Source organism: Kogia breviceps, chromosome 7 (assembly GCF_026419965.1).
Source record: "Kogia breviceps isolate mKogBre1 chromosome 7, mKogBre1 haplotype 1, whole genome shotgun sequence".
Lineage (NCBI taxonomy): Eukaryota > Metazoa > Chordata > Mammalia > Artiodactyla > Physeteridae > Kogia > Kogia breviceps.
This window is the reverse complement of record NC_081316.1, coordinates 28,133,400-29,286,832: the sequence shown is the minus strand read 5'-3', so window position 1 is coordinate 29,286,832 and position 1,153,433 is coordinate 28,133,400. Positions and strand designations below refer to the sequence as shown.

The 1,153,433-nt window shown below is 38.3% G+C and overlaps 3 protein-coding genes and 1 pseudogene across 5 annotated transcripts; 3 read left to right on the top strand and 1 right to left on the bottom strand.

The window, feature by feature from the left end:
- Positions 1 to 218,814: 218,814 nt before the first annotated feature.
- On the bottom strand, positions 218,815 to 1,071,985 carry KCNA4 (potassium voltage-gated channel subfamily A member 4). Of its 3 annotated transcripts, XM_067038069.1 has the most exons (4): positions 1,071,936 to 1,071,985; positions 1,070,006 to 1,070,050; positions 821,744 to 821,860; positions 802,751 to 806,540 (listed from the first exon to the last, which is right to left on the bottom strand). In XM_067038069.1, the coding sequence occupies exon 4, from the start codon at positions 805,754 to 805,756 to the stop codon at positions 803,768 to 803,770; it is 1,989 nt and encodes a 662-aa protein (XP_066894170.1). In that variant the 5' UTR covers positions 805,757 to 806,540; positions 821,744 to 821,860; positions 1,070,006 to 1,070,050; positions 1,071,936 to 1,071,985; the 3' UTR covers positions 802,751 to 803,767. The 3 variants fall into 3 exon arrangements, 2 of the variants coding, with proteins under 2 accessions (XP_066894170.1, XP_058926851.1); XR_010841342.1 differs by lacking the exons at positions 802,751 to 806,540; positions 1,070,006 to 1,070,050; positions 1,071,936 to 1,071,985 and adding exons at positions 218,815 to 219,399; positions 890,368 to 890,424; XM_059070868.2 differs by lacking the exons at positions 821,744 to 821,860; positions 1,070,006 to 1,070,050; positions 1,071,936 to 1,071,985 and adding an exon at positions 809,629 to 810,045.
- Positions 411,626 to 413,595, top strand: LOC131760657 (zinc finger protein 160-like; annotated as a pseudogene).
- On the top strand, positions 1,009,869 to 1,011,887 carry FSHB (follicle stimulating hormone subunit beta). Its single transcript, XM_059070871.2, has 2 exons — positions 1,009,869 to 1,010,027; positions 1,011,657 to 1,011,887. Exons 1-2 carry the CDS (start codon positions 1,009,869 to 1,009,871, stop codon positions 1,011,885 to 1,011,887), a joined length of 390 nt encoding a protein of 129 aa, XP_058926854.1.
- On the top strand, positions 1,071,972 to 1,091,074 carry ARL14EP (ADP ribosylation factor like GTPase 14 effector protein). Its single transcript, XM_059070870.2, has 4 exons — positions 1,071,972 to 1,072,174; positions 1,083,839 to 1,084,314; positions 1,086,258 to 1,086,385; positions 1,087,774 to 1,091,074. Exons 2-4 carry the CDS (start codon positions 1,083,889 to 1,083,891, stop codon positions 1,088,000 to 1,088,002), a joined length of 783 nt encoding a protein of 260 aa, XP_058926853.1. The 5' UTR covers positions 1,071,972 to 1,072,174; positions 1,083,839 to 1,083,888; the 3' UTR covers positions 1,088,003 to 1,091,074.
- Positions 1,091,075 to 1,153,433: the final 62,359 nt, after the last annotated feature.

Genomic DNA, 1,153,433 nt, shown 5'->3' with positions numbered 1-1,153,433 from the left:
ACACTTCAGAAGAGGAAACTAAGTGCCAAGACATGGCTCACATTTCCTACATCAAATTTCTTGGTTAATTGATTTTACTCTTAGGTCCAGATACATAGTTCGCAAGGCCCAGTGCGAAAGGAAAATGTGGGTTCCTTGGTACAAAAAGCAGAAAAATAATTATGTTAAATGTACTAAAAATTGTTTATTTCTTCCGTGGTCTCACTCTCAATTTGTGGTGGCATTTATTATTGGCTGTTTCATGTGATCCTAAGTAAACAAAAATTAAAATGTTAAACTATTAGCATGGATTTTACCATTCAACCTAATATTGTGCAATGCCAGTTTTAAATACAATTATACAAGTGTAACTCTTATGTGAACTCTCTGAAGTTTTATAATTTGCATTTTGTAGCTCATACATTCATAGGTGTTTTGTTCTTACCAGAATAATAGAAACATTTCACAAAACTAACTCAACTTTTAAATTTTATTCCTTGATAAAGTTCTTTAATTCCTTGATGCTCATCTACCAGTACTTTCGATCTGTGGATTGTTGATAAGTGAGGAAAGACAGAAAGGAAAAGAACAATTGTTGCTCTATATTTCCCTTTCCCAGCCTTAAGTAGCTGACTAATACAGGGAAGTAACATGAGTAAGAAGGATATGATAGGGTTCCTTGGTCACTCATTTCTTAGAATGCCATTTTCTACTTTCTACATTTGGATTAAGTTCTGGTTCAAATGAAGTGTGGCCTCTTAGGGCTGTCAGCACCCCTGCTTACTCTGTTCTAAGCTTAACAGGTTTACCTTTTACTTCTGTTTCAATGAAGTACCACACATTTTGAGTCTATTGGAATTCTGTCCTCATGGGGCATCATGAATGCTATATGCAAATGGGGTGACAAGGAACAGGGGACACACAGATTGTAAGAATCCTCTCTGCTCTATTGTTCTATTGTATTTCACTCTTAAGGTTCAAGTTCAAAGATAAAATCATTAAAAATTGCTGAGACAGTGACAACAGAGCATTAAACCAAGTACAAAGCCTTTCTGATTTCAAGGCCCTGTGTGACTACACAATTGTACTCCCATAAAGGGGGCCCCACCTACTCTTGTTTGTTGCCTTTGTAACTAGGAATCTCAATTTGAAGACCTAAAGTTGAATATTATGTTCACCTTTGTATTCAGTCATGCCTGGATATATCCTGAAACTATGAGTATAAACTCTCCAGTCTAGTTACTTGAAGACAAAGGAACTCCCTGAGAAAAAAGAATTGAGAATAAATTCACCCAGGTAAATTTTGTTCAAACAGTTGTAGGAGGTTAAAGATATATGAATCTAAGAATACCCAGAATCAGTGGGCTTATCCTAAGGCCTAAGGAAAGGATGACATATTAAAAAGCGAGCACAGATCAGTATAGGGATGTCTTAATACAATCTCCGTAACGCTTTAGAAGTGAAAGTTTCTATTGTTTATCACCTGTGTAAGGAAGATTAGTACCACGCCAGGGGGAAGAATACTTGACGTTCTTAGAGGATTAATATTGAAGTATGAAATTCGTGCAGTGAGATCCTCCAAACCAGAGAAGAAACTTAACAGTATTTCAGGCTTTAGGTGATATTAATGCTTTTAGTACAATTTGTCAATAAGAATAATAGTTATTGTAATAATGTAATAATTGTAATGATAAATAATAATTATGCTAATATTAGAAGAGCAAAAATTTTAAACTCTGTGCCATAGTGTGCCCAAAGTATGAATTATCTGATGGAAAACCCACAATAAATCTGTAGAAGAGACAGAAAGTAAAATTTATTAAGAACCCATTTAAAGTATGATAAATATGAGGTCCAGAGAGTTAATTATCTTGCCTAAGGTCACACCGAGGTTAGGTTCTGGAGGCAAGGTTTGAGAGCAGCTGCCCTGGATGACTCCTGGGATTTCTGCACCATCTATGTGTGACGTTTCTTTTCTTTAAGAACTGTACTACACCCTCTCACCAGAGGTGGAATCCCACAGCCAGGTATATAAGGCATTTTAGTACCATTTTCAAAGATATATATGATTCAATTAGTTAGGCATAAACATCTCCTCCAAATTGTTCTATAAATATGTTTTTCAAACTTTTTGACTCGGGCATATAGTACATTTTACATCAGTACCAAGTATGCATACTCATATATATATATATATGTATATATGTGAAACATCTATTATGTGCCTTGCTGTCTGATATTTTCTGTTCAATTTTTCATTTCTAAAAATGCAAATTACCCAAATCACTCAGTAGACTGAGTAACAAATTCATGGTAATTTGAAAAAAAATGACTAGCTGACAAAAATCTGTCTCCCAGGATTTTGGAATTGTGACAGAGACAGCTTAATTAGGATGGCTAATTAAGTTTTATGTGACTCTAACAATGACACGTGAATTTTATTTATTGTTGCTGTGGGGCAGCCATATCCTGCCACCTTTTACCTACCATAAGCCAAAATAAGCAAATTCATGCATGCATACATAGAAGGCTGATATGGGAATAGAGGGAGGGAGCAAGAGAAAGAAAGAAAAAGGAGAGGGGACAGAGAGATCATTTTCAGAAAGAAACAGATAAATGTATTGAATGGGAGCAAATGAGACAACTACCCAGTTCTTGGTTCCGTGTCTTCCTGAAGGCTGGTTATATTTCTGTCTTTTAATTTTACTGAGACTCCTTTAGTTTAAATGGGCTCTAATTTACTTTTGTTGGGTTTACAAGAAGTAGAGATTCTCTGGTTGCACAAACAGGGGAAACCCATCAAGATTGTCCTGAAATAGCTGGGAGGAATTTGATGAGGGAAGAAATCTCCCCACCCTCACACTTGCTGTGTTTGCGAAAGGTAAAGAGGAAGCGAATGAGTTGCTGTACTTAATTTTGACTTTTGACTTCTCATTAGTCCAGCCAATTACTGGTTTGCTGTTTGCATTAGAGAAGTGGAAAGACTAGACTCCAAAGTACCAGATGAGGCTCAGTTCTCTGACTCTGCCTGGGTTTTGTTAAGTCATCATCTCTTACTTCTACAGATAAAACAGGAGAAGTAAATATTGCCCAAATATAGAAACACTCCACTTACCCAGAGGACAAGATTATAACAGTCTCAATAAACTGGAAACAGGAACATATTCCACAGTCAGAAATATGTGAATACTGTAAAAACTAATAATCTAAAGCCTTGAGTAAATATCATTTTAATTTTTTCCCTTTTTACTGTTGATTCTCACAAGAGAGCCTAGAGACAATACATTTGAGAAATTCTTATGAATCCCATAGTATGGCTAGCTCTAGTTGACTGTAAATTCAGTGTTGCAGGAACTGCCAATTCTATTTTTGTCCCCTCTTCCTCTACAAAAGGGAGAAGACATTGCCCATTGTTTCAATGACACTTGTAAATCCCATAGTTAACAGGTGACTTATCCTGTGGGATGCATGGATGTTTCAACTAATCTTGAGTGACAGAGGCAATTCCAAATACTACTTACTGGCATTAACCTAATCACCACCCACTCATCCCCCAAAGCAATGACCTCTTATATCTGTAGGAAGAAGCTGGCACAATTAAGAACCAAACTATATGCTGTCTTCAATTCAAATTCGTGGGGATGGAGCTGGTTTGAGAAGTTTCCAGCCATCTCTAACCCTTCTCTAGTTCATAGGCTTCAATACTTATATAACAGAAAAACTCACATGTAATAGTGACTGAATTGCCAGGAATCCAGTGAATTGTATGCTGGGTCACATCTCCTTAGAACAACTCAAAAATATCTGGGAATAAACTAATATATTCTACATAGGATATTTCACATTCTAGACTTCATGATTTGGCCTCTTAATTTCATCCATTAATTACTCCATTCAACAGTTTTTAATGAACACTTACTACATACAAGATAAGGTAATAAGATTATAATAATGTGTGTGGACAATTGTATTTTCCAAAGATGCATGTGTGTGGTGTGCACAAGTGTGCATATTCTATTCCACGATGCTTTTCCTATGATGCGAGTGACACTCTTCCCACTGAGATGTGGGTGTGTGGGGGTATCTCTGCACTCCTACCTTGAACCTGAGCAAACTTTTACCACTACCTCAATCAATAAAATGCAGCAGAAGTGACACTACATGACATCTAAGGGACGCTCAGATAAGGCGATCTAGCCCCACCTGGCTCTCTCTCAGAAAGTTCATTAGTGGAATCCATGTAGGCATATAGTTTACATGTAGAGGTCCAGGAACATTGGAACTGATATTCCCAGCCAACAGTCCAAACCAACGATCCAATATGAGACTTATGATAACTCAAGCCCTCAGTGTTTGATCTTCTGGCTAAGCTCTTTGCTGTCCAACCTCCCGATTCACAGAAACCAGGAAAGATAAGGAATGACAATTACTTGTTTAGCACCACTAAGTTTTAGAGTAATTTGTTTATTAGAATTAGAATAATTTGTGAGGCCAAAATACCTGTGACAGAGAGGAAAAAGAGGCCTCCGTCCTCATGGTGACAATAGTTTGTTGAAAGAGTCAGATATTAATTCAATATAAATACAAACAATTGTAACTCTAATTACAAATTACCAAAGCTAGAATGTCAATGCAGTGAGAGCAGAAATAGCTTCTCTTTCATTCATTGTCTTATCTACAAGGCCTATTGCAACAACATAGTAACTCCATAATTGTTGAATGGATAAACGAATGAATCAAATGTTATGAAAGAAATATCCACAGAAATATGGAAGCATGTTTCCAAGGAGCCTGAATGAGCCTGGGGTATTATGGCAGCTTTCCTGGGAGAACATTTCATGAGCCTGCAGGAATAATGTGTTAAAGCTGATTGGGAGTAAGGAACATGGTGAATACAAAGGTCTTAAAATAAGGCCAGCGTGGCTAGTATGCACTGGGGAAAGGTAAAAGGAGTCCATAATAGGAGAAATTGTTTTATTCTAAGACTAGTGGGAAACCATTCATGTACTTTAATCAGGGACACAATATGACAAGGTTCTTTTGTAAAGTTTATTCTGACTCAAGTGTGAGGGCAATGTGCATTTTTTCAGTAGTCCAGATGAGAAATTTAGATTAAAACAGTTGTAGCAGGATGGATAAAAATCAGTGGGTTCAAAAGATACTTGAGAAATGAAATCTGTAGGACTTGGAGATGGATGACTTCTGGAGAATGAGATAGAGGTATCAAGGACATATCCATGTTTTAAGAAATGGATATATCTAGTTTCCATACATTGATAGACCAACAATCGAAAGAAAATGAAGTTTAGGGATTAAGATCACAAGTTGCAATTTTTAGACATCTGAGTGGAGATGTCATGTAGTTGGTCAGATACGTGGATTTGGAGCTCAGAGGAGATGACTGAGCTAGAGATAAAATTTGGGACTTATGGCATATAAATGATAATGGAAGTTTTTTGGCAAAGATGAGGTCACTTAGTTTAAAGGAAGAAAAAACATGGCCTAAGACAGTACTTTAAAACTTATAAAGGATGAATCTAGAAACAAGACTGAAAAGATATAACCAGAGAGATAGAGAAAATTGAAGAAAGTATGAGGTCATGGAAACCAAGGAAGAGATTGTTGTAACAAGGAAAGTATATAGTATTGGATACTGGAGAAAATCCAAAGGAGAAATAGAATAAAAACTAACCAATTTTATAGTGACCTGAAGTACATTGTTGACCTTACACAGTACTCACTTATGCTGGGCATTAGGTTAGGCTCGATACATGCTTTATCTCCTTTATATTTAAAAATGAGAAAAGAAATTAGGAAGGTCCAATAACCTATTTCAGACTTCAGTTTAACAGAAGTGAGACACATCTACAAAATTGAAATTGTCTGTGGTTTCTATTTTGGGAAATGGTGATAAAGATTGGGTACCCCACCAAAGAATTAATTAAGGAAAACGTGAGATTTACATTTATCTGACATTTAGAGAAAATTTAAGGGGGGGAAGATTTAAAATCAACCTAGAACATCAAGTACACCACATCAGCTAGCATTAGTGGTGAAACTACAAAATAGTATGCGAGATGTTACAATCAATTTAGCAAAATAATAGACTATTTACAAACCTGCAAAATACAGAAAAGTTATGCTTCTGTTGCATGCCATTCTGCTTGGAGCACAAAGAGGTCATTCGAAGGTCCACCAATGAGTTAATCTGTGTACTGTTGTCCCTTAAATAAAAGTATATAAAGTTTTGTAAATAGGCAGTTTACCCTGATGTGAATATCTGGCCATAGCAGTGAAATCCAGAGAACAATCAAGTTAATGAAAACACATGGTGGTGGACAAAAGACCATGGCCTCCAGAATGTCTGCAAACAAGAAAGAAAGCTAAGGTCTACTACATTAGAGGGCTATTCCACTCTAGGTGGCAACTTTGCTGACAGTGGCTAATATTACTTAAAGGGACCAGCAGACCCTCATGGACAAGAACTGCACCAAGAGTGAAAAGTATAAGATTAAGTCTGCTGAGTACTGATTGCAAATTTCAGATGAAATGTGGCCCAGAGTTGACTTCTTCCTATGATTGGGATCACCTATAGTTTCATGCTAGATCATTCTGGTTAATGAGTCCGTGGAAATGGGTCACTGCCTTCTTGTTAATTGCTCACAATTTCCCTTTCCTATGCCCAGGTGGGCCTAGTATGTCTTAAAACATATTGAAGGTAAAAATGAGTCAATTCATACCCAAAGGGTATGGAGAGAAGACCTGGAAGTAGAGGAGGGGTGTGGTCAGAGAATATATTGGAAGACTGTTTATCAATTCACGTTTTGACATGAAAAAAATAGCATATTCAAACTGGGGGGTCTGAGAATAATTTAATAAAGGTACAGGCAGAGTTGAAAAAAAAATCAAGAACGACACAACATCCTGGGTATGTGTATCCTTGTAACAGTAAGCAGCCACTAGGACTCAGACTTGAAGCAGCCATGGGGGAAGCATTTATTGGAACTCAGTGGTGACCTAGCATGGAGAGACCCAAGGGAATAAGCATGCTTAGCTCACTCTTCTTACTTCTGGTCTTCTGCCATAGCCTCTCACTGGCTAAACCCAACTGGAAACCAGAGGGCAAGGTATCTTGTTGGTGGAGACCATTGAGATCTGCCTCTCTACACACAGAGCAAGATGGAGAGTACATATGAAGGGTCCAATTGAAGAGTCATGCTAAATATCCTCTCTAATGAAAGATTGGGCTGGTAGTTCCCTAGTTTTATGTCCAATTAAATTGAACAAACTTTTATTCAGGGCAGAATAGGTACAATAGGTACACGCTTTGAGGTATAAAAAGATGCATAAATCTCAGATTCTATCCTTAGAGAACCATACAAGTAGCCAAGAGACTATACGGTAAAGTACAGAAAAAAAGAGAGGAGAGTAACTTAAAACAGTGATATATTTCCCTGAAAGTATTAGGAGATAAGGCTCTGCTATTTCTTCTTAGCTGGGGAAAATTGCAAATTTTATTTTATGATTGTTTGTTCAAATTAAATCTTAGTCTAAAGTCCGTTATGCTAATTGGATAAAACAGGTACACTGATTAAAGTAAGGATAGGCTGAAAATATGTCTATAAAGGGCAAAAAGTCTGCCATTATGTGTAAGTAAGAAACAACAGAAAAATTGGGGAATGAACAAATGTTTTTTTCAAGTGCTTTCTGTGTGATAGACACTATGCTAGGTACTGGAGTTATAATGGCGAACAGTAATTCAATACTTCTAGTCTTCATGGAATTAAAAATCTAGTGGGCAATGCAGAGAAGTGGCCGGACAATTGCAGTTCAAGTTGATAAGAATTATTATGAAGAAAGTAGTGATGCTATGGGAGCATGGATGGGGGAATAAGAATTGGAGATTTGGAGCTCAAGACACATAGGTCAAGAAAGATGTTATATCTAAATTATTACCTGAAAAAATCCATGCAAAGAAGGCAAAAGGAGAAAAATTTTCTAGGCAGAGAGAATGGCGTATATAAAATTTGAGAAAATAGAACTGGTGTTAGCATGATGCTTTCAGGGAGAGGCAAGAGATTGAATATTACCTAAGTTCAAAGGGAAAGATGAAAGAGCTAAGGTCAGGGAGATCAGCAACGGTGAATTCATTACAGCATCTGAGGAAAGAGCATAGATTTTACCTGGAGGGTACTGGGAAATTCTTGAGGGGTTTTAAGTAAGGATGTGGCTTAACATATTTGCATTTTAGAAGACTAGTCCAATGAATGGAGTAGATTAGAAGAGAAAACGATAAATTAATACATGTAATCCAGATAAAAGATAATGATGACCTGTGCTAGGCTGGTAAGAATAAAACTGTAAGAAGTAGATGAATTTCAGAAATATTAAAGAGCTATAATGATCTGGGTTGATGATGGATTCCATGGAGCTATGGTTAAGAGAGAAGTACATGCCTCAGTTTCTAACCTGGCAATTCAATGATCAGTGCCATTTACAGAGAGAAATTACAAGGAAAGAAAGAGGTATGGGGTGGGGAGAAATGGGGTTAGTTTTTGATATTTAGACTGAGGTACTTATAAGACATTCACATGTAAAAGGCTAGTAAGCATTTAAAACATAGATCTGAATTTCCTGTGAAAGTTATTGGCTGGAACTCTAAATTTAGGAACTTGTCAACACTTGAGTGGTAATTAAGCTACTCACCACGATCAGACTATTGCGAGAATGTATACAGTGATAGGGGAAATAAAAGATAAAAGATAGTCTAAAAACATAACAATTTAAGAATAGCCAGAAGAAGAGGTACCTGCCAAAGACTGAAAACAGGTGGTGTGAGAGGTAGGAAAAATATAGAAGAATGTGTTGTCAAAAAACTCATAGAAGAGAGTATTTCCAGAAGAATTGGTTTTTGATGGTAACATGGACCATAATCGCTTTTCAGAGGCACGAAGTACAGACCAGTGTTCTTGCTGATACCGGTCCTAAGGGAAGAGACAGTTTTTTATCCTTTCTTCCAGTTTCAAATTTTTATTTTCTTGGTATCTGTGGAGAACAATTTTCCTCACCTCTCTAATATTTCAGCAGGTCAGTAGATACATAAGCTACCAAGATAACAGACTTACTAAAACACTATAAAATGGATGAAACAGGTTCAAGAAAGTTCCTATCACAGAGTTATTTTAGTAACTGCATATGGAATTCTTACCATTGTATTTAATGCTATGTTGCCTATTCAGATCAGTATTTCTCAGCGTCACTGTATAGGACTCCTTTGACTAAAAAGCATTCATATGCCAATGTGAAAAAAGGAGAGGACAGTGACAGGACTAGAGGACTATCATTTCACAACCAGTTGATATATTATTTAGTTGCATATATATTATATAAGACATACCTATATGTACTATAAAACGTATAGTATATTAAATCATATATATGTGTATATATATGTAACTTTTCTTGGTTAAGTACTGCTTATATGAAAACAATCCCGCATATTTGATGAGAAACTTGGGGGTTATTGGGTTGGCTGAGTCAGAAGACTAGCACAGAAATTTATTATACTGACAGCATTGAAGGACTCTGGCCTTACATTATCAGCCAGATGTTTCCCAAAAGTTGTCAGCTTCCTCCTCTTATTAGTTTAGTGTATGGCACAAAATTTCAGAGCTCTCATTAAGTTAGACACAAAGTTGTAAGACAGAGTGTAAGTGGACAAGGCACACAACTTCTCTTTGCTGTATACACGCTCATTGATTGATTCCAATCCACCTAAATTAATTAGACCTCTTGATACCGAGAATCAAAACATTTACTAGCGAGGTAATACTAATGACTTAGCCCTGAGTGACAATGGCATTATTCTGTTGGATCCAAAAGGTTAAACTTGATTACTGAAATCTTCACAGCGATATTTCTTTTTAAAGCACTCACTAAACCTTATAAAGAGGTAAAGAAATAAAGAAGTTTAAAATATCTGTTTTAAATTTTTTTAAAGAGATCCAATCAGAAGACTATAAAAGTATAGCTGTATTGTTAGAGATAAATTATTTTGGGAAGTAATCTCCCTGAGGGCAAAGACCATGTCCGTTTCGTTTATCACCTTATTGTTACCTAATATTGCCTGGCACATGCTAGGCATTCAAAAACATTTCTTAGATAGATGTTGCATAATCTCATTTTTTTTTTTTTTTTTTTTCTTTTAAACATTTTATTTTGACAACAACATAGTAAGTAGTTTTAAAATTGAATTAATAATGAAAACGGGGAAAGGCATGCTAACAGAAGCTTAGAATCATAGTTGGGGAAAAAGGGAAAAAAGGAAACTCATTTTTTATATTAGCCAATAAAATTTTCCAACTTATATGTCCTTTAAAATTCCACTTTTAGGAAAGGATGATTTTTTTTTTTTTTTTTAACATCTTTATTTGAGTATAACTGTTTTACAATAGTGGGTTAGTTTCTCCTTTACAACAAAGTGAATCAGTTATACATATACATATGTTCCCATAACTCTTCCCTCTTTTGTCACCCTCCCTCCCACCCTCCCTATCCCACCCCTCTAGGTGGTCACTAAGTACAGAGGTGAACTCCCTGTGCTATGCTGTAGCTTCCCACTAGCTATCTAATTTACATTTGGTAGTGTGTATATGTCCCTGCCATTCTCTCACATCGTCACAGCTTACCCTTCCCCCTCCCCATATCCTCAAGTCCATGCTCTAGTAGGTCTGTGTTTTATTCCCTCCTACCACTAATCTCTTCATGACATTATTTTTTTTTTTTTAGATTCCATATATATGTGTTAGCATACGGTATTTGTTTTTGTCCTTCTGACTTACTTCACTCTGTATGACAGATTCCAGGTCTATCCACCTCATTACAAATAACTCAGTTTCATTTCTTTTTATGGCTGAGTAATATTCCATTGTATATATGTGCCACATCTTCCTTATCCATTCATCTGTTGATGGACACTTAGGTTGCTTCCATGTCCTGGCTATCGTAAATAGAGCTGCAATAAACATTTTGGTACATGACTCTTTTTGAATTATGGTTTTCTCAGGGTATATGCCCAGTAGTGGGATTGCTGGGTCATATGGTAGTTCTATTTGTAGTTTTTTAAGGAACCTCCATACTGTTCTCCATAGTGGCTGTATCATTTTACATTCCCACCAGCAGTGCAAGAGTGTTCCCTTTTCTCCACACCCTCTCCAGCATTTATTGTTTCTAGAGTTTTTGATGATGGCCAATCTGGCCGGTGTGAGATGATATCTCATTGTAGTTTTGATTTGCATTTCTCTAATGATTAATGATGTTGAGCATTCTTTCATGTGTTTGTTGGCTATCTGTATATCTTCTTTGGAGAAATGTCTATTTAGTTCTTCTGCCCATTTTTGGATTGGGCTGTTTGTTTTTTTGTTATTGAGCTGCATGAGTTGCGTATAAATTTTGGATATTAATCCTTTGTCAGTTGCTTCATTTGCAAATATTTTCTCCCATTCTGAGGGTTGTCTTTTGGTCTTGTTTATGGTATCCTTTGCTGTGCAAAAGCTTTTAAGTTTCATTAGATCCCATTTGTTTATTTTTGTTTTTATTTCCATTTCTCTAGGAGATGGGTCAAAAAGGATCTTGCTGTGATTGATGTCATAGAGTGTTCTGCCTATGTTTTCCTCTAAGAGTTTGATAGTGTCTGGCCTTACATTTAGGTCTTTAACCCATTTTGAGTCTATTTTTGTGTATGGTGTTAGGGAGTGTTCTAATTTCATACTTCTACAGGTAGCTGTCCAGTTTTCCCAGCACCACTTATTGAAGAGGCTGTCTTTTCTCCAATGTATATTCTTGCCTCCTTTATCAAAGACAAGGTGACCATATGTGTGTGGGTTTATCTCTGGGCTTTCTATCCTGTTCCATTGATCTATATTTCTGTTTTTGTGCCAGTACCATACTGTCTTGATTACTGTGGCCTTGTAGTATAGTCTGAAGTCAGGGAGCCTGATTCCTCCAGCTCCATTTTTCGTTCTCAAGATTGCTTTGGCTATTCGGGGTCTTTTGTGTTTCCATACAAATTGTGAAATTCTTTTTTCTAGTTCTGTAAAAAATGCCAGTGGCAATTTGATAGGGATTGCATTGAATCTGTATATTGCTTTGGGTAATACAGTCATTTTCACTATGTTGATTCTTCCAATCCAAGAACATGGTATATTTCTCCACCTATTTGTATCATCTTTAATTTCTTTCATCAGTGTCTTATAGTTTTCTGCATACAAGTCTTTTGTCTCCTTAGGTAGGTTTATTCCTAGATATTTTATTCTTTTTGTTGCAATGGTAAATGGGAGTGTTTTCTTAATTTCATTCTCAGATTTTTCATCATTAGTGTATAAGAATGCCAGAGATTTCTGTGCATTAACTTTGTATCCTGCTACTTTACCAAATTCATTGATTAGTTCTAGTAGTTTTCTGGTAGCGTCCTTAGTATTCTCTATATATAGTATCATGTCATCTGCAAACAGTGACAGCTTTACTTCTTCTTTTCCTATTTGGATTCCTTTTATTTCTTTATTTTCTCTAATTGCTGTGGCTAGAACTTCCAAAACTATGTTGAATAAGAGTGGTGAGAGTGGGCAACCTTGTCTTGTTCCTGATCTTAGTGGAAATGGTTTCAGTTATTCACCATTGAGAACAATGCTGGCTGTGGGTTTGTCATATATTGCCTTTATTATATTGAGGAAAGTTCCCTCTATGCCTACTTTCTGCAGGGTTTTTATCATAAATGGGTGTTGAATTTTGTCAAAAGCTTTCTCTGCATCTATTGAGATGATCATATGGTTTTTCTCCTTCAGTTTGTTGATATGGTGTATCACGTTGATTGATTTGCGTATATTGAAGAATCCTTGCATTCCTGGAATAAACCCCACTTGATCATGGTGTATGATCCTTTTAATGTGCTGTTGGATTCTGTTTGCTAGTATTTTGTTGAGGATTTTTGCATCTATGTTCATCAGTGATATTGGCCTATAGTTTTCTTTCTTTGTGACGTCTTTGTCTGGTTTTGGTATCAGGGTGATGGTGGCCTCGTAGAATGAGTTTGGGAGTGTTCCTCCCTCTGCTATCTTTTGGAAGAGTTTGAGAAGGATAGGTGTTAGCTCTTCTCTAAATGTTTGATAGAATTCGCCTGTGAAGCCATCTGGTCCTGGGCTTTTGTTTGTTGGAAGATTTTTAATCACAGTTTCAATTTCAGTGCTTGTGATTGGTCTGTTCATGTTTTCTATTTCTTCCTGGTTCAGTCTTGGCAGGTTGTGCATTTCTAAGAATTTGTCCATTTCTTCCAGGTTGTCCATTTTATTGGCATAGAGTTGCTTGTAGTAATCTCTAATAATCTTTTGTATTTCTGCAGAGTCAGTTGTTACATCTCCTTTTTCATTTCTAATTCTATTGATTTGAGTCTTCTCCCTTTTTTTCTTGATGAGTCTGGCTAATGGTTTATCAATTTTATTTATCTTCTCAAAGAACCAGCTTTTACTTTTATTGATCTTTGCTATTGTTTCCTTCATTTCTTTTTCATTAATTTCTGATCTGATCTTTATGATTTCTTTCCTTCTGCTAAATTTGGGGTTTTTTTGTTCTTCTTTCTCTAATTGCTTTAAGTGCAAAGTTAGGTTGTTTATTCGAGATGTTTCCTGTTTCTTAAGGTATGATTGTATTGCTATAAACTTCCCTCTTAGAACTGCTTTTGCTGTATCCCATATGTTTTGGGTCGTCGTGTCTCCATTGTCATTTGTTTCTAAGTACTTTTTGATTTCCTCTTTGATTTCTTCAGTGATCACTTCGTTATTAAGTAGTGTATTGTTTAGCCTCCATGTGCTTGTATTTTTTACAGATCTTTTCCTGTAATTGATATCTAGTCTCATAGCGTTGTGGTCAGAAAAGATACTTGATACGATTTCAATTTTCTTAAATTTGCCAAGGCTAGATTTGTGACCCAAGATATGATCTATCATGGAGAATGTTCCATGGGCACTTGAGAAAAATGTGTATTCTGTTGTTTTTGGATGGAATGTCCTATAAATATCAAGTAAATCCATCTTGTATAATGTATCATTTAAAGCTTGTGTTTCTTTATTTATTTTCATTTTGGATGATCTGTCCATTGGTGAAAGTGGGGTGTTAAAGTCCCCTACTATGATTGTGTTACTGTCGATTTCCCCTTTTATGGCTGTTAGTATTTGCCTTATGTATTGAGGTGCGCCTATGTTGGGTGCATAAATATTTACAATTGTTATATCTTCTTCATGGATCGATCCCTTGATCATTATATAGTGTCCTTCTTTGTCTCTTGTAATAGTTTTTATTTTAAAGTCTATTTTGTCTGATATGAGAATTGCTACTCCAGCTTTCTTCTGATTTCCATTTGCATGGAATATCTTTTTCCATCCCCTCACTTTCAGCCTGTAAGTGTCCCTAGGTCTGAAGTGGGTCTCTTGTAGACAGCATATATATGGGTCCTGTTTTTGTATCCATTCAGCCAGTCTGTGTCTTTTGGTGGGAGCATTTAATCCATTTACATTTAAGGTAATTATTGATATGTGCGTTCCTATTACCATTTGCTTAATTGTTTCAGGTTGTTCTTGTAGGTCTTTTCCTTCTCTTATGTTTCTTGCTTAGAGAAGTTCTTTTAGCATTTGTTGTAAAGCTGGTTTGGTGGTGCTGTACTCTCTCAGCTTTTGCTTGTCTGTAAAGGTTTTAATTTCTCCATCAAATCTGAATGAGATCCTTGCTGGGTAGAGTAGTCTTGGTTGTAGGTTTTTTTCCTTCATCACTTTAAATATGTCCTGCCACTCCCTTCTGGCTTGTAGAGTTTCTGCTGAAAGATCAGATGTTAGCCTTATGGGGATTCCCTTGTGTGTTATTTGTTGTTTTTCCCTTGCTGCTTTTAATATGTTTTCTTTGTATTTAATTTTTGACAGTTTAATTATTATGTGTCTCGGCGTGTTTATCCTTGGGTTTATCCTGTATGGGACTCTCTGTGCTTCCTGGACTTGGTTGACTATTTCCTTTCCTATATTAGGGAAGTTTTCAACTATAATCTCTTCAAATATTTTCTCAGTCCCTTTCTTTTTCTCTTCTTCTTCTGGGACCCCTATGATTCGAATGTTGGTGCGTTTAATGTTGTCCCAGAGATCTCTGAGACTGTCCTCAGTTCTTTTCATTCTTTTTTCTTTCTTCTGCTCTGCAGTAGTTATTTCCACTATTTTATCTTCCAGGTCACTTATCCGTCCTTCTGCCTCAGTTATTCTGCTACTGATCCCGTCTAGAGTATTTTTCATTTCATTTATTGTGTTGCTCATCGTTACTTGCTTCCTCTTTATTTCTTCTAGGTCCTTGTTAACTGATTCTTGCAATTTGTCTATTCTATTTCCAAGATTTTGCATCATCTTCACCATCATTATTCTAAATTCTCTTTCAGGTAGATTGGCTATTACCTCTTCATCTGTTAGGTCTGGTGTGTTTTTATCTTGTTCCTTCATCTGCTGTGTGTTTTTCTGTCTTCTCATTTTGCTTATCTTACTATGTTTGGGGTCTCCCTTTTGCAGGCTGCAGGTTCGAATTTCTATCTATTTTTGGTGGCTGTCCCCAGTGGCTGAGGTTGGTTCAGTGGGTTGAGTAGGTTTCCTGGTTGGGGGGACCAGTTCCCCTGTTCTGGTGGATGAGGCTGGATCCCGTCTCCCTGGTGGGTAGGTCCACGTCTGGGGGCGTGTATGGGGATGTCGGTAGCCTTACCGTGATTCTAGGCCGCCTCTCTGCTAATGGATGGGGCTGTAGACCTGTCTCGCTCTTTGTTGGGGATAGGGTGTCCAGCACTGTTTGTTGCTGGTCCTTGAGTGAATCTGGGTCTTGGTGTTGAGATGGAGGTCTCTGGGAGATTTTCGCCGTTTGATATTACGTGGAGCTGAGAGGTCTCTTGTGGACCAGCGTCCTGAGGTTAGTTCTCCCACCTCAGAGACACAGCCTTGACACCTGGCTGGAGTGCCAAGAGCCTTTAATCCACACGGCTCAAAACAAAAGGGAGAAAAAAGTAGAAAGTCAAGAAAGGAAGGAAGAAAGGAGGAAGGGAGGGAAGGAAGGAAGAAAGGGAGGGAAGGAAGGAAGAAAGGAAGGGAGGGAGGAGGAAGGGAAGGGAGAAAGGAAGGAGGGAATAAAGAAAGGAAGGGAGGGAGGAAGAAAGGAAGGGAGGAAGGAAGGAGGGAATAAAAGGAAGGGAGGGAGGAAGAAAGGAAGGGAGGAAGGAAGGAGGGAATAAGGAAAGGAAGGGAGGGAGGAAGAAAGGAAGGGAGGAAGGAAGGAGAGGATAAAGAAAGGAAGGGAGGGAGGAAGAAAGGAAGAGAGGGAGGAAGAAAGGAAGGGAGGGAGGAAGAAAGGAAGGGAGGAAGGAAGGAGGGAATAAAGAAAGGAAGGGAGGGAGGAAGGAAGGAGGGAATAAAGAAAGGAAGGGAGGGAGGAAGAAAGGAAGGGAGGGAGGAAGGAAGGAGGGAATAAAGGAAGGAAGGGAGGGAGGAAGAAAGGAATGGAGGAAGGAAGGAGGGAATAAAGAAAGGAAGGGAGGGAGGAAGGAAGGAGGGAATAAAGAAAGGAAGGGAGGGAGGAAGAAAGGAAGGGAAGAAGGAAGGAGGGAATAAAGAAGGGAGGGAGGAATAAAGGAAGAGAGGGAGGAAGAAAGGAAGGGAGGGAGGAAGAAAGGAAGGGAGGAAGGAAGGAGGGAATAAAGGAAGGAAGGGAGGGAGGAAGAAAGGAAGGGAGGAAGGAAGGAGAGAATAAAGGAAGGAAGGGAGGGAGGAAGAAAGGAAGGGAGGAAGGAAGGAGGGAATAAAGAAAGGAAGGGAGGAAGGAAGGAGGGAATAAAGAAAGGAAGGGAGGAAGGAAGGAGGGAATAAAGGAAGGAAGGGAGGAAGGAAGGAAGGGAGGAAGGAAGGAAGGAGGGAAATAAGAAAAGGAGGGAAGAAAGGAAGAAAGAAAGGGGAGAAGACAAAATAAAGTAGGGTAAAATACAATTATTAAAATAACAAAATAATTATTAAGAAGAAAAATTTCTATTAAAGAAAAAAAAAAAAAAGGTCGGTCTAACCCCAGGACAAATGGTGAAAACAAAGCTATACAGACAAAATCTCACATAGCAGCACCCACATACACACTCACAAAAAGAAAAAAGGGGAAAATAATAGTATATCTTGCTCCCAAAGTCCACTTCCTCAACCTGGGATATTTCGCTGTCTATTCAGGTTTTCCACAGATGCAGGGCACTTCAAGCTGACTGTGGAGCTTTAACCTGCTGTTTCTGAGGCTGCTGGGAGGGACCACCCCCTCTCTTTGTTCGCACAGCTCCTGGGGCTCAGCCCTGGACCTGGCCCCGCCTCTGTGCGCAGGTCGTCCGAGGGCGTCTGCACTTCGCTCAGAGAGGGCGGGGTCAAAGGAGCAGCGTTAACGGAGCAGTTGATTCGGGGGCTCTGGCTCACTCAGGCGGTGGGTGGGGGGGCACGGATGTGGGGCGAGTCCGCGGCGGCAGAGGCCGGCGTGACGCTGCACCGGCCCGAGGCGCACTGCGCGTTTTCCCGGGGAAGCAGTCCCAGGATCCCGGGACCCCGGCGCTGGCGGGCTGCACAGGCTCCCGGGAGGGGCGGTGTGGAGAGTGACCTGCGCTCGCACACAGGCCTCTTGGTGGCGGCAGCAGCAACCGTAGCGCCCCACACCCGTCTCTGTTGTCCGCGCCGACAGCCGCAGCTCGCGCCCGTTTCTGGGGCTCCTTTATGTGGTGCCCTTAATTCCCTTTCCTCGCGCCCCAGGAAGCGAAGAGGCAAGAAAAAGTCTCTTGTCTCTTCGGCAGCTCCGCGCCCGTTTCTGGGGCTCCTTTAAGCGGCGCGCTTAAACCCCTCTCCTCGCGTAGCAGGAGGTAAAGAGGGAAGAAAAGGTCTCTTGCCTCTTCGGCAGCTCCAGACTTCTCCCGAACTCCCTCCCGGCCAGCCGTGGTGCGCTAACCCCTTCAGGCTGTTTTCGCTCTGCCAACTCCAGACCTTTCCCTGGGATCCGCCCGAGGCTCAGTTCCCAGCCCCGCCCGCCGCGGCGGATGAGCAGACAAACCTCCCGGGCTGGTGAGTGCTGATCGCCACCGATCCTCCGTGCGGGAATCTCTCCGCTTTGCCCTCCGCACCCTGCTGGCTGTGGTCTCCTCCGCGGCTCTGAAGCTTCCCACTCCACCACCCGCAGTCTCTGCCCGCGAAGGGGCTTCTAGTGTGCGGGAACCTTTCCTCCCTCTCGGCTCCCTCCCACTGGTGCAGGTCCCGTCCCTATTCTTTTGTCTCTGTTTATTCTTTTTTCTTTTGCCCTAACAAGGTACGTGGGGGGATTTCTTGCCTGAGGTCTGAGGTCTGAGGTCTTCTGCCAGCGTTCGGTGGGTGTTCTATAGGAGAAGTTCCACGTGTAGATGTATTTCTGATGTATCTGTGAGGAGGAAGAGTGATCCCCGCGTCTTACTTTTCCGCCATCTTCTCGCTCCCCCCCCATAATCTCATTTTGATTCAAGAGTCTTATAAAAATATTTGGCTGAAGAATCCTGAAGCCTATTCTAAGTATGGCTTCAATTAGCAAATAGTTTTTCTCTACCCATCAATCCAACCTGTGGTATTTTGTTATAGCAGCCTGAATGGACTAAGACATTTCTCCACCAAAAAGAAGTCTAATATTCCTCTGAAAAGAATTTCTTATATATCAGTCAATAGTTTTAGAAGATAACATGAAATCCTCTTTAATAAACAAGAAAACATGACTTTTAAAAAGGAAGATGAGAGTTACTATTGGGTGAAATGTAGAGAAAAACTATGAGATCCCAAACGAAAAATTATTGAAAATATGATACCAAAATTTAAAAATTACTATAATAATACAAGAATGCAAAATTGAGAATTAAGAAAGCTGGAATAAATATCTATATAGCCCTTTTAGTTTAAGATGGCATCTCACTAACAGAATATACTCTACCAAATTTTTTTGTTTTTAACATCTTTATTGGAGTATAATTGCTTTACAGTGGTGTGTTAGTTTCTGCTTTATAACAAAGTGAATCAGGTATTCATATACATATATCCCCATATCTCTTCCCTCTTGCATCTCCCTCCCACCCTCCCTATCCCACCCCTCTAGGTGGTCACAAAGCACTGAGCTGATCTCCCTGTGCTATGAAGCTGCTTCCCACTAGCTACCTATTTCACATTTACCAAATTGATTTTTAAGCTAAACTGATTAAAAACTAAAAATTGATTTTTAAGCTAAGATATACAATCATGAAAACAGAATCAAAGAAAAATGTTTACTAATTATGTATTTGAAAATATGAAATGAAAATCACCACCAGTGATTGAAGCTCAAAAACAAGTTTTGTCCCAAAGGGAAATAAAACTGGGGGAAAGAGATGAGAAGACATCCTTTTCTCTATTTCAGAGATCAGGATCTTTACTAAGAAGAAAAATAGTTGTGCTTCTTCTATTCCACTAATCTGGTAATACATTCATGCATTTGGGCGTTCTCTTTCTTGTAATAAAGAAATATATTAATGGGTAGATGCTAATATTCTTTTTCTGGAATTTGAAATCAGACTAGTAATATTTTGTGAACAGAAAAGTCATGGGAGTGGTACTCTCTTAAACATCTCAATTTTTATTCAGGCTTTTTGGCAAGAGGAAACTATTAATTTGAATTACTGAGGAATAAATTTTAATTTTCTTAATTCCAGTTAGAGCTAGCAGATAATCCTTTGTCTCAATTCTGTAGCCACATTAGAAAAATTATTGCTAGATACACAGATTTTTGCTAGAGGCTGTGTACATCTGTGGTCCTCTAGCTTAAGTCCTGAGAGGAAACTCCACTACTTGTAACCAGGAAACAGGGATAGAAACCAAGATAAATGCCTGTTTATGGCAAAATGATAGGAAGGACTGGATCTCTTTTCATTCAAGTATGTGTAAACAGAAATGCAAAACCAAAGACATGTCCATGGAAGAACTCTGTACTCAAGTCATAGACAGAAAGAACAGAGTACTCAAGATACAGAAGGACGTACTTTACTCAAAATGTAATTGTAGTAAGAAACAAATTTAAGGAAAATATTTGCTTTGGCTTGGTAATATAATTCAAAGAATTCAGGGCTTCATAAAATTAAAACTGATGAAACAAAAGATCAAGACCAAAAAATCTTGTTGAGAGGAGAGTAGAAATGAAAAGGCAGCTATTTTAGCCATGGGATAATTGAAAGAAACTTAAGTATTCATGAACATACAAAAAATATACAATATAAAAAGCATTAAAAACAGTAAATTTCAAAAATGAATTTTAGAGAAAACAGATTTGATCATTTGTAAGGTAACTTTCCAGTAACTCTTAGAATACTGTACAAAAGTAAAGAATAACACAACTGGCGAAAATGGGGAGAAAGCATGATCAGTATGAAAGACACAAAAGAAAACACATATTGTTTGTGGGAGTGTTGAATAATAGACTCATATATAGTTACTGATAGTATAAGTCAGTGTGTTCATTTATCCAACGAATATTTAGCACCTACAGTGTACAAGGGACTACTATAGTTGAATCGAATGCATCAGTGAACAAAAGAGTTAAGATTCCCTACCAATATAGAGCTTCTAGAGTGAGGAGACAGACAATTCAAAATAACACAATAAATAGTTAAATTATATACTCAGCACTTTGAAGGTGGAAATTGCAGAAGAAATAAGGTGTTAAGGATATACTTCATTGAGGAGCTGAAATTTGAGGAAAAAATTGCTGGAGATATGTTAGATTCCCAAAAGGTTACAGAGAGAAGAGTAATCGACACAGAGGATCTAGCTTAAACAAAGGCTCTGAGAGGTTAAAACATGCTTGTTGTAAAAAGAGCAGCCAGGAGTCCATGTGTGCTTGCAGTGGAATAATTGAGAAGGAAAGTAGTGAAAGGGAGGGCAGAGCTTTAATAGTTGGTCAGATATGTAGACCTTATAAGGATTTTTGGCTTTTACTTTGATTGAAATGGAGAGCCACTAGAGTTCTGAACAACATTTCTAGAGATAATTTTAATAAGATGAAATAAGAGATTTAAAAATATTCACATTCATTGCCTTAGTAATTAAATTTCATAGATTTTATCCTGAAGATATAAGCAGATATGCAACAATGACTTAGGTCCAAGAATACCATAACTTCAGTGAATATATTATAACAAACCATTGGAAACAATTTACTGTTCCGATAGTAGGATAATGATTAAATAAAGTGTGAGTACTCTGCAGGGTTTACAAAACATGCTCTTTTGAAAAATATTTAATGACATGAAGAATGCTTATGGAATAAAAGATGGCAAAAATGGAGGCAAACCTGTAAATAGGCACTTTTGTTAATAAAGTTTTAATTAATATAAGTATGTGAATTAATACATGAAGACAACTAGAGGAAAATACTAGCATGGTAGGAGGGGATGTCTCTGGATGCTATTATGGAATTTAAAAAATTCTTTCTTAGACATATTTACCAATTTATTTATTTATTTGTAAATTAGCATGCATATTTGAAAGCAATAATAAACTGTTCTTCAAAGTAAGAAATTGACTGTGAAGCAAATTACTTTTTTTTTTTTTTTTTTTTTTTGCGGTACGCAGGCCTCTCCCGTTGCGGAGCAAAGGCTCTGGACGCTCAGGCTTAGCGGCCATGGCTCATGGGCCTAGCCGCTCCGCGCGCGGCATGTGGGATCTTCCCGGACCGGGGCACGAACCCGTGTCCCCTGCATCGTCAGGCGGACTCTCAACCACTGCGCCACCAGGGAAGCCCGCAAACTACTTTTTAAAGAATGTGTTTGAGAGGTCAAACATGAAATAGACTATTTTAATGATGATGGATGATGGCAAACAATGTTCTTAGTATGATCTAGGCACTGTCCAAAATGCTTGCCTTACTTAAGGCAATCAGCTTTCGAATCTACTTATTCAAATTAACTTTATGAAATATAAGGAGCTATAGGAGTGCATTTCATTTCATCTGTTGGATCGAAAGATGCAAAATACACAAGACGTTTTGACAGCATCCTAATTGGCAAAATTTTCATCTTTTGCATGGTATTTTAGCCTGTAAGTCTCTCTTTTTATAAACAAAATGAAACAAAAACACTCTTACTTATTGCTGAGCATATTCATGTTTCAGAGGTTGTATGAAACATTCACACACATTATAACTTTTAATCTTTGTAATAGCTATGTAAAGTAGGCATGATTTATAATTTGCAGCTTATAAAACTGAGTCTTTGGGTGGCTGTACTGCCCGAAACATCTTACCTGGCAAATGCCAGAAGCAGGACACAACCCAAGGTATATCCAACACTCAATCTCATTTTCTTAGCCACTACTGTGAACTCTTAGGGGTACAATTTTAACCCTTACAGTGCTAGAATTTCATTAGCATGCTGAATCATTTGTTTAATGCATTTATCTATTTCATTACATTCTCATTTAGAACATTTTAATGACCACATTATATACTTGGAATTATAGAATGCTAGAATCCAGAGACTTTGTATACCTTGTCTAACCTGATAACTCAATACCAAAATCCCATTTCAATGTACATTTGCTATGTCAGGCATTACCCTTGCTCTAAGTTATAATAGCTTTGGGTCTCTTGTTGGCAATATCCTGACTCTGCTTCCTACTCAGAAAGAACTGTTCCCACAACATTTTCAAACATCATTCTGTAGTTTCAAAAGCATCCTTCTAAGTTTTGGCAAATTTAATGTGAGCTTAGGCTCAGATATGTTTGCTTTTAGAACAAGTAGCAATATCCTTAGTAGCAGATTTAGTTTAGTAATCAAGTACAATGTGTTCATTCATGTGATGAGATATTCAACATCTGGACACACACACACACACACACACACACACACACACACACACACACACACACTTTCTCATACTCATTCACTTAGTAGCAAGTATTTATTGAGCACCTATCATGTTCCAGGCAATGTTGTAAATGCTAATGATACAGTAGTGAACAAAATGAATAACACTCTTCACCTTCAGACTTCAGGGAGATTACATACCAGAAGTAGTCAAGGGAATTTTTAGAATGGAAAAGATGAAGTTTGTACAAGTGCTAGTAAGGCTAGAGCCAAAGTAAATGTTTGATACTACTAATTTAACTTCATTAATTTAAGTGACACATTTTATTGCAGGGCTGGCTGAAGCCTAGAAAATATGTATTATATTATTTTGTAAAATTTTGGACTTGAACAGTAAACCTGACCTATACTCAACCTCCCTGCTCATGTATAGGATTCCTTTCTTTAACTTCCTCTAATTGATCTGGGTTTTGACTACTAGAGCAAATAAAATAAGAATAAGAAAATATGACATAAGGAAGGAATTTTAATCACTAAAGTGCTCTTGCCATTCATAAGAAGTTAAATGTTAAATATCTTGTTTAAGAGCACAAACTGTTAACAACTAGAGTCAGAATTTGAATCTAAGACTGTTACATTCCTACTTTCAACCAATAAAATATTCTGCCTCTAGGAGATACTTAATTTGTGTTGTTAAGGGCTTATGGTACAGTTTAGGAGTACTGCAATATCACAGGCACAGTTTCTGTGGCCCAAGAAATGCAAGGTGGACCAATGTGCTTGCAATTTTCTCTCCATTGCCAAGTGTGAGTCTATATATCAGCCTCCTAATCATAGGCAATGAACAGGCTTTGGTCAAACTCAAATTAAAGTATTTTCTCTGTGGAGTCTAGACCTCCATTTTTTAGTAAAAATATGTTAAAATTGATGGATATAATTGGAAGCAACATTTCATACTTTTTATCTTAAAGGCTACCATATCACCAATTCTCTCTCTCCTCATTGAAATGATTTGAGGACTGCCAGAAAGTATGTAGGGCACAGTCAAAATCACAGCTTTAAAGTTTCCTGTATCAAATATACAAGTGACTGGAAATAAATAACAGCTCTGCAAAATCCTTATTTGTAGCCCTGACAACTATGACTTCTTCATAAGGACTCCCATTAGGCAAGAATAAAGTAACCCTTTAAGAACATAATTAAATAAGCACATCCTTTGTGTTGCTGGCTTTGGTAACTATATACATGAGACTGTCCCAAGTCTATAACATATGATCTTTAAAATAAAGTTTTAAAGTGAGGTAAAGAAAGGAATTGGAAGCCAAATGCTGGGAAAGATATTACCCCTGCAATGGTCACATGATGATAAGTCAGAATTGAGCATGGCCTCTGTCCCAATTATCATCTGCCCTCTATAAGGTGATGTTTTTCAGAGACCTGATCAATAAAGTCTCTTTCTGCTCGTTCTGTTTGGAATAGGTTCTATTTAAGTAACTTCTGCCTTATATATGAGTCTGGGCAATGCAGCTTACAAAAAAGAAGTATTGTCCTCTATGATACATGTAAGGAATGGTGCAATTAAAACTTAATTGCAGTGGCTAGAAGTAATATATAAATGAATGAAATGGGATTACTCTAGTTACAGCAGAAGAAAAATGCCAGATCTGAGGTCAGCCAAGAGTTGTTACATCAGTGGCTATCCTAAGTAAGACACAATTGAATTATTTGAATGGAGCCATAATTGAGACTAAGTTTCATTTAACACTCAATGAAGATGTGATAAGGATACACTGTTGCAATAAGGTTTTTCAGTGTTCATTTCTGGAAAATTTCTATGCATTCCTGAGTTTAATGGAACTGCAAAGAGAATACCTGTTGAGAAAACAAGTCTTAGTTTAGAATAATCACTTTATGTCCTTGATTAGAAACAGGTGCCAGAGTAAATGCACACTGACCATTTAGGACAAAGAGACACAAGAGTAGCAAACTTGAATTTTTTTAATCCATACTGAATTTTTAGAATTGAAATCACTGTGATAAACTAAACAGATTTTTAAAAAATTTCCTGGATTCTGTTTATCTTCAATTTTCTAGTCCTTCAGGAGGATATCTGATGTGACCATCTCATCTTTTCCTCAACAAGCTCTTTGAATTGTTTTAGTACACTTGAGTTTTATTTATATAAACCAGAACTGTAATAACGTGGAAGAGAGATCTCCCATCATAAATTATTGTCCTCTAAAGGGACAACATATTCTCCTTTTGCCAAAATTTCTCACCTCACATTGGATTACTGGAAATTTCCCAAACATCTGTGGTGTTTCTTATATTCATACATGCCTGGAATACCTTACTCCTTTCATCAGAGCATAAAGAACCATGAGGAAGTGCTCTGAAGTCAAACTCCCCTGTTTCACATCCCAGTTACACCATTTCCTCATTGTATGATATTTAGCAAATTGCCCAACTCTCTAAATTTTAATGTCCTCATCTATAAACTTGGAGTACTACTAATAGCTACTCATAGAGCTGTTGAAAGATTAACTAAAATAAGCCATGTAGAGGATTTAGCTAAATGCTAAGCTACAGCATACAAAGAATGATGGTAATTCTTATAATAATTATTATCCATATAAAAATTATTTTCGGCCTCTTTGAGTAATACAACCGTTTCAAAATCTTGGTCACAGGCTCTCATGATACCTTGAAGACTAATGTAGACTAAAGTCAAAAGCAGACTAAAATGTCAAATAATTCCTAAGGTTGCCCAAAGATTCAGTGTGGAAGGATTCTAGAAACATAAAAAGGGCACAGTGATGCTTTATCTTGGTGACTTGGCTGCAACTAGCAACTCTTATTCTCACCTATGGACATATCTAAATTCAGTGACATTTTGTTAGTATTTCATTAAAAAAGATGATTTTAGTCTCAGAATCTCAAAAGCAAAGGAACACTCTTTATTTGTACTTCAGGCTTGTGAGAATTCATTTCCCTAGAGGGCTATTGCCATTAAAAGTATTCCCTGATTCTATTTAATAACTATGACCACTTATGCCCGTAGATAAGTAAGTACTTCTTACTAGCTACTGTTACTACTTACTAGCTACGTGACTCCAGACAACTTACCTAGCTTCTATGGATCTGTTTCCTTATCTACAAAATGTATAAAATGATCTTAATAATAGCTCTCTAAGCTGGAGTCTATGATAGTTTAAGATATGTATCACATCTTGCACACATACTATGTATACGCACCATAGGTAGGTAGTATATAACATAATGGGTAGTTGATATTAGCCGCCAAAGGGTAAATACAAATATGAATATCTGTATCAAGATATCAACATCATAATGTCTATAGCAGGATATCTGCTTTTATATCATCTCCCCCCAAATCAGCACAGAAGCCTTATCCTGAATCAAATTAAACCTATTCTAGTTAAAATATAAGTGTTTACTTAAGAAATATGTATTGTGTGCAAGACCATAGGCAAGATTTTATGGAGGAGGCAAGAAGCACAGTCGTTGTTCCTGTTTTCAAAAATTTACCCTCAAATTGAAAACACGATGCTTAGACATCTCAAGAGTTATGTGATAACATGGCAATAATAACAAGTACTGCCACAGTGCAGTATTGCATGATTTGCCTGTTAAATGTTATTATCAACAGATGCAAAATTTTCACCTGGGAAGGTCTCTGCCACCCCCTGAGAAGCCAAAGGTAATTATGGTTTAACTCTTTGGGGACTTCGCACAATTTTCAGGGGAAAGCTTGTACTTCCGTTTAACAAGGTCTACAGACTCTTCTGTATCTGTCTTTCTTTTCCTCTCTGCTGCAGTGAGTTTTGTGTCTCTCCTTTACACACCAGTCACATCCTATGTGTACATAATTCACCACAGTGTTTGACTGTAGCCTGTGTTCTTTTTCTGAACTTTTCAGAGAAAGTTTCTTTTCAGAACTTTTTCTGCTCAAATAATGATAGTAGGACTACATCTCTAATTACTAGAACTAAAAGTCTTCATATGATCAGCATGCCCATGGAAGGGAATGTTCTGGGCAATTGTATTTCTTGATTGGACAGTAATTATAATAATAATTTCTTCTATTTTTTTCAATACTCTGTCACAAATCAGGTTCCTTTCATATTGACAAGACTGTTATGAAATAGCTATAGTTCTTATTTTTCACAGAGGAAAACTGAAGTTACTAGAAGTGTGAATGGTCACATTAATACAATCACATGTTTTTGTTTCTATCATGTAGAATATCTTTGTAAAATGGGAAAATTATAACAATGTAGAATTGGAAAATAACTTTGAAATCTTTTTCCAGTCTTATATCAAGCTAATTTCCTGCCTTGTGCAGAAGAAAACAAACTTACTATTTGAAAGAAATAAGTCCTGTGTCCTTCATAAATACCCAAATCAGTATAACTCCTTTTGAAACAGAGTTTTTAAATTATTTTTTGATCATCCCTAAATAGTCAGCAATGAGTACAGAATGACAAATGGATATGGAGAAGCAGATATAGGCAGCAGCTTTATCCTGTTACATCCTCTTAGTACTGTGAATCAAATTTGTGACATCAAAATCACAAACTGCTAAAAGTCATGAGTCTTTGAGATGGTTTTTGGAACCATAAATAGTAAATTTACAAATGTCAATCCATTGAAGATTTATAACCCTTTACTTGACATTTAAAGGCTTTCCGGGGCTCTAGGGTCTTGTATCTGAGTCTAATTTCTAGTTTTGTGGAGGCATAGTAGGACAAGCTAAAGGTATATGGAGTGAAAGTCATAAATTGATTGATAAACAAGTCGTTAGGGATCCAAGAGCAAGATCTTTATTTTTTTCACTAGCCTACTATTATCTTGATTGTTATTTTTCCTGTCCTGAAAACAAAGAACAACAAATAAGAATTTCTCAATATTTCCACCACATTTTCTCTAGCATTCTTACAGAGTTCCCTAGAGTAAGGTATTAAAGACTGACACCAGTCTGGCTAAGAGAACTATATTTATCTAAATATGCAGTTCCCTACATATCAAGAAAGTATATAAATTTTTTAAGAAGGAAATTGCATTTCTGAGTTGTTACAATTTAGACAGTTGCAGTAGTATCACAAGTGTTTTTACTGTTTTTACATTTGTCGCCTCTATTCTCTTCTTCATATTGCAAGCATGGTGTATTTTGGAATGTGGACATGATCATCTCACACCCTTACTTAAAGTAATAGCCTTTTCCTTGGACTTTCTTAGCATAAAGACACAGATGTCTCTTAAGAGGATCTGCTCTATGGGCTGGCCCTGATTATCTCTCCAGGTTAATAATCTCCAGGAAGCAATACCAGTCTCTGAACAGGGGCCTCCCTACCTTTGAATTTCTCCAAATGACTGTGCTCTTTGCCCTAGATCTCTCTACCCAGATCTCTCTTCTCTATCCCTCCTCCCTACTGTCTTTTTTGTAATTAGCACGTTTTCTTTCTTCCCATCACTCTGTTTCCTCAGAAATATATTTCCTCTCCATAGCATTTATCACAATTGTAAGCTTACTTTATTTGTGTAATTATTGACTTTTCTATGCTCTGTGCAGGACAGTAAGCTGTATAATGAGAGAGACTGTCTGCTTTACTGACGTTATAACCCAGCACCTAGTAGTATGTTAGGTACAAAGTCAGTGCTATCAGTGGGCTGATATGAGGATTTGTAGGAACCGAAAATATATATACCTCATATTATGTAATTCAGCCATGACTAGAAAAGATAACTGAATATGAGCTCATAGGACTGAATTGGTAGTTAATGAAGAAAATTGAAAGACTGGAAATCTTTTCACACAAGTGGTTTGAGCTCTTAATTGATAGGAAATTGATAGGTAAAGAGAAGTTTCAAAAATGCTTGCATACTAGAAATCAGAAAACATGACTTAATTTTCTCACCTTATAATTAATAGACTTTTGTCTAAGTTCCTGTTGGGTTGATAACTTAAGGGATACTGTCATAGTCAATTTCGGCTGCTATAACAAATTACCATAGATGAGTGGCTTAAGCAACAAACATTTATTTCTCACAGTTCTGGAAGCTGCAAGTCTGAGGCATAGGCACAAGCCAGTCAGGTGTCTGGTGAGGGCCCGTGTTTGGTTTGCAAACGGCCTGTCTGCTCATTGTAGCCTCATATCGAGGGATGGGGTAGGGGGGAGAGAGGGAGAAAGAGAGAGAGAGATCATCTCTCTCCTGTCCCTTAAATTAGTCATTTGAGGTTACTAATCCCACTCATGAGGGTTCTACACTTATGGCCTAATTACCTCCTAAAGGCCCATCTCCAAATAGTATCACATTGGTGATTCAGGCTTCAACATATGGATATTGGAGGGATATAAACATTCAGTACATGGCAGATACAATATTGTTATGGGAAACAGCATTCACTATAATGTTTACTAGATAAAATGCTACCTGTTCACTGAGAGTTATAAACCATATCTGTCACAGGAGGATGATTTTTCCTTCTACCTTACTGATAATCAATTTAGCCAACATCACTAATCTAGCTTTAATTAACTCGACTGATGAAAAAGGACCATGGGACTTCCCTGGTGGTGCAGTAGTTAAGAATCCGCCTGCCAACGCAGGGGACATGGTCTCAAGCCCTGGTCCGGGAAGATCCCGCGTGCCGCAGAGCAAGTAAGCCCGTGCGCCACAACTACTGAGCCTGCGCTGTAGAGCCCATGAGCCACAACTAGAGAAAGCCCGTGTGCAGCAATGAAGACCCAACACAGCCAATAAATAAATAAATAAATACATTTATAAATAAAGAAAAAGAAAAAGGACCATGAAGTCCTTAAATTCATTGAAATGGGAAAATAACTAGGAAATATTAGATCCTTATAAAATATGTTTAGAAATAGAGTTAATTTTAAAATAAATCACAACACCTAAATATTGTCAAAATAGTGATATGTAACAAAAATGGTCTGTCAACAAATAATTTTGTGAAGTTCTGGGTAAATCAAAGTTAAATTAGTTTCCTTACTGCAAAGTATCTCAGAATCTTTAAGATAGTAACCTTCACTGTGTGAATCTTAAGGTGGGAATCGCGTAAACGGCATTTAATAAATTCATCTGAACACGCAGTTCTTTTTCACAAGCATCTCCCAAAGAATATATACTTGAGAATGCTGATAGTGGGATACTTTCCATCTCTGTAATGGTACATTTCATGTCTTAGATGTATGAATATGCCTAGAGAAAGGAAAGGAAGAGAGATAAATCCTTTAAAAGCAAAGTGAGATTATCACACCTAGACAAATGGGAAAAGTCTTTCAAATTTAGAACTAGATGGAAAATGACACTCTAAGCACTTTCTATTCCACTCATTCAACTCTGAATTTGAGATGTTACTCTTTTATTGTAACGTGTACACACTGACATATAAAGCCAACCCTAATGCTTGATAGTTGAATATGGATGGCACAGTGCTAATGATATTCTCATGACTGTGAGAGGAATCTAAATATTTTCTTCCTTGTATAATTGCACACTGAATGCCTAGTTTCAACAGATAATTTTTAATATTTAAATTATAAGGTAATTAAGTAGAACTCTTTTCAAGGCCCCCTAGCTCAAGCACCAAATTGTATTAATTATATAAGATGCTTTGTCGAGAAATGTGGCCAGTTTAAATTCATATTGCCAAATAAATTAGAAAGAACACATTCATTAAATTCTTCCATTATGTTCTTGTCATTGCTGTTGGTATGAATGTTCTGACCTTTGAAAATGAACAATTCAGAAATTAAACATTTTAAAAAGCAGTATTAAACTGTGATTGAGGATACTGAGGAGTTGTTTTGATATTACTGACTTTTGTAATTTGTTACTGGTAGTTATCGAGTTCATCTAGACTTTCTCTCAATAAAAATAAATACACTCCAAAGTATCTGTAAAGCAGATGTATGGGCACTTTTATTGGAATTTCAAATATGGAGTCTTAGGAGTCTTTCTAAGCATCATGGTCTAATAGCAAAACAGGTTCTGAACTGCGTATCATAAAATCTAGTCAGGGCTTCCCTGGTGGTGCAGTGGTTGAGAGTCCGCCTGCCGATGCAGGGGACGCGGGTTCGTGCCCCGGTCCGGGAAGATCCCACGTGCCGCGGAGCGGCTGGGCCCGTGAGCCGTGGCCGCTGGGCCTGCGCGTCCGGAGCCTGTGCTCCGCAACGGGAGGGGCCACAGCGGTGAGAGGCCCACGTAGCACGCACGCGTGCGCACACACACACACACACACACACACACACACACACACACACACACACAAATCTAGTCAGATGGCAAACGTCGGTACTTTTTTACCCACCACGTTCTGTTGCTTCTAATTTATTTACCAAGTACCTACATGCAGGAGGTAAATGCTCAATTACCTTCTGGGTAATTAGTACTTTTATTCAAAGCCTCACAGCACTTTTGGGTATAGTAACATATAAACAACTAACAAATAATGTAATGTTAAAACACAGACTATTCAACAAGTGATGACATCACAGAAGAAATGTGATATGTGGATTTCAAGGAAGAATCCTAAGTGTGTTATTATAGTTGGTCTCAGAACATGAGTAGGGCTTTACAAGTGTAAAAAGATACTGGTGTGAGGTTGGAGTGGAAGTGGGTGAGCGATAGCATTGCCAGATTTGGCAAGTAAGAATACAGGGTGCGTTTGGAGTTCTTTAGTTTATTCGGTACTCCAAATTACGGGAAAGCAGTACACACATATGGTTGATTGACATTAATTTGCGTATTTAAGGGGTAATCCTGGGTCATTACATCCTTGAGTTTATCAATGGTGTGGAATGCCTAGCTACCTATAATAGAGTGAAATGGGAGTCAGTGGGGCTTCGTATGTGGATTCAAAAAATTAAAAGTTTGGAACAACCATTATGGGGTATGGCAACAATTACTGACTAGTACCTACCTAGATTTCCTCATAACATTGAATTTTCAGCAAATTAGAAACTTTCTATTTCAAATATTCATATACTTTATACAGTGTAGGAAGACACACAGATATACAGTTTACATAGATGCTTCTTACGTGTTTTATTATATTTTATTCTATTATGATATTAATACATATGCAATATAAGAAAGTATAAAGTATATAATACATCACATCAACACACAGAAATAACATTTTGTTGTTACATATTATGTATGAATATATAGATTTATAGGTAAATGTTCTGTACATATGTAGCTATAGATAGGTAGTATTTTGATTAGCTTTGTACATTGATTCTTGCACTTAGTATCACAAGGAGAGCATTTTATTTCATTAAAGTAATCTGAAAATATCATTTTCAATGGCTTCATTGTATAATATTGTTTGTATTGATCATTACTTAAGCAATTCCCTATTGTTTAAGATTTAGAATGCTTTTCAACTTTGCACTGTTATAAAAACACTGCAGTAAGAATTCTTTAGCATAGAATTATTGTTTACATTTTTGATATGTTCTTAGGATGAATTCCAAAAAGCATAATTAGTTGGTTAAAGCATATGTGTCTTTTAGATCTTGGGATTTATTTGGCCAAATTGCTTTCTAGAAAGGTTTTATGAATTTAACTCCTCCTAGGAGTGTAAGAGAGTATTTGTTTCACTGTAAATTCACAAACATTCAATATTTTAAGGAATTCTTGACTGTTCTTGGCATCTGCATTTCTTTGTTATCTAGGAAGTTTTGTTAGAGGGGCACATGTGTCTCTAATTCTACAAGTTATCTGCTCATGTCTCTTCCCAGGTTTCTATTAGGCTATTAGCTTTTATTTTCTTAATGATTTGCAACAAGTATTAATATACTAATGTTTTTGAATCTAGGTCATATCTCTTGAAATGTATTTCCAACTTTGCCTTTTGCTTTTCATAGTAATAAGATGTATGATATATAGTAACTTTAAAGTTTTATGTAGCCATATGTTTCAATATTTTATTTCTTCATTTTTCTTATGCACAGAACAGATTTCTTTAGCCAAAAAGTAGATGGATATTCATTTAAAACTTCTGGTATTTTACTTAATCTTTTTTCTTTTTTATTAAACTCTGAACCATCTGAAATTTATTTTGGTGTAAAATCTGAGGTAAGGATGTAACAGTCTACTAATTTAGGATAGTCAAGTATCCCAGCAAATTTATTGACTGACAAGGTTGTCCCTTCCCACTTCAATTTATAGTGTTTTATTTTTTAATGCATCAAGTTGATATAGATATAAACATTGACATATAATCTGTTTTGAGACTATCTATTCTATTCCTTTCATTTTACAGTTAACTCTTGAACCAGTTCCACACGTAATAAAGTTGTCCAGTTAGTGTAATATGAGGTGGCTACCAGGCCATCACTCTCAACCTCTCTCCTTGATACCACTATACTTAAATGTCCAAAATCATTCCCCTGTTGATTTCTTTTGCAGACAACCTTTAGAATAGTTATGTCAACTTCTTTTGTTAAATAAATTTTATTGAGATGCATTCAGGACTATAAATTTACGTGGTAAGAACTAAGTTTTGAAACAATGGACTCTTCCAAGAACATAATAATAACAATAACTAACATTTACTACATATTTATTATCTACCATTATTTGAAGTCACTCCCATTTACTAACTCATTTAAAACTACATACCCTTACTTCCTTGGTGATTTGATTGAGTTCCAAGGCTTTGAATTCATTTTCTATGAGAGCAACCATATTTGCCTTTCCAGTTATGAGCACCCTGCTGAACTCTGTAAAATATAGCCCTTTCCTACTTAACACCTCTTCTTGTATGTCTCGTAGGCATTGAAAACTTGATGTGTCCAAACTGGACTTCACTGATACCTTCCCCATCTTAGTTAATGGTTCCATTTAAAAACCTACAGTATCAATTGACTCTTTTTTAAAATTTATATTTTTATACAGCAGTTTATTATTAGTCATCAATTTTATACACATCAGTGTATACATGTCAATCCCAATCTCCCAATCCATCACCCCACCCCCCACCCTCCACTTTCCCCCCTTGGTGTCCATATGTTAGTTCTCTACATCTGTGTCTTTCTGCCTTGCAAACCAGTTCATCTGTACCATTTTTCTAGATTCCACATATATGGATTAATATACGATATTTGTTCTTCTCTTTTTGACTTACTGCAATCTGTATGACAGTCTGTAGGTCCATCCATGTCTCTACAAATGACCCAATTTCGTTCCTTTTTATGGCTGAGTAATATTCCATTGTATATATGTACCACATCTTCTTCCATTTGTCTGTCGATGGGAATTTAGGTTGCTTCCATGACCTGGCTATTATAAATAGTGCTGCAATGAACACTGGGGTGCATGTGTCTCTTTGAATTATGGTTTTCTCTGAGTATATGCCCAGTAGTGGGATTTCTGGGTCATATGGTAATTCTATTTTTAGTTTTGTAAGGAACCTCCATACTGTTCTCCATAGTGGCTGTATCAACTTACATTCCCACCAACAGTGCAAAAGTATTCCCTTTTCTCCACACCCTCTCTAGCATTTGTTGTTTGTAGATTTTCTGATGATGCCCATTCTAACTGGTGTGAGGTGATACCTCATTGTAGTTTTGATTTACATTTCTCTAATAATTAGTGATGTTGAACAGCTTTTCATGTGCCTCTTGGCCATCTGTATGTCTTCTTTGGAGAAATGTCTATTTAGGTCTTCTGCCCATTTTTGGATTGGGTTGTTTGTTTTTTTAAAATATGGAGCTGCATGAGCTGTTTATATATTTTGGAGATTAATCCTTTGTCTGTTGATTCATTTGCAAATATTTTCTCCCATTCTGAGGGTTGTCTTTTGATCTTGTTTATAATTTCCCTTGCTGTGAAAAAGCTTTTAAGTTTCATTTGGTCCCGTTTGTTTATTTTTGTTTTTATTTCCATTAGTTTAGGATGTGGGTCACAAAATATCTTGCTGTTATTTATGTCAAAGAGTGTTCTTCCTATGTTTTCCTCTAAGAGTTTTTAGTGTCCAGTCTTACATTTAGGTCTTAATACCTTTTGAGTTTACTTATGTGTGTGGTATTAAGGAGTGTTCTAATTTCATTATTTTACATGTAGCTGTCCAGTGTTCCCAGCACCACTTACTGAAGAGGCTGTCTTTTCTCAATTGTATATCCTTCCCTCCTTTGTCATAGATTAGTTGACCATAGGTGCATGGGTTTATCTCTGAGCTTTCTGTCCTGTTCCATTGATCTATATTTCTGTTTTTGTGCCAGTACCATATTATCTTGATTACGGTAGCTTTGTAGTATAGTCTGAAGTCAGGGAGTCTGATTCCTCCAGCTCTGTTTTTTTCCCCTCACCATTGCTTTGGCTATTTGGGGTCTTTCGTGTCGCCATACAAATATAAAGATTTTTTGTTCTAGTTCTGTAAAACATACCATTGATAATTTGTTAGAGATTGCATTGAATCTGTTGATTGCTTTGGGTAGTGTAGTCATTTTCACAATACTGATTCTTCCAGTCCAAGAACATGGTATATTGCTCCATCTGTTTGTGTCATTTTTGATTTCTTTCATCAGTGTCTTAAAGTTTTCTGAGTACAGCTCTTTTACCTCCTTAGGTAGGTTTATTCCTAGGTATTTTATTCTTTTTGTTGCAATGGTGAATGGGATTGTTTCCTTAATTTCTCTTTCTGATCTTTCGTTGTTAGTGTATAAGAATGCAAGAGATATCTGTGCATTAATTTTGAATCCTGCAACTTTACCAAATTCATTGATTAGCTCTAGTAGTTTTTTGGTGGCATCTGTAGGATCATCTATGTATAGTATCATGTCAGCGGCCCAGAGTGACCGTTTTACTTCTTCTTTTCCAATTTGGATTCCTTTTATTTCTTTTTCTTCTCTGATTGTTGTGGCTAGGACTTCCAATACTATGTTGAATAATAGTGGTGAGAGTGGACATCCTTGTCTCGTTCCTGATCTTAGAGGAAATGCTTTCAGTTTTTCACCATTGAGAATGATGTTTGCTGTGGGGTTGTCATATATGGCCTTTATTATGTTGAGGTAGGTTCCCTGTATGCCCACTTTCTGGAGAGTTTTTATCATAAGTGGTGTTGAATTTTGCCAAAAACTTTTTCTGCATCTATTGCAATGATCATATATGGTTTTTATTCTTCAATTTGTTAATATGGTGTATCACATTGATAGATTTGCAAATACTGAAGAATCCTTGCATCCCTGGGATAAATCTCACTTGATCATGGTGTATGATCCTTTTAATGTGTTGTTGGATTCTGTTTACTAGTATTTTGTTGAGGATTTTTGCGTGTATATTCATTAGTGATATTGGGCTATAAGTTTCTTTTTTGGTAGTGTCTTTGTCTGGTTTTGGTATCAGGGTGCTGGTGGCCTCATAGAGTGAGTTTGAGAGTGTTCCTTACTCTGCAATTTTTTGGAAGAGTTTGAGAAGGATGGGTGTTACCTCTTCTCTAAATGTTTGATAGAATTCACCTGTGAAGCCACCTGGCCATGGACTTTTCTTTGTTGCAAGATTTTAAATTACAGTTTCAATTTCATTACTTGTGATTTGTCTCTTCATATTTTCTATTTCTTCCTGGTTCAGTCTTAGAAGGTTATACCTTTCTAAGAAATCAATTGACTCTTCTCTTTCTCTCATACTCCACTTGTAATCCATCAGGATATATTTTGTTCTTGACATATTTCTTACCACTTCCATTACTGCTACATTGATCCAATGCATCTCTCACTTGGATTGCTGCAGTGGCCTCCTTGGAGGTTTCCTTGCTCTGATCCTTGCTCCACTAGGTTTTTTTCCCAGTAGAGTAACCAGAATAAGGCCAGTCATACAGTAACCTAAAAGGCTCTACCAGCATTTAATTTACTTATTTAATTTTCTCATGATTTCTTTTCTTTTTAAAAATTATTTAATTTTATTTATTTATTTTTGGCTGCATTGGGTCTTTGTTGCTGCGTGTGGGCTTTCTCTAGTTCTGGCGAGTGGGGTCTACTCTTCATTGCAGTGCACAGGCTTCTCATTGTGGTGGCTTATCTCATTGCAGAGCACGGGCTCTAGGCACATGGGCTTCAGTAGTTGTGGCTCACGGACTCTAGAGAGCAGGCTTAGTAGATGTCACACGTGGGCTTAGTTGCTCCACGGCAATGGTCCGGGATTTTCCCGGACCAGGATTCGAACCCATGTCCCCTGAATTGGCAGGTGGATTCTTAACCACTGCGCCACCAGGGAAGCCCTGTTTTCTATTTTTCTCTCAAGAATGTATGATGCCCAAAGGCAGAAATCTGTGTCTGTTTTGTTCATGGATATGCCTAAGCACCCAAAATAGTATATTCTTGGCATGAAATAGTTGCTCAATAAATATTTTTCATAAATTCACAAAACAGATTTGCAATTCAATAAGCCATATACTGTTATTGCTTCTACTTTTCAGATGTGAAGAACAAATAATAGCAAGGTGAAGTAACCCAAGGGTACTTAACGGCAGTTGCAGAGCTAGGATTTGAGCCTAAGCACTGCTTCTGGAGTCTGAATTTTTAATCTCTAGACTGGGTATTGCAATCAACCATTGTATTTTTTTCAGTTAGATTGTGGTTAATATTTTACTACCTTACATCCGCCTTGCTTTGGCCAGTGTAAAGCAGAAGTGGTGAAGGAATCTGTTGAACAATTTTCATCTTCCATTTTTCTCATGCACGGTGAAGAGATACCAATACTTAGGCCCTGAATATACACCATGTGTAATAGATTGCCCTTTCAACTGACCAAGGACATGAAACATGAGTGAGAAACAAATCAAGGTTATTTAGAGGGATTACTTATCACTATTAACATAACCAGTCCAGAATAATACAAGCATTTATAATTTTCTTCATATAGAGTCACACAATGATATTCCTAGGGTGTGGTTTGTTTCTGTGTGTGAAGTATATGTTATTTTGTGTGCTTTCATGGTGGTATAATTTTGGCTTTAGAATGTTTGGTTGAAATATATATATATTTTTTGCGGACCTCTCACTGCTGTGGCCTCTCCCATTGCGGAGCACAGGCTCCGGATGCGCAGGCTCAGTGGCCATGGCTCACGGGCCTAGCTGCTCCATGGCATGTGGGATCTTCCTGGACTGGGGCACGAACCTGTGTCCCCTGCATCAGCAGGCAGACTCTCAACCACTGCGCCACCAGGGAAGCCCAGTTGAAATATTTTTAAACATATTCCAGGTACTGTATTTCAAGTAGAGTAAGGTATCTGATATTTTTATATAGATCTAAACTATAACTACTGTTCTTAAGATAAATTCAATCTAAGGTGTTAAAACCTCAGTTCTCTTCCATTTCCATATATATAATTCTGCCACCTGCAAGTAATGCTAATTTTGTTTCATTTCCAATAGTAATATCTCTTATTTCTCTCTCATGCTTTATTACTTTTGAGAGTATTTCCAGATAATGTTAAAAAATAATGATCTTTGTCTTGCTCCTGATTTTAATGGGAATGACTATAATGTTTCACTATAAGTATGTTGTTGGCATTTGGTTTAAAAATTTTTTTTATCATGTCAAGGAAGTAACTTTCTATTCTGATGTTTCTACATGTTTCTTTTCTTTTTACACAGATGTGGGTAAAATGCCTTTTTTTTTTTTTACATAACCACGTGGTATTTACTTTAACCAGTAAGATTGATATTAATACATTAATACATATTACATTGATTCCCAAATGTAATGATGGTAGTTTTGAATTATTATCTTGCTAAATGATGCTTCTCAGTAATTATTTTCCCTGAAGATCTTCCACCTTTAAGATGAGGCTTATAGCCTCAGAAAAGAAGAATATGAATATTGCCTCGGGAAGGAGAAGATATTAAAGTAGCTTCTTCCCGACCTTAAGGGAAAATGAAAGCCCTTTCTGTTGGAAATATGGGTTTCCAGGAAGAGCGATGCACATGGTAGTTTCTGGGGTGTTAGAGAGCACAGGCTGATAAACATGAAATTCTTACTGTTCTATATGCACAGATGAAGCTAGGCATGGGGAATAAAAACACTTTCTAATTTTTCCATGCTTAATATGTTCTTAGAATTAAAAAAAAAAACATTTTTACTACTAAATAAGGGCAGAAGTTTAAAGCTTCTGAATGGTGACTACTGAATACTTGTGGTCTAGGAGCTGGATATTTTTAGAGATTTTTGGCTCATTATTTGGATGACAGATATGTTTAGTGAAGTAATCAGAAATCTTTGGTTGCAAGTAACGGAAATTCAGTTTAAAGTAATTTCTGAAAACATAATATTTATTGGTTGCACTCTTATTCTGTTTGTGGTTTGATTTGGGGAGCTAATAATTCTATAAATGATAATCTATAAATAGTATAGATTTTAATAATAACCTATTCTATTAATATGTATAACATATTAATATTATATAATATATCTATAAATATATAATGTATTATATAATAATATAATATAGAATATAATATATTCTATAAATAAATAAATCTAGTGCTAAGTGGAATCAAAGACTGCTCAATCTCTCTCACTCTCTTTCCATTATCTCACATCTTTAATTCTCTCTACATGTTACCTTATGTCTTTCAGGTCTCTTGTTACCAAGAAAGTGAAGTCCTGGGTACTGGTAATTCCAATTGGAAGGTGGAGCAGGTAAGGCCCAGAATGATCTTGATTGGGTCATGTGCCTGTTGCTGGCACCAATATTTTGTCTTGGAGACAGAATGCTGTTGTTAGTGCAAGATGGGCCATATGTCGGCCCTTTGGCCGTGCGAGTGAGAGGCTATGATTTTTAGCTCCCATGTGAACTACATGAGTGGAGACAGGGTGAAGCATTTCACTAAATGGGTATGTGGTTACCAGGAGAATGGAGAAAGAGCTCTTTGACCACCCAAACTAGCAGATGTCTATTGCAACTGGGGAATCAGAAGTGATGACCAAAAATGTACTGTTAATACAAAAAGACAAAGCTAAGATGCAGAGTAAATATAGGCTGAATTAACCATTCAAGAAAGGATGTAATCAATTGACAGTTGACAACTGATAGGTGAAAAAGAGGAAGTAAAATATCAGTGAAGTGTCGTAGGGCAAATACAACTGGGATTTGCCAATTGAATGTCAATAATGCAAGAAGGGTTTAAGAAACTGAAGACAGTACAGCCTAGCGACTGCTTACATTTTTGGTGTTGGTAGATGTCAAATTACAAACTTATTTACTTTCCTACTAATAGGAAACAAAATTTATGGTATGAGGAGGTCTGAGAATTTTCTGATTGAAACCAAAGGAAACATGGACTCTTAGGTGCTGATTGTAACTTTATGCATCCTGATCTGTGAGGAATCACAAACACTGCAGGCACAATAAAAACATGCACTGAGTCGTGGTCCATCTCTACTCATCTGCCTGCTATCTGAGAACGAATAACTGTTCTTAAACAGTCACACTGTCAAGAGACCATAAAAAAGAAGGTGGCTTTTAAAAGATGGGCTAAAAATTAAGTAGTGTTCCTATCAATAAAAAATTAAGCAGCATATTTATTAAGTAGGGTATAAAATTACTGTTTCTATCATAAAAATTTATAGAGATGAAAATAATAATCTATAAACAGTTGAAGATATTGTGGTTACATAGGAAAAGCTCAGATGAGATAAGATTTCAAGTCAAGACAAAAGATGTATGTATTAGATGATGTTTGTATCCATCCCCACATGCTCTCAACCTACCATTTCATTCCAGTCTTCACTGTGGAAACCAAATGTGCACAGTTATAAACTAAGAGCATCTCACCTCAGCTACTCACTTTCTGCTTCTAGTCTTCCATTCAGCCATTTTGATGCATTTGCCAACAAATATGAAGTAGTTATGGGTCAATCTTTGACCGTTGGGAAATGGAGTCCAGAGGATTCACACTTGCCTCTTCTGATCCTTAGGCAAACAGTTCTGAGGTGTACGTGAATCCTCAGAGAATTCTAGCAGAATTGAACCCTAGTTACCCACAACAGGATCAGCTTGTAACTCACTCTTTGGATCAACTTCACCTGCTTTCTTGTCACACACCTTTTGGTTCCCTCCTCTTATTCTTTGGAATCACCCCTCAAAATAAACTACCCTATTTCTGCTTTTAAGGAAAACCTAAAATAAAACAACTGGATAAAGATGAAGCAAGTATGAATGTCACAAATGAATTCAAGGGGGTAAGAGCCAAAACAGATGAAGTTTGCATATTAAATGGAAAAACTGATAAAAATGCTGGCTTTGTGAGTTATGATCTGGCCAATGAAGTGATAATTCCACTGTTTTTCACATATGGTATAATGTGAAGAGATTACATTTAAGTAGTTTCATCTTTATTATGAGACACTCTACTACAGTGTATGGAGGCAAGTGACCAAGAGCAAACTACTTAACTTCTACCAGCCTCAGTATTCTCATTCTATATAAAATATAAGTAATGATAATATCAAATTCATTTGGTTGTTATAAGACCAAATGAAGTAACATCTATAAATCAGTGTTGTATTTTGAAAACATAAGGGCCAATTTCCCCTCCCTGGATAGAAGGAGAAGTGCCTTACATTTTATTCTGATGAATCAATACCCACTCTGAAAAGAGACCAAGATTCTTTTAACCAAAGTAAGTCAATAATTATAAGTTAGTTATAAGAGGGTCACCCCACTGTCCAAGAATTTCTTAGGATACCCTTCTGCTGTTACTACAGCTGTTTTACTTCTACTTTATCAATACTATTTCACATCATCTATCATTATGATATTATTTGTATCTGTACTTTAAGCATTTGGCTAGTCCCTGAACTAAGTAGTCAGTAGATATTTGTTGAATGTGTAAATAAACAGTTAGCTAACTGTGAAGAGTGTGGCAATTCTAAAGAAAGAATTGACAACTGTGATAGTATGGGAAATCTGCCAGCAGATGTGGCCTCCCTGGTAGCACCAGTTTACTATAGAGAAAACAGAGATTAATGTAGTCTGATACTATGACGTATGTCTACGTCACAGGAGGAGACAACAGGATATCTTAAGCTCTACTGGAAGGAGCAAACTTATTCAATTTCAATACATTAGAATGTTAAAGAAGAGATAAAACACCAAGTGTACATTTATCTTACATAGCATGTTTCAAAAAGGTAAAGAATTTTAACTCTGACACTAAGACCACAATCTGGAATTCTAAAATGCTCTGAAATAAAATGGAATGCAAAATCTCACAAAATAGCACTTAGCCAAAAATACAACATACATGGGTCTTTACCTGCAGTTGTTATCATATCACACAGAAAAAAAGACAGTCTCTAGGGCAGAACTGGGAAGGTTAAGCCACTGAGGCAGAACTAAAAATTCCAAGGAACACTGTTGGTTTTCAAGCCTCTCGACTGCATAGCCTGTTATGTTTCCATTTATATACCCTTATTTTTAATTCTCTTCAATAAAACCCAATGTAAACGAGAATCTATTAAGAGAGTCATGTACCTGCTCATTTAAAGACCCAGATATTTTCTGTTAGAGTGGGAAAAATAACTTTCTATTAAGATCTCAATATCACAGATGCTTAATTTTGGAGAAATAATGATTAATTGAAGCACTGCACAGGACAGTAGACAGGCAGATGTCTCAAATGATCAAAGGCAGAACAGAAGGAAATGGTGACATGTGAACCTGGTGAACCTGATGTCAAACATTAATTCAATTCTGGAGTGGATTATTAAGCACAAGCATGATAAGCATTAAGAATAGAAGGTGTCAACCTGGGTTAACCAGCAAAAGCGATGTCAAACTAATCAGACTTTTAAAATGACTGTGTTCATAATGTACCATAGGTTTACAGTGATTTAATTTCATCAAAATATTTGATAAAATGACAAGACTTTGGAGCTGGAGAGTGTAGGGTAAGCTGAAGCCTGACTGAGTGCACCATGTGACGATCTGATGAAAAAGTGTCTTTGGGTGAAGAAACAGCAATGGCAAAGGTCTTGAGTTGAGAAAATATTGATTATGTTCAAGGAAGCCAGAATGAATGGTGTGATGTGAGCAAGGGAGAGGATAGTAAGAGATGGGATCAGAAATGAGGGGACAGATTGCATAGTAGTGTGATCACAGTAAGTTGTCTGGTTTTTATTTGATTATGATAATAAGCTGTTGAAATGTTATTAGCAGGAGAATTACATGATATGATATGATCTTTTCAAAATCACTCTAGCTACTGTGTAGAGAATCGATTATAGGGGCCAAGATTATAGGGGTCAATTCTATTATCTTATTATAGTAGAATCAGGAGGTAAGTTAGGACACTAATAGCAAGGTTCCAATTGAGACCTGTGGTACTTTGGAATGGTGTCATAAAGGTGGAGGTAACGGGTGGTTAGATTCAGGTTTATTCTGAAAATAAGGCCAGTGGACTTAACTCATGATTCCATGTAGATTCAAGAACAATGCTTGGAGGGGGACCTTCAAGGCAGAGGAGTAGGATGTGGAGATCACCTTCCTGCCCACAAATACATAAAAAATACATCTACATCTGGCAAAACTCCTACAGAACACATACTGAACACTGACAGAAGACTTCAGACTTCCCAAAAGGCAAGAAACTCCCCATGTACCTGGCCATGTGGCTGATAGCCTCTTGGTGCTCTGGCTGGGTGTCAGGCCTGAGCCTCTGAGGTGTGAGAGCCAAGTTCAGGACACTGAACCACCAGAGACCTCCCGGCCCCATGTAATATCAATCAGCAAGAGCTCTACCAGAAATCTCCATTTCAATGCTAAGACCCAGCTCCACTCAATGACCAGCAGGCTCCAGTGCTGGACACCCCATGCCAAACAACTAGCAAGACAGGACCACAACCCTACCCATTAGCAGAGAGGCTGCCTAAAATCATTCTAAGTTCACAGACACCACAAAACATACCCCCAGACATGGCCTTGCTCACCAGAAACACAAGATCCAGCCTCATCCACCAGAACACATGAAACAGTACCTTCCACAAGGAAGCCTATACAACCCACAGAACCAACCTTATCCACTGGGGTCAGACACCAAAAACAACAGGAACTACAAACCTGCAGCCTGTGAAAAAGAGACCACAAACACAGTAAGTTAAGCAAAATGGGAAGACAGAGAGATACGCAGCAGATGAAGGAACAAGGTAAAAACCCACCAGAATGAACAAATGAAGAGGAAATACGCAGTCCACCTGAAAAAGAATTCAGAGTAATGATAGTAAATGTGAATCAAAATCTTGGAACTACAATGGAGAAAATACAAGAAATGTTAAAGAAGGACCTAGAAGAACTAAAGAGCAAACAAACAATGATGAACAACACAAGAAATGAAATTTAAAATTCTCTAGAAGGAATCAATAGCAGAATAACTGAGGCAGAAGAAAGAATAAGTGACCTGGAAGATAAAATAGTGGAAATAACTACCACAGAGCAGAATAAAGAAAAAAGAATGAAAAGAATTGAGGATAGCCTCAGAAACCTCTGAGACAACGTTAAACACACCAATATTAGAATTATATGGGTCCCAGAAGAAGAAGAGAAAAAGAAAGGGAATGCAAAAAATATTTGAAGAGATTATAGTTGAAAATTTCCCTAATATGGGAAAAGAAATAGTCAATCAAGTTCAAGAAGTGCAGAGAGTCCCATACAGGATAAATCCAAGGAGAAACGCACCAAGACACATATTAATCAAACTATCAAAAATTAAATACAGAGAAAAAATATTAAAAGCAGCAAGGGAAAAGCAACAAATAACATACAAGGGAATCCCCATAAGGTTAACAGCTGATTTTTCAGCAGAAACTCTGCAAGCCAGGAGGGAGTAGCAAGACATATTTAAAGTGATGAAAGGGAAAAACCTACAACCAAGATTACTCTACTCAGCAAGGATATCATTCAGATTTGGCGGGGAAATTAAAACCTTTACAGACAAACAAAAACTAAGAGAATTCAGCACCACCAAATGAGCTTTATAACAAATACTAAAGGAACTTCTCTAGGCAGGAAACACAAGAGAAGGAAAAGACCTACAATAGCAAACCCAAAACAATTAAGAAAATTTTAATAGGAACATACATATCAATAATTACCTTTAATATAAATGGATTAAATGTTCCAAGCAAAAGACATAGACTGGCTGAATGGATACAAAAACAAGACCCATATATAGGCTGTCTGCAAGAGACCCACTTCAGGCCTAGGGACACCTACAGACTGAAAGTGAGGGGATGGAGAAAGATATTCCATGCAAATGGAAATCAAAAGACCTGGAGTAACAATTCTCATATCAGACAAAGTGACTTTAAAATAAAGACTATTACAATAGGCAAAGAAGGACACTACATAATAATCAAGGGACCAATCCTAGAAGAAGATATAACAACTTTAAATATGCGCCCAATGTAGGAACACCTCAATACATAAGACAAATGCTAACAGCCATAAAAGGGAGAATTGACAGTAACACAATAATAGTAGGGGACTTTAACACCCCACTATCACCAATGAACAGATCATCAGAAATGAAAATAAATAAACACAAGCTTTAAATGACACATTAAAGAAGATGGAATTAATTGATGTTTATAGGACATTCCAACCCCAAACAACAGAATACACTTTCTTCTCAAGTGCTCATGGAACATTCTCCAGGATAGATCATATCTTGGGTCACAAATCAAGCCTTGGTAGATTTAAGAAAATTGAACTTGTATAAAGTATCTTTTCTGACCACAATGCTATGAGACTAGATATCAATTATAGAAAAAATCTGTAAAACATACAAACACTTGGAGGCAAAACATCACACTACTAAATAACAAAGAGATCACTGAAGAAATCAAAGAGGAAATCAAAAAATACCTAGAAATAAATGACATAGAAAACACAATGACCCCAAACCTATGGGATGCAGCAAAAGCAGTTCTACGAGGGAAATTTATAGCAATACAATCCTACCTCAAGAAACAAGAAAAATCTCAAATAAACAACTGAACCTTACACATAAAGCAACAAGAGAAAGAAGAACAAAAAAACCCCAAAGTTAACAGAAGGAAAGAAATCATAAAGATCAGATCAGAAATGAATGAAAAAGAAATGAAGGAAATGATAGCAAAGATCAATAAAACTAAAAGCTGGCTCTTTGAAAAGATAAACAAAATTGATAAACCATTAGCCAGACTCATTAAGAAAACAGGGAAAAGGCTCAAATCAACAGAATTAGAAATGGAAAAGGAGAAGTAACAACTGACACTGCAGAAATACAAAGGATCATGAGGGATTACTACAAGCAACTATATGCCCATAAAATGGACAACCTGATAGAAATGGACAAATTCTAAGAAAAGCACAACCTTCTGAGACTGAACCAGGAAGAAATAGAAAATATGAAAAGACCAATCACAAACACTGAAATTGAGACTGTGATTAAAAATCTTCCGGGCTTCCCTAGTGGCCCAGTGGTTGAGAGTCTGCCTGCCGATGTAGGGGACACGGGTTCGTGCCCCTGTCCAGGAAGATCCCACATGCTGTGGAGCGGCTAGGCCCATGAGCCATGGCCACTGAGCCTGTGCAACTGGAGCCTGTGCTCCACAACAGGAGAGGCCACAACAGTGAGAGGCCTGCGTACCGCAAAAAAAAAAAAAAAAAAAAAATCTTCCAACAAACAAAAGCCCAGGACTAGATGTTTTCACAGGAGAATTCTATCAAACATTTAGAGAAGAGCTAACACCTATCCTTCTAAACTCTTCCAAAATATAGAAGAGGGAGGAATACTCCCAAACTCAATCTACAAGGCCACCATCACCCTGATACCAAACCCAGACAAAGATGTCACAAAAAAAACTACAGGCCAATATCACTGATGACCATAGATGCAAAAATCCTCAATAAAATACTAACAAACAGAATCCAACAACACATTAAAAGGATCATACACCATGGTCAAGTGGAGTTTATCCCAGGAATGCAAGGATTCTTCAATATATGAAATTCAATTAATGTGGTATACCGTATTAACAAATTGAAGGATAAAAACCATATGATCCTCTCAATAGATGCAGAAAATGCTTTCAACAAAATTCAACACCATTTATGATAAAAACTCTCCAGAAAATAGACAAAGAGGAAACTTACCTCAACATAATAAGGCCCATATATGACAAACCCACAACCAACATCGTTTCCAATGGTGAAACACTGAAACTATTTCCTCTAGTATCAGGAACAAGACGAGGTTGCCCACTCTCACCACTATCATTCAACATAGTTTTGGAAGTTTTAGCCACAACAATCAGAGAAGAAAAAGAAAAGAAGGAATCCAATTCAGAAAAGAAGCAGTAAAACTGTCACTGTTTGCTGATGATATGATTCTATACATAGGGAATCCTAAAGATACCATCAGAAAACTACTAGAGCTAATCTATGAATTTGGTAAAGTAGCAGGATACAAAATTAATGCACAGAAATCTCTTGCATTTCTATACACTAATGATGAAAAATCTGAAAGGGAAATTAAGGAAACACTCCCATTTACCACTGCTTCAAAAAGAATAAAATACCTAGGAATAAAACTACCTAAGGAGACAAAAGACCTGTATGCAGAAGACTATAAGACACTGAGGAAAGAAATTAAAGATGATACAAACAGATGGAGAGTTATGCCATGTCCTTGGATTAGAAGAATCAACACTGTGAAAATACTGTACTACCCAAAGCAATCTACAGATTCAATGCAATCCCTATCAAACTACCAATGGCATTTTTCACAGAACTAGAACAAAATTTTTCACAATTTGTATGGAAACATAAAAGACCCTGAATAGCCAGAGCAATCTTCAGAAAGAAAATGGAGCTGGAGGAATCAGGCTCCCAGACTTCAGACTGAACTACAAAGCTACAGTACTCAAGACAGTATGGTATTGGCACAAAAACAGAAACATAGATCAGTGGAACAGGATAGAAAGCCCAGAGTTAAACCCATGCACATATGGTCACCTTTGATATAAAGGAGGCAAGAATATACAATGGAGGAAAGACAGCCCCTTCAATAAGTGGTGCTGGGAAAACTGGACAGTTACATGTAAAAGGATGAAATTAGATCACTCCCTAACACCATATACAAAAATAAACTCAAAATGGATTAAAGACCTACATGTAAGACTGGACACTATAAAACTCTTAGAGGAAAACATAGGTAGAACACTCTATGACATAAATCACAGCAAGATCCTTTTGACCCACCACCTAGAGAAATGGAAATAAAAAGAAAAATAAACAAATGGGACCTAATGAAACTTAAAAGCTTTTGCACAGCAAAAGCAACCATAAACAAGATGAAAAGACAACCCTCAGAACGGGAGAAAATATTTGCAAATGAAGCAACTGACAAGGGATTAATCTCCAAAATATACAAATAGCTCATGTAACTCAATATCAAAAAAACAAACAACCCAATCCTAAAATGGGCAGAAGACCTAAAAAGACATGTCTCCAAAGAAGATATACAGATTGCCAACAAACACATGAAAGGATGCTCAACATCACTAATCATTAGATAAATTCAAATCAAAACTACAATGAGGTATCACCTCACACCGGTCAGAATGGCCATCATCAAAAAATCTACAAACAATAAATGTTGGAGAGGGAGTGGAGTATAGGGAACCCTCTTGCATTGTTGGTGGGAATGTAAATTGATACAGCCCCTATGGAGAACAATATAGAGGTTCCTTAAAAAACTAAAAATAGAACTACCATATGACCCAGCAATCCCACTATGAGGTATATTACCTGAGAAAACCATAATTCAAAAAGAGTCATGTATCACAATATTCATTTCAGCACTATTTGTAATAGCCAGGACATCGAGGCAACCTAAATGTCTACACATTCATCTACAGATGAATGTGTAAAGAAGATGTGGCACATATATACAATGGAATATTACTCAGCCATAAAAAGAAATGAAACTGAGTTATTTGTAGTGAGCTGGATGGACTAGAGTCTGTCATACAGAGCGAAGTAAGTTAGAAAGAGAAAAATACCGTATGCTAACATATATATATGGAATCTAGAAAAAAATAAAAATGGTTCTGACAAACCTAGTGGCAGGACAGGAATAGAGACGTAGAGAATGGACTTGATAACACGGGGAGGGGTAAGGGTAAGCTGGGTTGAAGTGAGAGAGTGGTGTTGACATATCTACACTACCAAATGTAAAATAGATAGCTAGTGGGAAGCATCCACATAGCACAGCGGGGAGGTCAGCTCGGTGATTTGTGACCACCTAGATGGGAGGGTTAGGTAGAGTGGGAGGGAGACGCAAGAAGGAGGGGATATGGGGATATAATTATACGTATAGTTGATTCACTTTGTTATACAGCAGAAACTAACACAACATTGTAAAGCAATTATACTCCAATAAATACGTTAAAAAGAAGAAGAGTAATGCCTGGCACATAGTTGGTCCCTGAAAGATATTTTTTTAAAGAATTTGTGATGAGGTGAAAGAAAAGAAAGGGCAAGCATGGTTCTTACATTTAGACCTGAGGTGAATTGGAGAAAATTAAGAAGGAAGCAAAGCTGGTCAAGGATCAAGAGGGTTTTTTTAAATGTGATCATTTAAGAATACCTGTTTTTTATATATCCAATTAAATTTCAAAGAGCAGCTTAATAAATAAGCCCATATATTTAACAATTATTTAGTGTTTAGTTGTGTGAGATATTGGAAAATAAACTATTCTCCTTGTTTTTGTGTTTACAAAATTGTTTCTTCTGTTGGGTCTAGAGGAGACGCCTAACCTGCTGGGGTCAGATCAGTAGAATTATTGATTGTTAAGAATCAGAGCTACAGATTTGAGTGGGCCTTGGAAAGTTCCAAAGGATATATTGCTTTTTATAAAGGAAACATTAGTTCTTTCAAAATTTGGAATGCTTAATTTGTTTAAACATTTGATCTGAAAGGCATGTTGTATTAGTTTCCTATTGCTGCTGTATTTATCACATTAGCATCTAAAAAAACTCAAATTTATTATCTTATAATTCTGTGTTATCTTACAATTCATATTCCTTCAAATATGAACTGTAATATTTGGTAGACAAATTCTACATCTAGCTTCTGGTTTGAAATATTTTAAATTTTATTTCTCTTCCACTACTTACATACTTTCTGTGACTGGTGCTTAGGACGTATTCATATCACAACATGACCTGTGACCCTGTACCGTCACACCACAACTTTGGATGATTTGGCACACTACATCGTAGGAGTATTTCTGGAAGTCATTCCTATAGTAGGAGGACCAGCAGTACCTTAACTATGAACTTAAGTGACTGAGACCCACATGAATAGGCTTCTGATGTCACTCCAGAACTGAGCTAAGAGCCTGGGCTACAATCGGTGTCATCAGGGCTGCTGTTCTTTCTGTAGGCTCTAAAAGAGAGGACATTTTCTCGTTCAGTCTCTAGAGGCTATTGGCACTCCTTGGCTCATTAGCCCCTCCCATCTTCAAATCCAACAATGGTGACCAACTCATTCTCCAAACATGTCCCTCTAATCCTGACTCTTCAGTTTCTCTCTTCCATATTGGCCTCACCTAGACAGTCCAGGAATATCTCCCACTATTAATTCAGTTGATTAGCAAATTTAATTCCATATGCAACCTCAAAATCCCCCCTCTGCCATGTAACATGACATATTCACAGATTCCAGGGATTAGGATGTGAACATCTTCGAGGCACCACTACTATTCTGCTTATTATACGTACCTATAACATAAGCATCTTGGGTCAATATTCTGTAATAGAAGGAAGCCGATTTTAGGTACAGTCATTTCTTTCTCTATTGATTATTTCTGTGTATTTTATCACATTGGGGAAAAATATGTCAAGAAAACCATAACAGGATTTGTAACATTTATGGACATTTCCATCAGAATATAGGTATTGATTACTGGGTGAAATGTATGGCTCAAAATGACCCATAGAAATGCATATGTGTTTAGAACTTGCCTATCAGTGGCACCCCAAGCATCAGACTTATTAGAAATGGTCTCTTAATGGGAAACATATTTTCCAATTAATTTTTTTTTTTTTTTTGCGGTACACGGGCCTCTCACCGCTGCAGCCTCTCCCCTCTCCCATTGCGGAGCACAGGCTCCGGACACGCAGGCCCAGCGGCCATGGCTCACGGGCCCAGCCGCTCCGCAGCATGTGGGATCTTCCCAGACCGGGGCACGAACCCATGTCCCCTGCATTGGCGGGCGGACTCCCAACCGCTGTGGCACCAGGGAAGCCCCCCAATTAAATTTTTAAAATATCTGTCTGCATTTGGTGACTCCTCCTCCCATTCTCTTCCTCTAATTTGTATACAAATGACTTGATAACACTTTTGATGGACAAGATACATGATCCTTTCTTCTATGTCCACATGCAGATAGAAAATTAAATATTTTCTATAGACTTCTGTCAGGCGCTTCCAGACCACAATCACTACTTTAGTGAATGTCTCTGAAATTCTAACTAGCCAGGAAGTCTTGGCTTAGATAGATATACTTTGCTCAGCGAAGGCTTCCCTGTGACCCTCACCTTAAAATAACTCTTTCTATGTATTTCTTCATAATCCTTTTCACTTTTTCTTCATACGTAGTACAGTTGTAAAGAATTAGTTGTTTGAGTGATTATGTCCTTGATGTTTTTCGTCACTGAACGCAAAGACTGCCCCTATCTCATTGGCTACTCTGCTTTATCACTGGTGTTTCACTCGCGACCTTGACACTTGATGCTCAGCGATTGTTTGATGAGTAAATGAAATCAACAGACTTAACCTAGACACATTTCGCAACTGATTTATCTTGAAATATTGATGGTAAAGTTAAAACTTTAAATTTAGCTATCCTGTAGGTGCCCTATTCATTTTATTTTGAATGGCTTCTTGGGCATTTGATAATTTGCTTTAAAAAATGTTCAGGCTAAAAATTTCATGGTCCTGTGCATTACTGTGGGCTTAGACTAGCTATATGCCCACCTATTTTAAAATAAGTCTTAAATTATTGAGAAAAAAGACCTTGACCCTTTTGGCTCAACATCTGTATGGACCTTAAATTTAGTACATTCTTCTTATTAAAACATCTTATCTGTCATAACTTACCTCTAGACAACAGCAATTAGCATTTATTGAATGTTTACTGTAGGCCCAGCAGTATCCTAAGTGCTTTTCATTCCCGTTTAATCATCACAACAATCCTGTGATACATGTATTATTCATTGACTTCATTTTACATACGAGGCAACTGAGAAACAGAGAAGATAAGTACTTTCTCAAGGTTGTACAGCTGAGGCAGTTAGTCAGGATTCAGTCCGAGGCTGTTTTGCTCCAGGTCCATGCTTTAAACCAGTATAACTTATTGACTCTGCAAAAACTTCTAAAGCAATGGAAATATCTTTATTTCAGGTATTTCTTTTTGTGTGTGTGTGTGGTACGTGGGCCTCTCACCGCTGCAGCCTCTCCCATTGCGGAGCACAGGCTCCGGACGCGCAGGCCCAGCGGCCATGGCCCACGGGCCCAGCCACTCCGCGGCATGCAGGATCCTCCCGGACCGGGGCACGAACCCGCGTCCCCTGCATTGGCAGACGGACTCCCAACCACTGCACCACCAGGGAAGCCCTATTTCAGGTATTTCTTAAAGAATATAAGCTAAGATGCACAACTACCAAATAGTTTTCCAAAGCTCAAAAATGGGAAATAATATCAAAGTGAGACTATTTGAAGAACTAATAGTCTGGACATTCATCTACAGCAGTGATTCTCAACATACAGTCTCTAGACCAGCAGCATCAGTATCACAGGGGAATGTGTTAGAAATGCAAATCCTCTGCTAGTCAGATCTACTGAGTCAGAAACTATCCGGGGTGGGAGGGTACCCTGCAGTCTGGGGTTTAACCCAGCCCTCTGCATGATTCTGATGCATGTTGAAATCCAGGAACCTCTGCTCTCTTGCATGGGTGGGAAAACTATGGCCTTGGGCCAAATCTGGCATGCAAACATTTTTTTTGGTGTCATCCCATTAGCTAAGAATTATTTTACTTTTTAAAGATGAAGGGCTTCCCTGGTGGCGCAGTGGTTGAGAATCCGCCTGCCGATGCAGGAGACACGGGTTCGTGCCCTGGTCCGGGAAGATCCCACATGCCGCGGAGCAACTAAGCCTGTGAGCCATGGCCGCTAGGCCTGCGCATCCGGAGCCTGTGCTCCGCAACGGGAGAGGCCACAACAGTGAGAGGCCCGCGTACCGCAAAAAAAAAAAAAAAAAAAAAAAAAAAGATGAAAAATATCAAAAGAAGAATAATATTTTGTGATATGTTAAAACTATATGAAATTCACATGCAGTGTCCATATGTAAAGGTTTGTTGGACCGCAGCCATGACCATGCATTTATGTAACATCTATGGCTGGTTTCACACTTAAATAACAGAGTTGAATAGTCGCAACAGAGACCGTATGACACGCAAAGACTTAATTATTTACCTCCTGTCTCTTTGCTGACCGCCGATCTAATGGGATAGTGGTATTCAACTGAGCAAATGGGGCCATGGTGATTAAAATCACCTGCAAGGCTTCATAAACCTACAGCTGTGGAGACCCAATGAAGAGCTACTGAATAAGAATCACCAAAGATGCAATTTAGGCATGTGTATTACAACAAAAACAAGCCAAATCATGAGGTGAGTTTGAGATGCAGCCAGGATTGAAAACCTCTCTTCTAGATACACTATATTGTATTATGTCCAGTTTTCTTCACATCAATTCTAAAAGATAAATAATATTTATTCCCAGGTTACTGATGGGAAGACTGAGGTCCAGATATGTTCGGAGCCTTGCTCAGTCACATAGGATTCGAGCCTTGTATTTGAACCCAGGCCTGAACAAAATCACAGAACCATTGTTTTTTAACCCTCTCTTCTAAACTACTCTGTGTTTTCTTTTGTCTGAGGGTATCTTCCCTGGACCTACCCCATTGCCTTTCTTTCTATACTCTTTCACACTCTTTTGATGCCACTAGTTTTCATGTGCCTGGTTCCCAGTTTTTTAAAGTTTTCTACTCTGTGTGTAAATTTTCTCCTGGCTCTAAAGTTGTCTGTGATTTTAATTTTTTGGCTTTCAGCTCATTTCCATTTGCCTGCTATAACCTGTAGGTCCACCTTGACCTTGTCCCTTTGACAAGGTGAAACCCATTGCTCTAATGTCTAGCCTATGAAAGCATATGAGCTGCCTTTCACAGGGCACTGGATTTCTACATCATGGGTCATGCCCTCAGCTTGATCTCTTAAACAGCATATTCTTTTTTTTTTGTGGTAAGCGGGCCTCTCACTGTTGTGGCCTCTCCCATTGCAGAGCACAGGCTCTGGACGCGCAGGCTCAGCAGCCATGGCTCACAGGCCCAGCCACTCCACAGCATGTGGGATCTTCCTGGACCGGGGCACGAACCCGTATCCCCTGCATTAGCAGGTGGATTCTCAACCACTGCACCACCAGGGAAGCCCAACAGCATATTCTTGACATATTCTAATGTCAAGAGAGCTCTGTTTCTGTTCAAAGGGGAGGTTATTTACAATTTGGACCCCAATCAGAAGTAGGACCAATCCTCCTGCAGAGGTATAAAGCACTGCTCACAAGGTCATGGGAGAATGATGCCTGTAGAGAAAGGACACAGGTCAGAGAGCAGCCTTCATTAGTAGAGCAACACTTTACAGAGCCTGCTGCTAGGAAGCAAAGACCCCCTGTACTCAGAACTCGTGGCAGAGATTTCTAGAGCTCTCTAGTATTTGAACTCTCCTTTTCTTGGGCACATGGCTAGACTCCATTTCTCAGACTTCTTTGAGTGAAGTGTGGCCATAACATTGAGTTCTGTAAGGAATGAGAGCAAAAGCAATGTGTTCAATTTCCAGTCTTGACCTTTAAAAATCCCCGTGCCTGGTCCCCATGCTTTGCTCATCTGCCAAAAGGAGAAAAATCTGAGGGTCTAGAAGAGGGTAGAGACACAGCATGGTAGGAGCTTTGGTCTCAAAATATCTGCATGGAGTACACCCCAAACACACACACACACACACACACACACACACACACACACACACACACACACACACACACACACACACACACACACACTGACTACCTGCACTGGAATATGATGTGAGCAGGAAGTTTAATTGTGTTAAGCCATTGAGATTTGGGGATTTATCTGTAATAGCATCCAGTGTTATTTACCTTAAATAATATAGTACTTAAAGTCAGTTCTGAGTAATCACATTAATTGAGGTGAAAATAATATGAAAACAGGCATCAGAGCCTGGAACAAGGAAGTAACCAAGTGCAGGTGACTCAGACAGTGAGACAGTGCATTTCATGTACTAACCCATTTAATCGTCAAAGCACCCATTTCGTGGATGAGCAAACTGAGGCATAGGGAAATTAAGAAACTTGTTTCCAGTTACACAATTTCAAGTGGCAGAGCTGAGATTCAAACCCTGGTCACTTTTCTCTAAAGTCTTTACTCTTGACTACTACAAATACAACATGCTATTTATACTTCTATAATTTGAAGATCATCCTGAGTTAAAGATTCCATACACAACAATTAAGAGCCTTTTGCCTATGGTGAGAAAGATATTGTGCTCAGCAATTATAGGTCTGATTTTTTTGAATACCTTGTAACAATGCTATTATCCCCGCCCCATATAGAGGAGAACACTGAAGTTTGACGGTTTAAGGTTCCAGAGCTGGTCTGAGCCGATATTCTCTCTTTTTTCTTAAAATATTTATTTATTTATTTATGGCCGTGTTGGGTCTTCGTTTCTGTGCGAGGGCTTTCTCTAGTTGCGATGAGCGGGGGCCACTCTTCATCGCAGTGCGCAGGCCTCTCACTATCGCGACCTTTCTTGTTGCCCAGCACAGGCTCCAGATGCGCAGGCTCAGTAGTTGTGGCTCATGGGCCCAGTTGCTCCGCTGCATGTGGGATCTTCCCAGACCAGGGCTCGAACCTGTGTCCGCTGCATTGGCAGGCGGACTCTCAACCACTGCGCCACCAGGGAAGCCCTGAGCCGATATTCTTACCTAGATCTTCAGATTCCAGAGCCTGTGCTCTCATAAGCGTGCTCTGCTGTCTTAAAGCTGTAGACACACCCCTTCTGAGCACTGTCTTCCTTCTGGCTGTGTCTATAGGATTGCTTTGTGAGTAGAATGACATACTGTATAGGAACGTGCTCTGTAAACCAGGAAACACTGCACAAACTTAACGTCTGGTTATTACCATTATTACTTGAGACAGAGAACAAACCATGACAACCCAATTGCATGTATTTCCTTGTTGTTCAGAAAGGGAGCTCACAGGAAAAGGCTGGCCTGGGGAATTCACTACCATCTGACTGTACGTTCTGCAGTTCATTAAGAGAACTGTGATTCGAAAGTTCCTTTCCTAAATTCTGCTTCCCTTTAATTGGGTGATATTCACTTAGAGGCAGTGCAGTAGGATCACCTCTGCCTCATGCACCCGTGCCTCATTTTCTCACTTAATGCCTTCTTAGTTCCGTTATTTATTTTCTTTAATACTACAGCAGGATGAGTCACCATCCCTGCCGTTCCCAGTAGCACCCTAAAAGCCCCACAAAACAATAAGGTGATTTATGAGGCCATTTTCACCCAAATGCTGCAGAGCATTTGGAAGCTCATTTTCATGGCATTGGTCTCCAGATCAGGAGCCCATTTCAGCTATCTGATCAGGGAAGGGGCTCTAGATCCTTTGACTGAGCCCCTGTACCGGAACCCTTCTAAAGCAGGGAGACACGGATGGCTGGATGGCTGGACGGGGCACAGCAGGTGGAGATGAGGGTCTGGGCACAAACAGATGAAGCCTCCAAAAAAAGAGGTCACAAGCACAAACCTCAGGTTGTAAACGAATTCTTAGAGTGGGAACGCCATCCATCTAAACCCGCGGTTCTCAACCAGAGAGCATTTTTTTCCCTTAGGAAATTCACTTGGCAAAGTCTGGAACCATTTTTACCTGTCACAGTGGGGCATGGGGAGGGGGCTTGAGGTGGTGCTACTTGCGTTTAGTAGGTAGAGGCCAGGGATGCTTTTAAGCATTCTGCAGTGCCCCAGGGCATCCACCCCCAACCCCCAACAAAGAAGTAGCTGGGTCAATAGCAAGCAGGCTGAGGTTTAGAAACCCTCTAAAACCAAGAGAAGGAGCCCAGTCCCATTCAGAATTAGAGTTTGAACTTTGGGATCATGGTGGAGGGATGGAGGGGTGGGTGTGATTGAGGTCTCTAAGCCCTTGGCAACACCCATGTTTTCTTTAACCCAACGATACGCATTTTGAAAGTTCAATTCTGTCACTTTCTTTAAAAAATATTTTTCCAGTTTTTTTGAGGTAGAATTGACATAGAACATTGTACAAATTTAAAGTGTACAACATAATAACCTTATATACATATATATGAAGTTATTATGTTGTATACCTTAAACTTACGTATTACATATATATGTGTATTTACCATAAGTTTACTTATTAACATGCAACACCTCGCATAATTACAGATTTTTTTTTCCTTGTGATGAGAACTTTTAAGATCTACTGTCTTAGCAACTTCAACTATATAATACAGTATTGTTAACTATAGTCATCATGCTGTACATTACATTCCCAGAAAGTACTTACTGTATAACTGGAAGTCTGTACTTTTCTTCCCGTCTTCAACAATTTTCCCAGCCCACCCCTAACCTCCCACATTTGACTTCCACCAGTCTGTTCTCTGTTCTTACAGTTTGTTCTTTTTGGATTCCATATATAAGTTAGATCATATAGTATTTGTCTTTCTCTGTGTGACTTGTTTTACTTAGCATAATGCCCTTAAGGTCCATCCATGTTGTTGCAAATAGCAGGATTTCCTTCCTTTTTATGGTTGAGTAGTATTCATATATATATATATATATATATATATATATATATATATATTTGTTGTTGTTGTTCTTATCTGTTCATCCATTGATGGACTTAGGTTGTTTCCATGTCTTGGCTATTTTAAATACAGGCATACCTCAGAGATATTGCAGGTTCAGTTCCAGGCCACTGCAGCAAAATGAATATTGCAGTAATGCTCGTCATGAATTTTTTGCTTACGTTATGCTGTAATCTGTTAAGTATTAATAGCATTATGTCTAAAAAATGTATATACCTTAATTTAAAATGCTTTATTGCTAAAAAAAATTCTAACCATCATCTGAGCCTTCAGTGAATTATAATCTTTTTGCTGGTGGAGGGTTTGAAATCTTGCGAGCACTACCAAAACGTGACACAGAAATACAAAGTGAGGAAATTTTGGAAAAATGATGCCAATAGACTCGTTTGAAGCAGAGTTTCCACAAACCTTCAATTTGTAAAAAAATGCAATATCTGTAAAGCACGATAAAACTAGGTACACCTGCAAAGCTGCCATGAGCACGGGGTGCAGATACCTTTCCGGGATGTATCTCTTTCTTAAAGAGGAAGTTTGTGAACTGAGGAAAGGGCAATGACTTTGTTGCTGAACGGACCTAAATTCAAATGCAAGGTTGACCACTTGTTAGCTCTGAGACCTTAGAAAATGTTCTTAACCTCTCTGTGTTAAAATTTCAACACCTGCACAATGGAAATAGTAATAATTAGCTTGCAGAGCAGTGCTAACATTTAATAAATTGCTGAAGTTTCAGATTTTCTTCTCTGCTAGAACTGAAGTTCTTTGCTGTCAGAGCTGTAGTCTAATATCTGGGTCAGTGGGAGACGAAGAGTGTACCATTTTTGAGTGTTGACATGTGTCGATGACTTTATACCCATCATTTCACCTGATCAGTAGGGCTTGAATTAGAATGGCTGCAGTGGTAAGAGGAGGGACACTGCATCACCTCCTCTGGAACAGAATCAATTGAGGTTTTCCCAGCAGGGTTTCTAATCATACCTGTGCAATGAGGCTTTGTGTCTGTGTGTGTGTGTGTGTGTGTGTGTGTGTGTGTGTGTGTGTGTGTATGCAAAACAGATCTGACCCCTTCGCAAGATTATTCACAATTTCTCCCTTTGTATCTGTGACACCATCCTCCCCTTGCTATACTTTCTTACTTCTTTGCCTGCTTTCTAGTCACCTCCTTGAAGAATTCATCTTTTAAAAAAAATTTTATATTGGAGTGTAGTTGATAAATAATATTGTGTTAGTTTCAGGTGTACAGCAAAGTGATTCAATTATACATACATATGTATCTATTCTTTTTCAAATTATTTTCCCATTTAGCTTATTACAGAGTATTGAGTAGAGTTCCCTGTACACTAGGTCCTATTAGTGAGTTGTCTATTTTAAATATAGCAGTGTATACATGTCAATCCCAAACTCCCAATCTATCCCTCCCCCCTTGAAGAACTCATCTTAAGTGACTCAGTCCTCAATCTTCTGTACCTCTGGTTCTTTCTTACTCATTCCTAATTAACACTCTTTCCATAAATGATTTCATATCCATCCAAGATTTCAACTGCCACTTAGAGGAACAATAGCTCAAGAATTGTATTTCTAGCTCAAATACATATTTTAAGTATCACTGAGCATCAGCTTTATAAAGAGAGGCAGTCTTGCATAGTGGTTAACAAGTATATACTCGAAGACATATCCAGAATTGTAGTAACATTTTGACTTTGGCACTTGCCATATTAAATGGAACAAGTTAATCTCTATGAGCCTTCATTTTTAAAATAAAAAGATTAATACCTACATCACAGGACTTTTGTGATGATTAATATATGAAGGGTCTAGTAAAGTTTCTGATATTTAGTTAGAACACAAAATTCTTTACTCAACTTGGGTATCTTAAAGGTAATTCTGTCCAAATGTAAATTGCTTTTTCTGTACTCTCATTCCCCCAGGGAGAAATCCTCCTCTCTTAACTTTTTACCTCCAAGACCTATACATTCTTCCACCAACTCTATTTTGATTCTGGCCTTTCCTCTGCATTCTCATTGCTCTTGCCTTACTTCAGGCCTTTATCATTTTTTTAACCTCATAACATTCAAACTTTTTATTCCACAAGATTCTTAGTCTGGCTCTAGCTTTTGCCTTTAGCCCTATCACTCTTCCACCTAGTGAACTCCAGCCTCAATATTGCACTCACCTTACATATGATTCCTTTTAGGAGACCTTCTCCATTGTCTCAAAGAGAGCTAAGTGCCTCTTCCTCTGTGTTACCAAACCACCATGCTCTCGTCTGTTTGAGTACTGTAGTTGTTGTCATTATTTTCTGTGTTATAATTATTCACTATGTGTCTGGATAGATGTACTGAATTTCTACCAAGAATTTAATAAACATTTGTTTGCCAAATTAATGACCAATGAATGAATTAGTCTTCCAGTGTGAAAGTCAGCACCTATTGGTATCATAGCCCTTGGTATATAACTTTAGTCTGGTATATTGTATCTCCCATCTTTTTCCACCAAGCAGGGCAAGCTAGGGTGTGGTATCATGATTTATTGATGTATGTATTTTGGAGGGAAAAAGTAGAAGAATAAATCATACATACATACAAACATACGTACATACTGAGTCCCAGTATACATGTAGCAAGAACTGGACCCTGTTATTGGATTAAGTGAAATTACCTTTTGTATATGTAGACAGCATACTCCATGGAGCGCTCACCAGCCAAATAAGTCTTCATACTTCAGTACCAGAGAGGTGCCTTCCTGTTTTTATGAAATTAACTTTATAAAAGGGACTTCTATACATGGAAAAAGGCAAATGCCTCCAGAGACCAGACTTTCGAAGCTCTGGTTTCCTTGACCACAAAGGCTTGTCCAGCAAAGCACGGTGTGGAAGGGTCCAGCTTTGGCAGCTAGAGCATTCTGGGTTCAAATCCTGAGACTTACTAACTTTGTGAACACAAGCAAGTCATTTAGTAGCTTCCAGTGGCCTCATCTATAGACTTAAGAATATTATACTCACCACATAAGGCTTTGTGGGAATCAGTTTCAGGGTTTCTTGACATTGATAGTATCGGGAGTTTAGGCTGGATAATTCTTTGTTGTGTGGGGTTACCCCATGCCTTGCAAGATGTCCAGTAACATTGCCGGCCTCTATCCATTAGATGCTAACAGGTGTGACAGCTAACAATGTCTCCAGACATTGCCAGATTTCCTCAGGAAAAGGTGGGGGGGGTGCGTGAGAAATTACACCCGATTGAAAACCAATTTATATATTATAATGTGTGTGGTATAACCAGAATAGAGTAGATGTTTCATGAATCTCCTTTTCCTTCCCTTCCTTAATGGAGCTAATGAAATTCCATATCAAGTACTCACATTACCTAAAAAAAATTTTTATGTCTACTAATGGCCACATCTCAGTGAATGTTTGATCTGAGATGTATGGTGTTTTGTTTCAGCCCTACCTGGCTCTTCACAACAGCTTTACTCGAAAAAAACCTTAATTATCAGTGCAAAGTGATAATAGTCTGAGTTTTCTAGTGATGAAGCTTGGGCTCTAATAAGTGTTGTCTGTGAAGAAAGAAAAAAAAATCCTTCTCTTAGTAGGAGAGAAAAGAGAAAGAAAAGCAAAAGAAACTACAATCCTGAGATAAATTGGAGGCTCTAGGTGTCATGGCATTGTAAGTTGAGGGATGATCGATTCTCCTAGATTCTGAGTGGCACATTCTGTGCACGGAGCGCTGGCTGACGTCAATCGGATTAAGTGGCCTCACTGGGAGCACTGCGTGCAAGATGAGTGAAACGCAGGCACCAGGATTTGTCATTGCCTCAAACACAGCTTCCTACTTCATAGTGAGAGGGAGGAGAGTCTGCGAATGAGGAATGAGAAGAGGAATGTTCCTGCTTAAGGAAAAGCTCTCCTGGTTTGTACGATTGCTGCAATACAAGTGAAGTCTGAAAACACTTACCTTTTTGTACATGCATTTGTTGAGTAATATCTCTAGCCAAGTGGCATTCTTTCCTTTTGGATAGGGCTATATAAACTCCCCTAGCTCCATTTTGAGAAATGGTGACAGACTTTCAAGACATTTTTACCTGAAGGCATGAATTTAGAGAGAGCAGAGGCTCAGAGTTCACAAATAGGTTTTGCCAATCCTCCAAAATTAATAATTTAAATGAAGTAATGTATTCAAAGGGCTTAAAATAGTGTCTGACATCATAATTCTGTATAATTGTTAACTAGTTTCATTATAATTGCTCTTGTTGCTGCTACTTTCACTTTTTGCCAAATACTATCCTTCAAGGGTCATCTAAGGAAAGATTTCCCTGAATCTCCAGGATGGATTAAGCTCCTGTCTTCTGTGATTTCACAGATATAAGGTATCCATTCATAACGTACTCCATTCTATTAACATTGTCTGCTTCCTGTTTTTCTTTTACTGAAATGACCTCTTTGGTTGCATGGTCTTATTTCATTTATTTTTTTGAATCTTTAGCATTAGCAAATTGCTTGGTTCATGCATGTTTGTGTAATTCAGTTACTGAAAATACCCTCTCAGTGAACAATCGTCGTGATTTTTCTAGAATATTTCTATCATGGAGAAAGCATTTCTGAATAACCAATCAAAGTGAGAAGAGCATTAGAAACTGTGTTTCCCCGAAGCATCATGGGCTTACTCTTAAGCAATGTGATTCATTTGAGTCCAGTGGGGACTCTTGTTCTCAGGACAGATGACCAGAGATCCATGTGTGCCCCTGTGCAGTGAAGAACTACCCTTACTCAAAGAGAGTTTTAGCCTTTATTCTTGGCTACTAAGAGGTAATCTCTAGGTCCCTGGAACTTCCCTCTGACAGGAGAGTCTCTATTTGCCTGGGGGCTTAGGCCATTAGATAGTCTAATGATGTGATTTATGATGAGAGCTTTGAGACAGACATTATCAGGAGAACTGGTGACTATTACCCTGACAGTGTCCAAGAGGGGCTGGGTACCAGCAGTCAGCCATATAGATGGTATTTGATTAAACCCCAATAGAAACTCTGGACATCAGAGGCTCAGGACAGTTTCCCTGGTTGGCAATTCTATGTGTGTGTGTATTGTCACACTTTGTGGTCAGGAGAAAGTAACACTGTCTGTGATTCCACAGGAAAAGGACAACCAGAAGCTCAACCTTTGGACCCCTCCACGTCTACCCTATGAATCTCTTTGGCTAATTTTAACCTGTGTTATTTCCCTGTAATGAATCATGGGTGTAGTAGCTTTCAGTGAGCTTGGAGAGTTCTTCTAGTGAATTATCAAACCTGAGGATGGTTTGGGGAACCCCCCCAAACTTGGTGTCAGAAGTGAAGGTAGTCTAGCAGAGAATGTTCCCTCTAATTGTACCGTTGGCGAATACCATTGCATATGGACCTGAGCGACCACATTTTTGGTCAGTTGATGATATTCTCCTAAAGATCATTTCCCTGTGCCTAGGACCTTTGAGTCTACTGGAGACCTCAGCAGTAAATTTTCTTCCCCCCGTTACTGAGCAGAATTGAGTGATGATGGGGGGAAGATAGAATGAACACATTATTAGGTTATTAAAGACGGACTTTATATGAGTCATTTTCTCTTTTTCACTTAAACAGCTATAACCTTCACACCATTTCTTAATATACACAAGGGTTATCCGTGGCACTTGTGCTATCCAAAGATGGCCACTTTCGCAAATCACTTGGGACTATACATACCTTAAGTGCATCGCTAGAGAATAGACATGATTTTCCAGAGCTGGATCCAGGATCTGATTAGGCAACTACACAGGCTATTTTGTCAACAGGAATAACTATTCCCATTTTTTTTGAAGGCACAAGGTTTTTTTGTTTTGTTTTGTTTTTTCCTACCACCCCTCCTGGATCTTCTTCCTTTCATCCTGGGACCAGTAACCAGCCATATCCTTATAATAGAATAATAAGTTTATAAAGTCACAAATCAGAGAAGAAACTCAATTCTTAAATGCAGGTGTACAAATATATGACTTTCTAATTTATAACTTAACATATCTTCTATTTTAGGCTCTCACAATGTAAAGCTTGGAGGAATTTTAAATCACTCCTTCCTGAGATGTACCATGATTTTCAGGGGCATATATATATATAGTTCCAGGGTTTTGTAGAAGATGAGAGATAATATATTTCTTAGATGTATCTAGATACACAAATAATTGCTGAAATGTCCTTATCCATGGTCAGGTTAGTGGCGACTTTGTGGCTTTGCTTCTGTACCACTTTGGGCCTGTTCTGCTTCAGCTGACCAATTTCCTCTCTCAGATAGTTACTACTTTACAGGAAGCTACTGAGAAGTCAGTGCTGTTCTTCTCATTCTCTCCCTCCTCTATCTCTAAAGCTGGAAGAGAATTTCTTCCCCCTGTTTTTGGCCTAAGTTCTCTCTTTTTCACACCAATTTTCGAAACTTTTCTGAAGTCTTAAGGACTTCACCTTTTGGAACACAAAAATTATTTTTGAGTTCTACCCTATTACATCTGTCCTCTGAGTCAGCAAACAAAGAGCTATTTCCTTAAAATGGAGAAAAGGAAAGAAGGAAATTCAGGTAGGGGAAAAGTTAAAAGGGATAATAGATTCTAAATCATCTCATTAAAACCTTGACTTCAATTCATAGTGTAAGATACACATTTAACATCATGACCAATTATCTCATGGGTGTACTACCACATGTATATGGAAAAATACATTGACATGGGACTTCCCTGGCAGTCCAGTGGTTAAGACTTCACCTTCCGATGCAGGGGGTGCAGGTTCGATCCCTGGTCAGGGAGTTAAGATCCCACATGCCTCACGGCCAAAAAACCAAAACATAAAACAGAAGCAATATTGTAACAAATTCAATAAAGACTTAAAAAAATACATTGGCATGACCGATGACCACATTTCTATATATACATACACACATACAGTGTCATGTGCATATATACATACATATTAATACATGTATCTATGCATGTGTGTATGTATGTGTAAATATATGAGAGAAATACAAGTTTTTAAGAAAATGTTTACCTCTACTGTATTGTATGTATTTCTTAAAAACTATTTTTCTCTATTCTATTGATGATGGCCATCCACCAGACTGATTTTATGAGCACTGATGCATCGCAACTTAGTATTTGAAAAACACTAACTCAGTTATCTGGCAGTTCTATTTGCACTGCTGATATGGACTTTTGAGGGAAGTGGCTGAATTCTTTACAACTTTCAGGTCAGAGAGTCGGCGATCCATCAAACCGTGCAATTGGAAGGATTTTGTTGCAGAGGATTATATTAAAGAAATTCCAACTCCTGTTAAGTCCTATGATTCTAAGCACATAAGTTTGGAAAACTATAATTAAGATCTTAATAATTGTTTTAAAATAAGTGATCCCAAGTCTATATCATTATTCTCTACAGGTATTATTGTCCCTATTTTAAAGACAAGAGAGGGAGGGAGGGAGGGAGGGAGGAAGGAAGGAAAGAAGGAAGGAAGGAAGGAAGGAAGGAAGGAAGGAAGGAAGGAAAGGAAAATTCTGGGAGATCTAACACCACTAGTAAACACCATTTACTAGTGTCACAAAGCTAGTAAATGCAGATGTGGATCCAAATCCATAACATCGAATTGCTAGCCTCATTCACATTATACTGTATACCACTTTGCCTTTTCAAATACTTTTAAGCTCAAACTTATAAAGTGCTTATTATGAGCCAGGCAACCTTATAACACCATTGCGTGCAGTGATTTCATTTAATCCTTGCTGCAATCCTATAAGGTAAGTATTATTATTTTCCGCATTTTATAGAAAAGGAGACTAAGGAAAAATAGGTTAAGTCACTTGTTCGATATCATAGTTTATTAAATATGGCGGCAAAATTCAAGCTGAGATGTCTGACTCAAGAGACTCTTCAGTGGAGACACTATAGGAAAGGCTGATCCAAAATAATAAGAAATTGAGTGGCAACCTGTAACCATGAATATAAATTTTCTTATATTTTTATTAATTATTTATATCACACCTCATTAAATATATAATTATCATATTGTAATATTATATAAACATTATTTAAATGGAAATTTATATAAATATATAATATGTGATTTACATAATAATGGAATATAATAATTTTAATGTCGTGGATGGAAATTTTAATAAAATCTATATGGTTAAAAAGGTACATTTTAAGTGAGGTAAATAAAAAGATACTTTTTTTTAAATCAGGAAAGAAGGAAAATAACGGTGGGAGAAATAATGTGTAGTTATTACATGAGCATGATAAAAGGCCTTGTCCTTGTCCACGTCCACTCGGTACAGAGAAATGATTTAGTGCAGATGCTCCTAGAAGGCTATGCAAAGAGGTACAAACCATTTTTGATTATTCACAGGAGTGGTTTGGTAATATATACTTTGTAATCTAGCATGGAAAAATGTTCCAGTTCATAACAATATTTGATTAATGCTAAAGAGGATTTACAGTTGTCCCTTGGTATTTGTGGGGGCATTGGTTCCATGACCCCCATGGATACCAAAATCCACAGATGCTCAAATCCCTTACAATAAAATGACTTAGCATTTTCCTATAACCAATGCACATACTCATATTAAATCATCTCTAGATTACTTATAATACCTAACAATGGAAATGCTATGTAAAGAGTTGTAAATACAATGTACATGAAAGAAATAATTGCTTGTGGGAAGAAAATTCAAGTTTTGCTTTTTTGAACTTTCTGTAATTTTTGTTCTAATATTTTTGACCCCCGGTTGGTTGAATCTGTGGATGCAGAACTCTTGTATGTAGAGGGCTGACTGTATAAAACAGGCCCAAGGATCTTATAGTTCTATGGATTTATTAGGATTAAACTCACATATTTAAAATTTAAAAACCAATAAATGGTTGGTAATATACATTAGAAAATAAGTAGAAGTGGAAATGGCATGAGTCTGATTGTTAGCAAGACCACGTTGGTTTAGTAGAACTGAGGTGAGAAATTGATCAAATTACTTAGGTGACTTTGGGTGGAGAGTTAAATCTGTGGGACGTGGGTGCAATCTAGTACATCAGGTCTTGAAGCCTCTTTTTTTTTTTTTTTTTTTTCTATTTCTCTCACCAAGTCACAGATTTCAATGCTCCAGTATAATTTGCAGATTCTGATGAAATAGCAGTTTTTCAAAGAAGTAAATTATAGCAATGATTTATAATCTAAACTGGGAAAAATTGAAAATAAAAGGCAGTTATTAATAATTCCACTATGGCAATAAGCATAAAACAGGACTGTCCTAGGCAAACTGAGGTGGAAAGTCACAGGGAGAGCACTCAGCCATTGTGGTTGCTAAAATGTAGTAGTTCTTTATCTATACCAGTGAGAAAATGCCCAATGCTCCAAGTTCCCTAAGTATCTTAAAGCTTCTGAACCATTTCAGTCCCTCCCCTAGGACTCACCAGGCCAACCAACCAGAAGGGGCTATGACTAAGACCTTTCATAGCACTACCACATCAGAGTCCTCATATCCATAGTTGGGTGACCATATTCCTGTTTTGTACCCTGTTATTATTATTAATAGCACTCCTTTTCAATCACAGAAGTGCCCTAAGTTGGATGATAAATGTTATGACTACCCTATCCATTGGGCATTCTTTTTTTTTCTTTCTGCTTTTATTTTTATTTATTTATTGGAGTATAATTGCTTTACAATGGTGTGTTAGTTCCTGCTTTATAACAAAGTGAATCAGCTATACATATACGTATGTCCCCATATCTCCTCCCTCTTGCGTCTCCCTCCCACCCTCCCTATCCCACCCCTCTAGGTGCTCACAAAGCACCGAGCTGATCTCCCTGTGCTATGAGGCTGCTTCCCACTAGCTATCTATTTTACATTTGGTAGTGTATATATTTCTATCCCACTCTCTCACTTCATCCCAGCTTACCCTCCCCCCTCCCCGTGTCCTCAAGTCCATTCTCTACATCTGCGTCTTTATTTGCATTGGGCATTCTGAACAAATGCAGCAATCCTGGTTGGAGCAGGAAGACAGAATATAAACTTTTTTCCCTGTTCCCAGATCTAGTTAAATAATGTAATAGGTACTCAAGTTCTGAAATATGACATATAATAATAGCCTCCCAGTGTGGGTGGTATCCTATGGAGTGGGTCTTGCAGCTTTAGTACACAAAGTGATTTGCCTGGAAGCTGTGGACTCCTTTAAATGAAAATGAGTCAGGCAGTCCTTGGGGGCAAGAGAAGAGGATGTATATTATTGCACTGGAATTGATCCCATTTCCTGTGAATGTTCTCTTCCCCGGAAATAGCCTTTGGTCCCCAATAATTATTTTCAAACACTTTCTAAGTTGACACTGTATTGGCCTATTGGCACTTAAAATTATGCTTCTCTTAAAACCTAAAGATGACCAAACTACCTATATATACATATCTTGTCAGTACTACACAGAGTGATGTTCTTCCGGAAGCTGGAAGTGATCAGAAATGACTAAATTTGCTCATTCATAGATTCATTCAACAATTAAATATTTATGAGCACCTATTTTATGCCAGGAACTGTCCAAAGTACTTAGAACACAACAGAGAACAAAAGAAACAAAAAATTACTGGGGAGATTTGACACTTTTGAATAAGGTGGTCAAGGTAGTCCTTGTTATAAGGTGAAATCTGAACAAAGACTTGAAGGAAGTGAGAGATTTAGCTTTACTGAATATTCTGGAGAAGAGAATTCCCAGAAGTGAGAGTTAGCAGTATAAAGGGTCTGAGGAGAGGTTTTGTTTAACTATTCGAAGACATGTGGAGGTGGGTGTGGCTTGAAGCAGAGAGAGAAGGAGACGGGGCCAGACAGCAAAGAAACAGGGCCCAGATAATGCAGTCATGAAGGCCATTGTAATTATTTTGACTTTAATCTGAGAGAAATGGGAAACAATTGGGTGGCTTTGTGTATCTCTGTTACATTATGTAACTTACATTTTATAAGTCATACTTTGGCTATTGTGGGTTGAAAATAGACTATACAGATGCTGTTAGGAGCCTATGGCAGAGAAATCTAGAAATGAGATGGTGGTGAGTCAGAACAGGGTAGTCCAAGTAGAGGTGGGAATATTCTCCCTATATTTTACATGTACACAAACAATAGCTCCTGAGACATGTGAAGTATGGGAGAAAGTAAGAAGGGAAAAGTCAGTGAAAATTCTGATGCATTTGTTTATTTGTTTTACTGATCAATGTTGCCATGATTTGATATAAATAAGATGGGAGATAGATAGGATTGGGGGTGGAATATATAAATGGGCTAAATTTAAGGTACTTTTGGACATCAAATGAATATGTCACATTGACAATTCCAATTAAGAATGTGACACAGGAATTAATATCTTATTTAGTTTTTACTACACACAAAAACTGTTTACCAGAACGTATGAAATTATAGAAAATGTCATCCCTGCCTCTTCTTGATCCTGTGAATCCTCAGCTACTGATTTCTTTCTCCCCTGCATACCCACATTCTTCAAAAGCACAGTTCATACTCATTTCCATGTCTTCACCACAGTTCCCACTCCTCAACTAGCTGCAATCAGGCTTCTTTCTTTACCAGTTCCCTAAAATTAATCATCCTAAGTTAAAATGGAATATACATGTTTTTTAAAACATCTTTATTGGAATATAATTTCTTTACAATGGCGTGTTAGTTTCTGCTGTATCACAAAGTGAATCAGCTATATATATACATATATCATATCCCCTCCCTCTTGCGTCTCCCTCCTACCCTCCCTATGCCACCCCTCTAGGTGCTCACAAAGCACCGAGCTGCTCTCCCTGTGCAATGTAGCTGCTTCCCACTAGCTAACCACCCTACGTTTGGTAGTGTATATATGTCCATGCCACTCTCTCACTTCGTCACAGCTTACCCTTCCCCATCCCCATGTCTTCAACTCCATTCTCTGCATCTGAGTCTTTATTCCCATCCTGCCCCTAGGTTTATCAGAAACATTGTTTTTTTTTGATACCATATATATGTGTTAGAATACAGTAGTTGTTTTTCTCCTTCTGACTTACTTCACTCTGTATGACAGTCTCTAGGCCCATCCACCTCACTACAAATAACTCAATTTCGTTTATTTTTATGGCTGAGTAATATTCTATTGTATATATGTACCATATCTTCTTTATCCATTCACCTTTCGATGGACACTTAGGTTGCTTCCATGTCCTGGCTATTGTAAATAGAGCTGCAATGAACATTGTGGTACATGACTCTTTTTGAATTATGATTTTCTCAGGGTATATGTCCAGTAGTGGGATTGCTGGGTCATATGTTACTTTTGTTTTTAGTTTTTTTTAAGGAACCTCCATACTGTTCTCCATAGTGGCTGTATCAATTTACAGTCCCACCAACAGTGCAAGAGGATTCCATTTTCTCCACACCCTCTCCAGCATTTATTGTTTGTAGAATTTTTGATGATGGCCATTCTGACATGTGTGAGGTGATATCTCATTGTAGTTTTGATTTGCATTTATCTAATGATTAGTGATGTTGAGCATCCTTTCATGTGTTTGTTGGCCATCTGTATATCTTCTTTGGAGAAATATCTATTTAGATTTTCTGCCCAATTTTGGAATGGGTTGTTTGTTTTTTTGATATTGAGCTGCATGAGCTGCTTGTATATTTTGGAGATTAATCCTTTGTCAGTTGCTTCATTTGCAAATATTTTCTCCCATTCTGAGGATTGTCTTTTCTTCTTGTTTATGGTTTCCTTTGCTGTGCAAAAGCTTTTAAGTTTTATTAGGTCCCATTTGTTTATTTTTGTTTTTATTTCCCCTTCTCTAAGAGGTAGGTTAAATAGGATCTTGCTGTGATTTATGTCAAAGAGTGTTCTTCCTGTGTTTTCCTCTAAGAGTTTGATAGTGTCTGGCCTTACATTTAGGTCTTTAATACATTTTGAGGGTTGTTTTGTGTGTGGTGTTAGTGAGTGTTCTAATTTCATACTTTTATATGTAGCTGTCCAGTTTTCCCAGCACCACTTATTGAAGAGACTGTCTTTTCTCCATTGTGTATCCTTGCCTTCTTTGTCATAGATTAGTTGACCATAGGTGTGTGGGTTTATCTCTGGGCTTTCTATCCTGTTCCATTGATCTATATATCTGCTTTTGTGTCAGTACCATATTGTCTTGATTACTGTAGCTTTGTAATATAGTCTGAAGTCAGGGAGTCTGATTCCTCCAGCTCTATTTTTTTCCCTGAGACTGCTTTGGCTATTCGGGGTCTTTCGTGTCTCCATTCAAATTTTAAGATTTTTTGTTCTAGTTCTGTAAAAAATGCCATTGGTAATTTGATAGGGATTGCATTGATGCTGTAGACTGCTTTGGGTAGTATAGTCATTTTCACAATATTGATTCTTCCAATCCGAGAACATGGTATATCTCTCCATCTGTTTGTATCATCTTTAATTTCTTTCATCAGTGTCTCATAGTTTTCTGCATACAGGTCTTTTTTCTCCCTAGGTAGGTTTATTCCTAGGCACTTTATTCTTTTTGTTGCAATGGTAAATGGGAGTGTTTCCTTAATTTCTCTTTCAGATTTTTCATCATTAGCGCATAGGAATGCAAGAGATTTCTGTGCATGAATTTTGTATCCTGCAACTTTACCAAATTCATTGATTAGCTCTAGTAGTTTCCTGGTGGCATCTTTAGAATTCTCTATGTATAGTGTCATGTCATCATCGAACAGTGACAGTTTTACTTCTTGTTTTTCATTTTGGATTCCTTTTATTTTTCTTCTCTGATTGCTGTGGCTAAAACTTCCAAAACTATGTTGAATAATAGTGGTGAGAGTGGGCATCCTTGTCTTGTTCCTGATTTTAGAGGAAATGGTTTCAATTTTTCCCCATTGAGAATGGTGTTGTCTGTGGGATTGTCATACATGGCCTTTATTACGTTGAGGTTAAGTTTCTTTTATGGCTACTTTCTGGAGAGTTTTTATCATAAATGGGTGTTGAATTTTGCTGAAAGCTTTTTCTGCATCTATGAGATAATCATATGGTTTTTATCCTTCAGTTCGTTAATATGGTGTATCACATTTATTGATTTGCATATATTGGAGAATCCTTGCATTCCTGGAATAAAAACCACTTGATCATGGTGTATGATCCTTTTAATGTGCTGTTGGATTCTGTTTGCTAGTATTTTGTTGAGGATTTTTACATCTGTGTTCATCAGTGATATTGTTCTATAGTTTTCTTTCTTTGTGACGTCTTTGTCTGGTTTTGGTATCAGGGTGATGGTGGCCTCATAGAATGAGTTTGGGAGTGTTCCTCCCTCTGCTATATTTTGGAAGAATTTGAGAAGGATAGGTGTTAGCTTTTCTCTAAATGTTTGATAGAATTAGCCTGTGAAACCATCTAGTCCTGGGCTTTTGTTTGTTGGAAGATTTTTAATCACAGTCTCAATTTCAGTACTTGTGATTGGTCTGTTTATATTTTCTATTTCTTCCTGCTTCAGTCTTGGAAGGTTGTGCTTTTCTAAGAATTTGTCCATTTCTTCCAGGTTGTCCATATTATTGGCATATAGTTGCTTCTAGTAATCCCTCATGATTCTTATATTTCTGCAGTGTCAGTTGTTACTCCTCTTTCATTTCTAATTATGTTGATTTGAGGCTTCTCCCTTTTTTTCTTGATGAGTCTGGCTAGTGGTTTATCAATTTTGTTTATCTTCTCAAAGAACCAGCTTTTAGTTTTATTGATCTTTGCTATCATTTCCTTCATTTCTTTTTCATTCATTTCTGATTTGATCTTTTTAATTTCTTTCCTTCTGCTCACTTTGGGTTTTTTTTCTTCTTTCTCTAATTGATTTTGGTGTAATGTTAGATTGTTTATTTGAGATTTTTCTTGTTTCTTGAGGTAGGATTGTATTGCTATAAATTTCCCTCGTAGAACTGCTTTTGCTGCATCCCATAGGTTTTGAGTCATTGTGTTTTCATTGTCATCTGTTTCTAGGCATTTTTTGATTTCCTCTTTTATTTCTTCAGTGATCTCTTGGTTATTTAGTAGTGTGTTGTTTAGCCTCCATGTGTTTGTATTTTTTACAGATTTTTTCCTCTAATTGATATCTAGTCTCATAGCGTTGTGGTCAGAAATAATACTTGATAAGATTTCAAGTTTGTTAAATTGAACAAGGCTTGATTTGTGACCCAAATATGATCTATCCTGGAGAATGTTCCATGAGCACTTGAGAAGAATGTGTATTCTGTTGTTTTTGGATGGAATGTCCTATAAATATCAATTAAGTCCATCCTGTTTAATGTATCATTTAAAGCTTGTGTTTCCTTATTTATTTTCATTTTGATAATGTGTCCATTGGTGAAAGTGGGGTGTTAAAGTCCCCTACTATTATTGTGTTACTGTCAATTTCCACGTTTTTGGCTGTTAGTATTTGCCTTATATATTGAGGTACTCCTATGTTGGGTGCATAAATATTTACAATTGTTATATCTTCTTCTTGGATTGATCCCTTGATCGTTATGTAGTGTCCTTCTTTGTCTCTTGTCATAGTCTTTGTTTTAAAGTCTATTTTGTCTGATATGAGAATTGCTACTCCAGCTTTCTTTTGATTTCCATCTGCATGGAATATCTTTTTCCATCCCCTCACTTTCATTCTGTATGTGTCCCTAGGTCTGAAGTGGGTCTCTTGTAGACAGCATATATATGGGTCTTGTTTTTGTATTATTTCAGGCAGTCTGTGTCTTTTGGTTGGAGAGTTTAATCCATTTATATTTAAGGTAATTATCAATATGTATGGTCCTATTACCACTTTCTTAATTGTTTTGGGTTTGTTTTTTTAAGGTATTTTCCTTCTCTTGTGTTTCCTGCCTAGAGAAGTTCCTTTAGCATTTGTTGTAAAGCTGGTTTGGTGTTGCTGAACTCTCTCAGCTTTTGCTTGTCTGTAAAGATTTTAATTTCTCCATCAAATCTGCATGAGATCCTTGCTGGGTACAGTAATCTTGATTGTAGGTTTTCCCTTTCATCACTTAAAATATGTCCTGCCACTGCCTCTGGCTTGCAGTTTCTGCTGAAAGATCAGCTGTTCACCTTATGGGGATTCCCTTGTACATTATTTGTTGCTTTTCCCTTGCTGCTTTTAATATTTTTTCTTTGTATTCAATTTTTGATTATTTGCTTAATATGTGTCTTGGTGTGTTTCTGATTGGATTTATCCTGTATAGGACTGTCTCTGCTTCCTGGACTTGACTGCCTATTTCCTTTCTCATGTTAGGGAAGTTTTCAACTATAATCTCTTCAAATATTTTCTCAGACCCTTTCTTTTTGTCTTCTTCTGGGTCCCCTATAATTGGAATGTTGGTGCATTCAGTGTTATGCCAGAGGTTTCTGACACTGTATTCTTTTCATTCTTTTCTTTTTATTCTGCTCTGTGGTAATTATTTACACTCTTTTATCTTCCAGGTCACTTATCCATTCTTCTACCCCAGTTATTCTGCTATTGATTCCTTCTAGAGAATTTTTAATTTCATTTCTTGTGTTGTTCGTCACTCTTTGTTTGCTCTTTAGTTCTTCTGTATCCTTGTGAGAAATTTCTTGAATTTTCTCCATTCTATTTCCAAGATTTTGGATCATTTTTAGTATCATTATTCTGAATTCTTTTTCAGGTAGACTGCCTATTTCTCCTTCATTTGTTTGGTCTGGTGGGTTTTTAACTTGCTCCTTCATCTGCTGTGTGTTTCTCCATCTTCTCATTTTGCTTAACTTACTATTTTGGGGGTTTGTTTTTCACAGGCTGCAGGTTCATCGTTCCTGTTGTTTTTGCTGCCTGCCCCCAGTGGGAAAGGTTGGGTCCATTGGCTTGTGTAGACTTCCTGCTGGAGGAGACTGGTGCCTTTGTTCTGGTGGGTGCTGCTGGATCTTGTCTTTCTGGTTGGCAGGGCTGTGTCCAGTGGTGTGTTTTGAGATGTCTGTGAACTTAGTGTGATTTTAGGCAGCCTCTCTGCTGATGGGTGGGGTTTTGTTCCTGTCTTGCTAGTTGTTTGGCATGGAGAATCCAGCACTGGAGCTTGCTGGCCGTTGGGTGGAGCTGGGTCTTAGCATTGAGATGGAGATCTCTGGGAGAGCTCTTGCAGATTGATATTACGTGGGGCTGGTAGGTCTCTGTTCGTCCAGTGTCTTGAACTTGGCTCTCCCACCTCTGAGGCTCAGTCCTGTCATCATGCCAGAGCAGCAAGACCCTGTCAGCCGCACGGCTCAGAAGAAAAGGGAGAAAAAAGGAAAGAAAACAAATTAAAATAAAATAAAATAATTAAAATTTTAAAAAATTATTAAAATAAAACGATTTAAAAGTATTTTTAAAAAAAGGAAGAGAGGAACCAAACTAATAAACAAATCCACCAATGGTAACAAGAACTAAAATCTTTACCAAGGTAAACATAAAAATCAGAAACAAGTCAGCTGCAGACAGTAAACCCCAGTCTAGAGTTGCTCCCAAAGTCCACCACCTCAATTTTGGGTTTCCACAGATGCAGGGTACCTCAAGTTGATTGTGGGGATATAATACGCTGCTCCTGAGGCTACACCAAAAAATTTCCCTTTCTCTTCTTTTTTCGCACAGCTTCTGGAGTTCAGCTTTGTTTTTGATGCCACCTCTGCGTGGAGGTTGCCCTTAGGCTTCTGTTCGCGCCCAGAGAGGATGCAGTTAAAGCAGGGACTAATTAGGGGTCTCTTGCTCACTCATGCCGGCGGGAGGGATGAGTACGGTAGTTAGCATTGGAATGCAGGGCAAGCCTGCCACGGCAGAGGCCTGCATGATGTTGCAACATCCTGAAGCGTGCCTTGCATTCTCCTGGGGTAGTTGTCCCTGGATCTCAGGACCCTGGCAGTGGTGGGCTGCACAGGCTCCTGGGGCAGAGGGGGGCATGTGGATAGTGACCTCTGCTCACACACAGTATTCTTGGTGGCTGCAGCAACCGCGTTTGTGTTTCATGCCTGTCTGTGGTGTCCAAGCTGAATGCTGCACCTCGCACCCGTCTCTGGAGCTTGTTTAGGTGGTGCTCTGCCTTCTTTTGGGAAGTTTGAGGTCTTCTGCCAGCGTTCAGTAGGTGTTCTGTAGGAGTTGTTCCACATGTAGATGTATTTTTGATGTATTTGTGGGGAAGAAGGTGATCTCCATGTCTTACTCCTCCGCTGTCTTGAAGGTCCTCCCGGAATATACATGTTGTCACTCTAAAAGTTCTTAGATTTGTTTTTAATATCTTTATTGGAGTATAATTACTTTACAGTGTTGTGTTAGTTTCTGCTGTACAACAAAGTGAATCAGCTACATGTATACATATATCCCCATATCCCCTCTCTCTTGAGCCACCCTCCCACCCTCCCTATCCCACCCCTCTAGGTCATCACAAAACATCAAGCTGATCTCCCTGTGCTATGCAGCAGCTTCCTTCTAGCCATCCATTTTACATTTGGTAGTGTATGTATGTCAGTGTTACTCTCTCACTTTGTCCCAGCTTCCTCTCCCAGCCCCGAGCACTCAAGTCCATTCTCTATGTCTGTGTCTTTATTCCTGCCCTGCCAAGTTCTTAGTTTTTATATTACTTGACTCCCTGTGACATGAGACCGTGTTGAACACTTTCTCCTTCTTGAAATTGTCTTCCCTTGATTTATGAGATAGCTCTCCCTGTGTTTCTCCCCTATCTCACTATTATTTTTCATTTTTTCTAAATGGGTTGTTTCTTCTGTTCATGCTTGAAATGCTGTGTTATCTCAATCAAGGTCCATTGTTAGCCTTCAAATTGTCTAAGTCAACATCTTCTCTCTGAGAAGTCTCCTTTTCTTCCAGAGCTTCAACAATCACCAGATATGCTGATGACACTAAACTGTATCTCTAGTACAGGCCTTTCTCTTTATCTGTGGACTCATTCAGACAGCTGTTTGCTGAGTATCTCCAATGGTGTATCCCACAGATAGCTCAAAGTCAACATGATCTCTACTTTCATTCCTGTTGGACACTCACAGAAACACAACACAGACACACAGACACATGAGTTTCCCTTCTCATTTAAGGACCTTTCCTTCCTAAGCTGTCCCTCAAGCCAGAAATCTTAAAGTTATCCTAACCCCTTTCTTCACCTACATAATGAATTCTACCAATTTTAGGTTTTTAATATATTCCAAATCTCTCTCCTTTTTTCCATTCTCATCTCCAGATTTCCTGACTCTTTTCTTAAACCAGCCTCACATGCATACCCACCAGATATTTCTGGAATTGTTACTTAAAAAGGTGATACTAGATGCTAGCAAGCTCAGATGATAATGTGAATAGTAAACTGTGTTGGTTTGCTTTCTCTATGAACTTCTTTTAAATTCATGAATTTACCAATTTTGACCATTAGACATGAGGCTTCTGTTGTCCAAGAGGAATGGATCAGAGCAGAACCAAAGATCCAAACCCTTCATTTTCAGTGTTCAAAACCAGAAGTCTATGGGCTTCCCTGGTGGTGCAGTGGTTGAGAGTCCGCCTGCCAATGCAGGGGACATGGGTTCGTGCCCCAGTCCGGGAAGATCCCACATGCCACGGAGCAGCTGGGCCTGCGTGTCCGGAGCCTGTGCTCCACAACGGGAGAGGCCACAACAGTGAGAGGCCCGCGTAACACACACAAAAAAAACAAAACAAAACCAGAAGTCCTGTTATAAAGAGGTGCAATTTTTGTTAGAATACTTCATGAGGGTTTTTTTTTTTTTTGCTCTTTTTAGAAATGTTAAATCCTCTCTGAGCTGGAAGAGTAAGAGAGATTTAGAGAAGAGATCAAAGAGTATGATTGTTATGTTGTCTATAATTTACTTGAAAATACTTCTGGAAGAATAAGTAGCTTTCAACCTTTCTATTATTACTCCAACCCATAGTTTGAAGTACATTGTACACTGAAATTTAGTATGTACACACCACACACAAACACACGTGCAAGTGTCAGTACACACATACACATATAACTGATATAAACGTATTAAAGGAAGTATTTTTTTAACATCTTTATTGGAGTATAATTGCTTTACAATGATGTGTTAGTTTCTGCTTTACAACAAAGTGAATCAGTTATACATACACATATGTTCCCATATCTCTTCCCTCTTGCGTCTCCCTCCCTCCCACCCTCCCTATCCTACCCCTCTAGGTGGTCACAAACCACCTAGCTGATCTCCCTGTGCCATGCCGCTGCTTCCCACTAGCTATCCACCCTACGTTTGGTAGTGTATATATGTCCATGCCACTCTCTCACTTCGTCACAGCTTACCCTTCCTCCTCCCCATATCCTCAAGTCCATGCTCTAATAGGTCTGTGTTTTATTCGCATCCTACCCCTAGTCCCTTCATGACATTTTTTTCTAGATTCCATATATATGTGTTAGTATACGGTATTTGTTTTTCTCCTTCTGACTTACTTCACTCTGTATGACAGACTCCAGGTCCATCCACCTCACTACAAATAACTCAGTTTCATTTCTTTTTATGGCTGAGCAATAATCCATTGTATATATGTGCCATATCTTCTTTATCCATTCATTTGTTGATGGACACTTAGTTTGCTTCCATGTCCTGGCTATCGTAAATAGAGCTGCAATGAACATTTTGGTACATGTCTCTTTTTGAATTATGGTTTTCTCAGGGTATATGCCCAGTAGTGGGATTGCAGGGTCGTATGGTAGTTCTGTTTGTAGTTTCTTAAGGAACCTCCATACTGTTCTCCGTAGTGGCTGTATCAATTTACATTCCCACCAACAGTGCAAGAGTGTTCCCTTTTCTCCACTTAAGGGAAGTATTTACCCTTCCTTTTCATGTCCCTGTATTTTGACATTTTTTCTATTACATATCATTTTGTAAAAATGTTGCTCTTGATACACAAAATTGTTTTCATTACTTATTAATGATCACTGAGAACCGCAGTTTGGAAAACACTGATAGGGTGACCCAGATACATGTGTAGGTAAGTTAATTTTAACTTACAATCAGGTGGCAGTTAGTTAGCATTTAAATCACCCTAATCGTAAATCTACATTCCAAGGGTTGTTGGTTAGCACCAAAAAAACCTGATCAGGATTTCATGTTTCCCCAAGACTTCATAGCAAGTACTTCAAAAGCTTTCTAAAAATGCACTAACAAATTGGCTGAGGGATGTAAGAAACAACTTCTGGGTTGAAAGTAAATATTCTAAATATGAGATGTATACAAATACTGTATAGGCATGTCTGCTCTTGCATGAATGGGATTTGAAAAATTATAAAAACCTGATAGGCCCAGCAGCCAAATTTGGAATTGTACATTTGGTCTAAAAATTTATACTGCCTGGGTTTTTACCCCTTGTGCTATCCAGAGCAAAGTTATCCTTTGTGATCTACCTATGGTCATATCTGATCCTTCCATAGAATCATTTCTGCATTTGACTCATAATAATCCTTTCATTCAGGGTTTGTTGAGGGCTTAACAGGGCAAAAAGCAGAAAGTATTAAGCATGCAGGACAGGTTGTATAACTGCCTTTGGACCTGTGCTAAGAAATGTTCATAGCTGTGGCAGATATCATTCTAGACTTGTTCACATTATAGAAAACACTTGGTAATGGGGAAGGGCAAGGAACACAAGAGCCTTTTCTATCTCTAAATATCAGAGCAACCTGATATTACCAAAAGAAAACAACCTAAAAACTGTGAATGGTCCACTTAGCCTATGGCGGTTTTGCAATATAGTTATTAGTGGGCGTTTGAGAATTGCTACAACTTGCTCATTTTTGCAACTCAAGTGTCCTCCAGGTAGATAGGGGCCAATAAATACTCCAGATGAATGGAAGGTTGAAAATAAGAGACCTGTTTTCCACTTCCTTTCTGGAGATCTGAAAGGTGATAACTTCACAGAATTTCCAGGATCATCATCACATAAAGTGACGGACAGCCTGGATGCTAGGCAGAGAAGACTTGAAGGCATACTAAGCTTCCTGAGGTCTCAGACCCCATGGGCAAGCAACCAAATTGCCAATCAACCTGAAAGGGTTAAAGTGGTTAGCTAAAGAGGTCTCAAGGTCAGGTTAGGGAACTCAAGGTCAGAATTTCTGGAGCATGACATCAGTTCTTCTTCAGCACTTCCTAGGTGTGCATAAATAAGTTGCTTAATGCCCTCTGCAGCATGGTTTCCTGACCTGTATGAGGAGAAGGATGTATACCTTTCAGTATTGCCATGAATATTCATTGGATAATATTATGTAGAGGGCATTTGCACATAGTTTATAATTATACATATGTGAAGTCCAATTTGGATTGATGTCAGAAGAATAACCACTTTTGTCTTTTCTAAGAGATACACTGAAGGCTCAGTTATGAATTGAAGAAAAAAAGAGAATTAATCTTTATTGAATGTCTCTATGCCACATACTAAGGTAGACACTTCATAAATATATATCTTTAATCAGCTCAATACCCCTGATCAATGGATACACTTCTTACAACCACTTTATAGATGAGAAAAGTAAGACACTAAGCAATCTACCCAGTCACAGAGCATAGACTTGGTTAGGTTTATACTGAAATTGAAGTTTGACTTTTCAGACAGAGAAAGACAAATATTGTAAGAGCTCACTTACATGTGAAATCTGAAAAAAACATACTCATAGAAACAGAGATCAGATTAGTGGTTTCGAGAGGCGTGGGAGTGGGGACATTGGGTGGAGGTGGTCAAAAGGCACAAACTTCCAGTTATAAGACAAGTAAGTTTGGGGGGATATAATGTACAGCATGGTGACTACAGTTAATAATACTGTATTATATATTTGAAAGTTGCTAAGATAGTAGATCTTAAAAGTTTTCATCACAAGGAAAAGTACATTTGTAACTATGTGAGGTGATGGCTGTTAACACTGTGGTAATTTTGCCATATATACATTTATCAAATCTTTATATCATATACCTTGAACTTATACAATGATGCATTAATTATATCTCAATAAAATTGGAAAATATATATAAAAAACAAAATTAAACAAAAAATGTCTGACTTTAAGAGCCATCCTCCATGCTCCCTCTTGATGCTACCACTTTAGACTAAGCTGGATACTATGTGAGAAAAAACTAATAAACCTCCTGAAGAAAGAGAACAAGCCATGCACATTATTTTTAATAGCATTCTGGTATGTACAAGAAATAATTTATATTATCATTTTTCCAAGGGAAGTTTAACAAAGATTTTTAAAATATTATCAAGTAAAGAAAAAAAACTGTTTTAAATAAATTATATAAATATCTTTGAGGGATGAAGAAGTGTTTTTCAGTTTTTACCTTTCTTTAAAAATAACCTGCCAGCATTACAAAACATCAGTATTTTTTCTTTCAATTAATGCTCAACCAATAGAAATCATCCTGCTCATGTTTCTTTTAATAAATATTAGAGAATACTAAATAAGTTAGAAATATAAAGCTTGGTGGTTCCTGATTGTTATATTGTTTTTCAGAGTTAGAAGTAGATTAATCTCTCTGGGAACTTAGTAGCCTTTTATGAATACCATACTGCATTGCAAAACTGATTTTTCCTTTTTGGTTTATATGTAATGATTTAATGAAAGAAAATTTATGAGTGGCTACATCTAATCTTAGGTCATTTATGTCTCACGAGATGTCCCTATTAAACTGTCATGTTCCACCATCTAGTGAAGCCAGACCCTGGTCATAATTGCCCTTTGAATAAGATAACATTGTGGGAAGTACACACGAAACACATATGCCACTTGGTATAGGGCCTTTTGCTTAGTTAGTGCTCAATAACCATTCTTAGTGCTGTCATTATAGTAGTAGTTGTTATTTCTGTTATCATTATTTTATTATTGTTAAGGAACAAGGGAGAATAATTCAATGGTTCTATATCCATAAGAATTATGTTTCGTAGCTGTAGGTATCACCTTGGCACGTTGATGATGGTGGTGATAACAATAGCAGTCCATTATTTATAATGTAATATACATGTTTATATTTAGATATGTCTTATGTAATCCTTACTGTGATTCTATAAGAAGCTTCTTTTTTAAAAAATTTATTTATTTTATTTTTGGCTCCATTGGGTCTTCGTTGCTGCATGCAGGCTTTCTCTAGTTGCAGCGAGCAGGGGCTACTCTTCATTGCATTGCAGGAACTTCTCATTGCAGTGGCTTCTCTTGTTGTGCAGCATGGGCTCTAGGCTCACAGGCTTCAGTAGTTGTGGCACGTGGGCTCAGTAGTTGTGGCTCGTGGGCTCTAGAGCTCAGGCTCAGTAGTTGTGGCACAGAGGCTTAGTTGCTCTGTGGCATGCGGGATCTTCCTGGACCAGGGCTTGAACCCGTGTCCCCTGCATTGGCAGGCAGATTCTTGACCACTGCACCATCAGGGAAGTCCCAAGATGCTTCTTTATTAACACCATTTGGCAGATGAAGGAATTGAGGCTCACAGAAATTAAAATATATGCCCAAGCTTATATAGCCATTAAAAGTCTGTTTCTGATTCTCTTCAAGGTCCGTTTATTTTCCATTTCTCATGCTGCCTCTCTTATGCCAAACTCCTTTCAAATTCTTGGGATATTAGTCACCGGGGAGGGGATTCACAAGAAGAAACTCATGAGGCTTTGAACTCAGCAGTTTGACCAAAAAGATATTTCTATCACCATCACAAGAAGGTCTTTACCATTGCCCAACCATGCTTAAGGAATTTAATTCAATCTGAGTGTAGTCTCCACCTGTGTTCCCTCTTCTATTTTCTAGAAAAACTGTTGGAGAATTGGTATTATTTCTTCAGAAATATTTGGGAGAATTTACCAAAGAAACCATCCAGGTCTGGTGCTTTCTTCTTTGAAAACTTACTCATTTTTGATTCACTTTCTTTAGTAGATATCAGCCTACTTATAGTATCAGTTTCTCCTTGTGTAAGTTTGGTAGCTTGTGTCTTTCAAAGAATCAGCCCATTTCATCTAGTTTATCAAATTTGTGGAGTTGTTTGCAGTATTCCTTTATTATCCTTTTTTAAAAAATTTTATTTATTTATTTATTTATGGCTGTGTTGGGTCTTCGTTTCTGTGCGAGGGCTTTCTGTAGTTGTGGCAAGCGGGGGCCGCTCTTCATCGCTGTGCGCGGGCCTCTCACTATCGCGGCCTCTGCTCTTAATCGCTGTGCGCGGGCCTCTCACTATCGCGGCCTCTCTTGTTGCAGAGCACAGGCTCCAGACGTGCAGGCTCAGTAATTGTGGCTCACGGGCCCAGTTGCTCCACGGCATGTGGGATCTTCCTAGACCAGGGCTCGAACCCGTGTCCCCTGCATTGGCAGGCGGATTCTCAACCACTGCGCCACCAGGGAAGCCCCTTTTTTATTATCCTTTTGATGTCCATGGGACCAGTAGTAATGATCTCTCTTTCATTTCATTATTGGTGATTTATATCTTCTCTATTTTTTCTTGGTCAATCCAGCTAGAGGATTATCAACTATATTGAACTTTGCAGAAGAACCTGTTTTTAGTTTCATTGATTTTTTCCCCTATTTTAAATTTGTTTTGAATTTCTGCTTTATTTTTATTGATTTATTTTCTAATTTTTATTATCATTTTTCCCTTCCTGTCTTAGGCTTAAATTGCTCTTTTTCACTAGTCCTAAAATGTAAGCATAAATTTTTGATTTTTAGATCTTTCTTCTTTTCTAATATATGCATTTAATTATATAAATTTCCTTCTAAGCACTACTTTCACAACATCCCACAAATTTTGATAGCTGCATTTTTATTTTTGTTTTAATTTAAAATATTTAAAAATTTGTGTTCCTCTTCCACTTTGGCCAGAGGGTTATTTTAAAGTTTGTTTCTTAATTTCCAAATATTTTGGTATTTTTCAGCTATCTTTCTGTTATTAATTTCTGGTTTAATTGCACATTTTCTGAGAATGTGTTTTGCATGATTTCTGTCATTTTAAAGTATGGGGGGTTTTTGTTCCAGAATGAGATCTATATTGGTGAATATTACATATGAGCTTGAGAAGAATGTGTATGCTGCTGTTATTAAAAGGAATATTTTGTAAATGTCAATTAGGTCAAGTTGATTGATAGTGCTGTTCTTGTCAGCTGTGTTTTTACTGATTTTCTGATAGCTTGATCTATCATTTGCTTAAAGAGGAATGCTGAAGACTCAAACTCAATTGTGGATTTGTATCTTCTTCCTTTCAGTTCTACCAGTATGGGGCTCACATGTTATGCCACTCTGTTGTTTGGGGCATACATGTTAAAGATTGTTATACCTCCTTGGAAATTTTTCCCTTTTATAATTCTCCTCTTTAAACCTTATAAATTTATTTTTTCTGATATTTGCTTTCTTTGGAATTAATTACTACCCTGGCTTTCTTAAGATCTTTAGATTAGTGTTAATATGGCATATCTTTTTCTGCCTCTTTATATGTACCTATTTGATTATTTATATTTAAAATGTGTCTCTTGTAAACAATGTATAGTTGGGTCTTTTGTTTTATCCAGTCTGACAGTCTGCCTTTTAATATGTGTATTTAGACCATACACATTTAAAGTGATTATTAGTTTAGTTGGATTACTATCTGCCATGTTTGTAACTATTTTCTATTTGTAGCATTTGTTCTTTTTCTTTTTTCTCCATTTTTGTCTTCTCTGGTTATAATTGAACATTTTATATGATTCCAATTTATCTCCCCTCTTAGTATGTTAATTATACTTCTTTATAAATGTTTTAAATCTTGCGTTAAAAATTTTAATATACATTTTTTACCAAACTATATCCACCTTCAGTGACACTATTACTACACTATCCTCGTGTATAGTATATACCTTACAATGTCGTATTATAGTATTTCCAAATCCTCCCTTGTAACATCACTGTTGTTAATTTTACTTATCCCTATGCTATAATCACACAACACATTGTTACTATTATTATTTTGAACACTTATTGTTTAGATCAATTAAGAAAAGGAAAAATAATATTTGATTTTACCTTATATTATTCCTTATTTAATACTGTTCCTTTCTTTATGTAGATCTAAGTTTTGCCCCTATATTATATTCCGTCTCCCAAAAGAACTTCTTTTAACATTTCTTGCAGAGTAAGTTGTTTTTGTTTGTCTGAGAAAATCTTTATTTCTCCTGTACTTTTGAGGGAAAATTTTTGCTGGATATAGAATTCTACACACCACTATATATAACAACAAGGATTTACTGTATAGCACAGGGGACTATATATAATATCTTGTAATAACCAATAATGGAAAAGAATCTGAAGCTGTACACCTGAAACTAACACAATATTGTAAATCAACTATACTTAAATAAAAAAATTATAACAATGTATGGTGATGGATGTTAATTAGACTTACTGTGGTGACCATTTTGTAACATATATAAATATTGAATCATATATTGTACACTTGAAACTAATATGTTATATGTCAATTATACCTCAATTAAAAAAGAATAGAGGACAAATTTTTAAAAAATTTTTTAATAGAATTCTAGATTGTTTTTTCTTTCAAAACTTAAATATTTCCTCCACTCTCTTATTGTTAGCCTGTTTTCTGATGAAAGGATTACTTTAATTCTTCTCTTTTTTCTTTTATAGATAAGTTATTCTTTTCTAACTATTCTTAAGATATTTTTTTTTCTCTATCTTTGGTTTTCTGCAGTTTGAATACAATATATCTAAGGGTCTTTTTGTTGTTGTATAACCCTGCTTGCTGTCCTCTGAGCTTCCTGGGTTTGTGACTTTGTGTCTGTTATGAACTTCTTGAAAGTTCTTAGCGATTATTTTTTCAAATACTTCTTCTTGTCCATTTTTCTTTAGTTCTTTTGTTGTTATTGTTAATAGTGATGATGATGTTAGAGTGAGAGAAATTACTTTTTAATTTCCATGGCTCAGATGGAATGAGGAACATTCACTTTGTTCTCTTGAGGTATGGGAAGCCGGTTTCTATATAAGATGTTTGACTACTCTAAGCCCATTTATGATGGAGGATCTACATGCAGTTGTTACTGTCAACACTCCCAGTATCATAGCCAGCAGCAACTTCCAATCATCTGAATGATGCATCTAAGATAGGAATTAGCAAATCACAGACCATGAGCCAAATCAACCTTCTGCCTATTTTTAAAGTTATCTTATTAAAATAACTAGACATATGAATTTAGTTACATGACATTTATGAGTACTTTTGTACTAAAATGGCAGAACTGAGTAATTTTGGCAGAGACCACATAGTCCATGAAAACTAAAATATTTACTAGTTATCCCTTTGGAGAAAAGATTTGCTAACTCCTGGTATAGGACCTTAAGCCTACTTGAGCCTTCAGATGACTGAAGCCCTAGTTGACAACTGAATAAAAATGCATGAGACACTCTATGCATGAATCAACCTGATGAACCTTTCCCAAATTCCTGGTCCACAAAATCATAAGTAAAATAAACTTGTTGTTTTGTGCAATTGAGTTCTGGGGTAATTAGTTATATGGCATCAGAACAACTGGCATCTGATTTCTGACTGTCAAGAAGCTCAGCATCGCATTCACGGTCTAGACTGAAACTAAATCAACCCCAGAATCTCCTGTGGGGGACTATTTGCTGGAACCATTTCTTTTTTAAATCAAATACTGTAAGTCGGAGTTTGGTTGAGAAAATAGATCCACATTGGTTATGTTAACAGCAAGAATCCTATGTAAGGAGTTGGTTAAATGGACATGAAAGGACTGGCAAGTCAAGAGGAGAACTCTGAAATAACACAGAGATACTAACTGCCAGAAGCAACTACCATTCTTTGGGAAGGGGGAACAAATGGAGGAGACTGTGATGATTAGAAGCTTGAAGCTTACAGGACAGGATCCTCAGAGCTTGCCTACTGATCTCAGAAGTATAGATGCTGTCTAATTGATTCTGGTACTCAGGAGCAAGGAGAATAGAGACCCTGTAGAACTGAGACCCACACCTCTGAGCATGGCCCAAATTGAGCTGGTGCCTCTGGAGCCCCAAGAAGGGGCCACGCAGAACTGAAACTCCAAATGAAAGGCAGGCACTGGGCAGCTGGTGCTACATCAGAGAGAGCTCAGAGAGAGCTCTATGAAATTTATTCTGGGAATATGAAGGGAAAAATGGAAACTTGTGAGACAGGCTGGGACCTGGGACTTGGGACCCTTTGCTGCAGTGCTTGCACTTGGACAAACGTCTCCTCAAGCAACAAAATACAAAGAAACTTTAAGGAAATAAAAAATAACTGCATGCATGCACAGTTGGAGTAAATTATGGACAAAAAGGTACAAAAAGACCAAAAACCCAACTGCCACTTCTGAAGAGCTGGGAGCAAAAGCAGGGTACAGTGCATGCCCCCTGCACACAACACCACCAAAGGGGTAAACAAACTACCTAAGCCACTCCTCGGGCCCAATCCCTGGACACATCCATACCCTCACCCCATATAAGGAACCAGCTGAAGGAGCGAGCAAAGGAACCTGTTACTAGTTCTTGCTTCCCCCTGCTGCAGCCGGGACACCAGTAAAGCCTTGCTAGAATTTCTTGTCTGGCATCTTATCAATTTCTATTGATTAAGGAGGCCAAGTACCCTGGTCAGTAACACTTGAAGTAGTAGGTCCTGCTAGTATGAAGGAACACTTGCCATGGAGATGCAGAAAGGAAAAGAAATCAAAAGAGGAAGGAACAAGTCTCTTCATCTTTGTAGTCTCCCTCTAGCACCATTTCTAGGCAGAACCTAGTAGGGAACAACCTGGTAAAACACACATGCTTCACCAAGAACCCTATATAGGAGGGTGGTTTGGAACTCAGATCCTATAGCTTAATAACTCTTATACCCTTATTATGGAGCATCCAGCTCCTTTTCCACTCAAAGTATCCCCCTAGAAAGTTCTGTAAATATACAGGTAACATATTTTCTGAGCTACTGTGTGCTATCCACCATATTTCTTCCTCTCTTGTTCTAGCCCTTTTCAGACATTTGAAAATAAGAGACAGTAGCTTCCCAAATGTTTCTGCTACTGGATCTGTTTCCTGGCACTAGTATTACTTCTTACTAAAAGCTCCCATGGCATTTCAAGTGTGCTAATACTACACAGTGCTAGTACTATTCAGCTGTGCTAGAGATAATTCCTATCCACTCTACCCTCATCATTTACCCCCACTAGACTAATAAGTTTGTATCATTTAGGTCTCAGATTCAAGCACAGAAAACTAGTCTTGCTAACTTAGGCAAAGAGGAATGTGTTAGAAGGACATGGAAAGCCCAATAACTGGGACATCACTTGGATCTGGGTAGTTGGAAATGATAGTCACTTCAGATCACTAATGGGGAAATGAGCCAATTTATAATACTTATAAATACTTTCCAGTCTTTGTGTCACACAAATCAAGATCCAAATTTCAGGCGGAGAGGATCTGATTGACTTATCTTGTTCAGGTGCCCACATTTTGGCCATGAAGAACAGGACACCTTGAATGACAGCTAAGCTAAGATAATATGCAATGGAGGAGGGACAGTTCCCTTAAGTAAAATCAGAATATTCCTTTCAGAAGTAAGAGGAATAGATTCTTACCTGACAAAGGTAGCTTACCCTCTCCTGTCACCGTTTGTCATGATTACCCAAAGGGATAAAAATGTGTGCATCTCATGGTTGTAAGTCACTTCTCATATCCTTTTATACGTCCTTTTGCCTAGGACTCAGTCTCTTCTCTCATACAGATATGGCGTGCTCAGTCTGATGTCACCCATACTCACACCTTCTGCACTCCTACAACTCAAGTCCCATCTCTTCTAATCATCCACCCCAAGTTCTGTCTTCACCCCATTTAAAACAGGAATAATATTTTACTATAGAAATTTGCTTCTTTTGATTACCGTTTGTGAATTTAAAAGGCCAACAACATAGTCAAAGACTTAACTTTAAACATGCTTTCAAAAGCATCCTGGAAAATAACACAGAATTTTCACTTGCATTGAGACAGCTGCTCGTGGTCCAGCATTCTTTTAGATCAGCAGTATGGATTTTGTTAACATGCAAGGAAAGAAATAAAGAAGTGCTGGTGGGTCGAGGATACGTGAATGGATGATGAAAATGTATTTCAAATGTTAGAGTCATTAATTATTTCATAAACTAACAAGAATGCTACAGGCTCTGTGGCTTTGACATTACATTACCCCGCTGATTGCTGTAGGTGATTTTCCCTAATCTGACTGACAAGACAGGCATGCGTTTCCTCCTTCACTTTTCCTAGGATTCATCCTAAAGCCATATGATCATTTGATGGTATCTAAATTTATAATTGAATAAATGTTATCCTTTCTGAAAACTTAATAACCAAGTCACATATGTGTCTTTGATTAAGGAAGAAAATTACATCCATCTCATTTTAATCTGTATGTACATATTAAGTGTCTATAATATGTCAGGCTCTGTGATGAACACTAGGAAACAAATGATGCCTAAGACAGGTGTACTCTCCACCCTTTTAGAGCTTAGAGATAGGGGAAGAAAAATATATTTGATGATTTGAGTCTGCTGGATCCTAGGATTGCCATATTCACCAAATAAAAATACAGGAATTCAATTTCAATTTCAAATAAAAAATATTTTTTAGTATAAGTATGTTCTTTGCAACATGTATGACATCTTATAGTTTCAAAATTGCTATTTATTGGAAATTCAAATTTTACTGTGCATTCTGTGATTCTCTTGTAACTCTAGATGGCCAGTATGACAAAAGAAGTATATTTGGAGATAATGTATTTGTTTTTCTAACAAGGATTGATTCCTAGATCAATTAATGATAGTAACAATTATATTAAATAACAATATTAACAATTAAGATAACAATAATGAGTCAATCTGAAGAAAAGATATGTAGTGCATCTCCATGGGACTTTTTCTGTAGGTTTATATTGCAATGAATAACTCAATATCATGATGCAAAAGGATTATTTTTGCATTTGGAGAAAAATCCCATTTCCTGAAAAGGACAGTATTCTGCTTCAGGGATTCCGTGAGGCACATGTAGTGTTGTTGTCTGTGAACATTGCTGGAACTAATCATAAGACCACTGCTCCTAGCAGAAGTGCAGACTATGCGGTGACTTTTGGCAGTACCACATCAACCCAGGATTTTCAATCAGTATGGAAAATCCTGAATGTGAGACATTAAAAACTGGGTTATAAATTATAAAAAATGCAGTCTAGTGGAAAAATTAAGGTCAAGAGGCAACTTAGGTGACAATTCCAGTTCTTTTACTAAAAGTGCCTGTCCATTATAAGTCTATGCAGTGTCTGTTGCTGTGTCTTGCATATAGTAGGCTGATGAAAACTGTTGACTCAATTTGGGCATCTCTGTCTTTCCATGTCTATTTCTTCATCTATTAAGTGGCCAAAGTATATTAAGATTTATAGCTGTGACCTCTCAGTAACTAGATTGTAGTTACTGGTCTATGGGAACTGCCTCATTTTATTTGAATATCTTTAATAATGATTATATCTGGCATTTCTTTAGTGCTTGATAAGTGTGTTTCCAAGCTAAATCTCTACCTGCGTACATTATTTTAATCTTTACAACAACTTGAAGAGATAGAAACTTTATTATCTCCATTGTATAGATTAAATAACTGAGGCTCAGAGGATTTATTTTTCCAAGTTCAGTGGCTAATAAATGATGGATTTGAGATAAAAACCAAGGCATTCTGATTCCAGAGCAGGTACTTTTGATCACTAATGAATTCAGTGCCCAAATGATAATAGCTACCGGTTTTTGAGTGCATTAAGTACTTTATATGCATGATCTTATTTAATCTTCACAGGAACGTTATGAGCACACTAGCTTAAGCAGATCAAGTAACTTGGTCCAGGGTCACAAAGTAAGGAATTAGCAGAGTCAGGATTCAATCCTAAAGCTTTCTAATTCCTAAATCATGTTCATAATGACTATGAAATGCTGACTATTTCATTATATACAGGAGGGAGCTGTAGCTTCTAGAAATTAAGAAGCTGACCTAAATTTGCACAGCTAGTTAGTAACAGAAATAGGACTAATAAATACACTGTCTCTTGATTCCTGGTCCAACGAACTTTTGATTATTCCTTTGCCAGCTTTCTCATTTCATTGCTCTTAGCTGATGTTAATTAGTTATGAAATTTAGAGACACTCTTTCTCCAAATCACACTCTGCTGATCAAGCTTAGGAATGCTGACTTCCTCATGTAAGTCATAATTTCTATCATAGTCCTCTATCCAGCAGACGATGATATCTAGAACCTCTACCTGACCTTGTCAGTTCATAAATTAGAGGCTGATAAATTTCTTAAAAGGTCATGTATTTTTTTTAATTATAAAATGTATACATAGTCAAAAATTACAGTTTCAAATAAATCATCTCATCTGTTAGCTGTAATAAAACTTGGGTTTGTGGCAACATTCCATAGAGATACCAGACATCTTTAAATTACATTTATACTTATGATTTTCTCATTGGTAAACTTACTTAAGTGAGGATTTCATAAAGTATGTTCTGCGTAACATTAGTTATTCTGCTAAAAAAGGGGTTCAGGACCAAATGCATTTGGAAAATACAGCATAATATAGCTATCTATACATTTATAGTTTTAAGGTAATTCCTATCAAAATCACAGGAAGGTTTTGTGTTGATGTAGATGATATTATTCTAAAATTTGTATGGAAATCCACAGGACCTAAGATAACTAAAACAATTTTGAAATAGAAGAATAAAGTAGGAGGAATCATTCTAGCTTATAGCTGTAGTGGTCAAGACAGAATGGTATTGGCAGAAGAATAGACACACAAGTCAATGAAACAATACAGAAGCCAGAAACAGATCCACGCAAATACGCTCAACTAATTCTTTTGTTTTTGTTTTTTTCTTAAATAGCAGATTTATTGAGATATAAATTTTATACTGTAAAATTTACCCCTTTAAATTGAAAAAAAATCTGTTTTTTAGAATATTCACATAATTGTGTAACCATCATCACTATCTATTTAATTTTATTTTTAAAATATTTATTTATTTATTTGGCTGCACCAGGTCCTGGTTGCGGCTCGTGGGATCTTCTTTGTGGCACGCAGGCTCTTAGTTGTGGCATGAGGGATCTAGTTCCCTGACCAGGGATTGAACCCAGTCCCCTGCACTGAGAGCGTGGAATCTTAACCCCTGGACCAGCAGAGAAGTCCCATCACTATCTATTTTAGAAAAAACGATTTCATCACCCCCAGAAGAGACTCAATATCCATTGGCAGTAACTCCCTATTTCCTCTTTTCCTCAACCCCTGAAAACCCTAAACTATTTTCTGTCTCTATAGATGTCCTTATTCTGGACATTTCATATAAATGAAATCAATCTGGTATTCTGTGACTGGCTTCTTTCACTTAGCATAGTGTTTTCAAGGTTTTTCCATCTTACAGCATGTACCAGAACTTTATTCCATTTTATTGCCAAATAATATACCATTGAGTGAATATACCATATTTTATTTACCCATTCACCATTTGGGATTGTTTCCACTTTTTGGTATTCTGGTTTTCATACACCAGCTAGCTTTTTTTTTTTTTTTACAGATGTGCTAAAGCAATTCAGTTGAGGAAGGATAGACTTTTCAACACATGATGCTAATGCTGGCTGGAACAATTGGACATCCATAAGCAAAAAATGAACCATAACCTGAACCTTGCATTCTATGTAAAAATTAACTCCCAGTGGATCAAGGACTTAAACATAAATGTAAAACTAAAAATATTTAGGGAAAAAACCTTTTAAAAAACTTTCAGAAAAAAATAGGAGAGAATCTTTGGGAGCTTAAGCTAGACAGAGCGCTTAGACTTGACAGAAAAATATGATCAATAAAAGGAAAAATCAATAAATAAGACCTTATCAAAATTTAAAACATTTACTCTGTTAAAGGACCTGTTAAGAGAATGAAAGCTACAGACAAGTATAAAATATTTGCAAACTACATATCTGAGAGTAACTGTGCCTGAGAAAATATAAATAACACTCAAAACTCAACAGTAAAAAGAAAACAATCCAATTAGATAAAGGGTAAAATACATTAAGACATTTCACTAAAGAGGATATACAGATGGCAAATAATCACATGAAAAGATGTTCAACATCATGAGCTAGTAGAAAATTGTAAATTAAACTACAATGAGATATCACTATAAACCTATAAAATGGCAAAAATAAGAAGATAGTGTTAACAGCAAATTCTGATGAGGATACAGGAACACTGTATCATACATTGCTGGTGGGAATATAAAATATTACAGGCACTCTGGAAAGTAGTTTGATGGTTTCTTATAAAGCCAAACATGCAACTACCATATGACCCAGCAATTGCTTTTTAGGGCATTTACTCTAGAGAAACAAAGACTTATATTCATACACAGTCCTACTCAGGAGTGTCCATAACAGCTTTATTCATAATAGCCAACAACTGAAAAAAACCCATATGCTCTTCAACATATGATGGTTAAACAAACCATGGTATATCTAAACCATGGAATTCTAATCAGCAATAAAAAGGAAGAGACTGCTGATACCATAATAACTAATGAATTTCAAGGAAATTGTGCTGAGTGAAAAAAAAAGCTAATTGCAAATGATTCTATTTATATTTATATAACATTCATGAAATGACAAAATTATAGAGGAGAATAGATTAGTGGTTTCTAGGGATTATGGGTGAGGGAGAGAGAAGCTAAATGGTGTGGCTATAAAAGGGTAGCACAAGGATCCTTGCTATGATGAAACTATTCTTTATCTTGACTGTGGTGATGATTACAAAAATTTACATGTGATAAAATTGCATAGAACTAAATACACCCCCCCACCCACAAATGCATACTCAAATGAAGACATGCAAATCTAGTAAAATCTGAATAAGTAAAGTGGATTGTATCAATTTCCAGGTTGTGATATTGTATTGTAGTTATTCATAATGTTACCATTGGGGGAAACTGGATGAAGAGTGTATAGAGTCTCTCTATATCATTTCTTACAACTGCATGTGATTTACCTAAAAAAATTAAAAAGAAAACTTCTTAAGCTGGAATTTTTGATTCTGAAGTTGATGTTTCCAAGGGGAACAAAGGTTGTCCTCTCTTGAGTGTTACTGAAGCGATGGTAGAGAAAGAGTACTTCCATTTCCTCTGAAGAAAGAATAAATAATTTTAATTTTGGTAAGAAGACATGTAAAATATCACTAAAGCAGCTCTGTAAAGTCCATTTTAGCAGCCAGTGTAATCTTCCTAAAATGTAATTCAGGGCATGACTCACCTATGCTGAAAAACTCCCAGTGGTTTCCCATTGCGCTTAGAATAAAAATCCATTTTTTTGCTATGGTCTACCTGGCCCTATATGATGTGACTCCTGCATACTCTATGATCTGATCCCATCTCCTTTCGTTCTTTGTATAAGTTATCTGTTGATGTGCAATAAGCTATCCCCCAAAGCTTAAAACAACGCACATTTATTATCTACAATTTCTGGGAGATAAGAATCTGGGCATAGCTTAGCTAGGTGCTCTGCTTCGAGACCTCTTCGAAGATTGCAGTCTAGGTGTTAGCCAGTGTTGGGGTGTCACTTAAAGGCTCACTTAAGGAAAAATCTGCTTCCAAGCTCGCTTACATGGCTGTTGGGAGGATTTAGTTCTAAAGGCTGTTGGATTGAGAGCCTCAGTTCCTTGTGGTTTGTTGGCAAGGTTACCCTCAGTTCCTTGCCATCCAGCCATCTCTGACATTCCTCTTGTCTCATCAAGACTAATAAGAGAAAGAAAGAATCTACTAGCAAGACAAAGGTCACAATCTCTTGTAACTTAAGTCCAAAAGTGACATCACCTCAAAGTTGCTGTATTCTATTGGTTAGAAGGAAGTTACTCAAGGGGAAAGCATTACACAAGGCCCTGAGCAACAAGAGGTAGAAATCACTAGAGGCCACATTAGAGTCTCTTATTACTGGTCTATTTGCTATTCATTGTCTGTCTGATCCAAGGTTATTATAAAGCTGAATTCTTCTCATTTTGTAGGTCACAGTACAGTCAGAGTTAACTGTAGAGATATCTCAAAGTCTGTAGAGGCAGGAGTTGGGAGTGGAGGCATATCAGGCTGGTGACTAGCTGGTCAGCTAGTGAAGTGTGGCCCTAAATAGTTAAATTGAGTTAGGCTGGCCTTAACTGAAGAAGATTGGAAAAGTCCATACAAGTGTGATAGTAAAAAGTTATGGAAGGAAAATAATATTTATTGCATACCTTCTATGACTCAGGCACCATGTTTGTTGTTTTTCAACATAAAAAAAAACACAAAAAACAAAACATATTACAATCTTATTTGGAAGGTATCTTGATCCTAACCTCTTAAATAATGGAATTCAGGGCCCAGAGATATTAAGTAACTCCTAAGATCACACAATTGGAAAATGATTCAAAACCCAAGTTTTTTCTGACTTTAGTGACTGCTGCTGTTCCATACTGTCTCCTGGGATGTCAGATAGTTTTGGAGTCAGGAATTCTGATTTTGGAGTCAAGGTGGACCAGGCTCCTGTTTTACCTGGACTCAGCTACTGAGCTGTTTTCAGGATGCAGTGATGCTTCTTTGCACTCTGCTGCTCCCTAATGTTCACAGCTGTAATTGCATCCAAGCCTACAGCCTGGCAGAGGTTTCCAAGGAAAGAAGACAGGAGTCTGACAGAACATAGATCAGTCAACATTGCAAGGAAATAAAGGATTTGCTTGGGAGAAAGGAAGGAAGGGAGGGAGGGAGGGGGGAAAGGAGAGAGGGAGGGAGGGAGGAAAGAGAAAGCTGTGATTGGGCCAGATGCTGAAATGCAGGTATGGATCAGCTGCCTTTTGTCCAGGCCTGCCTAGAAGAAAATCTATCTAGAAATTAGGGGAGTACACTCTGCATGAGGTATTGGGACTCCACCAGGAATCCAACAGCTATGGATGAAATGACCTCTCCTCTCCTGGATTTGAAGAACACATGAAAGTTGGTAGAGGAGCCAAGAGTTGATTAAATAGTGAGGACTGGGCCTGCATCTTATAAGGTTATTACTTGTTATAACTTAATTACAAAATAGTAACTATAATTATAAAATATAAGAAAATTAACTTTCAGATGCATTATTGCACTGTATTATCTAAACAACCCTGTGAAATAGAATTTTCATTATCCCCATTTTACAGGTGGGGAAATTGAGATCTTAAGGCAATTTAGAATTGCTCCTGGCTTCCCTGGTGGCCCAGTGGTTGGGAGTCCGCCTGCCGATGCAGGGGGCACGGGTTCGTGCCCTGGTCCGGGAGGATCCCACATGCCACGGAGCGGCTGGGCCCGTGAGCCATGGGTGCTGAGCCTGCGCTTCCGGAGCCTGTGCTCCGCAGCAGGAGGGGCCGCGGCAGTGAGAGGCCAGTGTACCGCAAAAAAAAAAAAAAAGAATTGCTCCTATTCACTCATTTAAAAGTGTCAGGCCCATATAGTACTTCATATCTTCTGATTCCAGACTTTGTCCTTTTCCTGTTATATTGTATCTCTGTTGTACCTATCTGTCATTTCCAAAGTATCTTCAAACCTACTTGTTCTCTCTCTGGGTGGTCTTCTGGATTTTCTAGATGCTTTTTGGCTTCAGGGCCTAGTTGCATCTTCTTAGTCTTTAAAATAAAAGGTAATTGCTCATGTGTGCTAAGTTTTCACATCTAGACCACCAACACCCATGCTTTCCCCACATACTGGTAAAGAATGCTTAGAATATTTGAGGCCATTCTGCACAGACTATACAGAGACGTATCAATGAATTTCAAGAATCTGTGTTCTTGATCTCCTGTGGGAGGAGTGGGCAGAGTGCCTAATTAAGGGTTAATTGATCGTGCTTCCATCCCACTCCACCCCAGCAGGAGTTTCCCTACCACCCCACACTTCTATTATATAGGTCATAAGGAACAGAATTTCCAAACCCACCAATGATTCACCAGATTAATATAGACCAGAGGTAGTAATCACAGTTTGGAGATGAGAGAATGAGAGCACACTGACTGAAGAAATAAAGGGCAGTTTGGAAGGGAGGACAAGGGGCTGCTTCCTCATTGTTCTTCCTGTCTGTCTGCAGTTCATTGTGTTCTTGAAAATGTTACTTTTCCAGTACCTAATGAATGATACATCAAGGGCTGCCATGAAACTGTAGGGAGAAACTTTATTGTATGACTCATGAGCTTTGCCGAATTACAGATCTTTTCTCATTAGTCTGATTAAAAACCTAAGCTCATTATGGCTCAGGAAGTGATTTAGTTTCAATGCCTTTTGGTTATGTTCCTTTTTTATTTTCCAGGAGCACATATTTTGGCTAAGAATTCATTTTCTATTTTAAATGGTTCTAAATTTCAATTCTTAAAATGTGTGTTCATTATCATATCATTCAGACCTGTAAATGTTCTTTTTATCCTTTAAGGACTATTTTTTAAAAGCAAAAGTGATTTTGATTTTATCTTATGTAATATTTTCCCCCACAAATGAACTGCTCAAGAAAGGTTTTTGGATTTTTTTTTAACTTTTTGAAGAAAATAGACCCATGGTATTGTGGAAACAGAATGTTGGCTTTGGAGTTAGACCTAAGATAGATTCACACCTTAGCCATCTCCTACAGTCTCATCTCGGTCAATTCACTTAAAATTACTTAAGTCTCAATTTCTCCATCTTTTAATGAAATAAGAATAATAGGAATTCAATAGCATTGATATAAAGATTAAATATGTTAATATATTTAAAGCACGTGAAATAGTAGGGGCCCAAGAAGTGTTAGTCTCCCTTACTTTCTCTGCTAATATGGAGTTATAGGGCTTTTATACTTTAGTGCTAACAAAAAATTAATCAAAGAAGCTGATGAATTGATTTAGAAATATCTCTGATATGAGGATTTAAGCGTGTGTTTGCATGTCTCTGGGGACACATGTATGATTCTAAACATTGACTGAGTGTCAATTGCTTGAAACTCAAGATTATTTTTCATGAATTCTACCTGGCACAAAGCAGGCAAGTGAATCATAGTCTATGTTAAGATGTGTTGGAAGGTGGCATCCCAACGAACTTCTCAGAGAAAACAGTCTATTTTTTCAGCCTTGGATATAGCCTGATGCTAACCATGAAGGTATTTACTGTCTACTGAGAACTAAAATCCCAGACTGTGTTCATCTTACTGGTAAATTGAAGACATCAAGACCCTTTGTGATATGCAAACATGTCCCTTGTCACTGAGTAGTATTCTCCCAAGCTACAATACCATGCTTCTCACTATAAGGTGGGTGATTTTGGCCTTCGAGGGGATATTTGACAATGGCTGGAGGTATTTTTTGGTTACCACGAATGGAGGGGCAGTACTGGTATCAGGAATACTGCTAAACATCCTACAATGCACAGAACAGCCACCTAACAAATAATTATCTGGCTCACAATTTCCGTAGCACTGCTCTTGAACTCTGGCCTGATAAAATCACCATTTCCCTCAAGCGTTTGAAATACTCACTTTCAAAATGTTTTCTTGATGTCATGTAGAAACAGCCAGAGGCTTACAAAGTTTGAGGGGTTGTCATGGCTATTGAGTAGAGATGTGACCAGCTGCACTTTCTTTCCATTCAGTATTGATCAAGTGAAAACAGGTCTGAGGTAAAAGAAGCCTAGTTTGAACGGAGGAATAGCTTCCTCTTAGTAAGGAGGTACTGTGTTGTTAATCTTGGCACTGGAATTTTAAGTTAGACTTTATCTTAAAACTGGAATTTTAAGATAGAAATTATTTTCTTTATAGTATTTCACATTGATGGTCATCCCATCTTGCCATATCCCCAGTTGGCTATGATTAGAAACATTAGTTAGATGGCAAGAGAGCCTGGCCTGGATTATATCAACTTTTGCTAACTGAAACTGCTGTTAACCCTACCATCTTTAACAGTTTGACTTTCCAACAAAAGTGCCACTTTATAACAAAATTCTGGGTAAATATACTTTTTTTTTTTTTTTTTGTCCTTTGAAATAATTCTTGATTGGCTTCCTCCCAGTATATGACTTTAACCTCTATCTTATTGCCACACTTCGGGTATCCATGGCAGTCTACAGAAGGCTTCTAAACACTATGAGAAAATGATGTAAAATGTTTGGTTCATGGCAAATATTTCTGAAACTTTCTGTAATTAAGTTTTGATAGTTATAATATTCATAGTGAGAGACAACAGGTAGAAAATGGAACACAGGGGCTTCCCTGGTGGCGCAGTGGTTGAGAGTCCGCCTGCCGATGCAGGGGACGCGGGTTCGTACCCCGGTCTGGGAAGATCCCACATGCCGCGGAGCGGCTGGGCCCGTGAGCCATGGTTGCTGAGCCTGCGCGTCCGGAGCCTGTGCTCCGCAACGGGAGAGGCCACAACAGTGAGAGGCCCGTGTACCGAAAAAAAAAAAAAAAAAAAAAAAAAAAAAAAATGAACACAGTTAGATAGATTTTCTTAGAAAACTGGGCCTAAAACCATTCACGTGGAAAGTTTCCATTGTTTTCATGGTCACAGTTGATCAGTCTCCTTTATCTTCAAAATTTTCTGTTTCCTGTTACTCTTATACAATTTATTTTATGATGAAACCTAAAGTCCCATGGCCTAGTACACTTTAATCTTAAGTATTCTGTTTTCAAAATCAGGGCTTTATCAGTGTTTTTGTCAGTTGCTACCACAAAGACTCCAAACATTTAGGCTTTAAGATATCTACCCAGTAATTAAAAGGATATAACAAGTAAAACAAATTTTAATACATCCATCCAATGGAATTCCAGATGGGTATCAAAAATATAAGTTGACTTATATGTATTGGTATTAAAAGGTCTCTATATCATATTAAATAGTAAAAGAGACTTCCCAAATAACATGTTCTCATTCGTGTAAAAAACCACACACATACAAACATGTCACAGAGAAAATGCCTAGAGGATATTCTTCTAAATGGAAATAGGTGTCATTTCTTGGGAGAGATGCAGGAATTTTGTCAGATTTTTATTCTCTCCCGTATTTCTTTCTGTATTGGTGAAATTTTTACAATGAGTAAAAAGTCACTTTATAATAATATAATAATTTAAAATTTTCAATTTCAAAAAACAAAAAATCTCAGTGAGATACAGAAAATTACCATGACTTGCATTAATTTACTCAATAAATGTTTGGGAACACTTGCTATGCATTAATAACTGTGCTTGTCACATGCTGCTTATCAAATAGAGCCCTTGTATAGTTTGGAATGTTGTGGGAGAAATAGATATTGATCAAATAATTCTATGAATAAGTACAAATTAAAAATTTGAGCAGGTATATGAAGGAGAGTTTGCTAGTAATATAAGAGTATATGATAGGGGAACTTGACCTAGATCATGAGCTCAGATAAGTCTTTTTCTAAGAAATAAAATGTTATCTAAATATAAAAATTAAGTAGGAACTGAATGGACAAAATGGGGGAAAGACCATCTTAGGGAAGGTAAACTACATGTAAAAAGGCTTTCTGGTAGGAAATACATTGGTACATTCAAGTGATTGAGAGACAATCGGTTGGACCACAGAAAGAAAGGGACCTTGGTGAGAGACAAGGCTGGTAGGGACAAAATACTACAGGGCCTTTAGCTCATATTGTGGGTTTTGAGATTATAATAAGTGTAATGTGAGGCTATCTATTTCAGAAAATATAGCAGAAAATTCATGTGTTTGAATTACTATTTTAGAAAAATTACTCTGGCTCCAGTGTAGAAAATGATGCCAGAATAGCAAGAGAGGATTTATGCAAACCAATCAGGAGCCTATGGAAGGACTCACTGTGCACTCCCATCACCTCATGTAACAGTGGCACGCATAGTGGCCATTGTTCTTAACATGTTTGGAAGTACATGAGTTGTAAACAACATTAGGGTCACCTACAAAGAATTATATTTTAAAAAAATCATCCATAAACAAATGGAGTTTGATATCCGTGGAAGGAACACACTTAACGATACTTTAAAAATGTGCAGCCATTTGAGTCCAGTTCTAATAACTAGAATGTAACTTCAGAAATATAGCGTTGGAATCTGAGTGTGTTTCTGTAAGCTACAACTTTTCAAAAGGATGGAGTGACCTATATAGAGCCCAGAGGAAAGAAGAGGCAGAAAGCAAGATTTTTATCAGTGTGCTTCTCATTGATCTAAGAGTGGTCTTATGCCTTAATCATTTGTAATCTAGTCTAATTGGAAGGTATGTGTTGTAGAGGAGATAGATATGTTTATTCAACTCCTTTTGCTCTGATTCCATGCTCACTAAGCAGCCTTCTGATTATAATTTGTCTTCCTGTATAGCATCCTACAGGACAAGAACATGTTGCTCAGCTGAAATGAGCCATTCTGATAGGATTTACAGTTGTATTTAATATTAGACACTATTAAATGGGCATAGTTGTCTCTTACTGGTTTAATTTCACAAGTCCCTCTGACTTCAGAAGACATCACTTTTGAACAGATATGACAGAGTTGAGGGTCTGGTCCTACAAAGTTGAAGATGGGATTCTAGAGTTTTGGGAACTCAAATATTTTTCCTGTAAACTCTTCCTGATGGACAAGCAATCATCCCGTAGCCCCCCAATTTACCTTGAAATGCATTCTTCTAGCAATAACTTTCTAACAAACCAGTCATAACAGAAGCATAATATCTATGATTGGTGTTTACAATTCCTGAAAGCCCAGTCAGTTGTCTTGACTGGAAGTCATAGGTGGAATATTGCTGGTAGCTGGTTGCTACCAAATATATAAACAAGCCAAGATAGTGGCTAAGAGTGCAGTGGATAGAGGTAGATCCATCAACATTTGAATCCAACTCTGCCTCTTTCTACCTGTGGGACAGTGGGCAAGTCACTTAATCACTGGAGCCTGAGAGTCTTCTACTATAAACTGGGGATAATTTTGACCTCCAATGAATGCCACTAGAGGTTAAGTGAAATAAAATATCCAAAGTTCAAAACATAGCACCTGATGGAGTAGGTTTTCCATAAATGATAGCTTCTATCATTGCTATTTTTATTTCTTTTGCCCCTTACAGCTCTAAAACCTTATCTTGAAGCATATCTAGAGAGATTCTATTTCGCATGTCTCCAAATAATCCTTTGCATGTGATCCTGTGCTTTGCCTGCCCTATCAATATTTTACTTCTCTTTTTCATTATCTTCTCTGCTCAGCCATAGTTTCATGGTGTAAAATAGAGATGTTCTCCAAGTACTTGCACTCTTGTCATATATTTTAACTTCTGCATCTTGGAGAATATGCCTGTGACACAAAATGCATGTTTGATATTGATGTGGACCTCATTGGTAGAAGGAATTTAATGAGTATATCTTACAAGTCTACTCAGATAAGCAATAAGAAAAGACCCGGGTGTTGTCAGCAAAATGAGGCAAAAGTAAAATCCCTATCAAACACTGGGGTGTTTTCTCTTTGATCTGCCCTTCTTGTCTTGAGCTGCACACCAGCTATCTGGCAGGCAGTATTTCTGCTTATGAAGATGAAGAGGTGCAGTGACTTACCCCACAGGGAGGGCAAAGATTAATGAAGTGTGTGTATAAATTCTAGGAATATGAGAGGCAACAGTCAGCCTTTTAATAATACTTTAATTAACACTGAAATAATGCATTAACTAACCCTCAGCAGCACGTTTTGACTCATTTGTTAGTCATGTTCTTAACAGCAGCTGTTCCACTGTATCAAAAAACATTGCTTCTTTATTGCATGTTAAAGAGCTCAGAGCCATATAAAGCAGGCTGCAATGCAATCATGCTATTTGGCTGAGAATGAAGGCAAAAGGAACACAAAACATTCAAAGTGTAAATACATTTTAAGTCATTACCTACATCTTGTGTTATAGCAGGCTTCCTGCACAGCAAATTTTATATGGAACTTCCCTAACAATCCGTGATACTTTACACCTCCTTTATGATTAACCTAGAACATAACCTAGAACAACTTTCTCATTATTCAAAAACTAGGTCACATTTTACTAGTTTCCCTCATATTTATGCACTCTTGTTAGATCACCCTTGTTCATGCTTCTGTTACCCATTTGCTTCTATTCTTACATTGATCACACTATTTTATAAGCATCTGTTTAAACGTATCTGAATATCCCACTAGACTTCGAGTCTTGAAAGCTGAGGCTATATGTTGTTTCTGTGTCTCCAGAGTCTAGCACCATGGTGGGTATCTGGTAACCTCTCAGTAGATGTCTGTTGTCTTAATAAATAAATGAAAAATCAATTAATAGAATGTACATAATTTACTAAGAGATTTTATTTGCATCTGAATTATTCTTTTACGTCTTTTAGATTCAACAATCCACCAAAAATAATGAAAATTATATTTCTAAGAAAGATTGCCTCTAATAATATCTATAATGGAAAAATAAATATTACTACTTAGACTGTATCCTTGTCTAACATAGGGACTAAGAACTCATTCCATTCTGTTTACCATGACAGATCATTCTGACTGTGCAGTGGCTGAAAATTCTGCTAAATGTCATGTTTAAGCAACAGTTAAAGAGGAATGCCAGATGTTAAGAAGCAGAGAAGTTGCCTTCTCAGCAAATTTTCCAATACCTATACCTTTAAAAATTCTGCTCTTTCTAAATTACCCACTCTATCACTTGCCTGCTAACTTAACTGTTTTCCACTTTTCAAACTCAGCTTCACTGTATCTTTGAGGCAGACTCTCATCTATAATACTTTGTACCCACACTCATCCAAGTAAGTATTTTATATGTTAACTGATTGTTCAAGAGAGTGTTTGTCACTAATCTATTCACTTTTGGAGACCAAGTTTTTTCATCTTTGTATTTCTTCTTTCTGTCAGAGTGTCTAAGGCATAGTAGGCCCTCAAAAGCATTTGATGGATAAACAGTTCTTTAATGTAAACAGTGGCTTTGGTTAGGGCTGTGTTTCGTTTCCATGATGATTGCATTTTAGTAGAATCATTTTCTTGTCAGTGATAATAAATGTATTTTAAAACACAACTGAGTATATGAGAAAAGCTTCCAAAGCTTGGCTTGTGTTCTGGTACTCCATCTTTTCTATGTCATTCTTGAATTAAAGCTCACAAGGAGTTTAGTGCTTCCAGCACTATATCACTCAGTAGCTTACTTGATTTACTGGAATGACCCAATGCAATGTTCATGTCTTTAAAGGATGGATCACCCAAATACACAGACACTCTTGGGAAATAAACCTAATAGAGACTTTAACCTCAGTTCTGGAAACCCTTTCACCACGAGGAGTCATTTTGTATCACAGCATAGTTACATCCGATATGTGGAGATTAAAAAAAAAAAAATTCCTTGGCCATTTACAAGGCTCTGTTCTTCATTGTTTTCTTTTAAAATATGAACAGCTATGGGATTTGATCAATCATAAGCCCTGTGATGTTTGGCATTACTTGTGGAGTTTGGGTTTGCTAAGTTATCATGTAGTTTTTATTTATTTCCTTATCCAATTGGGTTGCTCCCACCAGGTGAACAGTGTTCTGAATTATTACAGTAAGTTTGGACAATTGAATCTATGATTATTGAAACTATCTTCCTGACTCTCTTCCTAGAATAAGAGTTCCTTGAGGATGTAGACATTTTATGATTCATCTTTGTATTTCCGTTCTCTTAATGCATAGTACCAGACATCCTCCAGTATTAAGTATTTAATAAATGCTTGTCATTGGAAGCTGTTGTTGAATTCCCACATACTTCTATGCTTTTTGCCTACTATTAAACATGATCACACACACAGACATCATTTGGGCTTAAAGTCAGTTTTTGAAGCCTAAATTATTATGAATTTCATCTCTTTGTCCTATCATTAATTGCTGACTATACATGCTATATTACATTTTTCATTTTATGAATTGTGACTAGTAGACACTATGATTTTTCAGAAGCTTTCATACATATCAAAATTAGAAAACTATTTTGATATAAAGCGTGAAAGATGTCAGTAGTAATTCCTCCTGCAAAGCAGAATTGCATAGTGGGAAAGAACATGGTTGCTAATTTCAGACTGATGGAGATAGCAGGGTTTGCTGATAAATAAGATGGGATGTGGGGGGAAAAAGCATTCTAATTGTGCTTAGAATGTAGGTTCCATTTATGAAGATGGAGTGACCATAGGAGGACCAGTATTTTACAGGAAACCAGTTCTTTGGGCAGGTTAGGTTGTAGATGCCCCATAGCCATCCAAGTTAGGGATGTTGAGTAGGCAGTTGGATACATGTCTCTGAAGCTCAATGGAGCAGTTTCCCACTAAAGGTAAAATTAGGGGTATACCAAAAATGATGGTATTTCAAACCAGAAGATGGAGTTAAACATTCCATAGCTGTTGGAGGTTATTATTACTGTAGTGATCATCATCATTACCATCACCATCATCATCATTATTATCATTATGTTAGCCCTGTTTTCCTGTGTGAGGGCATCAGAATCATGGCTCTCTTTGGAGATATGGTCTAGTATAGAGGTTGTGATGTTTAAATAATTGTTTTGTCTCCATTTAAAGCAGACATGACAGTGGACTGGGGACAGAGAGTGCAGCAATTCTATAAAACGTAGCTGGAAGAGTAAAGGCAATTTGGGGGTTGAATTAAAATGTTGTCAGGCCTAAAGGTCTTTTGAACCCATTTGCAAACCTGATCAAGGATAGTTGGAATAAATTAAAGCCAAGCTACAAAACAAACCCTTTTATGTCCCAGGGAGAGATGGTTTGAGCAATTAAGGGCAGGTCTGCACTTTTATTTCAGTAGCAAAATATTTGCATTGCATATTAGTACTGTGTTAATCTGACAATTGGTTTCTTTGCTCGCAATACCCCTTCTTAGTCACTGATACTGAAAATGATTCAGAAACCTCATATAATAATAATCTCTCAGCAAAATTCAGCCAATTTAGGCACCATTCAAAATAAATCCATTTATCTGGTCATTTTCTATTGAAAGTAGGCCTGACTGCAGACAACCAGTAGCTTGCAAGGTCAAGTTCTTTTTATGGATTAGAAATTTAAATGTCTAATTTTAATTAGAAGTGGGATTTAGCTAGTCTTTTCAACATATATTTTAGGTTTTAAAAATAATTCCATAATATATACTACTATTACTAATATTAACACATTAACTTGCAGTTATTTGTACGCACTATGCCAAAGTGTTTAGTGTATGTACTAAACACTTTGGGAGTGTTATTTTATTTAGTCTTGACGACATCCTTATAAAATAACCATTCTCCCTGTTTTACAGATGAGAATACTAAATATAAGGAAGCCGAGCACTATATTCCTCAAAGCAGATATTTAGATCAGTAGGTCTGGAGTGAGGCCTCAGATTTTGCATTTCTAACAAACTCCCGGGTTTAGAGACTTGGCTTTAGAAACTAAAGGACTTGACCAAAATTATTTTTCTGACCCAAAGCTGCTACGTATAGCCTACTTATTTTTATCCCAGTTTTATCCCATTGTCAAAAGAATATTCCTTTCTTAAAGCTGAGCTCCTTTCCCCAGTATCCTATGGCAACCCAGGCCTTTAAGAGGGAGAAGCCTACTTCATGTTTTCTGTATGTGAGTCTGTGAGTGTGTCCTAATGCTTAGACTTCATATATTTCCTATAACTGCTCCTTCCTCCTGGATAGCCAGCCAAATCACGGGTCCAACGTTCTGCTTTTCGAACCTACCTATTCCCTTATCCTTAGTGAAGACCATAAAGTTTGTGCTTCTTTGCCCAGACTCTAAGGATCAAATTCAAGGGCTTCCCTGATTGCCTATGGAATTGGCCACACTCCCTTCCTATCCCCCACTCTTCTGGCTTTTTAGATTATCATGCAGAAGGTGTGGAGGAGCCAGGAACCCACTGCCCTCTCTATACTCGCACCTCCTACCCTTTCCCCTGTGAAGCTTTTCTCACTTATAGTCTCACTCATGCCATTCATTATTCTTGGAATAACCTTTTGCTTTAAGTCTACCTTCTCTCCTCTTTTTCAAAAGTTTTCTAAAATCTCACCTCCAACGGTAAAGACTTCCAAAAATGAAGCCCCGTGATTATTCTCGTCCCAAGGCTGATGAGTAACATTCACATTTTCCATCCCACGAACCACAAACACAGTCACTTTCCTTAATAAAAAATGTCTATATAATTAGTTTGTCTTTCCCATGAAACATTCCCTTCTATAGCTTTGTATGTTGTGAATTCATGACATTAGAGCTAGAAGCTACCTTAGATTTTATCTAGTATTCTGCAACTAGACAATTAAGCAGAGAAAGCACAGATAGAAAAATTGCTAGATACCAATACCGTTGTGAGATTTAACTAAGATAAAGAAAGTTATGGGCCTAGCAGTTCAAGTACATGTTAAGGGGTGAAAGAAAACACTAAAACGCAATTTTAATAGTACAGTTTATTAGTACAACTGCTGAGAACAAAAATAGTTCAGTACTAATTCAGCACTCTTTCCACTCAGCCACACTGGAATTAAAGCATTTAAAATTCCCAGACTATGACAGTAATGGTATAAAAGTAAGTGGCTGGGTTTTTAGGATTCAAGGTAATAAGATATTCAAATCTTTCTCTGGTTTCTACTGTTAAGACATACCTGTCTGGAAATATTGGTTGAGGAAATATGATCAGGGAGCATTCCCTACTTTTTAAAATTCAGAGGAAGGACAGGGCAAGGTAGACCTCAATGAAGGGCCCTGAACTAGTCGGAAACAATTATAAAGACCCTTAGGCATCTATAGTGCAACTGCGGCCAGAGGGTCACCCTCTTCAGGGGTATTTGAGTGATCCTCTGAAATTGTCCCATCAACTTCCCAAGGAAAAGGGAAGGAAAAGGGAAAGGAAATAGTGCCTCTTCCTATATTCCAGACATGGCTTTATATATGTCAGAGTTCCAGTTGTCTGATGCAACCACCTTTAATTATAGGAATCTGAAATTGGGCACTTCTGAAATAGAACTTCTCCTCTTCTAATTGTTCTCTACCTCCCTTGCTCTCTTAAAATCATTGATTCAGCCCCCTGAACTAGGGCATTTGATGTCATTTTTGAGGTTTGCCTCTTCTATAATCCCTTCTCCCCATTTAAGCAGTATACAGAGTGTCAGCTATAACTAGAGATTTTTTAGATCCATTTTCCCCTGTCTATCCCAAATGCCACTGTGTTAAATCCAGTCCCTCATTACCTCTCACTTGAAAAGCTGCAATTATAACCAGATGCTCTGGGTGCCATTCCATTTTTCAAATGACAAAAAGTTGTCACAAGTTTTTTTTTTTTTCTTAACACAATGCTGATCACAACACCCTTTGGTCAATAGTTACTACTGGCTCTTTGTCTTTTGGATTAGTCCTTACTTCTCTTATTAGCAGAGAAGGGCCTCTGCAATCTGGCACAGCAGAAAAATCTCTCCTTGATAATATTATGTAACTATCAACCAATAACACTGAGCTGAGTCCTGAATACTAGGAATCAAGGAGGCACAGATTATTTTTGTTTGACTGTTTTTCAATCTTCATTATATACAAGATCCATAGTTTGTCTTTAATCAGAAAATACTATAACCTTGAACTATGAAAACAATGAATCAGAGTCTGAATGTTTACTTTTGAGTAACTATCTGTTGGCATTCACTTTCTAAAAGGAGATATGGTACACATTAGTAGCTTGAGGTGGGTTAAATAATAAAGCATGTAGTTTATGCTTTTATATCTTTATCTAGTGTTCTCATTGTCTTTTGTGGAATATCCTTTTGTGGGTTGGAAAATATTTTAATTTCCGTTGGCTATCTGGTAAGATTTAACTCGGCACAGGAAATTTCTATGTGTGCTACTTAAAAATAGAAGGAAATTTCTTAGTGTTAGTGAATTATTTGACTTTAAAAATTTCTAGATAAAATATCACAGGAAAGAATAGTTTCTTGGCCTGCTTCTATGAGAACTTCTTTGGGTGAATACATTTGCAGAGACGTATGAAAGCATTCATTAGAAGTGAATCATGGTGTACTTTCTTCAAATAATTTTCCATTCAAGTGACACTTAATGCATAGTTTATACATCTGGGGCCAATAATTACATGATCCACATTCCATGAGGAGTACCAACAATTTATAAGATGCTCCAGGTTTCCTGAAAGTAGAGCATATTATGTCTATATAGATAATAGGGAAGGGAGTGAAATGATAAGATTGTCAGCATACCTTTGATGTCTTTTAAACAAAGATTCTAATGTGATATTGCAGAAGAAAAATTTTGTTTGGGTCTTGGGATCTTAGACATGCAATGAACCTAGATTTCATTCCAACATTTTTTTCATTTTTGTAGTGGAAATATTTTTGTTCTTCAGATCTCAGCTTCATTAAATTTGCAAGCTACAAAGACATATAAATAGCATTCAGTGCATTTGTGCATGTGATGAGCTCAGTAATTTCAAAAGGCCTTCACCAATTTACTACACTACAGCATCCAAAAGTGGGAAATTTATCTCCTGTAAATTGCCTACCTGCTAATGCTGGATACCACTGAGAATAGCTATATTCAATATATTTTTAAATGGAGAAAACTATGATTCAGTTACTCTGTAAAATTATTTGCTTGATGAGAAGTGCCATCACACCTCCCTTAATATACCATAGAAAGTAGAATTTTTTATTGTTCATTAGTTTTTTGGTCAAACTAGATTCTTCATCATTCAGGTATCTTTCTGAGATTGAAAGTTAAGCATTTTAGCAGATGTGTTTAAGTCCTTCTGGCCACTACAAGCGTGGAAAGAGGTTGGAGGAGCTACTGAAGAAAAGGTCCTACATGGTGGTACCCAATTAAATTATAATAATTGCATTTTATTATGACTCCTTCAAGAATGTCTCAGGTAGAATGAGAATTATAGATCTGAACAAATGAAGATGGACTAGAGAACGGTAAATATAGTAAGGGAACATTCCCATGGCATAAAATATGGTTACAAAATATTTAAAGATAATTTATCCTTAGTATTTACTGAACAGATTTTCTGCTTACTGAGAGGTTTTGTTTTTCTACTCCATCACCTCTTCCAAAATCCCATTAAGAATTTTTTAAAAAGAAGAATTATGGAGCGAAGGAAAGGAAGCTTATTTCCCACTCTCTTCAAACCCCAACCCCCCAAACTTCACAGGAATCAGGGATGCTTGAACTACTCTTACCTACTTCTCTTCTGGTCTTCAAAGGAATTAAGTGCCTCCCTGACATTTCTTGGGTGGAACAGGGAGAAGATAGCCTTCTTCCTCTGGACATTTGCACATGCCTCTGAAGTCTCACACAGAATTAATTAGAGTGAGGCATGGGGGAAGTGTTTCCAGTGATTCTCCAAAGAGAACTCAGAAGTCCCAGTGAGGCTAAGTAAAATAAACCCTTGGCACTACAGATATCAGCCCATGACTTGAGCTGAAAAGGAAGTAATCTAGTGGGTATGCCAATATTTTAATCTTCCCTAATCACTGAGTCAAGAACAATCCTTGATTTAAATATTGTGAGAAACACAGTGACGGGGATGCTTATAGTATAATATCACACAATACATAAATATGAACTGCATTAGTGTTCATGAGATTCCAGAGGTCCCTAACAATGGTAAAGAACAGAAAATCATGAAAATTACTACTGTCAATCTGATCAAGAAGTTGCAGCTGCATGGCTTTGAAGTCTTTTAGGTTAGGGACCAAACTGTCATACCACTGTTAGGCTCCTAGGATATGGTTTCCCATAGCAAGAGCCATTTGATCATCAGATGCATGTTTAAACTTGCCTGCCACCTGCTGACAAAACCACTCTGAGTTGAAGTAGAGTGCTTGTTGTTGCTTTTTACTTTCTATTTGTGTTTTTATATTTCCTTTTAGGGGTAGCAAACTATACCTTGGTTCAACCTGTTCTTTTATTTTTTTAATTGAAATATAGTTGATTTACAATGTTATGTTAATTTCTGCTGTACAGCAAAGTGATTCAGTTATACATATATATACATTCTTTTTCTAATATTCTTTTCCATTATGGCTTATCACAGAATATTGAATATAGTTCCCTGTGCTATACAGTAGGACCTTGTTGTTTACCCATCCTGTATATAATAGTTTACATCTGCTAACCCCAAACTCCCAATCCTTCCCTCCCCCACCCCCACTCCCCCTTGGCAACCATAAGTCTCTTCTCTACATCTGTGAGTCTGTTTCTGTTTCAAAAAAGTTCATTTGTGTCATATTTTAGATTCCACATATAAGTGATATCATATGGTACTTGTCTTTCTCTGTCTGACTTACTTCACTTAGTATGATCATCTCTAGGTCTGTCCATGTTGCAGCAAATGGCATTATTTCATTTTTTATGGCTGAGTAGTATTCCATTGTATATATGTACCACATCTTCTTTATCTATTCATCTGTGGATGAGCATTTAGGTTGTTTCCTTGTCTTGGATATTGTGAATAGTGCTGCTGTGAATATAGGGGTGCATGTGTCTTTTTAAATTATATTTTTGTCTGGATTTGCCCAGGAGTGGGATTGCTGGATCATATAGCAACTCTATTTTTAGTTTTTTGAGGATCCTTCATACTCTTTTCCATAATGGCTGCACCAACTTACATTCCCACCAACAGTGTAGTTGCAATGCATTCTTTTAAAACCAGATAAACCTGGATTTGAATACCAGATCTGGAATTCACTTATCTACTTATCTGGCCTTGGGAAATTTACTTGCCCTTACTGAATTATAGTTTCTTTATCTGTCATGTGAAGATGCCAAGGAGCCACACTGCTGAAGCCCGTGCACCTAGAGCCCGTGATCCGCAACAAGAGAAGCCTGCTCACCGTAACTAGAGAAAGCCTGTGCACAGCAATGAAGACCCAACACAGCCAAAAATAATTTTTTAATTGAAATATATTAAAAGTAAGAGCTTTCTGGGTGCATTATAACATATAGACCAGTTGGTTCCTAACCTTAACAACCCAAGAGAATCACCGGAAACGCATTAATATGTTTTTGGTTATCTCTGGTCCTCATTCCTCAATATTCTGATTAAAATAATCTAGGTTGGGTCCTCAGCATCAGCATTTTTTTAAACATTTCAAGTGAGCAGCCAGGGTTGAGAATCACTCATCTCAACAGTCTGACCTAGGGGTTAAGAACATAGTCTTTGTAGTCAGATGGACTGAAAGTTGGATCTTAGCTCTCTCATCGGCTATGAAATTTTGGGTGTTTGTTAAACTTTCCTCACCTTCAGTTTCTTCATCTATAAAATGACTTGTCAATATTTACTTAAAAAGTTGTTATGGGAATGGAATAGGATAAACAAGTTTACTTAGGGAGGGCCTGGTACTTAGTCACTGCTCAGTGCTTTTTATTAGTGTGATGATTAAATTTCTCAAGATTTTTAGATGTGCCTCTGTGGTAAGACCATAAGACTATAGTAAGACTAGCCAGGAAACAGCATTTTTACTAATATTTTACTTAAATTTCCAAATTCAAACGTATCATAGATATCAGTAATAATAATTGCAAACATTTATTAACTGCAGTGGTATGTGCCAGGTGCTATGTTAAATCTTTTATAAACATTATATTTTTAACCCACTCAAAATTTTGACATTGCTTTAATCCATTTTTACAATGGAAGACACAGATTTTGAGAGATTAAAATCTTTTCTCAAATCATCTGATATGAAGAGTTGGGACTCAAATCCATGTCTGAGCATATCTAAACTCAGACTTTTAACCATTATACTACATTGCCACCAAAGCAACAAATCTGTACGAGATCAGTATACAGTCTCTTTAAACAAAGCACCCTTTTTCACTCCCTCTTTTACTAAACTCAGAGAATGAAAAACAGGACCAACTTCATAAAAGTGAGCAACCATGCATTGCAATCACACAGGAGCCTGCACACCGAAGAGCCCAATGCTCAGAAGGATCCTATGCTTAGAATTTTACTCTTTGCAATTGCCACCTTGAAATACTTAATACTTGTTTCTTTGGATTTATGTTTTGTGAGTGAACTCTAATAGGACAATGGAGGATGCACTGGGGACTTGGAGGCTTAGCTTATATACAGTTCTGTTTCCCATTGCCTTTCTGGGATGGGGCCTCAGTAACCCATTCCCTGCTGCCTGGTGCCTTGGGGTCATCACACCCTCCCCGTCCATGTTCTCATCCCACTAATACCCCTTCCATCCTCCCAAGTTGGTGACTTGGTCACTTTGGTTGGGGGATGAGGAGGACTGTATCTCTGCCCCTGGCAAGGGCCTGGGCATGGTTGCAGGAGGGTTGAGTTTGTGTACACATCATGTGATATCTCTGGGAAAAGCAAGAAGGCAGTCATTCCCAAACTTATGTGACAGTGCCATGGTTCATTCAGCAGTAACATGGCAGGGACCTCTTCCTCATCGTATTTGCAGATACCTAGTACCTCCTGATGCAGAAGTTGTAATCTTTTGGTAGTCATCCATCTGCTTTGGTTTGAGGTGGCACCCCCATGGAAAGAATAAGTTGACCTCTCCAACCCCAGCTGGCACCCTGCATTTTCATTTTACACTGGCGCCTCAAATTATGTAGCTATCCCTGATGAAAATTATCAACAAATACAAAATGGTCCCACAAAGGTGGGGTTGGGGGCAGGTTTGGGGTGTTTGGAAAGTACAAAGTCAATGCGAGGCTACCATAGCCTGATGGGACCCAGGCTGGAACAATGTGCCCAGGGTTTAGAATCATGGGCTCTGGAGTTTTAAATGTTCTGAATATCAATCCCAGTCCTGCCATTTATTACTTGTGTGATTTTGGGTAAGTAAATCACCATCTCTAAGCTTCAGTTTCCTCTTCTGTAAACCTAGCATAATAATCACACTAACCTCACGAGTTTGATTTAGGATTAAATAAGACAAGTGTGTGAAGCAAGTTTTTAGCAGTGTCTGAGACATAGTTAGTACTGGATAAATATGGTTTTTACTATTTGTATTTTCTTCTTGACTCAATGTCTCTCTTGGCTGAGACCAAGTTTGTTGCATTGAAGTATTTGACCAGGACCCTATAAAGAAGAAACGATTTCTGGGAAGTGTACCCCTTCTTATTTCTCACTCCACTTTCTAGATCCCACAAAAAAAAAAACCCAAAAACATTTCATTTCCTATTTTTTCAATCAAATTCAAGGGAATTGTAATTTCTTACAGTACGCGTTCATCAGCCATCTCAGAAAACATATTATGTCTGAAATGAAAAGTTTGGCTTTACTTTCCTCTTTTTCTGCTCCCTGAATGCCATGATTGCAGTAGAATAAGAGAAGCATTGAAATAACAGCTTCATCCTGTACATCCTCAACCCCCAACACGACCCACTTGAATATCCACATTCTTCTTCCTTCTTCCTCCCCTCACTCTCCGGGGATGTCCATTCACATACTCATGCTAATAATATTCCTTGAAACATTTAAGATGCATTTCCAAGTGACAGGAAGGGCTACCATACAGAAGCATCATCTTTTCTTTTTTTTCCGTTCCCCAACACATTAATTGGTTAGATTGATTTTCTGGACTAGCAAGGAAGGGAAATATGCATTAAAGAAAGATTGATAGGATAACACAATTGTTTGTGTTTGGAAATGCATTTTTTTTTCTCAGAAATAAATCCTCAGGACATCAGGAAGCCTAGAAGGATCAAGAAGTACATTCCTTGCCTTAATTCATCTCATCTAGGTTAAAATACAGTCTTCTGAATAGAAGTTACGTTAACAGATATTAACCAACAATCATCCAGAGAAAATATAAGTGAAAATAAGCATACAACAAAATTTAATCCTGTGAATGGTTGAAATTAAAATAAGAATGATATTTCTCTTTGCATTTCTCAATTTAATAAATTTTTCTTAAAATTCATTTTGTTGGTGAGGGTATAGCAAGGTATATACCGTTATAAATCACTAGTGAGAAGGTAAACCATAAAACTTTCCAGACTGTAATTTTAAAATTATGTTTCAAAAGTCTCAAAACTGCTAGGTCTTTGAGTTCCAATTATTCCATATCTAGGAATGTTGCCTAAGAAAACGATAGGAAATGGGGACAAAGATTTATACAGGTTCCCCCCGCTATCTGAAAGTAGGACGTCCTATCTAATCTTTCATACACTGAAACGGCATAAAGTGAAGAAGCAATTTCCTTAGGACACATCTTGCTAATGCATGCACAAAACAAATTGAGATAAAGCACAAATGCTCACAGACACAGTTCAAAACTATGGAGGCTTGATGCTGAGACTTTTGAGTGTGGTTCCCTGGGAAGGAGCTTGCCGGTACCACTCATGCTGTTCAGTGTGTGTGATGCTTCTATAACAGCTCCCTGCAAAACAAAGTCTAAATGCGATTATCTGTTTTTGCCTTTTTCATAAAAGCAAAAATCCTCTTCAGATTTCTTTTGGTTAGCAAAAACAGGTATTAATACAGGTCTTTCTGAAAAGCAAAGTGGCTAAAGTGAACTTTAGAAAAGCGGGGAATACCTATATATCTAAATATTTGTTTGTATCATCAGTCATAGTAGTAAATAACTGACCACAAGCTGAATATCAAAATATATGGGATGAATAAATTATTATTTTTTATTTTCTCTCCTTTAATCCCCTATCCCCTGGAATTTATACTCCTGCCCTTCACTAGGTATCACTGTCTCTTTTAGTTGATAGTGTTTATCTGAGGATAATAAGGCAAATGGGAGGAAAGGTCCTGCACTACTGGTGTAGCCATAATCTGCATTTGAGCTCTCTTGGAGTGCATTTGTGGGTGATCCTCATCATTAGGTTTTCTACACCTTTCCTTCCCTTACTGTGGACAATGTCTCCACTAAAGAATCTACTTGATGCATGCTCTGTTGGAGGTCTCGTTACCCTTCTATGCAGTACTCATGTCAATCTTTTTTATAATGGGTACAGGAAGGCTATCTTTTATTTAGCACCCAATTGGTCCACAAGAAATAATATACCTTGCCCTGAAAATTCTAGATATCCATGACTTTCCCAATGGAGTTACCTCTTCTTTTTCCACCATCACAGTAGCTATGTAGTCAAAAATTGTTCAGTCTTAGGCCTTTCCAGGAAAAGCTTTGGCACCAGTTGCTGTGCTCCACAGACACTAGGGAACAAAGATCAAGCTTTTCAAGTGGTCTTCTGGAGTCTCCTCTCACTTGTCTTGAAGGGAAATGGAAGTACCCTCTCCTTGCCCTGTGAAGAACAGAGTATGTAGCCTTACTCCAAATTGCTTTTCCAAGGAAATTTTCTCTCCCAGACTTCTAACCTCCATTCTCTTATATGTCCTTGAAAAAATGCTAAGCCACAGTTGTTGAAAAAATAGATAGGGTCTACCTTCTTCATAAATTCTTTTTTTTCCCCTTTGGCCACGCCACACAGCTTGTGGGATCTTAGTTCCTCAACCGGGCATTGAATCCAGGCCACAGCAGTGAAAGCGCCAAGTCCTAACCACTGGACCACCAAATAATTCTCTGTAAATTCTACTAAGGTAGTGTAACACATCCCTTTGCATGCTGGAGTCGTTGTCATCTGTGATCTTGCAAGCTCAGCTCAAAGTGAAACAGAAATAGCCTTAATTTTACATTCTTTTAAATTATGCATTAATTGAGGATATATAAAATATGACAGAACACAGGAGATACAACAATCTAGACCTGGGATCAGCAAAGACTTGCCCAAAGAAAGCAATCGCCAAGCTAAAATCTAAAGTATAAGTATGAATAAGTAGAGTGAAGGAGATGAGTAGAATAATAGTAAGACAAAAAGGCCACCATTAAAAGAAAATATTGTGCAAAAGCAAAATAGTATAACCAATTTGGAAACAGTTTGGAAAGCAATTTCTTATAAAGTTAAACATATACTTATCATATGATCTAGTAATCCCACTCTGAGGTGAAATGATAACTTATATTCGTATAAAAACCTGTGTGTAAATGATTATAATGATTTTATTCATAATTACCCCAAATTGGAAGCAATGCAAATATCCTTTAATTGGTGAATGGATAAACTGTGGTACATCCATACAGTGGAAGACTACTCAGCAGTAAATAGGAACATATTATGAATACAGGCTCCAGCATGGATGAATCTCTAAAGCATTATGCTAAGTAAAAGCATCCAGACTCAAAAGGCTCCATGTTGTATGATTCTATTTATATGTTTTCCTGGAAAAAATGAAAACTGTAGGGACAGAAAACTGATCATTGGTCACCAGGGACTGGAGGCAAGGCCAGAGGTTGACTACAAAGTGTCATGAGGGAATTTGGAGGGTAATGGAAATGTCTATATATTGATTATGGATATATTAGTCACATGATTCTTCATTTGTCAAAGCTCATAAAACAGTGTGCAGAAAAAGGTGCATGTTTTTGTGTGTAAATTATACCTCATGCTAAAAAAAAGGAGTATGGTTCCTTTGAGGAACTGAAAAGTAGTTACTATAGAAAGAGTGAGAAGCAGGGAAGGTAAATGATGAGCCAAGAAAGAAACATGGGAATTGAGTCACTGAGGTCTTTATAAATCATGTTCAGGAATCCAGACTTTATCTTTAAAGTAATGGTGAACTATTGAGGGGTTTAACTTGGTGACAAATCATTTTAGAGGGATCACTCAGCCAGTAGAGCTAAAGCAAGAAGACTAATTGAGGTTAGACAGAAATGGAGTAAACCAGGTAGGAGATATTGCTTGCCTGAACTAGGAAAGTGTGGTGGGGATTTATTCACTTTTTAACAAATAGGTTTGGAGTGCCTGTTATGTTACAGACACTGAGCTGGTTCTTGGAAACAAAATGGTCAGTAAAAAGCAGACACATTCTTGGACCTCTCAGAGCTCACAATCTGGTGGCAAAGACAGCAAGTACATAATTTTGTCTGTAATAAATTCTAAGGAAAAAAAGGTAGTTATTATTATGAAAGCCCCCGAAAGGGGGCTGTGTCAGACATGATTAGTTACTCACCCCAAATCTCTTTCTTACTAATCCCATTGTGTTTAGGGCACCTATGTGTTAGCTTCTAAAAAATATTATCTCCCAGCTTCCCTAGCAGTTTGGGGTGGCCATGTGACACAATTCTGGCCAGTGATGTATAAGTGGAAGGATGCTGGATATTTCTAGGACGGTTTTGCTTTCTTGATTATAGTCTCTTCTAACTACATACTTTCTTCTTTATCACATGTCTGGTACATGTGATAGTTGTCACTTAATGACGACATCAATATTTGTGTTGGTATGGCAACTGTTTAATGAATTTTTAGATTTAATACATGATAATACCTCTTGATCATTACTTTTATGGGACTTGTGTTTGTTCCTCACCATCCCCACCCCTGTCCCAAATGCTCAACAGAGATTTAGACGAAAAGTCCCTCATTCATGGCATGGTTCACCCTATAAGCTTTCTGGGTGTTCTCTGTCTCGTATCCACTACCTAAATAACAGTGGTGATGGATTTGGGTTCCTCAAGCCCAGGGCAGGTAAATATAGTGGGGGTTTTTTGGGGGGTGGGGATATTGTTTTTTTCATGTGTGACAATGCTAATTAACTGGTGCTAGCATTCCCAAGCATTATGTTGAGAAGGATTCTGTATCAACAGGAAAGAGGATTGTCTCAATTAGTAATGTCTGCCATGTACATAGGAAGATTTATAACAAATCTTTTTCATTGTCATGGTGAAACCAGTCCCTCTGAAGAAAGGAAGGGGAGGCGAGCCTTTTAGATAAGGTTTGTATGCTCAAGAACACAGAAACAAGATGAGATAGTTCTTTGGAGCCTTACAAGAGCCTGACTTACATTGTTGCTGGTCTGTTGCAGACAGATAGGCCTGAGGACAGGGACCACTCACCCAGGAACGAAATAATAGTGTGACGCCCGTGGCATGGGTAGCCTAAGCCCTGATACCAGAACCTTCATTCTTATCAACCTTCACATTAGTGAGTCCTAAAACCCTCTGAGCAGTTTTTCTTGCCTGAACCCATTTACTATCTCATGGAAGCCATTTTTTTCCTGCCCAAAGGAGGTGAGGGGAGGGGAGGAAGTGGGGCCATGAGTAAAGGGAGCCTTCTGTGCCAAGCAGTCAGGATGCAGACTGGAAGGGGAACAAGCCAGGAGGTTAATTTTGCCTAGTTTTAGGTACAAATTACTTTATTTTAGTTTGGGGGGAAGTAAAATGAAGCAATTCAAAAAGAAGAAAGAATTCCGGAAAGAAACTCTATTCTTACCAACCCAGCAGGGATGTACACTTCAATTGCTGAGAGGAAATAATATTAGATGTAATACTAGAGGCTCATTGGAAACGGAAACAGGAGCCCTAATTTGAAGTGGGAGCCATTCATAAAATGACTCACAAACCTGCTCGCAAGAATTAAACCAAGTTTATGAAGAATAATTTTTGTTTGTGATTCTTTTTTTCCTTTGCAAGCAAGTAATGAACAGTAATGTGGCCCATACACAAGGTCATTTCAGTCTTTCTCTGGTTTTTAACCACGGTCATTATTAAAGCAAGTGAGTGACAAGTACATATGTTGAATAGCCAAGGACTGACTGACAGTAGAAGGGTGGACAGAGCAGCTACTGGAAAGTCCCGGCTCCTGGCCATACACTGGATTAATAAGAGGATAGAGCAGTTAATGGTATTTCATACTTTAGATAAATCTGAGGCCCATATTTCTCCCACGAAGGACATTAGGCAGTAGTTCAGCCAGTGACAGGGCCTTTCATATGCCAGCTAGGCTGCCTCAAGGGATCTGCATGATGAAAGCAGATGATTAACAGAAATCCTGTTTTCACTGTGGGGCCTTTACACATTTCCTGCCACTGAACAGCTCCATAGTCATGTGGCACTCTTTATTGAATTAATTGATCAGATTAGTACCAATGCTTTGCCCTGTTCTGTGTCCTCCCCCACATTCAAGGATCTCACCTCTATCCGGGAGAGAAACAGCTTTGCAGGCAGTGGATGCCAGCAAAGCTTCCACAACTCAAAACCAAAAGAGCAATGTCTCCTTCTGACTCATTTCTCAAGAATCCTGACTATTGCCACTTTGTATCACATTATGGGGCAAGCAAGCTGCTTTGGATCACAGAATCGCCATGCATTCCAAACTTCTTCCCCAAGAGAGAAAACACAATGTAATATAAAATCATGGGTCTAAATGAACGTCTAGTCTCCCCACAAATTGCTCTTGTCTTATATTACCTCCTAGGGGACTGAACCTGTGTCACCAAAATTCCTTAAAGCTGCCCTCTTGCATGCCAAAACTTTCAGAGACAGAATTGGACATTTCATTCCTTGGGAAACCCAGTTCTAGAGAATCAAGGCTTTCTCAGCTGAAACCTGGGTCAGATGTCAAGTCTGTCACTGTAATGAGAACTTACCTCTCAGTTTGGTTTCCTAGTCCATTTCTCATCTTCTGTTCCCCATCTTCCTCTTCATAGGGACATTTTCTGAGTGTCTTAGGGGGAAAGTTGGGACATCCTCACTCTGCAGGGCAATAAAGTTGGGAAAATTGTAAAAACAACTAACATTTATATAGTGTGGTTCTGTGTATTTTTCTAAGTAATTTACTTAGAATAACTCATTCTGTCATCATAAAAACAGCCCTAAGGTCAATATATTTTTATCCTCATTTTACAGGTAAGGAAACTGAGGCATGGAGAAGCTAAGAAAATTGCCCAAGGTCACAGAGGTATAAAGTAGTGTCACAAGTATTCAAACAAGTAGTCTGGCCTCAGAGTGTATGTTAAGTGGGGCCTCTGTACAGAGATGCTCTTGTTAGTTGGTATATTTATCTGAGTATTAGAATAATTCTACTAAAGATGTTTGTGCTAATGAATGTAGTTAGCTAATGAGAGAGCTATTGGGACTTGAAAGAGGGATGTATTGTATTATTGTACGAATATACACACACATATATATACATTATGCACATATATCAATATAAATATTATTCTCTGAAGCACGTAAGCACTGTTCTTAGGTTAGCTGCTCCTTAATTAAGTAGCAAAGTCCATCTTTTTTTCTTTTGTAGACTTTTTAAAAATTGATTTAAGGTGGATATATACAATTATGAAATTAAAAATAGGCTAAGTATACAAATAATACTAAAAGAAAAGTGTAAAGCAAAGGTCAGGTTAGTGATGTACTAATAAGAATCTAGGGGCTTCCCTGGTGGCGCAGTGGTTGAGAATCCGCCTGCCGATGCAGGGGACACGGGTTCGTGTCCCGGTCCGGGAAGATCCCACATGCCGTGGAGCGGCTGGGCTCATGAGCCATGGCCGCTGAGCCTGCGCGTCCGGGAGAGGCCACAACAGTGAGAGGCCCGCGTATCGCAAAAAAAAAAAAAAAAAAAAAAAAAAAAAAGAATCTAGGACTTAAGAAAATTTCTTAAGTTCTTTTTCAATGTTCTTTACTTCCTTTATCTCTCCTAAAAGCTATATAGGTAAGCAATAGCTATTAAGCTAACTAACTGGATCCTGAATTTGTACCTTTCACGTATTTATTGATCATTAATTAATTAATTCTTTCATTCTTTCAGAACATGTGACCTACCTATTGTCACTTTGGAAATGTTTCTCTAATCTTTCTATGACTCTCCAATCCTTTGTCAAATGGAGATACTAAAAGTAAATATTAGCTTTTTGTGAGATTTAATAGCATGTAAATCATAAGCACAGTCTTGCCCATAGTATGGTTTAATTACTATTTAATTAAACTAATTACTTTTAGTAATTATTTAAAAAATAGGAAAAACAAGCAGTCAATATTAATTGAGCCCTAACTATGTATAGGGTCACTGTGTTTAGAGAACATGATAGTTATCCTTTTATTCATCCCTGTGTGTGTGTGATTTCTGCATCTTGTCTTTCTCTTTCATCCCATCCATTTTTCCTCCATCGATTTTTATGCCTTTGGAATGGGGCAGTTTGGTCATGGACCAGTTTTTGTCACTATCTTTCTAAATATCACTTGTTCCTCTGGTTCATTCCACACTTGGTGTATTTTCAAAGGTCTGGCTTTACTTTCAGGCCATCTCTCATGATCCAGAGCCTCATTCAGTTCAATCTAATTTAATTCAGTTCAGTTAAAAGAAAAACAAATCATGTGGCTTCTACAGTACGATACAGAGATGATTAAGGCAAGATCCTACATCAAGATCCCTACAGCATTTCTTTGTTCTACCTCAGGTCGTGCCGCTGATAATCTCCCTTTATAATTGGAGTTTTGGCTCAGTCTTTATCCTGCCACCATCTTACCTCTAACAGGCCTGAGCAAGTCAGAAATCCGGAGATGGCTAGCTGACCCTAAAGGGGCAAGAATAGTGTCTCTGAAAATTCATTCATTATGTGCAAAATGCACTCACAAGGAAAAATCTTCAAAAGAATAGCTAATCTTCAGCTACATCAAGAATTTAATGAAGCTCTATGAGTCGAGGGCATTTTTCAAGGCAATAATGAATATGACTTTAACTGGCCTTGCTCCTTGTGAGCAAAGTGCATTCCCGTTTCCTTCTTCCAGTGTCTGTCTACATGAGGCTAACTGAAAACTTCCATCAAGACTATTTTCTACTTACTTTCTCTAAACTCCCATATTTTGCTAAGGACGTTATCACTCCAACTTCATTTAGGAGCCTAAACACTTCCCTTTGTTTGTATTAGAATATTAACAATCCAAATACCACAGCCATGAAGGAGAACTGAGTCTTAATAAATTCAGTATACATTCTGTCCAGATGCCATTGTTTTCCAATGAAGTAATATGTTCATTTACGTCTAATATTTCCGCACTACTCTGACCATGTAAGGTAAAGAGCAGACATACAAAAAGCAACAGCCTCATTAGCTAAGACTTCATTATATCCCAAAATGATTTGACAATGAAAACAACAGACAGATCAGAAAAAAAAAAAAAAGGAAAACTGAGATGCCAGGAACACATGTCAACTTTTGAGTAGCATGGCCATATTTTGTTTCTTGTGCTATATTTAAATATTATGAAAAATTATCAATATTCCCATGATCTGGATGTTAAAAAACTATTTTGAATCTTGTGAAACCTTCATATACTCCAATACAGAAGCAGTTTCCTTGTCCAGATAAATATTGGTTTGTAACCTTTAATATATTTCCAGAGAATCAACTGTGAGCTTTCTGTGATTTTTAGTTGTATATGTATGTTATGTTTTATTAATTTATGCTTTTCTCCATGGCATTTCCTTGCTCTAATTTCTTTGGAGTTTAATTTGCAGTCTTTCTTCTCAGTTCTTGAGATAGTTGCCTAGTTCATTGGTTTTCAGCTTTTCTTTATTAATACATTCATATAAGGCTATATATTTTCCTCTAAGCATAGCTATAGCTGACCAGTGACTCAGAAAAAATAAAATAATGGAGGTGAGGAGCCAGAGTAGCAGTGTCTGACATGAAATACCTTGACACAGCTTTGTGGTTTAGAATAGGGCTGTTGGCTGCCATGTTTCAGAGTCTCAGTAGTAGCCTATACTCTGTACTGACATTCCTCGTATCTCACCCTGATTATAGCAAAATAGGCCACTGTTCAAGCAACACTCATACTTTATGCCCTCAACTACCTCTTATTTCTAGGATTAGGTAGAAGGAGGACTGTGTTGCTCCCCTAACCCAAATGCCCCTTCAATAAGAGCTGCACTATGTTTGTAAGCTCCTAGATGTACTTCTCCTTTGTATTCTTCAGCCACCATTAGTTCCTGACCATTTAAAGTAAATCCTCTTACTTTTCCAAATCACGGTCCTTCCCTTCTACCCCTTAAGAATCATATTTTGATCAGCCAATTAATCTTACATTGCTTCAAAAAGTGAAGAGCAGAATTTTGTCATGATATACATTTTAGAATATATAGAGAATATACATTTTAGAAAATGATGCCAATAAGAAAACTAGAAAGCTGTTCCTCTACACCCTCAAATCCTACCTTATATGGTAGAAAAATCTCTACATTCTGTGTTCCCACCACCTAAACACTTCCTTTTCCTTGTTTGAAACAAAATGAAGCAAAAGTCTATGAAGATGGAAATTTTTTTCTTAAACTGTCTCCAGAACACACACAGACCTAAATGAAACCTCCTGTTTTTACCCAACAGGAATTCCACTACCCCATTTACCTGTCAATAGACCCAGATTTTATTTAGATATTAGGCCAAAATCATTGATATTTGGGAAGACAGATCCAACTTCAACTTCTGGGCAATGAAAGTGTAAGAAGAAATTTTTAAAGGTGTTTCTGGGAAATAGTTTCTTCCCTAAAAAGAACGTAGTTGCATCTCCTTCTACCTGTTTATCCCACTCCCTCCCTCCCTTCACTTCCTGCTGATGACTGTGGCCCTACTTCCTAGAGCTGGGGCAGCCATCTTCTGACTGTGGAGTAATAGCGTGAGCATGAAAAGCCAACCCACAAAGAGTGGCAGAGAAACTGTAGAATTGAGCCTGGGTTCTTCATGAAATTGTTATTCTTGATGAAATTGCTGAGTCAATGACAGCAGCCGCCTACCTCCAGTTTCCTTTTTGTGTGAAATCAATAAAACCCAGTTGTTTAAGCCATCATTAGTAGGATATTCTATTACCTTTGGCTGAAATGCTTTCCTAACAGATAAACATAACTTTTCCTCCATACAAACTAACTGATACTTTACTTATTTCCTTAGTCCTAAAGCTTTAGAACTTACCCTCTGACTAAACTGGCAAGTTCTTTTATGCGCAAAGCTTTAATGGTTAATGGTAGCTTAATGAGTTATATTATCCCAGGAGACATTTATATTTTATAGTTGGCTTTAAATTCTTAAGAAAAATTAGGGGGTATGATAATAAAGGAAGAGCTGAACCCGTGAGGAAGACCAAGACTTACCCCTTAAAACACAACTTTGCTGACCTGTGGGGTTTTTTTTTTTTTTTTTTTTTTTTTTTGCAGTACGCGGGCCTCTCACTGTTAACGCCTCTCCCGTTGCGGAGCACAGGCTCCGGACACACAGGCTCAGCGGCCATGGCTCACGGGCCCAGCCGCTCCGTGGCATCTGGGATCTTCCCGGACCGGGACACGAACCCGTGTCCCCTGCATTGGCAGGCGGACTCTCAACCACTGTGCCACCAGGGAAGCCCCTGACCTGTGTTTTTGAGGGCTGCTTAGATAAGAGATTGATTGTGTGACTTATGAAAGTAAATCTCAGTACTGTGGAGTCAACAGGTAGAGTCATGTGTCAAATAATTACCTAAGACTAAAGAAATATGGAACAATTGAAAGATTTCCTGGGTTTCCCTGGTGGCGCAATGGTTGAGAGTCCGCCTGCCGATGCAGGGGATGTGGGTTCGTGGCCCGGTCCGGGAAGATTCCGCGTGCCGCGGAGTGGATAGGCCCGTGAGCCATGGTCTCTGAGCCTGTGCGTCTGGAGCCTGTGCTCCACAACAGGAGAGGCCACAACAGTGAGAGGCCCAAGTACAGGAAAAAAAAAAAAATTCCTAAGATATCTATTAATTTCCATGGATTATTATATATTAAGAGACAATCTCCCTTCTCCATAGTAAGTAGAGACCAAAGATGGCAGCCCTTTATCCTTTTTGTAAGAGAAAGAGGAAAATTCAGAACATCAGTTCCTAAGAATTTTCTATAGGTATCTCAAATTCAGCATTTTTAAAACTGAACTCAAAATCTACTTCACTGAAATATTTTTCTTTTCATATTCTCTGACAGGTTTCCCTGCTCCTTTCCATCATTTCACCCCATCCTCATTTCATTGTGTTATCAAGCCTGGCTAAGTCTCCCTCTTAAATTCCTTGGAATGCACCCCTTCCCTCAACTCCTATTGTTATACTTTAGGTCATTTTATTTCTCTTAAGGCTATTTGCAAAGACCCCCCACACTGTTGTCTCAGATCACATCATCTTTTAGGCTGCACTCACTGTGATCGCTCTAAAATTCAGACCCAATCATGTCACTCCCATGAATAAAATCCTTCCATAGTTTCCCAGAGATCTCTTATGATCTAATGCCTATTAACTTCTCTAGGAACTCCTCCTGTCAAGTTATTTACATACTATGTACCCCAGCCACACCCAGTGCCTGGTAGCTATCTATCTATACCACACTCTCTTCTACTTTGCATGACTTTAAATATGCTATTTTCTCAGGAGCATCTCCCTGCCAACCCTCAACCCTTTTTCAACTTAGAAGAGGGTAATAACATAAAGTTATGAAGAATAAGAGGCGAGATTGGCATAGTCAGAGACTGCTCAGATGTCATTTCTTTGGAGAATCCTTTTCTTCACCCTCAGTTTCCTTAGAGGGTCATAGAGTACCTGGTAATTATCACTATCAATAATGTATCGTACTATATGATAAAATATGATTACATATCTCTTTCCCATTAGACAAATGATCCTCACTCCTAAACTACCCAATCTAGGGAATTTTGAAAATACACTAATCCTCAATCTCTATTCCAGACCACTAACTATGGTTTATTATGAACCAAATCTCAGATATCTGAAGAGACACTTCTTTCACTGTCTATTTGCATAGAGTGGCTGTAGTTGGCAATCCAACTCCACTATTCTCTATATAGTTCTTTATTCATTACACTGAATGCCATTTCAGGGTTGATTCTTGATGTCTATTTTGCCTTCTTTAAGCCTGGAGTCTGTATGCGGTTCTGCTAAAAAAAAAAAAAAAAAAATAGTTTCCCTCTCTGTGATTCTTGGAAATGCAGCTTCCTCCACTCTGATTTATTTTTCAATGAGATACAAATTACTTTCTCTCTTGCAGAAATTATTCAAATAGTTGTGTGTTAAGTTATTTTACCCCTTCTTCCTATTCTTGGAACTTTTATGGTATTTATTCCCTTTTGAGTTTTTTTTTTTTTAAAGTAGAGGGAAGGATTTATTTATTTATTTTTGGCTGTGTTGGGTCTTCGTTTCATGTGAGGGCTTTTCTCTAGTTGCCGCAAACGGGGGCCACTCTTCATCGCGGTGCGCGGGCCTCTCACTATCGTGGCCTCTCTTGTTGCGGGGCACAGGCTCCAGACGCGCAGGCTCAGTAGTTGTGGCTCGCGGGCCCAGTTGCTCCGCGGCATGTGGGATCCTCCCAGACCAGGGCTCGAACCCGTATCCCCTGCATTGGCAGGCAGATTCTCAACCACTGCGCCACCAGGGAAGCCCACCTTTTGAGTATTTTAATTATGGTTCAATCGGATGTAGGAGGGAAGGGAGGAAGTATATTTACAAAGTTTGCCATTTTGCCTTAAAAGGCCATTAAAGCAATTTTAGGTACCTTATCATTTTTAACATTTTGTAATACTATGGTTGGTCACTATATCAGTTAAGAGTATGTCAAGCTGCAAGTAATTTTAAAAATTACTTAGTAGGTTTAATAGAGGTATACTTTCTCACATAATAGGAAGTTTGAATATAAGCATACAACGATGTTGCACATTTTCAGTTGCGTCATAAAAGACCCATCCTTAGCACATTATCTAATTTTCTAAGATGGCTTTACTACTCCAAGCATCACATATATATCCTGTGCTGGAAGAGAAAGAAGAACAGAGTAAATACTACAGTAGCTGCATTTCTGCCCACTTTTTATTAGAAAAGTGATAGCTTTCCCAAAGTCCCCTTATCAGACTATTCTTGCTTACATATACTATCACATGTGCATTAGCACAAGGGAGACTGGAAAGTTAAGTACTGGACTCTCTAGCTTCTGCGTAGAGAAAAGAAAATATAAGGTGGTAAGAAATGTGTGTTTAGTGGACCAGCTTTTGGGTCTCATACAGCTACTGACTGTTTCTCAGAGGTTATAAACAGTTAAAATAAAATAAAACCCTATAAAATATCATAAGCATGTTTGTGCCTAGTTGAGAGAGAAGCTGGGAATTGATCCACTGGGCTGGAGGAGGAGGGATCCACAAGGAGAAAGTTGAGTGGTAGCATTGAGCCAGACAGCAGTCAGATGAGGGGAAAAGTTGGAGCACACGTTTCTCCAGTGCTTTAGCCTTGGTTGGGATAATACAGGGTCCACATATAATTAATTACTCCTGAATTTATTTCTTTATATAATTACTTGAAATTTTATTTAACTTAGACATTTTCCTTCAATGAGCAAAAAGTCTCAAGTTTCTACTTCCTAGGTTGGTGAGAAAATTTAGTGAATATACGTATTTACTACTGTCAAGGACTCCATTTTTCAAAGCAAAGACTACTGAATAAACAACTCCTTGCCCACTTAAGTTCACATTATCATAAGAAAGTAATGGTTTTCCTTTTTATATGCCATAGAAGGTCTCATTTCTTATTATTTCAGCATACAGTTCAATAATTTGCTCAATCCAGCCTCTAAGTACAAAGTAGAAAATCTGGAACTTGTTACCATACCTTAAGAGGTGCTCTGGGGTTTTCTCTGGTCATATTATTACTGTTATGGTACGAAAGCCTTCAGATAGCAACCTCAGATATGGCTATAGAGTTGCAAAATATATACTAGCACAATTAGGTGCCACTTTTTTCTGAATGGTCAGCTGAAGTAGGAATTTGGCATAGAGATAGTAAAGTTTTTATTCATGAAAGACTGGACCAGAACAGATTCTAAGTACAAAGATATAATGTTTCAACTCCCTTAAAAACTGGGTCGCTGTTGACAGTTCTGGTCCAAAATATCTCTGACATTTAAACAGTTTTCCTTCTGTCCCACTCATCTAGTATCTATTCAACAGGACTTGTCTTGGCAAGGATCTCCCTCCTAGCTGAAGTCTCATAGCATTGCCCATCCATCCCCAACTTGTATCTTACTTCTTTCTCATCAACATCTCCACCATACTCAAAGTTCTCCCTCCACACCAAAAGCCCCATTGACTCACAATTGCATACCAGGAAATATCTTTGCAATCTTGGGCTTAAATCATTGGCAATAGACAAACTGCTTCACTCTTCAAGGTGTGAATTTTAATTTTTGGAGGGATGAGTCTGTTTCAAATTTAGAGTAGATTTTCCTATCCCATAAAATCCGAAGACTCCATTTAATACATTGAGTGAAAAAATCAAAACAAACATTAAATAGAACAAATAACATCTTGAGTTTTCAATTAAAAGTAAATGGCAGGGCTTCCCTGGTGGCGCAGTGGTTGAGAATCCGCCTGCTGATGCAGGGGACACGGGTTTGTGGCCGGGTCCGGGAAGATCCCACATGCCGCAGAGCGGCTGGGCCCGTGAGCCATGGCCTCTGAGCCTGCGCGTCCGGAGCCTGTGCTCCGCAACAGGAGAGGTCACAGCAGTGAGAGGCCCGCGTACCGCAAAAAAAAAAAAAAAAAAAAAAAAAATGGCAACCATGAGCCAAGTCATAGTTTGATACCTCTATTTGATTGCATCTTATTCCTGAGTTATGACACTGAATAAACATCTTTCAACAAGAATTCTTGAACTCTCTGGGTCATGGTCTCAGAAAGAAGTGTGAAACTTGAATAGGATTGGTTACTAACAATCATAATTCTAACATATTTTTAATAAATGACTTATCTTTGCATATTCTAAACTTTAAAATGACTTTCTGATACTTTTTAGGGAAACAGGAAAGTATTAAAAAAACACAGCGATTATTCATATTTTTACCACACAGAATTTAAAATATTAATATTTCTTTCAATTTGTATATAAATAATTTAAAATTTTTAAATGATTAAAAACAAAAATTTAAGTTAATCCTCCAGTAGTCATATTTCCCTTGTAACATGCCCATTTCAAAGGGAACATCTCGATTCCAGATCTTCAGCTGCCTTCCATTCCTAAGTTTAGAATATCTAACTGTATTAATTTCCAAATTAATAGGCAAATAATAAACATTGATTACCGTTTCCCTCAAAAATTTGTATACATAGTGACTAAAGTGTCTGGGATTTGGAGTCAGATATTGATGTTAAGTTACTATATATTATAGACTACTTCTGACAACTGGGGTAAGTTTATGTCACTTCTCTGGGCTTAGTTTCCTCATCTATAAAAAAATTAACCATAATTACCTTATAATGTTATTATTTTGATAAAAAGGAATTAGAAAAAGTTTTATCTCAATGGCTACTTAAATTAATGCGTGTGGTTGACTGTGTATATGAGTACACACACACACACACACACACACACACAGAGTCTTTGATGCTGTGGTTGTGTACTCTCGACGTAACGATGCCAGCCAAATAAAGGGGACCACGCCATGGGGATAATATGATTTTCTAGTGTTTAGAAACATACATCTAGATCCTAGACAATGGTTTGATTTTCTCATGGCTTATTTGTATTTGTGACAACATGAAGATACAGATTTCCCCTAGTGTCACCATTTTTTTTTTGGAGTAACATAGATAGTTGATGCTCAATAAATGCATGCTGTATTAACTTGAATTCGGTAAGGGGTTAAAATTACAAATATTTCAGAGCAGCTTACCTATTGTTTTAAAAATCTGGAATGTGTAGCATATATGTTTGAAAAGTCCCCTCCCCACAGCAAACTCTGAGAATATAAATACTCCTTCTTTCCATCACATTTATATTTTAAGCACACACCCACACATCAAATACCAAGTATCGGCAATTGGCGTGTTTATAACTAACTCTCATTCTCCATTAACTAAGAGGATGCACTAATAAGAAATGATAGCAAACTAAACTCTTTGGGATTAAATTACATATAGACTTTCATTCCTAGAAATTCAAGTATTCATCTAGCAAGCAGATCTGCTAATTGCCTTTGCAGTTGTTGGCAAATGAAACCTTTCTTTAGCCTAAGAAAAACAGTAAATTAGGAGTGCTTATATTATTCTCCTTCCTCTTCCATACTTTTGTTGCACTGTTGTTACTACTGTCCATTATTGTCACTTTGAGGAAATACAATAGCAGGAAGTATGATGAAGCTAGAATGTTAAGATTTATAATTAACATATAATATTCCAAGACATTGTTTAGACCAATCCTGCAATGTTTAGCTGTAACCATGAGAGGTTATAGAGCGCACTTTCCAAGTCATCCAGATGGAACAAAACCACAGCCAGACTCCTAAATCAATGCTTTTCTACTATACACATTGTCTCCGTTAATGGATGCCAGAGAAATTGATTTCCAGTTCTGCCACGGCTTAGATCCAGCACTGTAAGAGAGCAAACCAGTAGCTGCCAACTTGACTCATATTTATTCTCAGAGAAGTTTTATAACTTGAGGAGAGAAGGCTCAACACCTAAAGCAGTAGTTCTCAACCCTGACTGTACACTGGCGTCACTGGGAAGCTGTAAAACACACCGATGCCATTCCTGGGTCACTCATTCAAAGATTCTCATTTAACTAGTCTGGGGTAGAACCTAAGCGTTATTGTTTTTCAAAGCTACCCAGGTAATACTAACATGCAGGTAGAGTTTAGTACCAATGCCCTAAAGCCTAAACCGTAAATCATAGGAACTCACACAGGTAGAGGCCAGCTTTATCTGGATTTAATCAGAAAAAGAAACCCTTGGAAAAGTTAGAAACAACAGAGCTAAGATGTATTTTTCTTTATAACTCTTCAGAATACTTTGCTATTTGATTCCCATGTGGTCTCAAAAAAACTTGATCATTTCTCTATGGTTAAAAATTAACTGTACTAACTCACAGCCAAGTGGAGCCTAAAAAGACATGAGGTTTAAAGGTAACATGGTCCATGGACCCTGGAACAGAAAAAAGACACTGGGTAAAAACTAAGGACACCTGAATAAAGTAAGGATTTTAGTTAATGACAGTGCATCAGTATTGATTCATTAATTATAACAAAAGTACTGTACTAATGGAAGATTTAATAATAGATGAAATTGGATACAGGTTATTATATAGAAACTCTTTGTACTATCTTTGAAATTTGTGTGTAAATCTAAAAACTCTTCTAAAATAAAAAGTTTATTTAAAAAATTAGATGTGCTAAAATAATATGTTTAGCTTCTCTAATTACAAAATATAACATTAAGGCTTTTATTTACAATTTTTAGAGTTATTATTTCTCTAACTATGGCCCTACCTTTATTATTACAAATTTTGTTTACAGATCATCATTTAAAATACATTATAAATCATTTATTATATAATTTTTCAACATTCTTTCAAAAAAATTGAGAAGATTTACAATAACAGAAATATAAACAATAAACCCATAAAAATGAAAACAAAATATCAAGACTGTACAGAAAGGTAATAAAAGAGAAATACAGTATTTAGAGAGTAGGGGAAAGCAGTTGTCCTTAGTGTAGTAGTAATAAAATTAATACAATCACCTAAGAGTATTGCTAACATTAAGATTCCTCTCCACTGCTAGATTATTGGTAACTCATATTAATATATTAAATACTTTCTTATATATCAGTTGTCACTGTTTTCAAAGTTGTAGAGTTGAACAGATGGAAAATATTAAATAGCGTGGGTAGCTTAGTTGGCTTGGCATTGGAGATGGAATTCTATAATGTGAAAAGAAATTCTTTTGAATTCAATTTTACCTATTCTCCTAACACCCCCACTAACCTGCCACTGTGCCCAGAAGGGGACAGACTGACTGCTTGGGGCCCTTATGCATACATTTGTCAACATTATTTCTTTCATTTTCCAATTCTACAATTCCTCACAATAGAATTAAAAGTGAAGCATGTGGGTGGATTTCACAATCTTCTCATTTAAATGTTGAAACCAATATCAAATTATTAACTTATGAAAAAGAACAAATAAAAGAGGAGAATCCCATCTCATTAAAAATGGAAGAACTTTGGCTGGAGTGGGAGGAGAGTGAAAACTGGGATGGAGTCTCCCTAGGAAACCAGCTTGAAACTAGGAGTGCTTTAATGATGTCAGCTCTGGTTAAATTCTTAGAACATCTTTGATGTAACACTTATTACAGGTATTTTAATTGCTCCGTGCCTTTTGGGTCAGTAGTAAACTGACAGAAGACAAAGTTCTTTAGGAACGAGAAAAAATTGTAAAATGCTGTGTGTGGCATCAGACAAAATTAGGCTTAATTCCCAACTCTTTCCCTTATTAACTGTGTAAGTTTATGTAAATTACTTTGTTTCTCTGAGTTTCACTTTCCTGATAGACAAAATGAGGATAGTAGCACATACTTTATAGGATTTTTTGTAAGAATTAAATTAGATAAGTGCTTAGCATTGTGTTAAAATTTCAGGTTGGGATGCCTAACCCTAGATGTGGTCCATATTCTCACAGCACTTAGTGATTCCTTTGTCTTTGCATTGAGTTTTATGGCACAGAAACTAGATTTCCACAGTGTGTGATATAATATCTCCTGAGAGCTTTCTCTGAAACAGTTATATCCTAGAATTTTATAGAATAGTCTATATTTTATTAATAAATGACAATACTCTTGGAGGAGAAATCCTTTGAAATATCATGTAATAACAGTTGTATTAGTTTAGTTCTGCATTCTCTGGAGTCTGGGAATTCCATTTGTGGAGATACAGTAGGTAGTTCAGCTCTACCAGGTCCAAGCTATGACTGCTGGGTGGTAGGCTGGCATTCAGATCCATTCTTCTTCTAGGTGTCTTCTTGTGTTTCCAGGTCTGGAGAAGGAAAATCTGCCTTTCTATATTTCTCTTGTAATTATGGTTCTGGGTGGGAATTAGATTCTACTAGTTATATATGCTTGCCTGAAATTTGGAACATGATAGTGAGATGGGGGCTATATTTTTCAGTTACAATTCTAGAAGCAAAATTAAAGAGACACGAATCTTGGAAGGCAGTTCTAGCAGCTACGATTGCTGTGTGCTTCATGGGTGATGAGAGTTGATGGTGGCTCTGGATAGCAGCCAGGGCTGTGTGTCTTTGCTATCACAGTTCAATAGCTATTCCTGAACTCCTTCTCCTCCAACATTTCTAACAATTTTGTGAACACCCTATTCTCTCCACAAAATCACTTTCTGCAGGAAATACCTAGAGTTCTTTCTGTTTCTTGAATTGCATTTTGATTGATAGACTATGTAATCTTCAGGAGGACATGTACCTTGATTTTCTTATTTCCTAGATAGGAGAAAGAGCAGAAAAAAAAGTAAAGTAGATCATTTTAGGGTCTATTCCAGCTTTAAAATGGCTGTGACCCTGGTGGCCATTTCCATTCCCCAAAAACTGACATCAGTTTGATTTTGAGGTTTTATCATTGTGCTAGATATTCTGTTTTCCCTGCCAAATCCACTCCTCACCAATTTTCAACCCTGATTCGTGTCCCCAAAAGCTCATGTTTATGAAATATACAAGCTCCTTGTCACCTGCCTGCTGGTTCAGCTCAGCAAGATTGGTGAGGGGGAGAGAGAGGGCTGAGGTTGGGATATTTGTTCCCTCAGCTCTCTCCCTTCCAGGCAGTCCTCTCTTCGACTACAACAGTTTGCACTGGGTTCTGGTAACATTCGTTCCTCTTGATTATTTAGGCCCAGACATAGCACATGCTTCCTGTTGTAGCTAGCCCTAGGGCGCTGCACAATTCCTTGTTAATTTCCCTTACCCCTGCCCATACCTTAATAAATAGTCCTTTTATTAAATTATCCTCTATTGTCCATTTTAGTATGCCATCTATATTTTATGGAACCCTAACTAATTCAAGTGAGAAAGAAAAAAAAAAGCTAAACAAAACAAAAAACAAAGAAAGAAAGTAAAACCATATCAGAGGCCTTCAAACCAAGCCTTGGGAAATTCACACTCTTTAGTGTGTCTGTACTACCCTCCTTCTATCCACAGACATCTATCAAATTCCAGACTCATACTCATTACATGCTGTCATGCATTAATCTTCTTAGATTATCCTTGTGTTATGTCAAGTCCTATTCAAACTTCAGTGGCTCCCTATTGCGTCAGAGTCATCTAAATCTCTTGGTGTTCCAGGTCATCTATTTTTCCCTGAAATATATTCTTATCCTTATGTTTTATGCCATTATTTTACCAGAGAACTTGCTGTGATTTTGCACCCTTGAGCCTGGTTCATTCTGTTTCCTTCCTTATAATGACCACCTTGCCTTGCTTTTCAAAATTCAATTCAATTCTTAAAGAAGCTCAAGTTCTATCACTTTCTTGTGTGCTACTATGAGCAGTGTAATCTCATTCTCAACTAGCTTCAGTATAGTTGGAAGGAGAGTGTATAGCACATTTGTATTATTGTATCACATAATTTGCCAGTTTATTCTATTCAATAGTAATCAAAATTATCGTTAATATTTATTGAATGTTTACCACATATTGAACATTTCCCTTCATCACACTTAAATTTCACAATAAATCCATGAAGTAGTTACAAAAATCCTGGTTCTATCTCTTGCTAGCTGTGTCATACATCTTGGTTAATTAATCAGTCTGTACCTCAGTGTCCTCATTTTAAAATAAAAATAATTCTAATCATATAGGCTGTTGTGAGGACAAAATAAATTAATAAATAGAAAACATTTAGAAGAGAACTTAGCACATTGTAAGTACTCTATAAATTTTAGATCTTAGTAGTAGTAGTATCCCATTTTACAGAGGAGAAACTTGAGGTTTTAAAACATTCGTTTACCACAGATCACTGAGCTACAAACTGTAGAGCTAGAATTTGACCCTCATGGAGTGGTTAGAGTAGAGCCTGTACTCTTAGCTCCCTTGCAGCCTAGCTACTATTTTATTAACACTTTGAGCACAGAACTTTTTGTTGTTCTTTTTTTTTTTTTTTTTTTTTTTTTTTTTTTTGCGGTACGCGAGCCTCCCACTGTTGTGGCCTCTCTCCTGTTGCGGAGCACAGGCTCCGGACGCGCAGGCTCAGCGGCCATGGCTCACGGGCCCAGCGGCTCCGCGGCATGTGGGATCCTCCCGGACCGGGGCACGAACCCGTGTGCCCTGCATCGGCAGGCGGACTCTCAACCACCGCGCCACCAGGGAAGCCCTGTTCTTGTTCTTATTTAAAGGGCCACAACAGTAAAATCTTTTAAAAACTAACTATCATAGAAAAGATGATATCTACTGAAAAACTTGTGTTTTTTTCATCATGTCAGGGAATAATATTATCCTCTCTGTTTCACTGTTTCCCTTAGATGTGCCAAAAAGGCCATGGTAAATTTAATGTTCGAAAGCAATAGTTAGATTTGCTGGGATATCGGTAAAATGATTCCCTTTCTTTCAATATAATTTGGATAATATATTTCTATTTTATTAAGGAAACAGTATACTTGTATTCACTGAAAAATAAATTTAAAAGCAGGTAAAGTAAAATTTATAAATAAATAACTGATCCACCTTTATTCCACCAGCTTGCCTAACACGGTGTATCTTATGTAGTGCATATACAACCCTTACTGTTTGATTAAGTCAAACTAATATTTAGGTTTCTTGATATAATACAAATAACATACAAATTAGCAAAATGCAGTTAATTAAAATTCAGCTGCACTTTCTTGGATTTTCAAATGGGAAAAGTCTCAAGAAGTTAAATGAACTTCTCGTAAGAATATGGAGTTTCAATTCACATTTTATCCAGTATCTCTTTTCAAATTTTCCTGCCAAAACTGTTGTATTATACTACAATTATCCAGAGGTGCTATTTTACACTTGGACTATTATTTCAGAAGCTCTGCTTCCAATGTCTAATAAGGTTTCCACACATAGCTCCCACACCCCAGAGCTGCCTTCAAAGGTCATTTCTTCATCCCATTTTTTGCCGACATAATTGCACCTGCTAGGTGAACTACAAAACAAGTCCCAGGCGCACAGGGTGAGTCAGTCAGTCGTCGAAACTGCTTTCCTATTTATGCTCATCCCGAGCATTATGGGCTGGGAAGGTTCTGGGACCATTTGTAGCTTCTCTTTTTGATAACCAGAATTTTCCATACATTGGTTCTCAATTCCCAATTTCCCAAAACAGGAAGTCAAAACAGGCTTGATATCAAAGAGGAGAGTTTCCAATGAGCTCAAAGGAGAAGGAGAGAGAGGGACCCCTAATGTTTCCAAAACATCACAGTTTTAAGAGGGAAATATGTCATGTTCCTAAAATGGTTTAAAAGAGCTGGCAACTGACGGGCACATCTTTTGCTGGCATTTCCCTGCCATGTTCACCTTTCTTGTAGTCTCCCAGGGGCTCTTTCAGTTGAAATTCACATTTCCTTATTGCCAGTTGCAGTATCATAGCAAAGTCAAGTATTTCTCTGTGAACAAATACATGTGCTTATTTTTTTCCAGTTATCTCTGCACTTGGAGGAAAAAAATGAGTATTTAAAAAATCCAGTCTCACCATTGAAATATGACTTGATGATGTGGCCTCCTTAAGAGAATGTCCCTTCTCCTAGAAATGAAGAACGAGGTGAAAGATATAATCCTATAGCCAATGACACCACCTGTTTTCAGTCAACAATTGCATTTCTAAATATATGACCTGTTTGTGAAGCCCTGACAAAAGTGAAGGTAAAGAAGACTGTTCATGAAATAGTCTCCTGTTGTTTAAATCTTGGAAATATCTGGGAGTGAGTTATTCAAATACAAAGTAATATCTAGCATAGCATAAACTACTGTGGTAATTCAGGTGCTTTATTTTCCTATCATTCAACATAGTGCTTCCAATATTTTTAAAAAATTCCTCTGGAGAAAGGTTTTGGGTAAAAGACCATATGAAAGACTAAGGTACTAAGGTACTAAGGTACTATGCTAAGCTCCTCAGTAGACCTGCCCATCATTACCCTGAAATACATATTCCTGTTCTCATTCCACAAGTGAAAAATAGACTCTGGCATTGGCTGCATAAAATCACACACCTAAATGAAAAAAATCAGTGTGTACTAAACCTTAGGTAAGTCTGATTCTAAACCTTGAGCTTTTTCATCTATACCAGAACTGCCTAACCCCAAACATGGTATCACTAAAATATTATATATCATTATAACAATTATTATAATAATCTAGTATAGTATTATATAGAATTGTAACAACTTGATATGATAATTACAATATCAATATAATGACCCTGAGTAGAGTTATGATTAGTGGGAGAAGAGTATGGGAGTGAAGTCTAATTGGTAGGAGGCCAGCTCAGGGCCCTCTGAGGATGACTGCATAAGTAGTAGAGGATGACAGATACTTCAACAGGTAGCAACAAATTTCAAGGGTGAGGCAAGAAACATAGAGTTGCCTACTAGGAAAGCTGATTCAGGACAGAGAGTAGCGTGAGGTCTTTCAGAAGCTAGTCTGCATAGGCAATACCATTTTTATGTACTTTCCAAAAGCTGATGGTATGGTGAGTTTCTTGTTCAAAGGTCCCAGGTCAGGATAAACAAGTTATATAGGTCAGATGACCATAGTCATGGGTTAGATGATCACAGACCAACTTTTGAACTGCAGTACTTTGGCTGCTTGATAGAGTCCTTACAGTGGAACTCCATTCATACTCCACTGGCTACTTTTTCTTCTTGTTCAGTTTGGTTTCCAAGCCCAACAAAGGACCATTAGGTGATTTTTACTTTTCTCTTCTCACCCACATTTTCAAAATACAAACAGGGAAAACAAAGGGTTATTATTTATTTAAATCTAAGTACAAATAAGGACATATGGAGATGCCATTTGGGCAGAGAGTCATTACTCATAATCCATTACTTTTTTTCTCAATTCATATTTTGCTTCAAAAGCTCTCTCCTTATTTAAGCTCCTCTATGAAGAACTATGACTGTTCTCACCTGGTATATTTTAACAGCCATATAACTGGTATTCCTACTTAGAGTCTCTACCCCATTCAAGCCGTTCTCTACTCTGGCTTAACTATGATCTTTCTAAACCGGAAATATAACATCAATCCTATGCTTAAATACCACCCAATGGACATTACACTATTATGGAATAAATTTCAAGTCTTTTAGTGTTGCAGAAAAAGCCTGTCATAACCTGGACCTTTATTTTCTCTCCGAATCCTTTCTCTTTATATTTTAGCAATACCAAAATATATGTGACTCTATGAAAATAGCATTTTGTTTTATCCATTGCAGGAATTTACACTTATTATTACATTGGGTTCTAATGACTTTCTTTTCTTCTGTCCAACGTATGATCCACTTTAGGATCAATCGTTCTTTTTGATGCCCCCATCGTAGCTTCTGCATACTTATTATTGCATTTATTAAATAGCTATAATCATTTGCTGCTCTTTGGCCTCATACTTTAGACTGGTGGGTTCTTTAGAGTCAATTCCACGTCTTACTTATCTTTGTTTCCCCAGAGCTATTCTTGAAACATGGAAGAAATGCAATTAAGTTGGTTATCTTTCTCTGAATTTAATTGTGTCCTCAGTAAAGTATTTCCACAGGATTCTAGCCCACTTTCCAGATCATCGGGGTCATTGGGACACACATAGGGAAGTCAGGAAACTGCTTTGGGTTAGTGCATCTTTGCCTTTACTGGTGGGAAGGGAGGGTCTTTTTAAAAGGATGATGCCTTTCTGTTAAGCTCAAAGATCTCCAAATAGAGCCTATTTATATCTTGGGCCATACGATGTCTTGCATAATGTGCTGATTTGCATAGATAGAGTCAAGGAAATATATCTCAGAGCAATTTCTTTTTTAGTACCCTTAGTGTAGTTGCTATCTATGTCAGTTATGGCTAATACATGACACAAATGTCACCACTCACCTCCTGCAGAAAAGAGCACCGTCTGAATCTATTGGATAATTCTTTAAGAGGGAAGTGATACCTCCACTGTGCAATTATGCAATATATTTTAGATAAAAGATAAGCAGAATTGTCTGGATTAATAATCATAACTTATACTAATGTTAATTACAGTGTAACTCCTAGTAAATTTGGGAATTTTTCGACACCCAGAAAATCAGGATAACATCAAAAATTAAAGATGGATGCCAGAGTATCAGGTTCACTACTGATAAAGGCTGAGTTTGAGTATGTGGCTTTACTCTGATAGCAAGTAGGCTTGTTAATACCCAACCCAAGAATCAGACACCTCTGCACCCAGTCCCAGTTAGCACTGTATTGGGGTAGGCATGTCCAATTTTCCCAGGTAGAATTCACAGCACAAAGTAGAGAGCTCATGTTCTTTGTGAACATTCGTTCCAAAGACTAAGGGCCGAGCTGATCTGACCAGACCAATTTATTCCCCCCACATTTATGAGTAACTTCAACTTCTCAGTGGAGGAGATAATAAAGTAGTAAAAAGAGACAAAGACTAGATTTAAAGAAAATGATTCCTCATAAGGTTGCAATTTGGGGAAAAGGAATTACCTTCTATCAGTAGTTCCTAAAAATGTCAGTGTTTTAAAATGTATAAAGAACTTGCTCATATGTAATCTTACATGAAAGTGATATATCCTCATGTTCAGGCAGGCCAAGTGTCTTTACATGCATTGTCTAAATAAGAAAACTGAGGAATTTTTATAAACAGCCTCATGATTGACAAGTGCCAGAACAAAACCCCATTTTATCTGATTCTTAATCCAAAGTGCTTTCATTATGATATATAGTATATGTCTTGGCTTTGTTCCTCAAATTTATCTCACCTCTTTTAAGGGATTCTTTTTTACTGTGTCTATATTTCTTAAGTGCCTACAGAAATGCTGGGAGCAGAGTAGTCATTCAGTCAAGATTAATCCAGTGATGCCAGTAGTTTCTCAAGGAAGCAAGTTTAATGTACAAGTAGGCTTTGTAGTAACGTTGTTGGTCTCTCTCAACATGCATTTTTACTTCTTATAGCCCTTGAACAATTCCAGGCAACAGTTAGGTGCTCAAGAAGTTGTGTTGTCTTTTTTAATGCATTGAATGAACTCTTAAGGTAATTACCTGTAAGTTCCTTTAGTTTACCAGAACAGTGACTTAAGATTATGATAGATCTAAGAGTATGTCACTTTCTTTCAGTTTCTCAATTAATCCAGCTAAAAAATTGGAGGATTAGTTAAATGAACTCTAGGGTTTTCTAAATTTTTGAAATTCTTTTTGCGGAGAATCATTGCTCAAAATTGCACACATGCAAGGGCTGGCTTGTTTTAATTTTCATCACAAGTTAATTTCAAGTCTCAGTGCACAAACTTCTTGTTTAGCAAGTAATTCACTTTTATTCCTTTTTGGATTCAAGAACTATTCAAAAGCCCCAAGTATTTATTTGCTCCCAAGGCATTGAAGATATTTCTCTATCCATTACTTATTGGTTCCTACTGGCTAAAAAGAGGACCTACATCGTCCAACCCACTTTCTCTCCAAGTCCAAGTCCTGGAGCTTGGCAGTCACTGTATTCATCACCTTCCTCATTCTCATCGTCATCAGCCGTTGACGTCACCTTCACATGTCTCTATCGTTACTTAATCACCTCATCAGTAGCATTATAATCACAGTCATCCTTGCCATATCCAGTATCATCCGTCAGCAGCACCTCATCATTGTTCACATTGCTATGCATTTGGTATTAATTTTAGCACTAGCACCACACTGACATCACATCATCATTGTTGCCATCACCTACTTTATAGTCCCTGCCATGAGCACCATCCCAGTAACCATCTTTATAATTAGCAATGGCAGAAGCATCAAGTCTTTTATCTAAATGTGATGCTGAGATCTCATATATCAAAGACAATTGTTTCATATATTTTCCACTTTTCCCACCATAATAATGATTAAAACCTTCACATTAAGATTAACATTTTAAAATAACAGAGGTGAGATATTTAATCATTTTTTTCAAGATTTTTAGCTCATGTTAGTTGGTGTGTTTACCCACAGGCTTTAGAAGAGGACCTCTAATGCTGTAGGAATGATCTCCTTTGGAAAGTCACCTTATGCTATGGGATCAGTAAATCCATAAGCAGATACCTAATATGCAATCCCGTTCTGCCTAACCTTTTGCTAGTTGGGAAAAACTAAAGATATTAATATAAAATCAATCCTCTTGCCTTAAAAGAGCTGACATGAGTTTCTCAAACAAAAACAACTAGACAACATTCTGCCACTATTTATAGAAGACAAAACCAGTTATGTTCCAGAAACTACACAAATGGTTGTATGGGATATGGGAGGAGTACAGTTGTTACATGGGATATTGTACTTGCAATTTGAGAGTCACACACTGTCCTGTACTGTTATGCTTGTACTACCTTCTTTAATAGGCTTCGATCTCCTGAAGGGAGATCTCTGTGTCTCTAAAGCACTTAGCACAGAAGTTCCCTGATCGTAACAACTCATTATGTTTTTTGTTGAATGAATGCTGTTGGCATGAATTATTTAACAAAACCAACAAGAGGGCTTCTACAACCTAACTTATGACCACTGAGAGTTATAACAACTTACACAACAGATATTTAACTTTAGCTATTGGGGAGATGTATAAAATTAATTTTAAATCTTGTCCATAGATTTTAAGGTATGATGTCTATTGTGAAGCACTCTAAGCTGAGGAAAAAATATTCAGGGCAAAGTGCATTGATTATCAATTAATGAAATGTTTCCTTGAAATGAAAACTGAAGTGCCGCCTTATCTGAACTTCCTGGAAACAGCAGTCCACAGGAGACTCTAGATCCCCAAATATCAATCCCACTCCCACCCTTTTTTGAATATGACCTCATCTTCTTCTTTCCCGATATAGCTGAGGAAACCAGGAACAAAGAGCTCTGCTCCAACTTAGGAAACTTGATTTTGGAAAAACCTTGGAAGAATCCACAACCTCTTTTACCTTTCATGGTCCTTCATTATTCCAGAAACTATGGGACTTCCATCCCATTTTCCCTTCTTTCACTTCATGCTTTTCACTCATACTTAAACAGAATGACTTCCTTGAAAAGAGATTTTGAAAATCTCCACACCACTTCTAAACTCTTAAAAGTTAATCTATAGATTCAGAGATTTCCAAGTTATTGGTCTTTCTTCTTTCTTCACCTTTATTCCAGTTTCTTTGTATCTGTACTCCAACTTCTGTTACTATCATTTTAGTCTGTCAGGTTGACATCCAGGTTGGAACATATTGTGTTATAAGAAATGATGGTAGCACTGAGATACAAGGGAAGGACATAGTTTGAAAAATATTTACTGCAGAAAGCATATATGTTTAAATGTTTTGGCTGTATGTTATGAATAAAAACAACAAAATTTGAATAAAAGAATGAAGAACTGGACACTATGACGTGCTTTAAAGGACCTAGATTAAACACAGGAGATAATAAAACAGGAGAGACTTACGTAAAGGAGATATAAAGAAGCTAAAAATTCACTAACAGGATTAAAATGAGCATTAGAAATAGGAGGTCCAGAATCAATCAAGGAAAATAAATGATGCGAATGGCAAGCTTCTGAAGCTCCCATAAAATAAAGGAGAAAAATACTAAATAAACAAATAGTAAGAAAATGGCACTGAGACAATAAAGAGGTATAGTAATGGAGTAACAGGGAACAGAACCTCAGTAGATGAAAAATGTGTGTTTCAAGAGGAGAATATGGATGCTCCTGGTGGTCCAGTGGTAAAGAATCACCTTGCAATGCAGGGGACATGGGTTCGATCCCTAGTCAGGAAACTAATCTCGTGTGCCACAACTATTGAGCTTGTGAGCCTCAAGGAGAAAGCCTGCGGGCCGCAGCTACAGAGCCCACGCCCCTGGAGCCCGTGCATCACAACTAGAGAGAAACCTGACCACCGCAATGAAGAGACGGTATGCCACAACAAAAAGACCCTGCATGCTGCAACAAAGATCCCATGTGCCACAACTAAGACCCGATGCAGCCAAATAAATAAATAAAATAGGGAAAATAAATGAATAAAATAAATATATTTTTAAAAAACCTGGATTGTATTATTTTTAAAAAAGAGGAGAATATATGATATTCACAAAATTTTCAAAAATGAGAATTAGAGTAAAGTAGAATGAAACTTCTGAGCTGAAAAGGACTGTCTCTAAATCACAGGTACCCTTTTGAGAGATTAATGTAAAATAAGCAACATGGCTATAGACTGAATGTCTGTGCCCCTTCCCCCCAGTTGGTATGTTAAAATCCTAACCCCCAATGTTATTTAGGAGATGAGGTTTGGGGAAGGTAATTAGGTCATGAGGACAGAGCCCTCATGAGTGGGATTGGTGCCCCAATAAAAGAGATGCCAGAGAGCTCCCTTGTCCCTTCCACCATGTGAGGACACAGCAAGAAGGTGGCTATCGGTGAACCAGGAAGCCGGCCCTCACCAGACACTAAAGATCTGCTGGCACCTTGATCTTGGACTTCCCAGCCTCTAGAACTGTGAGAAATAAAATCGTATTTTTTTTTTTTTTTTTTTTTTTTTTTTTGCGGTATGCGGTTCTCTCACTGTTGTGGCCTCTCCCGTTGCGGAGCACAGGCTCCGGACGCGCAGGCCCAGCGGCCATGGCTCACGGGCTTAGTTGCTCCGCGGCATGTGGGATTTTCCCGGACCAGGGCACGAACCCGTGTCTCCTGCATCGGCAGGCGGATTCTCAACCACTGCGCCACCAGGGAAGCCCAAAATCGTATTATTTATTAGTCACCCAGTCTTATATAGTATTCTGTTGCAACAGCCCAAACTGACTAAGACAAACACCTAGGAATAGCCTAAAGAAGATTATTTTGAAGATTACGAATAAAGAAATTCACCTGCAATCACTCGGGCCAGGGAATGGAGTGAGAATGAGGAGGATTATAAACTGTGGAAGAAAAACAAAGTTTGCTGAAGAGCAGAGTCGTTGTCTCCATAAATTTAAACTCCAGAAGACAATGGAACAACCCTGAGTGAGTTTTTATACCCAACTAAGCTTTATTTCCTCTGAGAAAAAATTTTTTTGAAAATAAAAGGAATAGGGCTTCCCTGGTGGCACAGTGGTTGAGAGTCCGCCTGCCGATGCAGGGGACACGGGTTCGTGCCCCGGTCCGGGAAGATCCCACATGTCGCGGAGCGGCTGAGCCCGTGAGCCATGGCCGCTGAGCCTGCGCGTCCGGAGCCTGTGCTCCGCAACGGGAGAGGCCGCAGCGGTGAGAGGCCCGCGTACGGCAAAAAAAACAAAAAAAAAAACAAGGAATAAAAAAGATGAAAAACATATTCTTCCTTGAAAACAACACTCAAGGCAAATTCAAGGCAAAACAGAAATAACAACAAAATACTACCACAACATCCAAAACCAAAAAAGGGATGGAGATTTGTGGTATAAATTGATGTCTGAGTACTAAATCTAAAAATCATGAACAAATTATAAATTATCATTTTAAATATGACCCAACATAACTACTTGGTTTCATTTATTCTGCAAGCATTAAGTGCCTACTATTCTGGTAGCTAGGACCCTGCCCTTAAGGAATTTATTTCATAGTTTGGAGGTGTATTGAACAAACAGTAAAAGAAATATGAAAAAATCAAGATATTATAAGCCTGTACTAGAGAAACTGATATGAAGAATGACTCGATATACTTTAGTTCGAGCTGGCAGTGAAGGCCATCTTTAAAGGTGACTTTAAGCTGAGGCATAAATGTCAAAAAGCTTCTTTCAGTGAATGGAACTGTTGCTGCAAGGACCCAAGATAGGAATGAATATATGTCTGAAGAATCAGAAGAAAGCAAGCGTGGCTGAAACATAGTAACCAAAGCAGAGCGTAGGGCATCGTACTTGTATCCTCATTTCCTAGGATAGTCCCATTTTGTACACGTTGTCTTAATTTTAATAGCACCCTTGTTTATATTCAGTAGTGACCTACTTTAGACAATATATGATATTGATACCCTGAAAAGGGTATGCAATGGAATCTGAAAGGTATACAAGCTCGTAAACAAAACTGTTGACTCCCTCCTTACTTTTTCCCAAGGTTTAATTTCATTTCAGCGATAGATCAAAGAGGAATGGAATTGCCACAGAGATGCTAAAAAAATTTAGTTTATTTATAGTACCTATGACTAAGGTCAGTGGGAGTGCTGTTAAAGCCCCAGTTAACCTATAAATTGCATTATTTTCCTCTTTACCTTTTTTTTTTTTTCTGGTGCGGAACCTCTATCAACTTTTCTTATACCTTCCTCTAAAGTATAGATAAATAGACCATGTTTTGATCCACCTTGAATTTGCATGTGGCTTTTCTACTTATTGCAGAAATATCATTATTCAGGCACTCCATCACCAAGGCAACGAGATGTGGTGCATGAGCAGTTCAACCTTTGCAGATAACCGAGATTTAATTGGTCAGTCTCCACTCTGTGGTGAGAAGAATGTAAACATTCTGCAATTCCTTATTATATTTTAGCTCTTTTGCAGTATGTTGCAGAAGAGTACATTTCCCCATGAATCTACTTTTTAGTTTTTTCTACCAACTCATGTTGATGTGTTTTCCCTGTCCAAAACAGTAATGTTCCTTTCTGATCGATACTGTGTACCTAACAGAAATGCTGTCACTATATGTAAACCTGGGTAAGGCATTTGCATTTCATTCTGAGTGTCATAGGAAGATGATGGCAAGTTGAAAACACAGAAATGATGTGACCTGATGATGAGTCTGTCATCAGTCAGAGTCATCATCAGAGGGAACAATTACAGGGTTGTAGCAATATTCCATTTGAAAGATAACTGTGGCTTTGAGTAGGATGGGGCACTAGAGTTGGATAGAAATGGATGAATTCAAGATATACTTTGAAGGTATAGAAAACAAGACTTGCTAATGTATTGGTTGTGGGAAGAAAGATCATGTAAAGTAAAAACCAAGGATATATCCTTCCTTTTGCCTAGCTATTTGGGTGGAAAGTGTGACCACTTATTTATATGGGGAGGAAAAAATGATGAAAAAAGGGTGCTAGGTATCTCAAGAGTACAATTTTGGACCCATGTTTAGGATGCCCATAAAATAACCAATAGAGTTAAAGGATACACCAGTATGACATAAAAAGAAAGGTAAAAAGTTTTGGAGTCAGCAATGTCAAGACATTATTACAAAGCCCTCAAACTGAATGGAATTACATATGGATAGAATGAAGCTGGAGATGAGAGGGGATCCCAGGACTAAGCCATGCGGTATTCCAGTGTTTAGAGGGTTTAGTAAAATAGATGAACTAGCAAAATCTCCCAGGCCACGACCAGTAGTTGAGAAATACACACATGACTATAGACACTACAGAGAAATAGAGACATAAACCTTGTTCTCCTGACTGCAGTGTTCGGTTTAAGAGAGAGAGAAGAAATAGTCATGACCCTAGCAAGATTATTAAAAGATTTTTTTAAAGATATTTTTCTTACTGGAATTTTCAGAAAAGATTATTCTCTCTAGTCTGTAAAGCTGTGAGGATATAAACCCAGATTTCCAGAAATAATCAAGGTTCCAGCTTCATGGAGGAAGCTGGAAATAAAACTATTTATATTTATGTTAATTATTCATTTAACTAATCATTGTATACCACTCAACAACACCTGGAAAATTACAATTTTATTTCCTGTCTGTCTTTACTAAAATAGAAGCTTCTGGGGACAAAGACTTTGATTTGCTCCTGTATTTCTAGCACCTAGAATGGTGCCTGGCACACAGTGGATGCTCAATAAATATTGTGAACAAATGTGATATTCATATATTGTCCAGAATAAAGAAAGTTCTCCCAAAATATTTTTAATTAAATGAACCAACCTACCATTAAGATTCCTTATGCATTACCATCTGTATGACCAGAGAACATTTCTTCTGTCCAAAATACTCTCCCTATTAGTTTTCCATCTCTGTTTGAATTTCTCCCTCCAAATCCAAGATTAAATTCACATCTGCATCCCAGAGGATGTTATCATCTGTTATTTAGCAATTAGCATAAATTGCCTTTTTGTCTCATCTAAACATAAGCTTTCCAAGGATAAGTACAATAGACATATTCAATGGTCTGCCTCATCCAAATATCTTCTTAAAAACCTAGCCCTTCCATAGTACGGAAGGATCAAGCACACACATCAGATATGGGCACACTTGCAACCAAGTCCTTGCTCTCTGGAGAAGAGACACCTAGACCAAAGTCCTTCAGTCTATTTTTTTGTCCAGCAACCATCAGATTTTCTCTGAAGAGAGAATTTAAACTGAGAGACTGGGACGCATTCTCCTCTGACCTAACATTTATGTGAAGCCAAGGCTGGAATCAGTACCATTATAAGGCAAAGTTTCGTGCCATCATTGTTATAGGAGAACAAAGACTATAGTCTAAGTGCATAGAGAGAGGCTGAGGCTACATAGAGAGCTGTTTATTTTATTCCGAGTAATTTTCCTGTTCTTGGAAGGCTGATTTATACATTTTTCTGCCCTTGGGTTATATAGGATTCTTCTGTATTCCCTTCAATGTATCCCCCACCCTTCGTTTAAACTGAAACCATAGAAACTAAATTCTCTACTAAATTATTTCCTTCTAATCTGTCCAGGAGGTTTGCACATAGTAGGGGTTCAATAAATCTATGACAGTGTGTCTATTTTCTTTGATCTACATTTCGCCCTCCCGAATAATTAGTTCAGTGTTTGCTCACAAATTTCATTATTATCTGTTTGTTTCGAACTGCATTCACTTCACGCAACCAACAGAAGTAATCCCTATCCATGTTTGAGTCACCAGATTGATAATGTTCAGCTTCAACCTGTTGTTTCAGTGGTTGATGATGAAGCATGAATACTAGATTCTACAAGAGCAGATTAAAAATATTTATTTAAAATGTCAATGGAAAAAGACACTTTGAAATGGTCTCTTCATACAATATGCATCTCCAGATTCCTGCAGTGATGGTGCCACCTTTACTGACACACAAAAGGATTATTTTTAGTCAAGTTGTTTTCTCCAACTTGGGGAAAATATTGCCATCAATATTCACTAGATTTATTTGCCTGATGAAGTATTTTTTATTTTTATGTTTTTCATCAAAACATCTCTTGTCCTTGCTGAGCTGATGGTCGAGGATCAGAAAGCAATATTCCAGCTGTTCTTAAAATCAGCATTTCTTAGCAAGGTTAAGCAGTGCTTTTTCAAACTCCCCGTGCTACATGCGTCATCTCCTGGTGAGTCAAACCTGTTATGTTAGCGCATCGCACAGAGAAAGGCCAGCAAACTTTAAAACTCTGAAAAAGCAGCTTCTCTTCTTGGTCTACCTAAGTTGGCTTGAGATGTGTTTATCTGGACTCCACCTGCAGCTTTAAACTCAATAAGCCTTTTCTTTAAACAGCTGATGCCACTTTCTTTTTATCTACGGGCTCCTGAACTGCCACTACTTCCCTAACTGAGAAGATAAAGGGAATGAGGGTTTAGAATCAAATGTTTTTTTTGGAAGAAATCCACTTGGGTGGGTTCCCCTCTTTAAGGGTTTGCCTTTGACAGAAAGCCCTGAACAGCTGGACAATGACCCTTTTCCACCCTCACACCTGAGCCCAGACTCTGCCTCTCAGCATTTCTGATGACCACGATTCTAAACCTTAGATATGCTCTCCACTGCACTGGGCTAGCACAAGTCCGAGTGTGATCATTCATGGAATGCAAATAAATAGAGAGTATTCCAAGGCTGAATAACTGGGGAAACGCTGAGCTAAACAACGTTGATGGTTTTCTCACGGCAGAAATTCTTTCTCTTTAAAATGTTAAAGTACATTCTGCATTTTCAGGAGTGAGATAATGAATGCCTGTTTCCCAGGTTTACTTGACCATAAAACTCTTTTATTTGGGGTGAAATATTTGGGAGGCCTCTCTTTAGTGCAGTTCCCAGCCTTGAGGTCTTGGACTCCTGACCACGGATTGATATGGGAATTCGGGTACCTATTTGAGTCTTTAGCATCTTAGTGTTCCAAGTCCCAAGACCCTCACATCTCCATTCATCTCACACTCATCCTTTATTTAGGTTCAATCATCCAGTCCCACTGACTCTTACCTACATATATCATAATTTATGTATTGTTGCTTACATTCTCTCAACCTAATCCTTCTCCATTCAAAATCATTGTATCCCTTTTCTTTCTGATGAAATTCAATTTCTCTTTCAAGGGACAACTCTAATGTTATTGCTTCTGTCCTGGACTCAGGGGATGACAGATTAGAAGAGCTCTCCGTAATTATTTTGGTTCGAATATATTTTAGATGAGAAATATTTAGTAGGGGTACTCTGACTCTAGGTCACAAAGGAAGTGTGTGCTAGAAGTAGCATCCTAACTGGACCACATAAAGGGTAAGGCTTCTATGAGCTGTCCAGACTGGGTATGGAGTTGTACAGCAGGGAAGAAAGAGGCAGAGTTTGAGCATTTTCCCCCAAGAATGAAATGGAGTCACATGTTAAGTTCAGCTGAACAACAAATATATAAAACAGAGTTGGATAAGAAAAGCAGTAATGCCCATGGTCAAATCATAGATTGAACAAGTAGAATTCATGGCATGAAAAGGTTTTTAGATTAAATCATTCAATCAAACAAGAGTTGTTCATTGAAGACCCACCAGTACAGCATTCCTCACCATACCACACTCTCTCCCTAATAGGGAATTTGCTAGAACTTTAGGGGAAAATTCATTAGTTCTAAGAGAGATAGATCAGGATATAAGATGACAGCCTTACTTCAGCAACAGAAGGGACTGCAGTGTGAATTTTGCTTTGCTAGTTATGGGGATAAATCTTCCCTGAGTCATCCTTGTCCTATCATCTGGTCTCTTGTGAACAGGATTAGAAAAAAAAAAAAAAGGGCTCCCCTGGTGGCGCAGTGGTTGAGAGTCCGCCTGCCAATGCAGGGGACACGGGTTCATGCCCTGGTCCAGGAGGATCCCACATGCTGCAGAGCGGCTGGGCCCGTGAGCCATGGCCGCTGAGCTTGCGCGTCCGGAGCCTGTGCTCCGCAACGGGAGAGGCCACAGCAGTGAGAGGCCCATGTACCGCAAAAAAAAAAAAATCTGCAATTTCTTTGTTAGTTGTAGTTGAGATCTGCCTTCTCTCCAACAATGACAATATACCACACATTTCAAATAACTGCTTTCTACTCACTCCACAGCCATTTTGACAGAGATGCTGGACTTGTAATACTGAAGACCTATTATTTCATTATATCTTTGAAATATTTAATAAGATCCACAGTTTTTGAGGTCAACGTCCCTTTGGTATGCTTTGCATGTTAGGCCACTTGTCTGTCTTCCTCATTCTTGTATTTAGGTGCTATTACACATTTCCACTTCAGATCTCACTGATGCTTAAAAATCAATACTTCCAAAGGAGAACTTCTCTTTTCCCATAAACAGGCTTTTCTTCCTACATTTCTATTTTAGGAAATAGAATGGCTATCACCAATAACCCAACATCTGGATTTCATCCTCAACTTAGCCTTTTAAAAAAAAATCTCCAACTCTAATTAAGTAGAATTTCAGATGTGTTGCTTCCTTATCTTAAACCTTTCTTGAATCCTTGCCTCCTTTCTATACCCATGACCGTTATCCAAGCCTTCATCATTCTAGCCTAAAATACTGTCATGTCCTCTTGAATGATCTCCTTGTTTCAAGCATTTGCTCCCCACTGCTGCTAGGAATAATCTGTCGAAAATGCAGCAGCACTGTGCCACTTCCATTCTTAGTGTCATATAATAGCTTCCTATCAGCTATGTGGCAAAAGATGTCAAGGATCTTAACGATTGCTATCTCTTATTCTTGAATCATCGCTTTCTATACATCATATCCATTTACTCATTACATAGGACCACTTGAAAAGCCCCAATTTTCCATGCCCTTCCACCACATCGATTTTGACTTTTTCTCCTACCTGGAATAAGTTTTCCCCCTTTTTACTCATATTTAAGATTCACTTTATACTTTTGTTCTAATAAATTTCCCTCGGCCCACACAGAATAGATTATGTGCCCTTCCTCTAGACCCCACAGCATGTATCTTTTGCTTTATTAATAACTGCCCTGTAGTCAGTCATTTATGTCTGTTCTGAGAGTTTAGTCAGTCTCCAAAACCACCCTCAGGTTCAATGATTTGCTAAAAGGATTCACAGAACTCAGGAAGGTCATTATACTCAGAGTGATGGTTTATTCCAACAAAAGGATACAGATTAAAATAAGCAATGGGAAAAAGCACATGGCACATTGTACAGAAGAGTTCCAGGCGTGAGCTTCCAGTTTTCCTTTCCCAGTGGAGTTATGTAGACAGCACTTACTTCTCCCAGCACAGAATATTACCAAACAGAGAAGATTATCCAAACCTTGAAGTCCAGGGTTTTTATTGGAGGTCAGCCACGTAGACACAGGTAACCACCTGCATGGCTGACTTTAGTCTCTCTCCCCTTCAAAGGTGGAGCTGATACCTATAAATCACAGTGTTAACATAGGCTATCTGTCACAGCCAAAGGTCTCCATGTAAACAAAGAGACTCTTATTGAGCAGAATATTACGAGGGCCTAGAGGTTAACTCCCAGGAGCCAGGGACAGACTCCCACATCTTTCTTCAGGTAAGGTTGATCTTTACTGCACATCTTTCCACTAAAGTACAATCCCCATAAGAGTAAGGACTATGTCATGTTCATCTCTGAATCCTCATTGTCTACGCATGTTCACCCAGAGTAAAAGCACCGTATATAACTGCAGAATGAATGAATGAGTCAGTTAATTTAAAAATGAATGAAACCTTGAACAACTCTTCAAAATCTTTCCACAATTTACTCACCACCTCCTTCTAAGACTTAAACTGAACTTACTGAAACTAAATATGCCCCTGTACTCTTATCTCAATAGTCATCCAATTTCTGTCTTTTTCTTCTCTCTCTTTACAAAAATGAAGTATACACTGTTAACAGATGAAGGGAAACACAATAGTCAAAGGAAGAGACCTAGTTTGCTACCTTCTCCCATGTATCCCAGGTGGACCAACTCCCTTGGGACAGCTGTGTGATGGAACTCTGTAATGGAAGATGGAGAAGAACACCTTCCCTAGAGGTGAGCAGTGAGGTCTCAGGAAAGGAAACATTTCTGTGTCTTCCTTGTGTAGGGCTCTCCAAGAAGTGGGCTTAGGAGAGCGTTGACTATCTCGCACCGAAACGGAGCATGGCCGTATGGTTCTTCCCCACCGTGTCCTCAGCCTGCCTTCTGTCTGTGGAAAAACTTTAGCCAAATTATAAGTGTAATCAGAGAAGTGAGGAAGCGCAGAAACAAAGGAAAACAGTCCAACAAGGCTAAATAATAGTTTATTCATTAAGCATAGTCAAGGACCTTTAGTTCCTCTTTAAGTGTCATAGGTAGTATTCTGAGCCATATCCTTTGAGCTGTCATAGATACTGAAAGCCCCGCCAGGTGGAAGAAGTTAACTACACGATGACCAGACTGTAGCCATGACATAAGCTGCCACCATTCCGAGAGCTGGCCTCAAAGAAATGGGAACAAACGGACCCTGGAACTGACGATTAGCTGTACTTAAAGCAATCAAGATGACACTGGTCAGACCACTGCATGACCAATTTCAAGATGACTGTCAGAGCTGACTGTACTGTTTCTGCCTGTAGCCCTTTCGCTTCACCTATGAAAGCTCCTGCCCACTGATGGTCAGTCGGGGGGAACTGGCCTCTGGACAGGGGTCTGTACTCCATCCCCGCCCCCACCCGCCTCCCGGTTGCCGGCCTCAGAAAGAAAGCAAACTTTGCTTTCCACCAAACTTGCCTCTTTATTGGCCTTTGTGTGGTGAGCAGCGGGACACCCACTTTCGGTAACAGTATTATTCCTGTGTCTCTAAGAAGGCTGTGTTGTTTCCAAATGCTTATTCCATAGATATCTCACTCTATCATATATATCACCATTAGGAAATGTATTTCTTGGAGTTAATATGCTTTTTTTAAAAAATTGCCCTTCTTGTTGTCATACATAATGCTACTCTCAGTGTGCCGTATAGTTAATCCTCAGGTAATCTTTTTTTTTTTTTCACATCTTTATGGGAGTATAATTGCTTTACATCAGGTGATCTTTTAAAAATGCAAATCAGTTTATATCAGTACTCTACTTATACCCTACAGTGGATTTCTGTGTCATTTATAATATAATCAATATTCTTGCTATGAAATACAAGACCATAAATCCTAGTCTCTGACCATCTCTCAATCTCACCTCCTCATTCTACTATTTTATTTCTTAGTAGCAACTTATCAACTGTCTAGAATTATCTCATTCATTTATTTGTCTATATTCTACTTTCCTTTGACTAGAATGAAAGCCCCATGAGGTCAGGAACCTTAATGACCTTGCTCATTGATTCAGCCCCAGTACTTAGAATAGTGGTGGATACACGATATTTATTATCTGTCAACTGTCATTCATATAGAATCATTAATAGGTTTTATCAGAAGGTGAGAGAGCAACTCACTGAATAGCAACTTCTGTAGGAGGGGTCATGCTCACTGCCATGGGTAAAGCGAAGCATGATGGAACTTTGAGTACCCAGTTTTTGCACTACTACACCAGACTCCTGTAACCAGGGAGCCTGCAAAAGAATAAGAGGGGAGGGAATATAACGACAAACTAATGCTACTTTCACCTTTCCAGCTACCTCTCACTTCAGTGCCCTTCTAGTCATCCTTGGCCACCACTCCTGATGCTTCCAGTATCCAGGAATAGAATAAAATCACATGAAGAATCTCATTCTCTCTCCAATGTTAATGTTTCATTGGTACTCAGAAATAGTTAGTTTTTAAACACCTTTAGTAACTGCATATTACCTACAACATAAAGCAAGTCACCTGCAACACTTAATAATATGATTCTAAACTATTATTCCTGGCTCAAATGTTGTCACTATTCCCAGTGATCTTATTTACCCAAGGGTTCTTTCAACTACTAAGTGGTACTCGTAGCAGTCAGGGCATAGAATCAAGTTTCTACATCTCAAGGAGGAAGAAACAGATAGAACAACAAAGAAGGCCATTCCTCCACCTCACTGTGATGGGAAAAGGGACAGAATGGACAATCAGGAGAAATCTACCTCACACTCAAAACATCCTTTTTAACAAATGAGGAGAGTGAGATTTTAGCTAGAAAAAAATTCGAGGAAATAATAATTCTAGTTAAGTGACAAAGCTGAGTTCTGAATCTGTGTCTACTAGTCCCCAAGGCCCATACTCTTTCAGGTACAGCAGGATGCCACCTCAAGGGTGAATCCGAATGGAAGAAAGGGCGTTAGGAGGAATTTTGTGGCTCTGCTAATTAATATTGATATTTAGCAGATCTGTCTTCAGGCCCAGGATGTGCATATATAGGACTATGGTAGCTGGGACACTAGAAAACCTTGTGCTGTGTGTTTTACTTATTCTTTATTCAAAGAAGGAGAGCAGACAGAGGCACCTGACCTTGCACACTGAGAAGGAAACATGCTTGGTTGGTTTCCTGTCTCCAGCCTGTAAGGAAAGGGTTGGGAGAGAGCCCGTGGCTCTGGATAGAGAAGCAGCTGTCTCTCTGGGGGAGACAAGCTCTAGTTCAGCCAGGCAGGCAGGCAAGTGGCCCAGAGCTGAGCAAGAGAATCATCCTCCTCCAACTTGCTATTATGGGGCCCTCAAGGGGTTAAGGATGGCAGGTTTTTTGGTTGCTATGTGCAGCCAGAGAACAAGCAAGCAGATCGTTGCTGACAATGCCAGGAGCATCCCCCTTTCATAGGTGAAGAGTGGACTCTACCACAACGCACTCGCTGACGTGCAGCTGATCTCCAGAGTCCGGGCTGTTTCTGTGTGTGATCAGTGTAATATTCCACTGCTAAATTTAGGGACCCTGTCTCCTATGACAATGGCACCTCACCCTGACTAATTAACAATAAAACTGTGGATGGTGTGACAGGTTTAATTATTTAGTCTCCAAGGTTTTGATTGAATTAAAACTCTTTACCACAGGACAAAAATTTAATAATACTCAAGTTAAGATTATAAACGATGAGGCCAATACTACAAATCAAAAGAGGAAAGGGTCTCATGACCCAGCTTCTCTGTGTGTATATGAGATTAGTCATCTGTGGTGTGTGTGTGTGTGTAAAACCCTGAAGATGTCTGTGTACATATATAATGGTAGACATTAGTGTGAGTATGCAAAGAATGTGGGAGATGTATATGCACGTGAATTTCTAAAAATGTAAGACCATGTAGAGATATATGTGTACATGACTGTTTACATGCATATATGTTTATATATGTGTGAGCAACTCTGAAGATTCCTATATGCATATCCTGCACTGAAGAAGTATGCACGTACGTGTGTACAACACTGGAGATGCATGTGTCTACATAACTCTGGAAATGTAGCTCTGTGGGTACAAAACTGTATTTTATGTATGTCACAGTTGAGATGCACGTGGGTGCATGCAAGTCTGTGTGAGCATGTGTCCACTTTTGAAGAAGGACTATGCTGATCCTGGCGATGTTTTTATATATATTTTGTGTACATAAAAACTCTGTATAGAAGTATGTGAATAGTGTGTGTATACATGTTACATGCGATTTTTATATATTATGTATATATTCTGTATATAATAATATACAGGGCTTCCCTGGTGGCGCAGTGGTTGAGAATCCGCCTGCGGATGCAGGGGACACGGGTTCGTGCCCCGGTCTGGGAAGATCCCACATGCCGCGGAGCGGCTGGGCCCATGAGCCATGGCCGCTGAGCCTGCGCGTCCGGGGCCTGTGCTCCACAAAGGGAGAGGCCACAGCAGTGAGAGGCCCGCGTACCACCAAAAACAAACAAACAAACAAACAAAAAACAACAACAACAACAAAAAATAATATACAATGTTTTATATATATATATATATATATATACAATGAAAATAGATTATATAATATATATTACAATATAGGTGTGAATATACCACCAGGTATATAGGTATATGCATAAAACATTGTAAGTCCTACATGTTAAACTTGCAAGATCTTTTCCATGTGAATTTATCTTCAACATTAGAAGTGTGTGGTATATATGATACTGAAGATATGTGTGACCATGTTCATTATACTAGAAATCCATGTATAAACATTTACTACACAGGAAGTGTGCAGAGCACTACAAATACATGGTGTTTGCATATAATATTTTTCAATTGTGTGATATATACATAACAAAATTTACCATTTTAATCATTTTAAGTTCAGTGTCATTAAGTACATTGACATTGTTATGCAACCATCACTATAATCCATCTCCAGAACTTTTTCCTCTTGCAAAACTGAAACACTCTATCAATTAAACAATAACTCCCCATTCTCTTCTTTCCTCAGTCCCTGGAGTCAGCCGTGCTACTTTCTGTCTCTATGACCACTCTCAGTACCTCATATGGGTAGAAACATACAGTATTCTCCTTTTGTGACTATCTCATGACACTGGGTTCACCCATGTTGTAGCATATGTCAGAATTTCCTTCCTTTTTAAAGCTGAATAATATTCTATTGTATGTATATACCACATTTTGTCCATTTATTTGTCGATGGACAGTTGGGTTTCTTTGACCTTTTGATTATTGGGAGTATGAATGTACAAATATCTATTCATGCCCCTTCTTTCAATTCTTTTGGGTATTTATGAAGAAATGGAGTTGCTGGGTCAAACAGTAATTCTATTTTTAATTTTTTTAGGAACTGCCATACTGTTTTCCATAGTGGCTGTGCCATTTTGTGTATAAGCTTTTTGTGTATGTGTTATCACTGTATAAGAAATACATACAACTATGCATTTATATTTTTATTAATAGGACTATAGATATAGAATTTGAATGTAAAGCACTGGCTATATAAGTGTATATATAACACTGAAGCTAGATTGCTGAATATATACCATGATATATGTGTGTGTTTTCGTGTGTATAGCAGTGATGTGTTCTAGTGTCATATTTATTTTTATATCGGTTTGCTCATTAACAATTAAATTTTGTATCAGTGACCTTTGCTATATAAAAAACTACCACAAAACATAGGAGCTTAAAATATGATAAATAGTTTGTAAACCTGAAACTTTGCCAGTGCTTGGCAGGGACAGCTCTTCCCTGTTCCAAGAAGCATAACCTGGGGTGGCTTGACTGAAGCTGGAGGATCTGCTTTCATAATGGTTCACTCGCATGGCTGGTAAATTTGTGCTGACTGTAATCTGAAGACCCCCCCCCCACGATTGTGGGACATCAGCTTCAGCTCCTCTCCACATGGGTCTCTCCTGGGCTGATTGGACTTCCTTACCATGTGGTGACTGTGTCCTAAGGGTAAGCATCTCAAGAGAACCTGGTGGAAACTGTTTTGCTTTTCATGAACCAACTCCGGAGGTCATATGGTGTCACTTCTGCTAACAGATTCAAGGGAGGGAACACAGACCCTAGCTCTTGATGGGAGGAGTGTCTAAGCCTCATCGTGAGTATATGTGGGATGAGAGATACTCTTGTGGCCATTTTTAGAAAATATAATCTGCTACAGTCACAGGTTATTATTTCCAAACAGTTTGAAAGATACATCAATTCATTCCTTCATTCACGTAACAAATATTTATTGAATGTGTACTGTGTACCAGCACTGGGAATTAAACAGTAAAGAAAATACACAAAGCCCTTGCCCTGATATTCCAGTGCAAGGAATTAGGGGAAAACCAAATATTTGTCATCTCAGATGATAATAAGAGTTAGGGAGAAATCTAAAGCACTGCAATGGGGAAAAGGAATGGTGAGGACTGGAGAATTCCTATTTTATACAGGATGGTCTGGGAAATTGTCTCCAATAAGGTGACTTTTGAGCAGACACCCAACAGGAGGGGAGGGAACAAATCTTGAGTATAAAGGCGTCAAGAGGGAGTAGTTCTAAATGGAGACATGGGTAAAGACCTAGAGGTCTAATCATGCTGGGTATGTTTGAGAAACTATAAAGAGGCCAGTATACCTGGAGTGTGAGGGGGAGAGTGGTAAGAAATGAAATCATAGACGTTATGGGTGCCGGGTCATATTGAAAGATGAGGAAGAGGATATTGTTCTTCCTATTGCAAAAAAAAAAAAAAAAAAAGAAAAATCCCAAAAGAAACATAGCACTGATAACATAATTCCTTTTAGTTGCATTGTCTTTGTTTTGATCACATCCATTCCACAAATGCCAAATACCAAAGAACAAGCCTCCACGTGATAAGTTAGCAGGCATCAGCTGTCATCTAGATGAGTAGGAAGTTGGCCAACTGATGGAAATTACCTCCAACATTGGAGATGAAAATTCAGGTCTCAGAAGGCTATGAGACATCCCTTCTGTCTGAGTCTGTTCTCTCTGCCTGCTTCATGCCACAGCTGAGCACGTAAAAAGCCAGGTTTGTAATCATGAAGGGGACTCACTGAAGATTTTGAAGGTTGGTTTGATTGTCCTTCTGTGCATTTCCCTACTCCCCAACCCCATGATAAAATTGGGTGAATCCTTCACCTTGCCGTCATTAACATGAGAAGTAACAGAGAAAAAGCTGCAACCCAACCAGCCAAATACCCAGCACACTCTGCTAAGTCACTTGAGGAGCTGCTTTCGTGGACAGTTGTTTTCAAACCTTGGTTACAGGTTAGAAGCACCTGGGGAGCTTTGCCCACCTCAAAGCTCTGGAGTGGGGCCCTGGCATGATATTTTTTACCTCCCCAGGTGATTCTAATATGCAGACATAGTTGAAAACCACCACTATGGTCATCATGCTATGACTACTGGATGGTACAGTAGGACTCAGATTTTATTTTGTCTTAAATAATGTTGTACAAAATAAATGAATATGTCTAGAGATCAAAATCTATTGAAGTCTGAATTTCCAAATGGTTTCTTTGAAGAGGCATTCTTGGTAAGTGCTAAGTTTAGAAATATCACTGGAAATGTCTGCAACATTCCTTGGCCTATTCATCACTCCACGCTTTCCTTCCCAAATCCACTCTTCATCTTCTTTGGGAGAGCAAGCAACATCACTTCTTTCTTCTGAGAGTATTTTCTGAATAATCCCGACCCCTTGTAAGATATTCTAAAGCTGTGTTTTCATACTTTGGTATTATGAAACACATATATTGATTAACTTAAAATTTTTTCTTCCATCTCTTTGCTTTCACCTTTTCTATCCCCACTTTCCTATTTGCATAATAGTTAACTTGTTGATTTCTGCAAATGAGACTAATTAGGGCAGAAATGTGTTTAAATTACTTTGGTTGGTTTGGGGTCAATGTGTTAGTGACTAAAAGAGGAGAGACACACAAAAACATTTTCTCCGTTGAATTTTATATAACCATCCTCCATTACTTGTTTTTATTATTCTCATCCCCACCAAAAATGCATGAGAACTTCTTGAAGAACAACTTGGACCATATTGTATTAGGCTATCATTGTTGTTCTTCATCTCACATAGCTCTACAGTAATATCCTATTGGATCTCATAATGTGCAAAATGAAGGTTAACTGCCCTGACATCTATCTCCAAGTATGCTCCTAGTCAATGTTGTCACCTTATGCAGAGTTCCCAAACTAGAACTTGTTAAAATTATCATCTATGCAAGTGGTTTTCAAACATTTTCTAAAGGAGATTTTTCTCAAACAATATAATATTTACCAAGCTAGTAAATAGATAAAAATAAAACATTTCTTTAGGGCTTTGGAGATCAAAGTCTCATTATTTTAGCCTCCTACTTTCTCTCCAGTTACTGTCAGTATTAGTCAGGGTTCTCCAGAGAAATAGAACTCCATAGAATAGAGAGAGTTCTGAATAGAACTGCAGGCCTGGAAGTCCCACAGTCTGCCCTCTTCAAGCTGGAGAAACCAAGAAAAGCTGGTGGTGTAATTTAGCCCGTGTCCAAAGGCTAAGAATTGGGTGGCTGATGGTGTAAGTCCTGGTCTGAGACCAAAAGCTCAAGAATCAGGAGCTCCAATGTCCCAGGACAGGAGAAAATGAATGTTCCAGTTCAAGCAGAGTGAATTCTCCATTCCTCTGCCTCTCTGTTCTATTCAGGCTGTCAACAAATTGAATTCGATGATGTTCACCCCCATTGGTGAGGGTGATCTTCTTTGCTTAGTCAACTGATTCAAATGCTAATCTCTTCCAGAGACACCCTCACAAACACATCCAGAAATAATGTTTTCCCAGCTATCTGGGCATCCCTTAGCCCAGTCAAGTTGACACACAAAATTAATAATTATTATTAATAATGGTTATCTCCGTGGAACACTAAATAATTTGCAAATTACTTCTCTACACCATCCTCTGCACATCGAGTCAGTCACCAAAGCCTGTGATTTTACCTTAGAACAAATACCCGAACCCAACAATTCTTCTCCATCTCTACTCACCCTGCCTGTCTTTCATCTGGACCATTGTGATAGATATAATTCTCTTCCTTTCCTCCAAACTTTTCCCCTCTGAGGCCCACTACCAACAGCTTTCTTTTAAAAATGAAGTCCACCATGTCACATCACTCTTTCTTTAAAGCTCTAGTTGATTTCACACTTTTGATGGGATTATGGTCAAACTTCAAGGCTTGATACAACAACTCGTCATATCTATTTCTTACCTTATTCTCTAGATTCATTCACTGCCACACTTTCATATCACAGAATCATCTCATCAACCCTTATAATTTAAAATACCATGGAAAGGCTGAAACCCCTACAAATTCATTTCTCAAGCCAAGAACTCTCTGTGAATTCTAATATCTTACATCCAACTGTTTACTCAGGATCTTAACTTGGGTCTCTACTAGATATTGAAAACCTCTATGGTCCAAAGCAAAACTCTTGATCATCCTCTATTCCAAACTGGTTTCTCCTAAAGTACTCCCAACTTAGAGAATGGCAATTCCATCTTTCCAATTGCTTAGGCACAACTTTTTGAGTCATCCTTGAGTTCTCTTCCTTCCCTTCTAAAATGTTCTCCATAGAGCTTTTCACCATCTGATGTCCTCTGCATTTTTAAGAATTCTTTTTCTCCTCTAGTTAGAATATAGGCTCCAAAGGAACAGGCCATTTTTTTCCTATTTTGTTCACTATTGTACCTTCAGTGACTAGAATTATGCCTGAGACACAGCAATTGCTCAATAAATATTAGTTCAATAAATGAATGACTGTTTTGCCCTGAGCTCTAGCCACATATGTTTCCATTATTATCCAAACACACTAGATACTTTTCTAATTAGTTATTTGCACACAAGTTGTTTCTTCTTCTTGCTGAGCCAACCCTACCACCTTGGGCTCTAAGACCTCGGCTGTTACATGCTTTTGAAACCTTCAGCTGCCTCAGGTAATTGTGGATTAGCTGTTGTACTCCAATAGCTTTTTGTTTATTAACATTCTGATATGAGAAGTATCTATTAGAATAGTGTAACATTGTCTCAAAATTATTTATTTCCATGTCTATCTTCCTTACTATAATAAAAGGTTCTTAGAGGTCAGAACTGGGTCTTATTTATTTTTGAATACAGAGCATAGAGCATATAATGTCAATACATATTTCTCAAATGTAGGAATCAATAATTCAACAGTTCCTATCTGTATATCAATCTGTGACTTTCCAGGAATGCTGACTGAGAACAAAAGTCAAAAACAACAAGAAGTGCAAGAAAGAATACAGATGACATTTCTTCCCAAGAGTGGAAAGTGTTTGTTTTGTGAATTTTATTTACATACAGTGATAGGAAATGGAGATTAAAGTAAAAACCAACTAGTGGAATTTGAAAAAGCAAGTCGGGGTCGGATTTGGGTCCTACTTTTTCTTTCCCACAAAGATTCTGACTGGTTGGACCAAGACAGGAGAAATGGCGGGCGATTAGAAGATGCTTATGTAGCTCTACTAACGAGATCTGGGTCATAGGTGAAAGCAATTTTCCTAGTGTAGCACAAACTTTTCTCTTTTGTCTTGGAAATGTGACAATAATTTTTTATGAGACTTATTAAGTGACTCTGACCAAGCTCAAAACTCTTACCCAGGCAGACCTAACTTAGATGTGGTTGATCTTAGAAATAACCCCTTTTAATAGACTACAGGTGTGAGTGTGAAAGTGCATGTTGGGGTTTTTCTAAGTCTCTGCCATTCACAAGATAAATAAAGGAAGCAAGTTGAGGCTGAACACTCCAGAGCTACCTCTGGTAGTAGAAAGCATTTCTACTACCTCTGGTAGTTGAAAGCATCTCCACTTCCTTGGAGATGGTGTAGTACCCAAATAACCATATTTCATATTTACCCAGGATAGACTCTGAGGAATAATTTCCTGTTGATCCCTCTGTGTATTCTGAGACAAAACTTTAGTTCTGGGAATAATTTAAAGCTTAAATAATTTAAAGTTCTCTAATGATTGGAGGAAGTGGGCAATATGTTAATGATATATCTTTGCCTTTATCAGGGGTTGATATGTGACGTATGAAGAATATTTATGTAAAATGTACAATCACCAGGAAAGTTTTTAAAAACTCATGTGATACCTTCCTTTCATAACCTATGATGAGTAAGATACAGTTTCATAATGGACATTATAATCACAACATATTTTGCTTTTCTTTTTACCTTAACTGCTAGGAAGCTTAGAGATAAATTTTATGTTCAGTCATTTTGTTCAGTCAACATAAGGCAAAGGGGTTAATAGTATTTTCTTTTTCATTCTCCTTGATGTTTTTAAGATAACTTCATAAAAGTATGATTTGTATACAATAATGTTCACTAATTTCATGTATATAAAACAATAAATTTGAACAAATATTTATAGACATACAACCATAGTCAAGATATAGAATACTTCTATAACTCCAAAGAGTTCCCACACTCTACCCCTGCAGTCAATTTTTATCCTAGACCCAACTCCTAGCTACCCCTGATCTGCTTTCTGTCCTTAGTGGTTTGGCTTTTCTAAAGCGATATTATAGATGCAGTCATACAATATGTAACCTTTTATATCTGGCTTCACTTAGCATGACCATTTTGAGATTTTTACTTTTTTTGGCGGGGGGGGGGGGGCGGGGGCGGGGGCGGGTACGCGGGCCTCTCACTGTTATGGCCTCTCCCGTTGCGGAGCACAGGCTCCGGATGCACAGGCTCAGCGGCCATGGCTAACGGGCCCAGCCGCTCCGCGGCATGTGGGATCTTCGCGGACCGGGGCACGAACCAGTGGCCCCTGCATTGGCAGGCAGATTCTCAACCACTGCGCCACCAAGGAAGCCCGAGACTTTTACATTTTGTTTTGAGTTTTGGTTGTTAATAAATTTTAAATGCTGAGTAGTACTCCATTGTGTGTATATATCACAACTTGTTTACCCTATCACCAGTTGAAGTATATTTAGGTTGTTTTGGCAGTTATAAATAAGCTTCTACAAACATTTGAGTGCATATCTTCATGTGGACAAATATTTTCACTTCCCTTGGGTAAATGCCTAAGAGAGGAATTGCTAGGTCATGTAGTAGATATATGTTTAATTGTATAGGAAAGAAACTTTTATATTGTTTTTCCCAAAGTGACTCTAACACTTTGTAGGCCACCAGCAATATGTGAAAGTTTCAGCTGCTCCAAATCTTTGTCAGTGCTTGGTTTTGTCAGTTTTTCTAAGTTTTAAAAATTTTAGTCATTCTAGTTAGTGTGTAGTGATATCTCATGTTTTCATTTGAATTTTTGTAATGTTTAACAATGTTAAGCTTTTTTTCATCAATTATCATTTGCACATCCTCTTTGGTGAAATGTCTGTTAGAATCTTTTGCCCATTTTTTAAATTGGATGTTTATTTTCTTATCTCTGAATTTTGAGAATTCTTTACATATTTTGGCTATAGTACCTTTGTCAAATATTTGCTTTGCAAAGATTTATCCCCATTATAACCTTTTACCTTATAACCTTGTTAAACCCACTTATTAGTTCTAGAAGCATTTTTGTAGTTTCCTTTTGTAGTTTATTCTAGGTAGTTTATTCATCACCTCTGGAAGTAAAAATAAGTTTATTCCTTGTTTCTAATCTGTATGTCTCTATTTCTTGATTTATTGCATTGGTTAGGACCTCCAAAATAAGCTTTGGTTGTTGTTGTTTTAATTTTGCCGTATTTGTGATCTTATAGAAAATTATTCCACTTATCCCTTTATGGAATTAGGTATAGATTTTTCTAAGATGACTTTTACCAATTTGAGAATATTCCCTATTATTCGTATTTTGAGGTGTTTTTTATTATGGTTATTATGAATGGGTGTTGCATTTCATCAAATGCTTTTCCTGCATTTTTTGAAATTACCGTATAGTTTTTCTCCTTTATTTTGTCAATATAGTGTTGTATTGCTTGATTCAATTTCTTAAGTATTTCTGTGTCTGTGTTCATGACAGATATAGTTCCGTAGATTTACTTTCCTGTAATGTCTTTGTGTAGTTTATGTATCAGGGAAATGCTGGCTTTATAGGTTAAGTGGAAGTTTTATCTTCTATTTTCTGGAACAATTTGTGTAGAATTAGATTTATTTCTTTCTTAAAATTTTGGGAGAAGTCACCAATGAAACCATCTGCACCTGGAGGTTTCTTGATATGAAAGTTTTTAACTATAAATTCATTATTTAATATGTATAGAGCTATTTTGATTCTCTTTCTTCTTTAATGAGATTTGATAGTTTGTATCTTTCAAAAAATTTGTCTATTTCATATATATTTACAGAAAATTGCTCATTATAATTCCTAACATTGTACTTTTAAGAACTGTAGGATCTGTTGTAAAGCTCTCTTTCATTTCTGGTATTAATAATTTATTTATTTATTTGCTTATTTATTTATATTTTCTTATTTTTTCACCACTATGGCTAAAAATTTATCCTTTTCAAAGAACCTGCTCTTTTTTCATTGAATTTCTCTGTTTTGTTTTTGTTTTCAAAACTAAATCCAGTCTCAATTACTCCACTATCACTAGAAGTTGAAGTCCTATATATTGTATTTTGATAGTTCTATATTTAACAGCCTTTCTATAATTATCGTCAATTGTTTTCCAGAGGTTGGTGAAGTTTATGTTTTCAATTAAACTAATGCTGAAGGGTTACTAAAAATAAATCAGGAAAGCAAAATGTTGAGATTTTAGATGGAGTAGATCTGCTAATGACTCTTAAAGGAAGAGATATAGAAGCACAATTATATTTATACTTCTGTGACTATGAATTTTCTTCTCCTGTCCTTGATTTATATTAATTTAATGAAAATTCTATTGACTGTAGAACACTGTCAGGAATAGTCATGAAGACCTGACCACTGTGCTAGAGTTTACAGTCAAGCAAGAAGATGAAATTTAAGGAAAATATCAACAATGTGAGGTGAAATGGGATGTGTCATAGAATATATGGATAAAATATTACAGCATTTTATTTTATTATATTTGAAAGCACTTTTCATGACTCATGGCTAGAATCAGTCTGAGAATCAAGACAGAGCTAAATATTTCCATTAGAAGCTTTAACATTTATTTCCTATAATAGATGAAACACTATGGAGAGTCCAGAAATATTCCTAATTGTTTACTTACAAAAAGCAGAGGCTGAGCACAGGATGGAGCAAAGTATTAGAGTGAGGTAGGGAAAGTCAATGAAACTCATAAATTATCTTGATAATGGCTACTCCATTTTGGATATCTCAGTGAGTGTGATGTAACAAATAATTATCTAAAAAATTAGACAGAATACAATTATAAAAATATCTTTTTTTTTTTTTTTTGCGGTAAGCGAGCCTCTCACTGTTGTGGCCCCTCCCGCTGCGGAGCACAGGCTCCGGACGTGCAGGCTCAGCGGCCATGACTCACGGGCCCAACCGCTCCGCGGCATGTGGGATCTTCCCGGACCGGGGCACGAACCCGTGTCCCCTGCATCGGCAGGCGGACTCTCAACCACTGCACCACCAGAGAAGCCCCATAAAAATATCTTTAGGTCCTTATTTGAAAGTAACTTCATAGTACCAAATTTGGCCCATAAACTATTTTCTGATTACCAAATTATAAAATATTTCAAAGATATCATGAACAAAAAAATTATTGCCCATTATTTAATTGTTTCCATATTTCAGGGGAGTTGTGAGTAGAAATTAATATTTCTGAGAAGAAAGAGCTCTTGCTGAGACGGAAGAAATCTGACAATTAGATTACCAAAAAAAAGTTTAAATAGAAAAGTAGATCTGCCCTACAGTGTCATATTATTATCATATTATAAGTGGCAATACCATGTGGCCCTTAGAAATTGTTTGAGAGTGGTTTTACCAATTCAGAGCAAGTTCTGTGATGTTGAGAATCTAACAATAGCTCTAAAAAAGAGACAAATTGGAAAACTTAAACTATTAAAATAATTTTCAAATTTTCTTTGGGAAAATGATCAAAATGTAATTTTTTAAGTTAACAAAACAAATATAAACAAATGTAAAGTATGATGGAAACTTCTTTGTAAAGAAAATATATTTTAAAGTAGATTAAAAATACAATAAGATATTACCAATGCTTATTGCTGAGATGGTAAGATAATAGATGATTATAATATTTTCATTTAACTTTTTTGGATATTTAGGATTTTCTAAAATTAAAAAAAAAAAAACTATGATGAAATTAGAATTTTAAAAATCCAGAATTAAAGATTAGAAATAAGTATGATTTAGCAGATCATCATGTTTTAGAAAAAGAATTTCCAACAAATTCTAAATTTGGGAGGATTTCAGAATTGTAAATTTTACTTGCTAGGTTATTATGCTGTGATAAAGAGTTCACTTCTGAGTTTATAAATTTTCCCTCATATGGTTTGTTTATTTTCAAAATTCTGCCCCTAAAATTTAGGCAAGCTACCCCTAGAAGGTACTTAAGTTTCAAAAAGTGAGCTCTCCTCTCAAAACTGTGTAGAATTTTATGATTTCTCATAGATTTAATAATAATAAAGCTGATCATTTACTAAAGCAGTTAAATGTAAACAATTGGTCAGTAATTTCTAAATTGAAAGGTAATGCTTTAAAACTTTTTTTAAAATGAAGAGGTATTTTTCTATTTTCTCCACCCATAAATCACTTTTCCTTTTCACGTATTATAATGCTAATTTTATGTACTGTCCTGGATCAGAAAGTCCACCTAAATTCACTGAGTTTAAGGTCTCTTTTCAAATCATTCTAGAATATATGCAGTGTTGTGAGTGTCAGACTGTTTGGTACAATGGAAAAATGTTAATCATCTAATCCCTTCTGTCTTCCTAAAAGAACCCTAATTTTGTTCTAGGGGTGGTCCCATTTAATTTATGAATGTAACAATCCCTTCTCCTGGTTCAGAAAATGCCCCAGCTGGCATCAACCAGAAGCTAGATTTTGTGGAAACATTCTTAAGGACACAAGAAGAGAGAGCCGTTCTTCTGCTTATTGTGAGGAGTGGATGTGAATTGCAAAGGCATCTCTCCCCTTCTGAGGATGAAGTCAACACACTGAGGAGAGCAGAGCCAAGGAATTCACAGGCAATAGAGCTAGAGCCTCTTGATTTAGTCTCTTGTAACATCAGATCTACTTTTCAGCTTTCCATTAGTTTAGTCAAAACAGTTCTAATTTTTTTGAGCCAATTTGATTTAGATTTTCTGTCACTTGGTAGCCAAAAGCTTCCTGATGGAGTAGACAGTCATATCCTCAGAGCACTCTCTTTATAGGGCTGGCACCTGGATCACCTCAGGGCCACTGATGGCCACTGGTTTTCTTTCTCAGGTTATTCTCTAAAGTTTACCTTTTTCCAATCACCATGTCTCTGAGCCAGATTGATAAAACGGATGTCCAAAGGGAGTTTTGAAAATAAACTTTTCTTCTAGTCATATAAATTTGCCAATTGAACAACGTTTACTGATACGTGTGTATATGTGTGTGTGTAATATACATATATATGCATATAGTTTATGTGTACCTGTGTGTTTGTGCATATAAGTATATATGGGTATGAATATATATAGTTTCACCATGTTTCCAAATGAAATTTTGGAAGACCAAATTGGCATTTATCAAGGTTTTTCGTAGGGAGATTGGGCTGCATGGACCCTGGATGTAGGGTCTTTTCTTTTATTTTCTTTTTTTTAATGGAAAGAGTTTATGAAGTAAAATAAACTCAAGTTAATCCCAACTATGTCATTCCCAAACTATGCACCAAGGGCAAGTTATTTCATCTTTCTATTTTTAGAAGTATCCTTGTTCTTAGTGGTGATAGTACCTACCTCACATGGTTGTTTACACGTTTAAATGAGATAACATTAACCTTCCCATCTTAGATCTCAGCACAGGCAATCAACTAAATGTTTATTCCTTTCTTTTTTTTGTTCACAAGAAAAGCCCATGTGAATCTCATCATCTAGCTATTCTTCTACTTACCTGCATCTGCAAAGTATAAAGATATTTCCATTTTTCTGTTTTATTTTCAAGAAACTGAACTCACCAAATACTTTGTTTTTTGAGAACATTTTGCATATTTATGTGCAAGTCCTAAAGTTTCCATGACCTTGCAGTTTGCTATTAAAATTTTTTGTAGTCTTTTGTCCTAGCTAAAGATATATGAACACAGTTTACACAGAGCCCAAAGCTGGCCAGACCTTCCTTATGTGTAAAAGATCTTTCCCTTGGAACTAATTTTCCACTAAGATATATTACAGAATATGTTATATTTTTCCTGGCCAGCAAGAAAACCACACTCTATTCAATATCATATATGGGAGTTGATACACTCAAAATTTTCAATAATCTTGGGTTTCTAGACTAGTAAGGATATGGAACCATTTTCAATTTCTAAAAATCTACTTATATTACTAGGACCAAACTAACAAAAGCAGCAACAACAGCCAATATTTTAGTATCTAGTATGTGTCGAGTGTTTTGCTCTTTTGTGCTTTGTGTGCATTTTCTCAGTTAATCTTCAGAATATTCTTTCACGTAGGTACTATTTGATATGACTGTTTCACAGAAGACAAAAATGAAGCTTAGTGAGGTTAAGAAATATTACCAAGGTTACCGGGTGGAATAAGGAAGAAGAAATTTAAGGTATTATGTCTAAAAATGTCTAAATCTAGACTTAGTGTTGCTAATTTGGATAAGCTATACCCTTCAAAAAATAGATTGGGTTTATACTTTGATTTTAAAACATGATCAAACAATTAGTCCAGTTTGAAATGCACAAAATTTATGCTGAGGAAACTTCAAATATATGCCTATTTAATTTATAAGAATATGTGACTTTTCTCTTAGTCATGGACATTTGCTCACTTGAACAGCCTTTACAGACACTTCTCTACAGCAGCAAGTATTTATTTCTTAATGAATTCATGTTTCCCAATGAAACTTCCCAATGAAGAAGTAAGAACAAATTGACACATATCAAATTGAAATTGACTTACTTTATTAACTGCATAGGCATTTAGCTAAGATTTTCCAAAAGTTAATCTATATTTTATCTAAAAGAATTCATCACTGAACATTCAGTTTTGAGCTCTCTTCAAACTTGACTTATACAAACTTGTGTAATATAACCACTGAGCAAGAGACAGTGTAGAAGGCTCAAATACTAGAATAATTATTACATTATATTACTATGCTAGAGCTTTTTATCTTAGTATATTACAATCAAGAAATATGTCTATATTCATAATCAGCTGTAACCCAATCTTTTAAAGAGACAATTAAACTTTCGGTTAAAAAGGAAAGACATATTCTGGTTTGGTGTCACCAATGCTGTTTTTCTTAATTGAAAACTATTTGCCAAAAATCTGTATGTAAACCAGTAAAAATCAATTTGAGTGCTTTGCAATGCATGTAGTAGTACATCTATTTTAGTCAGAGAATTAATATCAGACTTGAGTATAGAATTAAATTTGTGTAACCCATGCAAAATCTATCTTTACCAGCCAATTTTTTAGGAAGGATTACTATGAATACCTAAAAAAACCTGGACTATCTTTTTCACCCTTTTTCTGATATTATCTAATATTATCTAATACAGGAGCTCAGGTAGGAATGAGCTCCCACATAAATGATTAGGAATGGGTTGAAAGTCAGGGAAATAACAAGATATGTGAGTCTTGAATTCATTTATGAACCCAGAAAAAAGGGAATAATACATTTCTATTTTAAAGTATTAACTCTTGCAATGCACTGAAATAGAATATGCTTTTCTGTGTGTAACTGAAGACTCTGTGAGGCCAAGATGTTAGGAAAGATAGACGTCAACTTGCTCACGTGCAAACCACCATAGATTTTGGCTTGAGTACATTCTCTTTCCTACGAAGTCTTAACTTACACAAAACTGGAAAATCAGCCAGGTTTGCCCTAGGCATTCTTTCTGGATCCTTTCACCCATTTTCTCCACTTCTTAGAGCCCCTCAACTAAAATTTTCATTATCCTCATGATGTTTGCCCTCTCTACTTGAGTGTTACTTTACTCAAGACCAACATGCTTCGAGCCAAATCAGTCCCTCTTCTTCATGGTCCATTAACTTATACCCTGCCAATAATTAAAAATGGCTCAACTATCTCTTAGGATATTTACATTGGACAAAATTCTTCTAAAGCCTAAAATCATAAGGAATATATTCCTAAAGGTGTCATTCTAAGTAGCCAGGAATAAATTTACCATTGTATGACTTATATTATGTACACATCAGACAGCTATGCCTTTCCACAATAGTACTTTGGATATTTCCTTTGCTAATCCTGCCTTAAATCACGGGTCCATCAATGAGGATATTATATATTCTTGACTTTTGAGATTTTCTTTTTTATGCTGAACTTTCGCCAGCAAATTTTGATATGCGTATTACGCTCACCCATCTTTACTATTAACTAGAATTTCTTCTCAAAAATTATGGGAGATAGTTCTGTCCCTCTCATAGCTGTGAATTATTAAGCTGGTACTATAGAGACAACAGACCCTCTCAACCTTTCAGAATCTGCACACACACCAAAAAAAGGCATCAAATCTAAGCCATATATTGAAAGCCAATGAAGATGAAACCTATCACAATCTCCTCACATTGCTGAAAATTAGGAAATCAAGAGTGAAAAATGAGGGGCAAACTTTTAAGGTCAAAATACCTAGACTAATTAGCCTGCCCAAACAGTGAATAGCAAGAGATATCCTAAAAGTTTTTTAGGTGTTTATCCATTTGTTTGTTTATTTGTTTACTTATTAATTAAAAATATGTATTGAACTCTGCTAGATATTTAGATACACAAAGGCAACCAGCAAAGTTCTCTGAAGGAACTTATAGTGTAGACTCATAATTTTAGATTTGCGTTCAAACCCAAACTATCACTTAAGATTATGAGCATTTGGGAAAATAATGGCTTCTCTGAAATGGGTATTTTATAGCTTCATGGATGATCAGATTAGGTAATCTATATAAAACAGTGTTTTCTGGCACATGTTAAGCTTTGTGAATAAGAATTATCTGGTGGTAAAGAGTAGAGGATCTGGAGTCAGATCACCAGGGTCTGAATCTACCTCTTGACCATAGATAAGATAATTATCCTCTCACAAAAATTAGCTCAAAATAGATTAAAGACTTAAATATAAGACCTTAAACTGTAAAACTCCTAGAAGAAAACGTAGAGGAAAATCTCCTTGATATTGTCTTGGCAATGACTTTTTTTGGATATGACACCAAAAGCTCAAGCATCAGAAGAAAAAATGAGTGGAACTACATCAAACTGAAAAGCTTCTGCACGGAAAAAGAAAGAACACAATGAAAAGTCAACGTACAGAATGGCAGAAAATATTTACACACCATATATCCAATAAGACATTAATAGCCAAAGACATTAATAGCCAATTATATAAGGAACTTGTACAATTCAATAGCAATAAAACATACCCCACAAATAATCCAATTAAAAATGGGAAAGAGATCTGAATAGACTTTTATTTTCCAAAAATCACATACAAATGGCAAACAGGTACATGAAAATGTACTCAACACCACTAATCATTAGGGAAATGCAAATCAAAACCACAATAAGAGCAAGCTAAGTATCCATCAACAAATGAGTGGATAAAGAAGATGTGGTATATATATATGCAATGCAATACTAGTCAGCCATAAAAAAGAATGAAATTGTGTCATTTGCAACAACATGGACTTGGAGATTGTTAAGTGAAACATCAGAGAAAGACAAATGCCATCTGATATCCCTTACATGTAGAATCTAAAAAATACAACCAACTAGTGAATAATGCCATTTTCATTATTGCTATTTAATATAATCTTGACATAAATGACTATAATACAACACAGATAATGGTAAGTTCTATTAGATATTTAAAGATACATTACTATAAGATCTTGTAAAAATAGAATATTTTATGCTGAGAGATGAGGAGAGATCTCAAGGAAGTAGAATAGAATTGAGACAGGCCAAGTTGAGAGGTAAAAAAAAGATTTATGGACAGATGAAAGAATATGAGCAAAATTATGCATAAACTATGGGTAGTTACAACATTGGTATATGGGAAGGCATAGTGAATGTGTAGTCTTAGGAATTTAAGGTGGATCATGAAGGAACTTGAATAGCAAGTCATCAGTTATAAACTTTATTAAGTCAGCAATGGGGAGTCTCAGGGTCTGTGGGAAGATAGATCTTGTAGAATTGGTTGTAGAAGGAAGAAACAGGAAGTAGAAACAGCAGCTGGGAGATTTCTGCATAACTCAAGCTAAATGTATAGGAGAACTTGATGAGGATAGAAACAATGGGAGACGTAATGAACCTATATGTCAAAATTAACTAAGCAAAATAGTTCAAATAGTGTTGGATTGGATTTTTTTAATGGGTAGTGCAAAATCAAAAATGCCTTTCCTTCCCTTTCTTCCTTTCTCCACTAATGCTTCACCTTTTTATGAAAGATATACATCCTTTACCTAAGGCATTGGCAAACCCAGATGCCTCTATGAAACAGCCAGGTAACCTGGAAAAATAATGAGTACTTGCCAGAATGAGACTGTGAAGAACTTGGGGTTTCATGACCTGTCTTAAGTGGTAGCCATGGCGCTCTCAGCAATTATTGCTATGCAGAAATGTAGCCCATAAGGGTCAAGTGTTCTCATTTTTTCAAGAGAAGTAGAAAATGTGGATCTTTAAAATGTGAAAACTACCAACGTTCACATGTTGGCAACTACTTTGAAAATTTTAAAAACCCTCTGTAGGCCAAACAGAACATGTCTGTAGGCCAAATGTGGCATGTGGGTCACCAGTTTGTGAAATCTGTCTAACTCTGTTATCTGGCAAGGTAATGGAACATTCTGGTTAGTCAGCATTCTGACTGAGTTGCCACATATGTTATATAAGGCTTCACAACCTTCCAAGAATATGAATACATCAGCTATACTAAACACTATTTAACATTACTGAAAATTTCCCTCTTGATTCAAACATATATTCAAGCAACACATATGTATTATTTAGCTATGTTTCATACACAACGATAGTTATTTGGGGATATAGAAATGTGAATTACCTGTTCTCAAGGAATTCACAATTGATAAAGGTAGAAACAGAAGCCACAGGGAGTATAAACACAAATCAATTTGACAACTTGGAATCCTTCAGTATTTCAAGAGCATCAATGATCAACAGATAGAAAACATGGAGAATGGAAGGTGTTGGCATATTTCAACTGATAGATATTCTAAAAGTCCTGTTTTAGAGCTTCAACTTTTAATGCTGATAATTTCTCAGAAACACTGCATCAAATTCTCAAGCCAGATTCTGTACTAGGTCCTGTCTTTTTTCAAAATACTTTTTCTTAAGACATTTCTTTTAAAAATTATGGACAGGCAGAAACTAACACACCATTGTAAAGCAATTATATTCCAATAAAGAGGTTAAAAAAATTATGGACAGGATCTGCCTTTAAAATACTAAAAAATTCCATTCTAAGATTTCTGGGCTTGTAAATTAAGTTCTATGGGTGGGAAATAGGAAGTAGGAAGAGGAATGAGTCTGGGGAATACTCTATTCCTTTTCAATTCACAACAACAACTTCTCTTCTAAAGCCGTTCTTCCTGCTACCCTCAAGAGCATGGTACACAGTATGTCCCTCTGCTCTGGTTAGCACTGTTCAGCAATTTGAGAAACTATTAAAGAAGTAACTATAAAAATGAGTACAATATTATTCTGCCTCTCTTCCCTAACACAGGATTTCCCTGGCTACATACCCATTTTTTGTGGGGGTCAAATTAGTTTTTAAATTTATTTCCTCCTTCAGTATCACAAGTGGGAGAAGAGGAGAGCATACATTTTCACATGCCATTTTGGATAGATATTTAGGGTAAAAATATTTTCTTTCTTTCTCTTTTAATGTAAAATCAATGAACCTCACCCACCTTCCCCAATTCTCATCATTTGGTATCACTAAAAGACTATTCCAAAAGTTCAAGTTGAAATAAACAACTATTTTATTCTTATAGTTGATATATCCAAAGAGATGAGCAGGATGATTACAAAAGAAAACCACAAATCGAGAAAAAAAGAAATAAGTGTAAAGTTCTTGGCGCAATTGTATTTAAAATAACTATTTTTCCTTTGTGGTAGTGAGTATAACATCATGTACTCCAAGTTGTGTAGAGAACAGGAACTGAATGATTCAAGATTAATTACTACACTATTGTCATCACTAGCTAATAACAACATAGAGATCATCCCTGCTGGTAAAGTCTCTCTGGACATATTTGTTTGCCCTTGGCATAAATTAGGGAAGCATACAAATGGAAAGAAGATAACACAAAATAAAGTTTGTGCCTTGGGAGGAACAGAATTTGTTATTACTTTGTCACTGCAGGCAACAGGGTGTGAAACCAGTAAGAAATCAAGCCAGTTCTTGACGTCAGTTATTTCTAATTTGGAGCAATTGAGTGCATCTTTGACTTATGTGCGAGGGCTGATCATTGATTAAGCTACAGGGGTGTTTCCTATGGTGTTCCTTTGGCCTTATTACTGTGAATCGCAATGCGTTGTCAGGTTACTTTTTGTTTTGTGTTTTTGTTTTGTTGTTTTCTTGCTCCAGAAGACCTTGAATTAAAATCTTCCTGAAGTTGGTTACAACCAAACTTAATAATTTGCAGAGTATTAGCCACGTATTTTCCCTTGATTTTGACTTCAAATTTGGGAAAGCAAATGTAACATTTTGGAGGTTTCATAAGTACAGAGAAACATTTTAATCTCATGTTTTCAAATTTGGATAAATGGTACCGAGAACAATCATTTTGACACGCAAAATAAACTCTTCAATTATTGCACATTCATAATAGACTGTTTCAATTTAAATGAAATATTGCTTCAAAGAAAACACAACTGATATAGATATTTGCTCAGAGTACAGGGAAGTTAAAGGAGATTTTAATATTTGATAAAAATTAACAGCCATTATGAAACCTAAAAAAATTGACCAACCTCTTGGAGTTGCCAGGAAGAAAAATGGAAAGAATCTGGGTCTCCAGTAACTTTACAGAGCTTTTGAATTACCCAACTCCACCACTACAGCCTCTGTTTATGTTTGTTATTTGAGACTCCCATGTCCTAAATATCTCATTTTCTACTTCTAGAATTTTTCAAGATATTTTCCTAAATATATACAGGTTCTTCCCTAAGATGGGTTTGGATATCATTTGTTAAGATACAACTAAAAATAATCATCTCTTCTAAAATGAGAATTTACTAAACTTTTACTGTGTGCCAGGTAGTATACTAAACATTTCTCACAAATGTTCTTGTGTACAGTCCTAGATTTATGCACTATAATCATTCTCATTTGAAAATGTGGAATGGTATTTCCCTTGGAAGAAGAGATTTTAGACTCAGTAGATTTTAAGGAACTTGCCCACGTTCAAAGTCTCTGACTCAGTACTGAATTACTTCTTTATGGAAAAAAAAAAATGATTTCTCTTGGATTAGTGGGTTTTAATGTTGAAGATATACAAGATTTTTCCACTGTAAATGTCTTCATCTGAATTGGAGTGGGTCATTCCACTCTCCATGGGTTACCATCTTCCCAAGAATTGTGTCTGTATTCTGCATGCCAGCTAAGGTTTCAAATTAAAATAACCTGAATCCCTATTTCACTTCTGCTGCAAAGTCTAATGCCCTCTCTAAGATTTCTCATGGTATTGCCTGTCTTTCAATTACTGATTCCACTAGATTCTTTCACTTCTATGAGTTATCTCTTACTTCTTTTTGGTTAATGCCAACTCAGAAGTAGAAATTGGCCTCTTTATGGTATTTGTGCAAATCTCGGACAAAAGGCATGTGGTGCATAGAAGATTCTGCTGAGGTTTTGGAATAATTGAAATGGTTTTCCTTAAGCAATCAAGAAAAAGTAAAATTAAATATTGGGTTATTTTAAATAAAAGTTCTTCCATCAATCCCCCACCAGAAATTTCTTAGGGACCATCTTGCTTTGCAGGATCATCCACCTGTCTTATGGTTGGTTTCCACTGTACTCTCTCCCATCCCTTCTCTTCTTTTACCTTCTTCTCTCTGAATTTTATGTGTATTTATTAGACAGAGTACTTTAAGTATACTATTTAAAGTACTTTATAAAACTGTGGCACTAGAACATCAATTCCACATTCAAGCTCACTTAGTCAGACACTCTTCCTACCAAAGACGCTTCCCTCCCCCAGATGTAATCTGTGCTAATTAATAAAATAATTAATCGTTAAAAATCTGCTATATGTAACTGGAAATTTCTCTCTAATGTTTATGGGAGGAGTGGTGTGCAGAATTGAAAGAGAGAGTAATATATGCTCTCCTCTTTGGGCAAATAACTAAACCAATATGGATAGTAAAATGTTAAAATACGTAGCATAACCTGAAAATAAAAGCGTCTGGGTTGTTAATTCCTTAACTTTTACACACCTAGATGACTATTGCCATTGTCTTTTCAACTCCTCAGTGACCAGAGCTACTATCCATTGCAATATAAATATTTTTGGATTTATTTAAAGATAAAGATGAAAATATTTTGGCCATTTATTATCAGATTAAAATTATAAAGAATTTTTATTAAGCCTCTGATTTATCATAAGTACAAAGCCAGACTATTTACAGTCACTTTTTAAATTTTTTTTATTTTATATTGGAGCATAGTTGATTAACACTCGTGTTAGCTTCAGGTGTACAGCAAAGTGACTCAGTTATACATATACATGTATCTATTCTCTTTCAAGTTCTTTTCCCATTTAGTTTATTACAAAATATTGAGCAGAGTTCCCTGTGCTATACAGTAGGTCCTCATTGGTTATATATTTTATGTTGTTTTTAAAGATTTTTTTTGATGTGGACTATTTTTTTAAAGTCTTTATTGAATTTGTTACAATATTGCTTCTGTTTTATGTCTTGGTTTTTTGGCCATGAGGCATGTGGGATCTTAGCTCCCTGACCAGGGATCGAACCTGCTCCCCATGCATTAGAAGGCAAAGTCTTAACCACTGGACCACCAGGGAAGTCCTCTGGTTATCTATTTTAAATATAGCAGTGTGTATATGTCAATTCCAAATGTTTACCAGGGGGTAATGGGGGAAGGATAGATTCGGAGTTTGAGATTGACATTCACTTTTATTCTTTATAATAAAACCGAGATATAAGAACTATTACCACCAGTCAACCAGTAAGGAAACCAAAGCTCTGGCTGGTCAAGAAAGTTACTTGAATTTCAGAATTCTTAAGTGATGAAGCCAGGATTTCCCACGAGATCTATGACATGATTCTAGGTGCATGTAATTCCATTTCGTGATTCTGAGCACAGCCATCCTTACTCCATCTCATTTCCAATGAGTCTTAATAAGAGAAAAGAGGTAGGAAGTAAAGACATCTTGCTGAGGGTCTGTTCTTTAACATAAGTGGAGTGGGTTAATAAGAATAAATTATTTCCAGTATTGAGAAGGATGTAAAAATGGCTTTACATCTCACAAGGTTAGAGGAAAACAGAAAAACAATGAACAAAGGGAAGGTGGAGTGACAGAGGCTGGGACAGATTGTATACCTTCTCCCCAGCATCAAACAAGAAAAGAAAAGTGGAGGGAGGGAGAAAAAGAAAGACAGAGACAGAGATACAAAACCATTTACACATGGGGCATCTTCGTTGATGCTTCTGGCATAGTTGATGCCTTCCCGCCAAAAAATATACATTGCAAATGTTTCATCATCTGCTTTACGCCTTTCCTGTTGGCCAGAGTAGACAACTCACTCCTTGCAGGCTGTCTCCCGTTTCTAACGGTGCGATATTTCAGCGTTTGGTTGCAATTGTCTAAAACAAATCTCATGCTTTCTTCTGTCTCTGAGTGAACTGGGCGTGTTAAGATGCTCAGGAAATATAATGTAAACATATAAAAGCTTCCCCCCGTATTTTCATTTCCTCATATGTGAGGCATTTTGAATTCTTCTGCCATGTCCTCGTGCTGGTTTATATGTGGTTTTACTTAATTTTCTACTTTATTTAGTTGTGTGGGGGGTTTTTTGTTGTTTTTACAAGTCTCAAAAAGAAAAATATCACAATTATTCTGGTGTTATATAGTAAATAAAAAGCTAAGAAAAAACTATTTTAAACAAAACTGAACACACTCTGCTGAGTCAATAGGATGTGAAAACATCTGGCTACAATGTGAAAAGTTTAGTCAATTGATAGCCCTTTGGTTTTAGATTTGTTTTGTCTTATCTCTGGTTTCACCAGATCTCTAAGTTGGCCACATTGGCACAATATAAACCCAGCTATAGATTGATTTTCATCTTGTAGAGTACTTAACAATATACAGAGTAATTAGAACACACTTTAAATAACATCTAGAGATGGGGGGAGGGAAGGAATTGATACTTGTTGAACCCATACCTTGTATCAGGTGTTATTTCAGCAGTTATGAGTATGCATTATTACTTTTTTTTTTTGGCTTGGCTGGCACAGTGATTTATTTTTTTATTATTTTTTTAAAAATTGAAGTATAGTTGCTTTACAATGTTGTGTTAGTTTCTGCTGTACAGCAAAGTGAATCAGTTATAGATATACATATATCCACTCTTTTTTGGATTTCCTTCCCATTTAGGTCACCACAGAGCACTGAGAAGATTTCCTTGTGCTAAACAGTGGGTCCTCACTAGTTATCTATTTTATAGACAGTAGTGTATATATGTCAATCCCAATCTTCCAATCCATCCCCCCTTGGTAACCGTTAGTTTGTTCTCTACATCTGTGACTCTATTTCTGCTTTGCCAATAAGTTCATCTGTACCATTTTTCTAGATTCCACATATAAGTGATATTATACAATATTTGTTTTTCTCTTTCTACAAGAGATCCACTTCCGACCCAGGGACACATACAGACTGAAAGTGAATATACATTATCTGTTTGTGTGTTTCACAACAATCAATGAGAGAAAGCAAGTTAATTTAAGCATTTGTGCTTACTACTGTATAAAACACTCCCAATTCCTTATCTAATGTAATATCTTAAATTACAATATGAAGTAGGTGTTATCCACAATGTACAAATAAAACATTAAGAGAACATAAGGAATTTGACCTACAGTCAGAGTTAATTAAACGTGAAGCTGGATTTGAAATTTCACCTCTTGAATTTCAACACCTATGCATTTTCCACTATGGCAATACAGTGCTGTAAGATCATGTTCCTGAGCCCTCACAGAACAGAATTTAGAAAACATTTATGTTTCAATTATTTATTAAGGATCTTTTCAATACATAGTAGGTGAGCAAGGTACACATCCTCCTCAGTAGACGAAATAAGAAAAGACTATTGAATGATAATATTGCAGCACACCCATTATTCCAACATAATTTCGAAGGATTTACTCAGATCTGAAATTCTTAAATTAATAATTTGAGACGTGGTGGAACAAGGTTTCTAAGAGAGAGCGGTGGAATTAACATTGATCAAGTGCCTGATAAGTGTGAGATGGTATTGTTTATTTAACTCCTTTTTTTATGAGTGAGGAACATGGGAAGTGCTAAGCATTCTACATTTATTACATCCTTTGATATTTACAATGACCTTGTATGGTTATGACACATGACTGACCTCATTTTACAATGGAAAAAAGAAGTTGGTCAGTAGTGAAACCAGAAATCAAACTCAGGTCCTTTGTCCTTAGACATCCTGCTGGAAGATACATACAGCAAGTAGCCATACCAAGCAAATTCTACTTAGGGTAACTACATGGTTGCTTCCTAAACCAGCAAACGAACAGGGGATTTTCATCACTTTAAAAATTCCTTACTCAGGATTTCCCTTCATCCATTTAATTAAGTCATTCCTCAGCTAGTGCTAGTATTTGGCCAGCCTTCCACAGTCTCTCAGCCTCTTTGTGTTTATGAACAGGTCAACCAGCAGAATAATTTTCATCTGGCAAGCACCAATTGCACTTGTTTCCCCGGATCATTAAGCACATTGGCGTTTACATTTACAACCATTTTCTGCCTTGTTGGTTTTCATCGACTTCATTCACAAATTAATAAGAACATAAAGAAGACTCAGCTAATGCCTCTTTGAACACCACCACTAGCTTTCTTAGTGGCAGAGAGTGAAGCTTCAATGTGAAAAGGGAAAAACCTGGAAACAAGCTGAACTCAAACTGGAATTGAGATTCATTCAGCTTTTTGGACTTAGAAACTATGCCAAGAAGAATGAGTCACAGATTTGTAAATTCAAATTTGCTTTGGACGTTGTCAGTATTCCCCATCAAAAGCCCTCTAACCAGGGTTTCTCAACCTCAGTACTATTGACATTTAGGGCTGGAGAATTCTTTGTTGTGGGGACTGCCCTGTGCATTGTAGGCTGTTTAGCAGCAACCTTGTCCTCTGTCCACTAGATGTCAGTAGCATTCCTCATCCTCTCCCCACCTTTTGTTGTGACAGTTGTCAAAAATGTCTTCAGATATTGGCAAATGTCTTCTTAAGGCAAATGTCTCAACTTCTCACTCCAGTTGAGACCCACTGGTCTATCCTCATCAAGATTTGCTTCTCTGTGCTATTCTCCTAGACCTCTGGAACCAGCACAAGTCTTAGAGATAACATTCTCCTGTTTCACGGATAAGGAAACTAAAGCCTGAAAAAGAGAAGTGAGATGCATGCATGGGCAATATTTGATGTATACTGTGTGCCAAAATCTTTTCCATATGCTACAGGGATTCTCATGGGAGAATCTTCACTATTCTTTTTTTATTAATGAAGAACTGAGGACCAGATCTTGCCCCAAAACTCCAGACTAAGTTGTCTTGCTAAGACTCATGTGTGAGAAACCCAACTTTTAATCCAGTACAAGTAACCTACAATATTTTTTAAGTCACCATAAAGACTTGCAAAATTTTATTGACTATTTACTACCTGAAATGAAAATCAGCTCTAATGGATTCACATGGTCACGGTAGAAAAAATATTTCAGTTGCCCTCAAGTTCAGGCAAGAAGGTATTGAGTCCTCTGCAGTCATAACACAGTTGTTGCTTTCCCATCTCCTGCTCTAGTGTTTAACATGTTTGCATTATTGCTACCATCTTCCCCACCTTGTCCCTTAAGATGTAACTCTTTGTGGATCCCAAGTTTTTCCCTCTGCCAGGCCTGGGACACCACCAATTGGTTCCAATTTATATAATAACTTTCATATCTTTAATATCATTTCATTGTTTGTTTACTTAAACATTCCTTAATTCCTGAAATATCCTTGAAGGGTAGGGGGAAAAAGTACCTGGTACTCTGTGGTATTGTAACTTATTGCATAGATGTGTGAGTTCATTAAATGTCAAATAATTTGATAATTGACTTTGCAAATGCGACATTTTATGTTGAAATCCTAGTGTTTAAGAGTGGTTTAGTATTATTTGGGGAACTTATTTAGGGCTTTTGGATGGGTCTAACAGCATCCAGTATCCTCATGTTTTTAGAGCCTCTCAACAACCTCTTTCTCCTGCAAATTTGCTCAACCTATACTCTGACCTTGAACTTAATGCCAGTGAAAATACATGTGGAAGTTTTAAATCATGGATCAAAATTCTTTGATTGTCCTCCCATCAAGATTGAGGTCTATGTCCTTTCCCCTTGAATCTGGGTGGGCTTGTGACTATTTTAACTGACAGATTTGGCAGAAGTGATGCCATATGACTTATGAAGCTAAGTCATAGGCTGTGCAGCTTCTGCCTTGGTCTCTTGGCATGCTCATTTCTGGATGTTCCCTCTCAAGATGTTCCACTTAAGAACCGACTGTCTATGTCTTGAGAATCCCAAGCCACAGGAAGAGGTCATGTGTAGTTGCTCTGGTCAACAGATTACCCAGCTGAGGATTACACATTTGGGTAATCCTATCACATAGGGCATGCACATATTGAGTGCAGAAGCCAACTTGGACATGGATCTTCCATGATATTTCAATCCATAGCCATGTCAGTCACCCCTAGCCCTTAGACTTTATAACTGCTGGCCCAGACACTGTGGAGCAGAAACAAGACATCCCTACTCTGATGAGTCTGAATTCTGGACCACAGAGTCTGTGGGTATATTTTTTTAAATTTTATGCCACCAAGTTTTTGAGTGGTTTGTTATCAGCAATTGATAACTGGGACATTGCATTTATCCTGGTCCATTCCCTCTAGGTCCTACTCTATAACAGTTAATGGAAAATATCTGGGATCATGAGAAAAATCACATCAGTTTTAATCTAGTTAAATATAAAAAACCTTTTGTAGGAAAGGGCCTACTTGCTAAAGATTTCAGGCTGACCACTTAGAAAATTACTTGGTCATAGGAGAGTTCATGTCAGGCCATTTTTCAAAATAGACCTACTTACTCCCTATAGAAATTTCCAAGGAGGAAATGGGAAGGTGAGATATGAATAAAAGACAAATGAGAATATAAATATAGAGATATAAATAAAAGACAAATGAGAATATAAATATAGAGAAATATTTTGAAGTTAACAAGGAAACTAAAAACTTTCTAATGCAAGTGTTTACCTGAACAGGTGAAACTGACTTTTGCAATGTGTGTAGTGGGTTTGAATTATATTTTTCAAATTATGCTCTACAAAATAATACATCCCACGAAGCAGACATATATTATGTATACATTTCTATATACTGTGATAGTTAACTGTTTATCTAGATGTTGCTGTGAAGGTATTGGTTGATTTGATTAAGACCCACAATCAGTTTACTGTAAGTAAAAAATATTACCCTCAATAATGTGGGTGGGTTTCATCTAGTTAGTTGAAGGTCTTAAGAGCAAAAACTATTTTCCCGAATTAGAAGGAATTCTGCATCAAGACTATAACATAGAAATTGTGCCTGAGTTTCCTGCCTGCCATCCTGCCCTGCAGATTTTGGACTTGCCAGCTCCCACAACTGAGTGAGCTAATTTCTAAAAATCTCTCTCTTTCTCTCTCTACACACACACACACACACACACACACACACACACACACACACACACACACACACACACTATTGGTTCTATTTCTCTGGAGAACCCTGACTGATACACACACTTAAATATATACATGCATATTTATACACATATATACATATGCATGTACATACATATATAAGTACTGAAATTAAATGTTTGAAAAACATTGGGATAAGCCAATATTTACAACAGAAGAATGCCTGCAAAAGTTACCATATTTCATTGTGTATAGAGTGTTTCTCAAACTTAATTTACCATAGAACCCTTTGGTTGCAAAGCATTCTGTGAAACATGTTATATGGCAAACATTTTGAGAAATTTTAGGTTAGCAACTTGAGAAAAGCAGGGAAAGTTTGAAGCAGCTACTATAGGATAGTGAATGAGGTGAGGCAAATGCTTTTTGGAAGGCACTGATATTTCAAGTATTTTATGCAGCACAAATATTGTGCAATAGTTTATGATGTTCTCCACGAATGAAGTAGATAGTGGAATTTACACACCTCTTGGTATGAGCAAAAGGTACAGTAGAAAATCAAGAGGGTATGTAACCCTAACAATGTTACTTATGAAACTGTTGAACTGTGGGAAAATTTCCTATCTATCTACCCAAGCGATTTACCTAAGCCAGAAAGCTGGCAATCATTACTGATCTTCTCCTTCATCACCTTACATCAGAAGGATGCAAAAACAAATCATTATACTTTCTAATTTCTCTTAAAGCTGTATCCTTTCCTCAATCCATATTACCTTAAATGGGTCCCATCATTTCTATGCTATATTTATCTATTTAATAGCCTTATAGGTTTTCCTCAGTTCAGTCATCAAAGGATCCTCCTTGCGGTAGCCAGAGTGATCAGAATGATCTTCCTAGAACATAAATATGATCTTACTACTCTGAGTCTTTAAACCAATCATTACCTTCATAAGATCTAAACTCAGAAATATCATGGTTTGCTGGTAGCTACATGATGCCACCTATCCTGATCCTCCTTCCGTCACCTCCCTCACCACATCCCATAGCAATCGTAAATCAAATGTACAAAATGAGATACAGTTTCCTAACTCATTCGTCCCCATCATACTTCATGTCGTACATATGATTTTCCCATTGCTTGGGATACTAACCACTAATCCTTCGAGAAGCAAAGCAGGAGCCACGTCTTAAAAGCATACTCACAGTTACAGGAGTGAAAATAAACTAGATCTAGGAAATTAGAAACCTGTGCAGTCACTTCTTTTAGAGGACAGGGGACTTAGAAATGTATTTCCAATATTGAAAAACATACATAAATATATGTAATACTTGGGGAGCACCTGTAATGTTCAGCTAATTAGGGTCAAGTGCTAATAATTGACGTCACAGCTTCATTTTCTCCTTTATTGTTTTAACATTACATTTAAAAATGTATGTTGATATATTGTGAAGCTAGATGATGAAGTGTACAATAACTGCAATTAAAATAATTACGTGTGTACTTATGATGAAAAAAATGACACATGTGCTATACTAACAAATAATTATGTCTTAAAAAGCTAAAGCTATAAACCATTTTGCTACTTAACTAGTTCTTTTTCAAAAAATAACATTTTCTTAGATTCTTTATTTACACATTTTAAACTATAGATACACCTAAAGAAAAATGTTAATTTTGTCTATACATATATTATTGAAAATAGCCATTACTAACTTTTTTTGGAGTTTATATCATTCTGTTACATTCTTTATGCCAATGAAATATTTTGAATTAACAAAATTGGATTAAACAGTAATATTCTGTCATGAACTGTTTTTCTTAAATAAGGTATACTGTGTTTATCTTTCTACATCATCACATATTTTTCATGGAATAATTTTCAAAGGCCTCATAATGTTGCATGATATGGAACTGCCGTATCCTTTGACTGGATATTGAGTTTCTTTTCATTGTTTCATTATTATAAGATTAAACTACTGTAGGATTCTTATAGGCATATCTTTGTACACCGAAAGGCCCTTTTCCCATTTAAGATTGATTCCTGGGGGAGAATTGCTGGCTCAAGGGATATGCAAGTTCAAATACAATGATATTATATTGCCACATTTTTCTTCAGAAATGCTGTAACAATTTTCATTCCCATTAACAAGGCATGAGACTGACCATACACCATTGCCAGATTTAGCTGGTTAACTGTTTCTGAAATGATTTTTAAGTTTTCTTCTAACCTTTTATTGGTAGCAACTTTCCCTAAGGCCTTGTCTTTGCAATCCTGGTTTTCTTTTCTATAAAAAAAGGAAACTTTGATATGGAAAATTTGATTAGTAAGAAACACAGCTCACCTACTCATAAGCATAGAAGACAGGAGCAGTGAGGGGAGGAGGGGGCTTTTGAAATTTTTCTAGGAAGACAATAGCCACAAAAAGATGCTAAACTTAGCTGAGTGATTTTACAATGTCCATGACTGTTATTTTTTCACCAGTTAAAGAGCATGGCAAAATCAGGGACTAGAGAGTGTGTGTGTGTGCGTGTTAATTCTGGTTAGCACAAACTACCTCTGTTAGATGAGAATTAGGTTCACAATCAGATACTAAAGAAAATGCTGTGGTAAGGTGTTACAACAGAAAATTAGAGGGCTTCCCTGGTGGCGCAGTGGTTGAGAGTCCGCCTGCCGATGCAGGGGACACAGGTTCGTGCCCCGGTCCGGGAGGATCCCACATGCCGCGGAGCGGCTGGGCCCGTGAGCCATGGCCGCTGAGCCGGTGCGTCCGGAGCCTGTGCTCCGCAATGGGAGAGGCCACAGCAGTGAGAGGCCCGCATACCAAAAAAAAAAAAAAAAAAAAAAAAAAAAAGAAAATTAGAAAATTCTACACTACATTCAGGTTGAACTAATAATCAAGTGGATGAAACACTTAAGAAAAGAAGGAAAAAAGATACATTGAATTATCTGATTATAAAAAAAATTAGTCACAAAAATAATGATACATCCACATAAGCTTATAAGCAAGACCTATTTAGCTAAGCAAGCTGACCTTGACATTCAGCTGATACTGGGGGAGGGATGAAACAACAGCAACAAAGCCTGACCATAATGCAGAGGACTGTAAAACATGACTGTGCATGTGTCTGTTTTTACACTTATATACCCTCACTTTACACATTCTTAATATACCCATCTTAATTCTACCTGTTACCCTTACATTTACATTTTGGTTTTCTCTAGGTCACTGCAAAAAAGCCCTTTAATCCGATATAATTATGACTTTCAGATCTTATCACTGTCTTCATTTTCCTCCCAAGGAAATATGATTGTTTCATTTCAACAAAACCTTGTGTGTGAAATGAAAACTGCTGAATTCTCAATACCCAGGAAATAAATATTACATATGAGCTTTTCCCTTCCCCTGGGAGTTGCCCAGAGCCAAGGAGAGCATCTACCCTGTCCGATCAGCTCAGACTAGTGCTTGTCAGTGGAGTGAAAGTGAGACATTTAATTATTTCAACAGGAGATGGTAACGGCAATGGAGAAAAAGGAAATATTATTAGCTGAGAAGGCAGCACACCTCCTCCAGCAAAAACTGGTCACCCTAATAAAAATATAAATAAATGAATCAGGTAAGAAGCACCAGCAGGACTGAAAAGGTGCGGACATGTGGCTCTCCATCGTCTGTTTAGAGGATAGACTTTTCTAATAAAATGAGTGGTCAGGGTAAAGGGGCCGGGATGAGTGCGAAGAGAAATCCAGTCAAGACAAAGCCTTCGTTTCTTAAACAGGAGATCTGTGCCATGTGTGCTTGAGTCCTAACAAGTTCTTCCATTGCGGAAGCTGGGCTGGAGAGAGACAGAGAAAGATGGTTTGCTCTAGATATGTATTAAAGAAACCCACCCTGGTTGCACCTTAATTAGCAGCTGGTATTTTCCAGGGCTAGGTAAGAGTGTAACTGTTTTCTCCCTTTCTTTTTTCTTTGACATCTTTGTTGTAGTATAATTACTTTACAATGTTGTGTTAGTTTCTGCTGTAAAACAAAGTGAATCAGCCATATGTAAACATATCCCCACCCTCTTGCATATCCCTCTCACCCTCCCTATCCCCACCCCTCTAGGTGGTCACAAGGCACAGAGCTGATCTCCCCAGGTGAGACAGCTGCTTCCCACGAGCTACCTATTTTACATTTAGTACTGTATATATGTCTCTGCTACTCTCTCACTTCGTCCCAACTTACCCTTCACCCTCCCCGTGTCCTCAAGTCCATTTTCTACGTCTGTGTCTTTATTCCTGTCCTGCCCCTAGGTTCGTCAGAAACATTTTTTCTTTTCTTTAGAGTCCATATATATGTGTTACCATACGGTATTTGATTTTCTCTTTCTGACTTACTTCACTCTGTATGACAGACTCTAGGTCCATCCACCTCACTACAAATAATTCAATTTCATTTATTTTTATGGCTGAGTAATAGTCCATTGTATAAATGTACCACATCTTTTTTTAACATTTTTATTGGAGTATAATTGCTTTACAATGGTGTGTTAGTTTCTGCTTTATAACAAAGTGAATCAGTTATACATATACATATGTTCCCATATCTCTTCCCTCTTGCATCTCCCTCCCTCCAACCCTCCCTATCCCACCCCTCTAGGTGGTATCTAAGCACCGAGTTGATCTCCCTGTGCTATGCGGCTGCTTCCCACTAGCAATCTAATTTACATTTGGTAGTGTATATATGTCCATACCACTCTCTGACTTTGTCACAGCTTACCCTTCCCCCTCCCCATATCCTCAAGTCCAATCTCTAGTAGGTCTGTGTCTTTATTCCTGTCTTGCCCCTAGGTTCTTCATGACCTTTTTTTTTTTCTTAGATTCCATATATATGTGTTAGCATACAGTATTTGTTTTTCTCTTTCTGACTTCCTTCACTCTGTATGACAGACTCTAGGTCCATCCACCTCACTACAAATAACTCAATTTCATTTCTCTTTATGGCTGAATAATATTCCATTGTATATAGGTGCCACATCTTCTTTATCCATTCATATGTTGATGGACACTTAGGTTGCTTCCATGTCCTGGCTATTGTAAATAGAGCTGCAATGAACATTTTGATACATGGCTCTTTTTGAATTATGGTTTTCTCAGGGTATATGGCCAGTAGTGGAATTGCTGGGTCATATGGTAATTCGATTTTTAGTTTTATAAGGAACCTCCATACTGTTTTCCATAGTGGCTGAATCAATTTTCATTCCCAACAACAGTATATGAGGGTTCCCTTTTCTCCACAACCTCTCCAGCATTTATTGCTTGTATATTTTTTGAGGATGGCCATTCAGACTGATGTGAGGTGATACCTCATGGTGGTTTCGTTTGCATTTCTCTAATGACTAGTGATGTTAAGCATCCTTTCATGTATTTGTTGGCAATCTGTATATCTTCTTTGGAGAAATGTCTACTTAGATCCTTCCATTTTTAGATTGGGTTGTTTGTTTTTTTGATATTGAGCTGCATGAGCTGCTTGTATATTTTGGAGATTAATCCTTTGTCAGTTGCTTCATTTGTAAATATCTTCTCCCATTCTGAGGGTTCTCTTTTGGTCTTGTTTATGGTTTCCTTTGTTGTTCAAAAGCTTTGAAATTTCATTAGGTCCCATTTGTTTACTTTTGTTTTTATTTCCATTTCTGTAGGAGGTTGGTCAAATAGGACTTTGCTGTGATTTATGTCATAGAGTGTTCTGCCTATGTTTTCCTCTAAGAGTTTTATAGTGTCTGGCCTTACATTGAGGTCTGTAATCCATTTTGAGTTTATTTTTGTGTATGGTGTTAGGGAGTGTTCTAATTTCATTCTTTTACATGTAGCTTTCCAGTTTTCCCAGCACCACTTATTGAAGAGGCTGTCTTTTCTCCATTGTATATTCTTGCCTCCTTTATCAAAGATAAGGTGACCAGGGCTTCCCTGGTGGCGCAGTGGTTGAGAATCCGCCTGCCGATGCAGGGGATGCGGGTTCGTGCCCCGGTCCGGGAAGATCCCACATGCCGTGGAGCGGCTGGGCCCGTGAGCTATGGCCGCTGAGCCTGCGCGTCCGGAGCCTGTGCCCCGCAATGGGAGAGGCCACAACAGTGAGAGGCCTGCGTACCGCAAAAAAAAAAAAAAAAAAAAAAAAAAAGATAAGGTGACCGTACATGCATGGGTTTACCTCCGGGCTTTCTATCCTGTTCCATTGATCTATATTTCTGCTTTTGTGCCAGTACCAACTCTCTTGATTACTGTAGCTTTGTAGTATAGTCTGAAGGCAGGCAGCCTGATTCCTCCAGCTCCGTTTTTCTTTCTCAAGATTGCTTTGGCTATTCATGGTCTTTTGTGTTTCCATAAAAGTTGTGTAACTTTTTGTTCTAGTTCTGTGAAAAATGTCATTGGTACTTTGATAGGGATTTAATTGAATCTGTAGATTGCTTTGGGTAGTATAGTCATTTTCACAGTGTTGATTCTTCCTGTCCAAGAACATGGCATATCCCTCCATCTGTTTGTCTCATATTGAATTTCTTTCATCGGTGTCTTATAGTTTTCTGCATACATGTCTTTTGTCTCCTTAGGTAGGGTTATTCCTGGTATTTTATTATTTTTGTTGCAATGGTAAATAGGAGTGTTTCCTTAAATTCTCTTTCAGATATTTCATCATTAGTGTATAGGAATGCAAAAGATTTCTGTGCATTAATTTTGTATCCTGCTACTTTACCAAATTCATTGATTAGCTCTAGTAGTTTTCTGGTAGCATCTATAGGATTCTGTATGTATAGTATCATGTCATCAGCAAACAGTGAGTTTCACTTCTTCTTTTTTGTTTTGGATTCTTTTTATTTCTTTTTCTCCTCTGATTGCTGTTGCTAAAACATCCAAAACTATGTTGAGTAATAGTGGTGAGAGTGGGCAACCTTGTCTTGTTCCTGATCTTAGTTGAAATGTTTCAGTTTTTTACCATTGAGAATGATGTTGGCTGTGGGTTTGTCATATATGGGCTTTATTATCTTGTTCCCTCTATGCCTACTTTCTAGAGGGTTTCTATCATAAATAGGTGTTGAATTTTGTCAAAAGCTTTTTCTGCATCTATTGAGATTATCATATGGTTTTTGTCCTTCAGTTTGTTAATATAGTGTATCACATCAATTGATTTGCATATATTGGAGAATCCTTGCATTCCCGGGATACATGCCACTTGATCAGGGTGTATGATCCTTTTAATGTGCTTTTGGATTCTGTTTGCTAGTATTTTGTTGAGAATTTTTACATCTATGTTCATCAGTGATATTGGTCAGTAGTTTTCTTTTTTTTGTGACATCTTTGTCTGGTTTTGCTTTTCTAAGAATTTGTCCATTTCTTCCAGGTTGTCCATTTTATTGGCCTACAGTTACTTGTAGTAATCTCTCATGATCCTTTGTATTTCCGCAGTGCCAGTTGTTACTTCTCCTTTTTCATTTCTAATTCTGTCGATTTGAGTCATCTCCCTTTTTTTCTTGATGAGTCTGGCTAATGGTTTATCAATTTTATTTATCATCTCAATGAACCAGCTTTTAGTTTTATTGATCTTTGCTATCATTTCCTTCATTTCTTTTTCATTTATATCTGATCTGATCTTTTTGATTCCTTTCCTTCTGCTAACTTTGGGGATTTTTTGTTCTTCTTTCTCTAATTGCTTTAGGTGTAAGGTTTGGTTGTTTATTTGAGATATTTATTGTTTTTTGAGGTAGGATTGTCTTGCTATAAACTTCCCTCTTAGAACTGCTTTTGCTGCATCCCATAGGTTTTGCACCTTCGTGTTTTCATTGTCATTTGTTTCTAGGTATATTTTTATTTCCTCTTTGATTTCTTCAGTGATCTCTTGGTTATTTAGTAGTGTATTGTTTAACCTCCATGTGTTTGTATTTTTTACATTTTTTTTTTTTTTCTGTAATTGGTATCTTGTTTCATAGTGTTGTGGTCGGAAAAGATACTTGATACGATCTCAATTTTCTTAAATTTACCAAGGCTTGATTTGTGACCCAAGATATGATCTATCCTGGAGAATGTTCCATAAGCACTTGAGAAGAAAGTGTATTCTGTTGTTTTGGATGGAATGTCCTATAAATATCAACTAAGTCTATCTTGTTTAATGTGTCATTTAAAGCTTGTGTTTCCTTATTTATTTTCATTTTGGTTGATCTGTCCATTGATGAAAGTGGGGCGTTAAAGGGCCTACTCTGATTGTGTACTGTTGATTTCCCCTTTTATGGCTGTTAGCATTTGCCTTATGTATTAAGGTGCTCCTATGTTGGGTGCATAAATATTTACAATTGTTATATCTTCTTCTGGATTGATCCATTGAACATTATATAGTGTCCTTCTTTGTCTCTTGTAATAGTCTTTATTTTAAAGTGTATTTGGTCTGATATGAGACTTGCTACTCCAACTTTCTTTTTTTTTTTTTTTTTTTTTTTTTTTTGCAGTACGCTGCCCTCTCACTGTTGTGGCCTCTCCTGTTGCAGAGCACAGGCTCTGGACGCGCAGGCTCAGTGGCCATGGCTCACGGGCCTAGCCGCTCTGCGGCATGTGGGATCTTCCCAGACCAGGGCACGAACCCGTGTCCCCTGCATCGGCAGGCAGACTCTCAACCACTGTGCCACCAGGGAAGCCCCCTCCAACTTTCTTTTGATTTCCATTTGTATCGAATGTCTTTTTCCATCCCTTCGCTTTCAGTCTGTATATGTCCCTAGGTCTGATGTGGATCTCTTGTAGACACCACATATAGGGGTCTTATTTTTGTATCCATTCAGCCAGTCTGTGTCTTTTAGTTGGGCATTTAATGCATTTACATTTAAGGTAATTATCAATATGTATGTTCCTATTACTATTTACTTAATTGTTTGGGGTTTGTATTTGTAGGTCTTTTCCTTCTCTTGTGTTTCCTGCCTAGAGAAGTTCCTTTAGCATTCATCGTAAAGCTGATTTGGTGGTGCTGAATTCTCTTAACTTTTGCTTGTCTGCAAAAGTTTTAATTTCTCCGTCGAATCTGAATGAGATCCTTGCTGCGGAGAGTAATCTTGGTTGTAGGTTTTTCCCTTTCATCACTTTAAATATATCCTATCACTCCCTTCTGGCTTGCAGAGTTTCTTCTGAAAGATCAGCTGTTAACCTTATGGAGATTCCCTTTTATATTTTTTGTTGCTTTTCCCGTGCTGCTTTTAATATTTTTTCTTTGTATTTCATTCTTGATAGTTTGATTAATATGTGTCTTGGTGTGTTTCTGCTTGGATTTATCCTGTATGGGACTCTCTCTGCTTCCTGGACTTGATAGACTATTTCTTTTCCCATGTTAGGGAAGTTTTCAACTATAATCTCTTCTAATATTTTCTCAGACCCTTTCTTTTTCTCTTCTTCTTCTGGAACCCCTATGATTCGAATGTTGGTGCATTTAATGTTGTCCCAGAGCTCTCTGAGACTGTCCTCAGTTCTTTTCATTCTTTTTTCTTTATTCTGCTCTGCAGTAGTTATTTCTACTATTTTATCTTCCAGGTCACTTATCCCTTCTTCTGAATCAGTTATTCTGCTATTGATTCCTTTAGAGAATTTTTAATTTCATTTCTTGTGTTGTTCATCATTGTTTGTTTGCTGTTTAGTTCTTCTGTGGCTTGTGAAACGTTTCTTGTTTTTCTCCATTCTATTTCCAAGATTTGGGATCATGTTTAATATCATTACTCTGAATTCTTTTTCAGGTAGACTGCCTATTTCCTCTCCATTTGTTTGGTCTGGTGGGTTTTTACCTTGCCCCTTCATCTCTGCATATTTCTCTGTCTTCCCAGTTTGTTTAACTTACTGTGCTTGCAGTCTCATTTTTGCAGGCTGCAGGTTCATAGTTCCCATTGTTTTTGGTGTCTGCCCCAGTGGATATGGTTGGTTCAGTGGGCTGTGTAGGATTCCTGGTGGAGGAGACTGGTGCCTGTGTTCTGGTGGGTGGGGCTGGATCTTGTCTTTCTGGTAGGCAGGGCTGTGGGCTGTGTCCAGTGATGTTTTTTGGGGTGTCTGTGAGCTTAGTATGATTGTAGCCAGCCTCTCTGCTAATGGGTGGGGTTCTGTTCCTGTCTTGCTAGTTGTCTGGCATGGGTCATCCAGTAACTGAGCTTGCCGGCCATTGGGTAGAACTGGGTCTTAGCGTTGAGATGGAGATCTCTGGGAGAGCTCTTGTCAATTGGTATTACATTGGGCCAGGAAGTCTGGTGGTCCAGTGTCCTGAACTCAGCTCCCCCACCTCAGAGGCTCAGACCTGACACCAGGCCAGAGCACCAAGACCCTGTCAGCCACAGGGATCAGAAGAAAAGGGAGAAAAAAAGAAAAAAAAAATTAAATAAATAAATAAATTGAATTAAATAATTAAAATTTAAAAGTTTATAATAAAAAAGAGAGTATCAAAACCAATAAATCCACCAATGATAACAAGCACTAAAACTATACTGATATAAACATAAAAATCAGAAACAAGTCAGTCACTGACAGCCCACCCCAAGTCTAAAGTTGCTCCCAAAGTCCACTGCCTCAATTTTGGGTTGATTTGTTGTCTGTTTAGTTATTCCACAGATGCAGTGTACCTCAAGTTGCTTGTGGGGATTTAATCTGCTGCTCCTGAGGCTGCATGGAGAAATTTCCCTTTCTCTTCTTTGTTTGCACAGCTCCTGGGGTTCAGCTTTGGTTTTGACCCCACCTCTGCATGTAGGTTGCCCTCAGGCATCTGTTCCCACCCAGACAGGACAGGCTTAAAGCAGCAGCTGATTCGGGGGCTCTGGCTCACCCATGCCATGGGGAGGGAGGGGTACGGATGCGGGGCGAGCCTCCGGTGGCAGAGGCCGGCATGACTTTTCAACAGCTTGAGGCACACTGTGTGTTCTCCCGGAAAATTTGTCCCAAGATCACGGGACCCTGGCAGTAGCAGGCTGCACAGGCTCCCGGGAGGGGTGGTGTGAATAGTGACCTGTGCTTGCACACAGGCTTCTTGGTGGCTGCAGCAGTAGCCTTAGCCTCTCATGCCCGTCTCTGATGCCCAAGCTGATAGCGGCGGCTCACGCACATCTGTGAAGCTCATTTAGGCCATGCTCTGCTTTCTGTGGGCATACAGGGAACGAATCCCCTCTCCTCACTCACCCGGAAACAATGGTCTCTTCCCTCTTAGGCAGGTCCAGACTTTTTCTCGGACTCCCCCCCGGCTAGCCATGGGCACTAGCCCCCTTCAGGCTGTGTTCACGCAGCCAACCCCAGTCCTCTCCCTGAGATCCGACCAAAGCCCGAGCCTCAGCTCCCAGCTCCCACCCACCCCGGCGGGTGAGCAGACAAGCCTCTCAGGCTGGTGAGTGCTGGTCGGCACTGATCTTCTGCGGGAATCTCTCCGCTTTGCCCTCCGCACCCCTGTGGCTGCGCCCTCTGTGGTTCCGAAGCTTCCCCCCTCCGCCACCTGCAGTCTCTGCCTGCGAAGGGGCTTCTAGTGTGTGGAAACGTTTCCTCCTTCATAGCTCCCTCCCAGAGGGGCAGGTCCCATCCCTATTCTTTTGTTTCTGTTTTTTCTTTTTATTTTGCCCTACCCAGGTACGTGGGGAGTTTCTTGCCTTTTGGGAAATCTGAGGTCTTCTGCCAGCATTCAGTAGGTGTTCTGTAGGAGTTGTTCCACATGTAGATGTATTTCTGATGTATTTATGGGGAAGAAGGTGACCTCCACGTCTTACTCCTCCACCATCTTGAAGTTCTCCTAACTGCTTCTTAATCAGTCCAATCTGCTTTAAGGCATTTTTGCCTTAAAGTCACACGTACTGTGTCCAGATCGTCTCGACGCCACAGTGCTCTCTCAGGGCTGCCTCCTTGAAGTAGCTCCCACTGTGGAAACTGGGCAAAATGCACACCCCAAAGATGAAGGAGGAGGTGAGGAACCTCTGACTGTAGAATCTAGCTTCCTCCCTTTCTCTTTTATTTTGTAACCCTTTAAAGTACACCAGCCAGCATCCTAGCAATTGCCAAATCTGTATATATGTAAGTGTGTGTGTGATTTACCTGCATGTGAATACCCTGACAGTGACATCATACTTAACCATTACTATCCTGCATGAGCTATATTTACAGAGAACATTAAGCAGAAACCTGATTTTTATAAATAATCTGTTTTCCTTTTTTTTCAGTGCAGGGGTTTTTGAGAGTTGCTATGTGATCACACACTTGTAGCTTTGTTCCTCAGATTGTAATGCTGAAACCACGCTGTCCTTAATGCTTGCACTGTCTTATTCAGAAAGAGCATTTTAATTAAAGGGCCACTGGTGGCAATGGTAGGGTGGGGCTTGGGGAGGAGAGTGGATTTTAGAATGTCCCATAACCACAAGCACATCATGCTATTTAAGTTATACCTTTAACCATTGCAGTTTGTAATCATCAAAATGAAAAAGAAGCCAGAAGAGGGGAAAATGACATCTTTTAAAAAAGAGTGAAGGGATTGATTTTTACATCAGTCACTTGAATGAGTGATTCTCTCCAGAGGGTGTAGGGAGGAGGCTCCTCTCTAAATGCTAGGGGTGTCCATGGATTTGAATAATGGATTAGGAAGGGCACACACATCATGATTTTCAGATTTCTCCTGCTGAATCAGGACAGCTTGTCCAAAGCACCAGGAAGAAAGCTATTCTTTACCTTGGAAACCCTGTGACAGGGGACCCAAATAATGACATTGCAATAGGGAGGAAGTCCTCAAAGACCCGTGTGTATGATGCTGAGCTAGAATGATCAGAGGCAGTTAGCTATGGGTGGATGGGGCTTTGAGCTCTTAACTGATTGTCATTTTCTTTCTTTTTTTTTTTTTCTGTTTTTTTTTAACATCATTATTTGAGTATAACTGTTTTACAATAGTGTGTTAGTTTCTCCTTTACAACAAAGTGAATCAGTTATACATATACATATGTTCCCATATCTCTTCCCTCTTGTGTCACCCTCCCTCCCACCCTCCCTATCCCACCCCTCTAGGTGGTCACAAAGCACAGAGGTGACCTCCCTGTGCTATGCGGCAGCTTCCCACTAGCTATCTAATTTACATTTGGTAGTGTGATATGTCCCTGCCACTCTCTCACATCATCACAGCTTACCCTTCCCCCTCCCCATATCCTCAAGTCCATGCTCTAGTAGGTCTGTGTTTTATTCATACAATGGAATATTACTCAGCCATAAATGAAATGAAACTGAGTTATTTGTAATGAGGTGGATAGACCTGGAGTCTGTCATACAGAGTGAAGTAAGTCAGAAGGAAAAAAACAAATACCGTATGCTAACACATATATATGGAATCTAAGAAAAAAAAAATGTCATTTTATTTCTGTTAGGGCGGGAATGTGTGGGGAAAAGGGACTGCAAATTCTGAATGCTTTAGGGAGAACAGGTTGTCGAGGGTGGGGAGGGGGAGAGATCCTAAATATTTTCTGACTAGAGTGTCTGATGGCACTGTCCTTTGAGACCCCCATATGCTGCCAGCCTATTACTCATTTCCAGAGTGAATTAATCACTTTCGTAAGCGTCCGAAGTTTATATGACATCTGAATTGAAGCCTAAGAATCACTTGTAAAAAAATGATGCTGTTCAGACTAAAGAATTGGAAATTGTGTTAAAATCCACCCCTATATCTTAGGAAAGGATTATATATTAAAAAGCAGGCTACAGGAGCTAATGTAAACAATGCAGACCTTCAACACTTTCTCTGAAGGGAAAATTTTTTTTAACCTTGAGAGATTAGGGGGAAAGCTGTAAGAAAGGTCGGCTGGTTGGAAAGAAGAGGGTACAATTTTGAGTGGGAAGGGAAGCATACCGAGTCAATTTTCTGGTCAATAAACACCACCAAACAGTTGCAGGGATGGAGGCAACCACCTTCCATCTCTTTCAGAACAAAAAACTGAGCGAACAGCCACATGTGAGGCTATGTAAACAGGACACTTCTGATCCCAGGATTTAACAAAGACAGTGCCAGAAAAATGAGTCACTCAAGCATCACCACAGAAGCCAAGGCTGAGGTTGGGGCTGAGTCATTTGAGAATCAGACCTATATTCACGTCCCTGCCTCCTTGTCGAGCTCCCCTGTATGGCGCAGGTGAAATGGACTCCCAGCTGCATCTCCTGTGAACATTGGCTGTGTGGATAAATAAGCCAGAAAATCTAGTGGTTTTGAAAAGAGTTTTCTTAACTGTAATTTTTCTCACTGAATTAGCCAAGTCAGCCTCTCTGCCCTCCTTTTCTTTCTCCAGAGCTATCCAGACAGGTGTTTAGATTGGAGAGAAACTATACCTAAAACGATGGTTAACACACTCTGAGGAGTCCTCAGTAATTAATGCATATGCCCATCTGGCCAAATCACTACTATTGGGTAAATAACAATTTGTGTACACAGAACATCTTTCCTCTGCCTCCTAAAGCAAGCCCTTGGTTTCCAGAAGAGCTTTCTGACTGCCATGTTTAATGCTGGCATGGTGGGCCAACAGGCCTAAAACAAGTCACTGCCTAAGACATAATCGCTGCTCTCAGAGAACTAATCGTCTTTTCAGTAAGATAAATTATGTAAACATATAACTTGCAAAGATAACCCAACAATAAAATAAAAAAATTTTGAGAGGATCAGGGTAAGTATATAGACAAAGTTATAGGAGTCTCCACAATAAATGTTTTAAATTATGTATCTATATTGTTGGTCAAAAAGTACAAACCTCCAGTTACAAGATGAATAAGTCTTGGGGACCTAGTGTACAGCATAGTGATTGTAATTAGTAATACTGTATTACATACTTGAAAGTTGCTATGAGAGTAGATCTTCAATGTTCTGACCACAAAAAGAAATGGTTATTATGTGACATGATGCAAGTATTAGTTAATGCTATGGTAGGAATCATTTTTCAATATTTAAGGGTATCAAAACAACACAGACACTTTCAACTTAATGTTATCTGTCAATTATATCTCAATAAAGCTGGAAAAATAAATGAAAAGATGTATATATATATATATTACATAATATACATATATATTATACACACACACACTCACACACACACACATATATATAAGGTATTTGTGTGTGTGTGGAGTCCAAGATGGATTTTAAAACTGCAATGGGATGATACTGAAGCTCTTCAAAATAGATACCATGGAAATATTGAGACAGGCAGAAAAGCAGAAGAAAGATAACTCTATTCGTAATGGAACACAGGTTAGCCTGAAGTGCAAAGAGAAGTGCAGTGACTTGTTTTTGACCCGCAAGTAAGTGCCATGCCAGCCACTTTGAAATGTTTCTTTAACCCCCACAATTCCTTGAAAAGCTGTTACTGAGCCGCTGTCTAGGATGGCCAAGCTTACACGTGAGTAGAGGAGTCAGGATTCGTAACCAAGTTTTTCCTGACTTCAAAGTTTGTGCTGTTTACATTTCACATGTTAGGTTAAGGCAGATACGTTTAGAAACTGGCAGCTTCTATTCTTCCCATATCTCAAATCATGTAATAAAGTCAAATAGGCAAAAGACTTGCATGTTATTAGAGAATTTCTACGTGCACAGGATTAAAACATATAAACTCTCCCAAACTTCAGCTTTTAGCAACAATTCTTCATTCATGTGTTTTCATTTTTTCTCATGTCTCATTTCCATTGAGCACAGTAAGTGTCAACCAGCTTGAGTTCATTGAGGGTTTGAGGCTAAAGACTTACCTGTTTCCCAAAACCTAATGATTTTCACCTTTGTCTCAATTTTACTAAGTTAAGGAAACCTGCTTTTTTATCACTGGCCTCAAGTTCATCCTTCTTTTTTATTTTATATTTGTAATTTAAGGGAAAGACATAAATAAAGCATTTAAATAGTTGTAAACACTGCTGACAAAGATGGTGGCACTGATGAAAGTATTCTGTTGACCAGAAAAAAAACACCTGCCTCTAAGGTATCAAATGTTCACTTGGGAGTTGAACTGTGGAAATCCCAAATCTTAGGGCAGAAAGAAGCTTCAGGTTGTCAAATAATGTACATGCGAAAAAGGAGGAATTGTAAAATTTAAAATTGTATTTTAAACTATGTTTAAGCAGGCAAATAATTTGACTCCAACCATTTGCCTTTCATCTTTCCCTTCCCTCAACTCCCTGGACAAAGAAACCAGGAGCTAGACAAGCTGACCTGATATGTTATTAAAATGACTGCCTCTGCCATTGAGTTGTCCAGATAATTAATTTAAAAATCAAACTGCATGGTGTCAGGTAGACATATCTCTTTTCAAAGATCGCTTGATCTTGGATACTGGCATACTAAGCATGCCAGTGTTACTTATCATAAAATGGGTCCATGCATTTTTAACAATCTGGAAATGTGGAGAATACTCTTTTCTCTTTTAAAGTACAATAATTTTGGTTTAATTTACTCATATACATAAGGCATTCTGTTGAGAATATAATCATAAACACACAAAAAAACCCTTTAAGTCCTCCTCTAAACCAAAGTTTGAAAAACATATTATGTTATATTTAACATATGACATTTGATGCATATATCAATCAACAGAATTATTATATTTTTGTAGATTTGGTGTGACATTTAATTTCTGATTTCTTGGTAGCCTATAGGGGACTTATATCTCTCCTAGAACAATAAAATTATAGGAGCAAGTTCCCTTGAGATGGTTGAATTGGAATAAGTAGAATTTCTTACAGTCTATAGAAATGAATCTAAAGAAATACGTATCTTTAGTTTTGTTATGGATAAAATGAACTAGCATTCACAATAAGAAAAATGATCAAATTTATCAGCTGGAATGTGTTTTCATTTATATTCTGAAGAATATTTACTATCAATAATGATTACTTAAGGTCAGGGATACCTATCTATTTACCTCTCTACCTCTTTATCATATTTCCAGAGGGGTATAGTTTTATATATATATATATATATATATATATATATATATATATATATATATATATATATATATACACATACATATACATCTATACATACATATTTATCAGCTATGAATTTTAGTTTACAATCAGAAGATGCAAGAGATTATCATGCTCCTTTTTTCTCTAAATCAGATTTAATTGCCTCAGAGTTTTCACCAGTGAAATACAGGAATTTCAATTTGAGTAATTTGGGGGCTCTCTATCTACCTACAGGGATTGAAATATAGAGAAGGCTGCAGTCTTCCATAGAGGTTGTCATTCTTAAAATTGCTCCTATGGCCACATGATGCTGTTCTCAATGGCCAGTCCTAGCCATCTGGCTCCTTAAGACTACTGCTCTACGCTAGCTCTGATATGACCCTTAAAGAAATGCCCCTATTAACTTGATGTCCCACAGCTGTTCCCTTATCTGGGGTCTCAGACATGCCACCAGTCTCAGCCACCCCATCATCTGTTCCCCCCCAACCTAGGAAGGAGTTAAAATTTTGTTGCTAGGATGGAAGCTTCCACCTCCCCTATTCAAAGTGCTTCCTTCTATCTGTCACCCCTAATCTTCCCCCTCCTTAGCCTTTTGAAACATAACAACATTCTGTTATTAACTTCCTCTGTTATATATGGAACTTTAATGCTGTATAATTTGAAGGTTTATTTCTCACTAACCTATTCTGAAAAATGTTGGAGGCTGTTTACTCCATTCAACAATGTCATACTAGTAGTGAATATGCATTAGGTCACCGTGCATCTGAACAGGCGTTGCTTAAAGGGCTGATGTCCAAATTTTATTTTAAACTATGTTTAAGCAGGCAAATAATTTGACTCCAACAATTTGCCTTTCATCTTTCCCTTCCCTCAACTCCCTGGACAAAGAAACCAGGAGCTAGACAAGCTGACCTGATATGTTATTAAAATGACTGCCTCTGCCATTGAGTTGTCCAGATAATTAATTTAAAAATCAAACTGCATGGTGTCAGGTAGACATATCCTTTTTCAAAGGTCGTTTGATCTTGGATACTGGGCATCTCAAAAACTTACAGTAGAAAAAAAGAACCCTAGTTGTTAAAATAGCCTTGTACAGTCGCTACAAACAGAATTTTTTAACACGCAAACTGTACAGTGAGTACAGTGTTTAAATCCACAAAGAAGCTTTAAATAGAGTATTCCGGTAATGCAACATCTTGTGTTTTCATATTTCCCATCATATTCAAAAATATTCTTCAACATAAAGAAAAAGTACAATATATTTGCATAGAAGGAATTGAGTTGAAAACACCAGAGACTATAAAGAAACTGGAATAATAAAATAAAGTACTTTCTGTATATTCTAAAAGTGAGTGTTTATACTTATAACTTATTATATACAGAATTACTATCAAATTCATGATTAAAAAAATAAAGTAGCAATGAGCAATGTTTTGTTTAAATCTGGAGTCACAAGGATTAAGCTATGATTATTTTCTTGAAGACATGTAGATGTCAAAGTGATGCATAGCCTTATAGACTATTCTTTACAGAGAGGAAAAAATCTAAGCAAAGTAATATAAAGTAAAATAAATCTCGTAATCACTGAAAAATTAAGGCCTTGTTTATACATCTAAAGATAAGGAAATCTACTCACTTTTCACAAAACTATCCTGCTTTCTTTAGAATTACTTATCACATGAAAATGATTAGGCATTTTTATTTTTATAATAAAGCTTGCAATTCATCCATGTTACACTTCCTTGAAGAAAAGGAGAGAGAAAAGTGGTTTGTGGGTTGCTTCAGGCAGCATATTCCTTATTCACTCAATAAATATGTATTGTGTTAGTTACTAAGCATATAGCTGAGAATAAGACAGACACAGTCTAAGCCCTCATACAGTCAAACCCAAGCCATTATTAAATTAATAATGATTATGCTTCAAAGTACATATAGACACAGTTTTTTTAATTTTGAATTAACCAATTGTTTTTCCTAGATGTGCATACTAGGAATATACAAGTACAGAAACATTTTATTTCTAGTAGCAGATTTGGCTTCACCACACATTACGTGCACCCTGTTGTCTCTATGGTTTAATTTTTTCCAGGAAAACTAGAAGGTCCTTTCAAAGATAACTATATAATTCAAATGAGAAAATTCAACAATTGAAAAAATATTTTACAGTTAATCATGGGCCTTAGTTTATTTATGATCTACTCCTAGAGGTTGGTACAGAAGAGTAATTCTCTTCTTACACATTCCAATAGTATTATTTTGGAGAAACCATCAATTTGAAATCTTTTGAAGATAGACTAGAATTGGAAGTTGTTACAGTAAGCTATTATGGCATAACAAAGCCAAACTTAATTGAATAAAACAACAATTACTTTATTATGTTCATATATTCTGTGGGTCAGGAATTTGGAAAAGGCACAGCATAGATGGCTTATTTCTGCTCAACAACTTCTGAGATCTCGGCTGAGAAGACTCAAAAACTTGAAGTAACTCGAAGGCTAGGACTGGAATCATCTGAGATCTCACTTAATCACAGGTTTAGGCATTGATGTCAGCTATGGCTGGACCTCACTGGGGGCTGTTACCCAGATCACTTACATGTGGCCTTTTATGTCATCTTTCTTTCTCTTCACAGCCTCGTGCCTAGGGACTAAGAGTGAGCTTCCAGGGAGAAACCGTATCACCGTATATGACTTGTCATGTAGTGTCACTCTCACCATAGACATAGACCTACACAGATTCAAGGGGCCAGAGATGCCATACCTTAATAGGACAAACATCAGTATCACCATGTAAGAGAAGGAGCTATCTTGTTATGGCCATGTTGGAAAACTCTGTCCACCACAGAGGCAAGTAAAAATTTAAGACTTGTATTTCTCATCACATGTTTTGTTTATGAGCATTATGGCATGCTGGATTCTTCTGCAAGACTGAAGGACTTTAATAATAATAATAACGATAATAATAACCATTTAATGTATATTAATATAATGATATATAAATGTAACAAAATAAAAACAGTAATAACTTTTTTGTATCATGACTGAAAATTTCTCTAAACATGTAAATTTTATGACTCTCTAGTGGATCATAAACCAATTTAGTAGATAGAAATTTAAGGACTAATGTTTTTAAATAATTGAAATATATGTTAGAATAAAATGGGAAGTATGAGAATGCATTACACATAATCAGATAAGTATTACTTCAAGAAACTTTTATTTTAATTGTGTGTGTGTGTGTGGTGTTGTGTGTGTGTGTGTGTGTGTGTGTGTGTGTGTGTGTGTGTGTGTGTGTACCTGACTGTGAATTAAACGTGTGTCTCTCCAATTTTTAGTCGAAAAAGGTTGAAAGCCACTTCCCGAAGCTATAGTAAGGAACTTCTGGAAAATATTGCAAATTGTGAACAAGAAAAACTAAACAAGATACTTAGTTACATAAGATTGTTGCTTATAAACTGGTTAAATTAAGTTATTTGTTGGTGAAAATTATTTTACTCTTAAAATAGGGTAAGATCCTTGCTTATGCAGAGACAACTGAATGTGTCCATTGTTTGTTCAGGATGCCTTAAGTTTAAATGATAAAACCAAATTTCTGCATACAAAGCCAGAATCTTTGTATTCTTTGTATAAGGAAAGGGGCTGGGGGAAGGATAAAAGCAGATCTTTGAAAGCAACTAAAAGTCATTAAAAAAACAAGGTTAAAAAGATGGAGAACATGGCTCCTGTTTTATTTTTCTGAAAGGCCATTCCTACCGGATCTCCCATTTTCTGAAATAGTATAGAACATGCTCTATATGAGCATTTATAAATGAGGATCTTATGGTAAATTTTGGCACCTTGGTCCATAAATGAACCCTGTCCAGAGGGTTAGAGGTGAGGAACATTGGTGAATGCCACATATAGTTGATAATTCCCAATGGACTTTTCCACATGAGAAAAAGCTTTAAAAGTGTGGCCTGAGTATCGTAGGTTGAAATGTGCCAGTTAAGTAGCTGTTCTACAATTAGAAGAAATGTCCAATAAACTGGAAATGCATGACTTTGAAAGATTGGAGAGTTGGTCTTTGCAAATATGAGATCAATTCTACACTAGATCCAACTGACACAGTGATATCTGTAAAAGGTAAATATGGATTAGATAATAAGGATCATTCATTCATGCCTTTATGTTTATCAGATATATACTGACTGCCTACTACATGCCAGTTACCATGCCGGACCTAGGGATTGCAATAATAAGCACAACAGGTAAGTTCTTTGCTCTCATTAAGTTTGCACTGAAAGTTCAATTGTAGAGAATGACTGTGAGAAGTGATTCACCTACAGTATGTCACATGTTTCTTTTTTCTTTATCTCTTTGTGCAAATAAATTTTTCTGTCCCCATATGTTTTCTATCAAGGCAGTCACCAAAAGGTACCACGAGCGACACTGCAGATATATTATAACAGGTTAAGAAGTTTTCAAAATACCTTTTTGCTTTGTTTTCATGTTAAAAAGTATGAAATAGTTTAAGTGAAATCAATCATTATCAGCAAAATAATGGTTAACCCTATGGGCCAGAAATCTTAGCCAAAGCAGGTTTCCATAGTCTTTGACTCTAAGTCACTATTATAAAACCACAAACATAAAAAGTCTCTAGGCCTTATTTTCTTCACTAAGGTCAAGTATCTTTTATTACCATTTAAAATAGTTGGCCTTGTTTTGTTTTGTTTTCTCTTTGAAAGAGGAAGTGTGGGGAAACGATCAAGTGTCTCTTAGCCATGTTTAAACTGATTATTTAATTTGTCTCAGGGATATTCTTTGAGAGAATTTTATTAAAGAGAAAGTAGTCGTTTTCCTTATTAAGAATGAATTGCTTTTAGAGTTTGTGTCCAAAATGTGTGTGTGTGTGTGTGTGTGTGTGTGTGTGCGTGCGCACACAGCACATGTGTGAGCGAGTAGTGGGGCGGGGCAGGAAGGGAGAGGAGAGAGATAAATTCATTTATTCTTCTTGTGCTTTAATTTTGAATCTGATCTTGCTAATATTACCATTCTTTCGGAGAAAAAAAAAAGGCAATTAGTACCAATCCTTAAATACTTATGACTGAAAGTCATGTTCAGTTAACCAATAGTTCACCCTCACTTAGCTCAGACACATCTATAGTATGGTTAATGAATAGGGTGATCTCACTTCCCAGTTTGCCTAGAAGAACTCCAATTTACACATCAGTATTCCCAGAGTAATTATTAATTGTGTTTCTTTTAGCCCTCAAAACTGTCCTCATTTGGGCAATAAATTCTGTGGTTACCTTACTAGAGAGGGGCTGTAAAAGAAATAAGTTCTATTTGATTTTAGCTTTTGTACAAAATAGAAGAAATTGCTGATGATCCACAGAATAATTGTTGGTACCTGAATCTTAATCTGGAAAATTACTTCCTAAGTAGGAAACCTAGATTGAAGCCTCAGCCTGCATGATAACGAGGTACATTTATTTTGGTGAAAGCCAGTAACTTTGAGAGGAGAATCATTTGAAGCCATACTTTGGGGATTGTTAGTGCCATGTGGATCAATCTGATAATACAGTTCATATACCATGCCTACCCCCAGACAAAATAAAACAAAACCAAAAGTGACACTGCTGAATCGGAAAATCTTCCCAGTCACATTATGGGGCAGAATGATGATATATATGGTGATGGTGGAGGTTTCAGGACCGGGATTTAGTCCTTACATCGCCCCTGACCGGAAGTGGGCGTGGGTAACCTTGGAAAATCACTCATCCCTTTGGGCTTCAAATTCATCATCTATTAACTGAAGAGGTTGAAGTCCATCTGGAGTTTTCAAACTTTATCGTTTGTGGGTTTGCGTGCGTGGGGCGGGGAGCAGGGAGGGGCGGTAGGGAGAGATGTCAGTCAGAATATCCAGAAGCTGTTTCTTTTCATTGTATCTCAGGGGGAAAAAGAAAATAAGAAAAAAAAAAAAATGTAGATACAAGTGAACTACTTAGGTTGAAAGGAAAACAAAGGGCCCTGAGGCTCTGTCAATTGGATCTCCTCTTACCTCCTGTAGTAACTTGTGAAAGCTCTGGGGAACATATTTAAAAAAAAAAAAAAAATGCTAGAAAAGATCATGGCTAAGGTGCTTTCTTCATCAAAAATTCATAAGCATGGAGATTTCATTCCATGCTGGCACTTCGAAGGTCTCTTGTTGCGTTATTCAGGTATCATCAAGACCTCAATAGCTACTCATAATTTCAAAACAGTGGTGAGAAATTAGCAACTCTACAGTGATTAGTAATAATGAGGCATTGTGTTTATCTAGCACTGGAAGCTATTTCTTATATGGAATCTCTTTTTTGCAACCCAGAGCAACCATGGATGGTTGACAGAGAAAAAAATGATTATTTCTGCTTTACTAACAAGGAAACTGAACCTCAAAAATATTAAGAAGTATGTGCAAAGACAGACAACTTTTAAGAGATGAATGTAATTCACATTGCTTCCCTATCAAATGTGCCCCATTTCATATTCAAAATGATAAAAGAATGAATGTGATTATTTTATTTACGGACCTTAAAGATGGGGACTTAAATATCTTATTGTTTAGAAACAGGATGAGCTTCCTAAACCACAAAATCGGTGGCAAAGAAGAAAATTCATTAAGACAATTTTGCGAAAGATAAAGTAACAAGTAACAGTAGTGATGGCAAGTGGTTACTCACTGTGTTTGTTGCATCTTCAAAGTTCCTGCCTCTATGGAAACAGAATTCAGCAAAAGGAAATGCTATCATACTCCTTTGGTAGGCAGGTGAATATGGACGAAAACAGAGGCAGAATTCATGCTAAAGTGGAAAAAGCAATGCATTTGCGGACAGAAAGCCTAGGTGTGTTTTGCACAAAGTAGCCTTATACTTTGGGGGAAATATTTCTCCATTTATCTAAGTCTTAATTTCCTTATCCAAACCCAGAGAGTGTTGGACTTAATCATTTTAAATTGCCCTTTAACACACATATTTTCTCATTTTAGAGTCTCCTTAAGTTGATATGACCATTGATATAACTTGGGAGATCCAGGGGGAAAAAGCCAAGAAGTTTCACCCATACTATAGACTCACTTTTTTGGGGTGGGGGGGTGGGAAGAATCCATTTCCTTGCTAGTCATGTCAGTTATCTCCATGGCAAGATTGAGATGCATGTTTTATCTGTCAGGAAATCCTGCCCACCCTTCATTATACTTATGCCTGTCAGGACTCTTGGTGGCAAATGACAGAAAGCCCAACTCAAATCAAAGTAATGAATAAAGGAAACCTATTGGCTTATACAAGCAAAAATGCCAAAGGTAGATAAGACTTGAGGTGAAAACTCAATAGGTGTCGTAAGGACATAGTCTCCATTTTTTACTCTGCTTGCATTTATCTGCAGGTTACACAGGGTGTTTACATGGCTGCCAAAATCTTCAGGCATGTGTCAGCCACATCCAGATTCTCCAGAATCTTTCCAGTATCTCCAATACAGTTCCCTGAATTCACCTAGATTGGAGCATTTTGGTTTTATCTGCTCATCCTTTTAATCAACCATTCTCACCTGGGGGATGAAGCACCCTAACTGGCTAGGCTGACTAAGGAAGCAAATATTAATTCCCATGGACTTGACTGTTACTTATCTAGCATGTGTCAGTCTCTCAAACTGACTTAAAATCACCACAGCCACCTGCATAGCACTCTCCATAAATAAAGCACTTTTCTGCTTTATTTTTCTCCATAGCACCTATCACCACCTGATGTACTTATTTTTACATTCTTATCTGTTTATTGTCTACTCTGCTTCAACTAGAACGTAAGCTGCATGAGAGGAGGGATTTTTTTTTTATCCCCTTACCTAGAAAAGAGCATGACAGTTAAAATGGGCTTATTAATGAATATCCCTGTAAGAAACATATGTTATTACTCACCTCATATAGATTAGGAAAGGAAACTAAGGCACAGAAATGTAAAAGTGTCCAAAACCATACCTCTATTAAGTAGCTGAGCTGGAATTCACACCATGAAGTCTGTCTTGAGAGATCACACACTATTATACCAGTTGGCAGGAGACCTTTTTTTATGTTATAGCCACCATTTGGTAGCATTCTGAAATTATCAGTGACTTATGGACCGTTGACCTCAGGTTTCCACACTAAAATGAGGTCCTAACATGGAGGGTTATATCATTTTGATAAAAGAACAATCCAACTTCCCTGAAAATTTGTTCAAATACTAACTCCATTTGCACATCCAAGTTCGAAGTGAATATTTAAGCCAAATCAGTATCATTAACTTTCACTTGATTGAGCTCAAACACCCCTAGGTAACTTTCTCAAACTTCTCCCATTCATAGATGACACAGCTGGGTACAAATTAGTCTCTAAAAATACTTTCACACAACCCGCTTGTTTTCTAGTCACTGTCTGCTTATGTGATGCTCATTCCATCTGTCAATAGATGTGAGTCACACATTCGACCTTTCAGCTTCACTTGCGCACATAAATTTCTTCCAATTTCCTGTGAAACAAACACTTTTAACTCTTTAGGGTATTGTAATTTGTACACAGGTCATTCAGGGATGATTCAAACAACAAAATAAGCCCTTGACTTTGTGACAAATTTACCTTGAGCCCTTTTTTGCAGGAATAGATTTTTCTTTTACTGTTTGACTAATAAATGTAGGTCTCTGTATAGAGACAGATATACGTATATAACTGTATTTGTATACATTTCTATATACTTGTAACCAAAGATTCCAGTGGCTTTCCATGATGTACGATAACTTAATGCAAAACAGTTTTATAGGAGGCACGTGTCCCCACTCACAAATTCCTGCTAACCCTCCTTTGGTCTATGTTGTCTTTTCTCTCAGAATTCATGCTAAAGAAGACTTGAACTTTCCATGAGAAAGCAAAATTGTTCCCTCTCAAATGTTTACCTGTGATCATGACTGTTTTATCAAATCTGTCTAATCTTCCTTTTATTCTGACAACATACAATAAATAATCTAAGTTAGAAAGATAAGTTGGCAGAAACACATCTCAATTTTGAGAAATTTTATTTGACTGAGTTTAAACGAAATCTAGTTCCATGATGTAACAAAACCCACAAAACTCTCCCCAAACCCTTTTATGATAAATAGCACAAAATAACTGAATAACAAAAAAGATGGAATTGACAACGGTAACAAAAAAACAAACAAAACAAAACAAAGTGTTCTTATCTCAAAAGCTATCCTTACCCTGGACAAAAGAATAACAGGGGCTTCCTTGGTGGTGCAGTGGTTAAGAATCCACCTGCCAATGCAGGGGTACATGGGTTCGAGCCCTGGTCCGGGAAGATCCCCCAAGCCACGGAGCAACTAAGCCTGTGAGCCACAACTACTGAGCCTGCGTGCCACAACTACTGAGCCCACACGCCTAGAGCCCGTGCTCCACAAGACAAGCCACCGTAATGAGAAGCCCGCGCACCACAACGAAGAGTAGCCCCCGCTCACCGCAGCCAGAGAAAGCCCGCGCGCACCAGTGAAGACGCAATGCATCCCTAAATAAATAAATAAATACATTTATTAAAAAAAGAAAAAAAAAGAGGAATAACAAAACCTTTTTCTTCTATTTGCTCCTTAGTTACCAATTCCAGAGTGGCTGGACCCATAGCAGGCTGTGGAAGGGAGCTGTACCTGCAAAGCTCCAATAAAATGGAAAGGAGATATTCTTTCTAGTTTTGGGCCAAAATTTTAAAGACCATCCTTCCGTGTCCATTTCTGTTTTGCTTTGTGTCTTCCCTTCCCTGTTCCTTGACAAATCTATTATCCTCAATAAAATTTTCCAACTGTACTTCCTAGATTGTGGATACAGGTCTAGGACCATAGTTACTCAGAAGAAGCTCTATGATTATTGTAATATAATCAAAACACCTCACCTGAGACTCAAGGAGTTGATGGGACTTCCCCTGGTCACACACTCTGGATGTAGAAGCCAGAGATCCTGATTTACTGACCAAGTGCTCATTGGGTCCTGCCACACTGTTCCTCCCACATCTCTGTTTATGCTGGTAGAAGTGGGAGCTCTGACTCATCCTAGCAAAGAAGATTAACCACAGTTTGTTCTTAGTATATAATTCCCAAATCCTGGTGTGATCACCCTTGAAAGTTTTTTTGTGTTACTTTTGTGGTTATGCCTGAAATGTAGGAGAAGGACAAAGTAGTTAGGAACCTAGGAGCAGCAGATAGCAACTGGGCAAAACAACTGCTCAAGGGCTTCTGGAAACATATGGGGGTAAGTGGGGAATGGAAGAGATTTTAGTGTGGATGAAAACACGGCATCCATGGAGAATTGGAGACACACCTCATCCCAGCTTCGCTGACCCAGAAGTAAGAGGAGACAGAGCTCCATATGGCATAACAGTAATAACTGGCTTTGAAACAAGGTGGATCTGGAATCCAGTCTAACCTCTGTGACTGAATGGTCTTGCACAAATGGCTCAATTTCCTCAACTGTGAAATGGAAAGAATGGGGGACAAGTTTGTCATAATAACTATCTTGAATTATTACAAGGATTAAATGACATGGGACACTGTCTGTCTTATTCACCGCTGTATCCACAATTTCTTGGTGTTATCAAGGAATTCTCCCCCAATTCCCTGGGTTTGACGTATAGTGGGAGCTCTCTTTAGGTTAGTAGTTTCTCTCTGCTCTCTCTAAACTGCCTTTTTGCCCAAAAGTAATGGGTCTTCTTCCAATTTTATTCAGATTCATCATCTTGGGAATATGTGACTAGTGAGAAGACTAATCAGTTTATTATTATGGCATGCCTAAGGAATACAAAATTCGAAATGAAGGGCAAATCTGGAGCACAAACGGTAGTGGAGATGTCCAGGAAGTAAGAAGAGATGTGTAATGTATGACAAGGCAAGCAGTCACAGGGTCTGTTGTTGCAAAGGCCACCTCATTAAAGAAACAGCCATAATATATCCCCAGAGAGCTTCGGCAATACCGGGTTCAGGAAAGCTTGTATTTCATTTAAAGACTAATGAAACTGATTAGTAAGAGAACAAGACTAAAGTCCCAAACTAAAAAGAAAATATTCCACGTATAAAATGCGTGCAAGTAGTTCGGAGCAGAAGAAGGGCCAAAATGATGTCAAATCTGATTTCAGATCTATCTAGAAGGGATCACCATTAAGACGATCAGCCTCTTGCCCCAGGCCCCCAAAAATAATCCAAGGAGACTTAACCAGAAAATGAAGAAAACAAAATGTTGGTTGAAAATAAAACTTCCTGGAAAATCTAAAAAAAAAAAAAAAAAAAAAAAGGTTCTGAAGAACCTAGGGGCAGGACAGGGATAAAGACACAGGTGTAGAGAATGGACTTGAGGACACGGGGAGGGGGAAGGGTAAGCTGGGATGAAGTGAGAGAGTAGCATGGACATATATACACTACCATATGTAAAATAGATAGCTAGTGGGAAGCAGCCACATAGCCCAGGGAGATCAGCTCCGTGCTTTGTGACCACCTCGAGGGGTGGGATAGGGAGGAAGGGAGGGAGATGCAAGAGTGAGGGGATATCGGGATATATGTAAATATATAGCTGATTCACTTTGTTATACAGCAGAAACTAACACACCATTGTAAAGCAATTACACTCCAATAATGATATTAAAAATTAATAAAATTAAAATAAAATAAATAGTAAAATACAAAACTTCCTGGCAGGAAAGTCTATCAAAATCATGACTCTAGGGCTTCCCTGGTGGCACAGTGGTTGAGAGTCCATCTGCCGATGCAGGGGACGCGGGTTCGTGCCCCGGTCCGGGAAGATCCCACATGCCACGGAGCGGCTGGGCCCGTGAGCCATGGCCACTGAGCCTGTAAGTCCGGACCCTGTGCTCCGCAACGGGAGAGGAAAAAAAAAAAAAAAAAAAATCATGACTCTTTCTAAGAAGGTGATTCAGCCGCCCTCCCAGGAGGCATATGAACCCAGGTTGCACAGAGGAACAGAACGTATATCATGGTGAATAGTCAGCTCCCCCAATTCCCTGGACGTACACAGGCTGTACCAACGAAGTCTTTCCATCTTGATTTTCTGTGATTTCAACACAAATTGCTTTGGGGGTTTCCTGACCCCTACTGGAGCTCGTGAAGTTACCAATAGGTGACTAAATCAGTGGAAAAGAGAAAAGTGAGGAGTCTCCCTAATTACATTACTGTGTAAATATTAGAGATGCTTCAGCAGGCCCAGGGTACTTGGACGCCGACTTCTGATTCAAAAAGCAAATTTGTTCTGCAGGTATCTGCATTTATGGCTCTCAGCCTACTGTCCAGTTGTTGGTGTTTTGAACAAATAACTTTCCAAACTTTAGTTTGTGACATCTGAGTCACATTGCAAACAACAGAACCATTTTTGCAGCCACTTTCCTTTGGCCAGAGCTATAATGTGACACGAGACATGCTTCAGGTTGTCCCTCCGTATTTCTTTTCCTCTCAGTTGATATTCTTGGGAGTCTATTTACACCCTGTTTGGAACAAACTGGGATGTATATACATAATGAAAAATGATCCTATTCTAGTAAGGAAAACGAAGACTGCAAATTATGAACAAGAATAGGTCAGAAGTAAGTCAGAAAGAGAAAAACAAATATCGCATATATGTGGAATCTAGAAAAATGGTACAGGTGAACTGGTTTGCGAGGCAGAAATAGAGACACAGATGTAGAGAACAAATGTATGGACACCAAGGGGGAAGGTGGGGGTGTGGGGGGTGTGGGATGAATTGGGAGATTGGGATTGACATATATACACTAATATGTATAAAATAGATAAGTAATAAGAACCTGCTGTATAAAAAAGTACATAAATAAAATTCAAAAAAACCTTGCAAAGAGAAAGGAAGGATTTCTGAAGTGAAATCCTCCTAATCAAATTAATTCTAATTTTCTCACTTTATTTAAATGCAGCTGAGCAATAAAAAATGAAAAGTAGTTATTGATACAAAAAAAAAGGTCAGAGAAGTCGACAACCTCATGCCAATTATGTGAGATTCTGACCCAGAAATTCTCTCAAAAAATTGAGATTCAGTAAACCTGAACTAGATCGAATCGGCACACTGAGGATGGCGAATGGGAGGCTGGATGAACAATTGGAAATGTAGGGTTCAGACTATATTTCCACTCTTCATTTTAGCCAGCATGTGCATTTCAGCAAGATTGCTCCAAAATTAATTAAGATATAGCATTACCTTCTATAAAACAAGGGCAGAACTCACAAATGAAAAGAATCTCAATTAGAAAGGTAGTGGCATAGTTGAAATGGCTGCCCTTGTTGCAAGTTGGGCACTGGAATCCTAAAATAAGAATGTCTAGTGTCTGTAAAGGTCTTTACAGGCAGAGAGTGTTCACGTGCAACCCTCTGCTGTTTTTACGTAAAGAAGAAACTTACTGCCAGGGATCTTTAAAAAAGTGACCAGCCCACCCAGACACAAGAGTTTGGACCTAGAGCTGGTCACAGAAGACAGTTTACCCAAAAGACCAATATCCTCCCTCTCATGTTAGTAACAGCCCACATGCAGGAGACGGGTTTTCCTTTGGCATCATTTTGTAGCCAACTTTTCTGCCATTGGTGGTGTTTTAATCCCATTTTGTCATTCCAGATGACAGGTATTTCAGACCCCCGGTAAGTAAAATCTCAGAAAAGAATGCAGTACAAATATTTGGGGGCCAACAGCTCGTGTCCATCACTGTCAGTTTATCTGACTGCTCTGAACTGTTGAATGCTTGCTCCCCTCAGTAACGACTCAGACTTGCTTGTCAGACAGATGTAATACGTAAATCAACGTTAGCCACTTAAATGTGGGAAATGTACTGACCTCCTCTAAAGCAGGCATCATAATAACTACTGTTAAGGCTTGTTTTGAAGATTAAATGAGTGCTAATGCACCAACAGGCGTATCATTGACGATAAATGTTTTCCTTTGACTCACTCCTCACTTTCCCCTCCCAGATCTACATCTCCCAACTTAACATAAATGAGATCTTCCCAGAATATGCAGCCTTACTCCAGTAGCCAATGACTTACTGTAAATTGAGGCCCCATTCTCAATTTACTTAGAAGCGAAACCCAACCAATATATACATTGCTTCATCACAACAATCTTGCTCTAGAAAGCACAATATTTATTTTATCATTTTATTGTGAAACTATATCACATACCGAGAAGTGCAAAAGCAAAAAAAGAAAAAGTACAGAGTAATATTTATAATGCAAACAATTTTGTAATTAACACGTGAGTCAAGAAATAGAATACTGCTATCACCCAGATGTTCTTGTGAGGGTACAACTTTTCTTAGACAGTCACATGCATATATAAAAAAAAATTGTGGAAATAGTGGGAAAGACATAGATTGTAAGATCACACAAACTGGGATTAATTGTGTTGCCTTCACTTATAAACTGTGGGATTTGGGCCAAGTCACTTAATATTTTTGACCCTCAGCACCCACATCTGTAAAGTGGGAATGATAAAACCTGCATTTCAGCATAGCTGTGAGGTTGGCATATGTACGCAAACACATACATGTATATGTGCATGGATGGTGTATAGAGTTGTTCAATGAACAGAAACTTTACCAATAGTGATTTGTGTATTTCAAAGGCATCATGATATATATTGGCTTCAATTCATGACAACTTCACTCATTCCAGTAATTTAAATTATGAACATTTGCCTTTGTTAAAAAGTTGTCTTTATTGTGTTTATAAGTTTGAAGAATAATGATTTCTTAAGTAAATGGATATTTTACATCAGAATATAGATTTCTTTTTAAAACATGTAGGCATTGTTTGCCTGCTCTGCAAATTGAAAACATGTGTTAAAATATACCCAGCAAAATTTCCTATTAGATTGTACATTGTTATTTACTAAAATATTAAAGAAGTGATATTTTATTAAAATGTTCTAAATTCAGACTAACTAGTTGACCAAAATAGCCATCCTCAATTAATCTGACTTAACAGTATTTGGATAAATTATTCTACATTTCTATCAATAGCCTCTTGCAGCAACACAGTTTTTTAAATATCATGACTAAATTGAATGGATTGTCACACTATCTCTGTTTAGAATAAACCTCATATCAGAATATTTTAGCATGCCAGTCTTGGGAAAACCTATACATAAATTAAGACAATGAAAGAGGTGGTCCCGACTTCTCTAGAATTCTCAGGAACTACATCATTTTTGCTTAAATTTCTTTTGCAACTGTGTTCATAAGAGCAAAAAACAAAGTTTATATGCCTTTTTATTTCTGATGACAAGATTAGGAAAGTGCTAATGGGGAATATATTTAGAGGATTAACATCAATGCTTTATGTTTAGTTTTGATTTTTGCCCTCCACCTGAGAATACATGTATGGAAAATTGTATTTTCCCACAACAGTGATCATGTGTTCTCATTCTGTCTTGGATTTGAGTCTCATCTCTGAAACTCAATTTGATATTGAGTGGTTGCTTAATATCTTTTAGCTTTGGTTTCCACACCCTTAAAAATGAGATAACAATACTAGCTATACCTACATCATAGATTTATACTGAGGGTCAACTGAAAAGTTATGTAAAATATACTTCAAAAAAACCAAATTGATATACTAATGGAAATTATTATTTTCTCATCATACCAGAGTTTAGTTACTCCAATATTTATGAGTTGTGATGTTCCTGAGATGGATTATTTTACAGATCCTACTTCACTGTTTACCTTCCTTTGGGTACGTCTTCAGAATATGAATGGAAAAGTTATGTTTATGGCTATATATTTTGTGGATTAATAGTTCTAAGAAGAATATCAGCTTTATCTTTCTGTTAGTTCTGTCAAGTACAATCTCAACACTTAGGAATGTGCTAGTTATGATTCAAAACGTTCAGAATTCACTTTTACATTAATCTAGATGACTCATTACTTTGACTAAGACTTGCAGCTAAGATTATTATTTAAATCATCTGACTACAGACTAAGTGTGGATACAGCATTAAGCACAGTAAGCACATGTAAGCTCATCAAAGAAGTTGCTGTAATACGGTTTCTTCTTCCTGAAAGGTTCTTACCCCTTTTTTCCAGTTGAAATCTGACACATACATGTACTTCAAAGTCCAGCTCAGTTGTTACATTTTCTATAATGATGATTCCCAAACAGAATCAATTTATGGATACTCTTCATTCCCAAAACACTGCCTCTCTTCGACATTTCTGCTGTCTTTCTCACCTATTGGATCCCAGCATCCTTGAGGTCAGGAACCTAGTCTCACTTGTTCTTGTATCCTTTAGGTTATCATAGTGCTTTTATCCTTTCTCATCGTGGTGTTGCATGCTTGCTTCCTCTTAATTATCAGGTAGCACCTTCTTCCTATTTTTCACGTGGGCATGACTGCCCACAATGACAACTATATTTCCCGGCCTAGGTGTGGCCCCGTGACAAAGTCCATCCAGGTAGTGATTTAACAACAGAGATGATGTGAGACAACTCTGGACCGTGCCTCTTAAAGGGAAAATTTTTACTTTTCTCTAACTTCTCTTCCTATGAGTCATCTTGAAACATGAAGATGAGGGCAACATTCTACAGAGCATGGAGCAACATGATATGAGGAGACTGACCCTCCACACCATGGAGCCACCATCCTAATTCTGATAGGCTTATACTCAGACTGTTAGACAAGAGAAAATCAAAATTCCACCATGCTTAAACTTCTATTGCTTTGAGTCTCTATGATGGCAGCCAAACTTATACCCTAACAAATGTACTTCTACAGTGGGGGTGCAAATAATTATGTTTGGACCCAACAATCATGTTTTATATAATATAAATTGGAGCAGTAGGTTAATTTTTATAGCCACATTAAAGACCCTGTGAGCATTATTTACTGCTGTTTGTTCTTTTAGCTTACAAGTCATCTAAGTTTTGGGGTAAAAATATATTTGGTTTATTTATTTATATCATTGACAATTTTCGTGATGTTTAACAGCAGGTCTTTTTCTTCTAGAATAGGATTCCAAAAGGAGATGGCAGAAAGAGTATCTTTCACTCTCTGCTAGAGTCATGGTTGTGGATCTAAATCGAGAGTATATTAGAGATTGTTTTGTTCATCTTCTGTGTGTTCACATGGGCTGTTTCCATTTTCTGGAAAGCTTTTATAATTGGGATTCCTTTATGAGCTGTCTGTCCTTTTGATCTCAGCTTTAATATTGTTTCCTTTGGGAAAGCCCTTCCTAACCTTACAGAATTGTTAAACATTAAAATAATACGGAGTCACATGTTATAGCACATATTATTATTACTGTGATTATATAACACTTTGTGTAAGTTTTAATTCCTTGCCCAATCTCCTCAGCAGACTAAGTCCCATGAGGGCAGGGACAGTGTCTGTGAAATTTAAATGGTATATCCTAACAGCTTGGAATATTCTGTGTATTCAATAATTATTTGTTAAGAAAGAGGGAAAGAAGGAGAGAGAAAGAGAAAGAGCGTGGGAAGGAAGAGAGAGAAAGAGGAAAGCTACCAAACCATGAAAAGGAGGAGAACTGGAAGCCTTTGGGGAAGCTGATTATTTGAAATACCCATGTAATAGAGGAAAATGTGTTTCTAGAGAGGAGTGGTTTGAATCATTAAGGTTAACTTCCTCAATTCTCCTCTTCATTTCGTGTGGGTACTTACAGTAGGAAAGGAATGAAACTATCCTCAGTATCGTTTTTCAGTTTTCTTCCAAACCCACATAGACCAAAGCTTGAAAAGTTGCATATCTGCAAATCAGCAGTTAACCTCCAAAAAAATTCTCTCTACCATCTCGGGATTAATGCCCAGCCTCCTCTATTTTCTCTTATTTCTTGAATAAGAACTTGCCGAGAAAGATCTGATCAGGCCCACCTCTGGTGCTGCCAGCCTGACTGAATTTCCTGGTCCTCTAGGTGGTGTTGGAAATGTTACTGCAAGGAGCACTGCCAAGTTAAGAAATGACTGCTCATGGCTCCACATGCAGATCGGGACAGGTGTCTTCATCTGGCTGCTGGCAGTTTCTCTACCATGAGAAGTTTCTGTGAAAAAAAAAAAAAGTTTGATAAAGTTTCTTTTGAAATAGGGATTTTTAAATGTCCAACACATTTCAAATCAAAAGTATATGAGAATTGTTCTTCCTGTTCATTGATACACTTTCCTCACTTGGCATCCAGGATACCACATTCTGCTGGCTTTCTTCTCATCTCACTGGTCACTTCCTGTTGGTCCCTTTTGTTCATTAGGATGTCTCATACCTCATTCCTAAGGTCACTTCTCTTTCTTATCTGCACATCCTTGGAGATTTCATTCACATTCACAGTTCTGAACATCATGTATGCTGATGTGTCTCAATTTTGTATCCCTGGCTGTACTCCAGACCCACGTATCCATCTACGTACCTGACACTTTCATCGGGCTGTTTACAGTCATCACAGATTCACCACATTAAAAACAGAATGTCTATCCAACCTCCAAACTTGAGTAATCTCAGTTGATTAAAAATCAAACTTCAAGTTGTGAGGGAAAAAAAAAAGTGACATGAGGATGTCAGCCGTGATGCCTCTCTTTCACATTTCACTGCTGGTCCAGCGAGACAAACTGTGTACTCTACCTTCAAAGTATCGCCTCACTTTGGACATTTCTCAATACTCCCACTGTCACCAATCTAGCCTGGACCCATGTCATCTCTTCTCTGCATTAATGAAACAATCTCCCATGTGGTCTCCCTGATTTTACAAATTCTTTGGTCTCTACCACGAAATCTTCAAATAGCAGTCAGAGTGATCCTTTTAAAATATAAGGTGGATAATGTCACCTTTCTCTCCAAATACTGTACTGGCTCTCCGTTCCACACAAAGTTACAGCCAATGTTCCTTTCTCCAAGGCTTTGTGTGGTCTTCCCCCACGACCTGCCTTCATCTCCTCTCTGCCTGTTGTTCAATCTGCCTCAGCCACACTGGCCTGGTTACTGCTCTTCAGATGCTCCGGGCACACCCTCATACTTGAACCTTCACACTCTTTTCCCCAGTATCCACATGGCTAGCTCTCTTACCACCTTTGGACCTTACTCAAATATCACTTCCTCACTGACTTTTATCTTGCACCATCTCACTAATACCTGAAACCTCCATTATTTTATTTATCCTGTGGTACTTTTTCTTTAATCATAGTAATTTCACCTTCTAACCTTTTGTTTAATTTACATATTTATTATGTGCATTATGTATTGTGCATCACTCCCACAAGAACATAAGCTCCATTAATGTAGGGAATTTTCTATTGTTTTATTTAATAATAACTAAAAGGGCAGGTTCACTCTCAATATATATATTTTAAAAATGAATAATTTTTCTATGTACCAGAATAACCAAATTTTAAAAAACAAAGTGACAGACAGAAAAGGATCCTATTTGCAATATCAAAAAATGGAATAAAATGCCTAGGAACACATCTAATATAAAAAGTTCAAGGTTTACATTAAGAAAGCTATCAAACAGAACATCTTAAGTAGAGTATCATACCAAGTTTAGGAATAGGAAAACATATTATTATAGTTAGAAAATATCCCCAGAGTAATTGATGATTTTAATGCATTGAACCAAAATGTAAAATAGACTTTCATAGAATTTGACAATTTATTTCAAGTTCAAATAGAAGAAAAATAATTAAGTATATTCAATACGCTTTTACCAAAGGATAAAAAAGAGAGAGAGAAAGAGAGATAATATTATTATTGCAGGAATAGACCAGATCCATGACATTTCAAATCTCTTGGGAAAAGATGGACTCAAATAAATCATGTGTGGATAATTGGCTATTTTTTAAGAAAATAATAAAGTAGGACTGTAACTCAGACATACACCAAGTTCAATTTCTGATGGATCAAAGAGCTAAAACTAAACTACGTAAATATTGTGAAAAATGCAGGAGACTATCATATAATTTTACAGTAAATAAGGGCTTCCTTAAGAAAAATATAAAACCTAGAAAGTCGAAGAAATAAATTCCCTCCTTTGCCATCATAAAAATGAACACAAACAATTTTTAAAAATAGGTTAGTAAAGGCATCATTAACATTCTGGGTAAACATCCAGGATTCATAAAGAGCTCCTTCAAATCAGGAGAAAAATAAATAAATAAATAAAAGACAAACCTCCCAGAGGGCAAAATATATGAAACTATAGTTCATAGAAAAAAAAAAAAAAAAAGACAAATAAATATAAAAACATTTAATCTCACTGATAATCACGGAAACTTGAACTGCAAGAGAGAAATCATTATTTTACACATCTAACGTTAAAAAGTTTAAAAAGATGGCAAGCTGGAGTATCAAAAAAGACATAGGGAAATAGAAATATATCATACACCCCAGGATAATGGGTGAAGACTTTTGGAAGCTATTTATTTAATGACTCCCCTGCCACTCTCTTTTGAATATTGCCTATAAACCCAGAAGGCTCAAAAGCTCCTGTTTTTGTTTTGTTTTTATTTCTTTTTAAATGAGAGGAGTGAGAAATTCAGAGGGCATATTTATAAAAAGTGCTCTCCTTTTTCTGAGACAGATTCCATTCTTTCTCTTTGGCTCTAATTACTCTTAATAACCAACTTTTATTGACTACTTACTGCCTCCCAATTATAAATGATATAGCAAAAAAAAAATGTAAATATAATATTTTTTAAAACAGTGAATCAGAGCCCTGTTAGTTTTGTGGACTGCACAATCTGTTGGATGAGGAAGACCCTCTTACATGTATCTCTTATTCCAGATAGATTGTTAAGTGCTCTGATAAAGGCACAGACCAAGTGCCATGGGACCATGGGGAGGAAGAGATTAATCATTACCATTTATCACATTTTAAAAATCAATTTATCAGGATCCCTGCTTTGCAATCAAAGGAAATTTGCCAAGGCACTTAGAACAAAAGAATCTGTATATAATTTTCTTTCACTAACCCTGTCTCCCAGGCTCTTCCGCCCAGTGGGCTACATACAATCAGAATGATTTTTTTTTTCTTTTCATTTTTCCTACTTGTTAGTCAAAGTATGACTCAGAATAGGAGACCAACTTTGGTTACTGTATTGATGCCTTATATGGCTTTACTCTTGCCATTTGTAATCTCAGAAATACCATACAATAAAGGTCATTCATTCTACCAGCATGACAAATAGTTTGGAGGAAAAAAAAACAATGGCACATTGGAAATTTGTGAAGTCTTTGTATTCTAAAATTGTGAAAGATCTCTACCAGTCATCTCTTCAGGAGATATTGTTTTGTTGATTATTTCTAGTTTCCTATTTGTTGCAAATTATGTAATTTATCCAAATTTTACAGCAAAGCACTTGGAAAGTAAACTGAGTACAGGAAACTAACTTTTGTCACCAAATTACAAATGAAATTTCTCAATTTTGAAATTTCTCAATTTCAAAATTCAAAAAATTTTTGAATTTTCTCAAATTTCTCAATTTCTTATTCTTTTAACTATATTTGTTTTGTACCTACTAAGCTCACAGCACTCTTCTAGATGCTAGGAAACAGAAATGAGCAAAATTTACTAAGTCCTTGAACTCATAAAACTTGTTGAAATCAACAACAAACAAACATAAACTGAGCACAATTTCAGATAACAATAGGTGTTCAAAGGTGCAGGAGAGGGACAGATTTACGCAATGGCAAGTGATAAGAGGAAAGGCTATTCTGAGATAAACTGGTGAAGGAGGAGTGACATTTGAGCAAAGTTCATAAAAAGTGAGAGCAGGGCTTTGTGAAGAGATGGGGAAATGCCATTCCAGGGAGAGAGGCTCACAAGTGTAAAGATCCAGAGGAGGAACTAGGTGCATTCCAAGAGCTCTTGGAAGAGGGATAACCGATTGTTCCAGTGTGCCAAGGACTGAGAGGATTCCTGGGATGTTCCTGGAAAAATGGGGCTAAATTAGTCATCCTACTTGGAAAGATGCTCTGACCAGAGTGGATGAAGAGCAGACCAAGTGGTGGGAAGTGAGTTTAGTGAGGTAGGCAGGGGCTGGGTAATGTGGAACCTTTAGACTCTGGTAGAGAGACTGCAGTTTTTAGTGTGATAGAAGACTTTGGAGGTTTAGAATCAGGAGAACCCTGTGATCTGAATTATTTTTTGTATTGAAACAAGTAGGCATACCCTTTATTGAGAAGGCTTACTGTTTTCGCTCAAGTCAGAGAAACATAGAGGATTGGGGGCTGCCTTCCCATCAATCCAAGCAATTCTGAAGGTCAGAGTCAGAAAATTCTGGGTAGAAGATTCATCTGCCTTTAACAGTATTTCTAAGGATATGTTTAGAAATAATTTTTGTAGGGGCCTCAGGACTTCTCTGTTAAGAATCTGGAGCAAACAGCCTTTTCATAGAGGAAAATGTTGAAATAAATTACAATGGCTTTGTTGTAATAGGTAAAAGATGCCAGACTCTGGCCACAACTTATGTTAGTCACCTCTCAGCCATTCTGCTCTGAAGACACCAATGTGATCACTGATATCATTTGGGCCCAGGAGCTCTTTATTCAGCAGAAATACTGAAGGTTTCTCTCACTACACTTTCTGTGTTAATGTCTCTTTTTTATAGTGTATTTCCTGGAAAGTCTCAAAGCAATTTCTCTAAGCTATGAGAATGTCCTTATCTTCTGGCCTAAATGGAGACATACACCCCTTCATGCCTAGAAATGACTGCCTCTAAATGGACTGTTGCGTTCAGTCCAAATTATAGCAGCAAAATACCTAAAATCCAAGTCTCTTCAGTACCCTGCCTCTCCCAACTCTGCTTCATTTTGTCTGAGGCATAGACACTGTGAAAGAATGAAAAACAAATTAAAATATTTCAGAAAGGGAGAATGAGCTAAGGCGATTACAAGCCAAGGAAGTAAAAGGTGCAAGAGGAAAGAAATATTTCGTGGAGGTGAGGAAAGGATTCTGTTCTGCAAGGATGCAGCTAAGGCTCCCTCCCTCCTTTGGAGATCATGAAGGGCCTGGACATTTCCGAGTTTTTCTCCAACTGAAGGGCTTCTCAGAAAAAAGGATGAGGTGACACAAAAGGTAAAGATAGTAAAAAAAAAGAAAGAAGTTAAAAGCACAATGTTTTCCTAATGTCCCTTGAGCTCAATTCTCCCATGAACCACTGCCCCTTTCTGATCACAATGTAAACTTATTTCTTCTCACGAATGAAGACTGGAAGAAAAACAAGAAAATTAAAATACATTAATAATAATTTTAAAACAGTTTATCACAGTGGAAGAATTATTGGTTAATCTTTATTTTAATTTTCTCTATTAAAAATTTATTAATTTTATTAATATGCTTTATTAATATGCTTTAAAGTGAAGGGAAATCGACATACAGAGGGATACATGTAGATAGAACCAAATATATTGTTGAATGCATCTACTTTAAATTTGGTTCCATTAAGTGGATTTGTAATTAATGAGTTTTAAGATAGGTGTACATGATATAAAATATACATAACACAAGGTATATATAACACAAGATTATATATGTATAACGCACTGAGTTTACAAAGACTTCCAAGTTATCTATATAGTGCATTAAAAAAACACTAAAATTTAGGGGCTTCCCTGGTGGCGAAGTGGTTAAGAGTCCGCCTGCCGATGCAGGGGACACGGGTTCGTGCCCTGGTCTGGGAAGATCCCACATGCCGCGGAGCGGCTAGGCCCATGAGCCATGGCCACTGAGGATGCACGTCCAGAGCCTCTGCTCCGCAACGGGAGAGGCCACAACAGTGAGAGACCCGTGTACCGCAAAAAAACAAACAAACAAACAAACAAACAAAAACCCTAAAATTTGGAATGTTATATAAAATAAGTCTTCTTTAAGAAAAAAATCTCATTTCACTGCTCTTATGCTTGAGTTAGAGCAGTTAGAGTATTTAGGACATTATAACCCTAGGGTACTTATCATCAAAGTCGTACACAAAGAATAACTCTTATATAACTGTGGTTTCCAAGGTAGGAAGATAAGAATAAATATAGACAAACTGAAAATATATAATTAAGTGTACAATCTTAAGACAAGAGTTTCCACTGGAAGCGAGGTTGTAGAATCAGATATGTTATGTCTTGGATACAAGGAACAGAAATCTGAAGAGAAGATGGGACCAAGTCAAGGGCTGTCATGACAGGAGGCATTCCCAGAGCACTATTCTATTTTAATTTGCAAATTTAGTGATATCCATCCAGGCATGGGCTCAGCACCAAAGAGAAGCAAACAAGGGAGACGTGCTGGGCCTTAAGAAGCTCTTTTAGAGGAGAATTGATCAATTATCATTTCCTGAGAAACTTCTATGTGCCAGATAGTGGGCACTTTACAATGTATTACCCCATTTTATTCTGATAGAAACAATCAGGGGCATGTCAGCAAATTTAAATGACTATTGTGAGAGAGATCATTAGTGCTCACTCCCATCCAGCTCCCATCCCCTTCCTGGTGCCCAGAAAGACTACAGTCCCCAGGTGCCTTGCAATCAGAAGAGCCATATGACCAGTTCTAGCCAATGAAATGTGAGTAGAAACGAAAAGAGCCACTTTCTGGACAAGGTAGTATGAGCTTGTATGACACCTCCACACCCTCTTTTTCTCTTCTGAATGAATTCGGAGGCCACAGATGAAGATGGGAGAGGCACAGGGTGGAAACAACCTGCATCCCTGAGTCATTGTTTGGAAGAGCTGTCTGACTCTCAAGGGCTGCCTAATCCACATTAGACCTAGTATGAATAAGAAATAAATCTTTCTTGCTCTAAATAACTGAGGCTTCAGGATTTATTTACTTCTATAGAAAAGTAGAGCCTGTCCTTACTGATATATAGAATATACAGTGGGCAAAGGGTTGAGGTAGATATTGTAATCTATACTTGCCTGACTCCAAAGACCAAGCTCTTCCCACTCTATAATACTGCCTCTAATTAAGTAATGTCAACCACTGCTGATGGTGGTGACTAAGACTGTATATTCTATAAACTCAGAATAAGGTAGATCTCATCTTTAACTCAGAGTCCTGATTTTAAGGAGGTGGGCTTTGATTTGGATCTTGAAATAAATGGTGAAGGAGGTAGGGAACTATCAATAAAAACAAAGGGAAGCTGTGTGAAACCAGGCCTTTGAGGTGGGCATGAGAATGGTCCATTTGAAGAGGAGATAGATACATTAGGAAACCACAGAATAAGATTAGAGTGGAAGAGGAGAGATTGTCTTGAGAATGTCAATGTCAGCCTGAGCAACTTTGATTTAAGACAGGAAAATGATGGAGAAAGCACTGGACTGAGAGGCAAGTTTTTCATGCTGTTATCAGTAGCTTCATCTCTGTTGACCATGAGCGCCTTCTTTTCTTACATGTGAGGCATATCCTGAATAATCTCTAAGATCCTTTCCAGTTCTCTGTTTCTTCACGTCTACATCTCGAAGTTCCTTTGTGCAGATTCATTAGTTGTTCCATTTAGGGGAAATTAGAACCAATGACATTTGATAACCATCAGCTTTCTAATGAAGTGGCTAATAATCATCTAGAGTTAGAAATGTTCCCTTATTAGACCAGAATATATAAATATTATTACACTGATTTTGCCACAAGGTGTAATGTCAGAGGAATGATTCTTCTACTGTGGGGATAGATATCGACACATCTACAGGCTAAATTAAATAACTATTTTTTTTCCATCATAAGTAGGAGCTGCTGTCATTGTCTTTTATTGGGCAAATTTCCAATAACTTGACCACCAAGTCTTCTGTCTTTTAGTCCTTATTCCATCTCTCTCCAAAGTATTTCCTTCTTCAGAAACCCCTCAGTTCAGAGGCAGTGGAAAAGGTAGCATATATGACTGCATGTGAGCATAGGCAAACATTGACTGTCCTATAAATGCTAGCAATCTGTTGAACACTAAAGATTATATAAATCTTAGCAGCTTTACTGATGCTTCATACACAAGCAGCTGTTGTTTCTTGGTTGCCTGATTAAATATGCTGCAAAATTTCTCCCAAGAAAATCTCACCAAAGTTGATTCCAGCAAATCCTTCTTAACATCTCTGCTAGCAACTTCAGTTTCTAAGCAATTCAAAGAAAAGACCCAATCAATAGCAATTCTTTCAAGGGGGCTGCTCTTTTTCCGTTCAAGACAAGTCATTTATAACACCAGACCAAGTGTCCTAGTCTTGGCTCTGCCATTAACCAACAGTTGCTCAACACTTCAGAGATGAAGTTTTGACTATTTCAAAGAGAAACAATATATGACTATTTCAAAAAGACATTATGTGGATTGAAATGTTTTTTTGACAATATGTCTCTCTCTATATATATCTGTATCTGTTTCTATATCACATATATATATATACATACACATACATATCTGTGTGTGTGTACATATATATCAATAAGTGGAAAAATTATGGGCTATGTATTTAGAGACAAAGTCAGAAATAGATCTCTAGCCAAGCCTAAAGCTATCAAAATTAACATTACGTTCATGAAATATATGAAATTAACCATCTGTAGAACATTCACTTGGGAAATAAATTTTAAAATCTACTTAAAATATGTTTTGAAAACTGTTGTTCACAAGAGTTGGGTTCTGCCTCAGCCTATGCAAGAGTTTTTGGAGCTTCCCAGTTGCCCAGTCTTTAATCTACCCTCACATCTCAACTGAGAGGTCACTTCCTCCAAGATTTGCCTAACATTCCTCAATCTGGATCATATGCCTTTTATCTATGTTCCTATGATCCCCAACAGTTACCAATAGTTACCATCATCATGTTTGTTTGATTTTCCATTAAATTTTAAGAAATGAACCATTCTGTCTTGCTCGTTGTACCCTACGTATTGTACCCTATGTATCAAGCATTGCACAGTGCTTGATACATAGTATGTTCTCAATTTGAAAAATAAATTATTGAATGACATTGAAAATTTACATGTAAAATGTATTATAATCTTAGAAATTGTACACATAAATTATGATGTCACATTATAACCACAGACTTTTAGTGAATGAACCATAGTTTCTCTCCTGCCACAAGACTTTTATATATTTGGTTCCCTAAGCCCAGAATTCTTTCCCCAGTGAATTCATGAGTGGCTACTACTTCCCATTCGAACATCTGGTAATGTAACACCTCCTCAGACAACCTTCCTTGGCCACTCACAAATCTAAATCTTCCTGTTGCATGCTCCTGTATGTCTACTAACCCCTCTCACAGCACTTAAAACCTTCATGCTTTTATATATCATTGTATCTATTTTCTTAATGTATTTTCCCAATGATGGCAGGGGGCACTGAATGGTCTTGCTAATCACTCTATCCTCAGGGTCTAGCAGAATGCCTGGCTTACCAAAAGAATTCAATAGTGATTTGCTGAGTTAATGACTAGTGACTAACTTTTTATAAATAAAATAAGAGATTCAAAGAATAAGAAATTGTCAACAATACTTGAATATTGTTCATGGAAAGGATATATTTCATTTATAGATAATGACTACCTATTAGAAATGTAAAAGGAAATTCACAAAAACTTTTAAAATTGGTGGGAATGATCCATTAAGAGTACATTTTTTTGTTATTGTTTGCTCTAGCTTCCTGGTCACTCAGAGACCTTCTGATTTGGAATTTGGTTTCCTTGATTAACATACACAGGAAGCAACAATATCCTGTGCAGATATCCAGAGCTGAGTCATCTGCCAGAATCATTCTTGACTATATATTAATCGATTTATAAATCAGTTCCTTGAGTTTGGTTACTGTGAAATGATAACCATGAGGTTGGCCATATTTATTGGCATATCCACTCATTCACACATTCATTCATTCTTCCTGGTATTTCTTGAATGCCTACTAGGTGCCAGCACTATGTCAAGTATTACTTTGATGTGATAACAGTGTGTAAAGGTTTAGCATCCAGCCTGGGTTGATACAGAATTGGGAACTCAGTGTTTGTCTTCTTGCTGTACTGTTTCCTTGGAAACTACAGAGTTAAGATAAATGTGGAATGTTGAGTCTGCCTCATCTGTTGTGTGGAGCTACATCTGGATTAGAGCAGCTGGAATTGGGCACACAGGCCTCGGGCCTATGTAAATAGAGATATAAAAAATGGCAGGAAAATTAAGGAGTTTCTCTGAGTCAAAATGACCCACACACTTATTGATTGTTAAGGGAGACAGCTATGCTCACTCTCTGTGGGCGTGGGGACTAAAGAATCTGTGAACTTAGAGAGCAGCAGGCTTCCCTTGAGATGAAGATGGCATAGCTGCTGAACCTCCTTTCATCTAAAATGAAATAGGGCTTCCCTGGTGGCGCAGTGGTTGAGAATCCACCTGCCGATGCAGGAGACACGGGTTCGTGCGCCGGTCCGGGAAGATCCCACACGCCGCGGAGCGGCTGGGCCCGTGAGCCATGGCCGCTGAACCTGCGCGTCCAGAGCCTGTGCTCCTCAACGGGAGAGGCCACAACAGTGAGAGGCCCGCGTATCGCAAAAAAAAAAAAAAATGAAATAAACTAGGATTAGATTGAAGCTGATTTGTGTCTCATGAGACTGATTGCCTTTCCAAGCATGTAACAATGCAGTGGTGGTACAAAATCTAGGACCCATCCTCCAAAGCCAGAACTACACCTTCACCAGAAGCAAGTCCCTGTAAGATCTCACTTCACACCTTGCTGGCCTTTCCCTTTTGCTCTGTCCACTCAATGACATCTGATGATCTTAGTTGCTTATGGTGATCAGTATCACAGTAGGAGAGAGACCCACATTCATATCTCAGCCACACTGCTTCCTGACTCTGTGGGCTTGACAAGTGATTTAATTTCTTACATCAGTTTTTTCTTCCTTCTGAAAAATGAGTCCACACTAGTGGAACAGTAGAGCAAACTTGTAAAAATGCAATCTTTGCAGTCAGATTGCATAAATTGAATTATCATCAATAAATAAATGGTTGTGTGTCCATAGCCAAGTAACCAAACCTCTCTGTGCCTTGGATTCCTTAACGACAAAATGGAGAGAACAATTGCACATATATTATAGAATTGCTCTGAGGATTTAAAAAGTTACTGTGCATATGTATATATTATTTAGTACAATGCCCAGCACATAGCAATCCCTCAATACATGCCAACTATTACCTATAATTATAATTATATTCAAATTACAACTTTATGCTTTTCTTCCAGTATTTCTACTTCATCAAAAGCAATGAATAGGTCATCAGCCTGGGAAAATCAAATAGTAAGAGAAGGGCTACAAATGCTTAATATGCATGAGAGAAAACAAAACACAGCTAATCCAGAATGGTTACTTTTCTTCTCTTAGACTGGAGAAACAATGGAATTATGGTCAAATCAAATAGCATAATTCACACTCAGCAAATTAATTGAAGAAGAGCAAGAAAACCAGGGCACATACAAAGTCACCATGGTGATCCAAAATGTATCATCTCAATTGGCTCAATCTATTTAATATTTATTCCTGCTTGTTTCACCAAGGATTTACACAAATGGATAATTATCTTCCTTTCTCTGGGGGTCTCAGTTTTCTGTAAAATGAGCAGGTTGGATGACATGACATCTATGGCCATCTATGTAGTTCTAAGTTCCTATTACCCACTTAAGCTAAGGAAAATTAAGCTTAGACCTCTCTAGTGTGTAGTCCTGCTGGACAAAAATTTATATATATATATATATTTTTTTTTTCTTAGCCGAAAAAACTGTGTAACTTAACTTCCCCTTTAATTAATCATCCTAGAGTTTTTTTTTAAAAAAGTTTTGTCTTTCTTATATTCCTGATCTGCTTATTTTAAGAATTTCCATTTGCCTATGTGGAAACTGAATATCTACCCTCTCTCCCAGAATCTAGAGTCATGTTTGTCTCCCACACAGTCCAATTCTGAAATGTTTTAGTGACATTTTCATTGGTTCAATAAATTACTCTGCAATATATACTTGCCTGTCCTTTCTTTCCCCCAAGGAGAGATAGGTAAATAAGTAAATATAAATGAATCTGGTCTCAGCTGTGGAGACTGTCCCATTTGCCTCCCACTCCCCTTACCCACCTCACCTGGCAGCTGTTCATAACGCTCATTTCAATTAAAGCAGAAATCACTTTTCATCAGGGATGCTGGTTGGCTTTGTCTGATCTATCTCGTGGCAAAGTTTCCTCAAGTTCCACAGATGTACTATAGATGATTCAAACTCCTCTGTCATTCGTTATGTTCTTACAAGAGTTTAACGTGAGTGGGCTGGTTTAGAAATAATTGCCTTTCTACAGCTGGGAAGGAGTCCTTCAGCTACAGCTCTCTGGGGCTGGAGGATGCTATAGGAATGTTCTTTGCCAACCCAGTCAGTGTGTGACTGCTCACAGACAACTAAAACCACAGGCTGGGAATGCTCATGTACAATAGGGCTCTGTACAGAAATTCATGGTCATCACAGCCCGTTGGGGATGGATTCAGGGTTGGGAAACTTACGTGATGTCAAGTGTGCACTGCCAAACCTTCATGGAAATCAGAAGTTATAATGTTTCATTATACTGTGGGCTTTGGAATTTGAATGACCTCAGTTGAAGTGCGTTGTTTACAAGTTATGTACTTAATGTCTTTGAAACCCAGCCTTCACATCTGAAAAAAAGGGAAAAAATTGAATGTACTTGATTGGATTTTTATGAAAATTAACCAAGCTAATTCATAAAAGTGCTTAATACTCTGTCTGTTTGGTACATCATATTGGCACAATGAATACTTCTTACCATTCTTGTTATTAAGTCTACAACATGGGTGTGATCCCTATTGACTCACTCAATTTCATGTGGTGAAACACATCCCAAAGATCTAGGCTACAACTTCCATACATATGCTTCTGAGTATACAACAAATGTGTCAACAGTGTCAAAAATAAGAACATGATCCTCTCTACTTCTACAGAGACATCTGAGATTGGGTATTAATTTCTGAGAATGGTTTATGGCATCATTTTAATATGCTTTATAATCATGCAAAGGACAATGCATGGCATTATGTCTGTGTAAAAGTGGATGGAGATGACATTTTAAAAAAATGGCTCTAGATATGATGGGAAGAAATCTTCAAGTGGTAATTAGTCAGGTAATTCAGTTTCAACACTCTTCAAATGACAGCATAATCTGGTGGTGGGAGGGGGTGGAGGGCGAGTAACTGTTCTCTTCCAACCATACTGCTAGAGATGCTTCTGATCAAAAGCTACCTAGAAAGAGGTCCAAGAAAATTTGTTACTCATCATAGAGGGAAATAGCAAACATTTGTTAAGCTATCAGAGCTACCAGAATATATAGTTTGAGGTATAATAAAACAACTAATTTATAGTGTATGTGAAGAATCTAGTGCATTGTGCTTTTATGATTTTCAAGGTGTTGATAAACTTGGACATCTATGAAAATGTCAAAGCCTATGTGGGACATCTCCAGCATGCACTGGCTGAAGAAGGCTAGTAGATCCCGTCCTCCAAGTGTGAATTTATACATGGATAGAAGTAGAACAATGATATAGAATCGGGGACCCATACATTTCAGTCTTAAACATTGTTTTACTAAGGCACAGAACGATCTGTTGTGTACCTTTATATTCAAGATGCTGAACTTGGTACTTTATATATGTTCATTTCATTTGATGGTAATCTTAGCTCTGACATGTTGTTATCCCCACGTTAAGGACGAAAGAGTGATGCTCAGAAAAGGGGAACAGGGCTTCCCTGGTGGCGCAGTGGTTGAGAGTCCGCCTGCCGATGCAGGGGACACGGGTTCGTGCCCCGGTCCGGGATCCCACATGCCGTGGAGCGGCTGGGCCCGTGAGCCATGGCCGCCGAGCCTGCGTGTCCGGAGCCTGTGCTCCGCAACGGGAGAGGCCACAACAGTGAGAGGCCCGCGTACCGCAAAAAAAAAAAAAAAAAAAAAATGGGAAACAACTTGCTCATGATCTCATAGTTAAAATGCCAGAGCTGTATTTTAAATTCATTAACACAAACCTGATCTCCTCTTTCCTAAATTAAAAGAAGGGTAGGAGTTGAGTAATGTGATCCAAAGTATATACCATGCAGAGCTCTCCCTGGAAGTAGGAACCTCTTCCAACATCATAACAATTGCAAAATATGAGCAGTCTTTTTTCAATCATAACTTTATTTAATGAGTGCCTACTACTGGTCTAGCATTGTTCTAGGCCGAAAGAATACAGAAAGAAAAACAGAAAGGGCAGTGGGGGTGGAGGACAAAACGATCTCCTTTTTTTTTTTTTTTGTGGTGAAGGAAAGTTCAGCATTTATTGCAGGCACCATGCAAGGAGTGCAGGGGAGCTAGTGCTCAGAAAGCCTGAACTCCCTGATGGGCTTCAGCAAAACATTTTTAAAGGCTAAGTGAGGGAGGAAGCATCCCAGTGTATGTGAACAGCTAGTGCACAATTCTCTGATTGGTTGATGCTGAGGTAACAGAGCAGTGTCACAGGGGTTAACATTATCAGTCCTTAAGCACCAGTAGGTCTGGGGGCTATGTGCTCATGGTCATCAAGTAGTTAATTTCTTCCATTTAGTGGTGGTTCTAGCATCTGTAAAACAACTCAGGAAGTGTGCATCAAATACTATTCTCTGGGTACTTCAGAGAGGAACTACAGCAGAGGACTTGGGGGAGGGGTCTGTCCCTGAAAGGCCCCATAGGGTCCTGCTCGGTTTCAGGATCATGAAATAAGACGTGCCTTGTCAGCTGTATGGCGAGTACCTGGAAAACAGTAAATGCTCAGTAAGCCATGTGGCTCTTGTTGTTATTGGTACAAGAGCTATGATGCAGTCAAACTTCATTGTTACAGTTCATGGAGAGGGAACTAATCAGGGATGCTCTGTAAGGAGGAGCACCATTGCCTTGGTGGATAAGACTCCTGGAGGCAGCAGCTTGAACCTGAAGCCACTCCTTTTGCTAATTAGCATCACAGACACCCCGCTGAGAAACCTCCTTCTGTAAAACCTTTGCTGTGATAAGAGTGGAACATGCCTCTACTGCCTGCAGGATCTGAACCTCGTGGGTCATTCAGGTACAGAGAAGCAGCCTTGATTTCCAAGATGATGCAGACCTTCAGATAGGGGGTTTGGGACACAACCCCCTTTACCTTTTTCTTATCTTTGAGCATCCTGGGTCTTCTCAGGCCAGGCCTCATATTAGTTCTCTATTTTTTAACATCTTTATTGGAGTATAATTGCTTTACATTGTTGTGTTAGTTGCTGCTGTATAAAAAAAATGATTCAGCTATATATATATATATATATATATATATATATATATATATATATATATATCCCCTCGCTCTTGTGGGTCCCTTCCACACTCCCTAACCCACCCCTCTAGGTGGTCACAATGCACCAAGCTGATCTCCCTGTGCTACGCGGCTGCTTCCCACTAGCTATCTATTTTACATTTGGTAGTGTATATATGTCCATGCCACTCTCTCACTTTGTCTCAGCCTACCCTTCCCCCTCCCCGTGTCCTCAAGTCCATTCTCTACCTCTGAATGTTTATTCCTGTCCTGCCCCTAGGCTCTTCAGAAACTTTTTTTTTTTTTTAAGATTCCATATATATGTGTTAGCATACGGTATTTGTTTTTCTATTTCTGACTTACTTCACTCTGTGTGACAGACTCTAGGTCCATCCTCCTCACTACAAAAAACTCAATTTTGTTTCTTTTTATGGCTGAGCAATATTCCATTGTATATCTGTGCCACTTCTTTATCCATTCAACTGTTGATGGACACAGGTTGCTTCCATGTCTTGGATATTGTAAATAGAGCTGCAATGAACATTGTGGTACATGACTCTTTAATTATGGTTTTCTCAGGGTATATGCTCTGTAGGGGGATGGCTGGGTCATATGGTAGTTCTATTTTTAGTTTTTTTAAGGAACCTCCATACTGTTCTCCATAATGGTTGTATCAATTTACATTCCCAGCAACAGCGCAAGAGAGTTCCCTTTTCTCCACACCCTCACCAGCATTTATTGTTTTGTAGATTTTTTGATGATGGCCATTCTGATCGGTGTGAGGTGATACCTCATTGTAGTTTTGATTTGCATTTCTCTAATGATTAGTGATATTGAGCATCCTTTCATGTGTTTGTTGGCAATCTGTATATCTTCTTTGGAGAAATGTCTATTTAGGTCTTCTGCCTATTTTTGGATTGGGTTGTTTGTTTTTTTGATATTGAGCTGCATGAGCTGCTTCTATATTTTGGAGATTAATCCTTTGTCAGTTGCTTCGTTTGCAAATATTTTCTCCCACTCTGAGGGTTGTCTTTTCATCTTCTTTATGGTTTCTTTTGTTGTGAAAAAGCTTTTAAGTTTCATTAGGTCCCATTTATTTACTTTTGTTTTTATTGCCATTTCTCTAGAAGGTGGGTCAAAAAGATCTTGCTGTGATTTATGTCATAGAGTGTTCTGCCTATGTTTTCCTTTAAGAATTTTATAATGTCTGGCCTTACATTTAGGTCTTCAATCCATTTTGAGTTTATTTTTGTGTATGGTGTTTGGAAGTGTTCTAATTTCATTCTTTTATATGTAGCTGTCCAGTTTTCCCAGCACCACTTATTGAAGAGGCTGTCTTTTTTCCCTTGTATATTCTTGCCTCCTTTATCAAAGATAAGTTGACCATGTGTACATGGCTTTATCTCTGGGCTTTCTATCCTGTTCCATTGATCTATATTTCTGTTTTTTGTTCCAGTACCAACTCTCTTGATTACTGTAGCTTTGTAGTATAGTCTGAAGGCAGGGAGGCTGATTCCTCCCACTCCATTATTCTTTCTCAAGATTACTTTGGGTATTTGGGATTTTTTGTATTTCCATAAAACTTGTGAAATTTTTTGTTCTAGTTCTGTAAAAAATGCCATTGGTAGTTTGATAGGGATTGCGTTGAATCTATAGATAGTTTTGAGTAGTATAGCCATTTTCACAATGTTGATTCTTCAAATCCAAGACCATGATATATCTGTACATCTGTTTGTATCATCTTTAATTTCTTTCATCAATGTCTTACAGTTTTCTGCATACAGGTCTTTTGTCTCCTTAGGTAGGTTTATTCCTAGGTATTTTATTCTTTTTGTTGCAATGGTAAATGGGAGTGTTTCCTAATCCCTCCTTCAGATTTTTCATCATTAGTGTATAGGTATGCAAGAGATTTCCATGCATTAATTTTGTATCCGGCTGCTTTACCAAATTCATTGATTAGCTCTAGTAGTTTTCTGGTAGCATCTTTAGGATTCTCTATATATTGTACCATGTCATCTGCAAAGAGTGACAGTTTTACTTCTTTTCCGATTTGGATTCCTTTTATTTCTTTTTCTTCCCTGATTGCTGTGGCTAAAACTTCCAAAACTATGTTGAATAATAGTGGTGAGAGTGGGCAACCTTGTCTTGTTCCTGATCTTAGTGGAAATGGTTTCAGTTTTTCACCATTGAGAATGATGTTGGCTGTGGCTTTGTCATATACAGCCTTTATTATGTTGAGGTAAGTTCCCTCTATGCCTACTTTCTGGAGGGTTTTTATCATAAATGGCTATTGAACTTTGTTGAAAGCTTTTTCTGCATCTGTTGAGATGATCATATGGTTTTTCTCCTTCAGTTTGTTAATATGGTGTATCCCATTGATTGATTTGAGTAATTTGAAGAATCCTTGCATTCCTGGGATAAACCCCACTTGATCATGGTGTGTGATCCTTTTAATGTGCTGCTGGATTCTGTTTGCCAGTATTTTGTTGAGGATTTTGGCATCTATATTCCTCTGTGATATTGGCCTGTAATTTTCTTTTTCTGTAACATCTTTGGTTTTGGTGTCAGGGTTATGGTGGACTCACGGAATGAGTTTGTGAATATTCCTCCATCTGCTATGTTTTAGAAAAGTTTGAGAAGGATAGGTGTTACCTCTTCTCAAAATGTTTCATAGAATTCACCTATGAAGCCATCTTGTCCTGGGCTTTTGTTTGTTGGAAGATTTTAAATCACAGTTTCAATTTCAGTGCTTGTGATTGTTCTGTTTAAATTTTCTATTTCTTTCTGCTTCTGTCTCAGAAGGTTGTGGTTTTCTAAGAATTTGTCCATTTCTTCCAGGCTGTCCATTTTATTGGCATATAGCTGCTTGTTGTAATCTCTCATGATCCTTTGTATTTATTCAGTGCCAGTTGTTACTTCTCCTTTTTCATTTCTAATTCTGTTGATTTGAGTGTTGATGTTTTTTTCTTGATGAGTCTGGCTAATGGTTTTTCAATTTTATCTTCTCAACAAACCAGCTTTTAGTTTTATTCATCTTTGCTATCATTTCCTTCATTTCTTCTTCATTTATTTCTGATCTGATCTTCATGATTACTTTCCTTCTGGTAACTTTAGGGTTTTTTTTTTTTGTTCTTCTTCTTCTTTCTCTAATTGCTTTAGGTATAACGTTTGGTTCTTTACTTGAGATTTTTCATATTTCCTGAGGTAGGATTGCATTGCTGTAAACTTCCCTCTTAGAACTGCTTTTGCTGCATCCCATAGGTTTTGAGCCATCATGTTTTCATTGCTGTTTGTTTCTAGGATTTTTTTTTATTTCCTCTTTGATTTCTTCAGTGATCTCTTGGTTATTTGGTAGCATATTGTTTCGCCTCCATGTGTTTGTATTTTTTACAGTATTTTTCTTGTAATTGATACCTAGTCTCATACCGTTGTGGTCAGAAAAGATACTTGATATGATTTCAATTTTCTTATATTTACCAAAGCTTGATTTGTGACCCAAGATATGATCTATCCTGGAGAATGTTCCATGAGCACATGAGAAGAAAGTTTATTCTGTTGTTTTTGAATGGAATGTCCTATAAATATCAATTAAGTCCATCTTGTTTAACGTGTCATTTAAATGTTGTGTTTCCTTATTTATTTTCATTTTAGTTGAGCTGTCGATTGGTGAAAGTGGGGTGTTAAAGTCCCCTACTATTATTATGTTACTGTAGATTTCCCCTTTTATGGCTGTTAGCTTTTTTCTTATGTATTGAGGTGCTCCTATGTTGGGTGCATAATTATTTACAATTGTTTTATCTTCTTCTTGGATTGATTCCTTGATCATTATGTAGTGTCCTTGTCTCTTGTAATAGTCTTTATTTTAAAGTCTATTTTGTCTGATATGAGAATTGCTACCCAGCTTTCTTTTGATTGCCATTTGTGTGGGATATCTTTTTCCATCCCTTCACTTTCAGTCTGTATGTGTCCCTAGGTGTAAAGTGACTCTCTTGTAGACAGCATATATATAGGTCTTGTTTTTGTATGCATTCAGCCAGTCTATGTCTTTTAGTTGGAGCATTTAATCCATTTACATTTACAGTAATTATTGATATGTATGTTCCTATTAACATTTTCTTAATTGTTTTGGGTTTGTTTTTGTAGGTCTTTTTCTTCTCTTGTGTTTCCTGCCTAGAGAAGTTCCTCTAGCATTAGTTGTAGAGCTGGTTTTGTGGTATTGAATTCTCTTAGCTTTTGCTTGGCTGTAAAGTTTGTAATTTTTCTGTAGAATCTGAATGAAATCCTTGCTGGGTAGAGTAATCTTGGTTGTAGGGTTTTCCCTTTCATCACTTTAAATATGTCTGCCACTCCCTTCTAGCTTTCAGAGTTTCTGCTAAAAGATCAGCTGTTCATGTTATGGGGATTCCCTTATATTTTATTTGTTGCCTTTCCCTTGCTGCTTTTAATACTTTTTCTTTGTATTTAATTTTAGATAGTTTGATTAATATGTGTCTTTTCATGTTTCTCCTTGGATTTATCCTGTATGGGACTCTCTGAGCTTCCTTGACTTGACTATTTCCTTTCCCATATTAGGGAAGTTTTCAACTATACACTCTTGAAATATTTTCTCAAACCCTTTCTTTTTCTTCTCTTCTTCTGGGACCCCTATAATTCAAATTTTGGTGTGTTTAATGTTGTCCCCAAGGTTTTTGAGACTGTCCTCAATTGTTTTCATTCTTTTTTCTTTATTCTGCTCTGCAGTAGTTATTTCCACTATTTTATCTTCCAGGTCATTTATCCATTCTTCTGCCTCAGTTATTCTGCTATTGATTCCTTCTAGAGAATTTTTAATTTCATTTATTGTGTTGTTCATCATTTTTTGTTTGCTCTTTAGTTCTTCTAGGTCCTTGTTAAATGATTTTTTACTTTCTCCATTCTATTTCCAAGATTTTGGATCATCTTTACTTTCATTACTCTAAATTATTTTTCAGATAGACTGCCTATTTCTTCCTCATTTGTTTGGTCTGGTGGGTTTTTACCTTGCTCCTTCACCTGCTGCATATTTCTCTGTCTTCCCATTTTGCTTAACTTACTGTGTTTGGGGTCTCCTTTTCGCAGGCTGCAGGTTCATAGTTTCCATTGTTTTTGGTGTCTGCCCCCAATGGGTAAGGTTGGTTCAGTGGGTTGTGTAGACTTCCTAGTGGAGGGGACTGGTGCCTGTGTTCTGGCGGATGAGGCTGGATCTTGTCTTTCCGGTGGGCAGGGCTGTGTCCGGTGGTGTGTTTTGTGGTGGCTGTGAACTTAATATGATTTTAAACAGCCTGTCTGCTAATGGGTTGAGTTGTGTTCCTGTCTTGCTAGTTGTTTGGTATGGGGTGTCCAGCACTGGATCTTGCTTGTTGTTCAGTGGAGCTGGGTCTTAGCTTTGAGATGGAGATCTCTGGGAGAGCTCTCGCTGATTGATATTACGTGGGTGCAGCAGGTCTCTGCTGGCCCAAAGTCCTGAACTTGGCTCTCCCACCTCAGAGGCTCAGGCCTGACACCCAGCCAGAGTACCAAGACCATGTCAGGCACATGGCTCAGAAGAAAAGGGAGAAAAAAAAAAAAAGAAAGAAAAATAAATAAAGTGAAATAAAGTTATTAAAATAAAATAAAAATGTAATAGAAAAAAATAGAGCAACCAAACCAATAAACAAATCCACCACTGATAACAAGCACTAAAAACTAAACTCAGATAACCATATAAATCAGAAACTAGTCAGTCTCATACAGAAAATCCCAAGTCTACAGTTGCTCCCACAGTCCACCACCTCTATTTTTGGATGATCATTGTCTATTCAGATATTCCAGAGATGCAGCGTACATCAAGTTGATTGTGGAGATTTAACCCGCTGCTCCTAAGGCTGCTGGGAGAACTTTCCCTTTCTCTTCTTTGTTTGTACAACTCTTGGGGTTCAGCTTTGGATTTGGCCCCTCCACTGAATGTAGGTCACCCTCTGGCATCTGTTCTTTGGCCAGACAGGAGGGGGTTAAAGGAGCAGCTGATTCAGGGGCTCTGGCTCACTCAGGCTGGGGGGAGGGAAGGGTATGGAATGCGGGGCGAGCCTGCGGAGGCAGAGGCCAGCATGACATTGCAACAGCCTGAGACACGCTGTGTGTTCTCCCAGGGAAGTTGTCCCTGGATCACGGGACCCTGGCAGTGGCAGGCTGCACAGGCTCCCAGGAGGTGTGGTGTGGATAGTGACCTGTGCTTGCACACAAGATTCTTGGTAGCTGCAGCAGTAGCCTTAGTGTCTCATGCCCATCTCTGGAGTCCGTGCTGATAGCTGTTGCTTGTGCCTGTCTCTGGAGCTCGTTTAGGTGGTGCTCTGAATCCCCTCTCGTCGCGCACCCCAAAACAATGGTCTCTTGCCTCTTAGGCAGTTCCAGACTTTTTTCTGGACTCATTTCTGGCTTGCTGTGGTGCACTAGCCCCCTTCAGGCTGTGTTCATGAAGCCAACCCCAGTCCTCTCCCTGGGATATGACCTTCAAAACCCAAGCCTCAGCTCCCAGGCCCCACCCACCCTGGTGGGTGAGCAGACAAGCCTCTCAGGCTGGTGAGTGCTGGTCGGCAGAGATCCTCTGTGTGGGAATCTCTCTGCTTTGCCCCCTGCACCCCTGTTGCTGTGCTCTCCTCTGTGGCTCTGCAGCTTCCCCCCTGCCCACACCCTGTGTCCACCAGTGAAAGGGCTTCCTAGTGTGTGGAAACTTTTCCTCCTTCTCAGCTCCCTCCCAGAGGTGCAGGTCCTGTCCCTATTCTTTTGTCTCCATTTTTTCTTTTTTCTTTTCCCTTACCCAGGTATGTGGGGATTTTCTTGCCTTTTTGGAAGTTGGAGGTCTTCTTCCAGCATTCAGTAGGTGTTCTGTAGGAGTTGCTCCTCATGTAGATGTATTTCTGATGTATTTTTGGGGAGGAAGGTGATCTCCATGTCTTACTCCTCCACCACCTTGAAGGTCCTCCCCAAACGATCTTTTTTTAAGAAGCTTAAAATCAACACATCATCTAAAGAGCAGCTTCAGAACTCTGTCATTTCAAACCAGTGTTTGATCCAACAATAAATCTGGCTTATGCTCCATTTGGAAATAGGTCTTCCAAAGCATACACTGGTAAGCGCACAACCTGACCAATCCTCCCCAAAGCATAACTGGATGTTATTATATTGGAAATATTATATCAGGGGTTTACAGAATGGGAGTGACAGTAATACCTTTCATGTAATCTTGCTATTGAATAAAAGAGTTGGTTGTTTGAAAAACAGTCATTAAATCATAAATTACCACACTTAAAACTGCCAATTTAGTTTGCTGATTAAATCATTTGAATAATTACCTACAATTCATCCATTATGGAAAAAATAATAATAATAACCCACCTAACAGAACTGAGAGCTCTAAGATAAAAAAAAAAAAAAATCACTACACCATGGAAACAACTATCAAAATAAGCCTGAGTATGTAGACTTAATTGCTGACTCTTATAAAGTATGTGTATAAATAGTCTGACTTTGTAAATAAATGCTGATATCTGACAGCTATTTAGTAAAATAAAATTTTGTTGCAAAGCCTTAAATTTTATTTTATTATGTGCTATAAATATCAAATGAGTCCAGAGAACCACATGAAAATTTGTCATTTGATGATGAAATTGCTTCTGCCCTTACTAGACGAATATGAGCTGCTTACTGTTGTTGTTGCTATTGGTGTTACCCCCCCCCCACATGGCAGGGTTCTAGGTTTCTTTTTCCAGAGCACAGCACTGATCTCTTTGTTCAGACCGTATTACTCCATGTATATTTACTTCCAGGGACTCCTTATTGACAAGGCAACTAAGTCTGGGTTTTTTCTCTGGGTAGGCATTCCAGACCTTCTAGGATCTCATTAAACTCTCCATTCCAGCATGATCTTCCACTCTTCCCTTCAAATGTGGCCTCTGATTTGATATCTTGCTATTTGCTTATGCTACTCTCTTCACATGGGATTCTCTTCAAAACCTGTTCATCCTGAAAGGCAGTGACAGCACCAATTGATAGTTCCAATAAGCACAGTTAGACATAACAGCCATTGGTTCCCATAAGTGAGCCCAAATAAACACACTTTCTAAATTGAAATAAACTGCAAATGCTGGTGCAGGTTGGGAGACTGATAACACTCTACGTATTGTGAGGTTTACTAGCATTGACTACTCAACTGCAAATAAGCAAAAGGGACCACAAGACCAAGGATACAAGCAAGGGGATGAGCTTCTCTAATGCCCTTCCTCTTCTTCAGAGATGTACACTGAAATTTAGGTCATTAATTAGCCCATTAGAATATCAAGTCTACTTGATCAGAGTAGCTCAGAGCCACAAACTCATGATGTTTGCCATATGTTCCTGGAGGACAGATAATATCAGGAGTCAAGGGTGCACTTATTAGCATATATGAATTTTTTACTACACCAGATTTACATGCTCTTGCATTCTATTTCTAACTGCACCACTGGGCCTATCACTAGTTGGGCAGTGGCCCACCATGTAAATTAAATAGCAAGTACTTGCTCTGCAAACATAACCCCAGGACAACTCACCTAGGTGGGGTAACTTCTCAGCTAATCCTTCAACTGATCACTACTTCTAAACTACTTCTAATCAGTTTCAAGATAATGTTTCAAGGGACTTCCCTGGTGGTCCAGTTGTTAACACTTTGTCCTACCAATGCAAGGGGCATGGGTTTGATCCCTGGTCGGGGAACTAAGATCCCACATGCCGTGCAGCACAGCCAAAAAAAAATTAAAAACAAAGATAATGGTTCAAGGTCAAGCTGAAATACCAACGATGTGGGTCATCCTCTAGATATATTCATGTTCTTTCCACAACCAAGAGGAACCTTTCCCTCCAAACCATCAAGAACTCCTTGGGGTTTTCTCTTGGGTTCTCACATTCTATTTTCCATGAAAACCATTGGAGTGTGTGTTTTCTTTTCTTTACCAGACTGGAAGCTCCTTGAGAACAAGGATTCAGGTTAGATTCACTTTTATGGTTTCCCATTTGCTTAGCATAACATTCTTTGAATGCATGAATGGATGAAAAACTTCAGTCACATCCAGTATCATGGACATGAGTGTATCATGGCCAGAGGCTTTATTGTGCCATTTATTAAAAGAACAAAGTAGGTGAGTAAAGTGTTGTTGATTTATTTTGCTGCTTGGACAGGAGAATTCATACTCTTTTTTCAGATGTCTGTGTCCCTGCTCATGTCTGGGTACTGACTCTTAGTCCACACCAGTATCATGAAGAGAGAAGCCAATGGGAAAGCCACAAATGCCATCAGATACCCAAATGATAGAGATACTTATGGAGTAAATGCACTAGCTTGGCCCAATGTTAGAAGAATCATCTAGAAAGAAGCATTTCTGCATCTTTTTAAAAAGTAGAATAGGGCAAACTGGGCTTTGCACCATTCTCAAATAAAACAACCTAAGAAATACAAGCATCTTCCAAAAGGGAAGATAAAAGAGTAAGGGATGAAAGAAAAAAAATTGTTTCATTTATTTGTTTATGAGACTTATGCATACACTGAATAGAAAGGAAAGGAATTAGCATCTAAAACAAATAACTGGGTCTGGACACTGAGGGCAATTGCTTATAGAGTGAGATCCTTCTAACAACCCATGAGGTCTCGATTTCACCAGTGAGGACATCAGGAGATTGAGTGTAACTCACCCAGGATCATGTAGCTTCACGTGGCAGAGCTAAGATCCAAATGTAAATCTCTCTGACTCTAAAAGCATGCACTGTCTGGTCTCTCTTGGCTGAGCAAGTATAATGCTATTTTGTAATAATTACTAGAGAATGGCATATTATAGAACAACTATTTAAGGAGAAAAGTGAAACTGTTCTGAGAAACTAAAAATAGATTGAGGTTGGGGAGAGGTTCCAGTGCCAGAGAGATTAATTAAAAGTAGATATTTAATAAAGTTTTCATTGAAACACAGAATGGCAGCTGAAATCAAATCCATGAGAAGGGTAAAGTGTACAGGCTCTCACTGTGTGAAGGACAGAGCTATTTCTGAAATCAAAACAGTAACATGAAGAGATTACAGTTTGACCTACTTCCTGGCATAAGAACTTGGTATTTCCAGATTGCTTCAGAACACCAATAACCTTACCACAGCTTGAAAATATTATTTAGGATCAACAGATCTGCAGGCGATGTTGAGAATGGATGCTGAGGCACTTGAAACAGATTTATCTATTACTTAAATTAAAAATGTTATTAATGTCTTATATGCAGAGACGGCCTGGAGGCCAGATGGATGCACAATCCCATATTCTAAAGCTCACAAAGCCATTTGATTTGGGTTTTGAACTTGCAGTTTTCACATTTAAAAAAAAATTACTAAAGCCACATATAAGCCCCATTCTCTGTTATTAAAAATGACTTTTAAAGACTTCTAAAAAACTTCTAGCAGAGAACACAGATTTATTTCTAGGATGATTTGTGAAGGCAAGTAAGTGGCATGAATGGTTATTTTCCCCAGACATTTATATTCTCCTTCCGTACTAACTAGGGGAAGTTAAAATGGTTTTAGCTATTAGGGATTGAACCCTGTTTCTAGAAGCTGCAGGTCACTATTTTCTAAGAAAAATAAATTGCTTTAGGAATGAACACAGCTACAAAATGACAAACCATTCCAATGAAAAGTGAAAATGCAATTTATTGTTCAGCTATTTGGAAATATATAGATATTTGTCTAAGTATGGCTTCTTGAAATAATATTATATTTGGTTTTGTGTATATGAGCCATGGAGAGATTTGTCTGAAGTTATCACTTTTATCTGAGTTAATGATAGCTCCCCCTTTTGAAGAGACAGTGAGTGCTGAACGGCTTGGGCTTTTTAGTGAGGTAGATCTAGGTTTAAATCCCCATTTCACCATTTAATAGTGATTCTACTACAAGTAATTTATTTTAACTCTTCTGATATTTAATTTCCTAGTTTGTAAAATGAGAAATGTAAATAAAATAATGCATACAAAGTATTTATATAATACTTGAAATATAGTAATTACTCAGTAAATGTTAGCCATTATTATATTAGGTTAAACCACATGAAATTGTCATTTTGTATGACAAATGTTCAAACATTGGCAGCTCTATATGATTTCATATGGTTCAATCTAGCATTATAAATTCCAAAAGTACTAAAAGGGAGGAGTAGAAGGTGAAGGCCTAACTTGCCCAACTGGATCAAAGGCAAGGAACTTTCCAAAAAGCAAGGAGGTGTCCAACAATACCTATAAATGTATAGCATCACCCATCAGCTCAGAAATAGTGTTGACCTACTGTATAGCACAGGGAACTCTGCTCCGTGTTATGTGGCAGGCTGGATGGGAGGGAAGTCTGGGGGAGAATGGATACATGCATATGTATGGCTGAGTCGCTTTGCTGTGCACCTGAAACTATCACAACATAGTTAGTTGGCTATACTCCAATATATAATAAAAAGGTAAAAAAAAGAAATGGTATTGAGTTTTTAGAAGAGGAAATGCCAAACTGCACATTCAAGAATGAAATGGAGAGTTCTTTGACAAAATCTAAATATTGAAGATGGTGGGGGAGTAATTATCCACAGGTATACATTTTTTATTGATGATTTTTTTAAAGCCTTAATAGGTCAAAATGAATAAAATGAAAACAGTAAATTCAGGATACTTTCTTCATTGAGTAAATTTTCTGTGAATTTGATTCAGGATAAGCAGTTCAGTGACAACAAAGGAAGGAGAAGATTCCTTCTCCCTGTTCATATTCTTTTTCCAAAATTTTTTTCAAAGCTCTCTTGGAATATGTTTCTTTCAAATGTTTAACACCCCGAAGGAAAAGTAGTGAAAGTACTTCTAAATTTTTTATAAATTGTAGACAATACTCATCCTGGCTTTTCACGTGTTTTGAAGCCATTTTAGTAGTCAGATTTTACGGTGGTACTACTGGGAAAATACCAAGGATATCCAGAAAATAGAAGAAATGTGTATTTAAATTGACCTTGATAAGGACCAAGGGTCCCCTAAAACCTTGGAATAGCCCAGAATTCCCATCACCTCTGCCTATGATCCCCGATTCTATTCTTGTCACATTTATGTTCATTCTATCCTTCAAGTAGAAATGCATGTCAATTCACAAAAATGGATGTGTCCTTGAGATTGTTGATTATAATAAAACATTCTGCCAACTGAATGTGTTTTTCTACATTTGTTTCCAAAATATAAGGTTTTCCAAGAACCATACAATGCTAAATAGACACACTGTACCAGTCTTATATTCACACAAAAAAAGAATAAATATGCATCAGAGATAAAGGAAACTGAAGTAACAATAGAACAACAACAAAGAATTGTCCGTGGAATAGGCTCCAGGACTCAGAACTCGTTTTCAAGTATTCATAAATTCATTCATTCCTTCCCTTCTTCATCTAAGGTGCACTGAACTTCTTGTAACTCGGCATACAATTGTGAACAAAAACATTAAAAAGTTGCGCTTTCATAAAGTTTCCTGTCTGGAGGTGGAATAGGTGACAACACTCAGTTAAATAAATAAGTGCTTCAAACTGGGATCAAATGTTATGCAGGAAACAAACAATGTGCTACAAAAGAGAACGTTTCTTGTATGACTATGAATTCCTTCCCTAAGGCAGTAGCATTTGAGGTGAAAGATGCAGGGTGAAAGAGTTAAGTTGGAAAAGTTGAAGAGTGAATGGAGTTTCAGGAAGAAGGGAAAGAATATCCAAAGGCCCTGAGGCTGGAAAGAAAACGGTTTATACTAGAATCTGAAAGGCCAATGTGGCTGGAACACTGACAATGAAGGGAATAGGGCTCTCAGATGCGGTTGGAGAGGGGAGCAGGGTACAGACCAAGGACCATGAAGGCCATACTAAGGCATTTTATTTATTTATTTTTATTTCATTATTTTTTATTTTTTATTTTTTTCTGATAGGCAAGATGGCTTAAATCAAGAGGTTGAAAAAAGTCAGATTATTTTTTGAAAACAAAAAGAAACTAGGTCAGAGACCAGTACTGTCATTCCTTCAAGAGATGGTTGTGACAAAGAACCCAAAATCTACTGGGGCCAAGGACTCAGAAACAAGATTTTCTTTTCAGTCAGTTCTTTTGTCTCTACAGGTAGGAATACTGTGAAGAGTAGATGGGGAAGAGGGGGGAGCATTTTCCAGCCCCAAAAGCCTACAGACTGACTGCACGGATTTTGACTTCTGCTTACCAAGTTCATTGTACCAATCGAGCATCGAGGGGCCAGAAAAAATGTTTAATATTTTTTTCTCAGCAAGTCTTAGTGGTTTGTTTGTTTGTTTGTTTTTAAACATCTTTATTGGAGTATAATTGCTTTACAATGATGTATTAGTTTCTGCTTTATAACAGAGTGAATCAGTTATACATATACATATGTTCCCATATCTCTTCCTTCTTGCATCTCCCTCCCTCCCACCCTCCCTATCCCACCCCTCTAGATGGTCACAAACCACCGAGCTGATCTCCCTGTGCTATGCGGCTGCTTCCCACTAGCTACCTATTCTACGTTTGGTAGTGTATATATGTCCATGTCACCCTCTCACTTTGTCACAGCTTAACCGTCCCCCTCCCCATATCCTCAAGTCCATTCTCTAGTAGGTCTGTGTCTTTATTCCCATCTTACCCCTAGGTTCTTCATGACCTTTTTTTTTTTTTTCTTAGATTCCATATATATGTGTTAGCATACTGTATTTGTTTTTCTCTTTCTGACTGACTTCACTCTGTATGACAGATTCTAGGAAAAGACCTACAATTACATTCTGTACTTAGTGTTTTTTTAAAAGTCAGAAATCCCCCCCTACTTCATAAACTCAACTATCAGAATTTAGTATGTGGAGTTGCCTTATGATAAAAGATGCCTTCTACATTTTTGTTTGTAGGGAACAAAGGACCTGTTCAGGTATCTTTGTCAATTAATGTGAAGAAAAATTTAAAAGGCAGGGGAGAGAACGATTGAAAAGACTCAGAGAATCACATATAGAATTTGATGAAAGCAAATATAAACAGTGCTCATATAAACTGGGAATGTTTCGGATAGCTACACTGTATATCTTTCTGAGTTTACATTTTCTCTCCTATCTGATATTTTCTCCATACATGTTCCATTCTGCTCTGCAGACTGGTTTTCTCTGCATATCATATAGCATCCTTGTCCCCATGGCTTCAAATGACTTATGGTTTTGGCTTGCCTGGGAATCTCCTACTCTGACACATACTTCTGAATCCTTGAGTTCTCTTCCTTCTGAACTCAGCTCTTTCTCTCTTAATTCAAATTCTTTTTTAGGCATCTAGATAGGTAACTTCAGTTCGTGGGTGCTTTTCTCCTGGTTCCAATGTCCACCCCAGGAACAATCACACTAGGAGGGTTTGGTAAACATGACTGCACATATTTGAGTTTCTCATGGTGTTGGATCAATTTAAAAGAGAAAACTGAGCCTAGAAGAAACTGAGTTCATATCACAGATTAAAAAGAAAATGATAACAACAACAATGAGTTTAAAAACTCAGAAAAAAACCCTTGAATTTCCACTCTAATCAACACCTCTATAAAGAATATAAAAGGGCAACTCAGGTAAAGATAATGCTTAACAATTTATCTTTAAGCCTCTCCTGATTAAGCAAGACTTTAAGGACTGAGAATCATTGACCTGTTTTTGTGTTATTACATTCCCTAATAACAACCACCGAAGTTATGAAATGCTATAATATTTAAGGACAGAATGTCACTCTACACACTCAGGATACACATATCATCTGCCTGAAGCTGAGTTTTAAAATTTGGAATGTGGAGAAAACAAGAGCTTTCCTGGTCTGAAACATTTATTTATTTTTTCCCCCTTAGAGACACCATCACTGGGCTACTCTTGGAAGATGGAGGAGAGAAAATGAGACATCACTTTCGGTTGAGTGGGAGTCAATAGTGGAGGAAGATGGCTGGGGATGGCTCACAAAGTACACTCTAATTTTCATATCTCTGGCCTTTCAAGCACAGGATAGATACTCTGGAGCCATCTAGTGGTGTACCATCACTGAACTAAACACTGAGAAGAGCTGGGTTTGGACTTGAGGAAAAGTTCGTATGCATCTCCAGTGGAATCCATCTCACAGAACAATCTCACATAGCAGTATCATCATTCCAGGAAGGCAACTTCTGCTGCAGATGTCCTGGTTCTAGGAAGACAGTGGAGACCCTCTCATTCTACCTCATTCCCTTTGACTACAGCTTCCTCCAGCACTGTTCCAAGGTGTGCATCATCTAGTAACCTAGATGGGGTGGAATTTATAAACAACAGTTATTTTTTTTAAATGAGTCCATAAAATACAGGACTGCCTCTACCCAGTAGACGTTAGAATCTGTTGGTTACTTTATTATTGACTCCTACGTAACTCTGCCTATTTTTAGGTAAAAACTTTTGGGCTGAGGTTGGGTTGTCAAGGGGTTATTCAATGGCTCTAAGTTGTAAGGATAGTGCTTCATTTTGACTAATATTTATGGGGCTTGAGGAATAGAAGGACTGGAGGCATTTTCCTGTCCCTGAAACTGAAAAACAATCCTCTCTATAAAGATTTGGACTGGATGGGACTGATTTGAAATACTTGGAAGAGGTTTTCCTTAGAAACTGCACTAATAGCTCCTTCCTATTCATTTTATCTCATTTCTTTTACTTGGTAAACTAAATCAGGCTCTGTGGAAATTGGTCTCAAACTTGAGCATGCATCCAAATCAATTGGTCTCAAACTTGAGCATGCATCCGAATCAGTTGAAGACCTATTAAAATGCTGACTTCTAGAATTTCTGTATCAGGCAGGTCTGGGTAGGGTTCAATAATTTGCATTTATAACAAGTTTCCAAGAGATACTGATACTGTTGACTGAGGGACTGCACTTTGTGAACTACTGATGTGGGGAATCAAGGCACAGAGGTTTACCCTTTACTGTTTCACTAACTTAAAGACAAGACCCAACCATTCTCTCAGAGCTCCCCAATGTGCAACAGGTTTTTATTGTCAGTACTTCTATTTTTCTTAAAGACCCGATTTCTTAAATGAGATGCTATTACTGAGTCCAAGCTTGTGCTACTCACTGCATGACAGGCCAATGAGAGATGAGTTGTTGGGGCAAGGTATAGTGATTTTATTTGGAAAACTAGCAGTCCAAGAAGATGGTAGACTAATGTGCCAAAGAACCATCTTCCCTGAATTAGAATTCAGGTTTCTTTTATACTAAAAGGGGAGGAGATAAAGTCCTGGTTCCAGCTAGACTCTGGAGGGGAATGTGCTAATTTCTTCCTTATTGCAGCCATTCGTAGGTGGGACTGGTTAGAATGTTGCCTGTGAGCTAAACAAAGGTATTTTAGCTTAAAGTTCATTACCTGGGAGGCAGAGTTCCCAGAAATGGGCCATTATCTATAATTTAAGCTTATGGGTTACATCCCTTTAGTGATTAACTTAGAATACAAAGTCCTTCCCTATTAACAATCCTTCAAAGAATCCCAATATAAAAAACAGATAAAAATTAAGCTACTCTGATTAAAATGAAGCTTGAGGAACCACAGCTCATGTGTTCTTCCTCACTCTCAACGAATTTCCACAGCAGATACTGGAACCACCTCGGCTGAACCCCTAAGCCACCATAGAGCAGTTGAAAACCAAAGTTAATAGTATTGACTGCCATCCCTTTAACCCTCCCTTGAGGGTTACCGGCTACACGGCTCTTGGAAAGTTTTGTTCGTCATCCAGACTTCTCTCTCTAGTTGTTCCATCCCAGACTCAAATACTATTTCCTAAAAAAATACCCCCTTTGCACCTCACCACTATTTCCCACAGGGTGGGAGCAAGGGAGAATTGTAAATAGAAGAGTGTGCGTTTTTCTTGTAAGGATAACACTCGCTTACAAATTTTATTTCACAGTACTAGTCCATGAGATATTGGGAATAGTATAAAATATCAATACCTCTTCTGCACAGCTCAGTTCTTTAGCACTTCCAGGAGTAGTGCACCAAGATCACCATTGCCCTGGATTCTCCCAGATCACCAGATCTGGTGATCACCACCAGATCACCACCATGCTTCCCAGTAACCCCTTCCACAACTATGAAGCAGCTCACTCCAACTGACACATAATATATAACTTATCCTAAACAGTTACAAATATTTATTTAGGAACATTTTTTAAATTGTACCTTTTAACTCAAGATTTCTTTCCTTCAACAGCCCAATGTTGGTTTATTAAAAAGCAGAGAGAGGAAACAGGTTAAGAATTATAATTGACTTGCAGATGTTCTAAGTCACAGCCTTTATCAGAAGCTACCTGTGGGAATATGCAACCATGTGAATATTTATCTAAGGTAGATATTTCCTTTTTTTTTTCTTTCCAAATGAGTTCTTGAATCTAAATTAAAAAGCAGAAAGGTGGAATGTTCTGTATCTCTGAGTGCTGAAATTGCTTTGGGATATAAATTTAGAATTAATTAATTTCAGGCTATAGAAATTGTATTACTCCCTGTGAGATCGGAACCCAAGGTGAAGAGTTCCATGCTGTTACTGTTGGAGATATGACACACTTTGACTACCAAGGGCAAAGAGACCAAACTTCCCTACTGAAAGTAAGTACCTGTTCACTTACTGGCTTATCATTTTCTTGTTTTCACACACAATTGTGAATTTCATTGAGCATATTTCAGATAGTCAGTATTCTTGTTCCAGGAATTGACATTACAGTCCCTATACCTGTTGTCAAGGATCTGTTACTTAATCTGAACTATAGAAAGACCCTAATCTAAAATCATTAATATTCACAATATCCACTCCCTTTGTTGGGGAATCTAAGGCTCTCTTGGAGAGGCCAAAGGCAAAATTAGCTAATGTGTAGTGTAAATCCAGAAATTAAGAATAAGTGGAGTGATCCAGAGGTAAAAACTAACACTTCTTACAAAAGTGAGTCCTGCAGATATCACAAAGGATATGCAGTAGAGAATCTGAATTTCTATGTGGACTTAAGGGTAAATATAGGGTTAAGAATAGGAGATAAAAACTAAAAAGTCAAATTCTGAACAAATGCAGGGATGAGGAATTAGAGTAATACGAGTGGTCAGGTTCATCTTATACAAAACATAATAATAAATGCTCGGTGACTTTCTTTCATGGGTTTTTGTTGCTAGGCCTTTGTATTAAAATTCTATTCAGAATATACATATATCATAGCAATTCCCAAATGTTTTATCCACTCTTTTCTATTCCTTAGATTAGACACACCTCAGGTGCCTCAAGAGAGGTCTAACAACAGAAAAAAGTCATCCAGATTAAGTGTCCAAGGGGATAATAATGGAATATAAAAAATTATTCATCTTATTGTTTTCTCCTCCCACTCCTTAGAAGTTGATGTCAACTAACATGTTACCCATGTTGCCTATTTATTTAGTTTCAAATTAGTTCACTCCTCGGATATGGAGCTCACAAAACCTCAGAGCAAACCCTACAAAGAAATTCTTCAAAAGACATTCATCAGGGGCTTTTTACATAGAGTGCTTAGAGACTCTATCCATGGCAGCATGTGGGAGCTGTGTTGCTAAGAAATGAAGATAAATTGCCCAGCTTCATATCATAAGGTGAAAATGGAATCAAAAGCATCTCCCAAGATTTACTGCTTTAGCTCTAGCCACCCTTTCTTTCTCATAATCAGGACCCACCGTCTATGTTACTTTCTCTGTATTTGCTACTTTTACACTTGGGGAACAAAAAAAAATAGGTACTTCTGCCCCGGAAGCAACTGCTCGATTTTCTATGAAAAAAAAATTAAAGTATTTTATAATACACTTAGGAAATTTGGATAGTGGTCCAAATAAATTCTCCAAACTGACAGACCTCTGATTTTTCAAGGGTTGTTACAAAGACTATGCCCTTAAGCCAAACAAGCATTATCTTTGGGGAGATTTTATTTGTGTGATCAATTCATATCTGGACAGGTCTTCTGCTGGTTGGCATAGCAACTAACTGAAGTTCATTGAACTTTTAGATGTGTTTGCTAACAGTCTAAAGCTGATTTCCACCCATAGGGACTAGGAAAGGCTTTCTTTGTTAAACCTCTCCAGTTGCATTCAAAAATACATCATTTTCCTCAAGCCTACAAACACACACGTTTGCGATTTGGAAAGTAATATTAGGAAAATTGCATCTATCATATAATATCAAAATAATTTTCCTCTATTTCCTGAAAGAAAGTTTAACTTCAACATGACCCTATTTTATCTTCCTTTCTACATCTTTTCATGTTAATCTTAGAGGATTCCAATAATTTTTTTTCTAGGATTTTGCTGAAGAAGTTTGTGCAGTGGTTTTGCAGAGTGTTGGCATTACTTTGGCCTTGATAAAGTTTTAGACTCGAAAATGTTAGGTCTTCACTTCTTAGTGAGGTGAAGATCTCCAGGAATTTATTTTCACACTCTGTTCATTAAGCAAAGAATTAAACAGTGTGTATTTAGAGAAAAAAGCCTGTCCTAAACCCATGCTAAGCACCGTGGAAGATAAAGAAGGGCAAGATATGGCACTGGCTTTTCAATAATGCATAATACTATTTTTAAAAAAAGACTAAAGGAAAGGGAATATTAGCAAAGAAGATGTCTCCACTGCAGGGAACAGTACAAAAAAGACTTCTAAAGGACAAATTTCTAGGTATATCTTACCTTTTCCTTGGTTAATTCTCAATTTTGAAAGCATTGTTAACTATGAGAATTAAAGAAACTTAATGTATAGGGCCGTTTTCTCCAAGCGAATATAATGCCTGACCTTATGTGTACCTTAGAAGAATGTCTTACTGTTTAAAGGGATGAAAAGACAAGACAGCTATTTAAAAATTACCCCCTCGTGTAGAAAAGAATGAGTGCTATTTTAATTATTCATTCCTTGTTTTGTATTCAAATTCTGGAAGCAGCACCCAATATTTCCCAAATAAGAAAGACTTCATTTGCCTCACTTCATTTTCCTGGAGCATAGGAAAGATGTCTCAAATGTGGTTTTGTAGTCATTTCTCCATACTGGATCTGTTAGAGGCCACGCTGCTCTAATTAAATAATTACCATCTGACTGTTCACGAAGACTGTTTGCTCATAGGCTGGACCTTAGCCCATCTACTGCCAATGAGGCTATTACACTTCAATGACTTTATTGATTAACAGTGATTAGCTCAGGTTGCTGACAATGTGTAACTGACCACTGCTATTTATAAACAACTACTCAGCAGCCCCAAACTAAGGCTTAGTTGCATGTGGTTTTGTGGGCAGCTGGGCTCCTGCCTCCTGTGTCTGGGGGGCTTTTATAATGAAGCTGGGGCATTGTATGGCTCTTCATTCATAAATGTCCTTTGTGAACTGAAGGGGCTGCCGTTGTTTGATTCGGAAAATAGGAAAGTGAGAAGCGTCTAGAGCTGGGGTTACAAGAGGCTATGGGCATATGGAGAAAAGGAGAGTTGAGTGCCAATTCTGAACAAAACCCCACTGTGGGATTTTTGAAGGGCTGTGTAGAGTGAGGTTTAACATTGACCTATACTGCCATCCTGTGGACATAAGGAGAAATTCTTATCCTAGTGACTGGGCGCCAGGAACTGCAGGGAAGGAACTTCGTGACAAACAGGAGGCCAAAGGCTGGTTTCAAACAGTATACTTTTTTTGTTTGTTTGTTTGAAAGATGGGCAAGAGACTGTAATAGACATTTCCCCAGAGAAGCTACACCCCAGTACACTTTTAATTAAAAATATCTTGGAGTCCACATTACTGCTTCAAGTGACAGGCTTTGGGGCATTTCCTAGAGTATTAAACAAAGTAATTCTTTGAGACGATTAATGAATGATCTGTAAAGGCCTGAGGCCTACCCAAAGGAAAGGCTGAGGCTGTGAACCTGGGCTTCTTCACTGCATCTCACAAACCAAGTAAAAAGAGTAAGTTCATGAACAAAACCCTCTAAAGGTCAGACTAGAGAAAAGAAGAAAAAGGCAAGAGACATATATGAGTATGAGTGGAACGGAAATGATAGAAGAAAGCATTAGATTTGAAACCGAGTAACTCTGGATTTCAGCCCTGACAATCATTTTGTGAATGTTTGGAGGCTCTAGCAGGGGACCGCAGCTGTTCGTAAACCCCTCATGGAAGAAAGGTCCTTCTCTACGGGGGAGGTCGTCCTCTTAGACTGAGCGCGCAGCTTCAGCGGGGACGCACGCACATGGACTGGTGAAGCTGGGAGTGGATGCTCGCCTAGCCAGCCAGGATCAGCCAAATTAACGCTGATGATCAAGGGGGTGACAGGTGTGGCAGTCAGACTGCCCGCTCATGCCAAGTGAACTATGACGGTGTGTTCTTCTTCTTATGGTGATGGCACAAAGGCAAGAAGAAAAGCCCTTGCTCATGACACATCTGCTGAAAACCAATTGGGTAAACAAGTCACATGGACCAACCCAAAGGCCAGAGGTGGAAGAGTGTGCTGCCCAGAAGGGCAAGAGGGTGAATATATGATATTACTACAGAGAACTAGAGGATTGAGATCGATAATTCCTTCTATCACAATACATCACCCATCATTTGCATACAGTGTAGCTTTCCCCCTGTATCCTGATGTCCCAAATCTCCAGGTCTTCCTTGGTGATTAGTTACGGAAGTAGAGAAAGTATTTGAGCATAAAGCAAAATCTCAGGGGAAAAATAGGAGTGCTTTTAACATATTCCCCAATACAAATTCGGAGGAAAACAGGACTGAAACAAAATCTTGCATCTTTTTGCAAAAACATCTCATCGTGCGCGTGTCTTACATTTTCCAATTGTCCTTAAAGGTTTGCCCTTATTGAGAAATATTCCTATGACAAATTAAATGAACTGGAGATGCCAGGCTGGAGCAAGGAGTTTGAGAGTGTTTGCCACGTACAGGGGAAATAAGCAACTATCAAAAGGTGAAGAATGGGTACTTGTCCCACCCCCCTTTTTTAATCTCCTCACCTCCTACTCACAGCGCAACTAACAAACCTACGTCATTTGAGCCGAAAGAAGAATTCATCTCTGAATATAGATCTGAGTTAAAAATCATTCTGCGATGGTCCTACTGTGGCTTTTGAGAACAATGCCGTCTCTTAAAATAACTTGTGTTTTCAATCGTGACCTTCAGCGTGTCTGAAAGTTTGTGATGATGCATAGTGAAGGGTGAATAGCGTGCTACAAAATGCAGCCCCTAAATCGCTCCCAGGGAAGTCACATAGGATTTTCAATCCTTCTGTTTATGCCAATGTTTGGAAAAGATCACTGAGTCTGGATCTATGTGGAACTACCAGGCTGAATCAGAGACGAAAATTTCCATTTGGGCAGTTACTCAGCCTTTCATGAAGCAGTTTGGAGAGGGGGTGGGGGCAGGTTATACAGTGCGTTACAACGGTGTACCCACTGGTGTTCCCGTTAAGCTACTTCTCCAAGGCTGAACATTGAAAGTTTGCTCTTGCAGCATCATATTCACGTTGATGACCCCAAATGTAGTGATTATGGCAGTGGAAGATATGCTTTTCAGCCACTGGAATGAAAGAGGGAAAGGTGTGATGATTAATTTTATGTGTCTACTTGACTGGGCCATGGGATGCTCAGACACCCGATTAAACATTATTCTGGGTGTGTTTGTGAGGGTATTTCTGGATGAGATTCACATTTGAATGGGTAGAGTTAAGCAGATTGCCCTCCCCAGTGTGGATGGGCCTCATCTAAGTCACTGAAGTCTTGGATAGAAGAAAAAAGGCTAAGGGAGAATTTGCTCTCTTTTCCTGTCTTCAAGCTGGTAGACTGGTTTTCTCCTGCCTTTGGACTGGGACTCAGACTGGTACTTATAGCACTGGCTCTCCAGCTTCTCCTGCCTTTGGGCTTGGACTGGAACTGCACCATCAGCCCTCCTGGGTTGTTGAGAGACCGCTCAGCCTCGATAACTGGATGAGCCAATTCTATAATAAATCCCTTCCTATAGATCTCATTGGTTCTGTTTCTCTGGAGAACCTAACATAGACAGAGGGGTTTGTACTCCTAGGCCTAAATCCTAATACGGTGCTCAAAGCCATCTGGGCTGAAGGTGTGAGGCAAATTATACTGGGAATTCCCCTCTAACATCTGTGTTCTGAGAAAAGCAAATAATAATCAACATCACAGATACCTCTGATGGCAAAAAGGAGCTAGCTGTCAGGAAGTACAATTAGAAGAATCTTTGGAGGCCATTACTGATAACCAGAAACTTGTTTTCCCTGCAAGTGGATTTTGAGCCTGGCAATGGGGAATCACAGAGCAATGCTGGGAAGATTCTACGAGGCAACAGTGCAAATCCCAACTGAGTGGGGAGTGGGAGTGAGGAGAAGAATCCCGCCTTGGAAAGGAGTGGGATTGGCAACACCAGGCTTTAGTCTCATCAGAGCATCTTTAGAGCTAAGGATTAAAATTAGGCTTCAATTTAAACTTGGGGTACAAAGTGATGTCTTGTTCCCAGGAGTCAGACGAAAGATCCCCTACAGCAGTCTACCCTAGCTGCACCCTCCAACCACACCTTACTACTGGCCCTTCCCTGGTCACTAGGGCTAGAACACAGGGCACAGGAGGGCTAGAAGTCAATATGACCAGATGTGAGACCCCTGGGTTGCTAATTAGAGTCCTACCAAAGTATCCAGATGGAGGAGAGCTCTGGATCAGGCTCCACACCACCTTAGAGACAAGAGATCGTCAAGAGACTTTCATAATGACCAGACGCTCACCAGCTGGGCTCTTGAGCATCTTCCTGGAACCTCTTCTTACACACTTGTGGAAGAGAAGACATCCCTATCTTTATCTATCCTTGTCCAGGCCTTCCCATTCATGAAACATCCCCTGGTGAAACCTTGTAAGGCAGGAATCCAATGCCCCTCTACCACTACCACTGACAAACTAAATCCTGAAATACCGGTGCAATGCCCTCTACTCACAATATAACCTCAAACTGTCCTTTAATCTCTGAGTGGTGACCTTGTTACTCACTTTCTCAATTTTAATTTGACTACATCTCACACTTCAGACTTGATGCTCAATACTGTTTTCTTGGAACCATCCTTGGATGCTTTCCTTGAATTTGGTGAAGTAAAACAGTAACTACACAGGGGTCGAATGATTGAAATGGACTTGGAAATTAACTTTCCCCATCTCTGCTAGAACTCTTGACGGTCAGATGGATTTATTGATCAGACACCTGCACAGAAGCTTTCCTTCACTCTACTCATGGTTTAAAATACGTCTGCTAAACAAACACTTTACCACATTCTGAACAGGAGCACATCGATCTATATCCAAGGAAGAATAAGATGGTAAATTTCCCAGATATGAAATTTGTAATTTCAAAAAGTTTTTAAGAGTTAGCATGGGATGCCAAGTTGTCTGGCAGGGATTCTTCGGAAAATTAAAGCATGGGATTTGAGTTTTCAAGATAAAGGGCCATGGGTACCTCAGTAGCCTGTCTTCCCTTGTAATCTTTCCTCCAGCTCTGCTATCCTATGAACATGGGTGATCACTGTGCTTGTGGAAGTGAATTTGAATTTGGGAGAGGAGACATGAGAATTTATTGAGTTTGAAGAGGTTCAAACTCATTATAAATGCCTCTCTTTTGGAATTAGATTTGAATGGGAAACCTTTTCAGATTTTCACGTTATAAGGGCAATAAAATATGTTAAAAATCAAAGCTGAATGGTTTCTCTCTCTTATTGAATTTGTTCTGAATTTCCGGTAGGAAACTAGGCAGCTATTCTTTACCATTTCTAAACTTTAGAAGGTTAGAGGTTACCAAAGCAATTTGTAGACTCTTTCTCACCTTTTCCTTTCATCCTACTGTCACACCATTTCCCAACTAATTGAGATGAATCAATTTGAATGAAGGCATCAAATACATGCAAATGGACTCTATGACTGAAAGCAAGAGATCTCAGTTGCTCACAGCTGCCCTCTATCAGGCAATAGTGGGCATCTGCTTGAACGTGGCAAGAAAGGTCAGGCCTGATTTCCTCAGGCTTTTGTCACTAGAGGAGTCTTTGAGTTGCTACCTCAAAAGACAAGGACACCATGGAAGCAGAAATAAATCTTAGAGACCTTGCAAGTGTAGCCTGACTTTACTGTGTCATAGGATCAGGCATCCTTTCCTCCTCTCTGAGTCGGGCACCAGAAAGCCTATTAGGTACCTTCTTCCCTTGATACACCCATTTTGTTCTGAGGCCAGATGCACTATGTGGGAAATGATAAAAGATATTGAGAGCAAACATTCTTAAATGACTTACTGCGAGATACTTGTTCTGTGTGTTTAAATGCTGAGCTCAAATTATGCTTGTGTGTTTATAAAAATCCTTTATTATTTGAAGAAATGCTCTAAAATGTAAACAGAAGCTGACATTGGGTTGTGGGATTATGGATGACATATCCCTGGAGTTTTTTCTTTTTCGCTTTTATTACTTTTTTTATTAAGTGTATGCTTTTCTTATAACCTAACGATGGTATCAAATTAAAATCCTATTCATTTTTATGAGCACTTTAATATCTTTCTCTATGTGTGTGTATGTGTGTGTGTGTGTGTGTGAATGTTAATGCTGTTGCATCTCTGCATTCCTATATTACAACTGCCTCTTTTCCTGTATTAGACTTTCCTCTTCTTAGCCCCTCAAAATCATGTTTAAGCTATAATCAATGAAAAAGAAGATCCCAATCCATTGTGGTTTGCTTTTCTCATACCCAACAATCACTTTAATTTATTCTGACTAAATAAATTTAGTAGATTAACAATAAGGCATCATTACACAAGATAGCATTCAAGATACAATATACCTTTTAAATGATACATTGCATAGTATACCTGCTTCCCAAGAGACCCACAGTAAGGCAGGAAAATCCAGAAGATTCAGCTTTACTAAAAACCAAACATTTGTGATGAATCATCTTTGACCCCAAGATTGTTTACCATTCCCCAAAAGGTCAAGAGCATGGGTCCTGAGAATGCTGTCGAGATGTTGCCTGCAAGCAACGAGAGATAGATTAACTGAAGATTTAACAGCTTCTCATGAACTGGTATGTATGCTCCAGGTTTGATGTAATCTAGACGATACCATTCAGAGGTGGATGACATTACTCTCATTTTGTGAGTGAAAACACTAAAGATCAAAGATTAAAGTGACTTATCTTACATATTCAAGGAGTGGCAGATTTAGGATTTAAGGCCAGGTCCTATGACTCCAAACTTCTGTTCCATGACTTTACAGAAAAAAGGTAAGGAGTATATAGATGTGTGAGCTGTTCTATATGAACAGGTGGGGTGGGCAGGGAGCAGGGGTGGAATGAAAAGATAAAAGAGGGTGGAGAAAGAACATTCAAACTTTCACCTGTCCCTAAACCAGTATGAACCACAAGGAGACCCCCTTCTTTGTTCTGGTTTTGCACATTTTTGAATTTTATATAAGCTGAATCATAAGTGTTTATTCTCCTGTGACTTGCCTTTTCACTCAGTATTATGTTTCTGAGATTTATCCAAATTCATTGTGTGTAGCTGTAGGGCACTCATTTTCCTTTCTGTATATTGATCCTTTGAACATACCACAATTTATTTTTCTGTTTTGTCCCACTGGTCATTTTATCTACCCCTGTGTAAACTATGATCTCCTAAGATCTATTCTTGCCCCTTGCTCTTCCATATAAATTTTAGAAGCAGCTTATCTATTTATAACGATAAAAACCCCTTTGAGATTGTGAATGGAACCCAGTTGAATCTATGGGTAAATTTGGGAAAAACTGACATCTACATGAAACTGAATTTTCCAGTTTATGAACACAGTGTATCTCTCCATTTACTGTTTTCAATAAAGTTATATACCTTTTTCCCATTAAAAAAAAAAAGCTCACATTGTTTCCCTAAATCCAATATCTTCTGGGCTATAAAACATGGGCAGGCTGAAGAAAAAGTCTCAAACAGAGTAACTAAATCTCAGAGATTGTAAGTAATTTCTGAACTTTTAGAATCACCTAATTTAAAATAGATTCTCTAGAATTTGTCCCAATTTTTGAGCAATGTGAGGAGGATATTAGTGCTGTCAGGGCTAACTCTATGATAGACTGAATAGGCAACCAGTCAATATCAAAATGATTTAAAGGAATGCTTCGCTTCAAAACATCTGTAATCAGAGTGTACCAGGATTTAAAATCAGACAAAGGATTTGAAATCTAGCCCTGACCATATAAGCAAAATTGAACAAGTCACTTCACCTCTCGGGACACAGGAATAAATGACTAAGGTATATGCTTATGCAAGGGCTCAGCGGGAGGGAATAAAAGAACTGGGCTTGGAGCCCAGGTCCACTGATTCCTAGCCAACCATGTTAACCAAGAAATAACCCACAGCAGACCTCAAGTAATTGATTGACACTTTCTAATCTGCTTGCCTGCAGCCTGGAGATTGGACTCTTTTTCCCGGTTTGATGATCACAGAACTTTTGGCTTCAAATGGGAAACCCTGAGAGACCAGGAGAGTCCCCTTACAGCGCTCACCCCCATCACCATTCCCTCACAGCATAGAACACAGCCCAGAAAGAGGCTGCTGTTTCTGCTTCTTCTTTTTGGATAACCCACCAAGTGTCAAAGACCGTGGCATTTGCACATGATCCGATATATTCTCGTGTCATCCTACAAATTTATGTCACGATTGCTGTTACTCTCAATTTAAAAGTGGAGAAACTGAGGCGTGGGGAGGTGAAATAACAGCATCACACTGCAAAAGAGTGACTGAAACATGACTGAAGGTCCATGTGGCTTCTCAGCCCTGGGCTTTCCCCCATGAAACATTGGGAAATGTGTTCATTAGATGTGGAAGGTTTTTATTAACTTATACAATTTCTAATCCACCCTGCCTGTGTCCTTAGATTCCCAAAGAAGGGGGCGTGGAGAGGCCATTCTACACCGTGGTCTGCACTGTTCTTGTCTTTGTCCTCTACCCTGGGTAGAGGGAAAGTAGGTTCCTTTCCTATCACCTGGGAGGCCCAGGTGATAAAAGAGGCAAAACTAGGTGAGAAGCAGCTCTGCTGTCTGGGGTCCACGTGCCCCATGGGGGCCCAAGGTGCCTGCTTGGCCACCCCTTCTCTAAGTCCTGTTCATTTCCGACCGTGGGCTGACCAGAACTCTCTGTGTTAAGGGATGCTGCTGTGGTTTTCAATTTCTCATCCTGTACAGTGACGTGCAATTGGTTCTGGTTCAGCTGCCTCACAAATGAAAACCTTCCATCAAACAGCGTTAGGAAGAAAAAGCAAGTCAATCCTGCAGAGGGCAAGGACAGCAGAAATCCTGTGTCTGTGACAAATAGGTTTATGTGATTTCCTGAAGACTTGAGAAAAAAAAAAAGACACCAGGCTGCCTCGGTGAGCAAATAGTGGTCTGCTAGGTGGCAGCATACTCTATGCCTGGCTTCCTGCCTGCTGTTTGGAGGACTTGCCCCTCTCTAAAGGAAAGGGGAAAAGGAAAGGCAGGGCCGAAGGGTCATGGAGGGAAATGAGTATTTCTTGAGGGTATCCAGTGTGCCAGACCCTGATATAGACGTTTTAAAATACATTAGGTCATTTAATTTCCACAACTGATTGAGATAGCTATCCCTGGTTTAAAGTCGCTCATATTAATATTGAATATTGAGGATTTACTCTGTGCCAACCACTGTACTAGATATTCATTAGCTTATGTGACTCCCTTAATACTCCAGCAAAATGGGTACTATTATTAACCCTCTTTTACAGATGAGGGAACAGAGGCTTAAAGAGGGTAGGTGACTTTAACATCACAGAATTATGAAGCCAGGACATGGATTTGAATCTGGGAGGGTAATATCAGAGTCTCTGAAGGAGGACTGAATTCACTCCATGTGTATAAGAAAGACAATAGAAGATCTTCAAATGTAAAAAGTGACAGAGCTGGAACTAAAGCCTGTGTTTCTAATAATATTTTTTCTGAGTGTAAAATGAATATTTCTTTTTCAGGAAGAAATTTAACGTATAGGACCTTGACCAAAAGAATGCAGTTATCCTCTGTAATCACCCAATCCAGAGATAAGTACTATTAACTTTCTCTGCTGCTTCTCTCTGTGTGTTATGTGCACGCATATTTCTCATAGACCCAATCGTATGTTTATATCGTTTTAAAATAGCATTAATTTCACTTAATACTCAAGAATTTTCCCAGGCTATTAAATTATGTCAAAAGCACAATATTCCATGAAATGTATGACATAATTAATTATACACATATTTTAGAATCTGGATTGGTTCCAGTTTTTCACTACTCTAAAGTTTGGTTGTAATGCACAGCCTTGGCTACAAATCTGAGCACACATCTCTACTTCTTTCTGTAGACAAGTTTCCTATAAACAAAATTGCTGGCTCAGAGGATCTGACCACATTGAAGTCAATACCTACTACCAAATTTATTTCCAGAAAGGTTGTGTCAGTTTTCACTGGCTCTAGCACTCTATGAAAATTTCAGATTCATTTACTCCTTTGCTTTTGAGCCTGTTCTCCTGCCTCTTATGGATTATTTCACCCACTATTAGATCCCTTCTTTCCAGAATTGTCGGCCTCTCCATCATCTGAGGCTCCTTTGCTTTGCTTTAAAATAGGCACCACATTTCACCTTATCCTGACCCAAAAGCAAGAATCCCTTTTTTATTTAAGCGAAGTATGGTTGATCTGAAATATTGTGTTAGTTTCAGGTGTACAGCAAAGTAATTCAGTTATATACATATTTTTTCAGATTATTTTCCATTATAGGTTATTATAAGATATTGAATGCTGTTCCTTGTGTTATACAGTAAATCCTTGTTGCTTATTTATTTTATACATAGTAGTGCATATCTGTTAATCCTATACCCCTAATTTATCCCCTCCCCCCTTTCCCCTTTGATAGCCATAAGTTTGTTTTCTATGTCTATGGGTCTGTTTCCGTTTTGTATATAGATTCATTTGTTGTATTTTTTAGGTTCCATATACAAGTGATATCATATATTATTTGTCTTTCTCTGTCTGATTTACTTCACTTAGTATGACATTCTCTAGGTCCATCCACGTTGCTGCAAATGGCAATATTTCAAGAAGAATCCCTTATTTGATTCTCTTCTCTTTAAGCTGCACCCTATTTCACTGCCAGTTTATGACCACTTTTCTGAATCACATGTGGTAGGTATCCTTTAACATATTACCATCTAGCTCCACTCTATCAGTTCCCTCCATTTAGGGTTCTATGCTCTTATTCTAATGGCATGGTCCTCATAGAGGTAGCTGATGACCTCTCATTTTTCATGGTCTCCATCATTACCCACTCCTCTGTCAAAGTTAGCATCATCAAACTTCGTCACCAGATTTCAATCAGTTTAGTCCCTATGACACTTGCACTTCCCTGTTTTTATCTTTGACTGACTCTCCCCTCTTTCACTAGAACCTATTCCTTCTCCATGGAAATCCTCAAATTGCTATCAGATTCCACCTTTTCTACGCCTAGCTGAATGCACAGGTTCACTGTTTTGATGTAAATACAAACTTAAAATATCACAATTTTTGAATCTTTCAAATACACATAAAATTTATCCAAGTAGATAGAATAGAGAAAGAGAGAATGTTCAAGGCAGAGTACTAGAGCAGAGACATAGGGAGGATGTGAATACTACTCTCGAGAAAGTCTAAAGTCACACTTCTCCCAGCATGTCAGGGCCTTCAACAGGCATTTCTCAAAATGAAAGCGGGAGGGTGCAAGGAAGGATATTCGAACGTCAAACTAATATAGAGAACATGGCATTCTATGCCCCAATTTTACTATATAAATTTTCAGAGTAGAGGCTCAGAGAAGTCCTACAATATAAAGACCTGTTGAATCTTGTCTTTCTCATATTTATTTGACTATTAGACCTTTAGAGTGTGGGGAATTCTGGACTGAGAGGATGAGCTTCCCAGTGATGGGTTTAGGTAAAGCCAGACCGTGGCAGGTCTTAGCTGCCCAGGAGCGGTGGAGGGGCATTTTAGATGTTGAGTTCAGCTTTGGAGACTGACTAGAGGTGACAGGATTCTCAAGTTGACAGGACTTCTCCACTGAGAAAAGGCTCATCATGGTGCTGGGAGTGGAGAGAAAAGCACTCAAGAAAGAAGATGGAAAGAGCAAAACTCTGTAATCGATTAATAGAGAGGGTGAAGCAGAGAAAGGAGTCAAACAGCATTTATTGATTGATTCACTTGTTTATACATACAGATCTCTAATTATCAATATAATAAGTCAGCTAAATCTTCTGTAGCCTCTATTCTCAAATAACTCTTAGTCTGGTAGTATAAGAGAATGCTGAGAAGAATACCATATCTATCTATCCACAGAGATGGAAAGACATCTTTAAAATAAGAAAAGTGAATGCACAAAAAATATATTAAATGCATACACAAATAATAACTATTATACAGAAATAGATAAATAATATATAAAATACATAAGATATATACTCAATACATAAATACATAAACAATTAGTCATAAAAATACAGACATAATATATTTTATGTGCATAAAACACACATATAAAATAATTCTAAATTAAATGTATACATAAATAAAATATTCAAGAAATACATAAATAATACATAAATACATACAATAAATTAATTATACATAAAACACATGTAAAATTATTGTATCTTAGATGTGTATATGTAAATAAAATGTTCAACTTCTATAAGGGAATCTCTATCACATGTGTGTATGTGTATTAGATGTGTGTATGTTCAATGAAATAATTAAATTCTATAAGGAAATAAGACAAATCCAGTGATGTAGAGGATAACTGATATTATCACACCTCCTAGAACTCATGACCTGATACTGATGCAGCATTCAAAATTCTGCTTTCAAATTACTCAGCCTATTATGCACTATTTCTTTTTGCACTGTTCCTTTTTTATTTCTATAATAATGATAACAACCAACTCATCAACACCTGGTGAACAGAGCATTTCACTGCCAGAGAAAATCTATTGTGAAAGATAACCAGTTTCTCTGAGCTGAAATGACACTAAAAAAGTAAAAAAGAACACAGCAAAAAAAAAAAAAAAAAAAAAAAAACCAGAAAAAAATAGACAATATGGTATTCAAAGGGAGAAAACACATTCTTTGCTGCAATTTTAGAAAATGGGATATAACAATCTCTTTTGGTTTGGTGTCTGTATGTCTCAATGTTTTTATAGAAAAGGGTCATATAATTTCTACTCTCAGAAGTGAGCTGACGTGGCCAGCAATTTTTAGTGGCCTCTGAAGAGGAGGTAAGGCTGATATAAATTACAGCTTTGAAGATATCTGTATACTCACCAGCATTATTTATTGAAATAAAAGCCAGAATGTTATCTTGGAATCAGAACGAGCCAGAAATAGACAAAATACTTGATCTCACAATATTTTGCTGCTCCTGGATAAATAACAAATGAAATTGTCGAGCATGTACTTAGCTGCCTGGTTGAAGCCCCACGCTAAGGGTGGGAAGACAGTGATACTAGAACACTTGCGCTGGGAATAAAGACGCAGATGTACAGGATGCACTTGAGGACACGGGGAGGGGGTAGGGTAAGCTGGGATGAAGTGAGAGAGTGGCACGGATGTATATACACTACCAAATATAAAATAGGTAGCTAGTGGGAAGCAGCCGCATAGCACAGGGAAATCAGCTCCGTGCTTTATGTCCACGTAAAGGGGTGGGATAGGGAGGGTGGGAGGGAGACGCAAGAGGAAAGAGAGATGGGGATATATGTATACATATAGCTGACTCAGTTTATTATACAGCAGCAACTAACACAACATTGTAAAGCAATTATACTCCAGGAAAGATGTAAAGATGTTAAAAAATAAAAAAAAGAACACTTGTGCTGGAGTCAAATGGTTATGTGTTATGGAATGAAATGGTTTTCCCATCACTGACTAGCTGTGTGATCTTGGGCAAGTTATTTCACCTCTCTGAACCATAATTTCCATGTTAGAAAAATTGGGACAATAATCATAAAGCATCTTATATGATTGCTAAGAAGTTTTTAAAAAGTGAAAATCAGTGTCTGTCATAGAGAAGGGACTCAATAGCTTTTAGTTATCTCACCTCACCCAACACCCTTATCTTACTATAAGGTCAAATTGGACCCAAGTTCTTTGGAAACAGGGGTGTGGTCCCTATTCACAAAGAGGTTGTGATCTAGCTGAAAAAACAAATGAAAAGAAAAACAGGCTAAGAAAATTTTCGTAAGACCCATTCAAGAAAAATGTTCAATCTTAACAGAAAACAAATACAAACTGAAAAGTGAAAAATCCTGTTTAACCTTTCAATTCTTGGATATGGCAGGAAAAAAGAAGGAGGAAGAGGAAGAAGAGGAGGAGGAGAAAAAATAGCTAGTTGGTGCAAGTGTGGGATAATAACTACTCACATACATTACTGGTTGGCATGAATTGGCACAATCTTTCTGGAAGTCAATTTGATATTATTTATTATAAATGTTTGAATTTTCCAAATAATTTAGTCCAACAATTCCTAAGAAATTCATCTTAAAAACAGTCATGGATACACACAAATATGTAGCTAAAAGTAAGTTTATGACAGTCCTCAGATACTAGTGACTCATTGTAAACAAGTTACATACCTTACTATTAAGGACTGATTAAATAATTCACGCCATATCTGTTTATGGAAATTCTATGAAGTATTTAAACGTTATGTTATACATGTATAAGTCATGCCACACTATGGAAGATAAAACACTATTGCAATATAAGCTTTTTAAAGTACATATATAAATATATACAAACAGAGAGCAATTGTTATTTTGACAGCGGTCATTGCCTGGTGATGTTATTTGCACTTTTAGTTTGTACATTTGTGTCTTCTGAATTTTCTGCAATGAACAAATATCCCTTGTTTAATGAGACATAAAAAAGAAATAAAAATGAAAAACACAGAAGCAAATAAGGAAATATTCAGTAGTAATGAGAAGTAGTTATTGAGGATCTGTGTATGGGATAAAAATATGGAGGAAAGACAGTGGAAGAGAAACTCTAAAAAGGAAGTGGATCAGGTTTGGCTAAATTCAACCCTGCGTGATGCCTAATACATAGGTTTTTCAATGCTAATTAATGTGCATCTTGAGAACCAGGCTGATTTGAACTATAGTGTAATAAGTTGTACTATTAGTGGCCATTATACAAGGTCATCACAAGGGCAGAATTTGCCTAGAAGGAATTTGACTTTTCCAATGTAAATGATCCTGAGAAGAGGTATCACCAGTGGGCATGAAACAGTGATTGACAGTAACCCTGCACATAAACAGAGCATTTTCATGGCTATTCAAGACAGATAGCTAATTTTGTGTTATGGGAAAGTCTTGGTCTGTAGCTCCTGAGTACCACATCTTGCAGCAAGTGTAAGTTACTTTCCTTGTTGAATTTCCCTTCTGTTATCACAGAACCTTCAATAACTTCTTATTAAACTACAGCTTTGCTTTAGCTGTGCCATGGGGCATTAAAAGGATCTATGCACAGTATCAGGACAGAGGTGACCTAAGGCAGAGTGAACAGCATCCACTGGACGAAAAGAAAGATAGATGATGGACTGCCAGATTCTCCATCAGGATGACAAGCAACACCCGGGACAAATTTGTGCATTATGAAAGCCTCACTGGGATTCTAGAATAGACTTTCTGCACAGTTGCACAGTTGTTTTGTATTCAGTTAATTTAAGATACAAAAGGTGAGTTAAAGTCATAGTAGTCTGAATATTCAAGGCCTCGCTACAGTCGATGATACCTGGAAGACTCAGACTCAGCCCCATGTGACCTGGTATAGCCCTGTTCCCAAACACGCATCAACTGACCCTAATTCAAGGGGTAGCGTTAGTCCCTGATGCACAATAATAATGAATGGGACTTAAAATAACATTGAAGTTTCACCAGGCCTCACCAAGATGGCAATGCATTTAAAATCACTGTAATCACTGAAATCACGCCAGCGCATTCCTCACCTACACAGTGGAGGACCCCAACACCCAAGCCTCCCACAATCATTTCTAAAAGCCATCAGAAGAGTCACTCATCACTCATTAACCTTTGTACCATGTTTTTACAGTGCCTTGATTCTAACACTTCTGCCAGTATCTGCTCCCCCATGACTTTGGGATCATGAATTCAGTCATCAAGTACTTGTCAGACGCCTCCTCTAGGACATTTTCTGTTCAAGCCACGGTATGACAGTGAATAAAACAAGAAAAGTTCTTGCTTTCATGGAGCTCACACGGAAGGAGATAAGTAATAGATCGGTAGGCAAACTGATATTTAATATGCTAAATAGTGTTCAATGCAATGAAGAAAAATAAAGCAAAGAAAGGAAGTGCAGTGTGATGGAGGTGAGGGCAGCGTTTGAAATAGACAGTCAGGAAAGACCTTTCCGTGCTGAGACTTGTTTGCAGTGGGGGAGTAGGTGGATCATCCATAATTGTGGTATGAGTGAGGACACTTGGAGCTTGTGGGCTCTTTCTGTGGTCTCTCTGATGGTCATGTGCAGACTAGGGAGAGGTCATGTCAAGAAGACAATTATTAATATACCCAAAGCTATATACTACTTTCAACTGCCCCCCCCCATATCACTAAAGAGAGGCTACCCGTGTTGTATTCCATGCCAAAGAGGGAAAAATGGTCCTCTCTCACAGTCTGTATTGAAATTCATCACTAGAGGCATAGAAGAGGCATTGCTTTAATTCAGAATCTCACAGTCTCCACCCCAGGGAAACACCTTTTCTCTTTAGGGCAAAAGCGTGAATCAAGAGGTCAGGTTAAGAGTCAAGACACCATGCAATCTCGCCTATCCCTCCCCTCCCCTCAGACTCTATAACACCCTTGTACAACACCAAAGCCCTTCTGCTATGCAAAATGACTTGTACAACTCATGTTTTGCTCAAAACTTTACTTCTAGAATGCAATTCAGTGTTACGGTACATGGTAAGTGCTCCAAATCAAATTTGAAGAAACAAAGAATCCAACCCGATAAAGGCAGTAGCTGTGCCTGGATGTATCTGAATTCCAGTCATGGGTACAGCCTAGGTTCAGATTACGATTTCTCCATAAATTCTGGGAAAATATGCGGATGAGAGAAAGCTAATAAGAAACTGAAATGCTAACATTTTCATAAAGCATTTCTCAAGTTCTGTTTTAAAGAGCTTGGGCTTCAGAGACAAATAGATCTAGATTGAAAGCCTGACTTTTCCTGTGTGTCTGCCCTGAGACAAGTTCATGCACTTATTCATTCATTCATTTCCTAGGCACTTGTTGAGTACCTAGTACCTTTGAGCCTTGTGCAGGCACAAACTGTGCAATGTAAATCAAGCAGCAAAGAACTCTCTTGTCAGGAAACTCATTTTCTACCGGGGAAGCCAGAGGAAAAAAGGTGCACTACAAAAATTAAGCATTATATTTGCTTTGCCAGAGTATTATAACGATTAAATAGTTAAAAAAATACATAAAAGACCTAGCAGAATACCTGACTCATAATAGGCACTCAATAAGTGTTGTAAGCAGCACCGGGTGGGAGAGAGAGCATTGTCTAATGGGGTGGGTCTCAAACTCTATTAGCACATCAGTATCCCCTGAAGGGTTTGTTAAACAGACAGTTGTGTCCCAGCCCTGGAAATTCAGATTCAGTAGGTCTGGGTGGTGCTTAAGAATTTGCAAGTCCAGCAGTTGCCAGGTGATGCCAATGCTGGTGGTCTGGGAACCACATTTGAGAAGCATTGGCCGATGGGCTCAGATATACTTGCAATCTCATTCCCAAGCCATTCTTTATGATGTCTGTGGTTGTGAGCAATTAACTATTTTTCTTAGTTTCTGATTGCACATCACTAAACGGGATAATAACACATTTCACAGGACTGCTTTGAGGAGGACTCACTAGTATAGTGTGGCATAATAGAGAAGCAATAAATGTAAGTTATCTCTGTTTCATTTTAGTCTGTCTTCATTTTCTGAGCTCTGAAATTATTATTTAAACCTGTCAGAACTATCTCATTTTTATGAAAGTAACTTTATAAGATTATCTTCTCTTCTTGACAGAAAGTACCTCAAGAGAAACGATATTATTTTCTACATCGCTCACCTAACAGTGCCTGAACGTGATAAATATCCCCACAGTAAATATGTATTATCTTTATTATAACTGGGTCCTCCTAAAATATTGTATGCCTTCATTATCTTACTGGTTTGCTTCTTTTTTTTTTTAAACATGGAAGTTCCTGGGGCTTCCCTGGTGGCGCAGTGGTTGAGAGTCCGCCTGCCGATGCAGGGGACATGGGTTCGTGCCCCGGTCCGGGAAGATCCCACGTGCCGCGGAGCGGCTGGGCCCGTGAGCCGTGGCCGCTGAGCCTGCGCGTCCGGAGTCTGTGCTCCGCAACGGGAGAGGCCACAGCGGTGAGAGGCCCGCGTACCGCAAAAAAAAAAAAAAAAGTAAGTTCCAATAAGTAAAATGTTGGAATACTTTTTATAGTCATTACCTTGTGATAACTTATAATGGAGTATAATCTGCAAAAATACTGAATCACTATGCTGTACACCTGAAACTAATACCATATTGTAAGTCAACTATACTTCAATTTTTTAAAGTTGGAATAATTTTGCTCTGTTTCAAGCATAACTCACATGTCATTGGATACTGATTAATCAGAAATGCTCTGTTTCTAGCATTTGAATAGTTTTCAAAAATTATGAAAACTTTCTAAAATGTGATATTGATCTTTCTTCTTGCCCCGTGGCCAGTGCTCATGGAAATACTGTTCACAATTATTTCTCCACACACTTTTTCGCCATGTCATCTTGCTTACAACTTCTTTGTGGCCTATTCTATGTCATCCAATACTCAGGACCAACTTCAAAGATGTGTGATCTGTGCGGCCACACAGAACCCCATGCTTGCTCTGTGCTTGATTTAATACTTACTGTCACCATCTTTCCCTTCTTCATAATTTTGGAACAAGGGACCCTGAATTTTATTTTGTACTGGGTTCCACAAATTATGTAGCTGATTCTACTGGCACTAAAGCTGGGATTCCAGGGACGTGAAGATGCTGTATTGACAATCAGAAAATAACTTCCTTTCATTTTCTGACAAACCAATAATAGATTTCTTAATAACTATATAACCTTGGGAAAATCACTTCAGTTTACTGAGACTGAACAGCCTCATCTATAAAACCTCATCTAAACTGGATGCTCTCTTATGTACTTCTAGTTCTAAAATACTATAAATCTGTTAATTTCTAAATACAGTGAACTTTACAACTTAAAAACAAAGGAACCGCTGCTTTAGGTAAACACACTTTCTAAATCTATTGGATCTATTTAAGAAGAAAAACAGATGGTGAATGTATCTTAAGATGCCATTATTTCTCATATAACTACATACCTTGACTTTCCATGTAATTTCCTGGGGACAGTCAATCTGAAAAGCTTTCCATACCTTAGCCTGAAAAATGACACATCAACGACATGCTGAGCCTTCTAATTACCAGGAATGCAGGGCCCATTAAACTGTGAGCATGCATATGCACACCTAATTATGTTTATGCCTACTTGTAAGTCAGCAAAGTGAAAGCATATGCATGCTGAAAATTACCCATCATTAACTTTCCTCATTGCACCCAAATAAAGAGGGAAATAATTCACTTTAGAATATGTTTGCATCCTTTGGGCAAAGCCTACACTCATCTTGTTTAGGTTTTGAAAACTTGTCTTCTTGCTCATAAATGGAAATCAATTCTTTGGACGCCAAAACACAACACAGCTCTTCCCTGGGTGTTGAGCAAGAGAAAATGAAAAGATTCAGATATGAATGTCAGAAGACTAGAGCATGGGTCTAGGGAGCAAACAGCATAGACAGGAGATACTAGGCGAGTGAAAACAATTCCATCATTCTGATGAAGAGTGCAGTGCAGATGGTGACAGGCCAAACACAGATACAACAGGAAGCAACAATGAAGGACAGGTCCTCAGGGAAAAAGAAGCATTAAATTTAGATGTCAACAGAAGACTCAATTTCGTGACAGTAATTGAGATCAATTGGAGCACTGTCTGCTCTCTGTACTCACAATTTCCCTTGTAGTTTCTCTGAACAATTACTGTTCTATTACTGGCAGGATTAAGATAAGACAGACAGGAGTTGTGCATGCTTAATTGGGCTTCCATATATGGTTTACTGCTGTCCTTGGAGACAGGAAGCAGAAAGGAAGGCAGGGGGAGAACAGGGCTTTTGATGTTCATAATAATAGGAAACCATTCTGGTACTAATTCACAGAGGCAGAGTCCTGAATAAGAAATCTGAGGTTCTGCCTCTTGATAATTCTCTTCTCAGCACTTTGCATGCATTATTTCACTTAGTCCCCACAACAACAGTGAAGAGGCTTCTATTATTGGCCCCATTACACAGATGAAGAAGATGAGGATGAGGAAATCAACAAAGATGACCCAATAACTACTTGGTGGGGTGAAGATTGAAACTCCAATTCTTTCTGACTCCCAAGCCCTTGTTTCAAGCTATATTGCCACCCAACTCAAAGGAGCCCAAATTCCCAGATTTAATCATCTTCATTCTGCCAAAGATTCAGATGGACTTTTATTTTTCTCTTTACTATACTGACAATTAAAGAAAAAGGAACAACTGAATGACTCTTTCTAAAATGCTACTTGCATCATATGACTCACTTCTGTTGACCTGTGCTAGGGCAACGCTTTCCTTTTGAGCCACCATCTTTGAAAGCCCTCCTCGATTTTAGTGTTTTCTAAATTACGAATCCACCCTTCCCTAAGGAAGAAGCTAACTCATTCTGATCTAGATTCTACCAAAAAGATTCACTTGTGCAAGAATTTGATAGAGAACTAAGTAACCCAAGGGAGCCTTGTGTCTGGGGCATTGAACTTCAGGAAGGCAGAATGTTTGATGAGTCCAGTTCTCCATGGATGACAATGGCTGTGCTTCTGATGTCCAACCTTGGACATCCCAGGTGTTGTGCCATGGGACCTGAAGTAAGGTTGGGTATTGATTTTGGCTCTGAGTCTCAGTATGTGTCTCTCTTACCTCCTGGAAATTCTGGAAACTATCTAATACTCTTTAACAATTCCCTTTTCTGCTTTTACTAACCAGAGTGAATACTATGGTTTGCAAGTAACAACTTTAATTTTGACACCTACTTAAGTAACTAGGAACTCTTTTCTGTGTCACCCATAGTCTTCCCACAAAAAGGTGCCAGTAACATCCCTTACTACTCTCTTGTCTATACCAGTATTTTAGTCATTGTGACTTGCAGTGTGTTTCCTCTACTTAGAGAGCAATCCTTTTCAATTAGACACTGTACTAGGCTTACTACACCTGAATCCAGAGAGCTCACAGTTTCAAGGACCATCCACCATCCCATGCTTCCAATTATTTTAGATATGAATACCTAGACTAAGCCCCTACCCGATGGTAAATGTATGGATTTGTTAATCATCTAGCCATCAGTGAAGCTTGTGTAAAGACAAAACATAGGACAAGCTCATATCAAAATCACTGTATCCCCGAGCCAATCTGTTCTGCATCCCTTTTCTTGCTTTCCTACATTTGTGCACTGGAAGGGACCGAATGCCTGAAAACCTAAGAGTCCCATTGATCTTTGTATCTTCTTCCTCTCTGTCAATTTTTCCATTTTTAATATATTATATGTGACCCACTCCATCACCCAAGCCAAAACTCTCCAGAGTCATCCCTGATTCTGTCTGTATTTTTAGTCCTTGAATCCAATCCTATTAATTGCACTTCCTTCATATTTTAAAAATCCTTCCTGTGTTCATCTATTCATGCCTGATAGCAGCAGCCTCCTGCTGGTTTTCTTGCTTCCAATTTCTCTGTTGCTTTTCTGTTCTCCATAAGTGTAAGTAGAGTGACTTTTCCAAGCACATATATGACCATGTCTCTCCATGATGGAAAACTCTCTTCATCACCCACAGAATAAAATCCAAACTTGCTGGCATCGAATCCAGGACCTCCACGATCTGTAGCAGCCTGGCCCTCCCCCTTCAAATCCTGCACTCACCCATACTAGGAGATGCAACCCTTGATGAACCACAGAACCACGTGCAGGTCTCCAAATAATCTTGCTTTCTACCCCCATGCTTTTGCCATGTTATCCTTCTCGGCTACACATCCTATATGTTGTGGCTAAAAAATCTCAACTGTAAGAACTCTTTGCTAACACCTCCAGACTAAGCTGAAATCTTCCTCTGTGAGCTCACCCTCCTGAAGCATCTTATTCATTCCTTCCTCTCTGCAATTATGTGGTTATGATGATCTGTTTGTGGTCTCCCCACACAGTCTCTGCCCCTTCTTTCCCTCACTGCCTAGAGGAAAAGACAGATTTGTTGCCTGTCTTGCTCTTTGGCTTTGGTCAGTGACTGATGCTTGTCAGTTTGTGTAAATTTCATTCTCCCATCTGACTTCCATAATATTCTTGGGTCTTATGCATTCCTCAGACAACCTTGTCTCGCTCTTCATTGAATCCGCCTGTGTCTAGCAGTGGATGAGGCACATAATATTTTAATGATGGTGATTAATAATAATGATGATTAATTATTAACAAACATTTATGGGATGCTACTACATGACACCACGTCATTTAATGCCTACCACAACACAATGATAATATTAACATCTTTATCACTTTGTAGGTGAGGCAAATAATGTTTAGAAGAATTAAAGAAAATTGTCCATTGTCACAGAGCTTAGGCATAGCAGAGTCTGCAACTGAACCTCTTTCTGCTGACTCTCTGACTTTTCTCTACTGGTGCCCCTTCCCTCAGAGTAAGTCCTCAGGTCCACATTCCAGGTCACTGGGACCCAAGAATTTCCTGCCCAAATGGCCCAGGGCCTGTGCATCTTCTCGGGGTCTACTCTCCCAAGAGTGGACCCCACCACTGGTGGGGTGGCTGTTTGTGCTGAAGTATGAATAAGGCTTTGACATGAGGACTGGAGGATCCACACACTTGCAGACAAGGTTCCTAACATAGTGCAGTGGAGTTGGGGCAGGAAGGAAAGGTAGAGTGTGGTTGAATAACACAGAGGCATCTGATGATTCTAAGTCTGAACCTGATCTTGGATGATGCTGTAAAACTACATTTGTCGAAGTGGGAGGCAAACCAGATTTTATTTAACAGTTTCTAGTCCATTTATGACTTTTAAATATTTAGATCTATGGTACATTGGCTTCTTTTTGCACTCATGTCCCCAACCTTGTAAAATATTAGGGGTGGGTCTTCCAAAGCAGATGTTAACAGAATGATGAAGTGCTCCAAGTTGGGTCATTCATGACAGCACTTTTACAGTAGCTTCCTCTCCAAGTGTCACGGGTGGTCAAAAGAGATTGACAGGTTAGTTCTTTCAAATCCTTTGGCATTGTATTTGTGTCCACCATGTACACCTCCAATCTGTATATTATGTTCCTACAGATATCTCACCTGCTATATTTAGGGAGAAAGCCAACCCCATGGGGTGGCATGCCTCACTGTCTATATTCATATAAAAATCCCTAAATCACATTGAGCCTCACTGTTTAACCCTGAGAAAGTTTACCCTTTGTGTAGCATTCTGCTGAGTGCCCCTCCTGCTGGCCCTCAGCAAGAGCTTAGCCAAGGTACAGTGCTACCAATGCAATCTCTGTAACAATTAGCATGCCCCAAAGAAACAAGTTGTTTTCTTTCCTGTTTGATACAGTACCCAGCTAACAATAATTTTCTAAAACTGTTCAGTAAAAGAAAGTGGAGATTGTTGTTTACTATGAGTGTCCTAATATTACTGGTGAACATTGTTGAAAGTCGGGAAACAAAGAATTATTTCTCAGCTGATGAAATCACAACCAGCATTTGTTACTGTGTTTCCTTAAAGTAGCATGCTACATGCTCCCAAAATACTGTGAGTCGTTCATTGTGCTTCACTGCTAATGTGTGTTCTTAATATGATGGATAAGAGGTTGACCTGAGATAAAATTCAGTTGCAGAAGGGGCTCATGATCTATTCAGGGAAGCCTGTGCCCAAGAGAACTGTGGAAGCCCACACTGAGTTGATGAACCACAGCAGGTGTTCACAAAGAGCCCCTGGGTGCACAGCACTATGCCTTGGAGAACAGTTTCTTTGGCAGGTGAGTATAGCTGTACCACCTCCTGCATTAGTTGCTTAAAAGTCCTGTGTAAATATAAACAAACAAACAAACAAAAAACCACTATGTTCCTGTTGACTTTTATTCTCATTTCAGAGCTTCATCATCAGTACCATCACTTTTCTTGTGCCTTGTCGATATTTGGATGGGTGGTCCTGGACCCAGAGAGTTAAGGCAACTTACCCAAGGTCACAATAGCTTACATCTCCAAATGCTCAGCTCTGTGCTATGGAACCCACTGCTTTCTAGTAGGTTTAAATGATATGAACACCTGGTACATTACTCTAAATATATGTCTCTGACTCTACCACTCTACCTTCTTTTCAAACTCTTTAATTACTTATTGATCCATGATATAGACTGAATGTTTGTGTCCCCCCCATATTCACATGTTGAAAAATAATCCCCAGTGGGGGCCTTTGGGAGGGAATTAGGGTCGTATAGGCAGAGCCTTCATGAATGGAATGAGTGCCCTTATAAAAGAGAACCAAGAGTAATATTCCATTGTATACTCAGCCATAAAAAGAAACAAAATTGGGCTTCCCTGGTGGTGCAGTGGTTGAGAGTCCGCCTGCCGATGCAGGGGACACGGGTTCGTGCCCCGGTCTGGGAAGATCCCACATGCCGCGGAGCGGCTGGGCCCGTGAGCCATGGCTGCTGAGCCTGTGCATCCGGAGCCAGTGCTCCACAATGGGAGAGGCCACAACAGTGAGAGGCCCGCGTACCGCAAAAAAAAAAAAAAAATTTAGTTGTTTGTAGTGAGGTGGATGGACCTAGAGTCTGTCATACAGAGTGAAGTAAGTCAGAAAGAGAAAAACAAATACCGTATGCTAACACATATATATGGAATCTAGAAAAAACGGTTCTGAAGAACCTAAGTGATCCTAGGGGCAGGACAGGAATAAAGACATAAAGACACATATGTAGAGAATGGACTTGAGTACACGGGGAGAGGGGAGGGTAAGCTGGGATGAAGTGAGAGACTGGCATGGACATATATACACTACCAAATGTAAAATAGATAGCTGGTGGGAAGCAGCCACATAGCACAGGGAGATCAGCTCGGTGCTTTGTGACCACCTAGAGGGGTGGGAGGGAGACACAAGAGGGAGGGGATATGGGGATATATGTATACGTATAGCTTATTCACTTTGTTATACGGCAGAAACTAACACAACATTGTAAAGCAATTATACTCTAATGAAGATGTTAAAAAAAAAAAAAAAAAAAAAAGAGGCCTAAGAAAGCAGCTTGTCCCTCAGCAGTGTGAAGACACAGCAAAGACGGCCACCTAAGAACCTGGAAACAGGTCCTCACCAGACACCGAATCTGCCAGCACCTTGATCTTTTACTTCTCAGTCTTCAGAACCATGAGAAATAAATTTCTGTTGTTTATAAGCTACTTACTCTATGGCAGTTTGTTAAAGTTGCCCAAACAGACTGACAATACACACATAAATGTTTCTTGCACAAAAAAAATAATAATTTAAATAAATGTTAAATCATTCAGTGAAGCAACATTTATTTCTAGTTTATTGAATTTGTGCTCCACTTAATCTTTTTTCCTGAACACAAATTACTGTATATCAGCCCTACATTTACCAAGTGAGACTTACTTCTCATGTACATTACAGGATTGTATACTTTGATTTCCTGCAGTTACGGAACATAGTTAAAGGGGGGAAAAAAGCTGTACAACCATAACACTTAAATTCTTTGGACCAGAGACTCATTTGACAATCCTGTAAAAGCTATAGTTCTTTTCTCAGGAAGAAACAGATAGCCATGCGTGCAACTATTTGCATACAATTTTCTAGGGCTGATGTAAACAAAATCCGAAAGGGGAATCCTTAGCTGTCCAAGACTCCTGATTTAAAACTCTGCCTTTACACGTACCTGGAAGCTTTTCTCCAATATTCTGGTAAAGAATATTACAAGGAAGGGAGTGAAGAATAAAAAATCTAGTCCCAAGAGACAAGAATTTAGATATAGGAGAAATCATAGGAAGGAGAAGAGAGAATAGGAGTACAGGTGGATGAGAATTTAGAGATCAAATTGGTAGAAATGGCCAAAGTGATCCTTAAGGTCTCCTGAATCTGATATTTAAATTATTTACAGTGTGCCCCAGTTATGTAAGCTCCTAGCTTGTACCCTCAAATCGCCAAAGTTTCCTATACATTCCTGCCTTATACAAGATGAATTTTGGGGAAAAGTGCTCCAGAAATTGATGCTGTTTTGAGTTAATGACAAAGCAGAAACAGGAACAGATGCAGGATGCAGAAGCCAGAAATCAGAGCCAGAGCAGATAAGGAGAAATATAATTTTTCAGAATGTGAAGAAATCTTGGAATGTTAGATTTTCCCTAGGGTGTAGAACTGGCTTTGGAGCCAATTTTATCCTTACTTTAAGTGGGTAGGCACTCTCAGCTGATATCTTGGTTACCCTAACATTTTATTAGCTCTTGAGAATTTGTAAAAGACAAGCACAATAATTATTTCGTTTTATCTAGTTGAAGAGCCTGTGAGGTGGGCTGTGGTCCCCTTTTACAGATCAGAAAACTGAGATGCAGAGTATAAAATAACCAAGACCACAAGACTAGAAAGATTTGGTTCATGGAACTGTCTGGGGTTCTAACTTCTCTCCTTAACTAACCTCACACCCTTTCCTTTGGGCCTTGCCGCTTATTTGAAAGCAAATTCTAAATAATGAATCAGTATTGCTTGGTCTTGGTTACTTCTCCTCTGTGGTGTCTATACTCTGCTCAGTACAGCGTTAGAGCCTCAAGATATTACCAAACACCTGCTCCCGTGGGGCAGAATCTCATCAGCTGAGTCATCACTGAAATGATTAGGGGTCAGACTTCTTCTCCAGAGTCACTGAGCTTGGGCAAAAGAACCAGAATGAAGGTTTCATAGAAATGATTTGGCCATCAGCACTTTCAATGCCAGCTCTGGCTTTCACACCTGTGTCCCAGTCTCCAACTTTGAGCACAAGCTCCCCAGTAGATATTCCAAAGTGGATGCACACGGGACCTGAATGTCCCACGGTCAGGCAGAAAAGTGCATTTGCAGAAGTCCAGGTTGGTAGTGATCACCCGTTGATGTTATGTGAGTATATTTTATATTATAAAATAGTTTTGTGTATTCAAAGAGAAATCCAAATATTTTGCCTTGTAAGGATTGTTTTCTGATTCCCATGTTGGATTAGAAAACTGTTTCTTGTGGTTTAGCTCCAGGATCTTGCACATTTGACAGATTAGCCTGCTTCCCTTTGCTGTCATGGTTAAAGTAGGTTATTGTCAGGCAGGCCTTCCCTGCCTCCGTTTCATTCACCTTATCACCACCCCATTATTCTCCATCACAGCTTCCACGTCCTTCATTTCTCTCCTTGTCCTTATCATGACTGGTAATTTATTCATTATTGTTCAGTCATAATCACCTCCACTCTGCTGTGCCCTCCATTATTCATTATTGTTTAGTCATAATCACCTCCACTCTGCTGTGCCCTCCACAAGTCAGATAGCACATCTGTTCTGGGCACTACAGTATCCTCTGAGAGAGGGCCTGATATATATTAGGTCCTCAACTAAAATTTGAGGAATCAAAGAATCTGTGAAATGTATGAATGAATAAATGAATGGTGGTGTCATGTCTTCTGGAAACTAAGCCTCAGTCCAATTAATCATATACTCCTCTACCTTCTGTTCTAACAAACAGACCCTCCCATTCTTCTTCACTTCTCCGCATTCTCACCATCATTTGTTCACCAGCAACAATGGCCCTTGTCCCTGAGTCTTTGCCTCGGACTACAGAACTGGACTGGCTTCTTCTGTCTTATATTTCCCAGTCTTCCTAGGAACCAACTTGATATCCCTGAGCAGAGCCCCTCTGCTTGGGCTTAGCTTTCCATTGCTTGTTTTCCTGACTCCACTGTGCTCTGCCTAAAGGGATGCTTGCTTTCCCATTTTAGAGATAGTGAAAGTAAGGCAGTGATTCACAAATGTTAATTGGCACAAATATCTGAGTTTTTGCCTATCATAGCTAATCAGAGCAGACTCTATGGAATCAGAGTCTCTAGGTCTTAGGCATAAGGAATTGGTATTTTGTAACAAGCTCCTAGGTGATTATGATGATCAAGGGTTAGTAGCTACTAGGGGAGAGAAGAGCCCATCAGGTTAGAATCACATGTGAGTTTGAATCTTTGCTCAGAGATGGATTAGCTCGGTGACTTCAGTCAGTTAATTAACCTGAGTTTGTTTCCTAATCTGCAAAATGTAGGGAGGGCAACCTACTGGTTCTTATCCCACCTCCAGTCCATTCAGAAGCAGGTCATCTTTTAATACTGACCCAAAATTCTGTTAAGGTCCCAGGCCCAACATTTTTCACTTAAGTCAATAGCTTTTCTACTCTAAATTGTAAAATCAATCCATTTTCTAGAAAATATATTCAAATCAGAATATACCAAATAATAATTATACTTAAACATAAAGGTAGTATAGAATATATGATTCTCAATATTGCTTGTGCACTGTTCTATTCCTTCCAAAAAGCCTTTTACCTTGCTGCCACCAGGACCCCTGTCACTGGTACCTGCTACCTTATCCACAGACAGTTGTCCACGATCTCCTTTCATGCTCTACTGCCTGTAGGCCGACGACATGCTGACTTAACCCTACTGAAATCTCAAGACTTTTAACTAGTGTCCCCATGATGGGAACCAGTAGAAATTCCACCCCTGCTTCTGCTATAATCTTTATCACCCTGTCCTGGAATTCCAAATGAGTCTCTTCTTACGAGTGATATTACAAATAATGCATATGATTTGAAATGTCATTGCAGGTAGTGCCATAATCCACTTAGATTAAAAGTTAGATAGAAATTAATGGTGTTTTAGTCTTTAAATTTGAATTTTCTAGTCCTGAAGGTAGAACTAGAGCTGGTTAAATTACCACTGGCATTTTTTACAGAACTAGAACAAAAAATTTCACAATTTGTTTGGAAACACAAAAGACCCCGAATAGCCAAAGCAATCTTGAGAACGAAAAATGGAGCTGGAGGAATCAGGCTCCCTGACTTCAGACTATACTACAAGGCCACAGTAATCAAGACAGTATGGTACTGGCACAAAAACAGAAATATAGATCAATGGAACAGGATAGAAAGCCCAGAGATAAACCTACACACATATGGTCACCTTATCTTTGATAAAGGAGGGAAGGATATACAGTGGAGAAAAGACAGCCTCTTCAATAAGTGGTGCTGGGAAAACTGGACAGGTACATGTAAAAGTATGAAATTAGAACACTTCCTAACACCACACACAAAAATAAACTCAAAATGGGTTAAAGACCTAAATGTAAGGCCAGACACTATAAAACTCTTAGAGGAAAACATAGGCAGAACACTCTATGACATAAATCACAGCAAAGTCCTATTTGACCCACCTCCTACAGAAATGGAAATAAAAACAAAAGTAAACAAATGGGACCTAATGAAATTTCAAAGCTTTTGAACAACAAAGGAAACCATAAACAAGACCAAAAGAGAACCCTCAGAATGGGAGAAGATATTTGCAAATGAAGCAACTGACAAAGGATTAATCTCCAAAATTTATAAGCAACTCATGCTGCTCAATAACAAAAAAACAAACAACCCAATCCAGAAATGGGCAGAAGAACTAAATAGACATTTCTCCAAAGAAGACATACAGATTGCCAACAAACACATGAAAGAATGCTCAACATCATTAATCATTAGAGAAATGCAAATCAAAACTACAATGAGGTATCATCTCACACCGGTCAGATTGGCCATCATCGAAAACTCTAGAAACAATAAATGCTGGAGAGGGTGTGGAGAAAAGGGAACCCTCTTGCACTGCTCGTGGGAATGTAAATTGATACAGCCACTATGGAGAACAGTATGGAGGTTCCTTAATAAACTACAAACAGAACTACCACATGACCCAGCAATCCCACTACTGGGCATCTACCCTGAGAAAACCATAATTCAAAAAGAGTCATGTACCAAAATGTTCATTGCAGCACTATTTACGATAGCCAGGACATGGAAGCAACCTAAGTGTCCATCAACAGATGAATGGATAATGAAGATGTGGCACATATATACAATGGAATATTACTCAGCCATAAAAAGAAATGAAACTGAGTTATTTATAATGAGGTGGATGGACCTGGAGTCTGTCATACAGAGTGAAGTAAGTCAGAAGGAGAAAAACAAATACCGTATGCTAACACATATATATGGACTCCAAGGAAAAAAAAAAATGTCATGAAGAGATTAGTGGTAGGACGGGAATAAAACACAGACTTACTAGAGCATGGACTTGAGGATATGGGGAAGGGGAAGGGTAAGCTGTGACGAAGTGAGAGAGTGGCAGGGACATATATACACTATAAAATGTAAATTAGATAGCTAGTGGGAAGCTGCCGCATAGCACAGGGAGATCACCTCTGTGCTTTGTGACCACCTGGAGGGGTAGGATAGGGAGGGTGGGAGGGAGGGTGATGCAAGAGGGAAGAGATATGGGAACATATGTATATGTATAACTGATTCACTTTGTTGTAAAGGAAAAACTAACACACTATTGTAAAATAGTTATACTCCAATAAAGATGTTTAGAATACAAAAAAAAAAAAAAAAAATGAACTAGAGCTGGTTCTTTGCTTAATCCAGGTTTAATGCTGCTTCCTGCTAACCTTGGCCCACTGGGCAGGGTAAGGCTTATTTCCTTCATCACTACATAGGGTAAAGATGGCCTCCCCATTCCCCCTCCTTACCTGGACGTGACACTAGCTGTGCCTTCCCCTGGGGGCAGGGACTGTGAGCAGGTACCCGTCTCTATCACCTACTGAACAGACTTCCCTCCCCACACAAAACTCAACAAACAACGGTCCAGTCTTCCCAGTCTTCTCCAGTCTCTGGCAGCTACTCTCTTCTCCTGGGTAAAACTATCCCTTTTCAGGTCCAAGCATTGACACAGTCCTCTGCGTTCAGGGATAACTCTGTCTTTTGGTGCTAAATTGCTAAACACAGACATGGGTGGAGTTTTCTTCAGGACATTCATGGAGGCTGGCATGGGGTGTGTTAAAAAGAATTGAAAGTGACAGGGCACAAAGGCTTTACCTGACCTGGAGGGCAAAAGTGGGAGGGAATGAAAAACAAAATCACTTTTTCTTTCTTTTTTTTTTTTTTTGCCACTGTCTTCTAGAAAGGAGAATGAGATAGATGTTAATTGCACTGTGTATTTTCTTTCCACACTTAATCTTTATTTGTGGTTCTCTTTGGTGTTTCATCAAGAGGGAAGGAATACTTAAATGACTAAAGATCCAGCTAACACCAACCAATACTCTAGGATACATATGTCACTAAGGAGAAATATTTTCACTAGATGATCAGTTTTCAAAATATTGTTGGGGAAAATGCTAAGAGGTGTCTCATCTCCCCAGAGTTTGTTTTTAGTGTTCAGAGGGGAGGGGGTGGGAAGGCAGATGGAATATGTGAAGGAGATTAAGAGGTACAAGCTTCCAGCTATAAAATAAATAAGTCACAGGGATATAATGTACACACAGAGAATATAGTCAATAATATTGTAACAAGTTTGTATGGTGGCAGATGGTACTGGTCCTATTGCAGTGATCATTTCATAATGTATAAAAATATGGAAGCTCTAGGTTGTACATCTGAAACTAATATAATATAGCATGTTAATTATAACTCAATTAAAAATAATTCTAGGAAACAGTGTCTGCTGTACTCCCCTTGTAGAGAGCCACATTCATATTTTAAAGACTATTTTAAATCTTGATATAAAAATCCTATTCAACATTGCTTAACTCATTGTTTGCCAATTTCATTTATGTCCCCACCCCCTTCAGGAAGAATCTATACATTATTGATCTTAGAGATTGTGTTAATATTTTGAATATTTTGATTTGGAAAAGATACTAGACCTGCCTTTGCCTCCCCCTGCCCCACAATTTGTAAATGCATGTTTGGGGCTTGATAACCCCTCTTCAGAGATGCTCTGGAGACATTGGCAGAACTAAATTTCTTGGCTCCAATCTCATGTTGATTCTGGGGAAAGACATTGCAATTTGGAAGTAAAAATAGCTTGGGAGATTGTAAATGGCAAAAGCAGAGGGAAAAGGAGGCAGAAAATGATAAGAAATATAGCTAAATATTTATATATACAAAAAATGAAAATATGAAAAACGTTCCTTCTGAAATACATAATTAAGCTCAAGACAGAGTAGGCAGATGGAGTCAGTAATTACAGGTTCCTAATGTATCTAAAATTCCCAGAGAATGAGAGTGTTGCTACTAATTTTGTAGCTTCACAGTTTATAGCTTGTTGCTGTTTATAACAGGCTCTGCTCCATTAACACTTGCTGTTCCAGTTAGATAGCTTGCATTTAAAAAATATACCGAGCAGAGCAAAGCCGCCCAATTGCTGACCTACTTAGACTATTTATGTGAAAATTCGATGTAAACTAAGGTTATTATGTGTGTGTTATAATGGTTTGTATTACTGTCATCCTCATTAGGGTTACAGGCAGTTGTGGTGTCATAGAAAAGACCCTGGACCTGGAATCTCAGTTCATTTCCACACATATTAATTGAATGCCTACTCTTGCTGGGCACACTTCTGACCTCTTGGGGTACGTTAGTGAATAAAATAGTCTTCGATTTTGGCCCTTGTGGAGCTTTCATTCTGGTAGGAGTTGGGGAGATGGAAAATAAATCATAAACAAAATGAATAAGTAAATTATATACTATATGAGACAGCGATAATGGAGATGATAAGAGAGGAGACTGTCTTGGGTAAATGGATTTATCAGTAGGATAGTCAAGGCAGTGCTGGTGGAGAGCATGCCACGGGGGCAAGACGGAAGGGGTTGGCCATGTGGGTGTCTGCAGGAAGGAGAGAGGGAACAGTCAGTGCAAAAGCTGTGAGGCTGGAGAATGTTGGATCTGTTAAGGAAAAGCAGGAGGTGAGCATGGCTGGGACTGGCCAAGAGGGTGGGAGAGCTGTAAGACATGCAGTCAGAGAGGGGACACAGGGAGACACAGACAGCCTTGTTGGTCATCATCAAATTCTTGCTTTTTACCCTGCAGGAAATTGGGATTTGCTTCAGGGGTGCAAAGGAATGCAATAAATTGACTTCCATTGCAACTTGACCTGAGTGCTAAAGGATTAAAATTCTCTTCAGATTATATGGGTTCATATTTTCTTTTTTGTGTATGGTAAGAGAAAAAAAATATCAGTTTCAACTACCTAGCTCTTAAACAAGAGGGGGGTGGGTAGGGTGTATTTCTTTTAACCAGCTGAATTCTTTTTTAGAAAAGCACTAGAACATTTCTCATCAGAGGGGTGCCATGCCGGGTCCACCATGTTTTCCCCACTGCCACACAGAGATATAGCATACCCGAAGCTCGCTCGCTCGCTCGCTCTCTCTCTCCCCCTCTCTCTCTCCCTCTCTCTTTTTCTTTCACCATTTCCTGCCACATGGCATTCTCAAGAACATGGCAGTTTACTTCCTTCAAAACAATGGCAGAGCATCTTCTGCTGCTTCTTTTCTCCCTTTTTAAGGGTTTACCTGATTAGCTCAGACCTACCCAGGATAATTATCTTCTTCATTAACTCAAAATCAACTAACTGAGAACTTTAGTTACATCTGCAAAATTCCTCCACCTTTGCCATACAACATAAAACTTAATCCCATCATATTTGCTGGTCAGCTCTGGGGGAGGACATTACTCAAGGGTGTGAGTCATTAGGGGTCATCTTCAAATTCTGCTTACCACAGATGAATGAGCATGGTAGTCTCAAAGTAGATTTCTGAAGAAAATTACTTGGAATAAACAGGAATATTGATAAAGGATTAATTCAGCAAGAGTACATGGTAATCCTACATTTATGTGCATCGAAGAACAAAAACAAAATAAACACATGTGCACTTAAGAAGTGAAAATTGATAGAACTATAAAGAAAAATGGAGAAATCCAGTTTTCTTTGGAGACTTCACCACTCCTCACACAGTAATCAATAGAACAAGTAAACAGAAAATCAAGACATAAAAGAACTGAACACCATGAACCAAATGGATATAAACTGACATTTAGAGAACATTTTGCCACCAAGAGCACAATACACATTTTTTCAACTGTGCATAGAACATTCACAAGATATTCCATATTCTTGCCCATAAAACACATTTAAAAGAATAGAAATCGGGGGCTTCCCTGGTGGCGCAGTGGTTGAGAGTCCGCCTGCCGATGCAGGAGACACGGGTTCGTGCCCTGGTCCGGGAAGATCCCACATGCCGCGGAGCAACTAAGCCCGTGAGCCATGGCCGCTAGGCCTGTGCGTCTGGAGCCTGTGCTCCGCAACGGGAGAGGCCACAACAGTGAGAGGCCCGCATACCGCCAAAAAAAAAAAAAAAAAAAAAAAAAAAAAAAAAAAAAAAATAGAAATCATACATGGTATGTTCTCTAACCACAATAAACTTATTAGAAATTAATAATAGAAAGATATCTAGAATAACTCCAAATAATTTGAAATTAAACAATAGTCTTCCAAATAATCTATTGGTCAAAGGGGAAGTTCCAAGGGAAACTAGGAAATATTTTTAGTTAAAATGAAAATGCAACCTATTAGGGGATAGCAAGAGCTACTTTTGTATTTTATATTCTCTCTAATTGAAGTCCTGATTCATATTCTCCAAATATTGCTTTACATTGATATCAGAACTAGACTGGCTTCCCTTGTTTTTGTTATCAAAATTTTGATACCTAAATTGGGTTAACCAGGTATGCATTCTACCTTTCAAAACAGGGCTGGGGCAATCTATTTATTTTGGAATCTGTTACGTACTAGGCTTTCATAAATACTCTGAACTTTGTACCATATGCAGATGTTTCAATATGATTATTTTATTCTTAGAGCACAAAGTTTCTTTTCATAAATATCATAGAATCTTATCAGTTAGGAAACTGAAATCTAAGGACATGTGCCAATTAGGAATAGAGCCGAGACTAGAGAGAAACAATTGTTCAGATTCCCTATGTGTCATCTTTGCATTGGATTATCTTAATCTGCTTTTAAACCAAAGAATAATTTCACATGGCTCAAAACATCATCTAAAATTGTTCTTTGTTTATTCAGTAAATTCAATGGCCAACTGGTAACTCTTTCCATAACTGATTCTTCTATTCTCTCCTACAACCCTTATTCTCCCTAACTCACTATTCCTTATATGAGATGCCAGATTCAGAGAAAGACAATTCATTTAAAATTCCCCACAAAGAAAATAACTCTAAAATAACTAACAAATTTTCATATTTAAAAGCTTCACCTCCTGATTTCCCTTCTTCAAATTAATTCTTCATGACTCTTCTCTAACTTTTTTAAGAAGACCACCTCCACCACTATCATCATCCTCATTTATTATCACCATTTTTCCTAATCCTTATTGAGGATTTATTAAATCTATGCAAAGTTCTAATGCTTGACCTGCATTATCTAATTTAATTGTCACAAAAACTTCAAGTGACAGAGAACACTGAAATTTCACTCATTCTTCTAGGCTGGATCAGAGTTAGTGAGACTATCTGGAGAGATGAACTCAATTTACAGTTTGTTCATTTGTTTTCAACAAAATAAAAAAGCTTCTAAGTCAGAGTAAACATAGCTCCATATCTACAAATTGCTCTGAAGGAAGCACCCATCTTCCTGACAAATCTTTTATTTTTGAATGTTTGTTCTCATTACAGACATCTATTTGTTTCATTTTCAAGAGAAAAAAGGTGAAATTAGTGTATTTATCCTTTTCTTCTATTATTTCTTTTTCATTTGGAAATCTCCTAGAGTCAACAGACACACAAAGGAAGGTCTATAATTCCAGAGAGGCAGCGCCAACATGGCACCATGGAGATGTGGCTGCAGAATCAGACATCTGGGCATGGGATAAACACCAGAAGAACCATACTAGAGTCAAGAAGTACTAAATGTGGCAGTTGTACCTCAATTCCCAGTTGCTGGTGAGGCTTTGGAAATTGGTCTTTGGAGGAGTTCCATTTTGCTGCCTCTAGAGGCTGCTTGGCTAATGCTTTTCACAATATTTGTGGGCCTATTGGTTGTCAAGGCTATCTTAAGTCTGGCAGGAGGGGGATGGAAATAGTACAAGCTAAAACATAAGAAAGCTTGCTTTTCTTATTGATATTTATCCATTTTTCTTGAAAAAATAATACCTGTTGCAAGTTTTTGTTTAATTTCCAGAGTTCTGAAAAATTTTGATATTGACAATTATTTTTTAAGTGCTCTCATTGCTTTTACAGTGAAAAATTTCATGGGTCTTTCAATTTTCAGAGTAATCTCTTCCATTCCTACTGACATCTTTTTTGTTATTATGAACATAGCTCCTGTGAAATTCCTTTGTATGTCTTTTTTTTAATATATTTTTACTTATCTTCAATAAATATTGAGGTTAGTGTTGGGTAGGTGTTTATTCAGCTTTACTGATTTTCCAAACTGATAGTGTACATGTCTTTCACCTTTTTGGTTATATATATTCATAGGTCTTTTATTCATTTGCATTGTAAATGGAATTGTTTTCTTAACTTTCTTTACATGTTTTTTATTGCTGGTGTGTAAGAAACACAACTGATTTGGGCATGTTGATATGAATTTGATGAATAAATATTTGATGGATAAATAATTAGCTCTAGTAGTTTTGGGTGGATTCTTTAGTATTTTCTATATGTAGGATCATTTTATCTAAATAGAGATAGTTTTACTTCTTCCTTTCTAATTTAGATACACTTTATTTTTGTCCTTGCCTGATTACTTTGGCTAGGACTTATTGTACAATATTGAATAGCAGTGGTAAATGCATCCTTGTCTTGTATTTGATTTTAGGGGAAACACTTTCAGTCTTTCAACACTGAGTATGAGTTGAGCTGTCAGTTTTTGGTCAGTGCCCTTTATCATGTCTTTTGGGTTCCTGTACTCAATTCCAATGTGTGTGTTGGGTGGGGGGTGGGCAGTGGCTTCCCCCATCTCGGAAACTAGCAAGGTGCTGAGAATTCAACTCAATTCTGACACTATCTATCTCGAGACAGCATCAGATTCCACAGGTTAAGGACTCAGTCTTATAAGACTGCCTCCACCCACACACTCCAGACACGTCCCATGCCCAGGTGCTTCTGATGGACTGGCTACAGACTGGAAGTTCCAAAGACCCTCTCCTTGGATTTCAGATGCCAGTGGTAAGTCCAGGTTGTTACTTGTTTTTCTGATCAACTATCAATCAGAGGTTCCCATGACCCCCTTTGGGGGTTCAATTAATTTGTTACAGTGGCTCACAGAACTCAGGGAAACATTTTAGAATGTTTAGGAACTATATCAGGACTTCCCTGGTGGCACAGTGGTTAAGAATCCGCCTGCCAATGCAGGGAACACGGGTTCAATCCCTCGTCTGGGAAGATCCCACATGCCGCAGAACAACTAAGCCAGTGCACCACACCTACTGAGCCTGCTCTCTAGAGCCCACGAGCCACAACTACTGAGCCCACGAGCTACAACTACTGAAGCCCTCATGCCTAGAGCCTGTACTTTGCAACAAGACAAACCACTGCAATGAGAAGCCTGGGCACCACAATGAAGAGTAGCCCAACCTTGCCACAACTAGAGAAAGCCCGCGTGCAGCAACAAAGACCCAATGCAGCCAAAAATAAATAATATATTAAAAGAAAAGAATGTGGTTTCAAGTCCCAATTTGGATTTTGAAAAACAAAAAAAAAGAAACTAGATCACCAGTTTATTATAAAAGGATATAATACAGGAACAGCCAGATGGAAGATCTGCATAGGGCAAGGCATGTGGAACAGGGCACCAAGAGTAACTCCTTGGTCATTGGTGACTGAGTCAACCTCTAGCCCCTCTTCCCTCCCCAGAGGTTGGGGGCTGGGACAGCAAGTTCTAACCCTCCAATCATTTGGTCTGGTAGGCTCCACTGCCAACCACCCTCATCCTTAGGTGCTTTCTAAAAGTCGCCTCATTAGCATAACAAAAGATACCTTTGTGACTCTCACCACTGAGTAAATTCCAAGGGTTTTAGGAGCTCTGTTCCAGAAACAGAGACTAAGACAGAATGTATATATTTCTTAGAATATATTACAATATCATATCATGTTAAGGAATTTCCTTTCTAGTCCTAGTTTTCTGAGTGTTTTTATCATGAAATGGTGTTGAATTTAAATGCTTTTTCTACATTATTGAGATAATCATGTGTTTTTATATTCCTTCATTCTATTAATATGGCGCATTAAATTGATTAAATTTCTTGTGTTGAATCACCCTATATTGCTGGGATAAATCTTACTTGCTCATAACATATAATCTTTTTAATGTGCTGTTGATTTGGTTTGTTAATATTTGTTGAGGATTTTTGTGTCCATATTGATAAGGGATACTGGTCTATAGCTTTTATGTGTAGTATATTTGTCTTTGGTTTCAGGCAAATATTAGCCTCACAGAATGTGTTAAGAATTGGTCTCTCTTTTCATATTTTTTGGAAGTATTTGAGTAGGACTTAGTGTTACTTCTTTTTAAAATATTTGGTAGAATTCACCAGAGAAGCCATCTGGTCCTGAACTTTTCTATGTTGGGAGACTTTGCTTATGAATTCAATCTCTTTATTTGTTATAAGTCTGTTCATATGTTCCGTATATTCTTGAGTAAGTTTTTATAATTTTTGTGTTTCTAGGAATTTGTTCATTTTATCCATATTATCTAATTTGTTGACAATTGTTTTTAGTAGTCTTTTATAAATCTTTTAATTTTTATCCAATCAGCTGTAATGTAATATCCTCACTTTCATTCATTTCTGAATTTAGTTATTTGTGTCTTTTCTCTTTTTCTTCATTGATCTAGGTAAAGTTTTGTCAATTTTGTTGATTTTTTCATAGAAACAACTCTTGGTTTCATTAATTCTATTGTTTTTCTATTCTTTATTTAATTTACTTCCTCTCTTATCTTTATCTTCTTCCTCCTACAGGGAACAGAACTATCAGATGCCTATCAGATGCTGAATTTAACAGAAAGGAGATTTCAAAGTATCCATTCCAAATTTGTTCACAGAACTAAAGGAAAGCATTATTAAAGAGTAAATGAAGGTATGATGACAGTGTCATAACAACTGGAGAATATCAATAAAGAGATGGAAATTCTAAAAAGAACTGAATGTAAATTTTGGACTTGGAAATTACAATAACTCAAACAAGAATTGACTAGAGGGACTCAGTATTAGAATTGAACTGACAAAAGAATTAATAAACTTGATAGAGATTATCCAGCCCATAGAACAGAGGGAAAAAAGAGTGAAAACAAATGAATGGACCCTCAGAGAATTGCAGGGCACCATTAGTTATACCAGTATACATTTAACGGAAGTAACAGAAGGAGAGGAGAGAGAGAAAGGAAAAGAAAAAAATATTCAAGAAATATGACAGACAAGTTCTTAAATTATTTAAAATAAATAACCAATACATCCTGGAAACTCAATAGACTCCAAGTAGGATAAAGGAAAGAGACTCATAAAATGACACATCAAGTAAACATGCTGAAAGTCAAAGACAAGGGAAAAACTTGAAAGCAGCAAGAGAAAAAGAATATGTCACTTACAAGCAAGTCCCAACAAAATTAACAGTTGACGTCTCAGAAGAAACAATGGTTTTCAAAAGTAGTTGAAAATTGGCAGCAATCTTTACTTACTTACATTTCTTTCAGAACATTACAAGAAAATAAAGTTTACATTTAAAATTTTCTTGACTGTATTTTCACACTTCCCAGTTCCTCTAGAGCGTCCTACTCTCCATCCACATATTCCACTTTACCAAAAACTTTCTATAAAAACCCAGTCTACCTGCCTCTTGTCCTTTTGTCCCTCCCCCTTTTGATTTTCACCTCTTTAATGTTGTGTAGCTGTACCTATTCCAAAACTCAACTGACAAAAAAAATGAGAACTCTCTTTAGGATATAGGATAACGTAAATATTAAATTATTTTTGCTAAGATGGGTTGGACTGTGGGAGTACAAGGACCAGTGAAGAGAAGTACAGCTTAAACTGTGGGGCCTGAATAATTCAGGGGTTATGTGGGTCTTCACTTTGGACGAGATGTTTGAACAAACATCTGAAGGATGACTAACATTAGCTGAGTGAAGAATGGAAAAATACATTTCAAGAGGATTATTGGCACAAGTACCCTGAGGTAGGAATGAGAATGATGCAATGGAAAAGCAGAAAAAGAGAGCTTTGTTGATTGAAAAGCAATGAGTAAAGTTTAAAATAACTGAGGTAGCATTTGTGATATAGACAAGGACCAGAGGTGTTAGACTTTGTAATACATATTAAGCAATGTTTTTCTCTATATTCCTTTCTATAGCTGCCATTCAATGACTCTAACTCCTTCATCATGAATGATTAACCTACTCTCATTGACCTACATGGACAGGATCCATTGAAGTGCAATATCTTAATTCAGAAGTTTCCAAAGGAATGTGGTTTTATTATTTTTAAGCAAAGACAGAAATTGGAAATGTTCACATAGTGCTTCTTGCAAGTCCTCGAGAGATGTTTAATGGGGTGGATGAGGCTCATCAATAATTAGTAGCAATGTTTGCATATGATTAGTCCTTGGATGCCTTATAAACCAATTCTATTCAGAAAACTTCAAAGTTGTGTTTATACTTTTCAATATATAATATTTTTTTCAGGGAAAAAAAACCACATTTCTGTTAAATTTCAAAAACGGGAAGGAGTTAAAGAGGTTTTGCTAACATCACTTGTCTCATCTAGAAGGCTCTAAGTGCATATGCAGGATCTCCTAGAGGAGAATCAGTTTTGACTCCATATTAGTGACTGAGAAAACCTCTCTTCCTGAGGTAAAACAGAGAAACAAACATAGAATTTCCTTCACCTGATTTAAACAAGCCTTGTATATCTGCTCCATCCATCACCCAGCATTTGTATTTTCTCTACATTGAAAATCTTCTCTGTCCTTATTTCATCTCATGCTACACACTGGGAATGAGGAAAGGGAATGGGGGAGGAGGAGGTATGAGAAAAATTATTGTGCTGGTTGCTCAAACTTGCTCCCCAAGCAAAAGGCCATATATATTATGTGATTGTGTAAGGGGAGAGGGTCTGTTTTATTGAGCATAAATGTGTGAGGTTTTGTGGACATAAGTATGTTGAGTTTGAGTATTTTTGTATTTTTGGTGATTTTTGCATTTGATTCAGAGTGAGAGTTGTGAATATATGTGATATCTATCTATAGATATATAGATATTTAAAAATGTATTCATAAAACAATAAACTAAAATTGTTCTGGTCTATATATTGCCAGTCCTTTTTCTTTGGCTGTCTGCCTGTGAGAGGCTTATGAAATGGAGACTAAATCACTTGTGTTTGAAATGTCTGCCTACCGCTACTTATTTCCTGTTTTTTTAATTGTTACTGATCAACCTGTTAGTCAGTCAGCAACATTCATTGATTTTACTGTGCTGAGAAGGAAGAGGTGCTAAATATGGAAACCTTGACTTCAGAGAAATAGCAGGAATCAAATTGCTAAATATAGTCTGCCCTCTTGAGTAAACAAATAAAGGCAATCTTTTTCAGAACACTCAAAAATGAAAGGGTCAAGACTGGTGTTCTTGCAGAGAGGGATTATAATTCCTTTTTTCTAAATCACATTTTGTGGGCTATTATATGTCAAGAAGGTTGTTTGTTAGTTGGTTGACTTTCATTTTGAGCTATTGGGCAGCCCATAATCTCCCATTCTCTATTCTTTTTTCTCACCACTGAATACTGTAGGATATGACATTAGTGAACTGTTCCTTTCCTATTTGTCAGTCTCCGTTATATAGAGAGAAAAAAAAAAAAGGATAAGAAGGGGAGAAGGAAGGAAGGAAAAGGTGAACTTCAGGAAGAAAGGCACTGGAGTATATACAATCTGAAAAGATAAGAGCACGGAAGTAGGAAACCAGAGGTCTAGATTCTAGTAATTACTTGGCAAATTCAATATATGCAATTATATCCTCTAACTCTTCTGTTAGTAGAATGAAGTGTTTATCCTCAGTTTTCAAAATGTATTCTGTGGAAGTACCTCACAGGTCACCTCAGCAGATAAGAGGATTTTTATCTATTTCATGGTAGGAATTTGATTGGGAAAAGACTCTGTCCCTAATATTTGAAAATCCTTGATAAAGTGCTCTCTCAGACTCTTGTCTGGTTTCAAAACACTCATGATTGAGCATTCTAGGAAGGCTTGACCTGTCAGGCATGGCTTCTGGAAACCAGAAGGGATACTTATTTCATCACAGTCTGGTTTCTTGAACATGACAGATTCCACTTATAGTCTCCAGGAATTCAGAAAGAAAAGGATATTTTTTAAAAGACCACAGGAAAAATATTTTAAAGATTTTGGTGATCTCAAATGAGGCATAATACAAAGTCTCATTGGTAAGATCACTTAAACTGCCACCCCTCCTCACTCTCCTAGTACCTAGATTCTTTTTTTACATCAGATTCCATTCCATAGTCAATAATATGATCACTGCTTTGCATATATTTCAACTTCCTTGTCCCTCTCTCTAGAGTTATTCTATTCTTGTATTAAAATCACTGTCCTGCTGAAATATAACTCCTCCCCTACTCAGGGGGAGTAGCTAAATGTGGCTGGAGAAAAACATTTTAACATATTTTAATATGTTTAACCACTCAGGTTAAAATATAACCACAAATGTCAAGCACACTCTTTATTGCTCAGCAGTCAAACTACATTTCCCTAGTCCATTCACTTTTTAACTTACTTTTTATTGAAGTATAGTTGCTGTACTATATTATATAAGTTACAGGTATACATACTGATTCATAATTCTTAATGGTTTTACCCCATTTATAGTTACTTAAAAATATTGGCTATATTCCACATGTTGTACAATACATCCTTGTATCTTAATTTATACCTAATAGTTTGTACCTCTTAATCCCCTACTCCTATATTGCTCCTCCCTTCTTCCCTTTCCCCACTGGTAGCCACTAGTTTGTTCTCTATATCTGTGAGTCTGCTTCTTTTTTGTTTTATTCACTAATTTGTTGTATCTTTTAGATTCTACATATAAGTGATATCAGAATGTATTCATTCGTTTTATTACTTGCCCAGAGGGTTATTTCACACATTCCTTTCTCTCTTCAAACTCCATTCCCACTCTGCTTTCTACTTCACTAGGAAGCCATCAGAGGAGAACTTCCCCAAATTTCCCCTTCCACAACTACTCATATGCTAACATTTGTGTCCATGCACTTGGCCATCTATTATGACATAGGGATTATTCATGCTCCTATTTTAATGCCAATGCCTCCATATCTGAACTATGTATTACCCTTTCATCAATTCAAGAACTTCACTCAAAAAACCCCTGTCTTCTATGTCATCATTATTTCCAACTCTCCTGATTAATTACACCAGCATTCAAACATACTGGTATTTCTTCTATCTTAGAAATAGTCTCCTGATCTCACTTCTCCTTCAACCACCATGCCATTTCTCTATTCCCCTTTATAGCAAAATGTCTAAAAATATTATCTCTGCCCATAAAGCTCTTCCCTTCCATTATTTCAAACACACTCCATTCAAACTCTTCGCACCACCTTCCTCAAACTGCTCTTACTCAGGTCTCCAATAACCTCCATGCACTAAATCCAACAATGTATCCTGAGTCCTCATTTTACTTGACCCATCTTCAGCGTTTACCAGCTTATCACTCCCTCCTCCTGTAAACTGTCTATTTAGTTTCTGGGATACCATGCGCTTGTGGTTCTCTTCCTTCCTACTCATCCGTTTTTTCTCAATCTGTCTTGCAGTTTCCTCTTCTACTTTTCAGACACTTCACCTTTGATGTGACTCAGGACTCAATTCTTAGACCTTTTCTCCTCTCCATCTACATTCACTAACAGGATGAAACTGTCTCCAGCATCATGGCTTTAAGTACTATTTATATGCTAATGACTCCTAGATGGGTTGTCTCCTTGGAAGTCCTCAGATATCCAATCAGTATGTTGTTCCTGAAATTTTATGTCATCTCCACTTGGATATCTAATGAACATCCCACAATTATTCTGTCCAAAGCAGAACTATTAACTTTCCAGCCCACCCCCAAACATACTGCACTAAAACTTTTTTCATGTCACTGAATGACACACAACTCTATTCTTTCATTAGACCAGAAATCATTGCCTTCTTAATTTCTCTCACATCCTGCATTCGTCCAATAGAAAGACCTCCACTTAAACTTTATGTCCAGAATCACTTCATTTTACACTTTCTCCAATCCAAGCTACTATCATTACTTTCATGGATTATTGCAATTGATTTCCAACTGACTTACCTACTTTTACCTTTGCCCTCTACAGTCTATTCTCAGAACAATGGCCAGGATTATCATATTAAAAGGTACCTATGTCCCGCCACTCCTCTGCTCAAAGCATGGTGATCTTCTCCACACACTCAAAAATAAAAGCCATAGCCCTTATAATACTTGTGAGACCCTATAAAACCTAACTTGCTATTCTCTCTCTGACCTCATCTTCTACTCTTCTCTCTTCACTCCAAACAGACAACCTGACCTCCTCACTGTTTAAGTATATGCCAAACATGCTACTGCTTCAGAATTTTGTACAGTCATTCTTTTCTGCCTGTAATTCTCCCCAGAGAGCTACACATCTAACTACTTCACCTCTTCAAGACTGTTATAATGTTAATTTCCCAATGATCCCACCCTGACCATTCCTATTTAAAACTGCACACCCAACAACCAGCATTCTTAAACCCAAAGCCTTTGTATAAATCAAATGTTAAAAAAAAAAAAAAAAAAAGGATCACTCTAGATCTTTAAAATAGAGGACATTTAATACAGGGAATTGGTGACAAAGTTGATGGAAGAGCTGAAAAGCCAAAAAGAGGATGGAAAGGCAGCCCAGACATTAGCCATTCCATAAGACTAGGAAGAAAAGCAAAGGGTTACCAGAGCTCAGGATCTAAAGCTGTCTGGTGTGAGCCAAAATGATGACAGAGGCTGCCCAGCTATAGCTGGGACTGTAGGAGAAGGGACTATTAGGCTAGGTGCACCAGAAAGCAGAGAGATGTAGAAGGAGAAACATTGAAATTCTTTCTGCCTCCAAAATTCCATTGTTTCACGATGGGCAAACCCACACAAAACCCAGAAGGCCAGGAGGCTTGAGAAATGTTGTTCCCTGTAATTCATAGTAAAACTGATATGAGCAGAGAGTAAGTATGCAGGTGACTTGCACTTACTGTCTTCTAAGTGTTCTAGATAATGCAGTTGGTTTACAATCTCTCTACCCCCACAAGATCAAAGGTCCACAGGGGCAAGGATTTCTTTCCATTTTACTCACTGGGATATCCCTAGCACTTAGAAATGTGCCTGCCACATAGTAGATGCTAAACATGTTTGCTGAATTAGTGAATAAGGCAGAATATGAGGGTGGAGAAATGGAATGGCTTCTTAATCTCACTGTCAACTCCAAATTGGCACTTGCCATCTGCCTCTACAAGGATTAAATCATGAGCTGCTGCAGCTGCTGACCTTCAACACCCCCTGAAAGGAGTTCAAGGTGGAGATCAGGAATGAGGCACTCTGTGCTCTGGAAAAAAACTGGTGGAACAGGTCTTCAGTTAGTTAGATATTTTCAGGAGACAACTTTATGAACCCAATTCTTGCATCTCCTCAGATCTAGAAAAGCACTAAAATCCTTCGTGGTGATGTCTGTTCCTTGTGACTAGCAGTAACCTTCACGAGAGAAGCAGAAACCTTCTGCAAAAAAAGATGTGCTGGATTGCATGTACTCCCTCTTCACCAAAATCACATATATACTGACCTTCCCTCCTACCTCTCTGGAGCAGTTTCTCAGAGCTCTCTGAAATGATGTTCCCCAGGCTACAGTCCTCACTTTGCCCCAAATAAAACAACTCACGATTCTCATGTTGTGCATCTTTTTTCGTTGGCATCACCATATAACTGGTTAATCATTTTTATGAGTTAAACTTATCTACCCAAAGTAAAAAATAAATTATTCACTAGAAATCACCCATAAGGATTTATTGTAGAATAGGTTATCAGAGTTAAAAAAAACTAAAGTTCGAAGTAGGTGGAATGCAGAAGATGGAAGCATAACACAACTGCCCTCCACAGACCACTTCTGAAGAGATGTAGAAGTGGTATTTTGTGGATTGGAGAAAGAAAGAAAGGGAAATACCTGTTCAGGTGTCAGTTTCAGATGGGGAGGTATATGGAGTGAAGATAGAGAGAAAAAGAGATTTTCAAGCAGCTGTGCATTAAGGGATACAGTGATGAATAATAAGGGACTGAAGAATTTTAGGACATGTGACAGTGGACTAAGAATTAAGCCCTTTAACAGATTATCAGCGATGACAGTAAAAACAGAATAACCTTAACTACCTGTTTCTCTGAACGACTTGTTTGAATTTGACAATAATAGGACTGGGGCATGAGTGGCTCCTGGATTAATATGGTTAAAACTCACATAAATATATGTCAGTTTTATTCACAAGATATTCATGTTGCATGACACCAGGACTTAGTTTAGAAACGAGATATTCCTGAGTATACCATAGATTAATCAACATGGACTGTTCATATGAATCTTATTTGTTCTCATTAATTTATTCAGCACATATCTACTAAAGATCTGGCTCAGGCTGTACAAATGCTAGCATTACAACAGTGACACAATTCTTGCTCTCAAGAAGAAAGCAGGTGAGGATCTATGGGACCAAAAAAAAAAAAAAAAATAGAGGAAAAGTTTAATATTAGAAAGCACAGTATAAATTATAAAAAGCTATGTAATTATTCTTTTCTCATGTAATAAGTTTCTAGTAGTAACCCTCATCTCCATCATATTTAGTACCTAATTACTAATATTTTCTTTATCATACACATCAAAATTTTAGGGTTAATGTGGAAAGTGTTCTTTCGAGAGAAAAGGTGGCTTCTTGACTCTGGTGGAGAAACAGCCTTTAAAACTCGTTATATACACCTAATAGCAGACTTTTTTCTTTCCTCTTTGATTCCTCTCAACTTAAGTCCTGAAATGTTTAATGTACCTCCTTGAGCCTTCATTTATAAGTTTTGTGAGAATATAGTGATCAATTCCATGTTATTTCCTAAAATCCAGAGACTCAAGAATTTAAGTGCAATAAGAGACCTATTAATGCTCTTCTAAGAAACTTCTAAAATAGAAAAAAATAGCTTCAACTCCTTCCTCTTTCTGCTTTGCCTCTCTGCAGTAATTGGTGAAGGCATTTTCCCCCTCACTTAGCCATTGTCCTCTATTGCAATATTTTCTCGGAGTTCTTACTTTCCTCTTTGACACCTTCCAGACTGAGGGCTCTCCAACTCCATTTGCCTTTGAAATGTTAATTTCCCTAGGTGTCCTACACCATTTTCCAGGATTCTGCTTTTGTCCACCTTCTTCCCTCTCTTCCATTCCTTCATCTCCTCTGTTCTCTTTCCCTTTCTCTTCTTTAATCTCCTCTACTCGTTTAACTTTCTTATCTTCTCTTTTCTCCACCTATCCCCTCCACACTTCCTCCCATGAAATCTTACATACTCCTGCAATTTAAATATTGCTGTTATGTTGACAATGTTAAAATGGACATCACAAAACTCTCTCATGGCTCCAGACTCCTATTTCCTACCGCCAAAGAACAGCTCCACTCTGTTCCAGGCTGGTGTGCACTTTCCCAGATAACCTCCCTGACAGCCTCACTCCTGATTGTGTCATGCAGTTCTGTGAGGGACAATAAGTAAGTGTAAGGACATAGTTGCATATAATTTGAGCTTTCAATCTTGACTCAGCACTTGATTGCTGTATGACTTTAAGGAAAACATCAAATCTATTCAAGTTTACTTCTTCTTATGTAAAATGGAGCTAATAATACCTACTTCATAATTTCATTATGAGGATTAAATATGATGACAAACTTGTGAGAAAAGGGAGGTAGTCTATCCATTGGGAGTCCATTAAAATGGATTATACATAATCCCATGTACGGTGGTGGCTCCAGATACCTCCTCCTATCATCAGGGATTCTAGAAAAGTTGGCTGCCTGATTTTTCTGTTATATTTGGTTTTGCGATTCTGCTTTCAGGGAATAAATGAAGATGATGTATTCACATTTGTAGTTAAAAAAAAGAAAGACCACAAATTCTTTGCATTAACTCCCATTACAAGATAGATTTTAACATCTCTTGAACCTGGGCTGTGACTCTACTTTGACCAATAGAATGTGATGAAAGTGACATCGTGGGATTTCTGAGCCTCTTCGGGTCTTGTAACTCCCACCACTGCTCCTTAGAATGCTGAGTGGAGACCACATGCCATCAAGAAGGCCTAAGTCAGTGAAAATGTTCTAAATCTGAATTATGGTGATGGGTGTGCTACAAAATGACATTAGATACCATTGAATTTTACTCATAAACTTTATGATGTTTAAAATATTTCTCAATAAAGCTGTTTAAAAAAATATCCCTTTGTTGTACAGCAGAAACTAACACACCATTGTAAAGCAATTATACTCCAATAAAGATGTTTAAAAAAAAATCTCTGAATGAAGATCACACGGAAAGAAAGGCCCAGGCCTCCCCAGTATCCCAGGTAAGCCCATTACCCAACTGACCACTAGTTGAATGCCACCAAATTAGTGACTTCAAGCCAAACCAGTCAACCCAAGAATTTTGAGACACTTTAAAATCAGTTATTTTAAGCATTAATAAATAATTCATTATCCTTATTCTACTAATTTTTTAACCCATGTACGAACTCAGGTTATTTCCTTGAATTGCACACCCCCTTATAGGTCTACTAACATTGAAACTAGGTGCATGCATGTATGTTACAGTCTTTACTGAAGGTTTGGAGAAATAAGGCAGTAAGTTCATATCAACAGAAACAACAGTAAAATATTAGATATTATTCTTCTTAAAATTCTTTTGCTTTATCACTCTTTCTCTCTTCTCCCCTTTCTTGCCTCTTTTGTTCTCTCTCCTTCCAAATTTGTGTATTAGACACCCTTCTCTTATAAAGTATGGTTTATTTTTTGGTTTCCTATGTTCCATCATCTGAGATCTTAGTTTTATTACCAATAACCTGTCAAAATATTTTCCTAAGCAAAAGCAATTTCACCCAAAAGAGGCATTCCAAATCAAGCTATTGAAACTGTTCATTATCATACCACTGTATATATACATCATCTTGTCCAGTGACTGACACATATCAATTCGAATAAAGTTTATCCTTCTTCATGCATTCCACATCTTGTTTCACAACATGTCAATCTAGTAACTCAAATTAAAGCATTTGGAATCATGCTTGACCCTTTCCTACCTTTGCCCTTCTAACTCCAATCTCTTTATCTCATTGTTTCCTTCTCAGAAATACTTTAAGAATGCATCTCCTTACCCACATCCCAGCACCAAAACTCTAGTTCAAACCCTCTTCATTTGTCACCAAGGCTAGCATAATATTACCCTAAATTTCCTTTCTTCCTCTACTTCATATTTCTTCTAAGCAATGCTCCAGGAAGGGGCTTTTAAATTATGCCTCCCAGGCCAAATTTGGCCAACCATCTGTTTTTTGTAAAAAAACAAAAAGAAACAAATAAGTTTTAGTGGAGCAGAGCCATGTTCATGCATTTGTGTATTTTCTAAGGCTGCTTTTGAATCTTAATGGTGGAATTGAGCCCTCGGGACAAAGATAATATGGCCCACAAAGCCTCAAATATTTACCATCTGGCTCTCAGAAAAAGTTTGCAGACACCTGTTCTAGAATTTACCATGAACATTTTTCCAAAACACAGAACATGTTGCATGATTCCATTACTGTTTCAAAAAGTCATATAGCTTAAATACATATGAAAAACTGGAAGAATATACATTGATATTTTTAATATGCTTACATATGGATGGCAGAATTGTACACATAAATTTCTATACCTTTTTATTTTGCATAACAGAATGAAATATTATATACAATGGCATGGGTAACATACCTCATACTACCAACAAAAAAAGATTTGAATATTTAAACCTACTTCCTTAAAATTTCCAACGACTATTTTTTATAAGAAAATGTCTTAATTCTTTGAAAAATGTATAAGACCTTCATAATTTCTTCAATCTTCTCTTTCCAACTGCTTACGCTCACCTTGCCTGACACTCTTTCACAAACTCTAGCTTGGTGGATCTCAAATTTTAGTGTGCTTAACAACTGCTGAAAATGCAGACACCTGAGTTCCCTTATTTAGTACATCTGGGGTAAGACTAGAAATTTACATATTTTATAAGCATCCATGCTAGTGGTTCATGGATCACATTTTAACACGGTTTTACACTATGTAATCAAATTCACCTAAGTTCAAATCCTGACTTCAATAATCACTTGTTATCTGACTTTGGAAAAATAACTTAAACTCACTAAAGTACAACTTCATTTTCTGTGAAATTAGATACCAAAAGGACTTGCCTCACTAAGGTTTTTGTAAGGTTTAAAGGAGATGATTCAGGTCTAATATGGAACACAGTGTCTGGCTCAGAGTAAATATTTGGTAAATGTTATCTGTTTTCCTTTACACCTTCTTCATTATTATCAATGATATCATTATTTTAATTGCAAAACTCTTCTTCAGTATTATAAATTCCAGGCCATTCCCCATGTCACATACAGTCACACACACTCACCATTGCACATTATTCCCTTTTTTCATAATGTCCTCCTTCACTCTTAGCTCCATTTGTGTTCATTGGCTTAACTTCTACTCATCCTCGGGGGACCAATTCACATACTACCTTTGTGCATCCTTCCCTCAATCTCCCCTCACCAAAGGTAAAGCCATGTCTCCCTCTCTCGCAGCTGTACCCCCACAAGACCTTGTGTGTGTGACCACTCTAGTACTTATCATATTAAATTTGTGTTCATTTTTCTGTGCTCAGAAGAGACTGTGACATCATTGGGAGCAGGCATCATGCCCATTTTATCATGGCATTATCATTATTTTTGTGACTCCTCCCTCCATTTATTCTGGGTCTCTATGAGATAAACCTTGTATTAACCACGTGTTTCGGATGCTGTCACATCTAGGGCTTTGCTGACTCTGGAGAGACTGCCCCTCCCAGGGTGAGTCAGTTCCTATAGATAGTAAATGAATCACCTGAGAGCATGTCCTCCATAAGCAAACCAACCAATCTAGAGCTCAAACCCCCAACATTATCAAGCTCTTATTATACTCCAGGCCACTTTTCCCCTGTCCCAGTCACCCCAGGGCCAGGTACCAGACACCTAGAGACAACCCCTGTGCCCCAGAGTCTGCTGAAATTATTCAAACCGGCCAATCCAAAAACTGCTTACCCTGCCGTGTTGATTCCTTCCCAGGGAAACCACAATAAAGCCTCTTACCTAGACTTTCTGCTCACGCCTTCTGCCTTCTGACTGGTCCTGGTGCTTCCTCATGTGCGCCCGTGGCATGGCATTCCCCTTCCTCGTGGAATCTGTGAATATAACGAGCATTTTTTCTTTTTCTTTTTTTTTTCTTTTTTTTTTTTTTTTGCGGTACGCGGGCCTCTCACTGTTGCGGCCTCTCCCGTTGCGGAGCACAGGCTTCTGATGCGCAGGCTCAGGCGGCCGTGGCTCACGGGCTCAGCCGCTCCGCGTCACGTGGGATCCTCCCAGACCGGGGCACGAACACGTGTCCCCTGCATCGGCAGGCGGACTCTCAACCACTGCGCCACCAGGCAAGCCCCAAGCTATTTTTTCAATGGTAGTTGTTTCCTGATCTGTTGGACTTGCTATACCTGAATAATAATAAAACCTATATTTAAAAACAAATCCTTTAATGGATTTTTAGAGTTACTTAAAGCCTTACTGTAGCCATATGTGTTTTTGTTTTTTTCAAGAGATGAGAAAACTTCACATAGGCAGGATAAGTACCTGTTCAAGGTCACATGACTGTTAGGCAGTGGCCATAATTCAAATCCAAGTCTATTTTGTCTCCAAACCCTGAGTTCTCTACTCTGTATAGCCTCAAAGGCTTCCTCAATCACAACTTGCCCCCTTCACAGGATTCACTAGGACAATGGTCAGTAAGGTATGTTGCCTGAGTGCTAATACACTGATTCGAAGTATCTACGTCTTAATTTCATATATATATATATATATATATATATATATATATATATTTTTTTTTTTTTTTTTTTTTTTTTTTTTTTTTTTTTTTTTTTGCGGTACGCGGGCCTCTCACTGTTGTAGCCTCTCCCGTTGCGGAGCGCAGACTCCGGACGCGCAGGCTCCGGACGCGCAGGCGCAGCGGCCATGGCTCACGGGGCCAAGCCGCTCCGCGGCATGCGGTATCTTCCTGGACCGGGGAACAAACCTTTGTCCCCTGCATCGGCAGGCGGATTCTCAACCACTGCGCCACCAGGGAAGCCCCATATATGTATGTTCTTAATGTGGTCCACCATAATATCAACAAAATCTACTTCTTTGGGTGGGGGGGGGGGGCAGTTCAGAGTTGGGGAAACATGAGAATTTTTAAAAGGCCCATCGCAAAATGGCTTGCATATTTATAAATGAGTGCTAAAAAGGAGCAAAGTTTGAAATGAATGTAAATTCATTTGGATAAAGCTCGAAATCAGTGTAGAAATCATTAAAGTAAAAGGCAATTTGATTCATTAGCTCTTAAGAAACCAGTTCTGTTAAGTGATAAAAATTCAACGTTGATTGAAATCTGTTTGGTGATAAGCTCTAGGAATCTCTACCCACCAGCAGCTAAGACTATCAACATGAAGCCAGAGATTAGAAATAAGACCCTTTTCAGAGCAAGAGAACAGAAAAAAGAATCTCAAAAAATAACTGGGAAAAGAGGACCCATGATGAGCACTGCAGATGAGAGAAGCCCTGTAACGCAAAACCTCCTGAACTGAGATTTCATTGACAGAGTACAAGCTTGTAGCTATGAGACCTCAGACAAGTCACTTCCTTTCTCGGAGTCTTCCTCATCTGTAAAATGAGGTAGGATCCGTAAGTAGCTGCTCTCTCCAGTTCTACTTAAACTTGTCTTAACTGCTCTTTTTTGAAAATGCCACTAGGTGGCAGCAGGAATTAAATAATATCCTCTGCCTTAGTTTTCTGGTTTTCAGAAGGATTTTTTGCAAGAGTAGGAATCATTTTGGAGAATAATAATACCACCACCACAAACACACAATGTAAAACAGAACAATGTTTAAAGTGCACGATAATTAAACAAGTAAAACAAATAAATTCTTATTCATTAAAATCAGCATATTGCTACCTGAGGAAAATGTCCAAAGATGATAAAAATTTATTTAACTGCCTTCTCCATGATATACATTGTCACAGTGTCTAAACTTTTATTATTTATCAATCAAATGTCTTAATTATATGGACTCCGGGCATATAAATACAACGACCTGCTCAATAACTCCATTTGGATGTCCAGTAAGAACCTCATAGAATTCAATTTCCCTCCCCCAAACCTGAGTCTTCTCAAGCTTTGCAATGTCAGAAAATGAAAGCAAAATTTCCCTCTTTGCTACCCACTCTACATCCAATCCATCAGAAATGCTTTGACTCTACCTCCAAAACACATTGTAAAAGTTTTCATTTAATTTCCAGCTTCACTGCTACCTTCTTTGTCCAAGCCACCGTTATCCCTCCCATGGATGACTTCAAGAGCCACTCTACCTGGACTCTCTACTTTTCTTTTTGTCCCCCTGCAATCTGTGCTCCATATATTAACCCAAGTGATGGTTTAAAATATAAGATCTATCGTGCCACTCTCTTATTTAAAACCCTCTAAAAAATGATCAGTGCCCTTAAAATAAAATCCAAACTCTATAACATGATTTATGTACCTTCTCATAATTCAGCAGTTGCCTGCTCCTTTTCCAATTTACACATTCACACACTGTGCTCCAGAAATACCACACTTCTCCCACTGCTTCACACACAAATGCCAGTCACGCCTACCTGAGAGTTTTGGATTAGTTCTTCCTTCTGCTTAGAATGCTCTATCCCCTTTTGTACCCAGGGCAGGTACTACTCATCATTCAGATCTCAGGTCATCCAAGTCTTACCCATCCAGACCATCTAAAGTAACAATGACCCCTCTTTATCACAGGAACCTAATTTGTTCCCATCTCTGCACTTACAACTCTCTGAATGACCTTGTTTACCCGTTTGTTTACTTACTGTTTTCTCTCACTACAATAGGCCAGGGATATGTCCGTTATTAACCATGGTGCATGTACTTCATGTCTGCAAGAACATCACAAGTACTTGACAGGGATTTTAAACTGAGTAAATCAATGAATTATGGACAGGATTGGATCTTTAAGATTGAAAAGGAATACCAACACAGCAATGAGAAACACGATCACTATATGGATCTTTCGTCTTTGAATGCAGCCATTGACAATAACTTGTTTTTCTGGAAAAAAACCTATTATCACAAGCAAGTAGCATTTTCAGTATTGGGTACATTCTTCTCTCTCAAGAACAATTTAACAACACAATCATGCCGTGTAGAATCTCTTAACAATGACAACAACAAGTCATATTTAAGTAGGTACCCTGGGCTAAGCTCTGGGCTAAACACTGCCATTTATGGATTAACTCTTAGAACACCCTTATGATTAGGTTACATCTCGTCATTTCCTTATATATATTATAGTCAATGCGTCAAATGAAAGTGAAGGTTGTTGCCAAACCTGCTCAGATTTTGTGCAGGAGCCAGGATCTCAGCTTTTGTGCTACAACCCCAGAGGCTGTCCGCTTAACTGCTTTGTCCTCTTACTCCCTGTATTACTGTCCTGTGGCTGCTATATAACAAATGACCACAGACTTAGTGGCTTAAAATAATACACATTTATTCTCTTACAGTTCTGGAAGTCAGAAGTCTGAAATCAATTTCACTGGCTTAAAGCCAAGATGTAGACAGAGCAGGTTCCTTCTGGAGGCTCTGAGGGAAGAATTTGTTTTCTTGCCTTTTTCAGCTTTCGGTGGTCACTTGTATCCTTTGGCTGTGACTCCAAAGTGCATCACTCCAATCTCTGCTTCCATCATCACATCATTTTTTTCCTCTGACTCTTGAGTCCTGCTGTGTCCCGTCTTAAATAGACCCTAGTGACTATATTGGACCCACCCAGATACTCCGGGATGATATCCCCATCACAGGACCCTAACTTCATTACATCTGCAAAGTCTCTTTTGTCACATAAAGTACCTTTCACAGGTTCCAGGGATCGGGCTGTGGATATATTTGGGGGGCTGTTGTTCAGCCTCCCACACTCCCGATGCTAGTTAGTGAAAGGAAGGAGATACCGGGCCTCCTCATTCACTATCCAAGTGACTTGTCTCCACACACCAGCCTCTCTCCATATGCAATTCAAGCTAAGGCTTCAGCAAAATTACCAAATACAGACATCATGAATCTTTGGTATCAACCACAAGACGCTGATGCTAAAATGCATATGGTCTACTACATGTTGATAATAAAGATGCCTGCAAGGTATTTAGGACTATTTAAGCCTGCAAGGAATTAAAAAGAGATATTTAAGACTAAGTCCTAATGCACTCCTTTTCTACCTCTTATCTGCATCAGTCTGGGCTTCCTATTTAATAATCCCCTTGACATGCTTTGGATGATTTTTATTTAAAAGAGGAGCATATTTTTTACAAGGTTCAAAAACCCTTGCCTAGTTCAGATATGACCTAAATGAATTACCTTGAAAGAGAATCAGTGCTAGGTTTTCTTAAACCCAGCTCCTAAAGGCTAAAGGAAATGAACGATGATATTGGCAAGCAGAAAATACCTTGTAAAGTGCTCAAGAGCTTCTATAAATAAATTTGCAATTCACTTAGGATGTAGACAGTACAGAGCAAGCCTTGAATACATCAGCAGGGCTGTAAAATGATGCTTTATATTTCTTCCCTTCTGACCTCTCAATTACAAAGGCTTTTCCAAAGAGGGTGTGTGATGGAGCATCATCCTCAAATTGCTGCTCTCGGCATGTCTGGCAACACAGAGGTTTCATTGCAACTTTCACTTCATCGTATTCCTGGAGGCAGAACACCTTTCTAAGTCCAAAGTGTTTCCTCTAAGAGGAATGGTTTAAGCGTAGGACCATCTGCAATCAAGGTCAACCTGTCTCTTATGGCACATTTTTAAAAGCCACTATAACTGAGAGAGTTTCAATTCATTTTTCTTTTGCAAAGAGATGAAAATATAGGGTACCATTAGGAGAAATGGTGATTTTGCTATAAAGCAGCATTTCCAAATTGTTTTTGGCAGAATGTGAGATCACGTAGTAAGAAAAAACCGTTTTCTTTCAAAGCATTGTTGAGAAATGCTTTATTCTATGTTCCCTTTCCAGAGATTGAAATAGCAGAGTAGGATAGTAAAGGCTCTGAGAAATCCTGCAATAAGGAAATATCCTTCATTTTGTTTAACCCAGAAGTTTTGACCGCTGACTCCATTATCTGCATATTGCCTATTCCCATCCTGTAGAACGATGCTCTGTGGAACACGCTTTGTGAAACACTGTTCTGAAGTGGTTTTGTAGGTGATGTGGTTCAAGTATCCCAGGAATGGTGACGAGAACAAAGCGATTCTTTCTAAAATAGATGGGAAATCCAAAAAATTCAGAAACTAGAAGAGTTTTAAGAATGGAGCAAAACTAGCTCAGATAAGGTTCTTAATGAGTGGCTTAGATGCTCTTTGAGGGCAAAGTAGTATTTCTTTGCCAATTTTAAAAATTCCTAAAATATATACCCTAATTCTGTTAAAACAAAGATAGGTGTTTACACCAAAATGCCTCAAATGTGCCATTTTACAATGATTCCAAGTTGTACCCAGCATGGGATCTCTGGTTGTCTATTTAATATATTTGGATATTTGGTAGAAAGCTGGATATCCTCTGTTAAAATTATAGTTTATAGAGACTAAAAACATAGTCTCTGGAATCAGACTCCTTGGGTTCCAATTCTAGTTCTCGCAGTTATTGCTAATGTGGCCTTAGACAAATCACCTAACTTGTTCATGCCTAAAACTTCCTTATTTATAGAGTTGGAACAGTAATAGAATATATGATTTAAAAACATGGGAAAAAAATGTGTGCCTGACATAGTGGGAGTACTCAGGCAAAGGTTAAACATACCCTTTGCCCATGAAAGCTGGGTCCCTGCCCTAAACCCTGTGTAAAGACCTCACTGTCCCACCTTTAACTATTTTCCCTTCTCACAGGTCCGGGGTCCACAGAGTCAAGGGAACATGCCCACCAAAAGCTTGCTTCCCTCACCTCTTAAACCACATTTTAGGTACCTGGAAACACAAAATTCCTTGTCCAAATGAAGTGATTGCTCAAGTGTATTTCATGGAACACTAGCCTCATTAAATACTCTTTAAAGGAGCTCCACGGCCATATAAATTTAGGGAACACTGTGCACTATGTCTCCTTTCTTAGAACATGAACCAAATTCTATAAATAAGCTAGATTATTGAATCCAATTTCCCTAAATTTACTGGAATATAAAAAATTCCTTTCCCCTCCCCCTTCCCCAGTAGTAATGATAAATACCAGTGGAACTAAATGTGGAAAGTACTTTGTAAAAGGATAGTATGGTATAATGAATACAGACTTTGGAATCTGACCAACTTAGACTACATTTTTGGCTCTTGACTTTGTATGAAATACCTAACCTTTCTGCTTGACTTTGTATGAAATATTCAACCTTTCTGAGCCTTTAGTTTTTATTGGAGTCTTTGAGACAGCTCATGGAAAATAGTATTCTTCTTTCCTGCCCAGGTTTTGAAGAAGCTGAAAAAGAATTAAATACAAATATGGAAGCCATAATATGACCTTTATTACTAACAGAAGTTAGGTTTTAGGACACAGCTGAAAGTTGATTAAACCTGGTGGACTCGATAAAGAGAGAGAAAGGAGGACCTGTGTCCATCATGTCCACATTTGTACCAATCAGACAAATCTTTCTATTTCTTGGGAGGCTAAGGGATGGAAGTGGTGGAGAAAAGTCGGCAGTGCTGCACTGGCGAAATTCTCTCTAACTAAAAGAAACATTCCCCTCCCAACAATGAAATCCCATCTCTGACAAATGTCCACACAAAAACCTGAACATGATGTTTATATCAGCTTTATTCATGATAGCTCCCAGCTAGAGGTATGCCAAGATGTCTTTCTATAGATGAATGGATAAACAATTTGGGGGGCAGGGAGCAGAGTCAAGATGGCAGACTAGGAAGGCGTGAAATTCATGTCTCCGCACAACTAGGGCACCTACCAGGCAGCAATGGGGGACCACGGACACCTAAGGAGACGGGAGGAACCCCCAGTGACTGGGTAGGATGTGGGGCAGAGGGAGAGTAAAGCGGGAGAAGTGGAGGCGGGACGGCACTGGAGCCCCTGACGGGTGGCTGGGGGAGGGGAGGAGTTTCTACACCCAGAGGGACCCACCCATGGTTACGGGTCCAGCAATGATGCGGGAGACCCCGTGTGGGGGAAGGGTGGAGGAACAGAGGGAACTTGGCCAGTGCTTTCCCTGTCCACTTAAGCACTGGGGAGCCTGTCGGGCTCTCAGGCCTAATCCTCTGCCCTCAATGCCTCCCTCCTGCTATGGAGAGCCCAAGCCTCTCCCCTACACACTCACCCAGGGCCCTACCTCCAAACTCCGGATCTCCACACTCCGGAGGCCCCCCTTAGGCCTTGCTGCCTCTCCCCTTCCCCGCAGATCCTAAGCAGAGGCCCCGCCCCACGCTTGAACGTAGCCCCTGCCTAAGTTCCATCCCCCGCCTAAACTCCTCCCCCCATAACCAAGACCGTTTTTTTTTCCTTTTTCTTCATTCAGGTTTGGGTACTGTTTTACCTTGTTGTTGATTCATTTATATTTTTATTATTTCTAATAAAACTTTTATTTTTCTAATTTTATTTTATTCTTTATACTTTGTTATTGTTCTGTTTCTTTTGGCTTGTTCCCCCTCCCCCTGTTTTTTTTTTTTTCTTTTTTCTGTTGTGGTTTTGTTTTACCTTGTTGCAGTTGTTTCAATTATATTTTTATTTTCCTAATATACTTTTTATCTTTTGAATTTAATTTTATTTTTATTCCTTGTTATTGTACTACTCCCTTTTTTCTTTTTCTTTTTTTTTGCCACTCCATGCAGGTTGCAGCATTTTGTTGCCCAGGCCAGAGGCTGGGCCTGAACTCCTGTGGTGGGAGCACTGAGTCCAAACTGCTGGACTAACAGAGAACCTCAGACCCCAGGGAATATTAATTGGAATGAGGCCTCCCAGAAGTTCAAGTCTTGGCACCAACACCTGGCTTTACCCACTGCCTGAAAACTCCAGTGCTGGACACCTCAGGCCAAACAACCAGTAAAACAGGAATACAGACCCACCCATCAAAAAAGAAAAAAAAGAGATGACAAAAAAATATGTTACAGATGAAGGAACAAGGTAAAAACCTACAAGAACAAATAAATGAAGAGGAAATAGGCAACCTACCTGAGAAAGAATTCAGAGTAATGATAGTAAAGATGATCCAAAATCTCGGAAATAGAATGGAGAAAATACACGAAACGTTTAACAAGGACTTAGAAGAACTAAAGAGCAAACAAACAGTTATGAACAACACAATAACTGAAATTAAAAATACTCTAGAAGGGATCATTAGCAGAATACCTGAGGCAGAAGAACAGATAAGTGAGCTGGAAGATAAAATGGTGGAAATAACTACCTCAGAGCAGAATAAAGAAAAATGAATGAAAAGAATTGAGGACAGTCTCAGAGACCTCTGGGACAACATGAAATGCACCAACATTCAAATTATAGAGATCCCAGAAGAGGAGAAAAAGAAAGAGTCTGAGAAAATATTTGAAGAGATTATAGTTGAAAACTTCCCTAACATGGGAAAGGAAATAGTTAATCAAGTCCAGGAAGCACAGAGAGTTCCATACAGGATAAACCCAAAGAAAAACATGCCAAGACATATTAATCAAACTATCAAAAACAAATAAAAATTATTAAAAGCAGCAAGGGAAAAGCAACAAATAATATACAAGGGAATCCCCATAAGGTTAACAGCTGATCTTTCAGCAGAAACTCTGCAAGCCAGGAGGCAGTGACAGGACATATTTAAACTGGTGAAAGGGAAAAAACCTACAACCAAGATTACTCTACCCAGCAAGGATCTCATTCAGATTAGACAGAGAAATCAAAAGCTTTACAGACAAGCAAAAGCTAAGAGAATTCAGCACCACCAAACCAGCTTTACAACAAATGCTAAAGGAACTTCTCTAAGCAGGAAACAGAAGAGAAGAAAAAGACCCACCAAAAACAAACCCAAATCAATTAAGAAAATGTTAATAGGAACATGCATATTTATAATCACCTTGAATGTAAATGGATTAAATGCTCCAACCAAAAGACATGGATGGGCTGAATGGATACAAAAACAGGACCCTTATATATGCTGTCTACAAGAGACCAGCTTCAGACCTAGGGACATATACAGACTGAAAGTGAGGGGATGGAAAAGATATTCCATGCAAATGGAAATCACAAGAAAGCCGGAGTAGCAATACTCATATCAGGTGAAATAGACTTTACAATAAAGACTGTTGCAAGAGATAAGGAAGAACACCACATAATGATCAAGGGATCAATCCAAGAAGAAAACATAACAATTATAAATATATATGCACCCAACATAGGAGCACCTCAATATAAAAGGCAAATGTTAACAGCCATAAAAGGAGAAATCAACACTAACACAATAATAGTGGGTGATTTTAACACCCCACTTACACCAATAGACAGATCATCCAGACAGAAAATAAATTAGGAAGCACAAAATGACACAATAGACCAGATAGACTTAATTGATATTTTTAGGACAGTCCATCTGAAAACAGTAGATTACACTGTCTTCTCAAGTGCACACAGAACATTCTCCAGAATAGATCACATCTTCAGTCACAAATTGAGCCTTGGTAAAGTTAAGAAAATTGAAATCGTATCAAGCATCTTTTCCAACCACAACGCTATGAGATTAGAAATCAGTTACAGGAAAAAACCTGTAAAAACCACAAATACATGGAAGCTAAACAGTCTGCTGCTACATAACCAAGAGATCACTGAAGAAATGAAAGAATAATATATAAAAATTATCTAGAAACAAATGACAATGAAAACACAATGATCCAAAACCTATGAGACACAGCAAAAGCAGTTCTTAGACAGAAGTTCACAGCAATTCAAGCTCACCTCAAGAAACAACAAAAATCTCAAATAAACAATCTAACCTTACACCTAAACCAACTAGAAAAAGAAGAACAAAGAAAACCCAAAGTTAGTAGAAGGAAAGAAATCATAAAGATCAGAGCAGAAATAAATGAAATAGAAATGAAGAAAACAACAGCAAAGATCAATAAAACTAAATGTTGGTTCTCTGAGAAGATAAAGAAAATTTATAAGCCTTTAGCCAGATTCATCAAGAAAAGAAGGGAGAGGGCTCAAATCAATAAAATTAGAAATGAAAAAAGAGAGATTACAACTGACACGGCAGAAATACAAAAGATGATAAGAGACTACTACAAGCAACTATATGACAATAAAACAGACAACCTGTAAGAAATGGACAAATTCTTGGAAATGTACAACTTTCCAAGATTGAACCAGGAAGAATTAGAAAATATAAACAGACCAATCACAGGTAATGGAATTGAAACTGTAATTAAAAATCTTCCAACAAACAAAAGTCTAGGACCAGATGGCTTCACAGGTGAATTCTATCAAACATTTACAGAAGAGTTAACACCTATCCTTCTCAAACTCTTTCAAACAAATTGAGAAGAGAAGAGCACTCCCAAACTCGTTCTATGAGGCCACCATCACCCTGATACCAAAGCCAGACAAAGATACTACAAAAAAAGAAAATTACAGACCAATATCACTGATGAATATAGATGCAAAAATCCTCAACAAAATACTAGCAAACAGAATCCAACAACACATTAAAAGGATCATACACCATGAACAAGTGGGATTTATCCCAGAGATCCAAGGATTCTTCAATATATGCAAAACAATCAACGTGATACACCATATTAACAAATTGAAGGATGAAAACCATATGATAACCTCAATAGATGCAGAAAAAGCTTTTGACAAAATTCAACACCCATTTATGATAAAAACTCCAGAAAGTGGTCATAGAGGAAGCCTACCTCTACATTATAAAAGCCATATACAACAAATCCACAGCAAACCTCATTCTCAATGGTGAAAAACTGAAAGCATTTCCTCTAAGATCAGGAACACTCTCGCCACTATTATTCAACATAGTATTGGAAGTCTTAGCCATAGCAGTCAAAGAAGAAAAAGAAGTAAAAGGAATCCAAATTGGAAAGGAAGAAGTAAAACTGTCCCTCTTTGTAGATGGCATGAAAATCCTAAAGCAGCCTCCAGAAATCTACATGAGCAATCCCACTACTGGGCATATACCCTGAGAAAACCATAATTCAAAAAGAGTCATGTACCACAATGTTCATCGCAGCACTATTTACAATAGCCAGGACATGGAAGCAACCTCAGTGTCCATCAAGAGATGAATGGATAAAGAAGATGTGGCACATATATACAATGGAATATTACTCAGCCATAACAAGTAACAAAATTGAGTTATTTGTAATGAGGTGGATGGACCTAGAATCTGTCATACAGAGTGAAGTAAGTCAGAAAGAGAAAAACAAATACCTATGCTAATGCATATATATGGAATTTTAAAAAGCGGTACTGATGAACCTAGTGGCAGGGCAGGAATAAAGACACAGATATAGATAACGGACTTTAGGGCACAGGGTGGGAAGGGGAAGCTGGAATTAAGTGAGAGAATAGCATTGACATAAATACACTACCATATGTAAAATGGATAGCTAGTGGGATGTTGCTGCATAGCACAAGGAGATCAATTTGATGCTTTGTGACAACCTAGAGGGATGGGATAGGCAGGGTAGGAGGGAGACACAAGAGGGAGGGGATATGGGGATATATGTATACATATAGCTGATTCACTTTGTTGTACAGCAGAAACTAACACAACACTGTAAAGCATTTATACTCCAATAAAGATGTGAGAAACAAAAACAAATTGTGGTACATCCATACAATGGAACAGTATTCAGTGATAATAAGAAATCAACTAATAAGCTACAAAAACATTGAGGAAACTTAAGTGCATACTGCTAAGTGAAAAAAACCAGTCTGTAAATCATACATTTTGTATGATTCCAAACATATGGCATTTTTGGGGAAAAAAAACCAAAACTATAGAGACAATAAAAAGATCCAGGGTTATCAGTGTTTTCAATTGGAGGAAGGAGAGGGATGATTAGGTGAAGTGCAGGAGAACATTAGGATGAACTATTCTGTATGATACTGTAATGGCAGATATATGACATCATGCATGTGTTAAAACCCATAGAACAATACAATGCAAGAGTAAACCTTAATGTAAATGACAGGTTTTAGTTAATGACAATGTATTGATACTGTTTCATTAATTGGAACTAATGCAAGAAGGTAATTTAGTAATAGGGGAATCTGTGTGGGGGTGGAAGGGAGGCTGGAAATGGGGGTAGGGTGGCTATGGAACGCTGTACTATCTGATCAACGTCGCCATCAGTCTAAAACTATACTGAAATGTAGGCTATTAATTATTACAATGAAAATAAATAATACTTTAAAAACAAAAATGAAGCTATCAATGCCTAATTTATACAGCTACTCAAATGACTGAGCAAAAGTGTATACTATATATATCCTCTACTATAATAATTAATATTCATAGCCATTACTGTTGAAAGAATCCATCTTATGAAGAACTTACTTTCTACTTTCTGGATTCAGCTTATAATCAGTATTTTCAATCTCTGCCTAGTTGGGCTTCTCCCCAAGGACATAATCTCAAGGATAGAGTGTAACACAATCAAGCCCAAATGTTTCCTCTCATCTGCTTGAGATCTGCTTTGAGAAAAAAAGATAAGATTCCTAGTCAAGATTGAGAATGAGGTGTTAGAATCAATACAGAAAGGGGTTGGCATATGCTGATAACAGAGGAGGGGTGTGATGGAATCAAATAGACAGTGTGTTAATAACCTAAGAAACTGGATTCGTCTTCATCTACTTGGGGCAAAAAAATGTACTTTGATTGCACATCTCAGAAGGTGAAGGAAAATTCAGATACCACGTTTGTATCCAGTTGTTTTAGTCTCTCTCCCAGAGATCAAATCACCAAGCTTGCTTTTTATAAAACAGGCTGTGTGTTGTACTGATTCTTATCAAGAAAGGCTAAGCATTGAGGGACTGGGATACCCATACAAAAATACCCATCCACCAATTCTCCTAAGAGAAGTCATTAAAAGCCAATTGCGTGAGTTTTCTATGAACGAGTAACAAATCACCACAAATTTAGCAGTTTAAAACTGCACCCATTTAACAACACTACAGTTTTATATGTCAGAATCTTCTGCGCTCAGCTCATTTTTCTGCTTCAAGTCTTACAAAGCCAAGGTCAAGATGTCTGCAGGGCTCTGTTTCTTTCTGGAGTCTCTAGGGGCCAATCTACTTCCATAATCAATTAAGTTGTTGGCGGAATTCAGCTCTATGCAGTTGTATGTCTGAGGTCCCTGTTTCCTTGCTGGCTGTCATTTGGGGGTGTTTCTTATCTTCTGGAAGCTGCCTGCCTTCCTTGGCTTCTTGTCCCTTTGTCTTTAAAGCCAGCAATGGTGGGTCAAGTCCCTGTCGTGTTTCCAATCTGTAGACCTTCTTCTACCATTTCGTCTCTCTCTCACTGACTCTTCCTCCTTCCTCCGCCACTTTTAAAAATCCCAATTCATTACATTGGGCCAACTAGATAACAGAGTATAACCTCCCTATTTTAAGGTTAGCTGATTAGCAACCTGAAAATTCTTTTAGACATGTAATAAAATATATTCACAGGCAGGGAAACTATCTTGGGGGCCAAAATCCTGCCAACCACACCAATCTCACTTGATATTTAAAACATAAGACTGGGGCCTCCCTGGTGGCGCAGTGGTTGAGAATCCGCCTGCCGATGCAGGGGACACGGGTTCGTGCCCCGGTCCGGGAAGATCCCACATGCCGCGGAGCGGCTGGGCCCGTGAGCCGTGGCCGCTAAGCCTGTGCATCCAGGGCCTGCGCTCCACAATGGGAGAGGCCACAACAGTGAGAGGCCCGCGTACCACCAAAAAAAAAAAAAAGACTGGAACTTATGTACACACTGCTTATACTCTAATACAATACAAATGAATAGAAACCTATAGAGAGACAACACAAGAGTATAAACTCAGTAGCCTATAAACAAAAAATACAAAAATTGTCCACTAGAATCAAGTGAAGCTAAGAAAGTTAATAAGGAGAAATATCCTGGATGATTTGCTATGAGATCTGAGACATAGCATACTAATTTTTAAAAATTTATTTATTTATTTATTTTTGGCTGCATTGGGTCTTCGTTGCTGTGTGCGGGCTTTCTCTAGTTGCGGTGAGCGGGGGCCACTCTTCGTTGTGGTGCTCAGGCTTCTCATTGCGGTGGCTTCTCTTGTTACAGAGCTCAGGCTCTATGCTCACGGGCTTCAGTAGTTATGGCTCGTAAGCCCTAGAGCGCAGGCTCAGTAGTTGTGGTGCACGGGCCTAGATGCTCCACGGCATGTGGGATCTTCCTGGACCAGGGCTCGAACCCGTGTCCCCTGCATTGGCAGGCGGATTCCTAACCACTGCACCACCAGGGAAGTCCTAGCATACTAATTTTTGATACTTGTTTTTCTCATTTCTGATGAGAGCTTGAGATTCTAAGGTTCTTTTCCTCCTTTATCATCCTGTGATTATGTTATCTCAACAACAGCCCTTTTATTGTATGTCTCCTTTTAGAGCATGGAGTTAACATGTTCCAGGACTATTAACCAGGTACTTTCCTGTGCAGTGATTATGCTGGGGCTATGAGGAAAGTGAAGTCAGCCCTACACAATCTCAGGATGGAAAAAAAAAAAGTAATGAGACACATAATTCAATGACCAGAATACAATGAAATACATTGGACTGAAGTGTCAGAAGGGGGTGATTATGAGACGGTTATGCAAATAGCTATCTAAATCCACCAAAATTCAACAAAGTCATGAGGGAGAAGCATCACTGCAAGAACAGTCATGAATACAGAGAATAAAACCTTATTTCATCAGAGGAAGTTTCTGAACCTCTCTGGAAAGATCTGACTTTCTATACCTTCTTTGGAAATTTACCACATTCTTACAGATTGATGGGGCCATTTTGTTGATTGAACCATTCCTTACTGGTTTGCTTACCCAACTTATGTGGCTTAAACACTATAGCAGTGGCTGTAAATCAATTCTGTAATTAGGTGGGCCCTGTAGCTACGGGACATTCGAGACAATGACATGTGCATAATGAATATCCTCTTTATATTTAGTTAAAAACATCAAGATGGACGTGGCTAGTAATGTTACAGATTATGAACTGAACACCCCCAAATTAAGACCAACAAAGATTCTGTGATATTCACACAGGAAATCAACCTTTAAAAATTTTCTCCTTTATGGAAGAAAAACATTCTCATGCTATGTTCCAAAACACCAGAAGAAGGCAGAAGATGCACATGGTTGAGAATTCTGAATTCTGTTATATAAAGTAGCCTTTAGATGGTATCTTACTTACACTTTGCAGAACCTAAATTCAGTGTTTTGTCTTCATTCAGAATTTTTCCTAACAAAATAATGAAAATATGTAGGTGGGTTTCAGTTTTACTGTGTAGTGATGATTCTGAATTCTGATGATTCTATACATTGAGGAATGCTATATATTGATATTTTAGTTATAAAACAATATCAAACATTTGTTAAGTGCTTACATTAATGGTGAACATTCTACATGCTTTACAAGCATGATATTGTAAGCAGAATTCTAAAATAGTATCCAAGATTTTTCACCCCTTGGACTGCATGCATAATCACATGGATTGTAAATCTGATGGATTTTACTCTTGTGATTAGGTTAGGTTACATGGCACAGTGGATATTAAGATAGGGAAATTTTCTGGGTAAACTGACCAAATCCCATGAGCCCTTTAAAGGCAGCAGGTTTTCAAAAAGTACTTAGTAATTAAATAATTGTATTGCTGCATTTGTTTATACATATGAAAACTAGGGTGAAATAAGATCGTACCACTAAATTGACCATTCTTAAAATCTGCAAAAAACCTTTTTACTGATAAGGTATTATGCATTTCTTTAAAATTGTTTTACTTCTAGAAAGGTAAGACAATGTTAGACAACTTATAGAGCTTAATTTTGATAGACATAAATGGAGAAAATGCAAGCTCCACAGAATAAAGACTTATACAAAAACTTTATATAGAAAAAGGAGAGAAGGGTAACAGGGAACCTGTTTTTAAATGAAATAATTTCTTTTTGAATGTTTTTACTTATCAATGAGAATCACTTCTTTTTAACCATTAACCTTTAGCAAAAGTATTGTACAATGTCTTTAAAAGGACTTTTAGCTTAAAAAAATGACTGAATTGGTTTCTAATAGTCCCATCAAAGACTTATTAAAATATTGTGGACTACACAATACATATCATTGTTGTTTAGCATTCGTTCCACATAAGAAGTCTAGTAAATAACATAACACAGTCAGAATTTCTGGCAATTAGACTGAGCAATCCTTGCAATGCTCAGGCAGTGAAAAGATAGCACGGGGAAGAAAAAAGAAAGTATACCTGGCCTTTCAGAATATGAAATTCTCTTTGCCTGATAAATCCATTAAATGACCCTCCTGACTGTTCTACCACTGTGAATAAGTAGAACAAGACTCTCTCTCTCTCCCCCTGTGTATGTATACACATACATATACATATATATATACATATATATTTAATAAATATATATACATGTATATAAAAAAAGGCAGTAAGTTTTCTCTGGCTGGTAAGTAAAGGAAGTCAAAGATTTGGAGCATGAAAACTATTGGATGTGCCATTTCTGGTTTAAAGATGGAGGAGGTCATGCATCAAGACATAAGGTGGACTCTAGGAGCTGAGGGCGGCCCACAGCTGATAGCCAGCAAGGAAAGAGGGACTGCAGTACTACAGGAACCACAAGGAACTGAATTCTGCCAACAGCAAGAAGGAGGTTGGAAGGAGAATTCTCCCCGGAGCCTCTAGACAATAACTTAGTTTGGCCTACACTTTGATTTTAGCCTTATGTACACAGAGCAGAGAACCATGAGGTATGCCATACCTCTGACTTACAAAGACTGTGAGGTAATAACTAAGTGTTGTTTGCAGATGTTAAATTTTTAGTAATTTGTTATGCAGCAACAGAAAACTAATATCAATGAATCCATTTAATTCTCACAACAACCATATGGAATAACAACTATAATCCTTATTTCTATTTTTCCAGCTTTCTTGAGGTATAACTGACAAACATTGAATATACTAAGAGTATACAATATGATGATTTGATATATGTGTATGTTGTGAAATGATGACTACAATCGAGCTAATTAACATGTCCATCACCTCACATAGTTACCATTTTTTTGTGTGTGTGATGAGAACACTTAATATCTACTCTCTTAGAAAACATCAAGCATATAATACAATATTATTAACTATAGCTACTATGCTATATATTAGGTCCCCAGAACTTATCTTGTAAGTGACAATTTGTGCCCTTTGACCAACATCTCCCCATCACGTGATCCTGCCTTCATCACTTACTGAATCAGTTTACAGAAGTCATTTAAACTCAGTAGCTAGTAATATTCCAGCCACAAATTATACTGAGAAATCTACCTTCCAGACTTGTTTTGTTAGTTATAAGCCATCTTATATAATGGTATATTTAACAAAAATCAATAATATTTTTGAAGAATGCTTAATAAAATGATGAGACCCATGATAAAATGTTAAATGAAAATGGCATTTACAAATACATATACATGTAATTACAAATGTATTACAAGTACATATATACACATATATATATACACACACATTATATATATATATATACACACAAACATATATATATATATATATATATATGATTAGCCCACTTATGTATATATATTTTAAAAGAGTATAAGCATGCCCACAGAATATTTGGGAAAAATTTAAAGAAATACATTAAAATGTTAACCTCCTAGGGTTTTAGGATGACACATGATTTTTAAAACCTCTGTGATATTTAACTGAAATTTATAAACATAGTATATAATTTATTAACTCAACAAAAATTTATTGAATTTATACTATATTTTTTGTTTACATGACCATTATTAGCAAAAGATATTTGTATTCTCCAGAAAGTTCATTCTACTCCATCGATATTCCCAGGACTCCCACCCTGTTTTTTACCCCATGTGATACTGAGTAGCAAAGGTTTTCTTGGTTATCTCCTTTACTACACTGTGATATCCTTTCTGTCAGGGACTATATCTTGTCCTATTGTATTTTTCGCAGCTGGCACATTGTCTGGCACATAATAGGATCGCAGTTAACTCTGAGTTAAGTCTCTTTTTTTCATTTAAATAACAACAAATGAATCCTGAGAAATAAAGTCAAATAGTGTCTCAGGACCTGTTGAATTTTTGGTCATGTTATAAGAATAAGAGTCTTTCATTTAAATAACAACAAATGAATCCTGAGAAATAAAGTCAAATAGTGTCTCAGGACCTGTTGAATTTTTGGTCATGTTATAAGAATAAGAGTCTTTCCACTGGATTAGTTTCTTGCTATTTCCTAGACCTTAATGCCACATTAAGAAGGCTAGCCAGGGCTTCCCTGGTGGCGCAGTGGTTGAGAGTCCGCCTGCCGATGCAGGGGACGCGGGTTCGTGCCCCGGTCCGGGAAGATCCCACATGCCGCGGAGCGGCTGGGCCCGTGAGCCATGGCCGCTGAATCTGCGCGTCCGGAGCCTGTGCTCCGCAAACCGGAGAGGCCACAGCAGTGAGAGGCCCGCGTACTGAAAAAAAAAAAAAAAAAAAAAAAAAGAAGGCTAGCCAGACTCTGATAAGACTCTTTTCCAGTCTTCTAGTAAATACCCACCCCTAAATCAAGCACAAGCATTCAGATTGTATCTGTAAACACTTTGGTTCATCTAAAAGTAAGCGTGATTATCTAATTAAAATGAAAAAGAGAAAATTAGAATGTGCTCTCTTCTAATTAGTAAGAGGGGAAAAAAACCCCATAATATTATGGAACAGGTGTTGAGAGAGAAGGAGGAGAGATGGGGGGGGTGGATGTGTTTACTTAATGAGAACCTCAGGCCTAGAAAGTACCACACAGAAAGCAGAGTTGAAAGCATCTCATAGCCATACTGATATTGCCTCCAGAAGTCTTGGATTCTTGGTGAAGAATGACTGTAGGGGCTGCTGATGAGGAATTCTGCTGTGAAGAGTATATTGATATACATTTTGTAAAACTCTTCCTGGGGAAATTTCAGATGCCACAAATAGTCACAGAGATATCATAATTTTCTTTAAGTTATTTTTTCTTCTTCCATAAAATTTTGATCAGTGGTCCCGGTCCCATTATACCACACAAAGACAAGCAGAGGGATAATTTCTAACCACAACAGATTTGAGTAGCCTCAGTGTTTTGCTTGTTGTTTACTGTTATGGGCTGAATTATATTGCTCCAAATTCTTACGTTGAAGTTTTACCCCCCCAATGTGACTCTATTTGGAAGTAGGGTCTTTAAGGAAGTAATTAAGGTTTAATGAGGTCATAAGGGTGGGGCCCTATCCAATAGGATTTGTAACTTAAAAGAAGAAGAGATACCAGAGATCACTCTCTCCCCACAAACACGCAGAGGAAAGACCATGTGAATACAGAAAAAGAAGACAGCTGTTTGCAAGCCAAGAATAGAGGTCTCATCAGAAATCAACTCTTGGATTTCATACCTCCAAAACTGCAAAAAATAATTTTTGTTGCTTTAAACCCATCAGTCTTTTTTTTTTTTTTTTTTTGTGGTACACGGGGCCTCTCACTGCTGTGGCCTCTCCCATTGCGGAGCACAGGCTCCGGATGCGCAGGCTCAGCGGCCATGGCTCACGGGCCCAGCCGCTCCGCGGCATGTGGGATCTTCCCAGACCGGGGCACGAACCCGTGTCCCCTGCATCGGCAGGTGGATTCTCAACCACTGCACCACCAGGGAAGCCCTGTAGTATTCTTTAATGGCAGTTTGAACTAATATATAGATCTTTATTGTAGCAAAAACTCAATTCTGTGAACAAACTGCTTGACCAGCTGTATCTTCTCAGACAAAATGATTCAATGTGACTGGCCTCCTCTTCTGCTTCATTTCCTGAACTGGCATCAGATAGACACTGCCAGCACCCCCTTATTTGCTCAGCTCAACACTGGGGCCACAAAGTAACTGGAGAGTTGAGTAAAGCCTGAGGGACAGAAAGAAAGAGCCATTCTCTATCTCCATGATTGGTATTTGAATCCTAATCTGTCCATGGAAAGGAAAGAGCTATCTCTTCAGGTAGTTGGATCTCCAAGAAAGACATAGCTGCCATCTGAAACTTCTGAATCATGACTATAGTCTCAAATGCTGAACATCTAAAAGAGAGACCGAAACAATATGTCAGGCCTGTGAACACTCTATGTTTGTAGCTGAAATTAGGCAACCAGCCCTAGCAGAGTCTCCTAGTCAACTGGAAGAGAAAATATGGAAGCCACAAGAATATTTTTTTAATAAAAAAATGTAAGTCAAACAGGCTGCCCAGACTTCTTACCCCTCTTTAGTTGCCAAGACAGAATTCCAAGATACGTTAGGAGAATGCAACACTCCAAGTGGCAGATTCCAGGCCCCTTTTACTGCCAGCAGCATGAGAGAAGACAGACCAAGAGTTTGATCCTCCAAAAAGAAATATCGAAAAGAAGAATCACGTAGAACGTTCTTCATGGTCACACAAGATTTTTTTTACCTTTTCCCACCTTACATATACAATATGAAAAGCTTAATGTTTTAGCATTATGACATAATTTTAGCACATCTTCTTGTCTTTGATGTGAATGATTAGAGCTTTAATATAGATTTTACTTAAGCATCATGCACTTGTAAAATAGCAATATTATGAAATGGCTCAGTTCCCCCCATGTGCCACACACATTGTGCTGAATAGTTTTATATGTATTATCTTATATAAGCTTTAGCAGAAGTTTAAGGTACTGTAGCTGTCTGCTATTTTTGCATCTTAATATCCATTGATTCTAACCCTGTTTAGGAAACAGTAATTTCTTTCTGAGGAGCCATATTTTTCCACTTTGTTAATTCAATTCCTGTGGATTGACAATAGAGGTGAAGCATGTGGCAAATTTGAGCCTATCAGCAGTTCATAAACAATATGAATGACAATGTCATTTAAGCTGGAACTTCTCAGAAAGAAATAATTTTATTTTCTCCTGTGTCTGAGCTTGGATGTGTCCTTGGGAGTTGCTGGTTTTGGTATCTTAAGAAAATAAATTGCTTAGGATGGAGGGAAAAAACAGTAAAGTGAAACTATAAAAAATAGAGATGGAAATTGGATCCAAGTGATATTGTTTGAATCCTGGATCAAGCCTCATCTGAAATCAATGCTCATCTTTGATCTGTTCAGTTATAAAAAAGAATATTTTCAGCTTAACCCAGGTTAGGCCAGATTTTCTGGCATTTGTAACAGAAACCTTACTATTGCATTTCATTTTACACCTAAGTCCCTGAGTCTTAGGGAAGTTAAGTAATTTAACCCAAAGCAATACTGTTACTGAATAACAGAGATGCTAAACCCTATACTTAAACATTTGGAGAGCTTGAGTACACAATTATCCATGTCTAAAATGAAGATAATTTATCATCAACTTTTCAGGGAATTAATCAAAAGAAACACACCCTGAAAGATGTTCTGACATCTCTTCTTGATGTATTTCAATCAACAAGTATTTGCCAAAGTAGGACTCCATCCCAGGTCTGCCCAACTTTATAGCCTACACCAGCTGTATTGTTTCATACAGCAGAAGCAATAAAGGGTAACATTCTATCTGTCACAAAGAGCCTGATTATTTCTCAGTGGAGCCAGGATAATAACAAATGACTCATGGGGGGAAAGGTTAGAAGTTTTCTATGGTTGATGTCTGTGTGCCTGAAATACATGCTAAGGTAGAGTGTATGGCTGCCTTCAGGAGCATGTGACATAGATCCTCTTTTCTTTTTTTTTTTCTTATTTTATTTATTTATTTTTAAAATTCTATATAGTTGATGTGCAATTTTATATAAGTTACTGGTAAACAATATAGTGATTCACAGTTTTAAAGGTTATATTCCAATCATAGATATTAAAAAATATTGGCTATATTCCTCATGTTCTATAATATATCCTTGTAGCTTATTTTATACCTAATAGTTTGTACCTCTTAATCCCCTACCCATATATTGCCTCTCTCTCCCCAACTGGTAGCCACTAGTTTGTTCTCTATATCTCTATCTGCTTCTTTTTTATTATATTCACTAGTTTCCTATATTTTTTAGATTCCACATAGAAGTGATATAACACAGTATTTGTTTTTCTCTGACTTATTTCAATTAACATAAGGCCCTCCAAGTCTATCCATATTGCTGAAAATGGCAAAATTTCATTCTTTATTATGGTTGCGTAGTATTCCATTGTGCGTGCATGCGTGTGTGTGTGTGTGTGTGTGTGTGTGTGTGTGTGTATATTTCACATCTTTTTTACCCATTCTTCTGCTGGACACTTAGGTTGTTCCCATACTTGGCAACTGTAAATAATGCTGCTTTGAACATTGGTGTGCATATATCTTTTCAAATTAGTGTTTTTGTTTTTTTCTGATATGTACCCAAAAATGGATTGCTGTGTCATGTGGTAGTTCTTTTTTTTTTAATATCTTTATTGGAGTATAATTGCTTTACAATGTTGTGTTAGTTTCTGCTGTATAACAAAGTGAATCAGATATATATATATATATATATATATATATATATATGCCCATATCCCCTCCCTCTTGCTTCTCCCTCTCACCCTCAATATCCCACCCTAGGGATAGGGATGGTCACAAAGCTTGGTGCTTTGTGACCACCTTTGTGGTCTAAGTGGTCACAAAGCACCAAGATGATCTCCCTGTGTTATGCAGCTGCTTCCCACTGGTTATTTATTTTACATTTGGAAGTGTATATATGTCAATGTTACTCCCTCACTTTGCCCCAACTTACACTTCCCCCTCCCCATGTCCTCAAGTCCATTCTCTACATCTGCGTCTTTATTCCTGTCTTCCCCCTAGGTTCATCAGAACTACTTTTCTTTTTTTTTTTTTGTTAGATTCTGTATATATATTTCAGCATACAGTATTTATTTTTCTCTTTCTGACTTACTTCGCTCTGTATGACAGACTCTAGGTCCATCCACCTCAATACAAATGATTCAATTTTGTTTCTTTTTATGGCTGAGTAATATTCCATTGTATATATGTGCCACATCTTCTTAATCTATTCATCTCTCAGTGGACACTTAGGTTGCTTCCATGTCCTGGCTATTGTTAATAGTGCTGCAATGAACACTGTGGTACATGTCTCTTTTTGAATTATGGTTCTCTCAGGGTATATGCCCAGTAATGGGATTGCCAGATCATATTGTAGTTCTACTTTTATTTTTTTAAGGAACCTCCATACTGTTCTCCATAGTGGCTGTATCAATTTACCTTCCCACCAGCAGTGCAAGAGGGTTCCCTTTTCTCCAGACCCTCTCCAGCACTTATTGTTTGTAGATATTTTGATGATGGCCATTCTGACTGCTGTGAGGTGATACCTCATTGTAATTTTGATTTGAATTTCTCTAATGATTAGTGATGTTGAGCATCCTTTCATGTGTTTGTTGGCAATATGTATATCTTCTTTGGGTAAATGTCTATTTAGGTATTCTGCCCATTTTTGGATTGGGTTGTTTGTTGTTTTGATATTGCACTGCATGAGCTGCTTGTAAATTTTGGAGCTTGATCCTTTGTCAGTTGCTTCATTTATAAATATTTTCTCCCATTCTGAGGGTTGTCTTTTCAACTTGTTTAAGGTTTCCTTTGTTGTGCAAAAGCTGTTAAGTTTCATCAGGTCACATTTGTTTATTTTTGTTTTTATTTCCATTTCTCTAGGAGGTGGGTCAAAATGAATCTTGCTGTGTCATAGAGTGTTCCGCCTATGTACTCCTCTAAGAGTTTTATAGTGTCTGGACTTACATTTAGGTCTTTAATCCATTTTGAGTTTATTTTTGTATATGGTGTTAGGGAACATTCTAATTTCATTCTTTTACATGTAGCTGTCCAGTTTTCCCAGCAACATTTATTGCAGAGGCAGTCTTTTCTCCATTGTATATTCTTGCCTACTTTATCAAGGAAAAGGTGACCATATCTGTGTGGGTTTTTCTCTGGGCTTTCTACCCTGTTCCATTGATCTATATTACTTTTTTTGTTCCAGTACCATACTGTCTTGATTACTGTAGCTTAGTAGTATAGTCTTAGGTCTGGGAACCTTATTCCTCCAGCTCCATTTTTCGTTCTCAAGATTGCTTTGGCTATTCGGGGTCTTTTGTGTTTCCATACAAATTGTGAAAGTTGTTGTTCTAGTTCTGTGAAAAATGCCATTGGTACTTTGATACGGATTGCACTGGGTATTTGGGTATTATAATCATTTTCACAATGTTGATTCTTCCAATGCAAGAATATGATATATCTATCCATCTGTTTGTATCATCTTTAATTTCTTTCATCAGTGTCTTATAATTTTCTGCATACAGGTCTTTTGTATCCTTATGTTGATTTATTCCTAGGTATTTTATTCTTTTTGTTGCAATGATAAATGGGCGTGTTTCTTTAATTTCCCTTTCAGATTTTGCATCATTAGCGTATTGGAATGCAAGAGATTTCTGCGCATTAATTTTGTATCCTGCTACTTTAACAAATTCATTGATTAGCTCTAGTAGTTTCCTGGTAGCATCTTTAGGATTTTCTATATATAGTATCATGACATCTGAAAACAGTGACAACTTTACCTCTTCTTTTCCGATTTGGATTCTTTTTATTTCTTTTTCTTCTCTGATTGCTATAGCTAAAACTTCCAAAACTATGGTTTATCAGAGTGGTGAGAGTGGGCAACCTTGTCTTTTTCCTGATCTTAGAGGAAATGGTTTCCATTTTTCACCATTGAGAATGATGCTGGTTGTGGGTTTGTAATATATGGCCTTTATTATGTTGAAGTAGGTTCTCTCTATGCTTACTTTCTGGAGAGTTTTTATCATAAATGGGTGTTGAATTTTGTCAAAAGCTTTTCCTGCGTTTATTGAGATGATCATATAATTTTTATCCTTCAATTTGTTAATATGGTGTATCACATTGATTGCTTTGCATATCTTGAAGAATCCTTGCATTCCTGGGATAAACCCCACTTGTTCATGGTGTATGATCCTTTTGATATGTTGTTGGATTCTGTTTGCTAGTATTTTGTTGAGGAATTTTGAGTCTATGTTCATCAGTGATATTGGTCTGTAGTTTTCTACTTTTGTGACATCTTTGTCTGGTTTGGTATCAGGGTGATGGTGGCCTCATAGAATGACTTTGGGAGTGTTCCTCCCTCTGCTGTATTTTGGAAGAGTTTGAGAAGGATAGGTGTTACCTCTTCTCTAAATGTTTGATAGAATTTGCCTATGAATCCATCTGGTCCTTGTTTTTTGTTTGTTGGAAGATATTTAATCACAGTTTCAATTTCAATGCTTGTGATTGGTCTGTTTATATTTTCTGTTTCTTCCTGGTTCAGTCTCGGAAGGTTGTGCTTTTCTAAGAATTTTTCCATTTCTTTCAGGTTGTCCAGGTTATTGGCATATAGTTGCTTGCAGTAACCTCTCATGATCCTTTGTATTTCTGCAGTGTCAGTTGTTACTTCTCCTTTTTCATTTCTAATTCTGTTGATTTAAGTCTTCTCCCTTTTTTTTTCTTGATGAGTCTGCCTAATGGTTTATCCCAGCTTTTAGTTTTATTGATCTTTGCTATTGTGTCCTTCATTCCTTTTTCATTTATTTTTGCTCTGATCTTTATGATTTCTTTCCCTCTTCTAACTTTGGGGTTGTTTTTGTTCTTCTTTCTCTAATTGCTTTAGGTGTAATGTTAGGTTGTTTATTTGAAATTTTCCTTGTTTCTTGAGGTAGGATTTTATTGCTATAAATGTCTCTCCTAGAACTGATCTCATAGGTTTTGGGTCATCTTGTTTTCATTGTCATTTGTTTCTAGGTATTTTTTTTGAGTTCCTCAGTGATCTCATGGTTATTTAGTAGCATATTGTTTAGTCTCAATGTGTTCGTATTTTTTACAGATTTTTTCCTGTAATTGATATCTAGTCTCATAGCATTGTGGTTGGAAAAGGTATTTGAAACGTTTTCAATTTTTTAAAATTTACCAAGGCTTGATTTGTGACCCAAGATATGGTCTATCCTGGAGAATGTGCCATGAGCACTAGAGAAGAAAGTGTATTCTCTTGTTTTTGGATGGAATGTCTTATAAATATCAATTAAGTCCATGTTGTCTAATGTGTCATTTAAAGTTTGTGTTTCTCTATTTATTTTCATTTTGGTTGATCTGTCCATTGCTGAAAGTGGGGTTTTAAAGTCCCCTGCTATGATTGTGTTACTGTCGATTTCCCCTTTTATGGCTGTCAGCATTTGCCTTATCTATTGAAGTGCTCCTATGTTGGGTGCATAAATATTTACAATTGTTATGTCTTCTTTTTGGATTGATCCCTAGATCATTGTGTAGTGTCCTTCTTTGTCTCTTGTAATAATCTTTATTTTAAAGTTTATTTTATCTGATATGAGAATTGCTACCCAGCTTTCTTTTGATTTCCATTTGCATGGAATATCTTTTTCTATCCCCTCACTTTCAGTCTGTATGTGTCCCTAAGTATGAATTGGGTATCTTGTAGACAGCATATATACAGGTCTTGTTTTTGTATATCCATTCAGCCAGTCAATGTCTTTTGGTTGGAGCATTTAATCTATTTACATTTAAGGTAATTATCAATATGTATGTTCCTATTACCATTTTCTTAATTGTTTTGGGTTTGTTATTGTAGGTCTTTTCCTTCCTTGTGTTTCCTGCCTAGAGAAGCTCCTTTAGTATTTGTTGTAAAGCTGGCTTGGTGGCCCTGAATTCTCTTAGCTTTTGCTGTCTGTAAAGATTTTAATTTGTCCATCAAATCTGAATGAAATCCTTGCTGGGTAGAGTAATCTTGGTTGTAGGTTTTTCCCTTTCATCGCTTTAAATATGTCCTGCCACTCCCTTCTGGCTTGTAGAGTTTCTGCTGAAAGATCAGCTATTAATCTTATGGGGATTCCCTTGTATGTTATTTGTTGCTTTTAACATTTTATCTTTGTTTTTAATTTTTGATACTTTGATTAATATGTCTTGGCATGTTTCTCCTTGGATTTATTCTCTATGGGACTCTCTGTGCTTCCTGGACTTGATTGACTATTTCCTTTCCCATGTTAGGGAAGTTTTCAACTATAATCTCTTCAAATATTTTCTCAGTCCCTTTCTTTTCCTCTTCTCCTTCTGTGACCCCTATAATTCGAACGTTGGTGCATTTAATGTTGTCCCTGATGTCTCTAAGACTGTCCTCAATTCTTTTCATTCTTTTTTCTTTATTCTGCTCTGTGGCAGTTATTTCCACTATTTTATCTTCCAGGTCACTTATCCGTTCTTCTGTCTCAGTTATTCTGCTATTGATTCCTTCTAGAGAATTTTTAATTTCAGTTATTGTGTTGTTCATCATTGTTTCTTTGCTCTTTCATTCTTCTAGGTCCCTGTTAAATGTCTCTTGTATTTTCTCCATTCTATTTCCAAGATTTTGGATCATCTTACTATCATTACTCTGAATTCTTTTTCAGGTAGGCTGCCTATGTCCTCCTCATTTGTTTTTTCTGGTGGATATTTATTTATTTATTTATTTTTGTGGTACACGGGCCTCTCATTGTTGTGGCCTCTCCCATTGCAGAGCACAGGCTCTGGAAGCACAGGCTCAGCCGCCATGGCTCATGAGCCCAACCGCTCTGCGACACGTGGGATCTTCCCAGACCGGGTCACGAACCCTTGTCCCCTGCATCGGCAGGCAGACTCGTAACCACTGCGCCACCAGGGAAGCCCCCTGGTGGATTTTTACCTTGCTCCTTCATCTGCTGCATATTTCTCTTTCTTGTCACTTTGTTTAACTTACTGTGTTTGGGGTCTCCATTTCAGAGGTTGCAGGTTCATAGTTCCTGTTGTTTTTGTGTCTGCCCCCAGTGGGTGAGTTTGGTTCAGTGGGTTGTGTAGGCTTCCTGGTGGAGGGGACTGGTGCCTATTTTCTGGTGGGTGGGGCTGGATCTTGTCTTTCTGGTGGGCAGGGCCATGTCCGTTGATGTGTTTTGGTGTTTCTGTGTACTTAGTATGATTTTAGGCAGCCTCTCTGCTAATTGGTGGGGTTATATCCCTGTCTTTCTAGTTGATTGGCATGGGGCATCCAGTATTAGAGCTTGCTGGCCATTGGGTGGAGCTGGGTCTTAGCATTGAGAAGGAGATCTCTGGGAGAACTCACCAATTGATATTATGTAGGCCTGGGAGGTCTCTGGTGGTCCAATGTCCTGAACTTGGCTCTCCCACCTCAGAGGCTCAGGCCTCACACCAAACCACAGCACAAAGACTCTGTCAGCCACACAGCTACCTCAAGGCTATTTTTAGTTTTTTAAGGAACCTCCATTATGTTTTCCACAGTGGCTGCACCAATTTACATTTTCACCCGCAGTGTACAAGGATTCTCTTTTTTCCACCTCCTCACCTACAATAGATTTTCCTTTCTTAAACCTCTAGGAGGCATTAGAAGAGGTTGTGCTATTGAAGGAAGCTGGGCCTTGGTTAGAGATGGCTCAAAGGACATGACCCATGATATTATTTGGGGTGCATGGATGTATTCCTATACTATTTTTCCCCCAAATATTTTCCTTGCGGCACTACAATCAGAGGTGCCCTGTGACCATATCCTTGGTTGTAACCAACAGAAACTTCATTCTGGTAAAGGAAAAAGGACTGTATTGGAAGGATAGTGGTTAAGCTCCTAAGTTGACAGCATCTACCCTGGCTAATGGCAGGATCCAATGCAACTGGGAGCACCGTAGCAGTCAGCATAAAGAGAAACTGCTACCTGCCACCTGCCACTAACTACCACTAGCACCAATGCAATGGTTATCAGGTGCTGTCACCACTCTAAGGTGAATTCCAGATGTCCTCTGCTTTCTTTTATAGTTGGTTCCCGATTTAAAGTATCTTGCTAGAAAATCCTGTTGGCCAAGCTTAGGTCACTTCCTCAAATCCTAGTTGCCTTGTTTCAAGGAAAACTAATGTCTCAAATATCTAATCTTTTTGGCGTCTATGGTATGAGTCAGAGCCCTGATTTACATAAAGACTCACCCTAAATCAGAATCTTCAAACATAAAAATAAGCTAATGAATAAGCAACAAATATCTTCTGCATTCTGCAAAATGTTTAAAGCAAAACAAGACAAAACAAAAAACAATGGAGACAACTGATACTATAATTTACTCTGGAAACTCACAATTCTCTTTATGTATTAGAGTCTCTGAGATTCTTACAGCAAAGCAAATGAACAAAAAAGCCTGTTAAGTTTACAATTCAGCATTCCTCATACTTATTTGACCATGGAGCCTTTTTTTTTTTTTTTTTTTTTTTTTTTTTTTTTGCGGTACGCGGGCCTCTCAGTGTTGTGGGCTCTCCCGTTGTGGAGCACAGGCTCCGGACGCGCAGGCTCAGTGGCCATGGCTAATGGGCCTAGCCACTCTGCGGCATGTGGGATCTTCCCGGACCGGGCCATGAACCCATGTCCCCTGCATCGGCAGGCAGACTCTCAACCACTGCGCCGCCAGGGAAGCCCGACCATGGAGCCTTTTAATGATAGAATATGTTAATGTATTGAATATTTTTCTTCAGGTAATAATTTGAGAACTGTTGTCTTAAGCCTTCTCCATACCTTTTGTCTATGTCCTCCCCTAGCCTTCTATAAACATTCCCTAACATGGCAACCTAGAGGCAGAAACTAAACAGCCTCATTTTCCCTTTCAACCAGGGTATGTCTAATACTAGTGTCCTTTGAAATTCATTTCCAGGACTTAAATTCCTGGACCAGAGCTTACAAACTAAAAGAGATTAATGAAAACCAAGGAAATTCTGGTCTTAAGTTGAGATGTAAAGGAATTCCAAGGAAAGGTGAAGGAACAAAAATACAGTGGCCAAATATCACAGTGAGTAAATGACATCCTTTAACAGGATGAGAGACTCCAGCCTACAACCACATTTGTGTGCTTCTCAACTACACTAAGGATGTCTCAAGTCTAGGCCCAATTACACATTTTCCTTTTCCCCAGAACACCCTTCCTTCTGAGTTGTCTGGCTGATTTCTTTCTTTCAAATATCATCTTAAATAGCCTTTCCTCATGGAAACCTTTCTCTGATGTCTCTTGAAACCTCTATCTCTACTGGCTAAGTTAGGAGTCCTTGTTATGTGCTCTCGTGACAACTTGTAAGTTCTTTCCCACTCAACAAATATCTCACATTATGTGATTGTTTATTTAGTTATGTCTCTACATGATGGATTATAAAAGAAAGAAAACAATGGACATATTTTCTTCCTTTTTTAGAATAAATCTCTATGGATTTCATCCACTGCCTAATAAGGTAGATGATATCCATTTCCTATCATGTAAAGGTAGGTGTATAGTTTCCTAAAACTGCTGTAACAAAGTACTACAAATGTGGTGACTTAAAACAATAGAAATTTATTCTTTCACCATTCTGGGGTTAGAGTTTGAAATTAAAGTGTTGGCAGAGGGCTATGTTCCCCCCAAAGCCTCCAGGAGAAAACTTTTTGCCTCTTCCAGCTTCTGGTAGCCCCAGATATTCCTTGACTTGCAGCTTCAATACTTCAATCTCTGCCTCTGTAATCACATGACATTCTCCTTGTGTGTGTCTGTCTATGTCTCTGTCTTCCTATACCGTCACAAGTAATATTCGATTAAGGTTTACCCTAATGACCTCATCTTGACTTGATTACATGTAGAAAGACTCTATTTTCAAAATGATGCCAAAAGCTCAGTCTCTCTGTGCACTGGTGCTGCATCGAATCTCAGAGACAGAGGTCTGGGTGAAGTAGAAAAGGATAGCTTTATTGCTTTGCCAGGCAAAGGGATACACGGAGGGCTCCTGCCTCGAAAAACTTTGCGTCCCAATCCAGGGGAGTTTCATGTGGAATTTAATGGCAAAGGTTCAAGAGTGGGCTTGCTGATAAGATTAAGGTATGTGCAGGATTTCAGGTGGTCAGTCTCCTAATCTTGATGAACTTCTCTTGTCCCTTCAATCTTGCCTCAGGTGATTTCATGGCTGATTCTCCCTTGATTAGCAACTGTTGGAATCTGCCCTTTGGAACTAAGGGAAAGTCATGGAGGTTGGAGTCTTGCCTATAAGAAATGGGGGACAAAAAGGCTTCCATGCCCAGGAGCCCCACAGGGCCCCACTTGGTTTCAAAATGAGGTCACAGTCACAGGTACTAGGGATTAGGACTTCAACATATTCCATTTGTGGGGACATAATTCAACCAATAACAGTAGAGTTCATCTTCACTTGATGGATCCACAGCCTCCTTCTAAGAATGTGAAGTCACAGCACAGAATAGGTGGGTGTTTTCTCACTCTCTTTCTATAGATAGACAGAGAGACAGACAGATGTGTGTACATGTGTGTTGGGGGGGGGGGCATGTAACAAATAAGTCAACATTTGAGAAAGGAGCTTATTTGTTTTCCAATTGCTATGCTGTTCTCCAGGAGGGTTCAGATAAAGGGGGAATGGCTTACTGGAAAGAATACAAAGACAAATCAGCTGTAAATCCCCATTCTTAAGGAAAGATTAAGGTTTAATCCAATACAGGAATCTGCTTGGTAAAATGAATCCACAAAAAGAGAGAGGATCAGAAACAATCTTGCCATTGTTTCAGGAACAAGAACATGAATTCATATCTTTCTGCTTCTTTGTCTTTCCTCACCCTTTTCCACTTTTCAGTATCCTTTTGTCTTTTCTTCCCAATCCCCCTAGAACCCCAACCAAACTTGAATATTTTTCTCTACCTACTTGTCTCTTCTTTGCAGGAAATCCCTGTCTCCTGTGTGGCTTAATCAATGGTTTTCAGTCTTGGCTGAGCATTAGACTCATCTGGAAGATTTTTTAAAAATAGAAATTCCATGGCCATACCCATGGAGCTTCTGTGATTCTATTGCAGGATTAGGGAGAGATCCACTCTTCCTAATGCTTCAAGATGGCAGTTCTTGCATTAACTCCTTCAAGTGTGAACTTCTAAAGTTGAATAATTTATTTAATATACATGTCCTAAGCATTTAGTGTTTTCCTTTCCTTTCCTTTCGAGTTTGGGAAGGGAAACTTCCTTCTTATAAAAGTATAAGCCTTGTATTAAATGACCCAAGTAAGTTAAACCACCTCCAGCCTGTTATCTCCCAAGTCTCCAAATTTCTACATGTAACTCACAGATAGACAGAGCCCCTTGAGTATGGGGACTCTTTGTTTTATCTCTGGATCCCAATTATTGACCACAGGCCTCGACACAGAGTATGCCCTTAATTCATTTAGTTAAAAGATGAATCATTACTAAGTTTGCATTTTCAGGAAATGGCAAATTTCCCCTCTTCTCAACATCTCAGAATGACCTCAGCCCTAAACCAATCTAAGGCAAAACTTTGGCCAAATTTCTGGCTACATTTCCCATGCCAACTTAAAAAAAGATTCTTTTCCTTTGATCTCAGTTGCTGATGGAGAGACTATGAGGTAACAGAAAGTTCCTTTCTTCTGTAGGAAAAAAAAATGTGATACCAATGCCCAGGAGGGATCCAAGATTCTATTTTTACACCTTCTCTGAGTATCAGTTTACTGCTCAACTTTGTTCTGAATTTCAGGGCTATAACAGAGAAGGTTCTGTCTTTCAGAACTTACTATTCTGTATGATCATTTAAAAAGTAGCTTTATTAAAATAAAAACATTCAGAATCAAAACAGCTTTAGGCCTTCTAGAGATATTTCCTAGAAAGGAGTGTGAAAAGCAAGTCAACTGCTTAAGAACCATTTTATTACTTCTAATTAGAAGTAATTTTCTTTTCATGTTATGGTGAACTTTTTTAGCAGGGAGGTGGGGCTTATTTAAATAATTCTTTGTGTTTGCCAACTACCATGGAGTCATACTTTTGCTTCCTGACCTGAAGCCTGCAGTGCCCTTCACAATAGGTTCCCCGGTAACCTTCAGTTGTTCCAGACCCTGTATACAGAGTTGTTTACTTGACTTTAAATTTTCCATAAATTTGAATTTAAATAAAATAAACCTTCAAAACATTTTCATTGAATTTATAGCATGGAAAGAAAGTTCAAAGATCTGGAGAGGCAGTGTGATACAAAAGGAAAAGGCATAGTTTCGAGGATCAAAGGACTTGAGTCCTTGCACCACATGAATTATGTGACTTTTGGAAGGTTATTTCACTTCTTTGATTATCATCTCTCTTATCTGCAAAATGGAAATACTGAGCACATAGCTTATACACACTTTTGAGGGTAAAAGAGGATCAGACATAAAGCACTTGACACATAACAGTAAGTGTTCAATAAAATAGGCTTTCTTCCACTTCCTGTGAATGCTCTTTTCTTCACAGAATTAAAATAGCCACCATCATCTCTTCTTTGTCAAACTATTAGCCATATTAACTAATCCTTGTCCTCCATTGAATCTATATTCTGGTTATAACTGTTGTGAAAAAAGTAACCCCCAATGTAAATAAAGGGATACAGATCAATGAAAAAAGGCCACATTTCAACTCACAAATATATTCTGGAAAATGTCTTTTATGTATTAATATTGTGCTTCTCTTATATGTCAGGGACCATGCTTGTTATCAACTTTAATTTCCTCTCCTGAAAATACTGGCAGTCTAGTAGGAAAGCTAGACAGCATCACAAAAAGTTTTAATATGAAGTTGGTAGTGATATATACCATGAGAAAGGCATCAAAAAAGACTGTGGCTGTATGAAACGAAAGACAATCCTTTCATATTGAGAGAAAAGGAAAGGTTTCTGGAAGCAAAGAGCATATTAGTTATTACCTGAAAGACTGATAGGATTTTAAAATGGAGAAACTAAAGGGAAAGCATCATCAGTGGAAGAAGTAACACAAGCAAAAGCGTTGAGAGATCCAGTATTCCAATTTCCCTGGCCAAAAATCTTGGAGTAATCCTTAGCTCCTGACTCTTTCTCTCATACCATTCATCCATTCAGTTGACCATAAAATTCTATTATCTCCATCTTAAAAAATCCAAAAATACTTCTAAATCTCTTCACCTCCCTAATATAAACCACCCTCATTTTCACACTTATGCTATTGCAAATAGCCTTCTAAAAGGCCCTCTTGCTTCCATACTTGACCCTGTCCCCAAACCCTACCTAATCTCAGCACAACAACTAGAATAATCATTCTAGTATGAAAGTCAAAGCTTATCACTCCTCTGCTCAAATCCTTGGATTATATCACAATTTCACTCAGAGTAATAGCTATACAATGGTCTATGGGGTCTGTGTGATTAACCACGCTCCATCCATACCTCTTTACCTTTCGGACCCCAGGTCCTACTAACCTTTCTCTTAAATCATATTAGCAACCACACCAATCATCCAAAAGAACTCTCTCTCAACACAGGGCCTATCTACTGGTTCTTTCCTCTGCTTGGAATAGTGTTCTCAGATATCCTCCTAGTTTACTCCTTTCTCTACTTCAGGTCTTTCTCAAATGTGCCTTCTCAAGAAGACTTATCATGATCTCTCTATTTGAAATTGTAACTATACCTCCAGCATTCCCAAACCCTTTTACTCCATGGATGTCACCTCAATTATTCCTAGTGTTTATTATTTATTTTTTATCTTCCTATGATGGAACATAAGTTCTTTGGAGGGCTTATTTGTTGTTAGGAAATTTTATGGGTTTTTTTTTTTTAAGTATCTAGAACAGTGTCTGGCACACAATAGATGCTCAAATAATAGTCAATAAATAAAATTGATTAAAAGATCTTTCTCTCTTTCCTTTCTACCCACTCCTTCATTTTGCTTAGTCCTTGATACCTGTAGCTTCTAGTAGAATTCTTAACATATAGAGGTGCTCAGTAAATGTGCCATAAATTCAGTTCCACATTTTAATGGATTATTTTAGAACCATAGAGTTTGCATATTAGTAAAATTTTTTTTTTAAAATAAAGCACTATTTGCTTATATCTATTGTTACCAGTGAAAAAGATCATCTTCTCTTTAAAAAAGGCTCTTTTGTTAGCAGCAGAATCTGGAATCTGAATTCTCTGGATTAGTGGCTTTCAAACTGTTTTCCACATCTTTCTTATGGTTCTGAGGATGTGCTACAAGGGTTGCTGAAAGTGTAAAAGTCATGAGGCACTTTCATCCCAAACCACCAAGCGTCTTATCTCAACTTTCCTGAGTTTCTTCTTACCCAGGCCAACTCTGCTATTTTCATTTTCCATATTGAGCTTTTGACCATGATTTTGTTGAAATAAAGGATTCCAGAGCAAAAAGAAATTTTGAAAACAACTAAATTAGGTCATTTTCTTGACTCTCTTTATTTTGATCTGTACAGACACCATTTTTCCCTTTCAGTCTTTGCCAACTCTGGAGCTAAATGGAATCACATTGAATATCAAAAATAGGAGATTTTTTTTTATTCTTTCCCAAACTGACTTTCTACTTTTTTTCTTTAAAGTGGGACAAGTAATTTCTTTTTTTACCTTATATTGAACTATGGTGTTATTTTATTTAATTATTTTGCCATCCTGTCTCTCTTGATAGACTGAATGGCTGAATGATAATTGCTACAGTAGTGTCCAGGAAAATTCATGTTTGCTATTAGGTAAAACAGATAGAGAAGGAAGAAAGAAAAATAAAAATGACAGAACTTATCATGTCATAACCTGTCATGCTGTCAGATTAATTTGATGTCTGAAAAAAAAAAAAACCCACCTACAGATGTGCTACAACTAGCAATTCTGAGTCATCCAGGAATATTTAACATCTACTCATATTCCATTACCTTGCTCAGTGCTTTTCTTTTTCATTTATTTTTAAATGTTCCCTTTTTAGTTTGTGACTGTAGTCGACAAAAGTGTATCAATATGTATTGTGTCCTTTCTTATTTGTCTCATTCCTATTTTCTAGGAGAAAAGAAAGTAGGAAGTTTTCCAAATTTCCTTTCTGTCCCTCCTCTCTCCCATGTTTGGGTCATTCTTAAGTGGGCACTTAGTATCTGTATACAGTTTGATCTTTTCAGCAATCTGAAATTAATAGCTATACACTGTTTAATTTTCAACCACCAGTTACAATGTAGATTTTATTAACCAAACATGATAAATATTTTAGAATCTTTCAACTCCCTAGGTCAGTGATTCTTAACCCTGGATTCACATTAGAACTACCTCAAGAGCTTTTAAATACTGATTCTTAGGCCCCAGTAGGACCACTTAAATCAGAAACTCTTGGAGTGAGGCACTGGCACTGGTATTTTTTAACAGTGCCCTGGATCATTTTGATGTGTGGCTAGTGTTGAAAACAACTCCTCTAGAAGGACTAAGTTACTAAAAAGTAGACTAGGAAGTTATTTTATTTATTTATTTATTTTTGCGGTACACGGGCCTCTCACTGTTGTGGCCTCTCCCGTTGCGGAGCACAGGCTCCGGACGCGCAGGCTCAGCGGCCATGGCTCACGGGCCCAGCCGCTCCGCGGCATGTGGGATCTTCCCGGACCGGGGCACGAACCCGTGTCCCCTGCATCGGCAGGCGGACTCTCAACCACTGCGCCACCAGGGAAGCCCTAGGAAGTTATTTTAAATTTGGTTGCCAATGCACAATGCTTAATGGGACTTCTCTGGCAGTCCAGTGGTTAAGACTTCACCTTCCAATGCAGGGGGTGCGGTTTCAATCCCTGGTTGGGAAACTAAGATCCCACATGCCTCATGGCCAAAAAACCAAAAACATAAAACAGAAACAATATTGAAATAAATTCAATAAAGACTTTAAAAATTGTCCACATCCGAAAAAAATGCATAATGCTTAAAGAAAAACATTCAAATGCAATAAGAACTGAATTTGCTATTGCTTTGCTAGTTCATTATGATTTAGAATGACTTAGAGTGGAACCAGAGGTAGATTTGCTGTGAACTTGATGAATCTTCAGCTTCAGTGTCCCCACTGCCTCCTGCCCCTGTGAGGGCTGGGAGTTGCTAAGAGTTGGGCAGTGTTTCAGATATGAAAAGCCAGGTAGCGACCAGAAAACATCTCTAAGAATTACTTGTAAGTTGCCTAAAGAGATCTCAGAAAAAGGAGCCTGAGTCACTTATTACAGTAATTTATTGTGATTTCTTTTCTTATTTTACTTGAATATTCAGTTTCAAACGTAATTTTTGCATTCCTTTCATAAAAGAAAGACACACAAATTGTATGTGCTTGAAGTCTCACAAAATCTGGATCTATCCCTTAGGGGGACATGTTTGATGAAAGTAGAAGAGATTGATGGTCATATTCCTAACTAGAAATTTAAATGTTAGAAATTCAAGTGAAGACAGACACGTTAATCCTTTTCTGCATAATAATTGCACATTTCAAAGACCTAGTACCTCTACCCTTCAAACAGCCTTTTAAAAATATTTAATCCAAAGAATGTGGTATTTCTGTTTTGCAGTTTTGAGTTGCTTCTCTACCTTTTGGTTCTTTTGAGTAAATTTCATATATATTCTTAAATGCCATTCAAATTAGATATAGCCCAAGAATTTACATTTGATGAAAGTGTGATCTGATATTCGCAACTGCTTTTTGCTCCTTGAGTTCAATTAAAAAGATCTGACTCATTATTATCATCATCACAGATATTTCACAGATAATATTTTCACATAAATTATTACTTACAGTATATCTATGAGTTAGGTATTTGTACCCCATTTTTAAAGAGGGTGCAAACTGAGAGAGAAATTCCCCTGACCAGCATCAAAAACTCAGAATTCAAACCCAGAACTATCGGATACAAAAGGCTTTCATCATTAAACTCTTCTTTTATCCCAACCATGCTTATGTTTCTATATTAATCTGAAATGAAAGGATTACCCTAAGGTTTTCATTTTCAAGTCAGATCTCTGATAATATTTCAAGATCATGACTGCAAGTAATTTTTTTCTCACATACCAATTCGAACTGATAGTGACTAGCTGAAGTCCTGTGTTGAGAAGGATTCTGAAGGTGAGTCTGGGATCAGCAGATGACTCTAGTGAGAAAATAAAATATCTGTCTTTGATGGATAAAGAAGTGCTGGCACACACACCAACAAATATTATATGTTTTAGGCTATTGATTACAGTCCCTAGCTGATTTTCTCTCATTTACACTTTAGCCAATAGTAGTCCATTGTTCTCACCAACAATTTCTAGTCCTGATTGTTTCTCTCCAAAGCACTCATCCAATATCAACGATGGAATGTCCACTGAATACTGCTCTACTCAGATCTCAATGCCATTAGGGAAGGTTTAAAAGCATTAGGTTCTGTTTATTTCCCTTAATTTTCAGCTGGAAGGTATATACTGAACTTTCTGGGACATGGAGGAACTGTGAAAAACATCTTTGCTTTAATGTAATAAAATACCTGCTTATATATTGTGGTGTTTTGTATTTACATACCTGGGTAAAATTGTCTATCTTTATCCACCTTGACATTAAACAAGCAATTCATCTGTGTCTTCCTTAGGGAAGCTGTTCTTGATTTTATTTTCTCTTTTCTTTACTATAGCTATTTCTATAGAGGAAGTAGTTAGGGATGCATTTAACTGCAAGTAATGGGAAACTCAAAGCACTAGGGCTTAAATAAATATGAGTTTGTTTTTTCATACTAATTAAGAAATCTAGAATGTGAAGTCTGTTGTCATTTAGTGGATCAGCAACGTCAAGACAAGCCTCTTTGAAATTCTCTTGGCTTTTCCCACATACTTGAAAGATGGTCACTAAAGCATAAGACTTCACATCCACATTCAAAGCCAGAAAGGGTGTAGAGCTGTGCATTCTCCCATCATCAGAAAAATCGATGCCTTTCCAAAGCACCAATTAGAATTCCAGTTAGATCCAATTTGCAATAATTTTGTCACATGATTACTCCTAGCTACAAAAGAGGCTGTCAAACTGATTAATTAGTTTTTTCATCTTCTCTGGTAGAGATAATGAGCCAGAGAGAAATGGGTTGAGTATAGTGTTGAGTTACCCAACCATCAGTGTTAGAGATACTCTTCCCACCCTGATTACAATATTTCTTTCCCATATTTTGTCCCCTTAATAAATGGTTTATTTGGTGAGAATAGAGAGTGTCTTTCATCTCTGAACATAAGATTAGTACCTGATGCAGAGTAAGTACTCAGTACCTGTTGATTGAATTGTACTGTGTGGTGCTATCATTCAGTGTCAAGTTGGCTAAGCTGACACTGCATTTCTAAGAATCCTCTTCCCTATGTGGTCCAGGCGTACTATGGGTGCAAAAGTGAAATTTATGTGAGATTTGGGAAGCAGAGTGTGTTGGCAGCCATTACTCTCTGAGGCTGTCGTGGTTAGATGGAGTGAGAGACAGGCATGGAGATGCATGCAAGTTTGAGTTTATCCTTGCTCTTCCCTGCCATAGAAGACAGATATAGAGGTGCCAGTGAATCCCAGTGTATTCTCTTCCTCTCCTGTCCTCTGTCCCCTCTTTTTCCCAACTGTTAGCTCTGCTGACCAACAGCAACAAGATTGGGAGGAACTACCTTTCCACAGACTTTTCTACCACTTCCCTTTGTAGTCTAACCCCATGGGCTGGACATGCCTGAATTCCAGATCTCACTGCAAGCTCCACCCTGTCCTCCAGTGCCCCTGTTTCAAGAGAGCTCATTAGTGACTTTCCTCTGTTCTTCCAACTTCCCTCTGAAGCCTATTTTCCCTCAAATTGTACAAACTTTAATTTCTGTAAGAGATTCTTCATTGCAAACTGCTTTCCTGATTTACCCTAATTGATACAGAGAAACTCAGTGACTCTTATTCGTGGTTCTTATTTTACCATAACTTAAATCACATTTTTCTTGTATTAACAGAGGAATTATAACAGTTACGTTTTATTTTAGATATTTGCTATACATCTCGATGTCTGCTTTTGCAACTTCAGAAAGAATTATGGGAATTATGAAGCACTCCATGAATAATTGCAAAATAATTTTCTTTTAGAGAAGCCTCTTTTTTTTTAAGGGAACTCTTAAGGGAAGTGTCACAACAATTTATTTCATCTCTTAACTCAATATTTCATATAGGATGAGAGGGAATTTGAAATGAAGGTAAGAAATCATGAGTGAATTCTTTTTCTTCAGATAGTGGTTGCAGCATCCTTCACGTCTTAGTGCTTACTTCCCATTAACCATTCTCAGAATAGTCCTTCACTTTTTATTTGTGAACATGTGTGGTTAAACAGTAAAAAGTAGCTGATTGTCAACATTGGCAACATGTTCATTCTCTCTTAATATTTAAAGATACAGACTCTCAGAAAGGAGATAGTAGACAGGGAGCCCGGTGCTATACTTCAATCAATTCAAAACAAAACAGAACAAAACTCAATGCCTGTAGCCTGCATCCGACATCTTTGGAAAGCACCAAAGAAAGTCTAATCAGTTTTCCTTGGAGGAGCCTTTTCAAGATTCAGTGGAGAAGGAAATATATTGGAAAATGAGTGCTGGATGCTTGCTGTTGTTTTCTGCCTGCAAACACAGGTAAACCCAGAGCATTCTGTCACTCAGATGGAAACTCAGCAGGAGAATATAAAAGGCAAAAGTAGGCTTTTTGTTTCCTGGGGTCTGAGTAGCCAGAGAACATCATTAATTAATTTCACTTTCAAAGGTGAAATGTGTGTGAAGGGACCAGTGAGTGTAGGGTCATTTTTGCATTTTCCAGGGGACAATACAGAAGCCTAAATATTTGACCCCAGATATTGGTGGAAAGAAGTATTGTCAAGACCCAAAGTGAAAAAAAAAAAATTTATAAGAAATATTCACATGGTTTAAAGAAGTTTTTTTTAAAAAAAGCTCATCTGTGAAATATCTCAATTTTACTTCTATCCTCAGACCCACACCACATCTCCAGCTGCAAACAACTTTTAATTGTTATGTATCCCTCCAGTATTTCTATGCAAGTATAAGAACATATGAACACATATTCTAAGTTTCCTCTTGTACATCAAAAAATATCCTATGCTTTGATCTGAATCTTGCTTTTTTCACTTATATCTCATAAAACTGTTCATATATGTAAATAGAGAATTTAATCTTTTTTTCCTAAAACGACGTAGTATTTCATCTTGTCGATGTACTGTAGATCATTTAACTATTCTCCTGTTGATGGAATCTTGGCTTGTTTCTAATGTTTTGCTATTACAATACCAGATGAGTAATCTTGCACACATACCGTCTTATACATGTGCAGATACATCTGTTGAATAAATTCCAAGGAGTGGGATTGCTGAATCAAAAGGTAAAGCATTTCTCACTTAGAGAGAAATTGCCAAATTACCTTTGTTAGCCATTGCACTATTCTGCAGTGTTGCCTGAGAAAAATGAAATGAGTCTATTTTCCCATAACCTCGCCAATATGGCTGTTGCCAAATTTTGGGATTTTTGTTAATCTGAAAAATGAAATCTGATACTGAAATTTAGTTTTAATTTGCAGTTCTTTTATCACAAGTGAGATTTAGCAGCTGTTTACATGTTTAAGGGACATTTGTACTTTTTATATGAGCTCTGTGTTTACATTCCTAGCCCATTTTTCTTTTGGAGGTTATTAATATTCTTCTTCTCAACTTCCTGTAAAGCATCTTTTTCTCCTGTGTTATGAGTTGCAAATTTTTTTCCAATTTGTTGATCGTCTTTTAACTTTGCCATTTATATATATTATGTATATATATATATATATATATATATATTTTTTTTTACCTTGCAAAACTTTATATTGTTTAAGTAATCAAATTTACCATTTTTTCCTTTTGAGTAAGTTAGAATGGGCACCCTCACTCCAAAATTATAGAGAAATCCTCCCATGTAGTCTTCTAAACTTGTATGGCTTATTTTTCACATTTAAATACTTGTTTAATTTAAAGTTTATACTAATGTGTAATGTGAAGCATGGATCCAACGTTATCTTTTGTAGCTGTCTGCTTCACAACCCAGTTATTCCATAGACTATTGTCCTATTGATCTATCCAAACACCAGTACTATATTTTAGTAATTTTTTTTAAGACTAATTCTTCCTCAGTATTCTTCCTCCTTCTCCCCCGAGGTTGCTTTCCTAATATTTCTTATTTGTTTTTACATGTGAACTTTAGAATCCCTAGGATACCAAGTGTTATTTTATCAGCATAGCATTAAATGATAAAATAACTGCTTCCAAGTTTCTCCCATGAAGATTTTGCAGATTTCCTTCATTATTCCTAAGTATTATATCTTCAACAATTATTTATTTTATTTACTTCTATCATTTAACTGGGTTTTTTGTTGTTGTTGTTGTTCCTACTTAACAAAGCTGCTGACATCTGGGTATGTTTTTTAACCCCATAAACTTACTGAATTATGTTATCATATAAAGATCTTTTTTCAGTTGATTCTCTTGGGTTTTTCTGTGTATACAATCATGTCATATACAAATAGTGATCACTTTGCCTTCTTTTAAATTCTTATACTTCTAACTTCTTTCTTTCATAAAATTTTATTGTTTAATATCTTGGTACAATGTTAAGCTATATGTGTGGTGGTGAGCATTTTTACCTTATTCCTAACTTTAGTGTGTCCTTGTTGAGCATGACACTGGTCCTTTTTTTGAGATATAAATAGTTTATCATACTGAGAAGGATCAATTCATTCCAATCTTATTGACGCTTAAAATCAAGAATTGGCGTGGAATTTGAAAAAAAAAATTTGTAGCATGTAAGCATATGATCATACAATTTATTTCAATACATAGATCTATATAATATATTATATTAATACATTTCCTAATGTTGACCGAGTATTGTATTCCTGCTATAAAACCCGATGGGTCATGATGTATTAGTTTTTTGTTTGTTTGTTTGTTTGTTTTGCGGTACGCGGGCCTCTCACTGTTGTGGCCTCTCACGTTGCGGAGCACAGGCTCCGGACGCGCAGGCTCAGCGGCCATGCCTCACGGGCCCAGCTGCTCTGCGGCACGTGGGATCTTTCCGGACCGGGGCACGAACCCACGTCCCCTGCATCGGCAGGCGGACTCTCAACCACTGCGCCACCAGGGAAGCCCCAATGTATTAGTTTTTTAATGGGCTACTGAATTCTATTTGTTAATATTTTGTTTGTGATTTTTTAAATCAATATTTATAGTAATACAAATCCATAATTTTTGCATGTGTGTGCAGTCTTTGTCACATTTTGGTAGCAAGGTAATGCCAACTTTAAAAATAATTTTTAAATTGCCTCCTTTTTTTAATGTCTAATCTGGTTGCTATGGAAGAGATAATAGCGTTGGAATGATCTGATCCTTAAAGATGTGATAGAACGCTCCTGTGAAGACATAGCAGTCTGTTTCTTTTGGTGGCCGGGGGGAGTGGATATTTCTTATACTACTTTTGCTATTTTTTTCCCAATAAAATCAGTCTGTAAACATTATTTCCTAATTCTATTTTTTTTCTTTTGAAGAAAAAGGAGGTCATGAGGCAAGTGACAATGAAATACTCGAGAACTGATTATTAATTACCAAATTGAGGAAGAAGGGAGATTATTTTTTAAGTGATTATAAAGTGCTAGTCCTTTCATTTAATTCTCACTAAAACGCAGATAAATATTACCGTCTCAATTTTACAGGTGAACAAAATGAATTTCTAAGAAGTTATGTAACTTTCTCAAGATCATAAGCAGCAGAGCATGATTCCAACTCTTGTCTCCGTGACAACAAAGCCCAGATATTAAGATTGTACTATTTTTCTCTCTTCTGCCTTCCAGAGATGTAATGTATAATGAATGTATAAATTAGGAGATATAATTATTCTATACTGTAGTTATTAAGATGCTTAAAATCAAATGAATACTCAACAGCTTACATCACCACTCAGGTTGTTGTCTGTATCTGCATTCAATCAGCTCATTAAACAAGAGGAAAAGGATGCTGAGATCTCCAAAGCATTGAGGGGTCTGACTTGGTAGTGAGAAAAATGGAGCTACCCTTTGCTGGTAATAATGGGACATATTGGTTAGATTGGCCCCATACTGAGTGGCTCTCTAGTAAAATCATCCTGTCATCTCTTTTCTAGCATCATGCTGGGCCAATTCATAAAGAATTAGTTTAATATTAAAAAAAAATTTTTATAACAAATGCAGCCAGTAAGCTGTGCTTACTTCCTTAAATAAATTCCAGACTCTTTTGGTGAAAAGAACTATAGAATTATTTTAGTGCTATCTTGGTGCTGAAGCTCATATGAGAATGGTGAAATATTAATCAAAGGAGTAAGAGCTTCCCCCAAATCTCATATTGGCTTATCCCTTTTCCCCCCAATAACATTTGCACTCCAATCACTCTCCATTTAAAACCCTACTGATCCTAATTCTATAATTATCAGCCTGAAAACTGTTTCTTGTAAGCCTATAATGTCTTGAATTTTTTCACCATAAAGTCTTTGAATGTCAGTTTAATCTATAAGCCCTCAACTGTGTGTTATCAAATTATATAAATCCTATATAGCAACTGAAATGAAAGGGATCTGAAAATAACTGAACTTATCTCAGCACAAAGCACATAGCACACTGAGTTTTCTCCTTATTCTGTGGCTGTCAAGTGTCTCAGATTCAGCAGCAGCTTTGCACAATAACCTCAATAATTTCATACAGCATGTCCTTTCCTAAGACTTTGGAGGAAAATAAATCAATATCAGTGGTTTAGTGAATTAATCTCTATTGTCTCCTCTTCTAACTGGTGGATGTCAGAGAAAAATAAAGCAAAATCAAATTAACTTGCTTATTTTTAATTAAATCCATATATCTACCATTTGAATTGACTAAAGATGATAAATAACAGCTTTATATCAATGCACACAAACAGATACATACCCATATTCTTTTCAGAAGATCATATAATTGCATATTCTGACTGTTTCCCATATCATTCATAAAAGTTGGGTTTATATACCAAAGAGAGACTAGAAGTAAAATTGTCAGTACTTTTCAGAAAGTTAAAATTATGGATCTCACATAAACACAAAACAATATTAAAAATGTATGGACTAAGTGTCCATCAACAGATGAATGGATAAAGAAGATGAGGCACATATATACAATTGAATATTAGCCATAAAAAGAAATGAAATTCACTTTGTTATAAAGCAGAAACTAACATACCATTGTAAAGCAATTGTACTCCAATAAAGATGTTAAAAAAACACAAAACTCAAAAAAAAAGAAAGAAATGAAATTGAGTTATTTGTAGTGAGGCGAATGGACCTAGAGTCTGTCCTACAGAGTGAAATAAATCAGAAAGAGAAAAACAAATACTGTATGCTAACACATATATATGGAATCTAAAAAAAAGGATCTGATGCACTTAGGGGCAGGACAGGAATAAAGACGCAGACGTAGAGAATGGACTTGAGAACATGGGGCGGGAGAAGGGTTATCTGGGACGAAGTGAGAGAGTAGCATTGAAATATATATACTATCAAATGTCCAACAGGTGGCTAGTGGAAAGCAGCTGCATAGCACGGGGAGATCAGCTCAGTGCTTTGTGACCAACTAGAGGGGTGGGAGGGAGGTGCAAGAGGGAGGGGATATGGGGATATATGTATACATATAGCTGATTCACTTTGTTATACAGCAGAAACTAACACAACATTGTAAAGCAATTATACTCCAATAAAGATGTTTTAGAAATTTATGGAGATATCACTACACAACTACCAGAAAGAACAAAATAGAGAAAAATCTGACAATATTAATTGCTGGTAAGGATTGCTGGTAAGCAGCAGGAATGCATTGCAGTTAGGAGTGCAAATGGTATAGCCATTTTGGAAGATAGCTGGGCAGTTTCTTACAAAACTAAGCATACTCTCTTTCTTTTTTTAAATGGGTAATTTTTTAAATTTGTACTTATAAATGAACCAGCCAACTGGTAGTATTATGATGTGGACAAATCAAAACATCTTTCTACAAATACTAGAGTGGTGAAAAAATTAGGGGTTGTAGTAAAATAGCAAAAAGGGGTAGAGGAAATCAGTGAAGCACATTGTAGCTTAAACCTTCACCTTAACAACTGAGGTTCTTAACAAGAAAAGCCTCCCCATCCCAGAAAATATGAATAATCCTTCATCACACAGCTTTGTACTTTTGCTCCCTATTCTTGAGGTTAGGTTCTAGATCCTAAAGATATCCAAAAAATACTATTATAACTTAGTTATAATAGTAACTAATTGACACAAAAGGCACAATGAAAAACAGCTTATCAAGGAAGAGAGATATGTAATTGTAAAAGAAAAATTCTAGGGAAGTAATAGAGTCACGGCTCAAATTGAGATTGAATAATACAGCCATCGTTAACAAATCTTCAGGCTGTATGTTCAGAGAGTAATTGGAGAATAAATCCATGATTTGCTGTTGGGAATTGGAATACTTAGCAGTTTTCTGTATTATGTTATAGCTTTCCCCAGCAGTTTCCAAGGTGGCCTCCAAATCACTGACAGGAGAATTTTGCTGGAACTGGACCTGGGGCTGCAGGAATTCCTCAACATAGTTGTTGAATTGATTGTTCCAAGTCTAGTTATTCCAGGCTTGGGGGCACCAGGTCTGACTGTGCCAGCTCTGGTTGCTCCAAGTTGGGTTATTCCAGGTCTGGTTACCCCACATGGGCAGGTTTCCGCAAGAGTTCACCAGGCATCCTTGGTGGTAGGAATAGAAGCCCGGGTATTCTGTAGTTGCTGGGCCCTGAGTCACAATGTTGCTATTCCTTGGCCAGTTGTTTTTCTGCCACCTCTTATGTTTCATTCTCTGGTTCTGGAACCAGGTCTTAACCTGTTTGTAGCTAAAGTTCAGGATGTTGGAAAGTTCTTGCATTTGCTGGAGGCTGAGGTATTTCTGTCTCTGAAGTCTATCATTGAGCACATACAGCTGGGTCTGAGAGAACACCGTTCTGGTCTTCTGTTTCTTGACCAGGACCTTCTCTTCCTTCTTCACCGTGCTCTTGTCTGCAGCCGTGGCCAGTAGTTTTACTCTGGGGCTTGTGGAAGAATCAGGACTGTGCAGTCTCCATGTTATGGGTCTCAGCAGATGACATTTGCAAGGACACATAATTTTCTTCAGGCCCATAAATCTCAGGCATTGGTGAAGATTCCCTATAATTGGATGCTTCAGGGCCATGCAGGCTTTGGGGACAAGCTGGGTCCACACTCATGTTGTTGAATTGAAGGAGAGGGAGAAAACCAAAGAGCTAGATAGATGGTAGGAAAAGTCCAGGCTTAAGAATCTAGGTAGAAGAGCTTAGAGAAAGGTGTAGATCTCCAGGTGTAAAAGTATTAAAAAGATGGGATGAAGGGAAGTCACCTGTGTGATAACAGAAGCCTACCAGCCCAATGTAGGAAAATGACCAAAACTAAGCATACCCTTACCATACCATTCCAGTAATTGTGCTTGTTGATATTTACCCAACTAATTTGAAAATGTGTGTCTACATGAAAGCCTGCATGGAAATGTTTATAGTTGCTTTATTAATGATTGCCAAAAATTGGAGGCACCCAATATCTTCTTGAATAGGTAAATGAATAAAGAAACTGTAGCCCAGTCACCCAATGGAATATTATTCATCAATAAAAAGAAATGAGCTATCAAGCCATGTAAGACATTGGTGAATCATAAATGCCTACTGCTGATGGGAGTCAGCCAGCCTGAAAAGGCTATATACTGATGCATTTATATAACATTCTGGATAAAGCAAAAATACAGAGATAATAAACAGATTAGTAGTTGCCAGGAGTTTGAGGTTCGTGTATGTGTGTGTCTAGTGGATGTGTATGTGTGTCTGGTGGGGAGGTGTTACAGAGTGGAGGCACAAGAGATTTTTTAGTGTCGTGAAACTATCCCATATGATACCGTGACAGTGGGTACATGCTACACATTTGTCAAAATCCATGAAACTTTACAGCACAAAGAGTGAATTTTAATGTATACAACTTAAAAAATATTATTTAGAAGGCTGAGGGATCCCAGAATGGAATGCAGAATTGAATTGGGTTACAAATGTATGAAACGACCTCACTGACAGGAGTGCAGGAAAAAGGTGCTGACCTAACCCTGAAAATAAGTGGAGTCTGAAATTCTAAACACCAAAGCAACAGTACATACCTTCCACACTTTAGTCAAGAAAGTTGTTTCCCCTGGGGATATAGGTTAACAATTCTGAAATCACTACACCTGTATGCTAGAAATGAACGATAAAGCCAATAGATGGTATGGTAGGAACAAGTTTTCCTGATGTTGGAGTGTAATCTAAGAAAGTTTTCATAGAAGTAGTATTTGATTTCATCCTGAAAGAACATACAGAATTGCAGCAACAAGAGAAAGAAGACAGGACATTTCAGTGAGAGGGAATAGTTTCAGCCAGTTGTCCTCAAACTTTTAGGTCTCAGAAACCCTTTACATTTAGCACCCAAAGTGCTTTTTTAAAAAAAAAAAATGCATTATATTGATTGATATTTTACTATTATGAATTCAAACTGCTGTGATTTTGACATATAATTTATGAATTCATTTTAAAATAAAATAATAAACCTATTCATTATATGTAGACTTGAACTTCCATGCCCCATTGAGGGTGAGTGTGGCAGCAAGACTTGTTTTCGCCAAGGAAATGTAAGCAAAAGAGACAGGTACCGTTAGAATTGGAGTATTTTAAAAACTAGTGACAATTTCCCATACTGTCTCTTTTCCATTGCCACTGCCATGAGCAACGTTTAAAATGGTGGCTGCTTCCACAGCCTGCAAGGAGATCTAGAACACTTGCCCTAGTCGAGTCATGAGACACAAAACATGTACAATACATAAACCTCTGTTGTTAAAAGCCACTGAAATTTGAGGGGAAGCGGGTTGTTCGTTACCATCACATAATGTAGCCTATCCATTCAAAATAAAATGAATCCTCTGGCTGTTAGAGATACAAACCACTTCTCTGGCAGCTTAAATGGGGATATATGTATGTGTATAGCTGATTCACTTTGTTATAGAGCAGAAAGTAACATACCATTGTAAAGCAGTTATACTCCAATAAAGATGTTTAAAAAAACCACCTAATTTAGTCTCTAACACAAAGTCTTTTCTGTAACCATCATTTTCGTAGGAGGGAAGGGTTTATCGTTTTCTGATTATCATGGGACAGCACATTTATCCAGCATCTAACATTTCAGGAAGATGCCTTCGCATGTATCTTGTTATATATCTTTTAAGTAGAAGTTATTGGGCTTCCCTGGTGGCGCAGTGGTTGAGAGTCCGCCTGCCGATGCAGGGGACACGGATTCGTGGCCCGGTCCGGGAAGATCCCACATGCCGCGGAGCGGCTGGGCCCGTGAGCCATGGCCGCTGAGCCTGCGCGTCTGGAGCCTGTGCTCCGCAACGGGAGAGGCCACAACAGTGGGAGGCCCGCGTACCGCAAGAAAAAAAAAAGAAAACACTGAAATTATTATTTCTATCTTACAGTTGTTGGAACTAAAGATTAAGAGTTTTGTAAAATACACAGATTGCACGACCAGTAAATAATGGACTCTCAACTTGAGTCACGTTCTGACTTTGATGTATATACTCTTCCCATATGCTGTGATTCCTTTGGTTAATCTAAAGACAAAAAGTGACTATCATCCTCTAAGGGAAGTTTCTTATTATCTTTATTTTCTATAAAAGGTTAAGAATCTCATTTAAGCGAATTCCTGGATCTTCTGAAACCAGTTTTTAAATAAAGTTGATCTTTTGTTCTATGTTCTGAAAAGGAGTTCCTCTTTAAATTCTTCTGCCCTACGTAACTGAGTTTATACAAAACAGTAGTTCCAGATAAATTACAAGAGAAACTGGTCTTCTTGCCTTATGGAAAATGCAAGGCAGAGTGGAAAAAAAAGGAGATGCAGGGCTATTTTCTTTTGTCACTCAACAAGATAGACTTTTCATCCATTTGAGGAAAAATAAGGAGACAATTATAACCATGTCAATCACTTTCCTAGTCTTTCAACCAGTATAAAAAAATTGTGGAAGTTTAAATTTAAAAACTAAAAAACAATTATTTGTAAATTTTACTTTTGTCACTTCCTGGATGGATACTTGTATTACTCAGATAAACTCTGGTTACATTTTCCTACTTATACAATCAAGAAAATGGTACCCCTCTAACAAGATTATAGCAACTTTTTTTTTTACATTTCATAAAATAACTAGCACAGGGTTTGCCATAATGGTGATTACATTTTATTTTATCCAGATTCCCCATTAAAAAGAACCACATGGGCTTCCCTGGTGGCGCAGTGGTTGAGAATCTGCCTGCCAATGCAGGGGACATGGGTTCGAGCCCTGGTCTGGGAAGATCCCACATGCCGCGGAGCAACTAAGCCCGTGCACCACAACTACTGAGCCTGCGCGTCTGGAGCCTGTGCTCCGCAACAAGAGAGGCCGCGACAGTGAGAGGCCTCAGCACCGCGATGAAGAGTGGTCCCCGCTCGCCACAACTAGAGAAAGCCCGCACGCAGCAATAAAGACCCAACACAGCCAAAAATAAATAAATAAATAAATTTATATATATATATATAAAAAAAAACCACAATACTTATTCTGAAAAGCTCCAGTTAAACAAAACTTTTAAACATAAAGGTCTCAAAATATATGCTGTTTCATTTGGAAGGAACAGACAGCAGAAAGTGGCTTCATCCATTTTACTGACCACATGTATCAGAGCAGACGATTCTGTGAGTAATTTGGCTGTTATGGTCTTTAGCCACCTTCAAAGGGACCAAAACAGCCAGACTCGTTGTTCAATTTATTTCCTAAATCTAGAGAAAGCCTTAGCTAAAGGAATGTGAGCAATTTATTTCTCTTTACTCTCAGTTGCTATTGCTCTGGGAAATAATCATAGAAAATGTAGACACAGCTGAAAGCTCATAGAAGCTTCCAACGCTGAAGCCACCTAGTCCAAGGTAAATTGCTTACTCATTTGGTGAAAATAAGAGGTAAAATGTGGAATGGCTTTACTTTTTAATAAATGGTATTTATATTTTCTAATTACAAAAGGGAATAATTTAACACATGCACTGTGGTAATTTTAGAAGACACAGAAGACTAAGAAAGGGTAATGAGAAACCACATAATCCCATAATAATCCCATAAAAAAAAAATGAAACCCTAATCTCAGGTAACAAATTGTTGTCAAGTGAAAAGATTTTAATTGATTTTCTCTCGCTATGAAATTAAGATATTGATATTAAAATCTAGTTATACTTACAGAATTTATAATGAAATACTAAATCAACAAATATCACACATATTGTTATTTGTAACAATAAAGTTTTGATTGAATATATCATAGATTAAATTTCCAAGATTTTTAATGGATCATTGTATTTTAGTGTACAGATATATCATGTTATATCTGCTTCTGAAGGATATTTAATTAAAAAAATTTTTCTGTTTCTAACCATTACCACAAGGAATCTTTTTATTCATATGTACAATTTATTTAGCAAAACTCTAAAACTGGAGAATCCTAGCCAAAAGTTCTAAACTATTTAAGGCTTTCAAACTGTCCTCAGGAAAAGGCATAAATATTAAAGTTAAATAATACAAGCCATGTGAGAAAGTGTTCATTTTTCCATACTTGTGCCAATACTAAATAACAATCTTATGATCCAGCAATCCCACTACTGGGCATATACCCTGAAAAAAACATAATTCAAAAAGAGACATGTACCACAATGTTCATTGCAGCACTATTTACAATAGCCAGGACATGGAAGCAACCTAAGTGTCCATCAAGAGATGAATGGATAAAGATGTGGCACATATATACAATGGAATACTACTCAGCCATAAAAAGTAATGAAATTGAGTTATTTGTAGTGAGGTGGATGGACGTAGAGTCTGTCATACAGAGTGAAGTAAGTCAGAAAGAGAAAAAAAAATACCATATGCTAACACATGTATATGAAATCTAAAAGAAAAAAAAAGGTTCTGATAAACCTAGGGGTAGGAGAGGAATAAAGCTGCAAACGTAGAGAATGGACTTGAGGCCATGGGGAGGGGTAAGCTGGGACGAAGTGAGAGAGTAGCCTTGATATATATACACTACCAAATGTAAAATAGATAGCTAGTGGGAAGCAGCTGCATAGCACAGGGAGATCAGCTCAGTGTTTTGTGACCACCTAGAGGGGTGGGAGGGAGGCGCAAGAGGGAGGGGATATGGAGATATATGTATATGTATAGCTGATTCACTTTGTTATACAGCAGAAACTAACACAACATTGAAAAGCAATAGCCAATTCTTATTTTCTTTGAAGGTTAATGACCTCAAAAATAACATCTTCATGCTCTTTATTCTTATATATTGCTTCTTTGAGTTGCCTGTTCAAATTCTTTCTCTATTCGTATTTTTGATCTTTTTTCCCCCTCTTACTGACTTTTGACATACATATGTATACACACACACATATATATATTTTTATCTTCTACAAATATTGTATCTTTCTAGCTTGCCATATGTATTAATTATGTTTATTTTTCTTCCATTACAATTAGGTAGTTTTAAATTTTTATATAGTTAATCTTTTTATATCTTCTATCATGCTTTAAAAGTTTTCCCAGTACTCAAATTTCAAAACTCACTTTCTTATATTTTCTGGTTTTTAAAATGATCACATATATAATTAATTAGAAAGTCAGTGTGATATAAAATATGAGATCTAAATTTATATGTTTAATGGTGTATAGCTCTTCTAGCACTATTTATTGACTATTTCTTACTTCCCCTATGATTTTGAAATGTTAACTTTAGCATGAAAATTTTTTCTACCTATACACTAGTCTTGTAATACTCTTCAATTAATTTTGGTGTATAGTGTGAAGTAATAAGTCAATATAATTTTTCTCAAGAATAACTAGTTTTCACAGCACCACTGATTGAATAATCTTTCCTCTTCTGTGTTCTACAATGCTCATTCTCTCTAATATTGAATGGCTATATATGCAGTGGTTTGTTTCTGGACTATTTTATTCTATGATTATATTTATTTCTCCCTGTACCAATGTTACAATATGTTAATTACTACAGCTTATAATTAGTCTCAATGTTTTGGAGGCTATATCCTTATCTCCTTCACCTTTTGCTTCCTCAGGTATGGCTTGAATCATCTTGACTCTGCTTTTCTACATAAATTTTAGAACAGCTTGGAAGATTTTTATTGGGATTGAAATTTCATAAATCATTACAATAGTGAATACAGTTTTATTTTCCAGAAAGTGAACTATCTGTATCATTATTCCAGCATTCTTTTATGTTTTTAAACTATATGTGTAAGGGCTTGCACCTATTTTATTAGATTAATTCTTAATTTCTTCATATTTTTTGCTAATGTAAATATTATCATTTTTACATATGCTAATTTTGTTGCTATTGTACAGATTTTTACTGAAGTTTGTATGCTTATCTAGTGTTTAGCATACTGACGAATGTTTCTTCTAATTATTTATCTGTAGCTTCTCTTGTATTTTCCATGAAATAACCATATCTATCAATCTGAAAATTCTAACAATTTTTTCTCTTCTAATTCAATCCTTATATTTTTGGTTTAATTTGTTTGTCTCCTGTATAGGTTAGGGCACCTCTCTTGTCATCTTTGGCATCAACAGATGCAATATTATGATTTATAATAATATTAGTAGTATTAGTAAGATATATATATATATACACATATGTATATATGTGTGTATGTGTATATATATATATATATATATTTATATATTTGGTTTCCATCCCCTCTCCTGGCACAGAGCTCCTAAAACCCTTGGACTTTCTAATGTACCTAGAGTTCTAAAGGTGAAAATACTCTTTTATTATTTACAACAAGCCCCTTTCAACCACTCCTGAGTTTATGTTAATAAAGTAACTTTTGAAAAAAACCCTAAGGATGGGGGTTAGATGCCAGAGCAATCAACCTTTTGATTAGTGGGTTGAAACATTCACCCTCTGCCCTGTCCTCTTGGGAGCAGATAGGGACTGGAGGTTGGATTCATCACCAATGGCCAATGATTTAATCAATCATACCACATAATGAAGCCTCCATAAAACCTCCAAAGGATGGGGTTCAGAGAGCTTCCAGGTTGTTGAATATGTGGAGGTGCTGGGAGAGTAGCACCCCAGAGAGAAGATGTGAGAAGAGCTCTGGGCTCCTTCCCACATAACTTGCTCTATGCCTGTCTTCCATTTGGCTGTTCCTGAGTTATATCTTTTTATAATAAACCAGTAATCTAGTAAGTGAACCCTTTCCCTGAGTTCTGGGAGCAGCTCTAGCAAATTAATTGAACCCAAGGAGGGGGTCGTTGAACCTCCCATTTAGAGCTGGCCAGCTAGAAGCACAGGTAACCTTGGGCTTTCATTTAGCATCTGCAGTGAGGAACAGTGTTAGTTGCTTGGAAGTGAGCCCTTAACCTGTGGGATCTGATGTTGTATACAGATAGATAGTGTAAGAATTGAGTTAAACTGTAAGAGAGTAGGTGGTGTTTGAGTACTTATTGGTGGGAAGAGACCTCCAGGCATTTGATGATCAGAAATGTCAGAAGTGTTCAGCAAAGTGTTGGAAATGAAGTGTTGTATTGTGAGTAATGAAAGAAACATTTTTTTTCCTTTGCAGAATATTCTTAGTATTTCACTTTTTTTCCTCGATTGACTTTTTATCTATATTTCTTTTGATTATTTTAGTGATAATTTTAGGGTTAGCAATATACATCCTTAATTTATCCATATGTCCAGGTCAATATTTCACCACTTCACTGCTCACAGTTCCCATTTCTCAGTTCTCTCTTCCCATTTCCCTACACTTCCCTTATTACATTTTACACTTCAAAATCTCTATTTCTGAAATATAACAACCTACGATATTCTTGTCATACTTCCTATACTTTATTAACCACATGTTACAATTTTTTTTTTACTTTTACATTTATTTTATTTTAAGAGAATTATGGAAAGGAACAAACATGTACTTCTGTGTTTATCCACTTAGTTACTATTTCCAGGGCTCTTCATTCCTTTCTGAGATTTTTAACTGGCATCTTTCCCCTTTCAGCTTGAAAACATGCTATAGCATTTCTTGTAGTTCAGTATAACTAAAGGCAAATTTTCTTGGATTTAATTTGTCTGTAAATGTTTTTATTGCACTCTTGTTCCTACAGGATACTTTTGCTGAATAATATATTCTGGGTAGATGGACTTCTTTTTCCTTTTAGCACTTTAAAGATATTATTTTATTTTCTTCTGCATTTTTTTTCTAATGAGAAGACAGATGTCATTCATGTTGTTATTTCCTTATATACAATATGTCTTTTCTCTTCCAACTGATTTTAAGATTTAAGATTTATTTAGCTTACAGCAATTTGATTATGGGACTTCCCTGGTGGCACAGTGGTTAAGAATCTGCCTGCCAATGCAGGGGACACAGGTTCCAGCCCTAGTCTGGGAAGATCCCACATACCACAGAGCAACTAAGCCCCTGTGCCACAACTAATGAGTCTGCACTCTAGAGCCCACAAGCCACAACTAATGAGTCTGTGTGCCACAACTACTGAAGCCCGTGTGCCTAGAGCCCATGCTCCGCCACAAGAGAAGCCACCACAATGAGAAGCCTGCACACCGCAACGAAGAGCAGGCCCCGCTCGCTGCAACTGGAGAAAGCCCGTGTGCAGCAATGAAGACCCAATGTGACCAAAAATAAAATAAATTTTAAAAATTAATTTATTTTAAAAATAAATAAATAAAGTTCTTTAAAGAAATTTCATTATGGTTTACTTTGCTGTGCTTTTTTTAGTACTTACCTTGCTTGGAATTTGCTAAATTTCTTAAATCTCTAGATCAATGCTTTAAATCACATTTGATAACTTTTGGACCTAAATTCTTCTTAAATATTTTTTCTGCCCAATTGTCACTTTCGTCTCTTTCCAAACTCAAATTACATGTATCATGGAACCATTTGATATTATTTCCTGGGTCCTTTGTAATCTTTTCATTTATCTTTAGAGAATGATTTTGCTTATAGTGTTTTTAAGTTCTAGAATGTCCATACCATTATTTTTCATCATTTCCATTTTCTGCTGGTATACCTATGTGGTTATTTATTAAGATTATATTTTCCTTCATTTTTTTTTTTTTTTTTTCTTTTTGTGGTACGCGGGCCTCTCACTGTTGCGGCCTCTCCCATTGTGGAGCACAGGCTCCGGACGCGCAGGCTCAGCGGCCATGGCTCACGGGCCCAGCCGCTCCGCGGCACGTGGGATCCTCCCGGACCGAGGCACGAACCCGCGTCCCCTGCATCGGCAGGCGGACTCCCAACCACTGCGCCACCAGGGAAGCCCAACTCCACCCTTTTTAAAATGTACTATCTCCATTAACAATTTGGGGGCCTTTGCTGAATTAATAACAGACTTCAGTATGACCTTTTCATTGATAGAGCTTATGCTTTTAGGCTCATCTTTTCATTTCAGGTATTGACATTAGTAGCAGAATTGAGACATGGAATCAGGGTTATATTCCTTAGCTCATTTGACTTGACTTTTATGTTTGAAACGACTGCTTGTCTTCTCTGTCCACAAGGTTTTAACATATATGGCAAGTCTTTGCATATCTTAAGGCATATGTACCTTATGCTAGAATTTGGATTCAATTCGAGTAAAAGCTCCTGCAGCTCCCAATGGGCAGCAATAGGCAGTAGTGCACTAGTAAGCATTTAACAGTTACATCACACACACACACAAAATACTTGAAGCTCTAACTGGTAGAATTTACTGTTGAGAAAAGATGTACATGATTTGCTCCAGGACACCACTGGCCATGGGGCCTTTTCATCAGTTCTTGGAGGATGACTGACATCTCACTGGGTGCTCAAACATGCCTCCCGTCAGGCATCAACTTCAGTTATGCTTGATGAGCAGAGTTCTTCAGAAAGGTCACTAAACATTTGTTCCATTGTATATCACTTCCATGTGTCTTTAAAAGCCTTCTTTTTCTCACAAATATTTAAGTAGTCATCTTCTTGAGTGAAATTCAGGAAGTTTCAGATTTCTTTTTAGATCTTTTTTTCAGCTTTATTGAGGTATAAATGACAAATAAATTTGTAAGATATTTAAAGTGTACAACATGATGATATGCTATATATATTCATCATAAAAAGATTCCCCTGGTTGAGTTAATTAGCACATCCATCATGTCACATTTACCTTTCCTTTCCCTTTCTTCCTTTTTTTCTTTCATTAAGAACATTTAAGGTCTACTCTCTTAGCAAATTTCAATTATACAATACAGAGTTATCAACAATAGTTAACCATGTTATACATTAGATCCTCAGACCTTATTCCTCTTGTAACTGGAAGCTTGTACCCTTTTATCAAACTCTCCTACCCCTAATTCCCTGAAATCAACTTTTCTACTTTCTGTTTATATGATTTTGACTTTTTTTTTTTTTTAGATTCCACATATATGATACTCCGCAGTGTTTGTCTTTCTCTGTCTGATTTATTTCACTTAGCATAATACCCTTAAGATTGAGCCACAATTTGTCAGAAATGACAAGATTTCCTTCTTTTTAAAGGCTGAAAAAATCACATTGTGTTTTATATATATATATATATATATATATATATATATAAAACATTTTTCTTATCCATTCATCCATTGACAGACACGTAGGTTGTTTCCATATTTTAGTTATTGTGAATAGACGCTATGAACATAGGAGTGCTGATATCTTTTCAAAATAATGGTTTTGTTTCCTTTGGATATATACCCAGAAGTGAGATTGCCGAATCATGTGGTAGTTCTATTTTTAATTTCTTGAGGAAATTCCGTATTGTTTTCCATAATGGCTGCACCAATGTACATTCCCAACAACAGTGCACAAGGATTACCTTTTCTCCACATCTTTGCCAGAACTTGTTATCTCTTGTCTTTTTGATAATAGCCATCCTACAGGTATAAGGTGGTATCTCTTTGTGGTTTTAATTAGCATTTCCCTGATGATTAGTGATGTTGAGCATCTTTTCATGTACCTATTGGCCATTTGTATGTCTTCTTTGGAAAAGTGTCTACTTAGATCCTTTGCCCATTTTTAATTGGATTATTTACTTTTTTGCTATTGAATTATATAAATTCCTAATATATTATGGATATTAAGTGCTTATTGGGTACATAGTTTGCAAATATTTTCTCCCATTCCATAGGCTGCCTTTTCATTTTGTTGATGAATTCTTTTGCTGTACAGAAACTTTTTAGTTTGATGTAGTCCCACTTGTTCATTTTTGCTTTTATTGACTTTGCTTTTGGTGTCATATCCAAAAAATCTTTGCTAAGACCAATGTCAACATGCCCCCAATGTTTAATTCTAGAATTTTTATGGATTTAGGTCTTACATGAAAGTTTTTAATCCATTTTGAGTCAATTTTTGTGTACGGTGTAAGATAGGGATCCAGCTTCATTCTCCTGCATGTGGCTATCTAGTTTTCACATCCCCATTTATTGAAGAGACTCTCCTTTCTCCACTCAGTATTCTTGGCTCCTTTGTTATAAATTAACTGACCATATATGTATGGGTTTATCTTTGGAATCTCAATACTGTTCCATAGATTGATGGTCTGTTTTTAAGCCAATACTATACTATTTTAATTACTATAGCTTCTTATTATTTTGAAATCAGGAAGTATGATGCCTCCTGCTTTGTTATTCTTTCTCAGGACTTCTTTGGTGACGTGGGGTCTTGTGTGGTTCCATATGAAATTTAGTTGTGTTTTTTCTATTTCTGTAAAAATATGCTATTGGAATCTTGATAGGGATTGCATTGAATCTACATTTTAGACATTAAAATGTCTAAAATGCATTGACATTTTAACAATATTAATTCTTCCAATCCATGAGCAAAGACCATCTTTCCATTTATTTGTGTCTTCTTCAATTTTTTTTTCATCAATGTCTTATAGTTTTCAGTGCATAGATCTTTCAACTCCTTGGTTAAATTTATTTCTAAGTATCACAAATCTTTCAACTCCGTGGTTAAATTTATTTCTAAGTATGTTATTCTTTGTGATGCTCTTGTAAACTGTATCACTTTAATTTTCTTTCTGACAGTTCATTGTTAGTGTACATTTAGCACTTGAATACAACGTTTAATGTAGATGTTTCGTGCTTTTCAGGATCGCAGTTTGGTTTTGTTTGTTACACACACATTCAAATACTGTATATGCTGAAACAGACACACACACAAGCACGCATACACATATAATATTTCTTTCAGAAGTTCAATCTTTCTCAAATCTTTCATTTCTTTATCTGGTAGAACTAAAAATTAAGAAATACTGTAGAAGCAAATTTGTTTGCTTTCAGGATCACTATTTGGTATAATTTATTTAAATATATTGAAGTGTAAATGAAAAAATAAAATTAATAACTTAAAAATCATCTTCTAATTCTTAGAGAAGATTACTCTGACCATTGCTATCATTCTCTATCACCTTACTTACTTTATGTTTTATCAAAACATTTATGACTACCTTATATTATATTACAATTTGACTTATTGTTTCATCCATAGAACCTAGAATAGTGGGCAGTCAAAAATAAAGATAGATTAAATAAACAAATGAATAACCTTAGAAAAATTAATTAACATTTGGCATCCTCAGCTCCCACCAAAATTTCCATTAAAATTGATTAAAATAATTAAATTAACAAACTTCTAGACTTTACTCCTGGAGAGATTTTAAATGTCGGTGTCATAATACTGTACAAAATGAGTAATTGAAGTACTACATATATCCATTCAGAGTTAATTTCATGTGCTCCATATAGCCTATATTTTAGGTCACAACCTCTAGGTATGGTTAAAATCCATTTAGCATTTTAGCCAGCTGCAATAATAAACAGAAACACAGACATACCTAGATATACTTACATTTATTAATATATATAATTGCAGAAAGCTTTTTTATTTATATTGAGAATTCTTTCTGAAAATTACTTTTAATGGTTACATATTTTATCATTAAAGTATGTAATTATTTACATATTAGCTACCAAGTTTCTCAAGACCTGTGGGTATAAATGGGGCCATACTTCATTATTTATTCAACTTTCACTGGCTCTTGCCATTGTCTTCCTATGTAAGTCTTCAGAGCCTGATAAGGTCCTGGAATGTATTTTGGATAGTTCCCAAGTGGTCACATAATAGTATCTCACATTTCCTCATGAATATGGATCTAATTTGCATCCATGTGATTTCCAAAGGCCACTGACTTTCTCTGACCACCATGGTGTCTACCAGGTAGCTCTGTGCCCTGTGGCTACCATCATTCTTCCTGGATTCCAGAATATTTTGGAGGAATGGTGGACAATATCTCCATATTTACAGAAAATCACTGGCAAATACTATAGGCTCTATTAAGTGGTGTGACTGCTACTTTTGTCTAGCTCCAGGTTTGCAAGTAGCCTACCAGGGTCTACCACAGATTCCCAGGAGCCACCGCAGATACTAGACTGATCTGCCACAGAGTGGGAAATAATGGTACTTCTTGTGTTACACCAAAGTAGTAGCTGTGTCCTGACACCAGAGAGGTGAATCACCTTTATTTTTTACTAATGAATCTCTTACTGGGAACACAGACAGAAGTCTAGGGGAATAGCCACGACTATTCCAACAAATGACCGATTTAGAATCACCCCTTTCTCTGTCCCTAAAACTTTACTACCTGGTGAAGTTTGGGATATTTGGTTTATTTTCTCCATGGGATTAGTTCTTTCCCAGCTTCATCTTCAGTCACTCATTCAAATTGATTTCTGATAACTCTCCCTTCTTCAATCCTCTTTTCCACTACTTTATGAAACATAATAACAATTGTATAGCCATTACCCTGTTATTAGATTGGGAAGTTTAAACTTTACCCCCTATTGTAATAGAAATATTGGACTTTAAAGCTCTTTTTAGTGTTAGAGGTTATTTCTTTAAAATAAAAGATGGATTATTGGGGCAAAGGTTTTGAAAAGTTTTAGGATCCTGAATATGCATTTAAAAGTAGATATTCCTACCTGATTTTTGCTTATAGATAACCCCTTTACTAATTTCAAGAAATTAATTTCTTCATTAAGCAATTTCTGTGGTAAAATAAGTGTCATTCTTCAAAACACCTCCATTACTTGCTGTAAATATGTCTAGCTATACTGAAAGTGTGTCACACAAAATCATCAAAACCTTGTAGTTCTTAAAAAAAAAAGTCACTTTAGTTCCCTTGCTAGCAGAGTATTAATTTCTCAAAATTGTGCAATTATTTAAGCTTTCACATTTGAATGCCAAGGTTTAGGGCTAGGCTTTGAAATCTTACACCCATAAATTTTGAGTATGTTATATACACAAAACAATTCCTCCAGTCTAACTTGAGATATTGGTGGCCTTGATAGTATGTCATCTTCCTGTCCTATTACTCACAGGGAATTAAATGGATGCCAACCTTGAAGGGTTTCCATGAACTCAATGAAAACAACGTTAATTATATCTATAATTAGCTTTTCTTGGCTTTGAACTAACCAATTCCTACTCCCTGACCCAGTGAGTTGTACATGCCAATATTATGCTTTGTCCTTGCCTATATCAATGTACCAGCTATTGACATTCAAAATGAGTTTTAAAATGTATTTATAATTGCTGAATAATTTTGAATCCTTTCCTCAATCTTTCTTTTCTCTTTCCCTTACTTTTTATTAAAAGGCAAAATAAAATGTCTATAATAGATAAAGTAGAGTGTATGTATAGATAAAAACATCCCAGACCAGATTGCCAATAGAATTAAAGGCACATCAAAGCAAATGTTTTAAAAATGTGTCATATAAGCCTGTCAGAACAATCTAAAAATAAGTCTCACAGAGGACTATGCATGTTGAACGAATACTTTGTATCTGTTGATTTATAAAAGAAAATTATCATGATCTTCACCATTCCAGATATTATTACTGAATGCCTACCCAGCATCAGGTAATGTCTTGAGCACTTTGCTAATTGTATTAGTTTTCTAGGGCTGCCATAACAAATTACATAATCTTGGCGACTTAAAACAATAGAAATTAATTTTCTCACAGTTCTTGAGGCCAAAAGTCTGAAATCAAGGTATTAGCAGGTTTGCACTCCCACCTAAACATGTAGGGGAGATTTTGCTCCTATCTTCTTCCAGCTTTTGGTAGCTGGCAACTTTTTGAGGTTGTGGCCTCATAACTCCAATCTCTGCCTCCATGGTCATATTGCTTTATCCTCTCCTTCTGTCTCCTCTCTGTGTCTCTTACAAGGAAACTTGTCATTAGATTTAGGACAAACCCGAATAATCTAGAATGAGCTCATCTCAAGATCTTTAGCTTATTTACATCTGCAAAGACCCATTTTTCTAAGTAAGGTAACATTCACAAGTTCTTGAGATTAAGTCATAGACATATATTTTTAGGGAACACTATTGAATCCACTATACTTACATATTTCAAATTGTAATAAATATAGAGACAAACAGAATGAGAGGTTAGCAATTTTCTTAAGGTTGCACAGATCATAAATGGTAGGACTACAGAAATAGAAATCGTTCCATTGTATTTAAAATTTTTTTTTAATTTTTTTATTGGCTGTGTTGGGTCTTTGTTTCTGCGTGCGGGCTTTCTCGAGTTGCGGCAAGTGAGAGCTACTCTTTGTTGCGGTGCGTGGACTTCTCATTGCGGTGGCTTCTCTTGTTGCGGAGCATGGGCTCTAGGCGCACAGGCTCAGTAGTTGTGGCATGTGGGCCCTAGAGCACGCAGGCGTCAGTAGTTGGTGTGGCAGGCTCAGTAGTTATAGCTTGCAGGCTCTAGAGCTCAGTCTTAGTAGTCGTGGTGCACGGGCTTAGTTGCTCCACGGCATGTGGGATCTTCCCGGACCAGTGATCAAACCCGTGTCCCCTACGTTGGCAGGCGGATTCTTAACCACTGCGCCACCAGGGAAGTCCCTCGTCCCATTGCGTTTTGTTGTGTTTTGTTTTGTTTCTATTCAGGTATTATTGGCATACAAACAAGCTATACATATTTAATGTATACATCTTGATGGGTTTGAAGATAAATAAACACCCATGAAAGTGTCATCATTACATTTTACTTGTTCATGTACGCATTTGTTTCACTCTTTGGGTCTAGTTATCTTGACTGAGACATTCTCTTATTCTACAGTACATTTCCAATGCCTCACTTTTGGCCTTTAATTCAGGTTAGGCATTACATAACCAATCATTGAATAAATAAATGTGTTGTTTTCTCACCAGCAAGTCCACTACCAATGACCAGCTATGGCCAATATCCATAATATAAAGAAAAGGTATCTGTTACTTTACAGCTGCTTTACATAAATGTTATCAAAATTCAGTAGCAACAGATAACCTCTTTCCAGAGATATTTAGTATGAAAATCTAATTCTTTAGACTGACTTAAAGAACAAGCTCTAAGATATAACTTTAAAAATAGGAATTGACCATTTCTCACCTTCCTCTCTGTTATTTAAAAAGTATTATTATTATTATTTTTAAGTCAAGGATAACTGAAAGAACAAGAAGATCTTCATAAGTTACCTCTTTATTTGGTCTTTAAGCACAGCCACTGACACATATTGACTGGTGTATGATTTATATTGAGCAGCAAGATCCAATTTGTTGCCTAGCTATTGCTGATGACTGAAGATAGTTTTGTTTTTTTTTTTTCCCCAGACAAATTAAGTGATAATTTGGGGTGGCCAAACACCACATCAGAACTACTCAGTCTCTGTGGCAATTGTTTTGAAAATGAACCATTCAGACTCCCACCCTTCCTTGAGGGAATTTGAGTTATTCATTTTGATAGGCAACTAAAATTTTGGTAATATAAAGGGACAGAATTGAAAAATATATGGTCTGATCTATTTGAGGAATAATTTTCTCAAAGTTACTACATTTTTTTGTTGTTCTGAGCTCTTTCACTCTGTGTTTTCTTTGTCATTCATTCATTAACCATTCTCATGCCAAGGCAAATACCACCTAGTTAAATATTTAGTATTTTATCATAGACCTCTTCCTTGGTTTAGATGTACTTTCTTCTTGGGTTGTTCCAACATTGGATTCCTTATTTGTTTTCTAAACATTCCTGAGTTTGGCAAGGAGACTTTGTGCATTGCAAGGAGATTGACAACCAAATTTCTATCATAGGTCACTAAAAAGGAGTTGGTGTCAGATTCATGGATTTGAGAATGCAGTGGTTTGAAGGAGTAGAATTCAGGGACACTAAATTGTTAGAACTGAAATATAATTGACTTGAAGTATACCGTTAGGCACAGATGTACATTAAGCCAGAAGAAAATAAACCTTCTCAGTATATCTGATGTTCAGTTTCTTCATTTATAAAATGCATATTATAACATAGTTCTGCCAGGTTTCATATGAAACCTGGATGAGTAACACATGTAGAGCATCTGGCACAATGCCTGGAACATATTAGGTGCTCAAATATTATTACTTTAAAAAGTTCAGGTAGGACAGATAATTTCAGGAAGTTTTCTCCATAATTTTAGTGGAAATAGATCATGTAGTTATTAATTTCTTACATTTGTGAGTTTTGCACTGCCCAACATTTACCCCTCAAGCATACTAGCTCAATAAACTAAATTGAGAGAGCCGATATGTTTCTCAGGGAAAAATTGCATTAACCAAATTAATGACACTAGCAGATAAAATCAGAATGTTAATTTCTTAATTTTCTGCTTAAAACTAGTTGTCATGTAGTTTTAAGTATGTGAGTCCTTATTATTTTATCTCTGTTGGCAGACTACATGGGAAAGCAAATTAGAATTAGAATGCTATGTGGAATCTAAACACGGAACAGTAGATGAGCAGAATTGTAATTACCATCAGATTTACATAGTTTATTAAATTCATCTCCACAACATGGATGGCCTTGTTAACAACAGTGGAATGTTTAAATCTCATTGCCTAATTTTTCTTTCCCTTAGAATATGGGTTGGATGGCTATTACATTCGTTTGCTTCTATCACTAAAATTTTATGACCAAACTCCTGGCAGATTAATCTCTTTTTCTTCAGGAATGTTGACATCTTCAATCAAGAGTAGTCAGTTCTTGTTTGCCAAGAGCAGCTTTCTGTCCTTAAAAGAAATTCTCATCTCTCATTAACTGTGTGTTGATTTTTACAATATAAATGTCAGAAAGCAATCTCATTTTTCTTCCATAATTTTTGGATCACCTCTAACTGAAGACAGTACTTAATTTTTTTTCCAGTTTTACTGAGAAATAATTGACATATCTCACTGTATAAGTTTAAGTCATACAGTATGATGGTTTGATTTACATATATTGTGAAATGATTATCACCATAGGTTCAACTAGCATCCATCATTGGGTATAAATACAATAAGAAAAGAAAGAAAAAAAATAAGAAAGAAAAAAATTTCTCTTTGTGATGAGGACTCTTAGGAATTACTCTCTTAACACCATTTCTGTATCTCATACAACAGTGTTAACTATAACCATCATGCTCTACATTGCATCCCTAGTTCTTATTTATCTTATAGCAAAGTTTGTACATTTGGACCACCTTCCTCCAACTCCCTCTCTTCCTACCCCTCCTACTCTGGTAACCACAGATCTGATCTTTCCTTTCTTTGAGTTTAGGATTTGTTTGTTTGTTGTTTTTGCTTTTGTTTAGGTTCCACATATATGTGATCACTACAGTATTGGTCTTTCTCTGTTTGACTTATTTCACTTAATGTAATGCCTTCAAGGTCCATCCATATTGTTGCAAATGACAGAAATTCCCCATTTTTTAGTAGCTGAATAATATTCTTTATTCATTCATCCATCAGTGAATACTTAGGTTGTTTCCATGTCTTAGCTATTGCAAACAATGCTGCTATAAATGTAGGGATGCAGATATCTTTTCAAGTTAGTGTTTTTATTTATTTTGGATATATTCCCAGAAGTGATAATGTTGGAGCATATGGTAGTTCTGTTTTTAATTTTGTTTACGATCCTATATACTGTTTTCCATAGTGGTTATACCAATTTACACTCCCATCAGCACTGCACAAGTGTTCCCTTTTCTCCACATCCACACCAATATTTGGTATCCCTTGTGTTTTTTGATGATGGCCATTATAACAGGCATGAGGTGATATCATATTTTGATTTGCATTTCCCTTATGACTAGTGATGTTGAACATCTTTTCATTCACCTGTTGGCCTTTCATATATCTTCTTTGGAAAAATATCTATTCAAGTCCTTTGTCCATTTTTTAAATTGTGTTATTTGTTTTCTTGCTATTGAGTTGTCTGAGTTCTTTTTATATTTTGGTGCGTGTGTTTGGTGCTTATCAGATACACAGTTTGCAAATATTTTATTCCCATTCTGTAAGTTGTCTTCTCACTTTGGCATTGGATACTTTTGCTATACAGAAGCTTTTTAGTTTGATGTAGTCCCACTTGTTTATTTTTTATGTTGGTGCTTGTGTTTTAAGTGTCATAAGCAAAAAATCATTACCAAGGCCCTTGCCAAGGAGCTTTATTCCTATGTTTTTTTCTAGGAGTTTCATGATTTCAGGTCTTACATTCAAGTTTTTAGTCCATTTTGAGTTAATTTGTGTGAGTGGTATAATGTCAAGGTCCAGTTTTATTCTTTTACATGTGAATATTCAATTATCCCAACACCATTTATTGAAGAGACTCTCCTTTCTCCCAACACCATTTATTGAAGAGACTCTCCTTTCTTGGCTCCTTTGTTGTAAATTAATTGACCAAATATGCATGGGTTTATTTCTGGAAGCTCTATTCTGTTCCATTGTCCGCTTTTATGCCAATACCATACCGTTTTAATTACTATAACCTTCTAATATAACTTGAAATCAGGAAGTATAATGCCTCCTGCTTTGTTCTTCTTTCTCAGGATTTCTTTGGCTATCTGGGGTCTTTTGTGGTACCATGTAAATTTCAGGAGAGTTTTTCCTACTTTAAAAAATGTTATTGGAATTTTGATAGGGATTGCATTGGATCCATAGATGGTTTGATGTAGTATTGACATTTTAATAATATTAATTCTTCCAATTCATGAACATAGGTTACCTTTTAATTTATTTGCATTTTCTTTGATTTCTTTCATCAGTGTCTTGTTTTCAGAGCAGAGATCTTTTACTTCCTTGGTTAAATTTATTCTTAAGTATTTTATTGTTTTTGATGTTACTGTAAATGGGATAAATTTTTAAATTTCTTTTTCAGAAAATTCATTGTTTTTGTAGAGAAATGCTACTGATTTTTGTATGTTAATTTTACAATCCTGCAACTTTACTGATTTTATTTGATTAGATCTAACATTTTTGGGGCTCAGTGCTACTTAATTTTTTTTGCCTCTCAGTTTCCTGATTTAAAAATGGAAATGACAATAGTATCTTCCTCCTGTGGTTTTTTTAAAGGCTTAATAAAATAATGCTTTCAGGACTTACAGTGACTGACATAAATATAGACTCAGTAAATGCTTTTAAAAACTCTAATTCCTCTAATATTTTATAGTTGTTTGCTATGACCTGACTTGTCATAAAAAGGGATCCCCAGTGGGAGGACTCAAGATGGTAGAGTAGGACACTGAGCTCACCTCTCCCCATGAACACATCAAAAATATGTCTACACGTGGAGCAACACTCACTGAAAACAAACTGGAGAATGGAAGAAAGACTCTCCTACTACCAAGGCTGTAAAGAAAGACCCACATGAGTCAAGTAGGAAGGGAGGAGAAGCAATCATGTGGGACCCATGTCCGTAGAAGGGGACACAGAAGAGGAGGGGGATATCACGAGCTCAGAGATACTTCCTGGGGAATGAGGGGCTCGAGCTGTGTTGGACACCCCAGTCCTCAATTCTGACACTGAGAAGACAAGTACGCTTAGCAGATTTCAAAACCAGTGGAACTTACAGAAGGGTTGAAACAAAAGGAGACTCCTGCACACAAGCAAGGTGCAGGAAAGTGACTGAAAACGGACCTGGGCTCTGGTTGGTTTCCCACGACTTCCACCGTGCACACCCAGGCTCCCACCAGGTGCCTGCTCTGACCCCTCTTGTCGCAGCGCAGCTCTCCACTAAGGCAACAGCTGCTGTTGCCGAGAACAGTCCTCACTTTGGGGAGATGGAGCCAACTCTGACCTGGCCCAACATCTGAACAGGGCAAAGGCAGCCACTGGCTAGAGCAAAGGCAGCTGATTGGAAGCTGTCTGGAGCTCTGACTGTCATGCCAGAACCCTCCCAGTGCACTCCATGGCCAGCACTGGGTATCTGTGGAGGGAGACAGGGAGCACACAATTAGAAGGAACAGGACCATCTCAGACCCAAATCTCAGAGTTTCTGCTCCAGCACACTGAGACCCAACCCTAACCTGGATTAGGTGGTGACAGCTACTGAGCACAGGAGAAACCCTGGTTCACACCTGGCTCTGGCTCTAGTACCTCCATCTCCAGCCCTACCTCCCACCAAGGTGATAGCTGCCAGCACACCAAAAGGGAAGGAGGTGACCCATGCTCACTTCACATCCAGCTTTCCCACCAAACCCACTGGACATCCTCAGACTGCCTAGGGACACTCCCACACAAGGATACTCCTTCAAGACTCGGATAGGTAACTGTTTCACCTAATTTCATAGAGACAGAGAAAGTTAAACAAAATGAGAAGACAGAGGAATTTGTTTCAAACAAAAGAACAAGAGAAAAAAAAAAACAACTAATGGAACAGAGAAAAATAATTTATCTGATAAAGAGTTAAAGCATTGGTAATAAGAATGCTAACTGAACTTGGGAAAAGAATAGATGAACACAGTGAGAATTTTAACAAGGAACTAGAAAATATAAAAAAGAACCAGTCAGAGATGAAGAATACAATAACTGAAATAAAAATAACCTAAAAGAAATTAACAGTAGACTAGGCAATACAGACAAATGCAAAAGTGATCTGGAAGAGAGAATAATGGAAATCACCCAATAAGAACAGTAAATAGAAAAACAAGTTAAAAAAAAAAACAAAACTGAGGATAGTTTAAGGGACCTTTTGGACAACATCTAGCATACTAGCCATTGCATTATAAGAGTACCAGAAGGAAAAGAGAAAAATAAATGGGTTGAAAATGTATTTGGTGAAATTATCGCTGAAAAATTCCTGAAGCTGAAGAAAGAAACAGATTTCCAGGTACAGGAAGCACAGAGAATTCCAAACAAGATGAAACCAAAGAGAGCCACATCAAGACATATCATAATTAGAATGGCAAAATTTAAAGATAAAGAGAGTAATTTAAAGGCAAGAGAAAAACAAAGAGTGACATACAAGAGAACCTCCATAAGGCTGTTAGATAATTTCTTTGCAGAAACTTTGCAGGCCAGAAGAGAGTGGCCTGAGATATTTAAAATGCTGAAGGGGAAAACGTTACAACCAAGGATACTCTACTCAGCAGGGTTATCATTCAGGATTGAAGGACAGATACCTTCTCAGACCAGCAAAAACTAAAAGAGTTTATAAATACTAAACCAACCCTACACGAAGTGTGAAAGTATCTTCTCTAAGTGGAAAAGAAAGGCTACCACAAGAAGTAAGAATTTACAGCAAAGGAGAACCCAGTCGTAAAGGGAAATGTACAGTAAAGGCTGTAGATTGTCTTCACTAAGCTAATGTGAAGATTACAAGACAAAAATTGTGAAATCAAGTATATTGAGATAGACATGAAGGTGTAAAATATGACATCAAAAACACAAAATGTGGGGGGAGGGAGTAAAAAATGTGGATCTTTTAGAATGTGCTTGAATTTCAGTGACTATGAGTTTAAAACAAGTAGATATAGTTATAGGTCAACATAAATGAACCCCAGGTAAACAAAATCAAAAACCTACAATAGATACACAAAAACTTGGGAGAAAAGAATACAAGCATACCATTAATACTGTAACTCAACTATACTTCAATAAAAAATAGGGATTCTATCATAGCAAGAATTTTCATAATACACATAGCTCCCTCTCTATATCTATTAACAGTTTCCCTCATAATCATGTGAAGAATGAAGTCCACCTTAATTTGTAATAGCTGGATAAAGGTGTTGGAAATGCCTGAACTCTACTTTGTTTGGTATCTGGAAGTTGGAGCCTTGGATTCCTGTTTTGAAGAGGAGTCAGACTAACTAAATGGGACAGGAATGTTCTTTAAAAATGAGAAAACACATTGTATGTGAAGAGGGTACCCAGGAGAGTGAGGGTAACTGTGTAGAGAACTTGGGAGCAGTAATGCAAAAATAAGGCTTTCTGGAGTTGTTGAAGAGACAATTTCCACAAAATTTCATGCAATTCCTCTGATAAAAAGTCTTGAGCGATTACTTGCTTCTTTCACCATGAAATTATCACAAGGCAATCTAACAACATAGCAAGACAAAGTGTTCTGGTCGCTAACGCCTTCGGGTGACATCTCCTGAAAGAGAATCTCCCCTACGGAGATTATCAAATGGCATTATTCTTGCTTCACTATTTTCATATGCAGCAAGAAGAAACTAAAGGCTAATAAATCAACAAGTCACTTATCCAGCTGCCTCCTTTCAGTACCATTGCTTTAAATAATCTCTTATTTGAATTATTCAATAATTTCACCAGGAGCACAGCAAGGATTATTAGTCAATCTTTTCTATACCAGGCATAGTTGGAAGGCTTAATAGTTTGAAACTTAAAATGATTTCTTAGTTATGTAAATGCTTGTGATCTATCATTTGTTTATGAACTGTTTCATGAAATAGTGAGAGGCTGAAATAAGACTTTCAGTTTGAAACAAGAAACCATTTATATAAGAAGAAAGTAGTCATGTGTTTATCAATTAGAGAGCAGCCATGCGGCTGTTAGCCAGATACATATACATTAGAATAGACAAACGCTAGAATTCTTACGAAGGAGTGGATCTCAACACAAGCTTCCTCTACACAAATTAGTCAATCTCTCAGTTAAAGGCAAGCTATTGGAAAGTTGATTTTTTGAAAAAATCCATTCTCCCAATTTGAAACTCCACAAATTTCTTTCTAACAATCTCCCAGCGTACAATAGCCCCATGCCAGACATGATTTGGTTACTGCCATCTTGGGCAGAATCAATTTGATCTAGTTTGATCTGGGCTTCTGTTTTAAGTCACTCTAATTGCCAAGTGCTTCTGTTGTTCACATTATCAGATTGGATCAGAGCATGTGTTAGCAGTTTATCTCTTCTAACACCAGGCCCTTTATTATCTGCTTTGCCCTTGGTTGACTTGAACTATCTGGAGAAATGATCTTTATTCTAATGGAATTACATTCAATTAGTTCATTCAGTTCTAATATCTAATGTCTTGACATTGTAGGGAAGCAGATGCAACCTGCAACCTGCATCTGCTTTGAGATCAAAACAGGAGGGAGAAGCAGGCAGAACATAAGCAGTTCTTAGTAGCCTAAGAGGTTTAGGCTAAAAACTTAATTGAAAATCATGCATTTAAGTGAGTATATTATGTTTTCTTGTGGGAGTTTTTCCTAACAAAATATTTACTTAGCATCCCAAAAAGATAAAGCACCAGACATCTCTGAGATAACCTCAAAATCTGTTGAAGCATTATAGTTTGATTTCAGGAGCTCAGCTAGCTTTGCTAAGCATCGCTTTGTGCAATAATGTAGTTGGATATCATTTGGCTACTCTTATGTAGCTTACAGTCTAGGGATACTCAACCTTGCTCACAATTAAATAGAAATGAATTGGAAAATATATACCTTTTATTAACATGTTTCAAAAGTATGAAAGAGGGCTTCCCTGGTGGCGCAGTGGTTGAGAATCCGCCTGCCGATGCAGGGGATACGGGTTCGTGCCCCGGTCCGGGAAGATCCCACATGCCGCGGAGCGGCTGGGCCTGTGAGCCATGGCTGCTGAGCCTGTGCGTCCGGAGCCTGTGCTCTGCAAAGGGAGAGGCCACAACAGTGAGAGGCCCGCGTACCACAAAAAAAAAAAAAAAAAAAAAAAAGTATGAAAGAATGTTGGTGATAGTGGCAAAGTTTCTTGGCAGGAGTGTTAATTGGTACAATGGTACGATATTTGGAATAAACTTTTAGTATGTATACGTAAGTAATTAAGTTATGTATGTAATTAAGATACTTATGTAATTGCTATATATATGCACTTAAGACATATAGATACATGGATATACATATAGGTATAATGCATATGCTATATATATAATGCATATGCTATTTGATCCAGCTATCCCAATGCTAGAAATGAATTCAATAGATATATCATAATGCTCATTGCTACATTACTTGTATTGGAAAAAGCAAGCGTTCTTTCGCTCTCTCTCCCCATCCCATCCCTCTCTTTCTTTTCCACAAACACACATACACACACACACATGCACACACACATATCCCAACTTAGTGGTCCATTAGTATTATTAATAGAGGACTATTATGAGGGACAGTATAGAAACCAGGGTCTCTGGCTTGACGTGTCAGCTACCTGTGCTATGCAATCTTGAATACATGACTCAAACTTTCTCTGCCACTTTTCTCTCATTTGTAACTTGGAATAATAATAATACCTAACATAGGTGGCTATTTCAAGGAGTAAGTTAATATATGTAAAATTTTTAAAAGGGCCTGATATGTAGGTATGATTTCCTAAGTTAGCAACTATTTTATGTGTCCATTAAAAATAATGTCTTTAACCTACTTATGCTGATTTAGAATGCTTGCTAAGATACATTATTAAGCAAAATGAAAAGTAAACTATTGAATAATATCATGCATATTTTATCTCATCGAGTTAAAAATTATACAATTTTGGTAAATGCTGAAGATTTTTGGAGAGATATACTGGATATAGCTAAATGGTAGCTGGAAACAGTACCCTCTGAGAAATGGTAGTGGAGGTTTAAGGCAGGGGAAGAATTTAACTTTTCATTTTAGTTCTTTCCCTCTTATTTGAAACCTTTACCAAATATACTTTTATAAATTAAGCAAAATTTACAAACATAACTGGCTGTTTTTTGATGACAAGTTTAGTGGCTCTTTGTTTTCTTACCACGTTTATCTCCAATGTGACTTATATCCTAGTAAGCCAACCATGGCGGGAGTTATTTTATTTTATTTATTTATTTTTTTAAAATTTTTATTATTTTTTTTGTGATATGTGGGCCTCTCACTGTTGTGGCCTCTCCCGTTGCGGAGCACAGGCTCCGGACGCGCAGGCTCAGCGGCCATGGCTCACGGGCCCACCCGCTCCGCGGCATGTGGGATCTTCCCAGACCGGGGCACGAACCCGTGTGCCCTGCATCGGCAGGCGGATTCTCAACCACTGCGCCACCAGGGAAGCCCCGGGAGTTATTTTAGAAAGACCTGTTCCTACCACCAGTGTGAGTTAATGTGACATAATACAGTGATATCTTCAGGTGATGTCCTGTATATGATGACATGGTTTATCTTGCTAATAGTTCCATTGAAGAGTTTTAATAATTCTCTCTGCCCTAGCCTATGACTGGCTGTTGCATTAGAATATAAAGTTCATAACAGAGAAGGAAGAAGCCACACTCCAAACACACAGAAATACTAACGGTCACTACTTTTCTCCTCAAGTGACATTTATCTTTTAGAGATCAGGCTTATTTTGACAAACACTGGGAAAATGATGGCCTTTGATCCATGTATTGTTAAGGTGACTTGTACACTAGTTCAGCTTTCACGTCACTTCAACCCTCTTTATAATAGTTTATCTATTAAAAATGATCATTCCGCAGGAATTCCAGATCTCACTGAACGTCTTCACGTCTTCCTTGAGGTAATGAAAAATACTAAGCAAACTGGTCAGAACAGAAATATTGCTATAATATTGAGAAATCCCTTTAAGTTAGTGATAGAATCTCCAGGAAGTGAAGAGGGTGTGATATTTTTTCTCACAGTGGATCTGGGCAAAGATTTTTTTCTTTAAATCAGAGATCTATTAGTCCAGGAAGAAAATGAAATTTGTAATAGTATAATATTTGTGGAAACTATACAATTGGGAATTATATGCCCTACCTAAGGGTATTCAAACCAAAATTAAACAGTGTACATGCAGGAAAACAAACAAACGAACAAAAAAACTAGACTGCAGCCAAATTTGACCTCAGGGAGCAGTCATCCAGATATCTAAAATTGCTAGAAAATGTCTAAAAGTCCAAGGATGTGACTGGAGCTGTCCCTATTGGCAAGTACAACAGAGAGGTGACTGCCATAAACAGGAACTGCGCTGCCTCCAAGGGCTGTGTGTGTGTGTTTATTTGGAGGGGTATACAAATGAGGTCTCTGCAGAAGGGAACGGCTGGGTTTGTTTTCAAATGAACTTTTCTCAAGATAATGTTCTGAAGAGACAAAGGGACCTCAACATGGATGTGTACTTATGGAAACCCATTGGCTTATGAGGGAGTCAAAACCGGGCAGCCCGAGGAGGCATAATCTATGAGGAGGCAGGTGTAGCTGGAGGGACCTAAATCTTTTTTTTTTTTTTTTTTTTGCGGTATGCGGGCCTCCCACTACCGTGGCCTCTCCAGCTGCGGAGCACAGGCCCCGGACGCGCAGGCTCAGCGGCCATGGCTCACGGGCCCAGACGCCCGGCGGCATGTGGGATCTTCCCGGACCGGGGCACGAACCCGCGTCCCCCGCAGCGGCAGGCGGACTCTCAACCACTGCGCCACCAGGGAAGCCCGGACCTAAATCTTAAAGAGAATTTCTGAAAAACCTCTACAAGCAACTTAAGAAAAAGAAGTCTTGACAGTGTTGCTTTCACCTTCTGAGGATACCAGTATCAAATTTCTGCAGCTTGGCCAGGTGAGACCATGACCTTTCCCCTGAATCTACTCCCTCCCTAATGCAATACTGAAGGAGTCAGAAGTATTTGTTAGAAAGGTGGGGAGTAAGAACTGAGGCATAGAAAAAGAAATGAAACTGACTACTCTTCACCACTCCATAGCAGGCTTCCAAGCCTGCACCAGGCTAAAACTTGGAGTGGGAGGAAAAGCTTTAAATTGGGGTTAAGATTGGACAGTCAATGATCTAAGAGTGACTGAAAAGGCTTTTGGATCTGCCCAGATCTCTTCTGGATGCAGAGAAGAGGAAGTCCATAGAGTACATTTAATTGTGAGAGAAGAGAAAAAGAGTTTAATGCCAACCCATCTGCCAGATCCAGCCTATGCAATAAAGCTGTTACACACAGCACAGCTCTTGACTGGAACAATGAATGAATGAATAAATGAATGAATACCTCAAGATAATAGGAAATGAGTTCTTTTCTTGAAAACCAGATCTGGATTAATCTAATCATAGGGAGAACCAATTATTCTCCCAAAGGTGAAGAGAAAATTTAGGGGCTGTCAGAATTAGAACTAGATCCACCATGCTTCTTCTCTTCTTCTGGTCTTTTTTTCTCCCTGGGTAGTGGTTTTATTCAGACAGAGGCCATATAGGTTACAATCCACCTCCAGAGAGGAAAAGGAACTTAGAAAAACAATCCCCAAAGAAGGTTCCCATTGACTTGGTTTGGGTCACATGCCCATAATCAGATGAATCACTATAGTGCAGGGTTTGGGGTGTGTGTGTGATATACGGTGATTGGTAAACAGAGCTGGAAACACTTGGTTGTAATGGGGAAGGAGTTGTTCCTCAAAGAAAATGGGGCATGGTGGAACCATTCTGGAAAGACAAAAATACTGACTCTATTTCCTATGTCCTCCAAATTTATTCCCCAAAAATGAATTGTTAAAGTGCTCCATTCACTGGTGAGAGGACTGACAAATAGATTTATGAGCATTGAAAGCTGACAATTTTTATCAGTGATTGTGATGACTTACTGACAGCCACAGTTAACAAAGGTCTGTGGAAAAAGGCTAATAAATGCTCTGAAACAGGCAGGCAAGTAACACTTCATAACAGTATTTCAGGTAAGGAAATGCTGCTCCTTTGTCAGAAACTCCACTTACTGATATGAGTGGCAAGATCTTCAGGCAATGCTCAGGAGGTTTTGTTTATAAAATTATCTCTATTAATTTAAAATTTTTCCTAACCAGGTATGTTCTATATAGAAAAAGACAAGTATATTAAGAGCATTTCAGAACACAGACGTTATCATCTGTTTTCAGTTGATTTGTTTGGGTTTGTGGGGCTGGACTTTCAGTTTCCACAAGAATGTAGTTTGCCAACAATTTAAGTAAATTGCCACCATGTAAAGAGTTGTATCTTGGCTATATCTTCATGGTCCAAAAATTCATCTTACCATAAGTTTGCAAATAGTATTATTAGAATTATTTTCCTCTTTCATTATTGTAAAATGAGCTTATTTTTGTAATAGAATTGACAAAATTCATTTTAAAGTGTTTTAAAGAATTCAAAAAATACAGAATGTTACCCATAGTTTTTAATGAGAATAATTTTTTCTCAAATATTATTTTCTGTATGTATTGATTGTGTAACCAATTACTTTGCAGTTCACTAACTTTTTCAAATCATGTTTAGTTAATACCATTTTTTTTTCAAGTATTTTATTGGATTTTTTTTCTAATTTTTAATGGATGCTGTATTTATTAATTTTTTGTTTTTAATGATGTGTTTAAAGATGAATATTTTTATCAGATAATTTATATATTCTTCTACAACAGGTATTTTTATTCTCTGGACACTTATAGGATTATTTTTATTTTGAGGTTTCTTTTTATTTGCAATTTGAAAACCTCAGGATTATTTTACCCATTTTTCTATATTTGTTTGATATTTTTCTGGAAATCAATGAGTCTTTTTATTTTCTAGGTTTTTGTCTTTCTTTTAATTTGGAAAAACTTTATTCTGTTTAAATTTGGACCTTTTCTGTATTTCATTTATTTGGTTCTCTATATTTTAGATTTCAGTTTCCAGCCTGTCCAGTTCTTTTTTTTTTTTTTTTAATTATTTTTACCTAGCCTGCTTAAAGTCAAATTCAGTTTTCTTTACTACTGTTTTTATATCGTGCTGCTTCTAATTTAGCTTGAAATTCTATGGTGTCATTAATTTTCCTTAAATTTATTGTCTTGGCTGGAATAATCCCGTACTAATTTTATTCAACTTCATCCTTATCTCCTGATTATCTTATTCACGCTTTAGAAGTGTTCTTTTTTCTTAATGGGTTTAATTCAACCGTTTTGCTTTACAGACGAACAACTTAAGAATGCAGAAGTTGAATGATTTTCCAAAAGTCACAGTGAGATGATTACTCTACACATCTTCCTCTGTTGTCCCTCATTTTCCAAAAGTGCCATTCCACTAACAATGTCTTGGTTAGGGTATGTGCTATACATTTTGCAAATTCAAAAAGAAAAATACAATTTTAACAGGGAATTGTTTATCTGCTGGTTCCATTAGTAAATATGGTCATGTTAAGAGTTAGTATAGTATAAGCAAAATAAACCAGATACATAAAGACAAGTGCTGTATGATCTCACTTATATATGGAATCTAAAACAAACTCAGAACCAGAAAGTAGAATTGGGCAGGTGGGGTGGCGGGGGCGGATGGGAGAAGTTGGGCAAAAGGTACAAACATTTGGTTTTAAGATGAATTACTTCTGGTGATCTATTGTATAGCATTGTGACTATAGTTAATAATACTGTATTGTATACTTGAAATTTGCTAAGAGAGTAGATCTTAAGTGTCCTTACCACATGCACAAAAGTTAATTATGTAAAGTGATGAAGGTATTAATTAACTTGATTGTGGTAATCATTTTACAATGTATACATATATTAAATCTTCATGTTGTACATCTTTTTTTTAACATCTTTATTGGAGTATAATTGCTTTACAATGGTGTGTTAGTTTCTGCTTTACAACAAAGTGAATCAGTTATACATATACATATGTTCCCATATCTCTTCCCTCTTGGGTCTCCCTCCCTCCCACCCTCCCTATCCCACCCCTCTAGGTGGTCACAAACCACCTAGCTGATCTCCCTCTGCCATGCCACTGCTTCCCACTAGCTATCCACCCTACGTTTGGTAGTGTATATATGTCCATGCCACTCTCTCACTTCATCACAGCTTACCCTCCTCCCCCATATCCTCAAGTCCATGTTCTAGTAGGTCTGTGTTTGATTCCCGTACTAGCCCTAGTCTCTTCATGACATTTTTTGTTTTTTCTTAGATTCCATATATATGTGTTAGCATACAGTATTTGTTTTTCTGCTTCTGACTTACTTCACTCTGTATGACAGACTCCAGGTCCATCCACCTCACTACAAATAACTCAATTTCATTTCTTTTTATGGCTGAATAATATTCCATTGTATATATGTGCCACATCTTCTTTATCCATTCATCTGTTGATGGACACTTAGGTTGCTTCCATGTCCTGGCTATTGTAAATAGAGCTGCAATGAACATTTTGGTACATGACTCTTTTTGAATTATGGTTTTCTCAGGGTATATGCCCAGTAGTGGGATTGCTGGGTCATGTGGTAGTTCTATTTGTAGTTTTTTAAGGAACCTCCATACTGTTCTCCATAGTGGCTGTATCAATTTACATTCCCATCAGCAGTGCAAGAGTGTTCCCTTTTCTCCACACCCTCTCCAGCATTTATTGTTTCTAGATTTTTTGATGATGGCCATTCTGACCGGTGTGAGATGATATCTCATTGTAGTTTTGATTTGCATTTCTCTGATAATTAATGATGTTGAGCATTCTTTCATGTTTGTTGTCTGTATGTCTTCTTTGGAGAAATATCTATTTAGGTCTTCTGCCCATTTTTGGATTGGGTTGTTTGTTTTTTTGTTATTGAGCAGCATGAGTTGCTTATAAATTTTGGAGATTAATCCTTTGTCAGTTGCTTCATTTGCAACTATTTTCTCCCATTCTGAGGGTTGTCTTTTGGTCTTGTTTATGGTATCCTTTGCTGTGCAAAAGCTTTTAAGTTTCATTAGGTCCCATGTGTTTATTTTTGTTTTTATTTCCATTTCTCTATGAGGTGGGTCAAAAAGGAACTTTCTGTGATTTATGTCATAGAGTGTTCTGCCTATGTTTTCCTCTAAGAGTTTGATAGTGTCTGGCCTTACATTTAGGTCTTTAACCCATTTTGAGTTTATTTTTGTGTATGGTGTTAGGAAGTGTTCTAATTTCAAACTTATACATGTACCTGTCCAGTTTTCCCATCACCACTTATTGAAGAGGTTGTCTTTTCACCACTGTATATTTTTGCTTCCTTTATCAAAGACAAGGTGACCATATGTGCGTGGGTTTATCTCTGAGCTTTCTATCCTGTTCCATTGATCTATATTTCTGTTTTTGTGCCAGTACCATACTGTCTTGATTACTGTAGCTTTGTAGTATAGTCTGAAGTCAGGGAATCTGATTCCTCCAGCTCCATTTTTTGTTCCCAAGATTGCTTTGGCTATTCGGGGTTTTTGGTGTTTCCATACAAATTGTGAAATTTTTTGTTCTAGTTCTGTAAAAACTGCCAGTGGTAGTTTGATACGGATTGCATTGAATCTGTAGATTGCTTTGGATAGTAGAGTCATTTTCACAATTTTTGATTCTTCCAACCCAAGAACATGGTATATCTCTCCATTTATTTGTATCATCTTTAATTTCTTTCATCAGTGTCTTATAATTTTCTGCATAAAGGTCTTTTGTCTCCTTAGGCATGTTTATTCCTAGGTATTTTATTCTTTTTGTTGCAATGGTAAATGGGAGTGTTTTCTTAATTTCACTCTCCGATATTTCATCATTAGTGTATAAGAATGCCAGAGATTTCTGTGCATTAATTTTGTATCCTGCTACTTTACCAAATTCGTTGACTAGCTCTAGTAGTTTTCTGGTAGCATCCTTAGGATTCTCTATGTATAGTATCATGTCATCTGCAAACAGTGACAGCTTTACTTCTTCTTTTCCAATTTGGATTCCTTTTATTTCTTTTTCTTCTCTGATTGCTGTGGCTAGAACTTCCAAAACTATGTTGAATAAGAGTGGTGAGAGTGGGCAACCTTGTCTTGTTCCCGATCTTAGTGGAAATGGTTTCAGTTTTTCACCATTGAGAACAATGCTGGCTGTGGGTTTGTCATATATGGCCTTTATTATGTTGAGGAAAGTTCCCTCTATGCCTACTTTCTGCAGGGTTTTTATCATAAATGGGTGTTGAATTTTGTCAAAAGCTTTCTCTGCATCTATTGAGATGATCATATGGTTTTTCTCCTTCAGTTTGTTGATATGGTGTATCACATTGATTGATTTGCATATATTGAAGAATCCTTGCATTCCTGGAATAAATCCCACTTGATTATGGTGTATGATCCTTTTAATGTGCTGTTGGATTCTGTTTGCTAGTATTTTGTTGAGGATTTTTGCATCTATGTTCATCAGTGATATTGGTCTGTAGTTTTCTTTCTTTGTGACGCCTTTGTCTGGTTTGGGTATCAGGGTTATGGTGGCCTCAAAGAATGACTTTGGGAGTGTTCCTCCCTCTGCTATCTTTTGGAAGAGTTTGAGAAGGATAGGTGTTAGCTCTTCTCTAAATGTTTGATAGAATTATCCTGTGAAGCCATCTGGTCCTGCGTTTTTGTTTGTTGGAAGATTTTTAATCACAGTTTCAATTTCAGTGCTTGTGATTGGTCTGTTCATATTTTCTATTTCTTCCTGGTTCAGTCTCAGCAGGTTGTGCATCATGTTGTACATCTTAAACAAAAAGAGTTGGTAGGGCATAGTGATTAGAACAGATGCTAGAGCCATAGTCCCTGGGTTGGAATACCACCTTCTCCATTTCTAGTGGTATGACTCTATAAAAACTACTTAACTGTCATGGGCCCAAGTGTCTTCCTCTGTAAAAAGGGATGATAATACCAGGATCTACCTCAAAGTGTTGGTCTAAGGATTAATTGGGTTAGTACATGTAAAACCTTTAGAAGTGTCTTACAGATATTCAGTAGATGCTATTATGGCATTGCTTTTAGCATTGAAGCATGATCTGTGGGCCATGGGCAATGAATCATAATGGTACAGTGAGTGATGAAGGTGGAGACTAGCATACAAAGGGCTGCATGGAGACATTTGGGAGAACAAGGGAAGAAAGCAATATGCTACCTCACTCAGGTATCTTGACTGTCCTCAGCTTGTCACAAAGATGAGTTACACCTTTTATTTCTCTCAGTTACTTACCTATGGTATATAAACATTTAATTAAAAGACATATAATGCTATGGGAAAGAATTAGGCACATTATAATGTCTAGAGCATTGGCTGGAGTGAGATGGCTCAATCAAAACAGATTACTGAAGAGAAAGGACTATTTACAGAGGTATGGGCAGGGTAAGGGATATCAAATTAAGGATGACAGATGGTGATGCATCCTCAGGTTAAAAACATCTGGAAGTCACTACCATCCCAAGATGCAAGGAGAGGGAGTGGTTACTAGAATAAGGTGAGACCTGCTGCTTTAAGGAAGTGTTGTTCCACTGATGCTTTGTCCCTCATGAAGGAAGGCAGCCAATGCCAGCCTGTGTCTGGGAAGGAAGGGAGCCAAGAGATTAAATACCTCGACTTTTCTATTTTTCCGCTCTCTGATTTCCTACTTGTACCTCTCATTGGCCAAATTCAATGATAAACCAAAGGACAAAGGATCCATCTTTAAGCTGTGTCCTGGTGGTATTATCAGCTGTTTAGATGTGCATTAATGACTATATTAGTTAAAAACTAATATACAAATATATAAATATACATACTAATATTTATATATTAGTTTTAAAGTAATATAGTTTATATATATATAAACCATAGTTTATAAATATAGTTTATATATATATATATATATATATATATATATATATATATATAGTCTGGCATTCAAGCCCTAACCCAAATAACTGCAAATTACCTTACAGCCCTAGGATGGATGCTAAGAATTGGCTCATTCAACCTCTATTTCTTCTTCCTCTTGCGATGCTTTCCTATAATGAAGAGTCTGAAAGGCTATAAACCAAATTCCCTAGATTCATTGCAACTACTCTTGATGCAAAACAGTTTCTACTGATGATGTACACATGTGTGAAATTCTCTTGTTGTCCTTGTTGTTCTTCTTCTTGTTCTTGTTGTTCTTGTTCTTTCTCTTTCTTTTAATTGACCTGGCTTACTATACACCTCTAAATGTTTTCTTCCTTATTGACTAGATAAGAAAGTCAGGAAAACCTGAAAGAAGGAAAACCTCTGTTTCATATATTTATGTCCAATTCCCCTGTATATATAAGGGCATACCTCATGTATATTTGTTCACTTGATTATGTTGTGTGTGTGTGTGTGTGTGTGTGTGTGTGTGTGTGTGTGTGACAAATTCACTAGGGTCTATTCCAATATCTTAGGTATAGCTATAGGTTAACAAATATTTTCAGGTTAACCACTGTTGAACTTAAAAATTGTGCTTTCCACATGAAAAGATGCTCAATATCACAAATTATTAAAGAAATGCAAATCAAAACTACAATGAGGTATCATCTCACACCAGTCAGAATGGCCATCATCAAAAAGACTACAAATAAAAAATGCTGGAAAGGGTGTGGAGAAAAGGGAACCCAACTACACTGCTGGTGAGAATGTAAATTGGTGCAGCTACTATGGAAAACACTATGGAGGTTCCTCAGAAAACTAAAATTAGAATTACGATATGATCCAGTAATCCCACTCATGTGCATATATCCAGAAAAGAGATAAACTCTAATTTGAAAAGATACATGCATCCCAATGTTCATAGCAGCACTATTTACAGTAGCCAAGACATGGAAGCAACCTAATTGTCCACTGACAAGTGAATGGATAAAGAAGATGTGATATATATATATATATATATATATATATATATATATATATATATACATACACACACACACAGTGGGATATTACTCAGCCATAAAAAAGAATGAAATAATGCCATATACAGCAACATGGATGAACCTAAAACTTATCATACCAAGTGAAGTAAGTCAGAGAAAGACAAATATCATATGATATCACTTATTTTTTGAATCTTAAAAAATGATACAAATGAACTTATTTATAAAACACAAACAGACTCACAGACCTAGAAAACAAACTTACAGATAATAAAGAGGAAGGGGGGGGAAAGATAAATTAGGAGTTTAGGATTAGCGGATACAAACTACTATACACAAAATAGATAAACAACAAGGTCCTACTGTATAGCACAGGGAACTATATTCAAAATCTTATCATAATTTATAAGGGAAAAGAATCTGAAAAAGTATATATATATATATCACTGAATCACATTGCTGGACACCAGGAACTAACACAACATTGTAAATCAACTATACTTCAATAAAATAAATATGTAAATAAATAAATAATTGTGCTTTCCAAATGCAAGCCTAGCCTTTATAAATAATAGCGAACAGAATCCCATGATATGCAAAATTAACACCTCAAAGTTGTCATATGCCATTTTGATATTTTTTAACATTCAGGCCAAAATAAAATGTTGCAAGGATTGCCAATGACTTCTAGTTGAAGATGAATGTGTGCTTTTTAATCAACATAAAAAATTTTTAAAGTCATTTAATCAATGTGTGCATTGTTTTGAATTTGAATCTAAAACTAGAAATTCACATCTGCCATTAATGAATTTCCAGAGAAGCATGTGTTAACTCCTAGGAATTAATAAGATTTTTTATGCTTTTATGTCATCTAAATATAAACACAAACCATTTCTATTTGAATGTATATATTCCAACCTAAAAGATTTGGGCCTTTTTCAAAAGCACACTACATAAATAAATAAATTCAATATTAACATGGATGGCTATAGGGAGAGTGAATTATGCCAAGAAAGAGAAATGGGCGAGAAAACACATTACAAATTAAAAATCACCATATAAATATAGAATACTGATAGTTTATTTTAAATGAAGATGCCTTTTGGAGTAATGAAATGGTAGACTTGAGGTCGAGCCTTGGTGCCACACTATTATGTGAACTTGGGCAGGTTTCTTGCTGTCACTTAGCTTCATTTTAGCCATGTGTCAAAAGGAAAAACAGGTTCTCTTGAATTAAGGCACAAAGATAACCCCCAGAGGATGCCCCCTTAGTACAGACTGTGTATTGAGAGCAGATGTTGATCACATCTTGAAAACGATCTTACCACAGCTGAGGCACATGGCACGACAGCCAAATAGGACATTTTTGGCTCACATCAATCATCTCTCGGGTCTGTGTTAAAATTAGAAAAAGAAAAAAAAGAAGCTGCAATGAAGTACTTCCAGAAGACACTATTCCTGTCATAAGATGCCACAACAGCCGCATGCTTGGGAACTGTTCAGTTCCCTTAATCATACAGATCTTTGGCACAGAACAGGTCCAGGATCCAGCTGTTCAACCAGAGTTAGTACTTTGTATCCAGATGTCTCAGCACCATACAAAACAGGCTTTAACACATTTCTTTTTTCCCTCGGTGATAACTTTCATTTTGCTTTCTCTTTCATGATTCTCAGGACTGAATGTTTTAATTTATTCAATCTGCGACGGGCCATTAGTTAGCTCATATTTTTTATCCAACCATAATGAATATTACAATATAGGTTTGTAACTGTAGCATTTATTTCAAGAAAAGTTGTGGTTTAATGAACAGAAACAAAGTTTGGATTTTTTGGCTTTAAAAAGTTAATTTAAATGATCACAATTTTATTATAACATTTCGGAGGAAATTAAATTTGAATAAAGTTGAAGGAAATTTCATTGACATTTTGGGAGCTGAGATTATCTATTAATTCTCAGTAGTTTTGATGTCTTCTTAATTGATGAACTATATTTAACCTGGTTACATAGCTTAACCCAGAACCCACTAGGTACTATCCTTAAAGTGATTTTAGGGAAGTCCTCACTAGGTAATATGCCACAGAATCTCCTCTTAGTGAACATGTTTTCTAAAAACGCTGCTTCATTACCATTCCATTATTCACACTGGTGATTTTCACCTAGTAATAAGATCATTGTAATTTTTTTTGCCATCGAATCTTTAGCTACTGAGTTGTCTCATGAAAAATGCATTGTTGATGTACAGATGATTTCTTCTTTATCAATATACTATATCACCTTAACATACTCTCAGCCCCCCTCCATCTTCTGTCTTCTTTGGTGGAATTTCAAATCAATCAGACAATGGTTTGCTGTTATTAAAGGCTGCAGCTGATTTATAGCCCAAATTTTTTGATGGTGTGAATAGAACAATACAGATCTGTGATAATTAGAGCTGCCACTGCACTATAGTGGAAATATTATTAATTTGGGAATTAGGAAACTGAGATTGCGGTTCTGTTTTATTTTTAACAATATATGTAATAAGAGATGTTTAGTTTATCTTGCTGAGTTTTAATTTTCTTATTTATCAAATGAGAACTTTCAAGAAGTGGTCTTTATTGTGCCTCTGCTAATTAGCTTCTTGTTACAAGTTATGTGTCAGCCCTGGCATAAATACGAAGTGCCTGTATTTGCTTTGTTAATTAATATTTCAAATATACCTTTTCCTTCCCACACACACCATTTATTTATTTTTCTCCATTAGATATGGAGCTACTGCATATACTGTTCAAAAGTTTTATAGAGCACAGGTGCCTTATCGACAGGCAGCCGAAGAACAAGGACTCTGAGTAGTAAGACTATAGTCAGGGTTTCCCTGGTGGCACAGTGGTTGAGAGTCTGCCTGCCGATGCAGGGGACACGGGTTCATGCCCCGGTCCGGGATGATCCCACATGCCGCGGAGCGGCTGGGCCTGTGAGCCATGGCCGCTGAGCCTGCGCGTCCGGAGCCTGTGCTCCGCAACGGGAGAGGCCACAACAGTGAGAAGCCTGCGTACCACACACACAAACACACAAAAAACAAGACTATAGTCAGAGCACAGAGACTAACACATTAAAACTGTACAAATATGGAAAATCTAAATCAGCTGAATACTGATTATGAATTTGACATCTTGGTTATGCTTTGAAGAAGGGTGATAAATATCATTCTAGATAGGGCCCCTTATATAAACAACTTCTTACAAATTATACAATTTATTTTTTAATAAATTATAAAGTAGTTTAAATTTTAAAGTACATTTCTGTTTTTTACATTTAGAAAAAAGTCCATTAAACTAATCCAATAAAGCACACGTTTTTAAATGCCTCTTCGTTTCTCATTTGTCAAAGAAAAGGAAAATGAATGTAAGCAGAGTCTAAAATTGAGATAAAGAGATTAGGGAAGAGGCAAGTGAAGAAAATCTGTGGCTTCTAATATGACTTAGCACTCACACAAACATTAATTCACTAAGATAGTGAGTTTTAGCGCATCACTGAATGTCATTGCCCATTGAAATGTCGATTTACCAATATTCACAGTTCATTAGCTGAATTAATCCTTAACCTTTGGAGGGCTTCTCTTTAGAAGACACGACTCAACTAGGAAAAATTCTATTTTGAAGAGAGAGCAACCATGAAACGTCAACTACTATGAACCGAAGTACATATGAGAATATGAGACTACACACACGTTCACACACACACACACACACACACACACACACACACACACACACACTTCACACACACAAAGTGGAACATCTGGAGAGAAAAATGAAAATATTTATAGAAGTTACCCTTTAACAGGAAATTATGGGTAATTTTCATGAGATGCTTATCTTTGTTTTTTACCTTTCTGAAAGGAATGTTAATTATTTTTGAAAATAATAATTTATTAATGAATCAACTGATTAACATATGATATATGTAAGAGTCATTTGAGTATTTCATCTGTTTCTTCAGCTCTACCATCCAAAGTGATAAATATGAAATTTTGCTGCACATTAGACTCATCCAGGGAGCTTTAAAAAAAAATCCCATTACCCAGGCTTCACTCTATATCAATTAAATCAGAAGCTCTGAGAATGAGACCTAGACATCTGTATTTATTTTAACATCTTTATTACACTATAATTGTTTTACAATGCTGTGTTACTTTCTGCTGTATAATAAAGTGAATCAGCTATTTGTATACATATATCCCTATATCCTCTCGCTCTTGTGTCTCCCTCCCACGCTCCCTATCCCATCCCTCTAGGTGGACACAAAGCACCATGCTGATCTCTCTGTGCTATGTAGCTGCTTCCCACTAGTTATCTATTTTACATTTGGTAGTGTATATATGTCAGTGCTACTCTCTCACTTTGTCCCAGCTTACCCTCCCCACCACCGTGTCATCAAGTCCATTCTCTACATCTGCATCTTTATTCCTGTCCTGTCCCTAGGTTCATCAGAATCATTTTTCTTTTAAGATTCCATATATATGTGTTAGCATACGGTATTTGTTTTCTCTTTATGACTTACTTTACTCTGTATGACAGACTCCAGGTCTATCCACCTCAATACAAATAACTCAATTTAATTTCTTTTTTATGGCTGAGTAATATTCCAATGCATATATGTGCCACATCTTCTTTATCCAATCATCTGTTGATGGACATTTAGGTTGCTTCCATGTCCTAGCTATTGTAAATAGAGCTGCAATGAACATTGCGGTGCATGTCTCTTTTAGAATTATGGTTTTCTCAGGGTATATGCTCAGTAGTGGGATTGCTGGATCATATGGTAGTTCTATTTTTAGTTTTGTAAGGATCTCCATACTATTCTCCATAGTGGCTGTATGAATTTACATTCCCACCAACAGTGCAAGAGGGTACCCTTTTCTCTACACCCTCTTCAGCATTTATTGTTTCTAGATTTTTTGATGATGGCCATTCAGACTGGTGTGAGTTGATACCTCACTGTAGTTTTGATTTGCATTTCTCTAATGATTAGTGATGTTGATCATCCTTTCATGTGTTTGTTGGCAATTTGTATATCTTCTTCGGAGAAATGTCTATTTAGTTCTTCTGCCCATTTGTGGATTGGGTTGTTTATTTTTTTGATATTGAGCTGCATGAGCTGCTTCTATATTTTGGAGATTAATCCTTTGTCAGTTGCTTCATTTGCAATATTTTCTTCCATTCTAAGGGTTGTCTTTTCATCTTGTTTATGGTTTCCTTTGCTGTGCAAAAGCTGTTAAGTTTCATCAAGTCCCATTTGTTTATCTTTGTTTTTATTTCCATTTCTCTAGGAGGTGGGTCAAAAAGGATCTTGCTGTGATTTATGTCATAGAGTGTTCTGCCTATGTTTTCCTCTAAGATTTTATTGTGTCTGGCCTTACGTTTAGGTTTTTAATCCATTTTGAGTTTATTTTTGTGTATGGTGTTAGGAAGTGTTCTAATTTCATTCTTTTACATATAGCTGTCCAGTTTTCCCAGAAACACATATTGAAGAGGCTGTCTTTTCTCCATTGTATATTCTTGCCTGTTTTGTCAAAGATAAGGTGACCATATGTGAGTGGGTTTATCTCTGGACTTTCTATCCTGTTCCATTGATCTATATTTCTGTTTTTGTGCCAGTATCATACTGTCTTGATTACTGTAGCTTTGTAGTATAGTCTGAAGCCAGGAAGCCTGATTCCTCCAGCTCCGTTTTTCTTTCTCAAGATTGCTTTGGCTATTCAGGATCTTTTTGTTTCCATACAAATTAAAAAAAAAAAAAATTCTAGTTCTGTGAAAAATGCCATTGATATTTTGATAGGGATTGCATTGAATCTGTAGTTTACTTTGGGTAGTATAGTCATTTTCACAATGTTGATTCTTCCAATCCAAGAATATGGTATATCTCTCCATCTGTTTGTATTGTCTTTAATTTCTTTCATCAGCATCTTATAGTTTTCTGCATACAGGTCTTTTGTCTCCTTAGGCAGGTTTATTCCTAGGTATTTTATTATTTTTGTTGCAATGGTAAATGGGAGCGTTTCCTAAATTTCTCTTTCAGATTTTTCATCATTAGTGTATAAGAATGCAAGAGATTTCCATGCATTAATTTTGTATCCTGTTAGTTTACCAAATTCAATGATTAGCTCTAATAGTTTTCTGGTAGCATCTTTAGGATTCTCTATGTATAGTATCATGTCATCTGCAAACAGTGACAGCTTAGCTTCTTCTTTTCTGATTTGGATTCCTTTTATTTCTTTTTCTTCTCTGATTGCCATGGCTAAAACTTCCAGAACTATATTGAATAATAGTGCTGAGAATGGGCAACCTTGTCTTGTTCCTGATCTTAGAGGAAATGGTTTCAGTTTTTCACTATTGAGAACGATGTTGGTGGTGGGTTTGTCATGCATGGCCTTTATTATGTTGAAGTAGGTTCCCTCTGTGCCCACTTTCTGGAGAGTTTTTATCATAAATGATGTTGAATTTTGTTGAAATCTTTTTCTGCATCTATTGAGATTATCATATGGTTTTCATCCTTTAATTTGTTAATATTCTGTATCACATTGATTAATTTGCATATATTAAGGAATCCTTGCAATCCTGGGATAAACCCCATTTGATCACGGTGTATGATCCTTTTAATATGCTGTTGGATTCTATTTGCTAGTCATTTGTTGAGGATTTTTGCATCTATATTCATCAGTGATACTGGCCTGTAGTTTTCTTTTTTGACATATGTATTTTTAACACAATCCTCCCCTCCCTCCAGTGATTCCAATAGAACAGAGATGTATGGTATATATTAATTTGAGGACTTTGAATTATGGAGAAATGACATAAAGATGCAGTTCCATCTCTAATGGGTGTCCAGTGATAGCATTCTTTTCTTTTTTTATTCTTTAGCACTTTTTCTTTTTTAATTTATTTTTGGCTGCATTGGGTCATTGTTGTTGTGCATGGGCTTTCTCTAGTTGTGGCAAGCAGGGGCTACTCTTCGTTGCTGTGTGTGGGCTTCTCATTTTCGTAGCTTCTCTTGTTGCAGATCACAGGCTGTAGGTGCATGGGCTTCAGTAGTTGTGGCTCGTGGGCTGTAGAGTACAGGCTCAGTAGTTGTGGCATAGGGACCCAGCCGCTCCACAGTGTGTGGGATCCTCCAAGACCAGAGCTCAAACCCATGTCCCCTGCACTGGCAGGTAGATTCTTAACCATTGCACCACCAGCAAAGCCCCTCCAGTGATAGCATTCTTAATCTAACTCTTTTTGTGACTTTGTCTTGGCAGACTTCTCCATAGCCTGTCCTTTCTTAATTCATGCCCATTTCTACACCTGGTTCACCAACATTTCTGTCAATTCTGTGAGCTACCTGATATTCTTCCTATAAATTCCATTGTGATGTAAGTTACTCAGTTGTTTGAAACCTGTAGCCCTAATTGGCATATTCTTAATGTGCTATTAATGCAGTAAATAATTTGAACTAAAAAAGAGAAAATAAGCCTTGATATAGATAAAATTAAATTGTAATTTTTTAAAGAAAAAATTTGGACTATTCATAATAATTACTAAGATATGGTTACCATGTATATGACAGTATGTTTTATATAAATTTTCTCACTTATGTTCTCACCAACGTCATTTGGTAACTACTATAATTATACTCACATTACATATGAAAACTAATATTTAATCTGGCTAAGAGTTTGAAACCAAAATCATGTTAACCCATATCCACTGACAAGCATTATACATTATGGTTAAGAGAATAGATTCTGAATCATATGGGTTGCTATGATGGTGAGAATAATGTAGGTTTAAGATGGAGATAATTTGAAAATGACTATAAAAATGAAAGAGTCTTGGGATACGTGAGCTTTTGTAAATGCATATTGCTTTGACATGATTTTGGCATATTACTTCACTTACTTCAATAATTTTGTTGTGTTTAACTGTTAATAAAACACACTAAGTTTCATCAGGTTGAATCTCTGATCCATGACTAAAAGAATACAGAGAAACATAAACCCCTGAATATGTGGTAAAAAAAATTCTCTGTTTCTGCCTAATTAACAATTTAATCATCTCTTCATGCAGCCATGGAATGAAATTCATGCCATATAAACTGTGGAATGATATAGACATCTTAAAATGAGGATCTGCTTTTGAATCATTTTTGTATCTCTCATGACACCTGAATATCAGAGGATTGTTTATGAGTTTTGGGGAGTTTGGGATTGACATGTACACACTACTGTATTTAAAATAAATAACCAACAAGGACCTATTGTATAGCACAGGGAACTCTCCTCAATATTCTGTAATAACCTAAATGGGAAAAGAATTTGAAAAAGAATAGATATATGTATATGTAAAAAACACAAACAAACAAAAAAACCTGCTGATATTAAAAAGTCAGTAGACTCAAAATTCTTTTATGTATTTATTATTTCAAGATATATTTAACAGAAATTTCAATATTTAGGAGGTGTAGACACACAACCAAATAGAACAATCTTTTCTCTTAAAGAGTATTCTCCAAAAGGAGTTTTCCTCCAAATATTGAAAAAGTAAAAATAGTGTTATCCTATTTCTGGTAATTTTTAAGTGAGATAAATAACACTCATTTCACCTCTATTGTCTAGCCAGGAAAACTATCAAATTTCTATCTCTATTCCTGACTTCCTCCTAAACCTCAGAATCTTATATCCAACTGTGTAGCTGGCATGTACATGTAGATGTTAAGACCTAACAACAAAACCAACTAGTTTCTGAACTTAAACCTGCTCTATTTCCATGCTTCCCTACCTCGTTAAATGTCAGCTCCATTCTTCCACTGGCACAGCCAAAATAATTGAAGTTTTTCTTGCCTCCTTTTTTTTTTTTCTCTCTTGTACACCTCATACCAAAGTCTATCATCAAATCTTGTCAGTTTGATCTCCTAAATTTATGTAAAATATGACCCCTCTTGTCACCACACCCATTGCTACTACCTTAGCAATATATGACAAGTCTACTGCTAACATCATATTCAAGAGTGAAAGGCTGAAGTTTTTGTCTATAGTCAGGACATGTCAAAGGTGCCCACTCTCACCACTCCTTTTCAACACAATACAGGAAATCCTAGCTAGAGCAATCAGGCAAAATAAATAAATAAAAGGCATCCAAATCAGAAAGGAAGAAGTCAAATTGTCTGTATTTGTAGATAATATGATGTTATCCAGAGAAAATCCTGTAGACTCAACCAAAAAACTGTTAGAACTAATCAACAAATTCGGTAAAGTTGCATGATATAAAGCCAACATATAGAAATCAGTTGTATTTCTATACACTAACAATGAAATATTTGAAAAAGAAATAAAGAAAATAGTCCCACTCACAATAGTGTAAAAATAAAATAAAATAAAATAAATTAAATTAAATTAAATACTTAGAGGTAAATCTAACCAAGGAGGTGAAACATCTCTACACTAAAGACTCTGATAAAAGAAACTGAAGAAGACACAAATGTAAAGATATCCCACTTTCATGGATCAGAAGACTGAACAACTGTTAAAATGTCCATACTTCCCAATGCCACCTATAGATTCAATGCAATCTCTATCAAAATTCCAACAAACTACAAACTATGATGCAAAGCTATAATAATCAAAACAATATGGTCCCAGAATAAAAATAGACATATGGAACAGAATCAAGAGCCCAGAAATAACCCCTGCATGTACAATCACCTAATATTTGACTGGGGAGGCAAAAATACTCTATGGCAAAGAATAGTCTCTTCAACAGATGTTATTGGGAAAACTGGATAATCACATGTAGAAAAATAAAATTGGACTCCTATCTTACACAAATCACAAACATTAACTTGAAATGGATTAAAGAGTTAACTGTAAGAACCAAAAACATGAAACTCTGAGTAAAAATCATACAGGAAACGCTTCTTGTCATAGGTATTGGCAATGATTTTTTTTGATATGACACCAGAAGCACAAGCAACAAAGCAAAAAATAAATAAGTGGGACTACATCAAACTAAAAATTTTCTGCTCAGCAAAGGAAGCCATCAACAAAATGAAAAGGCAACCTACAGAATGAGAAAGCCATATACTTGTTATGGTAATATTAAATGCGTTCATATCCAAAATATATTAAAAACTCATACAAATCAATTACAAAGAAAACCCCCAAAAATCTGATTAAAAATAGGCAGAGGATCCAAATAGGCATTTTTCCAAAGAAGACACACAAATGGCCAGCAGTTACATGAAAAGATGGTCAACATCATTAATCATCAGTGAAATGCAAATTGAAACCACAATGAAACATCACCTCATACCTATTAGAATGGTTAACATAAAAAAAAGAGAGAGAGAGAGAGAGAGAGAGAAAGAACCAGCATTGACAAGGATGTAGAGAAAAGAAATCTTTGTGCATTATTGGGAATGTCAATTGGTATAGCCACCATGGAAAAAAGTATTGAGGTTCTTCAAAAAAATTAAAAATAGAATTATATTATGATCAAGCAATTTCATTTCTGGGCATATATCCAAAGGACATGAAAACAGGATATAAAGGAGATATCTGCACTGCTATATTTATTGCAGCATTGCTCCACAATAGCCAAATACGGAAACAATCTAAGTATCTGTCAGTGGGTGAATGGATAGTATTGGAATATTATTCAGCCATGAGAAAGAACAAAATATCCATTTATGACAACACAGATGGTCCTTGAAGACATCAAGTTATGTTAAATAAGTCAGACAGGAAAAGACAAATACTGCATGATATCATTTATATGTGGAATCTGAAAAAGCTGAACTTGTAGAAACAGAGAGTAGAATGGTTGTTACTAGGGGCTGAGGGGTGGAGGAAATGAGGAGAAGTTAGTCAAAGAGTACAAAGTGGCTGAGGGGTGGAGGAAATGGGGAGATGTTGGCCAAAGAGTACAAAGTTCCAGTTAGAAGATAAATAAAGTTTGGGGGCAAAAAAACAAAACAAAAATTTAGGTTGGTGTCAGACTTTTCAACATCAATATAGAGCAAGACAATAGTGGAACACCATTTTTAAGAACCCAAAGGAAAAATGTTCTGAGACAGTTGTGTTATACTCAGCCAAGTATTAATTATTCTTTAAGTATTAATGCTACAATAAAACTGATCTAAGCATGCACAAATGTAGGAAATTTATGGAAAAATCATACCCACAAGCCCTTCCTATGGAATCTACTAAAAATAAGTTCCACTCAACCAATAGCTTTTTAGGAAAATAAGCGAAAATCTTAAGAATTGAACATATTTGTAGAGTAAGTTCAAAACCAAAGTGAGGATAACAGCGGAAGGGTAATATATGAATCTTACATGTTCTGACAAATTAGAAATAATATCACTAAAAATGGGTGGAGAAGGGAGATAGTGAAGGGAAAATAGAATATGAGTCAGAATTTTTCAGAGGAAAAGGTGACAGTCCAATGATATAACTGAAAACTGACAAACCAAGTAGTAGAAGCTGAAGTAAGGTAAATGGTAACAAAGAGATATTATAAAATTATTATGTAAAAGGAATAACTGGAACAAAAATATAAACCTTCCTAATACCAAAAAAATAAATGAAAAAAGCCAACAAAAACAGTAATGAAACAGATCACATTGACAAAGAAACAGGGTAACTATAACACAACACACACTAAGTATATCATAAAGGTATCTGACAAAGAGAGAGAGATCCCCAAAATGACTATACCATATATATTAGAAAATGAGTTTCCAGTTGGCTCATAAAACAAAGCTCAAGCCTAGCTGTGTATGAGTCTAAAATAAAACTAAATGATTCAAAAGACAAAATAAAAGTGTTGGGCAAATGCCTACCTTATAAATAAAAGCAAAAGGAGAGGTTACAATCTTGATATTTTAAAAGGTAGACTTCAAACCAAAAGGCATGATCAGCCACACACTTTCTAATACTCAAGTTTACAACTCACAATAAAATTATAGATAAAAGTTATGAATATCTATGCACTAAATAACACAGCTGTGACCTTCATATAGAACAAAATACAGAACATGAAAGGAAAAATAAAAACACACTAATCTAAGGAGATTTTAACATACCTTTATGGTCCAAGTCAGTCAAATGAGCAAATAAATAAGTAAAATTATAAAGGACCTAGGGGCTTCCCTGGTGGCGCAGTGGTTGAGAGTCCGCCTGCCGATGCAGGGGACACGGGTTAATGCCCCGGTCCGGGAAGATCCCACATGCCACGGAGCGGCTAGGCCCATGGCCATGGCCTCTGAGTCTGCGCGTCCGGAGCCTGTGCTCCGCAATGGGAGAGGCCACAACGGTGAGAGGCCCGCGTACCGCAAAAAAAAAAAAAAAAAAAAAAAAAAAAAAATTATAGAGGACCTAATAACATAATTGATAAGGAGGAGCTAAGGTGGATATTCATCAAAATGCATACCCTAAATAAATAGAAATACACCTGCTTAAAAGTTTCATGATACTATCCATAAAATTTAATGATTATATTAGCCACATAATAACACAAAGAAAATATCAATAAATTTTATAAAGAAAAAATAATACCAAAAATTCTCTGATCACAGTGCAATAAAACTAGAAAATAATGGCAAAATCAAACAGAAGTCTCTTTCATTTGGAAATTAAAATATGTGAATCCCAAACTCCTAATTTGGGAGTAACATAAACTCACTACTATATATAAAATAGATAATCAACAAGGACCTACTGTATATTACAGGGAACTCTACTCAATATTCTGTAATAACCTATATGGGAAAAGAATCTGAAAAAGAATGGATATATGTATAACTGAACTACTTTGCTGTACACCTGTAACTAACACGACATTGTAAATCAACTGTACCTCCGTATAAGATAAATATTAAGTTAAAAAGTCAAAATTTCCAAAATTTTAGAAAATAATTTTAATGTAAATAATATATTTTAGAATATACAGAATATAGCAGAATTGCTCAGATGAAACTGCATAGCCTTAAATAATTACATCAGTAAGAATAAGAAAATAAAAATAAACATCCAACAAGAACAGAAAAGATAAAAAAACAAGCATTATAAAGCCTCATTAATAACAAAATAGAAATTAAGTTTAGATAACAGACTAATAATGAGACACATGAATTACTGGATTCTTTGAAAAGTAATCAAAAAAGAAAAAGGAACAGCAAAAGAATATTTTCCATCACCAAAGGTGACTATGTTACATTAACTTCCTTCTCTAAAAAAAAAAAAAAAATTAAATATTTTTCTGCCTTTTATGAGGAAATGTAGTGCATTAACAATTTAAAAGGAAACCTTTTTTTACAGAAATATGACAGCAAAGAAATAATGTATAATAGATTTTTTTAAAGTACCATTTGGACATCAAATAGAATAATTGTGTGAGGCAAAGATCATCAGTGGATGCTAAAAGAAGGCAAAAACTGATGTGGATGGGATATTTGCATACTGCCAAAATCACCAAACAGACGACTTGATAACTGCAAATGGAAATTTTATTTTTATAATGGAGAAGTTTGGTTGTCACCTCCTTCAACAAATGACCAAATTTAGAATCACTAATTGTGAAAATACTTGCCAATATGTTTCACCTGATGTGGTATAATATGAAGTAAACAACTCTTATGAAATATTCCTGACAAAAGAAACATTTAACCTGAGTATAATCAAGCTATTATATCTAACTTTCATTTTAAAAGAAATGCAACAATATAGACAGAGAAGTACATAAAATGACCCGGTAAGAAAACAATCAGATATCTGAGAGAAAATTGGCCTTGTATCTTGAAAAGTCATTGCCAATAAAAATAAAAGGAGGGGGGAGGAAAATGTTTCTATGTTAAAAGAGATGTTGATATTTCAATCAAATACGAAGTTGATTGAAATATCAACATAAAACTTGATATCATGAAAAAGACCCAATAATAAATATTAGGAAATTATTTTTTAATTCCTATAGATATAATAATGTTATTTTGGTTATCGAGGAGTATGTCCCTATATATGCAACATTTTAATGGGTTAATTATCATGATGTCTGCAACTTCTTTTGAAATGGTCAACAAGAAGATTGAGAGGGAGACAGATAAAGTTAGAGATAAAAATGGAGAGAGAGAGAGAAGCTTTAACAAGTTTTGAATGGATCTATTAATAGTGAGTGTATGTTGCTCATTGCAATATTCTTTCAGTTTGGAAATTTTAATAACTAACAGGTGACAAATAGCCCGCTAAGTTTTTTCAAAACTAAAGTTAAAAAAATGTAGCATTCTACTTAATCTTAGTCAAAAAATGTCTTTAAGCCTGGGTAGACTTAATTTCTTCAGAAACTACAATCTGAGGTGAGTACTAGAAGAAAGTTTATGGTTATTTTAGCAACTCCAAACTGAATTAGTACAACTACAGCCTTTCATATGTCTCATTTGTTAAAGAACCCAGAGTTCATTGAATAATCATGCCACAAATCCCGCAGCAATACAATATTAAAAATGAACCAGTCCCCAGCTCTGGGCAAAATTATATTTTTGAAGCCCTATAACTTGATGTTCACAAAGGCTGGAGGAGTGACTCTTTTCTGAGTGAAGGAGAGAGGAAAGAGAATAGTCTTGACTTTCATCTCCCTGTGACTTCTGTCATTTATGATAATTGCGTGGAGTCCATCATCTGTGTATTTAAAATAAATCGGCCAAGAAACTAATTTTGGCAGAATGTGTTTACCCGTATGGTTGTTGGGAGGGGGGAGATCCACCTAGCCATAATTTCTCTGTTCTCAGAGCGGTATGTGATGATTTGCAATGATGGCAGTCTCCATCACCAAGATTATTTACTGATGTGTCTTTTATTTCCCATCCACCATTTTCAAAATTTCTTACTTTTCATTTCCTTTTGAGTTCTGTGATTCTAGCTCACCAGTGCTGCACTGGATGTGGGATAATCCTAGCAACGTGGTGTGCCAAACATAAGTAGTGTTCACCAAAACTTTTATCTCCTTCCTGGGCACATGGATACTGATGCTTTCCAGTTGCCTTGTAGCTGACGGGAGTCATGTGATTAGATCTGGCCAATACAATATGGACAATAAAAAGTGATATGAGTCTTTCCCAGCCTGAAGCAGTAAAAAAATCACTGAGACAAACTCCAGCAACTCCTTCCTCTTGCTTCAATGAGCAAGATCAGCCCGAATTCCTGAATATCTATGTGGAGAACAGGGCCCTTTCCATTGTATATTAACACAAATTAAGCCCTTTTATTTTTAGGCACTGAGATGCAGGAGGTAATTTGTTAGCAGAGGATAATCTAGCTCATCCTGACTAACACACTTGGCTTCTTCCTTCCCCTGTGAACGAGGATTTTTGCTTGGTTGCTACAGTGCCTACCAACACGATCATTTAATTTGTGATTGTTAGGACTGTGAAATTAGCTCTTAGCATCATCTCTTCATTTGTTTCACAGATTCTTGGACAAAAGCTTCAGTTGTTCCTGAAATCTATATTTTAGGCACCTCCTGAAGATTCATACATCTGGCATGCACTTCCAGAGACACTTCATGTGCTTACTGCAGCTATTGATGTTATGTGCCTTGAGGAGCATTTGTTCTGCTGTATCCCTTTTGGCAAGTGTAGCGTCTATTCTCCTGTTTCTTTCAGAAAGGTCCTACTTATTGCTATAAGTATGCTTTCATATGCTTGTTCATTTGTTTCCGTTCCTTCTCAAACATACCTAGAACTCACACTGCCTGTTGGAACTCAGAGCCCTTTTGTTTTTTACTTTCTAATGGTTTTCTGGATCAGATGTTTGTTTTCCAAATGCTCCTCTAGATTTCGAAATGTGTAGTCTCCCATAGAAAAATGTATGTGAAATTGATGAATTCTCTTCAGGCAAATCATTTCATTCTTCACCTCCCTGACCTGGTTTACCCTATCTTGAAGGATTCCAATATCAACTCTAGAACTGGACTGATTAGCTGTCTGCTGATATATTTCCAATTTGTTGTGACTTTCCTTAAAATCCTAATTCTGTAACTTTCTTGAATGTGTTCCCTGAGGACAGAGACAATTGTTAAATCTCCACCTCTAATAGCCATGTTACATAGAATCCCATCTAATATTGCTTTAATAGTTCATGCTAATCTGGTCTTCCCTATTGAGGTCTGAGCAAATTTTCTCTTCCTTCCTCTCAATGTCTATTGTCAAACAAATTTCAGGAACAGAAACCTGATTGGAAGATTGGAATAAAGAGGCGTTTATTTGGGGCTAGTTAGGACTGCAGCCTGCGAGACACAGACTCAAGAAGCACTTGAATTGTGTTCCACCATATTACAAAATGAAGGAAGATTATAAAGGCAAGATCTGCAAGGCCACGGTTAATTACATGTGTTGTTTATCAAGAATTATAACTGGAGCTGGCAAGAATCAAGAGTGCTTGTTAAGCAAGTGTTGGTTGGGGTCTGAAATGGTTGTATAGTTACAAGGGGGAACAACCTTGAGATACAAAGTTGTAGCTAGCAGATGCTCTTTTAAAAGCAGCTGGAATTCTTGTGTTAGGTATAGCTCAAGTTCTCAGTGGGGCAGACAAGTCTGAGACCAGGTCCTCAATGGCCACCCACCAGCATTTTTGTATGCCTGAACTATGATTACTCAATTATAATTTTGATTTATCATCACTAACTATCCTGTACTATAAGATCCATTTTTTTCCATTTCATATATCATTAGCTTGGTTCTAATATCTTATTTTTTAAGGAATTACCCTCTTCTCTACCGTAATCAAATGATTTCTATTTATTTCACTTCCCATCATTCACTGCTTCTATACTGAAATAAAATTAAAACAGATTTTCCAAAACCCTCTAGATCCTCTGTTGTGTCTTGAGAAAATGATTCCCAAAGACAGCACTGTAGGCATGGATCATTTTTGACTATCTTCTTAGTCTTTGGGTATTTAATATTTTCATTGAGTTGGTTCTCTTCCCCAGCTCTAGGCATTAACTTTATAATAGGGAGGCTTTTGTTCCTTTTCATTAATTAAATCAATTAAATCACTGTCTTAGTGCAATACATGCTTGTTAAACCCGAGTGTTCTAGGCACATTTGCTAAAGTCTAAGGACACACACACACACACACACACACACACACACACACACACACACATCACATGAATTTATCATGCAAAAGCCCTTTACATTTCCCACATCTAGTCCTGAAGACTTTTTAAACATAAGGTAGGAAGAACAGAATTTGGATCAACTACTCTAGAAAGGCCTACTTATTTTTGGTGTTAAACAGTTTGAGCTAGAAGTTCATACAGATCTTCCTTGACTTACGATGAGGTTTTGTCTCAATAAACCCATCATAAGTTGAAAATATTCTAAGTCAAAAAAGCAGTTAATACACCCAGGCTACATCATAGCTTAGCCTAGCCTACCTTAAATGTGCTCAGAACAGCTTACATTAACTTACAGTTGGGCAAAATCATCTAACACAAAGCCCATTTTATAATAAAGTGTTGAATACCTCATGTAACTTATTGAATGCTGTACTGAAAGTGAAAAACAGAATGGTTGTTTGGGTACAGAATGGTTGTTAGTATATCAGTTGTTTACCTTCCCAATCACGTGACTGACTGGGAGCTGCCGCTGTCCGGCATCACAAGAGAGTACTGGACCTCATATGGTTAGCCCAGGAAAAGATCAAAATTCAGAATTCTCAGTAAGGTTTCTACTGAATGTGAATTGCTTTTGCACCATCGTAAAGTTGAAAAATCATTAAGTCAAACCATGATAAGTCGGGGACCATCTGCACTAATTCTGTTACCATACATGTAACATAGCTGTCTCTTCTAGCCAGCAGTTCTGTCTGATAAACATTATAAGCACAGGAAAAAGTATCCAGCGCATGGATGCCATATCCCCACTTTTCCAGAATTCCTCAGTAGCTCCCATCTTAACTGCCTATACTCTGATATATGTTTTATACATGTTATTTCAATTATTCCTCACAGAAACCCGGTGAAGCAATTATCTATCAATCAATCAATCAATCAGTCTACGTATCTATCTATCTATATTTTATATATGACAAACAAAAGTTTTAAGAAGTTCAGCAGTTTTCCCAAAGTTGCACAGATAGTAAATGCTGGACCCAGACCTAGAAGCTTCAGTTTCTTCATTCTCTTTCTACTATATGCCATGAATTTGTGTTGTGTAGTTGTGTTAAAATCTGACATAGATACTGTCTTGAATTGGACCTGGAGCCTAAGGAAGGGCTTAATTTAGCACTAATATCCATCCTTGCTAATACATTCTTTTCCTGGCAATCAACTCATTGAGGGATTAGAACCTAAACATCAGCTTTAATGGTAAGAAGACAGATGCTATCTCTTCCTCCTCTTGCTACCTGTAAGGACTACTTACCATAGGCATGGGGCAGGTACTATTGAGATCCTGATTAAACATTTAACAAATCTCCCTCCCGACAAAAATAAAAGATAAGAAAATCTGAATTTCCAGGCCTTAGAGTAGATCTTTCTAAATTGTAGAAAACCTGAAAATGGATACTTAGAAAAAGAATGGGAAAGTTTTACCAGGAAGAATCGAAAAGATTCACAAAATATTTATTCCCCTGTTTTCTGCTGTGAAGCACTTGCAGTTCACTTTAGTTTTAGTCTCAGGAATACCTGCAGCATACAGCAGCCTTTGATATTTTATTAAAGAAGCAAATGCTTTGATCATCTACTCATGGTCCAGGGACTGTACCTCTGCCAATCAATCCCCCCCCCCATCCCTTGCCAAACATCCCCACTAGAAGTTGGTAAAGCTGTGGTCTTCCTTTGGTTCTCTTTATCAGTTCATTATACACCCAGAATTTGAAAACTAGTCAATGATGGAAAGCATAGAAATACTTTGTTAGATAGTAATTAAGAAAGGTTTAGGCATTACCTTGAAAAAAAATTTAGTGGATATTTATGAGTCTGTATAAAAGCAAAATAGTTTCTTAAAATATTATTAATGCTTAACTCTTAGAATAATTTTTGTATGCTACATATTTTCCATTAGCCCCTCTGGATCAATCTCCACATTTCATCCTGCTCTGTCCCCCAGGATCCTGACTTCTGTTGACTCCATAGAAGGACATCTTATCTCATTGGTTTCCAACTGAGTTGAGTGAACAGGGGTCACTGAATGGAGAGCACAAGAAATAAGAGGCTGAAAGAGATTGAGGTTGGAGTATTTACTCTCTCTACTTCCTTCTTTCTAAGTACCACAGGTTGGCTTCTTCTTTTTACCAAAATTTCCAGCTCCTTTTTGATGGCTCTCTCCATACCCATCTCTACCCAAGGGTAGAGCAACTGCTTCTCTTCCTTCCATCTTCAAACTTAGAGATCATAATGACGCCCTACTACAGCCAGTACTGGGGAATTGACTAGCTTTACCACCACCGATTTTCCTAATCCCTGCCAACGAATCTTTCTGAAAAGTTCCTTTATTGAGCTCTCTTTCACAGCCCATGATGAGTGCGCCATGTGCTTCCTGTTGGAACCCTGACTGATACATAGTGTTAAAAAGTATTCAATTGTGCATAGTCTAATGTTAATAAAGGAAAATTCAAGGGTTAATTAATTTCCTGAAGTCAAAATACTTGGTCTTAGTTTGTTAACATAAAAGGTAGATGAGCTAGAAATTGGTATAGTGCCTTGAAAACCAGATATTGAATATTTGGGCTGTGGTGGTTTTTGAATTGCATCTATGTAGCTAAGCTAGACTGTTTCTTAGAATCTCCTTGCCTGTATGGTTTTTTTTTTTTTTTTTTAAATTAGGATTGGCTTCAAGAGAAACTTGCATGATATCTCGAAGGCAGAAGTGAAGCACCAGCCATTCTGCTCTGAACAGAGACATAGGGCTAGGAGCTGTGGCAGATGACACACATCTTTATTAATCAGCCAGCTCACCTTGCTGCTGTGGGGCAGTATCTGGAAACCCACAGCTCCTTCAGCTTCCATCAGGTCTCTCCTTCAGTTTTTCTGAATCCTGGGTCAAGTTCAACAAGAGTACCGGTGTCTTTTGCACGTTATCTACATCATCAAGGTTGAAGGTTTTGAGATACAGGTGTTAATTCCAATTTGTTTTCATAGATTCCAGTTTGTCCTCACCTAATTTTTTTTTTTTTTTTTTTTTTTTTTTTTCTTTTTGCGGTATGCGGGCCTCTCACTGTTGCGGCCTCTCCCGTTGCGGAGCACAGGCTCCGGACGCACAGGCTCAGCGGCCATGGCTCACGGGCTTAGTTGCTCCGCGGCATGTGGGATCTTCCCGGACCAGGGCACGAACCCGTGTCTCCTGCATCGGCAGGCGGATTCTCAACCACTGCGCCACCAGGGAAGCCCTGTCCTCACCTAATTTTATGTCCAGATTTTTCTTCCCAATTACTGGTTCTGTGAATGTGTGGCATCTTTAGGCTCTTACCAGACATAGAAGCAATATATCCATAGACTTTTTCACCTGCTTCCACAATTGTGTATGGTGTGATTCCCATTATATTAAATTCCTTTCTTCTGTATCTCTCAAAGTGGCTATGCTCACCTGATTGAATCCAACTTATACAGTGGTCCTCTTCTCTTCTTCCCCTATTAGTAGCATGAGATAAATATGACTGAGTAGATAGCATAGAATCTTAGAATCTGACCAGAATAATGTAATAAGCATTTTACCTTTTTGGACCATGAAATTAAAGAAAGACAGAGAGAAACAATATTAAAGTTTAGAAATCTTTATTTCAACAAGAAAACCACTCCTCTCCCTTAGTCTCAGATTTTCAAGAGTAACTTGGAGTTTAAGTCCTTGTGACTGTTTTTCTCCATTCCATGGGCATGACACAAAAGCTTTGTTCAGTGTTTGGGAAAGATGACAGGGAGACAATTACTGATTATTAATTTTCACTGTGGTTATTGAGCAAACGTTGTGCTTCTTTTTCCCCCTCAGATTCTTGTCATTGTCAAGTTTAACTTCCAATGCTTTGCTCCCAGATAGAATTTCATGCTCATTTAGCACATGATACCTTTGGAGTTGACAGAAGTGATTCACCTGGAACAGCCCAGCCACCCTATGCTTGGTCCCAGAAAGCTACAGAAATAGTCTTCATTGTCTCCTCGATTCTCTCTGGGTCATTTAATAGCAACAGTTCCTCTTCATTCTTTTCCTTTTTGAATGGTGCTTTTGTGAGCTGGAGTCTTGATGTAGCTGTCACAAACCTTCCACTTCAGAGGTTAAACTACAAGATCTAATGAGGGAACATTATTTTTAGCTTAGCCTCTGGCACTATAAATTCCAGGAAATTTTTAAATTAAACTTTATGACTTTGTAGGAGAAAAATAACAGGCTGCCAACCTGTCTTTTAAAACTCTTTCTCTTTCTCTCTATCCTTCCTTTTTAGTAAAATTTGGTGATTTTTAAAATATTATTTTAAATTTCTTTTGGTAGCAACTGCATGTCAGTTTAACTCAAGAAAAATTCTCAGACCCTTTTTGTGTACTTGTCTTCTAATTGAGCCTCTATCTCTGACTACTGACATTAGATCAGCAAAGTGTACTACCCACAATCAATGATACATGAGCATGAACTCTGTTGTCTTCGCTTCATGGTAGAAAATAGAATTTACCCCTTAGGTCTAATATTGGGGCTGAAGGAAAAAAATATACTACCTCCTTATCCTTAAAAGTTGAGGTATTTCTCCTGAGGTAGAACTCCATCCTAACCCAGAATCAATAAATAAAATAGAAGCTGAGTCATAATAGAAACAAGCCCAATTGTGAATCACTCAGGGATTTCTCCTCTGCCATATGGCTTATCTAAGCCCTAGGCTAAGTCCCAGCTATGGACATGTCACCGCTTATTAACAACTTCACCTAAGAGGGAAGATGAATGGAAGAGACAGAAAGTAAAAGTGAAGAAAGGCCTTGTTTGCAGGCTGATGATAATGAAAGTAAAATATTTATTGTACAACTACTATGTGCAAGGCAATGGGGGATTATGTGGACATCACAGTTATTACAGATTGTCTGGGAAGAAAGCAACAAATTACAGCTATAAAGTTAATTAACACTACTTGCTAATAGTGTATCAAGGTGGGCTTTTATCTTCAAGAAATTTAAAATATCATTAGTGGGAAATGGTGGGCTTCATGACTGACTGAGGGTCAGGGAAGGGCATATTCCAGGCAGACCTTGCAGTGAGCTTGGAAAGTCTCCTGAGTTAACGTGGCTATTGTGAATTGTAAAAAGTGGTGGACTAAGAAACAAAGAAAGACAAGCTCATGAAAATTAGATAGAGATCTTGGAGTTTTAGTTTGAATATTAAAAAGATGTGCCCATATTTTATTCCAACTATGGTAAAGTCAGACTATCAGTCATGATGATAAGGCAACATTTATTATTTTCTACGGCCCAGGCAATATGCTGAATCTGAATCCTTTACAACTGTCATCACACTTATCCTCAAATAAGTATTATCACCATCATTTTACGGAAGAGAAAATAGATGTTTGAAGGGTTTAAAAGCCCAAGTTCACCTATCAGTAAGTGGAAGAACTTTCAAACCTTAGATCAATCTGATTCCAGAGCTTGTGAGTTTAATACTAAAAGTAAAGAGAATGGCTCAGACATAAAAACCATTGTACCACTGTGAGTTTAGGTAGTAAAATGAAATTTCATGAAGTCTGAAGACATGGAATTTGAACTGAGTCTTGAAGGAGGGGAGAAGCTGAGTAGGGATACAAAGTATTTTATGAAAATGGATTGCATGAATAAAATTATATAGGCAAATAAAGAAGTAGTGCGGGAGCGTCGTGGGCACTCAGGAGCATTAAGTCTCGGTTTTTCTGGAAATTGTGCTATGTGGTCTTCGGGCACTGCTCCACCATACCCGGGTTTCCGGGGTCTCCCGCTATCTGTCGTATACATGTGATCAGGAAATGAAAACCAAAAGCGAACAGTGACACAGGAGAAGTATTCCAAACAGTGATGTTGGGAAGACATGAAAGCCATGAAATCAGAGATTTTTACTTCAGGGAGATCCAGGAAAACATGCATGTGTTTGAGTGTCAGTGGAGAGATGATGAAAGAAATTACAAAGGAATGCCTATAACCCATAGTGAAAATCTCACTGACAGAAAAAATCAACATGGTGGAAGGGATACTGGAAACAAACTTATTGAAAATAAGTTTACATTAAGCTTTTGGGATGAAGTGCATATATTTAAAAGTGAGGAGAAATTTGATGAATTTAATCAGGCTGACAAGAGTATCAACAGTAGTACCTCATTTTTACCGCTTCAGACGATTTCTCCTATTGTCCAAACCAACATTTCTAATACATATAAGAATGACTTTATGCATCCTTCAATACTGATACAAGACCAGAAAGCATACAAGGAAAAACCTTACAAATGCAATGAGTGTGGCAAAACCTTTCCTTATGGCTCAAACCTCAGTAGGCATCAGTTAATCCACACATATAATCGTGATGCATGTGGTAAGGTGTTGAGTCGAAATTCACACCTTGCACGTCATCGGAGAATTCATACTGCAGAGAGACCTTACAAATGTAAAGAGTGTGGCAAAGCCTTTAATCAGCGCTCAAACCTCACTCGACATCAGGTCATCCATACAAGAGAGAAGGCATATGAATGTGACGTGTGTGGCAAGGTCTTCAGTCGAAAATCAACCCTTGGAAGTCATCAGATGGTGCATTTTGGAGAGAAATCTTACACATGTAATGAGTGTGGCAAAGCCTTTAGGAAGCGTTCAAGCCTTACTCAGCATAAGAGGATCCACACTGGAGAGAAGCCTTGCCTATGTGTTGAGTGTGGAAAGGCCTTTAGGAAGCATTCAAATCTTACGCAACATAAGATAATCCATACTGGAGAGAAACCTTACAGATGTAATGAGTGTGGCAGAGCCTTCAGTGTGCACTCAGCCCTAAGGAACCATCGGATAATCCACACAGGAGAGAAACCATACAAATGTGATGTGTGTGGCAAGGTCTTTAGTCGAAATTCAGTCCTTGCAAGTCATCAGAGGCTGCACACTGGGGAGAAACCTTACAAGTGTCATGAGTGTGGGAGGTCATTTATTCAACGTTCACTCCTTTGGATTCATGAGAAAATTCATACTGGCGAGAAAGCTTACAAATGTAATGAGTGCGGCAAAGGCTTTCCCATGCGGTCAATCCTTACCCAACACATGAGAATCATACTGGAGAGAAACCTTATACATGTGTTGAGTGTGGCAAAGCCTTTACAAAACATTCAAATCTTACTCAACATAAGACAATCCATACTGGAGAGAAACCATACAAATGTGATGAGTGTGGCAGAGCTTCTACCCAAATTTCAAGTCTTAGTAGGCATCAGAGAAGGCATACTGGAAAGAAACCAAATAAATGTAGTGTGTGTGTCAAGGCTTTGATGCAGCATTCACAGCTTTGGGGTCATGAGAGAACTCACACTGGAGAACTCAAATGCAATTTATGTGGCAAGGCTTTTATCCAACACTCAAGCCTTGAGGCACATCAGAGGATTCATAGAGGAGAAAGACCTTATAAATGTAATAAATGCGATAAGGCTTTTATCCAGAATTCACAACTTTGGCGTCACAAGAAAACTCATATCGGAGAGAAATCTCATAAATGTAATGAATGTGGCAAAGCCTTTACAGATAGTTCACATCTTAATCGACATAAGATAATTCATACTGGTGAGAAACCTTACAAATGTCATGAGTGTGGCAGAGCTTTTACCCAATTAACAAACCTTTCTAGGCATCAGAAAATACATACTGAAAAGAAACATTTTAAAGCTGATACATGTGGCAGTGCTTTTATTAAAAGCCGAAGCTTTGGGGATCATTGGAGAATTCATAGTAGAAAGAATATAATACAAATATAAGGATTGAGATAAAACTTATGCAGGTGGTCAAGCCTTAAAATCAGAGACTCCATCAAGGAGAGAAATCATATAAAACTTAAGTATGTGGCAAAGCTTGCAACCAGGCTTGTGGAACATAACAGAATTCTTACTAGAGAGAAACCTTCCAAATGTAATGACAGTGATCAGCTTTGTCAGAAATGTGTACCTTTGTGGTCGTGAATGAATTCACATAAGATAGAAACTGTACAAGTGTGTCAAGGCCTTTAAGCAGTGACCTAGGATACACCACAAAGAATTCATACTGGATAGAAACATTACAAATGTAACAAAGGTGATAAAGTGTTCAACCAGTGCTGTCGATCGACTTACACATAAGACAATTTATACTGGGGGAACTAACTCTGCCAATGGAGAAAGGACACCTGGGAAAGTTTAATTATCTTCAGTTTGTGATTTTTTAAAATTTATTTATTTTTTTTTTTTGCGGTGTGCGGGCCTCTCACTGCTGTGGCCTCTCCCGTTGCGAAGCGCAGGCTCCGGACGCGCAGGCTCAGCGGCCATGGCTCACGAGCCCAGCTGCTCCGCGGCATGTGGGATCCACCCGGACCGGGGCACGAACCCGTGTCCCCTGCATCGGCAGGCGGACTCCCAACCACTGCGCCACCAGGGAAGCCCCGTGAATTTTTTTTATTCAGTTATTTGATGTTTCTTGAAAAGGCTACATTATTGTTGATGACCTGCAACCTGAAGTTAGACACCTGTTGATGTCATAGTTTCATTACATGCTTTTCATTTGTCACCATGATGGTCTCAGGGAAGGGATCAGTAAGATGAAAAGACCTACTTCTTGGGAATTCCCTGACGGTCCAGTGGTTAGGACTCCACACTCTCACTGCCAAGGACCCAGGTTCAGTCCCTGGTCAGGGAACTAAGATCCCACAAGCTGTGCTGCATGGCCAAAAAAAAAAAAAAAAAAAAAAGGACCTACTTCTTTAGGTGGGGTTTATTCATATCCGTGTAACCTAGAAAAACTAGGACACAATTTCAAGATACAATATGATATAAATTTGAGAGCCTCTGGGGATTGACAGAATAGCTGAACACTAATAATACATTATTTGGCTGTTTGGGTTGAATGGCATCTATAACAATCTCTTTCCATGTTAGACTCAAACAACTTACAATTTTGAAAATGTATATTCATAATTTGCATTTAGCTATTCACTCCATGGTGTATCCTAGATTATTTCTGTGGCTATAATAAAAATGCAGTGAAATTTCAGATTCTCACACCCTAATACCTGCCTCCCCACTCATGGATATACATGATATGATTATAGTTTTGCCTGCCTTTTTGTGTGCGGAGGCCAAAATTAGACCCATGGATTGCACCTTTACCTGAAGTGAAAATAGAAATATAGCAAGGATACGAAAAATATAAGAAAATAGAAATTTCAGAAGTAAAGATAAATATAACAGCCTATTTTTTGTAATTGGAACACTCAGGGAAATAACTTGAAAGGATCGGTGTTCATGAGTTTCCTTTTAAGAATGAACATACACAATGAGTATTTTTTTTGATAGCTCGTATATTCACCCTGTAACACATGTTTTGTTAGTTTGAACTTGTGCTAACTCTGCTAGAACAGGACAGAGCCTCACTCAAGTTTTGGATGTCAGGACTAATAATTCCATACACAAAGTGTTTGCATATGAATGTTTGTTACATAATGAGCCTTTCTGGAGAGAGCAGGGTAGACTTCCCAAGTTGTTCCAAAACTGGATACAGAGAGCAGAGAATGGTGACTGGCTTGTGTTATGGTGGATACAGGACCAGGCTGGGGTGATGGTACTTTCTTGTGATGTGAACCTACAACTGCTGCCAAGGGAGGGAGCACTCAGGCTTTATCATCAGCCTGCCCTGCCCAGTTGGGCAGAATCGGAAGAGGTTTTAGTGAGGCTTAAAGGTGTCAGCAGTCAGACATCAAAAATGGAAACAGACTCTTTTGTATAAAAACTGAATGTTTACACTTGAAACTCCTGAATTCTTGGTTGGTTGGGAAAAGACCACAAGTTTCATCATGTGATAACATACTTGCTACATTCCTTCTCCTGATGCACATGTAGATCCCATTGTACAATATGATTATTGAAAATGGTTGTGAGATCCTATTTACAAAAATTGCCTAAGATATTTTCATACTTGTTTCATGAAAATTAACTTGTGGAAGTGTGTATGAGACAGTACATAATGATTCAATCATTTTTCATAATAGTCATTTTTGAAAGGCTATAAAAATCTATTTGAAGTTACAGTCATAAGCAATATGTTTCATAGTTTCTAAACTGTAGTAACATTCCATTTTGTTAGTCATATTTATTGTCTTTTTAAAATACTGTTTAGCCCAATTTGTATATTTAATTTGTATTTCCTTTTTATGGAATCAGTGAAAAATCTGGATGATGCATATATCAAGTTATTTTTAGTTTCGTGTGGTGTGAAAATGTACGTAGAGCAATGACAGGTACAAAGCGTGTGTTATATAAACACAAAGAAAGAGGTCTCTCACGTTTTTAATTTAGGTTGAACTAAAGTCTCAGAATGCGGAAGCAGGAGACTTGTTGCTAATGTGCAGGTGCATCACTGGAATTTTTGGAAACTTGATATGTTAGTTTTATCTTACAATGCATCTCTTCAGTTCCTCTCCGTCTTGCCGTTATTCCTGTCATCGTCTTTTCCTTCCATTAGTACAATGGAAACTGAAACTCATATCCCCAACACCTTGTAGGCCATGGTTAGTATAGTAGAGCAGATCTCTTTCCTGAGTTTGATATGGAGATACTAGATTATGTTTGTTTTGTTGAGGTATAATTTGCATACGATAAAATTCACACTTTTTAAGTGCACAGTATGGTAGGACTTGTATATTTACAATGTCCAACCACAGTATTTTCATCATTTATCACTCCCCTTTAAAAAAAAAAAAAAAACCCTGCACACTTTAGCAGTTATTCCATATTCCATCCCCAGCCACAAGGAAACATTGTTACCTTCTGTCTGCATGAATGTGGCTCTTTGGGGCATTTCATATAAATTAAGTCATATAACGTGGCCTTATTTCTCCCTTCTTTCAGTTCGTTTACTGTCTACAAGGGTTATCCATATTGTAACATTTATAAGTGCCTCATAACTTTTATTTGTTGGTTTGTTTTTTTTTTGCGATACGCGGGCCTCTCACTGTTGTGGCCTCTCCCGTTGCGGAGCACAGGCTCCGGACGCGCAGGCTCAGCGGCCACGGCTCACGGGCCCAGCCGCTCCGCGGCATGTGGGATCTTCCCGGGCCGGGGCACGAACCCGTGTCCCCTGCATCGGCAGGCGGACTCTCAACCACTGCGCCACCAGGGAAGCCCATAGTGCCTCATAACTTTTTATTGCTGAGCAGTAATATCCATAGTTTGATTACCCAGTCTTCACTCGTTGGAGAGGTTCTTTACACATTTTGGCTGTTAAGAAAAATGCTTCTATGGACATCTTTTACAAGAAGTCTTTGTGGATATGTGTTTTCCCTTCTCTCAGGGATATTTGTATACGAGGAAGTTCTGATGGTGATATTGTGATTTATGACATAGAGATTTGGTCATTCAGATGAGTAATGCATTACTTCCACTCACACCCTATTTGGCGAAACTGTTCTCAAGGCCTTGCCTAGCTGCACAGTGGCTGAGAAATTAGGGGAACACATAGCTCTTGATGTGGAGCAATTAAAAGGGTGAAGGAATTCATTATGTTGGTGTAATTACCATGCAACTATATGTGAAAATTAAAATGAATAAAAGTGAAAAATATAAAAAAATAAATAAAATTTAAAAAAAAATTAAAAAAAAGAAGTAGTGCGTCACTAGCCAGGATTTTCTCAAAAGATTTGTGGATTGATGACATCAATTATTTATGGATGCCATTTATCTACAAAAATTTGCTATTGTAACATTTCCCTAAAATACTATCTAATTTTTAGATATTTGTTATAGAAAAACGTCTTCCTGAATCTATTAAGTTGAAGGTGCCTGAAAGATAGAAAAAAATTTGCCAATTTATTAGAAATTTCTCACTGGGGAACTTGATTGTGTCAATGAACAAATACAAATTTCAGATAAATCCAAAGTCTGTATGTAGGTATTATTACTATTATTGGAATTATTTTTTTTAATAAATAAAATCCCCACAACTTACCCAAAATAAAGCCAAGTCTTTATTTGCAAATATTTACAAGGCCATTTTGGGATGTCAAAATTCAGAATGGACTTAGAATCAAATTATATTCTACTTTTTGGATTATCCAATTAAAAAAAAATTTGACTCAGAAACTCAGGGGAGGCCTAGAAACAAGAAACCTTGCTTTGAGAAAAAAGCTCTTTAGGACATTTTTACAGCAGTTCCATTGTGGTAAGGAGCTCACACTGGAAAAAGAGAAGCAAAAAGTGATAATTTTATTAATTACCCTTACAACATCTATAGAGCTGCTGTAGGCAAAGCAGATCTGAAGTAGGATGAAGGTCTGGACGTCACAGCTGGGAGGGCTCAGGGTGTCATAACCTTGATACTCCTGATTCAAAATGGCTGCCAGCATTACTCATTAACGTCAAATAGACCTTGGGATGAGAATGACGTCATGGTAATATTTCTACTGGAACTTTGGATCTTCGCACTAACCTTACATTCTATGAGCCAAATTGCAGAAAACCTCTTGTTTCTTTATATAAATCTAGCTTTGTCACATATTAATAAGAATTTGTAGTACTCACTTGACCCAAATGAACATTAGCAGGATCTTTACCAGTGATTTAGGAGTTGTTGATGAATCAAATTTCCCAACAAAAATGCCTGTGAATATAAATGAAGTTGCATTTTCTTTGTTTGGAAAGAGTAATTTTCTGCTACATGATTTAGAGGTAAAGACAGTTTCATAGCATTAAAGACAAAGCCTGGTGTGCTAGATTGAGTTCCTATGTGGTGTGTTAATACACTTCTTTTCTTAGAAGAATGTCAAATAAAAGACTCATATCTGTTAAGTCGGCACTACAGCAAGCACTGAAGTCCTCAATTAAAAAAAAAATCTGTTTTACAATGGATATAACTTGCTCACAAGAGAGCACAGGCCAGTGAATCAATCAGTACATTTAAGGAAAAAAAGTCTGCCTATATCAGAATCGATGGAGTTCTTTTAATTGATCTGGGAATGTTAACTATGGTGTTCGTTAAGATACATCTGGAGAAATGATCAACTTTCTGAACCCTAAAAGAGGAAATCCGTGGGATTCTTTAACATCAACAAACGTGGAAATTTAGGGGAAATAGTCATTGTTATTTTACTTCAGGTTAAATAGTACTTACTCAGAAAGACAAACAATGAACTATAGCCCAGTAAATGTCAAGTCATTTTCTAATTCTCAAAAACCAGATTTCCACACAGATTCAAAAGTCAGGCTAGGCATGGAAGGGGTGGGAAGCCAGCCTTAGGGTTACTGGAGAGCAGAGGCCAAGTGCAAGCCTGGCAGAGACAGCAGGTTACAGAAGAAGGTTGGCAGTGGGTTGGAGAGAACTTAAATCTGAGAAGGTTTTTATCATTAAAGCCTAGATATACTCCTTTGTTTCCAAATATCTCAGCTCTTAAAGAAGTCTCATCCTCTTTTATTCTAGTTATGGATTTTTGGAACTCAGATATCACCTTCATTTTACTGTACTTTCTGGCCAGACTAGAGGTCCCACAAAGGAATCATGGCTATAAGAACGCACAGCTACACTCTCATTGGCATTAAAAGAGGATCTTTAGAACAACAGACCTTAACCTTTTCCCCATTTGATCCCTCAGCATTCACAGAGCTGAGAAATTACATATAAACTCATTGGTAATGGTGCCTCAAAAGTTGCAGTCCTTCTTAACAGAGAATGGAGGTTGGGGGCTTTACTCCTTCTGATATGTATGCATCAGGGTCTCAGTTAGGCATGGGTACATTGAAACAGCACTTCAGATGATTCTGATACATCTTAGGGAAATAAGCATCTTTCTGTCCTTCCCCAGTTCCCCTGTTGAGAATCTCTTGTCTGGGAGCTGTGTGTTCCCAGGCTGGTATGGTGCTATCTTATGAACAGGCAGATGAACGGTAAGTTAAGTTTAGGTCAATGACAAGCATGGACAGAAGTGCAAAGAAAAGAAATGAACTGGGCTTCCCTGGTGGCGCAGTGTTGCGCGTCCGCCTGACAATGCAGGGGACGTGGGTTCGTGCCCCGGTCCGGGAAGATCTCACATGCCGCGGAGCGGCTGGGCCCGTGAGCCATGACCGCTGAGCCTGCGCGTCCGGAGCCTGTGCTCCGCAACGGGAGAGGGCCGCGTACCACAAAAAAAAAAAAAAAAAAAAAAAAAAAAAAAAAAAAAAAAAGAAATGAACTATTCCATGTTTGATAACTAAAAGAACTGTCGTAGTAATCATAGTAAAAATTAGAACTCTGTTTGACTTCTTTATGTTTATTTTACAGTATAATTTTGTCTTCACTTTGAAATACATTGCATGTGACCAAGATGGCAGGAGTACTCTTATGGCTTTAATGTTTCAAGTGGTAAACTTCTTAATCTTGTCCTTGTTTAGGGTCAGAAACTCAGCCCGGGCAAGGCCCCAATAGACTCTATTTAGAAGGTCTTGGTGTACTAGAACTGTGAGAAGGCTGGGACTTCCTCAAAGGCAGACGGGCCCCCAGATACACAGTCCTCTAAACACGCTGGCATACTGAGACTTCAAATAGAAAGCCATGACTCAACCTTTCCCAGTTTGCACTGTGTAATTATAAAAGGGTGGCTCCCAAAAGACAGCATATAAATGAAATGCACGGTAAAATATCATTTGAGACAACTAAACAAAATCGTATTCTCCTTCAGGTGATATACCTTCCAACTCTGTCATGACCCATGGGCTGCCATGATGTGTAGGCTGATGAGCAACCAATTAGATCCACTAATTAGATCGAACTCTGCTTTTAATAGGCCTTTATCTGAGAGGATGTTCTCTCTCTTGCTGTCCTATATAAATTACATCTGAAGAAAGGCAGTTATTAATGGGGTTGGGCAATGATCTCACCCTTCCCATCACACCAGACATTGTTTTGTTTTGTTTTTCTTTCTTTCATTTCTGGGGTGCCATATTTCAGCACTTGCAGTTGCTCAGTGAGGCTAAAACCCAAGTTTCAGAAACCTGAAGTAAAAGAAGAAAGTTCTTTCCTGGAAGACTTCAATATCATCTTGATCTGTTCTTTCCATTGTTACTGTAACTTTCTGCTTCCGAATAATTTCAATCTTACAGAAAAGATGTAAGAATAGTACAAAAAAACATATGGTCCCCTCACCCAGAGTCTGCAGTTGTTAACATTTTGTAACTCTTGCTTCATCGTCATATGTGTGTATATGTTTGTGTAATAATTTTTGTGAATAATTTGGCGAAATGTTGCAGTCATAATGCTGCTTTATGGTTTAACATTTAGCATGCATTTCTAAGAACAATAATATTGTCTTATGTAATCATAGCACAATTATCAAAATAATGTAGCCGATAGTAGCACAATATATAATCTAATCTATAGATTTTATTCACATTCCATGAATCTTCAGAAATAATATCCTTTGTTGCTCTTCCAGGGTCCAATCCAGGATCAAGTACTGTTTGTCAGGTTTTCTTTGTCTTCCATACTAACATTTGAGAAAAGTACAGGATAGTTATGTTCTAGAATGTCTCTCATTTGGGGCTTGGTTGATGTTTCCTTGCGATAAGATTTAGGTGACTCAGTTTTGGGAGGAATATTAAAAAAGTGAAGTGACTTTTTTAGTGCATAATATATGGAGGCACATGATATTGGTTTGTCCCATTAATGGTGATAATTTTGATTGCTACCTTAAGGTGATGTCTGCCAGATCTCCATGGTAAAGTTACTGGATTTCCCCCTTGTAATTAATAAAAAACTTTTGAAAAGATACTTTGAGAGTATGTAAATGTACTGTTTCTCAACAAATTTTACCCTGTAGTTTGATGATTTTCACCTAATTCAGTTGTTACTGTGATGGCTGCCAATTCAATTTGGTTGCCAAATTTGAGTAATTCTCAAGCTCAGTTATTTATTCTATATTTATTTTATTTCCTCTTTTTATTTTGCTCTTTTTCTCCCATTTATGTTTATTATTATGAAACTTAGATCTGGGCGCAAGGTATGCTCATTGCTACGAAGGTGTCATATTTCTAGGATTTTGAGGTGAGACATAGTTGGAAAATAAATGTAACGTGCACACACACAAATATACACATATCTACTATAGCTATATCAATCTAACCTATCTTTAAAGCCAAGAATTTATAATGACACCCCCAATTCAAATCCAACACCATATACTTAATTTTCATCTTCTCTCTTTCCATATACTTAACATTCTTCTTTACTTATTTCATCAATCCTAGAATATAGAAAAAGTAAGCTCAGAAATATAAACCCATACTGTATCTATGAACAAATTTAGCAACTGGAGTTTAATATTTGTTTACAGTTCTTTACATCTTGAGTCTGATAGTACAAAGTTTACCAAAGTTTACCTTTTGTATTAGTTGTCATACTCTAAGTGTAGTTACATTATTCATTTGAAATTCAATTAAGTTTATGAGTTTCTGTTTGTATTCCATTTAAGTTTCTTTCCAACACCTTTGTTGATTGATTGATTTTTTGAGTATATAAAGTATAGACATGGTCTTAAAATACAAAAAGACAGAAGTGTATCAGGCCTCTACCTTAAAGCCTTCCACCTTGCTTTCAAAAACTTCGTAAAGATAATTACAAAGTGGTTTTTGGTTTATCTTTCACGCATGTGTCTATGGTGCTGCTTTTTGTTTTTGAAAGAAATAAGCAAATATATATATATATATATTTTTGTCATTTTCCCTTCTTTCTTACAAAAGAGCTAACATTAAATATATGTTTTGTTTTGCTTTTTACTTTGCTTTTCTCAATTTAACAATATATTAAAAATCACATCATTTTATTTCTCATTATTGTATCATCATAGTAATCCATTGTGTGGATGGACCATAGTTTATTCAACCAAATTCCTCTATATGAGCATTTAGGTTTCTTCTGATGTTTTGTAATTCCAAACAACAATGCAATTCATAACCTTGTATACATCTATTTTCACATTGTTTGCAGTGTCTACAGGGTAAATGATTAGAGCTGAATTGCTGGGTTAAACACATATATAGTTTTGACAGACCTAGCAAATTTTTCTGCATAAATGTGTACCACCTGCAATGTATGGGAATGCCTGTTTCCCCACCACCTTGGCAAGAGAAGGTGTTGTCAAGCTTTAATTTTTGCTGTGTGAGAAGTGAAAAATGATATCTCAGTGTGGTTTAAATTTGCATTTCTCCTATTATGAGTGAAGTTTCACATGTTTTGGAGCCATCTTGGATAGCTTTTTGTGGATTACTTGTTCATTTATTTGGCTAATTACGGTATCAGGTTTGGGTCATTTCCCTCTCAATGTTAAAGAAATAATTTATGTATATATACATATATATAATATGCAAAATGTATCAGGGATAAAAGGCTAATATTCCATATATACTGATTCATTATTAGCCCATTTGTATATTATAAATGTTTCTTCCTAGTTTTTAATTTATTTTTTGACTTTATATAGTTTTTGCTAGGCCAAGAACATATCCATATCCATATCCAATTCCCACATTCTTGTGTGTTCCTTATTTTTAAATCAGCAATGAATGCAGAATGTCAAAGATTTTTTTTCCTCTAGCCTCTATGGAGATAATTAGGAGTGATGCTGGTCTGTAATTTTCTTTTTTGTTCTGCCTTTATCTGACCATTAAAGATTCGGTAGAATTTCCTTATGTATTCACTTAGGGCTCGTTAACCTTCTCATTCTTTTAGAGAAATTAATGTTTGGGACAATAGACATTTCTAGTATATTATCCATTTAATTTATAAAATTAAAAAGTTAGGTCAGCCCCTATGATCTGTAGAGCTCAGGGTAAGAACACAAATGGAGATCCACATAGTATGTCTAAATAGTTCAGAGCTTTAAACAAAGCAAACAAACTGTGAAAATAATTGCATTTTATCCTTCTGCTTTGATGAAAATGTCTCCATAAGGACCTGTAAATCCAAATTTGAGTTTAGAATTATCCTATTCCTCACCATTCTGTTCTGGATCATAATGGCACAGAGAGAGATGATAGCAGAGCTTTTCGCCTTTTCTTTCTGACCACACTCAGCATACGTATGCATGTACATCTGAGACCCCATGATCAAGCTTTGTCTAGATTCTTCTGTACCTTACTGTCTCCACAAAGAGCTGTCTCTTGCCCACTCCTTGAGCAGTTTGTCCTTAGGAATACTGGCCTGGAAAGGAGGTCCCAAAAGCCTTTGGAAATGAGTTTAGGTTCAACTGAACATGAAATTTCAGAGTGTAGTGTACCCACAGCACAGTCAAAAAGGGGTAACTTGAGTTCGGTGCTCAAAGTCTATTTGGCCCTGTGAAATCTTTGTGTCTTGGAAAATGGCATGGCTAGAGGAAGGTCAGGGTGGTCCTATAGAGTCCAAGGGCTGTCCTTGCTAAGTCTAAAGGCAGTAATACAGTAATATTAAACAGTAAAGCAAATTTTTTTTTGCCCATTAAATGTGTGTTTTGCATGTGTGTGTGTATGTGTGTTCTGTGATACCACTAAGAATGTAGACATTGAGGTTTCTGTTTCATTACTAGTAGTAAAACTCTTTGAAGAGCAATTTGACTATATGTATGTATTAACCTAGTAATTACACATTTGAGAATCTAATTTAGGAAATAATGTTAAGAATCTAAAAGCTTTGGTTTCGAATATGATCATTGTAGAATTATGTATGATGACCTAATTGGAAAACAGTAGAAATGTCCAAATACTAAGAGATTAGCTAAGTAAACTATGATGTTTTCACCAAGTAGAATATTATTTAGGCATTAAAATTGTTATTTGAAAAACTGTATAATTTGATAGACTAAGGTTTATGGCTTAATATTAAGTAAAAAATAATATACATATTGAATGTAATTGTATATATAATTTGATTTAAACTGAGTTTAAAATCATCTTTTCATAGAAATAAAGGAAAGGATAAAAATTCTGCCAGCATATCAGCGCTTGTGTTTGGGTGTTAAGACTAAGGGTAAATTCTTTCTCCTGGTTTGCTTTTCTGAGTCTTCAGATTTTCTTTCCTAAGAATTTATTACTATTATAATGAATATAAATACAATAAGAGGGTCAGACCCACCTATCTCTAAGGTTCTTTCCAACTCTAGCATGTAAATATTTTTTATAGCTGAATAATGAAGAGCTTGCTGTGTCCTTCACTCTTGTTTCTGTCTCTGCCCCATGTATATTAATCCAGGATTTATAGTTGATGCCTGTCTTGAAATACATAAACATTAGCTAAGCTCTCAAATAGAACCTGAAATTTTGAGGCAGAATTCTGTGCTGGAACGCCAATTTCCTCAGAGTAAGCATTCATTAAATATGTCTATGATAAATTTGGAGTATGAGTAGACTGGGCTGAGGCCCTGATTATTAATGTAAATTTGTATCCTCTACATTGCTAGAGATTTTGTACCGCCTCAAAAACATACTGGATGCAGTAACGTTACTCAGAAAGGGTGAGAAATTGCCTCAGCTGCCAATTTTTTGTTTGTACCAGTTCCTCTAGGACTACTTCTTGCTCCTGATAAAAAACGGAATCGATCTACAAAAATATTTTAATATTAAAAACTAGATACATGATATCTCTTTCTGGATTTTAAAACCTCCTCAGAGCTAACATTCTGTCTGTAGCTTAGGTCTATATCAGAACTTGAAATCTCTAAAACAAAGAAGGTGGTGACACATCCTTGCATGAAAACGCTGCTCGATTCTGAGAACTGAAGGCATCACTGGACCCAGCATGGACTTTAAAATCAGACAGAACTCTATTCAAATGGAGGCTTCATTATTTATTATCTGCCCAACTCTGTACTGGTTAACTCTTCTGAATTTCAGATTACACTTCTGAAAAGTGTGAATAATCTTCCTTAATTGTAGGCTTGTGGCAAATATTAAATGATGTAATATTAGAAAATATTTAGTAGACGTTCAATAAATTTAAACTTTAGTAATCATCATCATTGTCTAGTGATGTGAATTCCAATATTATAACATAAAAAGTCAACGTTAAGATGTTAACATTTTGCAGAACCCAGTATTGGAAGTATTGTACTAATAGAGTCCACCGAAGATGAGAACACTTGTCCAACTACGGATTCTTGCATTGATGCATTGGCTGAAAGCTCAAACATTAAAAAATGATAAACTAGAGAAAAGATGGTGACATGATTGGTGGCAATGAATTTGGGGGCCTCAAAATTATAATACTAGCTATGAGGCTGAAATAAGAAGGCAAAAAGATGTTTCATGGGGAAAAATGACAGGAAATTGGATATATACATAAAGTTAGATTTAAGAACAATTGGATTAATAAACCATTATTGGTTAACAGGGGACAAGCCCTTGCATTTAGGTTATGTTAGAATTTTGTCCTTGCTAATCCTAAACTTGATTTACTTATACAAAGTAGTTAGTCACTTACTTGGTACAATTTTTGTATGATAAACTGTAGGCAAAACATAACTTCCTCATAGTTTTATTATGGACATTAAATAAAATAATGATTTTAAAGCACCTAGCCAAATGCTTGGCACCAGTAGATGTTCAATTATAGCCCCTCTAAAATGTTCATAGCAACTCTAGAATAAAATTCTCTCCCTGAAGATATATATTGAATGTTAAAACAAATGCCTCAGTATGCTAGGCAGTGAGAAAAATCTAAAACAGGAAAGACAATTTCTGACACAAGCCTTTTTTGTTATGTTGGCCTGAACACCTCTTCCTAGAGTTCTGATATACATCAGGCAGGACTGTGACAATGAATCATCCCCCAGGCTGCAGTTTCATCCTGGAGATGCTTCCTGATGCAGCTGTTACCTGGGTGTTGCACAGTTAAGAAGATGCAGAGAAAAAGTAATGCTACCATTACTTTCTTTACATATGCTTGCATTACATATGCTTGCCAAAGCATATCAGGCTCTTCCAGACACTTGATACAGAAACCTAGACCAATCTATGAGACCATGGCTCCCTAGATGCTTATCTGAATATCAACACCTCTTTAAGGAGCTTCATGGGAACCCCCTTGAGTGTCCTTAGAAAATACAGTGTGTGAACTGAAACAAGGAGCAACTGTGGCCCTTATTAGCTCTGTGGACTTACATAAGTCACTTAGCTTCTCCAAGTCTCATTTGGAAAATTGAAACAAAATTTCCTATCCTGCCTACTGCAAAGGGTCAACAGATGGGAAAATGAAATTTAACGTTCTTCATGGCATATACTAAGATTATTATTTTCAGAAGCAAAGAGATTATACTTTTAAGGGCTTTTAAATGTTAAGAAATATGGCCTTGCAAACATAGCCAATAACAAACTAGTAGGGGCAATGAATGAAGTTGCTAAGACTGATGGGACATAATTGAAAACCTTTGGAAATCACGAGCTCTGTTGTGGTCTTCCTCTGCTGGCATCTTTCCTTGGTCTTTGTGTTGTCTGGTTTAGTTACTGGAGACTTGAATTTATTTTCCTAACTGATGTTTTTATCTTGAGAGTGCCTCCAACTATATCTAGCCAGAAGAAAAGCAATATATAGTGAAGATGAAAAAGAAAAAAGGAGAGGAAGAAAAAGAAGTGACAGAGAGAGTGCTGAAGAGTACTCCAAAGCCCCAGTCTAGGAGAGCAATCTCACCTTACCCATTCCTATAGTTTAGATCTTAGGACCCAGTGATCACTTAATCAAACATCCTGGTTCCCATAGTGAATGAATTGATACTGTCTCTTTGCTCAGTAGGATATCTGCATGTTTATTGGTTATTCTAGGAAGATATTTATCATTCACTAAAAGTTTGAAGGGCAAACAAGTACACTAGAAATTTGGGAAAAACTCAAGAAGCTATAAAATATTACCTCTTGACAGCAAGATATTTTATAATGCTATTGTCTCTGGTGGGCAGCGCTGTTGGTGGAACATGAAGATTAAATCCTCACCTGGCAGTGGATTTTTATACATTGCCAAGGACAGAAGCATAAAAGGTCATGTTAAGAAAAGTAGTATCTGCAGAAAGTGGTGCAGCAAAATGCTTGTGGATGGCCAGCTGAAGTGGGAAATATGAGCAGCCAAGTACAAAGGGACTTCAGCAAGGTCAAAGGTCACAGATGCTATTACAAGAAGACAGCAGGCTACATTCACAAGAAACTATCCATATGGAAAGAAAGTGAATTCTTAGAAATTGCTATGAGAGCCCTTGCCCTTGATTCACATAGTTTCCCCAATTCTCATATCACTACTACTGACTTATTACCACTACTGGGAAGCAGGATGACCCCACAGGAATTTAACTTTCTTTTATAAACACATGATGTCAATACGCTAAGACCCAACACAACAGGCCATGATTAAAGCACTATTTCTCCAACACATAGATGAAGAAACTAAGGTTCAGAGAAGTCACAGAACAAACAAATACTGATGCCAGCTAGAGTGCAAATCCAAATCACTTAACCTCTAAAGACAGTTCCGTTAATCAGCTTATTATATGTGCATAGGTTCCTGTTCATAATAAAATGTGAGCCAGTAAGTAGGAACAGAAGGTAGTGAAACATCAGAAAAGTTTCACAACTTTTCTTAATTTTAGTGTTTTGTTTTTAACTTTTCAAATGGATTAATGATAATATCTAAGGCATAATAACATTAAATAATTAAGGCAAAAAGAAATTGTCCACTTTTTTAAACATTATTTTAATATTAATAGATAATTATTTCCAGTGCTTAGAATACTGTAGAAATTCAGTACATTTCACTAACTTACTTAATCAAGTATCTCCAAATACTTGTTTTAAGGCATGAATGGATTAATCCCAAATAGGACAGATATGATCCTAAGAACTGTTGAAAAAACAAAACAAACAAACAAACAAAACAGAACATGGTACATTGGAAGATAAATACAGTGGGAATGGTCATGGAGACGGGACATATATCCCCACATTTGCATCATCGCTCTTACTAATAAATTCTGAATCTGAGAGTCAGAACATTAAAATTGTCAGAACTGTTTTAGTGTCTAAAGAGTGTCAAAGATAAGTGAATCACCTGTGTAAAACATAAATATTGTCCAACGTGTTAAAAACAATCACACTGCTTTGTATATATATTTCTTCAGCTAATTTTGTGTTTATTTATTAGAAATTATGCTTGGAAATAAGGGTAAATGAGACAAATGTGATTCCTGTCCTACTTGAGCTAACATTCTAATGGAAAATATAGGTAAGAAAATTAATACAATTTTTACAATGTATGATCTTGTAAAGTGCTACGAAGTAAATTTAGTATTAAGAGGAGCATAATTAATTGCTGGATACATTTAGACTCCTGCTATGAAAGGGCAACTCAACATCCATAACTTCTTTTGAGAAAGTACAACTTTTGTGCTTAAGGTAATAGAAAGGATTTATTTTCTCACGTGTCAGTTATTTTTAGCGCTTAAGAGTTCAAATGCAGTTCAAAATGCCAACCTGATATATTCTGACTGGAAAACATGGCAAAGCTTAATTTCCAAGAATTACTTATATCATCTGAGATATGTGACAGCAAGTTCTGCTGGTCTAAGAATTGAAACTGATAGAATCCATACCACAGGTGCAAAATGAAGACATCAGATTATGTTTAATAAGCATACTTATTACAAAGAGAAGACAATTGTGATGTAATGGAAAGTGGTACAAAAGTTGGAAATAACCCGAAAAACTTAATAAATCACCTTATCACATGGAACCTCATTTTTCTTATCTGAAAAAAAAAAAGTGGGTAATAAATGTTGGGAGCAAATATTTCTTTGCTGCTTCTGATGTTTCCTTCCAGGTGAAGGGAACACAGTTAAGGTAAAAATTCTGGCTTCTTTCTGTCCCTTTATTTGTTCTGTTCCAGAAGAAAACTGGAATGACTTCATTGGAATGGTAAATTTATGGAGAATAACCTGGATGTGCCATTTTAGCTCCTCTCTCTTCTTTTTGGGAAAGAGCTGTGAGAGGGGCAGGCTCCTCTCCTCCCTCCCATGGGGAGGACTTACTGAAGAGCTGATTGACAGGTGGGTGAGTCAGTGAGTGTTAAGAAGTTTGATGATATTCTTCAAGGTCAATAAATAAGATGATAAGGCAATAATGTACAGATCTGCTTAGAATTTTCATTTTTCAATGTCTCATTTTCTGGTGTAGAAGACAAGTTCTATTTAAACTCAACAATAATAATTTGTGATTTACAGTTCTGTTGTGAGAATAAAATGTGTTGATGAATGTGAAACTATTGCACAAATTTAAATCTGCATATAAATCTGTCTTTTTCATTCTAGCAAATACTTTATTCTTAAAACTCAAACTTCAAAAGTAGAAATAATAGTGGAAGATAGGACTGGGGCTCAGAAAAGTTTAACCAATACTGGGGCACTTCCAGAAGGCCTCAGCTTTAGGTAAAGCATGCTGTGTATCTATTGATCTGTGAAGAGCTCATTCCTATCTCTTAGGTAATGGTCTCTGTTATGAGTTGGATTATGTCCCCCTAGAAAAGCTGTGCTGAAGTCCTAATCCCTGGTACCTGTGAATGTCATGTTTTTTGGAAACATGGTCTTTACAGATGAAATCAAGTTATAAAGAAGTCATACTGGAGTAGCATGGACCCTTAATCCAATATGAATGATGCCGTTATAGGAAAGGAGAACAGACACAGAGACAGGTACACACAGGAAGAAAAAAGCCATGTAACAATGGAGGCAGAAATTGGAGTGATGTACCAGCCAGGGAACATCAAGGATTGCCAGCAAATACCTGAGGTTAGAAGAGGCAAGGGAGGATTCTCCCCTATAGATCTCAGAAAGAGCATGGTCATGTCAATACCTCAATTTCAGATGTGTATCCTCCAGAACTGTGAGAAAATAAATTGCTACTGTTTTATGCCACCCAATTGTTGTACTTTGTTATGGAAACCATAGGAAACTAATGTGATGTCTTTAAAAATGTACACATCTTAATTTAAAAATACCTTATTGCTGAAAAATGTTAACCATCATCTGAGCCTTGAGCGAGTCATAATCTTTATCAATAGTAATATCCAAGATCACTGATCACAGATCACCACAAAAAATATAATAGTAAGGGAAAAATTTGAAATGTTGTGAGAATTACCAAATTGTGACACAGAGACACAAAGTGAGGAAATGCTGTTGGAAAAATGGACAGACTTGCTTGACAAAGGGTTGCCACAAAACTTCAATTTGCAAAAAACGCAGTTATCTGCCAAAAGCAATAAAATGAAGTGCAATATGTGGCACATATATGCAATGGACTATTACTCAGCCATAAAAAGAAACGAAATTGAGTTATTTGTAGTGAGGTGGATGGACCTGGAGTCTGTCATACAGGGTGAAGTAAGTCAGAAAGAGAAAAACAAATACCGTATGTTAACACATATATATGGATCTAAAAAATAAATAAATAAAATGGTTCTGAAGAACCTAGGGGCAGGACAGGAATAAAGATGCAGATGTAGAGAATGGACTTGAGGACACGGGGAGGGGGAAGGGTAAGCTGGGACGAAGTGAGAGAGTGGCATGGACATATATACACTACCAAATGTAAAATAGATAGCTAGTGGGAAGCAGCCACATAGAACAGGGAGATCAGCTCAGTGCTTTGTGACCACCTAGAGGGGTGGGATAGGGAGGGTGGGAGGGAGACGCAAGAGGGAGGGGATATGGGGATATATGTATATGTATAGCTTATTCACTTTGTTATACAGCAGAAACTAACACAACATTGTAAAGCAATTATACTCTAATAAAGATGTTCAAAAAAAAATGAAGTGCAATAAAGCAAGGTATGCCTATGAATGTTGACTCTCAAATTCAGGAGACACTAAAAAAAAAAAAAATCCTAAGAATAAGGTCATCATTTAGTGTAAAATAGTCTTAATTTTGTGGTTTACCAAATTAGTCCCGTGTGAGTCCACTGTACTATGTTTCAGATACTGCATCAAGCAATTTACATATGTAATCTTTTCTAATACTCAGAGCAATTCTCTAAGTTGAGTCATTTTTCCCAATTTAAAAATCAGGAAATTGAGCGTCAGAGAGCTTCTTAAAGAAATAGTACTGTTGTCCCCCAATTACAGGTGGGTGATATGTTCTAAGACCCACAGTGGATGCCTGAAACCACAGGTAGTATGAAACCCTATGTAAACTATGTTTTTTTTTCTAAAATACATATATATGATAAAGTTTAGTTTATAAATTAGCTACAGTAAGAGATTAATAACAACTACAAATAAAATAAAACAATTATAACAATATACTGTAATAAAAGTTCTGTGAATGTGCTCTCTCTCTCTCTCTCTCTCTCAAAATATCTTACTGTACAAATTTAATGCCTTTTCCACCTCTACTAAGCACTGACCACGCACCGTGGCCCTAACTTTTGCTTTTTAAGTTGCGACAGCAAAGCTTGCATACATTTCTTTTTCATTCTTCACAATTTCACCAATAGAAGATTTGTTCTTACAGTAGACCGTAGCAACCTCAGTATACAATTTTTTTCTTTCCTTATTAAGTGGAGAACTTTCATCTGTCTAGTTAAAGGAAATACTTTAAAGCTTCTCTTTGGCATATCCAAATTGCCAGCATCCCTATTTTGCACTTTGGGGCCACTATTAAGTAAAATAAGGGTTACTTGAACACAAGCACTGCGATACTGTGACAGTAGATCTGATAACCAAGATGGTTACTAAGTGACTAATGCACAGGACACACCGGACAAAGAGGATGCTTCATGTCCCAGGGGGATGGAGTGGCGCAGCGTGAGATTTCACCATGCTACTCAGAATGGCACGCAATTTAAAACTTATGAATTATTTCTGGAATTTTTCATTTCATACTTTCAGACTGCAGTTGAACATGGGTAACTGAAACTGTGGAAAGTCAAGCTGTGGATAAGCGGGGCCACTGTATAGAGTAAAATGTCCTTGCATGACACTATGCTCCCTCGGCTCTTTCATTGTCATGTTTTTAAATATTTTGAGGAGCAGAGTAAGAAAACGACTTTCGATTCTGGATAGGAATTCAAGGGTCACATTTAAATAAATTACTGACGGGCAGCCACTACATGTCTGTGACAGGGCAGTCTTGGTTTTGGTGACATATGGGGCAGTGTCCTCCCAAGAGACAAAAGCCAAGCAGCAGGTTTGCTTCATGGAACGAATTAGAAAAGAGCTTCTTTGAAGGAAAAACATCTGCTAGTCATCCCAGAGACATTTAAAAATGTGCTTTATTCTCTAAGACTGTGGTGAAAAAAGCATTTAACTATCAGCCTGCAAGGTCTTTGTGATCTTGGGAAAGACAGGGTAATTATTTTAAAGTGTTGTATTTCTTCCCACTTTTCAGAAAAGAAGAATGAGGCACAGCCATACGGACTGACCAAGATAGCAGAATTGTCAACGTTCCTCTTCAGAGTTGATGATGACCTAGGGTCAGGGGCAGCTCCAGGCATAAGCACAGTAGGCAGGTGACAGAATGGATTCAAAATGTGTTCCTTTTCAGTATAGTGATTACGATGCACATATAAATATACGTAAAAGGATATATAAATATTTTATTTTTAAGTGAGCCAAGTATAGTGGTTACGAACAGAATGTTGGAGCCAATCTGGTGTTTTCAAATCCTGGCTCCACATCTTAAAAGCTGTGTGACTTAGGTCAATTTACTAGACTTCTCTGGGCCTCAGTTTCCTCATCCATAATATGAAGATAATTATAGTGCCTACTTTATAGAGCCATTAAGAGGAGTAAATAAATTCGTATTTGTAAAGTGGTTAGAACAGTGAGAAGTGCTATAGTTGTGTTTTTACATAAAATAAACCTGACAATATTATTTATGGAATCATAAAAATATGGTTGGTTTTCTTAGGAATCCTTGAATCCAAATGCATGTTTTTTTCTTTGAAGAAAACTGTCTTGTTCAGGTCACACAGTAAAATACGGGCAGAGTGAGTGCTAGAACTTCCAACTCTTAATGGTTATTCCAGAACTTTTCCCAATCTGCATTGCACCTTCAATATTTGTCAGCCGTGGAAAAGAAGCCACTAGCTCTTCTCTTTCTTCCTCTCAGGCTGGGAGTTTCCCAATCTTGGAACCCAATTTGGGAATTCACAGGCAGGCTTCTTGGACTTCAAAGTCTTTCTAGTCCCAGAAGCTAAGAGCAAGGAAGACTGTATCCTTCAGAGCTTTTGAGTTAAGGAATTATTTCCTCAAGGTCATGGTCAAAATGCAAACTATTTATTATACTGGGGCACTAGGTAATTTATCTGAAGAGGATTAATGGAGAAACGGACCAGGACAAGTATATTATCATGAGATGATGAGGTTTTGGAAAATGTCATGGGTAGCAAATGACAGAAGAATTGGAGAAGGGGAGTGTGAACAGAGCTCACTGCGAAAGAAAGAACTAGGAGCCAAACCATAGAGCAAGAGAAAGAGTAACAGTGCATGCACGTGGTGACTTCCTATCATTTGAATGTAGTTTTTCTTTCTTCAGAAATATCATTAATTAGAGAAGGATAATGATGGAGGAGCAAGAAAGATGAAGATGGAAGCCAGTGTTTATCAGTAGGTACTATGTGCAGGTATTGTTCTGGCATTTCCTTCATAGTAACCCTGTAAAGTAGATGTTTTTAACCCCACTTTCCAATGGGGAAACTGAGGCTAAAATAGGTTTAAAAACTTGCTCATTCAGCTAACCAGAGGCACAGCTGGCCTTTCTATGGTGTCCAAAGTCCTTCCACCACAATGCCTGGCTCCCTCTCTCCTATCATAATTATTTTCTCCCACTTGCTGAGCCCAATTGAGCTCACTACCGAGCACTTTTCTCTTACCATGTTCCTGCCCAAAACGCATCACCTTGTATTAGAAGGTACTTGACTGCATGTCAAAGAGAAAAGAGAAATTGCTCTTCTTTAGTTAACTATTTTTAGCACTAATTAACTGACTAGCAGGTTTATCTTAAGTGATACTGGCACCGTTCACAGAGCCTGGACTAATACTGAAAATACACATACTAATTGTGCTGACAGCACTCGGCACAGCTTTTGACTTTCAGCTCATTTTAATTGAAAGGTGGACTATAGGTCCTTGTTTCATGTACATTTGCATGAACTGGATGATTGTCTTAAATCCTCTGGCTTTTCATTATACTCTTTGCTCTATTTATCATGTTTGCTTCCCTGAATAACTCAGTTGCCTGAAAAGTCATTTCATCCATGTTTATTGAAAAGAGAAAAAGAGGTCACTAAGTATAATATTAGAAGGGATTTTGGAGGTTCACTGATACTGAAAAACATCCCGTGGAGCTCAGTTCAGAATTATACAAAAAAAATGAATGAAAAAAAATGTGATTCCTTCTACTTTGCACCTTCCAAATGACCCAAATAACCCCAACTGAAGAGCAGTGATAACGGTGGATTTATGGTTGAAGGTGAGGACATTCACATTTATAATTAAAATGTTTATGACCAGAATGAACATTGTCTTTACCCAGGTAGGTTCATAGATTTTGATATATATAAAACCATGACATTTTTCCTTGAACCTTCACTGGCTACCAGATGCTCTTGTTCTTAGTAAGTAGGGTTCTTTAAAGTGCATGACCCTTGTAAATAATGCTTTGTTTGCTTTTGTATGTTTGTAAATAATGCTGTATTTCGCTTTTGTGTATTTTTAAAACTATCTTCTTCTATCCTTCTGTAACTGCTGTCTCCTCTCTGAGGTACCAAAAGATGACACTGACAGTAATTAGGACTGAATATGTATACAGTACAGGTGAAGGATTCAAGAAAAACAAAACAAAACACTTAAGAAAGTTATTCCACATTAGCTGGCACATCAGTTCGGGCTTTGTTACTTGTTAATGCATGAATGAGTTTCAGCAAGTAATTTATATCTGTAAGCAGCAGCTTCCTCAACTCATAAGAAACTAAATTACAAAAGAGGAGACTAATACCAGTCTTGGTTGAAAGGAATCTGTGAGGAGTAAATGAAAAAATAACATTGGTAGTTGTTCTATAGGGTGTCACCCACATGAAAAATACTCAAGAAATTATATCTTTTAAAAATAAATATCGTGAGTCATAGTAAAAAGAGCATATTCTAATTTCCTGTCATTTTATCATTTTCTGTAAAACAGTTGACTACATACATAATTAAGCATTTTTCTTTTATTTAGGGTAGCTTTCGATATATTCCCTTAATTTTCCTGTATATTGTTTTTATTTACACAGCTGAACTTATTTTGTTCATGACATTTTGCTTCTGACTTTTTTTTGTTGTGTTTTTTTGTTTGTTTGGTTGGTTTTTTTTGTGGTACGCGGGCCTCTCACTGTTGTGGCCTCTCCCGTTGCGGAGCACAGGCTCCGGATGCGCAGGCCCAGCGGCCATGGCTCACGGGCTTAGTTGCTCCGCGGCATGTGGGACCCTCCCGGACCGGGGCACGAACCCGTGTCCCCTGCATCGGCAGGCGGACTCTCAACCACTGCGCCACCAGGGAACCCTGCTTGCTGCCTTTTGAATGTAGTATTCTGTCATAAACACGTTTACATGTCATTCATGCTCTGTGGCTACACTGTATACCGTACACTGTAGATAGTGTATTGCATTTTGGTCACAGGATGTGGTAAACAAGTCATTAAATTTAGAAATCGTAATGCTTCACTTATTCCCTGCCCAACACTCAGTTCTACTATCCACTTATCTATCCTCACTGTTGCATCCCTTGTTGAGATGATCTTCATTTCCTGTTTATTTCACCTGAAGATAATAACCACAGCTACTTAACCTGGGCTTCCTGAATCAGATCTTGCTTCCTTTTTTCAATCACCCATCACCCTGTAAACGAAGTAGTGCCTCTAAATTTCAAATATGACTATATTCTCTGTTTCTCAGAGCCTTTTTATTTTGGATCTCAGGAAATGCACTTAAACTCACTGACCTCAAGAAAAAAAAATTCAAATTCCTTGATGTTTTTATGAAGGCCTTTAAGATCTGCCTGTCCTCCAAATGTATAATTTCTAAATATAAATGAATGCGATTCTGCACAAAATTCAATTTAAAAAAAATGGGTTAAAATAAAGTTAACATGGAGAGGTAAACATCCTCAAATATCCAAGAATACTAAAAACAGAAAGAATACTAAAGAAGGATGTGCTTTTTGATACTACATGAACTAGATGATTGCCTTACATACAAAACCCTGCGATGCTGGCTCAGAAATTGTTTAATAGAGGGCTTCCCTGGTGGCGCAGTGGTTGAGAGTCTGCCTGCCGATGCAGGGGACACGGGTTCGTGCCCCAGTCCGGGAAGATCCCACATGCCGCGGAGCAGCTGGGCCTGTGAGCCATGGCCGCTGGGCCTGAGCGTCCGGAGCCTGTGCTCCGCAACGGGAGAGGCCATAACAGTGAGAGGCCCGCGTACGGGGGAAAAAAAAAAAAAAAGAAATTGTTTAATAGAGTGTTGTAACAGAATAAAGTAGATATGAAAACCTAACATGTGACAAAGATGGCAATTTAACTCACAGGAAGAAGATTTATTTAATTTATTTTGCTGGAATAAATGATTTCTCATTAGAAAAAAAATTAAAGCTTGATTTTCTTCTTCACATCATATACAAAATGTAAAAACTACATACATCGATTATTAAGAGTGAAACTAGGGACTTCCCTGGCAGTCCAGTGGTGAAGAATCCGTGCTTCCACTGCAGGGGGCATGGGTTTGATCCCTGGTTGGGGACCTAAGATCCCGCATGCTGCGTGGTGTGGCCAAAAAAGAAAACAAATACTTAAAATATTTTAAGCCCAAATAGAACTTTGTAGTTTATAGAAAATAGACTTTTTATAAAACTTATAGGGAGAGACTGTTTTGAGTGTGACAGTACATCTAGATCCTGGCTATATGTAGATATTTATAAAAATACCTTTAGTATGCAAAAGACATCTATAAAAGTTGTAAGAAAGATTACAGCACTGGAAAAAATGTTTACAGTAAAAAATATGACAAAAAGTTTTTGTGCATACTATTTGAAAAATTTCCTCCAATAATTCAAAAAAGACAGATGACCTCATAATAAAGTTGTCATTGGATACAAATAGGTAATTCACAGAAGAGGAAATAAAAATGTCCAAAAAATATGTGCAAAGGTGCTCAGTGTCACTTGTGGTAAATAAAATTTAAAGTAATGAAACAAATACATTTTTATCAAGTTGGAGATCATTATAAAGGGTAGTACCACCCACTACTGGCAATGACGTGGATACATGTGTTAATACGTGTATGTTGAGAATGTGAATTGATACAATATTTTGCCAAAGTAGTCTGTTTATGGCTGGTCACAGTAATATTACAGAAGATAAATGACAAAACAACCTCATTTATGGGATGCTCTCCAATAGTGCATAGGCAGAAGTAATGAGATATTTTATATGTTTATAAATTACATGTGTATTATACATACATATTTATATACATATGCATAGATATATAAATTACACACATGCTTGTAGCTGAAAATGTGGACAAAATATGGAGAATATGAATATAGGAGAAAGTGGTTGAATAAAATTAATAAATATCCATTTTATGGAGTATAATACAAATGCTAAAAAAATAATAACTAAAGTATGCTTTTTGGAGAAGATGGCTAACTTACTGTATGTATTTTTTTCCTCTTTTTATAAAGACTCAACTAAGTAATAATAAAGGGATAAAACAGATATAAGCCAAAACAGAGAAGAGGGCTACTAAAAGATGATACTTTAACAAATTTTGACAAGACAGAAAGTGGATGGAAGACAGGAATCTGACACTGGAGATCAGAGAAAGCTGCAGCAGAGAAAAGAGGTACAAGGGATTTTATAACCAAAGAGAAAAATAATCTGCCTCAAGAAATGCTAGAGAAGTATGGAATTTAGGAATTGCAGGTACAATGATGGGTAGGATTGATGATAAAAATAGATAGGTTACTTTAAAAGCTATGTACAGAATAGACAACCATCCTGTCCCCGTACAAAGATTATGCTGATGTTGAATGTCCTATTTTGAGGCATGAGAGAGAAAAAGTAAGGAATTGTGAGAACATTGTTTTGGTAAAGCAACTGAACAAATCAATGCAAAATGCACTTAGTATCAATGAAAATGAATGTTTGTCCGTGCTTCATGCATTTACTTGTGCTTTTAATTTTTGCTTATTAAATATTAGTTTAATATTATCCTGTTTCAGTTCTAAAAGTGTGAGGTATGGTTTGATGTATACAGGCTTCATTCTAGATGCTTGACTCTAACATTCATTCACTGACTCATTCATTCACTAAAAAGTTATTGCACATCCACTATCCTAAGCTATGAAGAACTTTACACAAATAACATTAAAAACTTAGGTGAAATGGATAGATACCCAGAATAACCTTAATCAACAAAACCGAATCAAGGAAAAATAAGAAACCTGAATCATTACAGAAGTATATCAGGAGTGAAAAATCATCTAACAACAACAACAAAACACAAACAGATAGTTACGGGTGAGCTCCCCAAATGTTAAGGAATAAAAACTTCTAACAAATAATTCATAAAAAGAAAACATTCACCAACTCATTTTATGAGTATTAATATAACAGATACCAATTTGATACAAATATCTCACTTGAGAGATGAGGAATCCCAAGCCCAGAGAGAAGTCATGTTACTTTCCAAAATTATTCATGAATTTTTAATGCAACAAATCACTATGCCATATACTTCTTTCCCCATAAGAGAGAAAACTCGTTATAAGTAATAGGAATTTAACTTAAAGATATGTGAAGGGCTTCCCTGGTAGCACAGTGGTTGAGAATCTGCCTGCTAATGCAGGGGACATGGGTTTGAGCCCTGTTCTGGAAAGATCCCACATGCCGCAGAGCAACTAGGCCTGTGAGCCACAACTACTGAGCCTGCGCGTCTGGAGCCTGTGCTCCGCAACAAGAGAGGACGCGATAGTGAGAGGCCCGCGCACCGCGATGAAGAGTGGCCCCCGCTTGCCACAACTAGAGAAAGCCCTCGCACAGAAACGAAGACCCAACACAGCCAAAAATAAACATAAAAATAAATAAATTTTTAAAAAAGATATGTGAAAATTTGTTATTAATCATGAATAATGTTTTTTCTACTATCTAGTTGAGGGTTATCCAAGTCAGGGTTTGTAACTTAATAGAAATTGAATAGAAATTGTTTAGATAATTAATCAACCAACAAAATGTTGCAACTCCACACAGGCAAGGTCCAATAAAGGAGAGGTAAAAAAGCAAGATTCTTGGTACTCTATTCCTCAAGAATTAAAAAAGTATATATATATATGTAGACAAATAAGCTACTGAAAATGTAGTAAACAATACCACACAATGAATGTTGTATATAACAAGGGCCAGGGGGAATTCAGGTGAGGAAAAATTTCCATGGGCTGTCTGGGACAATTTAGTCTTCAAGGAAGAGGTTGGTAGTTAAACAAAGTCCACACAGATAATGTGGAAAATGAATTAGAAGGCCAACCTAATTACTCAAGTTGCTATTCATGGTATTCATTTTTTTCCTTTCTTTTTAAAAAAAATTGTGATAAGAACACTTAACATAGTGTTTATCCCCACAACAAAATTTGAAGTGCACAACACGGTATTGTTATTTATAGGCACAATGTTGTAGAGAAGATCTCTAGAAGTTATTCATCTTGCACAACTGAAACTTTATACCTGTTAAATAACAACTCCCTATTTCCTCTGCTCTCCAGTCCCTGGGAACATCCATTCTACTCCCTGTTTCTATGAGTTTGACTGATTTTTGATACCTCATGTGAGTGGAATCATGTAATATTTGTCCTTCTGTGACTGGATTATTTCATTTAGCATTATGTCCTCAAGGTTCATACATGTCAACTATAACAGAATTTCCTTCTGCATGTCCTTCAGCATTTTTAAAGCTGAATAATATTTTATTGTTTGTATGTATGGTACTTTATCCATCTGTCGATGGGCAATTAGGTTGTTTCCATACTTTGACTATTGTGAATCATGCTGCAATGAACATGAGAATGCAAATAGCTCTTTGAAATCCTGATTTCAATGCTTTTAAAGAAGTACCCAAAAGTGAGACTGCTGGATCATAGTAGTTCCATTTTTAATTTGCTGTGGAACCTCCATATTGATTTCTATAGTAGCTATTATTTTACATAACTAATATTCTAATGTCTCCACATTCTCTCCAACACTTGTTATCTTTTCTTTTCCTTTTTTTTTTTTTTTTTTTGATAACAGCCATCCTAATAGGTGTGAGGTGATATCTTATTGTGGTTTGATCTGCATTTCCTTGATGATTAATGGTGTTGAACATCTTTTCATATACCTATTGGCTTTGTATGTTTTATTTGAAGAAGTGTCTATTTAAGTCTTTTCCTCATTTTTTTAACTGGGTCTTCTGTTATTAAATTGTAGGAGTTTCTTATATATTTTAGATAGTAACCCCTTATAAGATAAATGATTCGCAAATATTTTCTCTCATTCCATAGGTTGCCTTTTCACTTCATTGACTGTTTCCTTTGCTATGCAGAAGCATTTTAGTATGATGTAGTACCACTTGTCTATTTTTGCTTTTGTAGTCTGTGCTTTCAGTGTCATATCCAAGAAATCATTGTTAAAACCCATGATGTGAAGCTTTTCCCCTATGTTTTCTTTTAGGTGTTTTGCAGTTTTGGGTTATGGTGTCCATTGCTAAATAAACACATTCAAAGATTTTAGCATAGAAGGCACTGTGAATATACAGTTACCCTTGGTGGTTTATTATTCAATTTTAAGACCTCAGAAGTTTTAAAGAAAGATGAGGATTTAACAGTGCTTACAGCAGTATTACAGAAATAAAAGTAAGTATGATTGAAGGAGGTTAAGTCAGAGATAAATATTAAGCTCAAAGAAAAGCCCCAGTTTTTCCAAGAAATTGAGAGCTGGGAAATTAACATGTCATTGAGATAAAAAGTATAGCTATAAAATTTGTTTTTGGAAAAAAATATTTTTCATTAGACATTCATAACATTTACTTGATATTTTATTTTCTGTTTGTCTTAGGTATGAATGTGCACACATATTTATGTTGCTTTATTTTTCTAAATCTAAATCTATTTTTCCAAAATCTAGCTCTGTGCCCCTGATTGTCAAAGTTGACAAGTCATCCATACCAGTCACTCTTAGTGAATACCTCTCCCTTTCCAGGACTGTCCAAGCATCCTGGGGTTAACGTTGTCAGAAAATTTAGAGTTAGACTTCTGGTCTTCAACCATGCTTACTGCTGACGTGCCCGGGCTTGCACGGATCATTCTAATACCTAACACCCAACTCCCTACTTGACCACCCTGGGAATTGAGAACTTGTTCTCTAGCCCCCAACTCCAAGCACCAGTCTTCATCCTCATCTTTCTGACCAATTGAACTTAAATTCTTTCTTTGAGCCTGAAATGCAAAATATTTTGCTCCCCTCTCCACTTGCTCGGGCTTTAGAAATATACCACTGTCTTTCCTCTCCCAGAATATGTGGGTTAAAACAAAGACCTACTGTACAGCACAGGGAACTCTGCTCAATGTTACGTGGCAGCCTGGATGGGAGGGGAGTCTGGGGGAGAATGGATACATGCATATGTATGGCTGAGTCGCTTTGCTGTGCACCTGAAACTATCACAACATTGTTAACCGGCTATACTCCAATATAAAATAAAAAGTTTAAAAATAAATAAATACATACATACATGCACAAATGAGTAAAAGTTACATTGGGAAAATGTGAATAAAATCAGCAGTTTGCATCCAAAAAAAAAAAAAAAAAAAAAGAATATGGGGCTTAAAAAAAAGTTTATTTTTCCCTGATGACTTAACAGCACAAGAAATTGAAAAAAAAAAAAAAAAAAAGAATATTTTTCTTTAAAAGTTCAGCTTCTGACATATTTTAATGATCTATGTTTCCAATTAATTATTTGAACATCATCTTATGAAAATGAAAATATAAGACGACTCAAGATTTTAAAAATTGTACTGAGCTCCTTTGGTCTCCCTCTTGTTTGTTGGTTTGTTAAATTACAGTTGTCAAATAAATATCAAAATATCTGTAAGGCTCCCTAGGGAGACCAATTTTATTTTTCTTCTAGGCAAACTTGGACATGGGCAGAAGGCATTCTGGATGTAGGCTGAAATAGGAGAGTGGAAAGTTGTGTCAAGTTTAATGACAGTATAATTAGTGTCTCCTTTTTACTAAAATTACTTGGGAAAGGCACCCCAGGAAACCATCAGCCCTTTGAGGGTTTCATACTGGGCACCTTTTGTTTATATCTAAGGTGAAAGAAGGATTTAGAAGAGGGAGGCTCAGTTATACTCCATCTGCAGCTTTCAGCGATAAAGTGCTGCTTTGGTACTGAGTAAAATTTTCCCAATACCACAAATATGAGCACAAATTTATCATTCTCCTTACACCACCTCAGAGAAGATGGTCAGAGAAGGGCTAATCTGAAGGAAACCTCTGCTTTCTTGGGGAAGGAGATGCAAAAAAATTGTTCCTCCGGAAAAACAAAAAGGGATCTCACCAGGAGGACATAACTGGAATGTCTGCCGTTGCTACCACTCTGGAAATCTCAGCTAGCCAGAGGACCAGAGACATTCTCATCAAGGCTTAAGCCAGAGCAACAACCATCAATAAATGATACCAAACTCCAGCCAGGACAGAGATGACTTTCAATGGTATAGCTGGACCCATGGCAATCCTATCTGTTCAGCTTGAAAGGCTTCTCTGTTCATTTCATTAACTTCCTACTAACATAACATCATATTTTACTTGGCCAAATTATTTGTATTGGAATCTGGTATGAATCTTAGTAGGCAAGGCAGATAACATTTTTCTGTAATACAACATAATTTCTATTTTAAACTCACAATTTTTCAGAGCAGCAGAAAATAATGTCAGTCAAATGGAAGCATTCCTTTCATGTTGGATTGTGTCCAAGGTGCTTACCTAGTTCCAAGGCAAGGCATGGGGGGATGGGGAGGAGACCGTTTGCCAGTATCCTTTGAGATGTCCACCATCCCACATAATCATCTACCACTAATCTCAAGGTAACTTTTGTCTTTGTCCTCCGTGGGTCTGGAAGATCTCTGCTATTTCCACAACACAGATGAAGGCTTGGATATATCTATATCTTATCTAAGAACTCATCTCTGTGGCCCTTGATGAGCCTCACAGCTATTTATTCCTTGGACTCTGTCTGGGGAAAAGGCACAAAACCTTACTCTCTGGATAAAGACTCCTTCCATCCCTCTTACCTCAATCTGGGAGAATCAGTTTTTTGGTTACCATAGAAATCCCACCTTCTTTCAGAGACACAACCTGGTTCCCAAGGGAACTCTAGCCCAGGACCAATTTTTATAATGGTTCAAGTTTCCAGTTCTCTCATAAACATGGGTCCATCTCAAAATCAGTCGCTAAATGTAGGGTAACTTCCTTTCAGATCCTGTTAGAAGACTTTGAATTCTTCAACATTGCAGGTGTGCACATTTACACAAGCCATAGTGCCAGGCAGTAGCCATAACTTTCTTTTGACCATATTTCATAGGCTAGTGAGCCCTGCCCTTACCCCAGGTTTCATGCAATTAGATTGACTCGGCTCTCCTGCCATGCACACGGAGTTTTGGTTTCCATTACTGTGCAGGAGACAAAGCCTAGCTGCATCCAGACCCAGAGTACAGCAAGCCCTGGCTCCAGTCCCTGATTACTAATGTACTACTCTGATCTTCTATTCCCTTTCTGGTCCATGGAGATATTTTTCTTGTTTTTAGTTTAGCATATCTTAATCATTTTCATGCTCTTTAAAAATTGTCTTCCTTTGATGTGTTTAGAGTTGATGGAGAAGTTCAAGCTTAAACTAATAATGTCATCCTGATCCTGTCTCCTGAATTTTAAGTTTCTGATTATCCAGTTCTCAGAGTGAATTCAGATATTGTGCACATAAAGAACCAGGTAAGTCAGGACTCCATCCTGTCCACAGCTCACCTGATCCAAGAAGAAAGATTAAATTGTGTTCCACAACATACGTCATGTGAGATTCAAACACAGAATTAAACACTGAATTAAACACTTTTTTAATAACAAAGCCCTTGCTCAAAACCAAATCCCAAGAAGGGCTGGGATTGAATTGTCCTAAAGAGTATTTCCAGGCATGGCATTGCCTCAGCGACTTTGCTGTTGTGACTAATTGCACTCCCAGTACACACTCATATTCAGAGCACTGGTCAGACAGCCAGTGAGTCAGTGGTTATAGAGTCCTTTTTCCAGTTGAACATTCACAAATGTGTGAGTGATGACAGGGAAGTACTAAACCCTTTATAGCATGTCTACCTCGCGTAAGATGGGAGTATTAATCCTTGCCATTATCATGGTATGGCTATGAAAAAGAAGGGAAGCATGGCCAAATGATACTACAAATCTATGTTTTAAGATTATCCTTAGCACAATTGGCCACAAGTAAAATTTTCACCTTAACTGCATTCATTTTAAAAGAGAGTAAATAAAGTAACTAAGCATTAAATTCAAGAATTAGGAAAAAACTGTTAAGAATCTAGGAAAATAACTGCCAATTGAGTAAATGATACAGTAAGCAAATATTTAAATTATTTAACCAAAAAAGCTGTTTTATTGGAACAATAGAATTAAAACAAGATTTTAAATATCTCATTTTACTGAAGTTAATGCTGAAAAATGATAATATCTTTGTGTTTTCCTTTTGTCTTTACGAGATGATATTAGGAACAACTTTATGATTTCAAGACATTCAAAGTGTAGATAAAATGAGCTTTTTTTTCTAGAGAAAATATAACTATCAAAAATGATAACAGAAGAAAAACCAGCCAGTTTAAGTAAATCAAATACTATAAAGAATCTGTAATCAAAAACATCAATTCTCAATGTCCTAATATTCACCTGATGGTGTTAATTGTGATTCTGGCCAAACTACCAAGGAATGGATAATCCCTATATATTATCACCTTTCCAGATTATAAAAAGAGGAAAAACTAACAAACTTTATTTTGGCTTTCATTTAAAAAAATTTTTTTGGCTTTCTTTTTTGATTATAAGATTGTCCATTTGCTGATCAATTATTGAAATCATTATGAGAGTCCATTATTTTGCTGGAAAACTAGATCAATACACAAAGGTCAATGAAATAGCAGAGTCAGCAGAAATAACAACAAAAGGGTAGAGTAGAAAACAAATATTCATTACATCAGAAACATCTTTAAGAAACTAATTAGGAATCTAACAAGATGAAAGCAAATCATTATAAAAAATAATTATAAAATACTACTGAATGATATGCATGAAAATCAAAACAAGTAGTGAAAATCTCATTATGAATAGGAAAATTCATGACAGTAAAGTTGTCAGTTTTTCCAAAATTAAAGTACAACCTACCTCATTAATTTTTTATGAGATTTAACAAGCTAATTTTGTACTTAACCTGAATGTGTAACATCCAGAAATACCCAAAATGTCTGATAGATGGTCTGCCCTAACAGTTATAATTTTTTTTATAAAGTTATAATAATTAAGGCAGGATAATACTGGTACAGAAAGAAAGAAATATTATGAGAATGTAGAGCAGAGGTAGAGACTCAGAAAATTTTTTTGTTAAGCAGCTTTATGTTTTTACATATGTATATTTTACATAGAGAATTGCATGTGTTTAAAGCAATAACTTGATGTTTTGACATTTATATAAACCCATGTAATCACCACAATCATAAACTTTTGTGATAACCCACAAAAGTTTCTTCTTCCTTTTTAATCCACTCTCAAGGCCTTCTCCTTCTAGATCAAATGATCTCCTTTCTATCATTACAGGTTAGTTTGCATTTTCAAGCATTTTATATAAAGGGAGCAATACAACATGTATTCTTTAATGGTCTCTTTCTCTCAGGATAAGAGATTCATCAACAGTGTTACCTATATCAGTAGTCAATTATCTTTATTGCTGAGCAGTATTTTGTTGTATGGATGTACTACAACTTTTCTGTTTATGCATTGATGGACATTTGGGTCACTCCCAGTTTTTGGCTATTCAATAAAAGTCTTTGTATGGATGTATGCTTTCATTTCTTTAGGGTGAAAACTTAAGAGTTGAGTGACTGGATCATATGGTAGGTGAATGTTTAACTTTTTAAGAAACAACCAAATCATTTTCCAAATTAGAATAAATTAGAGGGGATTTTTCTCCACACTCTCTTTAAATAGATTAGCATGGTCAACCTATTTTATTATACTCATTATAGTGGGTGTTCAGTGTACCTCATTTTGGTTTTAATTTACACTTCCCTAATGACTAAGAATGTTGAGCATCTCTTTCAGGGATTATTTACCATTGATGCATATTTTTTTCTGTGGAAAGTGTCAGTTTAAAGAGTCTGTCCACTTTAATTTTGTTTTATGTTTTCTTATTATTGAGTTTTAATAGGTCATTATATATTTTGGATAGAAGTCCTTTATCAGATATATGTCTTGTAAATATTTTCTTACTGTTATGGTTTGTTTTCTAATTTTTATACCTGTTTTTCAAAAAGCAGATGAAAACTTCTAATATGAAAAATAAGAACAAAAACATATGGATGTAAAGTGACTTGAAAGAACAGAAGTCAATGCAGGAAGAATAATTTTTTAAAAATCTTGTCAATTATTAATATTCTCATAGAGATAAGAAAAGATATTGCATTTTGGGGAAAAAAGGAATAGGATACTAGAAAAAAATGAATATTCAGAAAACAAAAAGGAACTCTTAGAGTTTACAAACATGATACTTGAAAAGAAAATACTTTTTAAATAATAAAAGGATTGGGGAAAAAATGTGAGAAAACATTCCAAAATCAACAGAGAAATGGAAAATAGTGAAAAAGAAAGAAAATTAGAGCATCAATAGAGGATGTCCATGGTCTGTATAATAGGAATTTCAGAAAGAGAGAACAGAAAAAAACAAAAACAAACAAAAAAAAAAACAGAGGATATAAAATAAACAAGAAAAAGGACTTCTCTGGTGGCGCAGTGGTTAAGAATCTGCCTGCCAATGCAAGGGACACGGGTTCAAGCCCTGGTCCGGGAAGATCCCACATGCCGTGGAGCAACTAAGCCCGTGCGCCACAACTACTGAGCCTGTGCTCTAGAGCCCACGTGCCACAACTACTGAAGCCCGCGAGCCTAGAGCCCGTGTTCCACAACAAGAGAAGCCACCGCAAAGAGAAGCCTGCGCACCACAAAGAAGAGTAGCCCCCGCTCCCCACAACTAGAGAAAGTCTGCGCGCAGCAACGAAGACCCAATGCAGCCAAAAATAAATAAATACATTTTAAAAAATAAACAAAAAAATAATAATTTAAGGAAAATTCTCAGAACTGAACTATTAAAAGGACACATCAAGTGCCCATTTCAACGGATGAAAATAGGTCCCTACCAAGCCCTATCACTGTGAAATCTGAAAACACTGGATACAAAGAGGAAATTCTATACGCTTTCAGAAAAGAGAGAGAGAAACTTCAAAATTCTGAAGTAATATTATTTCCAACTTAGAATTCTATAACCAGGTGAAAAACAATAAAGGATAGAATAAAAAGGCATTTTCAGAAATACAAAAGCTCAAAAAATGTACCATTTATACACCTATCTCAATAAGTTACTGAAGCTTTTGCTCTAGCAGAAAGATAAACAAAGCCAATAAAGAGGAGTTTACATGAGAAAAGATAACTGGAGATCCAGGTCATACAGTGTCATCCAGTGTCATCCAGAGCATTTTCACTGCCATAAAAATCCTCTGTGTTTCACCTATTCCTCACACCTCCCTCTCTCCATCCTTCAGAAAACCCTGATCTTTTTACTGTCTCCACAGTTTTGCCTTTTCCAGAATGCGATATACTTGGGATCATGCAGCATGTAGCCTTCTCAGACTGGCTTCTTTCCCTGATTAATATGCACTTAAGTTTCCTCCATGTCTTTTCATGGTGTGATAGCTCATTTCTTTTTAGCACTGAATAATATTCCATTGGCTGTATGCACCACAGCTTACTTATCCATTCACCTGCTGAAGGACATCCTGGTTACTTCAAAGTTTGGACAATTATGAATAAAGCTGCTACAAATACTCATGTGTAGGTTTTTGTGTGGCCTTTTATAATGTTTTTCAAACTTGGTGATAAAATATCAAAGTGATTCTCACGCAGATCCTTATCTATACTCAGCTTGCCTTCACCATGTACAGATGGGGTCCCTGCTCTCTGCTCTAGGCCCTTCTGCCTGAATTAGTCATGGGCAGTCCTTTTACCCAACAGAACTGTTTCATATTTATCTTCCTATTGATTTATCTAAAGGAAAGGTTAGAAGTTAAAAATACTGATTAGTCTACTCCTTCTTCGCATATTCCTTCCCAGTGTCTAGTATCTGGCCCACACCTTTGACCTGACTCTAAAAATTTCTTTAGATCTGGCCAATTGTAGTAATAGATGGTCACCTATTTTGATGTGACATTTGAGAATACAAATGTTATTTCAAGACAAAAATACTTCCCCTAATCAATAAGCCACTCAGATTTTAGTTCTGCCTTTCAATCTACCCTCTTTGGATTAAGGTATTTCCCCCCCTTTAATAGACAGTCACTGTTAAAATTGAGAATATTTATCAGGAAAAGCAATACTTGACTGAAAGTCAAGGCAGGTAACCAATGTGTAACATTGTGAGTAGAACTACCAGAGAATCGTGGGAAATGTTGTGACATTGAGAGTGTATTCTTTGCCTATCAAATCCATTTATTTTTAACACTCATAGAGTCAAACCAAACAGGTCTTCCAGTGTTTGCCCAAGCATCACCATTTTGGAATCTGTTTTAGCTGAACCGACAAACTATCTTTGAATAGCATCCTGTGAGGGAACAAGATTAGTAAAGTAAGTTTTGATGAAGAACAGACTAGAAAGAAAAGTTGATTACTCTCCAGAGCTTGGAATTCAATATTCCCTGGTTTCCACCAAGGCCATTATAGCATCTTTACTTTCAGAGACAGCCAAAATTCTCTGAGACTTTATGATGGGCAGGGATGAGATCATTATCTTGAGAAAGGAGCCTCTACCTACCTCATAGCTATTTCTGTACCACTGTTTATATATAGATCCTTTTCAAAGTAGTGCCTGTTGTACTTTTTCACTAACTTGTTTACCATCTCATATAGAGTTATGCATATGGCAATACTGAAGAATTGTTTGTTGAAATAAACAGAATTTCCCACTTTATCTCAGATAAAACCTAATTTTAATCCCTGCCCTTCAACACTGGCATTGCGCTCAGCAAGCTGGGAAGACAAGGAAGCTCAGAAACCTAAATGTTAGCAGTATTCTTTCTGAAATTCTGTTAAGTGCAATGTGAAGCTATTGTGAACTTGAAGTTTTGGTAACTATTATTATTATTATTTTGCTATGCATTTTAATATTTAAGACAGCAAAACTTCATAATTTTTCTCCTATATTTTCGTCAACAACATTTGGGGGATATTAAGAAACCTTTGCAAACTGTGCACGTCACTGGCTGTATGGACAATATTGTAACTATATCATACACTTTTTTTTTTCCATTGTAAAGAACCCTAGTCTACCTTTTAAGATATCTGAATAGTTTTTAAAAACAGGGAAGCCTCTGTGTGGGAAAGTGTCTTCATGTTACAGCTGAAGCTAACCCTCCGAGTGTCTTTTTCCCAGAGCACAGCTAAAAATTAACAGAGCCAGTGCTTGAACCCAAAAGTTCCAACCCCAGATCAAATGCCTTTTTTTTTTTTTTTTGCTATACTTTGCTTCCATTTATTGTAGCAGTTCATTGGTCAAAGAGGAAGGTTCCTGCCTGCCACTGAACCAGTGAATGCCATTTACTTAATTATTCACATGTTCATTCAAAAAAAAAAAAAAATTGTTGAGTTCTTCTTGTAGTTCAGGTGTTAAATAAGACCATGCAAAGGCAAAATACCTGAAATCGAAAGTTGTATGAAGAATCATTCAGTTACCATTTTAATAAATTATTTCAAACAGAAATGTAGGTTACATGAATATATGCAAAGGGGAAGTTAACTTCGTTTAAGATGATAAGAAACCTCAAGGAACATTTGAGACTTTAGTGACAAGTATGTACTTTTAAGAAATTGAGATTGCTATGGACAGAATGTTTGGACCCACAGTTCATATGTTGAAATCCTAACCTCCAATGTGATAGTATTAGGACGTGGTTCCTCTGGAAGATTATTAGATCATGAGGGTGGAGGCTTCATGATTGGGATTTTGCCTTTATGAAAGAGACCCCAGAGAACTGTCTCACCTCTACTGCCATGTGAGGACACAGCAAGAAGATGGCTGTCTGTGAACTAGGAAGCTGGCCTTCACCAGACACCAAATCTGCCAGCACCTTGATCTTGGACTTCCCAGCCTCCAGAACAGTGAAAAATAAATTTCCATTGTTTATTAGCCACCCAGTCTATGGTATTCTGTTATAGTAGTCCAAAGGGACCCAGATAGGGACGGACAGAATCTTTTCATGAAGAACAAATAACTTCATACAAAATCCTCATACCTTAGAGGACATCTTTGTACATTAGGAAAAAAAGTGAAGTCAAATGTTGGTGGACTATAATGAATGAGGCGCTAGACCATGCTTATACATGGAGAAAAGCTCGGCTCCACATTCACTTCCAAAGAGCCACTCTCTTATCTACTGCTCCATTATAATGATCTGCTTCTCTGTGCCCAGGAGCAGTGATTACCTGGAATAGCTATTTCCCCTCGGAGCAGAGAGGCATTTTAAATTTCATATGTAATTCACACTGCCATTGCAAACATTCCTATATGGATGTCTATTGTGGTGCCTAGAGACGGAGAAATGGGAAGAGATAAATAACCTAGCCGCAGAATTTTGGAATACTGTGTAAAGACTTAATTTCCTCTGGATTTCCATAGAGAGAAAATTCAAAAAGGAGTGAAAAATGAAGCTATAGTCCAAAAGAAGTATACAAAATACACACACTTTAAATTAGAATCTTTTTAACCTATTCACTTTATAACCTGCTCAAGCACTCAAGACCCAGAAATTCTAATAATCAGGGACTTGCAAAGGTGCCAACTGATGAAATGGAAAATTTTTTTCCCCTTTTTTCTCTTACAGTAAAACCATGGACCATAGCTTTTCTGCCTCTTTCACCTTGTTAGTTTCTTCTGTATTGGGGAGGGGGGTAGGATTTTTCTACCCTAATCAAGTTACTTTTTATCAATATTACCTGTTCTCTGAAGTCTAAAGTCTACAATTTTCTATGTCTGTATTCATTCGCTTCACTATTAAGAATTCTAGGAAGAGGTGATAATTTTCTCCCAAGCATCACATTTCTGTCTACATTTCTAACCGGTTATCTTTTTTTTCTTTTTTGTTTGGGACTAATTTCAATGAAATAATTATATGCATATATTCATATACCTTTAAACTTTACTCATTGCCCTGATTCCACATAAGATTAATTGTAACCTAATTATGCAAAATTATTGGTGATGCAAATGTCAGCTTGGCAAAGAATACTGCTTGACAAATGATTACATGGTCACCTATTAACTGGCTGAAAGTGTGGGGTATGCTGGCACCTATTAACAGAAACATCCTCATTCTTATCAGTATCAAATACGTTGAAGACTTATTCCAAAATAGAAAAAACTCTGAAATAATTTAAGAGTGAGTATTGCATATAAATATATCTGTCTGGCACATTGGAATCTGACACAAAGCTAGAGAGAACTGAAAATGCCAGACTTCAGCACACACCATTTATCCTCACTAAACAATATCAAAAGCCAAGCTAAGGGCCAAGAGATAAACTTCTATTCTTAACACTGAATGCATGAAAACACAATTATATCCACAAAATTCACCTGCATAGTCTGTTCCTTCCATCAACACGCTAACATTTGTACTTCTGAATGTCTTAGCTTAGTATTTATGACATTAATTCTGACATGGATTTTCCAATGTCAGGAATAGTTCTGAACATAATCATTTATAACTGCTACCTAGTCTCTGTCAAAATAACCTAACATTTATTGAACCTTTACTATGTGCTAGACAAGCCTTTCCCAAAGTGTCGTACTCTTTCCCAAAGTGTGATACTTTTATTTCGTTAGTATACTATTTGGTTTTAGGTAGCACATATCTACACTTCCAAAAAAATCTATGAATTATTTACTTTAATGTATTTTAGAAAAATACAGCTGGCATTCTAAATTCAGGATTTAATGTATGATAAAAAGAAAACACTAAATAATAGTATAAGTGATGGGTATTTGACAATGGTTGTTGTGGTGTGTTCCTCAGGAGGAATATAATGAATGCTTAGCTCACCTTTAACTAGGTGAGAAACTGTAAATCCTGAAAGCTTATACCCATTAATTCAAGAAAGTTTTCTTAAATTATTGTTTTTGGTATTTGTTGTGATCCCTTGCTTTGATTTTTGTCTTCAGAGTCCTGTAAGCCATATGTTGAATCTTCATCGCCTATCTTCAATACTTGTCATTTTCTCTTTTTATCTCTTTGTTCATTTCTCTTTTATTTTAATTTTTTGCCTCTCATTTGTTGTAAGGCATTATGATATCAATGACTCCCAATGATCCCTACCTCTGTATATTCACATGCTTCTCTGGAGTGTGGGCTGGATTTAGGAAATCACTGTTAATAAATGGAATACACTAAAACCAATGGGATGCCACTCTGGGTTTAGGTCATAAAAAGACTGTGACTTCCACCTTCCTTTCCTCCTCTCATTCCTTCATTTGTTTACTTACAAAGGTCCACCTAGCAAGGTATCTATTTCTAGACAACAGCCAGAAAAGAGGACCTGAGGCCTGAAATGAGAATAAGCTTGAAAGTCGATTCTCCCCTACAGGGCCTTGAGATGACTTCACTCAGGCTGACATGTTAATTTCACCTTGAGACCCTGACCTAGAGGCATCCAGTTAAACTATGCACAATTTCCAACTTACAGGCGCTGTGATACAAGTGTTTTTTTGTTTGAAACTGCTATAATTGGGGATGATTTACTAGTCTTCAGTAGATAATTAATACAGGAATTATTTTTGTCTTTATTCAGTCTTGTGTTTCTTCTACATTAGTATTCATTTCTGAAACTATTTTTTCTTTTATTTCTAGTTCATTCCCCATGTTTGAGTATCTCATATCAGAGTTTTTGTAACTATGATTTATAGTGCGACATCTTCTCTATCATTTTTTAATGTCTTTTAGTAATTTTGGAACAGGTTACAGTTTTAATCTGTTTTGTCATCATGACTGTATCTCACACAGTCTGTAAAGATATTTTGCTCCTTATTCTCTTTTTTAATAAATTTATATAGAATTTGACCTTGATACTCACTGAATCCTCATTTTTATGTGAAATTAGTTCTCCTGAACTTTTTGAAGTCATATTCAAGATAGTTTTTATACCTTCACATAGCTCCATCTACTTTTATTTTCATGCAGAGAAAAAGAATATAGCAGCTTGCTTTCTGAGCTTTCCTGTCTCTGTTCTCTCCCCATCTGCAACTTCTCTTTTCTCCACTTCTATTCTCCCCTATCCTGCTCAGTTGTTTTTTTTTTTTTTTTTTTTTTTTCCACTTCCAGCAGTTTCTTCTTGGTATGGGGTCCTGTCCTACAAGGGAGCCCTGCTTGGTCAGTTTCGAGAATTCACAGACCTTAGACTGATTCAGCTCCTTCAAGCCTTCCTGAGGATCCTATCTTCTCATTCACTATCAGACAGGGTAAAATTTCTTCAATTTCAGCTGTCATTCTCCAATTAGCCCACCATTCTTCCAGGTAAACTCCTCTTGGCTATTTTAGGGGTTCTCTGTTTTCAGGTTTATTATACTCCCTATTGTACTCCTCTGCTTTCTGATACCAAATAAAAGCTATAACTATTGGTCATTTTCTCTTACCATCAATTTTGAGGTTTATGAGGATGGCTTTTTGATTTTGCTATCTAGTTCCTTTTTATGTTTCTATGTGTGATTCCTAAAAGTTCAAAAATTCTGCCCCACCACTGCTACCATCAATCTGTATAGACTGGGCATTCAAGCCCTATCTGCTACCTCTTCTCATGACCAAGGGCATACATTGCAAGAGGGAGGTGAGGTATAGGATAAAGTGGAAGGAAGGTAAGTTTGTTACAGTGGGAAAAGAGATATTATTTTTTTATTTCTATAAAATATGATATTTAACAATTGATAACAATTAGCTATAAAATGCCTCTTCTCTCAGCCCTGCAGCTTATATTCCCCATGGCCTTCTTGTTGCTCAGTGAACATGCTCTACCTTCCAAATGAGTCTGTTGAGAATAGGACATTAATTTGTTTAGGCACACAGGTTTCAATAATGTCATGAAAGAGAAAAATGTATACCGGCACTTTTTTTTTTTAATTGCAGAGAATGAACCACTTATGTCCTTGACAGAAAAAACCAAGTTCCCACATGTCACTTCCATTAATAATAAATGGAACAGGGTTAAAATACAGAAATTACCATTTCAGAAATAAAAATATAATGAAGAACAAAACCGGGATCTATTTAAAAAGTTAGCAATTTCATCCAACAAATGTTTGGCTGTTATACTACATTTCCTTAGGTACTCATTTTTTATGACAATGTGGCAGTGAAATGGATGCAGCATTCAATTACCAGAGTCTGCTATTTTGGTTGTGTACAAAAAATAAGACTATGAGCCATAAAACTCCCAGAAGACAACACAGGAATAAAGCTCCTTCACATGACTTGGCAATGATTTTTTGGATATGATACCTAAAGCACAAGCAACTAAATTAAAAATAAACAAGTGGAACTACATCAAATTAAAAGCTTAGTCACAGCAAAAGAAATGACAAATAAAATGAAAAAACAACCTACAGAATTCAGAATGGGAAAAAATATTTGCAAAACGTATATCTGACTAGGGGTTAATATCCAAGATGTATAAAAACTCATACAACTCAATAGCAAAAAATAAACTAATCCAATTTAAAAATGGGTAAAGGACCTAAAGAGATATTTTTTCAACAAAGGTATATGAATGGCCAACAGGTATGTGAAAAGGTACTCAACATCACTAATCACTAGGGAAATGCAAATCAAAACCACAATGAGATATCACCTCAGGTCTGTTAGAATGGCTATCATAAAAAAAGACAAGATATAACAAAGGCTGCTGAGACTGGAGAAAGGGAAACACTTGGACCCTTACAGTGGTATTGTAAATTGGTATAGCCATTATATCCACATATTATTGGTGTGGATATTCCTCAAAAAAAATTAAAAATAAAACTACCATATGCTCCAGCAATTCCATTTTTGGGTATTTACCCAAAGAAAACAAAGTCACTATGTCTAAGAGTTATCTGCACCCCTGTGTTCATAAGAGGGTTATTTGCATTAGCCAAGACATGGAAGCAACCTAAGTGTCTATCAACAGATGCCATTTGTGACAACATGGATGGACCTTGAGGGCATTACGCTAAGTGAAATAAGTCAAAGAAAGACAAACACTGTATTAACTCATATTTGAAATCTAAAAAGAAAGAGAGATCAGATTTGTGGTTATCAGAGGTAGGGGGGTGAGGGGAAGGGGAATTGGATGAAGGTGGTCAAAGGTATACACTTCCAGTTATAAGATAAATCAGTACTAAGGATGTAATGTACAAACAGTGATTGTAGTTAACACTGCTGTATGGTATATTTATAGAAAGTTGCTAAGACTGTAAATCTTAAAGAGTTCTCATCATAAGGAAAAAAAAACTTGTTTTCTCGTTTCCTTTTTTTTTGTACCTATATGAGATGATAGATGTTAACAAAACTTATCGTGGTAATCAGTTCACAATATATGTGAGTCAAATTATGCTGTATACCTTAACCTTATATAGTGCAATATGTTGATTATATCTCAATAAAAGTGGGGGGGATCAAAGATACTTATCTAGTGATATTTACTCTCATCTTTTAAAGTTAAGATCACTTTTTTTTCAAACGTACTAAAATATCTTGGCTTCTGTTTTGATGGAATCATTGTAGGAAGCCTTTTCTAACCAACTGTCCTCAGATATTTCCACAGTGCCCTTTTGGAGGCCACTGAACTATCTTAGGTTTCCACTTCATTATTGTATAAAAGAAGGGATTGGACCAAACAATATCTAATTTCCCCTCTGAGTCTAGATTTTTAATTAAATAATTCTGTCAATTATTTTATTATGATTACCCTCACATGTGTTCTGTCTTAACATTCCCACAGCTGCACCTTCAGTTCGTGCTTGGACTGTTATTCTACTCCATACTTTATATTTAATAAGCAACACAAAAGTATCTACTGAGCCAATATAGGTGACAATGTCAAGAAATAAGTATATACTGATACAATTGCAAGTAATCCTTCCTACTTTAATTAATGATCATTAAAATTTTCTTGATCACTTTTGTACAAAAGCATAAGAATTGCTTTAAACTATAGAAAAGTTCAAGGAAGCAGTTCATCATAATGGTTAAGAACTTAGGTTTTGAAATTGGAGAGTCCTCAGATCAAAGTCCAGTTAGATGCCAATTAAATGCATGTTTGGGGGCAAGTTAAGCCTCTCTAAGCCCTGTATTCTTTAACTGAAAAACCGGAATATAATAGTACTCAATATTTGTTGAGAAGCATTAAATAAGATACTGCTCATTAAGGATACAGAGTGACCGCCTAGTATATAGTTATCTCTCTGTAAATGTTAGCTATTGGGAGTTTCATTATAAAGCTATCATTACGGCTTACTATTTTTTTTTCCTTTCTCAATTCCCATGTAATGTATTTTGTAAATGGATTGTTTCTTGCAGATGGGTGCTGAACCAAGTTGAGTGTTGTTGAAAGCTATAGCTTCCTGAGGCTTGATTAAAGCTTTTCTCTGTCAATTTTCAGGTGGAAAAACAAAACAAAACAGTTTACCAAGTTATCGTTTTTACCCACATGAATAATAATACGTATCAGTGAAACCAGGGTGATATTCAAAATACTTCTCAATACGAATTCCTGGCCAATTAGAATGAAAACCAGTTATAAGCAACTATATGGTTTTATCAATGCCTAGCAACAGAATATCATCCTTAAATGTTACAAATATATACTTTCTTACTTCTATTTATCACTCACCACTCATGTTAGTCACCACTGGTATTGCAAGTCCAATTTTCTTAAAGGTTGGTAGTTGTGTGTGGTTAATAGCTCCCCTATCTTAAGCTTAGAGATAAGATAAACAGATATCTCATCCACTGAAACCTGTATTATGTTAACTCTGGTGAATCATGCAAGGTCTCTGCAGCAAATAGCACCCCCATGTGTATAAGAAAATTACAAGGGATAGTGCAGAACCATGAAACTAGCAACTGCAGAGCTGCTATCACCTCTAGGGTAGAAGAAGGAGGGGAAAAGAGGTCCCCAGCACTGGATGGAGAGAGTCCTGTAGGGAGAGCCATCTTGAAAGGAACAGGGACATTCCTTGGGAAAACACAGCCTGCTCAGATCTCACCTCCCTTCCTCTGATCTCTTGCCATAACTTCTTATTGGTCAAATGCTATCAGAAGCCAGAAAGCATAGGGCCTCCTTCATGGTATCCATAAAGTTCAGACCCTTAAAACAAAATATGTACTCGAGATGGCTGGAGTGTAGATCTGAAAGGACAGAAAGTATATACCTGATACAACTAGCTTGTCTCTTTCTATCTCATTCTCGTATCAAACATTTAATTCTAGACAAATCTACGATTGTTCTAACCTAGGTTGTACTGTGATTTAAACCCTTACAAAAGGGCAAATACTCCAAGAATGAAATAAATACGTGACACCATCTGTTATTAGACCCTGCTATCTAAGTTTTTCCCTTAGCAAAGTTAAATGTCTACTATTTTTAATGTTTAAACCGTTATTACATTTCATATCACTCCAGCCTTCAGACTGGCACAGGAAGAGTTAAAACTTAGATCCTCCCAACTTACTACACAGATGTATTTTCCTTAACTCGAAAAGAGTTATTGCACACTTTGAATTGGGAAGGCACATTCAGCGTACACATGAGTAATTGGCTCTGATGCTACCAGCTGAGTGTTCTTACAAAATTTTAATAAAATATTATTAATTCCAAATGAGAGCAATTGCTTTGTTACCATTTATTTTTTTAATATCAGTCGCTGACTCCATACTTTCCCCTGTAGGGAAACAGCGGCCAATTTCCGAGATAGAACATTAGACAACAAAGTTCCAAGATACAAATAGGGGAGTTAATGGAGCAGCAGAAATTTCCAATACCTTGTGAACACAGTAACCATCTCCCTAGAACAGTGGTAGCCAAATGTTTTGTGGGAGGCCAGGGACAGCTAGACTCAGACCCAGCTGTTTATCAGGGAGGGAGATGAAGGAAGTACACCTGGAATCTCCCAAACAAAAAGATTCTGCTCTCTGTGAGGTCCATGGGGCTCAGGAGTGATGTTATTAAAGACATGGTAAGAATGAACAGGAAAATCTAGAAATTAGAAAAGGCAATGGGGTGTTTCAGGACAATTCTCGGGGTGAATAAAAGTGTATTTTATAATGACAACCAGATAATTCTCCACAGGGTCTAAAAATCTCACAGTAAAATTGAACGAAAAAAGTATCTCTGGACCTCATGAATCCCCTGAAACAAACAGTATAAGAAAGACTAGGTGGTCAGATTAAAACATTAAGGAATGTCAAGACTGATGCTCTGCAGTAAAAAAGACCGTTTTGCAACCTCTGCCCAAGTAAACTGATATTGTAGTCATCTTTTGAGCATTATGCATTTTATTTCCTATTGAATAAACTGCCTAGTTATAGAAAATACAAGTCATAAAGTTTGGGAATCAAGACTTGGATTGCATAATATCCTTTCAAGGATATTATATATGTGATTGAATTTCCACTACCAAAATTAAATGAGCTGTGTTATCTGTTTTACCTCAAACTCCGAACCCTTCTTAGAGAAACTCAGAGGCTCATCACTGACCCAGTGACATCACTCAGAATTAGGATGCTTCCAGAAGAGATGGCTTTATTGGGAACCCTCTTAGGCCACAGGATCAAGGATTACCCCCCAGAAAGGCCCAAATCCAGCTTGGATCCTCCCACGGGTTCAAAGCCTTCATTTTCCTCCTGTCTCTTCAAGTTTGAAAAATGATCAACAGAATGGAATCTACTAGGGAAAGCTGTTGACTAATTCTGTCCTCTTGATCTTGTGACAACTACAGAAAAGCAAAAGATTCTGTAAGAAAAAACAACCATCTGCTTCCAACAACCTGAACTTTTCCAAAATTTACATCAGGGAGACTTAGTACTGAAATTTTAACTCTGAGAAGAGACTATTTCTAAACCATTTACATTATCAGTTTCTGACATAGAAATCTTAGTAATCTAGATAAGCATACTTTGTGTCCAAATCCTCCATGAAGTCACAGCAGTCACAGGGAAAACAGCAGTCATGCCAGAAAGCAATCAGCAGGGTTTAGACACCCACTCCAATGAAAGCCCAAATAAAAGCCTAAATATTCAGTGCCAAGTTCAAAGGAAAAATAGAAAACTCAGAAATACTGGTGTTGCATAGAGTGTGGCTACAGGGAGCAAACTGAAATCTTCACTCGTTTGAGTGAAAGTGATCTTTTTTAAAAGCATCAAGTGAAATCTACCTAAATTTTCAAGGCCTGTGCAATAAGAAAAAAAGTAAAAGCTTGCTAAACCACAATTTCACATTTTTAACAAAGCCAGTGATAGATTTATCCATATTTACTAATTTAGATTCCATGGCCATTGAGATTTTCCTGAAGAAGATAGGAACACAACTGATCATGAAAAGCGCTTTCGTGAATATCTAATGTTTTTGGTTCTCATTCGTCACTATGTATCAGAATCAGCTTAGACGATGAAAAGAAATAGTAACCTGGTCCCGCTCAGGAAGGCTCTGGTGCAACTGCACTGGGAGGGGTGGCTCACTGGTATGATTTATTGTGTTTCCAAGGTAATTTAGTTGCACAGTGAGGGCTGAAAACCACTGATCCAGTTGACTCGGGATCACCCATTTCATAAGTAAGAGAAGGACTAGAGAAGTTACATGATCCATACAAAATCACTGCTAGTAGGAAGAACACTGGACTTGTGGTCAGGAAATATGGGTTTGAGTCATGGCTTTCTTGCCAAATAATAATGTGAAACTGTGCAAATCACATCAACTTTTAGTTTCAGGATATTCATGAGGAAAATGAAAATAAAATGCCTGCTTGACTTACCTCACAGGGCTGTTCAGAGGATCAATATAAAACCATGTGACATATACTATGTAAACTTGCTTTATAAAATGCAAAGTACTACACACATATTAGGAATGGTTGTTTGTAGCAGAGGCAAGATGAGAAAAGTAGTTTCTGCTGTCTCCTAGTTCTTTTACTTTTGAAACCATTCTCTCTTTATATCAATGGTTATATTATACCAGTAGTTATCAGGCATTATATAACTCAGCACACAGTATTAACTAGCTTATCCTCATACAGTGGTAACTGATTTTCAGAATCATGAACCAGAATCATAAAACTTCATTACTCAAAGCATGGTTGGTCCAAGAAACAGCGTCATCTGCATCATCAGGCAAGTTTCTAGAAATGTGAATCTTATGCCTTACTGCAGACCTACTGAATATGAATCTTCAGTTTAACAAGACCTCCAGGTGATTGGATAGACATTAAAATTTGAAAAGTACTGCTCTGCAAGATCTCAAAATGTCTTTGGTAATGATAAAACTAGGTTCAGGGCCATTTGAGTAATTCTTTTGCCATTTTAATGCTTCATAAACTAAAAATGCACATGATCTATATGTGTATATAGAAATGTGATTCTATTTGAAACTACTGGATTAAATAAATGTCCCCTGTTTGGGTTGAATAACACCATTCATTGCCTTAATTTAATCAAACTCTCCTTAGATTTCTTCTCATAATAATCAATACTTAGCAGCAATTTAGATTCATGTGAGCTAATCACTATTAGGTTTTGTGGAAGCTTAGGGATTCAACATTCTCATTTTAAATGAGATTTTTTGAACAGAAGTGATCAGACACTATATAATCAAAGTCCCCCATTGACTATTACATGCCTTTTCTCCCATTCTCCAGAGCCACAGCTCATTTTACCCAGCCCAGTTTGAAATTAATGTTTGATTCTTAGGGGTGACCAAAGCATGCAGCTTAATATTTGGATTTCATTTTCTTAGGGAAGACGTATCCTTGGTGATTTTAATTTAGTCAGAATATTGCAATTTAGGGGAAGTTAAAAGATGAGAATATAGTCTCATTTTTCAGACATTTTTAAAAAGAAAATGAAAGAAGTAAGTAATTTTGTCTTTTTTTCTCAAAGATGCAATGCTCCAATTAATTACCCTGTCTTAAGTTATTCCCTAGACTCTGCACAAATTAGGAGTGTCTGAATAGAAAGCAAATAAGGGGGAAATCTTAACAAATGGCAGCAACATCAGTTGCCCAGCCATCACACAGACCCTGCATACTGAGTGAGTGGAAATTTTCCTGCAACCCCAGATTTCCCTCCACATCTAATTGAGTGTAAATCTCTGCCTATTTATAGTCAATCTATGAATAAATGTCTGTACAAAAGTGTCATGGACTGGAGGTATATTGCAAGAGGCTTATGATGAATTTGTTTCCACAGGAGGTGATGATTTTTGAAAAGTGTAGCCACAAAGCGAGAGCAGGGCAACAAGATGTGGCAGGAAGGTTGTTTCCCTAGAACATCTTTTAAACCTTTTGTGAAATGATCCAGCAGTAAGGAAATTCAAAGGCATCCACAGGGCTTGGGCAGAAGAAGGGGGCTAGGGGCCCCCCGCTTCGTGTCAGTTTCACTTTGGGATGTATAAGAACAGCGAGAGAAACTAAGGTTCGGGCATAAGGTAAAAGCTTGCTGAGGAGGATGAATTTGCTCAAATAGATCCCATCCCCTACTTCGACGCCAAAGAAAACTACTGATTGTCAGCTATTAAACATTGGTGACTAGTCAATATTTCTGTCATAGTTCTCCAGAATGTTACATATAGTGAATGAATTAAATTGTGCAAAATGTACAACCTCAGTGCTCCAGGTAACATAATCAGCTATATAGAGAGCCAGGCCTGTTTTACATTAATTCATATAAGTCTATATCATGTCATATGTCCTTTGCAATTTAACACTACATAAGCTTGATCAGTTTTTTTATTATTCAGCAGGAATATTTCATGATAAGGCAACAAGGAATGCTCATTGGTACATCCACCAATACTGATTGTCACCTTGGTTATGTTTTCAATGTCTCTCTCACTAGGAGCATTTCTCCCTGTCCCTCCTTAGAAGCACTCAGTCATAAGGGCTCATCTCCGTGAGGAATTTATAGGCACCCTGTACAAATACATTCCTTACAGCTATGTTCCTCTTCAGTTTATAGACTAACAGATGATCTATTAAGCGTAGTACCTGGGGATGATAGAATGGACATTTACAATGAGCAATGAAGAGTAACACTAAAATGCTCAGAAGCTTCCCTGAAGATGGAGAAGTTTCTATAAGTTTCCTCTTTACAGTAAATGCTCTAGATTTTGGAGCACCTGAACAGTTCTAGGTCCAGTTCACTTTAACTAGCTAGGTTTCACGGGTCACAAAACACTGAAATATTCTAACTTCTGGCAGAGAATAACAGAAAAAGAATCAGACAACCAGGTTGCCAACCGCGTTCTTCTCCTTATTTACAAAACTTCTTCAAATCCTTCAATATACTCACCTGTAAAATGTCCACCTCAGTGCGTTATTCCAAAGATAAAATGGGACACAGTAAGAAAGTTTCAATAAGGTTCCTTTATTTTCTTATTTTTAAAATAGTTCACAGTGTTTTCAAGAAGATCAAGGGAGAAAAACTGTGTGGAAATAAACAGCACAATATAAAGATAGGCTAGAAATTGTAGTAAAGGACAAATGTAAATACCCATATGCTACTTGTGATTGATAACTGAAACTCCATGGAAGTTGATTTGAGTTTCTAAGTTGATTTTGAATATATTAAGTGTCACTGAAAAATGGAGTGTTACACAAACTCAAGTGATGTGTCTAAATTTGTTTTAGAACTTCTTTTCAGTCAATTCTTGTATCTGGTATTTCACACATTTTGGAACTCTATGAACTGTCGCTCTTGGAGAATAAAATTAAATTTTAATCTGTAATTTTTTTAATCAAATGTCTCATCTCTCCCACCTCTAGCCAACATCTTCTGAAACACACAGACGTAACAATACCTCAGCGTCCTTGCAGCCTTGTATACTCATATACAGAGCAAACACCAGCACAAAATAGCATGTATATCTTCTGATACTCTGATAGTCTGTCTGCATGTATCATTAGAGCTATATCAATGACCAAACTAATTACTGAAATACTGCTGTACATTTGGTAAAGAGCTAGCTACTGCCCTGAGCCTTTAAGGGTCCTTCTACCCCTACAACCCTGCCCCTGACATCCCCTACAGATCCCCACAATCCAGCAGCCAAACACATTTGTGCTTCCAAGGTCCAACTGGCCCTAGTGCTGGAGTCTGTTCTCTTTGATCAGTACCTGTGTTGTACCTCTTACTAAATAGTTGTGTCCCTTACATATCTGTGTCTAACTTCTTGTTCTTATTTCTCCCCAATATATCATAGAAAACCACCACCAGCTTATTTCCACAACTGCTTTGACTTCTGCTGGTCTCACATCCTCTGCCATTCCACTGACCCTTGGCAATCATGGTACTGAGACCCTGAGGATAAATCTCCTCTTTTCAGTCCTCAGTTTTATCTCTTCTGAGACCCTCTGGGTCCTCCTCTTCTCACACAGAAGTTTTGGACCTTTAGCCCACTTTAGTGCCCTGTTATTGACCTATACTTGGAAATCTTCTAGACTTTCTTCGAGTCTGACTACTCTGACTGCAGTCCACTGTAAGTATCACCATGTCCATTTCCATGAAGAAGGTTGGGGATGAGAGGTTATGCTTTCTTAGTGGCCGGAGTCTTATCTGGCATTACACCCTCTAAGAAATGCTAGCTGCTTCTTAAAGGGAGGACAAGAGAGAATTTGCCCTGTGACTCCATCTAATTTCTGTAACTCTTGAAAACGACCCTCTTTTGCTTTCCATTTATTACCGGGGTCCAGCCCCAGCAGATCCAGGGGTCCCTGAGATGGAGGCAACGGCGTCGGCGAGAAAAATAAATAGACAGGGCAAGGGGGTAGGTGCAGGAGCTTCTGTTAAGCTTCTGACAACTTTATTTTTGACATATAATTTCTTATATAGGATTTGGGCTCATAATCTCATTTCTACATCTAGGCACAGAAACATTAGCGAGCATTGTTCCATCTTAAGATCTTTTCGCGCAAACAGGATGTTTAGGTCTAGAAAGCTAATTATTCTTTTCTACTTCAGCTAGCAACATATATTGGCCTGTGTCCCAGTATTCTCAGTACCTTGTTCAAAACACATTGTGCAAAAATACAATTCTATTTTCTACGTAAGGCAATCAATTTTAACTTTCATAGTTACATATAATTCATTCGTAAAATATTAACAGTAAATTCCTTCCGCTTCTCTCTTTTTCCTCCAATATACCGGAGAGGGGGCATACCACATAATCCACCATTTGGGGTGCATCCTGTACATAATACCCCACTATTTGCTTCCCTTCTATATCCCTTATTCCTTCTTTGGGCCATAGCTCATCTAATTCTTCCTTTAAACTTCTACTCCTTAATTGAAACACTCCTGTGTTGCCTGACCAAGGGACTTTTTTCCAAAGTAAATTATTTACAGTGGGCATAGCTACTGTTGTGGTTACAGGGGTTGTTGTGGTCTCGTACCGAGGGGGATTTGCTTTGTAATACTTCCATCTTCTTGGCCTAAACCCTCCAGAAACCCCCTCAATTCTTAGCAAGAATTTTCCTAGAATCAGAAGAGATGCTTTCTGCAGCCCACCAGGAGAGGAGCTTTGCTTCCTCATGCTATAACTTCTCGCCGAGCTTTGCTCAGGCAACAGTTGGCAATGCTGGATGGCTTCCAGCAATTTATTCTACTGGTTTCTATATAATTGTAACCCCAAATTGCTTGTAATTATTATAGAATTATTCACCATTGAAAGGTTGAATATAAAATTATTCAGTTCATGCAAATTAAGTTTTCCTATTATAAATAAACCATTTACACATTCTTCCAGGGTATGAGAAAAGGCTACAGAACCTTGGCGTCTAGTCTAGGTGTGTCTCTAAATTGGCTCATTAAGCATCACGTAGGAAAGATCACCTCTCTCCACCCCACAGCGATTAGGCGGCCCCTGCAGATCGATTCCTGTATTGGGTCTCTAGCTAGAGCAATGTCCAGAAGCTTCAGCCAGACACTTCAAGCATTAGATAAGCAGAGAGACTTTATGTATCCTGCAGCAGAAGTAAGTGACACTGAACTGTGGAAGTACTGGACTCATAAGCCCTTTTGTGAGGAACTGCCTTCCTGTGATTGGTTCTGTCTTCACCTTTGTTATGATTTTACAAGCAAAGTAACTTATCTTAATTCGTGGATTCTAAATATGGTTGGTGAACATGTTAGCACCATGACCGTTACCCATCTGGCACTGGTTTTCTGGATGTACAGATTAGGCACTCTTCATGTGTTGATGCTGATAAAAATACTTTGGCCAGAACTGAGACAGAAATTCAATTAAGCACTTAATCCTCCTGGTTCTGACCACTTGGCTAACTCTCCCGCCTGGCCTACTTCTATCTCTCCTATTAATACGTCATTAAGGGATGTCAAAGGAAATCATACCTATTGATTTGGGTGGTAGTCAAAAAGTGGTGCATTTTGAGCTATCACAGCTCCTTCCTGGTTTTGCAGCTTATATGGTGAAACAAAATGCTTTTCTGTGCATTTAGGTAGACAAAGGATAAAATAGATACCCATTAGAAAAATGTTTGAATTTGCCTTCTTTCCATCTCCGAACTTTACCTGAATATGATTGGTAAACTTATTTTTAAATGTGGCCCCCTGGGCCCTGCCCCTAAGGGTTCTGACTTTCTTAGGAATCAGAGCCCGGGAATCCAAAGTTTTAACAAATATCCAGTATAATATTGATGTAAAATGTGCATTGAGGCTCAGTCCTCAAGGGAATTACAGGCCAATTCGGAACAGATGCTGCTGACTTTTTCACTGTTCAGCAGATGCGGTCAAATACCTTAAATATGCATCAGTTATCTGATCAAAAAGAGATACCAATGCAATGCAACAGAAAATCAGACCAGATAAGCACCGAGTAGCAAACTCAGAGGCCTCAAACCAGAGTGCATATGGCAATTTGATATTATAAAGGTGGCATCTCAAACTAAGGGGGGAAAGAGAAATTTTTAAGAAATTGTATTAAGACAATTAGTCATTTGAGAAAAAAAGAAAACTCTTGATTTGTCTCTCATATTTTATACCACAAACAAGGTAAAGAAAGAAATCTAACTATAAAAATAAAACTATACTGTAAAAGAAGAAATATCTGTGTATTCCTTTACAATCTCTAAGTAAGGAGATCTGAACTGAGATTTGATCTAGAAATAATTATAAAAAAGAGTAATATACTCAATGACATATTTTTTAACTTATAGAATATTATAGAAAACTTAAATATTATATTAAAAAGGGGAGGAGCTGACATCCTTATGCATAAAGAGCTCCTAAAAACAAAAAAGAAGAAAAAACAAACCAATTTAAATAACTACAATATATAGACACCTCACAGAAAAAGAAATACAATAGCCTTTACACATTATAAAATGCTTAGGAAGTGAGCCATGTTGCTATCTTGGGGTGTGTTCCAGGCAGAAGGAATAGCAAGTATTGATACAAAGGGCCTGAAGCAGGAGCATGTTCAGTGTTACCAAGGAAATATGTGTTGGTGTCACACACTGAAGCACAGGAAGCAAGGGGGAGGGTAGTTAGAGACAAGAGCATGGAATGTTCAGTGCCTTGTAGGCTCAGGTTAGAATTTGGGTCTCATTCTGAACACGGTGGAAAGCCACCTTGTTTTTAATTAGGGGAGAAACCTACTGTGCCTTGCATTGTAAAAGGATCATTCTGGCTGTAAGGCAGGGAATAGACCGACGTTGGATTGGCCCATACTTCCCTTCTCATACTATGATCACTATGCTTAAGGCAAAAACACAGGACTGTTACCTGCCTTGCCCCACACTTCACAGGACACACACGCACACACCTACTCAAAAAACAGACATATCTTAAGTGCCAGAAAGAATTGGGCTAATATCTGGCTCTGGCATGTATTAGTTGTGTAGCCATGAGCAAAATACTTACCATCCCAAACCTCAACATCCTCATCTGTTGCCTGGGTTAGTAATGAATACTTCTTAAGATTGCTGACAGAACTAAATGAGACAGTATGCATAGGCACCTAACTTCAGATGCCCACCAGTTGTTTCTTCCCTTTCCTTCTCTTTCCTTTCAGGCCAGTCTCTAAGGCTTAACTGTCTTCACATGGAGTTGTTTTAGGTAAGGTGACAGAGTCAGGGATAGAGAACCTGGTGAGAAATTGTCCTCTGCCAAGAGGTGGGAGGCCTCATTCTCAGAATCTTTATTGTTCTAGACAATGTTCACAGTCCAGCTTTGAGCTAAACAGGATCTTCCATACTTGGTTAGGAAGATTGACTTTTTTCGAGTTCCTCAAAATTAGAATGGTTTTCCTCTCTAGTCCCATCAGGAATTTGAAAATAGCGTTCCCTATGCCTTACAGTGAACAAGATGGCTTCAAGTTTCTCCTCGGCTTGACTAAACTTTAGATGCTTTTCTTCCTGACATAGGTCCCTGACCTCCCCTTGCTTAGAGCATTTATTTCAGGAAACTTGCAATTGTAAATCTTTCTCTGCCCCTTTGAGATATAAATCTTCTCCCAGCCTCTTTCCAGTTTTACAACCCAGAAATGTCTTGAGTCTCAAGGACCTGGGAGCTACCGCTTTGGAACGTAATCATCAAGAAAGATAGTGCTCTGGTTTTCCAGTCTCTGGGGGAGGGTAGGAGCCTAACTTTGATAAGCACCGAGTAGCAAACTCAGAGGCCTCATTACATTGACCAACCTCCCCACTAAAAAGCTTCTTTACCTTCCAAGAGCTCACCCCAGGGCCTACAACCTCTCCTGCCTTTTGTTTCTGTAGAGTTGATTTCAATCTTTTTCCACTATTGCAATAATCTTGAATGTCTTTTTTTTTGCCTGAACTGAACACTTACTGCGGCTCATGACTGAGACTTAAAATCCACGATTCCAAGGTAAAAAGTGTCCTGTTTCACTGCTACTTTCAATGCTACTATAGCCAGACTGGACAGTTGTTCATATGATGAAGACCTACTTAAACAATTCCCCCTAGGAGTAGAAATGAGCTCAGGAAGACATCACAACTTGCTAATAGATCTTCCTTTCCAAGGACATTATTGATTAGCATTTTCAGTTATTCAACTGTGTCATGTGGAGAGAATGAATTACCAGCCTTCCGTATATGACCACGTTCCTCCCCCATCTCCATGGAGGTCCAGTAAAATCAACTTCTTAACATTTTCCATCTTTCTCTGAGCAACTGTCTGGTCACTTCAAAAGGTAACCAGGTGCCCCTGAGGGCACAACCTGGTGGTGGGGCTCTTGTTCGATGTATTTCTTTGATACTAAAGCTGAGGAAAAAGATCCCAGATGCCAGAAACATTTATAGACAGAAGGCTGTCCCAAGTTTTCATTTGCATCTCTTTGTTCTCATCATCAAAGGCACTTGTGTAACCATCACCAAAAGGAGATCCTTCTACTTGCTCATTATCTGTTTCTTCCTGGGGTAGCTGCAGAGCTGACATTTCCCTTGCTAAATAGCAAAAAATCTGATTAAGGCACTGCCCTGGGTGAGTTGCTCATCCAGCCTCAGGTGAAACGTGAGTCTCCACTACTTAGAGTTTTCTTTATGTGAAATGCATAAAGGAGCCTCGAAAAGGAAACAAGCTCTGTGCAGACTCTAGCAAGGAAAGGCATATGGAATAACGATCTGTGCTTAATCAAGACTGATGGGAGTTGTGATCGCACCCACCTTCCCAAAAGAAAATATCACCTTAGCTATGTTTGTTTGGAGTGAAGACTGAAAAAAAAAAAAAAAAGAAAAAAAAGTCTATTTATTTATTAAATCAGGTGATTGATAACCTGAAATCTAGCAGTATACCATTTTGAATTGGTAGGATTAGAAATCTGTGACAACTTCAGAGGGCAGAATGAAGAGCTGCAACAGGATTCTGCATAGATTCAACGGGACTTTTTTTTCGTTTTTAAAAATTTTATTTATTTTTTATTTATTTACTTTCGGCTGCGTTGGGTCTTTGTTGCTGCGTGCTGACTTTCTCTAGTTGCGGCGAGCAGGGGCCTCTCATTGCGGTGGCTTCTCTTGTTGCGGAGCGTGGGCTATAGGCGTGCAGGCTTCAGTACTTGTGGAGCGTGGGCTCAGTAGCTGTGGCACACGGGCTTATTTGCTCCACAGCACGTGGGACTTTCCTGGACCAGGGCTTGAAGCTGTGTCCCCTGCCTTGTCAGGCAGATTCTTAACCACTGCACCACCAGGGAAACCCCTTCGACTGGATATTTGCAAGGCTTCTTTTTAGTAAATTTGAAAGCATGTGTGAAGCAATGAAATTATTAGAGATTGCCAGGTTTTTTTTCTTCATGTAAGTTAGTCCCAGTTACACTTCTGCTAGTGAATTATGAGGTTTGTTTCCCTACACTCTGGCAAACCCACAGTGTGTAGTCAAACTCTTTGGCCTTTTCCAATCTGAGAGGTAAATATGAAGACTAGGAGAGTTTTAGTTTACATTCTTTTTTTGATGTGTGAGGTTGAACAGGTTTTTATATGTTTAAGAGCCATTCGTATTTCTTTTTCTGTGAACTGTTTGTTCATTTCCTTTGTTCATTTATTTATTGAAGCTTTGGACTATTTCTTACAGATTTATAGAGCTCACAGCCATTTCTCTGTGATATAATTAGCAAATGCTTCCCAGAGTTTCAAATTTGCCTTTATTGTGTTTTTCTAATAAATTTTTCAAAAACATTGCAGTGGAATTTATCTATTTTTTTCCAATTCACTTCTGGACTTTGTGTAATACTAAGAAAAATATTTTTAAAATTATTCTCCATTTATTTGATTAATATTTTTAGCAGTTTATATTTTATGTTTAAATCTGGAGCTCATTTAGGAGTAAACTATGAATCCAATTCTATTATTTTACAGGTGACCAGTCCAACATTTATTGAATAAGCCATCAGTTCCTCACCAAGATGCAATGTCACATTTACCACATACTTAAAAGCTCATATCTGTTTGGTACTATTTCTGGAATTTCTGGTCTATATGTGTAACAGGACTACACTGTTTTAATTATTCTAGCTTTCCAATATGTTTTAATGTCTGTTAGGACCATCCCTTCCCTCAATCAATCAAACAATGTCGTGGACATTGTTGTTTATTTTTTAATATGAAATTTATCCAGCAAGAAAATAATGGATGAAATTTGTATTGATATCATATTCAATTTATGGAATGAGTAAATTAATGAGTTGTTAGCATTATTATGTGAGTCCTTCCAAGAATACAGTATTTCATTTCATTCGCTTTGTATTTTGTGTCCCCTGGTAGTATTTTCATTGTTTTCATGTAAATCTTTCATGTTGTTTGTTAAGTTTATTCTTTCATGCTCTTTCTTGTTTCATTCTTGTTTCTCCTTTCTTGAAAATAGGGTATTTTCAAGGCAAGAAGGAGAGTTGGTGTGTCTGTAACTAGCAGTTCATATAAGGAGTGGCGGAGTCAGTACTGGAGAACATCGGAGTCAGGTTTAAAAGGGCCTTGGATGCTATGAATTTTGAATCTTATTTTTAAACGACAATTAATGCCTAGTGATTTTTAAAAGGTCATCTATTATTTTTGGAAGATGATAGTTCTGGAAGCAGCATGAGGAATGGACTAGAATCAGGTCAGCTAGGTACAAGGTCTCTAATTCAGGAAAATGCTATGCTCTCCTTCATATTCTGGAAGAATGAAGACAGAAAGCCAGCATTTACTAAAGACCTAATCTGTGCCCAGGCATTGTGCTAATACTTGCAGATTTTCTCCCAAAGTATACTCATATTGTACTCCTATCTCTGGATCTTTAAGACAGGACAGCCTATTCATTTACCTTCCACAACCGGTCCATTAAAAGAGACTTAAGTAAAAACTGATTCATTCCTTGTAATTTGTCAACTGTCTTCCCATGACTGACCCCTCCTTCCATGACAATTGGTCTCTGCCTGCTTGCTATTCATCTGTTTCCCCAGATCAATGCCCTATCTCAAAGTTCATGAGCCCATCATGAACCCACGGCTTTGGCAGCTTCAGGTTAGACCTCATCCTCACCTACCATAACATCTGGGCCTCTATTCTTCCTTACTAATCCAGGCTGGGCCTGGTATTTGGACCAGCATCTATCATAGTCGTTGGTAAAAATTGTGTTCATATGTTTTGACTACACGCTCAGCCCAGTCAGTGGACCAACTCTTTAGATTTGAGAAGAGGGAAGTTGAAGATGGATTGAATTAACCTAGATTTCATAAGTCAGTATAGAAATGAGGTTACACTTCATGTGTCCCTGGCCTTCATTGGCTTGATATCTTCCATCTGCAAAACACTGGCTCTCAGCAACAATCCTGTCCCTCAATTATTTGAGGTCATCTTCCTCCTTTAAATTCTTAGAAGGTTCCCATTGGTATTGCACTATATTTACAAATCCTTCTGGTTTATGTGACCACTTTGTCCCAGTTTGCCGAGGACTTCCACATTTTAGCATGGAAAGTCCCCCTTTCTAAAACATTTCTCAGTCCCTGGGCAAACTGTTATAGCTGGTCTCCCTATCTCCAGTGCTCAGTCCAGGGTCCTTCTTGTGTCTTTTCCTGTAGCATTGCTGTGTGCCTTCTTCTGGAATGAAATCTCACATTATCATGGACCTTACTCATGCAATTACCTATTTTTTTTACACTAACATTCTCTTTGGCTGCTATTGGCACCACTGTCATCTCAAATTCAGACACCTCTGGTGCTCACTTCTCTATCTACTTCAGCACACTCTCTTCCTATTTTCCTGGATCTCAGTGTTCTGCTCGTTCCACAGCCAGCTGGCTGGAGCATCTAGGTGTTAAAAGTATTTTAATATTTACAGATATACTACTTCCTTTTCCTAAGAAGCATAGACTCTGCTCAGATGGTTGATTCTGGCTGGTTTCATGTGCAAAAACAATGCACTTTTCCTTGAGACGCTTTTCCCATACGACCCTCAGGCTCTACTGTGGAGTCTGGCTCGCTGAGCTAAATCCTTCCTTTCTCGAGTTGTATGAATCCTCTCCTGAGACTTCTGTATTTGTGTCCTCCTTTCACCATCCCCATAGGCCTCCAAACATGTTCGTATGTCCCTGACCCCCAAGTATGAATGGACTGAAGTTCATAAATTCATTGCCAGGAGGCTCCAGACTCCCATGAAAATCACTGAATAGTTAGGTACAGGACTGGAGGTAAGGATGGATAATATATCTTCAGTGCAGGTATGATCTGGAACAGGTTGAGGTATTCAGTCCAGACTCAGCAAACTTCCATTCAACTGTCATGTCAAATGTGGCTCCTTTTTTTCTGAATTTTCTCAGGTGGAATTAACTGTTTCCCATGTATGTTTTAACATCACTTCATTCAGACTCTTTCTCTACTACAGCCCATACTACTTTCTATTACAGTTTTAGTTGTTGCTGATGATCTTTTTAACTTTTTTTCTTTTTACTTTGCTATGTAAAACCTTTGTATCCCAGATTTCTAACACATGGTTGATGCTCAAATATCTGTTGTTTGCTTAACTGGCTGAAGGCAGTACCTCTGGCCTCTATGGCAACCTTCACTTGCTCTCCTGGTTCACCAGCATGGATAAAAGATCCTAGAAGACTCCCTTATTCCATGTATCCATGGTTTAACTCAAGCTAAGAGGACAACATAAGGGACATAGAGCCCTGCACTGTTGGTTTGATTCCTGGTTCACTCTATAATTCAACAGAGCAAAATCTCCTATATAGACTCTAATGTTCATGCTACGGAAGATCATTGGCTGCTCAAATGTTAGAAGAACTCATAGTTACTTCCACTTCATTCTCCTTTGAATGGGCTCAGTACTTCCTCTAAGGCACCATTAACAACCTGCAGTGTTAAATTCTGAGACCAAGAAATCACCATATAGCATCTTTTAGTAACTTACTTTCCACAAGACACACAATAGAATGGAGAGGACTTTTGAAAACTGAAAAAACTAGAACTGATTTCTTTCTTGTCTCTACATTTAAAATAATTATTTTCTATTACCATGCTAGCAGGTACCTGAAAACACATGCAGACTACATGGATTCTAGGCCATGTCTATACTTTTAAATGTCCACTTTTAGATTTCTTCTTCAAATAAATCTAACACACAGTCTCATCATCAGATCTAACCAATGTTTTTTTTAAAGAACCTCACATATTCCAGATGCTCTAAGAGATATTTGCACTTACATTCAGTCATTTAAGATTCATAAACTTCTGTGAAGAAAAAACTATTATTGGCATTTAAAGTTGAGCAAACAGACTCAAGGAAGCTAAAATAATTTTCCTCCCTATGCCCAACATCCACTACACTTTGGAATCATGATTGAAACCTGGGGCTAAGACTATTTCTCAAAAAACAAAAACAAAAAAACCCCCTTCTCTTTATTTTTCTAGAAGATGAAAGGATGAACTGCTTCTAACAAGTATTTGGATTTATCATATTGTGGTAAGTAGACTTTGAAAATGGTCTTCAATGATCCCTATCTCCTAGTATTCACATCTTTGAGTAATCCCCTATTCTTGGGTGAGGACTGGATCTTGTGACATGCTTCCCATGAATAGAATGCAGTAAATGGGATGAGATGTCACTTCTATGATTAGATTCCAAAAGATTGTGACTTCTGTAGTGTTCTTTCTCTGGTGCTCTCTTTTGCTTTCTTGCTTGCTTTGAGTTGAGATGCTATATGGAGAGGTCCTTGTGGTAAAGCACTGAGAGTCCTCTAGCTAAAAGCCTGTGAGCCATGGATGCCTTAGTCCAACACTCTGTGAGGAAATGAATTCTGCCATCAACTTCATGAGTGATCTAGGAAGCAGATTCTTCCCAGTTGATCCCTGAGATGACTAAGGTCTCAGCCAGTACCTTCACTGAAGCTTAGTGACAGACCTTGAAGTAGAGGACCCAGACAAGCCATGACTAGACTCCTGACACACAGAAATGGAGATAATAAAAGAACGTGTGTTTTAACTTCTAACTTCGGGGGTAATGTGTTATACAGCAATAGAGAAGTAACATGCATGCCTTCCCTGTCCTCATTATTTGTTATTGCTGTGTCAACAAATCACTCCAAAAAGTTAGTGCCTTAATAAACAACAATCATTTATTTTGCTCCAGAATTTTCAATGTGATTAGGAATTATTGAGTTGGACTGGTCGCTGGTCCATAATATCTGGGGCTTCAACTGAGATGAGTACACATTTTAGGGACAGGAATAGATGGGAAGTCACTGGGCATGCCTCTCTCTTCAACTAGTCTCATGGTTTCTCCATGTGGCCTCTCCATGTGTTCCCAGCATAGTGGTCTCAGAGTAGTCAGGCTGCTCACTTGGCAGTCCAGGGCTCCAAGAAAAAGTTGTGTAAGCGACCCCAGCAGAGAATATGAGAATATCTGGGGACTGCCTTGGAGTCTCTCTACCATACTGTTCTATATCTATTTTTCTTTCTTATCACATCAACCATCAAATGCTACCTTCAAAGGAGCAGACAGACCTGCTTCTTGCTGTCTTTGTTTTGTTTTTAGGTGGAACACTTAGCCTGTATGTGCCCTAGTGTCCTAATGCATAAAATCAGGGTAAATTTCTGTACTTGTATGGGTTGTGGTGAAAATCAATGAGGTAAACTCCAAAGTAGAGCACTAGCATATAATGTGCTCCATGTACAGGGATGATAGTCCTGCTTTTCTGTGTTCTTATGTTCTCTCTTGGCCCCATTTTCTCGAATCCTCTCTGCTAGTGCCTACCATATCCTGCCTTCTAGCATAGTGGTTTATGTACATTTATTACCTTGCCTAATAAGTTATAAAAACATTTTAGGAATAGGAATTATATTCATCTTTACAATCCCATCAATTTAGAACATGGTAGGTGCTTAATAAATAGTCATCAATTAAATATTCACTGCTTACTCTTTGTACTATTCGTCTGGCACTATTTATTCATTGCCTTGTCTCCCAGCTCCTTAGTAGAAGCCACTGCACCTTGGAACTGTCTCCATCGCCAGCCTCAGGCCTTGTGCAAAGTGTTCCCTAAATGAAGTCTATGAAACAAGCTGAAATAGCTACTGTTTTCTTAACGTATTCCTTTATGCCTTCCATTGGACCCTTCCTATCTCCTGGTAGGAGACAGCAGGGCAAAGTGGAAGAAGGCAGTGGAATGGAGAGTTTAGGTATTCATCCTCAGGGAACCTGGCTTTGAACCATATTCAGGCGGTTACTACTTATAAACCTTAGAAATTATTTAATCTCTCTAAGCCTCTTTGTCGTTTGTAAAATGGGGCAATGTAGTTTCTTCTCATAAGGTACTTGTGAGAATAAAACAAGATAATGTATGTATAGCACTTAACACATTGCTTACACAAAGCCAGTGCATAGTAAATTCTGACTTTTGTTAAATGTCACCTCTTCCAGGAAACCTTCTTAAATTGCCCAAGCTGAAACTCTGCCCAGACTGCCTATGCGATTTTGCTTGATTCTTCCTTATGGAAAATGTCTTACTCAACCCTTTATAACACTGAACTATGTGGTTCATTTTATTATCATCCATATTAGATTGCAAATTCTTAGACTATAGCATCTGGACAAGATTTTGCAAGAAGTTCTGAATATAGCATAGGTAAAGGAATATTTTTGCAGCCTTTCCCCACTCTTCTACCTCTGTCTGTCCTCTTTGTAAAATTATGTAGATTAAAAGAACTTGATAATATTATTGGTTAAAATCTGTATTGGACCTTTTTTTTTTTTACTAAGCAGCACTTTTGATTAAGTCTGTCACTCTACCATTTTTTTTGATAAGCAGACCCAGGATTTCTCTTGTAACCAGCATGTCTCTGTCTCTCACTCTTGTTCTCTCTTTGAAGCCATATTAAAATATGTGTTCCTCTCAATTATTATCCTCCCTTCTCCCCTTCTTGGAAATAAAGAGTTCATTTTTTTTTTTTAATTGGAAAGAGTTGCTTTACAACGTTGTGTTAGTTTCTGCTGTATAACAAAGTAAATCAGCTATATGTATACATCTATCCCCTCCCTCTTGGACCTTTCTCCCAACCCCCATCCCACCCATCTAGTCATCACAGAGCACCGAGCTGATCTCCCTGTGCTACATAGCAGCTTCCCACTAGCTATCAATTTTACACATGGTAGTGTATATATGTCAATCCTAATCTCCCAATTCGTCCTACCCCCTTCTTCCCCCTCTGTGTCCACATGTCCGTTTTCTACATCTGTGTCTCTATTCCTGCCCTGCAAATAGGTTCATGCAGAGAGCCTTGCTTTGGGCACTATTGAGCACTAACTCAATATTCTTTAACCTTCTTTGGTTCTATGCATATACTTGTCTTAGTTGAAATTTTCCTGGGAGACAAGGAAAATGGAGGGCAGGATCTGACTGTACCTTTATTCTTGGAAGTAATACCATTAAAACCCCATCCCCTAAATATCTAGTGACATAGTAACAGCAGTACTATTAATAACAATAGTGACTAATACACACTGAGCTCCTCGTGAGCCCTTCTAAATGTTTCCTATGTACTGACTCATGAAATACTCAGAATAACCCAATGAACTAAGTATTGAGACACAAACACATTAACCACCTGTCCAGTGTCAACTAGATGACAAGTGCCAAAGGTGAGATGCAAACCCATAAATTTATCATTAGCAACAGACAGCTCTTATCCTTTGTAATATACTTCTTTTCACTGGGTACTTATAAATAAGAGTTGAATATAAAAAACTGAACTGCTCCAATCTACCCCACTATTATTCCTAAATTAGAAGGTTAAGACAAACCCCCTACTAGTTAGATATGAATTAAATAAAAATAAATCAAATATAAATCCATGTACAAGCAGAAATAGAGGAAATTTTAAACCCCTTGAGGATATAACAGAACATTAGTAGGACATGTTATCTGATATCAATAGTAGGGAAGCAAGATTATCAAAGCCTAGGTATAGTCAGTAAGAATAGCTTCTTTTCTCAAGCAGGTTTGAGGTTCTTACCTTTTATCTTGGGAAGTAAGGAATCAAATTCCATCCACATTTCCACTACCAAGCTTTCATATTAACTGAGGCCGAACCATCCACTGATAAGGAGTTACATTTGTCCATACCTAGAACCTGTCACTCTCTCATTTCTTTGTTTCCCTTGGTAGTAGATGGGTCTAAAGCCAATGAGCCTTCATATTGACAATAAGCAGTATGATGTTAGTGGGTTTATTCAACTAAGTTCCTCTCTGGTAACTTACTGCAAAGTTATAGAGCCAAGAAAGCCAGATTCCACTGCCTTTTAAGATTTCCAACCTTGAAAAATAGACTAATCAACAACAGATACATAGATGGGGCTACTGATCCTGACCACTGCTCAATGTTCATCCACTTATAACCTATAAACAGGAAGAAATACATCAGCTAATCAACACATATCGTTTAAGCACCTATTGGAGCCAAGGTCTGTCTAGCAGCAAAATAATGAACCAGGTATGGAACCTTCCTTCAAGTAGCCTCAGGGTCTGCTTAGGGAACTAAGACTTAAATAAATAAGACAGGGGTCAACACAAAACAGGATCAAATGTATCAAAGAGATCAAAGACCATGAGGGGGTATTGGTCATGGGGGAAAAAATGAGGATATCTCCCAGCCAGCAGTGAAAAGGCATATACTTATATATTAGTTCCTGAACAATAGCATTGAATACACATACTATGTGCTTAGTACTAGCAAATTCACAAAAGCTTGAAAGTGCAATTTTTCATATTTTTCACTTGTACTAGGTATAAAAGAGTAGCTCAAACAACAGAATCCCAGGATATATGTATGCTGGGGGATGGGGAAATTTTAATAATAGATTGTAATAGCTAAAACTTCTAATAAAAGAAGTAACTCGCATTTTTCCTTTGTGGCACATGTGGCTATTATATTTAGCAAATCACTGATTTGATTATTTGCTTGTCAGTCTAGCAAAACTAGACTGTTTTTTGCTGCTTATCCCCAGGGACTTTTACAGCACCTGAGGCAGCGTAGGTGCTCAGTAAATAATTGTTGAAAAAATCAATGAATGAACATTGGATGAAAAAGTAATGGAACAATTCAGTACATGAATCAATCCCATTCAAGTCACATGAAGTTAGAACTGTAGACTGACAACAACCAAGTTACACACAAAGAGAGCTCTTTTTTGTTTTATAATGATAGAATTCTGTGTGTGCACTGTATACACAAGTTCTGAAACACACACACGGACTCAACTGTGATCTACTTAACAGGTTAGAGAATGACATTTTCCTGGACTTCAGAAATACTCTGATGGAACTTATTAAATGGTGTGTTGTACAAATGCCAAACACCCCAAATAGTCAGTCTTCCCCAGCCATTTCATAAACAAACTTCAAAAGTCAATTGGTTTAATAAAACTGTCAAAGTAGGTCAGACTGAAAGGGCAGAGAGTATATATAAATAGTCCAATGTCTTTCAGTCTCAAGAAGCTAGTCATTAGATTTCAATCTTATCATAATTAATATATTATTAAAATCCTCACAAAATAAATTGGCTTCCTTTCAGTCAGAAAGTTGAAGTCATGAAAAGAAGTGAGGAGGGAGAATATTCAGGATAATTTCCTGGAATTCCAACTTGGGCAAATCTACATGGGCTACATTATTTTTCTGCTTGGTTGAAATAAGAGAGGCTTTCATTTAGTAGTAGTGTACTCATATTTTAAAGCTTTGGAAACTTAGAACCAACATCCCTAAATTTGTCCATTTTAGGTCAGAGTCGTAATTTTCTCAATCCAATATTTTGTTTCCAACAAAACAAATCAGTAGAGAGTTTTGCCCACCTGCATATCAGCTTTAAGGTTGAGATATGTCCACAAAATATGTGTATACCTAGCAGAGTAACCAAAGCAAAGCAGAAAAACAAACATGTAACATATATATTTTGAAATGACTGAAATTCTAATTTCCAAGCATAACTCATACCTGCATTTTTCCCAACTTTTTTTTCTAATTTTTAATCCATATTTTCTTACTGAATCTACTATGGAATTATCCTATACAGTAAAGGAAGTACAATATTTGGAAGAAATTTTCAGAAGCACTGAATTGAATGTTTGCTATATATTCCAGGCAAAGTATCTCATTTTAACCTTACTACAGCCTTATAAAGGAGGTGCTATTAGTCTGGTCATTTTATAGATGAGGAAATGCACACTTTGAGAGATTAAATAAATTGTCTAAGTTTATACATCTCAACCATGAAAGAGCCAGGACTTAAACACAATCCTTATGTCTTCAAAGCATCAACTTTCCTTAAGTCCTGATTTCAAGTTAAACGCAGTGAGAGAATCAGCATAAGCCCTCTCCCCTCAGCATAGTCTTTTTCCATCTGTGTCTTGGGATGTCCTACTTCAGAATGTTTGAGGACAGGGCAGGACTATCCTTTTCCACAGAAAGGTCTTGTGGAAAATTCAAATTCATCAGCTTCATCCAGACTTACTGAAGGAACATTTCCAGACCTGGAAATTTCATTTCCAGTGAAATGAAATTTTGATTGAATATTACTGATATTTTCAGAACTGGCTAATGTGAAAGGTAAATATATTGTGTGTCTATGGCAGCTAAAACCAAGTTCAAAGCAGAATTTCTCATAGAGACAAGGAGTAACAGGTTAACAGAGGAAGTTCAGTACTGTTGAAAGGATGAGAAGAATTCTTAAGATAGAAGGAGGTGATCAAATTCCACACTATGCTGGGTGACCCTAAACACATCATTTAAACCTCTCTAAGCCTCAGTTTATCATGCATAAAATGGGGGAAATAACATCTATAAAAGAACATCAACAAAAATACTCTATGTAAAACTGTGTAGCTGAGTGTCTGGCATATAATAGGTATTTAGCTAGAAGTCTCTCCTTTTTTCTTAAAACAGCTACCTTCTCCTGTGTTGATAGTCCTACATTCTCTGTAGATTTTTACATCCCTCTGTTTAATTTTGGCTACATTCTAAGCTAGAAGGCTGTTTCTATAGTCCAATAGCTATACTGCAAAACCACCCCCCAGGGTCAAAAATGAAAAAAGAAGAAACATGATATTGTCTTGTAACTCCCCGGAATAGCAATGTGTTCATTTTCTCACAAACCGAATGCCCTTTACAAACACTGACCAATGCCAAGGTCGTTCTGCTCCAGATATTCTAAAAATAGCATGAAGATTTTTTTCAAGTTAACTATCCTTATTGGGTCAGATTCATGACCTTGGAGCTAAGACAGCAGGAGTGATCTGAGAGAAATTCGGCAACCAGTGTAGAGTCAGGTCTGCTGGGTAGACTTGCTAATAAGGAGCGGGTCACAGGTTCAATCCCTGTGTGGCCCTGTTATACTCACCTTCTTCTGGGACCTCTTGGCAGCACGACTTGGGCCACTAGCACAGCAATATCCACAGGAAAGATGGAGCAGAGGGCAAGGTTTTGGCAGAAACCATCCAGGCATTAACTGGATGTAGGGCGTTTCTGTCATATTCCCTTAGGAGGAACATTGACCCTTGCTTTGACTCTCAAAGCATGTGCTGAATCTGTTTTCATTTCAAGAGAAACTTGAAGAGTCACTGGTCAGGAAGGTGGGTAGAGGAGGGATTTGTGCACAATCTGAAGCACAAGACATGTGGGTACTACAATATTTGTATTTTCAAAGAGGTGTGCTTCTGGTGCTAGAACAAAGGAAAAGGGGAAGGTAGAAAAAGGAGGGAAGAAAAGTATTCACATTTATTAAGCACTGTGAGAGCTTTATATAAACCCTTTATTTATCCACCATTAGCTATTTCCAGGTGGCAGGCACAGTGCTGGGGATAAGCCCTGGGACACAGAGGAACAAGGCAGACAGTGTTCCTTGAGTTTTATAGAATTTACTATCTGGTAAGAGAAATAAATGTTGAACAATCAATTACAACTATGACGTGCTATAAAGACAGAAGCAAAAGGCATTATGGGGGCATATGATAAGGGATAGTTTTGGTTAAGATTTCTGAACGTAAAACACAGAAGCCATTTCTGACTTAATTGAAACTGAAGTGGGTTTATGAAATGAATATTATGATAGTTCACAGAATCCAAGAAAGAATATAGTATCCAGGTGTCTTAAAGGACAAGCTACATTGCAATCTTGGAATCTCATAAACAGGATATCATGAGTCCACCTGGGGATCCTACCATGGCATGACTCTGCTACAATCACTGCTAATTTCTATGTTTCTCCATGTAAGAGTAATGGAAGAAAAACTATCTGATTGGTTTATTTTAGGCCATCTGCCAACCTTTGGTCAAGACTGAGGAACCTGCTACCAAAAAGAAAATGAATGGGAGTGAAGCAGCTATGTTCTGCAGACAAAAATATCCCAAAGATCTCACTGAGATGGTGGAATTTCAGATGAAACCTGAACAGTAAGACAGACATTATGTCCATTTTATGGATGAAGAAAGGAAGTTCCAGGAAGGTTTAGTGACTTATCTAGGGTCACACAACCATTAAATTAAGGGAATGAGAATGATAATTCAAGACTTTCTGATGATAAAACTCATGGCTTTTCCATTATGTCACATTTTCCCAATTTGTAAGTCATTTATATAATTAAAACTTGGGATCTTTAAGATATTATGGGCAAGACTTTGAATAATGAATTTTGATACCATTGGTAATCCTCAAGAAGAGAAAGGGAAATTTTTCACTTGTCATCCTGATGTATTTTTCACAAAGTTTGTGAAAGCTGTAGCGAAATCAATGTTATAAGACAAAGGTTGCATTATATACATATGTAATAAAACTGCAAGAAAATCAAACTTAGAGGAAATATTCAAGACAGAACTTGACTTCTGCTAATTACTGCATGGCCAGTATGGCCAGAGTCAAGGGTGGCAGTTGGAGACACAGTTAATGATGTGGGGGAAGGGATCTTTTTTCAGCTAGTCTGCTTCTGAATTTCTCAAAATGTTGGTGAATTAATTCTTTTCCCAACATAGTACAGCTAAAGCAAAAAAGAGTACCAATCATTTTTATTTTTTCATCACCTTAACCATGGCAGACATAGTAGTTGATGGAATACTCTATGGTAAAATATAATAAATAAGGCACAATGTTAGTTTTGAACTATTACAGGCACTGGCTGTAACTTTATCACCTGTCCTCCCACTCGTGAAAGCATTCCAGAATACCCATGAGAATAAGAGTGACTTGAAAGTGCCTCTAATGTATGTAAAATTTAAACAACCCCATTTTGCAACTTTATCTTGCAACACACCATAAGTAATCATGATACAAAATATATTCTGATGATTGTTGAGAAAATGAATAGCTACCTTAACACCCAAATCCGAATTCATCTGTTTCACGGGTTATCTCTGATTATCCTGAACTAAACTTCCACATTAAAAAGATTTATTTGGACCCCAAATCACAGAATTTTCACCATGGTTATACACCATCTTTCAGAAAAGGCACCACTTCACAGTTTTCTAATTATGTCATGTGTTTTCTTCCCTGCTGGATAAGAAATGCATTGAAGATACTAATCAGCTCACAGTATAGAGGTGGGCACAACTGTTATAAGTACAGGATTTCTCATCTATGGTTTTGGTTCTTGAAGCCATGGACATAACTTTATAAAGAATAGATAGAACCTTGAAAAACTGTATTATACTACTGAAGTTAACAAGTACCATGGGAGCAAACTACAACTTGTCTTAAGCCTATTCCCAAGGAATATATCAATATTTTTGACTAAAACTTAAAGCTAAGACTTGAGATAAATCTCACTGGGTCATGATATATTTACATACTGCTAAATTTAATTTGCTAAAATTTTGTTAATGGTGTCTATGTTTATGTTCATCAGGGCCATTGATTTATAATATTTTTTCTTGTAATGCCTTTGTCCGGTATTGAAATCAGGATAACTCTTGCCTCATAAAATAAGATGGGAAGTGTTCCCCCATCTCTGTTTGTGAAGGATTGGTATCATTGATCCCTCAAATGTTTGACAGAATTAACCCGTGAAACCATCTGGCCTGGAGTTTTCTTTGTAATAAATTTTTTTGATTATGGCTTTCCATTTCTTCTTAAGTCAGTTTTAGTAATTTGTGTTGTTCAAATACTTTATTCATTTCATCTAGCTTGTTGATGACATTAGCATTAAGGTGCCCATAATATTCCCTATTCTCTTTTTAATGTCAGTAGGATCTGCAATTATGTTCTCTCTATCATTTCTAATATTGATAGTTTGTCTATTTTGGTCTTAATCAATCCAACTAGAGATTTATCAACTTAATCCCAAAGGTTAGGAACAAGTCATGGATGCTCACTCTAACCACTTCTATACAACACTGAACTCTAGTTCTTAGACAATACAATAGGTCACTGGTAGAGAATATGAATTGTACACATAGATCCCCACATGTTTGGTCAAATGTTTCCATAAAGGTGACAAGAAGACTGAATTAGAAAGTCATGTCAACAAACGGTGCTGGAACAAGTAGATACAAATACAGAAGAAAAAACCCAAATCTCAACCCTTACCTCACACAATAGATGACATAATTAATTTCAAGGATCATCATCATAAATGTAAAGTCTAAAACTAAAACTCTAAAACTTTTAAAAGAAAACATCAGAGAAAACCTTCATGACCGACCTTACTATAGATAAAGATTCGTTAGTATGTAAAAAGGAGAAACCATAAAAAGAAAAAAAAAAAAAACTTCCACACTGGACTTCATAAAAATTCAAAACTTCTGCTCATTGAAAGATACTACTGAAACTATAAAAGGGAAGCTTTGGACTAGAAGAAAATATATCACAATGCGTATATTTGACAAAGCACTTTCATCCAAAGTACATAATGAAATATTCCAACTCAATAAGGTGGCAAATAATCCAATAATAAATGGGCAAAAATTTTGAAAGGCAACCTCACGTAAGATGATAAGCCTATGAAAAGAATAGTCAAAATCATTATTTCTCAGAGAAATGCAAACTAAAACTATAATGAGATACTACTGCATACACATTAGAATGGATAAAATTAAAAAGATTGGCAATGCCAAGTGTTGACGAGAATGTGGAGAAACTGGATCTTTTATGTACTGCTAGTAGGAATGTAAAGTATTGCAATCACTTTTGAAAACAGTTTTCAGTTTCTTACAAAGTTAAATGTACAGTTACTATACACCCCAGGAATTTCACTCCCAAGAATCTCCAAAAGTGAAGTTAAAATATATATTCATACAAAAACTTGTATGTGAATGTTCACTCATGTCAGCTTTTAATTCAAAATGGAAACAACCCAAATGGTCATCAACTGATGAATAGATAAACATATTGTGGTATGTCATATAATGAAATACTATGCAGACATAAAAAAGAATATACTACTGATACCCACAACAACATGGACAAATCTCAAAAGTGTTATATTAAGCAAAATAAGCCAGATAAAAAAAATATATATACTACATGATTTCATTTATATGCAAAATTACAAAGACAAATCTCATCTAAAATGACAGAAAGCAGGCCAATGATTACCTAGAGCCAAGACGGACGATGAACTGTAGTGGGACACAAATTCACATTTTGGGGTAGTGTTCTATATCTGGATAGTGGTAATGGTTACACGTCCATTCGAATTTGTCAAGCTCATAGAAATATACAATTACAGTAGGTGCATTTCATTATATTTAAACTATATTTCAATGAAATTGATTTAAAACTAATATGACTCCCATTACATTTTTCATCCTCTCCCAATTTTCATTCCTTTCCAAATGCCATCACACATGGTGGAACATAACAGGAGTGGAGGAAACACATTGTCAAGAGACATCAGTGTTGTCAGTCTGTCACTGGGATCTTTACCAGCCTTTCAACGGTCTCTCCTTTTCTGCTTGTTCTCTGTTAGAACTTTGTGACCTTCAGAACCTGCCCATAAACACTTAAGCATCTCAGCTTTAGTAAGCCTTTAGCACTAAAACCTTTACTTGAATTAACTTGAGTCCATGCTAGAGAAACATCTAAATTTTATAGATATGTCTTATCAACTAGAGAACAGATGAAAAGCATTGTAAGAAAACAAGGGAATACTGCCTATTTCCTGTGTTTCTATTTAATTGACATAGGTACAGGATGACAGAGGATTGCAACATTACCTAATCCATTAGGGCAGTGATGAAGAAATCTATAGTGGAGAAGATTTAGCTCCTCTGGTTAAGAAAAAGAGTCTAGAAAATTCCACAGTTTCAATAAATTATGCATCCTTGTATGTTTCCCAGACTCAATTAACACTAATATATTTAAGACAATTTTATCTTCTCATTTCATAGGAGAAAGCTTTATTTTTGAAGTGAAGACAGAGGAAAAACTGAATAGAGGGAAGAAAGATGGGTAGGTGACAGGAATAGCATGAAATAAGATATATAATTAGTCTTGCTTGCTTGGTTAATGCTTGAACCTGAACATCCTTTGTTTTGCAGAATCTGATAATAATGAACAAGGAAAAAAAGAGAAAATAAAAAAGTCAGAAAATCTTGATTAATTTACAAAAAATGAAAGATCAACTGGAGAAAAGATTAAGGAGGGAAACCAGGACATCAGAATCCATAATTAGAATCAATTTGGGGAGAGAGGCTGGAGAATGGAGGTTGACAGCATAAAAAGAACTACAGAACACTTGAGAACCACTGCAGTGTATGTGAGAGACATCATGACATAATTGGGAGGGAAGATGTTAAAAGTTTTGCTTAAATATGAATTAAGATACGATTTGATATGCTTTGAAACTCCAATAATATATGAATTGAAGTTTTAATTATTGTAGGCTATAGACTGGTATAATTGGAATATGATTTCTTGTGGATAGTATTTTCAAGGAACTTTGTGGTTTATATAGATTATGGAAGAAATAAAAGTCTGCTTCAAAAGGCCAGGAGAGAAAAGGAGGGAGAGAAATAGCATCTCTTGGGTGTCATGTTGGATACTGAAATGCTTTCAGTGAAAAACCCAAGATTTCCTTTAAACCAATTTTGGATTTCTATCATCTTACCTTCCTTCCTGGATGAGACTCTCAAGGATATAGGAGGCTTGAAACCCTTCTCAGGAACTCAGTCATGGTTAAAATCAAATTGTATCCCCTTCAGTTCTCTTTATTTTGCTATCTTCTCAGAGTTTTTATTTGGGGGGTGGGGGGTGGTAGGGTGGCACAACTACTTTTTCACTATTTCACATTTTTTGAGATCCTGAGGATAGTACACAAAGAAACATATCCTGATCACCAGAATAGTGAAAGGGAGTAAAGGATTATGTATTATAATATGTATATAAATATGTTTTATTTGAGTGCAGGTAAGCCATCAAGCTCACACATCTAATACCTTAAGTATACATGGTTTTAGGATATGATACAGGGATATAATGAACCCACAAGAAGAGATGACTCAGCAACCAGAGGAGTTTTTACAGAGGCTTCATACCATCTCCTGTGGGCAACTAGGGAGTCCATATTTTAAGGTATTTTATATTTGTAAACATATGTGAGAAACAGCTTGGGATCTCTAACTGGAGAAGACATTACAGAAGGTTGGCTATTTGGCACTAGAATTAATAAGAGCTAACTAAACTTGAATGATTAGTGCTAATACGATTCCACTTTTCTTTTCTTTTTTTTTTTTTGTACCTTGGCCTCTCACTGTTGTGGCCTCTCCCGTTGCGGAGCACAGGCTCCGGACGCGCAGGCTCAGCGGCCATGGCTCAGGGGCCCAGCCGCTCCGCGGCATGTGGTATCTTCCCGGACCGGGGCACGAACCCGTGTCCCCTGCATCGGCAGGCTGACTCTCAACCACTGCACCGCCAGGGAGGCCCCTGATTCCACTTTTTAACCTGGATTTGGGGTTGGGTAGTCTGAGAAAGAATATGTAAGATTCTAAGTTACCTCTAATACTTTGGCAAGTAGAGACAATATGTAAAAAAGAGTAATGCATCCTAGGTAAAATTTAAATGTTTCCTCTGTTACACCCCCTTAATCCAGATGGTCTCTTTTGAAAATTATATAAATGCTTATGTATATCCAGAAATTCTGGATAACTCAAAAGTTAATTTCACTGTTTCTAAAGAGGATTTCCAAACTTATTTTTTATCCTCTCTATAAAAACTTAAACTGAAATTTTCTTGAAAAAAGGCAGAAAGAATTTCTTTTCTATTAGGTTATAAATGATAACTTTTTCTCACTCATGTAAATGGGAATATTTAAGATTCGAAAAAAATGAGAGCTGACTAAATCAGCAAAAGTCATTCACAGAGCAATTGGGCCTGTGCTAACTCCCTTAGAGATGGATTATAAATCACATCAGGGCTTCGTTTCTCCCAGTTTGCACACAATATTAAATAATGGAATGGAGTTTGAGTGTTCACTGTCAAAGAAGCTATCAAGGTCATCTATAGAATTCTATCCTATATCTATCTTTCTAGTCATTTACCTTCTGAAAACATTAACCAAAATTTAGAGCTAGAATTTAGGGTAAATTTTTAATCATAGCATAAAGGCTTTGAATCAACTATAACCAAATCATATTTCCTGGAAATATTCATTATTTATGATTTAGAAGTAGAAATGTCCCAAATACCTACACTCGCTTTCACTCATATCATCTATCTAGAACTGGTATATTATCCAATAATTTTTATAATTATATGTAAGTTTCATTTATTGTGTATGGTTCATTTATTCTTCTGATAAATATTTGTTGAGATTCTCTTATGTACCAGGTGCTGATTTTGGCAGGGGGGATTTATTAGTGAATAAAACAGAGGAAATCCCTACCCTCACATGCTTATATCTTAGTCATTGAGGATTCTCCTTCAAAAAATATTTATTGAATATTCAAAAATGTTTGTGTAAGCCCATTGGTGCTGGGGATACAGAGATGAAGCTGAGTGTACCCAGCGAAGTAAATGGACAAATCAGGATGTTCTCTTTAGTAAGACCCTAGAGAGATCACGGTGGAGACACCTGGCATGTTAAAGCAAAGGCATTCCCTCTTCAAGTTCAAAAACATTTTTTTAAATTAGGTTATACTTGATATACAATGTTATATTAATTTCAGGTGTACAACATAATGGTACACTTTATGAAATAATCACCACAGTAAGTCTAGTTACCATCTGTCACCATACAAAGTTGTTTTAATATCGACTATTTGCTCCATATATATTACAACCCCATGACATTTACTTTAGAGCTAGAAATGTGTACCTCTTAATCCCTTTCTCCTATTTCATCCATCTCTCCACCCTCTTTCCCTCTGGCAACCACTAGTTTGTTTTCTATATCTTTGACTATGTTTGTTCATTTGTTTTGTTTCTTTAGATTCCACGTATGAGTGAAATTATATGGTATTTGTCTTTCTCTGTCTAACTTATTTCCCATAACATACTATCCTCAGTGGTTAACATTACAATTTACTCCATAAGTTAGAGAATATTAAAGGGCTTATGGAACTAGAGGCAGAATGGATGTAGTAACATATCAGCAAATACTTACATGTTAGGGTTTATTATATGCCAAGCCATTTTCCAAGCACTCTTATTTACTAATTATTATTATTATTATTAATTTATTTAGTCTTTCACAGAAGATAGGGGATAGGTAGTTACAAGTGAAAAAAAAATAAGGAGGCACAGAGAGGTTAGTAGGTTGTTTAGGGTCAGAAGGCAAGAATATGATGGAGCTGGGGTTTTTCCCAGGCAGCTCTGGCTCTAGGGTCCTCACTCTTAACTATAGTGCTATAGGGACCCTGACCAAATGTTGGGTTGGACTCCATACGGCAACTTGATTTTCTAAAGATATTTTGAATATCATTGGATCCATCAGGTCAAAGGAGTCATAGGAGAGGTGCTTGCACTACAGACTGGATTAGTTATAACATGGAATTGAACTACTCCCTAATGAGACATCTGCTATAAATATTATACTCTCCTACTTTTTAAGGGAGAATAAATAAGCACTTTATTTTGTTTACAGAATAATTGCATCATAGGCAGAAAATGTGTTGTACTTCTTGTTTGAAATTCAAATACCATCTAAGTGTGTAATTTGATGTTGGGCAAAAAAGGGGTGGATTGTAGTAGACATTTTTTCTTTAATTTGGGTACACTAAGTCTTTGAACACTCTTCCTACGTTTATGGAATTCAGTACCTTATGAGACCCTGAGTCCCTTTACAGAAGCCAGATATAGAAGCTTCCATCCAAAATATACATCCATATTAAACTATTTTGAATCAAAAGCTAGTGATCCACTGTACTGTGAATGGACTTAATGTCACAGAATGGTACATTTTAAATGGTAAATTTTATGTTACGTATAATTTACCACAATAAAAAAAAGCTAAATTTATCTTTAAAAACTAGTGATGTGAATAGGATCATTTATACTAATTTTTTTTTCAGATTCCACATATATGCGTTAATATACAATATTTGTTTTTCTCTTTCTGACTTTCTTCACTCTGTATGACAGTCTCTAGGTCCATCTGTGTCAATGATCTTATTTACAAAGCAGAAAGAGAGACACAGATGTAGAAAATAAATGTATGGATACCAAGGGGGAAAGGGAGGGTGGGATGAATCGGGAGATTGGGATTGACATATATACACTATGGATACTATGTATAAAATAGATGACTAATTAGAACCTACCATTTAGCACAGAGAACTCTACTCAATGCTCTGTGGTGACCTAAATGGGAAGGAAATCCAAAGAAGAGGGGATATATGTATACGTATAGCTGATCCACTTTGTTGTACAGTAGAAACTAACACAACATTGTAAAGCAACTATACTCCAATAAAAATTTTTTTAAAAAAGCTAGTGATGTGAAAAAGCAGGCCCTATGCAGAAAGAGTTTTGTTGCGGGTGGTGCATGTACATCAATATTGTAGAGGAAACAGTGCAGAGGTACTAGAAGTAGCCTCCAGAGTCCAGCATCCATGGAGTTAGCTATGCAAATTTCAGGGTCAATTTAAAACAGTAATGTCACCACTGCATCAGTTCTGGAACATGATTTTGGACATTATTCTTACTGCATAGCCTCAGAAATCTAGTCTTTATCCTTCTAGGAATCCAGTGAGCTACAAAATATCTTTCAGCAAATTTATTTTTTTGCTTAAACAAGTTTGGATAGTTTTCTGATATTTGTAACAATGATCACTGGTTGAAAACCATTAATCTTGGATACTATTTATTAGTATTTAGTTTGTTCTAGGCACTGTATTATTTATCTTCATTATCTCATTTAACAGTCACAAAAATAAAAAGAGATGCTAACTATGATTATCCTCATTGCAGATGAAGAAAATTAATCTGAGTGGGATTAAGTTGTCCAAGGCCACATAGCTAGCAAATGCTAGACCAAAGACTGGAACCCAGGTTTGCTTGATACCCACTGCCTATGCTTTTAACCACTGTCCTATAAAAGTTACTGACTGATAGAGTTACATTAATATATTCCAGTGGTATTGTACTTTAAAGAGTTACCAGAGTAGTATATTGTAATAAGTAATATGATTTTAAATTGATACCTACAAACCTAAAGTCTGAAGAGCTACTTGGCATATCTGGCTTCTCTCTATCACATGAACTTAATACAGTGACCCATCTTTCTGAGCCCAAGATTTCTCCTCTGTAAAATGAGGGGTTGGATCAACTAAGAGTCAAGGTCCTCTTCAGCTATGCCATTCCACAGTTCCAGCTAATTAGAAGCCTCTCCTTCTATCCACCTTGTTAAGAAGGAAATGTGTAAAAAAGCTATTAACTATCCATGGAGCTTTGAAGTTGTTCTCACATCCACCTCATCCCCCTCTTCTCTGTCCCTGGATAGAGTCATGTTCTGATTAAAAGTCCAAAGAACTTTTTATGTGCAACACAGATAATTTAAGGTCAGTCTTCAGAAGCTGTTGTGTAACTGCTTGTTGAAAATCAATAGTACATGTCCTATATTCAGGGACATACATACACAAATAAGCACAAATCACTTAGGATGACATCTGGTCCTCTGATTTCAAAATGGAAATGCCAAAGTGTTATATTTTTCTCAATGTCATCTCATAACAGCAGGGCATTCCGTGGGGCAGGCTTTGGACCCAAGAATGAGAAAGGTCACTGTTGTTGAATTCCAGGATTTTCCCTGGGGCTCCAGGTGTCACTGTAATAGCCATGTTTTCTTTGGCTTTGAGCAACCAATCAATTCCCATACAGAAGTTTCTTATTCATTATAACTGCTGTGTCAGCTCTAATATTACTGATATTTTTATCACCCAAATTAGTTTTCAGGACCTACTGCCAAACTAGGAATTACGAGTTAGAGACGTCATTTCACTGTAGTATTTGGAGATAGCTGACTACTGATAACAGTAAAAAATAGTAATACCTATACTATTTATTTCATCTGTGCCAGATATCGAGATAAGAGGTCTGTACACTGGACCTCATTTATAAGCATGGCAATCTTATGTGTTAGGTACTATTATTATCAGCTTTATTTTATATTTGGAGATACTGAGGCTTGGAGAGAAGGAGTAATTTCCCCAGAGTCATATAGATAATATTATAGGCCTGCGTGCCTTCAAGGCCTATGCTCTTGATATTCTCATTATGGAGATAATAATACCCATTGAGAATCAGCTTGCCTAAAATATGAATGAAATAAAATTTTGTTTAGAAATTCTAACAAAGTTGCCATGCTCATCCTTTATCCATTACTGGAGAGTTTCTTTTTATCTGAGAAGGCCATTTTCTTAGACTGAATTTTAATAGTGGGAGAAACATGTGGATGTACCAAAGTAGAATGGAAATGGCAATGATGCAAGACCAAAGAGAATATGAGGACAGATGCAGCGATTTAATTTCAAGTCCAGTCCCAGAGTCAAAGGCTGGATTGCGGACCAAAGGCAAGATCACTTACTAGGTATCCAAAGGAAACATGCCTAGTGAAGAAAGAACTCATGAAATCATCAATTAGCAACAACAGTTTTGTTTTTTTTTTTTTTTTTTAAGTAGCTAGAAACTGGTACTTATTGAGGAATTACAGAGTTGTTTAACATAAAATCAAAAGATAGCCTTGTGGGTTCAGGACTGTTTTTGAAGAGCTTGGGTCCCACCTACTCACTGAGGTATGAGTCGGTATCTGAAAAGGTGAGCTGGATCACAGGTGGCAAAGAAGGAATAGACAGACTTCACAGTCTGATGAAAAAACATTTATAAAGACCCTTGCAATGTATAACTAAGAAAAATGGGATTCTTAACACAACATTTTAAATTAACTATACTTCAACAAAATAAATTTAAAAAAAGAAAACTGGGATTCTAAATTGGTCAAGCCCAGATTTTGGCTCAAATACCTAGAGTACAGAAGGGCAAATAATCAGGTTTGTAAAACTTCATAGATACCACTATCAAATCCCATTCTGCAAGCAAGCAACTGTCTGCTAGGAACTGCCTGTTGAGTAAGCCCACCCAGGTTGGGAGTGAGGGAGTTGGAAAGGGTGTAAGCAAGGTACAACTTGCAGACACCAGGGGCTGATTGATGCAGATTTCTCCCATTGTACAAGCTTATTCATTCCTACTTATTCAGTGGTAAATAATTTTCATGTATATTTTGGGTTCTGAAAATATTATGGTGAACATGATAGACAGGGTTCCTACCCTCACTAAACTTACAGTCAACTGGAAAAAACAAGAAAATGAACAGTCAGTGCCAGACAAATGGGATGGGTGCAGGGTACAAGGGGACCTAAACCAGAACTAGGGGGTTGGCGATGGCTTCCCAGAGAAAATTACACTTCATATGGGTCCATGGAGTAAGTAGGAGTGATTCTGGAGAACAGAAGCATGGAGTAGAGTTCTCTGGGATGAAGGAATGTCATCTGGAAAGACTCAGAGTCTACTGAAAGTCTGATAAATTTTATAAAATGTCCAAGTTTAATATGCTTGGAGGATCATTTACAAAGGGAAAGTGGAAAGAGATGAGGGAGGCAAGATTCATGGAAGGTAGCACAGGAGAGCTCTCTAGGCTTATATTAAGTTTGAGCCTTTTCCTGAAACCCATGGGGAGCCACTGATGGGTGCCAAGGAAGGAAATGACATGATCATATCTGCCTTTTAGCAGAGAGCTTTGGTTTACCTCTGTGCCATGTTAATTTGAATGGCACACATTATTTTCCTGAGATAAACCGATGAATACCTTTAGTCACCCAGCATGAGCTAATAAAATTAACTTTCTGAACCTTTGAAGCTGAGGCAACTCCCTCAAGATGATACCATCATAGAAGCAGCTGGGTGCTCTTACTCTTTATTACCAAAATATAATACACAATAACAGTGACTTGGGCTGTCATCAGAGCACAGATGATCAAGTGCTCTATTTAAAAATCCAAACTCTTCATTTAGTTAATTCTGATTCTAAACAGACCACTGGCTCACATAGTTGTTGTTTATAGACAAGAACAGTGCTCAAAATAGCAAAGGAAAAGAGACAACATTAGCCCTTTTGGACCAAAATTTTTGATGGCCTTACTCTTTTAAAATAGAACCCCATATAACAGTGTATATTACTCATTTTTAAGGGTTTCAGGCACTATTATAAATACTTCCTGGACATCATCTAACTTCATGATAATTTTCTGAGGGTGGTACTAGTATTATTGCTATTTTTTTAGATTAGTGAACACAGATTTAATAAAGTTAAATAGCTTCCCGAGGACATGAAGTTAGCAAGCGGCAAAGCTTGTCTTCAAACCCCAGATCTGTTCTATTGCAAAGCATGTGCTTTAAATCACAATTCAATCCTGCCTCCTTTTTCATAGACTGATGTGAGAAATGTCACAGTGCTAACTCTCCTACCTGGGGATGGAGACAACCGGTGCAGAAATCTGTCAATTTTAATGCCAGTCCTTTTTGAGCTCAAATGTGAACGTGCTCTAAAACTTAGTAGGTCAACTCTATTGAAAATTAAAAATCTACGCAATTGTTAATCTCCGCATTTCCCACCTGAGCAGGCAAGGACCTGGAAACTCAGACTTTTAGATGGGGATTTTAGGAATCAGAATTAAGAGTGTATATGTGTGCTATAGGGATGGGATATTATTTAGCTTGTATCTTCAGAATGAGAAGACGTTAGGGAAAAAAACTCAAAATGAAAAAGTACCTGATCAAAAGACAGACTAGACAAAAAGACAAAATTTCAGTTCAAATTAAAAATGAAGCAATTGGTATCAGCAAGATACCCTGAGCAAGGTCTTATAGTTGGGAAGGCAGAGAGCGATTCTGTAGACAATCACCCACACATAGATGCAGGCCCCTTTTATAGAAAACATGAGTTGGTTTGGACTCATCCTTCAGTCATATGCAGGAGATTTACATGTGATGGATTGATAGAAAGGTTTATGATTCACTTCTGTATCATGGAAGCCCCTTCCTAGTAGATTAGAATCTTGGGTATGCCAGGACATTTTCTAGAGTCTAGAAAGTCCCATATAATGTAAGAGGCAGTAGAGGAGAATAGTTGAAAACAAAGTCTCTAGAAGCTGATGTCTTAAGTTTGACACACAACTTCGACACTGTGTTCCTATAGTACTTAGTTCATCTTCTTTTTGCTTCAGGTTCCTCATCTATAAATTAAGGATAATAATATTTTAATATCTACATTATAACACTGATATAAGGAATAAATGAGGAAATCCAATGAAATACCGAATATAATTCCTCCTCATCGTTGCCGTCATCATTGCCATACTTATATCTGTATTCTGTGCTTATCAAGGTAGATCTTCAGAGTACACAATTTTGATAAATAGGATAGAAAGTCAAGAGACAAAAAATAATACATCTAAAAAGTTCAAGGATCTCGAATAAGGCCAGTGTAACTTAATGTACTACACAAATGAGAAAGTGCTGAGATGGGGTTGTAGACATAGCAGGGATCTGATCAGGCAGGCCTTGCGATTCTACAACATTCAATTTTATTCCAAGGGCAGCACAAATATCAATAAATGATGTTCATTTCCCAGTGGGGCAGGCAGGCAAGTAAATAGATATGTCAGTGCAGTGTAATGCTGTGGCAGAAATTAGAACAGGGGTTTTGGAGCAAAGAGGAGGAAAATGTCACTCAGCCTTCAAGGAGCCTTCCACGCTTTGAAAAAAGAGAAGGCACATATACGAAGACTAAATTTTCATAAAAAGAAAGAAAAGAGGCTTTGCTTTTATCCACATCTTATTAGGAGATTTTCCCATTCTTATTGCATACAAAACACTGATAATCTGGTTCACTATTGTAGTGAACAGAAAATCTGGATTATATCCATGCCACTAAAGAGTATGTCAGTGTACCTGTTGGTTCCTCCAACTTTCTCACTAACACATCTCTTGCCACGAAGTCCCTGTTGTTGAAAGGCTCAGAGCTTTATAAGCTCTCATATCATGACAGGTTAGAAGGAAACTCAAATTCATTAACGGCCCACTGGGCAGAAATAAGCAAGCAAGCAGATGTAGATTGCAACAATCTCAAAGGAGAAATTAGAGTTGGTTACTTGTTTCCACTGATGAGCAAATGGAGAGAATTGTTTGTGATAGGTCGAGAATTTCTGAGAGCCCCTGAGATGCTGAAGGACAGAAGGCACCGTCTCTAGACTTTTTCTCCAGACTTCTGTCATTCTGAAAGCACAGTTGGCCAAGTATGTTGGCAATATACAGGCTCAAATTTTAGCAAAGTTAATACATCCATTTAATCACTCAGATGAGAAAAGTCCTTTTCAGATATATAAACTGCAAATATCTTTTCCTACCATGGCTTGTCTTCTAACTTTCTCCATAGTGTTCTCTGAAGATCAAAAGTTTTTATTCCAATGTTGTCTCATTTATCAACTTTTTTCTTTATAGTTTACTTGTATGGCCTCTTTAAGAAATATTTTCTTTCTCCAGTAACATTAAAATATCCTCCTATGTTAACTTCTAGAAACTTGATTGTTCCTCTATTATAAAGAAATAAATTCTAAAGAAATTTTCTTTGTGTATGATATGAAGCAAAGGTCAAGATTTAGGCTTTTCTTATGGATATTAAATTGGTCCAGAACCATTTATTGAAAAGACCATCTTTTTACTTATTGCACAGAAATGTCACCTTTGTAATAGTTCAAGTGACTGTATACATGTCAGCCTCTTCTAAAGCTTTCTATTCTGTTCCACTGGTCCATTTGGCTAAGTTACATGTAATTACTGCACCTTTATAAGAAGTATTGACTCAAACTCTTCAAGATTGTTTGACAATTCTTGGCCTTTTGCATTTCCAAATATATTTTATAACCATACTTTAAGTTTCCACCAAATTACGGCAAATATTTTTTATTATAATTATATTGAATCTTTAGACACATTTGAGGAGAATTTTTATTTTTATGATATTGCGACACCCGGTACCTGGATATGGTATATTCCCCATAAATTTGGAACTTCTTTAACATTTTTTTTGGGGGGGAGAATCTTTTATTTATTTATTTATTTGGTTGCACTGGGTCTTAGTTGCAGCTCGTGGGCTCCTTAGTTACGGCTCTCTTGCTCCTTAGTTGTGGCATGCATGTGGGACCTAGTTCCCTGACCCGGGTCCCCTGCATTAGGAGTGCAGAGTCTTATCCACTGTGCCACCAGGGAAGTCCTGGGACTTCTTTAACATTTCATCGTTTTTTGGGCTTATACAACTTACAAATCCTTAATCAGAGATGTATCCCTAGGTATTCTGTGTTTTAGGTTCTATTATAAACATTATCACTTTTAATTGTTCTTTAGTGTCAGATGTTGGTGCATCAAAGCACAAACTTTTTGTATATTGATCCATTGTCATGCAATTTTACTGAATTTAAAATTAGAGACTTTTAGATTTTCAATGTTATTAGTCTGCTCGGGCTACCATAACAGAATATCATGGACTATGTAGTTTACACAACAGAAGTTTATTTTGTCATAGTTCTAGAGGCTAGAAGTCCAAGATCAAGATGCCAGCAGGGTTGGTTTCTGGTGAGATCTTGTCTCCTGGTTTCCAGATAGCCATCTTCTCACTGTGTCCTCACATAGCCTTTCCTCTGTGTTCATGGAGAGGACAGTCTCTAGTGTCTCTTCCTCATTTTATAAAGACACTAATCCTATTGAATTAGGGTCCTTCTCTTATGACTTTATTTAACCTTAATTACCTCCTTAAAGGTCCTATCTCCAAATATAGTCACATGGAGGCTAAGGCTTCAACATATGAATTTTTAAGGGATACAATTCAGTCCATGTTGCATAGCAAGATGTATAGTAATAGGTAAAAATCTTGATTTATCAGAGTGAATCCCGGTGGCAGCCTTGACCTTCAATTTTTTATCTCTGTAGGCCCATGAGACTGTCAAAAAGCTCTGCTGAATATATTAGCTTCTTAGCAGCAGCTTACATCTCAGCATCTCACCCTCTTCATTCATGATTCTTAGGAATCAGTGAATGTCTCCAGAAAAAAAAAAAAAAAAACAGCATAGTGTATCAAGTTCACTCAACACAATGTTTCCTTTTTCTGAGATTTAAACCCCTCAGTCTACTTGCCTTGGTAGCTCTCTGATACCTTGAAATCAATTATATTAATCACTCTATCTAGCTTTTTCAGTTGTTTTTGATGGGTTGGGTTGTAGCCTATAAGGTAGCCCATTATAGCTAGAAGCAGAAATCCATACAAATTTTAATTGAGGAGATGTTAAGAGGAGGTTAAATTGAATAGGAACTTAATAAGAATTATATAGCATAGATGGAGGAATAAATATTGCAGAGAGGTAGAACAGTATTAGGAAAGTTTCAGGGGCAAAAATGAGTCTGTGGTAGTAGAGGGTATGTGTTAGAGACAAGATCTGGCAGGCAATCAATTACTGATAGAGGATCAAATACTGGGCTACATGCTGGCTGAATATATGGACACAGTGCCTGGCTTCTGGGAGTCTGTATCATTGAAGCGAAGATAACGGATGTTACAAATTAACTATAAAGCAAAGCTTAATAGATATATGCTTTATAATGGTTTTTATATTTTTAATTCTAAGGGAATTCAGAGAAGGGAAAAACCAAGAAAGGCATTTTAGATGGGACAAGAAAAATAGTTATTTTTTTGTTTTGTTTTATGTTTGTGTTTTTTACAAGGCAAAAAGGAGGAAATATGGAGCATATAGGATAAAATAAAGAGAGGAAGCAAAAAGTATGATATAAGATAGTGGTTCTCAAACTTCAGCATAAACTAGACTCACTCAAAGGGCTTAAAATGCAGATTTCTGGGCTTCACCTCCAGGAGGACCAGATAATTTGCATTTCTAACAAGTTCCTAGGTATGTCCATGCAGCTGATGCTGCTGGTCTGGGAACCACAATTTGAGAACCACTAGTAGAGAGTAACTACTAAAGAATTGTAAAAGAATGTGTTAATAACAGCTAATAGAGAAGTAGTATTGAATAATAATTTTAAAAATACTTGCTTCCAAGAATTGAAATGTGTTTCATCTGGCTGAAGCACTGGGCATAAATACAGAGTTCTGGCATGTGAGATCATAAGTAATTTGGACCCAGGATTATGAAAAAAATTTCTAACTGACTAAGAAATGTGATGGGCATGCAGCTAGCAAGGAGTATAATTACTTTGTAAATCATTTTTCCTGAGCCAGCATCCTGCTATCTCCATAACTTTGTAAATAGTGCAATTTCCCTATCTAATATGCCTACTAAAATTCAGCCTGATTAGTTTCAGAGCTGTTAGTAGCAATCCATGATAATTGAATATACTAATAACTGTAAGGAACAAAATTACTATACAGCATTTTGTTTTAATCACATACCATATGACTATCATTTTCCATGAACTGCATTCCTGGGATAGTTTAGTTGAACCATCACTTATGATGGAATGAATCTAGGTGAAACAAATGTCCTTAATATCAGAGGAAATTATTTAATAAAAGTGTCAACTTATTGAAAGGCAAAATGGAATAGCTCTGGTTCAGACATCCAAGGTAAAACTCAGTGGCCATTGTGGATGTGATTTCAGACACGTTCCTGTACTGCCAAGAACTTGACTCTTCCACGCTGTGTCACACTTGGATACTACCAGGCATTCTCAAAGCAGTGTCTGCCGGTAAAACTGAGCAAGACCCTGTGAGTTCCTCTATCAAGTTTATGATTAACCTCTTTATCCTTTTCTTGTCCAACACCTGTTCTCCTCAAGACTGAGCAGTATCAAAGAAAAGGAGGGAATTTTAATCCAGCAGGACCTTCTGGGGCCTGCCAGGGACAGACCTCTGCCCCATATCCTCTGCTTTAGCTCCTCTCCAAAGTACCCAGATAATAGTATCTCATGCACATTTCTTGAGTTTTTCAGATGCTAAAAACCAAATAGAAGAAATTAACTACTTGATGATCATGAGCACATAACCCCCAGGCCTACTGGCACCTAAGGATTGACAAAGTTAACCGCCCTGTTACCTCAGCATCAACCAATCAGAGAATTGTGCATGAGCTAATCACATACCCTGTGACCTCCTCTCCCTTTCCTGACTTTTAAAAATGCTTTGCTGAAACCCTTTGGGGAGTTCAGGTTTTTGGGGTGAGCATGAGCCACCCAACTCCTTGCATGACCCTGCAATAAATCTTTCCCTGTTCAAAAGAAAAAAAAATGTTAACTTAGAAAAAGTCAAGTTGATATTTAAAACATTACATTTATATGTTTCTGGAAAGTTTAAAAGGAAATATTGCTTTGCGATAAAATTTAAATTAAGGTAAACTTACAAATAATCAACATACTGCTTCTGTGAAGAAGAGGTTACGTTCATTTTAAGTATTGAATAGAAGTTCAATTATGGGAAAAAAATTTTCAGCTTCATATTCTTCAGTCTTTGCTTAGAAAAATTAGGTGTCTTCAATAATTATGTGCCCATTTTCTTTAAGTGAAATGCATGTGATCGTTTTAGGAAAGCTAGACATGTCTAAAAAAGGTGCAAATACTGACAAGTCTCACTGACTATCCTTCCAGGCTAGTTTAAGAGCTGCTAATGGGTTAATGCACAGCATGTCTGCAAAGTCTTATATAGACAAAATCACAGTGGAAATTGCCAGAACTCAGTACATTAGTACATTAACAATTTGAAAAAAGGTAATGAATCTGAAGATAGAAGAAATGAAAACCTGGGGAAATGTCAATTGTGATAACATCAATAATGAAATTCATTCTATTCAGGTATAGATGAGACTTGGTGAGCCAAGTCTCTCAGCTCTTTAAATGATTCTAAAAGTCCAATAGTTTTCATCACCTTCAACCTAGGTCAGATCTGCTAGTAATAAAGGAAAGGCAAATTGGATTTCTAAGCTTTAAGCACCAGGTCACCAAATCCCCTATTGGTTCGTGGTTCTTTTAAATAATCGAATGTGTGATTTTATTAAGCAAACATTAAAGACAGAGGAAGTAAAAGACTCCACAGATGCTGTGTAAAACATTTTGATTTAATCGAAATAGAATGCTCTGCTTTTAATAGTAAGGCACCAAATTGTTTGTGGTTACCCAGAAAGAATTTGAAGATCCTGGAATTTATTACCTTTTTCAATATTGAGTAAGGCACAATGTGTCCTCTAAGAATGTTTCAGTCTTTGACGATCAAGCAAACACAGTCTTTTAGGCATCCTGGGGTTGATGGGGTACCCCTCCCTAGGGATCACAGTTGGACTGCTACAGCTTATCAGGCTGTCAAGTGACACTTCTATTACCATTTTCCCACAGGGAAAAACAAGCAGTCCAAAGATGAAGTTCCTTCTCTCTCTAGCCTACCCAGAAATGATAGAGAGTTGAACTACATGTCTATTAATTGCAACATTTGTAGAATAGCTTTATGTTTTTCACTCTTAATATCAAAGGCAAATTAAAAATAATAGATTTTCTCTCCACCTCAAACCAAATTTAACCTCTCTACCACAAAGTAAACTTATTTTACTAGTATGGAATCCTTGATGGATGCTTTCTGTGTTTCAGAGTTGTTCAATATGCAAAGATACCATACTCTTACTTTCAAATCAAGATATGGCAAACTATTTCTTTAAAGGGCTGTATAGTAAATATTGTAGGCTTTGCACTGTACATGGTCTATGTCATATCTATTCAACTCTGCCATTCTAATGGTATTTATTGGAATTGGAAACAGTCTGACCAAAGTTTGATGTCTACCTCTGCATTAGGTGACCTAGGGTAAGATATTTAATATCTCTAGGTCATAAATTCATCTGTAAAATAGAATTTCTCAAAGGCTGTCTGGGAAGACTACTGAGTGCCTAGTATGTTCCAGAGACAGTACCACACAATTCTACACAGTGTGTCATCTGCCCAACAGTGTCCTGGGAGGTATTATTAGCTGCTAGGAGAGTCATGGGAAGAGATTCCCTGAAATTGGTTCTGGGTCACACAGCTAGCAATTCAGAGCTGGGATTCTGAACCAAAGTTTCTAAGATGCCAAAGTTCTTTGTTTCTTCTAATCTGTGATATGGTTACTGAACCAAACTTGGGTCTGCTCATCCAATGCCCAGCAAAGCCAATCTACTGACATCTGGTTGTGCTAAAGGAAATTACAGCATTTATTGCAAGGCACCAAGCAAGGAGTATGGGCAGCTAATGCTCAAGAGATCTGAACTCCCTGATGGCTTTCAGGGAAGTTTTTTTAAAGACAGTAAGGCAATGTGAGGGGGAGGGTCACAGGGTGTGTTATCAGTTCATGCACATTTCTCTGTTTGGTTGATGGTGAGGTAACGGGGTGATGTTTCAGGAATCTCAGTCATCAACCTTCTGGTTCCAAGCAGTCTGGGGTCTACATGCTGGTGGTCACCATGCAGTTAACATCTTCTAGCTGGTGGGGGTTTTAGCATCTGGAAAATAACTCAAGGATATGGCTCAGGATATTATCTGTAGCCCTTGAGGAGGAACTAAAGGCCCTTGACTTTGTTTCATGGCTAAACTATTATTATTTTGTCTTGCTTGACTATTTTCCTTCGTTTCTGCATTTTTCACTTCTCTGAATAAATTTGTTCTTTGGAACTTGGGGAGAGCCCAGGAGGCTAAAACTTTTCTACAAACTAGAGATGGGGGACACAGAAATGGAGGCTGTCCCTGGGAAGGCCCTGCAGGGTCCTGCTCAGTTTCAATATCTGGCTCTTGCTATACTTCCTGTTAGGAATGAGAGAACATGCAAAAACTGACTAGCACATTTTGTGGCTTGTATTAGGCACTAAATAAGTGTTTGTTTTCTTTCCTTCCCTAGAGAGGCAATCCAAGGCTTGTTAATGGCAGCTCCAGAAAGACTGCCTGATAAATCTTCCTGAGGAGAGGAGAGAAGGGGGAAGAAAGCTATCAGATAATATCAATAGCCCTGAGTAGAAAATTCAGTAGTTTCTAGCTCTCATGTAAGAGTAGTTTCTGGTAGGCAACAAAATAGGGCTTGAGACCCGAAGCCTGGATGCATCCATGAAGGTTCCACAGAGAATACATGTGTGTTAAATTTTCAATTTCAGATCCCATCTCAGGTTTGCAGCATTCTCATTACTTTCAGTGGCATCTGTCCAATATGCCGAGGCATTAACTATATGAAGTTTCTCTCCTAAGCTTGCATTTGGTCCCAGCAGCCCAGAAATGAACCCGAGTATATAACAAGGCCACTGCCAGAAAAGGAGACATCTGCAATCAGGACCTGCAATACAGCTGCCCATATAGTATCCCTTTGCTCTTTCCTTTTTCAGAGAAGACTTTTCAGAATTCAACATTCCTAGCTAACCAGGGTCCAGTGGGCCCCAAAGAACTCAACTACAATGACACAAGCCAAGTGGTCATTTTCATTAAACAGTGAGACCAAGATATTGTACCAGTCATGGTGAGCTAGGCTGTGCTGAGCCAATAAATTAGGCATGACATTTCAGTGATGTAATAGAACCAAGATGTTGTTTTCTGCTCTTATAAACTCTCATGCAAGTTGGGTGACTGGAAAAGCTGTACTCCAGCAGTGACTCAGAAACCAGGCAGTTTCCACACAAGCTCTTGGATGCTTTGGTCCAGAAGTGATATGCATCATTTACACTTATAGCCCATCACCCAGACCTCTTTTTATTGCAAAGGTAAAGGGTGGGGGTAGAACAGGTGGAAATTCAGTCAGTAGTAAATGTGTGTGCCCAAGACATGCCCACTGACACACAGGTGGAAATATACCTCCATCCAATGCAAAACCATTTAACACTCTTTCATATTGTCTTTAATTCCATTGGAGGACTACAGTGTATGATGAAACGCAATTGAACAACTCATTATGGCAACCATGAATCACCTTAGGCTTGGCTGAATTTTCCCTGGCTCTTGTTTTTTGCCAAATTAATACTTGAGGAATGAGGAATGGCATGTCTGTGCTGTTCCATGAGGCAGACCTAAGACCAATGGATATTACTAGGTGATGGGTTTGTCTTTATCTTAGTGGAAAAAGTCTGCATTGGGCCTAATCTATGCTTTAATTCATAGTAGAGAAATAAGGAAGGGAACTCTGGGTTGCAGATTAGACTTCTTCTTTCCTAGGCAAATGGCAAGAGGGTTTAATCTGGATATCAGGATCCTCAAAATAGGGCCAGGGGAAGAGAGCTTGCCTTCCATTCTGCTCTGGTATAAAGTTAGGTGAATCTCAGGCTCTTACCTGAGGACAGTGTTAGAGAAAAACAACAAATGATATTCTAAGCAAGAGAATCAGAGGAGAGTTGAAGAGTCAGGAAGATATCAAGGTCAGAATAGGGGAATCTGGACAAATTGCTCTGATGGGCTAGCAGTTACAGCTAGGATTTTTATTTCTTCAAACTGCATGTGTAGAGTAAGACCATCTGAAGGAGTCAGGAATAGCTGGGCTTACTGAGTAATTTTAACTAAAAGATCTGAGAAAACTAAGAAGCCTCGAGAAGGCAAACGTAGGTCACTCAAGGTATGGAGATTAAGGACCATGTCCTTGTCTAGATACACAATTTTGTTATAAGTAAAAGAAACTGATCATCCAGCCTATGATGTTACCTTCACCAGAAGACTTCTAGTCCTCTCCTTGGGAACATGGGATAATAAATTCCTACAGAGAGTTCCAAAGGAGAAAACAAAAAGGTATCTCTTGTGGGGTAAAGAATTATTATGGGGAAAGCAAAACACCTCCAATTGGCACAGAAAGAACTGTGGACCTCAAGGGAACAGTAGGAATAAGGAAGGCAGCAGTAACACTTAAGATGCAGCTATTCATCTAGAACTAGTCCCACCAGTCTGTTGGGAGTCAACGGTGGTGATGTTGGCAGCATTGCAGAACAATAAGAGAGTAGAGGGAAGGATTACTGCTGGATTTGGGTACCCAGGATCCAAACTGAGCTGAAGTTACTTGTATGTCAATGATAACGAGTTGATTTCTCCCATCACTGTTATTCCTAGGGCTTACTGAAAAGCAGGAGCCCAGAGGTGTTGAATGCTCCTTGAGCTACCAGCAATAGAATGAGTTGCCATAAGAAGTATTGAGATTACTGTTAATGCAAATACTTAAGAAAGGGAAGAATGACCACCCACCCAGGTTACTGTAGAAAACTTCCTGCTTTGACTGAGAAATTGTGGAGGACACCAAAAGTCCCTTCTAACATCTGTTGAATTGCAGAGAGTCTGTTTCTTATGGGGTTTAGTTATGTCAGATAGTGTGTGCGTATGTGTGCGTGTGTGTGTCCTCTTATTATTCCAAGTTCTGTAAACCCATGGTTGTTTTGAAAATCAAAGTGATAACATATAGGAAGATGAAACAGGGAGAGATAAACATGATGAGCACACTGCCTGATGTATTCAGTCACAGCTTTTATCCTATTTCTGTCCTTGTCATCAGGCACAGCCATCCTATCAAATAGCTGCTCCCAATCCACAATGGCAGTTCTTCTTTTAATGACAGTCTGACCGCGGGTATCGATTAAGAGCAAGGCTTGAGATTAGTTGGCGAAGCTACATTTTGTGTTTTTCACTGTAAAAAGCAACAGGCAGAGACAAAGCTTGTAAACCCCAGTGCACCTCTTGACAGCTGAGCCTCTGAGTTCTCTCTGGAAGCCTGTCCCATTTCTTCTCCAGAAGCACCATGATTCCCTTCCCCACCCCAGGCTAGCACCCCATCTACCACCACCCACCACAGAATAGAAGGAGACCACGTGTCATGACTGCGTTTGGGGCTGGGGCCCGATGGCACAGCAGTTCTCTCCCTGCTCAGTTGCAACTCCTGGGCCTGCTCTGTAGCTTCCACTGGTACAGCTGGCATTTCCCTTCCAGGCCCCCCACCATAAGGCCCACACTCATTTGGATGCAGCACAGCCTGCCACCTGCCACATGATTTTTTCTTCCATTCTTGATCAATAAGTCACAGGCCTATCTGGCCTTCCCCCAGCCTGGAGAGAAGCATAGCTTGAAGTCAAAAGGAAAGAAGGCCAAAATAGACTCCCACCTTTGCCTAGCTTTTCTCTCCCATGTATTCCCAGCCCCTCCACTGTGCCCAGGCTCTTTCCCATTCCCAGGCTAGAATTTTATCAAAGGGAGCAAAGAAAGGAGGAAAGAAAAAAGAAGAAAAATGGGAAGGAGGAAAGAGAGATGGGGGAGGGGCAAAGGGCATAGAGGAAGTCATTATTTGTTGAATAAACACAGAAAGAAAGACAAAAAGAAGTGTATATCTATTCTGGAAATACGCTCACATATGCTTATTCCTCCCACTGGCTTGAACCAGAGGCCCTTTCCTGACCCCTCCACATGCGCTCCCGTGTCCATCTAACCTGACCTGCCTTCCCCAGCCACGCCCTCACTATACTCCCAAAGGTTCACAGGCTCCCGAACTTGGAGACGATATTTGACCAATGGCTTTTACTTGACAAAATCATAGCTATTAGTTATTGGCTGCTCCCTATGATCCAGGCTCTGTTCCAAGTGCTCTATAAGTATTCTTGCCTCTAGTTGTCATGTAAATTACTCCATGTAAATTACTATCAGCTCAATTCTGTGATGAAGAAACTGAGGTGAGATAACTTGTCTCGGGGCACACCAGCAAGTAAGAAATCATGATTCAACCCCAGGCATTCTGAAGCTGGAACTCTTGCTCCTACCTCATTCCCCTCAAAACTGCCTCCCATGAGGGAAAAGAGGGTCATGACACATGCTTGGTTCAAATTCTGAAAGCAGTCTTCTCCTAAAGCTACAATATCCTCCAATGAGACAACTAGGACCTCCTCAGAATCAGTGGCGATTTCAGACATGCAGCTACTCTTTTCTCCCCCAAGGAGGTTAGCCCTGGAGCTAAGTGAAGCAGAAGTTTCATTAAAAGCCAGAACTTCAGAGATGGAAGAAAATGCACCCAAACTCTTCATGGCGTAAATGAAACCCCCAACACCTTCAAACCTAAGTGGACTCAGAAGATTCTTTGCTGAGTGTAACTAAGACCAAAGCTGCAAGATCAAAGGACCTGAGAACTAGAAAACACCTGATAATCCATCTAGTCTAATCCCCTCATTACTACCTACCTCTCTTCTACAAATATGGGCACTAAGAAGCTTAAGTAACTGGTCTATGAATTACAGTATCTACTTTTCCACAAAATGTGGAGGTAGCTGTTGTGGCCGATTTCAGAAGGATGTTAGGGATATTCTGATACCTACTACAAAGTAGATGGTGTCTAGAATGAGCAGACCAAGTGATGAGCATAATGCATAGTGCCTGGATATAGAAGGCCCTCCATAAAGAGGTGCTGGATGAATGAACGGATGTGTGAATAAATGAATAAAATTTTAAAAGTAGAAGCAGAAATACTTGAAGACTTTTCATGCAGTTCCAAATATGCCATCTTTAAACCTTCCCTGATGACAAAAGAACTCTGTAAGAAAAATCCTAGCATCTTTCCAATTAATATACCCTTTTCACTGGGATAAAGTGAATGGGAGACTTCTGACACTAGGATAAAAGTATGAGTGGGATCCAAAGTTTCTATCTAATATGCAACTTCATCAACCTTCACTGGTATGGCAAATTAAAACAGGAGACAGGCTTCAGTTTTCCTAGTGATCTTGGGACAAACTTCCAGTGTCTGGTGTCTTAGGCTGCTGACCCGAATACAACCTCCTCAGAGATGCCCTCGGCATTTGTGGATTGCTCTGCCTGTTTCACACTCATACCAAATCTCTGGTATTCTTAGCTATCATCTTACGTATGTCTCTACCAACTTAAGGAATGCTAGCTCACAATATAGTGTAGTGGTTAGCTAGGAGCTTAGACTCTAGCTTTGTCTAAGTCAGATGGTTCTTGTTCAAATGGTGTCTCTATCACTTAATAACTATAAGACCCCCAGCACATTACTTAATCACTTTGAACTCCATTCAGAACTCATCTGTAAAATGGACAGGGGTAATTATAGTCACTAACTTAACAAGTTCTTGGTGCAGAGAATTAAATATGATAGTATTTTGCAGATCTCATTTTGACCCACCTAAAATCGCCCATGTACTCCTGCTCTGAACTCAGTCGCTTCTCTCCTGACCACCACTGGACAATGATATAATGACCTCATCTCCCCTCGTAGTCTCATTTTTTACAAAACAAACTTCTCCTCTGGTGAATCGTTAAGATATTTAATCCCCAAGCACTAACTATTGAGTTGGAGTCTGAATTAAGGCTGTTCTCCAGTTTTCAAAGATGATTTCAGGCTAGAGTGAAGACAAATTGCTTGAGAAAAGAGGTTTGATTCCATTTATGCATATATTTACTGTCCCCATGGTCAGTGAACAATGTCTCATTCCAAATTCAATTTGGGGAATTATGGTGCTTCTGAATGACAGAAAGAGAAGCAGAGACTAAATCACCACTAAACTACATTTGTCTATTTCTTGCACGTTGGACAAGTCACTGCAAATACTAGAAAAGAAGAGCCTGCTCAGAGATCTCTCTGGTAGGAACCCTAGTAGGAGAACAAAAATTGGAAAAGAAGGGAAGTAAGCACTCTGTAGATTCTGACTGGCACTAGTGAGCCCCCGCCTCTGGCAGCTTCCAGAAAGGAGAGGAAGAAAGTATGTCTGGGGGGAGAAGACAGAGGAGCTCTTTGTTCCCTTTATTAAAACGAGTCAAACAGGAACCTAAATGACATAGTTGCTCTCAGAGATGATGCATTCGCTCACTAGCCAAAAGATGTGCTGGGTCACAGAGAGTTCTCCTTTCTCTGCATTCATAAGAATTTAATACCTAACTCCAGCCCCTTGTATTTGAAAGTGCTCCTAAAACTCACTCCTGGCATTTGCTCCCTCTCAGGAGGATCAATTAAAGATGACTAACGTTATTTTTCTTTTCCTATTTTTCATGGTACAAAGAGGCAACCAACCTGCACTGTGAAGGAATAATTGATAAGCCAACTCACTTCTGCCAGAAGCTGGGAAGAATGGAAACAAGCTCAGAAAATAGGATTCAGACAGGAGACAAGAAAGGAATATTGAAGCATCTACTTGGCAGCTGGTTTTCCATACATCATCTCATTTAGAGCTCACCACAAGCCCCTGACATGGGCGTAGTACATCCATTTTAAATGTGAAAGAACTGAGGCTCAAACAGGTTAAATACTTGCCCAAGGTCACACAGCTACTAAGTGATGAAGTCAGTTTAGGATTTCTAGCCAATTTTTTTTTTTTTTTTTTTCACACTACAACATGAAAGAACCTTTAGTTTTTTTATTGAAGTATAGTTGATTTACAATGTCATGTCAGTTTCAGGTGTACAGCACAGTGATTCATTTATACATATACATATATATATATTATTTTCCTGATTTTTTCCCTTATAGGTTATTACAAAACATTGAGTAAAGTTCTTTGTGCTCCACAGTAGGTCCTTGTTGGTTATCTATTTTGTATATAGTAATGTGTATCTGTTAATCCAAAGTTCTTAATTTAGCCCTCCCCCCCTTTCCCCTTTGGTAACCATAAGCTTGTTTTCTATGTCTGTCTGTGGGTCTATTTCTATTTTGTATATAAGTTCATTTGTATCACTTTTTGTAGATTCCACATTTAAGCGATATATGATATTTGTCTTTCTCAGTCTGGTTTACTTCGTTTAGTATGATAATTTCTAGGTCCATTCATGTTCTAGCCAGTCTTAATTCAGGACTCCAACTCCATAGTTAGTATCTGGGGATTAAATACCTTAACAGTCAGCTATACCCCTAGAGGAAGAGTTTGTTTCAAAAAAATAAAACTTGGAAAAGAAGATGAGGTCATTAGACCACTGTTCATGTATGTTCCTTGCTCTTGACAAATTGTTCTCTGTCCAGAGCAGAAGTGACTGTCAGTCAAATAGACCACGAGAGAAGATTTCTTCTTCACATGGTCTTTAGCTTGTTGTTAAATGATTGTAGTTGGAGAGAAAGTTCTTCCTTCTTTCTATATACAAACAAATGCATGCACACATATACATACATATTAAAGAGTTTGAGAAGGGTAATCAAAATTAATATTATATAGTTTCAGCACCACCATCATCATCATCACAGTCATTGTTGTCCCAGGACAAAGCTTAACTAAATGGATAAGAACTTTCCGCTTAACTAAAATGGATAAGATAAGAACTTTCCTTAACTACCAATTTTGGCAAATGTTTTAATTTTCTCTGAAACAGGACTCTCAGTCAGTTCTAAGAACCAGAAGGGAACTCGACTCTTCCAAACGTTTTTCAAGTATCACCAGGCAGGGAAGACTTTTGAGGCCTCTGATAAATGTCTATCTCCCTTCCTTCCTTCCTTCCTTCCTTCCTTCCTTCCTTCCTTCCTTCCTTCCTTCCTTCCTTCCTCCCTCCCTCCCTCCATCCCTCCCTCCTTCCTTCTCTCATCTTGCTTCCTCCAGAAAATGTTTACTGAGTGCCTACAAAGTGGTAAGTATTCGACAAGACCCTGGGGACAAAACTCTCATCAAAGTCAGATGTACCTGTTGAGTGAAACTTTGGCAACTAGCAGGGGAAATATGCATTAATCAAGTGATCCCACAAACCATTGTGAGGTTACAACTGTGGCAGGCATAGTGAAGAAGAGGTGTACAGGGCTTTGAGAGAGGCATTGGTCAGAGCGACCAAGGACAGCTTCCTGAGGAAGGGACACTTAAGTTGCAATCAAATGGATAAGCAAGAATCAACTTTTCAAAGAACGTAAGGAACATGCTTCAGGCCGATGGTACAGCATGTGCAATGGTCCTGTGGCAAGGGGGATCATGGCAAGTTGGAGGGAATGAACTGATGCCCAGAGTGATTGAAGGACAAATACAATAGATATGGAGGAAAGGTCTGTTGCAAGATGAGGCTAAAGAGATGAGTAGGATCATAAAGGGACATGTAAATTATTGTAAGGAGTGTTCCCTGAAAGCCTCATAAGCATTCTAAGTAGGAAATGACATAATCAGGTTTGTGTTTCTAAAACGTTACTTTTACTTAGATGTGAAGAAGTGATTCTCTCTGCAGGATGTGTGTCTGTGGTAGGCAGTTCAGGTAAGCTCTCCTGCCCACCTTGTGCCATGAACTTCTGTTCTCATTGAATTTCTATCACCTCATTCATCAGCATGCATCCCGTGGTTACAGTTCTCTCTCATCCTTTGATCCCCACATTGGACACTGCCCTGCCTTTCTTAGTCCTCCAAACACTGCTGACACCACAAGGCGGTGTGCAGTATGTTTTCAACTAATGTTTAGTGATTACAGAAGGGATTTTGGCAGAATACAGAAGAGGTAAAAACAATATTGAACATGAGACTTTATGCTTTTAAAGTTCCCTGGAGAATTTCTACCAGGATTGTCTCACTGGCTTTCCTTTAACTTCAGCTTTCTCACTGCTGTCTGGAAATGGCATCTTTTTTCCTACTGCATTCTTTCTCTTCCATCTTCTCCCAAGTCACAGGAACCTTGCCCCCAAGATCCTGTCTTCCCCTCACCAACCATCAGAGGAGGCTCAAAATTCCTACTTCCATTTAGTGGGGAACAGGGCAAAAGATGGAAGACAGTTTTTCATAACAAAACAAGCCCAGAGAGAGGTTTTTCCTAAGCGAAGAGGCAAATCTCTTCCTAGAAGGAATTCTTCCTCACATAGCCCAACAGTTCAAAGCACAGTTGCCTTTTAAAGTAACAATTACTTTCTGTCCTTTGCATGTGCAGGAGTCATTTGCTTCTATTTTACTCACTGAACTCTATCTGATTATGCCATATCAACACCAGAATGCAAGAAGGATGAGGGATGTTTAATAAAAAAATGACTGTCGTGGTTGAAATCCAGAAGATAAGAAATCAAATGGTCATCAACAAAATGTAGAAGAGAGGAGATAGCAAACATATCCTTATAAGCAAGTAGACAAAATAGGTCTGTGCATGAACTTAGAGATAGAAAAATAAAATGAACTTACTGCAGGAAATTTCAGCACCCAAAAGACACTGAGAAGTGACAGCATAAACAGCAAATAGAGACAGAAAGGAAGGTAAAAGGGAGAGATGAGAAATATGAAGGCTGCCAAGATGAAGAGAACAATTTACCAACATGTGTGTCATTCCTCTCATAAATTTACTTCATTGATGGGCTTAATTGTTTGAACAAATGGGATGGAGCTATTTTCAGAGCAATTATTTATTCTAATCACCAATGCCCTTACTGTGAAGGGAACAGAGAGAAATCATGCTTTCCTAAGCATCACCATTTCAGTTAAATGTTTACAGATTCAAACTGACACTAAAAGTAGTTGCTGCCTTTTGGACCTCTAAAAGATAAGGGTTCAGGGCAATAGAGTTTAGGTGGCTGCAGGTGGGTCGCTCAAAGAAGAAATTCACCTCCCTACCCGCAAAGAGCTACTTCCTTCTTTTCAGACCCCTCCTGCATATATATCTATCCGCATGAGCCTGAATCAATTTAATTTCTTGAAGATTAATAACTAGGCTCTAGCATTAGAAAGCCTAGGTTCAACTACTGGCTCCATCATTGCCAAGCTGAGTGACCTTGGCCAACTTACTAATCCTTTCCAAATGTCAGTTTCCTATCCTGTAAAATGGGGACAATAATAATTATTACCTCATAGGCCTGTGATGGTAAATAAGGATAAACATTATAACACTTGGAATCATGGCTATCAGTGTTAAAGTATCAGTTTTGGTTATATTACTAATTATTCTTTTTATGAGTGAATAGGTGAACTGATGTAGTTAAAGCACAGTAATTCCTCCAGATATGTTAGTCTTATGAGTTCCGCCAAAAGGAGATTGAGGAAACGATTTGAGGGCAGGAGGTTTATGTGGAAGGTACAGAGATGACCTATAGGGAAACAAAACAGTGTCTGAGGAGGGAAGACTGTCAATACGAGTTGAGTTAAGGCAGTCAGCACATTGGATGACTAAAGCTTAATCCTGCAGGGAAATCCCCGGGATATGTTTGTATATTACTTGAAGGTCGAGAGAGTTGGAGTATTTATACATTCACTTGCATCAGTAATTGGTTGAGGGTTCTAATTCCCAAGCACTTCTAGCCAGCTGTTAATTAGCAAAACAGTTTCCTGCAAAGAGCCCTCAGGAAAAGAGATGCATACACTGGAAGTTGGATGATGTCCAGAGCACTGATTGGACATCTGAAGTTAATAATAACTCAGGGACTCAAAGACAACAGCTTTCAAAATACAGCTCTGAACTATGGCAGGTGATTTCCTTGTAACCCTAAAATGTAAGTGGCCTTTGAAATGATCACACTAGGTGTGTTCCAGCCAAGCTGTCACTTAGCAAATGTATTGACCCAAAAGAGAATTATATCATTTTTTTTCAAAAGCAATATGGGACAACGTATTGAATATAAGTGTCATTACAATATAATGAAATGGAAATAATTTGGGGTACAGAATATATGTACTTGAGTCTTGGCTATGTTGTTTACTTGTTTATGGCTTTTTGACCAAGTTGTGTTTGGGGGGGCCTATCCTCCCACTCATTAAACTAGAAACAATATTTATCATTCATGTGATCTTATATTAAAGTCATTTAAAGATGTCAAAATGTTTTACAGGTGTAAGGCATTCTTATAATCAGCATGTCCAGATTACTGAAGCTGACACCTTCAAATAACAAACTTCACTTTGGGGACTATTCATGGTGTAAATGTTTGCAAAATACAAATCCCCTGTAAACTATATTTGATAAAATTATTGGATTATTTCTCAGAGCACTTACCCTGCAAGAGCGATGATCTCTAGGCTATTATGATATATCACATTAGTTGCTTTCATGCTTCCTTCTCCCTCATGATATGCTTATCCCTCCTTATTGATACTAGTTTCTATGGCAACTAAATAACTAATCTCATTAAATCAGTAACCCAATGTAAAACCTAACACCTGAATAAGCTTGAGGGTATGCACCACGTAAATAAACTTTGCCATATCTATTTTCCTTGCCGCTCAGAGGAATTTCTCATTTAGTTTCAGATTCTTTGCTGTATTTGGATAGTTGAGGATTTCAGGAATCTGATCATTTCATAAAAAGTAGCATTATACTATACACTGACTATAGCATTAAAGAAGATGAGGCACCTAGATATTCCTCTGCAAATACCTCATTCATTCATTCATTCACTCATTCAACAAATATTGCCCTTCACCCCCCCACACAGTGTATACTGCAAATATAGTAAGGAATCAGACTCTTACCTCATTGTAAAGGAAAATGTAGTTTAGAAATGAAAATAAAGCTTGTACAACTGATTATAATTTTACTACATTCTATATTATTCACTATGGCATAAGACAGTTGCAGATAAAGTGCTTTGGAGTTTAGAGTTCAAGGACAGAAAAAATACTTATAGTTTGAGAGATCAACAATTTAATGAAGTAGTTGATACATTAACTGATTCTTCAAGAATAAGTAGAATATGAATTTGGGAAGGTAGAGGGAAAGGCTACCCTAGGCTTAAAAAAAATGCATGAACAAGGGCACTGAGGCAGCTCCTTTGGAGAAGTAGAATGTGGAATGGTAAGTGGTCAGTTCGACTTGAGATAGATACATAAAGAAATTTATGGGAAATAATTTTCCTAAAGTAGGCGTGGCCTGAAAGTAGAAGGCATTGAATGCCCAACTAATGGGTGTGGACAGTAACAGTCACTGAATCATTGTGAACAGATGTGGGCAGGACTCATGGCTATACTCAGGGTATTACTGTATTTGGTAGAGTGGGGACAGGCAGGAGTAGGAGAGACCAGTAAGTAAGTGTTAGGAAGAGGGGGGAAGAGCCATGAGAGAAGAGTTACTGCCCACTGGGAAGAAGAAACATAAATGATGTTCCCTAAGGAAAAGACAGAGGAGGGATGAGGAGGAGTCTTGGGACCTTGACAAAAGTCCCAGAGGGACCTTTATTTTATTTATTTTTTTTTTTGCGGTATGTGGGCCTCTCACTGTTGTGGCCTCTTCCATTGCGGAGCACAGGCTCCGGACGCGCAGGCCCAGCGGCCACGGCTCACGGGCCCAGCCGCTCCGCGGCATGTGGGATCTTCCCGGACCAGGGCACGAACCCGTGTCTCCTGCATCGGCAGGCGGATTCTCAACCACTGCGCCACCAGGGAAGCCCCCAGGGAAGCCCCCAGAGGGACCTTTAGTTTCAGAAGTCTAGAGGGACAATCTGGATCACTCAGCTTCACAAATCATGTCCTTCTCTTGGAAATGAGGTTATCTATTATAAGCAGAACTCATTCTGCTTTCCCCTTGTCTCTCATCGAAACATTTACCTCAAAATAATTGCTCCTTAGTCATCTCTCAACCCAAAGAACAAGTGCATGAATCATAATTTCTATTTTACAGCAAGAAATAAGAAGGTATGAGAAGTTCTGATATTTACTTATCATTCAAAGTTCAGGGAGAAACTAAAATAATAACCTAGGATATTAATGAAGAAAAACAACTCTAAGCAGAACAACAACAAAAACATTATCTTATTTGAGTTTTAATAAGGTACATGGTAAATAATAGGCACCCAGTGGATGCAATATAGGTGAATTAATAAATGATTAAATGAAGGGGTAAATAAATTAATGAAAGAAGGACATGCAACCTTGAATCAATGAACAAATGAGTTGTTGGAACAAAGTTGTAGATGTGACAGCAATGTTTCCTCAATCTTTTATATTCATATCTTTTTTCCAAAATATTATATACATAACAAGCCTCAATCCATTCAAGTCCAACTTTATTCATCCAAGTCACGATTATCCATGTGTTATGATGAGCTATTCACTTAACATACATTTGAGCAGCAACTATGTGCCAATCAACATATTAGGTGTCATGGATACAAAGACATATAGAAGATCTTAATCTTGAGAAGTTTACGGTCTGGGGAGACAGCTATTGAATAATAATTATAAACTGTGATAGGAGTTAAAAGTCGACATTTTTTCAGGCTGCAATAAGACTTCTGTAAAGTTCTAAAATGAGTTCATTTATATTAACTCTTTAATTTGTAACTTTCTTTTTTCAGTCAGAGGATGGTAATAATAGTGCTTGACTATTCCATAGATTGTAGGATTGTTGTGAAAGTCTTCTGAGTTAAAAACTTCAGATGCTCCAGTATGAGATGCTTTTATTATTATTACTATTCATTGGAGATTTATGGCATCATTGTATCAACATTTCAGATAGGCTACTAGCAAATGCTTTCAGAGCTAGGAATTAATGAAAGCAGTGCTCGTTGACCAAAATCTCAGAAAGTTTTCTCCAATTATAGAAGTTGAATAACTACTTTAAAAGGAGAAAATTATTTCACTAGAATTTAAACCTGTCCCCAAACTTTTCAGACGGATGATTTTCTCTGAGAAATGATAGATAACCAGCCCTTCAAAATGTGTCAGGCAGTGTAGAGAACAAAAAAAATTGACCACTTAAAACCTAATTATTTAAAATGGTAGATAATAGAATGATCTTGCTCCAGATGAGGACACTTCAATTCTGATTATATTCAAGGGAAGGTGACTTGCAAATCTGAGTTGCATTCCTGTTGTAGCTGGTATGGAAAACTTCTTAGAGTTTATGCCCAAAAGCTCATCACCAAAAAAAGAAATGCTCTTTTCTTGGCTGAGTTGGGTCTTCGTTGCTATGTGCGGGCTTTCTCTAGTTGCGGTAAGTGTTGTGGTGCGCGGGCTTCTCATTGCAGTGGCTTCTCTTGCTGTGGAGCACGGGCTCTAGGCACGCGGACTTCAGTAGTTGCAACACGCAGGCTCAGTACTTATGGCTCATGGGCTTTAGAGTGCAGCCTCAGTAGTTGTGGCGCATGGGCTTAGTTGCTCGGCAGCACGTGGGATATTCCTGGACCAGGAATTGAACCCGTGTCCCCTGCATTGGCAGGCAGATTCTTAACCACTGCGCCACCAGGGAAATCCCTGAAATGCTTTTTAAACAACATACTTTATCAACTGAGAATGAAATTCACCTCAACACTGATGAAGGGCATAGCATGAGTACACTTGTAAGAAGCAGGAAGAGGTGGATTAGGTCTCCAGATTTCTCACAAATTGAACTAGTAAACTCGATTGCATATTGATTGGATTTATCATTCATGCTATTAAATTATCACAGTGAAGTGAAAATTAAACAGAAAGAGCAACTTCTTCCTCTCTTATTGCCAAACACCATCCATCAGAAACACATTATATGTTGGATCTGTACCTGGTAATTATCCTGAAACTGATGAATCTTTGAAGTTGGAACCAGAAGGAATCTTGGAACTTGTCCTCTCCATCATGCCACTCTCTCCGTCCTGTCCTCCACTTCATAAATGAAGAAGATGACAATAAGGAAAATGAAGTTACTGTCCCAAGGAATCAAGGAGAAGAAACTACAGTGCACCAAGCTTCTACCAAGTGCAAGACACACTATAGGTGCTTTGTGTCTCAAATCAGCTTTATCAGGCTGACCCCCTGGGGTCAGGAACTGTCTGAATTTTTGCTTTTCTTTTATTCTCATTGTGTGGCATAGCACCTGACACTTAGTGGCTGCTCAATAAAGATGTATGGCATGGATGAATAATTGTTAATTAAAGACAAAGCTACAGAGCAAGCCAATGGCAGCATGTGGCCTTAGAGTCCAGTTTTCCTGCCACACAGACCTAGATGCATTTCATGGTACCACGGAGCCATTCCCAAGTGTTGGTTTGCAAACTCTGGAGCTTCCTGGGTGAAAATGTCCCCCATACACAAAGGGCATGGAGAGACTGAAGAAAGAGGCAGACCACTCCAGATTGGTAGGTGGAACATTTAATAGCCGCTGATTGACAGGATCCAGCTCTTGGGTCAACCGGTGGCCATGTTCTCTCAATGACCTCCCCCAATACCAAGTTTTATAACTGGGTGTTCGCTACCAAGGATGAGCCTTTTGAGAGGTGCAAGTCCTATTAAATTTACTGCAAGGTAAATATGCACCAAAAAGATGCCTGTCTTATTTCAGGTTAAAACTTATTTTCTAGATTTTTGGTGATATCTTGTAATTGTCTCTCAACATTTCTTTTGAAGCTACACTTTCCACATAGTCTGACCAACGTAAAGTCAAGAATCACAAACAATCCAGTCTAAGCACCATGCCCGCAGTGGTTTAGCGAATTAAGAGACAGTCCCAAAAAGAAGATCAATAAGATTAAATAACCCCTAATATCTCATTCAGCTTTAACATTCTATAACATTGTTTATATTAAAAGTTTTGAAAAAAATGAGGAAAATAGAATCAGGAAAATAATGAATAAGTATTTATTCATTATTCATGATAGTAGTAATAACAGAAAGCTGTAATTACATAGCATATAAAATTTACACAGCAAACTTACATAAATAAGATTATTGTGATGATTAAAAAAATACACATAAGCTACTTAAAACAAGACCTGGCACATAAGGAGAATCAAAATGTTTGCTATCCCCATTATTATTATTTATCAAGGTAATAATCACATTCGTTAGTAAACCACAGATAAAAGAATCAGATGGACTGGATTTGAAATTTGGTTACTCCACCTTCTAGCTGTGTGGTCATGAGAAACCTACATAACAATTCTGAGTTACAGTCTGCTCAGCTACAAAATGAGCATAATAACCCATTCTCATGGTTGCCACAAAGGCTAAAAAAGATGATAAAAGAAATACCTAAACTTGTGCTTGGCAGTAGTAAGGACACATAAGTGTTGCTCTTTCAATAGTTTTATGATTGTTATTATTAGTTAGTCACAACATTTGTGTAGTAGTTTTTACTAGCTCCATCCTATTGAAGAGGAAACTGGATCTTATAGAGGGAAAATAACTTGGACAATTTCCTCTTAATGGATAGGACTGAAATGATGATACAGATCTTTTGAGCAGTCCAATTTCAATTTAGACAAAACCGCATGGCAGAAAATAGCCTTCTCCTGCCACCACTTGTGGGTGAAAGCTCATGGATCTGTGTATAAACTGCTTCAGCTAATACCACTGACATTTTTGTTGGAGATTTCCAGAGGCACAGTGCCTTAAACAAGCACTTTTCAGAAGTATGTGTTATGGAACAAAACTCTCTGTGATACTCAGGGGAAAAAAAAGGAAGGGGGATGGCGTCGTTATCTCAAATTGAGAATTGCTCTATATCTTATTCACCTGTTGTAAATTCACAATACACATTAGCACATCAAAGGAGTCCTGCACGAGATACTTAAAAACAAATTACACTGTATTTAATCCCACATTTAATCTCAAATCCCTGAACTATTTGAACCCAGAGCACCTATGAGCAGCCACAGAACCCACTTTGGGAAACGTCACCCTCCATGATGCTAGGAGTTATAGATACATTGGCAAAATATTGAGATAGATAATAAAGAGTACGGTAGATCTTTACTTTCCTCTCAAATTCCACAGTGTATATAGATACCTGATCTATCTACACATGATGATCTTTGAGATTATTAAAAGCTTTGTTAAAAGTTTTGGGCTGCAAAAGTGAGAATGAGAGTTAAAATGAAATACTGGACTAATGTCAGAGAGTCTAGGTTCTCATCATAATTATATAACTAACTTCACCTTTGTAGCTAACTCGGGGTAAAATCCAATCCTTGCCACTTAATAGTCATGTAGACTTTGGGCAAGTCTCAGAGCTCTACAAGCCTCCACTTACTCATCTACAAAATGGGGATAATAATGAATGTGTTTGATGGTTGCTACCAAGATGAGTGTGAAATGGGGCTAATATCACCTACAGAGAATGTCTATTGTAAGGATGATGATAATACATGAAAAGTGCCCATCAGAACCGGAGCATGGTATATATCCAATAAATTTTAGCTGTAACTTCAGCATCTTTCATCTTCACTTTTGTTTATCAGTAAACTGGAGTTGATACAGACCTGCCCATCACTCAGGGTTGCCCCCCACTCCTTCATTCACTTATTCATTGTTTCTTTTTTTCTTTCATTTATTAAAAATTGGCTAATTATCTGCATACATTGGGGTAAGCACATGGCAGAGATGAATACAATGTATCCCTGGAATTCAAAGAGCATACAACCCAACAAAGAAGACAAATGGGCATAGGATATTCACTACAGAAAATGTTTAAGGTTATAAGAGAGGTGTGTAAGAGATGCTAGGGATGCACAACAAAAGGGGGGAAATTATTCCTGCCATAAAGGGAGAAAGGGAAGTTGAGAATGTTTCAAAGAGAAAATCATCTTTCAGTTGGACTATACAGATTGAAGAGAAGTTCATAAGGCAGAGAAGTAATCATTAAACTTACTATTATTTATCAAGACCTTAAAATATGCAAGGCATGTGGAGATTTATAAATCAAAGTGGCAACCAGGGCCTGGAGTGGAGTCCCCATCTCAACCACCTTAATAGGCATATTCTGGGAGGTGAACGGTTGCTTCATCCCTAAGTGCTCCACATAAGAGCATCGACATCACCATGCCTTTGGTCTTAACAATTCATTGTTCCCACTTTGGGCTTGTTTTAATTCTATCCCAATCTATACTTTGACAAAGATTTTCAAAAAAACTGTATGGCATTTGAGGAAGAGGATAATTATGAAAACAGGATAATTTCTTTACTTCTCTGTGCATTTCCTAATGCCTTGTCTTCATTAACACACCTTTTTGAATTATAGTTGTCTCTACTATATGCTACTTTAGATCATTATTCTAAATTTTAGCATTTTTCAATTTTAAACTAAAAAAAAACTACATTCTCTCTTTAGACTATGCTGAATACACAGTTCATATGTTGTTGTTTTTTGTGTTGTTGCCTTGGGTTTCTGAGAAAGGAGAATGCCCTCTTTGTGCTAGGTACATGTAACACTAATTTTAGCTCATGTCTTCCACTTCATTAAGACTGAAATTAGATTGGCTTCTTTGGAGTATTCCTTGAGGGGAATTAAAATTTCCAGGGAGTTCACATTCTAAAGTTCCCTTTTGGTTGTGATTCTTGAGTCTGCTGTATGTTGGTACCCTAGTCTGAGTCTTACCTCTGTGCCCACCTAAATCTCCACACTTCCTTTCCTTGCCAGGAAGATTTGAGGGTCATGGTGGAGAGCTCACATAGGAAATAGCAAATAACTTAGCCAGGTATCAAGGAACTCACTTGAACAAAGGTCTTTTAAATACTATAGCTTATTGCCCTTAAAAGACAACTGCATTTATAACTAACACTTTCTCCTTTCTATTAATCTCTTCTTTTTGTAATATGAGGAACTGAAGACAACTTCTTATTTTCCAACTTATTCATGAATTCTTTTGACAAATGTTGACTGAGGAACTACTATGTGCCAGGTGTATTTCTTGGCACTGGTGATACTTTAGGAACAAAGCAAACTACCTACTCTGAGCCTTAGGGGGTTTAGGGTTTTTTTTTTTTTTCATTTGTAAAGAAGGTATTCTGCTCATTTTTAAGTCATGTAGCTTGCCTTTTTGGTATTTAGTTGTATGACTTGTTTATGCATTTTGGATATTAGGGGCAGAAGATCTGAACAGACATATTTCCAAAGAAGATATACAGATGGCCAACAGACACATGAAAAAAAATGTTCAACTTTGCTAATCATCAGAGAAATGCAAATCAAAACCACAACAAGTATCACCTCATACCTGTCAGATAGCTATCATCAGAAAGACCACAGATAACAAATGATGGCGAGAATATAGAAAAAGGGAACCCCAGTACATTGTTGGAGGGAATATAAATTGGTGCAGCCACTATCGGAAACAGTATGGAGGTTCCTCAAAAAACTAAAAATAGAATTTCCATATGATCCAGCAATTCCATTCCTGGGTATATACCTGAAGAAAATGAAAATATTGATTCAAAAAGATATATGCACCAGAATGTTCATATCAGCATTATTTATAATAGCCAAGATACAGAAGCAAGCTAAGTTTCCATCAACAGATAAATGGATGAAGAAGATATGATATATATAAATGAAATGGCATATTACTCAGCCACTAAAAATGAAATTTTGTCAAAAACATGGATGGACTTGGGGGGTATTATTCTTAGTGAAATAAGTCAGACAGAGAAATAAAAATACTATATATTATCACTTATAGTGGAATCTAAAAATAAGCAATCAAATGAATATAAAAAACAGAAACAGACTCACAGATATGGAGAACAAACTAGTGGTTACCAGTGGGGTGGGGCAAGGTAGGTATAGGAGATTAAGAGGTATGTATTACTATGTATAAAATAAGCTACAAGAATATATTTACAGCACACAGAACATAGCCAAAATTTTCTAATATGTTTAAATGGAGTATAGTCTATAAAAATATTGAATCACTATGTTGTACACCTGAAACTAATATAATATTGTAAATCAACTATACTTCAATAAAGAAAAAACACATTTCTCTGTTGACTTCTATTGTAACTTAAGTGCTTTGGTAATAACAAAAATTTATATCCAGAACATAATAAAAATCAATCTTAATTTAAAAAAAAGAAGTGAAGGTAGAAATAACTACTTTTAATATTTGTTTTAAGGGTTAAATAAGATCTGTGAGTAAAGCACACAATAAACTGTCTGACACTTTAATAATAATAATGATAATCACCACCAAACTCAACAATAACATTAAGAGGAAGTTTAGACTAGGGGAGAAACACTGGGGTAAACATTCCTTACATTCTACCAGTGGTGGCAAGGTGATTATGATTAAGAGACAGATAATAAATAACCAAAATGATATTACAGAGTATGTAAATACTAAGAAGACAAAGCATGGGGAAGTTGATAGGGCATGGGAGAGCTGCATGACAACAAATTGTACAATGAAACATGACATGCCCAGGAAGTACTTCGCAGCACATATAAATACAATTGTAAAAAATCAAGAGGACAGAATGCTTATAGGGACAATCTTTCATGCTTGGTAGGGAGTTATAGCAAAGAGTAGTTATAGGGGGATTTAATCTTTCATATTTTTCTTTTGGGATAATTTTGCTTTCTATGAAAAAAGATAATTCACTCTAAAATTGAATGATGCAATTATCACGATGAGTACACATACAATGACAGGCTCCAAAACATACACCAAATTTGAGGCTAGAAACCTGCTAGCAATTGCAATCTTGCAACCTCAGATACAAGGTTTTAGAAATCTACATGATGATGAATCCAAAATGGCAACCTACCAAAGAAAGGCACAACCCATCTCCTTCAACAGCTTTTGGTGCCAATAGGAACAACAATAATAACAACAACCAACCAACCCTCCATTTCTTCCTAGAAACAATTTCCTTCTGGTCCATTTGCACCTACTATAGAATTTGTACAGCTAGAGAGAATTGACAGACTGGTTCCCTGGACTCAGGTGTGCTTTTAGAATGAAATCTCTGCCCACAAGTGGGAGTTAAGAACAGAGCAGAGAGGTGGCTAGATTGTTGTTCTGGATGAGAATCCTGCTGCTATTTGCTATCCAGAATATCTTCTCCTCAGCTTAAGGAATGGAGGTGAAGAAGGGGGTTAGAAGGATCTGGTGTTTCACTAGATAAATGATCTGGCTGCAAAAATGCACTAGCATGCCTGTGGAAAGAGTTCTAGCATACAAACAAGACAGACCAACAGGAGGCTTTCTCCTGAGTATGACATTTTGGCTGGGCCCCTAACAGTGCCCCCAAACTTTCTTCCTCTTGATTTCTTCCTCTCATTCCTCACCTCCATAGGCTCCCTTGAAAACTTGGTCTGAGGTCTACTATGTCCTTAGGCAAGGGAATATAGGAGTCAAATTCAGTAACTTAGATGACTTATCAGTAAGTCCCTTTCACTTTCCTTCCACTGTGACCCAGAATCTCAGCCCTAGGAAATAAACTCTTATTTTTGGCTACAATTCCCTTCTTAGACCACATTTTGAGGAATCTTTTCCCATCTTTCTCCCCAAGCCTGAGCTCCACCATTGTATTGTTGCTGCTGTATGATTAGTAGAAGGAGTAGTAGTAATATTTATGTGTCAGACATTTATTATGTGCTTTATACATATACTCTTCATTTAGTCCTCACAAGAAATATTCGGCATAGTTATTTTTACTCCCAATTATTTTTTACATATGTTAACTAAGGAGCAGGAGATAAATAACCTGCCTAAATTGAAGAGCTAACAAATGGAGGGGCTGAGATTTACATCCAGGTGTGTGCAACCTAAAGCCGGTGTTTTAACCAGAATAATATTTTGATAAACACCATATTGACTACTCTATTTTTCTATATTATTATTTCCAGTTCTTCCTAACACATAAGGGCATGCTACATGATCTCTGATCTGACTCCTGCCAAGTTCCCTCTCGCTTGCATTACTGCACATTGCTCCCTGTTGAGAATCCTTATTGTGGTAACCTGTTCCCCTATAGACCTCGAAAGTGCCTTCCTAACATCTACCAATGGTCAAAACCACAGGTGCTTACTGCTCTGGAGAGCATATATTCTGCCCTCTGGACTCTTTCTAACTGTGCAGCTGCAGCATCTTCATAATGGTATCTATTTCCCATTCTGGTCCCTGCCTATCTTTCCTATTCTGCTGCCTGCCAAGTTTATTCATCATCCATCACATGGCATAGAAAACGTTGATAGCTACATTCAAGGACAGGGAAAAGTCATTTTTCTCTAAGCAAGGCCAGAGAGAAGCAATATCAAGTAATCTGGAGGTATATACTTCAAAAGGTAAGATTAACAAACTTCTTTATACCTAAGCATAAATTCAATTGTCTATTTTTTTTTACTTAAAAAAAAATTATTGGAGGGTAGTTGATTTACAATGTTGTGTTGGTTTCGGATATACTGCAAAGATTCAGTTATACATATATTCATTCTTTTTCAGATTCTTTACTCATAAAGGTTATTAGAGAATATTGAGTAGAGTTCCCTATGCTATACAGTAGGTCCTTGTTGGTTACCTATTTTATGTATAGCAGTGTGTGTATGTTCAACCCAAGCTCCTGACTTATCCCTCCCCCATCCCATGTTTCCCCTTTTGTAACCATAAGTTTGTTTTAGAAATCTGTGAGTCTGTTTATGTTTTGTAAATAAATTCATTTGTATCATTTTAAAAATTAGATTCCACCTATGAGTAATATCATATGATGTTTGTCTTTGTCTGACTAACTTCACTTAGTATGATAATCTCTAGATCCATTCATGTTGCTGTAAATGGCATTATTCTGTTCCTTTTCTATGGCTGAGTAATATTCTATTGTATATATGTACCACATCTTCTTTATCTATTCCTCTGCTGACGGACATTTAGGATGCTTCCATGTGTTGGCTATTGTAAATAATGCTTCAGTGAACATTGGGGTGCATGTATCTTTTCTAATTATGGTTTTCTCTGGATATATGCCCAGGAGCAGGATTGCTGGATCATATGGTAGCTCTATTATTAGTTTCTTAAGGAACCTCCATATTGTTTTCCATAGTGGTTGTACCAATTTACATTCCCACCAATAGTGTAGAAAGGTTCCCTTTTCTCCATACTCTCTCCAGCATTTATTGTTTGCAGTCTTTTTGATGATGGCCATTCTGACCTGTGTGAGGTGATACCTCATTGTAGTTTTGATTTGAATTTCTCTGATAATTAGTAATGTTGAGCATCTTTTCATGTGCTTTTTGGCCATCTGTATGTCTTCTTTGGATAAATGCCTATTTGGATCTTCTGCCCATTTTTTGATTGGGTTGCTTGTTTTTTTGACATAGAGCTGCATGAGCTATTTGTATATTTTGGAGACTATCCCTTGTTGGTTGCTTTGTTTTCAAATATTTTCTCCCATTCTGTGGGTTGTCTTTTTGTTTTGTGTATGTATTCCTTTGCTACACAAAAGCTTTTAAGTTTCATTAGGTCCCATTTTTTTAATTTTTGTTTTTATTTCCATTTCTCTAGGAGGTAGGTCAAAAAGGATCTTGCTGTGATTTATGTCATAGAGTGTTCTGCCTATGTTTTCCTCTAAGAGTTTTATAGTGTCTGGCCTTACATTTAGGTCTTTAATCCATGTTGAGTTTATTTTTGTATATGGTGTTAGGGAGTGTTCTAATTTCATTCTTTTACATGTATCTGTCCAGTTTTCCCAGCACCACTTATTGAAGAGGCTGTCTTTTCTCCATTGTATATATATATATATTTGTGTGTGTGTGTGGTACACGGGCCTCTCACTGTTGTGGCCTCTCCCGTTGCAGCACACAGGCTCCGGATGCACAGGCTTAGCGGCTGTGGCTCACAGGCCTAGCCGTTCTGTGGCATGTGGGATCTTCCAGGACCAGGGCACGAACCCGTGTCTCCTGCATCGCCAGGTGGACTCTCAACCACTGCGCCACCAGGGAAGCCCCATTGTATATTCTTGACTCCTTTATCAAAGATAAGCTGACCATATATGCATGGGTTTATCTCTGGGCTTTCTATCCTGTTCCATTGATCTATATTTCCGTTTTGGGGCCAGTGCCATACTATCTTGATTACTGTAGCTTTGGAATATAGTCTGAAGTGCAGGAGCCTGATTCCTCTAGCCCCATTTTTCTTTCTCAAGATTGCTTTTGTTAAGCGGGGTCTTTTGTGTTTCCATACAAATTTGAAATTTTTTATTCTAGTTCTGGACTCACTGATTTTAAATCATATAACATGTAAAGTAAATTAGCATATTCCCTGCAAAATGTATACTTTTTGAAATATATTGAGGAAGCAAAAAGTGGTAATAAATAACATTTAATAACATTTCTTACATGCTATACATATTTCTAGGGACTTTTTATATGTTACTATTTATGTTGGAAATCACTATATCTGGGTTCTGTTTGAAGCTATCAATGACCTGTGTGTAGTATAGGGCAAATATGGCCACAACTCCTCTCAGTCTGAATACGCCCCTTCTACATTGTGATGTTGCCACTCCTCCCATTGAGAGTGGGAATCAATTTTTTTTACTCCTTGAATTTTTACTCGTCCTGTAACTTGCTTTGACTACTACATGTAACAGAAGTGATGTGGTGTGAATTTCAAACTGAGGCTTAAAGAGGCTTGATACTTCTACATTTGTTCTCTTGGAATCTTGAAACCATTATTCTGTGAAGAAGCCTGGGTTGAAAAATACGATGGAGAGAGAAAGGTCCAGATGTTCTGGCCACTCCAGTTGATCCACCAGCATATTGAAGTTGCATGAGTGAGGTCAAGAAAAAGCAGCAGAGCTATCCAGTCATCACACAGAATCATGATAATTAATACATTTTTGTTGTTTAAAGTTACTAAGTTTTAGTGTGTTGTGTTTTTTTTTTTTTTTTGTATGGAGCAATAATAACTAAGAGAGCACTAGCTCCCAAAATTGAGGTTTCAGAAGTGAGGGGGTGCTCACATAACTAAAACTTAAAGCACTTGGCACTGGTTCTCAGATCAGGCAACAAGCAGAGAGACAGGACTAGAAGAAAGGAAATATTTAGTGCAGGCTAAAATATACATGATACACATAAAGAAACTGCTCTCAGAGACTCAGACAAGAGAAACCTATGTTTTGTTGTAGGAGATTTGAAAAATCTGTCTCCTGTGATAGCTTGGAAGACAAAAAATACAGCTAAAGAATTTATGGCTCTGGCTAAAGTTTCAGGGCAGTGTGTTAAATATGTCAACTGGCTTTTATTTTTAAGCTAACCACTTAAAATTATGATACTAGAGTGATGAGCTAAGAAATAAATTCTGCCTTATGCAAACAGAATTTAAAAGAAGTATAAAGAAGCCAAGAGTTTCTGGGTTGGAAAATAAAATGATTTTATATTTCTGGTCTCTCCAGGTGATAAAATCTTCTGAAAGTAAGCAAAGACCACAAGGTAGAGATTAAAACAAGAATATTGTTCTGAGACCATTGGCTGAGACCTCAGAAAGATTTGAGGCGGTGGCTACCAGACACTCTTGGAATCTTAAAAGATGAGTTTCCATAGCAGCCATATATGCAGCTCAAGGTAGAGAAATGTCTGTCGCACAAGGAACTATACACATGACTTTTGGGGTACAGAGTTAAGCTCAATCATATTTATTTTAAAATCCACAAAAATTTTGCATGTCATTTTCCAGCTTGGACTAAAAGATAATTCAAAATGAAAAGAGGCCCATAGTTCCCCAAATTCTATAAGCAGGAAGCAGGATGATTAAGCAACCTAGCTGTAAATACAGAATATTAATTACATTTCAGTGGGCATAGACAGGAGCCCAGAGGTCAGAGTCAAGAGCAGAAGAGAACAGAGAATCAAGGAAGCAGAAGTTAATTCTAAACTAACCTAAGAATATGCTCTTTCCCATGAATAGAAGAACCCAATAACATGAGCCCCTCAAGTTTGATGCTGCAACTGGAATGAGACACTTGGTAGATGCTGCAGTGGAACTGAGTATATTTTGCATGTGGGAGAAATGTGAATGATTTGTGGCCTGCAAGCCAGAAATGTACCAAATTTACTAGTAAATTGTGATGAGTTGTAAAAGATGGCCACCCACTTCCATTCTTAATACACAAGCCTCTTTGCAATACAACTTTGCCATTTATCTCATCAATATGTAAAATCTAATAGAGAACAGATTTACGGTTGCCAAGGGGAAGGGGGGTGGAGGAAGGATGGATTGGGAGCAGAGGATTAGCAGATGCAAACTATTATATATAGGATGGATAAACAAAGTCCTACTGTATAGCACAGGGAAATATATTCAATATCCTGTGATAAATCATAATGGAAAATAATATAAAAAATAATGTATATATGTGTATAACTGAATCACTTTGCTGTACAGCAGAAATTAATACAAGCATTGTAAATCAACTATACTTCAATTAAAAAAATATATGTGGAGTCTACATTTGACCTCTTGCATCTGGGCTGAACTTGCGACTAGCTTTCACCAGAGAATGTGGAGGAAGCCATTCTAAGCAAAAGTCTCATCAGGCATTGTAGCTTCTTTCCTTTCATAACCTGAGATTACCATGCTGTGACAAAGAGCAGGATGAAAGACCATGGGGGTACAAAGAGGTTGGTCCTCTGGGCTGTTCCAGCCCTCCCATATGATCCATCACGTAACTGTAGCTGCATGATATCTGCAGAAAAACTACCTGGTCAACCTGTAGAACCATGAGAAATAACAAATTGGTCTTATTTTTAAGCCAGTAAGTTTTGGGGCTTAGTCTGGTGGTTTATTATACATCTAAAGGTAATTGAAACATTATGTGATGCATTGTGAAAGTATGTAGCTTTGCCTTATCTCTAACTCATTTGTGATAGAGAAACAATAATATCAATTTTACCCTCTTTCCAGGGATATTGAGACAGTTAAAGGTGATCCTGAGTATTTGAATAAAGCTGAATAAAAATGCTTTCACTATGCTGCCTCATATCTTATATATTCAAGGAATATTATTAGTTTATATGCAAGGAATTTTATTCAACTGTATTAAAAAAATCTTGGCTACAAACTTCCTAGAAGAAATATCGAAATCAATAGTTAAGGAAGTGAAGAGACTCTCAAGATGGTGGAGGAGTAAGACATGGAGATCACCTTCCTCTCCACAAATATATCAGAAATACATCTACATGTGGAACAACCCCACAGAACACCTACTGAATGCTAGTAGAAGACTTCAGATTTCCCAAAAGGCAAGAAACTCCCCATATACCTGGGTAGGACAAAAGAAAAAAGGAAAAAACAGAGACAAAAGAATAGGAACAGGACCTGCACCTCTGGGAGGGAACTGTGAAGGAGAAAAAGTTTCCACACACTAGGAAGTCCCTTCACTGGTGGAGACTGGGGATGGCAGAGGGGGAAAGCTTTGGAGCCGTGGAGGAGAGCACAGTAAAGGGGTGCAGAGGGCAAAGTGGAGAGATTCCCGCAAAGAGGATCGGTGCTGACCGGCACTCATCAGCCTGAGAGGCTTGTCTGCTCACCTGCTGGGGCGGGTGACGGCTGGGAGCTGAGGCTCGGGCTTCGGAGGTCAGATCCCAGGGAGAGGATTGGGGTTGGCTGCGTGAACACAGCCTGAATGGGGCTAGTGCTCCACAGCTAGCCGGGAGGGAGTCCGGGAAAATGTATGGAGCTGCCGAAGAGGCAAGAGACTTTTTCTTGCCTCTTTGTTTCTTGGTGCGCGAGGAGAGGGGATTAAGTGCGCTGCTTAAAGGAGCTCCAGAGATGGGTGTGAGCCGCGGCTATCAGCGCAGACCCCAGAGACGGGCATGAGACGCTAAGCCTCCTGCTACAGCCACCAAGAAGCCTGTGTGCGAGCACAGGTCACTCTCCACACCTCCCTTCCCGGTAGGCTGTGCAGCCCACCAATGCCAGGGTCCCGTGATCCAGGGACAACTTCCCCGGGAGAACACACGGCGCACCTCAGGCTGTTGCAGTGTCATGCTGGCCTCTGCTGCCACAGCCTTGCCCCACATTTCGTACCCTTCCCTCCCCGGCCTAAGTGAGTCAGAGCCCCCTAATCAGCTGCTACTTTAACCCCGTCCTGTTTGAGCAAAGAATAGATGCCCTCAGGGAACCTACATGAAGAGGCAGGGCCAAATCCAATGCTGAACCCCAGGAGCTGTGCGAACAAGGAAGAGAAAGGGAAATCTCTCCCAGCAGCCTAAGGAGCAGTGGATTAAATCTCCACAATCAACTTGATGTACCCTGTACCTCTGGAATACCTGAATAGACAACGAATCATCCCAAAATTGAGGCAGTGGACTTTGGGAGCAACTGTAGACTTGGGTTTTGCTTTCTGCATCTAACTTGCTTCTGGTCTTATGTTTATCTTAGTTTAGTATTTAGAGTTTGTTATCATTGGTAGATTTCTTTATTGATTTGGTTGCTACCATCCTTTTCTTTTCTTATATATATAGATATATATTTTTTCCTTTTTCGCTTTTTTTGAGTGCGTATGTGTATGCTTCTTTGTGTGATTGAGGCTGTACAGCTTTGCTTTTACCATTTGTCCTAGCGTTCTCTGTTTTTTTGTTTGTTTGTTTTAGTATAGTTTTTAGCACTTGTTATCATTGGTGGATTTGTTTTTTGGCTTGGTTGCTCTCTGCTTTCTTTTTTCTTGTTTTATTACTTTTTAATTTTAAAATTTTTAATAATTTTTAAAATAACTTTATTTGATTTGATTTTTTTCTTTCTTTCTTATTCTCCCTTTTCTTCTAAGCTGTGTGGCTGACAGGGTCTTCGTGCTCTGGCCAGGTATCAGGCCTGTGCCTCTGAGGTAGGAGAGCTGAGTTCAGGACATTGTTCCACCAGATACTTCCCGGCTCAATGTAATATAAAATGGCGAAAGCTCTCCCAGAGATCTCCATCTCAATGCTAAGACCCAGCTTCACTCAACGACAAGCAAGATAAAGTGCTGGACACCCTATGCCAAATAACTAGCAAGACAGGAACACAACCCCAGCCAATAGAGGAGAGGCTGCCTAAAATCATAATAAGGTCACAGACACCCCAAACACACCACCAGACATGGTCCTGCCCACCAGAAAGACAAGATCCAGTGTCATCCACCAGAACACAGGCAATAGTCCCCTCCACCAGGAAGCCTACACAACCCACTGAACCAACCTTACCCACTGGAGGCAGACACTAAATATAATGAGAACTACGAACGTGCAGCCTGTGAAAAAGAGACACCAAACACAGTAAGTTAAACAAAATGAGAAGACAGAGAAGCACAAAGCAGATGAAGCAGCAAGGTAAAAACCCACCAGACCAAACAAATGGAAAGGAAATAGGCAGTCAACCTGAAAAAGAATTCAGAGTAATGATAGTAAAGATGATCCAAAATCCTGGAAATAGAATGGAGAAAATATAAGAAATGTTTAACAAGGACCTAGAAGAACTAAAGAGCAAACAAACAATGATGAAAAACACAATAAATGAAATTTAAAATTCTCTACAAGGAATCAATAGCAGATTACCTGAGAAAGAAGAATGGATAAGTGACCTGGAAGATAAAAGAGTGGAACTAACTACCACAGACCAGAATAAAGAAAAAACAATGAAAATAATTGAGGACAGTCTCAGAGACCTCTGAGACAACATTAAATGCACCAACATTCAAATTCTAGCAGTCTCAGAAGAAGAGAAAAAGAAAGGGACTGATAAAATATTGGAAGAGATTATAGTTGAAAACTTTCCTAATATGGGAAAGGAAATAGTCAATCAAGTCCAGGAAGCACAGAGAATCCCATACAGGATAAATCCAAGGAGAAACACTCCAAGACACATATTAATCAAACTATCAAAAATTAAATACAAAGAACAAATATTAAAAGCAGCAAGGGAAAAGCAACAAATAACATACAAGGGAATCCCCATAAGGTTAACAGCTGATCTTTCAGCAGAAACTCTGCAAGCCAGACGGGAGTAGCAGGACACATTTAAAGTGACAAAAGTGAAAAACATACACCAAGATTACTCTATCTGGCAAGGGTCTCATTCAGATTCTATGGAGAAATAAAAACCTTTACAGACAAGCAAAAGCTAAGAGAATTCAGCAGCACCAAACCAGCTTTATAACAAATGCTAAAGAAACTTCTCTAGGCAGGAAACAGAAGAGAAGGAAAAGACCTACAATAATAAATCCAAAACAATTAAGAAAATGGTAATAGGAACATATATATCGATAACAACCTTAAATGTAAATGGATTAAATGCTCCAACCAAAAGACATAGACTGGCTGAACGGATACAAAAACAAGACCCGTATATATGCTGTCTACAAGAGACCCACTTCAGACCTAGGGACACATACAGATTGAAAGTGAGGGGATGGAAAAAGATATTCCATGCAAATGGAAATCAAAGAAAGCTGGAGTAGCAATTCTTATATCAGAAATAGACTTTAAAGTAAAAACTGTTACAAGAGACAAAGAAGAACACTACATAATGATCAAGGGATCAATCCAAGAAGAAGATATAACAATTGCAAATATTTATGAACCCAACATAGGAGCACCTCAATACATAAGGCAAATGTTAACAGCCATAAAAGGGAAATCAACAGTAAAACAATCATAATAGGGGACGTTAACACCCCGCTTTCACCAATTGACAGGTTATCCTAAGTGAAAATAAATAAGCAAACACAAGCTTACTTAATTTATATTTATAGGACATTCCATCCAAAATCAACAGAATACACTTTCTTCTCAAGTGCTCATGGAACATTCTCTAGGGTAGATCATATCTTGGGTCACAAATCAAGCCTTGGTAAATGCATAGAGGCTAAACAATACACTACAAAATAACCAAGAGATCACTGAAGAAATCAAAGAGGAAATCAAAAATACCTAGAAACAAATGACAATGAAAACATGATGACCCAAAACCTATGGGATGCAGCAAAAGCAGTTCTAAGAGGGAAGTTTATAGCAATCCAATCTTACCTCAAGAAACATCTCAAATAAAAAAAAACTAACCTTACACCTAAAGCAATTAGAGAAGAAGAACAAAAAAAAACCAAAGTTAGCAGAAGGAAAGAAATCATAAAGATCAGATCAGAAATCAATGAAAAAGAAATGAAGGAAACAATAGCAAAGATCAATAAAACTAAAAGATGGTTCTTTGAGAAGATAAACAAAATTGATAAACCATTAGCCAGACTCAACAAGAAAAAAGGAGAGAAGACTCAAATCAATACAAGTAGAAATGAAAAAGGAGAAGTAACAACTGATAATGCAGAGATACAAAGGATCATGCGTGATTGCTACAAGCAAATATGTGCCAATAAAATGGACAACCTGGAAGAAATGGACAAATTCTTAGAAAAGCACAACCTTCTGAGACTGAACTAGGAAGAAATAGAATATATAAACAGACCAATCACAAGCACTGAAAATGAGACTGTGATGAAAACTCTTCCAAGAAACAAAAGCCCAGGACCAAATGGCTTCACAGGTGAATTATATCAAACATTTAGAGGAGAGCTAACACCTATCCCTCTCAAACTCTTCCAAAAGATAGCAGAGGGAGGAACATTCCCAAACTCATTCTAAGAGGCCACCATCACCCTGATACGAAATCCAGACAAAGATGTAACAAAGAAAGAAAACTACAGGCCAATATCACTGATGAACATAGATGCAAAAATCCTCAAAAAGTACTAGCAAACAGACTCCAACAGTACATTAAAAGGATCATAGACCATGACCAAGTGGGGTTTATCCCAGGATTGCAAGGATAATTCAATATACACAAATCAATCAATGTGATAAAACATATTAACAGATTGAAGCAGAAAAATCATATGAGCATCTCAAGAGATGCAGAAAAAGCTTTTGACAAAATTCAACACCTATTTGTGATAAAAACCCTCCAGAAAGTAGGCATAGAGGGAACTTACCTCAACATAATAAAGGCCATATATGACAAACCCACAGCCAACATCGTTCTCAATGGTGAAAAATTGAAACCATTCCCTCTAAGATCGGGAACAAGACAAGGTTGCCCACTCTCACCACTACTATTCAACATAGTTTTGGAAGTTTTAGCCACAGCAATCAGAGAAGAAAAAGAAATAAAAAGAATCCAAATTGGAAAAGAAGTAAAACTGTCACTCTTTGCAGATGACATGGTACAATACATAGAGAATCCTAAAGATGCTACCAGAAAACTACTAGAGCTAATCAATGAATTTGGTAAAGTAGCAGGACACAAAATTAATGCACAGAAATCTCTTGCATTCCTATACACTAATGATGAAAAATCTGAAAGAGAAATTAAGGAAACACTCCCATTTACCACTGCAACAAAAAGAATAAACTACCTAGAATAAACCTACCTAAGGAGACAAAGGACCTGTATGCAGAAAACTATAAGACACTGAGGAAAGAAATTAAAGATGATACAAAGAGATGGAGAGATAAACCATGTTCTTGGATTGGAAGAATCAACATTGTGAAAATGACTATACTACTCAAGGAAATCTACAGATTCAATGCAATCTCTATCAAACTACCAATGGCATTTTTCACAGAGCTAGAACAAAAAACTTCACAATTTGTATGGAAACACAAAAGACTCCAAACAGCCAAAGCAATCTTGAGAAAGAAAAACAGCTGGAGGAATAAGGCTCCCAGACTTCAGACTATACTACAAAACTACAGTAATCAAGACAGTATGGTACTGGCACAAAAACAGAAATATAGATCCATGGAACAGGATAGAAAGCCCAGAGATAAACCCATGCACAGATGGTCACTTTATTTTTGATAGAGGAGGCAAGAACATACAATGGAGAAAAGACAGCCTCTTCAATAAGTGATGCAGGGGCAACCTAAGTGTCCATCGACAGAAGGATGGATAAAGAAGATGTGGCACAATATACAATAGAATATTACTCAGCCATAAAAAGAAACGAAATTGAGTTATTTGTAGTGAGGTGGATGGAGCTAGAGTCTGTCATACAGAGTGAAGTAAGTCAGAAAGAGAAAAACAAATACCATGTGCTAACACATATATATGGAATCTAAAAAAATAAAATAAAATGGTTCTGAAGAACCTAGGGGCAGAACATGAATAAAGATGCAGCTGTAGAGAATGGACTTGAGGACACAGGGAGTGGGGAGGTAAGTTGGGAAGAAGTGAGAGAGTGGCATGGACATATATACACTACCAAATGTACAATAGACAGCTAGTGGGAAGCAGCTGCATAGCACAGGGAGATCACCTTGGTGCTCTGTGACCACCTAGAGAGGTGGAATAGGGAGGATGGGAGGGAGACACAAGACGGATGGGATATAGGTAGATATGTATAGCTGATTCACTTTGTTATAAAGCAGAAACTAACACACCATTGTAAAGCAATTATACTCCAATAAATATGTTAAAAAATAGTTAAGGAAGTGGCAAGTAACTCAGGAGCAGGGGAAGGAAGGAAGAAAGGGAGGGAGGGAGGGAAGAAAGAGAAAGAAAAAGAAAAGGACAAAATTAAAATTAAACTATCAACCAAAACAGAGGCCTTAACTGAAATAAATAGAAAAAAATTGGTTTTTTTTAAACTAAATTACAAAGTTTGGTGTGGGTTAAATTTCAGTGTCCTAGAAGCACAGATATCAGTGTTAGAAATGTTTTAAAAGACATGGAGTTTAACTTCCTATACAGAACTCAGGCAAGTGAGTATCTATGCTTGGTTGAACACATTCAGGAATGAATAATTGGCTTTCTCCATTAGTAATATATTTCATTTTCATGAAATTCAAAATGTTAGATTTTTCCTGTTTTGCATTGAAATCTGATGGTTCACACATAAAAAGTCTCATCAGAGACTTTCATATTTTTCTAAATCAGAGGTCTTCATACACTGGCTTCAATTAGACTGGTCAGCATCTCCTGTGGTACCTGATGAAAATGCATACTCCTAGTCCATTTACACTGATCTACCTCATCTGCATTTCAGAGTGGGCACCTACATCTGAATTTTTAACTTGTGCCCTGTTACCAATGCCTAAGAATCTCTGCCTTATGCTCTAAGCTCCTCAAACAAAAGGAAAAAAAAAAATCATATTTGTCCTTGTATCCCCAGCCCTTGGCATAGTGCCTGATATATACAGAGACCCAATGATTTTTTGGAAAGATGAGTGTTTGAAAGAGTAAATGATGAATAAATGACATATATAGTTCTAAGATTTGAATAATGCCATGTCCTATCGATCACTGCTTCAATTTATATATCCACTTTAAATGGAACCAAACCCAGATATGGTTTAAAACTACCAGGCATGAACATATCTGAAGTTTATTCATTTGCCCTCATTCTCGCTAAGTTCACTGATCTTCCTTCCCAGATTCTGCCACCAGCTCTGCCTAACTCTAGTCAGGGACGTTTTTAGATAGTATATGGTCTAACACTCTGGTCCCATTTCCTGGCACATGATAGGTGGTTAACACAACGGTTGAAAGATTTTGTCTTGAAATTTTTGCTGGTCTTACTTATTGCTTCTTTTAATATGAGTACTTAGGCCTCTGTTTTGACAACTGAGATTTTAGTTAATCTTTTGTCCTGAAAAACTTTCCACTGCAGACTTGTCAATCTTCTATCAAAATCTTCAGATAGGACCCCTGACCCAAACATACCCAATTCAGTGCTGACCTTCTTTGAACTGCTGCATGATTCCCTTGTAGCCGACTTCCTAGCATCCAAACTGTGTGTACTCTTACATAGCCCACATCTGTGACCTACCCGTCAGTCTCTCCTGAAGGTAATTGCTGGCCTGATCCTACTTTCTACTCCTATTTCCTCAGAATACCATGTCCTAACTCCATCCACCATTCATAAGTCCATTTTCAGATGCTGGCCTCTTGTTGGCCCAATTCTTCCAGTGACATGGAATATCATCACATTCTAGCTGACTGTTTTTATTCATTTCCAGTCCATGAACCAGAGAGTAATATGCCTTGCAATTGCTAGGGTATCATTTCTCTAATTTGATTTGAGAGCTGAGAGTTTAAACTAATTACATCCACTTTTTCCTTTTCAATTGTGCTTGGAATTTTGATTCTGCCAAAAATGGACTTGAAAGCAGTTCTGCTATTCACACCCAAAAAGGTACACCTCTAAGTAGCAATTTCACCTGTAAAATGAGAGCAATACTAGTGCCTCCTCACTGGATGGTTGTTGGAATTCATGAGGATAATGTGTTTTGCACAGTTTCAGGTACATAGTAAATGCTAGATAAATGGTGGTATTACTAAGACTGTCGGTATAGCTCCTTTCCAGGAGACCATCATCTTATATATGGCAACAGGGTGTTCAGAAAGTATGGGCATTTTTCAGTATCCTCTAAGATAATAATGTGTCTCGATTGTCTCTGGAGCATAGTTCCTCTTGACTAAAAATAGAACACCTTCTGCTTTATGTCAGAAACTGTCATTATTCCATTAGCAGCTTTGCTGAAAGCCACAAACAGCTCAGCAGAACCACTGTGTCTGCAGCTTGTTCTTTGACCCCCGAAAGGACCACAGGGGCTGAATTTCATTCCACTTCCTAGAACATCAGACCACACATCCCTTACAGCTCTCTTTGTCCTTTATATCTCCTACCCCATTAATATATATATATATATATATATATATATATATATATATATATATATATATATATATATATATACATATTCACTCCTTCTAGATAGGAGGAAATCACAGAAACCGACATGGCCATGCTTATGATAATTGATTAATGAATTCATTCATTTCAAGGAAGTGACTTTCAAGGAAGCTTATAAACAAATATACTGAAAAACAATTTATACTGGTTGGGAAATGTTTTGGTTCCTCCATGTAAGGAGAGAGACAGGTGACTGCCCAGGCAACCATGGATAACTTGCATAATATTGAGTAAATACTAATATTTGTCCCTGATACAAAGTTTAATTCAAGAGGGACCTGCTTCCACTTTTTCCCCCCTAACAGTAAGGAAAAGAAATAATTTAAGAAGAGAAAAGACTAAGAAAAGAAATAATTTCTTTGACTAAGAAAAGAAATAATTTAAGACAATAATGGTAAAGTACAAATAATGTTGATAAAAAAATAATTGCAGCTTACATTTACTAAGTACTCACAATGAATCACCCATAATATTAAGGGATTAACATGTACTAATACACTTAATTTGGAGAAAACTTAAGAGGTAAAAATTATCATCCCACTTTATAAAAAGGGGAAACTGTGATGCTGAAAGGTTGAGCACCATGTCAAATGTCTCACAGCTAGTGGGTGACAGAGCCAGGACCTCAACACTGAGAATCTAGCTCGAGAGCCATAGAATACGCTTCCATAATGCTCAAGAAGAAGAGTCAATAAGCTTTTTCTGTAAAGGGCCACAGAGTGAATATTTTAGGCAAAGATGTCTCTGTTGAAACTAGTCACCTCCACTGTTATAAGGCAAAAGAAATCACAGACAATACATAAATGAATGAGCTTGGCTGTAAATAAAACTTTATATATTTAACCAGCTCCTGGTCCATACAACCAGTACACTGAGCTTCATTCTTCAAAGTGACCAGCAATTTCTCATGAATTTGACACTAAATGGGTTTCATTCATACGTGAAGGTTCTGTCTCCCCCACTCTCTTACCAGACTTCTCCTTTGGCCTGAGGCAATGAAGGCAATTCTTCCTAAAGGAAGAAGCTGTAAAGTTTACTCTTGCTGCAAATGGAACCAATAGAATATTAACCAGTGATCAGCAGACTTTCAGCCTGGACAAAGCTGGGGCAGAGTGAATGCATTTGCTCCATCACCTGTCTGTATACTCTTTCATGTATATATATATTTTTTTGTGAATAAAGGAAGGGAAAATAAGCGAATAAATGTTCTTTTAAACTGAAATCCTTATGATCATCCCAACAGGAGGGTAAAAACAATTCTGACAAACTCTTTCAACTCACTGTCAGTGGTTGTACCAGAACTACTGAATAATGAATTGATCACTATTTATTACAGGGTACCGCCTCCTTGTAAGTAATTAGTCAGCACTAAGGGGAGAAACTCTATAGTTCAGTGAATGGATACCAGAGCCAGATCACCTGGTTTCAAATCCTGGCTCTGGCACTTGCTAACTATATGACCTTGGGCAAATTAATTCACTTTCCTGTGTCTCAGTTTACATACACGTCTATAACACAAGGACAATGATTAAACTCATATAGCTTGGTAAGGATTAAGTGACTTAATGCATGCATGTTACATGCTTGGAAAAGCACCTGGTAGAGAACAAATACTCAAAAAATATTAGCTTTTTTAGTTAAAGAACATAGAAAAAACCGTTCTTGATTTTGTCATTTTTTTTAAGGAACTAAAAAAATTAAGGAACTATGGATTGACTTCATATCTTAGACAAGGGTCCTTCTTTTTTAAAAATTTTATTTTACTGAAGTATAGATGATTTACAATGTTGTGTTAATTTCTACTGTACAGCAAATGATTCACTTATACACACACACATTATTTTTCATATTCTTTTCCATTATGGTTTATCAGAGGATATTGAATATAGTTCCCTGTGCTATACACTAGGACCTTGTTGTTTATCCATTCTATATATAATAGTTTGCATCTACTAATCCCAACCTCCCAATCCATCCCACCCCCACCCCCTCTATCCCTTGGCAACCACAAGTTTGTTCTCTATGTCGGAGTGTGTTTCTGTGTTGTAGATAAGTTCATTTGTGTCATATTTTAGATTCCACATATAAGTGATATTATATGGTACTTGTCTTTCTCTGACTTACTTCACTTAGTATGATAATCTCTTAGGTACATCCATGTTTTGACAAATGGCCTTATTTGATTCCCATTTTATGGCTGAGTAGTATTCCATTGTGTGTGTGTATGTGTATGTGTGTGTGTATATATATATATATATATATATATATATATATATATATATATATATATGCCACATCTTCTTTATTCATTCAACTGTCAATGGTCATTTAGGCTGTCTCCATGTAACAAGGGTCTTTCTTGAGTGTTATTGAGAATGAGACACAGTCCCAGATTTCAAGGAGCTTAAAGTCTAGTAGTCATTCAAACTTTGAGCTATTTCAAGGAAGTTTTAGGAAATGATGCTCCTATTACATTAAAATATTGTAAGCAAAGTTGCCTTAATTCTGTTTCCTTTCCTTCTTATATACCACAGGCATCTTTCAAAAGCCTCATGTATATACTTCCAAAATATAGTGAGGAAAACATAAGAAGGTATATCTTAAGTGAAGTAAGGACTAGAATATGATGATCCTAGAGTGAAATATGAAAATAAAAGCTAGCAGACCAAATATTGGGGAACTGCAATACAAAATAATGATTTTGGGGGGCTGTAGTGAAGATTGTGACAGTGTGATAGCCTCATAACTCTCAATAGGTCAAATTCTGTTGAATTATATTCTAAGTGAGATTCTAAGTGAAATTGCACCCAGGTGGAAGTGGAATGTAGTAGTATTTAAAAGTTTTTATTTGTGATGGTGCTTAAGAATTATGTCATGTACGGCTATCATCAAAAACTATAAATAATAAATACTGGAGAGGGTGTGGAGAAAGGGGAACCCTCCTACACTGTGGATGGGAATGTAAACTGGTACAGCCACTATGGAAAACAGTATGGAATTTCCTTAAAAAACTAAAAATAGAGTTACCATATGACCCAGCAATCCCACTCCTGGGCATATGTCTGGAAAGGATGAAAACTATATTCAAAAAGATACATGCACCCCAATGTTCATAGCAGCACTATTTATAATAGTTAAAGCATGGAAACAACCCAAGTGTCCATCAACAAATGATTGGTTTCAGAAGATGTGGGGTGTGTGTGTGTGTGTGTGTATACTCACACACACAGTGGAATATTACTCAGCCATAAAAAAGAATGAAATATTGCCATTTGCAGCAACATAGATGGACCTAGAGGATATCACACTAAGTGAAGTAAGCCAGACAGAGAAAGACAAATATTATATGATATCGCTTATATGTGGAACCTAAAATATAATACAAATGAATCTATATCCAAAACAGAAACAGACTCACAGACATAGAAAATAAACCTATGGTTACCAAAGAGATAGGGTGGAGGGAGGGATAAAATAGGACTATGAGATTAACAAACTATTATACATGGAAGAGATAAGCAATAAGGATTTACTATATAACACAGGGAATTATATTCAATAACATATAATAACCTATAATTGAAAATAATATAAAAAAAAATATATATATAACTGAATTGCTCTGCTGTACACCTGAAACTAACACAGTATTGTTAAATCCACTATACTTCAATTAAAAAAGAGAGTTCTAAATGCTAAAATAAAAAAGAATTATGTCATTTACAACATGTGCAAACTTGAGTAAACCTCAGTCTCAGTAAGTTAGTTTTCTCATCTGTAAAATAAGTATTAAAATAATAATGGCTACCTCATTGCATTCTTAAACAATGTCAATGAGACAGTGTAAACTGCCTAGCATGGGGCTAGTTCATAGAATAAATTCAAAACAGTGTTTATCATTATCCTATCTTCCTCAAGTATTCAGAAAAATCTGCTATCCAGAGTCTTTGTCACAAAGGGTTATTTTCTACATTATTCAAACCACTTGAAGTACTAAAGGAGGCATATGGGGGTCCATTGGATACTGTGGCAGCCTTGAAATATGCATCGCAGATCTCCTGCTGTGGGCAGTATAATTGATTGACAACCCCAGCAGCTGCCCTTATGGATTTATCCCCACATTCATGCCAAGGCCCCACTTCCTGTGGGCTGTTCCCAGTCAACAGCTGAGCATCATGGGAATACTAATGCAGCTCCATCCTACAAGGTCCAGGGTTATTTTAGCATGTGTCTCTGGCTCAAAGATTCCCCACCAATCTGGCCTAAATTTTCTTACAAGTTCCTCCAAACTGAGACTCCTCCTTCCTTGTCCTCCTTCCTCACTCTCTCATTCTCAGGTGACAGACCTGCATAGTAGTGTGAGGCCCCCTTTCTCCATTGGCTTTCCCTCCCTTTTTATCCTTCACAGAGCTTTCACCCAATAAATGTTCTGCAGTTTCATCCCATCTTGACAGCTGCTTCTTGGAAGACCCAAACTGACACAGACACTCAGAATTTATTTACACAGATCCTGACCTGTTAGGATTTACCCACCTTACCCTCACTCCTGGTTCTATTTTTCAACCTTGTTCTATTGATGATTCAATATAAACACAATCAATTAGACATATGATACAGATTTTTCAAGCCACTCAATTCTGCTCTAATTCCCAGATACGATATGTTCTCCTTTCCTCAAGTCTGTGCTTCTACAACTTTTATCAGCAATACCATTTCCCTTTACCCAGGCCCAAAACAGTCCACTGTGAGCACTGGTGCTTCCCTTTTGGCTGACTTCCCAGTGACTGCCAGGGCTCTCTAGGAAGTCTCTCTTGACCTCATGGTGACTTTTGAAAATGGTTTGTGTAAGTGAGGTAACAGTCAGGATCTACCTGATTTCTTAATGGTATGCATTAAAAAAGAGACCTAGAGAGACAAATTCTGTATTTCTAGATTTAAGAAGAATCTTAGAAATTTCTTTTTTCCAGATGTGGATACCAAGTGACTTTCTCAAGGTCATACAGGGAACAGAGGTGAGATAAAAAGGAGTACTGTGTCCCTAAAGAAATAAGGAGCATCCGTAGCACATGCAGCAACTCTGTAAAGATCTCCAGCCCCCAGAAATGAAAGAAATGGAAAGATATTTGAAGATGACATGTGGGAACAAGAGTTCTAAAGGAGGAAAGAGTTCATGATTTTAAGGAGTTTGGTGCAGAGAAAAAAAAAAACTGCTAATAAAACTATGATTCAGAATAATGTCCTAGATAGTCAAGTATTTAATAAATCAATTTTAGTAATCAAGGGTTCTTGCTTGGACATTTAGCTATGGGCTCAAATATAATGATGTGTGTTCTGATAATCACCACAAGCAAATTTAGCCACATTGGTCTTCCAGGTAAGGAGAATATAATTTAAGTTAATGGATGTTATTTTTTCCCTTATAATAACATTGGATCATTTATCTTCAAAATGTTACTTTTTTCCTATAAACAGTAATGAACAAAATGTCTTTCTTTTTTCTGGGGCAAGGGAGAGGTTATCTTTTAGTCTTTGCCATATTCAGTTCTATACTTCAATATGAACTACACACAAGCACCAGGAAATTTTTCACCACAAGTGGACAATATGTTTAATTACTTGATGTTCCATTGGTTATTTTCATTTCTTAGATCAATAATCTACAAACTCTAACAAACATCATACATAGTGATCAGTAAAAATATTTGAACACCATCTCCTAAAAAATATACTTTGGTTTATTTATAAATTATGTGCAGGTACTATACTGGTTAAACATATTATGCTTATAATACATAAGCCAAAATAGTACTTTAAAGAAGAATGAAATAATAAATATTAATGCAAAATCTACTATTTTTTGTTCTCTCCCTCATAGATCATTTTGAATACCCTACTTTTTAGACCACTGGTCTATTTCATGAAAGTAAAAATAAAAATTATATTTCATCAAAACAAAATTCCATTTCATTTTCATCATATTTATACTTCTATCAGAATGCATTCAAACCCTTTTTTTTTTCTGCTATTCTAGCTCTTGACAATTTCTAGATTACCTGTATAGTCTATATATCCCAACATTTCCCAATATCAAGGCTTACAAACAGGTGGGCAATAGTGAAAATTAAACCCCTAAATATACTCTGTATGAAGTAAACAGTGCTTCTTAAATATCTGAAATCCAAAGTGCATAGGAGGGGAAAGATCCCATATGATCTGCATGTTTCCCACCACTCTTTTTTTAATCTCATATCTGTCCTGCTTCACTCATTAAAAATGGTCACAAAGTCTTTGACATGCCCACTAACCAAAGGTGAGTCTATTTCCCCCCCACTTGAATCTGAGTTAGTTCTGTGATTTGCTTTGACTGATAAAATGCAATGGAAAAATGATGCTGTATAAACTTATGATATATGCAGTTTCTATTTTCACGCATTTTCCTTTAGATTTCAGATGTCACTCTGTAGGAAACCCAAGCCATATGGAGAGGCCGTGTGCAAGAGAATCAACACACTCCAGTCAAAATCCCAGCCATATCCTAGCTGGCAGCCACCACTACCTGTGAACTACATTGGTAAGTGATCTTATATTCCAACTGATTCAAGCCTCTGGACTATCACAGCTGCAGCTGATACCATATGGAGCAGAGAAACAACCCTAATGAGCCCAATCTATCTACAGAATTTTGAGTGGCAATAAATGATTGCTATCATTCTAAAGCCACCAAGTTTTGGGTGATTCATTACACAACGAAAGATGACCAAAGCGCACATTATCTTTAAATGGCATGTGAATTTGTAATACATTCCTGATGCTAATTTTTAATTCCAGTGGGATTGGTCTATTAATGGGTTTTTGATCTGACTTCACCTGTGCATTCTCCATGTCTTTGCTCATGATACGGTTTTCATGCCTATGCACCTACGCAAATTCTATCCATCTTTCATGGCACAACAGGTTACACGTTCTAGCTACCATGCCCTAATTAAGTAATTGTGGATGAATTGTTTCATTTCCCTACCCCTCTCCTTGTTTGTAGAATATGTATAGTAATAATAACTATCTCACAGGGTTATTAAAAAGAGTAAAAGTCACACTGCATGTAAAGTTCTTAACACAATGTCTGGCTCACAAGTATTTAGTGAAGGCTATTTATTATTGAAACATCTTCAAGTATTTAAATAGACTTTATCTTCATTCATTCCAGTGTTGTCTACCTGAGCAATTCCTCATTTCCATGACTCTGTTCCCAAAGATGAGAATGAATTCCTTTCCATCCTTTCAAATCTCAGCTCTAATTGATCACTGAAGAGAGTATCTGTTAAAGAACTAAGGTTTATCCTTCAAAGTGGAAATATTTTGGTCAGGTTAAGCTCTGCAAACAGTAGGAAGTCAATGGATATTTGTTGAATTAATGAAAAAATGAACAAACCAGAGGTACAGCTGATGTTCACCCCAAAATGGAAACAACAATCATTTCAGATGCTCTATGCTTTATAATGTGTTCTCAACATCTTACATTTTATTCACAAACTGGACTATTTAACCAAATTAGTTATTTAAGATGTACCCTGTATTATGCCATCTAATGAAATGTATAATCCGTAAGTAAAATAAAGGAGTTGAATTTCTTTGAGTCCACTGTCTAAGAAACATTCTCAGAATCCATGGGAGCCTCAGGGTTATTTAAAGATGCTCTATAGCCTAAGAGGAGGCCTAGAAGATGCTAGTATTTAATGCAGTTTCTAAGTTTTGGACCTCACTCATATCACACTTCCCATTGAATAAGAGTTCTAGACACACCATTGCCCTGGAAAATGAAGAACAGTAGAGGAGGTGACTCCAGAGGGGAGAGGCTAACACACAGCCAAGTAGAGTGCCAAGACAACTAGGGATCTCCTGTTTATGGATAGTAATCCACTCCTGAAAATCATACGTGCCTTGGAAAAAAAATCCAAACAAAACAAAACAATACCTAGAAAGTCTTCCCATTATTTTATGTAGGAAAAAAAGATACTTGTTATGCTTCAACCCAGATCTCTCAACATATTTCTAAATATGACTAAAACACACACAAAAATGCCTTTAGAGAATTAACAAACTATCATGTCAGGATATAAAATACTTGGAATATAGGTCTGTGGTTATAAAATATTTAGCACAGTAATTTTTAAAAATTACATTTAATACAGTAACACTTCAGTTTTGTTGCAATCACTTTCTCATTTGTTTTGCTTACTTCCCTACAATTTTTATGAATACTTCCTTGTGTTTGGGGGTGTCAAACAGTACAATTATTTCTTGGCAACAATAGGAAAGACATTCAGGACAAATGCCCAGTGGCAGAGAATGTCTCACCTTGACTGTGACACTGGGATGCCTTTCTCAGCACCAGACACATCCAACCTATACGTCCCTTTGTCGACACTCATCATACTTTATACTTTTCAAAATATTGATCATGACTTTGACATTCTACTAACTGTTTTTGGAATACAAGTCAAGGTTTTTCATAAATATCATTTGTCTGAAGTGTTATATTGAACTCTGGGAACAAAAATATACAATTTCTGATGTAAACATAGGGTGAAAATGTTGCAGTTGAGAGTTTTGTAAGCTCCGTGAAGTTTGGATATTAAAAACTGAGGGACCTTATTCCATCAGGAAATATTAACTAAGGAGGCACTCAACAGGGCATACCTGTACAATATTGCTTAGAGCTATAAGGAGATAATGTCTATACTGAAAAATATATAAATTAATGTGAACATTTTTGCTTCCCAGCATCAATTTACCCTTCTTTAATAATAGCAATCCTATTTCATTTTAAGGAACCACTCCTCACTCATTGTTAATCTGTATGATTTGAGTGGGACTAACCACACCTTCTGGCCCCTGGACAGGCTAGTCATAACACATTAAATCTCTGGTCATGATTCATATTCATGGATAGAGATATAAATACATGAGCCAAGCCAATACAATTATATTCAATTCCAGGTTTGTTTGTTTGTTTGTTTAAGAGTAAGGGAGATATTGGAATTTTTCAAAATCCTTTTTTTTTTTTTTTTTTAAACTGGATTGCTAAACTATGAGTAAGAAACTGGAGATACTTCGGGGAGAGAGACCATCTAGGAATGGAGTCAACATAGAGAAATGTAAAACCAAGATGGGGTATCATCAGTCCAGCTATTTCTAAAGTCATTTACCTCTGGAGTTTTAGGTTATGCATTCATTTTTTTTCCCCACAATCCACCCTGATTTAGTATATCAGGCAGAATATATAAGCAAGACTGTGGTAATGAGGAAATGCCCCACAGAAGAAAGATTTATTTCTCACTCACACAAACTCTGATTTGGAGCAGGCAACTCTCAAAGGAAATTCTTCTCCATGCAGTGACTCAAGGATCCAGGCTGATCCATCATGTGGCCTGAACAATCACTGCCAAAGGGGAAGAAACTGCATGAAGTAACACATTCTTCTTAAGTACTTTGGTCTAGAATGTTACACTTATGCCTGCTCATGCTTCATTGGCTAAAACTAGTCATATGGTTTTTGTGAAGACATGTGGGAGAACCAAGTATTGTGAGCAATATTAGTTTCCACAAAATTGTTTTTGCATATTTTTAACCAAGTGTCCTGAATTAGAAATATTTTTTTCCCATAACTCCATACTGGAAAGAGGATTGGCAAACAAAGGTATTTAGGGTGAAATGTGGTGCAGAAGATGAAACTGAGTCTCTTTGGAGAGAGTATGCCCTGTCCAAAATACTGGATAAACGCCTAATATGAGTCATTTGACGGATGCACGCTAGCGCCATTCATCTTGTTGTTTTCCAGAAATGATATTATTTGCTCAAACAACATAGCATTGTGTACCTCACCCCAACATCCAGTAATCGCCCTCTTTTAGTTCTGCATCCTAGCATCAATCACACTTTGAAGTTGAGAAATGACAATGGCAACTTGGGCTCAGGTGTCAGGTACAGGGCTTAGAGCTTTCGCTCCTCTTGATCAGCTCCTCCATCAACTTTGTTACCACTCTTAGCAGCACTACGAGTGTCTCAGCCACCAAGCTGAGGTATTATGCAGTTTACCCCTTTCAGCTCCATTTATTCAACAAATGTTAGCAGTATTTCCTTTCCATTCTCACTGATAGTACTCAGACCCACGCCCTCATCATCTAGCTCCTGGTTTAGTTCAATATCCTTCTTTTCAGATCTCTTGATATTAAGCTTGCTTCTCTCTGACCCACCTGGTTAACCCTGCCAGTTCAATTTTACACAAACATCCACAATGTATTCCTTCATATTATTTTATTGATTTCCCAGTGGGTCTCTATTTTCTACCAAACCCAATGTAAACTTCAGTTTCTCATTTATTAGTATGACCCCATCCTTTCTACCAAGTTAACCGTGCATTTGTTCCAACATTTATCTGTTATCCTAGAAAGGCTATCACCAAACAATCTCATGTGAAATATTCTCAGTGGGGTTGACTGTCAGGCCTGGTAGTTCTTCAGAAGAAATCTAGTTTAGAAGAAAAAAAGTCTGTGATCATGGATCATGAGTCCAAGGAAATATTCCTAGCAGTAGACTTAGACTTCAACATGAATAATCAGCAATCTAAATGTTCATAGATATGGTAAACTCATCCATTAGATTTAAAGGGGTCTATACTATATATGAAGATACTCTTGTAGAAGTCTCCAGGACATTGAACCATTAAAAAAAAAACCCTCAAGATCATATCTTGAATATAATTAGACTACTGAATCAAACTATTTAAAAGGGTACACTTTATGGTAAGTGAATTATATCTCAATAAAGCTGTTATTAAAATAATTACATCTTGATTTGGGTACATCTCTCAGTGTCAGATGTACAAGCCATAGTAGTATTTCTCAAGCTTTAGTGTAGTGTTTCTCAAACTTTTTTCCCAGGTTTATTGAGATATAAATGACAAAAAGCCCTGCGTAAGTTTAAGGTGTACAGTATACTGATTTGACTTACATATATTGTGAAATGATTACCACAGTTAAGTTTAGTTAACATCTATCATTTCATACAGATAACAAAAAAAGGAAAGAATATTTTTTTTTATTTCTCAAACTTTTGTAAACTGTGAAAGCTTGTTTACTTGCAAAGTCCAGGGTCCTATCTACAGAGGTTATGATTTCATGAGTGTACATCAGAGTACTGAATTGTGCACTTACATTAATCAGTCTAGGAGATTCTGTATGTATCCTATGGCCTACACTTTAAAATAATAATAACAATAACACTGTTCTACACAGCAATCAGTCCTAGGAAAAAGCTGATCATGGCTGGAGGAGTTGTCAAAGTGTCAGTCAAACACATTGTTCAGGGGAAAAGTCAAGATTTTATGAACTGGAATATAATCAGAAAAACAAACACACATTTCATTCAGACTGTCCAAATATGGCAGATGCAGTGGTTAGGGGAAAGTTGCAGTTCATTGACTATAAAAGTACTCCTAAGCTGACCTGAGGGGTTCAAATGATCAGGCTTAATAACAGGCTTAATTAAGCAAGACTAGCTTAGGGTCCCTTAATCATAGGTGTGATAAGATGATAATATACCATCCACTTTGGATTGAATCACTCAGCAAATGGGATAGGAAGCTGCAGGTCAAAGACATCAGGGCTTGCACTTAGAAAAGGCTGGAAATACAAGGAGTGACTAACTATACAAACACCCATGCTCGTTGCTGCTTCTCTACACCAGGAGCCTTTACATGCTTATATATTGTGTTCTGACTGGGTGGAGTGCCCAGAGTGATGGAGGAATTATAGAAAGGCTATGCCTTCAAGGTTGATTCTGGGTATTTATGAGCTGCTGACCAGCATAATTTGTGATTTCAAAGGCAGGTTTGAGAGCAGATGGGTTCTAAGGGGGTATAAAGGGATGCTTAGAACTTACTAAGAAAGAAGAAACTTTTTTTCTAGGAAGGACATGTGACAAGTAGTCTCAGAAACTAGTAAACACAGAAATATGGGTTCAGTGAAAGGGAATAAGTGGAAACTTTGTTATACCAAGCTGTACCTTTGAGGCCAGAATTTAAGCCATGGTTTTAATCAAAGTCCTCTTAAAAGTCACTATTCAGTATATGACATAAGATCTCATGACTTCTAGCTGTTTTTTATTCCTTTTATCAGGACTTTATGTCAAGAATCATCTATTATGCATAATTTAGCCCTAAATTGTTTCCTTTCCTTTCCTAATCCCTCGTGTATTCATTTAGTAAACACTTATTAAACTCCTTATTGGGCGAAAATGGCAAGGAAAAGCTCTTATTCTCAAAAGCCTGAGAGTCCAATATATCTTAACCTTTTATAGTTTAATCTTTTGGTCAATGACGGAACCATACCTCCCAGCTGTGTCCACTTTAACATCCATTACAACCAGACTCATCTTGTCTTTGAATACATTTTTGCTGATTATCAAACACATTTATTAACTGACTTTCTTATGAAAATATTCTAGGCACCACGAATTACCTTATGCCTCAGGATGACCAGGGTTTATAATCTATAACACTGGAGATGCCAATATCTACATTAGTCTGAATCTTTTCACTGAGATGAAAAATTGGTTCCATCTTTTAAAGTTATCTAATACTTGGGTTTTTAATATCGAACAAACTGACTGGAGTGGTTCCCAGAGAAAGGGAGTTTGTATAGGTACCAGACAGGTTTTTAGAGACCCAGTCTGAAGGAATGTCTAAATGTCACCATTTCTACATGAAGATGAGATTCAATTAAGTGGGAAAAAGGTTAAAATGGGAGACACTATCAGTGAATAAGTTGTTTGACATAAGTGTTCTAAACAAGACAGCTGGGATATGGAATCTTTAACTTTTCAATCAACTTTAGAAAAACAAGGTGCTAAATTGGCTGCCTTGACTCATTACAAACACCAACAGAAACTAAGGAGCTGAAGTCATATTTACATAAGTTATTTATTCACCACCCTGAAATTGGTTGTTACTATCAATCAATTTCAGCATGTTTCATGACAATCTGGGTAATGTCAGTTATGGAGCAAATAGTGGAGTTTGACAAATAGTGACAGGAACTGTACTTTTAAAAATAAGTGTTATTCTCTCTCACTTTTATAGTTATCATTATATTTGAACCTGGGATTTCCTAGCAAAGAAAGAGAAGATTTAACTTCCTATACTTCCTATGAGCGCTAGGCTTATAGACTGAGAAAACATTTGAAATGTCTTTGGTAGGTCATCTGGATACAGCACTATAGGCTTTATTTCCCAAGATCATTAAACCTATCAAATTAATAAGACCCAGAGTCTCAAATATGAGAATTATTTAGTCAAATTTCAACTTAACAATTATGAAGATAATGGGATGTTACATCAAAATAATAAATGAAATGAGACAAGGTTAAGAAAAAAAATAGTGCCTTTTAAAATCATTATCCAGACTTGGTGGATTTCCTTGGTTAATATAAGAGGAATATTTTAAATATTTTAAATGAGGTCCCGTAGTTATGTTCTATTTAGGAGACTAAAAATGTATCTTGGCAGAGGTTATTCATAATTCATCTCAAAATTATAAGGAACCACAAATACTATATATATATATAGTATATATAATATTCTATTATCTATAGTTGCAATAATTTTATGGATAAATGTCATGACTTCACTAAAACAAATCTAAGTTCATGCTGAAACCCTAGCTAAAGGATTGTTATGGGACAGGATAAAAGGTGTCTTTGAAGAGTCTCTCATGACCAGAACTTGCCTGGAAGGAAGAGAAGCAGGATAGAGTTTTGCAAGATCCTATGCATGAAAATGGGTCAGCTGAAAGAGAAACCATGGTGACTGAAGAAAAGTGGAAGAAAAAAGCTGGTGTATGAGAAATCTGTGATGTCATATGAAGATGGGACCGTCAAACTGAAAACTGAGAATCAGCAAATGAGCAAGACAGATTGAGACTGAGTCAAATGTGTGTGTTGCCAGCAGTGGAGGGAAAAGCAAATTCTTAGTCCGGATATCCCCTCTGGTTCTAATGTACTAAGAGCCAAAAAGCTACGATGAGCTGCCAGTGGAGCAAAAGTGCTGCAGAGGTCAAACCTATCAACAGAACATTGCATTGTTACCTTGCAACTGCATTGCCTTGGCTGTTGCTACTCCAGCTTCTTAAGTAAATAGATGTCATCTCAACAAGAAGGACTATAGGTGGGGAGAGGGTTGAATGAAATTAGAGCCTTATGTCAGTTCAAGAAGCAAATGCCATGGCAGAATTAGAAGTACAAGATAGGGACTTCCTTGGTGGTCCAGTGGGTAAGACTTTGTGCCCCCAATGCAGGGGGCCCGGGTTCAATCCCTGATCAGGGAACTAGATCTCATCTGCATGCCACAATTAAGAGTCCTCTTGCTGCAACTAAGAAGTCCACATGCTGCAACTAAAAGATCCAGCATGCCACAACTAAGACCCAGTACAGCCTAAATAAATAAATATTTTTTTTTAAAAAAAGAAAGAAGCACAAGATATTTACTGGAGGAAGGTCAGTGAAAAATAAAGGGAAAGAAGAAGAGGAATAGACAGGGACTGCCTTTAGACTGGTTCAGCTCTGACACCTGGGAAAGGAGAGAGGGAAGTAGGGAGAATGCAGTAGGAAGAGCTTCATGTTGCACTGCAGCTCTGAGAAAGTCTCAGCCAACTCAAAGAGGAGCCCAGTGGAAAAATACCCATTAAGAGTCCTGCACTGAGCATAAGTGGCCAGAGTCTAGTACCCCTGCTGGGCTCATTCACTGGATGGAGGGATCCCAGCCTCAGTGTGAACAAGGTAGCATAGTCCAACAACAATATAGCTGGAGGCTATCAGCTACTCACTCCTCACAGGGGCTTCTCTCTTAACATATTTGAACAGCAGAACTCTGTTGCTGCCATAGTCCACCCTTCACTCTGCACAGATCAATTTTTCTATACAGTTCTAAAGCATTTTCTCCATTTTTCCTTTGACCCTCTCTTCATAAAAGGAATAGAGACATTAGTGGGATGAGCTACATCCTCCATTGCTGCAGTTGTCTTGAGACTGCAACTGGTGATGGTCTCCAACCTCTACTATCCATTCGAAATTCCCTTCACCTTCACTTACCACCTCTGCAAGTCTTGATAGCTCACCTGGTATTACCTAAACCTTCATTCCTAAAGGGTCTAAATCCCTGGTAATCATACACATCTCAAGTGAGGAGCATTTCACATGGTAATTCAGTCATAATTGTATAAGGGAATACCAAGAGGAACCAAGTAGATCATCTGAGTTCCATACGTGTTCTTTTCTGCCCCAAGGTAAAAAAGAACCCTATTTCTTCCTGCTGATCTGGATCAACTGCCCTGGCTAAGATGGTAACTTTTCTCGTCTGCTGGTCCCTATTCACAAGGAGTCCAGAGTTCTTGGGCAGTAACCATGGCTCATAGTTGAATGAGATCTACTCTGTCCCCTGGCAAGAATGTTTTTTCCTTTGGGGACCAGGATGTCTAGCCCTACATATCCCAGAGTTTCAGGGATAAGAAGTATAAAGTCCTCAGTAATTGTAGAATCTGATGACCAAAAAATATTTTAAAATAGAAATAGAGAAGAGATCTAAGGATACCTTAAACTACAGCATTCTACCAGACCACTCTCTCCTGTGTGAGTCTATTTCCATTATACAACAGAGATCTCAGATAGGGACCTGAAACAGCAATTTTACATATCAAAATCATAAACTGGCAAAATCCATCATTAGGTAGCCTTCTTCTCTGAGCCATTTCAAACATATATTATGAAATAAATAGTATGATTTTTTTTGAAGTCTCTATTTTCAAGGGCTGACTGTGACACTCATGGCCATCTCTCTGCCATCAGTGCTCTAAAGGGATGATATACATGAGAACAAGTTATGTTCCATTATTATTTGTCTACCTATACCCTCATTTTCCCAGGGAAAAATTGACACTTGCCCAATTTACTGGTCAGCTACCTCCACCTTAAACTTGATGAAGGACTTTCATTCTCAGGGCATCTGCACACTCTCCCTCGCCCAGCATGTACCTCTCTCCATGGCTTCTGGATTCCTGACCCCTTCTGAGGGTCCCCCTCCTGGTGCTGATGTATTAAATATAGACTTCTCTGTTCTGAGCCTCACTTACTAAGGAGCAGGAAAATGTTTAATACTTCAAGTCTAAGGTATTTTCTCATTCATAAATCTGTGCATGAAAAATGTTTTGAGTGCCTCCTCCATGTCTAGAGTAGGAAAAACAGAAGAAAGAATAGAAAACTTAAACTTGAACTTGAAGTGAGGTTGTATGACTTTGAGCTCTGCTTCAACAAGTCAAATCAGCATGAAATTGAGACAGTTACCCAGTCTTTCTGATGTACTTTTTCACTTGTAAAAAGGAAATAGAGACCAAGAAGAAAAATATCTTTCTGAAAACAAATGAGATAAAAGATATGAAAGTCCATGGTAAGCTCTGAAATGGATTACTCATGAAATGAGGTCATTATTATTAAGAATAATAATAATGTTATATTCAGTACAAATAAGTGTATCATCCTTAATCGAATCTCCATTTTGTCAAAACAAAATAGTTGCAAGCAAGTTGAAGGAAGTGCACTTTCTGGAATACTTTAAATTGCACAAACGATTCCCTACTTAGCATATTCTAAGAACTTCATTCTTCTCCTTTACTATATGATCTTGGCCATTTACAGTTTACCAAATTTTTTTTTACATTCTTCTTTTCTTAACATCTTTATTGGAGTATAATTGCTTTACAATGGTGTGTTAGTTTCTGCTTTAAAACAAAGTGAATCAGGTATACGTATACATATATCCCCATATTTCCTCCCTCTTGCCTCTCCCTCCCACCCTCCCTATCCCACCCCTCTAGATGGTCACAAAACACTGAGCTGATCTCCCTGCACTATGTGGCTGCTTCCCACTAGCTACCTATTTTACATTTGGTAGTGTTTGTATGTCAGTGCTACTCTCTCACTTCATCCCAGCTTACCTTCCCCTGCCCGTGTCCTCAAGTCCATTCTCTATGTCTGCATCTTTATTCCTGTCCTGCCCCTAGTTTCTTCAGAACCATTTTTTTTTAGATTACATATACATGTGTTAGCATACGGTATTTGTTTTTCACTTCCTGAATTACTTCACTCTGTATGACAGACTCTAGGTCCATCCACCTCACTACAAATAACTTAATTTCATTTCTTTTTATGGCTGAGTAATATTCCATTGTATATATGTGCCACATCTTCCTTGTCCATTCATCTGTCGATGGACTTAGGTAGCTTCCTAAGCTACCTAAGCCTAAGCTACTAAGCTACCTAAGCTACCTAAGCTACCTAAGCCTAAGCTTCATAAGCTACCTAAGCCTACCAGTAGGCTATTGTAAATAGAGCTGCAATGAACATTGTGGTACATGACTCTTTTTGAATTATGGTTTCTCAGGGTATATGCCCAGTAGTGGGATTGCTGGGTCATAGGTAGATCTATTTTTAGTTTCTTAAGGAACCTCCATACTGTTCTCCATAGTGGCTGTATCAATTTACATTCCCACCAACAGTGCAAAGGCTTTCCTTTTCTACACACCCTCTCCAGAATTTATTGTTTGTAGATTTTTTGATGATGGCCATTCTGACTGGTGCGAGGTGATACCTCATTGTGGTTTTGATTTGCATTTCTCTAATGATTACTGATATTGAGCAATCTTTCATGTGTTTGTTGGCAGTCTGTATATCTTCTTTGGAGAAATGTCTATTTAGGTCTTCTGCCCATTTTTGGATTGGGTTGTTTGTTTTTTTGATATTGAGCTGCATGAGTTGCTTGCATATTTTGGAGATTAATCCTTTGTCAGTTGCTTCATTTGCAAATATTTTCTTCCATTCTGAGGGTTGTCTTTTTGTCTTGTTTTGCTTTCCTTTGCTGTACATAAACTTTTAAGTTTCCATAGGTTCCATTGGTTTATTTTTGTTTTTATTTCCATTTCTCTAGGAGATGGGTCAAAAAGAATCTTGCTGTGATTTATGTCATAGAGTGTTCTGCCTATGTTTTCCTCTAACAGTTTTATAGTGTGTGGCCTTACATTTAGGTCTTTAATCCATTTTGAGTTTATTTTTATGTATGGTGTTAGGGAGTATTCTAGTTTCATTCTTCTATATGTAGCTGTCCACTTTTCCCAGCACTACTTATTGCTGAGGCTGTCTTTTCTCCACTTTATATTCTTGCCTCTTTCATCAAAAATAAGGTGACCATATGTGAGTGGGTTTGTCTCTGGGCTTTCTATCTTGTTCCATTGATCTATATTTCTGTTTTTGTGCCAGTACTATACTGTCTTGATTACTGTAGCTTTGTAGTATAGTGTGAAGTGCGGGTGCCTGATTGCTCCAGCTGTTTTCCTCTCTTAAGATTGCTTTGATTATTTGGGGTCTTTTGTGTTTTCGTACAAATTGTGAAATTTTTTGTTCTAGTTCTGTGAAAAATTTCATTGGTAGTTTGATAGGCATTGCATTGAATCGGTAGATTGCTTTGGGTAGTAGAGTCATTTTCACAATGTTGATTCTTCCTATCCAAGAATATGGTATATCTCTCCATCTTTTTGTATCATTTTTAATTTCTTTCATCAGTGTCTTATAGTTTTCTGCATACAGGTTTTTTGTCTCCTTAGGAAGGTTTATTCCTAGGTATTTTTTTTCTTTTTGTGGCAGTGGTAAATGGGAGTGTTTCCTTAATTTCTCTTTCAGATGTTTCACTGTTAGTGCATAGGAGTGCAAGAGATTTCTGTGCATTAATTTTTATCCTACTGCTTAATCAAATTCATTGATTAGCTGTCACAGTTTTCAGGCAGCATCTTTAGGATTCTCTTTGTATAGTATCATGTCATCTGCAAACAGTGACAGCTTTACTTTTTTTCTGATTTGGATTCCTTTTATTTCTTTTTCTTCTCTGATTGCTGTGGCTAAAACTTCTGAAACAATGTTGAATAACAGTGGTGAGAGTGGGCAACCTTGTCTTGTTCCTGATATTAGAGGGAATGCTTTCAGTTTTTCACCATTGAGAATGATGTTTGCTGTGGGTTTGTCGTATATGGCCTTTATTATTTTGAGGTAAGTTCTCTCTATGCCTACTTTCTGGAGGGCTTTTATCATAAACGGGTGTTGAATTTTGTTGAAAGATTTCTCTGCATCTATTGAGAGGATAATATGGATTTTATCCTTCAATTTGTTGATATGGTGTACCACATTGTTTGATTTGCATATATTGGAGAACCCTTGCATTCCTCAGATAAACCCCAACTTGATCATGGTGTATGATCCTTTTATGTGCTGTTGGATTCTGTTTGCTATTATTTTGTTGAGGATTTTTGCATCTGTGGTCATCAGTGATATTGGCCTGTCGTTTTCTTTCTTTGTGACATCTTTGTCTGGTTTTGGTATCAGGGTGATGATGGCCTCATAGAATGAGTTTGGGAGTGTTCCTCCCTCTGCTATATTTTGTAAGAGTTTGAGAAGGATAGGTGTTATCTCTTGTCTAAATGTTTGATAGAATTCGCCTGTGAAGCCATGTGGTCCTTGGCTTTTGTTTCTTGGAAAATTTTACATCACAGTCTCATTTTCAGTGCTTTTGATTGGTCTGTTTATATTTTCTATGTCTTCCTGGTTCAGTCTTGGAAGGTTGTACTTTTCTTAGAATTTGTCCATTACTTCCAGGTTGTCTATTTTATTGGCATATATTTGCTTGTAGTAATCTCTCATGATCCTTTGTATTTCTGCAGTGTCAGTTTTTGCTTCTCCTTTTTCATTTCTAATTCTATTGACTTGACTCTTCTCCCTTTTTTTCTTGATGAGTCTGACTAATGGTTTATAATTTTTGTTTATCTTTTCAAAGAACCAGCTTTTAGTTTTATTGATCTTTGCTGTCATTTCCTTCATTTCTTCTTCATTGATTTCTCATCTGATCTTTATGATTTCTTTCCTTTTGCTAACTTCAGGGTATTTTTTGTTCTTCTTTCCCCAATTGCTTTAGGTGTAAGGTTAGGTTGTTTATTTGAGATGTTTCTTGTTTCTTCAAGTACGATTGTTTTGCTATAAACTTCCCTCTCAGTACTGCTTTTGCTACATTCCATAGGTTTTGGGTCATTGTGTTTTCATTGTCATTTGTTTCTAGGTATTTTTTCATTTCCTCTCTGATTTTTTCAGTGATCTCTTGGTTATTAAGTAGTGTATAGTTTAGCCTCCTTGTGTTTGTATTTTTTACAGATTTTTTCCTGTAATTGATATCTAGTCTCATAGTGTTGTGGTCAGAAAAGATACTTGATATGATTTCAATTTTGTTAAATTTACCAAGGCTTGCATTGTGACCCAGATAATATCTATCCTGGATAATGTTCCATGAGCACTTGAGAAGAAAGTGTATTCTGTTGTTTTTGGATGGAATGTCCTATAAATATCAATCAAGTCCATATTGTTTAATGTATCATTTAAAGCTTGTGTTTCCTTATTTATTTTCATTTTGGTTGATCTGTCCATTGGTGAAAGTGGGGTGTTATAGTCCCCTACTATGAGTGTTATTGTCGATTTCCCCTTTTATGGCTGTTTATGTAGTGAGGTGCTCCTATGTTAGGTCCATAAATATTTACAATTGTTATCTCTTCTTCTTGGATTGATCCCTTGTTCATTATGTAGTGTCCTTTTTTTTCTCTTATAATAGTCTTTATTTTAAAGTCTATTTTGTCTGATATGAGAATTGCTACTCCAGCTTTCTTTTGTTTTCCATTTGCATGGAATATCTTCTTCCATCCCTCCACTTTCAGTCTGTATGTATCCCTAGGTCTGAAGTAGGTCTCTTGTAGTCAGCATATATATGGGTCTTGTTTTTGTATCCATTCAGCCAGTCTATTTCTTTTGGTTGGGGCATTTAATCCATTTACATTCAAGGTTATTATCAATATGTATGTTTCCATTACCATTTTCTTAATTGTTTTGTGTTGTTTGGTTTTTTTTGTGGTACATGGGCCTCTCACTCTTGTGGCCTCTCCCATTGCAGAGCACAGGCTCTGGACGCACAGGCTCAGCAGCCATGGCTCACGGGTCTAGCTGCTCCGCAGCATGCAGGACCCTCCTGGACCGGGGCACGAACAAATGTCCCCTGCATTAGCAGGCGGACCCTCAACCACTGCACCACCAGGGAAGCCCTTTGTGTTTGTTTTTGTGGGTCTTTTTCTTCTCTTGTGTTTCTAGCCTAGAGAAGTTTCTTTAGCATTTGTTGTAAAGCTGGTTTGATGGTGCCGAATTCTCTTAGCTTTTGCTTGTCTGAAAAGCTTTTGATTTCTCCATCAAATCTGAATGAGATCCTAGCTAGGTAGAGTAGTCTTGGTTGTTGGTTTTTCTCTTTAATCACTTTAAGTATATCCTGCCACTCCCTTCTGGCCTGTAGAGTTTCCATCGAAAAATCAGCTGATAACCTTATGGAGATTCCTTTGTATGTTATTTTTTGTTTTTCCCTTGTTGCTTTTAATAATTTTTCTTTAATTTTTGTTAGCTTTATTAATATGTGTCTTGGTGTGTTTTTCCTAGGCTTTATCCTGTATGGGACTCTCTGTGCTTCCTGGACTTGGGTGACTATTTCCTTTCCCATGTTATGGAAGTTTTCAACTATAATCTTTTCAAATATTTTCTCAGACCTTTTCTTTTTCCTCTTCTTTTTCTGGGACCCCTATAATTCAAATGTTGGTGTGCTTAGTATTGTCCCAGAGGTCACTGAGATTGTCTTCAATTCTTTTCATTCTTTTCTTCTTTATTCTGCTCCTTGGCAGTTATTGCTACCATTTTGTCTTCCAGCTCACTTATTCATTCTACTGCCTCAGTTATTCTGTTATTGATTCCTTCTAGTGTATTTTTCATTTCAGTTATTTGTTGTTCACCTCTGTTTTTTTGTTCTTTAGTTCTTCTAGATATTTGTTAAACATTTATTTTCACAATCCATGCCTCCATTTTATTTATGAGATTGTGATCATCTTTACTATAATTACTCTGATTTATTTTTCAGGTAGATTGCCTATTTCCTCTTCATTTATTTGGTCTTGTAGGTTTTTACCTTGCTCCTTCATCTGTGACATATTTTTTTGCCATCTCATTTTTTTTTTTTAATGAGTGGGACTGTGCTCCTGTCTTACTGGTTGTTTGGCCTGAGGCTTCCCACACTGGAGGTTGTAGGCTATTGGGTAGAGCTGGGTCTTGGTGCTGAGATGAGGAACTCTGTGAGACCTCACTCTGATGAATATTCCCTGGGGTCTGAGGTTCTCGGTTAGTCTAGTGGCTTGGACTTGGAGCTTCCAGTGCAGGAGCTTTGGCCTGACTCTGGGCTCATGAACCAAGATCCCTCAAGCCGCATGGAGTGGCAAAAAAAAAAAAAAAAAAGAGAGAGAACAATAACAAAGTAAAAAATAAAATTAGACTAGGAAACTAATAGATATGTTAGAAAGAATATAAAAATAAAAAATATAGATTAATCAACAACTGAAAGGTACATCAATACCACAATATTAAAAAAGAGGAGGGAAAATAAAAGGGGAGGAGAGGCCTTGGCTGTGGAGGGTGGGGCCTAAGTGAGAGTGAGGTTTGGGCAGCGGGCGGGGCCTAAGCAAGGGTAATTTTGGGTGGTGGGTAGGGACCTATGCTCAGGACCCACAGGGCTGGAAAAGGCCCTGGGGGCTCTGGGGGTGGGGCTTAGGCTCAAGGAACAGAAGGGGTCCAGGTGTGCTCCCCACTCCTTGTCTCAGAGTGCAGGGGACCTTACTTGGGAGCCCAACTGGCTTCCTGGGCTTGAGTGGATGGGGCAAATGTCCTCCTCTCCTCTCCTGATCCTCCAGTCTGGGAGGGACCCTCCCACCTGCCTCTCCTGATCTCCCCAGCCTCAGGGGCACCAATCCTGTCTGGCCTCCACTTCTCCACTCCCCTCAGTCCCCCTACATCCTACCAGTTCACTTTGGGGTTCCTCCCCTCTCCTTGGGCGTCAGAGTCCCCCACCAGTGGCTGGCAGTCACCTTAGTTGTGGGGAGACATTAACTCTGCATCTTTGCACACAGCCATCTTCAAGATTTTGCTTAGCCATGTTCTTTCATCTATCATCAGGATTAGTCACTCTTGTCTTACTCATTTCTGAAGGTAATTGTGAAACCTCATAAAATAATAAAATTAAAGCATTTTTTACACTGTAATGTGACAAGCACATTACAGGTTTTGTCTTTTTCACCTTCTTATTGTTTTAGATAGTGCTTTTAGAAATCTGTCTTAGCTTGGTCTTCTACTTAAAAATTCTTAAAAACAGTATCCAATGAGTCATATGTATTGAGATTTGGTATTAGAAATATTTAAACACAGTTGATTTAGTCTCTCTTTGTCCCTGTGTGCTATGTCATTTGTATATTTCAGATCAGAGTTGGCCAAAAGAGGAACTCGTACATGATTTGGAAGAACGGAAGTCAAGCCAATATTCCCTTAAAGTTGTTGCAGTCAGACCAACATGATAAGGACAAATGAAGAGATACCAGATAAATCCAACCTTGTACATGTTCTCTGATGCTCCACATCCAGCTAAGGCCTTACTACAGGCTCCACTGACCAATAGCAATGCCAGCCCCAACACTAGAAACTTGGCTATAGATCCACAAAGGGTAACTTCACCTCCACAGAGGTGAAAGCATCTTCCAAGACAGCAATTTCCACGGACTCCTTCAAGTCCCCCTTGTGCTGTCCATATTGGCTCTGACCTGTCCACTTGTCACGGTGTATCAGGCAAATTGGTTTGTGACTCTTACTTAAACTCTTTGCATACCTGCACTTCCTCATCTCCTCCTCCATTTATGTAAGTTCTAATTTTTATAATAAATCTCCAGTTTCCATAAAACTTATAATGGCTCTGTTTGCTGACTGGTACAAAGATGCTGTAATTCCCATTCCTGCTGCAAACCTCTCACAGATTTGATAACTAGCCAAAGCTAAATATGTCAAAAAGTATAAAAAATATAATGTCATTAGCTTAAAACCAATAGGAACTTAGTTATTTTTTTCTTTTGCTATATGGGTTTTATTATTGATGACACTTAGTAGCCAAAGTAAGATTGAATGCCCTTGAGTACTCTGAAAAGACTTAGAGATTCTTGGGTACAAAGGACCTTAGAACCTACTTCATCCATGTCCTTACAAGGTAGATGAGGAAATTAATTTCCAGAGATGTCAACTTATTTGCCTAATATCCCTTAGCGTCAATGACTTGCCATTCTGTTAAATGCAGATTTCTTAAGCTGTTCCCTTAACTGATCATAAGGAATGCAAACCATCTTACTCAGTGAATCCATGTAATGCAGAATGTCTGTGTCTATGTTTTAAACAGCTTCCTTTACTTATCCATGATCCTATTCCTTACTCTTTGCTCCACCTTCCTTTTGTCTCCACAGCTACCAGCTTCTGTGCCATGCCATGTGAATTGCATTGCTCTTGCCTTACCTAAATATATACAAAGATTTCTTCTCCTCACATCATTTTGGCCTTAACTAATGAAATAAACAACTCCTAGCCATATCAGACATTTGGTGCACCTCTTATAAAATGTGCTTTTAGTAATATCCATTCTGTGTTATCTTTGCTTACAGATTGTTATTTCAAAGATAATGAAACAGGAGAGAGTTGGCACAGATTGGGTTTTTAGTGAATCAGACTATCAAATGAATGGAGCACTGAAAACTATTCAAGCAGTGGAAATACATTCCATTATAGTGCAATGTCACTGCGTGTTGATGAGCACACACCTGAATACAATCATTAGAAATGAAAGTTTCAGAGGCCTGAAATACCTGCAGGCAGCCTTTCCTTAGGTCAGCACTGGAAAGTTTTAGAAATGATGCACTGCTCCTTCAAAATCGCTGGTAATACAGTGGGCTTCTCCAAAATTAAATCTTGCCTGGCCCGAGAAAGAAGATATGTTTCTCAAAACTCCACCTGTCTTCTACTTTTTCCTTTGCCCAGAATATTCTCAGGAGAGTTTCTATTTATTACAACTACATGTTGGTAAATTCAGTCATGTGTCTTAACAGTTTTGTAAACTACAAATTTAGTTTTACATTATTTATTCTGACAACTCTTCCTGACTACCTCCTGTATGCTGACTTGGTGGAAAATGTTGGGGGTATAGAATGAAAGTCCATTCAACTCTAAAATTTGTGAGACCGGGAACCTTGTACTTATTCATTGATAATATACTCTATGCCTTGCATTACCTGACACAGGTCAAGTGCTCAATAAACAAATGATTTTTTAAATAAATTGATTGATTGAATGAATGAATGAAAAGTCTCTAGTTTCAAACAGTTCATGCCCTGCTGAAGATAATTACACTATTTGTACTAAGTGTGATAACAGTCATATAAATGCAGAACTGGGGAAGCTGATAGTAGAAAAAGTCAAATTGATATTCTGATTCAGCAATCCCACTATAGAAAGTGAGTCAGGTGCCCTTTGGGACAACTGAAGAAATAAACTCATCTACAGTGAAACAGTGACGAAGAAGGCCATGCCTGATCTCAATCTAGAAGGGCAAGAATGGGGGAAGAATGTTCAAATGTAAAAGGACCCAGACATGTTGTACAAAATGCTACTTTCAGCATCTGCCATTACTCATGGAAATTCCAAAACATCAGAAAGAGGAGCTGAGATTCCTGAGAAGTGAGTGCTCTGCTAAAAACTTAGGGGGGGGGGGCCTTTTACAGAATGACTAGGAGGCTTTGTAGTCTTGTTTGGATATATTTATGCTTCTTCCAAACAGAATAAGCACAAAAACTGGCAACAAGCCAACTAAACAAGCCAACAAAATAAACAGCACTTCATTATCTAAATCCCTTTTGGCTTTGTCAATGAACAAGGGGTTAAATATAAAAGGAACTGGTAAAGCAGCTACAGATTTGTGTCCTGGCAAAAGAGACAGAGAGCAAATAAGCAAGTTTATACTAATGGGCTGCCGTAGCATTTTGTATATTTATAAGAAGGTCTAGAACTACAGAATCTGCTGGTAAATGATAAACATCTTAAATTCAGTTAGAAAATCAAGAATATCTAGAGTAGTAGGAAAAATATGAAGCTTAAATCTAAAATTAAACTCATGAGTATAAACAATTCAAGCAAGAGCCAGGTGTTGGAGGCAAAATCAACTAAAATTTTAGCGACTTCAGTCTTATTTTAGCTAGCAGGAATCATTTCAGGAGGCTGGAAGGCACAGCTTGCCATACCCAAGAGATTGAGCTTATATCCCAAGCTTAGAATAGAACCTTTCCTGGTTATGCTGTTGGTATTTTAAGAAACATGACAGCCCCATCTGCCATCCATATGAGAAGTCACTCTTTCTAAGATGTCATGAATTTATGCCTGTAACCCCAAACTAACAGGAAAAGGAAATATCATTCTCCCCCATCTCCTTCCAAGCAAGGTTTAATGTGCAATAGTCTAGCACTCTTTCCAAGAAGATAACCAAAGATTTTCTTCTACAAATATATATCAAAGTATGTCAATATCCAAAGAGTACAAGAGGTAAAAAAAAAAAAAAGGGTAGCAATACTCACAATGATTATTTTTACCTTAAAATTTCTTTGCCAAATAATCACTTGACATGCATTATCTCTTTTAAATCTAATCCTTACAATGACTCTCAGAGTTTAGTTACAGCTATAATCATTTAGTAGATGAAAAAAATCCCTAGAGAAATTAAGATACAGGTTCAATCAATCCACAATGAGAGCAAAGTTAACAGAATTAGGATTCAAGTCCACATTTTTCTCATGCCAAATGTCATGATCTTAACTATTCTGACATAGTGTTTCTATAAACATGTTACTCGCTTGATTACAATCTTTTGACAGCCCCTCATCATCTGTAGCAAGTTTCCTCATTCTGCCATAAATCGGCTGTAGACAGAATTCTGTGTGTCTATAAACATGGATGAGAAAAAAATAACATTTTCATTTTTACCAACCCCTTCACTTTGGCACATCCTTCATTTACGAATGTAGGCAAAACACTATAGCAGCATTAGTAGTACCTCCAACTTTGTCACTAATAGAAAGCACAGATATTTTCATACCACTTCACAGTTGCAAAATATCCCCAAATATTATTTATTGCCACCACCATTTTTGTAATTATGTCAGTTGTTAGGCCTGCCACTACACCTTGTCATTTACTGCACTCGTAAAGAAACTATATATATATATATTATTATACCACAATTTAAAAACGATTTTGCTTCAAGCTAAATGCCTTCCTTTGAAATCCTAATAGTCTTATTTTATATCACTTAAAAATATCATTCTGAGGAGTCTGTAGGCTTCACTAGACTACCAAAGAGTTGCATGGCGCACAAAATTTAATTTAAGAAACACTGCTCCATAGGATATGATTCAAACACTCTTATATGGCCTCCAAAAATTTTCATGGATTCTATCGGACAAAGAGCATTTCCTGGCCCAAGCTGAGGCCATAAGAATCTCTTGTAATGGTTTTTGAGCTAGAATTGAGGATTGAGTCAGCTTCTCTCTGGGAACATAGTTTTGAAGTTGTTAAGCTGTGAAGTCTTTGGTGGCTGTGTTTCTCCCATTGAAGCCAAAGAAGCCTCTATGTGTTAGGGAGAATAAAGCTAAATAAATACATCCATAAGTAAAGTTAAATCAGTAGGTCTTAATCACCTCTATTGTCTTACTGTCTGCCCCCAGGTTCAATTTAAAATTCTTCTAAATTGATTAACTTCATGCTTTCTATCTCCTTCCAAGATGACGCTGTTTATCATTAAGATGAACACCCAGGTTAATCTTTTTTTTTTTTTTTTTTTTTTTTTTTTTTTGTGGTACGCGGGCCTCTCACTGCCGTGGCCTCTCCCGTTGCGGAGCACAGGCTCCGGACGCGCAGGCCCAGCGGCCATGGCTCACAGGCCCAGCCGCTCCGCGGTATGTGGGATCCTCCCGGACCGGGGCACGAACCCGTGTCCCCTGCATCGGCAGGCGGACTCTCAACCACTGCGCCACCAGGGAAGCCGCCAGGTTAATCTTTAACAATGACTGTGTTCACATCACATCACTCCTCAAAAAACTTCCATCACTGTCCATTGTGGACAAATCAAAGTTCAGACTCCTTCAGTGGATTTACATTCAAGAATTATGTAACAGACCCACCTTGTCTTTCCAACTTAGTCTCAACTTCTTCCTCTCCTTCATCCTTCATTATAGCCAAACTGGATCAATCACTATTTCTTGTTTGTGGCTCTTTACTTTCCTCCCTCTGTGCTTTTAATTAAACTCTTCCCTGTACCTGGGATGCCTCTTTAATCTTCACATGTCTAAATCATACTTACCTGTCAAGGTCTGGCACAAATGTAAACATCCTCACCCCATCCTAATTTCTGATTCTTCCCGGTAGAAATAACATTTATTTTCTGAGCTTTATTTATAATCCACCTATCCCATCCACTGGCCATTTACACTTTTCTATCTAATTATATAAGTATTTCATATATAACTTTTCTCCCATAATAGTAATAGTAGTAAGAGCAATTGAGCATTTAGCCTATGCCAAGCAATGCTACCAAGCAAGTTGGAGAAACACTTTAATTGAATCATCTTATTTAACTCTCACAACAACCCCGTGAGTTAAAAGCTATTACTGTACCATTTTACAGATGAAGAAACTGAAGTAATAACAATTAGAACATCTTGCAAAAGGGTGGAAGTACTAGCTTTCAAACCTAGGCAGCCTGAATCTAGAACTCACCATCAGCCATGCTCACTACTCTGTCTTCTCTCTTAGACTGGAAACAAACCGAAGACAGTTCTGAGTTTGTTACAGCTTAATAGCCTACACGATGCCCAGCGTCGTGCTCTGTGTATAGTCTGTCCTCAATAAAGATGTGGGTGAATCATTTTTAGATATTTACCTAAGGATCACAGTGTTTGAGACAAAAAGAAATTTAGAAAAAAAGTTTAGTTTCTCTTTCTAAAAAACATTTTACTTCTTTTTAGTGGCATCATCAGCTGTGAACTTAACTTTTTCATATTTACTAAGCTAAATAAAGTATGTAACATGATGGCTACACTTAATAGTTATTCAATAAATGTTAGTGGTAATTATTGAGGGTTTTTCCCTCTGTTATTATTGCTTCCATTGCCACAGTGAGTTAGGAAGGAAGGGTTAGGCACTGTACATCAGGGGATACTGTCTTTAGCAGGCTGAACAATATGGTGAAGATTATGGTCTAGTTGGTTTCAAAGCCAGAACTGAAACCAGTGGCTTTTCATTTTAACCTGGGGCTTAAACCAGCAGAGCTCACATCTCTCACCTAATCTCAAGAATCACATCTGCTTCTTTAACAAAGACTAGAAATGAAATCCATTCATTACTGGCCTGTGACATATTTAGTAGCATTCAGAAACTCAATTTCTATGATAATCTTTATTCATTTATTTAAAACAGAAATTGTAATGTAAAAAAAATTGAAGCTGATTTATGTACTTAAGTAGCACCAGAAAATGCAAGATGTTATGCAACTTCAATTTTTTAAATAGCATTTTCTTCCACCTCAGAATCACAAGCTTAGGAAAAACAACCAAACTTTGTTTTGAAGTCCCCGGCATTTGTCATTTCACGGCAAATTTTAAAATGCTTAAAGATAACATCTTTGATTCCTTCTGGCTGGGAAGATGAAGCCAGTCTAATAACAAACGCTGGTGTTCCAACTTCAAAAGATATATACTGCTAAGTCATTCTCTATTTATCATTTATCATCTGAGTAATAAAAAGAAAAATGTTGCAAGACTATATGGACAGAAGAGGAGCAATTAAACAGCTCTATGCAACAGACATGGCCTTTCTCTAGAGACAACTCCAATTATCTTAACTGTAATAAGAAGTTAATTGTTAGTAGCCTTCCCTCTGCCAGCTTTCTTCAAGTTCAGTCCCCAAACAAGCAGACTGCCTTCAAAGTCAATAGAGATTCATTACAGGAATGGGAGAATGTGAGTGCTCAAGCTGGAAGCAATGACCCAGGGGCTTCATATTCTATTCAATCTCTGGCTTTCCTTCTGACTCTAAACAGATGACAAATTACCCCTAACTTGAATTCAACAACTGTCTACTCTCTCCACCTCTGCTCCATTGCCCTCCCCTCCCCTTCCCTAATACAATGCTCTTGCACTGTACCCTACCTCTATCCATAACACCATGATCTATCCAGCCTCTGTGTCCGTTCATGGTCCCTACAAAGCTTTCTATTCAACTTGGCTGGCCTCTCGTCTAATACCTGCCCAGACGCTAAGGAATTTGGTCCTTTTCAGGCTGTTTTTTCCTACTACTTCCCCTCCAGAGGTGGTGAGTTCAGCTTACCACTTTCATGTTTTGTTAAAAGCAAAAATTAACTATCCCAATCACTGTGCCATGCAAACTGGAGGAGATCTATTCCTTTAGGGAACTTGTTGCAACAGGAATATCACATTCATCAGCAACAATATGGCCTCAGCTTGTGAAGGGCTTGGCAAACTGTCAGACCTCAACTCGCATGTCCTCTTTCACTAAGCCTTCATTTTCGACCAGCATCTTTCCAGTCTCTCAAGCAGAGCTGAGAAAGGGAACTCAGAACTGGAGTTCTGACAGCAGCTTGTCATAGAGTTTTATCGTTCGTGTCAAAAAAAAACCTGCTGCCACTTTTATTATCTGGGTCAGTTTTATAGTTTCACAAGTATTAGAAGAATGCTGGTTAAAATGGCCCCTGGCTACTTTTGGTTGTTCTCTTCGACCTCCCATACAAGTACTCTTCTAATAGAAGGAGAGACAGAGGGAGAGAGACAGAAAAAGAGAGAGAGAATGTGATGTAAGCCTAGTTTGGGGCTAGACTTCAGGTAGCAAAGAAATTCTAGAATGACTGCAGATGATGCCATATCAACTGGAAAAAGCCTTTTAGATTAAGACAGTGCTCTCTAAAGGAAAGGCAAAATCATCCATTAAGGAATGGAAGAAATATTGGAACTTCTTTTCCTATTTTTTAAAATCTCAGTGTTTCAAAAGTTTACCTTACATACATGTTTTTATATGTACATAGAATATTAATAAGGTGGCAAATTTACATAATTTGTTTTTAAAAATTTATGTACAAATATTGGTGGAAGTCCAAATATGTTTTACCTGTATTGGTGTGCTATCAAGAATATTTGGAAACCACTAGATTATTACATCACCCAAATAACAGAAACACATTTAGAGGTACAATAACAACCCAGCTATTCACTTTTGTTGAGTCATTTGCCTGTATCTCATGGACTCAGGGTCAAAGCCATGTTTTTGCTTCTATATATAGTCCAGTTTACAAGAGTAGAGAGCAGAGTTGGCATTTCCATCCATAAGAATACTCTTGAAATGTAATCTATAGATTTTTACATTCCTCTAAACCAGAAACATCATAGTCTCCCTAAAACTCTCCCTCCTCACAAAAATACTAATCGCTCACCAAGGACTGCTGACTTTTTCCCCTAGATACTGCCTCAATCTTTCCCTCCACTCCATTTTCCCTGCAGCTGTGCCACCATCCACATTGTGAACAGTGGGTCTTCTGGTATTGATTACACAGCACACAGCCTTGACTTGTATTTAATGATTGTGTCTATGTTTACTTCCCTAACTTGGGTACTTATCACTTCTCTTCTCACTGACTGCCATTGCCCTTGTCTTTTATTGTCTGCCTTCAAACCATCTTTCTCAGGGCATATTTGATCAGGACCCACACACGTATTCCTAAAAGTCATCTGTGGTTTACCATCGCCTTCAAAATGAAGTTTGAGCTCCTTTGCGTGAGATAGTACATGTATTCTATCATCTAAATCCAGGTGCATCTCCTAGCATTCCCCTTACACTTACACTCCTGAAATCCTGAATTTGCTGTAGTGTCCCATACATATCTCATGTTTCTTTGGATCTCCATGATTTTGTGAACTAACTTCCAACTGCCTACGAGGCCCTTCATTCTCTACTCTCAACCTCCATTTGCCTAGGTAACTCTGTTCTTTCTTCAAGCTCTGTTCTGTTCTCAAAGAAGAAAACTTACTTTAACTTTCACACTTGGTTCATACTTTATACTATTAGACCTCTATCACTTCATTTAATTTATTAAATTTATTCTCACCATGTTACATTCATATGATCTATGTGTCAGCCTGTTCCCTAGACTGGGAGTTCTTTGAAGTCAAGGACCTTCTCTTATATTTTTGCATTCCCAGTGCCTAACACATCCCTTGGGACTGAGCTAGTTTACAGCTTATACAAGTGGGTAAGCCTACAAGTAAAATAGAAAAAAAAAAAGCCCTTTTATATTTAAAGTATTCCCTAAAGAACATGGATTCTAGTAATTCAACATATCCTTGTTCTGCTGCACTTTTATGGGTTTGGGTTTGCAAGTTTTGCTCAGAAGCTGAGAATAACTGTATTTCTATGCACAAGAGAGGGGAAAAGTTAGATTCTCCCAGAGAGGATAATCTGGGAAGGATGAGGAGAGGAGAAGACAGAGTGAGAGATGTAAGCAAGCTGGCAAGATGGTAGATAACTGAATGTTGCATGAGGAGGTGCCTCCCATTCCTCACCCCACCCCTGTATCTTCAGTTCATATTACTAATTCACAAAATCTGTGGCATGAATATACATCTTGTGGAAACTGGAAAAAAAGGATAAGGGATAAGCATATGCATATGGAAGAATGAGGAACAGAGAAGAGCATGAGAGCAAATGTCCACAGAAATGAGTAGCAATCCTGAGAAATTCAGATTCCACAGGCATGGAATTAGCCAGGATTGAAACTGATCAAGTTTAGATCTCTGAGAAGCAAAGGAGCCCTGGCTAACATCTGGACACACACACACACACACACACACACACACACAAACACACATACACACACAGAAGATGTATTGCACAGTCACAGAACTCTATGCATTTGAAAAGACTTGCCAGGAATCCATTGCAAGGGTCTCTAAGCAAACAATGCAATACACGTGAAAAGTAAAACAAATAGAGCATCATTAAATTCTAGAGAGGACAGAGATAATGCTGGGCCAGGTTAATCAGGAAAAGCCTTTTTGGAAAAAGCAAGAATGAAACTGGGATCTGTATGATCTGGAGAAATGAGTTTAACTGGACATAATTTAGGAAGGGAATAACCGCAAGTGCAGAAGCAGTCATTGAAAAAAAAGAATCAATCAATCTGACTAGGACCAAGGGTATATTTGAGACAAATAATATATTTTCATCCAGAAATGTAGCATCTCACCTCTTTGAACTGGTATCAAATAGCTTAGCATTCTGACCAAATGTTTTCATTCTGCTATCAATCATTTCATTATCAATTTGTATGCTCTAAAAACCAAGCCATTCTATTAAGAATTTTCAGGAATAAGAGTACTCTAAGCATCTCTGACTAATAAATTCATATTTACCCTATGGCCCTTTACTACCCACAGCACTTGAATTATTTTGACAGAAACAATTCTTTCTCTTATTATTTATATTGTCAAGACGAGCCCCAGCACTCTGCACAGCATTAAAGTCTTTCCAAATCCTCGGCCATCACTGAGGCTCAGTTTCTCACCCTGGCATCTAGAAGATGAGGTAACTAGATAATGTCTTGTAAAGTTCCATTAAAATTATGAGGAATTATAATTATGAGGAATTATACCTGCCACTATATTCATTTATACCATGGATGCTTACTGCTTTTATCAGATAGACTAAGTTGAATTTTCTTATTTGTTTTTCATAGAGGGCAGCAGTTAAGAGTCTCTAGAAAAGGACTGCCTGGGCTCAAATCCTGGCTCAACTCTGTACTGAGATATCTGACCTTAGGCAAGTTACTTCATGTGTCTCTGCAACTCTGCATTTGTAAAATGTTGACGCTAATAATAGTACCTCCTAGTCTGTATGGATTAAATGAGTTAATGTAAATGCATGTGTATTAATTACAATTATGTTCAGCTCTGAGAAAAAAGACCCAGGGAAAGAAGTTCACAGGTGGTATGGTGGCTCCGTTGTATCAGGGAGCTCTCACTCTCTCCTTACTCTACAGTGTTTAGCTTCTATTCCTGTGATCATTTCATTTCCCTAAAAGCTGTGAAGCCTGGAGATTTCACATTTCAGGAAGCAGGAGGAAGAGGCAGAGGACAGAGTATCACCTGTAAGGACACTTCTTGGACACCCCACACAACAGCCTCACTATCTTCTCATCAAGCAACACTTATCACATGATCTACACGTGAAGGACATTAGGGAAGGGGTAGAAGGCAGTTATCGTAATCTTTTCAGATTTTTCATTAGTTTCTTTTTTTAAAAAAAACAAACTTACAGTCAACAGATTTTCTTATCTACACCCTCATTGTCATAAAACTAGAGTTATACACAAACTTCACTCAGAACCCCAATTAGTCACCTGATAAAGTCAAAGATTTCATATGTCATTGAAATCATTGTAATCATATATCCATTTTCTGGGTCCAATTAATGCCTGTCTCATTTTCATTATGTCAATACTATATAGCATTAATATGAGCCTAAAAATATATATGTTCTTCAGAATGACCCTCTGCAAATATCACTTTGGAAAAATATGAAGACTAGTTACTTGGGAAAAACAGATGTATTTGTTGTCCTAAGCTAAGAACTTTCAAGTTTATCCCATTTTCATATATGGTGTTTATTCAGAGGTTTAAACTAGAATATCCTAAGTCCTCAGTGTGGTAAAGAGCCAAAAGAAAATAGGCATGCTTATAAATGATTAGCCTGCAAAATATCATCTGTTAACACTTTCTGAACAAACACAAAAATCTATGCTTCCAATTTGGTTTTCTGCCCAATAAACTCAATTACTTGGGATGTGATTAATGTACCATTACTTCAGTAACACTGATGCATATACTTAGTCACATGGATCACATACTTAGAATACAAGCTTGCCAGAAATGAATTGTTGGAAAAGTTGAGGGCTCAAAACAGCAAAATCACTCGTAATTCAGTCAATAATACCTTCAGGAATGAAGGCACCTGTTCCAGTAGAGAACAGAGCTATTCTGAAAATTACATGGTTAACTCTGCTATTCCTTTTCCTAGGAATAAAATGATTTTGCAGCACTGTATTGGACAAGAATTTGGGTTCATGTTCAAAATGGCTGGAAATATCCAAAAATAGACTTTTACAACCATATGCTCCAAAAAATAGTTATCTCATCAGAAAACTAACTACAGTGAGGGTTGCTGACATTTCAAGGGCTTACCATAGATCTGTTAGTGTCTGAAAGAAATAATTTTTGAAAATTGGGTGTAGGGTACTAAGAATTATAAATAGAACTAAAATGGGTGATAACTATGGATATTTTTGCAAGGCAGCTTTAGGAAAGCCAAAGGAAGGCAAAGTAAACTTTATTCAAGCCAGGACTTGCAGTCCTGAGTTGGTTTCTGAGAAGAAAATGATATTCATGTAAAAGCGCAGTAAAGAGGATTGATAAAACCAACCTTTATTGATATTTCCTGTTGTGTTCTTAGGTACTCTGTCATGAAATACCTAATCCTGTAAATTGTTAAAAACCTAGGGGCAGGACAGTAATAAAGATGGAGATGTAGAGAATGGACTTGAGGACATGGGGAGGGGGGAGGGTAAGTTGGGAAGAAGTGAGAGAGTGGCATGGACATATATACACTACCAAATGTAAAATGGATAGCTAGTGGGAAGCAGCCACATAGCACAGGGAGATCAGCTCACTGCTTTGTGACCACCTAGAGGGATGGGATAGGGAGAGTGGGAGAGAGACTCAAGAGGGAGGGAATATGGGGATATATGCATACCTGATTCCGTTTGTGATACAGAAGAAACTAACACACCATTGTAAAGCAATTATACTCCAAGAAAGATGTTTAAAAAAAAAGATTGTGTGTATGCTGTTGGCTGTGCATAATGGTAGCATAATTTATATCACAAGCCGTTTGGACAATATGATTCAGTTTTTCCAATATTTATTTGGATATATCAAAGTAACCTTTACTTCTTTTTTTTTGTGTGTGTGTGTGGTACGGGGGCCTCTCAATGCTGTGGCCTCTCCTGTTATGGAGCATAGGCTCAGGACGCGCAGGCCCAGCGGCCATGGCTCACGGTTGCTCCGCAGCATGTGGGATCCTCCCGGACCCGGGCACAAACCCATGTCCCCTGCATTGGCAGGAGGACTCTCAATCATTGTGCCACCAGGGAAGCCCCCTTTACTTCTTTTTAAAAGACCTGCTTCTTGCCTGCCCAGCAGTGTTAAGAGACTAACAACTTGTCACAATGTTTATCAGGACAAAATGATATGAATATAAATGGTGCTATCTTCTTTAAGAGACAACTTCTAGATGCTTCATTTGTAGTTCCAGTTTTCAAGCCCTGGATCTTTTTTTTTTTTTTTTTTTTTTTTTTTTTTGTGGTACAGGGGCTTCTCACTGCTGTGGTCTCTCCCGTTGCGGAGCACAGGCTCTGGACACGCAGGCTCAGCGGCCATGGCCCATGGACCCAGCCACTCCATGGCATGTGGGATCCTCCCGGACCGGGGTACGAACCTGCGTCCCCTGCATCGGCAGGTGGACTCTCAACCACTGTGCCACCAGGGAAGCCCAAGCCCTGGATCTTTTCATAACACTTGCTTCCACCCAGAAGCTTTTTTTTTTTTTTTTTTTTTTTATTTATTTATTTTTGAATTTTATTTTATTTTTTTATACAGCAGATTCTTATTAGTCATTCATCCATTTACATCAGTGTATACATGTCAATACCAATCGCCCAATTAATCACACCACCACCCAGCTGCTTTCCCCTCTTGGTGTTCATATGTTTGTTCTCTACATCTGTGTCTCAATTTCTGCCCTGCAAACCGGTTCATCTGTACCATTTTTCTACATTCCACATATATGCGTTAATATACAATATTTGTTTTTCTCTTTCTGATTTACTTCACTCTGTATGACAGTCTCTACATCCATCCACGTCTCAACAAATGACCCAATATCATTCCTTTTTATGGCTGAGTAATATTCCATTGTACATATGTACCACATCTTCTTTATCCATTCATCTGTTGATGGGCATTTAGGTTGCTTCCATGACCTGTCTATTGTAAACAGTGCTGCAGTAAATATTGGGGTGCATGTGTCTTTTTGAATTATGTTTTTTTCTGGGTATATGCCCAGTAGTGGGATCATATGGTAATTCTATTTTTAGTTTTTTAACAGCTGCATGAGCTGTTTATATATTTTGAAGATTAATCCTTTGTTCATTGATTTGTTTGCAAATATTTTCTCCCATTCTGAGGGTTGTCTTTTCACCTTGTTTATGGTTTCCTTTGCCGTGCAAAAGCTTTTAAGTTACATTAGGTCCCATTTGTTTATTTGTGTTTTTATTTCTATTACTCGAGGAGGTGGATCAAAAAAGATCTTGCTGTGATTTATGTCAAAGTGTATTCTTCTTATGTTTTCCTCTAAGAGTTTTGTAGTGTCCGGTCTTACATTTAGGTCTCTAATCCATTTTGAGTTTATTTTTGTATATGGTGTTAGGGAGTGTTCTAATTTCATTCTTTTAAATGTAGCTGTCCAGTTTTCCCAGCACCACTTATTGAAAAGACTATCTTTTCTCCATTGTATATCATTGCCTTCTTTGTCATAGATTAGTTGACCATACGTGCATGGGTTTAACTCTGGGCTTTCTATCCTGTTCCATTGATCCATGTTTCTGTTTTTGTGCCAGTACCATATTGTCTTGATTACTGTAGCTTTGTAGTATCGTCTGAAGTCAGGGAGTCTGATTCCTCCAGCTCCGTTTTTTTCCCTCAAGACTGCTTTGGCTATTCGGGGTCTTTTGTGTCTCCATACAAATTTTAAGATTTTTTTTCTAGTTCCATAAAAAATGCCATTGGTAATTTGATAGGGATTGCATTGAATCTGTAGATTGCTTTGGGCAGTATAGTCATTTTCACAATACTGATTCTTCTAATCCAAGAACATGGTATATCTCTCCATCTGTTTGTATCATCTTTAATTTCCTTCATCAGTGTTTTATAGTTTTCTGCACACAGGTCTTTTGTCTCCCTAGGTTTTTTGTGTTTTTTTTGCATTACGTGGTCCTCTCACTGTTGTGGCCTCTCCCATTGTGGGGCACAGGCTCCAGATGCGCAGGCTCAATGGCCATGGCTCACAGGCCCAGCCACTCCGTGGCATGTGGGATCCTCCCGGACCAGGGCATGAACCCATGTCTCCTGCATTGGCAGGCGGACTCTCAACCACTGCACCACCAGGGAAGCCCCTCCCTAGGTATTTTTATTCTTAGGTATTTTATTCTTTTTGTTGCAATGGTAAATGGGAATGTTTCCTTAATTTCTCTTTCAGATGTTTCATCATTAGTGTATAGGAATGCAAGAGATTTCTGTGCATTAATTTTGTATCCTGCAACTTTACAAATTCATTGATTAGCTCTAGTAGTTTTCTGGTGGCATCTTTAGGATTCTCTACGTATAGTATCATGTCATCTGCAAACAATGAGAGTTTTACTTCTTCTTTTCCTATTTGTATTCCTTATATATCTTTTTCTTCTCTGACTGCCATGGCTAGGACTTCCAAAATTATGTTGAATAATAGTGGTGAGAGTGGACATCTTTGTCTCATTCCTGATCTTAGAGGAAATGCTTTCAGTTTTTCACCATTGAGAATGCTGTTTGCTGTGGGTTTGCTGTATATGGCCATTATTATGTTGAGGTAAGTTCCCTCTATGACCACTTTCTGGGGAGTTTTTACCATAAAAGTGTGTTGAATTTTGTCAAAAGCTTTTTCTGCATCTATTGAGATGATCATATGGTTTTTATTCTTAAATTTGTTAATATGCTGTATCACATTGATTGATTTGCATATATTGAAGAATCCTTGGATCTCTGGGATAAATCCCACTTGATCATGCTGTATGATCCTTTTAATGTGTTGTTGGATTCTGTTTGCTAGTATTTTGTTGAGGATTTTTGCATCTATATTCATCAGTGATATTGGTCTGTAATTTTCTTTTTCTGTAGTATCTTTGTCTGGTTTGGGTATCAGGGTGATGGTGGCCTCGTAGAATGAGTTTGGGAGTGTTCCTTCCTCCACAATTTTTTGGAAGAGTTTGAGAAGGATTGGTGTTAGCTCTTCTCAAAATATTTGATAGAATTCACCTGTGAAGCCATCTGGTCCTGGACTTTTGTTTGTTGGAAAAATTTTAATCACAGTTTCAATTTCATTACTTGTGATTGGTCTGTTCATATTTTCTACTTCTTCCTGGTTCAGTCTTGGAAGGTTATACCTTTCTAAGAATTTCTCCATAGAGTTGCTTGTAGTAGTCTCTTAGGAAGCTTTGTATTTCTGCGGTGTCTGTTGTAACTTCTCCTTTCTCATTTCTAATTTTATTGATTTGAGTCCTCTCCCTCTTTTTCTTCATGAGTCTGCCTAATGGTTTATCAGTTTTGTTTTTCTTCTCAAAGAACTAGCTTTTAGCTTTATTGATCTTTGATATTATTTTCTTTGTTTCTATTTCTTTTATTTCTGCTCTGATCTTTATGATTTCTTTCCTTTGCTTACTTTGGGTTTTGTTTGTTCTTCTTTCTCTAGTTCCTTTAGGTGTAAGTTTAGATTGTTTATTTGAGATTTTTCTTGTTTCTTAATGTAGGCTTGTATAGCTATAAACTTCCCTCTTAGAACTGCTTTTGCTACATCCCATAGGTTTTGGATCATTGTGTTTTCATTGTCATTTGTCTCTCGGTATTTTTTGATTTCTTCAGTGATCTCTTGGTTATTTAGTAATGTTATTGTTTAGCCTCCATGTGTTTGTGTTTTTTATGTTTTTTTCCCTGTAATTCATTTCTAATCGCATAGCGCTATAGTAAGAAAAGATGCTTGATATGATTTCAATTTTCTTAAATTTACTCAGGCTTGATTTGTGACCTAAGATGTGATCTATTCTGGAGAATGTTACATGCGCACTTGAGAAGAAAGTGTAATCTGCTGTTTTTGGATGGAATGTCCTACAAATATCAATTAAATCTATCTGGTCTATTGTGTCATTTAAAGCTTCTGTTTCCTTATTTATTTTTGTTTTGGATGATCTGTCCTTTGGTGTAAGTGAGGTGTTAAATTCCCCCATTAGTATTGTGTTACTGTCAATTTCCTCTTTTATAGCTGTTAGCAACTGCCTTATGTATTGAGGTGCTCCTATGTTGGGTGCATATATATTTATAATTGTTATATCATCTTCTTGGATTGATCCCTTGATCATTATGTAGTGTCCTTCCTTGTCTCTTGTAACATTCTTTATTTTAAAGTCTATTTTATCTGATATGAGTATTGCTATTCCAGCTTTCTTTTGATTTCCATTTGCATGGAATATCTTTTTCCATCCCCTCACTTTCAGTCTGTATGTGTCCCTAGGTCTGAAGTGGGTCTCTTGTAGGCAGCATATATATGGGTGCTGTTTTTTTATCCCTTCAGCAAGCCTGTGTCTTTTGGTTGGAGCATTTAATCCATTCACGTTTAAGGTAATTATTGATATGTATGTTCCTATGACCATTTTCTTAATTCTTTTGGGCTTGTTTTTGTAGGTCCTTTTCTTCTCTTGTGTTTATTACTTAGAGAAGTTCCTTTAGCATTTGTTGTAGAGCTGGCTTGGCAGCGCTGAAATCTCTAAGCTTTTGCTTGTCTATAAGGCTTTTGATTTCTCCATCAAATCTGAATGAGATCCTTGCCGGGTAGAGTAATCTTGGTTGTAGGTTCTCCCCTTTCATCACTTTAAGTATATCATATCTCTCCCTTCTGGCTTGTAGCGTTTCTGCTGAGAAATCAGCAGTTAACCTTATGGGAGTTCCCTTGTATGTTATTTGTTGTTTTTCCCTTGCTGCTTTCAATATTTTTTCTTTGTCTTTAATTTTTGCCAGTTTGATTACTATGTGTTTCTGTGTGTTTCTCCTTGGGTTTCTCCTGTATGGGACTTTGCACTTCCTGGACTTGGGTGGTTATTTCCTTTCCCATGTTAGGGGAGTTTTCGATTATAATCTCTTCAAATATTTTCTCTGGTCTTTTCTCTCTCTCTTCTTCTAAGACACCTATAATGTGAATGTTGTTGTGTTTAACATTGTCCCAGAGGTCTCTTAGGCTGTCTTCATGTCTTTTCATTCTTTTTTCTTTATTCTGTTCCACAGCAGTGAATTCCACCATTCTGTCTTCCAGGTCACTTATGTATTCTTCTGCCTCAGTTATTCTGCTATTGATTCATTCTAGTGTAGTTTTCATTTCAGTTATTGTATTGTTCATCTCTGTTTGTTTGCTCTTTAATTCTTCTAAGTCTTTGTTAAACATTTCTTGCATCTTCTCGATCTTTGCCTTCAGTCTTTTTCCGAGGTCCTGGATCATCTTCACTATCATTATTCTGAATTCTTTTTTCTGGAAGGTTGCCTATCTCCACTTAAGTTAGTTGTTTTTATCTTGTTCCTTCATTTGTTACATAGCCCTCTGCCTTTTCATCTTATCTTTCTGTGAATGTGGTTTTTGTTCCACAGGCTTCAAGATTGTAGTTCTGGGGCTTCCCTAGTGGTGCAGTGGTTGGGAGTCCTCCTGCCGATGCAGGGGACACGGGTTCATGCCCCAGTCCGGGAGGATCCCACATGCCATGGAGCCGCTAGACCCGTGAGCCATGGCCTCTGATCCTGCATGTCCAGAGCCTGTGCTCCGCAATGGGAGAGGCCACAACAGTGAGAGGCCCGTGTACCACAAAAAAAAAAAAAAAAAAGATTATAGTTCTCTTGCTTCTGCTGTCTGCCCTCTGGTGGATGAGGCCATCTAAGAGGCTTGTGCAAGTTTCCTGATGGGAGGGACTAGTCCCACCCAGAAGCTTTGATCAGGAAAGTAAATAAGGCATGACCATGGAGTTATGTAAATATCCTGAGGAAAATGGGAAAAGGTGAACAAGACAGAGATCCAAAGAGTTCTGACTCACAGAATCAGACATTCAGATTGAAAAGTGGATATGCTTTCACTTCTAAAGATGTTGAGGGAATGCCATCACCCTCTAATGCCCTGCTGATGCTTTCCTACTGGCCTCAATGGATGACTGAAAATCTAACGATCATGTGATAACCATGCAGTAGAAGTAGCATATGCTACTAAATGCCATTTATCCAAAAGATACCTTACCAGAAACTCATTTCCTGCCAAGCTTAACCAGTAAAGGGAGTAAGGATGGCAGAAATAAAGAAGGAAAGAAACATACACTGAATGAATCCACACTCAACAACTATTAATTCAGTGCTTACTTTTGCAAGCTACTATTCTAGGCATCTCAGATGCAGCAATGAATAAAGCCAAATGCCTTCCCTCATGGAGCGTTCACTCCAGGATAGTCTATTATGTGTCAGGAACTTTATAAATGTTATATCATTTAATCTCCACCAGACTCCATCATGGTAGATGTTGTGGAGATGTCTTACCTTTTATTCATTTTTTGAGTGATTGGAACTTATTTCCCTTTCTTGTGGCAAACATCCTTTGGGGAATTACTACTCATCCATTGTGTGTAACCTTTCTAAGTCTGTAGACTTAGTGCTCTCCTAGTCAAACCATCATGTTAGGCCAATTGGACTCTCTTTCCAGGAATCTTGAAACTTGATCAGGGTGACTCAAGGAAAAGCAGTGGAGAGCATTCATTAAAGCAGTAGTGTCTGAGGAAATTAGAGGGTGTTTCTGCCTCTTGAATACCCCCATGGCAGGCCTGCTTCAGGCCCACCTATAATCTAGTTTTACTGTCTTCCTATATATTCTGTGAATTTCTGCAACATCTTTCCAATAAATTCCATTTCTGTTAAGTTTGTGAATCACTATCTAGTGCTAACAACAAATGAACCCTAACTATCACAGTAGGTATCATCAGCATAATGTTATAGATGAGGAAACTAAGGCTCAGTGGTTAAAAGCATGTCCAAATTCATAATACTATACAGCCGTGTTAAGTGTGTCTGATCTCAAAGTCAAATTCTTTCCACCATTAATTGCATGCCCCTTGATGAGGCCAGTTTAATGAAGAGCATCATTTTCATAGCTGGTGATGCATTCATTGATTCTTTCCAAGAGAATTTGTTAAATGATGGAAATAACATCAAAGCATACAGGACAGGCCTTATCTCATCTTCACAGAAAAATGCAAGGACCCATAAAATGCAAAGCCAAACTGCCTGGAGGCTCCAAGTTCTACCTATTGTCTGAAATAAACAATTCAGGAAGAAATGCTGTAGAGGGTTTTTTGTTTGTTTGTTTGTTTGTTTTTTTGCGGTAAGCGGGCCTCTCACTGTTGTCGCCTCTCCCGTTGCAGAGCACAGGCTCTGGACACACAGGCTCAGCAACCATGGCTCATGGGCCCAGCCGCTCCATGGCATGTGGGATCTTCCTGGACCGGAGCACCAACCCATGTCCCCTGCATTGGCAGGTGGACTCTCAACCACTGCGCCACCCGGGAAGCCTTGTAGAGGGTTTTTAAAGGGATTTATTAAACTCGTTTCCTTTAATCCTTTGCTTGCATTTTTTTTTTTAATGCCTAATATGGTTATGTTCCCTGATTCCTCTGGCAGTTAAAAACAGGCATGCCATGGCTCACAAAGACAAGTAAATAAATTCCACAGGAAAATACCTTATGAAGAAAAAAACTGTACATAATTAGCAATGATATATGTATTTTATGGACTTTGCATCCTTCATATTCAATTTATGCCCATGATTGTTCTTTTATTATTTTGCATTGCTCACAACGATTTTAGCCTCTAGTGAAGGATGGTACAAGAAACAACGTCTGAAAATTCATTATCTTATTTACTCAAAAGCTATTGCTCTCTATAATGTAAGCTTCTACTCAGTGAGGATTCATTCAAGAAAACTTAGAACCAGATCTGCTCGTGTTCCTCCTAAACGGGTAATTTTTCACTATGATTATGTAGCCGATTATATTTTTATCTTTCCTTGGATTGTTAAACACTTAGATGTAAGAATGTGCAAGGAACTCACATCTGGCTTCAAATTGTGTCCCCCATCTTTTTAAACTGTTCATCTCACCTACTGATTATTCTTTTTCACTATTGACTCAGATTCTCTCATTACCTGTGTGTGTTTTTGTGTTCTATTTCCAGCTTCATTGAAATAAAAATAATATAGAAGAGACAACCAAACAACCAAAAGCAATATGTAGTATTTAGGTCGATTTAATTCACCTGCAGTTTTTTGGGTGCCTACTTCACACTAGATCTTAACCTGTGCCAGTTCATGCCTATATTATATATAGTATCAGTGCTGCAAAGAATTTGACAATCAAAATATTAAAATGTGTAGACTATTCTGATCTAATCTCTTGGGGAATCAGAGTGGCTTGGGAACTAAAGCATAATATTTAGGTAATTGTGGAAGTTCTTTATATCCCATTGCCAAAGAAACCAGCTTCATGGTAATGTAGGTAAATACTACAAAACAACTTTTCTTTTTTTCTCTAGTTTTAATGAGACATAATTGACAAACATCAGTGTATAAGTTTAAGGCATATAGTATGATGGTTTGGTTTCTGTATATCGTGAAATGATTGTCACAATAGGTTCAGCTAACATCCATCATCTCATATAGACATAATAAAAAGAAAAAACAAATTCCCCTTCTGATGAGAACACTTAGGATTTACTTTCTTAGTAATTTTCCCATATTTAATACAGCAGGTGTAACCATGCTGTACATTACATCCCCAGTACTCATTTATCTTATAACTGGAAATCTGCACCCCCTCCAACACTTCTCTCAATTCTCTCTCCCCCAACCCTCTGCCTCTGATAACCACTTGTCTGTTCTCTTTTTCTATGAGGTTTGTTTGTTTGCTTAAATTCTACATATAAGTGAGATTAGTATCTATCTTTCTCTGTCTGACTTATTTCACTTAGCATAATGCTTTCAAGGTCCATCCATGTTGTCACAAATGGTAGGATTTCCTCATTTTTATTGGTAAATAATATTCCATTATATATATAAAAACTTCCTTATTCATTCATCCATCAATGGACACTTAGGTTATTTCCATGTCTTGGCTATTGTAAATAAAGCTGCAATGAACATGGGGGTGCAGGTATCTTTCCAAGGTGATGTTTTTGTTTCCCTTGGATATATTCCCAGCAGTAGAATTGCTGTTATATGGTAGTTCAACTTTTAATTTCTTGAGGAATCTCCATACTGTTTTCCATAGTAGTTGTAAGAATATACAGTCCTGCCAATGGTGCACAAGGGTTCCCTTTTCTTCACATCCATGCCAGCATTTATCTCTTGTCTTTTAGATGATAGCCATTTTAACAGGCATGAGGAGGTATCTCACTGTGATTTTAATTTGCATTTCCTTAATGACTAGTGATGTTAAGCATCTTTTCATGTATCTGTTGGCTTTTGTATATCTTCTTTGGAAAAATGTTTATTCAGGTCCTTTGCTCAGTTTTTTAATTGGGTTATTTGAGGGATTTTTGCTATTGAGCTGTATGAGTTCTTTATATACTTTGGATATTAACCCCCTATCAGATATATAGATTACAAATATTTTTTTTCTGATTCCCTAGGTTGTCTTTTCACTTTCTGGATGGATTCTTTTGCTGTGCAAAATCTTTTAGTTTGAGATAGTCCCACTTGTTTATTTTTGATTTTGTTCCTTGAGCTTTAGGTGTCATATCCAAAAAATCATTACCAAGACCCATGTCAAGGAGCTTTATTCCTATGTTTTCTTCTAGGAGTTTCATGGTTTCATTTCTTCCATTTAAGTCTTTAATCCATTTCGAGTTAATTATTGTGAGTGATGTAAGATAGGGGTCCAGTTTCATTAATTTACATGTGAGCATCCAATTTTCCCACCACCATTTACTGAAGACACTCTCTTTTCTCCATGAAGTATGCTTGGCTCCTTTGTCAAATATTAGTTGACCATATATGTTTGGATATATTTCTGAGCTCTCAGTTCTATTCCACTGGCCTATTTGTTTTTATACCAGCACCATACTGTTTTGATTACTATAGCTTTATAGTATAGCTTGAAATCAGGGAGTGTGATGTTTCCTGCTTTGTTCTTCTTTCTCAGGATTTCTCTGGCTATTCAGGGTATTTTGTGATTCCATACAAATTTCAAGAGTGAAGCAGGTTTTCTTTTTGATGTTCTTCTTTTCTGACAGAGTTAATGAAATTAGTCATAAGGACTAAGCTCATTTTTTACTACCAAATTTATGTTCAACTACTTTTTGAACAGCAAGAGAGCCCTAGAAAAGACTTTTCTCTTGTCAATGTTTATTTTTTAAAATACAGATAATTCCTTCCAAGTAAGTAGATATGAGAACTACCAAGGGGGGTAGTGCCTTTGGAACTAATAGAATTAATTGCCCATCAAACAAACCTTAATTTTAAGATATGAGATTTTTTTTAAAATTACACCTTAAGATTTGAACATCCAAAAGCTCTAGACATATCTTTCCTCATTCAATCAACGTAGAACCATTGTTAAAAGCAATAACTTTAGGAACAGACAGAATTGGGCTGGTGTCCACTTACCATTATAATCTTGGAATGTAGCTTTATAGAATCTCTCTAAGCCTCTGTTATTTTTTCTTCTATAAAATGTAAATAGCAATACTAACTTTTCAGGGCTGCTCAGAAAATTAAATACTATAATCAATGTGAATTTCTTATCCCAGTGCCCAGTAAATAGTAAGTGCATGCTAAAGACAGTTAATAGTGGCATCATTTTATGTATGTGTGTGTGTGCATGTATGTACTGAAGATCTGATATGTCAAATACTAAGTATTTGGGGAAACAGAAAAGATAAATAAGGCACAGTCCTATCCCCAAGCAAATAACAGAATTTTGTGGGAGATAAGAAAAACCAATATGCCAACTGTGGTAAAAATGTAAGAGCAAAATTAGTTTTGAAAACAAAGTCAACATCTGAAAAAAATTATTTTAAAAATGGGTTTGAGGTCAGCCTTAGAAATCTAGTGCTAATCAGTCTGAATGGGTACTGAATCCAAATCAGAAGTTCTGAAATTTAAAGTTTACTAAATTTACTCTACATATTTTACCTTTTCTTTTAGCCAAGCATACATTTCTAATTCTTAATAAGCCTATCATTAGAAATTATTATTTTTGCCTCATATACACAAAGTCCAGTTGGAAACTTCTCTGTATATAAAGAGATTTGGGATTTCCTAAATTATCATATGCTATTTTTAATTTGACATGTGGCTAAGATTCTTCTATAGATCTCCTCTAGTCTCTCTAATCAATTCAGAAGAACTTCAGCAAAGTATATATTTGGTGTCACTATGGACATCATACTACATGATATTGCATGATAATCCTGCATGGTTCCTATTTACTGGACATTAACAGTGCACCAGGTAGTATGCTAAGCACTTGGCACACATTAGTGTATTTAATCCTTGCAACAATACTGGAAAATAGCTAGGATCATCCCATTTTCACAAGTGAGGAAACTGAACTTCAGAAAGGGAAGTGATATAATTTCAAACAAGGTCTTCCTGAACTCAAAGTCCACGCTGTTAATGAATGTTCATGACCTCCTGGCAATAGTTTTACTCCAAATAATTAACAGAATTTCCATATGGCCTCTCTTTCAGTCAGCTGAAAATGTGGACAAAATCTGTTCTAACTAATAAACACACAGACTCACAGTGGTCCCTCTGAAGCTAATTCCCAAAACGGGCTCAATTCTCACCCTTCTCTTACATTTAAGTTTAGGCCAAACTATTTATTTATTAGAACAGGAATAATTTTCTTGCACCTTTAGTGACGAGCAGAAACATGCTCAATGAGGAACTCTCAATTCACCTTTTAAAGTTTTCTTTATTTTTTTCAAGTTCATTCTTCTAACCCCTGACTGATCTCAGTATATTTCTTAGTATTGATTCAAGACATAAAGATCAGAACTTAGAATAAATTCTGAGAATAAAAAATATAAATAAAGAAAACAGGATAATGAGCCTTTTAATAAATAGAATATAATAAACCTCTGTGGGTATAATCTTGCATAGCACATACTCACACTAAGAGAAGGATATCTCTTTCCTGGGAAAGGTGGATCCCTCAGATTGTTTCTAGATGATTTTCTCATTGCCAGATCCAAAACCTGACTCTCCTGCACCTAAAACGTGGCTAGCAAAATATGTGTGAAGCAGTGGGTTGGGAGAGTATGCTAGAAAGGGCCATTTTGTGCATTTGACTGTGCTTTCTCATGCTTTTAGATAACATATTAGGCCTTTCATAGTGGAAAAATAGGTGGATGGAAATGACTACATCTAAAATTAGTTGTATGGAGTCCTGGTAATGTAGCAGTAGAGTAATTTTCACTGGGCAGAGCTCAAATCTGTCGCTTGCAAGCAACTTATAGGAAGCTTTGGTTGAGACTTAGTTTTATATTTCTCTTTGAGAGACAAAAACTATGTTTTATTTTTATATTTTAAAGTATTATTATTATTTTATAATAAATGGTTAAACTGGACTCATTTATTTATACTTTTCTCTCTCATGCTTAATAAGAAAATTTTCCTTGAGCAAAATTATTTTTCCATAGAAGAAGCTATATTAACTGCCAAATGCTATATAAATGTGTGCAATTATTATTGTTACAGCCATCACCACTAGCATTTTTGATGACCCTAAACATTAGCATCGTTTTTAGAAAGATATTGAGACCTCTTTACATAAATAACTCAGTGTTCTCTACAGATACACAAGGTTGACAGCCTTAAATGTCATGAATAGAGAAGCAAGGCAAAGAGAAGATGCATTTCACAGCTCATGATGTCATGATTTTAACTTTACACAAAGACAAAAATTAATTATTGTTCTTTTTCTAAGATAGGTTGATGCTTTTATCTACCATTTTTACTTTTTATTAGTAAAATGTAATGTATTTGTTGGAGACAATGTGCAGAATTCAGAAAAAAATAAAGGAAGAAAATAAAACTACCAACTACCATCAACACTGTTAATGCTTTGGGATATACCTGGCTAGGTTTTATTTTTTTCACATGAGTACATATCAATAATCCTCCCTTCTCCAAATTTAAATCACATTAGACATGCTGTTTCATAACAGCCTACTTTATTTAATACAGTCATGAAAATATTTCATGTTATTAAATATTGTACTACAACATGAGTTTTTAATATCTGTAGAACAATTCTTGAAGGTATGCAATACACTGCTTAAAAATTGGCTAAATGTTTGTTTCTGATTTTACAACTAAAAATAATTCTATAATGAATATCCTTATATGTAAAACATTTCCCAAATCTATGTCATTAAAGGACATGCAGTCCATAGCAATCATAGCTTTCTTGGGTTTCCCGTAATAACATAAAGATGGCAAGGGTCAGTATGCTTTACTGAAATTCACTAGGAACATCTTCAGGATGTCTGCCCTATCCCTGGATAATCAAGTACGACATCTTAGGGCCAACTCAAAGAAGTAAATTTTCTAAATTGCTTATGTCCAGTAACAGTAGTTTTCTAGTCCCTCTCTTAATTCAGTTTCCTACCCTCAGAACACAAACACTGGTAACAGAAAGAAAATTCAAGCCATGGTTCAGAGAGGCACCAATGAAATAACTCTTGGTATATTTTTTAGAGGTCCCATCTGGGGCTCATTCCTCACCTTTAATTCCTTTAGTACAATCCAGTTAACCCTGTAGCAAAGTCCTGGCACCAAGTATTTGACCACTTATCAAAACTAGAGAAGTATTAGAAACCAAATAGAGAAAAGATGGGAGATCTTATTTTTAAGTGTCTAAAATAGTTTAAAAGCCAAACCAAGCAATGAAAAGATTCAAGATGAAAAGTGAATGTAGAATGCTATCATGATGATGGCCGTAATCCTAGGAAAGGAAATGTAGGTGTTAATGAAGGTCCTTTCCCTGTCCCAAGATAAGAGAGCTAAGGCAGTGAAGTACAGATCAAACTGCTGAGCATTATTCCCATAGACCTGGGCAATCAAGTCCCTACTCTGGGGTCCCACACTTTGGAGAGCCTTCATCTGGGCCTCCTTGGCCATGCCTCTGCAGTAAAGTCCAAGGGTTAAGACGATGTGCTCCCCCAGAATCTGAGCACCCATCCTCACCTTCTGGACCATATTCTGGGTACTTAGGATTAGGAATTCCATGCCAGAATGGCCACAGTCTCACTTCTAGGGCCTGTGCTCATCCTTTTCCAACAGACCTTACTGTCAACACACATACCCTTAAGCCTGAGGGGGGCAAAGAGGTATATTTTTAGGGTTATGAATGGTGTTTGGATATGAGTTCTGGAGTGTCCGCCTGGATGTGGGTGAGGCCCTTTACGGGGGAGAAAAATAAGAGAGAAAGGTGCAGATGGGAGCCTCCATGTACTATCGGCTCAGGCTCTTCGAACTTGCTCCTGTGGCCCCTTAATGGTTGGTGCCCAGTATATTTATGTCATGTTCCATTTCAGCATCAGTCTTTTTTTTTTTTTTGCGCTACGCGGGCCTCTCACTGCTGTGGCCTCCCCCGTTGTGGAGCACAGGCTCTAGACGCGCAGGCCCAGCGGCCATGGCTCACAGGCCCAGCCACTCCGTGGCACGTGGGATCCTCCCAGACCGGGGCACGAACCCGTTTCCCCTGCATCGGCAGGCGGACTCTCAACCACTGTGCCACCAGGGAAGCCCTCAGCATCAGTCTTTTTAAGCCTGGGGACAGTTCTTTAGGGATGAGCCAATTAAAATGTATAGATGTGATATACCTTTCAAAATCAACTTTTATGAAACAAACTGCAAAAGCCCTCCCCCTTTTGGAGCTATAACTAGGGTCCTACAGATGAGATGCGACATTTTCAAAGGTGCTACAAAATTGCCATTGAATTCAACATGGGAAAGGGATGCCTACATTTTAGGAAGTTTCAACAAGCTATCTTGCAGCCACTTACAGGCCTGACGCTTTATCTCTGTCCCAAGATAATCTCACTTTGTCCCTGCCTTTGACTCCTAGAAACAGCCATTCAGTTTGCATTCCTCCCTCTCCAGGCCACTACAGGTCTGTTTCCCGAGGGAGGTGCGGTTACTTCCCCAACAAAGATATGTTCAAATCCTAACTTCCAGTATCTGTGAACGTGACCTTATTTGGAAATAGGGTTATCGCAGAGGTAATCAAGTTAAGATGAGGTCATACTGGATTTGAGTGGGCTCTAAATCCAATGACTGCTGTCCTTACAAAAAGTGGAGAGGAAACACAGAGACCTAGGGAAGAAGGTCATGTAACTGCAGAGGCAGAGATTGAAATGATGCAGCTACAAGCCAACGAAGGCCAAGGATTGCCAGAGACCCCCGGAAACTAGGAAGAGGCAAGGAAGGGTTCTTCTATAGAGCCCTCAGAGGGAACATGGTCCCTTGGTTTCCAGACTTCTAGCCTCCAGAACTCGGAGAGAATAAGTTTTTGTTGTTTTATGCCACCAACTTTGTGCCGGTAGCCCTAGGAAATTAACACAGCAGCTACCGCCATTCTCTTCTCCAATCTCCCGGAGTAGCAGGCCTCTGCCCCACCCCTACCTCCACTTTTCAACTCTGCCAAGGGCCACTGACAGGTCTTCTTTTGTTAAAGGTTTTACTACTAATCACTCCAAAGAAATAGGCCAGGATGAGGAGGGGCCCTTCGGGAGAGTGGTATGTGGCTCAGGCAACAAAATTAGCAAACAAAAAAAGAAATGGGAAGCCATTTTCTAAACACCACTCACTGGGCTAAGTGTACGTCTGCTTGAATCCACTAAATCTTCACAACAATATTTTTAAACCCCACTATTAAGATGAGAAACCTACATCTCAGAAAGTGTAAGTCACTTACACTTAAACACACTGTCATCGGCTAAAACAGGAAGAGCCAGGATTCAAACTGAAATCTGACTCCAAAAAGGCTCCAGAGAACTTTCAAGTTGTATTAATTCACAATCAGTATTTGTCTTTTTCTCCTGTACTTTGTCAAAAAGCGTCTGTTCTACCTCAAGATCAGGCATTACTCTATTCATATATTCTCTTTTTATGACTTAGTTTTATATTAAAATATTATTTATTTATTTTTAGTAAATAAGGAATGTATGTGGTAAACATTTCTTACATATATTCCTTATTAACAATTCTTGTTATATATACATATACATAAATATGCATGTTGTGTGTGTGTGTGTATAAATAAATAAATCTCCGCCCCCTCACTGACACAACCACCCAGTTCTCTTGCCTAGAGTCAGTCACTGTTATCAGTTTCTCATACATTCTTACTAGAATACTCCATGAATTTACACATTTATACATACAGATATCATTGCTTTTCTCCCAATGGCTGCACAGTATAGACCTGGTTCTGCATCTCCTTGAGAGCATTTTGGTCCTAGCCAGTCATAGAAACCTTCTAGTCCTTGTAATCTTCTTCTGCTTCCTAAAATATCACCAAGCATACCACATCACCTTTCTTTTCTTAGTCTTCCTTCTTTCCTTGATGTCCCCCGTCCTACTCAATGTTGTTTTGTTCTATCACATAAATGTTGAAAAAAAATTTATATTAATCAGAACATTCAATAAACCAGAACTCCTCTCTAGCGCCCCCCCCCACCCTAACAATACCTTATCATGATCTAGGTAAACAAAATTCTACTGCTCTAGATGGAAACATTTTATGAATTGAGTGTAGGGTTCAGGGATTTTTTGTTTGTCTATTTCTTTGTTTGTCTTTGTAAAAGATTTGCCATGATGATACACAAGGCAGATTGCTCTCAAAGGGAGCCAAGACCCATTCTGGAAAAATCTCTTTGTTGTTTTTCCATCCTAAAATAAGCTAATCCATGTTGGTACCAATAGAGCAAAAGAGATTTACTTTGTTTAGAGGTTCAGGAGCATAAAGTTGCTGTTCCATTTGATTTTTTTAAAAAACATTTACAGAAATTCACCTGATTCACATTTGCGTTTTCATTTTTTTTAAATACCTTTATTGGAGTATAATTGCTTTACAATGGTATGTTAGTTTCTGCTGTATAACAAAGTGAATCAGCTATACATATACATATATCCCCATATCTCCCCCCTCTTGCGTCTTCCTCCCACCCTCCCTATCCCACCCCTCTAAGTGGTCACAAAGTACTGAGCTGATCTCCCTGTGCTATGCGGCTGCTTCCCACTAGCTATCTATTTTACATTTGGTAGTATATATAAGTCCATGCCACTCTCTCACTTTGTCCCAGCTTACCCTTTCCCCTCCCCGTGTCCTCAGGTCCATTCTCTACGTCTGCATCTTTATTCCTGTTCTGTCCCTAGGTTCTTCAGAACTTTTTTTTTTTAAGATTCCATATATATGTGTTAGCATACAGTATTTGTTTTTCTCTTTCTGACTTACTTCACTCTGTATGACAGTCTCTAGGTCCATCCACCTCACTACGAATAATGCAATTTCATTTCTTTTTCTGGCTGAGTAATATTCCATTGTATATATGTACCACATCTTCTTTAACCATTCATCTGTTAATAGACACTTAGGTTGCTTCCATGTCCTGGCTATTGTAAATAGAGCTGCAATGAATTGTGGTACATGACTCTTTTTGAATTATGGTTTTCTCAGGGTATACACCCAGTAGTGGGATTGCTGGCTCGTATGGTAGTTCTATTTGTCGTTTTTTAAGGAACCCCCATACTGTTCTCCATAGTGGCTGTATCAATTTACATCCCCACCAACAGTGCAAGAGGGTTCCCTTTTCTCCACACCCTCTCCAGCATTTATTGTGTGTAGATATTTTGATGATGGCCATTCTGACCTGTGTGAGGTGATATCTCACTGTGGTTTTGATTTGCATTTCTCTAATGATTAGTGATGTTGAAAATCCTTTCATGTGTTTGTTGGTGATCTGTATATCTTCTTTGGAGAAATGTCTATTTAGGTCTTCTGCTCATTTTTGGATTGTTTGTTTGTTTTTTTGATTTTGAGTTGAATGAGCTGCTTGTGAATTTTGGTTAATCCTTTATCTAATCCTTTGTCAGCTGCTTCATTTGCAAATATTTTCTCTTATTCTGAGGGTTGTCTTTTCGTCTTGTTTAAGGTTTTCCTTTGCTGTGCAAAAGCTTTTAAGTTTCCATAGGTCGCATTTGTTTATTTTTGTTTTTATTTCCATTTCTCTAGGAGGTGGGTCAAAAAGGATCTTGCTGTGATTTATGTCATAGAGTGTTCTGCTTATGTTTTCCTCTAAGAGTTTTATAGTGTCTGGCCTTACATTTAGGTCTTTAATCCAGGTTGAGTTTATTTTTGTATATCATGTTAGGGAGTGTTCTAATTTCATTCTTTTACATGTAGCTGTCCAGTTTTCCCAGCACCAGTTATTGAAGAGGCTGTCTTTTCTCCACTGTATATTCTTTCTTCCTTTATCAAAAATAAGGTGACCAGGCTTCCCTGGTGGCGCAGTGGTTGAGAATCCGCCTGCCGATGCAGGGTTCGTGCCCTGGTCCGGGAAGATCCCACATGCTGCGGAGCGGCTGGGTCTGTGAGCCATGGCCGCTGAGTCTGTGCGTCCGGAGCCTGTGCTCCTCAACGGGAGAGGCCACAACAGTGAGAGGCCCATGTACCACAAAAAAAAAAAAAAAAAAAAGAAAGAAAGAAAAATAAGGTGATCATATGTGCATGGGTTTATCTCTGGGCTTTCTATCCTGTTCCATGGATCTATATTTCTGTTTTTGTGTCAGTACCATACTGTCTTGATTGCTCACATTTGTATTTCCAATATCACATAGGAAGTTCATTTGTTCAACTTTGTCAATATCTTCCAGCCAAAGACCACTGTGAATGCACCTAGAGTTTAACAACTTGGGTTTATTGCAACTTGTTTTAGGGAGGGAGAACACACACCATAGAGAACCATGGGGCCTCTCAGTAAAAGGAATTTTGAAAACACTTACAGATTTAGGCTTGTGGTAGGTGATTTTAGGAAGCATGTAAGGAGGCAGGATTTTGCTTTGGATTGTATGCATCAGGAAGCAGGGGTAATTCTATGATTGGGCATCTTACTAAGTCTTATCTAGAAGGAGGAAGACTAGACTGAGACTTAAAACTATTCAATAAAGAAGCATCAGCCACTCATATTGGCCAGGATGAGGAAATGTTTGGTCATTTTTGTGGCTTGGACAATGTATGTGTTTTGTCTTTGTGCAGACACATTTACAGAGAGGACTTGTTTTTGTCTTGAATCATAAAGATCACAGAGTGGTTTTGTCTAATGTTGATGTTCTGAGAAATTGTTTCTGTTCAACAGAGGAACCCCAAGCCTAGATGTCTGTGAGTGTCAGGCCAGCTTGTAGTAACATTAAGTCTTAGCCGACAGTGCCAGGCCAGCTCCTGGATATCACAGGCTGCTTATCTCTTTCTCATTCCTCCCCTTCCAACCAAGGGCAGGTGAAGTTAAGATGCAGGACATTCATCCATAACACCCACTTTTCCACCCTGGCCAAGATTTTGCTGAGCAGGAAGCTGTTTAGAGATTGCAATCTATAGTTGGAATAGGGTTAGTCTCTCCTGCTCCTCCTATTGCAGGATGAATGGTTGAATCCTCTGATATGTCAAGGGCTATATTCAGGATACATCAGCCAAGTGCAACACAAGTCAGCTATCAGAAACAAGCCTTGAAACCAGGGCCTAGATCATAAACCTCAAGCAATGAATCCAGCTGGGTATCTTTTAGAGAGCCACATGATTATTTTTTTTCTTAGTTTAATCACAAGCTTATTTATTTGCCTTGTAGTATATAAGTATAGCAAGAAGTGCTTTTTATAGCATGAATATTCTCTTGGTTAGGTGAGAGCAAATCAAGGAATATGTGGTTGTCCATTAACAACTCTTAATAATGAATTTGGACTTGTTTGTTGACCTCTCAGAGTAGCAGTTGTATGCAAGTGAAATTCTGAAAGAAAGCAAAAGTGATAATGGTAATAGTAACTCTGTATTTACGTAAATGAATCCTCAAAGAAAGTCTCTGCTGTATTATTTATCTCCATTGCATAATTATAGAAAGTTAAGCATGAAAAAGAAAACTTCCCCAAGTTCATATCAGTAAAAAAGTAGAAGAAAGAGGGCTTCTCTGGTGGCGCAGTGGTTGAGAGTCTGCCTGCCGATTCAGGGGACACGGGTTCGTGCCCCAGTCCAGGAAGATCCCACATGCCGCAGTGGGCTCGTGAGCCATGGCTGCTGAGCCTGTGCGTCCAGAGCCTGTGCTCCACAACGGGAGAGGCCACAACAGTGGAGGCCCGCATACCGCAAAAAAAAAAAAAAAAAAAAAAAAAAAAAAGTAGAAGAGGACTCGACCTCAAGTCTGGCTGACCCTATAGCCTGAACCCTTAGCAATTAATTACTCTCTATTGTCACCAGACTTCTGGAATCAACTCCAATGATATATTCCTTGAGTCACATGCCTGGAAAACTTCTGTGATAAACCAATCTTCTTTCACTGCCACTCTCTGTACTTGCCTGTCTATAGCACCAATGCTTTGATAGTTCATGGGAAAAATATCAGAAGTACCATGTAATTGGGCAGTTTAGGGGGATGGTGGATGAGAAATTGAGAGATACCATGTGGTTACCCTCATTTCATTGATGTCATCTTGCTTCTCCATAGACTGATATAATAAATATCCATTTTGGAATGATTGCATGTATTGGACAATAATTCAGAAAGTAGATATTTGTCCTTTTTCTCCAATAAGTGTGACCTTGGAGCTTTTGAATGGTTATTCTTTTCACCCACTTTTTAAAATGCTATATTTTAAAGGTTTGGTTTGTTAAACTGTTCCCACTGAAATGTAACAGAGTCAGCTGTCAAACTCCTAACAATGCACCATATCATTTAACTAAGAAAAGTGTGCTGATGGATGACCCCAACTAATTAGAAAGATGACTTGAAGACCATATCCCAGTGACTCAGAAAATCCACCTCAACTATTTTTTTCTGAGTTAATTATTGGTTTGGGAATATACATCCTATTTTGAGGACCAAATTCCCCTTTCCTGGAATAAAAACCACAGAAATCTATATCGGTGTTAGATTTTTGTGTCCATGGTTCTGATTAAACTTTTCCATTTATATATATTGCATCCTTACTCATATATATCACATTTGAAATGCAAAGTTGCATAAAAACTCTTGTCTACCTATTTTTTACCTTGAAGCCTAGAACATCACATAATTATTTTTAAAACAATTTAAAGTAGAAAGCTGCTCTATGAATATGTATTCTTCATTTCATGTAATAGGTAGGATACTGAAAAACTGAATGTCAAAAAATAATGTCTAGGAAATTGAATCACACCATGAATATCTTATTGTATTCAAAATTGTTCAACTATAGAGTTGCTTTAAAGCCAAATGTTGTTTTAAAAGTTTCTACTTTATCTGTACCTAAAGTTCATATGTTCCTATCTCAAGTTTTCCCAAAGTAGGCAGGCCAGTGCTGTTGAACAAATTAAAATTCTGGGGAGAAAAGAAAGTATAGTCTCAATACTGCTTACATAAATACCAAGTATGGTGCTGTGTAATCTAGAGAAAATGTTATGCAGTGTAGTCATGCAAATGCATCAAAATTCAGGGGTTATTTTTATTCTCTGGAACTTTCTAAGAAATTGATGACATTAAGTGTAAGTTAACAGAAACTTGTGACCTATTTAGCTGAACATAAAGTTCTAACCAAATCCAGCTTGGAGATAATCTTGGCCAAATATTGTGGGCTGTATGAAGCAATATGTTTATTCTAACTTTATTTTTAAAGTCATGCTCATATCTTGGGAAATGAGATCCAGAAATCAGATCTTGATCCGTTCCAGATTAACTATGGCAAAGAGCTTATTTTGTTTTATATATGATTTCATGCTCAAGATGCATTTAGAAGAGGAGACATAGAAAAGGAGGAGAAAAAAGAAGGGGAAGGAGAAAGAAAAATAAACAGAGAAGAAAGAGGTCCAGGAGAAGACAAGGTCAGCTCACACTGATCTAACAGAAAGTGGAATAAAAGACCAAAGAGGAATCAAAATTTGTTCTACATCCAGCAGTTCATGTGATTTCTAAATTTGGCAAACCTGGAATCATGACTTCTCTCTATAGTGAAATCTCTTCACACTCTGAGACTCCTCACAGAAAACCTTCTGGAAGGTAGGACTATTCATATTTCACTCTCAGATGTTCCTGCAAAATATTCTGCAAATTTAATTAGAGCTTCCTAGTCATGAAGATAGGTACGAAGGACTTTTTAAATGCCACTTGAGAATATGCTCAGGAGATCACCTTAGTAATTTGTTTGATGTCACCGTTTAGAGGCAGTGCCCATTTTCAAAAGCCTGCTTCAAATCCCATCTTCTACAATACTCATCTCTGATCACCTCAGTTTAAAATTACCCACATTTCTATGCTCCCATATGCAACCTGTTTTATTTATTCCAATAAAGTCCCTACTGATTCCTACAAAATACAATTCCTATTTATTCCTGGGTTACTTAAGGATTCAGGTCCCGAAGCCTTATTGTTGGTGTTGAAAATCTGGACCTGTTTCCAACTAGCCATATGATCTTAACCTATCAGTTATCTGAGATTTCATCAGTTATCTCAACTACAAAATGAAGATAACCCTTATCCTCATGGTTCTTGTATTAGTAAAGGTGTTAAAACATCTAATGCCCTTAGAAGAATGTCTAGCACATGGTAAGAGTAAATAAGTGTTAGCTACTATTGTTACTACTACTATTATTATTATTATTATCTGTGGAACATATTATATACTGCCTTTCAAAATATTTTGGCTAATTTTAATCAGGACTATAAGCCCCATAAGTGGCAAGAATCACACCCTATCCTTTGCAGCCACACCCTGCCACAGTTCTTTGAGATTTAGAAGTGCTCACCAAACATGTATGAAACAACTGCAAAACAGACTTGTTTATCACTGAGAACACTAACTCTGTGGATTAAGTTTCTCTTTCATGAATAAGTTATAGGCTCCTGGAAGTCAGGAACTTCATTCATTTTTGCTCATGTAGCACAGGGCTTAGCAATACATATAGTAGACAATACATATTGTTGAATGAGTTAAATTCATAAACACTAGAACATATGCACCATAGGTGGAAGTAGTCTGTTTACCATCATATCCTTATCGATTCACACAGACTTGGGACAAGAAGGTAGTCAAGAAATATAAATGAAGAGTATAGTTATTAATGCTCAAGGACTTTAAAGATTCCTTCAAGTAAGCTCTGCAAATAGGCAAAAGTCCTGAAAAAGAAACTAGTATCCAAAATGGACATCACCCAATATCAAGTGAGTCAAACATAGGAAACATGAAACCATATTTGGACAAAAATGACTGACATGACCATGAAACAGAGTTATGAATGACCTCAAGTAACATTCAGTCCTACTTCTCCTGGGGTGACCTACTCCGTCTTCAGGAAACTACTATGAAGTTGCCCCCAAAAGTCCCTTTCTCTAGTCCTTTGCATTTGAAAAGCCCAAACACTAATCTATTTCTCTAAAATTATGGCCGATAAATATAAGGTCTTGGCACAAGTGGAGCAGTAAAGGAAAGATTAATATCCTCATCCTGCTTTTTCTCTTTTTCAAAATGAACACTGGGTTCAGCAGTAACAAATACCAGCCTCTGACTTCCCTTCTGAGATTTCCAAATCCACAGGCTCACAGTTCTCTCAGGCAGAAAATAACTTATTTTCTCTGTGCTGTTATCTGTCTCTTTCATTTTGGATTGCAACTCCTTGAGTAATACGTTGTATCATTGACCACAGAAGAGAAGGAGGAAGGGAACTGTGTGCAACCAGAAGCTTTGGGGCCAAACTGGACCAGTGATTGCAAGGGGATAGTTTCTGGGCAACAGAGTCAGTCCCATGGTCATTTTATAAAGAGTTAAGTTAATTGCCTAGTGGAAAAATAAGCTAGAGTTTATAATCAAAATATTTGGGGGAGGAATAATGAGAACAAAGATACTTCAGCTTTATCTTACGTCTCTCTCTACTTATAATAGCAGTACGCCAAGCAATCAGTCAACTTTTTGAGTATGTCAAGTGTGCTGAACATTGTGCTAGGTATACATCATTTGTTACAGGGAGAGAACGTGTTTAAGACATGGACGTGATCACTGCCAGTACCATGATTTATGATAGAAACCCACATACAAAAGACATACACAATTGTCTTCTGGGTTAAAAACAGAAAAAAACAGAAATAAATAACTAGACATTATACCCATACTGTCATAAATTGTATGATTCTTCCTAGTTTATGCTCCCTCTCCCTGTAATAGGATGACATGTCCCTGTCCCATTGGCATCAGGCTTGGCCACGTGACTTGCTTTCACCAATAAAATTGAAACAGGAAGCAATGAATGTCACTATTGCATTTTCTACCATTGTTTTCCTCCAGTGCCACAAGCCCAGATAGGGACTGCTCTTTTGGCCTGGAACCTGGTGTGAGGAGGCATAGAGCAGAGCCACAGTTCACATGTAATGTTAGTGAGAAATAAAATCTCTTTTTGGAAGGCAGTGAGATTTGGGACCACTTTGCTACTGCAGCAAAACCTAAACATAAACAGACTACATACATATTTTGAGAGATCAAAATATCTCATACTTTATCATTTTGTTCCAGCTCCTTCCCTACTTCATATATTTTGTATCCCTACTTCATATATTTTGTAATGTTCTTCTTTTTTTGTTATGCAAAGTGAACACCCTTAAGATAGAATTCAATATTCCACAGAGTATAGACCCCGACTCCTCTTTAGCCTCATCTCCTGCCTTCCATTCCACCCAATAGAGCCATACATAGATTGTAGCCATATCTACAATCCTTTCATTTTCCCAAGATTTTTAAACTCTGTACTTGGCTCATAAAATCCCCTCTTGGAATTCTATCCATCCCCATACTCTACTTTCACTTTTATGCAAGGTCAATTTCTACTTATTTTCAACCCCTTCTTCTTCTCCCTTAAGCCCCTCTGATTCACCTGAATAATTACTCTCCACTTCTTGTCACCAATGTAACATTAGACTTCACTGCAATTACTTTTTGACACTCCTGATACTGGGAGTTCCTTGAGAGTAGACTGCTATGCTTTAGAGATCTTTAGATCTCCAGCACCTAGTAGAGAGTCTGACATATAATAGATATCTGATAAATATTATGGAACTCATGGATAAATAAATGGTTGAATGAGTTAATGGTCTTCTGTTTTCCTTTCACACTGGCATGTATTTTTTAAAATTCTTGATAAATGACTAAGAGGAAGAGAAAAAGTAATTGATTTAAGTGTGTTAATTTTGCTCTGAAATAAAAATGTTATTATCTCCTTACTAGTATCTCCTCTCATAATAAAAGGAGTGTTTATACCCATGTAATAAAAGTTGAAGTACATGCTAGATGGTATCATCTCAACTGGAGATTACTCCTTTAGTCCCTAATTTAGCTTTAATTTCTATATTAATGGTGATATTTACTTGAGTACCTGCAGGATGTTGTGTCAATCTTAGAGGTTTCTACCATGTTTATTTTTGCATATTTTCCAGTATGACATCATCCTAACCTCATAAGTATGTTCTTCACTTCATCTATGTAAACATTAAAACCCCAGAATAACCTTAGAAGGTTCCATTCAGTACCTCTTTCCGTCTTAACGCAGGACATAAATAAATATCCCATGCTTCTCAACCAATTGAAGCTGTATTTCTGGCCAAATCATACTGCTTTTGTCCTTTCCTATTAGAAATACTCAGTGGGACTTAAAAGCAGAAAACCTGAATTCAAGATCCAACTCAACTATAAACTGGTTATATGACCCAGGTTGTGTCACTTTTCCTTCTTTATTTTCAGTTTTTGCATTTCTGAAATGGGAGTGAAAGAGAGGAGGAAAAATGAGATTTCTTTTACATTATAGCTATGAGAAACAAATTAGCATAAATTAATTCACTTGTAAATTTAGAGGCAAAAGAGAGCCCTGATATTCAGATTTTGAATGAACTAGGAAACTACCAGAAAAAACGTGAATCTTGGGCTTCCCTGGTGGCGCAGAGGTTGAGAGTCCGCCTGCCGATGCAGGGGACACGGGTTCGTGCCCCGGTCCGGGAAGATCCCACATGCCGCAGAGTGGCTGGGCCCGTGAGCCATGGCCGCTGAGCCTGCGCTCCGCAATGGGAGAGGCCACAGCAGTGAGAGGCCCGCGTACCACAAAAAAAAAAAAAAAAAAAAAAACTAGTACCTAAAACTGAAATCTATGAAACAGGCTGTAAAATCAGATAGACTTGGGTTGGAATCTCAACTCTATCTTTTCTTGACTGTATGATCTTAGACAGTTGCCTGACCCATCTGGGCTTCAGTTTTTTCATGAATAAAGGGAGGATAAATTGTTTCATCTTCCAGAATGTTTATTCAAATCAAATGTCTCCATATCTCAGCTTATGACTTCTTTCTTCTTATTGTTCAAACCAAAATTTTGGAGTCATTTTTAATTTTTTTCTCTCTCTTATTCCACATCTCATAGCTATGAATTTATCATAAATCTTTTTTTTAACATCTTTATTGGAGTATAATTGCTTGACAATGGTGTGTTAGGTTCTGCTGTACAACAAAGTGAATCAGCTATATGTATACCTATATCCCCATATCCCCTCCCTCTTTTGCCTCCCTCCCACCCTCCCTATCCCACACCTCTAGGTGGTCACAAAGCATGGAGTTGACCTCCCTGTGCTATGCAGCTGCTTCCCACTCGCTATCTATTTTACATTTGGTAGTGTATATATGTCAATGCTACGCTCTCACTTCGTCCCAGCTTATACTTCCCCCTCCCCGTGTCCTCAAGTCCATTCTCTACGTCTGCATCTTTATTCCTGTCCTGCCCCTAGGTTCATCAGAACCATTTTTTTTTAGATTCCCATTATAAATCTTTAATGTAACCATTTCTCATAATGCAACCATTTCTCAACCATTTCTCATAGACCACTTAATACTCACAAAAACCTTATGAATTAATAACAGTGATGTTGCTCATGATACTAATGATAAAGTTAATGCTTAGTACTTATCTGTCAGGCACTGTTCTGAAGAATTGGGCTATACCACTTTTTTTTAGTTTTTTAAATTAATGTATTAATTTATTTTTAGCCGCACCAGACAGCATGCCAGATCTCAGTTTCCTGACCCAGGATGGAACCTGTGCCCCATGCAGTGAAAGCATGGAATCTTAACCACTGAACCGCCAGGGAAGTTCCCTGGGCTATATCATTTAATCCTTCTAACAACATTGTGAAGTATTTTCATTCACACTTTACAAATGGAGAAACTGAAGGACCAAGAGTTAAGATATTTTGCCCAAGGCCTTAGAACTAGTAAAAGACCTGGTATTTGAACCCAGGCAATTTGGCTCCACTACTCTTACCCTGGATGCTGCACTATCTTCCAAATAAAAACAAGTCCTTGGAGTCCTAGAGAGAAGAGAAGAACAATGAAACTCAAGCCAAGGCTGCATACTTTCAAAGAAATGCTGCCCATGAAATCAGGAAATATGGGCTTGAATCCCATGTTTAATTACTTTCTATGTTACCACGTGTATTTTCTGAATCTCTCTGAGATTTAATTTCCTCATTCAGACTTGGAATTTTGGTTTTCATCTAGGATATTTTTTAGGTGCCACTCCAATATCCATCCCCCCTTATTTCTTAGCAGTACCCTGAATTTCTCAGCTACATGTATGGGAAAAGCATTAACTGAACTCTGATCCAGGCATGGCCCTATATCTATAGGAAAGGATCACCCATGAGGAGATGTGACCTTCAGTAGAGAATCACAACAACTATCAACCCTAGTAGGCAGCAAGCTGAGAGAAAAAGTCCCCACTTCACTTTTTCCTGCCCAACAGTTTCCTGCTGAATCCAAGTGGAAACCAGCAGGCAACAGAGACGAAGGCTATGGTCCATGAAGATCAGCCTCCCAGCACAGAGGCACGGAGCAGGATAGAAAAGAATGGGGAGTGGGTCTGAAGGGACAAATGAAAAAGATCCAGCATAATTTAATTGTCAGTATAAAGTCTGAAAGTCTCAGAATGCCGAACCTCCATCACAAGAGGGAAAGGTAAGAAGAAAAGTCAAGAGACCCCTGGAAAATGAAAATCCATACCTCAGGATATTATAAGAAAACGCATTTCCTCTCAACTTAATTAATAAAAACTGATTTGTGTTATAATGGCAAAGAGTTCTTTCAGCATTATTAAATTTTTACTTCTCGGTCTTGGCATTTGTATTCTTAGCTGTCTTCACAGTTTTGAATTTTGCCAGCAGCTCACCTCAGTCAGTCCTTATTCTTCTTTATTGAAAGTCTTTTCCATCTAGACTAAATCACATCTGTCTCAGCAGTTGCTGTTCACATAAAATAGGGGACCAAGCAAAGACTGAACTGATAATAACTTCTCCTTGAAGAAAATACCTGGAGCTTCCATAATTCGTTTTCTTGATAAAAATAAGTCTCTTCAATTTTCCCCCTCACTTCTACTGTCTACAGCTGCCTGCATTTTCAGTCAAGCCACCATGTAATACTTGCTTTCAAACTTACCCTTTAAAGTGTTTTCTCTCTGATACCATGATCACTCTTACTCTAGTTTATCTTATCAATAATTAAAGTGCTTCAAGCTTTTCATCCAGCCAACCCTGTGAATTACCTTTTTTTTCTGGCAAGGGAGGGGGAATTTAACGTTTGCTTTCATTTGAGTTTCATGGAACAGAAAGAACATTTCTTTCCCCATATAACTCCTTTGCCACTAAACTGGAAGCAAGAATGGTCCCAAATTTATCCTGGGAGACCTCTATTCTGTCCAACTTGTACACCCTGAAGATTCAAGACAATCTCTGCTGGACAGGAAGGTGTTTCCATGGGAAGTCTCTGCACAATGATTCCTTCCAAGTATCTTTAGTGACAAATTGTCTTTAAGTTTTAGAAGCTGAAATTTCAAGATCCGATGGGACTTGTCTCAAAAGTATATAAAATTGCAGTCGCTACATGGGGCAACAATTTAATGCCCCCTAAAGAAATGGAAAAGATGAAAATCAGGTTGTTATTTGAGAGTTAAACTAAATAATCCTTACAAAATGCATCAAAGCAGAGTTATGCAGTTATCACAGAGAGGCAAAACTGGCTGTCAGGAGTAAAAGTGCAATGTCTACAGCAACTATAGTAATGTGAACAACTAATTAGAAAATTTTAAAATCAATGCACAGTATGTCAGATACTATGTAAAGCACTTGCCATGATTTTATTTAATTCTAACAAAGCCCTATGAGAAAAATGGTATCATGGTTCTCCTGTACTGATGAGAAGACTGAGACTTAGGGCCATTAAATAACTTGCTTGTTCACCCAGGTAGTAAATGAGAGTTGGGACTTGAACCTTTAAAACCACTACAGTCTATACATCCAATCTGATAGGAAGGACAGAGGATGGAAACTGGTAGGCACATGCTGGTAGATTTGTGCAAGGTAACAAAACTGTGAAGTACCCATCTCCCCCTGGAAGGCACTTGTGGAAATAGACACAGCACCTGTATTGGGCTGAAGTTATTAAACATAGCAATCTCAGAGCTGGCTCCCCGACCCTGATTCCAGGCTTACTAGTGATCCATAATAACTTAGTTTCTTCTGTAACTTTCCTACTGGAAAATGATATGTTGCATCTAATGGCATTTGAATTAGTTGCTGCAGACTGTTATAAGCTATTAGTGTGAGTTTGTTTTATATACCTTCAGAAACAGGACATTAACAAGTTTGAATTTAAGAACCTGTGAAATGAGCATCTATTTTTTTTATCTTCCTGGGTCAGGAACCAACTTCTACCACCTCATGACTGAGGAGATATTTCATTCCTCTCCCTCTAAGCATGGATTTTGAATGGAAGTTTCCAGACTTGTGCAGATCCAATCTCCCTAGCCACAGTCAGCATCTGGCCCACAGTGGACCTATCATAATATTTAATCTACCAGCCAATTAGTGAGTCCAGAGATGCACACCTACAGCAAATGGAACATATCCCTAGGACTGTTTAACCTGGGATTAGAGAGAGTGCATTTCATGCTCTTTCCTAAGATGGTACTATATGACTTTAGAGCTATGGGCAGCCATGGTCTCCATCCTGTGGGAACAAAGCAATCTATAGTAATAAACAAAAGTGTACATAGAGAAAACTGCAGAGGAAAGAAAGAGAAGATCAATTTATTATGGATGACAGTTGTTTCCTGCCCCTGCTACACTGCTACTCTGCTCTCAGTTAAAAAAGGTTTCTAATTACCCTCCTTTTAGGCCAAAGCTAGTTCACATTTGGTTTCAACCAAAAGAGTACTGACTAATATGTATGTTAATTTAAAGACCAAACATGGACCAATATAGCCAGGACCACATATAGCTGTATACTCTTAGTCAAGGTGAGGATGGAACTTCCCTGGTGGTCCAGTGGGTAAGAATCTGAGCTGCCAAGGCAGGGGGCCCAGGTTTGATAAGTGGTCGGGGAACTAGATCCCACATGCATGCTGTAACTAAAAAGTCCGCAGGCTGCAGTGAAGATCCTGTGGGCCACAACTAAGACTTGGAGCAGCCAAAGTAAGTAAGTAAATAAATAAAATATTTTTTTTAAAAAGTGAGGAACAGAGGCCAAAATCCAGTCATGCAACTTGGTATGAGGCAGTGTCCACCCAGCGGTAGTGACTTTTTAGAAATTTTCATAAATCACCCTAATCACAGGCTAATGTTGGCCCTGAGCAAAGTCAACAAAGTAAGTATCAACTTGCAAATCCTCTTGGGAGCCAAGTATACAGAGAATACCCAGACCTTACCTGATTTCTTCTAAATTAAATATCCCCATGAGTGTGTGATTGAGAGATGTCAGCATTTGAGGATGATGTACCAGACCACTACACACACACATATACAGACCCACTCCAATCTCAGTAAATCCCAGATGCTGCTTTTTTGTTGCTAAGTGAGAAAATTTAGCCAGCTTTCTTTCTCAATAACCATGAGAAGAAAGCATATTCTAATATGATGAAATTTCTCACAGATGTAGAATGTTTAACAAACATTACAGATTCAGCTGACAATTCCTGGGTTAGATATGATTTCCTTGGACGTTTCAGGAGTTCACATGTTCACATGTACATGTGAACACCCATGCCAAACTTCCCATGCAAGCCACATGATCCATGCAAAGGCTCAGTCACTTGGATGTGATATTCAATGTTTCTAAGTCCATGAGCTATACTTATCCTGTTTCCTGGGTATCTTAAAAGAGTTCCATTGTTTTCATTGTGGTGAGTAAGCCAGCCATGTCGTAACAGCCTATCACCACCAGCCACCACCCTTAAACTCATCACAACTATCTTTCATATTCTCTTGACTATTATTAGGGAGCATAAAAAGAAAACTGGGCAGTTGGCTTTTTCATTTACCCAGTGAGTCACTTTATCTCTAAGCCATATAGGGAATTGTAGAAAGGATGATAATTTAAACACTGACTGCATTAACAAGCAACCAAATGGGGAAATAGGCCACAATTCTTATTACGCATGTCAGTCAAATCTCTCACCAAACACCAACACTGGAGCTCCTGAAAAAATAGCTGATGATATCCACTTACATTTCCATCCATTTGGATTAATCACTGATGATTTATTCTTTTAGTTAAAAGATCATGAAACATAATGACTAAGAATACAGGCTTTCTAGTTGGTACATGACCTTGGAAAAGGGATTGAAATTCTCTGGGCCTCAGTTTTCTCACTGGTAAAGTGATGATAATGGTGGTACCTATACTATAGAACTATGGCAAGTATGATAATACATATAGAATGCCAAGAATCATTCCTAACATATGGCAAGGACTCAGTCAGTTTTAGCTCTTATTAGTTTGCACATATTTCATAAATATTTAAGCTTTATCACATGTTGGGTATTATATTAAGAAATGAAGAAGGAAAATATAAAAATGAGTAAGACAGTCCTGCTCACAAGAAGACATATTATTTAGTAGAGTGAGGAAATACATAAACAATTAATTCTAACAAAAAGCAGAATGAATTAAGCGTTAAATAGAATGAAAAATCACGTTCTAACATGCTACAAATATTCCAGGTGGCTGATTCTAGCTGGGTCTTCAATAAAGCCTTCTCATTAGGACTTCACAGCTTAGGTACATGATAAAGATTAGGTGATTGAGTTAAATGAGATCAAAAGTGGAATAAGAGAGAGAATAAAAACTTCCATAGAAATCCTTAAGTAACTCCCTTCTTACAGATCTTGGCCCATAGTAGATGCTTTGATTAATCTTTGCTGAAGCAATAAAATAAATACTATATGTCCTTGCTATGGGTCAGTTTATGACACCTGAGTCTGCTCAATCACTCTGTGTTGGATGTTCATAAGTGTGAACGCTCACAGTGAACCTACCAGCAAGAACAGTCAGAAGAAACCCACCCTTGTGATTGTGGTAGCAGCCCTGAGGCTTCTTTCTCTTGTGCAATAGTTATGTTTCCACACCAAAACAAAACAAAACACCTCCTGGGTAGGAAGACATTGAAAAAGTAAGAAAAGAGAACAACTGTGGAAATTCATATTAATGTATCCTTATCCTCTGGCTTCCTTGAATTTGTCTCCATGACTGTGATGCTGAGAAAACGTTTCCATCATATCAGGGGTGTTAGTCACTGGAAGGGAACTCAGAGGGAGTCTAATCTCCTCCTACCCCATCCTCTAATGGCACAGATGAGGAAGTGGTTCTCACCCAAAATTGTAAGACAGGTAGGTGCAGCATGATAAAACAATAATAATAATTTTAAAAAGAGCAGGTAAGGATACAGACAGACAGAATCAAACAAAATGAGTAAGAAGTAGGAGGCCTTCAAGATGATGGATGCCAAACACAAAAACCAGAAACATGCGAGCACTTGGGCCTGGGTATCTGGCATAGAGATAAAGTCATGTTCTGGGTTTGAGCTCAAGGAAGGGTCTAGAGGAAGTTCTCTCTGTTTGGTAAGGTCCAGGCAGTAAAACAGAACTCATGCATGCTAGTTCAGTAGAGGGATTTCAACAGCATGAACCAGTTTAAAAGGTCTAGGACAAACTGAAAGCCAACTAGGAGATACGAGGGAACCCCAAGATTAACAACACCAGAGAGCCACAATGATACCTGGGATGGGAACATAAAGAAAACCTTCCAGGAGTGGATATTACCAAAGCCCAATAGGTGAGGCCAAAAAGAGGGGCTTTACAGCAGGATCTGGAACTGCAGAGGAGATAATGCCCAGCAGACCAAGAAGCAAAGGAGTGAAGGAAAGAACATTCTGGTTTCCATCCAGAATGTTGCCATCCAGTCTCTTGCCAGGGCTTCCACTGTCTGAACCTAGCAGAAAGCCAGCTGGCAAGTAAGTCTTAGAAGTAACAGTGGTTGACCTTCCAAAATTCAGAGCAGATCAGGGGACAGGAGAGGAAGGATTGTGAGAGCAAACAGGCAAACGGCAGGCAGAGTGAATGAGAAACCAGAGGAGTTGAAACCAGAATTCAAAGATGTGGATTTGAATATTGAACCAAGAAGAAAACTCATTCAGAAACTAAAAGTGGCGCAAGTGGTTAAAGATTCCTTCTTTTTCAAAAAATTTTCACAATGTATTTTACAATAGATACTCAACTGTATCAGCTTTATGAGTTAATTACACAGCAACATCCTTATTTTGATCCAAGAATGGTTAGTAAAAGTAGGGTGATCGCCTTAAAGAAGCATAAATGCAAAGCAAGTGGCCCAGAAACTTTTACAGAGAGCTTCATGCAGAGATGGTTTTGTGTATTCAGGTCATGATAGTAATAATAGCTACATTAATTGAGTGCATAGTATAGAGTGTATACTGTACTGGACACTTTGTATGCACTAGTCCTAAATAGTACTGCAAGGTAGCAGCATAACCACACTTAATTGTGAAAACTGAGGCACAGAAAAGTTAAGTGAACTGTTCAAGGTAAGCCAACCAATAAATTGGGAAGTGAGTATCAGAATTCCAGTCCAGCTTAACTCCAAAACCTGTGCTCACGACATTAAACTGCCCTATCTCAGTACATTATAATGACTCATCTCAAATCCATATATTGAAAGAGAGTCGATTTAGAGGCTAACTGCATGGGAGCTGGAGCCAGAAGGGTTCAAATCTCAGCTCTGCCACCTAATGACTGTGTTACCTTACAAGATGTATTATTATCTTGCGGCTGCTATAACAAGTCACCACTACAAATATAGGGGCTTAAAACAACAGAATTTTTTAAAAATTTTATAGTTCTGGAGGCCTAATATGAGAAATGAGTCTCACAGGGTTAAAATCGAGGTGACGGCATGGATGCTTCCTTCTGGAGTCTCCGGGGAAGCGTCTGTTCCTCGCCTCTTCCAGCTTCTGCTGGTTGCTGCTCTTCCTTGGCTCACACCGCTCCAATCTGCTTTCAGTGCCCCATCATCTTCTCCTCGACAGTCAAATCCGCTCTGCCTCCCTTTTGTAAAGACACCTGTGACTCTATAGGGCCCCCCAAGATAGTCCAGGATAAGCGCCTCAACACAAGATTCTAAACGTGATCATATCTGCAAAGTCCCTTTTACTACCTAATAGTCACAGGTCCTATGGATTAGACCTGGATATCTTTGGGGGCCATTATTCAGCTTATCCCAGGAGAGTTAATTAACCTTCATTTTCTTCATTCCTAAAATAGGCACAACAGGATCCACCCCCCCGGGGCTGTTATAAAAACTAAATAAATGAATATGTGTAAATCCTTAGCTTAGTTTGCTAGGGCTGCCATAACAGAATACCATGGACTGGGTGGCTGAAACAACAGAAGAGTATTTTCTTACAGTTCTGGAAGCTACAAATCTGAGACCAAGGTGTCTGAAAGGTGGTTTTCTTCTGAGGCCCCTCTCCTGAGCTTGCAAATGGCTGCCTTCTCCCTGGGTCCTCACATCATCTTTCCTCTGTGTTTGCACACCCCTGGTGCTCCCGTGTGCATCCGAACTCCCTCTTCTTATAAATACAGCAGTCCTAACAGCTTCATTTTAGTGTAAGCACCTCTTTAACAGCCCTATTTCCAAAGTACAGTCATTTTCTGAGGTTAGGGCTTCAACGTATACATTTGTGGTGGAGATGATTCATTTTATAACAAGACTTTAAGACCAATGAAAATAATCTTTCAATAAATGTTGAATATTTTTTTGAATTGTGCTTCAACCTTTCCAAACAAATGAGTATGATATCCTCCAGTATCAGGGTTTGTGAGAACAGGGGCTGTCGACTTAGTTCACTGCAGTATAGCCATTGCCTGGCACAATCATTGGCTAATAGTAGGAATTTGTATTAACTCTCTACGACTGCTGTAACAGATGACCACAAACAGGTGCCTTAAAACAACAAAAATGTATTGTCTCACAGGTCTGGAGGCTAGAAGTCCAAAATCAAGGTGCTTGGCAGGGCCATGCTTTTTCAGAGGGCTCCAAAGAAGAGTTCTCACTTGCCTCTTCCAGCTTCTTGTGGATGCTGGCAAAGCTTGGCATTCCTTGGCTTGTAACTGCATCACTCCAACCTCTGTCTCCATCATCACATCTTCTTATAAGGGTACCTGTTATTGGATTTCAGGCCCCCTGATCTCATTTTAATAAATTACATCTGCAACAAGCCTATTTCCAAATAAGGTCATTTTTCTGAGGTTCTCTGTAGACATGAGTTTTTAGGGACACTATTCAACCTAGTAAGGTACTTAATAAATATTTAATTGCATGAATAAATGTATTAGTTCTGATTTTGAATCGACCAAATAGGCCTATTGCTGTAGGCAGTCTAGAGAAAAGTAAGGCAAGAAACCAGAGTGGCTGAGATTCAAGTGTGTGATTCTTAGTGGGAAAAATCTCTTCACATTTGACCTTGGTTAGTGGCAGTCAAGAATGAGCTCAGAATCTCCCCAGACTGAAATGAAGGGTCATGTCTCCCTTGTCTCTCCACACATAAACACAAAGATTTGAGAAGTTTAGCTGGAATTAGAAAAGAAATTTGTCAGTTTTTGTACGTAGGCTTTATTTATTTATTTATTTATTTTGCGGTACGCGGGACTTTCACTGCTGTGGCCTCTCCCGCTGCAGAGCACAGGCTCCGGACGCGCAGGCCCAGCGGCCATGGCTCACGGGCCCAGACGCTCCGTGGCATGTGGGATCCTCCCGGACCGGGGCACGAACCCGTATCCCCTGCATCAGCAGGCGGACTCTCAACCACTGTGCCACCAGGGAAGCCCCTGTACGTAGGCTTTAAACTAGACTTTCTCGTCATGAAAACTGCATTAATTAAGGAAATTTACTTGGAGCAAAGAAAGTATATACCAACTCTTGTAGCCCACAGCAATTAAATGAGGACACTGGGAAAGCTCCAAAACAACCGTTTACTTCACTTTGGTGGGAGCAACATTATTCTATTGACCTGAACCTTCTGTCTGCAATTACAAAGTTGGAGAGCTAGTTTACATATCGATTTCTTAGTATAGACTCTCAAAATACATCCTACATAGGTGTGTGCATGACTAGTAATTAGTCATTGCTTTTTCCATCTTATGAGCCAAAGTAGGACAGATACCATAGATTAATAAAACATTAGTCAATGCAGAATGGCTAAAAATGGGCTCAATCAAAGTTTGGAAGTAGACTGGGGCTGACTCCATGTCGGCCAGTCACCTATTATTTCTCTCTCCGTGTGTGTGTGGCCTCTATGGAAGATACAGTTAATATTCTGTGCCATAATAAAATATAATTGTAATCTAGATAATTCTCCACCAGGAAAATAACCATTTACTTTGCTTATTCTCTATGTAAAATTTCAGCTAAAGAGGATTTAAAAAAACTCTAGTCAAAACAAATATTAGGGCTTCCCTGGTGGCGCAGTGGTTGAGAGTCCGCCTGCCGATGCAGGGGACGCGTGTTCGTGCCCCCGTCCGGGAGGATCCCACGTGGCGCGGAGTGGCTGGGCCCGTGAGCCGTAGCCCCGGAGCCTGTGCTCCGCAGCGGGAGAGGCCACGGCAGTGAGAGGCCCGTGTACCGCAAACAAACAAACAAACAAAAACCAAATATTAATGGGTATTACAATTTATTGATCATCAGGGTCCTGGTAGGTACTTTCCTTTCTATTCATGCTTTGTCGTGTATCTTTTTGAACAAACATTCATTTCTATATGCAAGTCAGAAACCAACATCACATATCATCCCCATTGCCATAGCATGTGGTGCATTCCAGTAGCCAAAAATGTCTGCTTCAAAGGAGGGAGTTAAATGTCCCTAATGTGTATAATTGCTCAATATAATCCTCAATTATCAGAGGTAGAGAGGAATTTCTTCCCGAAATAAATAAGTCATTAGCTTACACTGCACCTTAACTTCACAAATTAGCATCATCCCATAGTTCAGGATATAGAAAGTGATCGGGCTTGACCTAAAATAATATTCAGCTGGAGGTTAAAGAGGAACAAGAATCGTATCATATATTCTGTGTTGCTAATGCTGCTGAGACTCAATTGCTGAAGGCAGATTGATCTTTCAGAAGCAGCAGGCAGATTGCTCTGAGTTTTAGGAACCAGTTCCAAACACACACTCCTTCTCTGATTGAATATTACAGTTAAGATAGCATCCTCTGGGGCTATGTCAGCAGGCGTTGCAAACTTGACCATTTCAGCTCAGTGGTCTCTGATCTATTGATCAGAGAAGCTGGGCTGGAGTTGGGGGTGGCGGGGTGAGGGCAGAGGATGGAAGGCCCCCAGACCTGAACTAAGAGAGAGAGAGAGAGAGATAAGGATTGGATTCTCTTGGGGAAATAATATGGATTTATAGTATAATATATTAGTCCATCCCCTTAATGAAAGAATCATTGGATATAAAGGGGTCTTAAAAAAGTAAACCATATCTATCATAAACATTTTTACAAAAAATAAAAACAGTGTCTTATCATGTCTTCTTCAGCTTTGCATCCCTAACAGCTATCATACCTTCAGAGACACACAAATTACTAACATCAGGGCAAAAGTGCACATAAAAACATTCTCAAAAGTACCTATCAGATGAATGCATGCCTGCATTAAAAGTGCAAAGGAATTTCTCTTTGTGCTTCCAGAAGTGTTAAGGGCAATTGTTTTCAGATCAATTCCTTTTGAAAGATGTTTAGTTACGTAATAAATTGTGCCAATCCTTATTAATTTCTCTCTGTCTCTGCCAAAACCTTAGGCTCTGACTCTTGGATTCTACTAGACAAATGTATCCAGTTTTCACATTATTTTATTACAATAAAAGAACTTTTCTTTTTCTGAAAACAAAAGTGCTCAAATAGCTTTTGCCACTACTATACAGAACCCTAGGCTGAAGACTTTTGTTGTATCTACTCTACCAAATCCTTCATCATTATCCTCCTTCTTATGCCAAAAATGATTCGTGCAAAAATGGGCAGCATTGGAAGAGCCAATACTTTTATGCTTTTGGACAAAGTTTTATACCAATAAGATGTTTGGCCAATCAGATGATGAATGAAATATTATCAGGGATTTACATAAAGCTTATCTTCAAGCTGTTTCCTAAGTTAAAATCCCCTGGACTCTGAAGCCATTCAGGTTTCTCCACCTTGAAGTCCCACATAATGATCTACTCTTTAGAACCTTGATAAAAGAGGGCCAACCAATTTCATCAATTCATTTGCCTTGCAGTTCAATGAGTGACAATGAGATAATTTTTAAAATTCCTCAGCAAAATATTTGTCAACTTCTGATGCTCTAATTTCATGAAAAGACTAATGATGGAGACCCAAAGAGATGGTTGGACATCTAGTTCTCCTCAATCATGTCTTTTTAAAGCTTCTAGTCCTAAACTTAGGTACTGGGATCCAAGAAAACTAGATTCACTTTATCTGTATGACTTGGGCAATGGCCACAGCCTTTCAGAAAAATTAAAAATCAGACTTTGCAAATAGCTACTGTTCCAGTTTTAAGGGCTATTTTGTCCTTTATCTCATTTTCAGTTGTACATTTTAAAGAAAGAAGGAAAGACATCATCTTACCAATTGTCTGTGTTCTGGGTTTAATGGCATCCTCCCCAAAATTCATGTCGACCCAGAACTTCAAAATGTGACCTTATTTGGAAATAGGGTCTTTGCAGATGGAATTAAGTCGAAGTCATACCTCATTACAGTTGGACCCAATCTAATGACTGGTTTCTCTATAAGAAGAGAAAACAGAGACACAGAAACACACACAGAGGAGGCCATGTGATGATGGAGGAAGAGAGTGGAATGAGGCATCTAAAGCCACGAAACACCAAGGATTGCCCGCAATCAGCAGAAACGAGGAAAAAGCAAAGAAGGCTCCTCCCCTAGAGCCTTAAGAAAGACCATGACTCTGCCAAAACCTTGCTTTTGGACTTCTAACCTCCAGGACGGTGAAAGAATATCTTTCTGATCTTTTAAGCCACCTAGGGTGTGGTACTGGCAACAACAGCCTTCAGAAAATGATCTAGCCTGTGATTATATCTCTACTTTGTAACCCTCTCCATTCAAGTCACACCAGGAATCCAAAGATGGAGCTAATTTCATGGTTTCTCTAATTAGGAAGAATCTGTCCCCAGCAATTCCAGAGCCTCCCTCCTTGCCATAGTTCTTTCCTCTTATTGAAGAATGCATCAAATGTAGTAATCTCTAGTCTCCTGCAAGATGAAGTCTGGAGGGAATTCTGAAATCGAATCACCATAATAATACTATTATTTTTAGTATAAGATTATCCCACAAATTATTATTCTCTTAATTAACTCCAAGTCAATAAAATAGAAATATCTGCTGATCTCAGTGATGGTGCCCATCAATGGGTAGTTCCAGGTCTTCAGCAGCTCAAAGCAGAAGAAATTGGCAGTTTCTCTCCTTAGTGGTAGTTCCCAAAAGTAGTGGCGGGGTTCTTTAACATCATGGTTTACAGCAGCCTCTCCTCAAGGTGGGGTGGTTGCAGTGACAGACAGAATCTAATGACAGTAATTTTTGCTCTTAGCAATGGTGGTAACTGCCAGACATAAGGGTTCCTAATGTTGATTTCATTCTGTGATTTTTTTGTAGGCCCCCCCCCCACCCGCCGTCCCTTTGGTGTATTTCACTTCCTCAAATAGTGTCTAAGTTTTTTAACAACTAGACATCACAGTACAACTATCTCTGTATCACTTCCAGAGGCTGCAGGATTTTTGTAGACCACAAGGGTGATAGGAAATCACATTGATGCACATAGAATCATCTGGAAAGCATTAAAATAGAAATTTCTACACTCCACCCCAAGAAATCTGTAAAGGGCCTGAGGATTGTGTTATTTTTATGTGGTAGGACAGCCCACGGTCCAGTGTTTGAGAGCCTTAGCTCTAATGGCAGCCTAGAGTGTTCCACGAAACTAATCTGATATACGGAAGTGAGTGTCAGTAAGAGCTCACAGGTGCACTTCTCCTAGCTAGCTTCTTAGCCAGTATCCTCTCAGTTTCTTGAACACACCAAATTCTTTTCTCATCAGGGCCTTTGGCACCTCCTTTGTCCTTTCCCTGAAATAGCTTTACCTTTCAGCAACATGTTTCTTCCTCCTTCTCATCATTTGGACCTTAGCTCAAAGGTCCCCTTCTCTGACCAGCCATTGAAGGTAATGCCTCCTTTCCACAGTTATTCTCCCCTTATCCTGTATTACTTTCTTCACATCACTTACCTCGAGCTGAAATTCTCTTATTTCTATATCTCTTTCTTGGATTACTGTCATTTTCCCTCACTGCACTATGCTCATAATAAGGGCATGACCCTGGCCCATCTTGGTCACAGTAGTAGAGCCAGTATACAAAAAGTGGCTGGCACAAAATAGAAATGTAATAAATTAAATGCATATAAAATGAAAGTAACATGTTTGTCACATTTCTTGATATCTAATTAGCAAAAGAACTCAGCTCAACAAACAACAGTAGCCATGATTCTGGATAACCTCTTAGTTTCCTTTTGTTAAACCTTTAAGGGAAGCCAAAACCTCTGATTCTCTTTTACACACACTAACAACACAAATCACTACAACTCAAAAGTTTCCAGTATAGAGCTCCTCTCTTGTTATAGTCTGAATCCAATTATCCAGAATACTTGATAAAAATCGCTCTTTATGCACTCCCCAGCCATCTTATCCAGATTTATACATGTATTAAAACTGTATCCCATAAAACAGGACTAGCTATTGTACAATTGCCCACAACCAAAAGTACTAACTAAATTCTATTAGGAACTCTGGGTAATGTTAGCATTAAAATGTCCTGAAAAAAAAAGCACAAATCAAGACATTTATTCAAAGGAAGCCCTAAGCCTTTTGTACCCCCTTTTTTTTTCATACTAGAGCCTGGAAGTGTTCATTTCCTGGGGAGTAATTAATAAAATAAAGAAATGACTCCTTGAAATATGGTCTACCTAGAAACTCAAAAGCAAAGTTCTCTAGCCCTGCCACATTTTAAATTAAACCCAGAATGTCCATGGTGTTTCTAGTAAGGTGATTTACTTTCCTTCCACATGTAGTACAATAAACATGTTTGCTCCGGAGAAAACAGCGTCGGTACCTCACATTCAATCCAATTCAGCTCCCCAAAAAGAGATCAAGTGAGGCTCACCAAACAAATATCAAAATCCTTGAAAAATACAAACTTCAGTTATAGGTATGATAAGATACAAGCAGTCTGCCAATAGCATATTATAAACATACAAATTTATTATGCTTTTTAGTTCATCTTTCATTATAGAACTACTAACAATGTACTCTTCTTACAGATTCTCTTTGCAAGAAAATGGACTTCTAAAATATGAAATTTATAGCAAGTAAAATTGAGGTCTTCATAAGCCAAGAGAAGAAAATTTACCCATTGTTACTAGAAGGAAGAATTAATATTTATTGTGTAGCTACTACATATCAGCCATTTCACAAGAAGATTTACTTTTGTTATTTTTATTTAGTGCAAACCACCCTTACTGTAGATATTATTAGCTCTGTTTTTAGATGGGTAAATTGATTCTCAGAGATGTTAGCAAATTATTTAGAGAGAGAGTTTGGAAAGTAGCTATGGCTCCAATGCCCATGCTGTTTTCCTTATCACATGTTGATTTTCTCTGTGCTAATGCCAACATATATTATTAGAAATTTGAACTTAAATCTGCTGTAAGAACTTCATGAAGACTGTCTTAGTCATCTCAAGCTGCTATATCAAAATACCATAGACTAGGTTGCTTAAACAATAGACATTTATTTCTCACAGTCCTGGAGGCTGGGAAGTCCAAGATTAAGGTGCCAGCAGGTTCTGTTCTTGGTGAGGGCGCTCTCCCTGGTTTGCAGACAGCAGCCTTCTCCTAACCCCTTGCAATATTACAGCACTATTTAGCAAGTTTCAAGACTGTTTCTTGACATGATCTCGCCCCGATAAAGATTCTGTTTAAGTTAAAGCACTTTCTACCTACTTAATCATTTGATGTATTTTGATCACTCACAATACAAATATTATTCTTTTAGCTCAAATCTCTTTTAATACTTTTTAATGCTCTGGTCACTGCTTATCTTTCTAAAATACTTCAAAAACAGTACCAATCCTCCCCTGTGTTTACCACTTTGCTTCCTTCTTCCTTCCAACTAAAGTTGCTTTGGTTTGCTGCTTCTTATTTGAAGTTTGTTTTTTTGAATCCACATACCAACCCCATTCCTTCACCTAAGGGATGGTTTGTACTTTTTCTCTTTTTTTTAATCCCAAATATGACTTTTTCAGGTCTTTGATTTCTTCCCTTTGCTTCTGCCCTGACTGAAGTAAGCTTCACTCTTTGGAAGCTATGGTCTTTGATCTTGACTGGATCAGCACCCCCAAACCATTTAATGAGATGTTGGATTTTAGATGTTAATAGAAAGAATAAAAAGCCAATGACTTAAAGGAAAAATGAGAGACTCAGAAAAAGGTTGTTCTGTCCCTAGTATAGTCATCAATTAATATTTATTCTGTACCCTCTGGGTCATGAGATAGAACTAGATAAAGTAAAACTTTGATGATGAGCTAACTGAATAATTAGAAATCTGTTAAATTTTACCTTTAGAATCATAGATAGTTAGAAGCAGAGGAACTTTAGAAATAATCTACTGCCACCCTGCCATAAAATGACCAGAGAGCCTAAATGACTGGCCTAGGATCATAGGTAGTTAATGCCAGAATGGCCACATGAGCGTAAATGTTTTCCAAAAGCATTGTGATCTGGGTGAATTCTAAGAAACTTTTACAAAATGAACAGGTAGTCAGAAGAAGTTTGTAGGTTACAAAGGTAAGCTCAAAGATTTGTGAAATAGTTAGGAAGTCCAGGGAAGAAACATCCTCATCCGCATTTTATATTTTACTGGTTAAAATATGGATTCAAATCTCTGCTTCACTTACTAGGTGAATTATTTGTGACCTTGGGTAGATTACTTAGCCTATGTCTCAATATCCTTAGTATAAAATAGATTCGAAAACAATAATGTCAAAAAACCTTGGAGTAATGATTAAGATAATGTACATATGTTGGTTAGGGATTGCATTTGGCTGCCCATACACAAAATACAATTATAAAAGTTTAACCAAATAGAAGACTTTTTTCCCCATAAATTAAAAGTCTAGAGATAGTTATTCCAGGGTTGGTACAGAGGCTCCAGAATGCCCCAGGATCCTTCTATCTTCTTGTTCCATCATCCCTTATAGGAGGCTTGCATCCTCACGGCTGCCTGATGAAAGCCAGAGGGCTGCTCTCCCCCAGGCTCATATCCGCATGGCAGACAGAAAACAAAGAAGAAGTAACAAAGGAGTGGCAGAATTTTCCCAGAAATCCACAGCAGACTTCTTAATCTAAACCTGTTGACAGAATTTTGTTACATCGCTGTTCCTAGTTTCAAGAGAGGTTAAGAAATGTAGCTTTTAAACTAGGCACATAATTTAGGATTCTGTTAACACAGAAAAATAGAATAGGAAAGATAATTGACCATGTCTGCTCCAACAGTTAAAGTATTTAGTGCAATACTTGGCATATAGTAAGTGCTTAAGAAACGTGAGAGATTATTAGCATTCTTTTTTTTTTTAATTTATTTTTGGCTGCGTTTGGTCTTCATTGCTGCGCCGTAGGCTTTCTTTAGTTGTGGTGAGCGGGACCTACTCTTTGTTGCGGTGTGCAGGCTTCTCATTGTGGTGGCCTCTCCCGTTTCGAAGCACGGGCTCCAGGGGCACAGGCTTGAGTAGTTGTGGCTCACGGGATCTATAGCGCAGGCTCAGCAGTTGTGGCACACAGGCTCAGTTGCTCCGCCGCATGCGGGATCTTCCCCGACCAGGGCTCGAACCCGTGTCCCGTGAATTGACAGGCGGATTCTTAACCGCTGTGCCACCAGCGAAGCCCTATTAGCATTCTTATCATTAAAAAAGAAACGAAGCTCCAGGGAAAATAGGAGTGCCTACCATCTCCCAGCACTGTGATGAAGAGTTCTGCTTATGTTATTTTATTCAGTAGTCACCGTAACCTTATGAAGTTAATTTTGTTTGGCATAACAATAATATTTGGACATAAAGAACATTAACGCTTAGGGAAAAGTGAAAGATCTTGTCTAAGGTCTGACAGCCAGGGAATAATTGAGCTGAGATTCAAATGCAAGTTCATTTGACTCTAGAGACCCACTCTCTATCCATTCTGCCACTCTGTGACACCATTTTTCTTTTTTTTTTTTTGTCAAAAATAGTAACACCATGGGCATTGTACTATTTCCTCATGTGATCTTTTTGGGGCTTGACTCAACTATATTGGTCATCTTCAGTCTGGGCCATTTTAAGCTGTGAAATGTGAGTACAAGTTATTGGAAAAGTACTTGAGGGCAATGTGAGATAGAAAGTACAGGCAGCAGATCCACAACATTCTTAACAGACATCTGACTCATTTGGAGCCTGCTCCACAGCACACATGGCCCCCGCACACTCGGTACCTTAGAACTGAACAATGCACTCCCACACCTCATTCCTGAGATGATGTGTGGGTTCTTACTGCCAATAGGAGATCAATAGCACTGCACAATGAGTCAGGTGGTGGACTTGTTGCCACATCTACCCCACAGAACTCTGAGTGCTTCTGGGTTTCTGGAAGACCTTTACAAGGCAGAATTTCTCACTTCTTTCCCAGACAGGATGAGTACTTAGCTGCACATCTTTAACCTCCCTGAAACTTCTTCAGAAGGTTTTCAACATTAAACAGGTGGGAACCATGCTCCAACACTTTATGATAATTTATTCCTGACTCTTACATAAAAAGGTTGCAGACTAAGTTAAATCAATACCCTCACCATCACCATTTGCAAAGTACCTGAATAATATGAAAGCTGACACATGATTTGAGGGGCTTAATAATATGGAGAAGTGTGAGAATACTCCCCAGTAGTCTACAGATGTGGATAAATATAAAAATTAGTGGGCTGAAGAGATGGGGGGAAAAAGGATTGAATGAAAAGACCAGAATGCAGATCAGATGTGAGGAAGATCCTTTATAGGCTTCTTGCTTTGGAGCTGGTGGAAAAGTGGAAGTGGGTGATTATCTTAGTAGACCTTTCACTACTATGGGCACTGATATCCCCATACAGCTTTCATGTTCTAGGTGTTGGTACTTTTATGTTTGGAATAACAGAAGCCTCCTCAAAATAGCTGATGTAACAAGGAGGATTTATTATATCTATTATTTATTCAAAAACTGCTTATCCAGGCCTCCAATGTGAAAATCTATTCTACAGTGTTGGAAAAGAGTGGTGAGCCAAATGGATGAGGTATCTGTTGTCACATGATACATTCTAGTAGGGGAAACTGATAATAAAATAAAAAGTCAAACATGTAAAGCCCATTAGCACCCATTTATGGTGCTAAATGCTATGAAGAAAAGAAAATAGAGTCACCTGGGGTAAACAGCATGACAACTGAAACTCTTAAGGGAAGGTTTCTCCTAGGACATGACATTCAAGCTGAGACCAAAATGACAAGAGAAGTCAGCTATCTTAAGACCTGGAAAAGAGTATCCATGAACTCAGGAGTAGAAGTATAGAATCCAGAACCAGGAACTGAAAAGTCATCAGAGACTGAAAAGCCTTCAAGAACTAATATAACCATTCTCTTAAGGGCCTGTCACTGCTTCTCTCTGTGTCATCCTGAATTTACTCTCCATAAACAAGCTTCATCAGCACTGCTTGACAAAGCTTCATTCAGATAATTTCACAAATCCAAACTCCAAGAATAATCCATTTGGTCTAGCTTGGGCCAGCTGATTGCCCTTGATTCAATCTATGACCAGTTGGGCAGATTCCCAGCCTCTGTTTTTATGTGAAGCAGGGTGACAAGAGGACAAAGTTGCTTCTCTAAAATAGGGGTATGGAGCTTAATAAAGTGGATTTGCTGAGAATATTCTATTCTTTAAATCTCTAATCGTTCATCTAATTATTCACTCACTCACTCATTTACCCAAATTAATATATGATTAAAGAGTCAACTAACTATATACCTATTACTCCATATCTGGATACAGAGAATGGAGTGAGAAGAGGAACTGTTTATAATCGGGAGACAAATATGGAAGAATAGGGTCTGTTAGGAAAGAGAAGTCATATAAAGGAATATCTATAATATAGAGATAAAAGTGTCATAAGAGGCACACAAATAGAGCACTAAGGTACTTTAGCACAGACAGAAAGATACCTACTTTTTACCATAAATTATATATTTGGTCCCCTGTCTCGGGGGATGATGAAATTAAAGTTCCAAGCCATTGGCAGGACTGAATCTACCACCGCCTTTCTATGCCATCCTGCAAAGTTAATTTCCATCGGAAACATGAGCATAGCAGGTAAAGTGAAGGGTTCTATCAGGAAAAGTGTTGGAAGGCCAGAAGGCTAAGTGCTGTATCAATAATAAATTTATGTGAATGCTTTATGGGTTATGATTAAACCAGGCTTTCCGAAGAGTCAGTAATACAGCAGTCTCTTCAGAAAGACAATTCTCTTTGCCAGGACACAACTGTGCTCGTAAGAATGGAGCTGAGGTTTTCTTGGAGGGTTATACTGGTACAGCATTTCATACTTCCTCAATCACATTTCATGATCAAAATTTGGGTCTAAAAATTAGCAATTGCATTAAAAATTTTGGAATCAAAGCTTTGTTGCTCTGGAGCATGGACATAAAGTTTCTTGGCCCCATTTCTAGGAGAAAATATATCTAAGCTGATGTTTAAGAGTCTACAGTATGAGGAACTGTCAGTCACTCTATATAGATGTAATAGGATGTGAAATGTAATTTTTTTCTATTCTTTTAAACTTCTACAGAGGCCTCAACAGTTGAAGACAATACTATAGGCAGCAGGCCATGTAAATCAGGTTATGTTAAAAGATGTGATACTGGCTATTCAATCCCTAGTTCATCAAGCACCTTGGGGTTGCAGGTTGAATGTGTAGATGGAGAAGACTACTTGGAACAGTTTCTCTACCGTGCTGGGTGTAAATGCTCTCAACCACCAACCATTACCCTCAATATGGGAAGAGTATTTCTCTTCATCTAAAGCTAAACGAGGACAGTTTTAAGAAAAACATTCAAGAGCTTGGCTGTGGTTCAGGTGGCCTGCAGTGGCAGAGTAAGGAGAAGACAGAGGCTAAGGAAAGAGCTGTATGTGACCATACAGAAGAGACTTCATTTTCAAGCTGCATCTGCTGTTGGAAAGGCTCCTATAAGGAGAAACCGTGAAGAGCCCAAAAAGGGCCCAATAAGAAAAGTCCCCAGCTTTGGCACTACTGAACACAGCCATCAACAAAACCAGACTATGCCTTCTTAAGACTCCTTGCCCCAACCCAGCAATGCTTGACTTTGGAGGAATCCCCCAATAGTAGCAAATAAAGGAGGAAAACGCTGAAGAAAGAAAGAAGGCCGAATAAACCAAATTCCCCTTCCCTTTAGTGGATAAGTGCAAGCTGGGGGAAGTGATACACTTAAAATTGAGTAAGAGTTTTTGTTAGACTGGGCTTGACAGTTTTACTATCTGAAAATGACCAGAAGAGTTATGAGCTATGCCTGAGACTTCATTCAGGGAGGCAGTATGCAGTGGTTTTAAAATGTATCCACAAATTCTGATACTCCTACCTTCAAGTGGTAGAGTTGAATTCCCCTCCTTTTGGATGTGAGCTATACTTAGTGACTCCCTTTTAAAAATAGAATATTGTGGAAGTAATGGTGTATGAATAGGTCATAAAGGGTAGGGCAGCTTCTTCCTTGCTTTTTCTCCTGGATCATTCATTCTAGAGGAGGCCAGCTTTATGCCATGAGGACACTCATGCAGCCCTTGTCTGGCCTGTACCTATTTGCAATTTTCATATGGAAGCCAAAGCCATTGGAGCTAAGTCAGGACTCAGGACTGGCTTTGTGCACAGTTTCACTTCTGGGGCATCAAAGAGGCTGCAGGATCCCCCATAAGTCTCTAACTCAAGGTTTTATCCCTGATAAGATGAACTGACCCTGGAAGGGAGAGGTGATAAAGATAGTCTTATTACCTATTAGCCAACTTTTACTGCTTCATATGTGTCAGGTTTGTCTAAACTGGCAATAATGACATTTTGGACTAGATAATTCTTTGTTGCAGGGGGCCATCCTGTGCATTGTAGGATGTTTAGCAACATCTCTGGCTTCTATCCATTAGATGCCAACAGAAACCCCATTCCCAATTGTGACAACCAACAATGTCTCCAGATACCACTAAATGTCTCCTAGGGGCAAAATTTCTCCCAGTTGAAAAGCAGTGCCTTCCTGTGGCAGAAAACCCAGCTCAAAATGATTATAGTGCCAGAAAAGCTTATGGGTTCACATGATGAAAAAGTTCAGGTATAGAATCTGCCTCAGGAACAGCTGGTTCCAGGGTCTCAAATGACATCACTTAGACTCTGTCTCTCTCCCTTTTCCTGAAACCTTCAGTATTATGTCCCTTTTCATGCAGGCCCTTGCTATAAGATTACTGTCAAAAATTTTAAATTGCATCCTTCACTTCTGAGATCAATAAAAAAAATTTACTCTATTTTTAAATAGTTCAAAGTGTGACCCTCATTATTCTTAATTGTGTCTTAGGCTCATCCCTAAACCAACTATTGTAATAATTACGTGACATATACTGGGGTCTGGGTTATGAGCCCACCCCTAAATTGGCGTGGGGTCAACCTTAACCAGTCCCATGTATTGAAAATAAGGGTGGAATGTTTTCCCTAAAGCAAAGTTGGATCTGTTACAACCAAAGGACTCTGGTGGGAGGTGAACACTTGGATGTACAAACTAAGGTTGACTCTTCAGGTGACTTTTCCCCAGGATGAATTTGGCTTGCATCCCTTTCATGGTGAAAAAAACAGGCAAATCTGGCCTCCCAAGTTTCACCCTGACCCCAGGCTCTCTCATTAAGAAGCATTAGTCACAAAGACTTGGAGAATCAATAACACTGAGGAATTGAGACAGCACATAATTCATCCCCTTGGAACCTTTTCAAAAATATCACCTCACTGTTGCAGAGGAGCATTTCTTTGCCTACTATAAATTAGAAAAAAATAGAAGAAAAAAAGACAGAGGAAAAAATCTGAGATGCCTGACAATCACCTTCACCGTGCAACACTCACACTGCAATCACACCCACACCCTGTGCCAGCACTCTAGCAACCACGGGCGTGCGGGCTCACAGCACCCTCACACACCCTCCACCTCAGAGTCAGCCCACCGGGCTGACAATCACACTGGCAGCTCAGCACAACCAAAGCCTCCCTCCTCCACACGCCGTCATTTCCTAGGTTACCAGATCCCCAAGCCCAGTGGGGCTGCAGAGAAGGGAAGGAAATGCCCCCAGAGACAGGCAGCAAACCTAGCTGCACAGAAAACCTGGACTATGTAGGTAAAGAAATCCTTCCAACAATCCTTCCCAGAGGGCTGGCTGCAGGTGAGGATCCTGCCACTGGCAATTCACCCCCGGTCCCCTTTCTGAAGCGTGAGATGTCAGATGCATTGACCAGATCAGTAACCAATGTACAACCCTTAACCAAGAGCCATGCTTGCTTGTGCCTGAGTTACAAGACAAAGTAAAGGCAGCCATTACTGGGAGAGATGAGGAGCGTATGGGGAGGAGGAGAATGGAGACCTTGCCAGGAATTCCAAAGAGCAGTCCTCCCCCAGGGAGCTGGGTGCCAGGCTCTGTGGGACGGGCAGGAGACATAAATAGCAGTCCTCCTGAATCCCTGTGGGGCCGGTAGTGGGTGGGCATCTGGAACCCTCTGTGACCCAGTTAGAAGAAAGCTTTCCAAGGGCTGGAGCTGGCCTCGTGTGTCATGAATAGAATAGCAATAAGTGATGATATTATTTCCTCAACTGCAAAGTGATGAAAACTATACTTAAATTTGCCCTCTGGGTAGTGTTGTGAGGATTAAATGTTGTGAAACCTACAGAGCTCATGGAGTAGTGCCTGGCTTATAGTAAAACCTTAATAAATATTTGCTAATAATAATAATCAGAGGCAGCATGACGTAAGTTAGAAAACTAATCCTACCACCTACTTGTCCAATTCAACCTTGAGTATCATCTCTGAGCTTCAGTTTCCTTAGCTGTAAAAAAAAACTTATTTCACGAGTTATTTTATGAGAATGCATCATATAACGTATGTGAAATTTCCTTAGCACAGAATTAACTAGGAGTATCATCATCATCATTGTCACCACTGCCATCCTTCATATGTTTTTCTTAATAAAACACTATTATATTCATTGGCGCACTCTCCCTCCTTCAATGCTGTGTAGCATGTTGATGAACAGGACAGGCATTACTGTCACTTTCCAGATTAGAAAATTGGGCCCCAGAAATGTTAAATGACTTGTCTCTAACCAAACAGTTAGGAGGTGGCATGTGGGATACATGCAGCCTTTGGATTCTTAAAATCATGCTCGCTGTTTTTGCCACAGCACCTCCTAAGCAGAGTGAGTCACCAAGAAGTCCATGACAATAATTGCAGCTGTTGTTTATTGAGCATATATTAGGCTACACGTCCTGTTCTAGATACTTCCCAGGCTCTAAAAGGATGAACACAGAAGGATTCTGGGATTTCTTGTCAACCAACCCTTATAGGTGCCCTACTATCTATTTTAGGTGCACATTTCTCCAAATATCACTCATCTGCAAACTGCACGCTTTCTGGCAAGACCCACTCTCCATCTAATCCACATCTGCACCTTCCCATGCATCATTAAAAAGACTCAATTTCTGCATCGCCTTCCAGAGCTTTCTTCTTGCCTCCTCCACTCTCCTCCCAGCCTTAAAAAAAGACTCCTTCAACCTCACAGCTAACTGGGTGAGTCATGGGGGAGGAGGCCAGCTTTCTTCTTCTCTCCCCAAAACAAGAAGCTGTTTTGATTTTGCCACCCCATGTACCAGTACATTAGCAGAACAGGGAGCTAATCCCAGGAAGACCACAGCAGCAGGAAGACCTGCCCCATCCATGCATCAGACAGGTCCCAAAGCCCTCCAGTGTCTAACATCTCCCTTCCTCTCCAGAGGTAATGTTACACTTTCTGTGCAATCTATATTATTCTACCATTCAAAGAGTTCTTCATTTTTCTCGATAAGAACGCTGCTCATTAAATGGCCTCTTTTGATATTAACGTGGGTGTCAAAATGTGGGTTTGTTTGATGAATGTCCTAACACACAAGCAATTTCTAAAGCAAATGTTAAGAAAGAAAATGAAACAGTTGGGAACCAACTTGTTACATAGTTTAATTGTACAAGGCTGGTAAGAAAGATCTATCCTTAAAGCACCAGGTTTGACAAGACAAGGGAAACGCAGAGAGGGATTTCAAAGGCACACAAATGATACTAAAGTTTGATATTGCTCATCTGTCACAGATGATATAAAATGAGTCATATTTATCAGAGGCTTTGGGGAGAAATGAGAGGTGGATATCTATCCCTACACCAGAATCAAGCAGTGAAAGATTGTTATTTGCTTAAATGCTATGTTTCACAAATTGGAGAAGTAGTACTCACTTTGATTGGCGTCCATTAGTCTCCTACCTAGTTCAAATTCTCTGACCAGAGTTTATAAGTAAGAACAAACTCTTCAGTGGTCAGAAAAGGCTAATTTTTTTAAATGGGTTTCAGAACCAACTCCTAAAATTTCTTTTTTCTGCTTGACTCACACCTTGATCTAGAAATCGCCTCAGCCTCTAAATGAATCCCAAATTTGTGCTGCCTCTTTATATTCCTCATTTAAGGTTAATGTCAATCAGTTAGGAATGTTTCTGGCCTCTTAGACTTATGAGAAGTGAAAGTTTATGTATGACCTTGTAGTTCAAGTTCTACCAGAAACCAGCCATTGTGACTATGGGCAAACCATTTTCACTCTCTGGGATACACCCATCTCATTCATAAGCAAAGGCTATTGACTAGACAATTGAAATGTCGACAGGAGCATACAAAGATAATAAGCACAGAAAGACTCTTGGGAAAAACTGAGAGTCAGGGTTCTGGGTTTTAGGAGGCAGTCAGTTACCAGCTTCAATAACTTTATCAGTAGATAGAAGTTTTTACTTCACTCATTCATTCATTCAACAAACACTTCCTGGGAATCTGCTATGTCCCAGGCATTGCTCTAGACAGGTAAATTTAAAAATACAATTTAAACTAGGAATAGTGTTGTGAAAACAATAAAGATCTCTATTGCCAGCAGTAAGGAAGAAATATGACAAACCACAGCCCAGGCAAGCTCAGGGTCTTCCTTCCAAATGTTATCGCCTCCCATTCATGAAATATGAATAGATTCTTGAATAGAGAAAAATAAATGTGTTAATACCAGTTGCTTCATGATGAAGTAAAGAAATAAAATGAAGAAGATAATAAGTAAACTGAAACTTGAGTTGTGCTTAATAAGCCAAAGAGAAGGCTGAAGCTGTTCTAGAGCAGGTGCCAACATGATGCTCACCACCGCATTAAGCAGGACCCTCAAAGGGAAAAAAAATTGTCCTCAATGCGTAGCCCTAGCTGGCTCTAGGCAAGAAACAAATACAAATATCCCTAGAACATCGCTAATTTATGCCCTAAGAGTTTTATATATGAAGTCCAACCAAAGATGTTCTATTTGACCTCAGTTAAAATGATAACTGCAGGATATAAAAATATATGAAACACTTAAAGAACTAAAAGACAAAATAAAGGATAAGTAAATAATAAACTACTATCAAAATGAGGGTTAGATTTTTCTTGTAAAGGAGTCAAATGGATTTCTATTTCTAGTTATTCAGATGATGAGCTAGGTTATTCAGACCAACCCTTTGCTGAAATTTTAAAATATATATATTATACTGAAATCTCCTTAAAGACATTTTTAATCATTGAAAAGATATAAAAGATTTACAGAGCCAAAATTTAACCCAACATATCTCAAATTGTGGTCCACCAATGCCTGTGGGACTAACCCCAAGACCCATTCAGAAGATCTAGAGGTCAAAACTATTTTAATAATAATACTAAAATGTTATTTTCCTTTTTCACTAGGTTGACATTTGTACTGTGGGTACAAAAGGAATGGAGGGGTGGGAGAGGGAGGGATGAGACTGCTGGTATCTTAACCCAAATCAAGACAGTACCTCCAATATACAGCTACTCAGAGTACTGGCATTTAAAAAGCCAGTTTCACTTAAAAATATCTTTAATCGGGTACTAAAACAATTTTATTAAATATTGATCATTGAGCACATCTTTTTAATATTTTGTGATGAAATGGACAGAACACATAAAGCATTTTTGCTGCATACTAAAGTATAATGTTTTCAAGAAGAAAAGCACATGTGTGATTTGAGTTATGAGCTCTACCAGATGCTTTTTTCATGGATCACCATTTTTACTTGAAAGAACAACTAACACATACTATGGTTATTCAGACTTGGGTGTTTTCCAAGAGTTTTCTTGAAAATGAATGAAACAAGCCTGTCATTTCAAGGAACACAGATGACAATATTTCTTGCCAATGATAAAATTTGAGCTTTAAGCAAAGACTAAAATTTTGGAATTCTTACATCTACTACGATGAGCTTGACAGCTTTCCTTTCCATAAAGACTTTCCTGATGATATCATTGGTGATAATAAGAAACATATTTTTTTCAATTAGTAGACTTCATTTTTTTAGAGAAGTTTCAGGTTTAGAGAGAAATTGAGCATATATTATAAAGAGTTTCCATATTATCAACTCCCCTACACAGCTTCTCCTATTATTAACATCGTACAATTGTGTGGAACATGTGTTACATTGAGGAATTGATATTGATATGTTACTATTGAATATTAACTGATACTGATACATTACTATTGAATATTAACTAAATTCCATAGTATGTATTACTGTTCACTCTTTGTGTTGTACAGTTCTATGTGTCTGGACAAATCTGTGATGTCATGTATGCACATTATAGTATCATAGATAATAGTTTCACTGCCCTAAAAATTCTCTGTGCTTCACTTATTCATCCCTCTCCCTCATCTTTAAATCATCTCTGTAACTTTGCCTTTTCCAGAATGTCACATAGTTAGAATCACATAGTAGGTAGACTTTTTATACTGCCTCCTATCACTTAGCAATATGCCTTTAAGTTTTCTCCATATCTTTTCATGGTTTGATAGCTTATTTCTTTTTATCATTGAATAATATTCTATTGTTTAGATATATCACAGTTTATAAATCCATTCACCTATTGAAGGACATCTTGGTTGCTTCCAATTTTTGGTAATTATGAATAAGCTGTTGTAAACATTTGTGTGCAGGCTTTTGTTTGGATATACATTTTCAACTCATTTGGGTAAATATCTAGGAGTGTAATTGCTAGATCATATGGTAAGACACTGTGTTTCACTTTGCAAGAAACTGTCAAATCCTCCTCCCAAGTGGCTGTACCATTTTTCATTCCCTCCAACAACAAATGAGAGTTACTGTTGCTCTACATCACTGTCAGCAATTGGTGTTGTCAGGTTATTAGATTTTAGTAATTCTAATAGGTACGTGGTGGTATGTCATTGTTTTAATTTGAAATTCCCAAATAACATATGATGTTGAGCATCTTTTAATATGCTTATTTGTCATCTGTTTATCTTCTTTGGTGAGGTGTCTTTCAGATCTTTAGCCTATTTTATAATTGTGTTGTTGCTGTTTAATTGCTGAGTTTTAAGAGTTCTGTGAATATTTTGGATATAAGTCCTTTATCAGATACGTGTTCTGCAACATTTCCTCCCAGTCTGTGGTTTGTCTCTTTATTCTCTTAATTGTGTCTTTTACAGAGTAGAAGTTTTATTTTTAAGAAGTCCAACTTATGAATTTTCTTTCAGGAATCGTGATTTTGGTATTTTATTTAAAACCTCATTGCCAAACAGAAGTAAACTAGATTTTCTCCTATATTATCCTCTAGAAATTTTATAGTTTTGCATTTTACATTTAGGCTTGTGATCTACGTTGGGTTAATTTTTGTAAAGGGTGTAAGGTCTGTGTTTAGGTTCCGTTTTTTGCATGTGGAGGTCCAGTTGTTCCAGCACCATGTGTTGAAAAGACTGTCCTTTCTACACTGATTTGCATTTGCTACTTTGTCAGAGATCATTTGTATGGGTCTCTTTCTCGACTTTCCATTCTGTTCCATTGATCTATTTGTTTATTCTTTCATCATAACCACCTGTCTTTATTACTATGGATTTAAAATATGTCTTGAAGTCAGGTCAAGCCAATTCGCCAATTTTCTTCTTGTTCTTCAGTAATATGTTGACTATTTGGGACACTTGCCTTTCCAAATACATATAAATTATTCCTTTAGCGTAAGTTTGTTGATATCCACAAAATAACTTACTGGGATTTTGAGTGAGATTTCATTGAATTTATAGATCAAGTTGGGGAGAATAAACATCTTAATAATCTTCCTATCTATGAACATGGACTCTCTCTCCATTTATTTAGACCTTTGATTTCTTTCATTAGTTTTCTAGGTTTCCTCATACAGATCCTGTACATATTTTTTAGTTTTATGCTTAAGCATTTCTTCCCTTTTTTGGTGCTAATGAAAGTGGCATTGTGTTTTCAACTTCAAATTCCAATTGCTCATTTTTGATGTATAGAAAACCACTGACTTTTGTGTAGTAACCTTGTATCCTACAGCCTTACTATAATTGCTTATTGATTCAAGGAGTTTTTGTGGGTTTTTTTTTTTTTTTTTTTTTTTTTTTTTGCCATTTCTTGGTATTTTCCACATAGACAATTGTGAACAAAAACAGTTTTATTTCTTCTTTCCCAATCTCTATGCCATTTATTTCCTTTTCTTCTCTCATTGCATAACTTGGTCTAGTCTACAATTATTTACAGAGCAGACTGTAGCATTGATGAAGAATTGGCTAAAATATATCTTATTCCCAACCAGGAGAGATATAAAACCTTTACTGTGATAGTTAAATCTTTTGTAAGATTCATTTATTTACTTTTGATACAGCTAGCTGGAAAAGTTTGTAGTATATATGCAGCTACAGTGGAACTGAATCTTAAGAAGGAATCCTCTCGATATAAAAGGAGGGGAAACCTTCAAGATGGTGGAGGAGTAAGACATGGAGATCAACTTCCTCCCCACAGACACATTAAAAATACATCTACATGTGGAACAACTCCTACAGAACACCTACTGAATGCTGGCAGAAGACCTCAGACTTCCCAAAAGGCAAGAAACTCCTCACATACCTGGGTAGGGCAAAAGAGAAACAGAGACAAAAGAATAGGGATGGGACCTGCACCACCGGGAGGGAGCTGTGAAGGAGGAAAGGTTTCCACACACTAGGAAGCTCCTTCACCAGTGGAGACCGGGTGGGTGGGAGGGAAGCTTTGGAGCCATGGAGGAGAGCACGGCAACAGGGGTGAAGAGGGCAAAGCAGAGAGATTCCCACATAGAAGATCAGTGCCAACCAGCACTCACCAGCCTGAGAGGCTTGTCTGCTCACCCATCGGGGCGGGCGGGGGCTGGGAGCTGAGGCTCGGGCTTCAGAGTTCAGATCCCAGGGAGAGGACTGGGGTTGGCTGCATGAACACAGCCTGAAGGGGGCTGGTGTGCCACAGCTAGCCAGCAGAGAGTCCAGGAAAAAGTCTGGACCTGCCTAAGAGGCAAGAGACCACTGTATCAGGGTACGAGAGGAGAAGGGATTCAGAGCACCATCTAAACGAGCTTCAGAGATGGGCACGAGTCATGGCTATCAGCTCAGACCCCAGAGACGGGCATGAAATGCTAAAGCTGCTGCTACAGCCAACAAGGATCCTGTGTGCAAGAACAGGTCACTCTCCACACCTCCTCTCCCAGGAGCCTGTTCAGCCCGCCATAGCCAGGGTCCCGTGATCCAGGGATAACTTCCCCAAGAGAACACACTGCATGCCCCAGGCTGTTGCAATGTCATGCTGGCCTCTGCCGCTGCAGGCTCACCCCACATTCCAATTATAACTCATCCCGGCCTAAATGAGCAAGAGTACCCTAATCAGCTGCTGTTTTAACCCCCTCCTATCTGGGGGAGGGGAAGATGCCTGAGGGAGACCTACATGCAGAGGTGGGGCCAAAACCAAAGTTGAACTCCAGGAGCTGTGCAAACAAAGAAGAGAAAGGGAAATTTCTCTGTGCAGCCTCAGGAGCAGCATATTAAATCCCCACAATCAACTTGAGGTACGCTGCATCTCTGGAATAGCTGAAGAGACAACAAAACATCCCAAAAATGTGGTGGTGGACTTTGGGAGCAATTGTAGACATGGGGTTTGCTGTCTGTGACTGATTTATTTCTGATTTTTATGTTTATCTTAGTTTAGTGTTTAGCGCTTGTTATCAATGGTGGATTTGTTTACTGGTTTGGTTCTCTTTTTAAAAAAATTTTAATAATTTTAAAAATTTATTATTATATATATTTTTTCTTTCTTTCTTTTTTTTCTCCCTTTTCTTCTGAGCTGTGTAGCTGACAGGGTCTTGGTGCTCCGGCCTGGTGTTAGGTCTGAGCGTCTGAGGTGGGAGAGCCGAGTTCAGGACATTGGACCACTAGAGACCTCCCAGCCCCACATAATATCAAACAGTGAGAGCTCTCCCAGAGATCTCCGTCTAAATGCTAAGACCCAGCTCCACCCAACAGCCAGCAAACGCCAGTGCCGGATGCCCCATGCCAAACAACAAGCAAGACAGGAACAAAACCCCACCCATTAGCAGAGAGGCTGCCTAAAATCATATTAAGTTCACAAACACCCCAAAACACACCACTGGACATGACCATGCCCACCAGAAAGACAAGATCCAGCTCCACCTATCAGAACACAGGCATCACTTCCCTCCCCGAGGAAGCCTACACAAGTCACTGAACCAACCTCACCTACTGAGGGCAGACACCAAAAACAATGGCAAATATGAACCTGCAGCCTGCAAAAAGGAGACCCCAAACACAGTAACTTAAGCAAAATGAGAAGACAGAAATATGCAGCAGATGAAAGAGCAAAGTAAAAACCCACAAGACCAAACAAATGAAGAGGGAATATGCAGTCTATGTGAAAAACAGTTCAGAGTAATGATAGTAAAGATGATCCAAAATCTTGGAAATAGAATGGAGAAAATACAAGAAATGTTTAACAAGGACCTAGAAGAACTAAAGAGCAAACAAACAATGATGAACAACACAATAAATGAAATTTAAAATATCTGGAGGGAATCAATAGCAAAATAACTGAGGCAGAAGAATGGATAAGTGACCTGGAAGATAAAATAGTGGAAATAACTACCACAGAGCAGAATAAAGAAAAAAAAATGAAAAGAATTGAGGACAGTGTCAGAGACATCTGGGACAACATTAAATGCACTAACATTTGAATTATAGCAGTCCCAGAGAAGAAGAGAAAAAGAAAGGGTCTGAGAAAATATTTGAAGAGATTATAGTTGAAAACTTCCTTAACATGGGAAAGGAAATAGTCAATCAAGTCCAGGAAGCACAGAGCATCCCATACAGGATAAATCCAAGGAGAAACATGCAAAGACATATTAATCAAACTATCAAAAATTAAAGCAAAGAGAAAATATTAAAAGCAACAAATAACATACAAGGGAATCCCCATAAGGTTAACAGCTGATCATTCAGCAGAAACTCTGCAAGCCAGAAGGGAGTGGCAGGACATATTTAAAGTGATGAAAGGGAAAAACCTACAACCAAGATTATTCTACCCAGCAAGGATCTCATTCAGATTTGAGGGAGAAATTAAAACCTTTACAAACAAGCAAAAGTTAAGAGAATTCAGCACCACCAAACCAGCTTCACAACAAATGTTAAAGGAATTTCTCTAGGAAGGAAACACAAAGAAGAAAAAGACCTAAAATAACAAACCAAAAACAATTAAGAAAATGGTAATAGGAATATACATATCAATAATTACCTTAAATAAAAATGGATTAAATGCTCCAACTAAACAACAGAGACTGGTTGAATGGATACAAAAACAAGACCCAGGGCTTCCCTGGTGGCGCAGTGGTTGAGAGTCCGCCTGCCGATGCAGGGGACGCGGGTTCGTGCCCCGGTCTGGGAGGATCCCGCGTGCCGCGGAGCGGCTGGGCCCGTGAGCCGTGGCCGCTGGGCATGCGCTTCCGGAGCCTGTGCTCCGCAATGGGAGAGGCCGCGACAGTGAGAGGCCCGCATACTGCAAAAAAAAAAAAAAAAAAAAAAAAAACAAGACCCATATATATGCTGTCTACAAGAGACCCATTTCAGACCTAGAGACACATACAGACTGAAAGTGAGGGGATGGAAAAAGATATTCCATGCAAATGGAAATTGAAAGAAAGCTGGAGTAGCAATTCTCATATCAGAGAAAATTGACTTTAAAATAAAGACTATGATAAGAGACAGAGAAGGATACTACATAATGATCAAGGGATCAATCCAAGAAGATATAACAATTGTAAATATTTATGCACCCAACATAGGAGCACCTCAATACATAAGGCTAATGCTAACAGCCATAAAAGGGGAAATTGACAGTAACACAATCATAGTAGGGGATTTTTACACCCCACTTTCACCAATGGAAAGATCATCCAAAATGAAAATAAATAAGGAAACACAAGCTTTAAATGACACATTAAAGAAGATGGGCTTAATTGATATTTATAGGATATTCCATGTAAAAACAACAGAATACACTTTCTTCTAAAGTACTAAGTGGAATATTCTCAAGGAGAGACTATATCTTTGGGCACAAATCAAGCCTGGTAAATTTAAGAATACTGAAATCTTATCAAATATCTTTTCTGACCACAATGCTGTGAGACTAGATATCAATTACAGGAAAAAAAAAAAAAAACTGTAAAAATTACAAACACAGGAGGCCAAACACTTTGCTACTAAATAACCAAGAGATCACTGAAGAAATCACAGAGGAAATCAAAAATACCTAGAAACAAATGACAATGAAAACGCAACAACCCAAAACCTATGGGAAGCAGCAAAAGCAGTTCTAAGAGGGAAGTTTATAGCAATACAATCCAACATCAAGAACAAGAAACATCTCAAATAAACAACCTAAACTTACACCTAAAGCAATTAGAGAAGGAAGAACCAAAATAGCCAAAGTTAGCAGATGGAAAGAAATCATAAAGATCAAATGAGAAATCAATGAAAAAGAAGTGAAGGAAACAATAACAAAGATCAATAAAATTAAAAACTGGTTCTTTGAGAAGATAAACAAAATTGATAACCCATTAGCCAGACTCATAAAGAAATACAGGGAGAAGGCTCAAATCAACAAAATCAGAAATGAAAAAGAAGTAACAACTGACACTGCAGAAATACAAAGGATCATGAGAGATTACTACAGACAACTATACGCCAATAAAATGGACAGCCTGAAGAAATGGAGAAATTCTTAGAAAAGTACAACCTTCAGAGACTGAACCAGGTAGAAATAGAAAATATACACAGACCAATCACAAGCACTGAAATTGAAACTGTGATTAAAAATCTTCCAATAAACAAACGTCCAGGATCAGATGCCTTCACAGGAGAATTCTATCAAACATTTAGAGAAGAGCTAACACCTATCCTTCTCAAACTCCTCCAAAATATAGCAGAGGGAGCAACACTCCCAAACTCATTCTACGAGGCCACCAACACCCTGATACCAAAACCAGACAAAGATGTCACAGAAAAAGAAAACTACAGATCAATATCACTGGTGAACAGTGATGCAAAAATCCTCAAAAAAATACTAGCAAACAGAACCCAAGAGCACATTAAAAAGATCATACACCATGATCAAGTGGGGTTTATCCAAGGAATGCAAGGATTCTTCAATATATGCAAATCAATCAATGTGATACACCAGATTAACAAATTGAAGGAGAAAAACTCTATGATAATCTAAATAGATGCAGAAAAAGCTTTTGATAAAATTCAACACCGATTTATGACAAAATCTCTCCAGAATGTAGGCATAGAGGGAATTTACCTCAACATTATAAAGGCCATATATGACAAACCCACAGACAACATCATTGTTAATGGTGAAAAACTGAAACCATTTCCACTAAGATCAGGAACAAGACAAGGTTGCCCACTCTCACCACTCTTATTCACCACAGGCTTGGAAGTTTTAGTGACAGCAATTAGAGAAGAAAAAGAAATAAAGTGAATCCAAATCAGAAAAGAAGTAAAACTGTCACTGTTTGCAGATGACATGATACTATACATAGAGAATCATAAAGATGTCACCAGAAAACTACTAGAGCTAATCAATGAATTTGATAAAGTAGCAACATACATGATTAATGCACAGAAATCTATTGCATTCCTTTACACTAATGATGAAAAATCTGAAAGAGAAATAAAGGAAACTATTATTTACCATTGCAACAAAAAGAATAAAATACCTAGGAATAAACCTTCCTGAGACAGAAGACCTGTATGCAGAAAACTATAAGACACTGATGAAAGAAATTAAAGATGATACAAACAGATGGAGAGATATACCATGTTCTTGGATTGGAAGAATCAACATTGTGAAAATGACTCTACTACTCAAAGCAATCTACAGATTCAATGCATCCCTATCAAACTACCAATGGCATTTTTCACAGAACTAGAAAAAAAAAATTTCACAATTTGTATGGAAACACAAAAGGCCCTGAATAGCCAAAGCAATCTTGAGAAAGAAAAACGGAGCTGGAGGAATCAGGCTCCCTGACTTCAGACTATACTACAAAGCTACAGTAATCAGATAGTATGGTACTGGCACAAAAACAGAAATACAGATCAATGGAACAGGATAGAAAGCCCAGAGACAAACTCACATACATATGGTCACCTTATCTTTGATAAAGGAGTCAAGAATATACAATGGAGAAAATACAGCCTCTTCAATATGTGTTTCTGGGAAAACTGGACAGCTACATGTAAAAGAATGAATTTGGAACTTCGTAACACCATACACAAAAATAAACGCAAAATGTATTAAAGACCTAAATGTTAGGCCAGACACTATCAAACTCTTAGAGGAAAACATAGGCAGAACACTCTATGACATAAATCACAGTAAAATCCTTTTTGACCCACCTCCTAGAGAAATGGAAATAAAAACAAAAACATACAAATAGGGCCTAATGAAACTTAAAAGCTTTTACACAGCAAAGGAAACCTTAAAGAAGACAAAAAGAGAACCTGCATAATAGGAGAAAATATTTGCAAATGAAGCAATTGACAAAGGATTAATCTCCAAAATATAGAAGCAGCTCATGCAGCACAATATCAAAACAACAAACAACCCCATCCAAAAATGGGCAGAAGACCTGAATAGTCATTTCCCCATAGAAGATATACAGATCGCCAACAAACACATGAAAGGATGCTCAACACCAGTAATCATTAGATAAATGCAAATCAAAACTACAATGAGATATCACCTCACAAAAGTCAGAATGGCCATCATCAAAATATCTACACACAATAAATGCTGAAGAGGGTGTGGAGAAAAGGGAACCCTCTTGCACTGATGGTGGGTATGTAAATTGATACAGTCACTATGGAGAACACTATGAAGGTTCCTTAAAAAACTGAAAATAAAACTACCATACGATCCAGCAATCCCACTACTGGGTGTATACCCTGAGCAAACCATAATTCAAAAAGAGTCATGTACCACAATGTTCATTGCAGCACTATTTACAATAGCCAGGACATGGAAGCAACTAAGTGTCCATCGACAGATGAATGGGTAAAGAAGATATGGCACACGTATACAATGGAATATTACTCAGCCATAAAAATAAATGAAATTGAGTTATTTGTAGTGAGGTGCATGGACCTAGAGTCTGTCATACAGAGTGAAATATGTCAGAAAGAGAAAAACAAATACTGTATGCTAACACATATATATGGAATCTAAAAAGAAGCTTCTGATGAACCAAGGGGCAGGACAGGAATAAAGATGCAGATGTAGAGAATGGACTTGAGGACACAGGGAGGGGGAAGGGTAAGCTCGGACAAAGTGAGATAGTAGCACTGAAATACATTCATTACCAAAGGTAAAATAGATAGCTAGTGGGAAGCAGCTGCATAGCACAGGGAGATCAGCTAGGTGCTTTGTGACCACCTAGAGGGGTCGGATAGGGAGGGTGGGAGGGACACGCAAGAGGAAGGGGATATGGATATATATATATATATAGCTGATTCACTTTGCCCTACAGCAGAACCTAACAGACCATTGTAAAGCAATTATACTCCAATAAAGATGTTAAAAACAAAAGAAGGAATCCTCTCTATTACATTCACAAACCTAGAACAGGGTTTCTGCTTACCTAAGAGACAATCCCAGGGTCTCCTATATGACCATACCCTTCAGTGACAAAATTGCTGTCACCGTGACATATAACTTAATGCAATGTATTGGATTAAACTCAAGAGATGCTTTTATACCAGGATCTAATAAATATGTTTGGCAGCAGGTTTATTTGTATAGGAAGAAATAGCAACTGAAAAGTATCAGTGTCAACTTGCTGACTGTAACTGTATCATGAGATCTCATTTCACAACACCAGAGTTATAACAGCAGGAGGCTAATTCTGCAATCACAATTTAGGCAAAGCTCTGACAATGCAAGCTGCTCAATTCCATGTAAACAAGAAGGGGAGCTCTGTGAGGAACTGGGGAAAGGAGGGTAAGGACGGGATAATTATCCTAGTCATTAAAGAATAAAAAGTATTCTACCCTGAAAATCAGAAGCAGTCATTGAAGTTTTAGTTACAGTTAAAAATAATGATTTCTCCCAAGAAATCCCTGCTCTTTATATTCACAAGCAGCAATGCTGTCCTCTTTCACATTCGTTATTTCTGTTATTATCTTTCAGTTTAACTCAGTGAGGGGCGTGGGCACTGAAATCTGAGACATCTGGATTAGAAGGCCACTTAAGCTATGTGATCCTGGGCAAGTTACTTAACTTTTCTAATCCTCTGTTTCTTCATTTGCAAGATTAGGAAAATAATTGTTTTCACCTCAGATTGTTGAAAAGGCTAAACGAGCTAATACCTATAAAATATGTAGTGTGGCACCTAGCACATAGTAAGATCTTTATAATATTATTGTTTATAGTATTACTACTACTAATATCGACGTGGCTTATAAGTCCCACCAGTTTTATTAAAAAGCAAAAAAGCAAAAAAAAAAAAAAAAAAAACACTGTCACATCCTCCCTTCCTCTCTTTCTATCTTATTATAGACCTGGAGTATCCATCACTTGGTCCACTCTGATAGCCTCTCATCTCTGGTCTTTCCCCCTCTGTTTTACTTTACACACTAATACCAAGTTAATGTCCCTAAAGCACACTCTGTTTAAAAACCTTAATTGGGGCCACAGTGTCTACAGAAAAGAGTCTAAACCTTTCACTTTGGCACTCAAGGCCTCTGTAATCTGACCACAACCTCCAGCTCTAAATACTCTATCCCTGCCATGCATTTAAATTCCAGCCAGACTGAACAGAGCAGCCAAGCTCAGCCTTGATTGAGCTTCACAGTTTCCCAGAATGGTCAGGAGGGAATGAAGCCAGTTGGGGAGTGTAAGCTGCATCCAGAGGAGAATGCCAAGGTTTAAAACTAGACAAAAGAAGCCAGATCTGTTGTCAAGACCAAGAGCTAAATTAGGGATCAGGAATGATAGATAAAGCCAAGAAGGTCTGAGGGTGGTAAAAGCAGAGTGGAATCAAAGAACAAAGACAGGAAGGAGTAGGATTCAGGGCTTTTTATATGAATAGGGCCAAACCCGCCAAAATGTGCTTTCATTTGGTTTTAGCTCCATGATGTAAAGAGAGGCAGCACAGTTTAAAATGTGACTTAAACAGGACTGGGAAAATAGCACATTGCATAAAAAATTATTACCTGTAAAATTTAGCCATGGGAATGTTCATTACAGTCCACTTTTGTAACATAGAACTAGAAAACATATATATGTAAGTAAAATAACTAAGAGGAATATATTAAATGACTGATATTGGTGGTAATTTTATAATGTATATTCATACATACTTATACATATATTTGTACATAAAAATATGTATGCCTGTACATTTATTTATACATTTATTTTATTTATATGTATATTTATATATTTATATGCATTATTTATATAAGTTAATATGTAATATGTCTAACATATACATTTATGTATTATATAAAAATATAACGTGCTTACATATAATATATTATATATAATTTATACATTTAGATGCTACATAAATATGTATTCATATATGTATACATGCATATACATATATATATTTACCAGAAGATACACACTAGAATGTTAACTGTGGTGAAGAGTGGTATGGGATTATAAGCAATTCATTTTCTTCTTCCTTGTACATAAGTTGAAAATTTTTGTATATTGAGACAACAACCAGGATAAACCAACTGCCTAAGCCACATAGTTAATCAAAAAGAAATTAGTGGTTTATTTCTCTATGAAAATTCCAAATCCACTGATTATATTAACAGGAATCTAAGAAACAGACTCAGTTATACAAAGAACTTTAACTTCTGAACAAATATACTGATTCTTAAGCGAAACAGCAATAAATAAATGTGACAAAATCAAAGACATTATCCCACCTATAAACTCAGATATATACCCTATATGACTATTAACCTTCTTTAGGCGGAGGTGCTCAAAAAGCTATAGAGCACTTTTACAGATATAGTTGCATTTAGTTCGCAAGACATTCCTTTACATTCAGATGCTGAAAACCTGAACACAGAGAGACTAAGGGCTTTTGTCAATTTCACAAAGTGAAATTTCACAGCAGTGGAGCTAGATAGAATCCAGAGATTTTTGTGAATAACATGAGGTCTAATATGCTATACAGAACACTTAATTGCATGAAGATTTTTGTATTTTTTAAGCTAAATGACATTTTACACGATATATCGAGAATATCTGAATCTCTTTGAAAAGTAATTTAAAAGTTGGAAAGACACTAAATTCTCTGTTATGATTGAACAATATCACTGTCTTCTAACAAATAAAAGGAACCAAACCAAAACAGGGAACAATGGGAAAAATAAATGAAGAAAGTAAGGGAGGGAGAGAGGGAGAAAAGTAGAAAGGAGGGAGGGAGGAAGGGAAGGGAAGAAAAAATTAGATTCTTTAAGCAGTAGAGATTCATTTTTAGACAAAAGAAGGTATTTTTCTTCTCTCTTTGCACATTTTCTTACAAATAATATAATCCCTCAAATCCACTATTAATATGACATCAGGGACAAATTAAACATATAAACCAAGAAGTCATTAGAATGGATTGATTGGGTTTGGACTCTGGTGAATTGCCAAACAAAAGAAAAGCAAGCAAGAAACAAGTCCTTCACATTCCATTAAAAATGATTCATTATTTATTAAAGGATCCTAGATATGGATTAACCTTCTCTTTTTTTTTTTTTTTTTGGCGGGGGCGGGGGGTGGTGGTTCCTGCTTTGAATCCAAAAGTGCTCTGATAAATGAATCAAAAGCTATACAATTTCTGGTTAGTTTCACTTCTGTCTCCAGGTACTGGGCTATTATTGTGTTTTATTACTTCTACTGTTTTATTTCTCCTCTCACTAATAATCCTTATTGAATTATAGCAATACCCATGGTATCTTTCAGAGTTCAGAGAGCTGAGTGTGTTTCCCACTTCCTCTAAAGAATGGAAAATGCTAGGGAAGAAAACCTGAGCTAGTGTCTGAAACCAATTCTTTCAGCCTCATTAAGACCCGACTGAGGCTATCTACTCTGTGAAAGGGCCACGTGGGTTCCCTAACGTGGATGTTTGGCCCATAAATAAAAACAACAAGCAAAGCTTTCTGGTTTTCTGCTTGATGACTTTCAGCTTATGATGGTACATGTTTCACCCCTTCTCTTGAGTCCAGTTCACATCTCACCCTCTGACCAACAGGGCCCCCATTGATCTCTCCTGCCTTTGAACTCATGTTATTATCTGTTCCATCCATTTGGCACTTGCATTGGTATTCTTTTCTATGAACATTTTTTGTTATCCTATGTGGACTATCAGTGTTATTCATAGCCCACTAGAAAGAAACAAATCTTGTTAAGAAGCTTCCCACACAAGGCTCTGTTTAAGTGGTCCTAGGGGTGAGAATCTTGACTTTAATTGCCAGGTAAGGTCTATCTATGTCTATCTATAACAATGTCCAAAGAGATTCTTTAAGTCATGACTTTACAAAGACAACAACAACAAAAAGAATGGCAGCTTATTCAGTAATTCATGTTTACTGTACATTAACTATGTAGCAGGCATTGTTGACACAGATATAGAAGACATAGACCCTGCCCTGAAGGATCTCAGACTATTTAGAAAAGAATCAAATAAATAAGCATTATAGTAGGGGATACAGTAAAAGAGCATTCTGAAACTAGAACTTAGAAGTATTTTACTATATTGTGACTTATAAAAGGTACGCAGAGACGTCCTATTTTAGCATCCTAGAGTCTTTCCTATGAAGAGCTATTGAAAAGTAAGCCCTTAACCCAGGAGGGTCTCATCTGGCTAAGTGGTCCTCACAGTTTTGTTTAATTTCTTGATTTGCCCCACATTGACCTCATCTCATGCTAAGCTACACAGGGGTATCACTTTCTTTTATCAAGGCCATTATGGAATAAAGACAGCAGTGTATTTTATTCTCCATCAAAAATTTCCAAAGTTTAGATTTAAAATACAGAAGCATTTTTCCATTGTATCACACAGCTGGTAAAAGGCTCGACAGCAACTATCAGATTTTCTCTCTGTGTAGCGCTAGGTCTTCACGTCTCCCCCTGAGTATGTTATGTTCTGAGGGCATTTTGCCCCTCTGCCTCTGAATTTCATATCCTGAAGCTGTCCCAATGGAAGGGACATTGTTTAGTTCTTTGGGTTGGGGGGGTGATGGAGAAGGAATGCTTTTGGGAGAGTGACTTCATTAATGTCCTGGCTATAAAAAATAGCCCTCCCCACTGGATAGAAAAATGAGTACTAAAAGAAATTCCTTGGTAATATTAGTTTACATTGTCCTACCTACCCTCCCCCACTGTAGCCATTTAGGGATATTTTGGCTCCTTAGTGATGGAATGATGGGAAAGCTATATTTTATACTCCTTTCTAACAACATCACTTTTACTACATCCCTAGCACCTAGTATAATGCATAGTTGGCACTGAATAAATATTTAACAGACTGGTTCTTAATTATTTTTAATTGAAATTTCCATGACAGAGTCTTTAATGCAAGTTTTCATCATACAAAAACCCATTTTTATATCCATCATTGCAAAGTCTAGGCATGTACTGTCGATTATGGTAGCCACTAAGCCACATGTGACTAGTGAACTTTTTTAATGTGATTCATTCAAGTTGAGATGTGCTATAAAGTGTAAATACATATCATATTTCATAAACTTAGTATGAAGAATGTAAAATATCTCATTAATAATTTTTACATTGGTTACATATGGTATGTGATATTTTAGGTTAAATAAATCATTAAAATTAACTTTACCTTTTTACTTTTAAAGAATGTCATCAGCAGAAAGTTGAAAACTATACATGTGGTTCGCATTATATCTCTACTGAACAGCTCTGGTCCACACAAGATTAGACAACCTTTTTTAAAAAACAAATGCAAGTGAATTGTACATTTTCACAATAAGGGCCAGAAGAAAATAATCCAGGTTGTGATCTATTTGCAGCAGTGCTCAGTCAATATACCAAAGTGATATAAGATCTGGGGAAACTGTACCATGGTGGAACCTGGGATGAGATGGGAAGAAAGACTTGGAGCTAAGCTTCAGAGTTGCCATGAAGACTTCTTACATCTAGTCTGTCACTGCTTTGGTTGGTATCTTAACAACCTGCCTTGGAGTCCTACAGAAAATTATTGTAGGATACACAGTCCTATTGGTAGTGAGAACTGTTGGGGCTTCCTGCAGTGAAATGGAGTGGAAACATTGTTGATGATGATCTTAAGTTACAATTACAAGAAGTAAAACCTATTCATTGAAGCAAAGTTAGAGGTACACCAAGCAGGTTAATACAAATGAAAGCTCTCTGTAGTTTCAGAGCAGATAGAAGATAGTCATCAATCCTTTAAAAGCATTTATGTTTCACTTCCCTTGCATTAATTGTCATATTTTTCATTAAAAATCATCTTTCCCTGTAGAGAATTTTCTTGAGCAAAGAAAAAAGATCTTTTATTTTAACTTAATAAAATATCTTGATAAATATGATGATTCATTATAGTAGTGATTTGTTCATTTTACCTTAGAAAAATCTCTGAATTCTCTGGTACTGCTGTGGACCAATCACTTTAAAATCTCTGGTACTGTTTTCTCATTTGCATAACAAGTATAGCAATGCCTTCTATGTTTACTTTACTTAGCTATCCAATGGGAAGTTATAGTCTTCTAACAAAAAAGAGGGGGAAATATCAGCATGGATATTTGAAAGAACTTGGGGTGAAATTAATCCTGATATGAAAATTGCCACTTTCTGACTTAGGAAAGTTGCCTAACCTCTCTCTGACCCTTGGTTTCTTCTTTTATAAAATGCAATAATGATATAGATCTTACAACATCACTGGAGGATTAATTGAATTCATTTATATGATGCTCTTAATACAGAACCTAACACATAATAAATGCTCAAAACAAAGCAGCTGTTATTTAGCATTCTGATATGTGTGTATATATACCTATAGATAATCGATATGTGTAAATTAGGTATATAGATAGATTAAATGACTGGGAATGCCCTCAACTCCAATTAACTTCACAGAAGAGACATGCTTATGAGTCTCATCTCAATGGCATTTTTTTTTCCATTTTTCACTTAAGATTAAATAAGCCCATTGTAAAATATTATAGGTTAAATGGAACTTTGCACAAAATGGTAGATTTGCTTAAATGAACTTAAAAGTAGGAGGCATGAAGGTAGGTGAATATAAGACGCTTCCAAGGAAAATGTTCAAATTCTTTTGCTGGATTTTAGATAATGCCCTGGAGGAAAAAAAAATCTTCACATGATTAAGACTTCTAAGAAAGTCACAGAGTTAATCACATGGACCTTCTCTGGGCCTTCTGAATTAACCACAAAGAAGTTTTAGTATCACCCCTAGTCTTAGAAAAAATAATCACCTCTCTCCTGAAAACATTTCTTATTGTTTCTCAATAGAAAAAGGAAGGGACAGAAATAATAGAAGAAGAAGGAGGAAAGGAGGGATGGAAGGCAAGCAAGAAGGGGTGAAAACGAATCAAAGATCCCTGGTTGGATCTCTATTCAGACATTTCCTATTTTCTTCCTTCATTATCTCTACCAATGACAGTCTAGCGCACTTTAACCAGAATTTTTCCTCTGCCAGTAACATGAGAGATTAAAAATAGGTCACTGTTGTTTTAGAAGTCAGCTCACTTGTGAAGAAGTTAAAAAAAAAAAAAAAAAGAATTAAAACTCCAGCTGTCATGCTAATTGGATCCTTAAATTGTTACTTCAGCTAAGTTCTCAGCTCATTAAATGGCTTTTATAGACCCAGGCGATGGGCCATCCCCATACCCTGGTATCAAGCCAGATATACTGTATGCTTCCTATTGTAAATCTCCTTAACTATTCCGGGATTGAGATTCCTGGAAACCACCTTGCCTGTCAATGGAAACCACACTCTGGGTCACATGTGGACCCACTCCCCCACCACTCACAGCTGGTTCCCAACTAACTGCACAGTGAAGAGGAAACAGACTGTTGGGTGTCTAACTTGTCCCTCTTTATGCCTGAAAAGACAAGGAAGACTGAACAGTCCCATTGTACTTTTTGCTGAGTCCACCCTGCTTGTCAGTATAGAACCAAACAGCCTCACCTGCCTGATGAGTGCGAGCCAGACTATATGTTAAGGGCCTCTGAGCCAAGCCAGCAGTGTCATTGTTATCATTTTCATAATTTATAGCAATAAGAATAGTATTTCACATTTATGTATCACTTCAAATACTACAAAGTGTTTTCTTTTACTAAATTATCACATTTAACTGTGCTTGAGCCAGAATGGAGATGTAGAAAGAACTGTGGAGATGAGCAAATCCATGTTTAAACTCCAGCATTGCCAATTATCAGCTGTGTGACTCTGTGGCAATTATGTAACCTCTCTGAGCCTTGGTTACTCATGGGTCAAATGGGGAAAATATATGTAAAGATCTAGCTTCTAGATACATCTCTAGGTCCAGGGTCATATTATAGTCACCGTAGCATCCCTGAGGGTTCAGTCTCAGGCAGGAGGAGAAGGAGGAGGAGGAGGAAAGGGAGGAGGGAGAGCTGGGAAAGAGGAGTGGGAGAAGTAGAAAAGAAGCTAACCCAGCTAATGAAATATAATATTCACCACTAACAGAGTGCTCACTATCTGTGGTGAATGCTACTCCCTTCTGTGTGTTATCTAATTTACTCTTGCAATAATTCTGTGACATGAATATATTCTTCTCAATTTAATGATATGGAAATTGAGTGGAATTTAAGGAACTTGCCTAGATTTGCACAGTTGATAAGTGGAGGAGCCTGGCTTAAAACCCAAATCCATCTGAACAAATAGCCCATGCTCATAACAGTGTTTCCACCCAGAATCTACCATATTCCTCTAAGAGTGTACAGGTCATGGGAACACAGAACTCTCTCTCCCTTCAGTGGGACGTTATAACAAAACAAAATTATAGTTCTTTATATAGAAATATGAAGTAAACAATTATGCTTTTGCATACATTGCCTTATCATAGCAATTGCAAAAAGTAAGCAAGACTCATTTTCTGAATCCTACAGATAAGAAACTGAAGGTGTGTGTAATCGGCTAAATCTCACATAGGCAAGAAGTAAAGTCAGGACTTGAACCCTGCTTCTCTAACTCAAAGACCAAGGCTTTTCTCAGACACACTGCCTGTCATGCAAGGTGAGATAGACCTGGTTCTGATGGATTCTGTTCCCCAGGAATGCAGGAGTCTTTGCTAGTGCACTGATTGCTCGGAAACCCGTTCAGCATGACTTTAGTCCTATTTCCCACCTATATACAGTTGAACTATTCACATTAATAGCATGAAAACATTGCAGATGGCTGTTTCCTGGCCTGCAAGGAACCATGAAGAAGAGATATATTCTACTTTCTTAGGACCTGTCACCAGATGTTTAATATTGATAGAAATATTATCAAAACCAATGTATTTTCCAACATCACAAGTGTATTTATGTGTGTGCATGTGTGTGCGTGTTCACATGTATGTCAGAGCTGAGTAGTAGACGTGTGGGTTGTGAAAGTGTCGTTTCTAATCTTAATTTTCCGAGAAAAAAAAATGTAACTTTTAGAGACATCTGACTTAGTCCAAGGCAGCAGTTTCAGGCCATCTAGACCCAGCAATCCTTGGACTAAGTAATGACATTGGTCCTGTCTCCCATCTCATAGTCTCACACTCTTGCCAGCATACTTCTTCCCAGTGCTTGTGCCGTCTTGTCCCACCCAGGTGCACTATCCACCTTTTACCTACACGGGAGACCATTAAAGAGCCCACTAAGAATGCCTTTGCAAGGCATGCAGGGTCTTTCCTTCTTTTCCCCTTAATTCTTGTCCTAAATCGTACTGTTCTGCTTTCCAGTCCCTAGGTCCTGCTGCCGGATAGTGCGTGTTATCTTTCTTTTGCCTTCCAGATCCACACTTTACCCTTGACCTCCTTGCCCTCAGTCCCAGGTGGCTGATTTGTATGGTCTACATCAACATGTGACCGCACCTCTGGCTTCCAATTGGTTTGGCCAGCGGAGAGCTCCATCAGGATACCAAAGGGAAGAGAAAGAAGTCCGGGCATTCCTTCCTCCAGCTTCCTCCCCGTGGAGTGTCCTTGGACCGCTTCAGCCTCAGGACTCGTCAACCCTCCTCTCAAGGGGACTTGTCTGTACTACTCTCTCCTTTACACTCTGGTAACCATTCCTCGGGCAGTATCCTTTTGGGCCTAGGGTAGTATAAGTTCCTCTGCTTTTACCTGCCTTGGGATACAATCTTTTATGGTTTTGCTTTATCCTGCACACATTTTTATAAACAGGTTGTCCTTTATTACACCTTCTTTAAATTAGCCTGTTTTGAATATACATCTATTTCTTGGTGATACATTGACTGATACATGTACTAACCCCATTTTATATACTACCTTTAAAGTCTCAATCTGTCATCAATCTTATACCAATGGCTCAAACTGAGGCCCACTGGATGACTGCAAAATTTCCCAAATAGTCTCCCTGGTCAACCTTAACCTTTCCACTGTATCCTACACCACACAGCCTGAGTGATCTTTCTAAATTAAAATCTGATATTATTTTCCTCTTTAAAGCCTTTAGTGACTTCCCATCTCCTTCAAGTTAAAGTCCATGTCTCATCCAAGGAGGTACACCTACCTACCTCTTCCTCTGCTTGCCACTTTCCCTGCCCTCTTATTGTGAGTCCGAACCATTCACAAAGCAGACCCTGAAACAAGGACTCAGGTAAAAGTAACTTAGTTGGGAGATGCTCTAAGGAAGAAAGAAGGACAGGAAGGTGAGAAAAGACCCGAAGTGTACATTAAAAAGCCAGGCAGCTTCAGTTCAATTCTACTGGAGGGCTCCTGTGAAACTGTGGGGAGTGGGCCTCAGGATTCCCCACCAGGGGACCAAAACATTAACCACTGACTCCCTTCTTCCATTGGTTGAGGGTCACTCTTGGGGTGGTTAACCCCCAAACACACCCAAGTTGCACCCATCTGCAGTTAAGCAAATGCCTCTGCTGCCAGACAAAGTCTCCAGTCAGAGAAGCAGAGTCTCAAGTGTTTAAACTGGGAATGTCTACAACTGCTTCCGGTGAAAGCAAAGGTAAACTTAAGGATGTGGGTTGATACATTAACAGCATCTATTACACCCACTCTTCTCTGCAACATATAGTGTACCTTAGAAATGCCTAAATACTCCCTGTCTCATGCACTTTTGTCTTTTCAAGAACTTCTTTATTCCATTTCTTCAATCAGAAAGTCCACTAGGCCCACCTCTTCTCATACAACTCCCAAAGCCCAACTAAAATATTACCTTGGAACAACACCCCAATTTGTGTTTTCCTAAGTTCCTAGATCATTTGTTTATAATTTTATTTTAGAATTCAGACTCATAAACTTATATTACATGATATTTTATTTCTCCTCCACCATATTTATTAAGCTGAATGATCTTAGCTTAGCTTTGTTGGTATCTTTGAGCCTCAGTTTCTGTATCTGAAACATCAGAAGGATACATACCCCACAGTGTTAAAAAGTTAAATGAGCTGGCATATACAGAGTGCCTAGCAACATGTCTGACCCCCGTAGTAAATGATCCAAAATGTTTAGTTCTCTTCACTCTATTTAACCCTTTGCCTTGTTTTCATCTCTGTATCTCAGACACCTAGCACAATCCCCAGCACACAATAATCCCCAGCATGCATTGTTACATAGTAAGAAGGCTTCGATAGCACTAAATTATCCCATGATATTCCCATAACAACTCTGTTACACGCAAACCAAGGATGATGGATCTTGAAAACTAACTTTAAAATTTTAAATTGCAGGCAAATAAATGTTTTGTTTTGGGAAAAAGAAGAAAGTGATATGTCTGTAACCTTGTAGTCCCTCCCATTATGTCAGAATATAGGGTGGAGAATTTCAACTAATTGTAGTAATAATAAGCAACTGGATTCCAGGAGTTCTGAAATTATCTGACCTGTGGCGAACTGTTTAAAATGAAATTGTTCTTCCTAAGTTTGAAATGGTCACTTATTCCTTCTTCTGAAAAGCAATCTCAAGTACAGAACAGGTTAACTAAAATAGCATACATTTAAAAAACTCAATATAAATGACTGAACAGATCAAAGTGAGTTGACTTTGCCCTGAGAGTATGATGAGTTGACATATGTCCTTTTAAAAAAACTAAGATTTGAGCAAAAATGTTTTGTTAGAAATACGATACGACTCAGGGCCTTAAAACTAATTAGAGGAGGGAAACCAACAATGCTGTGGGAAGGTTCCTTGAGTCATTTTGTTAAAAATGTGACATCACTATTTTAGAAATCATGGCAACCTGACAGTCCTCTTACTGTTGGATTGTGAGCTCTTGGCTGCCCTCAACTCCTAGGGTATCAACTGAGGTTCCCCGCAGCTCTAGGGGAAGCAATTTGTTTTAGCGCAAAGTATAAACTGGTTCTTAGGAGAATCCAACCATTGTTGAATGGAAGAGTGAATGACTGAATAAAGTAATGACATTAAGAAAATCATTCTTGGACTCAGTTTCTTTGCACATTTAGGGAGAAGGTTAGATGATGATCTCTAAGGTACTCTCAATTCTATAATTCAAGTAGAAAGAGTTCTCTCATTACAGATGTTTCCTCCTGTCATTGAGAGAGACGAGGAGGCAGGGATGGATTTCATTTTCCACAGAGTAAGATTAGTCATGGATGTTGAGAAAAAGGTGATTACCCATTGAGCTGACATCAGAATAAAAACAGTATAAATGATAAATGAAAGTGTGTGTGCAGGACAAACCAACTTTAATAAGAAATTTGGTGTTTGTGGTAGAAGTAATCCATCAATCACTCACGTTAATGAATCCTGGAAAGGCAGGAGTACACAGCTGAATGGTGTTTACGAGTATAGATTTGGAACTACATTCACTTGGGTAAGATTCTGGTTCTGCCCCTATCAGCTGAGCTGCCTTTAGCAGGTTACTTGAACTTTTCACATCTGGTGTTCTCTACTGTAAAAGAGGGAGAAAAATAGTATGTTCCCTAACAGGGTTCTTGTGAGTATTCAACAAGTTGATATATGTAAAATGTTTAGAATGGTGCCTGTCATGTGATGTGTGCTCAATAATTACTAGGAATTATTATCATTAGTTCTCCAGTGCATTCAATTTCCATAAAACATCAGAGAAATAAATCATAAACAATTTTTCAAAATGTATCAATATAGATCAATAAATTCAGACTTAGCTGGAAGAATGTGCTTGAGAGAGTCACCTTGTTATAAATTATTATTAATCATGATGATAATGATTACCATTTATTTATTGCCTACCCTGTCTTCTAGGAGCTGCCCAAGGAACTCCATATTTTCATTATTGCATCCTACCAACAAATCTACGAAGGAAAATATCATTATATAAATTGAAAAACTGGGGCTCCAGCTATGTTAGTAAAAAGCCTTGTATAACAACTTTGAATCCTGAAGAACCAGAGCTCAACATTATGTCTAATAGCTCTGGAGCTCATTTTTTTCCACTTAAACAAACAGAACACTATACCCATGAAATTGAAGTTTAACTGGATGGACTTCAAGGAAGAGCAATACAGAAATAGAGAAGATAGGAAAATTACCAGATGGGTTAAAGATTAAATATTGAACCTGGTTGAGGATGCCAAGAACCTAAATGCATCCCAACCTCCCCATTTTAAAGATAAAACATCTGGACTAGAAGAGTTTAGCTAGTTACTCCTCTGACCGTTGAGTGTCTTTTAACTCTGTATGGTCAACACAGCTGGAAGAAACTTGAGAAATGCCACAAGATCAGGGGAAGATATGAAGCGGGGAACAAAAAGGTAGAACGAAAATAGTTAAGATCCCTCAGGAAACTAAGGAAAGAGAGGTGTGAAAGAATCTGGCTGCAAGTCAGAATCTGCTGCAAATCACTTGATTTCCTAGGTAATTAGATTATGGAGAGAAGTAAATGACAGATGACACCGGCTAGGGTTAGGATTGCTGCAGTAGAGGTGCTGGGAATGGTCACATAAGGAAGATATATTTTCCACATAAGTATGCTACAGCCCTATCAGTTATCTATTGCTATGTAACCAAACTTCCCAAAATCAGAGGCTTAAAGTAACAGTCATTTGTTTGCTCAAGATTCTGCAATTTAGACTGGGTTCATCTGGGCAGCTTTCGGCTGGTCCCTCCTGGAGTCCCTCATGAAGCTGTAATCACGTGGCAGCTCGACTGGAGCCAGATGGTCCTATGTGGCCCCAGTCACACATCTGTTGGTTATCCGGGGATGTCAGCCAGAGAACCTCAGTACACCTCTGCATGGTCTCTTCAGCAGACTAGCCTAAGCTTTAAATATGCTGGTAACAGCATTCAAAAGGATAAATCTCAATGTTTCAGCACTTAAGAGGTTGCTGCTTGTGTCAGTGTGTGGGTGTCCAATTGATCAAGGCCAGTCGTAGGACCAAACCCAGACTCATTTTAGGAGGGAAATATTCAAAGGCATAGATACCGATAGGTGTAAAATTAATTGGGTATCACTGATACAGTAATCTACCACCATGGCCAAAATAATAAACAGATATAGATATAGATGTAGGTGTAGGTGTAGATGTAGATATAGATATAGATGTACAGATATAGATAGGAAGTGGGGAAGTGAGCTTAGCTGACATTAAGAGAATAGAGAATAGAGTTTAAGGTGGAAAGAAGAATAAGTATAAATACCCTAAAATTGGCAGATGCTTAGCATATCAAGAAACAGCAAGGAGGCCAGCACTGCTGGAATCAAATACATAGGAGAAAAAGTAGTATGAAATTATTAGCCAGGTATGCAGCAATCATATAGGACTTAGTCTTAGTTCAGGTCTCCTAGAAGCAAAACCTAAAACAAGAATTTGTGTGAAATTGATTTATTGAGGGAGTCCTTTTAAGAGAAGGAAATGAGGTAAGCAGTACAGGATAAGGGGAAACCAAACCAAAGCAAAACAAGAATGTGGGCTCAGCTAGAGACTAGCTTCAGCTCAATGTCATAAGGAGCCCTGGAGAATTCAGTGCACTACAGAGTTGGTTCCAATTTGTAGCAAGATAAATGGCCTTTTGTTCCCTCACGTCATTAATCATTATCAATAAGCTGCTCCTGGGAAGAAGTGGGGGGGATGTAACTCCCAAGGTGAGGCAGCTCCTGTACCACCAAGGGCAATTCTCAGGAGAAGTGGCAGCTGTGATTGAGCCACCATCAGGTAGGTACACTAGCCTGGTAAATGTTATCTGGGTGAAGCACTAATAGCATCTACCACGATCCACCCCTTGCACCACTCAGATCCACTTGCATCTCACATGAACTTCACTCCACCCAGCCAATGTTTATCCAGGATTCCAGCTGGTCACAATGTCAAGGAAAGTTTATAAGAGGAGGGTTAGTGCTGCTGCTGTTGATCCCATGGCTGTAACTGATACTTATCATCTCCTTCCTCCATCACTCATACTGGATTCCCCTGCTGGCTCATCCAGCACTTCCACTGGACTGTTAGCTTGCCTGGCAGGGAGGCCCCCATCTATGAGGGATCTGAGTCTGTGGTTACCATGCTCTTCTCAGAACATGGTTGCACCTGCACATTCCAGTATAAAATGTGCATGAGACCGACAAGAGATGCCCCAGCAACTGCCAAAAATATGTAGCAACAACTCTATCCCTTCATGATAATCAAGATCAATCACTCCACTTTGCCTGCTGACCTACAAGCACAAGGTATCCAAAGTAATCTAGTGGCAGTTGTAACTTTAAGTTTAGTGGAACTCTTACCATATCTGCTAGAAGTATTGTTCCTCTCTGGGACTCAGGACCTTTAGATCAAGAATCAGCAAACTTCTTCTTTAAAGGGTCAGAGAGTAAACATTTTAGGCCTTTAAGGCCACATTTAGTATCTGTCACATATTTCTCTTCTTAAATATATAACCCTTTAAAAATGTAAAAACTATTCTTAGCTCATGGAGCTATGAAAAAACAGGCTGAGGGTAGGATTTGGTACATTGGCCCTGGGCTGCTGACCCTTGCTTAGACCCACAGAGCCTAAAGTTTGGGGACAGAAAACAGAAATTACCTAGATGGGTCTCTGAGAGTGACCATGAGCAGAGCCACTCTACTACCACCTCTAAGTTCTTGAATCCATTTATTCTACCTACTGGAGACACATAAATAACAGCCTTATGAGAAGGAACACCTGCTGTTGGGTCTAGACTTAGCTTTGACTCTGTCAATGCGGTTACCTCATTCCTAATCCACTGTGCAAGCACTGGGGTACCTGGAGTGATCAAGAAGAGATGCTGGCTGATGTCAACTGGCCAAGACATGTTGTCCATTTGATTATTTAGTGGCAGTGATTGTTCTCTGGTGGCATTCAAATGCAATTAAGAGGTTGCCACACTCTGAATTTGCCCTTAGAATTGGGTAATATCAAACAGACCAGCTTCCTCTGAGCTACCAGGCTCCTCCATTCTTGTTGTTACACATTTTGAGAAAGATAAGGGGGGTGAAGCCCAGGTGTGATATTTTAACTCATCAAACTAAAATGTCATAGTGTCCCTCTTGTGTCCTTTCCTTACCCTCCATCTGCAGCTCCCTTAATTCCCCTTCCACCAATTGTGTTGTCAGATAAAATACAGGATGGGTAGCTAAATCTGAATTTTAGATAAACAACAAATAATTTTTGATTTGTGTATACTCTATCCAATATTTCTGACATACGTCTACTAAAAAAGTACTTGTTGTTTAGCAGAAATTCTAATTTAACTGATCATTCTGGATTTTTATTTGTGAAACCTGGCAAACCTACATATCTAAATATCACTACTGCTTGTTGCCCTGTTTCATGCCCTGATACACCTCACTTTTATTCCAAATTCTCTAGTCATATTTCAAATTCTCTTAACCACATGTGGTTTCCTAAACATACTTTCACATTCCTCTACCTCTGCCTGCCCTTGATATTCTCTCAGCACTCTGGTGCCCCCCCGCCATCCACTCCTATATAGAAGAAAATCCAACTCATCCATGAAAGCCCAGCTCAGACATCATACTTCTGTGAAACTTTCCCCCGGTCTTCCTGCCAAGTTTAATTGCTTTTTCACTTTTTCTCCCACAGCAATATATTTACCTATAAGACAAAATGTATTTCATTCAGCCTTATATTTTCATTAGTTGTTTGTATACTTTCCTCTCCCATTGAAATTTTAAGCTCCCCACCAATTTTTCGTTTATTATTTCACCAAAACCAAGTAAAATATATTGAATATAAAAGATAAAAAATATTTTTCCATTTCAATTGAATTAGACCACACGTCAATATTATCTGGACTAAACATGAAACATGGTTCCACTGGCAACAATTAGCATCGATTGTAAACATGACAGTCTTTTGGATGGTGTTTTTCCAGTTTGAAAGACAATTTTGGAGATGGTCTAAAATCCATGGCAAGAGCAGTTGATAGGAGAAGGGCCAAGATTAAATATTTTTTCAGAGTAGTAATTTAAAAATCATGCTATATTAATGACAATGTAAAAACTCAACATTTGAAAGTACAACCATTAATAAAATAAAATGATTTGGGAAACACACAATAAAGTGTATGATTATTTCATAGTCACATGCCAAACCCATCATACCTCATTTTAGAAGCAGCATTGCTGAAGGTAAAATTCCTGGGTTTATTGTATCCCATGATCAAATCAGCTCGTCTCTGCTACATGGTCTTAAATCATGCTTAACTCTTCATCAGTAGTATTAAATATACCCCCTGATTCTAAGAAGCCCTGCTGGAAACTCTTCAAACCAATAACAGGTTATAAGCAGTATTACATTCAGAAGTCAACATATCTGGACAGGTATGAAAAGAGCAGCAGGCCTAGAATATAAAGGATGTAGGGGAGAGTTCCAGCTCCAGCACTTCCTAACTTGATAACCCTGGGCGACTTCCCTTCCATGAACTTTTGTGTCCTGATGATCATCAGTTCTTCTGGAGATCAAGTACAGTAATCTTCATATGAAAGACATTTTTTTAAAAAAGGAAATGCCAGTTGTATTTGGAGGTTAAATTAATTTACAGCAAAAAGTTCTATCACCAAGTCTCAGCCCCTTGTCCCTAGTAGTACCATTTTGATAACTTCGGTCAACCAAGTAACCTGGTGGGAAGAATGTTTCATTTAACATCTATGTCCATGTGGTAGTTGGTCAATTGTTATGACAAAAGTGTCTCCTTGTGGATTTAATAGTCAGACCCATAACTGCTTTTGAGAAAGTGAAGTATGCTAGTCTACATTTCCAATGGCGGTAACTCCCCTGAGCTGGGTGGGACCTTGGTGCCAGCTCTGCAGTGAGGAGCTTGGCGCTTTTGCCTCTAGCAGCTTCCTGGAGTTTCATTCCTTAGCCCCTTCTTAGATGACACTTGTTAAAATTCCTTGAGAATGGAGTGAAGGGGTTCTGGTAATAGCAAATGACAGGCCTCCTTCACCAGCTTTGCTGAGGAAGGGAGAAAAGAGAATGATTCCTTTTTCTTCTGTCTAGTAGTGGAGACCAAAAAGAAAAAAAAAGTGATATCATTATTTTGACTCCTGGATGTCAGGAAGAGTTTCTCACAACTCTAATCAACAGAATACTTTCTTCACACAGAGTTTTGTAGAATGGTAAATGCATCCAACTACTCAGGTTCAAAATAGGTCACCACTTTGGTGTAAAATTGCTTTGGGGGTTGGAAAAGATAGGTGGGGAATAGATTTTTGTGGCAGGGTATACACTGGGGAGTAGGCCTACATCTGCTATTATCCTCTTTTAGAAATTCTGATAATCTACATTAAATATCTCTGTACAGATTTGATCTAGCCCCACTTCAGCCCAAGAGTCTAGCATGGTGCCTTAAACAGCCTGGAGGCTCAATAAATATTTTTGTACAAATGAACAAGAAAGAAATAAACAAACATCACCCAAGGTGGGGAAAAAATCAAAGATGTAAGACCCTCTCCTCTCTGGAGGAGACTTTCTCCCCAGACAGACAGACATCTGGTGTTTCAAATATTGGGACCCGACCTTGGGTCATGTCTCTCTACTTAGGAGGCTTACCCTTGTTTAAAGTGCAATTCAATCACTTAATGGGCATAAAAATAGTGACTTTTAATTTTATTCACTCCTACATGGCCTACACAAATAGAGGAATAACTTCTACATGATTATAAAAACAATGAATATTCTAAAACAAAATTGGCTTTGAAAGAGAATCAAGACACACTCAAATACATGTAATGACTGTCCTCCTGCAGCCACTGGTTTGTGCCCCTTTCCCCAATATGCTTATAAGATTAAATGAGGCAACATAGATTTGGTGTGTCCACTTGTTTGTGAGAAAGAAGTATCCTAGCAATCATCCTTTCAAAATGAGTACCACCTTGCTGGAATCAGGGTCTCTGTCTACGTAACTTCCAGCTCCTACCACCTAACTTATTTAAATAATAAGAATTCTCCTTTCTTCCTACCATTGACAGTTTCTTTGGTTTAAGTGCTCTCTGCACTAAATGCCTCCATCTGTTTATTTTATCCTATCAACCTTTGTTATCTATTACATGTCAGACCTTATACTCAACCTTTAGTGTAAGATAAAAGGGATAAAGCAATGTGACAACAGTCTGTTAAGGGCAAGCAAAATAGTAAAAACCAAAACAAAAAGTCCTTAGGGTAGATCTCATGATTTCTTAGGCTTTGTATCCCAATGCCTATCTCACTGTCTGGCACGTGCATCATAAGTGTTGATAGAAAGAAATGCTTCCTAACAGAGATAAATACAAGTGCCCCTTGTATTTAGGGGCAGTTTCAAAGAAGCTGAGGCCTGAAGGATGGGACAGCAAGTAGATGAAGAGGGGAAGGGCACACCAAGCAGAAGTGACATGTGTAAAGGCAGGAGGAATGATAGCTGGGTGCTGATGGGCTCAGAGAGTAGAGAGTAATTGGTATGGCTTGTGTGTTGATATCAATTTGTGATGGGAGTCGTAGCAGGAGATGAACAGGAGAGGGGTGGTAGGAGACATAATCAGGGGCCTTGATCTTGTCTTAAGCAGTTTGGATTGTATGACTATTTAACTTGCAACATGTGACTGTTACATATCCCAGGTTAAATCACAATCTCCTTGGGGCCAATTCCTATGTAAGAGTTTATCTGTTGAATTCTAGATGTATAACATCATGCTATTCACAGAAGGCAATCATCATCATCACCACATCACTACTATCACTGTCACCATCACTGTCACCACCAGCACCATCATCACCATCATCTAACACTTTCTGAGTTCTTAGTGTATGCCATGTCCTGTGCTGACCTTGCAAATGTCACAAAACCCCCATTGGGGTAGGTACTGCCCTTGCTATACACATGAGCAAACATACGCTTGTGGAAAATTAGGTAAGTTCTTCAATTCCATATGCTTACCAAATGTCAGAGCAGTTAAGATTTTTAATTAACTTTAACTTCAAGCTTTATCTCCCTGCCTCTCTTGATAAAAATCTGTTGATTTATTGAATTCATATTTTTCCTACAACCCCAAATAGTTGCATTTGATGATCCATATAACTCTATTTTACTATGGTTTCTTTTGTTTTAAGCTAACAGTGTGATGAGGTGTGCAATGTGGACAGACATTGTATCAGGTCAGCCTAGTCATCTTCCTTCTGGACTAGGTATGAACCCCACCTCATCCTACCCCCATCACTCATATACATTTATTCTGGTAAATCAAAAAGTGCAGAAGTCTGAGTACATTTCACCAGCAATGATAAACTTTCTCCCCTCTTTACCTTTTCCTAAATTGACAGGTATCATTAAAACCTCCTCCATAAAACTTTTTACCAGTTAACTAAGTCCCAGTCTCCATGGGAAGAATAAATGAAGGCACATTTTTTTAAATGTATAAACTGAATCTTCAGAGGTACAGCGTTGGAGGTTGCCATGGAAACTTTTCTCTCTCCTTCCCACTGTTTTTGGCAAGTTTTTTTATTAAACAAAACAAAAAAATGTTAAATGCCCTCATTAGCCCCATCTCCATTTCCAACAGAGTCAGATCATTTCTTCCAAATGTCTTATGGCCCAAGTCATTGGCTCACAATACACTGAACACTAAGAGAAATATTTTGATTCCCCAATATTGAGAACTAAGGACTGACTTCATTCGCTCACTCAATCAGTACATGTAATCTAGGACTCCTTCTCTGTAAAGCTCTAATTTAGGCCCTTTGTGAATATAAACTTGTAAAAAGGCCCTTACTTCAAGGAGTCTATCATCTATTGTGAGAAATAAAATAAGTACATGGCTCTGATTTAAGGTAGCATATAAGAGAATTTCAAAATGACATAAGGGTTCACAGAAAAAAGCATTCATGTCCAGCTAGTGCCAGCAGCTAAGTCTTCTTGGAAGAAATAGCACTTAAATTGATCCTTGAAAGTTAACTACAAATTAAAGGGCATGAGGTCAGGTTTAATTATATTCTATCTCCTAAGTCAGGCTGAAGAGCCTAGTCTTTACTTACTGGAAAAGCTATTTCTGAGTCACAACGTGATGTGATATGATGTGATGTGATATGATATATCTGGATAATAAATCTGAAAGGATCAACCAGTGTTGGGGTATGATACTGTTTCATTTCCCATATATCAAGCTTCAGGTAGAAAAGATCGTCTCTCTGCAAATTAATTGACAAGATAGAAAAAAAGTTACATGAATATTTCTTGTAGCATTACTAAATGAAATCCTAGCCAAGAATGAAATTAAACCTCTTATAAAGCACAATGGAAGAGTTTTCAGAGGAAGGGACCATGGTTCTTTCTTGATAAACAATGACTAAACTTTTCTATAGGCAAACTAGCTGTATTACTCATTTTCCTCATTATTTTCTTTGGTCATAGATTTTGTTCCACATTTTTTCAGTGGTGGAGGTTAGAAACCAGAAACTACTCCTAAATAAGGAATGCTTAAAGTCTGCTCTCCCTGCATTGTCATTTCATTGAGGCAAAGGGCAGAAGCTTATTTCTCTTGGGCCTATTAATTCCTGCCACTTGTCAGTTATAAGCAAATATTTGTGCATTATGATAAACTACTTCTCGAACACTCAGCTAAGATGTTGACCCTAAAAAAAAATAAAAATCATCCTGCTAGATCTTGAGAACTCCTAATAATTTTTACTCTAAAATTTAACCCAAGAGCTATGACTTGGGTTAAGTCAGCAGTTCTTAGCCTAGCTCTCATAAAAAGAAGTATTTTAAAATAGAGGAACATAGATTTTCAACAGCAAATTTTTGCTATTTTTAAAACCTAATTGAAGTTCTCCATATGCATGTGGCAAGGTTGGAAATTTCCTTGCTTTTCACTAGATATAATCATCTCAGTGTGGTCACACTGCTTATACCTCATACTGCTAAGGAGCTCTATCTGGCAGCTGTTTAAGTCCCTGGTTAATTAAAAATGGGAAAACAGATTAATTATTACTTAATATATACAGTTGGCTTGATAGCTACATTTTTTTTAGAAAGTGAATCTATAGGAGACACAAAAATAAAGATGAAATAATCCATAGGTATGAAAATCTGGAACCCAGAAAATTCTTGTGATACTTCAACTAAATACCTATTACCTCTGTTATCAGATTAAGAAGAATTCAACTTTCACAGGTACTGGAGACAGAACATGGGAAAGGTTAACTGTGATGTAAAAGGGAGGGGGGAAAATAACTACAGCAGACTTTGATAAAAGGAGGCCAGGTTTTCCAACCACAATGATATGAGACTAGATATCAATTAGAGGCAAAAATCTGTAAAAACTACAAACACATGGAGGTTAAACAATACACTACTAAATAACCAAGAGATCACTGAAGAAATCAAAGAGGAAATAAAAAAATACTTTGAAACAAATGGCAATGAAAACACAATGACACAAAACCTATGGGATGCAGCAAAAGCAGTGCTAAGAGGGAAGTTTATAGCATTACAATCCTACCTCAAGAAACAAGAAAAATCTCAAAAAAACAATCTAACCTTACACCTAAAGCAATTAGAGAAACAGGAACATTTAATTTGTAGTGAGGTGGATGGACCTAGAGTCTGTCATACAGAGTGAAATATGTCAGAAAGAGAAAAACAAATACCGTATGCTAACACATACATATGGAATCTAAAAAGAAGCTTCTGATGAACCTAGGGGTAGGACAGGAATAAAGATGCAGATGTAGAGAATGGACTTGAGGACACGGGGAGGGGGAAGTGTAAGCTGGGACGAAGTGAGAGAGTAGCATTGACATATATACACTACCAAATATAAAATAGATAGCTAGTGGGAAGCAGGCGCATAGCACGGGGAGATCAGCTCAGTGCTTTGTGACCACCTAGAGGGGTGGGATAGGGAGGGTGGGAGGCAGACGCAAGTGGGAGGGGATATGGGGATATATAGATAGATAGATATATATATATGTATGTATAGCTGATTCACTTTGTTACACAGCAGAAAGTAACGCACCACTGTAAAGCAGTTTTATTCCAATAAAGATGTTTAAAAAAAAAAAAGAATTTGCCCAATGTAGCACAGAGGAATTTTAGGATAGTGAAAATATTCTGTACAATACTATAATGATGGATACACATCATACAGTTGTCCAAACCCATAGAATACACAACCCCAAGATGAACCCTGATGTAAACTATGGGCTTTGGGTGATTATGATGTGTCAACCTAGGTTCATCGATTGCAACAAGTGTACCACTCCATGGGAGTTGCTGATAATGGGGGCGGCTATGCACATGTGGGGGCATATGAAAAATCTCTGTATCTTTCTGTTAATTTTGCTGTGAATCTAAAATCGTTTTAAAAAATAAAATCTTTAAAAATTTAAAAAAAAAAAAAAAAAGGAGGCCATGAATACCTAGGGCTTTGGGTTACTGAGCAACAAAGCAAGCTTGGCCTCTTTCACAATTTAGTCTTAAGCTGGCCCTGGTCTGAGGCACGTATTTGCAGATCATTAAAATAGCAGCATAACTGGCAAACAGTAAGCTCATCACATAAATGGCTTGGACTGACAGGTGAAGTGGGAAGAAATCTCAGAATTATTCTGCCATGATGGTCTGTGATACAGCTTAATAGAAAGGTCCAGTGAATTAAAAATCCAAGCTGGGATATCAATTAAGTCTAGTAAGTTCTGATTCTGAACTCCAAATCAGGAAATAATCGATTCTAATCACTGCTGACTTAACTGTGTGACCCTAGGCAAGTCAGCTGCTCATCTTATACAATGGATACAGTGCATTCTTACCTCCGAGTCACAGAAACACAGCGGAGGAAATTTATGAATGATTATCCTGAGTTCTGAGGAAGGTATTTAGATTCTTCCTGGTTCGAAAAGCTAATGGCTTTTTTGCCTTGGGGTACTTATCTTAACTGATATTTCTTCAGCTTTACTAATACCAGGGAGGCCACTTATATCTTGATTTCTTCAGGGCCATATCATATTGCTGTTACAAAGCAAATTATGAAGGGTAATTCACAGTGTAAATCCATCTCGTTTCAAACACAACATTAAAAATGACACCAGCGGGCTTCCCTGGTGGCGCAGTGGTTGGGGGTCCGCCTGCCGATGCTGGGGACGCGGGTTCGTGCCCCGGTCCGGGAAGATCCCACATGCTGCGGAGCAGCTAGGCCTGTGAGCCATGGCCTCTGAGCCTGCGCGTCCAGAGCCTGTGCTCCTCAACGGGAGAGGCCACAACAGTGAGAGGCCCCCATAAAAAAAAAAAAAAAATGACACCAGCTTCCTTAAATTTATGTTGTCATTTTCTTTCTAAGAGCTCTAAGCCCCTTTAGCTCATTTACACTTCACAGCACCCCAAAGAGAGACTCGTACTAAAATCTCCAATCCCCATTACAGATGGGGAAACTGAGAATCAGAGATAAAATGGAGATGAAATGAATTTTCCGTAGAGGTGAGATTAGGACATGTATCTCTTGACTTTCTGCCGTGTAGGAACAGCTTGCTTGGTAGAATTCAACTGAGAGACACAGTAAGAAGCACCTCTCACAAAGCAGGTCCTTCATCAGCTTCCTAAAGTGTCTTACATTTGCCCTCACCCTATCTCTAAGGCTAGATGATAATTATGATTGTTGCAGCTAAGAGATATTGAGTATGTACCTCCTGCCAAACATTTACAACACATTTAATTTTCACAACAGTCTTAGAGATGTGGGCAATGACATGTAGCAAGGTTAAGTAATTTACCAGAGTTTACACAGCTGGTGGATTAGGTATTAAAAGTCCTTATTAAAGGACAAATGCATACCTAGGTAAGTTGACCTATGCTGGGAGTGGTAGGGTGGTTTACAGGAAAAGGGTGAAACTCTGAAGTCAGGCAGATCTGAATTCAAAAACCCAACCCAGTTCATGAATCGTGAAACATCCGGCATGTTACACGTGAAAAACAAAGTGAGGGACTTCCCTGGCGCTCCAGTGGTTAAGATTCCTCGCTTCCACTGCAGGCGGCACAGGTTCGATCCCTAGTTGGGGAACTAAGATCCTACATGCCATGTGGTACGGCCAAATAATACAAAAATAAAAATTTTAAAAAGCAAAGTGAAACATGAATTGTGTTACTCCCTGCATGAAACTGTTTTCTGGTTTCCCATTGCTCTAAGTCCCTGCATGTTTCACTTTTCCTGCCTCTCCAGCATCATCTCCTCTCAGTCTCTTCCTTGCTTACTTGCTGAGATCATGTGCCACCACCTTTCCATTTTTCAGACGGGCCATAATCTCTCTCTTATCTCAGAGCCTTTTCACATCCCGTTCCCTTTGGAATGTATCCCCCACCCGACCTCTTACCTTGCATCAACCGTTAAGCACACCCAGCATATATCACGGGACATTTACCTTAGTCTAAATTTCATTATTCCACAACTCTGTATGGCATTCATTGCTCTTATGCATTTTACACAAAGACACTGAAGCTCAGAGAGGTTTAATCAGTTGCCTTGGGTTACACTGCCAATTAGTATCTGAGCTAAAATTCAAACCTAGTTCTAACTCTAAAGTTTGGGCTCTTTGCACTTAACTAAAACTGCCCCTGACTTTACTCTCTGAAATCAGGGATGTCCAGTCCTTTCCTGGGGCCCATCAGTTCACCGCTGAAAAGTAGGGCATCTCAGGCCATAAGGCTTAGGCCTTTCTCACAGTACTGGACTGAAGTCACACACTGCCAAGGAATGCATGAAATCCTTCCAAACCCATCCACTTGGCCCACCCATGATATGTCTGCCAAGTGATCTATCCCAATGCTATTCCAAAGGAAGGCCACAGGGCTAAGTAACTCTGTTCTAGTCTTCCTTCTGAATATAATAACCCAAAGGGGACTTCTGATAAAATCAGGGTCACTGAGATTGGATTGTTATGAGGATTATTACAGCCAATCAACTTGAACTTACTTTGAAAATTCCGCAGTGTTATGCCATTGGTTCACTTATTTAACACATTTGGAATGAGGGACTGCCATACAGTGCACACTGCCTAGGTACTTAATATACTATAAGGAATAGGCAAGGCTTGGCCTTGCCGTTTTGCCATCTTGGGGGAGATCAAACAAGAAACAAGCAAAAAAGATATCAATAAATATTTGCAAACTGCGACTGTGAAGGAAACATACAGAGTGATGTGATAGGGAATAATGAAGGGGGTGGGGTCTACATCACAGGATCTCTTCCTGGAGCCTGGGACCCGAGGGGTGTGAAGAAGTTTCCTCCATATGCAAAGATCTGGAGGAGAAAATTCAAGCTAGATGGGGATTACAAGTGCCAAGGCCGTGATTCAGTAAGGAGTTTGAAGTACTCAAGGTATTGAAGGAAGAGAGGAGTTTGGGGCAGGACAGTAGAAGGAGAAGACATTCATTCAGCCATTCATATGTTTCTACTGAGCACCGGCCATTTGCCAGGCATTATTCCAGTGCTGGAGATAAAATAATGACAAAGAGTCAGAGAAGCTCCTGCCCCTCTATGGTTGACATTCCAGCAAGAGTTTGGAGCAACAGGTAGGCTTCAAGCCTTTGGGGTTTTATAAGGCATAGAAAAGAGTTTAGAGTTTATTCTAATTGGAATGTAAAGTCAGGAAGTAACTTGATGTGATAAATATTTTAAAAGCTTACCCTGGTTTCCTCTGTGTAATGACAGCCAGAAGCCTCCAGAATTACTGCTGTTGTTATTTTGATTATCATCAATAATAAATATCCTGGGTCTCTCTTGCTTATATTTTTGAAGACAGAAATCTTGTCAACACAGTGACAAAATTTCAAACCACTAGAGGGAATCGTTTACAAAAGGACACCAACAGAGCATGGTGCTGTTTGCTCTCAGAGCCTTTTTCCTCCAAATAATTTCTAAGCTAAAATTAATTGACATATTAGCCAATAATGTTTATAAGGCAGAAACCCCCTGTCGTAAGTTGAAAGAAAGTAGAAGAAACAGTGCCCATCTGTAAATACAGGGATAATTTATAATCAATCATATCCCTTTCCTCTGTAAGCCTTTTCTATCCCTTTCTAATCACAGACTACTTTAGGGGAATAATCAAATTCCATTTGATTCGTCTATGAAAGGAAAAAGGGAGCTTTCACATCCTCTTGCAAAAAAAAGTGGCCTAGCTCCCTGGTTCCTTTGTCCTTGGGAAATATTGTTCTCTCCTGGAAAAAACATGGGTTTTAGACTGTGAAGTCCAGATTCATATCCCAATTCCAGTATTAGCTGTTACATGTGGGTAATTTACTTAGATCCTCAAAAACGAGGAGTTGAAAACAGGTATTTAAACAAAAACTTGTACATGAATGTTCATAGCAGCACTATCATACACAATAGCCAAAAAGTGCAAAAAACCCAAATGTCCATCAGCTGATGGACTGGATAAACAAAATGCGGTGTATCTATGCAATGGAATATTAGTCAGCCGTCAAAAGGAATGAAGTATTGATACATACTACGACATGAATGAACCCTGAAAATAGTACCCTAATGGAAGGAAGCCAGACACAAAAATATATATATGGTTCAATTTATAAGAAATATTCAGAATAGGTAAATCCATAGAGACAGAAGGCAGAATAGTAGATGCCAGGGGCTGGGGAATGACTGATTAATGGGTACAAGTTTGCCTTTCTGGGTGATAAAAATATTTGGGTACTGAGTAGAGGTGATGACTGTGTAATACTGGAACATGCTAAATGCCATTGATTTGCATACTTTATTATTATTATTTTTTTACATCTTTATTGGAGTATAATTGCTTTACAGTGTTGTGTTAGTTTCTGCTGTATAACAAAGTGAATCAGCATATGCATACACATGTCCCCATATCCCCTCCCTCTTGAGCCTCCCTCCCACCCTCCCTACCCCACCCCTCTAGATGGGGTCACAAAGGGCTGAGATGATCTCCCTGTGCTACGCAGCTGCTTCCCACTAGCTATCTATTTTACATTTGGTAGTGTATATATGTCCATGCCACTCTCTCACTTTGTCCCAGCTTACCCTTCCCCCGCCCCATGTCAAGTCCATTCTCTACGTCTGTGTCTTTATTCCTGTCCTGCCCCTAGGTTCATCAGAACCTTTTTTTTTTTTTTTTTTAGATTCCACATATATGTGTTAGCATACAGTATTTGTTTTTCTCTTCTGACTTAACTTCAGTCTGTATGACAGACTCTAGGTCCATCCACCTCACTACACAGCCACTATGGAGAATAGTATGGAGGTTCCTTCAAAAATTAAAAATAGAACTACCATATGACCCAGCAATCCCACTACTGAGAAAACCATAATTCAAAAAAGGAGACATGTACCACAATATTCATTTCAGCTCTATGTACAATCGCCAGGACGTGGAAGCAACCTACATGTCCATCGACAGATGAATGGATAAAGAAGATGTGGCACATATATACAATGGAATATTATTCAGCCATAAAAGGAAACAAAATTGAGTTATTTGATTTGCATACTTTAAATGGATAATTCTATTTTATATGAATCTTACCTCAATTTTTAAAAAGTGGGAGTCCCAGGAGCCAGGTACCTTCCCCATTTTGAATAGTTATAGCTCAAATTTGGCACAAAAGTTATGTTTGAAAACTGTTTCATGGAAATCTAGAGTTAACCATGAGCCTTGGGAATCCTGGGATAACAATCTTTTCTGCTTTATACCTTGATATCCCATGAAAGATTTAATATCTGCCTTCTATAGGTTTCTTTATAGGGGAATTTTTTAAAAATCCCATATTAAAGCAAGCAATCTTTATCTGCTTTTAAATCAAAGAGGTTACAAAATGATAAGCTAAGGACTTAACTTGAACTTAGGATCTACATTTTATATTTAAATTATCTCTAATGTTTAAAAGAATTTGACACTTCAAAGGATCTAACAGATTAGCTTTATGTTCACTGAGCAATTATTCTTAAGACTTTTTCTGTCTGAGACGAATAATGGTATTTAATCTTGGTAAATAGTTTTAGATTCACCATATGGAATTTATTAGTTTTTCTGGAATTGTTTAAGTATTGGGAACATTTTGGTTATCAGTTGTAACTTTGAACTGTTTAAAAAAGAAATAGAATAAATTAAGTTTAAAATATTTGAAGCAACTTTATAGACCAAGTTCATAAATGAAACCAAACTAATCAAAATTATCATCAAAATTTGCTTTACTTAAAAATAGCAGAAACTAACACACCATTGTAAAGAGATTATACTCCAATAAAGATGTTTTAAAAGAAAATAGAATAATAAGATGAACCAGGACTTCTAAGGAAAAACAAAGCTTCTGAATTTATAAGTTTAATAAATTGAATATTACATTAAAATAACCAAAAATAGCCTTTTCTATGAACAGAAATTATCTCCAAGGAAATTTGAAATTCACTCTGATATTTTCCATTCAATAAAGCCATCCAGAGACTTTCCTGGTGGCACAGTGGTTAAGAATCTGCCTGCCAATGCAGGGGACATGGGTTTGAGCCCTGGTCTGGGAGGATCCCACATGCTGTGGAGCAACTAAGCCCGTGCGCCACAACTACTGAGCCTGTGCTCTAGAGCCTGCAAGCCACAACTACTGAAGCCTGCGCACCTAGAACCCATGCTCTGCAACAAAGAGAAGCCACTGCAATGAGAAGCCTCGCGCACCACAACAAAGAGTAGCCCCCGCTCACCGCAACTAGAGAAAGCACGCACGCAACAATGAAGACCCAACGCAAGCCAAAAATCAATAAATAAATTTTTTAAAATAAACAAATAAATACAGCCATCCACACTCTAATTTTCGGTCACTAATGCACATATATCACCTTCCTTACCCAGCTCATACTGAAATTTTAGAGCTTAACTCTCAAGCACAGTGTAGTATAGTACAACAATCTAACTGTACTCGTGGCCCCCAAGGACTTTGCTTCTCTTTTCTCAAAACATAATTTATAGCAATCTTAGTTTCCACCTGCTAGGGATGCCAAAAAAATAAAAGAAAAGGAAAAGAAAAAAGTGCTTCCACTTTCCCCTCTTCTACCCAGACTCCAAGAACAGTCACCATTAAATGATCATGGCATACTGTCCTGCAGAGCCTGGCTATTGCCTCAGAATCTTTACCAAAACAACCTTTTAGGTAACTGCTACCAAATTATCGGAAATAATGCACAAAATGAAATCTGTTCATCACCCTCAGTCTTCACTCCTGAATTATTTTGTCAGCCCTACCTCTCTATCCCACACTCCTTGAGAAATAGAATAAAAGTAATACTACTCTGCACCGTATCTGATATATGTGGTTGCCTGGCCCAGCTCCATTAAAAAAGTAGCTGCTTAACAGCACCTCTAATATATGCTCACAATCTATCCCTAGGTATAGAACCCATTCAAAGTGACTACTGAGAATATCCAAAGATAGATAACTCCAAAATGGAAACTTTCCTGTTGCAAAAGTTGAGAGAAGAGAACAGTCTCTTTCTAGGGGTCACAGATATCAACATTTCCATGGAAGGCCACCTCCAAATTGTCCTATATCCAAAGAATTAAAACAGTTCATAGTATCATCGCACTTTCCAGGCTAATCAAATGGAATCATCTTCAGGACCTATCATTCCCTGGACAGTCTTTTGGAGGAATATAGTATGAAAGTTCTACTCCAGTGGCAGATTATGGTGTGTTAATCTATTAGCAGGATGCATTGCCAGTGATTCTTTAGAAACATTAGCAAGTACACTGAGGTTTACTAAAGGTCAACTACATCATCAAATGAGTTTCCAACTGACAGGATCACTTAAAAATTATAGAACAAAGAGTCCAGAAGCAAATTCATTAATGGATTTTATTTTCAAGACAGCCCCACTGATGTTCGGTTCCCAGAATACTTAACTAATTCTGCACAATAATTCCAGATGCTACCAGATTTGCAACACCTTTCCTCACACTCAACGCCCCACTCCACCACACGCACACATGGCTTTTGTGTCTATTTCTGGATGGTTCTTTACCTCTAAATATTTTTGTTTCATAATGTCTTCTTTATTGCATAAGTCCTTCTCAGATTATAGAAGTATGAAGTGATAGAACCAGGACTGTGACATGGTGATCCAAAAGTGGGACATATTCAAAACTTTCTTTCTAGAACATCTGGACATATGGCAATGATTTTCAGAGCACAGCTGGAGAACTGCCCTTTAAAAATTAGAGATTTTTGGGCTTCCCTCGTGGCGAAGTGGTTGAGAGTCCGCCTGCTGATTCAGGCTACACGAGTTTGTGCCCTGGTCCGGGAAGATCCCACATGCCGCGGGGCGGCTGGGCCCGTGAGCCATGGCCGCTGAGCCTGAGCATCCGGAGCCTGTGTCCGCGACGGGAGAGGCCACAACAGTGAGAGGCCCGCGTACCGCAAAAATAAAAAATAAAAAAATTAGAGATTTTTGCTTCTGGCCATGATGGAGTAACTGGTACAGGACTTGCCCTCTTGCCATAAACAGCTAGAAAATTAGACAAAATATATATTCCAATATAGCACAACAAGAAGGGCAGGACTGTGTCACAATAAAAGGAAAATAGGATGAATCCTAGAATTATCTAGGCTTTCTGCCTGGAGACACTTTCTGGTCCATGGCTTAGGGAAAAGAAATTCAGAAAGAACTCTGCATTCTCACTTTGTTGAGGAGACAGAAGTCAGAGCTGGGGAGTAGAGGTGGCTGAAATGTTTGAAGCAGAGTACCAGTAAACAGAACGCTTCACAAAGAACACCTTCCAAACACTGCAGACAAGTCCCCTAGAAAATTTGGCTTACTGTTAAGCTGCACATGCTTAAGCTGGGCCTCCATGAGGCTGGGCACAGAACAATTACCAGAGAAGGAAAGAGTACCAGGAAACTGCAGGCTCACCAATTCCCAGAGCTCACACGAGGGTACAGGACATTGAGTTTCCAACAGTCAGAGTGGAAAGTCCTCATTGGCACATAGGGTACATAGTAAAGATCCTGGAAAACTCACACCTTAGTGTTAGGACTAAACTATGCTTAGAATACACTACCTTTTCTATAAACCTGCCATAACAAAGCTTAAAAATTAGCCTTGAAAGGATAAAACTGATTAGAAAGTAACTTTATGGCCTGCCACCCTAGGAGAGAAATAGAAGATATAAAAAAGAATCAAATGGAATTCCTAAAGATGAAAAATAAAATATTTGAAAAAATGTACTCAATTGGCTTAACATCAGATTAGAGACTACATAGGAAAAAACAGTAATCTGAAGATATAGAAATAGAAGCCATTTAAGTTAAAGCAGTTATTTTTCAAAAGACTAAAAAAAAAAGAGTTAATACCCAGTGACCTGTGGGAAAACATCAAACACTCTAAGAGCCATGAAATTGGAGTCCCAGGAAAGAAAGGAGATGCAGAAAAAATATTTGAGGCAATAATCCCTAAAAACTTTTAATATTTGGTGAAAACTATAAACCCATAGTTGTAAGGCTCTCAATGAACACCAAGTGGCAGGGGGAGGGGGAGGAATCTTAGAAACAGCTTTAGAAAAAGAAACATTATAAACAGGGCCACATCAATAAGAATGGTTGACATCACATCAGAAAAATAAATGCAAACTATAAGGCACACACATATACAAAACAGATCCTTTAAAATAAAGGTAAAATAAAGATTTTGACAGATTGAAGCCAATAGGACTCATTAGCAGTAGGTCTGTGCTATAAAAAAAATAGTAAAAGAAAATCTTCCAGCAGAAGGAAAATAATACCAGACAGAAATTGGAATCTATAGAAAGCAAGGAATAGTCATCAGAATGATAAATATGTGGGTAAAATAGAATTATCAGTGTGATACAATCTCACTAAGAATCCCAGCAGGCTTTTTGTAGAAATTGACATGCTGATTCTAAAATCTACATAGAAATGAAAAGAATCCAGACAATTCAAACTAATTTTGAAAACTAACCAACATGGAGGACTATACTCAATTTAAAAGCTTGCTATAAAGCTACAGCAATCAAGAGAATGTGGGACTGGTGAAAGAATAAATATCTAGAAGAAAGGGGAAAAAATGGAGAACCAAAAAATAAACCTGCGCACATACATGGTTAAGGATGGTGCTGGAGAACTGGATATCTATTTGGGAAAAAAATCTTGACCTTTACCTGACATTACACCCCAAAATTAACTTGAATTAGATCACTGACCTAAAATTAAAACAAAAATTACGAAACTTTTAAAACAAAACATATAAGAAAAATTTTACCAGCTTGGGCAGGCAAACATTTCTTAGGAAATAAAATGCATTAACCAGAAAAAAATAAATAAATAAACTAGACGTCTTCGACATTGGACACCTCTGCTTTTTAAAAGGCACCTTTCAGAACATGAAAAGTCAACCAAAGTCTGGGCAATATATTTACAATATGTATATATAACAAGAGACTTAAATCCAAAATATACAGAGAGCACATACTACGCCATATTAAGAAAAACAACCCAATAAAAAAGTGGACAAAAGATCTGAAAAGGTGTTCCATAAGGTTTGATATACAAATGACCATTAAGCCCAAGAAAAGCTGCTCAATCTCATTAGTCATCAGGGAAATATAAATTGAAACCACAATAAAATAGCTCTGCAAACCCACTAGAATGACTAAAATGAATAAGACATAATATCAAGTCTTGGTGAGGATTTGGAACAGCTAGAACTGTTAGGAATATAAACTAGTACAACCATTTTGGAAAACAGTTCAGCAAATCCTTATAGGATTAAATCTATAATTATCATGTAATCCAGCCATTACATTCCTAAGTATTTACCCAAGAAAAATGAAAAAAAAAAACCCACAAACCCTCCACTTTAAGACTTTTACATAAATGTTCATTACAACTTTATTCATAATAGCTAAATACTCTAAACAACACTAATGTCCATGAATAAGTGAACCGCTAAACACATTGTGGTAGACCCATACAACAGTATACTACCAACCAATTTTTAAAAATCAAATTACTGATACATGCAATGACTTGAATTAATCTGAAAAATAAATTGGCTGAGAGAAATAAGCCAGACACAAATGAGTCCCTAGTGTTTGATTTCATTTAAAGGAAACTCTGGAGCAGGCAAATCTAATCCGCAGTGACCAAAAGGTGAATGGTGGTTGCTTTTGAGAGTAGTGGAAATGTCCTCTATCATGATTGGGGTGGTGGTTATATAAGTGTGCATATTTGTCAAACCCCACAGACTGCACATCTAAAATAGATGTATTTTACTGAATGTAAATATGTATTTGATAATTAAGTAAAATATTGTTCAACCTCCTGTGGAATCCCAATATATAAGACAAAAGAAGCAGAGATTCAATGTCTGATGTGACGCTAGAAGTCTTGCAGACTCACCCACTGGAATTCCCCTTTACACAGTGACCCTTAAGGAACCACAAAGGATAACTGGGACTCAATGGAATAAAAAATGAAAACCCACATTCCACAGTATGTATTTAAGGAGTGGCCATACAGAAATTTACCAATTTTTATGTTATCATGTACCTATTTCTCTCCAATATGAATAATTAATACCTATATAAAAGTACAATTAATATCAGAAAGATTATTTTTTGAAAAAATGTGGAGTGATGATAAAGATCCAAATACCTGCCTGCAATGTTTTCCCAACAAATGAAATCTGAGCTGTGTTAGTCTCAGCATCCTGGGCAAGAGCTACTTACAAAGAAGGAAATACTCCTGATGGAAAGTCTTTCATTTAAGGGTGGGTAAAACCTGGACCACTTCCCTAGCTCTTTCTTTCACAGCTGAATTGCACCAATGTCTGGGCTTCACATTTAATAAAAAATGTGGTTCTGTGTCTTCCCATTTATTCTGGACTGAGCAAGAGACAAGTTCAAATAACCCTGACATAGGCATGGCAAGGACAGTAATGCCAAGATAATTTTCAAAAGATGCTGAAGTTTACCAATGTCGGTAGAATTTGGCTTTTATCTCTCTGTTGCCAGAACTAAAAATTCCACTGGAGTCAACTCTTTGTACTGACTGCTGTATGAAATAATTCTTCCTTCTTTCCATCAAAATTCCTCAGTTAGAAGCACTCAGTTGCAAGCAAAAGTGATATTTCAAATAAATACCAACCATGATGGTAATATAGTAAATACATGACTCAAAAATTTAAATATACATTTCCTTTTATGGTGAAAGTAAACTATTTTATAAGTGAAATACTTACTTCCTCAAATCTTCCAATTATTTCCAAACCATTTGTTGACTTTTATGAATTGTTGATGTGATTTTGTTTGACAGAGCCGTCACTAGCTAAGTGATGGCCCTGCCTGAGCCATAATGTATTGTGGTAAACCACATCCACTCTTCCAACAACTTCCCCATTAATTGATAGTCTTTCTATGACTTGTGGTCTCGATAAGTAGAGAATTTCTGTAAACTCTCCAATACGGTTATTTGATAGTTTCCCTATGAACTTTAGACCACTGTTCTCTGCAGCCCCAGGACTCTACGCTGGGGCAAAGAAGATGAAGGAAAAGAAGGCCCCCATTAGCTGTGTTGGTGATGTAGCATAAGCACTGCCTGGCCCTGCCTGTAAGAAATAGTAGGGAAATGCTAGTGGGCCACCGATCTTTGCGTTCTAGCCCCCTCTTGTAAGACAGTCCCAGAAATCCAAAAGCACTTGTCCCTCACCAGCCATTCTCAGTAGAGATGAACCAGGAGGGCAGAAGCAGTGAAGGGAGATAATGTTTTAAAGTTCAGCACCTCCTATTCTTACTCCCAGTGTAAACCAGGACCTGCCCTGCACGGAGCCCTCTTCCAGTACAGGCAGACATGACCTGCAGAGCCAAAGTTACTTAACAGACCACATGTGATCCTCCAAAAGTACAGAGTACTTCTGGAAAACTCCAGAACACAGTTGTGCTACCTTCCCCACCTAAGATGGAGCTGGCAGAAAGTGCTTCAATAGTTTTGCATACATTACCCTAATAAGAAAGACCATTCATCAATGGTCATTGCAATATCCTGTGATGATTATCTTGAACTAATTTCTCTACTTATCACAATCATTATTGCCAACAGATGAAGAAGAATGCCAACAAGTGTCATACTGATGACTACTTTGTATCAATCGTGATTTCAAATAGTAGAATATTCAACTACCAATGGCTTAGGCAATAAAGACAGTTACTTCACATACCCTCACGAGGCCCTGGTTTTTCATTTTTTCTGCTCTGGTATCCTCAGAAGGCTAGCTGCTCTTCCTTATGCCTGTCTCCTCAGAGCAACACTGTGGATTCCATAATTCTGAGCATCACCCCTCCAGGAGTAAAGAAGGAAGGGGGAGGAAGGGGCTGAAGCCATAGTGACAAGAGATATTCATGTGCACCTTTCTCCTTTTTATCAGGAATAAAAAACATTTTCCAAAAGCTCCTCAGGAAATTTCCTTCTATCCTAGAGAGTTTGAGGGCAGAGTTATATGCAAAACAGGTCAAGAGGAATGAGATCTTAATGTCTTTTTTAGACCAATTATGACTTATCTTCTTGAGTTGGTGGGGTGGGAAAGGCTAACTTCCCTGAGATCTAGAACTGTCTACTACCTGTACAGGGTTCTGTTAAGGGAAGAAAAGGTGGAAGCTGTTGAATGGCATCTGCCATAATTGGATTTTGTTTTGAAGATTTATTTACAACTATTATTAGTATGACCATTACTATTACTACTAGTATTAGTACCATCATCTTTCATTGAAGGAGTACTCTTTGCCAGGAAATTCACTACATTAAATACTTTACTCTTACTATTTAATTTAATTTTTACAATAATCTTCAAGGACTGAAAAGGCCAAAATAATTTATATAGTTAGACAGTGTTTAATTTCATCTAAAGCCTGCATGATTCCAAAACCCAAATCATTTCAGGTTCATGTGATGATCCATATTTCTACACATGGGTGAATCTTTAAAACAGCCCTCTTCACAGTTCAGTCTTGGCATTATTCCTCTTATTTAATTCCAAGCAGAAGGATGCTCACTGAAAAGAAATGCAACTCATTACCCTACCTTTGCACATAATTGGTTTTAAATTGTGTCAAGATGTGCATTGCCTTTATTAAGTCCTCTAGAAAAAGGAATTTCAATGATGCTATTAGGAAACGATGGTAGCACAGGAGTTCTCTTCCTGGGAGATTAAACAAAATAGCACGTGTGAGCTTTACTAACCCAAAGCTTGGTGCAGAGTAAGTGACCAATGAATGCTAGGTGAATGAATGAATGAATGAGATTCAAAGACTCAGAATATTGCTCATTTGGATGCTTCTTCTGGTGCCTAGAAAGGCTTACAAACATGTGTGTTACTAATCAGCACAAGGGGAAAAACAGGAAATTATCTTTGGGCAAACTTTGAAGATCACAGACAGGCACCTGGATTTTAAGGTAGTAGATATAGGTTGGTTTGGTGGCTGTTGACCAAAAACCAAGGTTTAATGCATAAATTCCCCTTGATCTTCATTTTTTCACACCAGTATCAAAACTTTCAAAGACTATTCAGAGTGATCTGGATTTGGATAAACTGAATACATTTTAAAATACATGTGATGTTGAGTCATGTCATTTTAAATAGAGTTAATATTTTTCAAGCATTTATTCAATACTGGATGCCATGCTAAGCAATTAAATGCATCTCACTTAATTATCATGATAACCCTATGAGGTAGATATTCACTGGAGTTTTAGGTGGCTCAATAAGTAACACAAATGTCTTACAATGTCTGGGTTCTGAATTAGAAGATAGATGAAACAATGCGATGGAGATCAAAATATTATTATTATATATCAGGCTGATCAAAGAACATGACTTTAGATCTGGAGCAAGTGGCTCCACCCTGTCTCAGATAGCAATACACCACAGTTGTCCCCTGGAGGGCCAGGAGCCTTCAGTGACAAGACCATGAACTGGCCCAAGCACACACTCCCAGAAAACAAGATCTACAAGAAGAATCCTCAGAGGGCTGAGAGGGCATGCAGACCTCCTTTTGCATATTCACCAATCAGAGAAGATGCCTCTCTTAAGTCTGGTCCCCTGAGAAGAGAGATAGAGATTTACCTGCAGGAAGTTTATTGGGGAGTTTCCTATGGTTCAACACCTGTGGGCGCTGAAGGAAGCAGGACTGCGCAGTGGGAGGAGTTGAACTGCAATGCAATCGGAACCGAGGCCCCTGCAGATCTCCCAGGAACTCTGGAGCAAAGGCCTTGCCCAGTTGCCTTGTGTTAAGGCGAGAGGGCCAGGCCTTTGTACCCCTACATTAACTAGGGGTCGCTGGATGCAGGCTGTGCCTGGGAGGTGACATAACTTGGGCAAGGCCAATCCTTTCAGTTACAGGCAATTATTTTCTATTACTGCAGTGTGACTCAGCTGTGGCCTGTGGGCAGTCAACACCCTTGCAGGTGAAGAATTGAATGAATTGGTCCTAACAGGGGAAGACTTGGGAAGAGCAACACAGCATTCATTAGATGAGAAACTCATGGTGGTTCTCCAGTGGAGCTTCCTCCACGTGGAAATAGAAAACAAGGAATAAGAGAATCTCCAAGAATAGGCATCACAACTATACCTATTTTTTGCACATGAATAAAGAAATTAATGAGAATACAGGCAGATGGTAAAGATGGGAATTACAAATAATCTGAACTCACTCTGTTGTATTGCCTTTTGCTACAGAGCTTGTAGCAAAAGTAGTCTAGAAGGAAATATGTGGAGATCTTAGACTTACACTAATATATTATAAACAATATCACATGAGTTGGAAACATTTGGTTCATGATGAAAATAAAAGGAAATTGTTTAGCACAGTTTACTTTGGCCAATAATAGTATGTATATAAGCATATGTCTGAATATTAGTACTAACTTTATTTGAATTTGATATCGTACTTAGGCTAAATCTTGACAGTTAAAATACTTTTAAGAAAGTTCTCCCTTTGCACAGAATCAAAATCTGCCTTTCTGTACCTCACATGCACTGTTTATAAATGCTAGTTGTGCATCCCAATCACCTGTGGAGCTATTAACAAAACAGATGTCCAGACCCTACCACAAACCTACAGAAAATCAGAACCTCCAGAGTTGGAATCCAGATTATGGGTTTTTAGGCTTTTTTGGTTTTTTGTTTTAAGTCTTTCAGTTAATTCTGTCCATTCTCCTGGTTAAGCACCACTGCTCTGGTATGACACATATTTAACTTATTTTTAATAACACTGAATAGACATTTACAGTGTGCAAAATACATTAATCTCCTCTTACATATTATACATGCAAATGTGCCAACCTAAATTTCTGGGTCAACAATGCATGTTCTTTCAGGCAGTACTCTGAAGTTGTGGTTTATAGATTCAACACCCTACTACCACAGCTCAAGCCCCAGTGCTACAATTTAAAAATACATTTTTTTGCCTTTTAACAACATAATACTACATATATTACAAACACTATAGATCTGGTCTAGGCTTGTCAACATCTGTGTATATCAGATATCATAAACATGGTTCTAATATCTAAAAGAAGTGGAACAGGGAAAATCTGAAGTACATAGCTAAATACAGCTTATACCTTCATCACTTACAGCAGTTCTTAACTATTTTTAAATTGTGAGTCCACAGCCACTCTATCTGATACTTTAAAAGCATTTAAAATGTTTACTATTATAACCAAATTATAGTCACACTAACACATTCTAGGTATATTTAGTGACTGTTGGACGATGTGAATATCCCACCATCATGTAAACTCCATGAGGGTGGGACTTTATTCTTTGGTTCCTGACAGCACCTTCAACATCTAGAACCGTGGCTGGCACATAGTCCACGTTCCATCAAAATCGTCAGTTGAATGAATGAACATCAGAGTTGACCGTAAGTGGAAAGCAATCTATGGAACTATTAACTCAAACACAATCGGTTCATAAACAGAGGGCTCATGGTAGCAGGGATAGACCATGGTATTCTTCGGATGAAAAAGAGGCAGGGGGGTCTAAGTGTATTTGTATAATCAGATAAAGTCAAGAGCTGATGAGTAGAAGGCTGAAGTCAGCTGCTGCAATGAAAAGTCATGATCTCTCACTTACATCCCATATCTGAGTAAATTCTCATGCCAGAGTCCATTCATTGAAGGAGAGGTCATCTTCTCTGGAGGAGAAAATCTGGAACCGAATCAAGTATGTACAAAGGGACTTGCAGATATTTATCATGATATCTATACCCTGGGAAGGGAAAATACACAGACCATTGCAGGGTCTGAGCTGTTACTAATATCTGGAACCAGAAACATAAACATGGACTTTGGTTATACTGGGTGCTCATCTAAATAATAAATTGAATCTTGGCCCAAGTCCACCACACAGGGGATCCAAAGGGTGCATGGACTCACCCTGTGGTTACTTCCCCAGTCCCTGAATGCATAATTGGGATTAGTATACTTAGAAGCTGGCAGAATTTTCACAGTGGTTCCCTAACATAAAAATAAGAAACATTATGGTAGCAAGTACCATGAGGAAGCCCCTTAAATTACATGCACCTACTTGCTAAAATAATAAATCAGGAGCAACTTCACAGCCTAGGCAAAGTCACCTATAATTTGAGCTACTACCAAGGACTTGACTCATAGTATGGCATTTTAAAGCTTATATATGGTGGCCAAGATGGCAGATCTATAGAAAGGAAGGAGAAACCATACCCAGAGGATGCATTAATTCCAGCAGCAATGAATTTTTTCCTCCTTCAAAATGGAAAGGATCTGATATAATTAATCTGCCACCAAAGGACTGGTTAGTCTCCCTGAGGAACAGTGAGATATCAATTAGCATTGATCTCTGATACTGGCACCCTGGCCATCCAAGAGAAGCTGTAGTTAGATCAGCCTTGATAAAAGGGAGCCTATAATGGTTAACTCATGCATTGCCTCCACCCGTTACCGGGATTCTCTGTTCATAGACATATTAAGCAAGTTCTAGGATGGCTAAGGACAGAACTGACTAATATCCATAGAGAGGTTATCCTAATTCTTGTATAGGACGTCTTCTTTTTATGTTGTCACCAGCCACCACTTTGAAGGCTGTGTGATGATTTAATTGGGATAACCTGTTGAATTAGGGCACAAGTTCGAGGCATGAACTGTATCAGACGTGTCTTTTGCCCAGCTCACATCGTTCCTACCCACGTTTTCACTCCAGCCATTGTTGCTATAGCACTCAGGGCACTCAGCTATGAGTAGGTGTAATCTGACTGCTTGTTACTTCAACTGTGTCACATAATTCTGTTTTCTGTCCTGGAACTTCTTTAAACCGACCACTTCCACTACCTGCAGGATCCCTCTCAGCTATTCTGACGTGCAAACCTCAGTGAGAAGGCGTTAATACACTATGGGGCAAGCCTTGATCAAGGAGGGAAAGGAAGCTATGGATAAATACTTTCTTCTTCTGTCTTGCAGGCAGACAATTCTGAGGAGCTCCCTACACAACTCAAAAAGTCTCCAGCAAGATCAAGCCCCTGTTGTCCACAGCAGACACCAGGAGGTAACACCTCCTTAAAGGGGCCTTCTATCCTACTTCATTCTATCACTCTTCCCCTTCCCCTGATCCTGTTCCTTCGGGTCACTTCCTAAAATAAATGACCATCATGGAAGCCTGTGTTTCTGGCTCTGCTTTTTGGAGGAACCTAGACTAAGACTTGGTCCTTTTCTAGTTTATAGAGAGAAGTTCAGTAAGAGGGCAGAAGGCCCTGTTCAAATCAAAGGGAAGAGGTCAACATTAAAAAGGAGATAGTGTACAAAAAGGAGAGAAAATGTATTTTCCAACTTTCAAATTTTGCTTTGGGATGATTCTGTGAATTTTATTTGTATGTCTACAGAAAAAAAAAAAAGGTATTCCATGTCTAAACATTGGGAAATTAAATGGAAATATTGCTATAAGCACAGGTTCCTCGATATAACCTAAAAATATGGAAGTACCCTTTAATATTTTTTTCTCTCTATTCCCTTGGCCCTCTTCATGTATACAAACCCTGCCCACAAATCCTATCTTTGTAATAGAGCTCATACCCACTTCTTCCTTTACTTTTCCAAAAGCTATCCCACCCCGTCTCATTTCAGGCTCTCAGTATTTTATACCTGATCTTTATTACTCTGATGCCTCTACACTACTCTAATCATATTTCTAAAATATTCTGCTCATTTTGCTGATCTGAAGCTTCATGGCCTTCTCCACTTCAGAATAATGTAAACAATCATTCATGCAAAAAGATATTTATTAGTCATATATTAAGTGTCAGACACCCTAGCCTGAGGCTAGGACTAAAATGCTGAGCAAAGCAGATGTCATCTTTCTCACCTACATTGTTAATATTCTCTCATATTACTCCGAAACTCTTCAGCCCAATTTAATTAAATGACTCTCCAGACCCAGGAAACATGATCTTCCACTCTCGATTTGAAGTGTTGCTGCTAAGAACCACTCCCTGTCTACCCTCCCCTCATCTTAAGGTCACTGTTTACTCCTAATATGTACCTGCTCTCCAGAGTCTGACCGGATCTGTCTGCCTCCATGTACTATTTCCTTGCTCTGAATTTTTAAATATACTCACTGTCCTTAGCTCTCACCTGCCCCTTACTGTGTGCCCAAGCACCTGACAAAGACCGATGCTTTACACAGAAGCATTTGTTATATATACTCTTAGAACTTGAACCTGGTTATATTCTATTTTCCCCATTAATTTATAAATTAAATATAATCTTGGACACAGGTTCATTTTACATTTGCATGAGAGTCATAATTTTACCTTTCTAAAAGCATCCTTTTACACGATGTAAAACCCAATATCCGACTTCCCTGGTGGTGCAGTGGTTAAGAATCTGTCAGCCAACACAGGGGACACGGGTTTGAGCCCTGGTCTGGGAAGTTTCCACATGCCGCAAAGCAACTAAGCCCATGTGCCACAGCTATTGAACCCGTGTGCCACAACTACTGAAGTCCATGTGCCTAGAGCCTGTGCCCCACAACAAGAGAAGCCACCACAATGAGAAGCCCGCGCACCACGATGAAGAGTAGCCCCCACTCGCCGCAACTAGAGAAAGCCTGAGCACAGCAACGAAGACCCAAGGCAGCCAGAAATAAATAAATTTATATATATCTCATACACTAAAGCTTCTCCTTTGCCCCTGCTTGGGACCTGCCATGGGTTAAGAAAAAGGTTATGGGGCAGGAGTTGAGGGCATAATGGTTCCTTCACTATTTGCCCATCTTGTTCCTCTATTCCTCCTCCTTATCCACCAGGACTCCTCGGACTCCACAAGCAGTGAAGTAGGGAAAGGGGAAGAAGTTAAGGTCAGGAAAGGCCTTGCTTCACTGGTATGGTTACTCTCTACATCGGGGCCCTCAGAGTTGGTCAACTGGAAATTTGTTTTATATTGAGACATTTGGGGATCCTCAGAGAACCTCATCTAGCGATTTCTCACTGCAGCATCCTAGATGTGGATGACATCTTCTCTTGTTTCCCAGCTTCAAATGGCCCACCCTTCTGTGGGGCCTCCTTGCCCCTCCAGTTGTTCTTGTTGGGTGCTGTGTCTTTGGACAAGTCCCTCCTCCTGCTTCCTTTTGGGGTCTACATAAGCACACATCCATTTCCCACCAAACTCTGCAAGCGCAGGCCTATTTCTTTTTTCGCTGCCACAGACCACTTCAGGCAGGTGTCAAATGCCAGGCCTTACAACATAAAAATCCCAGAAAACAGAAGCCAGGCCCTCTAAATGATTCTCCTAGAAAGCCCTCCACCTGGCTTCAAAGTTAGGAAGGCCTATTCATCACTCCTTCTCAAACGGATGCAGGAATCACTCAGTACACTTATAAGTCTCTCCTAAAATAGTCACATTCTGACTGCTCTCAAGAACTCTTAGCTCTCTGAGAGTCTATTACACAGACTGGACTTGATATGGGCAAAGAGCTAATCCTGGGGGGAGTTTTTTTTTTCCACTCCCAATGCATATCCTACATTGATAGTCAAGCACTTCAATGTAGATTTGGTTGTATTTAACAATTTCACATCTATTCTTCTCATTTCTGAGAACTCAACTAAGACCCCAAGACAAGATCATTTTAGCATCCCTTCATGCATGCATAAATACACATCGTTTGTTTTTAAAATAATGGATAATGGATACTCTACATATGGCTCTGCAACCTGCTCTTTTCATTTAACGTGTCTTTGATAACTTCCCATATTTCACATTTCTTTTGGTGAACAATTTTAGGGATAATATAATAATGGCTTAAGGATATCAAGCATACATATACCTCTCTGGTCCATAAATAAGAGAAGTCATTAGAAAATTCTGCAGACTTCAGGACTTTTCATTTTTCATGAGTGTCATAAATGTCACTGGTGAGATTAAAAGCTCAGCTACTGACTGTGAATGTCAGGATTCTCATATGAGTCACACAGGGAAAAGGTTGTAAAAAATATGAATCTAAGACAACTGAGTTTCTAGGCCATAATGAGCCACATTGCACAGAAAATGTGGACCAAGGAGCAAAGCTATGGATTAAAAAATACCAAGATTTTGTGTATTCTGAATTGCAATAAAATGGAATGGAGAAATAACAGTTATTCACCATGCTAAGTGTTTTGTGTATATTTATCACTTAATACTTACACCAATCAGTCATATTCTTCTCTAACTTGTCCCCTCATTGCATGACTCCAGTCAAACTAACATCTTCAGGACTTTGCATATGCTAATTCCTCAACCTGGAATGCTCTTCCCACAGAGATGCATAGCTCCTGTCTTTACTTCATTCACATACTTAGTTATTGTCACCTTTTTTAAAGCACTGTGCAAAATAACACTTCTATCCTTGTAGCACGCACTATCCCTTTACTCCACTTGTTTTTTTCCATGCAATTTATGACTATCAAACATATTTGCTCCTTTTTTCCTTGGATTAAAAAAAATGAAAAACTCCTAGTGGTTCAAAGTGACCTCTGCAGTGAAGTCTTACTTTCTAGGGGGTAATGATCAACCTCAGAGGGGCTGGGGTCTACATCCAGGACAGCAATGGTGGCCGCACCTGTATTTTTCAAATTCTTTCTTTTGTAGCAATTTGGCTTTAAGGAGGACACTCAGCATATTGGTAAGCAGCAACACTCAAGAGTGCCTTAGCACAGTGACCTGGAGATTCACAGTCTCTGATGGGCTGAGAAACCTCAGTTGTCTTAGGGGGAGCGGGAACAAAACATTCCTTTCTCTTTTCTTTTCCATTAAACATTGGTTACTTTCATTGATTAATTTAATTAAGCTTTAATTCATTCACTAGTCTCCAAGAGTAAAATTCCTTATACCCTATAGGGTCAGGGGACAAACTGCAACAGCAGCCGGGCAGGCAACAGCTAAGAGATTTGCCTTTGAAGCAACATTTAAGCCTTTTAGGTTCCATGGCTTCTGTAAGGAGGGCACCCCATGTCGCATCACTATAGTTCCCCAGGTGATACAGTGCCCAGATTTTTTCCAGAGATGCCCTCTAAAAGAGCAAGCCAGTGCAATAATTAGCTTATGGGGAGAAAAGAACCCAATCTGACTGAATGACTCTTCCACTGATTTCAGTGTTGTTGAGTCAGTGAATCAGACTTGCCTCCAACACATCCTTCTGGAAGAAGCCTCTCCCCACTCCCTTCAAGGATCCTTTGCCTTGCAGGTTAGCCAATCAACCTGATCACCTCTTCCTGGGCATGGGTTAGGGCATCAAACAGTAGCCAGTGGATCCAGTTATATATCCCAGAGGTGGCTTATCCTTCCCTAAAACTAAATGGATCCAGGTATATCACAGAGGCACATACCTTAGAAGTCCTCTTACAATTTAGGTTGGAACACCCATACATCATATGGCAGACACAGATAAAGCCATGACAACTAAAGCACAAGCATTGGCCATGCCTTCTCAGGGAGCATTTTCTGGTAAATCCAGTTAATAAGTCAAGAACAAGCTAGGAGCATGCACCTTCATCAAATACCACGTCACCCTGTTAATTGCACCACTGTCTCAATTGCACCCACAGAATTTTAATTTATAAAGGTGACTTGGTAACAACAGAGAGAGGTCAGTGATACTGAAAGAGTTTATTACTTACAGTTAAGAAGAGGAGGCATGCCACATCATGCAGGGCCACATGAAGAAGCATCAACTGTAGTCAGGAAGCAGAAAGAATAAAGGGAGAGCTTGGTCCAGAGCCTTTATTATTATAGTGGTGGGATATTGTCAGGTAAGGACATTCTCTATCAGGCAGGGAGTGAAATTCAAACTTTGGGGTTTGTGGTTGGAGGATTTATAAAATGATTTTTAAGTGTGGACCACAAGGAGATGTAAACAACTTTGACTATTAGTTTGGCCCTGCAATGTTGTGATTTATAAGAAATATGTATTTGGTCATTCAGATGACCAAATATATATTTCTCATATACATTTGGTCTTTATCCACAGTTCCTGGTTCACAGCTCCCAAAACCCAGGTGCTTGGGATAGCACCTAAAGATGGGGGCTGGAGCAAAACATGATTAGAAGGTTGGAACTTTCAGTCCCACTCCCTGACCTCGGGGGAGGGGAGAGGGGATGGAAGTTGAGTCAGTTGTCAATGGTCAATGATTTAATCAATCACACCTATGTAATGAAGCCTCCATAAAATCTCAAGAGAATGGGGTTCAGAGAGCTTCTGGGTTGGTGAACACGTGTGGGTGCTGGAAGAGCAGCACACCTAAGCAGAGCATGGGAGGTCCTCACCCCTTCCCCATGCCTTGCCTTAAGCATCTCTTCCAGCCGGCTGCTCCCAAGTTATATGTAAAATGTTTCTCTGAGTTCTATGAGCTACTCTAGAAAATCAACCAAGCCCAAGGAAGAGATAGGAACCTCTGATCTATAGCCAGTGGTCAGAAGTACAAGTGACAACCTAGACTTATGCCTGGTGTCTGAAGAGGGGGTGTGAAGCAGGGCTAACCACAGCCTTGTGGGACTGAGTCCTAACCTGTGGAATCTGATGCTATCTCCAGACAGAGAGTGTCAGGATTGAATTGAATTGTGGGATACCCAGATGGTATTCTGAGAATTGCTTGTTGGTGTGGGGAAGCCTCCACATACACATGTTGGAATTGGGTCCAGGAACCTAATGTAAGCCCTGTGACCAATGGATGACAAGTCATCAACTACAAAATCTATAAAAGTTGGTTAGAACATAGAAGATCCAGTGAAAAGCAGTTTAAATAATAGTCATTAATTACCTCATATTCCAAGAGCTCTGAAGGTAGAGAAATTCCAGAAATGGCTCTGAAATACCATCAAGGCCAAGGTCCCTCTATCTTATTACTCTGCCATCCAAAACAAGCCTCAACATGTTGATTTCTTCCCTCAGATTTGTCCTATTCATGCTCACAAAATTACTGCTGTATCTCTAGGGCTCACATTCTTGTGTTGCCTCACGTACATGTTTTCATTGGACAACTTCATTACCAGAAATATAAAAATCTGGTTAGCAAGGCAAATGGTGTGAATGATTGCTGAATAGGCAACCAGTGGTACCTACTATAACCAATGTGCCTGAATTGTATCCCTATCACCAAGTAGTTTTCAATGCCTGAGGATCTAGATGATCTAATCTTTGGATAAGGGATAAGGACTGTGAAAATGAAATTGTCTTCCATGTACTTAAGATGATGAAGTCCATAGAGATATATTTGAAACAGAATCCTAATTCCTTTTCTAAAATGGTATACAGAATGTGTGAAATTGTTAAAATTTAGATTTTTTTGGCTGAATTTACATGACAAAATATTTAATTAATTGGGTTACTTCATTGAGAGTCACAAGAAGTGGTAAATTTGATGTCAGAAAGAGAAAATACAGTTTAGTGGATTAATTCTTTCAGTCTTGACCAATAATATTAAATAAATGAGTATCCTGAGTAATAAAAGGATGCTAAAAGCAGTTTAGATTACTATCATGAGGTTTTAAATGAGGTCTCATGTATAATTAACTTGGAAATCTATAATTTTTGTCTCTTGTTCGGGCATAGCCATATTCCCCCTAGACTGTGAGATTTTGTTTGTTTAATGCTATCTTCCCATAAGGGCCCAAAACAGTAATTTGTATAATGTATATACTTGTATATCATCCAGAGAGATGATATTTTCAGTAGGAATGATTCCCTCACTGTAAGGATTTAATGCAATTTATTAAATGAGAATGTAGATTAATAGAAACTTTAAGAACACTTTCCTCTGAAACTTGCATAGAAAAGAAAGTCAGATTTGGTTAAATGAAGGGAAAATTAATCATCTTCAAAGAAATAAAACAGTCACTTAGCTCCACAGCAGGGAGCAATGCCTTCCCCTACAAAAAAGTCTACATTTAAATGTAAAACCATATAGCATTTCAATTCTTGAGAACTGTTCAAAAAATACTGAGTGTCATAGGAAAAATAGAGCCCTATCCTATGTTAAAACAGTTCATATGCCAAAATTTACAAGAAGAAAAAAGGTAAAACTCAATTTAAATTTCTACTCGTTGTTTCAACATAGTTGCTCTGTTATGGCCCAAAATATTCCAACAGCTATTACACCACTGGTATAGAATGCAATATGCCCTTTATGCAAACCGTCTGTTGATGAATAGCAAATGGAGGAAAAGTGAAGACAAATTTTAAGAACAACGAAAAGGAGTGTAGTTGTTCCATACTAAGTGTAATAGGTTTGTATCACATATTTAGAGTGTTTCAGTTAGAGTCCAATGACAAAAACAAAACCTATATTAGGCATTTAAAGAAAACAGAATTGAGGATTCTGATCAAGATGGCAGAGTAGGAGGATGTGGAACTCACCTCTCCCCACAAACACATCAAAAATACATCTACATGTGAGTAATTCTCACTGAGAATGAACTTGAGACTGGTAGAAAGACTCTTATACAACCAGGGCTATAAGAAAGATACACACAGAATTGAGTAGGAAGGGAAGAAAAGTGATCAGGTCAGGACCTGTACCTCTGGGAGGGGACACAGAAGAGAAAGGGGATCCTCCCTGGGAGTGAGCGGTTTGAGCCACATATTGATTTCCCCAGCCCTGGGGTCCAAGAATGGGAAGACAAGTCCCCTTAGCTGGTTAGAAAACCAGTGGGACTAACAGGAGGACTGTAAAAAATCTAGACTCTACTCAAGAAGAGCACACACACACTTGATCACTCTCGAAACAAGGTGGGGAAAGCAGATTGAAACTGCACTGGACCCTGGCAGGTTTCCTACAACCACCCCAGCACACATCCCAGCCTAAGCTGAGCACCCACTCAGGCTCCTCTTGTTTTACATGTAGCTTCACACTAAGGGAAGGAATGCTGAGGCCAAGGGGAGTGCTCAGTTGTGAGGTACAGAGCCAACCCAGATCCGGAATGGCATCTGAAGTGGGCAGGGACAGCTATTACTGGCACTTATGGAGGCAGCACATCTAGGAAGCAGTCTAGGACTCTGACTGGGGCCAGGGTCACCACAGCCCTGGGTCAAGGGTAGTACCAGTGCTAGGAGGGGGGAGAGTGCACACTTAGAGGAAATGGAGCCAACTCAGATCTGACCCCCACGGCTTCTGCTCCAGCAAATTGGGACCCACCCCCAATACAGTGGTGCAGGCCACTGAGCAGAGGAGAAGCTCCAGCTCATACCTGGCTCTGGCTCTAGCCTCTCCATCTCCAGCCCCATCTCCTACCAAGGTGGTAGTTGCTGGAACACCCTGGGGAAAGATATGACTCATGCCCACATCAGATCCAGCTCTCCCACTAAAGCCACTGAGCACATACAGACTGTATAAGGATGGTTCCACACAAGAATATCCCTTCAAGACCACAAAGGTAACTGTTTCACCTAATTTCATAGAGACAGAGAGAGTTAAGCAAAATGAGAAAACACAGGAATTTTCTTCAATTGACAGAACAAAAGAAACCCCCTGAGAAAACAACTAATGAAACAAAAATATATAATTTACCAGATAAAGAGTTCAAAGCATTGCTCATAAGAATGCTAACTGAATTAGGGAAAAGAATAGATGAACACAGGGAGAATTTTAACAAGGAACAAGAACTGAAGAATTTCATTACAATAACTGTAATGAAAAACATATAGAAGGAATTAACAACAGACTAGGTGATACAGAAGAATGCACAAGTGATCTGGAAGATAGAATATTAGAAATCACCCCATCAGAACAGCAAAAAGAAAAACAAATATTAAAAATGAGAACAGATTAAAAGTCCTCTGAAACAATGTTAACTGTACCAAGATTCACCTTATAGGGGTTCCAGAAGGAGAAGAGAGGGAGAAAGGGGTTGAAAATGTATTTTATGAGATTATGGCTGAAAACTTCCTGAACCTGAAGAAAGACACAGATATCCAGGTATAGGAAGCATAGAGGGTCCCAAACAAGATGAACCCAAACAGACCAACACCAAGACATATGATAATTAAAATGGCAAAAATTAAAGATAAAGATAAAGTTTAAAGGCAGCAATAGAAAAACAGAGTCATATACAAGGGAACCCCCATAAGGTTATCAGCTGATTTTTCTGCAGAAACTTTGCAGGCCAGAGTGATTGCCATGATATATTTAAAGTGCTGAAAGGGGAAACAAAACAAAACAAAACAAAACAACCCTGCAATCCAGGATACTCTACCAAACAAGGCTATCATTTAGAATTGAAGGAGATATTAAAAAGTTCTCAGACAAGAAAAACTAATACTATTCAACAATACTAAACCTACCTTATATGTTAAAGGGTCTTCTCTAAGTGGAAAAGAAAAGCCTGTAACAAGAAGTAAGTATCAATAGGAAGGAAAAATCCCACTAATAAAGGCAAATATATAGTAAAGGCTGAGAATCAACCATCTAAATAAACTAGTACAAAGATTAAAAGATTTTTTTAAAAAAAGTAAAATCAACTGTAATTACAATGACAATAAAGGAATAAACATGAAGATGTAAAATGTGGTATCAGAAACACAAAATATGAAGGAGAGGAGTAAGAAATATGTAGATTGAACTTAAATGACCACAAGTTTAATATGAGTATGAATATATGAATGCCACGGTAACCATGAATCAAAAACCTACATTAAATACACAGAAATTACAAAGAAAGGAACACAAACATACCACTAAAAAATCATCAAACCATAAGGGAAGAAACTAAAAGAAGAAGAAAAGAACAGATAAAAACTACAAAAACACCCAGAAACCAAGTAACAAAATGGCAATAAGTACATACCTATCAATAATCACTTTAAATGTCAATGGACTAAATGCTCCAATCAAAAGACCTAGGATGGCCAATTAGATGAAAAAACAAGACCCATCTATGTGTTTCTTACAAGACACTCACTTCAGAGCTAAAGAAACACACACAGACTAAAACTGAGATGATGGAAAAATATATTTCATGCAAATGGAAACGACAAGAAAATGGGGGTACTAATACTCATATCAGACAAAATAGACTCTAAAACAAATTCTATAACAAAAGACCAAGAAGAAAACTGTATAATGATAAAGGGATCAATACAAGATGAGGATAGAACACTCATTAACATATATGCACCCAATACAGGAGCACCTAAATATTTAAAGCAAATACTAACAGACATAAAGAGAGAAATTGACAATAATGTAATAATACTAGGGGAGTTTGACATCCCACTTCCATCAATGGACAGATCATCCAGACAGAAAATCAATAAGGAAACAGTGGTCTTAAATGACACGTTAGACAAATTGAATGTAATAGATACCTACAGGACTTTCCATCCAAAAAGAGCAGAATACACACTCTTCCCAAGTGCCCAGGAAATATTCTCCAGGATACATCACATGCTAGGAACAAAACAAGTCTCAACTAATTTAAGAGGATAGAAATTATATCAAGAATTGTTTTTTACAACAATGGTATGAAAGTGAAATCAATTACAGAAAGAAAAATGGGGAAAACACAAACACATGGAGACTACACAACATGTCACTAAAAAAAAAAAAAAAGTGGGTCAATGAGGAAATCAGAAAATACCTTGAGACAAAAGAAAATGAAAACACAAAATCTATGGGATGTAGCAAAAGCAGTTTTAAGAGGGAAGTTTATAGTGACACAGGCCTACATTAAGAAACAAGAATAATCTCAAATAAACAACCTAACCTACCATCTAAAGGAATTAGAAAAAAGAGGAACAAACACAGCCCAAAGTCAGTAGAAGGAAGGAAATAAAAAAGATCAGAGAGGAAATAAATAAAATAGAGACCAAAAACAAAAACAAAAATATACACACACACAATACACAATAGAAATGATCAATGAAACCAAGAGATAATTTTTTAAAAGATAAATTAAACTGATAACCCTTTATCCCAATGCAGGGGACACGGGTTCGTGCCCCGGTCCAGGAAGATCCCACATGCCGTGGAGTGACTGGGCCCGTGAGCCATGGCCACTGAGCCTGTGCGTCCAGAGCCTGTGCTCCACAACGGGAGAGGCCACAACAGTGAGAGGCCCACGTACCACAAAAAAAAAAAAAAAAAAACAACTTTATCTAGGCTCATCAAGAAAAAAAGAGAGAGGATCCAAATTAACAAAATAAGAAATAAAAGAGGAGGAATAGCAATATCACCAATATCACAGATACAAACAATCATATAAGAATACTTTGAACAGTTATATGCCAACAAATTGGACAACTTAGATGAAATGAACAAATTTCTAAAAATATACAACCTTCCAAGACTGAGTCTGAAGAAATGACAATCTGAACAGACTGATCACTAGGAGTGAAATTGAATTTATAATTTAAAAATACAAGAAAAACAACTCCCAGCAAACAAAAGTCCAGGACCAGACGGCTTCATAAGGGAATTCTGCCAAACACATAAAGAAGATCTAATACCTATCCTTCTCAAACCTTTCCAAACAATTGAAGAGGCGGGAACACTCCCAGATTCATTCTATGAGGTCACCATTACCCTGATACCAAAAGCAGACAAAAACACTACATAAAAAGAAAATTACAGGCCAATACATCTGATTAGTATAGATGTAAAAGTACTCAACAAAATATTAGCAAACCAAATTCAATTAAGATATAAATAGAATCATATACCATGATCAAGTGGGCTTTAACCCAGATATGCGAGGATGGTTCAACATTCTCAAATCAATCAATGTGATATACTACATTAACAAGAGGAAAGATAAAAATCACTTGATCATCTCAATAGACATAGAAAAAGCATTTGACAAAATTCAACATCCATTCAGAATAAAAACTCTCATCAAAGTGGGCATAGAGGGAACATATCTCAACAAAAGAAAGGCCATTTATGACAAACCCACAGCTGACATCATACTTAATGGTAAAAAGCTAAAAGCTTTACCTCTAAAATCAGGAAGAAGCAAGGATGCCCACTCTCACCTTTTCTATTTAACATAATATTGGAAGTTGCAGAACAGTAATCAGACAAGAAAATGAAATAAAAGGCATACAAATTGGAAGGGAAGAAGTAGAACTGTCACTGTTTGCAGATGACATGATACTGTATATAGAAAACACTAAAGTCTTCACCAAAAAACTATTAAACTAATAAATGAATTCAGCAAAGTCATAGGATTCAAGATTAATATACAGAAATGTTTCTTTTCTATGCACTAATAATGAACTATCGGAAGGAGAAAACAAGAAAATAATCCCATTTAAAATCACATCAAAAAGAATAAAATACCTAGAAATAAACCTAACCAGGGAAGTGCAAAACCTGTATTTGGAAAATGGTAAAACATTGATGAAAGAAATTAAAGATGATGCAAAGAAATGGAAAGATAGCCTGTATCTACAAAAATATTCAATCACTATGTACACCTGAAATTAATAATGTAAACCAACTACACATAAATAAATAAGTAAATAAGGACTTCGCAAAAAAAAAAATTACTACAGGGGATTGATTACACAGGTGTTGGAAGGCTTAAAATGCGAAAACACAAAGATAATAACTGTAGAAAATGACTACCACTGCCTTGGATTAGGAAAGAAAATGGAGGAGTTTAGATTTATCAGAACCTAGTACGTCAAAGAAGGAGCCTCACAAATGTGGGGGTCAGATTTATGAGAAAGGGATACCACCCAGTATCTCAGGAACTCAAGGAAGAAGCTTGTGTTGCTAGAGATTCTCTCCTCTTTCCCTCTAACCACTTTTCTTCCGCTATCCTTTTTCTCTTCTTTTCTTTCCTTGTCATTATTCACTAAATATAATCAATTATTTTGGGAAAATTAATCTCAATGCGAAATCTTTAGAATACTATATCAATTTTTAAAATCAAGCTCATTTGATTCATTACAACTTTTATCTTTGAGGACATCCAGCATTCAATCAATCTTAAAGAGTTATCCCTTGCATCTAGCTATCTCAAACTGAGATCCTGATTTTCCTTTTCCAGTCCATGCTTTCACTCCACATGTACACAAATCTGCTTCAACAAATGTGTTGCCCATCTCAGTGACTGTTGCTTCCATTCTTCCCATTGCTCATACCTAGAAACTTGGGAGTTACTCTTGTCTCCTCTTTTTATCTTATACTCTAGATCTAACCTATCTGAAAATATAGCTTCTATCTTCAAAATATATGGGAACTCTGCTCAATATCCTGTAATAACCTAAATAGGAAAAGAATTTGAAAAAGAATAGATACATGTATAAGTATAAGTGAATCACTTTGTTGTACACCTGAAACTAATACAACATTGTTAATCAACTATACTCCAATATAAAATAAGTTTATATATATATATATATATATATATATATATATATATATATATATATATATATATCTCCAGACTCAAGACACTCCTTATACCACTTTCATTGCTACATCAAAACCACTATCACCTGTGTTCTGGTTTACTGTAGTGGTTAGGTCATTTCCTTGATTTCATCCTTACCCTGCTATAGCAGAGTTATTCCTTCAACATGTAGAGCAGATTACGTCTGTCCTCTTCTCAAAACCTATCCCTTTCATTCAGTATAAAAGGCAGTTTTTGCAATACCTACAGGTCCTGTACTTTCTGGCTCCTCGTTGCCTTGCTGGTCTTATTTGTTATTTTCACTCCCTCTGTTCTAGACACGTCTAATTTTTGTTATTTCTCAAACCCATCTTACATGCTCCCACCTCACCTTCAGGGCTTTTCATTTGCTTCCTTTTGCTGGAAAAATCAACCTCTCCTAAATATCTACATGCCTTACACTACTGCTTCCTTCAATAGTTGCTCAAATGTCACCCCCTCATTGACACCTTGCCTAATCATACTATTAAAATTACAGTTTTAATAGTATATACTTCTTGCACTTAGAATAACTTTCTTTTTTCTGGAAAAACTTACCACTGATGAAGATAACAATATGTGCTACTTTAAAATTATATTTATCTTCTGTCTGCACTCACTGAAATGTAAGCTCTGAGATGGCAGGAATTTTTTTACTGTTTTTTTTTTTTTTTTTTTTTTTTTTTTTTTGTCTTCAGTGCTGTGAAAAGTGCTTGAAGAGCGTCTGGAACATAAATGGTGAAAAATTACTGCAATTCATGGAGCCAAAGATTCATAGTTTTAAAATATTAACTGATCTCTTTGCACGTATTTTCTCTTCCATTCCTTATTTTCTTCTCCTGAAATTCCTGTTCAACACATATTTTATCTTCTCAATCTCAATTTTTAATAATTTTTGAACACTTTTTTGTTTTTTAATACATTTGAAGGTAATAAGGGCTGAATATTTTTGAACAATTACTTTATAATTTTCATTTATTTATGTCACTATTATGTATTTTTATCAGTTTTTTAAGGTCTAATCAAATCTCTCGTCAGCTGTATCTAATATATTATGTAATCCATTCTTCACATTTTTAATTTAAATAACCTTATGTTTTAGACTTTCTACTAGGGTTTTTTTCAAATATGATTTTCTTTTAAAATACTACCTTCTCCTTTTCTCATGTTTCATACTGTCTCTTTGCATTTATTAACTAATTTTAAACATGGGTGGATGGTAGTGAGAATCAGTTAATCTTATTATGTGAAATTGTTGGACATTCAATTTAGCTTTTAGTTAATCTCATTTAGAGGTTAGTATCTATTACATAAAGTGGGTGTGATAATCCTACCTCAAAAAGTTTTTTCTGTTGTGTTTTATAAAACACTTACTGGCATAAGTAGGTATTCAATAAATATTAGTTTCCCTTTGTCTGACAACCAAACCATAGAAGGAAAAAAAGAGAATGTGTATAAATAGAATATATGTTCCTTTTCAAAAATAACAGATTATATAATGGTTTGTTTGTAGCACATTTTACTTCTGAAACTTCATTCAAACAGGTTCCCTTTGGTCTCATTTAAATGGTTCACATGTACATGACAAATTATTTTTAAGGAATTCTGTATACTTTCAGCCAAATAACTAAAATTAAAACAGCTGAAAGGAGCTAGCTACACAAAATTGAATACTTCATTTTGAGAATCTCAAATTTTATAGCAGGAAAGAGCAGTTGTTGGCTTTCATTATAGAAGTCTGCTAAGCTTAAAGGATGACGATGAAATTGCCCATAATAGGACATAATTTTTAATATATAACAGTTCATAGAACATATGATTGATTATACTAGTAGTTATGTTTTGTAAAGAAGCTAGAAAGGAAAAAGTGCTGTTAATTAAATAATAGAATGTATAATTTTGTAGGTATAAATTATCAGAAAATGTAACACACAGCTGTAAGTACTTTGTACATTATATCACAGGCAGGTTCTATAGATGTCACTATTCTGAAGAGCTGGTGCAGAGTTTTGATTAAAATTATTCCCGATATACCCATTTCATTCAGAAATAGTCATAATAGATGCAGTAATCAAGTTGGGTTAATTCTTTTAACGTTCTTCAAAATAACCAATACTGAATTCGCCATTTTTATTTTATTGCCTTGAGCATTACATTTTCTATTTGACTCTAACACAATGCTCAATGTCTTCAGTCTTCAATCTTCAATGTCAAAAAATGCAAACATGAAGAAAGAACTACTACTGCTACCAATGTGAAATCATTGCTGACTGAATTTAAATACTATCTGCTCTACATTAGCGAGACTAAGCAGGATATATTACAATGCAATTCCCTGTACTCAACGAGGGATCAGGAAGACAGGAAAGTTAATGATATTAAAGCTATGATTAAAAGTGGGTATCTGGCTGAAAATAAACTAAGCCAGAGACTTTATATTTATTTATTTGTTTTTTTTTTTTTTTGTGGTATGCGGACCTCTCACTGTTGTGGCCTCTCCCGTTTTGGATGGAGCACAGGCTCCGGACGCGCAGGCTCAGCGGCCATGGCTCACGGGCCCAGCCGCTCCGCGGCATGTGGGATCTTCCCGGACCGGGGCACGAACCCGTGTCCCCTGCATCGGCAGACGGACTCTCAACCACTGCGCCACCAGGGAAGCCCAAGAGAGAGACTTTATAATTAAACAGTGTTTTTATTTTACTTATGATACTCTAGCATCATAATTGCATATTAATGCAATTTGGTTGACAGTAACCCCTATAAGTGACAGATGTAAACATGGTCTGAATGAACTATGGGGTTGCCCTAGGTTCTTGTAAATCAAAATTTGCTAGCCTCTTTGCATGGCCTCAATAGTTACAAGAATAGGACATAAAAACAAATTTTGTGAACTCATTTTTTCAAGAAGAAATTGTTATATGATCTAATTTTCAATTTCAGTTGTTTTTGCCCATTTTGTTCACTGTGTATGAAAGATATATCTTATTCTCAAGACTATGCTAACAGTTTCTATTATTTGCATATTGTTCCTGAGTTGTCTACTATTATTTACAGAAATTTCACATAGTCTGGTGATTTTCAGAGAAAATACAAAGCTAAAGGAAGATAAAATCTCTATACAGGAAACTCCCAAGGCATTACAGCATTATTGACAAGTACAATTTTCCTTTCTTTCCACTGATGGAAATAATACGTCCTTTCTATGTTGACATTTCTTCTCATTCCCCTTGGCTCTGTATATTCCATGCACTTATGACTCTACAAATGCTTTGCTCAATATTCCATTTTAAGGGATGATTCTTGAGCTGAGATAATCTCTTATTTTGAAAAATGAGCTTGCTGGTATTTCAAATCTTGATGATTTTTCTGATACAGTTGAAACTTCTATTGCATGTTTATTATTTAGGTTGAATGGAATTTTGATATATATATTGTACATGGCTATTCTTCGGTAATTTTACAGATTTAATTACTGTAATGCAATTTGATCTGTTCTCCAAATGTATTTCTAAATTGAATTTCATCTAGAAACTGGAATCTTACACCTCCCTTACTTGGATAGCCAGCTACTGAGCTAACGTTTCACAGAGTTGGGATTCAAGAATCTTGACAATTCTGACCCCAAATATTAGGATCCTAATATTTCTAACAACAACATGTATGGGAGGTGTGTGCGTGTGTGTGTGTGTGTGTGTGTGAGAGAGAGAGAGAGAGAGAGAGAGAGAGAGAGAGAGAGAGAGAAAGAGAGAGGAGAACTCCATAAAAGTAATATGCCACATCTCAAAAGTAAAGTTTACAGTAATATAACCTTGCCATCATTATTAATAAGCAATTATGGAATGTGCATTTTATACAAACAAATTAAACAATTAATTTAATTAACAATTAAATTTTTAAAAAACCCTTTCCTTGAAGTGCTAATAAAGGATGTGTAATTAATGTGTTCTACTGGGGAATTTTGGTTTGATCATATTCATTTTTGAGGAATAAATCAATAATTATAAATTGATTTTTTCCCATGCAGAATATTGGAATCAGCAATTCAAATAAAGGAAAAATAAAAATAGTTTATTGGAAATTAGCCTCAAGGGACAAAATACTTTTATAAGATATAATTCTTTTATTCTATGGAATTCTATGGGTGTGGAAGTAAGTTTAAACCTAAAGGTGATATCAAACAGATATACATAGGTAGAATGATATGCCTTGTTGAAATATAACTCACATACCACACAATTCACCCACTTAAAGTATTCAATGTTTTTTAGAATATTCAGAGTTCAGACCGAGAAATAGCCATGCACAATATGTATATCAAATATTCAACCATAAACAAAATCAATTTTACATTTTCACAATATCAGAAAAGAAACCCCGTAGACATTAGGGATCATTCCCATTCCTTGCAATTCCCTCAGGTCAAGGGAAACACTAATCTACTTTTTATCTCTGCATATTTACCTATTCTAGACATTTCATACAAATAGAATCATACAATATGTGATCTTTCATGAATGACTTAAACTTAGCATACAGTTGTCAAGTTTCATCCATGTTGTAGCATTCATTCTTTTATTGTTGAATAATACTCCATTGTGTGTATACACCATAGCTCATCTATTCACCAACTGGACTAATGAGTTGATTCCAGTTTTACCTATTATGAATAATGTTGCTATAAACATGCTTTCATACCTCTATCATATATATGAAATTGCTGTGTTATACGGTAACTCTGTGTTTAACCTTTTGAGGAACTGCTACACTGTTTTCTAAAGTTGATACACTATTTTACATTCTGGGGAGCAGCAGTGTATAAGGGTTCCAATTTCTCCACATTTTCACCAACATATTTCATTGTCCATATTTTTTACTACAGTCACCCCAGTGGATGTGAAGTAATATCCTATTGTGCTTTTGATTAGAATTCCCCCAATGATTAATGATGTTGAGCATCTTTTCATGTGCTTTTTGGCCACTTGACTATCTTTTTTGAACAACTGCTATTCAGATCCTTTGTTCATTTTTAATTGGATTGTCTTTTTACTATTGAGATGAAAGATTTCTTTATTTATTCTAGATACATATCTCTTATCAGGGATACGATTTGCACATTTTTTTCCCATTCTGTGAGTTGTCTTTTCAATTACTTGATGATATCCTTTGAAACATCAAAACATAATGAAGTACAACTTATCTGTGTTTTTCTTTTGTCTCAGGCTTTAGTGTCATATCTAAGAAGGCTTTTCCTAATCCAAGATCATGAATAATTATTTCTATAATTTCCTCTAAGAGTTTTATACTTTTAGCTTTTACATGAGTCTATAATCTATTTTGAGTTAATTTTTTTTATGGCATGAGGAAAGGGTCCAATTTCATTCTTTGTATGTGGATATCCAACTGTCCCAGCATGATTTGCTGAAAAGACATCTTTCTCTGCTGAATCACCTTAGAATTATTGCCAAAAATCAATTGACTATAAATGTGAGGGTCTATTTGTGGATCATCAACTCTGTTCCACTGATCTTAGGCCAGTATCAGACAACCTTAATTATGAAAACTATATAACAGGTTTTCACATAGTATAGCTCTCAATCTTCTGATTCCTTGCTTATCATGATTTTAGTTCTTCCAGGCATTGTTGAAAGGGGGTAATTGAAGTCTCCAAATGTTATTATTATAGTTATTGTATGAGCTCTTGTTAAATCTGCCTATATGTAATTATTATTTCTCCCTTTAATTATATCAGTTTTTACTTCATGTATTTTGGAGCTCTGTTGTAAATAAATATAATTGTAAATCCTTCTGATATACTGCTATAAATATAAAGATTTAGTATTCTATGCTTCTTTATCTCTGGGGACATTTTTGTTTTAAAGTCTGTTTGATCTCATTCTAATATAATCACTCCAGCTTTCCATCCACTCCACAATATACCTTTTTCCATACTTTTAATTTCAATCTATTTGTATCTTTGAATACAAAGTCTGTGTCCTGTAGACAGCACATGTTGGATCTTTTTTTTAAAATACAGTCTGAAAATCTCTGCCCTTTGATTGGATTGTTTAGTCCATTCACTATTAATGTTAATATTGATACAGTTGGAATTACATCTGCCATTTTACTTTTTGTTTTCATTGGTTCTTATTTTCCTGTTTCTTTTCATGTCAAAATTTTTGGTTAAAAATTGGACATATTAAGTAATATTTTGCACAGACTGAACATATACTCACACACATGCTTCCAGGATTTGTTATTTTCTTATTTCTTACTTATATAGTGAATTGACTATACTAGTTAATTAAGTGATGTCTATTTCCCCCACAGTGTGAAGGCTCTCAGGTCACTCCTCAGACAGCACAGCCTTGAGCATGAATGCAGTCGCCCTGGGATAATAGTGGTTTTACCAGGATCTTCTTTGACTGTCTCTCTTCCTGACCTCTCTATGAAGCTGCTTGCCTCTACCTGCATCACATCCAGCTATTTGGCCTGGCTAATTGCCAAATGATTACCCTACTGCTGTCAACAATGCCCTGGGTATACAGTGCCCTTGGTCTGCAGTCTAATCCAATTAAATTGGGAGCTCTTTTCAGTGGTAGTTTTTGAGGCCAGTAATTAATGTTTGTTTTAAACCCAGGAAGGCTCTTCTTAGCTATCTTTCTTCTCAGTTCTCTGTGGTAAACTATCTGGCCCATAGTTCAGCTTTTTGCTCTTATGAAACTACCCACCTTCTCCTAATTGTTTATCATCAAAACCTCCATTGTTTTCTAGAGCACCCTTAGGCTTAAATTTCCCGAATTTCTGTTTCAAATAAAGTAAACTCTTTTAGGGAGAGCCTTAGAGTTAGCTGTCTGTTCTTATGACATTTGTCTCAAACTGGGCAAAATCTCTGAGCCACTACTCTGGAGCTCGGGGCAGGGACAATGGCCAACTTCTAAGTAACACTTTTGCTTTACTAGCAGAGTTTTAGGTGGAGTAAGTAGCCTCTGGTCTTCTCAGGTTGCTTCTACTAGTGTGGAACCTCTGCCCTATGAGCAAGCTGGGGTAAGGGTGCTCAGGGCTCTAGTATTCTCAGCCTACCCCTTGGAGTAGAACCTCTGCCCTATGAATGAGAACTGGGTGGAGGAAGGGAGACTCCAATCCCTCAGCTTCTCTTGCCTGGAATAGAGTCTCTGCAACATGGATCTGGGAAGGGATGAGAAATGCTGGTGACCTGTTCCTCCAGGGGAGATATAATGGGAGAGTGAGTCCCATCCCCTTGGCCATATCTGTTCCCAGTGAAGTTGCCATTATACTCAGCTGGAGGAGAGAAAGCTTGCCATGGCTCAAATGCCACAGACTGTGACTGTCCTTACAAAAATTTTCTCAAATAAATGACTGTTCTTAAAATAATGTTCATCATTTATGGTTGTTTCACTGGATAGCAAGTCCACGGAGCTCCTCCTGCCACCATTCCAGAAGAATAATTACCAACAGTCTTTTGGCATTTGTTCCATATGTGTTGTGATCAAATCTATCCATTTCCAATGACACAGTGATGGTCTAGCCACTCAACTACATTATTGAATCATGCTCACAGTAACTTCCCAGGTGCCCAAGACTTGCAGATAAGCCTTTCTTTTACAAAATAATAATAATAATAATAATAAAATTAAAACAAAACAAAACAACTACAACAAAAACCAAACAAAGAAAGCTAGAATCCCTTGGAGCATAAATGTTGAATTGAAGCAGTTGGGAGGAAACTGCTTTGACAAGTCATTTCCTTATTTTTTTTTAAACAAAAGAGAATTATACAAACGAAATACTGAAAAACATCCTGCAGAGTGGCAATCTTTAACTGCAACCCACAACTGTCTAAACCTATCTGACAGGCAAAGACTATGACATCCACATGACTGGCAGTATTTATCATGCAAAGAAATACTGAGATTAGCCAGATGACAACAGCCATTTTCCAAAAAAGGCATTTAACTCCTCCAAGATTTAACAATAATCAATAAATTTATCAAGCTGAAATTTTACAAATCCTGTGTTGTGATGATTTCTTAAAGAAGTGGAGTATGTTTCATAGACTGTGTTTCCTTGACTGGTTGCTCTTAAACCAGACCCATGAATCATTTTGAGGAGCCAAAGGGGTTCAAAATAGAGTGTTGCACCCTCTACTTGCTGTCGATCTTACAGACTTTTTATTTGTATTGGTGAAAAGTAAATCCATTGAATTCTAAATCCAACGTACAGAGCTAAAAATAACGCAAAGTGCATTTCTGCTCAAATAGGCAACTAAAATTGGCACAAAAACAAAGACAACCATTTCAAACAATGCATTAATTCTAGCAATTCTGAATGGTCATACATTCTCACCTGTGAAAGTTTATACTACTCATCTTTCTAGGACAAGAAGATAGCATTCTCAAACATAATACAAGCAGTGGGATACTGTATACCATTATCTCATTCAAGGCCTGCAAAAATTTAGACTTTTGATGAGGGACTCCAGAATGTTATGCAACATAAATTGATTTTTCAGGAAAAGAAAAAGTATATAAACTGACTTAGCACATCCATAGACAGGCAGTAGTTTTTTTTCAGTTGGATCCCAGATGCCCTAACAAATAAAATAGAATCTGGGGAGAAGGGATGCCTCCTTAAACTTATTTTAATATGTGTTTCTCTACTTTAAATTATGGGAGTTTGGGATTGACATATATACATTTCTATATTTAAAATAGTTAACCAACAAGGACCTGCTGTAGAGCATAGGGAACTCTGCTCAATATTCTGTAATAACCTAAATGGGAAAAGAATTTGAAAAAGAATAGATACATGTATATGTATAACTGAATCACTTTGCTGTACACCTGAAACTAACACAACATTGTTAATAAACTATACTCCAATATAAAATAAAAATTTTTTTAAAACATTAAAAAATGGTCACTTGAAGGTAAAAAATATTATACTATCATAAACTGCAAGAATCTTCTGAGTAAAAACATTTCAATTGCAAACAAACAGCCACTTCATGTAATCTGTACTGATAGGCAATCTTCATAAGGGCTTCATGAGGGCTTTTTTCACAGTTAAAACAAATTAATGGGAAATCTAACCCCTCCAAAGGAAATCTGAGGAGGAAAAGGGACATTTCTTTTCTTTAACAAAAAAAAATTATTTGAGTTCCTTACTTAGATTCATGGACAATATTTGGGGAATAGATCAGACTCATGACTCTTTCATTAGGAGTTTTAAAAAGATCTAAATTATTCTCTACCTGTATCTTTGTGTGGAAGAGCTGGAAACTGTAACCAACATAGTTTTATTTAATAGCAAATAATGCCCCTTTGTCTGTTTGATGTAGAGCAGTGGTTGAATTTCTCTACTCAACAATATAAATCTTAGCTTTTATTATCAGACACAAAAGCTGTACCAAAACCCCAAATACAGGAGTTCAGTGTTTGGATGTTCCCTTTACAACTAGCAGGAAAAAGAAAATTGCATTAGGACAACCATTAACTTTTCAGAGAACTGAGAGAAAATGGGCCCATTCAGACTTTCTTTATCAAAACTTCTTTCACAGAAATATGTTAAAGAAACTTTCTAAACCTTAACTAAAGACTTCAGAAACTGACTTAATTAAAGAGAATGAATCTAGGCCTAGACTCACAGGTAATTTTTCCAGGGCCTACTTTTGGCAAAATATTCAAGCAGGGGTGTTCTTTCCTTTTAGTAGGAAGGCAACTTAACATCATAGAAACAGCACTGACATTTACTATGGACTGATTTGTGTGTCCCCAAAATTCATGTTAATGCCCAAATCTTAATGTGATAGTATTTGGAGATGGAGCCATTGGGAGGTAATTTGGTCATTAGGGTGGAGCCCTCATGATAGGATTGGTGCCATTATAAGAGACACAGATTTATTCTAATTATTTCTCTCTCTCTCTCTCTCTCTCTCTCTCTCTCTCTCTCTCTCTCTTACTTTGCCATAGCAGGACAAATTAGAAAACACCCATCTGCAAGCCAGGAAGAGGGTCCTCACCTGGAACTAGATTGACTGGAACCTTGATATTGGACTTTCCAGACTCCAGAACTGTGAGATATACTGCTTGTTGCACAGTTTATGGTATTTTGTTATAGCAACCCCAATGCACTAACACAGTGTTGGACTCCAAAACATTTTAATTTAAATTCCAGCTAGGCTCCTTACTAGCTGCATGATCTTGGGCAATTAATTTGCTGCACATATGCAAATTAGCAAAATACTTGCTGCATACTAGCTGATCAGCAAATTTTAGTTTTCTTCCCTTGCTTATTAACATTTTCAATCTCTCTCATTATGCCTCCATTCAGAAGCCTCCTCTTCTACTTTTATTCACTGTCTTTATTCAGGAGACAGTACAATCAACTGCAGATGGCATAACAATTATTAGTAGAATTACGTGTTATATGTTCCAGATACATATTTACTTTTGAATAGTAACCGCTGAAACAATGTCTAAAACACAAGCAACGATGGACATTTTTAAATGGGTCAGTTTTAAATGCATAGAGAAAAGCCATTGAGTCCAAAACATAAAACAGTCATTAGAATCATTCATGTTTATTACCTAGGTTGAATATAAGAACAACCAAACTTGGGTGGAAAATATATATAAATCCTCTCCTACACATGACACAAAATTCTTCCTTTACAAAATGCACATGGACACTATTGTGTTCTATAAGACCTTACAGGAATTGACCTTGAAAATTTCTTTGACTCATGCTGACCATACTCCAGCTACTAGTCTTCTGATTGTCCTTTTTTTTTTTTAACATCTTTAATTGGAGTATAATTGCTTTACAATGGTGTGTTAGTTTCCGCTTTACAACAAAGTGAATCAGTTACACATACACATATGTTCCCATATCTCTTCCCTCTTGCGTCTCCCTCCCTCCCCCGCTCCCTATCCCATCCCTCAAGGTGGTCACAAAGCACCAGCTGATCTCCCTGTGCTATGTGGCTGCTTCCCACTAGCTATCGGTTTTACATTTGGTAGTGTATATATGTCCATGCCACTCTCTCACTTTGTCCCAGCTTACCCTTGCCCCTCCCCGTGTCCTCAAGTCCATTCTCTAGTAGGTCCACGTCTTTATTCCCATCCTGCCCCTAAGTTCTCCATGACCTTTTATTTTTTTTTTTGATTCCATATATATGTGTTAGCATACGGTTATTTGTTTTTCCCTGACTTACTTCACTCTGTATGACAGACTCTAGGTCCATCCACCTCACTACAAATAACTCAATTTCATTTCTTTTTATGGCTGAGTAATATTCCATTGTATAAATGTGCCACATCTTCTTTATCCATTCATTTGTCAATGGACACTTAGGTTGCTTCCATGTCCTGGCTATTGTAAATAGTGCTGCAATGAACATTGTGGTACATGACTCTTTTTGAATTATGGTTTTCTCAGGGTATATGCCCAGTAATGGGATTGCTAGGTCATATGGTAGTTCTATTTTTAGTTTTTTAAGGAACTTCCATACTGTTCTAAATAGTGGCTATACCAATTTACATTCCCACCAACAGTGCAAGAGGGTTCCCTTTTCTCCACACTCTCTCCAACATTTATTGTCTGTAGATTTTTTTGATGATGGCCATTCTGACTGCTGTGCTTCTGGTTGTCCTTTAAGCACACCAGGCTCATTCACTTTTAGGGCCTCTACACTAACTCCTCCAAGGGCTTTTCTTGGCATCCACATGATTATTATTCAAGTCTGCTCTTTTCCTTCCTTCCTTCATTCAACAAATATTCACAGCATGCCCACTATGTGCCATACATTGTCATAAATCCCTGAGTTTATGGAACTTACTTTCTAGTGGAGGAAATAGACAATAAGCAATAATCATATAAGTAAACTTTGTAACATATTAGAAGATGATAAGTGCTTTGCCAACAAAATCAGGTTAAGGCAATCAGAATTGGAGGGTTACAATTTTGACCACTGGAAGAGTGACATAAGCAAAGACTCGACAGAGATGAGAAAATAGACATTCAGATCTCTGAAGAAAGAACATTGCAGGCAGGGGTATCATTCAGCAGAAAGGCTTGAGGCTGGAGTACAATGAGTAAAGGAAGTAAAACAGTAGATGAGGGTTAATGGGGAAGTTGGGGAGACATAGGGATTCATGAAGGATGTAGGACAGAGAATTGATGTGATATGATTCACCACTTTAAAGAATCAACCTAGGGCTCCCCTGGTGGTGCAGTGGTTGAGAGTCTGCCTGCCGATGCAGGGGACACGGGTTCGTGCCCCGGTCCGGGAAGATCCCACATGCCGTGGAGCGGCTGGGCCCGTGAGCCATGGCCGCTGAGCCGGCGCGTCCAGAGCCTGTGCTCCGCAACGGGAGAGGCCACAACAGTGAGAGGCCCACGTACCGAAAAAAAAAAAAAAAAAGAATCAACCTAGTTGTTGTGAGCAGAACAGATTAGAGTTTCTCAACTTTGGCATTATTGATATTTTGGAATGGATAATTCTCTGTTGGGGGTTGTCTTTGCTGAGAATCACAGCTGAAAACACTTAAGATTTAACATTATTTTTCCATTGCCTGAGCAAGCCATGTGTATACACTCTTTAACAAATTTGTAATACTATGATTCTATGATGAAGATGGAAAGAGATGAAAACTGCATTTCGAGGGCTCAAGCAAACTTGAGGCAAACCTTCCTGGTTAGAAAGGGGAATGGGGGGAAAGAAGGTAGCAAAGGTCTCTTCGGATATCTCCTTGACCTGTTTGCCCCACATTTTTACCCTCCTGTTATTTGTTTTATTCACTTACATTCTATGGAGAGTTTCCTTGAGTACCTGGGTAATATTCTATTTCTGAGAAATATTTCACACTCTATTCTACATTGAAATTGTAATCTTTGCATTCACCTTACCTTTCATAGATCAAGGCTAAACGTAGTGGTCTCTGAATTCAAATTAGTAAGGCTGGAGGCAGGATGCCAGTAGTGGAAAAATCCATATTAAAGAAACAATCACCTGCTTATTATCCATAAGTGCAGTGCCTCAGTACATCAGGGCCACTGGAGGCAAGGCCATTGAACTCTATACTGTAGACTCACTATGCTGAAGTTCAAGTTCACAACATTAGTATGGGGATCCCAGAGAGGTTACCATTAACTAACTGGGATTAAGAACTTGGGTTTTACTACCAATCTCCTTTCACAAGAATCATAAGAGATTGGAAGATGAGATGAATTCATTCATTCACTGAGAGCCCTCTTGTTCCAGGCAGTAAGTAAAGCACTGAGCAAAACTGAAGGTCTCTTATAGTTTACTATGATTATTATGTAGGGGCTAAATCTAATCTCAGGAAATAAGGAAAGCCTACCCTGAGGAAATAACATTTAAAATGAAATCTGTAAGTTGGGTGGGAGCTAAAAGGTGAAGAATGGGGTTCCAGAAGGAGAGATAATCAGAGGTAAGAATAGTCCTATGCCAGGGAATTGAAGGAACTTTATATGTTCTCTATAAATGAAAATTATTTTAGTGCTTATCTATGATCTTAATAAGTTCACTTAATTGATCTCCTTCTAAAATGAAGGAAGTGGACAAATAAGCTTTAAACCCTCTCAGTTTAACCTTTATTAAGAGCCTATTAAGTACTAACAGGAGGATTCCTGGAACGGAGATACTCAGTAGAATTTGTAGGATAAATAAATTAATGAATGAATTCTTTAATCTCCCAATCTCTTGGGGTTATTGTGAAAAGAGATTGGTAGTAAAACCCAAGATTCTTATTCCTAGCCTGTTACCAGTACTTGAGGCCTCTCTGGGATTGGCATGGTCATATTGTGAAGCTTGAAGTCAAGCATGAGGGAGTCTACAGTACAGGGGGGCTTTTCCTCAAGCATCTCACAGCACTTGACCTGATGTTTTAAGGTACTGCTCAATGGACCCTGGGCATTTTTTTCATGTGGATCTTTGCAGTATCAGCATTCTGTCTCCCAACCTTACTATTCTGAACCCAGACACCCATGAATTTAGCCTTGATCTATGAAATATACAGTGAACACAATGACTGCAAACAATTTCAATATAAAATGGAATGTGAAATGTTCCCCAAAATAGACTGAAGATAAGAACTGTGCTTTTGTATATTAACTTGACAATGATATTTTTTTAAAAAAATTGAATCAGGGAAAGACTAGGGGCAGAAAAAATATATGGTCCACTTGAATAACCACAGAGAGATAAAGAGAACCTGAACCTGAGAAAGTCACCAAAATGGAGGAGATGGGATAAATTTTAGTAAAAGTGCAGAGCTGAAATCAAAAGGACAGAACAACTGACTCACTAATAAAGTTGGAGGAAAATGGGAAATATACATTTTAATTGTATCAATTTGTTCTTTAGGTGGTTAAAAAATTAAGGCAGGTTTTAAAAATCTGCTTCTTATCACTCTTCACCACCTCCTAAATACTCCCTTCACAGAAGTAGAAAGATTATTGAGGGGAAATTGTCTGGTTGTTCTCTTACATCATATTAATTTTCTTCATCCCTCATATGCCAATCGTTACACAGACTGTTCTAAATTTTGATCTGGTGCATTATTGATGAGCTCTTAAAAGAAGATTAGAACAATCTCTCCCACTCTCTTTCTGGAAAAAAAAAAAAAAAGCTTTATACAAAAATGAACTGGCAATTTTGACTAACATGAACCATCCAACAAATCAGTAAATCATATTTATGGCAGACTTTTTGCCAAACCTAATATCAGTTTATTAGATAAGTGTACTGGAGGACCTGCTGTATATACAGCTGTATGCTAGACAACTGACTTGTTTGACATTTAATTAGATTTCTATTAGCACTCCATGACTAGCACTCTCAGGTTGTGAAAAAGGAAAAAATTGCCCTTAACTAATTACTAAAGATGTCTCTTACTTATTAGTACTTCAGACTGGGCAGGTCTAAATTCCTCTCAAGAAAGAATTTTATAGTCTAGCACCTCTGTCTTTTGGAGTACATTGTGAGATTTTTCACTTCTCAATGTTATTTTTTATTCTTAGTTATTCCTTGTCAAAGTAGTTTTTTTAAATGTAATTCTTTGTGCCTGAATTTGAACATTTGTAATTAGAATTCAAGTTCTGTATTGTCAACATAATAAATTAAATAAATAATGCTGATTTTGAAGTGCACAAAATGAAATCCAGCCTGTTTTCATATACCATATCTGCTAATTGACAGGCATGACCAGCCAAACTGCAAAGGAAAAAATGATTATGTTTGTGGAAATAATCTTAACTGAGATCAAAAAAGTAAACAGTAATTAATTCCTTGAAAAATTAATTTTCTAGCCTTAGTGAAGGGTTTTTAATCATTTAATTTTTAAGTCATTGGTGACTCAATTTTAAATTTGCAAATGACTGTTACTGCAGATGCAATATACGTTTATAGATGACTGTTATTGCAGATGCAATATATGTTTATAGGAGGGTTTTTTTGTTTTTTTTTTTTTACACAGGGAAGAAGAGGAAGATGGAGAAGAAAAGTACATTCATTATCACACTACCCAGAGAAAGTTACTGTTAATATCTTATTTTGTGTGCTTCCAAATCTTTTTTTTAATGATCGATCATTTTTTTCAAACTAGTGTATACTTATACTATACATGATGCTTTGTAACCTGCTTACTTCCCTGAATAAAGCACTGACATGTCAGTAACTATTCTATAACATATGTTTTAGTGATTAAATATTATTTAGAAATTATACGTTAATTGTATACACCATGATTACTGTAGCCAACCCCCAAGTGTCTGGCACCCACATTGTTTCTAAAATATAATATATGTTATAATAAATAGACTTGTACATACATATTTGCAAATCATTCGATTGTTTTCTTAATATAGCAGACATCATTGCTGGCTTGTCCATATCTTAAGGAGCATGTAACCTGTTTCCAACCATTACTATCTGCATCTTTATGGCTGAGTGCTTTCTACAGAAATGTGGAAGTCATTCAGCTCAAGTCCACAGCAGGCTGGAAATCTCAAGAATTACCACTCTCAGAAGCAGCTCTCCACCAATGACTTTTGAGAGTTGATGTATTAATACCCCAACTCCCTCTCCCCTTAGGTGAGATAGTTCTGAGGCATATGTTATACCATTTCCAAGAGTTTCCCCACAGGATAAAGCTCCAGTAGCCCAGTGTGGCTAATGTATCCTTTATTGGCTATCTAATAAATGATTGCATTTGAATTTTTATCTCTGATATTGTTTCTGTGTGAACCTAAGACACTAGAATAGATTCCATGAAGTGAAATTGCTAAACTAAAGGAAAATATATTTTAAGATCTTTGATATATATTACTATGCTGCCCTCTTTAATGTTTTACATTCCACCATTTACATTATTTTCATCATGATCTTGCCAAAAGGTAGCTGTATCATTTTTTAATGCCAGTTTTGAAAGTTAAAAAAGAATTTACTTTAAATTAAAATACTTTTATTTTTAATGAGACTCTTCACCTTTTCATATGACTATGTTCATTTATGTTGCTTCATCTATGACTTGCCTGTTCATATTCTCAGTGTATATTTTAATTGGAAAACTCATGTTTTTAACTGATTTACAAGAGCCCTTTTAATGTAAAGGATATTAATTCTTTTTTAAAACTAGCTAGTTTGGATTTTTTTGTACTCACATAGCATCTACCTTCCAACCAGCTAAAAAACTCATTCTTCATATGGTCTGTACCTTACACATTGTACGAAATATGCATGTCTTTACTGGCAACTCTATTAATAAATGGATTTCTTAAAAAACAAATAATTGCCACAATAGTTTAATTCTATGGTTAGAATGTTAGCCATCATACCTACTACTACTGAATTCTTTATGTTTAAAACAAGATTTTGGGTGCTCTTGCTAGTGACACCATGGACACATTCATTAGCTAAATCTAAATTATATAATCTGTCTGCATTCCTACTGCTTCACCTAAGAAACAACAACTTACCTGGCATCTTGCATAGAATGGAAGTATAAACTGGCATTACTATGACCTTGAGCTTTTCAGATAGAAGCGCTATCCAAATATAAGGGATCACTGCTATTAAATCAAGTTTCAAATACCAATAGGCATTCCTAGGAATAAATTAGCCTTTTATTCTCCCTAACAATTCAGTCATTCTGACTATTTTTGTGATCTCATCCCTAAAACTGATTAAGGGCAATTCAGACTTCATGGCTTTTTAAAAGCATTCCTACTGCTGTATCTCTATCATCTCCGAGAACTTTAAAATGCTTCTGAAAACACAAATGCCACTCTATGCAACACAGTCTAAATTGTGCTAATTTCCTCATTTATAGACTTGGCCTGCCTTTGTCTTGATATCTCTGCATCAATGACTCTGACTGGCCAGGCCAGCTGTTTGGACCATTTATTGTATTATTGCTAATCCACTTTCCTCTTTTAACTGTCATAATTTCCAAATCTTGGCTGACTGCCTCTCCACTCATGGCCAACATCTTTTATCATAAAACTTGCAAACTGATTAAGCTTTAACAATTGACAGCACAGAGAAGTCAAAGAACTTGTAGATTCACCTGCTCCTCCAGCACCCCACCTCACAGACTTTCTGAACTCTTCTCCAGCAGGGGTCTCTTGTAGTAGCATGTGCTTCGCTTATCTTTGACACTGCCTTATGGCTAAGAAGGATACAAGCACAGCTTGCAGAGTTGACTGGCAATACACACCCATCTTCCCACCCACTTGAGATTTCCAACCTCAGTGTAAGCCCAAAAAAGTCAGAAGGTGAAGTTTCTGTCTCATTTTGAACCCTTTTGACTAACCAACAACACAAATATGGCTAATGACAATATTTTTCTCATAATTATTGAGTACTCGTGACTTTACAGAGACTATGTTAAGCACTTTTCAAGTGTCATCCCATTTAATTCTCACAACCATATGAGGTACATACTGTTATAACCTCCATTTTATAGATGAGTGACCTGAGGCCTTGAGTTATTCAGGAATTCACTTCAAGGCCATATAGCCAAAAGGGCTGGGTTCCAGATTTGCACACAGGCAGTCTGAATATAGAATCTGTGCCCTTAAATACTATGCTAAATGTATAATAGATAAAATTAAAAGGCAATAACAAATTGGGAGACAACATTTTCAATATATTATCAGTCTGAGTTTATAGAGATTAAAAATGAGGGCAAGAGGCAATTTATGACAGAATTATAAAAGTTAATAAGCATATAAAAATATCCCCCTAAATGAGTAAAGAGACTTTAATATATACATATATATATAAATTTTCACCAAGCATATTGGCAAAATTTTTACAAACAGTAATATATAGTGTTGGCCAGGGTGTAAGGAAAATTTTCGCATTCATAAACAATAAGGATGCAAAGTGTTCCTCATTTTTTGAAGAGATTTGGTCTTAGAAATTGCCTATCTTTTGTCCCAGAAACTTTACTACTAAGATTTTATCCCAAGGAAATAATTGTGGATGTATACTAAGATTTACTTGTAAGGATAATCTTTATAACATTGCTTATGATACTAAGCAGGGACCTGTGGGGCTCCTGGGCACAAAGCCTTCCTGTGTCCCCCATTTCTTTGATTACAGGAAACAGCCTTCATTCAGCCTCCATGATCTTCCCTGAGTTCCAATGGGCAGATTCAAGCAGTTGTTAATTAGGGAAGGGAGGGGATGTGAGACCAGGGAGAAACAGTCAAGAGCAGCCTTGGGGCAAGGCCCTGGTTCTCCTTCAACGGATACACACTACAATATCTCTGAGCTATTTTGCAGATAATGAAACCCCTCCAGGTGGGAGAAGTTAACAATTAATGATGGTATGTTGCCCACAAGCTTGTAGACCCCAGGCCAGCTGGACCTGAAGGTTGATGATGCTGACTCCTACTTCCCTTACAACTAACCCATCAAAAGAATGTCCATGTCAAAGAGATCAGCTCTCTTTGAACAATTACTGTAAAACTTCTCACTATCTTCTCCAATGGGGGGAGGGGCACACAATTTTTCGAGGCAGGAGCCCGTTGTGTCCCCCCTTGCCTGGCAAAGTAATAAAGCTATCCTTTTCTACTTCACCCAAAACTCTGTCTCCAAGATTTGATACGGCACCAGTGTACAGAGAAGCTGAGGTTTTGGCATCCACCATTTCTAACAGTGAAAAATGAAAACAACTTAAGTATCAAAAATTAAAGGTGGTTAAAATAAGAAATACCCAAATAACAGAATACTACTCATCATTCAAAAATGATATGGTGAAAGAATATTAAGGACATAGAAAATTTTATGATCGGTGTTAAGTTAAAAGCCTTGCAAAACAGTATGTACAGTGTAAACTTTATTTCATATACATGTATCAAAAGATATATGTGGAAAGATATATACCGATATGTTAACAGTAGTTATAGCTGGATAATAGAACTGTGGATGATTTCTTATTATTTGTGTCTTTCACATTACATAAACATTCTACAATAGCATTTATTAGTTTTATACCTAACAATGCTATTTAAACTAATTACAAAACAAGTTCCTTTTGCCCCAATTCTAAGATGGACCAACCGTACATCTCTTACAGGAGAGGAAATATGGTACGGTTAATGTAGAGAGAGAGTGGAGCAAGTTATTCGCGTCCCAGTTATCTATAGGAAGCCATCCAGCTCTTGCTTTGGGGTGGGGCAAACCTCCATCTGGGACAGCTAATTAGTGATGATAGTTGCAATCTGTAACTTTGCTGTTTCATTTAAGTGAGAATTGTCTCTTTTCTTTGTAGAGTGCCAGCTTGTTTTAGGAACTACACACTTGGAGGTTATCATTTAAAAAAATTAAGGTTCTGAATTTAAACTAAAGGCTTATCAAGCAAGTTGCCAAATAAATAAATAAAAGAATGAAAGAAAAAAGGAGTCAAGGAAGGAGGGAAGGAGAGAAACATAGGAAATTCATTTTAGTTTAATCCTCAGATCACAAATAACAGTATGGGGATTGATTTTCAAGGATGTTTAGTTTGACTTCATCATACAGATGAGAAACTGAAGTCAGTACAAAGGGGAAAGCCCCTGGTGTTTTGGCAAGGTGTAGACTCAGGTAACAAGGAAGCAAATACTGAAGGGGCCACTTAGAAAAGCTGGCTTAACTCTGGGCTAATTTTGCAGTCTTTATTCACTGCTAGGAGGCCTGGAGGATTTCCACCAATATAATATGGGTGTCCTAATGGCGGAAGCCATCTTTAAATGTTTCATTTTCATCTGTGAAGTCAGTGTCTGAAAAGGCAAAACCCTTAGTAAACTGCTCTATCTTGAAATTTGCCCTGTGGTGAAATTAATAGACATCTAAGTGAATGAAACTCAATGGCAACCTGACTCATTTCCTGAAAATGAAAACCTCAAATTGAAGAAAAGAAAGAAAGAAAGAAAGATAGAAGAAAAAAATCAATATGGAAGATGAAATGCAACTTAAAAGAAAACTGAGATTGAAATGTCTTTTTGTCATGTACTGAGGACTAGAATCATGAGAAGAAACCTACCCACAGCACTCTGTGTATATGTCAAGACATCTAGGCAGCCTATTGCTTGTTGGACAGCTCCAACTTGTATAAAGGAATGCAGTGGAAAGAGCGGGGAATTTGCAGTCCAAGGGATCTAGGCTGAAATCCTAGCTTCTCCAATTGACTTGAGCAGGTGACATTCCTTAACTCCAGCTTCCCTTATATGTAAAATGAGGACAATAATTATTACTTTATGAGATAGTTATAAAAATTAAATGACGTAAGTGAAAGCATATGCTTAATACATCATAGGTACTAAATAAACATTTCCTGCCTTCCTTCTAGTCTCTACCTATAGTCTCTACCTTCCTTCTAGTCTCTACCTATACCTACCTCTTCCTTCTAGTCTCTACCTTGTTCCACTTAAGGTTCATTATACCCCCCACTAAGTATCTATTCTCCTCTCCAGTTCAATCATTCTATTTCAAACATTTTTCACTCTGTTCTGAAGCCTCCTCCTTATCCCATGGTACACTATACCATGTTCCCTGTAGATACATTCTAATTTTTCACTGACCATCCTAAATTGTAGCAGCAAACACTCCCCTCAATACTCAAGCACGGTTGCTCTTGAAAAGGAAAGATTAAGATTCATTTTTAATATAATGTTTTAGATCAGTGCAGCCTCAGATCAATAGGTATGTATGTGTGTGTCCACAGAGTCATCCTGACTCACTGAGACAAAAAGCAACCTCTAAGATGTTTTAATGCGTGATAAATAGTTAATATTTATAGAGTGCTTTTTATGTGTCATTCACCATTCTTAGTCCTCTATATGAAGTATTAATTTAATTATCAATGTAGTCCAAAGTGGCAGTAACCATTGCTATCCCCATTTTAGGGATAAGAAGACTAACACACAGAGAGGATATTTTTCAACTTAGGTTAAAGAGCTGGAATCTGAGCCTGTGCAGTATGACACCAGAATTTCTGTGTCTAAAACAAGATAATTAAAATGTCACCGGGCTTCCCTGGTGGCGCAGTGGTTGAGAGTCCGCCTGCCGATGCAGGGGACACGGGTTCGTGCCCCGGTCCGGGAAGATCCCACATGCCGTGGAGCGGCTGGGCCCGTGAGCCATGGCCGCTGAGCCTGCGCGTCCCAACCCATAAACCCACACATTATGAAACAGAAACCCCAAGGTTCACACAGCATAGTCAAAGAATAGGAAACATATTCCCTAATGACTAAAGCCGGGCATAGGTAGGGGGAGTAGGGAAAAACACTTAGACCAAAGTGGTTGTGTCTTTTCCATCAGAGGCAGCAAGAGTAGAACTCGAACGCTTCAAACCCCAGGTTTCTACAGAGGTGCCTTGGAGTGGTCAGTAAGTGGAGGATCTGTACAGGCAGGGTCTCCAAGGTTCTAAAACCTGAATTCAGCCTCAGCAGCACCATTCTCTTTGGTTTCATCATATACTGGGCTTCTCCATAAGATTTCATTTGAAGAAGTAGCTTTCTTGGTTTGAAAAAATTGAAAACCACTCGTAGACTGAGTATCTGTTTAGGATCCAAGGCCCCAATAACCTCATAGGATTACCTTGCAACCTTGGTCATGTCCAGTGCTTTCTCTGAACATTAACTTCAACCCAGCCTGACAGCGTTATTTTAAGGAACAAACATGGCATTTAGGAGAAGCTCTTTTAACTTACTATTAATTATAATAATATTTGGCACATTAAAAATACTAAAGAGCTGTGCCGATATGAGCGATTTCTTCCATGACCCATCAGCAAGAAGACTTATGACTCTTGGCTACTCATGAGAGGCAATCATGTTTAAACAGAATGGAATTTTTAGTCAGAATCAGCTGGAATCAAATCCTAACTGATTACTGGGTCATATGACTCTGGGAAAGTTAATTCAGCTTCCTAAGCCTTTGTCCCATACTCATAAACTGGGACGCCTGACAACAGGGTGGCTGTGAAGACTTACTTCAGTGATGCAACATGTTTTCACTCTTTGAACAGGGCACAGGACATGCCATAAAGAGACGCATTGATGACCTGTTAGTATTCTAAAGGCTCAAGGGGCATACAGACTTCAGACTCACTCCTGTCCACAGCAGTGGATCCTGTGCACCCACAACTGATCTATCTGCCTTTGCTAGCGGGCATAAATATTCTGTAACTGCTTCGAAGTGTACTGGTGACGACGTGGCCAACTGTTCCCCGTGATGACTCACACGTTGCTCTGAAACAGAATGGGTGCGTGTTAGGGGAAGCTGTGAAACTCTTGAGTCTGAGTCACTGCAACGCCGCAGCCTTCGAGCGCTGATGTTCACGAGTGCCTTCAAACTCCACACCCATATGTCCACTGCTCGGCTGAAAGACACCTTGATACTTCTTACCTTAGTGAGACAACCCAACTTACCCCCCACCTGTTACATCCTCTCCTGCCTACTGATAGCCCAGCCAGCCCATATCAGGACCAGCTCAAATGCCACATTCTCAGCAAAGCCTTTCCAGATGACCCCAGTCAGCACAAATGACTCTCCTCATTAACCTCCACCCACGAAACATTACAAGCCCATCGGTTTTTTTGTTCATGCACACCGAGCATTTCAGTGTGACCGTTTTCACTTGGTCTAAACCAAACTGTTTTAGATCATAATTTGTTGAGAGCAAGAATGTTATTTTATTTATTCTGTATCCCCTCAAACTGTAATGTACACAGTGAGTGTTTAATACACAATAAAGTGAAATGAAAACATAAAATATGTCTGACTCTTTAATCTAGGCTTTATAATGATATGCTTGCTACCTCATATAATACGTAAAAATTGAGAATGTTGACAATGACTTTGAATCAATTCTCATGGATTTTAACATTTAGTATTTTATGTGAAAGCTTAACCTTTGGTTAAACTGATAATGTTTAATTTTTAATGAGTACTATAAAAAGAAAATAAGAAATGTTTTAATACAGCCATGTTTATTTATTTTCCCCATTAAAAATTAGCTGATATATCTATATGTTTCTAAAATAGTAATTGGTAGAGTTTTTAGCAGTCAAGGAGTCCTGGCTTCTTCTGAATTTGAATAGTATATTCCTACTGAAGAATTTGCTGTCATCACTGATTTAAAGTCACTAAATTCAGCTTATTAACCTCCCCCACAGTAGTTCCTGCTCTCAATATCCCTGTCTTTGTCAATAACAACATCATACCTGTCTAGTAGCTCCAAACTTTTGAGTCCAGTGCTATGAAAAATAGAAAGCACTGCCTAGATATAGGCTAGTATATTTTTACCTACAAACATTCAGCAATTCCTGTCAAAATTTTGTGCAAAGTGTTTTCTTCTCATCTATCTCTTTCTGTCCATTCTCCTGGACACAGACTTGCCCCTCGACCCGAACTATTGCCTCACACCTTGTTTACAGGAGAGGTCTCTTGTCAGCCTCCTTGACTTTCAGCTTGCTCGATCTGATCTATTTTAAGTGTTGCTTCAAAGCACTTCTTCCTTAAATAGCACCTTCATAATGTTGCTCCTGTACTTGAAAACCTTTTATAGTTTGTGAGTTCTTACAACTTCACAGCTAAACTCTTCTCTCTGATCCTGTGTAGGCACCTTATTTTCCACTTGTTTCTCCAGTTTGATGAGGTTCTGACCCATTTCACCAAGCCACAAGGAAGATGATTCACTTAGCTCCCATGAGCAAAGTGAACTCTCTGTGCCAAGCACTGTGCAACAGGCTGCATGAATGAGAGACCTCTGACTTTGAGGATGTCACAATCAACCAGGGAAGACAGAACACAGTTAGACTATAAATGTAGAGTTGTGATGCTTACGTGGACATAAAGTACAATGGAAGTATAAAAGAGTAGGCTAGCAAAATGGGTTGCACAGATTAGAAAGACCTTATACCAACGTGGCAGAGTCCTCCATGATCTATAGAAAATACAGAGCTGTTCACTTTCCACCTTCCACACAGTCCTTATTTTGGGTAATATAACAACCCAGCAACAATAAAAATTGACAAAATCTACTGTGTTTACTGTATGCCCAGATACTATGATAAGGGTTTTAACTTGCATTAGTTCATTTAATCTCCATTTCACCCTTAAAAGGTTGTATTATTATTATCCCTCTTTTACAATTGAGAATTCCAAAACTAAGAGAACATACATAATATTCCAATGGCTTCAGGGTTAGGAAGTAGAGAAGCTGGGATTTAAACTTAAGTCATTTTGTACCATGATTCCATGTCTCTTATAGGAACTAGAGTTGGGAGATGGAAACTGCTTGGGAAGTTACTATAAAATCCCAGCAATAACTAATAGAATTTCATATTAGAATAGAGATTTGACTTTTACTCAGCTCCACCTCATCTCCCACCCTTGTCCAGTGCTTAAGTCCCTTCAACGATAGCATCTGATCTCTGAAGGAACCACCCTCAGGGACTTCAAAGTTTATGCCTTTTCAATCTTACCATCTCTCTGTTGAGTCAAAATTTAGCAGGTAGAGCTAACCTCTCCCCTAAAATTGGATGCTTTTAGAGAGAGCCAGTCATCCCTAGGTTTACATCCCAGTTCTACCACTCCCTAAAGGCAATCTCATCCAACTCTCTGATTCTCTGTTTTCCCATCTGTAAATGGGATGGTACCTTCCTATAAGAAGACTAATAAAAATCTAAGTAAAGTGTATGACATGTTGCAGGAAATCAAAAAACTTAAGTATATAATCATTTCTCCTTGGTTCTTCTAATCATTGGTCCTAATTTTGCTCACCAAAGACATCCAGATGTGGACAGCCATTCAAATGTGTAAAGATCATACCACCCTTATATATTGTATGGGTGTGTGTGTCAGTAATTTTATATATAAATTTTTATTTAGTTATATATGATATTGTGGTTATAAAATATATAAAATTATACATATAGCTGCTTAGTTACATTATATATTGTGGTAGGCAAAATAATGGTCCCCCCAAAATCTCTATGCCTTAATCCCTAAAAACTATAAATATGTTAGATTACATAATAAAATCCAATTAAGACTGTAGATGGAATTAAGATTACTAATAAATTGACTTTAAAATATAGGGACATTATCCTGGATTATCTGGGCAGGCCCAATCCAATCACATAAATCCTTACAATTAGGTGATGGCAAAAGAATTGCCTTTCAGGGAGATGCTACATGAGAAGAATTGGACCTTTCTTTGTTTGCTTTGAAGATGGAGGGAAGAGCAGCTAAAAGCCAGGGAGTGTGGACAGCCTCTAGAATCAGGAAAACACAAGGAAATAGATTCTCCCCTAGAGCATCCAGAAAGGAATGCAGCCATGTTGACAACTTGATTTTAGCCTAATGAGACCTTTGTTGGACTTTTGACCTACAGAAATTAAGATAATATATTTATATGGTTTTAAACCACTAAGTTTATGATGATTTGTTAAAGCAGCAATGAAAAACTAATACACATACCCTGGCTTCTAACGGATAAATTGTTTTTTTTTTTTAATATGTAGTTAACTTGACCCAGATTTGAGTGGCTTCACCAGCCATTGAAGAGCCATAGAGAAGAGATTTGACCTTAACAATGACCTGTAAGAGAATGCCTTGATCAAAACACAGTATGTACTCTAGCAGTGGTTGTTCATATTCAAAACAGCATGAAATTCTCACTGTCCTCACTGCAGGGTTATTGAAGGTAACCAACCTATTTTCAACCTAGCAGGAAAAAAAAAAGTTAGGATAACGTAGATTCTCACTGAGGTATTAGTCAACTAAAACCTCCACACTTTTTTCACACAAATTGCTTTTATACCACTTCTCAATTTTGATAGTAAACTTTTTTTGATTCTCTACATGGAGAATATAATGTATTTGAGACAATAATGGAATGATGAGAAATACAACAGCATCTACTCCATGACGAAACATTTAAATTGAGCCACTTTGGCCACTTATTATAAACAGGCAATGTTTTGCTGTGCATCTCTCCCATTTGCCAGCTCAATAGTTCCCTAGTCAAATGCTTGAGTATCATTCCTGATAACTTGTCCTAGAACAGTTTCATCTTATAAGACATTGGAACCTTCTCTAATTTATAAAACACAGTCTCTACTGTTCCACTATCAGATTCTTATGCTGCCTTGTCTTTGAAGTTCACAGCTCTAGGTGAAGGGTGTTCCTTCACCTAGCCTTTCTCTAGCCTCTGTTCAATATACACCAGCTCGGTCTTAGGCCTCCTTCTTTCCTCATCTTCTTTTCCACAGAGAACATTCAAAAAGGTGGCATTATCCAGGAAGCAGTTGGACAGTCTTGGAAAAGAACTCAGAACCAGAGGTATAAACCTAGTGGATAACTTCATTTGGTGGTTAACTAAATGGACTTTGGAGGTAAAAGACCTGCCATCAAAAATCAGCTCTAGGGCTTCCCTGGTGGTGCAGTGGTTGAGAATCCGCCTGCCGATGCAGGGGACACGGGTTCGTGCCCCGGTCCGGGAAGATCCCACATGCCGCGGAGCGGCTGGGCCCGTGAGCCATGGCCACTGAGCCTGCGCGTCCGGAGCCTGTGCTCCGCAACGGGAGAGGCCACAACAGTGAGAGGCCCGCGTATGACAAAAAAAAAAAAAAAAAAAAAAAAAAAAAATCAGCTCTACACTCAGTTAAAAAAAATGGGCAGACATTTCTAAGTAGACATTTCTCCAAAGAAGACATACAGATGGCCAAAGAGCACATGAAAAGCTACTCAACAACATGCAAATCAAAACTACAATGAGGTATCACCTCACATCAGTCAGAATGGCCATCATCAAAAAGTCTTCAAAGTATAAATGCTGGAGAGGGTGTAGAGAAAAGGGAGCCCTCCTACACTGCTGGTAGGAATGTAAATTGGTACAACCATTATGGAGAACAGTATGGAGATTCCTTAAAAAACTAAAAATAAAGCCACCATGTGATCCAGCAATCCTGTTCCTGGGCATATATCTGGAGAAAACTATAATTTGAAAGGACACATGCACCCCAATGTTCACTGCAGCACTATTTACAATAGCCAAAACATGGAAGCAACCTAAATGTCCATTGACAGAGGAATGGATAAAGATGTGGTACATATATACAATGGAATATTACTCAGACATAAAAAAGAATGAAATAATGCCATTTGCAGCAACAAGGATGGACCTAGAGATTATCATACTAAGTAAAGTAAGTCAGACAAAGAAAGATAAATATCATATGATATCACTCATATGTGGGATCTAATTTTTAAAAAGGTACAAATGAATTTATTTACAAAACAGAAACAGATTTACAGATATCAAAAACAAACTTATGGTTACCAAAGGGGAAACATGGTGGGGAGGGATAAATCAGGAGCTTGGGATGAACATACACACACTACTATATATAAGATAGATAACCAACAAGGACCTACTGTATAGCACAGGGAATTCTACTCAATTTTCTGTGATAACCTATATGAGAAAAGAATCTAAAAAAGAATGAATATATGTATATGTATAACTAAATCACTTTGATGAACAACTGAAACTACCACAACATCATAAATCAACATTTTCATTCCCAGCCTCACTAGAAGAAAAACCATTTCTTTTATTTTTTTTTAATTTTTTAACATCTTTATTGGAGTATAATTGCTTTACAATGGTGTGTTAGTTTCTGCTTTATAACAAAGTGAATCAGTTATACATATACATATGTTCCCAGATCTCTTCCCTCTTGCGTCTCCCTCCCTCCCACCCTCCCTATCCCACCCCTCTAGGTGCTCACAAAGCACGGAGCTGATCTCCCTGTGCTATGCGGCTGCTTCCCACTAGCTATCTATTTTACATTTGGTAGTGTATATATGTCCATGCCACTCTCTCACTTCGTCCCAGCTTATCCTTCCCCCTCCCCATATCCTCAAGTCCATTCTCTAGGTAGGTAGGTCTTTAGATGTTGTTTCCTGATTGTATGCTAGACCTTGTCTCTATCCTGAAGCCATTTCTTAATTTAAAAATGGTTTTTCTCTATCTAGATAGATAGAGAAAAACCATTTTTAAATTAAGAAATGGCTTCAGGATAGAGACAAGGTCTAGCATACAATCAGGAAACATGGTCTAAAGATAAAGCCAGGAGTATGACTGCAAAAACCTATGTTAAGAAAAATTTAAAGTAATACCTCAAACAGGCAAAAGATCCTGTGGGAATATTAAGGCATGTCTCACAGATTCTATTACACAATAGGGCTTCTAAGAATCTGAAGTGCATTGTCCCGTAACAGTCTCAAAGGAAGCTCAACATAGCCCAGAGTTTTCCTTGAAGAGATCCGTGGATGTGGCTTTAGTCTAATGTATTGGATCAGAGATTGGTACATTAAAAAAATACAAAGTTTTATATACACATCTCTCTATATAAAAGAGATAATCAATAAGGACCTACTGTATAGCACAGGGAACTACTCAATACTCTGTAATAACCTATATGGGAAAAGAATAGATATAAGTATAACTGAATGACTTTGCTGTACACTTGAAACTAACACAACATTGTAAATCAACTATACTCCAATATAAAATAAAAATTTTTAAAAATACAAAGCTTTTTTAAGGAATTGTATCAGCTTAAACTGAAAAGGACAAAAACAGTACCAAATTAAAGAAGACTTGGACTCTTGAGCTTCTACTAGCAGGAAACAGACTGAAAAAATTATTGAGCTGCAAACACAGACTACATTTTATGGAAAGGTAAAGCCAAGAGCTGTGAAAAATCATTCCCAGACAGTATGACTAAACCTTAATCAAGGAATTGGCAATATATGCTGGGCTACTTGTTTTCAGAATTGCTATGGACCATGACTTCTGTGCTGCCTATTTCCCCCTTTTTAAATGGAATTATCTACTGCGGTTATTCTGAGTCTGTCCCATCATGTATGCTGGGTGTGTGGGGGAGAGGCAGGCAGTTTGTCACTTTAGTTTTACAAGTCTTAGATCAAGGAGAAGGATACTCAAGAACCTATTCACAAGGAACCACACCGAGGAGATCATCACACCTAAACATGATGTATATGCTGAGATCCTGGCCCTTGATAGTGAGCCCAATGCCACAATAGAATGAAACTTTGGGAGGAGGTGGTCTTACGGACAGAATGGGTCTATTTTGAATGTAGAAGAGACTTGTATTGTTATCAAATGCAAGTCCGTGTGCCCAACACACAGCGAGGGCAAACAATTGCAAAACATCAGAGTTTGGAGCAGAGGAAGGTCTATTGCAGGGCCATGCAAGGAGACAGGTGGCTCACGCCTTAAAAACCCAGAACTCCCTGAAAGCTTTCAGCAATACCCTTTTATAGGAAAGCTGAGGGAAGGGTGTGGTTAGTTGTTGCAAACATCTTGATGTCAGATGCTTTGTTCTTACGGTCAGGTCACGGTCAGGTCACCATGTTCCTGTAAACCTCCATCAAAACAAATGTTATCCTCTCTTCTGAGAAGAAAGGGCAAGGTTCCAAGCTTCAACTTTCGCCCTTGGAGGTCCAGGCTCTGGAAGTGGGGGGGCCCTGTGTGGGCCAGTTACCCTGCCTGGGAGCATTCGTCCAGCACCCAGTCTGGGTCCTCCCACCAGTGCCCAGGCCAAGCTGAAGAGGCAGATCTCAGCTGGCGGTGCCCTCAGGGCCAGGGCCCCAGACCTGCCCAGCCATCATCACTGAGGGAGCCAGGTGCCCAGAACCCAGACCACCCTCACGCTTTTCATTTAAACTGGAGAGAATCGTTTGTATAGGATCAACAGGAATACATGTTGTAGCATATCACATACCAGTCAGGTTAATCACCATCTCCCAACAACTGCCCTTCTTTGAGAATAGCCCCACCTCAGAGCTGGACCAGAAGTGACGATGTGCAACATCCTGGCAACTTAATCCTGACCTCGGGCCACCTTCTAGGGGTAGACGACTGATCTAAGCTGTACCAATTTTTGAAACTTGAATGGAGAGACTGAAGCTGGTTGAAGCTGTTACCTTAATGGCAGTGTCCATATAGTCCAGTCGCTGAGGCCTCCACGGACTGTGACCCATGGAGACTGCTGCCTCCATTAGGTCTTCAAGGCCTGGGCCTAGCCAGTGGCTGGTTGCAGTGAGGGCTTGGGAGCTCTGCAGGACACAGCCCTCGGCCTGTCCCCAGCCACACCCCCTCACCCAGAGGGCCCCAGGGAGAAGGCAAGGATCCCCTCTCACCGTACTCTCCACCAGGAGGACCACTACAGGGCTGACTTGGCAAAGCAGGACCTCTAACTGCTGCACTAAGGGTCACACGCTAACGGCTATGCGCCTGCTCCACCTTTAGTACAGTATCACTGCGATCAGAGAACAGACTGTGGTAAGTTCTATTTTCCCAACGTGGCCACAAAATATTTTTGGTTTCACATGGTCTTTCAGAATCTTGTCTCACCCTTATTGGTGGTGGAGCTTATTTCTCCTTCCCTCAAACCTGCACAAGCCCTTGTAACTGTCTTGATGAGTAAAATGTTTCAGAAGTGATGATTTGTGACCTCTGAGGTGAGGACATAAAACATTAGTGCTCTCCCTCTCAGAAATGTATCTTTGAAGCCCTGAGCCACTATGTAAACATGGCTACCCTGCAAACTGTACACTAAAAAAGACTTATGAATAAGAAGGACTCCATACAGACACAGAGAGATGCCCAAGGATCCCTAGCTGCTGCATCTATTCCAATCTCTTCCTCTATTCTCAGGAGCCAGACATGAGTGAATAAGCCCTCAGAAGATTCCGGCCCTGCGTTCCTAACTGCAACTGCATGAGAGAACATAAGTGAGAACCACCAATTCGAGCCAGTCAACATCCAGAACCACGGGGGATAAAAATAAAATATTTATCATTTTAAGCCAAAAAGTTTGGAGGTTGTTTATTATGTGGCAATGAATAACCAGAATACAATTTTTCTAAAGTTGGAGGAAGTGGTGCAGTCACATAATTAGGCAGCACTAACAAGGTAGAGCCTTGTGGAAGCCAAAGGAAGAAATTCAAGAACAAGAAAGTACTCACCATTATCAAGTGCCGCAGAGGAAATGTATAATGAGCACTGAAAAAAAGGTTACTGGAAATTAAATGCATTTGTCTTTTCTTGTCTAGGATGTAAAACTGACTAGCTTTCTTAACACAAAAACAGTATCAGGGCTTCCCTGGTGGCGCACTGGCCGATGCGGGCGGGGGACACGGGTTCGTGCCCCGGTCCGGAAAGGTCCCACATGCTGCGGAGAGGCTGGGCCCGTGAGCCATGGCCGCTGAGCCTGCGCGTTCGGAGCCTGTGCTCCGCAACGGGAGAGGCCACAACAGTGAGAAGCCCGCGTACCGCAAAAAAAAAAAAAAAAAAAAAATCAAATATAGAAAAGAATCAGCATATGTTCCCTCTACCTGGATCCTTCTTGTACCTATCATCAAGTCTTTCTTCTCCAAACCTGTCCAATAGTACAGGATGAAAAGGAAAAGAGCACTCTTTATCAGTTATGAGCAGGGCACAGTGTAGGTGCTTTTACTTCTATTAATAATAACAAAAAGTCCATTAAGTGAGTATTAGCCTCATGTTACTGATGAATAAGATTTAGAAAAATTAAATAATTTGAAAATAGACATATAGCTAGTAAAGAGTGAATCCATTATTTTAACCTAGTCCTGTGTGAGACCACTAGCCAGAAAGGAGACAGTTCTTTATAATCAAATCTAGTCCAATGGAGACTAAAATGGGTTTTGGTGATTTAAGTGCTGGTCTTCTCTGAACTCTTCCCTCCTCCATATGGCATCCTCCAGATGGTTGCAAGCTCAGAGGAGTGATCTGTGGCAATCAGTTTTTCTCTCTCCCCACCAATGCCAATTCATTTATGACTTTTCCATAATACCCCCAGACTCCAAGAGAATGGCCTTCTGTAGGCACAAATTAAGCCTGCTCTATAACAGCATGAGGAAGCTAAGCTCAAAATTCTAAAAATGAACTACAGAAAAGTGTGTTTAATACAGGAATCGGGTTCCAGATTGCATCCTGTTTACAAAGGCACATGTTGTGCGGATAGTAAAAGCAAGCAAGCTCTACTTTCATAATGGTGGCTGAAAATGAACGCCACCCACCCACACCCCCGCCCCGCCCACACTCACACTCCATCCGCGCAATTAAATCTTAAATTCACCTTGCTCTGAACTACACAGACTAGCGGAATTTCGTGAAAATATTTGTGTGGTTTCTTTATCATCTTCCCCAAACTGCTTTACAATGAAATAAAAAGAACTAGCTCAACCACATATGCATTCTGGTTTCTGAGTATGAACTCACAAGATAAATGCACCCTTTCCTAGGGACCATGGGAAACAAATCACTTAGACAAAACAGGTGTCATTCATTCCTGGAAGCCAGTGCTTCAAACTATGCTCTAGAGAATTCTAGGTTCCATAAGACTAATCGTTATTCAATAAGATTAGGGTTTTGTGGTCAAATAATTTAGGAAAACACAGTCACTCATTCTGCTCTCTTGGAAAACTACACTACACTGCGCATTAGTATTTAATGATGTAGAAAATCTTACAAAGTACAAATCTGCTTAACTGTTTAAGCCAGGATTTCCCAAATTTATTTTTTACCACAGGCCCTTATCTTCATATAACATCTATTATATTTCTTGTAGAACATCATCTGCTTCAAGCAATACATCAGGGCAAACACCATTCTCATTCTTTTGCATGGAACTGATGGTTTAGAACAATTGGTAGAACAATGGAAGGATGTTTTGAGTCTTTTCAGCATGGCTAAATATCTTATGTTGATCACTGTAGAGGAGGAGAAATGATGGAGGTAAATAAAATGCTATTAATATGCAGAAGAGTTTGCAAAGAAAGCATACAGAGTTGGACAAATATTCAGTTACCAAATACAAATTCAGTGTACTTACTTCATGGAAATAGTAGATATGATAAAAAGAGCTTCAGAGTGAACTCTATTTCTACCACTTATTAGCAGAACAAGTGTTTCTTTTTAAAATTGGTTTAAAAAATTATTTAATCTGAGACTCAATGTCTTTGTATGTAAAATAGGGATTAAAATAGCCACTTTGTAAGGAGTGGTTTTGTTGTTGTTTTTGTTTGTTTGTTTGTTTGCGGTACGCGGGCCTCTCACTGCTTTGGCCTCTCCCATTGCGGAGCACAGGCTCCGGACGCGCAGGCCCAGCGGCCATGGATCACGGACCCAGCCGCTCCGTGGCACGTGGGATCCTCCCGGATCGGGGCACAAACCCCCGCCCCCTGCATCCGCAGGCGGACTCCCAACCTCTGCGCCACCAGGGAAGCCCCTGTAAGGAGTGGTTTTGAGAATGAAATCAGGTATAGTGCCTGACACATTATATGCATGAAATAACTAAGTATGTTTCCTTTCTGATTAAGTTACTCTAATTTTTCACTTAAGCAATTTTATATTGCTATGGATAAAATAATGGTCTCATATGAACTGCACAAGAACATGTGAATTTAAGTTCCAGGCATTCTAACTCAGGTCTATATGGCTATGTAAATACCTTAAAGAGCACAGAGAAAAAGGAAGATCGGTATGCCTCTCAAAGCTGCTCTGGTCCATGTTCTGATAATTCTAAACAATCATAAAGGAAGTGTCTTAAAGGAAGAACTGTTCTATTTTCCCATCATGTTTTCTTACGCACCTGACACTCAAAATTTCTCTCATCAATAATGCTAAAAGCTTTCTGCTATTTAAAAAATCCTAGAAAGGGAGTTATGTTTCTGTATCTACGTTTTCTTACTAAAAGATATCCAAACTTATACAAATCTAAATCAAGTTCTTAACCATGTCTTCTTCTTCTGTATAGAGCCCACAGAATCCAGCATAATCCTGGCCTCATCTCAATCCCTAGATGAATATTTATTGATCACTTTGAGTCATTCACAACTGTAAAGAGGTGCTATAGACAGAACTGTGTACCTCCAAAATTCATATGTTGAAACCCTAAACCCCAGTGTGCTGGTATTTGGAGATGGAGTCTTTGGGAGGTGGTTAGGTTTAGATGAGATCACATGGGTGGGACCCTCAGGATGAGATTAATACCCTTATAAGAAGTGACACCAAATAGCTTTCCTTCTGTCCCCACTATGGAAAGTGGACAGCCATCTGGTGGAAGCAGAGCCAGGAAGATAACTCTTATCAGAAACTGACCATGGTCTTGGTCTTCATCTTGACCTTGATCTTGGACTTGTAGCCTCCAGAATTGTGAGAAAATAAGTTTCCATTGTTTAAGCCACCCAGTCTATGGTATTTTGTTATGGTAACCTGAGTTGACTAAGACAAGAGAGATAAGATTTGGAATGCTGAGAACTAAAATCAATCAGACAATCCCCCTTCCTGGCATTTTTTCCCTTGTACATTCATGCACACTCATGTTTTAAACTGTCTCTTTTCAGCTAGTTGTATCAGGACTGAAGGAATCAATCATAGTCATTTCTTTCCTAGGTGATCTGAAGAAATTTTTATCAAAACTTTGTTGAAACCTAAGTCCCAGAAGTCTCAGATTTCAAACACAAGATTTTGCAACCTAGAATAGGAGAAGTTACAGTGCCATGTATAAAGTTTACTAGATGGTTAATCAAGGAAAATGCAGCTGTGTGACCACTTACAATAATCGATTTATCATTCTGTGATTATGTGTGAACTGAAGGAGTAAACACAAGGATTAAGAAAGGTAATGATAATAGTAATATGTAACAGCAGGAGACCCAGAACATACTTGTTACTTGATGTAGTCGGGAAGAAAAGAAAAGAATAGAAAATTTGGCAAAATAAGATCATGCTCTGATATCATCCAGCTTTGGAAGACATAATTAAACAGAGTTGTGAAGAATGCAGGAAGAGTCTACACCTAGACAGTACTCGGATAGTGCCTTCAACTCAAATCATAAAATAAGCAAGTAATATCCATCAGGTAGCCCAGTGGGCATCAAGGAAAGGTATAGCACAAGTATTTCTGACTTGATTTGTTCCAGAACAACCCTGGTTAATTTAAAAGCAAAACTTGGAGAGATACTAAAGAAATTAATGCATTCCACCCACTAAATGGCAACCCATCAACTATCAAAATTGAGAGAAAGTTTAACTATTAAATTAAGATGAATAATGCATATCAAGCAGAAAAGGAGATATTAGAGATATATACCAGGATAATAATATTAACATTTGCAATGTACAATTATAATCTGGCTATAACAAGAGAGAATATAAAAGCGGTTTCTGTTTTACTGTCTCCAGCCAGATAATTTTTAAACCCAAATTATTCCAAGTCCAGGCTCTCCCCTGATAGAACCCCAAGACAACTGATTAAAGTGGGCCTTTGGAGATGAAGCTGTCTCTCTTTCCATTCATCCTTTGCTATGGTCTGAATGTCTGTGTCCTCCAAAAATTCATATGTTAAACCTTAGTCCACAGTGTGATTAGTATTAGGAAGTGGGGTATTTGGGAGGTTATTAGGTCATGAGGGTGGAGCCCTCTTGAATGGGATTAGTGCCCTTATTAAAGGGGCTTCATTGAGATTCCTAGCACCTTCTACCATGTGAGGATACAGCAAGAAGTCTGCAACCAGAAGCAGGTCTTCACTCAACCATACTGGCACCCTGATCTCAGGCTTTTAGCCTCCAGAACCATAAGAAATAAATTTCTATCATTTGTTAGCCACCTAATATGTGGTATTTTGTTATAGCAGTCCAAGGAGACTAAGACACTTTATTGGGAGTTGTCAGCCACCTCTCTTCTCTCTTTATGGCACCAGGACTTTGGAGCTTTGTGTCCCCTCAGGTTATCACTCCTTTCTTTCAGCCCCAGCACTAAACCCATAGCTCTTATGGTTCTGATACTGAAGTAATCATCCCCAAGGCAACCAGTTCTTTTCTCAGTGAGAAAGGAAGAGGTTTTTCAAACATTATTGTGACTCATATCAGACCCCAAGCAAAAATGTTTCATTCTTTTAGATTCTTATCCTGTCCCTGGGGTTTCAAATTAGCTAATTGTCCTTGTCATTTCTCAGTTATTTGTTTCTCTCATGAAGATAGGCATGTTTCCTGAGGAATGAGATCAAAGAAAAACAAGTAAGATTCTAAGAGAGTGATATTCAAAATTATCTTCTTCCAATCTTAATATCCAACTAATGTCCCTGAGCTATTCTACTGATGGTAGACTCCGTTCTAGCAAAGAACATTTCCTCCTACCTGGTATATTATGTAAATGTGGCAGTTTTTTACCTGAAATGTTTGTCTCAGTCCTGAGACTAATCATTGGGCTCTATCCTGACCAATCATTCTACATTCTTCAATGTCCATCAAAACTTTAGGTGGCAGAAGAAACTAACGGTTAACATCATTCTTTGAAGTAAAAAAGGTACAGTTTCAAATCCTGTTTCTGTTATTAGTTGTGTGATCTTTGAGCAAGTTATTGAATCTTTCTAAGCCTCAATTCTCTAATTTGTAAAATCAGGGTGGTAACAAATTTCTCAAAAGGTTGGCAATAGAAATAATGAAATGATACCTATAACTTAGCCTGGTACCAAGACAAAGTAAAAACTCAGCATATATTAATGTAAGGATGATGATAATGATCTAAATACAGCACATTTGTCTTACTTGTCATGTATACATTCCCATAAAGAACTCATAGAACAGATTTCCTTTGATTATCCTGATGCTCAGCAAGTATATTTAATTAGGAGAAGAGTAGGATTGGTACCTAATATAATGTTATATATAATTCCTATCCTGTGATTAAACATTTAAAGAGAGTAATCATAAATAAAACATACTGTATATAATATTCATAACATAAAGAGTTTTGTGAGCTAAAATCTATAAGAAGCATTACAAACACTGTGATATATAAAATATTGAAGAGGCAAACCACTATTGAAGGAAAGTTAAATTAAGTAAGAAAATATAGGAATATATTTCAGTTTTAATGTGAAGATGCTTGACTCATCCCATAGGGAAAGAGATAAAATGCTTTTTCATATAAGTGTACTTAAGTATTCCAGAAAACTTCATTCCAGGAGGTTAGAAATATGTTTAAGTAAAATAGAATCAGCTGATATCCTCTCTGAGTACAATATGAGAGACAAATAACAGCTAAATTGAGGACAAATCTTTATCTTTAGTGTTTCTACAGATTGAAAAAATAAGACTGCTCAGAATGTTAGACACATACACTCAAATCAAATACCTTATTACCAATCACTCCATATGGAACAAGAAGCCTTGAAATCAAGCCAAAAAAACAACAACAACAACGAAGTTACTGTGGCTGGAATCTCCCTTATGCCTTATCAATTTCTGAGCTCCATATGTGATATGATGTACTGCCAAAGACACTTAAATTTCCTATGTCTATTGGGAAACAATAGGAAAAATAAAATTAAAAAGTTACAACCATTTTAAAAGGTGGTCAGACTGCTATATTTTACAAAAGAATAAAGTAAAATGGGATACTAATTCCATAAGCAAAACTCAATTTTCCATTATGTTCATATCTTTTGGATTTGTCTGGATTAAGTTAATCTAATCTGTAGTTTGAAAATCATAATCCACAGAGGTTGTTGTTCAGAAAATAAGTAAATGTTTTTCTAGCAGTTTATGGAAGGAAATAAACCCAGGATTAGCAGGGAGAAAGTTTACTTTTATGGGGGGTAGCGGGGCAGGTTTCCAAGGTTGACTCCTTGTAATTCAAAACAGTAGGAGCGAATGTCATTTTCTGTTCTGAGCGTTAATACACATACCGTACAAGTATGATACCCATCATCTCACTGCCACTGTTGGAAGACTGTAGGAGTATTTGAAAAAACTGCATCTCATGAGAGCAGGTGCCACTGTACATAATAATATACTTTGATGTTTGACTGGTCTCTTGGGCAATATTCATTTTTCTCCTTTTCCATTTTATTCATCAGCATTTGTTTTGGTTTATCTATGTTTCTTCTTGCATATAAATAATTCAGTGATTAATACAAGGCAAATGTAAATTATAGGATTAAAAGGTGATCCTGTTTAATTATTTATATATGTACAGAAAAACAGTATTGTCAAGCAATCTCCCTCATGAAGTACAATGTGAAATCTGAATGAGCTGGGAATAAATCTAGTCTAAATTTTCATTTACGTAAAATTTCAGAGAACCAGATGCCTGAAATGTTGCTCTCCGTTTTTTTATATTTCCTTTCAACTTCTGTAATACATGATATTTTCTAAACACAATAAAAACAATGATGACAACATCAATAACTACCACTTTAAATTAATAAGATCATTTTTTTCATTTTAACACATTCTGGGCCATTTGAAAGGCAGAAAATCCCTATGGAAAAATAAAGGCTTTTCATAATATCAGAATGAAAGTATATTACTACTCATAAGTCAACATGATATTAAAAAAGAGCATATGGAGTTTAGACTCAGACATATCTGGCCAGGTTGGAATCCCAGCACTACCACTTATAATGTGACTCTGAGAAAATAAATATTTTTGAGTCTCAATTTTTTATCAGAAAAAAATAGATATAAAAGTACCTGTCTCCAGAAATTCCATTTCTAGGTATATACCCCAAAGACTTGAAAGCAGGGACTCAAGCAGATACTTGTACAATAATGTTCATAGCAACATTATTCAAATAAACAAAAGGTGGAAACTAGCCAAATATCTATCAACAGATGAACAGATAAACAAAATGTAGCATATACAGACAGTAGATATTATTCAGCCATAAAAAGAATGACATTTTGATACAAGTTACAACATGAGTGAAACTTGAAAACATTATACAAGTGAAATATGCCAAACACAAAAGGGCAAATATTGTACACTTTCACTTTTATGAGGTACCTAGAATAGGCAAATTCACAGAAAGTAAAATAAGGGCTGAGAGAGGGAGGGAGGGGTGAATGGGGAGTTATTGTTTAATGGGTACAGAGGTTTTGTTTGGGATGATGAAAAAGTTCTGGAAATGGATAATGGTGATGGTTGTAAAACACTGCAAATATATCTAATACCACTGAATTGTACATTTAAAATGGTTTAAATTGTAGATGTCATTTTATAACACACACACACACACACACACACACACACACACACACACACACACACACATATATCTCCACAATAAGAAAAGCACTTGCCTCATGGAATTGTAAAGATTTAATTCAATAAAATATCGAGCACCAATAGGCATTTGACAAATGCAAATCTGACCTCACCTCAACTCATTTTCCCTAACTTTTTAGAGAATAGTACACATATAAAAACAAGCTATTGCTGTGTTGATTCACACTGGCAAAAAGAAGGTGAGAATAACCATACATAAATCCAAATCTTTTGACCAGAGAACTCTTGGACTGTTGATGGGCTTTTCATTAGATTAAACGCTCTCTCCAACTTCTCAATGCTCTATTATAAAATTATGTGAACACCAGTTACGATTTTCTTCCTTTACAGAGATTGTGTTTTTCTTATCCCTTTGGAGCAATACTTGAAATAAATAGGATTCACTTATTTATACAGATCACTAGATTTGAATGAGTGTTATATGTATAAAGCACTAAAGGAGACCCCAAGAATTACAATACTAGGTTCCTAACCCCAGGAAATGTAGTAAAGAAAAGACATGGAAATAACAGATTGCCTCCTGGAGCATGAAAGTCCCTTAGGAATGTGTTCTCCAAAGGATTCCCATACTCTAATAGGTATTTTTGCAATTTCTATTGTTGTTGAAACTCATTTCCAGTTACCTCTCTTTTCCAGCTTCTTCTATAGCCCTAACTGCTCCTTGGTATATGTATGTCTATGAGTGTTTATGTGTGTAAGTTATATATGTATGTATGTCTTAATGTGTGTACATATGTGCACACATATAAACACCAAGAGACAAATACATATCAACATGCACATACATATTTATATATATATATATATATATATATATACACACACAAGCACACACACACAGAGGGAGGGGAGAGAGAAAGAATGAGGAGAGAGATTGCTTAGGGGTTACCTACTACCCTCTGCTATCTTCGTTTCACTTGTGAAGTGAATAATATAATAATTTTCTCAAATTTTTCATATGTTCTTCAGTTCATTTGTACAGAATACCAAAGTTCAGTGACCTTTTCCAAACTTCTTTGTCAAGAAGCTTCCACTATATTTGACAACACTACTTAACACATTGTTTTTGAAATCCCCTCACCCTTGCTGTCTATGGCACATGCAATCTGGTTCCCACTCTTCATCTCAATCAGCTCCTCTGTGCATCACTCCACTTTCTTCTTCTACATCTAAACTGTGGGGTTCCCCAAAACTCAATGCATTGTCCTATTCCTTTGTCCATTTACAGTCCTGCCCTTGCAAAGCCAGTTTCCCTATAACCTTACAAATTATACCTCCACTTACATCCTTTGACCTGAGCCTTAAAATGCTTTTTTTTCAGAAACCTAGTGAATATTTTCATTTACATGTCTTGTTTTCATAAAAAAAAATCATTTTCAAAATATAATTCATCAGGTCTCTTTACCCAAAATTCATCTCTGTAACATTTTTTGACCCAACTATTTGCCCAGGAAATTAGGCTCAATATCATATATTCATCTCTAATTTATCTATTGTTTGTCCTTTCAAGATGATAATTTGAATTTGACTGACACCACTCTCACCCAGGTCTTCACCATGTCATCGTTGGATTACTTCAATGGCCTTAGGTTACTTCCCCTGATTTCACTCTTTCTTACAAATTGCTGAAAGATCAACCTTTAATAGTATAATGCCTTGAATGTTATAAACCCTATTTTAAAATAAAATTATTATTGCAAATGAACAACAGAAACCTTTCATGAAAACTCAGATACATCCATTATTCCTTACTGCCTACTAAATCAAATCTAAATTTTTGTATCTGGATTTGAGGTTCTTTGTAGTCTGAAACCACTCTTCCTGTTACCGAATTCAGGTTCAGCTGCTCCTTGCTCAAGAATCCAATACTGAGAGACAAGTGTTGGGCAAAAGGAAAGATAGCTTTATTGAGGAAACTAGCGAACCTGAGGAGAACATGGACTCATGTCCCAAAGAAAGAACTCCCAACTTCCAGGTTTTGCTTGGCTATTATATAGGGCAAAGAAGAAGGGGCTATGTGCTGCAGAGGGGGTAATCTATTTTCTCAATCACATGGTTCTAAGTAGCTCTCAGGTCTTGCTGTGGTTGGAACATTATCTGAGCCATAAATCTCTGGTCAGCTGGGGGGGGCCCATAGGGTCCTTCTGGGTTTCATTCCTAGTTAACCTACTGTTCCCCAGGGTGTACTTTACATTCCACCACCCAGCTAATCACCTCACTGTCCACTCATTTGTTGACCACACTCACTTGTGCCTATTAATTTCCCCTTCTCTCTCTGCCTAGTGAAATTTTATCCTCCCTCTAAACCCTGGCAAAAGCAATCTCTTCTGTGGAACATCCAAACCAATATTCCAACCCAAAGACACATTCCTTTATCTAACTTCTTTGCCTCTATGATATAATTTAGCACTTAATGATATACTCTAAAATTATTTGCCCTTAATTCATTAATCTCCATTTTGATGTAGTTTGGAATTCACCTGACTAGAGTTTAAATGTTTGCTTTGCTATATACTAGATGCATGGCTTACAAAAATTTGTACACTTATATGAGCACAGTCTGAGTTTTTTCAGAGGAATATCAATAACCTTTTCACAGTGTTAATAGGAATGGCAGATGAGATAACATAATAGTGTATTAGTTTATTGTCGCTGCAACAACAAACTACCTCAAGTTTAGTGCTTAAAACAATACAGATATATTATCTTACAGTTCAGGAGATGAGAGGTTTAAAATGGGTAGGCAGACCTGTGTTTCTTGCGAAGGATTTAGGGTAGAAACCATCTCTTTGTCTTTTCTATCCTCTAGAGGCTGCCCATTTTCCTTAGCTTACGGCCCCATATCATTCCAACCTCTGCTACTACGGTCACATCTCCTCTCTGACTCTCCTGCATCCCTCTCTCGCTGATAAGGACCCTTGTGATTACCCTGAGCCCCCCTGATATTCCAGGATAATCTCCTTAGCTCTAGATGCTTAGCCCAGTGACATCCACGCAGTCTCTTTTACTGTGTAAGGTAATATATTCACAGGTTCTGGGGACGAGGACATATATATCTTCAGTCTACTGAACATAGGGTACACAATAACTGTTGGTCTCCCTTTTCTCATCCCCAATGTTATAAATTATATGACAGCAAAGACCAAGTCTCATCCTCCTTCTATAGCCTTCCCAATGTCTATCATGGTACAAAGCTAATGGCAGATGTTGAATAAAGGGCCGTTAATTTTGATCAGACTCTACACATGTCAGATTAGGTAGGATTGAATCATTCCTTCCTGTCTCTATTACACATAGCACTTTGTAGAACTATCAGATGCAGTCCCTAAAGGCCACCACATAAAACAGTAATAATATATCCCAATTCATTCCCAGTAGGGCTCATCAAAGAGGTTTAATTTTGCTCCCAGCCCTACAATAATAATTTTTCTCATTTATTTGCACTACTTCACCTAATTTCTCAGTATTTTCTTTCATAAAAATCATATAATTCACTATCTGCAGTTTCTTATCCAACTAGGGATTTGATGGAGAATATATATTTATTTCTTCATATGAAAACAGATATCATATTATTAATACAAACAGATTTTCTATAAATGAACATTGTAGAAAACCCATCTCTAATGACAAATGATTGTTTAAGGGAATAAGTTCTCTGTTTTGTTTTGCTTTTAAGCTTCACTAGGTAGTACACAGTGCTGCAACTCCTCTCCTAAGAAAAAAATAGAAGTTTGTCTTCATTTCCAGCCAAATAGTGAAACAATGGTACTCTTCTTAGGAGATACATGAACATAAAATTCTTCACTTCAAAGTAGAAACCCTCTGGGTTAGAATTTGGGGTTTTCTTCCTTTTTTAAAAAAATTAATTAATGTATTTATTTTGGCTGCATTGGGTCTTCACTGCTGCACGCGGGCTTTCTCTAGTTGTGGAGAGCAGGGGGTACTCTTCGTTGAGGTGCGTAGGCTTCTCATCTCGGTGGCTTCTCTTGCTGCAGTGTGTGGGCTGCAGTAGTTGTGGCATGCGGACTCAGTAGCTTTGGCCCGCGGGCTCTAGAGCACAGGCTCAGTAGTTGTGGCGCACAGGCTTAGTTGCTCTGAAGCATGTGAGATCTTCCCGGACCAGGGCTCGAACCCATGTTCCCTGCATTGGAAGGTGGATTCTTAACTACCGTGCCACCAGGGTAGTCCTAAGGTGCTTTCTTCTTTAAAAAATTTTTTTTTTATATATACATTTTCTTAAGTAATTTTAAGGCTCCTTTGCTGTGAGTTGAGTTTTAGATGTTATCCTCATTAAAGCAGTCTTCACTGTCACATCAACTTAGCTATCAGAGCTAAAATTGAAACACGAAAAACACCTCTGAGCTTGAATGTCTGTAGATCGCGTACACACACACACACACACACACACACACACACACACACACACACACAGTACTATGAATCAAAACAGATGCATGTGATCTCACTTATATGTGGCATCTAAAAAAGTCAAATACATAGAAGCAAAAGTAGAGCCATGGTAATGAGGGGGGTGCATGGAGGTCAAAAGTTACAAAGTTGAAGTTATGTAGAATAAATAAATCCAGAGATCTAATGCACAGCATGATGAATAGACTTAATAACACTGTATTAAATACTGGAAATTAGTTAAGGGGGTAGATTGCTCTCATCACCAAAAAAAGAAAAAAAAAAGAAAAAGAAAAAGATAACTATGTAAGGAGATGGATATGTTAATTAGATTGATTGTAGTAGTAATCATTTCACTATGTGTATGTGTTAAATCACCATACTATATATCCTTAATATATAACATTTTTATTAAAAAGAAAAGAGATGCAGGCAGAATGAGTCTTAAATCAATCACCAAAATAATGTCACATGGGTTATTTTAAAACAGTGTCTCAACCCTAATCATTTGACTCTCTGCCACACTCCAGCCCAGAAAGTCTTTAACTGGCAGAAACGCTCCCTGATGCCTGAGGAATTATACATTCATAGATTAGCAGAAGATAATGCATCGTATCTTCTTAGACTTCACTGTATTGAGTCATATTTCTAATGTTGTTTTAATGTACTTTTCTGAATTGAATTAATTGCTCAGTTGGCCCAGTACTAAAGATTTTCATGTTTTTTTTTAACCAGGATTTTATCTAGTGTCTCTATTTCCTATCATCCAGTGTGATTATCCCCTGAAGAAAGTAGACATCAAGGCTTCAGTGCTTTCACAGGTAACAAAGGAAAGTTTATTACCACACTTTGCCAATAGACTAAAATGCTGGATTGCATAAAACTCTCCACCCTTTTCTCTGTTGGAGAAAGAAGAACTCAGGCCTTGATATAATGCTAAATCTTTCCATGACATCAAAGCCTTCTTTTCTTTCCCTCCATTTGAAGAATATTCTACATTATATTAAAAAAATACATAATATAAAATTCTAGAAAACTTAAAGGTTGTTACAGAAGTCCAAACCATCTCAATCTGGAGAAAGTCAACATCACATACTATAAAATGAAACAATCCCTTTACAACTTCCTTCCTTCTCATAGAAAAATGCTTTTTCTCTAATTGCCACATCATTTTAATTTTTAAATAAGTCATCATTCTAAATTATTTTTATAAAAACATAAGCACCTGCTAAGAGAAAGGCCCTTGTAAGTTGTATGAGAAATTCAAATTTGAATATGGACTCTGCCTACAAAGAGCTGTACCTAAAAACAGAGTGGAAGAAGAGAATCCATAAACCTATATTTTAGAGTTCTGTTTCTTTGTTAATTGAATTCCCAACTGGAAGAACTACACACAGTATATATACAAGGTAGCTTCTGGGAAAGACAGAAAGGTTAAGTCAATTTTACCAGCCATATAAATGATGAAATAATACACCGAGTACCAACCAAGAGCAGACTAAATATATTCCATTATATTTTCCTGCAGAATTTCCATGAAAAGTACAAGAGAAAATGTATCTATCCACAAAGGAATTTGGTAGTAAAGGAAAAATATGGTAGCTCTGAGTAAAACACTAGGTTTTAAAATATCTGACCCCCACATCTGAGATCTTATAAACCAGGAAAATGTTGAGGACAGAAGAATTCCCATTGAGAGTAAGGAAAAGGGATGGAACACTCTCACTCCCACAGTGTGGCTTCCCTCCTCTTAGGGGCCAGGAAATCTTCTCCTGCAGTGATCCAGCACCTGCTGGACTCCTACTGCTGACTCATTTATTCAAAACCATAATCCATTAAATTTACTATAAATGCAGTAGGAGGAAATGTAGGAAAGGAGTTTTTACAGCTCTATTTAAGTAAATGTTTCCAAAGAGAAAAGTGAGATGTTCCATCCCCCACCTCTTTCTTTCTCTCTCTATGTCTCTTTCTCTCCCTTTCTCCCTCCTCCCGACTCCCTCCCTCATTTTTCCATCTCAGACACACAGACTACATACTTATATCATATACCTATTTTTTCCTGAAGCCAAAGAATTTAAAAGTCATATACAGCCACACAAAAGGTCACAAAGGTGATAATAAAGATGCTTCTCTAAAGTCATGTACTTGCCTGATGCTCCCAAAGCCCTTTTTTTAAAGAGGCTTATGAAACATTGACTAAATGGAAGTATATGGGAAAAGAAATAGAACCACACATTTAGTGTCTAAGTGGACTTTCGAATCAGAACAGCTCAAGGCTTACATTTCTACCCTAATACTTAATAGACATGTGCATTTAAGCTACCTATTTCTCTTCTGTAAACTTCAGATTTCTCTTGGGTAAAATGAAGATGATAACACTCATCTTATAGAATTATTGTGAGTTAAGCTGAGATGGTGGTATCATAGCATCTAGGGTCTAGTACCTAGCATGAAGTAAGTGCTCAATAAATGTTGATTTTTTAAAACAAAATAAATAAGCAAATATAATATGGGAAATATTTCTAAAATCTCTTTATTCCTTCTGCCTTAGCAAGTAGCGATTTGTGATCTAGCAAGTTCTCAGCGTTCTCAAACTAAGCCAGAACTGTTAAGTATCAAAAGATTAGACACTAGATTGAATATCTAGTCAGAACCTACCCCCCTCTGTCTTCTTTCCCTCATTCCCTCCTTCCTTCTTTCCTTTTTTCCTTTCTTCTTTCATAAGAGATCTACATTGAACAACTACTCTGTGATTAGACTATGCCATGTGTTTCTGGTAAAGAAATTAAAACACAGTCAATGCTTCAGGAAAGTCATAATCTACTAGAGAAAAGAGAGAAGTAAAATATCAGTTGTGAAATGGGAAATCAGGGTTATGACAGGTATGTTCTAAGGCAGGGGTCCCCAGCCCCCAGGCCACAGACTGGTACCAGTCCGTGGCCTATTAGGAAGCAGGCCACACAGCAGGAGGTGAGCGGCAGGCGAGCGAGCGAAGCTTCACCTGTATTTACAGCCGCTCCCCATTGCTCGCGTTATTGCCTGAGCTCCGCCTCCTGTCAGATCAGCGGCGGCATTAGATTCTCATAGGAGCGCCAACCCTACTGTAAACTGCACACGCGAGGGATCTAGGTTGTGCGCTCCTTATGAGAATCTAATGCCTGATGATCTGAGGTGGAGCTGAGGCGGTGATACTAGCGCTGGGGAGTGGCTGCAAATACAGATGATCATTAGCAGAGAGGTCTGACTGCACAGAGACCATAATAAATCAATTGCTTGCAGACTCATATCAAAACCCTATCGGTGAGAGGCAAGTGAAAACAAGCTCAGGGCTCCCACTGATTCTGCATTATGGTTGGTTGTATAATTATTTCATTATATATTACAATGTATATTAATAGAAATAAAGTGCACAGTAAATGTAATGTGCTTGAGTCATCCTGAAACCATCCCCCCACCCCAGGTCGATGGAAAAATTGTCTCCCATGAAACTGGTCCCTGGTGCCAGAAAGGTTGGGGACCACTGTTCTAAGGTGTTGCTGAATCACAGTGGGAGATTTAGAAAAGTCTTGTGAGCAGTGATGGATACAGCAAGCCCAGGCAAAATACATGGACATTCAAAGATTGTGCAAATACAACACATAACACTCTCAGCCTTAAATAAGCCTTCTTAAAAGACATGTGTATATGGGGAACTACTTTCCTGATTTGGCCCACTAAGCACAAGAATCTTCAATGTCAGATTCTCAAGTTGGTCCTCTTAACTCAAAAAGGTTCTTTAAGTCAGAGCTTTATAAAATTCACAGACGGTTTCCCTAAGAATGACTGAGCTCTCACTATGAAATGGGAATTATCTACATTTTACTCAAGAGCTGAACGAGGCAAACTAATAAAACAAACTGAAAGATTTACAGCGTAATTCTAATAATGTTTCACTTCTCTCCTCTCTAAGGAACTGATGAAAATCCTTAGCAGGCCAATGTTTTAGCACTGCTTTAATTTCCCTTCTTGTATTTTCCACATTTTTCTGTTCCATACCATTCTTTTGATTTGCCAGACTGAGGTGATGTTGCTTTCTTGAACTGGGGTTGTTCCTACAGATACTTTCCATCTCTATGAACGTGAGAGCATTTGTCATATTCACTGTTATATTTGCAGAAACTGGAACTACAGTGTGCTTGGCACATAGTAGTTGCTCAATAAACATTTGATGTGTAAACAAACCAATATCCTTTCCCTCAAAAAACCAAACCGGATCTTTTCCCCAAAATTGGTTTCTATCTCTGTACAGTCTTCCTACTTTGTGCCTCTTTAATCTAGTTTCAATATGGCTGGAAGAAAAAAAAAAAAAAAAAAAAAAAAAAAAAAAAAAAAAAAAAAAAAAATATGGCTGGAAGAAGTGCTTCTGAATTAGAATCCAAATTAAAAATGGTAGCACCATTGGGTAGAAATATGGATACTTATATTGAATCAGTTAGGATTTTTCTTGTCTGACTTAGGGTCACCCTTGTTGACAGCCCACCACTGAGTGGACTGGACTACACAAGAACAGGAAAGAAAAGAAAGACATGGATTGGTCGGAAGTTGTATGGCATTCATAATGCTGGGGTGTGGAGGGCTGTGTAGGAAGTAAGCAAAGAAAGTCTGAAGGGAGAGCCTGGAGTTCAACCCTGTTGGGCCCTGTGAGACATGCCATGGATTTGGGCTCAGCCCTAGGTATAGTAGGGATGCAAAAACTGACTCAAAACTAAACCCTCCCCAAGATTTTTAAAAATTATAAAAAACTATACATTTTAATACCCAATTTAGGTAAGATTTAGCAAGATAGGCATATTCAGACACTGCTACTGAAAGTATAGTACAGTATCAAAGTTTCTGAAGATTCATTGAACAACATACATCAAAATTACTTTAACAGTCCATAACCTTTGGTCAAGATATTTAATTCTGAGGTACTTATCTGAGAAAAAGCATAGACATACACAAAGATAGGTTTGTATATACAAGGATATATGTATTTACAATGTGTTCATTATAATATAGCTAAAAAATAGGAAAACATTCAAAATAACCTAAATATTTATTAACAGTGATCTAAATTACAATTTATCTCTGTAATAGATTATGATGTGCTATTATAAATCATGTTGTAGAACTACATATGCATTTTCAATGGGGGCTTAAAATTGCTGCTTTGCAGGGATGAAGAAAATCTTGCTCTTTGTATGTATAAAGCACATGTATACATACAGTACATAAACAGATATGCAGTACATCTGTGGTATTAAAATTTCATGGGCATGGGGGCAATTAGGGGGGAAAATGTCTTAAAAAGCTCCTTTGTGGGACAATAATGAACAAAAGGTTGAGAAATACTACTGTGGAAGAATATTTAGTGACAAAGAAAATATTCCCAATAAATAATTATACTAATCACAGTAACTATTGTTGCTATTATAACAATAGCTAATCAAATGGGCTCCATGTTATGTGTTTTACGTAAACAATATGGTTTAATTCTCAGAAAGTACTTATGAAATAGGTGTTATTATGCTCACTTTATAGACGGGGAAATGGAAATTTAGGAAGGCTTTTATTTTTCCCAGATGAGAAAACTGAGAGTCAAAAAGGTGATGAAATGCATCCAATGTAATACAACAGTAAAAGATTCAGACCCAGGTCTATATTTGTATGAATTTATTCTATTCACTCTTAGCCATTATGCAGGTTTCTGAATGGTGTAATTATGTACAAGCACTTACACACGCACACAGACACACACAAACACACACACAGATGAATGAACGGAAGCATGCAAATCAAATTATTAACAAAAATCCATAGACGTTTAAGTGCTTAAATATCCTTGGCTTTTCTTTGTCACCAAGTTTTCTGAGTAGAGCATGTATTATTATGAATATTAAAGAATAAACTGAAAATGCTATATAATCAAACTTGCCCTCAAGGAACCTTTGGATAATTAGGAGGGAGAAGACATGAAAGCAAATAGTAATGATGTTAGTGGAATTAATTCCCACTTCAATCACTCACCACCTGTATTCCTTGGGCAAGTTCCCCAAACTTTCTTTGAGTTTCAGCTAATAAATAGAAATGAGAAAATCTATGAGGATGAATGTGGAAAGTGTAATAAAAGAAATGGAAGGTAAGCCTCCTTCCCCCTCCAGCCTCACTCCCAGGGCCTAGATGTCTCTGGTACCAAGGCTTCAGAGGCAGTGTCCAAGGTAGGGCACTGTGGACATAAAAGTGACCTCGAATGCCAGGTGGAGGAATCTGGATTAAATCTAGTCAATGTGCTCTTTTTTTTTTTTTTTTTCAGTAACACTTTTTAATTTTTCCGGATACCTTGTATTAAGACTGAAATGACATTTTAAAAAGTAATCGGTGAGTTATTTTCCTCAATGAGTTTTTTGGTTTTTTTCAATTGGAGCATAGTTGCTTTACTAGTCAATGTGCTCTTGAATTACCCCCTAATGGCATTGGCCTCCATTTTCTCTTTGCTTTCCTTATCTTTCCTTTCAACTTTCTAACTTGTAGGAGAAGAGGCTATGAGATTTTTTAAGGTAACCACAGGGTTCACATTAATTGAATTTATCCTTTATTGCTTGCTGTAAAGATTGCTAGGGATGTCTCCTGTGTTGAAGGATTTATTCGCAGGGAAAATGGCACATTTTGCAGCCTGCCAGCAGAATTCAAAGCAGCTTAGCACCTGCCTTGTTCGATTAATAAGCAAGTGAGGGTTTTTATCTGAGTGCACATTCCCCTTCCCCTCTCCTCGTCCACCTTGAACAATCATTAGAGCCAGATGGCTTCTGCTCTATGCTCCTGGGAAAGGCTTCCTCCCAAAGTCATCCTTCTCCGGACCTCCACTTGTTGTGGCCCTCCTTGGGCAGATGGTGTCTGGAAGGCATGATTGATAAACATGTTTAAATATAGAAGGCAATCTTTCCTGTGTGCCAAGCAATTACTCAACATCACAGATAGGCCTGCCATGGACCAACAAAATAGCTATAGTTTTTTTATTTAACACATGGAAGAAATGGAAAATTATTAAGAAACCATCAAATGTCAGTGTGACAGCAAATTCTGGAAAACATTTACCAGTCAGCATTCGCAAGAAAAGCTACCAAAATAGAGGGAGGCTGAAAGTCACCTTGTCTTCTCCACACACTGTATATTCACAGTTTGGAGAGATTCATCTCTCTTTAAGGAAAATGGCTCTACTACAGAGCATATTTTACTACCAAACGACATCCCTTCATCAGACCCTGATTGTTTTCTTCTCTGTACCTGACCTGAATGAGTATGATAATCATGAGTGTCATGATGTCTTTGACATTGCAAAGTGTCAGGTGCTGTGTTAAGCACTTTACATTTACATACATGGTCCTTGTTTAATCCCCATGGCAAACACGCCGGTGAGTACTGTTCTCTCCCAAATAGTAGCTGTGGAAATTAAAGCTCTGGAAGGGGGCTTCCCTGGTGGCGCAGTGGTTGAGAATCCGCCTGCCGATGCAGGGAACACGGGTTCGTGCCCGGGTCTGGGAAGATCCCACATGCCACGGAGCGGCTGGGCCCGTGAGCCATGGCCGCTGAGCCTGCGCGTCCGGAGCCTGTGCTCTACAATGGGAGAGGCCACAAAAAAAAAAGCTCTGTAAGGTTAAATTGTTTAAGATAACAGAGCTGATAAGTGCTAGTGGCAGAATTTAAGTCAATGGCTGTCTGACTCCAAATCCTATGGTTGCTCCTCGGGGTTAGGCCGATCGATCGTCCATCCACTCACTAGAATCCATTCAACTCGTGGCAGGCCTCTGCAAGGACTTGTCATCACTAATAGGGCAGCCCTACCCCAGCACCTTCTCTAACTCTAAGTTGTGGCTGCATAACAAAAAGAATACACATTGGAGAGGGTTTTCCCAGGCATAGCAATGGCTTCAATTTTCCAAGAGTAAATTATGGTTACTGCATATTATTTATTAAGAGAAAAAGGTAGACTGACCCATTTAATATAGAAGAAAATAATTTTCTAACAAAAGCAACAACAAAAGTGATCAAAACCAGAGGGAGGAGCTTTGATGTAGGCTGAGTGAACCATAATCTAAGCCCTATGACAGCCCTCCCCACCAACAGGCAAGTGTTTGTGGTCACGTAATAGAGGTTTTGAAAAGAAGCAAGACATACCTAGAGAGATGAAACAGGGTCAGGTTCAAATCAAATAAGACAACTTTTTTAATGTCCCTTTCTTTCGTTTCTTTTCTTTTTGAGGATCTGTATTTGTGGGGTAGTGTGGGGTTCATTTCTCAGAGTTAGTGTAAGGAGACAGGGAAAATCATAGGGAAGAGGTAGAGGTGAGGGGCCACAAGGGAGCAATAGAAATTTTATGAGATGAAAAAAAATCTGCCATGCAATACTTTTTTTTTTAAAGTTAAAGGATGATGTGTGTGTATCTACATATTTATGGTCATAAACACAGAAAGAGATCAAAATACAAATGAAGCCTTACGTCTCCATTCAACTTGATAGCCAAAGACATCACAGTAAAAGTGACTGTAGCATCGCTGGCTTCATTTTTAGGCTTCTCTGTATCATCTTCCACCAAGAAACATGAAATTTCACAATATGATGATCCCCTCATAGTTTAATATCTACAGAAAAAGATCTGCAAATCATTTCTGGACTTGCAGCCCTATTAACAGTAGTTAATGTTTATTAAACACTTAGTATGTATCTTTCAGTATACTAAATGTTTGACACAGTACCTAACTTAACGCTTACAACAACCTTGTGGGTAGAAATTATGGCTACACCTACTTTACAGACTTGAGCCCAGGTCTGCTCATACTTTTAACAATCGTTCTATTGGTAGTTTTCTGATTTTAATATTTCTTTTTACCCATCTGTCAGGGCAATGAGCATTTTTCTCTAATAGATGCTAATAGAGCACACAATGACTCTGAAACAAATATCCATTCCTTTTAAATATAGGACTCTGCACAATCATTTAAGAACAAGAATTTACAATAAATAATTTAAAATGTAACATAAAATATACTATTTATAAGAGTAACCAAAAATATTTTAAAAAATGGCTGATTATAACTTAAGTTTTTAAATAAGCAGGAATTTAAAAAAAAAAAAAAAACTACAAAACTTCTTTTTCCCCCCAAGGGTCATACAGTAATAGAGATAAAGAGAGACCATGTTCCTAGAAGAGAATGGCTTCATTCTGAAAAGATGACGCTCTTTCCAAATTAATGAAGAGGTTTCATGCAATTGTAATCAAAAGTCCAATAAGATTATTTAGAAAGCAGTAGAGGAGGCTAAAAGAAAGATCCAGGAGTTCACCTGGTAGAATAAACCAATTAAAACAAATATTAAAATTTTGCCCAGAGGAATTGGGCAGAGAAATATGCAAAATATAAAGCTTCAACATACTCCCTTGCTAGCTGTTTAACCTTAACCATTTACTTAAACTCTCAGTTCCTCTGGTTTTCTTACCTGTAAGTGGGTGATACAATAGTGCCCACTATTATTAAGTGCTATTTGCAGTAATGAAGGTCAGTATGTCCTCAATGAGCAGATTTTATTTGGCAGATTATGTGAAATAATGCTTGTAAACCACTTAGCAGATTGACTACCACAGAATAAGCACTCAGTAAAGGTTAGCTGTTATTGTTGTCATAATTGCTATATTATGGTAGTTGGCTAATAACACACACAAAATCTATTCATTCATTTGACTAAGGAACATGTTAATTGAATATGTACTGCTTACCAGGCCAATCTAATCCTCAATGTTGGGGAAATGGTGGAGAAGCAAATAGGCAAGGCCCCTGTTCCCACAGAGTGTACATTCTGGTGTGGGAGACAATTAACAACTATACAAGCAAATGGACAAGTAATTTTGGATATGACTAAGACCTGGGGAGAAAATACAATAAGGTCACAGGCCTAGTAGTGATAGAGGAGCAGTCCTTAAGGCAGGGTGATCAGCAAAGACTCTTTGAAAGAGATGAGGAAAAAGCCATATGGAGATCTGGGAAGGAGCTTTCCAAGCAAGGGAATCAAATGTCAAAACTGTGAGGTAAGAACCAACTTGGGGTGTAAAGGAAGAGTAAAAAGGACAGTATAGATGTAGAGTAGTGATTCAGGGCAGACTAAAGGAGATGATTGTGTTTAGTGAGACAGGCGGGGACCAGGACATATAGGGCCCTTTGGCCCAGGAGAAGAAGTTCAGCAGGGAACAAATCAAAGCAAACCCCTACATCATGGCCATACACCAAGAAAAGTTCCAGAGAGGTCAAAGGGTTGAATAGAAAACACGAAACACACTACAAGAAAACATAGGGAATTATCTGCTTTGGGAATGGCAAAAACCTTTTTAAGCATAAAATTAAAGGCAGAAAGCATAAAGGAATAGGTAGATATATGTGAACACATGGCACCTTAAAATTCCCATGCATTTAAAAAACACGATAAAGAACGATAAATTAGCTTTAATGGTAAAGTTAAAAAGCCTATGACAAGCTCTGGAAAATATAGACAATTCATTTAACAAAGTGTTAAAATACTTAATAATCCATAAGAGAGTGAAAAAAATATAAAAATACATGAATTCAAATTTTAAAATATGGGAATAAAAATATACAAATATATGTATAGGTAATTCACAAAGAGTGAAATACCGATGGCCAATAAACACATAAAAAGCATTACTAATAATCAACAAAATGCAAAACTGAAAAGCAGAACATAAATTTCTATCAATTTATATTAAATTCATAAGTTAAGTACAAATTATCAATTCAGTGTTGATGAAAGTCAATTATGCTACCCAGTGGGACATGCAGCCCCACTGAGGGCTTTAGAAAGTGTAAATAAGAGTATAAATTGAAATATAAAATGTAAATGTAAATTAGCAGAACCTTCTGGAGCTTAAAAGCCTAAAAATGTATACATCTTTAACCCATTAACTCCACTCCTGAAAATCTAGATTTCAGGATAATCTAAAATACCAAAGAAATATTTGTTCACAAAGACACTGATTCTATGATATTTATTGGACAAAGCAGACCACAAAACTGCATACGTTAAATGAACACACCTATGTGAAAATGAAAGAAAAAAAGAGATAAAAGCCTGGAAGGAAATATACAGATTGGTGGGATTCATGCTGGTATTTTTCTGCCCCTTTATACTGTTCTAATACTTTCAGCATTTTCAAATATGAGCATGTATTTCACTTTAACATATAAAAAAGAAGAAAAATAACTATTTAATATAAACAGTATTCTATATCCTACAATCTTCATTGTAAAATTTTCCTAGTCTTCCCTTCTTCATTATCACCCTCTGTTAATAATTTGCTTGGTCTCTCCTCTTCTCTACCAGACAGCCTCTATCAAGAAAGTAGAATTCATAAGGCACAGACCTTTATCATCCCCATACCAGAGACATCTGCCTATACTATACCTGGATATACTCATTTATAATTCAAGGAAAGAATTTTATAAGGTTAACAGACTAAAACAATTATAGTGGTATATTTGGGAAATAGGTAGGTAGATAGTAGACAGATATGATAGGTAGATATGACAGTCACATAGATATAACATTACTTCCACTCTGACCCTGAGGGTGTAGCTGTATAATTAAAGTAAAAATACAGTTGAACAAGTATGGTATATAACATCCTGAAAGCCAAATGGTAGGTTGGCTGTTGCATGTCTAAGGTATCATTGTTTAAGTCACTGGTTTACCTTAGCATGAAATTCTCTGCTCAGCTTATTTTGAGCAATCTAAGAATATTCACACAATTTGTTTTGCTTGGGGCAAAGCTAAGAATATGCACTTCCTGAAGTCTGCAATCCTCCCCTCCAGCGCATACTTCTCAAACTCACCTCAGTTCACCAGACAGATCCATTCACTCTGCAAAGCTCATAGAAATGTTAATGGTTACTGAGGGCAAATGAATGAGCTACAAAGAAAATTAATTTAACTCTTAATAGGCCACCAAGAAAGAACCTGGCTAGGTGAAGGCTGGGAAGGAGGTATTCACATAATAAAGAATAAACACACACACACACACACACACACACACACACACACACACACAACACACACACACACAGAATTCCCAGATTGTAAGGAGGACTGAGAATTCCAGGGGAGCTGAGCTCCAACTTTTCCAGGCACACACTAAGGAAGAAGGAGATATTTTTCAACAAAGCCCAACCTGCCTGAACCTGTTAATTTCCCTGTTGACCAAGCAGATCAAGCACAATTCAGGATTATTTCAACAAACCATCTTGGCCGGTAAAATTTTTCTGCAGACTGCAGCTCTTTCTGGCTATTGCAAAATGAATTGTACGAACAATGCTGAGGTAATACTGATATGGATTAAACAATAAAGCAACATTGTGTTTGTGTACCCAGCTGCCCAGCTGTTGCTGGAGACAGATAGTTTGAAGAGCCTAAACAGGCTATTCGAAAACATTCTTCATATTTTCCTTTAGCAGAGGCAGGTTTTCTGGTACTATTTTTAGCAGCAAAATCTTTTTTTTACCCTACCCTAAAGAGATTCACACATGAAAACCCAATTCATAAAACATATAAATAGAAGCATTTCTGGCTGACATGTGGCAGGGGCCAAGCCATTCCAAATATCCCTTCTAAGTCCTCTCAGGAACTTTCCTGTAACCCTAGGATGCATTCAAGATAGACTCTCCCACTTTTGAAGAGCTAGGAAAACCAACTCCAAAAAATGGACAGATAATGTCTATGTTTACCTTGCAATGTTACATGAAATCCATGGGGCACAAATGGATTGTGTAAGCAAAAGTGTTCTCCCACCTCTATTTCCTTAACCACTCACCCTTCCCCCTCCTTAATACTCCCTCACCCTTTTCCCCAAAGGATGCACCCCTGCCAGAGAAGCTTTAGCTAATCAGAGCTCCCCTCACCACCCTCAGCCCCAATGGTCATCCTTTCATCCTCTCAGCATCCTGCCCTCCCACTGGAACAAATAATTGTAAAGCCATTACAGTGAATATTGTGGTCTTGTCACCCAGCCTCTATTCCCAGCTTTCTCCTGATAGCATTTCCTTTCCTTCAGTGTTGGCAGTCTTGATGGTCTGTTAATCAAGGCACCTTGCCCCAGCTAAACAAGGTGGAATGCTTCTATCCCAAGATGGGGACATTTGGTCTTGATCTCTCTCTCCAGAAAGAGATCAAAAAATCTTGAGCAGAAGACGTCAAAGAGATAAAGACAGAACTTATTCATCCTGACAATGGCATCTTGACAGGACCACCCACCAGTTCCTGTAATTTATATTCCTGGTCCAGTGCTGGGGTTTCTGTGATTCTACACCTAGTATCCCAGTTTTGCCCTTTCATTTAGTGACTTACCCAAGGACCTTCCAATAAATTCCTTTTGTTTCTTAAATTAGAATCTGTTGCTTATATCCAAAGAATCCTAAATGATACAAGCTTTTATAAAGCAGTTTGAGATTCATTTCTTTAACTTGGCCCCAGAAAAATCCTTTGAAGTTGGGTAGAGAATACTATCAATCTCATTTTACAGAGAAAGAAATGAAGGCTTGGATTATTTAATTCCATCATCTGAAGTATAATATTCAGTACATGATACAGCATCACGATTTAAACCCAGTTCTTCTGACCCCAACACACATTCTTTCCTCGGCCATGCTGACTCTTGCTTGAGGTAGTACCAAAACTCTGGATCTAACCCTCCCAGGGTAATGTGCTTTTTTATGTCTAATTCCTTCAGAGCCTCCTGAAATTACTACTAACTCAAAAAGCCAGGTCCCATGGAATAAAAGGCTGATAGAGAATCCATGTGTTTTCCTTCTCAGGGGTATTTATTTTCAACAGGAAGTCAAACAAGCATATACTCCCTTAACCACAAAAGGATTCAGACAAATTTTTAATATATATATATATATATATATATATATATATATATGGAATTCTACATTTCCTATTTTCAAGGACATTGACCCAAATACTGTTTGTCAGGTATTCTGTAGAGAGCATCCAAGCTCAGCCATTATCTGACTTCAGTCTGGTGGTTAAATTCATATGTAACCCAAAACTGCTACAAGGAGAAAAAAAAATAAATACGTTGGAAAATTAATAATAAGCCACTTGGGTTACAACAGAAAGGGGGAAAAAAAAGATAATTAAATTTCCAAGCTCCAGAAGGGAACTAAATGACCCAGACAATAAAATTCTCCTTTGTGACTGAGATCAACAAGGGACAAATTATTATTGTCTCACCATGCTTGCCAGAGCTGCTTGTAAAATACACAGAATTAATCACAGAAATAATTCCAGGATCCCTGCCCATCCCAACACACACACACACACACACACACACACACACACACACAGCTAGATTTCCAGGATGATGGATAGTTTGTGAAAAGAAAACAAGAGGATTTTTATTTTTAAAGGCTTAACTCTAGTTTCAACAATCTGTCTAGAATTACTACCCTTTTTCCAATGAAAAGAGAAACTTCCCTCCCCACCTTTCACCTACACTTCCAGGCTTCAGGCTGTCTCACTGACCACAGGAGAGAAGAGGAGATCAAATAACACAGTACTCAGAGTCAGAAGATCAAACTTGAGACCACATTCCACCATTAACCCCAATATGACTTTGGGCAAACCTGTTGTTCCTGAGCACTTGTTTGAGTCCATTTAAAATAGACAAAAATTATACTACATATCCTTCCAACTCAGGAAGATTTTCAGATGACCAGTGATGCAGATAAGAGATAAAGGTGTACAGGGAATTTTGGTATCATCTGATAGAGACTGGCTAGCCACTCAGACAGATCTGTAAGGCACTTTGTTCAGCCTTACTCAAAAATCTGGACTAAAAAACCTGGCCTGTTAGTAGAGTAAGAGAGGATCTATCTCTCAGCAGTAGCTCATGTTAACTACTGTGTAACTCCAGAATGCCCTGTTACTATTTTACATTAATATAATATAAAAAATATAATGTAAATTATACGAAAAGTATAACTTACTCTCAAAACATATCTCTATGCTTGGTGAGTGCATATTTATTGACTTAATATGGGTCTGTATTCAAATGAAGTCATTACACATTAATACATAATTTGCAACAGCTCTGCATTCCCTTACTCTTTGAGTAATAATTCTAATATGTTCCACAAGTATCCTTACCCAAAGATCTCTAGGGATCTCCAAGCGTGCTCATGTGTCCAAGAGCCATTGCCTGTCTGCTGCTTCCTGCCTGAAGAGAACACAACCCTTAAGATTAAACTTGATACCTACTGAAATTAGCATTTATATTTGCTGGCCCCTAACAGTCCTATGTGTTAGTTTCCATTAGCATCATTGTCACTGATGAAGCTGGGCTTGCATCCCCCACCGTGGTGGTGTTGCATATATTCTTACGTGGCTTTTAGGAGAGAGCGCCACAGATTCCTCAGGCAAAGATGGTTCCATGATGTGTGGTGGAGGAATAATGTTGTTAGCTTTCAGCTCCCCTCAGTCAGTAGTCCTAAACAAAAGCTGCCTGATGTCCTAAGAGTTTCCGTGTTTTAGTGGAGAAGTTCTTTCAATTCAAACATGCACGAATGTCTTTCCAAAGGCACAGCCAAGGTGTCAAGGGGGTTGTGTCAAAATGATTCCAGTGTCAATCATCTTGGGCATAGAATCAGGACTTCTTCTCCTCCAAAGCTTAGCCACTGATGGAAGGAAGGCTCCCTGTATGTTTTATGCCTGCAGGATGATTTGCCTTTCAAGCACTGCATTGCTTTTTCCATAATTTGGGCTTTATCGAGGTCATCCTAATCCATCAGACATATTTCAATATCTTTGAACCTTAAAAAAAGAGGAGTCAGGCCAAATCTCTTTTCTCTCTAGAAGCTCTACTCTCTCATGTCAATTAATAGATGCAAATAAATTCAAGCAAGGGTGATGCTGCCCACATCACCCTGTAGCATCCAAGCTGCAAAAGTTAATAAGTTAATAGATATTGGAGAAAACTGTTAAAGCAATCCTCTCCACCCACAAAGTTTGAGCCCTAGACCTAGCCAAAATGCCCTAATACACACGCACACACACACACACATTCATACAAACTCACACAACTATATCTATAGAAAGCACTGTTCAAAAAACCACAGTACCAATGAAAATGTACCCAATGGAAATCTAGACTGAAAAATGGGATGAAAAATATACAGAGATATCAAATGAGCAAGTAGGCCACATAATGAGCTGTTTGATGGAGCTTGGACATTTAATGAGCAACTTGAAAAATCATTTAATATCTGGTTGGGAAGGAACTTAAAGATCATTTAGTCCAACCCCTTCATTTTTCTAGCTAGGAAAATGGAGATCCAGATGGATGAAGAGACTTCCTCAAGGTCACACTGCTGCTCTGAGACAAATTTTAGACTAAAGGTCTTCCATGATACTCTATCACCTATGATTCCATCATATGTACTGTTTTCTTGAAAGCTTATTCTTCTTTTACTAATAAGCAAAAGGGAAGGAATCATTTTCATCAAATCAATCAAATCTTATGAATCACAATTTAATTTTTTGACTTAGAATTCACAAGGAAAAAACTCATACAGAAGATTCATTCCCTCCTGCAGCATTAACCTGTTACCTGAAGCCTTCACAAATAATAATGGCGATAATAATTATTATTATTATGTATCAAATATTTCCCATTCTTCGAGCACAATGCCAGATATTTTATAGTTTGTGCCTTTTTTTTCCTTATCAATGTGCATAGTAAACTCACATTGGAAATGAACTAAAGAACTTACGTGACTTGTCCAAGGTCATGTGAGTACTAAGTGTCAGACTAGGATTCAGGCCTCAGCAGATTGACAGTACTCTGGAGGGAGAAGCAGACTGAAGCCAGTTGTTTAAGGTATTAAACTGTTAAATAACTTTTTTTTAATATCCTTTGGACCACTCTGACACCTGTTCTGCTTTATTCACCCATCTCTGGTCTCCCTATTTCCTGTCTACCCTTTCCTTTCACCAGTCTATATAGTTCACTGCTACCATATTCACCTTCCTGAACACTAATTTCTCGGTGTGTCACTCTCAATTCCCAACCTTCTGTGGCTCTGTTTAATAGAGTCTATTTAATGCCTTCGTATATAAGACCTCCATAATCTGTCCCAATCTACCTTTCTAACATAAGATTCCACTTCTTCTCTATCAAACCCTTGCTCTTGTCAAACTAGATAACTTCCTATCCTCAATATAGACCTTGCCATTTATCCTTCATTCTTCAACACTTACTGAGTGCCTACTACATGCCTGACATTGTGTTAAACATTGAAAATACAAACATGAAAGAGACTCCCCACTTCCTTAAGGAAGTTTAGACTATTATAGACAGCCAGACATGCAAACAGGTGCCTAACTAAAGCTGGTCAAAGTACAGTGGGAACCAAGACGAGCTCTGAGTTTTCAGTTTAGAATTGTGGGGTCTTTTGTTCGTTTGCCTTTTGGCCTGACATGCCTCCCACGACCCATACTTTCATCTTCATGTAACTATGACCCATAGAATCAAGTCCAAATGCCACTTCCTTCATGAAGTCTTGCTCATAATCATGTGGATATGTTTCTTCCCCTTTTTGGTGAGTGCCCCCTCCCAAAAATGTAGGGAAAAGTCCTAATAAATAAACCAAAAATATATATTTTACTTTTTGTTTTATTTTTATTTTTTTTGTGGTACGCGGGCCTCTCACTGTTGTGGCCTCTCCCGTTGCGGAGCACAGGCTCCGGACGCGCAGGCTCAGAGGCCTTGGCTCACAAGCCCAACTGCTCCAAGGCACATGGGACCTTCCCCAACCGGGGCACAAACCCGTGTGTCCTGCATCGGCAGGCAGACTCTCAACCACTGCGCCACCAGGGAAGTCCTACTTTCTGTTTTAAAATCTTGAATGTCTATGCTCAGGAAGGCAAGAGAAGCAGAAAATAAATTTGCCAAAATTCTGATGGTGATTACAAGAGCCCTAGTAATTTCAGGCTATGATTTTTTCTAGCTAATTTTACTGACTTTCCTTTCCTTATATACACTTATCTAGGATTAGGGTCTTTTATTGGCTCACAAACAGAGTGGGAAGGGAGCAAAGATGGTAGAAGATTTCCTGGTATGAAGAGCTAAAAGAAAGAAAAGTACTAAAAAGGATATGTGTGTATTGTGACAGCAAAGCTACCTGAAGTGAAATAAACTAGATTGTAGCAATGAAAGGTACAGGAAAATGAAGGTACAGGAGGGTAAACTCCTGCCCTGAAATATAGCCAGGGATGTACAGAAAAAAATGCAAAACCAAGCAGTTCCCAACACCAGCCACTAGGCATTCCAGCTATTCAGTCCTTTAGGACTACGTCTAGGGGACAAGATGATTAGGAGGCTGTCTCTATCCAGCCAGCCAGACTGCACTTATCTGAATAGAAGATGTTACGGAAAAAACCCGAACGAACTTTTTTGGCCAAACTAATACATTCCAAACTTAGGCTTCTTGAGCCCAGGGGCCTTCTCAAATTCATTTCATGTTCCACAATGTCTAACACACTCCTGGGCACATGGAAGGTCCTCAGAAATATTTGCTGAATACATGTTAAATAAAAGAACAAACAGTTACTTACATGGTTGTCAATAGCAAATCTAACTCACTGTCATCAATAGTTTTCTAGAGCTTTTCTTTGACTGCAGTATTGGTAGTGCTTCTGAGTTCTTCACCATCCCAGTCAATGCTGCACTAAATCTCTGGACATGTCAAGTTTACAGCACACCCAAGAAAATTGCTCATACCTTCCCTTTATACGGAAAAGGAAGTAAAAGATATTAATGATGAGGTTTGAAGCAACAAGCCAAGGGATGGAATGTTCCAAAAGTATTCCTGGACTTGTACAACTTACAAGGTTTAACATCCACTATAGACTGGGTTCAGTGCTCAGAACACTGACAAGTAATTACTGCCCAAGGGCTCTGAGTGCTAAGAAGGCCACAACAGAAACACTGCGGGCAGCTTTCTGATCTCCTACTCACTCTATATTTATTGGCCCCCACAGCTTTCTATCCTAGGCCATGAAAACATTTTGTAAAAGAGAATATGATCTGGGGAATTAACTGGACTCTTCCCTGTGCTCAAATAGTAAATCATGAGACTAGATGGCCTACAGCCTACCGAATTTCCAGCCCTGGTCAGAGGCTGTGATGCAAACAACAGTAGATTCTGTACATAAAATAACCGCCAGACAAAGTAATAGATTTTTAGGACTGGAAAGAGCCGTACAATCACCTAAGGACAGCAGTTTTCAAGCTGTTTTTGTCATGGAGTCTTTGTTTCAAATAAAATTGTGCAGACATTTAGTATAACTAAGTAAGTAAAAGTTATTGCTGGGGAAAGGGTAGGGAAGGCAGTTGAGGCAGAATCTCTAGAGCTTCAGAAAATAGTATTGGAACACAGTCATTCTAATCCACCCCTGATTTTATATATACAAAGCGTCTATGAGAAGAGAAATGACTTTACCTCCACTTTATAGATGAGGATACTGAAGCACAGTTTACAATCTTTTGTCAAGATTATACAGCTAGTGCATCAGAGCACCTTTAGAAAACAGATGGCAAAGCCAAATTTGGATAAGTTAAAGAGGAGTTAATAAAGGGACAATTTACAAAGGTGTAGGCATGGTTTCCAAATAAATAAGGGATAGCTCAGTAACCTGGAATTGGTAATCTAGGCCTGAGAAGGGAAGGGGAGAGAACAGTTATATGAACTTGTAAGGAGAGAATCATGTAGCAAAGGCCACCTTAAGAGATGTAATCTATAGTTGAAAGACACAGCCAGCCCTAGGCAACCCTATGGGAGAAAACTAGAGGAATACATATATCATCCTCCTCCTCTTCCTTTTTCCAGACCTCTTGCTAGGGCTTCCACTGGCTGAACTAACTAAAATTCAGACAACAGAGGGTCTATCAGTGTATTCCATTTAGATTAGCCTCCTGGAGCAAAGAGTAGGATGGAGAAGAGCAGAGAGTGGATCTGAAGGGACAAACTGACGTTGTCTGACATAGTTAACAGGTGCCAGAGACAGAATTATCCAGATACCTAGTGGCAAAATCTATGTTCTTGATCACAGTGGTGTTTCACATTTCAGGATTTTTTTTTCATCCATAAACTCTTCAGTGACAAAGCTAGTATTGACTATGATTTCTTCTCTATTACACCACAAACATATGTCTTGTCTCCTATCATTCTATAAATTTATTGAGAATGGTCCCTCCAAATATTCAGCAATATTTCCAACTTCTCAGACAACTTTAATCAAGTTCTCTTAATATAAATATAGGGTACTATAGTCATTCTAACGTACTTTATAACATTAAAATGATTTCGTGTTTTAATAAATACTTAACTACTACATTTCAATTTATATACATATTGTATGTCAGTTCATCTTCACCATACGAAATGTTTAACATTGTAAAGAATGTTTGGCAAATACATGGGAGCCCACTTGCTCAGCCTAATGGTTCTTTTTCTTGCTAAGAACAGACACCAACTTTGAATCCTTCTCAGCATAGCCAACAACTTCCAAATGATCAGTTAGCACATGAGAAGAAGCCCAAATTTATCTATATATTGAAGAAGAAAAAGAGAGAAAAAGTCTTTGAGAACCTAAGAGCATAAGCCTGAATGCCCAACACACCGAATGCCATTTGTAAAGAACCCTGATCTGAAGTAGTCACTTTTACAACAGGCAAGAAAAAATAAATATGTTTTGAAACAAAATACCTCTTTGCTCCAGCGAACAAATCTTAGTTAAATCTGAGAATATTCAACATGGGGTAGATAGTTCTAAATTGTTACAAAATGAATATAATTTCACAATGAAAAACATTTCTAAATATCTGTTGGATGGACAGTTGAACATTCTCTTTGGGTCATACAGGGATATATTCTGCAGGCAACCTGTGGGCGGAATGTTTATTCAAGAAGCTATTCTCCCTTCCAGCAAAGAAGAAGAAAGATGTACACAGAGATGAAAGGAAGAGGAGGTGGGAGGGAAGTGAAAGAGTATGAACTTTGCTCAGGAAACAAACTGATGCAAAGGTTCTATGAAACACAGAACAGAAATCCTCTCTCTCTTATACCTCACTTTATTAGATCAGGGTGTTTAGAAATCCTCCAATGCCTCTCCATGAAACTTGCAGAGTGAAATACAGACTCCTTACCGGGAACAACAAGATCCCACCTGGTCAACTCACTGGCTCTTTCTCCCATTTAATTCCTTGCCTCTCTCTCCCTTGTCTACCACACTCTAATCCGCCTGGTCTATGTGCACTTCCTTGAATATTCCCAGCTCTTTTCTACCTCAGGACCCCTGCACGGTCCTCTCTGTCTGGAATGCTGCCACCCATTCTACTTCATGACTAGTTCCCACATAGTCTTTAGAAATCAGCTTACATAAAGACTTTCTCTGAAGACTTTATTTAAAGTAGGTCCCGTCTGTTATTCCCTAGCTCTGTTCCTTATGTTTGTTACCTTGGTTTTTCTGAACTTTATAGTTATATCTATTTTATTTATACCACAATTTGTCTGTTCTTTGCTTGGCCACTGCACTGGGATATGAGTTCTGTAAGAGCAAAAACTATCTCAATTTTGCTCACAGTTATATCTTCAGAGCCTACTACAGTGGCAACCACACAATGAGTATTCTATAAATATTTGAGGAATAAATGAATGGCAACTCTTGAGAAAGCTTTTATTTTGTTTCTAGCCTATAAATCTCTTCAATCTTACCTCCAGGTCCTGCAAGTCAAAAGCACATGAAATTTTGCAGAGGTCTGATTTGCAGGTAATCATCACTGAAGCTAATTTGAACACCTGCTTGCTGTGTTTAGACACGTGTGTGTATAATTTTAAACCTCACACAATCCCAGTGGATTATTATCAGCCCCATATTACAGATGAATAAAATGAGGATTTGAAGGATTTAGCTATTCAAATGGAGAAAAGTCTTAAAATGGCAAGTTCTGGAAATGTCATGATAGGTGATTTTCAAATAACTTTTTCAACGTTCCAAGAAACCAAGGTGACCCAGATATGCTCTCTGGGGATTGTTCCTGAGAAACAGCCATGATAGCATAGGAAGAAAATGGGCAGGGTCAAGGACACTAGAATTAGACCCCTTCTCTTCTATTCACTTCTTGTATGACAGTAATCTCTTCTCTCTCTTACCTGACTTCAGATTCTTCATCTGTCCAAGGAGGAGTTGGGACTAGATGTGCAACTTAGTGATATAATGTAACTTAGAGACCTGTCACCATGGTTAAGAAATGGACCCATATAACAAATATGTTCTGATCAACACTTGTTATTGCTTGTCTTTTTGACGATAGCCATTCTGACTGGTGTGAGGTAGTATCTCATTGTGGTTTTGATTTGCATTTGCCTGATGATTCGTGGTATTGGGCATCTTTTCTTGTGTCTGTTTGGCCATCTGTATATCTTTTTTGGAAAAATGCCTATTCAGGTCCTCTGCCCATATTTTAATCAGGTTGTTTGTTTTTTTTGATATTAAGATGAATAGGTTCTTTATATATTTTGAATATTAACCCTTTATCTGACATATCCCTTTGGCAAATATCTTCTCCCATTCAGTAAGTTGCCTTTTCATTTTGTTGAGGGTTTCCTTTGCTGTGAAAAACTTTTAAGTTTGATTAGGTTCCATTTATTCATTTTTGCTTCTGTTTCCCTTGCCTGAGGAGACAGATCCAAAAAATATTGGTAAAACCAATGTCAAAGAGCATACTGCTTATATTTTCTTCTACAAGTTTTATGGTTTCAAGCCTTACATTTAGATTTTGTAATAACTTTGTATGGAGTAGAATCTATAAAAATATCAACTTGTTATGTTGTATACCTGAAACTAATATAATATTGTAAGTCTACTATTCTTCAGAAAAAAATTTAAAAATATGTTCCAGCATGATATCGATTGTCAGAAACCGTGCTTTCTGAAAACTGTTCCTTGATAGGTAAGAAGAGAACACAATATTGCATTCTGAGTGTAAGGAATTTAAAATTAATGCTGACAGGCAAGAGGAGTTACTAGCTGGTATTAAAGTGGTAGTAGTAGAGTTGAGAATGGAAAGATTCAGGAATATGTTTGAGTCAACAGAGAACTGAGTGGAAAGAATTGAATTTAAATTCAATTTAAATAAACAAGAGAGATGTTTGTTTTGTATCTCAAACCTTAATTAGAAAAAATGTAATATAACATCATCAAAAACAAAGTTAACATACTGAAAAAATTAATGCCGGCATGTTTCCACATTCAACAGAAAGCTGTGGATATTTGGGGAAGGATATGGGAATGAGAGATTTCTCACCCATAAAATTAAGGAGGTGAAGCAGATACTCCTTTAGACCTTCTCAGGACCTCAATAATTCTCTGATTCTCAATTTCATAAGTGCTTACTGAGAATTTCACGTGGATTTCATCCCATCAGGGGCAGAACAAGTCATACAAAATAAGAAAACGTCATCCTTGCCCTCAAAGGGATTCTAATCTAATACCAGAGATCAAATTGGTAAAAACAAAATATGTAATTCCAATTTCAATTCATCCCTATTTTATTATATCAATCAAAATATACTTATTAGAAGCCTGACTTTTTGCCATAAAATGGCAAGTTTTAGGATTTTTAAGACATTATATGTAGTAATATCTTGGGGTAAAAAAATAAAAGTACATGAATGTTTTTATTATGTTGACCAGATAACATGAACTTAAAACATTTTAATAGGAACTGGTTTAGAATGTAATTGGAAAGTTACTTTTGCAGGAAATAGAAGTCTCTGATGATGGACATAATGACAACAATGGAAAAGAAAAGAAAAGAAAAGAAATGACAGGTGTAGAAGAGTGAGAAAATGGATACAAACGTTATTAGGATTAAAACGTCAAACATTACCTAAACCCAAAGGAACATCACGATAGTGATGCTGACCAGGGATAAGTATTAAATATGAGGGAAAATTGAAAGATAAATTTCCTCCAAATATATAATATACATACTAAGATGGAGAGCAGCATCAATAATTGCTAGGAGGCAGATTATCCTCAGAAATTTCCCTTTTCATGAACTAGTGTTCATAAAATCTGAAAACTCTGCTGGAATTATCCCTTCAGAAATACATTTCTCTTTTGTTAACAGGCTGCTAGCAAAATCAAGATTTTGAAAAACAGTTGAATTAATGAAGACAAAGATAAATATTAACATTTAAAATATTCCCAGGATCTTAATGTAAATATAATGCATATTTAAATCAGGCTCTTAAAAGATCAAATAGATGAACTGGGTTAATTAGAATCTAACTTCTGAAATGAGGGAGGAAAAACCTAATCCATTAGTATCATATGACACAAATTCTCATATCATGAGTAAAAAGTAATCTTCTTTTGAGAAGAATTTCCCAGGTATTTTAATTTTTATACAAAACATTTTACCCACATGGAAAAAATATAAGATGTCAACAAAGTAGAGGTAACTTAAAACTGTATGTATAAAGGAAAGAAACAAATGCATGAAATATTATTCATGCATTCATTAATTCAAAAAGTATTTCTTGAGTATTTCTATGTGTCAGTACTGTGTTCAGTGATGATCTAAAATACAAAATATATACCTCATGGATTTCAAGATCCCAAGGAACTTACACTGAGGACTAGGGGTATGGCAAATAAATGTACAAATAAACATTGAAAGGCAATCAAACTGTATCCCATAGTAATAACACAGACAGTCAAGTTTACAGGAAATCTGAGTGAGTGATCAGTTTAGGTGATTGCAGATGGCCACCAAATTAAGTAGCAAATGGGGTCAATATTGAAGGATAGGTGACTTTTCAGAGGTTTGGGGAAGGATAGAAGTAATAAAGTTGTTAACATGAGAAACTGACACAAGAGACAGAAAAGGTATATAAGAGTCAGGAGTTGGAAAGCTTTGATTGCTACAGTAATTATTTTATGCTTAAATTTATGGGCAGTGGTGCCCCAATGTCACTGTTTCCAGCATAGACATGGCATAAAATCATAGATTCATAAATCTTTTGGAGGTTGGTGGGGGACAGGGGATGGGATGGGAAGTGTTGATAAGAATAACACAGGATGCCGTTCCCTACTTCCTTGTCCATGGCAGAATTCCATAATTAACCACTGGACTCTGTCCCATTTATTCTGCATGACTCCAAAATACCATCTCAACACACTATTCCAAGAAGCCACTGCCGATCTCACCGAGTTAAATGTGAAGTTTGAATCTTCATCCGGTATTTTGTTGTTTTTATTTACTCTCCCACATCTCATATTCAACCATTTCACCTGAACAAGTTATCAAACCAGACTCTATGCTAGGCACCAGTGAAGAAGAAAATAGACCCAAACTAAAATCAATACTGAGTTTAGGCAAGTTAGAAGGAAAGAGTAATTTATATTCACTGAGATCGTGTCAGCTTTGGGAGTAAAAAATCTTCATGCTCTTCTATATAATGTTGTCTTTGGGAGTAAATAGTATCTGAATTATGGTAATAGTGGTGGGCCTGGAAAGAGAAGCAGAGATGAGATTAATCACAGACCTGTCTCCAAAGTACTAACTGGATTTCTGTTATTCACTTTCATGTGCTGTATGATCCAGGCATCTTAAAATTTTCCCCGAACATGCCATGCTTCCTCATGCCTTTATATGGGTTATTCCCCTCATCTGAACATCTACTCTGCTTTCTTCACTCTTTGGTGAACTGCCTGCCCATCAAACCTAAATCAATATCATATCTTCCAGGAAGCTTTATTCAACAGTCACTCCTTGCTGCTTCCATGATATTTGAAACCTCTATTTTAGCACTTATCACCTATGTTTATTCACTTGTCTTCTTGTTCTTCAGGTCTAAAGTGATCTTTATCTTCATACTGCTATACGCAACAGAGTGCCCACCACGCAGCAGGGGGTTGAAAAGTATGATCTGATTGAATAAACAAATGCTGAAGTTGAACAGAGTATATGATATAGGGTTTTCACCACATTTGTTTTTTCACGTTTCCTAATGCTCATATTATAAGCTTAAACATAAAGAGTTTAAAGACATCACTTGGTGGGGCTTCTAAAATATTGTAGTGGCTATAAGGAACCCAGATCAAAATGACAGATTTCTTGTGACTGATATGCAAAACAAGTAATACTGAGAATTGATGTATGAGTTGCTGTACTTGAAAAAAACTATGTTTAGCTTGGAATATTAGTGTACCCCTTGAAACACAAGTCTCAAGAACATCTTTTTTTAAAAAAATTATGTATTTTACTTATTTATCTTTGGCTGCATTGGGTCTAGTTGCGGCGAGCGGGAGCTGTTCTTCGTTGCGGTGTGCAGGCTTCTCATTTCGGTGGCTTCTCTTGTTGCGGAGCATGGGCTCTAGGTGCACGGGCTTCAGTAGTTGTGGCACGTGGGCTCCATAGTTGTGGCACGCAGGCTCTAGATAACAGGCTCAGTAGTTGTGGTACATGGACTGAATTGCTCCACTGCATGTGGGATCTTCCTGGACCAGGGCCTGAACCCATGTCCCCTGTGCTGGCAGGTGGATTCTTAACCACTGCACCACCAGGGAAGCCCTCAAACACATCTTTTTAAAGAAACTTGTCTTCTAGATGTTTACTGGTTTGTGAATTGTTTGCACTTTCTGTATCTTTTTGGCCATATCATCCCAGGGTCGTTCAACATTGTGATGAGCAGAGATAAACAGTTCTAGAATATTGCCTCTGAACTCATGAGACATCACTGTACTTGGGCCTGTACTCGTGAAGGCTGGTGACAGTAAGAGGGAAAACTGCAAGCCACAGTGAAGGTTTCATAGAAAGTCTCAAGTTCCACTTCAAATAATTTCAACATCCTTCAGCTTGGCAGTCATTCTTGATGGCCTTGACACATTTAATGAGAACCTACCATGATGCAGTATGTTGTTGAATTTTATTATGCACAATTATGTGAGAGGGTTACAGCATCATCTCTATTTTAAAGGTGAGGGAATTCCCTGGCAGTCCAGGGGTTAGGACTCTGAGCTTCCACTGCAGGGGGCACAGATTCGATCCCTGGTGGGGGAAATAAGAACCCACGTGCCATGTGGCATGGTCAAAAATAAATAAATAAATAAATAAATAAAATAAAGATGATCAAATTGATATTCAATAAGCTAAGGCTATTGCTGCTCAAGATTTTCAATCAGAAAATGGTGGAACCTAGACTTGAACCCAACATCATAAGAAACTACCAGCTAGAAATCACGACTATTTTCTAGGGAATTATTATTGCTAGATAGCGTTACTGTTGTTACCACCAGATTCAAAGGTCTGTTTCTTTGCTGATTGGGCTCCCATGTACCCAATCAACAAACAATGAAAACTGTAATAATCCTAGGAAAAATTAGGACAAAGCCTCTTTCCTAATGCCCAATGAGAAAACTACAGAGTACTAATAAATGCAAAAAAGGACACAAGCAAATTAATGTTCAAATAAGATTTTTGGTTTTCAAATAGGCAGAAATTTAAGATTGATATTTAGTGTTAGAGAAGTTATAAAAGGAAATATACTCTTACATTTTTAGTGTGAATAAATGGTTCCAACATTTTTAGAGGATGATTTGACAGTACTCATCAAATTTTAAATGGTAGACTCTTTGATTAACCCATTCCAGTCTTCAGAATCTTTCCTACAGAAATGTTTGCACATCTGTATGTCTTCTTTGGTGAAATGTCTGTTCATTGCAGCACTATTTACAGTAGCCAGGACATGGAAGCAACCTAAATGTCCATCGACAGATGAATGGATAAAGAAGATGTGGTACATACATACAGTGGAATATTACTCAGCCATAAAAAGAAATGAAACTGAGTTATTTGTAATGAGGTGGATGGACCTAGAGTCTGTCATACAGAGTGAAATCAGAAAAAGAAAAACAAATACTGTATGCTAATGCATATATATGGAATCTGAAAAAAAAATGGTACTGATCAACCTAGTGGAAGGGCAGGAATAAAGATGCAGACACAGAGAATGGACTTGAGGACACAGGGTGGGGGAGAGGAAAGGTGGAGAAAAGTGAGAGAAGCATCGACATATATACACTACCGAATGTAAAATAGATAGCTAGTGGGAAGCAGCAGCATAGCACAGGGAGATAAGCTCCATGCTCTGCAACAACCTAAAGGGGTGGGATAGGGAGGGTGGGAGAGAGGCTCAAGAGGGAGGGGATGTGGGAATATATGTATGCATATGGCTGATTCACTTCGTTGTACAACAGAAACTAACACAGCATTGTGAAGCAATTATACTCCAATAAAGATGTATTTAAAAAAATGTTTGCACCCATTCCCAAAGGCTTACATGCAAGAATGTTTGCTGGATCATTATTTATAATAATGAGAAAATAGAAATAACCAAAACACCCATCAGTAGAAGACTTGTGAAAGACATCATGGTGCCTTCATATTATGGAATATTACGGAGGTGTTTGAAATATGAGGTGGATATGTGTCACTAACATAGAATGAAGAAAATAATATTACTGAGAGAAAAAGCTGTAGAACAAATGCTTAATATGGCATAACACATATGCACCCAAATACACACATTCACACACACACACTCACATGCCTGCATGCACAAACTAAAAGAACACACATCAAAATGTTTAATGATAGATGTCTCTGGGAAACTGAATTGGCATTAAATTGGAATAGATGAGGAAAAAACCCTCATACTTTTAATATATATTTTTGTGTTTTTGTATTTTTAACCATTAACATGTATGACTTGTGCAAAAACAAATTTTATAATTAAAAGTTTTAGAAGCATAAAAGCAATTCCTCCTTATCTTTGCTTCACAGTTGACACCGCACATTGCCATCTATCATCTGACTTCAACCTTCCAACCACCCTGCAGTGAAGGTGGATGAGTATAAACCCAGAAAGAATGGAGATTTGCCCAGGGTCACAGGTTTCTGTTAGAAATCTCCAGTAGTCTGCCTGAAGCTGTGGTTCTGAACCTACTTCTATAAACCTACAAGGCAACCCAGCCCTCAGAGGTGGCCTCTGTAGTCAAAATGGTAGGATCTTAATTAGTAACAGCTGCTGCAGAATCCCAACCAGCAAGACAGCCTGCAAAAGCCAGTCCACACAAGCCAACTGAGGGAAAAACATGACTTTCTAGTCAAGTACCCAACCCATAGCAAGAGCACTGCCAGTTATGCCTACTTTCAGTTCTAAAGACAATGAAATAGATGTTCCATCAACCTTGCCCCCACCCAAAAAAAGTTCTTTCAGAGAAAATAATATCCTTTTAAAATTAATAACTCCAAAAAAATGATTAAGTTGATGTTCTATGGGCAAGTAAGACAGTCTTCCCTTCCTCCCTCCCTCCTTCCCTCCTTCCTTCCTTTCTTTCACTGGGAGCCTTAAAATGACACCAGCGCTCTGGGCAGAATTAGTTTTTACAGAGGATAAGGATCTACTTTTGCTGCCTCTGTTTCTGTCTGTACAGTTGAGTGAGTGAATCCATGCCTCAAAATATCAAATTCCAGCCCCGTCACATACTGGATGTATGACTTGATAAGACTCATCCTTTACTTCTCCTCAGTTTCCTCATCTGTTAAATGAGGAGAACAACAGCCCACATCATGGGGTGTTGTGAGGAGTAGGTGAGAGAGGCCACGACGCTCTTACAGCACAGGGACACATCATATGCCAACTCAACAAGTGTGTTAATAGCTCTTAATATTATTAATGAAAGTATCATACTGATAATATAGAGTAGCTATCATTGTCATTATTGTATTCTAATGTGCCCAAATGCTTTTAAACCTTTAAACATTTGGAGATACTCTGTCTATTTATTAAAATTTTCCCTGACTTCATTGTAATGTGGGTCTCTTTAATTCAACAGATATCTCCCCTGTACTTAAGAATCAGGTCCTGACTTTCAGCAAGGAGATTCTGGGTTAGGGAAACTAAACACTATTTTTTTTTTTTTAACTTCAAGACTCTAAAATGATACATAATGTTTATAAAATCTTTGGCATATGTGTTATTGGACTCCAAAACCTGCCTTTGGAATTGCTAACTGAAGATCCCCACCTATATATCCCCGGGCACCTCAAACTCAGTATGTCCAAAAGAGATTCACCATCTTCCTTCTCAAACATTACGTTTCCCCAAGTTTCCTCTTCTAGCCAATGGCATAAATGTGTTCCTAATAATCCAGACTTGAACCTGAAATTATAAATGACACTTCCCCCATCAGCCCCAATAAGTCATATGCAAAATCTTGTAAATTCGGTTACTTGAATATTTCTCTCATCTACCCTATCACCTCTCCATTCCTATCTCACTACTTTACTTCAGAACTTCAATGCTTTTTGTCTGAACTATTGCCATAGCTTTTTCCCATTCTCCCCAACTCTACATTCCTTGTGCACTGCATTTTATTTCACTGTCCAATTGCTGTTTTTGAAGCATGAAAATTATAATGCCCCTCGCCTGTTCAAAACCAGCCTCCTCCTCCCCCTTGCCAACTGTCTTACAAATTCAGGTTCTAAACTTACATTCTAGTTTATACCATTTCCTAGAACTATTCTTCAGACAAAGAATACAATGTCCCACAAACTTAGGAATGGTTCTGTACCTCTGGATCTTTGTTATAATTCCCTCAGCCTGGAACTATTCTTCCATGCCCATTCTCCAAAACCTACCAAACACTCATGGTCTAGCCTAGTGCCACCTTGACCTCCAAAGCCAGAGGCAAACTTTTCTTATTCTAACCTCCCAGAAAACTTGCCTGAATTTTTTCAACAGATATTGCTTTCATCGTATTATAATTATTTAAATATGTTTTTCTCCTATATGAGAATACAAGATCCTATAAGGCACATCCATGAATGTTTTATTTTGGTATCCCCATGCTATCTAAAACTGTGGGTACTCAACAAACAGAGCACTTCAATTTTTGAATGGCTTAAACTGGGAATACTAACTACAGTATGCCCTCTCCCAATATTATCTTCTTTGCTTTACAGATTCAGGGACATTAACATCACTTCTGGATGAACCACTTCTGTGTTTCTCAATCGTTCTTAACCTAAACCCTCTTTTGATACGTGCAAATCTGATATGTCACATGCAATATGACATTCCTTTACTCAACACTCACCCTAGCATTCCCACACCTATCAATATCTAAGAACAGAACATGTGGTTAAGCTTTGCTTTCTATAGCTTGTATTATGTATGACACAATAACTTAGTTTTCTCTCCCAATTATGAAAATATTATTTTCAGTACTTTCTGAATGTCCCTTATGTTGAAAAATCGCTATTACGGTCAGTTTTCATATACAGATATTGAACATTAATGATGATTCTTGCCTTGGCCTTGGATGGTCATAGGCTTATACATTCTCACTTAGCGTACTTGCAGAAATGTGCCCTCACCCTATTGATTTGGCCTGGTATACACTTCTGACTTTTATTTCCCTTTCATAACAGTGCAACAACAGCAGAATTTAATCACACCGATGACTAGAGACTCTTTGCGGATTTTATGAATTAGTGATAAAGTGGAACAAATCTGTAAAATAAAGGAAAATGCTCATCAAATTTATTCATTTATTTTGACAAGAGCAATTTTGTTTTAATTACTTATGATAGCATCTCAGTAAATGTGCTATAGCATGTTTTCCCAAATTAATTAGGCCCCCTTTTCCCACCAAGGCCTTCTGCTTAGACAAGAGAAAGAAAAGGGAGGGAAAAACCACAAATTTAGTCATTTTTAGGACTTCAGGAGAATATATGAAAATTTTTCAAAAGACAGTCTCTGTTCCTTTTGAATGTATATTCTATAGGCTCATTTGGAGAGAAAATTAGGTATTGCTTTTATAAGATAAATTTGGATATGAATTGAATTTGGAGCTGAATTTGCTTTTCTATTTGAAAATGTTTTGAAATGTGCTCTAAGAGGAATTGGTTCAACTAAAATGTTTTTACTGATTCATAGAATTTCAGGACCAAAAGTAATTGAAAAATTGTCTAATCTGATATATTAATAGATGCAATATTTTGTGTTTTACACCCCATGTATCTCCTTATGGAAGAAATGAATCCCACCACAGTTGAAATGAAGATTTTTGGTTCTGTTAAGAACATCTAATTTTTTTGGCTGGCTCCATATTAATACATTGGAGGAAGTGTAACATATCAGTTAAGAGAAAGGACCCTGAAGGCCAACTAACTGGGATCATATCCCATTTTCACCATCTCCCACCCATATGACCTCGAACAAGTTCTGAACCTCTGCCTATGATGTTTTTTAAATGCAGATAATAATAACATATTCCTCATTATATTGTTCTGAGAATAAAATGACATAATGCGCAAAGAGTGCTTTACACAGTGTCTGGCATATAACAGGCATTAATATACGTAAACTATTTTTAGGAAGTTGACAACCACACACTGTTACCTTAAGGAGCAGCTTGATCCAGGCATAGAAATATAATTTCTACTAACATGGATCCACTCACTGAGTCGGAGCAAATTAATGAAGTCTCTCAGTACCCTTATTTCTCACCCCTCAAAATGGGGTTTAGTGGCTAAACAAGAATAAAAATCTACACTAGATGAATTTAGGTCCATCATAAATGTCCAGGACTCTATCTTACAGCACTTAATCACAATATCCATTATCTTTATTTTGTGCATACAGTAAAATACATCTTCCTAGCTGGGGAATCATAGCATTCTTTAACTCATTAAAGCCTTTCTCTGACCTTGGAAAAAGATGTTTACATGACTGAGTTTTGTGTTTCAATTAACACAGTGGCACTGATTCAAATCTACTGCAAAATACTTTTTAAGTAGCACCTTAGCAAACTCAATTAAGATTCATGGCTAAAGTTCCACACTCTAATGTTACTTTTCCATCATACTCTTGGAGCAAACAGAAGACCACCATATTATGGGTTTACCACAGGCACCAATTACATATGCATGATAAACAGCCTGGCATCAAGTTGTATTGTGAAAACACCTTCCTGTTTACATAAAGTATTATATAATGATACTTAAAACTCTCTTTTATTTCTCTTTAAGGCAAAAAAACTCCCATTTTGTTCATAAGTGGTAATGGCTTCTGGATAACTGAAAGCTGATTCTGCAAGTGGATAATCCGTTTGTCTTAACTCTCATTTTCAGTGCTGCCCAAGAAACATATTCAAGGAAATTATGCATCTGTTTCTGACAAACTAAAAAAGAAGGAATTGTATTTACATTTCAAAAGTAAGATTTAAAAACCTGAGCAAACTCAAATAACCAACACTTTATTTCGATCACTGATTTAGCACTTATTTTGACTGAATTGATGCTTTTGATTCTTTCTTCTCCCCTTTCTCCACCATAAATAATTTTGATCGACATATTCTCTTCAATTATTTTATGTTATAGACATTGCTTACTGTCTTTGTCTGATTTTATGCCTACTTACAGCCCAAAGACAAATACACATGATTTGGGGATTCCACAATCCATATACTTGCTCTGCAGGGAGCCCAGCACAGGGTATTCAGGGAGAGAACTATAAAAGACATGGTCCCTGCTCTCAAAAAGGATTATTCACCATGCTACGATCTCTTCTCCCCCATGCATTAGACAATATGATTTGTACAAGGCTACATGAAACAAATTTCTCCATTTTTTCTGCCTGGCAATCTACATTCTCATCTTTTCTAATACATAAATGAGAAAACAATATTCTGTACACATATTTGAATTAGCTTTTTTATTTTCTTCAAATGCAGTGTCGTAATTATACAGCAACAGGTGCTAAATTTACAGTAGTACAACTATGATAGATTTTGCATTCTTATATTATATAGCTATGATACATACCTTCTTACAGCAGCCAGAGCCAGCCATCTAAATTTATGAAGAGGTGGACACAGAGTAGCCCAATAGATTATATGCAACTCAGAAATGGGGGAGAGCTCATCCAGTTTTCTATCCTGACTTTCTACTACCAAGTTAGAAAAGCTCTTATTTGGATTTATATGGGGAACAAGAAGACAAAACAAAGCAAAACAATATACACTACCACCAATACAAGAACATATATACTAGAATATGCACAAGTACCCAGGATATTTTATGTCATTCTAAAAATTGTAGTTTATAGTTGAGTAAATCACTAGATCATTTGGATCTGTTTTTTCCCCACATTGGGTGTCTATGTTATGTTGATTCTCTTCTGCTCCAACAAACTGAGTGTAACGCATGAAAGAAGCATCTTGATTGTTACTATTATTAGTGCTTTATTATACAATTCTAGGAATATACTAAAATCATGATTCAGACTCAATTAGTTTAAAATGTTGGACATGACCAAGGATTAGACTAAAGCTTAACTTGTCACAATGAAGAAAGTGTTTGTAATCAAAACTGCAGAAAATATGTTTAACCCACTGAAGACAAAAGACTTTTAATGACTCCATCAATTGTTTGCAAACAGGAATTTCTAATTACAAATAAATCTTAACTAATTCACTATAACAGGCCCTCCATTACAAAGAATTTGTTAGCAAGGAGTTTGAAGAGTAATTAATCTAAGCACTGAGAAGGGACTTAACGGAATAACACTGCATTTATTTTTAGCACAATCCAGATATTTTGCTGGTTACTCTGAGTACACAGCCTAAAAAGCAATTGTAGACTAAAAAAATAATAAAATGACATTTGAGGCAAATCGGTTTTATAATAGCTTTACCCAATATTTAAGTGTTTGACAGTGGATGCTAACCAAATCACAGGGTGCAAAGATCATCTGTTGACAATGTGGTTTCAGCATAACCCAATGCCTTATCAGCTCCGCTCCTGTGAGGATATGTCCCTTCCCATGACCACCATGCATATCAGTAATCAACTGTGTCACTCTTTTCCATCAAGCTCAGACCATAGCCTTGGAATCTTTCTACAGACATCTACTGAAGAAGAAATGAATGGCGTTAGTCCCAGATATGAATCTTGTTACTCCAGCCTTAGATTAAACAATGATAACCCTTTCTGAATTGCTGATAAACTTCATACAGAGACTCAGTTAACTCTTTGTTCTAAACTGGGTGCATGAGTATTGAAATGGTTAGAGGGGTTACATGAGTAGGTCTAACTAAGCATTCTCCATGTGTATTTACCATTCAAAGTTATTGTTTACAGAACAGAGATCCAAACTCTCCCACCTCAGACTTCTCAACTACACCATGGAATACTTCAGACACACACAGCAAGTGTCAAAGCACAGAGCTTTTTGCTACTTTATTCTAAATCTATGAATGGGTGTACCCCTCACAGCCAGGAAAAAAAAAAATTATCAGAAAAAAATAAAGAGCATGTGAGTCATATATAAGTGTATAATCTGGCTTGCATAAAAACTACTTCCAGCTCAAACTTCCAGTCCTGTGGAGGAAATGCCTTTCTAATCAGCTCACCTGTGGGCTCCAGGTAGCAGAGACCATTTTAACATTCCGCCCCCCCCCCCCCCAGGAATGCCCTTAAGCACTCAAAGTGTGTTCCAAAGGTCAGTAGCATCAGTATCACCTGGGAGCTTGTTAGAAATGCAAAATCACTGCCCGCGTGGAGACTAACTGGATCAAATTCTGCATATTAACAGGCTATCCAACAAATTTGCATGCACATTAAAGTTTTAGAAGCACTTATCTAGACTCTTAGAAGCCCAGACGCAAGACAGATGTTACAGAATTTTCATACAAATTTTCAAAAATTCTCTTTTCTAGATTCTATAAACAGTATGGACCAAATTCTGTTCTGTGGAACAAAAATCCAATGAGATTCTCTGAAAAGAAATAAAAGAGATGGCGGGGGAGTGGCGGGGGGGATTATGTTTAAACATATGAAAGTCCACACATCAACCTTTTGGAAATTCACTATACACATTACCATGCTGTAGACTCTAAAAAGTACCATCACAAAGAAACCAGTTTCACTTTGTTTAACTCAATCTTTCAAAAATGACCCCTTTTTTCAGCTAATAACTATTAACTGCTTATGAGACCCTTTGGGAAAACCACTAGAGACCAATTTCCGGCAGCCCACAAAAGTATGCAGCACATGAAAGCCTCCTACTACTTCATCTTTAGGATCCATATTATTCAAAGATGAAGGATAGTGAAGTCCTTTGGGTATATCTGAAAATTGAAAAAGTAAAAGAAAAATGAAAATCTTGGCTAGGGCCCCAGAACGACCTATATCAAAGTGAATTTTTGCTATGTAAGACTGTATTCACAAGCTCTTGTATATCTGCCTGGAGTCAAAGTACAGATAGAGATCTAGAGCTGGAAACTGACCCATATCAAAAAAGCAGAACATCCTAAAAACATAATAATAAAAGATTCTGATGCTCTCAGCCTCATGCTTTAGAGTTAGTTCTTAGAGTGATCTTACTGCTCAAGATGATTCACAAATATTAAGAAGAGTTCTGTCCTTATCTATATGAGTATCTTTATAGATTCACAGTAAAAACATCACTGCTCCCTGAAAACTGTAATCAATGAATTAGTCAAATGTAGGATACTACGAACACTCTTATGAACTAACCAGTGAGTACCACCTCAATCTATACATTTAAAGAAAGCAGAAAGAGCTAAAGACAGGGTGAAACAACCCGTGAATGAGAAAGCAGGGTGATAATGGGACAGAGAAAACCACTCCCAGTCCTTAGACTCCACACCCTAGTCTTCCACCACCACACATGTCACAACCTGGTGACATGGACTCACACATATTCTTGTCAAGTTCTCAACATTTCCATCTCTTCCAAAAGACGTTTCAAGTGGGTTCTAAAATTTCAGAAAGCCCCAATCTTTTGTTGAGTTTTACTTTTATCTTCTGGACAGTTAGCCTAAGGCAAAACTTCAACGGGTTGTTGAGAGGAGACAGAGCCTCCAGAGAAACCTACTCTGTAACCCGTGCAACACTAATCTACCCACTCAGATGAGCAACACCTGGTAATAAGATTAAAGGTAGAGATGTTGATAGAATACTTAATCACCTTTTATTACCCTACAACATGGAGTATATATTTCCTCAACTATAATTAATCAGAAATAAATGTGAATTCTATACCATTAAAAAAAAAAAGATTAAAGGTAGAGTCCCTTCTCTCTCCACAAACCCCTACTTGTTCGATCCTAAATGCAAAGAGAGGACCAAAATAATGCCACAGTCTCCTCCTGCCTGGGGAGGCAGATGTTGCCCCTCTGAATCATTATCACCAAGATATTCTTCTTAAGGGTGAAGGATCCCCAGCCAAGAATGGAGGACCAAGCCACATCAGCAAACAACTGTGATCCCAAACCAAAGTTAATAGAGCCCTTGGATATGTTTTATTATGAACCAGGAAGAAACAACCATACAGCCACTTATCAGAACATCCCCCCAAATCTAAATACATCCTCCTATATCATGATTGTTATTAACAGCTATTAATAATTAAGAACTCTTAATACCTTATATTCTAATCAGATTTATCCACCTTGGGGCCAAAAGTTCAGTGCTGCAAATTAAAGGACACTTAACCTTTTTTTTTTTTTTTTCCCGGTATGTGGGCCTCTCTCTCACTGCTGCAGCCTCTCCCGTTGCGGAGCACAGGCTCCCGACGCGCAGGCTCAGCGGCCATGGCTCACGGGCCCAGCTGCTGCGCGGCATGTGGGATCTTCCCGGACCGGGGTACGAACCCATGTCCCCTGCATTGGCAGGCAGACTCTCAACCACTGCGCCACCAGGGAAGCCCTAAACTTTTTTTTTGTAACTGAGATCCAAAGAGGAGGAAAGGGTCCACTTAATAGTACCAAAGTATAGCAACCAACCAGGTTTGAGCTATACACACAACACACACACACACACACACACACACACACACACACGTATATATACGATATAATAGCCCGCAAATTGGATCCTATGTCATACAATATGTTCCAACTTTTGATTCGGAAAATACTATCACTCAAACATTAACTAGAGTTAAAGTATGTGAAGTATCAATATCTGGAGTCAAATTTGGTAGAGGTTACTTGACTTTGGAGGTAAATAAGAAAGAAAAGCCACATTGGGGACTCTCAATCTAGTTCAAGCTGTAAGACACAAGAAGGCAGTACCTCCAAATAGCTGCTCCGCCGCCTGTGCAAAATGAGTCAGTTTTCTAAATGAGGTCTTCAGCGAAGGGCAAACGCCAGTGGAGGTCGCACTGCTATGAAGCGGGACTATGGCGCAGACGACCTGCGTGGGCGGCAGCGAAGAGGATTTCCAGCATCTCAAAGAACAACAAATCTGACAATTGCTTTTCTTCTCTGAGAGAAAATCTTGACGCCAAGGGTCATGAATAATTCCCCTCAAGGGCTCCCCCAAAAACTCGCTTAGATCTCTGCCAACCAACCACATGAAATTACTCTAATTGGATTCACCTTACTATCAGAAGTTATTTCAGGGGACAAATGACTTGTCTCTTACAAACAAATAAAATTATTCTCTTTATATTACATATAACTCTGAAAAGTGTAAAAGCATCAGCCCAGACAGAGTGCCCTTGCAGGAAAGGATAGTAAGCCTTGATGATATATGAGCACAGCCAGAAGTCAAACCTAAAGAGATTAAACCGATAAACCCGAGCACTGGATAATGCACAAGATATGGCACAGAAGGCAAGCGAGTGCGAGATCAACAAGGAGACAGAGCACAGATCACAGGGCCTGTATCTTGACATGTCTAAACTCTCTCTCTTTTTTAAGAGCCAGCTAAGATGCCATGAGAACACTCCAAGAAGCCCTCTCTGAACCCCATAACATAGTTCATCTCTGACCTCCAACAGCTCCTTATCTGGACCTCTCTCGTGCCACTTATCACTTTTGCCTTGTATTACAGTTATTTATAGATAGCTCACCTCTCCTACTAGGCTGTGAGCTCTTTGAAGATGGAAACTAACATTTATAAAGCACCTGCTCTGCATGAGGTACTGTATTTGGTGTTTTCACATGCATTACCTCAGTTTAATCCTTGTAACCCCCCTGGGAGATAGGTCTCATTTTCTCACTTTTGGAAGTTTAAAGCAGTTATGTATTTGCTCACAGTCTGACTTTTACTAAGGGCTAGAAAGAAAATAGGAACTAAAGTTGAATCCAAAGTTGATTGCTTTTCCATTATAAAAAGTTGTGTCTAATTCATCTTGATATCCCCAGCATGGTTCTTTGAACATAGGAGATGCTCAATAAACCCTTGCTTATTTGGTTAGGTAATGTCTACTGAATACAAATGAGAAGGTCAGTTGTCTATCTTTCAGGTCATCTTCTAAAATGCAGCCCAGAAAATAAAACAGCATCAAAATGACTAAATGTATCCTCTGTAGAGTGTAAAACTTCAAACTTCAGAAAGAGTAAAAAAGAAAAATGAAATAGAGACAGCGAGCCAGTTCCTAATTTATTTTATCCTTGGGTGAGCTTCATAAAAACCATATATATTGTACATAAGAACACACTGTTCTAATTGACTATAGCATCCTGGTACATTACACAGATGAAACGTAGGAAATTAAATGGTACTATGAGTTTTCTAAACAGTCCATTAAATAGTCAGTCTAAACAAGCAATAGCATAGCTCTAATCAGGCCCACTTTTCATAAAAATCAATTATTTACTCTTTAGTACGGAATTTTCTTAATTGTGGCCTGAATGAGAAGTATTCACAAAGATCATATTTTTCCCCTCTGAAGAGGAAGAATTCTGGGCTTCACAATTTCAACTGGAGCCACAGTTATACATTTTATAAGCTTTTTGGGAGCACCTTAAGTATTTTTCCCTTTAAAAAAAAAAGTCACTGAACTAATTTTGAAGTATCCAGCTCTTTTGTTAAATGTGTCAAAAATGAAGTCCAAGAGGATAAACTGCCTTCAGATTTCAAAGTGGCTTCAAATTCCAAAGTGGCTTCAAATTCAGTCTAAAACTACTATTTGGAATTTTATAATATGGCTTCTTAATTTAAAAAAAGTAATTAATTGGCCAATGGGCACAGTTTTAAGAAATGCTGCATACAAACTGGAAAAGTCATCTGATTAGAGATCAAGACCTGGGTTTTAGTCCCAGGTAGTATAATCCTTATCTACTACGTTTTAGTTTCCTCATCTCTAAAATGACTGATCTAATGTACCTTTTAGATCTCAAGTTCTGTGATTCTACTCAACAGGTAATGGTCCCGGTTTTCACTGGACCTTCCATCAGGCACAATAATGGACCCCAAGTACATTCGCATCCTGATTCCCAGAACTTGTGAGAAAGACTCTGTAGGTGTGATTCAGTTAAAGATTTTGAGATAGGAGATTATCCTGGATTATCCAGATGGGCCCAGTGCAATCACAAGGATACTTGTAAGCGCAGTTGAAAGGGTCAGAGTAAGAGAAGGAGATGTAAAGTGGAGGTTGGAGTGATATGACTGCTGGCTTTGAAGATGGAAGAGGGCCAGGAGCCTAGGGATGTGGGAAACCTCTAAAAGCTGAAAAAGGCACGGAAGTAGATTCTCCACTTGAGCCTCTAGAAAGAATGCAACTCTGCTGATACCTTGATTTTAGAAACTCTGATCACCATAACTATAAGATAATAAATTTGTGTTGTTTCAAGACACAAATCTGTGGTAATTTTTAAAAGCAGCAATAAGAAACTAACAAAGACCTGAATATGCTTCAGTAGCATTTGTATCAGATATACCACAAAAATATGGAAAGATACTGTTATCTTTCTTACATTTGTCAATTGATATATTCAAAGGTGAAAATTTTCTATTGCTAATGATTATGAGGAATGGTGGAGAAATACTTAAACTATTCTATCTGACAATCATGAAACATTCATGTAAAAGCAAAGTGGAGTAATGAGGATAATAATCACAATAACAAACAAATGTTGAGCATTTATTATGCACTGGGTACCATTTTAGTCACTTTGCATGTGTTATCTTGGTTGTGGCATGCTCTGATTTCACTGACTCTCTGTCTTCTGCCTTCTCACCTGTTCCACACACACAAAAAAAGCAGCATTCAATACCCGCAGGTGGGAAACCATGGAGGAGGAAGACAAGGTAAGATTAGTTAGTACTAGATAATGTTCTTTAGAAAGGGGAACTGAGGCCATTTTTTCTGATTTAATTCAGAGGCAAAACTGATGCTCCAATCATGAAATATGAGGTCAGCCTTCTCATTAGACTCCACATCAGACCAGTCAGACACAGTCTACAATGTACCAGACAACCTCTCTTACATTTGAGACTCAGACAACACCTTGTCCAAAAGCTATTCCCCAGAAGCCAAGAGCAGAAACTTCAAAACAAATGCCTAATTGAGCTGCTTACCTAGAAATTTCCTATGAGAAGAATTACATTATTATTACTTAACTGAAGCCCATTATATTACATTGTGTGTGTGTGTGTGTGTGTGTGTGTGTGTGTGTGAGAGAGAGAGAGAGAGAGAGAGAGAGAGAGAGTGTGTGTGTGTGTGTGTGTGTGTGTGTGTGTGTGTGTGTATGTCAGAGAGAGAGAGGAAAAGAAAGAATACACAGCAATTGATTAGGTGCTTTCTCATTTAATTCAATTACCTAGAAGAGCAAAATGCCAAAAGCGAAATTCCACTGTTGCAAGACACAGATGCTGAGAGACAGCCAAAGCCGTATCTCGATGAGCAATATAATAATCAGCTGATGAAATACCAAGTTAGTGATACATGCTGAAATCATGGAGATTAACAAAGATAGACTCCCCCATTGTAAATGTCAATATCCAATTTTTAGAATCATATGCAAAGAAAATATGTCATCGTTTGTGAGAATATCCCTGCTTTCACTCAAGGCTAATCAATTTCTCCCATCATCTCTCTAAATATGAAATAGAAAACGCTTCTTTCCAGTAGCACCATTATTTCAAAAATAAGGTACAAAATTTAAAGAATATTAAACCTACAGTTCTAAATACATATTTGCAATAGTTTAAAATAAATAAGATTAAAGTTGTGTGCTTTCCTCTGAACAAAAATCTTCCTAAAATAACGGACTGGGTTTAGCTGACAAAATTAGTTTTCTCCCCCCCCTCCCATTAGTTTTCAATAAACGTCTGGTATAAAAGAAATACCAAGTCAACAGGGAATTTAAGCTTTCCATGGCACTGGATTTATAGCCCCATTCACCTGTCTCACAGTGACTAACATGATTTGTTCCCAAATCTGTCTCTCTTACATGACTGTAAGCTCAAGGTATAAGAATGAGTATCTTATTGATCTCTATGCATCTCCATAACATCAAATATTTGTTGGCCCATAATGAGTGCCTATAGGTATTCACTAAGAGTTTTTTGAATGATAAATTAATACACTAATGCCAAAGACTGACGGGAATACACATTAAAGTCAAGTGTATGCCTCATTGAAACTGAAGCCACAGTCTAATAAAGAGAGACCTGTGGAAGATCATGAAAAAAACAATCAAAGATTTAAATGGGATGAATGTCAGTGAAGTGTTGTGGTGCTAGTTCTAAATACATCTATTTTCATATCACCCAAAAAAAAAGAGTATGCTTCATCCATGCCACTGACCCAGCACAGGAGTCTTCATATAGTATAGGCTCACTTCAAGTATTAGTTGAAGAGTGAATTAATGAACGATTATACCATATGCTATGAGTGGTCTTTTTGAATTTTAAGATCAGTGACACTATCAAATTATAACAATTTTACAAGACCCTAAATGTCCACTAACCAAGTCTGATGTATTTTCTCCCTGCTGTAAGAGTCCTTGCTAATATGGTTGTAAATCAAATTTAAAATGGCAATTTTCTTTTACTAATGCTCAAAGACAACTTACGCCAGCATATCAGTACCTTTTTTCCCTACCTCTCCCACTGCCTCATTCACCCCTCCACTTAGCCAACTGGTTCACCAGGATCCCAGTCTGCAGTTGGAAGCACAACTGCCTAATTGTTATATTATCACAACTAAGCTAAAGAGTACATGATTAGTTGAATGTGAGATGGAATGAGATAGAATCCCAGGAGCCTTACACAGTCAGTGCAGTCAAAGCAACTATGAGTGGGGAGGAAGGCAGTGCTTTTGGGGTAGAAGAGGAAGGGGCCTAAGGGGACTTACTTAGTTGTTTAGATATACATATGTTTAGAGTTGTGTGTGTGAGTATATATATATTCAAGTATATACATACACACGTTTGTATTTTTATATACATGATCTTTACACTGATGAAGTGGTCACGTACCTTGGCAAAACATTTTAAGGAGATGCATTTGGCTGAAATTCTTTTAGGAAAGCAAACTGAACAATGCTATAAAGATCTTAAGGCAGCTTCTAAAACAGAAATCCCACTGGGACCAGTTCTAGGCGCTTTGCCAGGGTATAGGATACAGAACTCTCTCTAGCAACATCTTTGAGATTTCTGGGTTAAGAAAGCAAAATTTCATAGGCAAGATGGTCAAAGCAGAGCAGAAAGAATTTCTCTTGTGGTGCTCAGTCCTTCCTTGGAGAATCTGTGGCTAGAGGGGGAATAGGAAGAAAAAGAGAGAAATGTAAATGCAGATGAAAAATGAAGGAGAAAGAAAACTGGAGAGAAAGAGAAGAGAGAAAAGGAACAAAGGGAGTCCCAGAAAACTTAAAAATGTGAATGTACTCAGACATTAAGTCTGGATGTTTAAAATAAATGATCTAAAAGAAAGATTTAAAAGAACAGTCCCCCTAAACTCACGTTGCTCCTAACTTCAGTAGCTATACTAAGTTTGGCAGAGGCAAAATTGGTCTTCAAAAATTTGCTTCAGTGGAGAGGCTGTAGCTTGCTCCATGAGTGTAACTTCCAGAAGAAGATTGTTACTTTAAAAAAAACTAATGAAAGTCTCAAAGAGTTTATATTTCAAATGGGGAACATAGAAAACTCTGCATTTCATTTATCAACTTTTATAACTGAAATCACTCTAATTGTCATATACTGTTTCTTTGAAGCAAGGAAGTGCTCTGTCAGTGAACTGCTGGTCTACCTATATGTCAGCATGTATTTCTAGGGAAATCCTCATCATTGCTGCCATCAAAGTAACAAAAATGGCCCAGAGATAAAAGTGCCTTCTGGAGAAAAAGAATACACATTCTTGATTAGAAGCACTTCGTTTCAGAAAGAAATCATTAAGAACTGATTTTTTTAAAAATATTAAGTAATTCTACTGAAATATACATATCCTATATAAACTTTTAATGGTAGATTGGTTTCTTGTAGTATATAAAGAATATAACCAAGTAGTAGAGTAAATGACAAAAGATGAATGAAATTTAGGTTTAAGGACATGAAATAATTAGCAGGTGGCACTAAGAACAAGATTTGGCGGGGGCAAAAGAAAAAACAAAACATCAAAGCAGGGTTTGGAAAACCTAAATGTCCACCAAGAGGTGAATGGATTAAACAGAATGTGGTATGTCCATACAATGAAATTGTACTCAGCAATAAAAAGAAAAAAACTAACTGCTGAATGATACATGCAACAACATAGATGAATCAAAAACATAGTGCTACGTGAAAGCAGCCAGAAACAAGAGTCCATTTATACAAAATTCTGTAAATTGTGAAACTCATCTAGAGTGACACAATGCAGGTTTCATTGGTTGCTGGAGTCATGTCTGCATCTTGATTGTAGTCGTGGATTCACAGGTGTATACATTTGTCAAAATTCATTGACTTGTACACTTGAGGTAGATACTGCTTATTGTACAGACACTATACCTACCACAATAGAGATGATTTTAAAAGAAAAAAATAATAAATAGAAAAAACAGGTATGGGTCTAATTCTTGCCATATTTTCCAAGATACATTAGCAAGCATTTAACATTTATCATAATAAAATTAATGAGTTAGATTTCCAGGGTGGGGCCTATTTCCTGAGTGCTTTACCTACTGATCAGTTCAGCTCCTTCACAACCATTGGATAAGTGAGAGTATCAAAATTCAATGGTTTCCACCAGCAGAAGGGAAAACACTGAGGTATGGAAGACCTCATGAACAGGACAGCCAATGCAGATGAGGGCAGTGCAGCAGTAAGTGGTCCAAGAAAACAGTTTTTTGCTCCCTTCTTGCTTTTGAAATGTGATTTTTCACATTTTACAGTGATAAAAAAGAGATGTCGGAAAGTACCAGCAACATGGCAAAGGATACAGAAGTCTAAGTCTACCCAACAGTTTTTGACAAATATGCCATATTGAAAATTCTTCCAGATCCTTCAATCCTGGTCCCTGTCATCAGGGACAGGCCCCTGTTTCCTGGACATCTTTTCTTTGACTTTTTAATATTAGCAATCACATCACTGGGCAAAGAGCACACAAAAAAATGACCTATAAGCATGGTATGTGTTTCTTTATGAAAAGTTAAATAAATGTTATGAAACCAAACAGAAGGCAAATTTAGGAAGTAACTTTTGATTACTACTGTCTTCCTTCATTAAATATGCACTTATAATTTTTGTGACCTTCCCCTAGAAATCCCTGAAAAATGAAGTATTAAATGAAATCACTCACACCAAGTAGTGGATATGCCTATTTTCTGGCAAAAAAAAAAAAGTGTTTAGAAAACCTTATTTATTATTATTGTTATGATTCAAAATTTAATCTATATACATCCAGAGAACATTACAAGAGCTCTGCTGCCTTAGGTATATGGAAAAGTGACTGCTGCAAGAAATTTCATTGATGGAAGCATCCAAAGAAAAGAATTGCCTTTAATTACTAAAGAATCCTAATGTTACCCAAAGCACTGACTTTGCCATCTAATGGCTATTTGGAAATGAAAAAGCAATTTTCAGCTGTAAAATTTAAATATGGCAAAGGAAGCATCCAAAATCTTTTATGGATAGGAACAAGGAATTTAGATCTTTCAGCCAAAGGGAAAAAGATGCAACCAATACATGTCTATACACCGCAGCAAGGGAGAGAATTATTATTATATGATTACTATTATTATAGCAACTATTATTATATGATTATGAGTAGTGATGAGAACTTTTCTATAATACATGGATTTATATGTTCCACCAATAGTACCTTCCAAAGTCCCTGTTACATTATTTAATGATTTGCTGATAGATCATACACATTTGGAAAGACATGTTAATACCATAGGGAGGGGCTTCCCTGGTGGCGCAGTGGTTGAAAGTCCGCCTGCCGATGCAGGGGACACGGGTTCGTGCCCCGGTCCGGGAAGATCCCACATGCCGCGGAGCGGCTGGGCCCGTGAGCCATGGCCGCGGAGCCTGTGCTCCGCAACGGGAGGGGCCACTACAGTGAGAGGCCCGTATACCGCAAAAAAAAAAAAAATACCATAGGGAGAGGAAACAATATAGTAATTCTTAAGTCATTTCCTCACAGGTACATTAGAAAAAATATTAGCTTCCTTGTTCTATGACTGACAGACATCTACTATAACATGGCAAGAGAAGTACCAAGTTTAACATAATTATTATTGATATCAGTAATTAGCCAATAAGAATGCTCTGAAATCACTTGAAAATTTGTTACAAGATTGATACTTTACTCAATAGATATCAAATTGAGCACATTACACTACCAGATGTTTCATTGGCGGCTGACAGAATTGATCCAGCATTTGATGAAATTCACGTGTGCTGCATGTAAAACGACAGATCCAAAGTTGGACATGCCTTATCAGATTTTGCAAGAAATAAGTTTTAAATTCACAGTAGAAACCAATGTTCTTGGCTCAAAATTCAAGGCACAAATAAGCAGCTCACGTTAATGCAAAGATTTATTTTTTCAAATAATTATTTTAAACAACTGCTAAAAAGCATTGAGTCACAAGCAAACACAACAAAATGATGTAAACATGCTTAACGTGAAACTCTTGTCTATGTCTAGTCAGTGGAGGCTACAGATTAGCCAATAACACTATGTGCAGGCTACTGGACTGGGAAAGAATACCAAAAGAAGCAATCAATCCTTTATCTCTTGAAGCTTATAATTCTCTCAGGGAGGAATTTTTTTTAAAAAACCTAATAGAGATAAAAAATAACTTTAAAGCACTTGTTATAATCGACTTCCTTCACAAGCACATATAACCCAGAGTCCATAATGTCCCAAGGTGCACTAGGCAGAAGAGAGTTTGAAAAGTGAACTAAATTATTCTTTTTTCCATGCATTCTCTCTATAGACAAGAACAGCTATCTCTAAAATATTTTTTTCTGGGATAGATTTTTTTGTTTGTTTTTTTGTTTTTGGCTGTGCCACATGGCTTGTGGGATCTTAGTTCCCCGACCAGGGATTGAATCTGAGACCCAGCAGTGAATGTGCTGAGTCCTAACCACTGGACTGCAAGGGAATTCCCATGTTCTGGGATAGATTCTTTATCAAAAGAAATTTGGTTACGTGCTGTTGTCATCAACTGAAAAAATGACCACAAATATTTCATAACTTCTCTAATGACAAGGAGAACTCTGTTTCCCTACCCCTTGAATCTGGGCTTGGCCATGTAACTTGTTTGGCTAACGGGATGTTAGCAAAGAAGATGCAAGCAGAGGCTTCCTCATGTTTGCCCTCTTTTGCCACTTTTGGAACCCAGCTGCCATGTGAAGAAGCACAGACTATCCCACTAAATGCTGGAGGCACATGGATTAATCACCCCCATTAACTTAAAGTTTGTCTTTGAGGCCCTCTGGGATCAATCAGCCAGGAGTAGTCCACTCAGCTGACTGTAGCCACATGTGGGATCTCTGGTGATACCAAAATAAAAACCAACCAGCTGAACCCAACCTAAACTTCCAACCTACAAAATCATGCCTAATAACTGTCTGTTCTTTTAAGCCACTAAATTTTGGCCTGATACACGGAAAATGCTAACTGATCTACATATTAACATGTAAACCAATTTATGATTAAAACCTTTAAGCACTGGACAAACTCCAGCTGGTATTTATCCATCCTTTCTATGAGTCTGGTTTCCTCAGATCCTGATGCAAATGGGTAGACTAAGGCATAGAAAAAGTAAATAGATCTAAAATACCCGAAGCCAAAGTTGGTGTCAGAACTAGAAACAGAATCCAGAAATGCTAGAACTCAAAATGCTAGAACTGCTGGATCACCTAAGGTCTGGTCTCATGACCAGGAATGATATTTAAAATATATATACAACTGATAAAGCTTGAACAATTAAGATAGATCACAGCCTTAGCAACAGGGTTGAGTTTTAGAGGTCCCCTGATATGCCAGGAGTTTGCCCATTAATTCATGGATCTTGAAGAGATTTAAGGGGAGGGGCCAAGATCTTGGGGCACTTGGTAAGCTCCACAGAGTCCACTGGATACCAATCAGTACAGACAAATTTCAACATTTAAACAACTGTTACAGCCAGGCCAGTGCACAGAAGTCATCCCCAAACACAACTAAATTTCCAAAAACAGAAGCATTATTCATAATTTCACTGTTTCACTTAGTGAGTTAAAATGTTCTAATCTCTCTGTTTCCTTGTTTGTTCTAGAAACTGAGATTTGGCTCCTGGCTTTACAGCCTTTTTATTGGAATGACGGACCCTTAAAACCCCGTAGTTATTGTTTAAGATACCAAGACCTCTCTCTCTGAAAAGAAAGGTACAATTAGAAGAAATGCAGTAGGCAAACTGTCCACAAGATATTATAAATTGTTTCAAATCTTAAAAAAAAAAAAATGTTGGGCTTCCCTGGTGGCACAGTGGTTGAGAATTGGCCTGCCGATGCAGGGGACATGGGTTCGTGCCCCGGTCCGGGAAGATCCCACGTGCCGCAGAGCGGCTGGGCCCGTGAGCCATGGCTGCTGAGCCTGCGCATATGGAGCCTGTGTTCCGCAATGGGAGAGGCCACAACAGTGAGAGGCCCGCATACCGAAAAAAAAAAAAAAAATTGTTTATTTCTACTATTTCTTCCTGAAACAAGAAGGGGTTCCAGGAATAATTGGAAACAGCTCTAATTTAATTGGATCAATTCTCCAAAAACCAGCATTTCCAAGATAAGCAGATAATAAGAAACAGTAAAGAGTTTTGGGCTCAGAGTTTAAAATCAGCAAAGTTTTTCAAAAATTCCAGAAATCCTTTCAGAAGCCCTGGAAAAAGGAGATTAAAATGTGCTTTTAGCTACCAAGGAAAAGAAAAAATAAAACAAAAAAATTGTCCATTCCTCTTCCCCACCCCCCCACCTTTTTTCATTAAAATATTGAATCCAAGGAGTTAGGCAAACAGATTATTCTTCAAGAGCAGGAATTAATATTCCCAGGAATAACCTGTATTATTTCCAGAGACAAGTACCATTAGAATATAACATTTAATCTTTATAAAATTCAGTAGTCTACATAGCTTGGTTCTCTTACTAGGAGACACTTAGCTTGAATATGAACAGTTTTATACTCTTCTAAGGGACCATCCAATTTCAAGGTGAGAAGAAGTAGGCAGAGCATTTCCCATTTGTAATCTGTCCCTCAATATTGAAATATCAAGTCAGTGAAAAGTGAGATATTCAGTCAAAATTAAAAAAGAGAGAGAGAAGAAAAGGAGTTGAAGGAAAAGAAGGAAGAGGAGAATAGAGAAAGAGGAGAAATGGCACTGGAGATAAAACCTGTCTCCTATAATTCAATATCCCATGATGAAATTACAATGAAAACATTCACAAGCCATTCAGAGATTAGTTCAGAAGAGTAGTTGTCTTAAGGACAGATGAAAGGCTTGAGTGATGGTAGAGTTAAGAGAGATTAGAGAGTTGAAGGCAGGCCCTTCAGGTAAGACAAAGAGAGAAAGAGATATGGGCCTTCATATCCATGGGTTCCACATCCTTGGATTCAACCAACCACGGATCAAAAATATTTGGGGGAAAAAAGCAAAATTCTAGAAAGTTCCAAACAGCAAAACTTGGATTTGCCACACACTGACAACTATTTACATAGCACATGTATTGTATGTACAACTATGTACATAGCATTTACATTGTATTAGGTATTATAAGTAATCTAGAAATGATTTAAAGTATATGAGAGGGTGTGTTTAGATTACATGCAAATACTACACCATTTTATACAAGGGACTTGAGAATCCTCGGATTTTGGTATCTGACGAGAGTCCTGGCACCAATCCCCTGTGGATACTAAGGGACAAATGTATAATTATCCTGATTACCATGAACCAAATGAAAAGGTACAGGAGTCTGCTTACAGTAGGCGACCAGAGAACTAACGTGAACCACTTTGTCATGAGCTGCTCAAGCAACACTTACATCTAAAACAATTTGCTATATGAATAGGCAAAGTTAAGGTCAGTGTATAGCCATTACATCATTGATAATATTTAAATGATTAATGTTTGCTAAACTGCAGAGAACAGCAAATAAATTATTTTCAAAATTTATTTCTTGACCCACTAGATTCATTATTAATATATTATATTATATTGGAAAAGACTGCAATAGCATTTAAAATTAAAGTCCCTTTATTTAAAAACAAACAACTTCTATTGGGAAGCTAGCTTTAAAAAATAGTAAAAAAAAACTTTTTTTAAATATTATATTCATGAAGATATCAGTTTTATTTATAATGAAAAAAATAAAGCCATGTAGAAAATATCCATCATACTGAAATGAACAAGAAAACTACGCACATTGATTTGATAGACGGTGGTACAGACACAAAATCATGGCAAAAAATAAAAGAATAATAAAAAACTATGTAGTGACACTAAGGAAAAGGCAGTGATATTATAATCAGGGAAAAACACAACTCAGATTATAAGTATATTATAATTATAATGAGGTAGGATAACAGTGCATAGGAAAAAAGGAGTTAGAATAACAAAACACCTCTCCCCCCTCCCCCGCCCCCCCACCCCTGCCTCACTCTGCCTGTTCTGTGTTCTACATGTTGAGAATATAATAGGGTAATATTATTTTAGTTTAAAAAAATATTTAAAATAACTCCTCAAGCCTTAACTATGTCTGTTACTCTTTTTGTTATTGATCACATGCCATCACGGTTACATGTGATCATTATATATTTTATTATACTCTGAAATACAAGCATGAGATAAACACACTTCAATAGTACTTTTAAAAGATATATAAAAGCATCTGCACAGCATCTACAAAAGCAATGAGTAAATACTTTGGTCAACCTCATCAACATAAAGGCACAATTCAAATGATTCCAGAACCTCTTACAATTTGCTGAAATGCATCAAGCACATCACACCCCCTTGAGTTTCCAGTGTCATGAAGTAGCACAAGCCAGTATGAAGTATGAAGCTTATCTTCCAGTAGCATGAATACAAATGATGACTCTTTTCTCAGTTGTAAATGAGTCTCCTTTAAAACACTTCACACAGATAAGAAGAACACATTAACCAGTTCAACCAGTCAAGGAAAAACATATGTATGTTTTGATCTGGACATGGACAAACAACCTAAGTGGCCAAAACTACGGATAACACACAACTACTTCTCCCACGCACTCTATTGCCACATGATCTCGATTTCAAGGATGGATTTGACACATTCTCCTAAAAAATAAAGATTTCCTTAAATAAAATAAAATAAAATACTCTTCTCTGAGAACCTAAGAAAGAAATGAAAACTAAGCTTTCATCACAAATATGTTCATAGTACTAGTAGTGATGTGGACAGTGGCAAATTCTATGACCATGTCTGTCCATCTGCTAACTGGTAAGCTGGCTGCAAAGCACACAACCTAAATTTACCACCTAGGCTTCCGTGGAAATTAACACGTTATTAAAATGTGACGATATTAGCATGCTAATGATAGAAATTATAAGATAATAGGTTCGTGTTATAGCCACAAGCAGAAACATAACTACACAAGCAACTTCTGCTCATTCATGATTAATCTGACTTTGAACTTCTTGCTCTTGTTATCTGCCAGTTAGAAAACCAAACATCTCCTATAATTAGAATTTGTTTGCAGAGGTAGGAATGGTTTCAAAATTTAAAATGTTTTTTATTTAATAGCAAAACTCTCATCCCCAATTTTTCATTTGACCATCCACTGACAAATAATTTTGTGCAACAATGTGATTTAAAAGACTGGAGCTATGGCAACATTCAACTTGTTAAGAATATGAGCTTTTTTTTTTTTTTTTTTTTTTTTTTTTGTGAAATTGAATCACTTAAGTTGTCTGTACTTTCCATTAAATACCCTAGAGTTGCCTACAATACCATCCTTGAATACCTGCCATGGAACTATCTTTCTGGTGAGAGGTTTATTACAAGATGCTTTTAATATTATTCTATGGAGGCCAAGAGGTTTATTTCTCCATGGCGAACAGCCAGGTTTTGATAAATAGCATGAGCAGATTGCAATAAATACTTAGTAAAATAATGCGAGTTTCACATTTTTAAAAAGCAGATAAACATAATTACTGAGAAATGGCTCTACATGACCAGTGAAAAGAGAAATGTCTGTTTTATGTACTAATTCTCTATGGGTCAATCTGTACAAATTATTAGTCCTTCTTTTTAAGGTAAAATTTTATTCTAATAGGAACAAATAATTAATGATTACTTAATGCCACAGAAACCATCAGTTGATACTAGAAAAAGGGAAACCAAATTTAAGATCAAGATCTAAAATAAAAGTTAACGATAGAGTTATATATTTATCTTCAAATGTGTACATAAAGAGACTTTTCTGAAAACATATTGCTCATTCAGGGAAATAGGGTTTTAAATTGTCAAACTCTATTATGAGAACACTCACATGCACCTGTTAGACTATTTAGTATTTCTTTTTTAAAGGCCCTAAATAGAGGTAATGTTATATAATATGAATTTATTTTAAAATTTCAGAAATGTAATCTACTTAATGTAATATCACATTTCTAAATTACACTCTCTGGTTAGGTATAGAAAAATTCTGATATATTGTAAATGCAGTTGGCTTCTGTTAAAGGACTTCTGAATGAACCACATGAAACATTCTGCTATCTGTTACCTTCAGCCTCTTTCAGAAATTGTAAATAAATATATGTCTTTCCATCTCCAATATCTGATGTGTAAAAAAAAAATTCTAAGAGTCATTTACTCCTTCACACTAAATAATGAGCAATTCAGCTATTTGGCTACGAAAATCTTCAAATATTAACTATGTATTTGCTAATTTAGGCTAAATATACCTTCTTAAAGTTTGAAAATGCTTTCAGGAAAAACTGTGAAGGGAAAATCATCTTCGTTTTAAGAAATCACATAAACAATGGTTTTGTTTGCATTTAGTATGCAGAATGTCCTATTTCTAAGGCACAGGAATAGTTACAATTCGCTAAAGTAAAAAATAAAAATTCCACAAAATAATGGTTTTACGATTAAAAGTATTTCCCTGACAGAATAGATAGTACTTGAAAACTCCCCAAATTTAAAAACAATCTAGGATGCATTTCATACTAACGGCTTTAATGAAGCAGAACTGAATCATTGACTTCACAATGCCAGACAATCAACTTCGCTTTTTTTTTTTTTTTTTTTTTTTTTTTTGCCTTCACTGACTGGACCAATTGTTTTGGCTTCAAGTTAGAAGGAGATTCAATTAAAGATAATGGTTGTTTGGCTTGAATGAACACAAAGCCCTGGTCTCTAATGTATGTTCTGAAACACTCAGAAAACAAACAAGATAGTCCTTAAGACATATTTCATAGAAGTTTGAGTTGTTCTGAAGAAATTAAAGCTAGATAGAGAAAGCTAAACACGTTATTACAACCAAATTTCAAATGTGAAAGCCTTAACTCTAAGAGAAAGAAATTAAAAAAAAAAAAAAAAAAAAAAAGAGAGAAAAAGAAATCAGATAGCATCCTAAAAGCAAATAGACATCTGAGCAAACACTTATGAGATCTGAGCAATGCAGACAGAAGGTACCTCAGAAAAATTCCAAAAGTTGGCCTCAACTGCCCTGACTTAGCCTATAATTGACACAGTTTCATTTGGCTTGCCTAGGTAGCTAGTCCACAAGAAGCACAAGCTTTTTTACATTTATCCAAAGAAGAAACTCAGGTCTTTACTCAAGTCAAAATTTGAAAATGCACCATCAATAGCACTCATACCATTCCAAGGAGAAAGATAGATACAGATGTACTTAAAAAAATGTTCTTATGGAACAGAAGAACCATGGTCCTGGAAAAAATCTACTTTGGAATAAAAAATATGACTACTGTTTACTGTTTCACAGATGTTTATTATTTCAATCAAATCTTTGCTTCTCTCCTCTCTGAGTTATAACTTAAACATATGCTATCAAATAGAATATAAATGCTGGGAATTAAAATAAGTAATTTTTTTTTTTTTTTTTCCCGGTACGCGGACCCCTCACTGCCGTGACCTCTCCCGTTGCAGAGCACAGGCTCTGGACGCACAGGCCCAGTGGCCATGGCTCACGGGCCCAGCCGCTCCGCGGCATGCGGGATCTTCCCGGACCGGGGCACGAACCCATGTCCCCTGCATCGGCAGGCCAATTCTCAACCACTGCTCCACCAGGGAAGCCCCATAAATACTCTTTGTAGAGGTGATTACCTCTACTGTTTGAAAGCACTGACTATTGTTACTACATCAGCAAGAATCCTAAAAAATTGGCAAGTTGAATTTGGTCCCATTTACTATGCAGTTTATATAGAAGGTATTACAGAAACGGAAGCACTTTACAAACACTAGAGAGAATTTATAAAAAGTATTATTAAAGCATGATAGCCTGGCAATTCACTCTAAGGAGAAACCAGACCCAGTGAAACATATAGATTCTAGCGGGCAGAGGGGGTAACAGTAATAATAAACAAGGATCCTATTATTTAGAAGAATAAATCTTTCCGTAACTCAAAAATCCTTCTACGTGGACTGTGATTCTCTGAAGTGTTAGTACCTTTAGAGATTGGGAACACAGGTACAGTCCAGTCACCTGGCATGAGCTTAACAAACCTCTGTTCAAAAAATAATTGGTGAAGGAAAGAAGTCAGAGCACTCTTTTTATTCTAATTTTAGTCCAGAGTGAGGAACCAACAAACAGTGGGTGAATTACATTTGTCCCTTTCACAATACCAAACAGTTTTATAAACGTGCAAATGTTCATAATAAAACACTGTGTTGTCTTCGAGTTTCAACCCCTCTAGTCAGGGTTGAAGTTAGTCACAAAGGGACCAACCTAAAAATAGGCGGATGAGTGAAAGGACGGGAGCCTGCCTGCTCTGTCAGCTTCCGTTGCCAGCAGCGAATGGAAAGCTCAGGTGACGTCTCCTCATGTATAGACATTTCCCCTTAAGCAAATAAATGGAACGGTCAAAGCAGAGCTTCGGTAGCCTAAGGAATATCACGAGAGGCATTCAGAAAGTTGGTAAATCAACTGCTTTGTCCAGGAATGGAAATGAGTGCATCATCTCTAACAACGTGTTTGTAAAGTGAACAATTTGCCCTTGATTTTCTTCATTACATTCCTAATAACAACAGTTGCATCAGAGGAAGATTTTTGCTATTATACTTGCAGCTCATTCCACACTGGGGCTGTTTCTACACGGTAATAAAGTATCTGGGTGAAAAAATGGAAAATACACAACTAATCATCCAGCTGTTTCTAAAATCCCAGCTGTTCACTAATAGGCAGAAAATAACCTAGCATAATGACCGAACATAACAGACCCACATTGCAGGGGATCGTAGAAGCTTTCTGGGTATGCACTGGCATGACCTGATTTATAAAATGGCAAGACATCTACCTGGATCACACAAAAAAGCTCTCCCTGAGAAATTGGTGAACCTGGGATGGCAGAAACCTTCCTGATCGGGGCTTTTGTTGAAGCAAAGGTGAGTTGGGCGTGCAAGCGTTTTACGTGGCCATCTCTGCGGTTTAAAAAAAGGCAATAGGCTTAATAACTGAGGGCAGAGACTGAAAGGGGAAACCAGAAAGGAAACCTTTGAACCCTTTATTTTGAACAAGTCTATATTTGGTTGGAACTTATATTAGAATCTTCTATTTCCTTTTCAAATCCTTTTAAGGGTACAGTAACGTTTTTGAAAGTTGAATGACTTCATAATCTCTCTTGCAAAGCTTATAACACAACTACAGCTTTTCATAACTGAAACGAAAAAAAAAAAAAAAAAAGTTTCCAGCATGTAATTTTCAGCTTATTTTAGCAATGACAGCAGGTTTTATCCCATGCTAGACTGATCTCCAACAGTGATACCACGGACAAACCAAACGAAACAGTAATTCCTAAACAGCCTCTCCCATCCAAAGAATCAACTCAGTCCCTTGAGTGAGTAAATATAGTTTGGTGTCACAAGACGATTCACACCTTATAATACTGTACTTTGCTTCATGTTCATCTGTCTAATCTAACCCTTTCTCCACTGTTTCTCACACTGCCTTGCAGCCTGTGAAGTATGTGGATTCTAGTAGTGAAATGACACCTCTTCTCTGTGGATGAGCAGCAGCTAAATCAGCAAGGAGCATATGACAGCAGCAAGGAGTTCTAATTTTGTTACTGCACAGATTTTATGATTTTTCCATTTCTCTAAGAACTGCACACCGGCAATAACCAACATAAACACATCATTCAGCTCTGTGTTAGTGACATTCACTCTCAGGGCTTCAACTGGTTGCTTAATTCTGTCTTGGTTTTAATACACGACCACATTAACATTCTGTATTAGAAAGAGAGGGTGAGGCAGGAGGAGGGAATTATCCCCTGTGAAATATAAGTGCCCAAATTGTAATCTTCAAGTTGTAATCTTCTGAGGATGTGAAAGAATCCCTTGCTCTGAAAGGAAAGGTGAGTTTTATCTTTAATAAGACATATAGCTTTAATTCTCGGCTACAGTTTTATGGTTTTGAATGTGAGCTCTCTCAAAGACTAAGAACAAAGGGAATTAGGGTATTGGGACATATACATACACATGCCTACTAAGTCTGGTACCAATACTAAGTGATCAATTCACTGTCCTGGATTTCCTGGATTAATACATACTAGTAGTTAACACTATCAAATGAAGCAGTTTTTAAACTGATCTAGCTATTTTTGCCATCCTATTAATGACTTCATTTAGGCATAACTCTTTGCCCCTTGCCTCCCACCCTCCCTCCCACTCCCTTATCCCTCACTTAGCTCTGATCCTCCTTATATCCTGCTGCTACCGCAAGAATAAAAGCAGTTTACTAGCTTCTCATTGGCTGGATCAGATCTGGAGGAAACAGGTCAAGAACTCTGAGAATACTTCTAAAAACCCAGAAGGAAAATCTGTCCCTAATACTCCTGTGTCATCTAGATGGTAATATGGTATATATGCATTTCCCTATGCCATTTTTCACATATACTGAAATCAGCTTCTAGACCGATTAATAGCCAAGTTGCAAAAAAGATCATCAAACAATCTTGTCATTCTCTAATCAATCACAAGCAACCCCTTTCACTTGGTCTGCTAGAAGGTAAACATTTATATCCACCAATTTAAACATAATCACAAATTTAAATATAATGTGGAAAAGTCAAGAAAAAGAGAAGAAAAACAACATTATCCTCTGAAGAAATCTGAATAAATGAATCATTATTTATGGGATAAATCTCCCTCCAAATACATGGCTCTAAATATAGATTGCAATCTCCAAATCTCACATTAATTTCTTAAAGTATTTAATTACAGATACTCCTGAAGCTAATAAGACAGTGTGGAACTTAGAGTCTCTATTTTCTTATCAAAAGTCATGTTACTCTTAGGTACACCATCCTAAAACTAATATCCACCTCCCAATAGTAATGCCAGTAAGACACCAATGAGGAACGGCAAATGAACAAATAAATACAAATCCTACTACAATCCCTAGAGATTCTATCTCCTCTTGATAGATTTCAGTCCAGGGGGAGCTTCATTAATTATTTCCTACCCTGCCTGATAGCAAATGAAAGCCTCATTTGGATCATGATCCTTACCAATTGAAGGAGAAAAAAAGACTCGCTCGGGTGCCATCAACACCGTTAGTGTTCTCCAGGGGAATCATTCATCTATTCAGGTATGAGTGAATTAAGTTTATAAATAGAATAACATGCACCGTCCATGTTAACAAATGTGGCCCCCATCACTGAGAGAGTTCAGATAATATAAGCCTGGTCCCTAAGAGATATGGGATTTTCCAATTATTTTACAGTTTTGTATGTGAGTGCCCTCAGAGGATGAAAGATATTAGAACATTCACCAAAAAACAAAAAAAAAAAACCCCAAAACCCAACAATAACCTGAGACTTTTAATACTGTAACTGAACCTAAGAGAATTAAGGAAGTCACATCAAACAACAGCTACAACAAAAATGCAGAAAGATAATGGCTTCAAATCAATCTATTTCTAGAGAGCACAGAGTAGATCTATGCAGCCATACAGTCCAGGTTCCATGCTATATGCATCCTTTATATAACGTCCATGAAAAATAAAATAAAATCAACATTTTGCGATGCTCCATAAAACATAAAAACCTTTCCTGGGAGTGAATTCCACATCTCCTTATCCAGTGGAACATCTCAGAGCTTAACCCTAATACCGCTGTGGTTATATGGCATAAAAATCCAACCTAGAGTATAAAGAAAGACTTTTCAATCCTTAAGTGTCACCATTTCCCCAAACCACATGATATTTACACACTTTCACTTCACTTCAAGAAGTGCCTTTCAGTGCCTCAGACCATTCATTTACTTATATATCTTTTGCCAGAATAAAGGCAGAAAATGAAATACATGATATATGTAAACATATGGATATATATTAATCTAATTATGTTAGAACAAATATAATTCTTTGGCTCAGCACTGGCACAAGTTTAGTTGATATCCATAGGGGCTATTTATTTAAGTGCTTTGACTGATATAAGAGGTGACTGACCCCTCAACAGCCAGTAGCTTACTGTGGATAAAAATGCCTTCATGCTCTCTGGCTTTAAAAATATGTCCCTGGTCTACAGAATCATGAAAACACAATCCAAGTACATTTCCACATAATGCCAGTAACTGTAAAAAAAAAAGCATATTTTCCATGTTTATTAATTATTCCTAAAAATTACTACTAAGACCACTGCTAAAGTAAGTCGACATTTCTATCACCTTCACAGAAAATGTTCACATTGTATACTCTTTCAGTGACTTATCTCTGCTAGTGGTGAGGAGCCATGACAAAGGCTACACCTAAATACTTTATATTTCATTTTGATGTATGTGACACATTGATTTGAACAACAGACTTGGCCTCCCAATTAGGTTTTTCTTGGCTTTCTGGTTTCAGTATATTTGTTGATTCTTTGTACTGTATTATTTTCTTTTTATGATTTTGCATTTTCTGGACTGGCTATTTAATGGGAGACAATGGTTCTGAGCCTGAGTAAAGTCAGCCTCAGATGAGAAACTAGTTATGAAAAAAATCTATACAACAGATAATTTGCAGATAAGGAAGCAAAAATTGAATGTTTGTGGATCAACTATCAAAATCATTTAGCCCCTAGTCTTTTTTTTGTGTGTGTGTGGTATGCAGGCCTCTCACTGTTGTGGCCTCTCCCGTTGCGGAGCACAGGCTCCGGACGCACAGGCTCAGCGGCCATGGCTCATGGGCCCAGCCGCTCGGCAGCATGTGCAATCTTCCTGGACCAGGGCACGAACCCGTGTCCCCTGCATCGGCAGGCGGATTCTCAACCACTGGGCCACCAGGGAATTCCGTCCCTAGTCTTCAGGATACAAATTCTCCTTCCAAGATACCAGTGACAGAAAATGTATCAAAAACTTAACTGCAGGTCAGCAACACCATGACCAGTGAATGTGGAACTATTCTTTCCTACATGACAGTAAGACTCCTTATTTAGCACATTACTTGCCTTATACATCAGTCCCACCTAGTATTACTTACAGGCCTGAAAGGGGATATGCTAGGGTCTCACTCAGAGCTGCAGCTCATTAAATATGTACTGTTTTTCAAATTACCCAACTCATACCCTGGACTAATTTATTTACCCATAAACAAAGCCACCATATTTTCTGAATCTCAAGTTGGGCCATATCATATGGCCTGATATGTATTAGCATACTTCTTAAGAGGAGGCTACGATGAGAAATTGGGACTCTATGGAAACAGAAAACCAAGTCAGAAATAAAACTCATATCACAGTCCTAATCTTAATTCACATTTCAGAAGTACATATTCCCATTTACTGCAAAACTAGGTCTGCTCCCTTCAATCTTGAACACAAACCACTCCATCAACCTTCTTTCAAACAGGAATACTGATCACCACACTAGAGAGTAGGATTGTCTTCTAACCTGTAGTGGTGGATAGATTGGTCTGGAAGACTCTGTGTTTTGAGTCAAGTGTCTCTGCAAGCAGGAAAACCAAGAGGTACCTTTTGTTCACACCAAATGTCCCTTGCAGAATTCAGAATGACTTTTGGGTCAGGAAGATTTCCTGGAACAGGCCCCTTTGTTACTGAATGACAACCCATAATCATTCTAAACTGTATCAATTTTATATACATATATATATATATATATATATATATATATATATAAAGAGGGATGTTACACTCTGCATCGTGCCCATGAACACATCACATGTTAACTTAAAAATGTAAACTGAACCGAGGTGTATTTATTTCCCACTTTACCTAGGAATAGCTGCAACGTTAATGCTGAAGATGCATCACTATCCTGAAAATCAACAACAGAGAACACCCTTCCTGCTTCTCTTGGGACATGGGGGTACTACTATTTATGATTCCAATGCAATTAAAAATAATTTTCCACTGGTTAAAGTTGACTTTCTAAAAAATGGGGAAAAAGAATATATATATATATATATATATATATATATACATATATATATATATGTATATATATATATATATATATATATATATATATATATATACATTAACTCAGAGTATTTTCCTTAGATATTTCTTATTCACATATTGGATGCTATTTCAACATATGCTTAATGAAAAGATTTTCACAGAGCTTCAGCTATCCTGTTTAAACCGAATTGGACAAGAAAAGCAGTAGCACTTGTGAAATACTGCATGTGTCTAAGCATAAAATGAGTTCCCCAGCGCAGGTCGGAAAGGAACACTGCTTACTGACAAGACTGTACTATAACAAAGCAAGAAATCAAAATGTTTACTTACCAACTTTCACCATGTGGATTCAACTGGAGACTGAGGAGTTATTTTTTATTAAGTGAATCCCTTCCCTTTAGAAGTTGCTAGAATAAGTAGCTTCGAAATAAACCCGATTCATTCAGTTTAGTTTACGTTCTAAAAGCTCAATCTCAAACTCCTGGTTCTGCATTTTAACCTAACAGGGAGATTTTAAAACCATTTTGTTCTTACTACTTAACTATAAAATCAAGTCTGGTATGACTTGAGGGGTACTTAGAAAATATCAAGCTAATCTAGTGTTTTCCTCAACTCCACAGAATTTTGGTACTGGAAGAATCAAGTGATGATGTAGCCCAATCACCTGACTGTACATTTAAAAACAAAACCCTGAGATCACGGAGATGAGATGATGTGCCCACAGTCAACAAGTCGGCTCTGGACCCCTAGACCAACTGTCACACCTCTGGTATCCACAAGCTCTCTTTTCACAGAAATTCCAAGCAGTATTTATCCCTCCTCTCTCCTCCGTAACTGTTAGGCATAGCTGTTTCCTTTTCAAGCATGTGCAAAAGAGAACAATGCATCCACTCTTGAAAAGACTCTGCTTAGGATGACCCTCAAATACTGTACTTTTGGTAACATTTATTATCATCTGAAAAGCAACTAAATGATCCCAGATCCCAAGAATTCAAATCTCTAAATGGGGTCATTTCTCTTTTATCTTACAGCCAAATGTGTATGGTGGCCTTGAAAAAGACACAGTTTCCTAAATAAGTTACAGATAGACCCTGGAAGCATAATCCTTAATATAAAACATTCACAAATGATACTAAAGCACTTTGCCTAGCTGTGACTTGGAAAAATACTACAAATCCACAGCTGCACTGAGGGATCTACCCTCACACATCATCTATAAGAGAAGTGTTCTATATAGAAGTGTTCCTATACAAGTCTTGAGGGCTTAAATGCTTCCTTCTCAGTGTGAAATCACGATCCAGACATGCTAAAATAAACGCACCTTGTGGGGAAAAAACAAACAAACAAACATTTAGTAATAACCTAATAATATTTGGTTTGGAAGCCCCTGTTGTTACTTCTTGACCCTTTTACCCTTAAGAAAACCACGTAAGATAAAGGAAAACCCCAGAGTCCTCAGATGACTATATTTCCTGGATTCTCAGAAATACCAAATTCTAATACATATCAATAAAATTTCATGCAACTTTTCAGATTTCAAAAGGAGATGTTGTGGAAACAATGAGATACATTTTCCCTTCCTAACACAGCCAAATCACTGCTATTGCTATTATAGAATAGTCAATAAACATCCAATGCCAGAGAGCATTTAAACTATATTAAGATATAATCTGACCTAGTTGGGTACAGCAAAAGCTACACAGTACCTTGTCCACAGAGCCAACTTTTTATACCATGACATGCCTGGGATCTTCCCCAAAAAGAAGAAACTGAAGTAATTATTCAGTGACAGGCTATCTTGTATCTGCAAATCAACTTCTTGTAAGGAAATCAAAATTAAAGAAATTACCCATTATTTTCACAATATCCTAATAAAGCAGATGTAACTCATGGGTTCTAAGTCTCTTTTTCTCCCAGAGGAAGATTAAACAATTTAGACCTAGCATCAGGCATGTATACGGAACTCGGCATCTCAGAGGTTTCACATGTTCTCATTTGCCTCCCGTAACAACTCTGTGATATAACAAATACTTTATGTTCCCTCTTTTTCACTAATGAGGAAACTGGGGTACAGAGATTAACAGAGTGACTTTCCCAAATGAACGGTGACCAACCCAAATAGTGTTACCCCTAGTCTAATGTTTGTTACATTTTTTGCTCTAAATCTAAAATATATTAAAATGTCACCTTAGAAGTCTGGTTACAAGATGGCATTTCCTTGTTCTGTCACTCTCCATTGTCCACTAGAGATCTTTGGTCTGCACTCAATCAACACCCTCCCCACCCCTGGCGGTTTTTCATTCTCCAAAAGGTGTTCTTGAGAGGTGTTTCTCTAAAGTGGTGGTGAAGGGGTGAAGAGAAGGGGGTAGCTTTGGTTTTAAACCTAACATTGAATTTACTTTGAATTTTAAATATCATTCAAGGAGAGGTAAGATTTATATTATTATCAAATGATGGCCTGGGATTTAAAAGGCTTGAGAAAAGCTATACTAGCTCTTTTTTTTTTAAAGTTCGCAGTTGTCAGAGTTCATTACATGCTGAGATACCCTACATAGCATTTTATTCCCCAGACTTCAGAACAACAACTTTATAAAGAATAGAAGTTGAAATATTGGAGAATAAGGCCTCGTATGTATTCTGAGCTTGCTAACCTACATCTCATTATGACTTAACAGTGTAAGTTGGATCACTAGCTGTTACCTCACATTCTAGAACATCTTGTCGTGAGTTAAATGCAGTTATATGTCACTAATTCCTTTAATAAAAATGATAATGATGGTGATGTGGAAGCCAAGTGCTTTGACACAATTCTTTCTTATATCAATTTTAGTAAACAGAATGCTAAATTCTGAGGTGAATCCCCACATTCTGCACTTATGTCGCTACACAAATAAAAAAAACTTAATAAATCTAGAATTTATGTTGCACATTTAATAGAAAGCTCTTAAGCCATAATCACTGTAGCTGCTGGGCGTCTTAATTCTTCAAGAATTCTTTCAGTGCATGCATTAACTTTGGTTAAATTATTCTGGATTTAAAGGCAGAAGAATATTTAAAATAGTATGGTTTCAGAAGCATCATTGTAACAGAGCAATTTCAAAAGATTCAGTTGCTAAATTTGACTTCATAGTCCCTTTGCAGATCGGTTATTTAGATTTAAGAAGAGAAGGGAATCATGTGCTGTTATCTCTGTGGCCATTCTTCTCACACAAAGAAAATGAGAGAACAATAAAATAAGACTAAGAAATCATTCTTCCAATGATTGTCATTGAACTGTTACATTAGTAAACATTCACAGTATGAAGTCTCTCTCAATCTCCAGCATATAAAGTAGTGCAAAGGAAAAGAAAAAAAAAAAGAAAGAAAGAAAGAAAATTCCAGTTCTGTTATCTGTGAACAAAACTTGTTACATTTTCTCTGATTTCATTTCTTCCATTACTGTTAGGCATTTGCTGTCACATCTCCCCAAAATTAATAATAAAATATAATCAATTTCTAAAGGCCCCTGTAGCCTTTTTAAAAGTTAATTTCCAGTTAAAAATAAACTTTAATTAAATCCAAAATAAAATTGTAACCTACAGTCTATTAAATAATCCACTTTCTTTTTTTTTCTACATAGTAATTCTTACAATTTTTAAAAAACAACAGCTATGGAATCCAAAGACAAGAAATGCTATTAAAGCACTGATAAATGACTGCTCAAATTCATTAGGTCTTACATAGTAAATACTTCAAAATGCCAACTTTTCCCATCACTGCACGATTACTAACAACGTTGACAATTTACTTACACATACACACACGCACGCAGCACTCACACACACACAAACACACACATACACATTCTCTCCATAGAACCATCTTTACTTTTAACATCTCCTCCAGTTAATGTGCAAAATTCTTGCATTCTAATAAAAAATATAAAGATAGATTTGCTCCTAATTTAAGCCTCCCTCTTCTCCAAGATGTATCACTTGTTTGATATGTAATACAAGTTTAGTAACAATTATGCCATGTATAACCATTAAATGGCATACTACTGTATGCATTGGATTCATTTGCATATATCATTTTCATAACTGCACTCTCTATGCATAAATATATTTGGAGATGCTGGGATTGGGGGGGAGGGGCAGTGGCGGGTGGAGGACGAGATTCACACGTCGGTCTCCACAGCCTTAGCATTAGAGCAGGTGTTTTTATCTGTCTCACTGTCACCCCCCTTTCCCTGACACTTCTCCTTTGCACACAGAGATTCCTTAACCCCTTCCTCCATCTCTAGATACTCTGACTTGTCCCCCAGGGAAGAAGAAGTAGAGCTCCGAAATTTCTTCAGCAAATTAGAAGGGAGGTACGGGCAACTGACTGCATTCTGGGTCAGCTGTGTCTGTTCCTCATTTTCAGTCTCTCTGTGGTAGAAATAGTTAAAGTTGGAGACGATCACCGGCACTGGCAAAGCAATGGTTAAGACACCTGCAATGGCACACAGAGACCCTACGATCTTGCCCCCCACAGTGATGGGCTTCATGTCCCCATAGCCCACAGTCGTCATGGTCACCACGGCCCACCAAAATGCATCTGGGATGCTTTGGAAGTGGGTGGTCGGTTCATCCGCCTCCGCAAAATACACGGCGCTGGAGAAGAGGATGACCCCGATGAAGAGGAAGAAGATGAGAAGGCCCAGCTCCCGCATGCTGGCTCGGAGGGTGTGGCCCAGGATCTGCAGGCCCTTGGAGTGCCTGGAGAGCTTGAAGATCCGGAAGACTCGGACCAGGCGGATGATCCTGAGGATGGCAAAGGACATGGCCTGCTGCTGGCCGTTGCCCCCCCCCTGCTGCTGGGCCAGATCCGTGCCCAGCGTGATGAAGTAAGGCAAAATGGAGACAATGTCAATGATGTTCATGATGTTTTTGAAGAAGAGGGCTTGGCTGGGACAAGCAAAGCAGCGAACCACAAACTCAAAGGAAAACCACACAATACAGACCGTCTCCACGATGAAGAAGGGGTCGTTGAATATCGTGTACCCTGAGTTCTCCGGGTGGGGGGCCGAGGTGTCGTTCAACAACCCACTGTGCCCGCCTGTGCTCAGTGCCATGATGAGGTCCCTGTCGTCCCTAAACTCTGGCAAGGTCTCCAGGCAGAAAATGACAATGGAGATGAGGATGACCAGGACCGAGACGATAGCTATGCCCCTCGCTGGACTGGAGCTCTCTGGATACTCAAAGAGCAGCCAGATCTGCTTTTTAAATTCACTCTCTGGCAAGGCCCTGTCCTCCTCCTCTCTCACAAAGCCCTCGTCCTCCCGAAACTTGAGCAGGGCCTCCTCCCCCAACTGGTAGAACTTCACCTCCTCAGTGAAGATATCAAAGGGGACGTTGACGGGTCTCTTCAGGCGGCCCCCTGACTGGTAATAATATAAGATGGCATCAAAGCTAGGCCTGTTCCTGTCAAAGAAATACTCGTTACGCAAAGGGTCGAAGTACTGAGTCCTCTTCTCAGGGTCCCCCAGCAAAGTCTCGGGAAACTGGGCCAGAGTTTTCATCTGGGTCTCAAAGCGCAGGCCTGAGACGTTGATCACCACGCGTTCGCAGCAGTCGCTGTAGCGGACCGAGCTGTAGCCGCCCCCGCCCCCGTCATCTTGGGGCAGCAGGTCGGTGTAGGAACACTCATCGCCGTGGTCATCCTCACTGTAGTAAAACCTTCCCTCCTCCTCCTCCTCCTCTTCCTCCTCCTCCTCCTCCTCCTCCTCCTCTTCCTCCTCCTCCTCCTCCTCCTCACTCAGATCCCGCAGGATCTTCTCCTCGGAGCCACTGGGCATCAGGTCGGAGCAGTGAGGAAAGCTGCTCTGCCGGTGGTGGACTTTCTTCTTCTCGGGCCGCTGTCGCCTCCTCCTCCTACTTCCCCGGCCGCTCTGAGGGTCTTGGGAGGTGCAGGCCCCACGCAACTGGTGGTGGTGGTGGTGGGCGCCCCCTCCAGACCCCCCGCCGCCTTCCACGGCAGCTGTGGCCGCGGCGACAGCGGCCGCCGCAGCCGCCCTCGAGTGAGCCAGCCTCTCGCGCTCCCGGGCCCGGGCCTGCGCGGCATAACCATAAGGCATGTGACTGTTGCACCCTGAGCTCTCCGCACTCACCATTGCAACCTCCATGGTGGTGGTTTGGGGAAATGGCTGGTTCCAGTTGGAGAAGAAGAAGAAGAAGAAGAAAGAAAAATAGGGCAGCTTCTTTTCTCACCAAATTAAGGTAAGTTTGGAACCCTTAAGCAGATTGCTTGGAAGACTAAGGATATTTTCAGTCCAACTTTGCATTTTCTGTTTTTAAATCAGCACACCCCATGCTCTCTCTTCCCAGGGATTCAGTGTGGCTCTCCAGAGCTTGGTTCCTCCAGAGAAACAGCCTGGCACTTTCAAGCCTAAGTCAGAAAATGTTGGGGTCTCCCAAAGACTTTTTTTGGGGGGGATGTTCAAAGCGGGAAATAATGTCTAGAATGTGGTGTTGATGCTGCGAGATTTAAAGGCAGCAAGTATCCAACAGCCAGCAGTCGTGCCTAGAAAATGGAATATATTTTTCTGCCATGGAAATTGTCCAGAGCTCAGTCCATCAAATTTAAATAAAATGCAAATAAGCCTTTAAGTCTTAGCACTTGCCTTCTAGTGATGGCTTGACCCATGTTAACATGTGACTTGAAGTATGTCCAGACATTGCCACTCAAAGCCTATCAGGATGATTCTCCAGGCTTTCCCCTTAAATTCATCACTGGCTTCCTGGACCCAGGGGCAATGCCGAGCTAGTTTTAGAGGCAAAGACCTTGGGAGGTAGAGAAGGTGCAAGATGAGGTGTCAGTGGGGGCAAGCCCAGCTCTGAGGTCTCCATAGAAATCAAGGAAATGCAGAGCATCCTTCAGCTAAAATCATGCAGAAGAAGCCACTTCACCTGAAAAAGGAGGGGAAACAAGCATAGGAGAAAAATAAAAAGAAGAATCAAATAATAAAGAGTAAACTGAGCGTTTCCTTCACATATACTTTTTTCTCCTGTCCTCAAGCAAGCAGGCCATTATATAAAGCACCAAAGCGACTATAAATTTCCAAGGAGTAGTATGGGGCAGCTTGTTAAATCTCCTTCTCACTAAACATCCTTCTTTCCTTCTTCTTTGGATATATTTCAGCACTGTCTACTTTTGTGGCAACTCGATTACTTTTTCCTCTCTCCACTCTTGACCCACATGGCTCTTCCTTCAATCCACCTTTTCACTAATGCCAGGTCTTAATTCTCACTGTCACTCTCTTCATTCCACAATAACAATGCTGTCACTTTACAGCTGCTTCCATCATTCATTGATCTCAAGGCACTTTTTAAAATAATCCACATAAAATATTTCTGAATTTAGTGGCCGTCCACCCTTCTGTCTTGATTCAGGATTAGAGAAGTTGGAAAAAACAGTTTTCTTTAATCCAGGTGCCACCACTTAAACAATCTTCAGTCACCTCATCTACAGAGTGTAGATAATAATACAGCCTCCCCCATTCCCACTTTTGAGAGGATAAATGAGATAACTGACACTGACAGAACACCACAGTGCCTTGTACATGAGGAGTATCAATAAAGGCTGGAGGTTATTAACAACATAATAACATTTTATGGTCAATCTACCCACTCCCAAATGCGTATGTCCTCATAGCATTGTCTAAGCAGGGGAAGGGCAGATGTGAGGACATCCAGGGCATTTTGAGACTCACCAATGGCCTGTATTATGTTGGCACTCCCCGACTCGCTGAAGCATGTCCCTGTTGTTGTTTTTCTGTTCCCCTGACTCCAGAACTCTCCCTACCACCCACAGCCTAGGAGCTTACCCCAGTTTCCCTTTCTCTAATAATCAACTCCTCTCCTTGCAGTTCCCCCAGGTTCACCTCGATGCTTCCTCCTACACTTTGCTCAAGGGACTATCTCCTTAAGCTTCAAATCCCAGTTCGTGTGCACTTTGTTTTCAGCCTATGGTACTTTCTTCCCTATAATTTAACCATAGTTCGCATCCCCCAAATTCCCCCTCTCTTTTCCTTCCCTCCCCCACCCGCCCCCCTTTATTTCCAATCTGCCACTTCCTGATTACATCTCCCTTGCAGCGCTCCTCTGTCCCCACTGTCACTTGGTATTCCTGACCTTTCTTCTTCCTTAGTTTGCTCTCCGTAGGTCCAACTACCTCATCTCCTCGGCCGGGACCTGTAAAGGCTCCTGCCTCAATCTTGCTTCTCCTGTCTCCTCTTGCTTCTTCCGTTCACTCTGTCCGACAGGACTTCCAAGAATGCAGAGAGTGGCCGAGAGAACTGGGCAAGATAACGACAGCCAGAATTCACGGCACCTACCAGCCTCTATTACCGGAAGCACTCAGAGCCATTAACAGGACCCAGTTCTTGACCACCTGCGGCTCCTTGCTGAATCCTGTCAGCCTAGAAGCCTAAATACACCTGGGTTGTATCAAGCGACAAGCAGGGAAGTGGCATACAAAGGTCTTCCCAATCACACATACTAATGTGATCATACACATTCTCCCAGGGCAAGAGGTGAGCCTGACTGGGGACACAAAACCCAGAAAATACACCTCTGAGGGTTTCTGGAATGACATCCCCTTCCTTTGCCTGACTCCTAACATCATCTCATACTCTGAAATGTTCACTCTCACAGGGTCTCCAAATCTCTGTCTTCACTGTGGAGGGTCAGGCCAACATCCTTTAAAGACTTTCACACAAGCCAAATTGCCTGAGAGTTTGCTCAGTTTCTTCCCCAACCCCTCAAAGCAGTTATAATACACTATTTAAATAAAGCCCCAGTGTAACCAAAGTGCCTGTAAATTTGTATACTACGCACACCCCCTCTTCCACCCAACTGACTCCCAGAAGGTCACGAGTTAGAGGGTCTTCTAATTCACTATCAACTCTTCAGGAGAGCTAGACTTGCCCTCTTCACACCAAATAATTTCTTCTTTACTTATTTACTTATTCATTTATTTGGGTTTGGTCATTTTTATTTGACTCCCTCCCCCACTGTACAAGAAGCAAATCACATTCCTTCTAATTTGCTTCCAGTTACCTCACTATCCCTGATCTTAGAAGAAGAAGAGGATATAAAAAGGGAGGGAGAGAGTGAAGGAAAAAAAAAAGAGAAAAAGAGGAAAAAATCCAACCAGCAAATAAGACTAGTTTAAAATCTCTCTTCCTTCTCAACTCAAGGCATTCATGTTAGGAGAATCTATTCAAGTCAACTCTCAGGAGACTTTATGGGGGAGACCTTGGCAGGGTAATGTCCCTTCCTTTTAAACACCACCAACTAATAGGATTTTGCTGACTACCTATTCCCCAATCCCTGTGTGCCCCCGAACAAGAGCCAAGCATCCCGCCCCTCCTCCCACCCCCCACCCCCCAACAAGGCTGTTTGCATCTCTCAGTGCTAATTCCTGAAACTGTTTTAGGGTGGTACCTGAACCTTATCAGAGAGAGAAAAGGAGAAAGAGAAGACTGAGAGAGAGAATTCCAAGGGCCAATACCGTGAGAAATATACACTTCAACGCACGCCATTTATACAGTCCCTATGTGTTGCTCAAATGCTCAGAAAATGCACGCAAACCCAAATGTTGGGAGAGGCAGCAATTTAAACCCGTTCACCAGCTGTTCCCAAAGAAACGGAACCAGTGAGTCTGGGATGAGGCAAAACGATGCTAAATCTAAACCCCACCTCGTTGGGAAACGACATCTTTAATCGCGCCCTTGCCTCCAGACCTAGGTTCCCGCTCGGGCACATTAAGCAGGGCGCACGCACCCCATCCCTTGGGTTGGGAAAATAACAACTGTTGGCCTCCCGAAAAGCCGCACAGCATCTGCACCTCCCTTCTCCCACCTCCTGGTTTATTTTTAACCGCCTTCCATTCATGCCCTTCTGTCACATTCTCGATATTATTTATCCCTCAAATGTCCACTGTTTCTTAACAGCCAAAAGAGTAGAGGAAAGATAAGAGAGGTATCATACTTACCATTCCCAGGCGGGGTGCAAAATAAAAATAAAGAAAATCCCCGGTTGGCTTTTTTCCCCCCTCAAGCTGCAACAGCTGGAGGAGGGGAAGAATGATCTTGGGGGTGGAAGGAATCACTCCGGTGTGGCAGGTGGAGGCTCCAAAATATCCACGGAACAAGTTCTATTGCCTGGCCAGCGGGGGTGCACAGAATCCTCGCTGCTGGAGCCCGGGCGTGGGGATCGGGGCTGCCCCACGGAGGACCCCAAGACTCCTGGTTCCTCGGGAGTTCAGCACGGAAGGGCTCGACGGGGGAAGAAAGTCAAGGTTCCCCAGAAAAAGAAACAAAATCCTAGACAGCAGCGATCACTTGTTAATCTCGAATTCCTCCAATATCCTTCCCTCTCCCTCTCTCGCTGGCTGCAGAAGCAGCACACGCCTCCCCTGGCCGGGAGCGCGCGCCGGCCGGGGGCGGGGCCAGGGCCGTCCGAGGGTGTGGCGTTCACGGCGGTCACCGGGGGCGCCTCCCGGCGCGGCGAGGCGGGCGCAGTCACGACGCCTTGACTGCTGGCCCCCCGGCCGCGGCCCCCCGACAACGAGGCTGCGGAGAGCCAGTGGGAACCATTCCAGGATCCCCTGGCTTGCGCCCCCAGAGGCGAGGAGCTAATCCCGGAGAGAGAGGTGTCCCCTTTGGAGCTGAAATGGGGTCCCGACGGCAGAGCAGAAACGCCAGGAGAGGCTGGAAGGGGTGACTTCGACGGCAGGTCCAGTCTCGACCGCAGGGTGCTTCTGGGCGTCTTCTCCAATCCCCGACCCGTTTTCTCTGCATCTCCCCCAGCACCCCACCCACCAGCCCCGGCACCATAACGGGTTTGTGGGTTTGGGACCCCGGGTGCATCTCTGCGAGGCCGCCAGCCCGGAGCTCTCTAGTCGTCTGCTAGCGCGCCCAGGCCCCTCGGCCTCCTCCTCCCTTGTAATGAGAGAGTTTGCCGGCCTCAAACCGGGGGTCCGGCCTCCCAGGAGCGGAGGAGACCGACTTTACGCAGGTGTCCGACCCCTGGGAGGGAAGGATTACTGAAACTGGAATCGGGCCCAGGCTAAGGGCTGCGCAGGGAGGCTCAGGTCCGAGTTAGGAGAGAGTCGGGGAGCTAGGAGCCGGTTCCAAGTCCGCCCCGGGGCGGGGGGCTTTGGAAGAATGGGAGGAGCCCTCGGCGAACCTGTTGCTGCAAAAATAAATGCGATTTGGCAAGAGGTTTGGCTCCCGGGAGGTCTCTAACGTAGTGGTCGGATTCCAATGCCACCCACCTCCATAAAACAACAAAAACCGCACTTCCCCAAGCACCGCCCCCCCACGTCGCGCCGTGGGCAGGCGAGTGCGCTCGCAGCGGCGTCCTCACTGCTGTGGACTCTCAGATTGCTTATTAGCTGGCTGGCGTGTGAAATGCCCCTGGACGTCGATGTAAATATGCAATTCTCACAAATACGCCAAAAGAAGTGGGAAGTCAGAATTTACACACACACACACACACACACACACACACACACACACACACACACACACACACACACACACACACACACACACACACACACAGAGGCTCAGGTGGCGACGGGGCTCCGGGCACCTCTCCCAGCTCCCTCTCTGATGGGCCAAGCAGGCAGTGGCAGCATGCGCCCAGGGGCGGGGTGCGGGGGGTGGCGGGTGTCAGTTGGCGCCAAGGCAGCCACTGTCGTCCTCAGCTGGCAGCTTTGTTCGAGGGCCCTATTGGGCCTTGTCCTTTTGTGGTGCTCTATTAATTATTAAGAGAAATATTCCCAAGCTGAATTATAGATATGCCCTGTGCTCACTTACCTAACCGCTGCTGGCTCAGCGAAGGACAACAGGAGGGCTGATTTTCGTTCCTGTTTGATTTTTTTTGGGGGGAGGGATCTTTTTAAATAACTAAAAAATTTGCATTGTAATCCGTGAAAAGGAAAAAAAAAAATTAAACTGACATGGGGTCTGGTTTTCCTAACTTCTACCAGTTAGTGACAAAAGTTAGAACCTTTGTCCTGAATGAATTTATCTGTGATCCTCTGGCCTCAACCGCAGGTGGAGGAACTGAGAGAAAGGGCATCCACACCAGCTCTAGAGAGGCTCTGCCTCCATTCATGCCCCACTGTAATCCGTTTCTGAAAGCAGGGAGGGTGGATTTCTCCAAAAGTAAAAAACATCCCATGTACTGGCCCCAGATCCTCTGTGTACTGCCACAATGTGAAGTAGTCACTGTGCAGTTTCATACATGCTAAAAGCAGAGGGTTGAGTTTATTGTTGTCTCATCAGAAGGATGTTTCTTGGGATGGTAGAAGGCAGGGCTGAGAGCACAGGATCTTGGGACTAGTTTTCCAGAAGCAATTTGTGAGATCAGTTGGAAGCACCTGTGGAATACTTTCAGGGAGATGAAAACTGAGATAGAATGATACACCAAAGAAGACAGGTATATTGAAGCTTGGACATTTTAATTGGATCATGTTAAAACTTTATGAATTATGCTTCCATGTGCCATTTACTGTTTGTTCCTATCACAGCCCAGAGAATTTTAAAGTTTAAAATGCCTGAGGTCTCTATAAATACTTACACTTCTTAGGTATCAAGAATCTGAATAACTAGAGCACCACAGCAAGAACACAGCTGAGGAAAAACCACTTTCATGAAGATGTTCATTCAGGTCATTCAAGATATAGTTACTGAGAACTTGATCAAGACTGGTAACACTCTTTTGAGTGCCCACCTAGTGGCTCTCTGGCTCTCTGCTAAATACTTTGCATACATATTGTTTAATTTTATCTGCATAAATAAACACTTTATGTGATAGGGATTATTATTATCACTATTTTATAGAGAAGGAAATTGAGGCTTATGATGGTTAATGAACTTGCCCCAAAGTTACATAGCTAATTATTTAACAGAACTGGGCCTTTAACAGCTGACTCAGCAATGTGGACAATCCCCATGCTAGTGATGATAATGCCACGTGGTCTAATGCCCATTTGTCCTCACAGACTACTGGCTGTTACAGATACAGACGCAGTTTAGGAAACAAGGGGGTATGTGCTTTGATGGAGGTATGAGAAACGTGTTCCTGGGATGCAATGAATGGAGTAGCATCTAATATGGGGAAAGCAAGCAAGGATTGACAAAGAAAGGGGAAATGTGTCTGAGGAATGTGAGAAGTGGAGTGGCTGCCATAAAGAATACATGGGCATGTGGCACTGGCATGGACGGAATAACTGGAACCTGAGAGGTAGGCAGCCCCCAATTGGGAAGAGCATGCTCCTCACCCAGGCTTCCCCCCATTCCCAAACACACACACACACACACACACACACACACACACACACACACACACAGACCTCTTTGCCTCACCCAGGCTTCCCCCCATTCCCAAACACACACACACACACACACACACACACACACACACACACAGACCTCTTTGCCTCACCCAGGCTTCCCCCCATTCCCAAACACACACACACACACACACACACACACACACACACACACACCTCTTTGCCTCACCCAGGCTTCCCCCCATTCCCAAACACACACACACACACACACACACACACACACACACACACACACACCTCTTTGAATTTTAAAAGAATTTCTTTATAAAACAAACAAGAAACATTCCATTTCTCAGGATTCCTAGAAAGTCCCACAGATAAACAGTAGCAGAAAGATTCTTTGCTGTGACTAACAAAAATCTACCTTGTCTCAGATTCAAACTGTTTTCTTTGGAGAGGAAAAAATTATTTTCTTGCCTTTCTTAATCATCAAGTAGTCAAAATTCTTCAAGCACCCTACACCCAAATATACCTATTACCACACATAATTCCTCCCTGGCTTTCAATTCTCTGTGGTAATACAAATATTCCAGACCACACTATGAAGCTTATGCTTATATAGAAAAGGGCAAAGGGCAGCAGATCTTCCTTTGTATAAAGCAGATAGGAGGCCCCGTGGGATACAAACTAGTCCATTATAAATGTTTTTGTTCTCTTTGAGGACCATGGTCTCCAGTGAATTGCAGTGTTCTGTTTACTTCACCTCTCTCTCCCCCAGAAGCCCATAACACCTCCCTGAATACAGGCAGTGTATCCCGAGCAACCAGCGCAATACCTGACCCAGAGCAGGCATTCGATAAGAATGTACTATAATGAATGAATAATGGAAGAGGCTTCCATTTGCCAAGAAAGCTCAGTGAATGTGTTGGGAGAAAACCCAGAGAAGATCGCTTTTTTACCTGCTTACCCCAGACTCTCAGCTGTCGGCCTTTCAAAGTTCTGAAGGGGCGTGAGGGGGAAAGAGTTCTGGGGCACTTGATTCCATGCTTCCTATTCCCTAATGTATGGATGCAGATGTTCTGAGCAGCCCATAATTCCTTATGAAAAATGAGTCACTCAGCTAGTTTTTCCTTGTAGATGGATTTTTCAGTGACCTTTCGCCACACCACCTTGCATTCGTTTTATGCATACCAGTGCTAGTCAGGTCTTAAGACCTCAGAACAGCATAATCACTTCTCATTAAAGTGAGGAAACATCAATCCTGGAGGGAAAGACTAACCACTCACTTCCTGACTCTCTGACCACAGCTCTGTGTAGGTACAGTGGGGAGTAAGACACCTGCGGTCTAGAGGATGAGAGATGCATCAACACACCCATGTGGTTAGGGTCTGATAGAAGTCACACGAGGAGCAGAGAGAAGCAGCACTAACTGAGGTTAGAAAGGTCCTCAAGCCAGAAGGAGCCACGGGGCAAACAAAGGCTTACTGAATAAGAATGGCAAGAATGAGTGTAAGAATAAGCAAAGAGAAGCAGAGGATCCGATATGGAATGGGAACGGGAAGCAGTGAGTGTGGACTTAGATAATGCCACGCTCAAGAGTTTGAACTAGGGTCTATGACAAAACACTGCATGAAAGGATTCTCAACCCTTTTTCCACCTCTACACACAGGACAGATGTGGTTCACATGCATGACACACTCCCCTGGGCAAACGCAGATGAGCAGCTGCAGCATCCACTAAATAGACTGAGTTGCAGTTGAGTTGCAGGCATTTCCAGGCTTCTTGACTACAATGGCATCTTTCTCCTCCATTTATGAATGCATCAGAGAAGCCAAGTGAGTGAAATTGAGTTGGCAGACCTTAAATCATCTCAGATTTAGATTTCTGAATGCAAATCTATCAAAAATGTCCTTTGTTAACTGAAGTAACTCAGAATTTGCAATGTACCGCATCTTTAATAGTAATGTACCAATGTGGGGTGACACTGCTGTTGAGATCCACCCTGTCAGATCCAGTAGTTCCTCTGATCCAGGATCCCCTGTGGACACCAAAATCGGAAGATACTCAAAGCCATTAATATAAAAATGGCATAGTATGGTCAGCCCTCGGTATCTGCGGGTTCTGCATCCACAGATTGTTTGGTTGACTGCATGAATGCAGAACCAGTGGGTACTGAGGGCCAACTGTACACTATAACAAGGTGAAGTGGATTCATTCTTTTAGCTCTTTGTTATGCTTTCCATATATGTGGTTAAGACTATACAGCAGTTATGGAGACTCACTTAAAATGAAATATCCACCTTGGTGCAGATAAAAATCACCCACATCCTATGTGCGGGCACCAGTCAATCAGGTGCAAACTTGGGGCAGAGATAAATAGAAGAAGGTTTAGGTATGGAATAGTTTTCAGTCCCTACAGACATTACCACCACCGTGCCTTCCATATTAACTCCTAATAATTTATGTCAAGGAGCTTTTCCCGTATAAGTAAATGTGGACCTTTGTATAAAAATAAGAGGTCATGGTATACTTCCTGCCAACAATGTGTTCCAGACTCTGAAGGTCCCTTTAAATATGGTCAATGACCATGGCACAGGCTGGATTCTACTCTTTCAAGAGTTGGCTGCTTTGCCATCTTCCCCATTTTGATTGTGATCAGTACCTTTCACCCCCTAGAACAGACATCACCAAGGCTTAAAACAGGCCTTTGCTCTACAGCCTAAGAATGTTAACTGCCTCCTCCAGGCTGCCAACACCCATCACAGCCCTGACCATCTCTCCTTCATCAGACCAACATTACTTCCGATTTGGTTAAGTACTAGAAAGACTTTGTCCAGCACATGCTTTCCAAAACAAGGGCCATAGTTGTAGGAAGGATGCTCTCATGTAGAAGAAATTTGTAGTAGGTTACAGATCAGTTAAGAAATATACCCCAAATTATGTCTGCTCTTTGCTCACTTTTCTCCACTGCTGGCTAAGAGAGAAACACAGTTCTGGGGATTAGCCAACTGATACACAGTCGACCCTTGAAAGACACAGAGGTTGGGGCACCAACCCCCTGCACAGTCAAAAATCCGAGTATAATTTATAGTCATTCCTCCCTCTCTGTAGTTGAGCGTTCGTGAATTCAACCAACCAACTACAGAATATTGGAAAAAAATTCTTGTGTAAGTGTACCTGCACAATTCAAACCCACGTTGTTCAAAGGTCAACTGTATTTTAGAACCCAAAGCACAAACAAACAAAGCTGAGAGTATGAGTGTCTAGGTTGTTAACTTATGCTTTCTCATCACTGGTTGCTGAGAACAACACATCAGCTATCAAGGTTTTATATACACTAGAAGCCCCTCTAATTTATCTCTCAGTCAACCTCACAAATCAGCTCTTATTCTGAATAAACACAGAGAACTTAGGCTGACAGCCCCAAAGTTCACACAGGAGTACAAAAACTGACAGTCTTCTTTAGATGGTTTTTCAGAACATGTCCTTTTCTGAATTCATATATAGATTTGAACTTGAAAGTAAATTACAGTGAAATTCTAATGATTTACAATAGCCCTGGCAGGGGGGGGGAATAAACATTTGACTAAAGCAATTACTCTTGGACTGCTTGCAGGGCTGGAGCAGAGATCAGATGCTGGGGTTGTAAGATTGTCTCTCCAGCTTCCTGGTTGCAGAACCTCCTGCAAGACACTTAACCCTTGTGAATCTCAGTTTCCTTATCTATAAAAAGGGGAACTGTACTATCAGTCCTCTTTTACAAGATCATGAGTGTAGACATATAAGAAAATGTCAGAAAACTGTTCTACAACCATAAAAGTACAACATACATAGAAGACATTATTTTAAAGTAATAATCATCTGTTATGGACTGAATATTTGTGTACCTCCCTGCCCCCAAATTCATATATTCAAGCTGTAAACTCCAGTGTGATGGTGTTTGGAGATGGGGTCTTTGGGAAGTAATTAGAGTTAATGAGGTCATAAGGATGGGGTCTTCCTGAGGGGATGGGTGCCCTTATAAGAAAGAGACACCAGAGAGATATACTAATCTCTTTCTCTCTCTTTCTCTCTCACTTTCTCAGAAAGATGGTGGCTGCCTACAAGCCCAGAGAAGAGGTCTCAGAATGAAACCTACCTTGCCAGCACCTTGATCTTAGGCTTTCCAGCATCCAGACTGTAAGAAAATAAACTTCTGTTGTTTAAGCCACCCAGTCTATGGTATTTGTTTTATGGCAGCCAGAACTGATTAAGACATCATCAAAACTTGATAACATATTTAACCTGTCTTTCCTAGCAAACTTCACTATGGTATTAGAAGCTGGTACCTGAAACTCAGCAACATGTTGAGTAAGAAATGATCCTTACAGGTTTTCTTTCAAGGAATGGAAAGATTTGTAATCAACTTGCCAGTTGTTAACATGGTAGTAAAATTTTATTAGGGCTTCATAATCTAAAACTCACTCTAAACCAATTTGGAATTTTGGGCAGTTTTTCTTGTAAAATGGCTATAGATGACATTAGCTTGAATATCCTGAATGTTGTTAACAGTATTAACTGTTCATTAATTCAACAAAATTTTATTGAGCACCTCCTTTATCTCAGGTATCAGTCTAAGCACGAAGCAGTAGAGATAAACAAAGACAAAGCCCTTGCTCTTAAAAAGATAAGCAGGACTTCCTTGGTGGTGCAGTGGTTAAGAATCTGCCTGCCAATGCAGGGGACACGGGTTCAAGCCCTGGCCTGGGAAGATCTCACATGCTGCAGAGCAACTACTGAGCCTGCACTCTAGAGCCCACGAGCCATAGCTACTGAGCCCGTGTGCCACAACTGCTGAAGCCCTTGTGCCTACAGCCCATGCTCTGCAACAAGAGAAGCCACTGCAATGAGAAGCCTGCACACTACAATGAAGAGTAGCCCTGGCTCACCGCAACTAGAGAAAGCCTATGCGCATCAACGAAGACCCAACACAGCCAAAAGTTAATTAATTAATTATTTTTTTAAAAAAAGATAAGCAAAGTTATTTCACACAACATTAACTGTTATGAGGAAAATAATATAAAGTAATAGAGTGTCAGGAAAAAGGTTTTCAACTTCAGTTGGCTAACTACAGAGAAAGTGACATTTGAACTGAGGCCTAAATGACAAGAAAGCTTGCCATGTGAAGATTTAGGGCAGAGAAAAGAAAAACTGTTAGAAGAGATCTGAACAGATGTGGTCTAAAAATTGAAAATGTCAGACAAGGGTAGCTAGAAAGCAAAGGCTTTCCCATAAGGAGTCTAGTGAACAGATAGAATCTAATGCACGAGAGTCCTAATACGATTTAATTCTACATACCACCACCTAATCATTTTAAGTTGGGGTCATGGAAGTGCATCTCCCTCCTTCCTTCCTCAGACCCCAATTTCAGGCTTAGTCACTCTTCTAAGTATCTGAGAATAGATAGGAAGGAGTCTTCCTAGGGGGTTAGAGACGTAGTCCTGAGCAGAGGAAAGAGTTCACAGTTCTACATCAGAAAACCGCTCACATGTACACAAGAGGTGATGATTGCTATCCCCAGGTGTCCTGAGTTGTAAATGTAGTTCCCAGATTTCTCTCCCTGTTCTAGTGCTGCCTATTCTCTAAAAGGCAGGATGTGCTGTCTCTGTTACGACTTCTGTTTTGTTAACAGTTCTTTTCATAGCAAGGAATAGAAAGCAATTCAAGCTAGCTCATAAACAGTCGGCTTACAGTAAGATTATTGTCAGATCTTAAAGGAGTCCACAGAAGAGCTGAAGAACTCTTTCTCAGTAATGAGTCTGCTTTCCCATAATGTCTCCATACATATGGCCCCACAATGGCTGAGTTAGCCCCATTGTTATACAGTCTTTCAGTTTAAAGTTCCTTCACATGCTCTACAATATCTAAAAGGAGGAATCTGATCAATTTAGCTCAACTTTTTAACCAAGCCAATCAAGTCACAAATTACCAGCTTAACTGGTCAAGCCACCAATGTCCCAAAGGGAAGTTCACTCATCTGAGTCTGTAGCTAGAATGAAATTTTCTGAACAGGGGCCAATACAAGTAAGTCCAGCTCACTAATTCTAATAGCAACATGCCAGGTTGTTTTAAGATCTTGGGAAACCCTTGCTACTCTTACTTATAGAGGATCTTCCCGGTATCACACCTAGCATACTTTAAATGCTTACATATTCCACATTAGAGATTATGCAATCTATTTTACAGTTGAGTTGCAGCTGACTAGTAGACAGTATTACATGGAAAGTTTGCAGTATTTTAAGTTTTTTCTGTATTTCAGAGCTAATTTTAAGAGTGTAGACATTTCATAGCCTCCTGAAAAGCTTATAGGCACACAGGCATGGCCCAGAAACAAAACATAATCCCTGAACAACAAAATAGCTCCTTGATTACTGTCAAGTACTTAAGAGTCTTGGCTTTTAAGGTATTATTAAATAATCACATTTTTGGCTGATAAACTCTGGATGAAAGATATCCTCACTTACCTGTTTATTCATCTTCATGTGAATATGTGCTGACATATGTGAATGCATCCTGTGTTTATGTTGTCTTCTATGTTGTGTGTAAGCTATAATGGGAAAGCTAATTATTAAACTCTGCAAATGCACCCAGAGGCTACTGTGAGAGATGCAGCCAAAAAACAATCTAAAAATAACTATGTAATAAATAACCATTTGCAGATGGGAATTGTTCGTGTGGTTTTCTAAACAACAGCAGGTTTCTTTAAGGCATTATGGAATTTTTCCTGATGTTTTACTAGGTGTACTAAATCTTCCATACTTAAAGACAGATAATTTGAATAAGAATGTGATAAAATTGACTGGATCCAAACCAAAGTTATTTTTAGGACAATATTGAAAGCAATAGACAATTGCTCTCATCTTAGAATAGATTCATACATGCATATTCTCCTGTGTTAGTTAAAAGCACCAAGAGAGTCATCTCTGAGAGGCAGAGCATTCCAGCAATTATATTAGAATACTACATTTCCAAAAATGTAAAGACCACTCTTCAAAATAATATCTTGATTGCTTAGTGTTTTATTTCTTCAGGTTCACTCAGAAGAAAAACCTTTAAAAAAAGGAGACTAAACTAGAGCTTAAAAGTTATAGGAATATGTTGAAGAAATATTTAAGTACACGTAAAGTGTGCAGCAAGAGACTTACTGAAAAATGCAAGAGAATTGGGTGTTTCTTAGCAGGGATGATATACCAAACTTTATAAACAATTAAAATAATATTAAATAATTGCCAAATTTAAAATCAACTTACAGAAGAGTGGACTTGACATGTGATAATCTGAGATGGTTTCTTCTACCTGGGACCAAAGTATTTGGTACAGCCTTTCAAGACAGCTCTGGTTCATACAGTCTTCTGCCACCACTAATGTATATATAGTTTCATGTGCCTCAAACTTAGCTCAGCAGAGTCCCTGTACTAATAATATGTTTAATAACTGTTAATTTTCCTGCTCGAGACAGAGCATCTCCATCAAGTGATGAACTTTGGCTCTAGTTTTAAGCTTAAAGAAAAATATACTATATTCTCCTCTTTAACTCATGGGAAGTTATTGAATATTTCATTCCTAAGTTGAATGTGATATATGCAAAGAATAATTTGACTTGTTTATGGTGATATACAGATTACAAGTTAAGAGCACAGCCTCTAAAACCAGCAAATCTCTATCCATTACTAGATGTATGACCTTGATTAGGTTTCTTAAGTTTTCTAAATGGAATGTTCTCAACCACAAAGCGAGAACAATGATACATACTTGATAAGGTTGTTGTAAGAACTGGAGGAGACAAATTATGTGAAAGACAAAATGCACAGGACAACTGAGGAGATGATTTCTTCGAGCCATTACAATGTGGAGATTATTCATTCATGAGGAGAGTCTCAAATAAAAGGAAGGGGGCTGGGGGTTTTATAGAAGCAGAAGCAGATAAACAAAGGACTCATCCTAGAATCCTATAGGGGTCATGAGGAAAGACGGAGGTGAGTCTTACCCTGTAATATGCAAATAGAATAAAAATCTATGTGTATATCATACCCAATGCTGATAAATCAGAGAAAACATAGCTGTTTTTATTAAACAAAAAAATATTAAACAATTCTCATTTGCCAAAGATTTACCTAAATTATGTGAGCTTGAAATCATAAAACATTTATGATTTGGTTTCTGTAAGGATACTTTTAAAATTTGGCACATTGAAAATCTTAATAGTTCAACTTCCTTAATTCTTGGGAATTTTAGGAACATTCACCTTATATATGCAATAATTTACCTCTAAGCCAATCAGAATAGAACTCCTTAAGGAGCTCTTTAAGGTATAATCAAATTTGGTAGTTCCATCTGGAGGTAGGAAATATTACAGACTCACACAATGAGAGGTAAAGGCCTTTCTGAATAACACCATAAATACACAGAAAGAGAGAAAGCTGACGACTTCAATTCTAAAATTTCTGTCATGGGACAAGCATAAACACAGAAATGCAAAGAACTGTTCTCTTCCCGCTGGGTATAAGTTCTTAATTGATTTGCACTCCAAACAGACAAACAGGCAAGACTAACAACGCAGAGTCTCTGTCGTCTTTCACCTGACAGAGACAAGATCTCTATAAACCACTAGTTTCTTTACAGAGACCACCAAATGGTCAGACCACAAAACCAAAAGAAGCTGGCAGCAGAAATCAGCCATGTGTTCAAAAAGAATCAAAATCAAATCCTTACCATGCTACCGATGGACAGGAGTCTATTGCACAGGACCAGGAGTTGGACTTACCATTGGGTCACCAATCGCTAGCCAGGAGCAGAGGACAAAGGGCTCCAAAAGTCCTTTACTGGGTGAAGTAAACAGGGATCCAAAAGTGAGGCCATCATTCAGAGTTACAGTACCAAACTGTGAAAGACAAATGAAGAAAATGAGATTATTTTATATAAACTATTACAATAGGAAGAATATTCATAAATGAGGAATGTCTCAAAGATCAGGAGGGAGCCTGGGATTTTTTTAGCGACCAAGAAGCAAGAAGGTTATCCTGGAGTTTATGGGAGTCCTTGGGAAGGAGGCAAGTGGGTCTTAACTCAAAATACACCAGCACAGGGTGGTCATTTAAGACTAGGAAGATTTCTTAACCATTATTTGCTTTCCAGGAGCAAAGGGTTCAGATAAAGTTCAGCATTGTGCATAGCACAGGGAGGTCAGCTCTGTTTTTGTGGCCACCTAGAGGGGTGGGATCGGGAGGGTGGGAGGGAGACACAAGAAGGAGGAGATATGGGGATATATGTATATGTATAGCTGATTCACTTTGTTATACAGCAGAAACTAACACACCATTTTAAAGCAATTACACTCCAATAAAGATGTCAAAAAAAAGTTCAGCATTGTTACATTGTCAATTTTGTAAAATGTTTACTCATGAAGAACAAAGTGTTGGCAATTATTGTTGGAGAGGGCAGTGCATTTAACAGTACACTTTACATATTTTGTGTAGAGTCAAATACTGACTATCCTTTACTAGCTGTATGACTTTGGGGAAATTACATAATTTCTCTGATTTTTAATTTTCTTATCAGTTCATCAGGCATAAAAATAGTGGCTTCTTCATAAAACTGTTGTGAAGAGCAAATAGGTTAAAAATGAAAAATTCGAGACGGCTTAAAGATGGCGGAAGAGTAAGACGCGGAGATCTCCTTCCTCCTCACAGAGACATCAGAAATACATCTACACGTGGAACTTCTCCTATAGAACACCCACCGAACGCTGGCAGAAGACCTCAGACCTCCAAAAAGGCAAGAAACTCCCCACATATCTGGGTAGGGCAAAAGAAAAAAGAATAAACAGGGACAAAAGAATAGGGACGGGACCTACGCCAGTGGGAGGGAGCCATGAAGGAGGAAAGACTCCCACACACTAGAGGCCCCTTCGCGGGCGGAGACTGCGGGTGGCGGAGGGGGAAGCTCCGGAGCCGCGGAGGACAGCGCAGCCACAGGGTGCGGAGGGCAAAGCGGAGAGATTCCCGCAGAGGATCGGTGCCGACCGGCACTCACCAGCCCGAGAGGCTTGTCTGCTCCCCCGCTGCAGCGGGCGGGGGCCGGGAGCTGAGGCTCGGGCTTCAGTCGGATCGCAGGGAAAGGTCTGGAGTTGGCAGAGTGAAAACAGCCTGAAGGGGTTAGTGCGCCACGGCTGGCCGGGAGGGAGTCTGGTTGAAGTCTGGAGCTGCCGAAGAGGCAAGAGACCTTTTCTTCCCTCTTTGCTTCCTGGGCACGAGGAGAGGGGATTAAGCGCGCCGCTTAAAGGAGCCGCAGAAACGGGCGTGGAGCTGCCGAAGAGACAAGAGACTTTTTCTTGCCTCTTTGCTTCCTCGGGCGTGAGGAGAGGGGATTAAGAGCACAGCGTAAAGGAGCTCCAGAAACGGGCGCGAGCCGCGGCTGTCGGCACGGACAGTAGAGACGGGTGTGGGACGCTAAGGTTGCTGCTGCCGCCACCAAGAGGCCTGTGTGTGAGCACAGGCCACTCTCCACACCGGCCCTCCCGGGAGCCCGTGCAGCCCTCCACTGCCGGGGACCCGGGATTCAGGGACAGCTTCCCCGGGAGAACGCGCGGCGCACCTTGGGCCTGTGCAGCGTCCCGTCGGCCTCTGCCGCCACGGTCTCGCCCCGCCCCCGTGCCACTCCTTCCCCCCAGCCTGAGTGAGCCGGAGCCCCCGAATCAACTGCTCCTTTAACCTCGTCCTGTCTGAGCGAAGGGCAGACGCCCTCGGACGACCTACACGCAGAGGCGGGGCCAAGTCCAAAGCTGAACCCCAGGAGCTGTGCGAACAAAGAGGAGAGGGGAAGGTCTCTCCCAGCAGCCTCAGAAGCAGCGGATTAAAGCTCCACAATCAACTTGAAGTGCCCTGCATCTGTGGAAAACCTGAATAGACAACGAATCATCCCAAGTTGAGGAGGTGGACTTTGGGAGCAAGATATATTATTATTTTCCCCTTTTTTTCTTTTTGTGAGTGTGTATGTGTGTGCTGCTGTGTGAGATTTTGTCTGGATAGCTTTGCTTTCACCATTTGTCCTAGGGTTAGACTGACCTGTTTCTCTGTTTTTTGTTTTTTTTTTTTAATAGAAATTTTTCTTCTTAATAATTATTTTTTTATTTTAATAACTATACTTTATCCTACTTTATTTTGTCGTCTCCCTTTCTTTCTTCCTTCCTTTCTTCCCTCCTTCCTTCCTTCCTTCCTCCCTTCTTTCCTCCCTTCCTCCCTTCCTCTCTTCCTTCCTCCCTTTCTTCCTCTCCACCTTCCTTCCTTCCTTTCTTGCTTTCTTCCTTCCTTCATTTCTTCCTTCCTTTCTTCCTTCCCTCCCTCCCTCCTTCCTTCCTTCCTTCCTTTTCTTTCCTTTCTATTTTTTCTCCCTTTTATTTTGAGCCGTGTGGATTAAAGGCTCTTGGAGCCCCAGCCAGGCACCAGGGCTGTGTCTCTGAGGTGGGAGAACCAACCTCAAGACACTAGTCCACAAGAGACCTCCCAGCTCCACGCAATATCAAACGGTGAAAATCTCCCACAGATCTTCATCTCAACACCAAGACCCAGCTTCACTCAAGGACCAGCAACGAACAGTGCTAGACACCCTATCCCCAACAAAGAGCAAGACAGGTCTACAGCCCCATCCATTAGCAGAGAGGCTGCCTAAAATCATAATAAGGCTACCAACATCCCCAAACACACCACCAGACGTGGACCTGCCCACCAGAAAGACAAGATCCAGGCTCATCCACCAGAACAGAGGCACTAGTCCCCCCAACCAGGGAACCTACTCAACCCACTGAACCAACCTTAGCCACTGAGGACTGCCACCAAAAACAACGGGAACCATGAACCTGCAGGCTGCAAAAAGGAGACCCCAAACACAGTAAGATAAGCGAAATGAGACGACAGAAAAACACACAGCAGATGAAGGAGGAAGATAAAAACACACCAGACCTAACAAATGAAGAGGAAATAGGCAGTCTACCTGAAAAAGAATTCAGAGTAATGATAGTAAAGATGATTCAAAATCTTGGAAATAGAATAGACAAATTGCAAGAAACACTTAACAAGGACCTAGAAGAAATAGAGAGGAAGCAAGCAGCGATGAGCAATACAATAAATGAAATGAAAAATACTCTAGATGGGATCAATAGCAGAATAACTGAGGCAGAAGGACGGATAAGTGACCTGGAAGATAAAATAGTGGAAATAACTACTGCAGAGCAGAAGAAAGAAAAAAAAATGAAAAGAACTGAGGACAGTCTCAGAGACCTCTGGGACAACATTAAATGCACCAACATTCGAATTATAGGGGTCCCAGAAGAAGAAGAGAAAAAGAAAGGGACTGAGAAAATATTTGAAGAGATTAGAGTTGAAAACTTCCCTAATATAGGAAAGGAAATAGTCAATAAAGTCCAGGAAGCACAGAGAGTCCCATACAGGATAAACCCAAGGAGAAACACGCCAAGACACATAATAATCAAACTGTCAAAAATTAAGTACAAAGAAAACTTATTAAAAGCAGCAAGGGAAAAACAACAAATAACACACAAGGGAATCCCCATAAGGTTAACATCTGATCTTTCAGCAGAAACTCTACAAGCCAGAAGGGAGTGGCAGGACATATTTAAAGTGATGAAGGAAAAAAACCTACAACCAAGATTACTCTACTCAGCAAGGATCTCATTCAGATTTGATGGAGAAATTAAAACCTTTACAGACAAGCAAAAGCTGAGAGAGTTCAGCACCACCAAACCAGCTCTACAACAAATGCTAAAGGAACTTATCTAGGCAAGAAACATAAGAGAAGGAAAAGACCTACAAGAACAACCTGAAACAATTAAGTAAATGGTAATAGGAACATACATATCGATAATTACCTTAAATGTAAATGGATTAAATGCTCCCACCAAAAGACACAGACTGGCTGAATGGATACAAAAACAAGACCCATATATATGCTGTCTACAAGAGACCCACTTCAGACCTAGGGACACATACAGACTGAAATTGAGGGGATGGAAAAAAATATTCCATGCAAATGGAAATCAGAAGAAAGCTGGAGTAGCAATTCTCATATCAGACAAAATAGACTTTAAAATAAAAACTATTACAAGAGACAAAGAAGGACACTACATAATGATCAAGGGATCGATCCATGAAGAAGATATAACAATTGTAAATATTTATGCACCCAACATAGGAGCACCTCAATACATAAGGCAAATACTAACAGCCTTAAAAGGGGAAATTGACAATAACACAATTATAGTAGGGGACTTTAACACCCCACTTTCACCAATGGACAGATCATCCAAAATGAAAATAAATAAGGAAACACAAGCTTTAAATGATACATTACAGGAGATGGACTTATTTGATATTTATAGGACATTCCATCCAAAAACAACAGAATACACATTTTTCTCAAGTACTCATAGAACATTCTCCAGGATCGATCATATATTGGGTCACAAGTCTAGCCTTGCCAAATTTAAGAAAACTGAAATCATATCAAGTATCTTTTCCGACCACAACGCTATGAGACTAGATATCAATTACAGGAAAAGATCTGTAAAAAATACAAACACATGGAGGCTAAAGAATACACTACTTAATAACGAAGTGATCACTGAAGAAATCAAAGAGGAAATCAAAAAATACTTAGAAAAAAATGACAATGGAGACACGACGACCCAAAACCTATGGGATACAGCAAAAGCAGTTCTAAGATGCAAGTTTATAGCAATACAATCATACCTTAGGAAACAGGAAACATCTAGAATAAACAACCTAACTTTGCACTTAAAGCAATTAGAGAAAGAAGAACTAAAAAAACCCCAAATTTAGCAGAAGGAAAGTAATCATAAAGATCAGATAAGAAATAAATGAAAAAGAAGTGAAGGAAACAATAGCAAAGATCAATAAAACTAAAAGCTGGTTCTTTGAGAAGATAAATAAAATTAATAAACCATTAGCCAGACTCAAGAATAAAAGGGAGAAGACTCAAATCAATAGAATTAGAAATGAAAAAGTAGAAGTAACAACTGACACTGCAGAAATACAAAAGATTATTAGAGATTACTACAAGCAACTGTATACCAATAAAATGGACAACCTGGAAGAAATGGACAAGTTCTTAGAAATGCACAACCTGCCGAGACTGAACCAGGAAGAAATAGAAAATATGAACAGACCAATCACAAGCACTGAAATTGAAACTGTGATTAAAAATCTTCCAAAAAACAAAAGCCCAGGACCTGATGGCTTCACAGGCGAATTCTATCAAACATTTAGAGAAGAGCTAACACCTATCCTTCTCAAACTCTTCCAAAAGATAGCAGAGGGAGGAACACTCCCAAACTCATTCTATGAGGCCACCATCACCCTGATACCAAAACCAGACAAAGACGTCACAAAGAAAGAAAACTACAGGCCAATATCACTGACGAACATAGATGCAAAAAATCCTCAACAAAATATTAGCAAACAGAATCCAACAGCACATTAAAAGGATCATACACCATGATCAATTGGGGTTTATTCCAGGAATGCAAGGATTCTTCAATATATGCAAATCAATCAACATGATACACCATATCAACAAACTGAAGGAGAAAAAACATATGATCATCTCAATAGATGCAGAGAAAGCTTTTGACAAAATTCAACACTCATTTATGATAAAAACCCTACAGAAAGTAGGCATACAGGGAATTTTCCTCAACATAATAAAGGCCATATATGACAAACCCACAGCTAGCATCGTTCTCAATGGTGAAAAACTGAAACCATTTCCACTAAGATCAGGAACAAGACAAGGTTGCCCACTCTCACCACTCTCATTCAACATAGTTTTGGAAGTTCTAGCAACAGCAATCAGAAGAAAAAGAAATAAAAGGAATCCAAATAGGAAAAGAAGAAGTAAAGCTGTCACTGTTTGCAGATGACATGATACTATACATAGAGAATCCTAAGGATGCTACCAGAAAACTACTAGAGCTAATCAATGAATTTGGTAAAGTTGCAGGATACAAAATTAATGCACAGAAATCTCTGGCATTCTTATACACTAATGATGAAAAATCTGAGAGTGAAATTAAGAAAACACTCCCATTTACCATTGCAACAAAAAGAATAAAATATCTAGGAATAAACCTACCTAAGGAGACAAAAGACTTGTATGCAGAAAACTATAAGACACTGATGAAAGAAATTAAAGATGATACAAATAGGTGGAGAAATATACCATGTTCTTGGATTGGAAGAATCAACATTGTGAAAATGACTGTATTACCCAAAGCAATCTACAGATTCAATGCAATCCCTATCAAATTACCACTGGCATTTTTTACAGAACTAGAACAAAAAAATTCACAATTTGTATGGAAACACAAAAGACCCCGAATAGCCAAAGCAATCTTGAGAACGAAAAAATGGAGCTGGAGGAATCAGGCTCCCTGACTTCAGACTATACTACAAGGCTACAGTAATCAAGACAGTATGGTACTGGCACAAAAACAGAAATATAGATCAATGGAACAGGATAAAAAGCCCAGAGATAAACCCACACACATATGGTCCCCTTATCTTGATAAAGGAGGGAAGGATATACAGTGGAGAAAAGACAGCCTCTTCAATAAGTGGTGCTGGGAAAACTGGACAGCTACATGTAGAAGTATGAAATTAGAACACTCCCTAACACCACACACAAAAATAAATTCAAAATGGGTTAAAGACCTAAATGTAAGGCCAGACACTATCAAACTCTTAGAGGAAAACATAGGCAGAACACTCTATGACATAAATCACAGCAAGATCCTTTTTGACCCATCTCCTAGAGAAATGGAAATAAAAACAAAAATAAACAAATGGGACCTAATGAAACTTAAAAGCTTTTGCACAGCAAAGGATACCATAAACAAGACCAAAAGACAACCCTCAGAATGGGAGAAAATATTTGCAAATGAAGCAACTGACAAAGGATTAATCTTCAAAATTTATAAACAACTTATGCAGCTCAATAACAAAAAAACAAACAACCCAATCCAAAAATGGGCAGACGACCTAAATAGACATTTCTCCAAAGAAGATATACAGATTGCCAACAAACACATGAAAGAATGCTCAACATCATTAATCATTAGAGAAATGCAAATTAAAACTACAATGAGATATCATCTCACACCGGTCAGATTGGCCATCATCAAAAACTCTAGAAACAATAAATGCTGGAGAGGGTGTGGAGAAAAGGGAACACTCTTGCACTGTTGGTGGGAATGTAAATTGATACAGCCACTATGGAGAACAGTATGGAAGTTCCTTAAAAAACTACAAATAGAACTACCATACGACCCTGCAATCCCACTACTGGGCATATACCCTGAGAAAACCATAATTCAAAAAGAGTCATGTACCAAAATGTTCATTGCAGCTCTATTTACTATAGCCAGGACATGGAAGCAACCTAAGTGTCCATCAACAGATGAATGGATAAAGAAGATGTGGCACATATATATAATGGAATATTACTCAGCCATAAAAAGAAATGAAACTGAGTTATTTGTAATGAGGTGGATAGACCTGGAGTCTGTCATACAGAGTGAAGTAAGTCAGAAGGAGAAAAACAAATACCGTATGCTAACACATATATATGGACTCCAAGGAAAAAAAACAAATGTCATGAAGAGATTAGTGGTAGGACGGGAATAAAACACAGAATTACTAGAGCATGGACTTGAGGATATGGGAAGGGGGAAGGGTAAGCTGTGACGAAGTGAGAGAGTGGCAGGGACATATATACACTATCAAATGTAAATTAGATAGCTAGTGGGAAGCTGCCGCATAGCACAGGGAGATCACCTCTGTGCTTTGTGACCACCTAGAGGGGTGAGATAGGGAGGGTGAGAGGGAGGGTGACGCAAGAGGGAAGAGACATGGGAACATATGTATATGTATAACTGATTCACTTTGTTGTAAAGGAAAAACTAGCACACTGTTGTAAAACAGTTATACTCCAATAAAGATGTTTAAAAAAAAAAATGAAAAATTCTAAGACCAAGTTCTCACCTGGTGAGCGCTCATAAACAATGGTTAACTATTATCATTACTATTTAGAACTGAATGAATGGCATTAGAAAATGGTTCATTTTTAAATTTCTGAAACCCACCTGACAAAGTAAACATTTCTAGAACACAAGGATTCACTTGTTTATTTGCCAGATCAGTTTGGTAATTTTAACAGTAGAGGGACATTTTGAATTTATTTCTTAATAAAGTTCTGCTAGGGCTTCCCTGGTGGCGCAGTGGTTGGGAGTCCGCCTGCCGATGCAGGGGACACGGGTTCGTGCCCCGGTCCGGGAGGATCCCACGTGCAGCGGAGCAGCTGGGCCCCGTGAGCCATGGCCGCTGAGCCTGCGCGTCCGGAGGCTGTGCTCCTCAACGGGAGAGGCCACGGCAGTGAGAGGCCCATGTACTGCAAAAAAAAAAAAAAGCTAAGGAACTAAACAAAGTTTGGAGAGGCTGGGGAGCTCTGGGGAGCATAACGAGGAGCATCTTAGATGCAGCTCTAGGGCCTGACCAAGGGTGGAGGATCAGCCTGGGCCTTGGTAAGGTTCCCCAAAAACAGAAAGAGCCTGGCTGTAGGAAAGGCAACACGTCCGAGACTCTAATAACAAGCAGAGGTCAGATTCTCTTTGTTTTATCAGCCAATCTACTACTCTTGTGATAAATAATTGATAGGCCTGGATTATTTTAAATCTGTGAGGGTATGGGAGTTGGGGAGAGAGGAAGGAGATAAAATACACATGGAAGTTGGCATATGCTCTCCAGGGTTTTGCAGCAACCAGGTGGTAGCCCCTCAAAAAAAATCAATAACCACTGCTTCTATTTGTGGCTCTGTTTCCACAGAAACATGTTTGTGGGTGAATTTGGCAGGCAGATTTACAATGCCAAACCACCAGTCCAAAAAAGAAAAATTCAGTTCCAATAAACTTTTTACTGTAGTAACAAATGTTTGATTTTACTAACATTTTCCATTTAATTAACTGAATTTGGAAGGGATTATGAAATAAAGTCAGCCATACTCCTGTAGGCACAATAATACTGAAATCTGGAAGCAATATTAGCTTCAGTATAAGCAGAATATGTAGAAGGTGTAGAAAAAGGTTTGATTGGCCTGTCAAGTGGAACTTATTTGCAAAAATAATGAATATAGTCAACTTTAAGACACTGTGCTAGTGAGGTTAACACTGATTAAAAGGGAAAAAACTCACTTCACTTTTGTGCCTGCCTAAATCTTAAATGTTATACCATGCATGTTGTAGGCACATGGTTAAAAATGTTCTTGAAATTATCTGCCACAAGTAATTTATATATGACTCTTTACCTCAGACAATATAAGATCCTTCCTAATATCCATTCTTTAATACTATAGAATGAGTACATTTTAGTATTTTCATTAGTATCAAACCTAAAATACTAAAAGTACTAAGTACTTTTATCATTAAAATATGTGAAGTTGTCAGAGTTCATTTTTTAAGGCTTTTTTTAAGAGTAGTTTTAGGTTCACAACAAAATTCAGAGGGAGGCACAGAGATTTCCCATACCCCCGGCCCCCACACATGCATAGACTCCCTCATTGTCAACATCACTCACCAGAATAGTACATTTTTTTTACCACGGATGAGCCTACATTGACAGAGCATAATCAGCCAAAGTCCTAAGTTTACCTTAGGGTTCACTCTCAGTGTTGTACATTTTACGGGTTTAGACAAATATATAGTGACATATATCCATCATTATAACATCATACAGAGGATTTTTGCTACCCTAAAAATCTTCTGTTCTCTGCCTATTCATCTCTCTCCCTCCTTCCACCCCTAGCAATCACTGATCTTTTTATCATCTCCATAGTTTTACATTTTCCAGAATGTCATATAGTTGGAACCAAAAAGTATGTAGCCTTTTCTGATTAGCTTCTTTCACTTAGTAATATGCATTTAAGTTTCCTCCAAATCTTTTCATGGCTTGATAGCTTATTTCTTTTTAGTGCTGAATAATATTCCACTGCCTGGATGATATGGTTCCTTTTTAAACATCAATCTATTCCAGTCTCTAAAGGAAGTATGAGCCTCACTTATTCAAAGTGTGCTTTAGCATTGAGTCTCAGATCTAGATCTCACTAAGTCCTCCTAACTTCTAAATTGCCCTAGACCCTGGGGTGCTGTTGAACCTACAAGAGGGCTAAGGGAAGACAATGTCACTGGCCTCAGCTGTGAATCTGTGAGGAACTTGAAGGAAAACAAGATAGGGATCCAGGTAGATTGATATAACCACAAGGAAATCTCCTTTTTGTCATAATAAACCACAATCTCCATAAATTATATAGGATGAACCAGCTTCTGTACTTCCTCACTTCTTAAATCTGATTCTTCTCATTATCTCACCCTCTATTATCTTATCTAAAGTAGATCTTGATAGTTGCTTACCTACCATCCTTTACCCCTTTCCCTCTTAGAACCAGCATCCTAGGTTGAGTGGTCTTGTACCTGGCCGCCATCACACTAATTCTACATCACCCTAAAAGCCTCCTAATATGTCCCCCTGCTCCTACTCTTCACCCTCTAAGTTCTTTCTCTTCACAGCAGAGTTAGCTTTTAAAACTTAAATCAGATCATGACACTACCCCCACTTAAATGACTTACCTATTGAGAACAATGTCCCACCTCCTTACAAGGACCCACAAGGTCCTAAGTGACCAGGCTATACCTCCATCCCTGGCCTCAGCTCCTGTCGCTCTCATCATGGACCAGTCACATTGGCCTTTTGGTTCTTTAACTACACCAAGGTTTTTCCAACCTCTGTCCTTGCTGTTTTTTCTGCCCGGGAGGGCTGACTTCAGTTCTTTGGGTAGTTGGCTTCTTACCATTCAGGTCACCAGCCGAACGTCTCAGGACTTTTCTGCCCACCTAACCTAAAGGAACCCTACTACCCAGTTACCATCACAGCCTCCTATTTTATGTTCTCCATGCCATTGATCATTATCAGAAATACTTGCATTTATTTATTATTTGTTTAATTTTCTAGAATGAAAGCTTTGTAAATGTAGGAAGCTTTTCATTGCCCCACCCCAGAGTTTAGTAAGCATTCAATAAATGTTTGTTAAAAAAAAAAAGGGACTTCCCTGGTGGTGCAGTGGTTAAGAATCCACCTGCCAATGCAGGAGACACGGGTCCAAACCCTGGTCCAGGAAGATCCCACATGCCATGGAGCAACTAAGCCCGTGCGCCACAACTACTGAGCCTGCACTCTAGATCCTGCGAGCCACAACTACTGAGCCCACGTGCCACAGCTACTGAAGCCCGTGGACCTAGAGCCCATGCTCCGCAACAAGAGAAGCCACCGCAATGAGAAGCCTGTGCACTGCAAAAAAGAGTAGCCCCCGCTCGCCGCAACTACAGAAAAGCCCGCGTGCAGCAACAAACACCCAGCGCAGCCATAAATAAATAAACAAATAATAAAAATAAAATGCTCCCAACCTTTAAAAAAAATAAAAACACAAAGGAAGGAAGGAAGAAGGGGGGAGTGAAAGGAAGGAAGAAAAGGCTCTAGATAGTACTTCTTACTGTACTTGATGGATAAGTAATCAATATATATTCTTAGACTTACCAGGCCCATTAGCTGAGGAACATAGAACTAGATTATTACCTTAAAAATATAATGAAATAAATACCTGAAATAATTTTTTAAACACGTGATTTAATAAACTCACAGATAATATAACCTCGTTCTAAGGGTTGCACTGGCTTCCTTCAACATTGTACCCTAGTTAGATACAATTGTTTTTAGGTAAATTAATTGGATACTTTAAAAAGTAGCATAAATTTTTAGCACAATGATTGGGGAGAGTCTTTGGTGCCAAAGAGCCTAGGTTCACATTCTGGCTCTGGTATTTACCAGGTATAAACTTTGGGTAGTTTACCTTACCTTTCTGGGCTCAGCTTTCTCACCTGTAAGATGAAGCTAATGCTATCCCTCCTTCACAGACCTACCACTAGGATTAGACAAATGGATGCCAGCTTGCTTAGCATAGTTCTTGCACAAACTAAGGATCTGACAAATCACAACAATTATTAAAGTGTTTCACATTACACCTTGTCATCAACAGATTTTCTAAACAGGCACTTGGCTCTCTCATTTACAGAAAGACCAAACGAATGAGTCACCCAGCTTTGGTCCACAGGAAATACTTGATACTACGTTCTCTGAGCCTTTAATAATGACAGTAGCACTTTCTTCAGCTGACAGCCAGGCATGCCTGCTTGGCCTTTATTTCCTTTCTATAAAGCTCTCTTTTATCACAGCTTCACATATGCATCTGGTTTGGTCTCTGCTCTATGTGGCTGCCAACATGTGGAATCTGCTTGATCCTGTTGAAACTATAGGGGAAGGGATGGAAATTTAACGGGAAAAAGACTTTCTTCTTTTTCCCCTCCAAAAAGACAGGTTGGGTATCATGAAGATAAAAATAAAGAAGCATTATTTTCAGGTTGATTCCTAGAGAAAGTTTCATGTGAACACAACAGGCAACAAAAAGCATATAATGGGCCCCCAAACCTTTTAATTATAAACATGTGTTTAAGAAAAGCTTATGAATAAAATGTAACAAAAAAGCAGATGCTGGCAGAGGCAGAGAATGAATTACCTAATGATTTCTGTGCAAGCCACCTACGTGCTCCCTACAATATGGCATTCCCACAGAGAAAAAAAATATAAAGGTTCACATTAAACCATTACAATTCCATATTTTCCTGATATTTTCATAGTCTCTGTTTATAAGCTCATGACAGCCTATCATGAAACGAGGCAAAAGAAAGGAAAAAAAATGTTTCTCAGAATACACTAAAGTCAAGAAAAGAAAAGAAAAGAAATAATAAAATGAAATTTGGAGGAAAGCTAATTCTCTTGGAATACAAATAACATAATTTTTCATTGTGATAAATAGCTCTTCCCCAATAAATGTGGTATAATTGTCAATCTTTCAGCTATAGGCAAAAGTTACAGAGGAATCATGCTATCACGGGGTAGCCTATTTGGCGATTCAGCTTCAGAGTCAAAGAACATTTACTGTATGCCAAGTTCTGTGCTAGACACTGCCTCATATTATCACACTTATTTCTCACAATTACTATACGGAGAGAGCATAATTGTCTGCTTTTGTCATATGAGAAAACTGATACTCAGAGAATCCACTTGTGCTTATTTGCACGCCTCGGTTCTTGGATTCCAAGTGATTTGACTGACAGACTCAGAACTATCATGGGAGAGAAATGAATACTGGAAATCTGGAGGCCAGGATGTGTGAGTACAGAAAAAAAGGTTATAGATGGAAATAAGGCTCTGAGGTTTAAAACAAAATTCTCAGGAAAAAACAAAAAAAAACCAAAAAAAACCAAAAAACAGAAGGATTAAAAGGATTCTTACTCCTGACAAAATAGTGAGCATTTTACCCTTTTTGATCTATCTTTCTCTGCTGTCTCCACTTTTCATCCTGTCCCTAAATTTGGGTGATCCCCTAGGCTCTGGCTTCAGCTCCTCTCTTTACTTCCTTTCTCAGGTAAATCATCCACTCCATAGGCCACTTCTAAGTTCTTCCATGTAATACACAATCAATCAATAAATGAATAAGCTGCTTGTGGAAACTAAGCTCAGAAAGGGTCAGAGATTTGTTGAAGGGATTTTAGGCTCAGGAGCAAGCAACTAACTGAGGTTTTCATGTAGTTACAAATGAATAACCTTAGCCTGTACTGGATTTATTCTCTGTGTCTATATTGTGTAATAGCATTTTTTTCTTCTCCAGATGTAGGATGATTCAAACGAAAGTGTACATATATCTAGACCACAGTTCAAAGCCTAAAATCCAAAGAGGAAATGCCCTCTAATCCTTCAACTGTGAGTAGTAGTAGATCACTAGCAGTGGTACCCTTCTACAGGGGAACATCTCAAGTATTTCTTTAGTGGCTTATAATAACACATTTATTATCTCATGGTTTTCCTGGGCCTAGAATGTAGTGCAGCTTAGTTGGACGCTTTGACAAGGCTGCAGTCAACTGAAGGCTCAATTGGGAATGCATCCATTTCCAAGATCACTCCAGCAGTTGTTGACAGGATTCATTTTCTCACACAGGTTTGGACTGAAGGCCTCAGTTCTTTAAGACCTCTTGGCTGCAGGCCTTCCTGGACTGCTTGCCACAAGAACCTCTCCATAGGTAGCACATGCATCTGGCTTCATCAGAGCAATCCAGAGAGAGGACAAGTGAGAGTACTAGCAAGATGGAACTCATAGGGAGTGACATCCCATCACTTGCCATATTTATTTCTTAGAAGTAAGGCACTAGATTCAATCCATACACAAAAGAAGACTACACAAGTGCATGAATACCACATTTCTCCTTCTCCACGTGCCTCTTGGCCTCAGTAGGACATCTGATATCACGATTCTCCAAGTTGGGCTCTTGCAAGATACTCCAGTAAGAAGGCAGTGGAGGAGTGAGAAATGGTAACTTGGAGGAATGAGAGTTAGGTTAGGCAAAGCAAACCCTTCTGGAGGCAGGTACATTGGGAAAGTGACAAGAGGGGAAACTGACATCAAATGTAAGCTTATTACCATTAATGGGCATTGCTTCAGTCAATTAATTGATTCATTATGTATTTATTATCACCCATATATGGCACCGATGAACCTGACATATTTTGTGAGATCTTTAATTCCTTAACTCCAGGGATTTTTAAAATTATTATTATCAAGATAACATTCTAAATGTATCCAGGGAAATACGCTAAACCTTTCTACGTTTCATGCCTTGATGTGGCCACTTTAATTTTCCATATACTCATCCATGTTTTGTCCATATGTACACATTTTCTTATGTGTCATAGTGAACTTGTAATTTTATGTTCTCCTTTTTTTCATTTAAAATTGTAATATAGGAACTTCTGTGAAAGATGTCTTACAGGTTTAAATTTAAGAGAAACTCCCTTTGCCAGACACAAGTAAAATAAGCCTAAAAAGAGTAAAAATAGCAAAGATACGATAACATTGATAGCTCATGACACAAACTGAAACTGAATAGTATCATCTATTATAAAACAATTTGGACCAAACTCAAATAAGACACAGAATTTATAATGATAATGGAGCCAATCCATGAGCTATAGATTCCAGTAAACTATAGCATCATTTGTATGGTAGGAAAAGAGCAAATTTTAAAAATTCTGAAAATTAACAAAATACACCATTAGTGTACTTTGTTTTTATCACATTCTCTCAGTCTAGAAGACAATTCAGTGGATAAAAATTAAGCAGATATATAAAGGGATAAATAATAGAATTACCAATAGAATCAGTAAAGGTGACTCAGCAGACCTTAAAAAGAAAATATGAACCTTTTTCTCAAATGCCACAAAGAAAATGACAACATATTTCCCCGAAGAAGCAATAGTACAAATTAGATTCTCTGAACACAAGCAATAAAAGATTTGAAAGACAGTGAAAAATTTTAATTGTCTACTAACTAAATTCTGTCAAACATAAATTAAGGTAAAAATAAATAGAAATGAATAGAAAATATAACAATAACTACATTTCAGAGTTATGAACCCTAGCCAAGGATATACTCAGTGGACACTTTATAACAAAGAGACTATAATGCTACTCAATTATTAATAGAAATGTCAATTTTCATATATATATTCTTAAAAGAATAATACATTATTACCAGTGTGGTTAATTCCAAAAAGTCAAAAATAACCCTGCGTTAGGACATTATGACAGAGGTGACCAGCTAAAAATGATCCACTAAAAATTCTTGTTCTCCCAACCATGGTGTATATTTACTGCTAGAAATTAACTGCCCAAACTGGGACTATATTTTCCAGCTATCCTCACAATTAGGTATTGCTATATGATGGAATTTTAGCCAATGGAATGTGGAAAAAAGTGGCCTCTGCCACTTCAAGGTGCCTCTTACAAGGTACTGCTGCATTCTCTCATTCCCTCCCAGTTGGGTAGTTGGAATAGAAATAATCCCAGGACTTAGGAAGCTATATTTTGATGATGGTAGAGCATTTGTCAGTCTGAGTCTCTGAGTGATTATGTGGAAGAGAATTGCCTTAACTTATGCATCCCTCCTGTTCTGTCCCATAAAAACAAACTTTTATTTGAACTATTACATTCTTTGGTTCTGTTCCTTACAGAAGTTAGCCTACTCTAACCAATTATATATCTATTAATAGATATCATATAGATGACAAGAAAAAAGGTACAACTATTATTAATAAATTCTTATAAAAGCATTTGAAAACTTCAAATGTTCTTCTTTGGGGTCAGCTATTTCTGAGGTCCAACAGATTCCCTGACTTTCTTGCAGTTTGGTTGTCCATTCTTATATTTCTAAACTTTCTGTGAGTTCCCCATTTTTGCTTAAGCTAGCCTGACCTAGCTTCTGTCTCTTGATACCATAGCCCAACTAATACAAATGCCAAAAGAACAAAATGCACTACAGTTTAAAAAATAATTTTTATTTTCCACTAGGAAAATAGAATATCTTCCTTTTTTAATCCAAAAACAGTACAGAGTAAATTTATTAGTTTCCTAGCACTTGCAAGATTAAGGTCCTGTCAAGACCCTACCTTCAAATCCAAAATGTCACTCATTCTATTACCCAGAAGCAAGAAATGGGTTTTGGTGATGAACTGGCATATGCTGCTTTGATGCAATCACTCATCCAACAAGACCAGTAAATGAACTAAATGCCTCTCTCTCAGGTGAAAGAATCCAGAGCACTGGCAACATTTTCAGGCAGATAATATAACGCTTCATTATCTAGGCTTACTGTGCTGTTACTTAATGCATGCTCTTTAACAGGAAAAAACTTTTTCTGGTTACAACTGTAAATTGATACATAGTTATTATCTTCCATGAAACACATTATGGGTTCACAGCAGCCTTCTTCATAGAAATAAATCCTGCTTCAAAAATTACAAAACTTGCAGAGGAGCAAAGAAAGTGCCATTCTATTCTTGCAGAATGATCCCTACTGGAAGTTTTTACAAGCAAATAAGGTTAGACACGCTACTGAGAGGTAGAGTTAACATTTATATAATTAAAAATATGCCGTTACCATGACCAGCCCTTTTGCTACAAATATTTTTAACTGCTTTCAAGGAATCCTGTGTTGTCCCTTGTAGATTACAGTTATTCTCTGATTTGATGTGATTTCTCTGTTAATCAGGAACTTTTGAAAACAAGTGACAGAAGCCCAACCCGAGTTTAAGGGAAAAAGCAGAGGAGAATATTTGTACTGACTAACCTAAGAAGTCCAAGAGATTATAAAGGCTAAGCTAAGCTGGATCCAGAGACTCAAATGTCTTCATTTTTATATAAATTCTCCTCATGTGATGGCAAAACAGCAACTGTCAATTCTAGGTTTACATCACACTTAGACTAAAAAATGCCACTGAAAAGTTCATTCTTGAATGTTCCAGTCAATGTCTTGCGTCTTGCGGTCACCCTGAAACCAGTCGCTATAGTGAGCAGATATACTTCGCTGATCTATAGGTTCTCACGATCAACTCTTTGGTCGGCCTTCAGCACCAAAATATGTAAAGTGGATTCTTGGTGAGAAAGAGGATTCCATCAGCAGAAAGGAGTGGTGATGAGCCACAAACCTTCTGGGCAGACAAAAATTTTAGCTCCCACAATCCACAACAGTTAATTTCATTTTAATTAACATTATGACTATTAAGGGGAAAAGCACCATTGTTTCTACTTACATTAAGAAGTCATGTCTGTGGAAGCAACCTAAATGTCCATTGACAGATGAATGGATAAAGAAGATGTGGTATATATATACACAATGGAATATTATGCAGCCACACAAAAGAATAAAATAATGCAGCAATATGGATGGACCTAGAGATTATCATACTAAGTGAAGTAAGTCAAATGGAGAAAGACAAATATCATATGATACCACTTATATGTGGAATCTAAAAAAAATGATACAAATGAACTTATTTACGAAACAGGAACAGACTCACAGACTTCTAAAACAAACATATGGTTACCAAAGGGGAAAGGTTGGGGGCAAGGGATAAATTAAGAGCTTGAGATTAACATATATACACTACTATATATAAAATAGGTAATCAACAAGGACCTACTATATGGCACAGGGAACTCTACTCAGTATTCTGTAATAACTTATGTGAGAAAAGAATCTGAAAAGAATTGATATATGTTCAGCAAACTGAATCACATTGCTGTATACCTGAAACTAACACAACATTGTAAATCAACTATACTCCAATATAAAATAAAAATAAAATTTAAAAAAAGATTAAAAAGAAGTCATGTCTGAAACTTATGATCCATGTTTTGCCTCAAGTACCATGTCAAGGGCTGCTCTCTATAGGGACATTTGTTGCTGTCCAGGCTAACTCATGTTCACAGAGACATACTTCTTTTAGTTATGGTTATGCATCAAATTATCTTCTAAAATTTCCTTTGACCAATCAATTCCTATTTGAGGAATCTGTGACTGACGGAAAATAACAGGGTTGGCTGTGGTTGTTGGGTAGTCTTTTTTTTTCCGTTCAAAGTTTTCTGGACAATGAGTGAATAAAACTGAGACCACTGCTCCATTAATACCAGGATCCAACCCATTGAGCTAATCAGTCCAGTAAGTCAGCAATAATTATGATTTAGATTGACTGAAGGAGGATACCATGATGGAAGGAAGGAAGAAAGGAAGGAAGGAAGGAAGGGAGGGAGGAAGGAAGGGAAAAGAAAGAAAGGAGGGAGGGAAGGAAGGAGGAAGAAAGGAGGGAAGGAAGGAGGAAGGAAAATCAATCACATTTAAATTTGTTTTCAGTCAACATAATCTTGACCCTGGTCCCCAGTTTACTGGGTTGAAGGGTAATCTAACCAGTTATTGCTGGAGTATTCCCCATCCATCACTCCAGAGTTGTGCAAAATGCTGGGATCAAACAGCACTAAGATTTTGGGGGGCTCAGCTGGTCTTCGGTCACCCATTCATAATGGTGCCCACTCAGACACCCATAATTATCCCAGTCCACGTGGTCACTTCAGGAGAGGTTGCTCTGTTGCTTTCCTGTGAGGCTTGAGGCATGTGACGCTTAAGCAAGGCTAGGAGGCCTAGGAGATGGCAGCCATTTCCCTCTGAGGTCTTGCCATCATCCCCAAAGCAACCAAATTCCTGTCCTCCCAATTTCTCAGTAGTTCCCCTCCCTGCTCAGCTAACTTCTGACTCACATACCTGCTCCCAACTCTCTCCCATTCAGGACACTAGCATAGTCCCTCATGGCTTTAAGATCATAAAAAATAAAGTTGAACAGAATAGAAAGAGCACGTTCCACCTTCTCCTTTGTACAGAATACATTACAAATATTCCAAAGGCAAGAAATTAAAAAGCATGGCTACTACCTTAAAATAAGAGGGAAGGGGAAAATTGAAGGAAAAAAATCACATTGACTGCTAGGTCATTTGTCCCTTTTCTTTAAAAGGAGGTGGAAAGAAAGAAGAGGAAGAGACAGAAGCTGAAGTTTAGAAAGTTTAAGTAAATTGCCAAAGCCCTTCTGCCAGTAAGTGGTAGAATCTGGGTATTTATTAGCCAGTGCCTTTTGCAGACCAATCCTAACCCATCACATCATTCAATGTGAAACATTTTAAAAATTAAACTCCAAAATTAAAATTTTTAATCAATTTTATTGTTCTTTTAATTTTTTATTTGTTCAATTTTATTGACAGTTGCTTTAGAAATAGCCTTGGACTTCTCAGAAATATGCTTGATTTTAAGCCCTCAATCATCTGTTAGAAATGTCTCTCAGAGCTGAAAGTTTCCAAAGTGACAATGGTATAGCTTAGGATTCAAAATGGTGAAGATACTAGAAGAGTAGAAAAAATAGAAGCGTCAAAAACTAAAATCCTTGGACTCCTATTTCTTATAACCCCTTGATAGCAAAGCAGGATTTGGGTGTCTTCTTTCATTTGCAATTGATGTCCCTAGCTGCCTTACTCATAAGACATCAGATATCCAAAATAAAGCCATGGCAGATTTCCCACCATTAAATCTGTAACAGCAATGAATCAATATGTGAATCCTCTTCTTTTACTATATAAGTTCAAAGATGTGGGAAAGTTCCCAGAAAGTACGTGGATTAGCTTTAGTACAAAGACTATGGGAGAGAAAACTGTGCTGTCTAGAATTGCTTAGCAACAAACCAAAGACAATAGGGCCATTCGTTCTTTATAATAGTGGGCCTGTTTGATGACCACAAGCACTGAATCCTAGAATCCTTAGAATTTTTCCGATATCCTAAGAGCAATGGAGGTTCTGTTTAAGCAGAGAATAATAATCCTAGAGGAGAAATTAGGGGAGTTTATAGACCATTAGACAACATATTCTCTGTAAAATAAATGATAATGGTCTTTGTTTCAAATATTATTACAGAATTTCAGTAGAATCACAACATCTATGCATTTAATTTACTGAAATTAGATATATGGAAAAATAATATATTTTTAAGTTAGTCACTGGTTTTTAAACTTCAAAGAAGCCAGATCTTTCAAAGTCATTTTAGCCTTACTCAACTTCTGCCATGAGTTTTAAATCTTGACTCTCATCCCCACATAATAAGATGTTGCCGAGTATTGTAGAACTGGAACTGACGGCTGCTGTGTGGCAGGATGAATCTATAGAAGAATCAATAGAAATCCTGCATCCAACGCTACTCTCTCAGGTGACTCTAAGTAAGGAACTTAAGTGAGGAGAATCTTACTTTTCTCATCTGCAAAGGCAGGGTAACAATGATCATTTTCTTACCATCATAGTAGGGTTTTTGTAAAAATCAATCACATAATAATAGTAACTGGTAATATTTCAAAATATTTAAATTCAAGATATAAGTTATTGTTATTTACATGGTGGTTATTTTTATTTTTATTCTTACTACAATCAAGTCCCGGGTTTGAAGATTCATCTTGGAAGGGTTGTGAAAACCAAGTTTAATACAATCCACACTTATAACAAACAGTCAGTTCAAAAGGACCGTTGCGGGCTTCCCTGGTGGCGCAGTCATTGAGAGTCTGCCTGCCGATGCATGGGACACGGGTTCGTGCCCCGGTCCGGGAAGATCCCATATGCCGCGGAGCGGCTGGGCCCGTGAGCCATGGCCGCTGAGCCTGCGCGTCCGGAGCCTGTGCTCCGCAACAGGAGAGGCCACAACAGTGAGAGGCCCACGTACCACACACACAAAAAAAGAAGGGCTGTTGCAATCCCTCAGTTCAGCACCCTCAATCTAATTAAGAGGATGAAGTTGCTATTCGTACCTACAACAAGGTTCTTTTGGTATTGTTACCTATGTTTTAACTAGAGTTTCCCTAAGTGCTCTTCACCTGTCATTTAATTTTACTCCATAAGAAAGGTATTTAAAGTAGATAACGCTCTCTTTTCAAAGATAATTTGCAGTAGGACAATAAGTGGGACTTTGTTGTTCCTAAATGAATCACCAGAACATAAATTTCTGAAAACAGACTGTAAGAATCCCTCTCAAAGGATGCAAAGCAATAGCGGGCAAGATAATCCCCTTCAAGTTTTATTAGGAAGCAGTCTAACTGAACCTGATACTCCCAGTGATCCACCTGAGGCCCTCCCACCCCCGACGCCACCTGGTATCTCCCAACCTGTATAAGAAGACTACACGAACTGCAGGGGTATGAGATTGTACGAAGTCCTCCTAAAGGAAAGTGTGAGGCTTTCTCCTTAACTTTTCATGAGAGAGGTGACAGGTATGCATTCCTATGCCCAAAACAACGAGAGAGAGAGAGAGAGAGAGAGAGAGAGAGAGAGAGAGAGAGAGAGAGAGAGAGAGAGAGAGAGAGAGAGAGAGAAAGAGAGAGAGAGAGAGAGAGAGAGAGAGAGAGAGTGTGTGTGTGTGTGTGTGTGTGTGTGTGTGTGTGTGTGTGCAGGGCATGGGGCAGGGGGAGGAGGGGCTCTAAGAAAACTACTAAGAGATATTGGGCAAGCCTACTAGAAAGGGAGAGAGGCATCCCCTTCCTTGTTGGACACCTGCTTACACAATGTAATGGCTGTTCTGCCCCCTGACCCATTTGGACATTGGGGCAAAAAGGATTGCAGCAAGAGAGCAGATCAGAGTAGAAGTGGCAGTAGAACGGCCTCTTCTGCCTTTGTCATGGCAAAGATATGTGACTTTTCTCTGGGACAAGTGGAAACTGTAGAAAGTACCTATTAAAGAGGCACCTTTAATAGGTAAAAGTACCTATTAAAGAGGCACCAAACACAACCAGTTATAATCATAGTACCATTTGATATGTGTATACCACTTTCTGTCTGTTTCTCTCACCATGAGGGCAGCAACTTTTTATATCCCAGTGTCTAGAAAAGTGTCTGGCACATGGTAAATATTCAACCAATATTCGTCTAATTAATTAACATAAAGATACCTATCCTGGCCTCCCATTCTAGGCTCTATCTACTATAATCTTCTGGTCTTCCAACTTTCTACTTGACAGCACTGATTTACCCATCCTTTCTGTATTTTAAAAATAGGACTTCTCTTTAATGTCTAAATTATCAAATCATAACAGAAATTGATCTAATTACATTATTGTTCTTATTCTATTTCCTAATTCTTCTTCCATTTTTTTTAAGCTTGGTAGTTGGCTTCAGACACAGAAAAGTTATGTTTTTATCAATTGACGTATATTGTAATGTATAAAACAAGCAATTGTTTGAGTCAATCAATCTTAAGATGCATTCCAACATTTGATCTCATACAATATAACCCTACCTTGTCAGGGAAAATATAGCAGACCTCATTTCTAGGAAATATATTAGTTTCACTTTGGTTGTTGCCTTGTCAGTTGGCCATGGGGTAACAAAAAAGAAAAAGGAAAAAAAAAAAATCAAAGGATTTCAATGCTTTAAAAACTCTGAAGTACCATTCTAAGTCACTGCAAATCTCTATCCAACCACTAGTATCTGTGCAGATTTTGAAATGAAGTTATACTGTCTGTTTACTACAAATCTTATTTTAAACATGAAAAGTGCAGTCAGTATACAGAACTGGGCTGAAACCATGAAAATGGGCAGTCAGGTCTATGTTTCACAAAACTTTAAGCAAGGCTTCCAGACCTAACTGGCCCTAGTAACTGTTTTCCAAGTCCTCTCCAAAGTAAAGAGAGGAGATAAGAATGAAAGTGGGACTTTTGTCCATGATAATCTCCAGAGTATTAATTCCAAAATTCCTTTCTCTGTACCCTTTCGTCCTCCCCACAATGAGGTCGACACTCCTTTTTTCTCATCCTCTGTGATGGAGCCTATTGTACCCAATTCAGATGTACAAATGTAATTATTTTTGCCTCTTGTGCTTAGCAGGCAAACCTAATCATCCCTGTTAAACAGAACTTAAACACTTCCAATGGAAACTCACATCCTTTGGGGTAGTCAAATGTTGGGTTTCTTCTGTTCCTCTTTTCTCTTGGGGGATTGTCTAATTTCCTAGGGGAATTACTCATCATCGTAAAATGAGTAGACCATGATTCTACTGCTAGCCATAGCTGCTATGCACATTATCCATTTTAATGGACAGCGGCAGTAATTTCACTGGGGAAAAATTTTCAGTCTCCCCTCCCCATCCTTGATGACTTGAGCCATGGCTCTGTTCTCATTGGCATCACTGAGCTCTAATGCCCCGTTGTACCCTTAGAGGTCTCCCCTAAGTCTCTGCTAAGAGGTCTTCCTGACCCATGACTGACACATGGCAGGCACCTTGGTTCTCAACACTTCTAGGTTTCATACTCACTCAGGCATGTGGGGACATTTTCTGTTTCACCTTCATTCACCAATAGGCTGGATGCATTCTGGGTTCAGGATATCACAATGTTCCCCCAACTCCCTTTTCATTTTTCCCAGTATATATCCTAATAAGCATATATTCCCCATCCACTCTTTGGGGTTCACCCAAGGATGGTGTAACTTCTCAGGAAATCTCGTTAAACAGGCTCAAGGGCCAGTTGTGTTCAACTAGCAAAAAAAAAAGTAAGCATCCTTTTGTGCTTGATTTTAACTTTGAGATGTTGGAGGTAGGAGTTGCCTTTGGAGAAGATTTTATGATTCTCAAAGTGAGCCCACGATATTCTGTTCCTCTAATTAAATAAGTCTTCCTAATGACAGGATTTGATTAGTCCCCATCTTTCACTAACAGATGTTTATTTCATAAACTCAGATTGACTTTTCCTTTGAGCCAGTCTCTGTCAGCGCCATTAGGTAGGAGGTTTGGCAATGGGAAGGCACAGTTAGTTCCCAGTGGTGACAGGGAAAAGAACTCTAATCTAAAACAAGCCGTAAGCTTTGTTGTTTCCTACAAGGAAACAAAAATAGAAATGCACTTGGGGGAGGCTGACCTGGTAGATGTCTGGGATACCTTTGTGCTTCTAATAAGAGGAGGGCAGACATGGACATAATATGCAAAGAAGAATATATGGCTTTATTTTTCTTAAGAGGAGAGGCAGTTTAAAATAGATCCCTTCTTTACTTACTCTTTGTAAAATATTGTGTGTTTCTTAGGAAAGGGTTTCTTTTCCACATGAAAACTGACATTCTCCTGCTCTGATATTGCAGTTACAAAAATTCTGATATGAGAAAAACATTCCACTTCAGTCCAGAATTGAGCTTTCTATATCATTTGAATCATCACACAGTAGCTTGCAACTCCATGGGTGCAAAAAAAAAAAAAAAAGAAAGAAAGAAAGAAAAGAAAAGAAAAATGTTTGTTGACTAATGCTTCTCCTGAAAAAAGACCACATAGTAATTTTCTTCTCCCTTTTAAAAATGGAACAACAGTTACCCTTTGTAGATCCATAGGACCTACAGTTTAAAACATTCTCCACACAACTTGGAAATGTATTAAAATCCTAATGAGAAGGAAAATGCAATAGTGTTCCCACTTTATAGGTATTAAAATGAGATATGGGGAAGAGATTTCAAGTCCTACAAATATAACTAATATTTATTGAACATCTAATATGTGCCAAGCACTGTTCTAAATATTTTATGTACAAAGGTCACTTAACACACATCACAATCCTATGAGGTTTGTACTATTATTACCCCCTTTACAGATGCACAAGCAGGGATAAAGCAGTTGGGAAACTTGCTTCAAGTCATTCAGACAAAATGTGCTAGGGTCAGGATTTCAACCTAGACAGGCTGAGTCCATTGTCAACCCTCTTAATACTACACATGATGCCGTTTTTCCCTTCAGCTTCCTTGAGGTAAACTTGACGAAAGTGTAATATATTTAAAGTATACAGTAGGATGATTTGATATACATTTATACTATGAAATGATTCCCACAATCAAGTTAATTAATATATTCATCACCTCATATAGCTTTTTTTTTTTTTGGTGAGAACACTTAAGATCTACTTTCTTAGCCAATTTCAAGTATACAATACAGTGTCATTAACTATAGTCACCGTATTGTATATTTGATTATTTTATAACTGAAAATTTGTATCCTTTGACCTACATCTCCCCATTTCTTCCCTCCCCTAACCCCTGGCAATCATCATTCTACTCTCTGTTTAAATGAGTTTAAATTTTTTAAAAGATTCCATAAATAAGTGATACCATACAGTATTTGTCTTTCTCTGTCTGCCTTAGCATAATGCCCTCCAAGTTCATCCATGTTGTTGCAAATAGCAGTATTTCCTTCTTTGTTATGGAATAAAATTCCATTGTGTACATGTCACATTTTCCTTACCCACTCATCCATCAACACACACTTAGATATCTTTGAGAGATCTTTGAGATTTCAGCTCATTTGGATATGTACCCAGAAGTGGGATCATATGGTAGTTCTATTTTTAACTTTTTTGAGGAAACTCCATACTGTTTCCATAATGTCTGTGCCAATTTACATTTCCATCAATTGTGCTTAAGTATTCCCTTTTCCCTATATCCTTGCCAGCACTTCTCTTTTTGATAATAGGCATCCTGACAGGTATGAGGGGATGTCTTATTGTGGTTTTGATTTGCATTTCCCTGATGATTAGTGATGTTGAGCATCTTTTCATGTGCCTGTTGGTGACCTGTATGTCTTCTTTGGAAAACTGTCTATTCAGGTTCTTTGCTTATTTTTTAATCAGGTTATATAGTCTCTTTTTGCTACTGAGTTGTAATATGGTTTGCAAATATTTTCTCTCATGCCATAGACTACCTTTTCATTTTGTTGATGGTTTCCTTTGCTGTGCAGAAACGTTTTAATGTAGTCCCACTTGTTTATTTTTGCTTTTGTTGCCTGTGCTATTGGTGACCTATCCAAAAATCAATGTCAAGAGGAACATCAAGGAGATTTTCCCCTATATTTTCTTCTGGTAATTTTATGGTTTTAGGTCTTACATTTAGGTCTTTAATTCATTCTGAGTTGATTTTTGTGTATGGTGTAAGGTAAGGGTCCAATTTCTTGCTTTTGTGTGTGGTTTTCTAGTTTTCCCAACACCATTTATTGTACAGACTATCCTTTACCTATTGTGTATTCTTGGCACCTTTGTAGAAAATTAGTTGACCATACATCTGTGGGTTTATTTCTGGGCTCTCAATTCAGTTCCATTGATTTATGTGTCTCTTTTTATGCCAATACCATACTGTTTTGATTACTATAGCTTTGTAATAAACTTTGAAATCAGGAAGTATGACACCTCCAGCTTTGCCCTTCTTGCTCAAGATTGCTTTAGTTATTTTGGATCTTTCGTGGTTTCATATGATTTTTAGGATTGTTTTTTCTTATTCTGTAAAAAAATGCCATTGGAGTTTTGATGGGGATTGCATTGGATATATAGATCACTTTGGGTAGTATGGACATTTTAACAATATTAATTATTTCAATCCATGAACATGTGATATATTTCCATTAATTTATGTCTTCTTCAATTCCTTCCATCTATGTTTGTAGTTTTCCATATACAGATATTTTACCACCTTGGTTAAATTTATTCATGCTTTTTTCTTTTTGATGTTATTGTAAATGGGTTTTTTCTTAATTTCTTTTTCAGATAGCTCATTGTTTGCATGATGCCTTTTTTATACATATGTAGTGAAACTACATCATTTATCAGAGCTGAATCTAACTATCATGTTAACAGACATTTAGCTATTTAGTGTCTTTAAAAATGAAAAATTAGGTTTAAAAATGTTCTCTGTGATGGGAAGTACAGAAAATTTTAAGGAGGAAGCCGAACCAATTCTTGAAGATTTAAACTGCCCTACAGGTGGGTCTGGGTGTTCAGAAGAAAAGTCAAAGTGCTTGGTGGTATCTGGTTAAAAAACATATATTTGAGATTCAAATATAACAGACATTAGCAAATGTAGCTGGGCTTGCTGCTTTTGGTGATCATTCTTTATCAAAGAAACTCTAAGTTTTTTTCACTGAAATATACCATTTATCTATCTTAAGGACCTTGGTCAATTGAATCTGATGAAATATAAATATGTAAAGAAGAACCTGCATTAACTTAATGCTTTACACAGTTTACTAAGTACCTTCCTGTAGGCATTTTATTTACAGAAAGGGGGAGATGTATGAATTCTCCCCTTTTTAGTTGAGGAAGCAGAGGTCCAGAGATATTAAACGTCTTACTCACGGGCACACAGCTGTGAAGTTATGTGATTGTGATGCAAATCAATTCTATTTCTCTTTCAACTATATATCTGGAAATGTTTTAGCACTTGCAATTTTTGGAGTGTTTTCATATATGCATATTTACTCTATTCTTATAGTAGCCCCAGGGAATGATGGTGACTAGCATTTAAGGGTATGGACTTCAAACTCAGATTGCCTCGATTCAAATTCTGACTCTGCTGCTTACTATGTGACCTTAGACAAGGTATCTAACCTCTTCGCATTTCAGTTTCCTTATCTCTAAAACAGGATTATAATATCTATCTCACAGGGGAAAGGGGAGGATATGTAAGTATTAAGTGAGATACTATAAGAAAAGGACTTGAAACAGGACCTGGCACAAAGTAATATATGTGAGTTTTTACACTGAGTATGTGTTAGTTCTTACATATAGGATTGTTATGTCATTTTATAGATAAAAGAACTGTGGCCTCAAGTTAAATACCTTGCCTGCTGAGTTAGAATCCAAACTCTATTCTACTGATTCACAATCTGCTTCTGTCTCACTACCCCAGCCTGGTTTATGTAGAAATCTAGCCTTCACTGAATTCTATTCAAGTTGGAGAATTACAGACAAGAGATCTAAATCAGGTGTCCATCTGTGGATTTAGGGGTTACGAAAACCCTCTAAAATGGTACGGAAAATGTGCCTTAGTATATTTTTCAAGAAAAGGGCCCACAGCCTTCATCAGATTCATGAAAGAGGTCCAAAACTCATAAAGGTTAGGAGACACTGACTGTGAGACAGTATAGCGTAACATTTAGGGTCCTAGTCTTTGGAACTGTCTGGGTTCAAATCGCAAGTCTAACATTTATTAACTCTGTGACCATGGGCAACTTAATTATCCTGTAACTTTATTTTCTCATCTGTAAAAGTATCATGATAATTTGTAAGGATTAAATTAATTAATACATATAAAAACAATTAGAACACTGCTTGGCACAAAGCAACCTCCATATAAAGGTCATGATCAAAGGATGCTTAAAAACCAAGTGGGTTTAATCCACTTGGAAAGTGAGTTATTAGTATAGCTAATATCAATGGAACTCAGCACTATGCCTGCCTGGCCTATTGCTATGGTACACAGCCTCTAAGATGGTCCCAATGATCCCCACTTCCTGATTTTCACACCTTTGTGTAACTCCCTTCTCCTCAGTGGATTTATTAAGCTTCTAATGAATCATATACGCACAAGTGATAGAATGCTACTTCTGAAATTAGGTTATAAAAAGACAGTGGTTTCTGTCTTGGATGTTCTCTTGTTCTTGGACTGTTCACTGTTGGGGAGGTCACCCACCATGTTATCAGGCAGCCCTGTGGAGAGGTCCATATGAAAAGAAACTGAGGGAGGCCTCTGGCTGACATCAAGGAAACAAGGCCCTCAGTCTAAGGAATAGAGGCCCACATGTGCAAACCTGAAAGCATCTTCCTCCAGTCAGGTTTTAAGATGAAACTTCAGACCCAGCCAACAACTTGGCTGCAACTTCATGAGAGAATTTAAGCCAGAGCCATCCAACTAAGCTGGACCCAGATTCGTGACCCACAGAAACCATCAGATAATAAATATTTATTGTTTTAAGCCACCAAGTTTGTGGCTAATTTTTATGCAGCAATAGAGCTCTCTTTTAGAACTTACAACCACCCTATGATGTAGGTATTATACTGATTTACAGAGGAAACCAGGAGAGATCAAATGACTAATTCCTACTGGTACCAAGTTTTGCCTGATTCCAAAGCCATGCTCTTTTTTTTTTTTTTTTTTTTTTAAGATTTTCTTTTGATGTGGACCATTTTTAAAGTGTTTATTGAATCTGTTACAATATTGCTTCTGTTTTATGTTTCGGATTTTTGGCTGTGAGGTATGTGGAATCTTGGCTCCCCGACCAGAGATTAAACCCACACCCATTGCATTGGAAGGGGAAGTCTTAACCACTGGACCACCAGGGAAGTCCCAAAGCCATGCTCTTTCTTAGCTAGGATATTAATTTCTTTTTTTTACTCATTTTTGAGATTACTTTTGAATCTGTGTAGTTTTGCTTTCAAAAATTAAAATAAGAAGCCCTCTGCAAGGCCATGAAGATGAGTCGGTTCTGTCTCTCTGCAGCTCTTCTCAACCTCCTGGCCACCCTGGTGGCTGGCACCCCAGGCAGTGAAAACAAGAGCCCTGCCCAAGCCCCGTGGCCTGCTTTCTGCCTGGAGCCTCTGTACACGGGTCTCTGCAGGGCCTGGAAGATCAGGTACTTCTACAACTCTAAGTCTGGGCTCTGTGAGACCTTTGTATATTGCGGCTGCCATGGGAAGAAGAACAACTTCCTGAAGGCAGATGACTTCATGAAGACCTGTGGTGGTGCTGTTGGGGCCTGACGAGGACCTGTGAACTGTGCTCCCTGGAGACGCTGAAGTCCGGGGAGGACCCATGCAGGGCTGGGCTGTGGCTGCTTCTGAAACAGTATGGCCTCCTCCACTTCCTTCTCAATGCTACCCTCCTCTGAGGAACCCTGCCCCTTTCCTTCTCCCCGTGGGTCTACATGCCTTTTCTCTGTCTCATCCAGTCGGCTCTAAGCACCATGAGAGCAAGTCTTTACTTTATCCCTAGCACTTAGCACAGTTCCTGGCACAAAGGAGACAGACAGTCCATAAATATTTGAGGAAGAAAGGAATGAATGCAGGAGCACATTCCTCATGACCCTAGTAACTACAGGGCCTGTGGTTTGAAGCCAGGATTCTTGTCCCAACCCTAATCCTCACTGAATCCTCACCTTCATCCCCCTCCCCCACCATCACTGCTCTCTTTGTGAGTGACCAAGGTGGAATTTCTGGCATCCAATTCTCAGCATCAGTGGCCACAGAGGTCTTTTCAATAAAGAAGTCCCTTTCCTCCACAGTGATGTTGAACATTTTCCTGTCTGTGGCTTCAGTCTGGCCTTACACTTAAATAAATTCATTTTCTTATTAATCTAAAAAAAATTAAAATAAGACCTACTGAAGTTATTCAGGAATAAACTTCGATCTACTTTTGAAACATATTACTAATTTTTATTTTAACTGCACCTTGGAAGCCTTAGTAACTCTCACATAGAAAAATACTAGGTTTTATATACATTTATGTTACAGGGAATACAGTCTAAGATTTTTATAAACATTAAATTATAGACCCTAAGTCTGAGCTCTTCAAAATAATCTCCAAATTATTATTGTTATTTATTTTGGGAACAAAGCCCCAGACCCCTCAACCCCTGCCACAGGCAATCACCAATTTGTTCTCTTTATCTAGTAGCTTTTTTTTTTAGAATCTCCATATGAGAGATCAAATGGTATTTGTCTTTCTCTGTCTGACTTATTTCACTTAGCAAAATACCTTCAAGTTCTATTTGCATTGTCACAAATAGCAAGATTTCATATTTTTTATGGCTAAATAATATTCCATTGTATAAAGATTTTCTTTTTTCATTCATCCATTAATGGACATTTAAATTGTTTCCATGTCTTAACTATTGTATATAATGCTGCAATGAACATGGGAATGCATATACCTTTTCAAGTTAGCATTTTTGTTTTCTTCAGATATATTGCTCGAATTGAAGGATCACATGGTGTTCTATTTTTAATTTTATGAGTAACATCCATCCTGTTTTCCATAGTGGTTGCACCAAGTAACATTCCCACCAATAGTGCATAAGGGTTCCCTTTTCTCCACATCCTTGCCAGCACTTATTTCTTGTCTTTTTGGTGAAAGCTATTCTAACGGGTAGGGGGTGATATCTCATTTGTGATTTTGATTCGCATATCCCTGATGATTAATGATGCTGAGAATCTTTTCATGTACCTGTTGGCCATCTGTATATCTTGTTTGGAAAAATATCTATTCAAATCATCTGCTCATTTTTTTAATCATATTGTTTTTGTTTTGCTATTGAGTTCTATGAGTTCTTTATATATTTAGGATATTAGCCACTTAGAGAAATATGATTTACAAATATTTTCTCCCATTAAGTAGGTTTCATTTTGTTGATAGCTTCATTTGCTGTGCAGAAGTGTTTTAGTATGATGTAGTCTCATTTATTTTTGCTTTTGTTACTTTTCCTTTTGGTGTTAGACTCAAAAAAATCATCTCTAAGACTTATGTCAAAGAGCTTACTGTCTATGTTTTCTTCCATGACTTTTATGGTTTCAGGTCATACAATCAAGTCTTTAATCCATTTTGTGTTAATTTTTGTGTATGGTATAAGATAAAGGTGCAGTTTCATTGTTTTGCATGTGGCTGTCCAGTTTTTCCAACATCTATTGAAGAGACTGTCCTTTCCCCATTGTACATTCTTGTCCTTTGTCCTTTGTTGTAAATTAATTGGCCCATATGGATTTATTTCTGGGCTCTCTATTCTGTTCCGTTGATCTCTGTGTCTGTTTTTATGCCAATACTACACTGTTTCCATTACTATAGCTTTGTAATATAGTTTGAAATCAGGGAGTATGGTATCTCCAGCTTCGTTCTTCTTTCTGAAGATTGCCTTGACTATTTGAGTTTTTTTTTTTTTTTTAGTTCCATACAAATTTTAGGATTATTTGTTTTATCTCTCTGAAAAATGCCAATGGAATTTTGACAGAGATTTCATTGAGTCTATAGATTGTGTTGAGTAGTACTGACATTTTAACAGTATTGATTCTTTCAATCCATGAGCATGGAATATCCATTTATTGGTGTCTGTTTCAATTTCTTTCACTAATGTCTTATAGTTTTCAATATATATATCTTTCACCTCCTTGATTAAGGGAACATAGTCCTTTTAAAAAATCATTTATATTTAAATTTATTAAAAGCATTAAGTAAGATGGGTAATTATCCATCACCTATTGACTCCCATCCTCAAATAAAATTTCCTCAATAAGACAGTGGTCCCTTGACTCTGGGCCCTTTGACTCTTGGTCCAGCAATCTGACAGTTCCATCCTTGATTGCATAGTACAGGAAATACTTGAAGTTCTGGAATAGTTAATAATCCATGCCAAACCATTAGAACAAGCTATAGGACCCATTTAAACTTGTGGTCAATTTGAAGAAGAACATTAAAGAAGAGATATTTATGACTTCAGAATATAGTTCAGGCTTCACAAACCAATTACTTGACAGAACCCCTTCCCTCTGACTTTCTGAAATAATTACTAACTTTAACTCAATGGGATATTAAAAATTGATCTCTGGTTACTGTAGCAAATTGAGAACAAAATGAAAATCATTAATCCCAGAGGCAAAGATGTTTTGAGTACAGAAATATTCCAGTGGAATATGTTACAAAAATGACTAAATGTATTTTTGTTTCAGATACCATAATTCTCTCTCTCTATCTGCTCATCCATCTATCAATCTATCTATACATCATCTATGTTAGAGTCAGCCTCTCAATATTTAACTTATTCCTAATTTCAAAACAGACGATAAATTCTTCTTGGGTCAATAGTGCCCCAAAGGAGTGACATATCCATAGTTTTTTAGAGGGTGAGTTTTGTTTTGTTTTGTTTTGTTCTTTGCTGTACATGGGCCTTCACTGTTGTGGCCTCTCCCATTGCGGAGCACAGGCTCCAGACACGCAGGCTCAGTGGCCATGGCTCACGGGCCCAGCCGCTTCACGGCATGTGGGATCTTCCCGGACCGGGGCACGAACCCGTGTCCCCTGCATCGGCAGGCAGACTCGCAACCACTGTGCCACCAGGGAAGCCCAAGGGTGAGTTATTTGAATATTTAAGGATTAATGAAAATACAGTATAAAAATGTTAAAAACAAAATTCTAATTTTTGACACTGTATATACAATAAAATGTTTTCTTAAATTTAGTTTCATCATTTTAACAATACATTTAAGATTGATCATGGTTGACTTTACTCACAGTAGGTGCTGAAGACTAAAACTGGTTTGTGTATATGTAGAGAGAATGCATCTCTGTGGGTGTGAAAAATAAGTGATATGATTAGACATAAAAATTAGAGAATACCTGCCATTGATAATAGTGGATCATCAAGACTGACTATCAGGGACTTCCCTGGTGGCACAGTGGTTAAGAATCCGCCTGCCAATGCAGAGGACACGGGTTTGAGCCCTGTTCTGGGAAGATCTCACATGCCATGGAGCGACTAAGCCCGTGAGCCACAACTACTGAGCTTGCACTCTAGAGCCTGCGAGCCACAACTACTGAGCCCATGTGCCACAATTACTGAAGCCCACACACCTAGAGCCTGTTCCTCACAAGAGAAACTACCGCGATGAGAAGCCCTCGCACCTCAATGAAGACTAGCCCCCACTCACCGCAACTAGAGAAAGCCCACACACAGCAACTAAGGCCCAATACAGCCAAAAAAAAAAAAAAAAAAAAAAGTTAAAGACTGACTATCAATACTCATTGCTTTTGCTAGGCTGAACACCACACTATTTTTTTTTGGATGAATCAAAACCAGTAATTGGCATAATCACTGATACAATCTCAATCTTAACATTAATCTTAAAAATATATTCTGCATTGTATGGGGTAGAGTATTCAAAAAAAAAGAAAAGGGCTTAGGATCAGGGATAAGGGATTTTGGTCCTGTTTTGCCACTATGTCATTTCCAATGCAACTTTGGGAAAGTTGCCTTTTCTCTCTGGGATTAATCTTCCTTATCTATAAGGTAAGAAGATTGATCTTTAAGATTCCTCCCAATATTAATACTCTAGACTGCATAATTACAACCTAATTTAAAGTGCCTTAAAATATTCGAATAACTGAACTTCTAAAAAGAAATACAGTTATATTACTCCGTTAGGGCACCCAACAAACATTTATTTCCAAGTACAATGGATCTGCATGGTTCACATACTCTGTATCTGTGAATTTGCCTGCTCACTAAAATTTATTTGTAACCCCAAAATCAAAACTCACATTGCTTTTGTGGGCATTCATGGATATGCTCAATGTGTTGAAAAATTTGAGTCACACAATGTACGTGTTCCCAGCTGAGGTCAAATAAGGAAAAGTTCTGTCTGCTTGTTTCAGCTCTCCTACTATAAAGTGCCTTTTATTGCAATCTTTTTAGTGCCACATTATTTGCTTTTTTTTTCACTTTTTGTTGGTGATTTCTCTGTTTCAAATTGCCCTCAAGAGCAGTGCTAATGTTCCCAAGTCCAAGAAGGCTCTGATGTACCTTATGTAGAAAACACATGTGTTAGATAAGCTTTGTTCAGGCATGAGTTGTAGTTTTGTTGGTCATGAGTTCAATGTTAAAGAATCAAAAATATGTATTAAATCGGGTATATTTTAATAAAAACACACATAAAACAAGGTTATATATTGATTGGTCGATGAAAATGTTATGACCAGAGACTTGCAGTAATCTATCCCTGTATTTCCCCAGGAGTTTGCAAAAATGTTCTTTCTAAATATTATCCCTCTCTAAAAATTCTTTAGTAATGTACAATAGAATTTTACTTTCATAGTTTTTCAGGTGTTCACCAAAGTATTTGATGTGACAATCATAATGTAAGGTACAGCTAAATATTTAGGATTCCATAATTTCTGTTAATAATACTCCTCTCTGCTATTTCTAAATTTCTTCATTTTCCAACTTATTTCCACTTGAGTTGTATCTGAACAGTCCAAGATTTCATCTGATATTATAACTCTTCAAAAACATTATTTTACAGGGAACCTCCCTTCCTATCACTCAATGAAACACCTTCTTTGAGTTCACATTCAGCCTGCTCAATATTCTATCTCTGGGAATGTAACAGCATCATTTTGACAGAAGCATATCTGAACATATTAATACTCTGGACAACATGCCTAGGAGATGGGAGCAAAACAGTTTCAAAGAGTGCACTTGATTTTCCAATAAAAACTTGAAACCCTGTGATCTGAACCATCTGTGGACAATTTGATAAACAGATACAAGACGAAGGGTGAAAAAAAAATAAGATGCTCTTGGTATTTTACTCCTTGTATTAACAACAGATTGCTGGAGTTACTACTTCTGAATTCTGCAAATTTTGAAACTCATTTCAAACCAATACAGGCAATGAGTTTTATAACAGCTTGAATTGCAAGTTAAATAGGGAGAAATAAACCCTGTTTAACATAGAGCAATCTGTATATGGTGGAATAATGTATTGCCATATTAATCTGCATTTTATTCTCACTGCTGTAAATAATTTTCACCTCTTTGTCTAAAGAAGATAGCAATGTTTTTGTCTTTGCTTTTCTCAGAAATGGGAAAAAACACAAGCATACCCAAAAGATCACTTCCAAACAGAACATTTGTTTTCAAAAGTCTAGGCTCATAAGAGAATATGGAACTAGATTATCTAAGTAGAGGGATTTCAGGATTGGGAAAGGTAATAAATTAGCCTTTAGACAAGAAAGGTTTTGAGAGAGTTTTCTGGAGAATGGTGGAGTAGGAGTCTGGAGAGTTCAGAATGGAGAATGATGTGCTGATCCGTAGTCTACTACCAGGGAGATGCTAGTCTCAGATGAGATGACTATGAGGTGTACCTGTGAAGGTCAGTGACTAGAGAATGCAGTTTTTAGCCTCAGCAAAGATCTAAATGCCCTTTAATGGAGGCAGAGAAAGTGCATGTAACAGTGATGACCAGTGTGCACTGCAGACCAGAAGGCTATTCTTCAAGTATTCTTCAAATATTGTGATTCCCAATAAATGCTGGAGGGAGTGTAGAGAAAAGGGAACCCTCCTACACGGTTGGTGGGAATGTAAATTGGTGCAGCCCCTGTGGAGAACAACGTGGAGCTTCCTTAAAAAAAAACTACAAATAGACTTAACATAGGATCCAGCAATCCCACTCCTGGGCATATATCTGGAAAAGACACAAATTCTAATTCAAAAACATATACGCAATGTTCATAGCAGCACTATTTACAATAGCCAAGATATGGAGGCAACCTAAATATCCATTGACAGATGAATGGATAAAGAAGATGCGGTATACATGTACAGTGGAATACTACTCAGCCATAAAAAAGAATGAAATATTGCCATTTGCAACAACATGGATGGACTTAGAGGATATTATGCTAAGTGAAGTAAGTCAGACAGAGAACGACACAGATAACACTCCACTATTTATAAAATATATAAACCACAAGGATTTACTGTATAGCACAAGAAACTATGTTCAATATCTTGTAATAACCTACAGTGGAAAAGAATCTGAAAAAGAATATATTTTATATACATATATACACATACATATAACTGAATCACTTTGCTGTACACCTGAAACTAACACAATATTGTAAATCAACTATAGTTCAATTAAAAAAGAAAAAGAGAGACACTGCAGATTTAACAACAGCAACAACAAAATATTGTGACTCTCATATTACTCTAGGCTCCCTGCAAAAACATAAATTTCAATTTTGAATCAGGTAGGGAGGAGTTCTGAGTACATTGATCTGATATTTTTTAAGAAAAATAAGATCATGTTGCTTGCATTGGCTCATAGACAAAACTCACACCCACATGTTAGCTCATGTAACCCTAACAACCCTGCAGTGTTGGTGCCATTAAACCTATTTCACAGATAAGGAAAGTGAAGCACAGAAAAGTCAAGTACCTTGTCTAATGTCACAGAGCTAGGAGGTAACAGAGCTGGGATTTGAACCTGAACAGCCTGGCTAGACACTCTGTGCTCCTGAGTACTCCTCTCTTCTGCCTATCCTGTCATGTCCATGTCAGGCCCCTTAACTCTTTTTACAAGTGATCTGCTACAAACAATTACTGTGCATGTGTTTTATCTCCTCTTAGCTCCCTGAGGACTGGAATGCTTCTTATTCTTTGTGTTTCCTACAGTGCCTGACACTGACCTGGGGAAAAAAATGCCACTCTTACATAAATATGTAAAAATCAAGCTTGCTCACAAAACAGATCTGAATATATGCGTGCAAAGACACACACGTGTGTATATATATATATATATATATATATATATATATATATATATATGTATGTAGTCTTTACAGCACAGATGGATGGCCAGGATCCATCAGATTCAATGCAATAAATACCTATAGTAAAGGTCTCAAACCATGTTAATCACACATTAAAATACATTTCCACTAAAGAATACATTGATATTTTTCATTATATGTTTCACTTCATGACATCAGAACATATAATAAAAATGGTAATTAGACGCATTTTTTAAAGCAGCGAGTAAACTAACTCTGAAAGTTATTTTGAATGCCATTTCAGAACTATTTTGAGAAAGGAATACATGAGTTTTCAAGAGCATGCCACAGCTAATAGAGAGGAGCCCACTCAAATCCCCCTTCAGACCTGAAGAACTTATGCCCCACCTGCCAGGAGTGCTGCCAGCTGTCAGTCCTCCAAGCTGAGCCCTTGCCAGAAATTACCCTCAACTGGGGAAACCTGCCTCAAGCAGAGGTACCCAGCACATGATCACTGGTCAATGTGGGAATACAAAGGTACGGCCCTCCTTGGCACAACTTGAGACCACTTCAACGGGCCATCATAACTTCAGAGCTCCCCGTGGGATGCATCTATGGCCTTCCTTGAAACTGAATCAACACCTAACTTCTCCCTCTACCCACTCTTATTTTCTTCCCTTTCCTTCCACCAAGTGTTGGTCCTGAGAGCCCTCCAAATAAACTTCCTCATGCTAATCTTCATGTCAGTATCTGCTTCTTGTGGAAATCAAGCTGGGACATTTCATGCATCCAAATAGATGCTACATGCTAAACTGCCATCGGCCTTGTTTCTTTGGAGACATGCTCAATACATTTTCTTCCTGCTGAAGTACTTATGTAATTTAACCTAACAGAGGTAGATAAGCCATGTCCAAAGAGTCAAGAGGCTTATCTGGCCCTGCTGTGATTCCCAACATTAAAATAAGAAGATCCTCTTCTAAATAATTATTAGATCTTCATGTGATAGGATCCATTGATTGCAACTGTAGTCGCTAACACTGAGTGCTCATGAGGTATCCGGCATCATGGCAAATGATTTGCATGTATTTATCCTTTAGGCCTTATAACAACCCTGTGAGGTAGATACTATTATCAATTCACTGTACAGCAGGGCTCACAATAGTTAAATAACTTTCTCAAGGTTACAGGGTGACATGGCTTTCTGTCTGCAGCCTCTGAGTACTGCTATATTGCCTCACCTAAATGCATAATGACAAAGAGCTATAAAGAATTCAGTGATGCATTTAAATTACTTTCCATTTTATTCACCATAAAACAGCACCTGAATTCATCTGAAATATAGTAGTACATAAGTACTATTTTTATTCAGCCCACAGACAATTTTTGGAATGCATATGCATTTGAAAATCTTCAAAAACTCTGTATCTCTCATGGGGTCCTCTACTCCTCACTCAAAGGTTAGTGACCATTGCCCTAAAGAATATATATAACACTCCCATCCTATGCTCCTGATATTTAGGTTACCGACTCTCTACACCTGAAAAATAGACATAAAATAGTTAAAAGCAGAAAAATGGGGGAAAGTTCAAAAGTGGCAAATGCTATCAACTTTGAAAAGCAGTAGCCCGAGGGAGGATGTAGGAAATCTTGATATGACTTGGTGCAGATTCTCACATTTACTACCATTATTGTCCCCTGAGAACCATCTTGGCGAAAGAATGTGAGCATTCCAAATCTTGAGATTTTCATCAATATCTTTAATTTTCAGAGATGTGGACTAAAGGAATAAGTCATGCAGGAAAAACAGTCAAGGCAAATTCTTAAGAGTAAGTGTCATGCCCACGATGAGTAAGTAAGCTGGAGCAAGAAAATGCCAGCAGGGACACAATTTTCCAAAGCTACATTTTAAGTTGCGTGAATTAACTGAAGGCCTAGTATTTTTCTAATGTTCTACCAGAAAAACAGGATATTCCTGCAACCAGATGAAATACCTAGTACAGGATATTTGATAACTCAGAAGAGAGCAAATCCTAAGTGTTTCAGTTCTTTGTCAAAGCAAACTGCAATGTCAGGAGCTGATGAATGCTTCCCCTAATCTTGCCTGTGCCCCTACCCTAAAGCAAAAAGGAGAGAAAAGAAGAGAGACAGAGAAAGAGAGGCATAAGGCTGACAAAAGGTAGCCAGGCTTAGAACAGTACAGGGAATCTACAGATTTCAACAAATGTCAGCCACTGATCTTTTTATAGCAAATAATGTAAATATTGCCCATTCTGACAAAACAAATATTCTAATATAAATAATCTATAAAAGGATGTGAGGGAAAATGGAGGAGGAAGAAATGTTCATCTGAATTTGTCCTATTCTTCATAGCAGGCTGGCATTCAGTACCGTTTAAATTTGAAATCTAGAGTTTAAAGAAGTGACTGGCACATTATATTTTTTCACACTATTTTTACCTACCTTTAGGACAATCTATTAGGAACTAATATATGTTTGGGAAAGAACTAGTTATTCACTTCTGTTTATTTTCATTTGTTATAATAAAATAACTTAATACACAATTTAAAATAGAATGTATTCCATGATGCCATTTCATGAAAATCATTGTCATTTGTCTACCTACCCACTCATTCCCTTATCTATCTATCTATCTATCTACTTATTTGTCTGTCTGTAGACACAAAGAAATATCTGCTATTATGTTCATTTAATGGTGATGGTGCTTATTTCTGGCTGATGAGATTATTTTTCTCTCTCCTGTATTGCTTGAGCTTTTTAATGATATTATGTATCATTTTAATAAAAATAATAAAGGTTTTGTCTTGTGGAAAATATTAAAAGATGGCCCAAATGAGAAAAGCAAAGTCTATTTATTCAGAGCTTGCGATAGTAACCATTGCTTGCACTTAGGCAGAGGCTCAAAGGCACGTAGAAGAATGGGTAAGCTTTCTAGTGGAAAGAAGAGAAGTCTCGGGTGTGCTCTGATTGGGGGCTTTTAGGAATGGGGAAGCTGGAGGTGGGGTAACTAGAAGCGAGGCATCCTGTGTGATTGGTTAGGGGTACATATTTGGCTTTCTCTGGTTGGCCCTAAGTTGGAAGCGGTGACAAAAATTAGAGAAGCTGTCCATTATTTATCAAGTCCTGGCCATTTGGGGGCTGATTGTTCCAGGAGTTATTGTGTGGCATCCCGAGTCAACCAGCTGGAATAATGGGCTGAATTCCTATAAGTCTGACTTGCAGACAGTAGGCTGTCTTCCTGAGCTGGTTACTCTAGAAAATCGGTTGGCTTCCAGGCTAATTGTTCTATATTGTTGATCAGAGTTTTCTTTCCTAAAATATCTATCCATTGTTCATTTACATATTTTGTCTTTCACTTAAAACAAACACCATAAAAAACAATAACAGCCCCCAAAAATTGTGTGAACAGTTTTTAAACAGTTCTTGGGGTTCTGTTGAGGGGATTCAGAGACTGGCACAGTGATGGATGGACCAATTAGTCCCAACTTATGTTTGTTTGTTTTTTCCATTTTATCAATATGGCTCTTTCTAAGCTTTCGGGTTCTTCCTACAACTTTAAGAAAATATTCTTCAATAACAAATGTTGGATAACATTCAATTATATGATCTATACATCTGAGCTACTCTAAGGAAATACTGCAATCTGTTATGAGGTGCAACATAATATGCAGCACAGGATAGTGACTCATTGTATGACTTGGGTAATTAGCTAAATCTCATTTTCCTCATCTCTAAAATGGGAAAAATCACATATAATAAATAATGTTAATAATTGCATTGTAAGTATAATAAAGGATTAATCTCAGGAACAAATTTAAGCTTTTTAACCTGAAGAACACTGTACAAGGAAATTGTTGTATTTTTAATTTAATATACTTCATGTTTTTACTACTTCTAATTGGAATAATTATGTTGCTATATAAAAAATAAGTGATCTGATCTCCATACTCTAGTTATGTTTATACTTATTTCAGTCCATATAGCATTTCACTTGATCATGAGGCTATTGTCATTTCATTTTTTTTTTTTTTTTTAGTTTACTTATTTATTTATTTATTTTTGACTGTGTTGGGTCTTCATTTCTGTGCGTGGGCTTTCTCTAGTTGCGGCAACCGGAGCCACTCTTCATCGCGGTGCATGGGCCTCTCACTATCGCGGACTCTCTTGTTGCGGAGCACAGGCTCCAGATGCGCAGGCTCAGTAGTTGTGGCTCACAGGTCTAGTTGCTCCGCGGCGTGTGGGATCTTCCCAGACCAGGGCTTGAACCCGTTTTCCCTGCATTGGCAGGCAGATTCTCAACCACTGCGCCACCAGGGAAGCCCCGCTATTCCTATTTCTGATTAAAAAGCACAAATGAAAATAGCTTTGATTCTTAACAAAACTGGATGCTGATCTTGTCTACAGAAACTTTTTCTTCAGACTGACTGATTTCCCTTATCTTCGTTTACCTTGACAATCACTTAGAGCCCATACTACAATTCATTAAACAGTCTGAGAACATTGTTTCTTTCTTTGTTTAATTCTCCTAAACCTGGAATTAGAGTCAAATCATTTTTTGCTTTAAAAATGACCACAATTGATCATGAATGATTTTATTTCTTTTGCTACATGATTCTCTATTATAAATATCATGACTTATGCATGTATTACTTTTATGTATTAAAAGGGCATCAAAGAAAAAGGAAAATGTCACCACATTGAGTTTTATGACACAAGTATCTTGTATCTTGATTGCTACTCTTTTCAAGCAGGGACTCATTTTACATACAATGACAGGTCCCCTTTCTCTTGGGATGGGAAAGGGAAAGAGAACAGAGCAGAAGCAAATTGCCACAGGATGGTCTTGAGAATTAGAGACGCGACTAAGCACTTAGGTCTGGCAAAGTTATCCATGAAGCAAAATATCACAAACAAAGTCACTCAGTTTTCTCTTCATCATAAACTAATCCAAATATTCTGCCCTTTTCCTACCTTCTTACTGTTGTCATTTTTGTAATGAGTATATTGCAAAATTATTTGACTGTTACTCATTAATAAATGGAAAATTATTGTTTATTTGTGTAGCTTATCAAGAACTCCGTTAGCCACAGGCATTTGATTGGATAACAAAGCCTTCAAATATGGACAGCCAATGGCTGATTTCTATAACTATTACCCAATGCAGCACATCCCCTTGGTATGTAGGTGCCCCCTTTGTAAGTACATCAAGCTGCTGAGTGCTCTGAAGTGGGCTGAATTAATCAAGTGTGACTGATTGCCTTAATTGATGGGGGAGACACAGTAACCTTTTTCTCAGAGCAACTACATCATGTAATTACAGAGGAAATGATATAGCTTTTGTTAGTTGGACTAGACACCTCTAATAACATTAGCCAAGCAAAGGGTACTATTATCTCCCATTTTAGAGATTAAAAAACTGAGACTGGGGCTTCCCTGGGGGCACAGTGGCTGAGAGTTCACCTGCCGATGCAGGGGACATGGGTTCATGCCCCGGTCCAGGAAGATCCCACATGCCGCGGAGCTGCTGGGCCTGTGAGCCATGGTCGCTGAGCCTGCGCGTCCGGAGCCTGTGCTCCGCAACGGGGAGAGGCCACAACAGTGAGAGGCCCGCGTACCAAGGAAAAAAACAAAACTGAGACTAATATCAGTTAAGTAGGTAACAGCCCCAAGGTCATACAAAAGAATGAAGAACAAACACACAATTCATGTCTGTTTAACCGTATAATTACTATAACCAGAATCTGATGGATTGGTTTATAGCATATGTAAGTATAAATAAGATATTTATAGCTGGTTTCAACTCTTACACATTTCTCGGGCTGCATATAAATGTTTCATTTGTCCTGGGTCCTCACTTTCTTGGAATTGCAATACGCATTTGACTCCTACTTCCATATTTTCAGAGAAAACTCCTTATGGGATGACTCATAAAAGGATATCTCAAACAATCACCTTAAAAATCACCCTTTCTGGGCTTCCCTGGTGGCGCAGTGGTTGAGAGTCCGCCTGCCGATGCAGGGGACATGGGTTCGTGCCCCGGTCCGGGAAGATCCCACATGCAGCGGAGCGGCTGGGCCCGTGAGCCATGGCCGCCAAGCCTGCGTGTCCGGAGCCTGTGCTCCGCAACGGGAGAGGCCACAGCAGTGAGAGGCCCGCGTACCGAAAAAAAAAAAAAAAAAAAAAAAAAAAAAAAAAAAAAAAAAATCACCCTTTCTTCCTTGACCAGGTTCCCAAGACTAAACTGGGGACTGTGCTTTGATTTTCTCCCAATTTGTGGCAATTGTCCTCTCAACCCAAGATCGCCTTCGTGAAGTTATAGGATATCACTTTTCCTCATGATTGTTAAATCAGAAGTGTTGATTTTCCTAAGAGGAAGCCTATTGGAGGCTTCACAGAGCTGGGACCCTCAATAGTCTGCCTCCTTCCAGGAGTCCTTATTTCTTAGAATTTTCAAAGGAACATGCAGGAGTAGCCCACACTGCGGACCCTTGCTACATGCAGAAGGAAATATCCATCTGTTCCATCTGGCAAGCAGTTACTGTCCAAATGCTTCACTTAAACTCCATTCCCCTCTCCCCTGTTTAAGTCTCATTGAATACCTAATGCCTGTCCTCAAATGGAGATTCTGAGAGGTAGTAGCTTCCTTGTCTGAATCATTTTCTACCTCTGGACCTAAGATTTCTCATCATAAAATTAGGACGTCTGACCATTATCCTCTATAGACGCTATTTCACAATTCTTAGAATTTCTCCCTATGGAAGAGAACAGTCAAGAAAAATAATTCACATTCTCCACTTCCAGGGAACATAGAAACAATTTTAAATTACAATAGGTTTTAGAAACACCAGTCTATCTACCTATTTATCTATCTATCCTCACTCTTATTTTCAGGCCTTACCTTAAAATAGAAATCTAGTTTTTATGTAGGAAGAGTAGTGGCATAGTGTGGAAAAAAAGAAGAGAAAGTTTTAATCAAATAGACTTGGATTTGATATCCAGCTCTAATATTTACTCTCTTTGCAACATTGGGCATATTGCTTTGCCTCCCTTACTTTACACATCTGTAAAATAGGACAAATGATACTGAGCTTATAGGATATTATGAAGATTTGTGAGATAACATATATAAAGCATCTAGTAGAGTACATGATGGATATTAATATAGATTACAATGTTAACAATAATATTAATATTCCTTTGAGCTTATAACTCTAAATACCATAATACTTTTTTATAAGACCACACAGCATAGTTCAGCTGTGCAAATGCTTGCACTGCATTATTCATACAGATCATTTGAGGCTGCACAATAGGTGGGGAGAAAGGGCTGACCTCCCTAAAAAGCTTTTCCATATCTCTTCCTCCATGTCCATCCTCATATTCAGAAAAAGGAAATGAAAGCACTGGAATGTCAAAGAGAAAATAATAGTTTTTTTTTCTTTTATCAGTTTTACATATGCAGCATTCTTTCAAAATTAAAGAGTCAGCATTCAATATATGTGTTTGATTTCTAATGACCTCATGGCAGAAATAATGTTCTCTGTTCATGAAGAAAAATGTTCATCTTGACAAGATTACGCTCATCCCTCTAGATCAGCGGTCCCCAACCTTTTTAGCCCCAGGGACCGGTTTCGTGGAAGGCAATTTCTTCACAGACAGCGGGGTTGGGGGTATGGTTAGGCAGTAATGCGAGCGATGGCTCCCCCGTTGCTCACTTCCTGCTGTACGGCCTGTTCCTAACAGGCTACAGACCGGTACCAGTCTGCAGCCCAGGGGTTGGGGATCCCTGCTCTAGATCATAGTTTTATATTAACGCCTCATGGCTTCAAATAAAACAAAATTATTTTGACCAGGTCTCTATTGAAAAATCTATTTCTCTGATGATTTTCATTAACCGGCTGTGAACAAAATATTCACTCTTTTAAATATCACTTTAACTGATTATTAATTACTTCATGATCAATGAAACTATTAAGGGTTATGGATTGATTTCTTTGGGAAAAACTATTTTCATTGAGGCCCGGTTAGGAAAAAAGATACCACTCTAGGTCTCATAAATAGAAGGAATTGATATCAAGAGCTGGTTACTGGGTGATAAATGAGCTTGTAAACCAATCAGGGGACAATGAGGCAATCTGTAAATTAGCAACAGCAGGAAGTCACTACCACTCCCAGGACTGGAGGGACACTGGGGATAAGTGGATCGCAGGAGGCAGGCCAAACGATGGCGTCAGAACCACAGCAAAGGAGGCCTTGAGCTGGAACTCCAGAAGAGATTCAGTTGCCACTGGAGATGCCACCAGAAGCAGGGTGGCAAGGGTGAGAGGCTCCCCTCTTCCTCCCACTCTCCAACCTCCCTAGTGTCTTTAATGGCCAAACCTACCATGCTAGGCAAATGCAGTTCTCTAGAAAACAGAGTAGGGTAGCGGAAGGTCTGGGGACAGATCTGAGAACAAAAGGGGAATTAACTGATGAGCCCAATAACCACATTTTACTTAAAGTTGTAAGCTCCTGGAGGACAGGAACTACATCTAGTTTTCCAGCATATACCCACCATCAATTCAGCATCACGTCCAAGATGTTTAATGTTTATGTACTAAGTGAATCTGCACGTAACTTGGGTTGTATCAGACACCTTGAAGGCTCTAATCAGATCCTCTCAGCCACCTGTCTCTGGAGCCCTTAGCCACTTGTTTTGCCCCAGCTTCCACAGCAACTGACTTTAGTGGGCACAACCCAACAGTGTGCCCTGTGCCCCCCTGCCCACTGCAGAGGAGCCCATTCATAGCCACACATGCACACCTAGAGATTAATGCTCCATAGCAAACTGCAGCTGGCAGTTACAGATACAGTTGTCTCCCTACTCCCCACCAATGAACTATCCTGAAGTGCTATTGTTTACAATCCTTCCCAGAAAATGATCCCATGATGTCAAGCAGTTACCCCAGATGCGAAAAGGTAGGGTCCTTGATAACATACCTTATCATTATGCTCCCTCTTTTCTTGCCTCCTTCCCCTTCCCCTCTCTCCTGCTTCCCAGGGATAGGACTTCCTCAAAAAGTAGCGGCACCCAAACTGCTGCCTCAGCCTAACTGAGGCTGAGGCACTGGTAAAACTGAGAAGAAGCATAGAGTTAGAAGTCAAGAGTTATGGGTTCAAGTCTGAGCTTCACCTCCAACTGGCTATATGACCTTTAGTAAATTCTCTAGCCACTCAACACCTAATTTTTGTTTACATTTTCATGAACATTTACTGAACAGGTGCTCTAAGCTAAGCATGGTCCTAGATGCCAGGATATAAATTTGAAAAGAACATGGTCTTGGCTCTCAAGGACTTAATATATTAAGGAATGACAGAGATGTAAATGAATAATAATGTCCTCATCTGTAAGGTAAGAATGTTCCCAATAGCTCAACAAGTCAGTGATTAAAAATTCAGACTTGGGACATTTCGTAAGTGTTTCAAATAAATTGTTGCTCTCAAAGAGCTGATATTTCCATTCTGAGCTGAACAGTGCCTTGTCATTATATACACCAGCTCGAATCCTGAATACCAATTGCCCCCAAAATATACGTCTCCTACAGTATTTAAAAATGAGAAAGCTCCATGTTGTATCTAAAAGAACTACACTTGGTAATCTATCCTAATGGAATAATCAGGGATGTATGCAAAGATACATGGACATGGATGCTTACAACAGCACAGTTTGTAAATAAAAGACATTGGAAACAACAGAAACATCCAACATAGGCTAAATAAGTTATGTAACATTCTTATTATGGAATACTAATTAATCTCTAAAATGCATATAGATGTTAACTTGTAGCATAGAAATAATGTTGGGGAGATTCTTAAATGGAAAAAATTTATATTTTAAATAGTAGGTAAAATATCCAACTTCTAGAAATAATTTCCATATATTCACATGAATCTAGAAGAAAATGTTAGCATTAGTTTTCTCTGGATGGTGGTTTATCAGCATAATTTCTCTACTATAAAGATATATTTTTGAGCATAAAGGCATGAAAATCCTTAAATAAGGAAAATAGAAGTAATCTAATAGTTGATTTACTCACTCAGGCACCACTACAAGGGAAGCAACAAATCATTATTTTTTATACCATATCCTTTCTTCTGTTAATCAACTTCAAGATACTAGTGATATTAAACATTTTCTCCATGTTACAAAAAAGCAAATTAATAAACAAAGAGAAATTCCCCTCTGTATCATTTTACACTAAACCTCCAATTTTTTGAGGGATGCATTTTTTTTTTAATGTTTCTTGGAGCTCATTAAATCAGAATTCTCCTTGAATAGTAAATTTACTTTCAGTGGATTATAACTCAAGATAGAGTAAGGGAGAAAACTAGTACAGTATTGAGAGTACATTTAAAAAAAAATTTTATTGGAGTATAGTTGATTTACAATGTTGTGTTAATTTCAGGTGTACAGCAAAGTGAATCAGTTATACATATACATATATCCACTCTTTTTAAGATTCTTTTCCATATAGGCTATTACAGAGTATTGAGTAGAGTTCCCTGGGCTATACAGTAGGTTCTTATTAGTTGTCTATTTTATATATAGTAGTGTGTATATGTCAATCCCGATCTCCCAATGTATTCCTCCTCCCCCCCTTTCCTCTCTGGTAACCATAAGTTTTTTTTTTTTTTACATCTGTGACTCTATTTTTGTTTTGTAAATAAGTCCATCTGTACCATTTTTTTAGATTCCACATAAAAGCAACATCATATGATATTTATCTTTCTCTGTCTGACTTACTTCACTCAGTATGACAATTTCTAGGTCCACCCATGTTACTGCAAATGGCATTATTTTGTTCTTTTTTATGGTTGGGTAATACTCCATTGTATATATGTACCAAATCTTCTCTATCCATTCCTCTGTCAGTAAACATTTAGGTTGCTTCTGTATCCTGACTATTGTAAATAGTGCTGCTATGAACATCGGGGTGCATGTACCTTTTCAAATTATGGTTTTCTCCAGGTATATGCCCACAAGTAAGACTGCCAGATCACATGGTAGCTCTATTTTTAGTTTCTTGAGGAACCTCCATACTGTCCTCCATAGTGGCTGTACCAATTTACATTCCCATCAACAGTGTAGGAGGGTTCCCTTTTCTCCACACCCTTTTCAGCATTTATTGTTTGTAGATTTTTTTGATGATGGACATTCTAACCAGTGTGAGGTAATACCTCATTGTAGTTTTGATTTGCATTTCTCTAATAATTAGTGCTGTTGAGCATCTTTTCATGTGCTCTTTGGCCATCTGTATGTCTTCTTTGGAGAAATGTCTATTTAGAGCTTCTGCCCATTTTTTTGATTGAGTTATTTGTTTTTTTTATATTAAGCTGCATGAGCTGTTTGTATATTTTGGAGATTAATCCCTTGTCAGTCACTTTGTTTGCACGTATTTTCTCCCATTCTGAGGGTTATCTTTTCGTTTTGTTTATGGTTTCCTTTGCTGTGTAAAGGCTTTTAAGTTTAATTAGGTCCCATTTGTTTATTTTTGTTTTTATTTTCATTACTCTAGGAAGTGGATCAAAAAAGATCTTGCTTCGATTTATGTCAGAGAGCGTTCTGCCTATGTTTTCCTCTAAGAGTTTTATAGTATCCGGCCTTACATTTAGGTCTTTAATCCATTTTGAGTTTCTTTTTGTGTATGAGAGTGTATTTTGTGTATAGGGAGTGTTCTAATTTCATTCTTTTACATGTAGCTGTCCAGAGAACACATTTTGAAATCAGAGCCCTGGTTTCAAATCCTAGCTCTTCACCAACCAGCTGTGTGAACTTGTACCTCAGTTTCTTCACATGAAAAATGGGAATAATCAGGACAGGTGAATAATTTGCGAAGCTGAAATGAGATAACATGGGAATGGCCTGCACAGGCCCAGGTGGAGAGAGAGTCTAGAAACAAACGTTAGACCTTTTCCCTCTTCTACCACCCCAAAGTCTAGAAAAAAAATAGCTAGAAATAAAAGGAAAGTATAAATTATGCTTTTGAATTCATCCTACTTTCCTAGTTCCCTGGATCTTTTTAACATTTTGAAATATGAGAGAAGTAAAAAGAGGGAGTTTTTTTAAGGAGTTAAAATACCAGTAAAAGGTTGAAATGTCATTACACCCCAAAATATTGCAATTACCCAAATTTATTTCTGAATGGTCCCAATTTAAAACAAATATTTGTTTTACCTTTTAACAAACTGGAGCAGGTTATGTATGTATTTTTCATTTAGGGAAGGGAAAATGTTATCTTTCAGAAGAGCAATTTTGCTGTAATGTAGTATTTTGTATCAGAAAATTCAATTTTAGAATTTTTCATATTGCTTCTGAAGTATGCAGTTAAATGATTCTCAATACATTATGATGCATCAAAGTCTACCAAAATGAATCTCTTAAGTATAAAAATTAAATCTCGGGCTTCCCTGGTGGCGCAGTGGTTGAGAGTCCTCCTGCCCATGCAGGGGACACGGGTTCGTGCCCCAGTCCAGGAAGATCCCACATGCCACGGAGTGGCTGGGCCCGTGAGCCGTGGCCGCTGAGCCTGCGCGTCCGGAGCCTGTGATCCGCAACGGGAGAGGCCACAACAGTGAGAGGCCCGCGTACCGCAAAAAAAAAACAAACAACAACAACAAAAAAAATTAAATCTCTTTCCTGTCCTTTTCATAGCATTAAGCTAAGTGGGACATTAAAAAAATAAATAAAAGGGAAAAAGAAAGCTATGTTTTTCAATAAAAGTTCAAAATGCCCCAGAGAAATGAATTTGATCTTATCATAACTTCTTATGTAAATTGACAATTTATCCAGAGAAAAGTAAGCAATTGGGTGAACATGAGAATTGATAGTGATAATGAATACAGATACTGATATATCCTAAATTTGTTATCTCAGGGAGTCTTAAAGAATATTTTCCTCTTGGTGTGGTCAACTTGACTCTAGATTTTCATGTTTCATCTCCTCATCTTCAAGAAGGTGCCACGGTGCCTTCCTTAGAGCAACAAAATGGCTCTTCTTGGACTAGAACCATATCCCTGGGGAAATTTCAACGTCTAGTTGGAGAAGCAACGTATGGAGAGCTAAGAGGTAAAGATGAGAGATCGCAATAATGACGAAAGCAAAACAAAGTTTATGACAAGCTTGAGTTGCTCTACCCTATTCCTTTCCAGGACATAAAACAGTTAATGAAATAGTAACATGGCTCATTGTCTTTCTCTGAAGTCCAGAGTGGACTGAATCTGGCCTAATATTAAATAGCAACATCACACTGATCGGGGCCCGGTACCAGTCTTACAACTCACTATCATCCCAGGGTCCTTGCATAGCAGCCTCTGAGGGGAAATGTATTAGTAGGCTGAGAGAAATAGAATTGGGTATGGTATTGGGTCATGTTCCATTGCGGTGCAGTCTATACATTTTTTTCCTTGGCATTCAGGAGAATCACACATTTTTAAAGTGAATTTCATTTTCCTCCTTTTTCTTGCATAAGGATTATTTTGGAATCACCAGCTCAAAATCATCAATCCTATCTCCATTCTCAATGAGAAGTTTCAAAGCATCACAAGAAGTAAATTCAATTATTTAGACTTCTGTCAAATCACATGGTAATGAAAGGAAAGATGTAAAAGAATTAAACCTCTCTTACTTCTCTAGCAGGCAAGAATTTCTATGTTTTCCGACCTAGAGAAAGCCAAAAGCAATTTCGAGAGGGTAGAAAAGAGAGTGACAGTACTGGCTCCCTGGCACAGTAATATATCACACAGAGCAAGGTGTGAGTGAAGGACTGAGGGGTGGAGGAGTCGAGGGAGAAGAATATGGGTCAGAACACTGATGAAACAACACTTGACAATCCTACCCAGGGAGTGGCATGCCAAGACATTTCAGCTGCAAACAAGCACAGAAAATGAGGGTATTTTCACAGAAGGTGAGTGAGGGCTCAGCAAAGATAATGCATGGGCTTAATAAACAGTGGGAATACCAGACCTGGCTGGGTCATTCAGAAAAATCTATCTGAAAACAAGGCATGGCAGGGCAGGCATGGGGGCCTGGAATTCACACCAGCAGGACGAAAAGAAGAAAACAGTCTTGCTTCGTCTGTCTGAAGTAGAGGGCAGGGAACACTGCATTAGCTAAAGTATCAAGCAGGGCACCACTAAGTCAGCTGAAGCAGAGGGCAGAGCACCTCCTGGCTGGCTGACATAAGGGCAGGATTTTACCTGAAGCCAATGGAAGAAGCCCAAGGGAGACCAATTGAAGGGAGCGGGACAAGAGCCTGTCTCTTCATAAAAGGCCAGCTACAACCTTGCTTAGGTATCTCTGAAATTCATTCCATGGCACACCTTATGTCTCCTCCTTTTCTTTAGAAAAGCTACTCTATGCTTGCTTGCTCTTGCTTAGCATCTTCAACTTCCTGCTTCACTTCCCTGACCCCTGATGCCTAGCCCTAGAGCTCTATGCTTTCTGCCAGCTCTGCCTCCACCGAGCACTGCCTGTCAAATGCAGTTTTACCCCCAGTCCCTCTAGCATTGCTCCAGGCTCAGGCCCCCAAGACTGACTCAGTCCTCCTTGGCTCATACCAGCCTTTCAACAAGCTCCGACTACAAGTAGGATTGGCCAGTGGGCAGTCTTTTGGTGATGTCCCTAAAGGCTTTGCACCTTAAATCTTTTGAACAGGAACAGCCAAAATTAATTCCCAGACTCCACTGGTCAGTATACCCACCCCCCAGACATCTCTCAGAGAATAGTCTCTGTTCTCCTGCCCGACGTGAACTACAGTTCAAGCCCCACAATATCTTGATTTATAGTCCAGCAGCCCCCACCCATCTTTTCTCCCCTCCTCCAGTTTTGCACAGCACCCACAAATAAATTTCACACAACATGGTGAGATAATTTTCCTGAAATAAAACCTGACTGCATCATCACTCTGCCAAAAATTCATCAATGACTTCCCCGGCTCTGAGGACAACGTCTAGATACTCTGATAATGCTTTCCCATCCCTTCACACAGGGGTCCCCTCTGTCTATTTCTTTAGCATCTCTCTTCCTGCTCTTCCTCACCCAACACTGCAAGCTCCAGCCTTCCCAAACCAATGCCAGTGCTCTGGACACAGCTGGCACCTTCTTCTTCTGCACCTTTCTGTATGCAAGACCTCTCCTCCTTGCCTCCCCTCCCTATTCTCCTACCTTCAGCTGGCTACCTTCTACATATTCTTCAGGCTTCAGCCTCCTCCAGAAAGCCTTCTCTGTTCCCACAGAATTAGGTCAGGTAGCCCTTTATATGCTCTTACAGCATTTTGTTCCTGGATCTCTTATGATACTTCACTGCATTGTATATTGATCAGCCACCTATTTTCCTAGATCCCCATTAAATTCTAAGCTCCATGAGGGAAGGGATCACTTCTGTCTAGCACAGTGCCTGGCTGAGGTAAACAATTAATACATTTTTTTTGTGGAACAAAAAAAGAGAAAAGGGGAGAGTGTCTGGCTGTGTTGATTATACTCCTGGGTTCCTTACAAATGCTTCTTATTATGAAGTCAGGGCTGGGGCAGCTGCAGGTCAACCTGACACAGAGTGGATATGCACCTGGGTGAAGCTGCTACTCCTTCACAGGGTTTCCCGGGCAAGCCCTTCACTGCATCAACATAGACAAGCCTTGTCCCATGTCTGCCTCCACCCAGAGGGATGGCGTGCAGTGAGCTCAGCATCACTTCAATGTTACTGTTCCAACTCAGATATCTGAGGAAGAGATGAGGGTGGTGCCATAGTGGAAAGGTGGCAGGTAGGGTACGTGTTCATCTGCTTCCCAGGATTTATCTGATGCCTGATGAATTCTGACACATGTAACATGGTGTTAGGAATATGCTTCTGAATACAAAATTTGTACATGTGCCTTAGAGATTTCAGTTTCCACCAAAGGGAACAACTCGGGAGATACACAGACAAGAGTAGACAAGAATTCAGGTGCTAAGGTGAATTCCTCAGTCTACTTTCAAATTACAATGGCAGAATCCAGAAAAGGGTCCCCAGCTCACTGATTTCAGTATGCTAAGCTCTAAAAAGCAACTTGGGAAACCAGAGAGAAAAAAATGCTATCCACAATCCCCTGGCATGTCACACTCACAGAATGAATGTCATTTGAACATAAACATCATACAGTCAGGGATGATCCTAAGAAATTTTGTGTTCTAAGTTGGAAATATAAGTGAGGTTCATTTTTTCAACATTCAGTAATTTTTATTTTATTCCTACCATATGATGGGTGTTGTTCTATGCACGGAGGATACAGCAATGAAAAAGTATATAAAAATGATTGTCCTTCAAATTCTTAGAAAAGCATAACCTTGCAAGACTGAACCAGGAAGAAATAGAAAATATAAACAGACCAGTCACAAGCACTGAAATTGAAACTGTGAGTAAAACTCTTCCAACAAACAAAAGCCCAAGACCAGATGGCTTCACAGGCAAATTCTATCAAACATTTAGAGAAGAGTTAACACCTATCATTCTCAAACTCTTCCAAAATATAGCAGAGGGAGAACACTCCCAAACTCATTCGACAAGGCCACCGCCACCCTAATACCAAAACCAGATAAAGATGTCACAAAAAAAGAAAACTACAGACCAATATCACTATAAACATAGATGCAAAAATTTTCAACAAAATACTATCAAGCAGAATCCAACAGCACATTCAAAGGATCATACACCATGATCAAGTGGGGTTTATCCCAGGAATGCAAGGATTCTTCAATATATGCAAATCAATGTGATATACCATATTGCCAAACTGAAGGATAAAAACCACATGATAATCTCAATGAATGCAGAAAAAGCTTTTGACAAAATTCAACACCAATTTATGATAAAAGACTCTCCAGAAAGTAGGCATAGAGGGAACTTACCTCAACAAAATAAACGTCATATGTGAGAAACCCACAGCCAACATCGTTTTCAATGGTGAAAAACTGAAAACATTTCCTTTAAAATCAGAACAAGACAAGGATGCCCACTCTCACCATTATTATTCAACATAGTTTTGGAAATTTTAGCCAGAGTAATCAGAGAAGAAAAAGAAATAAAAGGAATCCAGGGGAGGACATTCAGGATGGCAGAGGAGTAAGACATGGAGATCACCTTCCTCCCCAAAAATACATCAAAAATACATCTACATATGGAACAACTACTACAGGACACCTCCTGATCGCTGGCAGAAGACCTCAGACTTCCCAAAAGGCAAGAAAATCCCCATGTATCTGGGTAGGGCAAAGGAAAAAAAACAGAGACAATAGAATAGGGACGGGACCTGCACCTCTGGGAGGGAGCTGTGAAGAAGGAAAAGTTTCCACACACTAGGAAACCCTTTCACTGGTGGAAATTGGGGGCTGGGTGGGGGAGGAAGCTTCGGAGCCACGGAGGAGAGCGCAGCCACAGGGGTGCAGAGGGCAAAGCAGAGAGATTCCTGCACAGATGATCAGTGCCGACCAGTACTCACCAGCCCGAGAGGCTTGTCTGCTCACTCGCTGGGACGGGCGGGGGCTGGGAGCTGAGGCTCGGCTTCGGTCGCATGGCAGGGAGAGGTCTGGCAGCACAAACACAGCCTGAAGGGGGCTAGTGCGCCACAGCTAGCTGGGAGGGAGTCCGGGAAAATGTCTGGAGCTGCCGAAGAGGCAACAGACCATTGTTTCCGGGTGCGTGAGGAGAGGGGATTCAGAGCACCACCTAAATGAGCTCCAGAGACAGGCGCGAGCCGCGGTGATCAGTATGGACCCCAGAGACGGGCATGAGACGCTAAGGCTGCTACTGCCGCCACCAAAAAGCCTGTGTGCAAGCACAGGTCACTCTCCACACCTCCCCTCCCAGGAGCCTATGCAGCCCGCCACTGCCAGGGTCCCGGGATCCAGGGACAACTTTCCAGGGAGAACGCACGGCGTGCCTCAGGCTGGTGCAACGTCACACTGGCCTCTGCCGCCGCAGGCTCACCCCGCATCCGTACCCCTCCCTCCCCCCAGCCTGAGGGACCCAGAGCCCCCGAATCAGTTGCTCCTTTAACCCCGTTCTGTCTGAGCGAAGTACAGACGCTCCCCGGCGACCTACATACAGAGGCGGGGCCAAATCCAAAGCTGAACCCCGGGAGCTATGCGAACAAAGAAGAGAAAGGGAAATCTCTCCCAGCAGCCTCAGGAGCAGCAGATTAAAGCTCCACAATCAACTTGATGTACCCTGCATCTGTGGAATACCTGAATAGACAATGAATCATCCCAAAATTGAGGCAGTGGACTTTGGGAGCAACTGTAGACTTGGGGTTTGCTGTAAGTAACAGACTAGTTTCTGATTTTTATATTTCTCTTAGTATAGATTCTAGCGCTTGTTATCATTGGTGGATTTATTTATTGGTTTGGTTGCTCTCTTCTTTCTTTTCTTATTTTATTTTTTTTATTTTAATAACTTTATTTTATTTATTTTTCTTTCCTTTTTTTCCTCCGTTTTCTTCTGAGCCGTGTAGCTGACAGGGTCTTGGCACTCCAGCTGGGTTTGAGGCCTGATCCTCTGAGGTGGGAGAGCTGAGTTCAGGACATTGGACCATCAGAGACCTCCCAGCCCCACGTAATATCAATGAGTGAGAGCTCTCCCAGAGATCTCTGTCTCAAAGCTAAGACTGAGCACCACTCAACAACCAGCAAGCTCCAGTGCTGGACACCCCATGCCAAACAACTAGCAAGACAAGAATACAACCCCACCCATTAGCAAAGAGGCTGCCGAAAATCATAATAAGTTCACAGATACCCCAAAACACATCACCAGATGAGGTACTGCCCATCAGAAAGACAAGATCCAGCCTCATCCACCAGAACACAGGCACTAGTCCCCTCTACCAGGAAGCCTACACAACCCACTGAACCAACCTCACCCACTAAGGGCAGAAACCAAAAACAATGGGAACTACAAACCTGCAGCCTGAGGAAAGGAGACCCCAAACACAGTAAGTTAAGCAAAATGAGAAGATAGAGAAATAAACAGCAGAAGAAGGAGAAAGTAAAAACCCAGCAGATCAAACAAATGAAGAGAAAATAGGCAGTCTATGTGAAAAAGAATTCAGAGTAAAGATATCCAAAATCTTGGAAATACAATGGAGAAAATACAGGAAACCTTTAACAAGAACCAAAAAGAACTAAAGAGCAAACAAACTATGATGAACAACACAATAAATTAAATTAAAAATTCTCTGGAAGGAATTAATAGCAGAATAACTGAGGCAGAAGAACAGATAAGTGACCTGGAAGATAAAATAGTGGAAATAACTAGTGCAGAGCAGAATAAATAAAAAAGAATGAAAAGAATTGAGGACAGGGTCAGAAACAACTGGGACAACATTAAATGCACCAACATTTGAATTATAGGGGTCTCAGACAAAGAAGAGCAAAAGAAAGGGACTGAGAAAATATTTGAAGAGATTATAGTTGAAAACTTCCATAATATGGGAAAGGAAATAGTCAATCAAGTTGAGGAAGCACAGAGTCCCATACAGGATAAATCCAAGGAGAAACAGGACAACACATATTAATCAAACTATCAAAACTTAAATACAAAGAAAAACTATTAGAAGCAGCAAGGGAAAAGCAAAAATTACATACAAGAGAATCCCCATAAGGTTAACAGCTAGTCCTTCAGCAGAAACTCTGCAAGCCAGAAGGGAGAGGCAGGACATTTTGAAAGTGATGAAAGGGAAAAACCTATAGCCAAGATAACTCTACCCAGCAAGGATCTCATTCAGATTCGACAGAGAAATTAAAAACATTACATACAAGCAAAAGCTAAGCGAATTCAGCACCACCAAACCAGATTTACAACGAATGCTAAAGGAACTTCTCTAGGCAGGAAGCACACGAGAAGGAAAAGACCTACAATAACAAACTCAAAGCAAATAAGAAAATGGTAATAGGAACATACATATCGATAACTATCTTAAATGTAAATGGATTAAACATTCCAACCAAAAGACACAGACTGGCTGAATAGATACAAAAAAAAAAAGACTCATAAATATGCTGTCTACAAGAGACCCACTTCAGACCTAGGAACACATACAGATTGAAAGTGAGGGGATGGAAAACGATATTCTACACAAATGAAAATGAAAAGAAAGCTGGAGTAGCAATTCTCATATCAGACAAAATAGGCTTTAAAATAAAGACTATTACAAGAGACAAAGAAGGACACTACATAATGATCAAGGGATCAATCCAAGATGAAGATGTAACAATTGTAAATATTTATGAACCCAACATAGGAACACCTCAATACCTAAGGCAAATGCTAACAGCCATAAAAGGAGTAATAGACAGTAACACAATCACTGTAGGAGATTTTAACACCCCACTTTCACCAATGGACAGATCATTCAAAAAGAAAATAAATAAGGAAACACAAGCTTTAAATGACACATTAAACAAGATGGACTTAATTGATATTTATAGAACATTCCATCCAAAAACAACAGAATACACTTTCTTCTCAAGTGCTCATGGAACATTCTCCAGGAGAGATCATATCTTGGGTCACAAATCAAGCCTTAGTAAATTTAAGAAAACTGGAATCGTATCAAGTATCTTTTCTGAACACATGCTATGAGACTAGATATCAATTAGAGGCAAAACTCTGTAAAAAATACAAACACATGGTGGCTACACAATACACTACTAAATAACCGAGAGATCACTGAAGAAATCAAAAAATACCTAGAAACAAATGCCAATGAAAACATGATGACCCAAAACCTGTGGGATGCAGCAAAAGCAGTTCTAAGAGGGAAGTTTATAGCAATACAATACTACTTCAAGAAACAAGAAAAATCTCAGATAAACAACCTAAACAATCAGAGAAAGAAGAACAAAAAAAGCCTCACAGTTAGCAGAAGGAAAGAAATCATAAAGATCAGATCAGAAATCAATGAAAAAGAAATGAAGGAAACAATAGCAAAGATCAATAAAACTAAAAGCTGGTTATTTGAGAAGATAATCAAAATTGATAAACTATTAGCCAGACTCATAAAGAAAAAAAGGGAGAAGACTCAAATCAACAGAACTAGAAATGAAAAGGGAGAAGTAACAACTGACATTGCAGAAATACAAAAGATCATGAGAGATTACTACAAGCAACTATATGCCAATAAAATGGACAACCTGGAAGAAATGGAAAACTTTTTAGTAAAGCACAGCCTTCTGAGACTGAACTAGGAAGAAATAGAAAATATAAACACACCAATCACAAGCAATGAAATTGAAACTGTGACTAAAAATCTTCTAACAAACAAAAGACTAGGACCAGAGAGCTTCACAGGCGAACTCTATCAAACATTTAGAGAAGAGCTAACACTTATTCTTCTCAAACTCTTCCAAAATATAGCAGAGGGAGGAACACTCCCCACCTCATTCTACGAGGCCACTGTCACCCTGATATGAAAACCAGACAAAGATGTCACAGGAAAAAAAAAAACAACTACAGACCAATATCACTGATGAAAATAGATGCAAAAATCCTCAACAAAATACTTGCAAACTAAAAAAAAAAAAAAAAAAAAAAAAAAAAATACTAGCAAACTGAATCCAACAGCACATTAAAAGGATCATACACCATGATGAAGTGGAATTTATCCCAGGGATGCAAGGATTCTTCAATATATGCAGATCAATCAATGTGATACACCATATTAACAAACTGAAGGATAAAAACCATGTGATAATCACAAAAGATGCAGGAAAAGATTCTGACAAAATTCAACACACATTTATGATAAAAACCCTCCAGAAAGTAGGCATACAGGGAACTTACCTCAACATAATAAAGGCCACATATGAAAAACTCACAGCCAACATCATTCTCAATGGTAAAAAACTGAAACCACTTCCACTAAGAAAAGGAACAAGAAAAGATGTCCACTCTCACCACTATTATTCAACATATTTTTGGAAGTTTTAGCCACAACAATTAGGGAAGGAAAAGAAATAAAAGGAATCCAAATCAGAAAAGAAGAAAAAGTGTCACTTTTTGCAGATAACAAGATACTATACATAGAGAATCCTAAAGATGCTACCAGAAAACTACTAGAGCTAATCAATGAATTTGGTAGAGTAGCAGGATAAAAAACTAATGTAAAGAAATTTCTTGCATTCCTACACAGTAACGATGAAAAACCTAAAAGAGAAATTATGGAAACACTCTCATTTACCACTGAAGCAAAAAGAATAAAATACCTAGGAATAAACCTACCTAAGGAGACAAAAGACCTGTATGCAGAAAATTACGACACTGATGAAAGAAATTAAAGATGATACAAACAGATGGAGAGATATACCATGTTCTTGGATTGGAAGAATCAACATTGTGAAAATAACTCTACTACCCAAAGCAATCTACAGATTCAATGCAATCCCTATCAAACTACCAATGGCATTTTTCACAGAACTAGAACAAAAAATTTCACAATTTGTATGGAAACACAAAAGACCCTGAATAGCCAAAGCAATCTTGAGAAAGACAAACAGAGCTGGAGGAATCAGGCGCCCTGACTTCAGACTATATACAAAGCTACAGTAATCAAGACAGTATGGTACTGGCACAGAAACAGAAATACAGATCAATGGAACAGGATAGAAAGCCCAGAGATTAAACCCACACACATAAGGTCACCTTATCTTTGCTAAAGGAGGCAAGAATCTACAGTGGAGAAAAGACAGCCTCTTCAATAAGTGGTTCTGGGAAAACTGGACAGCTACACATAAAAGAATGAAATTAGAACAGTCCCTAAAACCATACACCAAAATAAACTCAAAATAGATTAAAGACCTAAATGTAAGGCCAGACACCATCAAATTCTTAGAGGAAAGCATAGGCAGAACACTCTATGACATAAATCACAGCAACATCCTTTTTGACCCACCTCCTAGAGAAATGGAAATAAAAACAAAAATAAACAAATGGGACCTATTGAAACTTCAAAGCTTTTGCACAGCAAAGGAAACCATAAACAAGACAAAAAGACAACCTTCACAATGGGAGAAAATATCTGCAAATGAAGCAACTGACAAAGGATTAATCTCCAAAATTTACAAGCAGCTCATACAGCTCAACATTAAAAAAACAAACAACCCAATCCAAAAATGGGCAGAAGACCTAAATAGACATTTCTCCAAAGAAGATATACAGATTGCCAACAGACACATGAAAGAATGCTCAACATCATCAATCATTAGAGAAATGCAAATAAAAACTACAATGAGATACCATCTCACACCAGTCAGAATGGCCATCATCAAAAAATCTAGAAACAATAAATGCTGGAGAGGGTGTGGAGAAAAGGGAACCCTCTTACACTGTTGGTGGGAAGGTAAATTGATACAGCCACTATGGAGAACAGTATGGACATTCCTTAAAAACTAATAATAGAACTACCATATGACCTAGCAATCCCAGTACTAGGCATATACCCTGAGAAAACCATAATTGAAAAGAGTCATGTACCAAAATGTTCATTGCAGCTCTATTTACAATAGCCAGGACATGGAAGCAACCTAAGTGTCCATCAACAGATGAATGGACAAAGAAGATGTGTCCCATATATACAATGGAATATTACTCAGCCATAAAAAGGAATGAAACTGAGTTATTTGTAGTGAGGTGGATAGACCTAGAGACTGTCATACTGAGTGTAGTAAGTCAGAAAGAGAAGAACAAATACCGTATGCTAACACATATATATGGAGTCTTAAAAAAAATGGTCATGAAGAAGGCAAGGGGCAAGATGGGAATAAAGATGCAGACCTACTAGAGAATGGACTTGAGGATCCGGGGAGGGAGAAGGTAAGCTGGGACAAAGTCAGAGAGTGGCATGGACATATATACACTACAAAACGTAAAATTGATAGCTAATGGGAAGCAGCTACATAGCACAGGGAGATCAGCTCGGTGCTTTGTGACCACCTAAAGGGGTGGGATAGGGAGGGAGGGAGATGCAAGGGGGAAGAGATATGGGGACATATGTATATGTATAACTGATTTACTTTGTTATAAAGCAGAGACTAACACACAATTGTAAAGCAATTATGCTCCAATAAAGATGTTTAAAAAAAAAAAAAAAAAAGGAAGCTTCTGATGAACCAAGGGGCAGGACAGGAATAAAGAAGCAGACGTAGAGAATCAACTTGAGGACATGGGCAGGGGGGAGGGTAAACTGGGACGAAGTGAGAGAGAGGCATTGACATATATACACTAACAAATGTAAAATAGATAGAGAGTGGGAAGCAGCTGCCTAGCACAGGGAGATCAGCTCGGTGCTTTGTGACCACCTAAAGAGGTGGGATAGGGAGTGTGGGAGGGAGATACATGAGGGAAGAAATATGGGGATATATGTATACATATAGCTGATTCAGTTTCTTATACAGCAGAAACTAACACAACATTGTAAAGCAATTATACTCCAATAAAGGTATTTGTTAAAAAAGGAATCCAAATTGGAAAAGAAGGAAAGCTGTCACTGTTTGCAGATGACATGATACTATATAGAGAATCCTAAAGATGCTACCAGAAAAGTACCAGAGCTAATCAATGAATTTGGTAGAGTAGCAGGATACAAAATTAATGCACAAAAATCTCTTGCAAAAATCTCTTGCACCTATACACTAATGATGAAAAATCTGATAATGATGAAAAATCTGAAAGAGAAGTTAAGGAAACACTCCCATTTACCATTGTAACAAAAAGAATAAAATATCTAGGAATAAACCTACCTAAGGAGACAAAAGACCTGTGTGCAGAATACTATAAGACACAGATGAAAGAAATTAAAGATGACACAAACAGATGGAGAGATATACCATATACTAGGATTGGAAGAATCAACATTGTGAAAATGGCTCTACTACCCAAAGCAATCTACAGATTCAATGCAATCTCTATCAAAGTACATCAAAGTACCAATGGCATTTTTCACAGAACTAGAACAAAAATTTTCACAATTTGTATGGACACACAAAAGACCCCGAATAGCCAAAGCAGTCTTGAGGAAGAAAAATGGAGCTGGAGGAATCAGGCTCGCTGACAAAGCTACAGTAATAAAGACAGTATGGTACTGGCACAAAAACAGAAATACAGATCAATGGAACAGGACAGAAAGCCCAGAGATAAATCCACGTACATATGGGCACCTTATCTTTGATAAAGGAGGCAAGAATACACAAGGGAGAAAAGGCAGCCTCTTCCATAAGTGCTGCTGGGAAAACTGGACAGCTTCATGTAAAAGAATGAAATTAGAACACTCCCTAACACCATACACGAAAATGAACTCAAAATGTATTAAAGACCTAAATGTAAGGCCAGAAAGTATAAAACTCTTAGAGGAAAACATCAGCAGAACACTCTTTGACATAAATCACAGCAAGATCTTTTTTGACCCATCTCCTGGAGGAATGGAAATAAAAACAAAAATAAACAAATGGGACCTATTGAAACTTCAAAGCTTTTGCACAGCAAAGGAAACCATAAACAAGATAAAAAGACAACCCTCAGAATGGGATAAAATATTTGCAAATGAAGCAACTGACATAGGAAAAATTTCCAAAATATACAAGCAGCACATGCAGCTCAATATCAAAAAAGCAAACAACCCAATCCAAAAATGGGCAGAAGACCTAAACAGACATTTCTCCAAAGAAGATACACAGATTGCCAACAAACACATGGAAGGATGCTCAACACCACTAATCATTAGAGAAATGTAAATCAAAACTACAGTGAGGTATCTCCTCACACCGGTCAGAATGGCTAGCATCAAAAAATCTACACACAATAAATGCTGGAGAGGGTGTGGAGAAAAGGGAACACTCTTACACTGTTGGTGGGAAGGTAAATTGATACATACACTATGGAGGACAGTATGGAGGTTCCTTAAAAAACTAAAAATAGAGCTACCATATAACCCAGCAATCCCACTACTGTGCATATACCCTGAGAAAACCATAATTCAAAAAGAGTTATGTATCATAATGTTCATTGCAGCACTATTTACAATAGCCAGGACATGGAAGCAACCTAAGTGTCCATGGACAGATGAATGGAGAAAGAAGATGTGGCACATATATACAATGGAATATTACTCGGCCATAAAAGGAAACAAAATTGAGTTATTTGTAGTGAGGTGGATGGAACTACAGTCTGTCATACAGAGTGAACTAAGTCAGAAAGAGAAAAACAAATACTGTATATTAACACATATATGGAATCTAAAAATAATATTAATAATAATTCTGATGAACCTAGGGGCAGGACAGGAATAAAGATGTAGACGTAGAGAATGGACTTGAGGACACGGGCATGGGAAGGGTAAGCTGGGATGAAGTGAGAGAGTAGCACTGACATATATACACTACCAAATGTAAAACAGATAGCTAGTGGGAAGCAGCTGCATCACACAGGGAGATCAGCTCAGTGCTTTGTGACCACCTAGAGGGGTGAGATAGGGAGGGTGGGAGGGAGACGCAAGAGGGAGGGGATATGGGGATATATGTATACATATAGCTGATTCACTTTGTTATACAGCAGAAACAAAGACAACATTGCAAAGCAATTATACTTCAATAAGATGTTTAAAAAAAATGGTTGTCCTTATGGAACAAATTCTGTACCATATCTAGTATATTATCTGGAGGTAAGTGATATGGGAAAAAATAATCCAAAAAGGAGGATATCAAATACTGGGGGGAGCATAGGTTTTAATATTTATAAAGGTAGTCTGAGAAGGCCTCGCTGAGAAGGCCTCACTGAGAAGGTGATGATTATCTTTCACTATATTTGGGAAAATTTCAGTTACTGTTTCTTCAAATATTTTTTCTCCCCCATTCTCTCTCTTTTCCCTCTCCAACTACAGATATGTTATGTATTCTTTAAAATCATCTTTCTCTCTGTTCTTAAGATTATATAATTTCTATTAATCTTTCTTCAAGTTCATTGACCCTTCTGGCATGCCTATTCTGCTGTGAAATACAGCCAATCATTTTTTTAAATTTCAGATACTGTATTTTTACATTCTACAATTGGTTTTTGTAATTACTATTTTTCTACAGAAAACTATACTATTTCTAAATACAAATTTATAATTTCTGTTTTCTGTCTTTTCTTCATGCACCTGGTTTTCTTTCCAACCTCAGGCATTTTTGTAAGCTGATTTAAAATTCTTGTTTACTGACTGCAATATCTGGGTCATCCTGGTGTCAGTCTCCATTGATTCTCTTTTCATTTTAGAATAGGTTCCATTTTTCCTGTTTCTTCATATGTCCAATAATTTTGGTTTATAAATTGGATGTTAGAAATAGTATGTTGTTGAGATTCTGAAATTTTCCTATGAAGAGTACTGATTTGTTTTTAAGTGGAAAGTACACTTGGGCTGTGGTGCAAACTGTATGTTTTTTCTCCTCTACAGCTCAACTCATTTCAACTCTTTTAGAGTGAACTGGGCTGCTTGGAGTCTGGCCCATGATTGCATGTTATAGAGGCCTGCTGGAGATTTTGACGAAGTTTATTCAAAGAATTCTGAGCTCTCCTCTGGTCCCATTGTTGATGTTGTTGTTTCCTTGGGATTTTCCAGAAAGTCTATGAATACCTCAAAACAGTAAGACTCTGGGCTTTTTATCAGAGTTTTTGTTTGTTTGTTTGTTTTTTATGGAGGTATCCACACATCTGTTCTCTATGTCGGCATCTCTATTCCTGCCCTGCAAATAGGTTCCTCTATACCATTTTTCTAGATTCCACATATTTTAATAACTCTACACAGGGCACACTAAGGCCTGAGATTAAAAACCTTAGATTAAAACCTCTAAAAACTAAAAAGTCACTCAATGCTTTTCTTCTTCCAAATATTGACTTTCTTCAGTACCTACATGCTTTTGGTCACTTTCCAGTGCCTAAAAAGTTTATATTAAAAGTTTACACTAAAACTTTTGTATTAAAAATTTTATTTGTCATCTACAGTAGGATTTGTCTAAAAAGAACTGCTTGATAGTGTATAGAGGCAGAACTGCTGAGAAAGTGATATTTGAATAAATACCTAAAAGAAGAATGGGAGCTATTCATGTAGATAGCTGCATGAAGAGCATTCCAGGAAGAGGGGAGTGCATGTAATAAAGTCTAAAGTAGATCTTGCCTCGTGTGTCTGAGGAATGACGAGGAGGTCAGTGTGGCTAGAGTAGAGGAAGTAAGGGAGAAAGGACCAGATGAAGTCAGAGAGATAGAAATGGTAGAGAATCAAGATGTAGCAGGTCACTCAGCCACTATGAAAACTTTGGCTTGTACTTTGAGATAGAAAACCATTGGAGGGTTTTGAATTGAGAAGTGATGTGATTTAGCTTTTGTTTAAAACTGACCACCTTGGCTCTATGTTGAGACTAAAGGGCAAAGTATGGAAACAAGTATTCCACTTAGGAGACTCTTTTAAAAATCCAGGTAAAGTAGTTTTGGCTTAGACCAGGGTGGCAATAATGGAAATAGTGAAAAAGTGGTCAGAGTCTGCATGCATTTGTGGTCAGAGCAAAAGCATTTGCCAAGAGTCTGGATTTGATGTGTGAAGGAAAGGGAAGAGTCATGAATGACTGCATTTTTTTTTTTGCTTTGAGAAACGAGGAAGATGGAGTAGGGGTAGATCAGTAGGGTTATGGACATCTGTGTTTGACTTCCCTGATAGACATCCCAGTGGGAATATCAAGGAGAAAATTAAATTCTGGGCTGGAGTTCAGGGGAGAGGTTAAGGCTACAGATGTAGGTTAGTAAGTTGTCTATATATAGTGTGGTATTTAAAGCCAGAAGAAGACATGAGATCACCAAGGAGCCTGATATAACTAAAGAAGAGAAGACTTCCAAAGACACTCCTCTGAGGATGGTATGATTAGAGGTAACTAAAAGGAGGAGGAAACCAAGAAGATGCCAGTGTGATCGGAGATGAACCAGGAGAGCATGGAGTCTTGGAAGCCAAGGCAAGAAAGTGTTCAGTGTTTAAAAAAGAAAGGAGTAACTAGCTATGGCAACTCCCAAAGGGAGATCAAGTAAATGAGCACTGAGGATTGACTCTTAGATCTGTCAATGTAGAAGCTGTGGTTGACCTTGACAAGAGCATTTTTAGGGAAATGGTGAAGATGAAATCCTGACTGAAGAGGGTTTAAGAGGGAATAGGAGATGAGCATATGTGTGTGGGTTTATCTCTGGGCTTTCTATCCTGTTCCATTGACCTATATTTCTGTTTTTGTGCCAGTACCATACTGTCTTGATTACTGTAGCCTTGTAGTATAGTCTGAAGTGAGGGAGCCTGATTCCTCCAGCTCCATTTTTCGTTCTCAAGATTGCTTTGGCTATTCGGGGTCTTTTGTGTTTCCATACAAATTGTGAAATTTTTTGTTCTAGTTCTGTAAAAAATGCCAGTAGTAATTTGACAGGGATTGCATTGAATCTGTAGATTGCTTTGGGTAATAGAGTCATTTTCACAATGTTGATTCTTCCAATCCAAGAACATGGTATATTTCTCCACCTATTTGTATCATCTTTAATTTCTTTCATCAGTGTCTTATAGTTTTCTTCATACAAGTCTTTTGTCTCCTTAGGTAGGTTTATTCCTAGATATTTTATTCTTTTTGTTGCAATGGTAAATGGGAGTGTTTTCTTAATTTCACTCTCAGATTTTTCACCGCATAGCACAGGGAGTTCACCTCTGTGCTTTGTGACCACCTAGAGGGGTGGGACAGGGAGGGTGGGAGGGAGGGTGACACAAGAGGGAAGAGATATGGGAACATATGTATATGTATAACTGATTCACTTTGTTGTAAAAGAGAAACTAACACTATTGTAAAACAGTTATACTCAAATAAAGATGTTAAAAAAAAAAGAGGGAATAGGAAAAAAGAAATTGAAAACAGCGCATATATACATAATATGATTATGAGTATAGCATTATAAGATGCTATAAGATAAGGAAAAAAATATTTCTAAGGAGGGGGGTAGTCAGGGTAGGGAAAAAAATCCATGAATTTGAGTATGTTTTCCAAAGAGCAAAGAACAGAGGCACATCTGCTGCCCTCTGGGCTGGAGCACGCTTTACAGAAATCACATGAATAGAAGAGTTTCATTGAACCCACCATGGTTAGCAGTCTCACACCTGGCCTCAGAAAACTGACATTCACCTCACCATTGTGGTGTGACTCAGGTTCAGACCCCAACCTACCAAGTCTAGTCACCCCTGCTTCTGGGGCCTGCTCCTCTTGTCTGACCTCATCTGATATTTCTGTTCAACTTCTTTCCCAAGATTCCCCTCTGCCTTTACCGCAACTCTCTAGTACTGACACTTTTCTGACTCCCAAACTTCCTTAGTTGAGGCTAATGTGTTCTCTTCCTCAGCTGATTTGTTTCTGCCCTTAACCGACTTGCCAGGCTGACTTCTAGAGAATCTCGTCCAGTCCTAATCAAGACTGGCCCCCAGGTTGTGTCTGTCCTGCTCTCAGGTCAAGTCATAGCCTAGGTCCAAATGCTGAATGGATGATAGAAGGAAAAGAGTCCTGGATTTGAAGTCAGAGAGGTGAGAATTCACGCTGTCACTTGGTTACTTACCAGCTGTGTGATCTGAAGCAGGTTCTTTAACCTCATGGAGTTTCAGTTCTCTTATCTACAGAACGGAGAGAACAATTCTCACCCTTAAGGGATTGTAAAATTGAATGAGATAACATATGTTAGGATCTGGAGAAAATTTTATCATTTTAGCAGCTGGTAAGGGATAGAATCACAATGTAAGAAGAGGATTGCCATGTTGAGAGGATGCCTCTTGATAAAGTTGTAGAACACAGAGTTCATACAGAAGAAAGGCCCAGTGCTGCTCAATAAAAAGATAGGGTAAGAGGTGGGGTGGGCCAGGGAGCTTCCTAATGTGGGTTTTTCACATGCAATGTAATTTTTTTCTCTGGCCAAATAAATTCATGGGCTTATTTGATTTCTCATGGAAGCTTGTGAAGGTCTAAATTTTGAAAATCGTTGCAAATAGGGTTAAAGCAGTTAAACTATAAGGCTATGGAGTAAACCAGGTACCTGTTTACATGTACAAAATGCCTGGAAACTAGTAGGCTCTCTGTTGTTAGCTCTCCAATTCTCCCATCTCTTTACCTTGCTTACCATGTACAATCCACAATATAGACTCTCTATATCTCTGATTTACAATATAGTCTCTTCTAGTCATACCATCCGGGTTCATAACCTGGCTCCATCTCCTAATTTGTGACCTTGGACAAGTTATTTAACAGTATTGGGCCTCAGTTTTTTCATCTGCAGGATGGAAATAATAATAACAATAACAACACCTAGCTCGCAAAGTAGTTTAATTGAAATAGAGTTTACCATAGTTGATAAAGTATTAAATGGGATCATGTATGAGAAGCAATTAGACAAGATTCTGGTACAGAGTAGACACTATTTCCTGCTAATATCATTATTCCTAATACCACATTTGCCAAAGTAATATGTGAAAAATTCACTCAAAACACAGTCACATGATCAGTCTGAAAAATGATCTGCATAGAATTCACTGAACCTCAAGTAATGAGGGTAGCAATGACTGAGTAGGATATGCCTTAATAAAACTTTCATTTAACTTCGTGTTGTTATTGTTTTTAACATTTTTTTCCCATCTTCTTTAGAAAGCAAGGCTCATTTTCATTTCTTGTGTGTCACTTTGAGAAGTACCAAGCTCTGGCTTCAAAAATGTCACTCTGTTTCATGAGGTGATGCAATCTGCTGAACTAAAGCAATCTTGGGTGAGTCACTGCAAAAAACAATGCATCATCCAGACAATTTTATCTTAAGAAAGAGGCAGCAGGGCATAGTGTTTTTCTCTGAGCTCCTCAAGTTGTGGCTAAGAATAAAGGCAACTTAAAAAAACCCACACGCTTCTCTCTGTATTAACTATTCTCACCCTAGTGCAGCTGGAATACAAAGACTGTAGATTCTGATCTCAGACAAATGGGTGTTTAGATCCTGGCCCTGTCACTTGCTAATCGTGTGACCTTTCACAATCTACTTAACTGTTATGTGGCAAGGACGGCTGCTGTCCATCAAAATTTTATCCCATTCTTCCATACAGTAGAGCTGTTTTCAGGAAGCAGCTGCACAGCCAGCAACTGCATTTTCAAGCCCTTGTTAAATCTAGAAAGGACCATATGAATGTGTCCGGCCAAGAGAATGTGGGTAGGAGTGATAGATGTCACTCCCTGTCCTGGCCCATAAAATCCCCCTCTATGTTCTCTCTTTCCCCATTTCTGGCAGAATATTGATACCACCATGGCACCCATGTGGTGAAGCCTCTCTCAGTCTAGATCTCTGAATGACTGCATGGTCCCCCACTATCACCACCACCACCACCTTCTTTCCCTGATACTGAACTTTATATGAATGATAAGTAAAATTAGATTGGAAGAAACCATTGAGATTTCAGGTTTTATCTATCATTACCTTAACCAATACATACTTTAAGCATCTGCTTCTTCATCATAAAAATGGGAAGAATAATAGTAGCTACTCAGAGTTGCTGTGATAATTAAATGAGTTGTGTAAAGCAGTTAACACAACACCTGAAACCTAGTAAATGCTCAAAAAATATAAGCTGCTATATTTACTAAGATAGTCCTATTTCCTTTTACTGCTTCTGAAATTGATATATACAACTCCTTCGCCAGCCATCTCTAGCATAAGCTGTTCTTCAACTAATAGTGAATCACATAATCCATGGTTTCTTAGCCTTGAAAAATTATGGTACTATTATAGCTACTACTATTATTAGTTAATTATCCAAATTTTTACCAAGATCATCATACAAGTCATCTTTCTCTTTTTTTTCTTCCACTGTATCCTTCTAGTAACAATCTGCCTTTTTATATCAATGTTAACCAATGTGATCCATCCTAAAGAGAAAATTTTGTGAATTAAAGAAGTGATAAGATATACAAGCCTGCTGCTGGCAATTATCTCAGACCAGCATACAACCTTCAGTAAGTCCTTCCAGTTATTTAAAAGACAATGCTACATAAGAGATGCCATTTGAGATACCATTCTTCATTACTTATTAAATGACAGCATGTTCTTTAATGGAGGGCCAGCCTTACAGCAGGAGAGGGGGTGGGCAAATCTCTCAGTCCCTGCCTGCTCCTGGCCCTTCTTTGACCAACTGTGGGTGCAGAAGGCCTGCCACCTGCAGCCCCTGCCTGTCCATTTCTGAACTGATGAGAACCAGACCCAGTATTATCATAGGAGAGCCTTTACTATGCATAAGGGGAAATGTAAGGCAAAAACTGATCTGTTGCCCTGAGATGGATGTGCAGGGGCTACAATTGGAATACTGGGCTCTCTTCCAGGCTGACCTCCCTCCTAGATCCCTCCATGGGTGCCCAAGTAGAACAGCTGGGTTTATGCACACCCTCCTCCACTGCTATCCCACTTCTATTCCTGGTTTGCACCATGCTTTTCATTAAGAATGGTACACAGCTCTGAATCATAATGATCAACATCATTATCATCATGGTCATCACCATGGTAATAATAATAGCCTACTGAGCATCTTCTGTGAATCAGGAACTGATTGCTTCATCTCTTTTTTAAATATTCATGACATATCTTCAACATAGACATTATTATGCCTATTTCAGAGATGTGGCAATTGAGGCTCTAAGTAGTTAGGCTGTTTGCTAATAAGGAGTAAAGCCAGAATTCAAATCCAGCCCTGATTTTAAAATGTGTGTATTTTATCTTTCAGCTGGCTACCTCTTAGCAGGCTATGTTCCTCAAACCCTACTTATTTCCTGCCTGCAAATGTAAAGGGACAGAGTAGACTCTGTCCCTTTGCACAGTAGACTGGCTTGGCCTCTGCAAAAACCCAAACAGGCTGCCCTGACTCCTTGTACTGACATTGCTCAAGGACTCCAGCCTCCTTGACTGGAATCCACAGAGGTTGACCAAAGCATAGGGACAACACAAACACCCTACCTCCCTTTGACATGGAGATTTGGGCAGCTGACCCTTTCTGGAGGAAAAAGGTAGAAACACTATGTTGTCTCCTAAGCCTTGACCTCACAGGTCCCAACTCACTCCTCCTCCTTCTGATGGCTCCCCAGTATGAAGGCTCTGCCTCAAAAACACTCTCACAAATGTTGCTAAAACCTAATGAACAAAATAGATACCTGGGGCTGTTACTCTGCACTACAAAGCAATTAATCAAATCCTTCCTTAAAAAATCCTTTGGGTGTTATTTAAGCGCTCCTATTATAGATCTCTGACACTTCAACCCACAGGTAGTTTATGGATTTCTGAACTCTAAAGATAAAGGCCATAGTCAATTAGTGATGATTTCAAAACCAAGCTAAGTATAGGATGTAGTAAATTAAAAATAAAATAACCAGGCTGCTCCCAGTTCTCCTTCGGTTCTGATAACAGTGTACTGACAAATCCAACAGTTTCTCTAAGCAGCAACATGGATGGACCTAGAGATTGTCACACTGAGTGAAATAAGTCAGACAGAGAAAGACAAATATCATATGATAGCGATTATACATGGAATCTTTAAAAATGGTACAAATGGGGTTTCCCTGACGGCACAGTGGTTGAGAGTCCGCCTGCCGATGCAGGGGACGCAGGTTCGTGCCGCGGTCCAGGAGGGTCCCCTATGTCGCAGAGAGGCTGGGCCCGTGAGCCATGGCCGCTGAGCCTGCGCGTCCGGAGCCTGTGCTCCACAACGGGAGAGGCCACAGCAGTGAGAGGCCCGCGTACCACAAAAAAAAAAAAAAAAGTTACAAATGAACTTATTTACAAAACAGAAATAGGGTACAAAACAAACTTACAGTTACCAAGGTGAGGGAGGGATAAACTGGGAGATTGGAACTGACATATACCCACTACTATATATGAAAGAGATAAGTAATAAGGACCTACTGTATAGCCCAGGCAACTCTACTCAATTCTCTGTAATGGCCTATATGGAAAAGAATCTAAAAAAGAGGGTTTATATGTATATGTATAACTGATTCACTTTGCTGTACACCAGAAACTAACACAACATTGTAAATCAACTATACTCCATTTAAACAAATTTTTTTAATTTAAAAAAAATAAAGCCTATAAAGCAAATTATAAGGTATTAGGTACCAATTACAACTGTCCAACGGTATGAGGTTATTTTAAGGACAAGTCCCTGGCTCGCCTGAGTTGTAGGGCCACGCAGAAATATACACCATGGCAATCAAGAGCAACTAAAACAGGAGCAGTGCAGCATGGTGGGAAAGCACACAGACTCCAGAACCAGGCTCATCCTGATTCTGCCACCTGCTAGCCAAGTAACCTTGGGCAGGTTACTTACCTCATTACATTTCAGTTTTCTGGACTGTAAACAGGGGATCAGAACTGTACCCACCTCAAGGTATTAGGAGGAATAAATGAGCATATATTGTTTATGACACACCCTAGCCCACAGTAAGATATTATAGTGGTCTGCTTTCCCAAACTGGCCTTTGTCTTCTCTCCTCTCTGTTTTGAAACTCACATCATTTTTCTTGTTTTTTGCCTGTTCTGCTGTCCATTTATGACCTCTAGAGTACCCATCTGGGTTCTTGGCTTCACTTCTCAGTTTACTGCCTGTGTTTTCCCTCCTTGATTGATATTTTCTGCTTGTGAACATGTTAAAGGTGACTTACATCACGTCCCTTCTTCCTCCAAGTATCAATGGTCCTAACTGTGACAGACATACCTGGGGTGTAGTCCAGACAGTAACCTTGATTGTCCCCAAGGCTTTCATATTCCTTGTCCCTTCCCAAAGATCTATTTCTCTATATTCTTGCCCTGTTTCCTGTGTTAGACCATTTTTGCTGGGGTTTTTTGTGTTTGTTTGGGTCTTTTTTTGCGGTACGCAGGCCTCTCACCATTGTGGCCTCTCCTGCTGCAGAGCACAGGCTCCAGACGCGCAGGCTCAGCGGCCATGGCTCAGGGGCCCAGCCACTCTGCGGCACGTGGGATCCTCCCAGACCGGGGCACAAACCCGTGTCCCCTGCATCGGCAGGCGGACTCTCAACCACTGCGCCACCAGGGAAGCCACATTTTTGCTGTTTTATGTCTCTTTCTTACTTGCTGTAGGTGCTCTAATCAAGTTTCCCTGACATTTTGTTATTATGCCCCTCTCTTGCCCCACTGCTTCCAGAAATTTGGTCTGCTGTTTGAGTGTCTGCTACCAGAGGAGCAATGGATGGTTACAGGAACCACTGATCTTTTACTCCATGAGCTGCTCAATGGGTTATTGGTGAACTTCCTTCTAGAGAATTTTCTTCTACTTGTCGACACTTACAAAGTCTCCTCTATCTTCTGGCCTACATTAATCCTCATCATTGGCATCTCACACCTCTCCCTGTAACTCATGAAGTCCATCCAAATGAATGTACTCTCCCTTTTTAAATTTTTGAAGCTAATATGAGACTTTGAACTTCTCGGGCATGGAGTAAAGAAATGCACCACTACACAATATCATTTTGTCTCTACCTAACAACATAACGACTGTGCTATCAACTTGCAAAAGAAAGTCGGCTCTCATTCTCAAGCAGAAAATTGTCTCTGGGTTTCAGATATAAAAGATGCTTTGTGTAATTAGAAGAAGGGATGAGAGTGAATAGAAATTTAAAATGCATTCTCTTCTACATATTTTGTTCAGAGTCTAATTAAGGGAAGGTCTTGGCACTTATCTTTGAAAGAGGGTATGGAACTAGTCAATGAATTTTGAATATTCATCCATGAAGGTTTCTGTGTCTAAGGGAATAGCCTAGTTTCCATTTTGTTTGGGCACACTGAAGACAGCCTAAAGAAGACTGGCTCACAATTATCAGTTTATACCCAGCTTACGTCTTCTCTCCCCACCCTATGTTAGAATGCAAAGACCTCCCCACACCACTCTGAAAGAAGGAATCCAAAGTGTTTGAGGAGAAAATGGTTGTATTTTTAATCATTTAAAAAATGTGAAGTGTCGGGTGCAACTGATTTTTTTTTTTTTTTTTGCAGTACGCAGGCCTCTCACTGTTGTGGCCTCTCCCGTTGCGGAGCACAAGCTCTGGACTCACAGGCTCAGTGGCCGTGGCTCACGGGCCCAGCCGCTCCGCGGCATGTGGGATCCTCCCGGACCGGGGCACGAACCCGCATCCCTGGCATCGGCAGGTGGACTCCCAACCACTGCGCCACCAGGGAAGCCCTGATTTTTTAAATATAATTTTTTTCCTTGTATGGCAGTTTGAGAGTGACAAGCATAGTCTTAGTCTCTGGAATTTCCACTTGGTCTTGGCCAGAGATTCCTTGGGATTAAATGAGAAGATATATGGAATCATCTGGAATAGTTTCTGGTACAGAGTAAGCATTCAATATATATTGGATCAGAATCTGTAGTTCTCCTTGACGGACCCAGTAATTGAGAGAAAGGTTATAACCCTCTTCCCCTCCCATCCTCCTTTCTCATTCACTAAGACCTGATCAGCAGAACCCCAAGCCCATCCCATTCAATGGGAGTGAAAGTCCCCAAAACAGTCTGGAAGTGATGTTATCACACACAGGTTCACAGTCAGGGAGAGACAGCTGAGTCAAGAACCAGAACTGAGAGCCCAAGCCAGGGGCATGCTGTCCACAGAGCAGAAACAGATACTTAAGTGGGAGTCAGAAAACCAAGCAGGCAATAGGACATGACTCTACGACCTAATACTCTTTCCGGTTGTGACATCCTATAATTCCTTGATCCTTACTTATTCTCAAAAGAGGATAAGACTGTAAACTATTTGTGGTGAATTTTAATTTCCCACATCCCTAAACTGGCAGAGCCTTCAGTCATCCACAAAGCAAAACTATAGCTGCAGCTTTCTGAAATCATAACAGATTCCTCATACCTATAGTATCCTGAGACCTTCACAGTCTGTTACTCTGTACCCTTCTAGCATTTCTCAGTTGCCCAGATGCCAAGACCCAACTTGAGACAGAGAAGGGGAAACTGGAGTTGATGAATTTATAAAGCAGATACCTGGAATCCTGCCCAGACAATGTCATGAAAAATCCTCTGTCATTGATTCGCAAATTCTGTAGTTGAAAAAACCTCCTTCTGGGCTTCCCTGATGGCGCAGTGATTGAGAGTCCGCCTGCCGATTCAGGGCACACGGGTTCGTGCCCCGGTCCGGGAAGATCCCACATGCCGCGGAGCGGCTGGGCCCATGAGCCATGGCCGCTGAGCCTGTGCGTCCGGAGCCTGTGCTCCGCAACGGGAGAGGCCACAACATTTGAGAGGCCCGCAAACCGCAAAAAAATAAAACAAACAAAAAAAACTCCTTCCCCTGAACCTAATGCTCTATAAATACTACAAACACTTGTACACAGTCTGAGCTCAGTAAACACTAATGACTGACTCCCATTTGTCCTTTTTTTCCCCATTTGTTTTTTATTAAAGACCCATTTGTCTATTTAATCTTGACTTTGTATGAGGAATTGCAATTGGCTAAAAATTATTTTCATCTCTATATTCATGTCCCTTTGCAATATGATTCACAAAGAAATGGAATCTATCTCTCCACCCCTTAAATCTAAACTTCACTGTGTAATTTGCTTTGGCCATAGGGATATTAGAAAATGCAACATAGGCAGAGGCAGGAAAAGTGCTTTCTTAATGTCACTTATCTTCTGCTGCCCTGAGACAACCTGTGAAGAAGCCCAAGCTAGTCTCCTGAGGAGAAGAGATCAAGTAAAGCAAGAGAGGTAGGCCAGCTGAGGCCAACTAGCCCAACCAGTCTGATAACAGCCAGTCACATTTGGGAAGGCATCCTAGACCATCAAACCTTAGCTGGCCCACTAGCTGACTGCAGAACTGCTTGGCTAATGCACAGAATCATGAGCTATAACATTTTAAGCCACCACATGTTGGAGTGGTTTGTTACACAGCAACAGATAACTAATACATCTTGTTTGACATCCAACTCCTATAAGTGTTACAAGATTTTAACTGTTATACACAGGATGAAATATAATCCATTTACTATATTTGTTTATTTGTGTATATATTTATTTATTGCCTGGCTCCTCTCATAAAGAATTTAAAGGAGCTTAAAACTAGAATTCAAAAAATACAACAGTTATAAAATAGGAAAAAAAAACAAACTGAATTTCAGGTAAACAATAAAAATAAGAGGAGAAATGATAAGACCAAGTCAGGAACACAAATATGTTGGTCATAAAGGGCTATGCAATAGATAGAACTGATCTTTAATATTGTCTCAAAGATCCCTAAAAGCCAAGTGACAAGCAAGTATGTACTTCTCAATATCAGGAGAAAGTAAGCACACACTTTCCTTAGAAGAAACAAAATGTTTCTTGAACTGCGTTCTGAAAGACATTTTTTAATGTGGATCCCTTTCACAGGAAACAGGAAGTGACACAGCAGATAGTACTTTCCCAAGCCACTCTAACAGCCAGCTTTAGTATGTAGTATACTACAAGAACCAAAAATATGACAGGAGAACACAACTTCATGAAGGCAATTCTTTAGGAGGCTACTGAAGGTCATGTTTCAAATTTTTCAAGACTCTCAAACATTCCCTGGTATGAAGCATGAATAGCTTTGGAATTGGTAATCAAAAGAGTCTTTGATCACTCAGTAAAGACTTACATTTCTTCTTTCAGGAATAGTTCAATTTCAGTATTTTTGTCAGTGAAAAATGTGAATCTCTTGATAATGCGCCCAGTTTGAAAGTAGCAAAATTCGGATCTGAACCCAGATCTTTCCAGTTCCAAAGCCTATACCTTTTTAAAAAACTAAATTGTGTTATGAGTGATTAAAGAATTGCTGATTTTAAAAATACCAAACTTCTTTAAGTTAATATATTTATTTTAATAGTAGATTTCAACAGCTTGAGGTCAGGGTGTGCATAAAGGTGGGAATTTCTGGTGCTTGAACCAAACTGACAAGAGTAGATGAGAGAAAGGGAAGAAAGCAGGTTGAGATTTCTACTGAGTTCTCCTGTCAGCCTTGAAATCACAGCATTTGGACCTATTCAAACAGCATTCTGGGTCTGCTTGATCTAACACCACTCAATCAGTGGAGCAGACCCACTCCTTCAAAAGCATTGTATGTGTTAGCAAATGCTAGATGGTGAATTGCTGGAATAATGGAACTTGACATTTTGGTCCTACTTGGATTGCTAATCCTCAAACATTTCACATAAAAAACGAATGGAGGGGCTTCCCTGGTGGCACAGTGGTTGAGAATCCGCCTGCTGATGCAGGGGACACGGGTTCGTGCCCTGGTCTGGGAAGATCCCACATGCTGCGGAGCGGCTAGGCCCATGAACCATGGCCACTGAGCCTGTGTGTCCGGAGCCCGTGCTCCGCAACGGGAGAGGCCACAACAGTGAGAAGCCCAAGTACAAAAAAAAAGAATGGAATGCCAATATTTTGATTTCTCCAAAAATATATTTGTGTTCCCTTGGCAAAGAAAACACAAATACTGACTTTTTTTTGTACCCTCAAGTAAGAGTAAAGTGAGTTTACAAAGCTCAGAGATGGAGCCTCTGAGCTCTATCTCTGGTCTGACTATCCAGTAGCTAATAAACAATTACAAAGCCAGAACCAAGATTATCCAAGCACTTGTCCAGCCTTCAGAATTCACCAGCTATTAATCACAAGCAGCCTTCTTTCCAATTAGCACTTTGGAATGGGCTGCTTGCTCCAAATTTGGTTAACCGGCACCATACATACATTAGGGAAGAGAATTTGATGTCTGCCTTCGTGCACATTTCATAATGGAGAAAACCAAGATATACTAATTCTATTTAGAAAGCATTCATCAGTGTTCAGCCATCCATGGAAATGTGTCCTGTTGAACGAAACATCTTTGAACCAATAATTGACCATTTCAAACATCAGCATGGAAAACTGCATATGACACAGTTACAGCCTGTGACCCTATGAACATCCATCAAGGTTGGACATTGTTGTAGATACAACAATGAGTTGTATCTACGTTAACGATATCAATCCTAATTGGATTGTTTGTTTTTATAACAGACAGCTGCTGTCATCAGTGGGGAATTAGTTGACTATAACATTGTCCTTCCTGAGATGGAATAACAATAAAAATATCATGGCTGTTATTAACTATGGGCATATTAAGTGCAAAACACAATATTAAATATTTTATATGTCCATTCATTAATCAAATATATATGGAGTGTCTAGCATTTTTATATGTTCCAAAATAAGGTCATAACAAGACACAGTCCTTATCCTTAAGGAGTAGAATTTACAGCTAGAAAGAGAAACAATAAATAAATGATTCTCAGCTCATTTAATGTTCAAAATGATGAAAAATGTTCATTATCCTAATGTTTACAGAAGAAGAAAGCAATGCTTAAAAAAGTTAAATAACTTTTCCAAAGTCACCGTTAGTAAATAGAGTCATGATTTGAACCTAGAATCTTCTGACTCAAATGATTTTGCTCTTACTACATCATTTAATTGCTAAATTTGTATATTTGTGTCATTGACTTTATGCCTCACTACCCTGATTCTGTTACATATTTTCCAAACCCTTTTCCTCTGTGTCCTTTGAACATTCATTCAATCAGCCAGCATCAAACATGTGTTGGCACATTCTGGGCACTGGGGACACCACATCCATTAAGAGTGTACTTTATGGTAGACATTGAGCTATGATTTCTCCTACTTTCTCTGTTCATCTGACTCCATCCCCAGAACATCTTTTGTTCCGCTTCTTACATTAAATGGAAAAAATATTTCTACATCTAAGTAATATCCATTTTAGCTTGTATCGACACAGCACAATTTAACAGATGCTTATGAATGAATGTTAATGCCATTTAACAGATGCTTTTGAGAACAAGTGCTCCCAGTTTGACTTTCAACAATTAGGCAACATTTCTTTCCATGAGAATCTCTTTTAATCCATACCTGTTTTGAATTCTGAGTGACTTCAAGTGCCAAGGGAGAGGACAAATACTCTTGGACTCTTGGAGATCATCTATTTTATCAGTTCCTGCCTTTCTAGTGTTGTTTCATAGAAGTGGTAACTTGTTAAGAGAGCTCTCATAGAATTAAAGAGTTAGGTTTCTTAGAAATCATCAATCACAGGGATGTCAAAGCTTGGCAATGCATTAGAATCACCTATGATTATTAAAAAACAGACACTTGGGTTTAGATCAATGGAACAGAATAGAGATCCAAGAAATAGACCGACACGTGTATGGTCAATTGATTTCCTAAGTAACTGAACAGGAAAAGGGTAGTCTTTACAACAGATGGTGCTGAAACAACTGTATATCTACTTGAAACAGAAAATAAACTCTAACTTTACCTCACACCATATACTAAAATTAACTGTAAATGGATTATGAACCTAAAATGCAGAAGCTAAACTATGAAACTTTTAGAAAGCAACACAAGAGAAAATCTTTGCAAATTTTGGGTAGGAAAAGAGTTCACAGATAGGGCACAACAAACACAAACCATAAAGAAAAAAAGTGATAAATTGGACTTCATTAAAATAAAAAATTTACTCTTTGAAAGATACTATATTAGTTCGTTAGGACTGTCATGACAAAATACCATAGACTAGGTGGCTGAAACAACAGAAATTTATTTTTTCTGGAAGTTAGAAGACCAAGTTCAGGGTGTTGGCATTTTTGGTTTCTCCTGAGAACTCTGTCCTTGACCGGCAGATGGCCGCCTTCTTGCTGTGTCCTCACATGGTCTTTCTTTCATGTTCACATACCCCTGGTGTCTCTTTGCATGTCCAAATTTCCTCTTTTTATAAAGACACCAGTCAGATTCTATTAGGAACCACCATAAAGCCTTCATTTTAACTTAATCTCCTCTTTAAAGATCCTGTTTCTAAATAGTGTCACACTCTGAGGTACTGGGAGTTAGCTTCAAGATATAAATATTGGGAGGAAGTGATTCAACCCATAACAGAATCTGTTAAGAAAATTTAAAAGGCAAGACACTAACTGGGATAAATATTAATAATACCTACACCTGACAAAGGATTTGTATCCTGAATATATAAAGAACTTTAAAAACTTAACAGGAAGACAACTCAATAAAAAATGGGCAAAAGATTAAACAGACACATCGGATAAGAAGATATATAAATGGCCAATAAGCATATAAAAAGATGTTCAAACCAGCATCGTTAGTCATAAGGAAAACAAATTAAAACCACAGTAAGCACTCTACTACACACTTACTTGAATAGATAACATTAGAAAGACTGACAAAGCCAAGTAATATCAAGAACGCGGAGCAAGTAGAACTGTCACACATCATTGGCAGGAATTGGAAACTGGTATAACTACTTTGGAAAACAACTTGATGGTTTTAAAAGTTAAATAGCTATTACCATATAATGTGACAATTCCACTCCTAAATATTTAATCAAATGAAATGAAAATGTCCACACAAAGATTTGCACATAAATGTTCATGGCAGTTTTACTCATAATAGGCAAAAATTCAAAACAAATCATATACCCATCAAAGAGTGAATGTATAAGGGAATTGTGGAATACCCATACAACAGAATACTGCACAGCAATAAAGAGAATAAACTACTGATACACCTGGAAATATGGATGAACCTCAAAAACATTATGCTAAAGGAAAGAAGCCAGACTCATAACAGTTCATACTATAGATGCTATATGTCAAATTCTAGAGCAAGCAACATTCATTTACAGTGACAAAAAGCAGATCAGTGGAGCTCTGGAACTGGGAGGGGAAAATTGACCACAGAGAGTGCAAGGTAAATTTTTAGAGTTGTGTAAATGTTTTGTCTTGATTGTGATGGATATAAGCATGTCAAAACTCATCAAACTACATGTTAAATGGGTGCCTTTATTGTATGTCAATTAAAACTCACAGATGCCTGAACCCAATTCAGTTGTATTAAATCAAAATTTCTGGGAAAAGGGCCTAGGAACGAGTTTTGTTTTATTGTTTTATCCCATCCACAGGTAGGTCTGATTTAGCCAAGTGTGAGTATGATGATGATTTAGCCAAACGTGGGCCACTGAAGAGTAATATGGCTCCACTGGATACAAGAGGACGGAATCAACAGGCAGGGGCCTTTTTAGCCTTTAGAGAAAAAAATGAAATTATTTCATCTTTGGACTTTTAAATACTATTGGAATGATTTTTTTTTTCCTTTCTAAACAGGGAAAGTCATGTTATAAAAGCATCTTTTTTGTTATTTGTTTGCATCCCTCCCCTACACTCTGGTATTTTAAAAGTACAAAAAAAATATATTTTTTTGTACAAAAGCACTTAAAAGATTAAGGGCGATCTACTGCATTGCCCTCAGATGGTCATGAGCTTCTGCTGGATGCCCATACTATCTCCACCGCCCTTCCACTCTCTGTCTGCACCTCACTCTCTTGTGTGATAGCCAATTCAATTTTAGAATAGCTCTTTTTCTCACCATGGCATGCACCTAACCCTTGGTCATTGGACTGTTGAAGTGGCAGGTCCCTATGGTCTTATGCTTTTCTCTTTGCCTTTGCCCTGGCAATTCAGGGCTACTCTAGGGGTGTCTAAGAAACAAGGGGTCTAACCAAAGTGAACACATGACACCTTACATGTTTAAATTAATATGTTCAATTAGCATGTACTGTTGGCTCATGATTTCCTTGGTACTGAGCTGGATGCTAGGGATAGAATAAAGAATAATATTTATAATCATGGCCCCAATTCAGGCCCTAGCTGAACACTAGACACCTCTATGTGAATGTGTGGTATTAGAAGGAAACAAGTAGACAAAGGTGTGTAGTAGAGTTCCTTTTCTGTTCATGCCCAAAGTTAGGGATCTGAGCTCTTTGCACTGATGGCTCAAAATCTCTGTAAGTTCTTTGTGGTCCATACCAAAGGCAACACCAAATCATTCTGGAATGCAATCACTTATATAGGATCATTAGTACTCGTGCCTATTTTCACCCCCATCTGCTCCTCTCCCCTAGTTGTCCTCCATGGTCCTTGTGGACCCTGCCCCATAGTCGAGCACTGCTTAAACCTGCTTTTCCCCTTGTATCACAGTCTGCATCAGAGTCTCATGCCCTGCTGGCTGGTAAAGCAAGGCCATTCTAACAACTTTAACGTGAAAGAGTGAAAAGTGCTTTCATAGAGGCAGGAAAATGTGTTCCAGGGGCACAGAACCAGATTATTCAAGTTTACAAAGTATTTTTCGATATATTATCTCATTTAAGCTGACCTGTGACTGAAAGTAACAGTGGCCACCATTTATTAAGTCCCTACCATGTTTAGATACTGTGCTAAGTGCACTGTACTTTTAAAATCTTATTTGAGTCTTACAATAATTGCATCATGTACATGCCATATTATTTTTGTTTTACAGATATGGAAACTGATGCTGAAAGAAATTAAGTAACTTTCCAAAGGTCACACAACTAGTAAGTGACAAAATTGGAATTTTAACCCAGTTATGTATGAGTTCAAAACTTGTACTCTCAACTACTACTGTCATTAATGACCTTAGTTTCATAATGCCCTGTTCTCAAAAATAATAGGTTTTTACTTTCCTTTCTTTGTTGATTCTTAAATGCTTTAGACAACCTCAGAAAGAATTACTTAGTAGAGAACTCAGTTTAATTAAAATGATGTAGGCTCAGATTCCCCTAAAAATTCATCAATGTAAAGGTACCTTGTATTTTCAGGTAACTATCTTCATTACAATACTTGCTAAGCGGGACCCTCTCCCATCCCTCAGGCAGGCCTCTTCTACTTCTTCCATATTCCAAATATCCAGCCTTGCATTGCAGGCCATCAGCATTTTCCCTCCCTTTTGAGGATGAAGGATAATAAAGTTAATCAAGAACTTTTTAAAATGAGAAGTTGAACTTCCACTAGCTACTTGGTCAAGCATATTCTCCACAACCATAGTGGTACCTGGCAGCACTGCAAGACCTGTGATTCATGAGAGGGACTCCTTTCCAGGTTCTATGCTCTAAGAAGACAGATCCCCAACAGCTACACTTCTGGTCCTGACTTCTACCCATTGACTTTTCGATTTGGAACTGCATGTGTGTGGTTTAGCTCTTTCTAGGATCTTCTTGGCATTTGTCTGTCTGGAAAACCATGCATTCTGATCTGCACTCTGGGCCAGGAAGGTTTATTGGGGTGAGCCCTGCCCCTGTAAATTAGGCCTGTAGTTTTCCAGCTCTGTCCAGGACTGAGTAGATACAGTGACTTTTTAGGTACAATATTAGTAAGTCCATTTTTGACATATACATAAGCCACATCCAGGATATGTGTACCTCGTGTAATTTGAAAAAGACAATTTATCCTCTATGAAGGTCAGCTACTACTTTAAGGTAAATCTTGAAATCAAGGTGCTATAACACAAAAGCAGTTAATTTCTTACTCATGTAAATTCCAGTCTGTGCTTGAGAAGGCTTTCCTTAATTCAGTAATTCAGGACTCTGGGCTAGAGGAGGCTCTATACTATCTTCAGTGCTTGGCTTCCAAGATCTCCCTGATCATTAGTAGGTAACTGGCAGATGGGAGAAGGAAAAGGATAGTAGAGCACAGGGAAGGCTTTTCTGGAAGGGGTCTGAAAATTGATGTGCCTTGCTTCTTCTTATATTCCATTCATCAGAAGTCAGTCATATAACCTCATCTAACTGCAAGGAAGGATGAAAATAATCTACATGTGTGCCCAGAATGGAAGGGAAATAGGTTTGATCAATAATCAACAGCTAGCCTTTCTCTACCATATACCCAGAATACATAAAGAATTCCTACAAATGAATAAGAAAAATCTAAAAACAACCTAACAAAAAGTGGGCAAAAGACAAGAATAGGCCTTTCCCATGAGACACAAATAGCCAACAAATGTATCCAGAGATCTTACCTTCATCAGTAATCAGAGAAATGAAAATTAAAACCACAATATAAGATATTGTTTTATACCCAATAGACTGGCAAGACATAGAAACTCTGATAATGCCAAGTGTTGGCCCAGATGCTTAGCACAACAGACACTATCAGTGCCTGTACATCTCCTTTGGCTACCCCAGAATCTAGTTATGGTAGGATGAAAGCAGTCAGATAAACTAACCAGGCTAAGTGTTGCCATGAGGTCAAGTATGTCAGTGGCATAATTTGGTGTTTAGGACTACAGATTCTGGGCCCAATAGATTCACGTTTGAATCCAGCTCAGCTCTTTGATAAGTTTGTCTCCTTGAATGAATTCTTAGCCTCTCTGCCTCTCTGACTCTGAGCTTCACTTTCCTGAATCTGTAAAATACATTAACAATAGGACAAATGAGGACTAAAGTGCTCGCGAGCACAAGTGCTTAGCACAGGTCTATATATTCTACACATGTAATAAATGCTGACTATTAGGGAGCAGGCTGAGACAGTGACGGGGGAGCATTGTCAGAGGGATGAAAAAAGGGCTCAACAATCTATACCCAAAGAAATAATGGCTGCTCAATGCCAGAAGTAAGTAAAACTGGGAATGAGGGCTCAACTTCCAGATAATTGGACTTCGGAGTCAGTGAAATTATTTATTTATTTATTTATTTAAAATTCTTGGCTATATGCGGGCTTTCTCTAGTTGCGGCGAAAAGGGGCTGCTCTTCATTGCGGTGCCTGGGCTTCTCACTGCAGTGGCTTCTACTGTTGCAGAGCACGGGCTCTAGGAGCATGGGCTTCTGTAGTTGTGGCACGTGGGCTCAGTAGTTGTGGCTCACAGGCTCTAGAGCGCAGGCTCAGTAGCTGTGGCGCAGGGGCTTAGTTGCTCCACGGCATGCAGGATATTCCCAGACCAGAGCTCAGACCCGTGTCCCCTGCATTGGCAGGCAGATTCTTAACCACTGCACCACCAGGGAAGTCCCTAGTAAAATTATTGATTTGGAGAAGGTAGGGAATAATTCTCAAGATGTGAAGGTTTAATAACTTATGGTAGCTATGACATCATAAGCAACTACTGATGACCATTAAAAACATTAATTTCTAAAATATGTTGCCCTTTGGATGTTAATAATACTGCCTTCTGTGGTTTTTTTTTTTTAAATTTTCATTTTTTTTACCTTTTCATTGTCCAGATATTTTTTTCATTTTCATTTTGAGTGATTTTTTTTTTTTTTTCGGTACGCGGACCTCTCACCTTTGTGGCCTCTCTCATTGCGGAGCACAGGCTCCAGACGCACAGGCTCAGCGGCCATGGCTCTCGGGCCCAGCTGCTACGCGGCATGTGGGATCTTCCCGGACCGGGGCACGAACCCGTGTCCCCTGCATCGGCAGGCGGACTCTCAACCACTGTGCCACCAGGGAAGCCCCGAGTGATTTTTTTTAAGTCTTTATAATCATTTAATCCTTTTTACCACCTGCATCAAACATTTGCCATCTGTCCGGGTCACAGTCCAGCAGCCAAGCTAAATTATGTCCTTTCCCTAATCAGCCAAGTCAACCAATCATCTCAACTGCTCCATGCAAAATCAAATTCCATACACCACATGTTTCCTTCCTCTGCCTTCTTTGGCTTAGTCAATAATGTGTATTACAAAACAGATGTGAAAATACTTTACTTAAACCCTCTCAAGGGTGAATGTTGAGAATTGTATGTAAAGTAACATATCAAGCCTTGTATACTTCATGGATTCAAACTGCAGTCTCACGGAATAAAACTTCATGTATCTTAGAGTCATTATTGAATTACTATGCAGCCCTGTTTTCTTCATGCTAAGAAAGCCTGTTTTTCATCTCTCTCTCTCTCTGTCTGATATCCACCCTCCAAAACTTTTTCAAGTTCCCAGCATCCCACAGCCATGTCCCCCTATCTAAACCTGTAGCAAGTGTTCCTGGAGGCTCTTGTTTGGTATGTTTAGTCACCTGGCTTCATCACTGTTAATAGTCTTGCTGGAATTGAGTCAGTTAATAACCACTCAGGGTTTTTAACTTATTCTCACCAGCCATGGTCTTCTCATTCTGTAAGATTGTATTCAATACACCAAATGCCAGAACCAAATTGGAAAAGAAAATCAATTAGATTTTGATTCCATCCCACACAGCTGCCCATAAATTTTATCCTTTGTCTTTTGAAGTCTATTTTCCAAAGTTCTGGTTATCTTTTCCTGCTCCTATCTCCTTTAGATACCCCCTTCCATCCTGGTTGAGGAAGCTTCAAACTTTGCATAACCCTTCCTTTCTTTCCACACTTATATCTTGAAGGCCAACCCAAAGGTAAATATGTCACAGTTCCTGCCCTTAGGGAGTTTACCCTCCAGTAATGTAGATAAGAAAACACACAATTCTGATACTGTGCCATAGCACTATATCACAGAGTGCTGTGAAATAAAAGGGGGGTGGGGGCAGGGAGCACTTCTCAGTGCCAGTGATGCCCAAAGTGCTTCTCAAACGACAAGTGAGCCTACAAAGAGGAGGCAAGTCATTGAGAAAAGCCATGACAGCCCTTCCGTCCCCCATGAAGTATCCTGGTATCTACTCCCTGGGTGTTACCCGAATTCAATGCACACTCACCCTCAGAGTTTTGTCAGCTAGAACCTCAGTTTCTAGGGTGTTGACAAGCTACTAAAAACAGTGAAACACATGTTAGAGATATATTTTTAAGTTTTACAAAATACTCCAGATGAATTTCTGGTAATCCTGATAATGACGGCCAATCAGTCCACGAATCACAACTATTACTCATTTCCCTTTGCCAATGAGGATAGTTCTGGGCCAAGATTGGATCAATCTCCTCAACCCATTTTTATAAAGAAGGAGTCAGGGACTGCTGAGGTTCATTAAATCCCAGGAGCATTATGTGAACTGTTCAGGCTTGAGAACGTCTAAGAAATAGCCTTCTTTGAGTTTGGACAGAATTGAAAGTTAGAAATAGTTAAACAGATGGTGACCAAAATATTAGCTTTGTTACTATTTCAAGTTGGTTAGGAACATGTGGCTTAGGTGTGTGGCAAAAAAAAATGGTCTTATGAATACTGCACCCAAGAAGTCATGTCTCACAATTAGTCATGGGAAGAGCTGGGAACTACAGGCCTAGTTCACAGGGCAGGGTCTATCCCAGTAAACCTAGACATGGCCCAGAGAGAAGATTGAATGCATGCTCTTTCCAGGCAGACAAATGCCAAGAAGATCCTAGAAAGCGCTAAGCCACATACATGCAATTTCAAATGAAAAAGTCACTCCTCCTGGTCAGTGGGTAGAGAGAAGTCAGGACTAGGAGTCTAACTCATAAAGTTTAGTTTGTTTCCACATATATATTTCCCTCTGATAAGTGTAAAACTCTTAGATAAAGGGACTGTGTCTTAATCACCTTTTTGTTTCCAGTGCTCAGCTCTATTGCCTGACACATAGTAGATACAAAATACTTGATTGCTGAATTAGTTAATATTATGTCCTACCTCTTCCAATTCCAGAAATGGTAATATTTTTCTCTTTCCCCAATTACTTTGCTTTGACTCTGCTATTTTGTCTTACTCTTTTTTTTTTTTTCTTCTCTTTCTATCCAGGATTCTGGATCCATCATTTCTAGACCATTTCCTCTTTCACTCATATAATTTATAAATATATTATTAAGTTCTTTAGTATTAAAACAACATGAGCCTTAGAAAGTAGTGTTAATGGAATTCTAATAGGAAAAAATGAAATCAATTATTGAGATGATGCAGTTTGTGTCTTTGCTTATCTCTAACAATAAAAGGGAGAGAGGGAAGAAAAGAAAAAGAGAGACTAAGAGAGTTATCAAGGTTGGCTCTTTGAAGTTTGTGTGAGGAGATAGGTCTCTTGGAGAGATCAGAATACCTACTGCCCTAGTTAGAGAAGCAGTATAGCATAGTGGTTACATGCAGGAACTCTAGGTCCATACTACCCGGGTTTAAATTTTGAGTGTGCCACTCACTGATTGTGATCTCAGGCAATTTTCTTAACTTTTCTGTGCCTCAGTTTCCTCACCTTCAAAATAGAGGTAATAAACAAACCTCACAGGGTTGTGGTGAAGAGTTAATGTATGTAAAACCTTATATCAGTGCCTGATACATAATAAGCACTGTATGGCTGGGGGGATTCCCAGTTAGTTTAGTGGACAAACAAAATGAAGAATCTGGATGTGGAACTAGATGTAGCATGCACTAGAGGTCATTTCAAAGAGAGACAAGATGCTCTAGGGTGGCAAAGCTGTGCTTCCACTACCCCTTACCTGTGCCTATGGCAGACATTTCATATCAATTATGGAATTCATTCTCTCTGAGCCTCGATGTAGCTTCAGAATTTTTCTCCCAATATCATACCAGGTAGCCACTTCCAGTCAATCAGAGTCAAAAAAATAAAATGAAACCTACCTGCTATCCCAGTTGGAGACCCAGTATAGGATAAGTGGCCATGATCTGACTCTGGGTTTCTTGGAGGCCAGAAATAGACCAAATGGGCCACCTGATGGAGGGAACTTTCTGAAGTTCCTTACTGATAAGAAGTGAAATCACATTGTAAAGCAAATAACAACAGAAACTTCCATTAGGACAACATGACTGTTTTCCAAAAGCTTCTGCTTAATTTCTACCCCTGGGGTAAATTTTGCATACAGAGGAGAGGAAACCTGACCCTAGAATCTGATGGGGGAATGAGTGGCACTTTTTCCTTAAGCACTGCAATGGGCTGACTATGCATATCTGTCTTATTTTTCTTTTGGCTTTACTTCTCCTTCTCCCTGATGACTTGATTTTTGAATCCATGCCCATCAGACACCCCCGTGGGATCCCCAGAGGAGTTGGGGATGAGTACTCTGCCTTCAGAGGCTCCAGTTCGAGTAGCTTCCGATCTCCAGTTCATCGCGCTGCTCAACATTTGCAAGAGGCCACCTCTAGAGGGAGCTAACTTCACTGTCTTAGTTCATAAAGGAATGGGCAAGGAACTGTCAAATATGTAATTTTTTTCAGTGTCTCCAGGATTTGATAAATTAGGGCATTGCCCCTTGTTCCCACACTTGCAGGGAACTCTATAATGATTCCAGAGGGAAGTCATATGGGGAGACAACCGATCCCTGAAGGTGAGGAGAAGTCTACCTGCATAAAATAGAGGCTTTTGAGTTTCCTCAGCTTCTAAATGCCGAAGTACAGGAAAAAGTAATGGCTTCATTTGCTTTTCCAAATCCATTTTAAAGGGATACTGTTTTCCTCTTCAAATTTCCCTGATCCTTACTTAAATGTATCTAATTCCACCTCAACAAAACGGTAGTTACAGTGGTAGAAAAAGAAGGCTGTAAGTGCAAAGAGGAGATGCACAATCTGACTTGACCTTCATACTCTACCACATTTATAGGACATTTTGAACTTAATATTTAAGTTTACTCTGAGACACAGGCATTTGGGTTACTGGGTTCTAACCAACTGAAGGCTAAGAAACAACCATGGGGGATCTGCAACTCTTAGGTATTTTGTTAAGACTTGGCTGATTCTCCACAACATCTCAAAGTTTCCACATAATACTCAGCTAAACAGAACAGTAAATAATGAGCACCGATTTTATCAGACAGAAGAAATATAGCTTCAGGCTGACAGCTGACATACCACCCACCATTCTCTACAGGTAAATGGTACTCCTGAATTATAGCCTGGGAAGGAGAGAAGAAAGGAGATGATGCTGTCAGCCTGCTGCAGACCTGAGCTCCTAGAGGCATCTGGTTGACGCTGTACAGCAATGCTGGGCAGGGTGGCTGAGAATGGCAGACAGGCTGCCGGAGAAAAGCCTCCCAGTGAAAGAAACTGAGTTCTGTTTCACCGTTTCCAAGGCAGGATAAATGCCAGGTCTCATCCTGAACAGAAATAACCTCCTTTAGCTATCCCCAAACACCTCCACCCCCAACTGCAAGGGGCTTATTATCAGGCCAAGGACTGGAGGATCAGCCTACACAAATGAGGTATCTCCTGTGCTCTAATTAGTGAACAAGCTTCAAGGATGACTGGGATCGGGTAATTTAAAAAGGGGGCTAACGGACTGTATTTCACCTGTAGTCACCCTGAGGCCAGAGAACATATTAGGAAAAAAAAAGAAATTAGAACCAAAGTAGATCCAAAATGGTATGTCTTAGAGCAACATTATCCTTGTGAAAATTGCAGTGACCTCTAAAGAGAAAGTGAAAACTGCAAAAGGTGAGAAAATGCTTATCTGAGACCCTTATGGAGTCACATCTGGATCACAATGGCCTCCCAGCCCAGGGCCCTTGCCTCTAGTCACCCCTCCCCCAGTTTTTCCTGCAAAATGGGGGGACATTCATCTTCCCCAAACTTTCCTTCCATCATATTATCATCCCCTGCTCAGGAAAGTTAAATGCATCCTTACTGTAACTCTTAGAAAGTCAGCGTCCTATATCTAATGGTCCTCGCTCCTTAGCACAGGACTTGGCTCAAGTCGGGGTATTTACTTACTTTGGGACCTACAAGTCCTCAGGCTCAGCAAGAGGAGAAAGGACCTGTGCTGCAGTGTCCAACAGACTTGTTGGCGACGCCAGCTCTGCACTTGATCGGTGGCAGATCTTATTCATGTCATGTGATTTTCTCAGTCCCAACAATAAAACAAGGATAATACCAAACTTCACAGTAGTTGTCATGACAAAATGGCAAAATGTGTCTAAAGTGCCCAGTATTACAGAGCCTGTAACACGATGAAAATTCACTGATAATAGTTTTTGCTTATTAATCATTTTGTTTTCCAAATTGTCCATGACACGCCATTTGTGCTTTAATATTTATAAATGTATAATAAAAAAGAAGCCTAGACTATCACCTTATCAAGATGAGGGAACACCAAAATGTGTCTCAGGAAAACCAGTCCAATTCTGATGAGGGAGGACAGGGCCTGGAGAAGTTCTGAGAGTAGGTAGCAGCTATATGTGCTGGTTGGTCTCCTTTTGTTTGCAGAGCATTACAGTTTGTCCTAACTGTCATCTGCATTTTCTGTGACATCTAAGCTGTTCTGTGACTTCAAATGACAACAGTAATGGCAGCTCTGTAGAAGGGCTCAAATAGAAGACACAAGCCTCAACAGACAGAAAAGCCCATCCCATAGAAAGTTCTGGCATTTAAATATCACTATGTTGGATCCATAATCCTTCCTGTACAGTGCATGTTTTCTCCAATCTGCCCTGTAGTGTGACAAGGCTAACAGCATACAGCTGGTTTTATACCTTCTAAGTTCTTCATCAGAAGACATATTTTACATGACCATGACTTCGATCCATTTTGTGAAGACACCAGGTGAGTTGTGCACAAGGCTGTGTGGGAGCATCTCCCAAGGGCACTGTTCTGTGTGTCTGTGTTCTTTTCCCCAAGGAGCTGAACTCCCATTTTTCTGTTCCAGTTTATTCAAGGAACTAAGGTAAGTTTCATCCTCAAAGAAGTAATTTAAAAAGGAAATGAAGTTGAAAACGAGATTAGATGGTGATCGTCATCTTGCTGTCCAAATTCAAATATCCATTAATCTTCAGGGCATAAAAGGCATGGAAAAGCTCTTCAGGGCATTATAAACACAGAAATGATAACATATAAAGAGTAGAGGAGAGCGAGAGCAAATTTAGGATCAGAACAAGAGACTATATTAAGAAAACAGAAGATAACTGATAAGTAGAAACGATAGATTTGTTCCATAGAAAAAATACCAGTATATGCTAGAAGCAACAGGAGAACAAAAAATAAAGAAGTTTTCATTAATACACTTTTTCGGAAGCTGAGCACCATACTCCAAAAAGAAGAGCTATACTCTTAGCTTCATATATGACACAGAAAAATGAATGCCTGCCCCAAAGAAATCAAGAATACAATAATTCACTAAAATCAAGAATACAGTATTTTAGGAGGGAAGAGAGGGAACTTTCACCATAAGGAAATCAAATGTCTGCTTAACCCAGATGAAGAGACCTGGGGTCCAACAGGCGAGGGGAAATGAAAAACAACCTTATTCAACGTCATATTCACCTTTTTTGCACGCTACAAATTGACTCAATCAGGAGAAAGGACTACACGTATATTTGAGTCCAGGTCTCACTGCATCATAAACATAGGGTTGCTTCAAACCAACGCTGTGTGGAGCTATTGCCTTAACAGAGTCTGATGGCCAAGGCTAGAAACCCTGGTATGACTCCAACTAGGAAGAAAAACATTAAATTTCAGAGCATGTCATCAACAGAGGACTAAACGAAGCTTTGGAGATGGCTCAAAATTTCAAAAAGAAAGAGCTTCAGCAATTTGAATTATTAGTTAATTGGTGCCTACTAAGAGAAAAGGCATTTAGTAAATTCCCAAATAAACTCTATAGACCCAAATTAAATAGGCTGTTAGAACCTTGGGAAAGATTCATAATATTCCATCCTCTTACCGTATGTCTGCCAACACCTCTTATTTATCTCTTGCAGCTGCTTCTTCAAGGTCTCTACTCTTATTTTCCTATACTAAGCACTCCTGACCCTCTCCACATTATCTCATATAAAACATGCATCCATTCCTTTAAATACTTGTTTTATTTTAATGCTAGTGCATTTTGTGTCCTCTCCAAGAAATATTTGCTTTTTTCAAGTCACAAAGATGCTCCAATGTTTTCTTCTAGAAGCTTTATAATATTAGCTTTTATAACTCATGATCTATCTTGAATTAATTTGTATGTATAATGAGAGGAGGTGGTAGACATTACTTTTTTCCATGTGTTTAGCCCAGTTGTTCAAGTCCCATTTGTTGAAAAGATTTTCCTCTCCCCATTGAATTGCCTTGGCACCTTTCTTGAAAATCAGTTGACCTTATATGTGTGAGGGTTTATTTCTGGATTGTACTTTGTCCTGATAATGTATTTGTCTAATTTTAAGTCAGCACCACACTGCCTTGATTACTGTAAAATGTATAGTAATCCACTTTTAGATTTCACAGATAGCCTGATGCAGAGGCCTAAGACCTAAGTTCTAAGGATGACTTTGGCATTAACTAGCTGTGAAATTTTGAACAAGTCATCCAATTTCTCCATGCCTTAATTTATTCATCTGCAAAGTAGGAGGGAGTAGATAAGGGTTGCAAATTAAAATAACTTGGCAGATAATTTCGATCAATTAATCTGGAAGTTACAACACAATACAGAGTGGTGGGGAGTGTGTCAAAGTTCATGTCCAGTATAAAGATGAAAGTTACCACTCAATTCTAGCTGGCAGGAATGTAAGCTTGCTGCTGCCAGAGCTTCTGATTTTTCCAGAGAAAACAGAAACCTGAATTTTTATGTGAAATCTTCTGACTTCTACAGCATTACGCAGGCCAAAGAAAATACAGATGCTCAGCCCTTGAGCTGCCAGTTCGAGACCCATGAACTAGCAAACCTCTCAGAATGCTTATACTTCTTTTACAGAGTTACTTGTAAAGAATAAACATGGTAACATACAAAAATGCCTAGGCACTGTGCCTGGTACATAATAAATATTGAGTAAAAATTCTGTCTTTTCTTCCAGATTAAACATTCCATAACTTGTATCCCAAATTTCTACCGCCAGGCCCACTCTTCTTATAAGCTAAGAACCATTTCCTCCCTCAAGTCCAACTATTAGTTCACTCACCACTGAGTTCACAGTCTATCCTGTGTTGGAAACTTCTGGTTGTCCCTCCAGAACCTCCCTCTACCTCCCTCCAGCTCAGTTGGTGCCCAGGAAGGTTTACTTATGTGAACTTCATGAACAGGGTTTTTCGTTGTTGGCCAATAGAAACATCAACAAAAGATTCAAGGGTGGGAGAAGAGTGAAGTTGCAGTATGTATTCCCCCAGTGCCCTACCTGCTGAATTACCAGGATTGACTGTGGCCTAAAGCCATAGCTTTCTTCAGGCTGCTTTCTCCATAGAGACAACCACCCTCTTTGGGTTCCATTAACTATTTTCTCCTGTTGGCTCTTCAGGACAAGAAGTGGTAATAGCTCTCATGTTCTCTTAAAACCTGTCCACTCACTTGAAAAACTCATTCAGTTTGAGTGTGCAATCTTGTCATCGTGCAAAAAGTGTGCAAAAAGTGTCATCTTGTGTATAGACATTGTCTAATATGCCAACCCCTCACTCCAAATAGAATTCCTTCCCCTGTTCCCTTTATCGATCAACAGTGCCAGTATCATGCCAATTAACCAGCCTTAAAATGATGATCCTCTAGTAGAAAAGAAGGTTCTCATGCCACCCTTAGGCCTTACTCTTCCCTAAGGATTAGCCAGGAAGAAAGGCAAGAAATCCCATTCACCAAAGAGTAGGGGGAGTTCAAGAGGTGGTTAATTTCAAGGAAAATGAGTTAGTCACATTTTCTAGGAGTAGAGTATCAAATGGAATAATGTTTACTGCTTTGGGGACTGCAATTTTTCCCCCTTTGTTTAACTAGGCCAGAAGGGTAAAGACTCAGGGCTGCTCTGTGCAACCTTCTTTCTCTCCTTTGTGAATATTCTCTCCTCATTCATGCTTGCACCCACCAGCACCTTCTCCCTGGCACTGGGTAAAATCTGAATTGGTCTTTCCACACCATCAGGGGAAGACCTCCTATCCAGGCTGATCTTAATAAACATATAAAGCTGTTTGGCTTGCTTTGGATCTAAGCTACTGATATATATATATAGGCTGCTCCTGGTGTCTTACAAAGTTTTCCATGTGAATCACCCCAGTGTACTGCTATTTTGCACTGGAATTTCAAGCAGAAGTCTCTGCTAATAGTAGTAGTACTCTGCTTCCTTCCGTTTCCTTTGAAACAGTATTTCAGACATATTAATCAGAGTAAGTCCTGTACCTTCCAGAAACAAGAGAGGGGTTCCCAGAACACTTAATAGGCACTGTTCCTCATTCCTCGGATCTTTTAATTGAGTTAGCAGGATTATTTGGGTTTGTCTCCACATCCTTTCCTGGTCTCTTTGTCAACTAAAGGCAAACACAGGATACTTGGTGCTCTCAAACATCTCAGTAAATAAGTATACAGTTAGAACTTACTCTGAGCTCAGCAACATGTTGCACATTATCAGAACTACTGTAAGGTGTGTGTCTATATATGTGTGTACATGTGTGTACACTCCTTTCTATCCTCTCCTCTTCTCCATAACAGTGCTGGATACTGTTCCAATCTCATTGTACATCTTTTCTCACAATGACCTTGTGAGGAGGGTACAGTTACTACTGTGATTTTGCAAATGAGGAAAATGTGGCACAATGAAGTTAAAAGCATCTTGCTCTAGGTCACAGTGGTGAGTTGGGGTCCAAACCGAGGTAGCCTGACTCCAAATCCAAGGCGTTTAACTATTATTTTAAGTACTAATTTGACTAGATCAGAATTTAGAACTCTGATTGGGCTCTATTATTGCAGTCATTGTCTCAGTATAGGTTAGAAATTCATGAACTTGCAAGTGTGACTCCCTCATTCTCTTTGTTTCCATGTAGCAGAAGTTAACGATAAGCCAATATGGCAGAATGCTTCTCTCTCTCTCTCTCTCTCTCTCTCTCTCTCTCTCTCTCTGCCTCTCTCTCTCTCTCTCTCTCTCTACCCTCACTTATATCATATACACATGGAACTCTCATTGACCCAGTCTTGGGCAGCTAATAGGAAATTTGCCTTGAGAAGAGGCTTCCTCTTAGGCCCAAGTTTCAAGCCAAGACCCATATTACCAGAGAGGTTTACATTGGGGATTAGGAACCACACCCTGCTATAAATAAGACATGTATTTGTTTCCTATGCTGCTGTTTGTTGTAACAAGTTACAACAAACTCGGTAGCTTAAAACCGTACAAATTTATTATCTTACAGTTGTGCAGGTTAGAAGCACAAAGTATGTTTTACTGGGATGAAATCAAAATGTCAGCAGGGCAGTATTCACTCAAAAGGCACTGTTTCCTTGTCTTTACCAGCTGCTACTGGCCACCTGCATTCTTTTGGCTCATGGCCCCTTCCTCCATCTTCAAAGCCAGTCGTGTACTATCTTTAAATCTCTGATTCTGACCCCTTGCATCTATAATCACATCTCCTTCCTCTGTCTCTGACTTTCCTGCCTTCCTCTTGTAAGAACATTTGTGATTACACTCGATCTATCCAGATGATACAGGATAATTTCTCCATCTCAAGATTCTTAAATGAATCACATTTGTATAGTCTCTTTTGCCATATAAGATAAAACATTCACAGGCTTGGGAGATTAGGGCATGGACTAATTCTTTCTAGTACAATTTGCCCTCTGGTCCCCAAAGAGTCATATCCATCCCACATACAAAATACATTCACCGTACCGTACCCCAACATCCCCCAAAGTCTCACCCATTATATCAACTCAAAGTAAAAAAAAAAAAAACTCATCCTAACTTATCAGTCCCAAAGTTCCAAATTTCAGTAGCAAAATTATCTGAATCAGGTATGGATAAGATTCATGTAATCTATTCTGGGGCAATATTTCTCATCATCTGTGGACCTGTGAAACCAGAAAACAAGATATTTGCTCCCCATATGTAATGGTAGTACAGGCATAGGCTATCTATCATAATCACATTCAAAAAGGGATCAAATGGAAGGGAAAAGGAGTCACTGGTCCCAAACAAACTAGAAAACCAGCAGGGCACACTCTAGTATGTTTCAAGGCCTGGGAATGATCTTCTGTGACTTGAGGCTTTATTTTCTGGGCCCAGGACTCCCCTCTCTGAGTCATCCTTCCATTTTCATGAAGGATAGCATATGTTTGCAGCGGAGTGGTTTTATCAGCCTGTTTCTTGCCTGTAGAATTTTGGTAGTCCAACAGCTTTCTTTCACTGCATTCTCTGTCCCTTTCAGTCTAAGCTGGAAGTGTTCCTGTTGGTATAAAATTCTCTAGATCTTTGTGGATCTCCTGTGTGTCCTGTGGATCCACTCCATTAGACAAGAGGCTCCTTCACAGATCTTTCCTGGATAATCCCATCTCTATTCCTGGCTTCTGCTAAGATAGCTAAGGAGTTCCATGAGTCATATGCCTGCTCTCTTCCAAGATACCTCTGTGTGACAGGATATTCTGACTGATTCTTCTGAAGCACTAGCAAAAAGTTGTCCAATCACATCATTGGCTTTTTCTCCAGGACAAACTTTCCTCACAATGAATCTCCTCATTTTAGCATCTCTTGCAATCTGGATAGACAGAACTTCCCAAATTCCCAGTTCCTTTCTGTTTAACAATTCTTCTGACAACCTATCTCTTTCCTCTCCCATTTTATTATAAGCATCAGGAAGAAACCACTCTGAACCTTCAACAGTTTGCTTGGAAATCCCCTCAGCAAAATATCCAAATTTGCTTATAAGTTCTACTTCCCACATGATTATAGGAAACAAATTGAGTAAGTTTTCTGTAATTATATAACAAGGGTAACTTTTCATAGTTCTTACATGTCCCTCATTAACTCTTGAGCCCTCCCTGTGAGTGCCTTTAATGCCCGTATTTCTACCAACAGTTTTTATGAAGATTTAGGTACTCTCTGAGATGATATAAGTTTTCTCTATGAATCCTCACTTCCTTCTGAATCCTCACTAGTAGTCATTAACATCCATATTTCTACTAACAGTCTGTTCAAGGCAATATATATGTTTTCTATTATTCTGCTCATCCATATTTCTACTAACAGTCTGTTCAAGGCAATATATATGTTTTCTATTATTCTGCTCAAAATTTTTCTAGCCTCTGCCTGTTTCCCAATCCCAAAGCCACTTCCATTTTTTTTTGGAAAAAATTCATTCATTTATTCATTGTTTAAACACTAACTGAATACCACACACACACACACACACACACACACACACAGAGATAGAAATGATGCATCCTATGCAAGGTTTATACGAGTTTAGAGATGAAAAAAAAATTGCTCTGTCTTTAAGAAGCACAGATATCTGGATATCTTACTGGAAATGAGAATAAGTATTTGCTTCACAGGGCATTGTGAGGATTAAATGAGTTAATGAATACAAACTCCCTTTACAATTCCTGGCAAATGATCAATAACCATTTCTTGTTATTACTAACATCAGTTGTTGGTAGAACTGTAAGAGATTACAGCCCAGTGGTTCTCAAACGTCCACATGCATCAGAATCACCTGGAGGACTTGTTAAAACCCCAAATGCTGGGCCTCACTCCCCAGAGTTTCTGATTCATAAGTTTATGGTGGGGCTTGAGAATTCGTATTTCTAACAAGTTCCTAGATGATGTTGACACATCATCTTATGTGGTCGTCACACTTTGAGAACCCAGGTCTATTCCAGCCCCCTCATTTTACAAATGAGTAACCAAGTTTCAAGGGAGTTGAATTGATTTGCCCAAAGACTCATCTCTAACCAGCTCTTCTAACCCCCACCTATCATTATTACTCTGATGCCTCTCTCTGATAACTGCAGATCATATCAGAAATTTTTATTTTATTAACCTTAAAGAAAGCAGTTTTATAAATACTATGTTTATATACATTTGTACATGGATAGGTGAGAGGAGGGGAGAGATCTCTGGACAGGGAGTCTATACAGGTGGTCACCTGTATAACCCGTATAACTCATCAATCAGTTTGAAAACCACTACTATTCGTTACCTATTGTAGGGTAAAACATTCCCTCCCCAATTTTTTTTTTTTTATTTTAAGTCATACTCCCCCAAAAGGGGAAGGCCCTGGGCTGTGGAATGTAGAAGTCTTAAACACAGAAGCTCCAATAGTGAACATTTAACTCAGTTTCTGAGCATCAGGAATTCAGGCATGACTTAATTGGATGCTCTGCTTCAGAGTCTCTCACAATATTGCAATCAAGATGTTCAATAGGGCTGAGGTCTCATCTGCAGACTTGACTGGACAAGGATCTGCTTCCAAGTTTACTTACATGGTTTTTGGTAGGATTTGGACTGAACCCCTCAGGTCCTCACTAATTATACTGGCCAGAAGCCTCTCTCATTTTCCTTGCCCTGTGGGCCTCTCCAGTATATTAGCTTGCATCATCAAAGTCAGGGAGACAGAGGTAGAGAGAGTGTGCTGGCAAGATGAAAGTCACAGTCTTTTGATACCTGATCATAAACGTGACATGCCATCACTTTTGCCATAGTCCATTGGTTATAAGCAAGACACCAGATTCAGCCCACTTTCAAGGCAAGAGGATGACACAAAGGTGCAAATACCAGCAGTGGAGATGACTGTGAGCCATATCCAAAGCTACCTGCCATACCACTCATATAAAAAAAACTTTTCATTTTACAGATGAGGAAATTGAGGCTCAGAAATAGCAGATGGCTTCAATAAGACACATAGCCAGTCTACATCCCTGACTAGAACCCTAGTGCTTGTTCTGTTATACATCAGTACAAAATTCTCTCCAATTCATCTCTATTGCAGACATCACAAACAATACATCGATTAAAAACAAAAGAACAAGAAAAAAATGTTCTGATGGAATAAGAACTTATAAGTTTATCATTCCAAAACTGTAATTCTAATAGAATTTGGAAGGCATTTGCCTAATCATCATCGTAATCAAGAACCCAAGAAATAAAAATGTAATAAAATAGTTAACAAATAATCACTTATTGGGTGCTTTGTTCAAATAACACAAAGATAAGCATTTTCTTTTGGATCTTATCTATACGGTCTACAAGGCAATTTCCTTATCTCTCTACCAAGAGAATGTATATCTCTCTAGACCCTATGAGGTTCTCCTATATCTTTCAAAACTAAATGTACCTTGTAAATATATACATCATAGACCTCCTCAAGTGATACTTATTCCCCAGACAGCTGACTAGAAAAGGCTCATTTCAGTTTCAGTAAACATTTATTAACCACTAATTGTAAGTAAGGTATATGCCAGGCTCTAAGGGATCCGCAATGAACAGGACAAGAGCGGTTAATGCTCTAATGCTTCTTCAGATCTACTGGGGAAAACAGACATTTTTAAACTTTATAGATAATTAATTCATGTGCAAAATGCTTGGAAGGTAGAATACAGATTGTTATAGGAGAATATAATAGTCAGTTCTAACCTAACACAGGGTGTAGAAAGAAGTGATAATTAAGCTAAGATCTGAAATGGACTTAGAAATTTGCATATTCTGTTCCCTGATCTAGGCAAAAGGGTAAAGCAAGAGCATCCAAGGCAGTCTCCAAGGTGAGAAAGCTGACTTTATTGGTAAGATGAAATCACAGAAAATATCACGAGCTCTCTTTACTCATGATTGGGAACTAACAAAAGAGTCATTATTACTACATGCAGTTGTGGCAACAGTTTTAACTGAGCCCTGGGTCTGTCACACTTGGCAATTTGGTTCTAGAGTTAACCTGACTTCTTGACAGAGGGCATATGTCTGGAGACTAAAGCTCATGGAAGTAAATCTTCCTTACTTAAAGCAGGGTAGATATCCAATTATTGACTTTGGGACAATTTCCCACATTTCCAAAATGAATCCAGGTCAGGGGCATGCCCCACGGGTTGAGAAGGTCTATGCAAGACAGATGGGTACTTTTCATGGGGAACAGACTCCATAGGAGAAGCAAACTTCCCAAGGAGAGGTTTTAAAAATTAATCATCGGTAATTTTCATTAATGACAAGTCATTAGTGCTAAATCATTCGCAATCCCATTCCCAACAACAATGGGTAAAGAGATGCATCAGAACAGAGAGCTCTGGGTAAAAGCTGGGATGCCAGCCACTCAGGAGAACTGGGCCCCAGGCCTCCCTGGAGGGAGACGCATTTGCTGAGTTGGAAATGCAGCTCTCCCAGAGGAAGCCACAGCACTTTTTAAAGTATTTTTTACAATGCCATCTAGTGGACATTAAAATCATTGCACAAGAGTCCAAACACCTATGTTCCAGTCCTTGCTCTGATACTTACTTAGCTCAAGTCAAAAAGCTGATACCAGTCCCTGAACACTTTTGTTCAGTGAGTAATACCAAACATCATTTTTGCCATTACAATAACCTTTAAGTCTCCTTTATCTATAATATGGAGGAAAACAACAGCAACCTCTCAGAGTTGTTATGTCGATAAAGTTATTTTCAAAGGCTGGAGTTGTAGTACCTGGTTAATGGAGAATAAAGGAAGGAAAGGAGGAGAGAAATCCTTGAAATAGTCAAGCGCAAAGATGGTAAATGGTAAAAATGAGCTGGCCAGGAGCTTCCGATGGGTGTCCCAATGTAACCAAGAGATGGCCGGTGTAGAAGAGAAAACACAGGCTGAGGAATAGGTAAAGGTGGATCAAAAGCTAATTCCATAACTTAATAGTGGTGTGTTGGGGCTTCCCTGGTGGCGCAGTGGTTGAGAGTCCGCCTGACGATGCAGGGGACGCGGGTTCGAGCCCTGGTCTGGGAGGATCCCACATGCCGCGGAGCAGCTGGGCCCGTGAGCCACAACTACTGAAGCCTGCGCGTCTGGAGCCTGTGCTCCGCAACGGGAGAGGCCGTGACGGTGAGAGGCCCGCGCACCGCGATGAAGAGTGGCCCCCGCTCGCCGCAACTAGAGAAAGCCCACACACAGAAATGAAGACCAAACGCAGCCAAAAATAAATTAATTAATTTAAAAAAAAAAAATAGTGGTGTGACAACAGGAAAGAGGCTACCCTTTCTGAATCTGTCCCTTCATCTATAAAAAGTGGTAGCTATACCTACCTCACATTGATATGCCTAAGATTAAGAGAAAACACTTCCAAATTGAAGATGCTTACGGATGTCAATTCCCTTCCCACTTTCTGCATCAAACCCTCAGCTGGTTTTAGGGCTCAAATAATTCATTCTTTTCTATTAGATCACTTGAAGTTAGGGTTCTGGCTCTTCCAAATCCTCTTAATCCCTTTCCACCAACTTCCTACTCTGACCCTCTTCACTCCAAGGAAGCAACTGGTTCCAATCAGGCTGTCCATCACAAGTCAGACATTTCTAACTAGCCTTTTCCCAGAAGTTGCTAGAAGGCTATTCATACTTCTGTCCGCTCCTCACCGAAAATCTATAGTAATTGTTCTGCCCATGGGTCACCCAACGCAGAGAAGAAAGCTGCAGCAGCCTGCTGACTCTTGATCCAGAAGATAATGTACTCACAGCTGATACTTTTTTCTGCCCATTTCCCCCCATTCTTCTCTCACCTTCAAAATTTTTTGTTTTTAATTCATCGGAACATCAGTCTGTTGTCCTCACAGTACGAGACAACTTTTTGCCTCTCTATCCTGTATGCCTAAGCGAGTAATGCCCCGGAGCTGGGAGAGTAATAAAGGATGACAAGGTTTTTAATTCAATGCTGAGAAAAATAAGTATATGTCCCCTATTTCTATGTAAAGGTTCATTCTTAGTCGGAGGGACGTGCCATCACTTCAAAAAGGCTTCCTGATGTTGGTATGTTCCTCTTGGAGACAAAAATAATATTTTCCTCAGCAAAGGTGAGTTTTTCCTCCTGTGAAGCCTGTGGACAACTGAATTGATCGTTCAAGCCAAAACAATTTTAGAGTCTATCTTCTCAGGATGATCACCTTCACTAAATCATTTTTGTCATATCTTTGCTGTCAGTTTCTGTAACAGAGAAGATTGTAGGCCTTCATACTTTATTCTTTTTTTAACATCTTTATTGGAGTATAATTGCTTCACAATGGTGTGTTACTTTCTGCTTTATAACAAAGTGAATCAGCCATACATAAACATATATCCCCATATCTCCCCCCTCTTGTGTCTCCCTCCCACCCTCCCTATCCCGCCCCTCTAGGTGGTCACAAAGCACCGAGCTGATCTCCCTGTGCTATGCAGCTGCTTCCCACTAGCTAAGTCCAAGGCCTTTGAAACAGAAAACTAGATATGGAATAACACAATGGCATCCATGTAACAGGTAGGAGTTAAATGCTTTATTATTTTAACACTCTAGACTGGTTTTCTCCAATAGCTCTCCAAAAATGATTTTATAGATAATATTTAGTAAAAGTGAGAGTTACTATAAAATAACTATATTGAAGACTCAGTGTTTTCACATTTCTTTTTCTTCCCTTTGGAACGTTGAAAAAGAGGCTTAAGCCATGAATTTCACTTTTTCATTATAAAATCAATGCATATACTGGTTAAAAACGAAATAACATAAAAAAGTCTAGAAGAATTTAAGATGAAAAGTCTTCCCCTACCTTTATCCCCAGATATAATCTGTATATAGAGTTTTATGTATGTAAGTATATAGGTATATACATAAATAAAATCCTATTACCCAGCTTCTTCCATATAATATATTTTGGAGATCATTCTATACCAACACTTATAAATCTACCTCGTGTTTAAGTGGCCACACATCACAAATATTTCTGCATCTATCATAATTTATTTATCCAGGCCCTGATTGATTTTTTTCAGAAATGTTAGCAAATAACAATTACAAACTATGCTTCATAGAACATCCTTTAAATCTATCTTTATATTTTGGGATGGGTAAAACTGCATGATATAGATGAGCAGTGGAATTGTTGGGCTAAAATGGTAAGAGGGGCAAGAGAGAGGATGCAAAGCTTTCCAGCTGACATGTTTGCAAGTCCAGTTGACAAGCAGATGCTGAGTCCTTAGTATATCTACCCCAATCTTTCTGGGAGACTGATGGAACTAAAAATCAGTACAAGGTAGATTATAATCACATGAATCTTGCCACTTTAAATTCTCTACCATTTCTTCAGGTTTTTTGTTAGTTAGTTTCGTTTTAGCTTTTCCCCATTTCCCCTCTTCTTACCTTCTCCCTATTGAAGTAGAGGGGAATAGCTTGGATAATATCATTATGATGGGAGAGGCCTCTAATGCAAGTTTTGACATCCTGAGCCTCCCTGATGCCACTGAGGTGTGGCTGGTCTGGTTTTGTCTCTGGACTTTCTCCCCTGATACCTGATAAGGTTGGCTGACCTGTACCAGGTTTTGAGCGTTTGCAGATCCACTGCTGACAACCACCACGGACTTTACCATTGCCTCTGGTCATGAATTCCCTATACTTTACAGCCTTCCTGTACTAACCCCAGATTTCTTCAGTCCACTTGTCCTCTAAAGCAATTCCATGCTTCTTGATTAAGGCACAAAGTATTACTGAATTTCCTACTTGCTATGTCCAGGCTGGGGACAGCTGAGAGCACCATCTCAGGCTCATGCACATCAACACCAACCTCCCCCAAGGCTGCTCTACAGCTCCTGGGCTACGCTGCACGTGGCAGGAGGTAAAGCCCCAACCTGCATAAACTTGGGTCCTCCCTCCACCTGGTATCTTTGGTTCTTTGGGGCAAATAAGTGGCCATAGGAATTCTATTGCCATTCTCAGGGTCCCAGGTTGTATCAGAACCTAATCTAATCCCCTTCTGATTTTCTCTATTTTCATCTGCTTCTTTTACTTTATTTCCTTTCACAGTTTGGGAAAGCTTTTGCCATCATATACCACCTCTCTCTACATTATGCCTTTTTGAAAAACGCTCTTCTCAGATCTCCAGCTAAATTCTTGATACGTAAAGGGAAGTTTTTGGAACCTTGTAAATTCTTTATTCTCTTAGTAACACCAGTCTTTCAAGATTATTGACTTGCTATGGACTAAACAAAAGCCTAATTTGTAGCTCAGTGGTTCTTATATTTTTAGGGCCTCTCTGCCCTAATCTGGAAGCAAGGCTTATTACTGATCAATAGGTGGAGAGCCTCAGAATGTCATGATTGACTGGAAATCAAAATATACAGGGAAAACTTCCTGGAATCTACAATATTCCTTTCCAAAAGGTCCAATAGCAACACCTTTGGCATCAAGTGTCAGGAAACACATACTCCAGAATGTGAAACAAGGGGCTAGAAGACAGTTAGCTAAGCAGGCTGCCTGAAGGATAATCAAAGTCTACAATAATGGGAGACAATCCTGCCGGCCTTCTTGGCTTGCCCACCAGGGTGTTTTCTCTTAGTCAAGCAACACTCATGGAACACCCTTAAAGTATTTTATGTTGATGCTTCTTTAATTTTATGGGCTCCATAAAGTTCAGGTTGGTTTACAGAGTGGCTGCCCATGATGATATTCTTTACCCACAGCCAGGCCCCTGGTCGCTGGGAATTTATTTTCTCCCCCTGCCCTAGAGAAATGGTATCAGCAGGTATAGCCCGAGGGCCTATCTAGGTCCCTGGATACACATTTCAGTAAGTTTGAGTTTAAACATTTTTGTATGATAATTTATGATAATTGCCCAGAAGTGGCAATTATATGGATAGAGGTTGGATAGGGGATGAGAAAGAGTCTTCGACAATATCTTTTATTATTTTCACATTTTATTTGTTATTATTAAAGAGCGCTAAGCCTCATGCAAATACAGAAGTTCAGAAAGAGCCACCAACGCTATCAAGAATGCCAAAGAACACAAAGACCCCAGAAATGAACCAAAACTGTACCTGACTCTCAGAGTACCCCTCCTCATTTCTACCTACCCTGACTCTATTCCCATATCAGTTAACAATATTTTCTTAACAGCAAAAAGAGTTCTTTTGTCAGACTATCTCCATCTTATCTTAGCAGGTGAACAAATCATCAGGAAATCTCCATCTCAGTAGCCATGTGAGAGCAAAGAAAATCACATGAACTCAAGAGTAGGGAACAAAAATATATGTAAATCTTTCAATCTGTAACACCAAGATTAGACCCTAACACACAGTTTCTTTTTTTCTTCCTCCCTCTCTTCCTCCCTCCCTCACTGACCTTCCCTTTCTTCTCTCCCTTCCTCCTTCCCTTTCTTCAGTTCTTTTTCTTTTGTTTCCTTTCCTTTGTCTATCTTTTTTTTTGCTCTTACCTTCTATCTTTGTGTCTTTCCTTCATTCTTTCTATTTATCTTACTTTCCCTCCTTCTTTTGTCATTCAACAAACATTTGAGTGCCTACTATGTAACAGGCACTATGCTTAACACTAGCTATAAGAGAAAATAAGAGAGAAAGAGCCCTTGCCTTTTCAAGTTTACAAGCTAGTAAGTGGGGCTCACTGCATGCTGATAATGTAAATAAACATTTCCTCCACCTTATGGCTCTTTGTATTCCTAAATAGAATGGTTAGGAAAATCATCAGCGCTAAAGAGCTCTAAAGAAGACTACTTCCAGTGCAGGGGCCACTAACTATAAAGTCCTATAGGGCCAAGCAGGTTTAAAAAAAATAATTGAGAGAAGCAGCTCATGTCCAAAAATAGAAAGATGTAGGGTCTGTGGCAAACTGGAAGCACATGGCCCATCTGAATCGGGCAAGTGCTACTCAGCTCTCACTGATGGTTTTCATGCAGCAGTGTAGCCCTATACTGCTACATCTCTGACTTTTTCAAGAGAAAGTAGAAATATCCATTGCAGCATAATTATCGCATTTTTAAAACACCATGTCGCCCAAGCAGGAAATATCTGAAAGCAAGATGCAACCAGGGAATTTAACAGCTTATGGACCCCTCCTCTAATTACTCATTACCCTCAGCTTGTCTTAATAGGGAAGCCATCCTATCAGATGTATGGCAAAAGCCAGCCCAACCCAAGTTTCAGTCTTGGCCTTTTAGAACCCAACACTTGTGACTTCCATTAGTCCGTATATCTTGTAGATTCTTATAGTAAAAATGAATGACAAGGAAATATTGCCCGAATAGAATTCTATAAAAGTATGTTCTTCTTTTAAGTCATCTTTAGGTCTAGTAGAGAAGGACAAGTATTGAGAAGTAAGGCCCTGGGTAGTTAGCTGGATTGATTTCTATGTTTGCATTGGAGTTACTGAAAAGTCTAGAAATTTTTTCTAGCCAGTCTAATGCACATCCTAGCTTGACCATCTGGCCCTCCCTTTCAGCTTGAGTATTCATTTGAGGGTAATGGGTACCGAGATGAAGACTTCCTCTGCCAAACCAAATGGAGGCTTGTGACCAAGCTTCTTGGTCACATCACAAGAATATATATATATATATATATATAGTATCTTTGACAGGTTATACCTATGATTATCAAACTGTTCTTCTAGGTCTGTCTTCCAGCTAAATATGCGGGTCACAAAAAAGTTCTGGCTACCCTCTGGAGCAGCATTTTCTAAAATGTGTTCTATGGAATTCTAGACCCAAGATACTCTACAGAAAAAAAGAGGGGGAGGGAACTCCATATTCATATATATTTAGGAAATACAGTAAGATATACTATACACATAGTACACCATAAATATATACCCACAAACATATATATGCGAATTTTTTGGAAACTCCTCAAAAAAATTGGCACATCAAAAGGTCTAAGAAGTTATAGACATAAAATCTTGATGAACTTTTGAACTTTAAATCAGTGTGTTTCAAATTGATACAACAAGGAATGCTTTCTTGTGTAATACCCATTCACATACCATCAGAACACACTTTAGACATTGTTGATTGGAACTAACAATATGATTTCCCACAAAGGTGAAGTCATATTTAATAAAAAGTAATATACATCTTCATTTATGTCAAAATGCTTTTTGAATGGGTTTATGTTTCTGCATTTTCTTTACTGAGCTGATCCAGTTTAAGACATAGTCTAGTGTGGGACCCCAGCAATGCCATCATCAAAGCAATTTATATAGCAATGTACATATTACCTAGCATTTTCACAAATAGTTCTTCATTAAACCTTTGGGACAAACCTCTCAGGCAAATATCTTTGTTTGTTCACCTCAAAATGGGAAAATAAATGACCTGCCTAAAGTCATCAGCTGATGTGAGATTGCAATTCTATTGGCTCCTGGTACATAGCTGCTGCAAAACTCTCATTCAACTCTGTAATTCCTGATGGCTCAGAGTTTCAACTGCTCTTCCAAACTTCGGGGCTTGTGGTCATAAGCATTTTCTACGTTGATAATGACGGTAATTAAAGGCATTGGCTCATGCTTAGAAAAGAGGCAGGCCCATCAGAAATTTGTGATGAGTGTAAATTAGAAAGGCAAAGCAACATAATTCATTGTAGATCTCCTTCACTCATGTGTAAAGAGCAAAGCTATCCATCAGTTCAAACATTTGTACATGGAAGTTACTGTAACAGACAGGTTAGGAAGATGAGTAAGACATATCCCCCTCCCTTCAAACAACTGGTTAAGAAAAGCAACCAACAGCTTTAAGACAAGGTGTATGATCATCTTCCAAAGGAGAAATTCAAAGGAGAGAAAAAAATGAGACAGCCCAACAAGGAAGCTGAGAACTGAGAAAAAGCCACGAAATTTCAAACCTGAAGATGTCTGACCAGTGTCCTTAGAGAGGGCAGATTGCTGTGGAAGTAGATCACAAAGGGTTAATTCATAAGTGGTTACACCTGAGAACGCGCAATTCCAGTCTAACCTAAGTTTAGAATTTATTGCCAGAAATCGCAGAGCTTTGGATAAACCTCATTAGCTACAACACTGCAATGTGTTAAAAAAAAAAAATGCTTTCATACCGTCCTTCTTTTCAACCTTGAAGAGGGCAGAAATGCTGTGTTTTTCCACAGGCATAAATGAGTTTGCCTCTGCTACCTTTGAGCAGGAACTAAAGGATGTTCTCAAAATGCCTCAGCTTCTCCCTAAGACATACAGGCTTCCAATAGCTGACCACAAACAGCCCAGTTCTGTATGTTAACCAGGCCAGGATGAAGGGAAGTCCCATAACTCCCTAGCTGCAGGTATTCTGACAGCCAGAAGCATGTACAGCTCTGATGTGCTGGAACCAGGAAGCTCCAAGGGCAGCCTGAGGGACGCAGGGAAGGCGTGAATCCAGTACTCTCTGCACTTGCTCTGTCTTTGAACCTGACTCATTGCTGGCCTTAGATGTCCTCACCAGGGGAAATAGTAATGACAGTGGCAACAGACTATGTTTTCCATACGACACACAAAGCTTAAGTGTCTTGCTATTACATTTGAGTGTATTACTCTTCACGTAACCCCCGTAAACTATTCACGGGCTCCTTGGGATGCTCTATCTCCTCCTGTCTAGTCCATTCCTACACACCCTTTTGAGGTGCTGCTCAAATTAGTCCTTTGTTTTTGGGAGGTCATTCTGACTGTTGCAGCCCACAAACAAACTTTCCCATTTACACACTGCCGTGATTATTTTCCAAATATTTCAGATACGACCTCTGCCTTGTCATTAAAGTCCATGTAACTGGATCCAATGATCCATTCCAAATAATGGGACAGCTATGTAACTGAAAGGCTTATGTGCTAAGCACTATACCAAGTTCTAAGAACTGCCCTATGTGAGTGAAATCAGTCTCTCTCTTTTACAGATGCGAAAACTAAAGCTCAGAGGTTCCCAAAGTCATGCAGCACAAAAATTATTAAGTCAGGACTTGATGCTAATTCTGTCGTAAAGCCCTTGCTTTGTCCAATTGCCCCACTGACTTTCACATTGGAAGTTACAAACTATGTTATATGTGCTAAGGCTTTGAGTATCTTAGGCTTAGATATACTATTCCATTTCTCCAAAGGTTAGAGGGTAAAAATACTTTGTCAACCAAGAAAGTAAAATATCACCTGTTGAACCATGAAGGAGAGATTGCAGCAAACAAAAACTCTTCAAAAAATTAAGCCATCTAACAAAAATGTCTGATCAATAGTGGCAAGGGTTCTATATGCCAATGAAACCAAGGACTATATAAAAAATAAGTCTTCCTTTGTTCTCTGATACCTCCTCAGTATTGAAGAGTATCAAAGAGACGTAGCATATTCCAGTCACGTCAGCCTTAGTGGTAACAATAAAAACCGGGGCTTGCTGAAACATCTCTACTATTCCTAGAACTTGAAGCCATCCTGACGTTTCATTTCTAGTTTCTCTGACCTTTTAGCATCTACTCTGTGCCAGGTACTGTTACGCAAAGGTGATGCTGTGTATTCTTGAGTACACTGTCTAAAGGGGGAGATATTTTAGGGAACATTTGCAATAGAGTATGGTGAGTATATCAGACATATAATAAAGAACACTGATGACACAAAGGAAGGAGTAATCAACTCTGCTTAAATGAGTCAAAGAAAGCTTTTGCTGAGTTGCTTGAGTTGGGCTTTAAAGAATCAAAGGACCACCAGAAGTTGCCAAGAGTATTCAAGACAGAGGAATCATATTGGAAACACACCATGGCATGAAAAATCAGAGCATTCCTTTCCTCTACAATATAAGAGGCATGAGATAGAATGGTGAGGAATGAGGAAAAGATGTAGGCAGGACTATGCTGGCTTCCATAAGGCTCCTAGGAAACACTTCTTAATCTGACTTGAAAAAATTCATTAAAGAGCTAAAAAGAGGTTTGCTTGTTACTATAGTATACTTTCCAGAGAGGCCATATATTGAAAAGGCTGACAGAAACACAGATTGTTCAATTAGACGTGCTTAGGAGAAAGGCAGGTCTCAGCCATTCTTAGAACACAGGAACAGGTGCGTATTCAGGCCAGAGAGCGTGAAGATCTGGGAAAGCTGTAGATGCCACCACCCTGGTATATAAACATGACTCTACAGGTTTAGGAAAAGAAACTGAGCCTCGAGTTTGTAATTTCTGGCTACAGGTCCAACCAAGCAGCTGAACACCATCCATCTCACATTCTTTCATTAATTCAACAAACATTTGTTGAGTTCCTAGCACATGCGAGGTCCTGTTTAAATGCTGGTAATAAAAAAAAAATGAACAGAGCAATTTCCAGGCTTCATGGAATATTCATTCTAGTGGAAAGAGACAAAATGATACACAGAGAAACAAGTATATCAGAGGATGATAAATGCTATGAAGGAAAATAAAACAGGTTAAGGAGTCCAATACGCAAAATGGTCAGAAAAGGCCCCTCTAACAGGTGGTGTTTGAACAGAGACCTGAAGGAAGTAAAGGAATGAGCTGTGAAGCTCTCTGGAGGAAAAGCATCATGTCTGGCATGGTAGGGAATCAGTTAGGACGGCTGTGTAGCCCAAGAGGATTGGTGAAGAGACAGAGACAGACAGAGAGAGAAGGATAAAGATGAAATCGAAGGTGACAGGATAGCAGCAAGTAGGGCCTCAGAGGAAGGGTGACTGTAAACCTGGTCAGCTTACATTTATATATGGCTGTTGTCTGGACATAATTATTAATAGCATCTTCTTTCTTTCCCAGAATAGTCCCACTTGGGATAATAAATTATACAGTCACCCTGTTCACAGGTGATTTGAAGAGTGCTGGCTTTGACTCTGAATAAGATGGGAAGCCCTTAGAGGATTTTAAGCAGAGGGACGCCATGATCTAATGTACACTTCAAAAGGATCACTCCAGGGCTTCCCTGGTGGCGCAGTGGTTGAGAATCCGCCTGCCGATTGGGGGGACACGGGTTCGTGCCCCGGTCCTGGAAGATCCCACATGCTGCGGAGCGGCTGGGCCCGTGAGCCATGGCCGCTGAGCCTGCGCGTCCGGAGCCTGTGCTCTGCAACGGGAGAGGCCACAACAGTGAGAGGCCCGCGTACCAAAAAAAAAAAAAAAAAAGAATCACTCCAGCTTCAGGGATGAGATGCAAGGGTTAAAGCAAAGAGACCCCGTGGGGAGGCTATTGAAATCATCCAGGCAAGAGAAGAGATGGTGTGAACCAGGGCATAAGTGGTAAAGATAGTAAGGAGTAGCAGATTCTGGTTATATTTTGAAGGGTGAACTGATAGGATTTGCTGAGGGATTGGAGGTAGGATGTGAAAGAAAGAGAGAAGCTCAGCTACGCTCTGCATGTCTCTTTGTGTTCTTGGTGCTTATGTCTGGCCTTTTTGCCTAAGGAAAAAGATAACTGTCGTTTGATTTTTTTTGTTGTTAAGTATTTTCAAATTTGTAGGAAAAGTTGCAAGATTAGAAACAAAGAACATCTATAAACCCTTCACCCTTTTCCCCCAAGAATGATTCTAAGGTTTGGGGACTGAGTACTTGGATGTACCTATTTCTCTTGCAGAAGGAGACAGTCCTTAAGACCTAGAGGAAAGTTTCGCCAAGTTTGAAATCTCACAAAAAGCTAGCAATGCTTTTTGACTCCCTTGCTCCACACCTAAGAATCGATTCTCAATGTAGAATGGTGTAATACAAGTAAAAACATATGTTTGTAGGAATCCTAACAGTATTATCTAGAAGACAAGAAAATGTAAATAATGGAAAAGTTAACCCTTAGAGACAGACTTTTATAAATTATGGCATAGTAACAAGATGCAAGAAAACAGGCCTTCAAAACTAAAATTACATAGAAACATGGACAGTTATAAATATGATAGGTTAAAATGGCATACCTACAGAGGAAAATGTATGCTGATTGCAATACTGTAAAAATATTTACACATATGACAGCCAATATGAAAAAAAAATTATTCACAGTGTTAAGACAGTAGACTAATGAGTTACTGGATTTTTTAAAAATTGTTAATTCTTACTTTATTCTTTTCAATAACAACAGAAGGAGGAAGTATTTGACTCAGGAAAAGACTTCCTACTTTGATTCAGTGAGCCAGTTTCCTACCTTTTCCTCTTTTTAAAAAAATCTCCTTTCCTCACTATCTCCTGGCCATCCCAATCCACAGAATGAGAATAAAGAAAGAGCAAAGGGAAGAGAGGAATAGGACACAAAGGAGAAGAAGCAGGAACCATGGATTTCTCCCTTGAAATGGGTCTCACGTTCCACCAGGTGCACATCTGCCTCCATTCCATTCTGCCACCCCCACCCAGTCAGGACCCTCCACCCTCTGGACTCTGATAAAACCACCGAGGAAGTCTCTTCCTTCTACCCCTGTGACTGCCTGCTCACAATTCTTCCATAGCACGCCAGCCAAAGTAATTCTTAAAGCATATATCAGATTACATCACTACTCTTGTTCTAACTGTCCTCTATCTCGGTAGTTCCCCTTTCCAACTCCTTAGCAGGGTCTAGAACAGCAGTTCTCTGGGCATCCCTGAGACCCGTTCAGGGGATTCGTGAGGTCAAAAATATTTTGATAATAACACTAAGCCATTATTTGACTTTTTTACACTTGTTTTCTCATGAATGTACCAATTGAATGCAAGATACAAGAATCCAGCTGTCTTTTACTAAGCCAGGTATTAAAGAGGTTTGCAATTCCATACCAGCCTGTAATAGCTCCCTATTTCCTATCACAACAAATTTTGAATATTTGGCATGATCTGACTCACTCTTCTTGTCCAACTATACATTTCTTCCTACTCCTTACACATACCCTTTCCTCTATTCGGGTCAGCATCTTCAATCTCTCCAAAACAGCTATGTTCTTCATCATCTCTACACTCTAGTTCTCATAGGACTCTTTCCCAAGATTTCTTATCAGTTGCCCAAAATCCACCCAACCTTCAAAGCCCAACTAATGTCATCTCTTCTATTTGGCCACACAGGATACTACAAGCATTCATGATGTCCCTTTACTCTATGCCATACAACTTGGCACAAGAATTGGAAGTCGGTTTCATCCCAAGCACTAAATCCAATCATTTGTTAGTGTCTGCCTGAAACATGGTGTTGAGAAAGATGCTGAGTCTTAAAAGGGAAAGGAATGCCATGATTGATTAGTCGTATCAGCCAGTGGGCCCTGGCAGAGGGAGAAGGATCTACTTAGCATTTACTAATGGGTTCCTGGGCATCAGTTCCATATAATCTCTGCGTGTAGGTAATATAGCCCAATATTACTATCAACCAGCCTTTCCTTAGTAAAGAAACACGGAGTAACTTGAATCCTGAAGGTAGGAAAAGATTTGATTAGCTCCTCCAGTCTCCTACTAACTTCAAGTCAGAGCCCAGCAGAACCCTCTGACCTGGCTTCATCCATCCACTTTTCAGCTCTCTCCTCCCGAACAAAGGGAGAAATAGCTGTAGGTAGCAGGTTTGGGGTGTCTCACTTTTCTTTACCCTCAAGGCTGCATTGCAGAAATACTGATTCCAGCACTCTGGGCAAGTTTATTTGCCCCTTTTATCCCCTAACACATTTTTGTCTACTCATTACCAAAATCATCTAAATGGTACATTTCCTAAGACTGGAGTGTGTTTCTCAACACGGCCCCCACCACAACACACTGTGCCCAGGACAGAACTAAGGTCAAAGCAGGTGCTTAGTATGGCTTGCATGAAAAAGAGGGGAAGCAGGCAACTACCTTATGATTTTGAAGCTTAAGGGGCATTTTGTCAAGACACAAAGGAAAGCACAATGATTCTGGGATATTCCATATCCACAATCAATTTCACTTGCCATGTTTACAACACCCCTCTCCCCACTTTGAATGGAATTCCATCCAGATTTCTAATAGCAAACATCCCTTTAGTATAGAGATCTCATCAGAGGTAAAAGCAAGAAAAATTAATATATGTCAAGGGGCAAAATATCGGGGAAAGTTCTACATACCATCGGTGGACAGCTCAGTTAAAGCTGAAGCTTGGTGTCAACCTGATTTTCTTTCTTTTATCAGGAAAATGCAATATTCTGGTTTAACTCCCGTAACCTAGCTTTAGGATGCTGAGCCCTCCCTTATCCTCTCTGTATTCTGGCTAGCTCATCTGTTAAATGCAGGGGCTGGAGGGAGAGATGGGTTTAACATTTCTTCCAGCTTTAAAGTTCATGATCCATCATCTAAATTGATGTTTTAAGTATTGAATCTGCAAAATGAAATTATTTTGATTAATATTTAATACAGAACGTGTTCTGTGATAAAGGACCTGCTTGGATTTTAAACATTTGGAGGAAGCATTTGGCTATTTTAGAGCATGTACTTTAATCAGCCTATCTACCTACACTTTTGGAAAACACTTTAAACTGGAGAAGTGGGGAGACTGGATTTGATCACAACCCCAACTGCCACTCAATGTATTCTTTGCCAGGGCAGAGTGACTTTTTACAACTTTACTGTCTCCTCATTCCAAATGCAGTTTCAAAACAAGCAAAGGCAGAGCTGCCACTGCAGTTGGAGATATTCTTTATCAAATGATACAAGCTTAAATGTCCCTTCCTGGTTCTTCATTTGCTCGTGTCATTATCTCTACTTTCTGCCTCTGTCTCCTTCAACTGCTTGTAATCAAACCAGCCTGCATGACTGCCTCATTCTCTATCCAAATATTTCTCCATGTGAGGTCCTTTCCTGAGAACTCAGGAGTCATGACCTCTCCCTCTGGTAACAGGCTGCTTCTCTAAATGAAATAAAACTGGGATCCTACAGCTTTCTCTCTAGAAGGACAAGCCAACCTTATTACACTTTCTGTGCCCTATAGCGGTTTCTTGTGCCTGAAACAACTGTTCCCCCAACTCTTGGCAAAGCTAAATTACTCTTATCCCTACATTTCAACCCACATGTTACTATCTTCATGAGGGATCCCCACCCTTCCAACAACTGCCGTTCTCCCATTATCTCCTTATATGCTTCCAAAATAACTTTAGTAATTACTTCATGCCTGAAATGACTTTTTCAGTCTCTATAACCTGCCCTAGACTACAACTGCATGAGGTCAGGGACTGTGTTTATCTTATTCATCAGCTCATCAGTATCCTGAGAATACGGAACTATGCCAGGAATGTTCTAGAATGAATGGAAGGCAGAAAGGAGAGAAAGACAGTGAAAGAGATAGGGAATGAGTAGGCCTGGCTCTGTCTTAGAGTGTTACCTTCCCCTTGAGTTCTCTGTCTGTTATCACTGCCATTGCCACCACCATGATGCTTCTAGCAATAGAAGGCCGGATAGTATTGTGTGCAAAGACCTAGGTTTAAATTCAAGTTCTGCTATTTACTAACTCTAGGATTTGAGCAAGATACCTAGCCTGGCTAAACATGATTCTTTGTCTAGAATATTCTTTGCAGGGTTACTGTGAGGACAAAATGAGATCATGTCTAAAACAGTACATGATGGTTGCTCAATAAATATTATTTTCTATCTCTGCTCTCCCCCACCTCCCACCCCAAGTGTGCTACTGCTCCTTTAACACTTTGGCTCAAGTGTGGACGAAAACATCTTCTCTTGGTTCTCCTTAGCACATCTGAGACAGACTGGCACTTTACTAATTGCTAAGGGAAAAACAAAAGGTAATTAAATACAGAGCAGTGAAGCCAGAACAGGGTTTAGTTTCCATCATAGTTACTTATTTTTCAGACTTAAAGGCCCTATTATATTCCGAATGGGGTCCTAAAGAGAAAGAGAATTCTACAGAGCAAACTCTTTTATTCATTCATCTCTTCATTCATTCAGTAAAAATTGGTTGTGTCCTAGTTAGCATGGAATTGGTGCAAACCACCTGGCCTCTGGGCCATACAGCATTGTAGATAGACAGCAAAACCTTAGCTCAGAGAGAGAAAAAGAACAGCAGAAACTAATAGCAATACAAGGAAATAAGGGTAAAATTGTGGTCCTCAATCTAGGAAGGTAGAGTTGCCAGGTTTTAAGGGGGAAAAAAATCAGGATACCTGGTTAAATTTTGAAAAATAGCCCTGTCATATTCTTGCAATTTTTTGAACAAAAAAGCTCAAATCAGGATGCTCAGGATGTCTTAACAAAGTCAATATATGATGTAAGTCAAAAAATAGACATGCCTTGTCAATACAGGATGCCTGGCAAACTTGCCCCAAGGGGAAGGGCCCATAATTAAAGGCCAAGGTCTACCCATTAACATGACATTTGAGAGGAGCTTGGATGAAGGGAGAAGCCTTCAATCACTGGCAGACGTGCTGCATGCAGAGGGACTAGGGACAGATCGCGTGGAGGACTGGAGGGGCTCGAGCACAGTGAGGAAGGGTGGTACTAGGTCCGAGACTTGGACTTTTGGCAGGGCCAAAACAGAACATCAGCAGGATGGGAAAGAAAGAGAAACCTGCAGGACCAAGAAGGAAGGAGCTCAGGAGCAGCTCAGTTACCCCCTCAAAAGAGGTGGTACTCAATAGCAGCTGGGAAGCAGGCACCAGAGCAATTAGAAAGGGTGCATCCTGGATCCCCTCTGCCATGCCAGGCATTAACTCTTCAGTTGTTGGACCATGAGGAGGTCCAGGAGGTCCTGGAGAGGGTCTAAGATGGCCAGGGTGCCGGTGGGAGGGGCGTGGTTATTCAGGGGGCTTAGAGCAGAACTATTCACTCCTGGGGGAAAAAAGCATTTCAGTATTTTAACAGCTAGCATAGCTGTTTCACTGTGTCCCACAGAATGGCAGACCTGCCCCAATCAGTTCTCAGAAGGGGCAACGTACCCACGAGGCTAAGGAATAGGCCCTGGCACTTACTCTGATGGCACTTACAACCCTGATGGTTGTAGCCTGGTCCTTCTGACTATTAAACATCTGTAGAGGACGGTTGAGCTGACTTTGTGACAGGCACTTGGTATTTTTTGGAGCTAGGGGAGAGGGTGGGATAGAGACCAGACCAAGCACACATTATATCTGTATCACCTATCTCACATCGATCTCTCCATTTGGTGAGGATGAAAGCAACGTCTCCTGGACTAGAAGCTCCAGGAGGAAAGAGACTAAGATAAGTAAACACTACAGTAATATCAGGTAAATTGGGGTAATAACATCAGTGTGGAAGAGTTTAAACAATTTGAAGGTCATTTGTTTACTCAGCATGCATTCATTTTTAGCACCTACCATGTGACACGCACTGTGCTTTACCCTAGGATAATAATAATTAAAAGTATTTTTAAAGTATTTTATTTAAATATTAAAATACTAATATACTAAAATACTAATACTAAAATACAAAGTATTTTATTTTTTAAAAATGCAGTTGATGTAAAAGAGACATACTGATTTTTGAATTCCACTCAAAATATTGACTATATAGATAGATAGATAGATAGATACCCATACATACATATACGCTAAAAAATAAACTGTTAAAAAAACGAACAAACTTTATTTTACAAGATTCCAAAGTAAGCCATACTCATCTTCCTTGGGAAGCACTTTGTATTGCCTTGCTTGGCAACAAAAAGAGGAGCCAGTGAAGTTATAACAAGTATCATCTTTCCTACAGACAGGAAAACAGACAAAATTAATTCCCTTTTGGTCCTGTGATTATTGCAATGTTTACTCTGACTTACTCTCTGTGATAAGAATGAGAACTCCATGGCACAGAATTTAAATGCATGAAGGCTTGCTATGTGTTTTTTTCTACTTTGTTCACCATGCTCTACATCTGTAAATATGTACAATTTTCTGGGCATGGGGGTGTTGCCTGGGAGTTTGGCTACCAACACAAGCCACGGCATACGTCTTTACCTCAAATTAGAGATAAAACATGTATGGGCAAAAATTATGACAGCCAAATAAATTAACTCGAAAGAAATTATTTGCTGAGTGGGTATTAAGATTTTTATTCATGGTCTATACATTTAGATATATGCTTTTCTTGGACAGTAATAATGTCTATTTCTTTAACAGATTGTATAGTAAAGGGAAACCACATAACTTATTCAAATGAAGATAGTCTGTAGAGTGAAAGGGGAGCTATTAATAATTATGCCAGGACAACAACAACAAAAGCAGATGCTAACTTGCATTTATTAAATGCTTCCATTGTACACGTCTATGCTCTGCACTTGAAATACATGTCTTCACTTAATATTCAAAAACTCTCTGTGAACGATATTATTAGACCCACTTTACAGATGAGCTGGCTGAGATTTAGACAGTTAAGACTGCTGTTAAGTGGCAGAATCAGGACTTGAACCCAGGTCCATATGACTCTAGAAAACCTCACCTTAAAGAAAAAAGAAAAAAAACAAACAAAAAACACCTTCTAGCAAAGGAGAAAAACTCATAAACAAACAGTAACAGTGCAGGACGATAAGAGCTCTGATAGAGGAAAATGCAAGGTACATAGGCACAAAAAGGTGAGCCCCTGGTCCAGACTGGGGATCTTCTTTTGTGTGTGTGTGGTACACGGGCCTCTCACTGCTGTGGCCTCTCCCATTGCGGAGCACAGGCTCCGGACGCACAGGCTCAGCGGCCATGGCTAACGGGCCCAGCCGCTCCGCGGTATGTGGGATCCTCCCGGACCGGGGCACGAACCCGCGTCCCCTGCATCGGCAGGCGGACTCCCAACCACTGCGCCACCAGGGAAGCCCCAGACTGGGGATCTTAAGAACAGCTCCTCAACACATCCCAAAGGTGGCATCTGAGCTGGGCCTTAATCCCAAATGATTCTCAAATCATTCCAAAATAACTAAGTCAGCAACTATATACACTGACTAATTTCCTTAAATATACCAGAGGCAAAGCATTTAAGAAATGATTACACCATTGGAGAATTTCAACAAATCGCCAACAAGACCGGGTAATAGGAAAAACGTAAACCTCGGCGAACAACTCAAAAGTGTAATGGGGCTCCTGGTAAACATCCTAATTATGTAATATCATACATCCTGTCATGGTGGTCGATGCTACAGAATATAATTTCACTGAAATACTATGTCTTGTCAATAAGACAAGAGACAAGTTGTAGCTGCCATCTGATGGCTGTGTACTGCCCCAATCCTAAAGGAAAAGGAGTGGATGCTAATTCCTAGGAACGGGAAGAATGGCATAAGGCACTGAGAAATAAATGGTAAATGAAGGGCTCACCTTAAAGGGCTGCTCTTGGGTTCAGACTGTTTTCCCAGTCACCAGCAGCGATAGCCTTAGAAATAGAGCAAGTGGTAGAAGGGGTTGGTTGCTCTCAATAACTCCCAGGTACGGGGATGGCAGGACAGAGAAGAAGGAGCACCAGCCTAGGTCTCCACGACTGCACTTCTCATCCCAGCTCTCTGACTGCATCGCAGTGTGATCTTGGGCAAGTTCCCTAACCTCTCTGGATGGGTTCCACCTCTATAAAAAAGAATTCAGTACCAGGAATTCATCATCTGACATCCTTTCCATCTCTAAACCATGAGTAACTCACCAGGCCAAATTCAGGGTTAGTATTAGAAGAGCCATTCACCTAAGAAAGAAACTAAAACACCTTTGGTTCTGTGCCTAAAGATGGCCCACTCAGAAGTATCATACTCTTTGGAAGACTGTGTTTAATGACAAAGGATTAGCTTTCCACGTTTTTCCTCACAAGACTTACCAAGGCAAAATGACATCTTTTCTGATTTTTGACCTGGTTTCACATCCTTTTCAATATTAAATGAAATTATGTGACTAACATGCTCACCACAAGATCTGGCACTTATTAAATGGCTCCTTATAAATATTACTTCTTCTGCTTTCCCTAAAGGTTTTGGGTGTCTAATATTCAATCACCTTGCTGGATTTGTGTTTTCTAAATAGAGATTTTCTTTTTTTTTTTTTTTTAATGTGATAAAGTTTTTCTGTTTTTTGTTGTTTTTGTTTGTTTGTTTTTGTTTGGCTGTGCTGGGTCTTAGTTGTGGCACACGGGATCTTTAGTTGTGGCATGCAGGCTCTTAGTTGCAGCATGCGGGATCTAGTTCCCTGACCAGGGATCGAACCCGGGTCTCCTGCATTGGGAGCCTGGAGTCTCAACCACTGTACCACCAGGGAAGTCCCTAAGTAGAGATTTTCTAATCCCTGGTTGATACATGGAAACTGTTCCTCGTCAGACATCTCCACTCGGCTAGAGACCAACTGTGTTGCTGACCCTCAGAGGCTTGCCAACATCGTCTCCTATAAGACTCAAATAAATAGCACTCTATATCCATTCCTGAGTCCCCAGAATTTTGAGAAATATAACGAGGAGTATATCAGAAGGAATCCCACATGTCCCACTTATTACTGAAAGAGGCTAAATTGAAACACAGCATGGTGTGAAAAACAACACTGGCCTACTAACTCCTCTCCAAAATTAGGTGGACACCCACTGAGGCAGAGGTTGGGCTCCCCCTAGAAAGGAGGAAGAGCAGTGGAGGAATGTTCTCTGTGGGCAAGTCCATGTCTAAGGAAGGAAGGGCAGAGCCAGGTCAAGCAGACCCAGCATTTCCTTCCAAGTTTACAATCAGGTAAAACCCTCCATCATCCCAAGGGTGGAGCAGTAAAGATTTCCAGAGAGGCTAGGACAGCTCTTAAGGAAAATCCCTCCATATGAAAACTGGGAATGGGGAAAAGGCATTCTCATTCATGAAAGACTGTCTACCCAGAACATCATGGAAGAAATAAATGAAGAAACAAACTAAAAACCAGTCTCAGTTACACTAGGCCCTAACCTGACCACACAGAAGCAGTCAAGATGATCAGATCTCCATTTCAAAATCTCAAAATTTCTAAATGTGTGCCCTTCACTTCCAAAGAGAAGGGAGGCTCAGGTCCTGACCATTTTGAGGAGCAAGGCTGGGGTGAATTTGCTGTGGCCAGCAAAATGAAGGGTGTTGTATTAAGGGAAACGATGTCCTCTGGGATGATCGCTGGGCTGAAAAATTACTTGACCAAACACAAGCAGGGTGGCAGCCCCACTGCCCAGAAGGGGGCCAGCTGCTAATTACAATGCCTCTCTGGAGAAGTGCTTCCAACAGTATTTCTGAGTTGTTAGTTGATTAGGTTTCTGTTAAATCGATAAAGCCTTTAGCGTTAACTATCTAGAAGATATTGCTCCACAATTGTAATGCACAGAAGAGTGTTTATTATCAGCTTTCTCTTGCTTTGGCTTAATTATTTAAGCGTTTGAGATTCAGTGGCTGTCTTCCTGCTGCCCCAGAAACAATCTGAGAGGGAAACTGGCAAACATTTCAAAGAAACCAGATCTATTTCTAATGGACAAATGAATCAAATGAAAAATGGGCTTTTTCTCAATTATATTCAGGAGGAGCACAATTATTCAATAAATCAATGTGCATTTAGCTTAGGACAGTAAAAGCCACAATGTACTGAGTGCTTACCATGTGTTAGGTTTGAGCTAAGTGCTTTGCCAACACTATCTTATTTAATCTTTAAAATTTCTCTGAAAGATAAGTAGTATTATGCCCATTTTCAGATGTGAAAACATGTCAAGTCAGTAAGAGAAAGAGAAAGGATCCAAATTCAGATCTGTTGGTGTTATGGGTTGAATTGTGTCCCCCACCAAAACTCACATATTGAAGTTCTAAGCCCTGTACCTCAGAATGTGACCTTATTTGGTAACAGGGTCATTGGAGATATAACTAGTGAAGTTAAGACGAGGTCATACTGGAGTAGGGCGGGTCCCTAATCCCATATGTCTGGTGTCCTTATAAAAAGGGGAGATTTGGACACAGATGCACACAGAAAGAAGGATATGTGAAGATGAAGGCAGAGATCAGGGTGATACTCTACAAACCAAGAACTCCAAAGATTGCCAGCAAATCACCAGAAGCTAGGGGAGAAATATGGAACAGTATCTTGCTCACAGCCCTTGGAAAGAACCAAATCTGCTGATTTTGGACTTCTAGCCTCCAGGACTAAGAGACAATACATTTCTGTTAAGTCGCCTGGTTTGTGGTACTTTGTTATGGCAGCTCTAGCAAACTAATATAGTTGGGTCCCCCAAATCTGTGCCTTTCTGCTGAGTCATGCTAGAGGTCTAAGTGGGCAGAGTTTCTTGCTGTTCTTGAACCAACCCATCTGGTTAGACATGCTGGACCATGCTTTACTGCAGTTTGGACTGAGATTGTAGAGGTAATCTCTGACGACATGTCTAGTGTGGCTTCTTTCCTGCCTTCCCCTGGCTTGACTATGTCTCCACCTGTCTTAGTGTTTCTGAGAAATCAGTATTGCCTCACTCTTTGAGTTAGCAGACCATGTGTTATTCACTCATTCACTAAAAAGTACTGAGCTCCTTCTTTGTTCCCACTAGTCTCTCATGGAGTTCACAGTCTAGCAGAGGAGCATGATGTCGAGAAAATTATCACACTGAAAATTATGACAGCTATACAAAAAATGCTTGTCTTAGAGACCCCTACCAAAATTGAGACTGATCTCTTCTCTGTTCCAAGCTTTACTTTGATTCTTTTTAAAAATAATAAGACAGATACGTCAGAACACCAAGAAACAGAGGCCAAAGAAAACTTAATTGTTTTACTTATTCTGTATTCAAGGCAATGATAAGCAATATTTGGCAATTATCTGCAAATTTCCTCAAATTTAATAAAAACTATAAAACTGTATATCCAAGAAGCTCACTGAAACCCAAGTAGGAAAAACCCAAAGAAAATCACACCAAGGCACATCATAAATAAGCATAAACTCAGCAAGGCAGGCTGAAAATTTATGATAAAGATAAAAATCTTTAAAGCAGTCAAAGGGAAACAAGACATTACATAGAGAGGATAAATATATAAGACTGCAGAATCCTCATCAGAAACAATGCATAGAAAGAATATGAAGTGCTGAAACAAAACTACCAACAGACTTCCGAACCTAGAATTCTATAACTAGAAACAATTCCTCCAAAAATTACGTTGAATTAGGACATTTTTAGTAAATTTAAGATTGACAGAATGTATTGCCAGGTAATGTGCATGACAAAGAATTTTAAAGGATATTCATTAAGCAGAAGAGAAATGTGTTGAAAAAGGTAATATATGAGTAAATATAAAAGACTTTTCTAATTTTTTAAGTGTTTAGAAAATATAATTGACTATTTAGAACAAAGATAACAACAATGTATTGAGGGTAGAATAATGTTGAAGTAAAATAAATAACAATTGCACTAAGGCTGAGGGTGGAGGAAAATGAAATGTTACAAGATACATACTTTAATTATGTGTGAAGTGGAATATTATTGAGATAAAGTATGTATTTTAAACTTGAGAACAAACAAACAAATAAATAAAGCAAGCTGATAAGCCAATTGTGGAAATAAAACAAATACTAAAAAATAACTAATTCAAAAGAAGACAGGAAAAATGGAAAACCAAACAAAGAATAAATGAGACAAATAACAGTATGATGACCATAAACCCACGATTATCAAAAGTATATTAAACATAAAGATTTTGAGCACTCCAATTAAAAGGCAAAGATTATCAGACGAGATTTTTTTAAAGGCAAGACTCAACTATATGCTGCCCATATGAAATGCACTTTAAATACAAAGACATAGGATGGAAAATGGTATATTTGAAAACACTAATCATACTGTTAGAGTGACTATATTAATACCAGGTGAAATAGAGCTCAGAAGAAGGAATATTACCATGCCTAAAGAGGAACATTTCATAAAATAAAATGGTCAATTCAGCAAGAATATGAAAAAATCCAAAATGTACATGCACCTAATAACAGAGCTTCGAAGTGCACAAAGCAAAAACTTATAGCCTTGTAAGCCTTAAGGAAGAAATGGATAAAATTATGGTTGGAAATTTCAACATTCTTCTCTCAGTAATCAATAGAACAAGCAGACAGAAAATGAGAAAGTATGCAGAAGAGTCAAACAACACTATCAGGTTAAATTCATCAATACCCTTAGAACATTTCACCCCAAAACAGCAGAATGCACATTCTTTACAAATGCACACAAATGTTCAACAAAACAATCCATAGGCTGGGATATAACATATATCTCAAAAGGTTTAAAATGATAGAAATTACATAAAGTGTGTTTTCTAAGCACAATGAATTAAATAATCAATAACCAAAAAATCATGAAAATCCCTCCAAATATGGAAGTTAAACAACATGCTTCCAAATGACCCATGGGTCACAGAAGAAAGCAAGAGAGAAATTAGAAAATATATTTAACTGAATAATGACAACTCAACATGAATTAAGATTGGGGGATGAATCTAAAGCAACACTTACAGGGAAATTTGTAGCTTTAAATATTTTTTTTTTTTTTGGCTGTGCCTTAAATGCTTATATTAAGGTAATCCTCTGTGACATTTTTTAAATTGAAGTATAGTTGCTGTACAATATTATATAAGTTTCAGGTGTACAATATAGTGATTCACAAGTTTTAAAGGTTATACTGCACTTATAAAATATTGGCCATATTCCCTGTGTTGTACAATATGTCCTTGTAAGTTATTTTATACCTAATAGTTTGTACCTCTTATTCCCCTACCCCTGTATTGCCCCTCCCCTCTTCCCTCTCCCCACTGGTAACCACTAATTTGTTCTCTATATCTGTGAGTCTGCTTCTTTTTTTTATTATATTCACTAGTTTGTTGTATTTTTTAGATCCCACAAATAAGTGATGTCATATGGTATTTGTCTTTCTCTGTCTGATTTATTTCACTTAGGATAATGCCCTCCAAGTCCATCCATGTTACTGCAAATAGCAAAATTTCGTTCTTTTTGTGGCTGAGTAGTATTCTGTTGTGTGTGTGTGTGTATGCCACATCTTTATCCATTCGTCTATTGATGGACACTTAGGTTGCTTCCATATCTTGGCAACTGTAAATTGCCAACATAGGGGTGCATGTATCTTTTGAATTAGTGTTTTTGTTTTTTTCAGATATATACCCTGTGACATTTTAATCCTTAAAAAAATTATCTGAGGATTTCTGACCTGTACTGTGTTTCTCTTTTGTCAAAGAGTGCTTGCTGAAGCTGAATGTGATGGTGGAGTTTGGGGAGCAGGTTTACTTCAGTTCAGTTTGACTGGGTCAAAGTCCATGACAGTTAAAATACTTTGGGTGTCTAATTGTTTGCTTCCCAGCCCAGGATGAAGTCAGCAGTTTTCGCTTCCTTTTCTGTTGTTGGAGAGCAATCTGCTGCAGTAGCTGTGAGCTAACCAACATCATCAACACAGTGGAGAAAGAGGAATGTGGCCTCTGCCAAAGCATCAACACCACGTGGTGTGTGGGCTACTGCTACAACCAGGTAGGTACTTTGCTTTGAAGGAAGTGAGAGTGCTGAGGGTCTGGATGAGGAAGGCTTCATTTATTCCCACTTTGTCAATATTTTGTCTCTTCTGAATAACAGCCACGAGCCCTTTAGTCAACACTGTCTGTGTTGTGATTGAGGTAAATTACCATGATACCATTTAGATGTTTGGATTTGGATTTAATTTGGGTAAAACAAATTCAGGACAGCTCAGATTGATGTAAATGAATGCTTCAGTAATGTGCCAACGCTGCATTTTAAAAGAGCATTTTTCTGCTAGCTTTACCTATTGAGGGATAAACATGGGCATGAGTACACATCTATATTTAATCACGGAATATTGCCAATAGTCTTAAAAAGCCAATTGCAATAATAAAAGGCATACCTCTGCAACAGGGATAGTAATAACATTCATTTTAAAGCCAAATAAAAAATGCAAGCAGCCGATTATAAAATTCATTTTATTGGCCCATCTTTAATACAATACCAACGAGCAGCCTGAGAGCAATCAATCCCTGTAGACTATAACCAAAATGAATCATCAAACCTGCAACCTTCTTTATGCTGTTAAGAAAATCAGGGAATAGAGGTATTAAACCATTTGTCTACAGTTTCACAGTTTCTTCAAAATAAACCAGTTAAAGGGGAAAGTGTTTCTTTGCCATTTTTCTGTTGTACCTGGCTGTGCAGAAGTTTGATAAACTGAAATTGAAATTGGCTGCTTTTTAATGAAAATACTTTGTTTGATATTAAATGAATTGATCAGTAAAACTCAACTTGGACTTTGGGTGAGATATAGACCCAGTGGCCAGCTAGGGAAATGAATTAACCCCCAGTCCCCTTTCTCCCTCAAAGCCAGTTATTTTCTCATCGGGCAAGTAGAAGAGTGAAATATATTTGGCCTGATTTAGATGTTCTGATAGTGAAACTGTATCATATACTTTTGGAATAAGAACCCCACAAAGGTACAGAATTTAAGGCAGTGGCAAGGAAGAACCTAAAAGGCAATAGAATATCCAGAATCCAATATGAGGTTTCCCAAACACTTTAGGCAAAATATCAATAATTTATCTTACGGCTCTTATTCCTCTCTTAAATATACACAGAAAAGAGTACTTGGAAATATTTTTCTTTCCAAGTGCTATGTTTTTACCTGTCATTAATATAGCTTAAGATTACGAGGTACCAAAAAAAAAAAACCACCCATCCTTAAATTGCAAAGGTCATATCTTCTAAAGGTACCCTTTATCTTTACATGTTTTTATGCCATATAAATTGAAAGGTTTTATAGAGTTTTAGAAATATTAAATATGTGGGTACTCTCATGATAGAGAGAAAAGAGACAGTTATATTTTCTATAACACTTCCAGGACAGTTCAGAAAAGTGGTATAAATGTTTCTTTATGAGGTCAAGATTCCTGTGCTTAAGTATCCTAGAAGCTGATCTTCTGAGAGCAAATATTAGAGCAAGCAGTATTAAATCCCTGTCTCATACTGACTAAGCCAAACAGAAACTTGCAGAATTTTGTAACCTAAATCTCTCTCTCCTAAACCACTCAGGATCTAGTGTACAAAGATCCAGCCAAGTCCAACATCCAGAAAACATGTACCTTCAAGGAGCCGATGTATGAGACGGTCAAAGTGCCTGTCTGTGCTCACCATGCAGACTCCCTGTATACGTACCCAGTAGCCTCTGAATGTCACTGTGGCAAGTGCGACAGCGACAGCACTGACTGCACCGTGTGAGGCCTGGGACCCAGCCACTGCTCCTTCAGTGAAATCAATAATTTGATTATTAAATTATTATTATTAAATCAAAGTGTCCTTCAGTGGACACTTTGAGCTGCCCACCCTCGTCCTGAAAGACTAAGACATCCAAGAAGTCTGTGTGTAAATGTGCCCAGGCTGCAAACCACTGTGGGAGACCCCACTGATCCCTGCTCTCCTGCAGAAGGGAGCTCCAGGAATGGAGGGTGCTGGGGCCTGGGGCCTGTCACCACTCAACCCTATATTCCTAGTTCTGGGCTCTGTCGGTTTCATTCAACTTGAATGCAGGGGCTGTAAGCTGTTTCCCATTTTTAATAGACTTAGAGGTCCTCTAGAGCAACCCTGTCATTTTACAGATGAGAAAAACTAGACTTAGGAGAAGGAAGTCTCAAGATGATGGAGTAGGAGAACTAAATAGAACACAATCTCCTGTAAGATATATGGCCTGCAAGAGCAGAGCCGCTATCGCTTTAGTGTAATGGAGCAGGTACCTAACTCTATGTCTAATTGTTTCACTATTAAGAGGAGAGCCAGGAAGGTAGGGATCCTAAATAAAGACTATCCACTTTATTTCCAGCCTATGCAGGTGCTACAACAGTTCCACCTCGCCTATGTTTTCTGGAAGAGAAGTTGTTGACTTGAGAATGTGGGCGCAGGTGTGGGAGGGTGGTAAGCTGGGAAACAGTGCAACCATTCACATTTTGCAGCCTTAAAAACCCCATCTTAATTTTTATTTCAAATTTGAATTAAGAGCCAAGACGAGAACTATGAATTTGGGTCTGTGGAAATTCAATTGCAAGATCAACAAATATCCTTTCCTAACTTGCTAGCCCCTATGTACTTTGCCACTTAAATAAATTTGATCAAGAACTTCCAGCCTTCTCAAAGCTACCCCTCAGGCAATAAGGCATATCACCTGTCACTCACTGCTGTGCCACCTGTACCAGAAATCTCCTCCATTTCTGGGATGGGAATCTTGAAGTCCACGTGACAGCACTTTAGGCAACTTACCAGGCTACATTTAACTTACTTGCCAATTAACTTTTCAGAGAAATAGTTCTCTTAAAAAGAGTTGTCAGTCTAGAGAGAATAGCTGTATTTTCTGGGCTCTCTCTATATTTGCTTTATCACTTAACTACATGTTCTCCCCAATCTATGATTTATTTCAAAAGGGTGCACTCTGAAAATTACTTTTAAAGATAATAACTCTTTTTTTTTACCTGAATGTTGAAACATACTTAAAAATCAAAAATGTTGTCTAACAAAGACACAACTTTGGATTTTTCCAGGCTCTTGAACTACTTGCTCATGACACATACATGTGTATTTTCATAATATAAGTGGTAACAGGACTAGAAATCTATTTTTAAATGCTTCTATAAATATCACCTGTGCTTACTGTTCACTTGGGAATATCAGTAAGAATTTTGCTGGATTTTAGGGTTCTTTTTTCCCTAAAATAGACCTTCTGTCATTTCTTGTATCATCTCTTTCTTAATTTATTCCTACTCTTAACCCCCAGTCTACACTAAAATTGATTTATTCCCAGAAAGCTCTTAGCATGTCTTACCTGTAACTCAGACTCAATGGGAAGTTTTCCTCATAACCTTTGGAATCTAGTTAAGTACTAGAGCTGATACACTTTCCAACACATGGATATCAAGGATTATTCTTCTCAGGAGAGGCAGAAAAATCATTTGACAAAATTCAACATCCTTCATGATAGAAACTCTCAACAAATTGGATATAGAAGGAATGTACCTCAACATAATAAAGGCCATATATGACAAGCCCACAGCTAACTTCATATTCAATGGTGAAAGATTGAAAGCTTTTCCTCTAAGATCAGGAATAAGAGAAGGATGTCTACTCTCACCAGAGCATATTCCAACATTACCAGAAGTCCTAGACATAGCAACCAGGCAAGAAAAAGAAATAAAAGTCTTCAAAATCAGAAAGGAAGAAGTAAAACTGTCTGTGATTGCAGATGACATAATCTCATATGTAGAAAGCACTAGAGACTCCACTCAAAAACTGTTACAACTAATAAATGAATTCGGCAAAGTTTCAGGATACCAAATCAACGTAAAAAAATCAGTTGCATTTCCATATACTAACAACAAAACTATCTGAAAAAGAATTAAAGAAAATAATCTCATTCACAATAGCATCTAAAACAATATAATGGCTATGAATAAAGTTAACCAAGGAAATGAAAAATCTGTACAATAAAAAATATAAGACAATGATGAAAGAAATTGAAGAAGACACAAATAAATGGAATAATAGCTCATGTTCATGGGTCAGAAGAATTAATATTGTTAAAATATCCATACTATTCAAAGCCATCTATAGATTCAATGTCAAAATTCATCTTTTATAGAAATAGGAAAAACAATCCTAAAATTTGTATGGAACCACAAAAGACCCTGAATAGCCAACTTGAGGAAGAAGAACATAGCTAGAGTCATCACAGTTCCTGGTTTCAAACTATACTACAAAGCTACAATAATTACAACATTATGATACTGGCATTAAAAAGACACACTGACCACTGGAACAGAATCAACAGCCCAGAAATAAACCTATGCATATATGGTGAACTAGTATTTGACAAGGCAGCCAAGAATACACAGTGGGGTAAAGATAGTGTCTTTATTAAATGACACTGGGAAAACTGGATATCCACATGCAAAATAATGAAACTGGACCACTACTTTACACCACTCACAAACTAACACAAAGAGAATTAAAAACTTGAATGTAAAACCTGGAACCATAAAACTCCTAGAAGAAAATATAGGGGTAAGCTGCTTGACATTGGTCTTGGCAGTGATTTTTTGGATATGATACCTATAGCACAAGCAACAAATGCAAAAATAAATGGGACTACATGTAACTAAAAATCTGCACAGCAAAAGAATTGATCACCAGATGAAGAGGCAACCTAGGGAATGGGAAAAAATATTTGCAAACCACATATCTGATAAGGGGTTAATATCCAAAATATAATTCAACAGCAAAAAAAAAAAAAAAAATCTTATTTAAAAAATGGGCAAATGACCTAAACAGACATTTTTCCAAGCAAGACACATAAATGGCCAACAGGTACATGAAAAGGTAAAACAGCGCTGATCACCAGAAAAATGCAAATCAAAACCATGATGAGATATCCTTTCACACCTGTTAGAAGGGCTATTATCAAAAAGATAAGAGATAACAAGTGTTGGCCAGTATGTGGAGAAAGGGAACCCACGCACTGTTGGTGGAAATATAAATTGGTGCAGCCACTATGAAAAACAGTAGAGAGGTTCCTCAAAAAAAATTAAAACTGAACTTACCATATGATCCAGCAATTCCAATTCTGGGTAAATATGAGAAGGAAATAAAGTCACTATCTCAAAGAGATACCTGCACCCACATGTTCCCTGTAACATTATTTATAATAGCCAGGACATTGAAACAACTTAAGTCTCTGTCAGTGGATAAACAGATAAAGATGATGTGGTATGTACACACAATTGAATATTATTCAGCCATAAAGAAAGAAGGAAATCCCTCCATTTGTAACAACATGGATGAAACTTGAGGGCATTATGCTAACTGAAATAAGTCAGAGGAAGGCAAATACTGTATGATCTCACTTACATGTGGAATCTAAAATAAACCACAGAGAACAGACTGGTGGTTGCCAGGGGCAGGTGGTCAAGGAGGGAGAAATGGGTAAAGGTGGTCAAAGGATACAAAGTTCCAGTTATAAGATGATAAGTTCTGGGGATCTAATGTACATCATGGTGACTATTACTAACAATACTGTATTATATACTTGAAAGTTGCTAAAAGAGATCTTAAAAGTTCTCACCACAAAAAGTAAATAAATAAATAAATAAAAATAGAAATAAATTAAAAGGTAACTACATGAGGTGACAGATGTGCTGACTAACCTTACTGTGGTAATCATTTCACAGTGTACACATATATCAAATCATCATATGTCACACCTTAAACTTAATGGTGTATGTCAATTATATCTTGATAAGGCTGGAAAGAAATTTAAATTTCTTTAATTTCTTTAATTATTCTTTCCAAATGACTTTTTTTTCCATTCAATTTGAAATTCTTGAATTGAGAATGAGTACATGTTAAAACAGTGGGCCTCTCATAATAATCATCTGCTCTGTTCTTCATGAACAGATGTGATTATATTTTTTGACTGTACAAAGATCTAAGAACAAACAAAATGAAAGCTGAATAGAATCACAGAATGGAGAGAGGACCGAAGACCATCTAGTTCTGTGTTGCCATTTACTGTGTGCTAACACTGAGGCCTGAGATCACGTAGGATCAGAATTAGAACACTGTACCCCTTATTTTTAGTCTCTCTTCAGAATATCTCCCACTATGCCATCAAAACACTTTGCCAACCAAACTAGATCATTCAAACAAGGCTATCTGCAAAGTGTAGACTATCACATACATCTATATTCTCTATAACATTTTTATGTCAAGACTAGACTGAAGTTCTGGTGATCAAAAAAATAAAAAGTTAGCAACTCTGTGGATGTAGGGATTCTGTCTGCCTCTGTCTGCCTTTGGATAAACCCTTGGCACTTAGTAGGTACCATTAGTGGTATAAATGGATTGATTCAAACTGAACCGAGAATCTGTTTGCCTGCAATTTCCGTCCAGTTTTCTCTTTTGGAACCATCCAAAACAAAATTAATCTCTTTTCTGTTTGAACACCATTCAAAGTAAGGAGAGCAGCTATGTTCTTGTTTCCAGCCTGAAGATTAGCAGTTCATTCAACTGTTCTTTGAATAATCCAGGGTTCGGACAGACCCTTCCACCATCCTGATCAATATTCTTTTGTGTGCTAAGGGCCTATATAAAGTATGGGGATTCATAAAGGGCAGAATGGACCCAGACTGAAGACGTTAAATAACTGCAGACAACAGATTCAAATGGAAGGTCTTTGAAGACAACACATGTATTATAATTATGTCCTGAGCACCTGGCCCATACTAGGCTCCAGCGACTATGTCTAAATGACCTGATCAGAGCATCATCTTGCTGCTCTCCATCTGAAACCATTAAGACAAAGCCTTTTGCCCATTTCAATGGTAAGCATTCTTTTTGGCACTCAGTGTCACTCCCTACCAATGTACTTCACTTAGCCTACTGAGTTTGAAATTTACATCATTACTACTTCTATTTCTTTTCACATAGAAAAACAGGAAAAAATATTCAAGGCAAGAACTTAAAAGGAGGAGGTGAAAGATCTACGACCTATCGAGATTATCAATATTTTACCAATATAAACATAGAAACTTTGTTTACATACCATGGGCTGCCCAGACAGGTAGCCAAGGAATACTGGTCTGAGCAAACCTGAGTTGCTAATAGGTAGGTAATATAATAGATGATTGATAGCAGAGATGTGAGTTCAAACCCCAGCTTGGCTCCTTCCTGTGTGCTGTTGGTCAAACTATGTAACCTCTCCAAGCTTGAGTCCTCATTTTCAAACTAGCAATAATATTTATAGCTAACATTTATATGGAAGCTACTATGAGCCAGGTACTATTTTATAACTAACCCATTTAATCCTTGTATAGTCCTCTGAAGTAGGTTTATTACTATCTTTATTTCCCAGAAGAAGAAATAAGTTTAGAAAGATTAAATAATTTGCACAAGTCACACAGCCAATAAGTGGTGAAGCTGGGATTTAAACCCAGGCAATCAGCTCCAGAGTTTGTTTCCAGCCATTACACCATACTCCCTATACTCTCAGAAGCATGAATTCCAAAATAGTCTCTCCTATTGCCATCACTCCCCTCAGCAGCAGGGAACTGGGCTAGAACTAAGTCAGGAGGCCTGAATTCCACTCACAGCTCCTCCCTGACTACCTCTGTGACTCTGAGTAAGTTACTTTCTCTCTGTGGGCCTCGGAATCCTCATGTGTAAAATGAAAATGTTTAGGGGTCATGAATTCATGCTTAGAGATGTCCAAAGAACGAATGAGACAGACTAAAGGGTATTCTTTCCACAGAGAAACACTTTGCTTGCATATATAATACATAAATTACGTGAGGACATAGGAAGCACTCAATACAACTGCATCTATCATTATCATTTACTTTTCCCTTTCCCTTTCTGCCCGCATACCTCGAGTGTTCAACCTTAGGAAAAGTTAGAAAAGCTACATCTCTCAATTACGCTCACCATTTCAGATCCCAGAGAAAGTTATTAGCATGGAAATAGCCTTGCAGAGCTAAGGCCAGAGGAAGGCCAAGAACCAGCCCATTTCTGAGCCTGTTTAGTCTTCTAACAGCTGACCTTGACTTTCTGGCTCTGAGCCTGCCACACCAACAGCTCTTCAGACCCAAGGCTGTGAATGCACAGTGTTCTACAAGCAGTCATAACCTCCCAAATCCACTTAATCCCTTAATCCTCACCTCCCAGCTCGGCAGCAGCTCACACAGAACACCTGCCTCTCAGACTTTACCCAACAGCTTCCACAAAGACCCGAGCCCAGCCCCAGCTACTCTTGCTCCAACCTTCTCAAACCCTGAGGTTCCTGGTTTTAGAGGAAATGTTCTAGCACATAGCTGAAGTTTGCTAATATGTAAGAGAGAAAATCCAAAGTACATTTGGTATTTGGACAAATGTCAAATGTTTTCCCCATGCACCAGATTTAAAATATAAATGGGGGAAGTTAAAAAAAAATTAAAAAAACAGCAAATGGCAAGCAAGCAGGCTGCTCTGATTCTGCTTCTTCTCCTCCAGTAGAGGCTTCTAGAAGGGTAAGTGAGATTCCCACTGTATTCTAGAACGTTGACCTTATTATGCCCTCCCTATTGCCATTACTCCCCACAATAGCAGGAAAGCAGAGAACACTGTGCTGGAAGTCAGTCTGGAGGCCTGGAGCGCACTCACAGCAACTCCCAGACTAGCTCTGTGACCATGGGCGAGTCACTTTCTCTCTCCCAGCCTCAGAATCCTCATCTGTAAAATGCAGACGTCTGCAGGTCACAAACACATGCTCGGGGAAGCCTAGAGAGAACTGCAATGAGTGAAATAGACTAGAACTCATTCAACAGAGAAACACTTTGCTTGCATGTTAAATACATAATAAGATTCTCCGTTTTCATAAAGAAATATGCCAATTTCATTTAGTAAACTTTTAATTCTAGAATAGTTTAAGATTTACAGAGAAGTTGCAAAAACAGTAGAGCTCCAATATACCCCACACCCAGTTTCCCCTTTCGTTAACATCTTACATGAGCATCATACATTTCTCACGACTATTTTTTCTCAGCCTATCTACAAATATGAATACAGAGAAATACATCTCTACTTAGGAAGAACAAAGACAATTTTGTGTTGATAATTCAGCTTAAATTAGAGATAAGGTAGGGAGTAGAGGAAATGATAGGTAACAGACACAAATCCCAGGAATGGGAGGAGCTGCAGCCCAGATTCAGGGGAAGAATGCCACACAGAAATGCAGATCCTGTATTGCTAGATCTCTGGGGGTTTATCTTTGTTTTTTGTTTTACAAACAAACCAAAAATCCAGATTTTTATGTCAAACACATCAATTTTTAAAATTGTAAAGTTTGGCTTATTTCTGTTCCTTTCTCAAAATACTACACTGGCCGAATAAAACAGATATACTAACTGGATCTGGCCTATGACTTTCAGTTTGGGATCTCTAGTTATATTAGTTTCACTTGGCCAAAGTCAAGTGTTAGCAGGACTGGTTCCTTCTGGAGGCTCTGAGGAGGTCTCTTTCCTTTCCCCTTTCAGCTTCCAGTGACGACCTGTTTCCCTTGACTTGTGGAGTAATGCTCCATCTCCAAAGCACGTGACTTCAATTCTGCCTCTGTCATCACATGGCCCTCTCTGCTGACTCTGACTATTCCTGCATCCCTCTTATAAGAAGTGTTATGATTACTTCAGGCCCACACACATAATCCAGGATAATCTCCCCACCTCAAGATCCTTAATTTAAGCACATCTGAAAATTCCCTTTTGCCATATAAGGTAACATTCGACGCTTCCAAAAAATTAAGACATGGACATATGCGGGGGGTGAATATCCAGTCTACCACATTCGTTTAGAGGCTTAGTTCCCTTCTAGCTTTTGTATTTAAGGATTCTCTCTCAGATCACTTTCTTAGGATGCCATCTTCTTTCTTATGCTTCCATTTTCTAGGCCTCCTATCAGAGAAGCCACTTTAGCAAATATTTGGGGGACAGCTGTCATAAGCCCAGCAGTGTGCCAGGGACAAAGGGAAGAAGTAAATACACAAGGACAAATAGTCTCTATTTCAAAGATTTCTGATATACTTGGGAAAGCACAAGAATTTACAGAAGGTGCAATATTCTGAAAACTCACTTTATTAGATTTTCATTAAATCTAGGGGAAAACATTGGAGATACACACATTTTTTGCAGAAGAATTTTACAAAACTATGTATTATCATCAATTTACTGACACTTGACAGAACACCTATTAGTCACCCTGTCCACATATGAACTTAATAATCTGTACTAGAGAGGACACAGGCTGTGAAAACACAGGCCCAGGATGAAGGGCCTGAGAAAGGTCAATATCTCTGAGATTAAACTCTTAGAGGGGACATGGCCAGAACCACCTTATTCCCCTAAACCAAAATTTATGCGCAACACTACAGCCATAAACTATTAAGCCAGAAGCGCATCTTTTCACTGGAACCCTGAAGTGGACATCTTTCGGAGTATCTGCCCCATATTCCTACATCCTTTCTCTGGGAAATACATCTCTCCCTGTAACTCATTAAAACGCCTTCTTGGCATATCTTTGCAATCACTGACTCCAGTTGACTGAGCCAGTAGGCACTTGCTGCATACACTTCCATCCCTAGACATTTGGAATTAAAACCAAGAGTTGAGGTGGTTGAGGCCTCTAACATAGAAATCTGGAAGATGAAGAATTATAATTTTTCTCCATCATAGACTGGAGTAGAGAGAACCACTCCACACAAAGAGAGAGCAAGCAAGGCAAGAAACAATCACACACAGAGAAACTGAAGTGATATCCAGAGAAGCCTCACAGCTTTTACGATTTGCTTCCAGTCACTTCTTTGATTTGGCTGCATTATTGCCTTGAGTTCCAAAAGACAACTCTGTTTCTTTAAATAAATTTTCTGTCTTTCCTTAGGTGAGACCCAGTTGACTTCTGTCATTTGAAACTAAAAAAGCATTACAGTCCCCTGCGAGCTCTCAAAGAGCTTTCCCTGAAGGCTCCCACTCACTGCCGTCTCCGCTGAAAATGTTTCCTACTATTATTGCATTTGGATCCTTGTCCTTCAGGAACTACTTCAGAAGAATTTGGTACCTGGCATCTATAAGATTTGAGAACAGAGGACACCTTAGGCAACACAACTCACACATCACTTCTGCAGAAGTGAAATGTTTGGCCTAATTTCTCAAAATAAAGTCATTTCTATGGGTGGTGAAATTTCTCATGTCCCAGTTGCTAAACGGTTTCATGTCAACTTGGAAAATTTACAGGAATTTGATCCTCATCCCAGGTGTTGTCCAAATTTTAAGGAATGAAATGAGGTTTGACAGATACCCGTTTAGTGCTTTCACTTATTAAATAAGTATGTTTTGCCATTTATAGAATATTTTCACGCACAGCACCTCATTTGACCCTCCCAACAGTCCAGTGAGAAAGATCCTGTATTCCCATTTTAGAGATTTCAGCAGTGTTGAATGATATGACCTAGTGAAATGGCACTGGACTCTGAGGCCCTTAATACTTACTTAGGGTAAGTATTAAGTCTAACTAATCCTAATATGCTAATCACCCTGCACAGTAAATGACACATAGTGTTTCAGGAGTGACAAGTCATTTCGTCTTACACAGCCACTCCAATCCACTGATATTGGCTACCTGCAACACTGTGTTGAGAAGGATTCTGGGAGTGCGTCCGGACTCTGAACAAGTGCTGTGATTGAACAGTGCCTCCTGCTGACATGGGGGAGGAGAGGACAGTGGCAGCACAGTGCTCAGTATTTCCATCCCTACAGTAAATGCTCTATAAATGTTCGTTGAGTTAAACCAAACTGGCAGACCCAGGACCGAAAACCAAGTCACCTGATTCTGTTTGCTGGTGTTCTTTCCATTACACTAGACAGCATCTTCCCTCTCACCCCTAAATTCTAAACCAGGGGTGAGAAAACTACAGCCCAAAGATCAAACTTGCCCTGCTGCCTGTTTTTGGAAATGAAGTTTCACTGGAACACAGTCAGGCTCATTTGTTTACGTATTGTCTGCACATGCTTTCCTGCAACAATGACTGAGTTGAGTAGTCACAACAGAGACCCAGGTTGCCCACAAAGACTAAAATATTTACCATCTGTCCCTTTATAGAAAAAGTCTGGCCAATCCCACTCCTAAACCAAATCAAAGAAGTTCAAAGCAGCTCCAAATAGATCAATGTTATTCTACGTTTTTTTAATTTTTATTTTATTTTATTTTATTTTTTGGTGGTACGCCGGCCTCTCACTGCTGTGGCCTCTCCCGTTGCGGAGCACAGGCTCCGGACGCGCAGGCTCAGCGGCCATGGCTCACGGGCCCAGCCGCTCCGCGGCACGTGGGATCTTCCCGGACCGGGGCACGAACCCATGTCCCCTGCATCCGCAGGCGGATTCTTAACCACTGCGCCACCAGGGAAGCCCTATTCTACCTTTTTTTCTCCATAGAAGAAAGTTGCCACCTTTGAGCTTTGGTGACCACATAAGGTACACCTTACCATCATGAACGTTCTAAGGTAAAGCAGGCAAGTGTGTACTCCTTATCTGCACATTCATGGATTGGCATTTAGAAAAGAAGTACCTGTAATATGAATTAAGGACTTTAACTACGTGTGCCTGAGGTAATTTATTCATTGAAGAGCAAAAGAAAAGTACAACATAAAATGGTAATAATCAAATTAAAACCTATTGTAAACTCCTATTCGCCGAGGATCCAATCAGCCAGAGAGTCATTACTTTTTTTTTTTTTTTCCTTTATGGGGAGAAATACTAAACTAGGATTGGTTAATGAAATTGATGAGAGAAACCGTTTTCAGCATGTTCAACTCATAAATAAAAGTAACTGATTTTCATAATTATAATACTAAAGCCTTATGAGTTACGTAAAGAAGACTTAGTAATCTTCGTGAGACTTAGAGGACAATATTAAGCTAACCAGTGCTAATGAGCCAAGTTGCCCAAGTTCTGAACACACAGGAGAACAGTTTATCTTTTAACTTTTGGTTTTTATGCAGTATTGTAGGAGTTAACCCAAGGAACAGAAAGAAAGAAAATGTATTGAGTTAGTTCTCTCCTTCTCCAACAGATTGTGTGGATCACCAAACTATACAATACAACACTCACCTTGGTGATTATTAAATACTTGTGAGCAATAAGGTAATTTATACATCGCCACCAACTGCAGTGGGAGAAAATGATAATAAAACATCAAACACAAACATGCAAGATAGTATCAGATATTATGGGGAAAACATTGTGATAGAAACTCTGCTGGGTTGATTAAAAATATGGTGGCTAATAATTCCTCACGTCCAAGTACATACATATTACTCCTGAGAAGAAGTGGATCTATTCTCTTCCCCCTTGAATTTGGGCAGGGCTTGTGACTTACTCTGACCAACGGAATGCAGCAAAAGTGGCATTCTGAGATTTTCCAACCAGGTCTGGAGAGAATCACCCAGCTGAGCCCAGTCAACCCACAATAATAAAGTGTTGTTTTAAGACACAATATTTGGGGGTGGTTGGTTAGGTAGAAGTAGATCCTCAAACAGAGACAGGTTTTGTGGGGAAGATCATTTAGACTGATGGTCAGAGATGGACTTATGAGAAGTTGTTGTTTGAGCTGAGTGAAAAGAAGGAACCAGCTGTGGGACTCTCTGGTGGCTGAGCATTTCAGGCAGAAGACATAGCAAGTACAAAGCCCTGGGGCAAGAATAAGCTTGGTGTGCTTGAGAAAAAAATTAGAAGCCTGATATCACTGCAGTGTAATGAGGAAAGTTGAATCCTTTCAACAAAAGAGAGAGAGGGAGGGGCTAGATCCTGGAAGGACTCCTAAGCCATAGTAAGGAGTTTAGATTTACTTTTAAGCCAGTGGAAAATCATTGGAGATTTTTAAGCAAAAAATGATACAAACTGATTTACGTTTTTAAAATATGATTCTGGTTGCTGTGTATAACTATGGCTTTTTCTTTCCTAGAAATTTTATATAAATGCAATCATACAAAATACAGTCTTGTGAGTCTGGCTTCCTTCACTTATAATGTTTTTGAGATTCATGCATACTACTGTGTGTATCACTAGTTTCTTCCTCTTATGCCTAGATGGATTCCAGTATATGCATATGTCACATTTTGTTTATCCATTCACCAGCTGATGGGCATTTGGTATATTTCCCACTTGGGGCTAATACGGATAATTCTACTACAAATATCTGCATTGTGTAGACACATGTTTTCATTTCTCCTGTGTAAATATCTAGGTAAGTATATGCTTATGGAAGGGTATGTTTAACTTTTTGAGAAACTGTCAAACTGTTTTCCAAAGTGACTGTACCATTTTACATTCCTGGAAGCAGTGAATAACAGCTCCGGTTTCTTCACATTCTCATCAACACTTAGTGCTGTCTTTTTCATTTTGGCCATTCCAAGTAGGTGTACTGTGGTATTTCATTGCAGCTATAAACTGCATTTTCCTATTAACTAATGATGTAGATCCTATTTGCTTTAATGTGCTTATTTGGAGAAATAGCTACTTGAATGTTTTGCCTATTTTTTTATTGTTAAGTTATAAGAACTCTTTATATATTCTGGATATATGCTCTTTATCAAATATCTGCTTTGAAAATATTCTCTCCCAGTCTGTGGCTTGCCTTTTTAAAATTTTCTCAATGGAATCATTTGAAGAGAAAACATTTCTAACTTTGGTGAAATCCAATTTTCTAATTTTTTGTATAGCTTGCTTTTTTTTTTTTAACATCTTTATTGGAGTATAATTGCTTTACAATGGTGTGTTAGTTTCTGCTTTACAACAAAGTGAATCAGTTATACATATACATATGTTCCCATATCTCTTACCTCTTGCGTCTCCCTCCCTCCCACCCCTCTAGGTGGTCACAAACCACCTAGTATAGCTTGCTTTTGGGTCCTATGTAGGAAATCTTTGCCTAACACAAAATCAAGAAAAATTTCCTCTATATTTTCTTCTAGAAATTTTATAGTTATAGCTGTGACATTTGGGTCCACTATCCATTTCTTCAGCAGAATTTTATGTACTGCCAGATCACATTTGAGGGTCATCTCTGCTTATTTTAAGAAGTTTAAATTCAGTAGGTTAAAATTTATTTTATAAGTCAAAGAAGTAATAGGTAATCTTTGGAAAAGGAGGGATCTATCTATTTTTCAATCATTATATCTTGGCCAAAACTGTGTATTCCCAGTCATGGACTCATTTACTCTATGAAATGCATCTTGAAACTTCTTCACACGCTCCACCCTAAATCTTCTTGATGTTGGGAGTGAGGGCAGGGGGTAGGGAATGTTCTTCTTACTCCTAATGTCTCCTTTCATGTGATGGGAGATCCACTAGCTTAACATCTTGAACTCCTTCTGCTTCATCACTTATCCCCCAGGAAAGAAAAGAGAGTTATCTAGTTGTACATTCGTAACCCTGCCCCTTGTTTCCTCCTTGGGAGATGATGCGTATGCAGAGAATGTGTTCCCACTTGCCCTCACCATGCAGTAAACTTGGTGTAAAGGTTCCACCACTGGGAATGGGGTTGAAGGGAGCGGGGGGCCAGCACTGCCTGTGACTGGATGGTAAGTCTCTCTACCCAGGGATTTATTATTAGGAAGCCCATTAGCCCACAGATATAAGCCACATCCTGCAATATCAGCTTTATCCATAATGAAGGTAATATCTTGGCTCTATTTGCTTAATCTGTTCTCTGATTTCTCATTTGGTTCAGAACTCAGATGTGGAAGGCTGTTATTTGCTTGAACACCCCCAAATATTTCCCAAATGTCCTAACTCTATCCCTGTGACCTTGTAAATTTTTGTTTCTCTCTTCCTATGGCCAACAGATTGAGAATTCATATTTATAGACAGCCAGCATGTTTATCTTTAGAGTATTATTACAAATTTTTTTAAATACAAATGCACAGGGCTTCCCTGGTGGCGCAGTGGTTGAGAATCCGCCTGCCGATGCAGGGGACACAGGTTCGTGCCCCAGTCCGGGAAGATCCCACATGCCGCGGAGCGGCTGGGCCCGTGAGCCATGGCCGCTGAGCCTGCGCGTCCGGAGGACGGGAGAGGCCACAACAGTGAGAGGCCCGTGTACCGGAAAAAAAAAAAAAAAAAAAAACCATATGCACAAAAAAGGAAGAATATTAACATTATTTATTCTTCCACCCTCTAGAACTGTGCACTCCAATAAGGTAGACACTTGCCCTACATGGCTATTTAAATTAATTTTATAATTAAATTATATTAAAAATCCAGTTTCATAGTCATACTAGTCACATTCCAAGTGTCTGATAGCTACATGTGACTAGCGGCTACTGTATCAGGCAACAAAGGTAGAGAACGTTTCCATCATCATAGGAAAGTCTATTGGATAGACTGCTCTAGAAAAAATTTGGAATTTAATATGGCCTTCTATATTAAATATATATATTTATATGTATATAAATGTACATATATATTCAAATTCCACCCTTCCATAATATAATTTTTGGTAGCTCTGCAAAGTATTTTTCTGTATTGATTTCTTTACTATAATTTCTTTATCCAGCTGTTGGATACAGACTCTTCCAAACTTTTTTCATTACAGCCAATGATGCACTGAATATTCTTGAATACCTTCAAACTGTCTTAAGTTCCTGCAATGACTTACAGAGTCAAATGGCACACACACTTTTCACACTGCTAAGAGTTATCATCAGGTATCAATAGAAAGAGGACCCTGGCTTGGAACACGTCCAGCCCTCCTACTTGTCTGAGAGAAGTGGAGAATCATTTAGAATGCCTTTACTTCTTTACAAAAAGCTGCTAGAAAAGCAAAAAGGCCAAAATGTGAGCTGTTAGTTAACATGTTAAGGATTCCTGAGAGTTTGCTGATTGCAGTCACACAAACATGCCTCCTGGAAGCTGCTGCTCTTTTTTATTCACACCCCAGGAATATTTCTAGTGTTCCTTTAAACAACGTGAGAATCAGGTTGTTCTCATCGAGATGCTTGGAACCTTTCTTGCTGGGAACTGGATCGTTAACTTAATTAAGGATAACCACGGTGTGTTTTGCCACTGGCATCTCCTCATTCTCTGCTTGGCATCTCCGGCCACATCATACGTGATACTGTTACCAGTTTGGTTTCATTAGGGTGGCTAAGGGTATCTCCCAACATGGAAGGCACTGGAAGCACGTTTCCAGCTGTGGCAGGAGAGTGTAAAGACTCTAGAGACAGACTGCCCGGCTTTGGATCCTCTCTCTGCCACTTGTCTGCTGTGTGACTCTGCCATCGTTAAGAAGTCTTTCATGCTTCAGTTACCTCATCCATAAAATGTGATAATTAATAGCATGTTCTTACGTGTCTGGCACATATTAAGCATTATGTAAGTGTCTGATACCTTTATCTACCTTTACCCATACACTGTGCTTCTGGTGGGATGAGAGAGCAGCAAGTTCAGTCCACCAGATCATTAGCTAAAATTGAACCTGAGTCCACTAAAATACTTAAATCAGCATCTCCCAGAGTGTGCCACATGGGTGGCACATTTCCTCTGTAGGGAGAATGGGTTATGATTAAATCAGTTTGGAAGATGTTTCTCCTCTGCTAGAGTTAGAATAGACATTAGCAAATCCAGGGTTCTGAGAAGTCCTACCACAGAGAAACCTGTTGACTTTAATTTAACTATGCATTTTCCAAAATTATTTGATGCAGACATTTTTTCATTGAATAGCCCCTCCTTGAGAACAGGCTTTGGGCAATGCTGCCCTCCTATTAGCACAGTGTCTTTACTTATTTATTTTTTTTATTGGAGTATAGTTGTTTTACAATGTTGTGTTAGTTTCTGCTGTACAGCGAAGTGGAGTTCCCTGTGCTATACAGCAGGTTCTCATGAGTTATCTATTTTATAAATATTAATGTATATCTGTCAATCCCAGTCTCCCAATTAGCACAGTCTCTTTAAAGACATCAGTTTGTGAAAGGAACCATTAGCTGTACTTTCCCTCAGAGACATCTGTTAAGCTTCCTCCCCTCACCCCCATCTTGTGCTTGTACTATTGATTTATTTAAACTTTTGGCAGAACTTTACATTCTTTCTAATCAGTTCTATCTTATCTTGTCAGCTTCTGTCTTTTATTTTAGCTTACCAAGATTTGGGGAGAATCTTATGATTAAGTATGCATTCCCGCTTGTCTCCCAGAAAATTTATCAGCTTGATTTATTTTGTCTTCCTCCAGGCATTTGGCAAAAATATCAAGGAGAGTAGGCTCAAGAATAGTGCCAGTCTGCTCGGGATTGTTTTCAAATTGTCTGGGTCAGTGATGTCTAACAACCCTGAAAATAATTCTCACTCATGTGTTGACGGTAACAAATATTAAAATAAAATATCCTTCCAAGTATTTTGATAGGAGCCTGGCTGAAGACATCACCTTTGATGGAATGAAAAACTGGTTTTATTACAAGTAACTGCTCATCAATTGGTGGCTGAAGGGGGCATGCTTTAAGACAGGTTTGGGCCACCTCTGGGACCCAGGTATTTACCACAGATTCAGAAGGAAACAGTTGCAGTATATGTCACATATTTGCAAATTTGGCCTTATCCTAAAGCCGAGACTAAAATTATTCCTTCTGCCTGATCCAGTGGCAGGCCTTGCATACATCTGGGGTCAAAGATAATTTTGGAACCTCTTAGGCTTGCTGCCACCTTATCTATTCAATCCCTAGCACTAGCCCCGCACGATAGCATTTCTTTAGCAAAGCACAATTTATATTAACAAAGCAAAAGCAATAGTTGAATAAAATTGCTTTAAAACCAAAGCAATATAATCAAGGTCATCAGAACCAGTAATCAAAACAAATTATGAAAACAGGAAATCCAAGAAGTGTTTTATATTTCCCTTTTGCAAAGGATAGTGGGATTCTCTTAAAACAGAGTTTATTGTTCTTCATATTCAAGTCTATTAAGATTACAATGATGCCAAAGCCCCTTCTAAATAATATTATCATATTTTAAGAGGTATATTAAACGTGTGTTTTAAAAAGATTATTCAGAAAATTGAGTGCCTTTGTAGCACATGAGGAATTGTGGAAAGAATGAGGGGAGATAAGACAAGTGTCCTAAAACATTTGAATATTGAAATGTGCTCCATTACAACATCCGCTGGCATTCAGTAATGATCACCAAATTCTTATGTCAAGCCAAGACCTTGCTGCTGTGTTCCAGACCAAAATTTCCAACAAACTACTAAAACTTATCTCTTCAGGATTACAAAAAACACCTAAAAATTCACAGGTCCCAAACTGTACTCATTATATATCTCCTCAAACCGGCTTCTTCTCCTTTGTTACCTATGCTAGGAAATGGCACTAACAGCTCCCGGTCACCAAATCAGCTATGCGGTGTCATCTTAGACTCTCTTCTCGTCCCTACAACGGGCGTCTCATAAAATCCAGTTCCTACAAAAACAACAAATAACTATAGTAACAGTAGCTTATACTTTTTGAGTGTTTCTATGTGCTGGTCCTCATCCCAAGTGCTTTACATATATTAATCCATGAATGGCCTTAAATATTACTCAAATCCTTTCCTCCCACTCCATTTCTACTGCCAGCTTCCTGATTCAGGGCTTGTCATTTCTCCTTTGGATCACACTGCCTCCTAATTGATGTCTCGCACTCTGGCCACCTCAGCCCTCTGGTCTCTCTCCTCCATATTGGGACAAAGAGCCTTTCTAATTCTGAAACCTACCTGATCTTGTCACTTCTCTGTTCAAAATCCTTGCATGGTTTTCTGTGGACTACAGGATAAAATTCAAATTCCCTAGTATGATGATGGCCAAGCACTCTTCAGCTCTTCCATTTACTCTCCACCTTGCACTTTCTTTATACATCACTTGGAGGTCCTGAAACACAGCACACCAGTTCACTCCCCGCCCCCCGCCTCCACATAGCATCTGCAGGCTGGAATGCCCTCCCCTGCTCCATGCTGGCTCTTGAACTCCTTTACTCCTTCAAATCCCAGTTCATATTTCACTGTGTCTTTGAAGCCTTCTGTATCCAACTCCAAAGTCCTAGCTCTGTATTTGTATTTATTTTCTTTACAAATTTCCGTCCGCTAGTAGACAGTGAGCTCCATCAAAACAAGTCTAAAACTTTACCTATTTTGAAATCTTCAGGTCCCGACTGCACAGCCTCCTTTCAGAAATAAAGGTTTTACCCCATGGAGAGTGGGAATACATAACCTCCCTTCTAGTTCCAACATTCTATAACATAATAGCTTTCAAGATCTAACTATAAACAGGGAATGCTTGATACTATACAGATATGAACCCCAGTCATTCATCAATGGCTGTCTGAAGACAAGGTATTGATGTGTGCCAGATGGAATATTCTAAAAACTGCCACAATATCTCCCATCCCTCATGGTCGTCTTGCAATGGATGTGACTCTCTGCCCACTGAGAGGTGAGACACGTTCCTTCCCCTCGAATCTGGGTGGGCTTGTGACTTTGAAAGAAGTGCTACTACATGACTTTCAAAGTAAAACCACAACAGGTGATACAATCTCTGCCTGGGACTTCTGGGGATGCTCACTGATAGGAAGCAGCCACCATGCTCTCAGGAAGCCCAACATCGACATGGAGCCACCACATGCAAGTGTTCCTGCCAACAGCTACAGCTGAGGTTCCAGCCACTCCAGACTTGTTAAAGAGGCTGCACGTGATATCAGCCTTCAAGTTAGCCTGAACCTTGGGGTCTTTCCCGCCGACATTTATAGAACAGAAACAGCCCATCCCTACTGTGCACTTTACAAATTCCTGGTCCACAGAATCTTGAGTATAATATAATGGTTGTTCTTTTATGCCAGTAAATGTGGCGTGGTGTAGTAGGCAGTAAGAAAACGGATACAATAAGCAATAAGGTAGGGCAACCTTTCTTGTACTGCTCTAGGAGAAACACTGGTGCCCTGGGAGGTATCACCAAGTTTTCTGAGAAAAAATAAAGGTGCGGGAGGGAATTCCCTGGCGGTCCAGGGGTTAGGACTCTGTGCTTTCACTGCCGAGAGTGAGGGTTCGATCCCTGGTTGGGGAACTAAGACCCCGCAAGCCTTGGCCAAAAATAAAAAATAAAGGTGGGGGAGAGAGCGGTAGCTCTGTGGTCACTCATACTGTATCTCCTTTTAAAGAATTTCCATTGCATAAAACTAATGGTTTTAAGAACTTCAGAACATCAGGTCTCGAGACACAGAAGAGACCATGACAGTAAAAGGCTATCTTTATAGAGTTTAGATTCTAATCAGGAGCGATAAGCATTAAACAAATAAATAAACAAATTATGGGTACATAATGTCACTTAGAGGTATCTGAAATAAATGACAATTGCATCAATTAATTAAAAAAAAAAAAAAAAAAAAGAACTCCAGAAGAAACAACCCAAGGCACCTACCACTGTCAACACAGTATTCCCCAAATATATTTAACAATGGACTTCTTTTGTCATCATACACAAAACATCCCCCCCAAAACTACAGCTTGTAGAATAGTCTGAAACACTGGGTTAAAAATTCACCAAATCAAACAATCCCAAACACTGGCCAGTTGGAAGAGAATCTTATTTTGTTGCTAAAGCATTATACTCAGGACGGGAGGCCTTAAATGAGAAGCACAAAACAGTCAGGTTGTGGTTGGAAGGCTCAGCTAGCCTTAGCGCCTCCCCTCCGAGGTTCCTGCAGGAAATCAGTTCCTCTGAAGTAATGAGAGGGGGAAGGGGAAGGTATTTGATAAGACCCCGTGCGTGTATAATTTGCATGGAGTGTGCAGGCCCAGCTTCAGCTGTACTAACAGGCACACAGGTGTCCCTGGCAAAGAATGACAGGTCTGAATGCATTCAAGAAAAAGAACGGGGCTTCCCTGGTGGCGCAGTGGTTGAGAATCCGCCTGCCGATGCAGGAGACACGGGTTCGTGCCCTGGTCCGGGAAGATCCCACATGCCGCGGAGCAACTAAGCCCGTGAGCCATGGCCGCCAGGCCTGCGCGTCCGGAGCCTGTGCTCCGCAACGGGAGAGGCCACAACAGTGAGAGGCCCGCATATCGCAAAAAAAAAAAAAAAAAAAAGAAAGAAAAGGAACGATGGGGAAACAGGGAGACTCCTGCTCAAAGGGAGACTATCTCCAAGGAGTAAAAACCCTGGTTTTTCTGCATGGCTTCTTTTTATTTCAAAATAAACAGGATTCACAAGCCAGAGTGGGAAAGTGATCCTCAGTGGACCAGAACAGTTTATCTTGGTTGTTCATACAGCGATAGGAGCCTTGGAATCAGTGAGTCTCTCATGCCTGGGGCTTGAGGCCTAGGTGGCATTGTCAGTTCTCAGGTTTCCTATCCACTTATGTTCTGCATCAAAACACCAGAGCCTTGCCCTTTCAGTGTGATTTGATGCTCATGAGAGGCAGGATGGTACACAAGGTTAGGCAGCACCTCGAGCCAAGTGGCTGGCTCCCAGCTCAGGTTACCTGGGCTGCGGGTGAGCGCCACTGCCACCTAGTGGCCAGCTTTCAAAAGCACACTCTTCTTCCCCCACTCTCAACAGTCCCGATTGCTCAGACTTTAAGGAGCTGAAATTCTCCAGATCAAGAAAGACAGAGTAAAATATCATATCTTTAGCTTTATTTCAAAGACATCCACTGGTTAGCACCTTGAAATTATCTTTCATTTGAAAATCTAGAAGAGGCAAACCATATATCAGAGAGCTCCTGGGCTTTGTCTAAATGGAGCTGGATTGGCAGTTTAAAAAGGTGCGATTATGAGCTGTAATAAGTCCCACAAACTGGGTGGCTTAAAACAACAGAAATGTATTATCTCACAGTCATGGAGGCTAGATGTCTAAAATGAAGGTGTCAGTAGGGCTGGTTTCTTCTGGGTACTTTGAAGAAGAATCTGTTCCATGCCTCTCTCCTAGCTCACAACGGTTTCTGGCAAGCCCCAATGTTCCTCACCTTGTGGACACATCACTCCAATCCCTGCCTCCATCTCTGGTGTGTTCTCCCCGTGTGTCTGTGTCTCTGTTTCCTCTTACTAGAAGAACACCGGTCACTGGATTAGGGTCCACTCTAATCCAGTTTGACCTCATTTTAACTAACCGCATATGCCAAGACCCTATTTCCAACCAAGGCCACGTTCGGAGCTTTTGGGTGGACATGAATTTGGAGGAGACACTATTCAACCCAGTAAAATGACAGTATGTGAGTAGAGGGGAGGACGAGCAGTTGGGTCCTTTTTGCATAAACTGCATCATTACTGCAACTATGAAGTCTTTATATTTTTCTCTTTTATTTAAAGGGGATTTGCTCCAAAAAAAAAAAAAAAAAATTATTGGTCTAGGCCCATGTTCTCCTGTAAGAGGTGAGGACAATGAAACCCAGAGGTGGAAAGTAGATGGCCCAAATTAGCGGCCGGGCCAAGAACAGGACTCAGTGCAGATCACCTCTCCTTCCCCTACACAGCGACACCACCCAAGGCAGCAGCAGCTCCACTGTGCTGCTCCCGTTGTGGTAGTGGTGGTTGTTTAATAGCAGAGCACCCTGACGGGTACTGTGGTAGGTAGAATAATGCCTCCACCAAAGATGTCCACATTGTAAGAAATGTCATTCACTTATTCATAATTCAAACCCCATTTATTTAAACTCTGCTACACAGCTATCTTGAGACAATTTTATTTTTCTGTACATTCACTGAATCTTTTTAGCCGCTGTTTATTAGGAACCTACTACTTCCTGAAACGATGGATTAAAAAGTGAACAAGACTCATAAAATCCCTGCGCTCAAGGGAGCTTACATCCTAGTGGGAAAGACAGACAGTAAACATGTCATCGAATGATTATGTAAGAGTTTCAAATAGTGCAAAGTTTTAAAAAGTAGTGACGGGACACAGTGTAACTACGTAAAAAAAAAAAAAAAAAAACCCAGAGGACATGAAGAGCACTGTAGCCAGGGTCAGGGAAGGTCACTTAGGGGACGTAACATTTAAACTGAGATCTGAATGAGAAGAAAGCAAGCCATGTGACTATTTGAGGAATGAGTATCCAAGCAGAGAGAACAGCAATGGCAAAGACGCTGAGGTAGAAAAGCTCTGGGGACCTTTAAGAAATGTGATATTGCATTTACATTGTATTCTAATCACAAAGAGAAGCTATAAGAGTGTTTTAAGCAAGAGAGAGATATGATCTGATTTATTGTGGGAGAAACAAAGATTTTTAGAAGAGTTCTTCCCTGTCCAAGGACAGGGGAACTCAGAGGTGTAGCCCTAGACCAACCTGTGTGGGAGGATTATGGGAATGCCTGTGGGAGGAACTAAGTCATCTCGTCAACCTTCATAGCTGATTTAGGCAAAGGAAGTGAGAAAAAGCGAGGAGACAGAGAGCGTCCCATGAGCACACGCAGCATAAGCAAAGGCACTGTGGCAGACAGTGTGTGTGGGCAGGGGTATTGTAGCAGGTCTGAATTAGTTGAGAAATACAGTTAAGGCACATCATGGTGAGGTGTGAGGTAGAGCAGAACAGGACAATTCCTGGAAAGGCCTTGTATATGCTGCGATAAGAAACATGGACTGGATCCTTTGGGTGAGGTATCAGAGGATTTTAAGCAGCATGGCCAAAGGATCCAGTTTATGACTTAGACAGAGTAGCCGGAAGGCACTGTTGACGTCAATGTGACAACAAGAAGAGATGCAGAAGGAAAGTTAGGAGGCTGATTAAATAATCCAGATAGGAGTTGATCAGAACCTGAACATAGTTGTGCTGGTAGTAATAATAATTAATAATAGCATTAACATGTTGTGGTACTTGCTCTGTTCCAGGCACTCTTTTAAGCAATTAATAAATATTAATTCATTTAATGCTCACAAAAATCCCATAAGGTAAGACCTATTACTATCCCCATTTTACAGATGAGGAAACTGAGATAGAAGGTACTTAAATAACTCTCCTAAAAGTAATAGAGCAATACAGTAATATGAAATAAGTGGTAAAGCTGGGAGTGAGGATGAAAGGAAGGAATTCCAGAAATACTTAGGGGAAAAAGTATTTCAAGGTGTTTAAGGAAAAAATTGGTAACATTTTCTGAGTAGGAAGAATTATGAAAATATCCTACATTTCCAACTGTGCCTTCGGTGTTTGACTATGGCACTGGATGAGATAGAAAAACAGCAGGTAAACCAGTAGGCCTGTCGGGAAATGGATGGATTCAGTTTGAGACGTTTGAAACACCTGTGGAATATCCAAATGGGTACGGGTACAGGTGAGCAGCAATTTGGAAAAGTACTTTACTTTTCTTCTTTAAGTTTTATTAAAATATAATCAGAAAGATGTCCACATTTTAATCTGCAGAGCCTATGAATAAATTATGTTGCATGTCAAAGGGGAATTAAATTGCAATTGAAATTAAGATTGCAAATCAGTTGACCTGGAGATGAGGAGATTATCCTGCACTAGCCAAGAATGTCGAATGTAATCACAAGGGTCCTTAAAAGTAGAAAAGGAAAGCCAAAGAGTGTCAGAGAAAGATGTGACCACGAAAGAAAGGCACAGAGAGATGAACATCATTGGCTTATTGAAGATGGAGGAAGGGGACCACTAGGCAAAGAATGTGGGTGGCTTCAGGAAGCAGGAGAAAGCAAGGGAACATTCTTCCCTAGAGTCTCCAGAGAGGAACAGTCTTGCCAACACCTTGATTTTAGCCCAGCGAGATCCATTTTAGATTCTGACCTCCAGAACAGTAAGATAATAAGTAAATGTGTGTTGTTTAAGCCTCTGATTTTATAGTTTTTTGTTATAGTAGCAATAGAAAGCTAACATAGACACGCTGAGGAAGAATCTCTGCTCAATAACAAGAAGTCTGGAGTTAGTGATGGTAGGGTGGCTCGGGTGCTCAGTGAGATCATGAAGGACTCGGGTTCCCTCTTATCAGAAACCTCCACACAACTCCTCCAATAATACTTGATTACATGTCTTATTGGTCCAAACTGGGTTATACAGCAATACCCAGTTGCAAGGGAAGGTGAGAAATCTAACATCTGGCCAAGAGTAAAACAGCATTATCAGGACTAGATCAGCTGAGTCGTGATTCATTGCTTGGAGCTGGGAATATTGCTGCCCTGAAACCCGCTGGTAAGGATGCAGTGAAAATGGATATAGGGAGGTAAATAACCTTTGGCAAAGGTACAATCTAGCATCTTCCCGACTCTGAAAAGCTTAAAATTCACAGGTGTTGAGAGACAACTATGCATTTCTAAAAAAATCTAAAAATCCAAATAAGGCACTTAAATAACCAGATGCCCCCCTTCAGAGAAACATAACATACAAACGGAGGAGGCTAAAGTGCACTATGTATAAGAATTAATACTTTCAATAGGTATAGAAGGCAAAAGTCACCATTCCCACTTAAGAGATAAGGAAACTCTCTCTTAGTCTTAAGGAGGTTAAGTGATGTACCCAAACCCATCGAGTGAGCAAAAAGTCAGATTCTCATTCTGCTTTTCCCTGGTTTGAAAGAGTAAAGAGGAGCAATCGATGCTAATTAAATGCTGGTAGTTAGAAACTTCACAGATCTATCTAGAAGGGCACCTGAACGGGAGTAGCCAAACTGTTGTTACTAGGAGGCCACTGAACACGACCAGTTCTGAGGAATGAGGACGGGAAGCATACCAGGAGGCACAGGGGTTTTTTGCTTCCTCACCTCTGGAATGCTTGAATCAGAATATGATTCTTCTTCTGTCCCAAGAAATTAAGTTTCACATAACTTCAAACTCTTCAGAAATTGAGGGCTGCTTATAGTCTTAGTTATAAAAAAAAAAAAAAAAAAAAATCATTCCCTTGGCCTGCACCAAAGAGTGATTTCGTAATAGTGGTTACCTCTGAAAAGGAAAGAAAGGAAAGAGGCAGACAGGGACTTTCAACTAAAACCATAATGTTTAATCTCTTAGAAGTATGAAAAATCTGAATAAAAACAATGGCACGATATTAAGAGGTATAAAGCTAGCTGATGGGCATAAAAGCATTTGTTATAGTATCCTATTTTCTTCTCTAAATTCATGAAATATCTCCCAATTTAAAAAAATATTTTTAAAATTAAAAGATAATTTTAATTCCACAGTGCAAGTGAATTTTATTCATTATTCATTAACTATATGCGAGTTAAGTGGTGGCTGTGTGCTAGTCACGCTTCTAGACGCTACAAGCAAGACCCACAAAATCACTGCCTCCATGGAGATGACGTTCTTGTCAAGGCAGACAGGAATCAAACAAGGCCATTGCAGTGAGTGTTAAGTGTGTAACAAGAACAAAACAGAGGAATGTGATAAATAGGGACCCAGAAATTGTTGATTCTCATGAGGTAGACAGGAAGAGGAACATGGCTGAGGAGTTGGCATTTGATCTAACACGTGAATAATAAAAACAAGTCGGGCTTCCCTGGTGGCGCAGTGGTTGAGAGTCCGCCTGCCGATGCAGGGGACGCGGGTTCGTGCCCCGGTCCGGGAGGATCCCACATGCTGTGGAGCGGCTGGGCCCGTGAGCCATGGCCGCTGAGCCTGCGCGTCCGGAGCCTGTGCTCCACAATGGGAGAGGCCCACGTACCACAAAAAAAAAACCAAAAAAAAAAATAATAATAAAAACAAGTCATTCAAAGAATAAGGAAAAGAGTACTTCATGAAGAGCAATCAGAGCATGCAAAGGCCCGGAAGGCTTACAGCACTCTAAGAACCGAGAGTGGCCCAGGCTTGTTAAGTCATAGCAAGCAATGTGGTGACACATGTGGTCAGAAAGGTCGGCAAGAGGGCTTTGTAGTTATGCCAAGAAACGTAGCTTTTATCTGAAGTGCAATGGATGGAGGGTTGAGGGAGAGGGTTTAAGGAAGGGTACAAGGTATATATATATATAAAACATGTGAAATATATTACAGTGTACTGACAAGTGGAAAAAGCATATTAAAGAACACTATGGGGCTTCCCTGGTGGCGCAGTGGTTGAGAATCCGCCTGCCGATGCAGGGGTCACGGGTTCGTGCCCTGGTCCGGGAAGATCCCACATGCCGCGGAGCAACTAAGCCCGTGAGCCATGGCCGCTAGGCCTGCGCGTCCGGAGCCTGTGCTCCGCAACGGGAGAGGCCACAGCAGTGAGAGGCCCGCATACCACAAAAAAAAAAAATAAATAAAAAAAAAATAAAGAACACTATGATAGTAACACGTTTGTCCCCAAAATGCATATTGTTCGCAAGGCAGAAGTTGGGAAACATTTATTCAAATGTGGTGGGATTTCAAGTAACTTTATTATATTTTCTATCTACATGTGCTATCTGTCTACATGTTCTTCCTTTTCTTTCATTGCCCAGACACTAAACCTTACTTCTAATCCAGTACTCTTTCTGGTGAATCATAGCATCCTTCCCATATCTGGCTGTCCTGATAAATGGTTTAGAGAGAGTTCTGCTGGCCCTCAGGCTCAATTTGGATCATCCCCTGTAAGTGCCTGATTTGGGGGCCTCGGAGGGAGGTGATGGTGGGGTTTCATTTTAAATATGTCAAGTGTGAGATGTTTCTATCAGTTAGGACAGCCATAGAAAAGGACCACACACTGAGTGGCTTAAACAACAGAAATTAATTTTCTCACAATTCTGGAGGCTGAAAGTCTAAAATCAAGGTGTTGGCAGCGTTGGTTCCTTCTGAGGTCTCTCCTTGGCTTGTAGATGATTATCTTTTCTTTGTGTCTTCACACAGTGATCCCTCTGTGTGGGTCTGTGTCCTTCACCTCTTCTTATAAGGATAACACACCTTTTAGACTAGGGCCCACCCTAACAACCTCATTTTAACTTAATTACCTCTCTAAAGAACCCATCTTCAAATATAGTCACATGTGGAGATACTGGGGTTTAGGACACCAACATATGAATTTAGGGGGTAGGGAGAAGGGGACAAATGCAGCTCAGAACGATGTCCATCCAGGGGGAGACTTTCAGAGGATGTTACAAACATGGCTCTGCAGCTGAGCAGAGTACACTGGCCTGGAGGTAAAGACTTGGGAGTCTTTTCTGTGTAAATGCACTCACCCTAGGAGAGCCTGTAGCATCAGGAGAGTCCATGACAGAGGGACGCCAGGGAAAAGAGCCTATGAAAGAGATAGGGAAGGCCTGACCCAAGAAGTAGGAGGACAATTAGGAGAGACTGAGGACATGCGAGTTTCAAGAAGGAGAGTGGTCATTAGTGTCAAACTCTAGGTTCTGAAACCATATCCTACAAACAATCCTTCTAGGGCCCCTCTCGGATTGATTGCACCTCTACCGTCGGCTCAAGGTCACCACCATGGCTCCCACTGGCAATAAAACAATCAGGCCACCATCGAAGGGTGGTGGACACAATATGATTCTAACCCCTTTTAAATGTTATCTCCTTTTAGCATCCTTCAAAATCTTTCAGCATTAGCGACACCGAATTGTCCCTGCATACTTGCCCAAAGCGCAGTGGCCTCTGGCCCTTTGTGCATGTCACCTCCCCACCCAGGAATGACCTTTCCATTACTCTGCTCATCCTGATCCTACCATCCTTCAAGGACAACACCACCCTTAGCAATTTCTCCATATGAAGTTGATTTCTATGTGTGTCTATCTGCTGCACTGGGGCTGTGGACTCCTTAGGGAAAATCCTTTCTATTATTCATCCCTGGCACCCCTTGAAGCCTGCCGTGGTGCCTCGTATATAGCAGGTGCTCAAAAGAGGGCTTTTTGCATGAACGAACTAATGTTGTTTTGTATCAGACAGAATTAAATAGAATCCAGCAGCCGGCATTTAAAAATGTTAATGCTACTGACTCACCTGCTTGGGGGAAGGGATGAGTTTTCTTTGAAGACTTAGTAACTTTCACATCTGCCAGATGTGCCGTATCCTCTTTAATGTGGTCACTTTTATTACAAGGAGAAACAGTTACTCATGATTCAGGTATTTTCATACAGTTGGATTATTATGTCTGAAAATTAATATTGTTCTGTCCTTTGATATTTACCTCAGGGCCAGTAGAAACGTAACTATCCTCACTCTGTATTTGTGTTCAATCTAATCACTTAGCAAGAGGATTAGAGCCAGTACACACTGATTTTTTTGAAGACTTGGGAGTGATTTTTTTTTTTATTCTGACACTGTAAATATTTTCCAAATGTATTAATATATGATCATTATTTCTTAATATTTTAATCTTCTTAACATGTTAACATTCTTAACATGTTCTTAGTCTCTGAATACTGAGGGTAATATATACATAAGGCTGTACACTTGTACACAAAATTTTTTCTATGATGCTTTATTGTAATTACATGTACAGATAAGATAGGGTACTGCTTCCTTCAAAACCTTCATTAAAGTCAAATTGGAATCTTATTGTGGATTAAGGATGTTAAGCCATTAATTACTGTAATTCCTTACATATGATGCTATTCAAAACCTTTCCAAACCCATCAACTCATGTAACAACACTTTGAGATAGTTTGGCTAATGTTATCACCACCATTTTACGCACTAAAAAAAGGGACACAAGATATTAAGAAGATGTAGTAAGTTATCAGACCCATGACACAAACAGGTTTCCTTTCCTCGATTCCGTGTACTTGCCAAAGACTATATAAACCTCATTACACAAATAATTCATGATTAGATTAAATGACCTTTAAGGTCTCTTCTAATTCTGAGATTCTATGAGTCCACAGATAAATATATTCCTTTCAATAGTCCTTCACATACCAACCTTTATTTTGTATTAGCTGTAGTGCTTAATGGTTAAGAGCCAGTGATCTGAAGTGAATCTGAATCATAATATTCCAGCTAGGCCAATTATAATATTGCTTTAGTCAAGTTATATAATTTTTCTGAATTTCATTTTTCTCAACTGTAATTTGGGGATAATAATAGTACCTGCCTTCTGAATTATTATGAAGCTTCGATGAAATCATACCTATAGAGTCCTTAGCAAAGTACCTAGGACATATTAAGCACTCAATAAACACTAGATGCTATAATTAATGTTGCTGCTGCTATTATTATCATTATTAAATTTGAGGATATATATGTACTTTTAGAACTATGTCCTAAGGATAGTAAGAACAAACTAGTTAAACATCTTCCCTCGATGAATTTTATACAAACCAGGGTCCTGAAATATAGTTAGCCAGTTGATCATTCATGTTGTAGAAGCCAGAGCATTTAGATGCCCTGGAACTGGAATTCAACCATGAATTAAAACACCTAGTCTCCTGACTGTAATAAAGACAAATTCTCTAGTGGAAATGGTTCACCAAAGATTTATTAAAACTTTCCTGTAGGAGAAAAAGATTCAGAGGTTTTCACTATAGTAGAAAATACATAGAATCAGAACTTAAACCTCAAAGCTTTCATCTTTCTTTATGAAATTCAACAGAAGTCCTTTTACGAAGTGTTAATCCAGTTAAATATTTACCAAACCTTACTCTCAGCTGAAATGGGTGTAAAATCTCAAATTAGGAAGTCTCCTTTTTGGTTAACTCCCATCAGATTCGGCTGCAGTATTTCCCATTACTTGCATTTTAAGGAGAAGAGCATTAGCACAAAATTTCAGTATCAGTGTTGGAAATTGACAAACCGGTGAAAAGGAAAACATGACAGTCAAAGATAGAGTGGATTTCCTGTGTGTGCTAAAAAGAGAAAACCATTTCTTTGGCTATTACGGATACAATTAAAGTAAAGCTTTAAGATAATGTTTCTATCAGAAGTTGAAGGGATGAATATCAAACCCCTATTATGAGGCAAATATACATATATCTTATCAATTTTTCTTTACACAACCTTATAACAAAAGAATATTATTCCTTATCAACCTAAAATTGTGCAGAGACCTAAAGAAGTGAGTAGCCTACGGTCACATAGCTGGTGAAATATAAAAGTGGATTCAAGTCCCAGAGCCCAAGACCCTCACCTAGCTCAGACTGTTCTTTTTTATTTATTCAACAAAAGTTCATGGAAGTATATCATTTTAAGTTTATTAGGAATCAGCTGGAGAAACAGTGGTGGACGAGACATTGTCCCTACCCTCTGTGAATTTATAGTCCTGGAAGAGAGAGAAACAAATGTGCTAAGACAGCAGTAAGAGAAGTGAAAAAAGGAAGCAAAAGAGGGGCTACTAATTCAGATCTCCTCTCTCATTACAGGTCTGAAAGAGGGTTGCATTTTCAAAGAAGCACGTAATACAGCATACAGGTTTACAAGTATACAGACTGTGAGCACATCGAGGTTTAATTTCACTAGCAGGACCCCAGCAATCCAATCCCTAAGCAAACACCCAGGGCTGATCTCCAGAGATGTTTCTGAATCTTAACCAGTACCTCCACAGTTCCCAACCCAGGATGGATTTCAGCATGAGGATGAGAAGAATGAGAAAGAAGGCAACTGAATGACTCTAAACTATAGCTTAAAACGAAAAATCAACTCCCCTCTCAGAGATACTTGTTAACTTCCAATATCCCAGTTGAACTTTAAAGGACACTTCTGTTTTGGTTAAGGGAGAGTATAGATCGACACAACAAGGTCAAACATATTAGAGTTAGTTACTTTATACCCTTTCCCACACCAGCACGCCAGCCAGCAGCTAGACTAAGGGGGAGTCAGCTATGCTGAAACTAGAGTGAGCTCAAAATTATAAAAGCTCACACATAGCTTTCACCGTCTGTAGGTTCTCTCTTTCCATGTCACACTGACCCCATATACAGTCATTACGTTCTCGCCACACTCACTCTCCTTTGTGCCATGTTCTTTTATCTGAGTTGGGAAGCTGGGGTGTTCAACTCTCCTTTGTTCATTCATCATCAGAAGTTTAGTGGGCTTCCATTATGTGCCAGGCAACGTACTGTGGGTTGGAAATACCAGAAAGAGAATGAAGGGTCCCATCTTCTCCCACATACATACTAACAGTCTACTGCTTGGGCAACAGACTGCTAAAGCAGTGTTAGCAAAGAATGGTTCAAGGGGTTGAACTAGCCCAGGAATGGCAAATAAGCTAGGTGAAGAAAACAACGAGGAGCCCTAGAGTCAGGCTGTCGACACTCAAATCTTGATTCCACTAGCTGTTGGACCTTGAGCGAGTCATTTATGTCCTCTGTGCCACAGTTTCTCCAGCTTAAAAATAATGATAATAACAATCCCTAGCACCTCATGTTGTGCGATGGTTTAAAAAGAGAGTACATATTGATTATCTAGAACAATTCCTGGCACATGATAGGTGCTCAATAAATATTGCCGTGTCTTTCTCACCAAGTGATTAGTACTTATGCTGGTTGGGGTTATTTGGATGTAGATGTGAAGTCAGGAGTGCAAAAGGTGTATTAGGGAGTAATACCTGTAAAAGGAAATGGAGAGGAAGTGAGATTGCATAGAGGGAACTATCTGACAAGCCCGTCTAGGAGCTCTAGAGCAGACTGCCCCTTAGAGGTGTCTCACAGTGGGCACAGATGGCTGGGCACTTATACCACAGCCCCGCCCAAGGACTGAAAGAGTACAGCCTCAGTTCAAAAGTTCAGACAGACCCCAAAGGACCGAACAGCAGAGGGCCGCTAACTAACCATACTGCCGGCAGCTGGGCAGCAAGTCCTTTCCTGAAAGGAGACCTGGGCGGGTGTTTCCAGGTTGGCCGTAGCAGTCACTGTCTGGGGTGCTGATTCAGAAGGATTTGGAGGGAAGTGCTGGAATTCAGTGGGGCTAAGGCAAGTGGAGGCATCATGACTGCTTAAGACTTCAGCCACGGCTCTTGAGCAAGCAGGAGAGGCCCACCTGCCACGAATTGGCCCTACTGAAACAGACTGTCTCAAAAGGCTCCTCCGCCTCTGACAAACTCAGCTCTTTATTCCTTCTTCAGCAGTTTCTTTTAGAACCCAAGGATGCCAAGAGGGCCCTGGCCCTAGGACTCTGCTTCTCTCTACCACAGTGCTATATATACCATGCTCTTCTAAGGGAGGGGAAAGCAGCCAACTGTCCAGAGGCTCAGGATTTACAGAATCATAGAGTACTAGTGGATCAAGGCCCCGCCCTTAGCTTTGGCTCTGTGTGTCCTTTCCAGAACCTCTTCTAAGGCCCAGAGTTTCTCATTTGCATTCAGCCTGTCAATCTAGATCTAGAAGAATGACAGTCTACTTAGAGCAACACTAATTACTTACGCCCCAGACTTATTCCAAAATGCATTTACAGAATCTTTAAAAACAATATAACTAGCCTACTCCTAATAAAGGCTTTATCTAAATTACTGATGCACTTGTAAGGGAAACAAAATATAGATAGAGTACAACAACTATGGGGAAAGTTTCTAGAAAAGGCGGACTTTGGATAAAAGTAAAATGCTATCAGGGAACAAAATCAGAGTTATCAGCTCAAACAGGTGACGGATCTTTTAGCACTTAAATATTTGCTTGTTGTTTTGCAACTGTGCTTTCAGTAGGAGGGAATCTGTGATTTGTAATACAGCTCATTTTTGCTGTCCATTGTATTTCATTTATGGTTAAGCACAGTGAGGATCTGGGCTGTGGCAGGTGTGTGTTCAGCTGCACCTGGCAGAGAGCAGGAAAGCTGAACAGCTGATGGCAATACCTAGTTCCATCTCTCACCTGGTGGCAGCCACCTGCAGGGAGGTAAATCTCCTAGGAAGAAACTAAAAGTCTCAATTGCAACTTTAAAGTCTTAAACTTCAGAACTCTACGTGCACACAAAAACTAAAACAACCTCTGATGTTGATACCTGAATTCTGGATTTTAAATGTTTTCAAATTTTTAAAAATATTTCTTCAGGCTTCCCTGGTGGCGCAGTGGTTGATAGTCCGCCTGCCGATGCAGGGGACGCAGGTTCGTGCCCCGGTCCGGGAAGATCCCACATGCCGCGGAGCGGCTGGGCCCGTGAGCCGTGGCCGCTGAGCCTGCGCGTCCGGAGCCTGTGCTCCGCAACGGGAGAGGCCACAACAGTGAGAGGCCCGCGTACAGAAAAAAAGAAAAAAAAAAAAAATTTCTTCGTGAAGCATAATTGTTGGTTATGAACAGTGCCTAGAATGGAGCTGGTTTCTCAGTTCGATAAACGGTTGCTGACTGTGTAAGAAATAACAAAGCAAAGCTGTCTTCCATCCTTGAAGTTCATGAAGCAGATTTACCAAGTTTAAGACCACACACTTCACACTCTATATGTTGGTCCTAATGTCCTCTCTGTTATTCTAAATCATGGACTCATCACTCTTTTCCTACTAAACTACCCCCCCACACACACCTGCCTTAACATCATCAACTTTGACAACACCTGCTCCTGGTCCTTGTTCCCACAAGCCTGTGATAACAGAGATACCCATCAGGGCCCTTGGTTTGAGCTTCCCATCCCTCACCTCACCTTCGAATTTAGACTGCAACTCACTTTGAAAGTCAAGAAAGTAAGTGACCCAGAGGTGAACCTTGGGGCAGTTCCAACTGAACTGGGAATGAGATTCCTCCAAAAGGCCACAGCCATGGCCAGAGACACCGTTCTCATTTCCAGGCAACAAAGTCCCAGGGAATACTCTGTGACTCATCCTCAGCAGCTGTTTCAAGGGCACTGAGCTCTGCAGGCTGAACAGGTGGGGGTCTGTCTTATTTATTCGACAGAGCTTTTCACAGTCAAGTGCCAGGAGACATGAAAATTACAGTCATAGCTCTTAAGAAACTCCTCAAGAAACACAGGGTTGGCCTTGGGCAAATTTTGATAGCAGGCAATTGGCTTTAAGGCCCTCCAACTTCATTTTTTGACAATCCTCTTGGCTCTATGATACTCCTGATAATCACACTCCAACTCTCCCCTAACATATATTACCATGTACCTATCGGGAAATACCTGTGAGCATCTGAGAAGGCTGCTCTGACACTAGCTGGGACTAGTTGCCCCCTTTTCTGTGATCTTATTGCAACATACTGTGGCCCAAATCATATTGCAGTATCGCCTATGATCCATGTATTTGTCTACTTGATAGACTGTAAGATCCCTAAGGGCAGGCACCAAGTACTACTCATCTTAACCGAGCACATAGGAAAGTAGCTGAATTGTAATTGACGTGCATTGAAGTCTTAGACGGAAATTATGGAGGATAATGTTATTTGGAGAGATTAAAATGTAAAGATTCTTTATTAAAGCAGATATCCTTTTACTCACATTTTAAAATGAGCAAATTAGATGAGCCAATAATTCACCAAAATGCAAATAAACAAATAAGAAAAAGTTCAGCATTACTAATAAAGAAAATACAAACAAGTTACAAGTTTCTGAGCCGCAAACTGCCAAATATTCCACACACACACACACACACACACACACACACACACACACACACACCCCTTCTTTTAAGATTTTCAATATAAATTGCCAGCAGTGTAAGGTCCTTGTTACTATAACCTCATCAACTTTTACGTATGTATGCATGTGGGTGTGTATGTGTGTGTGGTGTGTGTGTGTATACACACACACACACCACACACACATATACACATGCACACACACATATATATATATACACCCTGTTTGAGAACATTTGCCCTTTAATTTGCATTTAAAATCACTTTCTTTAAATATTTTAGTTACAAGCTCTGAATAGTGAAGACATAGTAGATACTGCAAGCACCTCAGTATTGGTTCCCAACCCCAGGCCTTGCTTCTTCATTCAAGAGACAAATGAGCACTCTACACTAAACTGGAGCCCTAGTGTCAAGTGTTAGCAGCCTCAGGCCTTGATGCAGTTGGATATTCCAATGACTGTGCCCAGACCTAGTGGACACAGTACCGGAGAGGTGACATCAGCCATTTCCCCACTGTGCACTAACAACTTGTGATTGGTTTCTGCCATAGGCCATCCTCCCCCAGACCTGTGCTCTGAGGAGGAAGAACCAAGGCCCTGCTCCCTAAGAGCTGTAATGCAGGAAGGAACAGAACTGCCTCTTTAGGCAACGTGCTTACACCACTGAAATTTAAAAGCTCAAGTCAAGCTGAGCCAGTCTACAGGCCTCCCTCACCCCAATCCCTATATATATATATATATATATATATATATATATATATATATATAGTCAGGTCATTCAAGATGGCTGTTCTCTCTATATATATATATATAGTCAGGTCATTCAAGATGGCTGTTCTCTTGCTCGCTGTACATCCCCTGCTCAACCAGTCCCTGCTTCACTCACACTACTACCCAATCCTCTTAATTAGAGAGCTTCATTAGATCCTGATAACTGATAAGCCCGCCTGACAACAATCTGCCCTATAAATAGTAGCCTCCTTCTCCCCTGGGGTAGCGAAAGCTGCTGTCATGTCTTGCTCACCTTCTGCTGTACACAGTGGAGGTGCTGCTCCAGGACATTGCTTTGGGCTGGTAAGATTCCATGTCCATTAAGCCACTGATATCTCTATCACTGTCTCGGGGCTCTTTCTTCAGTCTCGAGGCTGGGCGATTACAAGAAATGCAGGCCTATGGGGTGTAGTCCAACATATGTATATATATATATATATTTTTTTTTTTTCCTATTCTCCTAATCCTACCTCTAGAAATCTGACCTTAGGAAAAAAAATCAGATACAGATGAATAACATTATGATATGCTGGCAGTATTGCTTACAATAGTGAAAAAAATGGAAACAGCTTATCCTATCGTATGCAGGAAAGTGGTTGTTAGATCAACCAAGTTCATCCAACAATTGAAAACAAACTTGATAAGGATACGTAATGACATGAATGAAAGCTAATGATAAAGTATTAAGTGGGAGACTGCAGGAAAAAACAATTATTTTAAAAAGAGAGTAGTCAACCAGAAAAATGGTAAAAGTCATGTAAAATGAAGTCTAAGAATTGAATAGCTTATTACTTTGGCAATTTAGGAGACCAAATTTATCCTCAGCAAAAGTATTTCTTTGTCTTTATCTTTTAAAAAAGCCAGTTGCTTTTCTGAGTGTCTAACCAGCTCCTGGGCTCTCTGAGAGCTAGAGGTAAGAGGAAAGCACACAACATTGAAGTCGAATATGGATTTAAGGTCTTGATTTCACCACACATTACCCTCATAGGTCTCATAACCTTGGAGACATTAATTAAAATTTAATCCTCAGTTTTTACATCTGTCAAATGAGAATAATACTTGTAAAGAGTCTATCTAGCAGAGTAACTAGCAAATACTGATGATAATCTTTTCCATTTTTTGCATATTAAATATATTTATAATTACCTGTCCCACTCAGCTTCTAACTGGACATTAACCAGGGGAAACTAATCCTTGACCATAGTTAATGGGACCAGGTTAACTGACCCTAGAGGAGGCCCATCCATAAACTAATCTGATTCAATCAAAATTTCTCACCTGAAAATCTGAATAGCAGAGGAAAGTTCCAGTAACTGGAAGGAAGTAGAGCTGAAACATCAGAATACAGACTTGAAGCTGATGGCTACAGTAATATATAGGATAAATAATATTGAAAGTTCATTAAGAGAAGAGTAGCAGACATGAAAAGAAAGGAGTGAGGAGAGTGCTTATACATTCCTGTAACAAATTATCACAGGCTTCTCAGGCATGCCAGCCCAGGGTCAGGCTGGACATGGCTGGGGGCTTCTGCAGAGCTATTCTCCCCTGTGGGCCTAGTGGTCCCTTGAACTGGTAGAACCTCACCCTGGAGTTTGCCTGTCTCTCCCACAAAGCTTCAGCCCCCAGAAAAGCCTCAGCCCCTTAGTTTGGCCCATGGATGCTAGCTGGGCTGTCTATGCCAACCCAGGCCCTCCAGCCAGGTACCACCCAACCCTTCTGCTCCATCAGCCCCTGGCCTTGGTGGCTTCCACCATACCTCTACCCTCTGAGTTTTGCATGTCCCACTAACCCAGGCAGGCAGTGGGTAGAGGCGGGAGCTTCCAGCTGCATCTGTGAGGGCAGAACAGTAACTCCCCCCTGAGGCGCCTACCCCCAATAAAAGCAATTCTAACCTTACAAAAATATTCTCAAGCTCAGTGACTTAAAGCAACACAAACTTATAATTCTGGCGGTCAGAAGGCTGAAATGGGACTCACTGTGTTTCAATCAAGGTGTTGGCAGAAATGCATTTCTCCCAGAGGCTCTAGAGGAAAAGTCAATCCCTTGCCTTTTCTAGCTTCTTCAAGGCCCCTACTTTCCTTGATTTGTAGCCTCCTTCCAGCTACATCATCACTCCAACCTCTGCTTCCATCATTACATTTTCTCTCCTACTTCTGCTGTCACATGGCCTCCCCTACTAGGTCCTATTACGATCTTCAGACATCCCTTTTATAAGGACTCTAATGATTACACTGGACACATCCAGATAATCTCCCCATCTCAAGCTCTTTAATCACATCTCCAAAGTCCCTTTTGTCTACATCCTAATTCCCTTAGCCTGCCATATTACCTTACATGACATCTGGGAAGCATTATTAGCCTACCATTGTGACCACGCAGCCTCAGACTATTTCCAGCCCTGACTCTATAAGGTTGCTTATTGTAATCTCATGTGGCAGAAATAATGCCTTTTCCGAGGCACATAGGAAGTCTATGCTCCTCAACCCTTTTGCAGTTAGATTGGGGCCAAGTGAGAGATTTAGGCTAATGGGATGTGTTCAGAAGGGAGATGAGCCCTTGCTTCTCAACATGTGGTCTGCAGGACAGCAGCAACACCATCATCTTGGAGCTTCTTAGGCTCCACCTGAGGCCTCTGAGTCAGAATCCTAATTTCAATGAGATCCCAGGTGATTCTGATGCACATTAAAGTTCAAGAAGCACTGATATAGGCCACTTCCAACCCTGGCACTTAAAAATACAAAATCCAATCCTCTAGCTGTCCTCTTCCTCTACTGCAGTGACCTCAGAGGCCAAGAGTTCCAGGTCGCAAAGCTACAAAACAGAGGCCTCCCAAAGCACAATATAACATAAGCAAAAGATAAACTTCTAAGTTAAGGCACCAAAATTTAGGGGATTGCCTATTGCGGCAACAACTTTTTTTTTTTTCCCCGCTGTGTTGGGTCTTCGTTGCTGCACACGGGCTTTCTCTAGTTGTGGTGAGCAGGGCTACTCTTCGTTGTGGTGCACGGGCTTCTCACTGTGGTGGCTTCTCTTGTTGTGGAGCACGGGCTCTAGGTGTGCGGGTTTCGGTAGTTGTGGCACATGGGCTCATTAGTTGTGGCTTGCAGGCTCTAGAGCTCAGGCTCAATAGTTGTGGCACACGGGCTTAGGTGCTCTGTGGCATGTGGGATCTTCCCGGACAAGGGATCAAACCCGTGTCCCCTGCATTGGCAGGCAGATTCTTAACCACGGCGCCACCAGGGAAGCCTGCAGCAACTACTTTTAATTATCCTGGTTTTCAGTAAGATATTTATTTGAGCTAGCTTGGGTAGATTTGTTTCTTGCAATCAAAACTTTGCCCACAACAGCAGTTCTCAAACAAGTGTGCATCAGAATTACCTGAAGAGCTGCTTAAAACAAATTGCCGGGCCCCACCCCCTAGGGTTTCTGATTTACTAGGTCAAGGGTGAGGCACAATAACTTGCATTTCTAACAAGTTCCCCAATTATGCTGATGCTGCTGGCCCTGAGACCACATTTTGAGAGCCACTGGCTTACAATTTCACTGTTAGAAGCTTGCCATCACTATTTAATTCAATTCAGACAGTATAAACCAGGAGTCTGCAAACTATTGCCCATGGGCCAAATCTGACCCATTGGCAGTTTTCACGAATAGTTTATTGGAACTTTGGAACATATCCCTATCTATTTATTTATCATCTATGGCTGCTTCCTCACTACAAAGGCAGAGTTGAATCACTGCAATAGAGACCATATGGCCTGCTGCTATGTACTGAGTGTGGATTAGTTGAGAGCTAATCCACTAAATTGGTTGGGTGGCACTTATAATAGTCTCTATACAAATTCACATGTTGATCTAATCACCAAAGTGATGGTATTAGAAGGTGGGGCCTTTGGGAGATGCAAGTCATGAGGGTGGGGCCCTCATGAATGGGATCAGTGCCCTTATAAAAGAGACCCCCAAAGAGCTCCCTTACCCCTTCTGCCATAGGAGAACACAGCGAGAAGATGGCTGTCTATGAACCAGAGAGCAGGTTCCCACCAGACACCAAATCTGCTGATGCCTTGGTCTTGGACTTCTGGCCTCCCAAACTGAGAAATTTCTGTTGTTTATAAGCTACTCAATCTGTCATATTTTGTTATAGCACCCCAAATGGACTGACACCCACAAAACCTAAAATATTGACTGCCTGGCCCTTTACAGAAATGACTGCTGATCTCTGATATAGACGACAGTGGAATTGTTTTCCTTATATTATCCTGAGACTACAGGACATTGATTTACTTGAGTATATTCGTTGATCATTCTCTACTTCTACTATGCCATTTTCACTTTGACAACAACCACAAGAAATTTATTTGAAAACTGGTATTTACTATTACTATTATGTCCCTAGTAAGAGCATTTGTTATCAAGTACAAGTCTCCCCAACATGGAACTGGAAAGATTCTTGGGAAGCAACAGGATTTTCAAAGCGCTTGTAAAAGTTGGCAAAGTCAGGGTTGTTTTAGTATATGTAGAAGAGTGCTGAGGCAGAAGGGGTGTTGCACAAATGAAAACCAGGCATTTTTCAATGTTATAAACACTCTCTTGATTACCTCATGACCTATCTGCTTGAGTTACAAATCAAAATGGGCCTCTATGTCTTTCATCACTCTAGGGTCAACCTAGTTTATTAAAATTAACCTGACTGTTATCCTCCAGAATGGTACATAAGCCTATAATATATGCTCTTTCCACCCACTTCAAAAGCCCTATGACCCATTTAAAAAAAAAAAAAAATCCTTAAATGTGCCAACCCACACACACACGAAAGCACTGTCTTTTTTTTGTAACTATTCTTTCAGGCTTATGCCTTTTAAAATAGTAGTGTCTGCAGAAATGTCACATCAAAAGAAACTGCCAGAGGTAGAAGTACTTAACTGAAACTGCTTTTATTAGTATATTGGAAGAAATCTGCTGGCCTAAGAATGGAAAAAGGACTGATACTGAATAAAAACACCATGGTGCCAAAGGGAGATTTTTTTTTTTGCTATTAAAAAAAATCCCACCTCATATTTTAAAATCTAAATGAGAAGATTCTCTACTGACTGTAGCCAGTTTCTTTTTGTTTTTTAAAAAACACCCTTTCAGAGCCTTCCCAGAATTCTGATCCCTAAATGGAACTTAGGAATCAAAATGGAACTTAGGGCTAATCCATTAAGTTGGTCAGCTGGCACATATACTAGTCTCTGTGTAAAGTCAGTCTCCACTACACAGTTATCAACTATGTCAATCCCCCTCATACTCCTTTAGAGCTACTCACACCAGAGCTCTTAGTAGGCACTGTGCTCTCACTTTTTTCTGGGGTATGCATAGATTCTTCCCTTGATCGGCAAAACCTTAAGTCCACTGTTTTGATTAATCTTCATTCTACTACTTTATGACTCACCATAGCCTCCTCCCTTACCCACCACCTCAGGAAGAATCCTGACCCTACCTCCTCCAAAGTGTCCCCAACTTTTTAAGAGGTCCACAAAGGGGTGCCTCACATGCCCATAGACCAGGCATCCAGTTTCGTCCTTTACCCAGTGTCCGCCATGTTTTCTCAGACTCTGGCTCCCTGTGTCTAGGGCCTGAGAGCAGTATCCACTGCAGATGATGGCCGTTGTATGAATGCCAAAGTTCTGGCCTAAGATATTGTTGCTGAAACTGCTAAGATGGTAAAGAGAGGGATGCTGGCTTCCCTTCCAGGTAGGAAATTGTTCCTTTCCTTCTAACTCTATACCACACTTTGTCACTTGGGCCCCAAAGAAAACATTTGTCATCTTCCTGGGGCAAGTCCCTAACCAGAACTCACACATCTTTCTCCAACAATATGCAACAGTTCTTCCTCCTCAGTACAGTCTAAATCTAGTCATTTAAAAATATATACCCTCAAGTTCTCATTTTACTGACATGGTATTTTCCTTCCAATTAGTCCCCCAGTCACACCTCCACAAACATGTCCATTTTATAAGAAAGGTTTGGCTTTATGTAACCCCTTCTATGACCCACAGCATTGCGCAGGCATAAAGACAGATTATTAGAAATAAACATCTCTCAGGAATACTCATAGAGTCATCCAAACATCTCTTTACTTTTCTCGATCACTTCTGATCCACACTGAATCAGACTCAGAAGAGTATCTGAGAATCTTCTCTCCCTAATCTCCCTCCAGCTTCTCTTTTCTACCCTTCTGTTCCTGGCCTGCTGGTTTCCCCACTCTCTCCCAGATCAAGGCCATACATATCTTTTTTTCATGGCTCCTCCATAGTTGTATATTGGGTTTTTCAAATTTTTCACAGCTGAGCATCTGTAAGCCAAACATTCCTTTCTTATCTCTAATAGCATCACATTGATGCATTACGCCAAAAGACCCTTTTCCTACCAGTGCCAGGAAGGAAAACGAGGGAAAATGGAAAAAGAAAATCTCTCATATCACATGTATGTTTGTCTAACTAAAACATTCTGCACCAAAGATGAATTAAAATCTCTATCTTTGGAGGGGACCTTCAAGATGGCAGAGGAGTAAAAGGTGGAGATCACCTTCCTCCCCACAAATACATCAAAAATACTGCTACATGTGGAACAACTCCTACAGAACACCTACTGAACGCTGGCAGAAGACCTCAGACTTCCCCAAAGGCAAGAAACTCCCCAAGTACCTGGGTAGGGCAAAAGACAAAAGGAAAAACAGAAACAAAAGAATAGGGATGGGACCTGCACCTCTGGGAGGGAGCTGTGAAAGAGGAAAAGTTTCCACACACTAGGAAGCCCCTTCACTAGCAGAGACAGGGGGTGGGCGGGGGGAAGCTTTGGAGCCACGGAAGAGAGAGCAGCAACAGGGGTGCAGAGGGCGAAGCGGAGAGATTCCCACACAGAGGATCTGTGCTGACCAGCACTCACCAGCCTGAGAGGCCTGTCTGCTCACCTGCTGGCTGGGGTGGGTAGGGGCTGGGAACTGAGTCTTGGGCTTCAGACGTCAGATCCCAGGGAGACAACTGGGGTTGGCTGCGTGAGCACAGCCTGAAGGGGGCTAGTGCACCACAAATAGCTGGGAGGGAGTCCAGGAAAAAGTCTTCAACTGCCTAAGAGGCAAGAAACCATTGTTTTCGGGTACAAAAGGAGAGGAGATTCAGAGCACACCCTAAACGAGCTCCAGAGACGGGTACGAGCCGCGGCTATCAGCGCAGACCCCAGAGATGGGCATGAGATGCTAAGGCTGCTTCTGCAGCCACCAAGAAGCCTATGTGCAAGCACAGGTCACTATCCACACCTCCCCTCTCAAAAGCCTGTGCAGCCCACTGCTGCCAGGGTCCCATGAACCAGGGACAACTTCCCTGGGAGAACGCACGGCACACCTCAGGCTGTTGCAACGTCACGTTGGCCTCTGCCGCTGCAGGCTCGCCCCAAATTCCGTACCCCTCCCTCCCACCGCCTGAGGGACCCAGAGCCCCCTAATCAGCTGCTATTTTCACCCCATCCTGTCTGTGCAGTAACAAATGCCCTCAGGTGACCTACATTCACAGGCAGGGCCAAATCCAAACCTGAACCGCAGGAGCTGTGTGAACAAAGAAGAGAAAGGGAAATTTTTCCCAGCAGCCTCAGGAGCAGCAGATTAAATCTCCACAATCAACTTGATGTACCCTGCATCTGTAGAATACCTGAATAGACAATGATCAAACCAAAATTGAGGCAGTGGACTTTGGGAGCAACTGTAGACTTGGGGGCTTGCTTTCTGCATCTAATTTGTTTCCAGTTTTATGTTTATCTTACTTTAGCATTTAGAGCTTATTATCATTGGTAGATTTGTTTATTGATTTGGTTGCTCTCTTCCTTGTTTTTTATATAAATATATATTTTTTTCTTTCCTTTTTCTCTTTTTCTGAGTGTGTATATATATGCTTCTTTGTGTGATTTTGTCTGTATAGCTTGCCTTTACCATTTGTCCTAGGGTTCTGTCTGTCCTATTTTTTTTTTTTTTTTGGTACAGTTTTTAGTGCTTGTTATCATTGGTGGATTTGTTTTTTTGGTTTGGTTTCTCTCTTCCTTCTTTCTCTTTTCTTTTTTAATTACTTTTTATTTTTTATTTTTAACAATTTTTAAAATAACTTTATTTTATTTTATTTCATTTTATTACTTTTTCTATCTTTCTGTTTTCTTCTCCCTTTTCTGCTGAGCCGTGTGGCTGACAGGGTCTTGATGCTCCGGCAGGATGTCAGGCCTGTGCCTCTGAGGTGGGAGAGCTGAGCTCAAGACATTGCTCCACCAGAGACTCCCTGGCCCTATGTAATATCAAAGAGCGAAAGCTTTTCCAGAGAACTCCATTGCAATGCTAAGACCCAGCTCCACTCAACAACCAGCAAGTTACAGTTCTGAACACCCTGTGCCAAACAACTAGCAAGACAGGAACATAACCCTATCCATTAGCACAGAGGCTGCCTAAAATTATAATAAGTTCACAGACACAGCAAAACACACCACCAGACATGATCCTGCCCACCAGAAATACAAGATCCAGCCTCATCCACCAAAACACAGGAACCAGTCCCCTCCACCAAGAAGCCTACACAACCCACAGAACCAACCCTACCCACTGGGGGCAGATACCAAAAACAATGGGAACTACGAATCTGCAGCCTGCGAAAAGGAGGCCCCCAACACAGTAAGTTAAGTAAACTGAGAAGACAGAGAAATACAGCAGATGAAGGAGCAAGGTAAAAACCCACCAGAGGGGAAACAGGCAGTCTACCTGAAAAAGAATTCAGAGTAATAGGAAAGATGATCCAAAATCTTGGAAATAAAATGGAGAAAATACAAGAAACATTTAACAAGGACCTAGAAGAAATAAAGAACAAACAAACAATGATGAACAATGCAATAAATGAATTTAAAAATTCTCTAGAAGGAATCAATAGCAGAATAACTGAGGCAGAAGAATGGATAAGTGATGTGGAAGATAAGATAGTGGAAATAACTACCGCAGAGCAGAATAAAGAAAAAAGAATGAAAAGAATTGAGGACAGTCTCAGATACCTCTGGGACAACATTAAATGCACCAACATTCGAATTATAGGGGTCCCAGAAGAAGAAGAGAAAAAGGGTCTGAGAAAATATTTGAAGAGATTATAGTTGAAAGCTTCCCTAGTATGGGAAAGGAAATAGTCAAGTCCAGGAAGTGCAGAGAGTGCCATAAGGGATAAATCTAAGGAGAAACATGCCAAGACACATAATAATCAAACTATCAAAAATTAAATGGAATGAAGAAATATTAAAAGCAGCAGGGGAAGAGGAGCAAATAACATACAAAGGAATCCCCATATGGTTAACAGCTGATCTTTCAACAGAAACTCTGCAAGCCAGAAGGGAGTGGCAGGACATATTTAAAGTGATGAAGGGGAAAAACCTACAAACAAGATTACCCAGCAAGGATCTCATTCAGATTCGACAGAGAAATTAAAACCTCTACAGACAGGCAAAAGCTAAGAGAATTCAGCACCACCAAACCAGCTTTATAACAAATGCTAAAAGAACTTCTCTAGACAGGAAACACCAGAGAAGGATAAGACTTACAATAACAAACACAAAACAATTGAGAAAATGGTAGTAGGAACATACATATCGATAACTACCTTAAAGGTAAATGGATTAAACGTTCCAACCAAAAGACACAGACTGGCTGAATAGATACAAAAACAAGACCCATATATATGCTGCCTACAAGACACCCACTTCAAACCTAGTGACACATACAGACTGAAAGTGAGGGAATGGAAAAAGATTTTCGATGCAAATGGAAATCAAAAGAAAGCTGGAGGAGCAATTCTCATATCAGACAAAATAGATGTTAAAATAAAGACTATTACAAGAGACAAAGAGGACACTACATAATGATCAAGGGATCAATCCATGAAGAAGATGTAACAATTATAAATATTTATGCACCCAAAATAGGAGTACCTCAATACATAAGGCCAAATATAACTGACATAAAAGGGGAAATCGACAGTAACACAATCATAGTAGGGGACTTTCACATCTCACTTTCACCAATGGACAGATCATTCAAAATGAAAATAAATAAGGAAACACAAGTTTTAAATGATACATTAAATAAGATGGACTTAATTGATATTTATAGGAATTCCATTCAAAAACAACAGAATACACTTTCTTCTCAAGTGCTCATGGATCATTCTCCAGGATATATCATATCTTGGGTCACAAATCAAGCCTTGGTAAATTTAAGAAAATTGAACTCATATCAAGTATCTTTTCTGACCATAATGCTATGAGACTAGACATCAATTACAAGAAAAAAAATTAAAAATTACAAACACATGGAGGCTAAACAATATGCTACTAACTAACCAAGAGATCACTGAAGAAATCAAAGAGGAAATCAAAAAATACCTAGAAACAAATGAAAATGAAAACATGACGACCCAAAACCTATGGGATGCAGCAAAAGCACTTCTAGGAGGGAAGTTTATACCAATACAATCCTACCACAAGAAACGAGAAAAATCTCAAATAAACAATCTAACCTTACACGTAAAGCAATTAGAAAAAGCAGAACAAAAAAACCCCCAAAAATTAGCAGAAGGAAAGAAATCATAAAGATCAGATTAGAAATAAATGAAAGAGAAATGAAGAAAACAATAGCAAAGATCAATAAAACCAAAAGCTGGTTATTTGAGAAGATAAACAAAATTGATAAGCCATTAGCCAGACTCATCAAGAAAAAAAGGGAGAAGATGCAAATCAACAATTAGAAATGAAAAGGAAAAGTAACAACTGACACTGAAGAAATAGAAAGGATCATGAGAAATTACTACAAGCAACTATATGCCAATAAAATGGACAATCTGGAAGAAATAGACAAATTCTCAGAAAAGCACAACCTTCCGAGACTGAACCGGAAAGAAACAGAAAATATAAACAGACCAATCACAAGCATTGAAATTGAAACTGATTAAAAATCTTCCAACAAACAAAAGCGCAGGACCAGATGACTCACAGGCAAATTCTATGAAACATTTAGAGAAAAGCTAACACCTATCCTTCTCAAACCCTTCCAAAATATAGCAAAGGGAGGAACACTCCCAAACTCATTCTACGAGGCCACCATCACCCTGATACCAAAACCAGACAAAGATGTCACAAAGAAAGAAAACTACAGGCCAATATCACTGATGAATACAGATGCGAAAATCCTCAACAGAATACTAGCAAACAGAATCCAACAGCACATTAAAAGGATCATACACCATGATCAAGTGGGGTTTATACCAGGAATGCAAGGATTCTTCAATATACGCAAATCAATCAATGTGATGAACCATATTAACAAATTGAAGGAGAAAAACCATATAATCATCTCAAAAGATGCAGAAAAAGCTTTCAACAAAATTCCACACACATTTATGATAAAAACCCTGCAGAAAGTAGGCATAGAGGGAACTTACCTCAACATAATAAAGGCCATATATGACAAACCCACAGCCAACATCATTCTCAATGGTGAAAAACTGATACCATTTCCACTAAGATCGGGAACAAGACAAGGCTGCCCACTCTCACCACTATTATTCAACATATTTTTGGAAGTGTTAGCCACAGCAATTAGAGAAGGAAAAGAAATAAAAGGAATCCAAATCAGAAAAGAAGTAAAAGTGTCACTGTCTGCAGACGACATGATACTATACATAGAGAATCCTAAAGATGCTACCAGAAAACTACTAGAGCTAATCAATGAATTTCGTAAAGTAGCATGATACAAAATTAATGCTCAGAAACCTCTTGCATTCCTATACACTAATGATGAAGAATCTGAAAGAGAAATTAAGGAAACACTCCCATTTACCATTGCAACAAAAAGAATAAAAGACCTAGGAATAAACCTACCTAAGGAGACAAAAGACCTGTATGCAGAAAGTTATAAGACACTGATGAACGAAATTAAAGATGATACAAACAGATGGAGAGATATACCATGTTCTTGGACAGGAAGAATCAACATTGTGAAAATGACTATACTACCCAACGTAATCTACAGATTTAATACAAGCCCTGTCAAACTACCAATGACATTTTTCACAGAACTAGAGCAAAGAATTTCACAATTTGTATGGAAACACAAAAGACCCCAAATAGCCAATGCTATCTTGAGAAAGAAAAACGGAGCTGGAGGGATCAGGCTCCCTGACTTCAGACTATACTACAAAGCTACAGTAATCAAGACAGTATGGTACTGGCCCCAAAACAGAAATATAGATCAATGGAACAGGATAGAAAGCCCAGAGATAAACCTATGCACATATGGTCACCTTATCTTTGACAAAGGAGGCAAGAATATACAATGGAGAAAATACAGTCTCTTCAATAAGTGGTGCTGGGAAAACTGGACAGCTACATGTAAAAGAATGAAATTAGAACACTCCCTAACACCATACACAAAAATAAACTCAAAATGGATTACAGACCTAAATGTAAGGTCAAACACTATAAAACTCTTAGAGGAAAACATAGGCAGAACACTCTATGACATAAATCACAGCAACATCCTTTTTGACCCACCTCCTATAGATATGAAAATAAAAACAAATATACACAAATGGGACTTAATGAAAGTTAAAAGCTTTTGCACTGCAAAGGAAAACATAAAGAAGACGTAAAGGCAACCCTCAGAATGGGAGAAAACATTTGCAAATGAAGCAACTGACAAAGGAGTAATCTCCAAAATATACAACCAGCTCCTGCAGCTCAATATCAAAAAAACAAACAACCCAATCCAAAAATGGGCAGAAGACCTAAATATACATTACTCCAAAGAAGATATACAGATTTCCAACAAACACATGAAAGGATGCTCAACATCACTAATCATTAGAGAAATGAAAATCAAAACAACAATGAGGTATCACCTCACACAGGTCAGAATGGCTAGCATCAAAAAATCTACAAACAATAAATTCTGGAGAGGGTGTGGAGAAAAAGGAATCCTCTTGCACTGTTAGTGGGAATGTAAATTGATACAGCCACTATGGAGAACAGTATGGAGGTTCCTTAAAAAAACAAAAAACAGAACTACCATACGACCCAGCAATCCCATTACTGGGCATCTACCATGAGAAAACCGTAATTCAAAATAGTCATGTACCACAATGTTCATTGCAGCTCTACTTACAATAGCCAGGACATGGAAGCAACCTAAATGTCCATCAACATATGAATGGATAAAGAAGATGTGGCACATATATACAATGGAATATTACTGAGGCATAAAAAGAAACAAAATTGAGTTATTTGTAGTGAGGTGGATGGACCCAGAGACTGTCATACAGAGTGAAGTTAAGTCAGAAAGAGAAAAGCAAATACCATATGCTAACACATATATATGGAATCTAAAAAAAAAAAAAAATGCTTCTGAAGAATCCAGGGGCAGGACAGGAATAAAGATGCAGACATAGAGAATGGACTTGAGGACATGTGGAGGGGGAAGGGTAAACTGGGATGAAGTGAGAGAGTGACATGGACATATATACACTACCAAATGTAAAATAGATAGCTAGTGGGAAGCAGCCGCAAAGTACAAGGAGATCAGCTCGGTGCTTTGTGTCCACCTAGAGGGGTGGGATAGAGGGTGGCAGGGAGACGCAAGAGGGAGAAGATATGGCGATGTATGTACACATATAGCTGATTCACTTTGTTATACATCAGAAACTAACACTGTAAAGTAATTATACTCCAATTAAGATGTTTAAAAAAATTTCCATCTTTTTAGAAGACGATAACCTGTAGTTTTAAAATGGCAACTTTCACAGTTTTGAGGTTTCCAATATCTTACGGCCAAGACTCAATCTCAGGTTCATCTCATGGTACCAGAGGCATCCCCTGACCTCCACAGACTCTATAAAGGTAGTTATCCTAAGCATTTGACCTAAGAATGGGAACTCTGCCCTGAGATAATGACTTTGACCACATGTATTAGTGAGAGTCATTCAGCCTGAAGTAATGGAGACCCAAAATAATAGTGGCCTAAACAAGATATAGATTGTTTTCCCTTTCCTGTAAAATTCTGAAGTTCAGTAGTCTAGGGCTAGACTCCTGTGAAAAGTCCTCAGCAACTCATGTGCTTCTAGGTCACTGTACCACCGACTAGAGAGTGTAGCCCTTGCCCTCTTAGTCCAAAATGACACACCCACTTTACAAGGGGCAGGATGGAGGAAGGACAGGACAAGAAAGAAGAAAAAGGGGCAAAAGCTGCTTGTCACGTGTCCCCTGAAGTTCCTAAAAGCTGCCATACAACATTCTACTTACGTATCTTTTTGTTCAAAACATGGCCATTCTTGGCTGAAAGGGAGGTAGGGGCATTTTACTCTTTGTTCTAGGCAGACATATGCCCACCTACAAAGTCTATTCGTGTGGGAGAATAGAAAGAGAATGGATATCAGGGGACAAATAGAAGTCCTGTCATATTGTGCTCCTGAAATCACTCTCTTTCTCTGTGCTAAAAATAAACCCTGGAGTCACCTAAAATAGAATGCTTTAAATTTCCTGTTTTTATAAAAAGTTGAGCTACAAGTCAAAATTCTGCCACTCAGTGTAACCACTGGCAAGTCACTCAGTGGTTTAATTCTTTGCCTTATTGTAATAGGGATGTCTGTCCTGCCACCTTAAAAGATTGTTCTAAGGATTCATTTGGAATAAACTGAGATAATAAAGGTGAAAGTAATTTTTGAAATGTGATATAAATAACTTGAGGCAAAGTAGAATTAAAGCAATAAATTATCTTTTGTCTTCTTTAAACATATATGTCTCTCTTTCAAAATATCTCCATTCCCCTTTTAGGTTTCTTAGTGAAATGTGGCAGATAGATGTCAAGAGAGCAAAGGATCAGAAACAAAGGCGTGTGGTCTGATATTGATTCAGATAAGGTCATTTGTATATTGAGAAAGAAAAGGAAATTCTCTAGAATTTGCCAATATTTATGAAGACACACCATCAACCTGGTGTGAGTCTATATTTAATTGTTATTATTAGATATGGGATTAGATCTTCATACCAGAAGTTATTATCCCTAGGACAAATTTTAGGTTCTAGCAATCTGTTTTGCAAAGGAAGCTATCCTAGCCATTTCGAACAAGTAGAGCAGCTATAAAATCAGCTGGTGTTTTTTAGTAATTTTCTGGAGGGTTTAGTTTTGCTGCCATTATTGATGCTTCTGTTGTTGTTTGTTGAAAAGCAGTGGAGAGATGGAATGTCTAGAAAGCACCTAAGCATTCTAAAGTGCTTCAAGGAAGGAAACAAATCCAGGCAAAGGGAGTCTTGTTAAAGATAACTTGCATAGATGTTGTGGTTTTGCCCTGCTCTGCTGGAGGAACAGAGAGAGCATAGAGTGGAGGGATTGAAAGTTTTGGAAAGCAAAGGACAATTCTGAAAATCATATTAGAGCAGATTCCTGGCTTCAGTTGTCTGTTTTTATCCTCTTCCTGTGGTTTGGCAACATACAAAGTCAAGCAGGCTGTTATGCCTTCTAGGTAATCTGGTAAAGACTTATTAGTCAGAATAAGCTGGGTTATGATACACTAACAAAAGAACCTCAAATTCTCAATGATGTAACACAATAAAGGTTAATTTCTTTCCCATGCTAGATACCTGCTGTACCCACAGAAAGGAGAGAGAGCACTGGAGGGTCATGCAAGAGATTTTTACCCACAAATAAAATATAGCCCACAAATAAAACACTTCACTTCTGCTCACAACCCATTGGCCAGAACTAGTCACATGGCCCCAATCTAAATGCAAAGAAGCTAGACAATGTGGGCAAGTACATGGAATATTCGGCTATTTTTCTATGCCATAGTGATGGTTGAATTATCTAAGAAATGCTTCCTGCCTCATTTTTTTCTTCATGCTTTCTATAAAATTACAGGTTTTATTTTGAAGAACTTTCTTCTTTTGTAGAAAGTAAGACAGTATCTTGGTCTTCCAGCATGACTCCCTCTTTGCACACATAGTGAAAGAATAAAAATTTATTCTATAGGGCATGGAAGTACACATGTATTTATTCTAAAATAGTCTGAATTGTGTTCTGATGAGAGTGGCTGATAGAACAGGGTAATAGGTAAAAGCACAGGCCCTAGAACCACACAGCCTGGGTTTGAATTTCAGTTCCCCCATTTACCAGCTGCATGAACTTGGTAAAAATATTTGAACTCTCTATGTCACAGTTTCCTCATATTTAAAATGAAGATAATTATAATACTTATTTTGTGGTTCCTGCGAGGATTAAAATTGTGCATGTAAAATATTTAGCACTAAGCTTAGCACTTACATGTTCAATGAAAGTTAACTCATTGTTTAGTGTCCCATCTTTTTTTTTTTTTTTTTTTTAGTGTCCCATCTTTTTATCCCATTGATTCAGTTTCAGACTCCAGTTTGCTAACACGGCTCCTTGGATTAATGATTCATTGTATAGTTTCCATACGCTTCTCCTCTCTCTTCTTCCTAAGTCTCTGCTTTTCTAATCTCCCCAGTTGCTGGTTCTCTCTTGTCTGGAATCAAATGGGGCTTCTCTAAAATTTACACACACACACACACACACACACACACACACAATGTTAATGCAGAGCAGTGGCAATGCCTTTTAGTTCCTGGGTGCTTCTCCTCCACTGGTCCAGTCTGTCTAGCAAATAGTTATGTGACTGAAGGAAGAATACCAGGGACCCTGGAGTCTCCTTGCCTGGTCTGGACTTGAAGCTCTGCCACTTATTTACTGTGACACTGGGTATCTTAATACACTGCTCTGACCCTCATTTCTTTATTTATAATGTACAGATAATAGTAATATGTAATTCATTAGGCTGTTGATGTACACATTTAGCACAGTGATTGGTACAGTTAATTCCTCGATAAATGTCTATGCTCTGTAAAATGAGGACAATAATACTTAAAGGACATGCATGAGCTTAAGGAAGCTGCGAAACATCATAAACTGTTATGATGAAATGAATTAGAGGTCCATCTGACTGCCCCTGTGGATGAGAACAAGAAGTTTACCTGCTAATATGGAGACTGACCTTCCTGACCACTTCCCTGAAAAATATAAAGTACATTATTGTATCTTCATATTTATAAATATTGACAACCAGTAGGCTTTTCAGTTTATTATTTTTTCAGCGTTTTACCAATTGACCTGGCCTGGCAATATGTAATGAACAAGGACCAGACATTAGACCAGTGAGCAAGTCTTGTGACCTCTGAAAATTTACATTAGCTGACAAGTTCTATACTAGTGCTGTGCAATAGAAATATGTGATCCAGGTTCGAGCTCTGGTCTGGGAAGATACCACATGCCGCGGAGCAACTAGGCCCGTGAGCCACAACTACAGAGCCTGCGCGTCTGGAGCCTGTGCTCCAGAACGAGAGAGGCCCACGCATCGCAATGAAGAGTATCCCCTGCTTGCCACAACTAGAGAAAGCTCTCGCACAGAAACAAAGACCCAACACAGCCAAAAATAAAATATTTTTTAAAAAAAAAAGAAATATGTGATCCACTTACGTGCTTTAAAATTTTCTAGTAACATATTTTAAAATAAAGTACTTTTAAAGAAAAAGAAATAGGTGAGATTGACTAAATGATAAATTTTATTTAAAATAATGTCATTTCAATGTAATCAATACAAAAATCACTGATAGCTTACATGCACTCTTATTTTGTCTTTGAAGTCCAGTGGGTATTTTCCACTTACAGTACATCTTAATTTGGACTAGCTGCATTTCAAGTGCTTAATAGCCACATGTGGCTGGTGGCTGCCATACTGGACAGTGCAGCTCAACTATTGTTGGGTAATTTGGTAGGGTAAAAGCTTAATAAAAATGTAGCACTTTATATGGAATTATCACATCATATATATTACTTTGTAATTTAAATAAAGGAAATAAATTTAAATGACTAAAATAAATTTAAATTAGAAGATTTAATACATTAAACTTTTTTTAAAATTTTACATTACAACACATATATCTCATGGACAAAAGAGAAGGAAGAAAAGGATACCAGACCATAGAAGGAGCAAGTCAAGATATGAGCACAGGTCCTTAATTTCCTATTTTTAAATACAAACATAAAGAAACCATTTGAAAAAAAAATCTTTACTAGTGCAAAAACGATGTAGGTCATTGAGCATATGCACAGGTAGAAATTCTAAGGATGCTCACACAGTTGTGGACATTGGTTCACCAGAATTCACGAGAGAAGTTTGCTGTTCATTTAAAATATAATGTGATGAGCGTTCACATTGAAAGAGGTACTGGGAACTAAGGAAATAAAACAGAAAGTACTGGAATGAGTATTGAATGTTGACTACTGTGTAAGGTGAAATGAGTGAATGACTCCTAGAAGAAGCTACATCTAAATGGAAATCTTGTAGAAGTACTTGTAGGAGAAACGTATCTCAGACCTAAGGAATAGAACCTTTTTTCTCTCAAGTAAGAGAGAAAAAATACATGTGAATTTGGGGAAGTGGGGAGGTGTTTCAAGCCAATAAAGTACAAATTTGACATAGGGTCTCCTTAAATAATCAATATTTTTTTTAACATTGAGTTAATATTACTATACTAAAACCCAGTAATAAAGGGCTAGAAATAAAGATGGCTGTTATCAGTCAGTTTCCAACCAGGAAATCTGAAACCACTTCTAATACGTAAAACAGGGAATTTAATCCAGGAAATTAATTATGCAAGTGTTAGAACCGCTGAGAAGCCAGACAGGAGAAAGGAAGTAACCCAAAGATCAGCAGCCACCAGAAGCCCCATTCACCTTCAGGATTGGAGGGATACAAGTGGGGTTTCCAGAGCCAAAACCTGAGACCAACCAGCAGAAGCTCAAACCACAAAAAAAGGAGTTTCCTCACAAAAGCTGGGAAAACTAAGAGAAGAGCTACCTGTTGTGGCCTGGACCCAGGGAAAAGATGCAGCTACTCACCAGAAAAAAAGAATGTAAAGGAGATAGATGTGGAAATTCCCTGGTGGTCCAGTGGTTAGGACTCCGCACTCTCACTGGCAAGGGCCCGGGTTCAATCCCTGGTCGGGGAATTAAAATCCTGCGTGTTGGGCTTCCCTGGTGGCGCAGTGGTTGAGAGCCCGCCTGCCGATGCAGGGGACACGGGTTCGTGCCCCGGTCCAGGAAGATACTACATGCCGTGGAGAGGCTGGGCCCGTGAACCACGGCCGCTGAGCCTGCGCATCCAGAGCCAGTGCTCCGCAACGGGAGAGGCCACACAGTGAGAGGCCCGAGTACTGCAAAAACTAACTAACTAAATAAATAAATAATAAAAATAAAATCCTGCATGCCACGCTGTGCAGCCAAAAAAAAAAAGGAGACAGATGCTCTGACTTCCCCCTCCTTTCACTCTCCAGAGGCAAAAGCGTGCTGACACTGCAGCTTGGGAAAGGTAGCCTGCAGAGATCCTTTCTCCCAAGAGCAGAACAGAGAAAGAACAAGGAATGCATCAGCTAGCAAACACACTACAGACCAGCAGAGCATAAGGAAAACTGTGAGTGATTTGGGTTTCAATTTGTTCAACGAAAGTGTATTAGTGCCTACTGTGGATTAGAAATTCTTTTCCTATTGGGAATACAACGGTAAATTAAAAAGATCTCTAAATTTTCACCAATAAAATATTTTGACAAGCTTTGTGAAAACAGTAACACCTAATTAGGAAATACACTAGTCAGATAAACTAGGCTATAGGACGCTTGATGTTAGGAGAAAGGTCTGGGGGATCTCTTGACAGGCCAAGGAAAATAGGATTATTTGGGGGGACCTCTGACCTAAATGTGGATGGATGTATAAACATGGACATTAGGAATATCTGTCCAAATTCTGAATGGCTTCTGTCTTGGCCCCTCTCCCACTAATGGGATTGGTGAGAATTATAAACTACTGAGGTCAATATGGTTTGAAGAGTAGCTCTCTGTGTTGGAGCCAAACAGACTTAGATATGAACTCCAGCCTTGCTACTTACAGGTTCCATAGTCTTGAGCAAGTCATTTATCCTCAGTCTTCCCATCTTTCAAAGAGCAATAATAGTAACCCCTTTAAAAAGTTGTTGTAAAGATAATATGTGATCATATATTTAAAGTGTTTAGTTAAGTGCCTTGGGCATAGTAGGTACTCAATAAAAAGAAGTTGTTAATATTTCAAACTGCATATGTAAAGAGGTAATAACACTGTATATACATTAGTCATTAAAACACATAGGTTAACATATATCCATATAAATATACCTTGTGAACACACAGAGATAACATAAAAAGAGCTAATTTCAAACACAAGGTGTAACTAATAGTCATAACATTGTTAGTATTCTTCTAGAGAAACTGAAAGGATTTATAATTTTCCAGGAATCATGAGTTTATGTCATTTAATATGCATTATATGAAATTTAATTATCCATTCTATAACTTTGATAATATGCTTACTTAACCTATTGCTAACAGATTTCAAAAGTATTTCTCCATTCGAGATATCACTTACATAAATGCTGAATTATTATTTACAGTGCCCACTACTTTGCTAAGTTTTATCTTTGTCATGAATGTTTGATAACATCATAACCCTGGATAAATCCAACTATTTGTCACCTATAAGCCTGAACCCCTGCCACTAAACTGGGCAAAAGAAAAAAGCACATCCATGCTTAGTGGCCTCATGTTAATTTTTTTACCATAAACCTCAAGTGGGCCCTTAATGCTGGTAGGCAGTTTTACTCTGCCTAACTCACTGATAACTCAACCCCTCTCCCAGTCTCAGAAAACGATTCAGATCTTTTCATCCCTCAATCCTCAGCAATTCATCCACCATCCTAATTCTGAAATGATGACCTTACTTCCTACTTTACTGAGAAAATGAAATTAATCTCGGGAGAGCTTGCACAGAGACTATCACCACACCTACCAACCACCATCTTCTGCAGTCACCATACCTCCCCATCCAGTAGCATCTGCACCCACAAGACTGCCTCCTGCCTGATACAGGATGAGCTCTCCATCCTCCTGTCGAAAGCCAGTCCCTCCACCTGTGCTCTAAGATTCATCTCTTCTCACCTACTCAAGAACACTGCAGGACTTCTCCTCTCTTCCTCCAACATCATCATTTTTCACTCTCCACTAAATCATTTGCATCACCATAAAAACAAGCAGTTATTTCTCCCATCTTAAAACATTAAAATCAAAAGAAAATTACCTTTACCCCACTTCCGCTTTACCAAATCACCTAGCTCTTTCCTCATCTTTGGATCAAAATTCCTGGAGAAACAAGTTATCTATATTCAACTGGTTTTTTTTAATTCATCTCTTGCCAATTACTTAAACACATACCAATCAGGATTTTGTTCCCCTCACTCCAAAGGAACTTCTTTAGCCAAGGACACTAGCGACCTTACATTGCCACATGCAGTGTGCAGTTTCCTCTTATTTAACCTGTCAGCAGCATTTGGTACGCTTGTCACTCGCTCCTCCTGATACACTCGCTTTACGTGACTTCTGGTACACCACATCCTCTCCATTCCCTTCTTTCCTCAATGACAGTTCTGTTTCCTTTGGATAAAGGAAGAAAAACACTTAATCTTATCCTTGACCTCTTAATGTTGGAATACACCAGGCTCCACTCTTGGTCCTTTTATCTTCTCTATTCACACCCACTCCCATGGTACTGTCTTCTAGGCTCATGTCAACAACTCCCAAATGTGTACCTTCAGCCAATATATTTCTCCCAAAATCCAGATTCAGCATTCTACTTAGATGTCTTAAAGATACCTCAAGCTCAACATGTCCATACTGAACTCGTATCTTTCCCCAAAACTTACTATGTCTACAGCCATCCATTTCAGGTGATGTGGCAAAATTATCCTTCAAGTTGCTCAGACCAGAATTCTTAGAGTCATCCTTGACTTTTTCTCTCACATCCAACATTCATCCCTCAAAAAATTCTGTTGGTTCTACTTTCAAAATATACCCAGAATCCGATTGTCTCATTACCTTCATTGCTACCATACTAGTCTGAACAAATATTTCTTACCCAGATTGCTGCAATAGCATCTAATAGGACTTTCTGTTTCTACCTTTTTCCCCCTGCATTAGCAACACAGCAGCTAGAGGGATCCCTTCAGACCTAAACCAGATCGATTGTGTTACTCCTCTACACAAAACCTTGCAACTGGTACCCAGTCACGGACAGTAAAAACCAAAGTCTTTATATCGGCCTAAAAGGTTCTACATGATGTGACTTCCGTTACATCTCTGACATCACATCCTAGTATTTCCACCATTGTTCCTTTGCTCCAGCCACACTGCTTAATTAATAAATATTTGTTAAACAAATCAATCCCAGTCTCCATGGAGCTCTTGGTCTACTGGGAGAAACAGAGATATATAAAGGATTACAAAAAGAAGGTGGTAATTAAAGCTCTCCTCTATCTCCCATCCTAAACGCTGGCAAGTGAGTGTTGAAGGTTGAGAAATTTGCCAGGGGTGAGTGGTGTAGGAGACCTAGGGAGGAAGCAAGGACATTTCAGGCAGGACGAACATTGCACATGCAAAGACCTAGAGAAATGAATCAGCAGAGCATTTGAAGAATTACACGTAAAGCATCAAAGAATAACATTTGAGATTAGAGGGTCTGGATGTGGGAAGTAAATAGAAATACAGTCTATATTTTAGATAGGAATCAGATCATGAAAAACTTTCTATCTGTTTCTTCTCTTACAGCTTTCAATCTACCCTGGGAGTAACTTATTAACCATATCTTTTTGATGAACCTCAACAGGGCCAAAGCAACACTTGGAAAGGATTCTGAATTCCCTGAGTTTTTAACTAGTTGTGAAAGCACTGAGAGAGTTGGTCTTGGGTTGAACTTGACCTGCCTCTGGGAATGCTCTCTGTTCTATCCATCTTGAAAAGCTTTATTCAAGTGCATTTCTCTGCCTTCCTTCTTCTCATCTGCACCCTTTGGGAAAATGAAAGATGCTCAAATATAGATGTGAACACTGCAGATGCTCTGTTTGGCAATGGTGTCTTTCAGCTTCCTAATAAAAATTTATATTGCTGACCACCAAAAAATAAAAAATAATAAAATAAAATAAAATAAATAAAGATACAAAAGAAAAACCCAGAGTCAGATTTCATTTGACAAGGTAAAGGAGTGGGTGTTCTACTATATCAAATTTAATCTGTATAAAATAATCATCTCTGGTAACATTATTTTTCTTGATCTACTGCGTTTAGACTACTTTCGTAAGGCTTGATCTCCCTATCTAAACACTGATTCACTTACAGTAAGCTTCAGGCTAACATTGCTCTTACTAATACCCAACAAATCCACAAGGTGTTAGTTTCAGACGATTTTGTATAAAAGGTGAACTGAGACTAGACTCAGCCTACAGCGTTCCCCAGACAAGGCAGACAACCACAGGTGAGTCTCAGCATCTATAGTTCTCAAGCAGTGACAGTTATTTCTGAAATCTACAGATTTTTCAGGATCTGGAGAACAAATCTAGGGCTTTCCAACTTCTGTTGTGTAGGGAATTTGTGCTTGTCAACCTGGCTTCTTAAATATGGTTAATACACTGTAATCACTGCTAGTAAGCAATTGACTTTACATAGACCCCATTCACCTGGCCTCTGAAAGAGTCTTGTTTTAAACAATGGGGGGTGGAGGTTGGGGCAAAAGCAAATGATAACACTTATGAGATGCTAAAAATGAAGAACTAATTTTGTAATATATAAGTTTCTTTTTCTTTTTAAATAAAAATAGTCTTTAAAATGATAATCAAGGGACAAATATGATGATTAAAATTACTTCAGCATATTCACTTTAAGACAGTCAGCAGTACCATCCTAGTCTTTAAACATTGCTTAAATCATTATATTAGAGTTTTGATCTATAATATGTTCCTACTTTGACAAAAAAAGAAATTGAGGAGGAGAATAAGAAGAAACGGTTGTTCAAGAAACGAAGATGTAAAGAAAAGGAGAAAATATTGCTGGAGCAAAATGTGACTGGAGAGGATGGGTAGACCAATTATTTTTGGTTCGGTCAACTTATATAACAATTATGATGCTTTGGGTCTTGGTTTCTCATGGGCCTTAATTGTTTGCTTCCCAGCCCAGGATGAAGTTGGTCCAGTTTTGCTTTCTCTTCTGTTGCTGGACAGCAATGTGCTGCAACTGCTGCGAGCTGACCAACATCACCATCACGGTGGAGAAAGAGGAATGTGGCTTCTGCATAAGCATGAACACCACATGGTGTGCGGGCTACTGCTACACCCGGGTAGGTACTTTGCTTTGCTGGAAGTGAGGGTGCTGAGGGTCTGGACGAGGCGGGCTTCATTAATTCCCACTTTATCAATATTCTAAGTTTCCCAAGGAATAGCCATGAGTCCCTTAGCCAGTACTGTCTGTATTATGATTGGGGTTATTTACCATGATATCAGTTAAACATTTGGACTTATATTTGATTAGGGTAAATGTAAGAAAGCCTCAGATTTGACCTGATCAATTTAGTAATATGCCAAATCTTTTTTAAAAATTTAACTTAAAATTTAAAACAATTTTAAAAAGTTGTTCTATACTAGATTTTACATAGAGATAAACATACACACATTTAATAATAGAAGAGCTACAATATTCCCCAAAAGCCAATTTCTGTAACTGAAGCCATATCTCTACAATAGAGATAGTAACAAAATATGTTTGCAAACCATAATAAAACACAGCCATGTTATAAAAACTGTCTTATTGGCCCACCTGAATACAAATGTCAACAAGCATCCTGAGAACACAATCAGTCCATGCAGACTATTAGAACCAAAATGAATCAGCAAACTCACTCACTTCTTTACACCGTTGAGAAAACCAAGGCACAGAGGCATAAAACCACTAGTTTGTGTTCACGCAGCTTCTTTGAATTAATCCAAGTAAAGAAACAGTTTCTCCCCTTTTTTTTTCCCCTATAGCACCTGGCTATCTATGCAGCATTTCATTTTATAAACTGAAATTGAAAACAGCAATTTTTAATGAAATATACTTTATGGGGTGGTAAATGAGTTTGACCAAACTCCACTTATCATATCTTCCTGGGATACAGACTTGGTGGCATGATATTGAAATAAACAGAAGTGCCAACTTCTTCCGTCAGTGAATTTTTTTTTTCACTAGAAAGTGTTAGAATAAACTTATACTACCAGGATTAAAGTGTTTATATGCAAACCATGTAGCCTTTGAAACTGAAAGCTCTGCGAAATACACAGCATTTAAGGGGGAAAGATGTTTACAGGACTGTGGAATATTTAAAATCTTCATGATTTTCATGAGCTTTCATGAAAGCTTTCATAGTCATGCTAAGCTAAGCATTAACTTTCCACATTATAAATTTTTTGACTTTTTATAAATCCTCAGGGACAATGTATTTGGAAAATTTTTCTGAGAAATTAAACTTTAGTGTTTTATATTTTATAAATACTCAGGGACAATGTATTTGGAAAAATTTTCTGAGAAATTAAACTCCAGTGTTTTATGGTTCAAGCTGTCGTTACTATAGCTTTCAACTAAGTACAAAAAGTCATTAAAATTTGTCATATTTCCCTTTTCATCATTTCTCTATATTAAAATTCAACTTTCTCTATAGTTGGAGAAATAATTAATATTTTGACATAGACATAAGGAATAGGAAAAGGAATAACTTACATTTTCTGTAAGATTTCCAAAACAATCAGGAAACATGGTATAGCATATAGGTCACTTATGAGATCATGTTTCCTTGGTTAGGAATTCCATAAGTGAGCTTTAGTGGGTAAACATTAGAGCAAGCAGTGTTCAATCCCTGTCTCATTTTGATTAAGCTAAACAGAAAGTTCCAGAATACTGTAACTTAACTCTCTCTCTCTCCTAAACCACTCAGGATCTAGTGTACAAGTATCCAGCCAGGCCCAACATCCAGAAAACATGTACCTTCAAGGAACTCGTGTATGAGACGGTCAAAGTGCCTGGCTGTGCTCACCATGCAGACTCCCTGTATACGTACCCAGTAGCCTCTGAATGTCACTGTGGCAAGTGCGACAGCGACAGCACTGACTGCACCGTGCGAGGCCTGGGACCCAGCTACTGCTCCTTCAGTGAAATGAAAGAATAAAGAGCAGTGGACACTTTGAGCTGCCTACCCTTGACCTGAAGGACCAAGACATCCAAGACGTCTGTGTGTACATGCGCCCAGGTGGCAAACCACTGTGGGAGACCCCACTGATCCCCGCTCTCCTGCAGAAGGGAGCTCCAGGAATGGAGGGTGCTGGGGCCTGGGGCCTGTCACCACCCAACCCTGTATTCTAGGTCTGGTTCCATAAGTTTTATTCGGTCTTACTTAACTTACAGACATGGGGTTGCTTTCCCGTTTAATAATCTTAGAAATCCTCTCAGGCAATCCCTTCTGCTTAGACATAGGGATATGGGCCCCAAGGAAGGAAATGAGCTAAGAGTGGGTGAAAGTACTAAATGTAGCATTCTCCTGCCAGACTCCTGAGCCCTCAAGTGCAGTCCTCTCCTCTTCGTGATTGTAGCCTCAATGCCTAACTTCGTGACTAGACTTTAGTAAGAAACTCAATAATGGCTTCCCTAAGGAAAGTAAGAGCAGAAAGGTAGGGGGTAGGACAACACTGAAAGAGGATGTCTGAGGCTATCAGATGAGGCTGTGCTCAGCAATGCCAGTTAGTCCACAGAAGTGGGGCATCCCTTCCAGTTCAGCTTCACCTCTTCTTCTCTGGCACATGGAGGGTGGATGGAGACAGGATGCATCTCTCTGAATTGTTCAGGCAGGTGGTGGTTAACGAGCTCAGGATTTACAAGCTATTACTGCCAACCCCTTTAGTTAAGGGCAAAAGCAAGAAATGTTAATGTGGGCTTGTGGAAAGTAGCCCACATCTATTCCATCATTTAAATAAATGGAACAAATGCTGTCAGGCTCCTTGCAAAACTCCCTTTGGGCAGTAGGAAAAAAACTACATCGCCCTGCCCTCCAGGCTGGGATCCACACCTTTGGAGAGAGGTGGATTTGAAAGCAGGTTTGAAAGCAATTTGGGCAACTTTATAAGTACATTTATCTTACCTACAAATACATTTGTGTAAAGAAATAGCTCTTTTAGGAAGAATTAGCCATGAGGAAAAAAAACTGCTGTTTTCTAGAATCCTCTCTATATCAGTCTTTTGTCTATCAATGTTCTCCCAAATGTTTCTTTCAAGAGGGTAAATATTGAAACTATTTCATGAGTTGATTTCGAGATGTTACCTCTCTTAGTTACATACTTGTTTCATGTTCAGATTGTTTAATTTATTTAAATCTTATTTTTTAATAAAGATACTCACCACCAGAGTCATAGATTTGGATTTTTTTTCCACATAAAAGCAGATGACTAAAATGTCTATATGTTTATAATATTAGTAGAAAGAATCTTACAAAAAAATTTCTAGTTCTTCTGTAATATTTACTTGTCCTGAACTTTGGAGATATTAAAATTAATTTTGTTGCATTTCTAAAAGTATTTCCTTGTTTAACATTCCTGTCACTATTTGAAGTCACTTTCTGATGTAGTGAGGAAAGAAAAAGCAAAGAGAGAATCACAGAGTGGATGGGGTCACTGGAGAGTCTCTAGTTCATTCCTTGGATTTTTGATATTGAAGCCCAAAGATGTCAAGTGACCCAGACAAGATCACAAAGACTGCTTATGGCAGGCAGGAGAAGAATCCTGGCTTCCCAGCTCTTAGCCCAGCTCTCCTATGGCTACTCTATCATATTAAGTCATTTTGGCAAGGATTGAAGCAAAATTGCAGGTACAGATAATCAGCTATGTCCATTCAAATCTGCTACTGAGTGTGGCTTATAGCTATATTCTCTAAAACATTTTGATACATTGAAATTGGAGCTATACTAACAATGTTTAATAAGATGCTTTAAATTATAACACAGCCTTTTCCTTCTCCCTATACTTTTGAAAATCAAAATAATTGCTTTTGCGTTAGAGGTACTAGAAGGCAATGGCTCCAGAGTTAATTTGTCTTAATCATCTTGACCAGATGTGTGTCATCTTGAACAAATTACTTGAATTTTCTGGACCTCAGATTCTTAACTATAAAATGAAGATACTAATATTATCTGCCTCAGAGGATTATACTGTTAATTAAACAGAATAACACATATAGAAACCTTAGAAAAGTGTCTGGCACATAGCAATTCCTCAGTAAATATTAGCTGTTATGCCTTGAGAATGTAGCAAGTTGGTAAATCAGATTTAAAAACCCAGCTTAGACTCTTTCTAGTTATCTTAGGTAAACTATTTAACCACTCTGGGTCTCACTTTTCTTACCTTTTTAAGTGGAATACTATCCCACTAGGTTGCTATTAAGGTTAAAAAAGATAATGCATGTAAGGTGCTTGGGAGTCCAACAGAAGAGCTATAAACCTGATAAAAAGAGACTTTTTCACCACTTAGCTAAAAAAGGTCAAGGTCAAAATGCTAGGAACCAGCAGCAGCTTCTGCCTGAGGCACCTCCATGCCACACTGGAGTGCAACTCTTCCTGAAGAAACAAGAAAGAAAATTTGTGAGCCCTCCAGGGCCATGAGAAGAAAAGGCACTCCTCCACAGGCCACCATCTGAGTTGAAGCCCATACTATCTCTCCCCAGCACTATGGCAAGGGTCTCTCTTAGGTCTGGACAGTCCTCATACAGCAACAAGAACTATCCTTCTAAACCACAACCTTGACCGTGCTTAATAATGAATGGGATTTCCCATTGTTTTCAAGAGGATAAAATTCTAATTTTTTTTTTTTTTTTTTGGCCACGTCACACAGCATGCAGGCAGGATCTTAGTCCCCCAACCAGGGATTAAACCCATGCCCCCTGCAGTAGAAGCGCAGAGTCTTAACCACTAGACCACCAGGGCAGTCCCATCTAATCTTTAGCTAGAACATAAGGTACGTCATAGTCTGACCTGTGATTACCTTTAACTTCGTATCTCCCTCTTCCCCAAGAGGCTGCTAGACCTGGAGACCAGCTGTGAGGGTTGAGGGAGGATTTTGTACCTTCCACTCCTGAAATGATTTAGCCATAATACCATACCTTTCATCCCACAAGAGATGTGGCTATGATTTTATACTAGTCAGTAAGTCAGTGGTACTGAATTCCAAGTGATAAAAAAAAGTGATGCCAGTACCTAAGATTAATAAACACTGGGTTAATGACAGTGAGAAAGAAGAAAGAGGAATGGAAGTACTTAGGGAGTCTCAAACTATATCTGTAATGCTTACATCTTGAAATAAATCAGAGTCACAAACATGGTATAACGTTAATATACATAAATCTGGGAGAGGGCTATGCAGGTGTTTACTATATTCTTGCAGGCATGTAAAGTGCTTGCAAGTTGAAACTAACAAGGCATCTTTATGTGCCTTATATTTTTAATTCTGATTTTATGTCTACTGTAAGAAAATGAAATGGGCTCTAAGCCTAAAGTCACACAGCTAGTGAGGAAACGCTCAGTCATTAATATTCACTTTGGGACTACAGCAGAGAATTCAGTGTGCACCAAGATTTGTGCCTATTTCTTCCTGGCTGTGAAGCTGGACTACGTTTCCCAGCTTTCTTCATAATCAGGTATATCCATATTCCAGCCAATGAAATGTGAGCAGAAGAAGTACAATGAGATATTTCCATACCTGGCCCACAAAATCCTCTCAAAAGGATTTTCCTTCTCTTCCTCTATTGGCTGGATGTCAACACCCACCAGTGGCCTTGAAAGCTTAGTGTTGGTGATAACAGAACCATCATCAGCCTGGATTCCTGAATGTCTACATGGAATGGTGTGCCCCAACATCAACAACCCTTTATGGCAAACCAGATGGACTTGACTTCTATCGGTTAAGTTGCTGATTTTTGTGGGTTTATATGCTAGGAAAAAATTGCATTATTTTAATAATACATTAATTGGTACTGGATGTGGAGAGCTGCATTAACAAAAAACTTAGTGTATACGGCACTGGCTTAATGGTCTTGCAACAGAATAAGAGTGAAAATCAGAGTAAAAATTTCCCCTGTGAAAACACGAAGAACAACCACATGCCTACTGAAACTTTAGCTTGGTGGTCAGCAAATTATGCCCCAGAGGCAAAATCTGACCCTCTTCTTAAAACAAATTTACTGGAACACGGCCATACCCACTTGTTTACATATTGTCTAAGGCTTTTTTTGTATTACAACAGCAGGATTCAGTAGTTGTGACAAGACTATATGGTCCACAGAGTCTAAAATATTTATATCTAGACCTTTAATAGAAAATGTTTGACAACTCATGCTGTAAGGGAAAGGTTTACAAAGAGTCTGAATGTTAATGGAATTGGACCTTTACTTCCTAGTTATTAAAGAGATGGCTTGTTTACAAATGGACATAAAAGGAAATGGAGAAAGTTCAGGAATTTGAAGCCTTGGTGATATATCAAAGCCTATTGCTTCCAGATCCCAAATAATAAGAGATAAGATAAATTTGAGGAAAAAGAGACATTAAGATTCATCCCTGAGGTAATGACAGATTTAGGGTGTGGCCTTCCCACCCAGGTCTTTTATCTTGTGGTAGAACCACTGAATTGTGAGGAAGCAAAAATATATATATATTAAGATTGAAAATTATGTTTAAGAAGAGAACATTAGATGTGTTTATAGGCACCAGGAACCAAATGAAAGTTGTTTTTAAGGGAGTTTATTGCCAACAAAACCAAGACCAGACTAAAATTGCCTGATTGTTTGCACAACCTTTGGGTCCCCTAACTTGACAAGCAGGAAGTAGGCTACTGAATCTATACAACCCCAAGGATGGCATCTCTCCAATACCTACTTCAAATGTGGCTGTGGAAGATAATGGATATGGAAAAACCTTTGAGATGACAGAGCCAGGAGCTATGGAGAACAATGGACAAGGAAAGAATGTTCCTCCAGAAGAATCATCATCTAATTAAGGAACTTCCTCCACTGCCAAGAAGCAGGATTCCATAGAGCTTGCCAAGAAGGGTTTGATCATTGCTTAATCCAGTGAGCTATGTTTTCTAGTCTTCCTTTTTATGAATGGAAGTGTTACTGTGAACAGTGTTATTGTGTGGAAGTGTCCCAACTTCATCACTAAATACTGAATGGAGGGAGACGAAAAAAGATAACTTGTCTTTTTAGTTCATGGGTTGCCAGCCCATAAGGAGACACATCTGGAAAACGGGGAATTGGATTTAGAGATAGATGAGATCTTTGCAGAGGGAAGGAGGTGGTTCTACCTGAGGGAGAAAGATGAAACTGTATTTGTTCTCAGAGATTTGGACTGTGACAGAGATTGTTACATGTCTACCAAAACCCTTTCTCTAGTCTTCCTGGAGACATACATAATGTACTTTTCCCAGCCTCACCTGTAGAAAGGTTTGATTATGTAACTGAGTTCTAGCAATGGAGGTTATCAGAAATGATATGCAGTATGTCTAGGTCTGGCTCATAAACCCTTCCCACAGGTGAATCTACTCTCTTCCCCTCTTGAATGGCTGAGTGTTCATGCTTAAAGCAAGCATGGAAGTCCTGTATAGAAGATGGCTGAGCATCCATGACCCTGTATCCCTGAATGATCAGAGGACCCACATACACTCACACACCTGCTCCCTCTGAGAGGGCTTAATGTCAGCAAGAAATAAACTTCTCTTGTGTTAAGTCACTGAGACTTGAGGGTTTATGTTACAGCAGGTAATGCTACCTTAACAGGGATCCACAGTATCTCAGGAACTTAAATACAATGTTTCACACCAAGCCACATGAACCAAGCACAAAACAGGTTATCTACTACTGTTCCCATATACACCCTAGATCACCAGCTTCTGGTCAAAAAAGGAAAACAGACTTGTTAATTAGTACTTTGACTTTGATCCCAGATATATGTGTCTGTGTGTGTGTAATTTCCCTAAATGGAACTTCCTTCATCTCTCAGTCTGAAAACGGATTCAGAGAATGACACTGAAGAGCCCTGCTGTCTAGTGAAAAACCCTACATAAAAAGTCAAGCTAGTGCCTCCTGCCTGTTCCCTGGGTAAAGTCCCTTTCCCTGAGGCAGTGTGATCACAGAGCTATTAACTGGGGAATACAGAACTCAGGAAGTTCTCATGACTTCAAGGCCTGCGTGCTATCTACTGTGCTCCACTGTTTTTCCACAAGCTTCATTGCAAGGGTATTTTAGGGGTTGGGGTCCATGTAGAGGTAGACCTCTGGGCAACCTTTGGCTAGAACTTAAAATGTTGTTCACCCTCAGTTCACTGATAAGGTTTTAATGAATCCAGGAACCCACATGGCACTAGGATTAAATGCTGCCTTTCAAATGAGATTACTTCAAAGCCTCAACCCACTTTGGGGAAACAGTGGTTGATCCTGGGGGAGAGGTAATATTGATTAGACCAAACATTAAAGATTAGTACCAGACTGGTGAAGCACAGAGGAGCTACGTAGAGAATTGGGGTTATTAAGCAGTAAGTCTTCAAAGGCTCCTGTACATGGAATATATCTGTTTCCATCTTAATATAATTTTTCAAAATCTAGAGCACAATGTCTTTACCTCATTAGCATTTCTTTCTCAATCTTCAATATAGATGCTGAAAAGATCAGCAAATAAGATCAGTAATCAAAAAAAACAATCTGAGTCACTTTGAAGCAATATATGTTAATGATCACATGTAAAGCCTGTATATAGAATATGGTCTGCTGGCCCATGTGAAGACACAGGTGTTTAGACAATCAGCTCACATTAAATGATGAAAGTAATAAACATTCAGAACCAACTGAAATAACATTCTTGCAGCCAGAGCTTTTATATTGGCAAAGGACAGACACTCATCAAGTTTCTTTTACAGGAAAGGAAGGTTTTATTGTAAGGATGTTTGTGGAATTGGAACTAAAATGAGAACAGCCAAAGGGATCAAGGCAGTCAGGGGCCCATAGGGTTCATTTCTAGCATGCCTGTCTCTCTGCATAGCAGTTCCAATATCCTCAGTATGGATGTGGTTGTTAATCATGGGCTCCTTCCAACACAGCACCCAATATCCATCAGAACTTCTTTTTGAGTCTCTCAGTTTAAATTTCCAAGAGAAAGGATTTGATGGACTCAAATGTTACCATCTCTGTTTGGTAGAGCTCTTCACACAAAGGTATGGTGAAGGCCACTAGGTACCCCAACAGTAGGCTTCTGAGTACCCTAGTATCAGGCTGCCTTTGGAAGCCGGATACAACCTTTGTTGCTACAGTGGCCTCTTAACCAGCAAAGAACAGCCTGATGCTGTTTTCTTGAGCAAGGGGGAAGTGAAAAGGCAGTTTAATCTAGAAGGGGGAAGCCGAACATGGCAGGCAGATTGATTGCTATATCTCAAATAAATATTTATCTGAAGTCAGACTAAACGATTTTAATGGCATTGAAACGCTCTAAGTTGTTGTTCTGCATTTGAAAAAAAGAGGTGATTCATCCTTTTGAAGATACGCATCTTGATCTGAATTCAGTCTATTTTCTGTACATTGGCCCCAAGGGATGAATATTACATGCTACTGGACTTCCCTGGTGGTCCATTGGTTACGACTCCACGCTCCCACCTTAGGGGGCGCAGGTTCGATCCCTGGTCAGGGAACTAAGATCCCACATGCCATGTGGCATGGCCAAAAAATTTAAAACTTAAATTAAAAAAAAAGGAAAGACAAATATCACATGCTTCTGTCATCGGTACACCAAACAAGCAGGATTCATGGAGTATAATCCTAAAAGCAACTTTATTTTGTTCCCCCCTGTCCCTTTGAATTTGCTCAAAAGTAGCTATTGTTCCTCAGCCACTGCATGAACATGTATCAGGCTACAGAGTATCACTGGTCACTCTTGAGTAATAAAATCTTCATTATTACTCCACAAACATGACAGTAACCCGAAAGCTACAGTTCCAGCTAATAACAAAAACTTCAACGGGAGGTGATATTAAACTTTTCCAATCCTTGGAGGAGTGGGGGCATGATTCTTAACTCTCTCTCTCCATCTGGGATATGCACCCAAAGGTTGCTGGCCCCTCTGGATTAGAATGCAGAATAGTAGGGAACAAAAGAAAGGACAAAAATGATGATCGTCTGCTCTTAGGACCTGACAATCATTTGAAGCTGACTCTTTCCTGAGAATGTGTCTGTGTTCTTCAGAGGCTCCTCTGCTCAGACCCTCCAGCACCACAATTCCCTTGACGTGGGTAGTGCATCTCCATAAGCAGACCTTTCCTGACCTCCCTCAGCTCCATCACCCAACATTACACCTCCAGCCTCTGGCAAAAACCCTCTTAAGCAGGATCCCTTATTAAACAGATATTCTTGAAGTGGGTTTCCTATTCAGATCCCAGAATTCTTGAATCACTGGCCCAATACTGGAGAGGAGAGCAGTTGCTTTCCAGGTTTGAGGCAGGAGATAGATGGGCCCCAGGCTGAGCAGCTGCAATTTGTCCCCTGTGGACAGATAGTCCAAGATGAAGGCAATAACAGGAGGAAGGAGAAACTGAGCCCTGCCCAGAGACAGACCACATATTCCTCATTCTCCAAGTCAAGGAGACCTTCCCGACCTCACATGCGCGGAAAGCCTCCTTGAAGGTCAAAATGGGAGGGGGGGGGGTGTCACCCTATAGTAGGTGATGTCAACCTAATCATAGGCCTCTTCACTAGAATCCATCTTGGCTAAGGGATGTGTGCGCACACGTGGGAGGACCCTGAGATAAGCCAAATTCAGACTCAGAACCAGGCAAAGCAAGATGACTGATGATAAACATAATCCTATCGTAACATGTACTGTTACTATGTCCCCCAACATAGGACACCCTGGTAATTTCCTCACTTTCATCATCATAAGGTGTCTGAGTTAATTCAACGTTATTCCATATTCTTTGTCATTATTATTTTGATCTATCCTGAGCTTTGGAAGATTATTTAATATGGCCCTTTCATTTCCAGGCTGCCCTGCTTCTCCATTTAGCTGCTCCTTCTCTAAATTGTCCTAAGAAATTTGGACAATCTTCTCTTCACAGACATACTTCAACCTTGGATTCCAGCAAATGCTTTCTGGCGCTCTCACTGATCTCTCTCCTGATAGGTAGGTAGGTAGGTAGATAGATAAGATAGGTAGATAGACAAAGATAGAGATATCTATAAAGAAAGAATATCTCACATTCATAAAATAAATAAATGCTTAAGTAATTGCCTAAATTTTTAAAATCCCTCTTTATCTTTATGCATTTCTAAAGGCAAATATAGTATGATGAAAATAGAAAAGTATCGGATTGAAATCAGATTCTTAATACAATTCTACTTCTCTCTTACATGTCACTAAATTACTGGAGCCCTGTTTCCTCATTTGTAAAATAAGAAATGTACTTAGAGATCTCTAAGTTTTCTTCTAATTCTATCGTTCTCTGACTGGAGCAGTTTATAATTCTGCTCAGTTGAGTGATCTTGTGTACCAACCGGACTTCAAAGGGGAAGGCCGAAGCCTCTCCTCGTATTCCAGATAGGACAGGTCTGCACGAGAATTAGAGCTTTACCAAAGTTGGAAGACTTGGGTGCAGAAGTCAGGAAAGTTGCCACCAACTACCCCAGCCTGAAGTACTAATGTGGATGGTTTTCAAGAGATGAACCAAAAGCTGCTAACAATCTGGTGAGCCTCTGGGAAGCTCCTCACACAAACTCACTCAGTCTGCTCCCAGTCAACAGGTGAGTCTCAAGAGTTCACTTTGAGGACTTCCCTGGTGGCGCAGCGGTTAAGAATCTGCCTGTCAATGCAGGGGACAAGGGTTCGAGCCCCGGTCCGGGAAGATCCCACATGCCACAGAGCAACTAAGCCCGTGCGCCACAGCTACTGAGCCTGCGCTCTGGAGCCCGCGAGCCACAACTACTGAGCCCGCGTGTCACAACTACTGAAGCCCATGCACCTAGAGCCTGTGCTCTGCAACAAGAGAAGCCACCTCAATGAGAAGCCCGCACACAGTATGCAGGACCAATGTGATAATTCTCAAGCTCATCTAGAAGCAGTGGGAACCTCTGTCTGCCTTCATATCTACCCTCAACTGTCTCTGGCGCTTCTCCTTCTCTTCCACCTCAAACTCTCACTGAGGACCATGTAGTAAGGGGGATACTGAGAAACGTATTTCATGCCTTTGAGAGTCTCTCAACTTCATCTGTAAAATATCTATTAAACAGATAGTTATTTAGTCTCTACTACAGTCATGGTACTAAGGTTGGTACTACTACAACAGGTACCAAGAAACATAACAGGAGTAACCACTGCCCTTAAGAAGCTTACAGCCAATTCAAAGAGAAGATACCTCCAGGAATCATAATTGGATGGATATTGAGCTAGACACTCAAGATATAGGGGGGCCCACATTCCTTTTAGTGCTATTCAAAAGCCACGCTTTTAAGATACTAAAAGTTACTTATAGAAAAAGGAATAACAGGTGAAAATCAGGATACACCTCCAGAGCTTAACTGCTATATATATCCCCTGCTTGAAGAAAGCTCAAAGGAAAATATGTGGAATCCCCAGGAGGGAGCCCATGAGACCCATAAAAGGGGACTCCTCAAGCTGGGTTTTGGTGCAGGTGCTTTGGAGACTGGTGCTTCTTTGTAATCCCTGTTTATTGTCCTTGCAACATTCTAAATGATGTAAAGTACATGAGGTTTTTTTTCCCAAAATCATTTTGTGATTCATTTCTCAAGAACTTAAGAAGTAGTGCTTTGGATGCTCAGCAGATGCATGGCAGGGGTACCTGGAAAAGCATGACAACATGTGTTGTGGGCTACATTGTATTCTTCCAAGATCTTTACATGGAACCCCTAACCCCCAAGAATGAGACTGTATTTGGAGATAAGACCTTTAAAGGCATAATTAGGTTAAAATGAGGTCATATGGATGGGACTTCTTCAACTTGACTGGTGTCCTTATGAGAGAAAATGTGGACACACACAGAGGTACCACAGATATATGCACACAGAGGAAAGATCATGTGAAACACAGTGAGAAGGCGGCCATCTGCAAGCTGAGAAGAGAGGCCTCAGAAGAAACCAAACCTGACAACACCTTGATCTTAGAGTTCTAGCCCCCAGAACTGTGAGAAAATCAATTTCTGTTGTTTCAGCCCAGCCTATAGTATTTTGTTATGGCAGCCACAGCAAACTAATACACTTATGGTAGCCACCACGGGCACTACCATAGGATTTGGAACAACTGCTAGGGACACAGGTCCTACAGCCTAAAAGAAGCCTCCTAACAAGTAGTTTTGGGTCAATGATCAGCATAAATTAATAAAATTCTCTATTAGTTTGAGGCGATGCATAGGTAAGTACATAGAGGATATAAGCTTCATGAGGGCAAGACCCTTACCTATATTACTGACTGCTGTATCCATAGTGTAAGCGTATATTCGATGAATTTTGAGAAATACATAATCTTATAAAACTATCACATACAGATATAGAATGTTTTCACCACCTCAAAATGTTCCCTCATGCTCTTTCAGTCAATCTCCTTCCTCAATCCCCTAGAAAGGATATAACGCAGAATATAGTCTTTGGGTCTGGGCTTATTTTACTGAGCTTTGATATTCATCTGTTCCTTTTTATTTGTTAGGACAGTCAGTCTCACACATGCAGTCTTTCAACCTCTGCTCGGTCACACAAAAATGGGCCTTAGGCCTGGAAAACTTCCTTACCAAGAGATAAGGAGCCCATACAGCCTGTGCCAGGCTGACTGCTTTCCCCGTCTCATGCTGAATGAGTGCGTTCCTTTGTTCTGCTTAAGCATGTATGTCAATGGCTCTCAAGCATGGCCCCAGGTTTCAGTATTTCAGACTCCACACAGGAGAGGCCAGTGTCCTGCTGCTGTAGTACGAGAGGGGTGCACATAGGCCAATTTCCCTGGTCAGCTGCCAGGGGCATCTGCTAGCCATTAGAGATGGACACACACCGGAGCTGATCTTGCTGTCTCTTCTCTGTGTGAGTGAACGCACCGTTCCATCCAGTGCTTGACTGTGCTGTGTTTTCCCCGGCAACTCTGATACCAAGTTATAGTGGGGAAAAGTGTTTGGACTTCTATTCCTGGGAGCTGGCATTGCGATGATCTTTGCTGTCCTCCAAGTAATTGTAGTCCTACCCTGGCAGTGATTATTGGTACATGGTGTCCTGCCCCACATTATTGTTGAGTAACATTCCGTTGTATGGATATCATAATTTACTTATCCATTCACCAATGGATGGACATTCGGAGTGTTTCTACTTATGGCCATTATAGATTATGCTCCTCTTAACATTTGGGTACAAATCATTGCATGAATATCAGGTTTTTTTGGTTTGTTTTGTTTCTACTCTTGGATAAATATGTAGCAGTAGTACTGCCAGACAGGATGTTAAGTGTATATTTAAATTTATAAGAAACTGCCAAAATGTTTTCTAAAATGGCTGCACCATTTTGCATTCCCACAGCAATGCATGAATGTTACAGTTGTTTCTCATCCTCACAAACTCTTGCTCTTATAGACTTTTTAATTTTAGTCATTCCACTAAGTGGACAGTGGCACTTCACTGTATTTCCCTGGTGACTAATGGTGTTGAGCCTCTTTTCATGTGCGTATTTACCATTTGTATATGTTCCTTGATTAAACGTCTATTCATACCTTAGCCCATTTTTTTAAAAACTGAGTTATCTTACTACTGGGTTGTAAAAGTTTTTTCTCTATTCTGGATACAATTTCTTTATCAGCTATCAGTTTCAAAAATATTTTCCCTCGGCCTGTGGATTATTTTTCCCTTTATTTGACGGTGTCTTTTCAAAACAAGTTTTGGCAACATAATCAAGAGGGTGCTATCAGTTGATCCTGACTTCGGTTCCTCCCACGACAAGAACTAGCAATTATGCGTAGACAAAAACACCATTGTGAAAATCCCAGAACCCATGGGTGAGGCTGAAGCACCTGCCTGGACCACAGAGACCAAGAAGGACAGCACTAAAAAGGGGAGAAGAGAGGCTACACTCTGACCGCATCACTGCCCCTCAGGCTGGCACAGTGCCAAACTGAGAGGGCCCCCGTCAGCTTACTGTTTCTCCAGGGGTAAATGAGAGACCAAGTTAGACACCCAGCTCCCCCAGCACTGCAGGATGCTTCCCAGGAGGGCCATTCGGGTCTCACCTCCCAGGAATTACTGGGGTAATCTGCAGGGTTCAGCCGTGAGGATCAGATAAAGATAGGGAAGGAGGGCAGGACTTAACATCAATCAGATCTTGGTGGACCACATTCCTGCTTGCCGTGGCACCAGAGTAGAAATCTCAGCCAGTGGCTCTGCCCATCTGCAGAGCCAACTTGGTGGCCCTGTCTGGTCAGGGAGCTCATCCAACGTGCAAAGGGATTTCAATCTAAAATGGAATGGAGATATGAAATGGAGAATCTCACGAGTGCGCCCACAGGAAAATGAAACTTAAGAAATGAAACCATGGTTTCCCCTAAAGGCCTGACTTATGGAAAACTAGAACTTATGTCCCAACCAATGAACATCCACTGAGAATCTCTCCCCATCGTCACTCAAGCCAATGAATTTGCTGCTTGAACCCTAACTGGACCCCCCCGACTCTTTGCACCCCTTCTGCATTAACACAGCCTGCCCCAAACCTTCAACAGACTCGCCTGTAGCTTGCTACAGTATGTTTCCCGAACTGCAAGTCCTCTGCTAGTCCTGAATAAATTCAATTTCTGGTAATATGAGCTTGCCTCAGCTTACCTCTTTCTTTAGGTTAACAGGCAGTTCTACCTGATTTGGTGCCCAGTCAACAGACTGTACGAGGAGTGGAGCCCATTCTACTGTGTCACAAGGGCAGGAAAGCAAATTTGCAGGCCTGCCCAACTATTGAGCATAGGCTCCAGTCCCATCCATCCAGCAAGCATGGCCAAGAACTGTCAACCACAGAGCCCACCCTACAGCCCCACTCTGGCAAAGAGCTAAGCCAGCAGCCCTCCCCAACAAGTATAGCCTCTGGTCCTCCATAACCAGGGAGCCTCAACAGTACCCTGAGCAGACTTAGAGCGCAGCCTACAGCCCTGCCCAATCACAGACACCACTCAGGAATCCACTTGAAGGCACAGCCTAGCCAGCAGGCCCAACTGACTCTACAGCCCAGCCGGGGCACCCTCCACTCACACACCTCAGAGCACCTCACTCACATAGAGACCCTGATAGCAAACCACGGGCTCTACCAGCTGTGTCTAGTACCCCAAACTGAGCTGACCGATGAAGCTCTTTCCCTGACAAAGTGAACCTGTAAAGTCTAGAAGAGGAGACGGAAACACGTAGATACCAACGCAAGGAATCCAGGATCATGAAGAGTCAGGTAAACATGATAAAACCAAAGGAAACTAATAAAGTTCCAATAACTGAACCTAAAGAAATGGAGAGTATGAACTCACAAAGAATTCAGAATAATTCTCTTACAGAAGTTTAGTGAAAAACAAGAATATATCCTAAAGGAAATTAGGAAAACAATGCACGAACAAAATGAGATGGCCCTTGAGGGCATTATGCTAAGTGAAACAAGTCAGAGAAAGACAAATACTGTGTCTCACTTATATGTGCAATCTAAAAAACAAACTGAAGTCATAGAAACAGAGAACAGATAGGACAGACTGGTGATTGCAGGGGCAGGGGGAGGGGCAGTGAAAAAGCACAAATTTCCAGTTATAAGATCTATAAATTCTAAGGATGTAATGTACAGCATAGTTGTACTATAGGTGACTATAGTATAGTTAACTATAGTCATAGGTGACTATAGTTAACAATGCTGTATTATATATTTGAAAGTTGCTAACAGAATAGATCTTTGCTCATCACAAGAAAAAAAATGTAACTCTGTGAGGTGATGAATGTTAACTAAACATATTGTACTAATCATTCCATAATATATACATACATCAAATCATTATATTGTATACCTTAAACTTATACAATGTTATATGTCAATTATATCTCAGTAAAATTGTAGAAAAAGATGAAAAAGTTCTGGGGATGTAATGCACAGCATGGTAATTATATTTAACAATACTGTAATGTATATTTAGAAGTTGCTAGATGAGTAGATAATTTTTGTTTTAAAAATTTTTCTTTTTCCTTTTTTTTAATGGAAGTATAGTTGATTTACAATATAGTGTTAGTTCCAGGTGTATAGCATAGTGATTCAGTACGTTTGAAGGTTATATTCCATTATAGGTTATTACAAGATAATGGGTATAATTCCCTTTGTTCTACAGTAAATCTTCATTGCTTAAAAGAGTAGATCTTAAAAGTTCTCAACACACACACAGGATCATAACTATGTGAGGTGATAGATCTGTTAACTTTTACTGTAGTAACCATTCTGTAATATATACATACATCAAATTGCACATGTTAAACTTACACAATGTTTATGTCAATTATATCTCAATAAAGCTGGAAAAAATAAACTTTTTAAATGAAAAGCAATATTTTCATTTTGATGAAGGCCATGTTATCTTTTTTTTTCTTTCATGGTTTGTGTTTTTTGTGCCCTGAGAAATCACTGTCTAGACCATGATCACAAATATTTTCTCCAATAGTTTCTTCTAAACATTTTATAGTTCTAACTTTAATATTTATATCTATCATCTACTCCAATGAATTTTTATATATCATGTGAAATGTATTCCACATACATTAACTGTTTATCTTATCAATATACCTATATTAATTTTTATCTAGTTTCAAAAATAGCATTGTAATTTTGATTTTTTAAAAAATTATTTCCCTGTCTTTTAGAAATACATACTGAAAGTCTTACTGATGAAATGCTATTATTACCGGGGAGTGTGAAGGAGTAGGCAGAAATACAGTAGCTGAAGCAATGTTGACCACAGTTGATGTTTTTTGGGGCTGAGTGATGGCTACATAAGAGTTTGTTGTACTAGCCTCTCACTTTTGTATGTTTGAAATTTTCTACAATAAAATTTTTTTTTTAAATTTGCAACATGAGGAAACTAAGCTGGAGAAAGACAGTTGAGGATAATTATGTTTTTAGATTTATTCTTGGTTAAGTCACACTTCAATTGAGTTACCTGATTAGAAGGAAGAAAAAATAACATAAACACGTTATGATTATAGTTGACAATCTTAAAATAAAATCCCAGATGTATTATTTACTGTAACTTTACACAATTACACTCTACGCCATTTGGTTAGAATGGGATTTGCACTTAAAGTTGTGAAGATCAAATAAAAATGAGCAAGATACCTGGCACCTAAAGGTTCGTCTGATATCTTCAGTTTCATTACCTATCCCAATGCCTACCAAATACTGGGCATGTGCTTCACATTTTAAAATTAATTTGAATAGGATTTAATCTCATACTGCTCTGATGGCCTATATTAGAGGAGTCTAATGTAGAGCAGAATGGCATGCTCTTCAAGAATCAAAACTCTTAACTTGTTTTTATAAGGTTTTGCCTTACAAAAATCCTAGCACACTGAGTACTTGCATTTGAGATCTCAACTGTACAATTTAAGCCACAGCATCAAATGAAAGTATTAAAAAAAGAAAAATGACCCCGGCTTTCTTTCCATTCTGCAATAGTAGTCCTATTTAAACTGAGAGAGGCAACAATTCCAAAGATTAATTTGATAATCAAAAGAAGTATAATTTCCTTTTCTTATAAGGAAGTTCCAAGACACATGCATAGTTACCTATCAGGCTCTCTTACTCTTTTTAAGGTTTCTTATTTGTCTGACGTAGCAGCAGGAGAAAGACACTAATTTTTGAATCTGGCAGACCTAGGTCAAGTTCTGAGTTTCTCCCTTCCTGGTAATCTTTGAAAGTCAGTAAATCTCTTCTTTGCCAATTTCATCTGTCAACTAGGGTTTAAGAACAAATATTTACTGGTTGCCTACCACGTGCCAAGAAATCATGTAAGTGAACAAAAAAGAAATTCCCAGTCCATGTGTAGTTTACATTCTAGTAGTTAAATAACTTATCTAGTCATATACTTACTAATTGGCTGAACCATAATTCAAAGATAGTAGTCTCAGTATAGAGTATATACTCCAAACCACTAAGTTATATCACCATTTTATTGTGAGATTAAATGACATAAGCTGTGACTAGATGGAAACTCAATCATAGCAACTAAAATTACTCATTTTCTTTTTTTCAATCACCTTTACTAAGATATAATTTACATACAACAAAATGCATTCACTTATTAATTTTTATGGCCTCAAAGTTGTTCATATTACCTATTTATTCCTTTAATGTTTACAGTATCTGGTAATTGGTAACTTGCGTCTTCTCTTTCCTGATGAGTCTAGCTAGATGTCTGTCAATTTTGCTATTTTTTTAAACTAGCTTTTGGTAGCAGTGATTTTTTTCTATTGTTTTCCCATTTAATATTTTATTGTTTTCTATTTTTATCTTTATTGTTTCCATCCCTCTACTTACTTGGATTTAACATGTTCTTCCTTTTCTAACTTCTTAAATTGGAAGCCTAGATTACTGATTTAGGCCTTGTTTTTTTTCAAACATAAGCAAGTAAAGCTAAAAATTTCCCTCTGAACACTACTATAGCTGCATTTCACAAATTTCAATGTTATGTTCTCATTTTCATTCCATTCATGTTACATTCTCATTTCCTTTGCAATTTATTTTCTGAGGTTTTCTCTCTCTCTCTTTTACATCATTCTTCTAGACTTACTGAGTATATTTTAGTTTTCCATCTTGTTTCTACTACTGGGTTATTGGCTATACATGTTTGTAGTTGTTTTAGTGGTCATGCTAGGGTTTATACATCTTTAATTTATCACAATCTTCCTTCAAATAATATTATACTGTTTTACTTACAAGAACTTTCAACAATATACTTCCATATCACCCTGCCATCCTTGTTTTTATATATTTTACTTTTACATATTTCATAAACATGACAATATATTTATATTTTTTTCTTTAACAGTCAATTATCTTTTAAAAAGATTTCAATTAGAGAAAACAATTTTGATCTCCACCCTCTTATTTACTACTTCTGGCACCTTTCACTCCTTTTATCTACATACAAATTTTCATCTGTGACATTTTTCTTCAATGTTTTTTTATATTTTATAGTACAGGTCTGTGGCAACAAATTTTCTCATCTCAGTTTGTCTGGGAAAAAAAAAAAAAGTTTTCCCCTATTTTGAAAGAATAGTTTCACTGGGTATAGAACTTAAGGTGGAATTTTTCTTTTCGCACTGTAGAGAAATCATTCCATTGTCTTCTACATTACTTGTGTGTGTGTGTGTATGTGTGTGTGTGTGTTTCTGTGTGTAAAAGACCAGTTTTTCTTATCTTTGTTCCCCTGTACAGGATATATCTCCTCACACACTCCCAACTGCTCCTAAGAAATTTCTTTTAATCATTTAATTTTAGCAATTTGATTATGATGTGCCTCTGTGGTTTTCTTTGCGTCTAACCTGCTTGGGCTGGGGTTCCTTGAACTTCTTGGGACTGTTCAAATATGAACATTTTTCAGCTACTATTTCTTCAAGTATTTTCTTGCCCTCTATCCCTTTTTCTGGGACTCCAAATGAATTAATATTTTCCACAGGTTACTGAGGCTCTGTTGATTTTTTTTCAGCCTTTTTTCTTTTTGACTTTCAGCTTGGGTAGACCCTATTCATATATCTTAACGTTCACTGATTTTTTTTATTTTGCAGTATCTAATTTGCTATTAATCACATCCAATAAGTATATTAAACATTGTATTAGTCTGGCTCCAAAAGCTCCATTTGGTTCTTTTTCATAGTTGAATATTATTGTCATGGTTTCCATTATATCTTTAAGCATATTCATAATAGGTTTAAGGTTCTTTAAGGTTCTTTACTGCTTTAGTATCTTTTATTGGATGTTGCTCATTGTTAATTTTCCATTCTTGATTGCTAGATTTTGTTTCAGCTTTTAAATAGTGTTGGACATTTTTCTGCCAGGTGGTTAATCTGCTTGCCAATAAGGTTGATCTTTTCAAAACTTCTTTTTCAGCTTTGTTATGAAAAGTCTAGAGTACCCTTTACATTATGTCTAGTTTTGCCACACTTCTAATGTATGACCTTTCTGGAGTCTCTGTGGAAATGTCATAGGTGTTAAATGAGCACCCTCCAATCTAGCGGTCAGAATTTTAACATCTCCCAGCCCTGTGTGAGCTATGGGAACTTTCAGCTAACAACTCCCCAACTATCTTCCCCCAGTCTCATTGGTTACTACCCTATAAATTTCTGGATTTGTATTCAGCATCACACCCAAGGGACTCATAAGCAGATTTCTGGAGCTTTTTCTCTGCACAGCTCTCTCCTCTCCTGTACTCTGTCCTGCAAATTCCAGCTGCCTCATCTCTTCTCCACACTGTGATCTCTGTCTCCTGAAATCAGGAGAATCATTTTGCTCATCCTAGGATCCGCATCCCTGTTCCTCTGGCAGAAAACCAAAGTGATTTTAGGATTCACCTTATTTGTTTCCTTTCTCAGGGATCAGAATTCAGGAATGCCTCTTATCCACTGTTAAAAAAAATAAATGTTGCTCCATAAATTTTGTCCAGTTTTCTGGGTGCTTAAAGTTGGAGAGCTAGGTTGGTCCCAATTACTCCATCAAGTCCATAAGTCAAAATCCATCTCATCTTCTTTTTATATTACAAAACATACAGTTTCCAGCCATCAACAGCCTCAAGAAAAACTTCTTAGGAAAGGTACATAAGAATTGTATCTCTAGCACATGAATATCAGGAACTGATGATACAGAACCATGAGACAATTAATCTTTCAGAGAAAGTTCAGGAGAAGAACAGCTATTTTGGAGTTCTTTGCTGCCAGCAGGGAATCATAAACAATTGATTTTTTTTTTTAAGCCTGTAACTATTTTTGGCTTAGGTCACTGAATCCAGGCCTTTTTTTTTTGTCAGTATTTTTTCTCCAGTTAGTAGAGCTAGTCCACAGTTTGGCAGTTGGGATAAGCTACTGACAGGCACTGTCATTTGGTTTGCAACTTTGGTGATGACACAGGGAAAAGTCCCTCATCTATGGTAAGCAGATGGGATACTCAAAGACAGAAAAACAGAGAAGACATAATGAACTGAAGATGAATTTATTCCCTCATTGTTTTTGTCTTAGTGAAGAAATGCCATGGGAGGTGTTGGCAGAAGTCTGACAAGAGCTGAGGATAATATTTCCCTTCTCTTGGCATAGGGTAGAGCAATTAGCTGCTCTTGGAAAACGGGAGTAAAGTTTCAGGGAAAAGCAACAAAAATGATTAGGCAATGGGAAAAAAAAAAGAATCTGTGGGGGAAAGGGCTTAATACTGACATTGTTTATACCATGAAGAACATAAGGTATCTTCACATATATTAGTTTCCATTTATGAAGCACATTAAAAACCCTTTCACAAAACACTACCAGATTATCTGATTTTATCTTCATAATAACCTGTGAGCATAAGGTATTATTTCTATTTTATAGAGACATAGACTAAGAAGCAGAGTTTAAGGGATTTGACTCAAACCACAGAGCCAGCTGATGGCAGAGACCAAAAAACAAAAAAACAAAAAATGAACCTGTTCCAATCCATTCAACAAGGGCATTTTGGCTATCATTCTTTATCTCCATAAAGGATGCCACCAAGGAAACTAACTTTAATAAGTGAAATCAAAAGCACAGGAACATCAAAAGACTCCAGAAAGAGTTTCCTGGCATTTTCTGGACTTCTGGGTAAAGAGAGAAAACTGAATACACATACCTATTTTCACTACCTATCAAAGATCCATTGAAATAGTAAAGGGATTTTTTATTTTAAAGGCACAACCCACAAAAACATGGAGAACATGAGATGAAACAAAAACAAATTCTGAAAGAATATAAAACAGAAGGAAATAAATATATGACTTAGCAGACACAAGAAAACTGAATCCTTAGCTGGCAGCAATAAACCCTGGAAATTGGCAGTATCAGGTATCTTTGGAAATGTGGACAAAGGGAGGACTTTTAAAAAGAAAATTATCTGAACATCTAGTAGATCTCACATCCCCAGTCTACTCTGAATAGCCAGGAAACCAGCAAAGCTCTGCAGCAGCAAAAGATTGGATGTCTTTTCTTTAAAGAATGTAAGACAGAGGTACCTCCCATCTGGACTGATGTCACTGAAAATAGCTCAAGGGTCAGCTACTAAAAATAGCTTACTAAAAATAGAGGACATTGCTACCCCATTGGGCTCACACAATGCTGTCAGCCAGCTATCACCCTCCAGGAAGGAGACTAGATTCTTCTCTGCGGAATCTCACCAGCGCTAGACGATATAAACATCAGAGGTCCCCCATTCCAAAGGACTAGGTGGGGCAACCTGCAAGGGAGCTCTCAGTTGACAGTCTGCACTCATGTTTTCACATTTTTTGTGAAAATTAACCTTTTAGTTCCCTCTGAAAACTGAGCAGAAAGCCACAGATCAGCACACATCTAGGGAAAACTTCCTCTAATATGGGTTTTTTCCAATGCCACTAAGCAATTGTCCAATTCTCAGTGGACACTGACTGGGTATCCTACAATTTAACTCAATTCTAGCACTATCTACCTGGAAAGCATCAGATCCCACCTGTTAAGGACTCAGCCCTTCCCTTTCAGACTCCAATCACAAGTCCCAGTTGTCACCTGTGCTTCTGACTAAATGGCTATAATCAGAGGTTCCCACAACCCACTCCTTGGGTTCAGTTATTTTGCTAAAGCCACCCACAGAACTCAGAGAAACATTTGCTTATGTTTACCTGCTTATTATAAAGGGTATTTTAAAGGATACAGATGAACAGGCAAATAAAGAGGTGGTACACAGGGTGAGGTCCAGAAGGCTCCCTAGAGCAGGAACTTCTGTCTCCATGGAACTGGGGTATACCACCCTCCAGGCATGTGGATGCATTCACCAACACAGAAACTCTCCAAATCTTTTTGTTCAAGAGTTTAAAGCTTAATATGCATTTCGCATGCCACCCACTTCCCCTTCCCAGAGGCTGGTGGATGGGGCTGTAAGTTCCAACCCTCTCGTCACTTGGTCTTTCTGGTGACCAGCCCCAACCTTAGGCTGACTAGGGGCACCACCCTAAGTCTCCTCAGTAAAGCTCAGGTGTAGGGACTTCCCTGGTGGTCCAGTGGTTATGACTCCAAGTTCCCAATGCATGGGCCCAGGTTCAATCCCTAATCAGGGAACTAGATCCCGTATGCTGCAACTAAGAGCCCACATGCCACAACTACAAGATCCTACATGCCACAACTAAGACCTCGTGCAGCCAAATAAATAAATAAATGTATAAATATTAAAAAACTAATAAAGCTCAGGTGTACTCAAAAGGGGCCCCTTATGAATGACAAATGATACTCCTATCACTCAGGAAATTCCAAGGTTTAAGGAGCTCTCTGCCAGAAACCAGAGGAAAAGACCAAATGTATTTCTTATTATAACATACTTATAAAGCACAAGATGCAGGTGGAGGGAAGAATTGAGAGAGGAAAAAATGACAGAGACACTATGTAGAGAGAAGAATCACCCCACTCCTCACCAAAAAAAAAGGCAAAACAAACACTATCAGGCAATTTCCAATTTCAGATCACTGGAGACAAAGAGACCATCCCTCAAGCAACAAGAAAGGAAAAATGGGATTCAAAGTGGCTTAATCTCAGTACTGCAAGCTAGATAACAAAGGTGAAATCCTTTTAAAATTCTGAAGGAAAATTATTATCAAACTAGAATTCATTACCAAGCCAAACTACCATTTTTTATTAGTTATCTATTTTATGCAAATTAACGTATACATGTCAATCCCAATCTCCCAATTCATCACACCACTAACCACCCCCTCGCCACTTTCCCCACTTGGTGTCCATACATTTGTTCCCTACATCTGTGTCTCTACTTCTGCCCTGCAAACTGGTTCATCTGTACCATTTTTCTAGATTCCACATGTATGTGTTAATGTACGATATTTGTTTTTCTCTTTCTTACTTCACTCTGTCTCTAGGTCCATCCACGTCTCTACAAATGACCCAATTTTGTTCCTTTTTATGGCTGAGTAATACTCCATTGTATACATGTACCACATCTTCTTTATCCATTTGTCTGTCTATGGGCATTTAGGTTGCTTCCATGACCTGGCTATTGTAAATAGTGCTGCAATGAACACTGGGGTGCATGTGTCTCTTTGAATTATGGTTTTCTCTGGGTATATGCCCAGTAGTGGGATTGCTGGGTCATATGGTAATTCTAGTTGTAGATTTTTAAGGAACCTCCATACTGTTCTCCATAGAGACTGTATCAATTTACATTCCCACCAACAGTGCAAGAGGGTTCCCTTTTCTCCACACCCTCTCCAGCATCTGTTGTTTGTAGATCTTCTGATGATGGCCATTCTAACTGGTGTGAGGTGATACCTCATTGTAGCTCTGATTTGCATTTCTCCAAAAACGAGTGATGTTGAACAGCCTTCCATGTGCCCCTCAGCCATCTCTATGTCTCCTTTGGAGAAATGTCCACTCAGGTCTCTTGCCCATTTTTTTATTGGGCTCTCTGCCTTCTCAATATTGAGCTGCACAAGCTGTTTATATATTTTGGAGATTAATCCTTCATCCATTAACTCATTTGCAAATATTTTCTCCCATTCTCAGGGCTGTCTTTTCATCTTGTTTATAGTTTCCTTTGCTGTGTAAAAGCTTTTAAGTTTCATTAGGTCCCATTTGTTTATTTTTGTTTTTATTTCCATTACTCTAGGAGGTGGGTCAAAAAAGATCTTGCTGTGATTTATGTCAGAGTGTTCTAGGATCCTATGTTTTCCTCTGAGAGTTCCATAGTGTCTGGTCTTACATTTAGGTCTTTAATCCATCCTGAGCCTACTTTTGTGTATGGTGCTAGGGAGTGTTCCAATCTCACTCCCTTACATGCAGCTGTCCAGCTTTCCCAGCACCATTTATTGAAGAGACTGTTTTTTCTCCATTGTATATCCTTGCCTCCTTTGTCATAGATTAGTTGACCATAGGTGCGTGGGTTTATCTCTGGGCTCTCCATCCCATTCCATTGATCTATATTTCTGTTTTTGTGCCAGCACCATATTGTCTTGACCACTGCAGCCCTGTAGTATAGTCTGAAGTGAGGGAGTCTGATTCCTCCAGCTCCATTTTATTCACTCAAGTTTGCTTTGGCTGTTCAGGGTCTTTTGTGTCTCCATACACATTTTAAGAATTTTTGGTCTAGTTCTGTAAAAAATGCCATTGGTAATTTGATAGGGATTGATTATATTGAATCTGTAGATTGCTTTGGGTAGAAATATTTTCACAATATTGATTCTTCCAATCCAAGAACATGGGTTATCTCTCCATCTGTTTATGTCACCTTTGATTTCTTCCATCAGTGTCTTATAGTTTTCTGAGTACAGGTTTTTACCACCTTAGGTAGGTTTATTCCTAGGTATTTTATTCTTTTTGTTGCAATGGTGAATGAGATTGTTTCCTCAATTTCTTTTTCTGATCTTTCGTTGTTAGTGTATAGGAATGCAAGAGATTTCTGTGCATTAATTTTGTATCCTGCAACTTTACCAAATTCATTGATTAGCTCTAGTAGTTCTCTGGTGGCATCTTTAGGATTCTCTATGTATACTGTCATGTCATCTGCAAACAGTGAGTTTTACTTCTTCTTTTCCAATTTGTATTCCTTTTGTTTTTCTTCTCCGATTGCTGTGGCTAGGACTTCCAAAACTATGATGAACAGTGGTGAGAGTGGACATCCTTGTCCTGTTCCTGATCTTAGAGGAAATGCTTTCAGTTTTTCACCATTGAGAATGATGTTTTCTGTGGGTTTGTCATATATGGGCTTTATTATGTTGAGGTAGTTTCCCTCTATGCCCACTTTCTGGAGAGTTTTTATCATAAATCGGTGTTGAATTTGGTCAAACGTTTTTTCTGCATCTATTGAGATGATTATATGGTTTCCCTCCTTCTCCTTCAGTTCATTAATATGGTGTATCACATTGATTGATTTGTGTATATTGAAGAATCCTTACATTCCTGGGATAAATCCCACTTGATCATGGTGTATGATCCTTTCAATGTGTTGTTGGATTCTGTTTGCTAGTATTTTGTTGAGAATTTTTGCATCTATATTCATTAGTGATATTGGTCTGTAATTTTCTTTTTTTATAGTATCTTTGTCAGCTTTTGGTATCAGGGTGATGGTGGCCTTGTAGAATGAGTTTAGGAGTGTTCCTTCCTCTGCAATTTTTTGGAAGAGTTTGAGAAGGATGGGTGTTAGCTCTTCTCTAAATGTTTGATAGAATTCACGTGTGAAGCCAACTGGTCCTGGACTTTTGTTTCTTGGGAGATTTTTAATCAGAGTTTCAATTTCAATGCTTCTGATTGGTCTGTTCATATTTTCTATTTCTTCCTGGTTCAGTCTTGGAAGGTTATACCTTTCTAAGAATTTGTCCATTTCTTCCAGGTTGTCCACTTATTGGCATAGAGTTGCTTGTAGTAGTCTCTTAGGATGCCTTGCTTTTCTGTGGTGTCTGTTGTAACTTCTCCTTTTTCATTTCTAATTTTATTCATTTGAGTTCTCTCCCTCTTTTTCCTGATAAATCTGGCTAAAGGTTTATCAATTTTGTTTATCTTCTCAAAGAATAAGCTTTTAGTTTTATTGATCTTTCCTATTGTTTTCTTTGGTTCTATTTCATTTATTTCTGCTCTGATCTTTATGATTTCTTTCCTTCTACTAAGGCTGGGTTTTGTTTGTTCTTCTTTCTCTAGTTCCTATAGGTGTAAGATTAGATTGTTTATTTGAGATTTTTCTTGCTTCTTGAGATATGATTGTATTGCTATAAACTTCCCTCTTAGAATTGCTTTTGCTGAATCCCATAGGTTTTAGATCATCATGTTTTCATTGTCATTTTTCTCTAGGTATTTTTTTGATTTCCTCTCTGATTTCTTCAGTGAACTCTCGGTTATTTAGTAATGTATTGTTTAGCCTCCATGTGTTTGTGTTTTTTCCCTGTAATTGATTTCTAATCTCATAGTATTGTGGTCAGAAAAGATGCCTGACATGATTTCAATTTTCTTAAATTTACCGAGGCTTGATTTGTGACCCAAGATGTGATCCATCCTGGAGAATGTTCCGTGTGCACTTGAGAAAAAAGTGTAATCTGCTGTTTTCGGATGGAATGTCCTATAAATATCAATTAAATCTATCTGGTCTTTTGTGTCATTTAAAGCTTGAGTTTCCTTATTAATTTTCTGTCTGGATGATCTGTCCATTGGTGTAAGTGAGGTGTTAAAGTCCCCCACTATTATTGTGTTACTGTCGATTTCCTCATTTATAGCTGTTAGCAATTGCCTTATGTATTGAGGTGCTCCTGTGTTGGGTGCATATATATTTATAATTGTTACATCTTCTTCTTGGACTGATCCCTAGATCATTATGTAGTGCCCTTCTTTGTCTCTTGTAACATTCTTTATTTTAAAGTCTATTTTATCTGATATGAGAATTGGTACTACAGCTTTCTTTTGATTTCCATTTACATGGAATATCTTTTTCTATCCCCTCACTTTCAGTCTGTGTGTGTCCCTAAGTCTGAAGTGGGTCTCTTGTAGACAGCATATATATGGGTCTTGTTTTTGTATCTATTCAGTGAGACTGTATCTCTTGGTTGAAGCATTTAGTCCATTCACATTTAAGGTAATTATCGATATGTATGCTCCTATTTCCATTTTCTTAATTGTTATGGGTTTGTTTTTATAGGTCCTTTTCTTCTCTTGTGTTACCCACTTAGAGAAGTTCCTTTAGAATTTGTTGCAGAGCTGGTTTGGTGGTGCTGAATTCTCTTAGCTCTTGCTTGTCTGATTTCTCCATCAAATCTGAATGAGATCCTTGCTGGGTACAGTACTCTTGGTTGTAGGTTCTTCCCTTCATCACTTTAAATATATCGTGCCATTCCCTTCTGGTTTACAGAGTTTCTGCTGAGAAACCAGCTGTTAACCTTATGGGAGTTCCCTTAGTTATTTCTCGTTTTTCCCTTGTTGCTTTTAATAATTTTTCTTTGTCTTTAATTTTTGTCAATTTGATTACTACATATCTTGGCGTGTTTCTCCTTGGTTTATCCTATCTGGGATTCTCTGCACTTCCTGGACTTGGGTGGTTATTTCCTTTCCCATGTTAGGGAAGTTTTTGATTATAATCTCTTCAAATATTTTCTCGAGTCCTTTCTCTCTCTCTTCTCCTTGTGGGATCCCTATTATGCGAATGTTGGTGCATTTAATGTTGTCCCAGAGGTCACTTAGGCTGTCTTCATTTCTTTTCATTCTTCTTTCTTTATTCTGTTCCACGGTGGTGAATTCCACCATTCTGTCTTCCAGGTCACTTATCCGTTCTTCTGCCTCAGTTATTCTGCTATTGATTCCTTCTAATGTATTTTTCATTTCAGTTATTGTATTGTTCATCTCTGTTTGTTCTTTAATTCTTCTAGGTGTGGGTTCTTTAATTCTTCTAGGTCTTTGTTAAACATTTCTTGCATCTTCTTGATCTTTGCCTCCATTCTTTTTCCAAGGTCCTGGATCATCTTCATTATCATTATTCTGAATTCTTTTTCTGGAAGGTTGCCTATCTCCACTTCATTTAGTTGTTTTTCTGGGGTTTTATCTTGTTCTTTCATCTGCTACATAGTCCTCTGCCTTTTCATTTTGTCTATCTTTCTCTGAATGACGTTTTTGATATACAGGCTGTAGGACTGTAGTTCTTCTTGCTTCTGCTGTCTGCCCTCTGGTGGACCCAAACTACCATTTATAAATGAAGGAAACAATAAATATATTTTCAAACATGAAAAATTTCCAAAAAATTATCTTCTATGAGAATTAAAAGGAAAGAAAAGAAAAATCAGAAACAAGCTATACAACTCAAAGAAGAGGTAAAGAGCATCTCAGGATGATCATGAAAGAAGGCCCCGGGTGATCAAAGGCATACCAGGCAGAGAAGGAATCAACAGATAGATACAGATAAGAACAGTACAGGAGAGACTTCTTCTGGAAGACAAAATAGAAACCTGAACGTGAATGAATACATTCAAGGGCATTCTAGATGTTTGCCAAAGAGTCAGAGGTTGGATTAATAACAGGCATGTTGAAAATTAAGCAAATAAACAAAATGTGAAAATATTAAAATCATGTAGTAAAGGAAAAGTAATCATATTTTTATGCATGGCTCAGCTGTGATTAGAGAATATGATCTTAATTTAGGAACAGTGAATATATTAAATGAAAATTCGATCATCACTGTATTGAGGAAGTACAGGAGATAAAGTTGCATGTGTATAGTGAGGTAGAGAGAGGAAAGAATTATAACCTAATCTTTCATAGACAGAAACCAATAGCTTGGAAAAATGACAACATATCAATGAAATTATGTAATTTAGAGACACTCACAGGCCCTGGAGTAAATAGTAGGTTGTGTGTATCCAGCTTTGCTGGGAGATATGGAACGTACCCACTCCACATGATGTCAAAAAGGCAACACAGCACAGTTATTGAAAAACATTTGAGAGGTGAGCAAACCTGGATTCTAGTCTTGGCTCCACCATCTATTAGCTGTGATAGCATGGACAAGTTCCTTAACCACTTCAAGGTGCAGTTTCCTCATTTATGACATGGAAATAATGATAATAATAATATCTAAAACATTACTAGACACTTGGTTGGCACTCAAAATGTATTTGTTGAATGAATGCTAATAAAGAGATAATATATGTAATATTTTAGCCTGATATATAATAAACTCTCAGTAAAAATTAGTTTTGTGTTTAGAGCTAGTCTGTTTATTAGCATGTTCTAAATCTAAGCCCTCTCCCTTCTCATCAAGTTAATGGGGGAGAATTGGTTATTACACTGACTTTATTCTTAGTAACTCTAGAGGCATGTTTAATTCCTCTCTTTCTTGGCCAATCTCTCACAACAATTACTCTATTCTATTAACTCTACTTTTATACTATCTCCCACAATATCGCCTTCCTCTTCTGACTCCCCTATTTTCTCTTGTTTATCTTCAGCAAGTTTCCTAAATGGTTTCGCTGCCTCAAATCTCTTAGTCTTCAACTATATCTTCCACCCTGCTGCTAGAGATATCTTTCTAAAACATAAATCCAATCATGTAACTTCCACACTCAGACTTTCCAGAGCTCCTCATCACTTGTAGATGAGAGTCAAGCTCACTGAGCCACTAAACAATCTCATCCAAATTCATCTAAATTTTTGTCTCCTGAGAGTCTCTAACCCTCCTCTTCCCAACCAGCTTTCTTCCCCTGTATTGCCCAAGCATATGCTATTCCACAATCCCTACATATGCTATGCTCTTTCTCACATCTGAGGCTTTGCACACACTGTTCTACCTGGAAAGCTTTCCCTTCTTCCCCTTTCCACTCAGCAAACGTGCTATAAATTAATTGCTTGTTGGTCTCCCCAACTATACTATGGGTTCCTTAAAGTTTGCAGTCTTACTTCCAGGTAGCCTGCCCAGCACCTCACATAAGGCCAGGCCCATATTAGGTGCTAAATAATTGCTTATTGACTAAAGGAAAGACATAGCCCTATATAAACAGTCACCCTCACTTTGGGGCTTTTGCCTACCAATAATTAAGGGAAGTTGATTATTCCATGTTACAAAAATCATATTCCTTTTCCAAACAAAGGAGTCAGATTTCCAGTTTCCCTTATTTACTGTCCAATACTCAAAGTGTTAAGTATGGAGAAATCTAATTTACTCACTGCTCTGTAAATGAAGAAGAGCTTCCACTGTACCTTAATTCTATCTCCTCTAAAAACAAAGTCAACTGGTACAAACATGCCCATTTTAACAAGCATAAAACTTGCATTTTAGGGGAATATTTACTATCTTTTGTTTATTGGTTCTATTCCCATCCACATCACTCCCTGGGAAGCCCAGGTTAACAACTAGTGTGTTTGCATTTTGCATATCTCTATATCTCTAAATATTGAGATATGTAGGTACATATACATATGGCACACCTAGATGCAGATGCAACAGTCCTCTTTACATGCTTTTCTACATCTCGCTTTTCTCACTCAGTGGAAACTGTGGAAAGTCCTCTAAGTATAATATTAATTCATGTTGCATTGGCTACATAATTATCCATTGTCAACTCAGATTTTTATGAAAGCTTTATCACCCTCTCATTTAAGCTATCTTCTTGGCCTCATCAGTTCAGTCTTCTATAACAGAATACCATAGACTAGGTGGTTTATAAACAACAGAAATTTATTTCTCATGGTTCTGGAGGCTAGCAGGTCTAAGATCAAGGTGCCAGTAGTTTTAGAGTCTGGTGAGAGCCTGCTTCCTATTTCATAGACAACAGTCTTTTTGCTTTGTCCTCACATGGTGGAAGGTATGGGGGAAGGGGCTCTCTGGGACCTCTTTTATAAGAGCACTAATCCATTCATGAGGGCTCTGCCCTCTTGACCTAATCACCTCCCAAAGGTCCCACTTCCAAATACCATCATGTTGGGGACTAGGTTTCAACTTATGAATTGGGGAGGGAAGGGGGGAGGGGCACAAACATTCAGTCTATAGCATGGCCAGTGAGAAGGAAGCGCAGAGAAACTTCCTTACCAACGAAATGAAACGAAATCTATAATTCAAAATGGTTGGCAATTTCAGATTTCTGTCAGAATTGAGAAAATGTAAACAAACAAAATCATTGCTGAATATAATCAACTATGAAACTTAGGTCAATGATTTAAATACGTATGTTGCTAGACACATTTTTAAACAGTCTTAGGAATTTGCATTTGATTCATTTATATTCACTACAACAAAAACAGTACGGCAATTTATAAGGTACCTCCAGGCATTTCATTTGTTAGACTGATCTACAGTAAATTGGCTTATTCCAGCATAATAAAGAATAGTCTTTGCTATATGCCACTAAAATAAATTAATCAAGGAATTTAAAATTGAGTTTTCATACCACAATCTTATTTTGTTTTCCCACATTTCTAAAGTAATAGCATCTATCATCATTTAAAACCAATAATATGATTTGTGCTTTGCAGAAACTAACAACAAATTAAAAAACAAACTTTTATATTAGTAGCAACAGAAACCGCCAACAGTTTGAGAAATGAGTATGATTTTTCCTTCACTATTACTATAGCACATGAAATCTGGGAGCAAATGGAGCCTAGTACCATCCTGTGATTCATTTAAAGGCTGCAACACTTCAGGACAATGCAAATGGCTTCTCACATTAAAAAGACATTAAATCGCTCAGCAATTTAGTAGAAAAGGCATATAACAGCTCTCAAATTTTAAAATACAATTCTGTGAAAAATTATCCTGGGGTTGCAGGAGACCCTGAGGCTACTGTAATGTACCTCTTTATGTGTTCTGTAAGTAATGGTAGCCTTCCCCAGGCCCTCCAGGGTTGAGAAAGGCAGCAGTCCTGTTATTCAAAATATTTAAAGTGAGTGAGTAATCATGAGCTGTGTCATAGGCATACGAAGCGATGAAGATGGAAAAACTGAAAAAAAACAAGTAGCTTTGTGGAGGAAGTGTAACCAACACTTGATTAATTCAGCTAATGGAAAAGAGTGCTGTGGATAACACAAACATAATTAAATGCCAAATGAAAACCAGTCTGAGTATGTCCCAAAAATATAAATTGAAATTTTAAGATATGAAACACATTTCCCTCCCATGGAACTGTTATCCATGGGGGTGAGTCTATAATTTAACCAAATACTATCGTCAAAAGAATAATGCTTTGCAGTGTTAAAAGAAGTTAGAGTAACAACATTTGACAAAGGGAAATACAGTCCAGATACGTTCTTTCTAGAATAAGCATACTTTTCTATGTACTTTCCCCCTTCCCCATGCCTATCCCCTAGCCTTTAACATAGAGAGGCTAAAAATCACAAAGATGAAAACTTAATCGTTGGAAATTGTTAAAAATCTACTACGATTTACCATAGTCACTGAGAACAGATACTCTGATAAAACAGATTAAAATAATCCAGATTTACTAAAGCTTTTATAGGTATACAAACTGGTGTGCTCCCCCAGATACACTCACCAAGACAGGGAGAACAGCCCTCTATTCATCAGTCATTTCTATCCAGCCTTGCAGCATGGATGTTCATTCAAGCTTTCAACAAATAACATTCAGCGGGTATAATGGCCCAGGCAGCATGCTAGATACTGAGGATGGATTGATGAACAAAACAAATCTTGGTCACTGCCCTCATGGAGTAAAACACCCAGCAACTCTTAACACGTAATAAGTGTACAATAAATATAAATTTTGTTTCCTCTCCCCTCAGCTTCTTTTAGCTTGTTTACTCTTGTGTTAGATGAGAATAACAATATATACCTTAGAACATTACTAAGATTAAGAGTTCTAATGAGAGTTCCAAAAATGCTCATTGATTTTGAAATCTCTCTGGCTGCTCAGCCCAGCTGCTAAAATATCAACTGATATTAGAAAGAGGGGGAATGGGGTGGAGCATAAGCATTTAGGGCAACATGCTAGCTGTCACTTCTGCTATAACGGGAAGTGTAAATAAGAAAAGATATCAAATCTAGTATAAAATCCATGGGGGAAGAGATTTTTAGGAGTTTAACTGATGGTTGTCAATATTTAAGAACATTTAAGAAGTGAACTGAAAGGGCATCAGATTCCCAAGGAGATTGTTCTAAGTTTAGTGCCAACACAGTAGGAGATTCCAAAAAAGGTTGGGAAAATGTCAAATAAAAAAACATACAAAATTAAAAATGATACTTGCTTATACCAAGTGAACTTTGGGAGTTGGGGAAGAAGGCAGGAAAGTGCCTAGTCAATAACTGAGAATTATTCTTAAATATTTTTACTGGATCCCTTATTATTCACACTTACTGATTGGTTTTATCACTATAAAAAAAAGAATCACAAGATTTTTGACAACCTACACACAAACAACCATGCCTCGAGAATTCCATCTGGAGAATTTTGCTATTTCTTGTTTGGGGTCATGGGTATGGGAATCAATTTTCTCCAATTTCCACCACCTAGCATTCTGAGCATACAAACCAGTTATATTCTCAATGGTGTAGTACCCAGTAGACATAAACACATAGAGTTGTTACGTATATGAGTGAAAAAATACAGGTGAGAACAAGCAAAGGTTTCTTTAGACTCCTCTCTGTACAGATTAAAGTTTTATAGGTTAAAGATTGAATTGAATTCCCTGGTGGTCCAGTGGTTAGGACTCCATGCTTTCACTGCCGAGGGTGCAGGTTCACTCCCTGGTGGGGGAACTAAGATCCTGAAAGCCACAAGGTGTGGCCAAAAAAAAAAAAAAAAAGATTGAATTAAACGTCAGCTGAAAAACAGAACATATACCAAAAGCCAGGAATACTCTAAAAAAGAAAATAAGAAAGGACAAGCTCGCCCTGATAATTAGACATGGTACGGAGCTATAGCAATTAGTTTGAGACTGAAGAAGTAGCATGTGTGTCAACAGAATGGAAGAGAGAATTCAAAAATTGAGGTAAACCCATTTGATAAATGAGTATTTCAAATAAGTGGTCAAAAAGAATAGATTATTCAATAAATGATTTGAGACAACTAGATGACCCATTAAGAAGAAAATTAAGCTAGATCCCTATCTGGTATGTAGCAATTAAATAATTTCCAGAAATACCTAAGATTTAAACCCTTAAAAATTGAAACCATGAGTGTTCTAAAAGAATCAATAAATGCATTCAAAATCTCATAATGGGAAAGGCCTTTCTAAGCAAGATATAATTCAGAAATCATGTGACTACATTAAAAATTAGTCATTAAAAATTATATTCAAGACTAGAGAGGATATTTGTAATACATACATGAAAGGAACAATTTCTTTAACATATAAGAGAAGTTATATGAATCAAGATTAAGACAATCGAATAAAAACAAGCAAAGGATATGAACAAATAATTTATAGAAAAAAACAAACAGTATGCATGGAAAAATTCATAATTCAAAATTAAAGAAATGAAAACCAAAACAAGATAGTTCTGCCCACAAAATTGGCAATAATTTTTAAAGTTTAACAATGACCAAGGCTGACACTGTTGGTAGAAATGTAGATTTATACAACATTTTAAAGGCAACTTGACAATATCTTCCAAAATCTAAAGTATATGTACCCTTGACCAAGCAATTCATTGCAAGGAATTTATCTACAGCCACACTTGCAATACATATGATATAGAGTGTTTACTGCAGCCAAAAATGGAAACAACAAATCCTTTTATTATTATAGTTCTTATTAAATAAAATATGATATCTACACTATGGAATACCATACAGCCCATGATACAAGAGGGAAACCTATATTAGCTGATAATGGAAAGATGGCCAAGACATATTGTTGAGTTACAAAGCAAGTGCACAATAATGTGTAAAGTATGATCCTTTTTTGTGAATAAAAACCATAAATATTTCTATATGCTAGTGTATGCATAATTTCTTTTCTGGAAGGAATCACAAGAAAACTATTAATAGTTAGTACTTGTGGATGAGACACTGGGAATCATTTAGAACGTTTCCATACTGTTTGACTAGGCTTATTATGAGCAGGCCATACTTTATTTTCTATGTCATAGACATAATGGGCAATTTCCTAAAATATATTTCACCATATCTTTAAAAATAAACAATGTTATTTAACATTTAAAAGTTATAAGTCAGTTACAGTAAGTCCCCTATATACGAACCTTCAAGTTGTGAACTTTCAAAGATGCAAACGTATTATAAAACTATTACAGTACAGTACTCTACAGCCGATTGTGTTAGTTGGGTACCTAGGCTAACTCTGTTGGACTTATAAACAAATTGGACTTAAAAATGCCCCCTAGGAACGAAACTCATTTGTATGTAGGGGACTTACTATATTTGGAACTCAGGATAAATCATCCACTCATCAAGATAAGGCTGAGAAATTTTTATCTAGTCACATGTGATGGCATGTTCTAGTTCCTATTTTCAGCTGACCATTGAAGAAAAAAGGGACATAGATAGCATTTCTGTTAATAAGGAAATTGGTTCTCTCTCTCTGTTAATTAAGATATCTGAAAACATAAGCATATACTTAAGAGTTTGCCTGTAGAATTTCCTTAATTAAAAAATCTATTGAGGGCTTCCCTGGTGGCGCAGTAGTTGAGAGTCCGCCTCCCAATGCAGGGGACATGGGTTCGTGCCCTGGTCTGGGAAGATCCCACATGCCGCAGAGCGGTTGGGCCCGTGAGCCATGGCCGCTGAGCCTGAGCGTCCGGAGCCTATGCTCTGCAATGGGAGAGGCCACAACAGTGAGAGGCCCAAGTACCGTAAAAAAAAAAAAAAAAAAAATCTATTGAGACCTAAGCAAGGCCTAACTGTGGAATCCAAAAAGGCCTCTGTACAAAGCAGGTGAGTGAGTTATGCTCAGGCTAAAAGACTGGCCCAGGCGACAGCAAGATATCTGAAGTTTAAGTGAGGAAAGTGCAGTTATTTACATTTCAGGCATTTGTTCAACAACAAATATTGATTGAGCATCTACCACATACAGACACCACCAGGTCAGAAGCATTTAGTAAAACAGACTAAGTCTTGACCTCATGGATCTTATATTCTAACCAGAAGAAACAGTAAAGATAAATAAATACGTAACTAATAAAACATCAAGTAAGAGCCCAAGAAAAAAATTAAGCAAGATAAAGAGATAGAGAATGAGAGAGTGGTTATTAGGGAAGGCCTCCCTGATAATTGATGTTTAGGTAGATTCTTGAACTAATGAGGAATAAGCCAACATAGACTGAAGAAGAGGATTCTAATGTGAGGGAATGGCATGTTTAAAAACGCTGACATGCAAGTCAGATTTGTGTGTTCACGGAACAGCAAGGAAGCCAGCACGACAGGACTGTGGTGGACAATGCACAGTGCAGTAAATGAGACACAAGGTGGCATCAGGGAATAAGCCAGTGCCAGATCACGCAGGGCCTTCAAGGAAATAACTTAGAATTTTACTCCAAGCATCAGGAAAAGCCATTGGCGTATCTTGAGCAGGAAACTGATGTGATCAGATTTATTTTCTCAAAGGATTCCTCTGGCTGCTTTGAGAGGACAGACTTATGGAGTGTACTAGTCAGGGCTCTCCAGAGAAACAGAACCAATAGGAGAGAGAGAGAGAGAGAGAGAGAGAGAGAGAGAGAGAGAGAGAGAGAGAGAGAGAGAGAGGAGGCGGGGAGTGAGAGAGAGAGAGTAAAGAGATCAATTTATTATAAGGAATTTACTGACATGATTATGGAGGCTGAGAATTCTCAAGATCTAAGTCAGCAAGCTGAATGGAGACCCAGCAGAACAGGTGGCACAGTTCCAGTTTAAGTCTGAAGGCTGTGAGAACCAGAAGAGCTGATGGTGTAAGTTCTAATCCAAAAGCTGGCAGGCTCAAGACCCAAGAAGAGCCGATTTGTCAGTTCCAATCTGAAAGCAGGAAAAAAAGCAAATGTCCCAGCTCAAGACAGCGGAAGTTCCCTCTTACTCACAGGAAGGCCTACTTTGTATTCTAGTCAGGCCTTTAACTAACTGGATAAGGACCACCCTCATTAGGGAGGGCAATCTGCTTTACTCCATCTACCAATGCAAATGTTAATCTCATCCAAAACATCCTCACAGACAAACCCAGAATGCTGTTTGACTAAATATCCGGACATCCATGGCCCAATCAGGTTGACACATAAAATTAATCAACGCACAGGCAAGAAGAGAAACGGAGAGACCATGAGGAGGTTCTTGTCAGGCAAGAGATGATGATGGCTTGGACTTGGGTTGTAGCCATGGAAGTAGCGGAAAGTGGCAGGATTTAGAACATACTTGAAAGTAGAGCCAAAGGAAACTGCTGATCCGTTTCATACAGGGTATGAGAAGGAAGAATCAAGGATGACCCCAAAGTATTTGGCCTGAGACAGCAGCTAAATGGAGAGGTCATTTACCAAGATAATGACAACAACAACATTAATAATAACTAATAGTTAACTCTTAAATGAATGATTCTTAGTAGGTACCAGGCACTTTTCCAAATGCTTTACACATATTAATTCACTTAATCCTCACATGTTATTTCATTTAATCTTCACTAATAAGGAAACTAAGGCACAGGAATTTTTAGCAACCTGTCTAAGGTTACACAGCTAGTCAATGAATATGTATTCACAACCCCTACTGCACTAAGAACAACTTTTCTCGTTTACTTTCCTTTTTTGGTGGGAAGAGGGTGACAATAAAGTACGAATCAAGAATTTGGTTGAAGACACATTAGAGTTAAGAACTCTATTAGATATCCAAGTAGAGATGTCAACAGTTTCATATAAAAGCCTGGAGTTCAGAAAAGGGATCAGCACTGGAAATGTGAATCTGAAACTCATAAGGGTGGTATTTCAACTAAGGGACTAAATTAAGTCACCAAAGGAATGAGCATAGACAGAATAAAAGAGGTATGAGGACTGACCCTGAGGAACCCCAACATTTAGAGGTCAAGAAGATGAGGACAATCCCACAAAAGCAAATGAAAGCCACCAGTCTTCCAAGTAGAAGGAAAACCATGAGAGTGGAGTACCCTGGAAGCCACATGAAGTCTTTCAAGAAAGAGATCATGTGTACGGAAGCCACTAAGAGCTAAGAAGCCTGACCACTGAATCTCACAACCATGAGTTCTTGGGTGATGTTCCATAAAGTTTCACTAAATTTTATTACATTTTGTATTTCTTGTTTATACATATCCTGTAAGCAGAAAAAAATATACATTTTCTGTTTGTTTTGTTTTCATTTTTAGATTCTAAGGAGAGGAGCTGGCTGACCACTCATGAAGTTCTCATAATAATATGTTGGTGAATGGAATAAGGTCCTCAGTTTTGATGGCCTCTATTTTATCAGTTCACACAGAAATGTTTAGGTTCTAGAGAACCAACTCACCCTGAAAGTTACAAATTTACTGATAGAATCTGATTTGTTAATCAAAAAGCCAGTGCATCCATTTTTATTAGGAAATACACCATTCTAACACCATTGGAGATTGAAGGAGCCAAATGGAAAGGAGGTAACAGTAAAATGAGCCCTCCCAGGGTGGTATTACCTTGAAGAATTTACCAGAGTTCAGAATCTAACCCTTACTCTGCCTGGTATTAAACTCTGGGAGCAGATTTGACTTGAGAAGGCTGGCTCTCACTAATCACATTCAAAAGACTCAAATGAACTCAAAAGACATTCATTTGTAATAAAACTATAACTGAAAATTCAGGACCCAGATTAATATAGAAAACCAAACCATCATATAGTTGATTGACATAAATGGAATTTTTTTTAAATGTGCTTGTTACATGATTCATATTTTCAATGGCATATTTAAGGAACATCCCTGTTATAATAGCCACACAGGTTGTCTTTGGACCAAATAATTCCCTCTCCTGGCAGAGTGGACATCTGCTATTTTAACTTGTCTGACATCTCCTTCCCTTACAATAACAGTGTGATTTTCATTACACAATTTCCTCCCTTCTGTCCACACTCTTGACTCATTTGCCCTGCCTTTCCTATCTCATTTGTATCTCAGAGAAATCTAATAATTGCTAAGGGGAAAGGGTTTTCTTTATAGGGTATTCCAGCTAAAAAATGAAGAAGAAATGATAGGATTATAATATCACCATTCTGCTGCTCTTAATGAAATAATGGAATTAGGCAAAGATCACAGAAAGAGAGACAACTAAGTAGCATGTGTTTCCTACTAGCAGTACACAACACACTCTACAACATATTTTTGGCAAAAAAGAAAAAATTATCAGACCTGAATCTGATTACCTCTTCAGATTTAACTATAGTTTATGGGAAATACAGAAGTAGAGAAACATGTTTAATAACATTAGAAGAATAAAAATCAGAAAAATCAGACTCCTCAGGGCAAAAAACAAACAAACCAGCATTTTCTTCAATAAATAAATTGCAACAAGAAAGATAGAGATAAAGGAGGGGCCACCAATAGATTAAGAGAGACTTAGATGATATACCCACAGTAGTAGTTTACAAAAATTATCCCATTCTTCACCCCATCCTATGCAATATAACTTTGTAGTGCTTTCCAATCTGACACTGACTTGGCAATATCACTTGCTTTGGTCAAAAGAATGTGAAGTGACGGTGTGCCACGTTTAAGCCAAAACCTCAAGAAACTTGCCTGTTACTTCTTTGCTCTCTCATTCCTTTGCCATCACTATGAGAACATGCTTGGGATAGCCTACTGGATGACAGACATGTGGATCTAGGTCAAATCATCCAAGACACCACATAGCCAACAGCCAGCCAAACCCAGATACACAAATAGCCCAAATAAGATCATCAGAACCTAAAGCTGACCCCAAATACATTAGCCATAAATTCTTGTTTGTTTGTCCTGCGAAGTAATGTGTGTTTTGCTAAAAGCAATACTGAACAATAGATAAGTGATACATTCACCAAATTGCAATATAAAGATCTTCTTTGTGTTCTGATTTGAACAAACTGTTAAATAAATGTGAGTCAATTGGGAAAGCTTAGTTACTGGATATCTGTGGACATTATGGAAATATTCCTTTTTTTTTCTGTGCTGACATTATGGAGTTAACAGCTCATTTTTTTGCAGCATAATAATGATACTGTAACTCTGTATTTTAAGAGTCTCTTAAAGATACATACGGAAATGATATGATGTCTTGGATTTGCTTCAAAATAATTTGTGGACCAGGGTGGTGATAAGGATGGGGAAATAGATAAGAATGATCATGAGCTCATATTCTGAAGATGGATGATAGCTATACAGGGCTTAATTACACTCCTTACTTTTATATGGTTGGAATTTTCCATAATTGAGAAGACATGCATGGGGAAAAAAAAAACAGCAGGCTTGCACCCAAAGCAAACAACACTATATCAGGAGGAAAAAAAAAAAATAGGTTAGTTGAAATTCAACTGGATACTATTAAACATGCCATTTATTCATTCAATAAATAAACACGTGCCTAGTGTTTGTCACGCACGTGATCAGAGCTATGGAGAAGATTCCTTCAAGTCTTTGCTCAAATCACATCTTCTCAATGAAACTTCCCCTGGGTAAATGGTTAACAACACCCTTTCCCTTTTCCTACAAACATGCCCTTGGGTTAATATTTTAGCACTGTTTCCCTAAAAATCTGATAAAGGTAGAAGAGCAGTTGTGTCACTAAGCAACAGTGCTTGTGGTAAAAACAACCCTGGATTGATCAGTAGCGTCTGGATTGAATGTTATATATGTGAACTACAAATTCTCCGTTGCAATCTATAGCTTTGGAATCCGTGAAGGTGACAATTCTTGTAACTAAACACATCCCTTGCAGGAGCGTACTGGGGAAACAGGGTTTCTAAGCCAGGGTGCATATTGTACTTACCCAGCTGGACCACCTCTTTTCACACCTGCAAAAAAGACTGGCTCCTGGATGACGGTATGGACTGCTGCAAAGACTACTCCCACTGTAGAGAAACATTTGCCTGCCTTGCTGGCATGCTATCTTTCCTGACCTCTATCCTTCTAAGTAGAGCTTAGTGCAAGTATGGCCTATGGTAGTTTAATTGAACCGGGGAAGACTTCCCAGGTGGCAATCATGTTAGGAGCTAAAGAGAAAATGAGCTGGAAGTCAACCATGAAGCAGACCGGCAGGAGTATGGGAGAACTAGAAACGTTCTGAATGAGATATCTGGGCACGTGGACAGTCCAGGAATGCAAGACTAGAGGTCAGAAGCTAAAGCCTGCAGGCACTAAAAGGGGCATCTGTAGCTGCATCTGCACAGCTACCCTCCCATTACCCACACACGTGCAGGATGCCTGCATTTGGCTTCCTGGCTTTTGGATGGATCCAGGGGAGCAAACTCAAACTCCCTACCACGGCTCTTGCACCTGTTGATGGCGCTGATAACTGTCTGCACCTGGCTGGAGCGGGGACCACAGCCAATCGGCAGCAATTCCTGGGAAGCCCGTCCTGACCAAGCACAGTGGATGAGTCAGAGCGTTAAAGCGGCCAAAGCACTGCAGTGCCGAGGCAGCTCTGGCAAGTTAGTGGGAGCATGTGAGAGAAAGTGCGTCTTTAGGCCCAGGATGTTGGGTCCAGGGACTCAAGGAATGCTTCAGAGGGCCTGGTCTCCTATGTATTATGTCAACAGAGGAACATCCCGTTTCCATGGGCCCTTCACAGTACAGCTCCCATCTGCTTCTCTAGCTCCATCACCCTCCACTCCAGTCCCTTCCTGCCCAGCCTTCTCTCAACATGCTGTGCTTCTCACCACTGCTTCAACACTTGAGGCCTACTCACACCCCCCGTGTCTTGCTAAATATTCTTCCCTCTGCCTGGCTCGGACTTTTCCACCTCACTTTCTCTATCTGACCCAGAAAAGGTTGCTGCGGGCTAGCTGACCCCCTTGACCTAAATTCACCCTTGCTGTAGGTGTCCCTCTCTCCAGCTACTGCTTCTTCCCCTTTCCCTTCAACCTATCCATATCTCCAGTAAGTTGTCCTCTAATCATTCCATTTTTGTGTGTTCCAACTCTTTCCAACTGGGACTCTGACTGACAACGTTTACAGAAATGTATTGAATATTTTTACTTGTCAGTTTCTTCACTAAGATTATAACTTCCTCAAATGTGGAAACAATTATTTTATCTATTTGTTCAGTAGTTTTACAAGTATCAATATTTACACGGTCCTCCACTATGTCAGGACCCCAGGGATAAAATGACCAAGCAAGAAAGACTGTGCCCTCATGGAATTTCTGTCTACTAAGGGCCATTAAAAGACTGCCTTGGGGGCTTCCCTGGTGGCGCAGTGGTTGAGAGTCTGCCTGCCGAGGCAGGGGACACGGGTTCGTGCCCCGGTCCGGGAAGATCCCACATGCCGCAGAGCGGCTGGGCCCATGAGCCATGGCTGCTGAGCCTGCGCGTCCAGAGCCTGTGCTCCGCAACGGGAGAGGCCACAACACTGAGAGGTCCGCGTACCGCAAAAAAAAAAAAAAAAAAAAAAAAAGACTGCCTTGGGATTTCTTAATTTTGGAGACCATATCATACATCATATCAAGCATTTTAAATAGACCAGTAAAAGTTATGAAAGCAGTCTTACAATTTTTTGTGTGGCATCGTGAGATACAAATAGTACATATACTTCATGAATTGTTATGATTTTTATGGAAATTATGCTTATCGAGAACTTCAAAATTAAGAAATAAACTTTTCAACAGCAATGAAATATTTATGAATACCCAACTAAATAATGAAGTCAATATTTAATTATTAATTCAGATTTTCTTCATTTTTAAACTTTGGACTTTTTTATTAATTTAAGTTTGTGAATTTGGATTTGCAGTTTTATTTTCACATTTTGGAATTTTGGGAGACATGGTAATAATACTCACCAATATGTGACCCTCTTTACCTCTGGGCAAATAGAAAGCTGTACTTCTCAGTCCCTACAGTTGAGCAAAGCCATGTGATTAGTCCCGCCCAATGAAAGGGAAGTGATGAGCAGAGAAAAGCCTCGATTATTCAGACTGCCTGTCTCTGCCTTGGCAATCAGGAAGTCTGGGTTTTCTAGATGGGGCAGCTAAAAGACGGAGGAGGTTCTATCAGCCTGGGTTCTTGAGTGACTTTGTAGAGCCCAGAATGCCCCTTCCCTCACCATTAACCTGCAATCAATGTGTAACATAACCTAGAAATAAAGCTTTTTGTATTGAGCCACTAAGGACTTGGGAAATAATTGTTGTTGTAGCATAATCTAACCAATGCTTACTAATACAAAGCCTCATGTTGGTTTTTTGGTTTTTTTCAGGTCTCTTACGTTTTCAGAGGCCCTGCATCCAGTCCTCAGACTCCATGCCAGCACTACCTAGTAAATGAAACAACCCTAAGTCTACTAGGGGACACAGGAGATCAAATGAGAAGTTAAAGTTTAATCCATGCAATTCATTCAACAAAGATTTATTGAGCTCATGCTACATGGAAAGAGGATGAGCTCAACTTCCCCTGAGTCACGTGGGCTCCATGAGAGTGTGGTGGATACTGGAACAGATTCAGAGTTCTAAGTAGGAGAAAGACAGATGGCTGCTCCGTAGACAACCACTATCTGCCTCAGGGCAGCAACTCCAAAGCTGATGGCTTCTTTCACCAATGGTCCCAAATAAAATAAGGATAAGACACTTTTGGTACTAAGGAAGAGATGATTTCTCTGGCAAGATAAACAGAGACACTGTTCTGTGTTGTTTTAGTCTGCAGGCTATTAAGGAAGGCCAAGGAGGATGGGTTCTTATAAGGAAAAAGAGGCTGTTCCATTAAAGAGAGAGGAAAGCACTTTCTCTTCAAGTGGGGTGTGGAGAAAGAAATGGGCTACCTGAGAGATGACAGTGACCAGAAAAAAAATAAAAGGAAGAATGCAAGAAAAAAATCTCTCAAGGATTCTGATCCAGGAAGATTCTCTATCTTTGGCTGTTAGTAATCCTAGAGTTAAAATATTACCTTGTACAATGCTCCCTGTGAGGTTGAGAGACTGGGGCTCAGGCTCCTTTTTCTGTTGATATTTGTACTTTTTAAAATATAGCTTTCTGTATATTGCAACAAAAGCAAGCAATAATCACTTTTAAATTGATTTTATAGAGGTTACTTTAACTGCAGTAAAATTCACCAATTTTAGGTTTACAATTTGATGAGTTTTGAAGGCATAAAGTGGATCATTACTATCAAGATATAAAACATTTAACTTGCCCCCACAAAGCCTCTCTTGTTCCTTTGATATGTACTCTTTTTGAAATGCGGCCTTAAGAAAGTTTGCCAACCTCAATTCCATGAGTGGACTCTCAATAGATTGCATCAAAGATGATACACATAGACCCCTTACTAGTGATTGGTTCAGGAATGAGTATGAAAATCTAATTCTGGCTCAGGAGAGGATTGCTATAAACTTCTGGGAAAGCATGGTCATCCTCTTCTGCTCCTGATATGGAGTAACTAAATGATGCTAGACATTTCACCATGCACAAATAGAAAACTGGACAAACTTTAGGAAAGAACTGTTTTCAGACTTTAGGCAACAGGCAGTGCAGGACTGTGATCCATTATGTTTACCCAATTTCTGCCCAGAGGAACTGTCCAGGCTGCAAAGCAGGGAGGTACAAGCCATGTAGAAGGCTCGTCTACAGAGCCAGGGAGACAGAGATTAGAGTTTGGGAGGCTAAGCAGCTGAGATTTCTGAGGCAGAATACCAGAGAAAAGGGAACTAAACAGAGAAAATGCCAGGAATCTGCATCAGGCAGGGTCCCAGGTCTTGGCTGAATTCTAAGAGGCCACACAGCTGCTGGTCAAAGAGCAACTATAATGAAAACAACAAAATCAGGTTGCTAAAAGCTGAATATCTTAGCACTTCTCTCATTAGTCATGCCATCCTACTATCTTTATTAATAATCCTACAGCACGGGCGCCTCTGTTTCCTATACCCCATCACTTTCTACTCTCATCTCTGATGTACAAAGGAACTTCTCCCATAAAAATGCAATTATGATGGGACTTCTCCAGCATTCCAGTGGTTAAGACTTCGCCCTCCAATGCAGGGGGTGTGGGTTTGATCCCTGGTCAGGGAACTAAGATCCCACATGCCACACGGTGTGGCCAAAAATATATATTAAAAAAAAATCAACTGTGTGAGTGCTCTAAGGTTAACTTGTGATTCTAAAGAAAAATGTATTTGCCTTATGGGTGGTCCATTTAAGAAAATAAGGGTTCACCATTGCCATCCAAAGATGGAGCCTGAAATAGGTGTTCTGGGGCAGCAAAATTTACCAGAACCCAGCAGGGGGTTGGGAAAAGGGAGGGGACGGAGGCAATAAAAGGACAGAGAGCAACAGTATGAAAAAGAGGGTATTTCTTGGCTCCCATCTGAGGATTGCTCTGTTTGGACTGAAAGGTAACCCAACGGCAACAGGAAAATGTTCTTTATCATTCTCTGAACTATGAATATGTTTGTAATAAGCCATTCGTAAAATCAGATTCTTTCTTGTCATACCTGGACTCACCCATTTCCAAAAGCTTTTAGACAGAGTTACAGTCTAAAACAAACCCTCTATTTCTCAATAAGATAGAATCATTCCTCAACTATCGCTTTGCTAACATCTGACTTAGGAACTACAAGGTATCCACAACCATAATTTAATTTCCAACATTCTATTTCAGATCAGAGTAAAACATCGCAAAGAATGGGATTAACATGCAGAGTACCATAGAAGGAGGCTGCGGAGTAAGAAGACAAGCGATGGGGAGTTTAGAATCTGCACATAAGCAAGGAGCTAGGAAGAAACGTTTTCAAGTCCTGTCTGCTTTTCAGTGCTGGGGTCATAGAATTTTCTTCCAACCCAGCAGGTAAAACAAAAGATAATGCCCAGCATCTCCTACTTGGCTCTGCTTGGTACTCTAAGCTTAAAATAGCTACTATAGATAATGAATGCCATAGCATTGCTAATTTATTTAAATGAAAAGAGTTCTCATCTGTGATTGTCCCATCTATATCCACCCATTAAACTGCCTGAAGCAGAGAACATGTTGGTGGTTACTAGACTATTACTTATACTTGTAGGTTTAGCTCATTAAAATGATTTTGGAGGCTCTCAGAACAATAAGCATGGCCTGTTGTCACTATTTCTATTTTTATTTCTTTGGGATATCACCTAGAAAGCCTGGATTGGATTACAGCAAGTGACTACAGCTAAATGTGAGGGGATGTGAAGAACAGAGTCTTCTTAAGCTTTTGCTACATTCTCAAGAATAGGTGGGAAGTGACGCTGAGGAATTTAAAGTCAGTTAGACCTGGATTTGCCAAGGGGAAGTTATTTAACCATTCTGAGCCCTGGTTCGCTTATCAGTAAAGTTAGACAATAATATATATGTTGAAGAATTACTGTTAATAATTAGAAGCAACAGGGACTTCCCTGGTGGTGCAGTGATTACGAATCCACCTTCAAATGTAGAGGACGCAGGTTTGATCCCTGGTCAGGGAACTAGATCTCACATGCATGCTGCAACTGAGTTTGCATGCCACAACTAAGGAGCCCATGAGCCGCAACGAAGGAGCCCACCAGCTGCAACCAAGGAGCACATGTGCTGCAACTACGGGAGCTGGTGAACCACAACTAAGGAGCCCACCTCCCGCAACTAAGACCCGACGCAACCAAAAAGAAATTTAAAAAAATAATTAGAAGCAACGTATATCTAATACACAAGACATCTGACAAGTGGTTGATAAATGGTACTTGTTATTATAGCTCTCCAAAGTTTACCAAAAAATAAAATCCTCATTAAATCATATGAGTTTTTCCAGTATATCCCCAATATTTCATTAAGAGCTTACAGATACAAGCGCAGTAGCAGTTATATTGGTACCATAGAAAGACACATAACTATACAAAATAATGCTTATAATAAAGCGACTCTCCTGTCAATATAAGTAGAGTTGCATGAGGATTAACCGTGAATGCAAGTGAAAGGGAACGGATTCTATTTCCAGCTCTAATAGCATAACTTGTAGCAAACCAGTGAATTCTTGCATCAAGAAAAACTAGAAGGAACAAGATTAAAAAAAAAAAAATCTCTGTTTGAAAGCATTGAGAGCTGCTGAGGCAACCAGGACTGAAAGGCCACGATCCTAAAGAAAGGTGAAGAGAGAGAGGTAAGCCTGTAAGTTTCCCACTGGGGAATTTCTTAATTCTTAGTGCTGGCTAAAAGGCTAAGAATCTGAGCAGAGTGTGTTCTTAAGAGGCAAAGCAGCTGAAAGAGTTTCTGGACAGAAAAGACAAAAAGTAGAGTCCAAAAACAACAGAGATAGGGGGAGAGGCAAGCATGACACAGAGTCGACTTTTTAAGATACACAAAGCAAGAGGGTAAGAATCTAAGGAAAATGCCAATGAAAGCATAGGGGAGTTTACAATGGCCTAACAGTGCCAAGGAAATAAAAGTAAGAGCATATGACCCAGCAAAAAGAAGGGGCCCTAATAAACACCCACAGCCTCTCAGTTAAGACCCTTGGAGGGCTATGTCCACAAGACTGGGGGCAAATCAGTTGGATATTTGTCTTAATAAAAATTACAACACAGATGATTCACGGCAACTCAGCTGTTGATCACATTAAAGTGGTCTGACCCACCCTCCCCCCAACCCTAGTTTCCTGCCAGAGAACAGGGTGAGCCCTTTCTGAGGGGAGATAAAATCAGGAACCGATGCAATTTTTTCATATACAATGTCCATCATTTAATGAAATATGACAAGGCATAGCAAGAAATAAGAAAAAGAGAAAACCCAGATGATATAAAGAGACCTTCAGATTATCTAGATCACTGCTGTCCAATAGAACTTTCTTCAATGATGGAAATGTTCCATATGTGTGACATACAATACAGTAGTGGCTGCACATATGTGACTATTGAGTACCTGACATGAAAACTGAATTTATTTTATTTTAAATAATTTACATTCCTATTTGAATTTAAATAGCCACAAGCACCTAATGATCCCTGTACTGGGCAGCACAGCTTTAAACAGAATGCATACTTTTCATGCTGATAAAGGGAAGAGTTAATAAAAAACATCTGATTAATCCAACAAAGGAGTGAAAAAGGATCATAGAACAAACAAGACAAAAAGGAAAGAGACAGTATAATGGTTAATACATATCCAATTATATCAGTAATTATATTAATTACAGAAACAATATATACTGCAATAGAAAAACAAAGATTGTCAGACTAAAAAAAACCACCACACATTCAATTATGGAAATTTCTTTATATACTGCCTCTCCTTCACGCTCTCCTCTTCTTCTCTAGAACTCTCATCATATTAGACATATGCTCACCTGTTCAGTCTATCCTCTATGTCTTCACCTTTTTTTCCTATTTTTCGTGTCTTTACTTATCTTTGCTGCATTTTGATTAATTTTCTCAACTCTTTCTTCCAATTCAGTAATTCTCATTTTTCCTGTGACATATCTACTGTTTAACCCTTCTATTGAGTTTTTAATTTCAATGATTTCATTCTTAAGAGTTTTTTCAACTGTTTTTCAAATTCATATATTCTATTCTAATATCACAATATCTTACTCTTTCCTTTTGGTTTTTACTCCTTTGATCACTTTAATAATATTAAACATAGTTACTCTACAGTATGTTTCAGATTGTTGTATTTTATCAAGTTCTTAAAGTCTTAATATTGCTCTTCATCATGTCTAATTATTCTCTCTCATGAATTATTTTCCTCTATGATTTATACATTTTAATCACTAACTCTTCATGGGAGTTCTTTACTGCCATGGACTGCTAGAAGTGTTGCTACAGCGAGTTTTGCTTTTGCTGGACACTCTAGGATTTCATTGGTATAAAAGATTAGCATTCACATTAAAATCCTAAGAAGACTGTCAAATAAGACTTAACATCTACATATGGAAAAGGCTTAGAGCTTTCATTTCTCAGGTGAGTTTTCTTTACTTTTTGGTTTTAATGTTTAGCTTTTCTAATTCCCCTTTCATTGAGAGACAGCAATCCCAAGGTCCTACCTTTATGCAGGGACCTAAGTTATAACTTTCTGCCTCACACAAGTCAAAGATTGCCTTCTGCCCTACAGCCTCTAGCTCCTAGGGGCTGTATGCAGTCAACAGCATCCTTTGTACAACTATCCTTCTACTACATCTGATCCAGTAAAAACCAAACTTGGTATCAATGTGATGGTCTTGCATTCACTCCTCAGTCAACTAGAAAGCTGAGCACTGAGAAGAATATCTCAAAACCATACTAATTGTTACCCTTACCAAATGTGATCTCTCACCTTGGCTGAACCCTCATTCAGAGTTTCAACTTTACTCATCTCTGATCAGCTTGCTCTCCCAAACTGCGCAATGACTATCTTATAATGGGCCCTCAATATCTGAGGGTTCCGTGTCCTCAGTTCGTTGAATCCAAGGATGTGGAACCCGCAGTAGGGAGGGCTGACTGTACTACAACATTTTATATAAAGGATTTGAGCATCTGTGGATTTTGCTATCTGTGGGGGTCCTGGGACCAATCCCCCATTGAGGAAGTACTATACTTTCTTCTAAAGCTCCTACTCAAAGCAGATAATCTGGCTTCCTGTTACATCAATAGAATCAGACCCATCAAGCAGGATGTCTCTCAGTATTCTGCTTCCAGGCAGACATTCACATACGTCACCACCTACTTTCCTTTAAGCTCAGAAGTTTGGTGTCCCAACTCCTATCCTAGGTATGCTCCTCCATCTCTGAGCGCTCTCTCTCATTTCCTCCCTCTTTTGTGAGACCTTTTCTCCAATATTCTCTCCTGTATCTTCAATCTCTCAACTGGCTTCTTTCTCACACCTGATAAACATACTCAATTGTCTCTCTCTCTCTAAAAGACTAAAATAAAAACAAATTTTAAAAAATAGGGTCTTTTCTCCCAGAATCCTCACCTAATGTCTGGCCTCTTCTCCTCACTGAAAACACTTGAAAGATTATTTATTCTTCTTGGCTGTACTTTCCAATCATTTTTCTACCACATGTAATCTGGCTTCTGCCCAACTACTTTATTGATATTGTTCTTATTTAGGTCATCAATAAATTCCTGGTTGGCAAACCTAATGGACAGTTTTCAATATATATTTTACAGGACCTCTCCACTGCACATGACACCATTGACCATTCCCTCCTCCCTATTTCCTCCTTCCCAAATTCCCTATTTCCTTTTTCTCCCATGGCACTGAACTCTCTGCCAATCACTTCTGTGGTCTTGTGTAATATTTCCCAAGGTGCTCTCCTTCACCCAGTACTCACCTTACACAACGTACTTTCCTTGCTAAACCTCACTTAATATCTTGATTTTATTGACAACTTAATAACCAATGAATCCAGTGCTTCAGCAAAGGCATTTTCATACCCATACACATTAACGTGTAGACAGACATTGTCTTGTGGTCATCCCACAGGCCTCATCCTCTCTATGTCCCAAATCAAATTTGTCATCTCCTTTGGTAGAAGTACTCCTGCTCTATGTTCTCTTCTTCAATTGGAGACACCATGATTCACCTATGATAGAAACCTGGGAATCATTCTTGACTCCCCCGTCTTCCTTACCCTTCATATCTATGTGCAGTAGTATAGCATGGTGACCCAGAGACTAGCACTGAACAGGTCCTTGCTCCTGATTTATTAACTATACTGGGCAAGTTATTAGATGGCAATTTCATAAGTTCAACCTAGTACTTAGTCTCTTTAAGCTTATTTTCCCCCATCTGCAAAAATGGAAAAGGTATGGTACACATTACAGAGAGGATCAGCATGAAGATTAAACAAGGTAATGCATGCAAAGCACTCAGCCTCTTGCTTCATACATAATAAATGCTCAATAAATGTAGCTAGTTTTATCAAACCCATCAAGCCCTATCTACTTCCAAGATATATCTTGAAGTTATCTCCTCACTATTACTTCCTATTTACTCATTCACTCATTTATTAGCAAATTCTTATTGAATAGTCACATGTTCTACGTACTAAGTTAGGCCTTGGGAATTCATGATGAACAAAGGAGACATTGCCCCTGCTTTAGTGGTACTTCCAAAATGGAGGGGAGGACAGACTGTTACACAGCTATTACATGAAGTCATAAAAAAGTCATGACCCTAGGGTTTGTTCTGGTTAGTGAGAGTACATTCTCCAGGTCCCATCCCCTTTCCCTAGGGTCCTGGGTGAGGAAACACATGACAAGCCCAGAGATGAGAGAACTGTTGAAGAAACTCCTGCCAGAGCGATCTACCTAGACCACAAATCTGACTATGTCACCCACTGTGTAAACCTTTCTATGGTTCTTCATTGCCTTCAGGGTAAAGTTAGACTCCTTAAAATGACAGATAACCTACCTCATCTCTTAAAATGAGAGAGAGAGAGAGAAAGAGTGCTAAGATATGTTTCAATAATACTGAACTATTTATATTTCTGTATACATGCCATTTTTTTAAATGTTTTTTATACCTTTGCTCCCAAGGCCCCCTGAAACATCCTTCACCCTCTCTCTGCTTTGGTAACTCTTTATACAAGCTGGCATTCTTACAGAAAGAAGAAAAGGAAAGCAAGCCAACTCAAACTAGCTTGAGAAAAAGAGAAATTCATTATAAGGATACTGGGGTGTCTCATGAAACAGGACAGGGAAGTGGCTGCACAGCTATCGTAGGTAACAACAGAACCAGAAGCTTGTATGCTGGGAGCATGCATCCTCTCCACAGCTTGTCTCTGCTTCTCACTGTGAGTTGTCAATGTAACTCAGATTGTTGTTGTTTTTCCTCTACCACAAGGCAGAAAACAAGGCAGTTGACAGTTCTCAAGCTTCATTGGGACCCGTGTTGGAAAATTCTAGGGAGGGACACTGATTGGCCCAGCACATTTCAGGTGTTCATTCGTGGACAAAAACTTGTGGGCTAGGGACACAATGTAACAGTGAACTGAATGGCTGTTCTTGCCATAACCACATGAATGGGGGAGGAAAGCACCTAGAAAAGCTGAGGAGAGAGAACAGGACAGATTAAGGAACACAATGAGTAGAGTACATTCCTACTCATCCTTTATGACAGCTCAGGTGGTCCTCCTCCAGGGACACTCAAGACCCCCTTTACTGGGTTGAATGTCTATATTCTATGCACCCTTACTGCCCCATATGTGTGCCTAATTGTCTAATACTGCCATAAAAAAATTCAATGATCTGCTTCTGTGTCAGTCTCTCATGAACTCCTTGAGGACAAGTGTGTATCATATTCAGTTTGATTCTTCAAACTCTGAGGATACAAAAGCAAAGCAATAATGAATGTGTAAATTTGTTAAATATTTCTGGAAAAAATGAGTAGGTGATTACTTGGACACATGAATTTTATTTCTGAAACTCTAGCTATAAAAAGTCATCATTTCAAACTTTCTTTGAAGTCACTACACATGTAACCTCTTACACAGCAAACTCTGGTTACTAATAATTCCAAATCTTATTAATTATCTTTTCTGAAGTAATTATTAGAAGTGAGAGAATCTATATAATGGATTTGATTATATATATTTAAAATCACTTAATTAACCCAATATTCTAAAGAAAAGCACCAAAAAACTCCTACTGTGCTTAAGAACTTTCCAATCCCAGATCATGTGACAGCCAGTAAAGTTAAATAAAAACGCCAATTCATTGACAGAAGCATTCTCTGTTCTCCTCACCACTGTCAAAGCATTTATCAAATAGGTACAAAAAATGAACAAAAGGTAAAACAGAGTGAGAAGAATCTTGGTGAAAATTGGCAAAACAGTGTTCTGCTCTCCCTCTGCTGGCTCCTAGGTAGTATTGCTCTTCAATAGATATCTTTTCTCCCTATAATTAATAACGGCTAATAATCTGAAAAAAATAGATATATATATATGTGTGTATAACAGAATCACTTTTGCTGTATACCTGAAACTAACACAACATTGTAAATCAACTACACTTCAAAAAAAATAAAATGAAATTATAAAACCAAACAAAAAAATAATGTCTGATACAGAAAAGACAAAATAAGTAGACTAACGGCTTGACACCTAATTTTTCAAGAGAGTAATTCAAAAGAACAGAGATGGGGCTTCCCTGGTGGCGCAGAGGTTGAGAATCCGCCTGCCGATGCAGGAGACACGGGTTCGTGCCCTGGTCTGGGAAGATCCCACATGCCGCGGAGCACCTAAGCCCGTGAGCCATGGCCGCTAGGCCTGCGCGTCCGGAGCCTGTGCTCCGCAACGGGAGAGGCCACAACAGTGAGAGGCCCGCATACCGCAAAAAAAAAAAAAATAAAAAATAAAAAAAAAAATAAAAAGAACAGAGATATATGTAATATTCTATTTTCTGGTTTTCTAAGCATATGATTCTTACTCATAGATCAAGATGCAACCTGATAGAGTGGGAAAAACCTGCATTTTGAATTAGAAGACCTGGGTATGATTCTTGAGCTTTCCTGATTATCTACTGGTTGTGTAACCTTTCCTACGTGTCACTTTTATATTGGTCGCATAACGTTACCGTTTTTGGAACTGAGTTTCATCAACCGCTAAATGAAGATGCTAGGCAACAGAACTGTTGGATCCTTTTCTTGTTCTAGTACTTTCTGATTTTAAGTGCTGTTCAATTACAAAATTTTAATGGTTTCTGCTTTTTCTTGACCCCATTTGAGTCGTTCTCATACATAAGCAAAATGGTTGAAACCTTTCCTGTCATCATCAGCTTCTTTCCTGGATGCAGTGCCAAACACACGGTGGACACCCAAATGAATGTTGATGACATATCAATGGTTCTGACGGCAATGAAGAGCCCCGGGGCTTTAATTCGGGCTGAATTCTCTCCTGCTTAGACAGTCTAGAACGCTGAGCAGCAGCTGTGAACAGATCTGTATCTCCTTGCCCATGTCACCCTGACAACTGTCTGAAACCTTTGCTTCAAACGGGAAAAATGAGAAACAGCTAAAAATGTACTTTCAATCTGTTCTACTGTCCAGTCATTAGTTAAATTCCCTATACCACATTTCTTTAAATCAACTGACTCTTCGATATTGTTGCAAGGAAGGAGGGTACAAAGTGGTGAGAGGGAAGTCAGGAGGTACAGTTTCAAACAACTCCACTTCTTAGTTTAATATCCATCTTTCAAGACTAAAAGACAACATGTCCTGAATGAGAGCACATGTGTGAGCTGCTCACTCCAGTGCTTCCATGTATAATTGGCAGTCTATAAATAGTAGCAAACATAATTTTAGCTACCAGTTATTGAGAGCTTAATTGTGGCAGGTGTATATGTATATATATACATTACATACTTAAGGAGATCACATATATATATATATATATATATATATATATATATATATATATATATATATATAGTTGTGATATTGTGATCTGCAATAAGAAATTTTTATGTGGTTTCGGTCCCTTTTCCTGGCACAGAGCTCCCAAGATCCTTAAAACTCACTAATTGATAAGAGTAGTAAACAAGCTCCTAACAACCACACCAGAGTTTTGTTAATGAGGGGACTAAGGGAAAGCCCCAAAGGCTAGTGGCTGGTTGCCAGGGGAACCAACTAGGTGAGTAGAGGATTGGAACAATAGGCCTCATCTCACCTCTGGGACAGGAATGGGGCTGGAGGTTAAGTTCAATCACCACCAGTTAATGATTTAATCAGTTATGCTTAATGAAGCCTCCAAAAAAACCCCAAAAGGACTGGATTGAGAGAGCTCCCCAGGTTGGTGAACGCAGGTAAGCTTCTGGGAGAGTGGTGTGCCCCAGAAAGGGCATAAAAGGCTCTGCACCTATTCTCACCTGCTTTGCCTTATGTATCACCATCTGGCTATTCCTGAGTTATATCCTCTTCTAATGAAGCAGTTATCTAGTAAGTAAAATATTTTCCTGAGTTCTGTGAGCTGCTCTGGCAAATTAATGGGACCAGGGGATCATGGAAACCCCAGGTTTATAGCCAGGGGGTCAGAAGCACAGGTAACAATGATTGGTGTCTGAAGTAGGGAGGGGGCAGTCTTGTGGGACTGAACCCCTAACCTGTGGGATCTCACACTATCCCCAGGGAGATAGTATAAGAATTGAGTTAAATTGTAGGACAACCAGCTGATGTCGTGGAATTGTTTGTGTGGAAAATCCACACATCTGGTGTCAGAAGTAAAGGAGTATATAGTATAAAGAAAAACACACAGGAGGAGGTGTGGTGTGTGTATATATATAAACTGTAAAAAATTAATAAAAAGAAACTTCAATTGAATGGAGTTGGGAGAGCAGAAGGGGGCGCTTTCACACTGTGAGATGGTAGCAGAGCCCCCCAAGCAGGAAGAAGACAGACTCAGCCAATGAAAAGCCATGGACTCTGTTTACTACAGTCCTCCCAACCTCCTTTCCTCTCTATAAAATCATTGCCTCCCCTTGCTGTGCAGAGACTTGCACGTGGCTCCCATGGTTGCAGAGCCTGAATTGCAATTCTCTGCTGATTCCAAAGAAACCCATCTTTGCTGGAGAAATATCTGGCAGTCTATTTGTTTCAACAATACCATAGAGGTATATACATACATAGAAAATACCACAGAGGTATATGTGTATACACAGAGGTTTGAACTGCGTGGGTCCACTTAACAACGGATTGTTTTTTCAATAGTAAATACTACAGGACTCCAGGGTTCATTGAATCCATGGATGCAGAGCCATGAATAAGAAGGGACAACTATATATACTGTTAAAAATAAAACTACAGGGGCCTTCTCTGGTGGCACAGTGGTTGAGAACCTGCCTGCTAATGCAGGGGACACGGGTTCGAGCCCTGGTCTGGGAAGATCCCACATGCCACGGAGCAACTGGGCCCATGAGCCACAACTACTGAGCCTGCGCATCCAGAGCCTGTGCTCTGCAACAAGAAAGGCCGCGATAGTGAGAGGCCCGCGCACCGCGATGAAGAGTGGTCCCTGCTTGCCACAACTAGAGAAAGCCCTCGCAAGAGAAACGAAGACCCAACACAGCCATAAATGAATAAATAAAAACTACAGGCCCAAAATGACATCACTTGCTGTAAAGTCCATAATGTCAAACCTAGATTTAATACCTAATCTAACTGTAGTTGAACATTCTGCAGAAATGTAACCTTAATCAACCAGTTTGGAATTTTCCGGGTCAGCACCTTCGAGGTAATCTGTCAAATGGGCCCTCTCCATCCCCCCACCCCCATCCCGGAAGAAGAGGCAATATGCATAATAAAACCTCTGCCATTCCTTTCCCTCCCTCCCCCCACTCCCCAAAAGATGTCCCTTTCTTTTATTTCGCTAATAGCTCCCTTGCCCCACCCTTCCTCCTACAATAATCTTCCATTTTGTACCACTCCTTGGAATGCGCTTCTAGTTGTTAGAAGACATGCTGCCCAATTCATAAACCCTTGAATAAAGCCAACTAGATCTTCAAATTTACCAGGTTGAATTTTGTTTGACTGGCATATAGCTAAACTCTCAATGACTAGAAGCTATAATTCTTGCAAGTATATATACTTGTCAAAGAACAAAATTCAACCAAATCCATTTTAAAGATTTTATTGTTGGGAATTCCCTGGTGGCCCAGTGGTTAGGACTCTGTGCTTCCACTGCTGGGGGCCCAGGTTCAATCCCTAGTCAAGGAACTAAGATCCCGCAAGCTGCACAGTGCGGCCAAAAAATAAATAAAGATGGTATTGTCTTTATTCAGCGATTCATGTACAGATTAGCAGATTGAGAGAAGTTTTGAGGAACTGTACAGAATGAAAGGCTTTTACAGGTAAAAGGGAGCAAGAACAGAGAAGTCATAGTAGGCATTTGCTGACTTATTAAAGTGAGGGTATTTTCCTCATATGGAGCAAAGGGAAGTCTAGGAGCCTGGTTAGGTAACCTGTGCTGAGCAGGCAAGCACTGATTGGTTTACCTTGGCCTTCCTTATTTTGGGAGAGCCAAGAATAGAAACTTTGTTAAGTTTGGGTTTGCTGACAACGGACTGACTTAGCATAAGCGATTCCATCTTGGGCCAAAACTCGTTACTTTAATATATTATTATTATACATATACACACAAACATGTATATGTATACATGCTTGCTACATACATACACACACACATACACGCATATGTTTATTCCCCACAATAACCCTATAAGGCAGATGATATTATCCCTATTTTACAGATGAGGAGTTGAAGCTTAAGTTATTAAAGTAACTTCCATAGGTTATGCCACCAATAAGTGGCTGATCTAGGATTTGAACCAGGCATATAATTCCAGAGCCCACTTAGAGTTGTTCTGTGTCCCAAGTGGTGCAGTGAAGTAACTTAGTGTTGGAAAACAATTACTTATGCAACCTCCAGAATCACTAAAATGAAAAACCAACAATAACAACTGATAACCCCCAGTGCTGGTAAACATGTTTAGGAGTATAAATTGGAGCTGAATGTAGTGTAAATTGATGCAACCACTTTGGAAAACTCTTTGGCAGTATCTACTCAGACTGAACATACACACTGCCTATTATCTAACAATTCCACTATTCACTAAATATCCACTACATACGTTCACACAGAGTGTGGAATGTACGTGCACAGCATCATTATTTGTAAAAGCCACAAATGAAATCAACCCAATGTCTATCAACAGTGAAATGGATAAAATAACAGGTTCTCACCTTCATGTAATAGAAATACAATTCAGTAATGACAAAAAACTACTGCTACACCCAACAGGGGTGGATATAATGTTGTGTCATCGAAGCCAGACACGAAAGAGTATATTCAGTACAATTCCAAATTCCAGAAACAGGCAAAAATAGTCTATGGTAAAAGTAGTTAGAATGGTGGTTACCTCATCTGAAACTTGGGACCCATTTCATGTTCATACTTCATGTTTTTCCTAGTTTGTGGTTCTTGTGCACATCACCTTCTTCCTCACATACATATCTAATCAGTTACGAAATCCAACTAAATCTGCTTGCTTAAGTTCTATCCTCTCTTGCTTTCTTAATTCCCTTAGTGCAGGGTTTCTCAATCTTGGCACTACTGCAATTTTGAACCAGGTAGTTCTTTGTTGTGAGGGGTTCTCTTGTGCACTGTAGGATGTTTAGCAGTTTCCCTGTCCTCACCCCACTAGATTATCAGTAGCACCCTCTAGTTTGAATAACCAAAAATCACTAGATTATCAGTAGCACCCTCTAGTTGGAATAACCAAAAGTGTCTCCAGACATTACCAAATGTCTTGAGGGCAAGGGAATCACATCTCACTCCACAGAGCTGCTGTCTTAGTTGATCGAAAACCTCATTATTAATCACCTGCTTTAGGGAAAGAGATTCTACCTGGCCCTCCTGGGCAGGACTGTACCTCTTCCCTATCCTTCACACTCTGTACAGTTTTACAGTTTTCTACAGGATAAAATCTAGTATCTCTAATATGGCCAAAAGAAAAAAAGGGTATTATCTTTCCTCTACTTACCTCTCCAGGTTCCTACCCCAGCTATACTGAATTCCTTGCAGCTCCCTGAAGGATGGATGAAAGTCAGAAGAAGTGTTAGTCAGAAGTGTTAAGTACACTAGCAGCTTAGAAGATAAATGCAAAACTCCTAGGATGTTTTATATATAGAAAATGAGTAAGCATGTACTTTGTGAAACACAGACAGAACTGTGTTAAATATACATAGTAAGTTAGTAAACTATAAGGCATACCCAAGTTAAAATAAATCAAAAATATGATGGAACGGAGCATCATTTAGAGTCAAAAAGGAATGGAAAAACTAAGATATGAATAATTATGCCATCTCTGGGATGACAACTATGTCACCCCTAAATCAGCCATCCATAGGTGACACCTAGTATAGTTTCTTACATGCTCTACCCAAGAAATGCAAGTAAAACCGGCGTCTGTTCATCAGGCTAATTAGTAAGCTCTGGTTGTGACCAAGCCCGTTTCCCTGCATCTATCCAACAGAGCAGGTGTGTGCCATTGGCTCAAAGCACTTTCCACCTGTGGGCCTCCTAGCTGTAACCTCAATGCTAGTCCTCATAAGCATAAGATCAGTGGAAAAGGCTGATGTGGCACAACACATGAACACTGCATAACTCATGACTCAGCTGATGGTGCCCTTCCACTTGCTTGCACCCTAGCCTAAGTTGTGTCAGCTTGCCCCAACTCTTTCCCCTTACTTTTCACTAGATATTTAAACTGATTCAGTAAACCATGTTATTCAAGCATCTTAATTTGTCCTGTGAGCCTTCTGTTTCACTACCTCTAGGATAGATTGCCTAACAGTTTACTTGGAGGCCACCATTGCATCAAGCAGTTTTCCACACAATTCAATTCAGGCATTAATCTCCTCCCAGAATTTCCCTGCTTAGCACCTCTTTATTTTATCCCGTCCATATCCTTGCGTTTCTGATGGCATTTATCACACCACACTGTGATTAACTATTTATTCCTCTGTCTCTCTCATTAGTCTATGAGCTCTTTGAAAGCAGGTATAAATTTCATTCTTCTACTCTCATAATTTAGCAAAGTGCCAATCACAAAGTAACTACTAAAAGAACTACTGAAAGTCACCTCCTGTGGACACAGTTGAGGGGATCACGCACTGTTCTTGCCTTTCTCCCATTTCTAAGATGGGTGTAAATTAGGGAGCAGCAAAACCCTGACTAGGTTCAAAGCAGCATGGAGGTGTTAGGAAGGACCATGAGAGAGGTTCCCTGCAAAAAACTACTTACAGTAGGTGTGTATGGTATTGCTAGCAAGCTTGGGCTTCGGTGGATCTTATTTCCCTGTCTCACACTTTTCACCTGGCTAGTTAAAACAACAACAGTGGAGCGGGGTGGGGGAAGGGGTCCTCCTTCCCCCACCTGAAAATGGCTGCAGGCTCAGACGCTTCAGTCTAAGGGATCTAGGGCCCTCAAAGATTGTAGGTGAATAAAATCTGCTTTAGAAGTTAATCAGCTCCTAAACTGGCCCAGACAATAGGGTTACAAGAAAGATACTCTGTGTGTGTGTTTTTCCCTTCAGAAAATTTGCAAGCATCTTTCTGGTGCCTACACTCTACTCAAAGTAATAAACATAGCTATTCTTATCATTTATAATAAATGAGATGCATTTTGGAATATATTTCGCTTGAGTAAAAGAAATCAAAATGTGAGACCCTAAATAAAGGGTGTCTTCTGAAGGTCTTTTTAACTCATTCACTTCTCCTTCAGGGATTAGGAGGGTTGGGGTGCAAGACGCACAGGCGAAGAGATTCGCGAACACAACCCAAGTTAGCCAAACTTGCATCTTGTAAAAGGTGGCCCCAGACACCGCCCAATTCCCTAACGTCCAAGAACAGAATAATAAAAAAAAAAAATTTTTTTAATCCAGACAGCCTCTGAAGCAACCATTGCCTCACCTTGAATCATTCGCCAATTCACGCCGCCCCGCCCTTTCCGCCCCGGAGGCGGTGGGCCAAGCTCCGTTCCCCTCTAGGCTTCTCCCTGGCCTCTCTTTATGGTAGCGCTGAGACTCTCTAGCCTGGCTCGCCGCTCTCTCGCTGGTAGCTCCGGGAAGAGCCGAGAAGCCGGCGGTCGAGGCCCAGCTGAGACGTTGCGGGTGTGGCCCGGACCCGGCGATGGAGAGCTCCCGCTAAAGGTGGGAAGGGCTGGGGGAGGCTTTGGGGAGGATTGGGGGCGTGGAGACCGATCCCTGGGTGGGAGGAGGGCCCGAGCCAGGTGATGGAGGTCCCCAGGAGAAGAGGGGAAGCAGGTCGGACACGTGAGGGGGATTTTCAGCTGCTAACTGAGGCCTCCGCCAGCATGCCACCCTGCAGCGTTCCCCGCTTCCTCCGGTTCATCTGCGGCCCCTTGTGTCAAGGCCCAGCACGGTTTCTACCACCCCATCTGTTGACCCCGCGGGTCGTTGCCTCTCTTAGGGAGACCTGGAGCCCTGCTAATTTTGACTTAGGCTTGTCTTATTTAGAGGAGAGCTTTGTGGCCTAGAGCCCCATCCACAGCTTATATCTCTGCTATTTGGTTTTTATTTTTTAAATCGGAGCCCTCCCAGCCCTAGCTGTTTTGTTGAGGCCAGATGCCGAATAAATAGGCTTCTTTCTTCCATTCCCATACCGTGAACATGGTAGAGGCTCATATGGTGTATTTGGTGGCTTGCAGTATTCTGATACAGCCGTGAAGTAGGGGCGTTATGCATATGAGCACAGGGTTGAGGTGGGAATAATTGCAGGATCCTGAGCACCTAGTCACATTGATTTGGGCAGATTCAGCCTTCTTTGTATGAGATTCTGGCAGTTTAGGAACATGTATTCATTCGAAAGATGTTATCTACTAAGTGCCAATATTGTGCTAGTTAGAGAAGCTACAGCTGTAACAGGACCCTGGTGATTCCTTGCCCTCACGGAGCTTAATATATAATGGGAAAAACTAACAAAGAAGAAAGCCTGTGATGAGGGCTATGAAAAGGGAACTCCCTGAAGTTCCTTACTCTTTTGCCTTGAGTGATAGAGAAAATAACACCATATAGCTCCTGTCTTCCAGCAGCTGAAAAGTAATAGAGTAAAAGTTTCAAACACAGAGGAAGAAGGACCTATAACCATAGTATTTGGGTAAGGCACAGCAGAAAGGTGAAGACGCTGGCACTGTCTTGAAGGAATAGTTAGCATTGCCTGGCTTTCCAAGCCAAGAGACAATATGAAGACATAAAATATAAAAGAACTTTGCTAGTAGACTATTTTGACCTGGAGTATGTGACGTTTGAACAAGTAATGCCATGCTAGAGTCCAGACTTTGTTTTCTAGGAAGAGGTGAAAGTGTTTTCAACAGAATAGCTTACAGTTCAGTGTCACAATCATTTACCCAACCGTTTGACAGTTTAAGTATAGTATTAAGTACTGTTTGACAATGTTGACCACATCCAGAATTCAGGTAGAGTAAAGAGAGCTTTGCTCATTCACCTTAGTCTGGAAACAATCTTTCAGTTGCTGAAATCAAGGGATTCTGTTCTCTTTGACGGTTAAGGACCATAGGAATAGAGAGAAATCACCAATGGAGTTTGGAGACCTGAAGGGTTTGCTGAGTTGTGCCACATGTGAGCAGTAGGCAGTATATAGTTATTGTTTTAATCCATTCATCCAGCCTATGTCTTTTGATTGGGGCATTTAGTCTATTTACATTTAAAGTGTTTACATTTATTGATAGGTATGTACTTATTGCCATTTTGCTGATTGTTCCTGGTGGTTTTTGTGGTTCTTCTCTGTTCTTTTTTTCTTTTGGTCTCTCCCCTTATGTTTTGATGATTTTTTTTTCAGTGTGATGTTTGCTTCCTTTCTCTTTTTTTGTGTATCTATTATAGGTTTGTGGTTACCATGAGATTCATGTATATTGATATATATATAGATCCGTTTATTTTAACCTAATTCTTGCGTAAGTTTGAATGCTCTAAAAGCACATTTTACTCTCCCCCCCCATGTTTTATGTTTTTGATGTCATATTTTACATCTTTTTATTTTGTGTATCTCTTAAATACTTAATTGTAGTTATAGTTGATTTTACTACCTTTGTTTTTTAACTTTCATACCTGTTTTCAAGCAGCTGATGCACTGCCTTGACTATAAATTTGCCTGTGCAGTTTTATTTTTTTTCATATATTTCCTTATTTCTTGTTATGGCCTCTTCTACTCAAAGAAGATCTTTAACATTTCTTGTAAGACTGGTTTAGTGATGATGAACTTCTTTAGTTTTTGCTTGTCTGGGAAACTGTTTATCACTACTTCAATTCTGAATGATAACTTTGCCAGGTAATCTTGGTTGCAGGTTTTTTCCTTTCTGCACTTTAAATATATCATGCAGTTTCTGCTGAAAAACCGGCTGATAGTCTTTCGAGGGTTCTTTTGTGAGGGTTCTTTTGTATGTGATTAGTTGTTTTTCTCTTTCTGTCTTTGAAATTCTCTATCTTTGACTTTTGCTGATTTAATTATACTTTGTCTTGGTGTGTCTTTAGGTTTATGTTGTTTAGGACTCTGTGCTTCTTGAACCTGGATATCTGTTTCTTTCCCCAGGTTAGGGAAGTTTTCAGCCTTTACATCTTCAAGTATGTTTTCTTTTTCTCTTCTTCTGTAATGCAAATGTTAGTATGCTTGATGTTGTCTCTGAGGTCCCTTAAACTCGTTTAAATTTTTTGCTTTTTGCTTTTCTGCTTGGATGACTTCCACTATTCTGTCTTCTAGATTGTTGACCCAGTGTATTTTTCATATCAGTTATTGTATTCTTCATCTCTGTTTGGATCTTTTATATCCTAACTCTTAAGTTCTCAGTGTGTTCCTCCATTTTTCTCCCAAGTTTGTTAAGCATCTTTATAACCATTACTTTGAACTCTTTATCAGGTAAATTATTTATCTCTATTTCCTTAGGGTTTTTTCCTGGACTTTTATCTTGTTCTTTTTTCTTTGGGGGAACATATTTCCCTGTCTCCTCCTTTTGTTTAACTCTGTTTCGTATTAATTAGGTGAAACATCTACCTCTCCAAGTCTGGAAGGCATGGCTTTGTGTAGGAGTGTTCTCTGTATGGACCATGTGTGCCAGGCAGCTTTGTCAAGCTGGTTGGACCTGGAGCAGGTGTGGGCCAGTGTGTCCTGGAGCATGTTCACACTGGGACCACCCTAGTGGGGTGACTGGAGCTGGAGCAGGCATGAGTGGAGCAGGGGAGGGATGTGGTCCCAGGGCTTGCCATGCTCAGACCACCTTGGCAGGACAGCTGGAGCTGGGGGGTGGGGTAGGCCTGGGGCATGCTGGGGCAGCCTTGGCAGGCCAGTAAGAGTACCTGGACCATGATTCTGTCCGCACTATTAAGGTGTAAGGGGAACACACAAAAAATGGCACTTTCTGGCACCCTGGACCCCGGAGACAGTTTCAGCAGTTCTCTGCCCATTTGGCAGACACTTTAGGGTTAGTAAATGGATTTCCTTCATCTAGAGCATAGGTGCCCTTTAAACAGTTACTTCTTTGCTCTGCTCTAGGGTGGGCAAGTCTGCGTACAGGCCCCTCAGTGATATCCCTCCCTACTGAAGTTCCTTGTCAGGGTTGGGGTTCCCATCGATACCATGCTCCATCTCTTTTACCCATCCCCTGTGTCGTCCCTCTATCACCTGTTCTGCAGCGTTCAGTTCTTCTTTGGCAGGAATGGATCTGTATGTAGGTACAAATTCAGCATGTCCGTGGGAAGAGATGAGTTCAGGGTCTTCTGACACTACCATCTTTGACTGGAACCTCCCAATTATTTTATTTTAAATAATACTGTGGACCATATTTTTGTTTTAAGTTCACTTTATCTTTCTGATGGGGCCTGGGTCTTCTTGAGGGTTAAGACTATCCCACTTGGCCATTTAACCCTTCTGTTAGTGCCCATTCGAGTGTCCTGTAGGTAGTTAGTATTTGAAGATAATGGGCACAAAAAGTTATCAGTTGCCAGAGGCATGACTTGTGTGTGTGTGTGTGTGCGCACGCGTGTGCATGCGCGAGCACATGCCTAGGACTGAAACTGCTGATTTGCAAAGTAGGGGTAAAGTTATTTTTTTTTTCAATAAAAGGTAAATGGGGAAATGCCTTACAAATTGTAAGACCCCCTATACTGAAAAAACAAGACATTTTTCCTGAAAGGGAAAGACTCTTAAAAATTGACCTAAAAATTCAGTAAATTTTTTTTTTCCGTTAAATTTCCTCTTAATGCTCTTTTTCCCACTAACTTGAAGAGTGGTAACCAAGCACCACTATCTCCCTCTGCTTTTGTTTTGTTAGTGGAAGTGATGGTTGTGGTTCTGCTTTGACTAACTCCTATAGGAGGCCTGTGATCATGTCCTAGAACTTGTGTTATTAGGGAAACTTGCTACTATCATGGCCTTGTATGAGGTCACTCAGCTTCTTCAGTGCATCCAACCTACCTACCTTAGAGTTGAGTAATGAATAGCAAGAGATAGTGTTTAAAACTTATTCCGTGGAATCTATAAAAAGCAATTTTAGGGCTTCCCTGGTGGCGCAGTGGTTGAGAATCCGCCTGCCGATGCAGGAGACACGGGTTCGTGCCCTGGTCCGGGAAGATCCCACATGCCGCGGAGCAACTAAGCCCGTGAGCTATGGCCGCTGAGCCTGTGCGTCCGGAGCCTGTGCTCCGCAACGGGAGAGGCCACAACAGTGAGAGGCCCGCATACCGCAAAAAAAAAAAAAAAAAAAAAAAAAAAAAAAAGCAATTTTAAAATATAATGTTTAAAAAATGAACTCATAGATAAAGAGAACAGATTGGTAATTGCCATTGTCAGGGGGTTAGGGTGGGCAAAATGGGTGAAAAGGGGGTCAAAAGGTACAAACTTCCAGCTGTAAATAAGTAATGGGGATGTAACATCCAACATGATAACTAGTTAATAATACTGTACTGCATATTTGAAAGTTGCTGAGGGAGTAAATCTTAAAAGTTCCCATCACAGAAAAGAAACATTTGTAACTATGGTGACAGTTTTGGTGATCATTTTGCAGTATATACAAATACTGTATCATTACATTGCATACTGGAAACTAATATAATGTTATGTTAGGTAATACCTCAATTTTTTTAAAAAGCTTATTCCCTAACTTGTCAGTGTTCAGATATATGAGGAGCAAATGCTTGTGTTTACTACCTAAGTTATAGAAGAAGGGGTCTGATAAATCTGTATTTATTTCATTCTCTCTCCACTCTTCTGGGAGTGCTATAAAAATATTGGAGGTTAATCTTAGAATCACAGAACATACTCTATTTAGGTACTGAAGGAAAGTACTGGCAATTCTAAGGCAAGAGAAAATTGAAAATGCAGAACTTTTAAAAGAAAGTGTCAAATAATAAAATCCAGAGTTAGTAAGGAGAGACTTTATTGAAAGGGTTATTGCAAGAGGGGAAAAGGGATTATAGCAGTGGAGAGAATTCTGTGACCAAAAGATTTACCAGCTTCTCAAGGGATGAGTAAACAAAGCTAAAACAGAACTGCTTGGTCTGATTGTAGATCCCAGATTGTTTTGCCCTCAGGCCAGCCTATTCTCTGGAGGGGTCCTTTGCTGGCTCTGGCTGAGGGTAGGCCAAAGTTCAGGGACCTAGGGGAAGGAGAGAAACTTAAAATATGGTTAACAAGCATTTTGTTCCAATTGATTATTTTCAACAAGCAGTTCAGCTAATTATTCATAAATTTATAAATGTGACAATGGGAATTTGGAGGTCCTTTGTCCTTGTCATAGGTAAACAAGGGACTGTTCTTGAGTTTTATGGAAGCCATATGGAGAGGAGTAGGAGGGTATCTTTAACCGTGGCTATTCAAGAACCAGGAGCACAGGTCTCAGGTAAAATTTGACTTGTTAAAAAGGCATTTTACTATTTGAAGTGGAAAATAATTAAGTGTACAAATAAAATCCATTGAAACATTTATACTGGAAGGCCTTAGGATAGCCATTGACATTCAGGAATTTAAAAATCCTCCATCACTATGTGTAGTTTGAAAGCAGTTAAAGACCAGTCTCATTTGTATCTGAAATTTCCATAAGGCTGTGGGGGGAGTGGAAAACAAATCTAAATTACTCAGGTCTAAATGAACACATTTGGGGCTTTTTGTTTGTTACATGGTTTTCATGTTAACCCATAAGAAGCTGGATTTTTTTTTCATTCCGTCAAAGTGACTTGGCTGGAGCAAATTAATTTTTTCCTATGTTTAAAATATAATCTTCCACAAAAAAAAAGGGAGAAGGAAGTAAAATCATGACTGTCACACAGATATAAAATTAGCAACACATGGTTTTTGTTTACTTTATTAATGAGGGGACTGGTAAGATATTATATGATCAGTTCAAATGACAATCAAAAGAACAGACACATTTATTGATCAGGAATATTGAAATAAATGAGCAAATAGAGGCAAAACTGTCTTCTTCCACAGTGGGCCAGAGGCGTCAATTGTACCTCTACCAGACAGAATTTACAAGAATATAGACAAGAGTTGTTTTGCATTGCTGTTAGTTTTGTACAGTTGTCAGCTGTAAAATAGCTCAAAGGCAATGAAAGACTCAGAGCTCTCATGTAATGGGAATGTGAAAACCCTGCAGGTTGTACCCTTCAACAGTGCAGTTTTCCACTAAAGCAGGTATTTCTTTCTATACCTAGTTTATGAAAGTTACAACTCCCCCTCCTCCCCCAAATAATCTTCCCTAAGTGTCGGACTTCCTGGAAGGCAAGTACATGTCTGTGTGTGTGTGTTTCTTATTCTTTTTTGATATACTCTATAAATATAGAAGATGCTTGGGTAATGTTTTTAATTGAATTTCTAAAGCAGTGCATCTCAAACTGTACTGTGCTTACATATCACCTGGTGATTTCCTTTTTAAATGCAATTCTCATTCAGTGAGTGTGGGGCTTTCCTGAGATTTCTCTTTTCTATTCAATGATAAGTTCCCAGCTGCTGCTAGTACTATTCAGTGTTCATGGGCAGTAAATAGTAATGTATTTCTGACTATTAATTGAGGAAGATATTAGATAGTCATTACTTGAGAGCATGGCACCATACTGCAGGTGAAGGGAGCAACATGAAGCTACTAGACTATCACTTGAAGAAAAAAAAAATACTAATTGTGGGCCACATTGCCAGAGCACAGGCCAAAATAAGCAAAAGAAACAGTTGCTAGGCAATAGATCCAAAAAACTCTATAGCAGAAATTTAGCTTCAGAGAAGAGAACAGAAATGAGGACACTGGGAGATACAGCAGGGGAGGAGCAACCAGAGGGGTGTAAGTTTTAGAAGGCAGGCAGTAACCACCGAAGATCACTGCCTGAAATTTTGTGTTACTTGAGCTAACCTGACTTTTTTTTTTTTAAAGCAATGCTTGAACGTAAAACTGCTTTGACACAGGTGTGTACACTTTTACTGTGACGGTTTCACTCAAGTTAGTGGTATCAATATGCCATTGAGCTTTAAGCAATGTGTAAAATATTTTGTGCTGCAACTAGTGATTTGTCTTCTGTCAGATGGTGCACTTCAATTTTTAACTGAGCAGGTCTGGAATTTGTTCATAAGTAGTTCAGTTTTCTTTTAGCAGCAATAAGACGTGGAAGATAATGTGAAGCTGGCACCAAAGAGATCTCTACTTACTGGAATATGCAAAAAAAAAAAAAAAAAAAAAAAGACATGGTAAATCAGACCACCAGATCTAGCAAATAAAAATACAGGATGCCCAATTAAATTTGAATTTCAGACAAACAACAAATTACTTTTTAGCAATATTTGGGATATAATTTAAATTATTTATGCATTATCAAAAATTCAAATTTAACTGAGCATCCTGTATTTTATCTGGCAACTCCAATAATAAATAATTCTACCCTAACAGAGATATCTGAGAGATGGCTTCTTAGAAAATAACGTAATTGTGCAGCAATTTAATTCCTTCAAGTGTTCCTCCATTATGTACTCAAAACTACACCAAGAGTTCAAAATGGTTAGAAGCCACTGTTTACCCAGAAGGGGATGTTTTCAAAGACTGGTAGGGTCAAGGCTGACTTGAAGGAAAAACAAATTCCGCTCTATACTCTCCAACTAAGACTCTAGATTCCTAGTGGTTTATGGTTAATAAAAGAATTTATGCAATTGTGGAAGATGTCCAAGCAAATACTTACCAGAAAAATTAATTTAGTAGGAGTTAATCATATTTCCAAATTTCCAAGAGCGTCAGATCACTTAGAAATAAGGATTCAACCTCACCGGTACAACTTGAGTCTACTGATAAACTCTCGTGAATGACATCGTAATTTAGCCAAGGTTAAAAGAAAATAAAGGAATAGAAGCCCCTAGTAGCAAAGAAAAAAATAAAAAACTCCCTAATGGGTAAAAATGTTTTATTGCCATGGACAGATAGAATTTCTAAAATAAAATTTCCAAGTCACAAGATGCTTTTCCTATCAAATATGATCAGGGTATAGCACAACTTCTTGAATGCTAAGAAATAGTTTTACGTTCAAAAAATCATACATTAGTGGCTACAAATTGGTGATAGTTACCTACAAAAATAAAGAATCTGTGGCATTAATAAGACATTAAGCATTAGCAGTTTCCATAATGTGCTGTGGGGATAGTTGATCCAATTTCCTTCCTGTTGACTGTTAAGGAAGGTCAGAGCCAGATTTGTGATACAATCTGCTGAAGTTTAATACAACATAGTTTGGTGGTGGTGTTTTATAACCATATCTCTGGCTTTTTCTTTTCCATTCCTTAATTTATCTTAACCCACTTATCTGTTAAAAGAAAACAAATAATTAGATTTATACAAGCAGTTTCATCTGATGTGATTGGGACCCATACTTGGTAATTAAATTTTAAAAGTTGGTTAAAATATAATTTAAAATATACTCTGTTTTAATCAGCTTTTAAAATTTTTAAGTTAAGGGCTTCCCTGGTGGCGCAGTGGTTGAGAATCTGCCTGCCAATGCAGGGGACATGGGTTCGAGCCCTGGTCTGGGAAGATCCCACATGCTGCGGAGCAACTAGGCCTGTGAGCCACAACTACTGAGCCTGCGCCTCTGGAGCCTGTGCTGTGCAACAAAAGTGGCCGCGATAGTGAGAGGCCCACGCACCGCGATGAAGAGTGGCCCCCACTTGCCACAACTAGAGAACGCCTTAGCACAGAAACGAAGACCCAAGACAGCCATAAATAAATAAATAATTAAAAAAAAAAATTTTAAGTTAAAATGTTCAAACACTTTAAATTCTGGGGTTTTTTGGGAAGGGTGGCAGTGGGGACCATGTCTGGCCAGCCCTCATGTACAGGTATTTCAGGTAACACTGCATTTCCCAACCAGGGCCAGACCAGGGTGAGGCAAGAGAGGCACCTGTGGTGCAAATCTGGGGGGGGTAACCGCCTTCAGGGGCGCACCAGTGTCTTCTCCCAGGCTCAGCCCACTCTCGACCTCTACTCATCCCCCATAAATTCTGTTTTTTAATTTTTTAAATTTTGTATTTTAACTTAAGACATAGAAATGTATATTTACCCACCATTTTTTATTACATGAGACTAGTCTTTTCTTTGTATATGGCTTTACTGATTACAGTTTCTCTCTGAAGAAAACATATCAGAAAGTATCTAAGCTTTCTAACCCTTTTTTTAATGTGGAGCAAAGCTTATAAAAACACTTGCAAGATTTCCGGATCCTTGACTTTTTTAGTACCCCACCACTGCCCGGATTTCAGTGGTTCACACCTATTTTCAACAACAGTTTTTCCCTAGTGACTTGTATTTGTTAAAACTTGTCTTAAGAATTCAACTAAATTTTTGCATTTGCTTTGAAAAATATTTAGTTATGAAAAATTTCAAACAGAGCACAGAAAATAATGAAAAACTTGTGTAGATACCACCAAGCCTTTTCTTCTATAAATCTCTCTTTAAAAAAAAATGGTCCTTCCTTTTTAGAAGTATATATACCACAGACTTGGTATCTTTTATTCTTAATGTATATTTTAGCATGTATTCAAGTTCTTAACCAGGAACAGTGCATACTATTGTATATGTAAAATTTTACATGATATACTATATGTCCTTTTGCAGCTTCTTCACTTATGATTATCTCTGAAATTTATTCAGATTGACTCATTTAATTCAAGCAGTTTATTTTTAACTGTTCTGTAGCAGTCCCTGTTGAGTAACCTACAATTTCTCACCCTTTACCATTGGGTTATTTCCAGTTTTTCACTGTCAAAAGCAATGAATGCTGAAAGACTTTGTATGTACCGTGCACAAAGTCCTTATGCTCACATGGGACATACATTTCTCTGGCACAGACACCTAGAGCTGAAAATGCAAGGCCCTGGGGTGTGGACTTCAGTTTGCAAGAAATTACCAGAAACTCTAAAGCAGTTGCAGCAGTTTACATTCCTACAAGGTATAAGGAGCATGTAAGAATTTGCCACATTTTTGCCTTCACTATGTTACCAGGTTTTTAAAATCTTGCCAAACAAATGTTTGAGAAGTGGTATTTCATTTGCATTCTCCTGATAACTATGAGGTTAAACACCTGCATTTGTTGGCTGTTTTGTTCTCTTCCTCCGTGAATTGCCTGTGTATATTTGTTTCATTTACTAATGGGTGGTCATTTTCTAATTGATTTGTAGAAGTCAGGGGTCTTTTTGTATATTTGGAATAATAATCCCAACAACACCTTTCCAGTGTGGCTTCTTTTCCCTTCCTTAGAGTTGTATAGGAATGTTTAATTTGGACATAAAATCAAACATGTCCATCTTTTTCTTTGATATGTCCTTTCTTGTTTGAGAAATTCTTCTCTACCCCAGTGTCACAAAGTCTTCTATGTTTACTTATAAACATTTTTACAGTTTTTCTTTTCAAGTTTTATTTTATAATAACATCTGGAATTGATTTTTGTTTGTGAGAAAAAGATTTTAGTCTGTCTTTTTCCATATGATTAGCTGGTTGTCCAAGCATCTTTAATTAAATCTTTCTCCCCTTAATGTGTTATACCTATTGATTTATAATACCACATGTCATACACCAAGCCCTCCTCTTTTCATGGATCTATTTGTCTATAGTATACTGATACCACACACTTTTAATTATAATAGCTTTATAGTAAATAAATTTGTTTTGTTTTCCTTCAAGATTATCTTGGCTTTCTTGAACCTTTACTCTTCCATATAGACCAGCTTGCTAAATTCCAGGGCCACGGTGGGGGAGTTGTGGAATACCTGGTGAAATTTTGATTGGAATCATATAGAATTTATAGATAAATTCCTAGAAAATTGACATACTATATCACACTTGCCATGATTAATTTATACATTTATTTAAGGTGTTTGTCTTTCTGTTTGATCGTTTTCTCCATAAAAGTCTTACATATCTTTTGTAAGATTTATATATCCTGTTAAGATATCTTTGTAATGTTTTTGTTTCCAGCATGCTTGCTGAATTATCTTACTGGTTCTAATAGTTTGTTCCTTGAACCTCTTGTATTTTCCATTTAGATATTCATATCTTTGAGTAATATTTCTTATTTCTTCCTCTTCAATCTTTATATTGAATACCTTTTAATAGTTCTAACTTTACAGAGAATGCTTCTAATGTTTTATAATTAAATATAATAATGTTTTTGTAGGCTCTTGGTAAATGTCTTTCTATTCCTTGCTTCCTAAGAGTTTTCTTTCTATTATGCAGATGTTGAATTTTATCAAATGCTTTTTCAGTTTCCCAGATAAAAATTTTGCAGCACAAATCTGACTCTCTTTAATGTTTTCTCTAGGGTGATCTGGTAGGCAAAAATCAAAAAGAGGAAATTTGCTAGAATCAAAAATGATGGATCCATGTTCAGTTGGAGTCCAGCTTCGTACCACAAATGAGTGCCATAAAACCTACTATACTCGTCATACAGGTTTCAAGACTTTGCAAGAATTGTCATCAAATGACATGCTTTTACTTCAACTTAGAACTGGAATGACACTTTCTGGGAACAATACAATTTGCTTCCATCATGCAAAAATTTACATCGACAGATTTGAGGATTTGCAGAAGTCATGCTGTGACCCATTTAACATACACAAAAAAGTAGCCAAAAAAAATTTACATGTAATTGATTTAGATGATGCCACTTTTCTGAGTGCAAAATTTGGAAGACAGCTTGTACCTGGTTGGAAACTTTGTCCAAAATGTACGCAGATAATCAATGGAAGTGTGGACGTTGATTCTGAAGACCGGCAGAGAAGAAAACCTGATTCAGATGTATGTATAGTCGTTTTTTCTCCGGTACTTCTACAATGTGGGGTTATAATTATAAGGAAATCACATTTATATCACTATTTATTACAGTTGAGCCTTGAACAACACAAGTTTGAACTGTGCAGGTCCACTTATATGTGGATTTTTTTCAGTCAATACACTACTATACAATCTGTGGTTTGTTGAATCCAGAGTTGCAGAGGGCCAACCGTGGGACTTGAACATCCTAGCATTTTAGTATCCACAGTGGACCTTGGAACCAATCCCCCTCAGATACTAAGGGAAGACTGTATACTAACTAGCAGGCAGTGGATATAAAGTTGGGGAGGTGAAAATAAATGGTGTTTCTAAATATTTGTGTAAACCCAGATTGTTTGATGAAGAAAGTTGGCTTAGGAAAAGAATAACATAATATTCCCAAGACTTTCAAGCCATAGCTCCTAGTGCTAAGACATTCTGGCACAGCCAGGACTTAACCATCCTAGCTCCTTTTCTGTTACTTTGGTCAGTAAGATATGCCAGCCAACAAGGGTCTGAAATGTAGCAGGATGAAGTCCCCATTTTTTTTGAAGGACTTGAAAACTGCTGCTTTTAAAGGAACTTCAGAAGTGACTTGAAGTAATTGTTTGTTTGGTTTGGGGGGTTTTTTTTGCGGTTCGCTTGCCTCTCACTGTTGTGGCCTCTCCCACTGCGGAGCACAGACTCCAGATGCGCAGGCTCAGCGGCCATGGCTCACGGGCCCAGCCGCTCCGCGGCATGTGGGATCCTCCCAGACCGGGACACGAACCCGCGTCCCCTGCATCGGCAGGCGGACTCTCAACCACTGCGCCACCAGGGAAGCCCAAAATAATTGTTTCTTATTTCAACCTTTCTTTCTACTTTGGCACTATCTCATTCTTGTTTGGGATTTTAAGATGCTTATGAATTTCCTTTGCTTCTAGCTCTCAATTCTTACTTGGTATGGTCAAGACTAATTTTAGGACTCCCTACTGTCAAAAAGCATACATTTTTACATTGTAAGTATTAATTATTTTATAACTCTCTTCCTTAGTCACATGTTACCTTTAAATTAAATTATTTAACCGTATCAGAACAACTTAAGATTTCATAAAGCTATCTCTGGTGCAGAACAAGGACTGGTACGTCAAAGGAGCACTTCTCAAATTTTCTATTTATAAGCAATTTATAATTCTTTCTGCTGGCATATTTTTCTCAATTTTCTCCTTTTCATTATATTAATAAACCAAATTAAAATTTTAAATTCCATGTAGTGCTTTTCCTTCGTTATCCCCTCAAAGGCATATCTCCAGGACCCAATGTTATCTTGCAGTTTATACTAGGTACTTGGCTGCTGTCACTTTAGATGTCTTCTCCACTTCATTTATCTATTGTTCATGTGGAATGTATCACATAAACCTTTTTTCCCCCCAGATAATGAAATTAAGCCCTTAACCATCAAAATTTTGTTTTACCAAATTTTTTTAAAAGGATTATAATACCGTTACAGAACTTGAAACTTTATTACTTCTCAGCTTTAAAAATATATGTAATCAAAACTTTTCCTAAGGACTCAAGATCGTTACTAGGAGCCTGTGCTGTGTGCTGTGTGCTGTGGGTTATACAGCAGTTTTTCCTGCCTTCTCTCCCATGTTGGCAGCATGGCCATTGCCATTTTCACTGTAGTCCTCCTCTCTTCCTAATATGCCAGAAACTAAAATTAGATAATGAAAATATAAATAAGTTAACCAGTAACCTTTGAATATGGTCCCAGACCATGGGCCACATAAATTTTGTTGCACTTGGGCACTAAAACCCTTTTTTTTTCTTTTTTGTGAGTTCCAGACTGTTTTCCAGGCTAAGGAATAATCTAGATTAACATTAAGTGAAATATTTATGTATGGTCTGATATTAAGATTTGAGTTGATAATTTGTTTACCTTTATTCAGGGAAGAACTGCTAAAGCTCTGAGGTCATTACAATTTGCAAACCCAGGAAAGCAAACTGAATTTGCTCCAGAAACTGGTAAAAGAGAAAAAAGAAGGCTTACAAAAAATGCAGCTGCTGGTTCAGACAGGTAGGCTATGTGTTATTTAAGGTATATGTTAACTTGCTTCACATCTATATTGTTTTCCTATCTTTCTCTTAAGTTTTGAATGTTTCTGGTTAGATATTTTAAATTCGATAATCTGGAATTAGTAAGAACCTCCAAGGGCCTCATAGAAAATTAAGGCATCCCCTTCCACTCTAAAAATTTATTTCTAAGAAAGTATCAATGCAGTGAACAAGATAACAATTTTGGCACAATAATTAAAATAATTTAAACTTATTATACTTCTCTTTTTGTTTTGTTTTTGGCTGCATTGGGTCTTCTTTGCAGTGCGCAGGCTTTCTCTAGTTGCGGCGAGCGGGGGCTACTCTTCATTGTGGTATGTGGGTTTCCCATTGCAGTGGCTTCTCGTTGCAGAGCACAGGCTTTAGGCACATGGGCTTCTGTAGTTGTGGCATGCAGACTCAGTAGTTGTTGCTCACGGGCTCTAGAGCACAGGCTCAGTAGTTGTGGCGCATGGGCTTAGTTGCTCCATGGCATGTAAGATCTTCCTGGACCAGGGCTCGAACCCGTGTCCCTTGCATTTGCAGGCGGATTCTTAACCACTGTGCCACCAGGGAAGCCCTATACTTCTTATAGCTAAAATAATTCACTTGTTTGAAAGCACTAATATATAATCAGTATGTCTCTGCTCTCTAGGTGGCAGCTAAAAAATAAATTTTATGAGAATACAAGGTTACTTTTTATTTTTTACATGTCTAAAATAGAAAGTTACAGTACAGTCAATAGATTGAACAAGAAAACTAAATTGTTTAGAATATGACTTTTTAAACTGAGCATTTCTAAAATGCAAATTGACAAAGAAATGTTAGTGTAATTATTCAGAATTATTTTCTACATAGGCCATTTATTCCATCTATGAAGTTTTTCCATTGAATCATATAAGTGTTTTTAGGCCAGATTTGCTAGAGTCCATTAAAGACAGATTAATTGCAATATAAAAACAGTTGGATAGTATACTGTGATAAAAATCTGTGTTCACAAAGCAGTAGATAGATTGGTTGCTAATAAAATGTACCACTATTACCTAGCCTTTTTTTTTTTTTTTTTTTTTTGGTAAGGAAGGGGTAAATAGTTTTAACAATTATATTATTGTTTTTAGACACAGTTCTTGTCCATTCCTTTGGATATGTTTCAACACTTTACAGTGAGGTCTCTTCTTCTGACAAGGAGCTCATTAGCTATTAATTGTAGAGTAGCTTTGAGTCAGGTAAGCCATGTATCAATTTGGCAGGGTTTCATCCCTAATTCAAAACATTTAATCTCCTTAAGTTTTTTTCATTAACTGTTTTCAACTAAATATTCAGAAATAATATATTTGTGAGGTGTAACACACCTTGTGTTTTGTATTACAGACAAGTGATCCCAGCGAAGAGTAAGGTCTATGATAGCCAGGGTCTCCTGATTTTCAGTGGAATGGACCTGTGTGACTGCCTCGATGAAGACTGCTTAGGATGTTTCTATGCTTGTCCTGCCTGCGGCTCTACCAAATGTGGTGCCGAATGCCGCTGTGATCGCAAGTGGCTATATGAGCAAATTGAAATCGAAGGAGGAGAAATAATTCATAACAAACATGCTGGCTAATTTGTGGTATCAAATTACGGGATCTTTAAATTTCCTTTCTCTATTTCTAAATTCTAAGGTACCTTTTAAAGTTGATTGCCAAGTGACAAACATGCACTCAATGTGCACTAGTGTTGCTTTTAGGGTGCTTTAAGATAAATTATTTGATGTAAAGTTTGATGGACTATTTATTACTCAGCAGTCAGCTTCAAGCCTGTCTGGGTCAATGCAAACAAGCAGTGTATAGGCAGTCCTCAATTTGCACAATTCCCAGGTCCACAAATTTCAATGACAGTGATTTAGTTAAATAAGCCAGTTCCCTAACAGCACAGTTCAAATTTCAGTCACCATGGTATATTAATTGTGAGTATTTACATGAAGTACAAACTTCCTTGCTAGCTCTTAAGTCCACAAATCACTATGCAAGTAACAGATGTGCTTCAAGATCAGTGATCAATCACGTTACTTCTCTCAAATTCTGCAAGTGATTGGTCACTGCACATCTGTTACTCAGTTGGCTCAGACAGCAAAGCACAGAGTTGTGTTGACTCCTGCCACCCGTGACATTTTACAAAGTGTATAATCAGAATTGACCAACAAAGATGAAAGTGCAGTGAAGAAATGAAAATGATAATGCTAGAAGTGTGACTTGAATTGAACATACATAGAGTTGTAGAAGAAATCACCGATCATGGGAATGTTGACACTGCTGCTATTCTAGAGCCTCTAGATATGCAGCTAGAGGAACTCAGTGAAGGCACACTTATCATCATAAATGAGAAAAGGAGGAACATGTCCCAGAGGAAGTGATGGTAACAAACTTCACATTAAAGGAAATTACAGAGGTATTTCACAACATTGAAAGCACAAACGATAAAATGGTGGAAGCTAATCTAAACTTAAAGGAGTCTGACAACTGGCAGTGGTATAGAAAAGATGCTTACCCAGTACCATAAATTACTTAACAAAAAGGCAAGTACTATTACGCCTGATTAGTTTTTTACAATGAAATAACACTTCAGTTTTCAGTGTTTCTAGCAGAAATTACACTGTAGTAAGAAAATACTTTTTTACAATTGTTTCATTTTCTTTTACGTTTATAACTGACACTTTTTAATATTTTGACAGATTTTTTTCAAGGTCACAGAACAATAATAATTTTCCCCATTAATTATTAAGATTGCTTTGATTGCCACTTTTATGGTCCCACACTACCGCCCATGCAAGGCAAGGACTACCTATAGGTGAGAATAGTACCTACTTCAGGAAAAGTTAATTTTGATACAGCTAAGTAGTTGAACTATTTTGGAAGTAATCTACATAATAAGTACTATAATACATCATTTCTTCTCTCCACTTATTCTTTTAAAAAATGTTTTAATACTGTAAACCTTTCATTGCTTAGACTGTGTTCTTGGTGAAAATTTGTGCTTGGTGGCAAAAATTTTATTCTTTCTATGTATAAAACATGGATATACATACAATATATAAGCAGATATGCATTATATCTGTGGTATTTCAATTTAATAGGGTGTTGACTAGGATTAAAAGGGCTAAAAACAGCTCCTTAATGGAGTAATAATGAAACAAGGTAGAGAAACACTGGTTGAGACAGCGTATAAATTATTTGGAAATTGATTGAATCTTGACGTTGGAATATGTATGGGTACCCTTTGGAGGGTGGGGGTGGGTGGTAACTTCTCTCTGCTCTTTTTTTCAAGACAGCTATCCATCATTCTGTCTAAAATTTTTTATTGTCTAGGACACGGCCTCTAAACTAGCTTTTTGTTTTCCTTAAGTATAATACTTTAATCAAATGAGCTTTTAGCAACTTGAAATACTTTTAGCTGTTGAAAATAGATTTATACAGCCAATTTGATGAATTGACCAAAAGAGGTTTATTTTTACTCCTGTATACTTTTGGTATCTGTTTAAAATGACTGGTTTTACTTTGATGGAGTACCATTTTCAACAATGGAATTAAAATGTCATTTTTAAGTTAGAAGTGTTTACTGACCCAATTATTAGAAGTACAGTTTATCAGTTCCTTGACTGATGTTTCAACAGAGCACTGACAAAAAGAATATTTTGGCTTTCTATATTTAAATCAGATGCTAGATTCTTTTTTTTTCTGGATTAAGGAAATATTTTATCACAGAAGAGACAAACACAGGCTTCTAATTTTATCTGAACTTCTAGGTTATTAGACCTTAGTTGAGTTACTGCCATCATTATTTTTTTGCTTCTAAATATGACTTAGTGTATTGCTTAAGCTCTTCATAGGGACAAGTTAAAATCTTAGCTTTTTGTTTGTTTAAAACAAGAACATACTTTCAACAAAATAAATGACTTTAAAATTCAAATTGTTGGGCTTCCCTGGTGGTGCAGTGGTTGAGAGTCTGCCTGCCGATTCAGGGGATGCGGGTTCGTGCCCCAGTCTGGGAAGATCCCACATGCCGCGGAGCAGCTGGGCCCGTGAGCCATGGCCGCTGAGCCTGTGTGTCCCGAACCTGTGCTCCGCAATGGGAGAGGCCACAACAGTGAGAGGCCCGCGTACCACAAAAAAAAAAAAAAAAAAAATTCAAATTGTTATATTTCAACATTCCTTAGTAGAACATTTCTCGTATTTTTCAAAGATGATAAGTTTTTTAAGGGAAACTTTCTCGAACAATTTTGCAAATATTTGTTCATTATGCCTATTTAGGAGACCAAACTTTTAGTGAGCATGCAAAATGTTTACAGAGAAAGGTATATCTGATTTGAAGTAGGCTATAATAAAAGCTGTGTTTCAGAAAAACTACATCACAAGTCCACTACTTACTGTTTTAATATAAAATTACAGTAATATAGAATACAATGAAATTGTCTAGATACTTTGCATAAGTATGATTCAAAGTGGCTAAATTATTTTAGAATGCTATTAATCTAAAAGCAAAAATAAAAGTTGTATGAAACGCATAGCTTTGGCTATAGGTGGGTCCTGGTTGAAAAGTTAACATAAGACCAGAAACGTTGGTCTTCCAGTGTTGGTCACAAACGTTAGAGTGAAAAATGCATGTATGTATTTGAATAAAATGAGTGGCATCCCAGTGATCTTTTTCTCATTTGTCTTTTACCAGTATAAGAAAATAGGTACTTATCTTTGGAATATTATTTATGAGATTCTTCTATTTTTTTAAATATTTTGTCTATTTCTAGATAACATGCTGCTCTACAACCTGACAGTCTATTCTAAAACTGCTTTCCTGGCGTGGATTCAACTAAGTAATTTTTAACAGATGTATTTTGAAACATGCATACATATATATACATATAGAGAGTGATTTATTCAGAGAATATAACTTAGAGTAAGTTCCAGCATGGTTCTTAACTTTATGGAGGTCAAAGACCCCTGTGAGAAGCTGATGAAAACTATGAACTCCCCAGAAAAATGCATTTGAGTACTCATAAATATTCCACATTCAGAACCCCTGAACATGTATTGAAGTACCTGGGTAATAGGCGTTTTCTGTAAACCATTTGATGTTTTTTTTTTTTTTTTTTAAAGTGAGGATGGCTGTCTAAAGTGTAGTTTGGTTTTTTATGTAATGTTGTAGGTGGGTTTTGTTAAGCGAAATCAGAACCGTTCAGTTCGTTGAAAGAGCTCTTGCTACCCTGAAAAGGCTAAATCCCACCGTGGCCCACCGCTCCCGCCTCCAAAAAGGTAATTACACATGGAGTAGCAATGTAGAAAACTGAGGTGTCTCACATGGACTGAGCTTTTGTAATTAGAGATTTTATTGCATTATGGTTATGCTGTTAGAAATAGCTTAGCATCCTTGTACAAATTCATGCGACACTGCTTTAGTTTTTGCTGACATCTGCTGGTATTTTCATGAAAATAAACTCTGCTGCTGCTACTTAATGGTTAATCTCTTTGCTTGTAAATTAAACTATGAACACTGGTAATTACATTGAAGTGGGATATTTTTTAAAATTCTCAAAGTAGAATGGCTTCTCTTTTTAGCATTCTTAGGTCTTGCCCAGCAGTGGTCAACAAATTGTTAAGAATATGAGTGAGGATATAAAAATATACATGGACACTTCTGGATTTCTTTTTATTTTTATAAAGTTGGAGAGACTGTGAAAATTAATACTTTTACCTATTTTTTTAAAATCATCAAATGCTTCATTGAACACTTAGTTTAAAAAGTGTAATAGACTTCTGTAGAGTATATACCCCAATTTGTAGATTATCTGTAACAGCATAGTTAAGAAGATTGACTAATCTTACCAGGAGATAAAGGAGATTTATCAAATAAAACAGATTATTAACTCAGTTGGGTTAGTAATTCTCCATCTTGAAATGCAGTTTGAAAGTATTTAATTATAGCCCTATTAAGTGGCACAATTGAAATTTATTGGTTTTTCCCCCTTGAAATGAGGGAATCATTTCTTTGTGAAATAATTATTAGAAACTTCAGTTTTTCCCATTTTCTATATCACTACAAGCAAACAGATGTTTTATTTAAAAGTTGCTGGGCTTCCCTGGTTGCACAGTGGTTGAGAGTCCGCCTGCCGATGCAGGGGACACGGGTTCGTACCCCAGTCCGGGAAGATCCCACATGCCGCGGAGCGACTGGGCCCGTGAGCCATGGCTGCTGAGCCTGCGCGTCCGGAGCCTGTGCTCCGCAACGGGAGAGGCCACAACAGTGAGAGGCCCGCGTACCGGGAAAAAAAAAAAAAAAAAAAAAAAGTTGCTGTAATCTTCATAGACCATGGTTTTTAAATAAGTGGACTTATTAAAAATAAAATGTTTGCAAGCATTGCTGAAATAGCCAAAACTTTCCAGTACTCCCAATTTCTAACAGCTAATATATACATGAAAACACAAAGTTTTGGGCTCATGATTTTCATTGTAAACAGGCTGGATGATACTTTCTTTACTCAGTTCTTTTCAGAGGCACGTTTTGAGGTAAGGGCACATTTCACTTTAAAGAAAGTAAAACCAGACCTTGGCTCAGAGTTATGGGATGTTTACCTTATCGAGAGAACTTACCTAAAACCAAGATTGAAGAGTTTGGCCTTTAAAAGGAGACCTGAAACAATTCTTAATGTAAATATTAGCTCTGTAATTATCCCTTAGTTATCAACATCCAATCAGTTATATTGACCAATTTGATAAATACAAATTAAATTTTGGTTTCAGTTATCTTATATTCTAGTAGCCCGAATGTATGATTTGGGCTTCAGGGTAGTATTGCAGTTACTTTAAAAATTAAATTTGTTCGGGCTTCCCTGGTGGCGCAGTGGTTGAGAGTCCGCCTGCCAATGCAGGGGATACGGGTTCGTGCCCCGGTCCGGGAAGATCCCACATGCCGTGGAGCGGCTGGGCCCGTGAGCCGTGGCCGCTGGGCCTGCGCGTCCGGAGCCTGTGCTCCACAACGGGAGAGGCCACGACAGTGAGAGGCCCGCGTACCACAAAAAATACCACAAAAAAAAAATTAAATTTGTTATTTGGTGGCATAAGATAAAGTTACGAATAGTGGCACCAGTGTACCATGTAAGTGGGTTCTACAAGGTTCTGGGTAAAGTACAAATTTAATTTTGGCATTAAGAGAGGTAAAATGATTCAGGGATGTTCAGTGAATTGTGGTACCCTTAAGGTTTGTAAATAACAATCTCATGCCTTCCCCAAAGGTTATTTAGCCTTTTGATTTGGATTGGACTTTGCTTGTTTTTCAGCTCAGCTTAGTATAGTGACATCAGATCAGTTATTAAAAGAGAGTCTGCAAACACAGAAAACAAACTTATGGTTACCAGAGTGGGGGAGGGGTAAATTTGCAGTATGGGATTAACAGATACACAGCACTATGTATAAAGTAGGCAAACAAGAATAACACTGGGAACTATATTCAATATCTTGTAATAACCTATAATGGAAAAGAATCTGAAAGAATACATATGTATAAATGAATCACTTTGCTGTACACCTGAAATTAATACAATATTGTAAGTCAACTGTAGTTCAATTAAAAAGTCACCCCACACCATGCAAGGGAATTTTAAATTTGTATAATTCATAGTAATTCAATCACAAATTATTTGTTGTTTTAATGTCTTTTTTCCTATTGCCCACAATTCAGAATTCCCTTGCACAAAATAAAATAGATTGGCCTAGAGGGCCAATCTGAAGTGATCTGGAGAAAACTATCACATGAGCTTTTTTTTTTTTTCTTTTTGTTACATGAGATTTTTTCAAAATACCAATAAGCTTCTAATCACTTATGGCTTAGGGAATGAGACTATGGAAAGAGATTTTCTGCATAAGATACAGACCCTACAATCTGGTGCATGCAATTAAGATTCATTTTTTTCCAAAATATTATGGCTCATGGCATTCCTAAATTAGGCCTCAAGAAGACTCCTATAGGAAATATTGAAAGGGAAATATTTCCAAAGTTTTTCAGTTAAAATCCTCAAAATGTATAGTTGAACAAATGTTTAATTTCTCTGTGATATCTTTTTGTGTCAAAGAACTACACATAGATTTTAGGGTCAGGGACCAACTAAACAGCCTTAAGAGACCAAGCCTCCCACTGTGTGACATACTCACAACCCATGTTAGGGAGCTCAGACCTTTTACGGGAAATGGCCTTACGAGTTTCTTAACATCCTGCATTTTGTTTTCCCCTGCTCCCAACTATTGGGCTTGGAGAGAGACCTGACCCAAGGAAAGCCAGTCTTCATATTGGACAGCAGAGCTTATAAATTGGGCAAATGTTAAGGAAACACTGCCCAAATGGTGAAAGTGATTAACTGAACCAATCATTGTCTCAGGAGTTTAAACAGAAGATAAAGGAGAAAAATTCAGTTTGTATAAGGAGAGGTGAAATGACAGAATAGCTAAGACACTATAATGGAACACAAGGGTTCTATACCTACACACTATACCTTCAACAACTGGTGAAGCTGTCACTGAGTCACCAGAGCTGCTGTCAGATTAGTACATCTGTTGTATCTCGAAAATACCCAATCTCAGTGCAGCTTGGCCACACACAGTCAAGACCCCTCTTATTTTCATATGTATCCTTGCAACAAACACCATTACTTAAGAAATCCTTAATGAGGAGATAGCTCTTTCACCCAAAGAGTCTTACTAATTATGTCTGCCCTTCTAGTTAAGAGAGTGGAGGTGTGATGTTATGCTTCTGCCTGTGTTAGCATTGTACAGTTGGAGAACTCTAGACCAGTGGTGCTCAAATTTGTACATGCATCAGAATCACTTGGAGGGCTTGTTAAACCACAGAATACAGGGCCAGGGTTAAACTTAGGGTTTCTGACTGAGTAGGTCTGGAGTAGGGGCAGAGAATGCTTTTCTAGCAAGTTTGCAGGTGAGGCTGAAGTCGCTAGTCTGGAAACCATGTTTGAAGAATGACTGCTCTATCAAAAAATACTTTTACCTCGGCCTCGCCCACAGCTATTTGATTTAATTGGTCTGAGTTTGGCCTGAGCATTGGGAGTCCAACCCTTCTGGCTTAGTGTGAGAATCACTCAGAATTCAAGTAGGCTGATGTTATGTATCAACTTGGCTAGGCGATGGTATCCAGTTTTTGGTCAAATATTATATACTCTAGCTGTTGTGCAGGTATTTCACAGTAGTTGAGGCACGCAGGCTCTAGGGAGCACGGGCTCAGTAGTTGTGGTAGACGGGCTTCGTTGCTCTGCATCATGTGGGATCTTCCCAGACCAGGGATTGAACCCATGTCCCCTGCATTGGCAGGTGGATTCTTAACCACTGTGCCACCAGGGAAGTCCCGAGCCAGTTCCTTAAAACACATCTTTCTCTCGGTATATGTATATGCACATTCTCTTGCTTCCATATCTCTGGAGAAACCTGGCCCCTGGCTAATAAAATAGCCTAATTAGTCTCCATTCCAAATTGGTACCCAGAAAGGTCTTGGCTCTAAATCAAATAGTAGAAACCTGTCACTGATTTTTTTTTCTATATCTCTCCTTAGAAAAGTCAACGAATATATAGCTCAGTCATTTTTGAATACTTTCTTCTGTTCAGATTATTAAATCCATTTGGTTCCCCCTCTGAACATCCTTGAAACTGCTTTGGGTTTTTTCTTCATTTTTATTTTGTCTCTACCACTCCAGTTAAAGCTCAAGTGTTTTGCATGCCCAGTATCAATTCCCCCTTTTGGTGTTAGACTGAAATTTGCCTTTGAGGCATCACCCTTATACTCACCCCATGTAGTTCAGGTGGAACAGACCTCACTTTCTGGTTCCAGGAGTGGGTACATCACCAGCTCCAGCCTTTGAGAGTCCAGCATCTCTGTAGACTCAGTGTTTTAAGGGTGGATATGTGGTTAGCAAAGCCAGTCAAAGCCAATAAACATCAGCTTTGCTGGGACTAGAAAAAAAGAGGGTTTTTCTATGAGGGCTGCTCAGCTTATAGATTTAAGACTGGACCTATTGGTGGCTAATTGGGATACTACCTAAGAAGAATCTGCCTTAGAATGAAAACAACATGGGTAAAAGCAGAAGCCAAAGATCAAAATACACAGGCAGGATTTGAGTCCCTGGATCCAGTTATGTCTGAAGTCAACCCAGGAATTTTCGGTTACACGAGGCAATCATTTTGTCTTTTTTCCTGTGACTGGACATTAAGTGAATACGAGGTGGTGACCAGATGGAGAGTTAGCTCTTTTCATCTGAGGATAAAGACCACCAGAGCTCAAGGGTAAAATGGCCTGTTTAAAACTCATGCCCTTGGAACATGTGTATATATTTCAAGGAAGGAGAGCAAACAGCTGTGACCTGCAGCCACATCTTTATTCCTCCGCCAGATTCTTGCAGAATCTTCTCACTCTGTAGTTCTCATGGACTCAACCTCCTTTAAAAGACATGTATCAGAGACTGTGGTAATTTGCCACTAGGGTCTGAAATTCTATAATAAAAATAAGAGACCTATAATTAAGATATCAGTGTTTGGTATTTTTGTTGGTATTACTTGCTTTTAAGGTACCTAGAGTGTTTGAAAATTACACTGAAGCATTCTCTCTGTAATCCTATGTTCCATAGTTGGAACTCAGTCCTAAGTTAAATGATCAAAAATGTTTAATAGCTGGATCTGAATTAATTAACTTTTCAGGAAATTAAAGGTAGATCATTGCCTCAAATTTGTGATTTATAATACACTGCTAGCAAAGTTAGATTTAAGTATTAACAGCTCCAGTTCTTCTTCCCTTCTGCCCTTACAGGCCATTTAATTCTCCGTGGTTGAAGGCAGAATGTGAGGCAGTGGTTCCACCAGACAAAAGAGAACTAACAGTATAGTTTAACATCATCTATATGTCACTTCCAATGATAATAATGCCAGAAAATTAAATGTATAGTGACTTTCTGATATTAGATAGTATTTTACATAGCTGGATATTCTTAATTTATGGTAGGAATATTTAGATGCTTTCCTCTTTTTTTACATTCTACTATTTTGATATATTTTTAACTTTTTTTTTAGTTTTGAAATCAGGTAAAACAAAGTATAGATTATCTTTGCCATGAATTTCATAGGTTCACATATTTCTGAGGTTTCTGTTCCAAAACATCTTTGTATGGATATCCTTGATTTCCTTGAAAAAGTATACAGCTCTAAAATTTGGATAACTTAGAGAAATATTTGGTTTGTTAAATCTTTGCTGTTAGCCAAAGCTTTGGTAAAAATACAGACACTTCAAAAAAAGAAACTGGTTTTATAATTCTATATTGTTGGCTTTTGTGCTTCAAAACTTAAAATAGCTGATTCTATACAATTAATAATAACTGGGGCAGACCTAATCATAAAATATGAGTTCATGCGTAAGAGTCTAATTCTTAACAATGAGCTACCTTTGTTAGGTATTATTTCATCTTTCCACCTGGCCTACTTAACTACTTTTTTTTTCAACTATACAATACAGTGTTATTAACAATAGTAACCATGTTTTATATTAGATCCTCAGACCTTATTCATCTTATAGCTGAAAATTAAAGATTTTACCTACTTCTATCCCCAGCACTCATCCACCTTCATAAAAATGGATAGAAAATTATTGCCTGGTCAGTTCCAAAATGTGTTTCTGCTTCAATTCTGAGGAGTCACTCTGAAGAGTAAGTTATACACCTGATAAGTGATAACAACAGCTTTTCATTGTGTAGTTGGGCACATAACTGAATTGTACTTTTGTTCCAACTTTTAAGAACCCTTTGTATCCATCTCTGTTGTATGATACCCGTATGTCCAGAAGAGGGCGATGTTTTACTACAGACTTACAGTGAAACGTCCACTTGCTTTGGACAAGGTGTACATTTAGAAACAATTTCTTAAAGTAGAGTTGAAGTGCCATTTGCTTAAGTGGTTTGGGGGAAAAAATGTTTCTTCTAAATATTATGTGGAGAGGAGAAAAATTTCCACCTCATCTTTATATAAATTGTTCTTTCAACTGGAAATCAAACATCTATTGAAATATGGATTGCAGTGGAACATTCAGACCTAGACAATATTTAAATTATAAGTATTTATAAGCCAGAGAAAAGAACATGGGCTCTGGCGTCAGACAAACTTGTTTGAATGCTGTCTCTACTACTTCCTGGCTTTGTGACTTCAGACAGGTTATTTGGTTTCTAGAGGCCTCAATTTCCTTGCATGTGAAATGTGAATAGTAGTTAAGTACCTGATAGAGATACTGTGAGGATTAAATGTTCCAGGTTAATACAGATGCATAATAAATGGAAATTTCTTATTCAATAGAAATAGAAGTGCCTGATAAAAAGCAAGAGGCCCCAGTAATTTGAATTTTAGATAAGCAACAAATAATTTTTTTGTGTTATGCCTCATGCAATATTTGGAACATACAGCTACCGCATAAAATATACTATCTATTTATAGATATACTATCTGTATATCTATAATATACTATCTGTTTATCTGAAATTCAAATTTAACTGAGTGTCGTATGTTCTTATTTGTTAAATTTGGCAATCTGAAACAGGAAACTCTGGCACAAAGGGGAAAAAAATAAAATAAAAATGGCTACAGACTTTGGTCCAAGACTTTTAGAACTCTATTAGTAAGTCACTTGACATTTCTAGTATCTAGGAAAATTAATATAGGCAATATTCTAAATTTTTGAATAAGTAGCCAATCTGAGCAAAGTTACATGATTTTTTTTTAAGATGAGCCTTGGTCATTTCCATTCTCCATTGCATTAAATATAGGCACATACTACACATTGAATAAATCTTGTTGAGTAAAATATTTTAAAATATAAAAAAGTTAGACTTTAGGGAAGAAATCACGAAGCCAGAGATAAAACTGGTAATGTAGTCTAATAGCTGTGTTTCTACCTTCTTCCCTTCCTTTTCTTCTCCCTGCCCCCAATGAAAGAAGTCAGCTCCCTCCTTTCTTTGACTGAGGAAGTGAGTTTGGCCATTTAAGAATAGGTTTGGGGGGCTTCCCTGGTGGCGCAGTGGTTGAGAGTCCGCCTGCCGATGCAGGGGACGCAGGTTCGTGCCCCGGTCCGGGAAGATCCCACATGCCGCGGAGCGGCTGGGCCCGTGAGCCATGGCTGCTGAGCTTGCGCATCCGGAGGCTGTGCTTCGCAACGGGAGAGGCCACAGCAGTGAGAGGCCCGCGTACCGCAAAAAAAAAAAAAAAAAAAAAAAAGAATAGGTTTGGGGAATGAAGGAAGGGAAAAAGAAATAAAAGGTAGTGTTTCGTTCACTGTCCTCTGTTTTCTCTTTAATGGGTAGGAATTCTGCTGCAGAAGAAGGAAGGCAAAGGCCTAGGGGCTGCAGGAAGTGCAATGTCCAGAGCCTGGACCCCACTAGGTGAAGTCCATGGGTGCCAAGGCAGGGCCAAGGTGAGCTGGCTCTGTGGTAGCCTGTAGTGAGCTCTCTCAGAGGGACAGGACAGCAACCCAGGTGTGCTCTCCGTGCTCTCTCCACTCTGCTCCTCCCTGCTTCCCCTGGGAAATCCGCACCAGGCTGAGCCAAGAGCAGCACCAAAGGGGAGTAGTTGTAGGTCCAGCCACTTTGCCTGTTCTTGGCCTTTGGCCTGGGCCCTCACACCCCAGCACCCAGGAGGTACGATGTATCAGCTCCATTGACCTACGGAGGGCATCGTGACTAAACAACCAGAAAATGTAAATGATGACACTTGTCAGAGGGAAATCACCTCTAAATGACAAACATGGCTGCCCCTGGGGCCTAAAAATAGAGATTTTGTACAAAGATCTTTGGCACATAACAGCAAAATTTGTGAACTAATTTTCCAATAAGGAGAAAACAGTTGAACAACTAATGGTATAATATTTATGTATCAATATAATGCAACCAAATAAGTTTTTTGCAGAATTATTAATGATTTGGGGCAATACTCATGACATAGTGTTAATTATTTTTTTTAAGGCAGGATACAAAACAAGATAAACAGTACAATTTCAAATTTGTTAAAAAGCAGAAAAACAGAATGAAAGAGACTCCAAAATGTTAATAGAACTTATCTTTGATTTATGTCATTTTAAAATTTTTTCTATCATATGGTGTACAATTTTCAGATTTCCTATATTGAACGCTATTACTCTTACAATAATGATAATATAGCATTACCAAAAGGTAGTGGAAGTCTTTGAGGCTAATGATTTGTAACCCATCCTTGTTACATAGAAGATATAGCATCTAGCTCATGGCTTTTATGGTCAAAGTTGAAGGACTTTGGGCAAGTCTCTTGACAACTCTGACCCTCAGTTTCTGCATCCTTAAAATGGAAATAATTGAATGGGGTGGGGGTGACTTTGTGCAGTTGCTGTGATGATTGAGTGAGATGATGTATGTAAAACTTTGCTTAGCTTAGCCCAGTCCTTGGTAAAGAGGAAGCATTCCATCAACTATAATAATTATTATTAGGAAGTAGAATAGATGAGTTGTTACCTAATTCTAGCCCTGGCTTCTTTAAGCTTTCCTTCCTTCTTTCCTCCCTCCCTCCTTCCCTCCCTCCCTTCTTTTCTTCTTTCTTTTCGTCTCCCTTCCTCCCCTCTTTTCTTCCCGCCTTCCTTTAGGCAAAAGAAATAGTTGATATTGACTATCTCATAAGATTTGACTTTGCGTCTTGTTTCACCCCATATCAAAAATTTGGAGCAAGGAAATGGACCCCAGACCCTACTGGCACATGGATTCCCAATGATAAAAAGACAAAGGAAGGAAAGTGTGATTCTTTGGGGTTGGGAGAAAAGGACAGCCCACTTGACTGTCAGGGACAGAGTGATTCTGAGCCTGTGTCTATGCACCAAGGAGGGATGGTCTTTGGGTTCTGGTACATCACAGAGAGGCCCAAAGAAGAGCACAGGTACCAGATCTGGGCAGAAGTGAGGACCTCTTAGTTGGGCCATCCAACTCAACCCTTGCCACTGAGACGTGCAGGGCAAGAGGAAAGGAAATGGAACCACAGTGTCAGGGATTTAGGCAAATGTTTCACTTGAAACTTTTAAATTGTGTTCTAGGCAGACAGAAACTCCAGAGGTAAAAATAACATTAGCAGAATTCCTTCAGAATAAAACTGGAAATGAAGAGCCCCTGTGAATATCTATGCAACGGCCACCTGAGCAAGTTCTGACCATGGCTGGGCTTACCAAGTGTACTTAACCCTCATGTTGCCCTCACAGTTTCCAACCATATGGCCCAAAGCTCTAACTTTTTTTTTTTGGCTGCACCCTGCAGCCTGCAGGATCTTAGTTCCCTGACCAGGGAACGAACCCTGGGCCCTGGACAGTGAAAGTGCAGAGTCCTAACCACTGGACTGCCAGGGAATTCCTGGCCCAAAGCTCTAGAATCTACTTCTCTACATTCCCCATTAAGGGAAATCCCTCGAGAATTTTCTGAAAAGCAGGGTTTGGAGTGCTCAAAATATAAACAAACAACCCCAAATGTTTTAAATATCTAGAATCAAGGTTAAAGATAGTTTGTTTGTTTTTTTTTTTTATAGTGTAAGCCTGAGCCAGTTCATGCTGAGTTGTCACCCTTAAACAACCTTGCGAGCTAGGTGCTTCAGTTGTTTCCATTTTGCAGACAAAGGGAAACTCCAACTCCATGAGATAGTTTTGTTCACTTCTTTGTCTCAGTACCTAGAACACTGGCTGGCATTTAATATGTGCTCAGCAAGTATTTGTTGAATCAATGAATGAAGTTAATAAATTTGCATAAGCCACCCAGCTGGTAAGGGGCAGAGCTGGGGTCACACCCAGGCTGGCCTCACTACAGAGACTGAGTTCTCAATTTCTGCCTTTGCTTACCTCTTTTTCATTGACTGCTTAAGTCTGGGGAAGAAGACAAGGGCCTGCTGGTGGAGGTACTTCCCTGTATGACATTTAGAGCTGGCACGTCCTTGGGAATGGAGGTAGAGTGATTCCTCCAGGGTCAGTGTTTAGATGTTGCTAATGATCCAGGGCTCCTCTAGTTTGAGAATATGTTTATATATCAGCTGTGAAAGCTGAAGGCTTCTATACAATATAGAAGGCTTTCTCCAGGCTTTCTGTAATGCAGAGATAAATTATAGGCTACTTACCAAAAATCTCTAGATACAAGCAAATGTATTTCTAGTATCACTTAGCAATTGCTTGAGAGCTTTGCAAGTCTCTTGAAGACAGGCAGTTGAAGAAGTTTCCCTGAAGAAATTATCAAGATTAGGGCTTGGAAGGTAAATGCAATTCCTATACCTTTTAGACTCTGTCTGTTCCAAGGTGAATAGATTGAATTTGCTTTTCTCTCTGTGATTAACATCAAGTACCCTGTGTTGGATGAAAAGGTTCATTATCTGGAGAAGAATTTAAAAGGCAGGATGGACAACTTCAATTTAGATAATTGTTGGATGTGATGGAGTGCTTTTCACATGGGTCTGCATGCGGCGGGGGTGGGGAGGAGCGTCATTGCTAAGCACTGGAAAGGCTCTCAGAACCCACAGGCAGCAAAGACCTAAATGAAGGAAGCATGACAGATGGGGTCAGAAGACTTGAGCTTCAGCTCTGGCTCCATCACTTACTAGCTGGGTGGCCTTAGGCAAAATCACTTTGTGTCTCTGAGGTCAGTTTTGTCATCTGTAAAAGTGGCAATGGCCATGCCTAAATTTTAGGTCGTTGTAACTATCCAGTGAGATGGCTGAAAATGCCTTGTAAATGCTCTTTATAAGACTTGGACCCATCATCACTATGATTATATGATTATCATTGTTACTAAACAAGATTTAAGAGAATTCAAAGATGAATAAGACATTGTTATTTCCATCCAGTTTTATAGAACCTGAAGTTAATACAATCTTGAGGGCCTCTTTAAGGAAAAGAATACCAAAGTATAAATATAAATTAAGTACACTGCCTTGGAAAAGGATTTGCTGGCTTCACAGTAAATGTGCCTCTGCCTCCAGAGAAGTGGTGTAATTCTCATCAGGAGAATGGACTCAGGGAGGCACCCTACCTGGGTTTGAATCCTGGCTTAGCTGTGAGACCTTGGGCAAGTTGCTAAACCTCTTTGTAAGAAGGGTTATTATGAGGCTTAAATAGCACAAAATACATAGCGGTATCCACACATAGTAAAAAAATATATGTGTTTACCACCATTTTTTTTTTTTTTTGTATACCTTCTTTGAAGGATCTTTTCACCTGGGAAAATGGAACAAAACAAGGGCAAATATTACCTGAGACAGAGTGTAGTCAGTGCTGTAAGGAGGTACAATCCACGAGTTCTGGAGAAGAGAAGTCATATCTACTTGGGGGTATCGGGAGGGGCTTCATAAAGGACAAACAGGGAAGGTTTCAAAAGGCAGTGCATTCAGGCAGAGGAAACAGCCCACACCTGGGCTTGGAGGTGAGACTGGGTTGGAACAAGCAAGGTCTACGTTTACAGACTGGAGTGGAGGTAGGAGATGAACCTGAAAGGGGGTTGGGGCCACAGCGTGGGGGGTGAGGAGTGGCAGGCAGTGGAGGGGATTAGGGCATAGGGGTTTGAGGAAGATTAACCCAGCAGTGCTCAGCAGGAGGAGGGCTGGAGTGGGTTCAGTGCCTGCTAAGCATCCAGGCAATAGGTCATGAAGGTAACTGGAGTCCTTCTACATTTACAATCCAATTTGAAATATGCCACCAACAACATTGGAAAGGACAATATTTTCTTTAAAGTCTGAAGAGAGAACTCCTAGTTTGTATTTTTTGCATTTTTCCCATTCACATGAGTTGCCGCGTTGAGTTTCCCATTCCATTCCATCAAAAAGAAAGGAGGAGGGGTTTTTACCTTTGAGAGAATAGAATCGTCACCCATCCCAGCCCAGGGCCTTGCCCTCATAAGCTCTGATCAAAGGGCTGAGAAGGGCTTCTCTGGCATAGGCAGAGCCTTTCTCCCAGCAAAACCTTTTCCCATCCCCTCTCATTAGGACTAACGTTTGGCAAGACTTCTTTTGCTGTCACATTTCGGGGTACACTTCCTTCAGAAATGAAGCGCTCTCATGCGGCTGCCTGGCATTTAGTTTTCTCCCCAGGTGCTGGGGCTACGGCACAACCTAAACTGCTCTGTGTGGCAGCCCAGCCACCTGGTCAGGGTCTTATCGCAGAGGACATTTGGAGAGCTACTCCCAGGTGTTTCCACCCCTCTGGGAAAGGAAGTTGCGATGTGTCCTCTGGTGATTGTGCCTCCGTGGCATCAGTTGGTCCAGGAGTGGGCATCTGACATCAGCCAAGACAATCAGCATCCTTCCCTGGAGTGTTTAGAACTGAAACGAAGGAAAAGGATCAGCCTCCTCTGATGGGAGCGACAGGATTTGAATACTGGGAGCACCTATCGGTCAGGTTCCCAGGATATGGAAGAAGAGTCTACACAGTAGAGAAGGATTCTCTCCCAGGAGAAAATGAAGTCCTGGTTGAATTTGAGTCCGTTTTCCAATTTCCCCTGAGGATCAGCTCCACCCTTGTTCTTCTCTAGGTTAAGTGTGATGTCCTCTCAGAAAGTTCCTTTGTCTTTTTCCTAAACAATTTTGAGTTAGATCTCTTTCACTTTTGATCAAAGAGTCCTGATTCATGTATCCATGCTGTCACCCTGTGCTCGTCAATGCAAGCCTGCTCAACCTGTTTCTCTTCTTTTCGGTGTCCTAAGGGTTGAACAGATAACATCATTACTGCTAAAGAGAGACCTATGTATTAACCCTTTTTAAAAAATTGGGATATAATTGTTTTACAATGTTCTGTTAGTTTCTCCTGTGTATTAACCCTTAATAATCACAGTCAGCACTTACATACTGCTTTTCAGATTTCAAAATGATTTTTCAATCAGTATTTCCCTTGATCCACATAACACATGCAGAAAGACAGGGCTTATATTTTCTTCTTCATTTTACAGAAGAGAAAACTTAGGCCCAGATCGATTGACTTTCCCTAGTTCCCTCAGTTATTTTCTGCCAAAAGCTAAATTTCAACATGTATTTTTTTTCTTCCAAATCCTTTGTACTTTTCCCAGTACCTTCTTGCCTTAGAAAGTGATCCAGTGCTTAGACTTTGGGATATTGGTGAAGGCCAGTGAGGAAGATGGTGAGGTCCAGGGGACCTCATAGTATTCTTATGACGCTTTGGTGAGGTATCTTTCTGTTCTGCCTACAAGGAAGACGGTGGTGCTGTTGATTCTCATTGATGGGACCAAAGGAAATGACACAGGGCCAGGACTAGGGTGAGGCAAGTCAGGTGCCAAGGAGGAACAATTTAAGGAGATACCTACACTCAGGGTCATGCCAGGGCTTGCCCTCCTGTAGTATCATTAAGGTCATCGCTGCTAAATTCAGACTCCAGGGGTATGTGAGACACCTCCTGAAATAAAAACGCCTCTTCTAGGCTAAGTGATAGGAGGTAGGTTGGGTAGAAGAATCAGATGACCAGGGACTTCCCCAGTGGTCCAGTGGCTAAGACTCCTTGCTCCCAGTGCAGAGGGCCTGGGTTCAATCCCTAGTCAGGGAATTAGATCCCACATACCAGAACTAAGAGTTCGCATGCTGCAACGAAATACCCCACATGCCACAATGTGCAACTAAGACCCGGTGCAGCCAAATACGTTAAATAAATATTTTTTTTTAAAAAAAGAATCAGATGACCAGGAACAGGCACTGGTAGTTGATTCTATCATGCCTGGCATCTAGACGTCATTGCCCTCATACTTTTTCTTAGTGCTTGTATGTATACTTGATTCACTTGGCTAAATGCCCTCAAGAAAGATTTTTTTTTTCCACTCACCCTGATGTACAAATGCCCTTAAAAGTAGACTCTTAGGTGAAGGAAAATGATAATCATACTCTGCTGGAAACCTAGTAAAAGCCAAACAAATACTAAAAATCAATCTTTTTAAGCCTAAATTAGATCTTAGAGATAATCCATTTCAAGTTGGATTTCTGTCACTTTTTACCAAAGAGTCTCAATACTATATCCATAGTCTTAGTCTGCTCTCATTGATCAAAACTTACTTATCCTGTGGAGCTTAAGTGGCCTTCTCAAAGTCTACAGCCAGTTAGTGAAAAAGCCTGGACTGGAATCCAGGTCTGCTGACACGCAGTGTTCAATCTGCTACACCATGAATCCTACCCTGAGACACTGGACTGAGAGACTTATTGTCCAAGCTACAAGAAATTTTTTTTTAACACCTTTATTGGAGTATAATTGCTTTACAATGGTGTGTTAGTTTCTGCTTTATAACAAAGTGAATCAGCTATACATATACATAAGCCCCATATCTCCTCCCTCTTGCATCTCCCTCCCACCCTCCCTATCCCACCCCTCTAGGTGGTCACAAAACACCGAGCTGATCTCCCTGTGCTATGTGGCTGCTTCCCACTGGCTATCTATTTTACATTTGGTAGTGTCTAGTCATTTCATATATGTACACTTAGAACTTTTCTGAGTACTCCTGTATCCATTATTTCATTTCTAACTCACACAAATTTTGTGAATAATTTATACCTATGATAAAGATTTAAAAATCACATTTACCAAACTATGTGGGAAGCCATATGTATCTAAAATTATTTGTTTAATAACCATTCTCTCCTGCCCTGTATTAGTAATCTATTGCTACATAACAAATTACCCTGAAACGTAGCAGCTTAAAATAGCAAACATTTATTATCTCACAGCTTCTGTGGGTCGGGAATCCAGTTACCACCCACCCAACTGGGTGCCTCTGACTTAAGGTCTCCCCTGAGGTTGCAGTCAACTGCCAGCTGGGGCTGCAGGCTCATCTGAAAGTTCAAGTGAGGGATGATTCACTTCCAAACTGTTGACAGGATTTCGTTCTTCATGCGCTGTGGGTGAAGGCCTCAGTTCCTTGCTGGCTGTTGGCCAGAGACCACCTTCAGTTACCACATGGCCTCTCCATAGGGCAGGTCACAACATGGCAGCTGACTTCCCTCAAAGTGAGCCCAGGAGTGAGCAAGACAGAGAAGTTCAAGGCATAAGCCACACTACTTTGTATAACCTAACCTTGGAATTGACATCATGACTTTTGCCATGTTTTATTCATTAGAAAAAAGTCAAGAGGTCCAGCCCACACTCCAAGGTGAGTGATTACAAAAGGGTGTGACTATCAGGAGACTGAAATCATTGGAGCCATTGTAGAGGCTGCCTAACAAATATCACATGCCCCAAATTAAAATTACACCTTCAAGACACCCAAGGCAAAAGAACTCTAGAGTTAAGTTTATTATCCTTCTGTTTTTAAGAAAAAAACATTTTTTCATTGTAAAGCAAAAAGGATTATTCATCCAAAAATCACAGCTGGCAGCTTGTTTGGTATTTTGAAGCCATTGTGCAAAGTGGACACATATCCCAGAGGGATAGCTCTGTGCTGCTGCCGTCTGTACCTCTCCTCAGAGCATGCTAATTTCATAGTTTGATTTTTTTTTTTTTTTTTTGCATCTGAGCCAGAAGTCTTGCCTTCCAGACACACAAGTGAATGACACTGCCTGCCTGTCAGAAATTGCTACTGACATTTCAATTTTCCTTAATTTTTTTTTCTTTCTTTGATAGTATTATGGAGAAAATTTACATTTGAATAAAAAGCAAATAGTGCATGTCAGAGTAAGCATCAGGGAATGTCAAATTGTTTTTTTCCAATTACAACTCTATTTCAAATAGGGTAATGCAATTAAAGGATAATTACTAGAAGCACAAAGCCAAGGTTACGATCAGAAATGGTTACCCTTTCACTTTAAGTCCTGTCTTGCTAAATAAAATATTCCTGAGGGACAAGTTACTGTTTGAAAATAGAATACACGCATCCAGGAACAACCAAACACTTGGCAGTGTTGACCAAAACATGTATTTGTGCATAAATACAAGTGTTTAAAAGAGATGAAAAGACACTAAAGGTGAGCCACATTTTCCTTGGCTTTATCACTCTGATTAATAATGTGACAAATTAACTGTAGGATGCAATATTAATTAACAGTATATTAGTTGCATTTTATTGCCAATAACATAACAAGCTCTGAAATAGTAGTCAGACTAAACTGCTGACATGGGCTGTTCTCCAAACTGAGCTGGAGCTTGATTTCTCATTTGTCCAAGTGAAGCATCAGCAACCAAGTAAAACCAATTACCTCAAAACCCACCAAGCCCTCGGCAGCAACATAGTGCATCTGAGCTTTGCCCAAATGTTATTACTTTCAAATTAAAGCCTGGCCTGAGATGGGGCACTGAAGAATTTCTACTGCTGAAAATAATTCAATATGGCAGTCTAGTTATGTAACACTTTGCAGAGCCAAATAGAAAGCAAAGACTCCCTTCAACTTCTAGACATCTTGAATCCATAGCTATCCACTTCCAGAAGGCAAGCTGGAGGTACACAAGTCAGATACGAAAAGAGAGGCATTCTCCTGACTCCCTCAAGTGAAAAGGTTGTAGGAAAATTTTCAAATTTTCATTTCTGAAAATGAAATTCAAAAGTGTTCATATTTGAGGTGAAGTCCTGGTTTTGGGTGGGGGGCACTTGAGGTAAAAGGATGCAAAGCATAAGGAGGTAAGGGAGTTATTATTTATTATTTAGTTTATTTAGTTACATATTGGGAGTTCCCTCACTACATAGTAAGAAACTCTAGCACAAGCTGCATAGCACAGGGAGATCAGCTTGGTGCTTTGTGTCCACCTAGAGGGGTGGGATGGGGAGGGTGGGAGAGAGACGCAAGAGGGAGGAGATATGGGGATGTGTGTATATGTATGGCTGATTCACTTTGTTACAAAGCAGAAGCTAACACACCATTGTAAAGCAATTATACCCTAATAAAGATGTTAAAAAAATAAAATGAAAAAAAAAGACAACAAGGATGTGTTCTAATAAATTATGTTAATACACAATGCATGCAAAAAAAAAAAAAAAAAGAAAGAAAGAAACTCTAGCACAAAAATTTACCAGGTCAAGAGAGAAGTTACTGAGTTAACACAGGGTCAGAGGAATTAAAATAATCTGGGCAAGGGGCATTAGAGGCACCTGAAGAAATCTCTGTCCATTTATTTAGTCACTTGTCTCCCCCAACATCCCTTCACTGCTCTGTCTGTCTGTCTCTCTCTTTCACACACACTCTCACTCCCATACACGCGCAGTCATTTTCTATTCCCTTACCTTGCTTAATTTCTTTCATAGCACTATCCTAAATTACATTTCAGATAACTTACTCATTCACTCATTCATTTACTTGTTTATTGCCCATATCCCTAGCAAACTGTAAACTCTATGAGGTCAGGGGGTGTGTCTGTCTGTACACACATCACACAGAAGACACAGAAATAGTTGAATCGAGAATGAACCCATTCACTGAACTTACATTTACCAAATACCCAATGTGTAAGTGCAAAGGATTCAAAGGTGATGATAATCAAAACGACCATTCATTGACATTTACTATGTGCCCTCAATGAGCTAAAGACTTTACATACAATATCTCATTTAATCTCACAACAACCATGCAAAGTATGCGTTTCCATTATCCTCTAAGAGGTAAACTCATGAATTAAATGGGGTTTGCCACTCTGACTCCAGGCATTGTCAGATTCAAAGATGAATAAGATAACAAAGATCCTCTCTGAGAATCTCACAGTCTCATGACTGGATTTCATTGATGACCCTTTGTCTTCGAAGGTCATCATTGCCATGCATGGCCAGAGGAAGAATCTAGTAATGAGTCCTAGAGAATTGGAGATGGGACATTTGCCATCCTGGGAACTTCAGGAATGTCCTCCCTCCTGGCAGGATCTGGTATTCCACGCTGTTTTGCCTTTGGATGAGGTCAGATTCTACTAGATGTTCATGAGAGCAGCATGTATTCTCAAAGCCCTAGTTCCAGGTTATGTGAGCCCAGCAGCTGTCAGGGATCTTATTTACTTTTAATAAATCTAACAAATGAACAATAAATAAGTGATGAGTCTTCTGCCTCAGAGAATCCAGAGAGGGCAGGACCCAGCCAGGTGCATGAGGAAGCCAAACTGTTTCCCAGCATTCATAACTGAATTCTAAACAGCCAACACCAAACTCTGCAGTCAGTTCAGAACACAGAGTTTCTATGTATTTTACAGGTCACAAAACTATTCCTCTCTCTTGTCCTCTGGAATCAAAGAAAGTTCTTCAGCCTATTCATTCCATGAATTTAAAAAAAAAAAAAAAAAGATTAAAAAAGGTCTCCCTCAGTAACAATAATGTTCATGTCCTTTGACCAGAGAGTTAGAGAAAAACTTCAGGATTGATCTGAGGGACCAGGTTCCATTAAAGTGTATTAATGCCAAGGTCTGTGCAATTAGTGAAAAGTCAATTCCCATTACTAGTTAACAGTATTGAATATCTGCTTTCTTTAATAAAAAGCCATGTCCAGTACAAAGAGAATAAATCAATAGGTTGGCTGCATTTAGATCTATTCTGCCTTCGTCTAAAATGCACAGAGAAACTCCCTGTCAGAGCTCCACTGTCTGTCTGCCAAGCTCAGCCTGTGAGCTGGCAGCTGGCCCCAATGTCTTTGCCTGGAATCTTTCATTAGCACTCTCTCTCCTTAACTCTCATTTCTCTAATCAGAAAATGTGAATTTCACCCCCGTGCCTAAAAATCCTCTATTTGAGCTTGATCTTGATCTGTCTCTAAATTGGACTTGTTCAGAAAACAAGCCGTGAAGCTGCCATGGACATATCTCTAAACACCAGCATCGTCTATAGCATCAGCCCGCCCTCTGGCTTAGGAGAGTGTGGAATGGACACAACCTCTTACAAGGGGCCACAGAATCCCCAGGGCATGAAGGAGTTTGGCCCTTCAGATACCGTTATTTTACAGCTGGTTAATCTTTTTGCTGCCAATTTTGGAGGCAGCTGGAATGTTTCAGATTCTCAATTGTGAGGAGCAAAAAAGGATACATCTGTCAAAGTTTACAAGCCCTCTTGGTCCCTAGCACCTTCCCAGAGGAAGGACACTTTCACCTCCCTGCCTCTCTGTAGCTGAGCTGGGCTATTCATCTTCTCTCATGTGGACCACAAGAAGGAGAAAGCTGTTTAGACACTACTGTCATTATAATGCTTGGCTTATTACAGATGAAAAGAATGCTTTGAAACCCTCTGTCTCTCAGGTACTTGCTGCTTATATGTAAGTTACTCTCAAGTTGAAATACTGTACTTCTAGTAAAGTGAATTATGTTCCCCATATCATTTCATTTTATTCATGAGAATGCTTAGTCTTTGATTGAAAAAGGAGGATTGATATCACTTTGCTTTAGTTCACGTTCACTGTGCAGAATTATTTGATGTTGTTTTTTATCCTTTGGCCCTTATTTTTATCCATTGGTCCTTATTCACTGGTTCAGTATCTCTGTACCGTCTCTCCCTTCCCAAGAGTGTACGCTTGGGAGACGGGTAGCTTTGGTGGTGATATTGGTTTGGGCCATGGTGTCAGTGGGAGAAGATATTTGATTTCCACTCTTTTCAGGATTCAGCAAAATAGTATAGATTGATCTGGGGTTTTCAATTAGTTCGAGTCTAATATTCTCCACCCAAGAAGGTAGACATATCTAATGAAGCAGGAGCTGGCCAAAGGCATATATGTTTATTCCTTTTGGAGGAGTGCTTTCATGCCACTTGCCATGACCCTATTCCTGGTGCTAAGGTCTGGTCTGTCGTTGCAGATGATTGCAAACCAGGCCCTACACCGTGAAACCTAAGAATGATCCCACTACTCTTGTGGATGCTTCCTGATGCCACTGAAATCATCCACGGTTGTCGGAGAACTCAGGGAGGAGATTTGCTGTGTCACTCCACAGAGCAGCTCGTGAAGTGATAACAGCTGAAGCAAACAGTGGGAACTTATACCACCCTAACACAAGGGTGGGAAGTGTTCAATGGTGAGGAGGCATTTATGGCTACACAAACAGCCAGTGTTTCTTCACATTCAAGGTTATAGATTTTGAAAAGGCAGGTTCGTTAGGTGACAAGGGAAGACTTAAAAGTCATCAGACAGGCTGGCCTAGTGCTCCAAATAGCTCAGCTGCCTCTGCTGAAGGGACAGTGAGGAATAAGAGACTGAATCAAGGGACCACACATCTTCATCACCCCAAGTGGATGAAGGATGCCCACTCGGCCAGAGACATTGACTGAGTTCCCATTTTGCAATGGAGATCACAAAGTGATGAGCTGGCATTGTCAAGAAATTAATCCAAGATGAAGTATGATAATGAATGTTGGGAAATGAATAAATGCAGTCCTAAGCAATCTGCCTGTGTGACGTTTATACAGGAAAACTGCCTTTTAAGGAGTTGGCAGTTGTCTTGGGTCCTTTAGCAAATCTTGCTAAGTCTGAAATGAATAGCAGGAAGCAGAACTGGATTAAACAGTTTTATTTTTACAAAACATAAAGAGATGTTTTAAAAGTTTGAAATCCACAGAATTGCCTCAAATGCTGCAAACTTTACGAAACACCAAGCAGCCAACGCTTCCTGCGTTCGGGGGCAGGGGGGTGGTCAGAGACACTCCCCACTCCGTAGGTACTCCTAACAACCAGCTTTTACAGGTGAGTCAGTTGCCAAGGCAGAGCTAGCAGGACAGTTGCTCCATGAAATGAGAACAGAATGGAATGCACTCTCACCTTTGAGTTCAAGTGCATGTTGAGATTTTTATCTGAAATGAATTCTTATTAACATCAACTTGGACTAAGGGAGAAAAAAAACCATTCAAGCATGTGGTTATACTTGTTGACATGCTTAAAAGGAACACCTTAAATCTGAGTCATAATACTGGAAGAGAAGACTATTGAAAAATGCATGCCACTGGTACAGTCTTACCAAGAATCCAAGAGACAAGAATTCCAAATCCCCCACGAGACAGGGAAATTTGTTTCAATGATTTGTCCAGTCACTCTGCAGCCATAACAACAAGCTATGGTTGAGTGCCTTCAACCCCCCTCACACCACTTTGTTCTTTTAGTTATTGTCTCATTTTCTCACTCTAATACTTCATGTTCCAATCATTTTAAGGAGAACGAGGAATGGACATACCTTCCGTGAATGCTTTAAAATCCTCGTTGCTGGTACGGAGAGAGCAGAGAGAGTTGAGTTCCATGTTCTAAGGAGAGCATTGCACCCATGACAGTGGATGTCACCACACACACAAACAAGAGGATAAAATGAGCCCATCTCCTTGGAGGATGATGCCAAATTCCTGCAATCAGCTCTCTTTATTAAGCCTGAACCTCTGCCTCCAGAGTTAGGTCTTTCAGTGGAAATAAGATGGAATTCCCAAATTGGTAAGATTTGGAGCTTGGCTGTATAAACCCTGCCAACAAGAAGAAGCCAATTTTTCCCTTTCTCCATCCCCTGGATAGACATGCTTACATTACCTATTCCTTCTTCCATGGTTTCTTTTTTCGTTCTTCCATCGTCTCTTAGCAGAAATTATTTTAAAGAGTACAAAGCAACTATATCTGATGGCTTCCAATCCCACTAAGAGTAAAAGCAAAATCTCTCCAAGGCTGTCATCATCAAGCCACCACCCAACCACTCGCCCGCCATCTTCATTCCTTCTCCAACCTCCTCCAGGCACACTAGCCTACGTGTTCATCCTTGAACATCCTTGAAGCGGCATGTTCCCGCTTCAGTGCCTTCACACTTGCTGTTCACTCTGTCCAGATCATGCTAACTGCAGTGTACACATGGTGAAATCTAGCCTTAACTCAAATGTTGCTTTCTCAATAGAGAATTCCTGAGAAACCTTACCTAAAATTTTAACTTCCCCCCACCTCCCAAACAATTCTTATCCCCTTCCTAACATATCATATAAATCACTTGTTCATTCTTACTTAATATGTCTCCCCACTTGAATGTAAGCTCCAAGAGCACAGTTTTCTATATTCACTGTTGTGTCCTCAGTGCCTAGAACAATGCCTGGTAGATAGTAAGGGCTCAATAAATACCTGATGAATGAATGCATGAATGAATGTCAACGATTTATCAAAAGAGATAGCCACCTCTGCTACATTCACATATAAAGGCCAGGTCCTTTCATTGGGCACTAGAAGCGTTAACACCATGATCTTCATTGTTAATGGCTACTAGCTCTTACCATGTACAAAGCATTATGTATGGTAATACATGCATCAACCAACCCTCGTGCTGAGTGTGATCATCCCAGGTTTACAATGAATAATAGATGATGAGCCAAGGAGATCTGCCCATGTTGGTATATGTGTGAGGTGGAGCTCAAATACAAGCTGAAGTTTGTCTAACACAGGAGGTCTCAACCAGAGAGTGATTTTGCCCCTCTGTCCCAGGGGATATTTTACAATGTCTGCAAACACTTTTCACTCTCACAACTGGGGGTTGCTACTGGCACCTAGTGGGTAGATATCAGAGATGCTGCTAAACAGCCCATGATGCACAGGATAGCAAGCCTCCCCCATAAAGAATTATCCAGCCCAAAAGGTCAATTGTGCCGAGGTTGAGAAACTCTGATCTAACTCCATAAACAGTGTTTAAGTCACTTTGCAGTTTTTCTGGATTAGTTGCTAGCAGCGGTAAAAAAAACAGCATCAACACTTTTATAAAACATATACGATGATATTTCTCAAGAGTGCTGAATGTTTTCCTACCTTTTGACCCTGCAATCCTATTTCCATAAATCTGGCCTCAGGAAATAATCTGAAATGTGGAAAATGTCCTCAAATATTTATCATGACATTATTTGTAATAGCAAAAAATTGGAAACCATCTAATGTCTGGTAATAAAGGAATCATTAAGTAAACTCTGGAACAGCCACTTGTTGGGACATTAAGCGGCCATTAAAATGATATTTATTAAATATTTATAAAGGGATGGGAAAATGCTGACATAGAAATGATAAATTTAAAAAATTAGGTTTCAAAATTATGTGTGTGACTCTTTAAAAACTGACCAAGGGCTTCCCTGGTGGCGCAGTGGTTGAGAGTCCGCCTGCCGATGCAGGGGATGCGGGTTCGTGGCCCGGTCCGGGAAGATCCCACGTGCCGCGGGGCGGCTGGGACCGTGAGCCATGGCCGCTGAGCCTGCGCGTCCAGAGCCTGTGCTCTGCGACGGGAGAGGCCCGCGTACCGCGCAAAAAAAAAAAAAAAAACTGACCAAAATTACACATACAAAAGAGGTGAAGCAGAAATACACGAAAATATTAATAGTGTTGTAGGACTATAGCTGGTTAATTTTATCTTTCAGTACTTCCAGAATGTGCTATAATAACAATGTATTCATTTTATTATAATCAGGAAAAAATATCATTTCAAAAATAAGGCTTTTTTTCCTCTTGTGAGAAAAAAGAAAGGTAAATAAAGCAACGGTCCCTAAAGTGAACTTCAGACCTGTTGTGGTGGTTTTGTCTCTAACATGGATTTATTAACTGTGTTTAATTAGTGTTTATAATTATTTCTTTTAGGTAACTGTCTTCATTGTAGGAAGAAAGGCTTGGTTAGTTATGTTGTGGTAGCTGGAACTAGCTCCATTTTTGCCAGTTTATATCTACCAAACACATTTTACTCACTCATCTTAAATTTGTTTTCTGATGTTTTAAAAATATTTAGTTCCATTAGATCAAAGAATTCCTACTCTGAGAACCAGAACTGCTGTCAAGGGAGTTACTGTTTGGGAACACATAGTGGGGATGTTCACAGGTAAGCTCTGAACTTCAACAGGTCTTGATTCAAATCCCAGCTCCACACTCACCAGTGTGTTCTTGAGTGAGATCTTAACCCCTCTGTGCCCTCTCTGTCTCCCAAGCCTGTATTTAAAACCACTACAAAAATTCTGTTAGTGCCTGACAGACTCCATGCTCTTTGAATGCAATGATGTGGGACCATGCACTTGAGAAAATTTGTCCCACAACCAGCCTAGTTCCTCATCCTCATCCTTCACACCACTTTCCAGATGTCTTTAATCTCAAGAAAACTTAAGGCTTAGCCTGTAAAAGTTATGACACAACCTCTGAAAGCCTCATCCAAGATGCTGTATCTTTAGACTTTGTCTTAAATTAAACCTGCCTTCATTCTATGGACTGATAGGGGTAAGGCTTGGCTTTCTGGTCAATCTTGGGCTGCAGCCTAGAATGAGTAAGGAGCACAGACAAAGCAGATGCAGAGACAGCACCCTCACTCAGATGGTATTTGGGAAATGAAAGAACAGAGAACTTGGTTATTTAATGAACACTCAGAGTCTCTGAAATGTAAACATTTTCTTTGTAAAGCCCCGAGACCTCTCTTGTTTCCAACCAGAAGACCTTTATTTCTGCCTCTCCTGTTCTCTCTGCTCTCGACCCCCCTGTTAGATGTTAGATGACTTGTTTGCACAGAGGGACGGAATTTTTTTTTTTCCAAATTCTTGAGGCGTTAGAAATTTTCTCCCTTATCAATTTTCCACGGACTGGCCCTCTATTCCCCAATGGCGCTGGATTGGTACACACTGCAAACACTGGCTCAGAAACAAAAGGAAAAGCAAGATGATAGAGATACACACAGACAGCCTCCCTGGCTATTCCCTGTGTGTCCCACTGACAATGCTGTGTAGAAGGGAAATTGTTCTATCAGCTACTGTGTTAGATTCATGACCCCAGCACAACCTTGAATTGGCCTTTAGTTGTCGCTGATGGGAACTGAAGAACAGCGCCTGTCGACATGATTGCTACTCTCCAATGAATCAGAACACACAGGGCGAGGAACAGCATTTTAAACCAGCAACAGAAATATATCACTGTACTTTTATATAGATGTATTGCTTTTGCCCAGGCATAGAAATGATTGGGCCAGCCACTTATTTTTTTTTTCAAGGGCTATAAATTAAAAATAAGCTAAGGGTTTTTAAATTATGTTGTTTTTTAAAAATCAGGGTAGCTATTTTAAGGCAACAGTCAAATATTTAAGGATCATCTTATATGGATATTTCAGCCACTGTCACTGGGAGGAAAATCAGCCCTTGCTAAGTAACTCAGGTTACTTAAAACATGGGCACTAATTTATCATGTGTTGTCATTTGCTAATCGATCTTTTTAAAAAGTAAATGTTTCCCATATTTACTTCCTTACCTGGTTTTTTTAAAATTTAATTTTATTTATTTTTTTAAACAGCAGGTTCTTATTAGTTATCCATATTAGTGTATACATGTCAATCCCAATCTCCCAATTCATTCCACAGCCACCACTACTGCCCCCCACCAATTTCCCCCCTTGGTGTCCATACATTTGTTCTCTACATCTGTGTCTCAATTTCTGCCCTGCAAACTGGTTCATCTGTACAATTTTTCTAGGTTCCACATACTGAAGAAAGTATATTTCACAAATTTAAGTTGTGATTTAAATAGACAACAAACATATTCACCAGGGTAGAACAAGGCTCTATAAGAGTCAAGGTGTTCAGAGAAAACTAAGAGCGGGTATCAATGATTCTTAAATTAGGGGTTATAAAGATCCCATGGAGAATATGCTGAAGCCAATAGACCTTCTCTTCACACATGCATGAAGAGAAGGAGCACACATGTATGCTTACCCTTACAAGCAAAAATTTTCATTTTGGTTCAAGGACTCCCAAACTCTCTGAAGCCCCTCCCTGGAGCCCAGGTTGAGATCTCCTGCCTATAAAGCTATAAAGTTGTGACATACTAGGATGCAGTGATCAATTGTGAAGTGTGCCTCAAGTCAATGGTTATTAATAGGTAAAGTGTAGATGTTTGCAAATGATTTACTTTTTAGAAGTATATATAGTTGAGAAGATTCAATGGTTTTCCTATAAACAGCTTTGCTCTTATTTATCACCATAGCCAATAAGACCTATGTGATCTAGCACATGTCTACCTCCCTGACATCAACTCTTACCACTTTTCTCCTCACCCCAAAAGCTCCAACCACAGGGCCTCCTTTCTAACATCCAGCCTTGGATCACTTCCATGTTCTAGGTATAGTTTGAATGAGGTCACTGCATCTGTCTTTTCTGGATCTTAAATTCTGTGGAGGGAAACAGACAATAGGCACATGAATACATTTATAAGTTTGATGGTTCAAGTGTTATGAAGCAATTAAAAAAGGATGATGATGGGATAGAGACTGACTGATGGGTGGCCGGGTAAGGCCTCTTTGGGGAGATTTTATCTGAGATGGGAGAAATGAGAAACAGCTGCAGGTCAAAGGAAACATTTTATAGTAGCAAGTGCAAATGCCCTGAGGCTGAAAAGAACTTCCTGGTTTGGAAGTTCAGAAAGAAGCCTGTGGGGCATCTGATATGCTATCTCAAGGAGAAATGTAAATGATCTCTGCTGCTGCCCAACTCATTGATAGGCCATAAGCAGTAATTACAAAGTAAGTGCTTTATTTCCTGCAATCATTTTGAGTTTTTGTAAAAATCTAGGTATGAAAGTTGAGGCAATTCAAGATCTAATTTGAGATGGAGTAATATGAGGCCCAGAAAGGTTAAGTAATTTGCCCAAGGTCACACTGCTGGTTAATAAGTTAACTTAGTGGAAGAAACCAAAGGAAAGCCCTGGCTTCTGCATTTGCAGAGTGGTGTTCTTGACCCACACCACTCTGCCTCCCAGGGGTCTTCATAGAATTTACCAAAGGTTACTTTTTCTTGAAAATTATTCTGGTGTCTGGTTCTATATGCAATTATGACCCAAAGACACACCATCACTATATGACTTTTTTGCCTTTTTTTTTTTTTTTTTTTTTTGTGGTACGCGGGCCTCTCACTGTTGTGGCCTCTCCCGCTGCGGAGCACAAGCTCCGGACGCGCAGGCTCAACGGCCATGGCTCACGGGCCCAGCCGCTCCGCGGCATGTGGGATCCTCCCAGACCGGGGCACGAACCCGCGTCCCCTGCATCGGCAGGCGGATTCCCAACCACTGCGCCAACAGGGAAGCCCCTCTTTTGCCTTTTTGACTTTTGTTAAAAATCTAGCTCAGGGTTCCTGATTTCTTGGGCTTGTCAGCAGCCAAAGGTGACCTAAAAATCTCTCACCCCTAACAGGAACCAAACACCACTGTCTCCTCTGGGCCAGGCATTGAGATCAGTGAGATTATTATAAGTTCTGGCTGGGCTGCAGATGGGACAAGATGGCCTGCCTCCCATTACTGGATATTCATGTCAAGGAGGATAACCAAATGCCCCAGCACCCTCACCTTGTCACTTTGGGTCCCCAACAGCAAATGAATTGACAGCAATCTTTTTCTTTTTTTCTGTTTTGGCCTTGCCGCACGGCATGTGGGCATCTTAGTTCCTTGACCAGGGATTGAACCCGGGCCCTCGGCAATGAGAGCATGGAGTCCTACCCACTAGACTGCCAGGAAATTCCCTTGACAGCAGTCTTGATTCTAAATAAGTGTCGGAATTCTCTGATATAATAGAATCAAATGATTTTAAAACAGTAGGAAAAAATGGAGGTGGACAAGTGAAATATGTTCAGTGATTATAAACTAGCAAAGACTAAGCTAATTCCAGCCACTACTACATAAACTAATCATCACTGTGCTAGTATTGAAAAAATTCCGAATCTAGCCCAGTTCTATAGTGATATGCCCTTTTAGTAAGAAAGTTTAGAAAAGTGAACCTAGCCCCTTCTCCAGTACCACTGGTGAAACTCAGGTTCACAATACTCTCCTTCAACATCTAAAATCTGTCTTCTCTTCAGCAAGTCTCTCTCTCCTTTCTTATACTGCGGGGGGAAGGTAAACAAGTCATTTTTTCATGAGCTCAATTTGGCTATTAGGTATCAAGAAACTCAAAAAACTATGTAGACTTTGACCCAACAATTGTAATTCTAAGATTTGATCATAAGGAAATCAGAAATACCTGCAAGATTGTATGGCAAGATTTATATCACAAGATAGTCACAGCAACGTTATTTATGATAGTGAAATACTGAAAATAATCTAAAGGAGATTGGAATCTCTCAAAATGTTTTTTGTAGAAACTGGTCTTATAATATTCTCCACAAATCCACACATACACACACACACAGAGGATTCTGTAATTAAATAAGTTTGAGACACACACACTATATCCCTCTTCTAAGGAGTCACAAAGCATATTAGCAAGAATCTTCTCTGAAAAATTCCTGCAATAAAGAAATCTGTTTAACAATGTTTAACTCAGTGTTTCTCAAAATTTTTTGGCCATGGAACCCCTTTATTGCATAATCTTAACATACTCCAGAACTAGGGCACTCCAAAATATACTTCAGGAAATACTAGGTTAAATAAATTTACATAACCGTATTATGGAATGCTTTGCTGCTATTTAAAACAATGATAAAGAAGATTGATCCTATGGCATAAGTGCTGATGATACATTGCTGAGTGAAAAAAAAAGCAGGTTACATAAAAAAGAATATTTTGTTATCCTAATTTTGGACAATTGTGTGTACAATTATACCAAAATAATGACAGATTTAATCTTTTGGTGATAGAATTACTGATGGTTTTACTTATTTCTTTGTACTTTAAAATTTTTTATTAATAATAGACACTGATTTTTTTATGAGGAAAAAATACTTTAAACTTTTTATTTTAAAATAATTGTAGAGTTACTGCTATAGACTGATTTGTGTCTTCCCCAAATGCATATGTTGAAATCTAATCCTCATGATGATGGCACTAAGAGGTGGGACCTTTGGGAGATGATTGGGTCATGAGAGTGGAACCTTCATGAACAGGGTTAGTGCTTTATAAAAGAGACCCCACAGAGCTTCCTCACCCTTTCTGCCATGTAAGGACACAGCAAAAACACAGCCATCTCTGAACCAGGCCCCTGCCAGACATTGAATTTGCTAGTGCCTTGATCTTGGACTTGCCATCCTCCAGAACTGTAAGAAATAAATTTCTGTTGTTTATAAGCCATACAGTTTATGGTGTTTTGTTACACAGCCTGAACAGACTAAGACAGTTACAGAAAAGTTGCAAAAATAGTACAGAAAATTGTCATACACCCTTTATTCAGGTTCCCCTTGTATTGACATCTTATAACAAAAACCACAGTGCAATGATGGAAACCAGGAAACTAACACTGATGGAATATTCATTTGGATTTCACCAGTTTCCCCACTAATATCCTCTTTCTGGTTCAGAATCCATCCCAGAATCCCACACTGAGCTTAGTCATCCTGTCTCCTTAGTCTCCTATGTTCTGTGACAGTTTCTCAGGCTTCCCTTGTCTTTTTTTTTTTTTTTTTTGCAGTACGTGGGCCTCTCACTGTTGTGGCCTCTCCCGTTGCGGAGCACAGGCTCCGGACGCGCAGGCCCAGTGGCCATGGCTCACGGGCCCAGCCGCTCCGCGGCATGTGGGATCTTCCCGGACCGGGGCACGAACCCGCATCCCCTGCATCAGCAGGCGGCCTCGCAACCACTGTGGCCCCAGGGAAGCCCTTCCCTTGTCTTTAATGACCTTGACACTTTCAAAGAGTCCTGGCTAGTTATTTGTAGAGTGTTCTTCCACTTGAGTTTGTATGATGTGTTCTCCGGTTAGATTCATGCACTTTTGATATTTTGGCAAAAATGTTCCAGAAGTTGTGTCATGCCCTTCTCAGTGCATCATATCAGGAATTACATGATGTCAGTATATTTTATTACTGGTCTTGTTAACTTTGATCACTTAATAAGTACCTTGAGGGAAGATATTTTGAGACTATGCAAATCCTGTTTCTCATCACACTTTTACCTACTGATGTTAGTATCCATTGGTGATTATTTTCTATAAAAGTTATCACTGTTGTGTTTTTCCTAATGATTTTCTATTTCCATCATTCCACATTTATTACTTGGAAATCTACTATAAGAAAGATTTGTCCCTTTGCCTCCATTTATTTATATATCAATTATTTTTATATAAACTTGGACTAATGATTATTTTATTCATGGATTATCATTACTATAATTTTTATCCTCAAACCATCCCAGAATCGACCATTCAGAGCCTCTTTAAGTTCATTCCTGTGTCCTTTTAACATGTTTCCATCCTTTTTTGAGCACTTCATTACTTTCTGGAACACGGAGATATTCCAGAATCAACTCGTGCTTTCCTTTCTGCAGCCCTGGAATCAAATATTTCTCCAAGGTTCTTTTTATTGGAGACACCAAGATCTGTCACATGAGGAGCTCACTTCTACCAGGGTATTATTGCTTCTAGGCCCTTTTAGTGGACACAGCTTGGGAATCTACAATGTCTGCTCATGCATGCATATAGAAACATCTTTTTTTCATACATACTCATTATATCAACATCTGTTTACCTACCACCATGATTTCATGCTGATACCTCTGATCCCAGTCAAGCTCTGCAAGTTCCTTCTAGTCTTCCTCCTTTTTTCATTTGTAACCCTTTTTTCCAACAGTGGGAAACCCAGCTCTCATGATCCACAATACATTAATTTTTGTTCGATCCTGGTATATATATAAACAGTTTCAGAATTGCTAGCCCATACCCCTGTGAAAAAATTTAAATTTACCAACTGGAGTAGAATATTTGTATGGAATTCTTTTTGTCTTTAGGTGAATAATAACTAAGTACTGCTTTCCAAAGCTACTTAGGTTAATTTTTTTTAAAGCTAAAAACTGACACTAACTTTAATTGTATTTAGATATAATTGACATATAACATTTTGTAAGTTTAAGGTGTACAACGTGTTGATTTGATATATTTACATATTGCGATATGATTATCACGGTAGCATTAGCTAACGTGTCACATAATTATCACTTCTTTGTGGCGGGAATTAAGATTTAGTCTCTTAGCAACTTTGAAGTATATGACAATGATACAGTAGTGTTGTATGTAATCTTAGGTTAGTTCTTGTCCTCCCCTTTTGGTGTAGTTACAGCTGCCATCCCTTGGTATCTGAGGAAGACTGGTTACAGGACCTGCTGTGGATACCACAATCCAGCCAAGGCTCGAGTTCCATAGTTGGCCCTCTGTATCTATGGATTCACAGCCCCACATTTGACCAACCACGGATAGTAAAGGTAATATGTGATCTACGGTTGGTTGTATCCACGGATGCAGAACCCTTGGATACAGAGGGCCGACTGTATATGTATTGTTAATTTGTCATACAGTTAGGTTCATTTTTATTATTTGTATTCCATTGGGTATCTCCTGACATCCTGGTTGATTTTACCTTTTTAAATTTATTTTAATGATTCGCTAAATATACCTGAGTCAGAGCTACATATTTAAAAAGATATACTCAGGGAAGTGTCACTCTCCCTCATCCCTGGTACCCAGCCCCCTTCCATTCCTCATTCTTTCCATCCTGCTCCCAACCACCACCTCTCAGTAACGAATTCTATTAGTTTCTAGTTTATCTTTTCTGTATTTCTTTTGCACAAATGAGCAGATACCTATATATTTTCCTCTATCTCCTTTCTTACGTGAAGGGTAACATGCTATAAATACACTATATACTTTGCTTTTTTAATTTAACAGCATATCTTAGAAATCACTCCAGCTTTTTAAAAACCAGTTACATAGTACTCTGTTGAGTACTGTATGGTACAGAGTATAGAGTACTCTGCATTGTTTATTCAACCACACCCCTATGTATCAGTATCTAAGTTCTCACTAATATTTTGCAGTTACAACCAATGCTGAAATGAATAACCTTGTGCGTGTGTCTTTATATATTGTTGGACATATATCTTCAGGATAGATTCCAAGTAAAATTGCTGGGTCAAAAATAAGTGCATATGTAGTTTCGTTACGCATCGCCAAATTACCCTCAAGAATGGTCGTACCAGTTTGCATTTCCGTCAGCAAGTGTATGAGAATGCTTGTTACTCCATAGTCTTGCCAACAGAATGTGTTGTCTGCTGTTTAATTTTCCCCAATCTAATAGATAAGAAAAAGTATGTAAGTTGAGTGTTGGTTTAATTTTCATTTCTCTAACAAAGGTTGGTGGGTTTGAACATATTTTTTGTAAGTTTAAGGGCCATTTTATAGCTTTTTTTGTGAATTGTCTGTTTATGTCCTTTTTTCATTTGTCTATCATGCTTTTGGTCCTTTATCACTTAATTTTTAAGAGTTCTTTATGTAGTAAGTCGATTTGCCCTTTGTGGTATATGTTGCAAATATTTCCTCTCAGTTTGTTAGTTTTTGGTTTGTTTGGGTTTTTTTTTTTTTTTTTTTTGAGCTTTTTAATAGGTATTTCTTGCCCTGCAAAATTTTTACTTAATTTTATAAAACTTATCAAACCTTTCGTTTAACCTCTAAATTTTATTATATATTTTTATATGTGTTGCCTATGCTATATGAAAGACTGAGATACTACCTCAGTGCAAAGAAAAGTAAGAACTTACTCTAGCATATTTTAAACCCGAGAGTAAGAAAGTAGAAACCTCAAGGGTCCTGTAGTCAGGGAGATTCTGTTCCTACCTAGTTCACTTTCATCCTTTTAGCTGTGAGACTTTTGGCAAAGTATAAAACCTCTTGGAGCCTAGTTTTTCTCATCTGTAAAATGGGGTGGTAAAACCTACTGTGTGCTGTAGTGAGGATTTGAAATGCTTGTTGCAATGCTTGGAGACATTTTTAATTATGATATACATAATACATCTAATTCTAAATGATAATTTAATAAAATCTCAAGAAATGTACCTGACATTTTATTCTCAATGTTATCTCATCAAGACTCCACCACTTCTTTTTTTTTTTTTTTTTTTGCGGTACGTGGGCCTCTCACTGCTGTGGCCTCTCCCGTTGCGGAGCACAGGCTCCGGACGCGCAGGCTCAGCGGCCATGGCTCACGGGCCCAGCCGCTCCGCGGCACGTGGGATCCTCCCAGACCAGGGCACAAACCCGCGTCCCCTGCATCGGCAGGCAGACTCTCAACCACTGTGCCACCAGGGAAGCCCCACCACTTCTATAAGAGCAAAGAACCTGAGAGATTTTAACCGATTCACCTGTACATTCATCAAAATTGTTTTTCTCTTGGCTTTCTGAAGTACTTTATCTTCTGGAACACTATCATGTCTCCGTTCTAAATGAATTCAGAGAAACGTTATGAGAATGAAGGAGTTAACATCCATAAGGCGCACTGAGCTGGCAGATAAGAGCATCAAAATGAGTTCCAGAAAGGATTCTAATGAACCCAATTTATTATCACCTTATCTCTCCAAAGCCCTTTCCTGCCCCCAGCCCCAAGTTCAAAGTTTTGTGGTCTTTCCCGAAGGACACATATTCTGTAGAACCAGGAATCTTCAGCTGACACTGGTTATTGTCAGTACCATGAAGGTACTCATTGGAACTCCCCTTGCCAAATGTGCTTTCCCCTCAACCAGCAATTCCTTTTCAGTGTCCCTATGAAATGAAACAGATGCCCATAAGGAAGTCTGATGTCACTCTTGTTTTCAATACCATTCAAAGCAAACACAACCAAGATGAGTCCCCTAATCCTTTGGCAGCTGAACCCAAATTATTTGAACATGATGAAGTTCCCATCTATGAATAAGTTAATTAGGTGGATGTGTGTCTTTATAGAGTACAGATGTCTAGCAGGGCAAAAGAAAAAAAAAAAAAAGGCTAAGGGCTCCATGGATGGGAATGGATTTTTATCTAGTTAACCGATGTTTGTTTTTCTCATGACTTTATTCCCAGGAGGGTGATTTGGACATAGTTGTCCTTCCACCCTTTTACAATTCCTCAGTGCCTCAGGGTACATGCAACTGATGGAAGGGAAAAAGAGTGGAAGTGACAAGCGAAAGGCAAATAACTTTGACTGCACCTCTACTATAATCTGGGCACTATCCTAGCTACTTAGAGATATATTACTTCAGTGGTTCTTAGTCAAGAGGGTACCACTTCCAAGTGGCATTTGAAAATTTGTGGAGCCACTTTTTCTTGTCATAATAATTGAAGAGTACTACTGATATTTATGGGGTGGTGTGGTATCATAAAAAATAAATATTTGTTCTTTGTTCATGTTTCCTGGCACAGAGCCTCTAAAGCCCTTGGAATCTCTTAAGTGATGAGTGTCCTTTGTATTCTAGTGAGATGATTCTTAGGGAGTTTGGGGAAAGGTATGGGGGACATAGATAGCTTCAGGATAGGGTGTGGTTGCCAGAAAGACCAGCCATGATTAGAGGGTTGTAACTTTCAGCCCCATTACCACTTCTGTGCAGGGAAGAGGGGGCTGGAGATTGAGGTCAATCACCAATGGCCAATGATTAAACTAATTGGTGTCTACGTAATAAAACCTCCACAAAACTCCCTAAATAATGGGGTTCGGAGAGCTTCTGAGCTGGTGATCACATATCCGTGCTAGAAGGGGGGCATGCGCAGGAAGGGCATGGAAGCTTGGCAGCTACTGCAACTCCATACCTGGCCATATCTCTTCCATTTGGCTGTTCCTAAGTTGCATCCTTTATAGTAAATCTGTAATAGTAAGTATAGCACTTTCCTGAGTTCCGTGAGTCAGTTATGGAACCTGGAGTAGGGAGATAGTGGTGACTTCCAAGTCTGTAGTCAGTGGGGCAGAAGGGTGGGTAGCTTGGACACTCCATTTGTGGCTACCGTCTGAAGTGGGGACAGTCTTGTGGGTCTGAGCCCTTAACCTGTGGGATCTGCACTAACTCTGGATAGTGTCAGAATTGAACTGAAATTTTGGATACCCAGTTGGTGTTGGAGAATTTGCTGTTGGAGATGGAAACAAACAACTCAGATGGGGCACAAACATGCATCATGTCAGGCATCCTGCAAGGCCTGGAATAGTTCTGCAGAAGGAAGAATTGTCCTGCATCTCACGTGACAGTCAAAGCACTCACTGGTGAAAACCTGCTTATAACTCTCTGAGTCTAGAATCTGGCTTTATCTTATTTAAAAAGTATGTTTTGCCTAGGTTTTTTAAAATATACCTATAAACTTTTCAGAAATGCAACTGTAAAGTTAAGTAAACTAAGGGAAGACTGCACTTTATTTTGTGCTCTGTGGTACTTGAGTTGCTAGTACAACACACCTGTATTGGTCTGCATTTGACTGTCACATATTATGGTGAAAAATGTAGGTGCAAACATTGGACCATTTTGTCGTATGATCTAGTATAGTTGTACCTGAGCATTTACAAATTATTTTATTATAAATTACTTTCCTTTTATTTCTTTATATCACATATGGTAATTTATTGATTTTTTATGTATGTATATAGGTTACGTTATTTATGAATTTTATTTCAGGATAGTAAAGGAGGCATTACAAAATATTTGCAATAAAAATTGCAGCATTTGTTCTAAGAGGGTTGAGACTCACTGTATCATTTCATCAACTCCTCACAATGATTTTGAGAGGATATCCTGTTAACCCCATTTTGTAGATGGAGGCATTAGAGATCAGAGTGGTTAAGTATTTTGCCCAGACTTACACAGCCAGTAAGTGGCAAAGCCAGGATTCAAACGGTTTCTGTCTGATCCTGAAGCCCCAAATTTAATGGAAATAAGAGGACAAAGGACAGAAGGATAGATTAAGGAAAAAGGATAGAGAAGGCAAAAGAAAAGAGAAGAAAAAGTATAGAAAATAAAAGAAGATGCAAAGTAATTTTCATTTCAATTGTTAAACTCTGCTGAGTAATCTAAATACATGTAAAAGTTTCTCAATGAGGAATATTATTTGATGTCTTCTGTATATATGTTAAAACATGCTGAGGATACAAAAGTAGTTTTTTAAGTGTAAGACACAACCCTATCCTTGAGAAACTCATAGATGGGACGATACATACATTTATTTAAAACAAATGAGCAAAAGAACAAGCAACGCAGTCCAGTATACATACATTAAGTCCAGTATACATACATTAAGTCCAAAAGGAGAGGGGCAGTGTCATCTCTTCATCGAAATGCAGGGCCGAGTTTCTAGATAGCCTTTCTCTTCTCACGCTGCATTCAACGGATGGGAAACTAATTGGTTATATGCTCAATGAAAACTTCATATCACAGGCACACACACTTTTCCCTCCTAAGTAAAGCTGGTTCTGAGGTTTATCCTGGCTTTATGAGACACAACTTCCTGCCAGTTTTCTCTTTCCAGAGCTGATGCCTTGGGGTCACCCGGATTTTTACTGGAACAAAATATCACAGCCCCCAAAGCAAGGATCAATCGAGTTGTCGGTAAACGCATCACGCTTTGTGCCATGTCCCAAAGCCACAGCCCCCACAGCGTGGATACGTGGCCCACTTCCTGATTCTGTCTGATGCCACTGTTTTTCTGCCATCCTCACTCCTCACTGGCCCCAGGACCAGTCTTAAGGGGAACTGCCGTCTTTTTATCCCAGGGAAGTTATTTCTTTTTCAGGACTCACAGGCAGAGGCAGGTTTCTGTGTTTGCTAAAGAAGCTTAAGATTCAGAGCCCCTCATTTGTGCAGGCTCCTCCTAAGATCCAGGGAGGGGACCAATCATATGTTCCCATGGTCACAAGTTTTAATAACATCCGCAAAAGTAAGATATTGTAATTATAATTGGTTAAGGCCACTGTCTTCATGTGGGCTTTCCCTCCCTCCCAGGCCCCTTTGTCAGGAGGGTGTTGGAGTAGTGACTGTAGTTTTAGCTCCAGCTAAGGAGAGCTTGAGACAGGGATACATTTAGTTTGGGTGTAGTGGGATACACATTTGTGGTTCGCACTCATTTCTTTTTTGTGTGTTTCTTTTCCTTTATTTATTTAGTATTTACATATTTATTTATATAAAATTTTAAAATTGGGATGTAATAGATATATAACATTACATTCGTTTCAGGTATACAACATAATGATTTTACGTATGTGTATGCTGTAAAATGATCACTCACTTCTATATACAGTTAAGTATGGCTAGTTGTACTGGGGTAACAATGGCTTCTCGGAATCTGCCTTTCACTGATTATACTGCTCACCTATCATCAAGTGTGTCACGAAGATACAGGCCGGCGGCTGTATGGCACTCTCAAAATGTCATACATATGGTGCCCGGCATCAGACGTTTATAAGTAAAGTAGAGAAACAAGGTGTGAAACAGCCAGGAGTTGGTCCATGAAAAATTCTTCCAAATCTTAGAGTTCATATACAAAAGAAACTTGTAGAGGCCTTCCCAAATTTGACAACAATCCTAAAAATGTACTGATGTTACCCATCATAACTGGTGAAACTGAAAGAAACCTTTCCTAGTCTATCAAAAATGAAAGACAAATTTTGATGTGAGGAAAGATTGAATTATCTTTCTCTTCTTTCCCTTAGAAAGTGATATTACAAAATTGTCGTCAAATAAAGAGTTATTCAGAATATTGATCCCCCAAAATGAAAGGAACAAAGAAGTATTAGAGAGGTAAAGTTTCTGAGCGCCCCAATTCCAGTGTGTCGCAGGGTTTTTCCAAGTAATTCTCAGATACCACCAGAGTGTTCTACAAGTCAACTCAATTCTGACACTATCTACCTGGAGATAGCATCAGATCCCGCAGGTTAAGGGCTCAGTTCCACAAGACTGCCTCCCACTTCAGACGTCAGTCATAAGTCCAGTGGCCACCTGGGCTTCTGACCCACTGGCTATAGATTGGAGATTCCCACAACCTCATTCTTGGGTTTGATTAATCTGCTAGAGCAGCTCACAGAACTCGGAGAAAGATTTTGCTTTCTAGATTACTGGTTTATCATGAAAAGATGGAACTCCAAAACAGCCAGATGGAAGAGATACACAGGCAAGGCATGGAGAAGGAGCACAGAGCTTCCATGCCCTCTCAAGAGTGCACCATTTTCCCCAAGTCTCTACATGTTCACCAACCTGGAAGCACTTTGAACCCTGCCTTTTTGAGTTTTTATGTAGGCTTCATGACATAGGCATTATTGATTAAATCATTGGCCATTGGCAATTGATTCAACTTCCACTCCCTCCCCTCTCCCCTCCCCAGAGGCAGGCGGATGGAACTGAAAATTCCAACCCTCTAATCATGTGGTTGGTTCTCCTCCCAACCAGCCCCCATCCTTAGGTGCATTCTGAAAATCATCTCATAATATAATAAAACACACCTTTATCTTTCTCATCACTTAGGAGATGCTGAGGCTTTTAGGAGCTCTATGCCAGGAATGGGGATGTAGACCAAATATATATTTCTTACTATAAATCACAATGTCACAGAGGTGTGTTGGGCAATTAATTAATACAATCATTATGCTCTTTTTCTGGCTTTGTGATGTTTGGATTATTATCAGCTTTTTTTTTAACATCTTTATTGGAGTATAATTGCTTCACAATGGTGTGTTAGTTTCTGCTTTACAACAAAGTGAATCCATTATACATACACATATGTTCCCATATCTCTTCCCTCTTGCATCTCCCTCCCTCCCACCCTCCCTATCCCACCCCTCTAGGTGGTCGCAAACCACCTAGCTGATCTCCCTGTGCCATGCAGCTGCTTCCCACTAGCTATCCACCCTACGTTTGGTAGTGTATATATGTCCATGCCACTCTCTCACTTCGTCACAGCTTACCCTTCCCCCTCCCCATATCCTCAAGTCCATGCTCTAGTAGGTCTGTGTCTTTTATTCCCATCCTACCCCTAGGCTCTTTATGACATTTTTTTTTTCTTTTCAGCTTTTTAAAATGTGTAATTTCTTGAGATTTATTTTCTTATTCAAAAGAAATATTTACTTTTGTGCCTAACTTTTTATTAATAATTTTGTATCATTTTTATGAAAGAGGGCCTCTGAAATTGTATAAGCTTCAGGTCTACAAGACTTGGATTTATCCCGGCTGGCTTAGTTATTTTCAAAGTGTTGTTATGCAAAGATGATTTGTTTCATAGGGTACCAGAGGGCCAGAAATTTAATTGATACTGGGAGTAGCAGGAAAACAGATTTCAGGTCAATTTAAGAAGAATATTTTAATATTCAGAGACTTCCAAAGATGACGAGGGAAATCATGAGGAGTAGTGAGTTCCATGACAGTGGAGATATTTAAGTAAAAGCTTCACCATCACTTGACATGGCTATTGTAGTGTGGGCCCAAGCTTGGAAGGCCGTTTGGGCATAATGAATTTTCAGATATACTTTGATGCCTAGAGTTTCTGCTTCTTCCTTTCTGTTGTACCCACGGCCCCCTTGTTATGCCCTCACACTGCTTTCACAGTAGACTCTTACTTTCTGTCCAAGTAATGAGGACAGAAAACAAGGAACCTGACAATCTTTTTATGAAGAGGAACTGAGGGCTCAGAAGAGATATTAATGGCCTGGCATGTTCAGCCATCAAGAGAGACTCCACGGCAGACAGTTTCTAGAAACACCTTCTAGAAGCTTCCCAAAGACCTAATCACATCCTAAAGGAAAGGCCCAGCTTCTCAACTGAAGCTGGAGGCAGTTGCTTTGCCATTAACCTTTTCAAGGGGTCACTTCCACAACATGCACCCAACACGCCACCCAGAAAATGTAACTGAACATCAGTTTTGCTTTTCCTCTTGCTTAACTGTTTTAAATGTCCTAAAACTGCATGTCTCCACCAGGCTTAATGTTATGGATTGTGGATTACATTTACTGCTCAGCACTTCTTACTCAATCCTGGACAATCACAGACCTACTGAGTTGTTAACTCACATGGTCATCATTACTATCTGAGGGTAGTTATACCAAATGACTGTAGCAGAGAACAGTTAACACCTGGCCTTAGTGAGGCCCAGTGAAATCAGCACTTTGGTTCTTCTTTTCCACCCAGCAAAAACCCAGGGGGAATGTATGCATAATGACTTGGGGTAACTGTCCTTATCTTCCAGAGAGTTCAGATTACTACTCCAGTCTTCCTAGCTGCCTTATCTTGGAAAATTATATTTGAAAGCTGCAGGATGGCCACTTCTCCCATCTTACAGGCAGGTTATAGAATTCCAGAGAAAGATGTGAGTCCTTCCCAATCACATGGAAAGTCAGAGGTTGCTCCGTTTTTTTTTTTTTTTCGCACTAGCACAAGTCACTTGGTTAGGAGATTTCCAAAAAGTTGTGGAAGCTACAAAAAGCTTTAGAATCATAGACTCAAAGTTGAAAGGGACCTTAAAAGTTATTTAGTATTTGCATCTCTACACCTTGAACATCTACTCAAATAAAGATGACTAGAACCTGCTGCATGTATGACGTCCCACTGAAGCAACTTTATCTCCTGATCAGGAGATCAGGAGCTCCACTCCTGTCAGATAGATGAGCCCAGGAGAGTGGAGCACAGTGAGTATAACTGGCCTCTGCAGGGCACTTGAAATCATTGCTAAAGGGTTCCCAGGTCAGTGTTAATAACTTCGTGAACTTTCCTGGGTCTTTTTCTCATTTTGTCACCCTATTCAGTGTAGATTGCTCTGTGCAAGTCTGACATGTGTTGGGATGCTCAGGTTCAGAATGTCAGCAGTTCTATTTAGGAGGAGGACAGCCTGCGGCTGCTGAGAGTAGGGAAAAGATTCTGAAATGTCCTCTCCTGATTCACTCGGCTGTCCCTCCCACCGCTCCCTTGAAGGGGAGGTTGACCAATTTCCGATATCAAAACCAGCTGTCAGAACAACATAGGGTAAAACTGTCCTCGTCAAAGGCACCAATTAATTCAGTGACTGTCAATGATAGGATAATTGATAGACTCCACAATCTGGCTGAGTAATCAAAGTCGAAGGCATTGCTAAGTCCATGTCACCTCCTAATAGGGCTGGTAGTGGAACTAGGGTTGTCAGAGCTGGACAGTATCAAAAACTTCAAAAGTTAAAGCTTGATTTTTAAAAGTCTGTGTAGGCAGGGGGAAGGAGGCTCCCTAATCAACTCGATCTTTTATTATGAGACAAGAAATTCGCAAGACTATTACCAGAAAATGCTAACACGACAGATAGGTAAACATTCTACGGGTTTATTCTGAGATTTGTTTGCATGTAGGCAGCTCCCTTCTTGGGGATGCCATTTCAGACTGCAGTAGCCTGGATATTTCTGCCTTACTTACTCACTTTGTTGAAAGTAGAAAATAGAAGTCTGGATCCACAGAAGTCTAGCCAAGAGATTTGGTAGGAAATTTTCTTTATTCTAAAGATGGGATAATCCAGTGACTATAATGCAATGTGAATATTCTCATGACTAGTGATCTTTGCTGAACCTATGATGATGTAATATAGAACATTGTGGAATTCCAGGTGACAGTCACAATTAGATAGTTCTGGCAGGGGGAACCAGGGAAATTAAATGTCTGAGAGACCCCCCTAGGAAAGCAAAGGGTCATTTCCAAGGAGGTCAGCTAAGAAGGGGCAAGTAGGTACAATAGGTCTAAATAGGCAAGATGTCAACTATAAGGGTCATAAGATCTATACCTGTGAGCAAGGTTGACCTCTGATCTGCTCATTCTAACATTGCTGTATGTTTCTTATACTAATTTATACTCTTTGGTGAACATGGACCATACTTAGCCCAAAGGTAATAGTAATAACGGTAATACAATTTACTGAACAATTATTGGGTTCAAATATTTTGCTTAGATTTTATTTTATTTTATTTAATTTATTTATTTAACATCTTTATTGGAATATAATTGCTTCACAATGGTGTGTTAGTTTCTGCTTTATAGCAAAGTGAATCAACTATACATATACATATATCCCCATATTTCCTCTCTTTTGCGTCTCCCTCCCATCCTCCCTATACCACCCCTCTAGGTGGTCACAAACCACCGAGCTGATCTCCCTGTGCTACACGGCTGCTTCCCACTAGCTATCTATTTTACAATTTGGTAGTGTATATATGTCCATGCCACTCTCTCACTTTGTCCCAGCTTACCCTTCCCCCTCCCTGTGTCCTCAAGTCCATTTTCTGTGTCTGCATTTTTATTCCTGTCCTGCCCTTAGGTTCTTCAGAACAATTTTTTTTTTTTTTAGATTACATATATATGTGTTAGTATATGGTATTTGTTTTTCTCTTTCTGACTTACTTCACTCTGTATGACAGACTCTAGGTCCATCCACCTCACTACAAATAACTCAGTTGCATTTCTTTTTATGGCTGAGTAATATTCCATTGTGTATATGTGCCACATCTTCTTTATCTATTCATCTGTCAATGGACACTTAGGTTGCTTCCATGTCCTGGCTATTGTAAGTAGAGCTGCAATGAACATTGTGGTTCATAACTCTTTTTGAATTACACTTTTCTCAGGGTATATATGCCCAGTAGTGGCATTGCTGGGTTGTATGATAGTTCTAATTTTAGTTTTTTAAGGAACCTCCATACTGTTCTCCATAGTGGCTATATCAATTTACAGTCCCACCAACAGTTCAAGAGGGTTTCCCTTTTTCCACATCCTCTCCAGCATTTATTGTTTGTAAATTTTTTGATGTTGGCCATTCTGACTGGTGTGAGGTGATACCTCATTGTGGTTTTGATTTGCATTTCTCTAATGATTAATGATGTTGAGCATCCTTTCACGTGTTTGTTGGCAATCTGTATATCTTCTTTGGAGAAATGTCTATTTAGGTCTTCTGCCCATTTTCGGTTGGGTTGTTTGTTTTTTTGATATTGAGCTGCATGAGCTGCTTGTATATTTTGGAGATGAATCCTTTGTCAGGTGCTTCATTTGCAAATATTTTCTCCCATTCTGAAGAAAATATCTTTTCATCTTATTTATGTATTCCTTTGCTGTGCAAAAGCTTTTAAGGTTCATTAGATCCCATTTTATTATTATTGTTTTTATTTCCATTTCTCGAGGACATGGGTCAAAAAGGATCTTGCTATCATTTATGTCATATTGTGTTCTGCCTATGTTTTCCTCTAAGAGTTTTATAGTGTTTGGCCTCACATTTAGGTCTTTAATACATTTTGAGTTTATTTTTGAGCTTGGTATTAAGGAGTGTTCTAATTTCATTCTTTTACATGTACCTGTCCAGTTGTCCCAGCACCACTTACTGAAGAGGCTGTTTTTTCTCCATTGTATATTCTTGCCTCCTTTATCAAAAATAAGGTGACCATATGTGTGTGGGTTTATCTCTGGGCTTTCTATCTTGTTCCCTTGATATATATTTCTGTTTTTGTGCCAGTACCATACTGTCCTGATTACTGTACCTTTGTAATATAGTCTGAAGTCAGGGAGCCTGATTCCTCCAGCTCCGTTTTTCTTTCTCAAGATTGCTTTTGCTATTTGGGGTCTTTTGTGTTTCCATACAAATTGTGAATTTTTTTGTTCTAGTTCTGTGAAATCTGCCATTGGTAGTTTGATAGGGATTGCATTGAATCTGTAGATTGCTTTGGGCAGTACAGTCATTTTCACAATGTTGATTCTTCCAATCCAAGGACATGGTATATCTCTCCATCTGTTTGTATCATCTTTAATTTCTTTCATCAGAATCTTATAGTTCTCTTCATAGAGATCTTCTGTCTCCTTAGGTAGGTTTATTCCTAGGAATTTTATTCTTTTTGTTGCAATGTAAATGGGAGTGTTTCCTTAATTTCTCTTTCAGATTTTTCATCATTAGTGTATAGGAATGCAAGAGATTTCTGTGCATTAATTTTGTATTCTGTTACTTTACCAAATTCATTGATTAGCCCTAGTAGTTTTCTGGTAGCATCTTTAGGATTCGCCATGTATACAATCATCTCATCTGCAAACAGTGACAGCTTTACTTCTTATTTTCCATTTGGAATCCTTTTAGTTCTTTTTCTTCTCAGATGGCTGTGGCTAAAACTTCCAAAATGATGTTGAATAAGAGTGGTCAGAGTGGGCAACCTTGTCTTTTTCCTGATCTTAGTGGAAATGGTTTCAGTTTTTCACCATTGAGAATGATGTTGGCTGTGGGTTTGTCATATATGGCCTTTATTATGTTGAGGTAACTTCCCTCTATGCCTACTTTCTGGAGGGTTTTTATCATAAGTGGGTGTTGAATTTTGTCAAAAGCTTTTTCTGCATCTATTGAGATGATCATATGGATTTTCTCCATCAGTTTGTTAATACGGTTTATCACATTGGTTGATTTGCATATATTGAAGAATCCTTGCATTCCTAGGATAAACCCCAGTTGATTTTAGTATATGATCCTTTTAATGTGCTGTTGAACTCTGTTTCTAGTATTTTGTTAAGGATTTTTGCATCTATGCTCATCAGTGATATTGGCCTGTAGTTTTATTTTTTTATGACATCTTTGTCTGGTTTTGGTATCAGGGTGATGGTGACCTCATAGAATGAGTTTGGGAGTGTTCCTCCTTTTGCTATATTTTGGAAGGGTTTGAGAAGGATAGGTGTTAGCTCTTTTCTAAATGTTTGGTAGAATTTGCCTGTGAGCCATCTGGTCCTGGGCTTTTGTCTGTTGGGAGATTTTTCATCACAGTTTCAATTTCAGTGTTTGTGATTGGTCTGTTTATATTTTCTATTTCTTCGTGGTTCAGTCTTGGAAAGTTGTTCTTTTCTGAGATTTTATCCATTTCTTCCAGATTGTCCATTTTATTGGCATAGAGTTGCTTGTAGTAATCTCTCATGATCTTTTGTATTTCTGCAGTGTCAGTTGTTACTTCTCCGTTTTCATTTCTAATTCTGTTGATTTGAGTCTTCTCCTTTTTTTTCTTGATAAATCTGGCTAATGGTTTATCAATTTTGTTTATCTTCTCAAAGAACCAGGTTTTGGTTTTATTGATCTTTGCTATCATTTACTTCATTTCTTTTTCATTTATTTCTGATCTGATCTTTATGATTTCTTTTCTTCTGCTAACTTTGGGGTTTTTTTGTTGTTCTTTCTCTAATTGCTTTAATTTAAGTGTAAGTTTAATTTGTTTATTTGAGATGTTTCTTGTTTCTTGAGGTAGGATTATATTGCTATAAACTTCCCTCTTAGAACTGCTTTTGCTGCATCCCATAGGTTTTGGGTCATTGTGTTTTCATTGTTATTTGTTTCTAGGTATTTTTTTTCTTTTTTTTTTTTTTTTTGCAGTACGTGGACCTCTCACTGTTGTGGCCTCTCCTGTTGCGGAGCACAGGCTCCGGACGCTCAGGCTCAGTGGTCATGGCCTATGGGCCCAGCCACTCTGTGGCATGTGGGATCTTCCTGGACCGGGGCACGAACCCGTATCCCCTGCATCAGCAGGTGGACTCTCAACCACTGCGTGACCAGGGAAGCCCTCTAGGTATTTTTTGATTCCCTCTTTGATTTCTTCAGTGATCTCTTGGTTATTTAATAGTCTATTGTTTAGCCTCCATGTGTTTGTATATTTTACAGATTATTTATTGTAATTGATATCTAGTCTCATAGCGTTGTGGTCGGAAAAGATACTTGATGCAATTTCAATTTTCTTAAATTAACCAAGGCTTCTTTTGTGAACCAAGATATGATCTATCTTGGAAAATGTTCCATGAGCACTTAGGAAGAAAGTGTATTTTGTTGTTTGGGGATGGAATGTTCTATAAATATCAGTTAAGTCCATCTTGTTTAATGTATCGTTTAAAGCTTGTGTTTCCTTATTTATTTTCATTTTGGATGATCTGTCCATTGGAAAGTGGGGTGTTAAATTCCCCTACTATGATTGTGTTACTGTCAAGTTGCCCTTTTCTGGCTGCTAGCATTTGCCTTATGTATTGAGGTGCTCCTATGTTGGGTTCATAAATATTTACAATTGGTATATCTTCTTCTTGGATTGATTCCTTGATCATTATGTAGTGTCCTTCTTTGTCGTTTGTAATAGTGTTTATTTTAAAGTCTATTTTGTCTCATATGAGAATTGGTACTCCAGCTTTCTTTTGATTTCCATTTGCATGGAATATCTTTTTCCATCCCCTCACTTTCAGTCTGTATGTGTCCCTAGGTCTGAAGTGGGTCTCTTGTAGACAGTATATATATGGGTCCTGTTTTTGTAACCTTTCAGCCAGTCTATGTCTTTTTGTTGGAGCATTTAATCCATTTACATTTAAGGTAGTTATTGATATGTATGTTCCTATAACCATTTTCTTAATTGTTTTGCATTTGTTATTGTAGGTCTTTTCCTTCTCTTGTGTTTCCTGCCTAGAGAAGTTCCTTTAGCATTTGTGGTAAAGCTGGTTTGGTGCTGCTGAATTCTCTTAGCTTTTGCTTGTCTGTAAAGGTTTTAATTTCTCCATTGAATCTGAATAAGTTCCTTTCTGGTTAGAGTAATCTCGGTTGTAGGTTTTTCCCCTTCATCACTTTAAATATGTCCTGCCACTCCCTTCTGGCTTTCAGAGTTTCTGCTGAAATATCAGCTGTTAACCTTATGGGGATTCCCTTGTATGTTATTTGTTGTTTTTCCCTTGCTGCTTTTAATATTTTTTCTTGGTATTTAATTTTTGATAGTTTGATAAATATAAGTCTTGGTGTGTTTCTCCTTGGATTTATCCTGTATGGGTCTCTCTGCACTTCCTGTACTTGACTGGCTATTTCCTTTCTCATATTAGGGAAGTTTTCAACTATAATCTCTTCAAATATTTTCTCAGTCCCTTTATTTTTCTCTTCTTCTCTGGGACCCCTATAATTCGAATGTTTGTGCATTTAATGTTGTCCCAGAGGTCTCTGAGACTGTCTTCAATTCTTTTCATTCTTTTTTCTTTATTCTGCTCTCCAGTAGTTATTTCCACTATTTTATCTGCCAGGTCACTTATCCGTTCTTCTGCCTCAGTTATTCTGCTATTGATTCCTTCTAGACAATTTTTAATTTCATTTATTGCATTGTTCATCATTGTTTGTTTGCTCTTTAGTTCTTCTAGGTCCTTGTTAAACATTTCTTGTATTTTCTCCATTCTATTTCCAAGATTTTGGATCACGTTTACTATCATTACTCTGAATTCTTTTTCAGGTAGACTGCCTATTTCCTCTTCATTTGTTTGGTCTGGTGGGTATCTTACCTTGCTCCTTCATCTGCTGTGTGTTTCTCTGTCTTCTCATTTTGCTTAAATTACTGTGTTTGGGGTCTCGTTTTCACAGGTTGTGGGTTCATAGTTCCCGTTGTTTTTGGTGTCTTCCCCCAGTGGCTAATGTTGGTTCAGTCGGTTGTGTAGGCTTCCTGGTGGTGGGGACTGGTGTCTGTGTTCTGGGGCATGAGACTGGATCTTGTCTTTCTGGTGGGCAGAACCATGTCTGGTGGTGTTTTGGGGGGTCTCTGCGAACTTATTATGATTTTAGGCAGCCTCTCTGCTAATGGGTGGGGTTGTGTTCCTGTCTTGTAAGTTGTTTGGCATAGGGTGTCCAGTACTGTAGCTTGGTGGCTGTTGGGTGGAGCTGGGTCTTAGCGTTGAGATGGAGATCTTCGCTATTTGGTGTTACGTGGAGCCGGGAGGTCTCTGGTGGACCAATGTCCTGAACTTGGCTCTCCCACCTCAGAGGCACATGCCTGACTCCCAGCCGGAGCATGAAGACCCTGTCAGCCACACAGCTCAGAAGAAAAGGGAGAAAAAAAGAAAGAAAGAAAAAAGTAAAATAGAGTTATCAAAAAAAAAATAAATAAATAAATAAATTATTAAAAATAAAAAAATTAAAAAGTAGTTTAAAAAAGAAAAAGAAAGAAAGAAGAGAGCAACCAAACCAAAAAACAAATCCACCACTGATAACAGGCACTAGAAACTATACTAAAAAAAAAAAAGAAAAAGGACAGACAGAACCTTAGGACAAATGGTAAAAGCAAAGCTATACAGACAAAATCACACAAAGAAGCATACACTCACAAAAAGAGAAAAAGGAAAAATAAATATGTCTCTCTCTCTCTCTCTCTCTCTCTCTCTCTCTCTCTCTCTCTCTCTCTCTCTCTATATATATATATATATATATATATATATATATATATAAAGGAAGACAGCAACCAAATCATTATCCAATAAACTCTAATTACTAAACTAAGATAAACATAAAACCAGAAACAAATTAAATGCAGAAAGCAAACCCCAAGTCTACAGTTGCTCCCAAAGTCCACCGCCTCAATTTGGGATGATTCATTGTCTATTCAGGTATTCCACAGATGCAGGGTACATCAAGTCGATTGTAGACATTTAATCTGCAGCTCCTGAGGCTGCTGGGAGAGATTTCCCTTTCTCTTCTTTGTTCACACAGCTCCTGGGGTTCAGCTTTGGATTTGGCCCCGCCTTTGCATGTAGGTCGCCTGAGGGCATCTGTTCTTTGCCCAGACAGGACGGGGTTAAAGGAGCGGCTGATTTGGGGCCTCTGGCTCACTCAGGCCAGGGGGAGGGAGGGGTATGGATGCGGGGCGAGCCTGCGGTGGCAGAGGCCAGTGTGACGTTGCACCAGCCTGAGGCGCGCCGTGCGTTCTCCCGGGGAACTTGTCCCTGGATCCCGGGACCCTGGCAGTGGCAGGCTGCACAGGCTCCCGGGAGGGGCGGTGTGGAGAGTGACCTGTGCTCGCACACAGGCTTCTTGGTGGCAGCAGCAGCAGCCTTAGCATCTCATGCCCGTCTCTGGAGTCCGCGCTGATAGCCGTGGCTCGCACCCATCTCTGGAGCTCGTTTAAGGGGTGCTCTGAATCCCCTCTCCTCGTGCACCAGGAAACAAAGAGGCAAGAAAATGTCTCTTGCCTCTTTGGCAGATCCAGACTGTTTCCCGGACTCCCTCCCGGCTAGCCGTTGTGCACTAACCCCCTTCAGGCTGTGTTCACACAGCCAACCCCAGTCCTCTCTCTGGGATCCGACCTCCGAAGCCCGAGCCTCAGCTCATAGCCCCTGCCTGCCCCGGCGGGTGAGCAGACAAGCCTCTTGGGCTGGTGAGCGCTGGTCGGCACCGATCTTCTGTGCAGGAATCTCTCCGCTTTGCCCTCTGCACTCCCGTTGCTGCGCTCTCCTCCGGGGCTCCGAAGCTTCCCCCCTCCGCCACCCTCAGTCTCTGCCCGCGAAGGGGCTTCTAGTGTGTAGAAACCTTTCCTCCTTCACAGCTCCCTCCCACTGGTGCAGGTCCCATCCCTATTCTTTTGTGTCTGTTTTTTCTTTTTTCTTTTGCCCTACCCAGGTACGTGGGGAGTTTCTTGCCTTTGTGGAAGTCTGAGGTCTTCTGCCAGCATTCAGGAGGTGTTCTGTAGGGGTTGTTCCACATGTAGATGTATTTCTGATGTATTTGTGGGGAACAAGGTGAACTCCATGTTTCACTCCTCCACCATCTTGAAGGTCTCTCTCTGCTTAGATTTTAAATACATTATCTCATTTAATTCTCACAACAACCTTATGAGGCAAATTAAATTAAAAAACATTTTTAAGGTTCATAGACTTCTAGCCTAAACAGAAAGACACCTGTGATCTTCATCTCAATTTCGCCCCATTCCTCCCTCTCACAGTGATAGGAGTCTTTCTTGCTGGTAGAGGGGCTAAACACAGATCTAATTAATAAGATGCTGATAGAGAGAGGAGAGAGAAGGGTGGGAAAATGCCTGTTGATGGTGATGGGGGGCAGTGAGGTTTAGTTTTTCAGGAGTATTTGGGGAGAAAAGCTTGGAACAGCTGCAGAGAGTAAATTAAGTGGGTGAGAGAGTATAAAGATTGAATAAACATTGTTGTAAACCAAGTATTTAAATCTTCTATCATGTCCTTTGAAGGAGCCCAGCAAAAACCAGAATATCTTTTCAACTGCTTTTGGGCTGTTGAAATCAGTGCTTAGTATATGTGACATTACTCTGAGCTAGAACTACATGATCTCTGAGTTCATTAAGGATTAGGGTATAAATATTACTCATGGAAAGATAAGGATTTTGGACCTCAAAGAAATTACATAATTGACCCAAAGCTTTCAGAACATTTTGTGGAACTGTGTGTTTTGCAGCCCAGATGAAACTACCCATTTATGCATTCCTACGCATGCCATCCTGGTACTGTTCCATGTTCAAGGATTTTGCTTGGCCAATTACACCAATTTCCTTCAAAACCTCAATTCAGAATGTAACTGCTTTTCTCTTGGTAATAATTCTATTCTCGAACATAGAGTACTTCCTGTGTGACAGGCTATATGCCAAACACTTGACTTGCATGCCCTCACCTAATCCTCACCTAATCCCCTGAGGCGTAGGTATCATTATCTCCAGGATGTAGGAGAGAAAACTGAGGCTTCGGGAATTTAAGGCACTTGCCCAAGGTTGCAAAGCTAGTGTACAGCCGAGCCTGAACTTGAACCCAGTTCTGCTGAACAGCAAGCCTCTGCCTCCCTCCTTTACTTTACGGTTGTTTTTGATGCTCCAGGTAAATGCAAGTTGTTGCTCCTGGGAGCGGGAGAATCTTAAATCTTGCTCAGAAACACTCTAGGCATCTTTCTCACTTTGGCCTGTTTGCTTTCCAATTGTTTGGATGGCCACACCATTTGAATAATCTGTGAAACTCAGAGGAGAGAAAATTGGAGCAAAAGAGTAAGCAGTGAATCCCAGGAAGGCTGGGGCGCTAGGGATTAGCTTCCTTGGAGCAACCTGATTGATAAACTGGGATTTGTCTAGGCAGGCAGTCTTCAGTTTGGATTTGTCAGGATCAGGAAGATTTGTTTTCTTCTGTAGTAATGTGAGCCTCGGGATGAGTTCAGTGTAATGTTTTTGTTCACCTTGACTATGATCTTTAAAATCATGACCATGTTTCTCCAGCCACCCACCTAAGAAAACCCAGAGATAGATTTGTGTTGTGTCTTCCAGTGGAAATCGTTTCTCTTGAAATGTAAAACATTTTTCCTCCTTTCTATACTTCATCGTGAGTAAAGTTATTTAATGAAAAAAAAAAAAAAAGATACAAAGTAAGAAAGGAAAAGGAAAGAAAGGAAGAAAGGTCCTATCCTGATTTTTGCCCTGAGACTAAAGTCCTTGTATCAATGGAAAATAAATATTTGGTGCTCATATAACTGATTCACTTTGTTATAAAGCAGAAACTAACACACCATTGTAAAGCAATTATACACCAATAAAGATGTTTAAAAAAACCCCACAAAAACAAACCCTACAAATATTTGGTGCCCAGTAGAATTATCTCTCCTCATCTCCCCCATCACCCCAATTCAAGAGGCTTTCATTTCTTTTCATTTCATTTTTACATTGACCAACTAAAGCTGTCATGTTCGGGAGCTAAATGTGTTATCCTACATGGGCATCACATCCATCAATTAATGTTTCTGCCTTCTGTGCTAAAGGAAGTATCTCCAAGTTCATCTTGGTGAATTTTTCTCTCTACCTCATTACCCAAGCTAGATACAGCAGAGACTTTTCATGTTTAATGGCGACCATCTTACACACATTCTGATTCTTTTGAATGCACGCGTGCTTATTTATAGGGGCCCGTGAACATCCCATTGACGATTTTTGCATTAAACACACTTAAATTATAACAGCCGTACAAGTCCCTTGTAAAATAAAATCAAACATTATAGAAGTGTTTTTAAAAAGTGAAAGCCCTCAAAGAGAATTTCTTTCCAATGCACAATCATAAATCAAATCACACTATTCATATACTACTGCGATTTGATTTTTTTTTACTTCCTTTTTTCAAATCTGAATACATAGTAATAAGATGGTCATTAATAACTGATAGTTTTCTTTATACCACTTATTACTCATAAAACTTACATTTTGAGAGTGCATTTAGCTTTTATAGCACATCCACATATAATTTCTTAATTGCTCCTCAGATGGACCTATGAGGTTTTATTAGAGGAGACCATGAATCACTAAGATTCCTAAGGTATTTCTCTGTGTTTACTTGCTTATTTTCTGGCTCTCTCAGTTGAATGCAAATTTCATGAGGGCAAGAGGCCCTGTCTGTCTGTGTCATGCCTGATTCTCTCTGGTATATTTTAAGTTGTCAATAAATGTATGTGTAAAAATAAATAACAAATAATTTATTCTAAATATCTTTATCTTCTGGATAACTAACAGTTTGGATTTTTAAAAATCTAAATGAATTTTTGCTGAAATGTATAAAAGTCTTTCTTGCCTTTATAAAGAGAGCGTATTGTCCACAATCTAGCTATTTCTCGGGAGTACAAGATCATCATTGCATGGTTGACTATTACTTTGTTGTATATTTTACCACTGTGATTTTAAGGCTCAAGATGTATCAGGCTCTTTGCCTCTGCCCTAACTCACCTAGGCATTTATTTAATTCTGTTTGAATTCTTGAGTTTTCTGACCAAAAAAAAAAAAAAATAGCTACAATTGATAGCATCCATTTTATTTCAGCAAACGTCTATATTCAATGCCTGGTATATGCAAGATGTAATAATGATTACAAAAAACAGTGACACAGTCCCGGTACACAGTGATCATGGCTTCATATGTCCTTGAGGACAGTACACAGAATCCTTCTCATTTTGAATCTACTTCTGCTCTGTAATGCTATGTAGTGAGTTTAGGAATCAGTAACCAAGTGTGTCAGCAATGTGTGTGAAGTATGAGAAAGGAGGTGTAGAAAAGAGTCTCCTATTTGGACTGTCAGAAGATTTTATATGTAGGTTAACTGATATCTAGTCTGATGTTTATGGAGGATTTTTAAAATTACATCCAATTCTCAATTCTGTTTAGGAGACCTACATTTTGTTTGTTTGTTTCTTTGTTTGTAGAGGAAGCATTCATCTAGACCCATATGATAGAAATGAAACTGAGGCCCAAAAGAACAAATATCTTGTCTAAGTTTGCGTTGCTAGTTAAAAGCAGAGTCAGAACCCAACTTTACCTTTCTTGACTGCTAATTCTTTATATTTCACACCAGACCACAGACTCACAAGAAATTGTAACAGAATGACAAAGCATACAAGTAAACCTTGTATGCATCTCTGTGGAATATTCCCAGAGCTTTCCAAAATGAGGGACAAGAGCCACTTACCTTCTTCCCTATGAAGCAGCTGTCCTATGTGAGTCTCCTCATATCAAATCATAGAAGAACAAAGAGTTGATGAAAGTTTTGCAATATGCATGTAAGGGACAGGGACTTAGGAAATACAGCCACAGACATTGTAGTCAATTCTAAAGATAATCAGATGTTATTGCTTGCTGTTCTCAAAATCTTAAACTTTTACAATTGCCCTGGGTATTAATTTAAGTGGAGCAAAAGTCCCAGATCTGTAGGAAATACGATGTCAATATAGTTCAACTTCCTATGAACTTGTCCTCAGTACAGGCTTTTCTCAGGCTTCTTGTTGATGTGAGTTTCTAGATCCAGGTCTCTGGCGGCTCAGGCCTCCTTTTGTCCTGGCTTTCTGAATTTTTGTGATAGGCTGTGGCATCTGTGTTGACTGATGCTGTGAGGGCTCTTCATGCAAGTGCACTGACACTGAACACAGTAGCCAGAAGGACCTCCCCAACATACAAATGAAATCATGTAATTTGACTACTGAAAACCTTCCACTGTCTTCCTATGGCAATTAGAATGAAATCCTACATTGAAATTGGGTAAGAGAGTAGAACTTAAATGTTCTCACCTGTATATATATATATATATATAATATATATAGATGTGTTAATTAACAAGTTGGGAGGAATCCTTTCATAATGTAAATGTATCTCAAATCACAATATAGACACTTTAAATGTCTTACAATTTAATTTGTCAATTATACTTCAGTAAAGCTGAAAAGAAAAAAAAAAGGATGAAATCCTAACCCCTGCGGGGCCTCCAAGGACTTTGATCATTCGGCACTTGTCACTTCCCCTCCCTTGTTCCCCACCCACCTGCTCTGGCCACACTGGACTTTTGTTTTGCATCTCTCTCACTCGAAGCTCTGTACTTGCTGTTGCCTCTTCCTGAGCACTTTTCTCCCAGATCTCCATGAGGCTGCCTCATTCTCATCACTTAGGTCTTCACTCAACTGTCTTCTCATCAGAGACTTGTCTATGGCCACCCTCCTTCAGGTCACTCACCCATCTCACCACACCCCGCCAATCAACTTCTAGTCCATTACTTGGTTATTTTCTTCATAGGGCTTATCACAATTTGAAATCCTTTTTCAAATGTACATTTTATTTTCTTTCTTCCCCAAAGAAATGTGAGTTCCATAGAGGCAAGGACTTTAAAATTCTCATTTACTGCTGTTTTCCCAAAGCTTAGAACAGTGCCTAACACATAGTAGGGGCTTAGAATTTGGTTGTCAAATGAATGAATAAGTGAATGAACAGAGCACAGATTAGATAAACTTTAGTAAGTCTCATCACTGCTTAAGTACTTATTCCTGCTCTCAAGCTCATTCACAACAGTCAGGCCCTTCTGACTGAGTGTGCTAGATGCACAGTCACTATTTCTTGGCCACATTCATCCCAGTAGGATCATTATAGAAGCCATGGTAATAAATGTGTTTACAGGTCATACATAATGACAACAAATGCAGTAATAATACCACATCATCATCATCATCATCACCATCACATGGACACTTATTGAGCACATGCCAAATGTTGGACACTACACTTGTCTCACATTTCTTTCTAACCCTCACAACAGTCCTGCAAAGAAAGTGATAGAATTCGTGTTTTGCAGAATAGGAAAACCAGGGCACACATTCCTATGTCTCAAACTTATTTGCAGACTCCCTTATTCCTCTCAGCATGCTTATCAATGCTTATTAATAAACTCCTGCTCTGAGCAGATATTCGGCCAGGGACCCAGGACAAAAGAGGCTCTCAGGGAGGGGTAGGGAATGAGAGCAGTGCTGGTGCCGCTGGCCACAACGCTAGGCTCCAGCCAGGAGAGGAACTGCGCAGTGGGGTGGAGGAGGCTGTGGGAATGATCCCCACCGCAACAAAGGGTGAGTTAATTTCCTGTTTAGGGGAAAATACTCAGAAGCTTGCTAAGCATGCCAGTTTCTTTGGGATTCCGAGGTGCACAATCCCATCTGCTTTCCAGCAGAGACCCGTGTGCAGCAGAAATGTTCACGGTAACCCCCTTCTCCACAGCCCTCCACGCCATTGCACTCCATGGTCACCCCGTGACGTGATGCCCTAATAGCAGGCAAATGCCCAAGCTTGGCCCTTTCAGAGTTCAGAAGTGGGGACCAGCGGGGGAGGGGCGGTCATGTCATGTCCTTGGCAGATGCCAGACATTGACGTGGGGGGAGGGCTTTGTGGGAGGAAGGTGGGAGCCTGGGTGTGCCCAGCTGGAAGCCGCCCGTAATTTAACACTCGCAGATGGAGACTGAGGGTGATATGATACCCCCAGCTGTCTGCCACTGCCGCCTTCAAGGGCCCCCCTCGGCTGCCTGGGACTCGGGATGCTTTGGGAAGGGCCCGGCGCGGCTGGGGGCGGCCTAATAAAGCAGCTGGTCTATTAGAAGATAAGCTTTGTGGAGAATCACACAATCATTCCGAATCCCCCTAATCCCAAACTTTATTGCCCTAGATAATAAGCTTTGGTGGCGACGCTCCATTGAAATATGGAATTGTCTTCAGGCTGGAGGCACCTGCTGTGTCACTCAGTTCCCGGCAGGCAACTGCCGAGCACAATTCAGAGGCAGGTGCACAGTGCCGCCTCGGCTCCCACAGGGAAGGGGGACACCCAGGGGGCCGGCGCTGCTCCCATGGAGGACTCCAAATACCATGCCGGGAGGCCCGGCTCAGGCCTGAGAATTTCTCTCTGAGGCTTGTGCATTAAGCTGTTTGGGGGACTTGGGGGAGAAGGGGCAGGAGGGAGCATTTGTCTGCTGCGGATGCTGAGGCTTAGAGGAGGTACTAGCTCCATCTGCAGACCTCGGTGGTCAGCAACTGGGCAGTCCCTCCCTTCCTCCTGTCATTCGTTCTTGCAGCTGCCTAAGCCCACCTTGGCACAGGCTGTTTCCTCCTGCCCCCTTACCTGCGTGTCCCCCTGGTGAGCATCCCTGAGCCCTCCTCTGTGATGCCTTCTGTGCCCCCACCAGGGAGATTTATGTGTCTTCTGTGTGCCTCTGTAGTCCTGGATTCATGTCAGGAGTGTAGCCCAAACATTAATTAATCAAATCATCAATTAATTACTTCTACGCCTGACTCCTCCACTAGATTGGGAGTCTTCAAGGGCAGGGACAAGATCCCCTGAAGTTGCTCGAATCCTGAGGAAGCTCAAAAGATTTAACAAAAAAGAAAAAAGAAACAAGACTAGAAGCAACCTAAATGCACATAAAATGGAATCTTATGTGGCCACTGAAAATACTGAGGCAGATCTACACATACAAAGAATGAAGTCCAAAGCGTATTGTTAAGAGAAAAGAATGCAAGGTACCAGTGCCAAGAATGTTATCTTATGTTAAAAATAATAATGGTGGTTAAAGCTGCCTCTGGGCAGAGTACTTGGAAAAGGGTTATGATGGGTGGAAAGGAGACTGATTTCACACTTTAAACTCCTTTGTAAAACTGAAAATTTTAGCTTGCATGAATATTACCTTTTAAAAAGGTAGAAACAAATACACTTGCACATGTAGAAAGGTATTTGTTGACTGCAGGAATAAGCAAGTAGTTCATGCTCAGGTTGGTGTTACTTCTCTTATTCATTGCCCAAACATGATCTAGAACAATGGGATGTGTCTGCCCAAAGGTGTTTGCAACATATAAAGGAAATGTACCATGTGAGTTTGCTCTACACTTGTGGGCTGGAACAGGAATTTGTCAGCTGCCATAGGTGAGCTGAGAAGCTATGGATGAGAAGTTTAGAGGATGCAATACAGGAATTCAATGCCTGCTCCAGAATGTACAACTGTAGGTGAGAAGAAACCAAGGGGGCATTTAATAAACCCCTGTCTGAGGAATAATAAATCTGGCAGGGAACATCTTTAAAGAAAACTGTCAGGTTTTCCTCATTGTCCTGATTAGGACAAAAGTGTTCAAATTCTCCGTGTTAACATATTCTTTTTTGTTTCTTCCTTCCTCCCCTCCTCTCTTCCTCTCCCTCCCTCAACCACGGTTATAGATGCCCTTTCTACAAGGTCTGCCCTCCCTCAGATGAACATGACCTAAATTATTTGGCTCCCTCTCTGATGGTGTATTGATTACTTCTCCATTCCCATAAACAACCCCTCGGCACTTCTCCAGGGGACTGGCTGTACTAGATTAAATTAAGAGCAATCTTGGCTTTTAGCAGGGCCTTTCCACCAAGCAGTTGCCTTGCGGGAGTGATTCATGAGTTTAGTTTATGATCCTAATGGCCTCTAGTAAGGCTGACCCCTTCCTCCAACATAGCCTTTAGGCTACATGGACTGGATCTGGAGACCCTTGATTAAGGTTGGGTATATTCCCAAATACGAGAGAGAGTGTGAGAAAAAACATGGTGTGTGGTCACTTGCAGAACCAAACTGAGAGCTGAGCTCCACTCAGGCAGAAGTGGCTAATCCTCATTTTCGAAAATGGCATCTGGGGCATTGCCGATTCTCTGTGGGTTAATGTGGCAGAAAGAGCTCTTTGTGGTCCCCTTGCTAAGCTGCTATGCCAGTTTTGCTTCGATGTTTTCATAAAATGTGTGGCTGTGGTTATGATTCTGACAGTCAGAAATTCAGGAGCTCCCTGCTTCCTTTCCTCAGGAGGGATTTAGGCTTCAAATAATTCTCAATTAGCTAATGAAGAATTAAATTGTCCTTACTGGCTTCATCTTTGTACCCCATCATGCACTGTGTCCCCACAATCTTGCTTCTCTAGAAAACACTCCGTTGCTTTTCTACGGCCTTTCTGCTGAATTTGGTTGCCGTGACCTGCCTTAAGAAGCCTCTGGGACTTCCCTGGTGGCGCAGTGGTTGAGAGTCCGCCTGCCGATGCCGGGGACGCGGGTTCGTGCCCCGGTCCGGGAAGATCCCACATGCCGCGGAGCGGCTGGGCCCGTGAGCCGTGGCCGCTGAGCCTGCGCGTCCGGAGCCTGTGCTCCGCAACAGGTGAGGCCACAACAGAGAGGCCCGGGTACCACAAAAAAAAAAAAAAGCCTCTGATTGGTTGAGCCAGGTGATTGCCTTTTTGGTAACTAACTTGGGTAGATAGGGCACCCTTAGTTTTAGGAACTCCTAAATTAATCTTCTCCCGGGGCTTCCCTGGTGGCGCAGTGGTTAAAAATCCGCCTGCCAATGCAGGGGACACGGGTTCGAGCCCTGGTCTGGGAAGATCCCACAGGCCACAGAGCAATTAAGCCCATGCGCCACAACTACTGAAGCCCACGCGCCTAGAGCCCATGCTCCGCAACAAGAGAAGCCACCACAATGAGAAGTCAGTGCACCACAAGGAAGAGTAGCCCCCGCTCGCCGCAACTAGAGAAAGCCCGTGTGCAGCAAGGAAGACCCAACACAGCTAAAAAAAAAAAACAAAACAAACAACTTCTCCCCAAGGACAAGATAGTATAACTCAGCCAGAGTTTGGGGCATCAGGGTAGAACTTAAAGACCAAATACAGAGTTCTCAGGGCCATCAGCACACAAAATGCCCAAGATACTCAAGATCGTCAGGGGCCCCAGATCATATAACTTTTGGAAGAAACATCCTGTATCATTGATTCAAGCATAATGGTCCACATTAAGTGTATTTTGTATGTAAGCGTTGAAATGTAGGCAACTGCTTGGCAGATTATTACATTTGCATTCAATGAAATATTAATTTTGATTTTTAGCTTTCTTTCAAAATATTGGTACAATAGTTTTTCTAGATCTCAAATATTGTCAGTCTAGTAATCCGGGTGCCCTGCCTGTGCTGCTCAAAGTATAAAAGAGGCCTGAAACCATCCAATGTTCTCTGGAGGAATTTATGGGAGTGGAGGCAGGTTTCTGGAGAGCATCATTTTCATTGATTACACAGTGGCAGCCTCTGAAGTGTTCCAGAGAAGAGTGTTAGCCAAGGATACACCCTTACAGTGCTCTGAACTTCAGAGGAGCACTGTTTCAGTCAGTCTTTGCTGTGTGACAAACCACCCCCAAAAGTGGCTTAAAACAATGATTATTTTTTCATGATTCTCTGAATTGGCTCCAAGGTTGCCCTGCCTGTTTTGCTGGGGCTCACTCAAGCAGCTGCCTTCAGCTGGAGGGTCAGTGGGGCTCAAGGTCAAGACTGTGGGCACCCCTGGCCTGTGTGGTCGTGGGTGCTGGCTGTTGGCTGGGGTGCTTCACTTCTCTCCCATTTGGCCTCTCATTATCCAGTCGGCTAGATCAGCTTCATTGTATGGTGGCCTCAGCACTCAAAGAGGGTGGAAGCAGATGGGTTAGAGCAAGTCATAACACCGCCCAGGTTGAAGGGGGTGGAGAAATAGACTCTCCTCCAGGATGGGGAAGGGTGTGGAATGATAGTGCAAAGGGGCCTGGACACTGGAATGGAAGGAATTTGCAGTCATTAAACAGCATACCACAGTGATGCCACAGAAGGATTGCAGGTCCCAGAAGTGAGGGAGAAGGGAATGTCTAGAGCCTTCAAAGAAGCTGGGGCATTGGGTCTGACCCACAGGCCTTGTGGCTTTGGGGCCCCACTCCCTTTATAGAATGGCTTCCCCGTGGAGGGTAGCTTAGCAGCATTTTGGCCAAGCAGCTTGAGACACAAAGGCTAAAGAGGCACCGGTTTCACGTGTGGTCATTTTGCCCTTTCTCTCGCAGGGCTCATACACTCTGCAGTGAGGTTGCTAATCAGCCCCTAGCTTCCTCACGAGAAAGGTGGGATGGGTGCTTAACTCTGTCAGTCAGGGGAGGGGAAAAGGAAAACATATTGCCTGAATGAAACGGTAGGTAGGAGTAGATTCTCAAATCAAAAAGCCAGGTTTGGAACCCGGCTCTACCACATACTGGCTGTGCTACATGAACAAGAGATGTAAACTCTCTAAGCCTCAGCTTCCTTCTCTGTAAAGTGGGATGATTATTAAATCTTCTTTTATTTTTAATTATGTGTGTATGTGTGTTGTGTGTAGATTTAATGAGATCGTGGCATTTGGCTTCAATATCTGGCATATGTTGTCCTAAATATTAGTTCTCATTATTTTCCAAAGACACAGAACTCAAAGGAAAAAGAGTTGTCTGAAAAGAGTTGTCTGAAATGGGCCAGCAGGTAGTGAGAAAGGGTCCAGGTACTTAGTCAAACCAATCTGGGTTCTCATCTTGGCTCTGCCAGTTACTGTGTAATCTTGAGCAAAATACCTAACTCTTTCAGTTTCCTCATCTGTAAAGTACATGTAATAATAACATATACAATTACATCATACACAGTTACATGAAAGGAGTAGATGTGAGAATTAAGGTAAACTTATGTGAAGCAACTGGCAACATAGTAGGCATTTGAAATATATTAGTTCTCTTCCCTCCACTTTTTGAATTTCTAATTTCTCACTTAAGTTCAAATAACAAATTCAACAATATTTGGGGGGCACTGGTCTGTAGAGGATGGGACTTGACTCTAACCATTTTTTTGTTTATTTGATTTTGGGGCCTTTGCCAGAAGCCACAAAAAGAAGAAGCCTCCCGTCTCTTGAAATGTCAAGTGTGTTTCTGTCCTTGCTGACTATTCTCACTGTTCTGTCCCTTTAAGGAAAACACCCTGAACAAGCTGCTAAAGGCTTGAGTTAATACCAAAGGCTGTGAGTTTTGCAGTTCTACTGAACTCTGCATGACCCTCGCAGACAATAATTGCTTTAACATAGGGTTAGGCAACAGCAACAAACTTGTCTAAAAATAAACCAGGGCTTAAAATACAACTTAACCTGGGAGATTTAAGTAGGTAAAGAAGATGGCTTCTCTCCGGAATTGCTTCTTGATTAATCACCCCATCCGAGGCCGATGGAAAAATGACAGTTTTTAAACAGGGCTTTAAATGTCTCCCGCTCCACTTTTCCACACTGGCAGGAAGCCAGTCCCTGTAAGCCATTGGTTCTTAAAGGGGACGGGTTCCCTTGGATTTTCCTGAGCTGCAGCCCAGCAAGACTGTGGGATAGTAATGGCTGATGGGAGGGAATTTTCATGCTCCCCACTTAAGGTTTGCTCATCTTCAAAGTAAACTCAAGGAGCAGCCACTGAGCCTTGGAAAAGAGAAGAAGCAAATACTAAGGGATATTTTCAGCTTTGCTCCGGGCTTAAGGCAAACAGGCTTCAATATGTCCACTAGCTTCTTTCCA

Excerpts from the sequence above, each read along its gene's own strand:
- KCNA4 (XM_067038069.1), bottom strand. The coding sequence starts at position 805,756 with ATGGAGGTTGCAATGGTGAGTGCGGAGAGCTCAGGGTGCAACAGTCAC.
- FSHB (XM_059070871.2), top strand. The coding sequence starts at position 1,009,869 with ATGAAGTTGGTCCAGTTTTGCTTTCTCTTCTGTTGCTGGACAGCAATG. Across the intron at positions 1,010,028-1,011,656 it reads CGGGCTACTGCTACACCCGG|GATCTAGTGTACAAGTATCC; the intron begins GTAGGTACTTTG and ends TAAACCACTCAG.
- ARL14EP (XM_059070870.2), top strand. The coding sequence starts at position 1,083,889 with ATGATGGATCCATGTTCAGTTGGAGTCCAGCTTCGTACCACAAATGAG. Across the intron at positions 1,084,315-1,086,257 it reads GAAGAAAACCTGATTCAGAT|GGAAGAACTGCTAAAGCTCT; the intron begins GTATGTATAGTC and ends ACCTTTATTCAG. Across the intron at positions 1,086,386-1,087,773 it reads GCAGCTGCTGGTTCAGACAG|ACAAGTGATCCCAGCGAAGA; the intron begins GTAGGCTATGTG and ends TTTGTATTACAG.